Source organism: Numenius arquata, chromosome 1, assembly GCF_964106895.1.
Source record: "Numenius arquata chromosome 1, bNumArq3.hap1.1, whole genome shotgun sequence".
Lineage (NCBI taxonomy): Eukaryota > Metazoa > Chordata > Aves > Charadriiformes > Scolopacidae > Numenius > Numenius arquata.
The window spans coordinates 84,869,343-85,877,854 of NC_133576.1; the positions used below are offsets into that span (position 1 = coordinate 84,869,343).

A 1,008,512-nucleotide genomic window follows, 5' to 3' on the forward strand; every position below is an offset into this window, starting at 1 on the left:
TCTTTCAGCTCCAAGTGCTGTATCAGGAGAGATTCCTGAGATGGCTCATTTGCAGCCCCCATGAACTGATTTTTTTTGGGGGGGAGGGGTTGTTGTTGCAGCAGCAGTGTTAAAAGCCAAGCTCGCTTGCCAGCTTGGGCAAACTCCTCAGCGCTCGACCATGAGGCGAGACAGATCCTCGCCGTCCCACCACAGCCTCACCAAGCCACACATCTCAGCAGACTGACAAGCCGATAGATAAAAGTAGCCCTCCAGAGCACCCGCTGCGGGAAACCTTCGCTTTTTGGGTTGCAGTTGCTCAGATTAAGTCTCTCCCTGCCCACGGGCAGACCTTGCGCAAAGCTGTGTGACCTCGCGGGTTGCCTTCTCCCACAGCGCTGCCCTCTCTTGAAAAAACTGGCACCGGCTCAAGTTATGGCTGCTTTCGTGGCACTCGTCTTTTCTCCCCCTTCAAAACTCAAACTTCCTCAAACCAGGGTCTGCTCCTGATGCTTCCCGTCCCCTTCTGTAAGGCTGGAAAGGCACAACTGACCCTCTTCCATTTTAAAACACTTTAAAGCAGTCAAAGAGTTTTGCTTTTGCTGGAAAAAGCCCACCCTGACGCTACTGTTGAAAGAGCTGGGAAGGGAAGGGTCGGGCCAATCCTTAGCACACAGGAGACGTACAGGAGGGAGAGATGGAGCAGTTACAAAGGCTGATGGTTTGCAAAAGACGGACTGACCTTCTAAAGGGGATCTTGCCCCTCTTCAACGTGCTTTTTCCACCCCTTCCCCAGCAGTGCCACCGGTACTCATCAAATCCTGACGACCTGCTTCAGTGAGCTCAAACCACTGAGAACTAATTTGTTTTTTCTTCTGCTGCTGCTAAAGGCTGAGTTTTCTACCAGTTTAACTCCTCAACTCCACCTCACTTAAACTGCCAGGTGACGGCCAGCGTCAAGAGCAGTGCGGGGCCCCGGGCACAGGGACACTCTCTTTTTTTTGGGCAGCTAGCAGTTAGCTGCGATGTCACCCCCACACCCTCAGGTCTCTGATGGCTCGGGAGACTAAAGACACGGTAGAGAGGGCAAAGGAGAGACAGGAAAAGCGTGAAATCAAACCAGACCAAGGATAAAGAGAATACGCATACTAGATGCAAAGTAGGGGCTGGACTGCGAGTGTTGATCGTGGGAACAGATGGAGAGATAGCGGGAGAAATGACACCCATTACACTCAAAATCATATGTGTGAGAGAGGGGGGGAGAGGGGAGGGCAGAGAGAGAGCGCAGGGGGAAGAGAGGGAATTCGCAAGATAAGAAGATTTGCAGAAAATAATGGCTTAAGAAAAACAGGAATCAGAACTTACTGTTCACTGGAAAAAAAATACAGTTTAATTGTATCAATGTAGTTAGAAAGGAACGTCCTTTGAAAAACGGCTTAATACTTTGTCTTTTAATATCTGACATTTTGCAAGGATCACCTGCTCTTTGTACACTGCATAGTCACACAAAAAGAGTGAAAAGGCACAGGGTAGCATCAGCTTTGGGCAGCCAAATAAACATTTATTGTATCAACTAGAGGCATAACATTGCGCAGATTAAACTAGAGCCAAATCAAATAAAATATTCTTCCAGTTCTGTAAAGGATCGAGATGCAAACAAAAAGGTTTTGATACTTCCATGGCTCTCCATTGGCGCAGGAACCAGAAAGGAATATTCATTAGATCTGACTATAAATGTTTGTCTTGTGTGGGAGGTCTTCGTATAATAATATGTATTAGAAACTTGATATTTTTCCAATCAAGCCTTTCCACTTGCATTTGCATATATTTAATTGTAAATATTCATTTTCCTACCTGAAGCACTTTAAATAAATGTACAATAAACACATTCTACACAGAAGGGGAGCAAAGAGCTTAGGGGACTTGTGGCCAGCCCCAGAACTGCTCCAGCCTCCACATCGCTGGTCGGGAGCAACGCAAGACCATCCCTCCTCACAGCTTGTGGGGGGTCTCGTAGACCCAGTGGGTGATCTCACCCTCATTTCTCCTGAACTGAGATCCTCCCCTCCAACCAATAAATCATAATTGACGCAAACTGGCATCTCTGCCAGTAGAAAAGGTGACAGCTGGCAAGGAGATGCCCTCTCACACGTAGAAGTGGATTTCTTCAGAGACAACCAACGTCAGTTTGCAGTCGAGTCAATATACACTTTTTTTGAGCACCGAAAGGCATGGGCAATAGAATTAGTATACTCTGTAACTGCAGTTTTATTTGAAACCACGTAACACGCATAAACTCTCAAGTGAGATATGCTCAGTTGACCTCAACTAAAGAGTGCTGGTCACCATGGTCAGCAGCGGCAGCGCTGCCTTTGGGGGGACACGCTTCAGCCCCTTGCAGCAGCCAGGGGGCTGGGAGCCTGGAGCTGCCCTAGCTCTCCCTGAGAATTCCCCGGGGATTCAGGGAGCACAAACCCACACCACCCACATAACGGGACTAGGGGTGCACCTACCAAAGGAGTGCTTTTGTCCACTGCTGTCACCTCATGCATAGCTGATGTAGGATGCCTCGTGAGCTCCTCAGACTTATGCAAGAGCCCCAGTTTGTGACAGAAAATGTCCTTTTTTTTTTTTTTTTTGTGACAGAAAGCACGTTTTAGAAAAAGTTTTCCAGTAAGGGGGCACTGATTGAAGACAACTGCAAGAAGGCTGGAAGCTATTCTTTCAAGATGAGGTTATGAAACCAAATTGATAAAATGGGTTACTGTGTGAATAAGCATGAAAAAAGGAAGGTCTTATCAGCTGGTCTCACAGAAGGTTTAAGTTAGGAGGAGGAGACAGGCTTTCCCATACTCAAACCACTCTTCGGGCATGATCCAGAGGCATAAAGCTTCAAGCCAGAGTACAGGTAAGTACGAAGCTTTGTAAATTAGTCATACTTGAAGACTCCCCCCCAAAGATACCCTGTACCAAATTAACTGACATCTTGAATATTACTACAGTCATACTGACCTACTGCTACAGTATACATTAATGATTTAGTAACATAAAATTAGTGTTGGTTATGAAAGATGCTAATACACCTGAGCAGAAACGCACGTCCTTTGTACCACTTACCATGAGAAAGTGGTATTTAATTGCTACAGTTACATTAATGGCAAAATCAAAATTTTATTTTCAAATTGTTGGATTGAATACCAAACTAAGAGAGGACAGTGTTACCTCTTGATTTATGGTTTATATATTTATAAAGTGCAATTAAGGTACCATTTATCTTAATACTGACCGAGGAACTACAGGAAGTCAGAAAATACTTCTGGAGAATAAAACCAGTAGAATGCCTCTTCTGAAAGTCACATACAGGTTTTTCTGCACAGATTAACGCTTTTATCATGACGGATCATAAAGTAGTTCTTGTGTCTATCAGAAAATTCTATTTTACGTGTGAATTCCACGTCTTATACATGAGGACAGATAGAACTCTTTTACTGCATTATTGGAGACTTATCAAAAACAGGATGCTTTTTTCTTGGGAAGATGAAAAGTACAGAGATAAGCAGGGAACTAAAGACTGACGTTTTAACCAATAATATTTTTGTGTGGTTATCAGAGGAATGTAATAATTAATCTTTTAATCATTCTGAAGATTGTGCAAAATCATAATATCTCATCTTTTCCAGCCTCAACCTGCCATTCTTGATCTGAATTACAAACAATAAGAAAGGAGATGATTTAATGAGCAACTTTGTCATGTTGCCATTTTGCCTTAGTCAAAGGCAAATGTCTAGTTTTGCCTCTAAACTCAAACGTAATAGACTTATGTTTCAACTATGCTCCCAACCGAGGCAAACATGAATAGAAAAGTTAGGGCTATTTTAAAGCTAGAACCCCGGTGTCTTCACATTTTCATAGAGACATAATTAAATACACACTGTTAAGAAGAAACAAACATTCATTTACTAGAAAATAAAATCCATGTTGTGGAGAGAAACACACATGTGAAAGGAAGTCTGAAATTTGACAAATACTAAACTAAATCCAAAAAGAACTATTTCAGTCACAATGGCAATAGGTATGTTCTTATTATGAATGAAAAAAAATGACAGCATGATTTAATCACACTCAATAAATAGGCACTTCAATAAAGTATATATTTACACTGGCTTTCTGAATGCTAGGGCATCGCAAAGTAGTATGGCTTTATTACAATGGATGGAAGATGGCAACTACTTAGAACCCAGTGCCAACATGGATTATAACAAATCCAGTGAGTATTTTGTTTTTCAATTATTCATAGAAAATTTAATCCTGATTAAGTATCCTTGGGCAGGAATTCATGGGTAGTTGATGACTGAAACCAACATTTATTTGAAATGCTTCTGTTAATTTAATCTGTGTATATGGCTTAATTATGATTGAATCCTCAATGTAACAGAAATGAATTATATCAGGATTAAAATTCTAGTACCACATCACCCATTCCATTTTCTTTGCCTTTTTTTTTTTTCCCTTTAAAAGATGCAAGCCTGCTGTTTTAATTACCTTTATGTTGCTATGTCTTCTAAGCCTCAAATACTGTTTAGACCTTCATTACTGGATGAAATTTTTAGTTACATTTTTTTAAAAAAAAAAAGGCAGATATAAACCATATTTTCATTCCCATTAAAATTTTAACCAGTATGAACATCAGTTGCAAAAAAAGGCTTTTCTTTTACACCAGTAATAAAGGACAGTTTCTTGCAGTCAGTTGTGAACATTTTACATGTGTTCCCTAGAGGACTCTCCCTCTTTTATTTCCCCTTCTTTTATACTTATACATAAAATGCATTTTCTCTAAAGTGTGAAAATAAAAGAACTTGTACTCATCATTACGCATCACACCGATTTCACAACTGGCCCATTTCAGACTTGTTTGAGCTTGTAGATGTTTTAAGAACTGCGTTTTATAAGACCTTCAAACCTAGTATTGATATAAAGTAAGGACATTTTTCTGTGTCTGTGAATGGAAGAGAAAAAGATTCATTGTACTCTTCTGTGATACAGCTCAGCATCACATGCTACACAAACAATATTTGTAAGATTATTCAAATTATGCATTTTTCCACTCCACGATGCTTTTAACAGATTAATCCAGGGACCTTGTCAGACCGAAGGTCTGCGAAGTGCTTCGATACTATCACTCAGTTTTCCAGTGAAACCTATGTATCACATACCTGTGACAAAAATACCTGTATATTTAAGTCATTATTGCACATTCATTACATATTGTATTCTTCCTAAACATCTCAGAAGTGATGTCGATTTTTATGTCCAGAGGATACTGTTAGTGGCAATGTCACTGATGACAGTGAAGATACTTCCCAATATAGACTATGAGATAGAAAGAGCCTGTAGAGGATAACCATGGAGATGCACTGACAGAGGATAACGCCCATGGTAATAATCTAGAGAGAAGGAAAAAAAAAAAAAAATAAATGAAAAAAGCCACCAAACCAAACCCAAACCACCACCCCACAATAAGTTTCTATCAGCATACTGTGCAAGTGCTTGAGGTTTAACTTTAAACCTTTTAATACTGCTGCAGTTACAAAAGATTTGAACATGAATCTCTAGTCCAGGATTCAGACTCACACCTGGGTGTTTTTAAATCAGTAGATAGCCCTGGGCAAGTCACAGAACCCTTCTGGCAGTCTCTGTTCTGGGGAATTTTAGACTTGCAATTCACCACCCATGCAGTTTCACAAGCAGAAGTGATGTTTAGATATTCTATTCTTAAAACAAACAGAGGGGGGGAGGGGGAAGCTTGGTAACACTGCACCATAGCACAATCATGGAACCACGAGGATAGTGATTTATCGGTCTCACTTAGCCAGACCTCTTTTTAGTGCAAGTCTCTTCATCTGTAAAAGATGTGTAAGGCAGTGTTTATCAACGAATAAAGTTAACTACTGTTTCTGAGAAAGCAAAAGTCTAAGTTTATGTACAGAGAGTCTTTTGAAATCCATGCTTTTCTTAAATAACTATGGTATTTATTGATCACACATTTCTTTATTGATGTGCATTTAAAGAAGGAAACACAGCTAAATTAACCATTGTGTGCAGCTGCAGTTCCTACATTATGATAAACTTGCTCAAATGCAAGAGCAGAGCAACTGTACTCTTCCTTTAGTAAGCTTGAAATCTCAAAATATTGCAAAAATCTCCTTATTTCCTTTACTGATCCTATCTCTAGAGATTGTCCTCCTGCCCTGATGTTTTCATCAAGTAAAACCTAAAAAGTCTCTTCATTAGTAGCTCTAGAGGAGTCTTCCTTTTAAAGGAAAAAAAAACCCACCCAAAACCCAGATGTACTATTTATTTACTATATATTTTAGTAGAACCTTTTTCTTTCCCGTATATAGCCTCTACAGAAATAAAAGCTCAATTTTTGAAAATATTTGCATACAAAGAAAAGAAGCAAACTCAAGTCTGGAATGAGGTATTCGTCAATCACCTGAGAATAGTAGTGCACTTTATCTGAACATGGCTGGCTCCACACACTAGTTCTCTAGTTCCCAACATGTTTAAAAGCAACCAAGAAACCCAGCGAGTCCATCCTTGTTTTTAACTGTTTAGAGCTTACAAACCAAACGATGTATTTGGAAAGATTTCTTTATCTAAAGAATACAGTTCAGCTACAGGTACCCTGACCTATTTAGCCACATAAAGCTTTTAATGGATGAAGACTAAAAAAGCAAACAACAACAACAAAAAAATCTACCGATTTATCTTTCTACTAGCTTTGTTAAAAGAATCCCCAAGGTGTTTTTAATTAAAAAACAAACAAGCAAACAATAAAACAAAACACCCCCTCCACATTTTCCTTTGACTTAACAATCTCCCCCCTCTCCCTCCCTTAACCTAGAAATGATTACCCTTAGATGATTCAAACCCTGTATGCCTTTGTAAAATATGACTCACATTAGCATCAATGAGAGCTGTGTGACTAAGACTTCTCAAGTTGCTTTGGGGTCATAAGATTAACAGCCTAAGAGCATGAGTTTGCTAACAAACACTGAACATGAGGAACAACTACTATTCAAATTCCATCTCTTTTATCTTGCCTGTACATACCTTTTCTCTTTGATATTCTCTGAATATTATAGCAATGGTTGCAAGACATGGGTGGCACAAAAACCAGAGAATGCAGGCCTAAAAGAGAAGGCGAGTAGAAGTTATTAAATGACTACATGCCAGCTTAGAAGAAAGAGATGACAGTTAGAGGAACTACATTTACATTTCTGTCTATTTTATGAACCCATTGTTTAATTTTCAATCAACAGAACGAAAACCACACAATGAAAGGTGGGATTTCCGTTTAAAAAAAGCTCTATACTCCTTGTCAAATTAAAATGACTACTCAGATTATGATGACAGGGTGCAATTTAATCAAATCAGACAGTTAATTATCAACTTTCTTATGGAGGAAAGAGTGTAGTGCTTCAGTCAACTGCATGCCACAATGATATCTGCAGCAGAAGGGAGCAGTTTCCCTGATGTAACCCATACTTTGGCAAAGGTGATATAGAACTCTCTTTTCAGCGTGCTTCTCTCCACTGTGATGATCTGATAAAGACCAGCAGCCAGTGACAAAGCCAGGCAAACTCTGAGGCCAATAAGCAGTCCACTTGCTAAACTATGGTGTGAATGGTAGCTGTGGTGATTCGTATCTTCAAACTGCTCCCAAATTAACAAAACACTCTGGAAAAGAACACAAACAGCAAAGTACATTTAGAGTAAACGAGGTTATACTAAACCTCAATTAAACTTCCCATCACAGATTACATAATCCGCACAATGGTCAAACTCTGCTTATGGAGACCACCTTGTTATACAAAAAAAAAAAACCCCTAACCTGAACTGCTTTTTGGCACCACCTATTACTCCATGTGCAACTGGCAGGAATGGAGTTTCGCTTTTTGCATTCCGTAACTTTTGGAAAGTTTTACAAGTTAAAGTTTCCTCTAATTTGGATAGAAGGAATGTGGCAACTTAGCATAAGACCCAAAATAATCACCTAGTTAAACAGTCTACTAAGGCCTACTAAGCAGGAAGCCCACTGAAATGATTCCACAGAGCTACAGGGAGGTGTCTCCTTCCACTTGGGATCCACAACCTGTAAAGCTTGTTTCAAAGGCAGGCGACTACGCCTTTTCTTTCAAAATCCTAACAGGATTCATTTTTCTTTTCAAAGATGGGGAAGTAAGAGGGTGGTGCTGCTGCCCCTTTTATACAATAGCCTAAAGGCTCAAGCATTCACCCAAGTTGAACTTGGATCTCCCACAATTCCCTTCTTTGCCTAAAGGATATCCAACTCACATCTCCCACCTCCTTGGAGAGTGCCCCAACTGCCAGGCTATAGGCTGTTCTTGGGTGGGCCACTCTCCACCCCTTCTATTGAAGCTGTGCCATTGTGGAGAAAAGAATTCAACATCAGCTAGGTCAGAAACTGTGAGCGAGCCTGACTCTGCAAGCAACCGGCTCGGAAACCTCCTAGGGTCTCAGAAAGAGAGCGTCACAGGTTCCAAATGCTGTTCCAACATCTGGACAAACGCTCTAACCAACAGGTAACTACATGAAAGATAGCAATCCTCCTTAGCTCTCAGCACTGTACCCATTTGCTGCAGAATCCAATTTTGTAGGAGCACTGTGAGAAAGAATATTGATAGATTCTCAAAGGGAAAACAGGTTAAGAAGTGCCTAGTTTCCAAATCTTAGCTGGGTACAAGCAGACGCCTACTTGTTGCATAAAAAAATAGGTCTTGCTGAAGAATACCTTTTTAAGACTTTGGGAATGTTAACGGTATAAATTAGAATACACATAAAGTTTAGACTCTCCCAGCATCTTGTAGCAGCTGAATGGCATTTTAAGAACTTAATATGCACTGGAATCCAGTCCACCTACTGCACACATCTAACCCGCACTTCAGTTTCAGGTGCCTAATGAAGCAGGCTTTCTGAAGAAAGGTAGGCAAATTTGATTTATATGAGTGAGGTAGCTCTAAAGGCCTTCAGAAGCAGACACTGTATGACTCAATTTAGAAAGCTAAATTAGTCAGATTCCTTTCTGAACACATTCAAAGGTTCTCTCACTACATTAACTACATAAAGACAAAAAGGTTACTGATATTAACTCAGAAAAAAAAGTGCAATCCACCTGTGCCTTCCAAGGGTGGGTGTTCTTGAGTCTCATCAGTTGAGACATGATCATTTTCACATAGAATATCCTCAGAGAGTACTCTTGTGCTTTTCCTCTCCCTTACCTAGGCCATGACACAGCAAGCATCACTGCTACCATTTCAGTCAGTCCTCAACTACCGGGATGGAAAATGGAAGGATGGGAAAGGGACAGATGTGAAGCATGCATGTCTTGAACATCACTGATTACTTGTAAACAATCTGACCAACAGGCTTCAATGTTCACATCATAACACTATTTCTGAGTAACTCCAAGCAAACACTTTCAAATGATCAAATTACTTGACTGAGAATTCTGTCAAGGAGTAAGACTGAAGTAAGACTAAATGGCTCCTGAAACCCTGAGATACAGCACGGTGTTTGCTGTTGTGTCTACAGCATTAGTTTTGGCAGGAAACCGATGAATTCCTATCACAGAAGTTATTTCAGTCCAAGTAAAACATGATCAGGCATTCTACCAGTTATAGAATAACTGCAGTCTTGTACAAAGCATTTTGCCTTGCAATATTTACACTTGGGAGTAGCCAAAGTATTTAACTTCCCTGGACTGGACATACAATGTCTGAGAAAAAAAAAAAAAAAACCCCTCAACCACCTCCTATATATAGAATCTTCCTGACTAAAGCGTGCATCTGGGTGGAAGACATATAGACTGATGGAGATGGAACTGTGATACTGTTCTACAAAGAAACTTCAGGGAGACCCAGGGACAGCTTAAACTTAAAGAACAGAGCTCATGAGGGTTTGGATTTTCCTTAACCTACACCAACAGTAAGAGCAGTGAAGGAAGCCACTTTCATGACAAGATGACAAAGAGCTAGAGTAAAGGAATCATTAGAACATTTCCCTTATGGGAAAATAGTGTCTGACAGCAGGGTATGCTCTGGACTAGCCCTTTAAAGAGTGTAAACAACAGAGGAATCAGTTGATCAAAGACTCTGTGTAGTGACAGCAATGCAAGACCACAGAAGTCCAGCTTCCTTCAGTTTCACTGGATTATTACAAACTAAGCAGAAGGCAGAGGCATTAGAGGCAGAGATGGAACTGTCAGTGCAACAGACTGGAAGCTTGGACAAAGTGAACATGTGTCATTGCTCTTACTAGGAGCTGGGACTGTTCTCACTCACCAGAGAAAAGCAGGATCCTATAAAAGAGAAGTCTGTGCTATGCAGTGTTTCTAGGTTACAACAGATTAGGCAATCTGTTCTCAATGAGGGAAGAGCTTTCACAGACAAGAACGATCTTGAAGTCAAGATCTCTTTGGCTGGCTATGCCTGAGAAACTAAGGTCAATAAGCCCTGAAGTTTCTTACCTCGACCACAGAAATGCATGTATCAGCTCACATAGCTGCAATATCAGGAACAAGCTGAAAAAACACCCAGACACCAACCTGCTGAAACGGTCATCAGAGCCATTTTTTTTGTTGGCAGTGAGCAGAACTATGAGCTCTGAGAAGAAATCGAGGGAAAATCTAAATACTATCCAGAAGAACAACTCTGCTTAGGCTATAGACAAAAGAACTGGATGAACTAGGTAGCTAAGAGCTGACTCGCACTAGCTATGTTCAACATTAAAGTCACAACTGTTTCCTCCTAAAGTGAAGGAGAATGACCATCTCCTTGTTTACATCATGCACTGCTCAAAATGCCAGACTTCACCTGCATGTACTTCCAACATATCTTGGTTCACAGTGGAATCACAGAATGAAAGGGACCTTTGGAGACCATCTAGTCCAACCTTCCTGCCAAAGCAGGTTTCCCTAGAGCAGGCTGGACAGGAACACATCCAGGCAGGTTTTGAGTATCTCCAGAGAAGGAGACTCCAGCAGTACTAGACATCAACCACTGTCCAGTACTGGTCTTCCTCTTCAAATGCTAGAAGAATGTTTGCCATGGACATCATCGTGATGTTCCAGATACACAAGTTGAACCCTCCACATCCATACAATGAAGAACCAGATGCTCTTCATTTTTCACATGAGGAAACAATTATGGTAGAATCCCTCCTCCCCTTCACTATGCCAACACTGAATTTATGGTAAGCCAAGATAACATATCAATCTCCAGTAAATGACAGGTTCTCATGAGACAGATCATCTCTGAGAGGTAAGGCGAAGGGGGAAGCAAAAGGGAAATTAAAAGTAGCAGCAAGGCAAAGTGGATTAACTAGCTGCTTCTAACCATATCCAGTACTTGGATATCTGATGGCATGCCAGTAAAGTAAAAAATGGTTTATATCTAAGGTCAAAGGTAGAGTTGATTCTGACCACACCTTTGGGGTGTACTTAAGAACCCCTGTGAAGCATGATGTCTAATGCAGTAAGATTCTATGTCATTTTGGTCAGGTTCAAAGTACTTAGCTATCTTTCTAGAACCATTGCTTCCACTCTGATCAGCCCTGAAAGCTGAAACTGCTCAGGTCTATGTGATGGGAAAGGCCTGCCATCAAGAAAGTTTTGAACAAGGTTTGTGTGTCAGCAGTAGAGAGTGGAATCTTTAATGAATACAGAGCGGCCTGGGAACCTTTTGTTCTGAGGCTGAAATAGAGAACAAGTTAAGGCAAGGGGAGATGCCGAATGGCAGACGTGTCCCTCCTTTAAGATGCTACCTCTTTGCAGCCGCAAAGACCACGAGATTTGCTGACTAGGAGGCTGTGTCCGCCCTACACTGATGGTAACCTGTAAACTCAGCCTGGGAAATTGCTGGTGTTTCTGAAAGAACAAAAAGAAAGAATCCATAGCATCAGTACAAAGAGGAGAAAAAACTGAAAATTTGCTGAGTAATTTGAACTAGTAGCAGGCAAACAAGGTCAGATAGTTTGCCAGTCAAAACTGCAGTTAAGTTGAAGAACAACATGTTTTCCCAGACTGCCCACTTGTTTGACTTCCCTGAAGACGAGATGAAGACAGGAAATGTAGAACGTCAATAAAACTAACATGGTTCTATCTCTGTTAGGGTAATGCATGTGGTCTCCAGCACCCTTCACAGCAAGTCCTCAGAACACCTCTGATTATCCACATAAGTCTGTCCAATCTGGCATGGGAGGAAACTGGGTCTCCTAGAAGAATCTCTGGGAAAGCACACAACATAAAAGAGGTTATTCTACGTTTTTAGTAATTGAAAGTGCTCATCGATTGCCCTATTACTGCAGGTCTAACACCCATATCAGTCTAGACAGACCAGTGAACAACAGACTAATCCAGAGAATGAAGAACAGACTAATCCAGAGAATGAAGAACCATTGATAGAGATGATGTGGTCTGGATCCTGCTCTCCTGAGCTCAACATCCACGTTTTGTATTAAGAAGAAGAAACCTGGCAGAAGGTGTATTTTGCATGTACTGAACAATGAGATGGAAACCATCCTCTCCAGAAGGATACTCTTGTCAGGGGACTTTTGCTGGAGACAGTAGATCCTGAGACGGGGATGCAAAACCACTCAGACAATGATATACTCTGATATCCATATTCTGTTCCTACAAGACTCCCACCAAACCTTGACATTCCCAACAGTACCAGGAGACGACGTGGTAGATCTGTGCCTTCCTGGTGAAAGGCAGCCAACTTTGTACCAATGCTCCAGTGGTGCTCAAAGAGCCAATTACACACACAAATGTGTAATGGACCAGTACCGGGGGAAGCAGCACATATGTATGATACCTGCCCCAATTTTTACCACAACAACAACAACCACCTTGATGATACTGAGTGTCCTTTCTATGTATAGTAAAAAGGAAACAAACAAACAAAAAACTTTCCAGTCTCAAGTGACAGAGTACTAACACACCCATATGTATGTACAAGTGGAAAAGTATGAATAAAATTAAATACTTTTAGAAGTCTTCTTTACTACCAGTATGTAAAATTTCTGCTGCTAGATGGGTGTCAAAGTAAGGTGGAATTAACCTGTCTTTAAATTTCAACAGTCCCATTGACCTTAATAACCTTCGGTTTATATTCTTAATTAGCAAGAAATGTCAGCTCCCAGCTACTCTTAATGTTTTAGCAGTCCACTTATTTAGTTTGGAAGCGGCACTAATTACAGATACTACTCAAATGGCACAAAATTTTCACTGTAATCTCTTCCTCATTACTGTCTCCAGTTTCTCCCTGCTCTTCTGTTTCTCAATGGCTTTCAGATTCTCTTGTCTTTATGTTGTGATTTAAAAAAATTTGTTTACAAAAGGCACCACCAGGGTTGGATGATCTCCATTACAATTTACTTTTAACTTACGGGTTTACTTGACTTTCTAATTTATACTAATGGAAAATATTTGAATGAAATTATGTGTCAGACCATTTGTATATTTGCAAGACCAATCCTGCACATGAATCTTTCAAGAATTCCCTTATATTGATTGAAAAGGCCATTAGACATCCAATTTGAGTGGTTCTAAGAGAGGGGCACTGAGGATTTCAAATTTTTTTGGTGACAGAAAGAATTTCTCACAGCGGTTTTTTCTCATCTTTCCTTCTCATGCTGCGTGTTGTCACCCCCCACAATGTAGTTCACAACCCCTCAGTTGTACTTCTTACAACTATTTATAGGACCACATTATAAATCAGATCAGTAAAATGACTGCTGAAATATCTTTTTTTTCCCCCCTCCAATCTAGATCATTTCACTGATCTGGTTTACAGTATAATGCTATAAACAATTGGCACAAACAGGAGTTTGGAAAACTGTGGGAACTTCTTAAGTGGTTTTACTGCTGAACAAAAACATACTGTGGAGCTACACCTTAAATTGTTAAAGTAAAGAGAAGGTGGTGTTACCTATTAGACATACTGGGTGCACATTATGCTGTGGGGTTTTTTTTTTTTCCAGTCTTGATACTCCCTCCCTCATAAAATATTGAAATTAGTTGGTTCACAGTTCTGTCATACTTAATAGCAGCTGTACATTTCAGTATAAGAATGAATATAAAATACAAACCTGTGTAACAACAACTACCACAGCAATGCCAGTAGATGTTGGAGTGGAATCCCACTGAAGAGGTCTGCCCTGAGATTTCTTCATTCTGCCTATCGTCCAACCCATACACAGACTCAACAATAAATACAGCATTTGTATCTGTGAGATTATGTCACACACTATTGAAAACAAAAGAAAAAGAAATACAGTCACAATAAAAATATCTTTTCTAAAGCAAAAAATATATCTATTTCTATATACCCACAGATGAAAGATGGACATTTATACCTCCGTATCACCTTTAGTCATAATTTTGATGATAGTTTGACTAGCTGAGGTTGCTTTGCCACAAAATCTGGATATTTTGGGTAGTTTCCAGTGACCAAACAGATCGCTATCAGCTTTCCTCTAGTTATGCTGCAGTTCTGCAACAACACGGGCACAGCGCCACATCCTTCCAAATCCCACTCTTGTGTCAAAGAAGTCTGGGCTCAAGAGTCTGTCTGCATAAATAGATTTACAAATGCTAAAGAACTAAAATCATATGTATGATAATCACACTGCAAATATGAAACACAATCAAATGAACTCCTTTCTTTGCCCTGAAAAACTTTTGTTCAAATATCAGATAGTTGCATTGTACTTTAAATTAACTGCGCTTTGTCTTAAGGATGCAGTAGCTTGCAACAGAAAGCACAAGTATTTAGGACAAATTCCACTCTCAGATACTTAAAGGGGAAAACATAATTAATAACCTTAGCACAAACTTTATTTGGAGCAACAACTTGTCTGTATTTCATTTTATTAAATGCAAACTACCTTTGCCTCATTTTGTTATGTCCATTCCCCCCCCCCCCCGTTTGGGAGCAATTAACACATACTCCATAAAGTTACATTCTTAATCAGCGTCTCAAACCTGTGTTTGAAGCTGTATCTGAATAAAGAAAACTTCAAGCTAGAATATATTAAAGCCTTTGCTTGTTAGCCTGGCTGAAGTACTACTGACAGTAGAAAGAACTGAAGATTTCTTTTTGGGTGATTGTTAGCTTTAGACTATAGCAATTTTTCAGTTGGTGTTTGGATCTGAGAGTAAACTGGGTCATTGTACTGGGATTGCAGGGACATACAAGAAAGACTGACTCTTATGTAAATTGCAAATTCAGTTCAGAAACTAGAGATTGGGCACTACACACAACAATGCTTTCTTGTTCACTTGATTAATATTTTAGTTCAATTAAATTTGCTCCTTATTTGCAATTTTCACTTATACTATAAGGTACAAGAAAAATATTTCTGTATCACAAAAGCAAAATTCTATTTTTATACAACTGGACTGTATTATAAAAGATAAGTGTACTTCCACATTTACTAAAAATATTGGCACAGAAAACGTTGCTGCTGTACAGAGATTAATATCACACAAGGGAAGTGTGTAAAATGAAGATCAGCTACAGTATTTCCCTGACACTCAGTAATATTAGCAAAATATGGATATAAGCCAGACTTCAACATCTTATTCCTGGGATATATTTGGTATTCTCACAGTTTATACTTTAAAATGCTTCTAAATGTATTCAGATACCTTTGCTGTTTAAGAAATGTCAAGAGGTTTTAGTAAATACAAACTTGCTCATTCTTCAATAAAATGAATTGCCACTGATTTTGGGCAAAACGATCTTGGAATTATTTTACAATGCTAGCTATGGAGACATAGTACTCACTAGGAAAAATTGTTATGTGAACCCAAGGCACACCAAACCAGTGTCACAAATCCAACCTAGAGAAATGTCTGAACAAATCTGGATGTTCTAGAGAGCATTTTATTTTCTGTCACTCCTTAAGATAACTTGCCCTATAGGTATAGCCAGACATAATCTCTCAATCACATCTTGGATATAGATATTGCTCTGCTTCACTGTGGCAAAAATTCAAGTAGGTTCCCAGAAAAAATGGCATAAGACAAAAATTCAATACCAGCTTTAATCTTTGACATCTCATACACCTTGCCAGAAAGTAAGGAGGTTGAGAGAAATTTGTAAAATTACAATAACCCCACAATATCCAGGGTCAGTGTAAAGCCACATGCTACTGAGTTGATACTATATTTGTCTGATTTCATCACAACTCACCTTTTTTTTTTTTTGGCTGTTCAACAGGCATAGTAATATTAATTGACTTTTAAAATTTCTATCTTATCAAAATTTAAGAGACTACTATTTGTGATGCTTTTGATTGCAGCATTATTTCTGTGATTTATGTGATTAACTTGGGTGACAAATTATACTAAGGGTCAGGTCTTTATCCATGTTAAAGACTAAATGATGTAGGAAAAGAATAATTTCTTGGTATAGTATCTGAACAGGTTTCTAGAAAGAAATTCTGGCCCCACGGCAGTCAACAGAAATTTTAGCATTCACTTTTAACTCAAATTTCTGTTGTGATACAGAGAAAATGGTACCACCTTCCATCTTCAAACTATACTACTTGCTATCAGCCATTCTACAGAATTGTAACAGACTCTAAAGCCTTCCGTTTTTCATTACTTGTGCTCTTTTACTCTTTTGGGAACCACAAACATTAAAAACAATGGGAAAGGAAAACTCTCTTAGCCGAATTTCTTAAATTCAGTTATTGATTAAAAAAAAATTATTTTATTCTTAATAACCTTTGCTTTAAGCAAATAAAACTGGGCTCTTCACTGCAATACATACACAGAAAATCTAACACGTAGCTACTCTCTGAAGTTCTGGCTGGGCAGTTAACACCGGGTTTCTCACTCAGAAGGATTTATGACTACCTCCATATTCTCTATTTAATTTCATTTCAGGAGACAAGAGGGAAAGTTTAATAATACAGTTGCTGGAGAGGCTGCAAGGAGCTGCTAACTCAAATGGTTAAAACAAGAAAGAGGCAATTACTGTGGTGCCAAGTGCCATCAAGAGGCCATTAATTCCAACTGCAAGCTTCTAAATGAACTCTAGGAAAGGAAATCTTTTTCTACATAGGCTATTACTCTCCAGTGCTATCTCACTACCACAGTACTACTTTCTTGGGGTGCTTCAAGTCAACGAAAAGGCAATACATTTGCTTAGAAAGAACCCCACAATGCTTCAAATGTGAACTACAGGAAAAAACTCTCCAACAATAATGTTTAGCCCTGAAGAATCCAGCAAGAGTAAGTTAGTGAATTTTGGGAAGGGATTTTACAGGAATTCAATTGCAGGGAGAACTCAGAATATCTATTTAGAGTGGAGAAAAATGCTTTGTTAACATCAATTCTTTACATATGATTAGAGTGATGCAAAAAATGCTTATCACTTGTGCTGTAAAACATTTAACGGGTTAATTATAATCCATGTTAAATTTGCTAGTGAAATGACACACACCATAAAATACGATTAAGTTTCCTAAAAAGCTTTTCTACTCTAAAACATGCAAACTCTGCAAAACTCTTCAACATATTGAAACATTTACTCATGTGGCAGGCATGGATTTAAGTGTTTGTATGAAGGAACCTTCAGACAAGAAAATCCTTTGAAAAAATCCTAAACAGCATCACAGTTGTATAACTTAAAATACAGTTATTGTAAACATCTAGAATAAAGCTTGTTTTCAGAAAAGCAACTTCCAGTATTTTATATTAAAAAGTCCAATGATATGGTTCAAGATCATAATACAGTCCAACAACAGCATTCGCTAATGTATTATACAGATTAACACGTAGGAGTACGTAAGAAACAGTAGACAAGTATACTCACATTCTGCCAGACTTCCCATAAAAGGTGCTCCTATTCCATCTTTAGAATAACTGATAAAAGAATAAAAGATGATATTTTTAAGTGAGTTAGTCTTAAGTGTGTGTTTTCTATTAAATGTACACTTAGGTAATGATGCAGTTCTAAAATGTCAGCCCTATGTTTTGTCACAATCAACACCGGAAAGATGACATACTGATCTTTATAACACAATGTTCTTCACGTCTTAAGACTGAAAGCAAAAATAAGCAAAGATACCTTGAGAAATGCAGGTAGTTGGCAAAAGCTGAACCAGCCTGCAACAGTAATGCAATTGTCAACACCTTTAATACAGTATGCATAGGTCCACGCTTCTTAATTGTTTGCCACAGGGACTGCGCATATATGCAAGCAGTTACGAAGTACGCTAGGACAAGCAGGAAAAAGAATTCATGTAATCCTGTGGAAAAAAAAAAAAATATATATAGCTTAGTTTTTATAAAGAAACAATGCTATTCGGTAAATAACTCAAACAAGGTATGTTCTTTTATATAAGCACTGGGAAATACTTAGTAACTGTCACCCAAAAGTGGTAATACACACAGAATGAGCAAATCCTAACCTGTTTTATCCAAGAAAGCCAGTGAGTTTTTTTCAGAGAGCTGATTATTTGATCTGACAAAGTATTCTTTATTCAACAATACCTTTTCTGAGTGTAGCAGAGGTTCTGCTGAAATACAAAAAGCTTTGTAGCAATTTCTGAAATAGTATAAAGTGGCATACAGTTTCTTGATAAACAGAAAATAACTGTAGCCCATTTCATCAGTCACAAACATATTCAAAGGACTAATTTTTAGCTCTTTTTTTTTTTTGATTCAATTTTTAAAGGCACAATCTGAGGATGGGAGAAACCCAGAACAGACTTCTGTTGAACCTATTTCACCACTGGGTGACACTGTTCCTTCACATAAAGTAGTTACTTCCAAGAAGCACAGTTGTCCAAGACAGAAAACTTTTAGATAAACCAAAATGGAAGGAAAAATAGCACACAGAACAATAATAAGTTCATAAAGTGGATTTTTTTTTTTTTGCACCTATCTGAAAAAATGCCCAAAGTTTTTGACATTATTTACAAAACAGAAGTCCTCTAATTTTCAGTCATGCAGTAGTCTGGTAAAATGCTTCCCTAAAGACCTGCATCCTGGAAATGTTTTCTATTGTCCAGAAGCTTTGGCACCCATATGAGCACCCAAAGGGTCAAAGGCAGCAAGCTATAAGCAAAAATGGGTAAAAAGATGCTTCTCACAGAAAACTTATGTTTTCCTTCTCCAGCCTTCCTTGAAACCAAGTGATGGCCACAGAATCAGATTCTGAACAATGTTTTTCCTCCAGCAGCAGGACAACTCTGCTAAAAACTTCCAGTCAGCTCCACCCAGAGATTAAAACCAGAGCAGTTATACACATTTCAGTACCTAAGTTGAAAAACATTAGAACTGGACGAGTTCTGAACAGTCACTAGTACTATAATTTCTCTGTCTAAAATGAATCATTTTGGATTTACACAAGTGAAATACAAGAAAAAGAGCATAAGGTAATAAAGACTCATGAAACAAAAATTTCAAGACCACTCTGCTTCTCTTGCATACCTATATAAAACCATGACTTATGAATGACAAAAATATGCATTTCAGATCAAATCTCTTACTCTTTCTTTCACTATCTTTCTGGTTTAAAAGACATGTACTGAAGTTGGCATGGATTCTGAAGATAAGTTATTTCTCACCATGACGAATGGGTCCCAAACTCTTTAGGAAAATGAACTAGCTTTTAATAAGCACTAAACATTTAGGATAGAAAGTTCCTTCCAACAAAAGGCAGATTGTGGATGACTGGCTTGAGACCAAAAGGACTGAAGAGAAAGTTGCACTGAAATACAGCTATAAAAAAACAGAGTAACTTTCAACCTGTCTTTTTTAAGTCTCCTGACTTTCAAGTAACCTAGAGTTGACAGAGAAAAGTAAAACATATGTACCTTAATTTGAAATACCTAACTTCAAAGATCTTCAAAATGTTGTCTAACTGGTCAGCTGCCCTTAGAAATCCTAGATTCCACCGGTACCATGTCTTACATAAAAAAAAGCCCCTACCATATAAAATAAGAGATTACTTGTCAGCAATCAGAAGCCAGGCCTCCTCCTCTCTCAAGGCAAACATCTGAATGACAAGGTTACAGTTTCAAGTTCTTTCCTTATAGTCCATTTGAGATCTTCTGTGTCAGGCCACAACTTTAGTAACTACTAAAGTGAACTATGACCTAACCAGAACCATCTGTAACTACGTAGTTTTTAGTTGCCTCAATGAAAGGATCCATTCCTCAAGGAATGAAACCCTTATGTTCTAACCTGCATGCCTCTAAGGAAAAATGACAAACATTATTCCCCAAAGATACATTTAAAAAAAAAAAAAGAGAAAAAAAGAAATATGAAATCATCCTCTGTTCTTTGAAAGTAGACCAGCATGTAACTTCATGATTCACTGCAGTGATGCAGATTTTGAATCTGAATGAACAGATCTGTTCCTGTGCAACTGTCGAAGACGCGGCATATACAGATCACCCTGCGAAAATGCTACATCTGCTTTTTGAGATTAAGTAAATTAACCTAGAATTCACTTCTGCATACAAAATTCACCAAATAACAACTGTCAACTAAGTTTGTGGACTAAGAAGCACAGGTAAGAAGTTAAAGAGACAGGTAAGTCAATTTATAAGCCTTGAAAAAGAGATGATTAACAGAGCTACTTTCTTACAGATTCCACTAAATGTTTCAGTGAATATTTTCTTCCCTTCAGAGAGGGAGCTACCACTGTTCTCTCTGTAACTTCTTGAGACCAAGAATGACAGCAGGGCATATGATTCTGAGCATAGTGATTAGGCTCATTCTGGGTATGTAGGTTAAATCTGTATATGAAGGCAGACTAAACCTATTGGGCTCTTCCTTTAGAACAAACCCAGGTTAGTGATGTGTTGCTGAGGCCTTCCAGAGGTAAGCACTGCAACAAAGCATACATTAGGTTGGTTTGGAACGGCCAATGCATACAATTTCACATAGGCATTTCTTTAGCTGCTGTCTTGAATAATTTCTAGAAGTTTTTCTTTGCACATTTAAAGATTTAAAATTGCATTTCTTAATCAAATTAGAACTGACAAATATCTAATCTGTGGCCTGTGACTAAGATACTTAGACCTAAACGTTGAACTGAAATTGTATTGGCAAAAATGTTTCATCGTGCATGTGCTCGTGTTGCACAGAATCAAAATTTACACACCTGAGGAATTTCATGAATTCATTAAAATCAGGGATTAAGTTCACAGTCAAGTGGAAGCTTACAATTTCAACATGGGAAAAATACCTATCAGCAAAGCTGTTAACACTAACTTTCCTCATGTATCTATACTTCCAATTAGGTAAGTTTTGGAAAGTCAGTCTAGAGAAAGGAAAGGATTTTTCTGTAATGTCAGAAAATCAGTTAAAGTTCACCCTCCATGAAAAAGTAGAATATGAAATATAAGAGACACTGCTATCTATTCCCTGTACTTTTCCAAGCGTAGCAAGTACTGATTTGTTTGCATGATCAGATCCTTAACTTAAAAATCTAATTTTAAGAAAAAAAAGTCTTACCAGATTCCCCTGCGCTAAAGTGATCTAATGGATTCCCTTCTGCATCTGGGTTTAGTAAGATCATTTCAAACTGAATATCCTCCGATTCAGAATAATTCTCCTCGCAGGTAAACTTGTCTACATAAAACACATACCATGTTTCCGGATAAGGAATCTGTGAGACTGTCAGATTTTGCTCTGTGTGGTTCACAGTCACTTTGGAAAAAAAACAGACAAACAAAAATATGAGTAAATACTTGATTAGTTTGTTTTTAGACAACTCATCTTTGAATGAAGATAAAATTTAAATCCACAACATCATATACAAGTTATAAACTACACACAGTATGAAACAGTCTTTGCTTTGAAAGCTAGCCATAACACCAGAGACCAGACTTCCAACTTCATCTGTTGTTTCAAATAGGCACAGGCAAGGGTTGGTGAGGATATGTAGCACATGTCATCTCTCAGCTTTTGGGTTTGCTGAGAAGGCTCCCTTCTGCCAGAAGCCAGTAACTGCAAACTGTGTCTCCTATGCTTAGTGCATTTCTTTCCTCCAGTACAGTACTAACAGGACTTGGTCTTCTGTATTAGCCAACAGATACTTCTGCAGTATGAAAAATACCTTTGTGAAATTTATTCTACTCTGTTTTCAAAGATTTTTAGACCAAACAGGAACAGCCACATGTGAGCTTGGTAAACAGTGTTCATGCTTTAAAGATACAATTTAGCACAATTTACAGCATCTTCCCCAAGTCATAATAGACTGAATTTCAACTGACAGCTTTGGGCTTAGACCATCATCCAATGAAACGGCATATTTCGAATCAGATTACATTTAAAACCCACTATGTAAAAGACTGATGCTTCATCTGCTCACCGATCTTACCACTGTTTTTCCCCAAAAGCACAATCTGTCCAAAATAAACATTTGCTGTGGCTCTGTATGTTTGGGTGAAAGTGCAAGAATTCTAAGTATCAGCTAATCAGCTCAACCATAAATGAAAGCCATCTCTGCAGAAGAAATAACAATATAAATATTAGACTGTAAATTGATTCACCTTAGTAATTTACGATGACAATGGTTAAGGATGAGGAAAACAAAAAAAATTCATTAAAAAAAGATCTACAAAACAAGCTATTTCTGTTTTTTATGGAAAGGCCTTTCTAAATGAAAAAGCTGCAAACATACATACAAAACAATCCTTAGCAAAACTCATTATCCCCAAATATTTTGTAGACAAAATTTAGAACTGATCTCTAACTTGAAGCCTATCTGTGAAAAATGTTTATGTAATTTAAATAAACTTGTTTCGACTTCAAGAAGTTATTTTCTGTTGTCTGAAGGGATGAACTGACCAACGTTAGGATCCAGGAAGAAGCATATAACATGTTTCTTTGCAGCAATTGTCATGAAGTACAAATTTCGACAACACACAAACCAAAAAAGAGTTCTAACGAGCAATTTGTCTTGTGTAGCTAATGGTAAGCATGCATTCCACTCTGGAGCTACAAATCTTGTCAATCAAACACACAAAGTGAAACAGCTCCCTTAAAAATACCCAAGATGATTTCATATGGTACTTAATCAATCAAAAAAACAAACTGCAGCTGACAGGGTGCCTTTACTCTCCATCTCGACTCTCAGCTGAGTTCTGACACTGTGTCATTTGCACCAAGATTAAGGATCACACAGAGCGCCTTTAATCATGTTTTCTATGAAATCTACAAACTAACTCACAGGGAATGAAGTAAGATAAAATAAAAATGCAATTGATTTTGCCCAAGATCAGCAAACAGATCCAACTCACCCTGTAGTCATATGATTCCTAAACACAGTAGAAAACAGCGAGTACAGTGTTGGGACAGACAGGAGTGACGGACCAACTGCTAGTCACTTCAGCAGCACTTCATGTTCAGCTCAGAGGAAGTGTAAGGGAACTACATCCTTAGAAGTGACATCTGTATAAGATTTCATTACGACAATGTTCCAGATCAATTGGTTACTCTAGGGATTCTGCCCACACAGAGGAAATGTATTCAAAAAAGAAGCTGTATTCACTTAAGATCTATTTGAATGCAGTTTCTAATATTAATTTCTTAATGGAAAATTTATAGTTTAAGTAGGCCTTGTAATATTACGATCAATAAATGGTGCAAAAATTATTTCAGTATGTTTGTCTTCCAATTTCATAATTGAATGATTCATTGTTTTACTGTTCTTTTAAATTTAGATGCATATTCAAGTTAAGCTTTATCCTGATTAGCTCACCTTTCAGATTAGCTAATCTTTGATACTGTATTAAAAACTTTCTAACATGTTTTGTCCATCAAAACGTGACAGGCTTGTGCTACCATGACAATGAAAATATCTTATATCTTTGTTTTCTCATCTTTGAAAAACATCATTTCCATGGAATTGGAGAACAGGAGCCTCCTGACACATGAGAAGCATTCCTCCATAAACACGAAAACAAGTTAACCTGTATGTTCTGTACCAATATAGTTATCAGCTCAAATATTAAAAACATTTGAATGGGAGATTCAGTGATGAATACCAAATTACAAAATTAAAAGGTGAAAGAACATTAAATGATAATGGAGGCAAGTTATAAAAGTAAGGCAGCATAACCCAGATTAATTTTTGCAGATGACCTTACAGACCCGGGGGGCGGGGGGGGGGGGAGGGGCAGGGAAGGGGAAAGCTAATGATTATGAAGTTGTAAAAGAAAAAAAAAGAAGAAAAAAGAACAGAGAAAAAAGTTTTTCAGGTACAAAGTTACCCTTGTACTGTGTACTTGGGCTACACACCCCCACCTTACAAGCATTCACTTCAGAAGTTTAGAGGTAACTGCAGCAGGCTCCATCAGTTTGCCTCTAATTTTTTTTTTTCATTCCACTGCAGTAAAAATCACAATTCAAACTGTACATTTGACTGTCTCAAACATTTACATTTTCTAAATTCTTCAGTTTCATCTTACTATGGTATTCTTTGTAAATTCTTTCACATATTCAACATAATTTTTTATGGAAAAGTTTGAGATAAAAAAAAAAAAAACCAAAAACTTTTACTCCAAGCAGAGTTAAAGAAAATCTCTGCACCAAATGAGTAAATGAAGACTTCAGCCAAACATGTATCCTTTCCGAGTTGTGTACAAGTGAGAGCATGAGACTGGAACTAGTCATAAAGTTTGGCTGTTTGCATTAAAGTCATTATTTGTCAAAGATTGTTCATTTTCCAGCAGTACACTAAATCATAACTTACAAAGTCTTCTGAAGTGATGCAAACAAAGCAATTACATTTCCTTGTAATCATTTTTAATTACAGAAGGTCGAAGTTCTGCTTTTATTTAAGTTGATGCAAAGTCCATATTCACTGAAATAAATATTCTAAATATACAGATAACAGGGTTCTAAATACACAGATAACTTAATTTGTAAAGAAAAGAAGTAGTAACTCACTTGTCAGCTGAGCTTTAGAGAACTTCTCTGTACAGCTGTGATCTTGAATACTGTTCTGCAGTTTCTGCCATTCCTGTGCTTGAAACAGGTGAAGTCTAGCCTCTTTTGTCACAGCTACTGCTACGTTCTTGATTCTGACACACAGAACAGCATGGTCACCTTAATATTTAAAAAATAAAATCAACTACTCTGCCTTGATGTCAGTTATGAACAAAAAGCTAGCGTGGTATAGATTTTTGATAAGTAGGAGCACTAAAGCTTCACTTTATTTCTTAAACTTTTACCACTACTTTCCATAAAAGTCTTTATACTCTTTCATAAACAATTTCTATACAACTCATTAACATAATACTGCATGCACAATTCTCTATGATTGTACCTAAGCAAACCTTCACCTTAACCCAAATGCCACGAACCTGCTCTACTACAAAGAGCCTTCCCTCCTCTCCTTTTTTTTTTAAACAGACTTCCAGATAAGTCTTTTGTTTCTTCTTCTCAGCCCAAACTTTACTTTTTCAAGTTCAAGTAAAGACAGTGCCCCAATCAGTATCAATAGCTGCTTCAAAATCTAGTATTTTATGATCTTTGTAGCACAATTATGAGCATCATAGGGCAGCTCGAGTTTAATACCAGAGGAACTTATGTAAATGGACATTCAAGTTGTAGATCTATGGTAAGAGCCAAAACACTTAGTTACAGATGACAGATGTCAGGCTGATACAAAGAAAATCAAACTTCAAAAGCGTTCTCTAATGTGTCAGTTTACCTATAGGCTGCATTTTGACATAAGAGAAATATTTTAGCCATTTTAGAACTAGCTCATTTGACACAGTTTATCTTGTCTAGGTAATTCTACAATGCTCAAACTTATTTTGATAAATTCTTTGATTATATATTGCCATAGACTTCTTCAATGTAACAGTATCCTAAACTTAACAGAAAAATCAATCAGTACTGCAAAAGTACAAATTCACCCAAAATTTAGCAAGCTTTGTATGTTTTTTAAATTGTCGGTGCAATCTTCTTTCCCACCTAACCTAGGCACCAGCTGGATGTGAGTCAACAGACTAGTACCAGCTTCAAATAAGCTTTGCCAGGAAGGTTTTCCTGTTCAGAGATAGCTGCAAGACAGTGGTCCTGCAATAAAACCCCCAAAAAGGTGATGTCCTGGGATCTGTAAAATGCTGTATGGACTACAGTTTACTGAAGTTGCTCATAAAAGATTTTGAAAAATTAACACAAGGTTCTAAAAAAGGCCCATGTGGCTTCACTAAGACCCAAAATACATGTAGTGGAGGGTATTCATGTAGAAAGCGGAATATTTCTAAGGAAATATGCACCATCAACTTGTAGAATTATATCTGGACCCCAGACCCACTCATCTTGAATCTTAATGTTCTTTACTCAGATTTAACCAATGCACTTTTTTCCTTTAGATCTAATTTAGAGCACTTCCACAATTATCTTCTAGGACAGTGATAATTAACTGCTTTCAAGTCACCCCACAAGCTATCATGTCTCTCAGCACTGGAAGGTCACATTTTCCTTCATCCCATTAGGTTTTTTTCTCGCGAACATTTTTGTTTTCCTCTCACACTACTCCTCCAGTCTGGGAGGAAGCCTGTCTAAGTATTATCTTCATGGTTGTCTTCCAAAGCATTCCGCAGAACTCTTCTGCCATGAAGCTGAGAAAGAAAATAGTCTAAGCCGCCGAAATGCTGAGTACATACGAAAAGCACGCTAACAAGCGCTGCCTCGTTGTATATGGCACTCACCATACTTGCATATAACTCCTTTTGCAAAGTAAAACTTCTATAGCAAGGAGAGTAATTTCCAACCTGTATTTCTGCAGTGGCCATTCTAACGGGATTTTAGCCCATTGCTAGGTCTCTTAAGTAATAATTCCTGACTCGTTAATAACAAGGAGTTAATAACACAGGAAAGAAAAGCCACTGGGAATAACAAAGGGAGAATTTACACTCAGATGCACAGTGACACTGAAAACACCCAGTGATGCAGAACAGACAAGTACATTGTTAAGCATCGTTCTCATTCGGTGCAATTCTTGGAGGGAAGGAGAGATGCAAGTGAAAGTTAAAATGTCTCTGCTCTCCCGGACACTCCCGCCACGTCAAGCTGTGGCACACAGCGCCGACAACAGCGTTCGGCCGCTCTCTGATAAATTCCGACGCTCTTAATGCCGCTACCAGCTCCTCTTCCCACCGCCGTGCTGCACCCCCACCTCACTCCGGCGGGGCCCCGCTTCTGGCCGAGCTTTCCACCCCCCTTTCCCCCAAACTCCTGACCGCCTCAGACCTGTCGCATATCCCCAGCGGAGGGAGAAGGGCTGCTGGGCTGTCCCCCGCTACCCGCCGCCACTGCTCCCCTCATGCCGCCGCCCTCACGCCCTCCCCACCCCTCTCTAAGGCGCCCCAACAGCGGAGGGGGGCGGCGCGGCCTTTCCCCTTGCCCTCGGGCACCCACCGTGGAACTGGAACCGCGCCACGGGCCGCCAGGGCTCCAGCCGGGTGGCTGCGCTGGCGAAGCCGCCCCGCAGCGTCTTGCCGCCGGCGCCCCCCCAGCCGGCAGCGCAGAGCAGCCACAGCAGCCGCCACCTCATCCTCCGGCCCCCGCCGGCGGCGAACGCCGTTAACCGCCGCCCCCCTAGAACAACTCCCGTGATCACGTGACCCCCCCCTCGGGTTACAAGCGGGCGCGGGAGGGCAGGGGCGGAGAGCGAGCCAATGGGGAGCCGCCCGCCAGGCAGCGCGCTCCCACCCCGAGGGGCGGGGCCTGCTGTCGAGGCCCCGCCCCCTTCCACCGCGCCCCCCTCGGCCTGCACTTCCCCAGCGCGGCGACGTGTCTGTTGCTGGGTTCAGCTGTAAGTTAAGACCCCGGCGTCGTAAAAGGCGGCGGTCGCCGTTGATGGCAGAGAACGAAGCCTTGGCCTCTTCATATGGCCTGCCCGCGCTGCTTGCTCCGGAGGCGGCGAGCCCCGTTGTTCGGGCGCCAGAGGAACGGGGAAAGTGTTTCTTTTTTCGCGCAGGCTCTTTCCCGGCGAGACCCTCGGGAGAACTACGGCTTCCGTCCCATGCTGCGCCTGCGCAGCCGTGCGGTTTAACCCCCGCCGCCGTAAAGCGCGGACGATGTCGGCGCCGCCGGGTCCTGCGGAGCTGCCGGTCTTCGAGAAGCGGCTGCTGGTGACGGGCGGCGCGGGGTTCATGTGAGTGGTGGCTGCGGTGCCCCGAGCCCGCTCTCCTGTCCCCGCCGAGCCGGGCGGGGACCGCTCTTCTCCTTCCTGGGGGCGCGGGTGCGGCGGGCGGCGGGAGCAGGCCGGGCAGGGGGGCGTCCCTTAGGCCTGTCGCTGGCCGGGGTTCCTCCGGCGCGGGCTGCGGTGGACGCAGCCGTTTCTGCAGGACGGAGCTCGCCTTGGATGCTGTCTGTGGCTCTTCCTTGTCGTGGGTTTTGAGGTGGTGAGTGCTGGGGAGCAAGCGGGGCTGCTGCCCAGCTGCACTCCGGCCGCGGCCAGCGAGAAGGTATTTGGTGAAGGAGGTACCTTCTAGTGCTGACGGTGGCAGTCGGTACTCAGCCTCATCCGGCGTGGGGTAGGGGGTAGCTGTGCTCTGAGCCAGCTGCCATTTCTCATCTCCACTCCCCAGTGCTGTGGACTGTGCTTGAAGCAGATGAACTTCAGGGCCATCATAAGCTTGAGCCTGTCAGCATGCTGGGTCTAAAGCTGTGAGAGGGCTAGATTTCTGTGTGCACCCCTCAGTTGTGGGGGGCTGAAGACAGCATGATTGAGCGCACCCTCAGCAAGATGATCTTAAAGATCCCTTCCAACCTAGATAATTTTATGATTCTAACGTTGTTGATGACACCCAGCTGTGTGGCGTGGTTGACATGCTGGAGGGAAGGAATGCCATCCAGAGGGACCTGGACAGGCTTGAGAAGTGGGCTCACGGCAACCTCCTGAATTTCAACAAGGCCAAATGCAAGGTCCTGCATGTGGGTTGGGGCAATTGGAAGCATAAATACATATGGGGTGGAAAACGGATTGAGAGCAGCCCTGAGGAGAAGGACGTAGGGGTGTTGGTTGATGAGAAGCTCAACATGAGCTGGCAGTATGCACTTCCAGCCCAGAAAGCCAACAGTATCCTGGGCCATATCAGAAAAAGCGTGGCCAGCTGGTCGAGGGAGGTGATTCTGCCCCTCTACTCCGCTCTCGTGAGACTTTACCTAGAATACTGCCTCCAACTCTGGGAGCACAAGACATGGACCTCTTAGAGCAAGTCCAGAGGAGGGCCACAACAATGATCAGAGAACTGGAGCACCTCTCCTATGAAGGCAGGCTGAGAGAGTTGAGATTCCCTGGAGCCTTCTCTTCTCCAGGCTGAACAGACCTTGTAGCAGCTTTCCAGTGTCTGAAGGGGGCGTACAAGAAAGCTGGCAAGGGACTTATTACAAGGGCATGTAGTGATAGGAGGAGAGGTAATGGCTTCAAAGTGGAAGAGGGTAGATTTAGATTAGGTATCAGGAAGAAATTTCTCACTGTGAGGGTGGTGAGGCACTGGAACAGGTTGCCCAGGGAAGTTGTGGATGCCATGTCCCTGGAAGTGTTCAAGACAAGGTCGGATGGGGCTTTGAGCAACCTGCTCTAGTGGGAGGTGTCCCTGCCCATGGCAGGGGGGTTGGAACTAGATGATTTTCAAGGTCTCTTCCAGCCTGAACAGTTCTATGCTTCTGTGTGAATAAGCCCTGCTAAACCTGAACTTTCAGGGTGAGCTTCTTATACACAAGATTGTACCAAAGAGAAATGCCACCTGGTAGTCAGGCTGTCATTTCTTGTTACACCTAGCAGCAGTGTTGGAGAGTTGAGTTGACGCTCAGTGTTGTGGGTTAGGAGAGTTGAATGTTTAGTACTCCCTAATACCTAATGTATAAACTGAAAAGTGTAAAAGTATTTTAGAATGGCAATTGAATGTAGCATATAACAGTTCATTGGGTTTTTTTAGGTGGCTGTGAGCAGTGCTGCATTGTTTTGTTGTAGCATGAACTTTTAATCTGATTTTTAGTTTCTTAACTATGCAGTTATGGGTATTATCAGTAGAATACTGTTGACATACCTTAAAATATATCTGTGAGTTCCCCTTTCACCTGTCTTGAGTACAGCCCTCTCTTTCCCTAAAGCCTTTTGATATTGCTAAACTTACTTGTAATTTGTCATCTCTATGTTACCTTAAAGTTATGTAATAGTAAAATATGTTTTTCTTCTATCCTGCAGTGCTTCACATGTAGTTGTCTCTCTTGTGAAAAACTATCCAAACTATCTGATTATAAACCTAGATAAGGTAAGTAGCTTGTTTTCTTTCTTGATATGGAAAACTGTTTTAAGTTGGTTTTAATGGAATCTATAATATGCTGAAATTTGTATGGATTATTGTTATTTAATAATTTTTTGTTTGACTACCCATTTGTACCTGTGTAAAAAAAAAAAAAAAAAAAAATCGACTGCTGTTCATGTGCCCACCACGAACAATTATTTGCAAAAAAAACCAACCAACGAACAACAAAAATGGAGGAAGCTTTTGAAGTTCTAAACTTCTGTTTAAGAATTTTTGCAGTTTTGTGTTTTTAAAGCTTCATCATGTCTGCTTGAAAAATAGCTTTTCTTTTGAAAGAAGTTTTTACATTGTTCTCAAACTTTCTAGTGATGTATATGCGGCTGAGTTAGCTTATTTACTTTCATGCAGCCCAGTTAATGATAGTGTGTGTGTATTTCTCTTTAGCTCGACTACTGTGCAAGCTTGAAGAATCTTGAAACTGTCTCTGAGAAAGAAAACTACAAGTTTATCCAGGTGATAAAGCCTTCTCTTCTAGGAAATTTGTCTTTTAACTGACTTTTATGCCTTCATATCAAGTTAATGTGGTCTCCAGAGCTCCCCAAACTAGAAGCCACTGCTTTCATTTATGGTAAAGTGAAATTAATTCTACTAATCTGTTGTCAAGAATGAGTCTGTGTATGTAATATGACAAAGTATGTGACAATCACGTGGACATAACAGCATTCACTTCATCTGTTTACCTTATTAATAGACTTCATATTTCACCCACAGAAGCCTTTGAGAATATACAGTATGCACTGTCTCTTATTTACACAGAATCACAGAATCTTCATGGTTGGAAGGGACCTTTGAGATCATCGAGTCCAACCATACAAAAAAAATCCAAAACCACCACACCACCAAACACAAAACAAAACATCCAACCCAACAATCTCGGCCACTAGAGCATGCCCTGAAGTGCCATGTCTACACGTTTCTAAATACCTCCAGGTTTGGTGACTCCACCACCTCCCTAGGCAGGCTGTTCCAGTGCCTGACCACTCTCTCAGTAAAGTAATCCTTCCCAATATCTAATCTAATCCTCCTCTGTCCCAACTTCAGACCATTTCCTCTGGTCCTGTCATTATTTACTTGGGAGAAGAGGCCAACACCCACCTCTCTACACCCTCCTTTCAGGTAGTTGTAGAGGGCAGTGAGGTTCCCCCTCAGCGTCCTCTTCTCCAAACTAAACATGTCCAGTTCCCTCAGCCTCTCCTCCTTTGAAGTAGTCTTTTGAAAGTTAATACATTTTATTGTATCATTAAGGTACAGAATTGGTAAAAGCCCGATTATGGAAATGAGTGGGTTTAGAGATGATTGTTTCACTTTTGATAGGCGGTACAGACTAGGTGGACTCAGATTCAGCTCCTCCATGCTGCTGTGATGCTGTCTGAGATTTTGCACCTTCAGACACTGTCACTTGTCACGTTCTGTGGTGTGCAACACACTCTTTCTTGTTACGTTAGCACTAGGCATCAGGGTACATTCTTGCTTTTACTTCTGTTGATACTGTGTAGTTCATAGCTGTTTTGGAACAGGGTCTCATGGGAACATTCAAGGCATGTCTTTTCTTTTTAAAAATTTGCCAATTAATTTAGTTTACTGTTTCCACGGTTTTATCTTCAGACAAGAGAAGGATTTCGATTTATTGTTCAGATAAACTTTCTTGGATTTTTATGCTGAAGTTCTTCCCCTCTATGAAAGTCAATACTGATGCTGGTCTCTGTCTAGCTGGGCTACACAAGGCTGCAGGACATCAGGGAAATGCATATAGTTAAATTTTCTGAAATAGCAACCTTGGAGCATCTTTGTCAGAGGTAGTAGATGTAAGTTAAACATACCTCTTAGATGCAGGCAAGATTGGGAATTGAACTTACCTATTTGGTGACCCCCACAGCTTTTTACATCTTTGTGAACCTGTCTCTTTATTTCAGTAAGTGATTATCTCCGAATTGTTGGGATAAAAGTTGCATGCGGGGGAAGGGGATGCCTACTAAGCAAATGTAGGCAGTTTCAGCATACCCAAAACTTGGTGGTTTTTCCTAATGATTTCGACAGTTTCCAGTATGTAATATGAAACATATGGATGCTATAGAAAAGCCTCCCATAGTTACTTGGATATATATTTACATTTAATTGTGGGGGAAAGCATGGCATTCTAGAAGGCATCCTGTAAGCAGTCAGATCCCTATGTGAAGCAGGGGGATAGTAACATGGAATCTATACTATATCTGAACTGGAGTAGGAATATGTTCTCACCTAACTTATGCCACTATAATTCACTCCAACTTTTCAGTTGTTGTTGGTTGTTTTTTGTTTTGTTTTGTAGGTTTTTTGTGGGGTTTTTTCTTTCTTTTTTTTTTTTTTTTTTTTTTTTTTTGGAAGGAAGGTTGGTGCTGGTCTCTTCGCACAGGTAACTAATGACAGAACGAGAGGGAATAGCTTCAAGCTCCAACAGGGTAGGTTTAGACTGAACATTAGGAAAGAATTTTTCACAGAAAGAGTGGTTGGGCATTGGAATAGGCTGCCCAGGGAGGTGGTTGAGTCACCATCCCTGGATGTGTTTAAGAGACGTTTAGATGTGGTGTTGGGGGATATGGTATAGGGGAGAACTTTGTAGAGTAGGGTAGATGGTTGGACTCCATGATCCCAAGGGTCTCTTCCAACCTGGATGATTCTATGATTCTAAGGTTCATAAGAGCTTATATGCAGCTAGTATGCAGCTAAGCAATTTACACTGACAGGAAAAAAAGCACAGGAAAAATTACACTGTGATGGACAAGCCTTAGGGTTAGAACTGTAATGCTGTTACTGGCCTTAGGAGAGAGCAGGAGGGATAAAAGCTTTAGTGGTGCTGTAGAAAAGCAGCCTGTTTGGAAGGTAGAGAAGTAAAAGTTTAGAAAATTTGCATAAGGGGCTGTGTGAAAGATGTAGTTTTGTAACAATTTCCTGTTGTTGCTCAGCACAGATGTATCAAGTTTGAATTTCAGTTTTAAAAAAATAAATCAGTTATTGTAACCGTTTAGTTCAAAATAATGTATGAACCTGAAGTGTATTTACTGGGGCATTTCAGTTGTATTCAGGGATGAGAAATAGGAAAATCAGTTCATTTTCTCCTGTTTCTGACATACAGTACTTTGAGGCTGTTGTTCAGAATTGTTGCTTGAGAACTTCTTAAAACATAAGATCTATTGATCTATTTTTAGTTAATTGCTTTGTTATTAAAAATACAAAAGTCTTCTTCCCCAGGACACCCCTTCTTCTCAGGTACTATTTTGCTTAAGTTAAGCCAACAGATAAATATAAAAAAACCTTTTTCTCAGCTTGCATTTACCTTTAAAAGCTGTTGTTGCTTCTGTGTCAAACTAAAGAATGGCTTCTCTGTCGATGCCTATTTTCTAAATATGTCAATTTAAAAACAGAGAAATCACCAGAACAAACAACAAAACCCAAAATCCTTGCAAGACATCCAACGATCTATTTTGATAGAAGTGGAAATCCACTTCGCCTTTCATAATGCCACTAGGTGTCACTGACAGACTAGCCTCCAGTAACTCTCTTACTTGCTGTGGGAATGTGTCATTTCAACCTCAGCAACCTACACAATATACTTCTCTTGTGTATATTTTGGGAGTGATGCTGTTTCTAATGTAAAATAGTAACATAAATTGTGAAATAAGTTTTGTTGAGGCCGTTGTTCAGAATGTATGAAATTTATATCTGGTCTTATTTTAGACAGCATTGATAAGTTGCCCGAAATGCAGTTCCTAGTGCTATTTGTATCCCGTGCTTCCTTTGTAATGGTTTGTTATGTGACGCTTGATACAAATGAAGGATTACTATTTTCTGTCAAAAATAATTTGTTAATGATTTTTTTTTTCTTCTGTTTAGGGAGATATTTGTGAACCTGATTTTATAAAACAGCTCTTTGAAACTGAGAAAATAGATATAGTCCTTCATTTTGCGGCCCAAACACATGTAGGTAAGCATTGTTGCATATTTTGGTATATTTTCCATTAATATACTTTTTTGAAATATATATTGATTATACTGATTTTTGTCTTTCCTTCATATAAAACAAGGATACAGTTTGTCTCTACAAACTACATGATTCAATGTCTAGTGGCCTTTTTAACTTAAAAAAGCATCACAAAAAGAAATCCTTAAGGAGTTCTCCAGGAAGATACTTTTCAAAATGGTCAGATTTGACATGCAAAAAGTCATTAGGTCAGTGGGACAATTCTAAGAATTAAACCAGGTGCTAGTTAATTAACAGTAATAGGTATATAATACTGCATCTTACAACTGTCTTTGAATGATACTTTTCTTAGTGAGCTTGGCCCTTCCTAGTCGGGGAGGGAAAATAGTTATGCTGCCACTTAAGTAAAATTAGATAATGCTATTTTCAAGTGGAACCATCCATAGCCAACAAGCTTTTTCTCCCGATTCCAGCCTCTTGTTGAGAGCAAGGATTTTGTCTTCAAGTAAGTGTAGAAAGTGTCTTCATTTAATTTATTCACCTTGCTATCTGACAATCAAAGAACTAGTGATAAAGTCCCAGTCTATATTGCAACCTCTAATATTGCGGTTCAGTAGGAAACCTAAATTTAATTAGAGTTGTTTGAATTTTTTTTTTAACGTAGATCTTTCATTTTGGCATGCCCTGGAATTCACCTATGTGAATGTCTATGGCACTAATGTGCTGGTTGCTGCTGCGCATGAAGCCAATGTGGAGAAGTTTGTCTATGTCAGTACAGATGAAGTATATGGAGGTAGCACTGATGAGGTGAGTTTGAAAGTGCATGAGGGTTTTTTTAGCTTCACCTGCCTTTAATAGTGGAAGAAAAAAAAAAAGAATCTCACTTTCCTTAGTCTCTGTAAATGTATGACTTTCAAGCTATTTCTGACAATACTGTAACTTGTAAACAAGCACTAGTTGTTTCTAGGAAGCTAAGTATCAAAATTGTCCTGATTTTTTTTTTTTTTTTGTAGTGTGCTTTATATTGAATGTTTATTACCCAAAGGAGAGAGTTTGGGGTCCTTAATGATATGTGAATATTCCTCAGAGATAGTATCAAAGGAATGTATTATACAAATCTTGCCTTGGAGCATTTGTGAAACTTCAGTAATGTGCACAGTATTCCATTCTTTTATTTTTATTTTATTTTATTAAATTTTTCCCTGCTCTGCCTTGACTATAAACTTGACAGGCAGAGAACTATTTTATACTCTAGATAAAATACTAACAGAGCTGTTAGTAGGTTAATTGTCAGTAGGTACTGACAGTTTGAACAGGGAACACTTTCTGTGTTACTAGAAGAAATATGCACGTTTCTTATTGTTCTATGGATTTTTTTTTTTTTTTTTTGGATTCTTGCTGATTTATGCCTGACCTTAATTCAGGAAATGTAATTTAGCTCAGGAAATGTAATTTAGCTCAGTAAAAAGGCAAATTATTTATGCTTATCTTTCTGAAGGTGTAAATAACAGCCAAGGAGTCTTGTGCTATAATCCATGACAATACTACTCTATTTTAGAAAAATCATGTGCATTTTCTTGTTGTTGCAATGTCTTTATCAGTTCCTTCAACACAACTTAAATTTACAGGCTTTTATGATACCCAAGGATGTTGTTTTCCTGCGTGTAGACTAGTGGTTTGGCTGAGACAACTTCAAGTGAGCTTCTTCTGCCTCTGGGCCTTGAAAAGAGCACTTCCATTTAATCTGTTCTTTGTTCTCTTTGTGAATCATAGTAGAAGTTCTCGAAGAGATTTTTTTTTTTTGGGAGGAGGGAAGGTGTAAATCCAGGTCAATTCATTTCAGAGGCAAAGGTCAGAAAAGATCAGTGAGCCTTTTAATCGCGTATTAAGGTGATTGTTATGAATTGCATCTCAGGCAGTGTAGAATTCCTCCTTCCTTTAGTTCATTATTGTATTTTCCCCCCCTTCCTCCTCTCCCAAGTGAGAAGTAGATAGAAGTGGTACGATAGCCATGAAGCTACCTCTTCTGGTACACAGGTCAGAATCGTTGAAGCCTTGCTTTGGAGGGCTTTTCTACTTTTCTTCTAGAAATAAAGTTTATAGAAAAGGGAGAATGGACCCCTTTATCTAGGACTGAAAGGTTAATTTGCTCGCTCTGGTGCAATAGCACTCTGAGGCAATAGGACCCTGAAAAAGATTGAACCTCCCTGTGGTTACAATACAAGATAAAATCTAAGGACCTGCTACCGTGAGGTGCTCTGCTAGAAGTATAAGAACTGTCTTTTTTTTTAATCGGTCTTCTGCTGTAAGTGGAAGGGTGACTTTCTCAGACAGGTGTGCTTGGATATTTAGGGATTTTTATTTTGGTTGCAACTGCAGCTTTTGTGACTATCTAGGTAAAAGAAATTGAGGAATGCAAATTTTTTCTTTTCATTTCAGGAATTTGATGAATCCTCACCAAAACGTCCAACAAATCCCTATGCCTCCTCTAAAGCAGCTGCAGAGTGTTTTGTTCAGTCTTACTGGGAAAGGTACCAAGTAAGTTGATTCAAAAACTCTTGAAGCCCATGCTTAAGTGTCTGTGTTATGTATATAAGAGTATAAAAGAAAAATCAGTACTAGTCCACACAGTGCTACCTCTTTCCTGATTGCTAATCTTGTAGGTTGGATGTGTCGGAGAATGTCCACCCCTTATTGGTGGAGATACAGCAAGACAGTGGGGAGAGGTCAAATGTTTTAAATTTTTTTTTAAAATCTGAACTGTAATATCTAAAAATGTTCTTTGATAAAATGGTGAAAGAGAACATTAGCAATTTAAAAAACACTGTTAAGCTTGAAGGAAATCTGCTTATAGAAAAGTAGAATATGGAAAGTTCAAATTGTATTAAGACTAGGCTTATAGTGAAAGCAAAAAAAAAAAAAGAAATTAAAAAAAACCCTATTACTCATGTTTGTTTAAGCAAAAATATTTAAAATTTTGAATACTCTAGTTTTGCTCTTGCAAATGTTGTTTTTGATGTAAAACTAACTTGAATAAGATGTTAAAGGCTGTGAAACATTTTCTTGGAATAAGAAGTAGTTAGTCAGTCTTCAGTCAACCAGATACGTGTATGTAACATCCTATGGTGGTTCCATAGCAAGACTGAGAGATTACAAACATTTGTCACTTGTGATGCTTCTATCAGACTGAGAAGGCTGGAGGCCCTTGCCTGTTTGACGGAAGTATGGATAGTTTAATTCATTAACGTTTGTAAGGGCTTGCGGGTTTTTGAGTAAGCAGTATGGGTATGTCAGTTTATTATTTATTGGTCAGTAGCAAACCTACAGATTTTTACTGGTATATATTTTCATATGTAATCACATGCATGTTTAATGCTCTTCAGTTCCCAGTTGTTATCACTCGGAGCAGTAATGTTTATGGACCACACCAGTATCCAGAAAAAGTAAGTTAAGCCTGTGCTTTACCCTTAGCTTCAGTATGCCATAATTTAGGGTTGTAGTGATGTTACTTTTTCTCATAAGAATGGGCTGACTTGTGAAAAAAGCATTGTCTTACACGTATATTTGTTCACACTCACCTGTGGTTATATATTTTGATCTCACATTAACATGTCTTACCGTCAACACAATGAACACGTGTTTTGGTTATCAGTAAAGCATCAGTTAGATTTCTATTTATTTATGTGAATTTTACTACAATGCCTTTGTTTTGTAATTTGTTTTTTCAGTTTTCAAAGGATATTTAACTGCCCCCTGTCTGGCAAGGTTCCTCTACAAATTATATTTACTCACATGTTGTGTGCTGTAGTTAGGAATATTTAATAACTAAGGTAAACATTTAATACAGTGAACTGTGAGAGAGCAAGATGTCTGATATAGAAAGAGATGTTCCAGCCTGTAAAGAAAATAAGTAAGGTAAAGCTATAACAATCAGATACATGGTGAGAAATAGCACAAAGTGACTTACTCTTTGCATGTCCACACATACCTTGCAGGGGAACTATTTAAAACTATTATTAGTGAGAGGGAGTTGCCTTTGTAGGCAATAGCACGATCTGCTGTGCTAATAAATGAAATGATGGAATGACAGTGATAATCATATGTACTCTTTGGAGTTCGGAGCTTGTGCGAAATGCAGCTGTATTTTTCAGTTCTAGTGAGGTATTTTTAGATCTGAATGGCTTTTTATATGTTGGGGTTTTTTTTCAAATAAATTTATTTTTCCCTACATTATTGCAGGTAGATAAGCAAGGGTTTTTAAAATATGTTTTTCACTGATCTGTGGCTTGGGAAACATCTGGCTACAGGTTGCATGATGTTGGGAGCCTGTTCAGGAGATGTATCACTATTTACTTGCTTTCAGCTTATATATATTCTTCCTCAAGTATCCACTTTTAGTTACTGCTAAGAACACAATACTAGGCTATATGGATTTTTAGTTTAGATCCTTAGCATGGATCTTTAGCTCCTATGTTTAGAGTAGTAAGTTAACAAAGCTAAAAGAATCGGAATAGCTTTCTAATGGTTTCAGTTTAAAAACTTTAATAGCAGGGCCAACTGTTCTGAAGTTTCTGGGACATTATGAATGGATCTAAGCTTATAGCTGAACATAATACTGTAAATCTTTATGCTCCAAGCTAGTGGCTTGTAACTACTGATTTGTAATGGTTGACCAGAAAGATAAGCTTTACAACGCAACAGAGGCATCTACTCTGGAAAAAAACCAAACAACCCAAATCCTTGCAGTTTCTAGGCTTGATACATTCTTTGATTAGACTTAAGAAAACTTAGAAGTTTTTGAAGGGTCTTATCAAAACACTTAATGATACTTACTGGTTGAAGCCCCATGTTCTTTGCAGAAAAACAACTTGTAAAATAGCAGAGTAATTTCTTTCTTTTTTTTCTGTGTTCAATTCCTTAGGTTATTCCAAAGTTTATATCTTTGTTGCAACAGAACAGAAAATGGTATGTAATTTGCTTCTTTGTAATATTTATGTTATAAAACTGTAAAAAATTACAGTTATAAATAAGTAGCATAGTTTATAAAATGATAATTTCATAACTAAGCTATGAATTGCTTATTTTAATAATAGGTTTTCGCTAAACTAAAGGATTATTTGTATGTCAGCTACTTAAGGTACCAGCAAAACTGCTTAAAACACAGTCTAATAAATTGAATGCTTCTATTTAAGGATTAACAAAAATTTCTTGCCTTTTCCTGGCTTTAAGCTGTATTCATGGTTCTGGACTTCAAAGAAGGAATTTCCTTTATGCAACTGATGTGGTAGAAGCATTCCTTACTGTCCTGAAGGAGGGGAAGCCAGGTGAAATTTATAACATTGGAACTAACTTTGAGATGTCCATTGTCCAGCTTGCTAAGGAGTTAATCCATTTGGTGAGTAAACAGCTATGATGCTTTTCTTTACCAGTCATTGCACCTATGAACAATTCCACTATAAACCTTTTGTAGCTCTGAGAGAGCTTAGGTTTGTGGTGGGTCTTGGAAGATAATTGAAGCAGAGCAACATGCTACCCTTTTTGTGGCAGCCCTACTATGTAAATTTGCAGTACAGGCTATCGTCCGTTGTGCTGCTAAATCATTTACCCCGACTGACACATAACTGGCATAATGATTAAATACCTTTTAATAGGTTTTTTTTCATGCTGGCTGCTTCAGTTTTGTTCTGAGAATATGGCACTATTAAAATCTAACAATTTGATTGTGAATAGTTAGGCAGTGCTCAGATGAAGGACAAGTATTGGAATTGTTCTGGATAGTTTTGATAATTTCAGTAGTTTGAAAACTCAGTTTAGACAAAAGACCATTTCTGTTTGTGCGTTGTTTTTTTTTTTAACAGACTTAAATATTGTTTTTTAAAAAATTATTTAAAAAAAAAATCTGTTTTTAAATGTATGATAAGACAGTGCAAGATGGGGGTGATTTTTGTTTCTCTTCTTGACAGATAAAGAAGACCAGTTCGGAATCTGAAATGGAGCACTGGATGGATTATGTCAAAGACAGGTAAGAAAATAGTGAAGCGCATGCAGGATAGCTTTATCCGGAAGGTTTCTGGGACTCTTGCCAAATAGGTTTTTCTGAAGGTGTTTCTGCTCTGTAGGAAGGAGAACTTTTGAGGCAGTAGGAACGGTTTTGCTTTCTTCATTTTTTTTTTTTTTTTTGCTAGTGGATTTGACACCGGTGATCTGTTCAGAACACTGTATAGAAAAACAGGATTTCGATTAATTATTTGAATCTTTAGGTCAGAGTATATGTCTTGAGGGGGAATGTGTAATACTAATCTCTCTGCCTTCTAATTTTCTTCAGACTTCTCATTCCTGAAGTTAGTTCTGTGAAAAGGACAGGCTTTACACAGTAGCTAAATCTTTTCTTAAGGGTTGTTTAGGTAGTTTATTCAGTACTTTGTATTCAATATCACTTGAGTGAGATGAATCCCATCGTGTCTCATTTAGCTTTAGTATTTTGATGTTAATGTGACTAGTTCAGACTTAGATATGCTTTATAGGTAAGACCCACTCTCCACAGGCAGAAGTATGCACCGACAGAGTGTAGTTAATTTTAGATTCCTATCTTAATCTGAAACTATTATCTCAAAAGTAGATGTAAAACCCTGAGGTGCCAAAGTTAGGGTGGTGGCAAAAATGGATAGCTTTTATAAATATGCTTTTGCTGTGTGTTTGCGTCACTAATTTCAGGCTTGGTTTGGCTCTGTTCTTTTATCTTCATTTCTTTTCTGCAGCAACAATGAGTCTCTGCTTACTTTAGATATCACTCTCTTTCTCCAGAGTGATTAGAAATGACGTATCTGCTGATAGCAGTTAAGTATTACTATGGCCTTTAGAATTCTCACTTTTTGTTCGCATTTGGATTGTTATGATGGCAACTGAAGTGTCTTTAAATGTACTAATTCTTGGTTTTAAAAGGAAGTGTTCTTCAGAATTCTATCTGAGTGTATTGCAGGACTTTGCCCAAATTGCCTTTGGCTCACATGAAGCCAGTGTTCAGTAGGTCTCAGTGTAATTCAGACTGAGATGTTTCTTCATGTGTATTTGGCCCTGTCTGCTAATGTTTAAACATAAATGGGCTTGGGAAAACTAACCACATAGGAATACATGTTTTAAAGAATGTTGAAGTCTTTTATAAGATTCTTAAAATACGTAAGTAATGAGTATTTAATTCTATGAGTGACTTAAAGGTCATGAGGATTACTTGCCATGGAAAAATTAGTTCTGCTTCTGCTTGAGATTAGCATGTTTTAGTAACGGCGATAAGTAGCTGGTTTCTGTCTGCACATGTAGCTTAACTATTGGGTATGCTAGTGCCAGTAGTGCAGGAATGCTGGATGAGACTACCTAGCTGCCAGATTGTGGAAGTGAAAATTTGTGCCGTGCTTTAAATGTAGAGAATCTCTTTCTGTGTTGAATCTTGCAGGCTGGGATTCTACATATTCAGTATTAATAAGTTTGTGTAGCTAATGAGGCACTGTAGCCATGTTGCTTTGGAAGTCTATGTATTTTGAATCTTGAAGTGTGTGAAAATTTGTGGGCTTTCAGGATGAAAAATGCAAATGCTGTTATTAGAAAACGCTTGCGTAGTGACTGTCTAAAGAGTTGCAAATGCACAGATTTCCACAATTGCATTGGCAGTGATTTGAGTTTTGCATTCATTTTTGTGCCAATAAGATACTAATTCATATTTATTCTAGTCAATTCCAACTAGTGGACTGTACAAACTGAATTGTGTGGTTGTAGCTGCACTCAACTGCCATGTATTTCGAAGGCAATATAATCTGTTCATGTTTATGGGGAATTTTCAAAAAGCTTGCCTGATCTTGGTTTTAAGACGATGTGAGGTACTGCATCTCTAATTAATGAAAAAGTCTAATCAAATTGTTTTCCATGTGCATTTTATACTTCATCAGACCTACCAATGACCTGAGATACCCAATGAATTCAGAAAAAATGCACAACTTGGGATGGAGACCTAAAGTGCCTTGGAAAGAAGGAATAAAGAAAACAAGTAGGACTGATGGCTTTTACACTAATTGATGTAGAAGTGATAGGAGGAGGGAAAGCGGGGGAAATGGGTATATAGGTTAGTTAATGAAAGGCTACAGTGAATTAATTTAACACTTCAATTTTACATAAAATTGGCTGCTTTTTAAGTACTGAATTTACCTGACTAAAAAAAAAGTTAATCACAATAAAGTAGCATCAGGTACTAGAGTTAATTACTTCTTAACGCTAGAATAAGTCTTGCGTAAAGAACTTAAAAAATCTAAACTAGATTTTTTTTTTTATATTATAGGTTAAAATTTTGCATAATGAACTATTAGCATGTTGTTAGTCTTATGATATCTGTGGAATTTTTGCATTTCCCTGTTACCTCTGGTCAACTTGACTCATCAACATTCTCTTCATACTAGTTGAATGGTACAAAGAAAACTTTCACAACTGGAAAAATTCCGAGAAAGCTTTGGAGCCCTTTCCTGTGACAGATCCATTTGCACAGCTCGGTGATCCATAGGGTGGCAGAGAACCTGAAGGAGTTTATTCTACCTCACACAGTCTTTTCTTCGAAGCCTGCAATCAAGTGGCCATGCTGAAAACTCTTAATGTATTCGGGATACATGAATCAGGATGAATACAGAACTACAGCACGGCACAACTTCGGAAGGGTTTCGGCACTTTAGAAGTTGAACCTGTTCATTTCAGCCTTTGGTGCAATACTATATTCTCACTAGGTGTTGATTTTAAAGAACTGTACAGGGTGAAGAATATTTATTATGCTATAAATTAGTGTAACTGAAGTCAAATCTGCCTTAATAATAATTGCGATTACAGCTTTGGGACTTCAACTGAAATTTGTTTTAGTTCTGGAATTGTTTAGTTCTTTATTAGTTTGTTTTTACAGTGTAATATATTATGTTTGTCATTTTAAAGAGTTGTGTTTTATTTTTAATCAAGGAGAAAAATGCTATGTTTCCTGGAGAGTATAAATCAGTTGATAAAAGCTAGATATGGTACCCATACATTTCAGTCCCTTTCTCTGTTGGTGCAGTATTGCTTTCTGTAGATGAGTGATTAAACCGTTACCTACTCTATAATTTTAAATGCTCTTTTTAAGGGGAGTAGGGGTACAAGTGTCAAGAAGTAGCAGGTGTTCTTGCTGAGATTTCCAGAGGCATTTTCTTTTAACTTTGCTCGGTTTTAGATGTTATCTTTTTACTGTGTTACTGTCTTTTACATGTTAATTTCCTTTTCTTAACTGTAATTGTAACAAACTTGAAATACTGTAACACAGTTAACATTCCAGTGATGTTATTTCCTGTGATATGAAGGCTATTTATGGAGAAAAATCTTAAACACTTCTTTTCTTGTGAAATGTGGTTTGGCAGACCTTATTCAAGGCAGTGTTTCATGATTTTTTCTTTTTTTTTTTTTTTTTGTGACAAACATTTTGAAGATGAAACAATATTTGAGTTTTACTGTAAAGATTGGGAGGAAACTTCAATTCTATAAGTATGCCAATGAATCTTTTTCAAAGTTGATTTAGTAATAAAAGTTACGGTGTAACTGGTTTCTCTTGATGAGGTAAGCATGCTGAAAAAGTAGATGGTGGGGTGTTTGTTTATTTTTAATATTTCTTAGTTCTTCCTGTATCCTGAAAAAATTACCTTTGCTTTTTTGGCTTTGAGGCGGCAGGCCTAGAAGGGAAAACTCTTCTTGGTTTTCTCACTTTAGCTTCTGTACTTGCACAGTCTCAGACCCATGTGTTGCCCCTGGGTAAAGCTGCCAGAAGCATAGGACTAGGATGTGATGGCATACTCGGAAATTGCTGCGACTTCTAAAGTCTCCCAGAAGTTGGGAGTTAACTCTCAAAACACAAGTATGTGCAGAAGTCCTTTCCTCATCACACTAAGGACAGGAAGAATGGAGCTTGGGGCATTTGCCTTAGCTTTGCGCCTGCTAAATTTTGGTAATAACTGAACATAAAACTTGATCCTGACCCAGATAGACTTAGAGCTACTGCTCCCCAAATGCTCCCAACTTCATCTCACCTTCTTGGGGCCCACAGTGCTCCCACCTTCATCTCATCTTTTGTGCGCTGCATGGTGCTGTTGATAAAATGCCACACTTGGTTGGTAAGAGTCATCTTAAAAGAAGGCTGAACAGTAAGCATCTAGGCTTACCTTAGCACCGAGTATGTGTTCTAAAGTCTAGGAATGTGTTACTGAAGGTGAGTTTTCTGTGATGAAGTGGCATAATAATACTATACTAGAGTTGCATTGCACTTGTATTTTTTTTTTTTTGCTTTCCGATACTTCATTTGGTAGTCAAAACCTTAATTTGGGAAGGAGAGAAGTTACAGGATTTAACGTGTACTAGTCTAATAGAATACTTGACTTACCAGATACTTAAGGTTAAGCTTCTACTGATCAAACACTTTGATTTCATTGTCAAACATGCATTGCTGATAAAAATTAAGAAAATATTTGAATATTATGTTTTCTTGAGATACAGCTTCCTTATAATATGCAGTTACTTATCCATCTTACTGTTTTGTATTTTACAAAAGTCAATATCAGACATAGTTGCAGTACTGCAAAGATCTGTTTTAGCTGTATTTATTCTTACTGTAGCAGCTGCTCTGGGTGAGCTGCATGAAAGTATGTATCTTTCGCATCTGCTTATGCTGGTATACTGGTTATGTGATGTGTCTTTAGGATTAGAGAGTATAGATAATTAAATTATTATTTTAAACCTTACAAATAGGTACAGTCTCTTTGGAACATTAAAAATTAATTAACTTGTGATAGTGTTATCACATGAGATATACACAGAAGGAAGTAGTAGTAGATGTGTGTAGTAGTAGATCATTGAATAGATCTTTTGAAAGTTGTTTTGAATATTTAAAGGCTGAAGATGCGAGTTTTGACATTTATGTGACTATCCAAAGAAGGGATACTATTGGGAGTGGATTTTTGAAAAGGATATATTTAGTGGAAGTTGTTCTAGTTTATTTAAATGTTTTTGAAGATTTAATCCTTCCAAATGTTAGAGATTTTTGGCTTGGTGTTCCTACCTTTATTTTTTTTTCTTTATATATACATATATATATAAACACATACACATTTTTAAAATATATAAATATATATTTGTAAAAAATTAATTTAGGAGGCTTTTGCTTTGAGCTACTTTGCTGTGGATTAGGTTGCCTTAGCAGGTGAGTGCCCTGGTGGGAGCATTTCTTTCACAGGGAAAAGTCTTTTTACTCTTAAAGAAAACATCTTATTTTGCCATTACCCTTCTGGCTTCTGTAGGAAGAAAAGGACAGAGGATCGAGTAGCGAACTGTTAATGTGGGGGTGTGTGATGCTTTTAGTTTTTATTTCTCAGTTTTTATGTGGAAAATACGAAGAAGCAGTTCTGCAGAAGGCAAAGGTAGTGACGTAAAACACTGTGAACTCAACAATCTTTCAGTTCGCATTTCTCAAGGTTTGTGTCAGAACAAATTGAGGTTACACGAATAAGAAAATAAATGGAGTAAATGTGGATGTCACTTAAATTGCTAAAGCTTTCTAAAGGCGAATCATAGAATCATACAATGGTTAGAGTTGGAAGGGACCTTAAAGATCATCGAGTTCCAACCCCCCTGCCATGGGCAGGGACACCTCCACTAGAGCAGGTTGCTCAAAGCCCCATCCAGCCTGGCCTTGAACGCTTCCAGGGATGGGGCATCCACAGCTTCTTTGGGCAACCTGTTCCAGTGCCTCACCACCCTCACAGTAAAGAATTTCCTCCTAATATCTTATCTAAATCTCCCCTCTTCCAATTTAAAACCATTCCCCCTTGTCCTGTCACTACACTTCCTGACAAAGAGGCCCTCTCTGGCTCTCCTGTAGTCTCCCTTCAGATATTGGAAGGCTGCTATGAGGTCTCCCCGGGGCCTTCTCTTCTCCAGGCTGAACAACCCCAGCTCTCTCAGCCTGTCTTCATAGGGGAGGTGCTCCATCCCTCTGATCATCCTCGTGGCCCTCCGCTGGACCCGTTCCAACAGGTCCATGTCCTTCCTGTGTTGAGGACTCCAGAGCTGGACACAGTACTCCAGGTGGGGTCTCACGAGCGCAGAGTAGAGGGGTAGAATCACCTCCCGTGACCTGCTGAAGAAGAAAAGCTGGCCTTTGGCAAAGTGTTTCTATCCGGCTTCCATCATGGATGAGAGGCACACACTTGGGAAATTATTTGGGGATAGCTGTCAGGTCTGCATCTCTTGGGGGTTACTGTTGTGGGTTGGATTAGATCTTCCGGAAGCAGCTCCTGAAATCCCTTGTGCATTGGGGAAAACCAGCATTGCCACCCCGTTATCTTGGTGTCCCACGCCTGCCATTCAGCACATCCCTGGCCAGCAGCAAGTGAAAGAATTTGGAAGTAGGTGTAGTGGGCAGCAGAGGCAGGGCTGTTGCCAGTCCGCCTGCCCTGCGAGTCGTGGCTGGTGGGGCCTTTGTGTGTGTATCGGTCCCAGTTTGTGTGGTGGAGATAATTCTTGTCTTCTCCAAGGCTTTCTCCGGGGCACCTACCTGCTTACCCTTGCATGCTGCTCAGCATTAGGGGGTGCCAGCTGTGGTTTACATTGTTGTAATATGGTGGACTAGACAACAGCTTTTCTTTGTCCACCCTGTCCTTTGCTAGATGGAGGAGGAGATTATGGGAGAAAAGAAATGTGGGTGGGTTTTTTTTTTGTTTGTTTGTTTGTTTATTTGTTTGATGTATTGGTGTTTTTTTTCCTCCAATCTCTATTCTGGAGGAGTACAAAATAACACAAATTTGGTTTCCCATTAGGAGAAGGTTGGGAATAGTTTCGGCTGGACTCGCAATGCTCCCTTTTACTAAAACTGTGTTCTTACACTCTTTAAATAGCTGTGAAATGCTAATATGTTTCTACTTTTAAGTAAGAGGAACTTTCATACAAAACCCCCAAATTTGGTTGGAGGGAAAAAGAGGCTGTTTTATTAAATATACTGTATTTCAGACTGAGTTACCCTTTTCTTTTGTTTCTGTTTCATTTTGTATTTCAAAATGTATTCTGTTTCATTTGCATTACTTAGTTTTTATTTCCATTTAGCCTGGCAAAACAATGGTTCCTAAAAGTGACAAAAATTAGAATACCTCGTTGGTACATAATAGCTCTGATTTTCTTTTTCTTTTTTTTTTTTTTTTCTTTTTGTGGTAATATATGAAAACTCTGAAGTCAATAGTATTTTGACTTTACGCATGTCATTACACATTTGGAGTTTATCTACACCAAAGATCACAAGATTACATTAGCTGCATCAGTAGGAGACACGCTCATTAAGTCATTACATTCATCATTTCTCAGCAAAACAATCATTGCCGGTGGCAATGGAAAATCACGAAAATATGAGATTTTTTATCAGTGTGTTGTTAGCACACCTCTTTAGTACAATTGTATGGGTTGTGGTTTTTTTTTTTAACCTCTCCCTAACTGAAATTTTCAGTTAAAGAGTTTTTGTTTCCGGTCACTAAGTAATTGCTGGCTCGGTCCTCACCATTTCAACTTCTGAAAATACATCTCATGCCTGGTCTGCAGTTTTCAGCTCCTGAAGAAGGGTCAGTGGTTGCTCACAAAAGGCTTCCAGAAGTGGGACAACTTGAGAAAAAATATACTCTGTTTGAAAGTAAAAGGAAATAGCAGACGTGTGTCACCAACTACTCATAGGGCTAGTTTGGGAAAAGGCTGCTGCTTCCACCCTCAAAAAAGAAGGGATTTGTTAAACTCCTCTATTACTGTGGAGGAGTGAGAGATTGATTTGGCTTATATTTTTGACTAGCACGAGGGAGAAGCAGTGGACAATCTCGCAAAGCACCATTTCTGGGAGCATGACTAGAGGATGCTCTCGCAGGTACCTTTTGCCAGAGCCATGGGATGTGCAAATAAACACAAATTTGAGACGTGAGTGTCCAGCAGCAGTGTCACGTGCTAATGTAATATATGCACTCGGGTGCCTTCTCTACCTTCAACCTTGTTTGCAAGTTTGCAGATGACACCAAGCTGTGTGGTGCAGAGGGACAGGATGTCATTCAGAGGGACCTGGACAGGCTGGAGAGGTGGGCCCAGATGAACCTCATGAGGTTCAACAAAAGCAAGTGTAGGGTTCTGCACCTGGGCCGAAACAATCCTTGGTATAAATACAGACTGGGGGATGAGGTATTAGAAAGCAGCCCTGAGGAAAGGGACTTGGGGGTGCTGATGGACGAGAAGCTGGACATGAGCAGGCAATGTGCTCTCGCAGCCCAGAAGGCCAATCACATCCTGGGCTGCATCAAAAGAAGTGTTGCCAGCAGATCCAGAGAGGTGATTCTGCCACTTTGCTCTGCTCTGGTGAGACCTCACCTGGAGTACTGTGTGCAGGTCTGGAGCCCTCAATATAGAAAGGAATGGACCTGATGGAGCGGGTCCAGAGGAGAGCCACTAAAATGATCAGGGGGTTGGAGCACCTCTGCTGTGAGGACAGACTGAGGGAGCTGGGGTTGTTCAGCCTGGAGAAGAGGAGGCTCCGGGGAGACCTCATAGCAGCCTTCCAGTACCTGAGGGGGGCCTACAGGAAGGCTGGGGAGGGTCTGTTTACAAAGGCCGGCAATGACAGGATGAGGGGCACTGGTTTTAAGTTGGAGAAGGGGAGATTTAGGTTGGATATTAGGAAAAAGTTCTTTACCATGAGGGTGGTGGAACACTGGAACACGTTGCCCAGGGAGGTGGTTGAGGCCCCTTCCCTTGAGATATTCAAGGTGAAGCTCGACGAGGCCCTGGGCAACCTGGTCTAGTTGGAGGTGTCCCTGCTGACTGCGGGGAGGTCGGACTAGATGACCTTTGGAGGTCTCTTCCGGCCTGGACCAACCTATGGATCTATGAAAACCTGTAGCCACGGAATTGTGATAACAGCTGCCTGTTGAAATAAATACCTAGCCAACAATGTGAGAATAAACTATTTTTTCTTCTTACTGTGCTTAGTCGGGCTTTGTGATTTATGCAGAGTTACGATGTTTCCGTGTGGAACGGGGGTGGAGGACGAGGATGGAGGTGCCCTTTCTATTCCTGTTTACTCATGGCATGTCAGCTCTGCACAGAATTTGCCAGACTTCAAGATAAAGTCCCTGAAAACTGATGCAAAATTACTGCCCATTTAATGCTCCCGTATCCCACAGAATCTTCTAGTTCCTGTCACCCCTGAAATAAAGCAGGGAGCCACAGCCGAAAGACCCTTATCCTGGAACTAATATAGGTTATGTATTGTGTATAGGCGTATACATATAGTTTCGTGGTACTGCTGCATTTGCCATTGCCTTAAGATGTAATTTTATTTGCAAACACCCGTCACCAATCCGTTTGCGGCCTTCATGGTATCCGGCGGTGTCGGACGATTAACATCTGCCTTATTTAAACCACCCCACACAAGTATCGGCCAGACGGGGGGGGGGGGTGGGGGTGGAGAAAAACCCCTTACTGGTGCTGCCCGAAAAAGGATATTACACCAGCCGAAATAGCTCAGTTGGGAGAGCGTTAGACTGAAGATCTAAAGGTCCCTGGTTCGATCCCGGGTTTCGGCAGAAGTGTTTTTTTCCGGTCTTTCTCTTTTTTTCGCGAGGTGGCGTCGTCCGCTGTCACCGCCGCCCGGGAGGCCCCGTTGGGGGGGGGAAGTCAAACTCCCCCCCTGTTCCTGCCCGCCCCGGCCCGGCGACGGTGCGGAGCCCCAGGCTCTCGGTGGGGAGGCTGGTAGCCACCGTGTCACGTCGCTCGCGACACATGGTGTGTCACCTCCGCTCCGCCTCACGTCGTGCGTATCATCCCTGCCGCTGGCAGCGCTCTACGTGGCCTGTCCCGCCCGGATCGGCCTGCGGGGGCTTTCGGCTGCTGGGTCTGGAATTCCCCGTTGCCTTCCTCAGCTGGCTTACTTTTTTTTTTTTTTTAAAAAAAAAAACAAAACAAAAAACCCAACAAAACAACACCCAAAACTATGTTTCCAATGGTGAGAGTCTGGGAAACGATGATACCGGGGGGAGTCCAGCAGAGGGCTCCGAAGATGACCAAGGGGCTGGAGCACCTCTCTTCTGAGGAAAGGCTGAGGGAGCGGGGTCTGTTCAGCCTGGAGAAGAGGAGACTGAGAGGGGATCTCATCAGTGCTTATAAATATCTAAAGGGCGGGTGTCTAGAGGATGGGGTCAGGCTCTTCTCAGTGGCGCCCAGCGACAGGACAAGGGGCAATGGGCCCAAGCTGGAACACAGGAAATTCCATCTCAACATGAGGAGGAACTTCTGTACTTTGAGGGTGGCAGAGCACTGGAATAGGCTGCCCAGGGAGGTGGTGGAGTCTCCTTCCCTGGAGACATTCAAAACCTGCCTGGATGTGTTCCTGTACAACCTGCTGTAGGAGGACCTGCTCTGGTAGGGGGGTTGGACAAGATGATCTCCAGAGGTTCCTTCAAACCTGTACCATCCTGTCATTCTGATGCCATTTTACCTCTGTGTGCCAGGGTATGGCAGGGACGGGCAGTCACCGCTCTGCAGACCCCCCTGATTGTTTAATCTATAGCAGCCCGGCAAAGCAGCAACCTTTGGCGTGCCCACATTTCATACATGTGGCATGTGCATGAAAAACCCACACAGAGGCAGTTTGTGAAGGACTGGGGGGGGGGAACGAGCCGTTGAACCTCACTGTCCTCTCCTCCAGTGCTTCATGCCGCAGGAGAGGGGAGGACACGCTGCAAAGCAAACCACAAAATCACAGAAATGCTGCGCAGCTCATGTCTACCAAACACTGCGTGGGCCTGTGTCCTCCTTGGTAATGGGAAATGCAGTGTCTGGGAGGGTTTTTCCTTCCAGTTTCATAGAATCATAGAATGGTTAGAGTTGGAAGGGACCTTAAAGATCATCAAGTTCCAACGCCCCTGCCATGGGCAGGGACACCTCCACTAGAGCAGGTTGCTCAAAGCCCCATCCAGCCTGGCCTTGAACGCTTCCAGGGATGGGGCATCCACAGCTTCTTTGGGCAACCTGTTCCAGTGCCTCATCACCCTCATGGTGAAAAATTTCTTCCTAATATCTAATCTAAATCTACCCTCTTTCAGTTTAAAGTTGTTACCCCTCCTCCTATCACTACATGGGCTTGTAAAAAGTCCCTCCCCATCTTTCCTATAGGCCCCCTTTAGATACTGGAAGGCTGCTATAAGGTCTCCCCGAAGCCTTCTCTTGTCAAGGCTGAACAACCCCAACTCTCTCAGCCTGTCTTCATAGGAGAGGTGCTTCAGCCCCTTCCTTTTTTCCTTGTTTCCCTTTTAGCACTTCTAAGTTTAAGCTTTTCATTTAGGGTGGAAGAACTGAAAGGAAAAAACTTAATTCCTGCTGTCCATCGCTTCCCACTATGGATGAAGGATGCTAGAAGAGAAGGCAAACCTGTGCAGATAGGAGCAGGATGGTGAGGGAGGGTAAGGACAGGGAGGGAGGTTTTTGGGAGGACAGGGACAGAGGCAGAAGGATAAGACATTGCTTCTTGCCAAAATCTGGAGCAGAGGTGAAAATTCCTGGACCTCACTATTCCTCTGCTGTCAACAGATAGCTGAGGCTACTTCTGGTTCACAGAAGGGTTAAGGAATAACCTCAAGGGCAGAAAATCTGGTAATCAATGTCATCTAGTCTTTACTGCTCATGTATTTCCCCCTGCTTCTTTCTTTACTTTTAAGCTGGGAAAAATCACTTGGACTTTTCCAAAGCACATTTTTAAGAAGGGGATCTGGTTTTGGTTTGAAGACATGAAGAGGCAGAAAATTCACTAGTTCTCTTGGTAATTTGTTGCAACAGTTCCAAATATATTCCTTTAATTTGGAGCTGCCCTCTGTTAAATTCTAGCTATTATTTCTGTTAAAGCTTTTCTCTGTTAGATCAACGATCTTCTCAGTACCTGGAATTTGGTCGTCATGAAGCAGTCAAGACAACACCCAGCTTTGTTTTGATAAACTAAAGGAATCAAACTCTTTGAGTTTCTCATTTCAAGATACTTTCTCCTGCTTTCAGGGAATTTTGTGTAAGCTTTTAAATACACTGACACCAGAACAATGCACAGAAAAAGGTCTTTCAGTACTGGTGTCACCAGTGCAGAACACAGCAGTAAATCAGCTCCTTGCCTCTATTCAGCATCTTTCATCTATTCTTGAAAAAGTATCACTGGTCCTTTTTTAATCACAGCATCACATCAAGCATTGCTGTTAAATTGCTTGTGTGATACAAGGAGCTGATGAATATCCTATTAGTACAAATAGCAGAAGTGTGTGTTACTTAGACACCTACTAATGAGACAGGTAAGGGATAGTACAACTGCTTATATTACTATTTTTCTTAAAGCTTTTTTAAGCTTTTGAAAGAACGTTAAGGCTGCACACTTGAGTACTCAGGTAGAAGGAAGTGTTAAAATGAAGATTACTTGTGAATTCTTACCTGTACTTTTGTGCATGTGATATCAGAAATAAATGCTATTTTTTGCAAAAAAATTTTAATTATTCATCAAAGACTTTAATGGTGCTTTGGGAGTGAATTAGGAAGGTATTAATTTCCTGCAGATTTGTAATCAAAGGGACAAAAGATAGAATGACTGTTTACTTTTTGGCCTTTTCCATACTGCTGAATAAAAGAGTCACAGAGCAAGCTTGGACGTCGGGACCTCTGACTGTCTGCTTGGCTTGTGTGTTAGCCCCCTGATAGCCAACTCTTTCCAAGGTACATTTGCTATGGAGGGACCAGCCCCACGCAGTGCAGGCACCAGCCAGCTGGTGCCACTTAGCTTGGGGAGGGGTAGGAAGTGGCCCCAAGACTGCATTTAGGCAGCAGTCTGGCCATGCCTCATCAGTGCTGCACCAGAGGTTTGGGTTCCCTCTACTGCAGAGTTCCCTGAGAGCCAGGAAAGGTGCGGGTCACTCTTGCCCTCTCCAAGTGTGTGATTTTTCAATTGGGGTACCCAGACACACGAATGTATGACAGTTATGTGCTGTGCTATGTCTGTAATTTCTATTTTTAAACAAAGGATAATATTACCCATAGTAGCAATTCCCTTCTCAGAGTTTTTGTGATGTTAAGCAGAAATTTTGGGAGCACTGAAATACTACGTGTGATAGCCATGGGAACACTGAGAAGAAAATCTAATTTTTGTTCAGTATGGGATTTGGATAGCACACACTGAATAAGACCTTGGGTCTACTGTGGAAGAAGAGGATAAAATTAAGAGCTAACCTTAATTCTAGTATTTATTTAAACTTCTGTCTGTTTGATTTTGCAGGCTTGATGCAGGTTTCTAATGTGATTTGGCAGGTTCTGGGAAAATAACCTTGAGTGCTGTTGCTTTATTGCTTTTATGTCACACAATATTCAGGCATTTTTCATTCAGCTTTATCCTCTTTACACCATCTTTTTGTTAACATTGCTGCTTTCTAGGTTTCTTCTTGCTAGCAAACATCTCCATTTCTATGTATTTTTCTATTAGCTTGTTCCCTCAAGATGAAGCCCCTGCTAGGGCAGACATTCGTGTCTGTCTAACTAAGTCTTTATGTTTTAGTCACAAGGCTCCTCTCTGCAACCAGGAAACTTCTCTGCCACTACAGATATGGTTACATCTAGTTTTTTTTAAATGACCACCAAATACTGAAGTTGATACCTCACAGGGATTCAGAGGCAAAAGTTGCATTTTACAATGTTGTTTCAGCCTTACTCAAATATTCAAAATCTGGTGGCAAAATCACATGCTTTTTCTGTGACCATCCTTGGCTACCGCGTCACTGTTTTAAGTGAATGAAAACTGGTGCAGAAGGAGCAGCTCAGCGAGAGGTGTACCCCACATCCTAGCTCTGCTGCAAGTTGCAACAACTTACAATCACAGATGACAAATAATGAAGATGCTTAAAGCTTGAAATACCTCTATTTGATGTTTCTGACAGTGGTGGGATTAACTTGCTATGCCTGGCGTTTTCCATTGGCTTTCTGAAGGTTTTAACAAGTTCAGATGTTCCTCGGATGAGATGCTCCTCCTCCTTCCTTCATGTCCCCAGACTTGCACATCTACCTGATTAAAAAAGTCTCCTCTTTGTCCCTGCAGGCAATTTCTGCACCTGGTATTTGTTACTGTCTTGTCTGCCTCTCAGCAGTGAATAAATGTTACTCACATGTAGTAAAATTTCCTTCTTTTTGTATTGAAAATTGGGTTGGATTGATAGAAAAGATTTGTTTCTCTCTTGACTAAAAGGTTTCTGACTTTGTCTCCTGCACTGTTTACACACAGCCAGTAAATCTCATTTAGTTATGTAGTATGATCAATGCAATGGATTTAGAAAACACGAGTCAGGACTCACATTTAGTTTTTATGGTGTTTTTTTTTTAATGTATTTTTAATAAAAAACTGTAGCTATTGTCTATCTGGTTTCTGGTCCTATAGAAGAACTAGAATTGTGTTTTTCAACTTTCTGGGAAAGAAGCTTTTAAGAAGAAAAAAATATTTCAGCTGATGACGCATTTCTAGAATATAGAATTTATGGTATAGTTAACAAGACAGATTTCTGGCAGTTAAGTGAAATCTTAACCTTCAGTCCTGCTATGGTTATCAATGCTGTCTTTATTCCTCAGTGAATCTTGGGGAAAACATTATGTTTTTGTTTGGTGGTACAAACATCTGCTTGCTTAAAGCAAGGGAGCATTCATTGCTTTGCCCAACAGTGTTTTTGGGATTTAGTCTACATGACACAAGGGATGAATATCTTTTTTTCCATTTTATATTTTCCATTTGGCTAAGTAATAGCTTTAGTATTTTGAATACTGACAGAAGGGTATCTTCTGGAAGTGGCTCTTGAAGGACTAATGTAAGGTTGAGGCTTTAGAGATTTCTGATACTATTTCAAATACAGTGTTTGTACTGTCTTTCGGATTTTTTTTGTTTTAATGTGGTACAGAGCCAGGTCTGGATTTCCTTCTTTGTATTTCTTTCCCTGTGACTGGAACGGTTTGCTGCATTGCCGAACAGTCGAGACAAGAGCCTCTGTGCTACCACTTCCATGCAGCATGTGAGGTCTTTGGCTCACACCTTCCTGGCTGTGTCCTGAATCACAGAATCACAGGATGATATGGGGTTGGAAGGGACCTCTGGAGATCATCTAGTCCAACCCCCCTGCCAAAGCAGGTCCACCTAGAGCAGGTTGCACAGGAACTTGTCCAGGGTTTTGAATGTCTCCAGAGATGGAGACTCCACCACCTCTCTGGGCAGCCTGTTCCAGGGCTCTGCCACCCTCAAAGTAAAGAACTTCCTCCTCATGTTTAGGTGGAACTTCTTAATGGTGAGCCACAGGCTCATGTTACTAGGCTCCCCTTACAATAAATAAATGGAGAAGGTTAGATCTTTGTGCAATGCAATTCATCCCCTTCTAATGTGGATACAGAAAACAGGTTGAATGAATTGCAACCTAAAAATGTCTATTTCTCTCCATTAAGGGAGGATTCTATAAAGGAAGCCCTAGGTGACCAGTTAGGTGTAGGTATCTGTAATCAATAGATATCTAACATCAGATGAGATAAATTTCACCCTCTGTCACAAGGAACCCTGTAGGTAAAGCCAAGAAAAGATTGATGAGTGGAATTGGCGACACAAGGAAAGCTCGAGTAATCCGGTGTCCAGATTGATGGGGCACGAGCACAGCAGCCTTGTGGCTGTCAAGGAAACAAAAATCACCCGAGACCATGAAACTGTCTTGAACTCAGGACGAATTCCTGGCTGCAGTCTTGTGTATTTTCTGTGAGACCTGACCAAATTACTCTTTTCTGAGCTGCTTTTCCATTCTAACAAAGTAATTATATTGTAGCATGTAAATTGGTTTTCAGGGAAAGAAGTCCACAAGCTAGAAGGGAACTGGATAAATAACGTAAATATGAGAAAGTGGGAGCTGGTGAGAGTGTTCATATGAAGAGGGATTTTGTGCAAGGACAGGATCATGAGACCTCCAGAGCTGCTCTGGCCTTATTCTGCCAGCTACAGGACAGGGAGACAAAGAGTAAGGTGGTGAAAGGGCTGTGGACTGCATTGGAGGAAGGAAGAGAGAAGACATGAATGAATAAGAGCCTGTGTAAGAAGAAGAAAGCAGAATGGAATGGGAGGAGAAAGAGGGAGAAAAGATTCAATGGTGTCTACTTTTAAGGAGGGTGGGAGAGAACAGAGATAAGCAGTAAATAGCAAAGTAAAGAGGAAGAAAATTCCAACATAGAGATAGGAATCAAAAAGCCTAAGTAAAAGGATGTTGAAGTTTGAAGATTATCATCACACTTAGTAGAAATGAAAGCGAATCTTGCAAGCATAAGGAAACCTACATGGGTAGTGGATGAACAAATGAGGAAACAGAGTAGCAACTACTCTTTTCTTCTTAGGTCATCCCTTACTACAATTTATTGACAATTTTGAAATGTTAGAGAAGCTATTTTTCTGCAATGTACTGCTTTGAGACATAAGCCTGAGAGAACAAAGATTGTTTCTCCAAGTGTTGAGTTTTTTTTTCCAGATGTAATGACTTACAAGATTTTGTGTAGATCTGGTTGCACTTGGGTGACTCAGAGAGTCAAATAAAAACAAGATCAACAGATGTAGGGAAGCCCTTCTTCCCATGGATTTCTGTTTGGTGGCCGTTTTTAGTTTTCAGGAGGAGTTTTTTTTCAAGTGCAAGCTTTTTCTTTGTCGGGTCACTTTAAATGGCTCATTGTGGCGCTTTCTTCTACTTGCAATCTAGTGTATTCTAGGTTTCCTGAATCTCCTAGGAAATTTATGTCTTTGAGATCTCTCTCTTCCAGGTGAGTTACTCTTTACTCTCCATTGACTATACTGATTAAGATGTCTATTTGCCATAGTGGGAACTTAACGACATGTAGCTCCTAGATAGACGTATACATGGTATATGCATAATGAAGGTATCTTAGTCTTGAATCGACTTCCAAGCAAGTCGACTTGTATAATGAATAGCTTTGCTTCACACATTTTTCAATGAAAGATTTCCATAAGTGTTCAAGTAATATATTCCTGGTGGCAGTGTTGGAAAAACATGCCTTAGATCATGCTTCTTACTCTAGGAAATCTGGAGTGCATACAGTTAAAATCAGCAGCCAAAATTTTTATCTGTCACTTAAAATAGGAACAAAAAAGTGGATTTGATGTAAGCTTTGGGTAAAGATTATCATGTGTTCATTTCCAGTCAAAACATTCTTATTATGGCCAGTTTCACATCATGCATAAGATACAGTTATGTTACATGATCTTTGCAGCAATGAAAAATGTATTAAGGTATTGTAATTTGAGTTTCTTGTTAAGTCCTTTTTGTCCAGCCTTGAAATTTTGTTTGACAGACGTAGAATCTGTTCTTTCTCAGGTGGGGTTTATGACAATGTAAATACACCTAAGCTAATGTAAAGGCGGTTGGGCAGAAAAAGGAATCAGAGGTATAATATTTTCTTCAAAGGAAAGAAGAAGAAAAATATTCACAACACCCAAATTTCAAGAAGTGCTCATTGCTCTTGGGTGCTCAGCTTGAGATACCATGGATTCATTTGACTGCTTGAGTTTGCTTCTTATCACTTGAAAGGAGCTTGTAGAGAGGTGGAGGTTGGTCTCTTCTACCAAGTAACAGGCAATAGGACAAGAGGAAATGGCCTCAGGTTGTGCCAGGGGAGGTTTAGATTGGATACTAGGAAAAATTTTTACACTGAAAGGGTTGTCAAGCTGCCCAGGGAAGTAGTGGAATCATCATCCCTGGAGGTATTTAAAAGATGAATAGACGTTGTGCTTAGCGATACAGTTTGGTGATGGTTTTTGCCAGTGTTAGGTTGATGGTTGGACTTGATGATCTGAAAGGTCCCTTCCAACCTATTCTATTCTATTCTATTCTATTCTATTCTATTCTATTCTATTCTATTCTATTCTATTCTATTCTATGGTGGGGTTATTTTGTTTTGTTTTTTAATTTGAAAATTCTTTTGTCTGTGGAGCAGGTGCTTGAGTGTTGCTCATCCTGTCTCTTTTCTTTCCACTTTGATCATTTTCTCGTCTGCAATTTTCCTTGTAGAATTATCTTTCTTCTTGTTATCTCCAGAATTATCAGCTGCTGTTACGAATTATCATGTGGTTTATTCTTTCTGTTGATTTCCACATAAATTTATATGTAAAATGTTGTATTTTGGCCAAAATTCTTTCCAAAATTCCAAAGGCTAAATACTTTTCTGGCTTGTTACTAATCTGTGCTTGAGTACACTAGAAGGAGCCGGAGAAACAATACTGTAATTGAGAAAAAAAATGCAAACCCACTGCCTACTTACTGCTCAGGAATTCTGTATTACTCGGGTGAGTTGTGTTTAGTGATTTATTTGCCTTTACATTTCTTCATTCTTTTTCTTCATTCCCTCTCTTGCCAAGAAAAAAAAGGTGAACGTACTAATCCCAAAGATGCATTGGCATCTGTAGGGGTGTATTTGTTTGCCGCCCTTTGATGACAGGCCGGAAAGTTTGATATTAGGGGTGAACCTGGGCATGAATCCATTCTACAAAGTAGCTGAAATACTGAATTCTTCTACTTTCAGAGTAAAGCTTAAATACTTTAACTATTAAATTTAACACAGTTTCAGGTGTGGTAGCCTGACCCGGTAGCTCAGAAGTGTGGACACGGCAGCGCGGTCACTGTTTGGATCAAGAGGGCTTTTGCTCATGTGCTTGAATGCCTGAAAAGTCTTGATAGCTGAGGCAAGCGGTTCTAGGCAGTAGTGTCAACACACAGTGCTATTTAATTTTCAAGAGATAGTAAAAACTCTTAGTAAATAAAAAGTCATTCAGCATGCTATTTTATGAACCGGTATAGTGCTGATATCGTGCAGCCTTAACAACAGCTCCTTTCTTTAAGTGCAATAGCTGCGGGGAAGCTGCGGGAACTTCCCAACAGTGAGGCACTAAGAAGCAGACAGTGCCTGCTGTTTTCCTGCTGACTAATTGAAAGACAACAACCTTTTTGTCATTTTGCTTGGTGTCTTCTGCATTGCATGTCATGCAGCGGTGAGTGGCTGCCGATGCCGGCAAGCTTGCAACGGGCACCGACACAGTGACGCCAGGATGCTGGATGTCTCCATCTTTTTCTTTCTATCGTCCCCCCCTGACCAGGGAGGGCACTCCTAAAATGATGAATTAGGGAGGACCAGAGGCTAGCGCTACATCTATACTAGTACTGCATGCTGTAGCATGCTCCCAGTTCTGTAAAATTATGTGGTTGTGATGGAGGGAAGTAATCATAAGAAAAGCTACATATGTGCCACTCTTCTACTCACAAATTTCTTTCCCCTGCTCACTAAGTAATCTCCATGTTATCATCTCTCTGCTATTCCTTTTCTCCACACTCTAACTTCTCTGAAAACGACACATTTCTCCTTCCTCATGTGCTACATTATAAGCACTTCTTGCCTCACCTTGCCTTGCCTGCCTCAGTACCTCGCCTTTCTCTGTGCTTACTCTTTCTGCTTCATATAGGATCTCCAGTGGCACTAGATACCTTCCTATGGGTGTCTGGACAGAGCCAGCTTTGATTATAATGGCTGCTTGCACACATATTATGTGTATAGACACTTCAGTTCAGGGGTTTAACCAGCTAGCTGAATTCTATCCATATTTTTTGATTTTTTTTTTGGTGATGCTGATAAATGTGTGTTCACTGTAATTGCTCTCAGGTAACTTTCGTTCAAGACATTGTCTAACCTAGATTCAAAGACTGATCTTTCCCACACCAGAGAGTTTGCTTGGGTGCTAAGTAATATGGGGAGGTGCGTTGTTCAGAGCATTTTTGAGTTAGTGCCTCCATTTATAACTCCTGAGCTTTTTCAGCACATTTTTCCAGCAACTAGTCTTACTTTCTGTCTTTTTCACATGTTGTGTTGAGAGCAGCAGGCAAAAGCCAGTTCCAGGTAAATTCAGTCCTAAGGGAGATGAGTTGAAACCCCTACGTCGTATTGCTAATTGGCTTTGTGCTTACAAAAATTAAGCAGAATCATATTTTAGTTTAAGCTTAAGATTTTAGTTTGTCTGGCATGTAGTAAATTTTTTATATAAAGATTGGACAACCTGAAAGTGCTGATGACTCTGACGAGCATCTGCAGTATGGATGAACTCCTTAGCTGCATGACGGCAGTAAGTTTGCTGCATAGATAATAGACTTTTTGTGCCAGAACAGTGTGCCATGGAAATACTGACTAGTACAGACCCAACTACAGCTATTTTCATTATACATACTTATAAATATGTCTAAGCAATCTTAGTGTGGAGGGGGGCACAGTCACAACTACAGCTATTTTCATTATACATACTTACAAATATGTCTAAGCAATTTTAGTGTGGAGGGGGGGAGGTAGACAAAGCTTTCATTGAAGCAGAGGGAGTTGCCAGTTTTAATTCAGTATGGTGGAGCTGAACAGATAGCTATTGCTTCAGACTTGTCTCATGACTTATCACTACTTTATTTTGATGTATTCATTTTATTCCTCTAGCACATAGGAGCTGCATTGTGGGCAAAAGGTGCTCCATGCGAGCAGCTTTTTAAAGTAATTTTTGTTGATGTCCTGAACAAAACCACTGGTCTGCATGTCTGGTGTGTGTATTGATCTTACAGACTGTCTGCTGCCAGGTGGGTCATAAATGCTCAGCTGTGACAGTTCTGAAAGTCTAGCAGCCCGATGGGCCCCAAAACAACCTCTGGTGTAATGATGGGGAAAGGATTAGAAAGCAAACGAGGACCCTTTAAAAACATTTCAATAATTTATTTTGCATGCGAAAAGGCTATTAAGAAAGGGACTGTTCTCCACTTGCCACTCAGATGTTTACAGTACAAGCACTGGAGCTCTGCAGTCAGCAGGTGGAGTCTCCATCCCAGTCTGTTACTACCAAGTTTATTAATTTTCACTAATGACGCAACTTTGTCCTCTGCGCTTCCAGTTCATTTTCTACTGGTGCTGCTTTAGTGGAAAGTATAATCTTGCAGTGAATGAGCTGAAAAGAGAAAGGTTTTCCCCTTCTGTTTATCAGCTGTTTACAGGTTCTGATTAAAAGAATAAACCTGTTTCTCCAGCCACCTCAGCTAAAACAAGACCGTCAATTTCTCAAAGCTCATGAAAGACATGGAGAAATAAATCTGAGGCATTCACCCTCCTGACAAGCTGCCAGAGCCCGCAGAACTTGCTCTCACGCTGGAGTCTTTTCTGCTCTTGATGTCATGTGCAAAACACGAGGATTTTTGCCACTCTAATCCCTCTAATGAGGGCTTCTCCCAACCTGTATATAAACCTCGCTCAAAGCCGTGGCTGCTGGGCAGGCACCGCAGAGCCAAAGCACCCGTCTTTTGAACTGCATTCAAGGCAATTAGAGACCCGGATTAAACAAACACCCGACACCGGCATCCTCAGCAGCGAGAGGGATTATCCTGCTCGGCTGGGGCATGGAAGGGCGGCGAGGCCAGGTTGTCCCACCACGGAGATCTCCCTGCTCTGCTCGCTCAGGTCCAGCAGAGAAGCAGAACCTGCAGCCAGCCGTAATGGGTGGCCTGAGGTGGCTCTTCTGGGCTGGGCTGGGCTACCTGAGCTGCTGCTGTGCCCCCCGGGCACAGGCACAGTTCCCCCGTGCCTGCATGACAGTGGATGACCTTCGCTTGAAGCGCTGCTGCCCGGCCTTGGGGACGGAGCCAGACAACATCTGCGGGTCCCTGCAGGGCAGGGGACAGTGTCAGGGGGTGCAGGCGGACACTCAGCCCTGGAGTGGCCCCTACACCCTTCGAAATGTGGATGACCGGGAACGGTGGCCCCTCAAGTTCTTCAACCAGAGCTGTCGGTGCACAGGTGAGAGGGGTGCTGGGGTGAGAAGATGGGGATGGATGGGTCTGAAGGCCAGAAACATTCATGGTGGCAAAAGGCATCAAGAAGGTTTCAAATATTACCAGTTTCCTAAAAATACTGTTACGTTCATGATATCATCAGCACTTTTTCAGAGCAACAGAGTTGAAAAAGCGTTTTCTCTCATGCAAACTTTTGGGTTTTCCTCTCTCTCCCTGGAGTTGTCCCTGTAGCCACCCGTCACCTTTCTCTGCAGAATTTGGGATGTTTCAGTGCTGCGTTCAAACCTCTGTCACTGCTAATCGTGGCTAAGTGAGCTTGTATCAGTGTGCATTGATCAGAGATTTAGAGATTTAGTCTTCTTGGAGTAGTACTTTGCAGCACGATATACCCCTGGGCACTGAAAACGGGTAGATGTCTGGCTGCGGTGTTGCCCAGTATCATGAACTAAGTCTACAACTCACTTTGATCCAAAATGAATCAGTACAGCCACCAAGGAGGCCATCCTGCCCTTTTCCTCCCCATCTCCAGTCACTCCTTCCCATCTGTGACTTTACAATGGGCTTCCGTGTTCACTTGCTGGTGGCGAAATGGGAGTTGATGTGCTTGAAGGCTGACATGGCCAAAAGGCTCAGGTTCTAATGAGACCAGTTCACGAATACTGGCAGGAGGGAGGGAATAGGAAGGTGAGGTCAAGACAGGTTAAGGCGACAGGACTCTTTTTTTCAGCAGCAGCCCTGGTTAAAGGAGGGTTAAAATGAGCAGGAACCGCAGCTTCAGCCCAGGCTGGGTTGCAGGGCTGGCAGGAGATGCTACCAGCGGTCAGGCAAAGGGCATATCTCCAGCACTGAAGTCACCTGCTGGGCAGGCTTCAAATGCAGCCTGGGGCTTCCTGTTGGAAACAAAGTCATTTGAATTTTCTAACACGGGGAGAATAACCTGCTTTCCTTCAACCTGATTCTTCAAACTAGCTGAACTGTTTTGTCTGAAGTATATCTCAGCTCTCACTATCAAAAAAGCCCAGATCAACCTGAGAAAGAAGCGCTGCAGAAAATTTCAGCCCACAAGGTTAAGTTTTGCAGTGCTGTTATCAACTGAAGGCAGAGAGGTAAGGGCAGATGACTTAAATGGATACACGACATTACTGAAGGTCCTTAAAATAATAACAGACTTTAGAGCATAAATCCGTTTTTATCTCTTCCTTTGACTAGATTTCAAATGCTTGTGTGGAGGTACTTTTCCAGACACTTTACAAAAAAAGAATTGGATGTAGGGTTTTTTAATTTTAAAGGTTCTTATATACCTCCAAAACTAAAGTCAGGTATCACATACAGGCACAGACCCTGAGTCACAACAGCACTGAAGCCCATGGGCACACACCAACATTTATGCAGTCTGAGTAACTAGGTTATCAAAACCTGGAGGTAAATTGAAGAGCAGTGTAGACAGACATGGTCTGCATCGACAGACATTAATTTGCCTGTCCCAGTGGAGGTAAGCACCGGTATTTGATATTTGCAGGGCTGGGTCCCAAGTTATGTGACCAGAACGTAGTGTCCTGTCATTCAGCCTTACTTCTGCTGAGCTGTCCGCTCTCCTCGGCTCTTTAAATCTGGTTTCTCTCACTGCATTTTTATTCCACTTGTGTTCTTCTTTCTCCTTGCAGTCTCTGTTATCTAAATATACCAGTGATAAAACATTAAGGTGGAAGGCATCCTTAAGGATAATTATCAGAAAGGTTTCCTGGGCTCTACTTGAGCTGCTTGCTGCCTGCAAAGGCATTTCTAGGAGAACACTAAGAAGTGCACAACTCCGTGGGATTTGAATTAGATCTGATGCTTTTACAATGTTGGTGATCATGTGTCTGTGTCTATTAGTATTTTGTTGTATTTTTTTTTCACTCTGTTTTATACACTGATTGGCTGTCTGCACACCAGAGTTTTAAGTGGTGTGATGTGTGGTGTTTATTAGGCATCTAGGGCTATGGTACCTATGGTAGGGAACGTAAATTAAATATTCTCCTTCAAAGGGACGTGGAACCGTGCACATCTCTACTATTAAGGTATCTTATTTTCCAAATGCAGTTAGGTGCAAACTGCCTATTTGAAATGGTTCCTGGCTTGTGCAAACTCCAGCCCATACCAAGGCTCCTTCTAGCATTTTAACGTGTTCCAGTGCCATCTTGGCACTGTTTAATTTATAGTTTAGACACGGTGTAAACAATAAGCATGGGAACTCCAACTGCCATGCAGCTGATTATATTTGGATAGACAGTGCCATTTAAATGCGTCACATAGCTGATGGCTGTACTGTAGGAAACCTGGAGGAGCTGTAAGGAACAGGGGCCAGGATTTTCCAAAGGAGGGATTCTGGAGTTCTTGCAATAAATTAATCCATTTGAGCTTTCTGCTAAAAATTTAATATCTAAGAATAAAAGGAACTCTGAAAATATGACCATTTGTTGTAGCTGTTGATTGAGGCAAAATGTCTTAAAATCATATCCATCTAGGTCTGAGTGCTGAATATTTCTGGGAGAAAAAAAAAAAAGAAAATCCCAAACACAAACAAATATAGGTGAATGGTTATTGTGGGGTCAGATTATTTTTATATTTTTTCTCAAATTAATGTAAATTTTCTAAGAAATTTCTAGGCTTTAGCAGATAATATGCATTATCCTTTCTTTAACTGGGGACAAATATAACAGAATAAGATTAGTACAACAGAAAGATACAGCTTTACTTCCCACTTTTTGTACAAAGAGCTATGGTCAAAAAGGCAATTGTAAGTCTGTTGTCAGGATGGCGCTTGCTGCACATTTCACTCAATGTGTTGGTGGCTGCAAAAATATCATCTCTAGAAAAAAGATGTGGTTATGGCATGAATATACCTGGGAGGTAGCAAAATGTTTTTAGTTCCTGTCTAATTTCGGTTTTGAATCCATTGTATGTGTTCCACAGTTGGTTTGGGTGCACCTAATATTAATTCAATTTATATAAATTCTTAAACTGAAATGACCTGATGACAGTTCCTGACAGCATGCAGTACTATGTGAAGGGGAATGTGGTAATTTATTTTCCAATAAGGTGCATATGTTGAATTAGACAAAATGTTGGATTCAGTAGCCTAACCCTGAAAATTGACACTAATTACACAACAAAGCAGTATTACAGTGGGATAGTTAAATTTAATTGAGAAGAATACTATTTTAGAAGCTTATGAACTAAGTGCTATTTTGAGTTTCAAAGTATAAAATTGTACTAGTGGGATACGGATCTGGCATAGCATTTTGAAAACTCAGTACAGAAGATTATTGTGAAAAAAACACTGCAGTCAGTCATGTGGTTGCTAGTACAGATTGTGACAGTGATTAAACAAAGACGTAGTTTGAATTCACTGAGGAGTTAAACATAATTATCATTCATTTCTTTTCCTGCCACTTTCTACAGTTGACATGTGGACATGTGCTGAACATTACTCTATTTTTTTTTCCCAAAAAAGTTTTTTGAGAAAAAAAATATTAAATCTTTTCACATTGCTGTGCAATATTTAATCAAGCTGGGGACACAAGGTTTAAATTCTATTGTTTAGCTGTAAGCAAAATGCCAGTTAAGCCATGTAGCTGATATGATGGCCCTCCCATTAGGTAAAATTGTGGGCAAATTATTGGCAAATTATTGTAAGGCAATGTGGCTGTGGGATAATACTACATTATAACCATACCTGGATGACCCTGTTAAAGCCTGTGCTAGGTACAAATCTTCCATGTTCTACAGCCTGATAGCACATCCAAATGAAGAGCCAGAAGAGCCAGAAGGGCTAAACATTTGCCTCACGTGGTAGCAATCCTGATCCTACCCCTGGATGCTGGTGTTTCAAATCAAATGTAATTCCTGTTGTAATGCAATGGCTAAAGAAGTCTGAAAAGGAGTGCTTTCTCCCCATCCAATAAATGATGTGTATTAAGCTGGTGTCTGTGGAAGGAAGAGGCGTGGCAGCTGCTCAGATTTCATAAAACAAGGCCGAAGATGGTGAGTATTGGGTGGGTTCCTTTTTACTGAAGAAAAGACACTGCATTGATGGAGTTATTAATTCATGTTGTGCTCAGTGTCGGAAGGCCAACCACATGCTATGACTGCTTAGAGGTAGAAAAATCCCTGTCTGTGAGCTCAGACAGCCAGTGGGGTTGAGAAGCAGCTACAGTGGTATGTGATAACTGGTGCTGGCATACACTAATGATGTGTATTAACACATACCAAGTGTTGTGTCATAAGAAGTATCTTTTTCTAGTGTCATGCCCATGGACTGACCCACTGGAAGAAGTAGCATGGCCATAATGCCTACAGAAACAACTAGATCACCCAGCTTGACTGGGAAAGAACACCATTAATGATGGTGAGATTAGGCATGGAAGAAGACAGTTCCTGAGGCATCTAATCCCACCTCCAGACAAAAGAGTTAGTGGGGAAGACACCCCAGATGATTTTTTTTTTGCCCAGCGACAGTACAGTGGTCATTCCTGAAAGCAGTGGAACAAGCGGGGAGCATCTGGACTCCATCTGTGACATGATCTCCTATCTGTGTGCCAGAACGACCTCCTACACTATATTCTCTAGGAACCACAAGAAGTGACAATAATCTCTGTTGTCCCTGGCGTAGCCTCAGAGGTAGTACACTGAGTTGCTAGGTGTTAGTCACTGATGGCAAAAAATGCTAGGGCATGAATCCTTGCATGTTTCTGTGGCCCCTTCATTCGAAAGGATCTTGTGTCTTAGTAAAAATATTTACTATCTATCTGCTCTATCGTGATAATATGAGATTACTTTTCCTGTCCTCCCAGAGCTGTACTGTTGAAGTCCACCATCACCAGCATAGCAGACATTGAAGTTGAGTTGTAAGAGACTGGGACATACATTTCACAGTGCTGCCATGCGGGAAGTCCACAAGGCAGCAAACGAACTTTCTGAAAACAGCAATGCATCGTTTCCAGACCAGTGGCCTGGTAGAGTGCTTTAGAAACAAATGCTGAAAAAGTGGTTTGGGTGGGACGTAAAAAGCCTGTGTCTAAGTACCGCAGTCATTCCTGTTTGCAATGTGGGAAAACCCACAGATCTCCATCAGCTTCTCGCCATTTCAGCTGCTGCATAACGACAGTCCTGCGATGCATGGAGTCTGTTGAGAGAAAATGACAAAAAGCAACTTTCGATTTCATGGAAGTGTCATTGTTGTGTGCATGGAAGTGTTATGTTGTGTGCGTGTTGTGTGCACGCCCATAAATACTTAAAGGGTGGGTGTCAAGAGGATGGGGCCAGTCTTTTTTCAGTGGTGCCCAGTGACAGGACAAGAGGTAACGGGCACAAACTTGAACATAAGAAGTTCCATCTAAACCTGAGGAGAGACCTCTTCCTTTGAGGGTGGCAGAGCACTGGAACAGGCTGCCCAGAGAGGTGGTGGAGTCTCCGTCTCTGGAGACGTTCAAAACCTGCCTGGACATGTTCCTGTGCAACCTGCTCTAGGTGGACCTGCTTTGGCAGGGGGGTTGGACTAGATGATCTCCAGAGGTCCCTTCCAACCCCATGTCATTCTGTGATTCTGTGATTTCTGACAAGAGAACATTGCCAAATATACCTAAGAATGCTACAAAAGTGTTCAACACAATCAGGAGTAACACTGCAGTGTAAAATACCACTTTGCTTGGAAATCAGCTCCTATTTGCCAGTCTCTTCTTCACTGCAGTCCTCCTTCTTACTCAGTAAAAGCTCATGTCCTATTGAAAAGTGCCTGATGAAGTGGTGGAAGAATGGCTCCCTTGGATTACCTCATAGATTAGGTGGTTGAGGAAGAAAGTCCCGCAGAGCATCGATTGGATATAATTAGCACCTGCCCAAGAGAAACAAGTGAGGAGTCACTGGTTCATCTGGCTTCAAATGCCATACAGGTGGAGAAGAGCTTTTTTCACATGAAGATGACTCAACATTTCAGGCTTTTGTGAATTTCTTTTCATAGACTGAGGAGGTGCGTAAAATATACCTAAAATATGAATATTGTCCAATAAAATGATCTTTGGCATCAAGAACTGTGTAGATTCAAAGGGCCCTCACAGAAAGAGAAATTGGTAATAAGCCCTGTAGCCCCGGACAATCTGAAATCTTAGTGTTAACCATTGTTCTGCTCATAGACTCAACCCTAGAGCCTAGGGACGTCTGCCCATCCAGGAACACTTTAGAAGCCACTACCCCATCACCATGTTAGCCCAAAGTCTGTCCTGGATCTAGCAGTGCCGCTATGTGTGGGGAACAGTGAGATTTTGTGGCATTTTGAAAGACAATTGGCATGGTTGTTACAGAGTGAGTGTGTACGTGGGGTTGGAGGGAGGGTGGGGTTAAGAGAGTCTCAATGCAGATTTTGGAGAACTGACTGGAGATCCCAGAGGACCCCTGGTTCCCCCTCTGCTCCCTCCTTCCCCTGGCAGCAGTGCTTGTCCTACATCCCTGCACCACCAGGTGCAACAACACCAGCAGCCTGTCCGTGTGTGCGGGCAGGAGGCAGATGTCCGCTGCGGGAATGGTCCCTCCCTCATCTCCCCTGGCAAAGGCAAAACGAGCTGCAGCAGGAACCTTTCTGCTGCTACTGGCAGTCTGCCATGGTGGCCGAGAAGCCACGCTTAAAGCAAGCTCTGCTTTCCTGGGCTCTTCCACCACATGAAGGGGTCTGAGCTAATAGCCTGGAGCGAATCCCAGTACTTGCCTTCAGACCGATGCTAGCAGGGAACGAAGGTACCGCAGTGTTTCTCAGGCTTTTATTGCAGCACCATTTAATAATCCTTAAAGCGTGACCTGCAGCACCCTTGGTGCTTGTCCTGGATTGTGTTGGGTCCCAGATACACTGTTAACAGACGTTCATTTTTTTCCTGAGTTTTGTCCTTAAGAGAACTGCTTTGTTTGGGGATTTTTTTTCTGTGCTCAGGGATGCATGTGAGCCAACCCTTTTTTGGGTTTGATCCTGGCAGTCTGGGAGTACTTGAGAGCCAATTGAGCAAAACACTTAATCACATGCTTAACCTGAAGTGCTCGGCCCTCTGCTCAGTGAGACTCCTCACGTGCCTGAGGGCTCCGCAGAGCTCTGAGCACTTTGGGGAGTCAAGTCCATCACCCAGCGCTTCACCTTCCCAGCTGGCTGAGTGTGATTCTTGGTCCTTCCGTGGCTCTGGGAAAAGAGCCGTCCTTCTGGTTAGGCAATTGGCAAATCTGCTAGTCTGCTCAGATGCTGTCCCTTCTAGGAACTGGTGTCTCTGGGGAAAAAGAGTGCTAATTCTTAATTCTTCTGCATTTCACTGATAGTTTTCCCTGATTCATAATGTCATGACTTCTCTTTCCCTCTTGATTCAGGAAACTTTGCTGGCTATAACTGCGGTGACTGCAAGTTTGGCTGGACCGGCCCCGACTGCAATGTGAAGAAGCCACCAGTTGTCAGGAAGGATGTCCACTCCCTGACGGCAGAGGAGAGAGAGCAGTTCTTCGATGCTCTAGACCGTGCAAAGACAACCATTCACCCCGACTATGTGATTGCAACTCAGCACTGGATGAGTCTGCTTGGTCCCACCGGAGAGGAACCGCAAATTGCCAACTGTAGCATTTATAACTACTTTGTTTGGCTCCATTACTACTCAGTCAGAGACACACTATTAGGTTAGTGCTTTTCTTATCCAGGGGGCTCTGCAGGTAAAGGAAAGGGTGAAAAGTATCATTGCTGGACAAAGGTAAGTGTGCTTAACACAGCTGTGTTACTTTAGCAAGCAGTGAGTCCCAGTAGGAGCAGATCTGTGGAGTGAAACAGTTGATGATGAGAAGCTGGTGGCCACCTGCAGTTGAAGGGCCTTCAGATCTGCTGCAGTCTGGTCCCCGCAACCGAATACCCTGTGGTGTCTAGAGCACACCAGCTACACTCCTGGTTCATCTTCCCTCTGACAGAGGCAGTCACAGGCTCCACCATTGGGTGAACTGAAGTGTGGTCAGGCAGTGACGGGCTTCAAAAAGATGTTCCTAGTTGACAGGAAAAAGTAGATGCAGCAGCAGTGGGAAAGGAGCTCTGTGGTGGTGAAGGCAGGGACCATGCAGAGATATTGGGGACTAGAGTGCTAGTGCTTTCTGTGACCTTCAGCAAGTCACTGAGGATGGGATTTGCCTGACTAACCACAACCGGCTTTTAAAAACAAACCATGTTAGAGGTTTGAGTATCTAACCCCATACTTTCTTCCAAATCAGGTTTCCTAGTCCTCATTGCTCTTCTAGACAGAATTACCTAAGCCAGCCCCATTTCACAAAGCCCAGCTCTGGCAGGAGGAGGCAGCAGCATGGCTTTTCTACCCAGCAGTCCTACGTGCAAGCTGAGCAGCCCATATCTACCTCCTTGCTAGAGGGTATCTGCTACCCTGCAGTGGGTTTTCTTCAGTCTCCTCTTCTGACACGGTTCCATTTTGCAGGGCTGAAGGGAGCAGCCTCTGGCCTAGCAAGAGCAAAGGTCCTTCAGAGGACCTTCAGAGGTCATGTGGAAAGGGAAAGAGGCAGCTTCAGTGCTGCTGCAGTGATAAATAAATTCTTGTCTGGGTTGAAGCTTACTTCAGTGATAAACAAATCCATATGTGGTTTGAAGCCCCTAGTCTTTGAGCATCTGAGTTCTCATGTGTAATAACAAAAGCACAATACAAGAAATAACAAGCACAATTTGAAGAAGATTGGCAAGGACATGTTGAATTACTGTTGGCAGGTTATGGAAGATACTGAGGTTCTCTCGATAGATACATGGTGTAAGTCCTGCCACTGAGCAAGAGGATGAGATATTATGGTACATATTAGCAAGGAGCTAAGATATTAGACAAGAAGACTGCTTCTTAAGACCAAAATCCACTAATGGCATAAGAAATCTTCACAATATCCAACTTTTGGGGGAATGTGAAGTTTTGAGAAGCACCGAAGAGAATATCTACAGAGGAGTTTGTTTCACTTGTCCCATGTAAGTGTTGTAGCTTCTGATATGTGCATTCTTTCCAACGGTGCAGAGCTGCATGTTTTTAACTCCACTCCAGGCAGTAGAAGAAGGTGCTGTCTTTCTCTCTTGCCTCATCTGGTGCCTAAATACTTATTTTATCTTCTCTTTGTAGGACCTGGCCGCCCCTTCACAGGTATCGACTTCTCCCATCAAGGACCTGCCTTTGTTACTTGGCACAGGTACCATTTGCTGCTGCTGGAGAGAGACCTGCAGGTGAGCTGAACAGCCTTTCCCTTTCCTCACGCAGCTTCTCTCTTTTGCTACGTGACTTTGTCGAGCCGGCCAAGGGTAAGCTATTTCCTAGGACAGATTCTTACTCAAACTCCCAGGAGCTTTTTCTCACTGATCCTTTTTTATTTAAAGTGAAATTACTGCTTTCAAGATACTGAGGACTGAACATTTTCTTACTATGAACAATGATATGAAGGTTATCATGGAGATTTTTTTCTTCACCTCCCCAACAGGGGACAGAAGATGTGAGTTAACAATACTTATTAATAAAATGAAAGCAACACATGCACGTAAAACTTGGTAACGGAGATTGCCTGCTGATATTGAAGATATTCTCCCAGTGAAAGCAGCTCTAAATATTACACCCTTTAAATGTGCTGTGCTATACATTTAATACGTGCACATATTTAGCAATACGTCTTTAAAAGAAATATGTGGTAACGTGCCTGACAGCCAGTTATCAAAACATTGACTCTATTTTGCGTTACTTCTACATTGGCAATGTTACTGTATTTTAACCTTGCAGATTTCTAATGAAAATGGTTGGTATGAAAATTGCTGCAGGATCTTGCTTGTGTGAAATCGCATCTAACAAGCAAGCATGAGAAAAAGCACTGTATTCCTCTGTTAATACAAGTTCAGATTGTTCCCCAGGGCTAGCCTTTCTGGAGCAAAAGCAAACCATATGCACAATTTTACTCGTTACCCACTTACATCATTCAGAAAACCTCTTACTTGCTTAAGGCTCAATTCCTCTCTGATCCTGCCCGGTCTCTGGGTTGGTAGAAAGCCCAACATTGCCAAAAGAAGCTCAGGCCAACAGTAGAATAACTAGTGACAACGTCTTTGCTAGGACTGACTTAACACCCTGATCTTTTGAAAGGAGTTGGAGCAGCTGTGTGAAGTGTATGTAGTTGAAATGCAGAATGAAAAGCAGAATGTCCAGTGAAATATCCAGCGAATACGCAGTGAAACAACTTGCAGGAGTCCCTTCCTTTCTCTTTACTTCTCTTTCTTGAAGGTTGTTCCCTGCTAATGTGTTTGTGTCCATTACAGCGACTGGTGGGCAACGACTCCTTCGCGCTGCCCTACTGGAACTTCGCCACGGGTAGAAACGAGTGCGACGTCTGCACGGATCAGCTCTTCGGAGCATCGCGGCTAGATGACCCGGGGCTGATCAGCCTGAGCTCCAGGTTCTCCCGGTGGCAAATAGTTTGTAACAGGTACGAGAATATCTAGGGCGAGCTTGCATACTGATCAAACCTTGCTTTCAATCAGTACTGAGAGTGTGGGCAGCACTCTCAGTGTGAGTGAGCGGCAGGAAAAGAGCCCAAGCCGTCTTTTTTAAAACTGGGAATCACCATTGGTTTGTGTGTAGATGGTGCTGGGTAAACTTTCCCCTCTGGTATTAGGGAAACATATTTTTTAACATGATTCTTTTGCTACAGGATTTTAGTCGATTCAGCCAATTTGAGGCTGCCAAAAGTCTGAAGAGTTTGCGCATTGGCAAGTATCTTTTTAAAGAAGAAATGCCCGTGTGTTGGTTCTCTGTAACAAACACCCCACTGATTTTGGCAGCAGAAACAGAAAACTGTTTTTGGCATATAGGAAGCTAGAGACAGGCTGAAAAAAATCTGTTCCTTGGGTGAGATCTTTATACATATACCTTTTTATATATATATATAAAAAATAATTCTATATTATAAATATATAAATATATCTTTATATAAATGTATACCTGTATATATAAATATATACCTGATATATTTGGCGCAGTTTGGGGATTAACTTCGCAGTGGCTGAGATTTCACATGGAAAGCAGCACAGAGAGAGCCAGGAGCTTGCTGCCAGCTCTCTGTAGGCATATACTGATTTGGGTGAGGGCAGGGCTCTGATGTGCAGGATTGGGGCACTACGACATAAGATGCTGCTGGTGACAATCCTCATAAAACGTTCCTGTCAGCTCTGGGGCAGCGTGCAGTCAGTCAGACAGAGGTACCAAAAGCTCAGGGCTTTTCAAAAGAGTCTCTTTCTCTGGGTAGCTAAAGAGCTACTTGAAATTCTAGCTTTAGGCGTCAGTTGGCTTTAAATTTGCCCCTACTTTTTCTGTAAGATAGATAGGGTTTTGTTTTTACACAAAAAACTGAAGTGACTAAACTTTTGCCTTGCCAAGGTTAAAGAAAGAAGGGCTTTTGTTTACTTCAGGAGTTTCTGAGAATGCAGTCTCATTTTATATTGAATAGCACAGAATTTTTTTCACAAGTGACACACTGTTTCTCTCCTCCTCTCTCCCTTTTTCTCTCCTGAATATAAAGGACTTGCTCCCCGTTAGCTAGTAGGCAAACCCTGCAACAACAGGATGTCCTCCAGGCCCTGAAAAAAGAGGACGTAGTGCATTGCAGTTGCTTTTCTTCTAAAGAGGATGAAAGATTGAAAGTGAAATCCTGTTTTCCGTCATTCCTTGCATTTTCTTAGCCCACCCCACAGTGGGACTTTCCTGTTTATTTTCCTCTTTGTTAAGAGTTAAAAAGCTAGTGCTTACCCAGGACTGAAAGTTTTTCAATTCAAAAGACTCTTTTAGACTGTCTGGCAAAAACTGTTCTTACAAAGCCCTCGGGAGGGGAATAGGTGTGGAAGGAGTTTGTTTGCCTTTTCTTAAGCATCCGCTTTCTGTGGAGGATGAGCCTGGTGAGTCTTGGTCCAAATGACTGATGGTCCACAGAGGCTGCAGAGCCATTCAAAGTCATGGCATGGTGGCAGTCCTGTGATAAATTCAGTTCCCAGGCCACAGGAGGTGAACCCAGATGCCCCAGGAGGTGTAAGTCCCTAATCCCTGCTCTCTCACATGTCCAGCCGAGGCCTCTTCCATACTACGGGAGTAAAAAACAAGAAGCCGGGGCATCATCACCTTCTTCTGACTTGTGCCTCTTTCTGTTTCATGCTCAGCTTGGATGACTACAACCGCCTGGTCACCCTGTGCAACGGGAGTGACGAAGGACCACTGCGGCGGCGACCGCCCTGGGGCTCCGGCGAGCAGCTGCCCACCGTGGAAGACGTCAGGAGATGCCTCTCCCTGCGGGAGTTCGACAGCCCCCCCTTTTTCCGCAATTCCAGTTTCAGTTTCAGGTTTGGCCTTTGGCTCTTCCAGAGCCGGCTGGGTCATGGGTTTTCTTTACGTGTGTGTTTGTCAGCAAAACGTGGTTACTTGATGCTGCTTTCCCCTGTCCACAGGAATGCACTGGAGGGCTTTGATAAACCAGATGGAGCCCTTAACTCGCCGATGCTGAGCCTTCATAATTTGGCTCACTCTTTCTTGAATGGGACCAGTGTTCTCCCTCATGCAGCCGCCAATGATCCCATCTTTGTGGTATGTCTTTTTCCCTCAGAGTGAGTGGCAGTGGCTCAGAGAAACTGTCTCACCAAAGATTTGCAAAACCAGTAAAGTGAATTCCCTAAAAATAAGTCCTTCAAATAGAAAAGGAGAATCTTTTTTTCTCTTTTCTTGAGCATTGCCATGCCTGCATAATGGTCAAATGAAGATGGAAGAAATCTCAGGGTGATTTGTGAAATATAAAGTAAGTTTCTAGGGAAAAGAGCTGCTATCTCAGGTCATGTTGCCCTGAATCCTCTCATTAGGTGGTATCTAAATTTAATAGCTTATACCAGACAATTTTACAGCAACAAGATAGCAAGTGGGGTTAGGTATTTTTAGATTAGTAGACTGAGTAGATTGTTTCTTTGTTTAAAACTTCACAGGCTAAAAGGATGCACATCTAATTTCAGGGTCTTTTGGAGAACAGAAATAACATGATTTCACTGGTGCATTGGTACAGTGCTGCGCTGCAATAAGTAGCACAAACAGCAATGTGCAAATAAAAAGCCAACCGTTGACTCTGCTTACCCATCTTTCTCTCCTAATAAATTCATGCCAATTTCTTTTCCTCTCTCTTAGATTAAACCACAGTGATTGTATAGAGAAATTATAATGCAATTAATTTCTTTCTTAGCTTTATTTTAAGTTTGTGATCTTTTGTTGGAAAAGTTAGCCTAAATACTTACGTAGTGGTTCCCCAGCTTATTATCTTAATAATTCTTGAAGTCCTACATTAATTCCTTTCTAAACAATGAAATCTTCATTTCACTATGCTGTAATTTTATATGCAAGATTATTTTCCATGAGATATTTTCCAAGTTTTTTCAAGGGTGGTAATTAAAAAACATAAGTACCTCAGAAATTAATTTGAACTGCCCCAGACATTTGTAATACTTGTCTGAACTCAACTTGCAAACAACCTTCCTGTATTAGTAGACCTATAGGCACACTGGGCAAGACCTGATCAAATTTGTGAGTACCTAGAGCTGTGGAACTGGTGGCACACTATTAAGTGAGTGTGAAGGAATCAAATTTCCCACAATTTTTCATACCTCTTCAAACATGAGAGGGAATAAAATCTGTTTTAGATGTACATTCACCTGTTATAGATGTACATTCACCTGTTTTAGATGTACATTCAGTGGGCCCTCACTCTAGAGGATGGACCTGCCCATTCACTGCTGGCTGATACTAAACTGTCTGGAGAAAGAGCTTATTATGAACAAGGAGTAACAAGGACATATACAGCAAAATAAACCATGCAGGAGATCAATTTACTTTGTCCTGGTTTCCGATTCTGTAAATCCTGCCTAAATTAGATTACCCTCTTCTCTCTCAATGGTGCTGCCACCTTAGGCGAGAGTGTTTTAAATGCTGTTGCATCCAGGAAGAGCTTAATGAGTGTGCCGCCCATGTCTGGATTTGCAGGTTCTTCACTCTTTTACTGATGCCATCTTTGAGGAGTGGATGAAGCGGTTTAATCCCCCTGACAATGCCTGGCCTGAGGAGCTGGCCCCTATCGGTCACAACAGACTGTATAACATGGTCCCTTTTTTCCCTCCTGTGACCAACGACGAGCTCTTCCAAACTGCGGAGCAGCTTGGCTACACCTACGCCATTGACCTGCCAGGTACGTCTCAGAGGTGTGCAGACTCTTCCAGGCCAAGAGACGAGAGCTCATGTTTTCAGCAACACAGGTGTATGGAAAATAAGGCACCTCTCACAAAACACTTGGGTCTGTTCGCCTGCTCACCAGCAATCACGTGTGGTAGCAGAGGTAGTCAAAACTCATCACGTAAGCCCTGGTGACGACAAGTGTGCGCATCCTTAGTTTGCTCTGCTGTGAAATACATCAGCTTGAGGTGGTCCGGCATCGACAACATGCTCCTTTGGGGTTGAGGAGTCTTTGATTTTGGCTCCTGCTCCCAGTGCTGTTCATGCCTGGTACAGGATCCTTTAACCTGTCAGAGGTCAGGCGCTCTGCCAGGGAGCTTATGATGGTCATTGGAAAATACTTGTTTTGCACAGGGGCCCTGAATAATAATGCACCGTGAATCTCATTAGAGATGAACTCCATTAATCTTTGGATACACTGGAGAGAGGCACCTGGATGTTTTGTGTTATAAAACCCCCAATTTTGAAGATTTTCCATGCCCATAGGTGTGATACGCCTTAGGGTTTGTCTATTCGTTTGAAATTACCCTTGACACAAAACAGATAAAGACAAAAAACAAGAAAGCAAAATATTTATGCACAAAATCAAAAATTTGCAACACGAGTTACAAATGTTTGTAAAAGGCAAAACTGTAAGGAATACATGAAAACCATGCTTCAGATGTTTTACCAAAGATTAAATCTGAGCAGTTTCTTTCTCCCCCTCTCTATTGCTTTGAGAGGCAGTAGGTGCTTATCTAACCCATGTGGCCAGAAATTTCTTCTAAAAGATTACCATGTATCTGTGGTTTTAATCTGTGGAGACTGTTTAAAGGTCTATAGACTGCAAAAGATTGAAACCCTTGTCCTCAGGCTGTATTCATGCCGGGGAGCCCCGACTTGTGGAGACATGCTAGCTGCTTCTGCACTGCTTTTCTCAGGGGTGTCCCCAGAATTTCCCCAGAGAATTTAAACTTCTTCATTTATGGAGTTTAAGTTTTCCTTCCCTTAGACCACTGTCCCTGTTTCTGCTTTGGAAATGCTGCTCCTCCTCAGGCACGAGGTACCCAGAGAGGAAAAAATGCAGCTTGTGATTCTGCTGCTTCTCTTTATTTCCCACCTAAATAAATTACTAGCTCACTGTGAAACAGCGTATCTGTCCCTGTCTGCATGGTCTGTGTTCAGACAATCCAGTTTTTACATCCAAACCCTTCTTTTTTACCTAAATATATAAGTTGCTAATTCTAATTCATGTAACCACATTAGAAATCAACGTATGTAATACATTGCTGGCTCTTACTTGAGAGGTGGTAAAGCAGTGAACAATTAATTTGGGACCTTACTGAACTTGGGCATGATTGCCCTCAACTCTTGTTGATAGGGACTGCGGATCGGGGCACACAAATTTTAGTCACTTTTATAGTCAGTGTGACATCTTCTTGAGCCATCTGTCTCATTAAGCCCATATGTCTAACTAACTTCTAAATACTTTAAGTCCTTTTGAGAGGTTTTTGTGAATATTTAGTCAGATGTCATTATTGCCATCTCAGTATATGTAGCATTTTTCAGAACAGGACAGCAGGCAATTTTTGCTTCTGAAAGCATAAATGAAAACAGAAAATAAAGTTATTCAGCCAAGCAGAGCAGGGTTATTATAAGAATGGGCAATATTATCTTAGAAGGCAGAAGTGGTTCCCCAGAAGTGGTTCAAAATCAGAAGATGCAATCTGGAGCCAGTTGGCAGAATCACACTAAGTAGTGTTTGCAGTTTAGAGTTTGACAATGGGCTGCTTTGTGGTCTATTGGAAAATGTGAGGGTTTTCTGCTGACCAAAGTAGCTTGGAAACAGCTATGCTGAAGTGTCACTATAGAAAGAATTGCTTAGATAATTCAAAAGTTGGCCAAATTAGATAAGAGAATGATCTTTTTGTCTTGTAACTGTTAATCTTTCCTGTTCTCAACACTTTAATTTGTATGAAAGGTTGAAGGTTAAATTCAGCTGTAGAATTCTGTGGCAGCAAACATCTCTGGCTCTGGTATGTGTGTTGGTTACATGGTGAATTACCAGCTTCCCTTGTGGCCAGTGGGTCCCTAGGCCACACAAGTGATCATAATTACCAGGGTATGGGATATTTTCTTTCTTCCATGTGATTTGAGAAATGAAATTATGTGCTGTCCTCACTTCAGACATTTCGTATTTCTAGGTTCACTGGAAGAAACCCAAATGTGGGCTGTCACGGTTGGATCCACAATTGGAGGAGCACTTACAGCTTTGGCCACGCTTGTTCTGCTGCTTGTGCTTTTCCAGCACCGAAGGCAGAGAAGAGGTTTTGAACCACTGGTGAATGTGAGCTTCAGCCCCAAAAAGTACATGGAAGAGGCCTAGTGTCCTCACTTTGTTTCTTTGCTGATTCTTGTAGGAAGTGACCTTGATTGCCTCATTGAGATCTTAGCTGAGAGTTTATCACACACTCCTTTGGCAGCTAACTACATCATTCTCATTCAGGTTTTCCCATTATCTTGTGAATTGTATTATATGAAGTTTCTGGGTACATATATGCAAGGCCCAAGACAGGCCAGACTTTTCTCATTACCAAATGTTACCTGGAGTGTGTGACACTCATAAGACATCCTCTATAGATTTAGATCAAGACAACTAAGAATCCAAATAGAGAAAACCAACTTGAATGACCAAGATAATTTTTCACCTCAATGTATTTTTGATTTAATTTAGCAGCTCTAAGATGTGCTAAAAGTTATTAACTCTACATATATATTTGAATAACATTATTTTACAATTATCAAACACTATTTTACAATTATCAATAAATATTCTGAATAACATAGTCTTTTTTTAAGTTTCAAAATGTTTCCTGCTCTTTGACAAGATACTCTAGGACTCCCCTGGCTACAGTTTCTTTCAGAAGCATGATCAATTCCATATGTTATTTCCAATCGAGCTGATGTTAGCATTAGATAAACCTCTAAACTCGTAAATGAGGAGGAGTTCCCTGAGAGCTAGGTCAGGGAAAAAAAATCGTGTGTTTTACCTCTGCGTTAGGGACCTGTGACAGAAGTTGAAAATGGTGCTTGTCCTTCTCTGTTTTGGCTCTGCTGCACTTTTTCACGAATTTAGACTTAAATTTTGAAAGTCTGGGACCCAGGACTCAAGGTAACAAGACTAGGATAGCTCGCATTACCTAGGTCTGCAGGTGGGGGATGAGGTTTGGATGTGGCACTCCCTAGACCCTGTTTGAAACACTCCTTTATACCTTCCCTATGTCTTTATTTAGACATAGATTTGGACCAAATTTGGGTTGCTTTCCCATGTTATCTTGAGACAGGGTTTTTACACACCAAATGAAGTCCTGAACAGATTGTGTCAGCTTTGGTGCTTAACATATAACATTAATGGAACACTCAGATTTTGCATTTTGTAAGGCCCTGAGTCTTAGAAAAACTCTGCTTTTGTAGCCTTGAATAAAAAATTCCAGTTAGTAACAATTTCTGATATTTCTTCTAGGCCTGCTCAATACCAGCCATGCGGACTGGAAAGAAGATATCAGTGGGTCTTCACATATACTTAGCTTTGAATGTGTATAACTCACAAAACTTACCTCAAAAATGCAGACTTTTTGGGGCAAAGAAAAGTTATGATTTTCTCACCACATGCTCAGATAGCCCTTGCTGCATCAGGTGGACAACAATCTGCTGCTATTTCTGCTGTTCTGTCGTGCCTTTAGGGGATCCCAGTGTGCTTGTTCCTGGCTCATGCCCAAGATGTCAATGGTTGGAGCACTTTTGTACAGCCCAGTACCCTAGCTCCCAATTCAGGTGGCCTTTTGGGGTTTTTTACCATGTAGGGACACTTGGTGCTATGGACGTCAGATGAGGTCTCCAGAGGCCTGGCTTGGGCATGTGTCACATCAGTTGGATGCCGATCAGTGTTAGTTTTTAGCTAAGTCTGAAGTCTCCACATGCCCTTCTCAAGGAGGAGATGTCACTTTCCAGCAGTTCACACTTCTGTGTGAAGAGTGAGTATTCACACAGAATCATAGTATAATTTGGGTTGGAAGGGACCTTTAAAGGTCATCTAGTCCAACCCCTCCTGCAGTGAGTCAGGACATCTCCAACTAGATCAGGTTGCTCAGAGCCTCATCCAACCTGATCTTGAATGTTTCCAGGGATGGGGCATCTACCACCTCTCTGGGCAACCTGTGCCAGTGTTTCACCACTCTGATTATAAAAAATGTCTTATATCTAGTCTAAATCTACCCTCTTTTAGTTTTAAACCATTACACCTTGTCCTATTGCAACAGGCCCTGCTAAAAAGTTTGTCCCCATCTTTCTTATAAGCCCCCTTTAAGTACTAAAAGGTCGCTGTAAGGTCCCAAGTGCTGCTGTCCCAAGTGTTTGCTTTGCAAGCTGCCCTGGTTATGGGCAAGTGACAGTGGCAGTGGAAGAGGAAAGAGAGAGACAAGAGAGAAATATCAAAAATGTAAGGTAGCAGCTAACTTGTTAGGACTGATTTTGCCTAAAAGCAGGTGGGTAAAGCATGGGAAAGTTGCTCATTTCTTGCTTGTAGATTGGGTGGAGAGGTATTTTCCTCTCCAGAAGAAAAGCAATGAGGGCATTAGATTGATACTATGCACATAAAAAGTGCTAGGATCAAAGATCCGTGTGTTACTCACTCCACTCACTGGCCTTACTTTAATAATTACGGCTGTAAAACTGTGACTGGTCTTAACAGTTCCTGGTAAAAATCCGGCTGTACAGAGAACAGAACCTGCCCTCTTGTGGCTTACTGGAAAATTACCTGGTGACACCAGAAAGCTGTGTTCTCCCTTTTTTTTAGAAGTGCAATCTCGGTCTAGCAACCAAGGAAAGTTGTGTCCTTGGTGAAAGGAAGATGTGCAGGTAAACTTTATATGAAATGCTTAAGAAGAAAGGAGGTTGAGCATAGGCACATTACAAAACAGATGGAGGAAATCCCGTAGCGAGTCTGATTGTAAGTGTTGGTTTTACATGTTTTAATGTTCCATTCATCCCATACTAGACAAAAGGCATTTTTCGTTGCTGGTTTATGCAAGTGTTAGTAAATACCTGCCATCTTTTGTTGCATAAATTGTACTGAAGCTATTACTGCTGGGGTGGGATAAAGGGGGACTCTTCTGTCCCATGACAAAAGGCAAAGACTTCCATAGACTCCTAAGCAGAGGGAAACAATGCTGAAAACACACCATCCCCAATCTCCACAGAGCCCAGGACACCCTGGGATTTTGGTACTACAAATCAGTGCAAAGTGTGACCTCAGCTGCTGCCCATGGACCACCTCTGCCCGTCACTTTTTCCTCTCACATTCATAACTGAGATGTCATCGAGCCCAGCCCAGGGAGGAAGGATGAGGGACAAGCACATCCATCTTTGTGGTTACTTTTTACTCAAGACACCTTCCTGGCAGATGGGAGGTGCACTCCTGAATGACTTCAAGCTGAGATGAGTGTAATCATCACCATCCCTCCTCTTTAAATAATTCCTGCTGAATTGTTGCTTTCTTCTGACGAAAGGCTCTGAACCACGCAGGACCATGTAACACACAGCTGCAAATGAAATGTTTAAGCTCCAGAGAGGGAGAGTGCTCAAATCCATCCCTTTCTCAGTCTTTTTATTAGCTAGACCTATGCAGCTTCCAGCTCTGTGTGTAGGGCTTTTGTGTGGATTATCTTTCTGAGGAGTTTAATTCTCTCTAGTCACTAGTTAATTGCTCTCTCAGTTGGCTGTACTGGATCTGTGGGCAGCTAATGCCTCTTTCTGAGTCATCCAGTGGGTCAGGTGCCTAATTTTTTGACTCTGTAGTAAGCTGGTGGCAGCCACATCATCTCTGTCAGTCATGGCCTATGCCTTTGTGCAAATGGTTGTCATGAAATTTCTCTGAAGGAATTAGTTAGGACCTCTTTTCTGAATTAAACTAAGTCACGTTGCTGGCAGTTTAGCTGAATGCTTGAAAAGGAATTGATTCTGATTCTGTCCCTGATTTGGGAAAGCAGCAACGCAAAACAACTACATCTTATGCCTATTATTGTAAAATTGGAAAATACAATGCTATTACTGACTTTGTGCTTCTATTAACTGCTTGCTTTACTCTGCTTTTGGGAGAGACGTTGTGTGCCTGTGCTTGTGATGGGAAGAAAAGAGAAAGAAGAGAAGCAGATTCAAAGACTATCAGCTAAATTTAGTAGTAAAGATGCACTTACAGAACCAGGCGCGTGGGTTGATGGCAACCAGGAAGGAAACTTAGTTTCCTAAAGTTTGCTGCTTTGGCCCTTTATGCAGTGTATGCAGCCAGCTAAGTGCCCTGCACACAGCTGTTGGGTGATAGTCAGGCTATGAACAAGGCTGCATCTATGATCCCGCAGCTGAGACACAGCTATGGGGAGATATTCATCATCCAGAGCTCTTCGCTAATAGTAGGCTTTCCGAGACCTGGGTGGCCAGAAGAAATGGTACCAGTGCCGGCCATCTTTTTGCACACTAGCTCTCTCTTCTTGTGAGTGGGCATTCACCTCCCTTCCTAAAGGCTGAAGGACCACGGACATCAAAAGTGACCTCTACGCTGGGTTTCAAACTAAGCCAATGTATAAACCACTGCATTGTATAGATCCCAAATCATGCTCTGATACTAGCAGGGTGCCCTCCAAGGACAAAACATGAGAAGCAAGCTCCAGGTATGCACCTAACTGCAGAGTCTGCAGGTCTGGTTCATTTTACCTGTCCTGATTTCCTTCAGCAGCCCAGTCTGTATTCATGCTAATGTTAACTATCGCTGTGTGTTCTCCCTTCAAAAGGTCCTGAGGGTACCCTTGTGCAAGGAGAGATGGGATTTGCAGACAGCAACTAAGCTAGTAAATATCATGATGAGAGTGAGAGACCTGGATGTGGGAGTCAGCTTGAAGAACAGCTAACACTGATCATACCAAGCTATTAGGTAGAGAGAGAATAAGCGGTCAGGTCTCTTCCTCAGCAGATGATCCTTTTCTGCTCATCTCTCCTCCCTTCACTGCCTTGCTGTCTCTGGCCTGTTGACAAACCCATGAACCCTGGAGCAACTTCAACAGGCAGAATGGAAAGAAAGCGCGGGCTGACTCCAACCATTGCCCTTGGCAGCACTTCCAAGCACCTGAATAAAGGAGGTAGTCACTTACTCTCCAGCTCAGATGAAGTCTTTTCAACCCTTATCTCTGCCCTCAGGCTTTCTTGCAGAGTAGATTAAAAAGCTCTTTTTTCAGCACTGTAGTTCTGCCTGTGGTAGGTCTCCTTCTGTGGTTCCTGATTTTCTTTGGTCATGCAGCAGAGACGTCAGCTGTCTGTTTTGGATATGGTGAATTGCATTATGTGGATTGAAGCCTGGGAGATAGGTGCTTAAATATTCAGTGGTGTGGCCACAAAGTCCTCTCTTGTAGCTTCCTTCACTTGGCGATTTCATTGTTGCATCCGAGGCTGCTTCCAGGCCTGTTTCCCTGCCATCCATCTCCAAGGTTTTGGTCCACCAGTCTCTTAGCAGATATTTTCATTTCTGCCTTACAAGGAGGTTTCCTGAGGTTTCACTGCCTTTTAATTATTTTTTTTTTTTTTGTGTCTTTCGGTTGAAAACATCTTTCAGCAGCTTCATTTTTATGTGGAGGTGCTATTGCTCAAATATCTGTAACAGTTTCACAGTTGCCTCCTCTGCTTGAGTTAACAGAAAAGCTACTAAACCCATTAAATGCTTAGAAGCTGTTATTGCCAGGAATAAGGCTGATGACTGGCTTCTTTCAGGCTGGTTGCCACCAATTTCAGCTGAAGCCTGAAGTGCTTATTAAACCTTCTTCACCGGGTTTCTTTTTTCATTTTAACCAGGGACTTTCAAACTCCAGCCTGGCTTTTGTCAACAAATTCTTCCACTTTCTTTCCTGCTGCCGTGTCCTACATCCCATGGTCAGCAGCTGCTCAGGATGGGGAGACCTTGCCAAAGAGCTGCTTCGTTCTGTGTCGCTCTGGTTGGCTGTGCACGGCCAGAGCACGGCGAGGAGAGCTGCTGCGCTCAGCCCTCACAGGTGCACATCGAATTTACTGACAGTCCTTAGGACCTGTGTCAAAAACTGGCTTTGTGGCTAGCAATAGCTGTCCGTCAGGGATGCGAACAAATGGCTTCATTTAGAGCAGCTCTCGGACTGTTCAGATTCGTGTCACATCCCAAGGCGGCTGCATCCGCTCCCCAAGCCTGGAGATGGGACCTTCGATGAAACGTGGAAAGCCCGTTTCTTCTGCAGATGTGCAAACCTACTCGGTGTGCCAAAGCCTATGGATTTAGAATTCAGTTCAGATCTTTGAAAAATATCACTCGCAAAGGCAGAGCACAATCCTTCCTGAGAAAAGAAAAAGCTGGATTTTTAGCAGAAGGAAAAATTATCCTTTCAGGATAATTCAGGCCAAGTACACTTGTTCCTACTTCCATTTGTTTTCCCTCCAACACTTCCCACGTATAATCTTAGGATAAATCTCACAATTTTGCAAAAACAATGAAAGCATTTGTTTTTCCTGTAGAATTTGTTGTTTTTAAATGCAACCTCTCAGCTAAAAATATCTGATCAGGGACATGACATATAGAGAGAGATATGACAGACCTCAGTGTTCATTTACACTATGTTTGTCTGCTGGTAAGAAAGAAGTATACCCTGGTGGCTGTGCTAGGACAGAAGAACAGAGAGATAAAAGGTATATTTCTACTTAAGACTGAAAGGGGAGAAAAAAAGTGGTACTTTTCATTTCAGTCTTGGCTGTACCTAAATTTTTTAGCTTGGTCTGGGGATTGCCTAGTCATGTTTTTCTGATGTATACTTAATTGTGTTATTCAGACAGAGGAATTTGTGTCAGCTCATCACAACAGCTTGTCTCATGCTCATTTTTGCCTTAGTTGCTGTCAGTCATTCGATATCAGTATAGTTATTATCTGGAAAGCACATGTCTAGTAGCACTGCACAAAATTCCTCCTTCTGTTTTTCTCTAACATTCCACAATTTATTTCATCTGGATGTAAGGTAAGGGCAGGTTTTACAGAGCAAAGTGAATGGGAATTTATTGAACTAAAAAATGTCTACTTGGAATATTGCCTTTGCCCAGCAAGTTCCAGTAAATTCATTTTGTGGCCAGGGAATGTCAAACTTTTTTCCTTCCATGTTTCATGGAGTGTGTAGCGGAGCAGCTTGCTCTAGAATAGAAATCCCTTAGTCTTCAGTTGTGGCTGTGGCATCGTTAAGGATCTTTGAAATTGTTTTAGGGAGGGGTCCCTCAAATATTTCAATATTTCATGGTACTGTAACTATACACGCAGCAAAAATTACTGAGTTGGAAAACAAGGTTTTCCAAGCTTCACAACAGTTGAAAAAAGAAACAAAAAAAGCCTATTTGAATTTCTAACGTGTTTCCATTGCAGTGCAGGAATTGTCCCAGCTGTATGTTTTCTGCTGGGCAGTGCCCAGAGATTTCATCTCTGCTGGTTCCTCTGGAGACTTCGCCAGTCTGCCTCCTCTCTTCCACATTGCTTGCCTTTTTCTTTTGGTTATGTCTGCCTTGCTTTACACATATATCTATTTTACCCTCCTCTAACTTATCTATTAATATTCATAATAGTAGGAGAAGGTGGAATGAGGCTTAAACCTAGCTGTACTTTTAAAAAACACTATGAAATGTGTAGCACGAATAGTTCTCCCATGTATTAACTATTTGTATTGTATGTACTCTCAGTTAAGTATAGTCAGGGTTACGGTTAAAAGACAGAAGTTTTTCACATCTAATGAAGAGTTGGAAGGGATACCATCCAGAGGGACCTGGACAGGCTTGAGAAGTGGGCCCATGCAAGCCTCATGAAGTTCAACCAAGCCAAGTGCAGGGTCCTGCACCTGGGACATGGCAATACCAGGCACAAATACAGGTTGGGCAGAGAATAGATTGAGAGAAGCCCTGAGAGAAGGACTTGGGGGTGTTGGTGGATGAGAAACTCAACATGAGCCGGCAATGCACGCTGGCAGCCCAGAAAGCCAGCTGCATCCTGGGCTGCATCAAAAGAAGCTCGGCCAGCAGGTCGCGGGAGGTGATTCTACCCCTCTACTCTGCGCTCGTGAGACCCCACCTGGAATACTGTGTCCAGCTTTGGAGTCCTCAACACAGGAAGGACATGGACCTGGTGGAACAGGTCCAGTGGAGGGCCATGAAAATGATCAGAGGGCTGGAGCACCTCCCCTATGAAGACAGGCTGAGAGAGCTGGGGTTGTTCAGCCTGGAGAAGAGAAGGCTCCGGGGAGACCTTATAAGGGCCTTCCCGTACCTGAAGGGGGCCTACAGGAGAGATGGGGAGGGACTTCCGTAGGGAGTGGAGCGATAAGATGAGGGGTAATGGTTTTAAATTGAAAGAGGGGAGATTTAGATTAGATACCAGAAAGAAATTCTTTACTGTGAGGGTGGTGAGGCACTGGAACAGGTTGCCCAGAGAAGTTGTGGATGCCCCATCCCTGGAAGTGTTCAAGACCAGGCTGGATGGGGCTTTGAGCAACCTGCCCATGGCAGGGGGGTTGGAACTTGATGATCTTTAAGGTCCCTTCCAACTCTAACCATTCTATGATTCTATGAGTTTGTGAAAAGTTTCTCTATTTATATAATTTTATTGATTGATTTGCATTAACTAATGTCTGTGATAAAACTGAATAAATACATAACTGAAGAAAACCATTAATCAGGAAAAAAAGCCAAGAAAGAGAAACTTCATCCCAAAAACCAAAATCAGAAGTCATACTTGGCATCTTTATCTGTTTCACTTTAAGGACATTTTTACTGATACTCAGCTCAAATTTCTCCTCTTAATTCTGTTACTCTGCGGATCCTGGACTTCTCCTGTTTTCCTCTCCCCGCTACCTATACTCATCAAATAATGTATTTGTGGTAATTACAAGCATCAAAATGGATTTTTTTCTCCAAGTCCCTCATATTTTTAGTGCTCTCTCATTGCCCTGTCCCGGGCCGTGTGGGTTGCCCAGCCCTGCACTCCCTCCCGTGGGTTGGACTTAGTCAGGTGAAGCTGATCTCAGAAGTGAGCACCATCCATCACCTGCAGCTGTACAGAGCCAGGCCATCACCTCTCTGCTTATAAGATAATATCATTCCTCGTGCAGATCCCAATTCCAGGGGAGTTTTTCCTTGCATTTACATTATGTTGCAAATACTTGACACCTGCACATTCTTTATATTAGCTTGGCATCTGTATTTGATGCTCTCTGGTATGTCTGAGCTTAGCAATGCATCAGAAAACATTTTCTTAGGCCATATCTTTTCCTGGATTAGTGACAACAGTTGATTTGATTTATTAATGCTTGCCATCTATACTACCCACGCATTCAAATGAATGGATATGCATTTCACAGATGCAAATATGATATTACTGAATTTCACTGAATTTTTTTAGAGTTGGAAGGGACCTTATAGATCATCTAGTCCAACTCCCCTGCTGAAGCAGGATTGCTTAGAGAATGCTACTCAGGACTGCGAGTAGACTATTACGTTCAATACTGTATAAAAACAAGAGTGTGCTAATAAATTTAACAAAGCCTCAGAATTTAGTATATCAATATCATTTCAGTGCTTAGGCTGGTTTTCAGATATCATCTCTAAAATGTAAAAGAACAGACCAGAATCTTTACTTGCCATTCAAATAAAAACATCTGTTGTTTTCAAACAGTTAGCTAGTTATATTTTCACTTTTTAAAATACTTTCTCACATTTCATTCTCCTTGAATTTTATTTGCATTCTGATGAGACAAGAAATCATAATAGACTTGCAATGCTTCCTACAGTCATGAAACAAATATCAGAAATCTGGCAGAGAAAATGGTCATTATAGTATTTCTAGACTAAAGAGATTCAGTGGTGTTTGAATAGGCGTTTGAATTTGGACACTTAACTGAATCAAATCTCTAGCAATTCACATTTTCATTCTGTTCCAGCAGGATTTAAAACAAGGCACCATTAATTAATAGAACCTTGCGGTAGATGGCTGAGAAAAGAATAATAATTAAAAGGAGTTATTAATTGTCAGATTTTCCGTGATTCACAGAAGACTCTATGCACCATTGCAGGTAATGTCTCTTCAGGCAAGGGGCAGATTTTTAAACTGATGCTTCCACTAAGCTCTTCTATGATAAGCAATAGCTTTTTTCCTCCTTGTATAGCATGAGACATGCACAACAAGGTTTGTCTTGTGTTAACAAAGTAAAGAATACTCCAAAACTATTAGAACCTGGAAATCATTCTTCAGAGGCTGAAAACTGCAAAATATTATTTTTTTGTTTGAAAACTCAGTGTTTTGGTCCAGAATGGGGAAACACAGCAGCCCGCTCTAAGCAAGTGAGTACATTCCCAAACCTGCTCCCAAACAATCTGTTCACGAATACTGTTTTAAAATGAGCTGGTCTCTCTCAGTTCAGTGACAGATGCTCCCAGAAGGTAGCAGGCTTCATCTGTCTTAAATGCGTATTGTGGGTGCCCAGAGAAAGGTAATAGAATCATAGAATCATAGAATCGTCTAGGTTGGAAGGGATCTTTAAGATCATCTAGTCCAACCATCAGCCTAACTCTGATAAAAAACCAAAAGAAAACCATACAACCCACCCCACCCCCACCCCCCATTACTAAACTGTGTCTCTAAGCCCTATGTCAACCCATCTTTGGAGATACCCAGCGGTGCCAGGATTTGGCTCCAGCCCCTGCCCCAGAAACACATAGGTTTCTTGTTGCTATGCATATTTGCCAGCTGCACGCAGATATTTTGGATGCAATACAAGCCACGACTCAATGAGCACCACAAAAGTATTCAGTGCCATTTTAGATACCCTAGAGAATCCAAGGCGTAGTGAGTGGGACTAGAAGATGTAGACACAGGATATACAACAGACCCAGTGGGCAGCTGAACCGAACCCTGCAGTACCCAGAATGGCAATGATGCCTCTGTTTAGATAACAAAACCCTGCCTCACGGTGAGATTCAGTTTGCCCAAATATAGGTTTGCACCAGGTTAAGGTAACCAGGTTAACCAGGTTAAGGTAAGCTCACCCAAATTTAGGAAATTGATTCTGTTGCCTAAAGTTAGGCCTTTAGTTTCATTTGAGGTTCTCGAGACCATTCCACCTGGATGTCCAGTTGCCAATATGAAAGGGTGCAGGACCTCTGCAGGTCCTGTGTCATGTCTTCTGGCTCTGGGCAGATGTCTTGGCTAGCCTAAGTTGTTTCATGTAACACCAGACAGCAATATGTAGGCAGCTGAACAAAATCCTTAAACTCAGAACTGAATCAACAGAAAAATTTCAAAGAGGCTGTATTGACAGTTTAAAAATCTGGTATGAAATCTTAGTCTCCACTGCAGGAATTCAAATAAGTCAAATTAAAACAGAGAAACAGACACCTTTAATTTTCCAGATACCACATTTCTTAAAGAAGAAGGTTGATTTTCATGTTAAAACTCCTGTATCATGGGCAGTCCTATGTAAAAGAATATGGTGTTCAGCAGTTGCAATAAATTGCTACCACTCCATTAGCTCCCAATCAAATTGACTTTAGAACTAATAAGTAAGTCAAAATAACAAAGGAGTCTCATTTTTAACAATATCTTACATATAGTCACAGAAAGCTCTCACCTTTTGCAAGAGAATAAATAAATAAGTTCTGCCTGAAATTTCATCCTTAGATGTCATGACTTTTGACACTTCCACAATGTTCTTCACTTCTCTGACAGATTTTAGGGGAACATGCCTGGCACATAAGTATAGCTGGGAAAAGAATGCCGTAGAATGAACTCCTCATAAATTATTTTAAAGATTCATTTTACCTCATGATTCTGCAGTATCTGACAATCACGGGATTAGCATTGCTGGCCTGCAGAGAGCACTTTTCACTTTGCAGCCAAGAAACCACAAGACACGAGGCAGGTACTTACTTCAGATATTTATTGTAGTCCATCAGAGAATATCAAATCCCTGTTTTCAAACCACCAATGTACATTGCCTTCATGGTGTGAGTGAAGAGTGGTGAGAATGAGAAGAACTGATGAACATGATTTAGATTTTTTTAACACATCTTGGATAAAAATGCATTGGACAACTTTGAGTCAGAGCGGTTATACTTTTATTCTTTATATGGTAAAGCAATCTAACAAAACCAATACCATAAAAATAACTAGAATGAATAAGGCATGTCAAAGTCTTCACTGAGGTGTCAAGTATATATATATACATACAGTACTGAATATTAAGCAACAGTGTAAAAGATCGCCCCACACTTTAATACTGTTGTAATTACGAACTAATAAAGTAAGTGTCATCAGTGTTGTTTGAGAGACAGACACTGAAGATATAAGCGCAAATTTGAACGGTTAGTGTCGAACTTGTTAGATATGCTTCTCCTGGTTCTGGACCCCATGGCAAACTCTCACTAGCTTCAGTGGAAGGAAGACCAGAGGGGCTGGGGAAGGCATTTCTGATCCTCCATTGCATAGTCCTCAGCGCAAATTACATTGTCCAGATTGCTCCAACACTTTTAAACTTTGGATTGAAAGAAGTTACATTGGGGGTTCCTGATCCATACACCTTGAGAATAGTTACCTCACCATAAACGACAAATTCTGATCACTTGTCTTTAATACTTAGCTTAACGGGCTGTATGCAAGCCACCTACCAAGGCACTGTGCATGTCTATAATGGTTTCTAAGCTGAAGACAGTCATGAATTATTCACAGGGCTCATTATACCATAACGCCAGACCAAGGATCCTCTGTACTGTCAATGGAGAGAAGTAGGAGCAACATATAACATATGCACCTACAGCAGGTGGAGAGAGTATGTTTCCCTGTTTCTGCCTGTTGATAGTGTGGACAGTTGAGATCTCATGGCATTGGGTGCCAGATAGTTTGACTCCCTCATTGCTTTCTTGACATTGCAAGCCACAGCAGCTGCTGCAACTGAATACCTATAGTAGATGGTCTGCATATGACTTTGTGTGTTGCATCAGTAAGACTTTCCTGACAAGCAGTCTGATATTTTTTAGCTGAGATATTGCACTTTCTGCACGGAGAATTAGTTAGTTGAGGATTCTATATTCTAATGCTTTACCAGTCCAATTACGGCAAGATTAACATAAAGGTCAATATATCTTCTTGTTTAGCTGAGAAAAGGAGAAAAGCGTCTTTATTTCTCACTATAAAGACAATTGATAAAACCGTGTTTTCTAACATTTTTAACACCATGTTTTTTGTGGAGATTCGACAATAGTTTGCTGTGATTTTGAGAAGAATATCCTTAAGACCTAATAATCAGAATTAAACCTTCATGTAATGATCACAATTTTATGTAATGGTGTCTTAACAAAAGCAAAACTTTGGCTAGTAATCAGTGACAATCAATTAGACTTTCCAACAAGCCATTGCAAATTTAAAATATGCACATGAATAAACACTAGAATAACACTATGAGAGAAATAACTTGCCTTACACTGTTGTCAATGAAAATACGGATTCATTAATATATGTATGCTATGAAGCAGGGAAACTAACAAGGTACAATCTGTCTGAAAAGCATAGATAATGTTTGCAGGCAAAAGGCAGGGCAAATAAAATTAATCTTTAAGAATGCCAGTTATTGTCTCAGTCTGTTAGTGAATATTACAATCCTATCCTAACTCTCAAGTGTGTTGTAAGTACTAAAAAAGGATTTCTCAGTAGGTAGCAAAAGAAAGTATTGATTTAGAAAATAAAATGTATGGCCTTTCTCAAATGCCTTTGTCTAGTAACATAATATTGCACCAGGCAAAATTGCCTTGGCTGAACAGCAAGGTCTTCTAATGCCTATATTTCAGGAAGATGCATTACAAAAAAATGAGTTTAACAGGAGGTCATTCATTATCTGGTAGTAATTTTAAGGTACATGAAAGAAGCAGGTGCAGCACTACAAATATATATATATTTATATGTAAATGACTGTTAATACAACCCTTCCAACAAAACATCCCTGCAGTCAAACTTTTCTTCCTAAGGGACAGGAACACAGCAGTTTATAGTTTAACTGTTCTGTGATTTCCAAATATCATCTTTAACATCCTTGACATGACAAATTGTGAAAGAAACAAGCTTAAGAAACACAGAATTCATTACAAGTCTTGAGGGAAGAAATGGTATTTACATTACTGATCAGTGCTTTGTGAAAACCACATTAACTGTTGTGCACTGGACTTAGCAAAGACTCATGGGGAAATGGAAAAGCAATGGGCCAAACAGTACCGTCTGAGATGATTGTCTTGAAAATGTCAAACACTTCCCTTCTTTGTATCCACAGGGAAATCTGAATGCATTTATACTAATCAAAATTTTGTGGAGGAAAGTGTGTGGAAAGGAAAGATGTAATGAAAAAGACCCAGTGGCCGCAGGGATAATCCATCGGGTATTGTTGTGTCATGTCATTCTTGGGTGACAGACAGTGTCAGTCTGATTATTGATTATAAATCTGTAATCCAGTTAAAGGGGGTCAGATGATACCATTAGAAGTAGGAGCCACTTTCCATGGATTATGAATTTCATTTTTAACACAAACACCAAATAGGATGGCAGTTTTGATCATCAGTATTTCATCCAATTCATTTTTGAAGAAGACATTTTCATAAATATAGAAAAGTCATCTTTTAGCAATTATTGTAGCCTGAAAGGAAGGAGGTGGGGGTTCTGAAAAGCTCAATGAGCTTTTACAAGATTTTTTTGTGTTCAAATAAAAAACAAGAAATAATGAAATTTATATCAGTAAAGCCCCAAAATACTGTGAAAGAGATACCATCTAGGTTGCTGTTTTTATCTGGACAGTTGTTGTCTTTGACGTTTTCCTTACTAGTACCAGCAGATGTTGCCAAATGATATCTGTAGACTCACCCTTTTCCACAGTTATTTCAGAAAATTGCAGCAACGCTTACAGAAACACAAGCGACAATCATCTTTAAAGCAGAAGTCCGTGCCTGGGACTTTTCCTGTTAGGTCTGTGTCAAGTATTGTGGTAAACGGGGTCCTTCCAATACTCTTTTATAGCATAGGCGCTTGAAATTTACTGGCTTTTGGCTGTATTTATGGAGATACATATGCATGGATATGTGTAAATAAATATGTATCAAGGAGAGAGACTCACACTCACATATGCTACGTGAGTGTGCCATTCTCAGAAATGCAAAAAGGAAAACAAAGTAGAAGAGCAGGAGACCTAGAAAATCAGACACTGAATGGGTGCTTCACAACTAGGGCTTTTGGTTTCTGCCACATTTCAAGTACCAACCCCTAAAGCAGGCTGGGGAAAGAAAAAGGGTTTCCTCATCATGGAGTCCCAAGAGATGGCGGGGGATACAGAGGAAGCTGCACTGCATTATTTTCAGCTTTTAAAAAGTTGATTTCTGTCACAACTAGCTATTTTGCAAAAGGTGTGTTAGCGGTTTGTCAGGTTTAGCCTGTGCATATTAACCTTGTTTTTTCTGCTGACCTCTTAGAAAATGTGTATTTTCCTCGCATCGATGCAGTAAGCGCTGAGACTGACAACCAACCATGTGCATTAATGATTAAACCCGAAGGGTATCTTTATCGGTGTTCTCACTCTTGAGGCACTGTATTAATCTGCTTTCTGCCCTTCAGTGATGTGCACCTTACTCCTCGCTACCTCTCTGAGCTGGCTTGAGCCCTTCACGCTGCTTTCACCAGCCTTGCAAGGGCATCTGGGATTTCAGGAGAGACCTGTTTGAGCTCCATCCTTTGTGCACATATGCATTGAAGGCAGTTGCGTTGCATGTTTGTATCTAGGGAAGTTGACAGGTTCAAACGTCTTATAAGAAAGGATGTAAACATAACAGCATTAGGCAGCATTCAGAATAATGAATGCATGCTGGTTGTATGTCTGGTCACATCAGGGTTGGTTTGGCCCAGAAATGAAGTTCTTAGACTATGACTTCCCCAGGTGGGATCCCTCTCCAGGGTCCTCAGTCCAGCACTGGCATGAAGAAGAGGCACCATTGTGCCAACAAGGAGAAGGACAGGAGAGAGTCTGGGCAAAGCCTGGTTCCCCCCAGTCTCACCAGTGGCATCTACCTTCAGGCACTTAAGTGAGGTGCCTAAACGACAAGCCTTGTCATCCCAGGCTGCCTGTGCAGGGAAGAGAGGTGTGCCCCTTCCCAGATACGGAGGTGCCTGTCTCTTTTGACTAGCTGCAGAGACCTAGAAAGACAACCCTGCTGAGCGATGTGCTCCCTGAAGCACCTAGTGCTAGGTGGGATGACCCTAGGTCCTAAGACACAGCCGGTTTTCATGAAGACAGATGGGGTGAGAGGAAAAAGAGTTGTTGGGAAATGATTTCAAGCCTGAGAGAACGTAGGGATTGCCCATCAAGAAGGTCTCAGCGTTATTAGCACTGTCACCTCGTCTTGCATCCAAGCTCTAAGTCTACAAGTGGACCGAAAGTGCATTTACAGCTAATAAAGTAGAGCTTTCATAGTCTGTTTACTGTAGTTAGTAATCATAAGGCTGTGTATGATTGTAGTGGAAAGAAAAGTCTAGTGTTGCATCCGAAGTAATTATTATAAAAGGCTATATACAGCAACAAATTCAATTGCATTAGCCCTACAGAAAGTGATTTAAGGCATTTTACACAAAAAATGTTGGGCTCTGTGAAACCTATTTCACAAGCATATCAAAATGTTTGTATACATTTTTCTATTTCTGTCCATGGTACATTACTTCTCTGAAGTTACAAAGCCATAAAGAATCTTTTCCTTAAAAATTCAAACTCTGTCTTGCTACACTGCCATATATATATATATACACACACATGCTACCATATGCTGCTAAATACTGTATCTTTGTAAGTAGCATTTGGAGATCAGAGAATTTGGGATTTTTCTTTAACTTTCATTTTGATTGGAACTCATCCAAAACTGAAGCTGTACCATTTAGTTTCAGGTATGATCTGTAGACAAGATCTGTAGGTGGTTTTTTTGTGTCACATTAGGCTGAAATATTAAAATCAGATCTGGCAGGTTTAATGTTTAATGAGATTTTTCAACCCAACCCTATTTCTGTCTAAAACCAATTTTATTCTAAACTTGACTTGCATTCAAATATCACCCTTATCAATTCACATTTAACTACGTTAAATACTAATCTAGAATTACAGCATCAAAACCAGAGCTAACAATTTGCATGCTTTCAAGCAATGTTCATACGTCTGGAGTCATAAAAGTTTAACAAGCAAGTATAAATGTCAATTGATATCCAAATCAAGACATCTGACCTACTTAAACAACACACTTTCTTTGAATATGCTAAATGTAACAAAATTGCTATTGGAAATTAAATGTTATTGCTTACCAACAAAACAAAGTAACCTAGGAGGAGCTGGTATATAAATGTCCATCGATTTATGTAGTTTGACATCGTTGAGCATCTGAATGCAAATTATAAATTTGCATTCAGATTAGGTAAAAGTTGAAAAAAAGCTTCCCAATATTTTGGAGATGCAAGTGTTCCCTTCTTCTCCCTCAAGTACACTCACATATTCACAAATTGTTTACAAAATATTCTTGCAGCCTCAAACTCAACTAATAGCATAAAGCTGAAATCTGAACTCTTCTGACTTCTCTTTGGGCAGATTTTTAAGAATGATCATCACTCCATAGCTCTTAGAAGCAGATTAAGATTGACTGACTACCCAAAATAAATCTGAGTTACCTAAAGACTGAATCAGTGCATCGCTAATCACGTTATATGCATATAATATAATAAACACATAGCCAATGTGGAGGTAAGTCAAACGAAGACCAGAATGTTAAAATAAAATAAATGGAAAAAAAAAAAAATCCAACACCAAACCTCAAACCAATCAATTAAAGAACTGATGTGAAATGTTTCTTGATGGTTCCCTGTCCATCTTGCTATAGAAAATCCACAAATTCTTTGCCATTGGCCTTGCTGGTTCATCAGCCCAGCAGACGATAGCAAAACACAAACTGTATGCTATAGTTACAAGGAAGAAACAATTGAATGAATGAGCCAAAATGTAATCTACAAGCTTTAATATTACACTAGACTGAAAAAAGAGTTATCAGGAATTTTTTCAGATGATAAAGAACATACACCCATCAGAATATGTTTAGAGAACAAAAGCTAAAGGTGAGGTCTGATAAAACTTGGAGAAAACCAAAAAATAAGTGGACCAAATCTCTTTGTTGCTACATCTTCTGTCTGAAAAGAGAAGCATTAAATGCTACCAAAGGCACAGAGATTTGAGGAAGGGAGATGGAAAATCCAGTGAGCTAAAAATGACTGAAAGACAGTTCATCCTGGAGAAGAAAGTGGTCAAGGGACACTGGTGACTCAAAGACAGATGGGATGTCTAGCACACAGGAGGAAGAGAGCCACACAGTAAGCTTTAGTTAGAAATGTTTATCAGGAAACACAGATTTGTCAAATCTTTTTTTTTTTTTTTTTTTTTTTTTTTTCTTTTTTATCCTCTGGAATGCACTGGCTTTGACAAAACTTTGATTTTGGAAGAATTTTTCAGGCTCATGATCATTTTTCAGGCCCTGGATGAAACTTTAATTTTGGAAGACTTTTCAGGCCCAGGATGATACTTTGGGGTGAGAGGAGCTGGGGAGAAAGAGTACAGCTCACCTGTAACCTGGTGTTTGGGGTATTTAGTGGAATGTGGGAGACCTCTACAAAACCTTGGCTGAATGACTAGAGTTTGGGCTTTCTCCAAAGTTCTCATGAGTGACCTCTTCAGGCCTGAGAAGAAAACTCACTAGATGTGTAGTGGAGTCAAGCCAGTTCTGTGAGAGATGTGAAGGACTTTTGTGCCTAAATACTGTATATTTTTAGGAAAAAGGACACAGAAATCTCTTTTAGGTAGTAAGTTCTTCCTCACACGCTGAAAGATACAGAATTACCCTGGGAACTGAGAAAAGAGAGAAACCTTGCAGCAGAGTACAGAAACACCACTGACTTGTGAAGCAATGTTTGGTTCCTTGCTATGTAGACAAGTGGACGGTTATAATTACATTACACAGAAAATTCACAGACAGTAGGTCTGAAGGAAGAGCTGGACAGCAGTGAGGAGCACCATCTGTCGCTCACATGATTTTATTGTTAATTCCCCAAGATCACGTATCTGCTGGGTCTCACTGTGAAGTTGCTGCTTCCCGCTCCCCTCAGTAGTCTCTCTAACCATCTTGGAAGAACAAACTCTGCCATTGGCAGGGATGACTTGCCTGCCCAGGAGGCTCCTTGCTTTAGGCGATCTGCCTGGGAGCTTGGCAGAGCCCTGGAGAGATATAAAAGCAGCTCCAGGAGTTGAGAGCAGCAGAGCTGTCTAAATGGCTAGCCTCTTATTTTGCAGAAGGAAAATTTCTTACCAACTTCCTCAACAACTTGGAACTGAAAGCCATATACTTTATATGTGTTTCAAGGAAGACAATCATACTGATTTCTATTTTAGAGGAAGTAGGTTTGTCTTCCCTGGAAATTTGGCTTTTAAAGTTCTTCAGAGATACTAACACATACTGACAGATGGTACCCCACTATACCTAAGACAAATCGTTGCCATTCTGTACCTCTTTTTTGCTGATGATAGATGGGTACTCCCTTTCCCTAAAACCTCTCAAGAAAAAAGGCAACTTCTTTAGGTAATAAAGCTGTTCTTAGTTTAATAAACAAACTACACCACTGGATGCTGCCTAGTGCTTACAGCTTTAAGCCTCACAGACTTCCTGGTGCTGGAGTAAAGGAGAAAAAGCAAGAAAAGATTTTTTTTTCCAGTGCACCACGAGATAGAAGCCTTTCATGCATGTTACACTGTTAAGTATCAACGCCACATAATTAAAAATGAAGGTGAAATGAGAACTGATTGAAATACTGATCCATTTTCTTGAAATGGTTTGATTTAACCATGTAGACTTAATCTGTGGACAAACTTATGTGACTTCCTTCAACTTCTGGACAGTCCAGAGACCTCGGCTGTGGGGAAGCTGGGCAGAAAGACTGTGACTGCTTTAGAGTAAAGTTTGGAAACTTACAGGTGAGGATGCTAATGTCACCTCTTTTATGGAGAACATTGCTGTTTTATTGAGAGTCAGAAAGAAATCCAATATGAACAGCTTTCAGAAAAAAGGATGGAATTAGTATAGACTATTGGAAAATGTTCTGACTGAATTAATTTGAGACCATCTCCCTTGCTAGGTGTTGGAAGTTTATTTTTAAAATAATTTTCAAAGTTCTTTGTTCTCCATTAGGCCTCCTATGCTGTTTAACAGATGAGAAAATGGTTACTGTCATATTTTTTTTCTTTCATGTACCCCTTTACCATGGTACTCTAGTCTTTATCATTGTTTCATCAAAGAAGAGTCATAATAATCACACATGTTAATATGAGCCTCACAGTCCATGTGAGTAGCTGTAATGGAACATTGTCCTGTCCAGTCATCACCTGCCCTAATTTTCTTGGAAGTACGCGTTGCTGTGTCTGTTGTGTTTTGACAAAATATTCTCAGCCTTGCATCTAAGTCTTAGCCTTTGGTTGTTGGATTTCCCTTTGAAATTAGGGTTTTTGCAATTCTGTGTGATGTTCCACTGTTGTTAACTCTATTCATTCTCATCCAGCGGGTTTGAAAACTTATCGGTAAATTTAGTAAATATAGTTAATATAGCTTTGTGGTCTTTGAAATGGGGATTTCTTCTGAATATCTGAGATCTGTCTAGACATTTGTTTCCATAATGAAATCTGCAGAAACCTGATTTTCCCAACAGAATCATTCTATAACTTTCTGTATTCAATTGTAATGGATTATCTTTGGAAGTAAATTAAAAACAAAAAACACAACTTGCATCAGTGCTGTAATTTATTTTTCATGTTGAAGTAATAAAAGAAGTCTAGGTGAATAAGTATGGTTACATTTGATAATGATTCAGGGTTGGTTAGTAAACTGATGGCAGCTGCTGCCTGCTGAGACACTGCATGCACAGTCCACCTTCCAAGGTGTGAGCTCTAGCTCACAGCCGTTTTGCATGGAAGCAGCTCAAACTGGGTCACACAGCTGTGGGAATGCACAGCCGTAGTCATCCTTCCTAAAAATCATGCAGAAAATCATGGGATGATTTGCATGAGTGAGACACATATTTTGGGAGCTTTCCATGGACAGAGCTCTGCAATGCCTCTTAGAGAATTGGGATAGATCAGCCCTTACCAGAGCCCCAAGGAACAGGTTCCTCTGCTCTTCCTCTTCAGCAGGAAATCTCTACCCTCTCTTTTCAATTCCTTTGGATTGTCTTTTTTTTGAAATGCCTTAGCTTAGCCAGCGCTCAAGTAGTCTGCACTGCAGTTACAGTAGTGTGTACTGAGTCATCACTGGAAAAATCTGCAGTACAGCAAACACCAAAAATTTGGGGACAACGTAAAATCAGTTTAATTAATATTAAAATGAAAAACGTCACAAGGGTCAACAGCACTGATTATGTTATTCATTGCATCTAATTTTTTAAGAGCCTCCACTGTAAAAGGACATAAAATGGCAAGAACTTCTGGATTGCAGAGCACAAAGGGTTTATAAAGTCAAAGGATTTTTTTCTTCAGATGTGGGTCCTCTTTCTTTAACAGGTAATTGTCTTCTTTATCATTTCTTACTTTACTGGCTGCCAACAGAAGAGAAATGTTTAAATTGTGGCACACCAAAAAATTACCTTAGGAGAAGAATTATTGGACATAAAGGATGTGCAAATAGAAGCATTGGAAATTATGTAGATTCTCACATTTATGAACACAAATGCTCTTTCTTTTCTTTCCTTCATTCCCAATTTCATTTGCTCTGTACATTTAATAGCTCTCTTAATCTCAGAAAAATGCAGTGTATGAAGAGACTATTCAACCTTTAGGGACTATTAAAGAAATGTATGCCTAATACCTCATGCAAAGGCATCTCCATCTCCTGACAAGGTATCACCATGCATAGTAGGAAAATAAGAGGAGAAATAATATGGAAGCCATAAATTTCTGGTAGAACTCACACAAGACAGCCACATTTTGGCAAAGATTAATCTGGTTTGATGTTTCACCAACATTTCGTAAGATCCAGCCCGAGCAGAGCAGGAGCTCCTGCAAGCTCCCTGCATGAGAACAGCCTTCAGCAAATCCCCTACTTCTTAGGCATCCCTCTTACTCCTTGCCTATGAGTCCATGGAGGTCTGCATGTAGCTGAAAGCACTCTGGGCAGCCAATTTGGCTGCACCAGCTGAAAGCAGTCATCGGGTCACCGAAATGTGGGCCGAGGTTGACACAAAGACCCTAGGAGTCCATCAGCTCCTTAACCAACACTGTGGAGCAGGTACAATAGGGACCTTGCCTCAGAGGGCTTGGACTTCATTACCTGTCAATAAGCTTTCAGACCCAGAATAATGAGGTGGAAACAGTATCAGTTACCACTGAATAAATGCATGACAGGATAAATCAAAACAACACTCAGCTTGTCCTGAAACAAGGTTGCTGAGGAGGAGGAGCATAAAAAGGGTGTGTATATGGGGAGAAAGAGATGGACTGGGGGAAGTTTTAAAGGGCTCTTGCATATGCAAGTTCAGGAAAAAAAAAAATTCAAAGAAAAGGTCCTCTGCTTGGTACCTGCTGTACCAGGGTCAACAAAAAAGCCTGTGAAAATTGGCTTGAACTGTGCTGTTTAACTTCCTGAAGGCATTAAATGCTAAATCACAAGATCTGCTCTTGAGTGAGCTATCAGAGCAGCAGGAAGCACTGCTATGGTTGGTGTAAGACGTGTGTGATCTGAAAACCTTACCAGCATCTTCTGTACACCGGGCCCAGAAGAATAGATCATTATACTTTGAAGTAAACAAAAAAAAATGGGGGGAAAAAAAAAGTATTGGAATACAAGTGGCTCAAAACCTATGCCTTTTGTTATTAGACATACTATATAGATAGTTTGTAAGTACTTTTTGGTAAAAGTGCCTAAGCATACTTTATCTTAATGTGCTGTGTGTTTTCTACTTTAATTTCATGCCTAAATCGATACCTAATTATAATTTGACAAGAAAAAGAGATTGCAATGGATATGATCTACTTGCTCTGCTGTTAAATTGTAATGTGGTTAGCCAGCTTTACAGTGTTTCCACAATTTGTCTATACCATTTCCAGAGTCACCGTATGAATCAGAAAATAAATTTCTGGCGAATCATTTTAACACCACGCAGAATTGTCCCAGAAGCCCTTTGTCTTTGGCTGATGGAAGAGGGAAGGTTTTGATGTCTAATTGTTGACATTCATTTGTCCAGGATTTAAACAGCTTCCATCTTTGGTCTTATGACCAGATGCAAATTAGGAAAACTCTATCCAGGACCATGGTCATTTAGGCAATGATTATTAAAGCAACATATCCTTGAAGAATCTAAGAGTACAATTGCCATCGCAAATAACATCTGTGTCCTTCTCTGGGCCTATCACACAAACTCACATGCCCCCCACAAATGCACACATATGAGAGAGGTTTTCTCCCCCACCCTGCAAACCTGTTAAGAAATGGACAACTGGATATGTAAAAAATTCTCTTCTTTGATTTTCGTGCTCACCAGTCATTAAAGGGTTACTTTTCAGAGCAGCACAAAAAAAGAAGAGTTGGTTGACCAAACATTTTTTTTTTTTTCTTACAAAGAAGTGTCAACCCTGAGCTTGTAATTAAGAAGTTAAAATCTGTGATTTATATATATTTATATATATAAAAATAGATGATCATACTAAGACTAAAAAAGTGAAAGAAATCTCCATGTCAGTACTATATATTTGCTTGTTCTGAAATTTTTGTAGAAGAAATCCTTGTGATACTGAAATTAACTGATATGAAAGATGTAGTTAGATGTGAAACACACTATTGATCCAGTCGCTGTTAGTCCATTAGAGAATTGCCGCCTTGGTAGGATAATGAACATAGTAGCAGAAAGTCCTAATAGATGTCAGAACAGTGACAAAAGGAAAGAGATTATATCACAAGAGATTATTTTCTGTCCAAACCCTTGAGGGGAGATTTGTCAGGAGCGTTGTTTAGCATTACCACCACAGCTGATGGTGAGCTAAGTGGAAATCTATGCCAATTGTATAACATGGATAAATACTAAAAGAAGCTAGGTGAAATCATGCTACTACTCAATTTTTTACTGGGCATTAAGATTTAAATCCTAAACAACTGTAACATGATATTCTGAAGCTAGTGGAGTTACTATCATACTAAAAGATAAACTTATTTTTCAGCTTCTCTACGTTCATACCAATCTGATGTGGTTGGCAGATGGAGCGCGTGACATTCACCGTTGAAACGTACTTTTGTGTTGGAAAAAAAATAATCCAGACTTCCTCCCTATAGCAATGATCATTTTTATGACCTGAATCATCCTACAGAAGTTCCTAAAGGAAACCTGGCTGTCAGTGAAGAGAACGGTTGCATTTTTTTTTTTGTGTTCCTTTCTTGTCTTTTTTTCTTTTTTTCATTGATATTCTGTTGAAATGCAGCAGCCTTGAGTCAGGCCTGATTCAGAAAGAAAACTGTTTCCTTGGTTTCTCCCCCCTTTCTTTTTTCTCGTTAGGGAAAACACACACTGTAAGATCCTTTTACTTTTGCAGCATAAAAGGAAATGAAGCTTAGAAAGTCTCCTGTAATAAAGGTTTGAGAAAGAATTCTCTCAAGAGTGGATATCGTCTTCAGAGATATCTGAAAAAAGGAAGCAGTTCAGTCTGGCACCTGGTACTCTTTGGGAAAACAAAAAAGGGAAGCAGGTTGCAGTACTGCTCTCTTCTCATAGAAAACGGCAAGTGTTTGTGGCATGGTCCATTGTCCAAGATTATAAGAAAAGAAGCAAGTTGACTGTTTCTGTAGCTAAAACACAGTTTCTTTGACCAGATCCAGGATTATCTCCACTGTCTCTGCAGTACGAGACTGACGAAGACGACAAGCAACGTCTGCAGTGACCAGCCAGGTTGCATGGCTGAAGCCTCCACCTCCCTCCTGTCAGAGTCGACCGGTGGTGCTTCGGTGGTGATGAAGTCGAACTCAGTGGGACAGATGTCATCTGTACAGCCGCTTCCACTGCCTGAGCCACTGGTTTCATCACCTGGCACAAGGGAGTGAGAGAAACAACATGAGGGCCATGTGTTACAGTGTTTGTCCCTTTTCTCTGTTCCCATTCCTCCCAGCACTGTGGTGGGCATGAACACTTTGGGAATGGGGAAGTGTTGGTGGGGCTAACTTTCATTCAGTAAAACATCCAAGTGAAAGCCACCGTGATTTAATGAGGTGCTTAAATGCCTTTCTGAAAAAGGTGTAGACTGCTGGCATTATGGAAAGCCCTCAGCATCTTGATGCATTTGACCTGAAGATAAGCAAGAGAAGCAAAAGAAACAAATATATAATTGGAATTTCATTGGACAGAAAAAGCCTTGTTTTTATGTTGTCAGCAGCACAGAGTACAAAAAACAAAGAAAGCCATTCCAATGGAACCAATTTATAATCATGTTTCAAAAATATACTTATTTAATGGTTAATTAATGGTTAATGGTTTCTTACTTGTATCCTGGAAGTTGACATCATTTCCATTATATGCGTTCTTCAGTTTGTTAGTCATGACACGTAAGGCCATGATTTGTTGTCGAATGAATGTATCTGGCCTTGTGATGTCCACATCTACTTCTGGGTTGTTGATCTGGTTGGTCAAGCCATCGTTCATAATCTCAGGCAAGTATCTATACAGCAGGATAAATGATTAGTTTAAAATAAGTTTCAGAAACAAAAGACTGGACAGTAAATGCTTTGCTAAGCAATTTGACACTGATAACAATCGCACAGTTCTTAAACAGCTCTAGTGAATCCATTTAAAATATATGGTTTTTAATTTTACAGACTCTAAAGGCTTCTTTTAGTAGCTCAGCAGCATGGAGAGCAGGAAGGATTTAATCTCTCCAACCCCCTAATTCTCCACATACTCCCCAGCAAGTGAAGAGGTTCACCAGCCAGCAGCAAGTCACCGTATGTTCAGATCCTCTACTGATACGAATGGTTACACACTAAATTAAGCATCTAACAGTGCATTCTTCTGTTTTTATTTCTTTCTGCTTAAAAATTATGAACTGCTTTGTTTTATATATAGTGTATTTGTTGTTCTAAGATAGTTTAGAAGGATCTCCTGAGGCATTATAGCTCTCCTTGTTTAAAGGAAGCACTTGATTAATTTTCTTCTACAGCTCTTCCTTACATCCCTTTTTTGACCACCGTGAGCAACATCTCTAGCCTATCCGACATCCAGGCCCATAAATGGCATTATGAGTTCACCAGGCTCCGATATTCTCTTTGATTTGGTCCTTATTCCTTACAAACAGGCTATACTTATATCTTCCACTTGCTTTGTGCATAGCATGTTTAAAGTATGGCACTTCCTATCCATCCACACATCTGAATTTTTTATTCAGGCTCTTATCATTTCTTGATTACTGCAGCATTCCCTTCTCTGACCTTGGTAAATGCAGTCTTAGGTTGCTCACAGACAGCAAAAAAAATCAGCCCATGCCTCCAATCACCCTACAGTAAAAGTCTTCATCATCTTTTGTTCAAAATGCACACTTTGTCCCCTGCTGCTCTTTGTCCTCGTGAAACTTTCCTGATAGGCATCTGCAAAGCTACCTTTTTTCCTACTTTGAATCTCTGTTAAAAATTATCTGTGCGTTTTACAGCTGCTAAGCTGATAAAGGACTGGTATCATTTCTCTGTGCTGACATGGTATCACGAGAAAATAGTGCATTGCTGCTTCCCTGTTCTCCCTCATCTGCCTTTATTTACCTACTATCTTTGTCTCACATTTAAACTGCAAGGGATTTGGGGAAAATCTACCCTTTGTTCACTTTCTTTATCATGATATGATCTATTTTGTAATTAGTTTGCATACCAGGCTATTCTACCGATGTTTGTGGGACTCTTTATGTGGGTATGTGCTCAGGCAGTAATGACAGCACGGTTTAGCTTACTAATGGCAAACTTTCGTGATGCCTGGCACTGAATATAATTTAAGAGTATTTTACTTCACTCTCTTTTGTGCCAGCCCAATTCTCTACCAATAGTCAAATTTGATGCTGGTGTAAATGTTACATTCATATTGGTCTGGAAAAGAAATATATCCCTTAAAAATAAGTGTGAAAGTAAAGGAGAAGAAAGGACTTTCTCAGTTGAAGTCGTGGTTAAGGTACTGCATCTGGAGGTTCACAAAATGACGACGGCTTTGCTGCACTAGGGAAGGGTTTAGTCTCATCGTAATAGGTACTTGCTTTGCAAGATGAGACTCATTTGTCATCAGTGGCCTTTGAAAGCTTACATGAGAATAATCCTGGGGGAGTGTGAGCATATAAGAACAAAACATGACTGCCAAAAATACCTGGCCTCAAACTGTGTGTCCTGTTGTTTCACTGGTACCATAACAAGAAATAACAATGCTGTAGGGATCCCATCCAGACTCCTGTGGTACAGGCTTAACTATGGTGAGAATACAGAGCCACTTCCCCTAGTACAGAGGACCGCAGACCTCAGTGTTATGAATCACTAAAGATAGCAATTGGAAATAATTCTTCCGAGCTGCCTGGAGGCAGCAGGATGGAGACCTTGGCACACAGGGAAGCTCTGGGCTGCAAAGGAACAGCACCTCCATCTGTCACACGTCTCTACAAATGAAACAGCTGCTGTAGATAAATTACTCAGCCTAGAAGTAAATCAGCGATTTCAAGGTGCAGTTGATTAAAAAAAGTAAGACTGTAAGAATTGCCCTGCTGGCTCTGAGAGGATGTCCATCTTGCCCGGTATCTTGTCCATGACAGTGGCCATAGCTGTTAGCAGCTCGAAGTGATTCGAAATCGCTGCGTGGCGGATTGCTTCCCTTGTTTATGAAGGGTTATCTGCTCTTTATTGCAAGCCATCCATGAGAAGCTATGGCTAGTTTTGAACAGCAGTTCACAGGCTTTCTTTGGCTGATTTATGTTTGATTTCATCTTGTCTTATCATCAATAATAAAAGAATAATGTACTGACTTCTTACTAAGCTTTTGATATGGAGACAATATGAGTTAGTTTGGAGATTTAAAGCAGTTAGAGAGTGCTTTGGTGTGTGCTTTTTATTGAGGTTCATATTCTGCACTCTGATCAGATCAGTGTGGATCTGGTGTCCTTCTTAAGACCATCTAGCTGTAAATGGGCCAGCCTGTTCAGTCGTAGAAAGTGACTCAGTCGATCTGTCACATTCCCCCTAGTATCTGCCTTGGGATCTGGTGATCCCAAAAACATTCCTGGCCTGGAGGGGTTAACTTCTCAGGAGAACAGTCCAGTGCACCTCACCTAGATGTGTAAGGGAGCCATACTGGATGTGGGTCACAAGAAATCCATTATCCTATGATTGCCTAAAGGTCAGGTCAGGCTTTTAGGGCATGAACCCAAAAGAATTAAATGGGCTGAAGATTCATCTTTAGCTTTACACAGATGCCAAAACTTGTATGTCTAAATGCAAATGTCTGCGTATGTGCAGAGTCTCACTCTTGCCAGATCTAGTCAACACAAGATCTAGTCAAAACTAGTCGGGAGTTTATTCATCAGTGGAGCAGGGACAGCTGTTGGAGTCCCGTGTGCCTTTGGCCAGATGACTAGTTCATTAGATTTCATCTGCTGGGATTTAGTTGCACAAACATAGACATCTGGTGCCATTTGAATGCTCTTAGTTATTTCTCCTCTTCTCTTTACTAGCCCTGAAAGGTGTGACTTGCCCATAGGTCCTGCATTGTATCTACAGGCTTGAGGTGGAGATCTTGTACATCTGGGGCACCTAAAATTATATTAAGTGTTTTTCTTTAAGCATCTGAATTGAGTCTTGAGGGCCACTTTAGCCACCGAGGGATATGCTGCTTGGTGTCCTTCTACTACTCTGCTAAGGTTTGAATATCCCGTAGGTCCAGTGTCTTATTTGCCAGCTCCATAGTCAAGATGTCTTGACTATTCAAACCATCTCACATATCAGTGTCTAAGTGTGTTCAGGCAGTTGAAAACAGCCTCACTGACTTCACTGAGAGGATATTAGGGGTCTCTTAACATTGGTGATTTTTAAAATGCTGTAGCAGTTCTTGCCCAGGCTCTGGTCCAGGTGGGAGGTAGTGTCCTGTGTCATACTCATCTCAGACATGCCGGAGAGTCTCAAGTAACACTACTCTCTCCTGGGCAACACAAATGACTTCTTATTGTCTCACCCACAGGCATCTATGTTTAAATGCATGAATCTACATGTCTGAATGTGAAGCTGGATTCTGCCCTCATTACTGAACTAGCTCACCTGCTTCCTCAGGGAGGAAAAAAAAAGCAGAAAAACCTATATTGAATGTAAATATCTTTGAATTGTTTTCCCTTCTTGAAAGCACTAGTACAGATACGGGAACACGCAGCCCAAGGTGTTTCTTGAGTGACAGCCTCTGAGAGGCAGCCCGGCACATGTTCTGACAAAAGCATTTTGATGTGTGGGGGGTAGGGTTAAATCACACCGAATAGGAAGCCATGTCTTGGGACCACTTTTTGACAGAAGATTTGTTGCTGGCTAGGCAAAGTTGTTGAACACAGCTGCTTTTGCTGCAGTTCTGTAAGCGGAGACACCCCCTGTGAATTTTAAGCTTTGCTGCTGCTTCTGCTCACGTTAATGATCTCTTTGTGCGCCTGGCCATTGCAAGAACTGTACACCCAATATAAATGAAAAGAGAAGTGCCAACCTGAATTAGTGTCTGGTCTTTGCATTCTTCTAGCAAAAAAAAATTAGCTTTCTTAGCCCTCTGAGTATAGAGAAGCTGAACAATACTGTTTGCTTTCTGCTGTTTGCTCCTTGCTCAGCTATGTCAGGATTTTAGTGTAATTTACATTGTTTTCTGAAATATTAATGTTTTCTGTTCCTCTTAGCCTTTCCACAGTTCTTGCTTGTCTCAGCAGACACAACAAAGATGTGTTTTGGCACATCATAGCCAAGCACCACAAAACCTATTTAACAAACACCTCTTACCCCCCCCCCCCCCTTTTTTTTTTAATATCCAGTTAATGTTCCAATGTGTCTACTTCCTTTTCAGATCTAAAAATGACTGACGAATCTTTCAGGTCATTTATATAAAGGCTGTGGCAATGGAAAAACAACAAAAAAGCAGGAACCTTCTGTTTTTTAAAAGACATCAGCCTTAAAGGGTAGCGTTCTCCATATTTTGCTGCTGCAGCAGTTGCTTACAGTACGACCAGAGCATCCCAGCTAGGCAGTCCTGGAGTTTTTCCAGGTGCACAGAATTGTAGGCAGTAGAGTACAAAATAGAGCACAGGCATACTCAGGCTGGGCTGGGGCTAGGCAGTCACATCTGGTCCAGAAAGATAAGTGCAGTGGAAAATTGGCTTTTTTGGCTAACAAGATCACCTCATCTGATTCTGTTTGCTCAGGAGGTAATCCCCATAGGATATTTTCAGGTTTGTTTTTTTTTTTTTTTTCCTCCATCTTGGAGAAAAGCTCGAGGATACAGAAGGAGAGGAAGAAAATGGCTCACCTGCCATTTTGTTGGAAGGAAGAAGCTGAAAATGTAAACTAGAGACATCAATTATGAATAGGCAGTTTTTACACTTACCAAGAAGTGTTTTATTCACACTTTTGCTAGTGGTGCTAAGTGATCTTTGCCTATCTCCGGGTAAAGGCCATCTTTGCCTGTCTCCGGATAAAGGCCATTCAACTCATTCTCATTGCCAGCCTTGCTGGTTGCTGTTCTCACTTCAGTAAAAGTCACTTATTCAAGGGCTAATAACTTGGATTTGGTTTAAGTCCTAAGGCCTGAGTTCCACCATTCCTTGGAGAAATCCTTAATTTCTGAAGAACATCTACTAGTGAAGAGGTTATAAGCTGTTGCTAAGAATTTTTCTGCATATAGGGAAGGAGCTAAACTTTTAAAGTTTGGTCTTAGTGATGTTTTTTAGAGCCTAAATATCTTTAAAAAATCTGTCTCTGTGCATCTGGCAGCAGACATTGATTCTTTAAACAAAAAACTATGTTCAAGTTCTTTTGTGACTAAAGATATGATGGGGAAGTCCTGTTGGGCATCTCTCTAAAAGGCACTCTGTCTGAAGTAGCTATTATTATTTTTTTAACATGGATTTTTCAGAAAAAGAGATTCATCCACCTAATAAATGTTTTTCCATTTCCACAGCACTTGGTTTCTGCCTCATGTGGCCTGATTAAAACCATTCTTTGTACAGGATCAGCAACAAGCCAAGTGCACCCTTTCAGAACGCCAAATGGATGACTGTGTTACCCCATGATTATTGGAGAATTGGTGACCTTCATCTGGCGACCTTATGTCACTGTAAATTAATCATGGTAGCAAAGTGATATCTGGAGAGTGTAATAGCCACAAGTGACCTTGGTGTAATGCCTCTCTCAGGACAAAGCCTAGCTTTCAATTTCTGTGATCTTGGCTTTGTAACTCTTTTCCCCTGTAAAAACAGCATAGGAAGGTAATGTGTAAAATGAAACACAAGGCATAAATATCCATCTGGCAATTCAAAGTTTCTAATTCTTTATAACACCAAAAGATCTGATTAAAAAACAGCAAGAACCTCCTTTCCCAAGAGTAGTCAACACCATGTTGTCTTCTTACTTGTAGTGTTAACGTCCAGGGTAATAGGAGCTGGCTAAAATTCCTGTTTTCTATAATGGGATGTTGTCATATTCTCTGGAATTCAAAATGCAACTCTCCGTATAGCACAGGGGTGCTTATGATGGGTGACACAGTGAACATAAATAGATATATACAAATTGACTGGGTTTTGCCACCCATGTTCTTGTGAACTAGTGTTTGGTATCAGGTACTAATCAGTATGAACAAGGAAACATTTATGGCTTTTCTTTAGGCTGAAGTAAATGTCCTTGTTGACTAGCCAAGAGGTGATTTTGCATCTAAAGCTAGTTATTTTCAATAATGTTTTCAATATCATTTGAGATACAAGATTGCCATTTCAGATGGCATTCTATGGTATCTCTCTAATTTATTACTGTTCTCTCCACCTGAAGCATTTATCAAATTCTGTTATTAAGACTATGAATATACATTTTATCTGTGAATGGATATGAAGTAGAAACTGGACATAGGAACAGTGGCTGGGCCTGCTGAAACCGTATTTTTAGGTGATGCTTTGAAGATGTAATTCTACATCCAGTGAAACGTCTGTGTTAAATTAATCAAGATGATTATCAACAGAGGATAGCTTTTCTCAAAGGCTCCAGAACATTAATCTCAGAAAGCATCATGAAAATAACCAGGCTTCTCATAAGATACATACTGCAAAAGGAGGGTGAAAAACTACATCCGTAAAATGCACCTCCATAACTCCCAACAAATGTAGAAGTTGTGCCAGACCCTTCAGGACAGGAGCAGAAGCAAGCTGAGGAGTATCAGCCCGATGTGGTACAAACACTGGCGTTGGTCATAGAAACCAGGAGGGATATTAGCAGATTTTACTGCTCTTTTGTAAAAAGAGCAGCATATATCTCTTATTAGTGCATGCATCCTGATGTGATGCATGGCATCAAGCTGGGAGGTCTGGAAACTCCGTTTAACTACTGCAGCATGCTGGTCTGGGGTCATATCTTACAAAGCCCACTGACAAGAAGAGATATAGTAGAGGAAGATAAAACCACATTTTTATTTCTTTCTTCACACTGTTTCTTTGTGGTGAGTTCTGTAATAGCCAGACGCTCCTCCTAGCTATCTTTCTCAGGGTTCCCAGAGGCTTCCTCTGGATCTGGGGGCTTAGGGACAGAGCAGTAGTAACTCGCGCTTTTGGACAGATTTGTTCATGTGTGTCTCTAGGTGGGTTCAATGGACTATCAGCATCCCAAAGAGCCCTCTGCTCTTGTCTGTAAAATGAATTCTTTCAAGCATTATGTAGTAAGGCTGGGAAAAAGAGTATGTGTTCAGTGCAAAACCTCCCCCTGTAAAGTGTGCTTCTTATAAAAATGGTTAGAAGATGGGGTGGTTGTAATCTATCTATCTGTGAAGCTGTCCGTCCATCCATCCATCTATCCATCCATCCATCCATCTATCCATCCATCCATCCATCCATCCATCCAAAATGGCATGTAGCATGTTTGTGAGGGTTTTTTGTTTGTTTGTTTGTATGCTATGTTTTTTTTTGTTTTGTTTTGTTTTGTTATTGGCTCATTTTTGTATTCTGGCTTCATTTGTATCATCAGGTAAAAGGAAAAGAAAGATTCCAGTCCCTGAGTGCCAGAGAGTATCACTGCTCTCCAGGTTCAGTGCTCACCAGACACTCAAACCTCTCATCTCCTCCTGTCTCCCCAGTGGCACAGGCCATGGCTACAGACCTGAAACCTGACTGCCCCCAGCATGGTCCTTGAGCCAATTCCTCTCTCTCTTTCTCAGCAGGGATAATCAGATCCTCTCCTCTGTCAGCTGACGAATCCACACTGGGACTTTTGGAGACACCTGCTCATCTGCCAGCTCCAGCCCTGCCACAGCCCGAGCCAAGCAAACTTCAAAATTAAAACTCACAGAAAACTATCACAAACAAGAGCAGATGACCACAGTATCTCTGACGAAGAAACATAAGGTCAAGCCTTCTACACAAGATAAGTAGGAGTGTTACATTTATTTTCTGCTGTCTATTTTTCAGTTGTTTTTTTTTTTTTTCCCCAGTAAGTAGCCCTAAGCTTTGCCAGCCAATAGCAAATAGAGCCGAAATTCCAATTTCTGTTTCATCCCAGTATGATATCCCGAGAGTGCAATTGCTTCGCAAGCTGTCAGTCCCAACACAGGGATGCTAAATGGAGCTAAAGAGCTCTTTGAAATCTCAGTATAAATTATCCTTCTGGAGCTGAACCAATGAACATTTTCTGTGTTCACATGCCGACACGCTGTGCACATTTACCCTGACTCACACTCCGGCTTTAATGGCACCTTGACAATAAGTAACCTCGGCTACAAGCTGCGTGTGGAAAATTACTTGTTCTCCCCATTTCCGTTTCACAACAGTTTTGTGAAATGCCCTCAGTTCTGTGATTGCTTTGGGGCGGATGGGGATTTGGACCGAGTGCGGTGGAGAGGGGTCCACCTCACCTCGCCTTGGTGTGGCCGTTCCAGCAGTCCTCCTCGATTGACGGACCGGCTGTCACTCGCTCATCCTTGCAGATTGTGTAGGGTAATGTCGACCAGAACTTTTTAGAGAGCTTTAGCTTTTCTTTAATGTCTGTTACCTGATTAAGAGACAACGAGAGGGAAAACAGGTTAAAAACATCAGCAATGTTAGCTGTTGTGTTAAATAATAGGTTGTTTAATTCCATAATGGTGATGATGGTGAAAATTAAAAGGGCTGAAGCTGCTAAAACTTAAATTCCTGTATTTATGAGCAAAGCATTCAACATTTGGGTTTGGAGAGTACAAATAATCAAAGTCACCTTTTTCCACAGGCAAGACATTAATAAAAGCGTATTACATCTTGCTCTTTCTAGTCTCCATTTGTCTAAGGTTTTCTAAATATACATCTTTCTAAGCATTAATAAGCCTCACAGTCTGCTGAATGTAAATTTAGTTAAACAGTGTACATCAGACAAAGTGTCTCACCCACCACCTTGGTCATGCCTTAGATAAATATTATATTTAGAGCTACATGCGCAGGTTCTAAAAAAATCATGCAGTGCCGAGCTGATGTTGAACTGATTTAAGATACACAGGCTGAATACATTGCAGTACATTAGGATCTCAGTAACAGCGAGAAGTCTGTGTATATACATGCATGCAGAGGCTATATCCATCTTTGCTGTTAGGTGTAGATAAATATCTGCAGCTGGATACAGACTTCACGTTCAAGAAATGTTGGGACAGTATCAAAACAGTTTCTTTATGTTACAAACTCCTTGAACAAGAACTTGATTTGGCATGATTCAGGCAGCAAGCAGGAAAAAACTGAATATCCAGCATTGGCTTAATAAATAAATGCTCTGGCTAAAATGTTATCAGTTCTTGTTTTGCGTTTGGTTTACTAAAGTGGAAAAATCTACAACACCAGACAGAAAACACAACAAAGGGCAGACTACAAAGGATGAATGGTGCCACTGTTGTTCTTATGGAAACAGAAGCAGCTCACGTTAAGTTGTAATAGAATTTAGGGGAGCTTGTTGAATAGCTTTCAAAGGAAATCGCTGAGCTTTATTCTTTTAAAACCCAAGAAATAAAAGCTCTCCATTCTTTCATTCAGTTTTGAGATTGGCTTTTAGGTTGTTGGGGTACAATATTGTACTTGGCTATTTATCTCTTTTATCTTCTGTTCTGAAGACATGATAGCTCTCCGAGCAAATGGCCCACGCTGCTTTGCAGTGCTTAAACTCTGTGGAATGTAACTTTATAAGCCAGGAGACAGAAACAGCCAAGGATGTTATTTCAGAAGCACCATCTGCATTTTCATCAGTAAGAAAGAAGTAGGACAGTATTTGGCTGCACGAGTTGTTGATGGTGTTTCTTGCCATGAGGGACACCTTATAAATCTCCTCCCACCCCTTGCCAAGCCCTGGTTGCTTTGTTTTCATGTGAGATACTAGCAGCATTTGCAAGCCTTTAAAATCTTAATAGGGGAGCCCTGTCAGGCCAAAAATTAAATTCCAGTTCATAGACCATGGGCAAGCCTTCAGCAGCAGTGGGGAGGGACTCAGGATGCTTGCCTTTTCTGATGTCTTTGGTCCATGGGACCAGGGTCTTTGGGCGGACGGTAGTAAAACCCCCAAGGTCCCCACTGGTACAGCTAACCACCGCAAGGAACTCAGTTGAAGTGCCAGCGTTCATGGAGAGGTATGTAAGCTCCTGTTATGCCACAGCATAGTAAATCAGATAGAGAAATCCTATGGGAAATGTATGGAAAACAGTTTGTAGGGAGGAGGGTCAATTCATGTAAGCTTGGGGAACACGAGAGCCAAGGGGACAGATTTTCTCATTTATTGCCTGTGCCTGGATAACTACAGAAGCAATCTGATTGATATTGGTGGTGAGTAATTAGTTTTCAGAGCAGTAAGTTCGATGCTATCTGGAAGTTATTTTAAGCTATTCAAAACTCAGATGTTTAGAGTTATATCCAGGTTTCTACTGTAATCAAATTAGAACTGGTGCTCTAGGACTTGCAGACTTCTGTTTTGAACCACAAGTGGGTCAATACCCATTGGAAAGTGATTTCCCCCCTTGGCCCTTGTAAGGGCTATAATTTGGAATACAAACCTTGTAATTTAACAGAAATCAGCAAAAGAAGGGAGAGAGGTTCTCACAGCTCACATGCAGCACATGGTCCCCAGATACGCCCTGAATATCAAAATGAGGACTCCCATTCCCCAGTCACTTCTGAAGATATGAAATGATGTTTACATACTCTGTGTTCTGCATCTAGACATCAAATCATTAAATTTCCTAACAATAAAGATATTTTTTTTTTTTTTTCATTTCAAAAGTGCACCTGGTAAAGTAAGATGGTCTTACTTTACCCAGGATTGTTGGTAAATGACAGCTAATTAAATCTCACATACATCCCCCCTGAGGTGTCATTCCCATTTTAGAGCCTGGGGGAGAGGGAGACATTTACATAACTCACAAAAAGCAGCAACAGCAAAAACGACTACAGCCTGGGGAAAGGTTGCCATTTGCAGCCCTCTCTAGGTGCCTCCAATTCAGGTGCATTTTAGCACTTGTTATCCCCCTCAGATATTTCCCTTCATAGCTATCCCTCCTTCCCCATTACATCATTTCACCATCGGCCTTTAAACACCTTCTGGACTCAGCCTGCGAAGTCTTGCTCTTTTCTGCTGTGTGACCGGACCTCTGTTAATCCTCTCAGGTTTTGGCAGTGGAGTTCACACATCTGCCTAAACAGTTCCTTGAACCTCTGCCTGAAGCTGGTTTTCTGGAAGCGCAGTGTGGTTTCTAATGGCCTTGAAAGAGGAATGAGGAATACCAGTTGATTCACCTCCTCTTTCAGGGAGTAGCCTGATGGCCACATTCACTTCAGCATGATGGATGTTTGGGCAGGCAACGACTTTGGAGTATCTTTAATGTAACTTTAAATGCAGAATAGAATTAGATGATATGATGCCTGCCATGACATGTAAAACTTTTGCCTGTGGGTTTTGGTGGCTTCAGTTCTGAGATTTCCACAAGCATGACCACAGAAAGTCTGTTATTAGTCCCCATGGTTACACATATTCCTCTGTACATCATGTTGATCACCACCAGCATTTAAAAAATATGTAACAGATGTACAGTCCCTTGAAAATGAGATAAAAGCCACTAAGGATTCAGTTAACATTGCTTGCTTGTGATTTACAAAGTCAGACTACTGTATCCCCCTAGTGATCTGTGGCCTTGTAAATGATTCCTTGGTATTTCCTATTCTTTGAATTAAAGATTAACATTCAAGCTCGGTTAGACTTCTGTGGAAACATTTAAACACGAGACATATGCAATTTTGATATTTTACATATTTCCTTTCCACTTTCTCTAGCAGAGATTTATTGGGATTAAGACAGATGGATCTCTGTGGCTGTAAAAAAGCTTGATTTTCCCTAGCTCTCTTCCTGATGTAGCCCTGATATTATATTGAACTACTTTTTTTTTTCAGCTGCTTTGAAGGTACTAAATTTGTTTTGAATTGAAATACTTTCTTTCTCACAAGAAAAAGGATATAGTAAGAGCCATGCAAAGAGTTACGTTTTTAATTTATTGGGGGATATATAGAAATGGATATTAAAATAGCCTGGCCTTCATCTATAATTGCTGACAGAAGAAAGGCATTACTGTGTAGGTGAGAAAAGTTAAATATTTGCATCATTTCCAAAGAGAAATTCACATCCAGAGTTATGGAAATGGTATAGCGACATGCCCTACATTGAGAAATACAGTTCATTTCTTATTTCTGTCACTGACTTCTTATGTGGCTGAGGCAGTCACATACGTCATGCAGTTCTTCAGCAGGACTTGGAACAGCACCCGTGAGCTCAGTTCCAGTCCTACCAGCACGGGCTCAGTTATAAGCAGGTAAATAAAGCTGACCAACATTTCTGTCTTCTTTACTTACCTTGCACTCCAAAGTAATGAAGCGAGCTAAAAAGCAAGCCCATCATTTTAGCAGGAATCAGACCTTAGCATTCCTTGTTTTGATTCAGGACATCTGGATAAATTGAAAGACTCACCAGGATAATTCAAAAGAGCATAGAAAATGTCATGCAAAACTAAAAGGGAGATGACTACATTTTATAAGGCATGAAAGATCCCAGAAAGACACTCACTTGTCAAGTGGGCAGCCAATTGCCCATGGAATCCACTTTGGTTTAACTTCTGATGAAAAGGCAATTCTTTGGCAGGGGCATAATGTGCACTTAGGAGCAATGGGGGCCAAAAAATATTTTTGGGGCCCTTAGAAACATTGGGGCCCTAAAATAATTTTTAAAAAGTAAATTTCTTTTTTCATCCTCCTCCCCTGACATGTCCTCCCCTGACAAGTCCATCTCATAGTCCTTCAGATTTATCACTCCTACCAATATGATCCCTGCTCTCACAGATTGAGGAATATCGGAAGATGCTAAAATAGTGTTCAAAGATGGTCGAACGCATCCAGAACTGACACAGGTTCAATGCAATAAATGAGATAAAATAAAATGGAGTCTTGCTTGTGTTAATAACAAATGGTTCTCATTAACCTTATTTTCTTCTTCCTGATATTTTTGCATTACATTTTTTTCTTGTTTATTCTGCAATTTGGGAAGATTTTCCTTTTGAAACGCAAGCAGAATATTCAGCTTGCCTTTCTGCCCATACCTTCTCCATGGGGATGCTCAGGAACACCTCAATGCAAAGTTCCATTGAGAGTTAAGCCTTTATTCCATGGAAAAACGTACAATCGTTTCTGGAGGCTCACTGGACGTTGCTTCTCTGGTGTACCAGGGTGCTGCTCTGGGTGATGTACTGGGGGTTGGTATGTTGCGGCACAGCCACTTGGAAGATGTTTCAAGAGGATGTTTGTTACCAAGTGCTGTAATTTCAGGGTCTTCAGGCTGGGTATGTAAAGCGTATCCTGCTGGTGCATTGCACTAACAGAACAGCTATAGACAGTGAGCAGAAAGAGAGGGTTTTGCCTTAGAAAACAGACATGGCCGTCGCAAGCCATGTTCATGTCTGTGTAGTTTCTTTAGTCACACACTCCTTTGCCCTTTAATTCACAAGCAGCATTTAACTAATGCCACTTCTTCATGCTACATTATTTCCAGATGAAAAACCAGACAGATTTCCACTGCCTGCTGCTTGCTTTTCCCTAGATGTGTCTAACATACCCAGCCACGCACCCAGCACCCTTGCAGTCTTTATTAAAAATGATGTGGCGCTTGTATAACGACAGGTAGCTTGATAACAGATTTATGGATATGGCACTTGACCACCTCAGCCGCGTGTGGGATGGTGAAGAGTATGTCCTTCAGCATGGGCATGGCCAGGTAGGGAGAATGAACAGACCATCATGACCTGATTTGTGCTATGCCGTGCCAGCAGAAAACTGCGCTGGACTTTCATACATCCATCAGTATTTCTGTCCATTAGGGATTTAATCTGAAAGCATTCTAAGACTAATGGCCAACAATTTGTTTAAAAGGACTAGGTCAGCAAGCGCGTATTATATACTGTCTGTAACTGGTTGCTATGTTTATCTCCCTGCTACGTGTGGGTGTCGCAGTCAGGGCAAGAATCGTATGTCAGAAGCAGGTTGGTATAGGACAGCTGGGTATTTCAGTTGACACACAGTTTTCCTTGTAAACTGGGCTTAATGAAAAGCTGTTAACTCAGACCCCTAAGTTTTAGGGGCTGCCCCTCGAGAAAGATATAACTTCTGTGTGTCCTTTACTACATCTGCCATCTTCACATAGATGTCTCAGAGGCACTAGGCACTTAAGTATAAGCAACTGAAATGGGCTCCCTCTATCTTACCCAGGTGTTTTAACTTACAGAATCACAGAATCACCTAGGTTGGAAGGGACCCTTTAAGATCATCTAGTCCAACCAAAAAAAAAACAAAAAACAACAAAACAAAACAAAACAAAACAAAAAAAACCACACACCACACACACACAACACACCACGCACAACCCACACACACCACCACCACACCACCCAACACTAATCCATATCCCCGAGCACCATGTCAACTCCTCTCTTGAATACCTCCAGGGATGGTGCCTCAACCACCTCCCTGGGCAGCCCATTCCAATGCCTGATAACCCTTTCAGTAAAGAAATATTTCCTAATATCTAACCTGAACTTCCCCTGGCATAACTTGAGGCCATTACCCCTTGTCCTATCATCTGTAACTTGGGAGAAGAGACCGACCCCCGCCTCTCTACAGCCTCCTTTCAGGTAGTTGTAGAGAGCGATAAGGTCTCCCCTCAGTCTCCTCTTCCCCAGACTGAACAACCCCAGCTCCCTCAGCCTCTCCTCGTAAGACTTGTGCTCCAGACCCCTCACCAGCTTCGTTGCCCTTCTCTGGACCTGCTCCAGCACCTCAATGACTTTCCTGTGGTAGGGGGCCCAAAGCTGGACGCAGTACTCGAGGTGGGGTCTCACCAGTGCCAAGTACAGGGGGACGATCACCTCTTGGGTCTTACTCACCACACTGTTCTTGATACAGGCCAGGATGCCGTTGGCCTTTTTGGCCACCTGGGCACACTGCTGGCTCATGTTCAGCCGAAGTCGACCAACACCCCCAGGTCCTTTTCTGCCAGGCAGCTCTCCAGCCACTCTGCCCCAAGCCTGTAGCGCTGCCTGGGGTTGTTGTGACCCAAATTTAGCTAAAGAGGATCTCTGTCTCTCAGAGGTTTTTCTAAGGCACCTTCATTTCTCCACTGATTAGATATAGGGAGTTTAGGCACATATTTTTGTTTAGAATAACTCATCAGGTGGTCAAAATTTCAATGCACATTAGGTACATCAGTGAGGGCAACCTGCTTCGATTCGGAACAAGCAAAGCAGAACTTCATTTGTTCTATATGGGGATCTTTTTTTCATACGTTATACATTCCCACACTTTCTCACAAAAAAATTTAAATGCCGTGCCTCTGCCAAATCCCCACGCGATTATTTTGCAGCCTTTGAAAAAGCGAAGTGCACAGGGCACGGATTTGGCCGGGGCTGGAGCATGGCGTCCCCCCAGCTGCCGGGGAGCACCCTGGCTCGGGGGGTTCCTGGAGATGGCAGTGTTGCTCAGGCTTTGCGCTGCCGCCAGCCCCCCAATGCACACCCGCAGCCTTTCCCGGAGAATAAGACCGTAGATTGTTCCGCTGAATATAAAACTGACAGCCCTGTTATTTTAAACTCGAAAGTGACAGGCTGTTATTTTAATGAGGTCTGCCAGTGCCAAGGTTAACCAAAGCTTTATTTCCCCTACAAAACGTTAAGGCTGCGGTTCTAAAAAAGGGGGCTGTGAATTTTTACGGTTATTGATACTTTCTCGGCGCAGATAAGTTCTGAGAATTTCACCCAGGCCTCCTTGTGCAACAAATGCTTGTTTTTCCACCTCTCTTTTCTTTTTCAAATTTGACTTTGCGTCTTTAAATGTTCCGGAGCTCTACCAATAACTGCCTGCTCATGATTCATGTTTCTGCACAGAAAAGCAGATGACAGCTCTTCTAATCAAGAACTGACGCCGAATCCCAGTTATAAAGCACAAATGGGCGCTTGGGTAATTTGTGAAATAAAACAAGTGAGCTAGGCGACTTTCCAAAGCAAGACTTTTCTCACCAGAGTATTTTAAAGTGAAATGAAAGGATTTTTTTTCTCTCATTGTCTCTAAGGGCTATCCACATCTTTGACAAGAAAAAAGGCCTTTAATAACAGTAAGTAAAAAATGAATATTGGCCCTACTGAATTCTCAGAGTAACAGATATATAATTTTAAAGAGTTAAGGTGGATTTAGCTCCCATACTAATACTCCTGCATTATGTATCTACATTCACAGTGTAGTCCACAGCAACCCGGCACTGACTCACTTCAGTTACTAGCACCATTTGAGATGCCTGCAGTGACCCGGGCAAGTCTCCTGTATGTTTCGAGCTCTGTGTGACTGCCTGGTGTACTGTCTTGGATGACCTAGTTGCATTTTGTTTCATTCAGCTTTGATCTGAAACAGGCATTTTAAAGCAATTCAAGTTGCCTCTTGTATGGTATTTTTAAGGAAAATAATTTACATGTCTGCATGAATGCTAACATGTGCTTGCAGAAGTCTCCTTGCCGTCTGTGGCCTGGCAATACTTGTGCCACAACTTTGGATATTACCTGGCTCCAGGGGCAGGTGCCATTGCCCAGGACTGTCACGGCTCAGAGCTGACAGCCCCGTGCTCAAAAATAATACAAGCAAAGCAAGCCTGTGCCTTATGGCACTATCTTTTTGTGTCTTAACCCTTATCTGAAGACCCTACCTCCAGCAGTCTTCACAGCTCTGCAGAGAGCTTAACGCTGCATCACATCATCAAGTGGAGACTTTTTTTAATAAAAACACTGACATTGTTGCTCACAGGCAGGTAGAGCCTGCCACCACACTCTTCCCACATTCCACATTCATTGTGGCTGGGAAGAGAGGAAGGGGAGGAGTCTGTCAAATGGTGGAACAACCTGGACTAAACTTCTACTCCTTCCCATAAATGTGTACATTTACCCTGGCCCTTGCTCTTGGCTCGATTTGTACAACCAGCCTGCCTCCTTAAGTAGCTATGTCAGGCCAAGTTCGCTGCACTTGGCTCCCCAGTAAATAAAAACATTGCTTTTGGAAAGTGGTAGCTACTGGAAACACCAGTGCCCTGAAATGGAAATCTGTAGGAACTTGAAGCAGCTTTCCCTTCTCCTAAAATATTTGGGAGCAGTGCTAAAAAGCTGGTCTATAAATCTTATCCAAGCAAATCCAAAGCACTTGGAGGAATCAGCTTTTTATTGCAGATAAGTACAAAAGTAGCACCAGAAATATGCTGGAATCTTAAAGATAAAATGCCAGAGGCTTTTCTATGGCAAGGCTTAGCCATTAAGCACAGATTCTTTGTGAACAGTCCCTCATCTCTCCAAGCAAAAATGTTAATAGCTCATGTAAACAATTACTGATAGAGTATTTCAAGCTTATATAGATTGTAATTTGTCCTGGAAATGTTCATCTGGTACCAGTAATGAAGTGCCTGTTTCTTCTCTTAAAACTCAAGGGTTTACGGGGAACTGCATGTGTTATAACAGACAAGTAGTTCAAGCCTCCCAGCAGCTGTGAGAAGCATATGACTTCTAAGGGCAGCAAGAGCTGGAATAAGCCCTTTCGTAACAGAGCAAGAAGGGTAATTGTACTTCATACTTGAAGTAGCCTTACATTTAACTTCATTTCTTCTAGTTGTTACTTCTTGACATAGCTCCACTGCCTTCCAAACTGAAGAAGCTCTCAGTGGACACTCAAGGCCTTGAAATAACTCAAGATTCAGCAATAAGATGACGGCCACCCTGGCAGCAACTTCTAGGCTTCTGACCTTCCTCTCCCTCAACTACGAGTGGCACATCCAGCTGTTTGCCCAGAGTAGAGCGAGCCACGGCTGTGCTAAGGTGGCCGAAAATGCAGAAAGCAAAGAAATATGAAAAGACAGAGTATGCAAGTGAGAATTTTCATGAAGGATTCACCTTAAGATTTTGAAATTACTGTATGCTGTCGTAAAATATTTGAGATGTCTTCCATACAATATTAAAACTAGTACAGTTTTCCCTTTGGACTTCAGGGATCTTTTGGCATTGTCCATTTTTCGGTGCCCAACTACCTCTTTTTTGAGGGATTTTATGTGTAAAAACACCCGCTCTTCCGTGACAAGCATTCTTATGCTGCAAAGTGATTAACTGGTTAGTTAATCAGACTATCGCACCTTTCTCGTCCCATTAAACCCTAATTTTAAGACTATTGGAAAGCTGCTCCCTGTTTTTCCTATGTATACAAATCTTCTTCCCCCCGAGCACGTCTTGTGCAGCTGGGGGTGTAAACCCCTGCCTGCCCTCAGCCCGGAGGGCTGGCCGGTGGGAGGACGGGCCTCCCGCAGGAACCCTTCGGGGGACCGGCCAGGTCCCGAGCCTTCCTATCCCTCTCCGGGTGCAGTTTTACCGGCTCGTCAGTAGGTGTCGGCCTCCTCTGCGCCTTGGAAAGGGAAGGGAAATTGGGGAGATAAAAGCGGGGCGAGGAGCCAAGGGCGGGGGTGAGGAGGGGATGCTGCACGGGGATGTTGCATAGGGAAAAGGGGGGGCAAGGAGGCAAAGGAGTGGGTGAGGAGGGGTTGCGTGGGGATGCTGTGCGGGGATGCTGCAGAGGGAGAAGGGGGGGCAAGGAGGCAAAGGAGTGGGTGAGGAGGGGTTGCGTGGGGATGCTGCGTGGCGGCTGCCGGGCAGGCAGGCAGCTGACAGGCAGGCAGGTGTTGCCCACTGTGGACAGGCAGGCAGGCAGGCAAGCGGGCAGGGAGGGCTAGGCAGCCCGGCCCAGAGCCCATCAAGGTTCAAACCCTCTCTCTCATCCTGGGAGGGCAAGGTCAGGTCCCGCAGGCTCAGCCCAAGGCAGCGCGGTCGCCGGGAGTAAGAAATGAGACATGGCAAAATGCGTTTCTCAGCATCTTAACCTGTAGCACTGTTTTACCAGAACACCCCAAACTTGCAGCCACAGCGTGCAAACGCCTGTTTCCTCCAATATTACATTTTCATTTCATCCAGAATTAGTGCTTAGTAGGTTTCCCTCCCCTAGAGCTTCTGGTTGCCGGTCATTCAGTCTAGCTGAAACTAGAGCTTGATTTCAATGGCCTGGATATTTACCTTCTGGATTATTTTAATCCAAATATACGAATCTGCATTATTACAAGTGCTGAATATATACAGTCAGGAAAGAATTAAAAGTCAGTGTAAAGGCTTTGTAGCGTTGCATGTGCTGACTGTGGTGATGTGAAGTTCCGTATTTATTTTTTTGCCAAATTTTCTTTCCAGACTCTCCAAGGAAGATGCACAATTTAATTTTCACAGTTGCTTCAGAGAAGATTCAAAAAATTGGTGTTATATCACATGCAGATATAATTTTTTAAAACATCTAAATCCAAAATGAAAACCACAAAAGATTTAGAATGCAAACAATAATATTTTCAGAGTCAGAAAGGTTTATCAAAGGGCATTTCTGGCAAGGCAAGTAGGCTCAGCAGGAAAAGCACTTATCAGGAAAACAATCAGAGTCAGAGAGAGCCTTGTACTGTAAATCTACTATGTCAATATACTAATGACTTTCATTGCCTTCCTACTGAGGAGAGGGTGGGTTATCCTCCGCTGATGGGGAGTTGCACTCTCTTGTCCTTTTGTGATAGGGTTAAGTACTCCAATTACTGGATCCTAACAGAACAACTGCACACAGCTTCCTCGGGGCTGCCAGGGATGCAGGCAGAAGATGGAGAGATTGAGTATGGGTCCAGCTACCTCTAGAGCTTAAGGTTCTTCAAAAGGTAGGAGAAAATTTAAGTCCAGTTTGAAGTACAGAAAAGTAATGAGGTGTTCTCATAAGATTTTATCCTAAAGCCACAAAAATTTAATGAGACAAATCAATTTCCTGTTTTCTGCCACGGCCTGGCGGAAAGTCATGAATTTAGATATTGTGAGATTGGTGTTCAATCTAATCGTGGATCAGGAAATGAACCCCTTCTAGGTTTTGGTTCACTTTGAAGCTAAAAGAGTTAAGACATGCTTATATCTGGACTCTGGAGAGTGAGCCTTTTGACTCAGTGAGCACTATGAATTCAAGGTGCACTGCTCACCTCTGCCATAAATTCAATACACTCTGCAAGACCATTTGTGCAATCCAATCTGGACAATTCCAAGAGCGAATGCCAATGGAGGAGTTTTGTATGGATAAGAATGGACACAGCAAAAAGCACTTAAGATATACTGTGTGAATCTAAATGAGAAGGTGTCTGTCCTGAAGAGTTTTCATTCCAAATAGGAAAAAAGGGAGAACAGAAAGGAATACCCTTATTTTGTACATATATATGAAACATAATTATATGCAAAGAAAATTACTTGAAATCGAACAGGGAGTCACTGGATAAGCAAAGCATTACTCCTACATCTCTAGCACCTTCTTCATAATGAAGAATCTATTCATAATCTATTTTCCCTCCTTCGGTATTGCTTTAGGTAATAAGCCTCCCCACTCCTCCAAGGATGTGTCTACCTAACAGTCATGACAATATAGCATAGTTCAAGCTATATTTAAATCAAACAGGTAAATACAGCATGCAACTAGACTTGGTGTTACTGCTCGAGTATTTACTGTGGCTTTTGGGCAGGCTTTGTAGGTTGCCATCCATCTCCCTGCCACTGCATCTGGGCACTCTTATGTCACCACATTGCTGAGGGGGACATATCACTTTCCGGATGCTGCTGAGTGTAGAGACCTGAGTCAGTTGATTTTGTCTTCTAAGAATGAAGGGTGAGCACCAACCCAGGGTGCAGATAGGAAGGCAAGTGGGACAGAGCTGGGAAGAGCTGGAGGACGTGAAGCTGTGGCTGCTGCTCCTGAGGGCCAGGGATAGCGGAGGCAGTTCTGGATGCTGCCCAGCATATGCTGGGCAGTGACAGCAGTGACATTAAGCCTTGGCTTCTGTCACAGGCACAAGCGGCAACAGGCACTGACCATCTTGCTGTGCCTGCCCCTTCCCCTTCCCTTTAGCACTAATGCAAGAGATCCCTGCATCACAGAGGCAGGGCTACATGGCTCTGCGGTGGCAAGGATGCTGTCACTGTGGCATGTGGGGCCCAAACGGGATGTAGGAAGACGGTGCTCTGCACCTTCTGCTGCAGGCTGGTGAGGGCAGGGTGGGAGGTGGCGGCAAAGCTACAGGACGGGAAGCAATCGAGCTGCAATGGACGGCCAGGGAGCCACTTCACAAAGAAGAGCAAAATATTCTTGTCTCGTTCTTCCCTCAAAGCCCAGGCAATCCCCTGCCTTCTCTTCACTGCTGTCTGTGAGCACAAACAGGTATAACCGAGCGCTGCCTGCTGCGGAGCTGCCTACAGCTGGCAGGCAGCATCCTGCCGGCTGCCCCTCTTGATGGAAGCAAGTGGCTGGACAGGAGATCGATGCTCGCTCCTCGCGCGTAGGCAGCTTAAAAGCAGCCTAGCCTCTGTGCCAGCACCCTCAGGATTGAGGCAGCTGCACGCTGGTTATTTATTTGTTTCTTTTCCAAAGTGCACTCCCCGCCTTAGCCCTCTGCTGCATTTCAGGAAGGATTCCTGCAAGGCCACGCTGGGCATCCGGGGATCACAAGCTGTGTTCCCACGGTCCTGAGTGCATCATGAAAGTAATGACGTTACAAAAGTAACAAGTGCTGCAGTTTATTTGCCTCCAAACTCTAGAAGCTTTAGAATCCGTGTTTTGGGGGATGTAGTAATAGTCACAAAGGCTGGAAAATCGGATTTGTTTTACTATAATAGAGGACTGTAAATTTTAAGAAAAGCAGTTTCACAAGACGTGGGGTGAAAAATCTAGAAAATTTGTGGTTTTGTCTACAAAAACTAAACCCAGGCTTCTTTACAGTGTAGAAAAAACTCAAAACGGAAAAAAATGCAGCCTCACAAAGGGTAGTGTCACAAATGAGATAAAGATAATAATAGAAACATTCACATTTTCTGTCTATTTTCGTTATAAAACCAGTGATATTTTCCAGGCAGGAGCTCTTCACCAGACAGAAGAGATTACCCTCAGTGAGTCAAAGCTACCGCTGATACTGAATGCATAAAATATAGGCCACTGCCTGAAGTATATTTTCAGGAGCATCCCATAAGGATCGTGAGCTCCACAAACTCTTTCCTTTCTTATCCTCTTAATTAGAATATTTCAAGGATGTCATTTGAAAAGCCTGGGATGAAGTAGAAAAGGACCAGGAAGATACTGGTGCAGTGTGGGAAGGTCCTAGCTATGCCCCCACAGGAGCTGATATGGGTATGTGTGAAAAGACCAAAAACTACCATCTCTGAATTGCCTGTGAAAGGAAAGACACAATGTTGACAGCAAAGAAATATGATTTTTGGCAAGGGAGTTGGAAAATACCCCTTCTAAAATCTTTTCCTCCAAAGGGCCCAGAGCAGTTTGAGAAGTTAAGGGAAAATATATGAGGACTCACCTCAAATAAGGAAAAATTATGAGGACTCACCTAAAGTTTAAACTCAGTTAATTGTTTTACCCATCAAATTGTTCAGCAGCAGTGATTATGCTGTAATTTATAACTCATTTTTAGTCACTGCAAATTTACTTCAGTACTTCCCTGAATACTCCATGACAGTAATTTATGCAGGCCAAAGTCATACTCTGTCAAATGTGTCTCAGGCTATCATACTTCATCTGTCCATCAAAGCCAATAATAGTAGACACAGGGAATTTTTGAAAAAAAAGAAAAAAGAAAAGGAAAGTCTTTTATAATGAGTGAGATAATGCTTCAGATAAAACAAAAAAGATGAGAATGGGTTCAGACAGACTGTTTTGCTGCCGTCCACTGCTTTTACATCTTTACACACAAGAACAGCAGGTTTCTAGAGAGGACCCGGTGTTTGTGGAGGAAAGGAAGCAAATGTACAGTTGCTTTCAAATGTACAAAAGCTCAGAGAGGGGGGGCTTGAAAAAAATGAAAAGCCCTGTGGAAAGAAACAACCCATCACCATTTGTAGTTTATTTAATCCCTGTGAACAATGGAAGGAAGAACATGAAGCAAATGCGGTGTTCAAGGGAAAAAAAAAAAAGAAAATTATACTTATTAGCATGCCTTTTGTTCTGCACTGTTAACATCTTGCTGTTGTGTAAAATGATTGCCACAAGGAAGAACAAGAAGCAGCAGAAGTATAGAATCCTAATTGAGATTTCCATCCTAAGCAAAACACCGTGATGATTGCTCATTCATTTGGCATTCCTCCTCTCCGCAGTCAGCACTCCGAAGGGCAGCATCATCCTGTGATATTTCTGAGTAACAGCCTGACCTACTGGTCATTTGCCAGCAGAACTAACAGTTGTTGACTACTCTGCCCTAAATATCAAGCAGGTAGTTACATTCTCTCTAGTTCACATCTTCGCCCACAAATGGGCACATGTCCTGGTTTGAAGTAAAACCGAACCAATTTTCTGTTCTGTAATTTTACATGTTAGCTAGGCCTCTTCTAACTGTCTGAAATTAACAGCATATTGTGGAGAAAACTGCTCGTTCTCAGAATGATAAGCCCAATGTTTGTGCTCCATGCCAAGGAATGGTATGCAGAGAGGCCCTTGCTTATACTTATTGCTATAACAACCAAGGTCAGCCAATTTCGCTTTTGCCCCCTTAGAGGGTCGGAAACGGAAAAACGTAAAGGGGTCACATCGGTGGGGAGGAGTAGACAGGACAGGTGACCCAAACCTGACCAACTGGGGTATTCCATCCCATCTGCCCCATGCTCAATATAAAAGCTGAGGGATCAAAGGGTCAACTCTCTTTTCTTCGATGGCTGACGTCCAAAGAAGACTCTGTCTGTTCATCTGCCTTTGATCCTGATCCATGTGTTCCTGACTCCAGAGCTGGAATCCAGTTCCCATTCGTTGCTGAGTCCAGTCTGGGACTTCCCCGGTGCCTGCCGGTGATGTGACTGTCATCCTGGAAGCTTGACACAGTTTTGTATACATTGTATCTATTTCATTATTTTTTCTTCTTTTTTATTATTTTAATATTAATTCTTCATTAAAGTAGTTTAGTTCATTCTAAACTTCTGAATCTCCTTATCTCTTTCTCTCCTCTCTTTTGTGGGGGTGGAGGGGAAGGGCCATCTGTCAGTCTGGTTTTGGTAAATTTGGCCAAAACCATGACAGCACATAAGAGGAGGAATGGTCGTGCAGCATTGGTCAGATGAATTCAGCAGCTACAGGGAAGAGTGTTGAGGTTCAACTTTATTTGTCACAGCACTAATAACTTGCCATGAAATACAATGAAAAATTCATTCCTTTTTATTTCATTGGGCTCTTTTTCTTTTTCTTTCTCTTTTTCTTTTTCTTTTTCTTTTTCTTTTTCTTTTTCTTTTTCGAGAGTTGGCTGTGTCTCCCCTGCACGGTTGGATTATGCTGAGGTTGTGGTCCATCTTGCTAACCATCTCCCAGGGTTGTGGTAGCTCCAACTTCGGTCTGTAAACACTTGCAGGGAAGCTGGCCCCACTGGATGAGACTTGACAGCCTCCCGCGCTCCGTGAGTGTGGAGGATGGTGCCCCACACCACAGCTGGACACGAGAGATGGGGAACAGGAGCAGCTTCCACCAGCTACTCTTCAGCCAGCGGGAGCTGCCTCCTACTTGTACACGGCCTCCTATGTGTGCTCCCCATGTCCCCGCAAGATGTTGAACAGGTTGTCTCAATACCTGACTGACAGTGAACAGGGGAGCAGTTCTCATGCAGTCACACGGAGGTGGGAGGTGGTTTAAGAGACTCTTCCTTGGCACCTCCAAGCTATGAGCCTGCCAGCATGAACACAGCTGTGGGGCATGAGATTTTTTGGGTCAAAGCGCTAAGTACATGTTGGGCTAAGCCAAGTGTGCAGTCTAGACATGGGCTTTTGTTGGGCTATTCTTTTAGCACATCCATTTCTCAGGACCAGCAGGTCATTCTATATATATACTTCGACATATATCCTCCTATACTTAACTGCTGCTGCATGCCATGGTGTATCCTGCAACCCCTGGTCATGTAAATCAGGTACTACTGGACATCTATGTTTCCCATCCAGTCTTTACACTCAGGTTTTCTTTCCCACAAACCAGGAATTACATGGGTTTTGGTGATGTGTACTTGAGTCTTAACAGTCTGGAGCTGGGAATCAAGCCAGAGGAGTTACCCCAGCCTGAGCATCCAGAGCAGCTGGAAGCTGTCATCTAGCCCTTGCCGATGAAGACTAAGTGGAGCAACTCACTTTTAGCTATATCAAGTCAGCATGCAAGAAGTTAAAGCATATTAAAAAAAGTTTCAAGTAACTTTCCCTAGAAACTAATGTTGCCTGTAGTCATAGAGCAGATGTACTTCTTTGGAGCAGCTGTAAATCCTATGAGTACCCTAATAAATACACTACACATTCATTGGAACAATGTGCTCCAAGGATTAAAACTGCATCTTATCACTTTTTCCTGAAAATAATTATCACACCTATTAGAGGCTATATTTGGGATTTTTAGACTTATACATACATCTGCTTTCCTCTCTCTAGACAGATATTCTGCCATGAAGGACATGTGCATTGGCAGCCTGATTTTCTCCCCAAAGAACAGAAATAACCCTGTGACTATACACTGGGGCACTGGTTACAGCTTAAATCAAGGTGCCCTTGAATATGGCATGAAGATACAGGCACTGAAAATCCTACTTTTAAACTGTTCCAGGAGAAACACAAACCTTTGTGCACAAAATAAATATTTAAAATGTCTCTTCTCATATCAGTCCATTGGAAGATCATGCTGTATTCATAAAAAATCAGTGGAAAAAGAATTTTGGAGCAATGTAATCTTGGTGATATTTCTGTAAACTGGTGTTTCCAAAGCACTATAGTTATGACAGTTGCTGTTTTGGAATAACTTTCTGAAAAATATCTTCATTGCCATATGAAAGTTCTATAACTTAATTTTTTTTTTTAAAGACCTGACAAGTTAGACTTGGTGATCCTTCCCAGGCTCGATTCAGATTCTAGAGACAGTTTGTAGCTGATTTCATTTTACTTTCAAAATCAGAAAACAGCAGATATCAGTGCTAGGATCTTATTTTTCTCTCAGATTCAAAAGGAATTCAGTAGGTGGAAAGCACCAAAAAAATCCCAGAAAAATAAACCGAACAGACCCCCCTAAGGATAGCACACATTTATGAAAAATCCACAAATTATTCTTATGATAAAGAGAAACAAGAGGTTATAATAGTGGGCAGGGGGTAAGTAATACACAGGGACAAGTAAGGGAGCGCAATAGGCAAAGTGAAAATAAATTCAATTGTAGAAAGACAGACATGCCTGGTAACTCTAGGAATAGAACTAAAATTTTCTTTTGATGAATGTACGATGGATACATGTATTCCTATACAACGAATAACGAAATGATTTAGTTTAGTTCAAGTTCACAGCATGCTGAAATGACTGCTTCCTACATTAATTTGACTCCAAACACCAAGAGCTGGTCTTGCTCGAACATAGCGATCAGTAGCCTGCATTATGGCTCTGACCAACCTTATTTTCATCACAAACAGAATTTTGCCAATAAAGTACCCAGAGCGGATAGCTCTGGTTGTCGTCCTTAGGGACAGCAAACTAACCTACTTTCTTTCTGCAGAGAGATGATTTCTATGTGTTTACCTCAGCAAAGAAGAAGTACTACTGAAAAAAAAAAATAATCTGTACTTGGGGACTAAAGCATCCTAAAAAACCCAGGATATATTTCCTCATAACGTGCAAAATACTCACAACGCAGACTGAAGTTCTGCAGACATTTGTGGTGGATAAGATGCTTCACATGCAAAAGTAATGATACTGTGAAAGCCACAAGTCCTTAGATTTGCTGATGGGAGCTTGCAGTACAGTAGTCACAAAATGATCTGTGTATCTACTTGTAAAGAGAAAACTTTTTATGAACAGCAAAGCCGTATGAAAGCCTGGCTCCGCTACCAGCAGCAATATTATTGAAGTGCATTTTGAGCTGATGTGGAAATACATCACATATAAATTACCTAGGATTTTCAATGTTTAAAATTTTAAATATAACAGCAAATGAAAGGCATATTCCCCCCCTCCTCCTGCCCTGAGAAGTCAAAACAAATGTGCTAATGTCTTTCTAATGAAACATTGTTTTGTTTATCTAGAATCCAAATAACAACACACACAGACCGAGTCAGCATAACCCACTTTGTTGCAAGAAACCTAAATCAGAAGTGATATTAAATCAATGTCCCGATCATTTGCTTCCCCAGAGCCCTCTCATTCCCCACAACAGGAGAGCCACTGAAACTTAAAGTAGTAGTGCATCACAGGACTGACTTGGATTAGCTTTATTGTAGGCAGGGGCAGATTTTAGCCAGTATTAAGTGCTTAATTCTTATTGACTCTCATTTTTGGGGGCATGTCCATTATCCTCAGACCATCTACTCTCAGTAGGATGTAGGTTAAGTCAATGAATATACTGATCTCACATGTCTTAGGCAGGAATGCTATAGAAAGTGGTGCTTTATATGGCATGCTAAAGGAGCTGGCATGTGAAGTTCCAGGTAGACTGAGAAGAATTGCTCATCCAGGTCCTTTTGTCCAAGCTGGGCACAGTCATTCTAGCACAAAATAATATAAAATTTTCAATCACACTCTACTTTCTATTTCTCTGGTATTTGAAAAGTTATAAATGTTAGTATATTTGTGAAGGCATATATTTTTAACCTAGAATGAATAATATGAACTGCTAGACACTGGGGGTAGATCTACATTGCTAAACAAAAATGAGAGAAGGCACAAGCATGGGACCTCGAATGGTTCATGGTGCTAAATTGTTAACTTGTTCCCCAGCACTGCGTTGGACCACTCCAAGTGCTTTCTCTGTCACAATGTCCTGGCATGGCTTGGTAAGAGTTCATGCCAGGGATTGCTCCCAGCAGGCAACGCATGTGAGACTGCTTATTTGTGGTACCCTTTGCCCTGTGCAGCTCTTTAATGCCATCCTGGCAGGCTTTGCCGTCTCTTGCATAACCATATACCTGCATAACACGTTCATGGCACATATGCCCAGTTTCATGCCACCACAGTAACAGACTGCAGCACAGATCTCACATTATTTCAGATTATTTGAACTGGAAACACACACATGCACACACGAACAGTATTTTCTAAGACTACAGCAACACAGTGTGAGACCCACAGGAGATCCAAGACCAAGTGGTGTGGTCTGTGGGTGTGGGCAGTTTGCTTCTGTGGGAACTGGTCCTCAGCAATGTGAACAGGGCACAGTTTACATTGTACAGCCTCAAGATGCCAGGATCATATCCTAGCTCTCTTCCTATTTAGTGGTATCAATATACCCTTATAGGCCAGGTTGCCATTTCCACTCCCTGAGGAAACTCATTTGCCAAACTTGACGGACATGGTCCAATTGCCCAAATGTAGGCTGCCATTGGTGTTGGAGATGCCCTGGAGCCTACCTGGCTTTCAGCTGTCGTTTCTGAATGGTGCGTGCCTGATATCATGCTGAAGCACCGCTGTGACACGCATCTTGTGTCACATGTGCTAGCCCCATGCAGGTGCCTCACATCATCTACATAATTTCACAAGGCAGCAGGTACCACATCTAGGCAAATGCAATTGAGCTCTGACAGCTAAAATATTAGGTGCATACTAAATGCTAGAACACCCCTTTGTAGTTCAAAGAAGAATTGAACCTACATATCTCATGCTTATCTGACATTGATGAACAGCATCCAGGAGGTGCTTCTCTTCCAGAAACTTGGAAGGGATGGTCTACAGGCTGGATACAGACTACAGATGGGTACACTTAGGAGACCTGTACTCCCAGGCAGCCATGGAGTTCACAGAGAGTTGGAAATTGTAAATGGTACAAAAAACATGCTTACTTAAGGCAACATTGGATGAAAGTGTAACTGATGGTATATTTTATATTGAAAGGGCTAGTGGTAGGGAGAAAAAGAAGTATCTGTGAACTGAATGAATTTATTATTTTTGTTTGTGCTTTGAGGGTTTACATTTAGACCAGAACTAGTTCTGAGCTGTGACTTTATTCTCTGAACACCTACAGAATCTCCCTCGTGACTCTCACCCTGGACTTAACAAAATGAACAGAAATTTTCCCATTGACTTCACTGGATTTAGTATTAGGCTCTAGATTTTCTTTTCTATATACAGTTTGATTTGTGAACATTGTGCCCAGGTTCATTTTACGAGAGTATCTGAGTGAATCTGTTATGTCCACGCTTAGGCTCTTTGGAGGAATGAGCAGGTGCTTCCTGCAAAATCACTGGAACAGTCAGTGCACAGACCTGCTGAAAAATAAGGCCACTTGCTGAAAAAGCTCAGTATGGTGTTATTAGCCTAATTGAGGGCTCTAGTAAAGGAACATGGTGTCTTGTATTAATACTTATTCTGTACCTCCTGTTTACCTGGGACAAGAGTTTGTTACTTTGCTCACTGTGATTCCAAGCTCAGCTAACACCACTCCAGAAAGACAGTCCAATTTAGCTGAAAATATTTCAAGTATACAGAAAAAAAGAGATGATTGCTATATCTCTAACATGAGTGCAGTTTCATTGTCTTCAATGCAACTACTGTTCCAAGCAACATGAGACTCAGAGAAGCTACTGTATCATTAGAGGCAGCCATGAAAGAGACCACACATCTGGTGTCACCGCCGTGAAACAGCAGGCTGTCCTTATTACAGAAACTAATTTATAGTTCAAAGCTCCTCATGGAGGGTTAAATGCTTTAAATACTTATGAGTGATGCCATAATGACCGAATCGATAATAGTCTAAATGACCTCATCTTAGTGTTCCTCAAAACTGAAGGCATTCCAAAATGACAGGTACCATAAAATTACAATTTGTCAAAAAGAGATGATATAATTTTTATGTTACACTTCTGTATCTTTTCTGCCCATCATTAGCTCTAATAGAATAGACAACACTGATCATTCATTCACAATTTAGTAACATATTTCAGCTTCCCTCCAAGCCCAAACAAATAAGAAGCTTTATAGGCAAGATTTAATATCCTTTAATTACAACACTGAAACGATTGGTGTTCCACTGATAAAAAGTAAAAGACTGCTGTATTGACAGTCAAAGCAGGACTTGCCATGTCAGACTGAAAGGTTCTTTACCCAGGGATGTGGAAGAAAAAAACAGAAGTAAACCTTCAGTGGAGAAGAACAGCTGCCCAAATATCCCAAGGTGAGACTCACTGGGAAAGAAGCACCAGTTCAAAGAGAGGAACAATCTCTGTTTCAGGGTTCATGTTGCCTCTGAAACTCTTCAGTGAAACTCAGAATTCAGATTTGTCTCTCTTGCTGTACTGTATTTTTCCATACTGCATCTAGAAGGGGTGGTAATGAAGTATGTGTAATCTGCTCCTAAGGATTGCCTATGTGCTGGAGCAACAACACATAGCCAGTTCTTACATGAAGTGCAAACAAAGCTGTTGGCACAGAGACCAACAACCGATGTACAGCGGTAAATTGAAATGAGGGGAAGTCACCTCAGTGACACACTAACAGGTACTGGGAGGGTTGTGAGATTTCTAATTACTGCACTTCACAGGCAGGCTCAGTCGTGCTCCCATACTTTTCCTTAACACATTTCTATGTCTTTCCTGCACACTACCAAATTCAGCCAGGAGGATGTTCTTGTATGAAGATGGATGATGGACAGGTGATGGATAAGGCCTTTTCTAGGAAGGTGGGAGGTCAGAGTGTCTTCAGCCAGGGAAAGGAATTAAACCCAGACTTCCCATGTGCCAGTGAATACTGTGATAATGAGCTCTGTCACACCTGACGTCCTTTTTAGAAGACGACCTCTGCTGAGCTGTTCAAGGTGATAGTTGTGCTGAACATCCATAGATATATGATCTAGGCTATATGCAGAGGTGCTTCCTGGTACTGACGAGTAAAGTACCGAACATGCCAAGAAAATAGGATCTAAAATGTCAGCCTGCCCTAAGCAGTAACTCGTTATCCCTAGGCTAGTGACTCCCAAATCTTTTCAGCCAACAAACCACTGCTAACTTTTAAACTTTTCCCTGGGTACCTTTGCTTCCTTAGAAACACTTTGCTGAAAACACTATAAATAGCACAGTTTTATATGTTTCCAAGACCAAGCCTGCAGACTGTTGGCTTAGGTTCTGGAATTAGTTTTGCATGTCACAAGGAGGCACAAAACTGTCCCCAGATATGACACAAGTAGCACTAATGCCTGTCTCAAAGATTTGGATTCAGCTCTGGGCTTACTCAATTCATCCGTCCATTTTGCATCTAGCCTTAAAAGACCAGATCCAAAATTCACTCACAGCAGCAGAAAGACTGTTATTGACACTGGGCCATGTCCTAATGAAGAGATAGATACACATAGCCCAAAACTGTCATTCAAATTTGTATCACTGGTGTTTCCATTGAACGGCACTGATGAGCTAAATTACAAAAAGAATAAACATTTACTTTTCGTAACAGAGGACTTCAATACCTCATTGTTTGAGAGGAAAAGAAAGAATATAAATTGGGAGAGAGAGGACATAACCTCAGTAAAGGAGGAGTTTCAGCTGAGAGCCAAATAAGAGAAGGGATTTGTTTTTAAGACTTGCTATTTGTATTTGCCATCTTTTTAGTTAAAAGGAAAGTCATTATTGTGAAGAATTTGTGTGTGTGTGTGCAAAGGAAGACTCAAAACAAGATACACTCAGGAATGTCTTAATTTTGAATAAAACTAACCTCAAATTGTGTTCTCTAACTTTGTGTAAAACTAGGCATCAAACTGCACTGGATACCAGTAGTTTGAGAAACAGCACTTTTTTTTGGTAACAGCAAAGGAAGAAAACCTACGTTGATCACAATCTCACTGGCAACTGTATCATAAAACCCAAATACTGAAAAGATGCAATACATACATTTAAATACCAGCGTCTAAGTCTTTCTATTACATCAGCAAAATCTGTATGGGCCCCACACATTAGAATCAGTTTAATCATCCATACGTAGACACACCTTTTTTATATACAGGCTATTCTTTGAAAGTCTTAAAAATGGTACTTGGCTATTCAGACATGTACCTTCCCCACCCCCAAAACCAATAGTAAAGTTAGAGACAGATGAAGATGTGATGGTGACAAAGACAGCTAACAGTTTTCTGAATATTTTGTTCCTGATGTTTGCCTCCTTTTGTGAAGAAGCAAGAGACTGAGAAAATAGCTCCTCTGCCACCTTTCATGTCAGTATGAAAAGTGGTATCATTGAAGTGATCGCTAATGGTCAGAATCCTTTAAATAGCTCTGTCAGGCGTGCTTGAGCTATTTGACTGATTTTTATTTTGGCTTTTTAACTCATTTGTCCATAATGGTTTGCTTTTGCATCCAGGAGGAATGTGATGCTCAATTAGGACTCAATCACGCGGTGTGCTAACAGGAAAGTTACTTACCTGTTCAGTAATTGGAGGTCTTTGACATGCGTTATCTCTGTATGCATTTTGCTCTGAATGAGGGGGTGCACTTGCACTAACTCACTGGAGACTCTTTCCTAGCAGTGCCTGTTTGGCCAGGGGAGAGCAACAGCAGTAGTGACGTATGAATACACGTAGTGAAGTGGATTTCATGTTCCTCTTGTTTTAAGCAGGAAACAACTTGTTTGAATGGGAGTTGGCTCCCCTACATGTCCATTCAGAAGCAGAGAAGGCACATTTTGGGGCTCCAGAGGACCCACTGAGAGGTCAGGTACTTTGTGAGCAAGATGGGTTTGAGTTCCCCAGTGGAGGAACTAATTGCTCTATCCCATTTGGTTTTCCTCACAGCTCTCAGCAGTGCGGAAACCACTGAGGATGCAGACATTAATTGACCTGAGAGCATATTAGAAAGGTGTTCTGGTTCTGGTGTCCCTTAAGCAAAATCTGACACATCTTGCTTGCGCTGCCTACTGAGGGATTCATGGTTAGATACCCCCATACCTAGGAAATGAAAGGCCTAGGAGCGAGAGTCCAGGGACACAAGCAGCAATATGGGAAAATCTAATTAGATGTTACAAAAATTTTTTGCGTAATGAAGGTGGCCAAATATTAGAACAGACTGTTGAGAAAGTTTGTGGTATCTCCATATTTGGAGATATTAAAAACTTGACTGAGGCAAGGCCCTGAGCAACCTGATCTAACTTGAAGATAGACCTGTCTTTGAAGTTGTCCCTGCTTTGAACTGAATGGAGATATGAAGGGGAGGTGGGGGGTGGACCAGATGACCTTCAGAAGTTTCTTCTAATCTAAATTATTCTATGAGTGTGCACTTCTGCTTTCCTTCCACTGTGCGTTATTTAGATCTTTTAATGAACAGAGACTGGAATCTCTGGGCTGTGTCTGGATGATGTAAATGTCCTCAGGCATGCCTGCAAACAATAAAGGTCAATTCTCATGTTGTGTGTGATGTTATATGACCCAAAAGAAACAGAAAAGGGACTGGTGACATTTAAGGATTTGATCAAAGTCTTTGCAGAGGTTAATATATGCATAGTGTCCAAGGATTAAGCTTTGCTCCAATGCCTTTTAGTTTTACACACTTTACATTTAGCATGTGGGAAAGCTTGAAAGAGTCTGCTTGTTGATTGCTAGTGCTCCTTATATGGACCTTTTTAAATGCTAAACCAATTTGAAGTCTTGTGAAATACAGGTGGCCCGCAAGCACCAGCAGACACAAGTGCAGATGTCTACACAAATAGTAGCAAAAGCATTATATCCATCTGAAAACATGCACCTTCGAGGTCAAGAGCTCCAAGCCAAACTCCCTGACCTAGCAGAAGAATTATTTAGTAAGCAATCTGAATCTCAAACAGTGAATCAAAGTACTTAGTGTCTGAAATGTAAAATGGCCTCCAGTTCTTTTTCCTCCTGAGGAGAAGGAAACTGGACAGGATGGGTAACGAGGACAGAGGAGAAGGATATAGTTCAGTTATAGACTTTTAGAGAGAAGATCACACTCTCCATGTGAGAAACCTAAAACATGCAGAGGAAAATTAAAGGAATAGATATTAATTGATATTTCTTGATAAAATTTGATGCAAGCATACTTGGTATGGGGTGAAAATGCAGGGAATGAAAACCGTATCTCAGAGTTTTTTGACAAATTTTTCTGACAAAATTCTGGAGGGATTCTAACTAAAAAGAGGCCCATTACATGGGTTTGCAATGCCAGAAGAGCTGGATAACCATTAAAGACCATCTCTGTCTTGCATTTCCTGACATTTTCATGTTAATGCATGAGTGTCAAAGGGAAATCAGAGTAAAGAGTTTTCTGTCACCAGTATGATCATACAATACCTGACTTAATTTTTCTCATAGACATAGAATCCTCCTAAAAAATGAAGTGCAGTTTTTAACATGTCTAGTTCCTCTCTGAAGAGATTTGCTGTTGACAAGAGCGTCTCTTCATTGTCACCTACACCGCTGATGATGTCTGAATATCGTAGCCAGGAAGATATTGTCACTGTTATGCAGACTGTGTAGGTGACAAATTAGTGTTGAAGACATTCAAAGCTGTTTGGCATGAAGATCTCACCAACAGCTTTCTGTGTGATTGTGATGATTTTGTTCACTGATCTCCAAAGGCTGTTTATCAGTGAACTCTGTTAATTTGTCATAGTTAATGAATTTGCATTTGGCCATGAGCAATTGGTAATTTGAAATAGAAACTTGAAAAATGCACTAACAAGTCATATTTGTTTCCAAAGCAGTCCAATCACTTGATTTCTTTCTAGAAGATTATCATGCTTGAGTGATACTTATGCTTCCTATATCTGTATGCAGCCAATGTGATGATAAAAAAAAATGATAATGGAAGGAGTGTATAGAGGCTTTACATGCTTGCTTGGAGTTTTTACTGTGTGTTAGTTTTCTTTGATGTGGGTATAATAACACTATAGTAATGATCATCTTATCTTTTGCCCCCCCCCGAAATTAAATCTGAAGAGAAAAAAAAATAATTTGACATCTTTAAACTGGATCCATGAATGAAATGAATTTCATGTGTGTGGCTAATGACTTCTGGAGAATATAAACATAATAAGTTGACTATTTTCTACTCTCTGTGTAAGCTATATTTTTGGAAGTCTTGAAAGAGTGAAGAACTTGGGTGGCAGCACTTCTTGCAGGGATGGGAGAGAGCTCCCTGAGAACTTTTAGTGGGTCTGTAGGCTTCTGACTAGGCTAGGCAAGGTGTGTCAATGCTGTAGTGGCAATTGAGGTATTCAGGTGCAGAAACAGATCTGCAGCCCATGCAATTAAAAAAATATTGGCAGCCAAGCCAAGTCAAACGCACCTTAATATCTGCCCTATCCTGCATTAATCGGTAGGATGAGACAGTCGTTGTTAGAAGAGTTCAGACTTTGTAGCTATGTTATTTTTGTTAAGAAGGGCAAAGGAAATTTCTCTTTTGTTGTGAAGCTTATACAAAAATCCTGTTGCTAATGATCCTGTTCTAAGAGAACTGAAGCCCTGTGGGGGAGATGCTGGGTAGAGATAGCTCAGCAGGGTGCTGGTTGAGGCCAGCAGATTGTACAGCAAACACAGCTGGTGGCAGCAGCTATGAAAAATAAATCCAGCCCAAAGCTGCAATATTTATTCTTCTGTGATGTACTGGAGAATGTCTGGATGTGTAAGGAGAATGCTGGAACTGGGTGGGGGGTAAAGAACTGGGAAAAAAAACCTCTCTGCTAGAAGAAGTCCGTGTGCCCACGCAGAAGCCTTGGTGCCATGGATCCTGAGGAGCAGCTCAGGCAGAAACCCTCCACTCTCTCTCTATGGGGGCGGCTGGGTAGGAATCCTCCTGCCTGTCCTGTTTCTTTTTTTTTTCCTGCATCTTCTGAAGAGTGCTGCCAATTGGACCGGGAAGGAGTAGCTTTGCTCTAGTTACCTGTGGGTGTTACCAGCATGATGAATTGTTGTATGTTGTTCGGTGTTTTTCACAATACAGTCATTAAGCATTGTGTTTGGCTCTGATGATAAATCCTTGAGAAGCAGAGCAGAGAGTCTCTCTCAGGTTTACAAAGATAAAGATTTGTAAGCCATTCCCTTTCTTCTAAAGCACTAATAGTGCACTTTTTTTTTTGTCAGCTGGTGACAAATTTATTTTTAAAAAGCACCGGGGCTCATTACTGCTGGGACCAGCCCAAATACCTGTCAGCAGCAAATGTGGAATAAATGTCAGTGGTTGCCATCACTACCCTAAACTGTTCAAATACAGAGCTTACTAAATGCTGTCCTACTACCTCCAGACGAAATTCTTAATTACACCCTTTTAGCCCTCATTTTCTTTTCAGAGGGTAGAGTTATGAAGACCTTCTCTTCTCGGATGGCTGCTATATAAACCCCGAGCCTTCATTCATATTTAGCTGAAAGGATTTTCATCTAGTACTGTGCAACAAATCAAAAACCTGCAGCAACCTACAGATATTTTATAGTCAATCTAGCAAGACTCTGCAGTTTTCACACTGAGTAGTAATATATGACCTAGACAAGACCCAGACAAGAGAAAGACCATGCAGCTTTAAAATGATTGCTTTGAACGTAGGAAAGAAATATGGGTAATCACTGGCATCCGCTGACCCAGGGTAGTCTTCCGAGAGATAAGTATACAGCAGGAGACAAGGAACATCTGGGAGTTGGCAGGTTTTGCAGCTAGGTCATACCACTTGAAACTGAGATTTAAACTGATGTATACATAAATAAAAGTTTTGAACATTGCCCTGAGTGGGGATGGGGGGTATGGCTTGTTCTCCTTCCTGAAGAGTGTTGCCAGAAGAGAAGTGTCTAGAGACAGTGTCTGCCTTTCAGGCTCCAAATAACCTCAACAGCTTCAAAAGTAAGACCCCTAAAAATGAAAAGAAGGCTTTAGATGGTTCTGAGGTGTTACAGCATGCTGTAACTGGGAGAAATTTACCTCATAGCCCAGACTGGGACCTTGCACAGAGGAAAGCTGATTTTGCCTCAGGTATATGTGACAGACAGAAGGTTGCTGATGGCCAAAATAAGCTGTGAGATACAGTAAAATCACCCTGCAGAGCTGTATGTCCTTCACTTATATCCCTTCTAGTGCTAATGGGTGAATGGAAAGTGAGTCCTAGGTCTGGGGATGGGGTGTGAGGGAGAATAATCTTCAGCAAAATACTAAAACTATCTTATATTGTTTTAGTACTGCCATTCAGAAGTAATGCAAGGTCTGGTTAAAAAGAGGCATAGTCACCCTAGAAGGAACTTTTACAAGCATCTGGATGAGAATCAGTGTGGCTGCCTTGCTGTTTCCAGTGTAACATTGCAAAGCCTGATAGCTGCCTGGCCTCAGGAGGTGAGAGGGCAGGACTGAGGTGCCATGTTTGCAGTGCACAAATCAGCAAAGAAAGTCAGGTGTGTCTCAAAGGCTACCTTAAAATCCCCTCTGTGGAAGGTGGAGCCACCTAAACCTAGTCAACTATAAATGTGGGCATAGTGTGTATGTCCCCCAGTCTGCAAGATGGTTCTTGAGCTGTTATTAGTATATTTTTATATCCTGAGGTGTGTGATCACTATGGCAAGGTGGCACTTGTATTTGAAGCAGAAACAGCAAGCCCTGGTGTATAGTTCTGCCCTCAGAAGGCAGCTTGGCTCCAAAAGTGAGGTAGGCTTGGATATACTCCGGTGCTTAAATTTTCTGTTACCTGTCAATGCACTTTCACTGCCTACTCAGCACACATATTTTAAATCATATTTCTGAGCTTCTTTGGCTTCCTATGCCTTCCTTTTTTGGACTCAACACTGGGATCCAGCTGCTTGTAAGTTTGGTGTTGTGCAACATATCTTGCAGGTACCCAAGTCCTCTATTGGAACCAACCCTTGGTGACCACAGAGCAGATGACTTTTTTAGATGGCATCTGATTTCTCTGCACTTAGTTGGTATTTCTATATGCCCACAACACTGCAGGTGTTTTGTATAAAATTAGGCCATAAATAATGCATGAAAAACATCTCTTTAACAGTGACATCATAAAGTTCTGTGGTTATTGCTTCTCAGTGGTTTCAAAATCAAATTTGCTTTCTATATAAATAAAATGGTGTGAGATTTTTACCTAATTAGCAGCCCTCCCTTGAAATATGAAAGTCAAGCACTTTATTTCTAGCTTGGGGATTATTCCCTGCTCTGAATGAATTGCATTATAGGCACAATAAAGAAACAACTGAGCTAGCTCAAAATGAAACTGGGGGAGTCTGTGGATGGCAAGGGGAGGCTGCACACAGCACATTGATGAAACTTTACGTGTCTGTCCCATTGGTTCCAGCTCGTGCAATGAGCCAACTAACTGAGTACCCCCATGAGCAAGACAGCCGTAAGACGATTAGCTGTCTGCAGATGTATTACAGATCACCTGAGACAGCTTGGGTGAACTGGGAAGAGCAGGTGTGAATGCTATCAAATATTACATCAGCATCAAAATTGAAAGAGTGCAACTGCACTCTGGGAGGTGGCAGGTGGCCATTCCACTGTGTTATAAGATCTGAGGAATGTCCTGCATGCCCACTTTGCAATTATAGCCCCAAATAATATTTCCATCTATGCCTGAAGAGGCAAACAACCTCTTCACTCCAATAAAACCTTGCCACATACCTTTATCAGCTGAGGACTGGATTACTGTTATGCACTCTCTCTGGAGTGACCTACTGAATTCACTTGGAAAATGAAGTAAGCACCCAACACAGCCACTGCTTCATTGCTCACTAAACTGTAGGCTCTGCCAAGAACGCATTACACATTGCTTTAGGATCTGCTGTACTAATACATAAGCAGTGAACCTTTTATCAAGATCTATTTCAAGTTTTATCCATTATGCTGGAAGGAATATTCCCAGTTAACTCTTTATGTTCTGAATTAACAGCCCTGGATTTGTTGATGTTGTAGACAGACAGAACCCAGTCTTAACCTCTTGCAAAAGGACTTCAACCCATTGCCCCTGGATTTGATTAAAGATGGAAAATTACTGGAAAAATACCAGAAAATAATAGAGGAAGAACCCACTATTCCTTGCTGGAGTCTGCTTATGTGGTTAGTCATCCTCACTGTTAAACCAAATGCCTTATTTCAAAGCTACATTTTTCTAACTTCACCATCCAACCATAGGCACTTATTATTTCTTGTTTAGATTAAGTTTTTTAGTACTTGGACTTTTTCCATTTGGAAGCACATGCACACAACCACCAAGTCACTTCTTGATCTTTTCTGATAACCTAAGAGAAAAAGTTTTAAGTCTTTTGTTGTAAGGCATTTTCCCACCCTTTACGTACAGTTCATACTGGTATGACTTTTCACCATATTTGTTAAATTCTGCATTTAAAAAATACATACCTATTTCTAGAAGTGATCTCAGGAGTTTGTCCCTGATGCCAAGTGGCAGAAAATCCCTGCATATGTTCTACACAGCACTTGGCCGAGGGTTTCCCATGGCTCATGTGTTATATGCCTTGAGGTGTGCCAGTTACCTGGGCAAAGTATTCTGAGGGTGATATGGGGATAGCAGATGCTAAGATAGTGTTGGAGGAATATGCTGGACTTAGAACGTCAAAAGTGGGTTGACTTTCTGCCTCAACTGCAAGCTTTTGGGAATGGTTCCTGATATCCTTCAAACTATGTCCATGTCTTGGAGGGTATTTATTGATGTGGGCCAAAACTGTGATGGGGAATGAATTAACACATAAGCAGTGTGGGCCATCAGTGGTCCAGCCCTTGATTGTACTCCAACTCCTTCTTATTCAGTGATGTAAGTGGACCAATCAGTTCCATGTTTAGATAGGGACGTAAATTCTTAGTATCCCTCACCATTGCATGTGCAATGCTTAGCCTTTTTTGCCACAGCAGCTGGAATTGTCTAACTTGCCTTTTACTGCTATCTCCTTAGTTCTCTGAAGTCTTTCCTTTGCAGGGTAGTCTCACATTTTTCAGGTCTGGCTGGTGGTCATTGTTCCCAGACACATGACATTGTATCTGGGTCTATCAAACATGTTTTATCTAAATGGCCTAAATCATAAGTAACTTAGAGCTCTCTCTCTGTCTGTCCTATTCTATAAAATACTAATTATGTGACCAATCTGTGCCACCTGCAAAACTTACACTGAATTATACCAGTAAAAACACTGAATGATGCAGGACCTATCACTGGCATGCAAAGAGTCCCACAGGAAGATGTGGTTATGTAGAGGACCACAGTTGCATGGAGACATAACATTTTGATGGTGATTTCATCTATTTACTGAGATCAGTCAGATAGTAATGACAAAGTTCTACAAGGTTGTCCTTGAAGCGTAAGTTCTGTTTAGGGATTCTGACTATGAAAGTAACTATTGCTTAAATGGCATAACACTGTTTCTCTACTTCTCTTTTAGAAGTGACTTCTAGTGGTTCAGTAATTTCTAGTATATATTTTAATGACAAATCAGCCTCTGTCAATAACTATTTTGGGTTGTTTAATTGCATATGTTTTAATATTGTAATTTTAGTTTCTTATCCATGTCAATGCTCTTTTGATTTACATAATTGAGCCATATATTCAGAAATAATTTCATTTTATTTTTGATTTTAGCAGTCAAAACTCTTAGTTGCCTACCTTATATTGGAAGAAAATTTTGGAGTATTTTCACAAGCTCCCAGTACATTTACTTTTCTCACTCTTCATCCGATGACCTATTTTATGCTCTTCAGTACTTTAATATAACTGGACTAAATTTATTTTTTCAAAATCACCAGATATCTGTCCCTCTGCAACTTTACTTTTCTAGTGACTCCTACGCTATTCACACAAGGGAGATCATTGCTTCTCTCTCCCCCCATTTCACTGCATCTGTGGACCAAGTTCCCTGGATACTGCCTTCATCTACAGATGGTTGTTTTGTTGGTTTTGTTTGCTTGCTTTTTTGCTTTTTTTTTTTTTTTTAAGAAGAAGAAGAAACATGGGACAGAAAAATAATCACTGAAGCATCAGGGATCCAGCAGCTGTGTGCAAGGTTTGGGAATGCACACTTTCTGGGACACACTTCACTGAACCTATGTTCTGTGGCCTAGTTTATTTATTTTTTTTTTCTCAGTAATTTAAGAGTACTAGTAACACTCTTGGACCCACTGGAAATTGGTTGTCCATACAGCTAAACTGTGAGATCTGACCTGGGAACAGTTTTGGCATGGGCCAGCTCCTCAGACAAATTTTCTGGCATGATTCAGGAATTATTACAGGTCAAGCACCATGCCCAAAAATAGTTTTTACAAGACCACCAAACTTGGGAAGATTAGAGATTTAGCACTATGGTTGTTCCAAGTTCTCAGCTCATTACACATCTGCAGAGCTCTTCTCCAGCCAGCAGCTCTATGATCCTATCTCAGAGTATGGTAAGAGCCATCCTGTTGGTGATGCCCACACCAGGGCAAGTGGAGGCATCTGACTATGGCACCACCGAAGAGTCCCAACTATGATTCACATAGCAACATAGCCACAGCCATACTACCTCTAAAGGCATGGTTTAGAGGACTAAGGCGTTTAAAGAACCAATACTTGTTGTTGTATGCTATTGCTATTCACTACAAGCAGCATTCATCTCAGCTAAGTCTAGTCACCTAGAAAAGTAAAAAATTAGGCTAGCCTAGTTGTCTAGATTCCCTCTGTCATCATTTCTAGAGGTCAATTCAACCTATCATGAGAAAACATGTGGACTGAATGGCAGTGAGATATGCCTCCGCTGACTTTACAGGGAGCCTGGATGCCCAGCTTGGGCTCATCTTTATGTTTTAGGCTGCTGAAGTTATGTGAGTTCATTCATGTTTTGCGCATCAAACCGGACACATCAAATCTGGATAATACAGAACCACCCACTAACAGACTACCTCAACAGCATGAAATATGTGATGTCTCTAGGAGAGACATAAGTCATAAATGGGAGAGAATCGACACAGAAAGGCCTGTGCACTTTGGAGAGGAATGAATGGAGAAGAGGACGGACAAGGGGCATGCCAGTTAAGAGATCCACGAGCTAATCCCAGCCAAGCTCATTGCAAGTCTGAGGACTGGATGACAGTGCCATTTCAAGTGAACCAGTTAGTCCTGTGGAGAGGCAGGTCGAGAGGTACAGAATTGTGTTAAAATATCTTTATTGCCTCTAGGATCCAAGCTGGCAGCTTCCCACAGTGCGACGTGATGCTCAGTGGCAGAGATGCACCAGCTCCTGAGAGCTGACTTCTGAATTTTTAGTCTGTGTCACTGCAGAGCAGAGAGCTGACCCGTGACACATTTTAATTGTAAAGTTCAAACCTGGGGGGAAAAGGACAGCGGTATCTCCCTGAGTGATCAGAAGCCATTAAAGACTTTGCGAAAGGGGAGGGGGGAAAAAAAAAAAAGAAGAGAGACCTGAAAGAGGTGGCAATTTGCCACTGGGTTACTCGTGGGCAGTAATAACAAGTAGACCCACAGGGATAAAACAGTAGCCACAGAATGAAGTCTTGTCCTACAAAGACTCTGCTTTCCTCATATGAAAGCCTCAGGAGTCTGCTCCTCTTCTACACTGTGCAGCTTTTAGGCATATTTTCATTTCAATAAGGTATCATGGAAATGAACTGGAAATTAGCCAGTCTCATTCTTCCTTCTCAGCTCTTCCCGTTTCACAGTACAATGAGCTGTGCAAACTCCTGAGGCAGACAACTCTTCTGCTTGTTTTTTGCTCCCTGGCAATTATAAGCCTCTTGATTAGCTGGTGGCCACAGGTGCACCGCTGTTCCTGGAAGGCAGCTCCCCCGCCACCATTTGGGAACACGCACCCCGAAGGGTGAAGTCTGCCTTGCCTTTGGAAGTCAGGGTCATCCTGGTGTGTCGAGACAAAAGCTCCTGATGCAATTTTTATGAGTGACTATGAATCCTGGGATTCGAGCCCACAAGTGCAGGGTGGTGTGGCTGAATACTGACAATGAGAAGATACACAGCTTTGGCCTTAAGTGAGATTTATGGCGAGGGCTGTTCATGATGCAAAGAGTTTATCACTGTCAGCAGAAGGAGAGAAAACAGGCTCTGTCCATTCTAAACAGTTAATTGTAGAGGTTGTTCTCTGTTGAGCGGAAGTACAGACATGAGATGTTCAAATTTTCTTTCCTGGGTGCTCAGAACATCTCTGTTTAGACTGTGAATTTTGAGTCTACAAGTCCAAAAAACTTAGCTGTATGTATACATGATATACCTATATGATACAAATATATAAATAAATGTATACTTTTATCACATGAAAACATTCAGATAAAGGCATCGCAGATGCTCCAGATGCCTTTGATTGACATAACATCTTGCATAAAAATAACTATCCAAATAACTATCCAGCATAGGTGTCGTTCGTCACAAATGAAGACTTTGTATTAACCCCTCAATGGTGACCTTACAGACAACATATTTCAGTTTTTATTAACGCAGATAGACATCAACTTAATTTTGCAGGGGGGATGCATTAAATATGCTTTTTCTTTGGAAAAAAGTCCAAAGGATAACACACTTTTTGACCTGCAATGACTGTTATTTACCCACACTAGTTCACTTTTTGCCCAGTTGAGTATAATCTAATGGGAAAATCCCTCAATTTTTAGGTAACGGTTTTAAACAAGAATGCATTTGAGCCAGTTTAAATATAAATGTTTTGTGTGTGGAAAAATATACACGAATGTTAAAATGAAGTACTTGCAGCTTCCCTATCTGCAGAGGAATGAGTACAGATGGATTTAATCTTAGTACTAGTCCTTTCACCTTGACACATCACTTGCGCCATCTGTATAACAACAACCAGGAAATCTAGATGAAGTCCTACTAACAAGGAAACGCTAGCATTCTTTTTCTTACATTGCATGACAGGTGGCACAGAAAAGAAAGGTTTTCATTTAAAATATGATTTGCACCAGTTTCTTTTTGCACAAGTCAGCTGAGTTCCATAAGTGAGAAACAACTTGGATTTTATTTTAACCAGATTCATAGTCCTTGAATAAATTACTGCCTTGTAACAGTGCAAGAAATCAATCTCATTCTGTGTCAACCAGCTGCTCATACACAGAGCGCTCCCTGTGCAAACACACCCCAGTGAAGTCAAAGTCTACTCACAGCGTGAAATCCAGAAGTGCCATGGGCTGGCAATTGAGCACCCTCGTGCTTTAGAGAAACAATAATAAGAAAATGTTGTTGAATTTCTCAAGGTGTGTGGTGAATAATGCACACAGTGCTTCTTTTCTTGGGGGAATACGACAGGATTCAGAGTTGCCTTGCCCCAGCAGAGAGATAATTGCTATAATTCATTAGAGAGGCTCATTTCCATTTTTCATTACTGGAGCAAAACTTTATAAACTGTGTGGAAGGGAACAGGAGCTTTTGTTTCCTGAGGCTGCATATATGGTAATTTTAATTCAACCAACCAGTTGAACCGGCCTATACTGGTCATTACATTTCCTGTCTTCTTCCTGTCATTTTGTAGTTTAATTTCTTCATCAACTTGCTCCTAGTTTTACATGTTCTTTCAGCTTCTCTGTCTTGAGGCATACAGCAAGTAAACTCATTGGCGGAGATGAGTAAGCTCAGTTTCTACAGGCTCCTCTTCAGAATAGTCAGTGTCTAACATCTATCCTACATCATTTTTGTTTCAGCTGTGCAAAGAGAATACTTTCATGCTGGGAATGACTTTAAACTATGTCCTATTTTAAGATAAGCCTATTTATTTTCCCCGTGCCCTCGCCACATTTGCCGATCAAAGGCACTTGCATCTAAGCAAGTTTTGTTTCTTACAGATGCTTTGCCTGTCTTATTCTATTCTAAAGTACAAGTGCTCATGAAGCCGAATTTATAACTCATAGCTAGAGCCTATGATGGAAAAAGCAAAGGGTTTGAACTCCGCTGCAGGTTTAAGAGGAAGGCAAAGCTGTGTCAAAAGAGATACAAAAAGAAAAAAAAAAAACAAGGAAAGAGACCACAGGTTACATCGTTAAAATCCAGAACTTTACCATTGTTACTATAACTTCTTTAAGATTTGGCTTACAACACGCAAGCAAGCAAGAAGAAAACTGTTATTCAAACAGCAGAAATACAGAAGAACTGGAAAGGTGCAAAGCACCACAGCAATCGGTAGGCTGCTCTCAGAGCAACCCTTCTGCAAGCTTGTCTCTAACTGGGAGCAACATTCTCCAGGACTCTTGCCTGGACTATGCAGACCTGCATAGATGTGTTCCAGCTTCTGCAGTGTTATGCATCAAAGCAAGAAGGTACCAAGCTATGACTTTTTTCTTTTTCAAAATGCAGTTCAGAACCATCCCAAAACTGGAGTACTTCATTTTTCTGAACCTTTGAAATCTGTAGAATACATCTGCAATCTGCTTTGACCTGAAATAGCAGGCTAGGTCAGAAGCTTACTGCACTTCATTTACTTGCTTATTTGTTTCTAGTCCGGACCAAAACCAGATAATGAAGAAACATACCAGAATTATCTGCATTATTCATACCTCCTGCCTGCTTTTCAAAGGAAATAGGATTTGATGGCCAAGGGCTGGGGTGGTTAGGATTTGAATTAATTTCTGACTCAAGTTCTTGGTGCAAAAGATATGTTTGTACAGTCTTAGATTAATAGACCCTTCATCTTGTCAGGAATCCTAAAAAGGATTGTATCTATAAAAATAAATAAGAAAAAAGTCCCATGATTTTTTCAATGCACGAAATATTTTAATTCAATCCAGAAAAGGTAGAGTCATTTTTAATTTTATCTGAAGCGGCTTACCCATCCTCCTTTTATGTTGACATGCTTCTTGGGTTCAATTATTTTCAGAAGATATAACTTGCCTCACATTATCCTACAGATGGCTTCCAGCCCTTTAAGAAAAGTACTATGCCAGCCAAATCTCTGCGATGTTTACATTTCCTTTCAACGTGGTTTTAGCAATTTTATCTCATTTTATTTTGCTATTTAGGAAAACCTGGCAAAATATCAGAAGAAAAATGTGCAGATGAGTGCTCTTCATGGAAACTAGATAGATGCTTAGTACCTTCCCAAGCCAGGCTAACCTTGGGCTTTCTGATTAGCTTGTTGAAATTCAAATTCATTTGATGCCCGTGGATCCTTTCAGGATTAGTACCTCTTTAGATGAAGAGCAAAGTTAGCTCAAGCTGTCTTGTATGATGCAGGCTAAAAGCTGGTGATTGTGTTGATGAAAAGCACCTCTTGGCTTTCCTTTTATATTCAGAAGTGAGCTACCCAAGGCTCATGCTTTTGGCCTCCTTCCCCTGAATTTGCAGTGCAGAGCTGCATCTTATTCGCATGGTGGCAGCCAGCATCGTGCGCTCCACACACAGAGCTGTAGGATGTCTTTACCAGGCTGCAGCGCTGTGCTGCCATCCCTTGTCATACAGGCCAGTAGGCGTAGGTCTTTCACACCCAAAAGCCTACAGGTCAACTAAAAACCGTGCACAGAGGAAAAAGGAAAAACTTTACTGCTTGCCCTCTTTGGCTGCTGGGCATAGAAGGAGACAAGAACACACTTTGTGTTCCCAAGCAAAGGCCTCAAGAGTTTTGGTGTTCCCTGAATCTGCATGTAAGTACACAGCCAGTTCTCAGAACAGAAATTCCTGGCCACCTCGAGCCTCCCTGCCTAAATATTCACAACACGGGGAAACCTGTTGAGACCTCTCTGTACTGTTCCCCTTCTCCCTGTGCTCCAGGACAGCCTCGGTGGAAAACCCAGCACCTTTCTCTGCATCACTATCTTGGTCGCCGTCATGCTCCATGAAACAAGTTTTTTGCTAGTCTAGCAAGGATCCCCACACTACCCCCTGAAAATCATGTTGCCTTTCTCCTTCACAAATCACCACCCAGCCATAGACAGGTACTGTAAAAGAAAATGAGTTCAGGAGGTTCCTGGAGGTTATAAATGATGGCATGTGAAAGAGAATTAGGAGATTCGATTTTCCTACACTGGGCTGACCCCCATAAGACTGAATAGAGAAGAAAAATTGCTTTGTCTAAGCAAATGTGAGATGGTAGTCACATAAGGAATGGAGCAAACCATATGGAATAGCAGACTCTTATTTAAATAAACACTTTCTAAACCAGAAAAACATTTAAATGTTAGCAATAAAAATTTAAAATGCTCCTTGCTCTGCCTCATCTCCCCGTTTACCTCTGTAATTCCTTTATACCAACATATTACGTTTATGATTTCTGTCTGACAGACCCTTTCCCTATTTACCTCTAGCTGAACTTCAATCTGACTTTTAACAGCTGCCTAAAGATCCATAGTTGGGATTCTTTGCTCCGTCTGGTTTCTGATAACAGGCAAAGCTCGATTAACTTACCCTGATAAGTTGCTATGGCAACTTCCACCAATGCAGCAAGAATGAAGCATTCACAGGTATGTTCTTATCAGTGCACATTTCCCCTGACTATGCAATCTAATCCATTAAAATTAAATGGCGAATTGTACAAATGAAGGCTGAGCCCCGGACTCCTTGATGGAAGTTTGTCTTTAGCCAGGATTATAGTGTGAGTATTTCTTTCTTTCTTAGAAAACACTTCAGCAAGCCAACAGATAGCACAATAAGGTCTCAGAACCAGATAAGATTGCATTCAGAAGTGCAATAAACCCTAAAGAGAACCTTAGTATAGTTAATCCTGTTATTTATCACTATTAATAATGAAAAATGACAAAACACTCCTGGCTGGCTTAGGGCACAGCTACCTGAAAAAGTGCAAAGCACATTTGGGTTTCCTAAGCATCAGACACTCCAGCGCTTCCAAAGGGGGGAAAAAATGTAGGTGTGGGTCTAAACTCAGCTGTGTGGTCAACACGCAGTAGCTGAGCCCTTCCTGAAAGCCCAGTAAATTCACTTGCGTTTGCTGGAGAGCTTCCAGAGTGGCTGCCATGAGTGTGTGTGGGCAGCTGTCAGGGTGCAAAGTTCAGTAACTTGTTTGTGTCCTTAGCATCCACTGAGTACCGACAGAGTATGGCTCATATCCCAGAGTGAGAGGGCAGCTGTGGTCATTTGGTCCAGGAGGCCAGAGTTAAACCTTTAGGTAGTTATAGGTCAGGGAAATATCCTGCCCACATCTTTTTTACAATGATGCTCTTCTAATCTCTGTTTTCTCTCTGATAAAGTGGATGGCTGAGAGAGGCAGGAGAGTGTGTTAGCATGGGTACGAGTGGCCTTGAAGTGATTACAGTGCCTTTGCCATGGGGAGACATTAAGGAACAAATGACATTGAAGAATATGTCCCTATATATCATTAACTATTTTCTAGATTTCTGAAAGAGTGTTTGCCAGCCATGTTATTTCGCATTTTAGCACCGAAATAAATCAGTATTACAACCTGTGGGAAATAGGATTTTTAAAAAGTGCTTCCACAACTAGCTTGAGAATTTCAGGGGTTTTGTCCCAGGACATTACCAAGTCAATTTGCAGCTGGTCACATTCCTGCACATTTCACAGGCAGTATTTTTTCTCCAATCAATCCCTCTCCCATCTGTCTACATCCAGCTGATTTTATGATAAAAGAGATTTTTAGGGGACTCAGTTTTGCCACACTGATTTTTATCAAGCCAGGGGTGATGATGAAAAACATGATGAAGCTGGGCTTCTCTCTGTAGGCAGAGAGGAACTGAGTTCACCATTTTCCATCTAACAACAAAGGTCTTTACCTGGGTGACCTCTGGCTGGCATAGTGAGCTGTGCTAGTACGTGAGTGACCTTTGTGACAGCCAGGTGGGATTGAAACAGGAGCTGTCCTCTTCTTTCCTAAAACTGTGGGCATTGCAACCTGGGAGAGATGGGTTGCAAATAAAGCCAGCCATGGTTTCGCAGTCCCGTCACTACTTGAGAAAGTGCTCTATACTTCACGAAGAGGAGGGTATTCACAGTCTACCAGCACTGGAACAGCCTGCCCAGGGAGGTGGTGGAGTCACCAACCCTGGAGGTATTTAAGAAACATGTAGACATGGCACTTAAGGGCATGCCCTAGTGCCTGAGATTGTTGGGTTGGGTGTTTTGTTTTGTGTTTGGTTTTTTCTTTTGTGTATGGTTGGACTCGATGATCTCAAAGGTCCTTTCCAACCATGAAGATTCTGTGACTCTGTGATACCTGTACCCTGGACACATTGCTTCTCTGCTACTCTGTGCTTGGAGGTGTAATCTGAACTGAATTGCCTGAGCATAAGTGATAAGGGGAAGACTAGGTAAACTTTCTCCTCTTTCCCTCATGGCACAAAGTGAAGTTACCAATTCGGACTTGTTAACTTGGAAATTATGAAGATCATGCTTTACAGAAACAGCTGATTATTTTTTCTGGATAACTTCATTCCTGTAGTGCAAATGGATGGTTAGAAAATCCTACAGACACAATAAGAAATGACCGAGAACCCTGCATCTTCTATTTCAGAAGAAAAGAACGCCTGACAGGAAGACCTCATTAAGGTGTTCAAGACAGGAACATATTTTTAATATGTGTTCAATGCAGCACAGAGTGACCCCTTGTTGCCAAAAAAAATGAAGTAGAAATACCGTCAAGGTGTATGACAGTAATTTCACAGTCTATCTGGGTTTGTAGACTATGAGCTCTGTAAGATAGAGTCTGAAAATGAAATTCATCTCACAGGACACCAGTGTCCCTCCCCGTCTGAGCTGCAAACTCTTCTGCAGTCAATGGTGAGAAACAGGATCTGAAGGGTGCAAGTGCATCTTAATCCAATAGAGATTTTTAAAGTAACTCTGATCAACTGTGCCCTGAAAGCACCTATTTCTCTCAGCTGATAGTAAAGGATACATTATTTGGCTAGCTCTGGGGCTAGATATCTCCATTTGGTTAAGCGGATTTCATCTGAATGAATGAATAACAGTTGAAAAGATTTTTATGTACATATTATTTCTAAGATTATAAATGTTCACTGATTTTTAAACCCATTAACATTCATTGTGAGATCGTGGAAAAAGGAAGCTTCTTTCAGGTTCATTTATTATGCAGAGAGTTTTTTTCTATCAGTGATTGCTGCTCTTTTCAGTAGAAGAAATGCGTTTCTCAAATTTCTGTTATTTCTGCATATATATTATGCTTCTAATATATGAGCACTGTAGGTACGTTATATTAAAAAAGGCAATGCACTTCAAGCAATTAGCTTTTTACATTAGTCACTGTAGCAGTTACTTAGGTAACACAGTTATTATTATGTACTGGAAATTTTCATGGGCTTGAACGTTTAAAGAGAAAAACAACTTTCATTCCAGTCTGTTTACATTTGGGTTCCTATATAGTATTTAAGCTGTCCAGATATATAATAGGAAAGCAAAATTCCCAGCACTTTAAAGCGAATGCAATTATACCACAGACTGTTAAGAGCTGATTGTGTATCAGCAATGTGGTTTGCTCCCATAGAAATGAATAGCAATGTCAGTTGGTTTTCCATCAGGCTCTGGAAGTGAGTTAGTCTTGCCTGAATTTAAAAGCTCTCAGTGTGAGTGTTGACATGTGACCTGTGTTTCAAACCCCACCACAGACAGTGGAGACTTGGAGTGGGATGCAGTTGCCTGCACACAGGTATTCACTGCCTTTGCAGGCCTTTTCTCTCTTCTACATGCCAGTACAGGTCTCCAGTAGGTCCTGCACCATACCTGAGACCCTCATGTGAAGGCCCTAGATGCCTCTCTGGACAGCCAATTGAGTCAGTGGCGTCTAGGGAGTTATTCAGGTGTCCTGCTGCCTCGTTTTGGTCTGATTTAGAATATTATGAGTAGCTCCTAGATCCTTCATTCAACACAGAAATAAATGAATATAATGCCATTTTGGAGTCCTCTGGAGCATCCAGAAGACTGAGGAACTCCTGTAAGGCCCTTATCGCATCTATTAACTTCTTGGAGATACCTGGATAGGACAGGTCATTTTACTTGGCATGGGGCACTTGTGTTTCAGCAAGTGAATTCTCCTTGTTATTTACCACCTTGACTAGTTCTCCATTGCTACTAAGGGAGATCAACAAACCCAGCTCCACATAACACCCATATTATAGACATTGAATACGACACAGTGAATTCCATTTCTTATGTATCAGAAATGACATATGCATGACATACGTTCAGTGCAGAAGAAGCAAAACCCAAGAAACCGACAAAGACATGTACATGATGGTCATTTATGATTGCTGCCAACAGTTTGCAAAACCAGCAAAGCATGGTGAACTTGTGAGCGTCTAATCAATCCTCAGTGAGTACACCTAAGTCCTAAATTCTAATAGCCTCGGTCATGTTCACTTTAGTAGGGCTATTTGTGGAGAAGTCAGGTATTGACTGCTCAGCAGGGGTTAATCTAACTCAGTTTTAGTCCTCTGTAAGCTAAATATCTTGTCAAGCCTAAAGTTCTTCATAGTTGATAGAGAAACATTGGCACTTCCAGGGAGATATTTATGCAATCTCTGGCAGATGTCTACATCAGACTGGGAATTAAGCATTGAAAATGCCTGTTTTCTTAATCAGCTGTGGAGGGACTCCATGCTACTAAGTCCTAATCCTGTCACTGGAGTGTACCTCAGTACATGCCAGTGTCCAGAGTGGGATCTGCTGAAGTATCTTGCAGGTGTTCTTCTGCTTTCCATGGTTATTAAGTACCTGAGTGGCAGTATGGAGGGTTATGCATTTTGCCCTAATGTGAAGCTGTGATGCTGCTAGGGTCTACACCCAGACTGAGGATCCAAAAAGTTCTGCTGGGTCTGCTAACAGACGCATAACCTTAGACTGAGTTGATGATGGATAAAATCAGATATGAAGTATCCTTTCCTTCCCTCTTCCCCAGAATTATTAGAGGTCTTGGCTTTCCCATCACTGAGTATCTGTAACTAGTCACTCAAGCTTTGCTGTTTACAGGCAGCTGCATTATAGGAGCGTCTTTATTACTGTCCCAACAACCTAAACCGATATATTGATATGATTGGGGGATGTGAGATAAAAAAAGCAGGAGGAAAATATAGGAAATCTTTCCTAACGTAAAATATTTGGTTTTGACTAAAGAAAGTTCACAAAAGGGTCACTATCTATATGAAGGTAAACCTTTTTAGTCCTTGTATTTTACCTCCTCTCTAATCACTAGTAATACACATACAAGTACGTAAAGTGTCAATTTCTGTCTATTAGAAGCAAAGAAAAATGTATGAGATATTTGGCTTGGGAAATCAGTTTTCAGTCTGCTGTAACCTACTATTTGTTATAAGTGGAGTCTGGCGTTGCACACTCCTGTTATAAGTCCACAATATATCTGTGTGCTACAGTCTAGCAAAATAAAAATAGCTGCAAAGGGCTGGAAAGAACTAACTGCCAGTAAAGTATAACACATATATTTTTTTGGAGAGTGAGAATCACTATTTGCAATGAATTTTGAAATTATCAAAGCTTTAATTTCTCTGTTGGCATCCACACTTGTGCACAACTAACTGTTGCTGAGAAGATATTTTATGGTCTGTAGTCACTTGCACAAAAGGACACTAATTTTCTAGGGGTAAATGAACTGGTGATATATTACAAAAACCATTTTTTATGAAAACTTAGAACTTGTTGGTTGTACTCATATTAACAATGCAAGAATTCATCACAGTGTAACACCTTTCAGACAGGTAGTCAGTCCTCGCTGTTGCTGTTGTGTTACCTGGAAGCATCTCAATGAGCATGGTTTATGCACTGCAAGTGGAGACACAAGCTCTGCTAGCAATTTTTAAACAATGTTTTTTCTTTTAATATCATATCAAAATGCTAAAGTGCAGAGGATGTTTATATAGTCACTATCTTTCTTTTCCATTAACAAGAACATTAAGAATTCATTTTTCCTTCTGCGCAGATTCATGCACAGGCATGTGAAATGAAATGTCATCTATCTTCCAGCTGAAAGAGCAGTGTTGATGTATTTCCTGCTTAGATTCATCTTCCAGAGGCTGATAATACAAACTTTCTGTATATTGGAAAAACCCCCACTGTCTTTATTGAGCAGAGGCTAAAACATCAAATGGAAAGAAGAGGATTTTAATCCAGATTTACAAGGGGAAATTGCCATTGAATAAAACTTGTGCAGCCTCTGGAATGAATTATTTTTGTTGGAGGCTAGCCATCCTTCTAGGTACCTGGTGACACCATGACAATGAGTATGATTAGAAGTATGATTAGAACTATCTATCAATATGTTTTATAGAGTAAAATGTCTGTGCACATTTGATTCATAGAGCCTAACTCCAAAGCCCAGCATTACGGTTACATTTGGACATCTACAAATTGAATGTCTGAGCTAATCATCCAGATTCTCTTCATACTCAGTGGGGAGAAATGGGTAATTCAGATTCTTGTCATCTCCAAATGAGTATCTTATGCAAGGTCTGGATGTGCCTAATTCTCTCCATCAATTAATAAAGGAATGAGGTGATAGGTCAGACTTTGATAGCAACATTAGAAACATGAAAAGCTAGGGCAAATAAATCCCACTTCATCTTAGTCTGGTTTGATATGGCACAGATGTGCAACCTTTAGCCTTCACATCCTGCTTTTTTTTTACCCTAATAGCCAAGATCAGGAATCACATAATGCCTCAATGTACAACAGTTGAAGACCTGTGACTATGCCATTTCTTCATCTTACAGTGTGCAGAGAAGTCTAGTAATCAGGAATGGATTCTGCCCACACATTTTGTATTTCCCGTCTCTGTAACAGGGATACACAATACTGCTCATACCCCTAAGACATTCTTGGAAAGATGATGACTCTTAGTGGGTCTTCACACTCATCAGGTAAAGGTTGTTCAACCAGTACTAATGAGTACATTTTTAGAAGATGTTCAAGCAGTCACTGTGTTCAATGAGACAGGCAACACATCACCATTCAGGCAAGGCAGACACTGCATGGTGGTCAAGACCGTGCATTTTTTTGGACAACTAAGTAAGGTAGAGAGCTGTCTCTCCTGTTACTGTTGGAAGGTGGTCTTTCCTTGCTCATACTGAACAGGGTCCAAACAGCAGGAAGACACATTCCACCTGAAGGCAGAGGCAACTACTATACTAAAGCTCTTTCTCAGTAACTGCCTCATGTGCATTAGGAATGCAATGCATCAGGCACCACAGCATGCAGAACCACTCAGCTCGGGGATGGAATAACATCGCCATTTTTAAAAACAGGACTCTGGCAGGTCTCCCAGGAGGGTTCTGACAGCCACCATCACTCATCCACCTTTGCCACCTGAAACTGGTATTAACCATGAGGGAAAAAGCGTTCACTCAGACTTAAACTTACTTAGATATTGCTGTGACACAGAAACTGAGAATAAACAAAACCTGACACTGAGCAAACACCTATTTTTGGAGAACCAAGAAAATCCTAAATCTGTCACCAAATGTCCACAACAAATGTTGTAAAATATATTTATTCATTGTGTGTATTGTATCCAGACAGCTATTAAGAAATAGGGCTCTGCTTAAGCACACAAAACCTAAAAAATAGAGGAGCTATACACAGCAGATAACTCCCGTACATTTAACAGGAGTCATCTGCTGATTAACATCACACAGGGTGAAATGGCAAGTCCAACATCACAACATCTAAGAATTGTGGGGGGAGTAGCCTGTGGGAAGTCAGTGGGCTTCTAGAACACCTGCATAAGCCTGTCATCTTCACTCTTCAGAGTATGGCCAATACCTCCTGAGCTATGAAGTCTTTTACAGGCTCATTGTATCTTTCTCTATGGCCTCTGTATGGCAGAAGGTGTTCAAGAAATCTGTCTCAGTATTTTAAACCCTCTGAGATTTATACTTACTGGATTTTATTCTAGGACGTCTTGAGAAATAAACTATTGAGAACAAGCATCCTATATCAGGAAGATTGTGCTATCACTGCATATATTTAACATTTCTAGACTCTGAACTAAATGGATTCTAAAAAACCTGAAACATAAACTCCACTTTCAGGAGTGGCCCAGAGGATTCCCTGGGCAATTCAGGTCAATGTCTTCATAGTATACAGTCCTGTTAATTTTAGTCTTTTAGAGCTAAAATGCAAAGCAGGTTTTTTTTTTTTAATCATATTTTCTAATTCATGTAGTTTTGGAACACTGGGAAGGAATTGTTCACAACAGATTTGTTAGGTTACTATAGCATTTTTTAAATTGTAACAAAAATCATTACACAATGGAATAAAAAGCCCCAAATTTAAAAATATGACTGAATGGACACTTAAAATACATCCCATTTTATTCCTAAAAAAATGTTTCAGGGTTTGTTGCTCATGGAAATTGAGACTTTATTTGTTTTTATTTTAAGGAAAGCAGTAGGGAAGATAAAAGAACATTTTCCTACAAAGTGCAGAACAATGTGTTACCTCCCCAGGGTAAAGAGCATGAAAGGTTTTCTTCTTCAGACTGGGTGCATGCTCATCCACTTATCTATGCAGCCACTATACTGTACTTGAATGTAAATCACTTGCAAAATGCCATGGCCAATTTCTCAGTTGCCTCTCTCCATAGTATGCATGTGCATTATGTATTATATGGTTAATAGTGCATCGGCTCCCTTGTGGAAAATCAAGACAGCTTCCATGTCTTCCTGAAAGAAAATGTGGAATTATTTTATCCACGTCCAGCCAGGTCAGGCTGCAGTATGTTCTCGGGAGAAATTCCAGCTGAATTAAGGCAGTGCCGTGCTGTGTGCAGTGGATACAGAGGTACTCGAGGCAGCTCAAACACAGGAGGTATTATGGCTATATCATCACGGAGCTCTCTGTAGACCAATTAGTCCTGCTAAGAAGCAGGATGTAACAGTCCGAGCTAAATGCATTGAGGTACTTCACAAGTGAGATGATGCACATCTGCATGGTTCCTGCCTTCCCCTTGGGCTGCCCTGGACCCTGCTTAGGAGACCTTCTGTCTGAAACCCAGGGACCTCTGACATTCACAGGCTGGAAAGCATAAGGGAATCTACTTTACCAAGCTCCCATGGAGAAGCTCAATGGTTTGCCCAAGACCGGACAGCGAGACAGGGGCAATCCTAGGGAAACAGACCAGGAAGTCCTGGGAGCTTCTCTCCATTGCTCCAGTGCTATCTCAAGGCCCAGCCCCCAGAGCCGGTGGTTGCATTGCTGCACGTGCAAATGTTGGGTCTGAGACCATGGGGGCAGTTATGCCAGCTTTTAGCTCACAGAGAGAATACATACGCTTCTTTCTGGGTGTGAGATATCATCCTTGGAGTGGGAGAAAACTACTAGAAAGAACCTGCAGCTCTGGGCACCGGGCAGAATTAAATCAGCCAGGATGCAAAACTACAGAAAGAACTGCCAGCATTTTAGCCTACAAGACACACACAAAGTAAAGATGGTGAAGATGAAACTTAAAGAATTGTTTTGCCCAGCATTGTACAAAGACAAATGGGAATGAAGGTGAAGAATAAGAATACCAGAGCTTACACCATGTTGCATTGTCCTCCAGATAGTCCTCTGGGAAGCAAGAGGGAAACAGATTCAGGGAACAGAAAAACAAAACAAAACAAAACAAAGTAAACCACAGGTTATACCAAACAGGCAACCACAGAGAAGTTAACGAGTCTTTATAAGCAGTTGATTTTAAATGACAAATCTTACATCATGCTCTACAGAAGCAGCTGAGCTCAGTGGTTAAAATTATTTTGTTTCTGACGATATTTATCATATTGAACTTCAGATGTAATTGCTAGATGCCTGGCTTAAGGTTGTTACTTTTTGGCACTTTGTAGTAGAGGGATAGGGCATAATTTCTCTGAGCTGTTTGAATGTATACTTTAGGATGAGATGAATCGTGCTTTACAAATATTTGATCTCAATTCAGTTGCCTAAACCTATGTTTAGACAACTGAACAAAGACCTTTATTTCTCTCTGTTAGCGGTAAAAACTACAGTCATCTAGACTTCAAATCTAGATAGATGGTTATAGGTATCTATACTAGGGATGTCTGTATTGAATCAAAAAAGTCCTCATTTTTGCTTCTGTTAAAGTCAGCAGAGAAGTAGGATGGAATCCAGCTACCTAAATACGGGCATAGAAAGTGAATTTAGTAGCTCTGAGATATTCCATCTTACTTTCAGCCAGGTCTCCTGTAACTTTGCTTTCACATTTGGACATCTTGAAGACCATAGTTTTCTCAAATAGCATTAGGTGACTATGTTTATGTAGCTGAATTCCACTCAGAGGGACCTGAGAAAAGTTGGGGCTCAGTTCTGTTCTACCTCTTTGATGCCACATAGCAGACATCCTCTGGGGTTTCCTACCCAGCCTTCAACTGCCAGTCCAGGAGGATTGTCCTATCTGCCAACTCAATTAGATGTCTTATATGCTCCGAGGCATCCCAGTGTTGCATATCTACATGTGGATATCTTGGTTGAGCCTTTCATCTCCCAGTCTGTGAGGCGTATGTGCCTGATGGGGTGAATCACTCTCCAAAGATGTGTCTCTCTCCATTGACTTCAGAAAGAGCCTGACTTTTAGGCTCTGTGCTGTGAAGATGTGATTAAATTGCCTGAGCATGGGTATCTTTAATTGCTTGAGATGCTGCAGCATATTCTACCTGGCTGCCACTGCTGCTCCAGAATTATATTGGTCTCCTCTAGTCCTGTGCCATATCTGCCAGTCCCATCTTTCAGGTACTCTGGGGTGTCTCAGATGGTGCTTTACGTCTATGCTTAGACAACTCTCTCAAGCTCTGTGTAACTTCCCAAATACATCTGATGCATTTTAAACCACCTGTACCACTGCTTTTGGGGGATTTTTTTTCTTTTTTTCATGTTTCTCACAATTAATTTTGTTCTATTTCTTTGATTTATTTATTTAGATCTATTTCTTACTGGGTACAGCTATGACAATAACACCGTGAAACTGCTCTCCTTCTTGGAATGGAATAGCTATATTCATCACATAAGTTCAGGCAAGGACGAAGGAGCACTTTCTCAGAAGGGTTCAGTACTTGATGATTTCAGTGTAGGCTTCTTACGAGGGCTTCTTTGTGCAACATACCTGATAAAATATGCTCATCTGAATTAAGCTTATAAATATGAGCAGGTTATGAGGAATATGAGCAGGAGTAAAAAAAATTGGTACAGATATGCTACATGTTTGCATAAGATTGAGATGTAGAGGAAATATTTTCTAAACTTGGTCTCTTTGAGGACATGCTGTCAAAGATGAAAGCAAAATTGTTTCTCATTTCTTTTGAGGTTTACATAGCTGCATGTTTGGACTTTGTGACGACAGTTTAAAGTTAAGTGGTCTGACAGTGTTTTACGAATACAAACTCCAGAATAGACTTCTAAAAGCACTGATGTAAGACTGTACAGTCAGCTGACTCACAAGGAAAGATTTGTTTCTTATATCTATAATAACCAAAAGGGGCTTTAACTATTTGATGCTACTATCAAAATACTAATATTGCTGTATGTCTTATTAAGAAGGCAATAGAAAATGATCAGTGTGCAGACTGGCAAACTGCTGTGAGTGGGACTCTCCTTACATCCTGTTAGTGTCGCAAGGGTTAGGAGGATCTGGCTGAAGCTGGTCCTCCAGGCTCTGTCTGCAGTTAATGAAGAGAGATATGTGATTCAGGGACTGATTCAGCACATTAAACGCTAAGGATCTAATGTAGGCAGGTTGAATGGTGTCCCTGCGAGGCAGGAGTGCAGCATTTATATCCTTCTGGATAAAATTACCCATGTTGGTGTGAGATGCAGGCAGTGACCTTTCCCAAGTGCTGCTAAGGGATTACAGCTCTGAAACAAGGCCTTCTGCTCTAATCCACGTAAACAGCCTTTCCTTGCTCCAGCTGAGGTCAGTGGACATCTCTAACTCAAGGGATTGTTGTTCTCAAACCAAAAGGAGATAATACGTGCATCACTGCCATTTGGAGATGGATTTGATACCAACATTCGTCGTTAACAGGCCATGAATAGTAAATATTTTTAATATCACCAGCAAGAAAAACAAATAGGTATTTGGCTTGAGCACTTTTTAAAGTAAAAGAAGCAATGCTAAGCTCTTTGTTTTTCCTGAAATAATGCATGAACAAACCTAGCTAAATCATATGGAGACAAGTTCCCTTTTGAAAGTCTACAAATTTTACGAGTTAGAAAGGATTATCTGCATTGGCAAATTTCATTAGCTACAGCCTTTAAAGGCCAGCAGCATATGACACATCTCCGCTTTATTCAGGATGCTGCTTCGTATTTGGAAGCTTGCAGTTTAGAACAGATATTACTGTTTTTAAAAATATTCTTATGTGAATATGGAATTTTTCTTAAACCTGTCTTTTGCTGCACGAATGCTTGAACTGTCTTTACAACATAAGAGTAATCGAAGCTGAACTGTGCTACCAGCCTTCCTTTTTATGTGCTTCCTCCCACTTCCTCTGTTTGCAGCCATTACCTTTGCCCGGAGCATGATGGAAACCTACAGGCTCTGGTGACCTTTCACTTTACATTGACCAATTCTAGGTCAAGATCCAGATCTCTGCACTGAGCATTACACAGGGGCTGGTTCTTTCAATCCAAAGTGAAAGGCTGAAGTTAAGAACCTGTCAAATATGGGTTGAGCATTACCAGCCAGATTTTTAGCCTGAGATGCTACACGAATCTGCTGTGGTAGAAAGACCGAAGTCTAAAATGGAGGTAAACATCTTCTCTTCTGCCTCTCCGTTTAGGATAACCAGACTATGCTATTTCCAGAAGAGCAGAGAACTAATAAATGTTGCTTTTTGTTGCAGGGTAATGCCATACCCTGACTAGAAATGCCATGGTATTTTTTTAGTTGAATTGCAATGAAGATTGACAGAATACAGTACATAGATAGAAAACAGCAGAGAGAGAGGCAATTGGAAAGACTTGGCACTGTGGAAGACTGTGACTGATAAAGGAATTTGCTGAATGGTGGTGTCAGGGAGGCACCCAGGTCCTTATCTGAATCAGTATATTTGGGTTCCTGCTCAGCGATTTAAGCTGCAGATCAGAGAAACCTCTAGACATTTTAGGGTCATAATCAGAATCTTGCTAAGACATTTTGGTGCTCTAGTGCAGCCAGCCCCTGCCTGGTAACCAACGGGAGTACCCTTCACTGAAACCTCATACCCACAACTAATGGGGGGGGACTGTTTCCAGCTGGCCGCTCCTCTCCCCTCACTCTTGCTATGGCCCTGAGCACGACCGTCTTCAGCCAGACAGACCAGTCCTGGTCAAGCGTTCAGCAATAAGCTCAGCAAGTGGAGGGTATGAGGTACAGTCTGGTTTAATTCAGACTCTTTACAGCCCTTTAATTTCGCTCATTGGCTTTACCTCAAGATGATTGCTGAGACAGTGTTACCAGCTATAATAATTAGCCCACTATAAATCTATAGATGTATAAATAGCAGGAACATCGAAGTCTGAAATGTGAATCCAATGACTGGTAGCAAAGAAAATAATCTTATGTTAAAGTCTTGTTTTCAAAATGATTGAATAAATAAAGCAAGATTAACGATCACTGAAGTTTTAGCTGATAAAAGTCAATTTTTGAGATGGATGGAAATAAGACAGTGGTAATTTTATAATTAAGTAAAGAAGTGGAACAAATCAATGTGCCTTTCCAAGTGTATACGTTCGAGAACTAGCTCTAAAAATTGTTTTAATATATAAAACCAGTTTTAATCAAATAAAAGAAAAATATGAAATATTGCTGTAGATCACTTTTTGAAAAGAAGTTATACTGCAAGGTACCTGTCATGGCTCATCTGTTTTTTGGCCTGCAGGAAAAAGTTTATTCTCTTCTAACATTTCTAATACATAAAAACTCAGTCATATTGTTCTCCTGCAATGCAATTCTGTACCATTTCCAATGGAGAAAAAAAGATTTATGGAATGCTGGAACAGCTGACATAGAAACTATATAGAGTCATTATGAAATTATTAAAAAAAAAAAGTCAGGAGATTATCACTCCTCTGCTATATTACCAAGCCATTTCTACTAATTCAAAATTGGAATACACTTTGCCTTACCAGCCTATCCAAACTTGTGCCAGCAGCAGTTGTAGGTCGCTCCTCTGGGTTATATGGTCTAAACCGAGTATTGAAGTTTTCAGGGACAGAACGGGAAGATCTCAGGGCAGGTGCTGGTTTAGGTTGGCCACATCCTTGAAAAACCTGAAAAAGACATTGTAGGTTATATGAAAATCATTAAAAAAGGGAAGCTGGTATTTTATACTTTCTTTATTCTCTCTTTCATATATTTGAAACCAGCTTTGACCGCCATTTTGATAATAGTGAATTGAACACTTGCCCTGCATAATTAAACTCAGGTTAATAATTAAACATTATTAAATTCTCGATGAAGGTATAAAAACATAGGGACCTTAAAACCACCTTAATTTAGGAAGGTGATTATTGTAAGAAGAGGTTGTGGAGTCCCCTTTGGAGATTTTCAAGACCCGCCTGGATGCAGTCCTGAGTAACATGCTCTGACATGCTCTGGGCAACCCTGCTTCAGCAGGGGAGTTGGACTAGATGATCTCTGTGGTCCCTTCCACCTCTAAAAATTCAGTGAAATTCAGTGACATCTGAAAGCATTTTAATTGCTGTCTTTCCAGGAAGAGAAATGGGCAAAAAGAAGTCCTTTGTGGCAGGATTTAGTTGATAATTATTTTAGTTTTTGTTAAAATGTGGCATTTACCCAGATTCACACCTCATTCATAAACCCTACCCACAGCTTTTCCTGCCTGGTAATTTTGTTTGTAGTCTCAGAGGAAAGGTCAATGATGAAATAGTTTTATAACTGGATTACTTTCTTATTCCCTACCAATCTCTCCCTAGAAGAAGGGTGAGGCATATAGAGTGGCAATAGTGAGAATTATTTTCTGCTATTGTGTTTGTTTTCTAGGTATAAAAAATAATGTTCAGGGTTATGAAATTTTTCATATACTTGCATTTCGAAAAAAGTTTCAGTAGCATTTATCTCGTGGATACAAAAGGACACAGAGGACACTTTTGACTACTGGATATCAAGTATATATGCCAGAGGAACTCTCACAGAAGTTACTCGGTTGAAAGCAGGTAGAATATTCACAGAGTTAAATTTTTCAAGTGCTCTGATGAAGTAGGATCCTAGTGTTTGCCTTCATACCAACTTTTTCAGGTCTGGAATCATCTTTCTTTTTTGTGGCCACTGTATTTTGGCTATTTCAACATTTCGCCTCCATTCAGAAGAAAAAAATTACGTATGTCAGAGTTTCTTTAAAGATATATTTTACAAAATCCTAATGCCAGAAACAAATCTGTCTGAATGAGGTTTGTGAAGGTGAAAACTCTTATGCAGGTGCTGTGTTTTGTTTTTAGGACCAGATTATGCCTGTTTGTATGGCAGATAACAGCTATGTTGTGAGCCAGTAATGAAAAAGACTCATGTTTCACTTTTAGACTTTTAGATTTTCTGCCTTGAGTGGTTCTCTCTAACGTAGCCACGGATGCTGTGACTTTTGTTGCTTTCAGGATACGTTACAATTGGCTCTTATTTAGGTTTCTCAATGTTAATTTAGAGGCCCTAGATGATTTTAAAATTGCTGAAAGAAACTGATTCGTACTAAATTTATGTCAAATCATCAGGTCTGTTTTGACTCAAAGTCCAGCAAGTCAGTTCTTGTACAGCCTGTTGGGATTTTTAATTTATGAGTGGAATGCTACTTGGTCTGGTTTGAGAATATCTGGAAGATTTTTAAAATAGTTTCTAGCCTCCCTAGTCATGAGAACAACAAATTAATTTAATCAAACAGGAAAGATGATTTTAGCTTGTAAAGTTCTAAATTTTTCAGCAGGAAAGAGTTCAACTAAGATTAATGTTAAAGATTTATACATGATTGTGTATGATACTGTACAATTTAAACAGCCAAATATATATGTTGGGGGCATCAGTTATACTTACAAAATTTTACTTATTTTCTTCTGACTGAAGATAAACTATGTGCAGAAAACATAAACTTTTATTTAGATATCTATGAAATCCCATTAAGTCAATTAAACAATCAGGTATTTTCTTACAAAAGCAAGTGACAATTATCCAAAACATGCAACTTGGCTCTCAAGGTAAAGGAAAGTGAGGGCACTGAATGTTCTTAAATTCACGGTGTGTAACTGTTAGGCTACTTGTATGACCATGTGGAGTAACTGAGTCTACATAATTTATATTTCATTTTTCTTATGACATACTGAAAAAAAAACCAACATAGACTTTGTGGCGTCTAGCTTCATACAAATAGTTGTAGCAAGTGGTTTTGCATGAACAAATTTACTTACAGCCAGAGAATAATAGAGATGGAAATTGGATAGCGATTTTTATATCACAGAAGAATAAATAATTTACTTTTTAGATTAACTGGCAGAAATGCAGTAAGGATAGAATATCCAGTAACTAAATTTTGAGTGCAAAAGAGACATTATCTAACTTGCGTCCAGGAATTAACTGACAGAACAGAAAGTGTAAAGTTGATTCCTGATATTAACAAATGCTTCCTAAGAAGCAGCTTTCAGAAATACTTTCTTCACAATGTTGCTCAGAGATACTGAGCAATTTCTGGAAAAATATTCACGTTTCATTACGCATGCTGTGAATTGGCAGCCTAAATCCACTCTCTTAAAAAAAATTGCATTTTATGTATAATTAGTGTAGTCCATCTCATCTGAATTTACAGAAGGGATTCCATTTGAAGTTAAGAAACTTAAATTTAGCTGTGTTCACGTAGGTATCTATATTTAAGCTGAACATCTAAGCTCCCATTTTAGACAGTGGAGATCAAAAGCTCCCTTCAGTTGCTCTCACGTCAGCATCTATAATAGTTTGTGGTGTCCTGAGATATCCAAGGCATCTGTTCAGACTGTCTTAACACAAGACCATTCCTCATCAACCTGCAGCTAAAGCTCAAATGGGATATCCTAGGGTGTCACAAAGAGCACCAGACCTCTAAGGTCAGGGATATGAACAAAGCCATTAGGTCAAGTCAATGGAGCCGTAAAGAATTACACCTACGGAGCTGACTAATGGAGGTTATATACTTTGGGACTAGGAAGTAAATACTGTAAAAAAAGAGTCCTTTTCCCAGGAGAACTCAAGGTTTTGAATTCCAGCAGGCAGAATTTGTTCTCTCTGAAGCCTTGAGTCATACTGTTATTTAGACACGTGCTAGTGCTCAGTGTTTGCTATTGAGTGTCTCTCTCTATATGACTGCTCCATTGACTCTCTCATCTTCAGATAGAATATCATTGATTTTTTCCTGAAGTGCCATTACATTTTTCCTGCACAGGGATCTGGAAAGAACACAGATAAATGAAGAGGTCTTGTTAATATGAAACCCAGGGGCTATTTTAAGAAGAACCTTGGATGTAGTCTTATGAAGATTTCCTCCTTATAAATAATGCATAGGTAGTCTGCTATGTCATGGAGCTCATTCATCTTTTTAGATTAAGTAATTGCTGAAAAGGAACATATATCTATAGGTTAAAATGGCACATCCATCAGTTCAGACATAAGTAGATTTAAGACTTATTAATGGGAGTCTCAGTTATGGGATAGCCTTTATGAAAGTGGAAAAATCTCAGCATGGCAGCCAAATGACACTTACAGCAGCCAAACATATCTGTATAGAAACAGACTGCTTAAAATGCAGAAAATAGTCCAGTATGTTGTGTTTTGAGTAGCAATGAAGACAAAATTATGCTGATGCAATCAGATTAGGAATTGTTTCCATTTTGAAGAAAAATGGATGTCATAACATCTTTTCTGCTGTTTTTTGAGTTTTTCTCCACTTATTGTGAAAAAGCAATCTCTGCAGATGTCAACTAGTAAACATTCATATTGTTAAAATGGAACAGATGTAGGATTTACTCTTTGACTTGAAGCAGGAATCAAAGGTAATGGTACTGACAGCCTTATGGGAAGATTGTGAAGGCCCCAAAACATATTTGTTTTGGCCAGGATTGAAATAAGCATTTATATGTTACTACTCTCTGAATATGACTCCCTGAATTACCTCAGGGAGAACGAGAATAAGAATAAGGTAAATGTATGCTATGACTAAGTCTTGGATATGAACTAAGCCATGAGAAACAATATACAGAATATGAAGGTTTTACCTGAGAAATAGTCAAGCTGTTCATGGACACTGAGTTTGGCACTATAATGTTCAAATACCAAAGAATCGTCATTGGCAAATAACAAAGAGATTTCAACAATGAAGATAACACATCTCAGACATTATCAGGAGAAACCCAAAGTAAATCTATTGCAACCTGACTTCTACCAGAGGCAACCTTCAGGCAACACCACTGAAGTCTGGGTAGACCCAGATTGCTAAGCCTACTCTTCAAAAGCATTGATGTCTTGGCAGGCATCTCAGGCAGCTCAGACATTGTTTTTGCAGTCTGTGTGCCCTGATTTGCAGAAGGTACTCTGTCAGAATGGCTGCAGATGACGAAGCTATGGAAGCTGGTTTTGATGATCTTCAGTCCTTACCTTTTTATGGAGAAGAGAAACTCAGGTCTGATTCAAAGCATGTAGATTCCTCTAGAAGAAAGGCCTTGGGGTCTGACTTTCTAGACCATTGCTCCTTTTTGAAAAGCATCTCCAGACAATGCAGCTGTCAGGAATGTGACTTTCCCCAAGGCAAAATAAGGACCTTGTGTGGCTGTTGTTTAGGGACATGACACCCACACAAGGTGAGCAGTGTATGAAGCCTCGAGATTTGTGGCCAGACTTTCTAGACAGCCAGTGCTGAATACAGACTGCTGAGAAATACTGAGAAAATAGGGAAAGATTCCAGCCTCACAATGAATTGGAGGATCTAAACATAATACTAGCACCTGCTAATGTGAACTGCTGAAAGAATCAACCACAATCAGCACACAAACAAGAAAAATTAATGGCCTAGGAACAGAGATGCTCCGTTTTATGCAGTGACAGGTACTGGATATGGCTGACTCTGTATGTCCTTGGTCGGAAGTACAAAGATAGAAGAGGTACATGTGGCACCTCTATAATTCTCTGTCTTGGTATTGATGTGCACCCATCAAGAGTGGAAGACAGAGGGTTTATGTCTTCTAAGGAAATGAAAGACAAGATGTGAACTCAAGCAATAAGCCCTGACTGTCTGCACTGATTAATTGTTAACTCATTGGCTTTTTCTTGGACTGCTCTAACTTTCTCTTTGCAGAATGAAACGGCTCCAGAGAAGGTAGCTCTCAGCAGTATAGAAATGAATCAGGCTGTGACACTTTGGCCTCAAGATCAGGCACTGGTCCTTGTCCCCCTTTTATTTATTAGTATAACTGTAACCATGAAGACTATTTCTCAGAAGAGTAGTGCTGAATAGGAGGTGCATATTTATAGGAAAAAGATATTGGACAAAACCTTCAGTGCTACATCAAGTGAAGAATGGAGGGACAAACCATAAAAATAAAGACTTAAGAAGTTCATGATGTATTTTTCTGCTGATGTCTGAAACTGAAAACTTCATAATTCACGTAAGAGCATGCATTCTTACTTATTTTATACACTTACTATGTTGGAAAGCATACATTGTTGCTCACTTAATTTTGTCTCCATATGCACAGTAATGTACAGTCAGCGTGTTATATCAAACATACTTCTATTTGTCTCAAATAAATATCAATATATAATTGCAGCTGGTAGAACAGCAAACATCATTTTGTGATGCAAAGACAAATTGATGGTGCAATTTAATGTGAATGACTTTTGGAATAGGGTAATTTTATACAAATATTTGAAATAGGAGAGGGATGGACTTTGGATTAAATGAACTCTGAGTCTTCTGGCTGCAAAGAGGATGAGATTAGTGAGAGGTCCTTGAGGAAGAAACTGTTCTTTTTCATTTGTTCCATTCCTTTTAAAAGTGAAACAACATTATACAAAATGGCCCAAAATTCTACTGAACGCAACAGAGACCCTCCTCTCAGACATGAGACAGATTTTTTAGGTAGAAAAAGCTGTACGTCAGTGGTGAAGAATAATCTACGTGTGTGTGGGTGTTGCAGGTGTAACATTATTAGTGCATCATCATTTTCCCATTGTAAGAATGCACTGACTGACTTGTGGAAAAATAGTTGTGATTCCTAGTCATCACATTTTCAGTGGGTACAGTCAAATGCAAGATACAAAATTGTTTGAAGAAAGAGAAAATAGTGTGATTTTGGCACCCTGCCTGAAGCTTTCTGAGCGGCGTCTCAGAATAATTGACAAGCGTGGCTTTTCTCCTACATTAGGTCTGCAATTGCATTCCATGCACCCCATTACATCCGGCAAGGTATCTGTCATTTTCACTGAAGCTCTAAGTGGTCAGTATGTATAAGGGGGAAAAATTAGACGACAGATGACTGATTCGAAGTCTGCTCATATATCATTTCTACAGATCTGACATGACACAGAAGAACAGAACACTAAGCCCAAAGTCTTTGCCTTGTTATACTTTTCTTTAAGAATAAAGTATTTCCATGTGTTAGGACATGAAAAAAGATGGGTATAACCTAGGAAAACAAGGAAATCACATTTCAGGAGAATAATGGTCTACACAGAAATATACAAAAGCTCCTCAAAGATAGACAGCTCTGTTATCTATAAATAAATAAAATAAATATAATAAATAAATAAAATAAATTTCACTGATATCATTTGGTTTCTGTTTCTCAAGATTTTAAAAAATATTGACGAAGGTTTCTCTTAGAAGAAAAACTTTACATTGAAAATGGAATTGCTGTGATTTATTAATCTTTACAGCAAATAAAATATTTCTGAGGGACAGGAGAAACAGTGTGCTCTGCTACAAATGGGTAGTGAGATGAGCTTGTGCCACAGTGATGTCATTGGATTCTGGCAGGGGATGCAGCTTCCCGACTGATGGAAAAGTGTGAGAACTGAGCAAATAAAAAGGAAAATGAAATATACCTGAGCCTTGGGTGAGTTTTCAGTGAAAATATTTTTTGTTTCTTTTTTTGAGGTAAGGGCTGTTTTTGCTGAACCTAGCCTTTAATTCCCAAAATATTTGAGAGAATTTGGCTGTTAAATGCCTTGATTGCTGCTGCCAGAACAAAGTCTCATCTCACAGGATGTAGACTGCTTTTAAAATCTAAGTAACTTCATGTAGGTTGAAAGGAAAAAGCATCTTGAAGGAAATCCTTAGCATCCTGCAGCACTGGGGCCATAAAAAGCACCTAATTTTGGGTTGGCAGGAAGAATGTTAACCTCAGCCTCCTGCCTTTTGTCCTCACATTTTTCCCAGTTATGGCAGCTTCCTTCCAAGCAATGGAAATTCACTGGTTTGGATGGCAGTCTATCCAGCACCTGTTATCTACTGGGAGATCAATGGGAGGTTGAAACTCCTAATACAGGGAACCTGGCAAACTGTTGACTTTAGATTTTGAGTCACAGTGCACTGATGAATATTAAGGAAAAGCCATTAATTGTTGGCTCAACAGCACCTGCTACTGAATTCAAAGGATCTTATTAACACGGGGTTCAGAGGTGGTGGTGATCTGTGTATAAACACACACACCAAAAATGGAAAGGAGGAAGCTGGTATCATTAACTCTGTTTATCTTCGTGTCAGAATCCAGACAAAACTCTATCAAACTGAGGTCTAGTAATCAGAGACTGTCCAATGTAATGATATTTCCCTTGAGTGGCTATTAAAGAAGGTTAAAGGGAACATTTTGTGTATTGACCTCAAGCTCATTGTACTTCAGTCTGACCTAGACAGATCAAAATGTGTTTGGAAGTTAATATGGAGAATCGCAGATGAGACACAAGCAGAAGTTACCAAATGTGCTCTGCAGGATATTTCTTACAGAGTTACCGCTAAGTTTCAGCACTCTGTTTTCCTTAAATCTCTTACAACTATTAATTTGGAGTTTACTAAATGGTACCTTTCTCCCTGCCACTCCCTTTTGAAAACTTCTAGCTTGTTTCACCACATGAAGGATTCAAAGACAGCCTGGTGAACTGTTGAACAAGCAAATGTAATTTCTAGTGGTCTGGACAATCTTTCTTAAAGTCTGGACAGAAAAATGGTGGAGATGCTTTTCCCCCTGCTTGTGACATTCAGCAAAAGAGAAGGCATGACTCACACAGTACCTTTGCCGACACCTGCATGCTGTTTTCTTGCATGTTCATGATGGCTTCGGAAATCTTGACATCAATAGGATCCATGACTGATTCAATGTTGAATGGTCCCTCTAATCTCTCCGCTACCAGAAGCATAGCATCTGTTAAAACAGAAAGCAGCCATTCCCTTAAAGAAGGGATACCTCTGGGTGCCTCAGACAGTCCAGCATCGCCAGCCAGGGGTGTGGGTACCAAGCGCTCCCAGGCAGGACCCCGCTGGGGACATGCGGCAGCAGGACGGTGAAACCCACAGTGCAGTTTCCCAGCTGTCAAGAATATTTTCCCCTACCACTGCCACCACGGAAAGCAGAATAAAGGCTGTAAAAGTTGGATTAATAATAGTTGCCATAGCATTATCGAGCTTAGGGTAAAATTATTTTATACAGTGTCGCACCACTCTTAGCAGCCAGTGCTCTGGAATGTACTTATGTAGTCTCCTTCCCGAGAAAAAGCAGGATGATAGAAATGAATCCCTGGGGTATGTTCTTAGAGTTTGTGTGAAATGATGAAAACTTTGATATGATATATCAGGGTGTTATAATTAAAGCAGCTGTTCTTTCTGACCTTAATGATCTCATTTTCTTGCAATATGAACAGCAGATGAATATTGGATTTCTGCCATAGCATATAGGTATAAACCATGTTTGCCTTGCTACATTTTCAAAACATGGTCGAAAGTTGTATGCAGAAATATATATATGTTTTGGATTTTAAAAGCGATTGCTTGCTTAAGTTACATTAGAGCCTCTCTCCAAAATAATTTTATCTTTCTGTGTTCATTAGCAGGTAAAAACCAAGGAACCAAATAGAAATTAATAGCAGTAAAAAAGATTTTGCCATACAACACATTGTCTACACACAGACACAGATTCATCACAATTTCTGTATCAATAGTCAAGTGATAAACTGGATTTATACTATACCTTTGAAAATCATATTTGATCCTTGTCTCATATGTTAGCACTTAAAATTTTCAGCATCTAATTAGCTTTGAACAGATGTTACTTTTAACATGATAAACAAAAATTTGTCACATGCTCTTTTCTTTATCCCTCAGACTTAGGCTCTGCAAGATATTAATCAGACTTCTACCCAAAACAGACCCCACACATGTTTTGCGGTTGTAAGCACAGCTCCCCACTGCAGCTGCGTGGAGCAGGCATGGAGCACCTCATAGCCCCGATGGCCGTGATAGCTCTGCACTTGTCTGGGGCATCCCAGGACTTCTTTCCAGCCTGTGTGGCCATCTTCTCCTTCCCCACAGAAGCATGTGTGCATGGATGTATGGGGAGAAGGGGCTGCTGTCTCACAGTAGCAGTTGAGACACAGACACCTATGCACAGCCTGACCCGAGGGCTACAGTGTGTTGCTGTATGCAGTCAGCACGTGCTTAAAAATCCTGCTGAAACCGAAATTATTTGTCATGTGGTACCTAAGTGCTTTTGCAAATTCAGGTTTAATATTTCACAGTACTTTTTGGCTGGAAAGAGTGCAATGCCAGTTATTTGGAGTGGGGCATATGGCACTTCTTGCTAACTGTGAGAAATGGTGAGATGGTAGGAATTCAAACAGAGGTGTTCTTTTGTTTGTACATGATTTTAAAATTCTTTAGTTTAAACCCTTTCTGGTGGGAAACTCAGTGAAAACAGCACCTAGCTCTGATAAAGGCAACATAACAGTTTTCATACACACACAGGTACACACACACACATATACACATGCACACTCATACACTTGAAGAATCCTGTAATAAGTAGCAATTTTTCCACATGCAAAGAGAGTTTGTAAGTGTGGTCTAGTATAAAGGATTTTCTTCCTCGCACGTTTGGAATGACTTGTATAAACACGTTTATGCCTTTGCACTTTGTGAGTAATGTGCTCAGCCTATATCCTAGCTGCCACAATGAGCACTAGTCATTGTTGGGGCACAGGTCTTGGTGGCTGTATTTTGGTCATTTAGTTCAAGATTAGGGTGAAACAGTCACAAGATTTTTTTTTTTTTTTTTTTTTTTTTTTTTTAGCTCTTCGACAAGCGATAAACTGATGTTGTTTGAGGACATGTTTTGTCTTCTTCAGTTTCAGCAGGTGTGTGGGGCCACGGCTGATTTAGCAGTGACTGGACTGCTGGGTTACTCCTGTCTCCTTCTGGTAGGAGTACTACAAGCTCAGTCAAGCAAAAGAGGCTGAGCAAGTGTCACTTCTATGAACTCCAAAATTATTTTCTTAGCCTCTGTCTGACTGAACTCTTCCTTCTACCCTTTCTCTAACCATCATGTTGTCCCTAATATTAAGTCAAACCTATCCAGATGACATCTGACAGCCCTGGACTGAGAGAAGCCTTGAAAAGCAAGGCAGCCATATTATTGTGAGCCTGCAGGCCCCTTGGGAACGTAATCACTACGGTACTTAACTAGATTCTGTTTACTGACTTTTTTGAGTTAGCCTTCAGATTCAAATTCAGACTGAATTTCCTACCCTTAACATTGATCTCTAGAATAAAACAACCCACAGTGTGTTGTCTTAAGGTGAATTCCTGCCTTGGAAAAGATTCCCTCAGCTCATTAGGTTACATCCTCCTGTTTGCCAACCCTAACCCTCACACCAGTGCTAAACCTTATTATCCACTTGCACAACTCTGTATGAACACATACAATACATACACACCAGGTATCCTACGCAATTGAATGAAATAAAAGCTGTTAGGTTAAATATAGTGAAAATCAGATTAAATTTAATATTCTGGGATTTATGACAGGGCAGTCACAATGATGTAATGGTACTTCTCAGGCTGTAGCTCTTCAAATCTATAATCACATAACAACAAACACAACACTGTTGTCCCAAGCCTCCTTTTTCTTGTCCTAAAAATGTTATGAATATTACTATAGGAGAAGCTGGAAAGCTTTCAAAATGAATTTAAGAAAATCTATATGCTTCAGTATTGAAATCTTAATTCTCAAGAACAGACCCTTGAACTCAAAGAATGCTTAATTCAGTTCAGTGGGACTCTGAGTGGGTTTAATAATTTCTCAGTCAGCTCAAATAGTAAATAATGGGGGCTTAATTATTGTTTGTGCTATAAAAAACAGAAAAATGTTTGATCAATTGACTACATGCTTTTTATGTTGTTAATACACTTGAACTGTATTGTTCATTTACATATGTTCTTTATTTTTACCTTTTTTGCATTTTTAAAAATCTGTTTTGCTTAGGCTAAGTACATGTTTTCCCTCTCCATATATGACAGCACTTGGTAAAAAGCTGGCATCTAGCTGCCGGGTGAGTGGATCAAGAACTCAGTTTAGGTAAGTCATTCTTGCATTGAGGGTTTGTTAGTGACTCGGAAACAATAAACATGACTAATTGCTCACTTGAGGACATGGGCTTGCAAAACAGTCCAGAGAAAGTGCAGAACATATGGCACACTAGATTCACTGTCAGTGTCACTGCTCTCAACTGCTTCTGCTAGATGTGTGTTGCTCAAAACAGGCGGGAGGACCTTCCTGACGCAGCAAAAAACCCAAGTCTACTGGAGTCTCAGGGTGTAGTCCCAGGGGCCCCAAAATATCTCTGCTGGTTGAGCACAGCAGCTCTGTTTAGCTACTTTATATTCCCTTGTCCACGCCAAGAAATCCCATAGATATTTGACAGTGGCTCTTAGAAGGACATTGTTTCATTTTAAGCAATATATAAGAAATTGATCCTGCAGAAATTTTTGGTTTAGTTCACGGATTTTTATTTTTTTTAAGGTTTTATGAGTGCCATTTTAATGAGATGCACAGGACAAAGCTGATCACCATGATTTACCTTATAACTTAAAAACTCAGAAGGCCATTTGTGAATTTCAAGATATAGTGATGCTATGTTAACCCTGATCATCTCTAGGCAAAATAATGGATAGACTAATAACATAAATAGACAAGAATCTGCCTCTGTTTCCTAGGAACTGCATCAAGCCACTGTCTTTTTGACTTATCTTGATAACAAAATTTCTTCCTCTTTATGTCGCTTTTCCTTCACGGCAGGTAAATCCCAGATTGAAACAAAAGGAGCAGGGACAAAGACACTGATTTATGAGACATCTGATGAGTGAAAAAAAACCCCAAACTAGACCGAAATACGAAGTTCCTGTAAAAACAATCAGTGCCTCCTTTTTCTTGCCACCTTCCTATCATCAAGAAAACGTAAGGAGGGTCTGACAGGGAAGACTCAGGGAGCTGATAGGAAAGACTGAGGAAGCTGATAAGGGAAGGCATTATTTGAATCTGTGTCAGTTTGGCTGTAACATCAGTTTTTTCTTTCACACACACTTTGTTGTTCTTCTACTTTTAAATTATCAGTGAGATTCCATCAGTGGCTGAGCTTTCCCCAGGGAAATTCAGAAAAGCATCTGTGGATGAAGTCTCTGAAAACGTTGTTTCTTCAGGGAGACAAAGAATGGTAAAATACTAAATTGCATGTCCTTCACAAAATCTTAAGGTATATTTTGTTTTGGGAAAAAAGGAAGATCTTATCTTAAATTTCCTGTCAGCAGGTTTCTAGTTTTTCTAGTCCCATATATGTGGTCCAACACTTATTTACGTAGAACTGTGAAGTACTTGTTCACATAGTTGCTTGTGAAAGAATGTAAGGATAATTTTTTATTTGGGAAGCTTCAAAGGATTAGTCCATGGACAAGTCCATGGATTGTAGAAGAAGAGAGATGAATCAGCTGTGAGCAGACTGAGTAACTTATTGTGGTTGGCTATGACCCTGAGAGTGGCTATGACTGTTTTGGAACAGGATATAACTGTTTATATGTTGGGTTGCAAAGCAGTGCTCATTTGGTAGCTTTCCAACCTTCTAACCAAGGGTAAGAGGAGGCGGGAGTTTGGCTTGTATTTACTATGTGATGTAGGCAAAACTCAGTGAGTTTTCCATCATGACACTAAATATAAATAGTGGTCATAAAATCTTTAGAGCGTTAGATGGTAAATTAATGAAACAAAATAAAAAATAAAAATTGAAAAGTGAAACATGGGTACATATTGACTTTTTAGAAATATAATAACAGTGGAAATACATGCCTATAATACTCTGCCAAAACTTTTACTGCTAGATTAAGATTTACTAAAAAAATTCAAGAAGAGGAAAGTAAAAACACCTTATGTTTAATGAGGTGTTAAGGACTCTTTTCTCAGGAAATCAGAGTAAGACATGGCAGTGATACAAAACCTGCTGTTTTTCTTAGGGTCCACAGTCCTCTTTTCACATTATTATTCATATGAGAACACTGTACAGTTCTATTCTGATGAGGCTTAATTGACAGATTTCCTCTCTGACTATCATTAAGACCCACACATGTATTGGCATAATAGCATTATAATTCTCTACATCCTGTTTTTTTTTTTTTGTGGAGGGGGAAGGTACTTTTCTTAAAACTCATGTTTGCACCTGTGTAAAGGGGACCTCAATATTCCTGATTTGGATATTTAGTTATCCGTATCCACTTAAGCTTACCTGCTAAGGCATGCAGGCAAATGACTAGTCCTTGCCTGAGGTTTAGGTAAGTGAGCAAAACATGAGAAACTGCTGGACGTGGTGTGAGATTTTCCTGGAGGTAAAAAGTAACAGAGTAGGCAGTTGAACACAAGTCACAGTGCCATGAAGAATGGCAGGATTTCGCAGATAGTTAGAAAAACAGGATAAATGGGGGAAAAGTAGCTGGGGTGGGTTGTTTACATGGGAGAAAACAAGCACAAAGGAAGAGATGGATCAAGGTGAGCTGGGGAACAAGCATGGGAAAATGGGGAGGAGAGAACATATGAAAGAGACAATCCATGTGGAAGCACTTCTGGTCAGCAAACGTGTTGGCTGCCTGATCATAGATTAATGGAATTGTCTGCTCTACATTCTTATTAAACCCTATTTCTAACCATTTTCTGGTTGAGAATAATAGCGTAGGTGTGCAGTGTATTCTCTTTGAGTGTGTGCATAATGTCCTGCTAGCAAACTTCAAGCTGGACTACCTGGTGAGTAGAAGGAGACCAGCAGCTGGAAAGACCCAAGGTCTAAATTGGACTCTTCGTGAAGGGCCCAGGTCTGGATAGGGAGTCTGCGTGGTCTTGAAGTCCAGGCTATGGTTCAAGGGAGCTGGTTCAAGATATGTGTGCGGGTGTGAATAAAGGGGTCTGCGTGTATTCCCCTAGCGAACTGCCATAGCGGCCAGAATCCCATCCTGGTCTGTGTGACGGAGCTGTTTTCTGAGGAAACATTGGCAAAGCACAAGGCAAAAGTCAGACCCTATACAAACTTCAGGTCAGTCTTAAATGCTTTCTAAAGCTTAAGAACACTTCATGGCAGTCTGACAGGGATCCGTTCGGCCTCTCAGCCTTTCTGAGCTGATCATTTCTGTAGCTCTTCCTAGAATTCTTCAAAGGAGTAGTGAAAAAGAATGCAGTCCTGGAGGTGCCTACCTTTACACAGTACAACCAAGATATGGGAGACTCTGTTTCAATTTTTTTGCCTGTTCTGAGGAGGATCAAAATTTTACCTGCTGGAAAACCACTGTAACCACCTCTGCTATTCTTATATGCCTGCTAGCTCTCCTTTCAAAGCCGTTTTGATGAAATACTTAGCTATTCACCTGGACAGAAAGATTGGTCTTTATCTTAGCATTTAAAGCACACAGTTATGAAGGGGTGAATCCAGTTTTCTGGTTTATGCTTGTAGGCTGATGTCCAAGGGCAGATGTAATGAAAAGCATATCATAAGTTCTTACAGAAGGGACTGGAATCCAGAATTGTCCCTGCTGCATTAGTTACCAATTAATTAAAAAGGCAAACTAAAAATGTGTGTAGGTAATCAGATCTAGTTATTTATTTTCTATGTTTAATTTCAGTTAAAAAAATGTACAGATTTAAGTATTGTAATGTGTTTTTTGTATTTCTGATCAGCTATGTACCCATGTTAATTCATGACAATATCACTTACTCTTCCCTCAAAAAAACAAAAAAAAGAATTGTCAACAGCATGAATAAGCTAAAGCTTTCCATATCCAGTTCTGTAATAATGGAGAATTTTTTATCACTGCTGCTGGGTTTGTCTCTAACCATCTCTTTTATGTAGAGTAGCTCAAGAAATCAGTTTAATATCATGTACAATATATGTATGAAAAAGTTATTGACAGGCAGTTGTCATCTTTCTGCAGCTGATAGCCACAAAATGAATTTTGTAGGGTGAGCTGAAGGTTCACTAGATTTTTTTGAGCATTTCATATAACATACATTTTTCTTCGATGTATTGAAAAAAATGACCATATTAAAATGATTTTGCTTTGTCTTTCTATAACTTTGAGCAATTCTAAATAATTTAGTGCACTGCTATTAGATTATATCTTATTTTTGTTCACGTATGCAAAAAGAAAGTAGCAAATACTAGGCAAAATGGTAATCCTTGTCTATTATTATTATTCTTCCACTACCGTATGGGAACTGAATGCAAGGTGTTCTTCTGAACTGGACTTTTAGCAAATGTTATTGCCAAACGTTGTTGAGGATTCTGTCTGAATGTTTGACATGAATCAATTAATAAAACATCATACATTTAGAGAATCTTTAGCTTTTTCCTTTTTCCATATGCCAAGAGGTGTTTAAATAGCCTCATCATCAGTCACATAAAATGTTGTTCTTAAATAAAATAACCCTCATTGATGCATACTTATATGCTACCTGCTACAGTTTATTCTTTAAATTTGCATTAACATAGACTAGTGTGCTTAATTCTTTCAAGATATGTGGGGTTTGGAACACTGAAAAAAGTCCATTTTTCTGACTTTTCTTTGATGAGATGTGTTCAAATGGTTGAAGACAGCAAATTATAGCCTGAAAGTTTGTATTTAATGTATCCATTCCAAAGTAAAAGTCTCCTGAGTATAAAGCTTGCATTGTCTTGGTACAGTCACAGACGTTAGAACCTCAAAGATCTATTCCACTGCCCATGCGGAGTAACTACCCACAATATACATTCCCTAGCAATCTGTCCAGTCCAATTTTAAAATAGCTTAGGTATGTTCTTCCAACTCTTTTAAAGAAAGTTATTTCATTGTCTACTGTACATCACTATTAGAATATTCGTCCAGTAATGTGGTGTCTTTTCCCTGCTGCTTAATTTCCCTCAATTATTTCTAATAAGCTACCTCATATCATCTTAAACAGTCCTATTCTTTTTCTGAGTTTTACATTCCTCAGATATTTGTAGACATCTATCATACCCTCCTTTAATTTGTACTAGGTCACACTTTCCATGTTATTTTTTTTACTCTGTTTTCATAAGTGATTTCCTCAGGTCTTTTGCTGTTCTCTTTATTTCCCTTAAAAGAGCTCCCTTGTATTGTGGTGTCTAGAACTAATTAAACTTCTAAAGTTGTATCTCATTAGTGTTGTTTTGCAGAGGCCCTTTTTGGCCCATATGTCTGACTCAGAAAATCGGCTGATTCCCTTGATGCATTTGATTTCCTTATCTTCTTCATCATAACTGATTTATAATTCATATTTCCAATGTCAATCCTGACAGTGCCTCCTCATATTCAGAATTTACAGTGATTATATTTTCTGCACTGGTTTTTATTTCATTCCCTACTTATATTTCTAAATTTTCTGCTATATAACTTTTTTCCTAGCTTGACAGAATTTATGGTACACTTTTGAAAACATAATTAATGAGTTGTCCATTGTCTCTTCTTGAGAAGTTATTCATATTTCATTTTTACAAGCACTTTGTTTCAAGAAACTGTTTGGTTATTTCAAGAATAACTTCACCTTTTAACAGCAACCAGTCTACATGTAATCTACATAATCACCACTACTGATAAGTGTGGTGTCATCCATTACTTTAATATTTTCTTTTGTGAAAAACCACAATTTATATCTAACAAACAGACTTGCCATTCTTATTGGCAGATTCTTGAGAATTACTTACGGAAGGACATTGGTCCTCATTCTATTTTTCCTTTGCCTCAAATACTTTTTTTCTGTTCCATAGTCTCTCACTACTGTTGGATGTAGTGCATCTTCAGGGCTGCATTGATTATCAATGATTTTTTGGCCCTTCTTTGAGTTAGGAGGGTCCAATGGATGACCACCTAGATGATCAGAGGGTTGGAGAACTTGACAAATAAAGAAAGGTTGAATGAAATGGGTTTGTTTGGAGTGTAAAGAACAGGTTCAGGGGAGATCTCTCAGTCTTCAGCGACTAAAAAGGTAGGTACAGAGAAGATGGGGTAACTGTCTTCATAGGGATGTGGAGAGACAGGACAAGACAGGATGCCCTTCAGTGGTACCTGGACAAGCTCAAGAAGTAGCCTGTGTGAGCCTCATGAATTCATGAGAACCTCTTGGACAAGGCCAAGTGGAGGGTCCTGCACCTGGGTTGGGGCAACCTGTGGTATCAATACTGGGAGATGAAGGGATTGAGCTCAGCCCTGCTGAGGACTTGGGGATATTGGTGGATGAAAAGGTGTACACAAGCGAGCAATGTACACTTGTAGCCCAGAAAGCCAACTGTATCCTGGGCTGCATCAAAAGAAGTGTGGCCAGCAGGTCGATGGAGGTGATTTTGCCCCTTTGCTCTGGTGAGACTCCACCTGGACTACTGTGTCCAGCTCTGGAGTCCTCAGCACAGGAGGACTCCTCAGGAGGAGTCCACAGCATGGAGCGGGTTGAGAGGGGGGCCACAAAAGTGATCAGAGGGCTGGAGCGCCTCTCGTATATGAGGGAAGGCTAAGAAAGTTGGAGTTGTTCAGCCTGGACAAAAGAAGTCTCTGGGGAGACCTTACTGCACCCTTTCAGTACTTAAAGGGGCTAATAAGAAAGATGGGGACATACTTTTTAGTTGGGCCTGTTCCAATAGGACAAGGGGTAATGGTTTTGAACTAAAAGAGGGTAGATTTAGACTAGATAGCAGGAACACAATTTTTACACCGAGGGTGGTGAAACACTGGAACAGGTTGCCCAGGGAGGTGGTGGATGCCCCATCCCCAGAAACATTCAAGGTCAGGTTGGACAGGGCTCTGAGCAACCTGATCTAGTTGAAGATGTCCCTGCTTATTGCAAGGGGATTGAACTAGATGACCTTTAAAGGTCCCTTCCCACCCAAACTATTCTATAATTTTATGATTCTCTGATTCTCTGATTCTATGACTTTGCTGTTGTAACTTTTTCATAAATGAACTGGGAATGAGGGTAAATAGTGAGGTGAAAAAGCAGTGATGTTACTGTTCAGGATAGTAAAAATGAAGACTGTCCCAGAAAACCTGAGAAGGAACTCATGATACTGAATGACTGAGCAGTGAAATGGAATCAAGTGATGAGTATAAGAAAAAGACATAAATTCTAACATTTTTTGGGCAGTGATGGGGTCTGAGATGACTACTATCACTCAAACCCAAGCTCTTCAGTTCATACTACAGTAACATCAGTTTAGCAATCATCAAAACAACTTGTACTGGATAGTGTGAATAACTAGGGAAGGAACAGAGCACCAAAGAAAACATGTTTGTATTTATGAATTTCTACATTTAAAATTTATGATTTCTACAGTGAAATAACACCTTGGATACCGTGTTGCAGAAAAACTTATAAATGTAAACTTTCAAATGCAACTGAAGTCGTAATCTAACATACTACAGTCTCAAAAAGAGAAGACTTAGTGAAGTATATAATAGAGGCCCACCAAACTGTGGGTGACATGGGGAGGCATTATGGTTCATTGTCTCTTCCAGCACAGGAAGGAGGATGTAGATGATGAAATTAAAGGATCACATTTTACACATTACTTTATGTTACAATAACAATACCTTGTTAATCCCAAGACTATGTGGCAAATTCCTTAGTGTTGCCATGGCTGTTAGAGAACAACTGGATGCTCATCAGTTCCTTGGGTAAATTTAGCCTTTTTTTTCTTCTGAACCAAAGAAAATTTGTGCCCTTGTTTGATGTGCGAAACCGCAATTGCTATTAAGATCTGAAATACGTATTTCCCAAGTACCAACGCCAGATTTTTGAATAGACATCCTATGAGTAACATCTTTCCTGCTACTTTGACACTAACTGAGTTTATGCCTTTCCTTGCCATAAATAAACAATCAACTTATGGCCAGTTTTGCTGGCATGAATCCATCCCAATGGTATGGCTCTTAGGGAGGTGTCACACACAGTTGCACAGACAAAATTGATTTTTGCCTTTCATCTTATTGATTAATATGGAAATGTACTGCGGATATCTCATCGCATTTAAAAGCCTGCCACTATGCAGGGAATTTTGAGATGCCTAGCAGCATTTTCTCCCAATGAGCTCCAATGCAGTAAATAAAAATGTTAGGATATTTTTCACCCCAGATAAATGTTTGAATCCCAAATGATTGCATACGTCAAGGTTGTCACAAATCAATACAGCTGGTATGACTAATCTATTTATTGTTTTGACATTCCTCTTGAAAGGAAAGAGCAATTTCTGTATGTTTGCCTAGCTGCACTAACTGTGTTATGGGGATGAAACAGAACTAATCAATAGCATAGGGGCAATGTTGTAAAATCGTACACTCGAGCTCCTTAATTCTTCTAAATTATCTGTGTCCTGTTCTTTTAAATAATTGGGAGATCAAGAGTAAAAATGTTCATCCAGTTTAGAGAAGGTCAAAGTAATATAAAAGCTAATGTTCATCACACAAGGCCACTTGCCTGATATGTTGTAATCATCATAAATATTAATAACAACACACAGACAGTGTTGGCCAGAAAATAATAGATCTATTCCCACTAAAACTTTCACAGCAGGAAAAAAATTGTTTTAACCAAGGGTGAAAATTTTAAAAATGGAACATTTTTCACAGAAGGATTGCTGGCTGGCTGCACATTGGCGAGGCTTCCAGGCCAGTGGCCAGGGAACTATTGTATTAATTCTCCACCAAAAAATTTTTGATTTTCAAAAATGATCATTTTCCAACAGAAAAACCAATCATCCCATCAACTCCAGTTTAATCTGGGAGAGATTTATGAATATGAATTAACTATGTTTCCCCATAAGACTGCTGTATGTCACAAAACCAGACTAGGGAATCTAGGGAGGTATGGGGAAGATTTGGGATCAATTCTCCATAACTTTGTGTTTTAACCTGTTCTTGTAATTCTAAGCACTTGGTAAAAGAGTTCTCACTGATTCTAATTCTTGTAATTCTAAGCACTTGGTAAAAGAGTTCTCACTGATTCTAATTCTTGTAATTCTAAGCACTTGGTAAAAGAGTTCTCACTGATTCCCCATAGGCTAAATGAGGAGATGTAGCCAGCTCTGGAGACCCCTGGAGGGAGATCCCATCCACCCAGTTTATTTAGGGATTAAATTAACTGTGAATTTATTCACATTGGATCCCCTCTTTAGCAGCTGCCTCAAGAGCATCAGGTTTGTGCCTCTGTATTCAAGCCTCTGTACAGCTCTGTCCCACCCTCCTTACTCGCCTGAGCCCTTCTTCTGCCCCTGACCTGTGCTCAAAGACAGTTTAAATGCAATTCCTAAACTTTTTGCACACCCTCTTAATCCAGCTCCGCTGGTTACCAGAATAACAAAGGGTGAAATTCTGCTGTCACTAACCTGGATATAGCTCTGGGATACTGACACTGATTTCATTGCAGCTCTTGCCGACCCATACAGGATACGGACCCACTAGCACAGAAACAAAGAATTGTTAGGCTCTATCCTATGCTCTCGTACCCATGGTTTACTGCTCTCAAAAAACCCCCACTGATTTCAGATTTTCTGAATGCAGAAGTTTGACAACAAAGAGATAATCTTTAAACATTATACCTTTCAATGAAGATATTAAGATTATTATAAATACTTATATCTGCCAAGCAAATGGGATGGGATCCAAGGCCCAATAAAGTCACAAGGCATCTTTTCAACAATTTGGTTTGGAGGAGGCTGTTCATTCCTATTCTCAGGTTTTGCAGAAAAGATCCATTTTTTTTTCCCCTTGGCTGACTGCATGGCAGCAAATGAACAACTATTATTCCTTGTGTTGTACTGATATCTGTGGACAGTATTATACAGAAATAAACCTGTTTTGGCCTGACAGGACTAGGTGGTGATTAAGTTGATATTTTTGTTCCTATTAAACACAGTAAGCCATGCCAATTTTGGCTCCTCTCAAAGCATGGGGGAGAAAAATCAATGTTTGTCAAATGGAATAGGGCAGCATCTATGGGGGAAATTGTTTTTCACATTTTCAAAAGAAATCAAAAGTGAGGAGGCAGAAAAAGAACAACAAACGCTATTCTAAAAATTGATAGAACATTGTCCACTTTCTTAAAGTGCTGCTTATAGTTGTCATATATTTTTTCAAGGAAAAAGACTAGGAAAAATGACATCATCTGACACTGATGTGCTGCACATCAGTGCATCCTATCTGCTGTGAGGAGAGACCTTTTTACAGGCACTTAACATTGCGATATTCAATAACTAAAAAAGGCCTCTAAAGGCATGTCAACTGGGTTCACTTCAGTAAAAGGAAAATTTAAGACATATCTTTTGACCTTACTGTTTCCCACAAGCTCTATACAGAAAGATAACAGTTAATAATACAAATAATGATGATTAACTTGGTAACATTATGTTCCTCTTCCAACCAGGAACAAATACCAAAAGGCTTTGATAATATTTAAATCAACCTAGCAACATCCTTCCTCTGAAAGCCAATAGATACCATCCGTATTTTCTTTTAGAAAAGCAGGTTAGACAACCTGCTCTGCGTGTGAGTTGCATAAATGGAACTGGAACAAGTCTGTCCTTTTGGGGGTGTTCACTCAAACCACAAACAGAACAGAAATATTTATTTTGATTATTTCAAACATATATATATATATATGAGGAAACATATCAGCCATTAAATTCAGCTCACCCCTTCACTGAGTATATTGCTTTACATTTTTTATTCATTTATTTTTCTGCAAATATTTGTGCACTCATTGTTAATTTACACAAATGTTGTCGCATGAGTTTTTATTCATGAACAGATTATTGTGTCTGTGTTTCAGCTCAGTTTGTTCAGTCTTTTCACACAACCCAGCTCACAATTGCTTGACAGAAATATGACACAGAAGTTTCACTAGAACATATTCACTTAGATGTAAAAAGACGATATGTGAAAAGACAGTTCTTACTTTTCTCTTTCCTTTGATAAGATGGAATCTCACTAATTTGAAATGAAAGAGGTTCTGGCAAACTTCTTTGAAAGAATATGAAATATTTCCATACCGCTATTAGGCTTCTTACTACAAAGCTTTTCCCTCCTTCTTTCTCATGGGAAGGTTAGAATAACTAATCAAGGACTGGAAATCCATTTGCTGTGAACCGAGTGGCCAGTTACAAAAAAACGCCTGCCAGACCGATGATAATTCATACTTGTGGTTTCCTTTAGTATAAATGGTTCAGCAGAATTGAAAATCCACTTATGTTTATAAAATCTGTTCTTTGAAATGTAGTGAATAATGACTGCAGTCATGATATTGTTGCATGCTTCTGGATAGCTGCCTGAAGGAACAATGAGAGACTCAACAGGGTTCATGTCTCTCCTCAGGCACTTTTGCCTGTCCTTCTGCTATCCTGGATGCATGAAACTGCCTGGAAATCAATGTGGAGTAGTGAAAAAGAGGACTTGGATGTTACGCATGGAGGAGATAACTTCCAAGAGACAGTCAGAAATGAGAAAGCAGTGGTGGAAGACTGGCCAACTGCTCCTGCCCAGCTCAGGGTGTAGTCACACAACCTGTTTAAGCCAACTGGAAAAGTCACTTCTCCCCCACGCCACTGAGGACAAAATCTCATCCTGCCCCATGCCAGCCCTGGTGCTCAAGGACTGGACAGACAGTTGCAGGGAGGGATGGAGCTGTTTGGAAACGGAATCCTTTTTCCAAGCAGGTTAATTTTCAGCAGAGTGTGACCTACTGCAAAGCAGCCAAGGATATGATGAAGGAGGTTGCCTTTCAAGAGATAGCTTGTGTTAGGGTGGCTTTTACAGGTACTCAAAACGGTGTTGCCATCTGCTTCAGGCTCTCAAGTAGTGCCCATCATCCCAGGTGCTTGCAGGAAGAGGTGGCTGCAGGGCTAGATGATAGGTACACCTAGAAGCTTGCTGCGTGGGTTGGAAGGTAGTGACCATGGTGAGGAGGTACCAGACCTCCTCTGTAGCAGCAAGAGCAGCTCCAGGGTGGGATGTGCACACTGCAGGGAAAAGTATTTCCAGAAGAATGGAGTGGGCACAGCATATCGGAGAAAGGCTGCTTTGCTGAAGTTGAAATAGGGGACTGCCGTGATGCTGGAAACTGTAGCCAAAGCTGAAACTGCTACAGTGATGTGAATCAGCAGCAAAAGATGGGCCACAGAAACGTTTGGCAGAATGGCACCAGGTCACTGTGAAAACAGCGCCAAGAACAAAGTTCTGCCCAATTTCTGCTTCTTGGTTGGGCTCCTTTCCTGCATCAGCTGTTGTTCTTAGACCTTAATTATCTACAGTAACCACTGTGTGCTTGGAAAGTGCTTAGGAAGCTTTGAATGACTCCACAGAAGAAATTAAAAAGAAAACATCAACAGTAAAATGACATCTTGATATGCCAAGACATATATGCCTTACAGTGAAGGCCTGATATAAAAATTAATTGTTCCTAAACCAAAAAAGTGTCCATAAATCAATCTTGCTTTAAACAGCAAATGGTTTTTAGTCCTTTGTATTTTGGGGAGAAGCCTGAAGGTGTAACAATAAATCCTGACCAGGAAGGGTGTAATGAGTTACATACCAGCTTGTGTTCATTCCAGCTCTCTGACAGACTTTGTGTGGCTGAGGAAATGGTGAACAGGTTGTGATAGCAAATTGATGGGTTCTTCTGGCTGATTAAAAAAAAAAATAAATCCGCAATACAGGGGAAGAATGGGGAAAACAATCCTTTCTATACTGAAGAACAAAACAATTATTCATGGGGACAGAGGCCACTAAAGACACATTTGTTCTGAACTTTTTTTTGGTTCGTTTAAAGTTGGATTTTTATTTTTATTGTCATTTATGATACATCTAAGGGTTTCTGAAGTGTGGTTGCTTTTTAGAGCTTCATGTTTGAAAGAATCTCATCTCTCAGATAAATACTGTCCTTACACGCTTATTTATTTATCATTAGGGCATCCTCTTTGATTAGTAGTTTTATGGATTTGCTTACAAAAGAGATTGCACTGTGTTGTACACATTCTTGACAATCAGATGAAATACCCTTGTTCACATTTGGCTTAGCTGTTTCACACTTAGCTAGTCAGTTTACATCAATCACTTGCTCACATTCTCCATGAACTCTTAGGTGAGTCATCAGTAAAAAACATGGGTCTGTGCATGCTTTGCATTTCTTCCCTTTCTCTCAAAAGTGGATGATATTGTGTATGGATATCTCCAATCCCATCTTATTCAAAACTCTGCTTGTTGGCATGGGGAAAAAAAGATAATGACAGCCCAATCTGAAACGTACAGCACCTCATCTGTTCCTACCAGTTCCCTGCAGTAAGCAAGAGATTGTGCAAGCGTGGTTTAGGGGAAAGAGAAAAGTCTCCAACAGCAATTGCATTTTTTCTTCCTGGGTCACACATTCCCAGATATCACTGGAAGGTTTACAATGCATTTAATTTTGTTAGAAAATTAACTGTAATTTCCTTCACGTCCCATTTTCCCCCAAATATCATGCACAAATTGGATGCAGTCACCAGAAAGACATTTTATTTACCAAGAGTTTAACTGAGTTTGAAGCAAGAGAATAAATAGACACTTCTTTTATTTCAGATAGTGAAGTATAAGAGACCACATATCCAAGGCTACTGAATGTCTAGGTTAATGTGCTTGTTTTCATACCAACTTGTCAGATGAGACAGGTGTCTTCCTCCACTTAAGTTTTCTATAAAAGGCCTCTTTACAAGTGCACTCCAAGGCATGTGGATGACAAATCTTTCCCTATTGTGGATAAACCAGGAGAAAAGTACATCCAAGAGAGTGAGGGCCACCAAAGTGCCTCACGTCAGCTTCATCTGCTGGAAAAGAGTCATTCTGCTGTTAATATTACCAGCAGAGGAGCCAGGACTCTTCTGAAAAATGAAGAGGGCTAAATGAGAACATGGAGTAGGGTTATGTTGTGGGTATAAATGTCTTGCAGCTGTTAAAGCATCTCTCTAGCCAGAGCTGATGAAAGCTGCAGCACAGAGCTGCAGAGCAGAGGGCTTCACCTAAGTAACGACCCATCTGTCTTCTAACAGTTTTAAAAAACTTAATGCCTTTATTTAAAATCTTTTCTTATTTCATGTTTCATGCGGTCACAATGCACTAATAAGGGCACATATCACGAGATCCCTCCTCCAGCTGTCATGATTTGTTTTAAAGGAAAAGATCAAAGAATTTTAATTGCAAAGCCTGCTCTGATTCATCTGTTACTTAATGTTGAAACGTGCAGCGAAGGGTGATAAAATAATTCCCTCTTTATATTGACTTTGGTGAGACCCATTTTTATCGTTTAGATTACCAAGTATTTGGCTGTTTATACTAGTTGTTTCTATAGACAAGATTGGAGTTTTACCCATTTGGATGTAGATGCACTTTTTTTGTAGAGCTGTGCTTTATGTGTGCGCAACTGTATACATACACGTGTGCAACACACACATATATTGCCAGCATGTATCAATTTCATAATTGAAAGTGCAAGCAAATAAACCTTTTAGACACACAGATGTGTATCTGGCTGCAAAACACCAGTATGTGTTTCCTAGTTGCTAGTACCAAGTTATGGCAAATAAACTCAAAAGCTACAGTATATTTATGAATTTTAGCAGAATTTTCCAGCCCTGTAAAAATACAGGCCCAAAAAGCTACTTGATGACTTTTCATTGTTGTTCACCATTTGGCTTGGAGCTATTTAACACAGGAAAACTAAGGAAATTTGTTCTTCCACTCTTTTGCTAAATTTATAATAGAGACTAAATGGCTTCAGGGATGAAGGACAGGAAAAGACAGTTTTATTCACATGAAATGTTATTGGTATATTCTGTATATATACAGGGCCTGGTTGTTTACGCCGCTTAAAACTGACCAGCACATGATTCCAGCAAAGAAACGTTGTCTACCTGGACTTTGGTAAGGCCTTTGACACCGTCCCCTGCAGTGTTCTCCTAGAGAAGCTGGCGAATCATGGCGTAGACAAGTGTACTCTTCACTGGGTAAAAAACTGGCTGGATGGCCGTGCCCAGAGAGTTGTGGTTAATGGAGTGAAATCCAGTTGGCGGCCGGTCACCAGTGGTGTCCCTCAGGGCTCAGTTTTGGGGTCAGTCTTGTTTAATATCTTTATTGATGATTTAGGCAACGGGATTGAGTGCACCCTCAGTAAGTTCGCAAACGATACCAAACTAGGTGGGAGTGTTGATCTGCTTGAGGGTCGGAAGGCTCTACAGAGGGATCTGGACAGGTTGGATCAATGGGCCAAGGCCAATGGGATGAAGTTTAATAAGGCCAAGTGCCGGGTCCTGCATTTCGGTCACAACAACCCCAGGCAACGCTACAGGCTTGGGGAAGAGCGGCTGGAAAGCTGCCCAGCAGAAAAAGACCTGGGGGTGTTGGTGGACAGCCGGCTTAACATGAGCCAGCAGTGTGTCCAGGTGGCCAAGAAGGCCAACAGCATCCTGGCCTGTATCAGGAATAGCGTGGCCAGCAGGAGCAGGGAAGTCATCGTGCCTCTGTACTCGGCCCTGGTGAGGCCTCACCTTGAGTACTGTGTTCAGTTCTGGGCCCCTCACTACAGGAAGGACATTGAGCTCCTGGAGCCTCTCCAGAGGAGAGCCACCAAGCTGGTGAGGGGTCTAGAGAACAAGTCCTATGAGGAGAGGCTGAGGGAACTCGGCATGTTTAGTTTGGAGAAGAGGAGGCTGAGGGGGGACCTCATTGCCCTCTACAATGTTAAGAACATTAAGAAACGTGTAGACATGGCACTTCAGGGCATGCTCTAGTGCCTGAGATTGTTGGTTTGTGTCTGTTTGTGGGTGGGTGTGGTGTGTGGTTGTGGGTGTCTTGTGGGTGGTTGTTTTTTTTTTTTCTTTTTTTTTTTCTTTTTTTTTTTTTTTTTTGTGGTTGGACTCGATGATCTCAAAGGTCCCTTCCAATCATGAAAATTCTGTGATTCTGTGAAACTGGGTAGGGAGCTCGGCAAAAGACAGCATTTCCATCCCTGGAAAATGCAAGCATTTTGCAATGCATTTTTTGTTTGTGCATTATTATGATTTACAACTACTATCCACAGAAAGGGGAAAACTCTACAGAAAATAAAAAGATAAACTATGTAATGGTTTCAGCTTCATAATTTGTAAAATGGAGCAATTATCTGCTCTAGTTCCTGGGGACTCCACATGCTACAGGAGAGGGCAGTGGGAAATCTTTCCAGCCGGGTGGCAGAACATCCCCTGCCTCATGGTGGAGAAGCTGCAATATCTTCTCAACCACCTGTTTAGAGCTGGGAGATCCTGAGGTATCTGGTCCTGAATATGGAGCAGGAGCTGCAGGAGTGTGGGGATCTGTGCAAGTAATCATGACCCTCTGAAAACTGGCTGAAAGACAGAGCTCAGAGGGTTGTGATTAGGGGCATAGAATTTAGTTGGAGGTCTGTAACAAGTGGTGTTCCCCAGGGATCAGTACTGGGTCCAGTCCTCTTCAATATATTCATCAATGACCTGGATGAGGGGATGGAGTGTACCCTCAGCAAGTTTGCTGATGATAGAAAACTGGGAGGGATGGCTGCCACACCGGCAGGCTGTGCCGCCATACAGCGAGATCTGGACAAGTTGGAGAGTTGGGCAGAGATGAACCTGATGAAATTCAACAAAGGCCAAGTGTAGGGTGCTGCACATGGGGAGAAATAACCCCATGCACCAGTACAGGTTGGGGGCTGACTTGTTGGAGACCACCTCTGAGGAAAAAGCCCTGGGAGTCCTGGTGGACAACAGGGTGACCATGAGCCAACAATGTGCCCTTGTGGCCAAGAAGGCCAATGGCATCCTGGGGTGCATCAGGAAGAGTGTGACCAGCAGGTTGAGGGAGGTTATCCTGTCCCTCTACTCTGCCCTGGTGAGGCCCCATCTGGAGTACTGTGTCCAGTTCTGGGCTCCCCAGTTCATGAAGGACAGGGAACTGCTGAAGAGGGGCTACCAAGGGCTAGATTAGGGGACTAGAACATCTCTCTCACGAGAAAAGGTTGAAGGACTTGGGTCTTTTTAGTCTGGAGAAAAGAAGACTGAGGGGGGATCTGATCAACACCTATAAATACTTAAAGGATGGGTGTCAAGACGGTGGGCCAGTCTTTTTTCGGTGGTGCCCAGTGATAGGACAAGAGGTAATGGGCACAAACTGGAACATAAGAAGTTCCACCTAAACATGAGGAGGAACTTCTTCACTTTGAGGGTGGCAGAGCACTGGAACAGGCTGCTCAGGGAGGTGGTGGAGTCTCCATCTCTGGAGACGTTCAAAACCTGCCTGGACAAGTTCCTGTGCAACCTGCTCTAGGTGGACCTGCTTTGGCAGGGGCATTGGACTAGATGATCTCCAGAGGTCCCTTCCAACCCCATATCATGCTGTGATTCTGTGATCTCCGTGCTGGTAGTGAACATGGCAGAGCTGAGCCAAATAAGCTATGTAAGATTCATGTGCATGCTGGGAACTGTACATTTGTGTATATATGTGTGCATGTACGTACCTGTGTATGATCACAGTCCCACACACATAAAACAGAGCCCTGCAGAATGAAATACATTCTACATCCAAATGGGGTAAACTTCAAAATGGAGATGAAATGATGTGAAACATCTGATTAAATGGTTTTGTTTTGACAAACTAGTGTTTTTCCACACTTTTTCCAAGTGCTTTTTGTCAGCACTTTTGTGATTCAGTCCAGTTGGGAACTGATCAACACTCTGTTGCCCAACGCAGAGCTCCTGAAAGACCATGTCCACATGTACATAAAAATTAACTCACTTGTTTAGTCCTTATAGAGGTTAATCAGTAGGCACACTGACAGGGAAGCAAGAAGAAGTCCTCACCTAACTTCTGCTCACAGAGGGTTTCAGGATGCAAAGTTCTACATTTTTCCTCCTTCAGTGGGTTTTCAATGAAAAAAAATACTGTAATGTAAGTGGTGAGTTGAGCAATGATAGCCCTTGCAGCTAAGATCTGGTGTGCACTAGTGCATGCAGAACCTTGGATGGACAGGTGCGCATTTGTCTCCAACCAAGGCTGCAGAGGGAATGTAGCGGTTGTTTTATGTGATAGCAAAATATCAGTACCCTAACTATACAATACGACCTTGATTCAAAACTAGTTACAGGTCTGGTATATTGGAATAATTCCAGAAATTGCTCCATAATTTTTTTTAGAAAAGTTGGATACAAAATGTAATGCATCAATTCTGCCTATGATAAGTAATTTAGGGCCCTGAGAGAGCCTATACAGAACAGCTTCAAGCACTGATGGATTGCTTGTGCATTATCCCTACTGATTACTGAACACTGCATCTGGATAAGTACTTTCACTCTGATTGAAGATACAAGGTGCAGACTTTGATCAAAATGAATTAAATGACCACTCCACAACACTTTTCCAACCAGGCACATCATTAACTGCAGGCAGAAGACAATGTGAGCAGGACCTGAAATTGCAACCCACGTACAATAGGAATGAAGTCAGAAGGAGATCACTGTCACCAACACAAATGTCAGGCCGATCCATTGGTAATACGAGGTTTCTTCTATTTGCACTTTGAAGTCACTAATACTAAAGAAATATGTATTTTCTTCCAATGCTATGATAGTGTAGGCACTGAACAAGTAGATTTTCTTTAGTAATGAATTGAGAATTAGTATCTTGGGCCAGTACAAGCTGCTGCTGGATGTTTCTCTGTGATGCACCAGCCTAGGAGCCCCGCTTCAGAGAAGCATCCAAAAAGCCACGAGCCCTGGGCATTAGCTACTTCTGACTAATGCCACCCACTGACCTGAAAAGCAAGTGGCTTCCTGCTGCCAGTGGGCAATGATCATAACATCAGACATTTCTTCATGCCCTCCTCTCCCTTATTGGCCTTCCCACAAGTGTTGGGGCTGTGAGTGGTGCCCAGCCCCTACGGCTCTCCTGCAGGGCTGGATGAGGTCACACCCTGGCCCTTCCCTGCTGGGTGCACGAGAACTGCTCGGTGTTTCTCACACTCAGCTTATGACCCTCCTGGGGTCCCAGTAGGTCAAGCCCACCCACCGTGTGGAGAGGTCAGGGGGACCCTCTGCAAGTCCCATACTGACAGCTGACACGTGGTGCCTCCCTGCAAGCTCCTGCCGAGTCCAGACCCATTACACCTCTTCCTCCTCCTCCCCGACTCATCTCTGGCTCTCTGCTCTGTTTTGATTTTTCCTGCTTAATCATCTTAGGCACTGAACTGAAGTACCCAGGTCTGAAGCTGGACTAAATCAGCACATGCATTAGAAAATCACTGACACCAATGACTGCATGAAGCTATTTTCTTTTTATTTTAGTGGTCATCATTTAGCACTCATGCCTGACTCTACAAATAAACCAAGTGCTATGCTTATTTGAGCTATGTTAGCCAGAGAGAAGTACAGCAAGATTGCTGTAAGAATGGGCTGCACAGGAAGGCATGGCAAGCAGAAAGTCAGCTGTCTTCTTGATTTTTCCTGTTAAATCACATCTTTCGTCATAGCCTAACCTGTTCTGCAAATTGTCAAGTGAGTCCCCAGTTTGAAACTAGTATGTGGCCTCCTCCTTTCTTCAGGTTAGTTCCCTCTTCAAAAAGCCTACAGGTGTTTTTTTTGTTTTTTTTTTTTTTTTTTCAAAAGAAACAGCTGTTTCTGTGGAAGAGCTGCAGCCTCTGGGTTTCTGATAATTTCAGATTTAACTCTCTCTTTTTTCTCTCCTTCTATGATCTGTTAATTAAACAGAGGCAGGGTAGAGAATAAATAAAGAAGAAGCATTGCAAACTAATTTGTCACATACCACCTTGCTTTTCTGCTGTAGATTCAGCTGCCTCTTGAAACTCCTTGAAAGAGAGAAAGCTTCTGGCTTTCTTTTGGTGTCCCCAGAACAAGGACAAACATCATATATGATTATCTTTAAAAGAGTAAATTTGGTCTTTCTTGGACATGTTATTAGAATGATTGGTTCTGAAGGAGGATACAAGGAACATAGGCTTTAACTAGAAGAAATGGAAGGAATGCAAGGACAATATAATACAAGGATGTTTCCTTTCAAAATGAGTGTACTGCAAAATGTAGGAGATAATTCCTAAAAAAATGCAGAAAACCACTCAGTAGCCCTTTGAACAGTCTGTTAAATTTACTTCACAATGAAGTATAGAGGAGAGAGAGAGTCAGGGCTGTAAGGGCTTTACCTAAGGTACCCAAGAACAAAGCTCTAGAATGTGCATCCCTACAACAGCAAGCTTTGTTTGTCATTTTAGTTGTGGTAAAATGGGCATGGAAATTGTTCCATTGCTGACTGAAGGTAATTTTGTTTGATCAGACACTACATGCAATTTTGGTACTCCTTTCCTTAGACAATGAAATAAAGGCATCTGAGAAATTATACAAACCCCCATTCTAAGAAAAAAAAAAAAAAAAAAAGGGCTAAGGAGAAGCTCAAACTCTTTAGCTCTTTTTAAGATTTGAAATTTCAATCACATCAAGTTTAGTTCTGAATACATAAATGAAATGCCATCCTAAGATACGTATCCAGCTTGCACAGAAAGTTTAGTTGTCCAACGCAACAGTTCCACTACAGTGGGTGCATTTATATTAACATTTTAGTTCAGATCAAGATTATTCTTTTTAAGTGCTTCCCTTGCCCGTCCTCACTAAATGTGCTTTGGTTCACCTTGTAGCATGGGCTTAGGTGCACAAACTGGATCCTTTTGAGTGGAAGCTGCATGGGAAGATGTACTTCACATCCATTGCATTCCCAGCGTTACTGACATTGGTGCTCAGGATCAGTGGAGAGCTCTGAAACTTAGATGTCAGGTCCTCAGCACCACCTGGTTTGCTTTGCAAATATTCCTCTATTGGCTCCATGCTTTTGGCTAATGTGTGCATAATTCCTTCTTTGGCCAATGGGGAGAGGTGGCAGCAGAGGCGTCCAGAAGGATATCCCTGCCTAAGCTGAGGCACTATAACCACTCTGGCAAGATTTCTCCTGGGAGCTTTTCAGAGCCACCTTCTTCACCATCTAGATAAGGAATATAATTGTTTATTCCAGGAGCTAAATCAATACCTAAAGTTTGGGTGTAAGTTTTAATGAAGTAGCGTTCAGTTTCCTTACTGACTGAGTGCTGGCAGCCCTTTTGAACTCTCTTTAATCAATTAATTATTTTGAGAAGACATGTAGATTGATAATTTTCTTAAAAATATGTTGATCTGCCCCCTTAATTTCTTTTACGTATACAACAGATCAATATTACTACCAAGATTCTTCTCCTTTCTAAATGAAAGTCACAAACTAGAACTTCCTTTAGCATGTACCAATGCTCATAAAACCCTTTTCAAAGGGATTCAGACCTGACTTATGATTTATACTTATGTTTTATCCAAAAAGTTTTAAATAATTTGCATTTTTAAAGTTGTCCTCAGATACTCTCTTTCTATTTCTGTAGTGTCCTAGTTCTCTCTCTCTAGGTCTCTCTCTTTTTTATATGTTCATATAAATATTTTATAGAAAACAGATGGTCTGGTAAAGTTGCTATCTGCTAAAAAGGCAGAAGATGAAACAGAATGGATCATATTATTCCCTAAATTCTGCTCATAAAATAATTCTATTAACATCAAAGTGGGCACTCAAAGCTGTAGGACTTACCTCTACATAATTGAAATGAGTTACCTACATGCAGTCCAAAACATAATTATTGTTCTAGGATGATAACTGTACTTAACCAGGGAAGCCTTGCAAGAAGAAAACAGTGTGGAGCCAAGTACTGTTTATACATTATTAAAGAGAATAAATACCCATTGAAAGGGACATTATCTTACTCTTCTTCAGCCTGTTCATCCAGGGATGGTGACCTTTCATTTTGCACATTAAAAGGTCTTTCAAGTTGGTGAATCTTAGGAGTACAGATCTGTGTTGTTCCTACCTCTATCAGAGCATGATGGGGGCTTGCAAACCAACTTCTAAGCTCCTGGTATTTCAAGGTTCCTTAAGAGGTCTCAAACCTGATCTTCTCCTACTGTGGGCAGTTCCTCATTCACAGAGCCCTTGTTTTTGCCTTCCGTGACTTGGGCAGTGTGGTTAGAGCCCTTGCCGGTGAAGACTGAGGCAAAAAAGTTGTTCAGTAGCTCAGCCTTATCCATATCCTGGGAGGCCAGGTATCCCGTTTCCTTCCGGAGAGGGCCCACAACTTCCCTAGTCTTGCCTTTGTCCCTGACATATCTGTAGAAGTTTTTCTTATTGTTTTTGATGTCCCTGGCTAGATTTAGTTCTGCCTGGACTTTTGCTTCCCTGATCTGGTTCCTGGCCACTCGGATAGTTTCTTTATATTCCACCCATTCTACCCGTCCCTGCTTCCACCCCCTATAGGCCTCCCTTTTGGTCTTGAGCTTGTCCAGCAGTTCCTTGTTCATCCACACAGGCCTGCTGGTTATTTTGCCTGACTTCTTCTTTTTTGGGATGCACCTCTCCTGAGCTTGGAGGAGGCGATCCTTGAATGCCAACCAGCTTTCTTGGGCCCCTCTCCCCTCCAGTTCTTTCTCCCATGCTACCCTGCCAATCAGATCTCTCAGGAGACCAAAGTCTGCTTTTCTGAAGTTCGGGGTAGCAAGCTTGCTTTCCTATGAAAGCGAGGAGGGTGTGCAGCAAGCTTGCTAGTATGTGATACTACTATCATAACTCCTCCTAAAACCAGGGAACTAATGTTATATATATGTTTTCTGAGCTATCTATTGAGCTGACAGAGCGTCTATTGCCAATACTCTTTGATTATTTGCTCAATATGTATCAAGATTTTGAAGTTCAGATTTCGAAAGTATATAAACACATACTAAACACCTGAGACCACAGTTTAATCTGGCTGCAAGTCATCTTTTACAATCTTAAGCAGAAGCATTTTGCTAACTTAAGATTCAAACCTTTAAAATTGGTGGTTATATGTTATTATGTTCATATGTTATTTCATAATTAAAACAAAGTCTTTCTGATAACGAAGTAATCTGCAAGCACTTTAAATTTTCTTTTTAAATGTAAAAAAAATGTAGTGTTTGCAATGTTTTGAATATATGATTAATTTCATACTGGTTATTTGAATGCATTGCACTACTGTTTCTCAGACTTTTACACGCTAGGAGTGCACAAAACTTTTAAAGATAGGGCAACTTCTCTGCAAAATATGGATTTTTGTGTCGTTAAAAAATGCTTTACAAGCTCTCTCAGGCCACCACTGCTGGAAAAAGGTCCTGTTGTTAATCTTAGTGTCAATGCCAACGTATTTAGAGACTCACAACATTGACTTCTGGGAGGGAGATTGTAAATGCCGATATATATTGGATGATGTGATGGGAACTGGTGACGTGTGTGTGCTTGTACAACACTAGGGTTGGAAACTTATTTTATTTTAGTTGGAATGCAAGAAAATAACCAGAGAGAAATTCTACTGGTTCCTGTTGTAGTTTAAATTGAGGTCTACACTAAACATTGTCTAATGAAAGAGGTTTTTGAAGGATGAATGAAATAGTCAGTCCTCTGTAAAAAAGAGGCTAATTTGAAAAAAGCCGGTCTATCCAACCAAAGGAATCTGCCTGCACTGGAGATATTTTTCTGTCTTTAAAATGATGCTGTTTGAAGCTCTTCTGCATACGCTATTTGAACTGCTTGGCTCTACTTCCTCCCTGTGTACTCACTCATAAGCAAAAATAGTAATTTGTATAAACATGCAATCATGTTTTTCTACTGAAATATTTGCATGCAAATAGTTTTGACTCTTTCACTTTGAAAAACACTGAAAAAATTCTTTTTTATGAAAAGGAGCTAGCAAGGACTTCTTATTAGAACCAGCACTTTATGAAAAAGACAGGCCATCTTTACTGGAAAAAGTTGTGGTGAATTAATGCTAATAAGTAAGTAGTGTCACTTTGTTTGGCATAGAGAATTTCTTATAAAGTGTCAAAATTACAAGTAGCATAATGGGAAAACACCAAGAACACAGGAGAAGAGACAAGTTTTGAACGGATATCAGAAACAAGCCATAAAGGAGGTGAAGCAAAGGGCTGATCTGCATGGCTGGACAGGAAAAGGAGAAAGTTCTCGTACCAGTTCTGGGAAGACTGTATGAAAAGAGATTAGTAATGTTGTGGATGAAGGAAGTGAGCAGTTAAGATAGCTTCGATGGGATTTGCTAAGGTCTGAAAACAAGGAAACCAATTCTGAGGAGAGATTTGGTGGGAGTTACTTTTGACTGTGAGAAGTAATAAAGCAAGAACAGAAAACCAGTTTTCGTGGATGTGTGTTCTAACCTACTGTACATTTGCATTACAAAACAGCAGCTGCAACTGCAGATACACTCCCAGAATGAAATCTGCCTCTGCTGAAACAAATAGCTAAACTCCTGTTGATTTCAAGAAAGCTAGTGTTTCAGTTCTGGATAACATAACGTGTGCAATAAGAGTAAGAGACTGTTATCTGTATATCACTATTAACCACACAGGACTACTTTTATTTATTTTGTGATCCTGGGTTGTATGTCAGAGAATCTAAGATAACTTGTAAAATAGGAATGAAAATAAAAAAGAGTACACCAAAATGTTTACCAGGTAGTCCTTGCTGTTTTATGAGATTAAAAACTACTAGTTAAAATAATGAAATCATATAGTATTACTTTGTTTATCTTGCAGTTTTGTTATCACAAGCCATTTAAAAATCCTTCACTACAGATGTTAAGTAACATAATGGTATGCATTTTACAAGAAGCAAGATAAACAAAGCCAAAGATAAATAATGACACTGCCTACAGCTTTTTAATTACTTAGTCTTTTAAGTTGTCCTTTGTTTCTTTTCATAGAAAGTTCATAATAAAAGCAAATCAAAAAGTAAGATTAAAAAATGTATTTCATCGAATACATATGAAATGTATTGCTACTATCATTTTATTCCACAGTATTTTTTCTAGGATTTAAAAAAAAACCCCACAACCATTTTAGGGGAAAGGATGTACACTCTATAGACTCATATATATTAAGATAATAGTACTTTCATATATTGCTTTCCAGACATGGGCTTAAAAGCTTTTTTGAAAATATTCTTTTTTAATGGCAAAACTGAAGCAGAGAATTTCTACTTTACTACTTTTTAAAATTGTTTTTTGAAAATCTTTTTTCTCTATCTCTTAAATTATCAAGTAAAGTATACACATTTTGAAAGTCTCAGTCTACCCACTCAATTCATGTTGAAGCTACTTGCCTACAAGATTACCTACTTCATCTTTAACTGAGAGATAACTGTTACATTCAGAGGAGACTGACGCTAATTATAGAAGATAAGACAACAAATTTTATTTTAATAGTATCTAGGTAATTGAAAGTTAAATATCCAAAAAATGTTATACTTTATGTAAGCAAAACATATATTTTCTTTGAGACAATAACTCCCATTCTAATTTCAGTGTGCTTGGCTACCTCAGATACCTCCTCTCAATTTTTCCTTGCAGATGTCATGTTAAATGGCAGATAAAATATGAGCATCTTAAAAAATATTCTTGGATTCTTTACTTATTGCACAGCTTGTTTTCCTACAGAAACACGAGATAATTTGGACGCACAAACTCCTCATCAAATTTTCCTTCTATGTAAATGCTTTAACTTTATTATAAAGCCAATCTTTTTGACCTTGGCAAAGCTTTAAAAACAATACATTGACTTCAATTGGGGAATGGAGAAAAGCATTAAAGTTTCTTTCGCTGGCTGTAAATCAGATGTGTTTTCCTAGAGCACTCTACTTCTGTACCGAAAAAATAGAAATAATGTTGCCAGTGTAAGAAAGAAAACCAAGCACTTCAGATATATAGTAAAAATTATGAACTAAAATAACAAAGAACAAGATCTGTAAAAGGAACTGACATATGAATTTCATAATGTGAAATTTATAACTCTTTATTTAGTGTCTTTGCAGACTTCTCAACTCAGATCAACTCTAGAGTGTTTAAATTTATACTGACAATCACACTGCAGTCTTTACATGTGTATAAAGGCATTTCCAAATAAGCAAAAAAAAAAAAGGGAAAAATTCCTTTTAACTTACATAGGAATATGAAAAAAATATTTATCTTTTATTCCTGGTTCCTAGAAAAATGAAGGTCACGTAATTTTGCTTCGTGAGAGATCTAGGGCATCCTCACAGGTCTGATGTGGGCAGACCCAAGCTCCCTCTACCAGAACTACACAACAAAGACAAGATACACTCCCTCCATGCAGAGCCATGTTAACACAGGCATGCAGCTTCCAGATGGGTGAGCACTCCAGTCAATCTGCATCCATTGGGGTAGAGATGCCAACAGGTGGCCTCTTGTTGCATAGGTTCTGCTCGGCCAAAGCATTTGTTATGTAGTGCTCTCTCATTGAGGTGTGTGCTTGTACCTCCTGGCTCCTTTACCTCTAATTCTTATGATTTAAAAGTTAGCCTGGCCTAAAACCAAAATGTTTCTCAGGTTCTGTATCTTGCTTCTGTAATTTTGGGACTGCATCCCATGGCTGTACACCAGGACAAACCTCAGTTTTGCCCTCTTCTGTTCCCTGGTTTACATGGAAAGGAAATCAAAGGTGTGGCCAAATGAGAGCCATGGTGCATTCCCCCAGGTCCCCAGTCAGGACAACAGAGGATCTGACACATCTGCTTCCACTGGTATCGTATGGATTTGTTCAAGCGCAGATCCACAATGTGAAGCTCCTGTGCAGCTGCCCAGTGCGTCTGCTAGCTACTGAAATTACTAAGAGTGTCTTTAGAGAGAACAAGGTAGAACAGCTATTCTACAAAAGGTATTTCAGCCAAATACCTAGAAAACAGGACTTGGGGATTTCTAATTTATTTCAATAGTTGCTAATAGAAGTACTAGGATGTAACATTAACATGGCTGTTCATTTTATGGCACAAAGTCCCACGAGAAATAAGAAACAGAAGTATATTAAGTTCTGTATTGCTTACTTCCATTGGTAATTCTCTAGTATACCAACATGGGATGCTGATGAAGTTGGCTGTGTTTCACCTCAATTTTGTCACTTTAAGAAGCTCTCGGTTTTCAGACTCATTTGACAGCCACTGTTAAAAAAGAGAGTTTAAAAGCTCTCCTCAGTGCACTGCAGTCTTGACCTGCAGCAAACTTCACCCTTTCCATCAAGGCTGTGTAGTAATTTTATGATCCACAGTAACATTCACTAGTGAACAGGTTGACACTGCTAAGTCATGTCTGTGTGGGACAATAGGAAATTGAACCCAGGTTTCTAGAGGTGAAGAGTTAAATCACATTCCACAGCTCCATTTGTGACTTTCCCTACCCTATCCTTCTGCCGTAATTTTGAAAAACTAGATAACATTAAGTGAAACCATTAATGCTGAATTCCAGCCAGACTAAATCAATCTGTAATTAATATTTTATAGGTTTACTTCACAGTTTGGTAATGCCATATTGTTCTTGCCAATAATAGGCTGTGGGGCCATATTCTTCTGTACATGCACATAAGGATTTACAGCACTAGTTCCCACTATTATTAATGGAAGCAGCCACACTATTCAAATAATATAGAAATAGAAAACAGGATGAGATATAATGGAAGAGAGTTACTAAGTTTCACACAACTGAAAGCTGATACAGAAATACTGTTTATGACTATATATAACACATATACAATTGCTACACTGATTTATGTAGCATTAAATAAATAAGTAGGTGGTTTAAGTTTTGTGGATGCTTAAGATAGTTTTAGGAGATGTAAGTAGCTGTATCAGGTCAGACCAAGGTCTACGTACTTCACTAATCTCTGACAGTGGCTGGTAACAGATGCCTAGGAAAGCATGGAAAAGCCTAGGAAAGCAGATCAGGCACATATTGAAATGCCCCTGAAGCACTGTACTGACAGAGGAGCACCTTTGTATTTGAAAGACCTTACCTGATTTTTCTTTAATGTGTTCGCTTAGCCCCTTTTCTAAACCCAGCTAAACTTCCCTGGCAACCACACCATCATCTGGCACGAAGATCTAAGGCTTAACTGTGCCACATGTAGAAAAGCACTTCCTTCTGCTGATTTGCAATCTGCTCTCTGTTGATTTAATCAGATATTTCTCTTGTACTATGAAAGTCAGGAAATAAATTCTCTGTGCATGTTCCCCTTGCTTCTTGGGGTTTTATATGTCACTGCAATGTTTCCCTAAAGGTGTCTCTATTCTAAGCTGAAGAGTCCTGGTTCATAGAGTCATTCCTGGTGTGGGAGGATTTCTATTTCTTTGCTTACCGCCTTTGTTCTGTTCTGTATCACGTTTAGTTTTAGTCAAGCTTTTTCAAGATGGAAAAGCCAAAGAGTATTTAACACCAGCTAATATTATAGTTTTGATGTAGATCTGAGTGATAACATACAGGCTTTTAATGAAGTCTCCGCTTTAGCACAGACTGTGTAGAGATGTAGAGTAAGTATTTTTTTTTGTATTTTGGTAGGATTATAGACCTTAGGGCCAATTTATGTGAGTAGCTGCAGGTTGCTTCTAAGGCTTTTTGCTGCCTGTGTGGTGAATTATAGGTTTCATAAAACACATCACACCTTAAGTGTGGTTCCATATTTTATACTGTTGGTGTTTTATTTAACTACATATTATCCAAAAAATTTTCTCCTGTGTGGAAGGACTCTTAACACTAGCTGTTTATACTCTGAAAAGATATTCTGTTATCCTGCTTCATAAGAGGAAGATGACGGAGTTGTTCAGGAAACGTATGGCCATTACTCAGATATTTTCAGAATATCTTTCATGTGACATTGGAAAACACAAATCTCATTTTTTGGGGTCATCCTTGAATGTGAAGGCATATAAGTGTGATAAAAGCACAATGATATTTGATTCTGTCTGATGTTTGATTCTAGGGACAGCTAGCCTGAATGCTCTAAAGGATCTCAGTGATCCTACGACTACAGAGACAGCAAGAATACAGACAGTTTGAATAAATAACTTCTTGTGGCATATGACAGCCCTGTTTTCTCCAATGGGATGCTGAGGGATTGTTTTTGCAAGTGATATGCTGCTTTGTGTTTCACCTTAAGCTTTCTTTTGTCCAGAGAGCTTGTCTCATCTCACCTGCAACACTTCAGCTTGAGACTGCACTGGAGAAGAGCAAACCACAAAATTATCTGGGTCTGATAAAAATAGCATATGCAGGTTTACTTCTTCCACACAAATGTAAATGATCTTTTATTCTGCAGGAACAATATTCACCAGGAATGAATTATGCCACTTTCTTGACAAGTTACAGGAGTTTTCTGTTCAAACTGATTTTAATTTGTACATATTTCAACACCATGTATGCCCATCAACACCTTGTATGCCCTCTCTCTCCTTGGCACTAGGATGGCCATGAGAACAGCTAGACCATTTAGACTGAAAGACCCTCGATTTAAGCACCAGGGAGTGGTATCAGTATTCAGGACGTCCCTAATTCTTTCAGCTGATCTGAGAGAACATAAGAGTGCAGGAACAATTAAAGCACAGAAGAGGGTCATAAAGCACGGAAGAGGGTCAGCTTGCTTGCATGGGGAGAGGGAACTGGGAGGATGCATGCCACAGCTGAGGTGACCAATGTCCCAGGCTTTGAGCTGACTGATTGAAGAAGCCAGGTAGCAACTATTTTTATTAACATTTCTATAACGGGTATTAGACTACGAATAGCAATGATAAATAGGTTTGATACTCATGCTTGTTCAAGAAAGAAAAATAAAATGTGGAGGTATGGATTAGAGGTTCTACTCCAAAATTGTCGTATAATAAAAAAGTGGCATTGAATTTTTAAAGTGAAATTGTTTGAAGAAGCATATGCATCTTACTATCCTATTTATTATTCATATAAAATGAAGCTTAAAATATCATTAAACAATGCTCAGTGGTATCAGACACAATTATGATTAACTGAGACTGATTTACCACCCAAGTTCCTCAGATTCAAATGCTTCACATTACCATATTTATTTACTTAAATTGAGTATTTATATACTTGTTCTTAACATACAGCTACAGAAAAGTCAGACTATAAACTCATGTTCCTCTATTTTATTTGCCAGTATAATTTAACTCTCATAATAGCTATTTCTCACTCTCTTTTTAAGAACTAGACATTACTTTTATATATGATGTTCCACCCTCTAAGCAGAGGCCATCATGAAGTGCAATATTTAGACGCTGGTCTCAGTTGGACTGTGTTCATGAGTACTTGAATCCTAGGGCTTGATTTAAGCTTATCTCCAAATTATCAGCTTACTCTCCTGAAAATGAGATTCCTGCCTCTGTGACAGGATGACTTGTCATTCTGATGATATTTACTAGGATAATTTTACCAATACATTTCTTTGCATGGATGTTCTTATTTCTGAGTAATATCTGAATTCCTCCTGCTTGGTGCCTACAATGGCAGTGTAATTATGCTTCTACATTTCACTGTAGAAGGAAGTGGTAAGCTTCATTACCAGTCTACAATAAGTAATTGATATTGTTTTTTCATGAATTTCTAAGAGGCAGTGAGATGTATCTGTATTTATTTAAGAAAAAAGAAAGAACAATAAAACTTTTCAGACTTGGCTCTTTCATGTGATGTAGCCCTCTTTTACCATTCCGGTGACTATGCAGGTTGAACAAGTGGCTTTAACCAGCTCTCCCAGAATACTGTAGTAGAAGATAATTTTATTATCCCTGTCCTTCCAAAGACCCTACACTAAATGATAAGTCCTCATCAAGTCAGTGAGAGATAATTTTTCTCTGTCTTGTGTCTGCAGAAATCATACAGAATTTGTGAAATGTTTAGGAGTCTTAAATATCTCTGAATTGCTTGGGCCAGAAATGCTACTAAGAAGGTTCCAACGATGGTCCAAGTGCAGGTCCACCTGTGCTTTGGCTTCTTGAAAAAGGAGTGGTTAATCTGACTGAATGCTGCTTGTGTTTTGCAAATTTTCAGGACTTTGCACAGATGAAAATAATACTTAAGACCAAAATGCTGTCAAAGTAATTTCAGCAGATCCCTACTGGGATGTCTGAAATCTTTCATTTGAATTCAGCATTCAACATCTCCATGTGATGAACAGACAATATAACTAATGAGACTGAAGGATACCTTATAACCTTACTGTCAGTGAAGCTCTGTGGATTGATTGAAGACTGGCACACTCACACCTGGTAAGATGCATGGACTCATGCTGAGTTGCAATTAGCACATACATTCTCATTCGTTATTGTCGCTTTAATCCCCTTTCCTTATTTTTTTTTAATCAAGTATTAGGAGACTTTCTCAAAGATGAAAATTTTCTCTATGTTTATTTCCCTACAGATGAAAATAAGCCCCCAGTAGTAATCCGTGTTTAAATTCAGGAGAAATATGGCATTTCTAAAACATGAATAAGCTCTCCATGGTATTCTGTATCATGGAAACAGTGTCAGTACATAAGCAAAAGAAGAGAAAACATTCATATCAAGAAGCATCTACCTTCTGGAGGGAAGGGATGCCATCCAGAGGGACCTGGACAGGCTTGAGAGATGGGCTTGTGCAAATTGCAAGAAGTTCAACCAGGCCAAGTGCAGGGTCCTGCACCTGGGACGTGGCAATCCCAGGCACAAATACACGTTGGGCGGAGAATGGCTGGAGAGCAGCCCTGAGGAGAAGGACTTGGGGGTGTTGGTGGATGAGAAGCTCAACATGAGCCGTCAGTGTGCACTGGCAGCCCAGAAAGCCAACTCCATCCTGGGCTGCATCAAGAGAAGTGTGGCCAGCAGGTCGCGGGAGGTGATTCTACCTCTCTACTCTGCGCTCGTGAGACCCCACCTGGAATACTGTGTCCAGCTTTGGAGTCCTCAACACAGCAAGGACATGGACCTGTTGGAACAGGTCCAGCGGAGGGCCACAAAGATGATCAGAGGGATGGAGCACCTCCCCTATGAGGAGAGAGCTGGGGTTGTTCATCCTGGAGAAGAGAAGGCTCCGGGAAGACCTCATAGCAGCCTTCCAATATCTGAAGGGAGCCTACAGGAGAGCCGGAGAGGGACTCTTTGTCAGGATGTGTAGTGACAGGACAAGGGGTAATGGTTTTAAATTGGAAGAGGGGAGATTTAGATTAGATACTAGGAGGAAATTCTTTACTGTGAGGGTAGTGAAGCACTGGAACAGGTTGCCCAGGGAAGTTGTGGATGCCCCATCCCTGGAAGTGTTTAAGGCCAGGCTGGATGGGGCTTTGAGCAACCTGTTCTAGTGGTGGTGTCCCTGCCCATGGCAGGGGTGTTGGAACTCGATGATCTTTAAGGTCCCTTCCAACTCTAACGATTCTATGATTCTCCTCCAACTGAGCCCGAACAGATTTGAAGGAACATGAAAGCACCGCATGTTCTGCACTGCTTAGGTATTGTTTGTTTATCCCTTTTGCCATTTGAAGAGATTCCCCTGCTTATTTTAAAGGTTCACTCTAGAGCACCCTAGGAAAACCTTATTTAGTTGAATTTTTCTTGATATATATATGTATATAAAAATCAGCAGATTTTTTTCATTAAATATATTTAATGTTTTTTATATTTCTTTGAATGACACATACGCACAAGATGGTGGAGAATGATTATGTTTACTCAGGGGATTAAGTTTTTTCATGATTCTTACTGAAGTACATGAAATGGTTAAGATTTTGGGGCTGTATCTTTATTTGTCTTTTAAAAGTCTAATCTAAATGCTTCTATGACAGAAATGTAACCAACATATCATGATTCTTATTCTTCCATTCTCTGAAAGAACAAGTATATCTGGGACACCGGTGTTACTGCAGAGTATACTGCCTGTCACATACATACAATACACATTTTAACACCAGATAGAAGATGTCTTGGTAGCAAGGAAGGGGATATCCCTTTAATTAAAGTTATATCGTTAACAAGTTATAAAGAATGGATGCTAAAAAGGCAGAAAAAATATGATTTCTTTTAGCAAAATAATAATTCCCAATGAAATATAGCAAGCCACATTTTTTTCCTACGAGCAGCTTAGCAAATTTTCCTGCATATTCACCTTTGTTCGCAAAGCACATATAGCAACTTCTTTACAGAAACTAAATCAAAATTGACACAAGATCAAAACATTTGACTTTTATTTATCATCTTGGTAGAACATGAGGAAATCAACTTTTCTGAGCAGCACCTGATACGCACGGTTCACAGAACCACACGTAACCTCCATTAAAGGTAAAACAGTACAGAATGAATACAACAGTTGTACTGCTCCTTTTTCCAAAAGTGATGCCTTTTCACCTACATGATAGCATTGCCCAAGTGTTTCAAGAAGTTTAATTAAATATATCACTTCCAATAAATTTCTTGGGCAAACAGACTACCATAGGGGCACATAAAGAATGTGAACATTAATTGCATTTGAGATTAGCCTCGTTGAATTGAATTCTCACACACTGATACCCTTTGTACTTAAGCCATAAATATCGGGCATTTATACATCCAGCTATTGGCAGGTTTACTGTAAAGTAATATTCCCACTAGACCACAAGCCTATACAGGAAAAAGTTCCCACTAACAAAAGTACCTGCTTACAAATGATCAGTGAGACAGACCGAACCTCTCTTTTGATACCCTTTATAAATGAGGTATTTCTGTTCAATATCATTCCATTAACAACCTCTGCATTAGAGAATTGTAGATGAAAAACCGTATAGTTACATAAACAACCAAAAATTTCTGGGAAAAAAAAAAAAGGAGAAAACAAAGCAAGGACACCTAACGAAAAATCCAATTTGCTGATTAATTAATTAAATTCCCTACTGACCCAACCCTGACTGAACATGCCCCATGTGGGAGAGACTGAAAGATAAATTTGCTAATTAACGTTAATGCAGAGATTGGAACAATTAGAAGAATAAACTCGCATCCCTCTTTTACTCAGTGAGTACAAGCATAAATCTTTATATATGCAAGAGCTATTGTGAATAAAACACTCGCATTAGACATAACACAAGTAATAATATCACAGTCCCCTTGTGGAGGGAAAAGTTAACCGAACGAGGAATAGCTGTTCTTTCTGGATTTACATTTAATCATGTCCTAATATCTTGAGTACCATGTGAAAATCATAAGGGATTAGTACTACCGTGGCACTTTGAATAGTCTAAAAGATTATCGTGCCTGAAGATCTTTTTTAGGCATATTCAAATAGAGACTTTTAACTATTTGTAATTAATTGATTATGATAACTGTATTTCAGTGAATATAGTCATAAAATAGAAAAGTGGATAAACTCACCTGCATGGTATTATAGGCTAATAAGAGATGAGAAAACTCCATATGGCTCAAATTAAAAGGGACTCAATTTCCTTTACCAGTGCTCACTTTCACCACTGATAAAGTTAATTTTACAATGAGTAGATGAAGACTGTATACATGGTGGTGACTTGCCTGACTTATTCCTAGTTTTAATAGCTCTGTTTTAAAAATTAATTCTGTATGAAGTAAGTTTCCCAGCCTACACAAGGGAATCTCATAATACCAGTTATAATTTTATTGAGTTTCTACATGAAAGCAAAAACAGTACAAAAGACATTTGCCAGTTCCTGATGTTTTTACCATTTCTATAAATTACTTCTTTAAGATTGTTTATGATATATTTCCCTTTTGCCACCATGTTATCTCTTAATTACTAATCAATATGACTCTAAATATAGATCTACTCAAATGGTAGACTATAAGGAGCCATAATGGACTACTGGGTAACTAATGTCTGTTTTAACAAGTCCATAACCATGTATTTGCTATATGAGATACTTTACTATGGCTCCAAAGGAGCTATTACAAGCTATTGACTGTGAGCACATTCCTACCCATCTAATTATGTATTAATGTTACTGCTGTTACTGTCACAACAGAGAGAAAATTGAAGTGAGACAAAAAGTTAAGAAGTGAAGTAAATGCAAATTTATCTGGCATTGAAAATTCTAAATTAAATGTTTCTTTTCTGCTGTTTACATGTTTCTTGGTAAAAATATAAAATTGATGAGCAGTTGAAAGGAAGAAGGATGACTATTAGAGCTTTCTACCACTCAGTGGATTCAGTTTCCAGTAAGTTATACAGTTGTTTTGTTTCATTCTGCATTTCCAAACAGAGATGTCTCACAAATTTCTCTTTTAATATTGAGCTGAGTGGAAGGAATAAGTTTGGTTTCTTTTCACACCTGTACTGTTGCTCTTCACGTGATTTTGAACCTAAATACTTACTGAGAAGGGAGATTCCTTCTTTTTTCATTTACCTGGATTCAATTTTCAGTTGTGTAAGGAAATGTGAAGTGAGAAAAACTTCATTTATTTCTTCATTTTATAATGAAGAATTTGCAAAGCTCCAGTTCTGGCAGCATGGAAAAAGCTAAGAAATAGAAGAAGGACATAATGATATCTCCTAAAAAGGAGGCATGAATGAACAACTCTGCGGATTAACTAAGTATTTTGTCACCTCCCCAAATATAGCAAGAGCTTGAGCAACACTGCCAGCTTTCCTGCATTCAAGGGTTTAACTGTATTCATATTTACAGAAATAATAAGTATTTAAGACTGACAGTGGAAAAGACAGCGGATGTATCTGATGGTGGTACCAAAGACCAGGAAGAATATAATTTTGGAAAATGGCCAGTTTCAAAGCTTTTCTCTGTCACATTAAGACTCCCTAAGGACTTCAGCAAGTACGTGCATGGTGACCAGGCAATTCATACCTGGCCATCTTTCTTTACCAACAGATAGCAGACATAACCAATAAAGCAGGTCAAAAGCTCCTAAATTCCTGCTGAAAAACTTCACCAGAAGCCTGGAATGCAGAATGCAGAATATTTTTCCTTTAAATAAATTAAACCCCCAGTCTCTAGCCTTCAGTAATGTGTTCAGTCTTCAGCACTTCTAAATCAAGACTTTTTTCTTAAAAAATGCAACAGCCCTTATTCCCCAAGAGAGAGAATAGGAAATAGAATTTTTCAGCAAAATTTCTCCTGGACATGATTTGCTATGGTCTCTGACCAAAGACTTTCTGAACTGAGAATGAATCACCCTGGCATTTACAGAAAAATAAGCAATGGAGGCTTAAAAATGTATTAAAATATGTATTCCACAGAATACATATTTTCCCCAAGCTGCGTTATTCTAAACATTACCCAAAATGGTAGATGGAATCCATCTCACCAAACTTCAGGCATCTGTGGTGTAGATGTTTAGCGTTAGATGTAGATGTTTAGAGTTAACCAATTAACCTATGTAACTTCTGTTGTCATTTGACAGACACTTCGAAAGCACAATTCATTTGATTTATTTTAGCCATCTCTACCACGATGAGGTGAGCCACACTGTAATATAAATATTAAAAATAAGCCTAAAATGCACAACTTAGATATGTAGCAATTCATGTTTAGTTTGGTTAATTTCCCTCCTTAAAACGAAGCTCAAGGAGTACAAATGACCACAAGTTACTGTGAGACATAACAGTTACACACCTGAAGAAAACTACACAAATGAACAGGTAAGATCAAGAGCATTTAAAATCCCCCTCAGCAGCATCTCACTATTAATTGCACTAAATGTTACAGCCCACAGATCATATTTAAAAAAACCCCACCATAAAATCAAAACACACCCAAGCACAATATGTCTAAGAATCATCCTGAATAGCCTGAATTTCTCTCAAATATGAGAGTTTTAGTGAACCAACTCTGCAGAAGAAATTGTTTAAAGCACAAGTTACATAAATTAGATTAAGAATTTCACCTGTTAGTCCTAATGATAATTAGATTTGAAGGGACGTCTGGAGGTCATTAGGGCTAACTTTATGAGGATAGACTCAACTTCAAAGTTAGCTCAGGTTGCTTAGGGCCAAGCCCAGTTGAATTCTGAATATCTCCAAGAGAGGCGAATCTATAGCCTCTCTGGGCCACCTGTTCCAGTGTTTGACCATACTCCTTGTGAATTTTTTTTTCCTAAAAATGTAAAAAATTCCTTGCATCTGCAAATGTTACAAAATGTGGTGAAAAAACAATAACATTGCTGTTAGTAACAATATTCTGCAGTCCTTCATTTAATAGGTAGCGTTCAACATGAGAAAGAAGGAGAGGAAACATGTATGTACGCTACTTAGAGAGAAATCCAATGACATTAATTATTTCCTTGGCATAGTTTAGTAAACTACTTAGTTTAAGTCAACGTGATAGTATATTTAGTTTTTGCAGTTCTACTCTTTAAAGAAAAAAAGAGACAAAAAAAAAAAAGGAGATTTCTTTAAAGAAATCTGTGGGCAAGACAGGCTACAGTCACTTTTTGCTGAAATAATCTACTGAACAATGGGTGTCATCTGTGCTCAATTATGCCTAATTGACAACCACTATCTAGATACAGCTAACAGTTCAGGTTATAGACAGATATGCTCTCTATTCTGGATGTCCCCAGTTCAGTTTTAAACCACTCTGACTACTGTAGTTGTATTTGATCTTGTTTTCATAGAAGATGACTGCATTGCAAGTGAAAGAACAGGAAAGAATGAGGAATCGTGGCTAAGCTGCATATCTGGAACAGCCTCACAGAAACTGCAGACATTGTAAGCATAAAATCACTGATGGAATTAATTAACTAATGAAATGTCATTTCTCAGTTCCCTCCTTCTGCATTGTAATGCTGTGTGCCCTTGAACTGCTGCCTGTACTCACTCACAAGTCCTTATTGTTGGAGAAAAATGAATGAGACACACGAACATGTACTTTCTATTATATGTGTTATGGACAATTTCAAATTACGCCAAATAGTCAGAATAGGGTTGCAAAAATGCTGCAAAAGCAGCGTTGATATATATATAATTCAGGAGCAGGAAACATTTTTGCAGTATCATCAAGACTGTAGCCAAGCTAGTGGGTATAGATATAGTCATCTCTTTATTTTGTATGGTAGAACGGTTCATTGCAGCTCTTGCTTTCTTCTATATACTCTAAAGTGAAAATTAGGGCAGTTAGGCATGGACTTACTAGGGCAGGTAATATTGCCAGCAAACAAATCAAACCAAAAGGATTTGGCCTTCATTAAGACAACTGAACCTTGTAACTGCCCCTTTCAGAAGACTAAAATAAAGACATCAAATAGCAGTAGATGTCCGTCTGCATCATTTCCCCCTCTCCTTTTAGCTCATAAGACACAGTTTGAACAGTTATAGCTTTAAGGGGATTAGATGCTGTAGGGGGAGCAGGACAGTCCTATGCTAGAGCCAGTGACCCCCATTACACAGGAATGTGCACGCTGTGAAGATTACCAAAGGCATCCTGGCTGCACAGGACCACCAGCTCATCTCATCTGTTTTAGACACCAATGTTAGGACATGATGCATCACACTCCTGAAACATTTATTTCTCTTCCATAAAGGCAGCACAGGGAAAGCAGCACTACTGTCTGCAGAGGAGATACCTGGAGTAACTGGAGGAGGTGGAGCGAATCTTGGCCAGGCAGTCAACGGACCTCCTTGAGGACTGGTATCTCTGGGACTGGAAACTGCGTATTTTCAGTGACAGTGTCATGAATGGAACCTGCAGACAGTAGTTCTCAGTGGCTGTCAAGGAGCTGACAGCTCTGGGACTGGGGAATGACTCTACCTCACTTGTTGGCAAGTGCATGGTGCAGTGCTGGGGAGCATAGGGGTTGGGTTCGGAGTACAGGGAGGAACCAGAGGCAGAAGCAGCAGGGAAAATGGAAACAAAGCTGGTCTCCTGGACTGGAGAAGGTGAGGAAAAATGAAGGAATTGTGTGGATGTGGGGTTCTGGGTCGAGGTGTTAAGAAAGACAAGGGCCATGGAGATGTCAGGTTGAAGATGGGCTTTGGGCAACCTGTCAAGGTGGTGGGGAGGCAGCTAATTATGCTGTGTTTAAAAAGTGTGAGACTCCCTGTAACCTTTTCTCTCATCTCCAGACTATTTTAGACTGTATTTAAGAATATATGTTTTTTTCTGTCCTGTGAAGATAGGATGTGAGACCAGGCCTCCGTCATGCTGTGAGCTGGAGTAACCAACAGATACTGGGATCACATCCCTGTAGAAGGGCTGAGAGATTAATTTCTGAATAATGGTCCTAAAATACAGGCAAATGTAAATACAGAAAAATAAGAGGTTAATACTAGACTGAAACAGAAGATAGTTTATAGAAAATGAGAGCACGGTTTAAAACCAAGGGAGAAAATATCTCCTCTGTGTGCATCCCATCCCCCATTCCCCCCGCTCCATTTCTACTGCCTTCTGTTATAGTTTCTGTTCAATTTAAACCAGTATCAAGAATTCACAGAAGATTAAATTAAATCGCTTCTTTTAGAAAATAAATTACAAAGGACGACCTATTAAAAGCAGCGTCTTTAGAAATGAATAGTAAATGGCAAATTTAATATCCAGTCTGAACTGAGAGTAATTCAAGTTTCTGTTTGAAGCAGTAGGAATTTAAGAGCCCAAAGGAGTTTGGAAAAAATAACAGCAACTGAACTCAATAAGGGTTTAGGAAAACTCTTCAAGAAGTACGTAGAAGTTCTTACAAATCAAATATTAAGGCTATACAGCTTTCTTTTTCAAATCCTTTCTCCTAGTGCAAACCAAAGAACTCTTTAAGACACTTGCCTTAATTCATATGCCTCCTTTCAAGCACTGACATTGTTTCTGATCAAGTAAAACTGCACAATGGCAAGGATCATGTTGTAAAGTGTTACAAGTTAGTAAAGCAACTCGTCAGAACTGAATTTATAGTAATTCAGGGCTGCGTGGTGTTCCGTTCTTCCAGGATCACCAGGATATCAGTAACAATATCACCAGTGAGTGAAAAAGTGCTAAGAGCTATACATAAATGATACGTTTCCCAGAGCTCATATGAAAGCTGTGACACCTTTGCTAGAGGAACTGCTAGGTTAAAAAACAACCCTTTCCTGGTTGTCATGTTCAAAACGAAAAATAATTGTCTGGAAAGTCAAACCAGTTTTTTCCAATTATCTCTAATTTTGTATGTTTTCACAGAAATGTTTCTAGCCAGTAGCAGCATTCTCTAAACATAAGGCTGCATCATGCTGCTGTCTTGTACACAGAATCCAAAGGTTTTGCTTTTAGTGTCAGCATGCATGAGAAAGAGGATTTTCACAGTTTCTTAAGAGATATGCCTTTGCTTGTTCATTATTGCTTCAAAATAGCTACAACTTTTGTACATTAATACTGGGTTTCACTGTGGTTTTTTCGTCTCCTGCACTGAAATGCTGAGCGGTGCTTCATTTGCCAAAAAGCAGATGCTTCTTCCTGCTCCTCCTGCAGCCAAATGTTTGATTCGGATGGGGTTTTGCATCTGTTATATCAGTTATGGGAATTGCAGGAACTCATTAGCGCTCAAGCCCTATGTCAGCAGACTTCCTTCGGGAGAGAGAGGAAAATGAGCACCCCACAAATAATCCACAGCAGGAGGTTTTGTCCTTTCAGAGATATCAAGACAAGTATCTTTAGTTCTGTAGCTATTTCTACAGGTATTTCTAAAATACCTACTTTTTCTTCATAAATATGCTTATATTACCTGCTGCCAATGAATGAGTCTGACCATTGACTTCACTGAGAATAGAAATACTGGAAGAAAAATCAGTAATTTAGTTTTAGGTGACCTCTTATGGATTGGATTTACTTTAACATAAGTGATCTGTGTCCTGCAGACAATTGTAAAATAAACTTTGGAGGCTGCTTTTCAAAGTTATACCATATGTACTGTCAAAGCTTTACTTAGATTTTTTTTTTTCCTTTTTATTGGCACCTTCATAGGACAACACCGTTCTGGCATAAGAATGCACCCAACTCCTCTCCCCCCTGATAGCAGTGGCTTGTTGTTAGAGTGGATACTGTCCAGGAATTTAATGCAATTGAATGCTCATTGCAATTTTATCACTTCTTTTCAGGACAGATGTTTTTAAGTAACATGGCAAAATGAGAAAGGGAATATATTTTTCTTTAGCTTTCTCCAGAATTTCTTCAGGGCACAAAGGTGTTGCCATTTGGATGCTTTAAAGTATAAACAACATATTTGTTCCCTTTTATGCTGAATAAACAGACCAAGCCCCTATGAAATGTCAGATATATCCTTAGCAACTCAGCTATTTCTCATAAAGCATCAGCAGACCTAAGCATTTTTTCTTATTTATAATTAGTAGCTTTGCTTTTCCAATCAATCCTTTTCTACATCTTAACATCCCAGAAGTTCTCTTCTGTTCCCTTTGAGGTCTGTTGCCTGACACATATAAGATAATATTTTTATTTCGGTGCCATATCCCCATGGAAACAGGAATTATGCTGCCATTTATTGAGTGAGTGTTTTTGAGAACAGCTGCCCAACCACCACCTCTTAAAAATCAGTTGGCTAGTTATGCCACATCAGGTAGGGCTTGCCAGTGGGTACTGTGAAAAGTATTTATGTTCCCTGTTCTAAGATGAAAGACACTGAAAAGCACTTAAATACACTGTTGAGAATGAATAATAAGACCACTGAAGACAGGATGGTTATTTTCATATATATGCAAAAATGACATAACTGAGTGATTGTGTAAAGCAGCTCTGTTGAGCAGAGAAGGCTGCTTTATAATAAATTCAAGACTTATTTTCAGAACTTCTGTTGTTAAATGAGTGGCAGAATTTGGCCAGATTATTTTTGGTTTGACGGTTGTGATAAGGAATCCACTTTGTTCCAGTCCCTGTAGTAAGTTTCTTACACTTATCCCAATCAAAGAAGCCACACAGAAAATGACCGGATATCATTCATACCACAGCCTATGAGAACAGAGTCTTGTTTAATTTCCAAAACCATCCTGCTTCATGTATTATTCCTGTGATTTAATGTAATGGCTTTCTTAATGTTTCACTTGGATTCACTTCAGTAAAATGGCCTTTACTCTCCCTCCCTCCCCCCAGTTTCCTACTTAAAAATTGCAGATTAATGAGAATTTGCATGGATGAAATGAATTCTACCCCATCAACTCTCAATTATTTGTGGGTGGTTTACAAGTTGTGGGTTAGTTGAAAGACAGATTCAGGGACACTGAACTGGCTCCTTGCAGAGCCAGGTCTGGTCTGGCAGGGCTTGTGTGCTAATATACAGTGCTGTGGGAAGGTGACTCTATAGTTTCCAGGGTCAAATTGGCCCAGAAGCAGTTCAGACACTTTACACAACCTAAACGAATACCACTTGGTCTCCCTGCACCATGCAGAGTCAACCAAATGGCTCTGCATGGAGCTAGTCCAAGTCTGGCACAGCTGGCTTGGAGAGGAGGTGAAGAGTTTGACTGGCACAGTGTGATGGCTCATAGAGCTTTCTCTCTCCATGCCTCTGTGCTGTTTTCCAGCAGCACTCCTGGTCCAAGGGATAGTTGCTAAGAAGCAGAATGAAACTAATGTACAGAGCCAGCATGGGTCTGGTGCTGTGCCCGAGCTGATGCACACTGCTAGAGCAGGAGTCTGGGATAGAGACAACCAAATGGCTCTGCTAAAGTCAGCTGTGGTCTACCTGCCTTGTTGGCTCTGCCAGCCATGCTGGTCATTGACTGTCTTTGCCTCATGCCCATTCAATACTTTCGGATATTTCAGGTATCTCCATCTTCCTTACCTGTGGCCAGCTGATGCTAAATTCCTTTCTGAAACAAGGCTGGGTTTGGGGGATACTTATTGACTAATGTTCGGTATATCTAGAGACGACAGGGTCATACCAGAGCAGATCCAGAGAAAGCAGAATATAACCTGGTGCTCTCTGACTACCAGTGAGCATTACTGCCTGTTTAGGAGTACAGGAACCAAAACCATACTAAATTATTTACTGCACGTACTGGAAAAGAATCTTAAAGATTACATCTTATTGCATGAAACTCTTTTATCAAACTCCACATCAACAGCCATGAGTATGTTAATTCTGAATTTGATACAGCATTTATTTAGGCCAGGGATCTGGCTTAGCTCCTGAGTGGACTTCTTGAGCTTTTGTGTCGGGAAACTTGTTCTTGTGCCTCATTTTTCTAATATTGTCTGTTTTCTGATAGATTCTTCTGGGTACTGAAATGTTGAAAGACCATTAACAAACATCAGTTTATTCAAAACTAGGTTTCCAAAAGTGCAATCAGGGAATGACAGGTCCCACATAGGATGTCGAGAAAGCTAAAAGACATTCTTGAAGGGAAAAGCTTACATAAAACAAAGCCTACCCTGAATTTAAATGGTTTTTACTGTAATAGAAGCTAGAGTATCTATCACACTCTTATGCAGGGGATCATGAAGCTTTGGGAATCTGATCTTATAATGATGAATTTTAGGCATTTCTGTCTACAACACTGTTCTCCCTACAGATTCGTTAAAAGATTTGAGATCTAAAATGAGCTGCATGACATTGTTGCTCTTTATATCATATATATGTGACCTTAGAAAATCTCTCTCTTTAAGAGGATACCTTATTTTTCTATTTTTTTTTTTTTTAGAATAAAAGTTTCTATTGCATTCATTGATTATATACATAGCAGACTTTTTCCTTTGTTGTGGGTATATCTTATCTTTTCTTTGGAGTAAAACTTATACCCCTAAAACTGAAACTGATGCATCCTGCTGCAAAGAAAAGACTTTTAGAAGCATTATCCGCTTCTGATACTTTCAGGTTTTCTAGAATTATCTTTTTTTTTTTTTAGAGAGAAGGAGATTCAGGGAAAACCCAAAATTAAGAATTGCCTTTGTGAATGATTTTTTCAGCCTTTTTCTTTCAGCTGTCAACAAAGGAAAGAGTGATCCCCCTCTCAACATATAATTTTCATGCTGACTGTGAAGATGTAGCAAAATCAAAGGGAACACCTACACAAGGTACTCCGAGTGAAGAGAAGGATGGATTGATTCTTCTGTCTGAAGCTTCAGCCAGTCTTTGTGCACTGCAAAAGTGGGCACCAGCACCTCTGGGAAGAGTGCCAGGGTGCAAATTCCAGTACCTCTCTTTCCTTATAGCACAGATTGCACAGATTTTCCAAAGCTGTGAGGATATCTAGCACCTCAGAGCAGAGAGAAGTAATAACCTGGGGAAAGCTACTAGGAGAATCTAGTTCAGAGAGATTTTATGTAGCTTTTTTTTTTAAGAAATATTTCTTGTGAGTGTTTATCAGGCAGAAGAGAATCCCAGGGCGAAAACTGTTGTATTCAGTTTCAATCAGTGTGACGATCTTATTGTCTTGTTTTTGAATATGGTAGGAATACATTTTCTCTTGGTATTACACTGTCCTTTTCTAAGGAAGCAGCAGTAAGTTTTATCTGAGGCATATTGACACATATCCTTCGACAGAAGCCAGGCTTCATAGGAAATTCCCACCTCACTTTAACTCAATTCTCAAAAACAAGGGGATGAAGAGCTATACAGTCTTTTTTAATTTGGCAAAGTATTTTTTAAAATTTTGTTTTCTAAAAATATCAAAACCATGAAAAATATGGAAAAACACAGCCCCTCCCTCTCCCTCTCCCCCTCGCCCCCACCCCCCCATTTGTGGAGTTAGTTCTGTTCGGCTGTCAGGTTTTTTCACAAAACAGCCCTAATAATTTATCTTCCTTCTAATGTCCACTTAAAAACAGTGTGATATCCCATCAGAACAGCTTACAAATTATATGCCTCACCACTTCCCTTTGAAAACATGGATAGGAGACACCGAGGAGTGAGAACACTGTCAGAGAGCTTAAGGAGTAGTTGAAAAGTGTCTCTATGCGGCGAGGCGTGAGTATTTCCATCTTCTATGGAAGAGACTAAATTCCTTCAGCCTATTGCAACTACTGCAAATAGGTTGAGTGCACAGGATTAAGTTTTCTAGAACCACTGGAGACAATTCGTACACTTCAGAAGATAAAAGAAACTGTTTTCTATCTCTGCTTTGAGCTGGGAATCAATGAGATGTGACTGGGCAGACTATCTCAGGAAGCATCTTGCTCCATGCTATTTATGCCTCAGCTGCCTGGAACTGGACTTTGCTCACGTGCTGGCTGGGAAGGAAGTTCCTTTGCTCTTTTGCCTTTAGATGGTATCTGACCTGCAGATATAGCTAAAGACATTTTAAATTATTGGCAGACTGCAGCAGCAGGGAGCTCAGTGCATGCTAACTGACAGAATATTTTACTTTTCTTGATGGGTGTCTTTTCCCCCACCATTCTGGGCTGTGCTACCGCAGCTAAACAGCTACCAGTGTCTGAGACAGCAGGTATAAAGTAGCCTAGTTAATTCCAAATTACTTGCAGACATTATGCTTCAGATTTACTGTTTGTTTATCATTCTTGAAGAGAAAAGGGAGTAAAAGCAATTTTTGGATGTTAATATATTCTTTCTTAAAAAACTTCTCCAAACAACAAACAATAAAGGAATAGATGAGATATGGGTCACTGAGATTTGGTATTTCAAGACTCTTATGATATAATGCTTTTCATAAAATTATCAGGCTGCACCTTAAAAGAAATTAATTTTGTCCTCACTACTTGAATGAAAAGCAATTCCAGAATTTCACTGCTCTAATTTTGCAAAGCCTTTTTTAAGTCCCAGAAAAAAAATATATTCTTATGCCATCATCTTTTAACTTAAATTTCCCTTTTCTTTCCTTATGCTTTTTTCTAGATGCTGTACTGGGCCTGGCTGGGATGGAGTTAATTGTCTTCACAGCAGCCCATATGGTGCTGTGTTTTGGATCTGAGACTAAAACAGTGTTGATAATACACCAGTATTTTGGCTACAGTGCTTGCACAGCATTGAGGCTTTCTCTGTTTCTCACTCTGTCCCCTCAATGAGCAAGCTGGAGGTGGGCAAGAGGTTGGTAGGGAACACAGCTGGGACAGCTGACCCCAACTGACCAGAGGTATATTCTGGGCCATGTAATGTGATGGTCAGCAATAAAAGCTCAAGGAAAGGAGGACAAAGGGATTGATGTTCATGGTTATGGTGTTTGTCTTCACAAGCAACCATTACACTCGCTGAGGCTCTGCTTTCCTGGAAATGGCTATCTGCCTGCTGATGGAAAGTAGTGAATTAATACCGTATTTTACTTTGCTTCACATGCAGCTTTGCTTCACCTACTAAACTGCTTCTATGTCCACCCACAGGTTTTCAGCTTTTGCTCTTCCGATTCTCTCCCCCATCCTGCTGGGGGAGAGTGAGCGAGTCACTGGGTGGGTGTTTAGCTGCTGGCTGGGGTCAACCACCACTGATACAGACAGCAATGGTGCTCTTACTCTCTTCCATTATTCATTTTTGTAGTTATTCTTAGAGCCGGACCCTACTCACAACCATTCCCTAGCAGTTCCATTTTGAACTCTTTTTCCTGATGACAAACTGCCTTTTACTGATTTGGTTATTTTTTTTTTCCCCTAATGAAAATAATTCTACTGCTTCATCCCAGGTTGTTTTGTGTTCTTTTGTCATCTGGGAAGGGTTTTCTAAATACCTTCCATTTCCACCTTATTTTTTTCTGAGTTTCATTAGATAATTTTATAAGCTTAATTCAGTTTCTTTTCAGCTCTGAAGAGAAAACTGATTTTATTTTTGATTCATTAATATGAAATGACAAAAAAAAATTGCAAGGACCAAAAGCATCAGACTCAAAATGGAAATATAAACTTAATTCCCTCTCCTTCCTCCAGCTAAAGAGATTTCTGAACATTTACTTCCTGGAACATGAAGTTTTCTTGCCCTGTATTTTAGCTTTTAATTATTTTTTATCAAGGATGAACAGAATTTCTGTCAAGCCAAGATATTTTCTGACTTGGTTAAAAAAAAAGAGAGGGTCGTATACTTGGGAAAATTACAGAAAGACAGTTTATGGGCTGTAGCAAGTAAGAATTACTGGTGTAAAATGATTATCAATTACTCACTTTCAACCAGCTATCTCACTGGATTCATTCTACCTACTATATTGTAGTGCATTTATCAACTTAATTCAGGCAGTTAGTCATTTGATTTTCTCATTTCATTATTATGAATAGAGAGCAATTGTTTTTGTAATTATGGTAATAAACTGTATTTGGACCTGATTTACCCTCCCACAACTTTATGCACCTCAGCTAAGTTGTGATCCTTTTTAGCCTTCCCAGTACAGATGCTCCATTTATATTTGGTGGAAGAAGAAAAGAGTCTCTCAGGAAAATTAAGATCTTAAGTGGCTTCACTGAAAAATTTGAATCAGGCAGGCTGGGTTTTGGGCATGCTTGTTATCACACAGAGAAGCAATTGTTTTGAATTCCAGTATGTTTCTGTCAAATCTGGTACTGTTTTCCTTTAACAAACTTGCTTGAAATGTAGTTTAATTTTTTCTAAAGTTTTCTCAATCTGCTGTCTTGAAACTTTGGAAGACTTTGAGCTTTCATAACTTCTCCTGATATCAGTCAGCATTATGTACACAGAAGGTACACAGTGTGTCTCTGAGGATTTGGGCTATTTGCAATTTTCTTTTGCTATTTTCCCAAGGAGGTGTTGGATCCAAGACCAGGACAGAAATCAATAACAAGAGGTCAATCTCCTAATACTGTACGCACTACCTATACAAGCACCCATAAAGTGGCTGTTTAAATGACTGAATTTATATGAGGCATTTAGAACTAATTTTAGGATTTTCATATAGTCTCTTGCAGTATGCAAATGAAGTACTGTAAAAAAGTAAATATCAGTTGCAGTCCTCTATCAAAACAGTTTCTGCTCTGAGTTCAAAATATCTTTGACAATTTTTGTTATTTCTTTCAGCATCTTACACTTAATATCCCACTCCCTGTAATTATATTGGGCTTTATCGTCTTCTGATTCTTTCTACACCCAAGAATATTTTATTTTCTGCCTTGAGAAATATATATATATTTTAATTGAAAATGTATTCCTGCTATTCGTTAAATGTACTATTAGCTTCATCTCTGACCTTTTGTTTTTCAGCTGTATTCATTTTACACAGTCCCTTGGATATAGCTAGAGTATATATTTTCAGGTTTGTGCTTCTTTGTTCATCAACATTAGTTGCCTTTATTTCTGGTGTATTTTTAGCTAGATTACATGCATAACCCTTGGGCATACATTAATTTATCTTTGAATGTTTTCCATTTCCCTCTGTGTCCTTTATCTCTATTGATTTATCCTACTTGATTTCATCCTGTGCTTTTACATTCTTCTAAAACTCACTCTTTGAAATTTAACATCCTTTTTTTTCCTTTTGTGGTTTTACCTGTGTCCTAATTACCACCCTAATTAGGTTATGAACACAATTGCAAAGAGCCCTACTCACATCTGCAATGTTATATTTACCACACACAGACATAGCCAAAGATTGATTTTTTTCTCTAAATTCAGCCTTTTCCCCTACTGGATATATACTATAATGCTGTGCTTTAGCCACAGAACTAATAAATCTCTTGATTTATTTCTCTTATGCAATGAGCCTAAATTTACTAATTCAGAACCTTAAAAATTTGCCTTATATTACTTACCTCTTCTCATATAATTTTGTGTTCACAACTCCTGTATGTTGCTATATGTTTTTTCAACCAGAGACTATCAATTTGTTTGTTTTTCCTTTTTTTTTTTCTTTTGCTCTGGTGTCATTTCAAAACATGCTAAATGATAAATTTGTATTTTCAAATACAAACTACGTTTACACTTTTCTTAAGAAAAAGGTTACAAACCTATCTTCCTTTTCATTTTCTTTTAATTTGTCTTAAATTGTAGTTTAAAATTTGCTCTTTGTTCCAAATGACACCTGCATAATTTTTTCTCCCCTCCTTCTCCTTTGAATTTCTAATTTATCTCAAGTTTTTGAATCACCCATTTGCAGACTTTCACAGCTTTCACTCGATCAGTCTTGAATTAATTGTATCATGTCTTTTTTATTTGTATGTGCCTGACAGTCTTTGCCATGGTGACGATGTCACTGTAATTGCCATGTACTGGACAAAACTAAAATTGTTCAGGAATGCACTAAGCTATTGTACAGCTTTAGCGTAATGAATATTCAAGTTGCAGTTGAATAGTAGGAGTATTCACTTGAATAGTAGGAGTAGATAGATAGATAGATAAAAATAGTTGATGTTTCTATAAGAACTTATGTGTGGCGACAGCAAAAAAACCTCCCACATTGTTTTCTCTTTGTTTTTGTTTTTGCCTCCTCGTTTAAGAAACTTTTCCTTGCTTACAGTAGGCAGTATCCACAAGCATACTCTCATTCTCGTTGTTCAGCTCCTTCCTACTGTTATTTCTGGCTAATGCCTTTAACCTACTGAGTTGTCAGTTCTTTCACCTATAATATTTTTGAGAACCAGAAAGCATTTAAAGAGACTCAAGATTTTATGATTTCATACCTCCATCATATTTATGACTCTACGTTCAGAAAATTATTCTATTTCTTAGAAAATTATCCTATTGCATTTTTCTTCAAATCACTTTCTAGCCACCAAGACTCATAGATCCTAAGATAAAAGGTCAGATTGCTTTAATCTGATGGACTCCACCTTTAACCTTACAGGTAATGGTGTAGAAACTTCAGAAGTGTTCACCTGAAACTTCACTGCCTTCCCAGAAAATGCTGGGAATGGTTTGAAATCCTGTAGCCTCTTCATTTCAATATCCAATCCAGTCCCACTGTAAAATATTACTATTTTTTCTTTTCAGTGACAGCCTTGTCTTTATGTCTCTTTAGCAACTGCTGCAATAGGCCTGGAGTCCCTGTGTGTGTGTGTGGTGACCTCGTCCAGGAAGGTGGCGTGGCATTGGGAAGTGGAAAGGGAATAAATGAATATGATGTATGTGTGACTTCCTCCTTGAAATCCTCCTCCCAAAATTGGCATATGTCATCTGCCCACACTACAGCATGTGTCAGCTCCCCCCATTCATGTTCTAATGCCTGAGGTCAGCTGTTTCTGCACCATGTTCTAAAACATTTACATCTCTTACAATTGCATGTGAGTTAGACTACAAAACCCACATCTCGCATACATTTCTTGCATGACTTCATGATCCACATAATGTTTCATTTGTGGTTGTTTCTAGAAGGCTTTAATTCTTCACCTCTTCAGGTTTCTCTCCCCAAGGAGCTTCTCTTCCACCACCAAATTGACAGGTGGTTGAAAGTTTCTGTGTGTGGCTTGGCATCTATTAAGCTCTTCTTTACTCAGTGTCTTCCCTCTTTTTCTCTTACACCGTCCTCTCTTACTAGCTCTAAACCCAGGTGCTCTTGATCTTTTTATTGCTCTCCTCATCTTTTCTAGGTATCCTTGCTACTTTTTCTACACACCAGGCAATACAGGAACTCAGTTCATAACCTCAAAAAAATATACTGCTGTCAGATACTTTGGTTAATGTTGTAGGTACGTTGTGTATCTGCATTTCTCCTTAACTGTCTTCCCTCAGAAATCAGCACATCCTGCCCTAGTTGCAAACTTTCTGTTTTACTAAGTCTTAAGACGTACAGTCTTTCACATTTTACAACACACCAGGTTGAGGTAAAAGTGGATGAACAAAATATGAAGCAATCAAGGGCCTGTGAAGAGAGCCCTCATCACACCCAGTCAGACCCCTGGTGTAATCCAATTAAATTGAACAGTTCACAGGAAAACCCAGAGGATTAAACACATTTGCCCAAGCAAACCCGCTTCCTACCACTTGAGGAGTATAGCTCTGAAAACATGCATCTCATTAAGTTGTGTTAGACTTCCGAAAATGGCAATTAAGGCTAAAAGGTTAGAGAAAGATAATAAAACATCATAGGGATTCGGTAAACTCCATCTCCCTGCACCTCCCTCTTCCCCCCAGCCAGTGCCAGCTGTTTTCTAATTAACCCAACGGTAGCAAGGTGTCCACAAGAGAATATCTGCTGATTAGCCAAAGAACTCTCATTTGCTCAATGCTACTAGGACTGTGTCTCTAAAGCTCCCTGTTTTACAAAAGTCTTCAGGCATCCTCAAAGTTATGTCTATTCAATATGCAGCTACAGTAGCCGTATACAAACAAAGTCACACAAATTCCGCTAAAGCGATCAGCTCATGCTAAGCCTTAACAGTTATGCAAGTGAGACCAAGACGGTAGAGTGAAATTATCAATATTCTCATTTCCACCTTTTCCTCAGTTATTATCCTCTCTTCTCGCCTCCAAACAGTCTTTTTAATTCCTTTTCCATCACTGGAGTGTCAGTCAGACTCTGTCCTTAGGGAGCAGTGTGCTGCTGCAGCCCCAGGGTGCCAGGGCATGACTGGGAGCACCTCAGCAGGCCGCCATCACCCACCCCCTCCCCATCCCAAAATTTCCCCATCAGGAAATCACTTGTAGATAAAATTTGTTAAAGATGCAAGGGCTCGTCTGTCTTTCCTTCAGTTTTGGTAGGCTGGTGTTTAGACCTGGATTCATTTAGGGGAGTAGTGAAAGGAGGTGACAGAAGTTATCAGTGCAGAGAAACAGGTACTCTAGAAGACCATTTAGTTGAGCTGAGGTCTGGACTGCCTGTTAGGAGTACCTGCGGTATGCCTTGAGTGGCTAGGCTCTCACTTCAGGGTCTAAATTTAGGTGGGACAAATCAGTTTCAGAATATAAGCATTCAAGGTAACGTCTTCTAATTAATATGCCTTTAAAGATTTAAATTAGATTTAGGTAGAGTAAATAACAATAATCCTATATGTGAAAGGGAGAGAAACTTATTTGCCTAGCTTTGGTATATTAAGAGACATATTGGTAAGTCTATCAATAAGATTAATTCTATCTCTCTTAATACTCTTTTTATTTCTGTATGTTTCATGTCTAAAAAGATAATTTGCTTATGCTTTAGTAAAGAGAACTCCATCTACAAATATTTCTTCTTATTACTAAAATATCTAAGACTATGTTAAGACTTTTGTCGTGCTGACATCAACAAATGATCTTTTATCTACAGCTGACTAGAAAGAGCATTTTGGCACCCTCTCTGTACTCCTGTCTTCTAGGATAGCTTCTGAAAATCATAGAATCATAGGATCATAGCATCCTGGGAAGGGACTTTAGACTGGACGAGTCTAAAGAGACTTTAGAGGGATGTTAGACTGGGAAGGGACTTTAAAGATCATCCAGTTCCAACCCCCCTGCCATGGGCAGGGACACCTCCACTAGACCACGTTGCTCAAAGCCCCATCCAGCCCGGCCTTGAACACTTCCAGGGATGGGGCATCCACAGCTTCTCTGGGCAACCTGTTCCAGTGTCTCACCACCCTCACAATAAAGAATTTCTTCCTGATATCTAATCTAAATCTCCCCTCTTCCAACTTAAAACCATTACTCCTCATCCTATTGCTCCACTCCCTGTTAAAGAGTCCCTCCCTATCTCTCCTGAAGGCCCCCTTTACGTACCGGAAGGCCATTATAAGGTCTCCCTGGAGCCTTCTCTTCTTCAGGCTGAACAACCCCAGCTCTCTCAGCCTGTCTACCCACTTTCTCACACCATTCAGCTACAGAAACACAGGCAATCATTTTACAAATAGTAATAGAGCTACTTTTCTATTATAAGCTGACATTTTTTTTTTTTTTTGCATTCCATTGTAACATCCCCTGAAATTTCATATGACACTTCTCAAACAACATTTTTTTCTTCCTCAGAAGTGTTATGACAAATCCTGACCTGATGTTTTTTCAAAACCTGTAATGTCAAAGTTGGTGCATGTAAGTCATCTGGGGATGACAGTGGTAGAGAAGTCATTTTATGAAATACTGAAACTTAGTCCTGCCATGAAACTTTCATTCAGTTGACCATGTTTAGGTGGTTGAGTAGTACTGTATCTTCTATCATTTCAGTGTACCCACAGGCAGCTCTAAAGTTGAAAGGTCTGTGTTGCTGTACACCAGATCTGTTAAGTAACACTGAAATTAAACACCAAAACAGTAGAGTGATCACTATTCTGGTTTAAGTGTAAAATTAACTAGGATATAAGAGAGAGAGGTTTGGGTTTTTTACCATTCTTAATGATATTCATTATCTACTATTTTAGGACAATTTGTTATTTTCTATTTACACACCAGTCAGAACTGAAAGCACTTAAGCACATGGTTTGTTCTATTTCCAGTGTGAAAATCAAGGTCTTATTACTGGTAGTGGTGGCTATAAATTAAACACAGATGGAGAATACATATCACTATTTTTTTTTTTTTAATTCTTCCTGCACTATATTATTCTCCAGATTTAAAATGCAGGTGTTCCAAGACAAAAAAGTTCAGTTATGATCTCTGTCCAAGAAGGGAAAAGACAGCACAATGTAAATTTGAGTACAAAGTTGGAGATAATTTATTTGAAGAGCTGCAACTTTTTAAAAATAAAGTAAGGACACAAAACTCGATGCCAAAGGTAAGTCCAGATCATTCTTTCAAAACTGTGCTTTATTGGTAATTAATAGGTTTTGTTGCACTGTTAACAGTCCATATAATTCAACTTCCCCGTGCAAAAAATTTAACCAGGGCAGACATAATTTAATTTCTCTACCATAAAGACTTGTTTGAAGATTTTTCAGAGCAGTTACTTTTTTAAAAAGAGCAAGTGCTTGTGTACACTTATTGAAGAATCATAACTGACCTGAAAAGTTGTAAAATTTTGCTTTTCCAACTTATAAGTAGAAAACATTAGTAGTCTTCACAACTGACATTTAATAATTATATTGCTATAATGTGTTTTGCCTAATTTTATAGATACTTTAAATGAAATTTTTGTTAAGAAATTAAAACCATTTAAACTAGGAATGTAAAAATAAATAAGGCTATAAAAGGATAACGAAGAGGGAGGCAGAGAAGCAGTTCAATAGCTGACACTTCTATTTAAATGTAATCAGTTTTTAAGCAAGAAGAAACACATGAAGAAAGTTAGTTTGAGAAATATTTCAGGCAAAATAATGGTCTGGGTGCTACAGACCTAGTAACTTAAAAACTAGAAGATGGAACCCTAATTGTTCAGTCAGTGCGGTTCATGGAGATCAAGTTTAAATGGTTTCTCTATGAGTCATAAGATCAGTGGAGATGGTAAAAGTGTTGAACTAAACTTACAGAAGGCATTTGACTTGATGTTACATGGCACTTTAATTAACAAATTAAAATTATTTTAAAGCTCTGCAAGGGATATTTTAAAGTGATTAAAGATGGCTAACTGATAGGTCTCAAAATGTCGTTGTAAATTGAAATCATTCTTGTTCATCATCAAATCCTTTCAGTGAACTCCCTCAGGGACTGGTTCTTGGCACACAGATACATCATGTATTTATCCAAGATCTGTAAGAAGCAGTAAAATGACGACTGGTATTGTGTGAGGAAGACCCAGGGACAGGGTGAGTGATAAAAAGGGAAGAGGCTAACTCCCAGATGCAGCAATCTGGGACTTGCCACACAAGCAAGGAACAGCCGCAGGGCAGGATGTGCTTTGGCATTTCCCACAGTCTTGGACCCCCAAGGCCAAGGGACCTGCTCTGTCACCCAGAGAGCCTTTTCTTTCACTGAGACCCAAGCAGCAGAAAAGGAAAATGATTTTTCCTCCTGACCTGCACAGCTAGGGTGTAAAAAAACAGCTGAAAACAGGGAAAAGGTCCTAAAAACCTTGATTTAAATGAAACATATTTGTGTTTTACAACTCTCCCTTAGAAAATCCTATGCCTGATCAGGTCTGGAGGTATCAGAGATCCAAAGCAAAAAAAAATTAACATCTGCAAGACAGATCCACTCTCCAGACCATGGGACAGTTATTCGATAAGAATACAGAAGTGTATAAAAGTCATTTGCCTTCACATTTGTTATTAGGACGTATGGTATTGAAGCACTTTGTCGGTATTTTTTGCCAGCAATTTAGAAAGAACGACAAAATGGAAATGTCCTAGAAAGTCAGAAGAAAACTTGAACTAGTATGAAAAACTAAAGCTCTGTTTGTTGAAAAGCAACTTGTTTTAGTTCAAAGATAGTACTTTGAGCTTTTATTTGGGTTCTGAATCACAACTAGCTCTGAACCAGCTCTGTAGTACATCCTCCAGGGTCCCAGTCCTGTGATAATCTTGTCAGGCCATAAAGCATTTCAAGCCACCTTCTTGTCTTCCTTGTTTGTTAGAAACATGAGACTGCAAGTATCTTATGCTGTCCATTTCATCTATGAATTTCGCTTATGACAAAAACGTTGTTACCATTTTACAGAAGAGAAACAGGCTCTGAGAGGTTTGATTCTTGGAAAGATACTGGTATACATCTCTACATCTCTTTGGAGGCTGCCTTTTGTTTTACTTTTGTGACTTCTATCCCCTAAAGAAAAGTAATTAATTAGAATGAACACCTTGTTAAGGCAGTGTTGGCTTAAAAAAGAAGGGAAAGGATGTATAGCTTTTCTCTATGGGAATATCATCTCAGTTCTGAATGGAGACACTTTCTAAAGAGTGCAATGGACACATAGAAGATTTATGACAGAACATTACTTCTGTGTTTCTTGATTTTCTGATATTTGCAATTATGTACTTAAAACTTGCAATTATGTACAGAAATAAGGATGATGACTCTAAAGTGGCAAAGCTCAACTCATGTGAATATCAGCACTTAAGACTAGTGTGTTAAGCATGTGGTAGTTTGTTTCCTCAGCTGTATGCATAGCTTCTCAAAAGTTAATCTCATACTTAAAGAAACCCCGTCATCTTTAAAGAGAAAGCATTCTGGAATGCCATTTTTTTCCCAGATACTTGTATTCCTCAGTTTTTCTTTATTCTCAACACAACCAATAATGCTCTTCATCTCATAATACCTTTGCTATTATTTTAAACTAAGGCAATAAATTACAGAAAGTTAAAGACCAAAAGGAGGCTTGATGTAAATTGCAGTTGGAAGTATCTTTGAGTGTTCAAAGCCAAAGAAATACCAATTAATGTGTCTGTCATTCTTTATTTCTAAATTGCTACTGTCATTATGTCCTTTTCAGTGCCTAGGAACTTGCCAGGGAACATGCTTACCAATAAAAAACATTTTGTCAGGGATGCTGTAAGAAAGAGAGTTGTGACTGAAAGCGTTGCAGAGAACCACTCTTAGAAACATCACTGTTACTGACACTTTGTGAGCACTTTGGTTCAACTTCACAATGTAGTAAAAAGTTAAACCATCCTTCCTTGTCTATGGGGGCAAAGAAAGATTTTGTCCTCTGGAAAGTCAAACTATGTGGCCCTGCCCTGCCACGTGCCTCTGTCGCAGGTTGGTCTGCGGAGCTCTTTTACAGCGCTGTTCTTTCTCACAATGCTGTGATTTTGGGCACTGTCACTACTGCCAGGACACCCATCCTCCCATTGCTGGACCAGGGATCACACAGCACCAGCTAACGTATGGTGTACATCTGCTTTATGGAAAACTGATATAATTTGCACGTGTCAGTCCAGAAGCATGCAGGAAATCAGTGTAATTGAGAGAAAGGTATTAACTGATTAACACATGGGCCACATCTCTTTCTTCTCTTATTACCAGACCCTCATGAAGGATTTCAGCTGAAATATGAAAGCAGTTGGTTTCTTTTTCTTTCATCACTTAGACACTGCTCTTTTTCAGCAGAAAACAGCTCTCAGGTGATATTTCAAATGTTCTCAGGACTAACACAGCACTGCTGCAGTGAAAGCTTTACAATTGCCAACAAGAAGAGCATGATCAGATTAAAGCTGGCTGAGTACACCTGAAAATTATGCTTGCAGCAAAGCTGTATTATTTGTAAGACGTTCATAATTTTATTCTCAGGATTAAAAAAAATTCACAAAACAACAAAAAATCCTAACAATTTTCTCTTAGGAAAGACATACACATGCTTTGCTAGAGAGACAGATCTAAGTGTGAAATTCATCAAGAAAAATTCATCAGTCACAAATATGTATCAAACATTAGCTCTGGTTTAAGCTTAATATTTATTTAGAAGCTTGCTTAACATGTTCAAATTTGGTAGTTTAGTTTTATTTTATAACTGTGTTACAGAAGCCTTCCAAACACTACTTACTATATATTGATACATTTGTGTCAGATATAAATAGCTTTCAAAAATATTTTAGATCTTCCCTTTGTATGCCAGACCCGTTTGGTCTAAGCAAATTAATATTTTGTCTCTTCAAGGAGCTTAGAATATGTATTGCATTAGCATGAATTATGACTGAGGTCACAATGTACCTTATTCTTCCTTACAAAAAACGATTGCACAACAGATTGCTATAAAGCCTCTGCAAGGCTTATTAGCTCCCTTCAGATTTGTTTTCTTAAATGGAAAATGAATTTGTAAAAATCTGGTCTACAAAACAATATCAGAATTGACTTCTTCCAAAAGACAAAATTAAAATCTATACTATGTTAAGGTACTTTAAAATTTAGACACTTTGATCTTGTAAGTGGTTGATCAACTGAAAAAGCTTGCTTCAGACTTATATAAGTAGTGTCACTGAGTACTGCAGACAGTTTTAATATGAATAGAATTACTTGTATGCTCAAATGTTCTCAGGATTAGGTCTATCTTTTGTGAAATGGAGACCAAGCAGAGATTCCTATGTGAAGATATTTTTCAGTTACAACTTTAAGCTGGTTTTTTTTAATTTTATTTTTCTTAATTTCTGTTTTTCTTTATAGAAAGGAAGTCTCAAAGCTCTAAGAAATGCCATTAAGTCTCAGTGCTTTAAAATCTATTTAGATTATAAATGAACACAGGTTCTTTTTGCTCTGAAATCAGAGATTACTGGAGATGCATTATCTGAGGGATTATTTTCTATCTTTAGCAGCTGGATATATTTTAAAGTTAGATTCATCTGTTATTAAGTTAAATTCACACAGTTCAGGATCAGGATGCAGAAGATGGTAACAAAGTGCCGCTTTAATAGATGATCCATAGAAATCCCAGTATCAACAGGCAGGTGTCACATTTGCATGCATTTCTCATACTCTGCTTGGATCCCAAATGGATAGCTGCCAAGTAGAAGAAATTTTCTTTCTTTTTCATCTAAGACCTTCCTCTTGTTGGTACACAATATATTTTCATCAGGAATGCATGAATATGTAAAACCCCTGAACTATATAAAATATGTATTTGTGTAATCACTCATAGCCAGGTTGTATTACTGCAATAAATTATACTGTTTGGTGTAATAGTGAGAATAAAATGATGATCATAATAAACAGAGAGGCTATCTTTATTACCGTTCTCATTGTTCTGACACCATGACCATATTATTCTCTTTTCGGCCATATTTTTGTCAAGGCAGATGTAAAAATCATAAACCTGATGATGCATCTTGCATTTTAGAATGAACTCCAGAGAAAAGCAAGACCCAAGCATGGATTACTAAAACCAGCAGATGACCACTCTGCTTTCTCCTTTGAATGCCTTACTGTTGCTAACAACCTGACTTGCAGGTCTCAAGTGCCTTAGAGTTAAAAGTGTAATTGTAGTGGCTGGAGTGGTACTGCCCAATACCATGGAAAGACTGAAGACACTCCGTCTTCATAGATGCCTGCATCAATCATGAAACCTTATATTCTTCCTTCTTTTGGGTTTTAGATTAGAGTACTTCGAAATTTTTTCAGGCTATGATAAAGATAACTTTGCTTTTACTCTTACTGCTTAGGTATTACTCTTACTATTTATAAAAAAGCCTACCAAACTGCCTACCAAAAAGAGTGGTAGCATGAAGGTTAGTAGTTAACAGATACAAGAAACACTGAAAAGCTTAGGTTCATCCTACACTGACATTATCCACCTGAAACTGGTCATCGAGTGAAAGACAGACTTCCAAAAGCAGAGTCATGACTCCTAGACTTCCCAAAAGACTCATTTTTACAGCTATTGTCACTGGGTTTGCTTTAGTGAGAACCAAAGGCAATTATGGTCTTGACTCAGAAGGTTCTAATTAGGTGAGACACATCTTCAGTGTATTTGGCAAAAATACACGCTGAAGCTCTAACACTTCATTCACCTCATTTGGTGGAAACCTGGTAATTTTAAAGGTTGAGGAAATCACTTTTTTTAAGATATGGTGTTTCTGAAAACTTCATAATTTTAGCCCCAGTGGTTCTAATCCAGCTATGGATTAGTATAAATTTAGTAAAATATAATCTTACAAGAATATTCCAGTTTGCAGATTGCCTAATTTCCTCACCATGGGGAGAATCAAGTAGCTCCAGAGATACTGGTCCAAAGTCTGGTCCAACCAAGCATACGGTGAAGAACACGAATACAGCCAATTGTGAGAACCAAATGTCAAAGCTAGAAGTGTGGATCAGTCCCTGAAAGTTTGCAGTGAACAGTACATATTTGACTATCTGCGTAAATTATTCCTGATATTATAGTTGTAGATATTGGTCCAATTAAGATGGGAGCATCACTTTACTAAGTGAATTATGAGCACATTGTGATAAAAAAACCTTTGTCATGAGAATCTAAAAATCTAAATAAAATCTATCTGTGCATTATTTACAATGCAAACATCCAAACTTCATACACTGAGATCACCCATACGTCCTACTGAACTAGATTTAGATGGGAGGAGCTGTGAGTATGTATCTATGAAAAATCATTTCAGAAATTTGTTATGCAGATAATAGTGTGCCCAAAAGGTAATTTCAAGGTATTTACCAAGAACACAAAGCCTCATACTCTTCTCCTTGCTACATGACTGGAATATAGACCTTATACTTATTGAGGCAGGGATTGTATCTTTATCCTCTCAATCTGCATACCAAATTGCATCAGTAGATGTTATAAGGTTTGACTGCAAATACGGTTGCTTTAACACTTCACAAGCAAGGAAAGCAAAAAGGGAGAAAATATAATAATCGCTATAATTTATCCTAAGTCCTATTTTGTGAACTGATAGTGTCATGAGATAACATCTGATTGCTGTTAGTGTCTGTCCTCAGGCATATTTCCATCACTAATTATTTTTCTTATTATCAATACTTGCAATTAAAATCTTTGTAATTAGAACACCACATTTTTATAAATTAATTTATATTTAGTTAATTTCTCATTATTTTATTTATTATCTCTCCTTTCACTCCCTCCCATGAATCACAGGGAGGTGGTTTCAGAACATGTTTTCAGAAAAGATTAACTAGACCTTCACTTGAAACCAGTTAAGAACTATTGCCCTACAAACCATCCAGAACATCTTGGTTATGCCTTTATGTGAATATAACATTAATGAAAACATACCAATCTCACTCCTCAACAGTGTGACCTCACATTACCTTTCTGTTTGTCAGGCTGTGACAAAAATTAGCTTTCACAAATGAAAAAGCAACTATTATAGGTAGAGTTAAGGATAACTGCAGGTTAAAAGGAAAAAATTAAGATCTCGTCAAGAAGTGAATAGGAATTACACGGAAAAGTATTATTTTACAGCTAGATATACTGACATACCATTTGTAGCAAGCTGCAAGAAGTCAAGGGAACCTCTTGTGATGACCATCTTAAGCTGTACATTTGGATCTGGATCCAACTTTTTGAAAGAACAAGGACATTTACCCTTAAAGGTTTGGATCAAATAAAGGAGGAATGTATACAGAACTCTCTCCTGAACGTTATTCAGCTGGTGCTGAATTGCCATGACATGTGCTGGCTATTAATATGGTGGCACGACCCCCGGTAGCTATGTCTGGAAACCTTCCTGTTGTGCTCCTGAGTCCGCAAGGACAATGATTATTTTCTTGCATCCTGTTGATGCCATCTGTTGAGTGCAGAGGTCCACTGAGTTGTAGCTTCCCATGCCATCTGCTTTGCACTTCTAACCTGCTTCATATGACTTGCTGGGTGGGCGGATAGCACACTGAACTGCACTGCATGAGTATTTCTTTTGTTCCTCATTCAATATTCTTTCCCATCTGAGTAATATGAATTGCCTCAGATGGCTGCAGTCAGCTGGTGAATCCCAGCGGTGACCACCAAGCAGTTTAGAGTAATTGTTTTAGAACAAGTCATCACTCCTGGGATATAGTATGTATTGAATTGGTGTTAACCGTTGAAATTATTATATTTGAGAGAGGAGACTATGTACTGACCTAGGCACTATGCACTTCATGCAATGTTAGGGACTGACCTTACTTTGATTTTGATATGCTGGACTTGCACTGGCTTAGCAGGAAGCAGTTTTTTTGCGAAATGACAGAGTACATGTAGATTTTTTCTTCTGTGCCTAGTCAGCATCTAAACTCCACTCAGATTTTGCTAAGATTTTTTTATACCTCCTAGCTCATGTTGTGTATTTATTCCACTTGGAGGCATAGAAAACCATCAAGGTTCAATGTCCCTATTCTTCATGCATCTCAGTGGGATACCACTCCTTGCAGCTCTTCCCAGACTGTATACACTTTCAGTACACAGCTGAACATTTTTTCCAGTACTCTTCTACTGCAAAGTAGTTGCTTTTCAGTTTTTTTTTTACTCAAACAGTTCTCTCATTTGATGATAGAAATTTATCTTCAACATATACTGTCAGTTTTATTACATTTAGCAGTAATGTACCATCTGATGACTTTCAGCAACAACCTACCAGATTCCTGACTGTGAAATGTACTGGATTTCCGGTCATCCAGGAATGTAAAACAAGTAGTCACTATCTGCACCCCAAGCAACTCCATGTTCTGTGTGCAGCAAATCAAACACAAAGTGGACATAATGAATTCAGTGTAGATAAGACACCAACCCACATGAAGATTAGCCTCATTTGGGACTTACAGGCAAGAACTTATCTGTGCATGTACAGTATAGACCAGGTTGGCAACACATTTACAGATGGTTTTATGGAAACTTTGGATCCCTACCATTTTCTTCGTTAGAATATTGGCGGGTATAAACTCTTCTTCTTATGGGAAAATACAGAACATACTGTCACATAAACCTCCCCTGGCTCCAACTGCAATGGATATTGAGGAAATTTTTTTAGGGCAATCTTATTTTGATTTTTCTTCAGTATTTTCTTACTGAAAAAGAATCTGGTTTATAAAAACTGCCTATTTGATGTTGTGCATATTCACTGTTTACTCTTTCTAGTACAGTTAACTTTAATTTTCTAAAAGTTGTATCTAGAATAAAAACATCACTTAGGCTCTCCCTCTACAGACAATGAAGAAGCAGAGGAGCACGCACTTCCAGAGGATGATTCATCTCAGCAGTCTTATGCGCTCGTTTATCTCCATTTACGATGAAGGCATCCCAAATGGCCAGTAGATATGCAGGCTTTAAATGTCTGAATAAGTTTAAGGAGATGAATCCTTCTCTAGGTGGTGCTAGCCTTTTCTCAGGTCTGCGACGAAGGATGGAGAACTAGAATCTGCTATTCAAACAGTGGGTGAGATAAAGGGCAGAGCTCCTCCTCTTGGGATATTTATCGTCCCATTTCCTGGTCTGGAGCAGAAGTCAGCCAATTGGGTGGCTACGCAGTTGCTGTCAAAAGATGCTATGCTCAAAGCTGACATTCTCTTTCATAAACACCATGCAGCTTCAGTGCCTGTGCCTGCATACTTTTCCACAGAATTAGGCTGAGTCCCTTCTTGACTGATGTTGGTCATCTGCTATGTAAACTGGGAAGGGGCATCATCAGATTTGTAAATCTATTTGCAAATAATGACCAATACAGAGGCAACTGGCTGAATATGAAATCTTGCAAATCAGCTTTCAAAGACCTAGTAATTTCTACACTTACTCAATAGGAAGGGAATTATGCAGCCATTAGTGCAGGCCATCTGTTGGAAAAGATGCTAGTTCCTTCCAGGAACTAGATTATCCTTATTTCACATACGTAAGGCCTCTTCTTGTCTTTTTTTCCCTCCCCGCCCCGGCCCCCCTCCCGCCCTGTCTTGTCAAGTAGTGCAACTCAGGGATGTGTTTGGGACTGAATGAATAATGAGAGTTGGGCAGGGAGAGACATGAAGGCAGAAGCACCTTCTGTGATGATCCCCTCAGGAAACAAAATTATACTGGAGGGGTGGTAAGTAGCTTATAGTAGTGGAGTTATCGTGTGATGGGAAACAAATTGAGTGATTTCTCACAGCAGAGAGCTGGTAAGGGGGAACTTCACTCTGGGGCGAACGTCCTACCATTACATTCCAGGAACAGTGCAGTGATATGCTGTGCCTCTCCCTTGAGCTGAACAAATATCTCTGCCAGACCTGAGTGAGAAAATGCTCACACATCAGGAATCACAGAGGTGAACAAGATGAGACATGAGATAGTTTCCAGGTCCAACTCCTCTCAGTAAGAAGGGAGAGAGAAAGGAAGGTAAGGACAAAAAGAAATACTGCCCGGACATCTCCTGAGGGACATGGCAGCAGCTCCCTCCTTCATGGAGGGAGAGGAGTCAGAGGAAGAGTAGAAACAGGAAAGCTGGTACAAGCTGGAAATTTGTACCATTTTGTGAGAGCCTGAGTGAGACAAAACTAATCAAAACATTGATGCTGCCAGACCCACGGCTATTGGGAGGGTGCACCTCTTCGCCCCCGCCTGTAATGAAATAGCAAATGAAACCAGCAGTGTCTATGTGCTGTTAATAGGAGATACTCAAAAACTAAGTCCGCTTGCAATCATGGGCCTCCCAGAGTCTTCACTAATCTGTAGCACTTTCGCTCCACTCAGCCCCAAGACGCAAGTGCTCATTGCTTTTCTATTTCTCAAGTGCCTAAAAAACCACAGGCAAGCCAAAGTAATCATTTAGTTTATTATATGGTAAAGGTACAGTAGTCACTTGGGCCCTCTCTAAGCACCAACCTTGGTAGTGTTTATCTCATTTTTGAGAAAGAAAAGATTGGATGCAAACTATCAAAAAACATAGCACCCTAGATCTTTGGGGAAAACAGATGTAAGAAGCCTTAATTTTCTTAAGTGCCCAGCTAAACAAGCACAGATAACAGGGGAGGCATGGCAGATAAACTATTTCCTTGGCCAGGGATGACAGTCTTACCTTTCACACTGAACTTAGCAATTGTTCCTGTCTTTTTGCATCCTTTCACCCGCTGTGGTTTATTAAATGTGTACCCACACACTCTTTTCCTTCAGGTAGCACTCAGCCATACTTTGTCCTCTCTGGAAAAACTTGATGTGCAAGGCCAGGGTCTAGGATGAGGGCAGTTGACTATCAATCAAAATCAAAACCGCAAACTGCCACTGCATTGATTTAGCATATATGTATATATCTGTCCACCTATTACATGTATGCTAATTATATAAAAAAGCACATTTTTTTTCTTCAATAATCCATAACACGCTTATTTTACAACACATGTCATTTTAATAAAGGGAATTCACAGCTGAAGTGTATTTGAAAGATAGAAATATGTTTGATATATTACACACGTATAAGGGAGCACTATAAAGCCCTAATCAATCTGGTGTAATCTCGCAGTTGATCATGTTTTGAGCAGGAGGCTGGACTAAACCTGTGAGGTCCTTCCTGGTCTGGATGATCCTGTGAAACCAGACAGAGGACAGCAGAGTTGTTCATATCTTTCAATACTTCATTAATTCAGCAAGGATATTTTATAATTTCTGCTTTTCAAATTTAATATATATTGTTATTACCTCTCTTTGAATCAATCTTCATAAAGGTGAGATAACAGAATCTCAATGAAAATGAACCAAACCACAATCAGTCAATCAAGCATGTCAGCATTCTTGTCCCAAACAGACAATATTAAACTGGGTGAATAGTTTTGTAAACAATTTCAGTTTTCTCCCAGAAGAATAATTTTACTTAAGAAAACTTTTGTTATATTTACAGGTATCTCAGCCTGATCATTGCTGAGAAGAAGGCAATCAACTTGCTGTCACAGAATCACAGAATGATATGGGGTTGGAAGGGACCTCTGGAGATCATCTAGTCCAACGCCCCTGCCAAAGCCGGTCCACCTAGAGCAGGTTGCATAGGAACGTGTCCAGGCAGGTTTTGAATGTCTCTTGAGACGGAGACTCCACCACCTCTCTGGGCAGCCTGTTTCAGTGCTCTGCCACCCTCAAAGTGAAGAAGTTCCTCCTCATGTTTAGATGGAATTTCTTATGTTCCAGTTTGTGCCCATTACCTCTTGTCCTGTCACTGGGCACCACCGAAAAAAGACTGGCCCACCGTCTTGACACCCATCCTTTAAGTATTTACAGGCATTGTTCAGATCCCCCCCTCAGTCTTCCCTCCTCCAGACTAAAAAGACCCAAGTCCTTCAACCTTTTCTCATGAGAGAGATGTTCTAGTCCCCTAATCATCTTGGTAGCCCTTTTCTGTACCCTCTCCAGCAGTTCCCTGTCCTTCTTGAACTGGGGAGCCCAGAACTGGACACAGTACTCCAGATGGGGCCTCACCAGGGCAGAGTAGAGGGGCCGGATAACCTCCCTCGATCAGCTGGCCACATTCTTCCTGATGCATCCCAGGATGCCATTGGCCTTCTTGGCCACAAGGGCACATTGTTGGCTCATGGTCACCCTGTTGTCCACCAGGACTCCCAGGGTTTTTTCCTCAGAGGTGCTCTCCAACAAGTCAGCCCCCAACCTGTACTGGTGCATGGATTTATTTCTCCCCAGGCGCAGTACCCTACACTTGGCCTTGTTGAATTTCATCAGGTTCCTCTCTGCCCAACTCTCCAGCCTGTGCAGGTCTTGCTGTATGGTGGCACAGCCTGCCAGGGTGTCCACCACCCCTCCCAGTTTTGTGTCATCAGCAAACTTGCTGAGGGTTCACTCCATCTCTTCATCCAGGTCATTGATGAAAATATTGAAGAGGACTGGACCCAGTACTGACCCCTGGGCAACAGCACTTGTTACAGACCTCCAACTAGATTCTGTGCCATTAATCATGACCCTCTGAGCTCTGTCTTTCGGTCAGTTTTTAATCCACCTCACTGGCCATTCATCTAACCCGTACTTCCTAAGCTCACCTATGAGGATGCTGTGGGAGACGGTGTCAAAGGCCTTGCTGAAGTCAAGGTAGACAACATCCACCGCCTTCCCCATATCTATCCATTCAGTCGTGCCATCGTAGAAGGCTATCAGGTTAGTCAGACGTGATTTGCCCTTGGTGAATTCATGTTGACTACTTCTGATATCTTTCTTCTCCTCCATATGCTTTGAGATGATGCCTAGAATGAGCCGTTTCATCATCTTTCCAGGGATGGAGGTGAGGCTGACTGGCCTGTAGTTTCCTGGGTCTTCCTTCTTGCCCTTTTTGAAGCCTGGAGTGACATTGGCTTTCCTCCAGTCTTTGGGTACCTCTCCTGTTCTCCAAGACTTTTCAAAGATGATGGAGAGTGGCCCAGCAATGACTTCTGCCAGCTCCCTCAACACTCATGGGTGCATGGACTTGCGGATATCCAGTTTACTTAACTGTTCCCTAACTTGATCTTCCTCAAGCGAGGGGAAGTCTTCCTTCATCCAGACTTTCACTGTTACCTCCGAAGTCTGGGACTCCTGAGAGCTGGCCTGAGCAGTAAAGATGAAGGAAAGAAGGCATTCAGCAACTCTGCCTTCTCTGCATCTTCTTGTCACCATGGCACATGAGACATTCAACAGCAGGCCCACATTTTCTCTAGTTTTCCCTTTGCTTCCAATATACTTGAAAAAACCCTTCTTGTTGACTTTGACATCCCTTTCAAGGTTTAATTCCAAGGAGGCCTTGGCTTTCCTCGTTTTATCCATGCATATCCTAATGGCGTTCTTGTAATCTTCCCATGTGGTCAGTCCCTGTCAGCACAGTTCTGAAGTGGAGGTGTTTGAAGCTTTTATAGCTTGGGCCTGGATCCACCTCACACAAAGTTAGGTACCTAATTAAGAGCAAAATTGACTTGGGCTGAATGGATATCAAAGGGAAAGGGAAGCAGCTCAGACCTTGGGGTAGTAATATGGATATGCTTCTACCCTGACAAACAGAGTGTGCTGTCAGAATCACCAGCATATATGCTTACCATAAATCTGACCTGTAGGTAGGTATTTTTTAATGTAACACAAGTAAGAGTAAGTAGATTTTCTCTTGAGCCAATCAAGTAAATTTAGAAACAAATTGTGAGTGCATCATAAAATAACATTGAATTAGTATGTTCATTTCATGGGCAGTTAACCTTTATGTCTCTTTAATAATTGATTGCTTTAATACTTTGTTAATAATATTACTTTCATTAGTTTATGATCTTTTTTCTTACCTTTGGCCTTTTATTGCATTAGGTCTATAAATTTTCATAAAATTGATTAGTTACAAGAAAGAAGCTGTTATGCTCTAATACCGTTCTGCCTCTCATGGAAGGGAAACACTTCTAATTTTGTTAAACATCTCTCTTCACAAGGATAATTGAAATACAGCGATTACTAATTAAATTAATATAGCTATGCTAGCTCTGCCAAAATATTATGATTTATAGTTTTGGTCCAAAAAATTGAGCAAAACTAAGCTATTTTTACAGTTATGTTATTCATTTATAATGCTGAATCTTAATCTTTCCAGTAATGTGTCATGACCTCTAAGTATCTCAAATTATGTTACTTAATCATGCAGGAACAAAGGCAACTTGATTGCCATATAATGTATAACATTCTAGACAAGAAAAAAGCAAAAGGGTCAGGTCAAGCATTTTATATTATATGTTGCATCAGAACTAAAAACTGAATGAAACCCTGAATTGTCTCTGTAGGAAGCATTAGCTAGTCCATTTAGTTTCCTGAATAAAAAGTGAATTTATCAGTATTTTGAGATGTGAATGAAATAAAAATTTCACATGAAAATAGAGGCACACTGAGATAGATGATCAGATTTCTGTTTCAATGGCTTCTTTGCTTATCTGTTTTTGAATTTTTTCCTATCATCCCAGGAGCCTGAATGGCTTAGTTAAAATTTTTTAACTGTCTTGACTGATTTAACACCGCTACTGTCTAACATTGCTCCCAAATTACAAATGAGCTTGGTCCAACACCCACTAAATTGAATGGAAATGTTCCAAGTGGCCCTGACTGGTACTGGAGCAGTTCCACTGTTTGTATCATTTATTAGGGCATTTTTGTTTGGCATGATTTGAGAAGTCCTTTGGTAAGTCTGACACCTCTTTATCTGCATTAGGTTTGCTTTCCAAAATTCTGTCATTACTAGAAAGCTTTCTTAAAGACCTGTAGAAACTTAGCATTACTTGAAGTCTAATAATAAAATAATCTTTAAAAGATATTTGCACTGCAGGTATAAATCTAGAATAATCTGTTAACAAATCAAGTTTCAGAGCATGCTCTTCCTTGTTGGCCTCTTCAGCTTCAGTGGACAATTTTCAAATCATCTTACATTTACAGATTAATCACTCAACTTGCTGCAACAACTGGGTTCACATTGGAATTGTGACTCATCTGCACATTACTAGTCTATTGGTTTATTGGTCATTACACATATATATCTTAACTAAATTTCATTTTTTATATAAAATAACATTTTGATGTTGCTTTTTGTGCTCTAAATAACCTAGTAAACAAGATGTTGCTTGTAATGGATTTTGCTGGCAAAAAATGTATTATGTAGATGTACCCAGTCCAGGGTAATTTGTGCTAATGACCAGTAACCATATTTGAAATATGACTGGTTTAATTGCCAAAATTAAGCCAATTTCTTCCATATGTCAGTAAAGGTAGCTGCTCCAAGAAAGTCAGATTCTGTGTGTAAACAATTTAAAGCCTGGTCCATAAAATTTAATTTAGAGTAATCTCTATACATTACAAGGGAAAAAGCCTTAAAAGTAAATATTAAGATGTTTGGACAGTGACCAATATTGTGCACAGTAGTTGTCTATATATATGCCATGGTTAGGGAAAACACCTTCAAGTTCATGCTTGTAGAATAATGTGTTTTGCTCAGGGACCTTAAGCAGCAAGTCAACTCAGCTGAGCTAAACTGCTTTATATGAAGCTTCACTTTTTAATTCAGATTCAAGGAATCATTAAACATTTCCAGATGTTATTCATGTGAAGCTTCCTTTTCTTAAATTTAAAGTTTTATCTTGTGGAGATTATTGATGCAATTCAGCATGAAGTGATTCTAAAGTGAATGTGGAGAACTGGCTAGCAAAACTAAACTGATTTCATCTGCATTAGCTTTCCTTTTGGGACACTTCATTGACTTCAGCAGGTTCACTTCTTTCCCATAAAAATGGGATCAAATTCAGACCCAGAAATACAGTATATATTTCATTTGCTAATATTCAGGGAATAGGTTCACAAACTATTAAACTCATTTACATAATCATAAAAGTATAAAATGTCCAGCCTTAGATGTCTGGATTTCCTTTTTTCTACACTCTATAAACATATAGAATAGGGATGCATTTTTAAAAATAAATTTCATAAATGTTCCAGTTTATCTATGCTACACCTTCTAGGATGAATGCCTACACTTAGATCATAGTGTTTGTTAAAAGAGCAAGTAAGAAAATAAAAACAGTGGAATTCTTTTTTGAAGAAATAGTATAAAGTTTTTCCTGTTAATTGAGAGGACTCTATATTTACTTTAATCTGGTTAAAAACAGTTCACTCTTAGGAGCAATTAGGAGATGCTAAACCCAAGCTTACTACAGTGACCTGGGACAAGGCAATTGCTGTCATTGGGAGTTGATTGGCAAGGATAGACAAAATGAGAAGATGCTGGAGGATGCTGGGCTTCTCTGCACTAGAAATACATTATTATGGTTGGGGGGTTTGGGGAAGGGTGACTGTTTTGTGTATGAAAAATTCCCTTCCAAAATCACATGCTGCTTTTTTTTGAAGATGCAATTTTCAGACACTATTTTAATTAGCTGTTGATCCCCAGGGAAAAGGGCTTAGAGGTGTCTGCACAGTTGGGCCACTTAACACAGATGGTGAATGGGATTGGAAACCTAGCCAAAAAGTGTTAGGATTGCACAGTTACATAAGCAGGCTTGCAGGTAATCAAATATCCCTGTAATTTTTGGCCCAGATCACCAGATCCAGAACCATTAAGTTTATCTAGGTGCTGCCATGAACACAAAGAGACTGCAAACGGAGCCCTATCATGAGTAAAGTCTGTAACAGTACAGTTATATTCATGTTGTTAGCTTTTTCTTAAAAAAAAACCAAAGCCTGAAAAAAACTCTGAGGAAAAATAGATTTAACTCATGACTATTTTGTTATCACCACTTACAATTTAAACTACCTTAGCATTTTTAAATAACACACTCTCTATTCTCTTTCCACAAGTGTACCTCAGTATGTTCTGATGTTCTGTAACCTCATCTTTAGATCAGAATCTATGGTTCATGTTACTGATACATTTTCTTGGATGATCATACACACACATGGAAGATCACAGTACAGGCTCTTACTTAATGAGATGGATGCAGTCCCCATTTTCAGATGGCATTTTTTTAAGACAATTTCTGTTTCTTATAATGTTATAGATAACTCAGAAAACAGGTCTAACTAAAGTTAGTTTTAGTTACTAAGTGTGAGTTGTCTCAGCTAAATCTTTCTCGCTTTTTACAGACCAAAATGCTGGATTATATGTACTAGCTACAGCACCTGTTGCTTAGTATCGTATAAAATTCTGATAGACTGACCTTCCATCATGTTGCGAAGCATTGATGGTATCTAGGCATTTGTCACTGGAGAAGAATCAAACCAGTTATAGATTTACTTGCTGGTTTGGGGTTCTACTCAATGATACTGCTGGTTTTGCTATTTTAGATTATCATAATATGGTGAGATGTAAATGAAGTCAAGTGTGCTTAAAAAGCACAGACGGCTGTCCTTTTTGGAGAATGTGTGATGGATTTCCTAGTGTGCCTAAATGCCACAAGGCTAATGAGTCTTAAGGATTTCTAGTAGAATTTATAAATCTAAAAAAACAGGCTTTTTGGCAAATACAGAGTTACGTGCTTAAAACCAAAATAAAATACCTGGGTTGACTTTGTACCGAAAACCTTCTAAAGAAGACACTTAAAGCAATTTAACGATGAAATCAGAAAGGTCAAAGGATACCCTGGAATGACATTTTAAGTCTTCCCTGGAAATTTGTGACATATTGTACAAATCTTCTCTGCTGTGTTGTGCATATACACATATGTTCTGTAACATCTGGAATAAAGCAGCTTTTGCTAGGGACGTATCAGCCAGGGGATTTCTGAGAGATCATAGTTTTGTTTCTGACTAAGTGAATAATTTCTGCTTTCCAAAGCCGAAAACCATGAATGATATTTAGTGTTCACTAATCATTAAGTCAAATGGTCCATTATTGGAATATCTGAGATAACTAGCAAAGCTGGTAGAAAACAGTCCAGCTATTGGAACTACTACCAATTTATTGTGGATATTATTTTATGATTCTGTGTTCTGTGATTCTATCTGCAGAAGATCAGAAGCTCTAAGCTGATACAGAGACGTTTGACTGATTTAAGACATCTTTCTTGCTGTGCTAGGACCTTGAGTGATAGGACCTTCCATATGAAAAACTCACTGAGCATCTTTGATAAAACACACTTAAATAAGCATCAGGATGTTAAGGCAGAAGAGAAACTCTAACAATTTTCACAGTATTCTGTACACTGATGTATTTATTATCCTAAGGGATATTATTGCACAGTAATGTTTTCTTGAACACAACATGTTTTCCTGATAATAAAGAACAGATTTTTCCATTTTATCACTCTATAACAAGCACTGAAGAGCAGCTAAACTGTGGTAACTTAAATTGAGACCCCTGTTGTCCTGGCTGTTTTATTGCTGGTGATAGGCACTTAGCTGATAAAGGTGTGTTCAGCTGGAAAGGCATTTCTTGGGCCACTGAATCCTTTCCTGTCCTCCTGTGGCCTCCCCCTCGCCCCCAGCCCTGATTAAGACAATGTTGTAATACACCAACTCCATTTACCTTCCAAACCACAACCTCAGAACCCTTCCAAACACCCTATTATAAATCTATAAATCTATACAGTAGGAGAGAGCAGAAGCCACAAGCTGTAATGAGCCATAGGGGAACTCAAGGTCAACACCCATGTCTGAGAAGCCTTCAGTGTGAGAGACTTTCTTAGCTGACAGAAGTGGATTTGGGAGAATGCATCCCCTAGAGAAGCCAAGAAAGGATATGAGCTCTTATTGTCTGATATAATCTTCTTTCCTCAGTCAGTTAACCTTAAAATTGGAAATAAGGTAAGGTGCTTTCAGAACAGGCTCGCTGTGAAAGGACAGAGGGCATTGGGCTGTGAGCAAACATCTGAGCTCCACCAGCTGGAAGCCTGTCAGAAAGGAACTGCACTGGAAAATTTATTGCTTGATGGACTGCAAATTAATTAAATAGTAATGTTGTGATCCAATTAAAACTTGTCCCTTGCACCCTGTTTAGGTACCCATGTGCCTGGGACAGCAAATTCAAGAAAACCAGAAAAGCAGATTGTCTTAGCAGAAGAAAAAAAAAAAAGTATAAATAGAAAAGATGTCAGCACTACATTTCAGCTGAAAAAGGAGTAGAAAAGGAGTATGAAGCAAGTTTTACATAATGATTTCTCAAAGGAGCAGCAGCAGGAGCCATAAAACCAGCTGCTGCAGCAGGATCTTTACCTGGTGTGAGTGTCCAAACTCTTTAACCTGCTTTTGAAAGCAGACGGACAGTTCCACTTTGCAGCATTCTTTTCATACATTTTTATGCTAATGCATTCTCATTTTCCTTCAGGAAATTTTTTTTTTCTCCTTCATTATCAGTGCCAGCTTAATGTTTTTAGAGCTTTCTTTTGCTTGAAAAAAACGATGCTTGTGTCGGCTCAGGCAAGGGGGGATGTGACTTTCAGGAACATCCAGTTCAAGCTAGCCTTCAGCTACTTTCTGCTGCTTTATCTTTACACTGTCTACTCTGGAACATGAAGACACACAAAAAAAAGCCTCTCAGCGGAGATGTCCTTCTGACTCTGTAATGAAATGCCACTAAAATATCCTGCAATCAGCACTGTGGAAAAAAGGGATCATCAATGCAGAAAAACAGAGTCATGTTTCAAAGACTGACAGAGTACCTAAATCTGGCTGCCGCAAAGCAAAGGCCAAGTCCCACTGAAGCTAGCAGCAAACCTCTTAATTTCATTGGGGGAGGAATGTGGAGGTATACATGAGCTTTCAGATTCTCTGGGGAAGAAGAGTGCAGAAGGGTAGAAAAGGTGACCAACAAATAAAGTCTACTGTTTAGATCCTGGAAAACAATACCAGCAACTTTACAGAGCATATTAAGTTAGGGCTCCTGAGGCCTCCTTCCTATTTTACCACTTATTTTGGGGAACAAGTCACTTTGGACCTGATTTTGAAAGTATTAGCTTAATTTATTCAGCCAGCTGAGGACCCTGGTTCATGCAGTGAACATCAATAGTACTACACCTGTGCAAATATCTGCCTTAATAGAGATCTTAATCCACTGAAGCAGCAGGAATTTAATGTAACTTTAGACCAGGACCCTGTTTCACAACAGTTTAACAGTTATACCTACTCTGACTCACAAAGGATTGAGAAAGAAGCTTACCTCTTTTTTTCAGCATTCTGTGAATTTTCTTGCTATAAAATAGTATTTGTTCATCAGAAAACTAACATACCTCTCTGTACTTTGGATTTATCATAGGGGCTGGAAGGCACAAACACTCGTATAAAATTAATTTCATTAAAGTCATCCAGCCTTTTAGGCGCCAGTAGAATTTCTTATGTGTGACAGCCTCTGAAATAAAGAATAAAGTAAGGGGGAAAGTAAAAGTAAAAAAAAAAAAAAAAGACCAATGCAAATGTTAGAATTGAAGTACAGTAAAAAGTTTTGCAAATCCAGGGCATCAAGATTCTTTAATTAGTGTAGTTCCAACAAAAGCGGCAAAAAAACAGTGATCACAGGAAGGAATTAGATAGTTGAGATAATGAAGGGACATAACAGTATAGTCAAAGATACATTATGTGAGTATTGTATCCTAAGGGCATAAAGATTTATAGTCTCCTAAATATCCCACTACACATTCTGATTTTGATGGGGCACTATTAAACACCATGGCAGGTGAAGATTTCCATCAATACATGTGTTAATCTGGCCATTGGGATGTCTGAGGAATTCCTGTGGAGAAAACTACAAAAATGCTCAAACTCACAGAGAACAATTATGAAGTGTTAAGCTGGGTGTTAAAGATTTCTGAAGTTGTCTGATCTCACATAATAAAGTTGAAACAGAGAATTTAAATAATGCTTTGGCAGAATACTGTCTTTCCTAATCATAGACTCTGGCGGAAAGTTTCCATCTGGATGCTGAACTGAATTTCAATGATGGTAAAAAGCGAAGAAGACAGACTGCTCCATGGGTGGACAGTGATGTCTTTTTATCTTATTCATTAGTAACGATAAAATAATTCACTCTTAGTTTATACAAAGTTATTTAACGTACCAGAAAGAACCCCTGGCTGTCTCCACAATAATTAAAGTCTTTTCCTATGAACCTTAAAGTTTGCCCATAAATACATGTCTAATCTGTATGTATCTGTGCTCAATGTCCATGCTTATATGATATATCATATAATATAGGTGTAATATGAGTTTATCAATAGGTGCACAGTTCCTAAGGGGGAATTCAGGACCTCATTGTAAACTCATCTCAAACAAATAAGTATAAAAGTTTCTTGCCACATCAGTTCACATATTCTTTATCAGATGGATAATTTACAGAAACAAATCTGAATATTTCAGAGAGACTTCATTTTTTATCAGAAATATCTTTTCTCTCTTTTCAGTCAGAAGCCAGAGTGCCATTTTCAGTCTAGCAGCCTATGAATCAAAGGCAGAAAAGAACACATTACTTAAAAATTCAGCTCTTATTAATACAAAAAAACCCAGTATTTTCCTGTAAGTGAAAATATAGCAAATCTGGAATTCAATGCTTTTATAATTATCAAATATTGCATATTCCTATCTGATTCAATGATCAGAATCTTTTTTGAATGGTTACAAACTGAGCAGATATGAATGAGGCAGCATGGAACCCAGGTTGGTAACCATGACAGATATCTTAAAATACTTAATTTCACTGAAACAACTCTACCATTGAAGATATCTTTCCTTACCTTGTTAGTTTATACCATTGAGGCACACTCTTGGATGCCTTAGGTGGAATTCATATATACATACATGTCTACAACCTAGATATGTTAGTGTGAATTAGTGACTGTCACTAAACTTCTGCTGCCTTCAACAGAGGTCTCAGGTGGGATTAAGCTCTTCTTCTTTCTAGATCTGTAAGCATTGGATATCAAGTGTAAATTGCACAACTCGGATTTCTTTCATGATTGATGACAGAAAGAAAGAAATGCTTCCTAAAAGAGATTCATTTGACCTATCACAGGACTCTGTCTTAAGAAGAATTTAACAACCCTCTGAAGCTATCTGTTTATCTCCATTGGCAGGAAAGACAAACAACTGCTTTGAACATAATGATCTGCCTTTGAGACCAACAGGTTACAAAGGATGATTCCTTTCTGTTATAACAATCACTTAGTACTGAAGATCTTTAGCAGTGCGTGCAGAGTTTCTGTTCATTCTTTGGGACCGGTCCCTAAAACATCCACAAATACAAACTGCTGTGAAGTAGCTAATTAGCAGTACACACATCTGACAACACTACATCTCAATGATCTAATATTTCGTATTGGATCCCCAAAGAAAGAGCATTGCCCTGACTGACACGGTCATTTTTTTCAAATCTCTTAAAGTGATTTTGCACCTAATTTTTGAATACTAAGTGGTTGGGTTTGTATAGCATACTTTACTTTACTGAGTCACAATCTCTCACAGAGAGACTTTTCTAACTTCATGGCTCAGGTTTGTTGCAGTGAACAGCTGAGAGAGCATGGCAAATGCTGATGGAGCCTGGTCAAGGAGACCCTTTGGCATGCAACTGCCTGCCTGCCCACCCATAAGTGTTATGAGATGGACAGCTGGCAGACTGGGTTGGGGAGTCCCTCCCTGCATTGATGGATATTCTCCATACAGCCACAGCCTTGCTAAATCTACATAAACAGATGATTTTTCTCTCTAGCAATAGCTTTCTGTGGAGTATGAGCTTTTGCAAGTAATGTTATTCATGTGGAAGTCTTCCTTGACCTCCTACTTGTGTGCAGAGTTGCCAGAGAAAAGAGAAGGAGAATCATACCAGACTATGCAAAGGCCCAGGTGGTCAGGGGAATACACTTTTTGAAACTGCAGTTACCGGTGCCTTATATTTCTCTATTTGTTTAAGACAAGAAAATAAAGTCCCATACTGTACATGAGTAAGCCTGTTACCATAAATTCCCTTTTTTTCAATAACATCAATGATAATCCTAGAACAGGATTCACTACTTGGAATTCGGCATTGCACTGAAGTGCAAATACAGTTTATTAAACTTGCCAGCAATAGCTATTTTTGGCTATTGTAGTGAACATTTTAATGTAAAGTTAAATTACTACTCACAGCCATAGAAAGAAACTCTTTATTACTTGAATTTTTAAAGCCTTACTATAAATTGCTAGAGGTGAATTGTACACTAACACTATAAAAATAAAATGGAAAACCTTTAAAGTGCTGCAATCCAGAAAATATATGCACTGTTATCACAGATCATAAATGCAACTACAGATAATTTTAAACATATGGTAAGCTTCTCCTTAAGTACTTATATTTTAGGGAGCATAACTGTGCTCTAAATCTTATTGTAGTCACAGAATAATTTTGCTTTGAACACTTGTGTAGGTAAACCTGGTGCTGTTTGCAATGATATTTATTGAAGCTGGATTGGTTTACAGTTTGCAACTCATTAATTTGCTCTATAATTCCAAATAAACAAGGAGTTTCGTGTGTAGCTATTTAACCCACAACAATACATTACTGTAAAATATTAGTTATCAACAGTTGTTTCATGAGTAGCAGAACTAATGATGTCCAGTGTGTCTATCAGTTACTTTCTGTCATTTCTCTGTACACCAGTGTGTCTTGCTGCTGTGTTCCACATCCTCAGTCTCCATCTTTCTTCTTTTCCCACCACTACCTGTCTGCTGAATTTAGTTGAAATTAGTCAATGGATTTTCCATCCAAGTACCACTGAGGGCTGACCCTCATTTGATAATACTACAGTAAGGACCCTCAAGGGGATAAGGCATCACTAAGTTAAGCCAATGTTTGTGCTTTTTTAAAGTCTTAATTATATAGGGAAAAATAATGTAGAAATTCAGAATCAAACAACAGAATGACGGACCCATAGAACAGCCCAGGTTAAAAGGGGCCTTAAAAGATCATCTGGTCCAACCTTCCATGGGAAAGGGAGCCTAGATGAGACTATCATAGAATCATAGAATCGTCCAGGTTGGAAGAGACCCTTGGGATCATCGAGTCCAACCATCTACCCTACACTACAAAGTTCTTCCCTATATCATATCCCCCAACACCACATCTAAACGTCTCTTAAACACATCCAGGGATGGTGACTCAACCACCTCCCTGGGCAGCCTATTCCAATGCCCGACCACTCTTTCTGTGAAAAATTCTTTCCTAATGTTCGGTCTAAACCTACCCTGTTGGAGCTTGAAGCCATTCCCTCTCGTTCTGTCATTAGTTACCTGTGCGAATAGACCAGCACCAACCTCTCTACAGTGTCCTTTCAAGTAGTTGTAGAGAGTGATGAGGTCTCCCCTCAGCCTCCTCTTCCTCCTACTAAACAGTCCCAGCTCCTTCAACCGCTCTTCATCTAGCAACATGTCCAAATACATCTTGAAAACCTCCAGTGATGGGGACTCTACCACATCCCTGGTGAGGTTGTTCCAACAATTGATTGTTCTCAGTGTGAAAATTTTTTTTCTTATATTAAAAAAAAACCTCTCCCAGTACAACTGGTAGCCACTGCCCCTTGTCTTCTCCATGTGGCTTCCTGTGAAGAGACACCCTCTGTCCTCTTTGGGGTAAATATTTTGGTTTAGGGTGGGTTTTTTTAATGTTTTAAGTTATTATTAGTTATTATTAATTTATTGCATCATTTTTAATGTATTTGTAACCTGAAGGAAAAATGCCCCTTGGACCAGATTTCTGACAGACGTTTATCCAAATGAGTGAGTGAGCTACAGATGCCATATCCTGACGTTCAGTTGTGTCTGAGATCTGAGTAAAATACACATGGTGAGTGAAACACAAGTGCACTTTTATTCCTTATGTGATAAAACTGTCTATTTTTTCCATGCCTGTTACCTCTTGTCATACACAGGTGTTGATGTATAGGCTGACATATTAGGTCCTCATTTTAATACCTCTTTTATTTTGAAGATTGATTTTCTTAGGCCAGCTCGTTATTTTCAAGATATCCCCAAATATTCCTTAGTTTATCCTATTTTTGAAGTCAGGAGGCCTCTTCTATTTATGTTCAGTGATACAGGACTATGAATGGGTCCTGGCAGTTCTGAACCTGCTCAAGCATCGGGCTTCTGACCATTGAGTCCTTACACAAACATAATTTGATTTGCAAACTGAATAAGAGAAACTGAAACCACAGCTGAATGAAAATAGAAGGAAAAATTTGGGGACTATGAGTAATAAGAAGACAGGAAAGAGAATTAAATTCTAATGAAAAACTTAAAATGTTTTTATTAATAGTAATAATATTATCATGGCAATCATTTGAACCCCAGTGGGCTTCTCGCTACACTATGCAAAGAAAACAGAAAAAAATGACAATCCAGGTTTCTTGGCTACTACTCTCTAAAGAGATTTGATAAAGAAAATGTGGGTAAAGGCAGGAAAGGATAAATCATACAGTCCACCAACAGAATGTAGTAATCTGAAAGGAAAAATGATGTTATTAATTTCTTTTAAAAACATTCTTGTGTGAGGACAGTGTACACAAGTGGACAGATGCAGAAAGGGTGTGAAGTGATAATAAAAGAAGTGAATAAGAGTCCAATGAGAAGTGTCTGCGGGACAGTTGAAGAGAAACCAAGGCAAACACATAGTGCAGGAGGCTGATTAAAAAACATGTCTCAGAAGAAAATATCCAAGGACATTTTCATATATTCTGAGTGCCAGAAAAGCTAAGGCACAGCTGGACCTGGTTTTAGCAAGGGATGTGAAGAATAATGAGGGCTTCTACAGGTACATTGGGCAGAAAAGGAAGATTAAAGAAAATGTACCCCCTCTGATAAATAGGAACCAGTGACAACCACATGGAGAAGACTGAGACACTCAACAATTTTTATGCCTCAGTTTTCAATTGTAATCTCTCTTCCCACATCTCTTAAGCCCCTGAACCTCAAGACAGGGAATGGGGAAATGGAGATCAGGTTCGAAGACATCTGAGGAACCTGAACATACACAAGTCCATGGGACCTGATAAGATACAGCCCAGGGTCCAGAGGGTTGATGATGTTGTAGTTGCAGATCAGGTTCGCTGATGTAGTTGCCAAGCCATTCTGCATCATATTTGAAAAGTCATGGCACTCAGGTGAAGTCCCCAGTGACTGGAAAAAGGGAAACATGCCCATTTTTAAAAAAAAGGGTAAAAAGGAGGACCCTGGGAACTACTGACCAGTCAGCCTCACCTCTGTGCCTGGTAAGATCATGAAGCAAATCCTTGTGGGAGATACATCAAAACATGGAATACAGCAAAGTGATTAGACAGCCAACATGGCTTCACCAAGGGTAAATCTTGCCTGACTAATCTATTGGCCTTCTATGATGGAGTGACTGCATCAGTGGACAAGGGAAGAGCTATGAATGTCATCTACCTGGAATTCTGTAGGGCCTTGGATACAGCCCACCACTACATTCCTACCTTTAAATTGGAGGGATACAAGTTTGATGGATGGACTAAGCCACTAAGATGGCTAAGGAATTGGTTGGATGGCTGTGTCCACAAGTTACAGTCAATGGCTCAGTGTCCAAGTGGAAAGCAGGAAGGAGTGGTGTCCCTCAGGGGTCCACACTGAGACCAATACTATTTCATACCTTTGTCGATGGTGTAGGTAGTGGGATTGAGTGCACCCTCAGCAAGTTTGCAGATGACACCAAGATGAGTGGTGCAGTTAATGTTCTTGAGGGAAGTTCAGCATGGTCCTGCACCTGGGTTGGGGCAATTCCAAATACCAATAAAGACTGGAATATGAATGGATGGAAAGCAGCTCTGTGGAAAAGGACTTGGAAATACTGGTGGATGAAAAATTAGACATGAGCCAGCAATGTGTCTGCTTGCTACCCAGAACACCAATCATATTCCGAGATGCATATAAAGTGTGGTTAGTAGGTCAAGGAAGGTGATTCTCCCCCTTTACTCTGCTCTTGTGAGACCCTATGTGGAATGCTGCATCCAGGTCTGGGGCCCCTAAGTATGAGAAAGACACAGACTTCTTAGAGCAGGTCCAAAGGAGAGCCATGAAAATGATCATAGTTCTGGAAACCTCTCCTATGAGGAAAGGCTGAGAGACTTGGAGTTGTTCAGTCTGAAGAAGAGAAGGCTCCGGGGAGACCTTTCAATGTAGAAAGAAAGCTTATAACAAAGATGGAGAAAGACTTTTTACCAAGGCCTGTAGCAACAGGACAAGGGGTGATGGTTTTAAACTGAAAGAGGGTAGGTTTAGATTGGACACAAGAAAGAAGTTTTTTATAACAAGGGTGGTGAGACACGAACAGGTTACCCAGAGAAGTTGTGGAGATCCAGCATTGGATTCGTTTAAGGCTGGTTTGGATAGGGCTTTGAGGAACCTGACCTAGTGAAAGATGTCCCTGCCCATAGCAAGGGAGTTCAACTAGATGATATTTGATGGTCTCTTCCAATTCTAACCATTCTATGGTTCTGTGATTCCATTATTATTCACCCAGGACAAATTGGTACAAGATATGTGAGCTGGAGACTACAAACGTGGTGTGAAGGTCACAACACTTTATTTTTCCTGCAGTATCATCAATCACCCTTTTTCTTCACACTGTCATGCTCTTTAGTTCCCTTCTACTGTTGGGAAGCCTACCAATTGTCTTGGCAGCTTTTGTGCTCGTGATCACTGCAATGGATGAACTAAACTGACATGGCCACGTTTAGCAAAAGCACCGTGTCTCTATGAAATGGCAGTGACTTTTGACCCTTATTAATCTGAACTGACTATTTTTTGTTGACCAGTTAGTCTACAGCAAATGTTCAATCATTTAAAATGACATCACTGATCAAGCTTTTTTTTTTTTTTTTTTTTTTACTGTCTTACTTCATCAGAAAATGTGGTTCCACTAAAAAAGATTCGTGGGAAGAATCAGTCTGAGCAAATTCATCCAAGTGATTTCTTAGGTCAAGGGCAACTTCTTTTTTTTTTTTTTTCCCTCCAATGTCGGATGAAAAGAAGGCTAATATTCTGGTCATTACAGCCCTCATGCTCACTACATGATGGGCTCTGAAAGGTCCAGGTTTATCTCCATGACCTACCTGGTTATTTTGGACTCTGCTCCTCTGCCCTCTTGTCTCTGTCACAGCTTCTTATATTTGTTATTACATCATCTATGGTGTAAAAAACACTGAAATTTGTTTCAGTGTAAAATGGGAAGTGTTTTAGAACATTTTAGGGTATTTTTTAGAATATTTTAGACTATTAATTTTTGTATGAGAAATACTGTCCACCTAATTCTAATACTGAAAATAGAGGAATGAATCATAAAAAGTCTGAATAATCATGAGTTTGTGTATTACCAAATACTAACCTCTTTAGTTGTACTGACATATCTGGCATTAAATAAAAGTGTAAATATAGATTCACTGGGTTTCCATTCTAGATTAGACAAGTTACTATGAACCATAACATTAAACTGCAGTGCTTGGTGCCATGGCATGAAGCAATGAAAAGTCCATGCAGCTTTTGGATGTAATGCTTTCCAAATAAATAAAATACAAGTACTGTTGCTTTACATCTTTTTTTTTTTTTTAAATTTTATTTCAAATGTCTTTTCATAAAATACAACTCATGGATATCAGAGCAAAAGCTAGTGCTAGAAACCAACCCAAAAAGTTTTATAAAAAGAAAACGCAAGAGCTCCCATGCCAAGAAATAAAACTGTGGGGCATGGGAAATAAAGACATAAAATTGCACAATTAACATGAGGAATAAGTTGCAGATCCTCATTAACAAAGACTTTGGAATGTTCTTGAGTGAAGGTCACTATTTACTGCCAAAGATTCAATCCAATTTCAGCAAAATCACACGGTGCTAACAAAACCTGAGGTCACAGCTGCCTGACAAGAGAATCATTATTATCTTGGTACTTTAATTAAAAGAAAGAATGATAAGGCTGCTAAATCCTAAATCAGTAATCTGAATTTTCTTTTGGAATCTGACTCAACTGCTAGAATGGAAATCTGGTTTGAAAGAGTGTAGTATGCAAATTATAAAATGTAAAGCATGAATTATATTTGAGTAACTGGGCATATATAACATAGTTATTTCATAAACATTTTATAGGCAGAGATAAATAAAAAAGCCAGTATAATTTGAATTAATAAATTAAATGCAGGATAAAACTTAAAGTATATATTTGAAGTTCAAAGAAGGCTGGGATTAAGTTAAAACAGAAATATCATGCTTTTGTAAGTTTCTGTCTCATAAGTCACTTTGCATGAATTTTCACATAATGATGAAATTATTTTTGTTTCAGTTTACATAATTTCCAAGTAAAAACTACAATGAAGAACAGAAGTGCTGGCTGTGGCAATTTTGGATGAGTGAGTCTGATTTAAGAAAGCTACTCAAAATTTTAATAAAGTTATCTCTTCAGACTTGGAGGAAAAGGAATGAAGTATAGATCACAACAGGGGTCAGTCTCCACGTTTTTGAATTTTAAAGTGACTTTCTGAAACTCAGAGACTAGGTAGGATTTGCAAATGTAATTCAGGAGAGCTGGTCTCAAATTCATTGCAACTAAATTTATGGAGTGAATTGTAGCCAGTCTGTAGGAACCTATTGAATTTAGGAATACGGTTGCCTTCCACAGTCAGCCTAGAAACACAGCTATCTCTAGAGGTGACTCCCATTTTAAAAAGAGTCCTGGCTCACAATTCAGGAGCCTCAAGAAATGTTGAATTCTGCATAAATAAATCTGGATCTTTGAGATTTTGTCCCATTTCTGCTGGACAGCTTTGCAAATACAGATTTGCTAGGCACAGCAGGGGTTTGCACTGCATTTGTTAATCAGAAGTGCAAAACTGCAAGGTAAGGTAGGGCGTTTGAAGATTGATTATCCTCGTTTTTTTTGCTCCCTAATGAAGCCTCTGATTAATTGCTATATTTTTTATTCAGCATATTTTGTCCAAATTCAAATGCCAGATCACTGCAATGGTCTACTTACGCTGAGTAAAAATGCAATATATGAAATATCCTATCCGAGTACAGAGATGGTTAAGCTTCTTCAACTGGATACACAAGCTGATAGGAAAAACCTCCTTCAGAACCAAAAGGCAATTGAGCACAGTATACTGGGGCAGAGGGAAGGCAGCTCTTTAAAAGAAGATTGAAAAAGGTGATTAATTTCCTAAGTGATTTCACTCTTATTTCAGTCTAAAACTAGATTATAGTATTCTCTTAAAAGTATACTTCTCCTGCTGCTGGGGAGTATGGAGGAGAAACCATTGTTTGTTAACTTTGGGTTATTTCTGAGCAGAATTGGTTTTGCTTGATTAGTCAACATTAGTCATAAACTGGGCATGTTTAGTTTGGAAAAGAGGAGGCTGAGGGGGGACCTCATTGCCCTCTACAACTACCTGAAAGGAAACTGTAGAGAGGCGGGGGTTGGCCTCTTCTCCCAAGGGAATAATGACAGGACCAGAGGAAATGGTATGAAGCTGCGGCAAGGGAGGTTTAGATTAGATATTAGGAAGAATTACTTTACTGAGAGAGTGGTCAGGCACTGGAACAGCCTGCCCAGGGAGGTGGTGGAGTCACCATCCCTGGAGGTATTTAGAAACATGTAGACATGGCTCTTCAGGGCATGCTCTAGTGCCCGGGATTGTTGGTTTGTGGTGGGGTGTTGTGTGTGAGATTATGGGTGTGGGGTTTAGTTGGTGGGTGCTTTTTTTTTTTTTTTTTTTTTTCTGGTGTGGGGTGTTTTTTTTTTTGTTGTTGTTGGTTTTTTTGTTTTGTTTTGTTTTTGTGTGGGTTTGTGTGTGTGGTTTTTTTTCTTTTTTTTTTTTTTTTTTTTAATGTGGTTGGACTCGATGATCTCAAAGGTCCCTTCCAACCACTAAGATTCTGTGATTCTGTGATCTCCAGTAATGATATTCAGAATCCATAGACCAAACTACAATATGATTATTAAGAAAATTAAACTGATTCGACACACGTTGCAAAGATGCATTCTTTTATACAAAAATATCCTGTGTAAAAGAGGTACTGTTTCTATTTTGTGGCACCTTGAGACCTATTGTCAAATAGCATTCTCTATTTAGACCTGTATAATCAAATGCATAAAGAAACCAGAGTACCAGAAGCCAGAGTATTTTAACACCTCACTTCCAAACCAACCAACCGAACAAAAAAAAAACCCAAAGAAAACAAAAACATGGTCTAAAAATACTGTTGTGAACTTGAAGTCTAGTATTCCATCAACATTTTCTGTGATGTCATTGCTATTTATTTCATATTCTTCTTTGTTAAAATAGTAAATGTCTCTTTTTTTACTGGATTTAAATAGTTGTGGCTCTCTCTGAGTAATCAGTCCAAGCAATGGATATGAGAGTGCCTGGGCTGCAGTCTTGGCTGAGCTGAAGTAAATGGGAAAAATTCCTTTGATTCAGTAGTGTTAGGATTTTACTCATGATTTATAGGCAAAATGATGTTCAGGCTATTTCATGACATTACCAAATATCTATGAATGCTGCTTTTTTTATGTGCTTTTATAATGTGATTCTGCCCTGGGGTACAAAGAGCAGCAGGGGCAGGATTTCCTTGTCAGTAAGAAGCAAGGGATAAATCATTAAGAAGGTAGACACAGGAGAGGGGAATGATGAAGGCTCATATTGTTGGCAAACGAATGAGAAGACCCAACAGCAAAGGACAAAAAGCGGCCTGGAAAGTCAGGATGAGGTTGCAGAGTGGGTGGATTAAATGTGGCAGATTATATAAACAGCTTGCCACAAGCCAATTACTTTGTAAATAATAATGAGTTCTCAGAAATAACATTGGATCCTTTGTCTTAGTAAATATATCTTTGTAAACAGTGCCATGAACTGGCAAAGAGGATCATACTCCCACCGTCATACATACCTGGAACAGCACTGAACTATCCATTGCTAAAGTAGTTTCCCCATGACAGATAAAATCTTGTCAGTGATTTTGTTTCAGAAGATGAAATTACCATGGTTATGTCAAATCAGAAATATTTCAATACAATAAAGATTATTGAGAAGTTTTCTGTACATCATTCTGAAAGGATTGCTTTTCATGGGTCTCAGGAGGTTCTGTTCTGCAAACCCTTACCTCAGCTCAATGCCTTTGACACACACATAGCTCTGCTGGTAGCGGTATGACAGCTTGCATGAGCAAAGGTTTTACTGTTCCATCACTGAGATTTCTATCAGGAACAGGTAAATCTATAAGGAATATTCAAGAAATCTCTCAAGCACTTCCAACTTCCAACACATATAATTGAGACACAGGAAAGATTTATTTAACAGGCTTGAAAATCTGAAAGCTTTTTTCGTTAGAAAAATTTGTGATAGCAATTTAAAAATTAAACAACTCTCATGCCCCAGAATGTTTATTGCTGAATTATCCTTTTAGGATTTTGCTGGATCCTGCTGTGCCATCTATCTCTCTAAGAAGCAATTTCTTAAAGATTTCACCGTTACCTGCTTGCTGTAACAAAAATGTGTTTGCTTTTTACAACTTGAAAAATATGTGTGTGTGCAGAACTACACATGTAGTTTTCTTCTGGGCAGAAATTTGGAGTAGAAAGAAGGAAACAGAGTATCCTGTCTCACTGCTTTCTTCCTAGCATGAAATATTTACGGACTGGTTCTGTGAAGAGCAACAGCCTTTGCCTGAAACAGCAGATCAGTGCCTTCTCGGACCACGTCTGCAGGTAGGTCTTGCTCTTTAGTTCAAACCACGCCACTTGCAGCACCTGGGATATGCACTTGTGTATCCACTACTTTTCTGTCCTTGCTTCTACATACTTATTCTGTCTTCCAATTGAAGCCCATCTGTCACACAGCAGAGAGGGAATGTCTGCTGCCCTCCTGCAGAGGACCCGTGTTTGAAGGCGAGCGTGCTTCCCAGTGCGCTGAACCACAGATGGTCTCTCAGGGCACTGAATCAGGGTTGCTCAGGCAGGCAGGTGCCTCTGGAGATGTCCTTGTCCAACCCCTCCCTCAGAGCAGGGTCAGCTGCAGCAAGCTGCCCAGCACCTTGCCCAGATGGGTTTTGAACATATCTTCAAGGATGGAGACTGCCTTTCTGGGCAACCTGTACCAGAATTTGACCATTGTCACAGTAAATTAGTTTTTTTCTTATTCTTAAACAACCTTCCTGTATTTGGGTTTGTGTTTGTTTCCTCTCACTCTCCCACTGGGCACCAGTGAGAAGAGCCCGGGTCAGTCTTCTGTACTTCCCTCACATCAGGTATATATATATACATTGATAAGTCCTCCTTTGAGCCTTTCCTTCTCCAGGTTGAATGGTCCTGTTTCTCTCAGCTTCTCCTCCAGTCTCTTAACCATCTTAGCAGCCCTTTTCTGGACTCATCCCAGTATGTCTATGTCTCTCCAGTACTCTGCATTGCAGTCCCAGCACGTGGGAGCACTGAGTGGGGCAGACCCATGTGTGGGCCAGCACAGACCCTTCAGGAGCTGCCTTACTCACAGGGGAGTGATGGTAGCCTGATCCCTTCTCCTGGCTTATTTCCCTAGAGCAGCAGCCAGGGCCAGGATTCCCCACTCTATGCCTCTGATGAGTGTAGGTAATTGATCTGACTGTCTCACAGTGCCTGCAGTTATCTCTCATGAGATTTTTTTTTTAAGCACAACTGGCAGCTCTTTTATATTGTTCCAAACAGCAAAGGGTCTGAACTTTCAAAGCTGCCAAATTCTAAGCAGAATCCAAAGTGCTTATCTTCAGACATTGCTCACTAAGGACTGTTTTTTTGTTTGTTTGACTTGGATCACCGGCACATAATCTTAATTTCAAGTTAAAGACAGTAAACTCTTCTTCAGAGCTCATCCTGACCTAAGCAACTCAAATCGTGATGATTAATAGATTACACACATTTAGATTGAATTTTATTAGGCATTTCTTAATGTTATACATCTTCGGCTACTCTGAGATATATATGCACTCTCAGAAGATATGGTAATTTGCCCTTCTGCTCAGGCATCCTTGCTGCAGATGTTGTGAGACTGACAAGTGCTTCTCAGTATATTCCCTCAAGACCCTGTAAATTTAAACTGAATCTCAAAGATAATTTTCAGTCTCCTACTTCATATATGCTGAGTTCAAGTTCACTGTACATAATTATATTCAGTGTCCTTTCACAAAAGGGAATCAATCTAGCCATACTCTATTAATTCCACCATTTTATGCTCAGCACCCAAAGTATGTTTAACGGAATTTTATAGACACAATGTCTAGAAATGGCAGTGGGAAACACTGGAAATGGCCAGTGACCCACAATCTCCTGGAAAACTGAAGTGTAGAAAGCACTTGCATCCTTTTGTCTCAGAGAAATACTTTCAGATTTCATTGCTTTGATGATTTGGGATTCAGCCAATGTGCAATTTATGAGATCTACTCAACTGTATAAAATTATTGTGAAAAGTCTGTGGTTTTTTTTTCATTTTAATCTATGGATGGGGAATTTTGTCTTTCTGAAAAGCTCTGTACCACTTACCAGATTAGGCACAATAAAAGAGTCATTAACCTTTATGACCAACCTGTCTACACAGGAGGCATGATCAGGAGGCCAGTTAAAGGTAGAAAAGCATTTTTTTTTACCTCCTCCTTCTTTGTAAGAGGGAGAAAAAGGTAAAAATGCAAGCTTTCCATTCAGGGCAGCAAGATAAAGCAACAAAGCAGACAACAAAAAAACATTCACAGAAAGAATAAGAAGTGGCATAAAGAGGCAAAAGTGGAGCATGTGTGGCTCATTCATCTACCAGCAATGGCCATGGAAAGCTTCTGGCCTGGGGACAGTCTGGGAGAGATGCTCTGAGGCAGCACAGGGCACACAGATCTGAGCCGAGCCAGCAAAATGCAAGCAAGGTTTCTTTGTCCAGGCTCTTTTACCACTCACCCTGTCACATGAAGAACAGGACTGAATGTCCACTGATCTACACTTGGGCAGCTATACAAAGCAAGGGTGAAAGACTGTACAGTGGTGCACCTTGGGTTTCAACCTGCTTTGCCCAAGTGTCAAGTGTCAGCCTGAGAAGGAAGGCCGAAAATTTGGCTCTGCGTGCTCCTAAAGTGCAGTCATAAGGGCCACTCCTGTACCTTTTCAGTTCAGCCTCTGATTCAAATAAGTCAGCTTCAGCCTTGCATGAAAATCAGAATATCCCACCCAATTAAGAAATTGCTGCCCCAGATAACACGCCATCTACAGGGCCAGAAAACAAGAGTCAGCACCAGACTTTGACAGTGTAAATATGTTGGTTAGTGCTTCTCACTGTTTCCTGCATAGTTTCCTGCTGTTTTCATACAGGTTTTATTAAAATGGACATAATTTCATATGGCAGATTCATAGATTCATAGATTGGTCCAGGCCGGAAGGGACCTCCAAAGGTCATCTAGTCCGACCTCCCCGCAGTCAGCAGGGACACCCCCAACTAGACCAGGTTGCCCAGGGCCTCGTCGAGCTTCACCTTGAATATCTCAAGGGACGGGGCCTCAACCACCTCCCTGGGCAACCTGTTCCAGTGTTCCACCACCCGCATGGTAAAGATCTTTTTCCTAATATCCAATCTAAATCTCCCCTTCTCCAACTTAAAGCCATTGCCCCTCGTCCTGTCGCTGCAGGCCTTTGTAAACAGACCCTCCCCAGCCTTCCTGTAGGCCCCCCTCAGGTACTGGAAGGCCGCTATGAGGTCTCCCCGGAGCCTCCTTTTCTCCAAGCTGAACAACCCCAGCTCCCTCAGTCTGTCCTCATAGGAGAGGTGCTCCAGCCCCCTGATCATTCTGGTGGCCCTCCTCTGGACCCGCTCCATCCGGTCCATGTCCTTTCTATATTGAGGGCTCCAGACCTGCACACAGTACTCCAGGTGAGGTCTCACCAGAGCAGAGCAAAGTGGCAGAATCACCTCTCTGGATCTGCTGGCAACACTTCTTTTGATGCAGCCCAGGATGTGATTGGCCTTCTGGGCTACGAGAGCACATTGCCTGCTCATGTCCAGCTTCTCATCCATCAGCACCCCCAAGTCCCTTTCCTCAGGGCTGCTTTCTAATACCTCATCCCCCAGTCTGTATTTATACCAAGGATTGTTTCTTCCCAGGTGCAGATTCTTCTTCCTTCCCAGGTGCAATTCTGAGGTGGGCTGAAGTAGTCTTTCTCAGAGCTAGATTTAATATGATATGACAGCAAAACAAAACAAAACAAAACAAAACCACCAGCGCAAGTGGGGGCTCCAAAACCAAATGTTAGTTCCATGCAACCATCAGAGCCAAACTGCAGACGCAAATAGTTTTCATGCTGCCATCACTTTACATCTAGCAAAACATGCAGTACAAAACAATAGTCTTGCACTTAGGCCTAAGTCCAATAATGATATTGAGATGCCTGTATCCAATTGAGATTAATGGTCCATTTAAATCAAAGGGAGGAGGAATCTCAAATCTGATGCAATGGTGAAGCACTATCCATAAAGAGAAGAATCTTTCTCAAGCTACTCAGACATCTAGCTAATGGCATGCTGGCTGACGAGGAGTACATTTCCGTGTGTCTTTTTCTATATACTCTGGATATAGTGGCACCCTGGGAGCCAGACAGCTGAAAATCAGATATAATGATAGTCTCTGCATTTAAGTTATCAGGGGAGTTGGACTAGGTGATCTCTAGATGTCCCTTCCAACTCTGAGAATTCCGTGATTTTGTGATTCATCTTAAATTCCATATGCTTAAGTGAAAAACACTGAGAATCTTTACCTCTTGATGCCTGTGTGCTTTGGTGGGACTCACTGTTAGGTTCCCAAAATATGGTGAATATGGTCCTCTATTACAAAACTTCTGTGAATGGGAAGAACCATTACAAAAGAACTGCAGGAATATGACAATCTTGATCATGAAAAGTAATAAAAAATTAATTAGAAAGAGAATTATCTCAAATGTACTACTTTACTGACTGAATACCAAGTTTGTATCAACCCTTCTAGGCACAGACATAAAGGGCTCTGGAAAAAGAAAAAAGAAAAAAAAAGGAAAAAAATATGATGCATAATAGAGTGTTAAAATTGGAGCATTACTTCCATACTCATGAGATTGCTTTTTCTTTAAAGTATTTCAATTATCCTGACAATAAAAGAAAGAACAGCTACATTAGTATCATATTATTTCCATAAGTTATCTTCAGTCACTTCTGATCTACAAATCTCTGACAAATTTCTACATATATTGCACCTAATAAGCCTGTTTTGTTTTTTTTTAAGCCCCTTGATGAAGTGTAAATCACACCACAATTGTTTCACTGGAGGCTTGCTATATGCACCATCCTACAAAGCCTGTTGCTAAGACAGAGCATGTGATGAGGCTCCACCGTGACAACAACTACCAGTCCACAATACATTAAAATCCTCAACTCCTCAGTGTTAAAGATCATTGTGTCCTAAATAGGGATTCTACAATCTGAACAAACAGAAATCCCCTGCCCTTTCTGGCAGTGGTGCAATATCAGCAATTAGCTGCTGAGCCCCAGACTGCATCCCAGAAGATGAGAAGAACAGCTGCTTTGGCTTATTAATGGCCACTAGCTTTATATCATTATAATTTTAATTTGGGTAGCGTATTGTTCCTAGTTCCCCTCCAAGAAACAAAAGAATCTATGGAGATCATCAAGAAAGTTTAGTCATCTTCATGAGTCCTTCTGAGGAGTTTTTTTTAACCTGATCAAACCCTACCACGAGTTTTCTGCAAGGAGTCTTCCCAAAGCCGCAGGCTGCACTTGCAGAAAGCTGGTTTTATTAAGATTCAGTCAGTCAGCATTCTATATGTCACACTGTAAGGAGTCCTGGGTATATATCTCCCCAAACAGACGATTCCGGAAAGAATGTTAACAGTGCCTGCATGGAGGCGTTATGTCAAAGGACTCTATTATAAATGAGGTAAAACTGATGTTGTGTAACAATCAATACACACAGTTAAAGCGATCTGTGCAGGCTTATAATTGTTACAAATTCAATTATTTCAGCAAATGTAAATACAAGAGATATAAATATGCTAAGCAGTTCAAAACTCTTTGATGAAAGCTAAAACTAATTTGTGTGCTATAATATGCAGTCTTGTTGAATGCAATCTTATGAACTGTAACAATCTTGACCAGAGTTTAAAGGTATCCAGTCACTGAAATGTTCATTAAGCATTATCTCAAGAGGCAGTTCTGTTTGCTAGAATGATCTTTTTTAATTAGTGAATTACAGAACCACATAAAAAACCTTCAGCTGTCATCACCCTCTGCTTACACAACATCTTTCTACTGCCTAAGAACAAAATTGCTCTGTAATTGTATCCTCCACTGCAAATAAGCAAAAAATGTACTCCAGGAAGGCTCTAGCAGTTCCTAAGATGGGAGAAAATAAAGATGAATAATCAAGCACCTTATGGGTTAGTATGACCAAGTTTTCTTATTTGTCTTTCAGACTCTTTTAATGGCAGTTAAGAAAAATGACATGATTGCTGATATCATAAGAGCTGTGCGAAATCGAGGTGTTCACCAAACAAAAATATTATCCACATACAGCTATGGTTAAGAATCATGCAAAACTCCCTGACCTGGGGAAGACAGAGAAACAGCTGTTCTGGCCAGAAATTATGAAAAACCACCTGATCAAAATCTGACCACAGACCTTTCCTAATGCTTTCAGAAGAAGAGCAACATATTCCAGACAGACTTTTATGATGTCTTGTTTGTGTTTAACTCTTCTTTTGACTTGATTAATCAGAATGGTTGACTCTTTTCCACTTGTCAGATGAGGGAGACTTGGATCCTTCATGTTTTTATCATAACACTGGTTTAGTTGCTTGCTCCAGGGGTCTGAACAAGCTGGGAGTATTTTACTGATAATTGTCCATTTGCCCAGTTACTTTTGCCCATTTAGACAATGTCACAAAACTGAAAAAAAAATAAAAATAGTAGCTTCTAGAAGAGTATCATTCCCATCTAATGGTCATGAAAGAGACTGATCTAAACCTGAGTATATTTGAAACTTCAGTCTGTAACAAGAGATTGTAGGTAGGCAAGATATGTAAATATCATGAAAGGATGCATGAAGTTTATAGGATGAGGTTAGGAGTGCCAGTTAAATACGTGTAAAGTGGTCATTCTGTCTGTCAGTGAGTTTGCAATAAGTAAGGGAGTGCAAAACTTCCAATATAGCCTTTAGTATAAACAAGTTGACACTTCTGAAATACTCTTAGCCTGCAGAGAAGTAATAGGTGTTTAGCTCAATAGTTTATCTGAATGCAAAAATCCAGCCTGTAATCTTGCCTGCACTACTGACTGTCCAAGGCTTGAGCAGGGCTGTGAATACATCAATACACAGATGTCTGGTGCATCAGAAAAACAAAGAAATGGACCAAACAACGACCCAACTCAGATAACAGTTATTTTGCCCATCGTTATCAATGTACACTAAGAAGAGAGTGAAGGAAAATCAGTCACATCAAATTGTTTTCTGCATTACTTCAGAATAAATTCATGGTGACTCCAGAAAAAAAACAACCAACCATGCCACACAACAAAACAGTAGAGCTAGTGGAGTCAAATGAGAAGCCGATTAAAAAGTCCATGATCCATAAAGCGTCCTGAGAAAAAGGTTGAGGGAAGAGGGAAGCAGAGCTCTAGCACTGCAAAGGAGGAAGCTGAGGAAGCTGGGGACCACACACGCTTTTACCATCTCAATTTTTGCTTCCTGGGGCTGACAACTTACAGCGAGAAGTAAGCCTGAGTATGTCCCATAGGACAACAGTGAAGAGGCAATATCACCCACAACAAGTGGCACTTTTCTTTGCAACTTTGGGTATTCCTCTGCCAAAGACACTTTTAAAAGGAATTGTATTTTTTTTCCCCTTTCAGCAACTCCTCGCAGAAGATGTCAGCATTGGGATTAGGAGGAAATGGCCTCAGTTCACTTCAGCTGGTCAATACCTAGATCAGAAACACATGCATACAGGCAGCTCTTCCTTCTGATCATCATCTTTGCTTTCATATTTTAATGAGTAATGACTACATGAAATTTTGAGGATGAAATGTAAATGATATTCTAATAAAAACCATGTCACAGGTCAATAGTTTCATGGGCATGGGAAAAAAAAATCATGAATTGCTTGACTACTAATGTTTGAACTAAATGAGGGTATTTTCGAGGTCAGTTAAAATGCTGCTGCATCTTCACCTTACACATTCTTGAATTAGTAGTTCCATAGCCTTATCACAAGTATTTTAAAAGCAGCTTTTTTGGGCGGGGGGGGTGGGGTGGGGCAATCTCAAATACTGTACTGCTATGCAGCATTATGTGAAGGAAACTAGTCTTCCATACAAGACATAATTTCCAACTGTTTATGGTCTTCTCATCTGTCACCAGCTGCTGAAGATAATTTAGTGCAATACACAGCTTTACACTGCAAGTTCTCATCCACTAGTGCTCATTTCACCTATTTTCAGGTCTTCAGAAATGACAAAGAGGAAGAATGAAAAAATCAGTACCTTTTCTGAATTAAAGCTTAAATGTCAAGATACTTTGCATAAACACGGTCTTAACAAAGTTACTGTGTGTTTACTGACATAACAGAATTTGTAATATTTTTCTTATTTGTCCCAAGCACATTTGTGGGATTGCAAAGGATTTTTTTAAAGCTTCTTTAATACTGGGAAAACTGTAATGACTTCAAGAAATGATAAATCAGGGGAAGGGATTGTACAAGTGAACTTGATTTCAAAATATGTTCTCTTCCTCTTCTCCTGTATGGCAGCTCTTAATGTTCTAAGAGCTTAATAAGTTTTGTTAAGAACAACACATACAGCAATGGTAGTCTGAATCATTTGATATTGCCCAGTTGACAGTTCACTTTCCCGTCTATGACGGGATTGTTCCAACAAACTGTCCCTAAGACACTGCTGGAGCACTGCTTGAAGATTTCATTCTGATATCCCTTCTGAAAGTCAGTACTTTTTGAGAAAAAACTGTACTGGGTTTGGTTTCCTCCGTGCACTCCTCCAGTGAGTTCTATGCCCTCAAACACCCCCAAATGCCAGTTGATCTGCCACTGGACACGCAAAGCAGTCTTTTTTCATGCTATAGAAATGTCATCATGTTTATATAAAGTCTTCAAATAATATCAGACACTTTGAATTAAGACACACTCACACACACTCACAATTTGTCTCTTAAGGTCAGAGGAGAACCAAATGGAGTCCAGAGCTCAATAGTATGTTGTGCAGACAAGGCCTGTCTTCAGTGAATACAACTACTCTTCAGCAGGGAAAATCCAAGCCAATCCATGCCATTTGGCCTTCTTCTATTTGGCAGTGATGGCTGAGAAAATTCTGTTATTAACCGTATTTTAATATTTATATTTAATAGTTAGAGTTTACTTAATGAGCAGCAACACAGGCCCAGTCAAAAGCACAAGTAAAACCTTGACCTCTCCTGTTTTCATTGTTAAATGAACTTTCTTAGGAGAACTTTGCAAGTACTTTTCTCTGAAGCAGCAGACCTGTCACCTACAGCCAGCAGAAGTCTAGTATCAGTGGTTTCCTCATGCAGCTTTCCTCTTCTGGGGGTTTCTTGATGTGGAGGTCAGGTACACTTTTACTCAAGTCAGAGGGAATAAAAAAGGAAGGGGCTTGCTGTTATTCTTGCTTTTTCCATAATTCTCATGTTTGGATCTTAACAGTGAAACAATTTGATCAAGACAACTGTCACCTCATGAATCAAGAAGCATGATAACTAGTAAAGGATGTTTAAACACGGATATCTGCACAAACAGTCATATTCCTTGTTTTCCTTTTCAGACCTTTTTCTGCAAATACCCTTATAGTATCCTTCTAGCATGGATTTAGTTGCCATTTCCTCAGCTAGCTTAAATTTTACTAGACACATTATATGTGATTGGAAAAAAATGGGCTCCTAGAAATTTTCTCGAGTGCAACAGAAGGTGCTTCTAAGAGAATCAAGAAGATTTTTGCAGGCACAGAGGCAATAGCCTTGGATCCTATCAATTTAGCATTATATCCCATCCAATAATTTCTATTTAAAATCAATCCAGACTTAATAAAAAAGGTAAATAGTAGTTTAGTACAGATATTTTAATGGAGCTCTACAGTGATTAAACTTTAAAGGAGAGATTATTTTTGTTTTTATAACAGGAATTGCATTTCTTATATTATTACAGTAAGTCAAAAAATTAGGAGGCAAAGACATTACTTCCAACAGCTAGTGTCCTATGTCTGGAAAGAATCAGCATCCCATTAAGGTAATTACTGTTCTCATTTGGGATCCTGATAAGCTCTGAAATAGTCTGTCATTAAGATATATACAGCACATCTCTTCAATAAGATCTCTTGATTTGATGAAACCCTTATTAATACCATCGAAGGTCCCAGAAGAACACCTCCATTTTTTTGTGAGTGTTCTGTTCAAGATTACTCTGGTATTATTGACACGGCTTTTGGTATAATTAGTCTCGAATGTAGAGTCCTCTTCTTGAATTTTCAAGACAAGTTTAGCAATAGTGTGTATGTACCAACGTCTTGCATCTCCCGTTACAGAAGCAGTTGCTAGCATTAAAATAATGCATTTATTTTTTTGATGTTATTTTTAAGAAAAAATTACAACAGATTCTGATTCATCTATGACTAGCCAACAAGAAGAAATTTTATCCGTGTTTTTACTTTTTACAGAAATAACATGTCATAAAAAACTCTGTTCTGAAATAACTTATTTCCGATCGGCATATCCTTTCACTTCTCCTGCTATTTTGTTATACAATGATTGCACTGCACTGCTGCTTTGTAATGAGAAGAGCAAAATCCACTAATATTCATCAGGTTAGAGTTTGGATGAAGAACAGGAGGTACCTCCTTTGTTGTCTGGTGGAAGAAGCAGAATCTGTCCATTGATGAAGCACTGTATCCCAGGTACAGCCCTATTAGCCCAAATTACAAATGATTGTTTAATTTGGAGGGGAGAGGAAAAAGTAAAAACCTTGAATGGATAAACATATGCCACTTACAGATGTTAAAAAGAGAAGGACCCCTCTGACCCACTGCCACAGCTGTGATGCGCGGAAGTGGCAAGCTGTCTGAAAGCTGTCAGATAGACCTGACAGAGGCCGTGAATATTGGTCTTTCCTGAAAATCAGGCTGCTGGTGCAGGTACTGGATGCATGTCTTGGTAGCTAAGCAGGCACCAAAGTTTGCCCAGCCCTCTCATCCACATGAGTTCTTTGCTTCTAGAATTGCTATCATTTCAATTCACTAGGCAAGTCCTAAAGAGGCTATTAAGAACATCATGCGGAGTACTATTCAAAACCTGGCCACTTATTTGTGTACTTCAACAAGACTGGGACTCTTCTAAATACTTCTTAACCTTGTGAATCAGAGTGTTGCATTATATAAACCTTAAAATTACACTGAAAACAGGTGGAATGTGTCAGAATTTATAATGTCTCTTGGTCACTTGATGACAAAATCTCTCTGGGAAAATATCAGTGACAAAGTGTTCATTTTAGGATAGTTTGCATGGTCCAAGAAGTTTTTATAGTGACTATGATTTAAAAATGAATTAAAAGTTACAATGTACTCAAAGTAATTTTAGACACCATTAGTCCAGACAATATTTGTGGAGTTCTGCATGGAAAGGTCTTATTTTTCTTATCACCTATCATTCAGAGGTACTTTTATGTGACTGAAAATTCTCCTCATCCTTTCCTTCTATTTTTTTTTCCTACAAAAAAGCTACCTACAAGAAGACAAATGTGGACACCTATCCAATATTTTATCAATATGCTTAAGATGAGCCACTTTTTTAATTCTCTTTGTGGTGTGCCTGGTGTTTGTTCTGTTCATGCTGCATAACTTCTAAAGGGTTAAGACTTATGTGAAAATTGGTAGATAATTCAGAATGTGGAGGAGAAAGACAATCTGCCAATCTGACACAAGTAAAACCTGGGAGGACTGTGTAACTAGGTCACAGTCAACACAGCTGTCCATCACATTTGCAGCCATGCAAACATGTTTCATGGGCTGATAGCAATATCCCCATTCCCATTGAGAGATCTGCTAGGATCCATTGCAAATGAATGTCATGGATGTTTGCTCTAACTGCAAAGCAGAACCAGTGGAAATCACCACAGTACTGTTGAAACTGTTATGAAGTTTCAGCTTCATGATTGCACTAAACCCGAAGCAAGAAAATTATGCCACATTTCTAAAAGAGTTCCCAGAGGATGAGTGCCTTTAGCTTGTTTTCTCAGCTCTATAGGTCCCTCTCAAATGAAGGGACCTATATGTTCAACATATGTTCAAATACTTTATCTGGCAAATGATTAGCCTAGCTTATTGTGTATGAACTGGTTTAACTTTTTTACCATTCAGTGTTATTTGTCCTTTTGAATTCTTTACTATTCCTAAGAATATTGCCACAATTTAGAAGAAAAAAATGAAACAAATGATCACAACTAGTAAGAGAAACTCTCTTTGTGATGGAACTTTGCCTCCAGTAATTCATCTGCAAAATCTTATACTAAATCAGGATGGGATTACTCAGTTTGTTAACAAAATCTCATGTGCTTTCATGTTGCTAGGCTTAGTCCGAGCATTCATTCTTTTCCTATCATACTCCTGGGTTCTCTTTTTACCTCCACCCGGCATAGCAATACAGCAATACAAAGACATTAAAAAGTTGCATTTTTAAATGAGAGCTCCAGTATAGCTTTCCCCCCTCAATTAACTCAAATCATATGAAAGTGTAAATAGTGACAGAAAAAGCTACCTCCTAACATTTTGCTGTCTCATTTCTTTAAAACATTGTACAATTTTCCAAGTTTGCTAAAGATGTGTCTTTTATAACTGTTATTAATGCATGGTCATGAAATGATATAAACCAGTGCATATATATATGAGACTGGTGAGGGATATGAGGTTGTGAATGATTGTCTTTGCCAGACTTGTGTCTTTTTCCCCTCTTTCCTTCACTGTCTTTAACTTGACCCCAAAATTTTTTTGCTTTTGCTCTTCCAATTCTCTCTCCTGCCACACTGTGGGGGGAGTGAATGAGCTGCTGTGTGGGCACTTAGCTGCTGGCTGGGTTCAACCCACAGCGCCAATTATTATTAAGCTATGGATCCAATAAATAAAAATTGTGGTTTTTAATGGTATCACAAAAATTCTTAAGGGATAGCTCTTTTTTCAAATACATTTGACTTGTAAATGTTAGGACTGTAAAAGTACAACAAAGAAAATACAGGTCAAAGTCCTGCAACTTAAGAATAGTAAAGGCAATTAAAAGTTCAGGTTCAGTTTGACAAATCATTCAAAATTTGGAATACTGGATCCATGAACCCACTTCTTTTTTAATTAAAATGGGCATTTCAACACAAAATGAAAGCTCTATTGGGACGAGTTCATGGAATGCTCATGGTATACCTTTGAAAAGGGTTAAGTTACAGGTGAGAGGATAAATATGTATTAGAAGAAAGGAAAGGGAGTCAGGGATGGAAAGACAAATGTTGCCAAAGCTATACTGTGTTGCAATTATAGTAACCTAACAACTGTACTCCCTTTAGTCCAACACTCTGTGCTAGAGCTAGTTTATTCCTAGTGGAAAAATAAGTATTACACTTTCTAGTGTTAGAAGGTAGTGTCATGTTACTAGGAACTTTATAAACATTACAGCCCTTTATTTAATTTTGGACTGTACTTTTAAACAAAGCTCTGCATGTTGGTCTGCGGCCCTTAGCAAGTGTTAGTTGAGAGTCATGAAGCACCAGATGTTATCAGAGCTTTGATTTGGATTTTGACAGTTTGTCAAGATAGACTTTTGGTGTTGCCAGCACTCCTGCTTCTTCCAGAAATTTGGAAACATTTATGGCACTTCAAAATAATGTGCACAGTCACAGCTACAATTTGGTTTGAGGAAAGTAGCGGTTGGCATACTGGCTGCTTTTCTATGTTAAGAAGAAACACTGTTTGCTTTTAGAAAACCTAATGGCATTAGTCCTTCTCCAAGAGTATAACTTTGGTTTCTGGTGTGAAGTGGATTAGTGCACATTAACAAACACCCATTTTAACCTGTGAAGCCATTATAGAGATATTTGCAACTGAAGGAAGTATTCTTTGGATCCATCTTAATTAAATACAGAGTCTATCCCAATGCTTCTCTTTAAGCAACTAAGTATTAGAAACTTATTCCAAGTTTGTCACCTAGAGCCTGTGAGTATTTTACAGACAGATAGGAATTTTCTGCCAAAAAGCTTTTCTTTCTTCAGTTTTTCCATATCGAGACAGCCCAAGAGCTTGGACAATGCTCTTAATTTCTGTGACTACGAGAGGAAATACGAGCTTTTTTGGCCAGTGGTTGTAGGAGAGTGGTTCCATAACTCAGTGGTCCCTTCCAGAAATGTATTCAAAATTAATTCTATGTGTTTTACAGATATGAAAGGGTCAAATGGAAACATTTGCAGAACATCTGCAAGCAAAGTGAAAATGAAAAAAAAAAAAAAAAAGAAAAAAAGAGAAAATGACCATTCAAGGCAGGATAGTAAATAGAGAATGAGTAGACATACAAAGGAGGTATGAAACACCAGCAGTACTGGAAAGTGGCATTTACAACTTTCCAAAGGAACGAAGACAAATGAGCGGAGTGGCTCCGTTCCAAGAAACGAGTAGCCTGATCTAACAAAACATTTGCTTACTTTTTAAACATAAGGGCCAGCTTTGTGATCTTTCTAGAAGGATACTTAAGTTTACTGCTCAGGTCTGTGCTGGACCTAGGAAAGCTGTAACATTTGAAGTATCCAGCCCCTTCTCAAGCTACATCAAATAGCAGCACAATCCCAAGCAGCAAAATCCTTTTGCCTTTCTCTTTCTGAGCCCTTCCACTCACATTTTTGTCTATCACTTCTCAGTGCCTCCCCTTTATGATTAGCGCTCCTTCTTCCCGCTCTACTGTCTGTCATTTATTGGAAGCACCAGAGAAAACAGAGTGGTGTGAGTCAGCTTTTGCTTATACCATCATTTAATTTTAGTTTTCCTTACCTATTCTAGAGGTAGTGTCAAGCATCTGCAGGATATATTTGTAGCTTTTGCACAAACAGCTGAAAAGGCTAAATGACAGTATACCATCAACTCAAGTTGTGATGTACTGACCTGCACTACCTTGAGTGAAAAAAAAGTTTCTCCTCTCTGCAGAGTATTCACATTTATGTGCGTTGATTCTAAAATCTCTCTGCAGCACTCCAAAGGCATGGTTCTGTGTGTTTATTTTATGCTTATGTAGAACTACGTTATAAAGTATTAAAGCTGCAAAGGCAAGAACTTGAAAATCAGGAAATGTCATAATTTATGTTACACATAAATCTTTAAATCTACTGCTGCCCCCTGTGCACATGTGGTATGACCACTTTTAATGCCATGCCCACATGTTATTTTTCCCAACAGAGGCCTGTTTCATCTAATGTGCACAACAGATAATGCTCAAGATATACCCTCAGGAAGTGGTTTAATAGTTTTGTGAAATTTTAATTCAGTCTTTTACAAGGTTTTCAGTCCATCACACAAGAACCTAGAAGCCTGTGACCAGTCATTTCTTTTCCAACATTACATTATGTATTTCACAGCTGGAGAAACAAAGTCTTTTGAGGGCAAAATATGGGCTCAGCAGTAAATGAAGGGTTATAATTTAGGATCACCTGACTGCCAGACATGTTCAGATATGATACATTTCTTTCAAATGTGATGAGTATAAGGATGTTCAAACCAGGTCAGACTATAAGCCAGCAGCCTGTCTCTGACCTTGAGGAGCCAACAGGGAAGTCTGTGAAGATAGGACAAGCCTGTAGTGATATAAATACATCTTATTTGAAAGTGCTATTATATTTTCTGGATAATCTTTCATTCCCAAGTGACATCTGATTCTGGGACTTCCTGATCTATAAATGGTGGGTTTTTTACCTAAAAGCCATCAATTTTCTTCTATGAATTGATCCTGGTGGTTTTTGATAACAAGCAGTATCTTAGGCTATAGTAAGGTGAGCTGAAGGTGTGTGCTCTTTCCTTCTGTTGTAAAATCCTGGAGATACCAAAATAAGTACCTGGGAGCTGAGGACACGGTGTGGCAACCTGTAAAAATGCTGGTTTACGTGATTTCAGGACAGGGTGATGAGGAAATTGTTACCTGCAGATAAATGAAAAATTTCAGTTTCCAGAGCTGACTGGAAAGACAGATCTTGGTGAACTTGAGATCAAAATCTGTATCAACCACAAAATCATGGGTGATGAAATTTTTTTAAATTATAAGCTTGATCCAATAGTAATGGCACAAAAAGGAACATAAGAAATTCCATCTAAACATGAGGAGGAAGTTCTTTACTTTGAAAGTGGCAGAACACTGGAACAGGCTGCCCAGAGAGGTGGTGGAGTCTCCATCTCAAGAGACATTCAAAACCCACTTGGATGCATTCCTGTGCAACCTGCTTTAGGTGGACCTGCTCTGGCAGGGGCGTTGGACTAGATGATCTCCAGAGGTCCCTTCCAACCCCATATCATTCTGTGATTTTGTGATTCTGGCCCCTTGCACAGGGAACATCCAACTAAAGTTACTGGGATAGAAACAAACACCTAAAAAGGGACCAACCTAGATTCTATACTTATTTTTTTATTTGTTGTTATTTTTTTCTTTCTGTCATGTGGTGCTTCTTGATTTGGGACCATGAGATCAGTTTGGGTCTGGATGCTAGATAGCAACATTCATTCAGCATCAAGTCATGCTTTTGGTTGGGGATTATTTGCTGGGACATTACTGAATGCAAATCACTGCCGTCACATGAATGTATAGTTACTGTGTTTGAATTCAGCTGGTTAAATCCTCCCAGAACAGCTCTCATGCATCAAAATGTCTGAGTTAGTGCAACTGTTGCAACACTAATACATTTAGCACGCCTGCTCACAGAGATTCTTTCCTCTAAATTACTTACTGAGTTTTGTATCGAACCTTTCCCAACTGCTTAAGCAAATGAAGCAGGGGCTGCTACAGACTGTCACTGGTCATATTGGCTCCCAGAATCTCCTTCTTTCCTGGGGCACCACCCATTCTCTGAAAGGCAAGAGACGCTCCTTTGGAAAAAAATATACGATGAAAAAAGGTGGGAAAATTCAAGTGGTACGAATAACTTACATTCTGACAACTGCCATCTCATACTTCTGATTTTTCAACTTGCAAAACGTTTTTCATGTTTTTTATAGTTAGTCACTTCTTTTTCAAATAAGAAGAACGATTGGTGAATGCAAACTCTCTTATGTTCACCCACAACGGTATTCCACTGTGTACCAGTTAAAAAGTGTTTGGACTGCAAGCCATGGACCTGTCACTATTGTATTTTCAGTATTGCAGACAATGATCTCCTCTTTTGTTTACAGGTTTCCTTTTGTGGGAAACTGAAACATACAACAAAATGTTTCTATTTTCATGCAATACTTATTTTGTACTGCTGAAAAAATAAGCAATATATTAAGGGATGATGTGCCAAGCACTTATAATGCTTCCTGCCATGGGTTTTCAAACAAATGCGTTAATCCATGCTAATCTGGTTCAGTGCTTTGAAAACGATTATATGCTTTTTACAGCCCACTTGCCATCCCTGCTAGTATTACAATTGTCCTCCGCTGCATATATGCTTTTATTTGATTGCATCTGCAGGCAAATTTAGAGCAAATAAAAAGATACAATTTTGTTTGATTAAGGTAGCTCGGTGGTATATTTGTGCCATCCAGTTCAGTGTCTATACTTTTTTTTCGGTTTCAGTGAAGTATGTACAAGGGATAAATAGATCTCAGAGGGTGCTGTGTGCTCTACTCTGGAGATCTATTTTGTTCAATTTAACAGAAACAATTGCAACATTGTAGAAAAACGGGAGAGACGTGGACACCCCTGGTGGGTAATTCCCCAAGTCTTGAATTACCCCTCAGAGATGCCTATCTATCTCCACTGTTTATACAAAACATTTAGGAAAAATACAAGCTAAAATAGACTCATCAATTTTGTATCTATACTGGGTGTTGATGTTAAGGTGTTGGTGGGGGGAGTGTTAGGAGTGGTCTCTGTGGGAAGTGGCCAGGGGATGTTCCTTGCCAGACACAGCTGTCTCCAACTGACCCACTGCAGGGCACAGCTGAACCTCAGCCTCAGCCTCAGCCCTGAGGTAGCCCCTGGGGGAAAGTGTATTTAAGAAAAGGTAAAAATGAGACAGGCAGAGGAGGAGGGAAAAACAAAGTGAGAAACAGTGAAGGCCAGAGAAGGAGGATGGGGAGGAGGTGTTCCAGGAGCTGGAGCAGAGAGTCTGCTGCTGCCCTGTGAGGGACCTGTGCTGGAGCATGCTTTTTTCTGAAGGGCTGCAGCTCATGGACAGCCCACACTGAAGCAGCGGAAATGCATGAGAGGGATGTAGGGACAGAGATAATTTGTTTTGCATGGAACATACCCCATCCCCACTCTCTCTGCACTACTCAAGGAGAAATAGAGGAGTTTGGATTCTGGAAGGGAGTTGAACATTGGAAAGGGGGAAAGAAAGGTGGTGTTTTAATGTTTGTTTTCATTTCTTGCTACTCAAATCTATTTTAATTTAAATTTTAATTTTCCACAAGTTGAGTCTGGTTTGCCTATGATGGTAATTGGCAAGTGATCTCCCAGTCTTTATCTCGACTGATGAGCTTCCTCATCTTATGTTCTCCTCCTGTCCTGCTGAGGAGGGGGAGTGAGCAAGTGGTTGGCTGGGGTCTGGCTGCTAGCCAAAGTCAATCTACTACAGTACCTAAACTTGAAAGGAATGAGATCAAGTTGGAAATGGGGAAGTGGAGGTATGCCAGCATCCAATTTATGAAAAGTATTTGCATTATTATTTGTCTGAAAAGAACAGCTCTATGCCTAAGACAAATCCATGCACTGCATCATTTTACTATTATTTCTGATTCAACTACACTCAGGAAATACAGCAATCCTTTACTTCTGATAAGACATCATATTTTCCATTAAACCCCTTCTTGTGACATCCCACGGAACATCAGATATGCCATAGACCAAAGCTGTGTTTGAATTTTCTTGAAAAACATGATTCTGACTACTACTACATAAACATTAGTTATAGCACGTTAGCGGAAGAAGCCAAAAATGAGTTTGTGGTATGATTGGGCACATTCTACTTAGAATACATGCTGACCTTGAAATTTTACAGTCTAAATAACTAAGACCGAACCAGTAGGACATCAAAGATCACTAATGTAACCACAGACTTAAATCAAAAAGGCTGGAAAGCCAAAACAAGACCCTAGCTGTGGTCTAGGTCGTTGTTGCTCTGCAGGTTTCCAAATTAGCTGCCTCTGTTTTCCCTTTAGTAATGATATATGCTCTTCTACCAATATTTGTACAAGATAAAAGGCATAGTGTCTTTGGAACTGTGGTGTGTTAACGGAAGCACAATTAATCTAGTCATGTTTCCTTTCTCTAACTTTTCTTGATAACCTTGATGAAACATATTTTCTCTGCTACATTCTTCTGATTTTCTGTCTCATTAAGGGCAAATAACAAGTGACACCACTGTGCTACCTAAGATATACTTTATGATATAAACACATGAGCATTGAAACTTGCCATTTTAAGTCTCCAGAAACAGTTATTTCCTTCACATATTTTAATTAAAGATGCATCCACTTATAAGGACATTTTATCATCATGATCATCATGCTACTGGCAAGGAAATCCCTCACTGTGAGATCTGTACCCTCACTAATTGGTTCCTCTTGGGAAAATTTGAGGAGAAAATTATTTCTTCATCACGTGTTAATTTTAATGATTTCATAAATTTCATCACACCATATTGGAATCATCCTGAAACTTCATGTCACTTTTCACCAACAAAGAAAAAGAACAAAACTGCCATGCTACTAAGTACCTCTTACAAATCACAGACGTCAGTTCAGTCCCCCACATCTGATGTGAGTGTCTTTATCAGAATAGATACTGGTACAGTTTTGTGGAAGCTTGCATCTTCCCACAAAAGATTTCAGTTCTACTGAACTAACATACTTTGATTATAAAAAAACCCACCAAAACCATGTTCAAGCTGTATGAATTTTCCATCCAATTCTCAGCTGTGTATAGCAATAAATGAGGATGTGGAGTGCGACAATGGACAAGATGGATTTGCGTGTGTTCTGCCCCACTGCAGATTCACTTTGTGGGGAAGGTGAGTCTTCTTCCTGCAGTCCCTTCTGTGGCAGGAATGGAGAATCAAAAATCCTTGCTCCTCGGTGTTTGCACAAGCCTAGCTTTAGGTCAGCACTTCTAATCCCTGATCTTCCCGGCATCATTTTTGCCATGAGAATAGAAATGGGATTGTTAACCTTTGAAATCTTTTATTTTAAAATAGGTAATCTATCTGCAGGGACTTTGTAAGAAGCAAGTGCAGATGACATGTTTCTTAAGATAGACTGCCTAAGTCTTCCATTCCAGGCAAGGGCCGGACTGATCTTAGTTACTTGTTCTCAGCCAGTTTTCCAGCTGGTTTTATACTATTAAACTAAAGTTTACAGATTCTATGTCGGTAAAGTTTGTTGCTATTGTTAAGTCACATTGACATTTGTCTTATTAAGACGTATGCTAAAGCACAGCCTGTAGTTTATGATATACATAAGTGTATGTATCAACATACGGTTAGAATCAGTAATCGTGTAGAGTGCTATAAAGGTTTTATTGCCAGTATGCCATTCGTGAGTTATGCAGGTCATCCCAAACAAGTGGCAAAACAACTTTTACAGCAATGTGTGCTGTTATATTTTAGTCATGCCACACCGAGTACATCGCAGCTTTTACAGCATTAAAGAAAAAATAAATTTAGCAAGCTTTTAAAATAAAGTGTTGTTATTGAAACTGCTTTTATGTGACCCTCCACCTGCAAAGTGAGTTGCCTTGGTTGTCCATAAATCCCAAAGATTTAGGGAACTCTTTGCTTTGGTTACAGTATGCACATATTTAGTGCACATATTTAGTGAAACTGTAATTCTGTCTACTTTTTATGTTCACTACCTTATCTTTGTTACACAGTTTAGCTTTTAAGATGTGTAATTATTTATCCATATTCTTAATGAGAGAAAATTCTACTTTGATTCCTCACAAATCAAATTTTTTTCTGCCACACTGTTATTTGTAGTTAGGCTTTAAATTTCACTTGCTGCCTTGAGCTAAAATATATGTGAAAGGAGGTGCAAGGTCATCTACACAGGATATTAACATTTATACAAGACAGGAACCAATTCTACCCATATCACACTCTGCTTCCAGTCCTATGGTATTAATAAACTCTGCTTACACACTGTAGTTATATCAAAACCTGTTAAAATGCCAGGGATCACTTATTCAAACGGGCTTTTATGGTTAATCAGGAAATTTAACATTGATTATACTGCATCTGCTTTTAAATAAAGCAAACGAAATTTGCCCACTTAAGAGTCGTGATCAATCCCTTTGGGACAGCAAGGGAAATTAACATATTTAATTACCCTATGATGGATTCTTTTCCACTCGCTTAATATTTAAGACATATTGTAGCACTGCAAAAGGTGACTACCTGCTATATGAACTGCACAAGAATCCTGATGTTCCTGTGAGGAGGGGGACTACTTTTATTTCACACTGCTAAGGGAAAACGATATTTTCTTGTACTTGTTCAAAAACATTTGAACGCACTTCAAGTGGAAGCATATCTGATTGTCACTAGTAGGCAATGAGGTGCAAGGTGGATAAAGGAATGGGCACACTCTTAGGAACCCAGTTCCAAGCTTCCAGTGTTATCCCCTCCTCCCCAAATCCAAGCCTCATTTGGATTTTTGGTACAGCTGCAACTGTTGCAGTAATGCCTCTCTGTCTGCATCTATGGAGATGTACAGAAGAAAACCCAGGACCAAGGCCAAATTCACCTCCTCTCCACATTGTACGCTGCGGGAGTGTTTTAAGGGCTGCCTTTGGGATAACTGGGATAGTTCTTGTGAAAGACTTAACGTACCACTTAAAAAACACACTCAGTAAGTATGCTTAATTGCTTTTGCAGTGATCTTACATGATCAATGCTGGGCAAAAAAGATGGTCCATGGTCCTTCCTAGAAAGGCAGATATATCACCCTAGGAAGAAGCTGAGAATCTGTAACACAACCTGCACATCAGAAATGGGGTTTCATCCAGCCCAGGAGTCAGCAGCTCAGTTACATCATAGATGTGGAGGTAGTTCATGGAACCACAGCCCTGATGTGTGAGCATGCCAATTCACGCTGCTACCTCTGGATCTCACTGCAGACCCTGCTGCTCCAGAGAGCTGTCTGTGTTGAGCCCTTGGCCACAGCTTCTGGTCCTATTTTTCATGTTTCTTCCCTCCCCGCCCCCAGACTCTGATTCAAAATGAGGGAAACTGTCTTTTCCCTTTTGTGAATTGTTCTATGTGAATGGCTCATCTATACTCAGTATAGAATTTCTTAAACAAGGAGAAGGGATTGGAGCTTCTTCTCTGTGATTATTTCTGGATTATTAATTACCTTTAATTACCATGTAACACCAAGATTAAAATGCATTCTAAAACTTGACACTTGAACCTTATTAGCTTACAACAAGAGTACGATAGTTTCTAACAATACTATTTATCAAAGGTAAATCGCTTATTAAGACCTTCTAATTATTAAGGTAGTATAATCAATCTTCAGTAAAATTCCATTAGAGGGATATAAGCCCTTGAGAAAACTGCTCGTGACTCTTATGAACTTGACCAATTCTGAAAGGTATAAGAATTCTCTTTTCTCTCACCATAAATTACCTATATTCAAATTTGCTACCTTGACACTTTAGAAAGAAAGGCTTTTCGTCAGTTGTTGATATGTCACTGGAGTGTTTTAATCATCTCGTAAATGCTGATGTTCTTATTATTCATTTTTTTGTAACAAATTCATTCCACAAGCAGATAATTCTGTGATAGGGAAGATAATTCATAAATCTATTAGAGGGCACAATCTTTTCCCCAATGTGTTTACTGTCTAAATAGTTTAAAAATATTACTCTCCCTTTAATTTGCCTCTTTACTGCATCAGCTGGATCTCCTCCTCCTCATGCTACTTACTCTGCTCCTGTTTTCAGTACACAGGTGGACTTTGCATTTCTTAGCTCCTTCCACACATTCTGTATAAGCCTTGATCTCAACCACATTTTGAAATTTTTACATGTCTTACCCTATATCTGCATTTTGGCTATGTCTGTATTGTTGGACTGGAAATGCTTTCCATCTCTAGGTGTGTGACTTAGTTGCTAACGTTGTGATGGGACGCAGCCTGGCCTTGCAGCACTGTCCCCTCCTCACCCTCAAAGCCGCGTGCTCTGACGTGCTTCCCAGGCTGCTTGGGGGATCCTGGCTGTGGGACACAGAAATATTCATCCTCCCACAACATAGACATAGACTTGATCCCTTAGCTCACCTCCTCTCTCTTGCCATGTGCCAGACAAGGGCATTGCTCATCCTAAGATATGCAAAGAAAGCAAAGATTATCACTATCACCAAACAGGGATCCTGTCTCTGAATGTCTTCCAAGCTGAAGGCAAGGTCACTCTTTATGAATTTGCTCTACTTTGCCCAGTTGACTCTCTCGGGGCCATATTGCAGCCCAAGACAATCGAGGTACACAAAGGTAAAAATACACCCCGCTAGGCTTCTTGCTTGATGCATCATTGCTTGTCTGTGTCACAGAGAGACAAGTGAAGCTCATTTGGTAGTCTTTTCTATGTGAAAAGAAAGCAGCAGACTTCTTGCTCTTAAAAAATTCTGTCTGGGAGAAAGAGTAGAAGTAACGTGTCTTGCCTACAACAGATGGAAATAAGCAGAGTTAATTCCAACCAAAGCAGTGAGCTCCTTTAACCCAGACAAACTGTGACCTTCAGAATCACAGCTACTCTTTTACAGCTACTCAGCTTGTTGACAGGTTATTAAACACTAAGCTAAAATGCTTGCTTTCAATTTCTGTTGTTTTTCTCCCATTATCCAAATCAGACTGTATTTCTCTCACCTTACACGAGCATTCAGAGCATGTCCTCATCTATATCTGCTCGCATTTACCACAGCATTCTACATTTCTGCATCTCATCAACTTCATACCTTTCTAAACCTCATCAGAGTTTTTTCCCCTTCATACATGCCTTCTAATATCCTGATTTAATTTACTCCTTATAATTTATCCTACAAATGAATGTTTGTTTACTCACCCCAAGCTAACTCTGCAACAGCTTCCTGCAATTTTTGGTACATGCTTTTCTGCATTGTTAAGAAAATAATTTTTTTGGATAAGGTTGAATTTAAAATGCTGCAAAACCATATTACTCGCTCTTTGTGAAATTATCTATATTTTAATGGTTCTCTTAATACGATTTTACAGAATGATTTTTCTGCTCAGAGAAGAAATAGAAAATTGAAATAACATATTTTCTAATTCTCCATTGCAAGAACTTGTATCTTATTTTTCAGTTGACTTAATATACATCAGGGTTTTATGCAAAAACATAATTTTCAAAAGCAACACATAGCAGTCCATTCACTTCCATCGCAGTAATCTGAAAACACGGTCAACATTAGAAGAGGCTGCCAATAATGAGATTATTTTTAAGATTCTCAAATGGATTTCAAGCTCTGTTTTACTATGGATACTTTTGGCCTGTTGTGCCCTATGCCTCTGGAAAATGTTCAGTGCTGTTTTTTTAATACTTGGAGAGGGTAGTCTTAAAAGAATAATAAAATTTTTGGATATGAAAGGAGATTTCTTTATTCTTTTGTGTTTTTCTGAAAGCCTAAGATCGTTTCTGCTATAGAGTAGGGCTTATCTTTCTGATGTATATTTTTATTTGAGTTATGTTTTGTTTAACTAGAAAACTATATTTGTAGGTAAGTAGGTTTTATTTGAATGAAGTTACTTTAAAGCAAATAATTTAAAGAAGACAAATGTATATTAAAGACAATACAAGAATTTCCAGTCTGGAATAATCATAAATGCTTTGAGCCATCTCATATATTTTAAAACCTCATTTACACCTTTCATAGTGTAGAATGTAATTCTAGTTAAAGCTGGATATTTAAAGTCAGTGACATTATATTGCAGATTTCATTAAGTAGGATCTTGCAGAATTGTATACAAATGTCTGCTAGATTTCTGCAGAGCCCTGGTACTTCAACACCTACTCAGTTCTTCAGGATTACTTCAGAAAGATGTAATTAAGAATCTAGATGTACTGAATAAGAATTGTTAGCAAGGTACAAATAGGTATCCTTTTTACTCGTTCCCCTTTTGCTCAGCTTCATTGCTTTTAAAAACATGGGTTATAAACAGGAGTGAAAAATTCTGGACATGCTATAAAATAAAAGACCAAGGGTTATGGTATTTCATCCCTTTGCAAACTCTTTCTTCATTTTATGAGGCCCCACTGGTACCTGTGTTCTTTCCCACCGACAAAGTGATGTGTTCTTCCCAGAGCATACAGACCTCTTCAGCTTTGTCATTCATGTGAGTAAGGGTTTCTTATAAGCCATTTTCTGCCAAGTTAATACACCAAAGCTTTAAAGGTGGAATACAAGAGCTTTTTAAAATGTTTCAGGATACCTTTCTTCATTCAGTCAAGAGTCACTGCAATCCATTTAAGTCAAATGCATCGTATAAAAAGAAGCATTTACAGCAGCAGGGTTGTTTTTAAAGCAGTTTATTTTCTACAATGGTTTTGGCCCAGCCCTTTAGTTTTCAATAGCATTTAACTCAGAGAGAGAAATCTTAATTTTCTCCCTGCAAAGCATAAGTGACAGTTTCTTATGTAACAGTCCTCGAGGCCTGAATGACTGTAAATAGTTTTTCAGGCCTTGTTATTTGCTTCTGACTTGCTTGTAAAAGCTTAGTATTGTGATAATGCAATTAAATGCTGTGACTTACTACAAAGCAATGGAATATACAAGTGCCATGTGGTTTGACTGCGGAATATGGCCAGTGCTCGTAATGAATGCTATTAATCAGAAACAAACGCGAATTTAAAATCACAATGTGCAAGTAATAGGCAACTGATAATCAGACCATCCATTTTCAGGCATCAGATCAAAGAAAGATTATTATCATTATCCAATCAATTATGTTAGGTTTTGAGCTGCTCGGGCTTGATGGGTAAGCAAGACCTAAATGCTGCCATTCTCACCACAAGCAAACCGTTTGAGCTTTGTTTAAACATGAGATACTGAAGTGTCCCTCAGGCCCTGGGAGTACATCCAGGCCGTGTCCCATCTCCATCTGGGATGAAGTTGAGGTGTAAAGCTCTCCTGCATAATTTCTGACTTTCATGGGAAGGACGGAGGCACACACGTGTACAGTGCACCCTAGTCAGGAGGGCAGGATGCTGGGGTGTGCTGCAGAGCACAGCAGGATGGCCGTAGTTTTTGCCACTGTAAAAATGGGCCTGGTATAGTAAAAATCTTAGCTAAAACATTGCTCTCTTTCTTCTATTTATATACTTTTTAAAATTTGTGTATTCCATGTGGTGGAGGTGCAAACCTCTTCAGAAATTTTGTACATGGACTTGCTTTCCTAATTCCATTTTGTGTAGTCTTCAGAACCAGCTGACAAACCCCAGCTGTTCTCTTGATGAGGCGTTGAAAACCTAAGGTTGGATGAATATTCTTGGGCTAGAACCTAACTGTTTACAAGTAGATTTAGCTTCTGAGCCATCTATATGTAGTGTAAGGCTGCATCTACATTTTGGGAGAAGTATTTGGATCAAATTTCTCTCTAGATAGCTCTATACTTTATTGTATGCTTTGGCATTAACTTATTAATTTCCTTTTAAATAAGTGATTGTTTTACCTGTTTCAAAATGTAAAAGCTTGGATTTTGTTCTTTTTCCCCAAAGACATGTAAATTCAGCTGTATTTATTTGTTTCTTTAGTCAGCCCTGGGTATATACCAGATGGGAAATGACAGATCTGCATATCTCTCTATAGTTCTGACATCTTTAAGTCTTTTTATAAAAATACAAGCTTATATTTATAAAGGCCTCCAAAATGAAAATACATGCATTTTAGGCAAAATGTTTACAGTTTGCTTATCCACATAACAACCATTTCACAGATCCCAAAATATTTATTTTCAATATTGAACTTCTTTTTATGGTTGATCCACTTTCTTTCAAAGCTGTTCAGTTTATAAAACCAGTAAATTACTTTTCCATAATTGCTGTAATTACAGTCCTCCTCATGTGCTTACTCTTATCTCAGAACTCTGCTACTGTTGAACATTCTGGTAACAGAAAACCTCATGTTTATTTAGGAGATAGCATGGAACACCCTGTTAACTAAAATATCTATTTGGAAAGCTCTCTGTAGTTTATGTAATGTGATATTATTGTGATTTAAACGACAGTACCAACATCCCAGCCATACAAAAAGCTTTTAAAGACAATGTATAGCTAACTTAAACCTCGAAGTGTTAAAACTATTCCTATTAAAATCAGGCTGAAACCATGGCTTTATTATGTAAACAGAAAATATCTTATAGTAAGAGAAAAAATACATGACACCAATATAATCTAGGTCATTCCTACAGAACGTGGGAAATCCCCATTTTCTGCTTAACCATCTCTGAAGAGACAGTTCTTGTAATGACTCAAGACTGTGCATTACTTTGACAAGAAATTGTATTTTACCCTTCTTAGGTAAGTTTCATCCAAGGTGATATTTCCTCATGTGCATAAACTCTTTTCATTGTGTTCTAGCTCTTGCTATTATCTATGCAAAAAGCAAACCACTTATTCAGAGCACGGCTATGTGGAAATAACATTTCTTTACCTGAAATATTCATAATCTGGAAGGACTTCTTCCTAAATGATAACTTTTTTTAGAGAATTTAATCATAGTTTTCATCTTCAGCTCCCTTTGAAATGACTTCTCTCAGTTTTCCTGTCAGTGCTGATTACCCAAACCTGCTATTGCTGTTCTAATTTCCTCACTAAAGCACCTCAAAAACACAAGGAAAGAGGAGGATTGTCAACACAATTCATAGATTGGTCCAGGCTGGAAGGGACCTCCAAAGGTCATCTAGTCCAACCTCCCCGCAGTCAGCGGGGACACCCCCAACTAGACCAGGTTGCCCAGGGCCTCGTCGAGCTTCACCTTGAATATCTCAAGGGACGGGGCCTCAACCACCTCCCTGGGCAACCTGTTCCAGTGTTCCACCACCCGCATGGTAAAGATCTTTTTCCTAATATCCAATCTAAATCTCCCCTTCTCCAACTTAAAGCCATTGCCCCTCGTCCTGTCGCTGCAGGCCTTTGTAAACAGACCCTCCCCAGCCTTCCTGTAGGCCCCCCTCAGGTACTGGAAGGCCGCTATGAGGTCTCCCCGGAGCCTCCTTTTCTCCAAGCTGAACAACCCCAGCTCCCTCAGTCTGTCCTCATAGGAGAGGTGCTCCAGCCCCCTGATCATTTTGGTGGCCCTCCTCTGGACCCACTCCATCCGGTCCATGTCCTTTCTATATTGAGGGCTCCAGACCTGCACACAGTACTCCAGGTGAGGTCTCACCAGAGCAGAGCAAAGTGGCAGAATCACCTCTCTGGATCTGCTGGCAACACTTCTTTTGATGCAGCCCAGGATGTGATTGGCCTTCTGGGCTACGAGAGCACATTGCCTGCTCATGTCCAGCTTCTCATCCATCAGCACCCCCAAGTCCCTTTCCTCAGGGCTGCTTTCTAATACCTCATCCCCCAGTCTGTATTTATACCAAGGATTGTTTCTTCCCAGGTGCAGATTCTTCTTCCTTCCCAGGTGCAATTCTGAGGTGGGCTGAAGTAGTCTTTCTCAGAGCTTTCTGCTGTGTTGGCCTGTATTCACAACTACTTGGCTATTTACTCAAGGATACAATGAAACACAAATATATTTAAAATGGTATTAATTTCAGAATTCAGATTAAAGCTGACCTCCCATAATACTCTGACACATTTACTGCAAGGTACCATCCAGACTTTGTCTATGCTTCATATTTCACCATCCCTTCTGTCTAATAGTATCTTCTCTGTCCTTTTTCATTTTATTACTGTTATTCATGCAGGAGACTTCTTAAATGAAGCTTTTGCCGTCTCTGTCAGCTTTCCTACATATCCCTGCTTAGCAGCCCACTATTCTAAATCACATCAGAAAAAAAAAAAATTATCCTTTACCACTACTTTAATTGTTCTTTTTATCACCTATTTCTTCATTGTTTTCAGTTCATAAACATATTTATGCCTCCAAAACCTGTTGGTCCATTGTAGGTAGGATGATGCAGTATACATCACAACTGCATCCATCAATATGGTAGTGAGATGTCTTTTATAAGATTACTTGAAAATTTAAATAAAACAAAATCACAATTTCTTCATACCAGAGCATGAAACAGTATGAATGGTACCAATGCAAAACCAGAAAATTATACATAACTAATTTTCTCCTTTTAAAAGGGAACTTGCAATCCAGAAGTTATCTAACAATCATTAGAATCAGAATAATAAACTGGCAGATATGGCAAACATATAAAGTAATCAACAGTTTATTTTCTTCAAGGAGATGCATGTCTTTTCAGCATTGTGATGCATATAACCTTAATGAAAGAACGGAAAGCAGACCCTTAAGGTGGAACAACAGGTAAGAGCTTTTACCAACGTAGTAATGTTAAAAGGATAGAGGGAGGTCCCACTCTCTCACCCCACATCTCATTTGTGCTCCTTTTTTTATTTTACAGCTTATTTTACAATGGATCTAGCATGAATTGGATAATGATCCAATGGGGCAATAAGCCAAGATAATTTCGTAATCAACAAGAAATCTTAAAGGTTAAAAAAAAAATCGAAAACAGAAAAGATTGGGTGGAGAGATTATTTCATGTTTGGGCAATGGTCCTGTTTTCAAAAACATCCTATCAGCATCAAGGTGAGTGCAAAGGAATTAATGCAAGTATACAGTCATAGAGGTCACCAGGATAGAGAAGAAGTAAGTGACAAGACACCTTTTCGGTAACGGTGACCTCATCTATCTCATGTAAAGTTATGATTTACATTTCTACCTGGGATGGTCACTCCTTGAGCTGATGCTGCTCACTAATCTTGCTGAGAATTTCATACAATTTTTCCCCTCATGGTTCATTTTCTACCAGGTTTGTAGGCTGAAGAAAGCTTGGAAAGAACATCAGGAGAGGGGAAGCAGAAGGAACACATGGCTGGGAATGGATTCTCTTTTTTTGGTAGCTTCCAGCTCTTAGACTGGCTTAGCCTTCTCTGGATGCTTCATCTTAGGGATATTACTGTCAAATGTACCTAAAGAGTTACTGATGAAGATGAAGTTAGCATTCCACCTCTTGTCCTGAATTATTTCCTTCTGCCATAAGGTGACATTGTGGCATATGAGTTAATTCAGGTAGCTGAGGCAGCAGAAAGCCTATTCCAGTTTTGTGACTGGGTTAGCTTCCTGCTGGTTCTCTTCCCAGTAAGCTCTCCCCAGGCTGAGCGCTCTGCTGGTGCTGGAAAAGCAGAAACACATGTCGAGAACAGAAATGTGTCTGACCTGTTCATGGCCATTGCCCATAGCTTCATCTCTCTGTAACATCAAACTAATCTCTTAAATCACAACCTGGCTCGTATTTCTATTGACACCACTGGTCTAGGGAGCTCTTTTTCTCTCCTCGCTACACTCTTTCTCCCACCAGTTCATTCCCACTGTGCTGCCTATCACTCTGTGTCGGCACCGCTCTTTGGCTGTGTGGAGGACCACCAGATCAGGGGCCACTGATGAGACAGTGCTACAAACACACAGCTGGCTGCCGTGTGGGGACTGCCTCAACCGGCTTAAGCATGGAAGGTGCCAAATGTGAAATCATGGCCAGACAGAGATTCCCAAATGTAGCTTGCTCAGATGCTGCCTTTATAGGGCTAGAAGTGTTTTCTGTCACACCTTCCCACTCTGTGCCAGACCATATGCTTTGAGAGAAAACATGGCAGTGGCCCCAATCCACCCTCCCATACGAGACAGTAGTAAAAACAGTGGCAGATCCTTGTTCTTTCACACAGGAAGAGGCTTTCAGGCTCTCCTTGTCTCCTCTGAGGAAGAGGAGGGAGACCAGTTGTTAGTTTCTAGGTATTGTATTAAATCCTGAATGTCGAAAGGTGACTGGGCTATGACACCTCACTCTAGTGAATCCCTAGGAGGGCCTGGCTAGACCTTTTGCTATTGTGACAAAAAAGGATTAAAGGTTTTAAACTAAAAATCTAGGCTTTTTGGGCTTATAAACTAAGATAACTAACACAAAAATGTTAGAAGACAGAGCATCTTATGGTGTTTACTGTTTATTGAGGTCTCCTAGCTCACCACATATCCCTGCCCTTGCCACAGTGCCAGAACTCACTGGGTGACAGGGAGAGCCAAATAAGAGAACAAACTCAGATAAACACACTGAATTTCTTTTTAAATTTAAAAATTAAAAAAAGAAAAAATTAAAAAGTGGTTTTCACAGAGATCAGCCGTCTGGCCACTGGTCCTGGGACTGGAACATGGGAAAGTGCAAGGATATGCATCTGGCATCACTCTTTTGTGAAGCAGCATCAGCTTAGATCAACTTGCGTCAGCTAATAATGAAGCCACACCTTCAGGCAACATTCAGAATTCTGCATAAAAAGCATGTAAAATGCACGTCTACTCCCACACCTGGGTGCAATCTGCATTGGTCAGCAGCTGATCAGAGCCCATGAGATCTGTACTGTTTGTTTCCTGTGCTCTTGTGGATCATTGCTACATATATTACGTACACAGTGAGTCTCTGCAGAGAAACAAATAATTTCAGCTGTCTTAGATTAGAGCTTCCTAAAGGCACAATTCTCTGCGTTTATGTGAAACTTCAGATAGTCATGATAACTTATCTGAACTTACACTGAAATCTAAAAATTATGGCCTTACAAACTGGGAATTGAATAAACCTTTACAGATAGAAAGTCAGTGATGTAGAGACAGAGTCTGAATCATTCTGGGAATTTTGAGATGCCTTAGTAGCAGTTTATGTGTACATAAGCCCTAAACTGTGATAATTAATCTCTTTTCAGGTTTGTACCTGCAGGAATTGTACATATTGGAAATCAAACAGATTAAGAGTGTTATTCAACATCTCTCCTTGCCCGTGCATTTCTTTCCTCAAAAAAAAAGGCAATTAACCCATTCCTTCAGTTGCTGTAGCAAGAAGGAAAATGGTATTCTACTTGGGAATATCCACTCTAGCTTCACAGGTGTCAGTAGACGTTGCTGGACCATCACCAAGCTCAATATGGCTTACAAGACTGAGTTGGGAGCTCAGGGAAATACAGACAGCAAGCCTAGGCTCAATTCTGTGCTGCTATTTTATATTGTAATTAGTATGTAAACCAGATGAAACCTAAATGAAATAAATCTCAGGTTGTACCTTAACAAAAGTAAAAACGTGTGGCACAGCATCTTCTCGATATCTGTGTTTTACTGCTCGGTTAGAAATAACGCTTTTTTGGTGTGACCTGAATTTCCAACCCATACAAACTCCCTACTCCAGCAAGCTGCTGTGAGAATAGACATGCATTGATAGGAAAAGATGCCACTCTCACGAGGCAGACAATCTTCCATTTAATGATGACACTTAATTGTTCAAATAACAGGAAAGGATGTGTAGGTCATCATGGTGCTCCTAGGTGCCCCAAATGACAGCAATTCACCTCAAACTTTACTGCAATAATTAGAAAATAGTTTGTGTTAATCCAGGTGCTCCCTCTGGGTTACTGATCATCCACATGACTCCGTGAACGCTGTGAAAATTTTCTGGTTTACATATTAGAAAAACAGGAAGAAACCTGTTGTTCTGCTGGCCTATGGTTAAGTAAAGAAAACTGTGGTTCCCAAAGGCCTATTTTTTATCTCTCTCTGTTTCTTTAATGCACTGAAAGGTGACACATACATTTGCAGAGTGTTGAATCATTATTTCTTTCAAATAGTAGTGTTGTAAAAAGATGTTTTGGTTGGGATGGTGCCCATTTATATTCTTGGCACTTCTCTAAAGCCTGTGAAGGCATTTGCTCCGTTTCCATTACTCCCAAATAAACAAATGACAGCTGCTATTCTTCAAGCATCAGCTTGTTGCCTCTGCTTAAATACAGCTTTTTAATATAAGAAAATTTTAATATTCTTAAATTTTGTTAATTAGAAAGTCTCATAGCATAGTCCTTGGAACTCACTCAGCTCCCATACCCTTTCATTTGCTAAATAAGAACAATAAATAAAATTCATCCATGTATATAGCATGGACTAGCACAACTCTAAATCTTTTCTCTTACCTTTCACATACATTACCTAACTTCTCCAATTTTGTCTCTAATGAGGTCACCTATGACAGTTTGGATTTGGTGAGCTTGTTTTATATGCTTCAGCAAAATGTTCACTAATAAAATAGAAATTAAACAAAGGGAATTTTCTATCTTATCTGTATCTGTTTAAATTAAAGGAATCTGATAGATAACCAGAGCTCTTTATAGATTAATAGCTATGGAGTTCAGACTGCAATGAAGGAAATTCAATAGCTACCCAGTTTCCATTGAACATAATGGTATTTCATAACTAACTCATTTGCCTTGAATTCTAACTCTTCTGCAAAGAGTTCTATGGCAATATAATAGCTATTTATTCTATTAATTTCAATAGAATTTCAGTAAAAACTAATGAAAAGTGGAGAGTGCACATCCAATAACTACTAATTCAGTACCATTTTTACTTTTTATTTTAAAGAGTATATTTTTATAAGTATTGAAAAGCAATTGGTCTACAGGAAAAGATAATTACTTTTTTTCATGTTCACATTAGGGATCTTCAGTGCTTTTAATAATACTTTTATGCCTGAAGGTCTTACAGTCTACCCTGAGCTCTACTCTGGACTGGAGGGAAAAATTTCAGAAAATCTACCCTCCGCCCCTCAAAAACATCCTCTCCTGAGACACAGTAAATCAGACATCTGAGTGTCTTTCATCTTTCTTACAACATCTTAGCACATATGTGTAGGATATATTGAGAGGCAGATTTTCCAAGAAAAAAACATTATGGTAACATCTGCAAATAAACTGGGTTGGAATACTAAAACATTGCATGAGGTAAATGAAGACTAATTTTAGGCAGAAGTATATACTTTATATGGTATTCCCAGATCTCTCAAATTTTGTGTAGTTTTATGGACAAACATTAAAAAATTTGAACAAAAAAGACTTTTGATAATGCATAGATTTTGTGACCATGTTAAAAATGAAAAGAGAGATTATTCTTCTTCATAAATGCTTGTTATTTTAATCCACAGCAAGTAAAATGTTCTTCAGTTTAAACACTTGTTTCAGAAGTCTACAGAGGTGAAAGCTACAACAAAACAGAATGCTTTTAGAGAAATAAGTGAAGAATTGTTGCAAGTAGAAACACATTTCCTATGGCACTGATTAAGCTACAGTACAAGACACCTGTGTGCATGGGGTCTTTGCATTTTTATATGGAACACTGAAAATCTAACAGGTGAGCACAACTGGGAACCCCCCACCCAAACATTGAAACTATGAATCAGCTGAAAAGGGCCACATTCTTGTCACCTATGGAGTACTATGTCACAAGACTTTACACAATTTGGATCTATATGACCGTTTGGGTCAAATGAGATGAGTGTAAAACAAGGAGAAAATGAAAATTAAATGAAAATTATAATTCAGTGTCATGTACTTTGGAAAAAGCTATTTGTAACCTGTTGTTTCACTCTGAGACTGTTTATTCTTCAAAAAGTGCAAGTTAGGTTTACTTGATTTTTTTTTTTTTTTTTTCCTGGAAAGAGTAGCTGCCTAGAGGTCACACCTTGTAGCTGGTTCAGCTTGAACAATAGCAACAAGGCAGACTGGAACAGAAGTACTTTCATGTAAACTCTTACCTGGACTTATGACTGGGTTTAATATTGTCTGATTTCAAACAAATGTGAATCCAGCTTTAAATGTTATACAAGACTACCCTTACTCTACCCATCAGACTTTGTGCAGCAGCTCTGCTTTTGACTTCACGCCCTATATAATTAGATATACAAACTGTCAAAATCTTTTTTGTAAGGGGAGAGAAAACTCCCAAAACTTTAGAATCAAGAGACTTTTGTCTTCCTGAACTGACTGGGGGCTGGGGAGCTTGAAGGTACTTTCACAGAATGAAAAATAAGTATTTGCTTTCCTCATCTGTCAGTAACAAATAACTTGACAAAATGAATGCATTTTGGAATTATTTTAGAGTTACATTCAACATCAGTGGATGTTGACCTTTGTGTACTGTTCATTGCCATATATCCATTACTAAAGTTTTTGCACTAGCTAAAGTTCTATCATGCTGTCCCTCTTGATTTTAACCTGAGTAAACTATTAAGCTTTTAATAAACTTTTATAAACAAGTTTGATCACAACTGAAATGTCAGAGACTTCTTAAAAAGGTGTTAACAAATCATTACCATAGTTCCCCTTCCTTGTAATTTTTTTAGTATTAATTTATATGTACACTCTTCAAAATAAACATCAGTCAGAAAACTAGTTTTTATATGCATTTTTCTGGCAGCTACATTTGAACAAAACAGATATAATATGCACTTATATCAATAAAAGATTGAAAGATACTGGGAGAATACATTAACTATATAAGGACAAGACAGTAAAATTAAATATTATGAAAGGATGCAAAGCTGTCTAATAATTTAAAAGTTATTTATCTGAGTGCAGTCAACATGCTAAAATGAGAATGTCAGTCATTAATATCTGGAATAGAGGACTGCCATATTACTAAAATATGTTTTCAGCCATCAGCATAGCTTGGAGCAGCCAACTCTCCTTCCTCCCTCGGAAAGGTTTTCCTGACAGATAATCTCCCAGGATAACACAGAAAAGAAACACAACCACTTCACTTCTAATTGGTATGAAAAGCTAACCAAAGAGTAATTGCAGTACAAAGAAGAGAACTTGATTTAGAGTATGTTCCAGCACAGCAGATAGCAGCAAAGTTTCAACTAACAAAATATCCATGGATTCATTTTGAGTTTGTCATAAGAAATACATAAACCCCTTCTTTTGAGTGTATAAATGAAACACAAATCACAAACTGTAGCTATGTGTGCCAGAACCGTCACTCTTATCCTACGGTAGAGGCTGTCTATCCTGTTTATCAGCTTCCCTTAACCAGCGTATTAAAATAAGGATGCCAAAGTGCTGAAGTGTAGCTAAATGCCAGTGGGTATGATCCTACATGTTTTATTAGAGGAGTGAAATCTAACGGAAGACTTTCTGTGTCATTTCATCTATGAAATTCAAGTTAGCACCTTGTGAGTGCTCTGTGTTTTATTGGCTGATGCTCAGGGTAACGTCTTGCCTTTTTGGCACTGTCCGTTCACTACAGTGCATGTTTTGGTTCAGTGATGGTTTTCACCTCATCCTACAGTTGAGCTAAGTGCAAGATGTTGTTGTAACCTGCACACTGAAAGTGAAGACTGACCTTCATCTCAATGTACAACAGCATAGATGCAAAAAAAATAGATTCACTTTCGGAGTCAGCAACAAATATCCAATGGAACCAAAATTGCATTCTTTGTTTTTCAAGCTGCTATTTTTTCCTACATAGTTATCTGTATTTTAAGAGTGAAAAAGACAAGACAGATAGAAAGGCTCTTTACTGCTGCTGTAAATTGAAGTGTGATATTATGAAGGTGAGTTCCTACTGACATGGAAAGTTCAGTATATGCATCTGGTGGCTAATACATGCCAGGGGAGTTTAAACTCCCATAGGTTAACTTGCAGTATAAATGACATTAAGGGATGTTGAATGTTATATTACAGGGCAGGTGACACAGAGTAACACCGAGAAATAAGAAATATAAGAGCTGAGTTTTTCATATTACTTTCATATTACCTTCTAAACACATCAGAATCTCCCAAATGCATCAGAACACTCTTAGATTTCACTGTTGCAAAAATGCTCAATGAATTTTGGCCATACCAGCTCTGGCATAGCACTCTGGGCCACAATAGTTCTCTTGACTATAGAAATGGTAAGACTTTCTGTTAGTAAGGCAGAAAGAAAGGACGAAAAATATATGTTTTTCACAATAATTCCTGCATTTGAAAAAAAAAATTATTTACACGAAGAAATGGAAGGAAGATATATTACAAGAAGGGAATCTATAGGACCCTTACCAAAATGAAATAATTAATTCCTGAATCTTTTGTTTTACTAAAATTCTGATATCTCTAATGGTTTTAAGTTTTTACTCCACTAAATTTGGCACTGATATGGGGTACTGTGTAGGCTTCTTTAGCATAGTCTCTTTACCACGTAATGAGAAATGTATAGCTCAGTCAACCACTCTTCACGCTTTTCTATCACATTATCCTTAAAAAGTCTTCTGAGAACATTGACTGAGTCTAAACAAAATTATATATTTGAGTAGGTTTTGCCATATTACTAATAAGGCTTGGAGCTTTTGGCAATATGGGGTCATTTCTGTATGGCTCAAGAGAGACCTGCATAAGCAGTTAAAAAGTAAAGAAAATTTAGTGATTTAGACTGAGATTGTCTACACATATTAATTCTTTTACTGAGTTTTGGGTTGAGTTTTTATTCTACAAGAAACATCAAATTGAAACCTGCTCTGAAATTCAAGAACTAAAAAAGCATAAGGAAATTATACTGAGAAACCCCCAAATGTCTCATTAATGGAATTTAGCAGATTATTTACAACCCAAAGTTGCTTTTATTGTGTGTTGTTCATGTACAGCATTAGGATTTATTTGTAAGTGATACAAAATAAGGCTGGTTGCCAACACTACTTTGTTTCTGTATTTCAAAACTAAATATGTTCAGTTTCCTTTTAAGGTCATGGGACACGATTGCAAACAGATAATATACTACCTAAGACATTATCATAAACAGATTAGCTTTCATGAGGCAATGGCTCAAAATTATAATACAGATCAAATCATTGTCGATTTTGCTTTGACATCATTGCGGTAAGGAATTTGCACCTATCACCTTTTATTGATATTGTATAATAACCTCAGCAAGGTACTTTCAGATATAACCAAGTGTTTTGATAGTAGTAAGCTAGGGAGGTTTCTTGCTGTAGAACAAATTTGCTCTGAGTTACATGCATCTCTCCATTACATTTACCTGAATAATGGAGAAAATAATTTGACGCACAGACACACAGAGAAAATTTGTTTCTAATATGAAGTTCAGAGAATCTGAAATAGTTGATAAAACAATCTATCAGAAAGAGCAAATCCTTTAAAATATTACATAGTTTCAAGTTCTACTTTCAGTGTATGAAAACTGATTCTTATTTATACAGTTTATTCTAAAAGAGATGCAGATTCCAAGAAAAAATATTTTAAAAGTATAAAATAGTGTCACAATGTAACAAAATACTTTTCTCAGATATTTGGTCTTAAATACAGCTGAATACAAGCAGAAATAAAATGCAGGAAAATGGACACGGGCAAAAGTTGAAATACAACCTACAGTATTCCTCTGGGCAAAATTTGAAGTATTGCATCATTATGTTTTCCCTTAAAAAGAGGAGTGTCTGCAAAACATAAAATTCAGATCATCTGAAGTTTATCAATACTGATCAAGCCAGTGAGGTAACTGAAGATATATTTATAGAAATAACACAATTTTCACACTTCCTAGTGTAATACAGCATTGCCTCAACTAAGTACAGCCAAAGTAACAAGTTCAAACCAATTAAATTTATATTTAACCCTTCCTGCTCACAATGTTTGAAAGTAATCTCTTTACATTGTTCAAAATAATGAACATTAGACGTTAAAGAAACTTTTTTTAAAGTGGACTTATTTTTATTTCTGCTTGAGAAGAATGAAAAAAAACCACACGTTCTTAATTTGGATTTGTACTCCTTAAAAAAAAAACAAACAACTGCATCGAAGTAGTTCTTTCAGGTAATTGAACTGTAAGAGCATGGCCAAATTCTGGACTCTGGATGTGTGCTCCATTCACCCCCTTATTTCATACGACAGAGAGACCGGGTGCCTCAAACCCCCCAAATCAGAAGGGAAACCAGACCAGGTAAGAGGCAAAAAATTTTGCAGTGGTTCCTTGGCCTGTGAAAAAAGAGATCAGCACAGTGAAGTGCCCAAGGGATCCCCCTTCAGGGAAACAGAGATCCAACCCTACATAAGCATAATTAATTGAGAGATTAATTCCTTCGCTGAAGAGGAAACACTTTTGAGGTGTTAATATATGTGGTACCCTAGGACAGAAAGAGCAGCACTGTTTACTGCACTCCTGGAGCAAGAAGTTCCTTGAGAGAGCATAGCTGTGAAATTGGAAAAGTACACAATAATAATGCTTGATTCATGTAGTATTCAAGTATTAAATAATTAACATATTCTCCTGTTTCTCGACATGTCTCATTCAACATCCTCCTGTTCATTTATGGTATTTTTAAGGGTAGTGGCAAAACAGCTTCTCCAGCACTTCCCCTGAATGTAAACTTAGAGAAATTTGCTATTCTATGCAACTTTCAAACTGAGCTCATGTGTACTAGGCAGTCATTTCACTTTAATGTAAAATGATGTGAAGGATTTGAAGATGAGGAATGAAGATGGAACTAAAAAGACATCATTTGGGTTCAATGGTTTCATTACAAAATCTTTTAAACTTTTTTTAACAATGCTGATCAGCCTTGTTATTTTCAAAAGATGCCGTAGCATCTAAATGCTGCAGTCAACTTAGGGCTCTGTTGTGCCCAGTGAAAATGCCAAGTATGTGACTCTCATAGCACTTCAAGATTTGAGAAGCTTTTTTCTGCAAATGCAGAAATCATACAATTCAAGAGTATTGTGTACAGATGGCAAAGGCAGAATTCTAGAATTGCTGAATTTGATCCTGTATTTGTAACTGTCACGTGACATGATGATGGGTGATGTGTTTCACATGTATTACTATTTTTCTATGCTTAACAAAACCAGCATAGTTAATCGCAATACTTCATTTCCACAAGTCACGTCAAAGCTCAGGAGCCCAAGAAGTTGGCTGCTATCATTTAATGAAGCATCTGCATCTTCAGAAATCCACAGCCCCTCTTCAGGAGCTGCAGTTTTCAAGAGTCACCCTGAGAGAAGCCATTAGCATCCTTCCAGGACGCATCCTCCTCGTAATGAGCTGCGTTCGTGTCAGCGAACAGCAAGATCAGGCCAGATGAGTCCCAGCCCTCTTGAGCCAGTAACTGGAGCAGAAGATCCCCGTAGTCCCACAGAAAGGAACCTCCTTCTTCAGGGGCACATCCTAAAGAGAATATACAGGGCAATGGATGCTGTGAGCTGCTTGCAAGAAACTGTATTGCCCCAGGGGGAGGCACAGAGATTTAGCAGGGTAAGTAGAGTTTAAGCAGCAGGCAAGTGCTGGTGCTATTTACACACTCCTGGCAATCCAACAACTTCAGAAAGCTTCTCTCAGACTGAATTCATTGCCATCTGAGGAATTACAAGCCCAGGTTGTGTATCGTTTATACTTCTGAGGGAAGAGAAACAGTAGGGAATGAGCAAATACAGTTCCCGTCTTCTATGTGTTATTTTGCTCAATGAATGATGTTCCCTTTGTTTCAGGGGTGCTCCTACATACTTTGAGTAAGCATTAGCCATCAGTTCTTCATATCATATGTAGGTTGTAGGCAATGATTCTACTATTTCTGGAAAACAAGGGGAAAATATGGGACCATGGAGGCTACTGTTTATTAGAGAATTTAAGTATTATAACACTGTAAACTTTTAGTTAGGTATTATCAAGTTGGGTTCACTATTTGTGTAACTACATATTTTTATCCTGAACTGCCATAATTGCTTTATGATAAGTCTGTTTTTAAACAGCACCGCAAATTTCTTTGAGTAGACTACCTATGCATTGTGGAGACTTGTGGGCCTGAAGCATGCTAAAGTTTTTTTTGCATAAAGAACTTTGGATTTACATCCACAAATCTGGTTGATCTTAACTTCTGAGAAACTGAATTTGCAGTTGTATTACACAACAGAGTACCCATTTTCGCTCGCTTTTGTGAAACATAAGCTACAGTGGGCAAAAATAATTCTAAACTATAGATTACATTTTTTCATATATAATCAGAATTGAACTCCACAGCCCTTCGAGCCATCTACCAAACCCTACCACTTCAAGTAAGGGAATTGAGATTGGTGTATAATAATAGCTACTACAGTCTGTACAGACAAGAGACTTAAAGAAAATATTACTTCTCCAAACTCTGGATACACTAAAGTTGCTCTAAGAAATGAGTAGAAAAGATGAAAAGCATTAAGATAATTTTCCATATTCTCATTCTGATGGGTTGTAAAGATAGTTTCACTGGAGATGTCATGATGCATTTCTTTCAAGAAGAAAGCAAAAAATTATTTTAGCCTTAGGATTAATTAAAGATTAATTAATTAATAAATTAATTTAGGACAATTAAACATTTACTAAGCTGTCACTAACTGAAAATAAGGCTTTATATATAGGTTTTGATTTTTAAGCTGCCTTAACTAAGAATGCTATCAGTTTTCTTATGAGTACCAGGTGTACATTATGAAATTTTAGTGTTTGCATTCAAGTACCTATTCTATTCCCTTCAATCCAAAACTCGTGAATTTCTACCAGAAATTCTGAACTTGAAGTAATGGCACTCCAGGACTGCAGGAACCTTCTGCAGTGTCTCTGCGTGGAGGGAATAATATCACTTATTTTTTCTCCCAGAGTCCTTAAGAGAGGCTGACTTAACATAATAAATATCACAGCATATTTTTATATAATGATTAAGGAGGAGGGTGTCAGAGAGAAGACATTCAAGTGCCAGGTAACCAACGTTGTTAAAATCCCTGTTTTTAGCTCTTACTTACCATGATGAAGCACAAGCAAGACTTTTGTCTGCTGAGAGTTACAACAGATTGCCAGCCTTTGGTCTGTAGTGTGTAAGGGTAAATAGAAGTGGCAGATGCTGTACATCAGAGAAAGAAGGGGCAAAAAACCCAATCTATTTTAAATGTTATCTCAATACACTTCAGAGGTTCCCTATTTTCATGAATCTAAGCTGTAGCTGCCTACACAGCTAAGGCTGTGTTTATTTACAGTAGCTGTACACACAGGAACAAGAAAATTGTAAAGGATTACTATTACAACTGTAGGCTGATTTTTCCATGAACGAAAGTGAGTCTTGAAGAGCACAGTTATTCTTGCAATAAACCAGTAAAAAAAGATAAATCTAGGTGGCCTCTTGAAGCATTTGAAGAAAAATGTTTATCCTTGTGCTTGCAGAAAACAGAGTCCTGAAGGCTTTTGTAAGCAGTAAATAAACCTGATTGCATATTTTCATTACTCTAAAGCTTTCATTAGGAGTAAGTAGTTAAGGTTTTTATGGGGATTTTTACCTAAAATGATTGAGTCGCTATAAGTGAGACTGCATGGTATGCTCTACCTGAAGAAGAGGTCTTCTAAGATAAGTGTCTGAGTCATACGGATGGGAAGAAGAAAGACGGATTCTTAAAGCACAATAACAAGAAAGTTTATTAGTCATTCAGAGCTGCTGCACTGACAGTAAGTGAAATAACTTCAAGACTGGCAGGAGAAGCCTTTGCTGAAACCATGCAGATATGATTTTCTCCTGTGGCTGAAGTCTGATAGGGCACTGGCAGGAAGAGGTGGCTCTGGCACTCTGAGCCAGGATGCCAGCTTTGCTGGCCTTGAATACTGCAGTGTGAACACACCACCAGCTGATCTGCGTTGCTACACTGCAGAGCTGGTCAAATATTGAATAGACTGCTAGCAAAGCCACTTGCTCTCTAGCCTGAGCAGAAGGACGGCTGTGGACATGAACCAGTGCAGGAGCCCCTTGGCTCCTTTTCACAGACAGGGATGCAATTCTGAGCCATCAGAATCATGATCATTCACACATCTCTGTTACTGCACGACTTCTGAAGTGTTTTCTGCAGTCTCCCACCTATTAAAACATGGGAGTAAGGTCCAGGTGTGTCTGATTTACCACTGAATAATTCCTAGGGAAAAAAAAATTACTTGTAATTTCTGCTGCTATAAATAGCAATGCAGTGGCAAACCTCCATGGATTGCAGCAAAGCAATCCATGGACTACACTACTACACAGGCACTACACTAGTGTACAGTTTGTCACTAAATACAGCAACAAAGTGGTTGTGATTTACTTTAGATGTCCACAAAAAAAAAGCCCAGGTGCAGTCATTGCTGTGATTAAAGCAACTACTTGGATTTTCAGTCTTCTGTTGTTCTGAATTATTTGAGTAAGGAGTATCATATTTGGCTCACAATCTGGCTTGACATTCAGATTTAGTATCATCTATGTTTTTGTCTCAAGACAGAAGAAAGTTAACCCCACTGCTAATCATGAGAGATATCCTGAACCCGCCCCCCCCCCCCCCCCCCAAAAAAAATAAAAAAAAAAAAAAGAAGGTTATAGCCACTTTGCCATCCTGAATCTCAGAACGAGATGCATGTGCTTACAGGGAAATCACCTTTTTGTGGGTGTTGATTCTGAAGCTGAATGAAGGCACCAAGGAGAAGTGTGGTGCCCATTAAGGGGAGTTCATTCCTTGACTGACATTCCTGCTTGAGAAAAACAGCAGTTCAAGGGAATTAAATGATCAATTGTAGAGAAAGTTAATGTTAGGGAAAGTCAAAAAATCTCAAGATAGAAACAAGGACTGAAATATAGGGTAGCTAGAGAAAGAGGAGTAACAGTACTGCTAAAATTGAAAGTAATTCCCTAAGATAGATGGGGTTTGAATCTTTGCAAGTGGGAATAGTTTTCTCCATCTCTTCTGTGTTTCCATGACAGAATGAACGTGGGATCCCTGATCCTTATCGCTGTTAATTGGTATAGCTCCATGGAGAGAAGCATAATTTTTACTATCTCTGTTGTGCCATGAGACAGAGAAAATTCCCTTTTCCCCATTCCACAGAATCAGTCAGCTCCTCTCCTAAGGCAATCTCCTTCCTCAGCAGTACAGTTCCTCTACTCATTCTTTTTATCTTGCATTTGCTAACTTTGCTTGAGACTGGTGCAAAGGAGATTATGAGGGGTAACTAACAGGCAAAACATTGGAAGCAAGCTTTGTCAAAATACACATTTTCAAAGCCAGTGTGGCTGGTTTACTTTTAAATACGTCTTAAGTCTTTTATACAGATACCTGGGAGGAGCATTTATTGATTATAATTTTATAATTATAATGTAATTATTAGACTGTCTTCCTTTCTCAGGCATAATTCTGAGTTTCAGAGGGATTCTGCTAGAATGAGATGATACATTTAACTTTTATTGTGCAATAATGAAGGCAACAAAATACAAAAAGCTTATAATGAAACATTACACAAAAAGGACACAGACCTTAAGGTGACACAAACAGGAAAAATATAATAAACCATGTGTCATGCTGCTGCAGCTGTTTCACCTCTTACCAATTTTCACAGTCTATAAAATCTTGGAAAGCACCAGATGTTTAGGGGAAGCTGTCCCACTCTCTCTGGCTTTGAAAGTAGATGCAAGATTTATTAGTGCTATATAAATGTGATTTCAGTCCTGACTTTTATATTTATAAACTAGGTGGAACATGTAACACATCCTGTTGTCAGGGAGCCCGTTTACTTCCTTCTGCTCATCCTCACTTGTAGATCTTGGGTGTTGCTGGATAATTACAGCAACTACAGAACAACACCAGCACATGCAGTCCAAACTACAGTATTTGCTTAGTCACTGACAAGCACATCTGAGACTTTTCTCCTAGTACCAACTTTTACAAAGACGACCTTGCAATACACAGATTATGAGCTAAGCAAAATTATCTTGCTGCGTATGAATATGCACTCACATTTGGGACTCCTGCCTACGCAGAGACTGTTAGTGCACAAAATTATCTTTTTTTTTTTTTCCTAGTGCATGGTTCCTAGTATCGGAACAGGGATAAAAACTGTTCATGCATAATTTCCAATCTTTCATAGCTCAGCGGTGCTGTAAAGTGCTGCCGTTCGTTTTAATTCAGCGAGTGGAAGTTTTGTTGTGTTTAGTACTAAGGGAATTGCGTGTGTTATTGGAAAGCCTCTGACAGCTGTCAGAGACAGGGACAACTTGCCGCATTTCAATCTTTCATAGAGGAAGGACTAAGGACCCTCATCTTCAGCACAGCTGTCGGAGACCTCAAAAATGGGATAAAACAGAATACCTTTTGCAAACACAGGAAAATCTCTGTATCTCCTCTATTCCTTCCCCTATCAAGTTGTACATGGAGAGTTGTATAGGTAGAAGAAAGAGAAAATATGTCTTGATGTGTTTGTACTTTATACTGCCTTGTCGTCACTGACCTGAAGGGATAATTGCATAGCAGCCTACTTTCCTTTAAGGAAGCACGCAGTGTATTACATAGTACTTAATAAATTAGCACTGTTTAACAAAATGTACAAGCGTTCATGCAGTTTTTCTTTTCTGAGAGAAGGAACAATCAAACTCTGAAAGGCATTGATGAAGACAAGGGCTTTGCATCAAAGACTCTGAAAGTCTGAATCTGTACTCATTTCCACACTTTCCAACACATACCTCATCCTGCCAAGCACTCTCACTGAATTTAAACCACCTTCTCTTAAAACCCGAAGACTTACCTTCCAGCTTTTGATTTGAACAGGTGTTTGCCTTAATAAAAACTCCGTGTTTATTTTATTTAAAGTGTTTTTTTTTTTTTCCTAAAAGCTACATTATTTTCTTTGATCAGAATTAGTGACAATTCAGCTCTTGTTTACTCTTTAATGACAAAAGGAAAGTAGCTTATGCAACATCTTCAGCAGGTTGGCATTGTTTGCCCACGCGTTCCTACTTAGCTTTCTGATGATGAACTGACCTCTTTCACACCATGGGTACCCCTCCATACAGCGCTGCTTCCAACATCAGCTCCTTTAAGCAGTACAAGGGACTGAGAAGGCATGTTTATTTGCATCATTTGTTTATTATTGCTGTTCGCATTTTTGGCTTATGCTATTTTAATAGCACACTCAATGCTGTTTTTCACTCTTCATACTCTGATTCATTTTTCATCCTGTTTCCTTCTCCCTATTCATCTTGCACCACCTCTGTGCTGAGTAAAGTGAAAATCTGTGAATGAGTCAGAGTCAAGTCTTCAAAGTCACATTGGTCAGTGAGGTTTGAAATGAAGCAAAATGAGATTGCTTATATTTTGTCTCTCCAAAAGTAGAAAATAACATTTCCTTTTTATTTGGTTGCAATACAGAGAGCTTTATCCCACGTTTTCCAGCTGCTTTTATCTTCCTGAAATCCAGTCTAGGCTATGATGCTCATTAATGACTGGTGTAACTAGCTGTTTCTGTTCTTTGTATATTATCATTAGCCTTATCATATTCCTATATTCCTTATCCTATCCTTTGTATCATCAAAGCAACTTGAAGCTCTTATTTCTTGTTAAATGTTACTCTTCTGGGAGTTTGGGTTTTCTTTTTTTTTTTTTTTTTCTACAGTATATCTGAATGGCTGTTTAAAGGAGATTTCTTGTTTTTTCTTAGTTTACTTGAGTGAAGAATTATGTGAATAAAACTTTAATAACAGTTTTCCTGAAATATGTATTCTGTGCTCCATTCTAACATTTTGATTGCATGCTTGGTACTTTCTATTCAGCACACTGAAAGGAAGACATTAACATTATTTTAATCAGGAACAAGGAATTAATAATTTCTCATGTATGTAAATGTTAAGGTTTTTTGCCTATATACTACCAGAATTAAGAACAGCAGCTGTTGTGATTTATGTTGACTGGATGTTATACAATATTATCTTAGCTTGCAAGAGCCTAGTTTTCAGTTGTAATGCATACTATTTCTACCATGTTAAGCTTGTTATCAAATTCTCAACCAAAGCTTTCTCAACATTTCACATACCATGTAATAATTCAACTCAGAAGCCGTAACATCACACCATTTCTTCTGAAATATGACATGTGACTGGCTCAGTGTGGGAAGAGTCGATTTCTTACTGCAAGCCAGGAAGGTCAATTAGAAAATTAAGTGTATCTGCAGTTGTTTCATTGCGAATATTGACCAACAGTGTCTTCTAACCTCACGAAACTCTACAGATGTTTGTTATTACCAGCATTTCCTTCCACTAATATTTAAACTCTTCTTACCTATGAACAGATTCCACTCAGTATCCAAATCAGCCTGATTTGCTAGGCAGCCCTTCATTACATTGAGGCAATAGTTGTTGCAAGGTTTCACAGTGGGAAGTCCTCTGCAGTAAGGGCAGTACAACATCTTCATTAACGCCCGGATGCACCCTGGGGTGGGACTGACCTGCAGAGTTTAAGGGGGGGAAAGAAAAAGAAAAAGGAGGAAATCAATCTCCTGTTCTGTGACTTTTGGGATCACTAAGATTATGCCTCTCAAGCAATAAGTGCAAAAGGGGCAATTTGTGAAAAGAGCTCAGCCCTTAATAACACCCTCCTATGAGACTAATCGATTCCTGCCAATTATCTTCATTTAGCACAGCCAGCAGCGATTCGCAGGAATGCAAAAATCAACACTCCCCTATGGATGGCAGTGCTTGCTTCCCCAGCCCTCCCACACGAAATCTACTGAAAAGTGAAGGAAAAACATCCAGGCAATCAGCTGGATCAGTAACTGACTGAATTTGAAGATAAACCATTCTCTTCCTACTCAAGCCAGAACTGCTAGTCACACCATCACTGGATCAGATTCTCCTCTCTATTAAAGCACAGTAAATCCAGGATAATCTTGATGATTTCTATAAAATTATTCAGCACTGCACCATGACAAAGAGATATAATTCTGTTTTAAGGCAAAAATACCCTTCTGTCTTCTCAGACAATTTTATAAAGAGATCAGACAGGGTTGGGGGTTTTTTATGCTTTCAATGTGTTGAGTAAAAAAAAGCATTCTAGAAAACAGTCTAATGCGTTTCAACTTACACACCGGTATGGCACAACACGGCTGCACAAGGTGAACTTAAAACAGCCACCAGGGTCAATTAAGAGACACCTAATGAGTTTAGGATTTCCAGTCAAAGTCATTAACACTGGGCATGGTTGACAGAAGGAATTAGAGTGTAGATATAAACTTTCAGTGATGTATGTTACAGTTTGCACTAGAACGGTGTGGGTTTCCTGGAGAGGGAGCATGGAGGTTAGGGAAAGGTTTTTGCATAAGGCTTTTCCATTATTTCTAATGATCCTTCACATCATCTTAGCCACCAAAATGCTGGGCATCTATTCAGCAATGTGCCTGCCATGTTCAGGCAAGAGAAAAAGGTCCTTTTTGGTTCATGTTCTTTATCTCCCATATTGAAGAGTAGGATAAATCATGTTCTGAAGAACATCCACTGAATCCTCCATATCTAAATATAAACTGCACGAATTGGTCACATTTGATAACCATGTGAAGTTCCATGGGTGAATATTATTTCCCTGACCCTCTCATTTTGTTATTTAATTGTTTCATCTCAGATTTTAAAAATGGTATGTACTATTACAATGCACATTTTCAGGTCAGAAAATCTATCTTGGATTAAAAGTGCATGTTAGATACTCCTTGCAAGAGCACCTTGTCATGGTGCAGTGGAGCATAAGTTTCTTCTGCTGGAGTGACAATCTAAAGCAATGACAAAGGGCTACAGGTTCCTCAGCAATTTCAAAATTCCTGGACAGGAGAGTGCAAAGCAATGACACTCCTTTCAGTCATTCTGCTGGTTTATGAATAAATGCAACATTTGTAATATGGATTTGAACAAATTAAACTCCTTTTCTATTATTTCATGGTGACTTCTGTTGCAAGCGTGAATCTGATTGCACTATAATAGTATGTGCTAAACTGACTCAGTTTGTATTGTCAGGATTGTACTAAAATGGCAGATCTTTTTCTCTGGAATTTCTTTCTCCCTTTTTGATGTTAAATCACTGGTATCTAGAGAACTATGCAGAACATACTCTTTACACTGGACATTTTTACATGAAAATGGCTCTGTTAAGGGTTATAGCAGGTGCTTCTGAGTATGCTTAGAGGTGATTTTTGCCTTGGTTTCCTAGGGAAATGCACTTTACTCACACAACACTGATGGTGTGTGCAAAGGCATTTTTATTTGTCCTTTTCCAATAACTTTTGAACCTATCAGTCAATTTCAATCAAATTTGACTGAAGACTTCAGGTCTCAGTACATCAAGATACTGTAAGGTTTTTGAAAACAGGCAGTTGGGAGAAGAAAAGGAGAGGAGCTCTGTAACTGTCTTTATTGAGGAAAAAGCTGAAGCACAAGGTCAGTGCCTCACAGATATCAAAGAATTCACATGGAGGAATGATGCTACAAGTGACCCATGGGTTAAAAAAGCTCTAGGCAGTATTTTCACCTTATTAAACAACTGAAAATTCAAATACAAGGTACAAATCCAAGGAAAGCTGGACTTCACTGCTCAGAACTACTTTTTAGAGTTGCTTTTTTATCTTCCTAACTCCAAACCAAGAACAGGTCCATTTTTACAAAAACATTAGCACCAAAAGCAGAACATTAGCAATATATATACTTATGGTCAACAATGGAACCTTCAAAATTACTTTGAAATTGTTGCTTAAAGCCAGAGATATTTCGATCTGTGAGCACCAAGAATTTTACCAGCAAATGTCCTTTCATGCTTAAAATTACGCTTCTTCCCAGGCCCAGAAGTATTGTCAATGCAAAGTTGTCAACACCTACTTGACCCCATAAGTTCAGCTGGAATCCACATGTTCTCCCATCCTTGCCTTCCCAAGTCCTCTTTGGTACTTGTGCTGACAGCACATGTACCTATAGGATCTTGACCTTTTAAAAAAACTTCCTGGCAATTTTCTTCCGGAAAAGCATAGCTAGAGGAGAAAAGACAGTCCCTGTCTTTATATTATTTTTATATCAATCAAATATCATAAATATTTATGTGAGCCTTACTTTCTCAGAAGTTTAGTTTAGGAGGTAACTATCATGTCTTTCTCTGCCAGATGTCCAGATCATGTCCAGTCTGCTAGGATATGACCCTAAATGTCAGTTAGAATATTTATTTACACTGGCCCAGTGAATCTTGAATTCTTGTTGCCTTACAGAACAGCTTTAGCCAGGGGACTCCCAGACACAGTCCACAGTGAAGCAGTAAGGATAAATTCTTACTGCTCAAAAAAAAGGAAGAGGACACAGGTGTCTTGTATCTTGTCTGAATGTTTTAATATCCCCTGTACAAAAATGGTGGCATTTTACAAGAAAGGAAGGTTCCCTGCTTTTGTTTACAGGGAAGTAACACAGTTTTTAAGATAAAAGGCTGTGCTGTGACTCCAAGCAGAAGGCACATGGAGAAAGCTTCTATGGAAACCACTGACATATCTGTATCAGCCTCTGCCATATCTATGTCAGCCTCTGACAAAGACCAACACAAGCAGTTCCTTGCTGATCAAGCTGGATGTTGCAGACCTCTGTTTCAGAAGATGTTATGCTGGTGAAATAAAATATGAGCACACTCTGAAGCCAAGTGGCAGGGACTGGCTTACATCCACACTGCTTACTGTTGTCACCTTCTGCTCCAATCTGGCTACATCCTATACTACTACATAGTACTTGGCATTACATCTCCTCTGGGTCCCACCTGGTGCCTGAGTGACTAAAAAACATAATAATTAAATTGTGTGGTTATTTTTCAGCTCAAAGTGTTTGGAATTACAGGAGGCAGCACCGCAGGCAATGAGAGTAAAAGGAAGCTAAATATAATGTTGCATGTTTTGAAGCATGTCCAGAGAAGGGCAAGGAAGCTGGTGAGGGGTCTGGAGAACAAGCCTTATGAAGAGTGGCTGAGGGAACTGAGATTCTTTACCCTGGAGAAAAGGAGGCTGAGGGGAGACCTTATAGCTCTCTACGACTACATGAAAGGAGGTTGTAGAGAGCTGGGGGTCGGTCTCTTCTCCCAAGTAACAGGGGACAGGACAACAGGAAATGGCCTTAAGCAGCACCAGGGGAGGTTTAGATTGGATATTAGGAAAAAAATTTACACTGAAAGGGTTATTAAGCATTGGAACAGGCTGCCTAGAGAAGTGCTTGAGTTACCATCCTTGGCGGTATTTAAAAGACGGGTAGACATAGTGCATAGAGATATGGTTTAGTGATGGTTTTTGTCAGTGTTGGGTTGATGGTGGGACTAGATGATCTGAAAGGTCCCTTCCAACCTAGACAATTCTATGATTCTATGATTCTATGAAGTGAAATTATGTTTGATAGACTACACTTGGGTCAGCATTGGAAAGAAGGGAGGGGACCAAAACAAGACAGGTATCTTCGTGCAGCTTTCTGGAGGCAGTCTCTGTCCTCCAAACTGCACAGGCACTGCATAGAGAGAAAGAGATGGAGAGGTCCAAAACAGATCCAGGAGGAGGGCTAACAATTAAGCAGTGACCTGAGCACAAGATGAGTCCCACCCTCAAGCTTGCTCCATATTCCCCTGTCACTTGGCAGTACTGATGTACCTTTAGGTGACCAACCCTTCCCATTTGTGGCACAGGGAAACATTGAAGTAACTCGGGTACTTTGAAGGCTAGAAGTTAAATGCTGTGTGACAGCAGTCAAGTGCCTTTGTGAATCCAGCCTTCAGTGAGCAGCCAGGTTTCAGTTCTCAGGTGCAGCTGTTTTTTCTGTACCTTTATTTTCAGAGAATGCAGTCAGGCCTTTTTCCTCTCTCAACATCAGCTGAAATATCTTTCATGCAAAAAATAATCAAAATTTGCTTTAACATTCTGAAATATTTTAAAAAATACAAACATAAAAAATATTCAGCTTAGAGTGTGGGTATTTCAGAAATGTATGAACGTGAAATCTGGAGAATATCAGAGAAAGTTGATTTTCAATCACTTATAATTGGCTTGCTACTTCATGCTGCTGGCAAATTCTATTAAATGTATTTTCAAAGCCAATTTCTCATTCCCATCTTCAAAAAAAAAAATATTTGGAGTGTCTCACACAATACTTTTCTGCAGAACAGTCAAAAGGCAGATATTCATTTCATTCAGAAGTATTCAAAACCTGCATTTGCTGAGGAAAGCTGTACCTTAGCTCAGGAGTTTCAACTGTAACTAACACTTGTGGATGGATACGGCTTGGGTATTTTTCTTCTTTGTCTTTTAAAATACATTGCAATTGATTCTATGCTAATCACAGCAGAGAAATTTGCATAGACTTCAAAGTTTAGAAATAACTAGTGCTTATGTAAATCATATATTATAAATCAATCAGATCACACTGAATGACATAACTGAGAGAACTGCTATAGACAAGTATAGACGAATTATTTCATGCTGTCTCCCCGACTGACTAGGACATTCATTTTCGTATAAGCCTACATGGAATGCAGCACATCAGAAGAGTGCCTTTCTGAGCTTTGATTGAGCCTAGTAGCTGCAGGACATGTTACATTACTGCATTTTGTAACATTTTCTGACAGCTTCAGCTTTGTCTAAATGTATGCTTTTGCATACATGCAAAAAAACTGAAAAGCAAGATTCTTAAGGGCTTCATTACTGAACACTTGTTTTCCCCCTTCAGAAATTCTAGGAGGAATATTATTTCATCTAGAAGACAGATTTTGCAATGGAGGACTTGCAAATATAAATAATTGAGGAGAGAACTTCTTTGGGTAAAAGCCATGAAATTGTGCTCTCTTATAACACTGCATTTGCAAGACTGCTTTGTTATGTATTTGACCTGTTTTTATAATCACAAGCCTTGGCTTTGTCAGGTACACAAACATAAATCTTTTTTTCTGATACAAAAAATCAGACAAACTGATTAAACAACTGGTCACCTTTAGAGGGATCAAGTGCACTGATGTGCAGTTTCTCATATTTATAGGAGATTTCTTACTGAAGTGGCTGGTATATGCTGTTATGGTATGGTATATGCTATGATCTGGTATAGAGTAGGTGTTCCTCCAAAGCGCCATTGAATATACCTAAACTCACAGCATAAAGCCAGATAGTCTGATCCTGTCATCTCTTGGCATATAATAAAATCTGTCAAATCTGAGCAAAATGAATCAAAACTGAGTGCCACCTCAGAAACCACAACAAGTATCACAAATCTTTCCTACATTCCCTATGCACCCAAAGGGACTGATCCCATTTGGAATCACACAGAGTCACTCCTTAACATGGAGACCTTGGGGGGAAACTTCCAGGAGGAATCAGTCGATTTCTAGCCAACTGGCCCAGGAAGTAGATACTCTTTCAAAATGCCTCTACACTAGAGCAACCCATAGTCTGGGCAGGAGAAGGAGACTGCATTTTATTTCTCACAAGCTTTACAAATGTATTAACAACCAGGCTGCTGGATGAGAAGTGGATAATTTTACTTCCTTGTAAAAGAGTGAGTAATTCACTACTGTTGGATTTCTCAAGGTTTCAAAGATCGTTTGGTAACAATAATTTAATACTTTTTGCGAAAAGAGAAAAATTGTAATTTCATAGGCTAACCCCTATATTTGTTTGTGTGTACTTGTGTGTGTGATTTGATTTAGGAAACTGTTGTAAGTCTTGTGTGAACCTTTCTATTTTCGAATCTTTAACTAAGTTGTTGTGTTGATTATATTAAATTTTATTAAATCACTTTGATAATTGGCTGATGATTAAGTATTGTCAAAAATCATGTGTTAATAAATCTTAAATTGCTGCTACCTCAAAGATGTGCAGTATCCTAAATCTACATCAGTGACATTGGTTCAATCATCCAGCTCCCCACTCAGTAAGCTGATGATGTGTGTCCTGCACAGGCAAGATGTACTGTCTGACATCCTTAAGTCACTTTTTGGATCTCTGTGTAATCCATCTACAACTTAATAATGGAAAAATTAGTTTCCCAAGCATAATTTTGTTAATAGGCTAATAATCTCAAGAGTTGCAAATATGACTAGGGCAGTAATAATAAAATGCTTATGTATGTGGCCAGGTCAGAGTTTGATCTTGAATACATTGGCATGTCTCAGTCAACTCCAAGAGACGTGCAAAATCCATTAAGAATAGCAGTCCCTCCACATCCTTCCACCAAGAAGTTACTATATCTGTGGCCAACTCCATAGTCCAATTCTAGCACTTTCTGTCCAAAAAACTCCACAGTAAAATTCTAGTATTTCTATCCAAAATTATATTTAAAATCAAATGGAACATAAAGATTAGAAGTTCATGCTTGTGATTTCAGAAGAGAAGGGAGAAGAAATACTTTTAATGAAGAATTGTTGATTATTGCATTCAATCTGCTAGAACTGAGGAAACTTTTCCTAATCACAAAAAAAAAAAAAAGTGTTTCTGAACTCATGAAATGCGTGTAAACCCATTGTAACAGTGAAGTAACTGGGATCGAACTGAGATGTGTTATGAAGTACACTTTATAGGGTACAATGGATTGCCACAAACTCTTGGATCACCCTTCCTAAGAGGTACAGGTCCTTTTTTCTTTCCTTTCATCTTTAATTAACTTCAGTACAAAGACTGAACTTCAGTTCAGTTGCTCACTACTTTTCATCATATATCTTTGACGCTATCTTCTCAATGTGTTACAGTTACTCCCTATCGATTGTTGCTGTTGTTGTTTGCTTTTAATATTGGGGAAAGCAGGTAAAGTTGAATTGGCAATGATGTTTTTCTTCCTTTTGCTTTTTATTTTCTTCAAACAAGATTTGCTCACTGTTGGATCCAAGTGATTATTTTTTCTCCTTTTCCACAGCTTGGCTATTTTCATGAGCACTGTGTTACTGCTGATTTGATTTAATAATCTAGGTATCAAGCAAGTTCTTTTCAGCAGATTTCAGCTGAAAATATCTGCATGTATCTAATTAGAATTATATAGAAATAGTCATAAGATATTTGAATGCTTTATTGAAGTACTTCTCATTGTTTCAGCCAGGCTCTTAGATGCTAAGATCTCAGGTCATTGCTTTTATAGCACAATATGATATAAAAATGGAAAAGTATTTCAGCCATACTCAATTGGGAATTTATGTTGTAGAAGATCAATTGGAGAATATTTGCTTATATCAACCAAAAATCTAGTCTAATACTAACCTCCTAAAGATAAAAATAGCTATCTTTTTAACTATTCATAGCATCCCAGATGAATGAAAGGTAGAAGACCTTTGTACTGGTTTCTTTGACTTAGTGCTTGAATTATACCAAAACAAAAAGTAAAACTCTACAACCAGTTAAACAGCTGCAAGATTCCCACAATTCTAGGATAGTATACCTCTAGAATATGATGAGACTAAACATGTTAAATTTAATTTTAATATTTTCATATCCAATAAAATATTTTTCTAAAGAATATTCAATTTATGGTTCAATATGCTCATTAAATTATTAGAAGTAATTTTAGGGCAATATAGTTGAACCTTATAAAAGTTTTATAAAGTAAAAAAAGATATTGTACATTTACGATCTGATACAAACTGTGCCGCATTAAGCACTTACCCCACTGCAACTCAGAGGAACTACCTTATTTTTTCTAAAAGAATAGGAACATTTAGCCATTGTTCTTGTCTAACCGAGATGTCCTTTTCCATTACCTATGATTTTGAAATCATGAGAAATATGGCAACTGTATTTCTTTCTAACACCTACTAGAATTTGAGACATTTTTCATACTTACTTTTTTATCTCACTTTGTCTATAGCTGTGTTTCGGTATGTGTATGGTTTTGGAAGGTGGACAAATATTGCTCCTCCATTTCACAGATGAAAAAATGAAACATCACAAGCAATTTTAAAGGTATTTTTAAAGGTATTTAGATGGATAAACTCCAAAAGTTATGCACCAGAATTTTTCACCACTGCTCATAAGTATTGTTCTCTCATCTGTGATTTGACTAAGTTATCATAACATGTAATTCTGAAACTGGCTATAGGAAAATATGGACTGCAAGTCTCTCAGTTATTACATCAAATCAAACGTACATCAAATAATAAATCATTGTTGGAGAGATGAATTGTGGAATTTCACAATTTCCCCACAGAAGTCAAGGGCAAAAAATCACAAGAACCAAATGTTCAGATGTTTACATGGGTGAGACTGAATCTCTATTTACAGAGGAAAAGAATAGCTTCTTCTATTTTTAGGAAACTAGGAAAATTACTTATCATATTATCTGAATACAGAAAATCCAAATTTAGAAAACCACTTGAAAAGCTGCAGTCACAAGGATATGTTGTGTCAAGCTATTTTTTTAATCTCTTGAATCACTTCTGAGTGATGCTTTAAAGCAATTTTTTTTTTTTTTTACAATTTAAGTTTTTACAAAATAAAACGTTTGAATGCTCAGACATAAATATTAAAATGTTCTTCTTAAATCCCATTTTACCTGTCAGAGGCATAAACAATTTCAAATAAACTGGGTTGGAAAAATGCTGTTTGATTATAAATATAATGAAAAAGATAAATTCTTAGACCGAAAACAGTGCAAGTTGAGAAAGTACTCCAGGATATGGGGAGTTATATTCCATGAGATATTATTGCGCCAAAAAATCTGCCCTGCAAATTTTCTGAAAAAAATTTTTATTTTTCTCATCTGTTATTAGAGTAAGCCCACATTAAATAGAATTTGAGGTATGGATTCCATCAGCTATTTTCCCAGCATTTCAAAGGCAAAGCTAAGGTGAAAGATCTTTGAAATAATTTCTTCATTCCACTCCCAGGAGATGAGAAGTTTTCTGCTACAGAGAAATAAGGAAGGAATCTCACAGCTGTTAGGTTTTTCAAATCCCATCATCTCTTGTGGAACATAAACCTTAAGACATTCTCTTAATAAAAAGTAGTTCCTCTGCTTTCTTCCCAGAGAAAAAGCCCCAGTGCATCTCACTTAAAAGGGAGTGTGCTCATTTCTTCCAGCCTTGTGTAGAAACGTCTGTGGCCTCCACATAAGAGGGCCTTGATTTAAGAGGAAAGCACGTAATAAATTTTCCAGGGCTTAAAATAGAATAGGACATGACTGTAAGCAACAGAGTCAGAAAACACCTGAAACTAACTACTTCGAATAATTTGGGGAGCAAAAAGAAAATCCATAAAGTCCAGCATCTTAGAAGAAGTCCTTAGTATGATGTGCTGAACTAGACACAGATATCAAAATCTGACCTATGCTCCTTTAGAAAATAGATTCATTTCAACCTAAAAACAGGCATCTAAAATAGATGGTTATTACTCTCTCTCATGGTGCTCTAATGACTAATCCATGTGCAAATATCTTCATGTGTATGTATGTTTAAAGTTAAGCAAGTTGAATCCACTGTTTTTTCCAACTAGAAAAGCAGGAGGATGTTACTGAGCAATGACGTGCAGTTGCCTTGCAAAACAGTCAGAAAGAGTCAAGTTGAAAGAGGCGTTAAGAAAGAATGGTGAGGAAAAAAATGCCAAAATAGGCTCTGCATAATCAAGAAAAAGCATCTTTGTGCTCACTAGGAGGAAAAAAAATGTTGCAGAGAAGTAGGTTTAGTATTGCCCAGATACATGTCAGAAATAGAAGGGGAGGTCCTTGATAATCTGGAAATCAAACCCCCAGATAAGCAGGAGGGAAAACTGAGAAAGGGTTGAGATAGAAAAAGAGAAGGGCTGCCACAGCCGAAGATTATGATCAAATTGAGCAGTTAGACATGTTTTGCAGCAGTGTCTGGATAAGAAAATTATGTGAAAAATGGTCAAAGTCAGTCCTACTTACACACCCAAGAGGCTTGAGTATGCTTACCTGAGAGCAGTCTTGCTGACTACCTATCTGTGATTCATAGTGCAAAACAGAAAAGCACCTGAGAAGAAAATCAGTTCTCTCAAATACAGAGAGAAAGCAGCAAAATTGTTCTGATCACTCGTAGGTACTCACAAGTACTCACAAGTAAGTCTTGTTTGGTGCTCACTGACCTGTGAATTGTTTTACTGACTTAAAAAGGGCATGAAGCTCAGAGTGGTGCGGAGGGCTGTGGGATGTCTTAGCTGTGCAATGTCAGCAAGAACATGCTAACCCTGATGAGAAAGAAAGAAACGCATACATAATATTGGCAGTCTTGGTCAATGATAAGTTATGCAATAATTTGAGGTGACAAGTGACAACAGATTGACCCAAAATGTTCCAGCTCCTTCCTGCTCTAAGAAACATGGATGGTGTCATGATGCAAAAGACACTTTAAATTCTATGGTAAGATGATCATTATCTGAATTTTTTGACAATGGCAGTCTCCTAGACACAGTAAGTGAGGATATGCAGATTCCTTACATGTATCTCCCCGCATGACTGATGAATTGTCTGGGCTGTATATGGGCAGCAACTAAAAGGTAGGGACAGGGTGGACTAGGATTTAAAGGAGAGTATTCTATTAGAGAGAAATAAAATTGTAGGGATAGCAAAGCAGGAAACTCCAAGGTTGATAGCTTTGTCTACTTGATAAGCTTAATCATATTCTAAATTGAACATTTTTCAAAAGGGTCAAAGAGTAAACTGCCGTGGGGTATTTGGAAAAAAAAAGCAAAGGAATCTCCATAAAAACAAAACATGATTTTTCAAGTTCTCATATTCTTGGTCCTTCTCCAAGAAATTCAAAAGGCCAAATAATAAAGAGTGCTGGGTTTTGAAAAGGGTTTTGAAAATCTGATTGTTAACAATAAGCTGTCACACTTTGTTGCGACAAGATGGGTACAAAATTATAGTCATTACTTCAGCAAGGAATGCAAAGCCTGCTTTCAAGACTGAGTATTTGCTGAAGACCCTCCAGCCCAGTAGAAAACAAGATGTGGGTTATCTGGAACACAGCAGAATATAATGCTTTGCTTGTGCTCCTGTTTCATTTCATGATGTGAATGAAGCACAAAGTGGAGCACAATAGACAGGACAGTAAAACAAAGTCTGTGTGGATCATGTGTAAGTAAAGAGATCAAAAAGGAACGTCTTAAACTATTTTCCTGCCTTCTAAAGTAAGAAGGGTGTCAGATCCTTAAGGTATCCCAGCAAGGGTCTAGTCAGATACATTGCTAGGTTCTAATAATTAACCACAGGCTCCTCAATACAATACACAATGCTTGGTAATATATTAAGGGTAGCACAGAAGCAGAGGCATGCTTTATAAATAGCTCACCATCTATTTATAGGATCCATAAATGCCCACTGCATTATGTGGGCCCAAATCATGTGAGATTACCTTATACCTCCATGTTAACATTTCCTCTTTTATGGTCTTTTAGATGCTCTTGTTAGATTTTCACAAAGCTACTTATAAATATAAATACCATATATAAAATATTTAACAGATGCTCAAGTGCACCTTGGGATGATTACTATGGTCTGGAATGACCTGTTTATGGGATGTGTGCCCGCGGTTCTGCTGAGTATTGCACTTGCAGTTTTTGGAACTGCATAGCAGAAAGTGAATTTGTATCTTCATGCCATAATTTAAGCATTATTTGTTTTCTTTTATTTTCTTTTAAATCACATTCTGATAATTCCTTCCCTATAGACAGAAAAGATAACAACAGACGACTCCTCACTAGTGTCTGCGTGTCCTACTTCCAAGTCACTATAAGAGAAACATAGGAAGGTGATTAAATTGAGGATAGTTAGGGGAACTAATGTCTCTACAGTAAAACCAGGAATTCTTCTCAGTGTTTTTTTCTCCAAGTTGTGTGCTAAAGGAAAACATGGTCCAAAGTACTAGCACTGGATAAGCATACGATACGAATGCCTTGATACGAAACCTTGATACAGGCCAGCATCCTGGCCTGTATCAAGAACAGTGTAGTGAGTAGGACCCAAGAGGTGATCGTCCCCCTGTACTCGGCACTGGTGAGACCCCACCTCGAGTACTGCATCCAGCTTTGGGCCCCCTACCACAGGAAAGACATTGAGGTGCTGGAGCAGGTCCAGAGAAGGGCAACGAAGCTGGTGAGGGGTCTGGAGCACAAGTCTTATGAGGAGAGGCTGAGGGAGCTGGGGTTGTTCAGTCTGGGGAAGAGGAGACTGAGGGGAGACCTTATCGCTCTCTACAACTACCTGAAAGGAGGCTGTAGAGAGGCGGGGGTCGGTCTCTTCTCCCAAGTTACAGATGATAGGACAAGAGGCAATGGCCTCAAGTTATGCCAGGGGAAGTTCAGGTTAGATATTAGGAAATATTTCTTTACTGAAAGGGTTGTCAGGCATTGGAATGGGCTGCCCAGGGAGGTGGTTGAGGCACCATCCCTGGAGGTATTCAAGAGAGGAGTTGACATGGTGCTTGGGAATATGAATTAGTGTTGGGTGGTGTGGTGGTGTGTGCGGTTTGTTTGTGGGTGTTGTGTGTTTTTTGGTTTTTTTTGTGTTTTGTTTTTTTTTTTTTTTTTTTTTCCATTGGTTGGACTAGATGATCTTAAAAGGTCCCTTCCAACCTAGGTGATTCTGTGATTCTGTGATTCTGTGAATTCAAGTGTAAAATTTCCCTGAGAATGTTTTATTGGGTTGTATTAAAACAAACCAGTCCTGTGTAAAATATCCAACTTTTTTCTTCCTTCACAGTCATGTCGACATAAACATACAAAAACTTAAATCATGTACATGTATAGTAAAATTAGGTGCATTGTCTTGTTCCCTGACAGCTAACAGAAGGGTGAACTGCAGCAGCAAAATGCCTCTATTATACCTAGTGTTATAAAATTATAACTTAGGTGCTATGATTTTTGGAAAATATTCTGGTGGAAAGTAAGGACATTGTAGCATTGGTTTGAAATAAGCAAGTACTCCATGAAAGAAAATTTATTGAGTTTAAACTTGTTATTTGTTCACACTTGCAGGAAGCTGACAAAAACCTACACTATAAAAATATATCTGATAGTCAGATTTGCTTTTTATTTTTCTTTAGAGATAGACTAAATGGGAAATTTACTATTAAATCTTCATTTAATCTATTGTGAATTTTAGGTTGATGTACAAGAACGAAGTAGAGTCTACAAGCATATGAAAATATTCCTTTTAATATTTTGTTCCTCATAAATTTTCAGAAGGTAAGCTATTGTTTAAATTACTTTTCTTTATCCAAAACTGAGCAAGAAAATGCATTCATTGGACTGACTAGGACCTAAAAGGCAGCAGTTCTATACATGTGAAAATTAAAAATATATTAAACTGGGAAAAAATATAGGCTAAGATTATTTTGTTTTGCTTAGACATTTTGCCATAGTAATTTAAAACCCAACAATTTCAATGATCACTACAAACTACTGTAATTGCCTTGATTTACAGTTCTCACTTTCTCAAGTGCAGAAATCACTCATTTACGTTTTACAGTTTAGATCTGTCAACAGCCCTTGAAACCACTGATCCTACATCATCCTCAGTGGGATGGAAGTGCTCTGTAGTACATGCTGAAGCCCCTGTCCCAGGTGCACATTTCCCAGCCGCTAGCTAAGATCAAGTGCATCATCTTTTCTTATCACTTTAATATCTGATACATCCTCAGCTTGAAGATTTTATATTAAATGGATTTGGAGGGCATGGGAAGGAGCAACCACTTCCTCCATCCACTCCATGCATCAACCTGAAACTGCAGTGCTTCCAGGTACCATGGCCACATTCTGACTGCGTGTGAGGATGTGCTATCACGGAACCACAGAATTGTCAGAGTTGGAAGGGACCTCTAGAGATCATCTAGTCCAACTCCCCTGCTAAAGCAGGATTGCCTAGAGCACATTACTCAGGACTGCATCCAGCAGGGTCTTGAAAATCTACATAAAACCACCCTGTGTGCTTTGGCCTTTGTTTAGGTGGATTCTGGATCAGTGGTGCTTCCACAGATCTTCTGGTGGTGCAATGAACGGCCACGATGCAACCCACCCCACTGGGTGGGTGGGAGCCTGTGTACTCCATGGGGCTGATGGCAGTCACTGCAGCTGTGCTCCTCATGGAGGACTCCTGAAATCTTGGGTCAGAGACACAGTGTATATGGAGAAGGCTTGTAACTGTGAGCACCCTTGTCCTGTTCGTGTCATTCTTCCCAACAGACTTTCACAGACTTTCCAAAATAAGTCAGAACAGATTTAATTGTGCTGTGGACCGAACTGGTCCTGAATACACCTGCAACCAGAGCAGAGGAAGGATATTTGTACTTCTCCACCAGCATGCCAAGTTCTCCTTTAACAAAGTGAAAGATGTTCTATGGCTTGTTAAACAAGATGCCCTTGCTAGATGGCTATACGGCAGAACCCCCATTCATGCGGAACCTGAAAAGACCACACAGATTGGACTGAATGACAATGTGACCCAGGTCTCCAAATGGGTCTAGCTAATGACTGAATTTACTGCCAGCTAAGTTGGAAAATCCAGTAAAAGTAAAATACAGCACTGTATAATGGCTACCTGGTAGTAAAGTTGTATTCAAGCTATTTCATTGCCATTTATCTCTATCTGATTAAGCCACCTGATTTATAAAACATGCTGGAATACAATTTATATACAGCAATATAATCCACCTAGTGGTCTTGGTTTCCAGAACCACAAGGATAAACACACTCAAACCATAAAGGCACTCTCAATGCCAGATATCCATTTATACTGCCCGCTGAAAGATGTCTCATCATTACCATCTCCGATATGGATGAACTGTCAGATACACTACCACAACCTCTTTCCAAACCTTTTAAAAGTAAGGAAGTCTCAGTCATGTCCAAAACACAAAGATATTTCACAAGTTGGGAGATATTTCCTCATCAGTACAGTCATATTATTCACCTTCTGTGAAGAAGACAATGAGGATATCACTGTGAAGTTTGTACTATTGTAAATTGTTTGTACAATTGTAAACCTTTGACAGAGAGGCCAAATTTTACAGTGGACATGAGAAATGCCATAAACTTGATAGTGTCCTGTGTATCTCAAGGTGGAACAGATTCTGAACCTGACAACTTTGGTTCAGGTATCACAAACCATCACAAAAAAAGTACAATTCCACTGTGCCTGTCCATTCAACAAAGAGTACATTGTTTCCGACAATACTTTTAGAAATAAATGTCGTAAGTAGGATACTAGTTCTTACAGATCTTTGTCTTATATGGCTGCTGAAACATTTCTTATGAAAAATTAGAAGGTAGAAGATAGTTGGTTCTCTTTCTTAAACAGCAGCAGAGTGAACGGAATAGATACTGCACCAATAACTACCAAGGTTCAAGTTTTTATTTACATGGGCAAGTGCAGTGAGATTCAAAGCTGTGCAAGGTCTCCTGGACATCCCATCCACTGCCTGGATTTAACAGATTGCTTCCAGAGCAGGAGAAAGAGTAAATTTGCTTATGTTTACTTGATTTTCAAAATCCTTACATAAGATACCCTAAATGTAACAGCCAACTAAAGCCAACAGTAACTGGATTCTGCAGCATGAGTACCTCTGGGTCAAGAAGCAAACTGTAATTACCTGCTGATCTACCAAGTCAGTAAAATGCCATTCAATGGATGGCCTCAAAATTAATTATTGAGGTCAGTTTCAACTGGATACCTCCAGTTTGCTCCTCTCTCATCAAAAGGCAATTTTCCAATTCACAGAGGAAAATCATGGTCATTGCTTATTTTACACCTAATTTTGACACCACCACTCTGCACCTCAATCCACAGTCCCATAAACCTATAACATGAACAGCCCACAGACTAATAATCAGATAAAATAAACTGAGATTTGTCAAAAGTTTTGTTTGATGGGCACTGTTCTATCATCTCGATGTACCTTAAATGAGTGACATCAAAAAAGAAACAGGCTAAAGGAAAAGTGACATGAACTTCAACAGTTTTTAGAGCTTATAAAACAAACTTCTAAAGTGAAGTTTTTACATGCTAGCAAGCCTTCCAGAATAAAGAGCATAGGTAAGGAGTTGTTCCTATCAGTTGAAAGGCTAAACTTCCTTTCTGACTTAGTCTAGCAAGCGCAAGATTGGTTTCTAGTCATAGAATCAGAGACTCATGGAAAAGACCCTTGAGATCATTGAAACCAACTGTTAACCTAACTGCCAAACTGAACTCAAAACCATGTCCCTCAGCACCACATCTACATGTCTTCTACATACCTCCAGGGATGGTGACTTAACCAGTTCCCTGGGCAGCCTGTTACAAAGTTTGATAACCCTTTTGGTGAAGAATTTTTCCTAAATTCCAATCTAAACCTCCCCTGGTGCAACTTGAGGCCATTTCCTCTCATCCTATCGCTTGTCACTTGGAAGAAGAGACTGATTCCCCACCTCACTACAACCTCCTTTCAGGCAGTTGTAGAGAGTGACAAGGTCTCCTCTTAGGCCATAGGAAAACTTTCCCTCATTGCATCTACTTGGTATATGTGTCTCAGATATTAGTTAGAACAATCAGGAAATTATTATGAAACACACAAATGAAAAAGCTGGGAGTTGTTTTAATGTTGACACCAAACACTATGTATATTTGCCTTCACTTTTCCTGCATTACTTTTTGCTGTCTTGGTCAGTGGGTTGTTGACTATGCTCCAACCTCAGAAACACATTTCACTAAAACTTTTTTACTTTTGTCCTTGTACAGGAGAACATTTGGGCTTTCAAAGAGAATAGAAAATGGAAGTGTGATTTTTTTCTTAATATAGCAAGGCCAGATTATAGTAACAAGATTAGGGCCCAGACCTGCCCGTCACTATGTGCCAAAACACCAGAATTGATCCTGCTGTTCTTCTGATGATTGGCTACAACTGCATGTACAAATCCCAAAGGCAGCTTTGGCAAATAACATTGGAATTGCAAAGTACAAAATAATGCTGCAGAAATCTTTCCTTGTACAAAATGACCCCTGGAAGCAGGTTCCTGCTATAATCAGCCCTTTACAACCCATATTCCCATTTCCCTTTCGATCCACCACACTTCTGACTGGCTGGGTGAACACAAAATGGTGACATCAGTGACGCTGCTGCTGCTAGAGATTGGACGAAAAGAACTGCTGGGCACCTATTATGATGAGGAAAAGTTAAATAAATAAATAAATAATAAAAAAGGATTTGACAAAGAGAAGCACATTGAGCCAAGGCTGATTTCTTGAAGCACAGAAAAGAGCCTCTTTCTCTCTCTTTCTCTCTCTCAAACCCTACAACTGTCAAGGGCACTGACAGATAACTTGAACGAGAAATAACTTCACTATAGCTGGGTTCTTCATTCACAGGAAAAGCATTAACAAAACCCTTTATATTTTTCCAATTTATATGCATATATTCCCTCTGTAGTAGTTGAAAACAGATGTGAAAATTGTAACACTATTACTTATGAACATAGGTGCATAAGAGAGAAAAGAACTTTCTATAATCTTCTGTTTTTTAACATAATGATCTTGCCATATTATCATTTCCTGGTTAATCATGATACTGAACTAGCAAGCAAACCCCTTATGGGCTGCATTTTTTTTATTTGTTTATTTTTTGAATGTCTGATTAGTAAGCAACAACTAGAGATGATTATTACAGGAAGCTATTACATTACTTACTCATTTAATATGCTAACTTTTTATGTCTGTCTCTTAGGAAGTTTTCAAATGAGAATAACATTTGCAGGAGAAAAGTCCACACCATTGACTAAATAACACTTGGCTGTCTCACTAAGAGTACGGCACATTGTCTTGCAGAAGGTTGTGTTTGTTTCACGCATTACACTTATTAACTTTTATGTTCTGTGAATTATATGGTTTATTTTTCTATTTAAAAATAATGTAAAACTACAGTATACAAGACAAAAAAAGAAGCTGTTACAAATATGGTGGAATACAATAAGGATCAAATTGACCCCTGGAGATTGGTTTTACTTATTACTCCAGTCCAAAAAAAAAAGTTAATTTTACTCCCTTTATTTGTTTAATTGGAATTTAAATCTCTCGCCAACTTTTTATGGAACTTGAGTTCCATTGAGTTGTGACTTTTCCCTCAATACAATTATTTTTTATTTAAGATTCTTGTCCTGAGAAAGACTGTTTGCACTGTACTATGTATTATACAAGCACAGAATTAGATGCTTCCATGTTCTAAAATGACAAACATAATCTCACATTTAAAATGTGAATTCTGCCCATTTTTACATATAATTTTTCAGACAATAAAATTATAATGACAACCAGTTCCACTTTCTTAATTTTTGAGTCTTCAAACCCCTGTAATTTGAGAAAATGGGGGGCATACTCGACAAGACAAATTAAACCTGATTTAATGATAACTTCTTATTAGTCACAAATTTGCCAAAAAGAACTGATTCAGAATCAAGAGAATCAATGATACAATAGGGAAACAATATAATTTTGATTGTTCAGTGAATGTTGATATAATTTTATAGATGCTTGAGCTTTCCTAATAGATTTCTATAGCAAAGCCCTTGCTATCGTATCTTAAGTTCCAATAAATTTCTTAGTTGGTCCCAGTTAAATTACTTGCTTTAGTAAAAGTAGCAACTTTAGAATATACTTCTAGAGACAGTGAAAAAAAGTCTTTTAAACCACTCAAGAAGAGCAGGAAAACCATTCGGACATTGATTTGTTTGAACAAAATTTAGACAGATTTTGATCTGAATATCTTCAGAGGTTTCAAAACATGTTTCCTGTACTCGGAATTATTTGAGAACACAGACTGTCTTGAATGGAAGAATGAAAACATTTGCTTGTTTGCTTTTTGTGGGGAAAATGACAGCATGTGAAGTATAATAAATGAAGAATTTCTTAAGTGTTGATTGCCATTCCCTACTCACTTATTAACACAAAAGAAAAATGAAGATGCATCTGCAGACATCAAAATTGAGTGCAGTCTATTCTGGGAACCATTTATAGTGTAAGTAAAAGTGTAATTAAATGATGACTTCATTTCAGCAGGATCCCATGATAAGAATCAATAGTCAGGCCACTGATCTTGCATTAATTTGCCCTTACATCGTCACTAAATCTTGTCACAGTCACACTTTCGTGACACCCTGAATTAACATTCACTATAACCTTGGCTTTAAAATAGAAGCCTTTTTTTTTTTTTTTTAAATTCCCCTCTCCAAAGACTTCAATGGCTGCTTTCCGGGATTAATCATATTCAGCAGAATTCACAAATACAAGACATGATCTTCAATTTTAAAAGGTGTAACAGGTGTAACAATCATTGCCCAAAAACGTCTTCCAGTACATGTTTAACTTATCTGAGCCTTTGATGAAAAACAGTTTCCTTTTATTTTAAGCCTTCCATATTCCTTGAAAGTAAATACTGCATTTTGATCTTAAACCTAAAATTGTGTTAGAAAAAACAACATACAAAGAAAACAAACTGAACATGATTAAAATGCTGCAATATTGTTTATAAGTTTTTGGGCCTTACTGTTGATATCTACCCTTATTTTATTTTTTTTTTCATGTGCAAAGAACCTTCTGATCTTCTGCAAGTCGGCAATCAGCACCTGCAATACATTTTCATTTTGCCTAGATTGTATTTTCTAGCTTATACTTTGTGCTCCTGCAAATACAAAAGGCTTCCTGCTCCTCACATCTCTTTACAGATTTACTAAAAAATGAATTGCTTCAGAAAATTTTGTGGATACTATTTTACAGCTTTACAACCGTATGAATGCAAACATAAAGCAGCCCCCTGTCCAGACTGATAGACTGGGATTTATGGAGAGACAGCATTTTCACTTCAAGGTTTGTTAAGAAATGAGAAGCCACAATGAACCTTTACTGTTCTGGAAACACAAAACGTGCTCTTTCATTCCTGTCTAAAGATTTCATATTATGTAATTTCTTCCCTGGTGATACCTCATTAAGGTGCACAGAAAACTCATTATCCTCCCTCTCTGAAAAAGTCAATATAATAACTGGATTTTTTTAGTAAAAGAACCTGTTTCAGATTCTTTTCTTTCCTGGAGACTTAGAAGCACTCTGGCCTTCAGAGTCCAGTGTGCCCTCACCTTCTCCTCCGTCTGAGGTCCATGGAGGGCCCTGACCTACATATTACAGCCCACCATGAGCCTGTATCTATGTGTTATGAAACATGGAAGCACAAAATGTGTTGATGTAATTTTTCACATCATGATACCCATATCAAGGAACTCAGTTATGAGGAGTGAAAGGAACATTAGTATCTTGTATGTTTAGGTTTCCTTCATGAACTTTTTTCATAGCCGTTTTATCTTGTAACATATAGTGCTATTGTTTCGGGCAGTTTGGGATCATAAATACATGAAGGAACACCACTTACTAAAACACTCAAGAACTTGGCGATAATCAGGTATTCGTAGCCACGACCACTCCAGGGTGCACTGTTGTGTTGACATCCAACACCCACAGTATCACACAGAAGACCATGTCATACTAACCATAAAACTCCAGTCTGTTTTATTTTGCATGGTTTCCCAATACTCCTTACTCATTTCATTTTCTAAATTTAAACTTGCAAAACTAAGCAAATAGGAGCTCAGCTGGCCAGGATCTACTGAATACTCAAAATGACACAGAATCCTAAGGACATATGAACAGACTTTTGAAAGGCTATGTTTCATCCAGCATAATTTACCTTTTTAATACAATCTTCTAATTAGTAGTACTATATTCTTTGTGAACCATTTGGTTTACTTTCCTGTATTCAAGGAAACTCAGACACAAGAGGAGGCAACAGCTTAACAAGAAGCTGGTACAAAATGCACGACATTCCTTTTCTAAATGTTTTTTTAGAAGAGTCACTGCCATCCAGATCTGCACTTATTTCTATCTTAATCTTCATGCATATGTATTAATGCCTGGTTTTGTCTGACCAAAGAAAAGATTTATCCTTGTTACTTAACTGGACAATACTTCTATAAAATTCAGTTTTAGAGTTTTAATAAAAGCATGATAGTGAGTAGTAAAGCTTAATCTACTCTACAGGGTTATTTAACATCCATATAAAAACCTGAGAGAGCTGTTGTGAGAGTTTGAGCTGACAAGTCAGTGTTACATGTGCTTTGTCCATTTTCTTATTGCCAAACATCCAAACATAAAAGGACCATTTTCTAGCACTCCCGGTACTTAGCTGACATTAGCTTCTTGCATTAGCCCAGAGAGGGCAACTAAACAAAGCAAACCCAAGTAACATTGACATGATGTTGATAAGCTGCTGCCTGCCATTTCATCTTCATAGCAGTCAGGGTATCCGGTAGCACCAAGGAGAATCAAACAAGAACAAAATAATTTATTGCCACTAGTTAGTGACCACAAGAGTGTTCCAAAAGGTGCATCGTACCCCATTTTCTTTTTGGTTTTGATATTATTATATGGTAGAGAAGATAGAGACAGGGAGGTTGACTTGTACACAGGATGAGCTAAGAGTTAAAGAAAAAAATATTCCATGTTTCATACTGGTAAACTAACTACATTTTTTTTCCCGGAAGCTAATGAGACAAAGCTAATATCTGCTTGTCCTTCATCCCATAATACACTTATTACCAAACCAGTATTCAAATTACAGTCACATCTTATTAGACAACAGATGGTCTTATCTAAATTGGTTGGTTAATTCAAGTTCACGATTTCTTATTAATAAAGTCACAACAATGAATCAAGCCTTCCTAGAACTCTTCATGAAGCCAGCCATGTCTTGCAATTAATGACTGCTATTCAGCAAGAAGCAACAAATTTATGGAAAAGGCCATTTGTATAAAATGTGTTACTGCAGTTCCTTATGAATCTTCGTCATTGTCTCCTGTAAGTGCATTTCTTCTACCACTGATAGGTGCCAGAGTCTCTTGCTATTGTGATGTACACCCTAACTCTGTGAAAAGCAAATGAAGATAATCATAATAGAAAAGTCTATGAAACTTACATGACATTCAACTTTAATTTTAGAGACAAGATTTATTCTCCTAAATGAGATTTTCATGTCAAACAAGCTTTTCTAAACATATAATAATTCTTCTGATATATACTTTCAGCTAGTAAAATATTTTCTAAAAGATGAACAGCAGAAACCTGACTACGAGATCTTTCTGATTATCATATATGGAAATATAAATTCTACCTTTGTTACTTGCTTTTTATTTTTCATCTAAGCATTTATGAAGAATTCAGCACTATAGCTTCTGCCTCACAAGCTCTAAATTAAAATTCACATTGTTATCACCATTATCCTAATTCTGCAAGATACAAAACTGAACTGCTTACTGATGACAATACAGTGTAAATCTGCCCTTTTTCATGAAATGTTAAGAGAGGGCTTAATTTCCAGTTACTGAAAAGCTCTCTTTCCTGCAATGCCTTTTGGTGTGCGGCCTGAAGAACAGGTTCACTGAAATAAAAGTGCCGCTCTCTTCACAGGGCTTACGTACCTTTGGGTTTCCTTATGAGAGCTAGACCTCTGCTGCAAGCTAATGTGAGGTCACAATGACTGGAAGCTATTTAATGAGAGGTTTCCCTCTGAAGAAAATGCAGTGGCTGTATAAGCAGGCTAACCCATGACAAGAGCAGGTTTTGAAAAGCTGCAAGCCCATGACAGAAAACCTAAGGCAAATTCTGCCAGACATTGAAATGCCCCAAGTGCACAGCTGTCTCACTTTGTACGCAGCTGCTAGTGACTGATTTTCTCTAGCTTTATGATATGGATTTGATGGTCATGCTCAAACAAGAAGATTAGCAATAAGGCTGGACTTTCACACCTGAAGTGAAAAATGAGGCTAGTTCTTAATATAACTAAATACTTTATTTACACTTAGGGAGATCACTGAGACTGAACCAGTTGTGATCAGAGCAATCTGCCCCTTAAGGTCTCCCTGAGGTGGAGTCATCAGTCTGCTTTGGTGGCAATGGACCACGGTTTTGAGTGATTCCTTTTTCTAGTATTGTCATGAACTACTGCTGAAAGCTTAACATTGAGCATAGATAGAAGTTAATACCAATAGTGGTGATGTGACAGAAGTCTTCACCGGGTCTAGAAGCCAAAAGAGATGTGACTGAAATCACTCCTTCAACATCCAGTAATATTTCTTGATTCAAAGATAATTAACCTAGAAACCATTGCAAATATAATTGTGGAATCCTTAGAGAAGAGTTTGAAAAACACCTAGTAGCTGACCTATCCAGCCCTTTCATGGGTTAGAAGTATTAGATTCCCAAATGGCAATATCTTCCAAGCCATTAAACTAACAGCTATACTATACACACCTCGATTTGAAAATTCACCTAAGCTCTTAAAACAGAACTATCAAGGTAAATAATTAAAGCAGAAGTCCCTCCTGAGTCAAAGGGGAATAGCTCCTCAGTATTGGACAAAGCAGTCCTATTGTTTCTTAAAGCCACGAAGATGCATTTCCTCATACACATTGTAACCACCTCACCCTCTACCCTCCCCCCCTTTTTTGTTTTTCGTGCTGATTGCTATTTTTCATTTTGATATCATGATTTATTTGCATCAGATTTCAGAAGTGAAGATGCCATGTGCAGGAAAGGAAAAGGAATTTTGAACCCACATGGAACAATTTTTCATTTACATTAAACAATGCATATGACATTTCATAAAAAGATAAAAAAGCATTATCTCTGTTGAAGTGAAATACACTTATATTTCAAAGAAGAGAAAAAGGATTTGCAAATTTTGAGCTTTGTCTGGAGAGTTCTACTGTGTATATTTATTTCATCTCAATTAACAGGCCCAATTTCTTTGAATATTTTGGCACGATAACAGTTTCCCTCTAGTGTTATTTAATTTAAATTTAATTTCTTTAGACTTGGTGCCAAGTTTTGTGCTTTTTTAACTATCATTTGTAAATGATGAGCACAAGGTGGGTGTTAAGAGAAACAGATGATAAACTACAAGCTATGCATAGAATTACAATACTTAATTTACATGAAAAATTCATCTAGGTATGTGGGCCAAGGTTTAAAAAAAAAACCCAACTAAGAACTAGTAACAAAGTTGAGTCTTTGGGCAATTTCAAAACAAATCCTATTAACTTGCATGGGACAGACTGTCTGCTCAGCCTTTCTGAAAACTAGGTGGTTTTACTCCAGAATCTAAATATGGTGTTAAGACATTATCATGAGGTTCTTATAATCACACAAACAAACAAATAAAAAAACAAACTAGAGAAGAAAAACATTTTTCAGTAAGTAATTTGTATCAACTGAAAAAAAAAAATGTAATGTTTTAACGGAATTTCAAAATAGGACTATTATTTAAAGGTGCAAGAAAATCACAACAAAGATCAATACATAGAAACTCCTCTAGGCAACTGGGAGAATAGTCAACAAAAGTATCACATAAAGTTAGAGAAAAAGGAAGACCACTTCAGTCTAAAGACATATCTGCTGCTTAATGCTGTAAGTGTCCAATGTCTAGTGCAATAGGCAAATGCAACCTTAACAGAGTCAACTGCCTTGAAAGCTTTTATGCTTTTAGAGTGCAATGAACTGTAATACAATAGAGGCTACTATAATGCACAGAGGCAAAGTGCTTTTGAGAGTGATATAACCATTTGTGATGCCACAAATTTCATAAAAATTCCCTGAAAAAGGAAAGAAATAAAGCCGTAGAAGAGTGATTGAGCATATAGGAGGTAAGTGATCAACCACAATAATATGAGAATGAAACAAGAAGCAAAAAAATAGCTTGCAGAGAAGCAAAACCGTTATATACTTTTAGGGGTGAGTAGTTTGGCTGCAGTGTGTGCAGAGTTACACAGTTAGCTGTTTTTGACTAGAAAGTCTTTCATTTATCTTTGTCCAAATTAAAGAATCCTACCATGCCCATCCCAGTCCCCAAAACCAAGAAGATTTCCTGTGAAAAGCTCTTTTCAAGTCCAGTAGCAGAAATGAAACTTCTCAATGCTCATTTGACAACTCTTTGCTGTTTTCACACATCCTGTACATACATAAAGACGCTTTGGGGGGTTGAATGGGAAAGTTAGTGCTCACTATGTTTTAAGATGGCGGTAGGCATATTAGGCACTGGGAAACAGGCGAGGGAACTATTAAACATATAGAACTTGCCTTATAGTACAAGCATTTTTAGAATTATTTTCAGGTAGCCCATCCAACTGTATAAAAGTATTTTCCTGAGCACAAAGAAATTAAACCCAAATGAAGAAATTGCAAACAGCAGTCTTTGTATTTTGAATCCATCCTCTGGTGCCACAGTATCTCCTACCAAGCATCTCTTATCTGCGTTTGCCTTGTCTCTTCACTTTTGTTACATTTTTGTTCCTAGCCTTTGTAAGAGTTCCTCATTCCTGCCAATGTCTCATGCAAAATAAACCATGTAATCAACTTTCTTAATTTCAAAGAATTCATTTTTTTAACAGGTAATTCTTTTATATTAATATAGTTTTCATAAACTGAAATTTCATTTCATAATTCAATACTGGAAGAATCTATGGTAACTCACTCAACACACACTCTGTTGTTATTAATAATCTGAGAACAAAATCAAGATGATTGATCCATGACAACAATTTTTTACTCTCAACATTTTGGCAGTTTTGTGTCTTTACAAGGCTATTGGCTGAAAGACAATTAATCTTCAAATACATGTTGGTTGCTTTAAATATGTCATAAAGTAATCAAAATAACATTGAAACACAAAATGAAAAACATCTGCCATAATTTCTTACTCTTTTCTTCTATCTTGGAGTTCTATGATATTATGGCCCTTCTAAAAATGAAGACTCAAGAAAAAAAAAAAGATGAAGTAATTCAATAAAATGAGGATTACTAAAATAATTAAAAATAAGGTAGCAATGTGAAAATAATTTGGAATGAACTCTCTCTTTACCCTTTTTTGAGAGTTACAAGTGACTCATAGTTCTTAGTCAATAACAAAATAGGAGCTTGCCAAAATTCCCCAAACATTGACCATTTAAAGACGAATCAAGTGATCAACTTTTTTCCTTATTCTTGTACAATTTTCAAGGAACAAACAAAATCTTCCTGCAAGCAGCCCTGACGCGTTTGGCTTGGACAAGAAAATAAAGAGTATTTCATTTTAAGTCTCCAATCTGAAGGCAGACTGATAATGGCTGTATGATGGCCCCAGTCCTGTAAAATATTCTCGCCATGCAGAGATCACTGTGGGATCCTCGCTTCTATTCATACTGTCTGATGGCTTTTTAGTGGCCAGTGTGAGACAAGGAAACAAGTTAGAGAGCTCCGTCCATCACACCATCACCATCATGTTTTGAATTAAGTCGTGTTCTTGCTGACAAGCTAAATTGAAAAGCTATATTGTGGATGCTGAATCAGACTGTTACTCACGCCAATCTCAAGAAAAACTGATATAAACTTTCACTGCTGCTTTCATTTTTTGGCTAAACAGAGCATTTAATTCTCTGTGATATTAATATGACACTATTTGTAAATACGTAGTTCTTTAAATACTTATAAAAGCTTTTTAAAAACTATATTAGTTGTTCTTGGCCATAAATGGAAACAAGCACAAGGTACATTCCATTCCCAGGAAAGAGTTATGTTGCACTGTAAAGAAAATATAACTGACACTAAGTAATTCTGAAGGGTTTTGCCTTTCTGTCCAGAAGACAGACTGATGAGCTCTCTTTCACACTGGGAATGTAAGTCTGAATTGCACTGCATGAAATTACACTTGCCTAAGCTTATCGGCAAAACCACCTGAAAATGACTTACAACTCAATTTGTTGGGAAAAAAATAGCAAAGAATTCTGGGATGGTGAAATGAATCTTTCCTGCTTTGAAGTTTCTCGATAGCTTTTTACAATAACCGTAACATAAAATAAAAGAAACTACAGATTAACCTTCTCTGTAAGGTAGAAATTTATTGATAGATAGTTGTTTCCTACTAATGCCAAATTATAACTTACTGAAAACATATTTAGGGTATTTTATTGAAAATAGATTTTTGCATGAAAAGTACTAAAGTGAAAGAAAAAAAAACTTTGGCCATCTAGTGCATATTCTTGAAAGTCTAGATTTTTCTCAGTGCAAATCCCCTTCATCCTTCCCCCTGAAGGAAGAGTTTATTTCCCCATCATGTTTGGAAGGCTAGTACAAAGCTAGATATGAAGATTTAGTTAAAGTGTAAAGCAAATTTTCTTTTTCTGAATTATATTTTTCTACCTAGTTTTTATACCCTTTAGACATTTATGAAATATCTCCTCTTTCTGCTTGAAATTTAGCTCTTCGTATTAAACATTTCTGTCTAACATGGCTAGTAAACTCATGCTCATTTAGCTTGTTCTTTTTCCTTTAATATGTATTACTTTATATCTTACTATTCATTAAATTATTATAATTTCAACATTTTTGCCTGGAAATTTGATTTCTTTGTGTCCTTTGTGTGTGTGAGTGGTTTTTTTTCCTTATGAGCCCTTAGAGAAGGACTTTTTTCCCATGTTTTCAGTCTCTTTCTTTTCCTTCTAATTATTTCTCAGCCTTTCTCCTAGGCTATGACACCTACAGATTTTACTAGCACAGTGTTAACTCTGTGAGATAATTTAGAAAAATAATTTTGTAATAGAACTGACTTTGTAATCATAATACTCTCTTCTGGTCCATCCCTTCTTCACCTCCAATCTATTAACTGATCATTAATATAATGTCTATGAGCTAATAAATAAAATCTTTCCAAGAACGTACTGTTCTTGGAAGTTCTCAGTGTCATTCAGTAACCACAGCCCACACTCAAACCGGAGGCAGTCCTTTGTCCTTCTCTCTGTTTCCAGAATGATCCATGTAGGCAAATTCCCTCTTCCTTGCTACAGTGAAAGAGGTGAAGCAAATCTGACTGTTTTGCCACGTAGACTTGGGCATGTTCATAAATGAGGCATTTTGGGACATTGTTTCTTTGCTGTCATGGTAAGAGCAGTTGTGTGTAGACAAATACACCTCGCTGAATTTTATTCACTTACTATGCAGGAAAAAGAGGCAAAGTGAATCCTCAAAAGACTTTGGATATTTCCAGGATAAAGGCTGTTGGACTACGGTCCAGTGGATCACATCACTTTTCTGACTAGTGCCCTCAGCATAGACAAAAAGAGCAGGGTGAATCCAAATTGTTAGTTTCAGGTGATTAATTAATTTGCCCTCTTTCACCAAGTCTAGTGAAGATGATGAAAATGTGAAATGCCACATACACCATGGTGTCCAAGCAAAAGCTGAGTTGCCAACTCTAGTTTGTTGGGAAAGGTCTGGCTGGTGTTCATGAGTGCCTGGCTGAGCCACAGCCACCAGTGCACACAGAGGGAAACAGCTCTGTGATGCCTTGATGGCATGTCATATCAAATAACCAGATAATAATAATCTTCACATAAAAGAAATCACAGTTTTCATGGCAATCTTTACCTCCTTCTCATTCAACTGTATTGTATCGGAATAAGACACTTGCTATATAATTAAGGTAACCTATTTTATCCATCAAAGTTTTTGTCTTATTTACTCAAACGAACACATCTTGAAGAGAGGAAAAAATAATGAGCTGGTGCCCCCTGCACAGTCAAATATATAGATTTGGACTAAAAAATGTTTCTTCCCTGCAGTGCAAAGATAGAGATGACAAAGTCGAATTGCAGAAACAAAAAGACTTCTTTCCAAAAAGCACTAACTAAAATAAGCTTAAATAATAAATCCTTAAGACTGAGTGGAAAAAAAAAAAGGAAGCTTTATTGTTATCAAGTTGTATCATGTGTTGCATCGTCTTAGGCTTTCTTTTTGTGACATCAAAGCCAAGACCTTTTGTCTGAGCACGCAATGCTTTTGCAGGCTGGTACATCAGCACTGCCCCATATGAATGCTTCCCTGATACAAACATGACCTTGTGCTCTAAAGCTGCCATCTCCTGAAAGCAAAACATTCTCTGCTTCCTTAAGGATCACTGTAAACTGTGCAAATCAAATCAGATGTAAAAAATATGTGTATATTCCATTACTCTAAACCAGCATGTGTTTTGCCACCTGAAATTTTGTGCGTTGCTGTACTTGTATTGCAAGGCCAAGGGAACATACACATTATTCTTTGATAAAGCAAATAATAGCATAGGAAAAAATAATAGTAAAGCAGCTATGCATGGCAACATCACTTGCTTTTTGTCCTAATCTTAGTAAAACTGCCAGTTAAAACAATGTAAAATAATGTTTAGATGTTAATCCTAATTAGTGGCAGAAACTGAAAAGTAACCTCTTGTTATAAAGGTCAGTGCTAGCAATGCTTTGTTCTCTTCCAAGTGTCAGACACTTCTTGACAGTACTGCCGAGTGGGGAATATTACACCCTGTTTTTAAGAAAACCAGGCTTATAGCCACTCATTGCAGCATTCCAGCCGTGACCGTCATCCCACCACGTTTCCGTGATGGCGACTACATCATAGCTGTCCTGCTGCACCATGGCTTCCAGCTCATCCTGTTTGTTGCCCATGCTACGTGCATTAGCATAGATGCACTTGAGCTGGGCTCCCGATTTCACCCCCATCCTTGGCCCTTTACCCCCAGGCTCATTACCAGTGGGCCTGGTTTTATCCCCTTCCCCCTCCACCTCTAGTTTAAAGCTCTGTCCATGAGCTTTGTTAACTCCTGGCCTAGTACCCTTTTCCCCTTTCGGGATAGGGTTTTCCCATTGTTCGTAATCAGAAATTTCTAAATGTCTATCCCTTTTCTCAAATGAAATGACAGAGCGAGAGTCCTCACTAACCCAGCATCCTTCAAGCCTTGGCATGCTTCCCTTGGGTTTAATCTGACAGGCCTAGTTAGTTCCCCATCCCTCCTCATATCTAGTTTAAAGCCCTACCAATGAGCCCTGCTAACTCCTGCCCCAAAATTCTTTAGAAGATTATTAGAAATTTGAAGCAATATTAAACTCCAGCCCCTTAAGGGCAAATTTCTATAAGTATGAACATTTTTACAGGGGTAAAAAATATATATATAATAGTTTTTAATTTGTTTACTTCTACATAGAACAACTATTTCTATGGTTATTTTGACTTTGAAAAATCTAATTTGTCTTTCAGACCATTCCAAATCAGAATTCAATCAGATCAAATTTCTATCAATCAAACAAAATGAATTATCTGCTTACACAACTTTGGCTGCAAGTCTGCCATGGAAAGGAGTAAAAGGAATGAATTTCTATACTAATGAAGTTTAAATGACAATGAAGAAAAAGCTGAATAGGCTTCAATCAGGCACAGTAATCCTAAGAGGCCCACCTGACAATTACATTTAATATGGTAATGTTATTACAGTACATGAAATTTTCTATTCTGCCCATAAAGGTCTTGTTAACAGTAATTAAATGTTAAGACATTCAGCCCTGTAAAGAAAAAGGATATAGTGAAATTATTATCACTAGAATCAGTGGAAGACTTTTTTAATTAGTATTTGAATAGCAAAAGATTGAATTCTCACTACCCAGGGACAACAAGGCTGATCAGGTCTCTGTTAAATTACATGCAACCGTACCTTCTTCATTAGAATTGCAAACATTGGTGTAAACCACTGGTTTTGCTACTCAACAGATGACAGGAGTTGATACTAATCCTCACTCCTTCCTTCCCTCAGCATGCTGCCAGCTTTGGAGATCTGTTGTTCAGCCCCCACTGCTGGTCATCAGGCAGTGTCCTGAGTGGGAGATCACCTGGGATCAGTTGAGCGGCGGGTCTCAAGTGCTGAGAAAACACTGCTTGAGCAGCAACAAAGATGACCCACTAGGGAATGTGCACTGCTGCTGTGGGTTGGTCTGGATGGGGTGCAGGGCATGAATGTCCTAAGTGATATGGCCCTTCTTTTCAAACTATAACAGTTTGCGTTTTTCAGTCCTGGAGGTCCCTGGCCTTTTGTCAAAACGACAGGCATCATGTCCGTGCAAACAGTTCTCCAGTTCCATAAAGAATATTTTGATAACCTCTTAAAATTATTTTCTGTTTTGCAATAGTGAGGCAGACTCTTTACCAAGAGCAAGCACTGGAATTACACAGCATGGCTTCCAATAAAGAATAATTGGATTCAGTCTATAAAACTAATTAAGATTGCCACATCCTCTTTAGGATCCTAATGCTGCTTTTAATACTTGTTCATAGGATTTCACAAAACATCCATTTGCAATGAAATTTATTTGCATAGATAAATGTATATCAGCTAATTTAAACACATAAAGAAAAATGAGGTCCACTTATTACTTAAACTAGGTAGAAATTTAAGAGCTAATTCATTCAGATTAATATTTAATGAGGTCCTAAATCAAAACCTATGTGATGAGAATATAACTAGGAATAATCACCCATATAGCATGTCAGCAATTGTTGTTCCTTAACATCTTGGCCCCAATTCCACAGCATTTACCATCGTACAAAAGTACTTGCCAAATATTTGAAGCAAAACTCCAAGAAGTTAAGAAGACAAAGTGCTAAATAAATATTGTAAATCTTTAAGTTTGCAGTGTATCAGCTCAAAAGCTCATAATTTCAAGTTCTGGTAAAAGCAGACAGTTTCATCAAGTAATGGATACCTATGCACAATTTCAAATGTAAAAAGGGGAAGGATATACCATGGGAAAACTGCTGAACATTAGCTATATTTTAATTCTGTATGTATATATTTTACTGATCTAATGTTGGGGATAGTGACACGGAGTTTCTTTCGATTCTGTGGTTGGACAACATGGAGCTTTGGTCCACTATTAAAAATGGGTCTGTTACTTGCTTCCCTAGGTATGTCCAACTTCCAACATGGTAACAGAGTCGTTATACTTGGGAGCAGAGAAAAATGAACATACACTGGTAAAATCTTCATGAATCAGTAGGTAAACTTCATGTAACTCACTCTTTCTGAGCAAACACAGAACCAGTGTGGGTGACTGCCATCAAAATACAATTTCTTCATCTGACTTCAGTAATGATAATCAAGATCTCATGGAACAGAAATGCCACTGAATAACAGTGACTTATCCTAAAACTATCTTATATATCCTAAGCTGTATTTGCAAAGAGAGCTGAAATAGCATTTGTGCAATGATGGGAGAAACAACCTTCCCCCTTTTCCTTCCCACCTCATCTTACCTTTTCACATTTAAACCTGGACAAAAAACTACGGTTGCTGTAACTACTGGATGGCTTTCAACCAGAAAGGAAAATGGGATAAAATGCTTGCCAAGTTTTTACAACATATGTTCCTTCCACTCAACACTCCTTTAATCATTTCTACATTAATCTTGCTCTGCTGTTTGTGAAGAAGATTCTAATGTTCTCCATCTGCAGTTATGCCAGGTATCAGATGATGAGCTAGCCACCTCATGTAGATAAGCAGGAACATGGCTAAAACTTGAATGAGAGAAGGTGCACTATGTCATATGCTAATGTTTTCCAAGTTATTTTGCAGAGCAGTTGAACATATTAAGTCTCCTATAATGCATTTCAATCAATATTTTTTTTTATTTCAAGTTGGTAGAGATTTGATAGGAAATAATTAAGAAGCATTAAACTAACACTTTCAGATCACTTGACTAGGAATTACAGAGCAAATTGTGAAAGCTGTCCCCTTTTACCTCTGGAGTTATAATATGACCATTTATAACAAAAATTAATAATGATTAATAATAAAAAACCCACAGAGGCTGCTGTATCTCATAACATTAAGCATCTTCTCTTCCACACTTACTATGTATTTTGCAGTACTAGTCCCACCTACGGATAACTGAAAGGATTTTGATCACCTTCAATGTCAGCATTTCTACCATTTCTGAAAAAAACCCACAAAAATGGGAAATGGGATTTTGTACAAATTCTGGACAGAGCTTTCCAAGAGTTACTTTAAGAATCCAAAAGCTGAATCTGTGGAAACAAAAGTTTAATTCACCAGCACTGAAAAAGATGTGCTCTGCATTTTCCCATTTTCCTTGGGCAATGAGGACTGCTCACACTTCTCCCCCTAGAAAACCCAAGCAAAACAATTATTTTCTAAGATCAAGGAGCCTGAAAAGGAAAGGAGTAAAAATCACAGTGTTGACTTCTGGAAACCTTAAGGTCTCCGTATATGGCATAGCAAACTTTGCTCTCGGCAAAGTCAGCAGACGGTAAAGCCTGTGTTGTCATAACACTACTGAGGAGGTGCATGGTGGGAAAACCAGCAAGTGAGTGCTTATGTCTCAGCCTCCAAGTCTGGGAGGAAATGTACAAATGTACATTTTATACAAAACACAATAATTTAGAGGCTGTTAAACTTGTTTTAAAAGAAATAATTTTCTCTGGTTCAAGTCACATATTTGCCAGCACAGAGATCTAGCATTCCTGCTGCTTCTAGATCCAATATTTTGACTATGTTCCAGTTCCAATACTAACACAACTTTCCTTTAAGTGAAGACGAATGGAGCTAGGAGAGAAGGGGAACTGCAATTTCCTTTTTTAAGCGAATCTAGGCTGCCATACATCTTGGAACAATACTGACTTTGTTCTGTCATGCCCTTGTGATGTTCCACTCTGTCTGAGCGTTTGCTTTAGACCAAACTGATCCACACCGCAGGAAATACCTGCCATATAGTTGGGGGTTTTTTGCAGCTTTTTTCATTTTGCTTTTTTCATTTCATCGATAGTCTCACAATCTCCAAGCAAACCAATGAGACAGTAATTTCTCTCCCCTTCTCATTTTTAATATTATGTTTAAATACCGGACTTCTGACCCACATCTGACCCGCAAAAATTGACTTAAGATTGTAACACATCAGCTACCTAGAAGTTCTGTGGCAGTCTCCACAAATTCTGTCCCCACTATATAATGTAAAAATTCAAGTCATGTTTCCTTTTTCTTTCTTTCTTTTTCTTTTCTACACATATTATCCGTGTCTCCCCCACCCCCCGCCCACAGTACCCAAACCCAGGGGAACAGGAAATGTGAAGGAAAACTTCAGTCAGAATGATCAACATTTTGATGTCCTTAGAAGACCCAACTGATGTTTGAAAATGAACTAAAAAAACCCTGAAGCTACTGTAGTCAATAACTTAAAATTTGTACAGAAGTTCTTTAAACATCTGAGAGATTTCTTGAACAGGTTTTGTTAAAAATAAACGAGTAGTTTAAAACAAACACCAAGAAATGTGAAAAATGCTCAAACTCAGAAATTAGACTAATGTAAATAGTGTGTGCTCAGAAAAAGGTCTACTTCTCACATTTGTAGTAAAATGTAATTTCTCACAGACTAAATACATAGCACAATGTTCCTGAAAATTTTAATTGTTTGCAGAGTTAACATAACATCTATTCATTTAAATCATTCACTCAGTACAAAGCTTCATCAGGGCTAAGTTGCATTTGAGTTTTTGTGTCCAGTTCTTCTCTAAGGGTGGACCTAAAGACACAAGATAATGAACAACCACAAGGTCTCATCTACAACTGATATTAGATACCAGAGATGATGAATTTGGGTGAGCAACTCCTGTTGTTAACAATAAAATACATGGTTGAAGCTTTTATATTTTAAAATTTCACTTTATATGGGTAAGAAATTATTGATCTTCCATATAACAGTCATCAAGCTAAAGTTGTGTGGAGAAGTCATATATAACACTGGAGTGTCTCTGCCTTACTATCACATCTGGTTTTATTTTTAAATGCTAACCTTAAGATTTATATCACCTTTTCCCCTTAGTTTTAATGTACATGTGTTCTTTTAGTTACTGACACATAAAAGTGCTCTCAATTTATTGTACTGTACATTGATTTGAAAAAAAAATATCTAGGAGAACTTTTTCTTTGATGCAGTCTTTGACCATTAATACCACACACATTTGTCATATTTGACATCTCTACCACTGATTACAGAAGCACTTCCAGTTTCTAAAGAAACCCAGCCATGGGGGTAGGAAGGGGTTCTGGATGTCTCAGAGATGAGATCTCCTGAGCACATTACCCTGGCACATCCCAGGGAGGGCTTGGGCAGAGCATCACGATCTGTACTGAAAACTGAGCCTGACCAGGGTGAGGGCTGGCACAAGTGTCAATATGCCCACTGTTAACACAGTTGCTGTGTGGCAAACATAACTATGGCCTTTATTGCCAAGAGCTTTACCAGAAAATAGCTATTCCCAAAAGGCACCTTTGAAAAAGCCAGCCTGCTTTAGGCTGGAAAAGAATTTAGCCCTTATGGTATGAGCTATCCCATGCCACCTCCCTCTACAGGCTAGAGAATAGTCCCTGAATCTGTCTCTTGTTATATGTGTAGTCTACCCTACATCTGTTGACCATTTCGGAAGGCTTGCCAATAAATTAAAATGAAAAGCAAGTGATTTAACTATTTAGGAAAAAAAAAAAATATATAATGAAACCATCTTATGTGGTCTGATAGGAAAATGACATTGGTTTTACAGGCTAATCTTTACAACAGACAGTCAAATGACCTCCTCTTCAGGTTACCCAACCCTTGACATTGTAAACATATTTCTGGCTTTTAAAAAATCCTCAAAGCAGTCTTTAGCAGACTTCTATCATTTGTGGATAATAGCTGAAATTTGGAAGAGATTAGGAAAATGTCTGTGGCTATCCTTCGGAAAACCTGTTCAGATTTGCTGAACTACAAACAGGGCAATGTTACCATTTGTACTATCCTCAATAGAGCTTGCTTAACTACTGGGATAGAAATTGTGAAATGCTGTTTGAATGAGACGTGTTCAGTCCCATTGAAGCTTCTGTTGCCAAATGTACATAAGATACATATAACACATAAACTTTATTACAAGAAGAGCCTGGATGTCTTAACTGAAATTCTCTGCTGTACCTTAATAAAGATTAACGTGTTCTGTCATTTCATTGCATATTGAAACATTAAGAAAATGCAACAGGTGTATTTGAAAATTACCTGAAAATTCAGTCACAAATCACATTTTGTTACTTTGGGAAAAATAGATGGATACATGATAATCCTTACAGACATCAGTCTGTCTTTGTTTTCAAGGAAAAGGGAGAAATTAATTCTAGTATGTAGGTAATAAAACGCCCTTATATTAACATTGGATAAGTAATTTGCTGACTTGCTCATGTGCATTGGTGCTCACGCAGTAGTATATGTTTTGGATCATAGCTCTTTCCTTCCAAACTTACAAAAAATACCCCTTACACATGTCATTACTGGAGAGTGATGAAGCCATTATACACATATTTTCCAGGACTTTGAAAAGCCTCAGATTTTTTTGGTATTCAAGTGAGTTTGAGACAAAAGTACAATCAATCAATTTTGACAGTATCAATTCTGAGCCAGATTGTGTTATCCTGGATTCAGGTGGAACAGTGCCTTTTTTAGCAAGTGGTGCAATTGATTTTAATGGTGTTAGTTGCCAAATAAGAAACTATTCAGACTAAACTGGATATCAGAAGTCACCTTCAATAACTGAAAATGAAAAATATGATGACTTCGAGACATTTCATATACACTGAAAAAACAAAATGAAGGTTTTTTTAAAAGTAAATGTTCTTGTGTAAAGACAAATTGATTTTTTTTAAAGGAACCTTTTTGTCATTTTGTTGCTTTTTTCTTCTGAGCACTTCAATAAACATGTATGAAATGACTTTTCAAAAAGTTGCAATACGAAAAAAGGATACCCCTCCCCCAACTTACACTCTTAAGTAAGGGTACACTCAAAATATACTTCCTATGAATTAGGATTTAAAAAAAGAAATTGACCTTTGCTTTTTCCTGGGAAAGCCCCTAAATATTTTCTTTCATTCCTTACAGAGATGTTCCTTCCAGAGGAATTGCTATCAATGGTGTTATTACCAAAAATAACATCTCTGTAAGCTGGCATCAGAGTGTGAACCAATTAGCACTATGAGATGCTGTGGAAGTTAAAACCCAAATGTGGCAATAACCATCTGGGTAGACAAAATATTCTTTTTACCTGCAGGTCCTTGAACACGGCAATAAACATATGGCAGAGAGAGCTGGGCTCGTTCAGTGTATTTCTAATAAAAATCTAGGTGACACAAATACACCATGATAGGTGTCATGGAAACTAGCATAATGACCTTTCACATCTGGATGCCTCATTTCTAATTAGGAATGAATAAGACATAACAAGGTCAGGCGACACTGTCTAACAGAACATATTACTTGTATATGGATGAGGCATTTTGATGAAAAACTTCCAAAGCGTTTTTACCAATTATCCTACCTAAATCAGTATGACACCAGACTGACTCCCCTTAAAAGAGCTTCCAGATGTGAACGGTCAGAATTTTTGTCTTGAAGTATGTAGTTTACTGTTTTTCCAGATCTTCCTCATCTTTATAATAATGTCAAATGAAAACCAAATTTGTTCCCTCCATTTCCTCCATACCTCTTTTGAAATGTCATTTTCAAAACATACCCCTTGCACAAGCTGCTTACACCACTCCAACAGCATGTGCACGTTTCACCAGTCATAACACCAGATGGCCAGATCCTGGCTCCCTTACTTTGATTCTAACCATGCAGTCAGTCCCACTTAAATCGTATTTTCTCATCATCAACTACTCTGCTCCCTCAGTTTATAACCTCCCCAAAAGGCTTGTGGACCTGCTTTGGCAGGGGGTTTGGACTAGATGATCTCCAAAGGTCCCTTCCAACCCCATATCATTCTGTGATTCTGTGAAAATACTAGGAGGAAAAAAAGGCAGTTCTAGACTTTGGAAATCACCTGAATGGTGTGACCTCAGTGAGAGAAGCAAATTCTGCAGCACTGCACCCTTAAATTGGGTTGTTTTGCCCTATCTTCTGGACCAAGCTCAAGCAGGGGAACAGAAGTGGCTGTTTCTTTGCAAAACTTGTCACCCAGGAATTCGGCCCTATGGGGCCCTGGCCATAGGGACTGGGCTGGGGCCGTCTGTAGCAGCTCCTGGCAGCCAGGGAGCATTGCTCGTGGTGGCGCTGGTGCAGTGAGAGGGGGAAGACGGACGTCTGAGGCAGCTCCTGACTCCAGATGCCGAGGGGTGACTGCCAGCAGTGTCTGGTTTTGTATGTCAGGTACCGTTTCCTGGATTTCAGGGACATATCACATTCTGCTTGGTGTTTGTCCTCAAGTGGGAATGTAGGTGCTACCAGGGGAGGGCTGCATGAGCTGCTTCCTCTAATTTGTTGTCTGAAGGTGTCCTGATTTTATGGATCTATTGCACTGGGAGGCTCGCAAGCAACTTTTAGTCACTTATTGCTGTGAAATATCAATTAAAAAAAAAAAAAAAAGAGAGAGAGAGAGAAAGAGAAAAAGAAAAAAAAAGGACTACATAAAGAGATGGAAATGGTGTTCTGAATAACCCATCAGTTTGTCTTACAGGTCACTTGAACAAGGTCATTATTGACTGAAAACGATCATTCTTGCACTTTCCAGGCACATGTAGAATAAAACAAATCATAGTATTGGCATGCTCAACTCTACCTTGTTTCCCAGTTAGACTATTTTCTCACATGCTTTTAAATTCCTGCTTCTTTCTTGGTATTTTAAGATAAAGGAATAAGAAAATTTTTATTACATTTTGAGACTAAACAGAAGACAGATTAATACAGAACTAAAAAGTAAACAGATGTTTTGGTGGTGAAAGAAATACAGGAGAGGAAAGAAGCAATGTAATACGTGATGAAATTCACAGCATGTTCAGGATAATTTGCAGACCATTGCAAAGGTTCATGATGTTTAGTGAAATAAATCTAGGGAGATATATCAGGAATTGTTCACTTGATCTTTACTGGATCTAAAACTCATAACTGGTTATAACCAAGCTAAGCTTTCTCATGGAGAGCAGAATTCAGTAGCTGGCTTTAAAGCAATTTAATTTTAGTACTTTCTGGATGTATCATTATGAATCGTGTACTCCAAAGGGCTGCATCTTCTCTTATGACTTTGCAGTTCACTGAACTTGCAATTCTTCTTTTGTAAATGTATGCTGATTGCTTAGGTATATGCTTGAAGTAAATAGTAAAGCATAACATGGTTTAAGCTGGAAGATAATTAAACTCTGGAAATGGTAGCAGTGTAGTACTACCATCTAAGCTAAATAGCCTTCTGAAAGATACTGTACACTTATAATGTCATCAAGGATATGCCTGCAGCTCATTTACACACATTTACAATATAAGCAGTGTAGAACTGGGATACATCTATTTTTAGATCTTCAGTTTTCTGAGTGGGCTTACACACAAAAATATTGTGTCACTAAAGGCAGATATTCCTAAATCAGTCCTGTGTTTTTATGGCTTCTAATATGAAGTTAAGGCTTGGAAAAAACCCAGACTTTTGCATCCTTCTTTCTTTTACATTTCTTACTGTCCTACTGCAAACTACCTATTTCTACTTCATACCTTTCATCTTTTCACTGGGTAATAGCTGAAATTTGTTTTAAAGTTTTACAGTTCTAGGAATTAAGGCTTACTATGAGGACAGTAAGGTGCCTAGCATATCACAACTACTGTAAAAATAATATTAACTCTAATAATAGCATTCTGTATTGAAATCCTGCTTTATTTCAAACTCTCAGTGCAAAATGGCATTTTATATATTTGCATTTAACATATCTCAATCTTTATTTCTTTTAAATTTTTTGATTTGAGATGGAAAGTTACTAATCACACAATGCTCCTGGCATGGTTTTCCTGTAAATGGTTCTGCATGTCTCATACTGCACTGACGACATAAATACAGATTAGTAAAGAACTAGAAAAAGGCAGGTAAGTTCACCTCCCCTGGCTTTGGCAAATATATCCCTTTGGTATGTCTGTTAATGTAAATGTTATCTCTACAGAGCAACCTTGTGTTTTAGGTATACAGCAAAAGACAGAACAACTCAGGTCAGATTTGGACTGAGGTCTGTGGTGAGGTCCAAAGGTCAATCAGGAGTCAGTCAAAGTTCCTCCCTCAATGTCACCAATACTCTGACCTATTTAGCTTTGTTCTGAGCAATCATAGTCACTTCAAGGAATAGCCAACAAGGGAAGACTTCTAATTTCACACAGTCAGCACCCTGAGGAGGAGAGGTCATGATCCAGCCACTTTCCTCCTCCCAGCTCTACTATGTAGGGAAAGAGCATCCTCAGCTGGTCTCAGAGCACCGTCTGTATTACAAAGATTTTCCTTCTGGCATAAATGAAATTCAAGAGACCATGCATGATGTTTGCCTTAGCTCTCTATTTAAACATTACCTTCTGACATATTGCATCACCTTGTAATTAAATTATCATGATCATGAGTAAGACAGAAGATTGACTTAAAAAAGGTAATTCGAAAAGCCCTAGATATAAATATAGACAGCAACTGTTCTTTTCTGATGAAGAGAAAAAGAAAAAGGCAAATGAAAAAGGAAAAGGAAAAGGAAAAGGAAAAGGAAAAGGAAAAGGAAAAGGAAAAGGAAAAGGAAAAGGAAAAGGAAAAGGAAAGCTGATACATAAAGCCTGATGGTTTCCTGTAGGTCTTTTAAGAATGCCGTTGAAAAACCAAATATTTATTTTTTTCTCAGAGGTAAAATACCACAGACTTTCCTCCGTGCTTCATGAGACCAAACCAGCAGGGTTTGTGAGCCAAAGTGATTCACACAAATCTATATCTCTTTTTAATAATGATTAAAGCTTTCAAAAGGCCAAAATCCACTGCATTTGACCACGGCATCAGCTACACTGGAGTACAAAGAAAATTTCAACCCTTCAAATGTATGAATTCTCACACTAACTATTCCAAGCCAGAAGACACCTATCAGATAAAATGCTAGACTATTTGGTTTTATAAGGTTTCTTTCATATAAGGTACCATAAAACTACGTATAATGCAAATCTCTTATACTACATAATTGGGAGACCCTCTGCAAATTACTGCATTTTGGAAATTATTTGTGAAAAGGTCATTTGCAAACAGAGAAGGAAAATAAATCCTTGTACCATATTGCACAAATATACTTAGCTCTCCAAATGCCTTATAACAGAAGAAACCCCCCACTATTTCCAATTACCTGTAATCTGATAACCTGCATTTACAGGAAAATCTCTCCTCCTCTGCAATGAAGGAAGGGTCTAGAGATCTAAAGAGTGAAAATCTGCACCAGGAGAAGAAGGGGAGAAGGAATCATGGAATCACAGAATCACGGAATTGTCAGAGTTGGAAGGGACCTCTAGAGATCATCCAGTCCAACTCCCCTGCTAAAGCAGGATTGCCTAGAGCACATTACTCAGGACTGCATCAAGGAATCACGCTCTAATCCATAACAAATTCAGAAGTTAAAAAAAGGACTCTTCATCCTGCTGGGAGGAAGTGCCTTTCATTCTACATATCTTTATTTTCCTCTAAAGAATATAAAACCTATTGCTCCCAAGATAAGGTGTTTTTTTTATAAACTCTGTAACAATCTATAGGCTATGCATGTGTAATTCTTTTAGTTTGGAATTTTTCAGGCATTTTGCAGAACTGATGCAGCAGTGTCCTCAGCTGATTGGAATGATCAAAATGTTTCTTTACAAAGGCTGAGGTTCTAGTCCTTGAACCCCGGTGAAGGTGCACCCTCACTGCAATTGCTATTAAGTTGCTGTTAATGGCTTGTCTGTGATCTCACTGTCTACATGGACAAAGCAGGTGATGAGCAAGAAAAAAAAGAGAAAATGTTTGAAAGCATCCAATGAGGAGATCTACAAAGCCATTCAGAAGTTTAACAGTTCTGGCTGAAAGTAATTTAGAAATCTAAAGCCCATTGAATTTTGATAGATTAAGCTTCAACTCACCAGAACATTTTGGGAAATTTTATTCAAGGCTTGAGCATCTTCACCATCACCAGGCTATTTCTAGATTCTCCATAAAGCTGCTGCTGCAAGACAGGACAGGGGTAATAATGCTCACACAGTGCCATCTATGACTGTGGTAAAAGTCTAATTCAACTTGAATTCAGGATCTAATTTTAACCCAACCTTATTTTTCTTCTCTTCTATTTTTTTTTTTTTTCATAGAAAAGATTATTTCATTTATAAATATTTTATTCAGTATATCTGACATGTTTCAAATTACACTGTCAAATTAATACTAGAAAAGGAGGGAATGGGGCCAAATATATAGAGTTAAAATCCTTACTTTGGATCAGGACAATTATTTCAGAATATTCTTTTTTCCTAATTTAATCCTTATAGTCTTTTCTTTTCTCCCTCAATTTTGTTAGTATGCTGCCCCTAGCTGACTGTCATCCCACAACAGAGTCATGATCCCATTGACTTCAGTTAGTCACAAGATATTTTACAGAAAATGGTATGCTGTAATGACATTTAGAAGTGCCAGGCCACTGTAAATGGTATTTTTGACGTTAACCAGTGTACTGTAGAAAGGCAAGTATCAGATCTGTTTTAATTCTTCGTTAGTATTTTATACACAAATCAGTTCTTTTATGAAATAATAAATTGTGAACTGTGAGGACTGTATTTTTTTACAGAAAGTATGCAGCATCTTAAACAACTTCACACTCCTTTTCACTCTTGATGTCAATGGTCAATTTCTACCTCCCTACATTTTTTTTACATTCCCTTCTTATACCATCTGAGTGCAGAACATTGACATTAAAATTCACATGACACTCCCCCATAGCTTTTTGTCTCATTCGGATTTGTCAACATTACTTTCAGTTTTCCTTAAAATTTTGCGTTCAGTTTTCAGTTCTGCAAAATGGCGAATCAGTCAAAATACTCTGAAAATCAGGCTAGTGTTATGGGTGTGAGGTAGGAATGACTATTTAGCCCTTAACCTTTCTACAGAGTGTAACAACAAATGTAACAATTAGTGTCATTTCTGATCTTGATGTATACACACTGAGACCTGGACTGACAGCAGAATAGTTTATAGCCTTGAATTCGTATAAATACTTACCAAGTTTATTAAATAGCAAAATATTGTAAATGTAGCAGTCTCTCTTTCAAAAAGTATATTGCACTGGACAAAGAATCTAGACAACACATCAGGCTGATATTTGGATTATTTTAGCTACAAATAACTAATTTTACACTGAAATCTTAAAACAACATGTGCAGAGAAGAAAAAGAAATGAAGGAAAGTTCTGTTACCTTTCCAACATAAGGATCAAGCTGCATACTTTGAAACGCCTTACTGATTAACAGTACTTTATGTGGGGAGCTTTGGTTGATTTATATCCTTTGTCATTTAAACATGCTATCTGCCATGACCTTGCACATTCACACAGTGCATTTATGACTCTTGAATTCACACTGATGATGATCTACAGAATTCAGAAGTTGCACAACACAACACAGAGTAACTGAGCCTGTAAAATACTGAAGAGTTTCCCAAGAGGTAGAGAGACAGAGCCTGAAAAGATAAGGGTCGAATCCCTGTTCTGCATGACCATCAATTTTATTAAGTAAGGGGTTTTTTTCCCTCTGCCTAATGACCGTTTAATCTTCCATATAAAACAGAACAGCTACAAAGCTGAGACATAGGCTATATAAGCAGCGGATGCCTTGCAAATCTCTTATTTGGGCAGTGAGGTTTTGCTTCTCTGTTCAGAATCAGGCACAACAGGGATTTTTATGCTTATTCCTCAAAAAGGCCGTCCATCCTTTTTGTTTCTATCTCTTCCCTTATGTAATTTCAACAAATTCTTTGCCAAAATCAGTCCTATTCAGCAAAGAGAGGAAAAACGTTCATTAAAAAATTTTCATTGTGGAGCTACTGGAATATCTTTATATCTGAATGCTTTTTAGAGTGAGCAAAATAACTTTTCTCAAAAAGCATATTTACCATATTTCATTAGATGCTATAGTCAGATTGTATCCTCAAAGATCTGTATTTGGTATTTTTCAAGTGTGGGACTCCAATGTTGCAAGTGTTGGGTGGTTTTGGTCTTGCTATTCCCAGTTTCACTTTGGCAAGTAGCAAAAACCAGGAAAATTCCCTTCATATCTTGACCTCAGATTTAAAATTCCTATGCTTACGATTTCCTTATTTTTTCTTGCCAGCTGGGAAGCAGGGAACACTATTTTACATTTGTTAATGTTTATTTGTAAAAAATACCAGAGAGAATAGCATGGGGAAGAACAAAAAATTGATAATGTGCCATCTAAAATGATCAAGTTGTCAAGGATGACACTGATATAAATTCCCTTGTTATTGCAGATGAACCAGTGTAATAGCAGGGGACTGAACATGAGCCAGATTTGATTTGTCAACTTGTTGCTATTATTTTGACAACATTTCAGCAAAATTGTCACATCTGTCGAAATTCTCTTAGAAATTAGATGTAGCAAAGAACACCAAACAGCCTTATTTTCTCCTACTGAGTGTGTTGGGATTTTCCTTCAGTGAGTCATGAGCCAGCAGCAACAATGAAGAGTCACAACAATCACAAAGATACCATCTGTTTAAGGGAGATGATCCAAAATCAAACATGTATCTTTCTAAACATAAAATTCATCAGCACAAAAAAACTACACACACACAACTGTGTGGGTTTGCATACATATGTATTATTTCTGTAATTCCTGACATGTTATCAAAACACCCAGATAGTAGCAATTACGAAATTTCCTGTATGGAATTCTATCATCAGCTAAAGTCACAGATAATATTACTTGAACTTTGTATCATGGGAGCTCATGACATTTAGAAATATGGAATATGTTTTTCATCACATGGTGTCTCTCACACCTGGTGCTTGCAGAAATTAGGCTTTAATGATTAGAGTACCTCCATTTCTTTCAAAGTATTTTTAACAAAAACAGGCACAGTGCATAGCTCTGCATTGCCAAGAACACCTCCAGCAAATAGACTACAGGATGACTACTGCAACAGGACTCATCTAGATGACTTTTTTTTCCTTTTCAAACACTATGCATGTGGAAGTCCTTGCTCCATTTAAAGAAACAGCAAACCACAGTTTAAAAAAACTAGTTCTCCTTGCCAAACCTGGCAGCAATGGTAAATGCCCACAAATATAAAATTTTGATCAGTATAGTTCTTGTGTGATAGAAAAACATCTCTGATGCATGTCCCAAAGTAAACACAACAATGAATACATTGGAAAAAAGTCAACAATATTTTTCAAAAATGCAAAATAAAGCTCAAGGAAACATTTGCATTGCAATTCATGAAAATATTAACAATGAAATATTAACAATGAAAAGAATTGTCTCCCTCACTCTAGAATAGAATAGAATAGAATAGAATAGAATAGAATAGAATAGAATAATATTTCAGTTGGAAGGGACCTACAGTGATCATCTAGTCCAACTGCCTGACCAGTTCAGGGCTGACCAAGTTAAACCATGTTATTAAGGGCAGTCCAAATGCCTCTTAAACACTGACAGGTTTGGGGCATCGACCACCTCTCTAGGAAGGCTGTTCCAGTATTTGACCTCCCTCTCGGTAAGGAAATGCTTCCTAATGTCCAGTCTAAATCTTCCCTGGTGCAGCTTTGAACCATTCCCATCCATCCTGTCACTGGATCCCAGGGAGAAGAGCTCAGCACCTCCTTCTCCACTTCTCCTCAGGAAGCTGTAGAGAGTAGCGAGTTTGCCCCTCAGCCTCCTTTTCTCCAAACTAGAGAAACCCAAAGTCCTTAGCTGCTCCTCATAGGACATGCCTTCCAGCCCTTTCACCAGCTTTGTTGACCTCCTTTGGACACATTTTAGGACCTTCACAGTCTTCTTAAATTGTAAGGCCCAAAACTGCACACAGTACTCAAGGTGAGGCTGCACCAATGCTAAATACAGTGGGATATTCACCTCTTTTGGTCATCTGGCTAGACTGATGCACCCCAGGATGCTCTTTGCCCTCTTTGCTGCCAGGGCACACTGCTGACTCATACTGAGCTTGCTGCCCACCAGCACCCCCAAACCCCTTCTGCAGGGCTGTTCTCCAGCCACTCCTTTCCCAATTTGTACTTGTGCCAAGTGTTATTCCATCCCAGGTGCAGGATCTGGCAGACTTGTTAAATTTCATCCCATTAATCCAATGGTTAAGCTCAATGCTTTAGTCTATCTAGATTCCTCTGAAAGGCCTCTTGTCCCTCAAGAGAGTCAATAGCAGCTTCCAGTTTGGTATCATCAGCAAACCCACTAATGGTTCATTCAATTCCTGCATCCAGATCATTGATAAATATATTGAAGAGAACTGGCCCTAGGGCTGAGCCCTGAGGAACATTGTTGGTGACTTTGCCCTTCAGCCAATTCTTCACCCAGACCACCGTGATATGCTATCACCGTGATATCACCGAGGATGCTATGAGGCACAGTACCAAAAGCCTTACTAAAATCCAGAAAAACTACATCCACTGCCTTCCCTTCATCCACTAGGTGGGTGACCTTATCATAGATGGATATCAAATTAGTTAAACTCGCTTGAAGCTTAAAGTTAATTGATACAATAAATGAACAGCAATAAAATCTAGTGTTCAGACAGAGGCTTAAGCTTATTTTTCTTTCATTTACAGCATCCAAACCTTTCAAAACAAAGCATAATGAAAAATAACGGTCATTAGGTGACACAAATGTTACTTTGTTTCTTACACATACTCAGTCTGCTACCCATTATAGATTACCACAGTGGGCCTCATGAAGTAATTCCAGAAGCACATAGGCAGCTACCTTACCTGTTTGACTAATGTTTAGATCATGTGTCTGTTCTTTTACCTTCCTTAGAAGGTAAAATGTAGTGTAAGTGACCTAGGTAATGCACCCATAGAGCCAAAAGGAGTTCATCCAACAGCAAAAATTCCAGGAGTTGTGAAATGATGATAAAATAATCATAATTTTTTTATTTAACCATTATGCTTATATTTAAATATAAATCTTAAATATGCACAAGACCAAGGATTACAAAGTTTTGCTTAAACATTTACTGTGTTTCCATCATTATGTTTTCATACAGCAGAAAGTAAATGCTACTCTTCTCTGTTTAAATTGTCTAACACATCTGTTTACTTTTCTATCTGCCTTTCTTCTAGAATTCAAGTGATCTGTGACATGAAAGTGGAAAAAATTTTACTTGCCTTCTCTTCATTGTAAGGTGAAATATAAAATACATGCCCACATTAGGTTATAGCAGAAAGTTCAACTTTATTGAAAAAAAAAATCAAGAAAACTCAATTTTTTGCAAAGGAAACTTCCTACTGTATGTTATTCTCCACCCTTAATATTGTAACTTGGTCAACTTCTCTTTAAGCCACTTCTGATGAAACATTTAAAATTTTTCCTGGCTGTACACCCTACCTGATATGATATTATGCTATGCTATGAATTACTAGTAAAATATAATATAATATAATGCCACAAACTACTCATTTTGCACCTAGTATAATGATTTTCACTAATACAAAGATTGATTACTAATGACTGATAGTAATGTAATCTAAATTTTGAGAAAATACCTGATGATTTTGTGATGGCTGGTTTCATATTGTATGTCCCCACATTAATAAATGAAAAACATAAAGCAATCACTTTGGATCTGTCTCTGTGAATGCATGCAGAAGAACAAATCACAAAATTTAGGCATATTTCTAAATGGTATCAAAGTCTCACTTGTTCTTGCTGAATTCTCTGCAAATGTACCTACGAAGAATACTAATGATCATGAAGATGTTAGTATCATAAAAGAAAAAGATCTTCACTGATGAGAAATTTAACTGGAATAGGTAACTTATAATCAGTCAGGTGTAGTATACAATAGGCCAGGCTTCTACTCCTTCCTCTGTCTCTCTCTTCCCCTCCCCCCACCCGCAACCACTCCCACAAACATGCAGTTAGCTTTTGTTCCATTCTCAAAATTCAGCCTTAAAGACTGTAGGTATAACAAAGAAATAGCCATAGGTACAATGAAATGTATAATAATTCTTGCATATATATAGCAATGTCTTCAACAATAAGCAGAAACTTTAACACTTCACCTGACATAAATTGACATCAAAGCCAAAAACCCATGAATGAGTAGTCTTTAAGTAAGCATTCTGGAAATGAAACACATTTAGAAAAAATATATTTTAAAATGGAGTTCAAATCATGTTTTCAAACGTGTTTCATCATTCAAGCTAGATGGGGCATAACTGGTGACAAAACAGTTTTCTGCATTCAGTCAGCAGAACTATTGCATTATGTGTATCTTCATTGGGAGTGAAGATGAGTGTGGAATGAAAACAAAGTGACAGATCAAAATGAAAGAGCAGTGATATCACATAGATAAACTTGTCTTGGACATGTCAGTACTCGCTATTTTATTTCTCTGATATGAAGGATGGATGAAGTAAAACCAATTTTGGTTGTCAAGAGCTGCCACAAAATGGAGAGAAACAACAAAAAGATGTCAAGAATAGGTCTATCAATAACACTAGCTTATTTCACACATTCACAGTGAAAACCCATCCAACTTCCAACTTCACGTAAATAAAATACCATTCCATTCCTAGTGGTTACTATAGCTGCAGAAGACAACTACTGCTTCACTCACTTTCCCAAACTATGAGAGTCACTTATCTGAATACCTTAATATTTAAATACTACACCTGTACAGTCTTGAGAATTTAAATAACTTGTACTAAAATACTTCTTCAACTAGGAATCTGTTGACACATTTTTTGAAAACTCTGCACGAAACTCCTATTGAAGGCAATAGAAACTTTGGCTGCTCAGCATCTTTGAAAGGCTATTCATATATTTTTATCTCTTCAGTATCAATTTAAACATAAGGCCTGCAAAAAGTAAGAAGACTATCCAGACAAGAATGTAAATAATCAGAACAAACCTGTAGAGAGCTTGGGAATTTATAGAAAATACATTTAAATTTAACACACAATAAGAAATATAGCTATAAATACTGAACACATCCCTGAACTGAGCTGTAAGAATGAGTGAAGTTATGATAGAAGAAAAATTAAAGTGCCTGTAACAGAAAAAAATAGAAAGGTAGGAAAACAAAGAAACCCCTTACTATGTGGAAAATCTGCTGAAACACTAAGTTTTCCATAGAAATTCTAGTGTCATAAAATACTGTCCTTTTATCTTAACTGTAAATCTTATTTTGGAAGAAGATATAAGCAAGTTGTTATTGTAGAAGACAAGATTCTCTCAATTCTGGTTTCATTGACAATTTAATAACTAATAACGTACTGAATTGATTCTTCTATTAAATCTACATACAATAGGTCCTTATTATCAGTAAGAGACCCTACAAGTTACAACACAGAACACAATCAAAAACTGAAATAACAAGGAGGATGGAATTAAGTTAAACTGAATCAAAATAAAAGTAACTGAAATGCTAGAGATAGCCTCATGTGATCTGACCTTCTCTACCTCCCTATACTACATGCTCAGACTGAATTTCCCAGAAGTAATATCAACAGCTCCATTCAGTATCTGCCAAGGTGTTTCTGCTAACAGGATTGAATGTTTGCCCACAATGGTTTGATACAGTAGAGTTGATAGGAGTTATAGACGGTGTGGCATTTTCCTTCTATGGCATACTGTGGAAAACCAAGCAACACTTTCAAGGGCTTTGATTTCTCTGGTTTGATAAGATGCTTTCTTCAGAAAATAAAAAGAAGTTTATAGAATCAACTGCTCAGTAGAGACACAGAGAATAACTGTATATCAAAAGCAAATGTGTGCGTATGAAAGGAGCTCAACTTAAACACAACCATGATTTCTGAAAAATCATCATTCTTATACAGAAAATAGGTGTCATTTCAACAAAGTAATGTAATATGAGATATATCTAAAGGGATAAACCTTCACTGAATTTCACTGCATTTCACTGAATTTTTAGAGTTGGAAGGAACTATAAAGATCATCTAGTCCAACTCCCCTGCTGAAGCAGGATTGCCCAGAGCATGTTACTCAGGACCGCATCCAGGCGGGTCTTGAAAATCTCCAGAGAAGGGGACTCCACAACCTCCCTGGGCAGCCTGTTCCAGTGCTCTGTCACCCATGTGACAGACAGCCCTTCATGTTGTCCTTGAGGATCAGGAAGTGCCACTACTATGAGAGTGACAAGTTACATGATTAAGAAGCATCATACACTTAATCACCGGTGCTGTTTGCTCTTTCCAACTAAGTTACATTGAGTGTATCCACCCCGTGTTACCCAGAGAAATTAAATGAAGAAAGTTCCTCTCCCATTTGAGCGAGTGACCAGAGAATTTTCTCTTTCTCTTAGGCAAGGAGAATGGCTATCACACTGGAGACACAATAAAGTAGCGCTGTTGGAAAAATACCCACCATTCCAATAAATACAATGTATTGAGCTGGTAGCTGCCTTGTCTTTCACTAGCTCATGTAAGGAAATTTAGAAGGCAACAAGTGCAGCCCCTTTGAATTTGAAGCCATAAGAACTCACTATGACAGAATAATGGAAGGTGTTAAGAAGCTTAGGGTAACATAAAAAGCTATTAAGACCATTTTGTTCAACTTTTTCATCATTTTCTTGAGATAAGGTTGTCTAATAGTTGTCAAGACTCCACCTAACTCGCAGGACCAAGTACAAATCTTTAACGTGTGATCAAGCACAATGGTCTTGGATTTTTTTCTGCTTTATCATAAGCTATAATCCTATTTTAATTTCCTTTTACTTTCTTGTTTAGACAATGAAACAAATACAGTGACAGACGAAAACTAGTGCCATTCTTCAAGAAACACATTTTGTAATGGAACTAGTAAACAGAACAACATCTACTTTACTGTGAATCTCAATTAATCCTCTCTGTACTTATATGTCTCCCTTTTCCTAGATGCCACCCCTTTCACTCTTTTAATTTGTTCATTTTCAGCTAAAATATGCTCAAAGCCAAATATCTTAAATACACTAAATCAATGTTTATTTTTGTCAGCAGTTTCACAGAATAATCAAGGAAAATTTAAAAGCAATTTCTGTTGAAAAATTGGTTTAAGGAAATACAATGACTTCTGCTTGAAAAGCAGCTTGGAGGAGACACTGAAACAGATAGGTACAGATAGTTGAAATAGATACTTCAGAGTAAGCAACTTCAGAGTAAGCAACTTAAAGATGGAAATGAGGCTACTCCACAGGAGAACAAAGTGCAAATGATTTGAATGTCACTTTGCAAAACCGATGTGCTGATTCTGGAGAAGAATTCAAAATGTTGATTTAGGCACCTGAGACCTTCTAAATGTGAAATGTGAGAGACAGAGATGTCCAGGTTTGTCATATCAGTGAGATGTTAAGATGTCTAAACCATCTGATAGAAAACCTCAAGGAATAATTTTCTCCAGGCTAAGCACTATTTCAGATTAGCAATTTATTTGGCTCTATGGTATAAGACTTAAAAGTGTTTGAAAACTTATACTGGTTATTGCTGTTGCATTAGTATATTTCATTAGTCTAATGATAAAAATCTAGCCTAGGAAGTAAGTCACCATGGCTCACAGCTCTCACATCTCAGAGGCATCACACTATTTTTGAAATAGATTAAAAAGGAATAACACTTACAAAGCATTTTTAGATTCTGAAGTACTTATCTTCTACTGAATTTCAATGGTACTGAGACCTTACCAAGTTGTTTGGGAATGTTTGGAGATCTTATTCAAAATCCAGAGGGAGGAAAAGCAAACAGCACAATTGCATTAGACTCAAGGAAAAAAAATAAAAACAAGGCAAATGTTACAAGGAAGGGTACCAGAGATAAGTTTCTCTTGTACGAAGAGTAAGATTTGAAGGTGCCATAGAAAGGTCCTCTGTGATTCAAATATCTGAACAACTAAAGCAAGTTGTGTCTTTCAGCAAATGCACAGAGCTCTTGTGAAATGCGAATAAAACATAGGGAATGTCCCAGGTGAAGGAAAGAGAAGGAGAAGGTGGATCCATAGTGAAACTATATTGTGAGGAAAAGACTAGCTTTTAAATTAAGGATGATGGAGGTCCTGCTCTGTTTTGCTGTTGATGGATGCAACATTACTTACATATTCTATGTAATGTGATTCCCTTTCACATCCGTGTTACAAGAGTGTAACTCTACTGGCTTCCAAGCCTCTAAGCACAGGCTAAAGAGCAGCTATAAATTTGACCTTTTTATTATTCTGAATGTTACTGTAGCTCCTTCAATTTTAATTCCAGTTTAGGTAGTGTGGTACATTATCTCTCCATACACAGCTCCAAATCACTTATTTAAAAATGCTGTTGCCAACTTCATTTCTACATCTGGTGCTTATTTCTTATTTATAATATATTCCCTTTGTAACCTCCCAGAGCTTTTTGAGCATGAGGGATTTTTTTTTGTTGTTTTCTTTAAAAATATATTATCTTCCGTAATATATCTACTAAAAGAACATGACGATCATACTGAGTTTGCAGAACACTGAGTTATATAGTGAAGAATACAGTAAAAAATAACAGAAGGATAGGAAATAATCAAAACACCCTGGCAAGCTGAGAAACCTATTAATTTCAATATATTTCTTCTAAATATGTAATCCTGTAATTTTATATTTTCCTTGGTTTTTTCCTTAGTTTTCATGTACATTTATTGAGAATACATTATGAAAAACATCCTGAAGGACAAAATTTAGTAACATAGCCTACATATTTTGGAAACCTATATTCTAGGGAATGATGATTTTCAATCTAAGTGAACTCAACTGAGCAATTTTGCCACTTCAAAGTAAATAAATTAAGTTCCACACACTTTACTTTATGTGATTTCCTTGGAAGGAAATCAAGGTGTGTTCTCATATACATGGAACTTTTTAGAACTGTTGTATTAGTGTACAGCTGGTTGGGAATTCGAGAATTTTCCAGTAAATCAGCTTTTCCATTGGGAAAAGCTGAATTATCAAAACTGAAATCTCTTGCTTTAACTGATTATACAGGGTCTTGCTGGGATGGAGTTAACGTTCTTTACAGTGGCCCATGCTGTGCTGTGTTTTGGATTTGAAACTAAAACTGTTGATAACACACCAGTTTCAGCTATTGTTGAACAGTGCCTGCACAGCACTGAGACTTTCTCTGTTTTTTCATGCTGCCTCCCCAGCAAGTAGGCTTGGGTGGGCAAGAGACTGGGAGGGGATATAGGCAAGACAGCTGACCTCAGAGATATTCAGAGACTGGCTAGGCATCAGTCTGCTTGTGGACGTGGGGAGTGATTGGCTTTTCAACTTTTGTGATTTTTTTCTCCCTCCTTCACTTATTAGATTATGACTATCTCCTCCATCCTGGTTGGGGACAAGCGGGTAATCTGAATGGTCCCTTCCAACCTAGACAATTCTATGACTGGGTGGGTGGTTAGTTGCTGGCCAGGGTCAACACACTGCACTGATAAGCTAGTTAGAGTAAGACCATTTTGAAGTCAAATATTAGGTTTTATAACAAAATAAGAGCAAGAGAAGGGAGCGAGGGATTCCTCCTTTTCCAATCAGTTCTCACAATCTCTCTCTTGTTGATTTTTTTTCTAGTTAATATGTACAGTTAAACACTCAATAGTGCAAAGAAAGCATAAGACAGATTAATTCTAATTTTCAGCAGCTACAGCCTTGTCCTGAGCTACTAGTGGAAGCAAAGGCTCAAGTACCTTTTCAAGGGAAGGGTTCATTTCTTATCCAAGGTGGAATAGTTTCAACAGGAGAGCCTGTAAATTCCTTTCCTTTCCTTTCCTTTCCTTTCCTTTCCTTTCCTTTCCTTTCCTTTCCTTTCCTTTCCTTTCCTTTCCTTTCCTTTCCTTTCCTTTCCTTTCCTTTCCTTTCCTTTCCTTTCCTTTCCTTTCCTTTCCTTTCCTTTCCTTTCCTTTCCTTTCCTTTCCTTTCCTTTCCTTTCCTTTCCTTTCCTTTCCTTCCCTTCCCTTCCCTTCCCTTCCCTTCCCTTCCCTTCCCTTCCCTTCCCTTCCCTTCCCTTCCCTTCCCTTCCCTTCCCTTCCCTTCCCTTCCCTTCCCTTCCCTTCCTTCCCTTCCCTTCCCTTCCCTTCCCTTCCCTTCCCTTCCCTTCCCTTCCCTTCCCTTCCCTTCCCTTCCCTTCCCTTCCCTTCCCTTCCCTTCCCTTCCCTTCCCTTCCCTTCCCTTCCCTTCCCTTCCCTTCCCTTCCCTTCCCTTCCCTTCCCTTTCCTTTCCTTTCCTTTCCTTTCCTTTCCTTTCCTTTCCTTTCCTTTCCTTTCCTTTCCTTTCCTTTCCTTTCCTTTCCTTTCCTTTCCTTTCCTTTCCTTTCCTTTCCTTTCCTTTCCTTTCCTTTCCTTTCCTTTCCTTTCCTTTCCTTTCCTTTCCTTTCCTTTCCTTTCCTTTCCTCTCAGATTAGTAAATAAACATTTGGCTATGAATTTTGTTTGGGATGTAGGCTGAGTGTTTCTCATTCATATGAGTTCATTGGTCGCTATCCTAATGAGAGGAAAAGCCTGGAGAAACAGTTTTTTAAGTCCTGAAACTTTGACTTGACAAAAGCTGTTTGCTCTCCAGCTGTACTCTGGTATCCTTCAGTAAAATATCTCCCGGTTGCTTTGTAGGGATATTGAAGTTTCATGGGATTCTTTAGAATGAAAGGTATTATAAAGTAAAAGTATTACATAATTATATGAACATAAAACATTCTTACTCAACTCTTATTCGGTTGAACTTTAAAAAGTGCAAAACACAAAAGTGTGGATGTCCTTGGACCTAGGTGGTCATTGCACCGAAAATTTAATTTTCTTTCAAAGTCTCTCTTTTACCTCAACTTCCACTATTCAAAGTTAATTTAACACATACCCAGGTAACATGCAATGGAACAAGTACTATCTCTAACAGTGTCTTCAGATGTTATGAAATACCCCTTAGCAATCTTTAGCAAATCTATTCTACTGTGTTCCTTGTATGAAGTTACCATATTTCATTTTGGTTAAATAAGGAGCTGAAAGGCTGAAATGCACACACATAACTCAAAACTTTTTCTTCTCTTGGAGCCAAAAATTTGGATGCTAGTAATTCAGGTAAATATAGGGAGTTTGCTCAACATACCCAAGTAAACAATTCAGATTAAAACCAACAAACCAAAACCAACAAAAGCAAGAAAATTTTTATTGGATGTCAAGGAATAAAAACTCTAATTTTTGGAGTTAAAATTCCACTAAGATGTCAAACTTATACAGATGAGTGCAAAATAGGTTTTCTTTGCTGCTAAAGCTAGGTAAGGTTTCTTAGGAAGGATGAATATTTGTGATTACAAAGCCAGTTTAAGGCAATTTGTATAAATTTGATGCAAAATGAATGTATGTCTTTGGAGATTCTTACATACGCTATCGCCACTGTTCATTTAGACTATATTCATGCTTTGGTGATGTAAACATCCAATCCTGAATCTTTAATAATAGAGAAGATCTAAGCTGATATTTAATGAAAATGCAACCTCAGGCAGCAGTTTCAAAGTGATCTAAATAATATTTTGATCCACATAAACAGACAGCTGACAGTCAGCCTTTGGATAGAGATAAAATAGCCAGGGTTTTCTGGGTTTAATGGTTGCGTCAAGTATCTTTAGTACCTAGCATCTCCCTTAGTTTTTCATGCTATCTTATCCTTTGTTGCAAGAAAAATACTCAGATTCAAAATTTTATCCGGCTATCTAAACTCCAGATTGTTCTACTTTGCTTTTTTCTCTTCTCAGATATTTTTGTCTTGTTGGAAGAGAAAAGAAATACCACAAATCTTATCAGATATAAGTATTGAAATTACTATCAATAAATTGGAATATTTTATCTTGGGAGGGCATATGTTGCACAACACAAGTAAAAAGCTTTTGGGAAGAACATTGAATTATATTTAAAGGGTTTGAGAACAATGCTTGTAGTAATGGGGAATTCTTATGTCCAGTCTAATGTAGTGCTATAATTTCTTTACTAAAACATACTATTTGCATACTCTATCAACCAGTTTGAAATAAAACTACAGATATGCCTTAAGAAATAACTTTTATATGCTTAAAGTTTAGATTTTATCTTTTAAGAAATTTTATCATGCTTTCCATATTATTATTTCTCTCATCACCTTCGGTGACCCACAATCACCTTTGCATAGCTAGTTAGAGGAAAGCTAAACACCGCTCCTTTAAGTTAAAGTCAAAGTACTGTAAAGTGACTGTATTTCTGACTGTACTTCATGTTATCCTATACCTTTAGTATGAAAAATATCGTACTGAGGAGTTTCTGAATCATTGAATCATAGAATCACAGAATGGTTTGGGTTGGAAGGGACCTTAAAGATCACTGAGTTCCAACCCCTGCCATGTCCAGGGACACCTCCCACTAGACCAGGTTGCTCAAAGCCCCATCCAACCTGGCCTTGAACAATTCCGGGGATGGGGCATCCACAACTTCCCTGGGCAACCTGTTCCCTATCTCACCACCCTCACAGGAAGGAATTTCTTCCTAATATCTGATCTAAATCTATCCTTGGCTGGAAAAGGATGTCCAAGGGTGTGGTGTGAAGGTAACTGAGTGAAGCAACAGCTTTTGGGGCTCCTGATGAGTGAATAGCATGTGTATCACGGCACCACATTCAAGGTGCAAGACCTTTTTTTTCCATGCAGCTGGACAGAAATGCAAAACAGCATCTGCTGTCTTGTTTTTTTCCTTCCTCTCTTTCTTCTGGGCCTGAGGAAACTAGTAAGCTGAAGCCCCTGGGCTGACTGGGCAGAAGCCTGCTGGACTTTCTTCATTCAGCTTCTGCGAGGGAGAAAAGGAAGCGCAAAGGCTTCTTTTTTCCACATCACTCCATTTGTGGATAACAGAAAAGCAGAGCTAGGTCACATTTAGAGCTCTTTTTCACCATGCAGTACAGAAAGGGTGCTTGCTTGCCTGCATCTCTTTAGTGGGCTCTGTTGAATACAGTTGTGACTTCATGGAGGTAAATGATGAAGTGCCATCAGGAGGCTTTTTGCACCATCGGTGCTGATCTGTATGTAGTAAAACTGTATGCACAGATAATGCCCCTGGAATTGCTATTCCAGACAGCAATGTTAATACAAATCTGGAATGTTTCTGAAGGCTAATAAAAACATAAAATGAAATAATGCAGCAGACTTCTGGCAATGTCTCTGTCCTGTGCAATTTACCAGAGGAAATAAATCACTGAGACGGGAAACATATGCAGTGACAAAACATGGGACCTGTCACATCAGTTCAGCATCAATCCATATGTGTCTAGTTAATGCAGACTTATATTCACCTTTCCTCACTGCAAACTCTCTTTCTGACCAAGAATTTTCATTGACTTTTCAGAACCCATAAAGAGCTTTACGTTTTGAATAACAAAATTGGTAGACAACTTGTTTATCTAGTAACATGAGAATATCTTATGGTTTCCTAAACATGTAAAATAGTTGAATGCTTCAGGCTATAAACTTACCCATAAAATTATACACATGGCTTTTTAAGTATACTGTGTTGTCTGGAGCATGGAGATACTACCGAGTCAGCGCTGAGTGAATCATTCAAGTGAAAATTTGTTTCAGAGTTCTATTGACTGAGAACACTCTTAGGCAGTACTTTTCTCCCTGATGGCTTTTTCATGATTTCCCTGTTGAATTTTGTTTTAATTACATTGGGATAAGTAAATAAGCCATTTCATTTTTATTTTCCCTTTCGTGAAATGCTTCCCAAGTAACTTGATTAATGTTCAAAACCAATATTTGAGCAGCCACATAATGTAATTAAAATTTCATAAAATAGCTATAATCATCCTAGCTTGGTAATAAGCAACCTTATTTATCACACAAATGATTTCTTTGGATTTTCAACAAGCACTTTATTTAGCTAACTAAATAATCTTTTTTCTGTGGGAGGCTTGTGTTTTAAACAGACAATTGAAGTCACAGCCAGAAATGCCTTGCCATACAGAGCCAATATTTAATCACAGGAGGTTTCAGCTACGTGCGCATTGAAGTTAGCCTGATTTATCCAGGAAAGTGTGCTCGACTGAGTTCCATTTTAAACCTGTCTGCTCAAACTGCTTTTTTTTTATCTTGAAGTGATACTAAGTGTGCAATGAGCCAGTTTAAAGGTAGAATGTTAGGTGAACAGGATTTTTTTTTGAGTAATGTGCAGCACACTGTTGGTATCTTTAACACCATATGGGCCTTTGCCGTCAATAACAATAACTGTGAAATCTGCTCATTACTGGAGAACCTTAAAGCTGAAGAGAAAGGTGTTTAATTTTTTTCTACTGTTCTTTACATAATCTCTAATCTCTATACCGTCCCTACAGTCCAATTCTATTTGAGACCAAATGACTTGCAGTACAGTCCTACTTTAAAAATGCTTTTGCAAAAAATGGTAGCATAAAGTTCCACTTTAGTTATATCCCAATGTTTTCCAGATCAAATTTTCTTAGCTTGCTGGCTGAAAGGTCATTTTTATCTATGCATCTGTTCTACAAACCTTCCTGGAATCTGAACTAAACTGTGCTGTTTCTCCATGCGCAATATCATCCGAAAAACCTTTCCACTGGACAAATGCTTCTCTTGGGTACGGCTGGGAAAGACAAAGCATTGTTTTCAAATCCTGCCCTCATTTGCCTCCCCTGCGTAGCCTAGGGCCCACAGTGGGGCTGGAAAGGTGCATCTTAGTATTCATTGAAGCTATAACAGAGAGGGCTGTGCATATTTAACTGCTCGTAGTTACGCTGATAACATAAAGAGTAGAAAACTATCCCACTTTCAATTGGAACACAGTCAGTCCTGTAGGGGTGACCAGATTTGAGAGGAAAAAGGAAAAAAAGTAGTTCATTTTCCAGAGGTATAAGCAGAAAAAGCTGTTTGCTCATTCAAATGCCCACTGTGTGCTATCAGGTTTTAGGGAAGAAGCAGAGTTAAATATTATTCCAAGGTTCTTGTACTAGCACCAGATGCTCTTCCTCTGTGAAAATACCAGTTGCAGCAGCTGATGATTTGTGACATTGTGCTGTAATCAGGAGGAACTTGGAATATGACCAAAGGGCGTTACTAATATTCTGCATGACTAATTATTGAACCTTCCTCTGGGTTCAAACAGCCCAGTGTTTGCACAGATGATGCCTTTGTTCATCCATCATTTAAAATGTCTTGTAGCTGGAAAGCTAACAACATTCATAAAAGTCCATTCATAAAGCACTCTGGTGGGGGGGTGAGGGGGTGGGGAGGTGGGGTGACAATTTGCATTTTTCTGGTCTTTTAACTTCTTTGCTGCTGACCATGATTACAAATACCACGTAGCAATCGCCACTACTGGGAAGGTGGTTTGTCATATTTTTTTAGATAGAATGACTGAAATATGTTGCATTAAGGCAATAGTCAATAGACAAATCTGGTTCTACTAAACAAACCATTTAGTTCTGTGCCCCTGGCAAGTTGGAACTTGTTGGATCACAGTGCTGCTTTCACCAAGTCTTCATAAATGAAAACGAGTGGGAGGAAATGGAGGAAGGAGTAAAGCAGGTCCAAAATTAACCTTGATGTTAAGCCAGGATGCAGACCAGGTGTACAGAGTTGAAAGCTGATGGATTCTACTCTAGATTTATTTGCACTGATTATGCTATCAAGGAAAAAATTAGGTTTGGAGACACCTCTGGAAGTCATCTGAAATAATGCCCTGCTCTAAGCAGATAGGTGAGGCTGTTCAGGACTCTGTCACAAGGTCCAAGACCTACACCAGCTTGACTCCATGACCAGACCTTGTTGATCTTAGTAGTCCCTTCTCACTCTAACCTCTGTGAATTGCCTATATCTTCTTCCAGTATTAAACAAGAATTCCCAGTATCTTCCATGTCTTATGCAAAGCTCCTGGAAAAAAGTTAGGTTTAAGGATTGGCTTTAAATCTCATAAAAGCATTTGTGACTTCAACAGGTATCATAGTCACTGTAGTTTGAAGTATGTAACTACTACAAAACCTAGATACTAGAAAAGTGTCCAAAATTTCAGTGTTTATTTTCACAGACATTGCTTTGAAGAGAGTCTAGCACATCAAGCTCAAAGATCCAAAAAGCATATTCCTCTTTAGAAAAAGAGGAGGCACTAAATATCCTGTCTTCTTTCACACAGTATCTCTTCTACATTCAATTTCCTTTCCTTTGTCAGGAACGCTCTGATTATAATTTTTCTGCAGAAAGTCAATACTTATTTAATAAGAATGAAGCTGACTCTGAATTTGAAATGGAAATTGAACCTGTCAACCATTCTGACTTGCAAATACTTGATTCCTCAAATATGAACCTGTTAAATGGGCCCCAAAAAGCCTGTTTCTTCCCCTATTTTAAAGAATGAGTGTGCACAAAAACATAGGGGGAAATTACTGGAGAACTCGCACACGTGCAAAGTAGATGAGAATTATCCAAGAGAAAGCTCCGGGAAACCCTAATGCTGTGTTCTATAATAGCTAATTATTGAGAGACATCCCTGCTGATGTTCTTCTCTGTTTTGTATTTGAATGACAAAAATCTGTATGCGGTGTGCATAGCGTGTGTTAAGCGCATGTATGCATTCATGTGTAAGTGCACAGGTGTCTGCACCTGTCAGATGGGGAGTCTTTATGACTTGTGTGTTGAAATTCTATTTCTGAAAAGAGAAAAGAATAGCCTGCTAAAAATAAAATACCACTCAATAAAAGATAGATATTAGGCACAAAAGTTGTTGATATCTGTGTAGCTATCTCAAAATGTTTGCTGATTTTGAAAATGCAGGTGCTGACTGCCAGGGCTGAATGCATACATTTCAGTGTCTGCATAAAAGTCGATTTTAGGATTTAACTCTATCATCTGAAGATTAAACACAGTCAATGGTGCACAGTCCTTGCTCCTGCAGACAACCTCACTGGTGAAAGGTTACTTACAGGTCAAGGGCAAAATCCCTCAGCTCTTGTTCATGAAAATTTTAGTAACAGGATATTGTGAAGCAGAAATTAAAGGAGAGTGCAGTGCTTCATTGAAAGAACAGAAGCAACACAGTCCCTGTCTGTATTGACTATATGATTACAAAATGTTGCATTAAGCTTTGTTTCATAGTTTTTTTTTTTCCCTTGGGAATGTAAGTATGAGCTGATCTCCTGACATGATGAATTAGTTTTCAGCGTTGTAGAAAAGAGTTTCTTCATATGACAAAAACATAGGTGGAGCAAGGTGATAAACCTAAGGACGTGTCTAATATGAGCAAAAATTTTTAGCCCCTAGAGCTCCAGGAAAGCTGGTTTTCCCACCAGAAAGGGTCAGGTGAAGTACTGATGAGGTTAAGGTTATGGTTCCATGAATATTAATACCAAGTTGGTTAATTTTCAAGGGTCACCTTCCCTGAGCTCAAGATTGGTCCATTTCCATGTTCAGGAAGTCAAGCAAAGGTGACAGGGGGCCTGCATGGTTGAACAAGGAGCTCCTGACTATACTCAGACCCCAAGGGAAGCATTCAAAAAGTGGAAGCAGGGACAGATGACCCAGGAGGCATATGGAGGCATAGAACTCTGAGCAAGCAGGGGTGAGGTTAGGAAAGACAAAGCCCATCTGGAGTTGAACACAGCAAGTGACATGAAAGGCAACAGAAAGGATCTCTACAGCAGCTAAAGGAAATCTGAGTGACCACTGTTGAATGGGAACTTGAAGACAGAAGCCCTGGAAAAGGCTGAGATAGTCAAGGCCTTCTTTGCCTTGTTTTTTGCTGGTAAGAGCAGCCTTCAGGAATCCCAGGCGTTTGAAATCAGTGGGACAATCTGGAGCAAGGAATAACTTACCCTCCGTAGAGCAGGATCAGGACAGCGAATACTTAAACAAATTCAATACACCCAAGTCCATAGGACCTGGTGGATTGCACACGTGAGTGCTGAGGGAGCTGGCTGATGTCATTGTGACACCACTCTTCATTATGTTTGAAAAGCCAGATTAGAGGTACAGAATAGATAAATATATGGTGAAGTGGAGTAAAACTGGCTGAATTGCTGCACTCAAAGTGTTGCAACTGGTGGCACAAATTCAAGGTGGAGGTCAGTCAACAGTGGTGTGCCCCACAAGCTGACACTGAGGCCAATAAAGTTAACCTCTTCATTAATGTCCTGAGTGATGGTGCAGAGTGCACCTTCCGCAAGTTTTCAGGTGATATTAAACTAGGAGAAGAAGTTGATATGTCGGTTGTTTGTGTTACCGTTCAGAGGGACCTCAACAGGCTGAAGAAATAAGCTGACAGGAATGTCATGAAGTTCAACCAAGAGAAAGAAAAGAAAAGAAAAGAAAAGAAAAGAAAAGAAAAGAAAAGAAAAGAAAAGAAAAGAAAAGAAAAGAAAAGAAAAGAAAAGAAAAGAAAAGAAAAGAAAAGAAAAGAAAAGAAAAGAAAAGAAAAGAAAAGAAAAGAAAAGAAAAGAAAAGAAAAGAAAAGAAAAGAAAAGAAAAGAAAAGAAGAAAGAAAAGAAAAGAAGAAAGAGAAGAAAAGAGAAAAGAAAAGGAGAGAAAAGAAAAGGAGAGAAAAGAAGAGAAAAGAAAAGGAGAGAAAAGGAGAGAAAAGGAGAGAAAAGAAAAGAAAAGAAAAGAAAAGAAAAGAAAAGAAAAGAAAAGAAAAGAAAAGAAAAGAAAAGAAAAGAAAAGAAAAGAAAAGAAAAAAAAGAAAAGAAAACCACCCTCTTGGCAACTGTGGAGTCCTGTCTGTGAGGAGGAATAACCTCATGCACTAGGACACACTGCATGACTGACAGGTGGAAAGCAGCTTTGCAAAGAAGCCCCTGGGGGTTTTGTTGGACACCAAATTGGACATGAGACAGCAACACACCCCTGTGGCAGAGATGGCTAACAGACTCCTGGGCTTCATTAGGAAGATCATTGCCAGCAGGATGAGGGAAGTGACACATCCCCTCTAATCCTACCCTTGCTCTCTATCCTTAATTTGATGAAAAGGAAAAAAAAGGGTCAAGAAGGAAGTAAAGTTTGACAACTACACTTTCTGTCTGAAGTCTGAGTGCAAGCTAGGCTTATTCCATGCCTTTCTCTTTGCTGTTTTTTCTATGTGATTGAAACATAAGGCATTGCCATTATTTTTATCACATTTACTAAACAAGCGTAATTCAAGCTATAATATTCAATGAATTATTTCCTTCACCTTCCTCACATCTGTATAAATGTTCATCAGTTCCTCAAACACCATTCCCAGACTGTCCACTTTGGTTCTGATAAAACTGATTTCTTCTGTGCTAAACATACAAGTGACAGTACCTAAGAAGTAAGCAAATAAAACCCTGGCAGATTACCATATGGTTGCCTTTTGAAAATGACAAAATCATGAACCTTGCTATGTCACTATTGATACAATCATTGGTTTTTTGTTAATTCAAATACAGAAATCTGTGTGTTCACTTGTGCCTCAAGTAACAAACACATACTCTTGTCTAAGTAATTTGACAGTGTCTGACCTGCAGAGGGGAAAAACCTGTGTTTGAACCAATAAATCTGGCTATTAAAAAACAAAAAAGCTGAAGCAAAGCTGGGATTTTATCATTTCATTGAATCACATCATTAAAGTTGAGTTATAGCCCATAACAAATGAAAAGGATGAAATTATGAAATGCTGGGTTTTTGCCAAAAAAAATAAAGCACTGAAGGTTTATTTTTATCTTAGAAAGTCAATGTTCGTTCACTTAGCAGCTTTCCCAGGTGCAATGAAAATTTAAATGGAAAGCTCTAGGCAGTATTATTAAATGATTTCCTCACTCTGATAGAAAAACATGCAGAACACAGATATCTTAATAAAGAATATGTATAGATAATGGATCCACATAACCTCAGTGTGATAGAAAGGGGCTGAAGTGAGGAGAAACGGATAGTTGCCTGTTGCAAGAAACTTAGTTTCTTTCTGCCATTCTGGTTTTTGAAAGAAAACGGAAAACTGTATGCAATTCTTGCTTATAGTTACTGTTTCTTGAAAATAGGCTAAAGTCTGCCACTTGTACTTCATGTTTTCAGTAGAACTTCTCTAGCAAGACTTTCATCTGCAAATCCTGCAAAGTATCACAGTATCTTCAAACATATATGAGAAAATACACAGGAGCAGACATGGAAAGGAATATTTTTTCCTCTTGGTAGATCCTACAGTCTCCTATTAGACAGAGTTTTGGCGCACTGGTGCATGGGACATGCCGTAGAGGGGAGAGCAGGTAGGAAACTATGGAAATTTGACCTTGCAGTAGCTATTTTTAGTATCCCCCAAGCCTTTGTGAGAAAAGAAATTTCTTGCACATGGGCTTGTGACTGCAGTGTTATCTAGCAAGAAGATGACTTAGAAGAAGTACTTCCAGGAATGTTCTTCTTTAGACATGGCAAGTTACAGTGGACTTGAGGCCAAAAATCCTCTTCACTCTAAAGGGAACTGGTAAACCAGTCGATCTAATGGTACTTAGCACTGTAAACATTATATCACACAGATCATATTCAACCCGTGCTGAAAAATCAGGAAGGAAGCTGTACCCCAACCTCAATCATTTGGTCCTATATCCCAAGTCCATGTACCCAAGCTCGAAAGCTGGAAAGCTTAGGGGTTTTCCATATTATCGAGTGAACATAAATAATAGAATCATAGAATCATAGAATGGTTAGAGTTAGAAGGGACCTTAAAGATCATCTAATTCCAATCCCCTGCCATGGGCAGGGACACCTCCCACTAGACCAGGTTGCTCAAAGCCCCATCCAGCCTGGCCTTGAACACTTCCAGGGATGGGGCATCCACAACTTCCTTGGGCAACTTGTTCCAGTGTCTCACCACCCTCACAGTAAAGAATTTCTTTCTAGTATCTAACCTAAATATCCTCCCTTTCAGTTTAAAACCATTACCCCGTGTCCTGTCACTACACTCCCTGATAAAGAGTCTCTCCCTATCTTTTCTGAAGGCCTCTTTTAGGTATTGGAAAGCCTCTATAAGGTCTCCCCGGAGCCTTCTCTTCTCCAGGCTGAACAACACCAACTCTCTCAGCCTGTATTAGGAGAGCTGCTCCAGCCCTCTGATCATCTTCATAGCCCTCCTCTGGACTCACTCAAGCAGGTCCATGTCCTTCTTATGCTGGGAGCTCCAGAGCTGAACACAGTACTCCAGGTGAGGTCTCAGGAGAGTGGAGTAGAGGGGCAGAATCAGCTCCCTGGACCTGCTGGCCATGCTTCTTTTGATGCAGCCCAGGATGTGTTTGGCTTTCTGGGCTGTGAGACCACATTACTGGCTCATGTTGAGCTTCTCATTAACCAATACCCCCAAGTCCTCCTAAGGGCTGCTCTCAACCCATTCTCCGCCCAAACTGTATTTGTGCTTGGCATTGTCCCAACCCAAGTGCAAGGACCTTGCATTTGGTCTTGTTGAATTTCATGATGTTCACACAGGCTCACCTTTCAAGCCTGTCCAGGTCCCTGTGGACGGCATCCCTTCCCTCCAGCATGTTGACTGCACCACACAGCTTGGTGTTGTCAGCGAACTTGCTGAGGGTGCACTCAATCCCACTGTCCATGTCAGCAACAAAGATGTTAATCAGCAGCAGTCCCAGTATGGACCCCTGAGGAACGCCACTCGTCACTGGTCACCACTTGAGCTTTGAGCCATTGACTGCAACCCTTTGAGTGCAGCCATTCAGCCAACTCATTATTCGCTGAGTGGTCCATCCATCAAATACATGTCTCTCAAAGTTAGAGACAAGGATGTTGAGTGGGACAGTGTCAAATGCCTTGCACAAGTCCAGGTAGATGACATCAGTCACTCTTCCCTTATCCACCAATATGGTAACCCCATTGTAGAAGGTCACCAGATTTCTCAGGCATGACTTTCCCTTAGTGAAACCACGTTGGCTGTCACCAATCACCTCTTTATTTTCCATGTGCCTTAGCAGAGTTTCCAGGAGGATCTGCTCCACGATCTTGCTGGCACAGGGGTGAGACTGATTGGTCTGTAGTTGTCTTGTTCTTCCTTTTTTTTCTTTTTGAAAATGGGGGTTATATTTCCCATTTTCCAGTCAGCGGGAAGTTCACCGGGCTGCCACGACTTCTCAAATATGATGGATAGTGGTTTGGTAACTTCATCTGCCAGTTCCCTCAGGAATAATGAACTATGAGCTACTTGTGGAGTTAATGGGAATACGTTACACTAGCAATATCTGGGTTTGTTTGTGGGTTTTTTTTACTAAAAATAGCTTATAATGTGTTATAAATTAGTGACAAAATTTAAAAGACGGAGGAGGGGAGAGGAGAGGAGAGGAGAGGAGAGGAGAGGAGAGGAGAGGAGAGGAGAGGAGAGGAGAGGAGAGGAGAGGAGAGGAGAGGAGAGGAGAGGAGAGGAGAGGAGAGGAGAGGAGAGGAGAGGAGAGGAGAGGAGAGGAGAGGAGAGGAGAGGAGAGGAGAGGAGAGGAGAGGAGAGGAGAGGAGAGGAGAGGAGAGGAGAGGAGAGGAGAGGAGAGGAGTATCTTTCTGTATGTATACAAGTATTTTTTATTTTCAGTTCATGTGTGGATTATAGTTTAGTGCTGTGAATGTCCCAATAAGATATACAGTGGATAGATAATGGCCCAAAGTACATTTTTTAAAATGCTTACCTGTATGTCAAAGTTGCAAAGCAACTGCACAGAGCACATGTACCTTACTCCTTAATGCATTGGGCAACACAATTTAGAGGTAAAACACTACCACTGAGAGGACTGAAGAAAACATTTTAGCAAATGTCACATGCTTGTACTAAGCAGAAATTCTATTCCCTTGCTCAAAACTGAGGATTTCATTTCCACATACAAGCTTTTTCTTCAGTCTTTTAAATTCAGAAATAAAAAATTCTCTATTAGAGAAACAAAAATAAATCTGTCAAAACAAGGGCAGAAAAGGCAAAGGAGACTTTTTTCTTCGTTAATTGACAGGTCTCTAAAACAGTGATTTTCTGCTTCATTTATCTGTGGTTGAAATAAAACATCTCAAAAGGTTTTCAGTGACCTGTAAGAATAGGATTGTAGAGTTTAATAGTAGCAACATTTCAGGATGGTGTAATATCCTGCCACCTGGCAAGGCAATGTCAGAGAGGGACAGTTGTCCTTATTCTTATGGAACGTATAGCAACTGTGATAATTCCTCTTTAAAACGGTTTCACTTCCCATGATTGCTTGATCCCTGTGCAAGATAGCTGGTAGAAACATTATATTAGCCTCCTTTTATTTATATCCTCGTAAAAAATTAAAACCCCCTACTTTTTCATTAGGACATAGGTTCATAATTTCTATGCATGCAATTTAGTAAATAGTACCAATAGTCCAAGTACAATATGGAAAGCTTTTAGAAAATTCTAAACGTTAGGGTTCCCTTCTGCATATTAGAATAGGGTTGTTTGTGAGGTTTTTTTGTTTCTTTGTTTGTTTACAGACACATTTTAACTTAACTGAAGAAAAAGAAACATTTTCAATTAAAAGAAGAGACATTATAACTCTAAAAGGAATTCATAAGAAGAATCAGTTTGAATTAAGACTGGGTTTTTGTTCTTTTGTTTTGGTTACTTTATTTTTTTTCCTATAACATGTGTTCTATAAAATATGAAAAATCTAAGCTTAAAACTAACCAACCTAGTCCTCAAAGCAGGGGAATGTCCTTGAAAATTCAGTGTTGTTAGCAGTTAGTTGTTATGGTAAGAGTTTCAGAACTCAAGTGCGGACAGTTCAATTTAAAATACCTCTCTCATTGGGAAAGAAAAAGACAGAGCATATACATTCTTTAGAATTAGTTTTTCATTGCTTTTGCTGGTTTGTGGTTTAACATTTCCATGCATCTTAAAAAACCCCAGGCATAAGCCTCAGGCAGACTAAACACACAAAACATACCAAAGTTGATGTTGTGATTTCCTGCCTGCTTTCAGGGTATTGGAATTAATTAAACCTGAAGCTTCTCTAAAGCAAAGATCCCTACTTTTATATTTGCTTGGAATATTCCTCCCAACACTTTGCTCATTACTATTTCCAATGGACTAATGTGTCAGTGAGGGGACAGGTCATATTCCTGATGTTTCACAGGCCCACAGCAGCAGAAAAATACAGAGTGTATGTGAAGCCTCTTAAACTATTTATGCACCAACAAGGCATAACTGCTGTCCCTGCAGCTCTCAACACTTCATCTGCTCTTCCCATTTCCACTTCATGCCACGACAGGCTTACTGAAAATATTCCCTGTCCCTGCAAAGCTGATCAGCTCTGATACAAGAGCAAAGGAGCAGCCACCTGAGCTCCTTGGTTTGTGAAATAAAAGAGGGCTAAAGATTGATCTTCCACAAGGCCAGTGGTGCCAGCTATCTTCCCAACTCCCCGACAAGGACTGCTCTCAGGATGAGCATCTTTTGCGGACCAGCCTGCAGCTGGGGAGACTGAGGGCATGGAGCTGGGGGAGGATGGAGGGAAGCACACATGCTGGAATGGGGTGTCTGCAAGAACATAGCCTTTATCACACACACTGTTTCCTTGTATTGTGTTGCTAGCTCATTATGAACATTTAGATGAACGAGTAACTGCAATTGCTATAAAATTCTTGTAATGACAAGATATGTTAGAAAATGGTAATCTAGACTCAGGCATTGGACATACGCTACCAATGAGGACCTTTAATTTTTAGCTCATGAATTTTAAATTGATAATTTTTCCCTAGAGAACTGAGCTACATATGTTTTTTTAAAGAATCCTCAGATATCAGAGAGGAGTAAGTGCAAAGAAATTTTCAGATGGGCAAGTAAAATGATTGTAGCACAGAATTTATCTGTAGTTACCAAACAGTCCAGTGAGGAGATGACAAGAGTTATTTGATGGACATCTCTTTTTCTAATATAGTAAACATTAGACATTGCAATATTCAGGCTGAGATATGACTTTATGTAAACAAGCCTATAGCATAAATATAGTATATAAAAAGAGACTTATTAAAACAAATGCTTAAAATAGTTTGTAAGATTTTATTTAGAGCATGACTAACTCAGTTACTTTATTCCTAGATTTCCAGAATTGCTTGCCTTCATAGCCCATTAGATTTTTCAGTTTGCCTCTGCTAGAATTATCGTTCATAGGGAGTTTGTAAAATAAATGAATTAGCTTGTTTTGCCTTCTTTCAAGACCATCTGAATTCTGTTGTTTGACCACTTGATTCCAATGCAAAGTGGCTTTTCATGGGTATTAAAAATGCCTGTGGTGAAAAATTAGTGGGAAAGAAGGAATTCTAATCAAAAGCTAATACAGCAAGGAGATGTCATTTGTAGGAATTTACCTTTTTCAAACTAGAAAAAAAAAGATAATCGGAAGATGAATCATGCTTTTAAATCAGACGCAGAGAAAAATAGTTTGTCCATTCCAAGAAACGATCAAACTATGATCTGGGGATCTAAGTCTCACAGGCTTGTGTGCCAAAACTTCAAATTAATTTTACATTTTCCTGCCCAATTTTGAGGGGTTAAAAAAAAAACCCTCTCTGATTTGATAGAGTAGGCCATCGCTGTAAAGCAGCTTCAGTTATGCAGTTCTTCCCTGTGCTTTACAAAATATAAGAGTTTTGGATTTATGTCTTCACCTTCTACAAATGATTGGAAATTAGCCAGTACTGTTGCCCTGAAGAAATAAAACATGCAATTGGTAAAATCATATTGTTTTGAAAATACCTTTATAAGCACAATATAAGAGTGATTGTATAGCTTGCACTGATTTTCATATCTGAGCAATTCAAATCTTGAGAAACATATTTCTCATCTGTATGGACTATTGGTTTTATGCTTTCTTTTCTAAAGTTTTGATTTAATAAGCATGGTTGCTGAATTCTGTTATTGGAGAATGGCAAATCAGAAATAACTCTTTTCGTTACTGAAGGAGTTCTTGCTGCACTACAAAGCAATGCACAAGAAATCTCCTATAAGCTTAAAGTTACTAATAACATAAGAGAATACAGCTGAGCTGTATAGAGGAAAATCATGAATCCACTGTCAACCAACCTGAGTGGATACTGCCCCTTCAGGAGCTATGAAGGACATGATAAATTTGTGACGTTCATCAAAATACCATGTTAGAGGAACATATGATCACTTCTAGCCTTGTATGCTCATTTTCAAGATTATGGATTTGCATACACTCATTTTTGTATTATCTTATTTTTCCTGGCAGTAAATTTTTCAATAGATTTTTTTCATTGAGAAAAATGAAGCTACAATATTGCAATATTGTTTAAATATTCCTTGGCCATTTAGGGCCAAGCAATATAGTTGTAAGTTATTATGTAAAAGAAATACATATTTACATATTATGTAAAATAAATATAGTTGTAAGTTATTATGTAAAATAAATACAAATTAGTTTCTAGTACTTCCTTCAAAAAGTCCCACCCTGTTAACAGTGTATCAATTCATATTTTGCCAAATCTTGCAGTTGTTCCTTTATTTTTCTTTCTTTAATTATTATCATTACCATGAAATCTAACCATAAATCAATATCTTGTTGTGAAAAAAGACTGCGAGAAAAATCAGGACAAAAGAAAGCATATAGACTGACCATAATAAGAGAATGGACAGAAGCTATTGTTCACAAAGAGTGAACCAAAAATTGATAAGCATAATAGACAACAGAAATATGTAGCACATGAATAGCAGAGATGATGTCAATTTTGCTGTTACTTTATGAATATCATTTCAGCAGATTTGAAAGAGGTTTACTCCAGAATATTCCTAATAAAAATTAGGGGCAGACCAATGAAGGAGGCTGGTTGTGCACCAGTAACATGTTTGAAATGACCTGATGAGATGAGGGGATAAGGTGTGAAGGTAACAGAAAGCTTATGTTTAATTCAATAAAAAAAGGGATCCAATGGAGGACTTAAAAGGGAAATTAAAAACAAAACAAAACAAAACAAACCACCAAAAAAACCCCCAAAACCCAAAACAACAGGTTGGAAGAACAATCTTTACAGCATTCTAGAAACATTAGCAAGATTGCTGAACAAAAGTAAGATTGCATTGTTCAAGGCCAGAAAAGGATGACACATGATGCTGAGAGCCTGGCAAAAATCATGTCAATGCAAGAAAAAAATGTATAGTTTATATAACGCACAATTAACCTAAAATACTTGAGTGTAACCTGAAGGAAATTCCACATGGAGACTAATATCTGCAGTTCACACAAGACCTTCCGGTAGGAAAGATGATGCTCCTGTTCAAAATGTTACAGAGAAAGGTAATAGAGAAAGATTTTTCAGGTAAATTTAAGAGCAGGTAACCTGGAGGTATCAGAGAAACAAGGTTATAGCTTGAGTGGAAGGAAACAGGATTGGTATTGATAGTAAATTACATACCCTCCCAGTAGAAAAAATAGTAAATTAGATTGCTGTTAGATGAGATTACCCTTAGGTATGGCATAGTGGAATGAGGGAAGGGACCAGGACAGACCCTAGAGGGCCTTCAGCTAAAACTATTATATTGGAAGGGAAATAAAGAAGCAGAGAATCAGAAAAGAACAGAGGCCTGGGAGCAGAGATGGAAAAGATTTCAAGAAGAAGAAGATAGAGGTGTTGAAAGTGAGAGAAAGATAGAGGGCAAAAATAGTCCTTATAGTGTAATTCAGCTATGAAAAATCATTCTCATGAGGGCTGTTTCATTAGAGTGGGATTAGAGGTTACAGGAAAGAATTGGCAAATAGCTAAGCATGGCAATTGCAAAGCATGTACTCTGTGATCTTACTTCACTGGCAACATAAAGTAAGGTTCAGCTGCTCAAAAGTTAGACATCTAAGTGTGAGCGAGTTACCTTAGGCTCTCTTTCTTGCTAATTTATCTGATCTATCTTAAGAGATGATGAATCAAACCCTGGAAGAAGTTTCAATTGACTTGAAGGGGGACATAGACACAGAGCAATTATATGCACAAATTAAGGCAGAAATCCTATCACAAAGATCTGTGTAATTCTGGCTTCAGGTCATTGTTCCCTCCTCTTTTATGCTTTTCCATGAGTTTGCTTTGACTACACTATGGCAAGAGGATGAAGGACTGCTAATTTCCTCAGTATTAGAAATATTATTGTTTTTTCACCAGCTTAAGCACAGGTCTTAATAGCTACATTATCTGTTTCTATACCCTTGGTATTTTTTTACCTGCCTCTCATCTTCATGTAAGGACATTACATCTAAGACTATGAGGCAGAAGGATTAAATGTCTCTTGTGCACAAGAAAAAAGTTTAAATTCTGAAAAATAATAATAAAAAAGAGAACTCATAACAACATCTATGTTAAGCTAATATTACTTTTATCTTTATTTAAAAAGCTATCTGATCACCCGTTGCTACAAAATTCACCCACATCTGCTTTGGGTGTGCTGATCTGGTCTGGTTTGTATACTCAAGGCACCCTTGCTGTGCACAGCACAGTGAACAATAGCTATTGTAGTGCCTGAAAATGCACTTAGAATGTGCCTCATACACTATTTTTTATTATGTACCATTTTTGTGCAGGACTGCAATGATTTTACTAGCATAGCAATGACTTTACTAGTACAGCCCAAGCCTGACACCTGATCACCACCATATCAGCACTGGTCCACTGTGCAAAGCATCAGCTTCTATTCTTAACTGAAACCGTCATATCTGTTCTGCTTTTATCTCTGCCTGATACACAATATGCACCTGTTAAAAAAAAAAAAAAAAGAAAAAAGGCATAACTGTTGCAAATGAAGGGCTCCTATTCCTGGTTCTGCTGAAGATTTGGTCCACATTAATGAGAAAACATTCAAAGATCTGCAGCTTTTTACAAAGTAGGGTTTTTTTAGTATGCTTCTATTCTAAGAATTTTTGTTTGTTATGGTATAATGCATTCCTTTTATTTTGTCCATAGCACCAGACCTTCATCCAACCAAGCCTTTGTCTTTGCTTGGTTTAGTCAATCTACAATTTTCAAAACTAAATTGAACAAAAAAATTAATTTACTTATGGATATGACAGTTTCCATACATGTTTGAATCACAGAATTACAGAATTGTCAGAGTTGGAGGGGACCTCTAGAGATCACCTAGTCCAACTCCCCTGCTAAAGCAGGATTGCCTAGAGCACATTACCCAGGACTGCATCAAGGCAGGTCTTGAAAAACTCCAGAGAAGGGGACTCCACAACCCCTCTGGGCAGCCTGTTCCAGTGCTCTGTCACCCTCACCAGAAAGAAGTTTCTCCTCAAATTTAAATGGAACTTCCTATGCTCCAGCTTGTGCCCGCTGCTTGTCCTGTCACTGGGAATTACTGAAAAGAGTCCGGCTCCATCCTCCTTCAACCCACCCTTGAGATTCGTGGAATCTATTTGAATCCAATGAACAAGAAATTATTGCCCTTTTATTTTTCCAAAAATCATCAGGTTTAGTCAGAAAGTGAATAATGTCAAACGATAAAAACTTAACAGCAGTGGTAGGTTGGTAGGTTACACTGATGCAACTACTCATTGATACCACTTTATGTTATCAAGTATTTGAAACAACCTTGCTTCTAAAGAAGTTTTTAGAGCACCAGTACTTTGAATGTGAAGGCTATCAAAATGTAGCTGAGATAGATATACCTGGAAACGTCTGACTGAACTATGCAGTCTTTAAAGTTAAAGTTCTTTCTCATTATGACTGTATCTTTTGGTAAAGAACTAGAGAATCTCAATTTATTTATTTTAAATTCCATATACAATTCTTTTACCTGGTGTTCTCCAAAGGTTATTTTTGAGATCTTTTCCATGTTCCACATTTGACTGATACAAAAAATCATTTGCAGCACTATTTTAGGACTTCTGGGAAACACCCTCCCCCTCCCCCCCCCCCCCCCCCCAAAAAAAAAAAAAAAACAAACCAAAAAAACCACCCAAACAAAAACCCCAACCACTTCTAAATCATTACGTTTGATTTTTCACTGTTTCTAGCTTTTCAGAGTTCAGATTCTACTTCTGGACATTTTAAGGTCAGTTTAATTTTCTTTTTTTTTTTTTTTTTTCTTGGAGTAATATAATCCAAGTTTGAGATTTTGTCTTCTGTGTCTACAAATATACTTTCTATCTGCAAAGTTTGTGAAAGTGTTTGGGTACACTAAAAACACAAAGCTATTTGAAACTTATTTGTAAAATTATAGGTAAAACGTATATCGGTAAAAATTAAATAGGTAAATCCCAAGTTTGTTCCTTTGCTCATATTCAGTGTACTCTTTTCACTTGTGGCAGTGGGTAGTATTTTATCCATTAGTAGAATAAGAGCAACAGAAGATTCACCGAAACAAATACTCTATGTATTTGTTTAACTATGTTTTTTTGCTTAACTGACAATTTTGTGTAGAAATGCGGTACAAAGAATACAACAGGACTATTTCTGGAGGGCGAAATCAGAGGAGCTATTGCAAAGAACTTCAGTGGACTGGGCATCTACACAGTGGCAAGCTACCATTTTTCTCAAGTAAGAGGGACAGAATAAAAACATATTTCACATGGTTTTATGTTGTATTTGTAAGATTGGTATGTTTCATTGTGAATGAAGAACTATCAAATTTTCTGCAGCTGGTATACAAATGAAAATAGGAATACTTTCTAAAATATTGTAATCACCTAGGTTTTACTCACAGGGAAAGGAAACCAAGCATGTGAACCAAACAACAGTGGAAAGAAAATATTTTCCTTCTATGCCTCTGATTTCTACAACCTCTTGTCAAACTAATCTCAGCCTCACTGTACCATATGTACAATTTGTATGTACACACAATCCTTTCTGGCTGAAGAGCATTCAAGAACAGCTTCATGTCGCAAGTTTGAGAGACTGAGAGCACATCATATGTAAACAACAAACTTGTAACAGAAAACTTAACCGTAGGGTTGCTACCAGTGCTTCCAGAAAAGTAGGGAAATGACCCAAATGTTGTGTCAGCTTCTCTCATGCAGTTCTACAATCCAGCCATGTGTTCAAGAATAAAAAAAAACAAAACAAAACAACAAAAACCAACAAAAAACAACAAACACCTCAGGGAAAGATTCCTAGGGATATTTCATGTTTTTTTTGTGATGGTAAGAAATGTGCGATTTGAACCCTGAAGTCATAGTGACTACATGTATGAGCACAGTACCACAGCAAATTTACAGCCTAAAGTGCTCATTCACAACTATCCTGATGGACAATCAACTCTACAGCAAAAGTATTATCTAAGTATAAGGACCTTTATTTAGGAATTTCCAGACCATCTGTTCTTGTAAGCTGTAAATTAAAAAGTGACAACAAAAATGAAGCAGTTGGCTTTGACTGATTTGCAAAGATCAAAAATATTCTTAGCTTGCCTTGGCCTGTTTGTGGTTTTACACTGCTGCTGAACAGAACATTTCCCATGACAAGTTCTTTCTTCTCAGGTTTCATCCTAGGACAAGCCTCTCCCCTCTGACTTACTTTCTTCCTTCACATCATCTGGAGAATAGGCCACTTATTTCTCAGTTTTACACATTCAAGATTATACAGAAATTTGGTTTGCTGACTTTATTTATGCAGCATTTTTCCATTAAAATGTTGCCCTCAATTACATAAAAGATACCCATATTTCACCTGTCAGGTGCCAGCCTCTCAGCAGATGCCATCCTGCCCCATCACTAATGATGATTATACCAGAGGTCATTGTCAGAGGCTTACTGTCATTGCACTGACACAGTAGAAAATGCTCATAAAAGCTCTTCATTTATGCATTACGAGTTTCCTCCTAGTCTCAACAGTAATTCCACTGTACATTTGTAAAATGAAAGCATCAATAAATTTGTTGACTACAAAGCTAATTTCTCATCATCAGCAGGGATTTCAGTCTGTGTATGCTCTAGTGACAGTGCATTTTTGCAGAATGTGATATTTCACCCTTGCGATTCAGCAGGTGGCCTCATTTTCGTTCTAATCATACAGTATCAGTATCTATTCAATTTTTATCCTGAATCATATCTATTCAGGCTCTTGTCCTTATCTGACCTTGATAAACTGGTTGCATTTGTGAAGCTTACAATTTGCTCTTTAGACTGTTTTTCAGATGAGTTATTGGTTGAGCAGTTGGATATACTTGGTTAATCTTCCTGTGCCTTTGGGCAAGAAATCATCTCTGCTGAAAGCTGCTGTGATGAAACTTAGAAAATGTTCTGTTTTACTGGGGGAGGGAGAAAAGGCAGCGTATGGGGGATCTTTCAATGTCCTACTATTCATTTTTATTTTGTGGCATTGTTATATCTTCTAAAGAATTTAGAGTGTATTGTTCCCTTCTGAATAGCAGCTTATAAGAATACATATGGTAGGATCTTTACAAGATTTTTCTGTCCCCGAGGGAAAGTGACTGCAACTTGCTGCTCATAATATTTATTAAAGTTACTGCTGAAAAAAGTTTTCTGAGTTGCAACACTAGATGACAAACAAAATATTCGACTACATTAACAACTAACTTCCACACTTGACATAATAAATTATCTTTCTTGTCTTTGTTTAAATTTAGATTTCTCTTATTAAATCTACAGAAAATTTTGATGATAAATTTTCACTGAACATCACTATAAACATTTTTATAAGTCTGAGAAGAACAGGAATAGGGATGAAGATGCCAAGCCTTGTGGCAGCTTCCCACCAAAATGGTAAAAGATGTCAGTGATATATGGACAAAATCCAAACATCCTGGGAAAGTATATTGTGACCACACTTTACCCCCACCCAGGCACTGGAGTGGTTTGGTCTCTTCTACATTTTGGCAAAGTCTGTTTACCTTGCCATTAAAAGCTATTCTCAGATGGTAAGTGAATCAAACTCTTTTATGTGTTTTGTCACTCAGGAGCTGAGACTCATGGATGAGTCTCTGTAATGTTAAATGTCTCTGTAAAAACCCTCCACTGGTGGTTAAGAATTATGGACATCTTTGAACATCACCCAGGACGTGGGCAGCTCTCACTGTGGTGCTGCACTTTGCAGCACTGTGGTGCTGCAAAGGTAGGTCTGTAAATTCCTGGTTGACCACAAAAAGTGACTTTGTTACTGTTGATTCACTGGGCATCTGGGAAAAAGAACACAAATAATTTGTATTCACATCTTAGAAGCACTGCGGGAAAAAAGCCTGCATCACCACCAACTAAACCAACAATGAAATAGAACCACTCTTTAACAAACGGTTCTTTCAGCAGTCTCTGTCTTCAGAATTAATGTGGAAATAGGATTTTTACCAGCAGAGCAGAGGAGGTCCTGCTAACCTGCAATCCCTTCTGCAGCAGAAGGAAGTATCTTCACAGGATGCTTTCTGTTGTTAGTTTGAAAAAAAAAAGTCTTAGATAGGAAGATCTGTGACACTGTGGGTATTATTCACTAGCAGAGAGACAGAGCTGACTGATGAATCAAGGAAGGCAGGACTACCTTCAAAATAGACTCTTTCAAATATTGAAAGAAAAGAGCTAAAAACAGAAAGAAGTAGACAATTAGCAAACAGAGGGCATTGGCATACCTCTGTCATGCTGCAAGTCTTGGTCTGCTATGCTGGGTAAAAAAATGTAGTACAAAGGTGTTCTTTGAGATAAACGAGTGATTCCTGCCATCCATAAGGAAAAATGCTTCAAGGAAGAAACCTCATCTCTGCCAGTGTCATATCTGCCCGTGCCTTATTTTAACTAATTTTTTGGTGTAAATATTACATAATCATAATTGTAATGATAAATACATGTGCATTATAATTAATGTTGCCTTCGGGGAAAAAAAAAAGGCCTTAAACTGCAACTGAAAAAAGCAGGAATTCCAACTGCAAGTTGATCTTCAGCAGGTAATGGCCTGATGCCTCCTCTGCATGGAAGCTCTTCCAGTTTCAGGCACCATGGTTATTACCATTATTTCAGAAGCACAGCGCTACTATTTACAGGCAGCTACAGATCTTGGCCTCCTTTGTGTTTGACGTTGCATTATTAGTGCTTGACTTTCATCAGCAATTAACCTAAAGAAGTCTGACACAGCTGGGCTCACAGGACTACCAGAAAACAGAGGAAGACGCAGAAGGTAAACACAGTGGCAACTGAAGAGGAAGGAAGGGTCAGGTTTCAAAAGGAAAAGGTCATTGCACAAGTTAACTGCATGAAAGCCGACAAGTTACATTTATTTCCCAAGAATATCTGATTTGTGGCAAATCAAATAATTATAGATGTTAATATTTATTAGCCTTTTTCCTAGATTGTTAGGAAAAAACCAAATATCCTTTTACTTTTTAAAAATTAAGTATACATGGTTTTTCCTCTGAAATTCCAAAAATGTCACTACATTGGGCCATAGCTGATTTTCCTGAAAATATTTTCAAAAAAGTTTTTGATTAATAATTAGTTGATGATTAATCTAATTCATTTAGAAGAATGTATTAACACCTGCAAATATTTTAAGTCAATAAACTTGAAGACTGCTTTAAGGTGACAGGTTACCTGCTCATGCACAACTGGTAGCATTTTTTTTCATTGCATATAACTATGAAGTTGTTAACAAATGTATTTGATAAAATGCCATTTGCTAGAGAAAACCAGCAGGGCAACAGTAAGACAATTTACGAGTTTTATCATTTGGGAAAATACAGCAAACGTTTCCCAATCTGACAAGATAAAATAAAAAAAACCCAACAAAACAACAACAACAAAACTCAAACCAAAACCAAACAAAACCCAACAGAACAAAAACAACAAAAAACAAACAAAACCAAACCATGCCTTTCAATTCTAATCTTTCCTGTAAAATATTAGAAAAACATCCAAAATATCTTGCCTATCCATACACTTAGCTTTTCTTTCATCAGTTTTGCACTGCTGCTCAACAACTTTACAGCCAAGCACAGCAAAGAAACATGAAGTAAAAGCATGGAGATCTCAGTTAGCGTGAAAGCAAGATGAAAAATGAAGCATTAGAACAGCCAAAATAGATAACAAGAAGGTCTGTTGAATGTTTGGCTTTCTGCTTGCCAAAAGAAGTGGAAGCCTTAATTATGATTCATGGAGTCATTAATTCTTTTTAGGCATGAAAGTTAATGGAATAATGATTTTTAATCGCTGTGGGATGATTCCTGATGTGCCTAAACAAAAATAGTACTGATGATGTATAATGCATTAAGAAGATTTCAAGAAAAGGAGTCTCACTGAAATGAAAGGATGCTTAAGGAGTTCAGGGCACAGGCACTCAGGAGCCCACGCTCCCAGAGCCACAACCAAAGTGCGGCTGAAAGCAAAGGGCCCTTTTGTTTCTGGCTGCCTTGTATGAAAGCAAGAACGATTTGCACTGATTCTTTTGACTCTCTTTCTCCTCTGTAGCTGCCTGAAATGTGGCGATTGTTGCAGGGCTTTCCGTGGTGGAGACGAAACCCATGTCATTAGGGGCAGCCTCTGCTTAGCTGCAGACTGCCTTTGGACTGAAGTGCACCCGTGGCAATTTACTGGCAAAGTCTGGCTGGGTGGATTCATTTCAGCAGTCATCTTGTGTTCTTTCTGTTCTCATTCAATTCAAGTCATTGTAGCTAATTAAAAAACCATGCTGGTTTTATTTGGACGTAAGACATAACATTTTCCAAAATGAGATATGATTAAAACATATGAGACATCTATGAAGATTTGTGCAGAACAGCTCTACAGGCTGCTTGTATTTCCTTGCATTATAAAATATAAATCTAAGCTGAGTCCTCTTCTAGCTTATTTTTTATTCTTGTCTATGCACGTGGCCTGTGGAGCTTTTGATATATATCACTTCTTACTGTTTTCTCCTGTAGTTTTAATTCTGTCCTCCTCTACCTCTGTCCTCTCCCTTCAACTCCTTTTTGGTTTGCTTTATGGGTCAAAACAGGCTGCTTGACACAGTAATATTTAACTACTGTCTCTAGAGTTGATTAAGCATTTATCTGTTTATTTCCCTTGAGTGCCAGACCATTGCTCCTCATTTTTGATGTCTCCACTGTAGATGCCTGTATCTGGACTACTCAATGGAAAGCCCAAGGTGCCTCTGCGACATTGTATGTTTTTCTGCTTGAGGATGAGACAGGTGGCATAAGAGAAGAGGAAGAAGGGTTTGCAAGGCTTCATTACAAAACCCCTGCGCTCAGTACTGATGCAGAATCAGTGCAAGCTGCAGAGGGGCAAGTGTAACACAATGGGATCAGCTCACATCAAGGCTTGGCCAGCGCAAGCAGATTTGGAGTCTCATAGATAACCTTCAGCAAACTGTTTGAGACTAGTACTATTGATATTACAGGAAAAAAACCTCCTTGGTTACTTCAGACACAGTTTTAAAATAGGCAGTAGCCAGAGAAACAATAAAATAATGCCAGTTCTTAAGCTCAGTTCACTTCCATATGAAGAGCAGAGTTGCCATCAGCACCCTCTGCTTCTTCTGTATCTAGTTATGAGAACTCCTGAAAATTACCATTACGGACCCAGAGAAACCCCACTAACAATGTCTGTGTTGTATTGCACTAGGTCTTCTGTTACTGGTGTGCAAAGGTGCTCAACATGTTCAGTGATTCCTGACTTTGTTGGCAAGCGACAGTCCCTCACCTTTTCTGTAAACTAAGTGCTTAAATTTTAAGTAGCTTATATACCTTGCAGGAGGGAGCCAAACTCTTCTTAAAGGTGCACAGCAGGACAAGAGGCAACAAACCGCAGTTGCAACACTGGAAATTTTAATTAGGTGTTAGGATTTTTTTTTTTTTCCCCCATGAGGGATGTCAGGTACCAGAAGAGGTTGCCTTGGGAGGCTGTGGAATCTCCATTCTTGGAAATATTCAAATTTTTTTGAAAAAAGGTTATTTCAATTGAATAATAATACCCTTAGTGACATAACAGCTGTTTCTTCAGTTCTCTGGGCAATATTTTATAGCTGTCAGCTATATTTTTGGCACAGTTTGTTCTACATGAGATAGTTAAAATAGCTGGATTTCACAATTATCATTATATTAGTTTAGGGGATGTGGAACTGAGATAACTTAGGCTTTATTTAGAGGTACTCTGGAAATCAAGCAGTTTACTGGTTGCTGCTGGGTGATTATCTTCAGGCCACTGTAAAGAAACAAATAGTACGTTGTGATTAAATCATACTTTTTATTCATAACGAATAAGGGTATATATACCCTATGGAGTCCTCAACACAGGAAGGACATGGACCTGTTGGAATGAGTCCAGTGGAGGGCCACGAAGATGATCAGAGGGCTGGAGCACCTCTCCTATGAGAACTGGTTGAGAGAGTTGGGGTTGTTCAGCCTGGAGAAGGGAAAGCTCCAGGGAGACCTTATAGCTGCCTTCCAGTACCTAAAGGGGACCTACAGGAGAGATGGGGAGGGACTCTTTATCAGGAAGTGTAGTGATAGGACAATGGATTACAGTTTTAAACTGAAAGAGGGAAGATTTAGATTAGATATCAGGAAGAAATTCTTTACTGTGAGGGTGGTGAGACACTGGAACAGGTTGCCCAGAGAAATCGTGGATGCCCCATTCCTGGAAGTGTTTAAGGCCAGGCTGGATGGGGCTTTGAGCAACCTGCTCTAGTGGGAGGTGTCCCTGCCCATGGAAGGGAGATTGAAACTCGATGACCTTTAAAGTCCCTTCCAACCCAAACCATTCTATGTTTCTATGTTAAAGATAATTCTTAAATTTTTTTGGTTATGCAAAGCAGAGTAGTATCCTCTACATTTTTTCACTGTGCTCCAGTGTAATTAGACCTTTCAGGTCATTAAGAGAAAGCCTGTTTGTCCACAGGCTGTGGAGGAAATGATCCATGTCTTTAAGACTGTCTTCTTTCTCCCCCTGCTCTTACTGCTGCTCAGTGAATGTCTGAGATGCAATGAGAGCAAGGAAAATATCGATCTTATTAACACCAAGTGAGGCAAACAGAACAGAAAAGCTTTCCCAAACCTTTTACCGGAGCTATGATATAGAGAATACAATGGGGAATCAACTCCAGCCTTTGTAGAACTGCATATATAAGCACTAACAGAGTAGTGTCTGGCTAAGTTAAAAAAAGATATCTTTTCAATATTTTATACATATAGAAAATGACATATATGTGTACATATATGAGACACTGAAACAAAAAAAACCAGCAGTGTTTCCCTAATTGAAGCTATGCCTTCCTCTCAAAGAAGCTCTCCTTTCCATGGATTAATTCTCTCAGAATGGGGTGCAGCTATATCTGTGCTGCTCCTGGCTCTGGACGTAACTTGGATGACTCCAGCTTGCAGGTCTCTGCTCCAGGTTTCTTCTTGCGATGCAGACTTAACACATGCTTTTACTCTTTCTTGTTTTACCCAGGGAGCCAATCCAGACATTTTACAGGGTAGTCACAATCCTAGAGTCCATTTACAATACATAAGAAAAGATATTTTGACTTTGACGTATGGGAAAAAATAATCACAATTCACTTATCTGGGAATGTGATGGACTATCCAAGCAGATATAATAGAATGGTTAAACTACTTAAGGCATATATTAGGTGACAGTATGACATCTGAGATAGAAAACCAAGACAGCAACTAAAGTGAATCTGGATTTCCTGTTCTCTCATATTTCCCATGCTTGGTTTAATAAAAAGGGCATAGCCCCAGATTTTGGCAGCTCTGTGCACTGCAGAGACTCTCTGCTGACTGATTTCTTTGTTCAAGGCAAGAGAACGGAGAAAAGTAGCTGCTGATGATATTTGATTCTCATTCATGTTCTATATGCCTCAGTATCTCTCACCTTTTGACCTGACTGATCCATGTCTGTTAAGAAAATCCTACAGTCAGTAATGAGGACAGCCAATTTCTTTTTCTGAAAGGTCAAGCTCAGAAACAAATCCAACTCCTAGTGTTCTAAAGAGCGAGAAAAAATATTCCCTTCACTCTACTCTGACCCCAGGGCACGTCTGATCTGGAGAGAATAACTGCAAGTTAGGACCAGTGCAAGGGACTTTCAACATTCTTCATCCAAGGGGTCTACAAATAGCCCCAAATAAGAATCCTCCTTTGAGCATTTAAAATTACTGAGAGAATCACTGATTCAGTGATATCACCAGGTATGAATTTAAATGCTGCAGTTTAAAGCTGAACTTGCATCTGCACACTTTCTTTTTTGAGGGATGTTTCTTTCTTCATGGGTAGGATAGTATAATAGATACCTTCAGAAAAGAGAAAATATGTTTTGCCTGCAATGAATATATATCCTTATGTCCTAGGGTACAGAGATCCGAGAAGAAAATCTGTGAATTAGCCTGCCCTGAGGTCTATGGTACATCCTTTTGGGGCAGATGTAGAGAGAAAGAATCTTTGCAATAAACAATGTTAATGCAGGGGCCAAAGTCTGTAGGGGCTGTATCTTCACTTCTCCCCTGGTACAGCTAGTGCCTATCACCTCATCCAGGCCAGGTTTAAGCCTCAAGTTAGGCTACAGGTATTCTACAATATAACACTTCCAAAATTCTGGGTCAACTTTGCCTGTCTGGAAGCATGGTCTTTTTTTTTATTACTAAGCTGGAGCAAAAGGCAAAATATTCTGAGGAAAAATATTTTTCAAAATCTGGACATAAGAGAAGTGTCAGAAAGAAATTTGATTCCCTTCAAGCATCTCAGTGCAGCTGACATAGATAAGTACAGAATACAGGATTACTGTTTTGTTTCATGATAAAACCCACAAGATTTGATGATATCAATTAGCACAATTTAAGATTCGTTTCCCCTTAAGAAATTAATATAACCTTTGAACTTTTAGAGTCTGCATACAGACAGTTTTGCATATAGCACTGTCTGAAACCGTTCACATATTGGCAAGTGAGCATGCTATTTTCAGTAAGGGAGTGATATGTCAGGTTAAATCTAAAACTGGGCATCTGAGAAAACAGGCTTTGGTCTATGTCTGGAATTAATCTTCTAGTGCATGACCAAGTCAAAATGACTCAATTTTATTGGCTTTTCAGCTCTATATTGATCTTTTAAATAAGGATATATGAAAGTAGAGAAAATCCTTATTTATTCTGGTAATTCTTAATATAAGAGCAAAACCAATGTTGACTGGGACTGGAGACCAGTTGGAAAGTTTGTTTAAAAGCATCCTTGTGGGACTCAGACCAAACTTTCACTGGCCCTAGGGCACCATACATATAATATATACATAAAAGTTATTGATTGTGTTCCTAGATATGTGCTTTTTGAACATTATTTCTTTAGCACTGAAAAACACTGAATCACAAAAAGTTAAATTTCAGCAGTTAACTTGCTACATGCTTTCTGAATTCTTTTAGGAGGAGGAAGGTTGCACAGTTGCACCCACTTCTCTGAACAGATTGCAATGCTGGGTTTATACCAACAGTTCTGTTTTTCTGTGGTCCCTTTCCTCATTGAGGAATCAGAACTCCTTTCGACTGAAATATAAAGTAAATGGATGAAACTTGAATAATTAATGACTTGAAACAGAAGGAGTCAGTGTTTTTACAAACCACCTGGCACTAATTTTAAATAAAACGAATGCTAATACTTGGGAAAAAAAAAGAGTTTCTAAGGTCCTCTAAGTGTTTCAAGCCAATGATTTGAACATCTGGCTAGGAAAGCTCGTGTTTGAGCATGGGAGGATTAGGTTAAACAAACCTGTCCCCGGGGTACGCAGGACTTGAACACAGTCAGCATATTGCACACCTGAGCCACAACAAATCTTAGGAAAGAAATTCGTGGAGAAGTTTATATGCTAATACTTATATGCAAAACTGAAAATAAAATATAAAACTTATGAAATCTACATGAGAAAGGAATAAGTATCTATTATTGTCACTACATAGATGCCTGTTACTGAGTGCATCAAGAGACTTTTTGCTCCTGCCACTCAGCCTTCAGAAGCCTGCTCCAGAGAGAAATGGATGGTCCATGGGCGGTCAGGGGAATTGAGGACACTGAGGGGATCCAGCTAATCATGTTCAGCCTTCTGAAAAAAACAGAGAGCAAACCCCATGTGACAGCAAAACCACCAGAGAAACTGTAAAGCAGTAAGGAAAAAACAACCCCCAGAAAGAAAACATCACACTGATGAATAACTTCATCTACCTCCACAGTTTTTACTTATATTCATTTCTATCTATTTCTCAACTTCCTCATTTTATTTCTTGCCCCTCCCCTCCCTTTAGTTGTCTACAAAAGTCTACAAAATATACTCTTGAAGTAAATTTTTGCTCCCTACCCCTCTCTCTTTTTCCCCAAATGTCTGAAAATCCTTAGTCTACAACTAAACAGTGTGCTCACAAAAAGTTTGTGCCTTTTGGATATAATCATTATAGGTTTTGAAGGGATTGTTCTGTTCTGTATGCAGCAGCAAATACTGTTTCTCTATTGTGAGCTTTCCCTAATCGTCTTCTGTGTTCCACACAAAATTGAGCTAACAGATACTGAACAACAGCAACAAAAAATGCAAGCAGAAGAGCAATTGCTCTGAAATGCTTTCATTAAAAATATGGAAACTAAAAGCCAAATCAACAGCAACAAGAAAACTTCTTTCCCTTTCCAAATCCATTTACAATTACTCACTGTAGTGGTACCATGAGAATCCAAAGAGAAAAAGGCCCATCCAAGCTTTACATCGAATTACTCTGTTGGGCAAAAAAAATCATAACTACTGCCTCATGTACAGAAAAGAATTCAAATCAATCCTGTGGAATAAGGCCTTAAGGTTACAGATGTAAATTGTTTGCAATAAACCTAATATAGCTCTTGCAGTCTTTTTATTGCAGATGTTGCTGATTGATTTGCTGTATTAAAGGGCAGCAGAGATTGTTGTGATATGAATTAATGTTAACTGGTGAATAACATGTATATAAATGTGTCATAACCCATTTGAATCTATGTTAACCCTTCTCCCTTAGTTAGATCTGGAGATCTCCAAACATATTTTTTGAATGAGAAGGCGATAGGCAACATACAAAATGAATATCTTAATTTATTTAATGTCATTTTAATGGCTTCAATTTACTTTTTTTTTTTTCTTAAACAAATATCCAGTTCAGTTGAAGACGATAAATCTTGGCTATTGTTGTAAGTACATCTTTTGTGCCCAAAGTTACTAACAAAATGTTAATCAGGCTTATTTCCTGCCCAGTGCCATTAGCTATCACTTCAAAGCAGAGCTCCTAAGATTTAAAGACAGTTTTTGAATAGTCAAGACCTCCCTGTGGCATTAGAAATTAAACTCACTTTTTCTTCTCCCTTTTCTCAGATTGCTTATTCCATCAGGAGTAATTTACTCTAATTAGAGTCTGTGTGTTCTGAAACTGTAACTGTTTCTCCAGGACAAGTTAAATGATATTGTGTAGCTAGTTGCTATGCCCCTATCAACTTCATAAGCAAATTTTAAACCTGAATAAATTAAACCTAGAAACACAGCATTTGTCAGACTGGATCAGAAACTTGGTCTGTCACAGTGCCCTGCCTGCCACTGGCAATAATCAAACACTTCATGCTCTTGAGCAAGACAAAATATGCCTACACTACCCAAGGCAATATTCTTCGTAGGGGAGAGAAAATTCCTTCCTGACCTCCGTGGGTGATGAATTATCTCCCTGAAGCTCAAGATTTTATTATGAGTTTTCTTTGACTTCTTTAACTAGAAAAGTAATGGCTATCAAGTCAGGATTACTTAGATGTAAAACCAGACTCACGCTCTTTATTCAACTTGATTCTTCTTTCCCACTGTGGAAACAAGTGTCGCGAAGTGGCTCATGCATAAATGCTTGATTTCACAGAAATCAAAACTGCTCATATCAATGAGTGCAGGATCTGAGGACAGTCTGAGGCAAACTGTCATTGTGTCTTCTTCTGTAGCCTTCAGTGTGTCCTGGTCTTCCAAGCCAAGTTTAAGGAAGGGTTTCTTGTTCCTTCAGTAGCGTAACACCCCCACCTCACACTCAATAACACAGGAAAGATTCTTTCCCCCCTCCCTCCTTTTCCATAGCTCTGACTGCTTTTATTATGTGAGGGGTTTATTTGGTTGGTTGGTTTTGATTTCTGGTTTTGGTTTGTTTCTTTTTTGTTGTTGTTGTTGTTGTTGTTTTTTTAAGCTATATAATAGCTCCTCATTAGACCAGGACATTCTTCCTAGGTGATGTTGTTCATTTTATATACATCGTTGTGAGATGGCTGTTTCTGTCACAGCATCATTTGCCTTAAAGTCATAGGATCAAAGATATATGACATAATGAAGCAAGAGAGTAACATTACTCGGGTCACAATGTCATCATTATGACTTTATCGCTTTCTGCCTTTTTTTATTTTCTTATTTGAGAGTATCCTCTGTGGGTTATTTTTTAGCTAAACTGTCACAAACAGCACAAATAATGTCAAACAGAAAACTCCCACAAGAAAACTTTTTCTTTAGAAGAGCCATTCTCTCCACACTCCTCTCATGACTTCTCATCTTTCAGATTAAAAAAAAACAATCAGCAATTTCAGTTGTTTTCACCCATGAGCATTATACTCAGCTTGGTTGAATTTCATAGGCATCACGCTGCCCAGGGACAGAGGTGTCTACATCTTTATAGTTTTGTTTTTCAATTGCTCAGTCATGTTAATTAAGTAAAAAAATTTACAGCACTGTTATTAATAAACATCCGACTCATTGCCTACTTTCTCATCCAGATCATTAGCCTATATGTTACTCAGTACTGACCTCCACTACATCATTGATTTTTCTCCAAGATGAAGTTTCAAAATTGCCTTGTTCTCCTCTCTTTCAGCTAAATCGTCTTCTGTCTTTAGAACAAATTATTCTCTATTTCTTTTTTTTTCCCCCTCCACCAACAGTAAAGCCAACAGTGCTTTACAACAGAGATCTTTATGAAAAAGATCAAAAGTAATTATATTTTTGAGCTCACCTTTATTTTTTTCTTTAAAGTAGAAGGGTGAGGAAACCCACAACCCCTTTAAATAATTTAAAACCTATTTTTTTCTACGTAAACTTAGCATAGTATTACACTGCTAAAATTTCTTCAGTTTTTCCCTATTTCCTGAGCTTCTTAAATTTTCAGTTTGATTTCAGGATTTGTGTTTCTCGTCGTTTTTTTCTGGTGAATCTGCTTAACCCAGAATTGTGGAAAAACTCTGCTTTTAAAATACAAGTTATCACTTCCCTCTTTTTTCTCAAACAGTACATATAAAAGTAGGAGGGCTAAACATTTGGTTAAGAAAATGAGAAACAGTTTTTAAAAGATGAAAGCATCTCAATAATAGTTGTAATCACTCCATAAAAGAGAGTTGTAATTATGGCTGGTCCAGAAAAGAGGGTAGCAGTGGAAAGGCCATCAATGATGTATTTATAAAGAAGAAAATAATATTTCAGAATGAAAAAGCACTACACTGAAACAGTTGCAATGCTCCATAAAGTCACTGGAATTGAGTAACACATTAAGAATGGCATGTCTCTCTTTTTCGTATGACAAGAAAATACATCTAACTTACTTCACAGGATAATGGCATCTTTTATGATACAATCTTGGTGCACACTGTTCTGTCACCTTCAAAAGTGCACAAATTCACTTTGTGCAACATCCAGGGCCTTGAAAAACTGATAACACATTTGGTGCAGCTGTTGTCATTCTGAGAGAGGCCAGCAAATAATTTGTAGCATTACTGGATGAGGTTAGAACCATCTGAACTTATTATGGAGGAGCTACACTATGCATTAAAAAGCTTGAAACAGATGTTAGGGGGTTTCTCAGCATATATAGAATGCAAAGCATTAAACACCTTTTAGCTTTATGTTATGTGAATAACTTTGCTTATATACATTGGAATACGTCTCCTGAATGTACACCTGAAGATGGACTTACTATGCTTATGAACAAATTGTAGGACAAAAATTTATGAAAAGAATCCCTGCATTGGTATGACATTCAGCTCATAAGTATTTCCTAAACCACACTTTTGGGGATCTAGATTTCAAGAAAGTAAAAACCATTTTCAGCTACTGGTAGTACATATTTGTTTTCCAAACATCAGCTGAGAGGATACTTTGCAAAAAAAAACCCAAACAAAAACCAAAACAACAACAACCAGAGATCTTAGTTAATTAGATAATATGTATCATCTGTCTCCCTTAAAAGAATACAAAGTACCTCTAAGGAACCTGTGTAGTCGTCCACAAAAATTAACAATCAACATACATATACAGTGAATACACACAGATTGTAATTAAGTGTAAAACAAATCTGGCAACATTTTTAAGAAACAAAGGAAAAACAGCATTATTGATATTGTCCTATCTTTATTTAATATATCTTAATTCATTGTCAAAAGCACAGCTTTTCCCTTTGTTTTCCAATTAAATCCTATTTTTACTATTTGCCATTGACAGTAGAACATTTTGCATCAAAAGACAGTTAACTGCGAGCAGTGTGCTTCATCTCAATTAATTTAAGCCCTCTATGAGACACACAGTCCCAGAGGGCAACTCTTTCCACCTCTGTTTGTTAGATGCCTGTACTAGGATTAACCAAATTGCTTTTGGAGGTTCCATCTCTCTCTGATCACTGAGGCAGCAAGCATAGATAACTAGCATACCCTACTAAATGCCTGACTTCTAGATTATTACACTTAAGTGAGATGAAGCCTACCCTTTGTGATAGAAGTTGGATATTTTAAATAAAAATAAACATAGTGTCAGTGATAGATATATAATTCTGAGCATGTCAAATTTACCAAGTATGCAGCTTACACAGTACATTTTCCTTGATGGTGAATATTTTCTTATGTTTGAATGTGAAAAAACAAATGTAGGAAGACTCCATCTGTATAATATATTTTAGCAGCTCTTTTTGAAAGTCATGAGGACCTTCAGGCAAGATGCAGGGGGTCACATCCTGAGAGCAGTCTGTCCTTAGTGACTCCAGGACAGCATTACTAACTCTTTCCCTTGCCCAGAAAGAAGACCGATTCCACACACCCTGCAATGTTGCACGCTCTTTAATAAGGAATCAACTTAATAGGTGGTGTGAATCACAAAACACAGCAACACAGATAAAATTCACAAACCCAATTTTGCAAAGTTTTAGAACACCCAAAGCTTTTAAAAGATAATATCCAGTGAGGGAAACATTCATTGTGTTTGAATGTGTTTTAACTTGCTTGGTACCTCTGGTTATTAGTTTGATGGAAAGCTGATATACGTTAGCATCTAAGCTGTTTGGTAGTTTATAATGTAGCACTGAACGAGGGAGAACATTAATTCACATGGCGACTTTTGGAGCCAGGCTATAATAACTCATAAATATTATATATTCCATTATTTGCTTCTTATAAAGGGGATTACCACATGAAAACCCAGATATTGGCTGCATGTAGGAAAAAAAGGAACCAAAGCATGCAAAACAAACCAGTGTGTAAATTTGAGAGACTAAAGAAGGAAGAACACATAAAGGTGACATTTCATGATTTGCTGAAATCATATCCAATTCATACCCAGGCAGAAAGCAACACCTGCCTTGGTGGCTGATTCCCATTATTTCCTTTGTGCTGGCCTCATACCTGATGTGACTGCATGACCACAGAGCTAGTCTGCAAAGCAATCCTGTGGAAAAGCTCAGAAAAGCTGGGTTTCAAGTGGGTCTGCTTCTTGCCCTGGCACTCAGTGCAGCCTCGCAAGTGCTAACACATGCACAGCAGGGCATGAGGGGGACACGGCTGCTTTTGAGCAGTCAGGGAGTGGGAGAAGGGCTGCCCAAGGCATGTGGTGAGGACTGGTTCTCACTAAGTAAAAATGCCAGTGTTTGCTGGGAGAGGGTGTACTTACGTAGACGAAGGCAGGCAATGCATACATACGTGAGTCTTTTCTGTAGCATCGTTATTGATTTAGGCACTACTTGCCTCTAACAACTTTTATACCTATCTGGATGTTTAATGTTTGCCGTTGTACATGGCATAATCACCCCTCTTTCTTTCCTTTCTTTCAAAATTCATACTCTCCAGTAGATAAATCGTCATTAAACTAGTAAGATTCTGTAAAAGTTGAATAAATCAATCTGCAAGTTGCCTTCCTGTTTGAGTGGAGCATTTCTCTAAAAGTTATAGAATCACTTAACTATAATGCAGGAGCAAACTCAGCCTTATGCCTTCAGTATCAAGTAATATACTTCAGAATAGCTACAGGCAAGGTGTGTATGCGAGTATGTGTGCGTATCTACGTGTGCATATCTATCTCTGCATATTTATATTTATAAAGAAGCTCATATTCTACTGTTGATTATTCTCAAATCTAAAATAAACAATAGAACATGAGTTATTTTAAAATAGAATAAATCGGTCTCATCATTCATTTGGTCTAGTGACTTCTGGAACCACTCATTTAAGGAATTTCTTTCTAGTATGTTTATTTAAGCATATTTATTTTCCTTACTATTTCAAGCATCACTGAGCTCTTCGGTTGTCCTTTCCTGAGCTGTATAGAGAGCATCATTATCCTCTCCTATGACAATTCCCTGCTTAGCTGCCTGTATCACCTTCAAAACTTTATTTTAGAACTTACCTAATTAGCCTTTGATCCACTAATTGGCTATTATCTGCAGATCTCTCTGTTCTTTCTTGCACATAAGATTTTGTTCCTTTCATTATGGGAACACAGAAATTGTCATACTGGGGCAAAACAATGGGTCACTTAGTCTCATACCGTCTCTCTTTCCGGGGCCAAAGACAAGCCATCTCAAGCAGGCATTCAGCACCATGAGCCTGCTCCTGTCATGTTCTCTTGTGCAAGGCTTCCACTGAAATAAAAGGCACATAATATTTTCCCTTTGGCTGCAGGTATGCACTGAACAGATGTCTTCATTCAACTGTCCACAGTGACATTTAAATCTTTTTCTTCCCCTGAGAGATTACAGCTAATTCAGAACTTAATCACATGTACAAATAGTGTAAATGTCATTTCCAAACAGCTTTTATGTACTGATTTGGGTACTGTGCCCCTTAATGCTGCTATTTACAGGTTGGTTATCCAGGGATACAATCTTCTTGGGAAAGAAGCAAATCTAAGTCCTGAACTTTTTCCCAGCTGAGATGTCTCTTTTGGTTTCAATGCAAAATGTATAAAGAAAAGAAAGCAAGTAAAATTATTTTATCATAACAGTCTGATTCATTTTGCTTTATTTTGAAAAAAAATAAAAATCTATCCTTTCGTTTCAAAGATAGACCTTAAGAAATGAAGAATCATCCTCTTTGAAAAATTTCAAAAGCTTAATTCCCAGTATTGCCAACCTTATCAATTTAAACTTTGTGAACTAGGCTCCAGAGACTCACAACTCTCATGAAAAAAAAAGCAAGACTCTTAACAAGACTTCAACAGACTGCTGAAATAGTGAGTGGATGGCCTTACTTGTTATCCAACTTCAGATGCCTTAAAGGTTCAAGCTTTTACTCTTTTTTGAATAAAGAGAAAAAAAAAAAAAAAGGAGAAAAGAAAAAAAAAAAAGAGAAAAAGAAGAGACTAAGAAAAGGACCAGAAGATAAAGCTAAAGAATGAGAATTAAGCAGAGCTCTTCTTTTCGGTAATAAAATGAAGGGAAAGGAAAAGAGGAAAGAAGAAAGAGGAGTGTAGCTGAAGCACTGTGTCCTGTTCTGGTCCTTACAATTCAAGAAAGATGCGTTCAGACTGGAAGGGATACAAAGGAGGGGCAAGAAGATGATCAAAGGGCTGGAGAATCTTCCCTATGAGAAAAGACTGAAGGAGTTAAGTCTGTTGTCCATGGAGAGGGGTCAGTTGGGACCCCATCACAGTATTCCAGTACTTAAAGGGCAGCTAAAATGGGACGGACAGCCTCTCTTCCCAAGGAGCACATGGAGAAGACAAAGGGCACCAGGAGAGGTTTCATCCTAACATAAGAAAGAATTTTTTTTCAGTGAGAAAAGTTATTCACTTGAACAATTTCCCCATGGACATCGTGGATTCTCCATCACTGGAGATTTTAAAGATGTAATTGGACAGGGTGCTACATAATTTATCTAGGCTCCCTTTCCCGCAAAAGTCTGGACTAGATGGTCTGTTGGGGTCCCTTCCAGCCTGGGCTGTTCTGTGATTGATTCTATTACTCTAAGAAAGAGGAAAAAGAGAGGAAAAGGGAAAAATCAAGGGGAAAACACAAAGAGGATAAAAGACAAAAAGAGGAATAAACAGAGCAACGTTATTTTCCAACACCACAATGTGGAGCACTGCAACAGGCCCTGCTCAGAAAAACAAAGTTCTCTGCAGTGCTTCCTTCTCGAAAAGGGTGAAATAACTGCTAGCAATGCTTGTGCTTAACTTGAACTCTAAATAAAACAAAACCTGAACACCTCCTGGTTGCCAGGGCTGAATAATTCCAGAGACCTTGCAGTAGTTTCTGTAGGTCATTATACTAATTTAAATTCACAATGCTTTCATATCTCCTTTGAATGTAAAGTACCTCACTCATCTGCACTGCATTTACTTTTCTATGTTTCTGATAGCTAGTTTCAGTTATTTCCCTCTCAAGTACCCCAGAATTCATTCTTTCCTTGACTACCATTTTATTCTCAAAAGAAAGCTGAGCTACCCCAATTATATTAAAGATTATAAACAAAGAAGCTATAGGGATAAATTTAATGACCAAAGTCACTAAATGGCTTTTGGCTTTTAAAATAAATAATAATTTAATAATAATAAATAAATAATATATTTATTATATTATTAATTATTATATTAATTATTATATATTATAGAATGATATATAATTATAATAATTATTATAATTAATACTAATTATATTATTAATTAATATTATTATAAATAATAATAAATAAATAAAAATAATAATAATAAAATAAAAAAATTTTTAAAATACCTTTTGGCTTAAAGTGAGTTTGTTTCTACTTATGACAAGGGAAGAGTTTAACTTAACTAATGCAAAATAAATGACTTTTAAAAGAAGGAAAATTATATTGCTGTTTCAGCTGAATCATTGTCACTCTGTGCTTTTTGTGTGTGTGTACTCTTGATCCCTAGCAAATACAAAGCTTGGTTTGACTAAACATTAATATAGCTCAGCTGAACTACCAAGTGGGCAAGAAGTATCTTAAACTGATGAAACTGAAACTTTGGCCAAAATATAAACCTTTTTGTATGGGTGCTTCTTCCCTTCTCACAAAGATGTTCAAGCGTAGCTCCCATATTCTTATTTTACCATATGCTGCTGGGTAAAATTGTTCACACCTGTGGGAGGACACAAGACAGTGAGGGCTTCCAATCATGGCATTATGTGTTGGTCATCCTGGGAACCAAAAAGCCCCTGCCCAGCCTTCAGCCCCTGTTGCGGTGTGATGACATGAGCATAACTGTCCTCCCTGGCCTGGAAATGCTTCTGGAGCTCTCTTTTCCCTGTCTAACTGCCCCATGTGGGCTGTGCCTGTGTTTTTTAACTATGTCTGAACCAGAAGACAGGCTTCAACTTTTTCAGTATGTGGCATCCAGAGAAGGAAGGTTGGCACTTTTATGGTCCCTTTCAAAATTAACAGGACCAGTGGGACTGGAAAGAGTAGTCTGAAAACAAAGCATAGTGCCGTACTGGCACCAGCTGAGGTCCCAGAAAACATCCAGAGTGAAAGTATGTTGGAAAAGGGGTAGAAAACTATGCATAGGAACAATTGAGTTTGGTTATCAGAACTTCTAAGAAACCACCCTTTCGTTAGCAGAATCCTGAAAAACAAGTGAAAAAATACCTTCAGGATTCCCATTTTTTTCTTCAGAAAAGAGATGACAAATGCGAAGAAAAGGGAATAAGAAAAACGGAGAGGAGTATCTCTGAGTTATCTGAACAGCCAAGAAAGAGACCTGTCACAAAGTCCATTGAAAAAAGCATCAAAGCCAAATGAAGACTAGAAATGACCACTGCAGAAGTGAAGACTTGAAAGAGCTTTCAATAAAACTTTATTTTCCTTTTCCTTTTACTTCACTCTTCTTTTTTACTTTTATTTTTGCTCCAAACTCCCTTCTTGCACCTTTGTATTTCATAACGGCATGTGTTAATTTCAGATGTTTATCCCTTCGTTACACTACTCACTGGGTCCCACACTCTGGTTCCAGTGAACAGTGAGATATTTCTCTACCATGCCTAAAGAGAAAACTAAAATGTAAAATGACATAACTTTATTCTACTTGCAGCCTCTTCTGTGACTGAATATGGACAAACTAAACCTAGAAATTATTTACTTAGAACACCCTTTAAAACAATGCTCATCTACTTCTGTCCTATTTGAACTGGGGTTTTCCATTTAGAATAATTTCTCAGAGTACATACAGCAGTCATAAATATCTAGCAAAAAAATGAGCTTTGAAAATAGCCCCAGATAAAATTTCCCATAAGCATTATTTGGATTGGCAAACCTCTCCCTAAGAATTTTTTTTGAATACTCCACTGCTGCAGACTAACAGTATCTACCACCAATTTCAACTAGAAAAATAAAAGATACCTACTATTCCCATCAACAGAAACATAACTCTGTCATCAAGATCCCCTCACTTTGTGAAATTCTGTGAATAAGTAGATACGTGTTTTCCATTACTTTATTCTTTTAAATATTGCAATTGAACAAATTCCTTTAAAGGTTTTCAAAACCAGTTTTTCAATTCCTGAAAGAAAGCTATAATTTTATACCTCTTCTCTCAAGTGATCTCCATAGTAACATATACTACAATAATTCTCATCATGAATAGTTTTATTTACAATTTACCAAACTGCAGTCCTTAGAGGACTTTTTTGTTAAAATATGCAGGTTAACACAAGTGGAACATTTTTGCACAGCTGAACTTCAGCACTTTTTAACCCTCTCACATGGAAACAAGATTAACCTTTTATTTTTCAGTTTCGCACTATGTGTTTTCCTGTAAACACTCTGTTTTTAATTTTTATTTACATGTGCAAAGTTTGTAGCAGAGTTATTTCAAAACCTACCATAACTTTTTGAGGGAATGCAAAAGGTTTTAAGACAGCTGTTTCATACCAAATACCTAACCATATTTGGATGTTTTTCCATTTTTTAAGGGCACGAAATAACATTGGAATACTATATGTGTAGTATAGTGTGTGTTCCTAGCAGCTAAATCTCCTTGCAGTTTCTGATATAAGAATATAAGAAAACAATTTTGCTTACAAAAATCTGAGTTCATTCAATTCCAGTAAGCATTTTTGTGAACTCCAGAAGACTACATTCCTTCCTACAATTTCATTGTAGTCTTGCAGGTAAGCATACCCACAATTGAAAGAATAATAATTTCTCAATTTACTTCTATGGCCTGAAAAAAATGCAGCTTTTACTCTACTTAAAGGAAGGGGGAAGTAGGTGTGTGTGAGTCCTGCGACTGCCACACACAAAAGTGGAAGGGTAAATTGCCAGAAACATGATAAAAGACAAAGACCCATCTTGTGGATCAGCTGTGAAGCTAAATCATTTCATTTTAACAGAGGTAACTCAGAGTTATGACATCCTTTGAAAGGGATGTTGAAGAAGGTCATTATGAAACCAGACATGTTCATGAAACTCTCTTTGTATTTCTAAAACTTGGTTCCTAATTTGAGAAATATAAAAGACCTACCAAAACCAAAGATGTCTGCAACAGACTCTGAAGTGTGCTCTAATTGTATTCCATTCACATGAATGCTGAGCAGTTTTGAAGGCCATATTTCAACTGAATAACTGAATGAAAGCTTGAGAATCAATCAAAGGAATGAATACATAGCAGTGCTATGATGTTTAAGATTAATCCATTACTTCTCCACATAGGAAAACATTTCCCATAGAGTTTGAGGGGCTGTCCTCTCCTATCTACTGTTTGGGGGCCTCTGGTTTGCCTTGCATAACATCCCAGTGCCAGTATTCCTCAAAGTTGGTATTCAGTGAACGTGAAGGAAATCAGTTTGCCTGCAGAAACCCGGGAGATTATTGCATTTTTCATGTTAGTTACTGAAAACAGAAGACCTCTCCCTTACTCACCTCCACCTGTCCCTATTGTTCTGAAGTTATTTACAAATAATGTGAAAAGAACTTCACCGAAGCGTTTAATGCTGGAGCTTATTTGTATGCGGAACACACAGTACTGAAAAAAGGTGCAGAAAACACTACTCAGTACAAAAATATGCTATGGGAATTATGGTGTCATCTTCAGAATCTGACAAATTGCCCAGTGTATGAAATGTTTAGACACCAGTGGCTTACTTGGGATGTGCATGAGTGGCAATAAAATCATAGGTTCTCCAAGACTAAGTTTGAATTTTGATTTGATTGCAGAGAAATTCTGGCAGGACCCTTTTCAAGCTGCAGTTGATTTCTTTAGCTGGAATTTGGCATGTAAACAAAGAGAAGATTTTGCCATTTATTTCATTCCATATTTTTGGATTTCCCTGCCATCTCCCTGATGGTAAATTTTTTTTTCTTCACTCAAACTGCTCATTTCTGCAGCAGCACCTGGGATGGATGGCAAACTAACAACACAAATGCAAGGGCTAGAAGGAAAACAAACTCACAAAGCCTGTTGCAATGTAAGGGTGCACAGTGTTCTTTGTATCTTGGCATCTTTATAGAGAACTCACCCCCTCAACTGTCATTTTTACTCCAAGATGATTCATCTCCTTTATCCTTTGGCGTAAAGAATACAAACTAAGCCAATCAGCTGCTGTTGCTGTATGAGGTGAATGTTCTTCCTATTATAGCTGTAAAATATAGCGAATTTGCAGCTGATCAGAGTGAAGGGTGTTGAGTTTCCATGCATGCCTCTCACATCAATGCTCAAACATTCTTAGGATGGTTACTTCTTCTACAGTGTTCCTTAATGATCTCAGAGCCATCTTTTGATGAACGTGTATGGGAGGCAGGGTGCCCACAAAACTTTCTTTCCTGTTTCCTGCTCAAGAGTTCCACAGACATTCTCCATTTCGACTCAAAGTAATAAAGTACTTAGCACTGTATTAAACCTGTCAACTTAAAGAGCTTGTTTAGTCCTTCTAATGGGAATAAAAGTATGCAGATAATATTCTCTGGACTGTGCCTGGAGTTGAACACCATCGAAAAAACAAGAACCTCTGTCCATAGTGGTGCTAAAAGATGACTTTCTCTGTTTCTAAATGAAAATGAATTCTTAAGAGGAACCTGATCTCCGTTTTAGAAGTGTAAACTGACAGATATTCTGATTAAGGATCCCTATTCTTTCTCTTTGTTTTTATGGCAGCTGAATGGAACCAAGAATCTGGTTCTCAGGTTATCTACCACCTTCTTTTTTTAAATAGTTTTCCTCACACTTAATTGATTTAGTCACCTACTTCCCATGAGGAGAGGTTTTTCAAAGGGAGAAGAGGGCTTAACTTTTAGTTTAGTGATAAAAGCACTCAAATCATCCTTTTTCATCTTTTGAATGAAAACTACAAATTTCATTTGGGGTATGGTAGTTTTGATCTTTTTTCCTTTCTTAGAAAATGTCTTAGGCAAAACAAAATGTTTGTATAGGCATCTAGAAATGTTTTTCACTCCCCAGAAATGAAGACAAAAAAGTTAATGATTTTTTTTTTTTTAAATAATGTTAGATATGGAGAATGTATCTCTGTCCAATCTATATGCCAAATGCAGCAATCCACTTCAGTCTCAATCCAGAAAACAATGAAACTTTGCATTATGTTAGTGAAATCAGTAAGACAATGTTGGCTCTTAGTATTAGACTGCCATTAGCATTTTATTGGATCAGTCAGCAGGATTTTCATTAATATGCATGCTTATGCCACCCAGCCACGAAAATCTGCCAGTGCCATTGCAAGCACTGCAACATCCACTAAGCAGTGAGTGCCTTTGATTCATTTCAACTGAAGCACATTCACAAAACACTCAAAATAATGGAGTTGCAAACCCCTCAAAATGTTACCAAACAAAAAATCAGAAAGGAAAATAACAAACGACACCACTTTTGCACAGTCACACACAAAACAAGCTCTGCCCATCTGAAATATGTAAGGAAATCTTTTCAATTGGACATTGAGATGTCCAAATGATGGTCAGAATTGGGCTAGATTCCAAGAAGAAAAGTATTTTGGAGACTGAGATAAAAGGCTGAGTGTGACAGGCACCTATGGGTTTCTCACAAACAGATAAAACATAGGTTTTGTCTTACAGCTTTATCCCATTTTCCTATGCCTTTGAGATTCCATAATGTTAGCATGGTTTTATAACGGACCCAGTGGGATGTCCTGTTCTTTCCGTTTCAGAGTGCTGGGAAGAGAGAATGCAGCTACTGGGATTTTGTACCTTTATTCCTCTTGGGTGACTTCGTGTCTTTTTGCCTCAATGTGATTTTGAATTAATATCTTCTAGGAAGGGCAGACAGGAAAGACAGTCTCTTTCTGGATTAAAAGAATAGATATTAAAGACAAAACGAAAAAAAGCAGAATCAGGATGTAGATTGGGAATATGCTAACAATCATGCTGTCATTTTCAGATTCTTCTTTTGGAAAGGTTACAAACAGAACAACATGAAAAATATTGGATCTGCTGAAAGAGAATAATAAATAATGTTGTGACTTACGCCTTCAGAGTGTTAGTTTGCTCATGATATTTGTGAGCAAGGCTTGTTTGGGGGCATACATAACATGAGTTGATGGTCTCAGTTGAATGAATCAGCTTCTTTTGTTTCACACACAAAAAAAAATACAAGTGCAGACCACTAGATTAGAAGCTGAATGACCAGCAGGTTACGGGTCATGCTAAAAATTTGACATCATGCTTTCTAAGTGTAAAAAAACAAAGCAAAACCATGACTAGGTATGTGTGTTAGCAAACATGTTGTGACACTGATTGCACAGAACCTGTTTTGTGGATAAGCAAATGACTACAGCTTTTACTGCTGTCAGTCTAACATCCTTTCAGAAGCAGTACATTTCACTCAAGGAACGTTAGCAGAAATCTCTGACTCAATCTGTAGCCCTAAATGAGGCCATTCAGTTCTACTGAGTGAAAAAAAATATGTTCTTGAATAACTACACAACTGATTTTGCAATCCAGATTTCAGCCCTACCTAGCATGAGTGCTGCCCTCCAGACCTGCTGCAGGGAGGTACTAACCAGAATTTCCAATGTGCAGGTCCAGTGCATTATCCTTCAGCAAGGCAAAACATGAGTTCTTCACAGCGACTGACAGAGGGTGAAAGAAGTACATTTTTCAATCTGTATCTTTCCAGACTTCCTAACTGATAGCCATGTCAGACGCGTTTTACTTGTTTTCAGGAACACATGGGTCCCACCTGGTTTGCGTGAGTTCTTTCACAAGCCACTAAACACACATTTACTGGCACCGATTCCAGGTGGTATTGTCAAATGGGGGCCCGGTTACTTCATGTACAGCGATGTCCATGTCACAAAGTACATGGTAGCACATGCACTGCACTTTGCTTCCAAAAGAGTGTAAGGCTACTCATAGTTACAAAGTTTCTTCCCAAGAGATTATATTTCAACCAGAGTATCATGTCCTTAGTATCATGTTATTTAAAGCTGTAATGCTCCACGGTTTACAAACATACCAGTATTAACCTTAATAAGGATTGATCACATGGTTAATTAGCAGTTGCAACTGTGCTATGTCATGTATTACAATAACAGCAATGCCAGCCATTTTATGTTGTGATTCTCTTCCCAACTGTTAATGCCATGAGTTAATGATTTGATAAAGTTCAGATTGCTGATATAATCAGATCACAGCTGCTCTGGTAATGAGTGCTATAGAGATGTCTATAAGTAGGTTATCTAATTAAGTATTAACATATCCATTGCAATATCCATCATTATGCTCTAATGCTGTCCTTCACAAATACCCATTTTGGGAATCCTTATTAGTATAATTTGCACTGGGGCTCACCTGTAAAATGGAATACATTGACACTTACATAGCAGGAGTCCCAGTGGAGCATTTGCAGGTTCTGCTGCTACCACCGCATGGGGAAAAGCTGGCAGGAGGCTGACTCCACAGCAGGGGCTCCACTGCAGGTGCTCCCACTGCTGCCTTGCCAAGCAGGAGCATTCAGCAATCATGAGTCTGTTCCTCCAAAATCAGGCTTATTTTTATTCAACAGCTTTTTAAATTTCACATTTGGGTAATACACTGATGGCTTTGGAGCCTTTCTCTTCAGGTTTTCGAATCTCTGAGGCTTAGGTGGACTACAGTTTGTGGTTTTGGGTTTTTTTTCCTCCCTCCTCCCCATTAACTGTGCAAGTGAAAAATATATTATTTTTAGATGAAATCTAATATTCTGACAGACAGGTAAATGACCCTTGGATTTTCAGAGAACACATCAAGGTCATGAAAGGGCACACACAGGAGTAAAATATAATTTAGAGCACTATAGGAACCTGAACGTGAACAAATAATGGTGGGACAAGCTAAGGCAGAAAGGAAGTGGATATAAGAATGGCATGGCACTCTACCCTGAGGTTTTCTGAAGACAAAGGAACGTGACAACCTCAGCCAGACCATTTCACGTGGAAAGAACAGTACACAAAATCTCACAAGCAGAGTCTGTAAACAAAGTACCAGGCAGCACTATGCCACAGAACAAGACAACTGTCATTGATATGTATGGGCAATATATAAATAGCAACTAAGAGATCCAGGAAGGTGCCTAGTATCTTGGAAATGTAGAGCAAGGAAGATCAGAAAATAGGGAGGGGGCCTCTGAGCCTAAAGATGGGACAGAGCCATGGCTACCTTCCAAATGAGGAAAAAGATAAATAGGTGAGAATGCAACAGATTAATTTTATTTTAGGGAAAGCTGGTCTGCAAGGCATTTTTTAAAATAGATATTTGCTCTTTGCAGTGTTTCTGAAAATTGGGTGGTAGGGCATAATAAGATTTGATATGAAAAGACATTTCTTGGCTAATTCATACTCTCTGCTTTCTGATCTACCACGCAAATGGCCTGGTTTATCTGCATTTTTGTTGCATGTTAAATAATGAATATAGTAAGTGTTTAGCAATACAGAATAGCATTAAAACCCTGGAGATTGGTGAATAATACATTAAGAAATGTAATTTCATTAGTAGTATGGTTCCTTTTTATTATATTAAATGCTCAATAGCTGGATGAAGAATAGAAAAGTGCATGACTTACTTTCTTACTAATAAATTCATTTGAATGAAGGGAAAAGCTAGAGTAAAAGAAATTACTGTTTCTGCAATTACGGCTGTTCTTCTTGCATCAGAGGAATCTCTTAACAATCAGTGTGCTTAGCCATAGATATCCCCAGAAAGCAACTTAAAGCCATCAAGTCAAACAAAATGGGACCTCTGTAGATCATCTGTAAGAAATCATTGAGACAACTATGCTAGGAGAATTTCAAAAGGATTCTGTTTTTATGCGAACAGCAGTAACATCTAAAGCCATCACATCTATCTCAAAAAGTTACAAAAATTAATTCAGAAAGATGAATGCAATCATGGATTGCATAGATGGTCTGAGGAAGAAACTCTTTTGTCAGAGGAAGTTCCACAATTGGATAGGTGCACTGGGCAACATTCTCTTTGGAAGCATTAGACGTAAACCACAGAGTGAAGCAGAACAGCCGCTTAGAAACTTCACTTGTCTGTATAGGCAAGAAGTCATTTCTCAGCCACACTCCAAATATATCCTCTTGGAACACTTACATGTCTCAAAAAGCATAATGCATGTCATTAAGCACTCCCTGAATAGTATTTTTTCATCATCCCATGTATTATTAACTTCATATACCTCAAGGTTTGGTTTAGCATCTGTCACTGTGTCATCTTAGAGCATTCTGGCCCAACGTGCCCAGTGTGCAACCATCTCAGCCTGCTGACAAAGTACAGAACACTGTCCAGCTCGAAAAAAGAAATCACATTTAACGATACATCTTAGAAGGATGAAAAAGAAAATCTGGATCTAAGATATTTATTGCACTGTGTTCCTTTAAGTATTCTATAAAGAGGGGACACTCATTAAGAGTTCTCCTTTGCAGAATCTTCACTCATATTCATCTTGCAAAGAGTCATATAATTCATCTTAAGGTCCTGTACACTTCACACATTGCATATGATTGTTTTTATTGTTGTTTTTGGGTTTCTTTCCATTCTCCAAAGAAATCTTGGCTGGAGAAGACATTTTGTACAAAAATGTATGGCTCTAGCAGAAAAAAATCTTTTCCCACCATGGTCAGGCAGCATGTAACTGAGTTCTCTTAAAAGTTAAGACAGAGTTAGGGTTACTGATGTACTGCAGATGCTGTAATGTTAGGAACAGAATCTCTGTGAAAGGAAACTACAGAAGTGAGATTCATCTTCAGGTTGCAGACATTTGGCTTAAGATGTCTTACAGCCTAAGTGTCTGTAAGTGAGGTCAATGTCCAAGCTCCCATGACAGCCAGAGGAGGATTTAGTCTATACAGCTGATGGAGGCTGCAGAGATATTCAGCTCACACAAAAGTAGATACTGACACCTGCCCAGCTGAATGGTTGCCCTGTTCCTTTGACTGCACTGACTAGATCGGGACAGCTTGCTTACATGTTCTGTGCCTCCAGTGTAGGCACCTGATGTTAGTGAGAGCTAAATTCCTTTGACTTAAGCTTTGACTTATGATGATGTGGCAATCTGGTTGCATTTGATGTGCTCTTTGTTATCTTAGTTATACCTGGCACCACAACATCTTTTCTTATGAGTTTTTTATTTAGTGAGAAAATGCTATATTTGAGGAAGTTTTAATGTTTTATTTTTCACTTATTTCAATCAGTATGTTCACTGTACTTTCGTACTGGACATTTATGTGACTTACACCTGAACCTGTGTATTTATATCAGGACCAGACTGACCCCCTGTACTAAACTTCTAATATAAGCTATGCTATCTTCATCAGACATCAAAGTTTTTCAAGGGTTAAAGATGTAAAGGATGAAAACTACTATGCAAATAAAGTTTACTGGGGGGAAAACCAGGGCCAGATACTCTACCATCCAGTAACTGTCACCACATACAATATATAGATGTTTCCATCTGCTTTGTTACTTCTAGCTAGATCTATATTATTTAGGCTATTACAAGTCCAGCACGGATATGATTTCTAATAACAAGACACAGGTGTTCCTTTTAATTCCCTCTTTCAATATTTGCTTGACAACACATTTTACTTCAGCTGTTGGGTGTTATTGCTCTAGGCAGCCTAATGTTATAAAGAAAACATAACGTATAAATTATATTTTGGACCTGCTGAAGCAAACAACCTTTTAAGATGTGCCATTTAAATAACAAATCAATAAAATATGTATTTCCTGTTTTGTCTTTTTTTTTTTATGTAAGTTGGTCCTGGAACACTAAGTTCTTATTTTGTCTGACGGTACTTTGACTGCTATGTAACTAATGTAACACTGCACTTTTTTATTATCATTTTGAAGCCAAACTGAAACCAAGAAGCAATTCAAGTCCCTTCCTAACTATCCTGAACTCTGGAGACTCGTAAATTATTTAAATAATGCAGATAAAATAGAGACAGTCATTAACGAATGCCAAGAGGGCAAACCGTCTCTGAAATCTGAACTGTCTCAAAAAAAAAGGAAATAAACCATATAGGAAGTGGCAAACAGACTGCTTTGCTCTTTTTTTTTCTGAACAGATTAACAGAAGCCTTTCTCTTCACAACAAAGTAATTCATAGCCCATTCCCATTACAGCCACTACTCTCTTCCACGCAGCTCATTCACTCCATGGTCATTCCTCCCACAATCTCACTGAACAAATTGCTTGCGACTAATTAGTTGAAAAACTACAATTGCTCCATTTACAAGTAACGGTGTAATATTCTGTCATTTGGGGAAGACTTTGCCTAAACTGAGCCAAAAATTCAGTATGAGAGACAAAATTAGGGGAAAATTAAAATAAATTATGTCTTCTATTTCCTTGACCTGCCAGTTTTAAATATGGTTAGAAAGTGTTGGCAGTCTTTTTAAAGGGTGATTAAAAATAAGAAAGAAGACAAAAACTAACAGGAGATGTTGGTGGAAAACTGAGTATGGGAAGTTGATGGTAAAGCCACCATTGCTGAGACTATAGAGCAGAGCCAAATCTCACACTGTTTAAAGAAAAAATAAACTTCAGTCCATTTTCTTCTCAGAATCACTTGCCTCCTATCCTCTACATTTTTTAGTCATTACCGTGTTTAAACCAGATCTCACACAGGGCTGTTTGGAGACAGCCCTGCTTATAAAAGGCAATCTGTCCTTAGAGCACCTAAGCCTCAGTTTCCTTCTAGTGTAAACCAAAGGTCATCTCTAGCAAATGCAACCATTTCCTGAGGCTTACTTTTAGCTCATCATGATGGATAAAATGTAAATATGCCCTTCTGTCACATAAAAAGGCTCAGAAGATAACATAATTGTAGAACAGGGCTCATTTTCAACTGTAAAAATGGAAGAAATGTAAGCTACATTGTTAAATCTGTAATGATGGTACTATTTCCTTCTGTGATATCTCCACATATTTGAAAAATAATGCAACATTTCTTCAAATTTCAAAGTTATTATTCAAGGGACTACTGCATATATGAAGGTAATAATAAATTCTCAGGTATCCGTAATAACTGGCATGAGGTCTGAAATATCCATTAAATAACTTACATGAAACCACTACCTGGCAAAGAAGTGAATATTCTTATTAACTAGCACTGACTGTACAATAAGCACCATTAAAGGCAGATTATAAAATTAAAATTGAATCAGTTTCATGAGATGAGTTAAAAGTAGTTTCGAGGACTACATCTGCCCATTAATTACCCTGGCAGTGGGCCTGATTTAGTGGAGAACTTAATTTATTTTTTTTCTTTTAAAGCATAGAAATAATATAATTTTCCTCAGCTTTTTTTCATGCTTACATTTAGAGACATGTTTAAAAATATTCCTGGATCTGTAGTAAAGTGAGAAAGGCAGAAAAATTTTCCCCTTGAGAATGATTTTTCTCTTTGCTTTCAACAAGATCTCTACAACTAAAGGTGATGGTGACTAGCTGGGGAAAAAGTGCTGTCAAACATGCTAAATAAACATAACAACAGGTGAAATATTTTAACTTCTCTTACCTTACAGTTCTCGTAACTTTATGTATGCCTTGAAACAACAAAAATACTTTCAGATGCAAGTGAGATTTCAAGTTGAGGTTGTCCTCTTATAAAAACAGTATATAAATCTATTAACATATCAAGCAGTCATGCCAGTAAGACAGTACTTCCACATATTTAACATAACACTGTTAAACTTTTGGTAATCTTATCAATAATCTTAATGGATACATGTGTGCATGTTTGTATATAATACATGCGTACATGCACACACATGCACATGTGTATAAGAAAACAATTGCAGTAAAGTCTGTTAGGATTAGTTATATGGTTACTAACAGCTATCACGCCTGAATCCTTCCCCAAATGCTGCAGGTGCGTCTTGGCTTTTGCAGGTGACCAGAACAACATGAGCCTGCACGTCGGTGCAGCTGCAGTTATACACCTCATGCCATCCCCAGGAAACAGTACTCAGAGCCACTCCTTATTCCTCAGAAAAAAACCTCTCCTGAGATTGTGTTTCCCCAAGATTGTGTTTTTAGCTGGAGCTGCTTCCTTTATTTCTGCCAGTCACTGTCTCCTCTGTGTAATCTTTGATATCCTACTGTGGATTTTCTTTATTTATGTTATTTCATGAAGTGTGAAGAATTCATTGTTTTTCAGGAGATGATGTTTCTACCCAGCTGTGTTTTTATTTTCATTAAAAGTGAGGGAGAGTCTCCAGCTGCAGGGGAAGCTGAAAAATAAATAAAAAAATAATAATCCAGTAGAAATGTATCTTGGAGGTACCATTCCACCTGTGTGGTGGCCACAGCAGTGTAACTTCAGATACCGTGGTAACTTTTACTTGTTACACCCCAATACGCTCTGCTAGAGATAATTTTCAGACTTATTTGATGGGTCCAGTGTTGCTTTTGTTTTACCCCAGCTTTTTTGCTTGTAAAGTTTCATGGATTTAAAATTAGTACTGTTGTGCAGAGAGAAGATTTAAAACACTTCTACATATTGGCCACGTCATGTTTCCTGGCTTTATGTGGTTCAATGTAAAACACAGTTAAACACAGCAGGCCAAAATCTCAGCTGCTGTCAATCATATCAGATCCTTTAAAATCAATTGAACTGAGCTTCTTTGTCTCTGCACCCAGATTTTTACTGATACAGAAAAATAGTGGTTTTATAAATATGCAAAATATGTAAATGAGTAAGCTTGCTTTGCTTAATTTTGATGCCACATGAACATTGGTTCCAAAGACAGCTGAGACTAGCATTCCAGATGTCATAACACAGGATCCAATCAACATATTATTTCAGCTAAAATTTGCAAAATATTCTTTAGAAGTTAGTGAGCGAGTTCCCTCCCCCCAAGATTGCAAAAGTTTGACATTCAGTGAGTAGAAATATGAGTGACAATACACATCTGTTAACAGAAACTACCTCTAGAGTTGTTTAATGTCCACTATGCACATTACAGTGTGGACTCAACCATTTTTTTGCCTCGGTCTTCACTGGCAAGAGCTCTAGCTGCCCAATTCACAGAATCCAGAGGCAAGGACTGGGAGAATGAAGCAAGATCATGGAGTAGATCCTCCTGGAAACCAGGCTAAGGCATATGGGAAATAAGGAGGCGATTGGTGACAGCCAGCTTGGCTTCACTAAGGGCAAATTGTGCCTGACAAATTTGGTGGCTTTCTGTGATGGGGTTACAGCATTGGTGGATAAGGGAAGAGTGAGACTTGTGCAAAGTATTTAACACTGCATTTGACACTGATCCTGCATGACATTCTTGTCTAAATTGGAGAGACATGAATTTCATGGATGAACTACTAGGTGAATAAGGAACTGGCTGGATGGTTGCACTCAGAGTTGTGGTCAATGTCTCAATGTCCGGGTGAAGACCAGTGATGAGTGGTGTCCTTCAGGGGTCTATATTGGGACTAGTATTATTTAACATCTTTGCTGGGGACATGGACAGTGGGATTGAGTGCACCCTCAGCAAGTTTGCTGATGACACCAAGCTGAGTGGTGTGATTCACACTCTAGAGTGAAGAGATGCCATCCAGAGACACCTTGACAGGCTTTAGAGGAGGGCCTGTGCAAACCTGTGCAAAGTTCAGCAAGGTTAGGTTAGAAGGGACCTTAAAGGTCATCTAGTTCCAACCCCCTTGTCATGGGCAGGGATAGCTCCCATTAGACCAGGTTGCTCAAAGCCCCATCCAACCTGGCCTTGAACATTTCCAGGGATGGGGCATCCACAACTTCTCAGGGCAAGCTATTCCTGTGCCTCACCACCCTCATACTGAAAAATTTCTTCCTAGTATCCAATGTAAAATTGTAAAAAATTTCTTCCTTATATCTGATCTGAATCTATCCTCTTTTAGTTTAAAACCATTACAACAGGCCCTGCTAAAAAGTCTGTCCCCAGTGCTATGATCACTGTCTGAGTAGTTCCTTTCATGATTTCATTGTGTATCTATCTATTATTACTTAGTAGAAGGTTTATTTTAACAGAGTCATGATGACCATGATCTATTTCTCATTCTGCAGATAACATTTCACATTCTGCCATCCCTGTTCAGGCAATGGGCTTTGTAAGCAGTGCTAATAGTTTAAGTAAGAGTGGTAGATTTTTACTATAATAATTAACTGTTCTTCATCAAAAATACAGACCAAAAAAAAAAAAAAAAAAAAAAAAAAAGACAAGCAGACTCAATTTGCCCTGGATTTTCTTTCCTTCTGAGAAGTGGGATTTTGACCTGTGCAAGACTAGTGGACAAAGACATTATCTAACAATCAGGCACTCCCATTGACCTTCAAGTGGAGGAAAGAAAGCATGTTATAACTTCAAGTGCAACCCACTCACTAGCCTAATAGAGAAAGAAGCTATATACACAGCAGCTCCCCGGGACACATGATTTCCTCCCACTGCTTTAATCGAGATAAAGTGGGACAAACAATGTTAACTGCCACCTACAGTAGAAATAGATGTTTCATAGGAGGAAGGAATAACAGGATGGCAATACTACGCTACTTGCCTTTTCTCTCAGTAAAGAAAGAATGAAGATGATAAAGTGAGACCAAAAGTGTTTCACACTGATACTGTAAAAACAGTTTTATCTTGAAGCTAAGAGAAATTATCTTCACTATTCTGACTGAAATGTAGTAGCTCCAGTTTTGTTTACCTTAAAAAAAGCACTAGAAAGAAACCTGTAAATAGCACAGTGGTTCTCAACACAGGACAACCACTAAGAATAGCCCCTCTCAAAACACTTGTACAAAATGATCAGTGAGGACAGTAGGACTATTTTTCTGGAAAGAGAATCTATTGCCAATTGACCAGACGAAATTCCAAGCGGTGAAGTCCACAGTATATCTATGGATAATAGCAATTGCTTCCGATTTCTTTACTGACACCTTGACAATCTATACAACATGAGGAGAATGCATGTGGAGCACAGAAAAGTGATACTGATTCGAACTCTGAAGTGATTTCTGGTGTTTGAAACTAAGAACAGAATCCAGCATTGACCATAAGGTAATTCTTGAGGAGTCCAAGAATTAAAAGAGTCTAACTTCTCAAAGTGAAAGTATATGTAGACAGTAGGAAAAGAATAACATTCATAGCTCTCAAAGTGAATGTGGAAACACTGATTTTAGGATGATGCCAACGGTATAGGCAGCAGAAGAACAGAAATCAAAGAATCTGTTACCGACTTTAGGATGTCCTACTTGTCACACAGTCTATACTGATATTTACTTGGATAAATGCAACAATAATCAATTGCCAGATGGAAAGAAAAAAACAGGATAAAGGGCATAAAATCTTAATTAAAGAGGGATAGTGTCATAGCAGAAAGGAACAAGGGGGTCAGCAAGGAAAAACTCCAGGAATATAAAATAATCCCAGTGTCAAAGGACATAAGTTGGAAAAATAATTTTTGTAGCACAGCTAATTTAAAGTATGAAAGCTACTTTCCAAAATAGTCTTCATTTGCAAACAGAGGGTTTGCAGTCACAGTTGAGAGGGAAGAAAACAATGGCAGAGAAAATAATAGATGAACAAAACTGGTAAAAAAAATAGAGCTGGAGCTCAGGCTGGAGGTGTATTTGATGAGATGGGTAAGGGAAAAGGAATACTTAGAGGCTTCAATGTCCAATAAAACTCACATAAGAGGAAGAAAGAATGTGAAGGGGGGGGAAGCAAGAAAAAAAGAAAATCACATTGTAATGGAGAAAAGTCTTCGTTTAGAACTAAAGGCTGTCTGACTTGCAGTGTTATAATATGGATAATTATTCATATATATATGTATAGTTTTATAATATTTTCCACAGTATAATATATATACAGTAGGCCACAGCTTGGGTTTAAATCCTAATTTGTTAAGCATGGATACTGTTTGATTGCTGAGCTCTTAAACATCTATTTTGAAATCTCTGGTGCAATCAAGACAAGCCTACCGCCCATGTTGAGCTCTGACGCACACAGTGGGTGGAAAGTCCCAGCTCTCATCTGTCCTTTCCCAGAAGAGCAGAAGTTGTGGCTACAGGAGTATTTTCCATCCTTTCTGTCCATGGGAGACAATTGCTAATCACCTCTTCTCTAATCTGAGGCCATTGCTGAAACAGAAAGGCCTTCCAGGCACAAAGCAGAGGAAGAGAACGAGTATCGTCTGGCTCCTGTCGCAGCTGGGAACTAATTTTACAGCATCCAGGCTGACACCCGAGTGCCCCTGTGCAAAGGCCTGGTTCCCCCACTGCTCCTGAGAACAAACCAGCAACCTCGGTGAACAAAAATAAGAGCTAAACCCAAATGCTTAAATGAAGCCATCTGGAATCAGAAAAACTATGCAGGTCTGAGCTGAAAAGTGACAGTTACTAATGGTTGCCACAACCTGGAGAATCTGCTGCCATCTGCCTCCCCACTGATTTGGGATGTGTTTCCACCTGGTAGGGCCACAGCCCACAGCTGAACCCGTGCACAAAAGCAGGATGTAAACAGAGCCACATATTAGGGTAATGAAACAAAATTAGTGCTCCTGTCCAGAGGCAGCTTGGAAGTGAAGGGTCCCAAGCATACATAAATTCACCCAACACCTCAGTTAAGGAAGAGTGCAATCACATCGTGCAGTATTAAAGGTTGTCTGATACCGTTTCCTTTTCCTGCGGTGGACAAGATGACAGCACATTGTAATTCTGCCTTTTAAGGTGCTAGTGTCAAACATGAGCCTCCATAGCTTGCAAATAGTACAGACTCTGTGATTAGCACAGGTCAAAATTGTAAGCTTTATCACAAAGTGCTGGTCGCTGGGAGGGATTTACATCAAATCAGCCAGTGTCTCTTCCCTCAGTGATGTACCCTGAATTAGCATTTATTTCAGTTGCACTATTTTTCAAACTTACAAATGCAGAAGAAAATAAATAAATAAATAACAACGATGAATGTTTCACTTAAACATAGTTACCTATTTGACTTTTTTTCTTATCTTGTTTCTCTTCGGATTATTTAACAAAGGCCCTATAAGGAACAGTTGAATTTTTACTTTGCTAATATTTAATGACTTTTCAAACACTTGGCTTTCAAATGCATTGAAGAGTAATTCTTATGAAGCCAACTGCACATTTTTCAACAATTTCACTCTTTTATTCCCTTAAATAATGAACAGAGGACTGAAAATGCTGTTTTGTGTTGCACCTAGAGCACTCACAAAAGCTTTATAGAAGCCTGCACACAAGTGATTATTGAGTATTTCCAAATATATGATAATTCAGCATCTGCAGTCTCCCACAGAGCCTTGTCTCTGTCTTGCTCTTGCTTTCAACATGAAAAAAATCCTGCTGCTTCTCAGCAAACAATCCAAATACAATAATTGTTTATTATGATATACCTTTTGTTCTAAAAAGGATAAGTAGACTGAAACTTTTACATGCTTCCCACTCAGAGGCAAATGCAAAAAAATGTTCAACGTGGTACAAGATCACAGAGTACTCTATGGATTATTTTGCTTTAATATCCAGATGTAGTTGCAAATTCCATTTACATAAGTAATTTTAACATCCTATGCAAGATTTTTAATAACGAATGCCTCATTCAAATCTCCTATATCATTATTGGTGCTGAAATAAGTGACCTGATTTTTTGAAGTACTGAGGATGAAGTCATTTATTTAGATACCCATAAGGACTTTTGGGCATATATTTAGGTTGATGTTTGTTTAAATCTTAGTGTCATAAATGATATTCAAATTATTTATGTAATCTGACATTCATAAATAACAAACTGTTCCTCTGATTCGAATATCTATATCTGCCCAGTCACCAATGCTAAATGCAGATTTAAAATACCTTTTAAACTAATCTGTACTGCATGGGGACATTTTTCTAGCCTAGTCCAGACCTCAATAATTTTACCTTTTTAAGTCCAACAAGCAGTTTGTGTATCTAACATTGCAAGGACTAACTCACTGACCAAGAAATATGTGTACCTCACTAGACAACACAGGTTTTTTTAAAGTAGCAAGGTGATTTTTTCCAAAGAAATGTTATTAAATAGTCCCCTTGAAGGGGTAAGGGGGGTGGAATTTGAATAAAGACATTTCCCATTTGACTAAAGTATTGAAAAGGTTTAGCTGAGCTGGAAGAGGATAAGTTGTTCTGCCTTTTCATTCAAGCAAAGGTCATATCAAAGTCAAAAAGTGCTTGTTTTTCTAATGCTTTCTTTGTGAATACAGAGGCATACCTTGCACGCCCTCACATTCTGGCTGGAACACTTTCCCAAACACTATTTCCAAAATTGTGTACACTTTGAAGCTCCTTACAGTGTATTCTGCTGCAGTAATCTAGGTTATACTCTGAGGTACAGTTCCACAGCTCCTGTTTGTTAAACGGGAAGGCCCTACATCTTATCACCAGGCTTATCCTGGAGATGAGGTCCTGAAGATCGTGCCCTCCATGACCTAAAGATCTACTTTACATTATGAAATTAAAAGCAGTAGGAAGGGATTTTCTTTTTCATGGGCCCTGGACAGCTGATAAAATCCACTTAGCCTGGATAGGAAATAATCTCCCTGAATTAGAAACAATATGAGGCATAAGCTTTGCTTTGCAGAGATTTGATTTGTCCTGGTATAGTTATGCAGACGAAGCAAGGTGGAGATTTGTCTCTTCACACACACAGTTTGTAAAAGGAAAATCTGCGTCTTTTTAGCACCCAGCACATGAGGTCTGTAGGCCAGAATCGAGGGCTTATATATTATAAAATTACAAATTACAAATTATTATTATTATCAGCATTAATAATAATATCAGGCAGTCCACATAGGTCACAAACCTTCTACTAAATTAAAGACTGTTAAATTATTATGTGGTGGTCTTTCAGTTCCCTCGAGCATAGAATCAAAATACTACAAAAATTACTTCAAGACAAGTCTCCCTCACTGAACATATTCTATGCTGTCCTACCTGGGTGCTCAAAGTGCAGCCATAATATTTAGGAAATGAGTATGATCAGGCTAAGTTTTCACTTAAGCTTATTAAAGTAGTTCTGTTCAGTTCTTTCCCTTTTCACTGATAGCATTTAAAACCCAGAAAGGGTCATTGCAGTCATCTATTTTAAAGACTAGCAAAACACAGTCAAGTCTTCTTGGAATGAATTTCTACTTCAAGTCAAATAACTAGGTTGAAAACACAGCAGAGCTTTTTGAAAAAGCTATTTTGAAAAATATCCAATTTAATATTGAAAAATTTCAAGTGCTAGGGAGGCCATCATAACCTTTGAATAGTTGCTTCTATGGATAATTACCCTTGCAATTAAAAATCTGTGTGCTGAATAGAGCTGGAATTTGCCTAGTTTCAGCTTCCAGCCAGAAGATCTTCATGTATCTTAGTCAATTAAAAGCAAGCCTCTTTGATCATCAAACTGCTGTTCCACAAATATGTGTGGAAGAGTCATGATTAAATCACCTTTTACACTGTTTTTTTTTCTTAAAGAAATAGATTTAACTCCTTCAGTGTCTTCCTACTGAGGTATATTTTAATTACTTATAGATATTATAATGACACTCCTCTGAGTCTTCATCTTGGAACTCTTTTCCAAGAGTTGTGGACAAATCTTTTTCAGACTGAACAACCCAGTTACATCCACTTGAATGTGAGCAATTTTATCCTTTCATTTTATGATCAATTCCTGTTTATTTGTCAATACTCAATCCTTTTTCATCCAGTGCAACCTTTTATAGTAAGGAAGTTACTATCTGCTTTAGAAGTAAAATACTTATTTCTGCACTTTTCATATATTTCAAAGGAGTCCCCTATGCTCCTTGTTAATTTTCCCCTGTATTTTACAGATAACCATTTGAAAAGTCATGTTTCTAACACTGGACCTGTGGTGTCATAAACTTTCTATTGTACAGAGATATGACTCTGCTCTTCTAAGGCCACTAGCCCAATTTTAACAGACAGGAAAATTGATAGTTAATAAATAATAATTCAATGTTTTTAGCTTGGGCTGATGTGGGAGAAACAAAACAAAGAAGAAAAAGACAGAAAGGAAAAATCTGTTGAAATAAACTTTATTCTAAGATCCTCCCCTTCTAATCACCAAGTTGCTGGTTCTCAAAACACCCCAACCTGGTGCTCATGCTACCAAACTGTTCTGGAAAAAAACATATGCTCTGAGACTGTTATGTGTAAACATGCAAATGTTTTCAGAATAAGGAGTAAGAGAACTTCCCAAAACGACCAGGTCAGTTTGCAAAGCCTAGTGAAACAAATATAGATCAGAAGTCTAGGCATGCCTGGACTCTAGATAGCCTAGAGTTTTCTGAAGCAAGATTTACATATTCTGGAAAAAAAATTACCTCTGTCTCAAGCTAGTAATTTAGAGCAATTTCTGAGACATCTGATTTCTATTAAAGACCAAACCAAGATTTTGAAAAGTAATTAGGGAATCCAGATGCCCAGACAATGAACATTTCAGAGTCCAGATTTTTAGAAACTGATGAACGGTTTCAGAATTCAGGAAATCCCCCCTTCTGTGGTGTCTCAGACTGAACGCCCCAAATCTCTAGTTGCTTTTAACATTCTTAGCCTTAACGGCATGTATGTAATATGCAAAAGTGAATCTTAATTTAGTGATTGCAATAAAAGTGTAACAACTTGAATTAGAGATATTCAGGCTTCTCTCAAAAATTATAATAATTTCATTTTAGCAAAACATCAGTCTACATAATTCAATCTTCTTTTTTTCAATCAGTTTATTGTAAATATCATGAGTCCCAATTCTAGAGCATATTAGTCTCAAAATACATTACAAACAGTAACAGCAGCATTGGATAGAAGAATAAAAGATGCTTTTGAATTTCATATTCAGAGAAAAATTTATTAAGAAATTTTTCTGGTTCTTTTAAGCTATAAGAACATCTCAGACATCCACCTGAGATTCATAATACTATTTCTCATTGATTGTCATGCCTCTCTGTGTGTAATATATTGGTTCCTCCTATGAATCATAACATCATCAAGATCTCTTGTATACAAGTCCAATTTGCCAGGGGAAAAAACCCTTATAAAAAGAAATTTACATAACCACTGCATACAAATAGGATTAGTGTACAGTTAATAAGAACTGCATTCAAGAGGAGTCAACAGCATTTGCAAGATGTTTAACAGCCAGCATATGAAGTAATTCTGAGATGCAGCTGCATATGGATCATTTTATAGTTTCTTTGTTCTTCACAGGATGCTCTCTCATATTACTATTTTATGCCCAGTTAGTCAGCCTTAGACATCTTGTAAATTCATGGTAACAACATTCCCGTCTATTCAGTGGATCAAGAAACGTGTGGAAAAATCTCATACCTCTCTTTAAAAGATAAAATAATTGATAGTGGAACAAACTGCCCAGAGAGGTGGTGGAGTCTCCATCTCTGGAGACATTCAAAACCCACCTGGACATGTTCCTGTGCAGGTGGACCTGCTCTGGCAGGGGCGTTGGACTAGATGATCTCCAGAGGTCCCTTCCAACACCATATCATTCTGTGATTCTGTGACATCTACAGTCCTTTCTGTGCGAGTACAGTGTGGAAAACACCATAAAGCCAAATTCTAATTTGCTTTAAAATGTTGCCGGAATTATTCATAGGTATAATGTCTGTCTTGGAGGAGCAGCTTAGTGTCCTGGACAGACATGGATTTATCACGATGGGAGCAGAGAAAGTTTAACCTTCCTATTAGTATGTGGAATAGGTATCCACACATAATATCACTCCCACATCGTCTCGGGTGCATGGCCTCCTCCCTGCGATTAGCACCATCTCCGCTCCCTGAAATAAAGGCCTGGAAAACTTGGCAGTGAATGCTAATTCTCATAGCGAGTTCACCTTGTCGGCTTAGTAATATGGGCTGACTTTATAAAACAAAGGGACATAAACTTGGACACCTCCACCTTCTGACATTCCAGTTATTTTCAGAAAATGCCAGTTCTACGTTTTTTAAGGCTGAATTCTCATAACCTTACAATGGCCTGTGAGAAAAGTGCTGACAGCTTATTCTTTCCCTTTTGTAAATTTGTCACTTGCTGGAATGCCCAAAGATTTCATACTGTTTGCACTGTGTTTGTGAGAAACCTGCAGCTGGAGAGACTGCGCTCCAGAGACCCTCAGAGCGGCTGGACGAGAGCGGTGTTTTGGAACATCCTTCCACGTGGGGTTTTTGTGTATTTGCCCACCCTGCTGTGAGTTTTCTCAGCCCAGTTGGCAGCCAGCTTATTCTGTATCACTACTCTGCCGGCAATTACAACACAAAGCCCAGACGAAACTTGACACGCTGACCATGATAACACACTTTCCTGTGAAAGGAGGGAGAGATGCTGAAAACTAGCAGTTAACATTCCCCTTTTTCCCCAGGATGCAAGCTTACTTGTTCCTGTTAGAAAAAAGGAATTTAGTTTGTGCATGAACGTGGAAGGCACCGTTCACTCTACACAGTGGCAGAGGCACACAAATGTGAGTCAATCTGTGCCACTTAACCTTGAAACCAGGGTTCAGTCCCCTATCTATGTAGCTGGGGCTGACTGGCTAAAAATACCCGGGAAAAGTGCTAAAGAGAGGCAATTAAAATGTTTCTACAATATTGGAACAAATTTTGGGGGGGCGGTTCATTAGTCTGCTTAACAAGGCTGAGGCTGACCTCAATTTTTCATAATATAACTAAATGTGTGAGGCCAGTAATTTAAAACCAACCTTGACTTTCATATTTTCTAACAAATACAGAGAAAAGAGATTTTGTCAGCTGCCCAGGGATAAATGGAAGTAGTATTTAAAAAAGGTCAAATAAAATTGCCCTAAAAACTGTGTGATAAATCAAAATTCATTTCCAGTCTGAGAATACAGTATGCAAAAATGTCATCATGTTATCGACATTCTAGCCAGCTATATGCGTCCAGTATCATATTTGTCTGGTAAGAAAAATCAAAGACCAATATTTTTGACTCTTCTTAGCACTATAAACTGCTCAGAATTATGGGAGAATGAACTAATTTTTTTTCTTACTTCTAGGTCTCTACAACTGTTCAGTGCAGCTTCCTGCTCCTCAGTAAATGTCACATCCAGCTGGAGACAAAACAGGACTATGTAGGGACCCTGGCTCAGTGAAACTTCCTAAGAGCCAAACTGAGCCTATTTTAACATTCAGGTTTACTAATTTAAACTTCCTTCTATTTTTTATTTTTTTAAGAAATCTATTAAAATGTACTAAATTTGATAAATAAATCTGTGAAGAAAAATTAATTCAAAATGGCTTCAGACATATTTTTCTGATCAAGATCACATTTTTAAATGGTAGCTAAGTTTGCCTGACATATACTTTTTATTGCATTATTTGATTTCCTGATTCAGAAGGTATAGTCTGCACCCATGACTATGGGCTAGATTCAGATTGTTGATTTCTTTCCTATCTTTTGTTCATGTGCTATGAAACATTAATTTATTAACCCTGGTAACAGCCTATTTCACTACTGCCCACAGACTGCTTCTCAGAAGCATGGGTAAGACAAGATATCAAAACAACCATGTTTAACATATTTTCTGATTTTTCAGTTTAGAATATTCCTGAAAACTGCATATCTCCATCTACTCATAAAAGAGCACAGATATCTCTGCTGTAAATATTGTATGGAGAATTATTCTTCAATCTAGACTTATTTATGTGGAAGACAGCAGGCTGTGGGCAATAGAGACTTCTGCATTTAGCAATAAAGAGAATAAAGACTTCATGCTTCTAGCCAGCCCCACTGACTTGGAATCAGTTATTGAATGTTAACAGCTGATACTTATTTGTGATCATTTTGCTGCAGAGGCTCCTGATTATCTATGGATGGCAATATGCCCCTTGCAAGGTAATATGCCAGTTTTCCAGGACACAGCTGCCAGTCAACTGCGAGTTGAGGTGGGGAGAGTATATTGCGCTGCCAAGACCACCCCATCTGTATGAAGAGCATTGTTTTTTGAGAGTGGCATACCAGTGCCAAATGCCCAAGCCAAAATGAACTACAAGAAGAGCTACAATAGAAGAGAGGATGACGTGATGGTTTCAGGCACTTGACTCTGCCAGAGAGAGGTTGAACTGCTGTAGGTACCCTGGGCAGCCCACGAAGAGCACAGGTGTCCAGCATATGCAGCAAAGGATGCAATCACCAAGCGCTCATACAACTTACATTTTGGGAGAGAAAACTGTCTTAAGTGCTGATAAGCAAGAGTAGCAGAGCCCAGGATTCACATATTACATTTGCCTTGAGAAAACTGAGATAGTCCAAGCACATGCTGTGACTGATTATGCGTTACTAGCTATCAAAAAAGCAACTTCGACAGGTACATTATTCACACTTTGGTCATATTTCCAGTTTCTGTTGGTCATGACTTTCTGCCAACCAAAGTTATGTATCCTTTTATCTACTTACATAACTTTTTATATAACTCTTTAAAGTTGTGTTTTAAAAACCTTTCCAGCAATATAAAATCTTAAGTTGTACAGACACAAACTGTGTTCCTAAGATATTTAACACTCATGCTAATGTTATGCTTTTAATGTAAGTGCTACAGAGACCTGTGTGCTAATTGCAGAATGTTAACCAAGAACACACCAAAAGTCAGAAGTAAAAAGATAAGTAAAATCTAAGCACCGCCCAACATGATCAACAAGTGGGGTACTGCAGTACTACTGCATAAACCTATGTCTTGAGCTTGATCCATTTCGTGACATTCTTGCAACTGCTGATCCAACATTGGTACATGTGATTTATAGCTATTCTGCTGACTGGAAGTAACTGAGCACTCTACGTCATAACCCTAATCAGTATATCTGATGAAATATCATTGCAAGTTGTACAGGTTATGAGATTCAGGATGTTTTTCTAATGCTGATCGATTTCTATTTCTGTTGATGTCTTCATTACTCAATAGCGTTTGCGCACCACAATTTAAGAAATTATGTTTACCATTGACTTATTTACAGACTGCATATTTTAATTGGATAATTGTATGCCTGAATAGTTACCCATGTATTTAGATCCTTTATTGAAAAGCAAAATTCTTCAGCTACTGACCAACTAACAGCAGGTTCCTCACGTAAATACCATGATTAATTCATTTACAATTTACAAAACTGAGGGTTTCAAAGCATTTTCAGAAATAGTCCTTCCAATAATGTAAAATTGGTCTACTTTTACTCAAACATATTCAACCATATATTTTTTATTATTCAGTCAACTCTGCTAATGTATCAGAACACTGAACTCCATTGAAATTGTGTAATTGTTGCCTTTAAATGAGCTGATTTCTACGAAAAATCGTTATCTTGATCTGTTATCCTTTCAGAAATGATTTCTGTAATGACTAACTATTAAATACTAATTAAAATGTCATTAACAATTGTATTTAAGTTATTTAGTTAAGAGGGAGTAGGTAAACGTAAGAATCCATAATAAAATCCTAAAGATCTCTAACTTAATAGTTACAAAATCCTATATTGCATATTAATATTGATTGATAGGCTGGGTTTTTTCCCACCTAATGTCATGCACATAGCCAAAGAATCTAAAGGAAGAAAATATAACTTTTAAGAGTTATCATCTCCTCTACAGCTGGTAAAGAAAGACAATAACATCTTGAGGTCAATTCATGTGACTAGAGATGGAACTGCTTTCTGAAGATGTTTATCTCTTTTAATTGCTTATTGTAGAAGAGTGTAATAAATATACTCCAAACCTACATACCTTGGTTAACCTAAAGTTATGATCATCTGAAATTCTGTTGAAGAAAGTAACACTCTGTTGCTTAATGAACCAGACTAGCTGAGCTAACCCAAGGGGCCTGCATGTTCGGAGAAATGTGATTCTGAACAAATCTCTAGCAAAATAAATAAGTTAGTAAAGGTCAGCTTTCATCTACAATTCTTAACTTCTTAGTTTAGTAAGGCTTCTGAGATATTTTTTCCTCTGATGAAAAATATACACTAAAACTTGTGTAAAGAGTATAAAACTTGTATAAGAGAAACACCAATGCATTTTTTTTCCCATTAGGGAAAAAAAGAGGTAAAAAGTCTTTCAATTTGTGCAGTTATCTCTAGCTCAGAAAGTAATTTTTGACATAACATAGTTTTAGTCTCTTGAGTGCATGGTTGAAACTCTATTACTGGACTTAAAAATATATAAATTTACATAATATAAAACTTTTCTGAAATACTCTTAAGACCACCACATCATGATGTAGGGTGACTGATAAGGGTGCAGAGAAGAGACTATAGGATCAAACAGTTCTTTTCCCCTCACAGTATGGCCAGGTTAGTGTAGGCTGTTACTTCCAACTACAGCTCCCCTTTGAGCCTCGAGAAAAGGGGCTGAAATTACACAGCCTACTATCTCCACAACTTCTTGAGGCAGAAGAGATTTCTCGCATGGTAAATCAGTTTATACCTTTCTGACTACACCAGAATACACTTTATTGAACAGTCTGAAGTCAATTCTCTCATTAGCTAAACCACGTTTTGAGATGAGACCCATTAAAATGCTCAGGCACATGCTGAAAATGGCTGTTTGTATTTACTGAGGCAGTAACTCCTTTGCCAGGTTCATTTCATGCTCTAACAAAAAGGAAAACCCAGCTATCTATCAACTCTCAAAAAAAGCCCACACAAACCCAAAAAACACCCCCCAAAAAACCCTAATGAAAATATGGTCCAAGTGTAAAAACAACCACTCCCCTTCTCCAAATTAATAATACTCAAAGGCAAATCTGCCTGACTAAATGGAACATAACTGTCTGGGAACTACAAAATATCAAGGCAGAACTGTACTGATATTCAATTTTTAATATGTTGATATTCAACACATTTATCTGCACATTTTTGTAGTAGGGATATTTCCTTTAAATAATCTTGGAAAAATAGCTCAGCTTTACTCTTCTGAAATTATACCTGTTTTCAGATTCTATCAGCAGCAAAACCTACCATTTGAATATTGACAGCAGCAGTTCTTGATGCTTTACACCTGATACCGGCCAACGTCTATTTCTGACCCATTCACTCAAAGTAAAGGGACAGGGAAGTGAGATTTTCACTTTCCCCTCCTCTTATTGCCCACTGACCACCATTTCATCTGAGGCAACTGCTCAAAAATCCTCACCTTTACCTTGTGCCAAAAAGTCAGGAAATACCTTTGACAGCAATCAGAACAAAATTAGTTTCATTGGGATATAGATTCCTATCTTGGGAAAAGAGAATGTCAATAATATTAATGCTGACAAAAATTTAAACAAGCAGACTGAAATTTCTATAATCAGGCATTACCAACAGCTGTGTGTTTCTTACCTATTACATTTGTAGTTGTGTTGTAATGTCATTAATTTAAAGGTTCTTTTCCCTAATGATAGCTGCGAAAATCAAACTGCAATTCTAAGTATGCACAGCAACTGAACTCTATAAACCATAGAATTCCTCTCCTCTGTTGTCCTGTCACCTGTTCTTTAATTTACAAGGCCTCCTTATTCAAATAATGAATAACCTACATACACCTGGTGCATCAGATTAAAGAGTTAATTTTCCATTTCAGTTCAACAGTATTCCCACACTTTATAGTCTAACTTCAGGAAATGAATTATGAAGCACCACATTTTACATATAAAGGAAATTAAGGTTGATTCTGTCTTATTTTAATCTTTATCCATCATCTGAAAAATTAGCTTCTGATCACTGGGATACTGTATACTAGGATGAATACAGGTTATACAAGAAGAAACTATAATTTTGAGTTTAATCAGATTTATTTTTTTTCATAAGAAATAACTGTTATAGATTTATGTGGGAGGCAAAAAGTAACCTTCTGGGCTCTTAAAGAGTCCATCATCACTATTCTTGACTTCTCTAATGAAATCCTAACAATGATAAACAAATACCAACTAAAGAAACCTTTTAAAAATGTGAATTAGAAGTTAATTTTTAAAAAATTTAAATGTTACAAGCAAAATCCACAGGTGTGTTTACTGCAGTTGAGCAAAAAGAAAACAAAAGAATATAAGACTTTCATTACAAATGTCGGCAAGAACACCATAGGTAATTCCCATCTTTCAGTGTAAAGGAAGTTTCATTAAGTACATGGGATGTCCACATTACCAGACAGTTTTATTCTGGACTACTTACAGTCTGGTCCATGCATTGAACAGCCGCTAGTGGTTCTTCCTGTTCCCTTTCCTTCACTGGAAAGAGAATGTCAGCTCTAGAAAATGTTTCAACCTGCACAAGATGTAATTTCCCCCTAGAGGTGACTACTTTCCTTCAGGGACTGTAGAAACAGCATCTGGTCACTCTATTTTTAACTTAGTTACCTCAGACAAGTGCCTAACCTAGGCAATATAAATTTCTTGTTATTAAATATTACTCATGATCTTAGCTTCCAAGAACACCTTTCCTCTACTTTTTCCACATTAAGCATTCTGCTTCCTAGCAACTTCTCGACTAATTTATTATTCTCTGCACTATAAGACCTTAACTTTTCTTGCTAATAAACACATTTCTAAGCATTTTCATCTGCCAAAACTTCCATTCTTCTTCTCACATCTGTCCATTTGCCATTTTCACGTTAAACATAACATTATATTTGAGTATCTTAGAGCATTTAGGAAACATTTTACTTCTGAAGCTTTTTGGATCATGCTGCAAATACATGTAGGTAAAAGCATATTAGCGAAAAATGGCTCCATTAGAATGCATTTGTTTATTATCACTGTTTTTAAAGGATGTCAACTTGACAGCATAGCAGATGCAACTTCTTTCTTATTGATAAAAATGAGCAAGAAAATGTGACTCTCAGCATTGCTTCAGCTTTGAACCAAAAAGAAAAAACTAAAGCTCCAGAAGTTAAATCTACACTGTACAGAAAACCTAATTTTCTGTACCTGTTGACTGAATGTTTTCCTCTGTGTTCAGATTGCCTTCAAAGAGACTAGACTAAAGAGTGCTTTTTGTCATCTTTGTACATACATATCAACATTTCACATAGTGCAATAAATATCCATTGGACAATAAGTACATGTAGTCATTACAATCTCAAATAGCAAAATTTGTATGCTATTAACCTGCAGTTAAATTGTGTGCCCATATGGATATACACAATCTAGTCCTCTCTTTTTATTTGTATGCTGAAACACAGGTGTGTGGACCTCAACAAGTATTAATTTGTGCGAAGGACGACAGTCTAATTCACCTCTCATATAACACGAGTTCTCCAAATACTTTTGTTGCCAACATGGCACTCTGTGAATCCATATGTGTGTCTGCATGTGCATGTGTGTGCATGAATGAGTGTGAACACAGGACAAGAGAAAAAAGTGTTGAAATGGATCATCACTCGATTAAGCAGTAAGCTCATTCATTTTATGGAGATCTAATCTTTCCTTGATAGGTACTTACTCCTGCTACTTAGGAGCAATACACAGTCATCAGGAAAAGAACTTTGATTGCAAAAAAAGAAAATAATTCAATACATTTAGTTAACACATTTCTTTCTTCCACCAAATGACAGTCTGTTCTATGTCATATCTTAGCCAGCAGTAAGAATACCTTAGTGCTTTACACACCCCACTGCGTAGGTCCTACCTCACTACATCAGCACTATTAATACAATATATCTGTCAAGGCTTATTAAAATTCTTTTTGATGTGTATCTTGGCTCATAAACCTCCACACTGTATTGATATTGCCTAAGGGAATGTCCTTGTAGCACTGAATCTCTGCGAATGGGATGATAAAAGAGAAATGTTCAAAACTTTAAAAAGTTCGGTCTCTAGCAGAGCTTTCTCTTCCAACACCTCTTTTGAAGAGTGTTTTGTGTTGTCACTCTACAGCTATTGTTCAAAAAATGGTTTACAGAACATTTTAACTCCTAGAGGAAAAACTTTCTTATAAATAAATAATTGATGGATAAAAAGCAGATGATATATCTCAACCCATTTTCATAGATGTACACTTTTCAGTGCTTTGTATACATGTTGTGCATGTACAGGGAGCCTCAAGTAGCAAACAAATGCTGGAAGCCAGTTCACTCACTAGAGTGAGCAAGAATTTACCAAGTCAGCTAGAGAAGTGACTTTTGTTCACGTTCTTCCTCATGTATGTAATCTCTTCTGCTTTTCTTTTCTTAATTAATTTCCACAGGGCACAGGAATTGTCCTTAGGGATTGCAAACACTGTGCTGCCCAGTTTGGAACACATGATGCTATATGCTTTAGAAACATATTAAACTTTTACAGTGTGTTTAAATTAAATCACATGGGTGAAATTTCACTGATGATTTTATGTGAATTGAACTACATATGATGATAGTCTACCAACATTTTACCTGTGTTAACTTGTAGGGCTGTTCTTATGCCTTTAAATGGTCATTTCTTGATTGAAAATCTGTTATTCCACCCAAATTTCCTCAGCAATAAGTTTCCATCAGTAAGTTCTTCAGTCTCCTTACAAAGTCCTTTACCTTAATAAACTTTGTTTTCTACCTGATTTTATACAGATCTGAACAATCAGACCCTAATCAAGTTCAGATTGAAGTCAATGGCTAAGGTACTTTTTACTGATTCAAGAGGGAAACCGGGAGGAGGGAGAGGGAGGCACAGATGGAATCTTAAATACAGAATTGACTTTTATATATAAAGATATGCACTGTACTGATGTATGTACATTCACAGTGCTTCAGTACTAGGCTAAATCTGGAAGACATTTCTCTCTGAAGCAGTTTTGGGGAATGAGACTGAAAATAAGATATGGCCATAGGTTGCTTTCTTTGGGGTTAGGGTAAAAATTAGACAGTTGAGCTATTTCGGGTTTAGCATTTATGTCTCCTGCTCGCCACTTCCTCTTTTTTTATTTTTAATAAACTTTGTTGTATAATTTTTTTTTTTTCACATTTTTGACACTCTTAAAAAATTCCTGTAACTAAATACAAAAGACTGTAAAATAAATTGGAGGGAAAAATATAGTAATAGATATTGGCAGCCAGCTTCATCTGTTAGCTTTGGAGATTCCAGAGCATGAATTAATCTGCTAATATCCTTCACCCAAAATTTTAACTCTGATTTAAGTGAAAAACTGAATTGTGTTCATTTCTAGTTGGTACTTTCTGTCTCCCTTTTGAATGCTGAACGCTACATACAATGAATTATGCAACAATAAAAAAAATTGTATTGAATTAAGAGATTTCTTTAACCTCATACTTACGGCCAGCAAACATCCTGAGGGCTCCCAAAAGAACTTCAGTTTTGAGGATTGGTGCGGAAGTTTCTGACAGCAGTTTGTCCTGTGGTTTGGTTTTTATATATTTTTCTTGAAAAGCAGATGTGCACTGTTCTTTACAAACAGATGTGTGATGATGAAAGATACACAGGTGCTTATCTTTCCTACAAAAATACATCTTACACATGATGGATAGGTTGCCAGGAGTTTTCTGAACATCTTTCCATTCTGTCTTCCTATACTCTATGTGGTAGCAGGTTACTCCCTTGAAGTTTACCTTAAGATCTCTGGGACTAAAGGCTGCAGTGTGCCTTGAGCAGTCTTTGTGCTGGACTTCAAACTAACTGTTAAAATAGCCATTCCTTATCCAAAGAAATGTCAGTGTAAATTCAGAGCTGACACTTAAATTGGAAGAAAACTGTTTTGGTTTTTTTTTTTTCATTCAGGCTATCCTTTGCATACTAGTGTAGGCAATTAAATTATTGTTTTAAATAAATAATGAATTGACTGGTGCTCTAATACTAATATAGTCAGGTAAAGCCAACAACAACAACATAAGCATAGATTTAGCCTGAAGAAATTAGACGCGTAGATGCCTCTAAGATGCCTCTTCCTTCTTCCACTGGTAAATAGGTTAGTACAAAAGGCAGATCTACGCCCAGATCCAAAAAGAACACAGCAATATGACAGGTAAAATTGCAAACATGACAAAAGGCTACCAGTTTGGGGTGTGGAGCTCACAAGGAGGAGTTTGTCATCTAATATGGGTTTGGATACCAGCATAGTGAAAGGGGAGAGTCGGGCACTTATGGCCACATCTATATGGGTGAGAATTAAGTCAGACTTAATTCTAATTCCCTGTTCTGTCAACACTGAAGATCATAGGCTAAAAGAAGATGGTGCTTGAGCTGAGAAGCTTTTCCTTATATGTTTCCATGGTTCCTAGGCCTGATCTGGTTTGAGTTCGTAGACCTTAGACGCCACAGACCAAAGTTGGTCAATTATTGCATTCCCCAGACAGAGAAGACTAAGTGCTTAGATCCATATGCCTTCACTTGGTTTGGGTCACGTCTGAAAAACAGGGTTCATAACAGCCACCACAGCCTGCTATAACATCATAGCGAGTGGCGGAACTGTTGAGCCAGCAAATTGCTGAAGAGAAGAATGCAGCTTCTGATTTCTCTCTTTCTTATATTTAAACACTGAAGGTAACTTTTGTGAAATTCAGATCCGTATCTTTGGTGGCTCAGGTTTCCTTCTACCAACCAGATGCATAAAACCTCAATTTAAAGTAGAACAATTAGATCAGTGTTTTCTGTTGTGGAGAGAACGGCTGATGCTTTGGCATAACAACTCAGCATGCAGAGCACTTACTCAGGAAATGCGAATTAAGTGTACTATCCCTGCTTAGCTTTGTCAGCTTGCCAGATATTGCCTTATACACACTCGTTTTTGGATTCAGGGATAATGCCAACATATGGACGTGAATGAAAGAATCATGGGATGAAAAGTACAAAAGGCAAGTGTGGATGCAATTCAACTCTGTTGCTTGGTGATACTGAAAATCATGTAAGTGGGGGGTAAAGTGGGGAGTCTGTACATGCTTCCTGAACAAATCCAGTAATTTCTCCAGTGGCGTGTTCATGTAAAATTGATAAACATTCTAAATCAAAGACCAGAAGTCAAACTTGCACAGTGCTGGGACAGGCCTGAACATCAAAATATCTCTGGTAGTTTTAAAAGAAAAACCAGTTTCAAGAATGGGGAAGTTGTTCGCAGGCTAAAACTGTGCTGAGGTACTGGGGAAAAGCAAAACCTTGTACACCAGCTGCTAAAGGATGGCAAACCATTCTGAAGGACAAGCAGGCACTACTTGTTTTAAAATCCTCTCTCTATACACTTAGTTTATGCTCTTGGCCATGTAATCGTGACAGATATGTATAGGTGAGGTCAACTAAATCCTCCTGATCTTATTGAAAGCTCTGCTTTTCCACTGTTTTGTCTGGTACATTTAGTTTTTTCTCAATAAATGAATTCTTTCTAAGGGCTTTAAGAAAAGGAAGAGAAAGGGCAAGGAGGAAAACAGAAAAAGAAGAAAGATCAACGGTAGCCTTAGATATGTGGACTGAAAAAAATGACATTTTCTCTTCAGAAAAGATTATGGAAAAAACTCAGCAAGCTTGTGGCATAAAAATCTCCAATAAGAAGCAGACACTGGAGAATGGGGATAAGTATAAAATTTTACAGATGACCAGAACTGTTATTTTCCTGACAATGAAATGATTCATTTTGTATTCCTATGTTCATACTATCTTTTATTTTTTTGATATTTATTTTGAGATGTAAGACTTAGGCAGACAATGAAGCCAACTGTCACTGACCTCTGAATAACTGATAATTGAACTTAGATCCACATCATTGATTTCAGATCTCATTATTTTAAAGTCTCAAAGAAATTTGACGTTTTTAGTGTGTTGCTGATGACCTTGTTGACTATAACACTTAAGCAGATATTAATTTAAATTCCAGTTAGTATTTCTGATGAGTTTTAGGTAACTCAGATATTTCCTTGACTAATGTTTTCTGTAGAAACCTGAAGGCAGAACCTATTAGTTTTTGTGCTTCTGGTTCACGTGAAAGAAAATGAATTGTTTTTATCAAATAGTGACTGGAAAACAGTGTCTCCATAGGCTGACTATGAAACAGGATGAAGGCAAACTGTAAAAAGGGTTATTCTAAAAAGTCAGCATGTTGCAAGACGATATAGATCTCCTTGCATTGCTTAACATTCAGACTTTTCAATCTCCTTCTTATTTCCATTTGATTCTTCTGAATTTATTTTATTGTCTTGTGCTAAAATAGCAAAAATGTAAAACCTGCTGTAAGATTAACTACAGAAAAGGTCTAAAGGTCATCCACCTGGACTTATGCAAAGCGTTTGACACTGTCCTGCATGACATCCTGGTCTCAAAATTCGAAAGACATGGGTTCAATGGATGGACCGCTCGGTGGATAAGGAACTGGCTGAATGGCTGCACTTAAAGGGTTGTGGTCAATGGTTCAATGTCCAATTGGTGGCCAGTGACGAGTAGAGTTCCTCAGGGGTCGGCACTGGGACCAGTGTTGTTCAACATCTTTGTCGGAGACATGGGCAGTGGGATAGAGTGCACCCTCAGCAAGTTTGCCAACGACACCAAGCTCGGTGGCGCGGTCGACACACTGGAGGGAAGGGATGCCATCCAGAGGGACCTGGACAGGCTTGAGACATGGGCTGGTGCAAATTGCAAGAAGTTCAACCAGGCCAAGTGCAGGGTCCTGCACCTGGGACATGGAAATCCCAGGCACAAATACACATTGGGCGGAGAATGGCTGGAGAGCAGCCCTGAGGAGAAGGACTTGGGGGTGTTAGTGGATGAGAAGCTCAACATGAGCCGGCAGTGCGCACTGGCAGCCCAGAAAGCCAGCCGCATCTTGGGCTGCATCAAGAGAAGTGTGGCCAGCAGGTCACAGGAGGTGATTCTACCCCTCTACTCTGCGCTTGTGAGACCCCTCCTGGAGTACTGTCTCCAGCTTTGGAGTCCTCAACACAGGAAGGACATGGACCTGTTGGAACGGGTCCAGTGAAGGGCCACAAAGATGATCAGAGGGATGGAGCACCTCCCCTATGAAGACAGGCTGAGAGAGCTGGGGTTGTTCATCCTGGAGAAGAGAAGGCTCTGGGGAGACCTCATAGCAGCCTTCCAATATCTGAAGGGAGCCTATAGGAGAGCCAGAGAGGGACTCTTTGTCAGGAGATGTAGTGACAGGACAAGGGGTAATGGTTTTAAATTGGAAGAGGGGAGATTTAGATTAGATATTAGGAGGAAATTCTTTACTGTGAGGGTGGTGAAGCACTGGAACAGGTTGCCCAGGGAAGTTGTGGATGCCCCATCCCTGGAAGTGTTCAAGGCCAGGCTGGATGGGGCTTTGAGCAACCTGCTCTAGTGGAGGTGTCTCTGCCCGTGGCAGGGGGGTTGGAACTCGATGATCTTTAAGGTCCCTTCCAACTCTAACCATTCTATGATTCTATGATAAATCTAGGAGGGTCAGCAAGCTCCTAGGTGAGCCAAGCTTCTTCACCGTTGTTATTATTATCATGACTTGTTTGTGTATTATGACATGCATTAGGATACAACCTTTGTTCTAGGAATTCCTGTGAAAAAGTTCTACATTTTCTTTTTACATAGCTTCTGCAGGTGCCATATCAACATCTTTTATAGGTGGGAAATACAACGGGTATGAAAACTTTGAAGGATTGTGTGTAAAATGTGCTTTGCAGCAATCCTAAAGAAAATCTTTATTTGAATGTTTATTTTTTATAATGTGTCATGGCAATGTTTAATGACATTGTTAAACTAAAATACTTTCATTTTGGTTCTTAATATATAGATAGAATTTTCATGTAGAGCTGAACTAAAGGATATTTTCTGTGCCATAGACATTTAAAAAAAAAAGCATATACTGAGCAAAAGCACAAGTGCCTAAAGGGTGGGTTGAAGGATGATGGAGCCAGACTCTTTTCAGTGGTTTCCAGCAATAGGACGAGGGGCAAGGGGCACAAGCTGGAACATAGGAAGTTCCATTCAAATATGAGGAGAAACTTCTTTCTGGTGAGGGTGACAGAGCACTGGAACAGGCTGCCCAGGGAGGTCGTGGAGTCCCCTTCTTTGGAGATTTTCAAGACCTGCCCTGATGCAGTCCTGGGTAATGTGCTCTAGGCAATCCTGCTTCAGCAGGGGAGTTGGACTAGATGATCTCTAGAGGTCCCTTCCATCTCTGACAACTCCGTGATTCTGTGATTCCATGAAAAGCACTGTAATCCAAAGATCTTTGCTTATGACTGATACAAAGAATCCAGGAAGAGAGGACTACTGCAAATATTGAGATGTGAAGTGGTAGACAGTAGGAATAAACCAGGCTGGTAGACCTAGTTAAGGGATACTGAGCAAGACCAAATACCTTACTGAGCAGTATGACTCAGTTAAACTCAGGTTATTAAGGTCAGTACAAAGCTAGCTGAATTAAATTTTAGGACCTAAGAAATGGAGAGGTTGGGCTGGATTATATCTGGCAATTCTAATAGATAGGACATGGACCACAGCTTTTGCAGACCTCCTACCTCCATTTTCCTTTTGTTGGAGTTGCTGTTTCATTTTAGACCTTTTCTCCTGAGCTGCTTTTCTGGGACATCTGATGTTCCAGTGCACAGAAAGTGGAAAATAGATCAGTGCACCTGCAGTAAGTCTGGCATATCTGGAAGGTGTCTGATTTCTTTTCTCATGAAATGTCTGCAAATTAACTGGATCAGTTTACGTCCCTTTTCTTTCCAGGAAAGGAGGAAAGATTTCCTGCATAGCTGAAGAACTTCAATTCCAAGGATACTGCCCACAAAGCACTCCAGTGTAGATAACCCTCACTCTTGCTTCTATGCCCCAGACATCTCTGAGCCCTGAAACTCCCCATGCTGGATAATCCCTGGACTCCCTGCCTGAGGAACACCAAGGGACAGGAAGAAGGAAAAAAAGAATGTGGCCCATTCACAGCATGGTATGATGCAGTTCTTGGAAAGATATACTAATTCAATTAAAACTCAAAAAAAAAAAGACAAAAAAAACCCTTAAAAAAATAGACACAGAAGCAATCATAAAAGCTATGCTTGCTCAGCTGGGCTGTTTCTAAACTAACAATTTGAACTAAGGATTAAAGTTTAGTGAAAACCAAGTCTTTTTTAGATCTCCTTTCCCTCTGTGACTTTAACAACCAAATCTCTTCAGCCAATGAAGTTAAAATACACAGGTCGTGTATCTCTTGATCTGTCACACTCTACAAATCACATTTTGCAGCACTAAAGTATTATTTGTTTTGGCTTTTAATTACCTAACTTATCAGCATGTAGTATTTCTCCCCCCCTCCCTACAATAATTACATTTTGAATCAGTGTGACATTCAATATTGACCTTTATTTATGGCTCCCACAAACTGTTGAATGTTTATTTATAAACCATGAAAAGTAGAGTTTGTAAGAATATTGATTCAGCGTATTAGAAAAGCAGTGGTCTGGCATTCTGTGAGTAAAAGTAATCACAGGCAATTACTAGAGACTGCTTTTCACTACTAATCTTGGGTTTAACCTTATAATTGTATTACTGAATTTGTTTCACTTTGCCCATATATCACCAGGTTCCTAATAAGAAGTCTGATATTAACATAATTTAATAATATTCAGGGGAAGAATGGTTTTAATTGGTTTAAAAAGAGGGAGACTTATAACCTATACCATGCAATGAGAAAAGTACTGTAACAGCCTTTTTTATTTTTCAATAAATGATAATTAATATTTAAATGTATTAATGAAATAAGTTCTTAGTGCCTGGGTCACAAATCTTTGATGTTGATGCCACTAACAAAATCACTAACTGCTCCTAATGATGCCCCTGAGCTAAGATTCACTTTACTCCTGGTATAAAATCTACTTTCATTGCTGCTAGCATGAATTTGCAAGTGTGAAAGGCAAAGTTAAACTAAGAACAATTTTTCTTGACATTATCCCAGTATATAATGGGAAGAAAGTGGCCAAATTCAGAAAAAAAAACCCTCACAAAACAGCCAGACTTAGAGAAAAGCAAAACTAGCAAACAATAGCTAAAAACCTAGACCTGTGTAAATAAAAGTACTCTGCACTCACTTGCTGTTCCTAGTGAGCCAGATTCAGTGCAAGAACCAATGAAGATGTAACTGTCTCCCTGGGATTAAATTAGAGCTCTGAGCAGCAGTGGGTAATGACAGCTGCCTAATGACTGTGCTTTTGGGTAGGACTGCCCAGTCATACTTCATTATTTGTTGGGTTTTTTCTACTAAACGCATACGTTGTCAATGTGAATTTGCCCAGGCTAAACCATGAAATCAAGACAAGTCAGGTTTAAGATGCTATGTTCACAAAAAATAAAAAATAAATGTGCCATTTTTTTTTTTTTCTATAACTTTTAATTAAAAGTACATAGAAAGAAAACGTTTCCAGGAAAAATATTCTTTGGGTGGAATTCTATCCTGATGGGATAACACCCTGTTAGTGAAACAGTTCTGCCTGTACCAACTAGTACAGTATTTTTGGCAAATTTGTTTCCGGTTAGGGATTTAGACCGTCTTTTGAAATACCCTGTTTCGGTCTTAATCTTTTATTGGAAACTAGTTCTGTTTTCTATAATCTGTGTTTGATCCAGAGCTCTTCCTTTATTTAATGAAAAAAATTCTCCAGAACATCAAGTTTTATAATTGTTCTAATTCAGTTATGAATATATTTGGGAAAAGTATTTCAGGAATCATAAGCTCCTATGGAAGTCATAAAGACCCTCCGTTTTTTTAAAATTTTATTTTAATTTAAAATTTAATTTTAAAATATTTCTTTAATTTTAATTGCTTTATTCCCCTAATTTTTTTTTTCTGCTTACATATTCCACCGCTCAGTAATAGCTCAAAGAGAGTATTATGATCACTGAGAATGCTTTTTTAGAGTCAGAGAGAATAACTTAACATTATTTTCTTGTAAATTATCCAGAGCTCAGCCATAGTAAAAGATGAACATGAAAAATATGCATACATTTTTTCTCTCACATTATTGGAAATCACAGCTGGCAGCAACTTCAGAAATATTTTCAGTAGTTTCTCCAGTTTAACATTAAATACTAGATCACAGCTGCTCAGGAAGGTTTGTTTGGTGTTTTTATTTTGTTTTGTTTTGGTATTTTTTTCTCCAGGAATAAGTTGAGAAAAGGAAAATGCATTTAAAACCATTGACATTTAAATATGCTATATTTTTTATGAGGAAAGGAAAAGAATAGCAAATATTTTCCCCATTAAATGTTAACAAAGCAGAAAAACCCATTGTACAAGTTTTTAGGATCTGAAAAAGTAGTAGAAAAACAGGTAGTAGAAAATGTTACCAATTATTTCTGAGCCCGTAGCTCAGAAAGTCCATAAACATCTACTAACTATAGCTTAAGAAAGTGTACTAGGTGAGAAGCTCTGCTCCTATACTGACCTTTAAACTACTGGGCACTGAGGTAAAAATCAACTAAACAGACTTCTGCTGTGCCCAAAATGGCAGTTATGTGATATATTGAATATTATGTATTGAAGCTGTGTCAAGGGAAGTTCAGGTTGGACATTAGGAAAAGGTTCTTCACTGAGAGGGTGATCAGTCACTGGAACAGGCTCCCCAGGGAAGTGGTCATGGCACCAAGCCTGTCAGAGTTCAAGGAGTGTCTGGACGATGCTCTTAGTCATATGGTTTAGTTTTAGGTAGTCCTGTGAGGAGTAGGGAGTTGGACATGATGGTGCTTATGGATCACTTCCAACTTGAGACAGTCTATGATTCTATGATTTTTCTATAGTAATGAATAAACAGTTTTCATTTTTCTCACTTTCTTAGATTATAATTGCATTTTGTTCATATACATACACAGCTTTATAAAGCATATATAGAATTTAGCGAGCTGAAGTCTACTCAAGCCAGTAGAAATACACTGCATAGAGTGGAGATTTAACAAGCCCCTAGCAAACATAGACTGACAAGTTTTTAATGCATTAGTGTGAGAAATAAAAAGATTTTAAAATCTCTGAAAATTGAAAAGTGAAATTGGACTTTGAGATTATGAAAACACTGTTCAATTAAAACTGCACAACTTCAGGTAGATGGAATCAACTATTGCAATATAATAGAAAAAATAGAAAAATTACCAAAAAAACCCCCAAACATATCCTAACTGCCCTCCCCACATTTGTCTAAATGGGACTTATCTAAATTATAATCTCACTGACATAAGCAAATAGCAAACCACTATTGTACAAGGAAAATGTTTGCGATATATTGCCTATTTTGAGTGTGCTTGAGCGCGTACTTTGTTGGAAAAAGTGGGGAGTATAACTCTTTTGCAAGGAACACACTGACTGCATCACTTTCAGTCAATACTGACATTACACCCTCTCTGAAGAGAAAGTATGTATCCCTGACATTAGATAGGGAATAAATCCTTCTGAGTGTGTGACCCACCAGCTCCTTTACGGAAATGGGCAGAAGAGGCTGAGAAAGTAAATTAAAGGCCCAAAGGAGATGTTGTTACCAACTTTCTCATTAATAAAACTCTTTCTCACAGTGTTTAAGGTGTAGGATCAACTTTTTTCTATGTGAGTGGCCTTTGAGAGTGGCAGTTTAGTGAGATAATGGGTCCAAAAATAGAAAGCAAGAAATCTTTTTAGCTTGTGATGTTGCAGCGACGGGATCCCTCCCTGTTCCCAGCCAGTGTAGACAATGGACAAAGATTTCTGTAAAAGAGCTGCAACAGTTCATCTTTTCATTTTCTCTTTTTTTTTTTTTTTCCCCATTTCTCTTGACTTATCCAGTTGTGGCATTCTTATCACAGAATCTCTCAATATTAGAAAACAATGAAAATGAAATTCATGCTGAATCTGGATGAATTCCAAGACGGCAATAAAAAATATTTACCTGCCTCCTTTTTTGGTTGCAAAGTTATGTGCTAACTCTAAGGAATGGTTGCAGTCCTTTAAAATGACATTTAAATAAAAGGATTTGTCATTTTCTGCAGTAGGTAGACCAGCATAAAAATCCACAGTAATGATATGATCACGAAAACTTGGATCTCAGACTCATCACAGCCTTTCCACGGGATATTTATTAATCTTGAACATTTGGTGTCTCTCGGGGCTCTTCGCATCTGCCTCACCATGATGCATATGACATAAAGTCCCTAAAACCAGCAATTGTTTACTATTTGCTGTGGGTACAAATACAGCCACTGAGATTTTAATACCAAAGTCAGTCTTGCAACCAAAGCATATTCTACATTTAAGTAAAAATGTTTATTTTATTAATCTTGTAATATCATCATAGGATAATTTGAGTTGGAAGTGCACCCAAGAGATCTCCAGTCCAACTTGCTTCTCAAAGCAAGTTCAGCTCTGAACTCAGACTAGCATGACCTGATCATCTCAAAGGGCTTTGTATAATCAAGACCTCCATGGATGAAACCTGCGCAGGCTCTCTGGGCAACAGATCCACTGCTTGGTCATCCTCATGGTGAAGCTTTTCCTTATATCCAGTCTGAACTGGCCCTGGTTTCAGCTCATGCCCATTATGTCCCACCATGCCCCACTGTGAAGAGCTTTGCTGCATCTCCTTGATGACCTCCCTACAGGCACCAGGAGCTGCTGCTAGGTGCTCCTGCAGTCACCTCTTCTCTAGGCTGAACAAGCCCCAGTCCCACAGCCTCTCCTCACAGGGCAAGTACTCCAGTCCTGACCGTGCTGGTGGTCTCCACTGAACTCCCTTCAGTTTGTCAATGTCCTCCTTCTATGGGAGGGGCCCAAACCTGAACACAGTATTCTAGATGTAGTCTAATAGAGTATCACGATTTACATATATCTAAAGCAAAGAACCTGTACTGTATCTTGCACCAACCACCAACCACCATGCACTTTTAAAGATTTTAAAGTGTTGCTTTCATGTTAAAAGAAAAAAAAAAACAAACAGAAGCACTATTGAGCTATTGTTATCATCTTCAAGTGACACTACAAAAAGGCTCACGTTATGATTACTGAGCTAGTAGACCTCATTATAGGATGACAGGATCTTTTAGCAATCTTGTGATAAGCCCTATTCTTGAAAGGCCTTATGTGCCAAAAACCCAGCAGGTGAGAAGAAAACATCTCCTGGGTATGTGAGAGCGGAGACACCAGCACATTCTCTACATTCATCTACATACACAGGAAAAGCTACATCTCAGCAGATGACTCATACCTCTTTGGGATTCACAAATTACACATCTGTTACATGAATTACGTAGCTTACTCCTTGCAGTATGATCCAGTTGATGAAGCGAGACCTAATGTCTATTGACAACAGTGACATCAGAGCTCAGCACTTTCACTTAAAACCTTAACCACGGGGGACATCACCATTCTTCAGAGGAAATCTGGGGCTGCAGATATATGCATTCTGCACACTCGGAGGCTAAACAGCTCTACCTGCCTCCAACCAGACTGGGAGGGCTGGAATTTCATGCCAATGCCCTGCAACTGTTCAGAAAGGACTGCAAGAATTGGCAGTGCCAGAAAAAAAATGAAGGCAACCCTGTAGACCAAGAATGCACTTGGGAGGAAGAAACCTTAATTGTAGCTGGGTAACCAGGATCATGTATTTCATTCACTGACTTTTAAGTGCAAAATGACCCTTTCCTCCCATGCAGTCCCCTAGGCATAAAATCAGGCCCTCACTTGTTGACTACCTTGGCTTCATGGCTTCTGAATTTGTAATTGCAAAATATGACATCATACAGGCTAAGAAAAGGTTAGAAGCCTCATCTTCTGTGCTTAAATTGCAGCCTACTGTACAATGTATCAGCTGTACCTCTACCTCACCTCCTGGCTGTGGTTTAAATGAAGCAAGAGAGCCAGTCCACTTAATGAAAAGGAATGGCTTAAGCTTGTAAATGCAGGAAGTATTGCAAGGGGCAAACATCAAAATCATGCATGCACTTATTGTCCAGAAGTGAGTATTTGGGCATTTCCTAGTAGATCTCACTAGAGCACTTCAGAATTCAGAATACAGTTAAGGTCTAAATACACTACAGACAAAGACTGTGAAATAACCAGATCACAGAACAAGTATCTACTTGGAACAGCAATTCAGAAAAATACACCTGAGTTTGAAACACTGTGGAAGAGAAAGTCATTCAGGCACGTTTCTGATACCCAGATGGCTTATTTTTGTGTGTGTGGTTTTGGTTTTTTTCTTACGTAGTTTTAATTATGTGCAGCCCTCAAGGATTATAATCGTCATAAATATTTTCATAGATAAATAATTAAAACTAAAATAAATGTGAGTCAAACCATCCTTTGGGAAAGCTCAAGCTCTGGAGGTGTCACTATTCATCTATTTTCTCATCAAAAACATGACTAGACATTTCTCACAAAATCCATCACCCAGTTGCATGATGAATGAATGATGAGGTCTGTAGTGCCCTAATGAAGAGCAGCATACATTTGCCTGAAACATTAAATTCTGATCATAATCATCATCTTTATACATATAGCCAGTTTTGAATTACTAATGGCAACCACTACTATACTATAACACTGATGTATATTGGTATTTCATTGTGCCCTAAGCGAAGAGAAATGCTTTCCAGTCAGTATCACCTTAATATCTCCACAAGGAATTAAAAACTGTTGCCCCTATTTATAAACTTTGGATGGGTATACACAGAAAAACAACCAACCGAACAACCCCCCGGCATGATGAAAAATAAGGTGCACAATCAGATTTCAATTGTCTAGCAAGTTTGAAACAAATTCAAGCTTAAAAAAACCCTGATTTTAGATTACCTTGGATACTCTGTTTGCAACCTCTCTGCCTACTGTCAGCCCCTGAACAAAGGTCCGTGCAGCAATGAACGCTCTAGTCACTTGAACCTTCAGCTTCCTGGGTACGTCTCCAAACGGCTTCAGCTGGTCTGTGTATTTGCTTACACACTCCAAGTAGTCCTCAGTGAAATGGTACTGGGGGTTTATGAGCTGGAACATCCGCTCCAGCAGCCGAGCCCAGAAATCGTTCAGCATTTCCTCCAAGTTCACGTTGCCTCCCGTGTAATACCGCTTCAGCTCTGTGAAGAGGTCCTGGAACACCTCAGAGTTTTGCATGTACAGCATGCCATATGTCCGGACAAACATGTCGTTTAAGGATCTTTCTGCATTCTCCAGAAGCTCTCGGAAAAATTCTGCAGGGAAAACAAGCAGCTGTTAACAGATATACTAGTAAGACATGGAGGGTTTTCCTATGTTACCTTTAGTAAGGTTTGTCTTAATATGTTGTTACCACAGTGCTTTACTAGTGAAATTCATCTATTTGGATAGATGAATATAGCTTTATTTAGACGTAAGGAGAAATAGAGTATAACCTGAATTCCCCAACAAGGTAGAAAGATGTAGAACCTATAATGCTGAACATGAAAAACCCATTTAAAACAACTTCAGTGAGGGTAGTTCCACTCCTTCTTCAGGTACTGTTTGAACATAACAATCCCCGTCCCTTGCAATATCCTCCATAGCCAGTATACTAAATCTTCTAAGCTAAAAGCGAAGTTATTAATATGATGGTTTAACTGAAAATTTAATGATTTTAGAATAGCTAGATAATGATAAGTTCCATTTTGCTGAAGTTTTTAAAATGTAGAAGAATGCCATGGAAATAAATCTGAAAACTTATTTGCAAATATTCTTGAAGAGGACTTAAAAGAGACCTGAGTGGAAATGAGCAGAATCCCTCTTAAAAGCATTAATGTGTCTAATACTAAGAAAATATTAGTATTTTCAATAATTTTCTACTCTACTAAAGAACAGTACTAAAACCCTCCACCAGTCATGCCATAGCCAGCCTATTAATTCCATTTTGTGTTAGTTGTTGGTTTAGAAACAGCAGACTTTACACTTTTTTGAAAGGATTTAAAAAAAAAAAATATTCTTGTAGGACTGGGGCCTACAAGAAAGCTAGAGAGGGACTTTTTACAAGGGCATATAGTGATAGGATGAGGGATAATGGCTTCAAACTGGAAGCGCATAGATTTAGATTAGATATCAGGAAGAAATGTCTCATTCTGATGGTGGTGAGACACTGGAACAGGTTGCACAGAGAAGTTTTAGGTGCCCCATCCCTGGAAAGATTCATGACCAGGCTGGATGGGGCTTTGAGTAACCTGGTCTTTTGGGAGGTGTCCCTGCCCACGTCAGGTGGGTTGGAACTAAATGACCTTTAAAGTCCCTTCCAACCTAAACCATTCTATGATTCTAAGATTTCAGACTTACTGCTTTTTATCTACCCAGGCCCAAACCATGACCTATTTGTAGTTTTGGCTTGTGGAATTTATTCTTACTGGAAAATGAGCCCAGTGGAAATATGTAATCATATCTTCTGTTAAGAGCCTTTAACTTCCATATGGTGCTCAGGTTTTCCCAAGAAATTCACCGACCATGTGCAGTGTTTCTTTAAACATATCTGACAAAAGGAGGCCTAGCTTCTTCTGATTTTTAGAAGATCCCATCTTCCTACAGGGTTCATTTGTCAATGGCTCCTGTGGCCTGTAAATGGGGCATTGCAGACATCAAGGCAGAGATGGCAATGTCTTTGGCAAAACACATATATATGCGGTGATTAAATGATTCGCACTGATGCAGGAATCATCATGCAGCCAACTCTGGTTTACCAAATTCTAAATATGTGGTCACTACCCAGAGACACATCTGCATGTACCAACTGCAGAGACCTGCTGACTTCTTACAGTCTTGGCTAATGCTATAATGTGGGTACTCTTAACACAGGGCCCTGCTGTGGCTACAGTGACTCATAAAAATGCAGAACCACTGCAATGCTGAAGACAAGATGGCAATGAAGACTATGTAAGAAAAAAGCCACACTAAATTTGAGGATTTGCAACTGTGATCAGCTCAAAGCAGAATCCACTGAACACTATGGACCAGTCTACAAGGACTTGGTAAGAAAAGAGCCTCTTCTTTTTGGCAGAAATTGTGCAGAGCTGCAGTCTTTGATCTTCCAGATGACTGCATTTATAACAAAAATGTATACACAGAAAACTGAGTATATGTCAAAGCACTTATTAAAGGGAAAATATGTTCTAATAAATGTATAGATATCTAAACTGTCATTAAAACCACAGCTCTTCATATGGAATAAATTCCATCTGGAAAATAGTATGCTTTTGCCAAATAGTTTATGTAGGGGAAAAAAAAATAAAATAAAAAAACCCACCAAAAACCCACAAAAACCACAATCAAAAAGAAACTCCTGTTATTCTTTGTTGCCAAATAGAATAACTTGAGGTCCACAACATACAGTTTTCTCTGTGGTTTTTCCAAATTATCCACTAATTCTGACAAAGCAGTTTTAGAAAAAAAGCAAAACAAAGCTGTTATTCAGCCCTAACCATGACCTGGTGGTATCCTTGATGTCTTTATCATCCTGATTACTATTTTATACATTCAACATTTCATCTTCTAAGAAATGATGTATACTGGCTGTACTGCTGAATACATCTAGCTCTCTAGCCACAATCTGAAGGCAAAAAGACGGTAGAGAACTTGGGACTCAAATGAAAATTTGTTTTAAGGTTGAAGCCAGGCGTTCAGACCAGTGCAATTGGGAATGACAAGTAGGAAAGACAATCATGAAAGCAGTGAATCCAGGCACCTCTACTTCTCACCCATAAGGCTCTGTATGCTGAGGGGCTGCTGTAAGCCATTCACATGCCGGCTCCTCCCAGTCCATAGCTATACTGGGGATCCCACTGTTTATCTTAAAAGATCATGCCAGTCACAGAAAAGCATAACTGAGTTTGCCGACAGAATCTTGTCTGAGATTGTTAGACTATTATTATTTCTTTGTGTGAGGGTAATATGTAGCAATTTCACAGTCAGCTTGTTGGAAGCCAACCAAACTTTTCAGGGAGGGGTAGACATTTATTCTGTGCTTGTACAGCATCCAGCACGATGTGGTCCATGCTGGTGACAACCTTTATTTATACTGTGGTACAAACATTATCAGTAACTCCACAAACTTAAATTTCATGCTAGTCCAAATGTGACAGTATACATATGAATTTGTTAGGACAGCTAATGCCCTCTAAATAGCAGTACATTTATTTAATTTTCAGTCTTCTTATAGATCTCCATAGCTCTTTGAAAGCTATTGCTTAGAGGAAGTTATTATGCTATTAAAAAGCTAGACTGTTGGCTTTCTGTACATTTTGATACAAAAGACGGTTAGTTTAAGAGAGTTATCTGCATCAGTAACCCTGAGCAGGATCAGGATAATAAAGCAGCAATAACTACAAAATTTGATATCTTTTCAGTTCCAGACAGAAAGAGATCTCCCCTGTTGTACTAATTAGAACAATTCTCAATCAACTCCTGTCTAGCAAAAGGAATGCTGCTGTGAAGGATCACTTGCTTTTTTAGTCCACAAACCTTCCATACATCAAGGAGATAGTTTGCTTTGCAATGCTTATGTACAGAAACTGTATGCTGGCATAACTGGGCACTTGTTCAGTTATGTCAAGAGAAACTGTACTTCCTTCTACAAAGGTTGATTTTTTTCCGTGGTCTTCACAGTAATTTAAAGATTTTATGTTCATTGCAAGGACAATATTTCATCAACTTGCAGGTAGCTTTTGAAAAATAATGTAATACTTCAGCTCAAAGTTAAAGACCAAAGATGAGACAGACATTAGTCATGTTGCTTAATGTGCTTCTGGAAGGCACTCAAGCACTAGGGTGGGAGAGGAGAATCTATATGAGAGAGAGCTGCACAGTGTTTTAAAATATATATCTTGTGAATTTTTTTGCTGCCAAAATAGGCTGTCATGAGCAGTGTTAATGCTGGAAATAATTTTTCCTGATTTTAAGTGGTGATTCATTTATATGACAGAATATGTCCCGGGTATGTCTTATGTCGCAAGCATGGTTTTATACAGCTTTCATTTATATAGCTAGAGGGTCTCAGGAAGCCTATTCAGTTCTGCTTATGAGGTACATGGAAAGGATAAGGTCTAAGGCACACTGAGCTACTGAAAAGAGGGAAAGAAGATTGCTATTTCAAACCATTACATGCTCTATACAGGTTTAAATGATGGATTTTCAGTCAATGGATAACAAGCTAGTTTTCATTTTTAAATATTATTTGTACATTTAGGACACAAGATTGATAATAACAGTCTCTACAAATTGTTATTAAACATTTTGTCTATGATAAGACAACACAACACACTTAAAAATTGAAAGGATACATTACATTGCTAGAGTCTCTTAGTGAATGGTAGGTATTGCACCTAGATTAAAAATAAGGTCTTGTTAGCTTTCACACTACCTTGTCAATTGAAAGCTGACTTTCTCACTCTATTTTAACATAGGTAATCTAGTGTCATAATGCATTCGAGCTGGGAGCTAGCCTAATTCCAAAGTGATAACTAGTTGTCGCCATATGTCAGTGTAACAGGATTGGGGATAATACTGCAGCATGACATGATGTAATAACTGCCTTCAGTGAGATATAATCACAACCATCTACAGGCAATTATTAGATAAACAAAGTTTTATTATGTTGGAGCTGTTGTTCTATGATCATTCCTAGCCTGACAAATTCCCTTTTATTTTCTTTTCCATCTGCAATTTAAGCAAAACCAACACCTGACTGTAGGACAAGGTGCAAAGGAGGAGACAGTATGTTGTCTGATTCCCAAATGCTCAAGCTTTAAGACCAAAAAGAAATTTCATTTAATCACCATATTAATTACCAATTAATTAATTACCAATTACCATTCAGCTTTCCTTTTCAGCAGAACTTGAGATCTGAATGTTGTACTATGGTGCATCTGATACATTTTCACTGCCCTATTTCTGTCTTTCTTTCTTTGTTCATGAAATCATTCATGAAAAAAATATTTTGGTGAACTCTTCATCTTTTTGCAGGATTCCTGCAAAGGCTTTTTTTTTTTTTTAATTTTTCTTTTTTTATTCCACAATGGTATCAATTAGTGAAAGATGTGATTTGTGTCAAGGAAACTCAACTGAAATTAACCTCTGTGGTTTCTATGTTTTTTCATTTTCCAACTGCTTTTTTGTAAAGTTTTCCAGAGACTGTGTTCTAACAATAACTAACCTTACAAAACAAAACAAACTCAATTTAACTTCTTGATTGAGGAAAAATTGCTGTAAGGAGAATACTTACAGCAGATGATTTTTTTTCTTATATTTGACATTACATTTGAATTTATATTCAAGAGTGAACAAATCGTATGCATAAGGCTACCAGTGCATTGGTATTACTTTTTAGTGAGCCTGAATAACTAATTTTAAAATTCCCTTATAGCTTTTACCTTTAGAAATGGTAAATGGTCACAATTGGTAAATGAATTTCAGCTCCCATTAGGAACAACAAAAGCTACAGTGTGATGAGGTCTGTTGAAAATTGCTCTCCTTTTTTAACTCATTTTGAATATATACACATTGCATTTAAAGCTAAGAAATACAAGTCAGGTAATTAAATGTGTCCTATAACTACAAATTTCAGAATAAGTGATTTACAACTTCTACTTATGTCTTGGGTAAAATCACCTATAAGTAAAATTATTTTGGATATCGATAGCTTTCTAGAATGTCCTGCACCTGCAAATATCATGACATTACGAAATCTTTTGGATGGTACTAAATTTTTTAGAAGCCAATGCAGTCTCAAAGATTGTGAGTAAAGATAAGAGTCTCTCTCCCCTCTTTGATCCCTCCATTTCCCAGGCTACTGCAAGACTTGATACTAGAAGATAATTCTTCTACTGTGATCTTCTTCCCTGACTCCTGTCCGGAGTCCACCACTTCTTCTCCCTTGTGGGTCAGGCTGTTACAAGGATCGAAGGAGACCCAGGGGAAGGGGAGACCACTGAGGCTCCATTATTAATGGAGACAATGCAAACAGCACTGTCCTCCACTAAAATGGGGAACATGAGAATGGGAGGAAACACAGACATATCTATCGTGGGCTGGGCTCAGGTGCAGGCAAATGGAAGAAAAGATAGGCTGATATTTATGTATCAAATGCTATTATCACAATCAGAACCTAATCTGACAAAGAATTTAAGGCATTATTTAATGCCTATGTGTAAAGAAGTTATTGTATAAATGAACATTAATATAGAGTTAAAGGATCTGTCATCTATTCAAAGGTGATTACGTGCATTGATAAAGGTCCAAAAGACTTTATTCTGCAACACTGAAATCCATGAGAACATTATCAACAACTTCAGGGGATGCAGGTGAAACCTTTAAATGCTACACTTACTGTTACTTCACTGGAAAAGGTCATTTACTAACACTTGAGTATGTCTGCAGGGGAGACTTGATCCTGCCATTGATTCTATATAGACAATCCTGCAACTGGGTGAAACACATCACTTTCACATGAGAACTACTAAATTGGATATTAACCCTTACTTTTTGAAATCTTTACTGCTCTCTAGAATCTCAATTCATATTTTGTTGCATCTGGTACTTTATACTGATTATGTATCCTTGTTTATAAATATGAAACCCGAAATTCCTCAAATCCCCTCAAAGAATTCATTGAACTTACAGCGATAACCAAGAAAGAAAATGCTAGGAAAAAAAACAAAGCAATAAGATAGCTTTACACATAATTTATATATACACTAATAACTGTCCCTGAAGGTCTTACTTTCATTATCAAGTGGAAAATGCCCAAGTGAAGTACTCATAAAGCATAAGCAAAATGTTACACGGCATCAGAAGGCGACATTCTAGAATATTTATGAATGGGCATTTAAACGCTTAGAGCAGTAGTATTGTCATGAATATCCATGACCAAGGAGAGACATGTAGCATTTCATGGATATCTGTGAATTTCAGAATGATGAATTTTACATCATATGTTCATAAAAATGCATAATGCCTCATGAAAAATTCATGAGTCACCACAGTTTCTTCTGAGAAACATTTAAAGCTTTCATGAAAATGATATTAACAATATATAAACTATGGGACTCAGTGCAACAATTGTTTTAAAATATAGAGACTTCTGTTTTTGCCTACACATCACTAGAGGCTATTAAATATCCAGTTCAATAGTTAAGGAAATTTACCATCTAACATTTTGTATGAAAATTCTTTCCCATGTTTATAATCTACAACAATCTTTTAAACATACTAAAAGTTTGTTGTCTTTTAATACAGGGAAGTGTAAGGTGGACCAGAAGACATAGGGGAAAAGTAACAACAAATTGCCTTGTTACAAGCCAGATAAAATTGATTTAAGCCAGAATAATTTATATATTCTGTCCAAAGAAGAAAAATAAAAAAAAGGTATGCAATTTTTTGACAAGCAGGTCCCAAACAATAGACAGTATTTCCTATCTTTAGAAGCAGTCCTATGGTGTTCTTAGGTCAGGTGTTGTGCTGCAGAGGAATGTGGCACTGAAGTCACTGCACGCCTTCATGCCTGTTCTCAGAGTAGACAGATTGACTTGACTAAGGGTAGGAGTCATTCATCTGGAAGGAGGCTCTGGCTGGCCAGAGGAAAACACTGAAATCTTCATTGACTTTTATTTGCAGTGTTGTGATTAACCATGACTTGACAGTGGCGGCACATTGGAAGTGGGCTTTGGAAGCAGAAATCTCAACCTGGATTTTGGCACATATGGAATTGAGGAGGGTTTCTTTACCTCTTTTAGAATAGGGGTTTTTTTTTTGTTTGTTTCTTCCTCCCATTTCGAACAAAACAGACTAATGAAACAGACTAATGTGAAGAGCTGTCATTGAGGAGTTTGTAAACCAGTTCTGGGGCTCTACTCAGCTTCAAGAAAGAGCTCTTTTCTGGAGCATCTACTGGATCAAATCTATTTGGCAAAGTACCAGTAAGAAGTGCAGTTCCTGAATCCCAGTGTCGAAGGACAGGTATCAAACAGATCAGACTGTGTGTATCACGATATGTTTAAAATTAGAACTGCAGCTACTTTCACATCACATTTGCAAGTGCAGAGAGCTAAGATGTATTTGCACAGTTGTATTTATTTAATGTAACTGCTGTAAATCCATTGCAGTTTTCCCTTCCACCTCATTTCACCTTTCTCTCTCTCTGAAATAAGCTCATTTTAGTATTTATAAAGAAATCAGCACATTACATCAAAAAACCCTCTAAGATGCGAGACTTGAGACAGATACTACTGCAATAACTGAAAAGACTTCTTTTTGAGCTAACCAGCAGAAGCCTGCTGTAAGAGTAGTTTGAAGTTTGACTTCATATTGAAATTATTATATACATAAAATAGATTTTGTATATAAGTCTGCAGTTTAAGAGGTAATGAAGTCATGTTGATGGTTTTTCCAGACACCTCTGAATGCAACTAATAACTTCTGTTATGGTTTAATACCACTAACAAGAAAGATAAAACTACCTCCAAGGTAATTTAGTTATTTTCGAATTTATCCCTGCATCCACACTCAATGGAACCCCATGCACCATTAAGGCCAAGCAGTATTAAATCCAGGCTGTTTGCCCAATTGTTTCTTGACTATTTGGACATTGTTTTCAGTACTATTTGCTACTCTAATAACACAGAGGTATGACTGAATTTCTTCCTTTTAAATTGAGCTACACAGTCAAACTTCACTGAAGAGGCAAACTTTCTTTTTGTTTTGTGACATTAAACAAAGCTAACTTAAATACCAGGAAGTCAACTTAAATATTCTCAGTTTGTTAGAAAGATGATTTTTTTGTTGTTGTTCTGAGGTAATAGTGGGACAGTTAAGGAGCAACAATGGTCCTAGAGATCAGATTTGGGCAACCAGTGATTTAAAACAAGGCAATGCATAAAATCATAGATTAAATTAAGGATTAAGGTTAAGGATAATACAGTTGGCTTCAAAGAAACTACAAATGTAGGAAAAGATCTATCACTTTTGAAGAAAACAGCCTCTCAGATCCTGGATCTGCATTCATGTGCTGGTAGAAAGACCTTGGGTCCCCTATGGGGCTTTGCGAAGTCAATAAACTTTCCTACCTAGATGTTTCAAAGATCAGGGATTAAAAAACAAAGTTCATATTTGAAGAGCTTTAAAGTCAACAAAAATCTTCACCTGCAGACATTGGTTCACTGGATCAAGATGCTGCATGATTGATTTTTATCTGACCTACCTTCTCAACAGAAATGTTTCTTTCTCCTAAGAGTGTGTCTACTGGGAAAGCTTTGCACTCAGAAGGAAACTTAGATATAAGATATGGAACGAAGAACTGAAAAACTGTCTTTGCAAGATTAGTATATATTTAGGGTTACATTAAATTTCAAACAGTATCATCTACTTTTTCTTTGATGGAACTAGCCAGTGGCCTTAAAACTCCTAGGACAAGTTTATTTGGAGAATTGTTCCCTTTTATTAGCTGCTGTATTGCATATGGTGTTTCCATCTAAATGGATATGTCAGGTAGTGATACCAAAATTTTGTCATTCTGTGCTAGTCTGCTAATTAGTTGCTGAATGTATTGAACATATCAACAAGAATACTTCAAAGAACCCACAAGCTGTTGGCTCTGTAAGTAAACAACAATAGACTTGACTCCTTCCTATGGTCCTGCAATGAAATGGTGTGGCGTGGCTCAGGAGGAGCTAGGAGATCTAGACCTCATTTCTGGATTTTTGTATATTTTTTTGATTTGTATGTTTGTTGGGGTTTTTTTTGCCAGCAGAAGTCACTGGACTTCCAGGCCTTCTGCCATTTACTGCTTCTTCCATCTTCTCTGCAATCTTGAGACCCAATTTTCTGCCCTCCCTCCTATAAAATCTTCATCCCACTCTCTCAGACAGATTTAATTCCTCACATTACATTGTTTTTATATGACAGCTTGATGGGGGAACGCAGGCATAGGCCACGTTTTCCTCATTAGTGTCCAATGTTTCCTCCTGAGGCTAGTGGAATGGAGATTCTGGGTCACTTTTGGTGGTAAAGTCTTTTCATTCAGTGCCTAGAACTAGTGCTAGACTCCTTGTGTAATATTCTGGTATTTCTCCAGCGTTTTTGACCATAACATTAATGTTGTGTCACGTTTGAGATGAAACTCCCACTAACTGTTCTTCTCATATAAATTTTGCCAGCTGAGAGTGATAGACCTCTGAGATGGGGTTGGAGGAACAAGCTGAAAAGCTGATCAATCCTACTGAGCAGCAGGCAGTGAAGGGTGCAGGGTGACCCATGCTGACTGGAGGTCTTCTATTTGTTTTTCTGCACTATACTATGGCAGAAACTTTGAAATATATGAGGATAAACAAGGACAAATGAGGTAGTATGGGTGAAACAGGAAAGCAAAAGCTATAGAGTACAAAAATAGTTGGAGAGAAGATAGAAAAACAAAGAAATGACAACTGAGTAAAAGGGAGAAAGTGATAAGGAGAGAGCTAAACTTCAGTTTTCCAGAGGTTCCTCAAATACAGTCTATCAATACCACTAAAACCATCTCCTGTGAACACATGGGCAGAATAAGGGTCCTGAAAACATTGTAACTTGTCAAATGCAGGAGGACCTGGAGTCCAGGCTACATGCTGCTTCACTCCAGATACCCGACTGAGGAATTTCAGCATGAAGCCTTGCTCCAGCTCTGCCTTCATGTTCTCCACGAGGAGAGAATGAAGGCTTTAGATCAGAAGTCTGGCTTGGCCTCTAAAATGGGGACTCCCCTTCATACTCCGCAGGAGCCTTTCTCTTCATATTGACCCCACTGGCTCAGTGCTAGTATTTTCATTTAATACACATATGAGTATATGTATTACTGCTTGATAAGGTGATTTTAGGGCTTCCACTACTGCATTATCTGAAAGATGATGACTGCTAAAGTTTTTAGCAGTCAGGTGAGGTAGGGAAGTAAAATGAATACTTATTGTAAGAGATTATTGTAAACTTTTTCTATCCAGTAAGTTCTTTATTTATGTTTTCCAAATGTATATATTGTCATCTGGGAGAAACATTCAGACATATGACACAATAAGGGGAAGATAATTCAGTACAGGTAGAAAAAATAGGGATTTCTTTGAAAAGGACACAAGTGAGAACACACCTTCCGTTTTTTAATTGAGACATTATAGTTCCTTGAATGGGAACATAAATAATTGTGAGAAGACTTTCAAACTCACACTAAAACAGTGATAACTTCTGAATAAAGGGAAACATTAGGTATGTTACATATTAGGTGACACTAATTACACTGCTTCTTTTCCATAATAACAAACTTTATAAGTACATTATAATTTTATGTAGCCTGGATGGCCTTATACTTTAAGTGGTTCCACATTTACAAACCATATAATTAGAAATGTGTTTCCTATAGGTGACTTTTATATTAGGGTTCAGCATTAAATTATATTGCTCATTCAACCCATTATGTAGAAAATATTCTCCACTTTCACTGAGGAAGCATTATTTTATTAGTCACACGTTCCTCTCTTGTAAAGACCACATGTTCACTCAGATTTGCCCATAATGTGTACATATAATACATTTCAATTGAAATTTTTATGTTTAATGTCACAATAATTGCAATAGATGCCATACAGCCTACCTAATATGTACTTAGTCATCAAGCACTTTCATTAGTGTTACACACCCATATATAGTTTATAGTGTTAGTCCCTTAATACAGCAAAAATTAGTTAAGGAGCTGAAAATTTAACTGTAGAAGGTACTGAAAAATCTTTTTTGTTCATTACACAGAAACGGCAGCTTTTGCCTCTGGAATCAAGAGTTGTACAGAAATATTGAAATATTTCATAACACCATAAATACCCTGGATTTTGTTGTGGTTGTTACTACCTGGTTCTTTAAAATTGGTCTCTAAATATTTTTGCTTATTCTGAGGAACCATCAAGGTTTGTACATTCTGTCACAGACTCTGATTTAACCTGATTTAGCTGAAAGTCATGATTTCTTATACTCTGAGCATCAGTATAATCTGTTACAAATTGAAATTTATTTTGACATTGTTTTACTTTGGTTTTGGTTTTTTTTTTGTTTTTAATTTTGTGACTACACTGTGGGTACTATGTAAGAACTAACCAGGTTCCTACTTTGCATACAACTATTTCTACTGCTTTTACATACCTTTGCCTCTGGAAGGCAAAGGTACCTACCCTCTATTTATTCTTCCTTTGTGATGTTATGAAGTTTGACAACAAATAAAAAAAAATCAGTCTCATGTTATTTTGCTGCTGGGTGATACATTGGCATCAGGTCTGAAGGGCCTGTTGTTATCCTTCAAAGCCAAATGTGAGATCATAAATACTTGGTCTGCTCTGGATGGATAGAAAAGCCAGAAGCACAAATCCAGACCCACCAGGAGGAACTAAAGGATTAGAAAAATATACACATTTTAATCCTTTGGATTACTTCTATATTCTTGAAGTAATGCATAGGGCTGGAGCTGACATTGCCACAGAACAATGAAGAACTTAATCATAATCTTGTTTTTAAAACAAGAAGTAAGGTCACTCCTGTTATTAACTTAATCATATATATAATTCAGAGCATAATATAAAATTTAGAAAGTTCAGGCAAACAAGGACATGGAAAAATGATGTCTGTTCACTCACTGAATCTTTTTTCAAAATGTCAGGTAGGCTTTAAAAAGGCATAACACTTGAGAAATTATTTTTACCTGAGGTAGGAGAGGGAGAACTTCTGAATTAATCAAAACAGAACATTATTTTTTCAAATCACAGAATCTGTATCCTTTGCTTCTGTCTATGCATATCAGGTGGACATTAAGCTGGTTATAAGTACTAGATTTTTTTTCCTTTATTATTTTCTCATTTATTCCTTCAGTATTAGCGTTGTCTTGATAGATATACCGAGGAAGTGATTAGCATTTCAGTCTAGTAGGCAGCAGTCATTTGGGTCTGCTAATCTGCGACACGAAATAAAAGGATGGGAATAAGGTAACATTGCTTTGCTTGGGTTATTGTTAAAAGGTTTAAATCTTCGCTGACATTCTGCTCCTTTGATTTCTGCTATCCTGACCTGGAATATATGTGATCTATACTGCGAACCTGCTTCCCTGAGCATCTGTTTATCCAATCTTTCTTTGAACTGCTGATGGTAATGAATCTCCTTCCTCCAGCCCCAACTGCTACATTCAGTTATCATCAAGCACAGGCATCAACTAGAGCTCTAATCTTGCTCTGATGGATGGAATACTAACCTTTCACAAGATTAGAGACACAAGGTGCTCTAGAGATAATAAAATTCAAATAGGTTTATTTCAAAGGGCAACTCAATCTCGATTTTGTTCATGGGTCACTTGACAGATCATTTGCCAATGTAGTTTTTGTGTCCTTCTGCGTCTGGCTTCTGTGCAGTGCTCCGACTATTTCAAATTAAGTGAGCCCCAACAGGCAGAGTTCGGCAAGGGTCTAACTTCAGCAATGAGTACCTTGCTTCTACCTAGCAAGGTACTCATTCAGCCAGGATGGAGCTGGCAACTTTGCTAAAAGTGTGTCTTAGGTGGGTGGTGCTTGGATGGCAGAAAAGTTTTTCTTAGTATTATCAGGAAGGCTTAGAAATCACAATAATGATAAGCATCTTGAACACTTTGAATTTTAAAATCCTGTTTGATCACAGAGCAAAAATCTTGCTAGCATCATGACAGCCAGCTGTGCAATATATGCAGTAGCTATAAGTTAAGAGATTTGTAGCTCATGAATGACTACTTTTAATGTGCTTGTCAAGCACAACTATGCAAAAGTGTTTACAAATCAAATATTTAAGTCAGGTATCTTACAGGCATGAAGATAAGGCTCTTACAGGTGCTGAAAGAAGTTCCTCTAGATGACAGTTTTGGTCTTCAGTGCTACATATATCAATTAGGATCCTACGTGGATAAAACAGGTAAAATCTCCTGCAACATCTAAGGTTGTAGCTTGCACCTATTAAAAAATACCAGTTGACCTTGCTCTATCATTTAATAAAGCAAGATTAACTGATTATAACTAGTCTGCTTTGAGAACAAACATTATTGAAGCCAGTGAGTGTAATGTCTGGCCTTCATTTAGGAGAAGGATAAAAATAATTAAAAGGCCATATAAACCAGAGAGCTAAAGCTACAGGTGTATCAATTGCACGCAAACCACAGCACTTCCAGTCAGCCAGGAGGCTGGAGGCTGGGGACTGGCTTGTGTGCATGGATGCTAGCAGCTGGACTCCTCTCCATGAGAAAGAGGGAGAGAGGGGACAAAAAACAAATGAAGCACTCTGAAAGCACACATAAAAGAAGCCAAGAAAGCTCAGAGAAAGTCAGACAGATATTGTATGCTCAGATCCGAGACAGCACTGAAAAAGAGTATGCTCTAGATGTGTTGAAAAAAAAAAAAGATTGCTCAGAAGTATTCAATCCTGCCTTTCTTCTACAGAACTTGTTTCCTGCATATTTATAGGACTAAGAGTTTAGAATGACAAGCATTTTGGAGGTAAGATTGCATTGTTTTAGCTTCCCAAAACAAGGATGACTACATCATATTTAAAATTCAGTGGTTGACTAGTTCACATGATAACTAAGTAGAATAGATTTGATGGAATATCCATCTACAATGTGTACTGGATTAAGTCTGAAATGCGGAAACTGGAAAGTAAACTTTTTTTAAAAACTGTTTTGAAAGCCTTAGAATTACATGAAAATTGTATTGTCATTTTCAATGTTTTAGCTGTCACAGCTCATGAACTAGTCTATTTCTAGAACTGCAATCATATCTCTGGTGTCCATTTACATTGTTTAAATTTCATAATTGAGTAAGCTCTTAATATTTCAAAAACTGTTTCTGTTTTCATAAAGTTTTAATATACACAATTCATTTGTTATTGTTCTTTATAGTAGGAAGCTCTTGAACTAATTTTATGGTACATGTTTTTAGAAATGCCAAGAAATAACTCACTACACATGACTGGCGATAGATTCAGGAATTCTGCACTTCTGTGTTTCTTTCTCTGTTTTAAGTACTAAGCGTTGGACATTAATTTTCTGTAAATAAATGTAAAACTAATCTTTAGGCATACAAGGTGGGAGGATGCCCATACCTGAGGAGTTAAGTCTTTTTGTTAGAGGATGGGAATTTTTCAGATAATCATCTGTCTTTGCCACTTCACTGCCAACTCTATCAATCTATGTGTAATTTTCTACCCATGACAGATGCAAAACGGGCTATGAAATTGCCATGGGATCATACAGGCTAGAGAATAGACAATTAAGGTCTGTGTTACCTAAATTGTTCACACAAAAGGGGACTATATCAAATCAAGACCTTTCAGGAATATCAAAGCTCCCAATCAGCTGCCGTGGAGAAGGCTATGACAACTAACAACCCGGGCTGCAGGCAGATGCTGTAACTCTCCAAGAGTCAAGGGCTGGGATGGAGGAAGGAGAGATGGGGAAGCAGTCACTGTGGTCAGCCTATCAGACTAATCACCAACTTAGCTCAAACATTCAACTACACAGGTTTTTGTGGTATGTTTCATCCCAATAGTATGACTGCATAGACTTTTCTACAGGGTTTGAAATCTTCAGTCAGTAGATACAGATGAGATAAAAAAGCTGAAGACACATGAAACAAAACAGGGAAGTGCGACTGTGGAAATAATTTAAAATTATCTCCACAACAGGGTAGGTATAAAATCTTGGAAGATTTTAGCTTCTAGAAGAACACTTCTTCAAAGAAACTAGGTGCTTCTTCCAAATTATACAAGTAAAGAGATAGCCTTTTACTGCAAATCAAAATATGCCACATAAATGTTCCAATACCAGTCTGGAAGGCTTTCAGGAAATATACTTGCAAATACAAGAATTACTGAGGATTTCATCCTCTGGTTTAAAGCCAGGACTAGGTACCTGGAAGCAAGATATCTAGCATCTGACCTAGCTCCAGTTGTAACTGCTGAGCTGAGCACTAATCTTTTTTATAAAGCCTGATCTGCAAGCACACACAAAGAAAAGTCAAAGGACTTGATTTGATTTAAATGCAGATGACCTAATCACACACAGAAACAACCACAACAGTCAGACTAAGCTCTTTTCCAAAGAACAGCACTTGGCCTAAAACACATAACATTACGCTCATCTTTAACTTTGAATTTTCTTGCTTTGGTGGGATTAAGTAAGACTCTTAACATTATGTTAATGTAGCTTTTTGTGGTTTAACTACAAGGTTTCCTCTAGAGTGTAACATAATAACAATTAATCGGCTACTTCTTAACTTCCACAAAAGGAACTGTCATCTGTTATTATCTGCACTGGTAACCCACCACAATGTCAGCAGAGCTAAACTCAAACAATTATACCACAAAAGCTGCATGCAAATAGTGCCGGTAGCTTAAACAAACGGAAGCAGAAAATCTCAGACTCAGCCCTGAAATTTTTCTTTGTTCATTCCATTTTACATAAACAACACACAACAAAATGTATTTAAATGAATACCATACAGCAGGAATACCCTAGCAGCACACAGACCAATTGATGAGAGTTGTGAACGGAAAGTCATCTAAAAAGGCAGAATTTGAAGCTGATGCCTTCTTCCACAATATCTAGATGTTAATTCTCTGGTTTATTTTTAGGTCAGGCTTATTTGCAGAGCCACGCTGATTATATTTGGTAGAAAAAAATCATTAATGGATGCAGGTAGTAATTGATGTGATAAGACTAAAATAATGTATTTTAAATACATGAATGTGAAATTCAATAAATAATTAAAAAAATAAAAAAATAATAAAAAATATGAAGACAGGATGTTGGAAATTAAAAGCAAAGGAAGAAAAAAAAGGTCACTGAGGGCATTTAGCATTTAATAATATGAAAGACTCAATTCTATCAGCACTGAAACATTCCCAGATTACAATTCTTTCCTCTTTGTGGACTGGGCACAAAGATGGATAATATTTCCAAGTAGCTGGACTGCAATCGAAAATGAGAAGTGAAATTCTGCTGTTGTTATTACTTTTCTTCTTCCAGGGACCAGTTTTCTCAAGGGTGCTGTTCGACTCTCAGAAGTTGCCACATGAAAACTGGTAGTTTGAGTCAACAGATTTGTTCAATGACAAAATATGTTCTTAGCACTCTTTAGTCCTGTTAGCCCTGAAGCAAAAACATGACAGAGGAGGGCAGAGAGGACCCTAGTAACTTTTGTTAGGCACTAACAGTCTCTCTTTCTTTCTCTTAAAAAAAAAATAAAAAAAAATAAAAAAATAGAAGATCTTTGGTTGTAAGACATAGCTGGAGAACTTGAAAATAATTGGCGATTTCCAGAAACTGCTTCCCAATCTTAGGTATATCTACTGCTATTAATGGCTGTTACATGTCTAAGCAGTTTTATAGGGTGTTTAGTTCTTTTACAGCAGCTATGGTATTTATCATTCATTATGTTGAAGTTTCATAATGATGTATATCTAAGTATTAGGTGATTTAAAAAAAAATTGTTTGGAACTTTAGCAGGTACCTGTAACGGTTGGACTGTAATATCTGTCGTAATACATTTTTTTTTATTTGTAGCTACATCAAGCTTCAAAACAGCTATCTAGTTAACCAATCTACTTAACCTTGCCCTAACATTAACTCTGGTATTACGGATATAAACTCTAGCTACAGTGTCTCTGTGATTGCGGACTGATTATACCAGCTTTTCAAAGGTATCCCATCCACTCTCTGCTGCACAAGTCACAAAGAATGATAAATCTCACAGTCCAACAACAGCTATCACTTCATTCATTAGGAACAAACACCTGTAGCAACAGGATCCATATACACTTTAATTGTTTTTCTGCACCTCTAAATTGCTTGTCATCATAAAGAAATGACAGCAGTTCAATATGATAAGAGTAATGCGGCAAGAAGACTGGAGCCCATTTTCAACGTTTAATTGCCATAAAAAAAAAAGCTAACAAGTGATTAAAAAGATAAATCAAAAGTTCGTAGAAAGACTAAAGTGCCCAGTCAGTTTTATGGTTTCATTTGAGCTACAGAGACGTTACTATGCATCCATTTACAAAACAATGAGCTCTTACTGTTTATGAAAGTTTAATCTCTTGGTTTATTGCTTTAATATATCTAACATTGGTAAGGTTTACTTTAAAATGAAATCCTGACTATATGATGTGGATGTTATTTTTTACATTCAGTCTGCAAACAGAATGAATAACATCATAATTGTACTCATCTATGAAACAATTAAAGTAGGGGTAATTGCTTCTTCTCTCATATCTGCATATAAAGTAAAAGAATTAATATTTTATCAGTTGGCAATGCTTCTTGTTAGAACAATATTCTGACATCAATTTTTTGTTTGGCCACCGGCATTTGAGCAAATGCTGGAAAAAGTTCTGCTGAACCAAAATGCATATTACCAGTAAACCTGTGCTTAAGAAATATATCACCTTAAGCTCATGCATCTGATAAAACTTTGGCTGCTCAAATAACATCAACAACAAGAACCAAATACAGATTTCTTAAACTACTAAATCCATAATTTAAGAACAATTATGGATTTGATGACAAATTGCTACATCTCAAATGATACGTCTATCCTAGATTGAACTACAAAATGACAATTCATTATGATAACCAGCAATTGTAGCAGTTGTTATTAAAGAGCATTTTAAACACAGGTTTAAAAAGCTCAGAAAATAAAGCATGTGAGTGCTTTCACTATTGTAAACTGTCATATCATTCTCTGAAAGAAAAAACAAAACCAAAAAACTGTCCAGAAAACTATTTCCTTTTCTTTCCTACTTTGTCCAAGAAGACATTGACCTTGGCAGTTGGATTGATTTTTATTTTATTTTTTTATCCACTATTTCAGGAAACTGCTAATGACAGGCTTTTAAATTCCTGAGGAGAGTCTTAATGGTGTGATGTGGGAGACTGTCTCTCAGGCACCTTGAGGATTAGCTTGGGGAGGACAGGGAAGCTCTGAAGGATCACAGGAGGAAAAAAGGAAGCTGCTGTTCCCCTGAAGCACAAGAAACGTTTCCTACACTTTGAAGTTATCAGGTATTTCACTCATTTGCTGTCTCATTCTGCTTCTCATTTGCACATGAAGTCCTGTGGCCTGAGTTTTAACACACATACTACAGGGCCAGTAATACGATCTAAAACCTCAGTAGTTTCTTTGCCATGTGGGCACAAAACAACCATTACAGACCTCTGCCAAGATTTGTTCTCCATATACCTACTAAGACAGAGTTTCAGTTCTCCATGTTTCGTCACCAGAAATGACAGAATAATTATATGGGTTTTTCAGCCCAAGGGCTACAACCAGTGTCGTAACTCACATATGCGTATAGTATAACAACGCAAGCATGATTGATCAGATATGGGTTGGGGATATAGCTGTTGTTATCAAAGGCTGTCCCTCTTGTTATCTAATTAGTCTCCACAATGAAGACATAGGACAACAAAAGTGTGGGAAGAATGAACTGTCCCAAAAGGTGAACTTACTGTGCCTATGGCTAAAAAAAAAAAAGACTCTCATGTGTCAAAAGAGACTTTAAAAAAGCACCAAAACCCAACACTTGGGTACATTCATCCACAAATTCGAGTTTTCTTAGCAGTTTTACTAGTTTTTCACATTGGGCCATTAATGGAATATACATAATAATAAACACTTTGGATAACCTTTTAAAAAAGTTGGATTGTGTTAGCAAGTCGTGGCTGGCCACAGAACTAATATAATTCTCTTCCCTGTTCCTATTTATTATAAATTTGCTCCAGCAAGCTCTAAAGGCAGTATGTGTTTCTGAGTGCCTGAATGGTGAGAACAAACACTTCAGTAGACAATTCTTGTCAAACGTGCTTAACTGCTTGAATTGCTAGAATGATCACTTTCAAATGTGATACAAAAATCCGATTCTCTTAATTTTGAGTAGAGCACACCATTTTTTTCATGAAAGTTTGCTAAAATATTCACAATGCGAGATGTGCGTAGACAGAAAGAAAAAGAAAAGCAGAAAGAAAATAAAATGCAAATGTTTATACCAAATTATAGCAAGAAGATAATTCATACAGTCCATTTGGAGCTGGAGGTGTGGAACCTTGAAAGAAAGGTTACACCCATCACTGTCCAAAAGACTAAAGATCACCATGAAGTAAGAAAAATTATGCTTAGTTTTTTAAGTAAGCATGACTGACCCTTTCCACACACAGAAAAATAAATGCTCCAAAACCCCATACCACAAATAAACAAACAAGCAAATTCAGGAGTTGAGGAAAAGATCCAGATCAACCTAACCTGTGCAAAGCAGTTGATTCTCTCTCGTTTCACTCTCAGCATGACTTCTGACATATCACACCATTAAAGAAGCCAGTGGTTTAACGTTATGTGGCTCTAAAACTTCGGGGCAAACAGATAATAAGCTACTGATCACCCTGACATTATTACATACTTTCCGTGTTATGCCGGCTATCATGTATGCATGTTTATGCATGTGCTAGAGATGTAACTATTAAAGTCAGTATTACACATCTTTATACACGCTAATATACTTAGCCAGAGCAATATTTAGTAAGTGTGCATAAAACACAGAACTGTGCATCAATCAGAATATTTCAATATCTTTCTCATAAGACCTCAGAAAGTAATAAACCTATGACTGTTAAAAACAGACATGATTACTGAATCATTGCCAGCTTTTAAGACTACCATTGCTTAGATCCACACTTATAAACTTTGAGTGCAAATCTATTCATGCCACAATAAAAATAATGGTAAAAATCTTGACTTAAACTCACTGCCATGAAATAACATGAATTGTAGGCCTCTCCTAACTGTATAAACTAAAAAATTAAAAAATACATTCCTTTCCAGAAATGTGCCTCATTGGCAAGAAAATGTTTATTTCCTCAAATATATAGTCAGAATTTCTGACTGATCCGTTATTTCATGATGCCCATTTTTCTTCATTCATCAACATCAATGGTACTTTAAATATTTATAGTCAGTGACTGAATGTTACATTTTTATTGAGTTCTTAACCTCTTATGGCTCTCTTTTCCTTTTTTGTTCTAAATGTTTATTTCCTTAATACAGCACTTCTAAATTCTCTCTGGAGAAATACCTAATGAGTGTAATAGAGTGGAGCACTTTCCTAAGCTGCTTTCTATTACAGTTACAAAGCATCCAGGTTACAATGACCAGCTTGTAAACAAGAAAAATACCATGATAAAGCTAGTAGGGGTAAAAGCTAGTAAAATCCTATTTTTTTTTTTTACTGATAAAATTTATTTTTTTCTTTCATAGTAGAGTTTACCCATGGTCAGACATGTTCAGCTAGTGTAAAGTGTGCTGCACAGGAGAGAAGTCTGTGTGGGAGTGAATGTTTGCACCCCTTCACTGACAAGGTATAAAGGTGAGTGATACCTGTGCTAATTTACAGCTCATTAAAGACATGGTTTCTCTCTGACTGGTCTGGAAATGCTGTTTGCACTATTTTGTCACAATTCATGTAACAGAAGCACAGGCAATACTGTACTCACTTTCACAAGTCTGTGTTTATACCCCAAGGTAAAGAGTGAGTTTGGGAACAGACTTAGATATGCAGCAGCCTCCGAACAGTTTGATTTGTGACTTCATTATTTAGAAGTTTGGATTCATGTGGCCTAACTTCGGATGTTGTCGATGTTGACAAATATATCCAAATTGGTCACAGCAGAGTCCCTTTTTAGTTAGGGAATGGGATTAGTGTTTCTTAGAATACAGTTGGTTTGACCTAATGTGGAGGGTGCATTAGGGACACATAAACCACACTCTGAAGTGCTTGTTTCTCTTCATGGACTATAAAATACCAAGGGTCACTAATACAGATGAAAATCTACAATGTACATGGTCACGTGAACTGAACTCAGTGTTTGTTTTCCCTACTGGAAAAGCTAAGCCAGGTAGGTTTTTCAGCCATTTTAATTACTTGATCTATCCAGATTGCTTAGATAAAATGTGGACTGATATTAAGGGACCAAGAGGCCAATTAAGGGGCCAGTTCCCAAATTTTCATTTCCAAGAGGGTTCTGGAGCTTCATGCCATTTATATAAATTAGAACAGGAAAGAAATATTGGGCTACTAAAACAGTATTTTTCTCCATATATTGTCAATTCTTATTATCTATATCAATCCCATAGTATTTATATGATACTTAGTCTGCATGTTGTACTGAAATTCTTCTTCTACCTTGTAAGTAACCATAATATTATCATGCGTGATGCCAGCCAGAAGAAAAGCAACTAATATTTTGCATTTATTTACTCTTCTTTATCCAGAGGTCTTAAGGAACTTTATAAGCTGTTTTCAACCATGGGAGCTTCTGAGGCATTTCTACAAAGAGAAAAAAACAACACTAAACCAAACCAAAACAGTAGCTCTGGCAGTTCTGTATGTTGTTTTTATGCCATTATTTTTGGAGTTTGATTCTGGCAATCACATTTCTGGTAAAAATTTCTAAAGGTGACAATCACATTTCTGGTAAATATGTCTAAAGACAACAGGACACACTGCAAACCCTAGATGAGAAAGGCAAGAAGGCATGTGCTAATTTGTTTGATTGACCAGCAAGTCTTCTTTTATGATGTGAGCCATTCCCTCCAGGCAACAGAAACACTACTTCTAACTTCAGGTTAACTATTAGATTTGGGATTTTCCATGGAACAGACGTTGTTGAACTGTAGCTGGAAAAGTGTAGTGGGTGACAGCAATTTTGGAAAAAAACCTGCCAAGCAAGTGTTGTGCTGAGGCTGGCTTAAAAGAAGGTGGAACTTAGTGTATTTGAGTTACATTTGTGTGAACCACTCTTGTAATTGCTGATTTGATGGCTGATAAAGAGCAAAGAGTCCCAGTGGGCAGCAACAAGCTGGTGAATCATAGCTGCCTCCTGATGTTCATTTGATTATAACCACAGGTTATGAATGTCGTAATTGCGTTTAGGGGTTATTTGCTAGTTAGGGAATCTGGTTTTCTATTAAATTAGCAAGGACAGGCAGAAAGGACCATTGGAAGGAACATGCAATGAATGGATTTAATTTATTTATGGTTAACTTCTCAGCACTTTGAAAAGAAATATAATAACAAATTAAACATATCAACATTCATTGGTCATTTTAATGTGACCATTAGGATAATCAAAAGAACAGAGAACCCATCATACCATAGGACACTAAAAGAGCTTGTCACGCTTAACCTAACATTATGAAATTTGGGCCAGGGCCAGATATGATTACTCTCTAGTACATAAGTACTAAACCCCAGGGAGAAAAAAGAGCTATTTAAGATGATGGATAAAATAGGCATAAGAATGAAAGGACATTAATACAGTCTGCCTAGGAATGAGATGATTTCTATTAGACATAACAGAGTTTCTGCAACAAATTACCAAAAAAAATGTAACTGGGTAATAAAGCTAAGGAAGGATTTTAAATACAGAAGTTTGTGCTGTAGACATGGAAGACTTGTGCTCTTTAGATTTACATTGAAAATTGAGAAATATTATCTATACAAAATAATCCATTAAAAATTACTATGAAAAATTATCCTCACTCATTAATACTGTGACAATTTGAAAATACTGGCAACACTAAAAGCTTACACACACAAAAGAAAGACTATTTTGGAGTCTAGTTACCTTTCATTGAGTTGTAGAAGACAGTGATCCCTCAGCAGACAAAACCAGACATTAATTTTTTTTTTTTACTCCTTAAATTGTAACAGATAACACTAAAATAATTTTTAATTTCTGTAAATATTTATAACAAATTAAAAAATAAATGATTTTTCTATGACAACAAGAAATAGAGATACAGAATAAAATGTTTAACTTGTCACTTATGATGTTAACACAGATTTTATTTACACTGAATTGCCCTTATTTTACAAAACATATTTCACATACTTGGTTTACAGATTAAATAATTTTAAAAAAAACCCACATTTTTGTATGTATAATTGAAGCAAAATGTATTTTAGGAAATTTAACATTTCATAAAATATTCTGTAGCAGTACCAATTACTTTTTCCATTAAGCATCATCATTTCTTCTAATCTCTTTTGCAGGTGAACCCCCTCCTTTTCTGCCCTACAGTGTTTAGTTAAGACCCCATCTGACATAACACTGAGCATATTGACAGCACGCTCAAGTGATCTCATCCATATCTGGTAGCAGACCTAAGGATCTCACTTACTTTTCCATCCATCCCAAACCATCATTATTTGTAAGAGTTAATACTTGTGATAAATTAGCAAATTCTACAAGGAGGAAGTTTGTGTCTGTCAGGGGATGATATTCTTTGCATTCAGGGGGAAATCTACATAGGAGGTTTTAGTTTGGATCAGGCATGCACTGTTGGTGCACTCAGCCATGCTTTCTTTCACATGGCAGGATGGTCTTGGACTGTGCGACTAGATTCCTTTGAAATGAAACCAAACCAGAAGCTGTTCTCTGCAAGCACAGCTAATGTGCTTCAACTGGTAATGGGACCTCCGCCAAGAAAACAGCCTTTTACATTCTTTAGGTACGCAACTAAATTTGTGTATTTGAAGTACATTTTTGCTGGAAGATGTTAAGTTACCACAGCATGCAAGAAAGAAAGATACAAAGAAGTTGCAGTAGGAAAAAATAATCATTTAGCTTCAGGAACAGTGAAAAACATGTAATCAGGATTTTACAACAATGTGACACCCTACAAGAAATCAACACCAATTGTGATGCAACATCTGGTTCTTCCAAAGACATACATCCCAAAAGAAAAGCTACTCAGAACCAAAATGTAGACAGAATAGCAATGAACAAGAAGGAAGAGAGACACGGACTAGCTCCTGAATTCCACATTTTTTTGGAGGTTTGTGTTTGTTTTTTTCTGTAGCACAAAGTCAAAGCTTAGCACAAGAAATGTCTAACACTATACAAATTTTCTCTTTTTAAATAATTTTTAAGCTTTGTGATGCGTGTTACAGATACCTATTTACCATTACTAAGTGTCTCTGATGATCATGAGAAGGCAAAAAGCCCGGATCTCTGACTGTGTGGTTAAAACCCGAAGCACTTAGACAGCCCATGTAAGCAATGGTGGTTTAAAATATAAGGAAATGGTGATGACTAGTGATTTTGTCTGAGAAATAAGCTGTAGCTATGGAAAGGCCTTTTATGCTGGAATTCCATACATTATTTCAATTACCATTGAGTCACTCTCTTCAGAGAAGATAGTAACTTGCTACATTACAAGAATGAGTGAAAAATCACAGTAACTGAATAGGAAAAGGATGTTTCTGTACACTTCCAGTGCATGTACTGAGTCACGACTCATTCCTTCAATGGATATAGGTGGGAATCCCATTGTAAGCAGCATTTCATATTGTGGCCCCTCAGTACTAAAGAACTATTGATACTAGAGCATGCACAGCAGGGAGTAGGTACCTCTGTCTCATTTTAAGAAACATCAGAGAAAAATAATGTCCGACAGTCATGTGGTAGCCTCAAATATGGGTGCTCAAGGCTGAAATCCTAGCTCTTACTCTGATATTCTTTGCAGTTGTGACTAATCAAAGATATGAGCACAGAACCTCCTGCAAGCAGAGTTAAGTGATATTTGTCTGCATTCTGGTTCAGCAGATGCTATAGAAGCAAAGTACATTAGCTTTTCCTAAAGGTCCCACCAAAGAGGCTATTTGTAGGTCCAGTAGAGTGAGGTGTCTGCTTGCAAAAGAGCTATACATAACTTTATGCTTTAGTTTCTCACCAAAAAAATGGGGTTAATCAGACTGCATGCCTCGGAGAGGATTTGAAAGCTTTAACAACATACCTGTCGTGGTTTAACCCCAGCCAGCAACTAGAGCCATGCAGCTGCACGCTCACCCCTCCCCTTTTTCCTGCCCAGAAAGGGTGGGGAGAAGAGGTAAAAAAAAAAAAAGGGGGGGGGGGGGGGGCGGAAAGGGAGAAAAAAATATCTCATGGGCTGAGATAAAGACAGTTTAATAGAAACAATAACAGAAAAAGAAAAAAAATAATAACAATAATAATAATGATATGGGTCACTCTCACTGCCCAATGAATTGGCACCGTCCCAAGCTGTGATCATGGATTCCTGCCCCCAAGCTAGCCCTTATTTATATACTGAGCATGACGTCTATGGTATGGAATATTTCATTGGCCATTCTATCGTTCTGTCTGTGCTTCTATGGGGAGCTGAAAAAAGTCCTTGAATAGTGTAAATATCACTTAGCAACATCTAAAACCAATATGTATTATTGACATTCCTTTCACAGCAATCTCTAGAAAGAAAATTAACTCTTTCCCAGCTGAAACCAGACCAATCCCCAATCAATATATGGAGTACTTACATATTATAGTGGGACAGAAATCATAAAGTATACTTCAGGAAGATAAATGTTAAGCACTATACAAATATTTAATTTAACCAAGCTTTAATATTTTTAATATAGCTTGGGGAAGGAACAGCAAACAAATCTGGACCTTGGAGTAAAATGCAGCACAAGATTTATATTGCTTATGTGTTTCTTCTGATGCAAAATCTAACAGAATTGGATTAAACATTATCACTTGCTGTTTAATCTTGGTTTTACAAGGTGTTGGTTGCTTGACCTGATTTTAAAGGATTTAAAACTCAAACCTCTTATCCTTAGTGATTCTAAACTTCATAGCTTTGAAGGAGGGAGAGGAAATGAAATCTGCTGCATAGTCATTGAGATTAGCAGCCTGAGTAAGTATTCATTCCTGTCATGTTCAGAAAGACCTATACAGCTACACACTGGGAAACATTACATGCTATTTGTGCAATTGAAAACTGAGAATTGAACGAGTAATTAGGAATTTAAACTGTCCTGCTTGGAATTAGGTGTGTACAACAATAACAAACAGATCTCAAGGTTCAGGTGAGATAACTGAAGGAGAATAGAATGCTTAGCACTATATTTTCCGAAATGCCAGTTGAAATTACTGTGGGGAAATAACAACCCTGTCTTCATAGTGAATCTTGTCATTTTACTCCTACTTAGAAATCAAAAGCTGAAAGCAGTTATTTAGGACTTTTGTTCTTGATAACGGACGTTAACTGGTACTCAGAGGTGGGGGGGATTGTTTGCATTAGCAAAAGAAAGGCATAATGACTAGTGCTTCTTTCAAGAGTCCTGTTTGTTTATCAAATGCAGAAGCTTCTGCAAGCACCACAAGGCTCAAAAAGCACAGAAAATCACTTTGCTTACAGAGCTAGGTGGCTTTATCCAGTCACCATCTCCACCTGAAAATCTCTTTCTCAGCTTTTCCTTTGGACTGTGTTAAACGTGCTTCTCTGTAACGCTTAGTACTATCTTTTCTGAGTGAATCTGTTTTAAAATACTTTATTTTCCAAATTAGTACACTGTCCTCTAAGGATTTTCCAGCCCCTCTGAAAAGCACCGTGTTGCAAGCAGCTCATGATTGGGCATTTCTATTTTCATTTCAAAGTTTGAATTGTTACTAATCCCAGGCACATTCCCTGTTCAATACAATTTGAACACAAACTCTTAGCTCTTAAATATACAGCATATGAATCCTTCCTTCTGATTTAGGAGTACAAATACCTGCTGTAGCAGGTTTTTATTAAAAAGTTCTTATAATGTTGAAGTTGAAAGAAACCATGAAGTTTTAAGGGGTGAGCTAGGGAGTCCAACTGCAGACCCATCTACAGGGGTCACCTGAACTGGGTTATTATTGACCCTTAGCAAGAATCACGTTGCTTCCAGCAAGGGATCAGATTAGCTTTGGAAAAGCTAAGTGCTGGTCAGAAACTGCTGTGAAGAACTGAAACCTGGGCTAGCAGCAGTAACGAACAGCATGTCTTCTCTCTGTACAGGGCAGTGGTGGCAGAAGGCAGCAGGATCCGGCTGCTCATGTGGATATTACCTGGGAAAACTACCCCCATTCCTATTTCAGTATCTGACTTTGGCTGTTTGTTCAAGTTCTCCAGTTACTAGGCAGACGCATCAAGCTTTTCCCAGGAGGGCATCATATGAAGGATATGAAAAAGAAAGGAGGGAGAGAGGGAGACAGTAGGAGAGAAGACAGGAGAGAATTGGAAGGGCAATATGCCGTCTAGGAAAAGAAGCTGATGAAAAGAAGCAATAATTGCAGGAAATTTCAAATCTAGGAACAAAGACCAGAAAATATTAAAAATATTTATTTTAAAATATGCATTAACCCCTTAACTGACATGGGACACTTCAGGGCTGCCTTACTCCTTTCATTTGAAGAGGAAAAGACCCAGACAAAGCAGCTTTGCTAGTGTATTTCACTCGAGACCCCCGCAATGGCTAATCTTCTCCAAGCCTGCCAGCAGCGAAGGCTGCTCAGCCAGTCCTCGCTTGGTGGAGCTGGGTTCTGCTTCTGTCCCTTGCAGGAGAGAAAATCCTTGAGGAAAGCCATCATTTGCTCTCAGCAATCATCAAGCAGCAAAATTTTCTCAATGCCCTTTTGAAGGCACCTAACACTTCACTGAGAACTGAACTTTTGGCCAGGTCAAAAAGCGATGCAGCATTCGCTAAATCCTTAATCGCTGCCATTTGGAAACAAGATGATTGCTCTAAGAAGAGACAGAGGAGGGGAGAAAAGGCTTTTCCTAGTGGTTAAGCCTGAGAAATGTTAGCTGTGCAGTGAAAGAGCTTTTTTTAAAAAAAAAATTATTTTTTTAGTTATGTAAAATTTCTTGGCTCTTTCAAACATAGTAAATCTACAGTGTGGCACAGAAAGAAGTAACTTGATTGGGCACAGGTTCTTAAAGTGAGATTAGGGAAAGTTTATGTTCTCCACTAAGGAAAGAAAGAGGTTGCCTGTGTGTGGATATTGCTTCTTTATTTCTCAAGGAAAAGCTGACTAGTGCTGAGATAACAGTTTTTCTGGTACTTTACCCTCTGGCCCCATGTTCTGTATTTCACAAGACATTATTTTACAAAGACACAGTCAACATCCCTAAATACAGAAATGTTTTAGAAAATGCCAACAAAAAAAAAGAGTTTGAGAGCTTTGTTTTTGAGTTGGCACCCTATCCAGAACACATGTATTAAACATTATCATGTATTATAAAAAGAAAGAATGATCCTAAAACTTCACGGAAAACAAAATGCTATTCACTGCAAATTTCATTGGTATTAAAATATCTTCCTTACAGTTCCTGAAAACTCACATGCAAAAAAAGTCTTTGAACTTTTACTTATGTTAAAGTTCTGAAACTTGAGGCCCACTGTTTTAACAACTACTTTTTGTGTCTTTTATGGAAACACATCTTTCCAAATGTCTTTATTTTTTTATAATTTCTTTTTTATAATTTAATTTTTGAGCTTGTTCAGCAGTCAACAAAATGTAATTTGCATTATGTCTCTTCCTTCAAATCCCTGAAAGCTAACCTTTTCCTTTAAAAAAAACAATTTATATGTAAATTATCACATATCTTTTTATAGCCCTAAATATTTTTGCATGCTAATCTTTTCAGCACTGTTCCTCAGTGTACCTGAACCCACTCAGCGTGTATTGTTTTTGATAATTCCAGTTTTCTTCCTTTCACCAATTGCAAGACTTCCTGAGTGAGGGAAACCAGTAAAGTTACCAAGGCAAAAAAACCCTCAACATTTTTGCTTTAATGTAAATACTGCTGAAATATATAAAGAAATTAAATGGACACTAAGCCCTTCTAACTATTGATACTAGAATCCTACAAAATAGGCAGTAGAAAAGGATCACATCATATCCCATATTAAACACCTAATGACAGTCAAACTTGATAGCATACCGTCTAACAAAGTTACCCTGAAGTGAGCTCCTGTGGCAGTGTACTCAGAGATGCTCTCTTCTACCGTGAAGTGATGTGAAGAAGAAGAGATGCTCTCTTCTTCTACTATGAGTAAAAGTGTTGATTTCTTTGATTACATCTGTTAAGACTCTGGTTTCTAAGGAACTGAAAACTTCTGGGGATAGAAAGCTGAGTTGTGGGAAGTCACTAAAAATCCACTTCAAGATAAGATATAAGGTTAGAATGACGTTTTGTTAAAAATATAACCTGCAATAAGCATAAAACATTTACAAAAATACAAAATAACAAAGTACATTACAAGGAATGTGATAATATAGATTTTCTTTAGTTCTGCTACACTTAAGTAGCTCTTGACACTAATTTTGATTGCGCATGTTTTGTTATCTTATCTTTTCCAGAAATCTTGAAGCTTAAATATGTCACACACAACCACCAATAGACAACTTCTATTTCTATAAAGCATAATTTTATTTTTTTTGTTCCTATTTATCTGCCCCTACTTTAAGAATCAAGGAATCATAGAATCATAGAATACCAGGTTGGAAGACACCTCAAGGATCATATGGTCCAACCTTTCTCGGCAGATGCATGATCTAAACAAGATGGCCCAGACCCTGTCCAGCCAAATCTCAAAAGTATCCAGTGATGGGGAATCCACCACTTCCCTGGGGACATTACTCCAATGGCTGACCATTCTCATTGTGAAAAATTGTCCCCTTATGTCCAATTGGAATCTCCGGAGGAGAAACTTGTACCGTTTACCCCTTATCTTTTCCATGTGACTCTTTGTAAAAAGGGAATCCCCATCTTCTTTGTAGCCACCCTTTAAATACTGGAACATAGTGATAAGGTCCCCCCTAAGCCTTCTCTTCTCAAGGTTGAGCAAACCCAGTTCTCTCAGCCTTTCCTCATATGGCAGGCTTCCCCATCCTTTGATCATCTTAGTGTCCCTTCTCTGGAGCCTCTTCAGCCTGTCCACACCTTTTTTATAGCAACAACCAAAACTGAACACAGTGTTCCAGGTGTGTCCTTACAAGTGGTGAGTAGAGTGGGATGATGACTTCTTTATCTCTGCTCATGCTGCCCTTGTTGATGCAACCCAGCATCCTGTTGGCTTGCTGTGCTGCAGCAGTGCACTGTTCACTCATACAGAGCTTGCTGTCCACCAGGACTCCCAGGTCCCTTTCCATAGAGCTGCTCCTCAGCCGAGTAGGTGCCAGCCTGTGCTACACTCCTGGATTATGTTTTCTCAGGTGCAAGAATTTAAATTTGTCCATGTTGAACTCCGTAAGATTCTTGTTAACCCACTCTTTCAGCCTATCCAGGTCTTCCTGCAGGGTGGCTCTCCCTTTCAAATTCATGACTGCAGCTGAATTACATAGTATCTCAGATGATCTACTCACTACTGTAATTGTGGACATGAATTATAGGTCACAGCTACTGTGCTATACGTAGCTCTAGCTATTCTGTCACATCTGCCAAACTTGTGGGTACCCTAAGGCACCTCAAACGGGCACAAATGGCCAAGCAGGGCAACTGAATCAAGGCCCAGGTCTCTCCTGACTAAAATGGGGCCACAGATACAATATCACATATAGATGCCTGCTTTTAAGTACCTAAAAGCAGACACCTACGGTCTGGATTGAAGACTGTCACAAGAACATCTGAAACTGTCTCAAACTGCTCTAGCTTAGGGAAGGTCCTTTCTAGCCTGTGTAAAAACTGTGCTACAGCTCAAGCAGCAGATGATGGTCAATGTTATGATGTCCATTAAGACCCTGAAGTGGCCCCTAGTATTTTTTTTTATTAATGTAATTAGTTAAGCCAAATTAATCCTTTCCATCAATTATCTTAGTTATTTGAAATGTCTCTGGAAACCTGTGCTGCACATCAACAAAATGAAAAGCTATCATTATTACATGAAAAAAAAAACCACAAAACAGTGTAGATGTATATTATAAAATGTGTTTATGAACTGTGTTCCTTTTCTTTCTTTTCCTAAAGGCAGGTCCAACCTGTGTTTCCCTTAGTCATGATGATTACAGAGCAAAAGCCATGCACAGCAGTACCATTAATGCTAATGGGATTTTGTAGGAAATAAGCTATTATTTTTCAAGTGCTCTGTGGTCTTCCTTTACTAAAGACACAATAGTAGTTATTAAAAAAAAATAAATCTATATCCTATGGATTTCTTACTTGAGGATTTCCTGCTTGGAAACCAACCTTATTGTTCTCAAGATGATCTCTGTTTTGATATAAGCCTCAAAAATGCATCAGCCCCAGGTGTCCTCTTTTCTTTTAGACATATTTACAGAAGGTCTGGGCCAGCAGTGATAATTCTGCACAAATTATGAACCCTTGATGCTGGTGGAGTAACAAGTTACCTGAAATTTGTATAAACTGGGTGGTCAGGACTTGAGACAAACCCCCAATTCACACAGACCCAGTCATACATTCCCTGCCTCAGGAGTGTCCTGAGTGACAAGAGCCTCTGAAGAGGTAGACTCTCTCTTGGCTTCTGGTGAAGAGAAAGGACATCAATAAAAAGAACCTAGGATGTGGTAATTTTGTATGATCCCTTCACAGAATTAGAAAAACATAGTTGTTAAAAAGGAGATGATATATATATGGTTGCTCTTGTCTTGTGGAAAGATGACTACTAAAAAGGAGGAAAATTTGCAGTTACCAGCACATGGACTTCGTTAGCTATAGGTAAGTGGTCAACCTACTCTAAGACAGTAGTCTTCATCACTACAGTGCAAAGTTTAGAGAGAAAAAAGAGTAAGACAGAAGGTGCTAAAGATTTTCCTGTAACCTGAGAAACTGACTGATTTTCCACTCTACATACACTCTTAAAAGAGCTGTTGTAGCAGAAAGTGTTAGCCCAGCTGCCAGGGTTTGCTGGTGCAGGTAGAAGAGTAAGAGAAGCCAAGCAAGCAGCCAACACACCAAGGAAAGGAATACAGGGCAGCATAAGGCACCACAAGGGACAACTCATGGAGGGATGAGCAGTGCAAGGCATGGCAAGCGGGAGCCACCAAATGAAGAGATGGGAAGGGCTAGCAAAACCAGAACATGTCAAAAGGTCTATTCAGTTTAAATTGTGTATTGCTAATCAGCAAAACTGAAAAATCTTAAACTCTGTGTGCAGGTTGCAACGAGAAAGGTAATGCAACCAGCTAGCTCAGAGGGAACATGGTTCTGCCTTAAGAGCTAATTCTTGTTACCTTTTCTACTGATTTCATTAGAATTTCCATCTTTAATGAAAACATTGTCTCTTAAGCCATTTAATTGATATTTCTGAGTGGGCAAATGTATTTCACTTGTCATCAAGAAAATTTATGTCTGCAAGTTGATGTTTTAAGGAGTACTCATCAATTAAAATGTTTCCCTCACTGCTGTGAATCAAATGTGAGCAGAGGAGTTCATAGATGAAGATGCTTTGTACAGACAAGAACTGATATAAGCTGCAAGAGCAACATCTATTTGTATTATATTAATGTTAATTTTATGTGACATCACATTGTAAGTACATTAATTTAATGGGTTCAGTCTTAGATGTCATTGTGTTTGTCTGCCCTAGAGTATTCAAATAACTTAAGTATTCCTTCTTAATACATGCTTGGCAACATCAGAAAACATTTATAGTGTCAAGAGGTAAAGACATAGAACAATATTTCTTCTTTTCAAGGTTCAAAGCAACTGTTCTAAAGGAGAACATGATAACAGAAAGTGCTTGGCAGTGGCCTTTTACTGTTCGTACCTTCATTTCATATGCATCCCCTCAAAAATACATTTAAGGGAGTGGGAAGCACAGTGAAATGAACTTTGAAAAGGTAACCTACTTAAAAACAAAAGGAAATTGTTTTACCTGAAGCATTTCTTTGTACCATCTTCCGTATAAGTGGGAGAAATGACAGCTTTGGAAAATGTTATGCAAAATGCTATATAAGCAAGGGTCCAAGATAACTCACTCATTATCAGATTAATCAATCCAATGGGCAGTATTCATCTGTCATTTAAGACTTCTGAGCCAGCAGATATAGAACAAGAATTCTGGAGACCAAGTGGGATATCTTACAACACGAAAAATTACATGAAGAACCTATAGCTAGGAAAATATTTCCCACTGGAGAAAATATTGAGGACCAAAGGGAGGCTGAAATTTCGGTCCTTTCTTGGGTTTAGGCTCCCTATACACAGGTTCCCTCTCTGTGCATGCTTCAAGAGGAGAAGCAGCAGTACCCTGGTATTGAAACATCAGTGTCCTCAGGACCTAAGTAATTCGTAGCTGCACTCATTTATATCAAAGCAGATATAGAAGCTAGGTCCTTCTGGGACAGTGCTTCAGCTACAAACATCTACAACAAGAGCACTGCTATGGCGACGACCACTGCTTCTGCCTTCTATATCACGAAAGGAAACAGAAATCACCATTGCATTTTGTGGGGAATCCCATCCTACAGTGTGTGTTAGGGATGCTCCAGGAACAACCATTAGCTGCAACTTCTGGTGATTTGGAGGAGTACCTATGTTTTGTGATTCTGACTTGGTCTGTGCTATTCTGAGTGGTGTAGAAGTGCAAAAGTTTAAGCTCAGAAAGTAAGGTACACATGACAGGAGCTGCATTTCTGCAAGTACCGGGCAGGAAAATCATGCAAAACCTCAGAATTACAATTTTGCATGCACATGCTTAAATACTGTCCAGTTCCTACTTGGGTCTTTTATTGGATCTTGCTTTAAAAGAGGCAGCTTGAAATAACAACATCAAGACTTTGCATCCGGGGGCTGTGACAATTCATATCTTTTATAAGTAGGCATAGGATCATGGTCTAATACATTTTCACCAGTAGGCTGGTGTCCTCAAGAGAAAATCACTTTGGTTTGCTCTCGTTATTTTATACAACACCATCAGTTTAAAAAAAAAAAAGACTAGGACAAAACAGTATTATGAAAGTTTTCAAAAGGCATAGGTATTATTCATGAGTGTAATAGTTTTTAGCAAACTTATGGAGCTTCTCATGCTTTTGAGGCCCTCTTGACCTGTAACACAGTCAGTGGAAATTTTAGTAGAGGGATTAAATACAGTTTTGTATTTCAAAAGTTTGCTGCCAAACTCCAGCATCTTTTCTTTGTTCTCTTTTGGAATGGCTTTAACAGGCACAGTTTGTCTGCTCATTTGTATTCCTGAAACACCATGTTCAGCACAGCAGATGAGACAATTTTTAATGAAAAACTAAAATCTAGTGACTTTTACATTTAACAATATAATCTGTAGGATTTCTTTCCTCTGTTAAAAGGCCTATCCACCCTCTCCCTTATCACCATACTTATCCTAATATTGAAATGAATGCTTTGGTTTACATTAAGACTTCTATAATAGAAGAATCATTTTCATATGATCTGTTGTTATTTACAAATCTGAAAGCACCTTTCAGTACTTCCTAACAATGTACCACAGCAGGAAGTTGATTTGCTGAATTGAAAATATTTTACCTGGACTTAGTCCAAATGGCTCAGAGGCATATCAGAGCCTGAGAAGATACACATTTCAGAAGCTATCCAGGATGAAAGCAATACTATGTTTCTGCACAAACAGGTAGTTTTGAAATGCCACCCATGAACACCAAGTAGAGGTAAGATTCACTTCTGTATAAACTGTTTCACCAGCTAACTCTTAATTGCTAGCTGCAGACTAATTCCTAGCTGTGATTCATACCCAAAACTGCAAATACTGCAGAGGTTTTAAATCCCTGATTTCTCAAATGCACAGTTTGCTACCTTGAAATGTTTTATACATTTTTGTGCTTTACTCTACACATAAGTGTAATATATATATACATGCATATATATGTATAAAGTAACATATTTACAGTTTTATGGCTCTATAACTTATCAGAGAGGGATGGAAAAGAACTATTTAAGCTTACAGTCTATATTGGCGCAAAACCAGGTTAGTATCAAATGGACATAAATTGATCTGGAAACAAAAACACAGTCAATAGCAAATGCAGCCAAGGAGAGAGGTTCTGTAAGAGTGTTCCATCATTACTGGGAGTGGTAAAGGGATGGGGACATCCTGACAGCAGCTGCTGAAATTGCTGTTTGCTGGATGGAGACAACATTTCAGGCCCCGGGCTTCATGCTCTTGCCTGTCTTAGGATGTGGCCATGAGAAGACAAGATGAATTCTTTTAGTAAAAATTTGTGTAGCTGCAAGAAGTATTTTTCATCTTAATTCAGTGGAAAATTTTACTCAAACAGTGGAAAATATGAAGTATTAACCAAAACTTGCAGTTCTTTGCTATCAGCATCAGTGTAGGCTCAGCCTGACCAAAGGAAAAAAGCAACATTAAAATAATTTCCATTTTGGTCTAGTCCTGTCTTCTAGTGAAAAAAGTGGGGTTTTTTTCTTTTTTTTTCTTATCATGGGAATACTCCCCTACAATTCCTCACTAACTGATTTTTAATTCCTAAGAGAGCTACTGTTCTTTTTAGTAATTTGGCATTTAGAGCTCTCAATTTAGTTCTGAATAAAATAACTCTGCCTTGTCTTTACCTCAATATTACACTTTGCATCTAATATGTGATAGTTACTCCATGGCAGTGAAGCCAAAAATTATGTTTACAATCTCTGCTAGAAGGAATCCGATTACCAGACTAGCCCTAAATATCCTTTGCCACCAAATCAGAGTGAAAATGCATGGAAAATCTACTGTACGTCTCAACAATCACTACTTTTTTCAGAACAGGAAAGAGTCCTCTCATGGAGATAAAGCATTCAATGCTAAATTTTAGTTTTATTTTTTCCTTCCCTTCCTCAGAAATTCCTGAAGTCTAGTCTCCTACAATGAAAAGTAAAGACTGAAAAATACTGAAAGCATGTAATTTTTTCAAAACTCACATCTTGAGTCTGTGATGCAAAAGGCAGGCTATTTTCCCAAAAGTTAAACAGACATGGGAAAAGAGCTGTCTCTGAGCAGCTAAATCCAAACTGCTTATTTGCCATATGAAGATCAAACACAAAGCTTCATATCTTCCTATCAGCTTTAATGGGATGGAATCCCTTTAAAACCACACTATTCACATTATTCCCTCTCTTCCCTAGGAAAATAAAAAAAGAAAAAAACCCAAACCGAACCAAAAAACTACTGCTATCTTGGAAAGAATGTAACTGCCTTGCCTGAAGAATTAAGTATTCATACAAAATTTTCTTTCAGCCTTGATATCAGTTTTTTTTTTCCTTTGTCTCAATCTTCTCTACATCCTGACCAAACCCTTTATGTACAGCACTCTTGTGTTAATGACAACCAGACTATGCAAGCATATTAACTGGAGGGATCCTGGCTTTTCAGTGAAAAGGTTGCATTTTTAATTCCTTCCTCAATCGTCGTCCAAGGAATTTAAAAAAACAAGTAATCATGGATTTTCTTCACAATTTTGATTATAATACTATATTTTTCACAATCTTAGCTACTAGGTCAAACAGTGAAAGTTCCCTGAAAATAATGTAATTTTGCAACATTTGAAGAGCTGCTTTAACTGTCCCTTCCAAGTCAAAGGTCACCTCCAAAAGATTCTGAAAGGAGATTCTGAAAGCTTCCCCTCAATGATATCAAACTGAAATCTGAGAACTGGAAAACAAAAGACTCTGTGGGTAGCCTCAATGTGAAAAAGTTACTGTCTATGTAGGTCAGAAAATCAATGTAGCCCACAATTTACTGCTCAGAGCATTTACTCATTTAACTGTTTTGTGTTGAGATTGGACACTCATTAGTGCTGTTTCACTGCATATAAAGATTCCTGAAAACCAATGGAAAACAAATTGTTCTTTCAGCAACTCCTGTTTTTACCAGTCGTTTATGTAGAAATATATTCATTTAAAGGTGAAATACAATCAGATGTTATCAATGTTCTAATGACACATTTAATTTCTCCCTAAAGTTTCATATTAGTGTCATCCTGAAAGGCAGAGAGGTATTTATTGCTTACAGTTTCAGGACCAGACTTCAAATTTGTTTCTTATCCTGTAAACCATAATGATGTCATAAACAAAAATTCACAAAAAAATTATTGCCTATTTGAATCCTACAAAGCCACCTACCATTCCACCAGCGTATACAGTCTTAAAAAAAAGGAATAATTTAGACACTAACATAATCAGATTTTCTATGCAAGTCTCTGCTGGCCTCAGCATTGCTGGATTCCTAAGCAGGGTGAGAGCAACCAAAAGGCTTCCACTGACCTACCACATGAAGCCATGTGCTTTTGCAAGTATATGCAGTTGCTCTCCTTTCACTCCTTTTTCCCACCTGACTCTACAGATTACGCAAGAAGCTTCTAATGCTATGTATTGCTCCGGGAAAATGATACCCGCTGTTATCTCCTGTGTTAGAAGTCTCTCTGCTAGTGCTGCTTTTACACATATCCTTACATCAACCAGTGTGCCAGCCTGGTTCTCTCACCAAGACCAGTGCTGTGATATTACAACTTTTCAAGGCCAGGTTGGATTGGGCTTTGAGCAACCTGGTTTAGTGGGAGATGTCCCTGCCCATGGCACGGGGGTTGGAACTTGATGATCTTTAAAGTCCCTTCCAACCTGAACCATTCTATGATTCCATGATTCTCTATTCATTAAGTAAAGTCAGGAATGAAACAGACCCATGACTATCTTGTATAAAATGCCAATTTACTGCGTTGGGGATATTCAGTCACAGGAATACAAAACCCAAGGATTTAAGTTCTTTCTGTTAATCTTTTTATTTTTCTGAGCCTGTGCTTCCGATAAAAATGCTGCAGATCAGCAAAGCTTCTAGTGTGTCTAGCTGTGAAGGTGGTCAGTGCAGTTACTGCAGAGATAGCAGCTCAGTAAAACAACTAATGCAGTCTCAGGTGTTTATTTTCTCCATTTAGCTTCATAATAATATAGGTAGAAAACAAGGGGAGACAACAACAGCAAAACAACACGCACAACTTCTGAGCTTGTCTTTTTCTTCAGCTGTTTAATGTTTCTGTGAAGGCTGCAGTTTAGGTTAAAAACTTTAATTTGTAAAAATGCAACCTCAGCTCCAGAGTTGTGGCCTAACTTCTGTAATCCTTCAGTTTTATATACTTCAACTTTTCTTAAAAAAAAAAAAAAAAAAAAAGCTTCTTTAGCAAAAAAATATCCCTTAAGTTCGAATGTAAGAAAGTAGGAAGAAAATAGAGTTTGCAGAAAATATTGAGTTATTGAAAAAAGAAACCCCCCAAACTTTTATGGTATCTTTTGCTAACAACAAAATGAAAAATGCTGAAGAATGGACAAATGCAGTATGTATATAAAATGAAGCTAGTCTTCAGCGAGCAAGTCTTTATTGTGACTGGTGTCTGGACATGTTTCTGTGTTGCCTGAGCACCTCTGTTTATTTAGAAAGCAATTAAGAATACATTTACATGATTAGGTGACTTGGCTGTCTATCCTGAACTCCTTCACAATATGCTGGTTAATATACCAAACTGACATGGATGCACACCCGCTCTGTTACAGTCAAATACCACCTTCTCTATAGGAGATATGTTTTATGAAACACTTCTTGATTATAGCTTGTGCGTGACATATTCCAGTCCCCTTTTGTGGCAAGGTGAACAGCTTATTTTAAATGGTTTTCAGTTAAAATCTTCTAACTGTTGGAAATGGGTAGGATCAGCTTCCTAAATCTTCAGTTATCACACAAAATAACCAATTTAACTTAGCACCAAATGAGATTGGAGCACCCATAAGTCACTTACTGGAGGTGGGATTTATCTTATCCACCTGTAGATCTCTGTAGACACCTACAACAAATTTAGTTTTCTAGAGCTCCTTTTTTAGTGGCAGTGAGAAGTAAGAACTTTTAGAGAGCAATTAAAGTGGTCTGTATCAGATCTTTACCTAGGAAACGAGGGAAAAAGTGCTCTAGAAATGCCTATTATTTTCCTATAAAGGAAGTTTGAATGACCACTTCAGATACTGCCAACAGACTATAGATGTCTAAATCGACAAGAGGCCTCCTTCCATGGATTTTTGCTGAGAGAAGAGAGGGGGCTTTTGAAACTTCCTCCCACTCTTTCCTGAGTGAATGAGTATTTACAGTACCTTTCACAGCAGAGTCAAGCAGGTTAATTTGAACAACTGATTTCGGAAGCTGCTCTCACTTCACTAGCAGTTCGCTTCCAGCTCTCCCCAGCTGACACCGGGGAGTGTAGATTTTCAAAGTTACTGAGTCTCTGGAATTGATTTCTCATCTGCTACACCTTTACTTTTCATGCACTTGTCTTCAGCCTTAGCATGTACCCAAATGCTATAGCAGCATAAGCAAAAAATCTTACTGCACCTCAGTATTGTCCATAACTGGCTGGATACACACCTCCTAAGCTTTTTTTGTTTGCAAGAAAATGTCTAGAAACAAATAAAGATGTTGATGTCTGTTCTCCTATATCACTACACTTTCTTTTATTACTACAGCATTGCTTCTACCTGTTAAATTAGACCTGAATAAAGGGGTCAACCTCACTGTAAAATAAACATGACATGGGGGAATATGATTATTCTCATAACTTAAACTTTTTTGAATAATTTCTGTTTAAATTTCTGGTTCTAGCTCTGCATTTATGTCTAGAATTTTATTAAACATGCACAAACAGAAGGTATTTTAAAATCACATGCAGGCAGCCAGTTCATTCCACCAACGTAATACTATATTAGCAACTTGGGAATCGAAGTGAGCCTAAGATAATGGTCATTTAGCATTGTTTTTCTTTTAGAAACGCATCTCTTGATTCAACAGGGAAAACCAGACAAAATGTGATGAATCTCTAGGTTGTTTTTATTTGGCTTATTTATTTTTTTATGCAGCCTTCATGTTGATTTATAGCATTGCATTAAAATAACTTGGTGGTGGCAGTCTTTGTTGCAAAACAAATGGATCAAATTAACCATCCCATGTACTACAATTCTGGACAACAAAGTGCCAAACAGTACATGGGTGGGTTCAGCACTTTTAAAATGCTCTGTATATACTTTAATGCTTACTCCAGCCATTGATTGATTAGACTACAGTTATCATGTAAAAGGATCAGCCCCATTACAAGGAAAAAGAAGAGAAAAAGCAGCTATCAAGTACTTGGACCTCTATTAAAATTGCCTGAGAAACGCTCAGTATAAATGAGAGCCTGAAATGAGGGACAAAGGTGAACTTTTTCAATGCTAGTAATTAATTCTTGCTTTGCATAGGGTAATTGAGGGCAATCATAGAATATTGCATGTCATTTCATTACTGAGCCATCAGATGGACTTCCACTTGCATACTCTGGTAAATGTGTTAACCCATGAGTACTTTGGCTGCTGGACCCATGTTGAAGATAAAAGCCTCCTTAACCTTCCCATCATTCCCATTGTCCTTTTAAATGTTGTCATTTCCCTTTCACTAATTCTATTTTCTGCAGACTAAATAAACAAATAAATCCCATACTTTCCTCTGCTTTAGGACGAAAAGGAGCAGGAATAGAAAAACATTCTGGAATGACACTAAATATGATCTAACATTATAATGAAATTCCCTGCCTGGGATTTTCATGCTGTTGTGGTCATTGCTGTCATATGCAAATCTCTTACCCAGCTGCCCAACCCTCAGATGCAGGCTCTGAAGAAAGCCAAAGGCAACTGCCAGTGTAACAGATAATAACTAGAAAAATATCAGGTCTGTGATTTAAAACAGCATTCAGGTTCCTTGTTTCTTCATGGATTCTGTGAACTTCGTTGACAGAATCCACTTGTTCTGCAAAATTTGACATACATCTTTCTCGCAGACCTTTCTGTTAGTAATTCACTCACTAGTGATACTTTCAAGGCCACAATACATTGTTTGGCTGAACACACATGTAAATTAATAAGATAGTTTAATCTTCTTCCTACAGGATAATTTTTGGGGCATAGAAACATGCCTGCTTCTTCAGAATTTTGACACAAATCTTATGTTCAATGTTTTTCAAGATAACAATTCCTTTGGTTAATTCCTACAAATTATTTCAGTTATTGCAAGTGATAAAAGTACGTGTCTTCAAGATAGATCAGTGTACACTCATACCAGATTCACATATCTTCCTTTTAGGAGTTTAAATGAAGAACGTATCTTCTTTAGACTTCTTGTACAATACGGAAGTTTCTGCAATCTGTTAAAATTTAAGATCTGGATCTCTGGAAGTGCATGTCTTTTCCCTCATTGACTTTGTGGGATTCTAGGAAAACGTTTTCTGACTTACATATTTTAGTCATATGCCTAAATCAACGAATAAACCTAGGCTTCCATGCATCACTGAATAGGATAAGGATTCTCATTAGTAAAGCCCTAAAATAAATATGACCCAATAAACTTTGAAAAGTTTCCATTCTGTTCGTAATGTCTTGCAGTACTGCTTTACATTATCACTATGATAGGTAGCAAACGGTGGTAAGATCAGAGCCTTAGAGTTGATATCATAAATATTGAACAGCAAAATGTGGATAAAGTGTGCCCTGACTTACCATTATAGCACAGGAATTTGTCACAATATTTTTAAATAAAGCGAGTAATATTCAAGCACATGCTTGCTTTGTACAACACAGACACAAGGCAGAGCCTTGATCGCCTGAGATGTGCACGTTTGTCAAAGCAGAGACTAAATTCTCATCTAGGAAAGAATTAAACCTGCTGTATGCATGAGAAATCACAAAACTATATTGTAAACTCTTTTACCACCCTGCGGACGGAGGGACCTTTCTGTTTCTGCAGCTACAACAGCCTTGGTACTAGGTAGCAGTCCTTCTCACCAAGGCTGAGTGGGTGATGCCTTCAGTTTGGTCAAAAGTGGGTGAAAGAATATTTAATCAAAACCAGTAACAGCCAACATGAGATGGGTATTTTTTCCTTACACCGCAGCTTTGCTGAAAATACATCACTTTTCCTGCTGAAAATATCAGCTCTACAGGTCACTGTAAATGCACCTCTGTTCTCGATGGGTTTGGATGGCTACTTTGCATACCGCATTCTGATTTCATCTTGTATATACAGCTGCATATTTAACTGCTGTTTGTTTGATATTGTGTATTGTGCTATATGGAATATAACTAGTTTGCAAAACAGCAGGATATGGGTACTAATGCATTCAGCTTGATATCTGATGACAACCCAAAAAACCAAACAACAATCAAACCAACTCCAAACTAGTTTATTCCTGTATACTTTTCATGTCCTACAGGGCAGTTTGCCCATCAAAAAAACCCCAGAAAATGATCTCATTGCTTTTAATATTATCAGCAGCACATATGTTTGATCTTCAGTTAAACTCAGGTCCATTTTTTTCATATAATGTTGCAGGGGTCTTTGTTTTGTTATGATTTGGCTTCACGTAAATAATTTCATTATCTAAATGAAACTGAATAATTAAATAATTATATTTTAGCAAATTTCCCAAGGGGGAATTCTTTTTGCAAAATTATTAACATATCTTACAGTTTGATGATTTCAGTAGTAAGAAAAGGAAGTGGTTTCATTTTCACCACAAATATATTGTTTGCTTAAAAAAATCTTCACAGTTTTGAAGATGTCAGGGAAGATTAACTCACTATTAAAACAGTCATTTATCACAATTAACAGAGAAGAACATTTTCTTCCTATAACTGACTCCCTATTTTTTCGATGTGCTAAAGTTCTTAAGCCTCATTAAACCTTTTAAGCTATTTGTTTGATGTTTCCAAATATAAGGTATTATCCAAAATGGTGTTTTACTGGGCAAAAATCCTCGATTCTCCACTACAATTTCTGTTAACATTCACTCTCATCAGATGAACTTCCATGTCTTCCAACCATACTCCCTGATATACTACCAGTACACCTTTTTTTTCAATCATAATAATGTTATTGAATAAAATGGAAATTGCACTTTTTAAAAAAGAAAGCTGAATTGAACACTATATGTTTTCCCAGAAAAAAAAAACCAACAAACCACTACTATTTCTAAAAAATGACCATAACGTACATATATTTTGTCAAATGGAATTATGTACTTCCTTAGTTACGCTGATCAAAAAGGGCTTTTGTTTGAATGGATAACAATGCAAAACATGACTCAATCTCTAGCCCTTGAGACGGCGAAGCCTTGTAAAACCAGAAAACATGCAGTAACAAGGGACTAGTACATTATGTTACTGGGACAGGTTCTTATTAATACACTGCTGAAATATTTATTTATTTATTTATTTATAGACTGAATTAAAATCTATCATCAATGAAAGACAGAGGAAACAAAGTAAGTCTGTTCCCGAGCAGAGGTAAGACTAGTTGCCTAAAATGAACTTTATACCACAGGGGTTTTTTTCTGATGAGGGGAATGTGTTGTCTACAAGAAGGGTGCAAACAACTTCCAAGGCATCCTCATATCTGGAATGCCTCTCTTTTGTAAATTACACAAAAAAATCGATACTTCAAGTAAGGCTGTCGAAACTGCCTAGTACTAACATATGAGTGACTCCTCTAAATTAATCACAGATTATCGATCATCCTATCACTAGAACAGCATCAGTGGGGAACAACCAACTAGTTCAGCTTGTTGTCAGGTCTGAGAAATGAAAAACTGGAAAACACACCTACCAAATGGACCTTGAATATAAATCCTTTCTGAGGACCCGCACATTATTCTCAGCCTGACAAGCCCACCTCAGCTGAAGGATTTATATAGTATCTGCTTGCAGCGGAGGCAACGGACCATAATTACCTGGATTGAGTGTTGCTCTAAAATAGCACAACAATGCGGATGATATTTATGGATCACAATTAGTATGGTCCTTTCCACACAGGTGGATTACGGAGCTGTTGCTCATTAGTGCCCCAAAATGAAGAAACAAAATGATCCACAGAGTGTTGCAGGCCCTCTCCCCAGTCTGAGAGAAATAAGAATATATTAACACAATTTTAGTTAAAACCCATGTCTAAACTGCAGCATTAATCAAATGGCGTCATTAACCATACGCTACTGTTGATAGTTATTTTAAAACTTGTTTAGGAGAAAAGGGACAGTGCCTATTACAAAATTTATTTCCCTGACATCAATGCACCTTGCCCGATATATGCATGGATATGTATATGCATATATATATGCACACAGTTATGCATATATAAGCACTATTTAGTAATTCAGAAATATCAATTCAGTCATGATAATCAGAATTAAGAATCTCTCCAAGGGTCTTATACTAGAGTTGAGATCATATGGGAGAAACATATCAGATATCTGGTTTCCTTGCATAGGAAGCAGTGACAAAAATAGCCTGGGGGGAAATATTTTCTGCCCCTCAGTAATGGCCAGCAGAAAGATGGTATTGGCAGCAACTCACTCCCTCACTTGCCAGAGGCTTGATTTCTTTCTCAGATAATAAATAATAAGTAAAGATATTACTGCAAAGGTGGCATATACTTAGTCATCTACGAGAGGCAAAAGAGCTATCATCTGTTCTTGATTCCTCACAAATGATCTAAGCAAAAGCTCTACCTCCCCCTTTCTGTTCTCCATAAGTAATAATTTCATATGTAGAGGCAAGAGGTGTCACAGGAAAGATATTATTTTTGGAAAACTTCGGGAAAAGAGATGATTAGAAATCATAGGACAGGGCACAGTAGAACTGCAGTAAACAGACTCACAAATAGTCTAATAAGCTTCTGTCAGTTAACTTATCCTAAAATATCAGTATTCAAAAAGAAAAGAAATAGAAGTTCTTGCTCATGAGTCTTGTGTCCACAGTGCTTAGGGTTATCAGAGAGAGCTAGTTAGTGAGGTCCAAAATAGATCAAAAGACTGACCTGAAAAATAAATGGTGTGGATGAGCAGGAGTTGAATACTCAAGCCAATTTCCTTGGTCTCTTTTATTTAGCAACATTGTTACCTTTGATCATGAGGGCTATGATGTCTAACAGCATTTATCAACAGTATGCAGCAGTGTGGAACAGAAATATTAAATGATATTTCCTATTTATAGAAAGATGATATTTCCCAAACAAAAACAAACAAAACCCAATCCAAAACCAAAACAAACAAAAGCCCAAACTGTATTTTAGTACAAATTAGGTCAGAAAATTAACATTAGTATTGGTTATGGACAAAAAAATATGTGAGAATTAAATTGTATTTAAGGAAATGAGCTCTGGTAATCATTTTATTAAACAGCATTGCTTTGCATTTGCATGGAGAAAAAAAATAAACCAATGTAATATGACTTGAGAAAATTTAATTTAACTTGAAAAATGTTTTGTTTTTCACTTATTTTTTTTTTAAAGTCAAGAGAAAGAGAGGACCTGTTTTTATAACACAAAGAAGAATATGAAACCGTTTGAAGCTCTTTAAGACTACCACTGTTAACTACACAGAAAGTCTCCAGTGTGGTGTTTTAAAAGGCCAAAGACCTGAAAAATAAGAATCATATCTCCCAAAACAACCTGCAACACTCTAGGACTTCCTCCTGCCATTACCTTCCCATAGCAGTATAACTTAGAGAACCATGAAGTACTCACTTTGAAGGTAGCAATAGTAGCTTTAGGATTAGTATTAACAGTCGTTCCTCACCATCCACATATCGAGCTGCACTAATAAGTCAGCATTTGGGTTAGCCTGAGCCATCTTCCACAGTGACTGAAATTAATACAGCTGGTTTGCACTGAAACAGAGTGGGAGGACTCCCACAAGCTGTTATTGGACCTCAGCTGCGGGGGCTGTAATGATTACCTAGAGAAGCAGCAATAAACAGCTGTGAAAAGTAAATTCAAACTGTTCTAGCCAGATCTTGTTTGTCTCTGCACTAACTTAATCAGCATCATCCTAAGCACAGATGAGTTCTTAAGATTTCATTCACCCAAAGACTGAGGAGGCTGGCCTGACCTTTCTTGGCTTATAAAGCACAATGAGATCACAGCCTATTGCTTCAGGGGAAAAATAGAAAAAATTAGTTTTATGATAGAGATTTAATAGTCTTGACATGGCCATAGGGCATATCTCCTTTCTAACTCTTATCTTTCAACATGTTCTTTTTTGTACCTTACTAGTATGCAGCTATAAAACTCAAATTTTTGCTTTTTAAAGTAAAGGAAGATGTGAAGCTGCAATAGCAACAAGTTGCTGGAAGTCAATGGAGAAGATTTTGGACAGAAATGAGACTTCTTTAATTCATACCCTAGAGAAATCCCAGACCCCAAAGTTTCAAAACCTTATTTGTTAAATGCACAGAGAAATAATAAACCTCAGCAGCGATGAAGGAGAAAGTTGTGAAACTTTAACAAGATCTCCAAGGTAAAGAAATGATGTTGCTAAAACTTCAGAAAAATAGCTGAGGTCAAGTTTCCCTTTCGTGAACTTAATCTCAACCCCGGATAACCTGGCCAAACTCTGAGTTCTCAACAAAACATCTTTTCTTAGTTGAAGGACAGTCTTAAAATGTCTAGCATATTTTTAGAAGCTCTATTAATCAGAACTTAGAAAAGCAGAACAGGAGAAGTTATAAATTGAAATAGCTGAATTCTGTATACCACTGTATTTTCTTTTATCATTATGACTTTAGTTGATTTTTTTTACAATTATCTATTGTTATCTGTTTTACAATTATCTGCTACTTTACAATTATCTATTACTTTATGAAGACTGTAAGGCTTTCACACAGAAAATACATGAATCCACTATGCAACTACCCCTATCTGTGATCCATACTTGCTTAGTTGAAAGAATTAATCCAGAAGGTTTAATCATTTGATCATTTCACTAAAAAGAACTTTTAATTGTTTAAAATAAAGTAATAAAAAAAGTTAAATATGTGTCTGAAGTCTGAGAATCAGACCTTTCCTCCTTCCCCCCACCCTCCCCAACCCAACCCAACCCAAACCTATCAGTGCCTGGTAATTTGTTAGCATTTGTTAGCAAGATCATGAAATTTGAATGAGGGAAATAAAAGACAGAAGTATCTATTCCTCGTAACAGTATTTTACATGCACTTAAGCTGTTGCAGCTACTTGCCTGGAAATATAAAGATTCATGCATTCAGAACCAAATTTATGAAAAGTAAACATCACATTATACTATTTCTGTATGATACACTAAATATTTTGTGACTGGAGCTTGACAAACAATATTTCTGTGCTTTGCTGGAAAATCATGGGAAAAACCAAAAAATCAATTTAGACTACATATTTTATTAATTTTTAACCATGTAAAAAAAAAAAACATAATTCATGTTGAAAACAAGATCTTATTTGAAAAAAAAACAACCAAACAACTTTTCAGTTAATAAAAATAAAAGAAATTTTAACAAAAAAATAATCTGGAAAAGAAAATTGAAAACAATCAAAACAAAAATTCACAGTTTAGGACCAGACCTGGTTTCTAAGTCAACTGAATGATGTATTATCTACAAAAAAAAAGAGAACGAAATAAATTCCTTTTCTGTTGTATATGATAGGCTAAATGATAATTATTTATTTTATTTTATTTTATTTTTATTTTATTTTTATTTTATTTATTTAATTTTATTATTTTATTGGTTGTGGTGCTTGTCCTGAGACTCTGGGTATGGAAAATCCTATTTACTCAGATAGGAAGGCTGGTTTAGAAAACATTTGACTAAATTTCTGTCCAAATTCCTGTAGGCACAAGCAGGACTGCTGGATGCATTCAAAGTCTAGAAGAGAAGAAGGTAGTTACCTCTTCCCTGACTCAACCTCCTCCATTTTTCCTCTTGCAGTTAAATCCATATGGAAGTCCCACTGGCTTATGAAGAATTAAAGAGAGTTTTAAGATGGTCAGGACAGTGTGTCCTGGTCCACTCAGGATAGAGGAGAAGGACTCTGATTTCCAAAATCCTCCTAAAACTTCCAGACAGTGCAAAAAATCTGCCACTCACTGTGAGGTAGTCAGCCTCGTCCTTTGGATACAACAATAGCTAAAGGTTAAAAAAACCCCCTATCTTTTCTCTTTTTAGTCACCTCTGGCTGCTTACAGCATGTGAGGAGCTGTAGCAGGGGCAAACCAGTAATCCCCACACCCACAAATGGCTTTCCTTGCATAAGACTGAAACATGGGGAGTTCAAGAAAACACACTTGAGAGACTTTTCCTCCTGCACTTGCTTTTTGTGAAGAATTGGCTGAATCAATATTGCTTGCTGCGCTGTCAAAATGTGTATCCTTGTGCACATTAGGCATTCTCAGAACACTGGATTTCTTGATTTATATACCATTTAGAAGATGTGAAATGATGGAATTTAAATGCAGAGAGAAGCAACAGCAAGAAAATACATTACTGGAGCTTTAACAGGTTCTGTATATTTTTCTTTAAAAATTGTCTTACAGGGGACCTATTTTTAGGTAACCATCTTATCAATTTTAAGGCAGGAAAATCATGTTTCTCCTTCCAGTATTAGATATCTGCCTTCTAAACAGAGCAAATAGTATTTTTCTCCATATACTAGATCTTAATCAAACCAACATTTTAGATTGTTGTTTAGAAAACACTTTGATCAGCTACTCTGTAAGGAGAGCAAAGGAATGCACTATTTTCTTTTCCTGTGTGATCTTACATTCATGGCTGTAGAAGACCTCTATCCTTTCTCACCCTGCTTCTCCCTGTGCCAGTTTTTTGGTGACTCAGAACAATTCTAGCTGATCTCTCTAAGCTCCAACTACCCAGTCTATATCCTGAGTGGGTGAAAGATTAATTATTCCCACTGAGATCAACTCTGTCAGGATAGCAAAGGCCAATTACAGACAAAAACTATTGCTGAGCGGTCACTTCCAACCTCCTGCCAACACCAATCCCAAATGCAAAGGAAAACAGTTTCCCGCTGAACTGAAAGGCACTGGTTTAAGTACATCTTATGTAGCCAGCAAGCGGGTGTCACTTTTTATTCATTTTCCCCAGCTGCAGTATACGCTGTGCCGAGCTGCGTGACTCATCTTGCAAGCAGCAGCAGCAGGCGTGCGCGGTGCCCAAAGCAGTGGTAGTGCTAGGTGGGGGGGCAACAGACGGCACATCAAACACGCTCCCGGGCTGCGAGAGGAATAGAGGTTGTCGACTAATTGTGACTTCAAAAACCTCTTTTGCACGCTACTTGTTGACAGCTGTTATTATGACATCTAATCTATAGTCATAATTCGGGGAAGCAGCTCAGCCAGGATCCTGCAGTCACTCTGCTAAGCCCACTTAGTGGATTACCTCGAGCTGCAGTTCCCAGAAATTCAAATTCTCGTGCATTTGGTTGCATGAGAGCAGAGTAAATATCTTGATCAGTAGAGTGGCAACAAAAGTGCCCCAAAATCTTGAGAAAGAAAGAGAAATAAAGTTGGGGGCATAACGTTGCAATCCTCAATTGAAGAGTGATCACTGAAGGCTAGCAGGTAGTGTCTAGGGATCCTTACTAAATGGATTAATTTTGAATAGTGTCAAATTGAGTTGAGTTTAATTCTTTGCTATCCCTGGTGTCATACAGAATTATCTCCACATGAGTTAACTTTTCTGCTTCAGTCTCACTGCCATCACTGCTTTGATGACTGGAGGATGTGTGATGTCCGGCCTTCAACATGCTCTGAATGATGCCAACGTTTCCTGTTGGCTCTGGCTGGCTCATGTCCATTTTTGTTTCCCCACTCACAGGTGCCCTATTTGATGAAGTTATTGGATTTGCATCTTATTTATTATGCTTGTCCCTTTTTGAACAACTTCTATTTTGGATAAAATTTTCAAGGGTAAATTCAGTAGGCAGGAGAGTTACTTTGGACATTGCTGACACTGATTAATCAATTAGTATATAATTAGTCACATGAAGTGGAATAGCTCCAGCAGAAAACCCTGAAAAAGGCTAATCTAGAATAGTGAATGTCCTGTTCATCATGGCACTCTCCTCTCATGCTGGAGACCACAACCCTACACATTAAATCCAGTTTCTCTCTCACTACTGGTTTTGGCCAGGAACTCCATTAGGGAGCCGAGAAGGCTTTGCCAGAAAAAGCCATCTTATAGTGGTGCAAACCAATAATGAGCTTCTGTTTCAATTAACTGGATTTTCCAACTAAAATAAAACAAACAAAACATTGTCAGGAAGTTCTTGGCCACTTCTAATATGCACAAAACAGCTCCTGGACCAGTTCCATCTCTAACATTAAGACCAGTTACAAGTTAATCTGTTACAGTTTGCTGAATTGATTTGAGCATTAATTCACAAACTTCAGTAGTAGGTTTGACAGGTACATTGTTCAGTCATGCTGTAACATTACCCCAATAACTGTGTCACTGCAAGTATGTATCTAGCCAGTAATTGTCGTGGTCCTTGATGGGACTGGGAACACCCTGTCTTTCTATTATGGGTCCTGAGAAGAGAGAGAAAATAATCTAAAATTCCTTTTCAAAACTGATGGGTTATTTTTCACATCAGGGCTTGGAACAAAAAACCTAGTTGATTAAGGATTCTTCAGCAGTGCAAGTCAGGCCATTCACCGAATATCAATTAGCTGAAGAAAACTCAGTTTCAGTACAGATTAACCTTAAAATACAATTGCTAGAATGAAGTTTCAAGATGCAAATACCGTGTGTTAGTGGTTGGTCTCCTCAAAAAAAAAACCCCACAAGATCTTTCACAGATACAGGCTGTCCCTTTTGTGACTAATGTGGGGTTTGTTCAACATGAAATCTGTGACCTTACAGCTTTGACTTTCTCAAAGAGCGCCCAAGTGAGATTTTTAATATATGTCTAATAGAATGTAAGATGACTACAATGTAAATGAACATTAGTCAATTCTTTATGCTTATCATAATGTGTGATAATTTGCAGAAGATCTGAATCACATAAGCAGATTTACAAGATTTACACTCAAGCTCTGTAGAACAGCCTATAAACAAGGAATCCATTGATTCCCAAATATTTACAAAAATCAGGATGATGAGACCAGGTAAACAAGTAAAAAGCAAACAGAATTTTGTCTTTCAGCAACTGCAATGCTATATTGTAAGAAGTAGGTATATGTGGTCTAGGGAATAAACATCTGATTAGAACTCATTACTAGAAATAGCGCCTCCATTTTGCGATGCTACCATGGTGAATTTCTATCAGTTGTATAATGGCAACTCAAGCCTCATGTCAATTCAGAGAATAATTAGAGAAGCTCCCTATTGATAGTCACAGCAGTGACTCCCAAACAAGTTAGAAAACAGATTTGCTGTTATTCCTCTACAAGAACAAACACCAAGCCTGATGCTATGGGTACCCTCATGTATGCCATCTTAACTTTGAGCATTACAATTTTATTCACTGCATGCGGTTCTAGAAAGTCACATCATATGGTAAAATTCAATTTCAAGGAGTGTAAATATCGTATTATTATGTAAACAACACTTTATTTTATGTGAAGTAGAAAAAATGGCAAGAGGCCTGTAAATAAAGTCAGTATTTCAGGGGTATATTTTGATAGGAACTGGGGAAAACAAATTGGCAACAAAATGACAAATATTTGGGTATGTAATTCAATCCAAACAATGGTTTGATCCAGCAAGGACTTCAGCCAATACAGAATTTGTATGTGTGCGTAGCTGATCTGAATTCAATTACTTTTTTGGGGGCATTAGAGATTACACACATTAGATAAAGTCCAAAGGACGGATGTGACCATTTGCAGTATAATACTTCTATTTTAAGGTAGCTTTTAAAATCCATCACAATTTGCAGTATTTAATACTTTACTCAATTAATGAAACAATATGGATAGACTCTATTGGGAGTCAGTTTCCATCAATGCACATTTATTTGCCCTCGTTTATCTCAGTGACAAAATGTGTGTAATTTCTAATGCCCCAAAACATTGAATTGAATTTTAAAGACGGTAATACCAGTCTAGCTACTAAAGTGAAGCAGAGTAACGTAGTTCTGATGATCCTAACTCCCAGCTGAGAATAATTTCATATTCACAAATACACGAGCGTTTATAAATGACTGACAAATAACACATGAACTATATAACACTACTAAAAATGTATGATTTGAAAGATTTTTTTTTGTGTGTGTGGTTGTACAGAGACAATATTCTCATATTGGACTCTTTTTACGTTACTTGTATTCATGATATGAAGTCAATATCAAGATACTATCCTTCAAAAAAAAAAAGGAGCAAAGAGCCATAATGATACCTTTGAGTAGCTGTACATTTATACAACTATGGATATATACTGAAACGTGTGGAAAGATACCGCTCTACACCAATCATGCACAATACAACTGTTTAAAAAAATAACAGAAATACTTAAAATGTTGAGGTTTGTTTTCCACCTACTATAATATTGAACAAGGATCCAATATAAGTCTTTGACATCTTAGCAAAGTGTTTCAAATTGACAATGAAAAGTAAATTATACATTATGATTGTTATGATTCTGTCAAAACTGTGAGACACTTATAAGCGTAAAAATATAGCCCTTAATATGACAGAAGGCGTAAGCTGAGGCTAATATGCTAAGCTAGAGCTATGGAAACCATATGCTAAATAATTTTTTTTGCTGTATTATAATTCTGAGTGTTAATCATTCACAGCAGGAGGTAGTCTAGAGGTCTGACAGTTTGTTCTGATCAAAACTGTCACAGAAAGAGATGATCTCTTCCAAGCAAAAAGAGCATATTAATTATACATTCCATTCGCTAGTGGACACAGAACTGACAGCTTTTCCAGTGGCTCTTCTAGAAACAGGAATAAGCTATTATTGATTTTTACTTTTTTCCCCAAATCTGCTTCTGTCTGTTTACTGGAGTAATAAAGCTTGTAGTGAGCCAGGGATTCAATTATTTCATTAATTTCTCAGTAACCAGAAAATTTGGAATTAATATTTACTTTAATGTTAAACCTTTTTTTCTATGACCTGACTTCTGCCTCTTTAATTTTCAACCTTGGGAATTCTCAAACTTTTTTTTTTTATTAATAGAGATAATTTTCTCTCTCAAAATCCCATAAATTATTTTTTTTAAAACAGTTAGGAATCCCTATTTAGCATTGTTAGCAGAAAGATTTCTTGGACTTCGCCATGAAGAAATCTCTGCTGATAGATCCCACCTCTTTGTTCACAGACCTTACATGTTTTCAGAAAAAGGAAGGAGTCAGTTACCTTAATGACTAGGGACTTCAAGTTGTTGAGATTTAAGGCAGCGATGTACAGGAAAACAAAAGGACAGGGTGCTTCAGTTGAGTGAAACTTGGATGATACAGTTTTGCATGCTTCCTTTATCATTGTTGAATGAAAACGGAAATTTAATACAGCTTGCAGTTAAGAGACATAATATCAAGGAGAGTAGAAAATCAAGTATATTCCTAAGCAAGTCTCAGGCTTGCCTAGAGATGAATTTGATCAACTGGGGTTTGAAACAGAACAAGTTTCAGGTCTGTTTGAGAAAGAGGTAAAAGCAGACTCTTAGTATTAAGAGGTTCTTAAACAGGTCATGAAACATCCTGTCCAGAAATAATTGAATTTTTTTTCTTTTTTTTTTTTTTAATATTAAATGTACTAACATAATGACTAGGAGCATAATCTGTACCCAAAACTCACTTCATAAAACATTTACAAGTAATTAATAATAACAAGAATTTAAAGTGTCATAATAATTTAAAAAAATAAATTAAGCATGTTGATGCTCAATTTCAGCTACTCTCTTTGCCTATTAGTTGGAAGGAAATAGCAATTAACCTGCTTCTTCTACACTACAATTATAATTCTCCATCTGATAGTCTCTTTATAACACTTCCAGGTTTCTATTAGCTTTTTTTCTTCTCTAGAAATAGTACTCTGTCCTTTCTATACATTTTAGTAAGTCCTCTGTTTGGACTTGGTTGCAAATAACCACTCTAGGGTCCGGTGAGGTACACAAAATGAAGTAACTAAAGGCTTTTTAATCAGTCTACCTCTGTCTCCAGTTGACACGGGGTCTTCTCTCACCTTCTTTGAGGAGAATTCCCTGCTCTTTTCAGCAGGGGAATTATAATGGCAACAACTTTTCCTGGAATTTTCCTGGACTTTTCCCAGACTTTTCCCCTGTCAAGGCAACAAGACCTACTGCAGGACTTGACGGCTAGATGCCTTGGAGTACAATCAGGATATTCTTCTAGATGTCTTCTACCCTTTCTTTCAGCTTTACCAAACATTCTGTTGACGTACTTCTCCGTCTTGGATTCAATACCTAGTGGCTGCCATTATGCTGGGTTTGTCCCAATTTTACATTAACCTAACTAATGATAAACTTGAGCTTATTTTTTTGTTCAGTATTTCTTGGATTTGGTTGGATTCTTTCCCAAGGACTTTCAGAGAGCCTACAGATGAAATGGTGTCTAATCTAACTTTATTCCAATTAAGCTCTAGAGAAATTCACAGTGTGAATTCACCGTGTGAGGAGTGCTAATGGAGACCATATTTTTGTAAAATTATTATTATAGTTGTCCAAAGTAACAAAAAAATCTGACCCATGTACTCACATAAAGTGATTTATAAGGTCAGCCAGCAATTACAATATGAAACCAGAATATTTAAAAGCTAAATTTTCTATATCTCTCACCTAATAGCTATGGAACATATGTACTATGGATCAGAAGTTATTTACTTTAAATTGATAAAAAATATGGGACCTAACTAGTGAACAAAATAAAAAGGAGGAAGGAGTGTACCAGTCATCAGGATCTATAGTCTGGCTGTAATAGAATGAGAATTTCCTATAGACTGCGCTACTTCCTGGAATTTCTTCTCCTGTCTTTCCTCCCCCACAACCTAACACTACTCTTCCTCATCCTGACCCTTAGAAATGACCTGACCAGACCAAAACCAAAAAGGCATATGGGGGATATCATCACTTTCCCCGGCCTTGGTCAGATCTCAAGCTTTATTTGAAATGTGACACTTACATTCCTAACATCACCTGTTTTCATGTATCCTTTTCATATTCACTTCATATTTCTGCTCTTCAATCCAGTTGCAGAGCTATGCCAGCAACCCCAAACATGTTTTCTATCAACATGAAAAACACCGCAGTGGAAAACAGACCTAAAATTCAGTGCAAGTAGAACAGGCAGGCAGAGAGAGATGACCAGACCTGTATTTGTACAACTGCATTCACCATCTCAGAGACTTATTGATGTGGTGAACTGTATCCCAGAGAAGGGATCTACTTCATAGACTTGGGGGCTAGAAACACTCAACATATTAGGTTTTGGTTCTTGCTAATGGCTGAAATATCTCTTTTTCAGCTACCACAGCTACACAATGAGCGGTCACACTTTGTTACCAGGGAATGTCAGAACAGATGTGTTTAGCAGATTATGACTTCTAATCCATTTCATTGCAAGTCTGCTATCCTTGGCTGCTCAAAATATTCTATTTTTGTTTGATTGCAATAAGCTTATCACTAGAAAGGCAGCTAATGATAATATGTCAAACAGCTTGACACTGCCACAAGTTTGCTGAGCGTCAAACTAGCTGACTAGATTGTGTGGAATACCTGTCTTTTTTTCAAAAGCAATGATGCGCAATTCAGCCCTTGTCACTGATGCTGTGTTTTCTGTTCTGACTATCTGTTCCTCTCACTTCTGCATGTGTTCAATTTATTTTGTCTTCAGGGAAACAAGACAGAACTGGAGTAGTGAAAGTTGCAGTCCTTCTCAGCTAACCTTTTCCAGTAATGACTATCAGCATTACCATCTAAAAAACTGTGGAGCAGAAAGGGTTTTTATTTTTCTAGAAACTCTTGAGGTCATTAGAATCGTAAGACTTACTGAATATTGTGCATTTTCAGCCACTTGAGACTTTTTTTCTTTCCTTTTTTGCATGTTTAATAAAAGGGAAAAGGTGGTTTCCATGGTGGCAGCTTATCGCACAGATTTGGGTCTCGGTATTTGAAACTGAAGTGTGCCTAGCTGTTCAGTTGCATGGGCACAGCTGTGTAAAAAAAAAGTTTGATGCTGAGCCCATTCCCACTATCAGGGGAATGTACACGGCACCTTCTCTTGTACTGGGGAATTCTGCTCTCTGTGTAAAGACAAGTGTGCTGCCTCTAACGCTGTTCAGTGTTCTACAACGTATTAGCATGACGAGGGCTGTAAATGCCTTAGGAAAATCCCCACTGGCTGCACTGGGTTTAGGCTTTTTATGTTAAGAGCCTGCAGCCTCACCCAGGCTAGTTTCTGCCTGGAGTCCACAGTCACATTACGTTCCTGTCACTGTGGCGGTTCAGGCAGCACACCCAAAGGGAAAGTAAACCTCATCTGGCAAATGCAGATTCACAAGAAGTGTTTTGAAAGATTTGCACCATGTTGCCTAGATATTTCATTATATGAATCATCTTAACTTCCTCCATCAAGCATGGATGTGGAGAGAGAAAGTCGTAGCTTAATTTGGAAAAACTATTTCATAAGACTGGTTTCAAAGCCAAACCAGACCAAACAAACCAATAAAACTAGGTCATAGAGATATTCAGAAAATACTTGAAGGCTGGAATGCTTTGTGTACAGTGTACCAAGAAAGATAGATCTTTCATAGCAATTAAGAAATCAAATATTTTAGCCTGACATATGCTGTTGTGTTCTGCTATCATAGTGTTCCTCAAATGGAGGAAGGGTAGAAATGTAGGATGTAGGATCCAGCCTCCACTTATGATCTGATTGTAAGAAAAGCAGCAATAAAACAATTTATAATTACATAAAATGTTGTTGCACCTATTAGTATTAAAGTCAATCTGTCCCTAGCTTTTGTGGCCCATGCTTCTACATGTGGTTTTGAATTTCTCCATTCAATTTCAAAATACAAAATAAAAGATGCTTGGTGGATTTGGGGTTTCTAAAAACATTTTAGGAGAGAAATTAAGGTGATAGAACTGCTAGTTGCAGGTGGGAATGGACTGTGTGACCACTTCTGTTGGGCAGGGGGTTGAAAACAGCATCTGAAGGTTTTAGCATGCAGGAATGTTAACAGTGTATTAGCTGATGGAGAGCAACTGTTCTCCAAACCTATGGCAAAGGCAGGTAATTCAGTATCCTGTTTCTGATATCATTGAGAGTAGAGGCCATTTAACCTTGAACGCCCAACTCATGTGTTAGCAGTGAGACATTAGTCCTGACTGCTTCTTAGTCATTTTATAAGCTTTGATATGAAATATTCCAAATAATTGTAATGCTGATTTCTCTCCCTTTGTTTAATGTTCCTCCAGACTGTGTCTTTGTGAGCTGAAGGCTAAAAATTGCCAGATAAGCAGTAAGGTCTAAAGAATGGAAATTTTCTCTCTCATTTTTCTTCAAGGTTTGCCTTGCTACTGGGGCACGTACAGTGCACATTGTAATAGCTTCTTCCTGCAAGCACTTATGCACATGATTAACCTTTTATGTGAGAATAATCTGCAGTGTCTTACTGGCCATAAGTATCAGGTCCTATGGATATGATGATGTTCTGAAAAGATATGCAGGTCACTTTAACAGCTAATGGTCACAAATTTCCTCTTATGGAGGAAATGACAAGGAAAATGTGAAGAAATGTCATTACTTTCTTTTGTCATTTTGCCTTGCACTTCATCAAACCATAAAAATATTCTGTAGTTGTATTGGATTAGCACAAATTTCAGCTAAAAATTCAAAGGCCTACCAAGGTATAACTGGTGGGGTTTTTTCCCAATATATCTCATAAATGGTATTGCAATTCATTGTTAAAGTGTTTGAAAATTTTAATGATTAAAGATATGGTTTAATCTACCATGCACTAAAATGGTGCAGTTGGTCTGTGATTATTTGCAGATTTTCATATATATATATATATTTATGTTAATAGATATGTTTATCAGATGAATATAGCCATAGAGACAGACTTTCTTCTACCTTAATACATGTGGGGTGGAGAACATAAGAATGTCATGTTCTCCTTGTTTTCATATTTCTACCTTACACATTTCTTGCTGACATTCCTCCTAGTTCTTAAATTCAGCATATCAAACTGCATGCTTAAATGCACTGCTCTTTGCTTTCTGCTGAGAGTCAGGAAATACGATCAGACGACTCTTATCTCAGAGGATCTCCACTGTATTCTGTCTCCAGCGCACAACATCCCACCGGAGTATTGGATTGTTTATCTACTTGCACTCAGGCTTATCTTTCTCATCTTGTAATGTAGTACATTAAAACAAGGCTGTTGCCCCATTTGTTTGCTTACAGCTTTACCACTGGCAGTCCCTTTGTCATATGTTGTGTGATTGTTGCACCGTGCTTAAGAAGCATAGCATACTATACCTTCTATAATTATCATGATTAATTATGTTAATTCTTGCTGTGCTTAAAGACGTACAGAGTAGGAGTCCTGGCTTTTCTAGACACTGTACAAATGGTGACAGCTGAAATATTAGTAGTTGAGAAAAAACTAATTTAAGGGGTAGGTCATTGTCATAAGTAGATTTCTTTCAGAAGGAGCCCTGTATTTTAGCTGTAAGCCTTAAATTGCACTATCTTACGTACTCAAAAATTATCATTTTAGAAGTATACTACAGATCTTTGAAGTGTATTAAAATTTTTGTAACTTTAAAATGTAAAAATAAATATAAATACATGTATCCTTGAGTGCAGTGTATTGTTCTGTCCCTTATTTGTTGACAACCAGATGGATTTTTAACTTTCCAAGGCAGAATCATTACTGCATGCCTACATAGTCCCTCACATACTTTGAAGGCATTGTACAAATATACAAATGTTATGGTAAAATGTAAATCACTGGAGACTTTGAGGACTAAATTATACTAAATATTGATGTCTTCTTGGTAGGGGTTAATATATGTCCCCTTATCAAAAACAGGCAAGATGTATTTCTATTGTTTAATAGCAGTCCCAGAAAAACTGTTTTCTAAAGTCCTATTGTGTGGAAATTTTCTCCTTCAAAATTATGATCTAGGATATAAGTGTCTTCCTACAGGCTTTCCTGAATAAAGAATAACATAAGCATGAGCTCTAATTCTTTTCCAATTAAGCACTTTTATGAAAAAAATAAGCCTCAGAAACACTTCTTCGCCTTTTTCATCATTAGTAATGCCATACAAGCTCCAGGAAGATAATTTAGACAGGTTTTTATAGAAGGTCATATTTTCATACAATCACCTAACTCTGTATGACAATAATGGGACCGGTGTACCTGGCATTTCATTAAAGTGGCTCTATTGGATTAGAGCACTTCTGAAAAGTGAATGAGTGACCCGTTTTCCGTGTTTGCACATCATATTTAAATCTCAAAGTGCAATTAGGAAAAGACAAAGCTGCTTAAGCAGTGCAGAACTGTGTTGATTATCCAGGAGCTTGGTGAGACGTGTGATACTCTGCAGGAAGGGTGCAGCCCATACCAGCTGAAAGCTGTAACAAACAGTTTGCTGTTAAAAGTTAATGTGGCTCTATATCCTTCCTTTCTCAGCAAGTCCAAGCTTTCTGATCTATGGGAACCAACACAAAATAAGGGAAAGAGAGCTACTAGCAGACATAGTTTATGTGCAAACATGACTTAGCTTTGAATGACAAGTTTAGAATTTTCTTTGGTGGTGGGAAGTATTTTGTTTCTGTATTGTGGCCACTTGTAATAGATGTTAACTGATAGGTTTAAAAGTGTGTGCGGCTACTTTTATAGCACAAGGTGTGCATTGCGTTAGTCAAAGGTTAGGACTGGGAACACCAGTCATGGGGCAAGTGAGCAGTGACAGCGCTAACACCAGCGAATTGCTCTGCTCTGAGTAGAGAAGGAAAGTAACAGGCTAACCAAAGCAGCAGCGTTTTCCTCCACAGGAGTTTGTATAATCAAAACTATAGCAGGGTAGGTGTGCTCGAGAGCCACCAAGGATCCACTTGGCAGGTGACTTGCAGCACCACCAAGGGCTTCCTTTGCCTAGGGAAAGGACATTTCCTCTCAGCAGCACATAAATTGAGAAATTGTTTTCTGGAGTTAAAATTCAGCTGTGGTTGTGATATACAGCTATAAATACCAGAATTGCTAGATCCAAGTCCTAGCTCAATTCCTTTTCAATGCTGAACAAAATTGTAATTTGTTACAACCCTACACAAGAGAAAGTTTTACAAATCTCTTTCTACCTGAGGTACAGACATGTTTTCCTTATCAAGCACAGTGCTGCATGGTTCAAATGTCAGAAAGCGTATGCTTAATTGGTTGCAGCCCTCTGTTACACATTAACATCAAGGGCTAAAAATGCTTTGCTGACATCCAGGTGTGAATTGCGCTTGTTTTAACTCATGCTAAAATGACTGTGATTTCATCCACATCATGCATGTTTTCACACTTCCAGAACTGTGAACCTCACAGAAATTCAGCTCTGAGTCATGACTGTGCTCACAGCTGCAGAACTCTCCTCCTGTCCTTACTCCTTCTCCTTCTCCCTTCAGAGGCACCAGTGAAGCACACTGGCAAATTTTTTAGTGGAGCAGAGAACTACTGGCATTTGGGCATGGCTTCTGCTGTACTGGCTCCTTTTTGCTGTGAGGCTACTCTTTTCCCAAACAGGGTGGGAGGTATTTGTGTGGAAGGAGAGATGGTATGGCACTTGTCCATTCTGTACCACTATAGGTTATGACTAGTTTATACTTTAAGATACTATTAGGAAAAAAAAATAAAAATCAGACAGCAAATGACAGATTGCTGGCTTGTTAATATTCCCATTGTGTAGTCTCCTGTCTGACAATGGGTCCCGTACACTTACTTTAACAAGCTGTGTAAAAATCTCCCCTATGCAAATTGCCCAAGCACTAGGCAGCGGTAAATTGTGACTGGGGCTGACCCACACGCAATCCAACTCCTCAAAAGCCCTTCTGTGTACAAGAGCACTCATCTGCTTTGCTCTGTAAAGGCTATCACTTCCATCTTTCTCCCAGTGGATTGCGGCACTCGTGAGAGGTGAATAAAAGTAGAGGTCAGAGATTTGACTCCTTATGCAAGTTAATTCTCTTAATCCATTCCTGGCAGTGTCGTTTTCTAAGGCCCTTTTATACCATCCAGAGATAAAGTGTAGTAATGTCATTAATTCTATCGAATTTGCTAGAACTCTTGGCAGATACCAGCTAAGCAAACGAGACTTTTTTTCAAAAGCTCATGTTCAGTATTTTTATGTTGCTCTCCCCAAAACAAAGTGTAAGCAAAACCAACCTGTTATTAGTGTTAAATATTTAATTTTGAACTTCAACTTTTGAGAGTTGCGCTTTTTTTTTTTTTTCCTTTAATCTAAAAAGTCCACTTAGAATTTTTGAAATAGACCATTCAAAATTTTACATTTAAAGAATTTGGAAACAGGGAAATTGATATCTATGTATGTTCATATCTTGCTTGACTCAAAATAAAGGCTGAATCTCTTATCTGCACGTGGCATAAGAACACCTTAACTTTGGAGCTTTTGGCTGCTCCCCTTCTCACTCAGACATTCATTTTTTGACTGACACAACCCTGTTACTGAGACAGAGTCTTGATTTCAAAGCATCAGCTTCCTCTCTTGGAGCCCTTTCTTATGACAACAGGCATTTTGTGTTGCAGCCAACTCACTGAAAAAGGTAGAAGTTTATAGCAAGTTTAAAGAGAAAAGTCAAAAGAGGATAACATCTTTATGTAAGAAGCACAGAGAGCTTTTCTGGTCAGCAGGGAGGTCTGGAAAGAGACTTTTATACAGTCTTTTTCCCTTCACTCTTCATTTGAATCATGTACAATTTAGCAAAGAGACTGGTTAGAACAAGTGTAAGCCATCACAGGACATTGACACATCATTTAATAAAAATGCATGACACTGATAGGACGCTTTCAGAGCAGGAAGTGTACTCAGGAAATAGATATGAGGACGGTAATGCAGCAAACCTTTGAGCTAAGATAGCCAGTTACATCTACCATGGATGTAAGTACAACTGCTTTTTAATTCTTACACCCTTGACAACTTCCAGGCAAACACTAGAGTTCTTTAACACAGGAATATTTGCTGCAAAGCAAGCATACAGTATAGGGAGGAAAAAACCCCACAAAACATTTTCCCTCTAACAAATGTTTATTTTTATGTAAAAGTGTAAACCTTTTAATTTGAGAAATGGCGGAATTAAGGAGATGTAGGTAGTTTTGTTTGGTTTTGCTGTTTCTCTGTGGCCTCATGAAAAAATAGTACCACATATTTGCGCAAAATATGATGAAGTTCATTCAGCAGACAAATAGCATTGACTGGTGTTTCATAAAAAGATATAGAAAATGTATTTATTGGAAAGCTCTTTCCCCATTCTTTTAGCCTACCTTCTAGCATATACATGTCTACACTGAGGCATACCTTGTTATCCATCTACTAAAATCATAACAACTGGTTTGATTGCCTCAACACTGGGGAGCTAATGACTAAATTAGACTGTTGGCAATAACAGAGTCATCTTTTTAAATCATGTCAATTAGCATTACAATTTCTTCCCTCAGGTGTCCCAGGGGTCCCTTTTGGTTGCCGTTTTTGCTAGAGATAAACAAAATCATTGTTTTAACCTATACCTCTGATACTGCTGCTTTTTTTTTTTTCCCCACCCTGTTATTGTTATTGTTGTCTTAATGAGCAGGAGTTGTTGATAGCACTGTCAGCTGCAAACAGTCTTGGAAGAGAGACTCTTATCCCAGTGGTATACCAGAGTATCGAGTTCTTAAGCCTGTAAAGTACTGCTACTCTTCCTCCTGACCTCAATTTACAACAACATACCGCTATGCTATTTAATAAAGTGTTCTGGAGTGTGTTAAAACACTGTCCTGTACTTTCTTCTTTGATATTAAAAGTTGACAGTAAAAATTATTAATAGTAAAATTCCTGAGACATAAATTTGATGTATAGTCTGGCTTGGTCACTGCCCATCTATCCACACACTGCAGGCATTTCTTTATGTGAGTGGTTTTTTGCAATGGGAGGCAGCGATTGTTTTCTAAACAATTGGCGCTTCACCCAGCATGGCAAATCAAAGCACCTCAGAAACAACGTATCAGTGTATACTAGCAATAACACATCAGTGTCTATGTTTTTTAACAAAGATTAGGGAGCATTAGAAGACAGATTGGTGATTCAGTTAATGGTAGGTTACTAAAAACTGAAACTAAAGTTATTGAAACCAGTGTTACAGAAATTGTGCAACAATACTAAATATTAATAGATACAGCCATTGAAAATATGCGATGGGGATAGGAAAGGACACCATGTCACCCTTACTCCCCTACCCACCTGAGATCAGAATGGATGTGTGATTTGCTGATGTCAATTACACCAGCTAACATGGGAAGTTTTACCAGTATAATGCACTCCTTCCGTGTTGCCACGTCGTTCCCTATTTTTTATGTATTCCAAAAAACACTAAGTCCAAGTGATTCCTTTGAATTTACAGGATCATAATAAGAACTTGAAAAGGATAGGAATTGATTCAGTATTCTATATACCAAAATATACTTAGACATATGGTAATATTACATGAAGTTTGAAATATATTCAAGAGGAAAAAGTAGGAATGGAAACATTAAGTAGTATAGTGTTGCCACTATAGGTTATTTAAGTTTCTGCCTTTCTAATTCAAGTGGGATATCCAGCAATGAAGAAAGACCCCATTGAAGATAAATCCTTAAAAGTTTCTCATCCTATAGAAAAGCAAAAACATCTTCCCCTCCAGCTGCTTTTTCTCCATTGTGCTGAAACCTATGTCCTTCAAAAGTTTCTAGACAGACAGCTCTAGAAAGATGTGGTTAGGGAAATTATATGAAAAGCAGGAGGCTCAGCTACAAAATTGGTGCTTTAAGAAATAGTTCATAGTGAATACACATATCTCTAAGAGAGGAATGAGAGTGTCTTTTATAAGAATGTCCATGAAGTCTGTGGTATGACCAGGATATGGGGAAATATAAATGCAAGCTCCCAATATCCAGGAAATAAAAGAATTTCTTTTAGGTCACCTACAATCTCAGCAAATGCTGGACCTCAGTTATTTCTTATTTTCTCTTTCTCTAGAAATCTCTTTTTGCAGAAAAACATATACAATTTTCCTGCTAAGCCTTCCCTATCTGAAATGTTTGACATAGGAAAAAGTCCAACAGTATTGTATATGAGGCATCAGCTTAGCCCATATGTAGTCTGACCTCAAGTTAAATGCTAATAGAGAACAGAAAAGCACCCACCAAGCCCAACAACTTGCAAAGAATAGCTTGCTTGTTGCATGCTGTTTTTCTGCAGGAACTCAGTTGTGTCTTGTTAAATTAAAAGCATACCAGTTAAAACTACTGAAAGAACCCAAATGAAGAATTTTTTGCTCTAACTGCATGATACTAATATTCTTTACCTCACTTTCACTATTTTTTTAAAGATAAAAAATGACAAAGGAAAGTGCTAAAAGCTGTCCTACCGATTTTAAACTTAGTTATTTTAAGCCTCTGTAGCTAATTGAAATTTATTGATCTGTATTGAGAGTGCTGGCTGCTACAGAAAGAAAGCAAGAGATTCATGCACCACCATAGAATCCTTACATGGGCCTTGCAAAGCTTTCACATCAGATCCATGAAAGGACTTAAGACATGGCTATCTTGACAAAATCTTCTAATCTACAAGACTGCGGAGGTGACCAAATACCTTGCAAGAAGAGAGTACGAGGGCAAGAGCCTTCTGTTGCCTGTTGTTCCCTCTTGGTCTGCTCTCTGAAGACCTAGCAAACAAGTAGGACTCAAGAGCTCCTGAGGATGCATATTCCAAACCCAGAGGGATCCTCATTATCACTCAGAGGAACCAAAAACTGCTATATGATTTGTTTTGAGGGTGTCACTTCTGGAGCAATTAGGAACAAGGGATGACCAGGCTGACCCAACTCACCATGTGTGCTCCTCATGCACAGGTGAAGGCAAAAGAGAGAAACTGGGGAAGGCAGAAGGACACAGTAGCCAGAGCTACCTGGCAGCTAGGTAGGAGTAGTGCAGGCAGGAGAAGAGGCTTTTTTGGCTGGTATAGCTGTGTCAGGAGAAATGTGAAAGAGAATCTGTGCTGCAGATTAATTTTGTCATTAATTGTATTCATCTCGTGTTATCTTGCTGTTCCTTGAGAAAAAGAAATAAATAAAAAATTGGTAAGTCCCACTGTGCAGCAAACCTCTTCAAGGTCATATTTATGGATCATTTCTTTAAAATTAGCCTTTTTTGATGATTCTGGTTCTGGTCCACTGATGTTACCAATGCTGGAAGTCAATGACCCAGCACAGGTTTCTTGCTAGCTGCTGCCATGGTTTTAAGTTAATTGGACCTGGCCCTGAAAGTCTGCTGAGTGTTAAACATGTGTGTGCTCTTTGCAGGACAAATATCCATATTGCCCAGATGTACTCAGAGAATAGCTAATGAACAGGATAGAATACCTGAGCTGGGCAGTCAACGTATTGCCTGAGCGCTGTATCCTTTCTATCATGGAACACATGCTGATCAGGGGAGCTAGAGCACCCAAATGTCTCCCTTTAGGAAAAAGAAGCTTCCAGTTGGCCATAGCTGTATGGCCATGATCTGGACTGTGCTTATACACTGCATTTACAGTCTTGCCTATACTATAATAATCAAATACACATAATACATGCAAAAAACAGAGTACTTCAAACATTTTTCTGTACTCAGAGTTGTCCCACAGCAGCTCCAATTAAGTAGCCAGACAACAGACAGAAGGTAAAATTTCAGATTGCTGCTGTGGTCCATTCACAAGATGAAAAATATGAAGATGTATGCTTTCCAAATAAGTATTAAGTTCATGAGTGGAAAACGGAAAGTGAATGCAAGTTATAAATATTTCATGCAAGTGAAATCAAAGAAGGCAATTGCTTTGCATTCTGTTATTCTCTTTTGCCTCTTCCAGATACATTGTCTTTGGTGGAAATAAAATCAGATCACACTCTTCGTTTTTTTCTTGGACAACTGAGAAGAGATGATAAAGTTCAGATACTTCAGAGTCAAAGTATTTTTTCCCTTAAAAAGCCTTCTTAGATGCTGTGTTTAAGTTATTCATTGAAGAACAGGTCCTGACACTGCCTATAGGCAGTCACCACTACCCTGGATCAAGTTTTACAAGTAATGTGTTACAGCAGCTAGCAACAAATGCTTGTCCTAGTGCAAAAATTTTGTTTCTTTAATTTTTCCTTTATTCTTACTTTCTGGAGTAAGTCACTCTTCTGGCAGTCTCTTTATACTGATTTCTGTAGCAACCTTCACTGGCAGAATTTTCTCACTAGATTGACAGGCTGCAGTTTTTGCACTGTGAACTGCACATTCAAATGGGGGCATTAAGTCCTTTTCTTTGTCTTTCTGCCTGTGAAAAGACTTTGCAAAAGACCCTGGATATAGTTATTCACCCTCAGACAGTCGATTTTTAAGATAGCTTGCCTGCACAGGCAGGAGGTGAAATAATCTTTCAAATACAAAGGCCAGCGTCCTCGTCTGCCAAAGCTCCACAGAGCATCACGACAGCTTCTTCTCAGTTCTCTATTGACACAGTGCAAGTCAAGCTGAGAGACAGAGAGCACAACCCAGATTTCAGGGGTCCCCTAGATTTCCCTAATTACAGATTACCTCTGCCTTAAGCTTGAAGAGTCTAGAAAATAATCAAGAATTAACACAAAAAGGTTCCAGGAATTAAAGGAAGAAAAAGTGTTAGGCATGCTTTGTAATATTTTAATGTGTGCATTCACCCACAGAGACCATCATGATCTTCATTAAATAAACAAGCTTACGTACACTGTGTGCCAATTAATGCATTAATCTGCAGAAAGGATATGGTATTTAGGCTGGGGTCCCTAGGCTTCTAGGGCTTGAATGGTGCAAGCTAATGATAAATTTATCCTCAATGTAAATTCATTTACACTCATTGTATAAATGTTATGCATAACTTCTTGTAACTTCACAGATAAAACATATTTTACAATTATTATGTAAGCAATAGGTGAATCATAATTTTATATCAGATTTTTAATATCTTCTAAATCAATTTGAAAATGTGCACTAAGGGTACTCAGAATAATTTCTGATCCATTTACATTTTGCATCCTCTGATTCCAGCTTCCACGATGATTATCTGTTTCTATTAGAAAGTATTTTAGTTATAATTAAGTTATTTGCTTCTTTAATGCAGGAGAGGTTCTACAAGATGCCATCATTCCTTTAATGCTAAGAAGTTCTAATGTTATAGTATTATATTACAATAAATAGAATGCATTCTCCATTAATCTTATTTTGAATATTCATAGAATCATAGAATCATAGAATCATAGAATCATCTAGGTTGGAAGGGATCATCTAGTTCAACCATCAACCTAACTCTGATAAAAAATAAAAAAAAAGAAAACCATACAACCCACCCCCCCCCCCCCATACATTAATAAACTAGGTTTCTAAGCTCTATGTCAACCCGTCTTTGGAAAACCTACAGGGATGGTGCCTCAACCACTTCCCTGGGCAGCCCATTCCAATGCTTAATAACCCTTTCAGTGTAAAAATTTTTTGTAATATCCAATCTGAACCTCCCCTGGTGCAACTTGAGATCATTTTCTCTTGTCTTATCACCTGTGACTTGGGAGAAGAGACCAATCCCTGCTCTCCACAACATCCTTTCAGTTCCAACGCACAATAATATGCTAATGATACAAGCATGTAATGTCATGAACGTGCAGTTTCTAGCAGTAAACAGCACAAAGACACTGGTATATAGGAAAATTCAGGAAGTCTCTAGTCAAACCTCCTGCTTAAAGCGGGGTCAGCCATGAGGTCAGAAGAGGTTCTGGGCTCTGGCCTTCATCCAGTCTGGTTTTGAAAATCTCCACAGATGGAGATGTTATCTAGAATCATTTAATTTTAAGTTAGACCTAAAAAGCATTATGGAAGTAGGTTTCATTTTTTGACAATTCAAAACTTCATCTTGAAATACATTTGCATTTGCAAGGGATGACTGGAAAAGCAGAAAGCAAACATTCTCACACTGAAAATATGTCACTGTAATACCTTTTTATGCTAGGAGTGAACAGTGCTATACATAAGCCTTAGTTCAACTCTGACCCTATAAATTATTATGTCTCAAAATATTATGCCTGTTGGAGAAAATCATCAGTCCTCTGTGCACCTGAACTTCTTGCATCTATCATGCAGAATAAAGTTACCTAATTATCTTGCAGGGGTGTTGGGACTCCTACTTCATTAGCGTCTTCAAGGCATTTTGTCACCTTCAGGAGGAAAGCACTGATACTGGCAACAGCAGCAGCAGCATCTCAATACACAAGGAGGTCACGCTATAAGGGAGGATTAATGGCCTAGTTCTACTTTTGCAAATGATAGTAAATATACTTTAATGAGAGTTGGCAGACAGTCACTGCACGGCAGGTAAGAATGGTCCCAAAAGCAGATTTAGAACACAAATTGTTCAAGAGCAGAAATAATTTTAAAAGTTAGAAGTTAAAGTTGAAACTTGAGCCACTGACCCCGCTTCCACAACCTAGTACAAGCAGAATACGGAATGTCATCTGCATAGTCTCTGTGCCAGTGTGTGATTTCTCTCACTCCTAACACAAATCTGCCCACATTCGGTCAAAATTGCAGGGTTTTGAAAAATTGCAATTCTTATACATCCAGCAGATGCTTACATTTTGACTCCTACATTCTCAGAAGATTTCATCTATAATGGCATGGTACAGTGTAGAGTTCCTCAGGATTTTTTTTCCAGCTGAGGCATTATAGCCCCATAGGCCTTACATTTCTGGCAATACAAAGACCCAGCTTCAAGAAGAATTTACCACAGACCCGTGAAATATGAAATTAAATCACCATAGAATAAACAGATAAGAGAACCCAGATCTGCTACTTTTTGGCACATATCCTAAATGTTAGATTGTTGGACTTGATGATCCTAAGGTTCCAACCTGAATGATTCTATGTTTCTATGATAAAAGAGATATCCCCTCTGATATAACAGCTTTTTGAAAGACAAGAGTGAAGCAGTTATTTTGAAAGACAAAGATTATATCAAATTAAATGATTTCAAGGAGGTGACCTTTGGGAGATGTCTGTAGTCAGCTTGCATTTGCTGCAAACAAAATGTGATCCTATATTTTGCTTTAATGTCACCTTTGTTAACATTTAATAATTATTATCTAACAATGATTTAATAAAAAACTTAAGGCAAACAAAAATTGTGTTTCACAAAACTAAGGAAAGTTAACTTAGATTCCTGGTCTGCCTGCGCTTGGACAACAAAACATGAATTTCAAAGAAATTGCTAAATCAAACATTACACTTAAAAGGACAAAATATTACCCTTCTGTTACTTTCAGGTATATTTCAGGTTTTCTTTTAATTAATGAAGACACTATTTCTGCATAGGCAGTAAAATCATAGAATCATAGAATAGTTAGAGTTGGAAGGACCTTAAAGATCATCAAGTTTCAACCCCCCCACCATGGGCAGGGACACCTCCCACTAGAGCAGGTTGCTCAAAGCCCCATCCAGCCTGGCCTTGAACACTGCCAGGGATGGGGCATCCACGATTTCTCTGGGCAACCTGTTCCAGTGCCTCACCACCCTCGTAGGACAACTATTCACAAGGACTCAGAAAACAGTATATAAAAATCCTTGAGATTCTGCTATAGTGTGTTATTAATATTTTTGTTTTACCACTATATCCAAACCTTGTGGGTCCTGTGGGATTTGCAATATTTACACAATATAGGAAGTTGGTGCCTCCTCTGACAACCAACTATCTTAATTTTCTCCTCTCCTTTTTTGAAATCACAGTTATAGAGATGTAATGATCCTGCTTTCAACACCCTCTCTCCAAGTTTCTAAGGAGGGATCATTTTTCCATAGGAAAGTGAGCCTGCATGTCAGTTGTGGTTTTCTATCCTTTTTTAAATCTCAAATACAGTATGAAAAGGAAACCCACAATAAAGGGCATGTAAAGAGCAAAAATATGCTCAAGCCTTTTCATTGTCCCCTTCTGTGCAAGGCACCAAGTTGAGCAAACAGTGGGAGCAACTGTAAGAAGTGAGAAGAGGCTGCAAGGAGTAGGTGAAAGCACCTGAGAAGAACTGAGAGTATCTTTGCAGATGAAGGTGTCACTTGCTACAGAAAACACATCCTACAAAATCCTACCCCCATGTTTCTCTGCTTCAGCCAAAACCTAATGCACCCAATTTCTTTCATGGACTTGAAACCATATGCCCAAATCAATGCATTCTAAACCAGAAGTGAATGAGAAACATCTAGGAACATTTCAAAGATGGAAAAAAAGAATTAACAAAACAGGAAATTCAAGTCAGTCTCCCTACAAAAATTAGAAAAATAAGAGGAGTCTAATAGAAACATTTAGTTTTGAAACATTTTCTTGAAACATTGTTTCAATTTTGACCTGTTTACCCTTCTTGAAAATTTCTAGTCTAAATCAGAATTTCAAAATGAAGAGTTATTTTTTATTAAAACCCCTAAGATTTTCCAGTGAAAAAATGGCCCCATTGAGAAGTAAACAAGCAAATATTCTGAAGCTGTACTTCAGAAGATACAGTGAATTTCATTAAACTGATGATAAGTTAACATTATGTATAATTAAATGCAATTGTTTCCATCATACAGCTGATCGCTATTCCCCCTGCTGAAAACAGGAAATGACTTCATGGAATCAATCGGTGACTGCTGACATCTTAATGGAGACAACTATAATGTAATTCAGTCTCTACACAGCACAACTGTTCCCTGAAGTATATTTTCTATTGATATTTTGTAAAAATACCTTCCACTCAGTATATTTCAGGATCTGGAAAGCGGGCTTTTGCACCCTGACAGCTTCATGATGAAGCTATGTGGTGTCTTATGTAGTATTTCTTAATGTTTAGGAGGGCACACATGCAAACAGAGAAATGAAACCTAATCTTTTAATAAACATCTCATGCTAGCATGCCACTGTCCCCAACAGTAGTACCTGCTGCTTTCATTTCTTGTACATTCATTTATTACAGATCCTTCATTATCTCAGTACTTCTTATTTAATCTACTTAGAAATGAATATGTATTTGGCCAAAGGATATAAATAGGAAGACAACCAATAAAACGTCTGAGTCTGGAGAGAATTACATTACCTATGCAACATTACTAAGTAACAATGATTGTTAAATAGGGAGTCTCATTTAGTGAAATATATGTATACATTCATAAGTAATTATTCACAGAATTGGGATCCAAAAGATTATAAAAGCATTGCGGTCAATCAAAACATGTTTTGTTGGTTTAAAGAGGATACAGAGCACAAAAATTGTTAATTATACTGACAGAATGTGTGGGCTGGGGAGCCAGGTACGAATGGAGAAAAGTGCTTCAACACTGTAATTTAAAGAGAAGCAAAGACAGAAGCACCTGAGAATGTCTCCTGAGGATGTATCAAACCAATCGATTCACTTGAAAAAAGTTGCCTCTGTCCATGACTAGTACTTTCGTTAACTAGGAACAGCACAGTGAAAAGGTCAGGGAGCAAGTTTCCAAGTGATTCAGGATAATTCCACATTGTTTTCACAGATTTCAGTTGCTGCTTTGCTAAAAATAATAATAAGATCCCTGGTATTTTATTCAAAGATGAAAACTAATGTACTGTGAAAAAGGACTTCAGTACAGTATTATATCAAAGACCATTTACCTTTTCAATCTTCATTTTACAGGCCATTTAATATTTTGTTAAATGAAAACTGACCCTGGGAAAAAATCCCAACGTGTCCTAAACTAAATTAAGATGGATGTAACACAGCATACAACCCTGTTCCCGTTCTCTGAAGTTACCATGGAAATAATACATAAAGTACAAATTACTCCCATGGGAAATTGCTAAAGAACATCTTTTGAGCACTTCTGAAAGCATTTAAAGAGACTGAAAACACAAACTTCTTTTCTAAAATGAGTCGTAAGTGAAACAAAGAGTGATGAGGTGATAGCTACTTAATTGATTGAATGGGTTATCTATCAAGAATTTCTGCGAGCCATCACAATTACTGTGTAGAAGAGGATGGTATGATATCAAATTTAGAAGATAGAGGTGATCACTTTTCACCCTCTGAACTTCTCCCAGGAAGCTCTGATTCAGGAAAACACAGGGCATTTTTAACAATAAGATCCAAAACCTTTCAAAGGAAAGCTTCTGATTTGGAATACATTTTGCCTCCAGCCTATATGTAATCCCATAGAGTCAAATGATGCTCACATTCTTATTTTTATCCCTGACTTAAATGCCTTGTAGAACTGGGGCTATGGTAGAGAATAAAAAAAGCTGATCTGTGTATTAGAATTAGGCTTCATGCCAGGCAGATGAGAACATTTCAATGAGAAGGGGTATATGTATGTATATTTTACTTAAGCAGCAATATCATCACCAGGTGGTGATGAAAGACATCATGTGAACCATTATCTGGCAGCACTTGGCCATCTGTGCAAAGCTATGGTTTTCTTTACTTAATTTTATGCTCGTTAAATACAGTGATAGATGACAAGAATTAAGTTTTCTGAAATTCTGTTATTTATAGATAAAATTAAAGAACAATAAAAGATAAATGGAGTAGCTGTGGCCTAAATGACAACCATATGGGTAATAAGATTTAGCACACGATAAGGAAAGTTTTCAGAGGGGTGAAATGTAGTCTGATGTCTATTAACAAGGAATATTTTTGTCACTCTCTAATTTCCAAAGCAAGACAAGGAAGCTTAAATGAAATTCACTCACAGTCTGGGCTGATCTCCAACTGCTCAGCTCTGTGGGGCATACGTGGGGCTAAATTATCTTCCAATTACTTTCATTCTGTTCTACCTTTTTTTGCTATAACTTGCTACCCATGGTTCGTAAGTAGCTTTATGAGGTTTTGTAAATGATATAGTGAACATGTTTCTTGGCTTGAGGGCATGACGTGTATTTTTGATTTGCTTCTGACCTGATTTCTGAACTGTTTACCTGAAATGGGACCAACTATTCAAGGAACCATGAAGTTTTGCTGTGTTAACTGCTACTGATCTAATTATAAATTAGCTTAAACTGTTTTCTTACTGAATAATTTCTAGCAGCTGGAAAGTACTGTGTTTCCATATTTTTTTTGAAATATACACTATCTTAGAAAAAATATTTATATTAGGATTCAAGTTTCTTCCATTCCCTGTAATGTGTATAAGAGCTCAAACCTGGACCAAAAAATCCATCCTAGTTGTGGGGATTGTTGCAGGGCATCCTGTAGACAGTTCTTTTGTTCTTTCATTTCTTGGTATTAAATTGCCATTAAAAAATATTAAATGCTATTTCTATACTACTTTTGCATATGATCATTGGCTTTGATTTTCATATGATTCATATGCAATCATAAATACCATAAAATACTATAGGTGCATTGGCACATTCTTTGTAGTAAAAGCTAGTCTGCATGAAAAAGGTGTTAATATGACTATTTATTGAATTTTATCAATTGAATTATTGAATTTCAATACAATATTGATAAAGGTATAAAATACCTTAAAGTATAAAGTATAAAAATACCTTAGAAACCTAGAGATTTTTTAAGATCTTTCAGTACAAGTCAGACCTAGTAACAACGTTACACAACGTTACACAACGTTTTGGTGGACTTGGCAGTGTTAGATTTACGGTTGGACTCGATGATCTTAAAGGTATTTTTCCAACCTAAATGATTCTATGATTCTTTTTATTTCACAGGCTGCTTATGGTTCAACAGGTATTATTTTCCTTTAGTGCCATTCCCTTTCATCATTGCCAGCCGTATCTGCAAAGGCTATAATTTTAAATGTAAAATGTAAGAACAAGCCCTATCCCTTGAGTTTATCTACTGAGTTTTGGATCAAATAACATAATTTTTGGTTTAGGTTAGAATTAGGTCTCTGATTGGTCCAAAATCAGAGAATCATTCTGAATATAGAACTTGTACCAGTTTTTCTCCAGCACTCTGTTGCAAATTTAAAAGCTGAAGCTATACATCACCATGTTTTTCTTTAAAAAACTTTTGCCTAATTTTTTTTTTTTAAATTATGACATATAAAAGAAATCTTGCAAGTGATTAATGGCTCTTCATTACTAACAAGGTGAAAAATAGAGTTGCAGAGCTAGCTATCTTAAGCAAGCATGCTATCATGTATATCCTTTTGGCAAGTAGATACAGTGCCCCTGAATTTATGTGAGCTGGACTAAAAGATAACATGTATTTCCCATGACATTAGGAGCTTTAAAACTAGTAAAAGGAATGGAAAAAGGCAGGGAAAGGGTGCTCTCATGCCTAATTGGTTAATTCCACAGATAGCAGATACTGCTTCATCTAATACTAGTCATTAATGACTGGAACTTTATTTTATTATGAAATATGCACAGGCAACTCTAATGAAAATATATAATTTATTTAATTTTGATATGATTACTTACTATTTATTATTATTTTCTGTTTATTATATTTGAAAATGTATTGAGTAGTACGAACACAGTTTAGCATGCAAAGGCAAATTAAGAACTATGATTAAAGATGCCTTCAAGGAAGTTCCCTAGTCAGAGGGGAATGATGCATTTGCATTTTCCCTTTTAAAGACCACTGCCAAATGAACCCAGAGTTGGGAAAACTTTGAATTATACTTATTTAAGAGGTCTGTTCTAGTAATGTTAAATTCTGATTGAATTATAGAAAAAAGATGAACTAGAAGAAATTTCTTAAAAGGCATGAGTAAGATAGTAGAGGAGATTTATATCATGAACAATTTCAGAAAGAAAATGCAGTTTCAGAAAACCCTGTAGGTGCCAATTCCCTCAAAGGTAGCAGGAATGTGAAAGCAGCAAAGGAAGATCTTCACTGAGTTCAGTGAGAACACAAAGAGATTCATGTTATTTTATTTTCCTCTTTACAATTGCATTCCAAACTTAGCAGTTAAATACCTAGATATTTGTTTTACAGTCAAGTTCGTTTTCACTTTAGCAGACTTGTTCAATGAGCACACAAGGCCATCTGAACACAGAAGGCAGTCTGTTTTCTCAGATTCCAAATAAAGCCGTGTTGCAGCCACACCTCTTGAATTTCTGAAACAAAATGAGCTCAGGAATCCTTGGAATTGGGTCTTGTTTCCCACTAAACTCCAAGAATTGGTTTGAAGTCTTGCCATAACAAATCCTTTGATGACAGACACTTTTTAGGAAGGGGCAGTGAAAGGGTGACACAGGGTGAACACTTCTGTCACGGTTGTGTCTTGGCTAAGTTAAGGGGGAAAAAATGCCCATTTCTCTTTTTAGGCAATGTAGGAAAAGTTTGTTGTAGCTACATTTTGATTCCAATGCGGTTAAGATGATAAGCACTATGGAGATCTACTATCAATACATTCCAGCAAAAACTGGAATTTGATTTGTTATTGCTTGGAAGGAACTCTGCTTTCCAGTTGTGAGGATACAACATTTGTTCCATTTCTAGTTGGACTGTGTTTTACATATGGTATAAATAGGATTAAGGAAACTGGAAAGAACACCTTGCTATTTTGATGTTATGATTAATGTTATTGGACCCATGGGGGAAAACACTTAGATGAATAATATTGAGTAGTTTAAAGCTGATTATTTGTATGATTACAAAAGGGACTAAAACACCACAGAGTAATTTAACTGCAAAGATAACTGTAAATAAAAATTGTATTAACAATATTTTTGTTATCAGAAAAGTAAACAGGTGTGTTTTCTTGGAGCAGAGCTGTCTTAGCAAACACATGTGCTGATTTTTATCCTGATACTTCCAGACACATAAAGACCATCTGTTCATTCTCTTAAATTCCAATTAGTGCTATTGACTGATTTATTTCATTAATCTCTCCTACAAGTGTTTCTTCTAAGCTTTGCCTGCATGAGTGTTCTGCTTTGATAGAATAAACCTGAAGGAAATATGGCTGCTACCCTGAAGTAGTTAACTGCCCTTCCCACTCAGGTGTTCTTTTCAGTATCAAAAGGTATACAATATTAACATATTGTTCTGAAACCTGTGTACTCCTTCTGCAAATATTTTGTAGCTGTCCTCAAGCATTGTTAAAAGCTGCATCAATAAAATAGATGGTTTGTTCCGGTGCACAGCTAAGTACCATAAATAAATAATTTATGAGATTCAGGAGTCATATACCTTCAACTGTACTTTTAGTTTAAAGTCTTTCTCCACAGTCCCATGCCCCATTTCTTATGGGACTGAATTAAATTAACAAAATCTCCCAGGAAAAGATCATGTTTTCAGGGAAAGAATGGTATATATACTTCGAGAAATATGCCAAGGAAAGATGTGGGTGAAAAAAATTAGCTGTAGAATCATGAACTTTCTTTTAAAGCACTTGTCCACAATTGGTCAACTTGATCCACAGTTCAGAAAAACTCTTAGACTACTCATTGGTAAGAAGAGTTCATAAATGAATGAAGAATGCCCTCTTCATTGATGAGAAGAATCTGTTCTGTTCTTGGTAGATGATGACCTGACATCATCTGATTGTTCTGAAATTATGTCTCCACTACATTACAGCAACACAAATTATCTAGTCAGGAAGCCTTCATCACTAAAGCAAATCCAACCAGAATGAAAAAAGTGGCAGGTAATGTCCCCATCATAGTCATTTGCTCAAGAACAACTAAACAGATCTCTCATATCTTCTTCATTTTACCTATGAAATAAAATGTGAAGCCTCAGTTCTTGAACTCACAATAGCAAATGATCCAGGTGATTGTAAGTAAATCACTTCACAGTCATAGACAAAGTCCGTAGTCAAACTTTGATTCCTCTAGAACTGTCAGAAACAAGCATAAGGATAATCTGGGCAGCTAAGAAGGCTTTCTCAAGGATTAGTCAGGATCTGAAGTGAAATGCCAGTGGACCTAGGGATTACCACATACCCACTTAGAGAAAATAACTCATGGTTATCAATGATAATTAGAGAGTTCGGACTTTGCAAACACAATCAGGACACAAGTGGTGATCAGAACCTACATGTATGCAGCTGTTTTAGTTTTCATTCTCTTTTACCTTGGTACATCATAGTCATATGTATATATTTTTTTAATTAAAAACAAATAATATACCATTCATTAAATAAAATATCAGATGATGAACATTTTGAATTCCTAAAATGACAGTCTACGGGGCAAAGAAAGGAAATTACTTAGATTTTAGCAAAAAAGCCATTTTCATTCCTCCTTTCCCCAGCCTCTTCTGCTTAATGGAAACTCTGCCTATTGAGGAATCCTGTATCTTCTGGTGGCCATTAACTTGAAATCTATATATATTGGTACAAAATAACATTTACTAATTTTCTTGTGAAAAATCCTAGTTAAAGCAGTTGACTTCATTATGAAAGCATCCCAAGATTTTCCAGCTGGATGCAGGAAGTTTGTGTTCTCTACACTTTTGTATGATGATGGCATTTTACAAAAGAATTCTAGCCTTTTTTAAATTTAAGGGAAGAATTCATAGTTTCTTATTCCCCTTTATACATAAATTATATAACACTGCCCATTCTGTCTAATGCATTTTCTGTCTAATGTGTTTTCGGTCTATTCACAGTGACTCTGATGTTAAAAAAAGAAGCTGTATTTATACAGACGATCCCTATTCTTACAAATATATGCATAAGTACACATCCTTCCACCAAAAACTTTGTCCTTTTTTGATTGTTGCAAAAAGAAAGAATAGAAGCTCTGCTCTGAGTTGATGATTGTTTGCAAATGAAGAGAAAGATGTATCTACTGTTCTCATTCCACTGGGAGGATAAAGAAATTACCTTGATGGATTTAGGAAGAACCTTCTGATAAGCGAAGTATAAATCTGTACTGGGATTATTCTCACTTTACTTACTTTGTGTTTATTACTTGTGTTTAACCTTATTTATAGAGAAGCTGCTGCAATACATCTTTTAATTTACTTAGTTACATTCATAAAGTATTCAAGTGCTTTGGAAACAAATACATGTTATAAATTTCACATTGACAATCAAAATAGTAAACTCTACTGTAAGAAAATATTTTCATATTTTCACAACTGCAGTGTCACACCTTCACAGAATGAAGGAGATGGTGAGATTACCTATAGAGCTAACCAAAATATGTTGAACTGTATCCATCTTTATATAGTTCCAGTACACATGGTAAGAGAATATACATGTAAAAAGACAGAATATCAGGATATTGAAGTTATCTGACCTTTTTTTTTTTTTTTGGTAGGGTTTTTTTTTTTTTTTAATGTGGAATTACAGCCTTAAATAACTCTGATTTATAGTAATTATGGCTGTATTGGTGTGAGAGATCCAAGGTCATGATATTTTGCATAGAATGTGGTGGATGCTTGCTCCCCTAAGAGTGATGCTAGCATCACTTAGAGAATCAGAAACAGTTGCTGCTACGGTTCATTCCCTTGCATCCTCAATCTGATGTTACAATTATCAGAACAATTGAATTAATGTCTCTGCTTAAAAGTCTGATCGTTTAGGTCAAAATACACTTTGCAAGACTGAATACCTAAGGCTGATCATGAATTGAAATAAGACGGCATAATCTCACGTTTATGCTTCTGCCTTCATTGACTTCACTATTGTCACTTTGATTTACATCAAATGAGAACCAGTTTCACTTTGTTTCCAAGGTCTGAGCACTGAGATTTTAAGACAGTTTCTGGGGACACAAATCTTAAATGGAGTTTTGAACCTTAAAACTAACTGTCTTGCTTTCTGAACATTGGGGTTTCTTATTCTCCACAAAAATTGCACAGTTTACAAATGAAAATGCAGCATATTACCTGGTTACATATGTTTCCATGTGATCTGAGAACCAAACCTGGTATTTTTCATCCCATTCATCTTTCCAGTAGGAGGGAATCTTCAGTTACATGATGCCTGACTCTAAGCTAAGCAACAGTTGTCTTCAACATGTGTCCCTGGTGAAACTTGATTTGGTTGCTCTCCAGTGATTTACGTTATTTCTCCAGGCCAGAAATATGACTTGCTTCATTAAACATTAAAAACTTGCCATATCATTTTACCTTTAGCCAAGAATATTTTAAAGAAACTTTTGTTACTTAAAAGACTGCTATTTAAGTATTGAAGTTATGAATATTTGTTAAGAGTGTTGCTATGTTTTCTATAATAAGGTACACCAGAACATTATGTTAAAAGCTTTTAAATACTTGTCTTTTACCTGCTGCAATAGCTTTACTCTGGGTTTATATACCACCACTGACAGAGCAGAAGTATTAGGAAACCTTTTACTTTTTACAACAGATTCAGTATTTAAATCTTTTCAATTTAAAATCAATGTATTATTTAAACTACATTAACTGTTAATTCAATTCATACTTTGAACTTATGCCAGTATTTAACTGTATTACATTTTCAATGCTAGAGGAAAAATGACTTTTTTCTTTGGTCAGAAATATAGTCCTTGCAAAGAATCACTTCCAATGAAGCTATACATTTTTCAGTATTTACTTAGACTAAGAAAAAAATACAAGATACTTTAATTATTAAGTAAAACACAGTTGATTTTTAACAATTTTCTTAAATTATATTTGCTACATAAACCATTTTTAAAAAATCATTTCTCAAAAGATGCTATTACTTTCCAGTGCTAGATCCAATCATTAATCATCCCTGTGTGAGCCATTCCAACCCAGTGTCCCTTCAGACTGCAAAACTGTTCAAACTATGTTTGTTAAAAATAAAGTGGACATTAGCATATCTCTCAGGAGCACTGTTTAACCTTAATAACTAAGCTGTTTATTGAACCTGAGATCACACTGTAGGGGTTTATCTGTACATTTGTTCCAATAAGATAAGATTCAACACCTGTGGCAGTGCAATTTGAAATTTGTTTTCTTAATTTCCCTTTCTCAAGCAAGGGCAAACTCTCTTCTGCTGCACAAACACAGAAATACAGCTACCAGCAGACTCTCAATTTGAAGGAACACTCCTAAAGCAGCACAATTCTCCCAGTAGGGGAGATGCAGCCAGCCATTGTAAAAGAACTATGTGTAAAAGCCCCTAGAAATTCCACCTCCCACCAAAAAATCCCAACCACAACACACAAAAGAGTGTATAGCAACATAACTGAAGCATGGGATCGATCTCACCTAAACTTAACTAATAGCCTCTCCTACAGCAGATTTCAGCTAATCCAAATTAGACTTTAACAGTACATTATGAGTAATTCCATTTAAGGAGTGGCTCTAGTTACTGGTTTCCTTTGGATATCCTTGTTATCTTGCTGGTCGTTATACATTACTGCTATTTGTAGGGAGTGTTTTTTTAATTTCTAACTGTCTGTTATAGCACTGTGGAGCAGGCCAATAGAATAACTTTTTTTATAGCATGAAACTGAGGATTTTTTTCACAAGTGCCAGAAAGCAGCATGAGGGCATTACTGGCATTGTCGTAGGGCTCAGAAACTGCATAGGCTGCAGAGAGTCAAGGCTGGTGCAGTCTTTTTTATATCTTGTATTGGGAATGGCTCCTCAAATCTCCTCCATTGTCAAAACCATGCCAGGAATGTGCGGTGAGGATGAGCAGCACTCCTGTTCTCAAGCCCACCCTATGGCCATGCTTTATTAAGGAGTACAGACGTAGCCAGTGACTAGGTCAAAAGCAGATACCTGGCTAAACCCGATGGCTCAATGAAAAAGAGAAGCAGGAAGAAGGTAGAACTTTTCTGAGAAAAAAGTAAATACGGGATGCATGAAGACAAAGAGTGAAATAAAAAGGCAGGCATATTTAGGAAAACATATGCAAAGCCAATAAATCAACTCACAACATTAATCAGACTCTCCAAATCAATTTATGTCTTCTATGAGAGTCTCACATGTGGAATACATAATAAAGAAGAGTGCAACCAACTCATTTACTTGAAAATGACACAAGGTCCGCATGTGCACCATCAGTAGCATTTGTAATGTTTTGAAATGCAGACAATGGTTTGGATCAGACCTTATTATTTTTATACGTACTGTGGCAGTCCTGTCCTCAGTCTTTATTATTTGAAAATGCTAGTTAAATAAGTGTCTGATATCAATGTTTTTCCTATTTGACATCCTGAAAAATTTGGAAACAGGTATGAGATTATAAACTGCTGTCCCTTTGTGGTCCCCAAGTAGACGGGGCACCTTGTTTTTTAAATTTTGGTGTGATTTTGGTTTGTTTCGATTTTCTCTGGCTTACACAGTAATAAGAATCTTGCATGTGGAACACAACTGACAGCATATTTTCAAATATGAAGAATCAAAACCCTAAATATATTAAAAGTCAAAAGAATATGAAGAAATAATATGGTAAAGATTATACTTATTTTCAGTTTTAAGTATTGCTGACCTGTTTTCTTAGCAGTCCCCTTCTCTATTACCATCAGTGACAAACCTGTGCACAGCAGGTTTACAGACCCCCTTGCATGTAAATCCCCCAAAATCAGAAAGTACAAATTCTGAAGACAAGAACAGCTTAAAAACTTGCTTTTTAACAGGAAACACTGATGCTTCTGTGGTCTCTGTACAGTTTACTCCTTCAAAAGATCCTGATACACGGAGAGGATGCGAGAACTATGCACAGACTGCCATAGTGAAACACAGATACAGACACCTAGCAGAATTCATGTGCTTGCATATGTATCCATGCGTATACACAACTCTCTACCTATCCGTCTGTTTGCCTGTCATCTACCCATCCCCAGAGTCTCTAAACAAATTATCTGTTCAACTCTCTCCAATCATACCTTACATTTTGGGTTTATTTGTTAGTTTTATAGGGCCAATATTATGCTGCGTAGGTAAATTTTTAGAAGACTTTGTAGTAGCACTTCAGAGACATTAAATACTCTCTATTAAATGTTAGCAATCACCTTTTACTATGTCCTCATACTTGAAGTCTTGATTGCTAGTTTCAAAACAATGCACAGTTAAATTCAAATCAAGGTTGAAATTACAAAGTGGAAGTGGATCTAGAAGCCTCCCAAATGCCACTTCATATTGACTCAGCAGCAAAGGGGTAAGCCATCTGATGTGCACAATCAAAGGCAGTGGACATGATATTGGCTACATAAAATGTCACAGTCTGAGCATGCCAGCTTGATAAGCATATCTTTCACCTTTCACCAATTTGTTTGTTTAGTAACCTTCAAAGCTGATCTAAGAAAAAAATTTTCTCTTTGATTTAACTGAGGATTACTTGTTCCATCATCTCTATCAAAAAATTTTCATGGCTGTCAGGACAGCTACCCATTTGGGATTGTATTTGGGAGTACTCATTTGGGAGCAATACTTGAAGGTATAAAAATGTATGAAAGTCAAATGACCTTCCAGAACCCATAAGGTAGGTTCTTTTTTGTAGGATTACCTAACTGTACATGAAGCATTTGGCAAGTGTCAAGACTGGAAAGGGAAATGGAACAAGTTTCATCAAGGAAAGGAGAAACACTCTTTAAATCATGATACGGCCTCTAATAGCCTAAAATGGTTTGGAACTGATTTTAGTGCTACCCTGTTTAAATTCACATCTGAGAGCTTTACACCTTTTGGAAAGTTTGGTCATTTTCAGGCATAGTTTCAGTCCTTAAAAATAACAGCAAAATAAATTTAGTTAATTTATATGTATAACACCATACACAATGGTGTGTGTATGGACAGAAGTCCCTGGTTTAGACACATGACGCCTCACATATCCTATTTGGGAAAGAACTTCATGGTATATCTGAGTGCAAAGCACCGACATACATGTTTCCCTAGAACAGAGAAGAATTTACTGACATGCTTCCACTTGAATGACTTCTGTTTGAACTTCAGAGTCATCTTTACTTTAGGCATCTTTGCATATGCTTTCTTCAGTGGGAATATTTTTCTTAATCAGGATATATATCAGGATATTTATAAATACTGTGCTTCCAGCTCATTTATAAAGTGGTCACCTGCTAATATAAACTTTTAACTTCTTAAAATGTGACCTTTCCACAAAGTTATTCCAAGTAGTTAATAAACATATTCTGCAAGTTAAGCTCTGTGCAAAAGATGAGTTTATAACTTTCCCATTTATTCCATTAATCCCCAATTACTCAAAGTTTTCCCAGTCTCAGTGATAGAAACATTTATATCGCTAGGAAATAATGATTTCTGTCCTTTCAAGTACACTCACCACATTCAGGAGGTTACAAAACTGTATTAAGGAACCTATGCTTAAGAATGAATAATTTTCCTGGATTACATTCTAATTACAGAATGTTCAAAAACTCTTTTACCTTAAGCCTAGCAGCAAACCACTGCATGCTTTTGAATACATTTTCATGGACAAAAATACCTCAGCCTCAGCTATTAGAATATTAACAGCATAAGATTAACATTTTTGAATATAAATTTTAATAATAAGAAGAAACCTTTTTTCCTAAACTTGCCCTGTTTTAAAACAATAGTTCACAAAACCACTAATATCTACAACACAAAGAAAAATAATTGTGTGATGAATCTAAAAAGAACTGTATGTTGTACTTTGCATACATCAGATGGACCCGGTCAACTAATATTTATCTAACAAATAAACTCTTGAAAAATAGATGTTTGTTTTTTTAATTGTTGATGAGACATAATTCTGGTAGTGTCATTCACAAAGAAGTCTGTGTCATGTAGAAAGCCTGGAAAATATGGTAGGAATGAAAATATTTTAACATTAAAGAGATTGTTAGATGCTGAACCACTCAAAATAACTAAAGGAAACACTAAAAATAAATAGGGTTTCCTAGGCATAGATGACCTGTCTTTAAAAATAAACATAATACAGTTTTGAAAAAAAACACAATAAACAACAATAATGAAAGCTCATTGTCCCACGTTCGGTGAACCACCCTTACTATACTTAGCTTTTCTGATGTCTAAAGAGGAGGTAAACACCGCAGAATTTCTTACTGGGGTTACGTGAGAAATTATTCTATTAATTAACATTTACCTATAAATGTTCCACATCTAGCAACAAAACAACCCTGTTATTTTGAGTTAGACCTCTCACAAGTTTGGTTCAGACAAGCCCCCATGGTAACAAAAGCAATTTTATGATAGTGTAACTATTAATTCTCAATCATATTTTTCCCAAGAAAGAAATATAAATTTTTTTTTGTTCTAAAAAATTTCTCTCCATAAACGCTTTTGCTCCCTATGCGGACCTGGTTTTTGACATCTCTAACTTTTTGTTGCTTGCAGTGATCTTTCTATCACTTTCTTCTGACTTTTTCTCCACTTTGTACCTTACAATGAAAAGGAAATCAAAGGCTAGAGGGTGTGCATTAGGTAAATTTGCAGAATATAAAGCAATGAGACATGAAGTCTTCCGTTATTTCTACAAAATGTATGTAGAGAACAATAAATGTAAATCCTCAGCTTTCACATTAATTTTCATTCCTCCTATCTATAAAGGCTTATTTTAAACAAATCCATCCTTCATAAAATTAAACACATCTTCCATTAAAATTATTAGAATGTAAATGTTGTTCAGATTTTTCTGAAAAAAAAAAAAAAACACCCAAAGTTACTCCGTATTCAGTTTTACAGTTCCTAAACCACAATGAAACAATACAAAATAAATGTTTCTAAATAAAACTTCAGTCCAGCTGGAGAGACATTACAATACCAGAAGACTGTAATCTTTAAAAACCAGACTATTTCTGTATGTAAAATGTATTTCTTTTGTATATCCCTCCATATTATTAGAGTTTTAATCCAAAATTCTCAGCACAGTGATGGGCGTCATGCACATATACATAGAACATATAGACTCCATCTCAATGAGATTACAGTATATATAGTAAACTTTGTAACTCTACTGGTAATTTATTACCACACATTGCACTCCAGTTCATAGCTGGAGTCTGCTCCCAGAACTTCAGGGGTTATGAAGAAGGGGTTAGAGGTTATGAAGGGGTTAGGGGTTATGAAGAAGGTTTTAGGGGTTATGAAGAAGGTACATGAAGAGTTCATTTCTGGTAAAAATTTCCCTTGTGTCTGAAGTTGGTCTATAGCCTTGCAGCACATGCTTGCAAACAAAACTGATTTATTCAAGCATTTTCCCTGCTGGTGGAAATCCAGGCTGGCTCCCCATGATACCCACTTGCAGGGCAGATGCAGGATGCCCTGGCAGCTGGCTCTGTACTTATGCCCAGTACATGCCAGGGAGCAGGAAAAGGTGCAAATGTCACTTCAAGCCAAGATGTGGGTGTTCAGTCCTGAGCTATAAGGGCAAACTGAATGCCAGGCCTCCCCTTCAGGGTCCAAGGTGTTTATTGGAAAAGTAAACCTGTGCTTCAAAATAAATAATAAACCATGAAGAGGATATTTCTCCAAGTATATTCTCATAGTCCACCCTGATTCACAAGGAAGACAACGGAAAGAATGAGTGCATCATGGAAAGAGTTTTCATGTTTATGTGTAAAAGAAAAGAGAACAAATAACTTACAACCCAATAAAGATATTTACAGCTATAAAGATTTTTCTGTTCATAGACAGAATGAAACTAATTTATCCTAACTTCTTATTTAAAATTCTGATAATACGGTCTTTTGTCCTTTACCAATCACAGAGAGACTGGCAACATCTTCCAAAACCAGAAATAATAAAGCAATTCAACCCAGGCACCATGGAAGTAGGGGGTAGAAAGCAAAGCTGAGGACTCAGGCATCTACATATCTTTATAATTCTTATTATTGTTAAAGTCCCCATGGAAACTTAAAAAGAAATCAATTAGTATAAACTGACATATGGATATATGCAAACTTTTTTTATATGATTTTAGATATTTATAAATCTACTTGTGCTCTTGCATATACTTTAAGATTTTTGCTGAAGTGATAAAAAAAAGCCTGGAATTATTCAAAGAATCAAGAATCATCGTTTGGTATGTTTTTTCTTGAGAGTTATTAAAATAAAGATGAAAAATATAGTCACATTCCACATTTACTGACGGTGTGCCCAAGCCTTTCTTCCTCTGTGGACATGGGAAGAGAGAAACAGAAGGGGAAAATAATATGGTAACTGCACAGACATAAACCCCATAATTGTGAAACAGGAAATTTTATCAATTTCCCACTCATAAAAATATTTTTAGTTCCGGTGCAGTTTCAGTAATACGTACTATGGAAGTTATTTACTGTTAAAGTATTCTTTTCATTTGAAATGACCAAGTAATTTAATAAATATAACTTGTCTTTCACTTTGCATTTATCTGCAAATAAAGTTCATTTTTTTAAGCTGATACATGCATATTTATACTGTTCTTGGACACTTATGGAAAAAATATATCTCTGTCTACTAGATTCTGAACTTTTCTCTGTTGCATGCAACAAAATGCTGCTGTCCTTTCTACTTGTTTAGTCATGAACATCACAAGAGATTGTTGCAGTTCCCAGGCTGGCTAGGAAAAGAGACAAAGAGAAGAATTTAGGTAAACCACTTTTGGTGTGATGATTTCTGCAAGCATTTGTACACATTTTTTGCAGTTGTAAATTCAGCTTCCCTGGGAGAACTTGAAAGAAAATGTACCTATCTAGCATATAGGTTGAGATAATCTTGTTTTTGTACTAAATGTTACTATTTTCTTGCTTGTAACTTCTAAAGTATAGGACAGATCATTGTACCTTTTCCACTGTGTCTGATCAACTTCCTGTATCCTTCCTGTCTTTATCACTTCTCCCTTTCCCTTTGCAGAGTTTTAATCCTTTCATTTGCATGTTTCAAGTGAGAAGTTTTTCTGGTTTTGGGGTTTTTTTGTGGTTCTTTTTTTTGGTTTTTTTTTGTAGCTTTATCAGCTCTTGCCCATTCCATTATTCTCTCTGATTTCTTCCCAGAAGTTATTAAATCTTTTTGGTTTCGTCTTTCTCCTGAATCTGAGCAACTAAGTTTGAGCCAGTTAAACACCTCACATGTTCTTTAAATAGATTTCCTAGTATTTCTCAACAGAGAACTTATCTGAAACCATGATCCCATTTTCTTAATCTGTCTAGCTTTCTTTGAGGTTCTGCCCATTTCTTTTTTTTCTTGAATAACCTGAATAATTTTGTATCACCTTCACATACGGAGGTTTTTCTTCTAAATTACTAGTCAGACATTACTGAGCTTACTTCTGAATCTTGTCCCTGACACCCTACTGCTAACAGCCACATGTGAAGGGCTTCATGGAGTCTCTTTCAAAGTGAAAATGCAATATGCCATCCAGTTTCTCTCATTCACCACTTCAATCTAATAAAGGTCTTCAAACAAGAATTGGGAGAATGTTTGGTTTTGTTTTTCTCTACACACTGCTGATAGCATGCCATAGTATAACCTTTATCTCTTTCCTAATTTGACTCTACTTTAGCATTTCAACTGTTTGACTACTGCTTAATTAAGATTCACTAATGTTCCCAGAAAAACCCCACAAGGTCTATATATAAAATTTTATGAAAGAAATCTTTCTTGACACAGAAAAGAAAAGACCTACATATATATAAAACAGGGAAAAGAATATACTGTGTTACGGTTAGACAGCTCAGGAAGATGTCTATTTTGTGAGCTCATGCTTTGCCTAGTGAAATTTAAAGAATGGCAATAAATAAGTCATTTCAGTCAGAGCACTAAGATAGGCATGAGAACATATGCAGTAACATAAGGATATAAAGCAAAAGAGTGACATCTGAAAATAATATTGCCTCAGCAATCAGAGCTAGGCAGCTACTGTCTTAGGCACACATTAAGGAAAGTCTATGCAGCCTTTCCCTCATTGTTTTCCTCCTAATTTTGATAATTTTTTTTTTCTATACAATGGTTTTTAATTGTTAATACTGAATGTTAAAACAGTTTTGTCTTATTCAGAAATGATACCTAGTGCTGTTGCTTCGCACTGTGTTTTAAAGAGCAATACTAATAGTTTGCTAAGATCCACTGGAGCTCTAATGTTAGCTTTAAGTACTAAAAAAAAAGTGTATATTTTTACATGAATTTTGACGCTTTTGCCAAAAATCTGGCATTCTACATCCAATGATGAGTCCAATGTTCTCATTCCCACAGAGGCTATTTTCTCTCTAGATGTCTGAGGGTTGGTTCTGGACCAGCTTACACAGATTAAGTGAGTATGTGATCATAAATGAAGTTAATAAATCTGCTTTAACTTCCACAGTTACCTTTGATAAACAAATGAACACTATTAACAGCAAGATCACAGGTGAAAGGGAAAACATCTAAAATCTCTCAAAGAAAGTAATTCACATTTACATTATTATGGCTTTTATAGATGTCTATAAAACTGACACCTCAGTCCTACTGGAAGAAAAAGAACCATTCATTGCCTCATGCCTACAACTAGGCCATATTTTTATATTTTCAAAACATAACTCTGCCTTTCTGCCTATATGCATATGCATGCATACAGATGTATTTGCATATTTGGGTTCTGTGGTCTTTGTGATCCACTTACCTTAACTAATGGAGTCCTGAATGATTCAAGCCCATTCTGCAATTCCTAAATTAGTCTGGATGCATCTTCAGGCTATAGGCTCTGCTATGAGGACAAGCTGAGGGAGCTGGGGTTGTTCAGCCTGGAGAAGAGAAGGCTCCGGGGAGACCTTATAGCGGCCTTCCAGTACCTGAGGGGGGCCTACAGGAAGGCTGGGGAGGGTCTGTTTACAAAGGCCTGCAGTGACAGGATGAGGGGCAATGGCTTTAAGTTGGAGAAGAGCAGATTTAGATTGGATATTAGGAAAAAGTTCTTTACTCTGAGGGTGGTGGAACACTGGAACAGGTTGCCCAGGGAGGTGGTTGAGGCCCCTTCCCTGGAGGTATTCGAGGTGAGGCTTGATGAGGCCCTGGGCAACCTGGTCTAGTTGGAGGTGTCCCTGCTGACTGCGGGGAGGTTGGACTAGATGACCTTTGGAGGTCCCTTCCGGCCCGGACCATTCTATGATGATTCTATATATAATTTGGGTGTAATAGGTATTTCACAAGCCTCTTCAGCATACTCAGCACACCACACGTATTATTTCTCTTGCCATGTGACACCAGCTTTCATCAAAGTCTTAGGAGAGGGGACTTCAATTTTAGGGTATGAAACATTGCAGCAGTATTTTTACAATACTTTAAAAATTAATATTTCAACATGAAATGCACAAGATAAATGGCTTCCTTGGTGCCTGTCAATTTTTGGTTCGATGGCAGGAAGCCGAAAGCATTTGCTGTGAGTGGAAAGGCATGGCAACCTTCCTGCCTGTTGGAGCAATCCTTAGACTGGTCTGCACAGAGCCCCTCCTGACTCTTATCTGCAGACAGACACAGTTGGTCCACTCCAAAAGGGACTCCAGGAGCAATTCTGCAGGCATGAAGTGTGAACAATAAGGAAGAACAGGTTTCTGGACTGAAAAATTGAATGATTCAAACTGACAGTGTAGGTGCAGACTTAGCGAGAGCAGCATAAATCCACAGCACTGGCAGAACAGACTCCTTTCATCACACATCACTCTTGTGTGAGCCTGGAAGAAGGCTATAACACATTACTCCAATCAGAATTAAAAGGGTGTAAAGTTCTCCTCAAGACTTCATTAGAATATGCGTTATAAAAGTATATATTTAGCTATAATTGTCTTGCAACAATTACAAGATCTTCTACAGAATCTATAGTGATATGACACAGTATCTGAAAATTAACTAGCCCTTTTAAAGATACGGTGTTGTAAATATAGTTGCAACAATATTTAACATTTATTCACCTTATAAATGAGGGTTAATATTTAATTTCTAACAAAGTCTTATTCTTTCAGTTATGGTTATTCAAGATACACCAATGTCCACGGCAGTCAGCATTTTACACCTTTCTAAACGCTTCCTTCTTAGAAGCAGGATAATGACAAACTGGAACTGGGGAGTAACCATGAAAAGGGAAGATGAATTCAGGCAGCTGCTGTAGAAATACACAGCAACCACTCGAGCAGCTGAGTAGTGCGTATTAAGTAAAAGGAAGGCAAGTAAAATAAAATGTTTTCAACATTTTTGAAACATTCAACTGTTTTCACTGTGTGTGTAAACTATTGATACTGCATAGTGAAATGTGTCTAAGAAACAAAACATAAGGTTAATTAAATTGTCCTGACAGCTTCTTTAGCTTAGGAGCAGTAACAGATTAGAAAGAGGTGTTAACATCTCCCATTTTCTCTTGGTCTCCAGCAGCTTTATAAACATCTTGGGGCATGCACAAATTTTTCTACATCATAGTAAAGGTAACATTTGAAAATCATCAGGAAAAAAAAAAAGAGTTTATTCAGGCAAAGAGCTGAAAAGATGTTCTAAAATTATTGACTCAAAAAATCAATGCAATTAAGTGAATACAAAAGTATCAAAAGCAATCAAAAGAAAACAGAACACACAAAAATAGTCTGGAAGTCATTGAAACATACAAAATGCTCTAAAATCTGAAAAGTAGGGTTATTACGAAGTTCTGGGACTACGAGAACGTAGTTATTTAACAAAAACTTTGAAAACCAAGAAGGAAATATTCTATTGCCTTGATCCAACTGAGACTGAGCTTGCCTTGTTTCTGTACTCATCTCATGGATCAGAAATTACAGACTTTTGAAGACTTAAGAGGAAATGCTAAATGAACAAAAAGACATGAAATCCTGCCAAAGGAGGTGGCCTGAAATACTTATTTTCTGTTCAGTTAAAGCCTGAAGAATATCCTTTCTAAAACCACATCTCTGGAATGAAATAACAAAACTATCATTCAGAAAAATTTAAAAAAGACTTAAAAGAATTTTAAAATGTCTTCCTGTGATTAAAGTTGAAATTAACTTTCTGACAAGTTGGGAATAGAAACTCTGGACCCCTTTCATGTTAATTTGGCAAATATAAATCATCTCAGAAGTAAATGTCACTGTTTCATACAGCAACTGGATCTCTGATGTTGTTCCAATGAAGAGAAGTTGGAATGGTTCCCTTTTGTTTTAAAAGAGCACAAACATGGATCCTTACCCAAGGATCTTGAATACCATCAAAATCCTTGTGTTAGTATCTTCAACTGCTGTACTGGTTTTACTTTAGGGGATAGTATAATACATATGCAATAATAATTTATGACAACAGCAAAAAGTCAATGGGTGAGTGGGGTTACAGAAAAGCTAATGGATTCTGGAAGATGCTTAACTTGATTTGGGAGAACCAAGACGAATACGTGTCTAGTGGGGTCAGGAAGTTGAAATCAGACCATTTGTCCTGCTCTGTGCGGCTAAACTGGGCTGCTAAGTAGAGATACAGAAGGCAACGCTGTTATATTGACAGAGGACTTGGATGGCCTGGGAGCACTGACATCTTCACATAGGTACCATATCTGGAAGAATTTATCTTCTCTATCTTCCCTGTTCCTTACCTGACTGAAAGAAAGTCTGTGCAACAGGAATTATTCCCCTCTAGCCAGTACCACTACATAGCTCTTGCACCTGCCATCAAAGCATGGATCACAGAGCCTGATCAAGTAGATACAATACATTCATAATTGCCTCCCTCAGAAGATAGGCAAGCAGTAGGAGGTAAACTCTATTCTAGTGATCTGAGTGTGTGTGTGTGTGTGTGTGTGTAGGAAACACATTATTTTTGAGTTAAAGACCAGATTCTGCAAATCTAAACATCTGTAGTGATTGCAGCCTCAGAGAATGCAACACAGCCAAGAAATATTGCTTTTACCAGAGTGTATTGTCCAGTGTATGTGCTGGAAACTATTTTCTATTCCTCTTTGAATATTAGCTCTGATCTCATTTGCACATATTCGTGAGTCAGATTGCTTTAATCAGTTCCAAAGTTCACAGCAAGTACAAGGACACAAGAACTATTTTGTAAACAGAATGTCTCTCAGTGGATGTGAAGAAAACATGGATGAATAGTATTCAGGAAGCCCTGTAGGTTTCATCATGTAGGAACTCTCTCCTAATGAAGGGAGGGTGCAAAGAGACCTAGAAATCCTATGGTAATATCTGTTTATTATTTTTATCAGCCTGGATACTCAGTGATGCATCTTTCATGGTCCTCAGGCTCTCTGAAACAAAGACTGAGTGGCCTTCATTCCTAAGGCATGCCAAAACCAGGATGTAGAGAAAGTCTGGATGGTTACAGGCAAAGGTCACATATTGGTGCTAGATGGTCACACCAATGGTGGTCACGTCAATAAATCTGTTTCTCTTTCTGGCCTGGACCCTGTTCTGACTTCAGCCCACCCAAGGTATTTCCAAAGCATATCTTCCAGCAAAGACAGATATTGAAAACCAGTCTGCCATTGCCCCTTACTTTTTTTCCTAGATTTTTCCCCCAGATTTCCCATATCTGCTTCTACTGTATGTCTTCATGACAGCCTGAGATCCCAGTTGCTAGCATGTCAGAGCTTTTTGGGTCCTAAACATAATCACTTTAAACTGAGCATGTTCTCACCTGAGTTATAGCAGTTTGTGAATATCATAGATATGAAAAATTCAGAGTGGTAAAAAAGTAGTATTATTTTTAGAAATATGTTCCAGTTGGTTTTCTGACATAGAGTCACTAAAAAATGTAAATTGAGACTTGATGGTCAACTTTTTGTTCCAAACATGTAACATAACAGCTAGTTTTGCCTGTCTTTCTCTTATATTTTACATGTATACATATGACTCCTTGTTGTAAGAAGTTACATGTTGTAAGAAGTTAACATGACTATTTCAAGAGGGAGATACTACATTGCATTGATTCGTCTGACACATGGCACATTTGGTTTTTAGACTTATTCCATTTTCATTTTGATATATGACATTAAAATAATGTAGGGCTGATACAAGAATCGAAAATTCTCACGTCCTGTACCTAATGGGCATCAGGAAAAATCATGGTGTCTTCCTGAATCTGCTTCAGCAGCTGTCTACACAGCAGGAGGAACAAGCTTCCACATTCCAGTAACTGCTAATTACCACTGATGCACAGCCCTTCCTTCCCACACCACCACCTCATTTCAATGAGATGTGGGAATGGCTTTACCCCCAAAGGGGTGTTATCTCTGCCTTTGGGTGAGTCTCAGCTGGGGATAGACATCTTGCTGAAATTCAGGAGCTTTACCTAGTATGGATAACAGGGTTTGCCTTTAGATTTCTACTCAATATTTTATGTCATTCCATCCTCGCATGGCTTTATAGTTCTTTTTAATATAAATGTATCTTTTGACTCCTCTAAACCCTATATCAGGGTTTCATGTTTAATGCTTTATTTTTATTTAATATATTTACTAGCAGCCACATTCTTTGGTAGAAAGCCTTCTTTTACAACCCAGAGTGACACACCATCAGTATGTAAAAGTCCATTCTGCACTGTCTTTCTTTTCTAACTCATGTAACATGAAGCAGTCAAAAGATATTTCAGGATTGACATTGACATAACTTTGCCACAAGCAACCGCAGCAATTACAAGACCTGGGTTGGGTGCAGCTGAAACACCTTGATAAGAAAGCAATGAAAAATGACACATCACACAAACAGAATGGTTTCATCAGCCCAACACTAAATCAACATGTATGTTTCTGGCACTCCCCATTCTTTTGATAATAGAATAATCAGAGAGGAGGACTGATATCGCCAATTTTTCCTGACAGGCTGGAAATGAACTAAAGTAAAGCATGCCCGTGCTCTGTCATTTGGCTGTATTTTAAACAAGATGGTTTCAATTTAGTGCTCCATAAACCACTTCATATTTTCAGTCTGGCTGGCCTGTGGTTGGTATAAGATAATTTGTTTGTTGTATTTCTCCTTCATTCCCCCCAAAATCAGTATTTGCTATAATTGTTGAAATCAGGAAGGGTATCACAACAACAACAACAAAAGAACAAATACAATTTGGAAAAATGGTTACCTGATTTTCTGTGCCTTGTGCAGGCAGCATGTCTGAACAGTGGTAGGAGTTAATGAGAAAAACATGATACTCTGACCACTTAGGCAGAAAAGGCATCTCTATACAACAAAATTTGCTGTTTCCCTCCTTCCCCAGAAAGAATGAGATCTATCCACAAGAAAGTATTAATCTCTGGGACATTTCATTTTAAAGAAAAAAAATGGTATTTGTTAATTTATTTCTCTTCCCAAGGTTAACCACAAGTATCATTAGATGAGTAAGTTGATTTTATATTTCTCAGAAGAAATTTAGCATCTTTAGTTTTTCACTGTAATTTTCTCTTCCTTTTCACTTACAATACCAGCAGAGTCCCTTCAATAACGTATCTGGATGAAATGTCTTCTTACCCCTCAAATGCTACCACATATGACAATTTCAGGAGTTCTTGTGAAGCAGTAAGCTATTTTATTCCAACACAAAAGGCAAGCCTTACTTCTTACAGTATTTCCATCTCTTGCCAGGCAAAAAAAAGATCTTCCTATTTATGCATTTCTATTACTGCATTATTATGCAGTGATTTATCAGCTACAATGAATAATGAAAACCCTATATTAGAGAAGGTTTCCAAAGCTGTGAGTGGTAGAAGCCATGCAGCATGGCACTTGCAAAATCATCCTTTCGAGCTGCAAGGATCGAGACTGAGAAATGGAGGAAAATCTAAATAAGTTTATAGAATCTGTACACTGAAGATAAGCATTTAAAGAGAGAGTGCAAGAGAGGGGCAAAGTACAGTAAGTGTGTTTCATAAGAAAAGTGAAAAATTTCCATTTGATTCAATGTCTTAATAATGTTAGTACACAAATCTTCATGAAAGAATCCAAAAATACAGTAAAATATTCTGACACTACAAATTTCTTTATAACAATATTTTTGCTTTTTTTTAATTTTTGAAATCAAGTATGCAAGTCTTCTAGTCATGGCAGTAGGAAAGTGCATGGTAAACATTGCACACATTTTGACAGCTGTCTCTAAGAAGGTATTTTCCTGTTTATTGAATTATGCTGCTATATAAAATGAGAAAACCACCAACCTTCTTACAAGGAGAGCAATACTTCAAATTCAAGAATGTAAGGCTTAGAAAGTGCCATAAAAAAAGCTGAAAAAACTTTTAAAAGACTTATGTCTGCCTTTAGCAGAAACCAAGTGGTTGATATCTCAAGCTACGCAATCTACTGAAAACACTGATTATAACAGGAACCTTTAGTCAGCTCTGTCTACAATAAAAGCAGCCAGCAACGATATAATGCCTAATACTCAGTTTATTTATACGTAACCTCTTTATATTTACCTTTGTGTACATAAGCAGCTATTGATTTCTGCTGAAGATCAGCGAACTGACATGCCCATTGCTTGGGCACAAAGCAATATAAATATTATATCTTGAGATTGGACAGGAGTAAGAGACAATCTCTGTCACTGTTTATTACATAATCAGTTATAATGGAAAGGTTTTTTTCTTTTTTTTTTAAATGTTCTTGCCTCAGTGCACCAATCTGGTGTACAGGATTTATGAAAAAGAGTTTTAAAAAGGGGGGTTGAGAGAATACTTAACATCAGAGATGAAAATAATTTCTGCTGTCATTTATTCTAGAGGTTTCTTTTATCATCATTATTATAATCTTTCCCTTTTGTGCAATGATTATGATAACATCTTGTAGTTCTAGTTCATCCCCTTGAGATTTACATTCACCACACAGCTTGTTTATATTTTCAGTGTTAATGATTTCACTACTGTGTTGAGCAATGTTTAAAATTCCCATTTATGCTTCATCTACTGAAAAATTCTCATGACAGACAGTGATATAAGTTATGAAGATATTTAAATTCAAAAGTACATGATCACTACGGACTGTATATTGAATAGCAGTGTAGTTTTCCTTCACAGAAAAGAATCCCAGGAAATTATGATAACTACACTCAGCACAACAAAAGAAAAGTAGCTCACAGCAAGATGTAGGTAGATAATTTTAAGCTTGAAAAGGGCACAGAAAGGAGAAAGAAAGAATAAGGCCACCATCCTATGATGGAGGAGCAGAAGAATCTCTCTAATATCAACAATGGCTTCAAGGGGTAGCCCACGCTCTGTTCTGGCTAATTTATAACCCTGACTGCTATGGGTCTGATCACTTTGCTCTCAGCATAATTCTTGCAGCAGCCCAACTCACTTTTGGAGACAGAAGTGATAATACATCTGAAAATGAATCTGGACTTGACCTTTAGGCACCTGAAGTCTGCTCAGGGCATGCTATTTCCAACATATGGGGACATGTAAGCTAACCAGTTAAAACTGAACTGGTAACTTCAACTCTCCTCATAGTCTTTGAAAACAAATGGATTGATCTAAAAGGCAATTATTTTATTCTAAAATAAGGGTCCAAAAAAGTGGAAGGCTTTTAGAGATGCCTACCTTAACACTTACAGTCATTAGCTGAAGTTCAGACATCAAATTTTCCGACATCTTTTAGGGTTGCTGACTGCTACTATTAGATCTACAGAAATACCCTTAAACAGTCCCCACACAGTGGCTGCTTTGCCCTCTACCACCTTTCTGCAGCACATTTTTTACAGAACAGTTTATATTAATGTATACTTATATATTTATATACACTGTCCCACAATATTTAGGACCAGAAACAGGTGTTTGGTATTGAGACATTAGGTCTCAGGTTTTCTTCCAAAACCTTATTCTCCCATGAATTTGGAACAATACCTTCAAGTCAGATAATTCTGCATACTGGAAAAATGATCAGTACATTCATGAGAACTATTAGGTAATTTAGGAAGAGTCTTCCTTGGTCTCTTCTGATAAAAATGTGGTGTTATTCGTAAAGATGATCCTCTGAATCAAGTAGTTCAAGACTAGAAAGGTATGTGAGAGCTAAAAAACGGAAAAAAGAATAAGAAATGGCCTAATGCTAGGTTGTTTTAGTATAGCCAGAAACCTTTCTTGCTAAAAGAGAAGCCATACTTTGGTCCTGACACTTAGTAGATAAATAGAAAAATTGCACAGTCCATTACCTCAAATTTGTATAACAATTCCTCTAATTTTCCTATCAATTATTAATTTTTTATACTATTATTATTATCATTGTAGGCACTCAGATTCAGCTGACCCACTGGAATTGTTTGAACAAAATGCCACGTTGACACAATTTGGTACAGCCATTTTTCTCTGAAACTTATTAACACAATTTGAAGAAAATCTACCATATATTCTAAGAAAATGTTAAATGTATTTATCATTTTCATCAGCACTTTGATAAACATACAGTAGGGATGTTATTTTTAGACAGTTAATTAGTTAATTTTAATGCCTACACTGATTACTCCTTGTTGTGGTATTTCCAGGGAAACTCAGATCATTACAATAAGGGCTAAGAGATAATTTCTTTTGGTCATTTAGCATGGGATTTCTGACCGAAGATATCTGCAATGTAGCTTATATCTATCCTAGTCACTGTAGGATCCTTCTATAGTCAATGGGGAGAAACAGGCACTGTAATCCTATAGTCAAATTTAGAAGTCTATTTTAGGATGCAGTGAATCACACTCTAGAAGTTCTGTTGTTCTTCACTGGTTATAAGTGGAAGTAAGTATGATTAAGTCAGATGAAGACACCTATATTTTAGATATCTGTGTTCAGTTACATGAATTCAACCCCAAATTGTGCACATACATATTTGCACATCTGGATATTATTCCAGAGAACTGCATAAAACAGCCAAAACCATTTCATGTCTTATTTAATGAACAGCGAGAGCTCTTGTTACTTTTCTTAAAGCAATATTTCATCATTTCATCATTGATATCCTAATCTATGACAAACTTATTTGTGAGCACCCAATTCATACAGTTTTCTTTAGTATATCCATATTTTTCAATGGAGCATGGCATAGAAGCGTGCAAAACATCCCTAACGGAAACAGATTGTATAAAGTTGGTGCAGCACCAGGCCAAAAAAACGCCTGAGGTCCCAAAAGCAGTCTAAACTCATTAGCATGGTCCTAATTAACTTTTCTGCCTAGAAGGAGTTTTGATGAGTTAGGATTCAGTTCTATACCGGCATGACTATATTGCTTCCAGTTGTGGAACGAGTTCAGTGCTACTTTGCAGTTCCCTGCTCCATACTTAATTGTATGGCAGAAGAAAGCTTAGTGACAAGCATAGCAAAACAGCCCACTGCACTGAAACCTAGCAACAGACAAATATTTCAGGTGATACGGTCCGTGTTCATCAAACTTTTCTATTGTCTTAAACTAAAAACTTGCACGTTGTAGTACTATACTTTTTTTTCTCCCATATTTGTTTCATCTTGGAAACGATTGAGAGAACACGTTTTCAACTGGAAGTTCTTCAGCTAGAGAATTCCTATTGCTGTGAGTCAAGATCTGTCTGAAGAAAGTTAACCAAAAAGGAGAAAAAGTGATTCCTCTGTTATTATGAAGCCATCAATTGATACAATTCTGGTATAGGTCTGGAAAGCTCAGCTGTGGATAGATGGAGGATAGAGGGTCAGATAGGATGATGCCACAGAAGGGGGAAAGGGCACGGCTTGAGTAAGGGGAAAGGGAGTAGCTACTCTGTTTAGCTCTTCACTTTATTATTATAAAGGTATGTATGCACTCTGCATCTATAAGGATGCAACATACACAAGCCAGCTGTTACTATGCTAGGCCTGACCTATCTCTTATTCATGCAGATAATCACTTTTTCTCACTAGGACACATACTCATGCTCATGCCTATCACAATTCAAAAGTACGGGAGGAAAGAAACTATGAGATTTCCCTTTACTTTGTAAACAGTAATAAAATGAAAGATTTTCTTATCATGAGACCTTTTAAAAGGAATAGCTTCAGTTCAAATTGCTGATACAGACTTATATAGTATTCTTTGTCTTTTTAGAGAATATTTTCATGATTTACAGTAAGTCGGTATCTTACTTGAATTTGTTCCATTGTATTTTCACAAAGCCACAGAAGTTTTCTCTACATTACACAATTCCAAATTTAATTTGAACTGAGAAGTCTGTATAAGCAGATTCACAGAGAGGTCTGCACTCTCAAAACCTACTGTAAGGACTATACATCAGAGCAATTAGGAAGACTATTTTCTCAGAATAAATAACATAAATAATTTTGACAAGTAGAAATGAATTGTAATTCATAACCTCATGCTTTTATATTTTATTAAAAAGATTTTTCTTCCAAATGTCATTACATTTAAATAAAATCCAACCCCTACATTAGTGGGTATTTAGCCTGGAAACACTCACAGAAGGATTGCATAATTAAGGCCTGCGTGAAATTCATTATAAGACTGTTTAAAGGCTTCAATGACTTCAAGTATATTTTCTGGTCTTTTTTGAAAACTTTATTAAATTTATCCAGATATTTCAAGAACAAGTCTATTTTCCTATACTTTAATTTATCGGATACAGCCAATTGACAGTCTCTTTACCCACAGTGGCTTTGTACATCATTTCAAGAGAAAAAGAAGACTTCCAGGAGACTCTATTTCAGAAAAATAGTTTGAGTGCTAAAATTGCATGTTTTATCAAATAAAATAATATATTTATTTGCAGGAAGGCCAGGGAAAACCTCCCCTCTGTTCTTACCTCTGAAAACTCTCAGATCAGAAAAGGGAAACTCTTAGCTCAGAAAAGTGGTTTGTCCCCTTCTCTGTGTGATCATTCTGTTTGTATTCTCAGTAGCTAAATGTCTTATGATTGGTGTTCCAATTTTAAATTCCCTTTGACTTTTTGTTCTTATTTGAATTTTACAACAGTGCATCATGATTGAAATATTTATTTATCTGCATTAGGGTTACAAATGAAAGCCACACAAGGTATAAAGTGAAAGTGATTTGCATACGCATCCTTTTTTTTTTTTAACCAAAGGAATTTGATACTGATTTAAAAAAATTTCCATTGTACAAAATTTCACTTGATGCAAACTCAATTTTTTCAAGAATCATAATATTTTCTATAACACTGCATGGAATACAAATAGTAGGTCAGTGGCATGCTGTCTACTGTTATGAAAATGTTTGAGGCAAAGAAAAAAGCAAAGGGGATATGCTACACCTCCTCAAATTTTATCTGTCCAGAATGTAGGCCCGTGTGTAGGCTTGTCATGTGTGTTACCCGTCTCCTGCCATTGGTTTTAGAAGTATTTCCAGGGATCATTTCTCACATTATCAAGTAGACAAGTCTCTCTTTTGATTATAAAGGCAGCACACAGGCTTCCAATGCCATATGAGACGCCCTGCCATACCCTGAATAGTCAGATGGGACTAGTAGATATGATGCAAGATCTATAAAAAAGATACCTGGTGTGAGAGTGGGTATCAGAGGACGGATCACGTGGCATTGGATCTTGCGGTTAGGTGATTGAATTGACCCTGGATTTTCATTAACTATGACTCAATTTAGACACTTAATTAAAATGCTTGTGTTTACCTTTAGACATCTCCATCCAGCCCAGGGTAATGACTCATTGCAAGACTGCAGAAACTGTTATTCAGGTTTTTAAAAGCAGGCTGCATTTTCATAGAGGTGCATACAAAGCTGCCTTTCACTACAGCACAAGAGGTCTATCAGTATGTTTTGCCTCTGAAAAGCAGTTTTCTTCCGTGCATTATGTATCAATATCACATGATACAACTCACAGAACACATAACAATGCTGACCAGACTTGTCCTGTATATCAAGACAGATTTTGAATGATCCTTGAATAAGAAAAAAAATAATCCCAAAATGTAGCTGTGTACAGCATGCTTTTACATACATTACAAGGTATATTACAAGTCTGACAGAAAGCACATATTTTGAATTTCTTTTTATGTTGTGTTTAAATAAAACTCAAGGCTTTAATTTGCAGGCATGGAACTTAATTTCCAAGGCACAGAATTTCTGCTGGGTTTATGAACAAGCTGGTATTGCGATATTAAACTTCTAGTATGTGGCTTCAGTCAGAATTGGTTATGCAGCATTTATGTTAAACAATATATTTCATATATGTTTAAGTTTAGTCTTGTGAAAGCAGGGTGGGCTATGATTCCATGTGAACAACAAATGATAGTATTCAAGAATAACGATGAAGTGGATATTCATGAAATGGGATTTGATCTGTATTAGCAAAGCATATAATGACAACATTTATAGTTCCTATAATTTTTCAATCTACAGCATGACTGGATATAACAGGAAAGGTCAAATATGTAGTCATTTACTGTCTGTAACAAGAATGATATAGTAGCTGCAAGATCTCATCAACCTAAATGTCCATGACATTTCCACTTAAGTCCTGGCAGTATAAAGGCAAATGCTGATTAAATTAAAAGCCCACTGTTATTTAGAGCACATGCTTTTAATCTGAATAAAGAGGTCACACAGAACTGTCCCAAAACATACTTAGTGATATATTAATCATATATACATCATCATCTCCTTATCATAGTCAACATCTGTCTCTTGTATTTCCCTCTTCGTAATCTGAAAATCACCACACCTGTTTCTCCCACCAAAAAAAAAGATACCTTCTCCCACAAACCACCTTCACAAAGAGCATGCTCCTTGTATATTATGTGCACTATTTCAAACAGGTTCAGAAAGTACACAGTTCTGAAGGGATGGTTTTATTAACCAGATTAGTGGACCTTATAGTGGACCTTTTAATAAAAATGAATCCTGTGGTGCCTATTTTAAATACTTATTTCCTGTTTTAGAGAATACACTATTAAGTCACAGATTATTGAAAATATATCAGAAAATGAAATCTGGTTTTCACTTTTTTAAGAAATTCAAATCTCAATTTAATCCTGATTTTCGTAAGGCAGCTACTTTTCCTGTAGCTGTAAAATACTGTATGTTCAAATTCATCTCTCTAATTTTACTATATACCCTTCTATAAAATGTTTCATGTTGATACTCTACAATATTCATGGGTTGCAGGGTCCCCATAAACCCTCATTCCTGGAACAATGGAAAAGTCTGTTATTAGAATAGATCTTGTCATTCCTTAAGATTCTGTATTATTTTTCATAGTTCGAGAAAAAGTCTGCTCTGCTGAATGACACCATCTCACATTTCAGCTGGCTTAATTAGCAAAAACTTCCCAAAAGAATGAAATTATACCCAACAGGGAATGTCTTATTTCAGTCAATTCAAGGGGCTGAAATATCCAAGTCCAAAATATTTTTCTTAATACTATTAAAAGTTCTTTCCATTTTAGAATCTTTTCACAAACAAATCTTTAAACTTAGACTGTGTGCTCACTTCCCACATTGGCTGAAAGCAAAACAGCAATAAATATTTTAATACTTTAATCATTTCCAGACCCCTTAAAGTACCAATTAGCATATTAATGTAATGGTTCATTGGTCTTATCCAAGAAGTTAAACTTCCAAATGACTAAATAAAAATCTTTTATTATATGACTATGTGAAGACTGGTATTACTTGCAAAGGAGCAGGGAGAGGAGAGGAAAAAATATAAATCCGACATTTGATAAATTGTTCAGTCAAATCATTTCAAAGGTCTCTTGTCTTTCTGTAATTAGTCTAGCAATTAAAATTTGATCTATATACTGAAAATTATATTTGACTTCATAATTACATTTTAATCTGCTAGTATCCTATTCAGAAAGATCATGTAATTAATTTATATGTATACTCGTTATTATGTGTGCCTAAAAACATTCAGTATATTTTCATTGAGTTCTCAGGGAAAAAAAAAAAAAAAAGGCAAGAAGCAAACAAATGTACTTGTTCAGATTTGGTGGGTGAGAGGTTTTACTGGTATGTGAGCTCAGTGCTGGAAAATAAAATGGGTGGAAATAAGAGAGAACTGTTGGAAGTTTCTTGATTTACTGGCCAACACAAATTGGCTACAGTAACCTTAAAATAAATATAGAGTGTTGCCTAAACCCTTAAGTTGCAGAAATCCTCATGAAACTGAAGAAGCTTTAGATGAAGACTCTGAAACTTGGCTGTCTCTGGTCATACATATTGCCCTACATGCCACCATCACCCCATAGGCAGGAAGATTGCTGGCCAGTTTTCTGAGTGCACAGCTGGGATTTCCCAGAAAAAGTCTACCTTGGCCAGATCTAGAGTCTTTTCGTGTCATTCATGGCTACAAAGCTGTGCATAAAAGAGACTCTAAATCCTGCAGATTAATCAACTGCACCGTGACTCTTCTGTCCGAGGTTACAAAGGAGAGATCAGGAACAGCAATACAACCTGCAAGAAAATTTTCTAGGGCACGTGCTGTTCCAAGCACAGTACATTCACTGCTATGATGAGTACCTGTTAGCAACCCAAAAGAGTAAAGGTGAGTGGCAACATTTAAAGCTTAAGAGTTCATCTCCTGTAGCAAAGGACGAGATGTAGTAGAGGGGGGAATTTTTCTTTGCGTGCATGTAGCTGCAGGTAATAAAATAAGGCTAGTGCTGCTACTGAAGTTGCAGAAGATACTTTTGCAGACAGATCCACATAGTGAGATTTCTCCCAGATGGAAACACTTGATTCTGCCCTGATGCTTTATTATAATGTTTTTGCCATTGATGACTGAGAAAATTTGTGAGGCAAAGCAGGGTGCTCATACAAGGCCCTCATTGTCAACAAAGGAGAACATAAACTTGTAGCTGCAGGAAATGAATTAGATGCTGTCTACAAGATTTATCTTGTAGTATACATATCAGACAGTCAGATATGGAAATAATGTAGGTCAAAAAATTATACCTATACAGAAAAATAACTATTACAGTGAATGAAAATATGCTCAGGTAAAGCATGATAGAACACTCAACTCGAAGGTTCTTGTCACTAACTTTCCACTAGTATGAAATAAGTAACATATGCAGTCTTGTGCAATTTACAATATTTTCAAAGAAAAGGATGGTACACTGTAAGCATACGTATACTCTCAATGTCAGACTTTGTTGCAGAAATTTCACTTCACTTTTTAATAACCAGATTTATTTTCTCTTTCCCTTAAATGAAACGGCTTCACAGGTTCATTTTAACATTGAGTGGTCTCCATAATTTTATCCCAAGATTTATGTCTTAGATAAGTACAGCTTTTCAAAATAAAGAGCTAATATTTTCAAATTGTGGAATAATAGCAGAATGGGCACTGTCCACTCTAAGGATTGTTTTAACACATATGAGTCAATTGGAAACAAACAACGATGGGACTTCTAACAACAAACTTAGAGATGGGAAAGGCTTAATAGGTTACCAAATCCAGCTAGTTTTTCTAATTTGATGAAGTCTTTAGGTTTTCTAAAGAGGTCTGTATTATTAGTCCGTAAGGCCTCATAGCCATAAAATGTGCACATAAGATGTAAATGTACACAAACATACATATGTGTAATAAGCACGCAAGGCAAAATACATGTATGTACTATGGCGCATCATAAACCTAAATTTCAGTTGCTGTGGAACCAGACTACTGTGGTAGGAACAAACAAACTTCATCCGTTGAAGGGCGCCCCAGTACTTGATGTAGGGATGTGCACTGTGGAGTGATGTGACCGTCAGAGCGACTAGCTGGGAGGAAGTTCCTGAGAGTCGTTTTTGATTTAGCAGTATTGGCCTGTCTGTAAGGCCTAATCTAGCTCTTCCCCAGGACAGGGTGAAACAGGATGACCCGAACCCTGTCATTTCCCGCTAGCACACTATTCATTATGCTCTGGCTCTGAGACGTGTTGTTATGGCCATAAGCCTGATGAAGAAGTCTGTGTGGCTTTGACTGAAAGCTGACCAACTTCTCATTTGGTTTTCATTTTACAACTTTAAGAAGACATCAGTGCAGGATTACTTATGTTTCCAAACAGCTTGTGAGGGAACGTATGATTCACTGTTGGAAACCAATGAATAAAGCTGCTAGAATTGCTCTTCCTCCTACTCTCCTCCACTACAAGCAGCATTGAAGCTCAGAGTTCTTCATACAATCATTCCCTGCAATAAGGAACCTGTCGTCTCTGTCTTCACATCTTTCCTAAGGATGAAGATAAATTTTGTCTAAATGATCACTTTCTTTCAAGTCAAAAAACCTCCCACAACTCTGTGGCCAGCACAGTCTGTTTTAAAGGTTTGTCTAGTTAAGTGGGGAGAATCCTTATGCTAGAAAGAGTTGCATTAGACCAGAAGAAAAAAAAAAAAAAAGACAAATATAAAAGTATATTGCCTCTGCGACAGCTTAGTTTACCATAGAAGTTCAGCTCCTCAGAAGTCCATGGCCATAATAAAAAGAACAGCTCGCAGATAAATAAACTAGAAATAGTTTAGAAATAAACTAGAAAAATAGTTATGTAAAGAGTAATAGTTATATGAAAAGCGGGTACAACTCAGAAAAGGAACATATCACAGGGCCTAATAAACATGAAAAATTCATAAAACTGCTAAAAAGTAGCAATTTCCAATATCTCTATGAAGCTAACAAATCTTTGAATTGTTAGGGATTTTTGCTTTAAGTTCTTTCTGTAGCAGAGTTCTAATAAGACACAAATTAAATTTCCTTTTTTCCTTCTTTTTTAATTCTCAAGCACTTTTTTTACCTCAGAACAATGAACATAGACCCAGGTTCATTTTTTCAGATGCTACTTATATAAATTGAGTCCTGGGGAAGCTAAGCAGTTTTCTGTTAGTACCTGATCCTTCAATGGGCATTGGATCAGATCCTTAAAGAATAAAGACTAATCCAATACAGTCACTGGAATAAACCATTTAAAAGTACCAGATCATAAAATAATAGAGAATTACATGTTTAAAGTAAACATATGCCAGATATATAGGTCATACCTGATTAGTCAGCACCAACTTATTCTCTGTTTCAAATAAATAGCTTTCAATGTTAACCTACATAAAATTTTAAATATATTTTTCAATCCCCTGTGTTTCCAAATGTTAAAGATAAGCAGAATATGGAGGATACTTTCAAAAAATCAGTATTACTATGTCAAGTTAATCTACCTCAGAAATTGCCCAGCACAATACTGTATCATAGTCAAATATGTTGGAACACGAGATGATTTTTCATGTATGCCAATATCCCCCAGACTCTTGTCACGTTACTTCCATCAGTATACAATTTGCTTGACATATAATTTCAACAGCAAGTGCTGTAAAGCTTTCAGGAAACATTTAGTAATCTAACATATTCCATAAGGAGATTATATTTAAACCTTCCCTGTGTCTTTTCTTGGTTTCAAAGGAGTTTGGCATTTGGTGTTTAAAGGTAGCTATAACACAGAAACATCTGTACCACTCTATTTCAAGAGGGACATTAATTTTTATCTTCTTTGCAACCTGCAGGAATACCCTACTAGAGCTCAACGTGCTTGCTAGGCAAATGTAACTCAGTTGGCCAAAAGTCTGAGCTCTCAACTATGCTTGTTTGCCACATATTTCAGGAATATAGTATAAAACAATAGTGAAGAGCAATGCAAAGATAGATGCAAAATATCTGTAAATGGTACTGGCTGTCACAAGTCTTGACAACATCCACCGACCTATAGCATTAACATATTAGTTTTTCACTTTTTAAGACCCGAAGTGTAAAGAGCTGTTTCCAAACTCCATATTGCAAAATGATAAGCTCTATTCAGCCCACAGGGGGGAAAATGACAGTTATCCAAAACGAAGGTCAGTGCTTAATTCTGTTGTTTTGCATGTACGCAATTCAGCTACTGAATAGTTGCCTATTCCGGTTTTCTTACCATTACAGTCAAAGCACATGAATTTAAAAACCTAGTGTAGACATTTGATTTTGTTATCTTCTATCAACTATGCTTTCGACTGACTGATCCATTGCACTAGTGTAATACACAATTGCACTATGTCAAAGCTAGCTTCATTTAACTGATTCACCTGCATCTAACCCTGTTCGTCCACCTGTGAGATTTTCCAATGCTTATCTTAAGGTTTTCTTCTTCTCTTCAAACGCCCAATGAACTATGGGGACCAGACCATGTGGGAAATCTCCATTGCCTGATAATTGCTACTAGTAATATTAATAGCAGCTAGAGTTCAGCCAGCTCAACCAACCTGGACCTTCAAAACACAAGTGGATTTCAGGGGTACTTTGGGGATACCAGCTGTAGCCACAAGAGACTTTTCTTGTTATGTCTCTACCAGCAGAAAGATTCCAGCTACTGACTACTGTATATAAGGCATATGCTGTAGTGGGGTTAATGCAGAAAATATTTCCCAACTTGTTTCACAAGGACTGTTATCACCCAACTGGTATGCACCAGCACACGTCATGCTGTCAGTCAGCTGATGGCATTCTTGGTCAGCAGAAATCTAATTAAAGAGAATAGTTGCACCTAATTAAAGAGAACATGAAAAATAAATATGAAAAAACATTTTGGAGCTGGTGTGTGCAGGTTAGACTAAGGGCAAAACAGCAGGAACTCAAGAAGGGACTGCTTTAAGTAGCTTGATTTTTAAATTCATGAGGCCAAATAGTACACAGAGGCACAATACCCCTGTGGCTCCTCCTTGTGTGAGAAAGTCTCACTCAGCACCACTTTTTCAATATACCAACCCATTGCCTTTAATTTCAGAGTTTCAGAGGGGAAAAAAAGTTGCACAAGTTTGTAATTTTTCATAAAGAGCAGTTTAATATGTCAAAGACCTGTGGTCAAAGCTATCCTTCATTTCATGTTGTCTAGGCATATACATGTCCCCATTTTCCACTAGGTGATATATTTTCAAGGAAAACTGCATGATACTATGTAAATTTACTACATCGGCGTCGATCTGTGCTGAAGGTTATGTTGGTTCTTTCTGACTCAAGGGACTATTGGTACAAAAGGGCTGAGTACAGGAAGAGAGAGATGCATTAAAAAGAGAAGGCTAGAAGAAAAAAATGGCACAAGTGATTTCAAATTATCAGGCCATATCTGCAATAAAAAATACAACTGAAAATGTTTCTAGCTGTCAGAATATGTCATTTTAAGATCTGTTACAACACAAACAACATGAATGTTTGGTTCGTCGATAATCTTCAGCACTAATTTAATTGAACAAGGCCTTTTAGTTCTGTGCTTTCTGTCTGACTGTACATGGCATATATGCACACGCTTATACAAACAAACAGCACAAAAGTGTGGGCACACTCAGGAGAAACTGTACATGAACTGAGAAAATAAGTATCTTTTTTTTTTTTTTTCAATAGTGTGAAAAAGGAATCCATTTGCCATCAGTATTTAGTATTACTAAATGTCCTCAGAACTAAGTAAAAAGTAAGGAGGCTAAAACTGAAGGCAATCATTTCCCAGTGATAGGATTTTGAAGAGACTGGATGAAGAAGCTAAGCACTGTGCCATTTCAGGGGCGGGAACAAGAAAAAGTGTCTTGACATTGCCAAGACATAAAAACTTCCTGTAAAGTAAGCATAGGGCATGTTATTAGGCATGTTATTACTTTTTCACAAAAGAAACTAAGACCAATGGAAGGGGAGTTGGGGAAAAAATTCTGAACAGTAAATCAGAATTTACTAGAGGTTGGTAGGAAGATGTGGTTTTGAGCATCACTAAAGGACACTGCTGCCTCTTGTTACTCTGCCATGGCTTCAGTGTACTTCTTGCACTTAACATCTAAATTTGATGATGCTGATAACAGCATGATCACACTTCGTCTCATGCATTACAGAGTATGAGACTACCAGAGTATGAAATTTGGTTAATTGCTGAAGATCAGCTCTGATCTGGATAGAGAGCGCATGTCATTAATAGGCAGAATAAGTCAGAAGGGCTTCAGAAACACAGTACTTAGCCCGGGCCTCCAGTCAGTCATCTCTACCTTCTTTCTCCCCTTTCTTATGTTTTAATTCTTTTCTACAAGACAAAAAATTTACAAAATAAAGAGGTAGGAACTAAAATGCAATGGTTTTTTTTTGATACAACTTTAGAGCATCTTACTTTTGCCCTTTTCCAGCTTGTTAAAAATAGGTCCTTTTTTTCTTACCACTTTTGACTTCCATATTTTGTTTGATTGGGTCTTCTTCATATTGTTGGGTGGGCTTTTTATTCTTATTTGGAATGAAGAAGGTAAGAGTAGCTCCTTTTAAAAAACTAGATCATCATAATATAAACAGAGATATTGATTTCAATGTAAACTTCTTATGTTTCCTCCATAGGCATGGAAGAAATCAAAGGATACCATCATCTTTCTGCTGATGATTTAAAAACTGCTGCTAATGGGTAGTGCAGTGAAATTACATTTTCCCTCCCTCTTCCCCTTTATCTAAGTACTGTTAACAGGTGCTGGATTTCTTCAGGAGGGAGAAAAAAAAGGCCGCTATAATGAACACATTAATTTTTTATCATCTGATTTGTTTTCTTCTTGTACAGCTATGGTTTTGGCAATGATAAAAACGTTCCTAACAGTAGGGCACAGTTAGTGAGCATTGGTATTCATTAGTAAATACAAAGTTGGTCATCACAAGAATTTTGATCTGTTTGCTATACGCAAATATAGATCTACATCACATATTTTCCTTACGTTTATATACACTAGTAATGTTTTTTAAAGACATTTTGTAGAAGCAAATTGTATTAATAAAAAACACATTAATCCAGTATAGGACTTGTCGAAAACACAGTCCTTTATATCCTTGCCTGTTCTGGAGATAAACATCCATTACAGTACGAGAATTACACTGATCTGAGATCAACAAAACAAAGGTCCTAAAATCTCCCCTATTCTTTTAAACTCCGATCTGACTATTGGCAAAATGCAAACTAAACCTTAATTTCACATTAGTCTGTAATCTGTCTATACCACTGCACAAATACAGCCTCTTGGTGTAAAAAGGGAACTCAAAAATCAAATAGAAAATAGGACAGTTATTTGCTACTTTTCACAGCTGAGAAAAATGTACATTGGGTAACATTACAGGGACTTTGCTATATCAGTTACTCTCTGTGATTTTTACCATATCTCCATTGATCTCCATAAAGTTGGTATTTCAAAAAGTCCTGAGAGGCAGTATTAGCAGACTGCTTAGAAATTATTCAAATGTAAAATTTCTGATTTTACTGTAATGAAAATTTTAGTTTTTAAAGTTGAGAGGTGAGAGAATCTATACACCTTCACACATCAAAACCCAACTCTTTCTACCTTTATTAATGACATATATTGCTACATGGCTTGTTGAAAACAGTACACTGCTGCATACACTGTTCCCTCCTGATTGACGAGAAAACATTTCAGAAGCCTTGTAAAAGCTATGAGTCCACAGATATTCGGTAGAAAACCTTGCATATTCTGAAACCAGCCAGAAAATGTTTCCAAGGGAGCCAGTTGCACCCGTGGGAAAAGAATTGGGGTTACACCACCACTGACCTCATTCATCACTTCCTGAAAGCGTCCTAGATAAAGTTTGCCATTTTTCCTGTACATGCTGCTTTGTGAAGTGTAAATTCACCAGGTGCAGTGACTCAGACTAATACATTCTTTCAAACCAACATGTAAACTATATGGCTTTCATGAATTACATGCAATCCATATGACCATACAAAAATCACATGAAGAACACTATGATTTTCATATGTGATGGTAATTACTTTGTTTTGGATTCATAGCATATGATTATATGCTTTCATTATACATTTTACCTGTATCAAGTCCTAGACCCATGCCCTATGAGCTTCTTCTACTTGTTTAACCAGTAAGCTCTTTGATGCTCTGATTTTCTCAGATACTTACACTATTTAATTATTTGGATATCACTAACAACTGCAATATAAAGAATGTGTAATTACATATTTACAAATGGCAATGAGAACAAAATGCGTGTCTTTGCCCAGTTCCCTAGAACAACTACAATCCTCACTGACAGAAACAGGATTTTCTCCTCTTTTCTCTTACCTCATCACCCCAGAAACTGCTCATAGGTTATTCCATAGTTCTTTATGTAAGTGAAATGGAGTCCTGCCCACACTCATGCATTTTAACAGCAATTATATTCATATTCTTACATTAATGCCCATCAAGATGGTATCTGAGTATTCTCCAAAGATTCAAAGTGATGTATGACAAGAAGTATAACTTCCACTTTGCTGACTGAATATCTTCTTTGCTGCTGGAATATTTTTAACTCGCTTTCTCTTTTCCTTGAGCCTTTTTACTTCTATTTTTTACATATTTATATTTAGAGTGTTTTAAAGGAACAAAAATAGAAGACAGCATTATCCATTTTACAAAGATATCTTTGTTCTCCATGCGCAACTAAAAACACTTAAAACAGAAAAAATGTGACTGGAAAGGATGTGAAGGCAGCTTGCTGAACAGAATGTACTCAGTCAGAGGTGAGCTCATGCATGTGTTATAATTTTAGCATGTTAAATCACTAATTGGTGCTAAAGGTAGAAAAGTAGATAAAAACTTTTTTATTCTGAAGAAGAAATGTGAAGACAGAGCTTTGTGTATGAAACGAGTTGAGACTTCCTCCTTGCATCCTTTTGTGTCTCCTTATAGACTGTCTTGAAATACAGAATCATACCCAGCACAAATCATGTACATCTCCTCCCATGCTACTAACTACATTCCAGCTAATAGTCTCAGAGTGAAAGACAAAGTAAAATACTAGCCACATTTTTTTCAGGATTTTACCATAGAAGAAAATGAAGATAGAAATTGTAGCTTGACTGTACACTTTCTCCTTCTGTGGAAAACACAAAAAGTGCATTCCTAATCACTGCATTTCTATGCAGCTTTGACCACATCCCTTCCACTACATAGTGCAAACATTTCAGAGAGTTGAATCACCACTGTGGCAGCCCTGCTGTTCCTGAAAAACCCTGTCCTGTAGTTCAGCATAAACCAAGCACACGAGCCATATTCTGAAAATGGTAAAAGAACACTTCTCTGAGGGTGAATGACTTTTTCTGATAATCTCCAGCATACATTTTACTGTGTTCTAGTCTGAACTGAGCATTCCCCTGAAAATTCAGTGTGATGCCACTGGCTTCATTCACCTTTGCTGCATTCTAGGATTACAGAACGGTATTGTGATTTTGTTTCCAAACTGTTTGATTCTGGGGTATGTTCTTTTTATCAGGGTTTTGTTGTTGGTTTTCAGTTGTTTTCAAGTTAATTTGTTTTCAGTTTCATTTGAATAAGTAGTAATAACAAGAAACAAAATCCCTAAAAACATTTTCTTTTTTTAATTTCATTTTGCAAAATATTTTTTCCAATAAGCACTTCTAGAAATGCCTCACTTTTGCCTACCAACTCATGATTCATGGGACATTTTTCATATGAAACTACTATTTTTATTTTGTTTACCCTTAGCCTTATTAATCAGCCTGATTTCATGGCTGTTTGTCATCTTCTATTTCTGAACTTATAACATAGCACACAACCTAGCTCTTTGTAGATTCATCTTGGTAGAGCAGGTTGGAACTTACATTTTTGTGTTCTTCAAACACTCAGGGAGTTGCATAGCTATTAAACTCATCATATAATAGTAAAATATTTTTCTTCCTCTCATCTTTTTCTTTTGCAAGATGTAAAAACTCAGAACGCTTAAACAGCAGTAGAAGGCTACTTCTTCAATATACAGCATGATACCAAACCACTATGTCCAAACTAAACATGTAGTTTACTTAACTAAATGTAGTTTACTACACTAAATCTGTAGCTCTGTGAAAGAAAAAAAAAAAAACAACAACAAAAAACAAAACAAAGAGAAAATACCTTGAAAGAATCTCAGTGAAACTCAAATATAAGAATTATCATAAATGGCAGAAGATAAATCTTTCCTATAATTAAATTACCCTTAAAAACAGAGCTGTAAAATATTCTAATAATATCTTAACTAAAGATCTCATATACGGATAACTCCTTTCAAAACTTCATCTCTATGTAGGATTAAAGTTTCAAAGGAAACACATTGTTGCACATTGATTAACACCACAGGTTTGGATTAATCTCTGCTAATTATACTTGTCCTATAACTGGCAGTAGTCACCCAAAACTGATCATGTAGCATCCATTTTCAGACAACATGGAAAGACTGACACCTCCAGAATGCTTTTGTTGTAAAACATATACATTACTATTTTTACACTAGATTACACCTCATAAGAAGACAAGTCAGTAAAAATACAATGTTTATGGATAAAAATTATGACAGAAAATAGTATAAAACTATGGTATGGATCCTATAAAATGACTATCGGCCAAGACATAAGTCTGGTGGAATAGATGAAAGATAAGGATAAGTTGGTTCATAGGAGAACAATGGTTTCCTGTAATGGCACCCCATCTGCACTACATTTGATACTAGCAGCATTAGAGAATCTGCTTTGGAGCAACAGAAAGACATTAACAACATTTAGTGTTTAAGTCAGTGGGATTGGAAGAATTCCCTGACATCTCAGATCAAAATCTTTTCTTGGTCTTTCCCCACGGACTTACTTGATTAAATATCTATGACAATCTGATGCTGAAATGTTCCCTGTATATAACATAATCGACAAAATTGCTGGTAAGTATCCCCATAGTCACTTTTCTCTACAAGAAAGGTTTACAAAAGCTAACAACTCTTAAAAGCATGCATTGCATCAGACTGTAATTATACTTAGCCACACTAAGCATGATACGCTGTTGTGCTAAACGTTCCTTATTAATGCTTTCTCTCGCTGCTCTTAGCAGGTACTGCAATGAAGAGAAAGTCCTGCTTACATTATTTAAAGACATTTTCAATCATTGTGTCACATGTTTTGTTGCTTCTGTGTTATACCTCTTTTTCACTTAAATAGAAGACTTCATCCTTTAAGACTATCACTTAAGGTCTCAGGAGCATCAGGTTCACCAAAAATCTGTAAATGGGGAAAATACTCACATAGTAATTTAATTCACTGTGAATTTCACTTCTGATGTAGCTACAAATGCATCCTGATCTCCAGTCCTTTGTTTTGATAATCACCGCTAAATTCAGTTGGAGAACAGATAGAATACATAGGACTCAGATAAAAAATAAGATAATGATTCCTACCTCTATTAGAGCTTAAAATGTGATCTACACATATTTTACGTACCAGTGGAGGACATACAGTTGCTAAAAACACATTCTATTCAGAAAGTCAAGATACAGAATACACAACTTGAACCCCTCTGTTCACTTCTCAACTGCTTTTTACCAGTTCAGGTTTGTCAGTGATAGACAAGTTGTGTCACCTAGCAACTTTACGTCAAAAAAGGTAAAATATCCCAAAAGAAAAAACATTGACATTGAACACTCTTGTTTGCAGATAGACCCTCGTCTCATTGCAACAGCTATGATTTTCAATCTTTTCAATAATTTCCAACCTGTCCGAATAGCCAGATCCTTCAAAAGCATTGATGGTAGCAGTACCAAATGATTATTATATTGCTGTTAGGTTATTTGAAATGTCAGGTAGCTAAGTATTATGCAACAACTTCAAAGACAAAGTGTGGATTAAAAAGCAAAAAAGCCAGTCTAAGTCCCAAACCTTCTCAGCTAAGCCAGAGACATATATTAAAAATCTTTTCTCTGCTTCCAGCTAGAGTTGCTCATAAAAATATCATATGCCAAACCAATGGAGGTCATCTTCAAATGCCAGAAACAGCAATAATAGAATCTGATGATATCCTCTATGCTTCTCCTGGTGTATGTAATATTACAATATAATTCATCCTTATTATTTCAGGGAGATGGATCTTGCTCTTCTTATTTGAATGGTATAAAAAGCAAAATAATAATTAATTGCATTTGAACAAGTTGTAGCTACTGACAGTGGGATTGCAAAAAAGCTTTGCAGAACTGGAGTAAAATGCCTTTTTAGCAACAGGTTTCCTCTGAGTTACATATACATTTGACTTTCATAGCCAGTAACTTTTATAATCTTCATCCTGTCAATAACACTTTTTCTTGTGGTGCTGGATATGAACCCTACAGTTTATTAACACTTTCTGTCTCAGGGACAGAAAGTGACTAGCACAAAATGACTGCAGAGAGAAAGAATGCAGAGTTATTTACTTTTTGGTTACTGAGAAAAATTCCCCCTCTTCTTCATCTTCTTTATTACCCTTCTTTTGAAAACCAAGGTCATATGATTATTTTCAGAACAGTAAGTAGGGTAGCTGCAAATATCATCTTCAAAATTGTCTGTCACAATCGTCAAAGAAGATTTTGTGATCTTTAAAATAAGTGTAGTAGCACTAATTTATAAAAATATTTTTTGGAAAAATTCTCTTGGAGAATGTCCTGGGGTTTTTAAAAAAATATAATGTATGATGTTCTGTTTACTAGTATTCCGTTAACTCAAAGGGAGATTGTCTCTTTAAAACTAGAAAGTGAATTCACAATACATTCAGTCTAATCAAGTTATCTTTGCACCTTCAACAGTCAATATCACCCCTTCAGCTCTCTGGGAAGAAATATTTCACTTTGCTATCAGCTCATCATCAACTGACAATTCATGGAAGGCAAGAGGTTCCTGGGGGTTGTTTCACTACTTTTAATCTCTAGATATTGTGGCAGCCTTATCTGTGAATTTTCCTACGTTGCCTCGTTCCTTAAAACCTTTAACATGATTTTAGCATAGATTTTGATTGATATTTTAATTTCCTTTATTAAAATATAATCTATAGAAGGAAAGGAATCTTTTAAGCTCCCAACTGACAACGAAATAGTAGTTACATAGTCACAGGGAGCTAACTTCCTATTAATACAATTGTATTTGACATTTCCATTAAAAAATCTTCCACTAGGATTATATTACTATGTCTTTGACAGCTCACTGTGGGTTCTATGGTTACATACTGATTTTAGATTATTGCTTTACTGCATTTTTTCAATGTACATAAGAGTTCCACTTTAGAAAAACATTAATTTGTTTTTTTTTTCTGAAAGGCTAGTAAGAAGATATTTACTGAGTTTCTCAGTTAAACTTTTGCATAATGTGTGTATGTGAATATCTTAATTTAAAGAAATTTGAAGAATGTCTTGCTTAAGGGTGAGTTGAAATTAAGCTCTGGAAGTATTATAAAACACTTTGCTAATTTTATGTCAGTTAAATGTAGGTTTTTGGACAATGTAAAGGAACATGTGTCAAGAGAAATGACGAAACACAGGAAGCCAGACATATGTGAAAAAGGAATATGCAAGGAAAGGTACTAGACTGACTGGCAAAACCCCAGAATCAGCTAAATTTAGCTTAAATTCTGAAGTATAGGATTTCTGTCATGTTCCCATCATAAGACACTTTTAAGTGTACACAACAGATTATGAAGCAGAGAAAACCCAACCTTCATGTTTTCATAATCTTTAGACCTTTAAACATATTTGTATAACAATATAAATGTGACTACAGTAGCAATGTAAGATTTCAAGTACTACCTCATAATGAAATTCTGGCAACAATTTAAAGAGTGTTAACAGTAACATCACAAGGTCAGGTAGCAAAAATTAGTTTTCATAGAGTATCATTTATACACAAATTATTTATTCAGGTACATGATATATTCTGTGTGGGAGCTTGACCTCTGCATTGCCATCTGCTGATTGTAAATTTAGTGAAAAACATTGCGCCAACCTCAGATTTTTGCTTGTTCAGAAGACTATCCTTTCTACATTATTTAACTACCTGTCATTTGACCTTGTCTTGAAAATCATTGTATGCTTCTCATGTCACTGGATTCACTGTTGACAGCTGCTGTTTATCACCAGAAGCTGTGGGGGGAAAATTACTAGCCCACTTACAAAAGCAGTTTGAATAAAAAATAAATAGAAATGAGGAAGCCCTAAATACCAGCAGCTAGCACTTCAACAAATACGAGGAATGCACAATGGTTATATCAGGTGTCATTGTACAGCTGCTGTCAGCGTTCCTACTGCTCAAGAAAACAGCTGAAGGGATACCTGTGGTTTCTAATATCAGAAGTGCTAGCTTTAAAATATGTGAAAATGCAGCTTGTTAGTCTGCAGTACCGCTATTTTCTATGGTAGGCTAAAACCTAAACAAGGTAGTGACTGATCACTATTTGCCCCACTCTTATAATCATCCATTACTGGCAACTGTCAGAGACAAATTCTGGGCTAGATGGACCTCTATGCTCAGCTGGTATGGGCTGCTCTTCTGTTTTGATAAAACACCTGTCAGATGCAGAAAGCGGCATCAGGACCGGTGATGTGGGGGCCATCATATTTCAGGTGTGAAATACAATCCCAGTCCTGGCCAAGCTGGGTTAGTAAAACTCCAACTATGTGCTTTCATTTAAAGGCATCAATTCTTTTATCTTAGACAAATACAGGAATTTACCCTTTGGTAATTGAAAATATACTCGGTTGCAGCTCGATGTGTTAATCCTTTTGTACTGATAACGTGAGCTGCTGGAATAGCCACATTTGAGCAAAGGTACTATAGATGGTTATATTTATATGTTTAGTTTATTTTGAGAGCTCATAAATATTGTGGAGATACAGAAGGGTTACACATACAAAGCACTGTTAATATATTTTTTCCTAAATTCTCCTTCCTGCACTTGGGAGTTCCCTCTCCTGCCTTTGCACTAATTGATGTTCACTACCTCTTTTAAAACCCATTTTCCTCTTTTTACCTTTCTATCATCTGAAAGCTGTGAACGACATGCATAGGGCCAAAAATGGCCCTATTAACGGAAATGAAAATCCATCAAGCGTCTTAATGTAAAGACAATACCACTGGCTCACAAAGTACCTGATTATGGATCATAAGATTATTGGAAACCAATATAAAGTATTGCAAAAGCTTGATCTAAAAGAGTATAAGACTACGTACGTCCCTGAACATCCATTTGACCACTGCTAGGTAGAACTTTGTTTTGGCACACTAAAGCTTTTTACAAATTAAAGAGAAAGTGAAATTATATTAAGTCCAACAAGCTTTAGTTCCACTTTCTTGACTCATTTGTTTATATTACACCTTTATGATTTAGATTTGCAGACTGTTTATGATAGTGAAGCCTGCCTTGTTTATAAAGTGATATGTGCACTTCATCTACAGAACAACAAAAGACTAATTCTATATCCAACCATAAAATGGTTTTATGAAAATTTCTTGGATTATTACACAAATGATTAAGGTGGACACAAATTGCTTTGAACATGTAAAACTGTAAAACTGCAAAACTGCAAAAGGGTTTGCATTGTGCAGCTTTCATATAGCAGTATTAACTGTAAGGGGTTCAGCCACTGAAACATGTAATCCTATATGTAACAATATGCATGCAGTACGCACCCCTAGTTGATGAGTCAAACTAGAACAAAGAAGGGATAGAGAAATGACTGATTACTATTCTTGCACATTAAAGGCTAGTGGGTTCACTCACATGTGACTCTTAATAGATTTTTCAATCTATTGATTGTGGATTGTGGGTTTGTGGAAAATGAAGAAGTGGCACAGAAGGTAATTCCTGTTGTAGGAAACAATAGTTTTAATTGTTCCTTTAAAGCGTGGTCATCCAAATAGGATGATCTTTAGGATGGTCCTGTGTATTTGGTTCTGTCCTTAAATATGTCCTTAAGTATTCATTAACAGAGAAAATAGCTATTAATTAACAAGGTTTTTTTAAAAAATCATTGACAAGAAATGTCCCACTGTTTCTTCATTTTCTCACAGCAAAGAAATTTTGTAAATCTGCGTCACTAGCAAAAAAATTGCATTCATACAATGCTTCAAACATACTTTTAAAACAGGAAATAACACTTGTATGTTTCCTTGAAACAAATTTAAGTCTTCTCAAATAACATTTTGATTAATTACATGAAAATGAATTCTAAGAAGCCTATAAAGGGATTTCTTCAGTTGTCAAGGTGATTTTGAATTATCATAAAATGGGAGTCTCTTTCCAGGTTTCCATCAGTACTTATGATGTGACTGGAGCAGATATAGCTCATTTTCATAAGGCTTACTTAATGCTTTAAGTATCTATGTAGCTTAGCCATACAAATAAATTAGCAAAATAAATACTATAGCACTTGTCTGTTTTTACGTAAGAACTAGTACTATAAATTCACAGCATCTAACTTCAGTTTGGATGAATCATAAGCAACATAACTCTAAACCATCTAATTATTTTTCCTAGACAAACCATGGCTAGACACAGTAGCAAAACTATCTGAAAAGTGCAAGTTTGACCACACAGCTATGGCTTCCTGACAAAACCTTCAAATATCTCAGGTCATCTTCCTTTGAAATTTTCAACACAAAATAATTTAATTCAACTTAACAAAACACATCTAAGGTCTGATAATTTTAGTTATGCTATTTTGTTACAAGTATGAATCCAATATTTTTTGTAATGAACACAAGTAATAAAGGCAGATCTAGAAACTGATTTGATTAGATGACAATATTACATACTGCAATGCTCTGACAATCAGCAAAAATCAGCCTTTGTATGTATTTGGACCATAATATAAAAGCTTAGGCATGTGGGATGAAATTAGCAAACTCAAGGGAATGTTTGTCTTCTCCAGTGAACCAATATTTCATTCACTTTATTTCACGGGGTTTAGATTCCAGTGTTAGCTCCAATTTCTTTGCAGAGGTTTCGATTTAAAGGCCAGAAGGAACTCTTACAGTCATCTGGTCTTTTCATAACACAGGCTATAAAAAAGTCATGCAATAATTCACAAATTAAGCCCTTCATTTCTTTTAGGGTTATCATATGTGTCTGAGAGAAATGCAGTGGCTTGAATTTAAAGTCTTGGAGCAACTACCATGTCACTGAACACATTTTTCCAATGACTACATATGAAAGTATAGTGCCTTCATCTAGACCGATCTTTTATCTAGTTTAAGTTTCCATGTACATGTTATCTTTACTTCTGCTATATTATAGAGCTGTTTGTTGCCAGAAATAATTTATTCATTTGGAGCCACCCTTTGCTTTCTACTTGTTAAACTAGAGAACTACTTTAAATTCATAATATGAGAGATAAATCTGAATTTAACCATTCTTTTATTCCTGTAGTAGTTCATCTCCATCAACAGGTTTAAAGCATCATCACCAGAACTGAATGTAGTACTTCAGTAAAAATATCACCGATTCTGCATACTAAGTAATACTTCTCCCATAGTCCCAATTATTGTCCTGGTTACTGGAAATCAATCCTAGTACAGTCTATATGTTATCTGTAGACCTGCACTCATAATTCATGTTCAACCTTGGCCTCAAGATCCTTTTCAATGTCTTAGCACTTGAGGATACATCTAGTACATACATTGTGTTAATTTCAAGAAATATTTTTTTTTATATTCAACTCTGTTACAGCAGATGCTCCTCAAATGAAACTGCAGTTTTAAGTGATCAAAGATAACTGACCATTCCATGGTTATTTTTTCTCTTTTTTTTTTTTTAATTTTCTCTCTTTTTTTTTTTTCTGTTTCATTTTTTTCATGTTAATAAAGGGTATTGAATAACATAGAGTCACACATCTTGTTTTATAATACACAACTATTGCAACTTCTCAGTTATCCAGCTTCTAATCAACAATTTATTAATACGAAAAATTGTTGTTGTTTTTTTAAAATAAACTGCCTTTTTAGGAGGAGTACTATAGCCTTTCTACTTGTCCACTTCTTAGCAGCAATTTGACAGGACTCTCCCTCCATACTTTTCCTTTGTCAAAGGAATCTTCACTGCAATACCTTCTCCTGCCATGGAGGAAGCCACAAGCCACAGCAACCTCAATCCGCAAAAAATGTGGGAATGGCACTTCAACAGCAAAAAGCGCTGGAAGCATTCTTCATCCTTACCGATTCCACATATGAAACCCGTCAGAGCGAGACAAGTTTAGAAGAACATCCCCCACCCCCAAATTCAGGGTAAGAAGATATTTTTCCTACTTGGTGGATTGAGACGTATTTGAGAGACCAGATATAGATGACAATCAGATTAAAATGAATGTAAATAGTTAAGTATATTTGTCTCCAATTAATCTGGTTGAAATACCACTAATTTCTTCTTATGGGAACTAAGCCCCATAGATAGTCTGTCTGACTTTTGTTTTTTAAAGAACTGGGCAACATTTCAGGCTCTTTATAACCATCTATGATCTTCATTTATTATTTTTGTTCAATTTTTCTATTGGTCATTTTCAATGGCACTAAAATCTGTTTTGTTACATTCAATCACTTTGTCTAATTAAGGAGAAACTTTGTTTCTTTAAAAAATATGTTGACACCTTTTACACACCAAATCACTGTTTGTACAGCAGCATCTGTGGAGGGAATCTATGTAACTATGAAAATCTGACTGCAAGATTATGATCCAATTCTACTATTTATTTCTTTTTTGTTGCATTTTCTAGATTTTTTTTTTTTTTTTTTTTTGTAAACCGATGATCTCTAGGTCTTTGGAGACCCTTCCACAAAGAGAAATTAAAAAAGTGATCCTTCTGCCTGGAGGCATAACTTATTTGGCAAGTGGCCTGCTCTAGCAATTGTTAGGTGTTAAACAATGATAACAGTCCAACTGAAGATTTTGGTACCTATACATTAGCTGCCATCACGTATTATTTCCAAAAGAGAATTTTAGAAGCTTTAATTCCTAATACTAGAGTATTAAGAACCAAAGAGATCCAAACCAACCAGCATGTTGAAACTCAACCTGAGCAGCCCGTAGGAAACCCTGTGCAGTAGGCATCTCTGCAATCCTTACTCATCCTCTCCTGTATGGGACTCAGATATCACGCTCTGCACTTTAGGCAAAATTTTTGTTCATTTGATACCACCAGTCTACAAACAGATCTTTGGCAAATTTTCAGAGAACTTATTTTTCTTTTAAATGAGTCAGAAAAGATTATTCCTTTTCATATTTTCTTCCCGTGACTGTTTTATGTAAAGTATAGAAGTTAATCCTTGCATCAGGCACCACTAAAGGTCACTTCTTATTGATGCATTCCTTAATTACCGGGTCACAGGTTCATATTTCCTTTTTCCTTCATATTTCCTTCCTCTTTAGCTTAACAACACTTGAAGAAATTTTTTAAACAATGGAAGTACTTTATGAGAAGGAGTGGAAAATTTCCACATCCTGCTTCCATCCCTGTTCCCTCCATCAGCTTTTGTTCCCTCCTGAGTACTGCACACCCTGTGACACCCTCATTTCTGGGTAAGCTTCACTATGTTATAGAAGAGGTGCTGCCACACATTATACATCACCAATCATACATATGTGTGTTTGAAACATGCTGAGAATTTCTAAGAGCAGAAGGAGTAAAGAGTCTCTGAAAACCGTTGTGCTCTTCTATCACACATAGAGGCGGACAGCATTTATGGAGCAGATCTAGGTATATATGGAGGAGATCTGTGCCTATATATTTCTAGCTCTACATAGGCTGTAAAAAATTTAAGGAGATTAAACAGTTTCAGACTAGGGAGGCAACTGAATGAAGGCTTTCTGGTCACTGACACTGAGTTTCCTTCAATTTGCTTTTTTTGGTTGGTAGCTCTCCCATGTGTCTATGACAGCAACAATATCAGAACCTCTCAGGAAAGTAGATCTCAGAAAAATACTCAATAAATCTTCCAACAACTCATCTTCCTTTGAAATTATGCTAAAGGAGCATAATTTTCTATATTTTTGGGGTGACTGGAGAAATATATATCTTTTCATTGATGTATTTATGTATTAAGAAATAAAAAAAACAAAACATGAACATAAATAAAAAATATTTTATTGAAATTTCTTTCAAATACTAGAATACCTGTATGTTACAGTCCATAAGAAGAGTAGTTAATTTCAGAATCTAATTTCAAATACAACATTTTATGATGCAGTTGGGAAAGTTGAGTAAAGGATTCTATACATAAAAGGAGAGAGAATAAAGTTGTCAATAAATGGAGTCCTATGCCTATTCTTTTAAATAGAAAAAAACTTATTCGAGATGGGGAGGATGCAGATACCGACCAACATACATTCCTCAAAATTATATTCAGAATCTTTATCTTTGAGTTAAGATGGCACTTAACTGTAAAATACAATACACAGAAATACATCTGATAAATAATACAGGGTTTGTTTGTTTGTTTGTTTGTTTCTGAAAGGAATGGTGAGACATTCTAAATATTATACAATATTTGGGAAAAGAAATGAGATGCTAAGCACAGAAAACTGTGGAACCTTTTTCTTTGAAAACATTTCCCTTCCCTTCCCTTCCCTTCCCTTCCCTTCCCTTCCCTTCCCTTCCCTTCCCTTCCCTTCCCTTCCCTTCCCTTCCCTTCCCTTCCCTTCCCTTCCCTTCCCTTCCCTTCCCTTCCCTTCCCTTCCCATGTTGTGTCTATAAGAAAACAGGTATTTCACTGCCATCACAAAGCCAAAAACTCATAGGGCTAAAAAAGCTATGAAAAGTCACACTACATATGATGCCTAGGAAAATACAACAGTTTAACAGACAATGATGTCTGCCGAGGTTTGGAAGTAAAAACTATGACTTCCAAAAATCAGTGATAAGATGAAACCATAGAAAAATTAAATAAAGAAACCCAAGTATTTTAAAAAAATTAAAAGCCCACAGGGCAGTCCACGTATAATCACATACATAATTTAAAGCAAAAAAATGGTAATCCAGTTCAGTCAAAACCCTGGAAATAAAAACGGCCTGGTGCTACTCCAGATCTCCCAATTAAGTCATGAAAGCTGTATATTCAATGTTATTAAACCAACCAAAGAAAAATTTATTATATATTACCGCCATTTTTATTCTGAGTTGTCATGAACAGAATCTCTCTGAGTGTAGCGGTGCACTATTTTTAATCCATTTTTAAACATAAAGATTTTTAAGGTCGTTGTTAATTAGAGAAAGGTCCAAACTCTTCCTAACTTAAGGTTTCAGATGCATCACTGCGGTTAAGCAAATTTACCTGTTTGGATTGATATAAACATTTGAGAATTAGACTAGCTTATCCCACTGGGTTTCCATCATCTAACTAACACTTATTTCTGGGCAGGAAACAAGATAAACTTCTTTCATCCAAATAATAAGCAGTATTGCCAATAAAAGCATAATACTGAATGAAACTAAGAGGGGGAATCTGTTAATCTGTTAATTTCTCAGAGAATTAAAAAACCACTGAAGGGAGTAAAATAAATGTCAAAGAAGGAATGTCAACAGTAGCATTATAAGGACAGAATCAAGGAGAAAGAAAATGTCAAGGGAATGTTGTACTTAATATACTTCCTTTTAAATTGCTTCATATCTAGAAATTGGGCAATTCAACAATAACCTTAAATTATTTGCAAGAAACCTGACTGTGGGGCATTTTGCTCTTCATAAGCTACACACTAGATATACATTCATCACAATTTGCAGAGTACCCTTCTGATTTAGCTTACTGAATAATATCTATAACGTTACAGACAAGTAACTGTCGCCTAGACATTGCCTTTCCACCCTGTAAAGTCAAAGAGTTCTGTGGAGTCTGTTCTACCTTTAATGAACTCCATTTGGTTTGTGATAACACGTTTTATATTTCCTTATTCCTCCGTGTCTTGATTGTCTTTGTAAATTGCAAATCCATTTAGATTGGTCAGTCCTACCCAGCCACGGAGAATAGGTTTTACCCTGATTTTGCTCCAAGTACTAGAGTGAAAACAGACATATATCTTAGCAAATATTTTCCTATGCAACCTCATTTTCAATGCTCAGTGGCAAGATTTACTTCCTAATATAAATAAAAATTCAAGTATAATAGGAAAGTACTGGTTTATCTGTGGTTCCAAAGACTTACTTGCAAATGTTCACCCAGCTTAGCACATATCTCTGAATGAATTTCCCATTAGTCCTTGTCATTGCTTCTTGTTGAAAAATAAAAATGATCAACTAAAAGATTGGGCTTATGCAATGGAAAAAATAGAGCAGAACTAACCATACACCTCTAGCTGTTGTGCCCAAAATGGAACATCCAATGACTCTCTCAACCTCAATTCTTAGAAGACTTGAGCAAGTATACATTTAACAGCAAGAATTTAAAATACAAGAAATACAAGGAAATGTCAGCTGGAAGTCTGTGGTGCAAAATTCTGAAGATCAAGGAAAACTAATATAATATTCTTACCCCAGATATTTCTCATGGATGATGGACCTATATATTCTTCCCCTCTGAATGATTGCACACTTTTGCTTTGACTTTTTTTACACTTTTGAAAATAGTTCCACAGTTCCTCTTGGTTTAATGAGGCGTATATGGAAACAGGATTTTATCTGACTACGCTAAAACTTGCACTAATTTGCAGAGAAAAATGTCAGGTAGATTTTCCTCTCCAAGCCATTCCACAAATCAAACAGTTTGGATCAACTTCAATAGAGGATTGATGAATGAATTTCCTTCCACAGTATTATGTGTAAATTAAGAGCAAATGCTTTGTGTTGAAGAAATAAACAAAGAATTATGAAAAAATGCAGTGCAGATTTTTTTTTCCTGAAACTTCAGAAAGATTCTTTAAATATTCATTGCTATGGATACTAAACCATGTAATTGAGTATCTTTCTTCAACGGAAAGAATATGTTTCTTTTTCTCTATGGTCTACTTTGTATCACAGTGGTCATACTACTGACCAAGTTGATTGCTACAGTCCATAACTTGAATTAGCAAGATGGAAATAACTAGCGTAGCCATGAAAATGTTTACATTAATGTTATATAATTCTGGCAAGGAGTAGGGAATCTGTAGGTAGAGTAACTTCTAAAATGTCCCTTACTGCTCCACAGTGTTTTAAGATGTATTGCTGGTTTCTTCACATACCAGTAAAAGCCAAGACAATACGTAAAATGATTATGCTTCAGTAACTAGATTTTTATAGTTTTTTCAAGTAGATGTTCAGCTTCTCAGTAGCGTTATTTGTCATACAGCATTAGAACCCTAGCTTTTTCTTAACTGCATGTACAATAAAATAAAATGGACAGTTCTCATTTAAATAGAAACTACCTTTCAAGGAGACATGCTAAGAATGAAATGCCTTGAAAATAAAGTGGTCTCTTAAAACACATTTTATGAACACCTAGAGACCAAGAAGCCATAAACCACGGTTCCCACAGTCAATCTGAATTTGTTTTCATGATGCATTGTTCAGTAAAAGTAGAAATCTGCAAGAACTTTCAAGTCCATTATGTTTATCCCCACTCTGCTTTATAGCTTGCTTTCATAAATTATTATTTTACCAAAAGAATCAAAATTATTCTTTGATGAGGAATCTTTCTGAATCAGATATATTGGCTTTTTGTCAATCAAAAATTTTATTTTGATCTGTCTGACCTGTTCAGACCTTTTCTTAGTTGTAAAATAATAAAAAATCAAAATACATTATTTTCTATTTTATTAGTATTATTTTATGTGAACAACAGCTGATTCAGTTCAGTTAGAAGAAGTACACAGACAGATGCCTATTTCACGATGAAAGGTGTTTAAACAAAATTAGAGTTTTAACTTTATTAGGAACAAGAATGAATATGCTAAAACTTTAAGGCATTTTTATCTTAAAACCCAGGAAACTTACTGATATTATTCTAAACTTGCTCAGACAGTCAAGGTCTAGCTTCAGCTTCCCTGACTCATCATATGTTTCATATCCAAAAGCAAAACTAAGAATTTGAGTTTTCATGTCCTGTAGAAATATAAGTATTTTACAACCGACATCTTTCCCTCACTTACTTGCAACATTTAAAGCTAAAAATAAAAAATGAAAAAATCACATACTTCCTTACAACAACAAAAAAAATCCCTATAGCGTTACCTCTAGGATTTCAAAGTAATGTCACCAGCAGCACCACTGGGACTACAGTAAGTTCTACATTATGAATGTGTTGTGGAATGTGCACTGAAGCAATGCTAGCCTTGCCAAAATTAATATAGAAGCATATGGCTGCCCAGCCCCCTGGCGTTGCCAGAATACACATAGGAGGAGGCACTGAATTAGTCCCAGACATTGCCAAAAGTCCAGATGAGCCAACATACCCTAGCACATTTACACCTGGATTCAGAGACCATAGCAGTAAATGTCAGGGTTTTGGAAACCTTCCTGAAACCTCATCAGTCTTACCCAACTTTACAGCTCTGAAATGAAATTAAAACATGAAAGGTTCATAAAGGTACTGAAGAGCTGTGTGAAATCACATTTGTAACCTTCTTTGTTTAATTCTCTACCACACACAAGTTCCCTGAAAAGCTATTTCCAAATCTGGAGCAGCAATCCCTTCATTTTTAAAATTCCCTCTCATGTTAACTATGGTCCCCAACACAACTAATTTCATCCAGTAGAACTTAACAGTACACAAAAATAAGTGCAGCATGGGAGGTCGGGAACAGGCGTGCAGATTTAATGCATGTCTGCAAATTACATTTCAGTACAGCATTCAGGAAAATCTTGCTACCACCTACTCATGCTAGATTCACAGAGGGAATCATGAGGCTGTCTCAGGTTCTTTTTGGAAATATTAGGGGGTTGTTACCAGCAATTGCCAAAGGAATAGTTTTTCAATACAGCATTTCTGGCTTATCATAAATAGGATGTTTGACACTTCATATAAACGCCCTAAAAAATCAAGATCATACACATTGCTAATTTTGGGTCTGGAAGGAATTTCTTCCCTCCTTAGGGAAAGAATTCAGATTTTTTTTTTTTTTCCCTTGCACCTTTCTTCCAAAAGGCAAGATTTGCCACACTCAAATCTTGCAGATCTCATCTAAATAATCTTCTTCCTTTGCTGCACTTCTGATTGCACAATGTTTTCTTACTCTGGCATGCTGCCTAGCCTCCTTAAGGTTTGAGTGGTTTTATCTAACTAATGTCTTGCATAGACATTATATTGTCACATACAGCTTTATAGATGAATATCTGCATTGCATTTGAGGTCTTGAGATCTACTCAAGGCTCAAATACTGCAAAGACAAACACCTAAAGGCTAGATTGAGTCTTTTGTTGTGTTGTCTGGGCTCAAGCTCCGTGATACTTTCGTAGATAAACTGTGCTGTAACTAGTAATAGTAACCACCTCTCTTTTTACTTAAATTTACACGCCTGCTGTTAGTAGCACATCTCTACTCCATACTAGAGACAACTCTATTGCCTCACAGTTGGAGTGACTTTGGAGATTTGTGGCACTTTGCTAAGCTGGCGGAAACAGACCTATCATAGGAGTCAGTTAAGCAGCCCTTAACTAATGTTCATATGTTGCCTTGTTAATGAAAGACATAACAGTTGATTTAAAAGTTACTCTATTTTTCAATTTTTTATTTAATTTTGATGTAATATTTCCTCCAGGTAACTTAGTCTTGTTGGTTACCTTCCCTCTTTATAATATTCCTTGAATCAAGAGTGTATCACTGTAGAAAACATAACTCAAATATGACAAAGATTTGAAAATTACTTTAGGCAACGTGATATATTTAATAATTCTCTGAATTAAATTCTGTCTCTGATTGCATTGTGACTTACATTTCAACATATGGGGTGTACAGCTCAGCACACAGAGAGAAAAAAAAAGGCATTAACAATTTCCCTACCTACATATAGTAAAACAAATACAAATTGGATTTAAAGGGAGTGGGAAGAGACTTAATGGAGTACAACTTCCTCCTCCCATAAAACAAGCCAAACAAAATGCTTATTAATCTATATTTATCTCCCGCATTAAAGGAAGAAAGATAGATAGTTTCTATGATTAAAATGTAAAAAAAAAAAAGAATTCCCAGAATGACTGGATAGTACCAAATATTATGTAAAATAAAATGTGCAGTGTTCCAAGACTTATAAATAGTAACAGAAACATTATAATATATCCCATAACCAGGGGTCAAAGATCAGGGCTTCAGAGCCAGAATTTAGTCTACCAGGCGTTTCAGCAGGATTAACACAATGAAGTGTCTGATTTTGGTTGACAAGAGGTACAAAATGCATGGGCACAACACAACCTGCAGGATCACCAGTAGTTTTAAAATCCTTAAGAATTTATAATATTGCTCTGAGCACTTACAAAATATTTCTTTAAAAGGGGAAGTATGAAAGAATGAAAAATAAAGCATGATTTCTGAACAATGCCTCATTTTTCAACTGTTTCTTTTAAGAGCATCACAACAAGGTAAAGGCATAATGTTTGGTTGTTTTTTTGTATAGAGTGTAATGGACCATATATTGTCAGTGGACCAGTCTTTATGTTGATATTCTGCTGCATTTGAGAACTGATGACAACCGGAATGATGATAAAACCATGATAAAAAAATATGGTGCTTCAGAGATCTAAATTGCATTCTAATTCAAGATATCTTCATTGGCTGTCCAAGATGAATGGACTTTAATTGTGATGGTGATAAAAGATACTGCCATATGTGATGACTGGGCAGCTGCATGCCATTACAGTCTTAGGAATACTTTTACACCCCATCCCAGATACACACTATTCTTGTTACCAAAACAGGACGACATTTTCACGAACACAGCTTTCACTTTGTCTTTATTTTCTCTTCTTGCACTTTCTTATATGCCTTAATCAACCACCATATTGCTAAGTCTAAGGTAACAGAATGATCATGAAAATGTTGACATTGTTATTATCTCTTTATCTCAGAATTTTTGATTACACAAAAATATTAAATTCCATTTTGTTTTTTTTTTACAACCCCTACTTCTTATGTCTACTAGGATTACATTCTTATTTTTCATAATGACAAATCTTTCATAAATAACAAAATATGCCAACTCTATCTATATGTTATATCCTTAGAATACACATAAATTATCGGATGAGACACATTTATCATTGGTTTTATCTCCTCTAATTTTCCTCAATCTACAGATTTGCATAGTATTATGTGATAATGTGAAATAATTCCTAAAATAAAATTATATTAAAAATACAGCATTGTTCACACATAAAGGAAAGGTATAAAGTCGAAACATTTCCAGGGTGGAACACAGCGGCGGCTGGTATGCAAGGAATCCGCTGCATCTACAATTCCCTGAACAATATTGCTTGCAAAGCAACACAGAGAATGGAGTGGAGTGAAGATTCCACGGCCAAGCTCTGTGATTATACAGCAGATATGGGAACGAGATGGTCCTATGGAACTGATAAGCTGCATATTCGCTACCCTGAGCCAACAGTCTGTCAAATTTTGATGAAATACTGTCCTTTGTGAGAACTTTGCTCATTATAATGTCATTATAATACCAAAACACACCTCCAGCCCAAAGGCTACCTGCCTCCAAGGTGTGACTACTCCTCCTTGAGTCTGCACCCTGAATTTTTCATAAACTATACCTTTAAATGCGAGGTGAGAGAGTTTTACACCAATCACAATAAAGGTATTTAAGGCTAGAGTGACTCAAACTCCACCTTGAAGGTAAAAAGTAGCATAAAAATAGCCCGAGAAAGGGGGGATGCTAGGGAAGACACCATCGTGAACATGTCAAGGAGGACCCCATCACTGACTGCCTTTGACTCCTGGGACCAGTTGTTGGGCTGAGCCTTTCTTCCCCCCCATAGGGACGCCCTTGGGTAAGACCTAGACTATACTGAGTGCTTCCTCGGGAAACTTAGAAATCTCTCTAGAGGGTTACCTTTTTACATTTATAGCCAGGCTGTATTGTTTGTAACTTTGTCGTGTGCTTTGTACCATTAACAATATTTTTATTTGCATGTGCTTTGCAGACAGTGTATTTATCACCAGCAAACCATAAGAACCTTTATATCTGTTGCTTAAAAAAACTGCACTTCTTAAGTAGCTAGTCATTTCGGTTTCTCATTGAACGCAACCAAACACTGGAGAGTGGTCATGCTAGTTTATGAGCACAATTAGACTGAAGGTTCAGCCCACTATTAGTGTATCCAGAATCGTGATAGTTTAATATATTAAATGCAACTGGAGTGACAGTAGTGAATTGGGCATCACTCAGAATTTAAACCTAGCCGCACCTAGCCTCCCACCTCAGTGAGGAGTGTTAGAATGCAAGGGGGTTTATTTTCTGCCAAAACTATTTTGCCTCTTAATGCAACAGGTAATACTAGGAAATTTTTAATAGCAGGCCTCGCATTATATATATTATCAGCCTTCACAACATGTTATAATATACTGTGTGATTTAACTGACAGATCCTCTATTTTGAAGTAAAATGAATGAATATATACATTCAAACTGCATACAAAGTAGCTACTACTCAACATATTTTATAATAGAAATAATCTGACAGTTTAAGTCATATCTGTTAATTTCCTTGTTGGGGGGTTTATGACACCTCAGAGGTCCAATATTTATAGCTAGTCTTCTGTCCCGTTAGTGATATGCTAATTTGTTAGAGTTTTTTTAATTAAATGTGAAGACTGAATTTTTATTTATTTAGAAAGAAGCTTTCAATTACCATTAAGCACATTCTCACTTTTAAGAAAGCTCACATCTTTAAGCCTATACTGTTGACCAATTGAAAAACTAAGAGGCTGACTGATGCCTGCATTTTTCCCTGGCTTTCCAAAAGTGCTGCCGACTCCTTAGAGTACTGTAACTTTTCATTACATTTCAGGAATGATCTGATGGCTACCCTAACAGCAACTGAGTTGCAAAAGTAATCTCAAAAGGCTGTGGTTTTTTATTGGAATTCCCACTGAAATGATCCCATGTGTGGCAAGGAGGTGTAGCAGGAGAGATAGCACCAGCTGATGGGAGCTGCAATGGGTGAACACAGGCTGTTCAGGAAAGACCAGCTAGGAAAGCGAGGAGAGGTGAGCTCTGTGCAAAGGAGGGCACTGAATGCCTAGAGCTTGGCCTTTGGACTGGTGATGGGCCAGTCCAGAGCTTACAGGTAAGGATCAGAGGACAGCTGACACCACGGTGTGCTTCTGCTACAGACCACCTGACTGAGCAGAGGAAACAGATGAAGCTTTCTTTAGAATGCTGGAGGAAGCTTCATGATAACAGGCCTCATTACATATGGTACATAACAGCTCTTATACCTGCTGGAAGGACAAATATCTGAGAATAGAATTTAGAATAGAATAGAATAGAATAGAATAGATCAGATTGAACAGTTGTGCACATTAAGTAAACCCTTGAGTCTCCTGAAATATGCTCATGGCAATTTCCTGACATAGGTGATGGACAACCTGACTAGGGAAGATGGTCTATTGGAACTGGTACTCAAAAGCAAGCAAGAAAAGCAAGCAAGAAATGTTTGGAGATGGGGTGGTCAAGGGTAGCCTTGATTGCAGTAACCATGAGATTGCAGAGCTTAAAATGCTCACAGGAGTGACCAAAACAAAAAATTACAATACTGAACTTCAAAATAATTTCTCTTCCTCAGGGATCTAAGCAAGAGCTCAGAATAGCTGGTTCATCTCCGAGGACGATCTCCTCAGAGCACAAGAACAGACCGTTCCAATGTGCAGAAAGTCAAGCAAGCAATAAAGAAGGCCAGCATGCATGGACAGGAAACACCTGAATAAGTTCAAAAGCAAAAACAAAATACAGAGAAGGTTGGAGTGGGCATGGGCTACCCAGGAAGAATACAAAGGCACTGCCCAAGCATGAAAGGATGGTGTTACAAAAGGCAGAGCTCAGTTGGAGATGAAGAGTTTCTGTACGTATATTGGCAGAAAAAGGAAGACTAAGGCAAGTGGAGGTCCACAGCTGAATGAAGCTGGAAAACTAGTGACAAAAGACATGGAACAGGTCAAGGTACTCAATGACTTGTTTTTCTCAGTTGCCTTTGGCCAGGTTTGCTCTCAGGTGTCAGAGTGGGAGTGAAGCGGTACCCACAGGGCAGAAAGTGCCACACTTAGTTTCCAGAACAGCAACAAGGACCTGGGAAACAACAGGCTGGTCAGCGTCATTTAGTATTTGGGAAGTTTATGGAGAAAATCCTCCTGGAAGCCACTTCCAAGTACATGAAGGGCAAGAAGAGGTCTGGGAACAGCCATCCCTGGATCACCAAGGGTGAGTTGTGTCTGACCAACCTGACGGTGCTCCATGATGAGAGGACTGGCTATGGCTGGGAGCTCAGCTATTAATCTAAAATTATTTATAATAACTCCTTGGCATAAATGTAAAATGAGAGTAGAGGCAATTGCCTGAATACTCTGCAGAAGCCTGAGAAATAGGAGTTGTGATAGAGAAAAAAAACATATGCTGGTATATAGCAATAGAGGACCAGATTAGCCAATGTTACATGGGCAGAAGTGCCTCTAATTAGTAAGGTACATTTCCTTAAACAAATTGTAATTGAACTTCAAAGTCCTTAATATTTTTATACTTTGGATTCCTTATCGCATTATCCATAGCAGCTGGTACACAGATGATGCATAATCTACTACTGGTACTTGTTACTACACTGCCTGAAGCTGAAGCAGTTTGTGGCACTGATTGGAAAAATGCTGATGATCCTAATTCATTATCAACACACTTATAGCTGATCAGATGGCAGATTGTTTTCAAAGAAGTTAAAAATATGCAGAATTCTATTAATCTGGAGTACGCACACCTTTTTATGAGCAGAATGTCATGGTTACATATTCTAGCACACAAAAGCTTGTCAGAAAAAATGCCTATGCATATGCAACTTTATAGCTCCTTTGAAACATCCGTCATAATATTTTAGTTACCTGACTCATTATATTTCTTCCTCAAAGCTTCTAGTTGTGTTTATTGTTATGCAAAGTGGTATTTTTTGTTGTTTTCCTTATTCAGTGTTCGGACCCATACCTTATTTAGCACACATTATTCAAATTTTGTATTGAAGGTACAATTATTTTCTTCATCACCGGTTCCATTCTGGCTTTGCTGTAGTGAATGAATGCTTCATAAATACAAATTCCTAAGATTCAATTTATTACAGTGATTTTTCAGTTTGAAAATTAATCACAGTTGTACTAAGATGCCCACTAGTTTTGGATATGCAGTTTTGATCACTTGAGACTTGATTTCTTCATACTCTAATTTATAACATTGTCCTCATTCGGAGCACTCTTAGTTGATTTTATTTACAGTTGGAAACACAAGAGTTCTGCAAATCTGACCCCACATTTTTCATGGTGCATTCAGAAAGTAAGAAACATAGTTAGAAAAGTATTTCATGCACTAGATGAAAGATATATTTTAGAAATTCAGGTGTAGGTTCCAGGAATTTCCTTTTCCTTCCCTCCAGACTCTACCATGCTTTACAGCTTTTTCTCTCTCTTTCTCCTACGAGATAACTAGTCTATCACCTCTCACTTTTTCCTCTTGTGGCTCTCAGCTCTGTAGGCAACGTCTTCCTACCAGATATGGTCTAACTGATAGATATCTGAGCAAATATTCTCAACAGGGGTTACTCACATTTAAAATATGCTGCTTCAATTTAAGAATAGAAAAAGGGCATAGGTTCCTGAAAGCTTGTCTCATTTTTCCACTTACAAAGTTACTACTTTTAACATGGGTGTATCAATGATGGTATCATCCTGTTTCACAGCTATCAGTTCCATCTCTGGTATTACACATCTTCAAACTAGAAACAAGTGAAACAGGCAACCTAAAGATGGAATTTTCTTTCAATGCAGCCTGAGAGAATGATGCATTAGGTTATGGCTTCTGTTAAAAATGTATGTGATCATAAAAGCAAAGACTATGTTATCTTTCATGTGTGCAGACCTTAATTTTAGGATTCCCTAATGCTACATGTTCTAATTCTATGTAAAAATGCAGTAATGTCTCCTATTATGGTGGTTTTTTAAAGTGTTTGAATATTTACGTGTAAAACATACGTATCACAAAGTATATATACACCTATACTTTCATTTATGCATTTATATTGGCTAGTTACGAATATCAGCAAATCTCACTGAATCATCTGGAAGTATATTTTAAAACATGTTTTAGTATTGTCATGCCCATTGGTTAGTATAAAACACATTGTCTTTTGAATGCATATTAGTACATAAATACCAAAGCTAGAGAGAAAGTCAAAATAGACTGGTAGAAAAAGGGAACTGCTCTGTCAAAGAAAATAACCAGACTTTCTACTTGTATCAGGTACTTGTATTTCTGTTAAATAAGAGCTGACTAGATCAGCTGACAGCCAACCTGCTCTCACCTGCATGTATATGTTACTTGCTCCCTGCATCCCCAGCTTCCCCCACGTACCTGTGATTCTGTTTATATGTAGCTGTTTGGACTTAGACTTCCAACAATACACAGGCTTGGTAGATTCAAACTTCTCGATTTATCATTTACTCACACGCAGATCCTTGTTTCTTCTCCATAACTACAGATTTACTTTTCCCACTGGTGCCCCAGCCACTGCCAGTGGGAAGGCCAAGCTGCTGCCCAAGCTGAGAGCCTTCTACTCCCAGGTGCCATAGGAAATTCCCTCTCGCACAGCAGCACAGGTTGCTAACGTGACTGCTGATGGACTGATGTAATTCTTATTTTATGTCAGAATAAATAGACCAGAGCTTGACTAAAAGGGAAAGAGGAAAAAACAATAACTAACATTAAGATATGGCAAAGGTTGAAAAGGATGGGATTTTCTTCATTAAATGTTTTCCTTGTGTCCTGCAATACTCAGATAAATATCGTCTGCAGTGCTCGTCTGGCAGAAATCTGAGCCTTGATGAACCCCATGACTCCAAGTGTGTTTAGTTGCTGATATTTATCAAGTGGGAAAGCATCCAGGGGTGAAAGGGCTGTAAACACCACTGTATTAATTTGCATACATGTGATAGTGATGGTTGATGAGGCTGTGAAAGATTAAGCTGCTCTGTGAAAGGTGAGCAAGCCAGAGGAGGAGGAAGCTAAATAAGAACATGTAAATCTCAGTTACACAAGGCAAGAGTATATTCTGTGCCAAAACATGGCATGTGATTTCCTCTGGTGAATGCAAACTATTACATCATAAATTAAATACTAGATGTTCTCAGTACTAAAATCAAAGACATCAAGGACTCTCTTTACAGTAGACACCCTGTGCTTGACAGGCTGAAAACTCGTTAAAAATCTCCAGCATACCTGTGTTCCTTAAATGTGGACTTGAAAGAAAGGATGGTGTTAGTTTGCTGAATTTGGATCATAGGGTAATTCTACAGCCAGAGCTATAGCTGCTAAAGCCTAAATCCAGCTGATAATGAGGACATTTCAAATAATAATCTGATGCATACACGCCTAGATGGAGAACCAGTGACGTGATAAAAGGTGGTCAGAGAGCCACAGCATACTGGACCACTATTGTGAAAGTATTTGTAAGGGAGAACAAAAAACCACTTTGAAGTCTAAAGAAATTTTATAGAAGGCTAGTAAAGAGATTTTTTTGAACAGGTGTAATGTAATGAGACAAACTGGAATCAGAGAGGAATTAAGCTGCTGTATTTGGTGTTAACTGAGTCTCAATATGGCAACATTTTGAAGGCGGAAAAATGAAACTTAAGACAGAGCAAGCACCAGATTCTATAAAATAGATTGGAAACCATAGCATTTACAGGGACTTTTTCACACCTAATGCATAGAAATGGTGTTTTAGAGGATATTGAAAGTTATTGCCTGGGAGGGAACAAAGTTACTGCATATGAAATGAACAAAAAGCTGCTGTTTGAAGCAGAGCAACAATATGCAACAATTTATTTCATGTCTGGAACCATGCCACAGGTAGGCAAGACAATGAAATAGAATGAAACAGGGTCTTAGTAGCTGGAATAGAATAATCCTCTCTATTCATCATTTACAATCAGAAAACCCAGCTCACTTGCACAGGAAACAGATTTTGTTGTAACTCAGCATCGGAGAGAGAAAAACAGGAGGCGGAGAGCTCACCCATCCGCTTTCTTGCAGAGGCATGTGTTCCAATATGGGTTTTAGAATTCTGATTGGTATATTGTGGAGGAATGGCTGAGTGAAAAAGGGCACGACTTGATTGCAATGAGCAACCCAGTCTTTGATAGGGATGAAAGCCCGGAGGAGGCTGTGAACTGTCCTTGAGAAACAGAAGTATGAAGAAGTAGCTACATGATAACTAAGTGATAAGCGGTACTGCCTCCGGGAGATAGAGAAACATCTGCTGCGCGTGGACAAGAGGTCTGCACTAATTGTGTGAGCGCTCTAGGCGCGTGAACAGAGACTGTAAGCCAATCGTATAATTGTTGCTAGCGCGTGCTCTGCTTGTCTGTCTTTATATACTCTGTGTGAACTTGAATAAAGGGAGAACGACCATACTCATATTGAGACTCATCGTTACTCCGGGTCCGTCTCCCACTCCGACAGTATATGATGACAAAAACCTCTGCGACAGATGAACTAAAGCTGACCTCACTATTGTCTCAACTTCATGTCAGCTTTAGCTGAAGGTGTTGGATTCAGCCACTGAGTGAAACGTTATAGAGAAATTCAGACTAAATGGTCTAATAGTCCTTTCTGCCTTAAATGATGGGACAGCTTAGTTAGCCCTAGTTTAGGCATCTCCAGATTTGGCGTTTAAGTCTCAACTAGTTATTCTAGGCTCCCTTTACAGTCCACAAAGGGAAATTAATCTCATGCTAAGAAAGGCATCTAAGGAGAGTAAGATGAATTAGTCTCTGGAATGCTTATCTCCGCTGACTTAAAAAGAAGCCTAGGGAACTGGCTGAGATTTACACATCTATACTTTGCATGTGTCAAGGCTGGGCAGATTAATCTCTCTTTTCAAGTTTGGTTTGTTGTTGTGCTTTTTTTCCCCCTGAATTTGTGTTAAAAAACATAAGGAAGTGTTCCCATGCTTGCTGCTGAATGCTCTATATCCTTAGAGAAGTTAAAAATAAGTGAATATCCCATTCACGTTTCCTGTTCTTTCTAAATACACTTTTTTGCTGTATTATCCTTTCCATCATTCCAATATCTATAAACTGTAAATATATATTATAATTCCAGTAGCTGAGAGACGAGAGTACTATTGTCACATACAAATATGCCAAATGGATGAACCACAACAATGAAAATTTAAGACCCCAATATAAGAAATGCAAAAAAAAAAGAAGAGGAGTATAGAGAGAAACCTTCTTTGATAGCCCTCTTTCGATGAGGCTGGCAATCTTCAGGAGAAGGTAGAATAATTTTTGGTCTACACGGTGTCAAAAATACATGAATTGGAAACTTCTTCTTGAGGGAAATCACCAGATACCTCCGTACAGCTTTAAATTATTGATTTTTCTTCTTCCCCTTTTCTTGTTTTTAATTTATTGATAATTGTTTTAATATATGCTTGATATTGTTATACCAACTCATACTGAGACGGGTTTAACTGTGATGTCTTTCATTCATCCAGAAGAACACCAAACAGCCTGTAAATGCATACATATTGCATATTAACAAGTAATATGCCTCTGCCTACAGTAGAAATTAAATAATTCCAAGGAAGATAGGTTTGTGATAGTATCTTGTTGGGTCCAGTTTTTTGCAAACCAAATAAGAAAACAGACTCACAGAGGAACATACTGCTGCAGCAATGGCTTGATTACACAAAACTTCTCTGCTCACTGTTGTTACTTGTCTGTCAGTCAACAGGCTGCATTTCTCAGTGGACGAGTTTGATGTGGGTTTCAGTGTGGCATGTCACGTTCTGTATTCTTGCACACTTTTGGTATGAGTCATGTTGTTGGAAGGGCTAACTACAGTTATGCTTTGCTTTTTTATACAAATATGGCACGTTTTAAAGCTCTCTTGCTGTTTCTGTGACCTTCAAAATGATGATAGTCATTGGACATTGATACACTTACCACTGATATAATTATCTAAAGATTACATTACAGTAAGAATAGTAATAATATAAGTATAGCATAACTGTACATGAACGTGTAACAGGGCACTACAGAATTACTGGATAAATAACCAAAATGAAGATTCAAGTACAAGATCTCAGCGTTCTTCCAAGTGCTATAGGTAATGAATACAAAAAAGGGATCTGTTCTGATAAAAAATGGGCACATACTACCCTTTAAGCCTAGCCAGACTGTAGACAATTTTTCCATGGTAACCAACTAATGTAACACTAATAGTTCTAACAGATGGAGGATTATTAACTTGTCAAAAATAGTGACCCTAAAATAAAGTTAGGCTCATAATCAAAACTGATAAAAAGGAAATTCTTTTTAAATAAGTAAACAAGTTGGCAAAGCATAAAGTAAGACAGTAGACACAAAAGGTGATACTTGCCCCTTCAGACACCATGCTTCTCATCTTCTAAGATCTCCCTGGAAACCAATTATGTAAGTAAAATAGATTGTTTTTCTACACTGCTATCTTATTATTTGGTAATTTATAATTATTAATTTAAAACTTAGACAGTTCTTGATAATTCTTGATGTTAAGTTGTGCAAACAGGATCTAGTTTGGAGACCAAAACCCTTCATTTGTTCCTTAAACAAAGTCTTATCCTGAACCTATCTGAACTTACTTTTTTTTCTGCATCTGCAGCCTTAATCAGGCAAGGCTGCATCTCCTTTATTTACTGATCCCTAAAAAAGAGGCAAAATAACTTATTACAGTGAGTTTCTTTAAAAAAAAATATTGAATTTTCAGCTTTTAACCAGATAAACTCCTTATTCATGCACTCAGATATTTTATCATTAACAGACTATGTGGAGATTCTAACAGACAAACAACTTTATAAATGCAAAAAAATTACTCAAGTATACAAGAAATTCTCTGATAGTTTTATACAATTTGAGATAATCTCTTTATCCAAAAAATATCAGTACATGCAAAAAAATCAGATTATTACTGAATATGTTCTGAACTGTTACATAATAAGCCAAATTCTGGACTCGTTTTTATTACAACAGGGGAAATACAAAATACTAACAGCACACATCGTAAGCTTCTCAGTTGTAGAAGTCTTTTTGTTCTGTGTATTAATGAGATAACTTGAGTAACATTTAACAACATTCCAGTTTAAATATCTTAAAGACTCAGAATTGTTTTCATTATTTCTATATTCCATATACTAAGTTAACTTTTTTACCATACAAATAAAATATTGTGGTTATGTGATTACTACACGTCACTTGCAGGAGCTAAAAGTCAGCACTTTAAAGTTTGTGGTTTCATTTCACAGCGACTTTAATATATTAGTATGTGTGGGTGACTGTCAGACTTCATGGTATTTTATTACATCCAAGCAAGAGGAGAGAAAGGGAGATTCTGAAATGTAAATTTGACAACTCATTTGAAATTACCACTACTGTTTTGATTTTTCAAAGTGTATGTCTCATTGCAAATGTAAAACCTTCAAGAAAATTTGAAAAACACTAGAGAGAATACTGTATGCTTTTGACATTTGAGTTCTCCACGGTCTAAGGATACCACCCTACACCTTATTGTTGTCTGTTTAAATCTTTCATAAAAGACTAACTTGTAGTGTCAAGGCCACTGGCTAACATCCATTTTGACACTGATGAAATTACCTGGAGTGATGCAGACACTCCTAAGGCACACTCTGTCACAAGTAATGAAGTATGAAGGGACCAAAAAAAAGTATTTCTGGCTCTGCATAACAGAGCAGAGGAAGAAAAAGGTAAAAAGGAAAAATAATAATAATAATAATTAAAAAAAAAAAAAAAAGAAGATAACACTTTGAAAAGGATGAGTGAAGACACATTTGCCTCCAAAGTAATCTTCAAATTCCACAGAAGCAAGACAGATTTGCCAGCAGTCATGGTCTGGAACAGTATGCAAACACCATTTTGGCATTATGGTCATGGTGTAATATTCTAGAAAGGCAGAGCAATAGATGATAAATGATTCTTGCTGAGTTAAAAAAGGAAAAGAATAACGTTCAAGACCACTTTTCCTTGCCAATACCTGAGTAAGTCCATCTGGTTTTCTCAAATCTCTCTACCAAAGCAGTCTTCCCTCATAATGAAGCTAAGCATGCCAACAGTCATTACACTTGCAAAAGTGATAGATAACTGATTGTTCTAATTTCATTACACAGGGGCTCATAATTGCATAAAAGTCAGATGGAAATTGCACTCAAGTCAACAGGCTTCCAGTAACTCCAGAGAACTTTGCATCAAACCGTATGATCCAGCATCCTTGGGAGTCCTGAAGCCACAGTCTCAGGAGTGCCTTAGTTATTAAGGAACTTAAGGGACTTTCCCAGCTAGGAAAGTTGCATGAGTATAAAACAAAACGAGGATATGAACTGTTACAATGATACTGGCATAATCTCGATGCTATGGACAACTCTATTCAAGTATAATTCACTCTGTTCAAGTGTCTTTATTTTTAAATGTGATCCATGAGGCAATAATGCAATGATAAACTCACCCTTGTACAAGAATATATGATGAAGGGAAAGTGTGGTACCTGTTCAATTAGCTAAGCTTTCCTGGGACAAGAATGACTAAATTGGTGCTGTTGACCTTCAGTTCAACTGCTGAAAGTTTTACCCAGCCATCACAGTTTTACATAAGAATGGGGTGAAAAAACTCAAAAATGCAAGATACTTTTTTATGCAGTCCTGCCTTTTCCCTAGCCGTTTATCTATTGCATTTAAAGGATTATTATCATTATAATTTCAAAGGCCTATATCAGGCCTTTATCACCACTTTAATAGTTTACAGAGATCCAGTGTCTGAAATATCCTGGATGTTAGTTACTGAGTGCATATCTCACCGTAACCTCTTACAACACATCTTACAGCTTCTCATTCATTCATTTACTTTTGAATATTACAAATGTTCTCCCCATTTCCAGCACCTTTATCACAGTAGATTTGTCATATTGAAATATTAATTTTGTTCATTTTAGGGTTCAAATGTGTGTTGGCTTTTTTTATTATTTTCTTAAGAATTAAACTACTTTTCATTCTTTTGGTAATAATATGCTCATTCAATCCCTTAAATTCTTTAAAGCAATTGTAGTCAATGGGAAACATGACAGCAAGTGTGAAGCAGAGCAAGTCTTCAGCTGCCGATACAGTGTAATTCAGACACATACTAAGTACAGTGTACGACTACTGAAAAATCAGTTTCATTCTTTTTATTTATAATCCTTATAGGAAAAAGATTTTATGCTATCACTTCAAAAAGCAGAACTAATCAACAGTATTCAGGGGGAATAATGTAACAAGCTTAAAAGCAAACTTTTGTAGATACTTCTAGTTGGAAATATTATTCCTAGCATAAAAATATGAATCAGGATGGAAAAATGCAGTTAAATTAAATAATAAGTCACAGGCCATGTATTTATGCCTAACAATTACAGATTTTGGATATTACCAATGCATCACTGTGAATTTTAAAAAAAATAACCATCTGACAAGCACCCTCCCATCCTAGTATTTCTTTCTCTGTACAACTTACACAAAATCTAGGTAGAAAATTGAAGACAATTTCTGGGGCCTTTATATCTATTAGGCTATATGAATATAGGCATTGGATTACCGGCACTTCAAAGAGCTCTGCTTCTTCCAGTGGTTAATCAAAATACCCAGTAATTCACAGTACTATCCACAAAGTATGATTTTACACTGAGCTGCTAGAATCATTATCAGAGATATACCAGTACACCAGAATATATTTTGTTTACTTATTTTTAAAAAAATAGTGTTTCACACAAAGGGTATTTAATCTTTTAATGTAAGTGGTGTTGATTTCTGCCAAAGGATAAAATATAAGCAAATTTAGAATGTGAAAGAAGAATTTCACGCTGCATTGCTATATATTCATTTCCAAAGAAACTTGGGTAAATTAACGATGACCAAGCTGTTATGTTTCAAAGAGGACTGATGATTTCCAATGCCTTCATTTTAAGGGGCTCCAAGTTAAGTATGTGTCATGAGGTCTTTCTTCAGCATTAGTAGGATGTTTGAAAGATTCTTAAATTCAACATCCAGCTGAATGCCTGTAAGCCTCTCTTGGAGTATGTACATATAGCACCAGCAACCACACAGAAAAATCAAAGAAAAAGTGGCATACAATTAGGTTCTCAAACACAAGAGCATTTGGTCTGAGGAGAACGTTACCTTAATAACTGAAAGATGACCTCCACTCAGAAGTCCTCTGGCTAAACAGGATCCTATCTTAGAACAGACATGAATTATACATGAATTCTATGTATCCTCATTACGCTACCGACCCCTGCCACAAAAAAGACCTTCCAAGCTTGTTTAACTGAGCATTTTTAGTGTTATATATCATTCTACTCTGAAATCTATTTTGCAAAAAAGCAATTAACCTGTTGCAATCTATGTAGAAAAGATCAGATATCAGAAGAAAATTTCCTGGCACTCTGCTTTTTCCTGACCTAGAAAGCATCTTCTAACTTCACCTAACACTATTAGAGGGAGAATTGCCCCAAATTAACAAGCATCAATGACATGAGACCAACAAGTGTAAAACTTTTCAATTTATCTCCTAAACTATCATGGTTAATTAGTTGGACAATTAGATCATCAAAAGCTACGTGCCCTATAGCCATTCATCCCGGGCTGTAATACATTTCAGTCACTGCACAAAATGTCCTTGTAGAAGCCACATAGCTGAAACCAAATGAACACTGCATCTCAAAAAGAAAAGCCAATTGGCAGAGGACAGAAACATCCAGTCATCGGAGGAAAACATTTTTCACTGAACAGTCTCTCCATCACTGCTCTCTCTGTCCCAAGCTTCAAGTGAGACCTATAAAATACCTTCAACAGATGAGCCTGGAAACTAAAACACATTATTATACTGGACAGTAAAAGTTATGGACTGAATAAAGATACTGCACATTCCATTTTTCCCTGTGACACCCTGCCAACTACCCCTGAACATTTCATAGGCATTCACCACCCGCTTCTGTCAGCTCCATGCAGAATAACGATCTTCACACCTCTGCTTTATTAACATCCCCTTCTTTCACCAACTGCCAACCACGCTTTTCTCTCAACTTGCTCTACTGATTAGCAGAATGAAACACAACTGTTTTTAACCAGTAGCTAATTTTTCACTTTTCTCTTTCTGGTCCACATATAAACAATGTGCTTTAGTGCCCTGTTTCTCTTCAGCTCAGTCAGTCAATGAAACAAAAGACACTTATTTTCTTTTTTTTTCCTTTCTGATTTGTAAATTGTGATGATATATGGACACACAGTTCCACAGAATCTTCCTGATTTAATAATATAAGGTATAACTCTGCAGTTAACTCTGTTCAGAGTAAAGAGTAAATGGGAGTTGAAGATACGACATGAAGTACCATGCAAGAAGTACAGAACTATCTAATTTTCAGTATTTTGATGTATAAAAAGTCAACTGCTTTGCAAAACATGTAGGTGCTATGCCTAACTATGTTTATACTGATTAGCCTGGACTCAGGTGCAAATGCAGAAATACATTTGAAACAAAATGCTTCCACTTATTTTTTTTGATTCAATTTGAAAAAAACAGACTGAAATCTGTGGGAGTTGTGGATAGTTGGCAACTCTGAAAATCAAGTCCTTCTTTATTTATTACAGTTGGTAGTCATCTTTAGAACCATTTAACTATGTTTTGAAAGTGACATATCAGATGAGAAAAATAAAATGTCTGCATCCCCATTATCAAAAAAAAAAAAAGCAACTAAAAAAGATGCAGCACCAGCTGTCTCCAGAAAAAGGCAGATACAAAGTAATAACTTTCTCTCTGCAGCACCTGTATTCAATTTCTAAGGTACATCTGTCATTTTATTTTAACAAACTCTAACAAGATCAGTTTACAGCCATCTGTGTCTCTACCTTGCTAGCAATTCAGGTTGCATCACTTCAAAAAATACCATTCAAAGCAAAGCAAAGCAAAGCAATCACAAAAGATTAGAGATGACATTTTGAAGTTCAGTACAGCTTACAGTAGGTATTTCCAGGTACTTATAGAATCACAGAATCATAGAATAGTTAGAGTTGGAAGGGACCTTAAAAGATCATCCAGTTCCAACCCCCCAGCCATGGACAAGGACACCTCCTACTAGACCAGATTGCTCAAAGCCCCATCCATTCTGGTCCTGAACAGTTCCAGGGATGGGGTATTCACAACTTCTCCGGGAAACCTGTTCCAGTGTCTCACCACCCTCACAGTAAAGAATTTCTTCCTAATATCTAACCTAACTCTCCCCTCTTTCAGTTTAAAACTGTTACTCCTCAACCTATCGCTACACTCCCTGATAGATCCCCTGCTTATCTCTCCTGTAGTCCCCCTTCAGGTACTGGAAGGCTGCTATAAGGTCTCCCCAGAGCCTTCTCTTCTCCAGGCTGAACAATCCTAACTCTCTCAGCCTGTCCTCATAGGAGAGGTGCTCCAGCCCTCTGACCATCTTCATGGCCCTCCTCTGGACTCGTTCCAACAAGTCCATGTCCTGCCTGTGCTGAGGACTCCAGGCATCCACTAGCTAGGATTTTTCTGTTTTACAAAGCTTGACAGGAATTGTAGAAAACGAAAGCCTACGTAGCATGATTTCTAAAATGGAAAACAACCTGAAAAATCAAAATTGTTCGTAGTTTGGGATCCCCGGAGCCTTCTCTTCTCCAGGCTGAACAACCCCAACTCTCTCAGCCTGTCCTCATAGGAGAGGTGCTCCAGCCCTCTGACCATCTTCATGGCCCTCCGCTTATAGCTGTAAGACCTGTGCATTCAAGTGCAGGTGAGTTATGAAATGACGCAGAGCTAGCAGAGGACCAGCAGTCCCTCTTCAGCTTCAGGTCTATTGTGTTACCACAGAGTTAAACCTACTGGAAGGGGTTACAAGTTTTTGACATCTCATGGTGCTCACATAATCTTTTCTTTAGTCATCCCCTGCTATGAAAGAGATCGAGAAGATTAAATATAATCACAGATTATAATTCCTGAGAAAACATGTAATGGAAAGCTAGTGGACAGAGGAATCAGTCTTCCCATAGCAACGTAGCGGAATTCACCAAACGATGAGACAACAGCCGTAGGTAACTGGACTATAGGTTGTTCCTGAGCAGTAAAGAAAAAGCAGAAAATGTACATAATACAAAGTTGCCTAGGCATGTTTTTCTAAATTCCCACTTAAAAATAAAGGGTTTCAAGAATGTGTATCAAAGCATAATTACTTAACTAAAAATAAATGAATAAGGATAAGTCTCTGAGTCTCACTGGTTATAATCTCCTCGCCTTGTATAAATAAAAGTCTACTTTGGTCCAAGTCCTTCACACATGGTATCAAATCACATCACCCAGAACAGCAGCAGTTTGGAAATACAAACTGCTGTGGTATTAGAAGCAGAATTTCTGATGCAGAAATTAGGACCGAGGGAGAGACAGCACATTAATTCAGCATTAAACAGAGCCAATTTAGGGGAATAAAAACAAAACAAAACATAAACCCCAGAAAATTATCAGATCAGAGCCAAACACTGTGGATTTATTTTTGTCCCTCAGTAGTCAAATAAAGTATTTATTTTTCCTCATTTGTAGAACCAAAACTTTGCTATTAGCAAAGAATGTGAGTTGTGGTCTAATTATAAAAATGATATTTCTGTCTGAAGACAGAAGTACAGTTTGTAAACCAGGCAATTTTCTGTTCCAGTTTATGATCGATTATGAATCAACCGGTCAGTTGATTCCCTGGTCGGTCAGTCAGAGCCTAAAGTCCCCTACAGATAAGCAGTTATGTATAACTGCATCCTATCTGTATAATGGAGGAAGCTGCAGTTAGGAACCAAGGTAAATGCTGAGCGCCAGAAACATAAGGACAGACCGTAAAGATAAAAAGTCCAAATCGTTACTACAGAGTCAGTCCATAAGAACACAGCAGACCCAAAGAAACAAAACCTACAGGGACAAGGGATTATGAAAAACATTTAGCCAATCAATCAAAGCCAAGAAGTATGGCAAAGGCAAGAGACTGTCGAGAACTTATGGCACTTAGTGCCAGGTTAATTGCAGTGAAATAGGCAGCAATTTGAAATGATGAGTCATATACAGGTTATAAAAGCATTCCAGAATGTAATGAAACAGTGGACTCCTCTAAGCAGCAGCTAGGACTAGAGATAGGACAGGACTTGTCTGGTTTACTGAGGGTAATAGGTGGTACTCAAGAATTACTCAAAGGAAAAAAGCAAAAGAGCACCTGAGGTTAGAATTGATGCTGTCAGAGATGTGCCAGTTTAGCAGTTCTTTACGGCAGCAAGTATTTGAGAAGTAAAAGACATAGACCTCTGAACCACAACAGGCCAATGTCCTTATAATCTAATCTTCTTCTATGCATATCATCATCTGATGTGTTTTTTCTCCTTTCACAAAGGGTCTATCAATACTTCTACTTTTAAATCCAAACCCACCTCTTTGCCAGTTTGTTTGCCCTCTGTAACTATTCTCTGTTAGTTGACATCATACCACTGATAACGTTACTACAAAGGCCACACTATATCACAGGAAACATACGAAAAAACAGCATCTGCAGTAAAAGTATGCATGGGTGTCAATGTTTAGTACAAACACAAATTCTTTTCTTTATAAAATTTACTAGTGTCTATGCTTTTGAGTTTCAGTACTCACCAAGACAGTCACAGTTCATTTCTTACATGTTCCTGGAGGAGATTCAAGTATTTGCTTAAGTAATTTGATGGAGAATGCTACAGCGAGTACAGCCGAGAATGAAGCTGGCAGCATTCGACACCTCAGTTGGTGGTAAAACAATTACCTGTCCTTCCACTCCTCACCCTGAGGTGAGAAGTATCCCCTTTAAGTATTCTAGATTATCACTCAACTCTTAAAATAGTAGCATTTCTGTGATGAATAGCAGTTTCTTTCCTTTTGGGTCCTTAGTGTTTTGATTTGATTGTTTCCCAGATCACGTAAAATCTTGTGCTTATAATAAACAACTATGTATATTGCACATATATTACATGCTATGCCTATTTTCATTGTGAAAATAATAATAAATCTTACTTAGGGGATATCTGACTGAACTAATTCATTGAAAGAAAAACAATTAAAAAAATTGTAATTATTATTTTTATGTACAGATATATAAGGCTGATTTTACATTCTTCCTTTCCTGTTTCCAGATGCTCTGAGGTCTTAACAATCTTTCTTGTATTTATAAACTACTGCCATTATACTTCAATTCAGGGTCACTTTTCTGACCTTCATTCTGAAGCTCTTGAAGTATTATCACTTCATTGACATATATATTAAGGATTTCCCGCCATTGCCTAACCTAAAGTCTCTAGGGCCCTTCAACATGCCCTATTTTATCTGAGATATTGGCATGATCCTAGTCGATGTGATGCAAGATCTATGAGAGATTCGTGCCCTTCTGGGCTTGCAGCTGGAGGACAGAATACCACAGGCACCTCAAATGGCACAGAAAACTATGTTAGGGAAAAAAAACCAGACGTAAAGGACAAGATTCAACTCTCAGGTAAAGATATCTACATTTATTTATATGCCCCACCTCCCATTATCATCATCAGGGATGTAAATTTTAATTCATTTGCCTAAAAGTAAGTATCTAGCACAAGTTGACATTCTTTAGTGCATCCTGCCTGCCCTTCAGCTGCTAGTGCAGAAGTGAAATAACTGCTGTCCCCGGTCTGCCAGCCCTGGAAAAATGTCCCAAAGTGCCCGCTGTGGCTCAGGTAACACTAAGCACCTATATGCAGGAACCAGCTGGTGTCCTTGGCCAATCCAGTCAGGGCCTTGAGAGCTAATTCCTAATCTTTGTTCAATTACTTAAGCAGAGTCTATTTCCTTCTGAGATGCCAAGCACGGACATTGAACTGAGACCAATAAATAGGTTGTTAGACTCCATTGTCTGTATTTACTAACCTCCAGTGACTATGCTAGGAATTTAGACACTTGACTCACTTGTAAGCACCTGTAGAGTATACAACTAAATATAAGCATACTAGTCTGAAACCGAGTCCCATCCAAAGAGTACTCTTCCCTAAACATAAGTTTCTAGTGACCTTGTATGTGCAGTACCATGCACCTTGATTGACATTGAGCACCTATGTGCAACTGTATCCTTCTCCAAGAGCGTAATCTAACTTTGGTGTCGAAAATTCAAGTGCCTAAACAAAGATATCTAGTGTTGTTTGGAATGTTCTAGGATTCTCAAGACATGAGGCATTATCCCATGGGATGTATCAAGGCCTTTGCTTTTCTGAAGTGACAGCTGGAGGTCAAAAACAGTATCCCATGGCATTTGAAATGGCGCTATATATAGGTACTTTAATTAAGCCATCTACAATTTCTTCTTCAGTGAGATCACAGAAACCCCTCAAAATCATACAAGGCTAAATGTTGAAAAGCCAAATATTCCAAATGAAAGAGAGAAAGTCCATAGAGAAGACAATCAAAGAAACTTATATTTTCTCTATCTTGTACTTTCAAACAAAATTACTTTAAGAATATGAGCTCAGTTTATTAAAATACAAGAAACAGAACCTCAAAAATCCCCATTTATCATAAATTAATTGATCTGCAATCATTGGTTACCTATTCTGAATGAAATATTAGGACGTCAATGTAAACATCTGTTGGATGAGTTGGATGAGCTCTCTCCAAGTATCACCCTGCCCATTTCCTGCCTTGTATCACTTCACACAGATGCATTTTGTTCAGACACTCTAAAAATGCTTCTCTCAGAAAACACGGGTTAATTAATTTTCTTGCATGCTCTAGCTGAGCTGCAGTGATATGCCTAGTAGGCAAGAAACCCATTCAAAGTTCTGCAAAACAATTTATAAGTACTACTTTTGAACTGCTTTAAAGAATTAAAGCAAGACAGCACTAACAATAGTGAAGAATTTTGCTAGTATTAATCTATGTTAAAAAAAAATCAAAAAACCACCAGTTAAAACTAAAGTTTTCAATACACTCACTTCACATCACCTTAACCTTTTACTGATAGAATAGTTTCTCCCTTGGTCATGCATTTTACTGGCTCCCAACATTAAAACCTTTCAAGAAGTTAAAGGGTCTGCATAATGGCCACTTCTTGATTTCTTATCCCATTTCACCCCATTTTGAAGACAAATCACCCAACCAAGAGTGTCAAATGTAGCAGAAGCAGTAGCTCCCTCCATTCCCAGAGGCTTCAAGGACTCTCTCAATTTCATGCTTCCTTGCACAACTTTATTTACACTAAAACCATTCTGCTATGTGCTTTAGAGCAAATACTTGGTCTTGATCTCCCAGCAAATCTTGGCTATATTATCTGAACGCTCTGTGAAGTCTTGAGTCTTTACTATAGACTATGGCTGACATCAGGTGAAATACAAGTGAACTGCATAATGGAAGTTAATGTCCCATCAAAATGGGGTCAACAGGATACAATCAAACATATGTATATCATCTACTCATAGTGTGCATGTTTTTCTTCAAAATAGTATTTAGATTTGAAGTGGATGCTGTAACGTAGATATTTGATATACACTGGTGGGGTGCTGCTAATTATCTTTTTGAAATTCAAGATGGTGTCTCAGAGAGATTCTTTCAACAACTGTTCAGATTAATAATAATTTAATTTAAAAATCTATAATACTTGCAGTTTCTCAGAAACATTTCCATGAATAAAACCAGCTACAAATATAACCCCAAATACTACTGAGGTTGCATTTGACAAGCTTAATTACACAGGGTCTTAAAAAAATTACTTTTATACCATTTGATTGTCTCTGTAAATTATCAACTCAACTTAGCATAGTGCCTCCATAAAAAACCTTCATGCATGTATGTGAAGAAATAGATTTTCTTCTTGAAAGATACTTTCTTTAACACTCAAAGCTTTAAAAAATTCAGTAAACACTGCTGAATACCTATCTTTTATGCAGAATATAAAGCCTCTCTTCAAAGCTCTTATTTAAATATGTTAACTACTTAGACACTTTTCTAATGCAAATTGGCACGAATTGAAAGGCACACTGAAAAGCATTTTTGCTGCATGCCATTCAAAGTTAAATGTACCTGTTTTGTACTTCTGTAGAAGTACATCTATTTCTTACTCGCCTGGAACTTTTCTCACAAGAATTTAAATCATGAGATGAAAGAGAATACATGTATTTCACAGTGTGATGGAAGGCACCTGGTTCAGTTTCTGACTTTGCTTGTTCTGACCCAGTAACAGCTATTTCATTCAAATTAAATGGACAAAAATCTCAGCTGTATAGAAAACAAAAGTACAAAATGACAATTGTATTACAAAATAGTGCTAAGCAATTTTTATTGCTGTCCATACAACTGCATTTTCATAAGTTGCTTGTCTAAATTGAAAATGCTGATGAAACTCACTTGGTCTTCTAAGTACTGGAAGATCATTAGATGATTACATGTTTCCATCTATGTAGAGCTATACTTGGAATTTCCTATCTCTTACAGTAAATTTTTTTTCTTATTTTCATAATCACAGAACATTTTTGTAAACAAGTGGCAAAAAATTTTACTTGTGGAGGTACTTTACATTTAAAGTAAACTCACAGTTAACCTTCCAGTTCCTTGCCTGGATGTGGGAATTTTATTCTAAATCAGGTGCCTATAGTTGGCAAAGTCTTCTTACAAAGCCTTTTGAAAAGTCTTCAGAAATGTTACTGCTTTTTCTCAAATGAAACAAGAGGTTGCTTGAGCAGCATCAGAGAGTTTTTCACATAGATTTATCGCTGTAGTAGAAAATAAATCATACATTTACTTATTTTACATTATTTACAATAATATTCTCACAACAAGTTCACAAAGTATTTTAAGTGAACTTACTTTTATACTTACTGTTCCGTGATTACAAGAGTGCTTTATTTGTGGGAGAGAGAGGTTCCCCTTTATACAGCTATCTTTTGGTTCATTAATATTTTCATATACAATTTATGAATTTTACTCTCCCCAAATTAAGAAACAATAGCAGAGACGAGACTAGTTAAAATCAACAGATGCTCTCCAGATTGTCATAAAGCCCTAGGTGATAGTAAAAACTGAGTTACATGAGTATTTCCAAATATTGTTCAATTCTTAGGCAGTTGCACAAATCACTGACGTTAAAACACCATGAGCTTTATTGAATTTTATGGGTTTTTTTTCACAAGACCAGAGAATGGCTGAGATTGGAAGGGACCTCTGGAGGTCAATTCGTACAAACTCCCCTGCTCAAGAATGTCCATCTAGAGCGGGTTGTCCAGGACTGCGTCCAGATAGCTGTTGAATATCTCCAAGGATGGAGACTCCACAACCTCTCTGGGGAACCTGTGGCAGTGCTTAGTCACCCCCACAATAAAAAAGTGTTTCCTGATGTTCAGGGGGAATCTCCTGTGTTTCAGTTTATGCCCATGCACTCTTGTTCAGTCCCTGAGAAGAGCCTGGATCAGTCCTCTTTGCTGCATCCCTTCAGATATTTGTACACATGTGTAAGATCATCCCACCCTGCCTCCCCGCTGACCTTTCTCTGCTCCAGACCAAACAGTCCCAGCTCTCTCAGCTTCTCCTCGCATGTCCAATGCTCCAGTCCTTTAGTCGTCTTGGTGACTTTTCACTGGACTTGGTCTGGTATGCCCATGTCTTATACTTCCAAGTGCTTTTCTGCAAAGCTGTTTTGCAGCCAGTTGGTGCCTGGGGTTGCTCCTCCTCAGGTGCAGGACTTTGCACTCCCATTTGTTGAACTACATCAGGTTCCTGTTTTCCTTTATTCTTCTTAAAACAAACTACATTGGGATAACACTCTGGAGAAATACAACCAAAAGGTCAAAACTATCCTAAAGCTTAAACTTCTTGGAGTTTGAAGTACTGTGGCCCTTTGAAAGAGATTAAGGGACTTTACTTTGTAAACTTTGTATGTTTGTGAAATTTTTCTTCAATATTAAATCCATGTTTTCCTCCTACTCTCATCCAAAAGTGAGACTGTTCAAACATGAGCCTAAATAATGAAAAAAATTAAGTAATGGGAAAAGAACCAAAATCCAGTATCTGAAATAGAGCAAATCTTTGCCTATTTCATTTTGTCTTAAACCGATTTTTTTTAAAGAAAAACCTTTACTTTACAAACCTCTGTAGTATTTTTAAAAGTTACTCCATACAGTTTCATTTTGTTTTCCTTACCTCAAAATTTTCAATTTTCTTTTTTACTTTTTGTATGAAGTCATGTGATCATGTTATTGTATCATATAGTGCCACATGACAGCAAGAAAAAAAGACATATTCATCATGTAACAGACTTGCGTCCAATCTTATGAAGGAGAGAGAAGCCATACTACAGATCTTCAGTATTTATGTAAGGAAAGTGGTGGGCAAAATTGTCATATTCTTTCAAATATTCCTTAAAACAACCTAACTCCATGTTCTGACTTCACTGCCTTGATCTAGTAAAGACCAACTCCAAAAATGGACCTCTGTATCTCTGAAAGCATTTTTTCCAACATCTACTCTTACTTGTCTTAGCAAGCAGACTCAATGGAAGATTCAGGAAAATTTGCAAGCAAATCCTTCCAAGTAAACCAAGGAGCAGAGAGGAAGAATTGCCCAGCATCAGCTGTGGCCTTCTGCTAGTACAGAGCTGAGATGCTAAGATCTCATCACAACATTCCTTCCACCACCTCCTTCTTGAGGAAGATGAGTGGTGATGGCCATAAGAACCAGAGGAGCAGAGGAGGGGGGAACATAATCCCAAGGAAAAGAGGCACAGTTACACATGCACACATACTGGGAGTGGGAGTGTAACACTTTAAATTCTATTACTATTGAGAAATTTTTCTCTGATTGTGTTCTTTTCTGTAAATAGACCTTGACTAGCAATAGTTATTTGATTAGACTGGTAAGATTTGTACTAGACTCAATATACTGTTGCCTCTGTGTAAAAGGTGTGTTCCTTCTTTGACCATAACAAAATTTTGCATGCAACACTGCATGTGTTTAAAAGTAATAACAGCCATGAGCTGCCATTCTGCGAAAGGCTGTTAAGTTCACTTTTAAAGAATAATGTTCACATAGGGTTTGAGGTAGACAGGTATTTTTCTATAACTTTTTTTTCAAACACCCACTAAGATGTCGCCCTGCCAAAGCAAACTGAAAACAGATCCTTAACGATGATCTTTATTGGAAGAGGTGATTACCTTTAATTATTTTTATAATTGCAAAGTATTCTAATGTTATTCATCCAAATTCATCCAAAGATGAATTTATATTACATTATTTCAACACCCATATTAATTTCCATATAAATAGCTAGATATCCTTATATTTGGTACTTCTATTTTTGCTAATAAAATTTCACATCATTGTTTTATATCTTTCTTTCCAGCCAGTGTTTCTTATGACTTATTTATCTGCAAATGAGAAATCACATCAAATAAACCATATATGACTAGACAATTTGACTGCACAATTACTGTTATTCTCTCGCTTTAGAGCTCTTACTCCTATAATTTTCTGCACCAACTTGTTCTGGTGCTCATTTATGTTCCATTTCAACTTTTGGAAATATTTTACATGCAACAACGACACTGATTTTAACTTTTTTTTTCTTGCCCAGAAACTCTGAATTTCCCTCACAATGTCTTATTGCCCAAGTATCTGGAAAATTGGCTTTGGGATTCAATACTTGAGATATTTGAAACATTGACCCATCAAGTCAACAAACTAGTTCAGCGTGCGCTTACTTGATATCCCCGTCTAAAAGTAGCAAAATGCAAGCACTAGATTCATCTTTCTTTTGTTAAAATTATACCGTTCACCTAAACCAAAACATTTTGTGAATTTCAGGCAATGTAACTGAGTTAACTCAGAAAGAAAAATATTGAGTGAAGTAAGATTTTTTTTTTAAAGTTGAGATTACTTTGTACTTTGTCATTTCTTTAAAATGCTATTTTAAACATTTTAAAATGCCCCAATTCTTCACAAAATATTTAATTTTAATTGAAATTTTCATTCTGAATCTATCGATTCTAAGATTCATTAAAAATGGGCAGAAAACATACTGTGTGTTCAACTGATACATCCTCCCCTCACCTATTCTGATTTGTCTAATCAACTTTCAAATAAAAGGAAAAGTATAAACTTCACTACGTTAGGGCAGAACAGGACCAGAATTATGTCTTTTGTCTTTAAGGAATGCATGCAAGCAATACTTTAACTTTAATCACCTTTCTATATCTCACTGCTTCCAGTGAGATAAAAATGCATACTTAAGTAATAAACACAGGTACATTCATACCTAGATCTTTTTGTCCCTGTGCAAACCAAAACATCTTTAAGCATCCTCCTTTTCACAACTCCAAAAGCTATCTAGATGTCTATATAAAATAGTCTATATTTATGGGTTAAAAAAAAAAAAAAAAAAAAGAAAAAGAATGCTCATAATATCATCACTATTATTATGATAATATTAAAAATTATTTCCACCCTAGTAAAATATGAAATCTCTATTAATTTCCATTCCATTTTTCATGGAGTGGAAGAATGTCCTCTCCCAGCGATGAAAGAAAAAAAAAAGGCCATCAAAACATTAAAGAAGTAGGCCAGAAAAATATTTTAAATATTTTAATAAATGCTTCCATCAGAAGAAGAAAGTTATTTAATTTGAGAATGCAGTTATTTACATTCATAAGCTGTGATTCTTTGCTGAGTCTCTCTGTGCAAAACAGAGTATTCCCACACAAGAAGTAATGATGCCTGGACATAGTGTCTGGAGCACCTTGAGATGCCTCAAGATATTATGCCTGGCTTCCAGCTGCCTTGCCAGAATGCTGTGTATCTCCAATGTATCTGGGGTTTATCTGTCCATCCCATGATGATGTGGCAGATAATCTAGGGAATTTCAAATGGCCCAAATGGACAACTGATTCTGCCCACTCTTGCTGTATTTTACCTGCATAACACAGAGGTGAAAACATTTATTTGATGTTCTTATACTGAAATCTCCTTTGGAAGATCCTACTTCTCTTGCTGGCTATGTTGAATTTTAGGGAACATCAAGTCCTGCATTAAGTTCCTGGATTAGTCACCAAATGCATCTCTTGGTGCCCACACCAAGCATTAGCTTCAGACAGCAAAAATCTAAATGTAGGTGCCTCCACAGCAAGTGTTTAATATAGTGTCTAATTCAAAACATCCCAACATACCTGAGACATCTTCTGGGAATGGGAAAAACTCCTATTGTATTGACTGAAGATCTGATGGGTCTCACTTTAATTGCTGAAAAACAGTTGCTAAAAAGTAATGCCATTGAGATAACCGAGGATGCATCTTGGATCATACAGGTAATCTCATAGAATTTGGCACAAGCAACTAGATAATTGTCTAATGTTTGTATGTGGGCTTAGATAACTATGATAGGGCAAATGAATCAGTGGATCTGGAGAGCTACTCAGTTTATCCTACTGGATAGCTGAAGAAATGCCAACATCCACAATGATTTTGGCTGGACTGCAAGCACTCTGTTCAACTTCTTTATCACAAGCATCTAGTGTCATTTGAAATGCATTACTGTAATCTCCCTGGCCTCAAACTGTCACATCATAAGAATGTGGGTCTCCAAAATGTCCTGTGTCTTATCTTTCTATTGCAATTAATGGACAAATTCCCTGTCAATTGCAACAACCCTGGATTAAAGTTCTTATGAAAAAGACCAACATAAAACAAAGCAGACTCGTCAATGTCTCTAATAAGTCTTGTGTTATACCTACTACTCTGGTAGATACATTTTGGGTATTCTGGATTTTCTCCAGTGAAACCAGACACTGATGCTTGCATAACTGATTTGTTCCTCCTTTGCTGTTAACAGAAGCTAGCTAGCTAGCTAAAGCACTACTGGCTGTGTTGTTGAAGGAGATGTGTTTTAACAACTAGCATAGTTTCCTCAAACTGCATGATAAAATGTGTTTTCTAGGGAGGAAAAAAAGAATACCAAAAAGCCCCCCCCAAAACACAATCTACCATATTTCTTTGTTGGCCCAGTTGAACAGCTAACTAACATTGCACATTCCTAGATATATTGTCTTTTGCATGCTTTCCAGAAGAATGTTGGCACCACTTCTTTGCAAATTAGTCTTTAAAAAAAGTACAGCCTACACTTGACTCATGGAAAAGAAAACTTCTGAGAGAAGGGAGAAGTTTAGTACATTCTATCTTTTAGCTTGCAATCACAACATCAGCAACTGGAAAAAGGAGATTCTCTCACACTAAAGGGAACCAAGACTTATACTTGCTTATGAAACTGGATAATTTTGTTTTACATGAATTATTCTGCTCTGTCTCCCCTAATTCCCATAGCCTTGTACACATTTCTACTGTATTTCTGCAGTAGAAACTACCTACATAAAATTAATCTTGATGACATCATGTGGAGCTAGTTAGTCAGAACATTTAAGGAGGATAAAGCACTTTAGCCTTAAGGACTCTTAAAATGAGAATCATTTATTCTCTGTTGCCTTCCGCGAAATGGATTCTTGCTGTTAGTAATGTAAAAACCTGCTGCTAAATGTTTTGACTGTACATATTAGCCAGCTGGTGGTTCAGTTCTTACTATTGAGTTGCCCAGAACTGAAATAATTAATTTAGCTAAGAAAAGTATATTGTGTTGTGCCTTTTGGATTTGTGACTGTAATCTGTAACCACCAGGGAGTTTATTTGGAAGTGCAATAATATCGGAGTTGGTAATTTATAATGGGAGAATGGGAGCTCACTGAGAAGAGCTTATGAAGCTTGGAGTTTTTCAAGAATAAGTTGCAGAACTTTTTATAATATGGATGTTGTTAGCAGCTTACAATTGGCTAAAATATTAATCTGTGTTATCCTAATAACCTGGAAGCAAAACCTGTGGATTTGAAAGGTTCCTTTCTAAGCATGGGTATCCTTATTATTGTCTATTCATACCTGTATAACAAGAAATAAATCAAGGCTTACTGCAGTCTGTGGAAAGGCACCTGTTGAGTATTGGACTTGAGTTCTCAACAAAAAGACAACTTAAACCCAAAGACATCCATTGATGCAAATTTGTTTGACTTTTCAGAACATATTTGCTATTTCTGTTAACTTCTGTTCACTCCTTGTGTTACAATAGGCTTCTAAGAAATGTAATACGTCAAGACTACATGATACTCGAAAACTGTTGTCAGGCTAATAGTACTATTCAAATATATTCATTAGTTATTTGATCCAAACAGTGGTTTATATTTTTAGAAGGAATAATAGAAAAGGAGGGGGGAGAGAAAAAGGAGAGAACCATATGATACTGCAGTTCTCCAAAAGATTGCTAGTAAGGAGATGAATATTTGTCATACAATGTTCATTAAGTTAGGCATTGTGTTTGTCTAACTTTATTTTTTTCATTTTGTAAAACTTCCCTTATGGTCCAATGAGACATTTATTCACCTTTCTTCCATAAGGACTTCCTAGAGAATGGATCTTCTCAGATACCTAACGGAGCCAAATGCTGATCCTCCTAGCCTTGAAGAATATGGAAGAACGGGAGGATACTCTCAGACTCTAAGGCTTTTAAAGCCATCTATTGAAGGCTCTGTCTCCTAAATAAAATGTGTCTCTACTTGCAGGAATGGGTGTTTGTCCTGGTGATATATTGATTTTACATTAAAAGGATTTGCATTAGTCAAGTTTGGTGTATGATAGATTCCAGTATTGCAGATAGATGAAGAGTTAAAGAGAGTGGAACATCATATGTCACTGCAAATAGAGAAAGTGAGAAAGCTGTAATGGCATCAAGACTAATCCCTCTGAAACACAGCTGGTTTTGCTGTTGTTATTTTACAACAGTGATGAATTTTATAATTCTGTATTGCTAGAGTTCATGTTTTAATGGCATTTTTCTATTTTTTAAATTCAATGCTAGTCTGTTAACGTACAATTATTCACAGATGTTTAATTACTGTTTACAGATGTAAAACATCACATTTTAGCAACTTGGTTCTCAGTAGTGATCAAAAAGTGTTGTTTTTGAATTACTAAAGCCAGGAAAAAGGTATCGGTAACACTTAGCAGTCTCTTTCAGCCCAGCTGTGTCATGAGCTTAATGAAGTTACTAAATACTACCCTGATTTAAAAATGGCAAATAGAAACTGCCAGGTATGACTGTGAACATCACACTTAATGTGTATCACAACTAATAACAGAATTATAAAATCATTTGTGTTGGAAAAGACCCTTAAGATCATCAAGTCCAACTGTTAACACTGCCAAGTCCAGCACTAAACCATGTCCCTAGGTACCACATCTACATGTCTTTTAAATACCTTCAGAGGTGGTGACTCCACCGCATCCCTGAGCAGCCTGTTTCAATGCTTAATAACCCTGTCAGTGAAGAAATTTTCCCTAATATCCAATCTAAACCTCCCCTGGTGCTACTTGAGGCAGTTTCCTCTTGTTTTATTACTTGTTACTTGGGAGAAGAGACCAACCCTCGCCTCTCTACAACCTCCTTTCTGGTAGGTGTGGAAAGCGACAAGGTCTTCCCTCAGCCTCCTTTTCTCCATGCTAAACAATCCCAGTTTCCTCAGTCACTCCTCTTAAGACTTGTGCTCCAGATCCTTCACCAGCTTTGATGCTCTTATTTGGACGCAGGGAGAATCCTGAAAATAGTACGTTACTTTAATTTTAATATTCCAGAAACAATTATAGAATCAGATTTTTTATGGAACAAGCAAATAAGAAAGAGAGTGGGGCACTACTATTTTATTTCTCTTAGGCAAATCCTCTTGTGGATTCAACAAGCCAGAGCAGTTCTTTCTTTAAATGAAAATGTAAGAAAAAAACCCACAAGCTAAACCAATAAACAAAAGAGGTTTGTCTAGTTCAATGTATTGTCTCCAACAGCAAGTATACAATAGCAGATGTCTAGAATAGGGAAAGTATGTAGTAATACTTAATTGGAGGGAAATTTGGATTAAGACAAGCAGAGGCCTTGAACCATACTGGCAGCCACACCAATAGTAATTTCCTTGATAAATGTCTTATGTGACGACACTGAAAGTTCTTGCTTTTTTTTCTCAAACACAAACCAGAAGCAAACTAAAGAGTTACAGACTTATGTCCTATCTTTCACAATTCACTTTTCATAAATAAAAATGTCTTGAGTAGCATTGCTTTTAGACACATTCAAAATTTTATATTAAAAGATAGATATAGAAGCTGAAGTATAGTTTAAGCGATTATTTATTTTACCTAATAACTGCACTTTGATGCTGAATGAAGTTAGAGATACTCTTGCATTCAGTTTCCAAAATTTACATTTAAATAAAATATACTGTTTTACACTTCATTCAGTATTAAGAAGTGTGTATAATAATATTACCCTTGCAAAAGAAAATTAAATTTTCCTGTGATGGTGTTGAAGGATTTCCATTTATATGTAGATTCTGACTTTTAGCTCAGTGAAAATGCATTCTTTGAAATAAGAGCAGGAAAATAAATATTGCTTTAAAAAAAAAAAAAAAAAGTCTCAGGAAGAAAAGACTTTAGCTCTAATCAAGCATGAATTACTTTCCTACTGATTAGCAACCCCACCTTCTCAAGAGGATTTCTTTTATTGCTGTTTCTTTTACTGACATGCAAAAATGCCTCAGTACATCCAAATTGTCTTCTCCTCATTACTTTCCTTCTGCCTTATCACTATTGCTTATTCCTCTAAGCTATATATCCTCCTGACCTCTAATGTACTTTGAGAATGTACTTTACTCTCTCCATATTTAAAAATGTTATCTAATTTTTCCCTCATCCTCCACAATATAGCAGTAGGTAAAATGTCCCTGGCCGTTCCAGCTCTTGACTGTAGCCTAGACAACTCCGGCTTTGATTCACTGAAACATCCTCATCATCTGACTTCTTGGTACTCATGTAAGCAGACATCAGTGGAAAATATCACACCTTTTGTGCTCACCAATTCAAAATATAAATGTCAATCAACTTCTACAGTACCCTGTCTGCCACGCACTGGTAAAGAGACCTGCTGCGTTTGGAGCTGCTGTGTCTTTTCTTTTGTCATTTGATCACAGAAACACTGCCTTTTCCATTTCTCTTAAAGAAAACCCTCATTCCTAGGTTTCCAGTCTTTATCTCCTTGCCTTAGCTTTATTCTGCACTTGAAAAAGCTGATGGCTCAGTTCAGTTATCCGTGTAGAAGGGTCTGGTACCATTTGAGGTGTTTTACGGTATGCAAGATGTCCTCACAGAGCTAACAAACCTGGCATACCACCCCTTGGTCAACCGTCCCCTTTTGAAAGGGCAGCTGAAGGCCAGGCAGGATAACTGGGGGAATTCCATAGGGCACTAGGGGTATTTAGGAGGAAATTTTGCTCACAAGCAGGCATTCAGCATGTGTATCAGTTGTTAAAATATAAGGGTATGGTATTATTTTGAACACTGAGAGATGGGTCCTCTTGGCGTCCAGCTGCCCCTCCACGTCTCCCACACATACTTTATCATATTTGCCAAACCTGTGCATGAGTCTTGGGAACCCTGAAACATCTCAAATGGCAAACATGTCTATTTTTAGGTGAGTGAATATCCCCCTTGTAATTTGGTATGCGCAATCTGGAGGTGGAATACCACACAGAGATTCTGAAAGAACAAAAGCTAACCACAGGCACATTTTTGCCAACAAAATATTTTAAACATATTTGATTAACTTTGATAATAATTTAGAATAACATAAAACAGTAGATAACAAGAAAATGTAATTAGAATGTATAGTTAATAAATCCACATTTTCATAAAAAACCCCATCTTTTGGTTTAAGGCCAAGCAACTTAAATTTCCAATATATTAATAACAATTTTTAGAAACAAAAGCAGTACTTTTGAGGGTCAAATGAGTTAAAATATCTTATGCTTGTTTTCAATTTTATTATGACAAAAACCTGTTATGTTAATTTTGGAGAAGACAGGTAATCAATAAACTCCTCTAACCCTGTAATCACAAAGGGATAAGTGGTGAATATAATCATAGGTAAACATATTATCCCTGCCCTTGAGCAAATTTTGCTTCCTTATAAATTTAATTCATTCTTCATCAGTATATCATTCTTTCTGAAGGCAAACAATCACATGTGATGCCATAGTGAGCCACATAAAGCAGCCTAAGACTGACCATTATGAGATATTACTGGGATATGTTCACAAGAAAGTCTAATAGCAGAAGTTTGACGTGCAAGTACAAATTTTTGAAAAGTCCAAACTCTTCTTTACCCATGGTGAATACGCTGGGAAGACATTTTGGCTGAAGGAAGAAACAATGTAGTGATTTGTTGTTAATTACATTTTGATATATTGAAAAGAAAAAAGTGAGGCCTGAGAGACCAGGGTCAAGAGTTTTCATTCTGCTTTTCAAGGGGAAAGAAACAAAAGTACCACTTTCAAAAATATGCTAAAACCCCCATTTGCGTGTCCTGCAAAGGAACACCTGACTGTGGTTAAACAACAGCTTCTAGTAAAATTACTTACAACAGTATGTAATAGCCAGAAAGGGAAGGGAAAATGGGCTTCAGACTGGGGTGTTAGTTAAAGCTCCTCAGCTATTTAAGAAGTGGTAAGGAAACAACATCTCGGTTAACTGAAGTTGCAACATCTTTGTTATAAAGACTGACTTATCACTTTGCCTATTATAAAATACTCACTCATCACTTTGTCTATTACAGTGTGAACTTTGAAATATTCAGTGTCTGTTCTGGAGCACAAAGATTGTGTGGCATTGTCCTGCCATTTCCACAATGCAGACCACCCTTACAATGAACGAGGAAGCCCTCCTAGACAAATGGGCTGGAGAAACCACGATAATAATGTTTAAACCCTGCAACACTTGCCACAACCACTGCTTGGGGGCATCACATTTGACTGAAGCAGAAAAGTTAAAATACCATAGAACAGGCTTACTCTGTGGATTTTACAGGCTCAGTTGTACATGAAAAAAAACCCACAAATCAGAAATTATTAATCTAGGCAACACTACCATGCGGAAGAGAGAGATGGACATGGATTCATGCATGCACGTTGCGGTTAGGGACTCAGTGAAGAGGGAATTTTTTTCTGCATTGAAAATCAAAGACAATATGGATGTAGACACTTCCTGAGTATCCAAAAACAAAATATGGGGCTAACCCAAATATACAATGGTATCTTTGTTCCTGAGAAAGATACAGTTCAAATATGGCTCATCCAGCATTACTCTAGAGCAGCATTACAGTATTACTTTCTTTCTGCTGGCACACCCAAACTTTTTGATCAAGTAACCAAGTGTAAAATAAAGAGTCTTGTGGCAGGATGAGTAACATCAGACCTTTAATCCTGATATCTCAGTGAGACAAACAGGAATGGGACATTGAGAAAGTTGTCTTCTCAGAGGTAAATTATTACCATTTCCTAAAAATGTTGAGAATTTTTCTATTATGCGAGATTGTCTTTTATTTTCTGTGACTTGCAGTTGTCTCTGACTGTGCTGCTCACATGAAATTCATAAAAGATAGAAAAAAATTGCTTTTATCAGGCTGTTTTGTAAAATGCAATGTGAAGAGAGATAGAAGTTTCTCCTTCACATTTAGCTTTGTTTACACTGTCACTGAAAGTGACTTTAATTTCAGTGACCTAAAACATACAATAACTTGCAGACTAAGAATTGCTCCAAGTGTACCTTTTCAATTCTATACTTTTCAATATAAGTGAAAGACAAATGTGTCTGCATTTGTGAAATATTACTTAATAATATACATGTTTATCCTCACATATGCATGCAAATTGCTTAGTCTGCATTTTTTGGTACAAGAAAGATTATCAAAGGATGAAAACATGCCTGTGATATGAAAGGAGAAAAAAATTTGGTCACCAAATTAATAAACAAATTTTAGGTCAATGTTTCCTCTTTTAAATCATAGTTTTAATGAAATCTGGAAGAGTAGGAAACCTGATACCTGATGATTTTACATCTCTAAAGCAGATGGCTTCATTATCGCTTGCAATTGGAAAAGCTCATCTTGTAAGAGTCATCAGAGATTTCATGAATATCTGGAAATAAAAAAATTGGCGGTTTGCTGCTATGTCTATAAAATTAGCCTAATATTGATTTTCTGGTGCATTAAAATCCAAAGTGAGTCAAGTTTCAATCTGAGAAGTCCAAAAATAGTGCTACAGCATTGGCTACTTTATTGCAAATCAAAATATTCTAATTATATTTCCCATGTATTTGGATTCCTCAATGTCCTCAGTCACATATAAGGAGAATGTAAGTGTCTGAAGTCAATGCATTTATTACTATAGTCCAGCTGTGATAAAGAGCCATAAAAATCTCATTGGCTGTATATTGCTATACTTAAAACATAGCAGAAGCATTTTGTGCCAGCCAGTAACATTATAATATTTCTCAGATTGGGGAACATTGATGGTGTTCAACATAACAGAAGCCAATAAGTTAACTGGAATGTAAAAGAAGGAAAAGAAATAACCAGAAAAAAAAAAAAAAATCTATTCTGTTTCTGTTGGGTAATATCTGCATCTGCAAATCGAACACTGAGGTACCCAGTACTGCAATCCTTGGATCATTTTTGTGAGTGTGAAAAGTGATTTCAGTGCCTGAAATCTTCTGATACATGCACACACAAGCTGCTGCACGAACAGGAGGGGAGTAATGTCACCATACATTGTGTCTGTAAATTAAAAGCTTAAAAATATGGGGAAACACAGAAGCCCACACAGAAATTTAGGTAGAGGAATGTGAATATGGAAGGATTGACAAGTCCTTAAAACATAAGAAGGAATAACTCCTATTACCATGGGATAATGGCAGCATTGTTCTTTCTGGCTGTGATCACTGATTTATTGTGATATCATCTTACCTAACTTTAGATACCTGTGACATGCATCTGAGAGGCTTAATCTTCATTTCTTCTGTAGACAACAGAGAAAAGGAGCAACATATAAGATGTATTCATCTAACCTATTCCAAAGTAGGAAATATGTTGTGCCCTGAGAGTTCCTATTTCTTTCCACTGACTATCAAGGGAGTTGACACAATTTGCTCAGGTGAAGTCATCCATGCGCTGGCTGACATCCCCATTCAAAAAAGAGAGAGGGAGAGAGAAAGAGACAGAGAGGTACCAAAGATGCAGAGCACAAGGAACCAAGCTAAAAGGTAAAGGCCTAGTATCGAGAGGGTGACCTTTAATATTTAAGTCCTATGTAAAGAAGGAGAACCATCAGGAACTGGGAACAACAGTAACCAACCAACATAAATATCTCAATTAACAGAAAGTGAGAGGGCAGTGTTTGAAATGCTAGTGGAAAAAGTACTGCCACATTGACATCAGGACATAATTCAGAACACAACAAGGTGATGAATAGATTTAATTACCGAAGGCAGAGAGGAAAATACTCTGAATAACTATATTACCAAGCCTGAGGAAAGCAAGAAAAGAGAGGTATAAATGTGCACAGAGCACTGAAGCTAGTATACAACAGGAAGGGAAACTTCCCCATCTTTCTGCATAAGGCTAACTCTTCTGGGCCCATACAGCTCTGCTACATATTTGGTTGAGAATATCCTGCTTTCTTTTTAAAATATACAACATTTGCTTGTTGCTCCTATTTAAGATTTTAAAATCTTTAAAGTATCTGAAGTTTTTGTTGTTCTGGCTACTCCAGATATTGCCACCAGCCAAACCAGAGAATCTCGGAAATGCTGTTTGGAAGGGACCTCTGGAGGTCATTTAATCCAACTTCCCACTCAAAGTATGGCCAACTGGGGCATTGTCTAGCCAGACCAGGAAAACCACCATGGATGGAGGTCTCACAGCCTCTCTGGAGAACCTACACTAGGGCTGTGCTGCCTCCTAGAGATTGTTTTTTTTACCTGAAGCTTTCAAGCTACAATTTGTGGCCATTGTCCTTTGTTATATCATCTCAGACTTCTGAAGAGAGTTTGGTTCTAGTATGTTTGGCACTAGATATCCTTTAAGGAATTATAAGCAGCTATTCTAACTCCCTTTTCCTCCTATTTGTCAGACTAAACAAACCAAATTCTCTCTGATTTTCTTTATATAACATGTACTATAGATCCCTGACCACTCTGCAACTCTCTACTGGACCGTCTCCTGTTTCTCCACACCTCTTTTGAAGTGGGAACCTAAAATGGACGCAATATTCTAGATGTGGCCTCAGCAGCACCAAGTAAAGCAGGGTTATAGTTTCTCTCCACTGGCTATGCTCCTCATATATCCCAGTACGCGTGTTTGTTGCAATAAGGGAAAAAGCAAACTGTTCATATTCAGCCTGGCATCTACATTGACCCCTAGGTCCCTTCAGTAGGGCTAATTCTCAGGCAATTGCTTCCCAGCCTGCAGGTGGCTTGTAATTGCCAGGTGCAGAGCTTTTGCCATCTCCTCATTCGACTTCATAAGGCTCCTGTTGACTCAATCCTCAAGTTAATCCAGGTTTGCCTTGATAAACCTTTGGACCGAAACTCACATTCCTCACGTCAGCCATTTCCCCTAACGTTGTGCCATGTAAAAAGTTTGTTCTGTGTCACCACTGAGGTCACAGATGATGCCGCTGAACACTATGGGCCCCAGCACTCATCCCCTAGTGTGCTGGGTACACTCTCTTCAGCAGCTGCCTACTGGACATCTAGTCACTGATCACTGCCCTTTGAGCCTAACAGCCCAGACAATTTTCTACCCACATAGCAGTCAGATTAAGCAGCCGGGGTCTCCTCAGCTACCAAATGAGAACACTGTGGGAGATGGTGTCAAAAGCCTTACCAAAGTCAAGGTATATTACCTCCACCGCTCTTCTCTGATCTGCAGAGCCAGTCATTTTGTTGGAGAGGCAATCATGTTGTTCAAGCATGATTTGCCCTTGAATGCCTGCCGTGAACGCTCGCAGTGCCTGAATGCAGCTGGCCTCACAGTCTTTTAATTTTAACACCTGCAAACTGACAGTGTCAGTCCTGCAAGGCTGTTGAACCCCAAGCTGATGTTGAAACGACACAGCCAGCACCTGCTGCACTTCAGGACATCACAGATTTGTATTCATTTTTTCAGAGCGCTGTTTCTAGGGATGGCAATAGACGATCATACTTGCAAATTAACAAGCAATAATAGAAATATTCAATTCCTAAATACCTCTACATCTCATTCTTTGGGGGTATCTCTTATTTCCCAAATCAAACCTTAAACTAAATCAAATTAACTTGAAACTACTGAGCAATAAACAGAGAAAGTGTTTTCAGAGTCATTCAGATGGTCTAAGCATTAGTTACGAGACATCAGATTAAAAGCATTCCTTACTGCAATCTTATGTGAATAAATGATAACATCTATTCATGTTTACAAGGGTGTACAGCTATACACAATACATGTACATCTTAGACAGGTTTCCAGGTCATGTAAAGAAATATTCACAGTAGCTACTATTTTTGTCAATACCATAGTCTCTATTAAGATATCCCACATGCAGCATTTTCAAATACAGGTTTCATTGTTTCCATTTGAAATAGCATGTTTTGAAATCATGGCAGGGCTGCCTTATCAGACACGCGTTTCTGTCTTTCAGAGGCAAAGACAAACAGATCAGTTACTGAGCAGTAAAGGTCAAAGCATAAATCAATCATTTCACTAATAAGCTATCTTCAAGCAATAGCTGTATAAGGAATAGAGGAACATTTAGCTTGGCATTCTCTGCACAGATATTTCAAGAGAAAAGGCTCAAGATGACATCCTGATTCCCATCAGTCCTCTGAGAACAGAGCTTTAAGATGTTGGACAGCTGAGAGTGAAGTGCTGTAGCAGGCAGGTGCTGGGCCAGCCAGCAAACTAATTACATGCATCGTATGCCGTCAGTTGAAGGAATGGACATCTAAGTGTATTTGTAGCGTTTGCAAACAAATCTCCCATCATCTTGTCATCTGTTGAAGACATAGAATGCGTCTCTTTTTCCAGCTTTCTGGTTGTTTGTTTTTTTTCTTCCTAAATACTTCTGACCATAAGACTATGCTAAATACACCTGTGCTTTTGCCTCTGGACTCACTTCCGGTCCTGAGGCAACGCAATGGTTAGTTTCTCCTTTTCTATTCTGTTTCACTTGTACATATTTTTGTTTGCTTGTTTGTCTGTTTGTTTTTTTACTGGTATGCTGACATTCTAGGTAGGCAGTCACAACTATATATATCACATGAAGTAAACAGTGATTGTAACAGTTAATTTTATCAGAGAGCATCCTTATAATTCAAACACCATTATTTAGCAACAGCTGCCACTTTCCAATACCTGTGATATCATAACACGTTCCTGGAGGACAAGTAATGTGGCATAGCCAGAGAGGAGGAAAAAAGAGTAAAAGCCAAAAGGTGCCACAAAATGAATTTGCACTTTACTTAGGGCACGTGTTTTTAAGCAATACCCTTCTTCCTCTTCTCAAAGTTATGAGCAGAGCTGGCTCTCGGAAATCATCACATGCCAGAAGAAAGCAGCATAAAATCTCTCTCCAGCCTTAAAGGCAGCATTGTCCTGCCTTTATGAAGAAGACATCATCTGAAGAGGAGGAATAAGTAGCTATCACTGAGCTGTACAGTTGTTCACTGTAACATATGACATGCTCTAGGTGGACCTGCTTTGGCAGGGCGGGTTGGACTAGATGATCTCCAGAGGTCCCTTCCAACTCCATATCATTCTGTGATTCTATGAGGATAACTTTAGTTTTCCAGTTCTGTATAGAAATATGGTAAATATAAAGTATTTGGCACCTGAAAAAAAATTTCTAATAGAGAAACTCTATTCCAAGTCTTTAACTACAGAGCCTATAGTCAGGAGGTTCTGCTTAACAGCTAAGAAGTGCTGCAAAATATGTTGAAGTTTAATATTCATGATGTATAGTTAGCTCACTACAGAATGATGCCTTGGCACCTTGGACAAAATTTACTGGCTGAAATCAAAACCCAGCCAGGCCTAGTGAAATAACGTATTTATTTGTTGTTCATTTTGGAGAAAATTTGAGGAAGTCACGGAGGAGTAGTTATTTAATGTTTTAGAGATATACTAGGAACCTTAATACCCACTGAGAGACAGAAAATGCAGTGGTCAATGCTGTAGTTGTACTCACAGAAACAATTTTAGTGCCAACCAAACTTAAATATTTTTATGAACACTGAATCTAAGAAGGTCACAAGATCTGGTAACAGATCTGAAGAAAAAAGCTTGCTTTGTTTGAAAAATAGTTGGGGTTCAGGGATCCACACTGTGGGAAACTGGCATGGAGTTGCACAGCAGAAATTTGATACAATGTGAGCACTGTTGTTTTGAAAGATCAATGATGAGAGGAGGTTATAGCAGAATTTCAGCACTTTAATTAGTTACATTAGTAGTATATCCCAAAGAGCTTGTGTCAGATAAAAATGGGTGTTCTTTTCAAATGAATCATCTATTAATCATGTGGAAGAAGGAGTAAACAGCACAGTAGTTAAATGTGCAGATGATTCCAAAATGGGAGGTGTTGCAACGACTAATATAGAGGTAAGACAAAAAGCCTGTAGTGACTGAAAATAAAAATTGGCAATCAGTAGTGAAGTAGGTTCTATCTAGAAAAATACAAGTGAATGCATTTAAGACAAATAAGAAAAAAATTAAACAGGAATACCTGTAGAAAAGCTATTTGAGGGTAATAAATGTGAATGTGAATGTATAACACAGTCTTGCAGCAAGGAAAAAAAAGAGTTTCATTTCATAGGGCAAAGGATAATTTAAATGAGAAAACCCTTCTATGGCAACATGGTACACTCATAGAATATTGTGTATTGGTCTAAACACTTCTCTATCAAAAACCCGAACTGAAAGGAATTTACAAAAAATTAATAAAACTGACTATGAGATAAAAATAAACTTAGGAGAGAAAAGCAAAAGAATTCTTGTTTGGATTAATGAAAGTCAAGAAAAACTGTAACTTTCCCTAAAAAAATTATGGCAATAACATCAAGAAAGGTGGGCTATGTCTAAGAGTCCGAGACAGTGTAGATGAAAAGCAGCCTCTGTTCCATTTGCGATTATATCACTATCAAATTGTGTGACCTCAGGAAAGTCAGATTGCCTTTATGTGCCTCAAAATTTCTTCACCATATTTATAGGTATATGAATATTATAAGAATATTTTCTTAGTTCACAGATAAGTTGCAAAACTAATTAATGAATCTTGATTTAAATTGTTTTTAAAAATTAAGAGAAAATATAAATAGTAGAAAATACATGGTGTGAAAAACAAACTATGTCTGTGATACTTTCACATACAGAAGAACGATCAAGATCTGGACAAGTTAAACTGCTTGAAAGAATGAGTTAGCATCATTGTGATTCAAAGGGTTAGGAATATGTGATTTACATTCTCATTTAACACCTATGATTTCCATCTCTGTGATTCTGGGACAATGATCCTTTGTATATTCATCCCCCTATGAATAATATGTGTGAACTCTTTCTATGTGGCTAGAATTCTGTATTTGGTTAAAATATGACAATGTAGGACAACTCTGCAAAATCTGACTACAAATTTTCTTTTCTGCAAAGTGTCTTGAGTCTAATTTCAGAAATGTTTGAAGCAGATGCAGATTTGAAAACAATCCCTGTCATCTGGAGAACGAATATGCAATTCATAATTGTATTTTTCGGTCATGGGTGGGGAGTGGATAATATTTTTCAGACCATGTTGATTTATCTACTAAATTCTAATTGCTAAATCTGTTTTCAGCCTTTCTTCATATCTTACCTAAGAAGACATGTCAACTTTAACAGGAAAGCCTGACAATCCATAAGCATGTTCTCTGTTCAACAGTTAAAATACGACAGAGAGATTGACATCAGCATCAGAAAAAGTTCCACTTATTATCTGTGTGACTAATCTAGAATCATGCTTTCACAAGGAATACGGTCTTAGAAGTGCTCTACTCCCTAGACATTTCTAAATCATCCCCCAAATTCCTTCCCATGGTACTGAACTCAGAAACGAAACCAGATTATTTTCTTTCCCCTAGTCATACAAACTGGGATCATTACTGCAAACTTTAAGCTGCCCTGGCTTACTTAATAATTAAGTTGACAAACTCAGGAAAATGAAACTTATTTGGAAGATAACCTTCCTCCAAGAAGAAACAGTATAGTAATGTATAAATGGTAATGTTTCCGGGATAGAAAAGTTGTCATCCACCTTTATTATTTAATGTACAAATAACACTATCATCTTATGTGGGCTGTTTCCATTGTAAAGCACAGTACATCTAGGTAAATCCTAGATCTATTTCCTGAAAGGACTTGAGGTCAATGCCCCAGCACTATATAAATGTGATACTCCATTAACTCACACATGTTTTGCAAACAGAAGCTGAGAAGAAACCTTTTAGCTGTTGCAGAATTTGCTGAACTTGTTTGTAGATGGTCTATTAGCGAATTTGATAGTGTGCTGTTTCACTAGGTAGTCTAATAAAGTCTTTTAAATAGACTAAGTGGTAAGGCATTGGTGGGAGCAGGGTCTAGTCCTATTCTGTGAGTTTGAAATCTGCATTGGTACTTTGATGCTTTTATGTCACAGCTGAAAATAAGCAGACAGCCAAGCACTAAGTTACTGAGCTCCTCCTCAAAATATCCACCTCTTGTTACTCTCTCGACAGTATTTTGTTCTTATCTCCAAGAGTTACTTGCCGTACTACATGGCCAGACCATTGAATTTTCACCTCTCTCTCTCTTTCTATCCGTTCATTCCCTTTTTTTATCTGAAGAAACCACAGCACATTTTTGCTGATTTAACAAGCTAAACCAGTTCAGTTGATTTAAAGTTGGGTGATGCTATGCATGACTATCACAGTAAGGTGACCTTGTCGTTGATCCTAAACTTTGACATCTAAAATTTTTGAATGAGTTTAGCTATAACCAGCTAAACATGTTCATCATAGTAATGAAAACAATTTCAAGTGAGAAGGATACGTAAAGTCTGAGCAGCAACAGGAGATTTTAAAAAAGACAGAAGGAAAGAACCCACACCTGAGAACACTGAGGTCTTGAGATCCTGTATTCAAGTTGCATGTAAGAAAAACAAAGGTCATTCATTCAAATATGAGTAACTTCAAGCAGTATCTTTTAAATCTTTGCAAGCAGAAGAAATTTAAGTAATTTAATTTTTTCCCTTTTTCTTTTTTTAATAAAAAAAAATTCTTTTAAATTATTTTTAATATTTTTATCTAAAAATATACTTGTTACAAAGATGCTTTGTTTAGACTTTTATCTGTGCACTCTATAGCCATCAGAAAATTATCTTGCTACCAGTATGTCTAGTAATGGTACAACACTTAGAATGCAAGATTGATATTCATCTCCTTACATAAAAAAACCAACCAAACAAAAAAAATTCTGTAAGCCACAAGGAACAATACTGAGCAAGCAACAAACAAGAAATAACACATGTCCACAATATTAACTTTTTAAATTCACATGGGCATGAACAGTACTGCACAAACTCACAAACAATATTATCACCTGGGTCTCAGTTTGAGACCTGCCAAAAGAATGTCCAGGGATACCTTCTTTTGCACAACTATAGCACTTCGTTAAGGATGCATAAAAGTAAATGGTCACTGTGTCTGTGATTTTTCTTCCTAATGCTGTATTGGTATTCCAGAGATTACATAAAAAGCCTCTCACACCATTGCTAGTCCTAACTTAAATATGGATTATAGCTTTCCTGGGTATGCTTAAAGTAGCAGAAATCATAGAATCATAGAATCATAGAATTGTCCAGGTTGGAAGGGACCTTTAAGATCATCTAGTCTAACCAATAAATAAATACAACATAGATTATTGATAAGGGCATTGCCAGTCTGCATAGTAACACATTTTCTATTTAGGAAATTTGTAAAAATTAGCATTAGAGAAGCTAATTAAAGAGATTAAGACATTTAGAAATTTTAGTCAAATCAGGAAACTGCTATTGTTTTTATGCTGTGTTAAGATTGTTTCCTTTCAAGCTGTGCATTTGAAGGCCTAATTACAGATACTCCTTGCATTCTGAAGTCTCTTTCAAGTTGAAGAGGAAAAGTCAGTGCTGGGAGGAGGGCAGATTTACATTCTACAAAATATTCAACAACAACAAAAACTTCCTGCTGGTAAACAGTCCTCAAGTAACAGCTGCTTTCTCCTGCTCATACCTTTAGATGATTTGCCAGATCCTGCAACCTTTGACAAGCAAATCCATTGACTGCAATGGCAATAAAGCCCTGTGGATTGCCCAGTGAGAGACCTTTGCTGAGGTGTCTTTCCTTGGGCCACCAGGTTTCAATGCTTATCCATCCTTTCTTGGGACTAAGCCCACCACAAGAGCATAGTCAGTTCTGATCTGCCCTTCTCTCACCTCTAATCTTCCTTTCCTCTTCCATATCACTCTTCTTCCATGTGCCTCTTCAGAAACAGATGAACAAAACCATTTCCTCCTAGGCAAACCACTACAACAGGGATAACGTTCCAGCGAGCAACCTACTGATGCGTAAGTAGAAAACCAGATCACGCTAGAGAAACACACCTCTCAGCAATGTAACTACATAAATCACGAGCATAGCCCAGGTGAAGGTGAGGATAAGGAGTTTTATTTCAAAGCGCTTTTTTAAAAATGCTTTGGCTTGCTGCATTTTATCTTATGCATTAGCTGGAAATGCAATTGATCCCCATGCAAAGGGCTGGCATTAAGCCTGCGTATATTTAGGTCCAGCACATACTTGTCCTTGGGCTAAGAACTGAACAGGGATTTTCCTAGTCATGGATTTCAGTGCATATGAAAGAAAGCGGTTCAAAAAACCAGTCACTTTAAGGAAGAGAATATAGGAATGTAAGATGCCAGAAAATCCAAATAAATCCCTATGCTTTTAGGCTTTCCTGTGAACAGTTAAGCATGATATTATCCTGGCAAGAACAGTATTGTCTCTCTGGCTCTGCTGGTCAATTATTACTTTGAACTAACACTGGTCTCTTTTTTCCTTTTCAAGAACTATGTAAAATCAGAGAAAAGTAGAATTCGGGTATACTCAGAGTCCTCAGACCAGCCATACTTTCCTTCCATACAGAACCATTATTAAAAGGCCATTTGAAAATGTTTTTCTGTTTCTCTTCCACTTTCCAAAGCTTCTCATATTTTCATGACATTTTGCTTTGGCATAAAACGAAATACCTATAAAAGAGTGCACAGATCTAATAAGGCAGGTCCTGATCCAATGATCACATGTATACAGAGATTACATAACACTGAAACTGTTAAAAAAATTAAAGATATGCCCATAGTTATTCAAGGAGTGCAATACTGTGACTAGAAACTGAGGGGAAGAAAAGACTGTTGTAGGGCAATTTCCAGTATGAGCTGTATAAATTCTTAATTTAAATTTCCTTAATGATCACTTGATATTTAACATCTCATTTTTATTTAACAGAGAAGCTGTCACGTAGGGATTCCTGTCCTGCAAGGCATTTTATTTTATCCCTATCTTTAATTATGCCACCATACAACTTGCTTGAGAAGATAGTGTCTGGCAGTGGACTGCTGAAAAAAATATAATACACTAAAATAACTTCAGCTTGGATACAAGCTTCCACAGAATACTAATTTATTTGTTTCAGTCCACTTATTGGCATTTGGAGATATATTTATGTCCAGGGTAAACAGTGTGATGTAGACATGGATTGATTGATATTTAAATAGTACAACTGTGTATCTGCTAAATAATATCTTTAAGTCAATAGAATGAACAGAATGAAACTGAATCTTTACAATGTCTTAATAATTGGTATTGATAAAATTATGGCTATGCCAAAACATTAGAAGAGTAGTTAAGCCAAAACATTAGAAGAGTGGTTAAGGAGGAATGTGTTGGAGGACTCCATTTATTAATGATGTTTTGAGAACAAATCCCAGGAAGCATGCTAGAGCCAGAGATGTGTGATTTTGGGCACACCTCAATAACCTATTTGGAAAACTGTTACTAGCATCACTAAACTCTCCATTTCATCTTTCCTGTCTCCAAACAGTTCTCATGCTGCTGTGATTTTTCAGGCATGGCACTTCAGGCTCCACACTGGCCCAGAAAAATGCCACATGTGGTATAGCCTGCACTATAGAAATGGGGAGTAGTTAAGAAGGTTGGTTGATTTAGCAGCATCTTGCCTCTGTCTGAAATGTCGCCATTCCCATTGATTGCATTGCTAGAAGAAGAGTCTAAAAAGTAAACTCCAAGAATTATCAGAAATAAACTCCAAGAATGTGGCAAAACTGGACCATGTGGTAATGTAATGAACCTCACTACAGGTGGGATTTTCACTGGTTCAAGTTTACAGCTAACAGTAACATACAACAAGAATCTCTTCTCCTACTGTTATAAATTAGATGAGAATGATCAAGCCTGTATACCTTTACTTAGACTTAAAATCCAATGCGTGAATAAATATATCAGATCTTTTAGGGCTGAATACAAACATGATTGCAAGTCCACAGTGGCCTTTTAAAATATCAGATCATGTATGTTTTGGTACCGAAATAGGAAGCCGAATCTGAAAGATAGACTACATATAGGAAAAAGATGGCATCTGGGCATCATACTAAAAACAAGACTAATTTCACATCTGTATCTCTCCACTAGCTGTAGCTGTGTTCACTAGGCAGCAGATCCCAGCAAGCTGGGTTTGGGTACAGCCCAAAACCAACCCTGAGATATCTGAGACTCTGGGATCTACTCCTCATAGCCTACAAGTATATTCCGCTCATGACCAGTATTGAAACTTCATTAGGCACCAGAGAAGGTGAGACAGGCTTCCCCTGCAAGTTATTTAATAAGCTTAAATGAATATGTTATTTACTTGTAAGAGTGTCAGGAAAGTTATGAAGATATATACAACACCAGACACTGAAAAACTGCTACTTTCCAGGGAGTGTTTGAGATTTGCTTGTAAAGCTGATCAAAGTGTTAACATCAGAAACTTGTAAAAATTAAAAATATAGTGCTGATGCTTCATAGAATTTCACTGTGCCATAAAATACAAATATGCCATAAAATATATATATATAAAATACATAATATATATAAAAATAATTTGTTTCCTCATTTTTAAATCCAAATGTTGGATTTTTCAGTTGAAAAGAACCTTTAGCATTCATTTGAAATCCTTAAAAATATTTGAATTTACTGAAAGTCAGAAGTAAATCTGGATAGCATTTTGTTGACATGAAAAGACATATTTCAACTTCAAATCTTGCTTCTTGTTTTGTGTGGCAATTGAAACAAAGTGTTTTCTTCAAGCCACAGCTTCCAGCTTTTGAAAATTAAACAGTCATTATTTGCTTAGTCTGAATAGTTAATTGCCCTTAGAAAATAGTAAATTTCCTAGTCTGTATTCCTTCACAGACAAGCTTGTATTTTTCCTCTCTGGAGATTTTACATGCTCCAAAAACTAGTTCACATCAAGCAGAGATCATCTCATCTTCCAGTAGTTACTCCATGGTGCTACCAAATTGATTCAAATTTATACAACTATGTATAAATTGATGCCTTCCTTAAGCTGCATACCCCTATGAAAATGCTTCAATGTGAGAAGAAGGAAAAAGCAGGTAGCAACAGAATTCATTTCCTCAGAGCAGTTTTAGTACGAGCTTAGTCAAGCTGCTCTTATCAGAGTAAAAAAAAAATCGCATACATTGTACCCACTCACTGAAGTTAGTACTCAACAACTAACTCCTGTTTCCTTTTTTTGGCCATAATCTTGCTGAGATTTCATTGACTGAAAATGTCCTACATTACTGAAATGAGCTGTTTTCACCTCCTTCCTGCTTCACATATGTCTGATGTTTTCACTACGAATGTGGCCCTTCAAGAGCAAGGACAGCCTTTTAGCTGTGTGTTAATTCTCCAACTCAGAAATAGCAAATGACTTCTAGATGCTCCCATGACACCACATTAAGTATCAATTCACAGTAAATAATTTCAGTAAATAATGTTAAATTTATAACCTGACATATATTAAAGAAGATATATTTCAGGCCTTAAGGCTTGTTGTTCATTTTATTAAAATTCTCAGTGTATCTTCAAAGCACACTTGAAGTAGCAATGGTGTCCACCATCTGTCTCTCCACTAATATGAAGACTATCTTCCACAAAAGCTGCATCAAGTTACCCACCTAAGATTGCTCTTGTAAGATATATACTGTTCTTTACATTGTTGTAGTCATAATAGATAGTTCATGGCACAGTATTTTTGGTCCTACCTCTCTCTCCTTTTCCCAGCTAATCTCCTGTTTTATGCATTGCCCTTACAATATCACTGCTGTTAATGATGGGCAACTGACCTGGACATTGCTGAAACATTAGTCTGACATTTCACTGATGTATCATCCTGAATGCATGAAGCACACAGGTTACAACTAGAAGAAGATGAGAGGTTTTTTCTGATAAAGCTTGTAAATGAATCTATACATACTCCAGAGTAAACCGAGCATGTGATGTATATACAATAAACACATTAAGTAAAACCATTTCAGTATAATTTCAAAAAGATGGGAAATTTGAAAATAAAGATCCCAGTTTATGTAAAATTCCCAAGAAGTGAAAGAGTGGGTACTGTATCAGTAATAGGCAAAAAAAGAATCCATCAAAAAATTTATGGAGAATCAGTGAAATTTAGTGTTCCAATATATTTAGGAAAATCGAAATATTTCAACTATATAAGTGCCTCTATCTATTGAGTTATATATTTTTTTTAAGTCCCAAGATTTGAGAAAGAATATCTCAATGCTCATGCACAGTACCAACAAGCAAGAAATCCTGCAATATGGATAATCGAGTAGGACTTGCATCTTGATGATCTCCTTTTTCTTTTGTCTGTAGCAGTTTGGCCAGTGGCAACTGCACTAGTTACGGTGGTGTCACATCTGACAACAGTTGGGTTGCAAGCATGGTGTTATTCTAACCAGCTTGCCCACACAGCATTTGTCATCCCTCACCAGCACCGAGTGGGGCTGCCCACACAGACACCGGTGGCTAGTCCTTTCTACCAGCACCTACACAGACAGGCATCTAGATTGCACAATGGGAGCCTAGGCAGCATGTCTTTATTTTTACCTCTCAGCTACGGGTACAGAATGAGAGCTGATGTATAGCAAGTGGGGAAGACTTCAGAAGCAATACGCATGTGCCACATCTTTCCTATCTTCTTCCTGAAGATCTGGTAGCTCTGATTTATAAATGCAATGTTCATAGTTACCATTAAGTATAGCACAAGTAGACCTTAATATGCCTGCTTTTAAACTGTCTCTAAAAGTATTCTTATGGCACATAGGCATATAGTTCCCTTCTCTCTCTAAAAGATCTTATTGCTAAAAGTGACATTCCTATGACCTTCCTCCAAGAAAAAGAGCCATTTTCATATTTTTATTATGAACCACAGAGCAGAGGTAAAAGGAAAAAAAGAAAACTTTAATTTAAAATAAACTCTAAAAAAGTCTTTTAGACAGGCAGAGATGCACAAAATCTTTTTTCAAATATTCCAGGATCCTTTTTCATGAAATACTAGTTTGTTTTTAATTTCCCAGTTGTTTGGACACAGAGGCAAAATAATTAAGAGAACAAGGGCAGCAAAAAGACAACAATGCCTGTGTATTACAGTCAAGAGATTAATCTAAAACACAGTATTTCTGCATTTAATGAGGGTTGAGGACAACAAATGAGAAATTATAAGGCTACAGTTGCTGTTGCCCAGGGTGCTGACACTATGTATGAATACCCTTGTTTTGTAGCTTCTTTTTTTTTTTTATACAGTCCCTATTTTTGAATCTTACAGTGTGGTTTTCTCGTTGTTGTGTGTCAGGTGAGTACCAACCTTCAGAGTAAGAATCACGTATGGGCAACAGAGCCTCTGACAGCTGATCATCGGAAGACTGATGTCTTTCATCAGTGCTATGGACTTGAGGCTGAGTCCTTATTAATCCTATTCTTGTCCATATGCATGTGAAACATCTTTAATCACAGGATTTTTAGTATTTGTAAATCAGTAATTTTACTTATGGGTTAGTATTTTTAAGGCTTGGACACTTAAGTTTAGAAAATTATTTCCATCATAAAATATTAAAAACACACTATTCAGAGCTTCAGCGAAGATTAAATGTCATTTGAATTCAACAGGACAGTGTTTCTTTCAACCAGCATAGGATAATAATTGACTGCCATGGCGCTTACTTCCCTCAATATTTTTAATGTCTTTTCCCCCACAAAATACTGCAAAAAAGAAGAGAAAGGATTATTTTTGCAAAAGAGGCAAATAAAGCACATAGAAAGCGCCAAGGGTTTTAGATGTTTCACTCCTTTATTCCCTTCCTTGGGGTGGAATTTATCTGAACAAATGTTTAAGTAAGTCCACAGTATAGGCATCTATGTCTGAACTAAGCACCCTCTCTAATCAATATAGAGAAATAAACACTTCAGGGAGAGATTTTTCCAGACCTATTTGAGGTGTAAACTTTAGACTAGCATGACTTTCACCTATCATTCCCTATCAACTACCGAGGGAACCTACAGGAGTATCCTACACTGTGGACATCTAATGTTCAGCAAGGCAAATTGTGCTTTCTGTTTACCAGGAAAAGCACTGGATCCCTGCCCTCTCAAAGCCTGTTTGGATTTGGCTGTACCTGGACAACATGTTTTCTAATGCGATTCATTTGGGAGTGGGTCGTCTCCACCTGTTCCATGACGGGGCAGCAGCTTGTCCTTTGCTTTGCAGCGTCATAAACATGATGCAGCTGGTTAGAAGATTACATGCTCCACTGACCAGCTATACCTAGCAAAATGAAGCCGTGGAAGAGCAGAGAGAATAAGTCAACCAAATGTACAAAGTGCATTTCCAGCTGCAGGGAGCATGCAGAAGACACCAGATCCCCCAGCAGAGCCCTTCAGTACAGGATTTGACGAGATTACAGGAATTTGCACCCCTGGCTGGAAAATGTCCAATCCTTCCTTTCCAAGTTTTTCTTTCCCTTCCAAATTTCTAGGTTTGCTGCCTCTCCTCTTTTGGTTATTTTTTTTTAATAATTTATTTTGATCGAATGTATTTTACAAACAAATTTGGACATAATATGTGAAATAATGCTAACCAGTAATCTCAGCGCAAATTTTACAGGATTCGACCCTGAAATTGTTAGTAGGCAACAGATTCCACTTAGGCTATTATCAATTCTGATAGGATTTAAACCAGGTATAGAAAATTTTATTTTCAAATTAATGCTTCCTCTCAAATATAAGGTAAGGGATCTTTTATCAAGAAACTCTGTAAAGTTTAGAAACTTGCACCAGCTGTCCAATGAAGGCTTGCAAGCAGTTACATACTGCAAGCCAGCAGATGTTATCTTTTTTTAAGGCTGCTAACTGCTTTAAGACCTGTATTTTGGCAAGTGCAGAAGTTATGTAGTGTGTTAAAACAGTAGATGAATTATATGGAATCTGTGGTCCTGCTAGCACTGTAAACAGCCAAACTGTTGCAGAGTTTTAAAAAGCCACCTGTCCTGCAGTGGATTTTGCATTTGATGGGAAACACATTGCAAAGCGACACTGAAATCTTGTAACACAAACAAAGAAAACAAAACCAACTTGCCCAGAACTAAAAAACAAAATACCTGGTATCACAGCTTTACTCTGGTGGAGCCTATGCTCAGACATGGCAGCACTAGAAAAATATGAGTAGTTGCATAAGGTACACATTTTATGATATATCTGTTTGACTTTCCCACACTCCTTAGAAGCCTCCTGCCTCCCAAACAGCTCTGTGGAAAAGGCAGACCTTTCTGATTCCCTGCTTCCGAAAAAACAAAGAAACAGAACAAAAATCTTCCTGTGAAAACGGTGCCCTTTCACATTCCAAGTAAGCAAAGCATGAAAAAAATATCCTGTTGAAAGTTCATCCTTCACCCTCCGACCAGGACTCCACCAGTGTGCAAATGGACTCCTGTGCTGTTGCACTCCCCCTCCTCTGCAGAAGTCCATGGAGGTCAGTGCAGCTCCAGGCGCGAGCAGTGTGCTCAAGCTGGCGTGGCAGGCTGGGCAGCAAGGGTGTGAGGACTGGGAAACAGAGGGCAGAAGACTTGCACTGGCCATGCAACTGGACCTCAGTGTATTCTGACTCCCAGGAACTCCCTTATTTTACTTTCCATGCTTTTTTTTGCCAAGTTTAATGAGACAGTTATACCCGGCTACAAGAGTGCATCCCATTGAAGAGTTCTTACTTTGTTGGAAAGCAGCTTCACAAAACACAAGGAAATATCAATCAAAGAAATATCAAGGAAAGATTCAAAACCACTATTTTTCTCCAAGTTCTTTCATAAATTGTGCAAGAGAAGAAAAAGGGAATACAGGGTGTCTGGGATAGTAGCTATTCTGCAGGTATTGTTTTGGGGGATTATCTTTGAAACCTTCTTTCCTGCCCTGTAATTTACACTGCTACTGCTGGTAACGACTGTAACAAATATAAGCAGCACTAATGGGTATGGATCACTGTTCTCTTAGACTGTAAAAAGATGGAGCATGGGGAATGATGACCCTGTAAGATAGATCAATGCGGCTGCAGATTGGTTCTTAACGTTATTCAGGTTATTTTTCTTAAATGGCATCATGCCTCACACGTTTTGCTGAAGGCTATCCATATCCATTCAAGTTCATGACAGCTATTCTTAGACATTCTTTCATTTTTAACACCATTACCAAGACTACTACTGTAATCTTTTAATGAGAATGAGGAGACAGTGTCCCTTTTATTAGGTTCAGATCTATTTAGCTTAAATTAAAATTATTTGCTATAATTTTCCTATAGTTATTCAAAGAAATAGTGAGAAAACGTCACTGAACAACTACTTGTCTCCTCATTAACATTCATGACAAAACTTTCCGGTAGGGCTGGTTTCGGCTGCTGATGGAGCAATACTTAAAAGAAATTGGCTTGTCTGTGAAACAGCTGCTCAGCAATGCCACTATGCAAGAGAATCAGTGATAATAAGATGATACTATTACAGCTACACCAGGATCATAGTATATTTTAAGCTGCTTTGAGGTGTACAGTGGGGGTCCAAGAATTAGAGCATGATTGCTTGGCTATTGCTAGAAACAGGAAACAGCTGATCATTACATGTCTGCTTATTTGGATTAGTCCTACCCAAAGGCTTGAGGTAAAAGAAAAATCTGTATCTGGTGGAACTCTTCACTTCCTATGTGTTTCCTGTCTGCTGGAAGGGTCTTTTGTTCCGTTTCCTAGGTTTTGGAAAGCTTTGTGAGTCCCATAGCTGAAAAAGGTATTGCATTATTTCCTAGGAACATTGAGCACCTACTGCTTCAAAGGAATTTTTCTCATTTCACAGCTTTCTTTCTTAGGTAAGATTCTCAAGAGAAGACTTTCTGGATCCTTATGCACCCATTAGTGAAATTCCAGATACTGATTTTTCTAAATGACCATCCAGTATGGAAATGCAATGGCAAATATACAGATGTGGGCAACACAGATGTAAACATCTGCACATAAGGCTCAGCCAAGAAAAAACTGGCAGCTGGTTTTATGTTGCCTAGTGACTTGTGCTAATTCACATTGATTGTCTAGAATATGGAAACTAAATGAAAAATACTATTGTCAGACCTTTGACTGAGACAACTTTGAAGCTCACATACTATGAGGAATAAAACACTTTGGAAAAATTGAATCTAGAAGAATGGAGTAGTTAAAAGTCCCAACACAGTGACAGCCCCTTAGAAATGTGGAGGACAAATGAATAAGAAATTAGTAAGATTGTACAGAGCTTTAGGATGCAAAAACTGATTGCCAGTTAAAAGGCACCATTTCTTGTGATCACAGCTGGTTCCAAAAAGTTTAATAGTTTTTGAAGTTCTCTGTTTTGAATTTCATATTTAGCTTCTCCTGCTTACAGTTATTACAGAAATTAGTTCTTGTAGAGATTTGAAAAGTACTGCACTTCAGGTAAAATGAAATGTAAAACTGACAGAAATGATGTAGGAACATTGCCAGCAGCCTGAGGGAGGTGAACCTTTCTCTCGGCTCAGCACTGGTAAGCACTCCTTTGGAGTGCTGGGTCTAGGTCTGCGCTCCCCAGTACAGGAGAGATATGGATATACCGATGCAAGTCTGGTAAAGGGCAGTGAGATGATGAAAGGACTGCACCATCTCTCCTATGAGGAGAGGCTGAGAGAGCTGGAACTGTTCAGCCTGGAGAAAAGAAGGCTCAGGGGGATCTCATCAATGTGTATAAATGTCTGATGGGGAAACTAAAGATGGAGCCAGGCTCTTCACAACAGAGCCCAGTGAAAGGAAAAGAAGCAATGGGCACAAATTAAAAAGCCAGGAAATTCCACATAAACACAACACACTTTTTTACTATGAGGATGGTCAAACACTGGCACAAGTTCCCCAAAGAGGCTGTGGAGTCTCCATTCGTGGAGATATTCAAAATGTGGCTGCACATGGTTCTGGGATACCTGTGGTAGCTGACCCTGCTTTGAGCAGGACAGACTGACTAGGCCATCTCCAGAGGTGCTTTTACATCTCAGCCATGTTCTGATTCTGTGTAAGAATGTGTGTCTTACCCAAGGCTAAAGAGACAATGTTTAAATTACAGCAGATTGAGTTTTCTTGTAGATTAGATCATGAATAGAAATCTGGGGCAAAATCCTGAAAAGGAAAACAGACCTCAAATTACTTCTCAAAATGGAAATAATAAAATCATTCCATCTATGCTTAAGTGTGTGGTTGTGGGACACAAAGTGGGCAAGAAGACATATGAAGGTCAGATCATAATTCAACAAAGAGTTCACACAACCCTAGAAAGTCTTGTGTTGCAAAGATTAACGTTACCCTAAAAGATGCCTGATACAGCATAAAAAAAAAATTGGAAAATCTACAAGACCTTCCATGTCCCGTTCAAGAGTCCACAAAATTACAGAAATGTCTGCACAAAGAAAGAGGTTGGCATCAACACTAGTTTAAGTTAACTCCTCACTGGAGCAATGGTACTATACTCTCTCTGTTAACATTACTTAAATTTTCATATATTCTGCTGCTTAGATGTGCTGCTTCTGATAAACACAGGTCCTGTACACAATGTCCATAAAATCATCACAATTGGCTGTATTTGTTTTGTTATTTGTGGGGTACTAGCATCAAATGGCAGAATCGTGTATCAGAGCTCCCTTGTAGAACCAAAGGACCAAATTAAACAACAACAAAAAAAAGATTATTCTTGAAGAGTTAAAATTTGACATTATCTAATCTAGTAATCCAATACTTGCTTTATACCAGCAAGCATCATTCTATTTTAAACTGCAACAAATCTAGCTGTTTTTATACTGAAAGACAGCCTGTTAAGTGAATATATTTTTCCATTACTTTATTTGCCCTTCTAGAAAGACAAAGCAGTTTTTCCATATAAGTGAACAACTTTTGAATAGTTTTAGAATAGCATTAAAATACTGAAAGTATACCCAAAGTTCAAGTTCTCTTTGATAGGACTTCACATTGCAAATTCCCTTTAAAACACCAATGATAAGCCAGAAGAAACCACTTAGTCATTTAAACCAACTTTCTGCAAAGCAGATCCATAAGAATCCCAGAATGCAGTATTTGCAACAGGTCAGTGGACTTTCCGCTCTATACCTTATTGTCAGTATTAAGATACAGAATTTCAGGCTACTGAAAAAGCCATAATGTGCTTAAGTTCTTTGCAATATAGAAAAGCTTCAAGTTGCCAAAGAGTTAAGAAGGTGTCATCTGAGCTCTGTGGTCAATGAGTCCAGCATTTTCAGTAAACTGCATTGCTCACTGAACACCAGTGATGATCCTGGTTTTCTTCTAGAAAAAGAGAAAAGCCCTGTATGTGCCCTAGATGGTTTGAAATGTCTGTTGTGCTTGTGTACTCATCTTGTAATACTGCACACAACTTCTGGATTTTTTTTTTTTAGGTCCTTTGAAGCCAAGTAAAATTTCAAACATCCACTACACAAAAGGTTCCAACTTCACCTTGAAAAGGAAGCCATCACAATGCAGAGCGCTGCACAGTCAGCCACACTGCAGTTCTTCCAAGGACTAAGGACACTTTCAACATAGTATTAGCATCTGATCTGCTGCTGGTGACCTCCCTCCAGCTCATCCTCATATTATACATTTCCCATTCCCTCCTTATAATTCATCTTCGCTTCTGTGTCATATTGAAAGAATCAATATTAGATAAAAAAATATCTTTAATTGGATAAAGTGAATGATACAGAATTACCCTAAGGAATTACACACATCTTCACTTTTTTTCTGAATGTGACCTCAGAGTTTCAAAGTAAATTCCCAACTTCAGGGATAACCTTTTTACCATTCTCCTACATGTGTGCATATGCCCTGTTACCTGGGGTTAGCCACCTTTACTGCACCTGTTTGCAGGCTTTCTAGTTACATGCAAAGATGCAGCTCTGAAATCCTCTCTGCAATGCCGATTTACACCTCTTAGTGCCAGACCCTTTCCATCTTACACACTCACAGAAATGCTCAGGGGGACACTTTCAAAACAAATAAAGATTTCATATTTAGATCAAGTCATGACCGAATAATCTGAAGCTCTTTTACTCTTTGCTAATCTGCAGTTTATGAGAAAAACTCAATACAGTGTGACTTGTAAATCATAAAAACTGCTTAATGTTCATTATTACAGACAAGCATTTAGTAAATTGTGACAACAAACCCTTGATCTTACAAAGATTTTACCAAGGCTGAGGACCAGAAGAGACTGGAGTACTGATTACAAAGAAATAAAAACCCCAAACTATCCTCGCCATTTCTTTCTCGGTATAAAAGATGTGTTCAATACTGCTTAAGTGGTTTGCATGACAATCTCTCTCAAATGCAACTGAAGCCTTAGCATTTGGAAGCCAGAAGCCCTCTAAGGGACTCTGTACATCACAAGAAAATCATGCAGGAAAAAACTAAAGCTTTACAAAAAGGCAGACTACAAACAACCTGTTTTGCAATAACAAAAATCATGGGAGACCCACAGTTCATCTTGCAACAGTGAACATAATTGCAAACCTAAATTTTGCATTTGAAACTAGGAGACAAAAATTATAAACCTCTCTATGCATATCTAATGTCTATTTTCAACATTAGCCAAGCCTGCAGGCGCTTAACAGTCCGATTCTTGATGTCATTGTAATTAAAGGCAATACTCACAAGGCTGATAAGCATACCAGCTGTGAGTTAACCCTTATCTTAGCCAAACTGGTGACTTTAAATGTGACATCTAATTGTAAAGAAAAGAACATTGGAATTTATTATGGATAACTGACTTTTATATCCCATAACCTTGGAAATAAGTAAATTATATCCAGCCTACCATCAAACTTCTTGTGCCGGGATACAAAAGTTGTGCGTACAAAGTGACTTGTCTCCTCCACTAAGTTTTCAAACTCCAGTTTGCTCTGTTGGCTTAACTTGTCCTCCATTTCTGAGGTGCAACACGTATATTCCTGAGGGCAGATTCTCAAATGTTCCCCTGGAAACACAAGAAAAAAGGGAATTAGAAATATCTGAATACAGATAGAAACCTGTCAGAACCAAATATACATCATGTCTCTTCGGTTAAGGAAGGTGGGCTACCCAAAGAGCTCTTTAAGGCTTGACTACTTGATTGGAAACACTTTGTATCAACGAGTTTGCCATAGTTGGGCATTCCTCACACAGGAGGGGAGACACACTTTGCAGAGTTGTTTTGATACTTCAAAAAGTAGAACTGTCTCATGCCAAAAAGCGATTCCTCATGTTGAAGGAGCCTTCCTTATAAACAGACATACACTTAAACATTCAAAGACAATTGCTTGCTTTCTGTTTGTATTCAAAATGCCTGCAGAAATACCTAGTGAGATGATCTGCTACAAGTTATTGGAGCTGTCTTGCTGTCAAAAACCAAAATAGACAAATTATGTATTTCTGTAGATAGGTCCCACTTGCCCAAATACACCAAAACATTCTCCCCTTCTACTCTTCCTTCCCTTCTGCTTGAGTAAGTGTATTTTAATGACTCTGTTTGGGTGCCCAATGTTTTCTTGGGCAGCATTTCTTGTCAGACTGAGCAAGTGCTCTGCTGAATAGGAGAAAGCAATGACGAGTTTAATTAATGCTTATGTTATACGGAAATGCAATGTAAAAGGTAATGAAAGCCTCTTATTTAATTCAATAGATTTATCTCTCGAAGCACTGTGCTAGTTCTGACAATATTGCTTTCTTCGGTACAATTTGCAAGTGGAAACCAATTCTTTAGCTCATGAAATTAAAATGGTCTGTTATTACATGAAATGTGAATTTCCAATTGACACTGTACTATGAGTGTCAGAAACATTTAGCTCAGTTTGTACAAAGGCAGGAAATTCTACCATTCCCTCTTGAGAAATAAAAAGAATGATGTGCCTCTATGATTAAAGTTACTTGTAAGGCAATGAAAACATTTCGCTTTCTGTACACCAAATCTTGATTAAAAATCCCTCTGCAAATCTCTTAAAGGTGCAAATAAAATGATATACAAAGCCCAAGGGTTAAATAAATACTGGGGACCTGATTCTCATTTATATTGAAGCTCCTTTCTACCACTGCTGAGCCGTAAAGAAGATTTAAATGCAATTTATACCTACTTTAAGGCTACTTTTCACCATTCTTACTATGTAGTGAGGAGAATCAGGCCCTAAGATTTATGCTTCCCAGGGGTATAATGCATTTAGCTGCTGCATCATTTTGAAAACAACATCAAAAAGAGGTTTGCACATGCTTAGAATAAACATTGTCTTCAGTTTGCCCTCACCTTATTCTAATTTTTCTTTCAATTTTTGAATGAAGTCTTTTAATTTGAAATTTAGTCATTCCTCAACCCTGACCCATCACCTTAATTTGTTTTTTCTGCAGGAGTTCATAATATATGAACTATAATACCATGAGATTTCTTTTAGCAGTCTCAAGACTTTCTAAACACTCACAGCTATACATCTTCAGGAAGGGTCATTTCATTACTGTTAGGTAGTACTACCTACAAGTCCCAGTCATGTCCAAAAGCACCATGATATAAAACACTATACAAACCACGAAAAAGAGATACCTCATGACCATCAAAAATATTGTAAGGGTTGTTTCCCATGTCTACTACGCCCTCCCAACACAATAAATTAATTCCTCTCCATTCTTAATATCACGCATCTAAGCCATAAACAACACATACAGGGACATACACTGCTGTCAAATATAAATGATAGTGGCAAAATAATGGTTGCCTTACCCTCTACATTGCTGTCACATTAAACTGAAACTATTCAACAGGTAACGTGATGGTGGAGGTACCGTAATAAAACAGAGTAAGAATTATTTTAGTAACAGTAATGTTCTGAGGTTTTCTTAGATGTTAGAAAGACAAGGCAAGCTGAAATATTGTGCCTGTAGAAGCAGTGCCATATACTTGATTAAATAAAAAAAAAATACCCCATCCATTATGTCTGTAACCCCCTTCCTCGATAGACCTAGGGGGTTTTGCTCATTGGAAAGCACTGGGCAGACCTACCGTCCCAGTTCCAGCCACAGTGGTAGTTTATGTTTCTATAATGATAATGTTCTCTAGTGCTGTTGCACTCAAGAATTTTTATAAAATTCAGTTTTCTTTCCTCTCTTCATTTTAATTTTATTTCTCTTCTATCTGGTTCTGTTTTTCATAATTGCCAGACTATCAACTGAACTAACGCTAATCATCAAGGCACTGTACTTTGCGACTAACAGCCATGGGTCTAGATTTTTAAGACATTATGTTATGATGAGAATAATGACAAATTAAAGCATATTGAACTCAGTATAGTAGTCATTTTTGTAGCAATATTAATTTTTCGCTCACTTATTCATGGTCTTACTTTGCTACAGAAACGACTTCCCACCTTGTCTGCTACAAACTCATTCATATTCCTACTGCATTTATTTCTTATATGTGTATTTTCATTAAATTTCTTCTTTTTAATTCACTGGATTTTCATTCATTCATGAGGCTCTTGACTGCTGAAATACGAAACTTACATTTATCAGAAAAGCTCACAACTTCTACACTACCTCATGACTTTCCTGTCCTAACAATCTATCTTCCTAAACTATCTATACTAACCATCCACCTTCATCACAAAAACTTTGCTAAACTATAATCACCTTTTTAAAAACAACATTTCTAGTTCTTCTCTTGTCCCCTGCCTTTTGCTAGAAAGAAATAATACTGTAAATATTGTGCTATTCTTCATATTCTGCTTCAAGACTTTTTTCCTCCTTCTGTTTCCTGCACTGGAGGCTCAGGTCAGACAAAGCAAAAGCATTTTCCGTTGCTCCATCCTAATGGAGTGTTTGTAGGTCTAAGAGGTTCACATATAGTTTGCAGAGATGAAGTCTTTAGAAATTGTGGGTCATAAGCCCTAGCATGTTTGGAATGACCACAAGTGGCTGCAGTCTCCAAAGGCTCACAACTTGGACAAAAACTAGGGCCCTTTCCTGGGAATGGTGAATGGAATCTCTCTGACAAACAGTTATTTCTATATGCTTAATGTGCATTTCCATTAAAAGCAGAAATTGCCATATTGTGTTTGTTCCTATTAAACCTCCAACTCATGTTAGAATTGCCAGGTCATTGGTTCACTCTTTGGACAAATAAAGCAGACATGATTTTCTCAAAACAAAAGTGTGTGTGTGGGGGGGTGTGTTTTGGGGTTTTTGGTTTGTTTTGTTTTGTTTTGTTTTTTGTTTTTTTGTTTTAATTAAGGGGTGTGTCCTTTATTTTGGATTTTTTTGCTTCTTTTTTTGCAAATCTGTGGACTGCTTGGATTGGAAATAACTCTGCAGGCTATATTTAATTGTGTTTCCTTTATTTCCCTGAACAGGATCATTTAGCATTTGCATTTTGTAATATATTGTTCTGTTACTCTAAAAGGAGTTTAATCACTGATTTGTGTATTTACACACCTTAAGTATTTTGCAGGCTGAAAGTATGCTCGCAGCTAATGTACCAATTCTTGCCCCGGGAAACTCCATATGGTCTACGTTCTTATGCTAATTTTAGCAAAGATTTTTATGGCACAAGTAGCATTGGATATAACTGACTAGTTTTTCCTTGTTGTAAATGGTGTCTCCCCAGATAAGTCTGACAGAATGTAGTTATGCTGCACCAGCATTTTGCCAGACTAAATAAGTATTAATTCAGCAGTTCCCAGCGACCTACCACAACTCTTCTAACCACCATTTCCAGCTGAAGATGCTGACCTACATATCTCTCCTCATGTGGCTTATGTTATATAAATCAAATCAATTGCCTACTACAAATTCAGCTACCAGTATTCAATTTCAGTTTTATTACAGTTGTAATCTCACACCTGCCTTCACATGATCCAAACTGGCAAGTTTTGCAGTAAAATTTGGCAATCCTGCTAGCATGTTGCTTTGAAGTGTGATAAAACAATTTATAAAGCACTTGTTTTATATTCAGATATATTGCAGTTTGGTGTCCTATAATATGCTACAAACCTTACAAGATTCTTTAAAAATTGCAACTCAACTCTCAAGCTGAATAAATGCTTCTAATGTGTATCAAAATGCCAGAACTGATTTGAGCATTGTAACTACTTGCAGAAGATACAATCTGAAGGAGCAATAAACCTTATGGAATATAACATTACCCTTAACAATTTCACTGCCAGATTTCCTGAACACCTGATGCAAGCATTGGTTACATTATTAGAACTGGAAGCATGGTCACATAAAATATTTTAAATCAGCCAGAATTTTTTATGAGTCATGTTGCAAGTTTAACAATTCTTTCTGACACAGTCAGTATTTTATAGATTCTATGCTAATCATAAACTAAAAAACCTGATATTGTTCTACTGACAGAACGGTAGGACTAACTGCATGAATGGTGAGAATAGAAACATACAGTCACCACACTGCTTCATAAATCCAGCAATGAATAAATATTAATAAATAAAAGGGGCAAAATCAGGGTGTGCTTTCAAACTTGATCACCCTGTATGCATCAACAGAGACTAAAGGCTAGATTAGATTAATGTGATTGGGCTTTGTCATTAACCATGTTCTTTAAAATTAGAAATATCTGCTTCAGACTTGCTCATATTGAGCCATTTGTGGAGAAAGCAGTGTAATTTAATAACAGCATAAGGTTTAACAGAGACAAGGGCAAAGTCCTGCACTTGGGATGGAATAACCAAAGAGCCCACAACAGACTAGGATCTGAATGGCTGAGGAGCAACCTTGCTGAAAAGGACCTAGGCTTCTGGTGGACAATAAGCTGAACATGAGTCAGTAGTGCACTGCAGCAGCAGCAAAAGCAAATCAGATACTGGGCTGCATCCACAGGGGTGTTGCTAGCAGCCATAGAGACATGATGATTCCAGTTTACTCAATGCTTATCAGGCTGCACCTGGAGCACTGTGTCCTGTTCTGGTTCCCACAATTCAAGAAAGATGCAGACAAACTGGAGAGGATCCAAAGGAAAGCTATGAAGATGATCCAAGGGCTGGAGAACCTGCCCTTTGAGGAAAGACTGCAGGAGTTAGGTCTTTTCTCCCTGGAAAAAAGAAGGCTCAGGGGAGACCACATCACAGTACACTAGTACTTAAAAGGCAGCTACAAAGAGGACAGAAGCTCTCTCTCCCCAAGGAGCATATGGAGAAGACAAAGGGCAACCGGTAGAAGTTGCACCAGGAGAGGTTTCATCTTGCCTAAGAAATAAATTTTTTTCAATGAGAACAATCAATCACTGGAACAACCTCACCAGGGACGTGGTGGAGTCCCCGTTGCTGGAGGTTTTCAAGATGCTATTGGACAGGGTGCTAGTTAATTCCATCTAGGCTCCCTTTCCCACAATGCCTCTGACCAGATGATCTGTTGGAGTCCTTTTCAACATGGGCTGTTCTATGGTTCTGAGATTAGGCACTTCAGACCTTCCTACCTCTCAGAATTTTAAAGGACTGGAACAGCTGGAGTTTCATTTGTAAATTAATGTTTTCCACCTAATTTTCTGTATTTTTTTAACTATTTAAAAATATTAGTTACAATTATTTTAAAAATATGGTGAATAGATTTAAAACAAAATCCTCATTCAGCTTTAACCCCTGTCCGCTGTTTTGAGATTTGGATCTTTTTCTGTATTGGTGGTGATGATTCCGAACACCTGCTTTTTGAATTTTTCAATTAAAGTGCTCTACTGGTGAAATCAGGAGCATGGGAGAACTCTTCATGACCACATTAGGAATTTTCTATTATAGAAAACTATTTTCCTCCAATACACTTATACCCTTCTGTCATATATGCAAAGAGAAAACAGTTCTGTAGAAACACTTGACTCACAATGATCTCTTCACATAAAAAAACACTCTGTCATGGTTTAGCCCCAGCCAGCAGCTAAGACCATGCAGCTGCTCGCTCACCCTGCCCCTTTCCCCCCAAGCAGGGTAGGGAGGAGGGTGAAGCTCAAAAAAAACCCTCATGGTCTGAGATAAATACAGTTTAATAGAACAATATCAGGTTAATAATAATGACACAAGTAACTTTCACCACCTGGTGAATCGGCACTATCCTGTGCATTGTCGCGAGTATCCATTGTCTGGTCAATCCCCATTTATATACTGAGCATGATGTCTATAGTACAGAATACTCCATTGGCCACTCCATCATTCTCTCTAGGCTTCTTCTCAGCTTCTATGGGAAGCTGCAAAAAAGCCCTGGAAAAGTATAAACATTGCCTGGGAACAACTAAAACGATATGTATTATTGATACTCTTTCATACCAAATCTGAAACACGACAACCACTAGAAAGAAAATTAACTCTGTCCCAGCTGAAACCAGGACAAACCCCAAACAGCAGTATCATTTTCTGCATTAACTTATTTAGCAGTTAAAACTAAATTAGAAATATGAGTTTCATCATTTCAGCCAATACTCAAACAGTGAAAATTAAAATATCATTTTGTTGGACAAAACCTGTTCGCTAACCAAAAAGTCCTAAGGCTCCTTCTGACTTTGTAATTATCTTCTCTGTGGGGTTTAACAACCCTGCAAGCAGCCTCTGTAAAATTGCACCTGACATTCAAGCCTCAGAATTGAACTTTCCTAGTCAAACTAAAAGGAAACAGATTATGATTTAAATTAATTCCATTGTAATAATGGCCTGACAAGTGATGACGGGAGCAATATTTGCACAGAAAACGACAGCTGAAGGAAGGGAGGGAAAGCTGTCTGTAACATACAGATCATGCCATCGGACACAACTCTCCTAATTTTAATCAACAGAATATTGAACTTGAAGAGCTTGTGTGTCCAATGGACTCCAATAAACCTGTGCAACCACCCCATGAAAGAAAATGACTCATTTGTTTGCCTTGGACCCAAATCATCTTTTCTCAGATTCCTTTTGTTCCTTGAGTGCTTTGAGGTCAATTAAAAAATGAATGCCTTCCAAACAGACTGATAATTAGTTAACAGTCTCTTCATTACGGGTCCCACAGGGAACATTCATTTACAAGAAGCCCTGACCCTGTTGTCCTTGGGAAGCCCTCGGTAATAAGTTACACAAGTGGAGGCCAAGGCAAACCTGTTCAGACTAGGACTATACAGATGCTAAAGAAAGAGCTGGAGTCCCTAGAGTCTTCCTGACTAAACTACTAGAAACAGTACCACTACTCCAACACTCAGGTTCATTTTATTTTCCAAGCATACACAGTCAGACAATTGGTTTTTGATAGCACAGTTTGTGAGAAGAATCTTTAGTTACCTCTTGGGGAGTGTACTACTGGCGTAGTGCTCAGTGCCTTGTGGAAAGCAAATGGTAAGGCTGTGATTCAGCACTGCATAGTTTCATCATCTCGCTGGCTACATGGCTGCAATTTTCTGGTTTCAAAGCATGTTCCCACCTGGGAATGGCAGCCAACTTCTCCTCCCCCACAATTGATTTTTGATGTTTATTATGTCCCCTACTATAATAGCAGAAATATCTTATATAGCATTATAGTGAGAAGTAGAATGCAAACAGCACATCCCTTTACCACAACCATAAGGCACAGTGCAAGAAGGTTTTGTATTTCAGCTGCTCTCAGAACAATCTTATTATTAAAATAACAGGATGAGATTGTACACATTCATGCATTTGTAAAGATGTTAGTCAACATTTGTCACATAACACCGAAATCCAAAGATGTGATTGCAACATGATATATCAGCGACAGATTTACACCACTTAGTTCATGTACCCACATAAATACAATCACAACAGGGCAGAGTGGAGTTAGTTGCCTGAGGCTAACTCAATATGACGTACTGACAAAACAAGTCCTTAAGATAGTTACACCATTACCAATATAGATGCAGCAAAAGTTAACGCTGCATGAACTATAATTGTGCCATTTGATTACACTGTCAAATATACTTTACAGCCCTGCAGATCCCTTACTGATCACTGTATTGTCATGTATAAAACCCATGCTTCTAAAATACTAAACTTAGCTGTTTAAAAGTCCTTAATCACAATGCTTTTCTCTTATTCATATGGCTTCAGTCAGTCCAAGGAAACCGTTTCATGCTACCATTAAACAGATGAATCTACCTTCCCATCTTCTGATTGATAACGGCATGCTTTCTTCCAATGCCAGTCGTAGGGACAGTTCACTAAGACAATCACGATATGGATTGTGTTGGTCTTACACCAAGGTAAATCAAGGTACAAGGTACATAAAGGGTACATTAGTGGTAAGATTTTGGTGCTTCTGCCATAAGCTCTTTATTGAGATACTCTTCAGCCTAATCTCTTTCCTAGTTGCTTTCGGAAAAGAGGGTACAAAAAGGGAGGCTATAATTTATAAAGACCTCATAGTCCAGTTATCATACTGGCACAAAATACTCACAAAATTTCATGGCCAGAAACACTGGTATCTTTCATTTCTTTTTGAAACCAACCACTGTAAAGAGCAAACTGCCCCTACTAGCTCCTAAGTATCAACCTTCCCATGACACAAGTTATAATGCAAAAAGCAAAGCACTTTCTACAAGTTCGTGTGTCTTTGACTTTATGGAGTGAAAAAACCCCCTTCCTTCTTTTCCCCAGAGAAGCATACTAAGAATATGGTCACAAGTAAAACACACAGATAAAACACTCAGTGCAAGACAGTTCAAAGACATGTAAAAAATAATGTCCTGTTACCCTCACGAAGGAGTTCCACAGTCTGTAAACCAAGTTTGGTGCAAGATCGTGCATCCTTGGCTCAGTTTTACAGATCTGTCCTGGTTTGAGGTAAAACAGAACCAATTTTCCGTTCAGTAATTTTACCACGACAAGATCCAATTACTGTTACAGTGTGAGAGAGTCCATGCTAAAGCCAAGCAAGGTACTGGAAGCAAAATCACTGACAGGATTGTCAGAGTTAAAGGATTCAAGAGGAAAACTACCGACACAGGAAAATATAAAAGCCTATAAAAAATAAAAAGTGAAAAACTGGATGTTGGCAACCCGGCAATAAGGAAAATCAGCCCATTCCCAACCTGACTGATGACTGCGTGGGCACCAGAGAATTATCGGGTGTCTTATCATTGATGGCAATCATACTATTGCTTAGCCTCATAGCTCATTAGTCCTACTTATCTATCATGTATAGTAACCAGGAAAAGATTGCTTTGTACTCTTGTACATATTCTGCAGTTGTGCATATTCTGCAGTGACTCAGAGAGAGTGGAATCCCAGGGGTTAGGGGAAAAACATCCCCAGCTGCTTCTGATGGGCCAGGTGGGAGAAGACAGCATAGAAGGGTATCTTCGTGCCCTTTTTCTGCAAGTTGCTCATTGCCAATGGTGTCTTCTTCAGGTGGGAGGGGACGACATAGAGCCACAGAAAAGAGCATGTAGTTCTTTCCTAAAGGTATAAAAGGGAATGTTCTGTGACTTCCCACAGTAAATCTTACACAGTTAAGAAACTCAGACCTTTTTCTACCCACTCCTACCAAAATTCATGCTTCTGAAATGACTCATTCAGTTATAGGGGATACCAGGTAATACAGGAGGAAGAAATACAGGTACAGATTTCCACTGAGAATGTGCCAATGGAAAGTTTTCTTATACAATATTTTTTCCATTTACTTTCTTTGACTATTTTTAGACTGGTTTGATTCACTTACATGAAAAATATAGCTTCAATGTACTGAAAAAAATCACCCATGCATTAAAGTATAAATGAAAATATTCTGAATCACAAGGCTTCTAATTAACAATATGAATCTAAAGTTTCTCTGTGGATATTGTCAGCTACAGCATGAGACTAGACATTCTATTATTAACATCATTGATAGGCAAATTTTTGATGAACAAGCAGGAAATTCTGAAATTTTTTCAATAAATGATATTTCCCTAGGAATCTCAGGATTCAGCAATGTAGACTGACATTCTTCAAATCCTTTGTTCATTGCTGCTATCAGATTCTCAGTTTTAATGACCAGCTGTCAGATCTCCTAAAGCCTGGGATAGGGTGTCCAGTTGCTCTTGTCTTTCAGGCAAACTGGACTAACAGGCATTCTTCAGAAGAGGGAGGCAGCTGGTATGCGTGCCTTGAAGCCTGGAGGTGTTTGGAATGAAGGTAGTTCATACAACAGTGCTGTCACACTTCAGCAGAAGTTGGGACATCTTGAAGGCTTCCTGAGTCTAGACTATGTGGTTTCTTTCCTGTTACAGTTCCAAGGCTTTCTCAGAGCTTGCCAGTTTTGAAAACCTCTGAGGTTTCCATGTTTTCCATGACAGGAGACAGAAACCCTTTTAGCTTCTGGTACAGGTCAAGTTGTCAGGTTTCTGTTCCCTTCCATGTTCCCTTCCTCCCAAAGGCTATAGCTATACCCCTAGACAAAAAGGGGCCAGTAATTGATCCATGTGGTCAGAGGAGATCACACCCATGTTTCTTAGGGCAAATCCCCTCTTTACATAATGAATCTGGGAGCAAAGTAGTTGAACCACTCAAAAAGATTTTGGGTCCAGTGCTTGAGCTCATTCTTTATCTCTATTTCATACAAAGATCCTGACAGGTGGGATTGTTGATCTGCTTGGAGGTAGGAAGGCTCTACTGAGGGATCTGGACACGTTGGATCAATGGGCTGAGGTCAATTGTATAAGATTCAACAAGGCCAGGTGTTGGGTCGTGCACTTGGGTCGCAACAACCCCATGCAGCGTTACAGACTTGGGGAAGAGTGGTTGGAAAGCTGCCCAGAGGAAAAGGACCTGGGGGTGTTGGTCAACAGCCTGCTGAATATGAGCCAGCAGTGTGCCCAGGTGGTCAAGAAAGCCCACAGCATCCTGGCCTGTATCAGAAATAGTGTGGCCAGCAGGACTAGGGAAATGATCGTCCCTCTGTACTTGGCACTGGTGAGGCTGCACGTCAAATACTGTATTCATTTTTGGGCTCATCACTACAAAAAAAACATTGAGATGCTGGAGCATGTCCAAAGAAGTGCAATGAAGCTGGTGAAGGTTCTCGACCACAAGTGAGGAGCTCATAAGTGAGCAGAGGCTGAGGGAACTGGGCTTGTTTAGCCTGAAGAAAAGGAGGCTGAGGGGAGACTTTATCACTCTTTACAACTACCTGAAAGGAGATTGTAGCAAGGGGAGGGTCAGTCTCTTCTCCAAGTACCAGGCGATAGGACAAGAGGAAGCAGTCTCAAGTTGCACCAGGGGAGGTTTGCATTGGATATTAGGAAAAATTTATTCACAGAAAGGGTTGTCAAGCACTTGAACAGATTCCTCAGGGAAGTGCTTGAGTCACCATCCCTGGAGGTATGTAAAAGACATGTAGTGTGGTGCTTAGGGACATGGTCTAATGGTGGACTTGACAGTGTTAGGTTAACAGCTGGACAAGGGTCTTTTCCAAAATAAATGATTCTATGGTTCTAAGATTTTAACAATCAATTACAGTAAGGTTTTTCAGAGACTAAAGGACTTTGGATTCGAGGAGCCTGGCAGAGCAGGCATGACATTGTCCTTGACTTGAAGAGGTCTCCTGGCCTGAAGGAGGACACAGGGCACGTGTGCCTTACACTGCTGATGCTGCAAGCTTGGGATCTCAGGCCGTCCTGCAGTCTAACAAACCCCTGTTTACAATCTCGTAATATTTCAAGTCAATATTTTCTAATAGAACAGCATATGCTCTGAAAACATTTAACTCTCTCTAATTAACAGAAGCTATGTTTCCATAATATCAAGCAGCCACAATAATCACTGCCAAAAGGAAAATGAGAGCTTTTTAGAGAAGAGGATAGTAGCTTAGCTGCAAAAATTGCAGATTTCCACTACTCCTAAAAGTGCTTCAGATCTGAATCTGCTGTTAGTCCTACACAGTAGTTTTTTTTGTTTGTGTGGGGGTTTTTTTTGCATTTTGTTTTTTTTTTTTGTTGTTTGTTTGTTTGGTGGTTTGTTGTTGGTTTGGGGTTTTGTTTTGTTTTTGTTTTTGTTTTTGTTTTTATATTGGATTTAGACAGAAGAGAGACTGATTCAGTTTTTTAGCTCTTTAGCTCTTTTTATTAATGTACTTTTGTCAATGCCCTCTATGGCCTGTGATACTTGGCAAGGGTCAGGGTCTTCAAAATCAATAACTGAATGTAACAGAGTTTCTTGCCCTTCAAGTGTTTTAATGTTAAAGGTTTGACCTTTATGATTAAAGAGCAGCTTGAAAGGAAGCGATCTGTGTCTGAAGTCCTCTCTTATGTAACCATATTTTTGAATGCACATTTTTGACTGCAAAGATAAAAGGCTTCTGTGCACTTTTACAGAATTAATCAAAGCATTTAAATATACAAGGATACAGTAATAGGCTAGAAAGGTTCTATCAGTTCTTTAGAGAATCAGTTCCCTTATTAATATGCCTTTTTAGCACATTTGTCCAGTACAATCACAGCTTTTAACTGGCTGCTTACAGCAGTGTCCTCTGGTTAACTTGTATTGATTACTTTGCAGCCCAGAATTTTTTAAAAAAAACAACCAACCAAAAAAAAAAAAACCCAAACCCAAACCAACAACGAACAATTTTATTTAGTTATTTATTGAAAGAAAATTACATTCTGAATCTGATAGACACTGTATTTTCCTTGAAGATGCTTCTTCATTGTGGCTAAGCGGGCTATTTCCTAGAAAGACAACAAGGCACTTTCTAGTCCTATTTACTCCATGCACTTCAGCCGACATAATATGGACAGATATCATACAAAGAGAATACTTGTCTCATGGAGGAAACTCTCTGCAGATGTATAGCAGATGGAGCCGGGAAAAAAGTAGGCAAAGACTATGTCATTGTTGTTTGTTCTTATTCTCTTTAGTACAAGAAAGACTCGAAAGCACCTGTCTAAATTCAGAGCCCCTTGAATACATTTCTCTCTTGGTTCCTTCTCGCAGAAACTACTCAGAAAAAGGCATTCCCTGGCCTCTGCTGCATGGACGGAGCCACAGTATCACATTAATGACGGGTAGAAGTTTAAAGAAATCTCCAGGTATGTCTGTACAAACCTCAAATGATTTTCCCCATCTTATCCCTAAAACTGTAAAAAATCAATGACTGTAAAACTCCTAAAAATGTGCAAGACTGCAATGCAGATACAGCTACAATGTTTCCAGGTCTTATTATTATCTCTGAAGGTCTAAACCTAAGGATTTCTCATCCGTATGGAACTGTCTATTGCCTTTCCTGGGTGCCTCGGGTGAAACAGTGTGAATTTGCCTGCTTTCCTGCTTTCCCTCCCCTCTCCTCCTGCGAGGCTGTCCTCAGAGGGAGCCTTGAGGTCCTCACTACCAAAGGGGGCTCTGCAGCACTGTGCTGCTGTCCCTTTCCCAAAGTAGAAGTGCTTTCCAAGCTGAAGCAGTGATCATTTACAGCCATCACTGGGAATGACTATGATTACCTATAGAAATCTCTGCAAAAAAGCAAGAATAAAGCTGTAAAATAAGAGCTAGGTTGACATGCACATAATTCCAATATGAATTGTGCATATTTAGGAAAGAGTAATATTTTGGGAATTTTTATTATTTTTTTTTTTTTCTGGGTGAATTATATAGTTCTACTCTGCGCCCAACAGCAGCAGTGGTAAATACATTACAGTACTTTCTGGTGCTGTGTTGGACTAACACAAGACTAAAATCTTTTGCTTGGAATATTTTTGTTTTGTCACCTTGGCAAAACACTTGAAAAGAGGAAAAAATAGTACTAGGCAATACCTCTAAAATTTTTCTTCAAATATGAGATACTAGTAGTAACTAAATTCTAATAATGTTGATAATTTCAGCAAACCATATTGACTTTTACTGTCATTAAAATTATTTTTAATATAAAATGTCTTAATAAAACTCACATTATGCTTTTCCTTATCACTGTTTTTATTGACTATCAAAAGGAGGTCATAAAAATTTTATTTTCCTTGTATATCACAAATACAGTTATAAAAGATGACTGACAAGTTTCACTTAAGCAATACATCTAGTAAACTGTGTGTGTGTACATCATTAAATTGTCTTTTCCAGTCTTTCCAGAGTTGCGTCTCCTTGGCAAGTAAAGGTAATGTCTGTAATTGCAGAGAAAAAAAAATAATAAAGAAAAAAAGCATAAGTTATCTGGTAAACTGTGTAAAGCATCTAAAGAAAGGTCTTCACTGACTGGCACAGGAACAGTCCTTCTATTTCTATATGACTTTAAGTTACTGCACAACTCTGTCACATTTCTTGAATGTCAGCCTGTGTAGTCTCTCTTTCCTGGTTTGATTTATGGGCAAAAAGGCGATACCAGGAGATGGAACTTCACTCTGGGGTGGCGATTTAAACTGTCTGGAAAAAATATGTACAAATGATGAACATTTGTACAAAACTACATGCGTAATTAAAACAACGAAAAACAACGAAATTAAAACAACGAAAAAATATACTTACTTCTTGTGAAACTGTTGAAAACCATTCTCAGAAAAACTGGAGTGAAGTTTGGCTATTTCTATGATGAAAAATATCAAGATTGGTATAATTTCCTCAGCGAAACAAGTTAGAATGTTTTAAGAGGAAGACTTATGCAAAATATATACACCTGCCAGTAAATAACCTCTTCACTGAGTTGGCGCTTTTCTAAATTACAAATTAGGGATTCATGATCCCAATAAATACAATCTACTACTGGTTAATAGCTCTCACAGCATTTTATGGTTTTGAAAGAGATTTATAGGTTTATAATGAGGAACATTATAGTGCAGGTGCTATTAACTTCACTAAAAGCTATGCATAAAAAAGGAAAAGCAAATCCTGTACATCTTCCATTAAATAGAAAATACGAAAGCATTTTGTTAAAGGTTTTCCTTGTATACTGTTCTCTAAGAAAAAAAGTCTGTATTTCGAGGTTACTTCTTAGTAGTGTAATTAATTTGGTGGAGTTCACAAATTGCTTAATAAGTACTGTGTTTAATGAATATTCTCTGAAATTTTATGGCTATTTTCTACATCCATTCAGCAGAACAGCAGTTTTGAGCACTTGTTGCAGATGTTTCCAACCATTTTCTGCCAAATGCAAATTCACTTCTTGAGTGAATTATCAATGCCAATTTTAGCTGATACTACTGTTAAAAGATTAATGTCCTAAAGGGAGAATCAGATTACTACTTGCATTCTTTTAACATCACTTTAGGAATACTCTCAATCCCCTTCTACTTGGACGGCATGCTTTTTAAAAACAACATGGCATGGTTGAGTAGGTTTAGCCTTTTCACAATATGGCTATAAACAAAGTGCCTAAAGCTAAAATTGTATCTTAATGGAGTTATCATCCAAAATTAATACAGCATAGTCTCATGACAAAATTCTAAAACTTTATGTAAAACCTATTAAAACAAGGTCATAAAACAGCCATCTAGGCCACTCCTTGCTGTCATTTAACAATTCGCTATTATCCGACAACTCCTAAATTAACTATCTACCTCAGGTTAACATCACTTCCTAAAATACGAAAAGCTACCTACAACGTTCAAAACAAACTTCTGAAATGATGATGATGGTTCTACAATAATTTCTGCATCTGAAAGCTCCACTAAGCTCTATGGGATAACTTATACACTTGAAGTTACTCATGCATAAATACTGCTAGAAGTGAAATTCAGCAGTACAAGCTGCTGGAGTACATAACTTTTATTGATCTCTGGGTTTTAAATTTATAATTGAATTATTATTGATCATTTATTGATTAGTGAATTATTGATTTCCCTTTTATAGCTCTCTAAAATATAGGAAGTTGATGATCCATGCTAGAATCTGAGACTCTCCTTAGGCATGGCCAAACAGGATCTAAAATAAATCAAACCTACTGTTTTTTAGGCAAAGTTTTATTTGGGATACAATTAACTAGAATGATTCATGTATCAACATTATCAAAGTCCTTGCTTCAACCTTTCCTTATTATAACCTATAAATGTGTGGTCACACTTAAATGACTACTTATACATAATCTGGTGACAAATTCAGCCAAGAAAACCTTAATGTACTGATTTCTAAGGTATCTAAGAGAACATCCGATCAAGCACCTGCACTGTCCTCTTCTTTCCAGTGATACTTAAAGCAAACTTCTGGTGCAAGAATCTGGAAATACTGTGCAATAAAAAGTTTAAGTTCCTATAATAACCAGAAACTATTATTACTATTACTATTAAGATAAAATTCTGCAAAAATGTTTAAAAAATTGAGAATCATATAATAGTAAGACTTATGCACGTGTGCTAGTGACAGAATCTTGTACGGTCCCCCAAGAATAAGTCTAAGAATAAGTCTAAGTTGATCTGCAGTTTACTATAGCTATGAAGATTAAATAAGCAATACAAAAAGAGATTCAAAGCTTTAGCCAAACTGTCTCTGTCAGGAATGAATTCTAGAGTAAAGATATGAACTGAGCTCACTGCATTTTTAAAGGCAGATACTGCATACTTCATGCCAAGCTGCAGATCTGTGAGTACAGACTTTGAAAAGAGGATCAGCAAGCAGTGATTTAATGCTAATTTGATGCATCATTCAGAGTCAAGACACGATCTAAGACTTATTTGACAAGACACATTCAAAGTACAAAATGATCAAACTGAAATTGTGTCAGTTATTTTATGAGCAAATCAGATTTCTGAATGTTACAGGATTTCCTTTACAAGGGGCTGTATCACCAGAACAGATTAATTAGATGAAAGGTGGAAGTAATACAGTGAGCGACATCACACAGGTGAAAGTGCGATTGATCAAAGAAATACAATGGAATCACACTGTCACATGAGTGACTACATCTTACGTTATTACATGCTCCCATAGCATTGCATGATCATTTCTGCACTTTAATTGTGCTGCTCAGACCTGAACAAAGTTCACCCATTTCCTTTCACAGAGTCAAATTAATATAATCTTCAGTTTTGATCTGCCTAGGTTGCCCTTTTCCAAATTTGAATGAACCCACAAACCTCAAAAAGAAAATTAAGTCAAACTTGTCATATTTTCCTTACTTACCTGCTTACTCAATGCATAAGTTTGCATAACTATGAGGTTCAGCTGTGACCCAGGATCAGACCACAACCCTTAGATAGTCTCAGTTTGGTTTTAGATAGTGTAATTAAATTGCCAAACAAAGGCCTAATGCTTATGAAATATGAGAAGGAAAGGGGGACTGAAAGAAAGGGAAAAGAAGAGAAAGATGGACAAAGAATATCAATAATTGAGAGTATAAATAATGTAACATTTTTCCAGAAAAAAAGGTCATTGCTATTTTAATTTTCATAACCTCTCTAACATAACTAAAGTAGAAGAGCAAATCATGCTAATTCTTTGTACAGAAGAAAATCTAACATAATTTCAGATGCTTTGAGCTGAACAAATGCACTAATAATGTCACCTGAATAAATGCACCAATAATGGCCCAGCATTACCCTATTATGGGATCACAGGAGACTCAAGGTTGAGGAATATGAAGTGTAGGATCAGGTACGTAGTTTCTGCTCCAGAAGAGGTAGAGCAATGTGGGTATGAGCTTGACTATGCCACATAATTTGGGCATAGTCACAATAATTCAGTGTGACTGAATGGTTTGGATCTAGAGGAAACTTTACAGTTGCTGGTCTCCAGGAAGCAGCAGTCGTCCTTCCTGAAGGTTCATTCTGCAACACACACATTGCAGCTGGTAATTCTGTTCTGCTTCCAGTATTTTGCCCAATGTTGTACTGCTTTGCTGTGAATGCAATACATTAATATTTTTTTTCAAAGAACCCTTGTTTCCACAGTAACTTTGAGGAGGTTATGTTGATTAGCATATTTTTTCATATGTGACAAATCAAACATATGGAGTGTGAAAAAGAAGAGTGAAATCATTGAAGAAGAGCTAGCAGATAATTCTTCATATGAAGTTTAGCCTTTTTTTGAAACACTGAAAAGTAAAAAATGTGGTGCTATTTTTGCAGATGAATTCTGTAGCATTCCAGACTTCTGGAATTGGTTTAAACAATCTCATTCAGATCTTTTTACTTTACTGACTGTTGTTTCTGCCTTAAAGTTGCACTTATAACTACACTGCTATTTGTCAGTGTACCACAATAACAAAACCAAACACATACAACTTTAGATATACGATACGTGTAAGGTCTTCATATATACAGTCCTTCTTATTCATACGGTCCTACATATATATGTCTTCAGTCTTCAGAACTGACCATTCGATCTCACTGAAATCTACTACATGGGCTAGAATCAAGGACAATCAGTCTTTTAAAATTACAGATTATCTAAGGGCATCAGGTGGAAACTTTAGACATATGAATTAAAGCTCATTTTTAGAGAGAAACTTGATAAAAGGCACCAAGAATCTCAGCTGTTAAACTAAAACTATGACAACTAGGGAAGAATAGTGTCTTATCAAGATGCAAAGATTTACATGCTGAGTGTATTATGTTGTTGTAGATGCCTTCAAGGGACATATTTATTTAGGATGCTTCACCTTCAAAATAAATTAAGATGCTTTTCAGTTTCTTCATGGATTGATGAGGGAAAATAAAAATATATTTTCTTCTCAGTACACTGACTTTTTTACTAAGTAATATTTAATGCAAACAGAAAGAAAAGAGTTTTATGGTCTCTATCTTCTGTGCAGTTCAATTCTGTAGAACAGGCTGCAGATATGAAGATTGACATGATTCATCAGACTGAAAATCTTTTTCTTTTACAAGTTTTCAAGATCTATAACTTTATGAAAACTTTTCTGCACAAGTATTTTCCGTATGTATTTAGGTTCTTATGACATTTTAGAAAACTGCCTTTCTGACTCCTAGTCTGCTGTTTCCCTTTTTGTTTCAGAAAATAGCCAACAGTCCGTATATTCACTTGGGATCAGTCTTTAATTCAGTCGAAGTAATACATTTAAATAATAATCTGATAATTTTCAATTCTTTTTCAACTTTTTTACATCTGAATTCAATAAGCTGTCTATTAAAGTCTACTGGGTTCATCTCTCCCCATGTTACATCTCTTATAAATATTCAGAAACTTGGTTTGATGTTGCAAATTATTTTATTGTTTTTGCGTTATCTCACTGTCCTTGAAAACAAAAAAAGAGAGCATAGTACTTGGAAAGAAGTTTTCACATATCATCTACATAAAGTATCATATTTACTACACAGTACCACTGTATGGTTTCAACTTATTGACAGATAATCCTCACAAGTGAAAACAAAAGATTACTCATTTTGCTGGAATCAGAGTCTTAAATTATAAACTTACATCTGTGAGGACTTATATCTCTGCAGAGCAAAGTGCAAAGATTCACATCCAAGCATTTATGTCAAGGAGAGAAATGCAAGAAAGTACAGGCTAATACTGGTCCAAACTTAATTAAAAAAAAATAATTAGAAAGTCTAAGGTATTACCAATTCACAGTGTACAAAATCAGTATTTAAATGATTTTTTTTTTTGTAAAATAAAAAAAAAACCCAAACGTTTTTTCAATATAATTTCCTTCAGGCACTAAATGCATTATAATAAAGTTTATTTACTGCATTTTTAATGCAAATTCCTTTATTGGCAGGATAAAAAAGCAGGAAGAAAGGAATGGTAGGAAAAAATGACCCTAAATATACTCCAATTTCAATTTTAAAAATGCAAAACATGCTATCAACAAGGAAGCTTGCTGGGGGACTATTCCTTTTTCTTCATTTAAAATATATTTCAAAAGAAACATATATTGCCTAGCTTTAATATATGACACTTCAGAAGTCTATGAATTCGTTTCACTATGGTTTGGGAGCCTATGCAATCTGGGACATGTCTAATTACAATTTTCGTCTATGAACACTCTCTGAACGTACATGCAAACAGATGCAACTTCTACTAGTTACAAGACGAGCAAGAACATCTCCCAAAATACAATAGCAAGAATACTTTTGGAAACCCCCTACAGTTTAGGCAGTTCCCAAAGTGTCCTTGACGTTCCCAAACCTTCTTGCTTTGGGAATCCTGCTAGATCACCAGGTACTGCTTAATTACTAAATTTTGTCTAAGTGACTATAGAGAAAAGATACATTTGTGCTGTCATTTTGACAACGAATTTTGTAACAAATCTCAAAGTAGGGCAACATTTTTCTTTCATTTGTTTCTTCCTGTGAATTAAATGTGTTAATCTTGATCTAAAGCTTAGTAGGAAAGTATACACTCGCAGTTAAGACTTACACAGAAATGATAAAAATTATTTTCTGAGATGCTGTGCTTTTTCAGAAATTAAGTGATTGTTCATGTATTTATTTATATTGGCATTGTTAGACTATAGCATTACAAAGGTCAAAATTTGATATGAGTAAATTTGCACTACAAATGAAAAGAACTGGCAGCTAGGAGAAACCTACATATGCTCTTCTTTCAGTTCCTAAGTGTTTACATGCAAACCTGGATATTCTTAGAAGAACAGAAAGTTCTATCAGTGGTAAACTTGACATTTCCTAGGCACAGTGCTGCATAGCTGGTTCATCATCTAAGAGCACAGAAACAATGAAGGCCAAAGATCTATTTATTCATTTATTCAGTAGATGATAAAAAAAGAAAAGAAACAACACCATAAGGCAAATATATTTGTGGCAATAAATACCACTGTATTGACATGTTTATATTTTGGTCCTGAAGGATGCACTCATTGTTTTGACAATAATGAATAAATTGCATAAATGAAAATGCTGAAAGGAAATTAAGACACATGGGAAAAATGCAAAAAGATAATTCCTCCAAAGAAATTTTAAGGCAGATGTCTATTACTGTGTGCTGAATCAATGGAAATGTAAACAAATCCTCTTGAGACTTATGTGAAACTGTATTTAGCTGGAGATAAAAAATGAGAGAAGAATTTTTTGCCTTCACTCATCTGCTATAAGCTTCATTATAAATAATTGTAAGTGGTTTTATTTATTTTGTTAAATTAGTTAAGCTAGTTAAATAAGTTAATTAAGATAGTTAAAATCACTATAAAACAGTACTTCTGACTTTTATTCTATAGTACATCTGCATCCGTATCTGCATCTGTTTTACCCCTTATTAGAAAGGAGAAGGAAAAGCCGTAGCTGTGATAGTGTACTGGACCCTCATACACTCTTCTAACATATATGTTTAATTACCGACTACAGTACCTGTTTGCCAGATGTATAACAATACTGTCTTCCAAGCCAGTAACTGCAGTCTACCACGCTATATATTTGCAATAGTAACTACAAGTTACAGATAATGCCAGCTTGTGAAATGGTTACTGCCAGTTGCCACCATCCTTAAATATTCATGTTGTGTGATCTCTAATAAAGAATGGATGGTCCCAAACACTTCTTGCAGTTTTCAATATTAATCAAAACATTCACAATTCCGATTGCTTGAAGGGAAAAAAAAAATAAGACAAGTTTGTTACCGTGCATCTGTAAGAGAGCAGTATTATGATCTGCCTCAGATATTTTTAAAGGAATCTATTAAAACTAGGCCTGTGAATTCCACCTTTCTCTTTGTTTCAAAAGTGCTCTAACTTTCTCTTTGGGTTTCCTGTATCTTCTGTGTATATTCTATCCTCTGGTTTCAAAAATTAACTGAATATACATCAAAAAAAAACCCAAAAAAACAAACCCCAAACATCTCTATGTTTGCATTGGGTTTTTTACAGGAAAAGGTCTTCTGTTTGGTACAGCACGACTCAAAAGGCAGATCTCTTATTGATATTGTTTAATTTATTCTAATTAACTTGCATTTCCTTTACAGATGTGAAAGCAACTGGTACAAGCTCATATTTTCCCCCTTAAAATATCTTATTTTTTCTTTAAAGCTTAACAAAGCTTATTTTATGTAAAAAATGTCACCTATGAAAGCGTACTCACAGTATGACCTAGAGAAAAGGCAACCCTGTGTAAAATTTTTTATTTTTTTTTTTTTTAAGCTCTGGCTTAAAGTAGTATGCACAATGATATGTTAAAATTCTAACTCTTAGCTTGTTAGTGAATCTCACTGTCAATACTACGTAAATATTTAAATAAAACTGTATTTCTTATATATATATATATATGTAAGGAAATCTTATAAGACTTTCTTATTCTAGATCAATGTCCTATCCTAACATAAGCTAGAGGATCTCTGGTGTAATAGATTTAGACTTTGATTCGAGTGTAGATGATGGCCCTTCATAGCTACACTTTCTGCAGAACACTAGAGGAACTTTTTCATAGAATGCTTTGAGAATTTATGAGTAACTGTATAATTGACTTCTGAATATTTAGAGGACTTGTCATCAAAAAGTTTGTGAAATATCAAGGTTACCGCAACAATATTTTAAAATTAAAAACCATACACACATTCGGAAACTATTTTTATTTAGCTAATACCTTCTAAAATCGCCTTCTCCTCAGCCTGTTAAGAACTAAAATACCATCCATGTTAGCCAAAGGTATCATGTAACAGTGTTCATCCTAATAATTGATTATTAGTTACATATAAATCATGAAATGCAATAGATGATAAAAGAGTTTTAAAAAAAAAGATTGTGAGATTTGAGCAGAAAAAGAAAAAAAGCAAACTCCCAAATGTGTCTGTGTTGAATAAAAGATAAAACTAATTCTCTGATGGGTGAGGAAAAAAAGTACTTTGGACAATATAACAAACTGGGATTTTACACCTTTTACTACATATGTCATCAAGTGGCTCTGGTTATTACTTTGGAAAATAAAATATTTCTCTTATCCCAGAAGCAGCCTCTAGGAACCTGCATATTTAATACTGTCTTTGAAATATTCTATTTTCTCTTTATGAAGCATACATCTACGCTGTCTTTAAAAAGTTAACTAAGAAAAAAAGTGTCTTTTTATGCGGCATAAATATAGAAAGCATATTTTTACATCTATCAGGTTTGTGCTTTGATTTTTCAGGTAAAAGAGAATGTTCTACTTGTTTAGGAATTTAACTCTTTATTTCACATTTGCCCGATTCTGTAGTGTAGATAGAAGACACCAGTAAGTAGTGCCAGTAGTTTCACATGGGGGCATTAAGGCAAACAAACAAAAGAATTGCAAGATATTTTTTTCTTTTCCTGACCCAGTTCTAAGTGCATGGAAAAAAGGGACAAATTTAAAATTCCCTTCTCAGGACTACACCTGAACAACGCTTTTTTCCATGGTCTGTGATAAGGGTGCAGAATACTTGTGTATGATTATCATATTAAGCCTCATGTACGCTTTAACAGATTCTTCAGATTATTTTCTATATCATTGTGACCCATTAGATACATATTTCTGAGAACAATGAGATATAGATAGATTCTTCCTCAGAACATCAAAATTGCCATTCCAGCTGAGACTAGTGCATGGATGTGCTCAGTTTTTATGAAGAGCCATACTTTAAAAACCTCCCTAACCCCAAGAGCCTTCCAAGCTAAGCCTGGAAGTAGCAGTTATGTGCAACTTTCCCTTTCTTATTTTCATTATATTGAAGGATTTAAGTTATCAACTCAGAGATTTTTTTTTTAATTGCACGGGGCACAGGAATAGTTATAAATGAAGAAAATGAACATAGTCCTGTATGAATGGCAAGGAAGTAGCCAGTAGCAGTTAAAACAGAGAATCAGTAGCACTGTCCAAAATCTCACTATCTGTGCTGATGTCCTTATAATGGTATTGCAGAATCAGTGTCCATCTTTAAAATAGACCATTCCCTATTTATTAATTGGAACTGTGAACAGCTAATACTTCTCCAATACGCTTTGTTCAGCATTTCTCCAGGAACAGGACAACTAAAGTTTAGTTGCAAGCCTGATCTCTGCTCTTCACAAATCTATGAAGTTGCAAGTGTTTGCGTTTGCTGTTGCTAATGTTGTTTTTAAAACACACATCACTTGTGGGCTGGAGAGGTCAAGGAGGAGCCACAAAAAATGTGTAGGCAAACTCAAATGCACTTTCACATGGATTGCTCACTACCTCTGATGTGTATATTCTCCACTGATGCAAATTCAGTGGACTTCAACTTGATTTATTGTGCTGATTCATAGCCAGGAAATTCTTATTAGCTTTCAACCTGAGCTCCACACGTACTGTGGCCTGGTCTACAAACATAGCTCACACAGTGTTTTAAGCTGTTAAAAATGTAGTTAGTAACAATACTTTTCTGTGTAATTTATTCCCCCTTGCAAAGGACTGGTCTTTATTTATGGAATATCATTATTTGCCACAATGATATTTACAAGCAGAAGAGGAACCTTGAGGTTTGGGGGAGTTTAGCAGAGGTTGAGCTAATGGTGTTCAAACTTTATGGCATCTCTGAACTATACAGTAAATCTCAAGTCTGAGTGCCTCATATGGATTTTAGGGATTTAATAGATTGTGAGCTAATCGTTTTGCCTTTATTTATAAATTTTCCATTAGATTTTCCTACATGCATCTTGCTGCTTTGAGGATTCTGACCTAAAAACAATACATTGGCACAGTCATTTAACTCTTCCCATCAATAAGAAGTGCTCTTCCAAACAATGGGAATTTTGCTTTCAGCAATATCCCAACCAGTTTGTATACTACAAGCACTATTTCCTTTGCATTATTATAATATTCAACTTCAGCTGATGACGATATCATAGATGTAATCTAAATTCTTCATGTTTTTCCTCTTTCATCACAGATATATGTGTGTGTTGAGGGTTGTGTGGGTGTATACATATATACGTGTGTGAGCAGTCATGTCTATATGTCTGTGTGTACATACGTATGTGGGTATATTCTCTAATTAAAGCAGATGTTGATACAGAAGTTTATGGGGATTCTGCCATCATGGGTTTTAAGGGAGCCTGAAATGAGTAAGTTTTCTAGTAGAAGGAGGCAGAAAACAGAAGCAAAACTGGTCCATTAAACTCTGCTTCCAGAGGATAATCAGTTCACTGTATCATCAATTTCTCATATCCACCATTAGAAGTTTGTAACTATAATTAGGGCAATAATAAGCACACTGAAAAATACTTGCTTACTATATGTTTCTTATGTGCTACTAAAAGAATAAAATACAATTCCATGAAGGATTCAAGCACATTACCAATTATTTTTCTGTGTTTATAATGTCAAAAGTCAATTTGAGTTACAGCACTTTGACTATCAAAAAGATTTAGTAATAGTAATGAAGACTCAAAAGTACCCACAACACAAACAGAATGAAATGAACTATGTTTATATGTAAAAGAACTTGATTGTTCATTACTCAAAATGTATATGTCTACCCAAAAGAAAACTCTACTTGTAGTATTTTAGTCCTTGCCTTAAAATGCAAAATTTAAACGATATCTGCTGTTTAACTTATCAGCTGTAAGAGTCAGTGGGCTTTGTCAGACTAAATGAAACCCAAGTTTCATACTACTGAAATGCGGCTTACCTTTCAAAAGACTGATTAAAGCTTTTGGGTTGTCCCTTCAGTAAGATTCAATGACTTTAAATTTAAGAAGAGTTCAGCTAAAATAGAACAAAAGAGGTGTTTGCTAATTAAAAAAATAGGTCTTTCATTTTCAAGTTTTTCACAGAAGAAACGATTTCCAAAGGTACTGGAGGTATCTTTCACTATTGTGATTTTGTGGCTTTTTCCACATAATGTATTTTTCAAGCAGTGGAAAACAATTAGTGCAGATTGGTTTGGTTTATAGTTCTTGACTGACGTCTCCAGAAAATTGCTCAGAACATTTTTGTTAAGGGTTTTTTTTTTTTTTTTTCACTTATGGCATTTGCTTTCACATTTTCTCTCCTTCCTGGTTCTTTGAACTTCCATTGTGAGACTGAGAAGAAAGAAAACAGTTTTCTCCTCACGAAAAATCACATTATGCAAAATTATAAAGGCCAACCTATCTACTCTCCCTTCTCATTAGCAGTATGTTAACTAGAAAACTCTGAAGGGCAGGTTCCCAATAAGTCTTTATTCCATTTAAATGGAAAAACAAGCTGCTGGGAGTTTACCATTAGTACTTTATCCGTAGAGTATCTAAAGAATATTGGCTATTGATCATGGTCTAATCTGGGAACACTTGATTTTTTTATTTTGTAGCCAAATCAGAAAAATAATAATTTCCCTTCCTTCCTTCATTTTATCGCTGATTTTTTTTTCACAGCAGAAATGATTCCCAGTTTAGATCAAATCTGTCATACAGTTTTCAGTGACCTACAAATCTACTTAACTGAAGTAAATGTTTGACAACAACAATCACAATCATAATCACCATTTAGATGTTGGACAAATTGTTACTCAGCCTAAGCTTCAGTGGACTCCCTTTGGCACTTGTGAACCTTTCATTTGTCATTCTTTGCCACAGGAAATATAGATGTCCTGTCACATTAATATTGTGATGTTTGTATGGCTCAGCTCATTTTTACGTATCTCATTCATAGGAGCATGCATTAAAAAAAAAGATAATTTCTTCATTTCCAGTGATCAGGAACTCATCAGTAACTCTTCTCCAGATATCTGAAAATTATACTCCCTCTGAAAGTCTCAAGGAATGAGACTGTTCCCTGAGGTTTGTACTGAAATTCTCTTTTTAAATGATACCTGAAGGCTGCCCTTGTGAAAATTGCCATCAATAAAGAAAGTAGAAAAATGAAACTGAGATTTTCATTACAGGTGAATTATAGTGACAATTAAAAATATTATTAATTACAGCTATTCGGAGTAGAGTTTGATCTTAGATTTTTGAGACACTGATTATCATCAAATTTCCAGCTTCCTGCTGCTCCCACATTTAGAACAAAGCTATAACCCGGTGTGTTTCAAATCTCGTATGTATTTTAAAATGGAGATTTCAATCCAAATCATAATTTCCTTTCCAATCTTTAATTAAAAAGTGTGCTTGAATCACCACAATGGAGATGTAATAAGGCTGTGCAGCAAAGTACTAGGAATAAGAAACATTCATCAGCTCTAATCACTTGCTGTAAATTTTTGTCAACTGTGAGCACGGTATGAAATATAGTAGTCTGTAGGAACAAAACAAGATGTGACTGCGGGGATTTGACGCTTCTCTACCGATCAAGTCAGCAAGCCCGTCTGCTAATGGGCTGGTCTGGAACTGCTCTTTGAAGCTGCTGGTTACAACTACTCTGAGAATTGCATTGCATTGCTACGCTTCCAACGCAGGGGTGAACGACACCAGATACGTATCACTTTGCTTTGTCCTGCAGCTAGGTGCAGCTTGTTTTCTAAACAAAAGGCTATAATAAGAGGAAACTATGTCATGATTTTTGAGTGCTGGCGATGCTTCACATTGTGCTGCAAACTTGACCCTCCTGAAAGAGATTTTTCAAATAACTGTATAAACCCAAAAGTTTAAAAAAAGACAAAAAACCTGAAGCTGTATTAAGGGTCTTTTTTGCTTGCAGAATCGGTGGAGTCCCCTACTCTGGAGATTTTCAAGACCTGCCTTGATGCAGTCCTGAGTAATGTGCTCTAGGCAATCCTGCTTTAGCAGGGGACTTGGACTAGATGATCTCTAGAGGTCCCTTCCAACTCTGACAATTCTGTACTTCTGTGACTCCGTGATTCCATAACCAAAATGAAACTCATCTATACAGTTTCACATCCAGATTTTGTAAGCGTTTTGTATTTCTAAGGCAATGAAAACTATAATTTAGACTAATTATTCTTGACATTTTGAAATGATGAAAATACTGAACTTCAAAAGAAATTTTGCTTATGCATACACCTTGTGGTAGTTTTAATGAGGATGATTATGTAATTGTACAACACAATAACTTTGTAATTACTTTTTAATTAAAAGGTCTACTACTCTGATTACTTGCACTTAAACTTAAGACCTAATTAGATGTAATATAATTGATTATATACAATATCAGAAACCAAAAAAAATAGATTAATGTTGAAAAGTGGATAAAATAAAAAAATAATTAAAAATACTTATTTGAAACTATACTGCTTTTTGAAAAAGAATAGTTCCAGTGGTTACTTTAACCACTTACATCTTACACATTACTTACACTCTAACATCCTTACATAGGATGTATGCTGAAGCATGTATTTAATGGGCTTTTTGTACAGTGTGATAATTCCTTCATCATAGCATGAATTTTTCTTCTTTGGATCAGATGAAGTCAAGCTATCCCTTCATTGACCCCCTTCTCTTTGCCATACCCTATCTCTCAAAATACTCCAGTTGTCCATCTAAGATGAGAGCCCAACTATTACAAGTAGGTTTTTTGGGTTACAAAAGTAGAGATCAAAGGCAGCTGTTGCAAACAGGCCCCTTTGAGACATGGATTTCAAAGGCAGACAACAACCTAGTCTCCACGTCACTCTGTTATGTGGACAGTTATGCTCTGCAACAGCAAATACTGATCTTCTCTATGTGCCACTTTTGGACAGTGAATATATGTCCATTATTGAATGGGTCTGTCCCTAATGGTGGGTTATTCTACAGCCTAAAGTAGTGATAGTTGTGGATGTCTCTGTGACAGCTGGATAGCTAGTGCCTCTGTAGATATTCTTCAAGACATCTATCTGCTCCTACTGCTCCCTCACATCTAGATTTTCTCCCTCCCTAACACATTCATTTTTTTCAGATGCTCCATAGCCATTTCTCTGAAAATAAATGAGGTCTACCTCCTGAACTCTGGGGTACCACTGTCTTCCTGAATAGCTACCTATTTGGGTCTAACTTGACATCCTGCTTTTCTGTTCTGGGGAGATTTCCCAGTCTCAGATAATCATAGTCTTTCACATAAATCTACCAGAGAACTACTGAGTCTTTATAACATAAATACAGGTTATTCTGTCCACAGTATAACAGTACATGGCTTGTTTTATTGGTATTGGTTGTTTGCTGTGGAGGAATGGCTGAGTGAAAAAGGGCATGACTTGATTGCAATGAGCAACCCAGTCTTCGATAGGGATGAAAGCCCGGAGGAGGCTGTGAACTGTCCTTGAGAAACAGAAGTATGAAGAAGTAGCTACATGATAACTAAGTGATAAGCGGTACTGCCTCCGGGAGATAGAGAAACATCTGCTGCGCGTGGACAAGAGGTCTGCACTAATTGTGTGAGCGCTCTAGGCACGTGAACAGAGACTGTAAGCCAATCGTATAATTGTTGCTAGCGCGCACTCTGCTTGTCTGTCTTTATATACTCTGTGTGAACTTGAATAAAGTGAGAACGACCATACTCATATTGAGCCTCATCGTTACTCCGGGTCCGTCTCCCACTCCGACAGTTTGCTACTGATTTTGTGAGTATGAGAAATAACAATGCACACCAAAATATGACATGACTTGGATAGTACACATCACCTATATCAGGGCCTGTTGGTAAACTTTTTCATATACAGCTGTTGTGAAGATTAAGAGGTTGATTTAGAATTACACGTAGTATGCAACCAGTCAAGGTCAAGGTAATAGTAATTTGCTATTCAAGTGGCAGTGTAGTCCCTGGTGGCAGGAGGACATCCACACTGGGAACATGAAATCTTTGGATCAAGAATGCACAGGTTTGAAAAACACAAGGAGGAAATAACTTGGGGATATTTTGTTCCTTTTCAACTCACTTTTTGCACGAACAAGGAAGCAGTGATCTGGTAGGAGATTTGCTTCAAGTGACAAGAAGACAAGAGAGGTTTTCCTGTTGTGTTAGTGCAGGCAGATGGCTGTACTTGATGTGTTTCATTGGGAACATATTCAGTGTCTTGCAGAGGCATGCAAAAAGACAACAAAAGTGACAGAAGAGCAGCTGGGCTTTAGGACTGGCATCACTGATGAAACTGCGGTGGCATGGCTTGAGATTTATGCGAAAGCCAAACTGGCAGGAGAATGGGAAGAACAGAGGCTTATAATAAAAAAAGCATATGCTTTAACAAAGCAGAACCTAAGTAGCAATTTCATGTTATAGAAGATTTTTAATCAGTTGGGGTTTTTTTTGCAATAAATAAAGAAATGTTTCAAAACACACAAAAAAGATAGAAAACAGTTCAAGAAAATTTGTGTAATTCTTGACATACTAAGTATTTCTTTTTAGAGATAACTTCTTGTAGCATCTTGTTACAATACAATCTGACACTTTTATTATGTATTGTTATACCAAGAGATGTAACATATATTTTTCTATGAATGTGATTTACTTCAATATGCATTGCTGAACTTATTCATGTAGTGGATTAAAATGGGAAGAAATCCCCAAAATCAAAATATGCTTTTTTAAGATTATAGCTGAACATTCACAATGACAAGGCAATTAGGATTGTCATATATTCCAAAGAAACCTGATATTTTACCATGAGTGTGTTTACCCCAATGTTATCTTTAGGTTCCCTTTTTCTGAAAGGAATTCAGTTAATATCATCAAAAAATCAATATGCTTATACCAGCTGCAAGCCCTCCTTAGAAGAGGAGAACAGTCTGAGCAGAAATAACTATTATGCAAACCAGAAACAAATAACGAAGGATTCAATTTACTAAGGCAAATTAAAATGGGTAGCAGATATTTCTTGTATATTTGAAAGCACCTCCTCCACACAAAAAGTATTTAGACGTCTTTTACTTGACTTACAGAGGTATTCAGAATAATTTGGTTTATATTTCTGTTCCAAAACTACATAAACAGATAAAACCTGCACAAAAGCAGTTTTATATAAAAATCTCTTTAGATGTGTCTCTGGAAAAGCACATTATCTTTCTGTACTGTTTTAAAATTCTCATTAAAAGACCTTTCATAACCTGACTTACGTTGTATTTTGCTACCCAAAAAAACCCCATTAGAGCCAAATAAGTACTTAGTTAAATTTGGGAGTGTATATTTTCAATGTATCCACTATAGTACAGTCAGTCACAGGAATATTAGAGCAAATGGGAAATTACAGACAACAGGAGAATTGTAAGCCAATACCTTTTGACTTACTTAGCCATATTTAATCTCACTGCTAGACAACATTAAGAAGAATTCCATGTTATGTCTGTAAACACGGATTGAAAACTTGACATGACGATACAGTCAGTTTAGCTAATATTAGTGCTGGAAAAAAATATCAGGACATAAAAGAGAATCTGAGAATATCAGATCCATATCCATGTCTCTCTTCTCTCTCCCTTGTACCAGCAACAATATGAAGTTAGACAAATTCATCTGAAAAGAAGATCCCATTTTTAAGCATGGACATAACAAAGTTGGGGAGTCCCTCTAAAAGGTATGTTTTTACTGAAACAGAAATGACAGCCTCGGCATGGGAAGTGCCTGTGGAGTCTGTGTCCGGTGCTGCAGAAGAACAGCAAAACTGTGACCCAGCAGCAACACGCATCCAGTGTTAGTGCACCGCTCCGTTCGGAGGGCAGACACGATCACAGAAGGACAGCCAGTACAGCTTGATTTCTACTTAGGACTATTCTCAGTCCTGCAATAGTTTGGCTGCAATTCAAAAATGCTCTGATTGCAATTTGGTATAGATTACCAGTGACTAAGGTGGTAAAACTCACAGAGGTATACGTATATGTCTATGCCACAATATATGCACACATCCCTGACAGCAGAGTTGGTCCCGAAGTGCTAGAGAACTACCAGTAATAAGCACTTTCTTAAAGAGAAAGGAAAGCCATCCAAATTATACATTATGTTTTTCTTATAGCTACATAGAACCTGAGTTTTAATAGCATTAACACTTAAAATATGTCATACTGCTCTAATTGACTTGACTTGCAATTGTGACTGCTGGGCACCTCTGCAACCATAATGCTGACATTTCCTCACATTGGAGCATGTGGCTTTCCAGCCTTTCCAGACCCTGTTTACAGGGGTCTATTGCTCTTTCAGTCACTTTTTTTGCTGTATATAAACAAAGGAAAGTAAATGTCACAAACGCTTTTTGAAACCATAATGAGCTCTGCATTAAATGTTAGATGCCCTGGATGCTCAAGCTAATTATCAGTTAGCTTTGCAGGCTATGTATATGTTATCTGGTACAGGAGTTTTACCTCAGATGAGATTTAATCTGAGTGTTCCCACCAGGCCTGTGGGAACTGATTAATCCAAAGGAACAGTGTTTGGTAAGAGCCCTTAAGTCTCCATGAAGGGTCAGAGTGTATTTGGAGCTTTTTTGGATGGTGGTAGGTTTTGAAGATTTTATTGGTTTCCTCTGAAAATGCAAACAGGTCTGTGACCCATCTCTCTGATGTGCAGCAAGTGAGGATGACCTGAGGGCTCTGCACAGAACTTCAGCTCTGCCTCAAAGCAAACAATGAATGTAGACACAACCTAACGGAGCCAGTTGCGCAAGCAGGATGCTATTTTGCCAGTCTATTTGACAGATATTTGCAGAGGAATACTGAGTTTTCTTCCAAATTCTGAAGGGAAGGTGTGACTTAAACCTCCCTGCTCTGTCTTTTCCATTTCCCTTATTTTTAATTTACTCAAATTGCCCCTTGTCAGTTTTTTTATTTCCTTAGCCCTGCAAATTGCCAGTTCCCTGACTGCCTCTCTCTACTTCTCAACTTTGTCCCTGTATTTGTATGAGGCTTCTCCTTCACAGTGACCGTTCCAACCTAAGGAACAAGAACACGATGAGCCTTCAGTTCCAGGGACTGATGCCCGGGTCCCAGGAGTGGGGCAGAGCAATTTCCTCATTTAGCCCTGCTATAGCACAGTCAGAGAGCTCTCTTAGCAGTGAAGGATTTGAATTTTGCAGTTCAGTTCCCAAGGAGATAATAAACATAAGAAGGCAACACGGATGATAAAAAGTGCGGCATACTGTCATGCAAGGAGGACATAGATAAACTAGGACTCTTCAGCTAGGAAAAGAGATTATACTGAAGAAAAGTGAAGGAGATCTGTAAAATGATGAATAGCAGAGAGAACAGTAGGGAACCCTTACTAGCAATGTGAATCCACATTAGCATTTTGTTTCGATCTAGAGAACACTTTCAACAAATATCCACTTTGGTCCACACTATAGAGCAGCTTCAGTACATATTAAATTGATTTCTTTGAAAAGAAAACAAACTGAAAAATGCACTCCAGATACCCACCTAAAAGGATCCAGCCACTAACCGGTGTTCATGGAACCAGACTGCAGTTAGTTTGAAGTAAAACCCTTTCAAATGGATATTGTAAGGCATCAGGTCATCAGCACAAACCCTTTCATTCTACATATTCAATTCCATAGCGCTATATTACTTGCTAAAGTAGGCATATCCTATGGTGCAAAACCCTGAAAGAATCAAATCAAATAGTGACTTTAAAAAGTAGATATTCAACATTTGACTCATTGCCACATATTCTATTTGGGTGATAAAATTCTAAATGAGTTCAGAAGTTACTGGACAAATAAGATGTCTACAGAATACATTGACACAGATGCAATTTCCTGCTCAGAAAGTACCCAGACCACAGATTATCAGAAAATCAAACCAGTAGACAGGTCATTCCGTGCTTGTCACATTATCGTACCTTTTTTGTCAAGCACAACACAAAGTCATTTTATATTTCAAGCTGAATATACCCTGAATTCAGTTTCAATAGATCTTGGGACATTCAGAGTTCCCTAGCTGCTCGGTTTGCTTAAAAACTGTATCATGCAGGATGGCTTTCTGCTGGTGCCTAGCAAACACCCACTAATATCCTCAAGGCAGAGCAAAAACACCTTCCACCAAATAGTGAGTTAAGCAAGTTTCTCAATACTGTTGTGTGCTTTCACACACAGCTGAATAGTGCCTTGAACACAGGCTGGACATCTTGGAGTTGCTGCTGTTTGATCAAGAATCATAAGACATTCTGTCTCCTGGAAAAAAAAAACGAACCAAACAAACATTTTTCCCCAGGTATTTTTGCCTCACAGTGGTCCTATATGCATTTAATCCTTGGATGTGCTACTTTAGCATTTTAGTTTGGATGAGGAGTGAGATTTTTGAAGTGAATCTTGCAGTGCCTGCACCTGCGGTGCTTTGGTTGAAGCCATGTCTCAGAGAGCAGGCACAAACTGCACTGCTTTCCAATTAAACTGCAGCAAGTGCAAAGATGCACCCCAGGACTTTACCTCAGGTATTCCAGCATCTAACAGAAATACAGTCCACAGAGCCATTACAGCTAGAACAAAATAAACACCCTGAAATACATATAATACAGACATCACATCCTCAGCAGCAGCTCTTTCACTCTACCGAGCTACTTTTACTGGACCACACTATTTGCTAACATAGCTATAACCCTTATTTCACAACCGCTGATGAGCTGTTTTGTTTTGGTTTGACTTTGATAAAATTAAACAAAAAAAAAGAGAAACCAACAGAAGGCTCAAAATGAAAGCCGTGATAGGAAAGTTAATGATAAATGTTCTCTTGGCAGTGCTAGAAGTCACAAATTTAAAAGGCACCGGAGACTGTCAGGGCCAGCAATTGCAAATTAAAGACACCCTACAAGATCCCCAGGGAGCAATTAAAGTATATGTGAACACGTTGGCTGCAATGACCAAACATTTCTTGAGCTCGAAACAAAGTTTAGAGTAGAACTTAAACAAGAAAATATTTTATTTCATCTGTACAAATTCAATTTAATTTATTTTAACATGTGTTAAGGTTTGACCTAATGTCATGGTTTGGCCTCAGACAGCAACATAGAATACCACCGCTCACCAACTGCACCCGGGAAGCCCCAGCCACCTCCCCAGCATCGCTTGCTAGATCCTGGAGGGAATTAACCCTGTCCCTGCCAGAACCAGGACACCTAATAATTTCATGTTGTACCAGGAAGTGAGAATTTAAGATCTACTACGGACTCAGGCTTTTACACTTTTCAGATCAAAATTAGTTAAGATTATTACTTCTCTGTAGGTATTCCACAGCCAAAACATGCTCCTAATAAAGGTGTGGCAATATTAATTGGCTGAGAACGCAGTCAATAGGCTGAAATTTGTTCCACATTTTAATTTCCTTACTCAGTTGCACACAGACATCTGTTAAAACTTGAGTTTTGCCATGCCACCATTAGAGACTTTTTTTTATGGCACCGCTACAAAGTTTGAGGAAGGGAGATTGGTCACAGTTGCTTCATGAGTTTTAGAAATGTTGCATTGCCTGTATGAACTGGTAGGAATGCTGAGATTTGTTCCTCTTAAATAACTCTACAAAATTTATGATTTATACTGGAATTTGGAGAGATATTTAAAGATAATTCAGGCTTAAGGGTGCAGATTTACAGTGATTAGGTGCGGCTACACAAGCTCTGTTGCAGGTGGATTCTAGAAACACAGCCTGGTGCTTGCGGTGTGGCCAACAACAGGGGAGGGAGTCTGGCGTGGCTCAAGAGTCGCTATGATTTTGGGAAGTTTGTCTTTAACGCCTTGTCCAGAATATGAATTTGCACAGATGAAATACAGATGGTTCAAAACAGCCCTTTTTCTTCCACGCTTTTTAGATTCTGTCTCTTTTCCCTGCTTTCACACTTTGCTTTTTCTTTGTATTCTTGGATCCCTGGGACTCGTTCTTTGTGCATGTCTGCAAAACATCTCCTGCAGCTGGAGCAGTACTGACATAGAAGCGGGAGACAGTGACAGCGGTACAGAGGAGCAAAGATACTGACAATCGAAAGGAACAAAGAAACAGGAACAAGTTAACCTGACTGCAATGTAAATTCCTCCGTGTTGGGAACAGACTCCTTTTGCTGTTCAGTGGAGAGTTGAATATAGTTATCTCTCAAATAACAAATGTAATATTGCTTTACAGCTAGAGGATGCAGTGTATTTAAAGCTGTATTCCACCTATGACACAAGATACGTTAATTACACTTGATCAGGCAGTTCAGCTAAGTGTTGAAGACTGCTACTGCCAGCTTTAATTCTCTAACATTTGTTTGCTAAGCACATCTAATCAAACAAAACCTCAGACTTTATCTCCTCTTGACTTGCCCATTTAGCCAAAGTAATGCACAAAACATCAACATGATTTGCTTTTTAAGTAAAAATAAATCATATGCACTTAGGAGTCTGGATCTTGGGCTTCACAATTAGGGTGTCCACCTACTACAGAAACTATCAGCAATGCTTTCAAGTATCTGATAGTTACATTTAATTTAGTAGCTTTATCTCTTTCTCTTACTGTTTCAGCTCACTTGCTGCTTTTCATGCATCAGAATCATTAGTGGTCACACAGAGATACTTGTCTCCGGGTTAAAATGTCTGCAAGCTGTCAAAGTGTTTTAGTGTAAACCTCTGTGACTGAACGTTTAGTGGTGCTCTCAGCATACAAGAGATAGGCTTGCCAATATTATTTACATATGATGATAAATGGGCAAAGTTACTCACTTTACCCTAAAGTAAGTAGTGCTTTTGGGATGCTATTTAAGAAATCCTTTTTTCTATTGCACTTTTCTATTAAAGTGATCTAGTTTTACTTTGTTTCCCTTTTTTTTTTTTGTTTTCAGATTAATTTTAGGCTTGACATACAGGCATGAAAACCATATGCTTTCTCAAAAAAAAAAAAAAGTCACTAACCTGAAAAAAGGGATTAAGAGAAAAATACTTTTGGATGTTTTAATCTGCAGCAAGAGAAGCAGCAATAATGCATGCCAGCAGCAACTGTAGCTCAGGGATTTTTTTCTGTCACTTCAGAATATGCATTAGAAACACTTTTGGTCACTGTATTATATATATTCTGTTTTGTTTCTTTTCCTCTTATTAAAGATATGTACATAGAAATATGGGGGGAAGAAAGAATTTATATGATGGCTGAAAAAATAGTCATACGTCTTGGAGACTTTGGAAAAAAAATCTGTTTAGAGATAATTTTGCTTTAATACTGTATTCATTACCAAAAATATTAATGTTAAAGTAGAAAAATTATTTCTAAAAATTTGTTTGTTTTCCAGATGCTTCTCTACCTGAACTCTTAATCAGATTTGGTAACAGTGCAAATAATTCCACAGCAACCAGTTTTGGTGTCACAATTAGAGGATTATGACTTCAGTATACAAAAGAGCAGAAAGAAGATTAATTCTGAGCCTGAGGGAGGGGTGTTCTTATTTAATTTCCCTGGTACTAAAGAATACAGGAAAAGCATCAAATATATATGAGCATGGAACTGTTTCTGAAGAAAAGGGCATGCAAGCACTTTTCATGAGAAGCAGGATTATTTCCAACCAGTAATAATTGTATTATTCTGAAATCTGGGGTGGGATTTAACTTGTACATGAGACATCTAATTCATAGGATATAGGTGTCTATATATATATATATATCATGGTCAGGGGGAATCAGTTGCCTAAACACAGTTGCCAAGCTCCATCTAAGACATTCTGGTGCACTTGGGATATCTGCATGAGCTATCAGATAAGACAGAAGACACATGGGAGACCTGTGACCTTCTGAATTTGCAGCTGAAGGTCAAGCAGAAGGTTGTCGGACATTTCAGACGGTACCAGACACATGAACTGAACTGACCTATGAAGACTGTATTGTGCCAGTCCTGTGTTATAAGGATGTTCTGGGTATTGTAGCATGTTATCAGAAAGACCTGAGCATTTCTGTTTAGGCAGGTGTATTGAGTACCTACAATGAGGTGTCTGAATACCAGTCCAAATCCTATCACTGACAATTTACAGACATGGGTTTTATTTCTGTGACAGAATTTCAGTAAAAAAGGAAGAGAAAAAAAACCCCAACAAAACCAACAACACTTTATATCAGGGACCATATGGAAGTTTCTGCCTGCCTGTAGAAAACTTGGTAATAGCTACCTAGACAGAGATTAGTTCTCAAATACAAAAAGTATCTGCAAGCAGAGGTTCAAATTTGGTTTAAGAAGATAAAAGAACATTGAAGACCAGTCTGCACTGATTTCCTAAGTGCAGTCCTATCTCACTAGTACTGGGGAATCAGGGGGTGGTTACTGCATTTACTAGGTAGGTATCAAGCAGCTAGCATTTTTAAAAGAGAGGGAAGAAATAAGGTGAGAACAGAGAAAGAACTGAGGAGGGAATATCTGGCTTAATTAGATGTTGTCGAATCAACTGAATCTCAGGAAATGTGCCTTAGAGTACATGAAACACTGACTACAACAATGTCAGAAGCATTTGTGGTTATCTTTCAGAATTTGGAGAGGACGATGACATATCAGAAGACTTAAAAAGGTCAAACATAACCTTTATCTCTAAAAAGTGGGAAAAAGAAGAGACAAGGAGTTATAAACTGCTCATCTTACATCCAGTTCCTGAAACAATACTGGAAGAAATTAAGAATTTTAGCGTCTTGAAAGATAACATGAAAATGAATGTCAGCCAACATATATTTGTCAAGAAGAAATCCAATTCTATTTCCTTCTAAGAATAAGGGTTTCTGCAAAACAGAGTAGCAGAAGATATACTAACTTAAAAACTACTTCTGACATTGCCTCACAAGACATTTTTATAAGCAAGTAATATTACAGACAAAACTATTCTAAGAAATAGGCAATACTAGTTTAAGAACTGCATTCAGAGAGTAGTTATCAATAGCTCAGTGTAAGACTGGAAGGATATATGACAATCAACAGATGTAGATCCAGTAATACATCAATAGTCTTCATACTTCATTGACAACCTAGGTGACAGAATAGAGAATATATCTACTGAATTCACAGACAACAAGCTAAAAAAATGGTTTAGAAAACAGGACCAACAAATTGACAAAGTGGTCTGAAAGAAGCAGGATGGGATTCATTATGGAAAACAAACAACCCACAATGTTCTTCAGTGAGGCAGCTGCAAAAATACTAAATGGGAAACAAGTGGCAGGGTGGCAGCCATAAAGGGAAAAGTCTAAGGCATATATTGAATTCTCAGCCGATAATAAGCTGTCAGTGCCAGGTGACTGAAAAAAGGCTATCATACTGAGATGCATAAAGAGAAATATTTTTTGCAAGCCACATTAAATAATTCTTTGGGATTGGCAAAGCCTTCACTGTCTACTGAGTGTAGTTTTGGGCCTTGCATTTCAAAGAAAAATTGGTCAATTAGAGAGAACCTACAAGGGAGCAACCAGATGTCTAATAATCATAACCTACAGAAAGAGCCATATTTACTGTTCATAGGAGGAAAATGACTGAAGCTGGAATATAGGAATGGTCTGCAATATTAAGAAGCAGTGGTAAATAGAAAGAAAATCAGCCACTTTCCATGCCCTCAGTATATAAGAAAAAAAAAAAGGTATTACATTCCAACAAGGAAAATTTAGTTAAGAAATATTCATATTCTCTAACAGTAAAGCTAATTGAATACAGAAATAGTTTGTCAGTGGAAATTGTGAAATAGCCATCCTCAGTAAAAGGTTAAATCTGCAATGCTGTAGGTATAGGATTCTGTCTTGGATCAAAATGGGGAACGTGAACCTTTGAAGTTCCTTCTAGGACTTTTTCTTTTCCTGTTTCATTTGATCTTTATCTCTTCAGCCCCACAGCTGTAAAGTAAGGACTTGCACTTTTATAATGTTAGTTCCTTATTTTGAATTTTGAAAGGATTTTTTTTTCCTACTACAAATTTTATCTGTTCGTTTAGTTTATTATTATTTTCTTTCTTGCTTATAGCATCAGTTTGGTACAGTCTCAAGGCTCTAAGTATGGACTTAGAAGAATATTTAGTGCATCACCTGTGGCTTGCATTGGGATAAAAGGCCTCTAAGAAACAAAGCAGCTGATATTTTCTGAAGCAAGATGCTTCAGAAAATGATGGGACAGAGAAAGAGATGAGCAGAATTTAGTGGAATTGATCTCATTCACTGAAATGGGAAGGACATACAAGAATATAAAAGCATTGCAATCCCACTGATGGTTTGAGAAATTTATATGTCAACATCATGTTTATATGGCAGGAATCCTATCATACTTTCACCTCACATACTTATATTCTAAGGCTTTGCTGCACACTTGAAATGTGTCCCTGCACTGGTTTTAAATCCAATCCCAAAATGCACTGGCCTTTTATTTAAATTCCTGCCGTAATTCTGCTTTTCAGACACTTCATCCTTCTGGAACATACAGGTGGCTAAATATTTTTATATCGTATATCTCAGATCTCTTTTGAAAGCCCATTTTAAAATATTTTCACCTCTATTTATTAGAACACAGTTTTATAAATTGAGTTTCTATTAGTTATTGTACTGTTACAGTCATCAGGCATAGTGTTACCTTTCTTGTTACTTTCATACCATTTTGCTTTAGTGTTTTCACATTTCCCAGTTAAATGTTATAACACACATGCTTGATCGAGTATTTATTTGTTGCTTCCCATTTACTCTCTCCTCCAGAATAAAATATGGAAAGAACAGGGGACTAGCTGTATTTTATTCAAATGTCTGTACATTTGTAAAGCTTTGAGAAGAATGACTCAGCCCATAAATATCCAGAAAGTTTGAAAATTATCGGGCATTTAATTCAGCAGCTATTTATGAAATCATGAAGGAAGTTTTCCTTGGAGCAAGTAAGAACTCCACCCAATGCTTCTGCAAATAGTTATTCTAGGAAGAGAAGCATAATGTTACACACAAAATACTGCCAAAGCAGTTCTCTGCTCCATTTCAGTATCATCAGCTGTTTAATGATCTGAGAGAGAAGATAATGGCATCAAATATTGACATCTGAACTGCTCCACTAGATATTAGTTTTCTGTATGCTATTTTGTTCTTTATCATTCACCCTCCCATACATACTTTTTTATTATTATTGGCTACTAGGATCTAGGACTAAAGAAAATGTAGCCAAGGAAAATAGTCCTTGGCTTGGCAATACAGACCAAAATTAATGTCAGAGATCAGAATCAGCTGGGGAATTTCTATCTTTCTGAATACTCGGTATTAAACAATTTGAGGGGAGAAGAAAAGGTATGGATCATTAATGAGGCTGTTATGACATTCTGTAAATTTGATGATAGAGAATCTATGTTAAATGACTGTTCCCAGCCTCTCCTCTCCAAAACCATCACTGAGAACTAAAGAATAAGAGATGCAATAGTAAGTGTTAGGCTGATGTGTTCCAATTACCTCAGAGCATAAAGGTGGCTGCATAAAGTACACAGAAGTATACAGTATATGAAGTGTATTAACACAAGTTCAATGACTAAAACACAATTGTTGCGTTTAGTGGCCAAAACAAAGAGCTGTCTCAGTCTCTGGATATACTTCCTAAAAAAAAAAAAAAAGCTTTTTTCCTATGGACTAAAGCACATTTTCCCCCAGGGAAAATAAGAAATAATATGCAAACCAGTGACTTTGTATTCCCATTTGACTTAGGAAAGAGTTAGAACAGATTTATTTCATTTACACTCAATTCCCAAATGGGACTTAAGTGTTCAGTTGCCATTTTCAGATGCCTACATCAAAAAATAAGCTCCTCAAAACCCACACAGCACTGTTGCCTAACACTGAAAGTACGTGACTTCCTCAGGTACCTAAACTACTGCAGGTGTGTTTCCAGCACCAAAGTCTCCCTTTTTGAGCACACCCAGCCTGCATGCATACTGACCAAAGTAAGCAGGCAGGTTTCTGGCACACATCTACCTACTGTTGGGCTCACAAACTGAGCATTCCTCCCTCCACTTATCTTCCTCAAATGACTGAAGCAAGTAGGTGCTTTAAGAGATGTCAGGGTTTGCGTGGTTTAGAGAAAATTTGGGAGAGCAAGAGCTCTTCCAGACTGTCACCAGAGCAGGCTGTGGTGTCTGGCATGCTTCTCTACCGGTATTTCACTGGATAGAGACTTTAATCCAGACAAAAGAGTCCCAAGTTCAGTTCTCTACCTCCGCCTGAGGGAACCTGGTCTAAATTCTTCTGGTAGTCAAAGCATCCATTCTGGATACATCTCACCTATATTTAGCTGTATAAATTAGTTGTCAGTGTCAGTACCTACAACGGCAATCTGTTCTTGAGGACCATTTTAGGATGGGGTCATTTAACTTATGGCTATTTCTTTTTTTTTTCTTTTTTCCCCATCACCTAACTCTTTCTTTTAACTAAATTCCTGCTTCAGACTAAAATCTTTAGTAGCTCTTTAGCACCTAAAGTTTTGTGACATGAGTTCCAGCCAGGATATTTAATGCCAAAGGTTGATTCCCTCTCAGTCCCTCCTCCTGAAACTATTCCATTTTCTGTGGAATAGATTAACAAACGTCAGACATGTAAGATATGTTAAATATCTTATGTAAGATGGTTACCAACAGCATGAATCTACAGTTTAGGACACCAGCATGCAGGCATTTGTTCTGCATCAGCAATTATGCATTTATAATACACAGGCAATCCTATGGGGAAAAGGCTACTGACTTGAAAATATTTAGAGAATTTTAGAAAATTAGAGCTTTTTTTTTTAAATAAGCGTATATGGGCAATACTTATCATTACTGTCATGCACAGTGTTGTTTTATTTCTTCTATAGGTGCATACAAAAAACTGCTGTGAAATCTGTTTCTACCTTTTACACACAACTGCATTTTTGCATGCTATTGCTGTGTCTACTGGATAACCTTTAAAATAATTTAAAAGCAAAAGAAACATTGGCAATTAAGCCACATAACTCATTTTGACACTGCTTTTAGATAAAACGGGGAAAAAGGTTTGTTAAACTCTGTTGTTTTCCAGTATTGTTCTAGTAGCATCATATAGACAGCTCATCTGAAGTTGTGGTAAAAAAGTTCAGCAGTTAGCTATGTTTATACACTCTCTCCTAATCAATTACTTCATTACTGTTTTACTTAGGAAAAAAATGAAAGATGAACCTGTAGAAGAGCTGATCTCAGCAGAAAGGTTATAGTGTACCTATGATATAAATCAGGAGAGCTAAGTGCATTTATCCCTTAAAACCTTTACTTAAGATTGGGATTAGCAGCTTTTTTGATACTTTTCCCAAAACGAAGCACAGTTCAAGTCTTGTTAGTCTTTATAAGCCATGAGACAAATAAAAGTAAATATGAGGAAAATGTGCTTAAATTTTTTTTTCCAATCCCTCAGAATATTTCTTAGGAAATAGGCAATATTCTTCTAGTGAAGGCAGAGGGGTAAAGATCTTGTCATAATTCCCTACTTTCACATTAGATCTTCACAGAGGAGTCAGTGCCTGACTTGAAAATTCCCAGGTATTTTCTCAGTCTTTTTGTTTGGTTACTTATGGGAAAACCAAAGAGTGAAATTTAAGTTTCTCCGTTATGTACCACATGTATCTGATACAGCTGTGTGTTCGCTTCCCCCTGTGCCTGTGCAGATTTACAAACAAGAGTGAGATCAAGGGAACGGTGTTGAGACTTGGGTAAGATGGATATTAAGTTGCAGAAAGATTAAAAATGATGATATAACTTACTATGAAAATTACTATCATAGAAGAACAAAATGAACCCACAAGAACTTATTCAAAAAAGAAAGCCTGCTCACATATATTTTTGCTATATCTATTGCTGTCAATTTAAATGAACAAAGGACAAGTTCTAAAATCAAAACTCAATGATTATTATATTTAAAAACATCACTAGTAATTCACAGTATTGTGAATGTTTCAACTCTAAAGACCAACTGATGACAGATATGCCTATTTCTTTCTATTTATTTGTGACATCCATGGTTACAAGATCACTTTCAATGACAAGGAAAATTGCACCTTCATGCTGAAGAAAAATTACAGATGCTGTGAAGTTTTCAATGCTGGCTGGTGGTTTGGTTTTTTTTCTCTCTTCAAAATGAGAAATTCCATCACAGTCTGGTAACACATTAGGTCATAAGGTACAATGCAGTTTTGAGTTTTAAGAAGGTATCAGGGCACAGGGAAAGATATGCAGCATTCAAGATTTTTCTGAGTCTCTGACAAGAGAACTATTGGTTGTAGACTGAAGGACTGTTGTGACTCTGCTACAGAATAAAATTATAATTATATATTTTTAGGAAAATGAGTGTAAACTGAATGTCTAAAAAATCTTATCTTAAAAATGCATAGTTTTTCAATAGTGGGAGAAATCTTTTGGATCAAAACAGCAAAATCATATATTTCTAAAATCTCATTAAACTCTGTTTTTGAAGAGAAATGGGCAAAAGATTAGGGAGAGCTTGTTAGTTGACAGAAAGGTATGAAAGTTAACAAGTTTGACAGGTTGTTAACCTTTATAATATAAGGAAAGATTTAGACTTGAGACCCTTAGTTTTCTTCTTTGTATGCTGCTAATATTCATATGAGTAATCATTACAAGACATAGTCTATTTAAAAAAAACTAATGTGAGAACCAAAATTAGTCTTGATTCCAAAGTTAATTAATGCCTAACACTATTTAGGAGTCAAATTAAAAGCAGTATCAAATATTTCTTAAAAGGAAATAAATATTCAAATATTATCTGTATCTTAACTATCACTCTTTCTAATAGCAGCAGTTTTCAGGTCTTACCTGTGCTATTTACATATCATAAGAGCACTTACTGCTACTACAGTAAGATTTTCATCAGCACAAAAAGAGATTTCTGTTCCAGCAGCTCTTCATATGTATTTGAACTTGAGAATGTGGTTACTTACTTTTGAGAAAAACAACAACCTGGTATATATCTAAAGAGTTATGTTTCCTATTACGAGTGCTTATAACCTTGGATTAAAGTTGAAAACAACTTGAGGAAGAAAAGGATGAAGGGGCAGTAATCTGCATATACACTTAGATTATTTGAATCGGTTACCTTTTATAATAAATTTTGAATAAACAAAGAGCACAATAAAATGAAGCAGTTACAAACTGAAAAACTAGATTTTGGGAACTCTGCACGGACTATTAAAAGATGGACACAAGGTAATATATCTCCCAGTTACATCTTGCAAAACCCATGTAGATCTAACTGAATACCAAACTCGGTATCTTTATAAAAACATTTCTATGTAACTAGTTAGGTTACTTACATAAATTCAGTTCTGGATTGGACAATAAGCAAATGTCTAAACTTCAAGCTTCTGTTTCACTAGTAATCTGATAAATACATTGCTGATTTCTAGTTTCACCCACAAGGACTTGAAAGTCTGATTCATGCTCAATTTAAAATCCTGGATTTAGCTGCTTTAGGGTGGCTTGTCGTGATTACCTATCCTACCAGCCTGTCTTTCTCTTTCTGAAATGCATTTTCCTTTTGGCTCTCTGCCCAAATACTGCTAAGAAGCATTAGTCCCCAAGGCAGGCCTTATCCTTTCCCAGTTAAATAGGGTAAGAAGTGCTGATTCTACTATTTTAATGATATCCTCACTGTATTATTCTTTATTTTATGGCTTGTCTCTGAATCCTCCCTGACCTAAGAACTTGCTGTTCATAAAGTAACGTGATTGCTCCTTTCTCATAATTATAAAAGAACCCAACAACCCTGTTACTTTTACTTCCACTTCACTGAACCGAACACTGTTTGAATATAAATGTTATAAGCTAGTATTTTGTCTGAAAGGAAAGCATGATAACACTCTTTCAGCCACAAGAAAATGTTTTGATATTTTTTCTGGCTTTCTTTATAAGTGCAAATGAATAAAGACATCTGGGAAGGGTAGAGTCAAGGCAATTCTCTCATACATTTTCTATTTATTATTATGTTTTAATGATTCCTGATCAATAATTTCAGAGAACGAAAGTGTTAATATTTGAATTTTTTCAAAATTGTGCCGTGTTTTAGCTGCTGAATTCAACAGTGAAACTCACACTGGTTTAATGAAGGACAAAATGCTATTGCTGATATACCTGCACTTGCACAATGTTTTTTGCTACTATAGCCACGTTACGTATAGAATGCCGAATAATGTATTTAGTTTGGCTAAGTCGGGATCAAGATCCTGTTAAGTTGCAGATGTTGAGCCTGAGCAAGATACCCCAGGCAGCCCTACAGACCACAAATTTGCAACACAGCGCCTCTCTTCTCCCTGTGATTCTCCCTGCCCTATGAGGGCAGTTGTACCTGTAATCTCTGTGCTGGGTACAGTCACAGTTTGTACCCTGCGGCTGTGTAGCTGCAACCACAACATATTACCATGCTATATTTGGAGGCACCTGTGGGAAAAGCTAGACCTTCCTTCATACTCTCTCTTTCTCCTAAATCTGTTATGGGGTCTGGCAAATAGATGCATCCATCACACAGGTTCAAAGAAGGCAGGGTAGTTCTCAGCCTTTCAAGGCAAGTGAAAGCAAGCCAGGTATCCTCAAAAGACCTGACATGTCTGTTGACTGGGAGCACACTCGTCTCCTTTTGTCAATGCTATCTGGGACAAGCTGCCCCACTGATTTCTTCCTGTCCAATCTCATTTTTTGTAGAAAAGTACTTTGTGATTCTCTGTCTAGGTTTTTGTGATGCTCTCACTTCTCTAGCAAGAAAAATCAGCGTCATGCACTGGGTTTCATATGACTAGACACTAGCAAATGGAAAACCTATGAGAAAGAGAAAACAAGACTTACAAAAATGTACATTCCGTTAGGATGAATGTTAAATAATTATATGGTTTAGAGTAATTTTTAAAAGAAATAATATTGTCAAATAACGTTGATAAGGTAAAAATGATACAAAAAATATACTAAGCATAGCTGCAGATTGGCTTTATGTCAAGAAAATAAATTATTTAGAAATTATGAATTATCATGGATTTTTTTTTCAGACTGCCCCAAATATTAGATATGATAACACTTGAAAAATTGTTAGTTTAAATAAAAATGTTTAACATTTGTTACTACAATAATTAAGGTGGAGACAAAACTAGTTAAAAGGAAGAAAGCAACATATTTTGGTGGAAGGAAGTTACTCATGGAGTTCCTTAAGAATCTTTTAATTTGTGATTTTGGCACAAAGCATGAGTAAACTAACGAACTTTTTCATGACACAAGACAGGAGGATAAGAATACCACATAGGAATACTTGGATCTTCAGGAATAATAGAATTAGAAAAAAAGTAATACAGTTAGGGAATAATCACAGAATCTTCTTGGTTGGAAGGGACCTTTGAGATCATCAAGTTCAACCACAAAAAAAACCAAACCAAACCAAACCAAAACAACAAAAAAAACCCCACAACAACAAAAAAACCCAAAAAAACCTCAAACACCAAAACCAAAACAAAACCCACACAAAACAAACACCCACAACCACACACCACACCCACAAACAGACACAAACCAACAATCTCGGGCACTAGAGCATGCCCTGAAGTGCCATGTCTACATGTTTCTTAAATGCCTCCAGGGATGGCAACTCCACCACCTCCCTGGGCAGGCTGTTCCAGTGCCTGACCACTCTCTCAGTAAAGTAATTCTTCCTAATATCTAATCTAAAGCTCCCTGGCCGCAACTATGGACCATTTCGTCTGGTCCTGTCATTATTCCCTTGGGAGAAGAGGCCAACACCCACCTCTCTACACCCTCCTTTCAGGTAGTTGTAGAGGGCAATGAGGTCCCCCCTCAGCCTCCTCTTCTCCAAACTAAACATGCCCAGTTCCCTCAGCCTCTCCTCATATGACTTGTTCTCTAGACCCCTCACCAGCTTGGTGGCTCTCCTCTGGACACGCTCCAGCACTTCAGTGTCCTTCCTGTAGTGAGGGGCCCAGAACTGAACACAGTACTCTAGGTGAGGCCTCACGAGGGCCGAGTACAGAGGCACGATCACTTCCCTACTCCTGCTGGCCACGCTATTCCTGATACAGGCCAGGATGCCGTTGGCCTTCTTGGCCACCTGGGCACACTGCTGGCTCATGTTAAGCTGGCTGTCCACCAACACCCCCAGGTCCTTTTCTGCTGGGCAGCTTTCCAGCCAGTCTCCCCCAAGCCTGTAGCGTTGCCTGGGGTTGTTGTGACCGAAATGCAGGACCTGGCACTTGGCCTTATTAAACCTCATCCCATTGGCCTTGGCCCATTGATCCAACCTGTCCAGATCCCACTGTAGAGCCTTCCGACCCTCAAGCAGATCAACACTCGCACCTAATGTTACTGCTAATGTTACTGGGCAGAGAGGGAATAGCAAAATATATGACAGAACTAGGTTTACTTGTTGAAAACTGAAAGATGCCAGCATAATGAAGGCTACAACATGCAAATATTATGTGTCATACTATGTATTTGCAGGATTGAAGGATTACTGCAACTCTGTAAGGAAGAATATTAAACCTTATGTAGAATATTCCATGCAAAATCCATCATTCACCCAAATAGATGAATGCAAACTGGAATAAATCTGAAGCAGTGCTACCAGGATGAAAGATGAATTTTTAGAAGAAAACTTTTACTTTCGTTTATATTTCAGTTTGTTTTGCCTGAAAATATGAAAGCCTTGTGAAGCTTATGGAGCAAGTCCCCATGGATCAGTTTCCAGACACATTAAGGACAAGAGGTGACTGTAAACAGTCATTGTAGATTTACCAAGGGCAAATTGCACTTGACCAACCTGATTGCATTCTATAAGGAGTTAAAAGCCTCTGTGGGTGGTGGAGGTGGTAGGAAGAAAGCACTGGGAGACATTAATTTTGATTCTAGCAGAGCTTTTGACAAAGTCTCCTATAGCATCCTTGTCGATGCTGAGGAAAGATGGACTGGATGTGTGAATTACAGGGTGGATGAAAAACTGGCTGTGCAAATGGGAATGAAGAATCAAGACTGATGGTTCAAAGTCTAACAGGCAACTGATTTGGGCTTCTATTTCTGAAGAGTTGAATCTGAGGCTAGTGATATCTAACATCTGTCAGTGGTGTGAATGATAGTTCAGACTGGACCTCCAGTAAGTTAACAAATCACACCAGATTTTTCTGGGGGAACAGCTGATAGCTTGAGGTCAGAGAAACTATTCAGAAAGACTTTGACAGGTTGAGAAATGAGCCATCACAAACCTCATGAAACTCGGCAAAGACAAATATCAAGTCTTGCATCTGGGATGGATCAACATACAATTGTGGCAGGTCTGAAGATGGCTTCAGGGTCTTGGAAGATGACATGTCAACATATGACAGTGTCTGCTCCACACTGGGCATCCTAAAAGTGGATGCAATATTCCAGATGTGGCCTCATGGTTGCCGTGTAGAGGGAATAATCACTTCTCCATACGTGCTGGCATGCAAACCATACCCTTCATAGCATGCCAAGAAAGCCTGTTCTGGTAGGCTGCAACGCAGTCTTCACGTTATTTCAGGCACACTTAGCACAAAACCACACACACAATAAGAATTGTGTGCTAGGGCCCTTGGAGCACTACACGGGGATGAGAGGAGACTCAGCATTATGTAGCCAGATTTAGCCAGTCTGCTCTAGAAGGGCTAATGCAAATATGGAAAGGAGACAGTCCATGAGCTACTTAAACTCCAGACCTTAAGGGCCCCAGACCTTTTCCGTTCAGCGTTGCAGATATAGCGATTAGAATAAACAGCAGATACCTAGAGAGGAAGTATAAGAAAAGGGGAATAGTACAGTGATACTTTTCCTCAACATGTTTCCAACTGCCAGCAGTCTGTGGTTTAAGGATAATCTGATCCTCTCTATATAACTGCATTTAACAGCCTCACTACAGCTTTAACAGACTTTGTGCTGATAACTTATGCAATTGCTCTTTGAATGCTTTTATACATCTGGCCACAGCAACATCCTACAAGTTCCACCCTTGTTCCACAATTGTGGGTCATGTGAGAAAAGTGCTTACTTACGTTTCTATTAAGTTACTGCCTGATAATTTAATTGAATGCCAATAAGTTTTCCTTGTACAATAAAACACAGTGCCCCATCATGACCTGGCCATTTTCTCCATATGTTATGGAGATCTCCAGCATCTCCTTTGACCTCAATCAATCATCTCCTTTCACTGTTGAAGACCCTTAGTCTATTTAATAATCCTTCCTATATTTCCATAGAACTCTGTATTTCTGATGATTTTTTACATATTTTCAAGTTCTTCTAATGTTTTTTATTAGAGGTTGACAGAGCTAAATGCAATGTTCAAGACGAGGGCAAAACATTTATTTGGCCATTAGTATAACGAGGCTTCTTTTTCACTGGCCATTCCTAAAAATTCCCAAAGTTTTATTTGTCTTTTTTACAGCTGTTGAGAAGTGAGATTTAATAACTGTCCTCTAAGAACTCTTTCCTGAAAAGTAATATCTAATCTATAGATCATCATTTTGCACCCACATACTTATTATTACCTACAGCTATAAATATAGTACAGATTAGTTAGGTTTATTTTAATTTCATCACCCTTGATAATTTGATAGGATCAACAACTTAATCACTTCAGTTTTATCTTCCCTCTGCTACCTTTTTTTTCCCTTTAGGTCATTCATAAAGAGGTTAAAGAGCACAAGTTTCATCTCACGCTTGAGCGGAACCTTTCTTCTTTGGAGAAATTGACCATTTATTCCTAACTTTAGTCTCCTATCCTTTAAACAGTTATTACTCCCCTACAAAACCTGAGGAGGACTGAGTAAAGTTTCTTCTTGAAAATCAAGTGTATTTAACACCTTTATAAACCCTTTTTTTCTGTGATATTCTGTAAACAAAAGATGAATAATTCTCTTCTCTGTCATAATTATACAAATGTTTACAACTTCTTTTCCAGTGGAGAGGTCAAACAAACAGGTTTATATTCCCCTCAGTATTTTAAGGTCACCTTTAAACAGTCATGTTGTCATCACCTATTACTCTGAAACTGAGGAAATTTAAGCAACAGGGTATACAATTACTATTAGTTTTTGCCGGTATGTAAATTTAAAGGAAGTTCCTTCCAACTCCATCCCCAGAAAGAAAGCAGTAAAATTAAATAAAATGGAGAGTCATTTAGCCCTGTGCTGGTTTTGCCTGTGCTCTTACCTGCATTCTGTTGTTTTTTTTTTTTTGTTTTTTTTTTTTCAAATAAGTCACCACTCAATTTCAATTTATGTTCTCACACTTTGGGTTGTATTTCCCTCTGGAGGGTTTTTCAGAATTGTGTAGAGGAATACTCCAAAGCAGAGCCTAAACAGAAAACAGCAAACCCGTAACATATCCAATTCTAAACATAAAGCTTATTCACCTTTTACTTATTGTCTCCTTGCTCTTTTTTATCTACTGGACCTCTATCTGAAGTTGTTACCACCTGGTTATCAGTCAGCAGAGCTAAAAGAACTGCCCATCAAAGAGTTTGACCATACCCACAGATGAGACAGGAACATTGTGTTCTTGCAGTACTATACTATTAGCAAAATTATTTTCGTATTCTTAGCCTGGAAGTCTGATTTATTTGCAAAGGGAATTTCTTGAGTCAGCTGCATCTCATCTTACTGATGATGGCCATGCCATCTCTCCTTGATCCCAGCAGAGTACTCTGTTCCACTACATCAACTCCCAGGCACACAGGAGGATAAAGCTGAATATCTGTTTTCCTACCATAGTCCTCATTCTTTCTAAACAACTGCTTATAGTCATAGCTCAGGTTTCCTAATATCCTGCTGTCCCCTGAACACAGCTTCCCAGTCTCAAGGTGATATTGCTGCATTAACTATACTGCAACTATTTTCTTGTGATGTTGATGTCATGACTTGATATCATCACTGTCTTCAGCTCTTTTTGTGGAAATATTTTCTCTGAAATACTTCCTCTTATTTAAAAAAGCTTAAAACAAAAATGAAAAATACTCTAGTTACAGAGAAAAAAAAATAATTTCAAAGCATATTCTTTCTGGTAACCCATTTTTAGTGCAGAAAACCTGAATACTGTTAGTAGATGTAGCATTTAAATCAAATTTCCACTTCAACACATAGTGCCATTTGAACGGACTTCCTTTAAAGAAATGACTTAGAAACATAAAAGGTAAGTTAATCAGCTCTCTGTAGAGAGAGCTCTACATGTAGAAACATGTAGAAATTATGCTTTTCAAATTGATAAACATAGGAATTATTAGCACTGACATAACTCCAAAATCAGGTTACAGGTTACAGAGAAAAAATATTAAATTATGGAATATTAATAACACTCCCCCTCACATATATAGATATTCAATTCTGTCTCCATCCCTTTACACCTTGGAAAGGGAGGCACTGCAGTTACTACTTTATCCAAGTAACTTATTTTCTGGATTAAAAGTGCAGCTGAATTTCTTGACATAAAACTGTATTTGTTAGAGAAAGATTTTTCAAACAGCTCTTAGTCTAAAGGGAATTCCTTGTGAAGCATCTTTTGAATACTGAGATTGAGCTTGAGCTCGACAAGTTTGTTTTATTTTTGCTTCCAATTATAAGTTCTGATGCATAATTATATCCCTAAAATTGCACTAGGCCTACAGCCCTTTAATTTCAACGCATCTCATATTGGAGGCAGTACAGTTATAGTTAGTATATATAATTTGTATATAGGATTTGGCTCTGGATATGTGATTTTCAGATCAAGATTTGGATAGAAATATATATGCAAATTCATGTATAAGCTTATAGTTCTTTTTTCATTCCACAAAGCTGCAGTGCTTCAGCAGATAGTGAGTAAATTCATTTCTTACACTATTCAGAACTGAAAGACCTGCAAAAGGATCAAAAATTAAGCTAAAATTTATTCAATGTTTGGCTTTTTTTTCCCAAAGTAACAAGTATTTCTCTAGAATATAGTCACAGATATCTTTTTCAACGCAAAGTCACAGTAAAAAGTCGTTTAAAGAGACTGAAAAGCCAGCTGCTTACAGTCCCAGAGATTTTGCATGAAGTGCTTTCTAACAGGCAGTCAAGCAGCTCGGTACCAAACTTCTCACCCATGATACCACAAGATAATCAGTGGCCCTTCTTGTAAATATACTTAAACTTCAGGGACAAGGAAGGTGGGATTTATTTACTCCAACTATATATCTCTACATTATAGGTGTCTACATTTTGGCTAGCCACATCTACACCTAAGCTACGGTACTTTTAAAGTCAGAGGGGATAAAAATGACATTGCTGTGGGATTCATCTGATGTAGAGAAGTCTACACCTGGTAAAATTAGTATGGTCGTGCCATTACTGAAAGAAATGTTTCCAGTCTTCCGAGTCACACATGATCACCTCTCTGGTTTCTCTTCTACCACATGTACATGTATGCACATTCACCACTGTCATTTCTCTGTAGTTAATGAAGATAATTTTACTGCCTTCTAGAAATTCTTGGCTCTCTCTCCTACCTACAAATGCATCCTAGATGACAACTTAGACAAAATGACTAATTTAAGTGGCTTAGGAATTAGATAAGATGAATTTTAGTGCTCACTTCTAGCTGAGCTAAGAAAAAAATGTGTTTTGAACATACACTAATGTGTGTTTGAATCATTCTCAACAGCTCCCGGCACAAATTCAATACTGCAACAAATAGTAAAGACCTCTGCCGATCATGGATTTTTACTGTGTAAAATGAAATAATAATTTTGGATTCAATTGCTGTGTGGAAGTTGTTCCCATGTTTATCACAGCTTCAACATCACTCTGAATTTTCACCAATCTTTCCTGTAGTGATTTAGACCGGGAAGAATCTGGTATGAGGAATGCAAAAGCCTATTTTTAAGAACAAGATAGCAAGATCAAGGTCTTAAATTGTTGTTTCCATTAAAGTTCCTAATGCTGACTCAATTAGTTCAGAATATCAAATTCAAATATTAATGCACTTGTGGATTAAGTTTGGCCTCAACAATATAATGTGAAAAGAGACCATTACTCTCCATGATGTCACTATAGATGGGCAATCATTTTTAATGAATAATTTATCTGATTAATTTTGTCCTTTTCTCTGGTCATGAAGACTTCATACTCTTCTCAAAGGTAACAGTCAAGACTGAGCAACAGAAAATTCATAATACATTTTTCTTTGTGCTCTGAAAAATATGTGACATTTGATATTTTAGTATTCCTGGCTTGAATAAATTTTAACTGGAATTTTACATTATATTTTATGAGTGAAGGGAATAGTTTGTGAAAAAACTTGAAATTGCATTGTTTCATTTTCTGCAAATACCATGTAACATATGTACACAATTCACAATTTACATTAAGCTTCTTTTCAGTTCAGCTGTCGCAATAGTCCAATATGAGAAATATCCAGTTCGAGAAAGTGTTTTTGTTTTTTTATAAAAACAACCTGAATAAATATTATAAATACAATTTTAATATATTCCCAGTTATTAACAATATGAAATAAAACTGATAATGGCAAGCAATCATCTCATTCCTACTTTATAACACAAAATGAGCTGTTTCCTTCCATTCCTTACAAAGAATATGGAGAGTTTTGTTTGCAGATCTAATCAGAAAAAGTAGTACAAAGTCTCAGAAATTCAGAGTCAGGCTTCTGAAAACTATTTCATCATGGAAGTAAAACAATAAACCATACTTAACAATGAATACTACTCAATAGCAATTTCTGTAACAAATCCTACTTTATGCCATTGTCTTACAGAGAACTTCACAGAGGACTAAAGTTCACATAGAATATTCACAGGAGTCCCCCAAGTTGTTTTATAAACTTTTGCAATCATTGAGAACTAGATTGCATACCAAACAATGACAGAGTAATCAGTATCAATATTCAGCAAGTGCTGACTCTCAGTAGGAACTTACTGACACATTTTGGGACACTTAAAATCACAGAGTGTTAATAAAAATAGGAGGGATGATCAGAAAATGCCATGATCACAACGTGCAGGACTTTCTAGCATCTATATCGATCTACAGAAAAAAAAGAAAAACAAATGTGAATGACTGCTAACATAAAGCTTATTGTGACATCATAAAATGGTAAATATTTTGACAATGTTTTAATAGAGTGCTTTATTTTGTGAATGAACATATTCGGAATTTCCCACTTTTCACAAAACAGAAAATCTCACAAGCTGAAAATATTTAATATATCTGTCTGAATTGCAACAGAAAAAAATATTCTCTAATTTCTCTGCCTTCAATTATAGCTATTGAAAAAGTATTCCTCTCATTTCTTTGTAAATTGCTATTTACTGGTGCTATTAGATTGTAATCAATGGGATTGATACTGCCAACACTCTAATACACTTCATTCCAGACTGCAAACTCACATTCATATACAGACACAAATTTTCCATATGGTGTGTTTCAAGAGTGTAGTATGTAATGTTGTATAAGGTGTTGACAAATCAGTTGTTGAGTTGCTGTTTCCACATACCAAATTGAATTACACCTATTTAAATGTAAAATTAAATCCATGAGTAACTCCCTCCATGATGCCTATTTTTCAGGAGCAGGGAGGTCACATTTCAAGGACAAGGAGTGGATACTTCTTGCTATACCAGGAATCTGGCAGGCAGTCAAATGCTCAGTTCTGCTATCTGCACTGTTTTTTAGGGTTTCTTTTCCTTCAGGGCCCTGAAATCCATTACATATACGGAACAGGATCACATTTCTTTTCAGTCTGTTTGAATGGTCAATAAAATTTACCAGCATATAGAGGCACATATGTATATACACGCTAATACACAAATAAATGCACACCCACGCGTATGCTAACTTATTTTGCATACATTCTTTCCCCTAAAAATCTTGGCCGGTCTAAAATTAAGGTATGTTTGGCTAGGAAAGCCAAAGCCCACCCGAAGCTGAATCTGACAACAGGCAGGAAAGGCAGTAAGAAGGACTCCTACAGGTGTATTGACAGCAAATGGAAAACTAGGGAAAGTGTGGGTCTGCTGCTGAATGGGAATGGGGACCTGATGACACAGGACATGGAAAAGGCTGAGGTGCTAAACACCTTCTTCATTTTGATCTTTACTGTCAAAACCAGGCTTCAGTAGTCACTACCCTGAGACCTGTGAGACAGCCTGGAACAAGGAAGACAACCTTGGTGGAGGAGGATCAGGTTAGGGAATATTTAAACTAAATGGACATACACAATCTGGATCTGCATGAGATGCACCCATGGGTACTGAGGGAGTTGCGATCATTGCAACATCACAATCAAATATCTTGGCAAGCCAGGGAGGTTTCTGAGGCCTGGAAGAAAGCAAATGTCAGTTCTATCTTCAAGAAGTGCAACAAGGAGGACCCAGTGAACTACAGGCCTAGCAGGTTCACCTCAGTCACTGGGAACGTGATAAAACAAATAATCCTGAAAGTAATTTCTAAACATACGAAGGACAAGAAGGTAATTTGGTGTAGTCAGCATGGATTTATGGGGGCGGGAAAGTATGCTTGACCAAAGCAATAGCTTTCTATAGTGAATGACTAGCTTGGTAGATGAGGGAAGAACAGTGGATGTATTTTATCTGAACTTCAATAAGTACATGACCTAGATGGTGGGACAGAATGCACCCTCAGCAAATTTGCAAATTATATAAAGCAGAAAGGAGTGGCTGATACACCAGAGGGTTGTTCTGCCATCCTGAGGGGCCTCAACAGGATGGACTAACAGGAACCTCATGAAGTTCAGCAAAGGGAAACCGGAAGGAATCCCATGCGCCAGTCCAGGCTGAGGGCTGACTGGACAGAAAGCAGCTTTGCAGACAAGGACCTAGTGGACAAGAAGTTGAATATGAACCAGCAATGTGCCGTTGCAGCATGAAAATGCCGCAAATTCCTTGGCTGCTTTAGGAGTGTTGCCAGCAGGCTGAGGGAGGTGATCCTTTCCCTCTGCTCAGCACTGGTGAGGCCACACCTAGAGTGCTGTGTCCAGTTCTGGGCTACCCAGTAAAAGAGACGCATGAAAATACCAGAGAAAGTCCAGCAAATGGGCACAAAGATGATTAAGGCACTGGAGCATCTTTCATATGAAGAGAGGCTGAGAGCCAGGGCTGTTCAACAGAAAAGAAGGCTCAGGGTCATCTTCTCAGTGTGTACTTGATGGGATTAAAGAAGTCTGAGCCAGACATTTTCAATGATGTACAATGGCAGGACAAGAGGTAATGGGCACAAACCGATACACAGGAAATTCTATTTAAACACAAAAAAATCATTTTTACTGCAAAGGTGATTGGACACTGGCAGAGATTGCCCACAGAGGTTGTGGAGACTCCAACCTTGGAGTTATTCAAAACCCAGCTAGATCCCATCCTTGGCATCTTGCTCTTGTTGACTCTACTTGGGCAGATGAGTTGAACTAGATGGTCTTCAGAGACTCCTTGCAACCTCAGCCATTCTGCAATTGTGTAATACATTGAGGTAATCAGTAATTTACTTCAGGGAATTGCTGCTGCCACCAGCAGTATAGTTTCCGTGCCTTAACTTCTTTGACTAACTTCAAGTGCATCAGCAAGAAAAGAATCTTATATCCTGAAAACCAGAGTTGTTAGCACAAGCATACATGCACACATATGAACATGTATTTTTTTTCTGTATGTTAAGATGAGAAAACATCTGAATAAAACCTAACAACATTCCTTGTACAAAAGTTTTTAAAAGAGTGTTTTCCAGACTTTGAACTATCAGGACTTTAAGACATGGTTAAACAAATCATGGTAATTCACAACAGAAATCATTCACAATTATATTCTGAAAGGGTTTTTAACTATTTTCTGTATCTCTGAATTGTTGCAATTTTCTCAAAGCTCTCACAATAATCATTTTCTATTTTATTATAACTCAAGGCCATTTTTTCCCCTAATCAAATATCCCCTGATATAAAGCAGCAATTCTAACTGGCATTTTTAAACCTAATTGTATTATTTTAGTGAGCTTGGATATACAGACGCTTCAGTAATTTAGCGTAATTCTCTCAAGCTTGGTTAGGAATAAAGAAAAGAAAAGGAAACAAAGCTTACTTTTATATTTTGTTATGCTGTCTCGAGAAGAAACAATAAAGAGTGATCAAATTTATGTATAGTCTTGTTACAACTGAATATGTTAATTACTTTTTATCAAAACAATTTGATGTTACTAGGAAACAGAGCGACAAAGGCCACAGGTGGTAAAGAAAGAAGGATGCCTTATCAGGAGTGACTAATAATGCTTGAGTTGCCAAAGTAACCAGATTGTCTCCTAAAAATGGATGCTTTGACATTCACTTATCAATGCTACTGAAATGCAACTCTTATCATGTCCGCATAGCAAATTTCATTTCCGTGTAAGTGATGAATATGCAGATTCTTCCATTATTTGAATGTCTCATATATTTCTTTTTCATCCATACAGCAAAAGAAATGCTTCTTGTGGGTAGATTTCACTCCCTGAAAGGGATAGGCACTGGTTTCACTGATTTGTCTTTCTTACAGTTTTGCTTTCAGGTCGTGGGTGATTACGCAGCAGTTTTGCTTTAGATTACAGGGTAGTAATTTCTCTTTCCTTTACCAAATTCCTTTTGTTATATTTTCATAGATCACATTGCCTCTTTCAGCCACATACCGCTACTTACATATGACAAAATGTATTTCCTAGACAATTAAAGAATTCTGTTTCAGATTTGCTTTATCTCTGTATTGCCATAAAACCTCAGAAAATTGATTGGGTCTGAGTCACAAGAGTCTTATACCTTTAGCTGCCGTTTTCATCTCTGCACTAAAGACAAATGTACACATTTCTTAGCTTTCTCCTATACTGTCATAGAAAACTGCTGATTACATGTTCTATCAGTTAGGATGACAGCTACACGACGGCACACAGAGATGCAAAAAGGGAAAATGCCTTCTTATGGGTCCTTTGAAACAAGACCAGGCTAGAAGAAATTCCCTGGCAGCTGTACAGCACTGTTGATATTTTATTTATTTCTTGACTTCATATTGCATACACAGCTGATCAGCAGGTCCCAGACCAAGCGGTGCAGCAGTTCTTGCTCACGGATTCGTGGAGTCCCCTTCTCTGGAGATTTTCAAGACCTGCCTTGATGCAGTCCTGAGTAATGTGCTCTAGGCAATCCTGCTTCAGCAGGGGAGTTGGACTAGATGATCTCTAGAGGTCCCTTCCAACTCTGACAATTCCGTGATTCCGAATAGGAGAGAAACGCACTGTACAGCAAATATACAAGTGCAACAGTAAAGAAGTGTGAGACAGAAATCAAAAGAAAAGAAGGACAGGAATCTCACGTTCAGCGTGTGAGATTTGACAGGTCTCAATTACATAAAGCCAACTATTTTGACTTGCTAAAGTTTTGTTCTTGGCATATATGTAAATGATTACCAATTGAAAGACAGGAAAAACTCAAATCCTACTTCCTTTGTTGACACAAAACAAAAGTATGATTTTCTCACCTTCAGAAATTGGCCGTGAGAAATGTCTGTATAATTTTCACCAACACAGGCATACAATATCATCTTGGGAACAAGTGACTTCAGATACTTCAAAGCAGGAAATCAAAATGTTTCTCAGCTGTTGAAAACTGGAAGCTGCTCTCAGTACAAGGTATGTGACAAATACAAACAGATCTCATTGGAAATTCAACAAATGAGTTATCAAATTTATCAAGAACAACATCTGAAATTCCAGGTAACACTTTTCTGTTAAAGAAATATTTTTCTATGTGCAGTACAGATTGTCTAATGGGATAAGATTTATCTCCTCTGATTTCAGCCATCAAAAAATTAAATGTCTAAATCGAAGTGTTAGGATACATACTATGGTGGAGAAAAACAGACTTCACTAGAAGGAAATTTGATTGACCCATGTAGATACCAATTTCAGGATGAGATTATTTGCTCTCTGGAAATACCTGTATCTCTTCCTTGACTCTAAGGGGAAGCTGGGAGTTCAAGCTTGTGCACTGAAGTTTCGGTTACTTAAATTATGGTCTAAAATTACCCATGGTGACTGCAAGATACAAAACACTGTTCAAACAACTGACACGATGTGAATGTAAAAGCACCAAGTTGAAACAAGTCTATAGTCCATGGCTATCACAGAAAGTAAACATTAATCTTTAGAATTGTAACTGAGAAATCTTTTTGAAAAAGAAAAAGATATAAAAATGTTTGCGAATAATTTAAATTATCAATGGCTAAAACATCTTGCGAGCCTGTTCTACCACATCATATCAGTAATGTCTAAATCTTAAAATCAGATCAAAATGTTATAAAAATATATTTCCCCCTAAGAAATCTGCCAATTTTTGAAGTCTTTAGTCTGACGTTGGTTTGTTATCACATTGATATAGTCTGACTGAATGCAGTGTCAATGGGCCTGTTTAGAGAACAGAACTACTACAATACTACTACTCAGTATCTCAAGGGTGGCCAAATCTGGCTTTCCTCAATCATTGTTTTTTTAATTGATATCAAAAAAGTTAGTCTAAGGCTGAAATCAAACTTGCAGATCAGCCCCTATCTCCTTCATGAGAAATCATGAGCAGGCTGAAGGTTGCAACAGAAACTAGGCCTAGATAGGATTTTAGATCTCCAGGTGCAGATTTGTTAGCACTAGTAAATATTCAATCAATTGTTAGTAAAGATCTCAGGCCCTCCATTCATCATCATCCCATGAATCAATATTATTAATTTTTGGACCGAAACAAATGAAAACAGATTGAACAATTTACAAGGAAGTACTGAAAGTTACAATTTATTCTTCTGGAGTCCTCCTCCCTCTAGCCGCACCGCCTTCTCCCCCTTCCCTCCCCCTCCCCCCCCATGCTACATGCTATAAAAGCTAAGAGATGTACGCTTATTTATTTTCTTTTTTTCCTATAGTTCAGTTCCAGCTACAACTGTTATATTAAAAGGTAAGTACTGCCTCATAAGCTTTAATTTTCTTCTTAAATACTTCATTCTAATGTTTTCCAGTTAAGTTACTGGTGAAGAATGCATCAGAATCCAGAATTCCCATAAACTTCTAAGTGGTATTGAATCTGAAAATCCTAGCTGTGACTCATAATAGGTTCCAGAGTGGACCACTTAAATCAGCAAAACTGATTAGGTTGGAGGCATTAGTCTACTGAAATAATTCAGAAAAGCTATTCTACCTGACACTGAGGGAACTTTGTTACCAAAAAATTGCCTCAAGGGATGTAATTCCTTTTTCAGGCAGCCAAAAATTTCACTTACAGTGCTTGCAAATAATGGATTACTGGGAACTTTACATTTATTATGAATTGTAGGCTTTAAAATCAATGGGTTATAAAATAACCACATCAACAACAGAACAAAAATGCATGCTGCATGCAAGAGGTAAATATAAACCTATATGCATGAAATGGTCCGGGCATAACATGTCTACCTTCTCTGAGCTATCACGCACGTTGTCCAGTGCTAATATTTATAGCATTAAGCATATCTCTTAATTAAAGTACTAATTGAAAAAGAGTTTTGTAATACTAGAAGAGATGAAAGACAGCAGGATTGGGATTACACAAGGAATATATGCAGGCTACTAGAGTGATTTATGAAAATTTTTTACTCAGTTCCTTTTATTGTTGCTGCTGTGAATAATACAGTAAGTGATGAATATTAATATTTTAAAGGGAATAAGCAGCAAAGCAGATTCTGGCTGAATAGTACTAATCTCTCACTGCAATGCCTCATGTCTAATCAGACTAGAAGTGTGCTGTGCATATGAACCTTACTTAGAACCTTTCCTTCTCTTACATTGTTGTTGTTATTAAATAATAATAGTTCCTTAAAGTACCCAATGGAACAAGGGTGGCCATGTTGTTACACAGTGAGAGGCATGCATTGCGCTCTCTTCCAAAGAATTAGTTTACATAAGGCAAGCGGGGCCAATGGGAAAGGAAGGAAGAGACAAAGTGATTTATTTAATTAGTAGAAAGCCAAGGACAAAAGCTGAATCCAGGTCCTTCCACGTCCCTTGCTCTCGTCTTTTAGCTCCATGTTATCCTATGGTCTTATCTGGTGTCTCTCACTTCCCATAGTAGTGATCATTTATTATTTAACATTGAGTGAAAAGGTTATTGTACTTGATCATTACATGCCATCACCAAGACAAACCAAACCAACCAAACAAAAAACAGACTTTCACATATAGTCTTGAACACACAATAACAAATGTGTTATTCCCATCTGCTTCACATCCCTAATTATTTGGTGTGAAATTTTTCCAGTGCCTTGGGAATTTGTAAAGAAGAAATACTTGCATTAATAAGAAGAGTGTTAGTCTGTCCATTTGAATACAAATTCAAAGTCACAGTCCAAAAGGCCTCCCAGCTACACTGCTTACTTCTTACCAACACATAATTTCTACCATGAAATAATCATAGCAAAGTTTAAATATAATTGATTTTTAAGGTCAAAGGCTTGGTCCTTCTGATCAATCCCTGGTTCATCCTGAATTGAGACCATGGTTTACTGTTTTATGCAAGATGAAAAATGATGTCTGGGATGGACAAGAACTGCTCTATGTGGTAGAGACAACTCTCAGAAACGAATACATGGCTGTTGTCCACCTCCCACTTCTCAGTGTCTCTGCCATCATTGAAAAACTTTTGTCTAATCTGCTCTTGATTTCTCATTCAGTGAGAAATGTTCTCATTCAGTGGTTCAATGGCTTTAGTGTTAGAAAGTTCATGATGCCAAATATCTATTTCTTTTTTTTTTAATAAATCTGGAGAACTTATAATTTAATTTTTATTTTTAAACAGCTACTTTTTTAGATTTTCAAGGCTTTTTCTTAACTGAAAAACTTCAGTTTTCTCCACCTTTTCTCAGAGGTTATATTGTCTTGTAATTCTTATTGCTGTGGCTGGATTATCTGCAAATGCTCTAAGTTGTGTCCAAACCTGGACAACATGCCCCTGCATCAGAGCACAGAGTATATTCATATATACTCAGAGAGTATTTATATATTTATATATATTATCTTTCAAAAATGCTCATGCCCATCTGACTATATACTTTGGGGGTTTTTTTGGCAATGTCATGTCATTTTTTACATTCTGCTCAGTTTGTAATGTCTTGTGGCCATAAAAATGTTTTTCTTTGAAATGTTACATAATCAGTCATTCCCTAGGCTGTATTTAAAATGCTATTTCTCTGAGATTCTTTTTTTTTTTTTTTCATTTAAATTCACCCTATTTTCTTCCCAATGGTTTCTCTAACGTATCATAATCTTTTCCTTTAACGTTGCAGGTTCAATCTTGAACAGGTTAGTGTCATTGGAAAATTGAATAAGCATTGTTCCTATTGTCTCATCCAAATCAATACCATGAATATTAAATAACGCTAGCCACAGAACAGACCCCGCAGAACCATTCCAACACATTTATCTAAACCAACGCTGAAGGACTGATAACTATTCTTTGAGACTGACTTTCCAATCAAGGTTATGTATAGCATGCTAACAGAGTTGATAACCAGTAAATACACAAAAATAGGATAAAAGCCCAAAATGGACATCATGTGACTCAGAATGTATTGCAAATTTATAGTCACATACAGCTCAACAGCACTGTTATATGTGTGTTAAGAGAACATGAACAGAGAAAGAATCTTTCTTTTTCAAAACACTAGTCACTCTTATAGCGTGAAAAAAGATTTTTCAAGACTCTCTTATTAGCAACATCATGCATTATACAACAGCACTGCTTGTTCAAACTGTTTTTCTGATAAGAAACACTGCATTTTAAAAAGCAACCTCTATTTTAATATTTCATACCTCAGCATATCTAGATCTCCAAAAGTAGCAAGCTATTTAGGCAAGTAGTGCACTTCGTGTAATGTTAAAAGCATTTCTGGCATTTTATGTTATCTGCTTTTTAATGACTGTATTTTCCTAACATTAAAAATGAATTAATATCTCTTTCCTTAAGTAGTCTGCTGAATGCTGAAGAGTAAATCTGACAGGGTTACTCATACTTTGCATCTACTGTAGAGACCTGCACATCAGTTTGTTTTTCATATTTTTGAAAGGAAATGGGTTTGCTTCAAAACTTAGTATCTCCGAAGCTCATCACAGGGCTCCCCTCCAAGGGGAAAAACATACACTTCTTACCTTCAAATTTCTTTAAACTAGGCTGTCAAATGCTAAATCACCACTGGCCTTACTGGCCTTTAAATCCATATCAGTTCTTTAAAATTGCATATGGTCTAAAATTTGCAGTAAAAAGAAACCCTCAGAGCTGTGTTGTGAAGTCTTAGGAAGATTTTCAACAACACTAAAACAAAGAAAAACCCTCTCTTTATTTTATCCTCACCTCTATCATAAATTACTTCATTGTCCATGTTTCTTCATAGTAGAAAATACACACTTATGTATGCATACTTAGAAAAATTTTTTCTGAGTTTTTTGTCTGTCCCTACTAAGGATTGCAAATGTTTTATTGATTGTAAAACAGAACCAAAAAAATGACTATTCATAACATTCTCAAGGTAAAACAGGAATTCTGAGATTATAAGCAAATGTTGTACACTATATTTTTGTGGTTTCCCATTTTTGGTGCATTTTTTTCTCCTCATATTCACTTCAGGTTATATATTGCATTCTGAAAACCATTCATTCCAACCTGTATATTTTATCAACTTTATATGTCATCAGCCTTTTTCTCTTTAAACCCTTCCATAAGAAGTAAAAGAGAGAGAATCACATATATCCCAATGGCCCAATTTTTCAACAATTCGTTCGACAAAGGAAAGTCAAAACTTCTTGAGCCATCCATTACTATTAGAAAGGTTAAGTTAGAGAACTTGGTCTAAGAAATTGTTATTAATGACAAAAGGTGTAATAAAAAATAAATATGAGTGATACTATCAGAACCAAACCAATAGAGAGAAAGAATATTCCAATACTTTTTGCATATTGGGATGATAATGCTGTTTTCCCACAGTGTTTAACGCTGTTTTCCCACAGTTTTTTACTGAATTCTTAAATTTCTTAGAGATAAGGGTAGAGCTTTGACATAAAAGATGCTAAAACCATCCATATGACCTAATCCCATTATAAACCATGCACATTCTTTCGTCCACCATGTAGACACCATAGTTGTAGAACTACAATGAACTGCTAGAAATGATGCTAGAAAACCACATACCAGTAATTTTTCATTATCTTTACATTCTGTATTGAAAATTCTGGCAATATTTAATGGGAAACAAATACTTCACTGAGAGCACTATATTAGGCTATTCCCTAAACTAAAACTAAAACAGACTAGATGCAGTGGCGGCAAAAACCATGCAAATAACTTCAGAACCCAGCCTCAGAAACTTTAATTAATACCTAGAAGTCCAAACACAGATCTGGTTGCCTCTTTCCCTTCTAAGACCACATAAAGATATGTTTTCCTTCCAGAAAAAGAAGAGAAAATCATCCCCGACCTCAGTATGCAACATACTAATAGCTGTGTAGCAGTTAAGGCCTAAACCAAAAGCCTGATTGTCCTAATATTCTGTAATCTGTATAATTCATCCAACATGCTTATTACCCTAGATCCAGAGATTCTAACTCTGTTATTCTGCTCCTTTTTTACAATGTATGCACAACAGTAAAATTAATGCCTATTTTTGTGCAGCTACAAAAAAAGTTCCACTTTCCTCTGTATCTACAGTTACAGCTCACTGTGTAAACCAAAAAATGTGAGGGACAAATGAGTATTATGATGCATAAATGGCAAGATCAGTTATAGCACCTATTCCTGGAGTGCTAAGTGAATGTTCCTTGCAGGCATATTGCAGGCTTATTGAAAATGTTGTCCCCTATTATACTGAATAGAGGCTTGATATTAGTGGTTATTATATATCGATTTCCTTTTAGAAGCACTGGTTCCTTCACCCACATGATATGTTATTCTCATGCATGCTGACATTTGTAATGTAGTATCTTAAATAAAGTACAGTCGCCTATTTGTCCTACTCACTTTAATTACTCTCTGAAAACAATGGCAAGTATTTCACAGAATTTCACAAATTTCATCAAAATCATCTAGATCCACTTCGAAGAAAAGCAACTGTTATTTGCAGTTTTCCAAACTGCTAAACATTGCTTCATTATCTTGACCTAGTAGTCTACAGAAACTTTCCCACAAGGGAAAGCAACTGTAGTAGCACCACTATAATTAGCCCCCCCAGTGAGCTGTCCTTAGCCCAGGGCTCAGTCAAGAAATTATATCTGGAAAACAGCATTTGATTAGAATAAACTTGTAAATTCATTATGCAGGCCTCCTTGCTATTATTTAATGTGGGTAATTCAAACTCCTTTTCATGAGTTATTTAATGAGACAATAAGAATCCATGGGACAGGATATTTGAATTTCCTAGTAATATATTTGTGCCCTTTTATGTCATATATATGCCTTGGCTCTGTCTTCAAAAACAGGTATTTGAAGAAAGACTAGGAATTAAAGGCCAGTGGAGAGTGTGAGTTTCTATATAACTGTATCAACAAGGTTAATTTAAGTCATGGAGCGGTACCTTAGTGATTCACATAAAAATCAAATGAAAATGACTAAGATTTGCTCCCAAGTATAATCTTTCCTTCTTTAAAAAATAAAAATAAAATTAAAAAGAAAGAATTTCTGCCTGGGACACATTTGCTACTGACTCCCTCCAGAAGATTTAAATTAGCATTAATAAGGAGCAAATCTCAAGTGATTCGGAAAACTGTTAGGGCTCAGATCTGCATCTCAGAAACTCTGACTAATACTGTGAAGCGTATCCTGTTGGAGCAATTTTTGAGGCACCATACATGGGCCTGCATTGATTCATCTCTCACAAAAGGCCAAGACTGCTTCAGTAGCATCTTGGATAGCTCATCTTGGTTATTCAAGATGTAGGTATGGAGAGAAAAGGAATTCTTTTTCTCCTCCTTATCAAGGCTGGTCCACTCTGCAGCAGACATCTCTGTTTTCATGCACTCCTTCCTTATTTCCATTCTGTAGTCCTGACCTGGAGATGGGCACTAAGAAGACAGCCCTCTTCAGGGGTGCAGAAGTAATGGTTGCCTTGCTGATCAAGTATTTGGCACAGGCATGCCTCTCCAACAGCAGGGGATTCCTTGCTGGCAAAACTAGGATTATCAGGGGAGTCCACGAAGACCTATACTGCTTGGTTTCTCCTCACTGGCGATATTCCCACCACCTCTGTGCTCCTCTAGGAATGGCATTTGCCAGTCTGAACCCTCGGATAGACTGGAAGTGGGTGTTTTTCATTGATTTGGGTGCTGTTTGTGCCTGGAAGTTTGGTTTCAAGTTGCTGCACCACAGCGGCCCCTCTGTGAGAGAGAAGAGCATCTCAGGCTGGTTTGGCAGCTCTGTTTTGAACATTTGTGTTGCTCCTACCACTCAGGGATAATAGTGCAAGCAGACGGGAGGCCCGGTATTGGTAGGTTTATGCAAATTTTGTGCAAATCAAATCAAAATGCAGCCTAGGGTTAGGAAGGTCTTGCTGCCAGGAAAACAAAGCTCCCACCAGGAGGAATGAAGCTCTTTAGAAAGTTTGGGGCATTTGAAGAAAGAATAAAACAGGTAAAAACGTTGTAAGAAAAAGAACATTGAAGTAGGGGAAGTTATGGCCCATTTCCTTCATGCAGTGGCAGGTGTAGAAAAAATGAGTTAATAGCATCCACTGTGCATGTTGCATGGAGAAACACCTGGAGGAAAAGACAGATGAACAGACAGGTCTGTCAGCCCCACTGCCAAAGCACGGCTCTGGACATGTCTAAGTTTGCTACCCCATGTGTACCCAGTACCTTCCTGCAGATTGGATGAAGTAGTTTCTGTTTTGTCTTGGATGCTAAAAAGATGCTGGAACAAGTGGTTTTATTTTTATGTAGCCCTGGATGAGCTTTCATCCAGCCTGGAAGCAGAGAGTTGGATACTCTTTTTATTTGGATACTCTTCCTCTTTCCAAAGGAGCAGAAACTTTCAGTGACAACAGCAACAAAGTCAAGGGAGTGATAAAACTCCCTGGCCAAGTCTGTCTTCCACTTGATGTCTTGTGCTCCAAGAAGCCCTAGTGAAAGTACATTTACATGGCTTCCCTGCCTATCACTACTGCTGGATCACCTTCCTCACGTGCAACACTTGCACAGCACCTTTTGTCTCCTCCCACCATAAGCCAGTGGAGCATTAATGCAGCATCCATCTCCCATACCCATCCTGCTTGCGATGCCTCTGCTCTAACCCCAGCTAGGAGATGGTGAGAAGTTTTACATATGTAGATGATTCATTTCCCGCTTATGTGATATATTATTGTTATTCAGGAAACAACCAAGGACACTGAATCTGAAAGTAACTATAATTCTACTGTGCAAGCGTCATAACTTTATACTGTGAAGCTGCCTTTAAAAATATGATTGGAGTATTATGTTTCTGTGTTATTTTCTTACTGGAACACAATAAATTCTTGTCAAGCCTGCTAAAATTGGAGGATTTTATTCAGCTAAAGCTTAAATCAGTCTGACTTATGCAAAATTTAAGAGGGATAAGAAAGGTGCCCTTTGCCATATCTCACTGGTACCTCGTATACCTTGGGATCAATGTGCATTTCAATATTCATCGCGATGGGCTTTATTCTAAATTCCCACAGGTGCAGCAGTCAGTGGGAGTGAGAGCAGGCACAGTATTGCTCCATGTAGTTTCAGCTTGGAAAATGAAGCCAGAGAAGATTTGCCCGTCACCATTTTAAGATGCACAGTTGGGGTTAGTTTTGGTTCTAAGCATTTCAATGCTCAGGCAAATGTTTTCCCTTTGCCATTAGCCTTTATTTTGCCTGACCAGGCAGCCTGTCATTTGGTACCTTCCTGTCGCTTCCTTGGCCTCACAGGTTTTGATGGGCTTTTATGAGTGGAAAGGTCTTATCGTGCCCTCAAAATGTGAAATCCACACCTGCTAACTATAGGGGGAGGGAGGTCCAGATAAAATGGATAGCTCTAATTGCATAGAGAAGCTTTACGACTCCAAATCATGACTGAATGACCCTGTGATGTGTAGCGTGCACAGTTTGCACCTGAAATTTGAATTAACTGGGTAAGGAACAATCTGTCATTGATGCTTACAATGAAATGGTGTCATGCAAAAAAATGGATTGTAAGTTAAAAATAAGGTTCACTTTTACGATGAATATTTGTTTTACTTCATCTGGCAACCCTGCTTACTGCCTTCCTTAAAAAAAAAAAAAATAAAAAAAATCTGAGGCTTGTTATTCTCTGCTTTCTGTATGCTTTACAATTTCTGAAGGATTTTTCCAAGGATGATGAGGGACAAGATCCTTGTTAAAGAACACTTTGAATCTCATCCAACAAAGATGACAATAAATTTTCAAACCATTTCTGACCATATGTCAGAACTCCTGAAGGCAAATGAAGGCTTTTACAGCTTTTAAATAATCTTTGGCAATGACAGCTGTTACAACACTTCTCCTCCTTCCCACTCTTTCTTTTCTCGCGAACGGGAGGGAAAGGTTGTGCTTTCATTCACTCTGCTTCCAGCACCACACATCGTGACCCGGGTTACTGTAAACTAAACACTAAAAACATGAAAGGTCTACTTAATGTGTGCAAATTAAGAAACCTGTTATCCACACAACTCACGCAGTTTTCAAAATAAAGAAATTGCCTTACATTCCTAAACTATACTACTGTTCAAGGGCAAACTGTATTTACTTTGAGATTTCTAGTGCTAAATCAGTTCCAGACACAGAGAAATAAATAATTCTGTTAACCTCTGTATAAAAAGCTTGCAAGGGCTGAATTCTATAAATCACTATATTTACCACACTTAATAGTATGATTTTTGAATCTGTTTTCTCCTTTTGAAAGGCTCAGATTAGTACATCAGAGTGTAAAACAGGATCTGAATTTTAAGAAAACAGTGGTGCTTGTGAGTCCAATAGAGCATTTATCTCCTTACAGAGAATCTTGTGAGTTATACAGATCACTCTAACAAACCTGGGAGATGGCTGGACTGAAAGAGAATGCATTTATCCATTGGCACATTCTTTTATATCATAGGCTTCGAGATAGAAGCAAAAAGCATGCATGACATTTTTAAATATTTGTTGTGGAAAACAATATATGCAAGTGTCCCCAATTAGCCTGAGCAGTCTTCAGTTACTGGAAACGGGTGACTTCTAGAAGCTGAAGACTTCATCAGTAATGAAATGCTATGCTTACTGGATTTCATTTGTCTAGAAACTACACAGGGAATCCAAATACAAAACATACTCTGTGTTCGACTATATAACCTAGTTTTTATATTTCTTGCAGAATTCTTAATCTACAAATCAGTTATACATTTCATGCACATGCACTTTCCTCAATATGGCTAATAATATATGTGACAGCCAGGAGTAAGGAATCTAATTATAATGTTCTAAGTATTCTTTATCACATTTATCTGTCTCAAAAATTAGCTTTAAAAAAAACAAACCAGCATTTGTTATATTTCAAAAATCTTGCTCGACACCCAGGCTTATTTTATTATAATCTAACAGCTATCTACAATTTAATGCAATTAATGTATGCACAAGTCAAAGGGTTTCAATATCCCCTGTATATTTAGGAGCCAAAGTTCCACAGGCATGAAACAGTGGAGTTTCAGATCCTCAGCTGTGGAAAGACGGATATTTAAAATACTCTTTGGCACATACATACCTTTAAAAGTCTAGCCCCTGATTTTGGAAAGTTTTACTTCCACGAGTTTGATGCCAAGTTGGTTCAGAGCTTGGGCAGTATGAGCTTGTAGCTATCTATTCCCATCTGGGCATTTCTCTTGGTGGGGAAAAGAAAGTGTCTAGGAATAGGGCATCTGTTGACTGGTTGATTATGCCAAGCTAACAAAAACCAAAAGCAAAAGAGGATCTGGAATCTATTTGGGGATTTATGAAGGACTGGGATGAACAACTTAGAATCTCCTCAATGACAGCAATGATTTTACATGTCATATTTGAGGCAATCAGTTGCTTTTTTAATTTTTTTTTTTCAAGAAATAGAAGTAAAGAAGCAGCAGTGGTGGTTCTCATCTTAGAGCCTACCCTTTAAATGGAAGATCCGGGTTCAATATTCTCTGCCAGGGTAATATACCTAAACCTTTTAGCTTCCAAGAACATGTCCTTATCCCTTCTGTAATTTAGAGTGAAGATGTCTGTTTCTGTTCTAAAACTTTGTCCATGGTGGGTATATGAATAGGAATATGTAGCTTTCTGAGGTCTACGTATCTCAGTACTACTAATTGACAATAATGGTTTAGGTCTAAAAAAATTTAAATACATCCACTTACAAATTTATAAATCTATTTTATACATCTATGCAGATATCTTCCTGCAAATTATAATTACAGCTAACCTGTCTGGGAAAACAGGTGTCTTCACTTTCAGCACATTGTGAAACACGACGCATTCGCTGAACAAATAAGCAGAAACTGTATGCATATGCCTATGTACTCTCTATGATCAATGAAGGAAATGACAGGCATAAATGCTTTCAAATCCAGCCAAGTTTCTCTGAGCTGTGTTTTATACTTCCCATTAATTATATAGGAGAAATGGGAAGATCTGGAACTGAAGCAGTCTTTAAGGAGAGAAGCAAATAAATAATTGAATACTGCATTGCTTCAGATAACTTCCATATTCTTTTGCCCTACGATGTCTCCTTCAAGCTTCAGGGAATTAATAAATTAGACTACTGATCTGACTATTACACGTGCTTTGGGGGACCACAAAACAAACCAAAACAAACCAAAAAAAAACAGGGTGAAAACATTTCATCTTGCAATTGATTCTCATTTACTAAAGCGTATTATTATATAACGTCTTCCCAGCTGGAAAAAAAGTGATAAATCCAGTTTAAAAAAATGGATTTTAAAGTGGGTTTATTTATTTATTTACTGGATTACATGAAAATAGAAAAATCTGCTTCCAAAGAGTTACAGAAAGCACCTTATATCCATAGGTAATTTGTCTTAAATATACACGTGTTTTATATAATACTTTTTTTAAAATCTAAGACATTTTTAATTTGATGAGTTATGATGAATCATAAAAGTTATAGGAAGAGGCAATATGAGAAATTATGAGGCTGTATTCTTGAATTTACTCTATGAGAAATGACAGTTCAATCTAAATCTAGTCAAAATTCATAAACTCTGTTATTTCTAAAGTGAGCTCACATTCAGCTGAGATGATGCATACTCCTCTGGCTGCGCAGTCCCTGTTTGCCATTAAAAGCAGAACCTGACAAGGAGGTGCAAATGCCTCAACTTTTACCCAGTCCTTCAGAGGTTGAAGCCCCCTCTCACAGGCTGGGAGATTAAAGTTTCTTCTCTTCTGAGGAAAGGCAGATGAGACTGTCTTGTAATTTTTGCATTAATTTATTTCTGATGAACATCCTTATTTAGTAAAAGAAAGTCCCTGGATGAGAAAGTAGAATCTGAAGACTGTCCCTCCCACCCTCTTGACAATCTTCACAGCCAACAGTTGTCTTCTTGAGCATTTTCTTCAAACTTACATGTTGAAAATTCATGTCCATGGCCTCAAACATACTTTGTAATATATATATTTCTGTAAAAACGTTTAGGCTGCTCTTGCATTGCCTCAATTTTTTTTCTCCCTAGCCAAGGAAACAGTGCACCCAAGAAACACACTGTGAAGAACCTGATATTATCTCTTCCCTCCCTCATGATAAAAAAACACCAAGAATCCCCCTTAAATGCCACAGTGCAATATAGGAAAAGATTTAAACATTATCATTAAGCTTTCAAACTGCCTAGTTCCAGATTTAGCTGGTTTCTTTCTGCTGATGTCATTTAATTATAAATGCTGAAGCTTTTAGCAGCACACAATCAGATATGTTTGGTTATGAATGATTAAGTGTGCATAAAGTTTTTACCAGCATATTAATCATCAGGTATAGAAAGAAGCATGACACTGGTTAAAAATTCACTGCTTCACTGCCCATGGGAAGTGTAAAGTTTTAGCAGAGAGTCAGAGATTGCTTACCTTTATGACAGGCCAAGTGCTGAGCAATATTTGTTGAATTTGCATTCCCCTAAATGGTACTTTTGTTTGGTTAATGAGAGTAATTGTCCTTTGACGATATGAATGGCAGCAGCAGGAACAACAGCAGTGGCAAAATCAGATTAGGAGTTTTAATTATGCTTTATTGTATGCCTGCTCCTGGAACCTAAACCAAACAATAAAGAACAAGCTAGTTTAGGGGAACACAGGTGTCCCAGTACATCCATGTATTTACCTGCCTAGCTCTGTCCAAATCACCCACTCTCACTCTTGTGTCATCCAGCAGAAATGGTTTTATGCAGCAGAATAGCAGCACAGAGTCTGGACAAAGCGCAGCCCCTCCGTGGTAAGTTTTGAAAATACACTTAGTAAAGGGCTGTGTTTCTATTTTCAAGTATGTAGAACTGTAAGCATCTTTGGGACTCAGGATGTTCATGTGAAGTTTCTATTACTTTCACCCTAAAAAGCCTTCATAAATGTCACTCATCTCTGAGTGGGAAAGTCCCTTACCTGGCTTCTGTGGGCTAACTTGCAGACTGGGCCAAGTTATTTCTATGCATCAAGCCTGAAAATAACTTGTTGCAAAGCTTAGGCATCTGTAAAAGTGTCTCCAGCTGTCTAAGTTTTGTATTCAAGCCTTCTTTCTCCCCTAAATGGGGAGGAGTGTTTTGATGTACCTCAACAATTCCTTTAATTCAGCTAGGGTAGAATAAAAAACCCTTTAAAGGAAATGTAAAATAGAAAACATTTCCAAATGTTTATAGTAATCTATACTTAAACTAGATGTGCAAACATCAAACCTACAGGATTTTTTTATATATCCAGCTCCCAGAGACATCCTCAGGAATCCTGCTGTCCTGCATTCCTGTTGCACATCCTCAGTGAGCATCTGTTCCTACTGAAACATACTGGGCTTTATAGACTACTTCTCCAGATGCTCTCTGGGAGTTATACACACGTTCAATTCTTCCCAGTTCTCAAATTTATTTACCTCTTTGGCTTATTGGGGAGATGATTTAGACAACCCTCCCATCCAAAGGAAGCTTGTCCTGCTGCTGCTATAGAGATGGAAGCACTGATGTGACAGAACAATATTGATTCCTGCACTTGACTTGACCAACTACAATCTCTTTGATTTATGAATTTTCAGCCTTTTCCAGCCTGTGTAAATCAGAGCAGAAATCTCAGTGACTCCATTTACATTTATAAAATCAGATGCATTTTTTATGGTAACTTGGACATTATCAAATATACTTGATACTAATATGAAAATGACATAAATGTGTTTAGCTCATTACATGACTTCATAGATAAATATCAAATTCTTGCATTAACGCTGCTGAGATGACAGCTGTTTTGGAGTGACTGTCCCCTAAACCTATCTTTGGTAGGTACCATACTAACTTGTAAACTGGAAAATCCAGTAGTGCCAACATGTAGTTAAGTAAGAAACACTGGAATAACCCCAAAATAGCAGCAGGAATTTGAAAGAAATTCGGAACTGTAGAAATCCAGACTAGGGTTTTGCAAGGTGTAAGCCTCAAATGCAGTGGGAAGCATATCTTAGCACTCTGACAACTCTGAAAAAAATAACGTGTTTATGAGAAGCCATGTGGATTTTAAGTCTGTTTCTTGGCACCTGTGTTTGTAACTTGAATACTGCAGATACAAAAACTACATCCCAAGAGATTGCTATTTCTTTTTGATGTGGAAAGACTAAATGAGGGAGTATAAAAATCACCAGACATGGCTATGACCTGCACCAGGTCTTTTTTTGATACACTTAATATCAAAAATCACATTTTGAGTTTCTTCATAAAACAGCAGGCGAAGTCTGCACTGTAGAGCTCAAGAAAAATATTAACAGAAAACATGAAACTCATGTAAACAACAATTATCTTATGTATCTTTACACAAATTGACTGAAGACTTATAAGGAATCTTTCATATACTGTATTAAAAGATCCCTAATACTACTACCGATTATTAATCTCCAATGGACTTGTGATGCTATTTGAGGGATTGTTAATGCTTTGCTTATTTGGATAAAGATGCTTTTTTTTTTCTGCAAGAAAATATGCTAAAGCATGGCTATTAAGCAATTTCAGTACAAATAACTTACATGTTCTACCCAAGTAATCATCTGATGAATACTATAATCTAAGAAAGTTTAAAATAACACAAAATAAATATGGTATGTGTAATGATGTTGCAAATCAAGGCTACCCAGCAGAAACCATTTAATTTTTTCTAACATTAGAATAAAAATAAAACCCAACTGAGATTTCTTTTAGCCTCTCCCTGCAGGACCAGCTATACCTCCTTTAAAATGAACTTTCAGGATAATAAAGCAATGGCATGATGAATATTCTAAAAGGTCAATACTAATTAACTGCATTAATGTATTTTACATAGAAACAGCTGTTTGAGGACACTTTTTTTTTCACCTGTACCAGCAAAAGTTCCTTCAGCAAGCTTTCTGTGACAAAAAACTTGAAGGAAGGCAGTTAGAGTACAGGGCTTTATAAACACTACACTGCCTTTGGTGTGTGTGTGTCTATGTTAATATGTGCATGTGTGTGTATACACATACACATAAATATGTTATGATAAGTTTGCTCAGATCATTAGTTTCACAGTGTCAACATTTGCAAAGAAAACAAATCATATCCCCATACATACAAAACCAGCATTGAAGGAAATCAAACATCTGCCCAGATGCTGTGAAGTTAGCTCGTGTGCTGGCTGAACTCCAACTTACAAACTTCATCTGAATACTTTGAGTGGGTTCAGCTACAAAGGAGCTATTGCTACAAATGATCCATCATGTTGTCAACTTTTCTCTTAAAAAGATGGGACTTTCTGAAAAGAAAATCAGTTCCTGGGCTTGTATCTGTGCTTGCGTTGTGAGTTTTCTTCACATTAGGAAGCAGTGCAGGGTAACAGGGGATTCTGTAGAACAAAACACTTTCTGCTGAGTTTTGGAGATTTTTTTACTACAGACTCATCCTATTTCATTCTTGTGGTGCACATGAGATTTGCAGAAACACATAGGGTTCAGTTTCATCCAAAAAGTTTTCACTTTCTAGACTCCAGCTGTTTCCATCATAGTAATGAAAACAGTGATAGGTGGGATGGTCAGAACATCTCCTTCCAACTAGAACTTTTCATCCTAAATAAAATGTTAATATAGATGTGCCTGTAGTTGTGACATTACATGAAGTCATTCTTCAACTTGACCTGTCTCAAAGCCCTTAAAAGATGCAAGAAGACTCAGTACTACTCAAAAAGGAAGGGAAAAAAGGTTTGAAATTGCTTCAGAGGTGCTAAATCTGGGCCCCAACTTCTTTTGTTGCTAATCAGATGAGTTAATGATTTTTGCTTTGTCTCATCCCAGCCACAAAAGATTTTCAGACAAATTGCCCCCAGTCATTCTTTTGGCCTTCCAAGTGACAAGAGACTGGTTCCTAGCTCCCAAAATCTATTCATACATTAAAACTTAATGAAGATGTCATTTGCTTCCTGAAGAAGTAAGTGTTTGTAATTTGCCTTATTCCTCTTATGGAAAGGTGTATAGAGTAACTTTGATTATTATTTGTACATATGACCTTGAAAAACAAAGCAGTTTGAAAGATATGAAGCCAGAAAAGGACCACAAAAGTGATGATGGGACATGGATATGAACAACCTGCTGTAGCTGATTCTGGTTTGAAATGTGGGGTTGGACTAGACAATCTCCAGAGACACTTTCCAACCTCAAATATTCTGTGATTTCCTAAAGAAGCTACTGTGATTCATGTGAACTTTGGCCATTTCTCTCTCCCTCCATTCCTTTTATCTTGCAAATGTGTGTGAATTTTCCGTCTTCAGCAGAATAAGGTGTGTTCTGGCTCAGGAAATCATTTTGATTGATAATCTTTATTTGCAGCAATGTAGTTTGGGCTTCACAGTCTCAGCTGTAGGGCAGTTGCTGCTGTGTGTTTATCAGGAGTCTTATAGTATTTAATATTTTCCTTAGACCCACTGATACCTGCAGTCAGATGATTCCATAATAACTGCAGCTTTCCTTGAAAAAAAAATCAGACAACCCAACTGTATACAAAATTTGATAACATGAACTTTAAATGCCTGATAAGGAAAAGTTTCTTTTAATGGTCCAAGTTTTTAAATATCTTACTAGTTTCCTGGTGTTCTGATTCTGGAGACAGAAGCCAAGTGTCCAGTTTCACCAACACTGGAACACTGCAGCTCTAAACTCTTCTAGTGAGACCTTCAAAGACTTCAAAATATATTCTTCTGCACATAAGGAGCACTTAACTTCCATCTGCAAGTAAAATTATTTATAGTAGCCTTTAGTCTTTTAGCATGAGTTCCCTCTCCTTAGTTTGAAAGTCTTTTCCTCACTGTGCTGTCCTAAGGGCAATTACAGTTGTTACAACTCTAGAAATAGGGTTGTTCAAGGGTTAGAACCCTTGCATGTTGGGCAGCTGGAAGCTGCTTTTCTTTCCTTAGCAGTTGCAAGTAACAAGCCAGCTTAAAGGGTGTTTTTGGAGAAGGAAAACAACATGCAAAGAGTCAATATTAATTCTTGCTATACCACGATGATATATACTAAGGAAGAATGGATTTTCCTTCTGCAGCCCAATGCCTATTTCAGATTCCTGATGGAAGGGTCATCTAAAAAACTTCTTACAAAATGGAAGGAATGAACTATTATTTCAATCAAAGTAAAAAATATTTTTCCTAAAATATTGTTTTTTCTCCCCAGATGTGATTTTTTTATACTTCTTCAGTTTGCTTCTGGCAATAAATGCAAACAAACCCAAGAAGTTACATTGTTATAGTTTCTTCAGAGACTAAATGAACTTTCTCTTTAGATGATCACAATGGGAAGTTTAATATTTTTCAGTCATCTAGTTGGCAAAATAACAACCAACTTCTTTAGCTCATATATAATATTTACCACTGTATTTTAGGCTGACTAGTCAATAAAGCCTCCATTCCATAAAAACTGAAGGAAACATTAAAATGATATAAAGATGATAGACATGACATAAAAAAAGGCCTAAAAATCTTTTTTTTTCTTTGAATGCCTCTGCATTCTTTAAACAGACAGAACATGAATCACTTTCTAGAAAGCTTCTAGATAAAAGTATAAATAATGCCAGTGCCAAATCTTAAGGCAAAAGGAAAGTAAGAGTCACATTCTTCTTCAGAAATAGTACCTTTGTCCTAATGATAGCTATTGAATGGAACAGCTAAATGTCAAAGAACAGAAAAAGAAGAAGAGAAAGAAGATTTAGCATTAAATTCTACAGACAAAAAGGACATTTTCATCATTCATTTAAGCGAAGTTCCTTTACCATTTTCTTAAATTCTGGCTTTGCTAGAAGAAATTATTTTTATTTATATATCACTATAGTGGTCAGTATGGTAGAAAAAGGAAAATATAGTAGAAAATGGAGCAAAAAAATCAACTGTTCGGTATTATGAAAAGTAACTGTTCCATAGTTCTTCTTTTCTGTTCTCAGTACAGAATAATGTAAGAAAAGCAGGGAAGACAGAATAAATGTCAACCCAAAATACTGCTAAGTGATTTGGTTCAAAAGATGGGTCAGAGGCTTCTGGCTAGAAAACTTACACTTCGGAGTATAAATAGACAAGTCTAGCTCATTTTAGTGAGCAGATAGTGTCCTGAATAATTTTCCTTATGTATGTATTTATCAGCTTTTCTCATTTGACATCTCTTCATCTGTATGCAATTCTATGGGATTTACAGTGATTTTTTTTTTTCCAACTACAATTATAACTCTAAGAACTTTTTGAGATCTGTACCTGTCATGTTGACAATTGTATGCACAGTATGTATGCACAGCTGTATGCACAGTTCTTCTTAGATGTCCTTCTGCCCATCTTTCAGTACAGAAAACCAGTTTGGTTATCTACTTCTGGGACTGAGTAAAAACAGTATAAAGCCTCAACTTCCATAGGAGAATCCAGACATTAGGAAGCAGAGTCAATATCAGGAAGCAATAGTACAATACCAATATTAGGAAGCAATAGTACAATATCAACTGTATAAGTAACTTTTTTATAGAATTGAATTAGCATTGTTTAAGGCTGGGTTGATTCTTACTCATATTTCATCAGAAGACGTTTTCTTAAAACTATCTGTTAAACAATCTTTCCTGATGATTTTCAGAATCTGTCTGCTACAGTGAGTCTAATGTCAGTATTTCTAATAGGTTACAGATTTTCTAGGAATATTATTACAGAATAATTAATTTGCTTTGGTTCCCATTCTATCTGAATGACATCAAAACCACTTGCTTTTAAGTGCTGAATGCAACAGACATACTGATCTTTGGCCTGATTGTGAACTCCAAAATCTGAAAATGTGCTGAATACCTTCAGATAAAAGACTAAAAAGTAAACAAAAAAACCCCTCTAAGATAAAAAGAAATCCATACTTCAAGTTACTTAGGGTGATAAAGCTAAGGAAATGTAATGTTTGGATGTTTTTTCTCTCTGGTGCATTCAACAGAGTTCAAGTTTTGCTACCAACAACAAATAATATTTTATAATGTCTAGTAGTGCTCTATGAATTGCTTCAGAATCTGCCCTTATGTCCCAACGGAAAGAAATACTCAGTGACTTGATGTAAATCCTAGGTGCACTGAAGTCACTTACAATTTTGTACTGGTCCGGACCTTATCCTTAATCTCTAGCAATTACATTGATTTTGGAAAAGAAAAGGTCCAACGACACTTAAGTGACAATTTTGAGAAATGAAGAAAGAAAGAAAAATATTTAATGAATGGTGTATGGGAACACCCAGCCAAACCAGTTTCAGAGCACAATAGGTGAGATGCAGGGAGTTGTCATCCGACTCAGCTTTGTCTCTGCCTTGCCTTGTCTATGCAGAGATAACTTGGGGGGAGCTGCAAAAACAGCTCAGCCCGGGGTTGTCTCAAGATTGCATCGCAATAAGAACCGAAACCAAATGGAGCCTTAACTCCTTTAACAAACAAAATGCCCTGAGTCCCATCCCACCACTAGTCCCATGACTTTGAGTGCTAGACATCACAAAACTGGCAACACAGACTTAGCCATCACACCACCAGAGGTAAATATTCCAGATAGTGTAATCCACTCAGGCATAATCCTGCACCCCCCCAGAATCAGGAAATATAAACCACAAGGTTTGAGGAGAAAAATGGGGGAATCTTCCAACGATACAGCTGGCCTGTAGGAGATTCATCCCCCCCTTGTCCAGGACGCTGTACAGGGTAACTTCCCAGGGATTGAGCGACCTTACCTGAGAGAGAGGGTGAGTGATTAAGAAACATACGTATGGTATAAGGCATGCTATTAAGATCATGATTTGTGCACTCTTTTAAGGTATTAATATCTAGAACGCTTGTGGCTTGTGTTGTTACTTTTTGGGATCACTTGCAGGTTGCAATAGTGTATTCCGCGAATTTCTTTTAAATTGCAATAGTGTAATCGCCATTGTACACAGAACTCGCAATAGTGACGTATTGGACCTGTGAGTGAAGTCCAAATAAATTGTTAATTTGAACCTCTCGGTGAAGTCCTTTTTCCCGTTTCGTCACAAATGGTTATCAGAATTCACAGGCCATATAATCTTACAATTTTGACCAAGGACACAGCAAATCTCTAAATTTAGAAGTCTGTGTTAGCACATGCAGCAAATGGAAACACAGAAAATACTGTACTATCTTTAAGCATGCTACAGGCGTTTTAACGCTTGTTATCTCACCATGAATTTTTATAAAGAAAAACTGTATTTCTGAGGTATAGTGAATGAGATTTTCTGCTTATTATTACTAGGTCATATTTATGTGCCCTCCAGACACAGCATGTTTACCTATTCCCTATATTTGTAATTCGTCCCAATTGAAATCAAGAATGCATTTGTCCAGTTGCAATATTCTACTCCTGTGGCAAAATGAGGATGTCTTGGGAGACAGTAGTCATTTATGACACTGCTTACATCTTTCATTTCTAAGAGCTATCTAATCATGCCTTCAGAGTAGAGTCTTATGAGTGGCGGGTTTGAGAACTTCTCCATGCTCAGGTGAGCAGACAAACAGCCTCAATAAAATGCTAACATAAGACTTTAAAAATACCTCTCCCAGTGAAAGTGTGAAATCCAAATGTCTTCTCTGTTCTTCTGGAGTATTCAGGATATCACAAAAGATGTTTCTACTGCTGACATCCAGGAGACTGTGAGGTCTGTGTATCCAACAGCTCCCTTTGCCCTTACACTTTCCTTTGGCAGCAAAGCATCATTATGACTACATGTGGTCTACTTTTCTCTTTCACAAACTTTCATGAAGGGTAGAAGTGGGGAGGACATTTGGAGAAGATCAAAGACGTGGATATTCTTGTTTGAGAGAAAACTCTAAAATGATGCTATTGTATTTCATGGGTTTTTTTAGCTGCTGTTCCTGGGATATGATTTCAATTGCTGTTTTGAAGAAAAACTAACTTTATGGTAGAAAGGGTATGAACAAATATTGGTGTCCATGAAGCACTCATTCATGAATTTGGAGGTTTCAATTATTCCAGATTTGATTGATAGGAAAAGCTAACTGTGCATCTCTTGTTGACCCATGCAGTTTTTTTGTAGACCTTACTGAAGGCTGGCATTTACATACGCAAACCCCTGACAATTTAGTGGAAAAAACTGGTGTGCAGAAGGCTAATTTATGAACAGCTCGCAGTAGACAAAACTTTTCTCATAACAGAGTTAATGTTTTCTGTCAAATTTTAACTCATAATGGATATGAATTTGCACACAGTTCCAGATGGTTGAAAATGGAATTGAATGGAGCGGTAAAGAAATATAACTGTATGGTTTGCAGTCCAAGATGTAGCTCACATTTGTATTCAAATCTAGCCATGATGACACAAGATTATGCACAGTGCATTATGAAGAGTCTACCTCCTTCTCAGCTGAGTTTTGCAACCTGCGTTAAGCCTGTCATTTCCAAGGACAAGACTAAGATGACCCAACAGTTTTAGAATAGTTCATGATGCAATAGTTCATGATGCATACTCTTCTTTAATGTTAACATAAAACACTGCTTCTAATAAAAAAAACCACCCCACATGGGAAAGACAGAGGACTAAAAATAATTTTTTTTATCTAAGATGAGAGGCATAGAATTACCATCTAGCAAGACAGATTTTAAAAAAACAACACCATCTTATATTTTATTATAGTCTAGAATAAAGCAAAATAAGGAAAAATAAAAGGACAGACGTTTTGGGGAGCTGAGATAAAAATCTCTCTCTTTATGTAACTTTCAAGAAAAGATAATGAAATAAACAACGTCTGGCTGATTTAAAAAAAAAAAAAAAAAAAGTATTAAATCAATTTGTCTAATACTGTGCAGAGTACCCAGCTGCTGTGGACCCATATGTTTTATTACACTGCTGTAGTAATTCTAAGATGTCACTAGCCTAGAGGCGCTACACTGTGTAAGTGGGCAGTAGACACCTCCTTATATAAATGAGATGAGAAAAGACTAAAGCAGCAATAAACATCAGTTCATTTGATTAACACTGTGGCTAGAAGGTGTTAGGGACAAATACACACACAATGAAGTTCCGAAGCAGCACTCTACATTTAGGAGTTCTTATAATATTTATGACATTTATTATAAGGAAGAAAAAAATTCTTAGAAAATTTAATAATTTACATTCACATAATAATTCACATAATTTAAATAGTACTTCTATCTCTTTTCCTTACCAGTGTATGTTTGAACTTTTTTCTGTATGACGTTAGCTGGCCCATTTTTTGGGAGAGGAGAAATGAATCACTATGTAAAGGTGCCTCATTTCCCTAAATAGTCAAAAAAAGAGACAGGAACTGGACATTCTGGATCCATTTTCAGTGGCCTTTGGGGTTCCTTGATATTTCGATTAATGACTGAAGGAATAAAAATTCCTCCAAAATCACAATGTTGAAGCTAAACATCCCTGTCTCTCAGATGCTGCAGTTAGTAGTGTCTAAACAGAAACAATATTCCTGCTCATGTTCAAAACTGAAGTGCATCGGGATGAAGTAAACTAAAACTGTTAGAATCATTATAGGCCTAAAATATGCAACTTGAACAAACCCAACTGTTTTCTGTGTTCAATAACAAGAAACCCCAGCCCTTTTCAAAGCAGTTGCATCTATTCAATGTTTCTGTCGATTAGCTGCCTTACAATTTTTCATTAGTTTTCCCAAGCATGATGTGACTCTATTCCCTTTCCTTACCTGCTTAAGTTCTTACACCATGCATACTACTGTGGGAAAAGTCATGTTATATAAAAAACAATACAAAGAATACAGAAAAAATAATATAAAACTGTATCTCTGGCTGAGGCAGAAAGCCTGACCACAGATCTGCTCCTGGTAAAGACTAATGCGATATGTGTCTAATGCCATCGTGGGTGCAATTCAGCTCCAGCTTACCAAGCCTAGTGCTTGACTCATCTACCTAAATACAGGAGTACCCAAGCCAGCTGCAAATATGACAGAGATGCAATGTGAGCACCAAGACTTTCTGGACTGGCAGCTGGAGGCCAGCTGTGATGCCCCAGGAAATCAAAATGGCATTAGCCTGCTGTCTGCTTAGTTGAGTGACTGATCAACATACTCAGAGGAGACTGGATAACTATTCTGCTTACCCCAAAGAAGACAACTCTACACAGGTAGCTGTGATCTAAAACCCATTTCTAATACAGGAAAATAACACGCTTGAAAAGAAAACCAGAATTCTTTGTGGGCGTTATATTTTTTATGTTTGCAGAGATGCTGTGATTTCTGTGAAAACAGACTGTATAGGTTAGAATGCTTCCTAATGTCTGTAAGCATACACCTAGGTCATGCTTACATTTTACCTGATCAGTTATCACAAAACATGTCACCTCCCTATTTAATGAGTCCTACTTCTTAATCTAGGTAAGTGTGTGTGTGTATTTCTCATATATTTTATAAGTAGGAAAAATTCTGTGTAAAGATTGAATTCTGATATCACATTGCTCTTTTTTTTTTTCCCCTGATGAACAATGCGTATGTTCAGAAGGTCATCCAGCAATCTATCATAATGTAAAAGGAAAGCTAGGCCTTTCAAGGTATATTTTTTCTTTTCAAGGATTTTCTTGCTGTTTATCTAGTTACACTATCACTATATGACTTACAAAAGGAATCTGATAATCAGTATTACATATTTAGTGATCTCAAATGTATTACACATTTCTTTATCATGTAGCTGGATTCCAGCTGGTAATACAGCTACAGTCAGAATTTGTCAGGAACCTGGTCAAAACCTATCGAGAGTCTTTGCATTTTGCTAAGCTTTTTGTTAAACTGCCCAATTTAGGCAATGCTGGTAATGGTTAGTCCAGAATGACAGATACTGTATTCTACTTTCATCCTTCAAAGTAAAATACGAGCCTGTTTATGTTAGCAGTAGGGATGTAAAGGTGTTGACCATCTGGATTTGAGCACTGACCATTTGGCTAGTGCAAAAAGGAAATGATGGTTCAGAGTCTGGGTTTCAGAATTACTGAAAGTCCATAGCCGGATGACCCAAAACCTTGTATGAGGTCATTAGCTGAATCATTTGTCTTACCTAGGATATTGTAGGCAAAAGTGATAAAATGTGTTATTACATTTTAAAGATCTATGCTAGAGGGAAAAATACACAAAATTTTCCAAAACGAATACAAGTTGTATGAAAACTACAAAACAAAGTTAATGAACAGATAAGCCCTGATAATATGAAGTTAAAAATCATCTCAGGTCTTTTGAATTCTCTTGGTTATACATAATGGTAACTATTTTGTGATCTACTTGGATATTCACAGACATGGTTTTCATTAAATAAGTAAACAATACTGAGTTTATAGAACAGACAGTCTTATCATGTTGCTATGATTACATTTAGCCTTTCTCTTTTTAAAATCAGTTACTTATAGGGCTACTTTTGTCACTAAGTCACTCCTTCCATCAGGGATGCTCTTGCCCTTCTATTGTACATTTTATGACTGATAGAATTTAGAAAAGTGCACAAAAAATTTTGCAGAATATGAAGTTTGAGACTTCTTTTAATATCTCTTTGCCTCAGAATTACCAAAACTTCTTAAATATATCAAATTGAGCACAATAGTATATTATAATATTGTTATGATTTAATGCCCATCTTCCTAGAAATATTCTTCAAGATCATGTTTGTCTTTTTCATCTTACAATCATCAGCAGAGACTGTCTGGAAAGCTTTTATCGTAACCCCTTTTCCACTCCATTATGTGCGGTAGTGTGTTTTTTTCCAAAAACAATCACTATGATTCAAGTAGATGACCCCTAATTTCATTATCTTGCAATTTATGTATTAAACAGACTATGTCATTTTCTATAATTATAGCAAATTTGTTTTTAGTTGATGAGGTGTGTTCTTCTGGTTTTGCTATAATTCCATTTTCAGATTAATGGTTTGGTACTATACAAATCTCTGATGCTTTCCTAATTAAAACCTTTTCAGGTAAAATATACTTCATTACACTTATAGCAAACATGCTAATCCATCAGGATTACCTGATAGTCCAATGTTCCTGGACTACCGACAATTTGTTTAGAATATTTTTAAAGTAGTAATATGGAGCATTACCAAGGAGGTTAGAAAAGAGTGTTTAAGAATACAATATGCAGTAATCTAATGGGAACAATATGAGCTGAAACAATTTTTAGGACTTACTCCTATAGTTGTTTTGATGAAAAAAGATTGTTTGCAGCTGGGCAGTTGATGTACAGTAATCACTGAAAAAAGCACGCCATCTGAGCCGGCTGAACTGGCAACAAACAGGTTTATTTTAAGCACAGCTACTACTAATTCTCTTTTTCAGAGAAAGGAGTAGTATTGCTGCTGGTAAAACACAGCAGTACTTTCCAGTTATTTATGTTAGTCGTCCAAGTTTTCCTATTTGAGTAGCGTGCAGCCTAGGGAGACGGAAAAGAGCTGAGCAGCTACCTGGCCCCAGGGAGCTCAAAGCCCTTCTAATCCGTGTGACTACCATCCTTCAGGGAAAACATTTTTGCTGGGGATTACTGGAGAACCAAATAGTTGCCCACATATTGCACCCTGATGCAGCTAATAATGGGAATCAGCAAGTAAAAGAAAGGAGATTGGGGGTCTGGTTTCATGCCCTGGAGACTCCTTCATAACGTCCAACTCCCTCTGACTTCCCCGTGGGACTAAAGGCATTGCCAGGGCTCTGGTGGTCCTGCCAGGACAGCACAGGCATCAGCATAAGAAGACAGTCTGGTATGCTGGCTGCTGCACCATGTGTTTATAAACTTATCCAGCAAACGCAACTTAAAGACACAAATTTCAGACAAACGGTCTATAACTTTTCTTCTGAGGCAGAGAAAAAGCTGGCAACCAAATGACGAAAAGCTCTTCACCGAGTGAAGCTTATGAGGCAAGCAGCACCGAATGCAAGCTAAAAGCACATCATCCAGCACTTCACATATTCAGGAATGTAATTTTTAAGGTATCTCTGACTTTTTCCTTTAAAATTTATCTAACATTTACCAATATTTAAAAATTTATGGATTAATTTAATGCCATTAATACTTTGATCTTGAAAGGCAATTTATGTTTTCTTGTCACTGGTTAACTTGCTTTGGTTATTACTGACCTCTCTGCTGGTACCAACTGGTACAGTGTACCACAAAAACACATCACATAATATAACAACTGCTCAGAATAAGCAGGGATGTCAACAGAACAGTTGCAACCTCATTTATTCCAGAAAAGAAAGAAAGGAGCACAATATGCAAGCAGCAGGCTATTTTTTCCTCCCATTAAAAGATATATTGCTCTCAGAGTCTGAATAATAATTTATCATTTTCTTTGTATTTTGGATTTGTTAATAACAAGTTTAAAAGAGAATAATGGAGATAAATATCTTTAATTTTCTACTTCATTTTGCCTTCAGAATACTCAGGCAACCTGCACCTTTCTTCTATTTACTACTAATTCCTGCCACGTGGTAAATTGAATACAAAACTTGAGCAAGGGAGCCGTTTAAACAATTAGAAGGACAACAGGAACTTAGAAAGAAGAAATTTTAAAACAGCGCATATGCACAATCTTTGAACAGTAAAATTGCATCCAGATTCACTGGCCTAATGTTCAGACTCACCAAACCCCAATCAACTGCACTTCCAGATTAGAAACAAACTTTCATCTGAATTAACTGTCTAATCCAAGAGTGCACTGAGACCACTGCCAGCAATATGCACTTGCATCAGCTAATTCAGTCCTTGTATTCCTCGACTGAAATTTGTCCATCTGGTAGTTCTTATCTTCTGCATATTTTGGGGACCTTCTTTCTCCATCTGTGTTTTTACAGCACCAATTAAAATTGGATCATGATGTTCAGTTCATGCTATTAAACACTATGAAAATAAAGATAAGCAATTTACTATATTAAATAGTCTTAGAGAACAAGGTGAAGTTTTCCCATTGGTTTTCAGGAAGGAAAAAAGGTTTCTTGGGCTTCTGTGGATAACAATTTCCAGGAAACAACAATGTTGAACAAACACTTGCTGAATGAGCAAAGAAACATCAATAGCTAACTTAAAACACTAAATGAGTAGCAATTTCACCCAAAATATTCAAACTGCCAGTATTTAAGAGATGACTGCTCCAAAGCAAAGGTGGAAGAGAAAAGGTGAAGCTTACACCTTAATGTATTGGCACCATGAGATCTTTTGTATCCCAACAGACCTTCCGCCTTTGGAGCCTTCGCAAGGCAGGGTGGGAACATCCTGCTTTGAGGAGAGTGTTTAACATGATGTTAGAACAAGTGGACGTTTCATACACACTAACTTCTATGTCTTTTTCAGACAGGCATGTTCCAAATTCATCTGCATTGCAGTGCTGGAAGGAAGATACAAAACCTGAGTCTAAATATGAGGGGTTTTATTTGAGCTTAGTAAAGCTGGTAATTTATGATATCAGCCTCTGGTATATGAAATGATTGCCTAGCCTTTCCTCTTCTGATGTCAGAGAAAAACTATCTGGATGGATTTTAAATTATATTACTCAAAGTAAAATGGAAACACGAAAACAACCTTAGATAAATTGCTTCAATGCCCAGCTAAACTTGACAGCATAGGAAATAGTGTACAGCCAGTTTTGGTTCTCTGTCCCACTGCCTCAGAGCATCTTTCTTGCACATTCCATCTTCTAATTTTCAAATGCACATTTTCAATATTTACAGAAAAACAACATTAAAAATAAAAAAATACAGCTTCTGCTAGAAAAGAGTTGAGGATTGGAACTGGATTAAAAGGATTGGCAGGGTTGCTTGCAAAGAGATTTCCTGACCTATACTTACAACTATATTGTCAGAAGCCAATTTTCTTTTCTTTTTTTAAATTCTCCTAAATAAATACCTGTTATTATATTTAAATTACACAATAATCTGTTGCCCTCTATAGATCTATGTTTTGCTTTTAAATACACAAATAAATGACTACTTCAAAAGCACTACAATTTATTATTTTGGTAAGGCTTCAATAAAATTATATTAACTTATCTGAACATCTACATTACCTAAAGTAAGTTATAACTATATCCTCTTAATATTAAAAGCAAAGCAGTAGCCCATTTTGTGAGGCAGTAAATTAAAGTTAATTCCAGCCCTTCTTAGCTCACGTTTTTCAGAGCACGAACTCCCCCTGACAGCCTGCTCGGTGTTTACTGTTATGCTGCAGAAACTGCACATACACCTTCACTTTACTGTCTCCCAGGTCTGTGGCTAATTGTATCTATTCATCTTGTTGTCTGTTGCCATCATCTTCTACCTTCTGGTTTCTAGTGAAGCAACTTTCTTAGAAATCTTCATTGCGTGAAACATGTTCTTAGAATTATAATCTGAAAGTTTCTTTTTCTTTTTTCTCCTTTTTTTTCACAGCTCCCATGACTACCATGTTTGAACAAGCCTTCCAAAAGCAAGACCATACATTTTCGTTGTGGACACATGAAATGTCAACTGTTATCACAATTTGTTGAAAATGTTTGTACTGTGACCATCTGGAATCCTTTACACTTATGTTGTGATTTCTTTAACTCTCAAGAGTACTTCAAAGAACTTTACATAGGAAGACTGTTATGATTATTTTATTGGTGCTGTAGTGGCTAATTGCAGCTATAAAAACATATCTAGATGCCTAACCAGTACAGAAAACTTTTAATAAAATTATTTCATTAATCTTGCTGGTGAGCTCTGTCACATTAAAAAAAAAATAAAATTAAAAAATTAGCTGTACATGTTTCCACCTGAAAAAATTCAAAATAATGTTGTCTTCAACTGATTTTCAGGTGTGCTGTGCACTCATTCCCTCAGTGTTACGGAAAATATTAATTAATCAGGATATTTGAGAATTCATGGGTATAAGGTACTTTGCCTTTTTTTTTTTTTTAATCTTAACTTTCTTTTTGGATGGCTTCAAAAACCTTCCAAAATTCCTTCCACATGTCTATTGTTACAAACGTGCCTTTGTTGTAAACTTATTTCATTTTTACACTTTAATCAATATTGATCATTATGTAAAACTACAAGTACCATTTAAATCTGCAACTACTACCACAATGAATGCATATAAAATATGAGTTTGTTAGCAAATACTTTGAGTTACAGGATGTCCTGTACTTCTCACCTTGTAATTGAAACACTTAATTTAAAACAAAAGACATACAGAGAGAACTTTAATTGAAATTCAATAGCAAGAATAAGATTGCTACTTGTTCCATGTTCTGTGCAATTCCTGTCCCTTTAACTCCCTTCTCCTCAGCACTTGCTTTCTATCTCACATGAAAACATGGGGCAACAACTGGTGTTGCCCCAAAGGGTTATGAGAGTTGGTACTGAACAACTGTTGCTTTCACAGCTTCTGCTCCTCACTTAAGTCCCTGCAGAGGCATGTTTTGACTTAACACCCCTCCCTTCCCAGTGAAAACTGAGTAATACAGTTTCAGGATTCTGTGGCCTTTTTAGTACAGCCATCAGGCTTGACTTTGTTCCTAGATAATAATTGTGGTATCGTCCTCTTGATGATGTAGATAAGTAACTTCCCCTTACAGCTGGAAAATAATGAACATAGGTAACACAGGGTACTTCCGGCTAGAGAACAAAAAGACACAGGCGGAAACCTTGGTTCTGTTGAGCACAAAAACTTAAACCACTAGTTAGTCCTACAACCCATTTCCAGTAATGGCCAAAATCAAAGTATATGAATAAGGTAAGTATATAGGGACACATTTGTTACACATACCTGGAAGTGTTCAAGGCCAGGCTGGATGGGGCTTTGAGCAACCTGCTCTAGTGGAGGTGTCGCTGCCCATGGCAGGGGGGTTGGAACTCGATGATCTTTAAGGTCCCTTCCAACTCAAACCATTCTATGATTCTATAATTGATCCATGCATTTCTGCAGCATACAGATTTAGAGATGACACCTCTGCATTTAGGAACTCTTGATGCCATTTATTTTATTAACTTTTGGGATTGCCCCTTGTACTCCTGTACAGTTTTGGTATCCACAATGGCCTATGGCAAACAGTTTTACAGATTACAACATAATCCACAAAGAACAACCTCTTTCTTTTTTATATTGGTGTTTTATTTTAATTTTCTTATATTGCTCTTTTATTTTATTTTTTATTTTAAAAAAAATAATCTTTGAGTTCCACCGAGGCTCCTATTGCCAGTCAAGTCAGTGGGATCTCCCTTCCCCAGTCCTGGAGAAAGGATGATTAGGATCCTCCCAAGAACTAGACGTAAGCTCCATAGCTGCCAAGGGACAGTAACATTTAAGAAGTGCATGTTCAGCTCTGCCAGAAATTTCTGATATGGGAAAGGAGCAACAGAAATCAACAGCTTAACTACATTAACCAGCTGACAGAAAAATTACAGGCCTATTTCGTCTTCACAAAGAATTTACATCAGATGAAGGTGGCTGAGTACGCTGTCTGCAGCTGGACAGGCTGGCAGGTGCACGCTGCCCTGTGCCACAAACCCCTGCACTTCATGCTCACTGGCTCACTGTGTCCTACAAAGAGCACAGGCACTCTGATAGACACACGTCCCCACTTAATGGGTCACATCCCACTGCCTCCCTCATTGCCCACACCCCCCAAACCTCTGAAGAGTCAGCAGTGTGCCCAGGTGGCCAATAAGGCCAACAGCATCCTGGCTTGTACCAGAAATAGTGTGGCCAGCAGGACTAGGGAAATGATCGTCCCCCTGTGCTCAGCACTGGTGAGGTTGCACCTCAAGTACTGTGTCCAGTTTCGGACCCCCCACTACAAGAAGACATTGAGGTGCTGGAGCATGTCCAAAGAAGGGCAACGAAGCTGGTGAGGAGTCTGGAGGACAAGTCTTATGAGAAGCGGCGGAGGGAACTGGGGTTGAGAGAAAAGCCTGGAGAAAAGGAGGCTGAGCCTGGAGAAAAGGAGGCTGAGGGGAGACTGAAAAGAGGTTGTAGCGAGGTGGGGGTCAGTCTCTTCTCCCAAGTAACAAGCAATAGGAGGAAATGACCTCAAGTTGCTCCAGGGGAGATTTAGATTGGATATTAGGAAAAATTTCTTCATCAAAGGGGTTGTCCAGCATTGGAACGGGCTGCCCAGGGAAATGGTTGAGTCACCATCCCTGGAGTTCTTTAAACGGCATGTAGATGTGGTACTTAGGGACACGATTTAGTGGTAGACTTGACAGTGTTAGGTTAACTGTTGGACTCGATGATCTTAAAGGTCCCTTCCAACCTACATAATTCTATGATTCTAAGAAAATCAGGGTACAGTCGGAGACAGTAAATACTTAGCTCTTACACAGCCAGGATGCAAGGATCTTGCATATTAAGGAACCAAGGCTTTGGGCTCACTGATGAAGCACATTTTTTTTTCCCTTCTTTCTTCTTATTTTTTGAAGGTATATCCATTGAACACCACATACTCAGAGGTACCCAACTTGCAGGCAAAATCATTTATACCAGTTTAGTTGTAATCAGCTTTTAAAGGTCCCAGAATGCTCAAAAATACCCATAGGGCATTCAGATTATATTGAAGAAGATTCTCAGAGAAACTGAGCATACTACTGCCATGTAAGAAACTGTTCAAAACACGGCTTACATATTCTAATGCATTTTATTTTTACTGGGCTTAAAAAGGTAAATTTATTTCTATTATCCTTGTTTAGTAAATCGCAATTCCATCTTACAGACTAAAAGACTGGGTCATGGAAATGTTCAGTGTTGGAAATAAAATTCGACCTCAAAAGTTCTGATGTTAATTCTCATAGTTATGAAACTGCTAAAAACTTAAAAGAGAAAAAGTACTGACAAGTGAAAAATGATGAATAGTTCTTCATTCTAGTTAAGGGGAGATAACTCGTATGTCAAGGTCTTCAACTCCCACTGAGCTCCCTTTAAGAAAAACTCTTAACAGTGGGTGTTTTGGATCATTTTTAATTAAAATGTGAATTTTCTTTGTAGTCCTGGTCTGACTTCATGATTGGTTTTGCTTCTTACAATCACTTCCATTCAGCACACAGGCAAAGTCCTTCTACAGAATGTGATGTGCGCCCATTTATTTTTAAAAGGTTTCTTAAAGAATAGACTAGAATTTCACACTGAGTTGTTTATGACATCCATTCTTAGTCAGGAAGTCAGGCAGATGTTATTTCATGTAGTTGAAAGACTCTACACACAATGTCTGATTGGTTTACTAACTGAATTTTCAAAAATCCTCTCCATTGTTTAAATTTTGGTTTACTGTTGTATTGAATATTTATCCTAAAAGGGAGAGAATGATATTCTAGCAATGCATAGGAATAAGAATAATAGTGTCTGACAGCAAATCAATGAGTTATCTGTCTTACTGTCTTATGCTACGATAAGCAACACCCAATTGCTTGAAAACTCTTACAACTCTTGCAGTGTTATTTTTTCCTTGCATATAAAAATACTCTCTCATTTTAGAATATTTAGATGTTACAACCAAAAATGTCCATACTCAGCACATCAAGAAGACTGTTAAGAAAAGCATAAGAGAAAACTCAGAAGACTGCCTACGATGTACTTGCCCAAATTTAAAATTAATGCAATTGCATAAACTGGTGAAGTTACTCCTGTCTTTCATCAGCATCAGAGCAGAACTGGACCCCACGACTGGTCCGGTGTGCTCAGAAACACCAACAGTGCCATAGCACAGCAACATTTCTCATCAGTGCAAAGCAGCTCATCACCCATCACCTATCAACTGTTCTCAGAAGTAACAGTGACATTGAGCCTCATAAAAATATCTTAACAGGCATCACGCCTGAAGAGACATACAGCTGAGAAGAGAGGGAAGCAGGCAGCTCCTCTTTATTCCACAGGCTATTGACTGGGATCAGCATGTCAAGCTCATGTCTCCTGTTTCTGCTGCAAACCAGCAGACATTCATGATAACAGGATTTTCCTCAAGTGAATCTAACCTGTACATTGTCAACTGACAGCATCCTAGCATCACTGGGTCTAACAATTCAATATAATTACAAAACCAGGGACGCATATTGGCTATGTTCTATAATAGTTTTATGTGGAGCTTCCCTCCTATGCATCAAATTAAACTTTTATTAATCTTTCAAGAATTGGAATAATTTCAGTTGTCATTGCCGAATATAAATTAATCAAAGCCCTTAAAAACAATTCAGACTAGCTTCTGATTTCGCATGGTCCTGAAATATAAAAACCTGAGTTTGCACTACAAAACACAATTCCATTTTGTCGTTCAAAGTTTATTGGTTATAAATGTCAGATACACACATTCCCATCTCAATCAGATCCCTAAAATTTATTTTTATATAATTGGTTTATAATAATCACTGAGTCTGACAATATCTTGCACTAGTGGTCTATAGTTGAATATGAATATATTTTAGGATTAGCATAGTCTGTAGTGACATGTCATGCATTTAATGTTAAAAATATTCTTTGAACTTTTGCTGGATCCCCCAAAGTACATATCAGTTTGCAAAACCAAGCCCTCATAAGGAAAAATCTTTTTAGATTTACCTCTTCTGTGGTGCAGGGAAATTTTCCAGATCAGATAAGAGAGACAGAAAGAGAGGGAAGGAGATAGAGATTGAGGTGCTAGTGCCCTTCACAGCAGATCACCCGTGAAATTATGACTCAGAATTAATGGTGATCTCACTGTCATAAACATTGTAAGGATCCACTGAGTCAAATAACTTCACACCTCAATTCACTTTTGGATTCTTCTAATTTGATAATTAGCAGCCTAAATATAGTGATATAGTGAACCAACTGACTGCCTCCAAGACCAAAGCTCAGACACCATCCTTGGTATTCTTCACTTAGGCGGAGAGCTTCCTATTGGAAGTAGAGATGGGACTCCCTTGCTCTATACACTGCACTTTGACATTATATCATCAGATACCAAACCACTGCCCTTCTCAGGCCACATCCCAAGACAGGCAAGGCAACACCGACCATCCTGCTAAGAAACTATCACTTTGCTGGGCTGCAATTTGGCCCTCGCTTTATTTCAGGGACTTTGTGAAACACCCATGTGACAATCATTGCATCTAAGGACACAGGTCCCAGCGCACAGTTCCTCCTTCTGCAGCAGTAACACAATCCTCCTGGTCACGCTCAGTCCACACACAAAGGCTCTCTGCATCCTTTGTCTAGAAAGCAGAGAGCTCTTCCTGGGGCAGATACCTAAAGAAATGGAGAGATGGCTCTAGGGGAACTCACAGAAAATACAAACAGGTTAATAGGCGCTCTCCCTTTCACCTATCATGTTGAACTCCTGTGCCCTCTCTCATACATTTACAGATGTTTTTGGACAAGGAACCCCAATCATTTCTAGGTTTGATTGACACGCAATCACTGAAAACATGCATTGACTTTTTTGCTTTTGATATTTTTATTCATATTAAGCCTTCTGAAATTCCATAATGCAGATGCAACTTTTTGCATTCAAAGATTAAATTCCTTTGCCTTAATTATTTCTCAAACTAATGACCTTCTTGTAATTTTAAACACCTTCAAATACAATGTGTAAACACACACAAAGATGGTCTTGTGAGATTTAGCAGCTGGGGAGCAGACCCAAATACTTTTTGAAAAGGTCATGCTGCTTCTTTTGGCAAATGTACAGCTGGATATTAGTCTTTTGCACCAGGCACATAACTTACATGATACCAATTATCCCCTAGTGTATTTACATGACTGCTTCTTACAATCATCCTGGGATCCATTTCTGTCCACCCACCTGAAAAGCAAATAGGAGCTACATCCAGCTATTTTAAAAATTACCATGTAAAACACGTTCTTCTTGTTTTGTTTTTACCCTCTTATTTGTGTCAGGGTCAAAATAATGTGAAGTACAAAAGACTTTTGCTTTACTATATGAAAATCTTTTCTTTGGTGATCATTTGTACTTCTTGCACAAATGAGTCCATAATCTGTATTCCCTTTGAAGAGTTTATTTTCAATGCATACTGACATTGCCCTCTCATTCAGCATTTTCTTGGCTCTCACGGATTTTAAACCACAGAGATCAAGAGACTCCAAAGGAGACACTCTGTTCTTTCACCACGCAGGGTGTACCAATTGTACTTTGGATCGTGCGTGATGACATTACAGATAGTGCCTCTAGATCTGGCTTTGCTTTGTGATTCCTATGCATTGACCCACATGCCTTCAACTTCATTTAGAAGTGGTCTTCAAGTAGAAGCAGAAAAAGAAAATCAAAGTGCTGTTTCAATATTATTTTAGTGAATGAATTACTATACATCACTTTGAGAACTCTTTTAATACAAAGTATTGAAAGCTGTCAGTATTGACTGACTCCTAATAAGAATACAATATATGAAATAGCGATGTAATATCAGAATTTTTTCTAACACTTTTTCAGTATACAAATATGCAAGTACTTGTCCAATTTATGTACCTGATGATACAACACAATTGACCAGTCAGCTTGCTCTTTTTTCTTCCCATTCATCTATGTTTGATTTTTCAGAGCTAACATCACATCCAGCATTATTAATTTTTTAATCAGTCTGAAATGATTTCTTTTTGTTCAGACTCTTGTATCTTTCTGTTATGGACCAGTCTGATCTGTGCTATTTAAAAGAAAAGCTTTTTCAGGAAAACTGTTAAAAACAAACCCTACTTGTTCAATGTCTGTGGTTTACTTAAATAACATGACAATGTATGTTCTTATTATAAATTGTGATATAAATATACAGTCTTCTCACTTTAAATGATAGAGAGATATTATCCTAATTTTTTCTTCATAAAGAAATTCCATTGATAAATTATATTACTGAGTTTAAGCCACATATGCATTTTCTTTATTGAAATATCTGCCACCACGAAAGCATGGATTGTCCTTTTGAGGTCAGTCAGTTGAGGGGGTGGGAATACACAAAAGCCATTTTTCTTCCAAAGAATAAAGGCTGAAATTTTCAATATTGAGATTTCAAGATCCAATCAAATCTAAGCTTACAAGCAACAAAAGACACTTAAAAATTCTATTAAAACCATAATACCAGAGGAAAAAAAACCCCTAACAACGCTCAAACAGTAATATAATTTCAGGACTGAAGAAAACTGTCCTATTAACCTGACTGTGAAAATCAATCATTGGCATCATGTACAAACTAAGCTGAATGAACTTCATTTAGTATTCACTTTAATGACAGTTCTACACCATGTCTTCAGGCTATGAGCTCCCTAATACATAACTACCTCTTTCACCAATAATGCTTGCTTTATGAATAGCACAATAGGTATATCGCCACTAATCGACAGACACACAGGCACTTTTTCATTATTTTCTTAGCTCTCCAGCACATTAAATAACATGAACTAGCTATCGGAACAATTGCAGATATATTGGTGTATGAAGTTGTTTCATCTCCAACCATGCCACAGTTTTTATTACATATAAAACATCATTGTGAAACAAAGACATTTATTTTCTTGCTCATTTCTTCATTAGCCTTTTTGCCTTGGAGGAAATGTGTTTCTGTCCTTACTATTGATTTCAACTGATGCTCACCTGTGGAAGACCTGCAGAATGTAACCTATACATTATTTTTAAAGAGGCCTTCAGTCAATTGCCCAGAGAAGTTGTTAAAATTGGCATATGATAAGAAAAATAGTATTTGAACATAGTGTTTTGCTGCTCCCACAATCAATGACGTGGTCAGGAACCTATTGATCTTCCTGAATTGCCCAGTCCTGAATTAATAAAATTCTGCCAAGTGCCTTCTTCAGTTGGGACTGCTCTATGCCCACCATACAGTTAACATTCCAATGGATATACTCCATATAAATATTAGAGCCATGTGCCAAGTTCACATCTGTGATACGTCCACCGTAAGCTTCACCTCCTTCTCTATCTCCACTAGCAAGGAAGACCGGTGCTGCAGTGATCAAAAAATTACACAGCCAGACACTGCCAAGCTGAATTCTCTATTGCATCAAGAAAATAAATTTTGCATTCTCTCCTTTTCTTTACCACTGATTTTCCCCTGAGTTTGTGAATTTGTGAGATTTCTACTGTCCTGTAAGCTTGGATGGAAATTAGCTGAGGGGCTTCAAACAGACGTAACTGGGAAGACTGTGTGATTGTATAAACTCCCTTTCAGAGTTCTCTAAAATCAGGTTATCTTAAAACAAAACCACCATGATTTTACTACAAAGAAGCAGCAAATGCATCGCCAAGTTAGTCTTTTTGAAGATGGTTATCTGAGGCTTCTAAAAACCACAAAAACACAGTTGGTACTAATATCTCAAGAATATTGTGAAATAATCTCGTCTAGATATTGATTTGCAATTTTTTATTATTTGTTATGAAACAAAGGAAAAAATTAGCTAACTGATTTGTAATAACAACATCTGACTCATCCTCAATAGCTAAATAGCGCACTGCGGATATTACTCAAAGATGTGGGTCAGAAAAAAATTTCAGAATAAATGTAAGTTAGCCTTTGAGTGGTTAGAGAAATAAAGATTAACCATAAACTGTTTCCCATTATCTTTATTTGCCTTAGTTTTCACACACTACCAAAGTCCAGAATATGACAGCACAGGAGATGATTTAATTGTTTTGTCCTTTATATGACAGTTGGATGAAAGAAGTCTAGAAACAACATTTACAAGCAGAAATGCAGCTTGCTTAACCAAATTATCCCTGTAGTAGAACACAATTAATAAGTTTCTTTAACCCTGCAGCAATATTTTGTATGTGTTATACTCTTGGAGTCAGTTTGCTCTTTTGCCTTTGCCAACATGGTGTGCTGACAGACCACATATCCAAGCAGAGTGCCTTAAGTGATAAGATAAGCTATAGTTTTTATTTGCAAGTATCAAATGTAATTGGAAATAGGATGAATAACAGTTTACACTTAGAAGTATGGAAAGTAAACAGTACAGTATCTCCAGCAGGGGAGAACCAAGAACATTCAGCAGCACAATGTGAGCAGTGGGTTAACTTTAGACATGTAACTTCTGATCAGTGCCTTAAAGACCAAACGTCTGGTCACAGACTTTCTAATGTAAAAGCCTTTGCCTGAAGACACTGATAAAATAGGTTTTAAAAAGATAAAATACTTTTTTTGTTTGTTTGTTTCACAGAGTTTTGAAAAAAACTCTGCATGAAACTTGTCATGGGCAGAAATTTCCCTCGGGAGGTAGACCTAATGTCTCATTAGACATTTCCTTGATTTCTTTTGTGTTTTTAGATTTTTAATACTTGATTATTTTCAAAGGTCTTGGGTGGAATGAATATAATTGCAACTAAATCCTCTCCAGATGCTTTGAGATCTGCCAGTTGAACATTCTGGGTAAGAGCTCAATGTCACTAAGTATTCTGAGTCTAAAACTAGGAAAAAAGTAAACGAGCATTGTTTAATTTTCATTGCAGCATGGGGATAGCTTTTTCTTCAGTTTCGCAGCTAAAATTCTTCCCTGCATATTTCATTTCCAATCAACATCTGCTGTAATTGATTTCCCTAAAAAGCTTTGTGTAAAGATTATTTAGTTAGTGGCTCAAAATATTTTGATATGGAAATTCAAGGTGCCTTTAGAACATGAGAGGGATTTTTAAATTTCACTCCATATTTTTTAACTTTTTACTAGTTTTGGCCCAAATCCATGAATCCTTTAATTGAGCTCAAAATTGCATATTGCAAAAAAAATGATTTAACCAACCAAAAAAGTCTGGCTTTTCCTCAGCTATTATAACTATTTACATTTGCTAAAATAATTTTCTATCTCAACATCTGTTTATGGTATAACAAAACCATGAAGCACACAAGAACAGGCTTATATAAAATATTTCAAATTAAAAACAGACATACCCTTATCACTAATATAATGAGAAAGCTTACTTGATAGAATAAAATAAAAAAAAAGCTCAAAATAAGTGTCTGATAAATAATAAAGTATGAATAAATACTGTCAACATTTGCTAGAATGTGTATGTTACTTTACGTATCTTTTTTAAAGAATGTTCAAATAGGAATGTCTTCCGTAAATATATCTGTCTTAGATCACTGCATGAAATTTCCTAGAGTTGCAAATAAAGCAAAATTATACAAGGATCATATTGCACTCTTATCTTGAACTTTTACCCTACAGTAGTAAAGCTGTATGATTCTAGACAGGCAGTTCTGCCACCACTGTGAAAACACAAATTCTTAATAGAGTTCCTTTAAAAACTGTTAGTATAATGGAATATTCAGCTCTGAATTATTTGAAAGCTGAGAATGTAAATAGTCTATTTAATTAAGTAAATATTTTAATTTTTAATCTCAAGTTATGAGAATGCTTTCATCAAGGTCTATAATCTCAAATATGGTAATCAGTCATTTAGAGCTTGTATTTTTCGTGATGTTCCCCTATACAATTAGTCAACAACTAATCTCAGACTTCCATAACACTGTTTTAAAAATTGTTTTTAATGGTGATGGCAATTATTTATTTCATAATTTGTCATGCTCTAGAATGAGAAGGAATCACTGAAGACAGTAGCCATGGCATTAAAATGATGCCAGCTCATCTTCTCAGCCTCCTGAGACCTTTGCATGGCAATCCCTGTACCGCCTTTCCATGCAGGCCTCGGCTAAATCGCTGACATCAGAAATGACCAGGAGTGTGAAATACCTCTACTCTGTAAAGACTTAAGTAGGGCCTCTTTCTTTCTGCTGACTTTTTACTGTCTTCTTGCACAATGCACTACTCTGTGTAACAGTTTTTACAGCTGCAACAATCTTGCTGCTTTTATTAGCTCAATTATTTGTAGGGATATGAGGTAAACTTTTTTACAGAAACATTATCAGTCTTTTATTGACAAAGTTTATTGCTCAGCTGAAAAGAAATGAATAGAACGATGCCATTCGTCAAGTGATGATTAAATATCCAAGTATATTTGACTCCTCATATCGGCTGTTTTTTCACGATACAAACACAGTTCAATTCGGTTTATTGTGGTTTTGTTCCAAGTAGTTTTTTAGCTGTATAACTGCAATCTTCCTCTAGACACTTAAAAGAAATTGAGTTAGCAAGCTGCTTATCTGAGATAATTTTCTATAGCACTGTGAGGAAACCATACTGGCTGACCAGCAGGTCCTGCTTGCATTTTCTACGGTGCCTGAGTGCACCTTCCAACAGTGACAGGAAGGATTGTAATGTATAATTCTGATCTGAGCGGAAAAGCACAAACCCTTCATTTCAGTTTCGCAGAAAAGTGGATACAAGCGATGTGGAATCCATGAATACTCTCAGAGTAACTAATTTCACTTATGCATAAACATGAGTACTAAAATAAGACAGTCAGGCTGAAGGACAGTCTCCTCTGGGAATCTGGACTCAACACTGACACCCAAATCTCAAAAGCATCTCCACCCTTGAGACATTTTGTAATCAGAAACCAGTGCAAAAGCAAAATTTAACTTCTTTTCATAAATTCCCATGATAATTTAGTTTGGAAGGGACATCAGAGGTCTCTGGTCCGACCTCCTGCCCAAAGTCGTGTCAGCCACAAGATGAGCACTTCCAGGCCTCAAGGGTCTTTCTTCTTCCTCAATATTAATCAAGTGTTAAATGTACTCACTTGCAAGTATGTGACTGGTGCCATCTGAGATGTCCCAGGGATCCAACCCCTCATGGCCTGCAGCTGTTAATCCCAAAAGAGTTGGATCTCCTAATGTCACCAGTAACTTTCCTAAATGTCCAAGTTGTATCTGCAGGACTACAAAGTGCTGCACATGAAGTCCAAAAATTCTGGGTAGGCAAACAGACCGACTCCAAACAGTTCCAAGGGTGAGCTGGGACCACTGAATGTGCAAGGCATTTGCTGGAAGGGCATGCACAGAGCACCACAACCCTGCATGGAGAGCGAGAGCTCAGCCAGCATGGACAATGGCAGACACGGCTACCTCCCTCATGTGAAAGAGTATAAACAGCCTAATGAATAAATAAATAAATGAAATATTCCTTGAGAAAAGGCATCGTGGGGCTTTTTTTTTGCCAGCAGAGGACGAATTTCTAATTGGCCAGAACAATTCAGTGTCTTCTGAGAAACACATAGTATACCATACTAATGAATATCTGGATGCCTAAATATTAGAAGATACTTATTCCTTATTATTATATATTTCAACCATTATATCTACTACTTATGAGATCCAATGCATGGTAGCTTCAATATCGCAAGCCAATACTTCTTTTACTGATTATAATTGCCTTCCTCACACAAAGGAGCAAATATCCTTACTTAACTCAATAAGGCATTTATTAACAATGCACTACTGTCTCAGCTCAGCAAATTTGCCTTTATCTGCTTTCAGGATATAACCACCACATTTATGATATATATGCAGTGTTTCCAGATAAGTATTACCTGTACCTTTTAATACGATGATGCTAGCAGTTTCGGAAACATTGGAAGTAGGCTCATTACATAAACTGCAGTAGAGATAGCAATGAAAGAAAAACCTGCACATGCGTCTTCAATCTAACTTGACATTCAACCGAGGAATGTGCAAGCCCTGTCTCTATGCACTACCACAGACTCCATGAACAGAGGAGGGATTTTTTTCTGAATATGGGTGTTTTCGGATGAATATAAATTTGTAACTCTCAGACATCTCTTCAATGTGTAAATGAGTCCGCATTGGAAAGAGCTGTGAAGAGTCAAGGAGAGACCAGAGGAATTTTATAAACCACTGGATGCCTCAAACAAATAAATTTGTCAGCAGGAAAAGCAGTAGGGGTGCAGAAGCAGCCTGTGATAGCAGCTGAATAGCCCCTTTGTCTCAACACAGTCTCTGCAGATTTTTGTCCCCAACTCACATAAACGATCTGTCCTTTCGACATGAGTTACACCTACTTTTCTTAGCACAGAAGCGTTGGGGGAAAAGGCTGGCTACCCTGGCACTGTCACTAGGGAGAACCTGGGAAGGACGAGTAATAAAACAGCTGGTTCTGAATTCTGTGTGGAAATATTTTTCTTTTTCAAATAGTCAGCTAATAAAATTAAAAATAGATGTTTCACCCCAAATTATAAAAAAAAACCCCAAAGAGATATCCGAGAAATTCAAAATAAAAAAAAAATCTTAAAAAAATCTGAGAAATGTTTGCAAAATATATGTGATTCTTAGAAAAATGACTGCTAGAAGAAATAGGAGCGTTTCCCCATATTTCATAATTATTTCATAATTATTTAATAATTTAATTTCATGTTTTGTACATATTAAAAAGAAGACAAGAGAATGACCAATTTACTTTTTATACCTCCAAATTTTCTTCTGTATATAATTTCAAAATTTCCCAAAATCTCAATTTAAGGAGAAAAAAAAGTGGATTTTTCTAATGATCCCTGGTTAAATTTAGGAGCAATTAGTAGCACTATGTAGAAAAGGAATACAGTCAATTATCTTTTCCTCTAAGAATATTTTATTTAAACAATTTTTAATCTGTTACTATTCCCCATCTCTTACATATTTTTATAATATCATTATTCAATTGGTAGAAAGCAATTTCCAGTGTTTGCTTTTTGAAGCCTTTATTCTCAGTGAGCCAAAAAATAATGCATGTTGCACTGCATTTTTCCTAAAAAGATAACAATAAAAAACAATTAATAACATTCACCAGTATTTGTGCATGTCTAGAAGGCAGAAGTATTTAATTTCTCACAGTATAATAATGCTAACGTTTTCAATTTAATTTAATTTAAAGTAAATTATAACTCAGCTCTCTAATGTCATTGTTTTACTTAATGGTCTTAATTCAGGCATGATGTTCAGATTAGCAGTTTTGATTATTCTGTTTATATCAGCAACTACTTCAGTTTACATACACAGGACTCCAGAGCTTGGGGAAATAAAGTCTGTGATTCACTAGACTTATCACATTAGATTATTATAAATAGGGAAATGATGTCATTAGCATCAAAGCAAAAGAATACATATTTAAATACATAGCAGATGCAAAAGATAAAGACTGCAGTCCAAAAACAATTTACTTTGAAATATCTGTTTAAAGAAGAAATAACCTTAGAAGGTTTCCAGTTTCTTGCTTTGTTTTCCATCAAGCTTAATAAAATTTTGTATTCAGAGTTGAAGCATGTTTTGAAAGTTTTTCTATTGACCATACCATCAAAATAAGAAAACTAACCTGAACAGGCTCTAGAAAACTCTTTTCTGTTTCTTTTTTGCCTAGTAGACAACTTTTTGTTCCCTTCATCAACACCCACACACTTCTGTTCATTACCTTCATTTTTAATAGCTACTTTACACCAAAACTTCAGGACCTAGCTTAGATAAACACAACTAAAAAGTCCCAGATGACATTATTGGTTATCACAAGAGAACTACAAATGCATATACCCTCAGTGGCTCTAAATGCCATATTAAAAAACCCTCAGCATCCACTGAAGAGCTTTATCAAGATACCGCTTTAGCAAAGGACCACCCACAATTTTCAGAAAAATAAAACAGATCAGCTTGTAGTCTACTGATGCCTAGTAGCTGAAAAATTGCTGGTACATCGCTAAAGAAAACAAAGTGTTTCACAAATCATTAACTTACTGTCATTAACATCATAACTAAAAATACTGATAATGCCTAGTGAAAAACACTGGCAGAAGTCAGGAGCTATCAGTCATGCTGAAGATCAGCCTGTAACATCCTGAGTACTGCTACTAGTCGTCTGATCCTATGTTAAGCAGCATTGTAGAGTCAGTGGCTTTTTTTCTCCTTGGCTTTATAACCAAAATTCCTTCCATTTCTCACCAATTTTTGCAGTTTATCAGACTACCATGTTCCTGTAACAATTACTAATTTTAATCCTCTAGATAATACTCCAGCAACTTCAAATCAGATTCAGGACTACATATATGAATGAACAAGCACCACCAACTTGAATATTCAATCAGGACAAAACATTCAAGGACTAGTATGCTCTTTTGAAAATTATATTAATTTGATTTCAACAGAAGGTCTCAGTTACGTTGGTTTATGGCAATAGGATTACAAAATCATTTAGCAAATGGCCTTATCTAGTCACCTGTAGCAGAATTGCTGTGCAAGCCAAGAGATCATTCTAGGTAAGAGAAGAGGTTTCTAGGTAAGTACAGCCTAGAAAGCCAGAAATGAACCTGTCTTTTGAAATGTCCATCAGAAGGGTCTGGAGAATTTACAAAGGAATTCAAAGTCACGTCTTTTTGTAGAAACGAGGGGTTAACTTTATACTGAATATGATACATTCGGAGCTGCCTGAGTGGGTGATGCAGTACCTCTTACAGGAAACAAAGGCTGAAGCTATAAGGCTGAAATGCGTGCAGTTTGAATATAGAAAAATAAACCCCCTGAAAGATATTTATCATTGCTATGATTGTCTGTTTTCTTTTCCCTCGTCTGTTTTTATGGGTTGCTATATGGTAAAACGTGTTCCACAAACCACTTATTTGAACATAGAATTCCCTCTAATTGTAAATAAAGTCTAAAGGAAGCTAGATGCAAATGTTTATAGGGTACATTTAAAGCAGAAAAGTCTTCAGACCTCTCCAAAGTACAAAAGAAGATATAGAGTTACACCTAGGGCTCATCCCTTTTGTAAGGTAAGTCAAGAGTGAGCAGAGTAGTGACTTCTCCCAGTGGTGTTTTCTCAAGTGCGAAGAAATAGAACATAAACAGGAAAAGATTACAGACGTAGAAGGAGGCATTACCTGGCAGAGGTAAAGGGCAACGGAAGAAAAGCGTGAAAAGCAAATGAGACGTTTCTGTTCCTAAAATTCAGGTAGAACTCACTGAAGCATACACAAAACAACGAGTTTAGTACATCTGCTACTTGTTAGACTAATAAAGCTGACTTTGAAAAATCGTGTATGCATATATTTTGCAAAAGGTACTGCACTATTGATGTAGTAAGAGCAGAAGGGCAGTAACCTTCATTAAAACTAGGTTATGCGGTCATCTGCACAGCTCTTGGCTGCAATGCAATGTGTATTTTCTGCAAAAAAAGGTTTCTGAGAGAGCACGACCTTTCTGAAGAATAGACTAGTATCCTGCAGAGCCAGGATCTGTGGTCAAGAATCAATACAGCCTTCTGGAGGTGTCTTGTTTGGTTTAATGGAGGGTGAGCAAAACAGCACGATGTGCGGTATAAATCCATAACACTATTCAAATGTCATCTGAGGTGCCTTCAAGGTTAACAATTGCTGCCATCAAATAAGCTGTCAGAATGGCAGGAAGCTTTCGTTCACTGAGAGGTCGAAGGTCTAATGTGGTAATTAAACCCCGAATACAAAACAAACTGTTCTCATACAGTGTAACAGTGTGCCGGAGAATCCTAATGAATAGTTAGCATTGCTGCTGCTAATGGGAACGAAGCCTTTACCTCTGCTCAGGCAGCTTTGCCTCCTTGTAAACATCTAGTGCATTAAGTGCTTTCTCATATTTCTAGGACCATTCCTTTGCAGTTTTCAAGTAAAGATTCACTACAATAAAAATAAAAAATATTTTCCACTTGTCACAACCCAACTTTTCAACCAGCTTACAGTGCTTTAGAGGCTGTAACACCAATACGGAGAGAAACAGCTGCTACAGAACAGATCTTCTCGATTTATAATCTCTTTCGGGTCTGAGTTTAGAAATGTTGGGACACTGTGACTCCACAGGCCTGGACAACCCTGAAGAAACCTCAAGTGCCTTCTTTACCCTGGAAATCCTCTTGATCAGTTGCGGAAAGGCTACGGAACAGCTTAAAAGCTACTATTGGTATTCCTCTAGTAAAACTTTCCTGGAAAAAAAACCACAACAACAAAAAAGCATCTGCTATATAGGTGGCTGCACAGGGGAATGAGAAGATTATGAATGGGATTGCTTAGGGCATTTCCAAATTTAAAGCTGCTGGTCATAAAGAAGGATATCTTGTGTAAAGGCAGGTCCTCTGCTTGAGGGAAGCCAAACACTGCCGGCTGTCCAACAGACACATATAAAAGCAAGGGCTGGCAGGAGTCACCTTTGCTCATACTCCAAACAACAAACTCACTGAAGGGCCAGCAACAGAAGGATGTGGGATATTTTGAAATATCTGATGTTTTAAGGGCAAAGTCCTGGTGAGTAGTACTTTGCCGAGCCTTGTTTTACTTCCTATCATCTTTAAAGGATAAATCAGACTGGATTTCCAGAGTGCCAGAAGCCTGGCTGCAACCCCTCAGAGTACCAAGATGCACCCAACATTATTTTTCAGAGCTGAGGCAGTGCTATTCCACGATAGTTAGAAAGAGCCCCTGATAGGATTTCTCAACCTGAGATTTGGCCTCATAGACCTAAAAATGCAGACTGCATCCAGTTACAATTAGCTTAAAAGCTTCTGTGATTGAATAATTGAGTATATCCATACTGCAAACTGAAAGAGGGCAAGGATAAAGCTCAAGCATGGGATCTCTCATCACCCACTTAATTGCTTAATTGTTAGTTCATTCCTGGCTCTGGTCGCATACAGAGGACTTGATACAGCAATTGGTTTCAGTCACAAGACTGGTGGGTGTCAGGCCACAGCCTAAAAAATACCCTGGAAATGCAGCACTCCAAGAGAAAAAGAAGAGATTTCACATTTGTGGTCTTTGGCCTAATAAAAAGGCCTTAGGTCCTAAACAACCACAGCATTATTAATTATTCCGTTCATGAGGGATTTATTAAAAAACAACAGAAAAAAATTTGCATGAGGCTGGACTAGATATTATATTTCCTTGAAGGAAGCAAAGTCTCAAAAGTTGAAGAATGTTAAGCTTTTAGAGTAAATGATTTAATAGCCTCTTGACTGTGGAATATACGGAGCAATAATTCTGACAAAAGTTGACTTATCTTTTTGGGACAGCTATCAAATTGCTTGTGCAGATTAAATACGTGCTCCAAACTGTATGCACACAGGTACTAAAATCACAAAGTACTGCTGAAAGTGTCCAAAATCATCCCTTGTGTAACTCTATTGAAGCCTTGGGGATTATGCCTGGGACCCATTTGTCACATTTATAGGCAGATTTCAATCTCTGTGACAGCAGAACAAAGGCCTCTGGCAGCAGGAACTCTGCCAAAAGTTCTCATAGAGAGAAAGCACAAGGCGTAGGCACATGAGCCCCATTAGTGACTTGTTCAAGCCCAAAAAGAGGCTGAACCAGAGTTGGTAGAAAAGGTTCAACCTACTGCCTCTTTCCTACATGCCTAAGTGAGATCCCTGTGCAATCCCAGGCGGGTTTTAAGGCTGCTCCCATGGTGGAACTAGGAACCATTAGTGCAACCTAGAATATTTCCATCAACTTGATAGTTGCAAATGCCATATCTCAGATCAGACCAGCAAAGTACTGGGGTGAGGTAGAGAAAGAAATAACTGCTGAAGACATTAAACTGTCCAATATTTTTCATACAGTTCCCCTCCTTCATCCGTCCCAGTTAGGATACATTAAATAGAAAAAGCAAACTAAAAAATGGAGGGGTGAGTAAAATAAAGCACACATGAATTTTTTTCAAAATATATGTGCAATGGGCTTGTAGTTTCCATCTAATTTCTGATGATGTCTGGTTTCCAGTGATCATTAAGAAGTTAATAATCAAAAAATATGTACGCATTTAGTGTTTCTTCCACTGTATGAGAACGTACCGTTCCAATGAGAGGAAATTATTTCCCAAATCAACTGATGCCTTCAAAAACAGGCAGAAGTATAAAGAAAGGAACTACTACACTTTTGCCTTACTCAGCTCTTGCCTTAACAAGGAGATTGCTGCTGAGCACTGTACACAACTGGCTACTCTTCCAATCTCCTTCACCTTCAAATTACTGCACTGACTGAAATACCTAATGAGCCCTTAAGCAGAAAGGAGAAATTAAAAGTGTACAGACATACAGCTTCATCAAGAGCAATGAAGAGAATAGAAAATGGGCATCACACATTACTGTATTTAGTAATACAAACAAAGGAAACTAATGACAAAATAAGTACTTTTTTTCTTTCTAATACACATAGGAAAATATGGTAAATGCAACTCAAAGGGATAAATACTAACTAAAAAAAGATGTTCAACATGCACAGAGTCTAATTTCCTTTTTTCCTGTCAGTCTTAAACAGGGAGACAGGAGTTGCCATGCTCTCCTAGAGATATTTTTCAGGAACTGATCCTTAGAAATTGAAATCTCTAGGGAGAAGCCTAAGTGCAGCAAATCACTGACTGCAAATCAGATAGTTGGATAGCTCTGTAAAAAGGTTATTCGCTATAGATTCAGTTATGCCATGAAGCCACAAATAATGAAAGGAAGGTAACAGCACCATGACTATAAAGGAAAATTGCCCATAGTTCCTGAGACAGTACATTGGGCCAAATTAGAGCAGTTCTTGCACTTACAGTTGCAAAAAACCCAAACCAAAGCAAAGCAAACCAAAACCACATTTCTTGACTTGTGCAAATGCCATGGGTTAATGGCCCTATTTCATGAAAATCTTTTTTGTCTATATATTCAACACCAGAAAAAAATAATTTTTCTGTAGCAGTCAGTAGACAGAGTACTGTAAACTTCACAGTCAATAGTAGAGAAAGGGATGCAAACAAAATATGGCCTAGCATGCAAAATATTAAAAATCATAATTTTATGAGAGGGTCACTTATCAAATAAATAAAAAATGAAAATCCCGTGGTATGTTAACTCAAGACACTCTACAAAAGACTGCTCTTGTGAAAGAGAGACAGTTAATGTCAATATGCTAAGTAGATCTATTAATTAGTGTATTGGAAGAGAAAGTTGACTAAATAGTTGGAGCCTGCAGGTCATCATTTCAGTTAATGAAGTATGGAAGATTGTAACTAACTTCAAATAGATTTGCACAAGTTAGGAGATTGAATGAGAAACATCAATTTCTGGTAAATGACCATTTGTATCAGGAACAAAATGTCTAAGACTTCTAGTTTGAAATAGGACATTTATCTAGAGTTTATATTAAGCTTATCAGTAAACAGTATGTGTAAATTTAAAAGAAAAGGGTATTTTGTGGAATTAAAAAGTAGTGTTATATAATACAATTATTTTTTATACAAAACTCTTCAGTGGAACTTCAGATTTCAGCAATTTTTCAAAAATGCAATAGAGAAGAATCTGAAATATTCAAATTTCATATTGATTTGTCTTCCAATTTTTAACTAACTAACAAGTCTCACTGACATTGCTTGCAATAGGATTTTATTGCAATGAAATGTGCATGCTCACTGAGTCCCTTTTCTATGTAGCTTGTTTTGGTCCTTCTTTATCTAAACAGTGTAAGATAAGGTAAATGGGGTTGGAATCAAACCCTTCTACCGCACTTTACTAGGAAAATCATGTTTTTTTGCTGAAGTCCTTTTAAGAAGGTTGTGTCAAACATTCATACTGGGTTAACTTTAAAACCCATTGAATGTCCCAGAAAGACATGCCAGTCATGGAAGCTGTCAACCCTGCAACAACAAAAAGGCAGATGTTTGCCACTACTTCTAGTCTTCTGGATCCCATGCTCTTGAGGAACTACATGTACCTGGAAAAGCAACAGGTAACTAAGTAGAAAATTGGCACAAGGGAAAAAAGATAGAAGTTTCAGGTAGAAAGAAATAACCTGGGCTGAATGGCCCGCTTATTAGGAGATCAAGCTGTCACACTCAAAACATTCAACTAAAACCTGGAAAGCTTACAAACGCAGAGATTACCAGAGGCATAAACAGTTTCTTCTTATGAAATTTACATAAAGAAAAACTGTTCATTAAGGCATTGGATGTGGGAGGCTTTTTTTGGCTAGAAACACCAAGCAAGTTCCAAACATCCAGTGCATACAATGCTACTGAAGGCCCTACTGTTTCCATGCTTTTAAAAAAAGAATGGATAAGAACAACATATAGGTATATGTGGTTTTCAGTATTTAACTGCAACAATTATTTTTTTATTCTCTCAGCGAATGTAAAAACCCCACACTGTTAAAGCAGCTATTCCTATATCATGAGTTACTAATATTCGTATGGATTAAGCTAGGTCAGAAGATTCATATATCCATGTCTTTGAGAATTCAAACACAAAGACGATGCAGCACAGAGAATCTTAGCATTAGAGGCTCTGAGACATACATCTTAATAGATACCTAGTCTAAAACAACTTCCTCTACAGTGAAAAAGAAAATATAACATTTAATGTTTACACTTGTGCGTGAAGATCTTAGATGTCTGATCTGTCTGTTAGAAATGCCTGTCTCCCTCAGCTATTATTAAGGAAACCTGTGGCAAATAACCTGCTAGTTTAGGAACATCAAGAATATTCCTAAAAATAAGTGTGATGAAAATTGCTGCAGAGTTAATAAATAAAGAAGAAAAGTAAGTAAACCAAGTCACATATTTTCAAGGCTTATCTCTAGGTATTCTGAACTCCAGTACCATTTATGATCTAGGCAGTTTCCCACATTGTTTTATCTTGGTGGGTGATCCTGCATTTATGACAAGTGATCCAAGGACTTAAAACCTGTTGCCTGCAAGTCCCATCATAACATGTTTTACAAACACATACTATACGTAGCAGTACAGAATAGTGTAAACTGTATCAGAAAGCAGGATCTAGAAACTAGCAGAAACAACTGAGCATTCAACAAGAGGGGAAAAAAACAGGGAGCTAGAATATTCCCCAAAACCACAGTTTAGACAAAATTAACAGTCAGCTCTTACACTGAGTGCTACAGCAACTAGTACTGCAGATTGAACAGGAATATATCCATCTCTTCCTCTTTTTACTGTAAATTAATCAAAGCTCTGTTTTCTTCCCTAATTAAATGGGTGCATATAGGTTGCAAACCAGGACAGCCCAAATCATGCCCTCAGTCTAGCCTGCAGAGAAGGAGATAATCTCAGACAGATTTTTCACGGCATGTGTTGCCATCAATATCACCCTGGGGCTGCCCTTCAATCTATACATTCCCGGAGCCTACTAGTGCTACTCATGACATGACTGAAGCCTGTTGCTTTCATGCCCATCCATCAATTGCAGTGAGAGCATGGTCATAGCCTTCCGGTGCGTTTTCACAGGAATTGCAGAAAATAAGCGCTCAGATGAAGGTTACACATGGATGGGTGGCGACTAGTAGAAGCACCCTCGCTGATAAAGTGGCTTACACCAGAGAAAGCTCGGTTGAGACACTAGAGCTGAGGCAGGGTCGGTAGGCATGGCAGATCTGGAAGAGCAACACTGCTTCACTCTCCAACTAAGGAGGTTTTAACTGAAAATTCTGAGAGACACATTAAATATGGAGGTCTACAGTGCCATTTTTGCAAAGTCACCGCCGAGGTCAAAATCATACTTTCAATAATCTTTACACTGCTCTGTCCTTTATGTCATTACTATGCAGTTCTTTTTTACCCTGGTGAATTACCACTCTTTTTCGCTATGATGTGGGATGCTTCAAGGAGAGCTGGAGCCTCGCTATCTCCCTAATGTATCACCGTACAGATAAAACATTAAGAAAGAAAACAGTGGTATTCAGGAGTGGAGGAGGCTGTCCCACTGATTTGATAAGGTTAATCTTCAACTACATCTTGTTCATTAGTCTAAATATACATTTAAAACATCAACGTGCTTGAAAGTACTTTGTCAGTACCCATTAAGAATGTGCATTGCGTATTTCAGACGTGTCTTGATAGTAATAGGCACTGAAAAGCAGGCACTGTTCATCTTTTTAATGAGTGGTTTTCCCTCTGAGTGCACTATGAAGCTATGATGCACCATAAAGTGACACTGCTATGCCCTGTGGACATGCAAGAGCAAACCGTTCTGTGAAAATCAGGCAATTAAATGGTGTAATGTGTGAGCATGACTTCAAAGTAGCTATTCTTTCAGGTCTTGATTGCAAGCCCTGCTTCTTCACAATAATATAAGGGAGGTTAGGAGGTTTAAGAAGACCTTTCTGATACTGGCCACCTACACTGGAATGTGGACAACTGAAAAAAAGGAGTCACTGTAAGGTTATTATTCCACCTCTGATACATGATACGCTTTTTCACACCATTCTGCTAATGTGGCTATACTGTGCAAATAAATACCCTGCAGCAGATAGATTAATTGCATCTGCCAGTTAAGGACAAAAGTATGTCTACGCTGCTAATCATCCCTGGGCCCCAGGCCATGCAGTGAATAACCTCCCTCTCAGTTGGACTGGCAACACAGTGGCTCGCAGTCCAGTTGCGCTCCCTCACACAGCGTCTTTGTGGCTGTTAGACATAATTGTTTGATTATTTTAAAAGTTGTTTCAGTTTGAGTACCTGAAATAACAGGAAGGCTGTCGCACAATCTGTCAGCCCTGAGTACTGTGTACACAGCATGCTGCTAAAAGAACGAAGGATGTGGCATCAGAACATATGGTGTGTTTGAAAGTACACAGCCCCTTGGGATAGTGTAGAGGACTGTAGGGCAGAAGAAACCAAACCTGGCATGGTCCTGGCTGCGGAACAATTTGTCCTCAGAATTAAGCATCTCTTGAGCTGCAGCTGGGTTCACCTTGGAGGGAGGCAACACTTCAGTTTGCTTCACCAGAGAGCCTGGGAATTAACTAAAATATCTACCACTTCACAAAGAAGGAGCTGATTTATTTGACATTGCCAACACATCCCAAAGCATCCTTTTGCAACGGAAGTGCAGGAACTGGTTGTGTAAGCATACATCTGGTGTGCCAGCAGTTCTGTAAAACATGAAGGTAGGAGTAGAGAGTTGCACAGCTAAGGAGAGGGCTAGTGGCAGGGGAATGGTGCCACAGCAGTGAAGATTGTGGTTGGTGGTAATGATGGAAATGAGCTTCACCTAGCATCTCTTCTAGCACTGCTCCCATTGTTACTGAGTGCAGTCTCCTGTTGCTCTTAACAATGCCAGATGGGACTGAGTACTGTGAGGATGGGAGTAAAGTACTGCTCCCCTAGGGGTGGCAGTGTAACTGGGAAGTATGGCTGTGAAAGTTCAGTACTGCTTATTTAGGAACATAAAGACCATGAAGGCAACTCTGTGCCTCTAAACAGGGATATAGCATATTCCCACCTCTTGCACAATGGGCAATAGCACATGAGGACCCCCCAAGGCCAAGCACTGTGTCATACCACACAATCTCTCCCCTTCAGTGGAGGCTAGCCGTGATCAACGTGGGCCAGAACACCCTCCATCTCTCCACTGAGGAGTTGGGAAACGCTTTGGGAACCCAGCGTTTAGCCTTGTAGATGTAGCCTACAAATGACAGTGGCTGAATAAATGAGTATGCGAAAGGTAAGCCCAGACTCATGATGACTTGGGAGTGTCAGATACCGCTTGTTCATATGTTTAGAGGTTTCTCTTTTCTTCTCCCATTACTAATTTAATCATTTACCACTAGGCGAGCGCATTGTTCACCAAGGAATTGCTGTTCACCAGAACTAAACACAGAGGATAACGGGTACATAGCTACATTTTCGCATCTGTTTGCTAGAGAGAATTTAGGATAGAATTAAAAAAACCCCAAGCAACCTTTCCACCAATAACTGATGGTTAGCTAATGAATATTGCTTGTCCTTTGGAAGATCTTGTAATTTTAATTTTGAAATATTTAGCATCTTCAACTTTGTTCCAACCTTTTTTCTACTTCAGAATGAACCTACTATTGCCATTCCATAAACTGCCTTTTAGGCTATCAATAACATCACAAGAAACCCTCGCTAATGTCTCTAGAAATTGTTTAAAACAGATGAAAGAAGGGAAAGCAGAAGAATAGCAGAATGAAAATACATGCCTTAAAAGCCAGTGGTTGAAAGAAATGTTTTAAATAACATCTATGTATTTGTAAAATGAAGCAGTTCATGCCTCATGGAAATACCCAATTAAAAAGTTCACACTCATTTTTTTTTCTTAATAAAGCAACTAAGAGGAAGAAATAATTAGTGCCAGAATCTTTGTAATTGATTGGATGCAGCTGATAGTTAATAAAGTAGTTGGGACTGTGTTCTTCTGTCTGGACTAGAAGATTTGGTATATCAACATTATTAAGAGTTCATGCTCTAATTATGGTGCATTACTGGGCAGGAAATAGATCATAGAATCATAGAATAACTCAAGTTGGAAAAGACCCACAAGGATCATCGAGTCCAACTCCCTGATCCTCGAAGGACTACCTAAAGTTAAATCCTATGACTAAGAGTGTCCTCCAGATATTCCTTAAACTCTGACAGGCTTGATGATGCCATCCAGCGTGACCTAGACAGGCTGGAGAACTGGGTAGAGAAGAACCTAATGAAGTTCAACAAGGGCAAGTGTAGGGTCCTGCACCTGGGGAGGAAGAACCCCAGGCACCAATATAGGTTAGGGGTGGATCTTCTGGAAAGCACTACTGAGGAGAAGAATCTGGGAGTCCTGGTGGACAGCAAACTTTCCATGAGCCAGCAATGTTGCCAAGAGGGCCAATGGGATCCTGGGCTGCATAGGGAAGTGTCCCGGTTTGAAGTAAAACCGAACCAATTTTCTGTTCTGTAACTTTACATCCTAGCTAGGCCTCCTCTAACTCTCTGAAATCAACAGCATATTGTGGAGAAAACTGCTCGTTCTCAGAATGATAAGACCAGTGTTTGTGCTCCATGCTAAGGAATGGTATGCAGAGAGGCCCTTGCTTAAACTTATTGCTATAACAACCAAGGTCAGCCCATTTTCGTTATTTGCCCTTTAGAGGGTCGGAAACGGAAAAAACGTAGAGGGGTCACATCGGTGGGGTGGAGTGGACAGGACAGGTGACCCAAACCTGACCAACTGGGGTATTCCATCCCATCTGCCCCATGCTCAGTATAAAAGCTGAGGGATCAAAGGATCAACTCCCTTCCTGCAATGGCCGACGTCCGGAGAGGACTCTGTCTGTCCACCTGCCTTTGATCCCGATCCGTGTGTTCCTGGCTCCAGAGCCGGAATCCAGTTCCCATTCGTCACTGAATCCAGTCTGGGACTTCCCCAGTGCCTGCCGGTGACGTGACTGTCATCCTGGGAGCTTGATACGGTTTTGTATATATTGTATCTCTTTCATTATTTTCTTCTTTATTTTTATTTTAATATTAAATCTTCATTAAAGTAGTTTAGTTCATTCTAAACTTCTAAATCTCCTTATCTCTTCCTCTCTCCTCTTTTCGGGGGGGGAGGGGGAAGGGAAGGGCCATCTGTCGGTCTGGTTTTGGTAAATTTGGCTGAAACTACGACAAGAAGAGTGTGGCCAGTAGGTCGAGGGAGGTCATTCTTCCCCTTTACTCTGCACTGGTGAGGCCACAACTGGAATACTGCATCCAGTTCTGGGCTCCCCAGCTCAAGAGAGACAGGGAACTACTGGAGAGAGTCCAACATAGGGCAACTAAGACGATTAAGGGATTAGAGCACCTCCCTTAACGAGGAAAGGCTCAAAGAGCTGGGGCTCTTTAGCCTGGAGAAGAGAAGGCTGAGGGGAGACCTTATCTATGTTTACAAGTACCTAAAGGGTGGGTTGAAGGATGATGGAGCCAGACTCTTTTCAGTGTTTTCCAGTGATAGGATGAGGGGCAATGGGCACAAGCTGGAACATAGGAAGTTCCATTCAAATATGAGGAAGAACTTCTTTACGGTGAGGGTGACAGAGCACTGGAACAGGCTGCCCAGGGAGGTGGTGGAGTCCCCTTCTCTGGAGATCTTCAAGACCTGCCTTGATGCAGTCCTGAGTAATGTGCTCTAGGCAATCCTGCTTCGGCAGGGGAGTTGGACTAGATGATCTCTAGAGGTCCCTTCCAACTCTGACAATTCCATGATTCCATGATTCTGTAAGACCACTTCCATGAAGAGCCTTTAGGGAATTATTTTGTGTATCTCTAAATATTTTTTTTTTCAGATGAATGATAGTGCAGACTTAGTTTAACTACAGTTTTTAGAGAATTTAGATTCATTTTTGTAGTATTTCAAGAACATTGCAATTTTCAGGAAAACAAAACAGTGTTTAAATTCAGAGAGCAAGCCTGATAATGAATGCACAGACATCCATTTAAAAATCCCTATCTTGATAAAGTATTAAGAAGAATGGGTAAATTAGTCGGTATAAATCTGCACAGATGCACTGCAACTGTCAATTTATATTTACTTGAATAAACAGTATCAATACCATAATGAGACCCATAAATTTTGAATACTGAGTGGTAACCAAAACAACATTAACTGGGGAAGAGAAATGCCCAAGACTCAAACTAAGCCTTAGATGATCATGAACTTAAGGCCTTTGAATCCACTGGCTGACTTCCAAAATTCTTTTTCAGATACTTTCATATCCATTTATGTTTTTTTAATTTTCTTTCTCTGAGACATTTTCAAAAGGAACCCTGGTAAGGAAATTGCATACCTATAAAGTGGCTCAAAACTCAAAGATTGATTTCACTTAGAATAAATAAAATACATTCCTCAAATACTCCTGTAACCCAGCACATCAACAGGGTATGTGAATTACATAAAGTACAGGTGACATGAGCTTTGGAAATGTTATCTTTACTTACAGATATCCTTCATGTCTAATATATAATGCCTGCTAAAAAAGGCTCTCTCTCTCTCCCATCCTTATCCTAAAAACACAGTCAGAGCAAAGCTGTTGTGTCCACTTCTTGAATAGCACCGGTTCTTCCAGGATAAAATTCCTCTACCTTTGCAACTGGATGAACTTATTGCTGTCAGTCTCTTCTCCAAATTAACATATCTTCTTATGCCTTTTAAGTTCATATAATGCATTATTTAAAGCAAGTACCGGATTTTTCTCGTGTTCAAGATGTCTGTTACACTTCAGGAAATGCAGGAGCAACAACTGCTTTCATAGCAAGTCAGATGCTTATGCTGTTAAACTAGGATGTAACAACTTAATTTACCTAATTTGCTTTTACAAACTTTGATAAGATTTGCTCTGGAGTTAAAACACTGTAAGAAAGAGTCTGTTTTACCACAACTCTCTGTATTTTCCAGCAGTGAAGTAAAAAAGTCACCAGACCTTAGCTTTTGAAGAGGTATAGATTTTACTGTTTTCTGCAAGTTTCCAGTAAGACACACTGTGGGTTGCTAGCGTAGTCACTACACAAAATAAGATTGGTTCTCCTGGGCCACACTTCTATAAATTTTATTCCTGACAAGAGCAGCAAAGGCAACAAAGAACAGTCTAGGGAGACGTACTAGGAAACAATAAACATAGTATTAAAAAGCTTGCAAAAGGAGAATTATCCACTTTAAAATGGCACAGCCTCTGCCATACTGCTTCCACCTTCCATTCAAAGGCAAATAAATTCTCCATGACGGATCCTAATGGCCTCCACGGTTGTTCACTGAACTTGCCCTCAAATTACAGGGTAATAAAGGGATAACAACCCTTGACTGACTAAATGAGGAGGTGGGTCCTCCCAGTAAAAGCATGTCTTTCATTACTTGCCCTTTTCTTTTGCTCGACCAGTGAAGTAATATCTCACAACTACAACTAAATCGCTAACAATTAACAGGCTGATATATCTTTATTCCACTTAAATCATTCCCTGGAGCATCACTGCGGTAATGTTCCAGACCTGGGTTATAGTTTGTTTGTTTAAAAGTTAGCAAAGTAGTAACAACAGCAACTCCTACTTCAAATAAGCATACCAAGGCACTTGATATTACTATCTCTATAACATCATGCTATCAGATTTCTTTTTCCAGATTATTAAAATTTCTGCACAACACATAACTGTATTTCTGTCGAATACCACTTTTCCTATTAAGCTGTTAATAGCTTGCTAACTTTTTATCTCCCTCATAGGAGAGGAGACCTACATATATTCTGAAAATCTGACCATTACATCTGTGCGTACATCTGTCCTGACCTGCTTTCAGCTTGACATCCCCACAAAAATGGAATATAATCTAAATTTAGTTGATACAAACAGCCAAGAATTTGCCTGGATAATGACATCGCTACAGGTGAATTTCTGCTGAAAATACCTATTAAATTCAGATGAAAGTCTGTCTTGTTCTGTTCCACCTCCACACATGCAAGCTTCTTTAAAGTAACATGGGTAATGAAGCTAGGGGCCTGATCCTCCTAAATTTTGAGGTCAAAGTGATGTGATGTAATATGACCAGTTTTTAAAGGCATTGATGTCCACTGTGCTTCAACATTACTTTGAAAAGGCTCTCACTGCACTGAGCAACAGACAAAAACCCAAGAGTTACTCAAGGCAACCACACAGCCTTTAATCTCACCGGACACACCAATATTCTTACCTCAGTTGAGTTAAACCAGTTGTCCAAAAGTTGTGCAACTCATGTGTAAAACATTATTATACAACCTTATGCTGTTATTGCCTTACAGTGCATAGGAGCTTACTTGCTGTAAATTAAAGACAAGCCACGCTTAAGCTAAACTCAGTGATAGATGAAGTAGAATAAATACAGGTTTTAAATCATTACAGATTCACAGAATCACAGAATATTTTTTGGTTGGATGGGTCCTTTGAGATCATCGAGTCCAACCAACAAAAAAACAAACAAACAAACAAAAAAACCACACCCAAAAAATCCCAGAACACCAACACCAAAACCAAACCAAAACAAACGCCCACAACCACACCCCACCCCACCCACAAACAGACACAAACAGACACATTCCTCGTATGAAGAAAGAAACCTCCTTATGCACACTCCTCCTGGACACAGGAAAATAATGGTGATGCCCACCTCCCTCTTTCAGAGAATCATAGAATGGTTAGAGTTGGAAGGGACCTTAAAGATCATCGAGTTCCAACACCCCTGCCATGGGCAGGGACACCTCCACTAGACCAGGTTGCTCAACGCCCCATCCAGCCTGGCCTTAAACACTTCCAGGGATGAGGCATCCACAACTTCCCTGGGCAACCTGTTCCAGTGCCTCACCACCCTCCCAGTAAAGAATTTCTTCCTAATATCTAACCTAACTCTCCCCTCTTTCAGTTTAAAACTGTTACTCCTCAACCTATCGCTACACTCCCTGATAGATCCCCTGCTTATCTCTCCTGTAGGCCCCCTTCAGGTACTGGAAGGCTGCTATAAGGTCTCCCCAGAGCCTTCTCTTCTCCAGGCTGAACAATCCTAACTCTCTCAGCCTGTCCTCATAGGAGAGGTGCTCCAGCCCTCTGACCATCTTCATGGCCCTCCTCTGGACTCGTTCCAACAAGTCCATGTCCTGCCTGTGCTGAGGACTCCAGGCATCCACTAGCTAGGATTTTTCTGTTTTACAAAGCTTGACAGGAATTGTAGAAAACGAAAGCCTACGTAGCATGATTTCTAAAATGGAAAACAACCTGAAAAATCAAAATTGTTCGTAGTTTGGGATGGGAAGATTTTTACACATACATACTTCCTTCCACCTAGACACCTCAACTCGAGGAATTTAAAAAGTTATTTGTTAAACTGGCACATGAACCATGATCCGTTTATTCTATCTTCATCAACTATTTGATGTATGTTGTAAAAATAATTCCATGAGAGCAAGCCCATTCAATTTTGTTTTCCACTTAATTTTTTTTGGAGTTTATCATCCTCCTCTTTGAAAATACCAGTGACTCCTTTTCGCAAAAGAGTAACAGGACTTGTTTTATCAACATTTTGAGGAAATTCGAATATCACAAAGTAATTTTTTTTCATTGGTAAATGTTGATCAGCTTCATCATTGGAGTGTGGATATACCTTTTCTAAGTGAGTTGTAAAAGAGTCTCTGACACATTTTATAACCAGGATAGTAGGATGGGACATTGCTTTCTAATTTACAGATCTTTTCTGCTGAATTTGTAGCTGTTTATCATACACAAATGTTATTAAAACTCCTTGCAATTAAAATACCAGTTCCATCCTACTTTCTATCACATGAAATCACATGAACAAAGACAAAAATATTGCCCTACATTTTTCATACACTTCTCTTATAAAATGGTGTTAGGGAGTATAGACTGGATTATATGTACTGTCTGATCTTGTTTACTGACTGTAGAGCTCAGTCGTGTAAAATGTACATATGTTGGCTATTAAGATATTGTGACAAACCCTAGGTACATAGCAAAAAAAACCAAAACCCAACAGAAAGTATGACTATGAGTCATTAGATGGCATTTTTGAGTCACTATTGAGCAAATGCCCAGATTCATACTCTATGTTGCTGGAGGCAGAGCCTTTCATGTCAGTTATGGAACTGTGGTCCTGATTGCTTATAATTAAAGAGTCCCGTGACACTTTTTTTTTTTAGGAATTCAGGGAAATAAAGTCCAGCATCCTGGCGAGATTCCAGTGCTGGTAATTACATTATAACCCTCATTTTTTCCCCTTAAATTGCAGCTGGGGAAAAGACTTCATCTCCTTTTTAGCAGCTATAAGGAGAAAACCCCAAACCCCACTGTACCCGTGTTGCTCATGGGAAGGGATGTAGCATTTCTAATCCAAAAAAGACTGTGTGAAGTGCCTGCAATTGCACTTTGTGGCAGTGCAGGACAAATGTGAGGTATTGTTTTTAATCAAAACAGAAAACCTGTTTTTTCTATAATATATCACTAATTTTCTTTCAAAACCAGCATGTATTTTTTATAGCAACCCAAAGCAGCAGAAATAAATACGATGTTGCAGATTGTTCACAAAAAAGATTCTAGGCCTGGTGATTCCCCCGTAAGAGATTCTATTTTATTATATCAGAATATTTGCCAGCTCTTAGAAAAAGTGTATTCCTGGGGTTCAGACTATGCAGTCTTCACTGATCTTAATGTAGTGAAAATGCTGTGGACAGTGACCTTAAGAGAGTTCGCAAAACAAAATTTCAGCAGCAGACAGAAATCTTCTGCCATCTTCCTTTGTTCAGCTCCTTTTAGGGCTACTGTATCTAGTGGCTATTTTTCTGAATTAGTTGCATCGTGTCAACACTTCTGCTGAAGCACTTTGTGCTTTCCACCAACCTGGATTTCTGATACAATACTCCAGAAACTAGGGAGACCAAAGAAGTGAGTGCAATTACAACGTACCACCTTGAGCAGCTGCCACAATATTTTTAGCTAAAAATTTGGGCATTTTTCCTTGAGGAATATAATGAAAGAGGAGATTGGAATTGGAAGGCAGAGCTATACTACAGCTTGGGATTCAGGGTCAAGGGACCTGCCGTGGCCTGAAAGGGACATTAAGGCTGCTCAAGAAATGACCCACACTGTCCACTCTAACAAGGGATCCTGAATAGTTTGCACCTTGAATAACTCTAGTACCTTCTAGTGTGCCAGATGGTATTACCCCAAATACAAGAATTACAGAGAGATCATGTGTCCCTCCTTTATATATGTATTAGTAATGAAATAACTCAGTCTCTTTGCATCCTCTGGGGGTGGGAGCTTAGGGGTAGCAGGGAGAGCCCTACCTTGCTACAAGAGATACTGCTACTAGAATCGGCAAAAAATCACTGCAAAGAACAAATGTCTACAGACAGAAAGTCTTACTTTGTCACCTGTAGTTAGCTATTTCTATCCTAAATTATTTTTAATGGGTACAACTCCCACCTTTTTGCTTTTTGTGTATGCCCTAGTGTTATCTGAGGGCTGTAAGGATAGAAAAGTCATCTAGGTAGTTTCCAGCCCTCAAGAAGATAACAAATGCATTTTTAAAGCAGAGCAACCTGAAGCTTATTATTCGACAGGCAAATTGTTAACCTTTTCACTATGTAATGGTCCATGGACCTGAAGAAAATAATAGGATGTGGATCACAGTTCCTTTTATTTTCTCTCTTTATTCTTTAGAGATTCCATTCACCTCAGATTAAATACCAATTCTTTCTTTGCCATTAAGTTTTCCAAAAATAGAGCCTAGGGTTTAAATATCATTTACATCACAGTCAAAAGAATAATCACATAAATAAGAATTTATGAATAATTAATTGCAACTGCTATTACATTAGCACAGTACTATTTTTAATTTATGGGGACCACAATGGCATCTTTACTAACCTGGCAAGGGGCAAGTAGCAATTAAATTAACACACTGATTAACTGATGAGTCACTGTATAAGCATACAGAGATTGATTGATTGATTGATTGATGAATTTTTTCAATGTGATCATGCCACAGCATACCTTAACAATAAGGAAAATCTTGTGTAACAAACAGTGTCCTCAACCACAAAAAGATGACAGAAGTCTCACAAATACAGAGAAGTATTGTTAAAGCTATTTTCACTGAAAGGGAATTCTTTTGCTCTCAACAAAAGAAGGGATGAAATCTAAACCCTGTTGCAGCTGCCATAATCTGCTGAACGCTTACAATTCAATGGGGAGAAAAGAGCTCTGCTGAAGTGCTCCAGTAATGATACTTCTGCCTGAAGAGTAACTGAAACTTTCAAAACACTCAAAATGTGCCCATTTTTACATTCCTGATAGTAAAAGAAAATGCAATGTTTTTCTTCTGAAAATGTCAGATAAGATACGCACTCTAGTTTTGTGCCTTTTTGTCTTGTTTCCCTACCCAGATGTCTACTAATTCGTATAGCTCCATGGAAACAGAATAACTGACTAAAAAAACATAGCAAAAGACTGAGGAGCAGTTACAAAAGGGAATTTGAACAAGAAGCTCCTGGTTTTGTGTTTCTTTCAGGTAGTAGCATGTGAAACTGATACCTAAAATGTATTTAAAAGCAGCAAAAGATAAAAGCATGGATCTCTATGTTTCTACGATAAATTAGGCTGTTTTTTTAAAGGGAAATATTGCAGATGAAAGTGGCTGGAATTTTTGAACAAAAATCTTTTCTCATTTGGCTTGCGGAGTTGAAGCTTTCCAGAGAAACGCAGTGTTACTTTTAGCAAAAATGGAATTACTGGTCATCATCTGTGAAAGGGAGCACATGTACACCTATAAAACTCACATGTGGTGTTTGGGAGACAGGTTGACACTGCTGTTCTTCCTAATTCAGACGTGTTAACCTCATCTTTATACTCTTGTTTTCATTCCAAAAGATACTGGTTTTACTCCAGTACAGTACTGGGAAAGGATTTGAAGTACCAGAGGTGCCTTAAGAGTGAAAACATTGTTCCTTTTTTGTGTTGCTTTCAAGACCTAAATATTGCCTACAGATATGGAACAATTTTTGTGACTTACAATCTGCTGTCTATTCCCAAATTATTCAGATAAGGGTATTATGAAAAAGACATTCATGCTACGAATGTTCATCCTAACTCTATATAAATTTATAGTCTAAATTGTCTATTAAAGATAGAACATATCTTTATTCTACTGTTTAGATTTTAGTAATTGCCTTTTATTTTGTTCCAATACTCAAACTGATTTCTTAATACCAAAAGATGTGTAGAATACCACAAAAAGAAAACAAATGCTCTAGCAGAAAAGACAGAACTTCAGTTATGAAGGAGAGAATGGAGATGATGGAGAGACAAAAGGAGAGAATTTGATCATCAGATCAAATGAGATGAATTAATACAGACAGTTTCAAGGTTCTTCATTCCAGAGCATAACTAGAACCCTTCAAACACATGTTTTTTAAAATCAGACGTACCTTCAAATTCATGCAAACCATTCTGCTCCAATACCTACATCTATACCTGGAGATTAAGGGACACAACCTAAATGAAGTGTTAACAGAGAGGGGTAGGTGGGACATTTCCACTGTTCTCAACAAGGAGGAAGGCAGTGTTTTGCAGACAGCAATTAGATCTTCAGTGGGTCATTGTCTGGAGATGTGTACTTAGTTCCACTTTTTATGTGGATAGCTGAGGGCCACCACATTTCTCATCAGGGAATTTTTGTACAGAGTTTGTTCACAATCACAGAATCAGTCACAGATTGGTTGAGGCTGGAAGGGGCCTTTTCAGGTCATCTTGTCCTACCCCAATTGTGTTTCATCCACAGCTTCTCGGACAGGTTATGCTTTGGTTAAATGACTTGGAAAGTCGGAGCTGTTGCCAATGCTCTGTTTCCCAGATGGCTGGGACAGCCACCGAGCAGCTCCAGGGAAGGATACCACCAAAAGAGGAGTTTCAGGACAGAGCAAACCCAGGCCACGTCCCTGCCCAAAGGCTGGTGCCAGGTAGACGTGAGCACAATGTTTCAATGGTTCCGCTGGATTGTACAAAGGCCTGCCTATCTCTGAGGCAAGGTGCTTAAAAAAATGCAGAGAAAAGCAGAGGCAGCAGGCAACAAAGCAGCCAGGTGGAAGAACTGAATTTGCGAATAAAAGCACATCTCTTTACCATACTGTGCCTCAGGAACAGTACTTTGACACAACCCTATTTATTTCACAAGGGAAGTACAAAGAGGGACTCAACCTCATTGTCATATTCTCCTCTAACACAAAGGATCCTCAGGACTCTAATTACTAGCTAACTTCTCACATCAAGAAAAGGAAATGCTGGTAGGAGACACAGAATTTATTTTTAAGGAGATAAAATTGTGAGTAGGTTTTTCTGATGAACCACAAAAGAGCAGATGCGAGCATGTTTAAAAAGCTCTGAAACGGACACAGTAATTTTAAATAAGACTAAAAGACAAGAGGTGCAAAATGGGATCAAAGCAGCATCTGGTGGTTTCTAAGAAAACGAGAATCTGACTTTAAAAATAATGTTAAATCTTTGTTGCATTAGCAGTTATCAAAGGCTTCAGTAGAAAAGCATCAGAGGAACTGAGGAAGTGTCCAGCAGCCTGCCTGTCATAATTTCAGAAGTTTTCCATGGAATAACCAATGATAGCCAAACTTTTGTTCTGAATCTGCTAATGGAAGTGACCTAAAACTTGAACTTAAAAGCTCAAAAAATCATGTTTCACAAACACTGCATAAGTCAGTCATCTGGATATAAAATTGAGCTTGCCATAATACTTTAACAGATTTTATATATATAAGACATCTATTCATAATACACTGACACTCAAGAGAAGAAACATGAGTCTGTTCCAACTCAAAAATTCTTTTTTTTTTTTTTTCTTTTGCCAGGGGAAGAGCTTTCTTTGAATTACAGCCAGAATGAATGGTCGTAGGGAGCAGGAATGGGGTTCTTAATAGTCACTCCAAATTGGCTAGACATGTTAGACCTCTGGGGCACAAGCCTTTCACCAAAAACTTGCCAATACTATGCAGATCCAGCACAATCCTTGTAATACATGCTTCAGACTAAGTAGTTAATTTGAGTTGGCCAAAGCCCAAGCAAGAGAATGAAGCTGCCGTCAGGCAAGAGAAACGAATGCAAAGGCTGTACTGACAAATTCAGCGTGGTATATCCACTACCAGCCTATGTATTTTTAAAGAATTAAACAAATAATTGCAGGATGACTTGCTACTTTTAGTCTGGTTATTAGCTAAGGTACTCTAACTATACTGGAAGCAATATATTTAAAAATTGTGTGGGGCTGTTTACCTGTCTTCAAATTGAATGGAAATAAACCTCATTTGTTTCAAAGTAGTAATTCATATTGACTTTACATTTACAAAGTGAACACTGAGATAATAAAAAATGACTAGATCCAGTGGATCCTTGCAGAAATGAAGAGCTTTATATGATTCTAATCTTAGTAGTGCATATTTGGGTCTACCATACTTACATCAATTTCTGCACAGACTGAGTGAAAAACCACTTCTGTTATCAGCAGAGAAAATTCATTCCCTAAGAGAACTCTTGAAGGTGCTTCTGTTTTAGCATTCCTGCTTTCGAGAAATTTCTAGAGCTTAACAAATATACTAGGGAAGTACAAGAATGAAAAAGAACATGATCAGGCAAACATTCTTTACAATAAAAATGTGGATTTGACAGTGGTTTTTAAATTTTTTTTCTTTTTTAGAGAAGAAAATCAAACACAAGATAATGGTTATGCTTAAGTTATTAAACTGCTTTCAGTGCTATCTATGTTGGAAGAGGCTTGGGGCCAGGGTGAGCTTTATTCCCTTTCAAGAAAGCTCTTGAGTCAGGAATCTCAGAAGGAACTTAACAGATCGTTTGAAGTTTTGCAGTGTTGCAGTAATACAACAGGCTTGAGTTCAAGTAGGGTAATGCTAAAGCCTTAACCCTTCAATAGCTCCTCCACTGGACAACCATAAATACTGCCCTAAGTAGAAGAACAAATAATTCATCGTTGAAAGGAACACTTGTGCTCCAGAAGACATGGTTACTTGTCTCAACAATTACAGAACAGAAAATTCTTCCAAAACAAATGCAAGTTTGCTGCAAAGTAGGCATGAAACAAACAAACAAATAAACAAAACCAAAACAAAACCCTCCACAACTCTAATGCATTTGTTAGTAAACGACTAAAACTAACACTTGGGAAACACAGTCACTCTGAAATCTACCATGAGTAATACAATCAAACATTTCCAACTGTGACAGGAGAGTATAGTAGTGATAGCTACATGAATTGCTTAATCCACTCTCGGACTCCCTGAAGTGTCTTAAAATTTGGCTTGCATTGCTGTAAAAGGTCTCTATCTGACTTTGATACAGAGATCAGTTTTCTGGATTTCCAGAAATATTGAGCCAACACGCAAGATCATTGCAGATCACACTGAAGACTCATTTTCCTAAGGCCTTTTAATTTTAAATGCTATGGGCATATTTTCTCTCTCCTACTTTTACAGTATCATCAAGACTCATCAGCAAGTTCTTGTGGAAATAGGAAAGAAGTGGATTGTTAACAACATAATATTGTCTGTCTTCTCTAAGGGCTTAACATGCAATAAATTGTAAAGATTTGGATGCAAACTTGTCATGTTTCATCACATATCAAGAGAAAGCTTAAAATAAAACAGATCTGAACATACAGAACTGTTATCTACGAGTAGGCGAGAGGAAGCTGTGTTTATCGATATGGGTACTGCCTGAATGCAGCGAAAAAAAGTGTATGTGAACAAAGAAAGTTATGAACTTGTATTATGATTTTAAAATTGCTGGCGACTTAGCCCTTCCAAAAGCCACACCCAAGCTTTAGAATAAATGTAGTTTTCTGTTGAGTGAAATGCTAGCAGAAAGTAGATTGTGAAGACAGTAAAAGGTTTTGCTGTATTTAAGGATGAGGTTATCGAACCCTAATTTACACAACAAGCTTTCAGACACCTTTGTCTAGCCTGTCATCCATATGCTACCTTATAATCAAAAGAGAGAAATTAGCTCCTCCAGACGGTTATTAATTTTATTCTGTCTGAGAAATGTGAGATGACTAACTGCTCAAGACAGAAGTAATGCAAGAAGAGAGATCTAGATCTTTCCACAACATGGCTCACAATAAAATAAGTGTCAATAAATTGTTATATTTGCTGCACAGTGATTGAGAAAGGTAGGCATTTTACAGAGGCTATCGAAGGCATTCTCTGCTTCCAAAATTATGTTATGTTCTGGGGTTTCAGGTTCCAGTTAGAGCTTGATTCTCAGACGTACAAGGCACCCACAGGGATTCAGATTCAAAGCAGGATTTTGCATGAGAAATGAGTTAGATATCATGTCTAAGAACAAAATGACAGATCCTCAGTCTATTTATGATCCTTGGCAGAGATCAGGTACTTCTTTATATACATATATCAGATTAAGGTGTTTAATCCAACCCACCTATTGTTCAATTAAAACAATCTACGGAGCAAGCTCATAACAGATAGCAGACACCTATTGGTGTAGCTAAGGTCACAAAAGAATTTCAGGTAAATCCTCCATGTTCAAAAAATATTAAATTTAACAGGAGGATGTATTTCTCTTTTCTATATAAAGGACATGAAAGAAGAGTCTACTTCTGTCTTAGATCCTTACTGGTATTTAACCACAATGTTGGTCTCCACTGTGAAGCTATTACATCTCAATGAGAAGCTTTGGAAGAAATTGATATTTCAATGAAGTTTTACCTCAGTGTATGTGGTTCATTACAAAGTGAAATGTGCTCTTTTGCATTTAAATGGGCAAGGAGATGAAAACATTAAATTGTGGTTCATTACAAATAAACATAAGACTGTCCGTTCATTATACTCTCTCCCCCGGACTCAGCTGGTGTCAGTAATACAAGCTGGGTATATATGAAAACCTGGTATCTTGATATCATTTGATAGGTTTGTGCCTTTACTACACTTACAGAAAGATGTTGATTTGCATCCTACAGAGTAACTAATATTCTGTAGCTAATTGTGTGCACTGCCATCAGAGAACATCTAAAGAAGGACATTACTGCATACGTCTCAGAGGGAATAGGAAGATACTTCATTTATAGCCACCCATCTGTCTAGTCACGGCAGAATTACATACAAGCACAAAGCACAAATTGGTATGTCCTTCAGGAACAGCTCTCCCAGCATAACAGCCTGACTCTTTGCACAACTCAATTCACATACCAGTTTGTTGTGTTGCAAGGTTCTGTACGTTGTATGCTTGATGGCAGACACAGAAATTTGCATTAGAGCATTAGAGGGGACAAGACAAATGTAAAACTTAATATCAACATGAGGAGCAACAATTACACTCTAATTTTTTCCCAGTACAGTATTTATGTTGCTGATGCCTCCCAGTGGGACGTTGTCCTGTAAGAGAAAAAATACTGAAATTTTCAGCTTCAAGAAGTCTTGCCCAAATGTTGCTGACCAAAGATGAGTGTTCTCCTGGAGCACAGAAAATAAGTTTCTTTGCAGATTTAAATGACTCAGAAATTTATAACAGCAATTAACTGTTGAGAATATTGATAACTTATAATTCATCAGAAACATGAAAGTAAAGGGAAGTCATTAGCGCACAGACTTCTCAGTGGTGCACTCGATAAACACATCTTTTTTTAAAGAGTCAGAGAAAGCACTCTTCCTATGTGTAAGCAAGGGACCCCACAGGACATCCTTCTGCAGATCACTGAGGTCCTGAAGCTGATGCTGACCAAGCTCCTGTGTCTGCATGAGGCAGCTCAGCCTGATGCACGTCCTAACAAAAATGCAATATTACATCAAAGACAGTAGGAATAGTTGCATTGCCTTTAAATTACTTAATTGTAAGTTATATTCCATGATTCCAGAGTCGGCGTGAGATGTTGCCACCTTCAACGTTTCTGCAGTGGCTACCATTATACAGAATAGCTGTACAGTGCTGTCAATGCAAGATTAGATTAGCCTTGGAAAAAGGTCTTTATTGCACTTTCAGATAATCTGTATTCTGAGCAACTGTGCTTCCACCAATTAAAAAAAAAAATGTTTGTTCTGTACTATATGCTGACATATTTGCTTTGGTGCATTTGAAAGTACAGATGTGTTTGTGGGAGGTATTTTCATGTTTATGTTTCTGGCAATAAGTGTCTGATCGATTCCTATACGGATTTCTGCTTCATACACTTTTAATCTACTGTCTCTTCTTCTGACTGTTCAATCCAGACCAGACTTCCTCCATTTCTTTATGAAAAACAACGGCAATTTCATTCAAATATTATTACTCACATGATGTTAGTCAGTGAAAATAGCTTAACCAAAATGTGCATAGCTGGAATATAAAGCCCTCATTTTTGCTCACATTTCTGATATTTCCATGACTTTTAAGAAGTTACTGTATAGATTAATCAGTTATATCTTAAATTTTGTACCTATAATGTGAGTCTTGTCAATGATTTTTGCTTAGAGAAAAAAGTTCCATTCGGTAAAGAAAACAGTGTCTTAGTTAAAACTGTAAGGCAGGCAATAACACAGGCTTTGATTTCCCCTTCCCAGTGGAAAAAAGAGGGGAAGTGTGACAGAAAAGAAGGAGTTGTCCAAAGAAAACCCTTTTTCCTTTTGTTGAATGAGTATTGAAAGCCCACCCTGGATGGCCACCATCACTAGGGAAGTGGGGAATAGATTTCCACATGCCCTGGGTGGGGGAGACTCAGGAATCTGTGTCACGGAAAGCTGCCATCAGGAGGCACCTTCAAGTTTTGTGGACACCCCAATATGGGAGCAAAGAAGACCCCTGAAAAGAGGTGGGGAGCGTGAAAATTGAAGGGAAGTGATTTAAATAGCATTGTGGGGATGGATGCCTATGTGGAGCTGCTCACCTTGGTGAAGGAACTTACACCAACCAATGCAGGAGGCAGAGGTGGGAAATGAGGAGATGCTACACTTCTGTAGGATAAAAAATGATGAGTTAGAAGGATGGCACATGAGGCCCCCAGTGATGTGAAGTAGAGGAGGAGGAGGGGAGTAAATGAATGCAAGGAGTTCTGGCTGCAGGCAGTGCGCTTGAATCTGTTTATGAAAAGTTATGAGCCAAGTTATGAAATGTGGGACACCCTAGAAACATTTTGTATAAAATGTTGTATAACTGGGCCACCAAGATTTAATATCGCTATACCACAAGTCTTTAGAAGTACATACACAAAAATCAATCATGGAAAAAGCTCGACAGACCAGTGAATATATTTTGCACTTATTCAAAATATTTTGGCAATTAAAGTAAAGGTTTGCACAGGTTTTAAAAAATATAACAGAGTATGTCCCCAGCAATAGTGAAGCATATGTGAGAGGTCCTTATTTCAAGTTCAGAATGCTTTACTTTTAGATCATGCTACTTCAGCAACAAAACCAATTAGTGACACAGCAGCAAGACTGCAATCATCTATTTAAAAAAAAAAATAGAAAGAGACTGGTCAGACAAAACAACACAAAGCAAAACAAAAAAGACAATTCTATAAAGGCCTTTGGACCAAAAACTGAGAGACATAGTTAATTGCTTAAATATATCACAAACATACTCTTAATCTAGGCAAACATGCGTGGTAGTTCATATCAATTTATATTCATATTCATTTGCAGTCTTTGTGTTCTTTCTCTAGCATACAAGCTACAGCGTTTCCCAGGCATATCTGCCAATTAGGAAGGGGTCAACTTTCCAGGTTATGTTAAACTTAAATTTTGCTCAGATTAAAAAAAAAAATTTACTGTGTCAACTAAAACTGTTGACAGCAAGGCATGCACTTAACCAGTGTTCATGTCTGAGGATAATTCATCTGTGGCATGTTACTAGCTGTTTCTGAAGCTCAGCGTAGTAAACAGGAGCTAACATTCCCAGAGGGGTAAAAGGTTTACAAAATATTTTTTGAGATACCAAATATTCCATCTGTGGCAACTTGTCACTAATCAAACAGTTAAAGAACTGTCATTTTAAGTAGCATCCTCGAGGAAATGAGAGTTTAGAGGTTTTAATAAAACCCCAGGTAAAACAGGGTTCAAATTTCAGTAGGGAGACAATTTTCTGGAAGAACACTTTGTGCATTACTGAAAGACTGGCAGGCAAGGACAAAATAATGTGTAACACTTCAGTAAAATAGGGGGGGGTATTATTATTATTTTTATGTGCAGGAATGGTAGAGGTGGGAAAGAAACATCTAGTGGTATTGCTCAAGTATAATAATGACAATGTAAGTGTCAACCTATCTGTATGAGTAAAAGTCAAAGCAAAAAAAAAGAAAAAAAGAGCTCTCTGAAACAGCGCTAACCCTATACTTTAATTTTAAAATCATGACATTAGCAAACTGAATGATACATTTTTAAAATATTTATTCTGATGGGACAACATTTCATTTTAGATGTCAAGCTGGCAGTCCAGGCAGATGATTCAAAATGAAGCTTCCTTTGATGGTTGAGGTATCCTCACTAGCATAAGAGGACATGGAAGAGTAGGTCTAACTGTTGTAGGGTTCTTTGGGTGTATTTTAAACTTATGAAAGCAAACCAAACAGACTGGTGATTGACACGAGAACTGTGTCACTGTCAGCTCTCATGAATAAAAGAGATATACTATGAGGTTTTCTGAAGGATGTTGAGTGGGTATTTTAATCCAAATTTTATTTTAAAGACAAACCAGGAGGCATGCTCTAAATGACATAATAGTACTAAAAGACTTCACTGCTGTTTCTCATACCACAGTTTTCTATATCCTCTAGGCTCAGTCCTGCTACTGGTAGCTGGCACAACTCCCATACTTTAGCAAAAAGAACCATTACCATAGCCAAAAGGCCATTACCTTATTAATCCCCTAAACTTGAAGACAGACCTCCATTAATGCCAGTGAAAATATCATCAGTTATCCAGATTTTTTTCTTATGTCACAGGGTCCTAAAACAAGAATTTCATGGGATATTGAGACTTTTTACAGCCGCTAAGAACAGAAACACTGTCACATTATTAAGCAGGACAAGGCAAAATATTTTGATTTTGTGGGTAGAGGGGTAATTTGGTTGCAAATATTAAGTAACAGTTTGCAGGAGGTAATAGAGTTTGGGGGAGCAGGAAAGCCCATGACTTGTCTTTCCATGTCCCTTCCAGCTGACACCCCTCCCCTGTTGCTCTTCTGTGGCACAGGCTATGGAAGATAAACTCCAGTTATGAAGCTCAAGTTCTTCCAGAGTTGTAACCGTGGTGTAGCTGGGTATCATGGCTGTACCTGCGTGGACACCCAGTAATGACTTTACCGGGTGGCCCAGGACTTTCCAGGCCAGTCTTCTGCACAGATGAGCTAATGGACTGGCTGAAGACAAGGGACTGACTTGAAGTTAAGTGACTGACTGAACTTCAAGCCATCTTCCGTCACAATTAATTATTTTACTGAGGAGCTACAGTTACAGGATCTCTCCAGGTGGGAATTTCAGTGAATTGTAGAGATTCCTCCAGGCAGCTCCTACGGTGCCTCCTTCAATTTGTGAGCTTAAATGTCTTGATTAGTGTCCTGAATACAGTGTCCCAGTGAGCTCCTACTGGGGAACTGATCAAATCGTACCTAGGTAAGCCACTTGAAAATAGCCTATAGAAACTTGCCGCAGATGCAGGAATGTTTGCGTAGGACAGTCTGTTGCACATACTTTTAAGACGGTTAGGAGATATTTTCTATGTTATTTAGCATAGCTCCTGAAAATGGACCATGCATGCACTGGAGTGGTCAAGCAGCACCACAAGTCAGTAGAAGACCGGTTTGGGGATTCTTGTCCAATCTGACAATACCATTACAAAGACCCTTGCAATGAAGACTCCCATTTCCATCCAGACAGTGATCAATTCTTTGGGTGATTTCATTCCCAACACAAGTATTGCCATATGCCAAAGTCCAAAGTGGTTTTTTTTAAACAAGTAGTGTGTCCATAATTGTCCATGCAACAATTACTTAGCATCAAAGAAGCATCATTCAGAGAAGCTGTGGATCTGTGTAAGCTCTCCAAATAGCTGGGGGAGGGTGTTAATGCTGTTTCTTCCACTGCACACACAAGAAGGATGTTTTGTGGTAAGGAATCACAGCAAGATGGGAACTGCAGAATGACTAATTCTATTTCTCATCTTGCCATAGTTTGGGTTTCCACAGAATCCATAAAACTGTAAGTATATATATAGAAAGAGTTGGCATAACGTATTTAAAATCTAGCTCAAAACTGCAAACTTAGAGGTAACTAGTATTTGTTTTACAAGGTTCATTACAAAGCTAGGAGTTGGGAAATAGTAAAACCTGGGTGATATCTGTCAAGAAATACAATCTCTCTAATTCTGCTTTACTCTGTCTTGTAAAAAAAACCCAAACCTTAAAAGCCAGTAAAGTCCATTTTTCCACTCTTAGTCTCATCATTAATTTCCATCTATATTTTCACACAAACTCAGACAAAAGTTTCCAAAATTCAAGTCTGAACAAACAAATTAATAAAGCCCCTGCCAGTAACATGAGGTTTGGAAGTGTCATTGTTAATAGCATACCGTGTCAGTTAATAGACTTCAATGTACATAAGGGGATCTTGCCCTATTTAGATATGTGCATGTCAAAGACCACAGTTAAGGGACTCTGTGGTGTTTTTTTTTTTACTTTATTTCAAATTACCACAAAGATCACATTTAAATCATTTAGATTTGCTGTTTCTTATTATCACACCTATATTTCTAGGAAGAATTACAAAGGATAAACTCAAAGATGTATACACTTCCTAAATGAACAACAAAGTATTGATTAAACTTCAAATGACCAAAATCAGCTAATGCCTACAAGGCCACGGAAACCTCTTTCTATTCAATGGCTTAAAATATGCAGTTTGGCCTTTTGGTTTATTAAACTGCACTTAACATATTAGGCTTCTTTACAGGTTTTCTGTATCTGAAACTATGAAACAGTCAAGAACAAGAAACAGTCTGGACGAGGGATAAATAGAGGAGAGATATAATAGAGGTCTATTAAATTCTCAGTGATCTGGAGAAGGTGCATATAGACTGTTCATTCTCTTTTCTGGTACAGGGAATAAGGGAATGACTTATAATTAAAACAACAACAACAACAAAACCAACCCCCCCAAAAAAAAGGAAAGAAGGGAGACATAACTTGTCTCACTTAACATGAAATTAAGGTAAGGAACTCTTTGTAAACTTTTTACAAAAGTTCCAAAACTGACTGGACAAATTAATTGGATAAGAGCCCATTTGAGAATCATTAAATACAAACCTACCATTATGGCTCAGGAAGTCCTGGGAAAAATTCTGTGCAATGTTGCTGTCATCTTAGACTCTTCCCTAGGCAGTCAATACCCTATTATTAATCTGTTTTAGTCAAGATACAAACTGCTGAACATTTGGTCTAATCTGATATGCCCCTACGTATATTCTTATATCACTGTATCACGCTTTGAAATTTTCAAGTATTATAAAACAATATCTATCTTCTGTTTGGTTTTTTTTTGTTGTTGTTTTTTGCTATTTTTAACCATTATCTTGGCTTAATACTTACAGAAACCAAAATAAAAATATGAAATATTTATATTCCAGAACTCACACGTGAAAATCTCAAAGAGCTAATGGGTACATCCTATAGCTAAAAAGATCCCTTGTATTGCCAAAAAGAAATAATAATCAGTCTCAAGAATTAGATATCATCTTTAGTTATGTGTATCTTCAGCAGCTGTTGTAGCACCTCCTCTCCTCTGTGGCCACTGAATAAGGAACCTTTACTGAGAAATACTTTACTGAAAATTATAGGAAGATATTAGCATACAAACAACAGAAAGATTATTTTGAAGGGTTCCTCCGCAGCTCAAGTAAGCACTGTTAAATTCCTACATGCTGCTGGATGCTCAAGGAACAGCAAAGAAGGCACATGTCAATCAGTAAAAGTGAAAATCTTAATTCGATATCAGGAAAACTTATATTTGGTATTTCTAGCAGTAGACTCACCAGTCTACCACTTTCTCCTTCTTACATATGATACGCTCACCTTCTTAGTAAGAAAGCACTGGCATTACATATTCCCTTAAGCATTTTTTTCCCCTTCCCCTGTATTTCCATTTGGAATATTTTCTCATTTCCACTTCTTGATTAAGCCTTTTAATGAACTATCAGCTTACCCTGGCAATCCTGCAGTATTGCACTGAGTACAGAACTTGCATTTGTACTTCAAACATCCTGACATTTTAATAGGATTGTTAAAAGAATAAACTTTGAAGAATGTTGCATTCAAAGTAGTGATGTCTAAGAAGAAGAAAAGAGTTACGTATACTTATTAGATTGCTTCTTCCAGATGTATTTAAAACAAAACAAAACAAAACAAAACTCAACAGTAACGTTTTCAAGTTAATGGATTAACAACAAACACATGGACTAGATGAACGATAATCTTAAACCGCTGGCAATTATTTCTATTTATAGACTAAGTAGTGTGGATAGTAGTCTGGACAGTGGGGAAATAGTGTGGATAGAGAGCAGTGACCCACAGAGAGACGTATTAAACACTGCAGATTTGCAAAATCTGCAGAGGAAGAGTGTTTGGGGTGAACCAGACTGTGAAAGAACGTTTCAGTAGGAAATTATGTTACGCATTTACTCCCATTTGTTAACATGCACCAACCATAACAGTGCGATCACACTTCATTGTTGCCTTTATGTATTTACTAGTATGCTGAAGGCAAAGTATTTACAAAGCGTTTCCATATACACTGCATTAAAAAAAGGGTGAAAAACTGTATCCTGGTATTTCCACTCCAATTCGCCACGTCAAATGAGAGACTGTGGTACAGCCTGGAGACGCTGAACGTGCACAATTTCTCATCTGTGAACTTCGGTCTCTGTAATCAAGAGCTACACAATTCATTCCTGCACCTGTAACCATCCCTGTGGCCCCTTCAAGAAGTCAATTCCATGTACTGGTCTCAACACGATTACTTTATTGACATTTCTCAGCTGAAAGACTTTTGCAAATACCATCCAATTTTCCAGCTCTTTCTAAAAGATCAAAAGATGCCCCTTGCATAGTAGACAGGAATTTACACTGATGAGTGCCTATTGTCTCGAATACAAATGCTGCTCACAGTGTTTGCCCAAAGCTAAATGTGTATGTCTCTATATTAACTAACTGCAGTTAGACCACAAAAGCATACTCATATCGGGGATAAAATAGGTTTGTGCTGGAGAATACCTTTTGCTTGAACAACCCCCAGGCTAAGACCTTCAAGGTCTCCTAATTAGGGAGGATGGCACTGAGCTTGAAACCCGTCATTCCAAATAAAACAGCTGGAAAGGGCACATTATTTCTGCTTGAAAATTATGACAACTATGTTAGGTTATTGCTGCAGGTAATAGGTCCTGTAGGTTGAGATCTGTTTCTGGCAGAGATCTGTAGGTAGCAAACCACTGCAGTCCCCCCATTCATTCATGCAGTGGCAGGCAACTTAGTGGACTTCTCAACCAGAGGACAACCTGGCCAAGGCATGAACCAAAGTTTTCTAAGACTTTCTTTCAACTACAGAAATAAGTTCATATTTAGCTAAACCTCCCAGATAGCGTTGTTTTCTCAAATCACCATATTACCTAGCCTATAGTATTTTAGCTGTCCATATCAGACAGATTGTTGCTCTTTCTGCTATAAAGTCACATATTGAGGTTAGCAATAAAGCTCACTCTATCATATTACTCTCTTGAACAATATGTTTAGAAGATGTGAAATCAATTTATAGCATTTTTTTGAAAACACTGCTAGGGAGTAAGGGATTTTCAAACATTTCTCAGAATCTCTAGGATTTGTGATGATCAAAAGGATGACATTAATTTTAAAACAAGTCAAAAAGAAAAGTTGTAGGACTTCAACTACCATATGCTTACTAAATCATGAACTATATAGAGAAAAAAAAGTCATGAAAGTTATTTTGAAAAAATAAAAAAAATCATATTATGATCTCTGTGCTGCATAACACGTATGGTTGAAGGGATTAATTTTATCCCATTGGACACTTATACCAAGAACAAAAGGGTGAAAAAAGATTTTAACAGGATATGACTAGCAAACAAGATACTTAATTCTTTCAAGGGGTGATGCAAAGCATATCCTTCACGAATAACTTACTGAAAATACCATCTGCTTTACAGTGTATGCGCAATAGTATTAAATGTACGCTTATGTAGACTTGTATCTTTGTAGTGTTTTTAAGAATGTGTTGTACTTTTCAGATAAGAAAGCAGCATTACTAGAAATAAAATTTAGGCGTACGTCTAACAACATCCCTAAAGTAATCTCAGTAGCTCCACAAACATGAAAATAAATTGTAGGTACTGTAATGTTTTGAGGCCATGTTAGAGGCCTGCTTACCCTCATCTCTGACGCAAATGTTTTTAAACCAATACTTTGCATTTTGAAATGGCTCCTTGAACTGAACAAAACTTAACAGCAATTCCAAGAACTATACTTTTTAAAAATGTTTGGAAAATCTGCATATAGGCAGATATTGTAAAATTGGATACGCATTTCAGCACAGCTACAGTGGAATAAAAAAAAGTTCTTTTTTCTATTCCTGTTATTAAACCATACAATCCAATGGAGAACTATTTCACTTTTCATTCTAAGTTCTGATGAATTTAACTTAAAGATATCAATCCGGAAAAAAAGAAATTATTTCTAAAAATCATACAAGAGGGTATGCATAGAATGCTTTTCAAATGGATATTCTTGCATGGCTTTGGGAAAAAAAAAATATTTGACCGTATTTACCAACTCCTGAATATCTGGAAATGTAATAATCACTTAGTTTTGTAATGCAAATTAGACCTCAAGTGAGTTACCTCACAAGACAATTTCAATGCCTTGTCTCCTGCCCCATATCTATACTTTCTCATTTTTTCAGATCAATTTTTTTCATGTTTTCATGTTTCTCATGTTTTCAGATCATTTGTATCAAGCAGCACTTAATAGTTTTTACAGCCCTAAGTCAGATAATAGGCTTGTCTCAATCTCTATTTAAAGATTTTCAGTGCTTTTAAATGCTTCACCCTTTTTATGGCCACTTCTTTATTCCACACCTTATAAATTCAAACAGAAATGATAAGATGGCAGACAATTTTCTTAAAGCATATCTTCTGGTCTAGAATGGAGTTATAGAAATACAAGTAATTTCTAACACTTCTCTGACTCCTTAGTAATGCGATATTACGCTTTTCAGCAAATCTGCAGAAGCAACTGAACTCACCACTTAGATTTTTTTTGCACTTCAAAAGCTAAAATTTTATTAATTGAAAGAAACAGATCATTGCTTATGATATCCATGATTATGGTGGCATGAATTCTGGAAAGTTTAGACTAAGTACTTTTAGCTAAGAGAAAATTTGAAGTGAGTTTCCAAGAATTCTAGAAAATGGAGGAATCTCGTATCTTAAAACTTCTCATTATAGTAGTCTGAACACATGGTCCAGAAGGAGATTCCACCTAGTCCTACATCTTATCCTTCAGTTTACAATCAACCCAGTCTTCATCCAGTCTGTCTGACTGCTCTAGTTCTAGAGTCTGCAGAAAGAGCTCCTAACTAACAGCTAATACGGGTGGATGAGGGTGTCTTCTTACTGCACATCTACTGCTCTTTCCTACCTGCCCTGGCTCTAGTGCACAGACTAAACATGGCACAGCAAGTCAATGGAATTAGCTCCAATGTTTAATATTCCCCGTGATATGGTATAAAAAATGGTCTTGATTTCATTTTTAGAAGATGAATTCTGGGGGAAAGAAGCCTGAAGTCAGGACTTTTTTGTGGATATATATTTATCATTTTAGACATATGTTTTATATATATGTGTGTATGTCTGTGTTTATGTTATTTATATAAACATATGAAATATCATATATATAGTTCTGTTTGTATAAAACATACATACACATATACATACATATTAAACTATTATCGAGAAACAGTAACTAAGAGGGAGGAAAATTACTCAGTCACCAGCAGTGCTCCCTGTCTCTCATAGGAAATGAAGGGACAAGACAAGAGGAAGGAAGGAACGAAGGAAGGAAGGGAGGGAGGGAGGAATGAAGGAAGGAAGGAAGGAAATCATGTCTTCTACTCTATTAGTATGCTCATGTAATATATAAAGCAAAGCTAAAGTTTAGAAATTATTGCTAATAACTATTAGCTGAGAGTCAGGTTCTGAAAATATCAAATAATTGATCATTCAACAGTGCGTGCTGTGAAAGGATTGGGATGGCTGCCATCACAGCTTTCACCTGTGCCTGCTTGCATTCTTCTAACCACTTTACCAGGAGCACGTGGGACCACAAAGCTAGGTTGTGATGCCCTGGATGTGATCTTCTTCTACTGGTGGCCTCAGTGCCACAGAATGACCCTCATAGTACATTTACTAGAGTAGAGAGAGCCTGAGAATTCAGCATCCTTCAAAAACATAGCATTCTTTCAGGGAGTTAAAAAATAGGATTCAGGCTTACATGGTGAATGCTTGCAAATGGGACGTGTTGAAACTGCTGAAACATTGACCATCCTTGCTGTACGCTCCTCTCTCTGCTGAAAATTACACAAGGAATGGCAGAAAGGGAAACCTTCCTACGCCGCTGCTGTTCACAGCCCCGTGCATTTTCTAAACTCAAGACAACAGCACTTTACATCAGTAAAGCTGAATGTTAGGTATGGCGGCAAGGAAGAAAATAAAAATCTTTTTTAGTCATCCTGCAAAATGTCTTCAAACAGGACCCAGGGACCTTAGTATTCTCCTGTAGTTTACCATTTTGGCTTCCAGAGGTTATAAAATAAAAGGGGCATGAACAAACATTAAATCACAATTACAGTTGCAGATAATTTTCACCAAACTGGAAGGCTGCCTGCCTTGAGGAAATGACTTCCAGGTGTGGCAAGACTCTTCACTGGCTTTGACAGGTTCTCTGATGCTTGTAAGGAGTTTCCTAATGAATTCTGGATTTCATCAGATTGTAGGTTAGTAGTTTTATAGATTCTGTACATAGTACAGTAAAATAATTATTTAACATAACAAAAATTAAAATATCATAAATGCAGGATATATCTGCCATGCTGTTCAAAAAAAAGCTATTTATAAATCAAACATATCCTGTAAATAAAATACAACCAAATATTATCAACTTGCATAAACTAATTTATTGTCATGCAGCTAATATAAAAATGCACGGAAATATATATAGACTGAATATAGTGAAACTACAAAATGATTCAGTATCACCAAAGAATGAACTTTAGATAGATGGAAATAAATGGGCCCAAATTCCATTTTTCTTGTATGTACAAACATTTACTAGAGGCACTTCAAGTAACTTATGCACGTTAGAAATTATCCTTCCTTTGTTTGTGACAGTTTCAAGAGTTATTTTGCAATGACTGTTACATTAGATTGCGGCACTGATTTTTACTTCTGCTATCGGTAATGCATTTTTCCAGCTACATAGCCTATTTTGTATTCTAGTGAGTGCAAAGTTTGGAAGTCACATCCTTTATGGTCACTTAAAGAAAGTCATGTTAGTCATATAGTAATCTTTAGTCCCTAAGGTATCTGCATACCCCACTACATTTGCTTTCTCCTTACTTCTACTGTTAAGAATTATTTGTATCAGAAATAAAGATTATTAAACTGAAGTTACAAAAAGAGAGTTTTAGTTTTTTTACAAAAGAATGAATCCCAGAACACTTTAAGATTTTCTGCCTTAGTAATATTTGTCTCTTTCATTCTGATTCCCTGTTCCACATTTCACCTGGCATTTTGGTCCTTGGCATGTTGAGAGGTATATTTTTCAAACAAATTTACTGTTCAACGTGGTGTTTCTCTGCATCAGCTAACTTGGGCCAAATAGTGTATATGTGGATGTAACTCAGCTAAAGTCAGCCCTCTTATTCCATGGTTGAATTAGTATTTCAGGGAGTTCAAACGAAACGAAACCAAACCAAACCAAAGCAATCTTCTTCTGCCTGCATTAGCCATATTGATTCTTTGAAGTAGTGGGAGCAAAGTCAAAATTGTAAGTGTACGGCTTCAAAAACATTTCATAATCAATGTGACTGGGTTTATCAATACCAAAATAATTGTCTGAACTTCACTCAAATACAGGCATATCTGCTATCAATGACATGCATTAGTGCTATTTCTGTCACATATTGCTCGAAAGGGATTCAGTAGTTTTATGGACTTACCTTTTTTTAATTTAGCCCACCACAAAATGCAGAAGATCCTAAGCAATCCTTAAGATACTAAGTTGGACTGTCAGTAAATTCTGACTTTGGGACAATGGACACATATTTTTATAACAAAGCAAAGATGACATGGCAGACTTCCAAAAGCAGGCATTACTCTTCACCTCTCCTATTCTTTACTATACAATACTTCAATGAACTACATTGAATTTCCCTGTCAAAAAAAAAAAAAAAAACTGCACCAAAGTAAGACAGAAGGAAGAATTTGCTGTTACATGATATTCAAACACCATGTGCTTAGAAGGCACATTAGATTCATTATATAGGAGAATATTATATAGTAGAATACCAACTCTTGGAAAACCAGTCGGCTGAAGAAAAAATAATGGGACTACTTTTCAAAAAGGCATTCAGAAAGTCACTCATGAGAAATGTCACAGCTTAAGTTTTAACAGAATTTTCAAAAATAAAATGAACTAATTAAATAAAAAGTCTAAAAAAGTTACAGTGACACAGACAAAATCCCTTAAAAAAAAAAAAAAGATTCATAGCATTTCAAGACAGGAGCAATATGATATGCCTTATGTCATGCAACTGTTTAGGGGTTTTATTCTAAGACCTGAGATTTGAGAAATAGATTTGAAAGTCCAACACTAAAATATTGATTCTCAGACCAAATCCTTGAAATCTGAGCGGTATTTAGCTGTGTAACCACACAGTTATTAAAGTTCAAAGCTACAAAGCTATAAAAAAAAGAACACGTGGTGACAGAATCTTTTGCAAAAAGAACTATCCCTTTCTTTCTCACCTTTCACAAAACAAAGGCACAAAATCCATCCTAATCTTTTGTCACCCTTTGAAATCTTGTCATCCCTCCTGCCTTTATTCATCATGGCAATTCATACTAAGTAAAAAAGAACAGTATTTTATACAAAGAAATAATGCAAAGAGAAACGGACTGAGTCAAGCATATGTAAGAGAAAGGTCTGTGTTGCAACAAGAGGTCAGATAAGATCACAACTGAGGTAGGTGTCAGCTTCTACCTGCAGCTATCTTTTCCATACAAAAATGACTGAAAGGATTATGTCAGGTTATGCCCCAGCATCAAATTTACTGTAATGTGAAATGCAATGTTGCCTAAATCATGGAAGAAAATTAAATTAAGAACTATTAAAAAAAAAGACACAAGACCTATAAGTTGCTGGAGTCCAGGCAAGTAGTCAGGGACATCATCGTATGCTCCCTTGAACTCATATCTTCCTTCAGCATCTGATAGTGGTGGCTCTCAGACATACAGTATTATACTACATATCTCTTTGGATTGATGCAGCACTATCACTCTGATATTGTTATTGCAGATAAGGTGTTATGTGTACATATATATGCTTGGTTTTTTTTTTTAAATCTTGTTGTATTTAATACTGCTCTGGATGCTGGAGCTGCAATATTAGTATAATGAAAACTAAGACTTGCATAAGCTATTTTCTAGTGTTAGGATGGAAGTGAGGCAAAATATAGATATGGTAATTTCTTTAGGAAGAACATATCTGTCCAAACCCTTAGTCATTTCTGTTTTATAAAAAACACAACAGAAACAAATCATAATCAACCACCTACATTTCCTGACACCAGCATCTTAAATATTTTCTTACAGTTATCTCTGAGTTCACATTTTCCTCTAATTATACTTTGTGTCTGGAGTTCCTCTGCTTCAGCATTATTTCTGTTCTTGTATCGGATGGACACAACTTTCCCAGAAAGATTCCCTATGATTTTTCTTAGGCAAAAGCAGAATCAAGACTTAATTTTCACCCTCCTATTTTTCAAATAATTCTGACACAAGATTTTTCTTGAAATAGTCAGATTTCAGCTTCTGAGATCACTGCTTTCTGCTTTTATTCCTACTTCTCTAATTTTGCTTTAACATAAAACTCTGATATGTTTCAAGAAGTTCTTAACTATTGGCTAAAGATAATAACAGCTCAAAGAGAACTCTAAATTTTACTGTTCAGCCTGAGAGCTCTTTACTCTTCTGTATGTCTGTGAACAATTCCATCCTCCTCCTCAGATACAAAACCTAAGACTTATCTCAAGTGGTAGCTTTACTTCCTTATATTCGGGCTATATCTCCACCTCACAGACTCTTTCAGAAAACCTTTTAAGAAACAGTCTTTCATATTCAAATTCACAGCCTGTGCATTCACCAGATTCTGAACCTGTGCCTTCACTGGTGCATCATCCATTTCTCCATCCTTTATAAATGTCGTTTCACCTGATTATTCACTTCTCTATAACATAACACTCTTCTCTATAATAAGCTAAGAGATATTAAAATAATTGTATGCAACTCACACTAGGGAAGGAAAAGTCTGAACAGTCCTTTTTCACATATGTCAAAAGTTCCTTTTACTAAAGGCCATATATCAATTTGACAGAAAAGCAAGATGCAGCAAAGATGGTCCTGAAACAGACTTTTTTCTTTTTTTTTTTAGCTTTAGTAATCAGTCCATAAATTCCTAAAATACTGTGGAGGGGAAGGGTCCCTGAGAAAACTCTCTGAAAAGATGTACAACATAAAATCTATCACCCCCGTTACAGGCAATCAGAATGTTTATAGTATTCCTTTAAGTACAACTTCATTCCTCTACTTAGAGCATAAAGTGAAAAGTACAGATTGAAAGCACTGCTGGAATGTGATTGACTGGCTTCCTAAAATATGCAATTTAAGTACTTGGGCACCTGATGGCATTCATGAGAATTCAAACTAACTTTAAGAATTTAGTGAACTTTTCCCCCTCAGATCACCAGAAGTGTTATTCCTTCCTTGCTCTTTTCATGTATAAATTTGAAGCAATCACATTTCCAACTAGTTCTGGGGTAGCTCAATCATTTTCCAGCTTCCCAGGTTAAGCAGGCATAGCAAAGGACACAGAGGATATTCCCAAACTTGTAGTCAGTTATGAACTTTAACTGTAGTCCCCACAGGTAATAACCAAATTGTCCTCAGCAAATCCAAATTAAATTCACATCTGCTACTTAGGAACAGGTACGGGATAGCATTCTTTGAAAAAGCTGTAGTTTCATTTATAACTTAACTTTTCAAATAGGATAGATATCCATTCAAAAAAATCTATGCACTTATCTACCTCCTGTGCTTCTATAAGACTTTTCTGTTCTCCAGATGACTGGGGAAGACCCATCTTTCTTCAGTCACCTTGGTGATGTACCATCTCTTTTTCAATGTCATTGGAGCTTCATTCTTATGCATTCTTTGGTTACTTGAGTCCTTAGGAATACAATAATGTTACTATGGCATCTGGAAAATGATGCTGCAGAGTTGGCTGGGAGAGTACTTTTACAGAACTGTGTGATCGTACCCATTTTACAAACTAAGCCATGTTAAATTGAAGCATTAGATTGATCCAAAAATTCAGTCTAGCTAACTATTGTCATTCAGCTCTTAACCATTCTATTAGTTAAAATCATAGGTTTTTTTTTATTTTTATGGTATAGCATTTCTGTATCTGCTATACAATACCTTTGAAGCCATTTGCCTTCCTTACATCAATGCACATTTTCCTATTGTGTCTTGTACAGGCAATGATAATGAAAGAAAATGAGATCTACCTCATCATGCTTATTAGAAGTCTGGATAAAATTATAAAAATTAAAAATAAACAAACAACATACACACACACACAAAAAAAAAAGCCCAACCCAGAGAAACAAGAAGAACGTAAATCTTTTGGCCAAAACAGAAGTAACAGTAAAATATTTATGCTTTGAAAATGTGGTTGTGGTTGATGAAGTTACTAAAGAATTACTTATAATGATTCTGCAAAATAAACATTTAGTTTCAGTTATCAGCTTTTTGTAATGTAGACATGTCTGCCAAAAAATTCTGGATTCCATACTGGCTACAGCATTACGGACAAAACTCTTATCCAAGTTCCAGTTAACATAACTGATCATTAATGAACAAAGAAGTACCATGTTAAACTTCTGGATCCTGGAGATATTACTTTATGACACATAAGCAATTATCCTTGTGTGTGCTTTCAATTCTGCTTCATACTACTTCCAAATATCTCAAAATTTAGTAGGCAACTTATTGAGAAGGGAGTTTGGAACCACAAACTGCTTTTTTTTTTTTTTTTGGTTATTTCAGGAAGTGTTTCAATGAAATTAGAGGTAGTATTGGGCACGAAAAAGTCAGAGGCACAGCTGGTAACTGCCAAGCAGACCACACTATGAAATAAAAACATCTTCAGTAAAAAAAAACATTCTCCCCAAACTGAAGAACGCTATGGGAATAATACTGTATCTAACACTCATACCATGTGCAGAAGAATTAATGCCAGCAATATAGTTAAGACATAACTTTTAAAAAGCTTTTTATCACAAGATTGCAAGGTACAGATCCATCATGTAGAGAAACAATGAAAATCACTTTAAAGTAGACTTCAGTTCCAAAAACTCTTTCTCAGATATATTTAAATACCGTAATATAAGATTCTCGGCTTACTACCAGACATAAGTATTAGTTACCATGTGCTCACTACAAAGATTGAGAATCATATATAAGGTCATTAATTATAGTTTCTTGACCAACAAAATTTTTCTAAAGGATAGGAACCAGATGGAAAATTTTAGAAAATTTCATCCCTAATAAATTTAAGGGTCATCTTCTAAAAAGTGTACTGAAAAGTAGTCTTCATTTTCAGAGTCTGAGGGCACACAAAATCTCATTTTGCCTTTACAAAACTCTTATCTTACTGAAAATATTAATCTGAGGGTAATTCTCTCAACACAGACAGTAAAGTCATTAATTGGAATTTTATGTCTTACTGGCTGGAATTAAGTATTTCCCATATAACAGATCGTGAAAGAATAATTACAGATGACAGATTTTACCCAGCTACAGGACTGGCTAGGTGGGACACTGGCTGGGAAATACAGGGCTGCACAGTACACTGTATGGATGCTCCCGTTTTACCTGGCTGGCAGAGAAAAAGCCAAAAAGGGACAGTAGAAACAAAAGATGCTGTTATCTCTTTCACCCTCCAGCTGAATCTTACTGTATTTTGTGCTGTCATTCAGTATTACTCTACCTCGTCTGTCATGTTACAGAGATCTTTTTTCATGCTCTCACTGCTTAAGTGGAACTATGGCTTTACTTCATGTCTAAACATTTGTGACACCTTTAGACTGAATTACGGTTATTCACATTAGCGGTGTGGAAAGAGCAGTATGTTGTGCTGACCCACACCTCAGTGTTATGAACTTTATAGCTTTCTCATAGGTTTTAGATGCATTATTAGCTTATGGGATTCAGAAGTGGTATATTTAGAAAAATATGGTGGAGATAGATTGACAAGGATGTAAATTCTTTGTCTTCTCAAAGTGGTTAGTTACCACTGTGTCTAGGGCTCGTTCATTACTCAGTAATGACTACACACATTATTCCCTATACAATTTGCATCAAATGTATTAGTGTATAGACTGATAAAAGACATAAATGTATATTAGTTGGATAGAGAGAGTTCTCAGCAGATCACCAGATATGAAGGCAGTGTGACACCATACGTCATCCACTCAGAGGTGGTCATCAAATGCAGGAATTGACACTTGACCCATTTGTTCCCTTAAGGAAATGTCTATTTCAGTTGGAGAAACAGTAAAACTAAGTCCTAACAAAAATAGAAGTTAATAAGGCAGAAAGAACTGAAGTCCAGTCCAAAGTCCTAGCGACATTCAAGAAAAGAGATTAGTTACAAAGCTAACGCTCCTGCTAAGAAGCAGTTCTTTCCCAAAATGAACCTGAATGGCATGTAGAAAGTATGATCCTCTATGTAATGCTTATATAAAGCATTTTTTTTCTTTCACTCATTGTTCAGCTTTTAGAAACATTTACAACATGCAAAGTAGACAGCATGGTAAGAATCTTTTTTTTTTTTTTCCATTTTTATTTTCGACAGATTTGAGCTAGGGGTGATTGCCAGGATTTTTCATCCAGCACTACTTAGCAGATTTATAAGTGAGTATTGTGACATGCTAACAAGTGCTTTATCTCCTTGGCACAATTTCCAGAATATCCAAAGCTCAACAAACCATTCTTTCCTTAGAAAATACCTGGATCAGCTTCAGAGCGTGCAATGATAGGGTTGAGGGATGAAGATGTGTCTTTCAGTGACTATAAAACACAGCTTTGCACTGGGGAATCCAAAGCATTCCCAAGGAGCTGGTTTTAGATCTTTTTCTTGACAGATGGATAAAGATCTTCTCACTGCATTTCTGTGATCATGGGTTTAATAAACATATCTGGTAGTTCTGACTGGTTAATTCTCCTGACACCATTTACATTTAAGAAGCATAGTGAATCATGCAAGGGACTCAGCACACCAACTTGTAGCACAGATGTAGCACATCTGTCAGAACAAATGTGACCTACCTGGAAAATACCAGAAAATGGACAACTTGGACAGAAGAGGCATGGAGAACATTTTGTTAGATTATGTAGTATGTGAATCTGTTCACAATGATTGAAGGCGCAGTGCATATATGGTAAGTATGGAGTGCCTAGAAAGCAGGTTTGGGGAGGAAAACTAAAAAGGTATGAAGCAAAAGTCCATTTTGTCAGTAAAATGATTCCCACTGAATTTGGCTTTGAACCAGGCAGTTTTCTAAAAGAAAGAATTTATTTTTGTGCTTGAAATAACATTATATATTTGTTGACGTTTAGTGAACTACCTGATAGTATTGTGAATCATTTCCACAAATCCCTAGAAAAAAGGATGATTCTCGCAATAAAAAAAAGTCTTTTCATATTTTATGACACACAATTTAACCATTATTAACATATTTGTAAGCAGCTCCCTGTGATCGCTGCATTTTTATGTAAAACTGTTTACCTGGGCTGTAAGAAGTCTGCAGAAATTAGTTCTCTTGCAGCAGCAGCAAAAGCAAGCCAATAATTTACCAATGACTGTCAATAGCACTTAATCAACATTTATGTGCTACTACTGCTGCAGTATTTCATCAACAAAAACCACTGTAACTGCTTCAAATGTCTGACCTTGGAGATAGTAGATGTGAATTTCTCAGTTTAGATGGCAAATTCAGAAGCTCCGTAGTCACATAGTTCCACCAAGGATTTCCAGCACGATCATTGCTCAATATTGTATTCGTATTAGTAACTTACACTTCTACTATCACAGCTAAACTGCAGCCCGTATGAAGGGCAAAAATCTGCTTGAGAACCAAAAGCTACAGATGGTGAGACAGCAACAAAATGCAATCCTCACACAAAAACGAACAGAAAAGTAGCAGAGGTTTTGTGGCTTATTAGTGCAACCCCATTTCTAGATGCAATGCAACAAGACAGCATGCTCCTAACAGCACTAAATGTAAACAGACAGCACAAGGCTGGCCCTTAAGCTTCTCCTCACAACCTCTTTGAAAGCCTGGACATTTACCTATGAGTAACACGGGCTTCTGTTTCTATTCAATATTTCCAGATACAGAGAGGATCAGAATTTTATTTTGTCCAGGCAAGGTTTGCATCCAGTAGCAAGAATTCAGATGGCAATTAAAAAAAGAGACTGCATTTATAAAGCTTCAAAATGTGTCAAGTATTTGAAAACACAAACCCTGATTAGAAAAAATCTACTGCATCTTTTTGGTGTGTCATCACATACTACAGAGTTTATAAGACCTAATTCAACTCCCCACAGTAAAAGCTCCCCTCAAAATTGGATTTAAAGCCTAAAAATGAATGTCAGCATTTCTGAGAGATGCAGCTCTCACACAGGCAGATCCTGTGAAACTGGGAGTCAAAACAGGAAACAAAATTCCAGACACAATCCTGAGATATTAATTAGGACACATTTTTATAAACGGGCCCCAAAATAAATCATCTTCCTTCCTAGCAGACCTCAGCATTACCTTGGTTAACATGAAATTGTGCACACACTTTCTTGTAATAGCACTGTTAAATTATTTCTCCAAAAGAAAGTGAATGACTGAAGCAGAAAAATAAATGTATATTGTAGATTTCAGTTATCTGCTTCCGAACTGTAAGACTGTTTCCATATCCCTCTCTTCAGCCAACTACGCTGCTTATAGTTTAATGCATAACACAGCAGAAACCACAGACTGACCACACATACCTGAAACTGCAACAGACTTTTTTGTTTGTTTTTTAAATGATGATGGTTTACCTAGATGCAGCCAAAAGCAATCTAACAAGGATTTCTTAAACAATTAGCACAGCAGCCTTTAATAAAGAGATTCAGTCCAGTTCTCAGAAGACAGAGGTCCTCTGTCCCCATTCCCCACACTTTTGATACTGTTATTTGATCTGGATCTGGACTCCCTAGCATTATTCTTTTGCTAGGGTCACCCTGACATTTACATGAAATCCTTCCCTTTTGTGGCCAGCAAGCTGTTTTATTTTATCTCTGCAGCTATTCAGAAAGATCATGTGAGATCTACGTGAACAAAAGGAATCTGATGATAATTTTATGAACGCAATGCAAACTCTATGGAAGTGTCTCTGCTGTTCTGGAAAGGCTTTAATGCATTGATGCAGGAAGATAAGGTGAGAAATGTTCCAGACTTTATGCAAACTTCACAAAAATAGAAGAAAAGCCACCATATACAAATATCTTCACTGATATTAACACTCATTTGCTGTTTCTTTACAGCTGATTCAATCTTCAATGAAAATGCTTCTGTTTTGCACTGAGAAACTTCTCCAAAAATTAAAATCTGCTCAAAGTAAGTGTAAATGTTTGTAAGTCCAATTCAGAACTTATAACAAACTAGACTCCAAAACTTCCAACTATGGATAAACATATTTTGGAACAGAAGTACAATTACATGATTATGAAGAAAAAGATTTCTGCTTCCAAACTGTTTTATGGTACATTGTGTATAAATGTTTTCTGCATTTTTTTAAAATAGTCACGAGGACCGGATGACAAAAACATGGGTCTCATCCCCAGCGGTATGCAAACCTCTTACAGTATACAAACCTTTTACATTCTATCTGCCTGATGTACCCATAGGTACTATTTGGGATCATTTAGTTTGAGCTATTGCTCATTTACACATTCGAAATGAGGTATCTCAGATAAAAGGTTATAAATAAACTAACAAAAATGTATTTTATTTCCAAAAAACAAATAAGTTCACTATTTTAACAAGTGTTTTTCTAACACTGCTTAGGAAGAAGAACTAGAAATTAAATTATGTGTGCCCAAAATTCTCCCACAGGCTGCACAAAGTGTGGCTAGTTAAAACTTCTGATATCTCTATGATACTAAAAGCATAGCTAGTGGAAATTATTGGGTTTTGCATAAAATTCTTAGCACTTACACAGCTGTGCTAAAAACCATAGCTCAAGGAAACAGGAAAACCTTGTCCCATAATATAATGAACATTTTATGAAGAACATTGTTATTATGCAGTAACAGCACGCAGTATAACTTGGTCCCCCGACCTAGTGGGCTGTACATTCAGCCATCATCGGCATTTCACAGACATGGAAAGGAACAATGGAGAGCAGATTCTTGAAAAGCCTGTATCTTATTTTGCTGTATGTAATTACAATGCGGGAAATTTTAGAGCTGTCTCAAACATTATTTCAGGAACTTAGCAATTTGGAAGTGTTTTAAATGAAGCGGGAGTTTCCTCTATCTGTCCCTTTTGATTGCTCCCTCCTCTCATTTTCCCCTTGTCTCAACTAATACAGTGCTTGTATTGAGGCTTGCTGTAGCGTGAGCCTGATTTTGATGCACAATCCTCCTTCCCCGGGATATAGTGGAGGACTGTTTCTCAGGGGACTGTATAGCACTGCTCTGTCCTCCTTTTGACTCCCTGTGATTTTTCAAGTATGAAAGCAATACAATTCCCCTCTTTGTGAGATTCTATATCTCTTTATGTTTTAGCTTTTTTCTTGCTTTGAAGCCTTATTTCTAGGTCTGCATATCTTGAGAAAAGTAGCAAGAAATATGGATTTGAACACACAGCTGGCATAAGAAAGGTATTTAATTAGTTCTTCTTCCTCCTTTTTAATCACTATAGTGTTCCAGCCCTTTCTTAGAGCATAAAGAAAACCAATTATCTTTAAAGAATTACTTTTCCCCACACATTAACCACATGTCGCAGAAAGGCTACAACTTAGTTTATATTCGGAAAGGGAATGAAAAAGTAACTCTCAATGAAAGATCCTTAATTTATTTCAAGGGTCTTTTTGGTCACTTCCGGACTGCATGAAAATAGAAGAGTCTATCTCCAGAGCCTAATAACTGTTTATTCCAGCTCAAATCAAGAGACATAATTAATTTGATAATTATTTTCTGAAAGCCAATTGAAATTAGAGAGTCCAGACTAACAATTGCATCTTCCTTCCCCTTCACATCCAACTCCACTTTCAATCCAGTAAATCCGGTGAAGCTACAGGCTCCCAGGGAGGCGCAGAGAATAAAATGAGTGCATTTCCTGTATAAAATAAAAACTATGACTTCCTTTGATCAGCCTTACTGAAAAGTAAAATCCTAACCATAAGGCTTACAAGCAAGACCACTACTAGATCTATGACACTCAAAAAATAATACATATCATCCACTAGGTCTACCTGAAACGCACTCAGCAAAGTAGGCAGCTGGATACGTACATTACAGTATAGCTTTGTGCCATGAGGGATGAGGGGGGTTATCTTGTGGTAAATTATGGAATTGAGGTTGTAATAAAATAAAGCAGGAAGGAAGCTGCCCACAGCAGCGTACACCAGCCTATCTCCTTCACCATGTCCTCTTGCCTTGTCCTAACTGCCCGTGAAAGCTTTACAAAAATGGAGGGCAGGTGGTCAAAGCCAGCTTGACCATTTCTGTAATTTGAAAGTCACTGCAGAACAAATAATGCATCTTTATTACACTCCCAACTGTTGAAATCATAAAATTGATGTATGTTCCCCAAAAGCCTTCATGTTTTATTCTTCTCCTGTTAACAATTTTGGACAGCTTTAGGTTTCATCTTTTCCTTCCCAGAATGCAGAGCAATGGAATGATCCTTTTCTTGAATTTCTTCATGTGACCGCTCAGCTTACACAAAACTTAGCAAGAAAGTTAACCCTATCTCATCTGAAACCGTGACAATCATGTACCGTCATTTGTCCTATTTTTTCCATGCTATTATCAGTATGCATCATACGCAGCTGCAAGTACATACATGACTATAAATGCCTGTAGGATGTCAGCATGTTTGGCCTTTACAAGACATTCATCGTTCCATCACATTTGATATATGTGGGTTGTTGCTATAACAGCATTGTATATTGCATAGGAATGATGACTGACTTCTGAGCAAGAGGTTGGGCTACACAACGCAGCTCTTAATGTTCATATCTGCTCCACATTTAAACACAGCTGAAACTGTGATGAAATTAACTGCAAGCATACGGGCTCCCATTCAACCACAGGTACACTGCTATCTGGCTATTGTTACTTAGAGACTTTCTGTACCCTGAACTAATGGACTGATTGGTTTGTTAAATAAAATAATCAACATACGTTTTGACAGAATTCAAACTAATGTTAACACACTAAATGCACCAAAAAAAAAAAAATAATCTTTGCATAGAAAGAGAGTCGACGACATTTGTCAGTTTAAACACTTTCTGGCAATAGCTCAGCTTGTTAACAGGCAATGAAAGACTGCTCTATTAAGCTCAGGGTGATGCTAAAATGGTTTCATACAAGACGATAGCAATTTTCCTTACCACCAAGTGAGGCTGCCTGTTGAGAAAGGCCATGGCACGCTGCAGGTCTTTGCTATTCATAGGTATTGATTGTAATGAGGAAGACATTTTATCGCTATCCAGCAGTATACTGAGTTACACGAACTGCTATCTTTTTATTAAGAGCTAGGAGTCATATAAAAATGACTTAGACTACTGCTTAGTTTAATAGCATTTCCTTTTAATTATAACTGAAGCGATGTTCCATACAAATAATAAAACAGATTACATAAACCTTTGTTTTTAATCTAAAACCAGCCTTTGAAAAGGAGAGAGTTTAATAAACGCTACCTTTAAGAATTTACCCGACTATCCCTTCCATCAATAAAGTGTTTTTCCTGATCACAACTAGATTAATTTTTGGTGCTAAGTGAAATTCTGAATTCTTGGCAGTCACCCAAGTGTGTAGGAACCTGACGTCTGTAAATATCGCAAGAAAACCCTAGTGAGGCATAAAAGAATAAAAAAAAGGATAACAGAAAAGGGTGTCCACCAACAGAGAGGGAATAGTAAATCTGGTTAGTGTCCAGAGGAGAAGAGAAAATTACAGCATCGGCTCTTTGCACTCATTCTGCATTCTGTGGACTCCAGACATCATGCTGCACAGTAGTATTTTTTATTTGGGTATCAAAATTGCCAGTCTAACATAAATCTCTGTTTAAAGGATGTTTAAACTCCCCAGTTTAAATATCGTGCTAGCCAAAACCTGGTAAATGCAGGATATGGGAACAAGTTTTATTCTATTTCATACAACAGTTATAGTTTAGTGCCCAGATAATCCTCCCTGCTAGGGGTGGGAGATCTTATATGAAAGCAAACTTCTGAAAGAAGCTCATGGTAGAACTCCTTTGTAATCAGCCTGTAGAAAGACCTTGAATGCTACCTGTTTAGCTGATGGCATGGCTGTAGCTTTGCTCTCTCCCATACCTAGAAGATCTGAAAGAGATCTCTGCTTTAATATTGCATTGTGCCTGTAATTTCCTACTTCCAGATATTACAAGGTAGGCATGCAATGAATTCTGGTCTAGGTTTTTTGTCCTTGACATAACTGCTTTCATCCTTTACGTCCAGCATCCTCCTCCTATCACAGTGCAGATTTCTAGCTCATTGGAAGGACTCCACCAAGCCCACAATGAAATGAAACCCCTTTCCAGAGAAAGCTACAACATCCACAGGGGCAGAGAACTATGCTAAAAGAGAAGCATTTATTGGTCACTAAATCACGATGCCTGTTTATTTGCATGTTTAATAAAAAATGAGCTGCTTGAATAGTACCTTTGTATGATTTTGAAGGACTGTACAAGTGCTGGTGTAGTTTCACTTCAGCCAAATTCCATTTGATTTAACAGAATCAGATCAGTATAAGACTGTTGTAAGGAGAATGTGAAAGGGCGTCCGTCGGTCTACATAGACTAAAAAATTTCATAGTCAACCTCAGTCTTTATTCAGTTGGATGTACATGCTATATTCTTCATCATATGGGAGCAAGGTGACACTTTGTACTCAGGACTACTTGCATAGTTTTAATTAAGTCATTAATGTATATAAATACGTGTATTCTTGAGATCAGTTAACAAGATTTGTCTCCACCTATATGTCCTTGTATTCTCTCTTCCTTGTTCTTTGAATGTTACCTATCACTATATAGGAAAACTTCAGGAAAAGAGGTAGAGAATGTCATAGAAGACTAGGTTTCAATACAAGACCACAGAGTCCAGAGCCGCAAATGTGGCTACAATGTTCGATATTTATGAAATGTGATATATTTAAGTTTGAAGCTTAATGACCTGAAGTTCCCTCTAGAACCAATGAAGAAGGATATAGACACTCTTCCTCAGAGCAGTTGTATATCCTCAGAAGGATATAGACACTCCTCTAATGGTAGAGGGCTCTTAGCCAACTACTCTTCCAGCTCCAGTGCCTCAAGCAGGTGCCTAAAGTAAAGTTAAGGATGAGTCTGGCCTGTGTTGCCAACATCTAAGAGCTCATGTTTCTTTATGCATATAGGTTTGGTAGCAAAATCAGATTTTTAAATATTAATTCATATACACAGAGGAGAAACATTTTCCTGGGGTTAAAGAACAAGACTAGAAGCCGTAATTCCTGAAAGATAGATCTCGATTTACCATTCGTTATGGGTCTTCTTTTTTTCCCTTGTTGCAAAAATAGCTTAATTCCAGCCTTTATCAATGAGGATCTATATAAATTTTATGATGTTGCCTCTTAGACAGGATCATGTGTTTTCATTTCCAATCCCAAGCATCTAGACTCCAGAAGAGAAGTAGCTGTCCCCACACAGCTCCTGCTCCATTGCTGCCAGGATGGGAAGAAGTGCACTTTCTCCAAAAGTCCCTTTTTCTTAATGCACAGGCTCCTTTGGTCAAAAGACTTTTCAAATATCCCTAGTGATACAAAAGATGTTCCTCCAGGTTAGCATATACTACAGCCCGTAGAACTAAACCCCTCAGTGGTGTCTTCTAGTAAGTACACTTTCAACATTATTAACACTAGAAAATTGCCTATACACAGCAATTTTTCTTCCTGTGGTGTTACTTCTATTGTATAACACATGCTTGCACAATTGCTTTAATTTGAATCTATGGAAATACATGCTGCATAGCAGAGGGCAGATCAACCTCTGGTTTTTAATAAATGATCACACTCACAATTAAAATTCCTGGTGACAGGCGAATTACTGTTAAAATCTATGATTGATTTCTAGCAGAAAGATTTGGAGCAGCAGGGAGTAGAGCAGCTAGCAGAAAACCTTAATAAAAATCAAGGTAATAAACCTTTTGCAAATATCAATTTTAATTATTTTTTAAATTACCTTTTCCTCTTCCATCTCTTTCATATAGCCCAATCATGTGAAAAGTTAATCATATTTTATAATAAAAAACATTTACTGTTCCTTTTTTTTATCATCTTTAGCAGAGTTTTTCAACAATATGAGCCATTACACTAAAATGGAAATTTCTTCAGCCATCAGAGCACACAGCTGTTTTATAGTTAAACTGTTTCACATCAGTAGAGTTTTATTTACGCAAGCACTGCAGCTTCCAGAGCACAAATTTGCTACAAGGTTTTTATTTCTAAAGTCCTGTATTTAATTTTTAATAATATCTGCACAATGACTGGCCAATGCCTTTGTTCTGATAGGCTTCCTTACTCAGAATTTTTTAACTACATGCAAACAATAAAAGAAGCAAATCAGCTTCAAAGTCCTTACAGTTAAAGCAGAGAAGTTTCTAAAACATGCATAAAGAAGTTGTGGAAATGAAGTGCACAGCGAAAAGACAGCCAAAAAAGAAGGCTTCCTTCAAATTCTTACAAGACTGATGACACAGAACATTTATTTTCATCTCATACTCTTCCTCTCCCACAGACTGGAAGGGATTTTGTCAAGAGAAAGCTTTCACGGTACTTTTGTGAGTGCTAAGAGATACAAAGCACTGCATCTTCATTTTTAGAGGTGAAAGATGTAGCAAATTTTTAGAAGTGATTTGTTTAATGGAAGAGAAAGTGCCACAAGGGCCACTAAAAAGCAGCACACAGCAGGAAAGCATAAAAACCTCTGGGTGCTTACCATTTTAAGTTTCATTCCTCTCTCTTTGTTTCCAAAAGTGCTTTATACTTACACTATAATGATCTTTAAATGGGTGTTAATGAAGAATAATGAACTCTGTGATGACTGGAATTGGTCAACTCTAATTTGTGGCTCGCCATGAACAGAGTGTATATTAAACAGTATATCACAGTCAGGTATTTAATTCCAGCTCCTCTTATTTATTTGCCTAGAGTATGTCCTAATCTTCTTCAAGTTTTACCGCCATCAGTATGACCACTGTAGTTTAACTTCAGAAGAGAGACTGACCTGCTCAGTGGCAGATAAAGGAGTAACTCCAAACAATTGCTTTATGATTGCTGTGATCTTTGCAGGGGTTTAGCGAAATCATTGAGCAGTCTGATATTCTATACCGTTCCTTTTCCACAACAATTTTTCCCTAGATGGGACGTGAAGCCAATTGACCAAGGGTGTATCTTTAATACATATTAAATACATATGTGCACGAGACCACACAGATGTAGACCAGTGGTCTTGTGAAGAAAGACCACTTAATTTACCAAAATATCCAGATAGTGACTTAGCATTCCCCAACTACTGCATTTTAAATTCTTGCTCTCGGTTCAGCTGGTTTATCTTTCAGAGCCACATATCCTCTTCATAGCAGCTAAGGATCATGGGTTATAGCCCCTTTCCTGACACAGGACCAAGGCTGCAGCATACATGCAGTACTGGAGCTGTCAGCACTGATGCCCAGAGTGTGTGTGTGCTACCCACAGCATATACGGGCTGCTGAGGGACCCATAGCCAGCACGATTCAGCTGGAACACAGCATCCTCTCTCCCTTCCCATCCCAGGCAGCTCCTTGGAACTGGATGTGACTGGTTTAATGGACTAAATGAAATATCTTTGCAGACTTCAAAAACTGATGAACTTGGGCTCACAATCCTGTGCAACACACTCAAAGAGTGCAGAAAAAACTAACTTGAGATTGCATGAGGGAGAAAACTTGCTATTTACATGATGAGTTTATCAGAACTGATGTTTTTTCTAGTAAAAGCTGTTGTACATATGAGCTCAATTTGATGCTGCATTGTTTAGTGGCAGACAGAGATAATACAAAACATAATGTAATTTACCGCTTCATTTCTTCATAAAGTCTACCCAGAAACATTTACTGCTGCATGTTACAGCAGAGAAGGAGTTTAGCAAAATGAGTAAAGTAGGGAGTCTGCAAAACTATAAATAATGCTCTCTGCTTTCCTAAATAATATTTCACACTGGTGAAATAATATAAGAAAATTTTCTTTTTAATACCATATCTGACCTGAATTATTTGTCTAAAATTTCTAAACTTGAATTAGTCACCATGGACTAGATTTGTATTTACTGTTTTGTCTGTTGTCAAAATGGACAGCCCAGTCTGCTCTGCTTGTGGACTTTGACAACTGAGAAAAACTTGAGCAAGTGTAATTTTAAGCTTCTGATTTTGTTTTTAATTGCAACATTGCAAGTGCTGAATTTTGCTCAAGTTTCTCCTCAGTTGTTAATCACAAAGGATAAGATTAAACCCACAAGATTTTAAAACAAAATAATGACAATGCTCCATGGTTTTAGTCTACTTTCTGACTCTTTCACTTACAAAAGCAGGATTCTATTACTTAAACCCGAAAATGTAGAATACCATACATGTTCTTACTCACACACAAACTGTAGACCTCCTTTCAGACAATGGAGAGAGATAACACATAACCTTTCTGGCTTCTGGGTAACATGGTTGATAACCTCTTCTGTTTACTTCTCTAGCACCCTCCAGCAATCCCCTTAATCACTTGCTAGGCATCAATTTTGGTAATTAACTCTTTTTTCCCCCTTTTTCAACATCAGCTCTTGAAAACTCATTTCTCTTTCAATACCTCTGTTAGAGAGGGTAGCTATTTTAACTGTTTCATATAATATGCATTTTGGGACACCAGCTAGTGCCTCTGTAGAGTACTGCACTGTGACACATGGTAAATGCAAGTCAGACTAAGGTTATCAACCTTTGTTCTGTATCCTGCTGCATTGTGTATATCTATCTTTAGCTATTCTTATAAAAATGGATCAAATTCAGACAAAAGTGCACATTTCCCAATTCAGTAGAGATTGTAAAATACAGAAGATGAATGACAACCTCAGAGTTAAAGGTGTCACTTCCCAGGAAGACCTCAAACTTCTCTGAAGATTTTCCAAAACAGAAACTGAAAATATATTTTCGGTAAGAACTAAATTTGGGCAGTCCAAAAGATGACAAGTTTTACAAGGTTGTGAGAAAGAGATAATAAAAACAAGGAGGTAGACAGAAAACCAATTTGCAACGGTAAAGATAACCACTTGCAGCTACTACCATCATTGTTCCTTTTGACTTCAGATGATTTGAATCTACTGCCTATTGACAAGTGCTCAGTGTGAAAGTTGGTCCTGAACCAAACCCACAATTTTAATGGTTCAAAAATCTATATTGAAGTTATGCAGCTTAGTTCCAAGATAAAGTTATTAAAAACAAAGCACATTCAAAAGCCAGTGGTTGATAATTTATTCAAAATGTAGGCAGTTGAGCTGTAAATGCTTCATTCCTGATGGTTAAACTTACCATCTTTTTATGCATAGGTACTTACTGACTTACTTAAATAGGTCTACATTACTTGATTCAGAAACTTCAATGAAGTTGAAAAGCAAATCACAAAAGATGCTACATGCAGTTTACAGTTTGTGCAAAAAGAATGCAGAACAATCCCCAGGCCTAAATCACATGCTCATACATAAAATACTTCTGTAGCTTTGCAGCTACCTAACAACCAAGTCATCTTCAGTGTGTGATGCTGAGATCAAAATTCATGCAGGAATATTTCAAAATCATGGTCAATTAGCGGTGAAATCCTTTAAGTACTTCATCCACATTAATCCCAAATGAGTACCACATTATTAATGTTATTAAAACAAATTTCAAAGGAATTGCTATTGATTAAATTGTTTTTGTAGACCGTTACTATTCTTTCTACGTATTTGTGTGGGTTTTGCCTTCTTTCTATGGTGTATCTTTGAAACTTCATCCTAGATTGACCTGAAAGTCATATTACTTGGTATGCAATACGATGTAGTGAAATGAATAATCTGCAATACAAAGCATGCGATACAAAATATAAGATTACTGCTGACTGAAAAGTTGCTGTATTAAGAATGGGATCTTATCTAGGTGAAGTAGCTGAAGTTCAGTGTTTTAAGTATTTTCCAGTGACAGTGACCAAGCCTGACTTAAATGAGGTGTGATACCTAGATGTCTAAAACTAGGAGAGGTAAATCTAGGCCCCAGTGTCTAACCTGAATGTCACTTCTCTGGCAAAATTCTTCTTGACTTCTGCGGTAAGCTTCTTGCTTCCCTTCCTGGTCCTCTGCATATCCAGCTCAAAGATTTAAAAATGTTAAACTGTTTGTGTGTACATATGTTCTGGAATAGGAAAGTAGAGGCAAATGTCTTGACTCAGCTTGCCCATTTTTTTTCCCCCAGCTTCAAATCTGGAGCATTTAGAGCTGGATGCTTTGTCTGAAATAAAACATTTGGAACTTCATTGTCTTTGTTCTATTCTTAACGTGGTATGTAACTAACAAATATGAACTGGAGATAATGTCTCTTTTCTAAATTTATCATTAAGTCCTTTGTATTTTGAGCAAAGATCTCAGAATTCTTCGGTTGACAATTTTCTTAGTTTACTCATCTTACACTAAGGTTAGTTTAGCTTCAATAAAATTTAAAAGCACCAATAAATGGTATCGTTTTATTTGATGTACCTTTTTCTGTCTAGATGAACTTAATATATAATTTTTACTCTCCCTTTTGTATTTTATATGAGACATCTCTTGGAAATACATTTTGTTAACCTATGGTGAAAATGGCTATGCTATGAAAATTAGGAAAAAAAAATGCAAAAATATTACCTGTGTAGAAATGGAAAAATTGAGGCAATGTTAATAAGAATGTAAACAATAAAGACTCTACAATAACCACACCTATAAAAATATCATTTTAACAATATCAATACTGATTCCTTTCCAATGGGTTTGTAACCCATACAGTCTTTTACTAATAGTGGAAATTCACGCCCTAAAATTTGGGTTTGCTTCCACTAGAGAGAGTTTCTAGAGCATCCGTGAGGATTTGATAAAAATACTGGGCCAGTAACTTTTCTGAGAAAAATATCATAGAAAACTCTTGGCTGAAAACATTATAAAAGCTTAGTCTAAACTCATGACCATGGACCATAAACTGGGCACAATTATTCCAGAGGACCATGTGAAAAATTATTACTATCTAGAAACCAAGAAGTTACAGAGATAGAATGAAAACATACTGGAATCAAAGTTTTGGAAAGAGACAAAATATGTTTTCCTAAAATTCAAAAGTTTAAGTTCTACTTTTCTTTCTAGCAACAAGAGATCAAAGTTAAGGAAAAGATCTATATGAAATTTGCAGGTACTTACCTTCATAATGAACTATGTACTGTGAAAGTATCTCATTTACTTTATTTGAAATTTTTCTTAAAAAAATGAGACCAAGAATTATTATTACATTCATGGAAATAACATCTATGACTGTAAAGTACAAACCGTGGTTATCTAAGGTTCAATTCTAAACATGTTTCTCCTTGCATTTGTTTCAAGAATTTTCTTCACCTAAAATAATAATTTGCTTTTGTCATCACAGAACTGTTTTGTTTGGTTTTTTTTTTTAACTTATCAACTTTTGAGTTCTTACCATGTTTGCTGATTCAGCTCATTCTCCCCTCTCACTCATTTTTATGGAAATTTAATTGCACTACTCTTTATTCCATTGTCTATGTCACTACTAAACATGTACAATAGTACATGATCGAAGACAGATTCCTACAGAACACACATCAGCTTGAGAGGGAACAATACACTCTGCATAGTTTCCCTACTTATTATGCACTTACCAAATAGTAGTGTAGTTTCTTTTTTGTGGGTTTTTTTAATGTTTTCTTATGAAAATGTCATGTGAGATAAAGATTTATTTGTCAAGACAGATGACATCTCCTGGTTCATCCTCTTCTCAAGAACTGTTATTCTGTCACAAAAGGGTATTAGACTGGTATTACACAATTTCTCCTTGATAAATTCATTTTGGCTATTAGTCATCTCCCTGCTACTCTGCATGTGCTCACAGTTCATTTGATTTGATTATTTGTTCCACCATTTTTTTAAATGAAATTTATATTGTGCTTATGGGTCTATAATTGCCCAGCTCTTCCTTCCTCTCTTTTATAAAGGCAGGCACGAAGTCAGCTCTTTTTGAGTTATCTGTAACTTTCTCAATTCTCCACAACAGAGAACTGCTTCTTCTCAGGTTCTTCAAGCGAATTCAAGAATGCTTCATCTAGTTACTTAAGTACTATACAAAAAACTTCATTAAACCCAGCTCATTTGAAAATATCCAATTTCTATATATGTTCTTCCAGAAGCTCTTTTATCACTCCAGTTTGACATCTTAGCCCTTTCTTAGGCTTAGTAATTGCATTAACTGAGCCCAGTAGCTCCAGTTATGGAAAACTGCAAAAGACATTAAACATTTTTGCAGGTTTAATACCATTTTTCAATTTCTTTCTTTCCTTCCATGTTTGATAGCATATCAACCTTTTTTTTTCTTGCTCATATTTTTAATGTGTTTATAAAATGACTTTTAGTTTCCTTTTATGTCTTTTTTTACACCATGCATAATTCTGTGTCTTGGCCTTCCCCATTTTGTCAGCTTTCATGTTAGTGCTACTTCATTTACACTAATTTGGTAATTTCACCTACTTTCCACTTTCTGAGGAACTTTTTTTTCCTGGGCCTTACCCCACTAAAGTCAAGGCTTACTTAAGGGAGCTGCTTCCTAGGCTTCACAAGTGTTGAGATGGTTTGTGCTTCTCTCTTAAATTTGATGTCTAGGGGGAACTGACAGTGCTTGTAAATGTTTTTCCCTTAGATTTATCCGCAATGAGATCTGACTCATCAGCCCTACTAGTTTGTTCTCCTATAATTTACTGGGTTTATTATGATCTGCACTTTCTGTTCCTTGATGTAATAAATCATTTTATATCCTCACTAAGCAGGTTAAAGAAAGTGAGAGTAAATCGCCTTTGTATTTTCAACCACGCTTTTTCTAGGGGTTTCCTACTAGCTGCCTTTAAAGAACCACAGAGCAACTGAGGTTGGGAGGGACCTCTGGAGGCAATTAGTCCAAACTTCTGCTCAGGACAAGGCTAATTGCAAAGCTGGATCAGAATGCTCAGGGCTTTAAGCCAGTGGACTTCTGAAAATCTCAAAGGATGAGGTTGAAGTTGATTCCACCACCTCTCTGGGCAGTTTTTCCTTATGGTAAAAGACTTTTGCTCTAAATTATTGTTATTCCTTATATTCAATTCAAAAAGTTTGTATTGCAGTTTGTGACTGTTGCTTGTTCCCTTATGCACTTCTGAAAGAGTCTAACTCAATTTTCTCTATAACGTCCTACGGGTAGTGGCAAAGTGCAGTTAGATTGCCCCCAACATTTTTTTTTTTGTCCAGACTGAACAAATCATTTCTCTCTGCTTCTCCTTGTACATCATTCTCCAGCCTACCGACAGTCACAATGGCCCTCCACTGGACACTGTCCAGTTTGCCAGTATTTCTTACCGCAGGGCCCAAAATCGAACACAGTTTCCCAGATGTATTCCCAGATGTATTTTGACCCATGTAAAGCAGAGGGGTCAATCAGTGGATCAGTCCCCTCGCCAGCAGGCTATGCACTTCCTACTGCTGCCAATGAGGATGTTAAAACAGTATCAGCACCAGTCTCAGCCCTGAGAGACACCGCTCAGCACACAGGAAGAGCTGGTACTTCTAATTTCAGCCCTTGCAGCCTGATGGTTCAGGTGATTTTCCTCCCAGTCTGAAGTCTACCTCTCTAGTCCCTGATGCCCAGATTTGGCTAATGCATAGACAGCCTTCCTAAAGTTAAGGTAAAGGACAGCCACTGCTCTCTTCTCGTACATAAAAATGACCATTTCATCATACCGATCATCTTGTCTTCATGTACCTGTAAATGTTTTCCACAACAGCTTGCTCCATATTTTCTCCAGGGGCTGAGGTGAAACTGACTGGTGTATAGCTCCCTAGATAGTCTTTCCTATTTTTTTTTTTAACGGATGTAACATTTGCCTTTCTGTCGTCATGGGCATGTCCTCCAATTGCTCTAACCTTTCAAAAATACAGCAACCTCACAATAACATTAGCCAGATGCCCACCATAGATTTGTGCCTGTCCAGCTCACCAAGTCCTTACCTTGATCCCGATTTACAGTTCTCCAAAAATTTTGCTTCCCCACCTGATAGACCTGAGATGAGCCTTGCCAGCACAGATCCAACACAAGAAGGCACTGAATACCCCAGTCTATTCCGTGCCCCACATCACTATGCTGCCTAACTCATTCTGCTGCAAGCACTTCCACATCTTGCTGTGTTGCTTCCTAGCAGATGGCTGGAGTTTGCCATTAGCTGAAAATTTATGCTTTGGATAATTCAAATAGTTGTTCATGAAACATCCTCATCCCCATGGACAGGGAGGTCACATTAATCAACTTCTAATTTTCAATGCGCTGGTAGCTATTAAAGTTGTAAACCTAATGAAATTTTTGCTACTATTATTTGCAACTCATTGTACAAAACTTTGTTTCAGACTAATCAAATTTGTTTCTATTATGAGAAGATCACTCTTTCTTTATTCTTCTTGTCTTCCCTCTCTGTTTCAGACACTTCTACAAAGTTTCTTGTTGTCTGTTTTAATTTTTTGCTTAACTTGTTCTCTATAACCTCATTTGCTTTAGAGGTAAACTAGCGTATATTCTTGTGCATAATTACTCAACATTGTACATTTCTGAGTCAATCTTAAAAGTGAAACTGGGATACTGCAAAGCATCTACTAATAACACTGCACTCTAAAAAGCTTTTGAAATTTCCTCTAGGCAACTGCATTACCTGCCAGAGGCTAGTATGTTAAAGATTCATCACAAAAATGTTCCTGTTATGGCAAAGAGAAACTCAATTTTCTAACTTTCATCTGAAACCTAAACCAACACTAAAACACCAGAAAGAAGACTTTACGATTGAAATATCTTTGTTAAAACATAATCTCTATAGCATGCTCTCACATGAAGGATGTGTAGCTGAGGCACATGTACCTAAAATGCATAATTACCTTTGCTACAAAAATATGTTTTATTTTCTTTGGAAAACTGAATATTCACTATGGCACTAGAACCAGCATAGAGGATCTATAAGGCCATGATATAGTGGGGCTTTTTCAGAAGCATCATGTGAACTTATTTTTTTCCTTATACATATACAAAGTTAGATATTTTGCAAGGATTTTGCCAACCACATGAAATAAATGAATAGAGGACACAAGTCAAAGTAAATAACAAAGTAAATAACAGGGGTGTGAGGGTGGACCCAACAAGGTGGGCAGCCTGTGAGGCTGCTTAACTCTCCGTGAGGACAACATGCATCCCAGCGGCTCTCTACCCCGCCTCTGACAGCAACTGTCTGACTGTGCAGTCCAGTGTCTCCACAGACAAAATGACTGTTGGATACCCTTGGGTATAGCAGCTTTAATCCATTTTCATCAGTCATAAATCACACTTTTCCACTGCAGCTCAGAGAGTTCAAGTCAGGACTGGAGCCTGCCAAGGCAGCTAGAAGTTGTCCTTTGAACTACATCTGGTCTCCCCCCGTTCCCCTCTCTTTTTCATGAAGGCTTCCCTGGCACATTTACAACAATCTAGATGTGTTGGTTTGTGTCTGTTGTACAGGGGCTTTAAAGTATCTGTAAACATTTATTTTTCAGCAGAAATTATAAAGATACTGCAAACAAAATTCAGCCATCGCTTAAAATGCACCAAGGAACAAATGTGTTTTTTCCGTCAGACATTCTTCTGATTCCTTTTTCTTAGTTTACATGGAGGTTGAACTCTTGAATGCAAAAGAAAATTATTTGGGAAGGTAAAAAATTCTTTATGTGGATGGTAAATCCTAGTGTTTGACAAAGATTCTCAGGTTCAATAACAGGAGTTCATTTAAATGTTTAAAAGAATCCATATCCAACTTCTAAGTTTCAGCAGTATCTAGCAAATCTATAGCTAGTTCATTTAATCCCGAACATAATTCAGAAACACTGCCAAGTGCAAAGGAAGTAATTTAACCAGAAGTTAACCAATGATTTCCACTGAAAAAAAAAATGAAGGAGAAAAAAAAATGAAGATGTAGGAAGCGAAGTACATTTTTTCTTTTTTGAACTTTGTTTTTTCCAGCTTTATTCTGCTGCATAAGGCCAATGCAATAATAAAGACTAATTTCCTGTGGCAATCATCTTCAAAGGCAACTGAAATGAATGCATATATTCTGGTGCCATACTGATAAAAAAGGTTCAAAAAATCCCCATTATTTCAAATAATGTTTAAAAATGATACACAAGAAGGGGTTTCAACTTATTTCTAGCTATCCATTTTGGATTAACATAAAATATGCTACTTCCAAGTGTTACTATCCTTGTGCAATGTATTTATATCAATATGATTACTATCTTCAGTGAAAGGTTTAATATCAACATACATGTCATTACTGGAAATGTTTCAATTTATATTAAAAAATGAAACTGTAAGATCAGCAACAACTGCCTCAACTAAATCAAATGATTCCTCCCGCAAGCCAAATATAAATGTTCTCATTTATTGAAGTTACACATCTCTTTCATAGCAAAAACTGAGCCACTCAGCTTCATTTCTAAAATTATCCTTATCAACTTTGCTGACTGTCTTTACCCAGGGCTTATATGTAGTTTGAAAGGATCTCTTCTGAAAGCACTTGATCCTTTGCAAAGGTAAAGAAAAATTAAAATTGGAAAAATAGAAATTTATGTAACATCAGTGGTTCCAATCTTTTACTTATTATGTATGACACCTCCGTACATATTGACATTGCAGTCTAACAATATTCCAGTTAGGTTACTGTCACGTTTTTGACATGATGATTTCCCTCTATGGTTGAGGAGATAAAAATAAAACGGGTATTTCTAATTGCTAGACCCAATTGTTTATATTTTGAATTAATGTGACTCTAACAAATTAATGGAATAATGTCTTTGGAAAATCTCTACTGATGGATCTTAATAAAAAGCATAAGAAGAGAAACCTGGAACAGAGGATTCTTTCTCTTGTCCACCTCTGAGGGAAATAAGAAAACATGCCAAATCTCCCTAAGGGTACACCTAATCTCTCTAAGAAATACTACAGCTAGGTCTGAAGAAATCCAGTAAGAGGAGCCTGTAGGAAAATTTCACAGATTTATGTATATTCTGACAATGTGAGAAATCAAAAGTCTGGTCATACCAGATTTGAAATAAGGTCAGAGGCAAAAGGAAGAATAAGGTGATAGTCTACCATAGCATCTGAAAAGCCATGGGGAATAAGAGAGAGGGGTATCCATGCACGTGTAAGTCTCCTGACACAAGGCTGTGACATTTGACATAGACCTTTTGTGAGCACCCTTACCATTGGACCATGAGACCTAGCAGCTGGAGGTTAGGCAGAAAACACAGGATGTCTCAAACAGATGGAACATCTACAGGGGACATGCGAGTTGAGCCCCAGATGGTCCAAAACGTTGAAAAACAACACACAAAATGCTGCTGATTCTTTAATGCTGTTTTTTTAATGACTTGTGGGACAATGGGCAACTGTAACTCTACTGAAGTTTGTCCTGGACTCAGCTTCATCCAGCATTTGCAGTGTGGTACAGACGAGACTTTGCTAACACCGCTCACAGGGCACAGCATCACTCTGGGAAAGTTTCTACATAATTGTGCAGCCAAGCAGAATGCCACATGAACCTGGTGAGCAAAGAAATCTACTGACAGAGTCATAATTGTGGTACTTATAAAAGGGGGTCAAATATAATACCAAAATGACAACAGCCTGGAAACTCAGCAGTACAATAGAAGGTGTTTGGGCGTTTATAACGGATCCCTAAATATTTGTGACTCATCACAAATTGTACATGATACTGCTGCAGGAAAAAAGCAGTATCACTTTGGATTTGTTAACAAACATATATTTATATGAGACACTGGAAGTATTTACTTTCTAGTACTTGGCACTAGTGAACATTTTCCAGTGAACTGTCAGCATTTTGGGGTAAGTTAGTCTAGACAAATTGGAGACCCCAACTGAAAACAAGAAGATACTAACAGACCAAAGAATGTAATTTTAGTGAAGGAAAGCTGAAAGGAGCCCACAAGGTGCAGCCATGAGAAAGTGGCAGCAGGAAGGGGCAAGGGGAGAGGGGTTTGATTAGAGTAGGCAGAAGTTGCAGTAGAAAACATGGTGATCAATTGTTCCTTGTGGACATGGTGGATAAGAAGAGATTATCTTAATTTGCAGCAAAGAAGATTTATGTCTGATGTCAGGAAAAGCTTTCACACTTTAAGAACAGAATATACACCAGCATCTGTCACATATGGATGTACTTGATCCTGCTTTCAGTATAGGTGATGAATTAGATGATCTCTTCAATTCAATTCGAGCTTTACATTTCCATGTTTTAATGATATCAGCTTTCTGAGAAACTTATCAGTTGTGGTATGAATATTTGATTATAAAAAATAGTTTCTACTGCAAATTAGCCACAACACCAAATTCTAGGATACCAGTTAGTAGGTACTAGTAACACAACATTTCTGAATTAAGAATGCAAAGCTTACTGGTCCTTATCCTATTCGTAATCCTGTGCACCATTCCGTTTTATGTCTGGCTGAATGTATCAAAGCAGGAGTTCTGTTGACAAATATTGTCAGTACTGTCATCACAAATGCTCAACTCATAATTAAAAAAAATAACACCATTACAAAGTTTATTATGCAAGGCTAATAAAGGATAGTTACCCCATTGTTGGAGCTGCACATAATTTCTGATGTGCTTTATGTTATCTGGTCATTACTGTGATGGTTTTTTTTTCAATGTAGAATTTCTGCAGAAGTAGGTTAAACATTAGACCAGTACCAAATAAAACCCATACGTCTTCCTATTCCAAATGCATTCCTCTAAGAAAATGGGGGATTTACAGCAATGCAGTTCCTTGAATTTAGTGAGAGCAGCAGTGGAGGTTGGTGACTTGAGGACTCATGATGGAGGAAAGTTTTTTAGGAGTTACTGGCATAATTTAGGGGTACCCTGTTTTTGACAAACCATACTGGGGTATCATAGAATGGTTAGAGTTGGAAGGGACCTTAAAGATCATTTAGTTCCAACCCCCCTGCCATGAGCAGGGACACCTCCCACTAGACCAGGTTACTCAAAGCCCCATCCGGCCTGGTCTTGAACACTTCCAGGGATGGGGCATCTGCAATTTCTCCAGTGCTCCAGTGTCTCACCACTGCCAGAGTAAAGAATTTCTTCCTAATCTCTAATCTAAATCAACTCTCTTTCAGTTTAAAACCATTACCCTGTTACCCTGTTGCAACAGACCCTACTAAAAAGAATAAGAATTAAGGGGAAGACCAATAAGGCAGACATCGTGGTGGGGATTTGTTATAGACCCCCAAACCAGGATATAAAGGCAGATGAAATATTCTATAAGCAGCTGGCAGAGGCCTCACGATCACTCCCCCTTGTACTCATGGGGGACTTCAACTTCCCAGATATCTGCTGGAAATATAACACAGCAGAGAGGTAACAGTCCTGGAGATTCTTAGAGTGCATGGAAGACAACTTCCTAATGCGGCTGGTGAGAGAACCAACTAGGGAAAGTGCCCTACTGGACCTGCTGATAGTTAACTCAGAAGGTCTTGTGGGGGATATAAACGTTGGAGATCGTCTTGGACAGAGTGACCATGAAATGATACAATTTTCAATTCTTGCTGAAGCAAGGAGGGGGGCCAGCAAAACTGCCACCTTGGACTTCCGAAGGGCAGACTTTGGCCTCTTCAGGAGCATGGTTGAAAGTGTCCCTTGGGAGACAGTCCTGAAGGGCAAAGGTGCCCAGGAAGGCTGGTCGTACTTCAAGGAGGCACTCTTAAAAGCCCAGGAAAGAGCCATACCCAAATCCCAAAAAACAAGCAGGAAGGGAAGAAGACCAGACTGACTAAATAGAGAGCTTTGGCTGGAGATCATGAACAAAAAGAAGGTTTATGATCTTTGGAAAAGGGGCCTGGCAGGCAAGGAGAAATACCAGGAAGCGGTGAAGATATGCAGGGGGAAAATTAGAAGGGCCAAGGCTCAAGCCGAGCTCATCTTGGCCACTACAGTTAAGAGTAACAAAAAGGGATTTTTTCGGTATGTAAACAGTAAAAGGAAGATTAGGGATAATGTGGGCCCACTGATGAATGAGATGGGCACCCTAGTGGTGGAAGACACGGAGAAAGCAGAGTTGCTGAATGCCTTCTTTTTTTCAGTCTTCACTGCCAGGGCTGTCCCTCATGAATCTCTGGCCTTGGAGGCATGAGGGAGGGTATGGAGAGAGGAAGTTTTTCCTCCAGTAGAGGACCAGGTTCGGGACCACTTGGCCAAACTGGACATTCATAAGTCCATGGGCCCTGATGGGATGCACCCACAAGTGCTGAGAGAGCTGGCAGATGTTATCGCTGGGCCACTCTCTATCATCTTTGAAAGGTCATGGAGAACAGGAGAGGTGCCTGAAGACTGGAGGAAGGCCAACATCACTCCAGTCTTCAAAAAGGGCAAGAAGGAGGACCCTGGGAACTACAGACCAGTTAATCTCACCTCCATCCCTGGGAAGGTAATGGAGAGACTCATTCTAGATGTCATCTCCAAACAAGTTGAAGAGTGGGGGGTTATTCGAAGTGGGCAACATGGGTTTACCAAGGCTAAATCATGTTTGATCAATCTGATAGCTTTCTACGACGCTATAACTGGTTGGTTGGATGAGGGGAGGGCAGCAGATGTCATCTACCTTGACTTCAGCAAGGCTTTTGACACAGTCTCCCATAGCATCCTCATTGGGAAACTAAGGAAGTGTGGGCTGGATGAGGGGACAGTGAGGTGGATTGAGAACTGGCTGTGTGACAGGACCCAAAGAGTAATGATTAATGGAGCAGGTTCAAGCTGGAGGCCTGTAACCAGTGGTGTCCCCCAGGGGTCAGTACTTGGTCCAGTCCCGTTCAACATATTCATCAGCGACCTGGACGAGGGGACCGAGTGTATCCTCAGCAAGTTTGCTGATGATACCAAACTGGGAGAGGTGGCTGACACCCCGGAGGGCCGTGCTGCCATCCAGCGAGACCTGAACAGGCTGGAGAGCTGGGCAAGGAAGAACCTCATGAGGTTCAACAGGGAAAAGTGTAGGGTCCTGCACCTGGGGAAGAAGAATGTTAGGCACCAATACAGGTTAGGTGTGGACCTGCTGGAGTCAAGTTCTGAAGAGAAAGACCTGGGGGTCCTGGCAGACAGAAAAATGACAATGAGCAAGCAGTGTGCTCTTGTGGCCAGGAAGGCCAATGGACTGCATAGGGAAGAGTGTGGCTAGTAGGTCGAGGGAAGTCATTCTCCCCCTCTGCTCTGCACTGGTGAGGCCACAACTGGAATACTGCATCCAGTTCTGGGCTCCCCAATTCAAGAGGGATAGGGGACTACTGGAAAGAGTCCAGCAAAGGGCAACGAGGATGATTCAAGGATTGGAACATCTCCCTTATGAAGAAAGGCTGAGAGAGCTGGGACTCTTTAGCCTGGAGAAGAGAAGGCTGAGGGGAGACCTTATCAATGCTTATAAGTATCTAAAGGGTGGGTTGAAGGAAGAGGGAGCCAGACTCTTTTCAGTGGTTGCCAGTGAGAGGACGAGGGGCAATGGGCACAAGCTGGAACATAGGAGGTTCCACTCAAATATGAGAAGAAACTTCTTTACGGTGAGGGTGACAGAGCACTGGAACAGGCTGCCCAGTGAGGTTGTGGAGTCCCCTTCTTTGGAGATTTTCAAGACCTGCCTGGATGCAGTCCTGAGTAACATGCTCTGACATGCTCTGGGCAATCCTGTTTCGGCAGGGGAGTTGGACTAGATGATCTTTATGGTCCCTTCCAACTCTAAAAATTCAGTGAAATTCAGTGAAAAAGTCTGTCTCCATCTTTCGTATAAGCCCCCTCTAAGTACTCAAAGGCCCCTGTAAGGTCTCCCTGGAGCCTTTTCTTCTCCAGGCTGAACAACCCCAGCTCTCTCAGCCTGTCTTCATAGGAGAGGTGCCCCATGCCTCTGATCAGAAAAAGGCATAAACCCTTTTGAAAGCTAAGACTTACACAGTATAGACTAACTCCATATTAAGGTAAGTGAGTGGGTTTTCGTAAGTGTCACTGAACTAGAGACTTGTATACTACCAGAGGCTGGATGCTGACACACCAACAGGTTCTGCCCTTGGAAGTCCATTTTCTAGTCCCTTTGTAGATCAGTATCAACTAAATGGGCTCTCTTGTCCTTTCTCCTCAGGGTCGAGTATGTTTTAACTCTTCTCATGTGTGATCTCAGAAGTGAAATCATAATTAAATAAAAAACCCTACACTAAGTGCTCTCTGTCTCTCTCACCACACACACACACACATGCACACGCACATACACGCTACTTTGAAGGGAATAAATACTGTTTCTGTGCTGTCTGGACCATCCTCTTCCTCCCTCTTCCCAGGTGTTGCTGCTGGCCACTGTGCCAGCACTTGCTGGGCACCAGTGCCAGTACTAACGCTGCCCCAGCTCTCCTGAGGAGCAGACCGTCATTGGTACAGGTGAGATGCTTCTGCTGGTGGATAAGCCCACCTCTTCTGCAATAAGCTAAGTTTAATTCTGAAATTCATTCCCATATGGAAAGAAGAGTACATAATAGCCATTTTACTGCCCACCGCCAGCAGCTACTTGCACAAATATAGCTGCAAAGCTTATATATGCACCAGTAAAATCTGTTAAAAGATGTATGGTTTATTGCTATTTCACAAAACATTTGGAGAATTAGAGTAATAAGTATAAACGAAATGATATATTTTAATCTTATCAGGCAAAATTAATGTCTGCCTTCTAACACATTTGTCATCTTCTTTCATGAGGAAAGCCTATTCATTTCAGTAAAATGGCCCAAGAATTAAGGCAGCATTCATCCGAAGCAGCTGAAGTATTCAGTTAATAAAACCAACAAGCTTTTATCAATGAGATCAGATGCCCCCTTCCTTCCTTAAATCAATTTATTGCCAGGCCATATATGAACAAGATCCACACTAGAAACCTTTAAACAAACCAAGTGAGAAAATGCATAGCTACATGCAAACTATTATTAGGAAGCATATCTGACTGAAAACCACACTAACTTTATAAAAAAATGTTCAGTCTTATACTGGTGTTGGGGGAGGAGGTCAGAATGATCCCTAAGCAGGTATATTTTTCATTCACTAGCCCAGACTGCATAAAGAAAATATTATTTATTCTCTTCAGTAATGACATAAGAAAAAAAATTAAAAGTAAACATACATTTAATATTCTATAAATTTTCCCTCCACCAGAGAGTACCAGCCTTTTAATTTCAGTTCCCATACAGTTTTGTGGCTGAATATTTTCCTTTGTACTAAGGATTTAGAGAACTTTCTGTTTAGCAGGCATAAGTGTTCCACAACAATTTCTAGGTAAACAATACTGACCTGAGATTTTTCATAATCTAAAATAATTGTTCAATTTGCAACTTAATCAATGCAGTAAATGCACCTTCCTTATCCAGTTTATTCACCACAAAAAAAAAAAAAAAAAAGTAAATATGTTTTTAATCTTTTGGTTATTATTCTGTAATCCATTTTACAGAAATATTTGGATTGTATAATGATACACTATACTTTCAAATGTGAGTTAATATATTCTTATGCAATATATAAAAGCACACAAAAATAAATAAAATATGTAAGAAAGAGGATGTGAATAATCTCTGAAAGTTAACTTTCATATGATACTGTTTTGTATTTTACACATTCTATGGAAATATTCCCCAAAACAATGTACAGAGCATAATATAGTTGTTATGGACAAGAGAATGTCACATTAATCATATGAAACCACACTATTAGAGACCATTATTTATCTTACACACTTTCTTTTGCTGTATCATAATCCTGCACTTTTATTGTAAACATAAGCTTAACAATTTCAAAGTTCTTATGTCGTAAAGGAATAGTTAGCTACAATTTGGTTTTATAGCTACTTTAAAATATATGTATTGTAAGGGATTTCAAATCTGTTTTTCTCCGGTCTTTCACTTGAGCATAAAAGTTATCTGGGATGCATTATAACTGTTATAACTGTTCCTGGGTTAAATGGATCCTAGATACAGGGCTGTCAAAGATCTGCAGTGTCATGTCACCTGGACAAAGCACTTAATCTTTCTATACTTCTGCTCATTGTATTTAAAATCAGACAATATTTCTATCCACTAGTGCTGTTGAAAGGAAGTTAAAATGTGTAGTTACATTTTGCAACTAATTACTTGTTACAATGTATGTAACTGCCAGTTTACGGTACATAATTGCTAATAAAAATAATTGTGGTTTAGAAGATGACACATCCACCAGCAATAAAGGCAACATGCAAATTAAAAAAAAAAATATTATAGAGATAAAGAGATAGATAGATGCCTGGGGATACCACAAATAAGGGGATCTCTAAAAGCTGTAGACATACATGAGCTAAAGGTATCACTATCAAGGAAAATGCAACGGCCAGTTCAAGCCAACTGCCACAGTAGTTACACAAGGTCCAAAGCCAGAAGTAGCATGGTTTTATTACGGCAGTACTGCAACTGCAACAATCTGCCTGGTGAGCCTGACAATACAGAACTAACTCTTATTGGCTGGGCCACAAAACTGACCCAATAAAGGCTTTAGATTCAAGGTAGTGTGGCCATGTGCTGCTACACAGTCTTGTATGATGCTACCAACTCATGTTGGTTCAGCTTGGGTATCACAGGCTTCAGAGGGCCCTGCTTCCATATTCTGGTGTGGAAAATCACTATTCTGTGATTCTGTGGCTGTGACTGTGGAAAGATCCTTGAGGCTGCCCTAGAAAGCAGTCTCAGTCTTTTCCACAAGTGGTAGGAAAATATCAGTCAGTAGCGGTGTTTTTAATAAGGATCAGTACTGCAGGTCTACAGAAACCAAGTGGAGCAATCTGGGATTCTACTAAAAATGTTGGACCAGATGGTCTTTTGAAATCCCTTCCAACCTGGGCTGTTGTATGATTCTGTGAATCTAAAAAGACAAAATCAAACATGAACCATCAATGTCAGGTTTGAATGAGACACCTATACTCCTTCCCAACCCAGAAGCGAGTCAGCTGTCAGAAAGCCAAGGAAAGTCCAGAGGAAGTAGAGAAGGAAGACTCCACATTCATCTATCATCCCCTTTTTCTAAAAACAGATGCATGTCACAGTCTGACAAGAAAATCAATGCCTCTGTCAGCACTACAACCGTTTTGCTTGGCTTGAAAATATCTTCTGAAAGATGAATATCTCAGTACGATTCAGACAGCAAAGCAGGCCCTGACGCAGAACTAACACTACTGCTTTCTCTTCATCACACAGAAAGGATTCTTGCAGATGAAAAAATTATAATTGAAATATGTGGCTAGTTCAGAAGAGTCAAGGGGCAGCAAGCCAAATCCAAGGTACTGAGGTACAGGAGAATCCTTCTGATAATGTCCATGGCCTTTGGTTCATACCCTGTTTATCCTGGAGAGTCAGAAGGCCTAGGAAAAACTATGCATTTTTTCCCTACAAATAGGGGTTCTGCTTATTTTTGATAGAATAAAAATATTATATAAATAGCATATGATTATTGATATATATGAGGATTCACCATAACTTCATGCTTACACAGAAGATGTTTTTAAAATTGCTGTTTCTGGAAATTGTTGACTCAGAACACAAAATTAAATTAAACATTTTATGGAAGAAACTGTGAATTGTTGGACATATCTATTAAACTAAACTTACTTTAAAAAGGTGGCTTCTTTGATATCTATTATCTACACATGAATGGCCTTACCAATCCGAGTAATAGCCTTCCTAAAACATGTTTTTAAGTTCATAGTCCCTGTTTGAAGAGTATTATTACTAACTTCTGTAAGTATCAGATAGTATCATGGAATTTAATTTATTATACTCAATTCAAACATTCTAATTTAAAATTATTCCATATACAAAAATCTTTTCTCTCAAAAAAGTATTCAATAAGAAGTGATTTTAAACAAAATCACAATCTGCTGACATATCTTTTCAAATTCAAAGCTAAATATGCCATTCTCTTGGCATATACTTGACATATGGCCTTAAGTTTTCAGAAGATGCAAGTCAAAAACTTTGCTGGTTTGTTTACACTCATACTGCATTTAACTCAATATATGTAAGTTTGAAAATTATGAGCTTGAAATGTTTTACATATCCTGAAAAACAGCTTGTATCTTGATTTAGTTCCCTAAATATACTCAATCACTTAGTAACTGGTGCTTCTGTGTCACTAAAACATTTTCATTTCATTTAATAATGTCTTCCTCTGCATTCCAACAATATTTAAAATATTTTACCAAGTAGGCTTACATTGGAATTAAAATATTACAACTTCATGTTATTTTGTCATTAAATGCAGAATCTGCTCAACTCAATCAATCCTCCCATAAACAAGCTCACAACTGATTTTCAGAAGCACTCATCTTTAAATAGATTTTTTAGTTAGAAGAAAAATATCTCCTTAAATAATATGAAAAAATGTAGGTTATGTATATTTTCCTCTATTTATGCAAAATATCAGTTAGCATTAATGAAGTGTTGTGTTTCCATCAGTGCAAAATGATAGATGTTCTGAATAGGAATTTATCTGTCTCAATGTTTATACCATAGACATCTACCTCTAAGGAATTCATCCCAGGCACCTTTTCTAGTCATTGGAGAGAAGTAGGCATCTCATCCTAATGCTGACCAGATTAATAGTGTTTGAGAAGTGTTCATTTCTTTTCATTAAAAGGCATTAACAGTTACTGCCCTGTTTATCTAAGATGCAGACATCTAAATTTAAGTGAGAAGGGCTCTTTTTGTGCCCCTGTTACTTTGTCACCATCACACCTTAGCCAACGCAAGGTGAGCTTCTGGCAAAAGCAGTGTACTTTGGAAGAGCATTTTATATTGGGAATATTTTGGAAAGACAGAATTAAAAATTTAACCCACTTACCAAACTATAAAAAGAAAAATCAGGGCTTTGGTTTACTGTTAGTGCCCAGTGGACTTTTATCCCCACTAAAATTTTTACAATATTGGAGGATTTTAGACCTTCTGTTGCAAATTTTACAGTGTAGCACATAAAGAGGGTAACAAGAATGATGGGTCTTAGAAATACAGTATTTTTGAAAATATACTTCTAAATTAAAGCTGTAATAACCATCTGAGATTCTCAAGAACATAACAAGGAATATCCCTAATGCAAATCCTCTTGAGCCCTGCCTCACAGTGTCGGTGTGAGTCATAAGTCATGTTCGCACTGAGACAAGAGTATGATCTTGCTCTATCAGTATTAATGACCTCTTTTGAAACAGCTTTAAACTTTTGAATGTAAAATCTTGAACTTTAATCTTTTAAAATAAAAAAAAAAAAAGAAACAAATGTTTAGCTACTTTCCAAAATGTGATCATCAAAATTAATGTAACATTTCAGTTATTCCGTAAATGTCTTAATACATCCAAAAGTAGTATTTGCTGCCTTAGTTACAGCATCACGCTTGATGTACATTTAGTTAGTCATTTATACTTAATTTTAAGTCCTTCTCAACTTTACTGAATTCCATTGAAGTTCTGCTGTGTAAGTATAATCTACATTATCTGTTTTGAGATGCAACCTTGGATTTAAGCCTCTGAAATTGACATTGGTCTAGATATTCCACATTACCCAGGAATCTAAGTTTTCTTTATAGCTGACTTATTTCTTCATTGCTTTATGTCTCCAACAACTTTGGATTATCTACAAGAGTTTTCTGTACTGATTTTTTGACTAGCAAACACTTTCTGTTATCCAGGAACTAAGACAAACCCACATTTTTTTTTAATCAGCTGTATAAAATTTGAAATTTCAGATACTTGAATATGTATGCAACACGGTATTAGAATAGTTTTCATGTTTAATCATCTTTACTGCATTAAGTTATCTTGCTGAGAACAACACTATGTTTATGTACATGTGGGAAAAGGGATAAAAAACTTCAATTTGAATCTAGGTAAAATAATCCACGTGCGTACAGCTATTGCATTTTTTGCTGGTTGTGCCTTAAAATGTGTATTTTCTATTACATATTTCATTAGAATATTTCAGCATCAGTATGTTAATCATTTATACCAGCTGAGGATATAGCCTATGGTCTCAGGTGATAGCTGGCATTTGTTTCCATCCTCTCAAGAGATAATACAGGGAACTTCAGTCATTTACTTTTCACACAATCAGGATTTTCCCATCAGTAGCTTTACAATTTATCTGTTTATAATCCTTCCTCGCTTGAACATAATTTTGCTCTTAACGCTAATGTTGAGTCTTCTTGTAAGGATTGTCTTAATCTTTTGTTACAGGGGTTTTAAACAGGGTAATAAAATCTAGTGATGTGGTCATTGTTGTATACTAAAAGCCCATAGTCAGGCAACTTCTGCCAGAAATGAAAATGGAAGCACTATCAATGATGATGTTTTGTAAGATAAGATTGGTTTAATTATGTTTTATAAGCACCGATGAGAATGAAGTGTACTTGTTAACTACCATTTCATCCCATTTATTCACTACACTTCCTGCAGTGTACTGTATACATTTCACAGGATGCTCTTTGAAGACAATATTTTGAAATTCATTATTGTCATGAGTTAGTCTTTTTGCTTAAAAAAAAAAAAAAAGGCACTGCAAAAAATCCCTGGACTTCCCAGGGGTGCAGTACTGGGAGGTCTTTTGATGCAAGAAGGGTCACAGGACACTAGGAATACAGCTTGCTCTTTTCCCTGTTTATACATCCTATAGGAAGAAGAGGATCAGTGAAACTATTGCTTAATCTGCTTGCTGGTTTGTCTGAATTGTGTCCTATTGAGGTTAATTCCTATGCCTCCTGGTTAATGAAAAACAACTGTTTTATTCAATTTGATTTTTGTGAATTGATGATGCAATTCTTGGCTTTTTTTTTTTTTTTTTTCCTTTTGCCTGTGAAACCACTAGGTACATTAACTGCTGTTTGGCGAATATTCTTGTTACCCTCTTTATGTGGGATGTACACGTTACGATGATCTCCCTTTCCCTTCCATTCTTGAAATAGTATGCCACCACTGATCTCATCCAGTCTAATTTCCCTGTCTCTTTTGTTTAGCTCATCAAACCCTACTTACTCACACCACTTCCTCACCTCAAAAGAGGAAGGTCAAACAGTAAGTAGCGATAAAAGAACAGAAAAAAGCAGGAAAATGGTTAATTCTGGCCAGCAGAACTATTTTCAAACAACTACGGGCATTAGGAGGGAAGAATGGATACTTTATTGGCACAAAAAGGAAAGTACTGTTTCTGACTATCGGCTATAGACAGCAAGGTTTTGGTAGATGAAGGAGGCTGCAGGGGTGGCCTCTGTGGCAAAAGGCCAGAGTGGGCATCTGGCTGCTGGCCAAGGTTAACCCATGTGTAGTCAGGGTCACCTGGTAGTGTCGAAATCTGAGCTAAAATATCCCAAAGTATCTAAAAAATCAAAGAAGGAAGATTTAACAATGTTAACTGCAACTCTGCCCTCTTTAATAATGGGGTCAGAACATTTCCACTAGAGATGTTACAGAACGGTATAGAAGCGTTATGGGAAAAGAAAGTATTACATGAAAGCAAGATGAGCGTATTAGGCAGAAGCTAAAAGGAAACCACTTGAGTATGGTTTCCACTCTATCTCTGAATCTACTACTCATCAAACAACCTTTGCAAACTTAATCACTTCTCCTTTGTAGAACAATATTTTTCCTAACCTGCCTTTATTTACATGCTGTTATTGCATTGATCTGTATGATCCATATTACTATCTTATTCGTCATGAAGACAAAATGCCACTCTCTTTTCCCCAGTGATACAGAATCTTAGTACTGAAGGTGAGATATGCTCAGTTCTTCATTGATATACATTGAGGTGTCTAAACATGAACAAGTTCCCACTGCTGTAAACAGAGAGTTACATATAGCATTGATTACTTCAATACAGGCATATAAAGTCATTTGAGAAGCTGTGAGGTACCCATAACAGATGCACGGAGATGATACAACTCAGATACAACACAGGCTCTATGGAAGACCTGTAAACTACATTGGTATTTATTAGTTTCTCATCAGTGGGATATACTAGACCACCTTAAATGGCACTCAGGAAATAAATTCTGCCTCTGATGTTCTTGAAGACATGGGAGAATCTGGCTCCAATCTCCACCTGTGCCTGCGTCACATTCACCAGCCCTATGTGCCTGCCTCAGATACGCCAGGACATGTCAAATAGCATTAGACACCTGAACTGAGGTAATCGATTCAAATTACACCCCTACTCACAGAGTTCACTTGCAGACACCTCTATTTAGATGACAGTAACTGGAAGCCTCAAGCTTCCACTATGGTCTTAATACATCATTCATGACACTGACAACCTCCTTCAACCAACCCCCCACTATTCAGTATATTTGCACTTAATACTGTGAATAGAAGATGGAGGACCAACAAGGCATATGCTACAAACTCAAATACTCGGCACACAACACCAGTAATTCCATTGCTACTTACATGTACAATTATACAATTACTACTGTTCCCAGTAGCTACTGGCTGACTCAGGTGGGCAGTGTTAGAATATTTTGTGGCATACCTGCAAGTGTTTTTCAGAGCTTCATAGTTTGAATTTCACCAGTGAAACAGGATAGATGCAACTATCCTACCAGCAAAAGTCAAAGCATCTGGGTAACTGAAAAACCTGCAGCACCTAGAATGGCAGCTGAAAACTGGCTGAGAACCAGTAAACCCAACACATCTGAGAATCTTGAACACTGATGACAATGCGAAAACATTATTGGAAGTACTGGGTGTATGAATAACAAATCAATACAAGAAAACTTGACAGAAACTTTGCAAATGGAAAGAAAATTGTTGTTCATAACACTAGCTATGAATTAGGTTTGCAACTCTACTTGTAATAGAAACATTTGGAGAGACGTAAACTCCAGTACGAAAGGGAGCAGGGATGGAAGATGGAAAGATGAATCCTTCCCACAGAAAGATGTAGATCCTTTTTATTATAGGCATTTATTTATTGTTTCTCTCCTCGATACTTTTCAAGGTGTACCACACTACTATGGATTTATTGATTTTATCTGGTGCAGGCACTTAATAATGGAAGTAATGACCCCAATACATATTTGGAGCATTAGTCGCACTTTGTAAGCCAGCTACTTCATGTTACTACCATCAAAGATATATTCTTTAGGCATCAGCATATTTAAGTTTAATGTTACTGTTGATGTTTAATTAACTAAGAATGATATCAACCTGACCAATATCCTCAGTTTTATTACTTTTCAAAAGTTTAACAGGTTATTAGAAATGTAACATATATTATTTAGTTGTGTTATAACTGTTCATAGATATAATTTAGACCCTAAAGTACAGAATTCATGTTGATAATGTTAATTTTCCATCATTTATATTATCTTAATGTACCTCCATAAGAAAAACTGAACTTTTAAATTATTTCTACAGGTGATATATGTATTTTGTCTGAAAATGAAGGAAAAAGAAAGAAAATATTGGCCCACTGTTTAACAGGAAGAGTGAATTAGGGTCACCAATAATGCTGAAAAAGCAGAGGCTCTCAACACTTCCTTCACCTCTGTCTTTACCAGCAGTTTTGGGCCCCAGGCCTTAGGAACAAAAATCCAGGTTGATGTAAACACGGACCCACTGCCAGTGAAGGAAGAGTTATGTGAACTGTTACAGGAGCTTGACCCCTAAAAATTGATGAGCGTGACAATATCCACCTGAGTGTGTTAGAAGAGCTGGCTAACATCGTTGCAAGGCCACGCTCCGTAATCTTTGAGAAGTTGTGGAGATCGGGGGATGTCCCAGAAGACTGGAAGAAGGCTAACGTCACTCCCATCTACAAGAAGCGCTTAAAGGAAGATCCAGGAAATTATAGGCCCAGCAGTCTTACTTCAGTCCTTGGGAAAGTTATGGAACGAATCCTCCTGGGAGTTATCACAAATCAAATGGAGCACGTGATTGGGAAAAGCCAGCATGGATTCACCAAAGGCAAATTGTGCTTGACAAATCTGATCGCCTTCTACAACAAAGTAACCTGCTCAGTTGATGTGGGATGAGCAGTGGACATTGTCTACCTGGACTTCTGCAAGGCTTTCAATATGGTCCCCCACACATCTTCCTACCAGAGAAACTAATGTGTTACGGTTTAGACAAGTGGTCAGTGAAGTGGGTGGGGAACTGGCTGCCAGGCCGCACCCAGAGGTTGGTGGTAAATAGCTCCTTTTCAAACTGGCAACCTGTCACAAGTGAGGTCCCCTGGGGATCGATATTGGGCTCAACTTCATAAGTGATCTGGATGATGGGATCAAGCGTACCCTGATGAAGTTTGCTGATGATACCAAACTGAGTGGGAAAGTGGACACTTTGGAAGGGAGAGTGACCCTGCAGGAAGACCTGGATAGGCTGGAAGAGTGGGCTAACAAGAACCTTATGAAATTCAACAAGGAAAAGTGTAAGGTCTTGTAACTGGGAAAACATGATCTAGAAGTTCAGCGCAGGCTGGGATCTACCTGGCTGGGGAGCAGCTCTGTGGAAAGGGACCTGCGGGTCCTGGTGGACAACAAGCTCAGTGTGAGTGAACAGTCTGCTGCTGCAGCAAAGAAAGCCAAGGGGATGCTGGGTTGCATCAACAAGAGATAAAGAAGTCATTGTCTCACTCTACTCAGTGCTTGTCAGGCCCCACCTGGAATACTATGTTCAGTCTTGATCCCTGCTATACAAAAAAGATGTGGACCTGCTGGAGGCTCCAGAGAAGGGCCACAGTATGGTCAAAGGACGGGGAAGGCTGCCATATGAAGAAAGGCTGAGAGAACGGGGTTTGTACAGCCTTGAGAAAAGAAGGCTTACGGAAGACCTTATCACCATGTTCCAGTGTTTAAAGGGTGGCTACAAAGAAGATGGAGACTCCCTTTTTATGAGGAGTGACATAGGAAAAACGAGGGATAATGGTTACAAGTTACTCCTGGGGAGATTCTGATTGAACACAAGAGGAAAATTTTTCACAGTGAGAACAATCAGCCAGTGGAATAATCTCCCCAGGGAAGTGCTAGATTCTGCATCATTGGATACTTTTGAGATTCATCTGGACAGGGGGCTGAGCCATCCCGTCTAGACCATGCTTTTACCAAGAAAGGCTAGGTTTTGAGTAACCTGGTCTAGTGGAAGGTGTCTCTGGCAATGGCAGCAGAGCTGGAACTAGATGATCTTTGAGGTCCTTTCCAACCCAGACCATTCTATGATTCTATGAAAAGTTGGATCAGATGATCCTTGAGGTCCCTTCCAACCTGATATTCTATGATTCTATGAAAACGTGAAATTTTTTAAAAAAACCAGAACTAAGGAATAGCAGATTATTCCGTCTAAAGAAAACTTTAAATTTAATGCATTTCTTGATTAATAAAATTGTTTCTTTAGGCAAAGAAAAGGTACTATAACCTTAATGGTTTTACCTTCTTTTTTGATTTATTTTTTAAATGAAGTAGAAGGCATGGAGATTTCCATGCCAAAAAAAAGACACTGCACTGCAAACGTTCTAAAGACAAGAACTCAGAATGTCAGGACTCAAGCTCCAGCCTGCAAAGCACTACAACAGCTGCCTAATTTTAACCCCTTGCTTCGGCTCCACCTGCTCCAAACAAAGACATGCTTGTATGCATTGCTGCAAAGAACTGAACCAAAGCACATAGTTAAAAATTAATATGTTAATCATAGATTATAAAGCCATGAAGATCTCTGTGATCCTCTAATCTGATCTGCTGTATAATAAAGGACAGAGGGTTACCCTGACTTCATTCTAGTTTGACCTATGTGCTTTGAAATGCTTTTTCAGGGCTTGGAAAACCTTCCTTAAGTGGAAATTGTTGAGAAGATATTTAAGAAGATAGGCTGTGTTTCCTCCTAAGTATAAAAAAAAAAAAAAAAAAAACTTTAAAAATGGAAATAGTATCATTAATATTAGTCTGAACAAACTGAGGATGCCTCATTGTGTCTTACTTTAATATTCGTAGTTGTAGTACCTTCCCATATGAGATGTTTCTAGATGTTTTTAGATGCTAGATGCTTTTAAGGTTTAGATGCTTATCAACATTTATAGCTTTTCCAAACACTCATGTTTAATTTTTCAGATAGAAGCAGAGGTTTATTGATGACCATGACTTATTCTGGTAAATATTGGTTTTAAAATAATAATATTCAAATGATATATAGGGCTTTCCCCGTTACAAAAGAAGCTCTCTTTGTCAAGAGAGCCAAATCATGCTGATATACAATGCAAGGGTACTAGCATGTTGTCAGTCCTGATGAGCCCACTGCACTTCTAGTATGGATAGCCATCATGAATGATGTTCTTTGCCAAAGAACTGCTCATCTTCACCCTGGTCCTGTGGGGAAGATGGCTGAGCATAGCAGGGAAAAGGAGCTACAGTCCTCTCTCCCTACAAGCAGTAATTTTTGCTTTGATAATATACAAAGACTGAATTATACCAAACATACTTATAAATTAAGTATGCATATCATTTATTCTCTGTGGAAAGCAGCGGGGGGGGCAGAAATCAATTACTGGAAATTGCTTTGGATTAGTTAAAAAACTGTATGCATACTGAGATAGATATTCTGCTAATCATAGTGGTCTAGAAATTTGTAATTTAGGATGAGAGTTACTCAGCTGACCAAAGGTGATTAATTTAGCTGTGTGCACAGGAGCCTTGCGCCATCTGAGGTTTTACAGCGCATACAAAGCACTCCAATGGGGTTGGCAGATAGGACATCTGTAACGTTCTGAAGTAGCATCTGTAAACCAGCAGGGCACCTCAAATGGGACCGTTAACAACCAAATGAATCATATTCAATGTGTTAACTTTAATATGGGCCGAATAGTGCTCCTGGCCATGTTGATTGGCTTGCCTAAAACCATGATGTCTCTATGGGGAGCCTGGACCCATAGTTCACACTTAGATGTTTAGATGTTTATTCTGAAGCTGAATCCTATCTTTATTGAATTTTCAATCATGGGCTATGAGGCAGAGTAGAAAACTGAACTGCTCCTGGCAAAAGAAAATGCACATATGCATAAGCATGTGCAGAATCTGGTTCTTAGGGAGCACCATTCGTACAAGGGTACTACAGAGGCTTGGTACATACACTAAAATATTGGGAATTTGTAGACGATAGTAATCCTTAAAAAAACCTTGAGAGTTCTCTGCTTATACTCACTACACTTATATTCCAGATGGTAGCAGGTGCTTTCCAAGCCCACTGTCAGGTTCTGGAAGAAAGAATAGGCAGTATAGGAAAACTCATTGCCTTCAAGCACTTTGTGAGTCCTCTAGTGGGCTTCAGTATCTTCTAAACACCAAAGCCATCTCAACCTTATCAGACCAGCCATCAAAACATCATCTTGGCCCTGTATTTTAGTGCACCATTTTGCTAAGCGTGATGGTTTGAAATACTGTGCACCAAGTCCAATGTCCATTTCAACAAGTGTGTGTTTTCAGCTGGGAAAAAGACAAAGCTGCAACAACTTCAAGCAATTCAAGAAAATCAGTGTTTAATTTATTTTTACATAACCAATCCAAACAAGGGTTTTTTTAGAGGTTAAATTCCTTCCATAGATTTCACAATAACTGAAATTATGAAAGGTAAGTTTTTAATTTCCCTCCACTTACTTGAAGTAACAGTTGTGTTCTTAACCTTGTATCAAACCAACAGAGATGTTGGCAGATCCCTGTCTACTGCCTAAGAGCATTAACCACAACCAATAACTACTGCTATTGTAGTACAAAATGAAACTAATTGAACTTGCAGTTATAGGCTTTGTTTTTGTTCTTGTTATATGTTTTTTGTGTGTGTGTGTGTGGTTGGGTTGGTTTGTTTGTTTGTTTGTTTTTTGTTTTGGACACTGTAAGACACGAGTCATGAAGCAGTGAAAGCTAATGGGAGAAAAAAAGGAAAAAATACCAGAAGTGTGTTTATTTACGTTGGTACCACTCCAGGTAATATAATCCTCCCCCTCCCCCAATGTCATTTCCTCTTAATCATGTTATAAAATCTGTTTTGTGTTGTTCAGGTAAAATTGAGTCTCAGGGAAAAATAAGTAAAAGGGTCAGCAAGGCATGGACCGGTGCAATGGGTTGATACTTTCAGAGTAATTGGTTCTTAAAGAATGCAGCCTAAATACCTGGAAAATCAGTACAATCTCCAAGAAAAGTTCACTTTCATACAATTGAAGAGAAAATATCACAAGAATATAAATATAGGGCATCAGTCTTGACACTGGATTTCCTGCATTTTCCTTGTTCAGCTATCACAGATAACATTATTTAAAGCAATAACACCTATATAATATCAGGTTTGAAATCTTTTGAATGAGTATTTTTTCAGATTCGTAATTTATGCTTTAAAAAATAATATTTGTACACATTTATCAAAAAGGATTGGGAATCATTCCAGCTTCTTGATTAAATTGCACACATTAAAAAATACTGTTTAATTGTATGGTTAAAGTACCTAGTCACTTTGATTAAATGCAGCAAATCAAATGTAAAATGAAAAAGTTTAATTTTACAGTAATATAGTAAGTATACAATTTCTATATGTAGTATTATTTATGAAAAAAAAATCCCGAATTTAACCTAGTGTATAGTTAGAGTACTTTTTTAGCAAGTATGCTATGCCTATATAAAAAAACTCACAGTAATTTGTTGAAATTAAATTGATGATGGTATGCTATAAAATAACCAATTTAAACCTTTAAATATTTCCTTGTCTTCTTCCCTTTGTAATATCAAAAATGAAAGTATTTATTACTGTAAAAGTACACAGATGGAACAAAGGAGCCTTTAAGAAAAGATTGGCTTTTGGTGCCTACAGATCTTTAACCCTTTCCTTAGCAGATCAAAATGTCTACTTTTTTCCACTATGCCTTATATACCATAAATGCCATTCATCCTCAAAGGATAAAAATGAAAAGAGAAAGCATTCCAGCATTTGCGGGCAAAACACACAAGCAGCAGCATTTTATGCCACTCAAGAAATCTGCTCTGGAGCCAATGGTGTAACAGAGGAAGTCCAGTCTTTCCTTTTCATTGTTCAGGTGATTGAGTATCTTTACATTGTCTGGATTCTTATGAATATCCAAATTAAAAAGATCTTGATTAAGAGAAGAGTCGTCTGCAAACTTTAAACTTCTACTGATATCCATTATTTTTTTTCTGTTACATAAATATGGCAAATGTGCAAATGTGCAAAGTCTATGTAAAATAGACTTCAAACAGATCATGAAATACCATCAGTGGTTTAAGCTTATCCAGTGTCATCAGAACTCCTACAGTATTTAGCATTTTCCTTAGATACCCATTTAAACATAATTATTCAAGAGAAATTTAATGTGAAAAAAAGAACCACTCTTATTTTAAGGAAAAGAAAAAAAAACCAACCAAAATGCTAGGAAGCTAGTAAAAAAGTCCTACTATAAATATTAAAGTTTTTTTTAGTACAATTTCATCATTAGAGGATTCTAATTTATAACTTTTGACTATATTATTTGATCCCAAAACCTATGATCTAAGGAAATACGAAAATGTAAAGAAGAATAAATCAGAAAAAAAGAAACCATGACAGGATAAATGTTGCAATGAAAGATTTTACAAGTCTTGTAATGGATTTAAAGATAATTTAAAGAGCAAAGGACACTGCATAGTGTAAAGAAAGAGAAATTATTTTTCCTAACAGATACTGTTCTAAAGGCACAAAAACATGAGGAAAGAATACTACTTTTGCATAAAGATAAGTACAGCTAACAATACAAATGAGCACTGGAAATGTAAGAACATCATTATCCTTCAGGTTGGCCCAGATTAATCCCAGCTCAGGTATGATATAAGACCTAATATAAGGTATAACATTAAGACTGAGAAACATTGAATTTATGGTCTCAGGTCTGCTAGGATTTGCTTGAACTAGCAGGCGCTTCTCTGCTGCAGAGTGAAGAAGAAGGGATCTCAGTAACCTTCCCCATGACACCCCTATGCAGGTAGAAGAAGAGTAGAACTCTGCCCTTAGACATCTGTGACCTCCTTCATCAATCTCTTCTTCAGCTGCACTGCAAGCCATTGCCTTTTTTGCCTATGAGACCAAAAAAAACAGCTATACTTGCACCTCGCTAAAATCTGAAACCATGGCTGGCCAGTACACTGCCATATGAAGACAGGAGAACGCTCCTTGGACCCTTATCTCCACCGACCTGTATGTGCATTTTACATTTCCATGGTAATTATACTACCAGCTGTGACTGCAAAACCGGAAACAAGTATTTCCAAATACTTGTTTTCACAAAGAGAGTTGAGCTATTTGCATTCTACTCCTGCATTCCTCTTTGTTATTGCTGATACAAAGCTCGGCATGACCATAGTATTATATATGTATCGGTTTATCTCTGCCCAGAGTAGTGAAAGACATCTCTGCATTTTTACATTGCTTTATTTGCATCATTTTCTTACTTTGCTCTGGAAGAGCTCCTACTGAAGTCCATAGGCCTGCCTGCAGGTGATGTAAGACACATTGTGAGACTTCTCTTTGTTCATTACCAGCATTGCAAAAACTTGTATAATATTAACCCACCATAAGATCTGTCTGAAGTGCCTCTGCAGGTACAGAACTAGGGAATGTACAGCAAAGACAGAGATGGCAAAGTTAAGCAAAGGTATAGATCAACTTCTGTTTGAGAGAAGATTAGATAAATAAAAACACTTAACTGGAAAAGAGAAATAAAATCAATACCATTACAGAGATGGTGAATAGGAAACAGTGTATCTGAAGAACTATGCACCATAGTATAAGCAGTACAGAATTAACAAATGAAATTATCAGGTCATTCACCCAAAACTAAAAAAAAGAAGATACTTCTCACAGCATCTGGACAATGTTGAACTTTATTGCAACAGGAGGTTATAGATGCTGAAAGTATAAGTTCAAAACCAATTAGATGCATTTAGGTTAAGAAAACAAAACAGTAGTATTCAAAAAAAAAAAAAAAAGCTCCTGTTTTCCTGTTTAGAAAATCTCCAACTCACAGATTGCAGGCAATAGAGTTTACAGGAGTGGAAGCATAAGTGTGTGATGGTGTAAACCTCTAAGCATTCCCTGCTGGGCTTTGTTTGACAGAAGAGATTGATGCAGGTGGACACTGGGTCTGATCTGGTACGCAAGCATTATCACACTTTTTAAAAGCACGGAATAGAAGCAGCTAGATGAGGCTGTAAGGTTGTATGAGTGGGAGTACTCGGCCAGAACAAAGATGCTTCAAGGTATCTTGCATCTGAAACAGTATAATGAATATAACCATCATTACAAATCTACTAAACGCAGAACAATCCCACAGTAAGACTTTCACAACATCTGCTCCCAGTTCCCAGAAATGTTCCCAGAAAACTTTGCATCTTAGGGTCTGACACTCCTTGTGGGAATCTTCTTCCATGAATTCAGTCACTCTCTGATCCTCTGTGTATTTTCGGACTCCAGAACTTCCTATGGAAACGAAATCCGTGAATTCATTATGCGCTGTATGAAAAATATTTCCTTTCCCTCATTTTATACCTATTACCTGGTAAATTCATTTAATGATCCATGATACTGATGAGAAAAAGTGACTAGTCATTTTTCCACTCAACTCCAGCATGATTTCATACACTTTTACCTTATTCATCTTTAGTCACTTCTTTTTTCTTACTAAAGCCTTAGTCTAGTTTGATCTCCTTGCCCAGACACCGCTCCGTAACTATGATGAAGCCTGTCATCCCTCTCCAATGTTTTATAGAACTATCAAGCTTGAAAACGCATTTTCACAGTTTTAGCATCCAGTTTAGAGACAATCCTTACATATGAATAGATGACTGGTTCTCCCCAGCATGCCTGTCTTTGGATTTATCATTACTGAATTTCATCTGCTGTTTTATCACCTACTTACTCGGTATCTTAAAACCTGAGTTCACTTCTGAGTATACTACCCTGAATTGTTCAGTATCATTGGAAAACTTTATCACCTCCCTATATTGGGATAAATAGCTGTGGAATTCCACTATCCTACTATTGCATTGCAAATCCTACCATTTTTATTCTTTAATTTCATTATTATTCTTTCCTTCCTATCCTTAAACATAGAACTATGGAAAGATCTTTCTTTTTCCTTAATTAAGGTCTTAGTATGGAATTTTGCTGAAAGATTTTTGTAAAGCCAGGCAGACTATATTAACTAAAGGCACCTTGGTCCATATGCTCCTTTACTTCTTTCAGAAGACTTTTAGTAGGCAGTGACATAACTTCCTTCCACAAAAGTCATGCTGAATGACCTCTACTATTTTATATTTTTCCATGTATCCCTCAGTTCCATATCACACTTAACAATAATTTGCCTGCTCATCCACTAGTAGAAAAACACGAACAAGTACTATGTGTATTTACACCAATGTCAGTGTCCAGAACTTCCCTTTATAGGTTTCTTTCTGTATTTTTCTGGATCAGTACAGTATTCATCTTCATCTTTGCCAGTTTTTAAACTGTTTCAAACAGGTCTCCTAGAAATAGTCTCTGTCACCTGGGCAGACATTCTAGATGATCCAAAACACCCAACACTGGCCTTTAAAGCAAACAAATTTGCAGTTCTATTTGCATGGTTATATTTACATTTTTCTCTCTAAAAAAAAGTCCAAACAGAACTTAAATATTCTTCTTTCTAAAAAGGCATGCAACATATCTTTATGGAGGTGGAAATCTTCATCCAAGGGCTCAAATGTATCAAGAAAACAAAAACGCAAGGCAGAGTTAAATGAATCAAGTTTTTTTACTGTGTGTAACATGAGTGATGACTGAGTAGGTCAAAGTATGAGTGCTCTCACATTTCTGTGAAACAGCAATATTGAATAAAAATGTTAAGGACATGGTCTAAGTGAAAATAATAACAATAAAAAAGATCACTAGTGCATAAAGCATACCGGTTCTTTTTTCTAAGCATAAAAGGAATTAGGACTTTGAAAAGAAATTTTAAAAAACAAAGAAACCAAGAAAAACAGGTACAGACGTAGCTTTTTAATTGCACATGGCAAACGTCAGTTACAACAGAAAAATTCTAAACTTTCATAGACGTTAAATAAATCATTTCTGATGCAGAAACTGGAGAACAGTTTATGATCACATCCTATGAATACCAACTATCCATGTACTAATACGATTCTCCCCACCACAGTACTATGAAAGACAAGCTGATGACCCACGACTGGAAACAGAGCATTTGTACACAGTGTACACCTCTGTACTTACAATCAGGACATGAGCGCTCACATTAGCTTTAATCCAGGTGACCCTGTAGCAATGGCAGTGAAGAAATAGTAACCATGAAATCAGCACTGGCAGGAAAGCCCAGCAGGTAGAGATTGCATTGGCCTCACACAGCACATGCTGAAAATTATGCCATCACATTTTACCTAGGCTAGTAAGACTAAGGTTTGCATGACTACTTTCACTGTTTCTTTGAGTGAAAAGCACAAGATACCATGTAAAAAAGTCTGACAGTAGAAGCTGGCACCTGCAAGCTGCTGGGAAGTCAGAAGAAATTTACTCAGCTATGAAACTTAAAAGCTAAAATGGACACCACCTGTTCCAAGGGGATTTAAGCAAACAGTTGGCTTATCAAAAAAATTGCCATGTTTTATGGCTATCAGGACGTCTTCAGCACTTCAGCCTTCTTTTGTCCCAGGTTCTACTGATGTTGTTCACCTAATGGGTGCTTCTTGACAGAAGTCACTAAGCCTCTACAATAAGCATTTTCCACCCAGGCAGAAAGGTTGAGTGCCCCTGATTTAAAACTTGTGTATTTTACTTTACAAGTGCCGATGGCTACAGTTACAGAGTCATCATCAGTTCCCACAGCTCATTGGACAGGTAATAGTCATAAAGCTTTGGTGTCTTGATCTGCCATCGTGTGAGCATAAAAAATTCAAGAAACATAGCTACAGTTTCTTTAAGCTGCGTGCTTGTCTTCATGTATTTGCAAACCTGTGGAAATTTAAAATAGTATATGTTATATATGGGAATGACAGCATTTCCCAGATTAAAGGGAAATACCAGCACACAATTATCTCTTGCTACTACAAGATAAACAGGACTTTTTTTAGTTGCTATGCAAGAAATAAGATGACCCTTGTCAGTGGTAAAACTGATAACAAATATAATGACAAGAAAACCAGCTAAAAATTAGAATTATACTGATTTCTTTTCTAAAGTTACCTTATCATGAGGTTCTCTAAAGCTAACTGGTATTTAAGATGTAGTTGTTTGTATATGTACAACTTTTAGATAACCTGTACATCATATTGCCCAAAAGAATGGTATTCAAGTCTTATAGTACTTATAGTTTTTATCCGTAATAATACATCCCACAGCACAAATGTAGGCACAAGCTTCAACTTTGCCCTCTGTATATCCTGTTGGTGTGTATCATAAAGTCTGTGAAGTCTTTACACCTTAAATATTATGAAGAACGTTTATGGTTGGGGATTATTCCACAGGAAATTCGTGCTACATCTAATGAATGTTTCAGATACTAAGATAAAAAATCTTACTTCCCTCCAAATTCTAAAATGTTGCAGCTTTTAATGGCAATACTTTTTAACACCATCATCAGGTACAAAGAAAGGTGTTTTATGTATAAAAACTGCAAGGTCATTTCATGTAATAACTGGTTATCAATGTAGTATCAACATTTAACTATCAAGTACTCATTTTAATTGGGACGTTAGTTAATCATCTGGCAATATTTAAGGAAGCTTCCAGGCTCATAAAAACAAGGATGAGCTCTCCAAGGGTAAAAAAAAATAAAATTGTCAGTAATTTATTCGATAGTTACTGATGTTAAAATTTTATTTTAAACACTCGATTAACAATTATTCAGGTTTAAAAGACTATATTTGAGGTTGGTAATACTATATAAAGTATTAGGAAAAATTAAGCTTTTACTTCATCAATGTTTCTGCAACTTGAGGTATCACTAAGACTGAAAAAATTGAAAAATGTGATAACCATTGGAGAGTTCTAGATGTAGATTCTTCTCAATAAATTTAGTAATTCAGAATGTGCATACCAAGAAGGGTTCTAACTATGCTTTCCACTTTACTAATACAACTTCTTTCTGATATTTCTTCACAGCACTCATAGTAAAAAGTCTGCCATCTCAGTTTTGCTGAGATATCAGTATTCGATCCTCTCATGTAGCTCTTTGCAGACTGTCATTTTAGGTTAAATCCACCACTTTATCCCAAGACTAATTTTGGAGGGAAACTGTATAGACAGCATAATTCATTTTATTAGAACAGTAGTGTGCTACTTCAAAATCTGACAGTAATCATGTTTTCAGTGGACTGACAGTTCCAGCATAGCTGGTGTTGCATGGCCTTGTGAAAAGGGAAGAGAGATGCAAGAATAAAGGCAATGACACCACTAGCATAGCAAAAGCACAGCTTTTTCCTTGGCAGTGTACTTTACACAAGCGTATCTATTGCCTTCTTGCACAAGGGAGATCTCTTTGTTACCAGGAGAAGAAAGAAAAAGCCTTTGTGTACAAGTGATCACAGACTATTACATTCAACTTACCCAGTTCAGACATCTAAAAGATGTCTGGTCTAAGCTAATCATTGAGGAATTCTTTGCTGTTAGTGGAGAGTATCTTTAGCTTGTGATTCATACTGAACTAAAATTGGTATCTTAGGTGGGATGAATCACACACACTAGATGCCTGTCTTTTTCTCTCCACTTCAACAACTATTTTAGACTGGATGCTCACCTGTTAGGTGACTCACTTTAGACATTATGAAATCCAGCCTAGAAGATTAGGAGGTGCCAACAAGAGGATGAAGCCAAAATAAAGCAACAAGGGAGTACAGTGCTATCCTAGGAGTATATGGAGTAGAAATCCAGAAAAGAAAGAGAAAAGAGACTGTGCTGTTTCATAATACGCTCTGTCTGGAATACTCTTCCCTGATACCCATGTGAGATGAAGTGAAAATCATAGAATCATAGAAACATAGAATGGTTAGAGTTGGAAGGGACCTTAAAGATCATCCAGTTCCAATCCCCTTGCCATGGGCAGGGACACCTCTCACTAGAGCAGGTTACTCAAAGCCCCATCCAACCTGGTCTTGAACGCTTCCAGGGATGGGGCATCCACAACTTCTCTGGGTAACCTGTTCCAGTGCCTCACCACCCTCACAGTAAAGAATTTCTTTCTGGGAATGGAAATGGAACAGTGCATAAGTGATTGGGGTAAGCAAGAAGGATAAAAGCCATAAGTGGGCAAAACATGCTATTTTTTAAAAAAAAATATGATTGAGTATTTTTACAAAAGGAATTGCAACATGTTCTGAATGTGGTAGATAACTGGACATGATTATTCAGGAAGCACAGTCTAGTAATACAGTGTTTTTAGCAAATGATTAAAATTCTTTTTACTTCTCATATGCATTCCCTATATTCCTCTAAATTATAGCAAACTATTAACAACAAAAACTCTGTGAAGTACTGTCTTTTCATTTAAAAGTGTTTTTGTGTGAGAAACATGGTGTCTTCTCGCTAAAGAATTACCAGTTTATTGTACTTTTTCATATTAAGTATCACTTTGGTGGAGATGTCTCTATGTAAAAATTAATTGTACTGCGCAGTGCTAGTTTTTTGATGAGGCTGTTAAACTTTATGCTGGGTTTTTGAACTTCCCTTGAAAAACACAAGAATCTGAAGACAAACTGGTAGAGATTAATGGTAGCTGAAAATATGCTGGTTTCTAAAGAACTCAGGGGATTATGAATAACTAAATTAAAATTCCACAAGAAAACATCTGAGGAAAGGATATAAAAAGCATTTCCATGTGTATTAAACAGCATCTACTCTCTATTATGTTGAATACATTAAAAAATTATATCCCAGATCTGTGCTGGAGGGTATGTGACTATCAAACACAAACTGTGTAATATTAGAGCCACCTGTCTGTCTGTCTCATTCCCTCTCTCTCTCCAGCAATTCTTAGAAAACAGGAAAGATCCCTCTAGTACCAATTTATATGCATATCCACATGTTAAAAGCAAGTTCAAAGGAACTGGAAGGTGGACTATTCATTAACAGTAGCCTTGTAATAGTCTTGGTACACCTTGTACATAGTGTTATTAAGAGGGATGTGGCATGCAGTAATTTTACAAATGTCTTTAAAATGTAAGATAGAAAAGATTTTTTTTCTTGGTCTATTACTTTAACACTATTATAAGTGTATAAACAGAATATCAAATAACAGCAGTCTGTAAGGGAAGAACATTTTTTGTTTCCCTGTTAAATCTTGGTAAAGCTATAAAAAAATCTGCCACACAAAGCAACTAACTACCATGGTAAACCTCTGTAAAATTCAAAAACTTGAACCTAAAATAATCCTAATCTGAACAGCTAATCACAGTGTGAAGCTATTATAATGTGTATCCAATTATAATCAGCATTATGATAATGGCACTGTCATTAAACTTCCGCTCTATTTCTCATTATTTCTAGAAACACTGCTAAACACAAAGCCTTGAAGCTATTTAGAGGAGATGGGAAGTTTCGGCACTCGTACTACTCACAATTTTCTATGACATTCCCTACTTTCAGGAATTTCCAATTTTGCCAATAGTTCTTCAGCAAAAAAAAAAAAAAATCTTTCACCAGTTATCTGGTTGAGGTTTGTTGTTTAAGTATGCAAAAATTGTTCAGATATTTCATTCCAGAATGAAATTAGACAGGAAAAGGCAGGAAAAGATTTGCTTTGCTAAAGCTTTACCAATTCCTTCTCCAGTCTCATCAGATAACTTCTCACTTCACACTCTGGAGCAGCAAACTGAAATGTGTAAGCAAAGCTGCGTTTTGTGGTTCCCAGAAAAAAGTACTGACTCTGAAGAAAACACAAACTCTTCTGAAAGACTTCTTTCCTGACATACACTGTGGAAATTAATTTGGCAGCTAGATGCTCCAAGAAATCCCTCGGTGCCTCAATGTGCCCTGGTTCAAAGCTACTGTGGCTAAGCAGGTCACTAGCAGGGCCTGTAGCGACCAGACAAGGAATAATGGCTTTAAACTAAAAGAGGGTAGATTCAGATGAGATATAAGGAAGAAATTTTTTACAATGAGGGTGGTAAAAGACTGGCACAGGTTGCCCAGAGAGGTGGTAGATGCCCCATCCCTGGAAACGTTCACGATCAGGTTGGATGGGGCTCTGAGCAACCTGATCTAGTTGAAGATGTCCCTTCTCATTGCAGGGGGCTTGGACTAGATGATCTTTAAAGCTCCCTCCCAACCCAAACTGTTCTATGATTCTGTGATCTTCTGGGGTACACACTCGGCCTCTCAGAAATGTAAGCAATGCCCAACACTGTAAGAAATACTCAAGCATCCACCGTTGAGCCCAGCTTTCAACTTGAAAGGAAACATATATTGGGGTGGAAAGTCTACAGGAAAGCTGACATCGACCTCACAAACCAGAGGGAGGTGTAGGAGGGAAGAAAGGTGTGCGGGGCCAACATGGATAGCTTGTTAACGGAAACCACACCTAAGAAAAAGTGGAAAAAGAGTGGGAAGACTGGGTAAGAGAAGTGGAAGATGGAGGAACACTAAACATATTGGGCAGGAATGGAGAGCCTTGCATCAGGTAGGTAAGGAGAAGAAAGAGGGCAGCTCATGCACAGGAGTAGCTCTGCTCCTTCAGCACATCCATCTGCATCCATACCCTGCACATCCATCTTCACTCATACCCATCCTGCGTCTCTTCTCAGGCCTGGAGGGAAGGTGGCTCAAAACAATCTTAATTTTCCCTCTCCTTTTCTAGGCATGAAAAGCCAAGGAGAGAGATGAGAATGAACTCAAAATATTAACAAGTTTTCAAAAAGAAAAAAGAAAGGGGCAGTAGGAAAAGAGAGCCACCACCAAAACTGCAAGGCTTTTTCTGATCTTGTTGCTTTCTGTCACAGCAGTACTGGATGCTTCATTTTCCTCTGCCCTGTATCCAGCATCTCCTGAGGAGAGGGGATGACTGCTGCTTGGCCTCTGTGGCGGGTCAGGCTGGTAACTTTGTCTCAGAGAAGAAAACACTGGAAGAAGCTGAAATAAATTGAATTATCCTGTAATAATGCTGGTATGCTCCCTAAGGACAGAAATCTTCCATTGCCTCATTACTTGTGGTCCCACAAAATTCAGTGAGAGGCAAGTGTAACACAAATAACAGTGACAGCCTGGCTCTACACTGGAAGACAGTCTTTCAGGACACATCTTTGAAGATTTAAATCCAGTCAATGTGGTGCTGACAATGGGACTTTTTTTAAAATGTAAAAAACAGGTTCCAGGATGGGAACATAACTCAATTGTTTTGAATCACAGTGTTGAAACAGTTAACATCTTTGTCATTTCATTTATCAACATGAGTTCATTTAAATGCTTTTTAATTTGATCTCCACACTACAACTGACATTTTAGAGGAAAACAACGTATATTTAAAAAACCTACCTGAAATACATTTAAAAAAAAGTATAAAGATGAGTTGCAGAGACAGAAAAACATCACGTCCACCTGATGGAAGAGATGTTGGATAAGGAGACTGTGATCTCCCTAGAAGACAGCAAGAGACAGTAAAAGGAAGAGAAGATAACAAAGAATAAAACACTACATTTAAAAACACATGAAATAATTTTAATTATAATCAATATGGGCAGATGTGACATTAACAGTGTTATGACTTGGAGAAATATCAAGCCTGGGGGACGTGGGTTGTTGTTTTGTTTTTTTTTTAAATCATTCTTACTATAACTATTAAGACTAGAAGCTCAGTATTTACTTTTAAGATAAACTACTGTCAACTAACTAAAATTAATTTCTGGTCTTGTTGTTCATGGGATTTGGAAGATGTTGGTGTTCAAACCATCAGCGTGTTGGGACTAGTAGAACAGACTTACTGGGTACCCATGGTACTGCATGAATAAATGCAGAATGAAAAAAAAAATATATCTTTGTCTTAAAAAAAAATTCTGGTTTTAGCCTACACAATAAAGCTGAATTGCAACTTTTTTAGCTGTGATTAATTTCATAGACTGTCTTCCACCCCATAAATTCGGTGGTTTGAAGCAAAGTACCATGAGAAGGGTTGTTTTAAGATAAGCTCTTAAGGCAGTAATACAGACCTGTGGTTCTACTGTAAACTACTACGGTCTAAAGTGTACGTACTACAGTATCGATAGCTCCTATGCCAGCCCATTAGAAACCATAAACCAAAGGAATGTAGTCCTGTAAAAGACGAGTGATATACCTGAAAAGTCACGTACATATGGATTTGGCAGGTGAACACACTTGTCTCTTAATGGATACAAACAAGTGCCTATGATTTGACAGTAAACTTTGAAAAATAATTTAAAATGTCAGAAGAATACTGATAAATAAGTGAATAAAAACATGCATATGAGACCGTTGCACAGATCTAATTTCCCCGGCTTTTTTCCCCTGGCACTGGAAGCCTCCTGCTCTCAATTGTCCTTCTAGGAGTATTTCCTACCTCTTCAACTGCGTCTTAAATTAGACTGCACTCTAATCAGCATCACTTTCCTGATCTGCATCTCCACAGGTCTTCATACAGTGGACCCCTGACCATACACAGTGCAACCTGTGAGCAGCAACTAACTCCAGAAACATGTGTTTCAGTGTATGTACCTTCCTCCAGTGATGATGGCAAATAATTTCTGGCTGCAAGCCAGAGTGGCATTGCAGCCTCAAGTTACTGCACTGCAACTCCTTAATCAGCCACAAATTTCCTTTAAGTTACTAGAATGATTAACAAATTCAAAACACATTGCTATGATCTTGCTATTTCTGTAGCCTTTAGAAATTATGTACTTCTTTCAGATGTTTTGCTTTTCTGTATTTTTCCCACTGCACAGTATGTGTCTATACTATAAGACATGAAAAAAGCTTTCATATCACACAGCTCATTAGAGGCTTAAATGAACCAGTTTTAGATGTATGATTTTGACCTCATTACTGTCCTCAATCAATGAAATAAAAATGGTGGTTGTCATAACATCATATCTTGGATACATTACTCTGGGAATCTGCAATCAGAGTCTGCTCCTCAGATGGTAAAACTGCTATAGAATATATTTGCTAGTACTAAGTCTGATTAAATAATAGTATAGAAAAAAAGGATTTTTAGAACTCAGTAAGCCAAAGTATCTCTGAGCAAACTGGAGGGATAGATACATCCTACCTGCATCTTGTCATAACCTTGGTCCATCTGCAAAATGCTGTAGAAAAAAAAACCACAAACCTCACCTGGAAGTTTCTATGCTATAGCCTAAACACATCTAGGCATGCTTGTATGTCACATGCTGCAAATGTCACCACAAAAATTAGCATATGTCTGAAGTGCTGCTCTAAAGGTGAAAGACATGCTTTGATTAAGATCAATGACAATTTTTTTAGACAATTTTTTTAAACACTCCTTAGCTTCAGAATGAGAATATCTCTTTTCTTTATTCATCTCCACTTTTATTTATGCCAGTCATACACTTAGCATGGGATGAACCACACTCTGGAGACCCCCCTTTCTCTCCACTGACAGAGGAAGCTGAGGTAACTAACCTAAGGCTTGATGCTTAAACCTTAAACAACTTATTGTATTCTGCACATCCAATACAAATTAGATGGATTATCTATGGCTGCATTCAATTTAAGAGAGTTTTCAGTTACATGTACTAGGTCATTTCCAGAACTTTACACTTCCAAATATATTACTATATTAGCAATCATTATTTGCATTTCCTAAAATATGCAGGTGCTTTCTATTGACTAAGCCTTTAGTTTGCACATATTTTTGAAGGCAGTAAGCTGCTATATGTCTATCTTGCCTGTTCATGCACTGTACATACAATGTATGTTATTTTTGAGATTCTTCAGTGACCAGTACTTACCACAAAGGCTCAATAATTCATGAATAATCTAGAGCTGACATATTTTTCCTTCTTGTATGTGTTAAAATTTTAGCATACAGAACAAATTAGCAAACAGTCAAATTTCTGACAAGTCTGACAAACCAAAATTCTTCAAGTTTTGCACTGTCCAAATTAAGCTATTCTTATTTATTGATTTAGTTGTACTTGATGAATAGATCCAGACTGCTTTTTAATCCAGTTTCATTTTTACCATTGAAATAGCATTTTATTCCTGAAAATGGCATTATTTTTTTCCTGACCATTTAATATTTTGAGATGTGTGAAGTCATGTTATTAAACGATTCAATAGTGTTTTGTATATAATAGTCTTTTCAGGTTAAACTATTTTTAAAAGTTCCTCTTTTCTGAATCATGTATCTCTACAGGATGGTGGGGTTTGATAGTTTTTTTATGATTGAGCCAAATATTCTTTCTTTCACTTCGTCATGTATCAGTTAAATTCTACCAGCAAGGCTTCTTCTTGCTGCAATACACAACTGGAAGTTTGTACCTCCAATTTCTTTATAATTTACTTCCAATTAGTTTCATAATAATCCCTGCACACCTGTAGAGAAATTAACTTTGAACAGAGAGGCAGAGTAAAGGCAGAAAAAAAGACTTATCTGGACCTTCACCAGCAGGTAGGAAAAAACCATTTTACCTTTCTGTAGTCCTCTTCTCCCTTCCTTCATCTACTTTTTCTGCTCAAAGACGGATGGAACAAGACGTCAACCCTCATCCCCAGCAGGGGAAGGTTTGGGCAGAGAAAGCTATCCATAGTTGAATGACTCCTATCTACACCTGCTCAAGTGAAGAGCTTCTTTCTAACAGAAGGTGAGAATTTGTCATTTCCAGATGCGTGCTTCAGAGCATCCTCAACTATGTTATGGGTCTGTAGCATACAAATTGGGAGAGTTTGGGGTTTTTTTGCAGAAGACAAAGTTGACTTTTATCAGGCTGGTTTTAGTCTGGTTTGCTCTGGAAACAAGGCTGGGCAATAATATAATATAATAGTCTGTGTGTCCTCTCCTTGTAATTTTTGAACTAAATAGCTGAATTTCCACCAAATGTGACTGAGAAGATAGAAATCTCAAAGATAGTTATGCTCTTATAAATTTTGAACTCAGCAGCTGCTGGATAGGAGAGAGACCAGGATCGTAGCATTAACATGCAGGGTCCTAACAATCTTATCAGCCCATTTCTGCTGTCAAGTGTGGCAGCCTGCATACCATTACCAGAACACATGCATATTCAGAGATAAAAGAAGACCTCTATAATTCAATTATTAACCAAGAGCCATAAATCCATAAGAAACTGGTCGTCTTCAGTTCTGGTTCTTTTAGCACTTCTCTCTTTTAACTAGACAGCCAAGATAGCATGTTGATGAGGGGAAAAAATAAAGCAAAAAGGAGGAACAGTTTAAATGAAAACCAAAATCATACAAAATCCATACTGTAGCAAAAGTGAAGAGTAAATAGGTGGCATAAGGAGTTTATCAGCTACTATGGTACAAGGATGGACAGTTACATACTATGGTAAATTTAAATCCCTTTCTGATTTTAGCAGGCTTACAAGTCCTACGCACAAACACAGACACACACAAACACACATATAGGAGATTGTGAGCTTCCCTTTTTAGCTGCGACCAACTAAACATGTTGAATGATGCAAATTTTTCAAGCAGATACATAAAGTAAAGCTGAAAATAATTTTCTTTCCATTTCCTATATTCCATAGCCAAGTAACAACATAATGGTTAAAGAACAGGGATTCCCGCACCAAACCCATATTTACAGCTCTTTGGTGATTAGTTTGAGATGGTCTGCCATAATTACCTGTGCCATAATTTCTTCTTGCTTGGTTCAAAAACACTTGAAAAAAATACCACCAGTACTCACTGATTCATTGTTGAAATGCATGCCTTGATTAGGTAAAGTGGTATGACAAGTTATTTGTTACTCAAAGAAGTAGCATAATTCTTCATTATGTGTCCAATATTCTGCCAGTATTTACTATAAATAAGAGTGTTCTGTTCCAAGATTTCTCAAGATGGAAGATACAAAGTCCAAACTCTCAGCCAAAAAATGTCAAAGAAATCTAGAAAGTATTTGTCAGCTAGCAGTTCCTGAAATATAACTGATGTTTGATCCCTACCTGTTATTTAAAAAAAAAAAAAAAAAAAAAAGTTTAAAAGATGAGCTTTGCTTTCACTCATTTTTGCGGCAGTGCCTCTCTCTTTTTTTTCTTCATAGTGTCAGATACCTTTTTCCCTTTCATCCCCTCTGCTCATGCTAGGAATCAGGTGTGTGCTGCCACTAGGACTTGTTAATTCAAGGAGCTGCTGCTGTCCAATTAAACTTGGTGCCAGATCACAGGCAGACAGATGCTAAGGTATCTATTCTCCTTCCTAGTTCAGCAGTAAATGCAATGCCATTAGCAGCATAGCCTGAGTATTAACTCACTCATTTGTAGGCACACTATAAGGTTAATCCATGTTGGTCCAGATGGAAAAACCTAAAAGAAGTAAGGAAGGAAATCAGGCATTTAAAGCAGGCTCAGTAAAATAGAGATGCCTATATTCAAGAATGAAATTCTGAAGACCTGAACTCAGATGAAGGTTTACTCAAGGAATGTACTTCTACTATTTGAGAAGTTCCTAGGTGCCTAAAATCTTCCTTTAGCATATACACAGATCTTCTGCAGGTTTGGGGATACTAAGAAGTCAGCATTTAGCTAAATCCAAACATAAAAATCAGGTTGATAATCTCCTTCCTACCATGGAAATGAAAAACTGAACTCATTAGACGTTCCTATGACACGCTGGACCAGGATCAAGCACCTCCGAAGTACAATGTTAACCAGCACCTTTAAAATCTAACACAAATTGCTAGCTTTCCCTATTTTTCAATAGTTGAACATAGCTTAACCTATATTCAATTTGTAGTCTGCAGGTGTTAGACAAGAGCAGACTATCTCAGTGTAATACATAAAAAATAACTAAGAGCAGCACATCTATCATCAACTGACTTAAGTTTGCTACGGATATACACCTCAGCCAGAATACTATTAAAAAAAAAATAAAATTTCAAACTCTTGAGTCAGTGGGTCAAGGATATACTCAGGATGTTTTCAAGACATGACAGCTCAGCCCCTTTCTTCATTTACTGCAAGTCAAGCCCCTGTCTCCCACTACCCTGCAGGTTATGCAAAGCATCAGGCTATGTGACTTGAGTAAGAAATCAAGTACCAGCAGCACAGATCCTTATGCTGTACAGTATTATCACAGAAGTGAGATACTCAACCCAGGCTGATGGAGGATCCAATTAACCTCAGAGAACAGTGCTGAAACTAGCCTGGAATCAGCCAGCAAATAGCAAAGTGGACCCATATATACTTTAAGTGCTATCCCTCTGTAGATCTCTGCAGAGATACACAAGGCAAAAATCTTTCCTAAGAAGAAACTCTGTCTTTCAAAAATGTGCTTGGGATCACTCTTTTCCTTCAGACAGCGCTGGTAAAAATCCATCTGATATTTCCAGTTCGCCTACATACACTCGTCTAATGGGTTCAGTGATTGTTTGAGGTGGAAGAGCTGAAGCTTTATCTCCAACATCCAACTTCCCTGGAAAGTGTCTTCACAAGTACATTGTATGTTATTCTGGCTGGGGAAAAGCCCCCGCCAGCCATTTCCTTAGTCAAGAGGAGAATGAAGAAGCAATGAGCATGATTCTGTAGCTTTGAGGGCAGAGCAGCCAGGTGAGAGCACAGTATGCTCCACTTCCTTCTGTGATAACTGTTTATGAAATTTATTCAGCAATTGGTTAACGTAAGGAACTAGACCACTCCGGAGGAAGGTTTGAGACCCTCAACTCCCCATTTGCCCCACAGCCGTTACGCTGTCTCGCACCCGGTTCTCACCCTTGCAGCCTATACTATTCTCATGCACGAGATAAAGAGCTGCAATGCCTAACACAATTTCCAGTCTTGGCATTTAAAGATTAGTCAGTGGCTACGCTCAGCAATTCAGTAGCTAAATCTTATTTATATTAGGTATGTTGGGTTTTTTTTTTAATTCTTCTCATGACTGCAAAGGCAACTTTATTTCCAACCTCCTTAAAAAGGCCAGCCAAAGAAAGAGATGAGGTAACAACATTATAAAAGAGACAAAATTAGCAGTCATGAAAAGTACGGAAGGCTTGGAATGAAATATATACTTGAAGGGGTGGTAAGGATATAAAAGCAGTGACATTGACAATGGCATCTGAACGAGGAATCTTCAGGCAGGGGTTTTACAGACAGTGAGGTCTGCAAGATACCATATTTAACTCAGGGCACACTCAATTGGATCTCACTTAGAAAGGCAGGAGATGTGAGAGATGGGCGCTGATGGGATGTCCACAGTCAGTACATTTTCCTTGTGATTAAACAACAGGTTTACTAAGCTCCGGGGAAACCCCTCCCATTTGAGCATTGGACACATGGAGCCCATGTGTCTAATCATAAGAGTTGGACTGTCCTCAGGTCTATGAAAGAATGAGCAATATGTGTCAAATAGCAAAACCAGCAGGAACAATATTAACCGTAAAGCTCATATTTTATAAAATATTTAAATACTTATTAATATAGTATTTTAAGCCCAATATATAATGCAGGAGGCAAAAGACTTCAGGTACTGTGAGAAGGAATTAAAAGATAAGCATAAAATATCGGCTAGCAATGAAATGAATGAGCTGACTGTCACGGAAAGTGATGCCACCTTTATGAAAACTATGCAACAGTTACGAATTGCTCCTTTCACTGTGCAATATATTTATTATCTGTATCTTGATAAAACCTAGTGTGACTGATCAGGTTGCAAGGCTCCTCAGGCTGGGAGAAACAGCAACACATTTATGTAGTTTTTACGATATGTATAGAAAATAAGAGACAACAGTTGGATCCAGCAGTCAGGAAAACAGAATTTAAGCACTGACTTGGAGTTACTGCACTCATAAGTACGTCTCTCTTGATAGTATTTTAATCAATTGCTCTTGAACTTGGGCAATGCATCTGCTGTATTTCCCAAGCTATTATATACAATGCATTTCAAGTTGTTATAACTTCTAAATAGACTTCACATTGTCCTCCCAGTTGTTATTAAATTCAACCACAAGTGACCATTCCACTAGGTACTTCACTGTCTCTATAGCAATGAACACGCTTCAAGTTTGAAAAAGGATACTGAGAAGTATAAAACAGAAAAAAAAAAAAAAGAAGTGGAAAAAAAAAGTATCTCATAAGTACTCCCAGGGCTGCTCAGGAGATGAGGCTGAGGAAGCAGGAAAGACAGTTTGCAATATTTTGAGTAGGCACAGTGAGCTTTGTGTGATGACACTAATAATAAATCCCAATTTAGAAAAGACCACAATTTCAACTTTTGCCCGGCGATCTTTGGAATGTCTGCAAGCCCCTGAATGTCTAATTTAGCAGTGGTTTTATCCTATATTGGCACCAATCTAGAACCATTTATTTAAAGAAATTACAGTGGAAATACATTCTTATGAAGGAGTAACATTTCATTGTTAGACAGAAGTAGACAACTGAACTAAATAAAGGAAAATGGAGTTGATTCCATGTGAATTTCATTGCAAGTTTTTAATTTTATGACAGTCCTTGGGTGCTGTGGCAACTCCCACTTCTGCACTGCCTACAGAATGCAGAAATGCCCCAATGACAAGAGTAAGGGCATATCCGTAGTGGACAGGACAGGACATCCCAATTCACATTCTCACATAGCACCTGGAAAGCTCACCTTTTTAGGGCAGATTTTCAAAACAGCACCAAATTATCTTTGGTTGTTCCCAGGAGTTTTATGGAGGTCCTCAATAAGAGCTTTTGAAAATTCCATCCTGAAAGTATAGCTATTAGGTCACCAGTGATAGTACATCAACCATTTCCTTCTGAGCTCTTAGCAGCTGAAAACCTTTTCAAGAAACCACTTTATGTAGAGCCACTGCTTTCTTTGGGAACTGCACGTGTATATGCTGGGACAGAGAGCTTGTTCCTATTTAGAAGAGGGAGTGCACTCTACTCACAACAAGCAATAGCAGAAAATGCTATTGAAATTACACATATTCTGTAGTGGTTTTGGAAGGGATCTAAATCTACACCTCTAACGGCATCCTGGCTTGTATTAGAAATAGTGTGACCAGCAGAAGTAGGGAGGTGATTGTCCCCCTGTACTCAGCACTGGTGAGGTCACACCTCGAGTATTGTGTCCAGTTTTGGGCACCTCAATACAAGAGAGATATCGAGGTGCTGGAGCGAGTGCAGAGGAGGGCAACGAAGCTGGTGAAGGGCCTGGAAAACAAATCATATGAAGAGCGATTGAGGGAGCTGGGACTGTTTAGTATGAGGAAGAGGAGGCTGAGGGGAGACCTCATCACACTCTACAACTACTTGAAAGGACACTGTAGAGAGGTTGGTGCTGGTCTCTTCACACAGGTAACTAACGACAGAACGAGAGGGAATGGCTTCAAGCTCCAACAGGGTAGGTTTAGACTGAACATTAGGAAAGAATTTTTCACAGAAAGAGTGGTCGGGCATTGGAATAGGCTGCCCAGGGAGGTGGTTGAGTCACCATCCCTGGATGTGTTTAAGAGACGTTTAGATGTGATGTTGGGGGATATGATATAGGGAAGAACTTTGTAGTGTAGGGTAGATGGTTGGACTCGATGATCCCAAGGGTCTTTTCCAACCTGGACGATTCTATGATTCTATGATTCTCTAGTGTATGTTTTTTCTCCTGTATTTTTGTAAATCTAACTACCGTTAGATCATCACTCCTATTTTGTGAGAAATCTATGTTTCCTAGATGTTTTTTGTTGGTGGAGAAGGAAGTTTATTTTGTACCATATTAGTATTGCTTGTCTGGTGACATTCTCATTCAGATACCGACTGGCTGAAAACCTTTACAGCAATCATGCAATTTGGCATCTAGTGTGATAAGCTGAACTATACCAGCATTTGCCTAACCTAAATAAATACACAGGGAATGCAAGGTGGGTTTCCTAAATGGCTTATTATGACATGAATTAAATTGGTAAGATCAATGATCAGGGACTCCCTCACATATTCTTGTGATTATGGACTTGCTGTTTCTGAAGAGTTGCCAGAGACAAAAATGGATGAATTTTTACGACCTCATTTACTGAATCTCTCCCAAGCAATACATAGGAACAAAACAGCAGCCGAAGGTGCGAGCTCCCAATTGCTAAAATGATTTATCAACACTCAGAAATAAGATATGGAAAACAGCAGTTACAATACCTGCATTCCTGATAGTCTATCAAGATTAAAAAATGTTTCTGCATTTATGTACAATGTACAAATCTTTACACCTTTTGTGCTGCAGACTTCTTTTTGTTACATTACTCTTTTTAATTTTTCCAGCCTGAGATTTTGCACTTGCTTTAAGATTTTGTTGTCTAAGATACAATAAAAGCTAAAGCTATATATTCTTAGTGTATTTTAAAAAAATCACATATTATGTCCAAAGCTTGAAACACCTGTTATTATTATATTTCTAATACAAAAGAAAAGGCACAAAATTCATGTTTTCTGTAAATGAGAGGCATATTATAAAGTCCATTGATCCCAGACAAATCCTTCTAAGTCTTCTTAGGAATAGTTCTCAGACGAATTAAGCACACACGACTCCATCAAGCACTGCTCTTGTTCACACTTTGAAGTAAGCAGTCACTGAAGAATTACTCCGAGAGCCTTGGGGAGAAAGTAAAGTAATCCCTTCAGCTCTTCCTCAGTGCCGGGGTAGTCATCACCAGGAGTGCTCAGCAAAGAGGGAAAAAAGAAAGAGCCTTTCTTACACGACGAGTAAACAGATGGGAGCACTCTAGCTCAGGGATGGCAGAGGAGGAAAGCGCTAGCTTTTTCTTGGAGACATTTTCTTCAGCATAAGCAAACTAAAAAGGGTCTGCAGATAAGCTTCGACTAATAGAGAGGGAGTCTGTCTTGAGAGAAAAGCAAGAGAGATGAAACCTTTCAGAGAGGCTGGAGCAGTCAAGGAAGGTCGCTATTATTCAGCACAGTCTTAATTCTGCTGTTGTATCATTCTGCATGTAGGTTCCATTAATGCAAATTTATATTTTAAAAACATGCTATTTAGTTCTTAAACAGGCAACACTGCCTGGATGACCTGACAGACAAGAAGACACTCCTGATGAAAGTACATGGCAAATCTTTAAATACAGGTACTGAAACACCTAAAAGTGCCCAGCCCCCCAACAGACTATTTCTAGCGCATCCAGGGAATAACAAATATATTTCTTCAGAATGGGGTATTTTAAGAATAGCCACAGTAAACAACAGGAAAGGAAGAAGCATTTTCCAGTGATTTTCTGGCAATAGCAAGGAAAAACTCTCCTGCACATTGTGCAGCAGTAGAGACTATATTTGAAAACTTAGCTAGTGTATGACAGAAGGATTAAAGTAAAACTTACTAATAAAATACTGAGATGTGCAAAGCTCTTTTTTTTTTTTTTCCGCACCCAAGAATTTTAAATCCTGTCCAGCCTTTTAGTAAGCAACATAATAAATGGTCTAACTAGATTTAACTTTTCTGACCTCAGTCCCATTACGGGACCTCAAACATTTCACTCGATCTCACACTTTTCTGTAGCCACCAGCTGTAGCATCCATGCTGCTCCACTGAGAGCACAACACATCAGCTAAATTCACTCTGCCTGCACAGTCCCTATCACATGTAAGAGTTATGTTGCTCACAAAAACACTGCAGCTTAAAACCATTTTTCTCAAAGAATTTATATACTCGAAAACTGGTAGTTTCATTACTGAGAAAGACCCAGCCTTCACAGTTTAAGTTGCTTTCAGTAATGGTTAGTGCATTCCTCAAATGAGTTTGGGAAACCACCAGCTTTGATCCCACAGCAAACCGTTTGCAGGTTTGGGGAATCAGCGAGGACCCGTGACTGCCTGCTAAAGGAGCTGCAAGGGACCTGCATCAGAGAAAGAGACAGACTAGCCCCCTATGTAAGAAAGAAAGTTTAGTTAGGGAAAAGAGGGTCCAGGAAAGAACAAGGAATTTCTTGGATATTTTCCCTACCTTAAAAAAAGGGTTTGTAGCCATTTATTTTCTCAGCCTGGTGAAGGGGACCTTCCTAACGCATTTGATCTGTGGCCAGTTGAATCCCAGGTACAAATGTTATTTTTTGGTGAAGTTTATATCTATATTATATCTACATACTTGTATATATATATGTGTATATAGCTATAGCTCTCTCTATATATATACCTATATCTATCTATTGATTCATATGCAAACACGTATATACCTATGCCTAAGCCTCAGAGCATCTCAATCCTAGAGTTATGCAGTCCTGCTGGCTAGGACTAGGGCTAGGATATTTTGGTTCAGGACAAGTGTTTATACAAGGGCTGTCTTGTGGTGCCAAACCCTGTAAGTTGGGGGTGAGTGTGTACTTTCTACTCACTAGGGATATCTCATCCTACCTCAAGACCCCTTTTACTCTACAAATATGGGGGAAATGAGGGGAACTTACACAGTGCCCGGAGTATGATTTTAGACTGATTTTAGACTACAAAGAAAGGCACAATGAGCTGCTATCGGAAGCTGATGTTAAAGAAGTTGCTAGGGACTAAGCTGAGAAAAGTCTCGTTGGAGAGGGGCTGGTTGGATGCTGATCAAGGTTATCTTTACTGGCAGGCAGAAAAGAAACCTGATAAAGAAGACACCGCAAGGGACGAGTTAATACTGATACCCACAGAAAGCAAACCCAGAGACTGATTTCCTCCCCAGGGAGGGAGTGCTCAGCTGACAGTCACAGGGTAGAGAGGGGGAGCATTATCACAATGTTGAGCAAGGAGGATATTTTTCAGTGATGACACCTTGGGAAGGGACATGAGGGCCACTGAATCACCTAGTAGTGTTCTCTAAATATTTGAGCTTTAACATTTATATTGAAAAAAATAGAGGGCTATGTAATGAGCTCAAGAACCAATTCCACCACAGTCCACACTGTTTAACTGGTAGCATCTTGCTCCAAGAGTATTTTAAACTGCCTTAACTAGCCTCCTTCAAGATAAATCTTTTTGGGTTAACCTAAGACCCACCTCTGATGGTTGTACTAGGACACAGGCAAGGCACAGCTATCACTTTTCAGTAATCTCTGGTAAACACCGCAGCTTCTCAACTGGTTTGTGCTGAAATAACCCTGAGAAAGGCTCATCTAGAGCCCAGATTACCATGTTAGTTGTTCTAGTATCTACAGTGGTAAGTCTCATTTTTACTATTTTCTTACAACATATATAGGTATTTAAAAACCCCTGATAGGTGATGACCAGGTGAAAAGATTTTGTCTGTCCCATCTGCCAAAATTACTTTGGGAAACACTCTTTAAAAATACTGGGGTTTATGACACATAATGATAGTGTCCTTGATTCAAATAATATTGTGGTTAAAAGACTATGAGGTAGAGGATTGAATTTTGCATTTTTATGTCCTCATCTTGTGGGACTCGTAACTTTTTACTAGCACTTCAGATGTGGTCACAAAAAACACACTGAAAGCAGGCTACCATTAATGTTGGCTAACAAAACCCACTGCTTAACTTACTGCATTATGGGGTGAGGATAGAAGGTGAAAGTTCAGGGAAAAAAAATACCATATATGCAAACCATATCATAAAAACTTCAACAACCCAAACATATCATAATTGGATATTGTAATAAAATGCCTCAGCTGAGTTGCAGGCCTGGGGTTAGGGGAAATGGGAACAGAGAAAGCAGATCTAAGTATGTTTGAAAGTTTCATACGTCTTTTAGTGCCAAAATTTCAGCCACTTTTAAAAAAAAAAAAAATTCTAGGGGTATTTAATGGGCCTCATATATATCAGGGTTTTTTCAATGAATGGGTTAAAGAATAGAAATCCCCATCCTTGTGAGCTTAAGTCACAGCAAACTGTTGAAATATCCCTTTCTTACAAAGATCACACAGTCTGTTAAGACTGGCACAGGTGTGTCCCTGCAACAAGATGGCAAAATCAAACACGTGATAGCCCATCTCGTTCCCTGAAGTTTCAATCCGAATCAGCAAAATTTCATACCAAGTTAATTCAATGTTCAATTCCTAAGTAACAGACTGTTTCAAATAAACGAACTGAGGAAAAAGGAAAAAAAGATTTCTAGTACTGCAGAGCACAAGAATTCGCTATAATGACATAAATCTCCATATTTCAACGCAGCATTTCTAGAATATTCTGATCTGAGGACTTTTATCGCTGAAGAAAGGAGACCTCTAGGTAAGCATGGTTACACTTTTCTACCTTCCATCACTTTAAGGTCCATAGATCAACTACTGTGCAATTTTTCACAGTTATGAGCTTGGAAAGATCTGTCTTGGTTGGAAAGCAAGATCATACTCTAAATATGGAAATTCAAAACAAACCTTATATATTATATGTAATTTCGATTTTCCTCTACTTTGTATGACCAACAGTAGAAATGGTAAACTATGTACCGATAGCCATGCCTTCATTCTCATAGATCTCAAAACAGAAGTCATGACTTCTCTACCTCAGATTGACAGTACCATTCTAAAAGCTCTGAAGCTTATCTGGAAGGGAGAATGCTACTTGGATTTACTTGGAAAATGGATGATATGTGAGTTATAACAAGTACTCGTCTGAACTAATAATGTGATCCCATATCTTATTGGTGTTTTTAGCTTCAAAAAAGATGTTTGCTTGAAGATTGTGGTTATACTTCTCTAGTCAAAAAGGCCTCCTTACATTGTTATATCTGGAAAGCTCGCTCTCTCTCTGACCTTCATGGGTCTGTAACAATAATGTTCCAAGGTCTTAACTTTCCTGGTCTGAAATAAAGTAAGTAACCCTAAGAAAGAACTTAATGTTGGCATTTCTAGTTAGAGGCTTTTCTTTGAATATGCTGATAACACAGTATAGCAACTTCACTTACTGCTTTTGTGCTAACTCAGGTAACCCCAACACATCCTTCTTACTGGTCTTCTAAAAACTATGTTTCTGTTTATTTATCATGGCAATTAGTGAACGGGTCTGGGTTTTCTATAAAGAGGTGCATTGCTTATGCCTTTCTAGGACTGCCGATTAGGATGAGTTCAGTCTCCTATTTGAACTAAAATGGCTCTGAATGAAGAATTTCTCTTTGCAGCATGAGACCTCTGGTAATGCTCAGTTAGTCCACAGAACAAGAACAGTGGTTTCATAACTTGTCAGGCGTCCCTGGTTCTCTCTTTCCTATAACTTGCATTGCACTCCAAACTAGTCTATAACACAGGAAAGCACATAACACATCCAGCGTTGTCAGTTAAAACAAGTTCTGTACCAGAAGAAGGCTGCAGTTGGAACAGAGGGATTTTTTTTAATCTCCCTCGGGATTTAAGAAACACCGAATGAGGAATCCCAACCTATGTATCACATATATCAACAGAAGTTTGTCTAACAAATCAAATGAACAGAAAATTGTTGAATGCATTATAACAAGAAAAGACACGTCTCACAAATTATTAGTTCTCTGAAAGAATAAACAAAGTGTGTATTGGATGCAACTGATTTACAAGGAGTAGTTGGATTTCCAAAAGCCTTCTTTCTGATAACATCCTTCAAAGGGCCTTAAATGTGATTATCATGGGAGGAGAGGGAAGAGTCTCTCGTGGCTTAGTAACCAGTTAGCAGATAGGAAGCATGTTAGAAAGAAACGGTCAGTATTCACGACAGAGAAGGAAGAGTTCCCAACAGCCTCTCAGGTTCTTGTACCACTGAACTTCCTTTCTTAGCATTTGAGAAAAGAGGATGATGAGTGAAGAGACAGTCTGATGATAAAAAATTAACCTGAACAGGAAGAATTAAAGCTGCCTTTGAAGAGTCGTACAAGGATCTCACAATACTGAGTCACTTGGCAAAAAAATGACTGATGAAATTCAAAGTAGCTGTTTGCAAAGTACTGCTCAAGCAAGGCAAGAAGGGACAGCTCTAACTGCAGATAAACAATCATGGACTCCTATAACTTTCATTAGCATTAATAGTCAATTTAAACCCAGTAGCAGTTAAAAACAAAATGCAATTTTAGGAATTATTAAGTAACAGGAAACAAGACCAAAATAGCACATGAATTACTACATAACCTTGCGATAAACAACATCTGCACGACAATTTCAACAGGATGGTACACTTAGCAAAGGTATAGAGAAGGAAGACCACAATGAATCAACATAAGGAAAAGCTTCTGTACTTAATCTCTGAAAAGACTAAATAGATTAAGAAACTTTAATTTGAAAAAAAAAACAAATGATAGATTTAGATTTGATTTTAGGAATACTGTCTGCTGTATGCACATCTTGGAGTAGACCATCTAGTTCTGTCTGATTTAGTCCTGCCTTTTCCGGATGATGATGCAGACATATTCAGTTATATGTGATTGTAAGGATTGAGGATGAAAGTTAAATAGGAGAAAAACATATTAGAGTATGGTTTTTATTTTTTTTTTGCTTTGTTTGTTTATTTGGGTTTTTTCCTCTAGCATGAAATCTAGAAATGAAATCATTGAAATCTACAGGGGCACCAGCTACTACAATTATGTCAGAAGGCAGGAGAGGGAGAAGAGAGAAGATGAAATTTTTCAGCACACAGGGAAGGCACAAATGGAATTAGATGTGGGCAGCACACACATTTTAGAATTAGAATTTAAAATTAAGCCTTGAAATTAAGCCTTCAACACGAAAGATCTGGTTCTGGGAAATCCATCTGAGCTGTCAGTTGCTGTGGAGACAGGTAACATTATGGAGAAGGAGGAGCATTTGTTGCCAATGAGTGACATCTCTTCCTAACACCATACTGCTGGCTGGTATAAGGTCATGGGGCTGCGGGTAGAAGCTGCATTGCATGCTGCACACTTCTGCATAATGATAAACGTTTCCAAGATCTATGAAAACAAAATCTTCACAAGGCTGAAATAATAATAGGAAACAAAATCCTCATGGCAGAACTGCGGAGCGTGAAAAGTGGTAATCTGGTAACACAGGAGAGGCTTGTACCAAGTGAAATGCATTGGATGAGGGGTACCTCAATATGACATGTCTCCTAAATCTTGTCACTTGCTCATCTCGTGTATTTCAATCGTAGCTGTAACCTCACTAACCAGAGAGGAGGAGGAGATAAGCCAGGATTCTGTCTCTTGTGGAGTTTTCAGGGAGGTCCTGAACTTTGTGGTACAATATCCAAAGCAACTCTCAGAAGGAAACAGAAATCATAATAAACTACTCGATAGTGAATGAAAAGTCTAGTCTACTAAAAGTAAATCATTCTAAGAGAAACATCTGTAATAAATGAATGCTTTAGCTTTCAACTTTGAAGAACTGTTCTCATTTTTGTGGAGTGTTTAAGTCTGCATCCCATATGAACCTAGTGCTCCAATAGAGCACTTTAAAGTACTGCTTAAAGCAGCACTTCAGCAGTTGCCACTTGATGTGAACAAACTGTGGTTTTCCCCTCTCTGAAAGAGCTCAGGCATAAACCAAACATTCGTTCTTCAACTGTGCTTTCCCCAGCCTTTCTGCTGACAAGTCTGCTCCACTTGCAAAATCTGTTTTCTCATGAGCTGTCTCTTGGTCCCCCAGTGATAAACAGTCTTGGAGCAGAAGAGGCTTCACAAAGAAGAGGACCTGTGAGTCGAATCCCAGACCACCCTCTTCCAGGTTGCATAGACCTGAATCCCACTCAGAGGCTCAAAGGGATCAAATTGTACACTGTTTATTTTTTCTGCCTTAAAGGTGCTTCTAAGGCTCCTCCTAACCTTGCTAAGGCAAGAGTGCAATAGTATATCCAGTGGCTCTGTTTTGGGTATCATTTGAAGCAAATCTCCCAATCTTATACAACTGGACAAACTCAAAGAATACTTAAGCGTGCAGATAATCTCACATTTTTCAATTAATGTCATCATGTTCCCTGTCCACTTTGATACAATTCTCGCTGAGCTACCACTATATGAATATCTGGGATATTTATCACAATACAAAGGGTCTACAAAGGACTTTTCTTTTAATGAACCAAGATGTGACTTGGGTAGAACAAAGACCATAGGGAGACAGATGCAGAGTGAATTTTATACAGAAAGATTACATGGCAATAAGAAAGTCTAAATTCAGGCACCTTTACCGTAACTTTTATATGCATGCAAGGAGTCCTGTTTAAAGACCACTATGAAAGTTCAGAAATGAAACATTCGTACAATAAAACTGTACCTTCTGTCCTGCATATGTATCACAATGGTGAATGGTATAGGACTAAACTGGTTTTAGAATGTAGGACAAAAGTCTTTTTTTTTTTTTGCCGAACTTGGAAAATGTTCAGTGAATGGAGATGGGAGTTGCAGCTGAAGAAAGGATAATCTCATGAGTATGACAGCAAAAGCATTTCCATGGAGAACTGCATTGTCCCATTCTTCTTGCTATAGTTTCCTGCATCTCAGCCAAACTTTCACAAATAAGTCTCCATTTACATTAATCACTTTCTGGTGCCCAAAACCAGACACAATGGAGCCTGACATGCAGAAGATCTACTCCGAGACTGCAGCTGAAACCAGTGTTAGTGATGCTCTGAAAATATAAAGTGATAAGTACTCTTACAACACAAGCTGAGCATCTGAAACTTTGAAAATATGTTTCTTTCTCACCTGTAAAAGGAAAATAACATTTCAGAAAGTACTGTGAAAATAAAAGGGGTTTAAAAAGGGGTTTACAGACATGGTAGTTATAAGAGAAGAGGCTATGAGAATATTTATAGTCTTGTCCTAAGAACAAAATTTGAATAAAATCTACTGTAAGACAAAGAAAATAATAAGTATAAGCACCACTGATCATGTATGAGGATTTGTACATGATTATACTGCTAGAACTATCTTTACTTATACATACAATTCTCTGAATTTTTAATGCTTCATGTTACAATCCAAATTTCTAACAATACGGTAGCATATTGTCTCTTTTTTTTGTCTTACACATGAGTTAATGTAGTATTTTTAAGTGTTTGAAGTAGAAATACATGCTACAAATGCTTATGAGAAACAGTAAGTTACAGAAAAGTATATCACTAAAGCCTGCACCATTCCGTACTTGATTTATTATGGCCTTGACATGAGAAGTGTGTACTGGTAAACTATTCTTTGAATGAATTCAAAGGTCTGTGTTTTCTGGGAGGGAGGAACAATATCTAAAGTGACAGTGAAACAAGATTTACCAAATAGCTTTCGAGAGAACAAGCTAGGAAACAGGAGTTAACGCTAGTAACAATTTAGATGTTTTACTTAATAGTCCTAGTACAAGATCAAACTATTTGTTTCACACGAGCCCAGTGATTACACACAGCCGAATGCCAGTGCGCAGAAGGGCAAGTCTCAAAAGAAATAGGGGTTGTTTTTTGCCTATTTCCTATTGGTTCATAATCTTTGCAATATTATCATGTCTCTCTCAAACACCAAACAGTCAAGAATCGGATTAGCACAGATGGGGTGCAATCCTCACCGCATTCTCCCCCAGGGAGAATAACTCGCTGAAGGGGACTAAAGAAAGAACTGATACACAGCTGCTGCCTGCACTGCCTTGCTCTGTTTTATCATATGAGTGCTATGAACTGTATTTATATCACCTACTTTTAGACAGCTAATGTGAGCGTTTCAGTGCCTCTAATTTAGGCACCTCGCTGCAGCAGAGTGATTCAGACCGCCTGTGCTGAGGACCCAGACTTGCCTTCTAACTAAAAGAGAGAAAGCTTTGAAGAAATCTGGGCTTGTACCTACATCAGCAAACGGTGCAGTGCAATAGGAGCAAATCCTTAGGGTAACACACTGGCAATGAGAACCTGACATCTACACTACACGTATTAAAGGCTTTGGATCTATTCTGATCTGGGCCCATCCATTCGAGTATCTGGTAACAGTTGGAGCACAGCTTTTGGTTATCCAAGAAAAAAGTCCATCTTGCGCTCTCCAATATCACTCTGTGATGTGAATCCAAGCACAGCAAGTAGAGACAATGGGGAGCTTTACTTCAAAAGCACATTCCTAAATCATACCAAAATGCTAATGCAGGTACATTCTCTGAATGCTTCCAGGGAATGATGTGGAACATCTTAATTAGAAGTTTTCCCTTCTCCATTGACTACAAATAACTATAACAGGGAGAAAAAGATACATTCTATATTTTATTTTCAGGTACTACAAAAAGAAAACATATAGACCATACAAACCTATATGCTTCCATGGGAAACTGCAAGGTATCCATACGCCAAAACACCAGGCACTCAAGTGCACATAAATCTGGTTAAGCACATGCTGAAATCCATTTGGGATTCAAAGTGCCAAACACTTATTTTTGGGTAATAAACACACACAGGAGAATAGCACTCAGTAGCCTACTGGCTAGCAAGTTGAAGTTTCTGCCCCCAAACAGACAATGCAATTGTTGGGGGGGGGGGGGGGGGGGGCTGTTTTTTGTTTTTACAGAGGTCATGGCGTTCTTGAGAAGAAACTGCCTGAATTGCTGAGATTTTAGTATCTAAATTCCACATTAAGTCCTTTTAAGTTCCAATTTAGGGAGTCTGTATATGCTCCTGCTAAGTGGACTATAGGATTTGCATGCAATAAACCACTTGTAGCACAATCTCCACTCCAGCCTTCATTTCCAGGTGGAACAACACCTTTCATTTTCCTTGCTTTTCTGTTTGCTGGTATCACACTCATTTCATTCATAAGACCCCCCGGAGCTCACACACATAGTAAAAAAAAAAATGTTGTTTCACAAATGTCAGCAGATGAACAGCTTTCTGTAACCATCTATACAAAACTATACATATATAAAAATATGCACCTCACAAATACGATACAGAATTCTATCTTTAATAAATCAATTCCAGGATTTTGCACATATTTGGAAACTGACTGGCATCTTAACACATTAAGAATGTGTTAAAAAAAAAAATCCCCTAAACTATCCTTAAATGGAGAGTATCTTGGAACATGGCTCTGTTCTTTTTCAGGTAGTCATGTTCTCTCTGTAACAGGAACATATACTGAGAAGCAAAACCTTTAAAGTTGCCTTTTCCCTTTGCATGGGATCATGACCAATTTATGTTTAACAATTTCAGTCTTTGAAAAATGTACTTGAACGAGTGAGAGTGATTAATTATGAGAATCAAAGCAAACGCATGGAAGATTTGTTGAAGGAACTAATCACAACTACGAAGTTCAGAGAGTAGGAATACTGTCAGAAATACTCCAACAAGCACTTGTGCCTGATGAGATTTTGAAAGCAAATACAATCCTACAGAATTCATGTGCAAAACGCGCAAAAACAAATTAAGGCCTCACAGTCAAAGGGAAGGTACCACATGCCACTTCCTTCCCCTCCGCTTCCCTCCGTGTGCTGTTGTGTGCTGCCGTGGAGCGCTGCTTCTCCTTCCCCATCCTCTTTATTTCCCATTTGCTTTCCTATTGATCCTGTTGCCAGTGGGCTTCCAAGTATATTTCTCTTTGGATCCGCCTCTTTTACTTGTCCTTAGCATCACACACAAATACAAATTCAACCATCATATCAGTCCAATTCACAGACTTCCCTCTCCTATTTTTTTTTCCCAGCACTGTTTCTGTTCAGAGTAAGCCTTTTTCTACCAAAATCCGCTCATGAATTGTAATGTAAGAAATAGTTTTAAACAATAGCGATCACAGTACCTGGTTCAGTATGTGCATATGTATCATTTGTGCCCAGGATCTGAATTGATAGTAACTTCAAACTTTCTGCAAGGAATGAGTAAGTGGATTTTTCATTTTTAAATAAACTGTTTCCTTGCTCTACAGATATATAGCATGATTCCAAAAAGCAGAGCTCCAGGCTGTTCTGCCTACCTGAGTTAGTAAAATAGCTGTACTTTGACCATGTATTTTTTATATCATGATTATAAAGGCAAATTATTCATGGGTAAACAAGGTGGTGGGGAATACCACAACGATTTACTGTTATCCCCAGAATATAATGTTAGAATAATTTTGCTGATGCAATACTTTTCACATCACATGGGTTCAGGTTATAATCACAATATGCTCCACCATGTTAAATTCTTTTTTTTTTTCCACAGTTAAAGAAAAATCTTGTTTTGGCGTTTCTCTCCTAAAATTTGGATTTATTCACTGTTACTAAAACCACAGTTAACATAAAAAATGTCCACAAATAAAATTCATGCCTGTTGGCCATGTGCAGGCCAGGAGGGGAGATTAAAGTAGCAGTAAACACATCAGTTAGCCCTGTGGTGCCACACACTATGTGCTTGCACAGACCTGAGGTAGACTGAGGTTGCATTTGTCTTTGTGTTCCACACTTCTAAGTAGCAATGGCTTATTTCACACACTATTCTGAAACTGTCTCCTTTGGATCAAAAACTCCACTTTTTCCTCTTGGTAATAAAAAGAGAGCATTTATACTTTTTTTTTTTTTTTAATGAATCTTTTTTAAAAAGCTCATGTGTCTGTTTAAAACATAAGTCAAAACTTTGGCACTATTTCATATTAGTTTTACATTCGGATTTGATTACGCTGATTATTTTTCAGTGTTATTCGACAGGATGAAAAAGCTATTGGCAATGCTAGACATCTCTGCTCCAAACTTGGTGGAGTAATTATGAAATAATGGCATTAAAAATTACCGTGCTAATGAAAAAATTAATTTTTCACTCCCCAAATACAGTATCATACTTTTTATCTTAAAAGTCAATATCATGGTAAATGGTAGATGAGCAATGTTTTGCTTGGAGCTAGCTTATTTTCATAGCAATTTTGTCAGGCTTCAGTCTAGCAGGCTGTCATTTTTTATTCCTGTATTCTGAAGTGCATTTTGACTTTTCTGACTACAGCAGGATGACAAAGACAGTGCCTTTTTAACACATTCTGCCACTGCTACTGCTTTTTTCTTGTTTTGTCCTTCATCTATATTCTTCCTAAAGTGCCGATGATCGAGAAGTAAAAATACAACTATATTGCTGCATGCTATTAGTACTCCTCTCTCCTTCAAAAGTGAGGAAAATAATGTAATAAACCTCTCATTCCTAACATCTTCATTTGATGTCCTATCCAAATTCTGACCGATCTGTTACCCTCTTATACTCCACAGCACAGCATTATTCTCCACACATTATCAAACTACTGAGTAAGGAGAGAAGAGCTATTATTCAACCTTAGTAAAGATATTTTGCACTGGAGTGGTTAAGGGTGTTTTAAGGTTAAATTCCTAACATTCTGTGAAGTTCAGAAACACACTTATGTATGCATGCATGCCAAGCTGGCCAGCCTGGGGCTCCTGAGCTGCTGGTCAGGTGGGACATCCCTGCCTGGGCCACTCCACATCATTTGCAAGTGGGCTGCAGGGCTTGGCAGATCCCTTTTGACAAAGGACGGGAACTTACTGGTTCTAAGTGTCATAGTCTAAGAATGAAATACAGGGACTAAGTACAGAGAGGTCATAAAATTAGTTTGTAAACAAGATTCTGGTGCTGTAAAAAATTTAAGCAAAACTGCTATAGTAACACACACACTGAAGTTACAAAAGATTACTTTAGTTACTCTTTGTTCTGTTCTTGCAGATATTGCTGAACTTCGACTGTATTCCTCTACTTTCACTTAGCTCTTCAGAAGCAAAGTTGTGTGCCTTGTGCTTTTGCTCCTCAATACTTTGTTCCTTCACAAAGACTGAAGGGAGTCCCCTTCCCAAACATAAAAAGTCCCTTGCATATTAGTTTAACTATTGAGCAAATAACTAAAATCTCCCAAAACAAGCAATCCAGGAAAGAAAATTCTGGGCAAAGAAAGAAGTCCTGGCCCTACTAAAATCCCCCAGAGTTTTGACATAAACTTTGGTAAAACCAGCAACACCGCTTAGGAACAGCTGCAATGATGGATCATATTCCCATATGAAGAGATGATTCCTGAAATACAGATAAAACCAAACTTGTGCCTGACAAGGTAAAAAAGTACTCCCAACAGAGGCTGACAGAAAACACACTGAAAGGAGGTTAAATCATGAATGTAAGAAGACCACACACAATGATACCTGTTTTGGAGTAACTGTCAGATAAAACTACAGTTTGGAATTGAAGAAGCAGAATATTAAGATAATTTAAAACGAAACAAAAAAGAAAGACTGTGTGTGAAGCTACCAAGTATTTAGTGTCAGGTTATCTTTATAATCTTTATAATATATTATAATAAGAGCAACACAAATTAAATACAAAATCTTGGCAAGGACCAGGGAAACAATATAGGTGAAGGACCTCTAGTAACCTAGTCAGTGCAAACCAGACCGAGTCAGCTACTCCTACGACTGTGCAAGGAGTATGATCAGTTGATGAGACTGTTGTATCTAACAGGAAACAAAAAAAAAAAAAAGTCAAGGAAAGAGAGTCTCTCCCCTGAATGCTGTGCACATGAAACAGAGTAACTGTCTACAGAGGTAACGGACTCCTTATAGGATGGGTGCAGAGGGAAGAGGATTTTGGGACTGTGTCAAATTATTTGAGATGTGGGGGCTGTGGCGGTCTCAAAAACTTGCGGCGTGTTTAAGGGAGGGAAAGGGAAGAGACTAAGGGAAGGGACTGATGCAGTTAGTCACTCAGGAACACATAGTCAAAGATAGGTGATAAATGTGTCATGTTCATTTTTGAGTTTACTATTAACTAAGCGTCTATCCAATTACTATAAGGGTCTTAGCATGGGAGGTTGGATTCCAGTTTTATTTTTGGGATTGATGGCAATAAGGAGGGAATTCATATTTAAAGTGAAAATAAAAAAATAATCTCAGAAAGCCTTTTAAGTCTACCTATCAGCATTCCACCAAATATCCACCTCCTCAGTCATGGTTTTATCTATGTAACTGCAAGAGAACGCTTCTTCAGTTCCCACATCTGCCCACATCACAGTTCTGCAGCAAGCCAATGCAGATGTTCCTCCGGTCCTCCTAGCACACTCTGCATCCTGCTTTCTCTGAAAATCAAATACACTATTAGTTCTATGTCTCTTATTGCTTCTCTCTTTTTGTTGATACAAAGCTCCTCTGAAAATTGCTGTCTTAAGTCCTGCATCAATATAATGTCCTCAGTGAATGAGAATATAATGGTGTTAATCACAAAGGAAAGTTGTTCTCATTTATTTTAACTGTCCCCTGAAATAATCTTGCCAAAATGGTTTTGGTCTTGTTAAAGTTTAATTTTAAGTACTTACTTCAGTTCATACTTATATACTGCTTAAATTGATGTTTGTGTTGCTTTTCACACAAGACATTTGAAGATGTAGGAAAACTCACTAGTGAAGGTCAGCAGTGTACAACCAATAGATCCATCATGTCAGGTATTTAGCATTCATTTGAACTTAATTTCCTTAGACTGTATGATATTTGGAACACCTCTTGTATTTTGATGTGCATCCCCTGTATTTCTTGAAAAGCAGCCCAATTAAAAAATAATGAACCTATTTTTTCCTGAAACTGACTCAGTATTCTGGTGGTTTTCAACAGCAACTTAGAGCTCAGTTTTGTATCAAATTATTTTGTGCCTGTTGGCCAGCGATACCTTTGCAACCTTCTGAGGTGCTTCTGAAGTCAAGCAATTTCCCCAGGAGAAAATTTTAAAGCTGCTGTTTTTCCCACTGCTGAGTCTGTATCTAGGCTCAGAAAGCAAATAAAACTTCTAGTAGAAACAGACAGACCCCACGGGATGTTCAAGACCTCTCTCTTCTACCTTAACCTCAGTGGAACACCTTAAAAGGAGAATAGCTTCATCGCTTCATCTTAGCAGAGAACACTCAGATTTCTGCTACAGACTCTCCAAGGAATATTTTTTTTTATATATATATATTATTATTCTTAAAAAACCACATATTTCTAGGATGCAAAATGTTAAACCCTTTATCAGGGATCCACAAGGAACTGCTCTGCACCACCATCCACTGCCACTAGCAGGAAAATAAAAACATCTTCCAAGAATGCTCTCTGTTTGTGCATGTGTGAGGAAGAATCAACCCATTTTTGGAACTACAACCTCCCCAAAACTCACCTTTAATATTATTCATGTGCACTTCCAGGTGTTACACCTACTGCTCTTTGACAAAAAACTTACTCTTGCAGAAAACAGAAAAAATTTCTGCTTAGGCTCTTACACTGACTCGGCATCACTTTTTGAGGATCCTGCTCAGTGGGAGCAGGCAACATGCCCTTTCTGAGGCAGTGCACTTGCTTGGAGAAAAACTGATGTATCAAAATGGGTTGGGTCACTTGGGAATCCGTAAGCCAAAGAGCCGGCAGCCACCTACACCGAGAACCGTGTTAAACCAAACTGGCCCCTACAGAACCTCACAGTTCAAGGCGTAGATGCTTCTTTTCACTGTGGTTTGTTCCTTTAGAGTACTTAAAGGAAAAAGGCCTGCTACCACCACTGACAGATCATAATGAGGAGACAGGAACACGCAATTCACTGTACTTTGCCTAATTTAGGATAAAATGGCCCAAGCAATGAGACTCCCATTAAATCCCTTGGAAGATTATGCAAAAAACCAAAGCGTTTGTCAAACATCTTTTAGATTATTGCTGACTGCTTGCAATCTAGTATTCGATTACTAATAATTCAAGTAACATTATCAGTATGGGAAGAAAATTGGAATTGTTTAAATATTCCTCAAGAGGGAAAAAATAAGGAGAAAAAACCCCTTCTATGCTTACCAATTTTCAAGTCAATTACGTTTTTTATTAACGAAAGCTTCAAGATCAAATAGCGATGCCAGCCTACTTCAAAGCTACCTTATGTTTAAGTAGATTTACTATAGACAGGGTTCTCCCTTGGTAAAGAAAAACATTTTTGACAACCTGCTCTCAATCCTTTCTATTAAAACTTTGCATGCAATAATTACTTCTTGGGCAGAAATAGAGAGAAGAAACTATCTACCTGAGTGCAGCCTGCCCTCACCTAGCAGAGGTGTTCCAGATCCAGGATGCTGGCTTCAGTCTGTTTTCCAGTAGCTACCTTGCACAAAAATATTTGCACATTTGTTGGACTGGATATAGAGAGACTGTTTCAGCTTTTTCAAAACAGCATCCTCCGATGTGCTAACAAACAGGTTCAAAACCAAACACCTTCCCTGGCTTAGGGAACATGCTATTATTTATGCACAGTGGAATCACTTCAAAAGGAAAGATAACACACATCCCTCTGGAAAGGTCCTTGAAGATGTTCTCCCAAAAGGTGAGGAGTGAGTCGTCAAATCTCTCGCTCATCAGCCTCACTTGCAGGACTTTTCCCCTAGGTTATACTCATGGCTGATTACTCAGTTGGTGTGACTAACCCTCCTTCTGGATTTTGCCCTGGAGCCTTAAGCACCTGTATGAAAACTTTATCCTGCAAAGCAGGAAGCTGCCTAAAAACAAGGGGCTGTATCAGTAAATACAGCGATGGCCAAACTCTTTGTGGAAGCAATAAGCCTTCCAGCAAATGCAAATAATGTTTAAAAATGAATTATCTGTTATTTTTTCTTCTTCTGAAGAGAGGTGTGTATGTGTCTGTGTAGTGTAAACATGAAATAATCTTGGCAGAATAGAAAAGAATGATTTAGAAAGAAAAGGACGGAGTCCTACCCCATACGCAACTGAGAAAATATTCAGATTATATTCTTTAGCTTGCCTTTGCAAACTAGCTCCTCACTGTTGAAAGGCATGCGTGCAGCGCTCTCGTAAAATTAGACCAAGACATTTTTTCAACAAAAATTAATTTGACTGTTGAGATCCTGTTTTATCTAACACACCTTAGTAAGTACCTTTGCTCCAAAGGGGTTCAAATGATTAGCACTTGCAGATCACAGCAGGCTGAAACAAAAATTAGACAAATATTTGTGGAATAAATATTAGTAATGTTTACAAATTTGCCTTTCATATGAGAGTGTCAAAAACATAAATATCAATTAATCAGAAAATGTGGCTGCTAGCTGTTACTATCATCTTCCCGAGATGCTTATTGTTGAAACTTGTGAATAACTCATCTCATTTTGCTGATTTAAACTAATTAAGATTGTATCTCTGTATCTCTAATTGAATAAACACAAAGGTATAGAGACTCTAAGTACTGTTTTGAGAAGTTTTATTCTGCTACATCAGTCCCTTCCTCACAACTCATCTGAAGAGTCATTGCATGCAACAGGTTGATCATCTCCCGACAACAGGCAAGTCACAGAATGGAACAAAAAGACTAGCACTTATATATCATCCATTTAAATTATGATGATGATCCTAATTTGCAAACTCCATTAGTCTTTCTAGAAAGGTTTATTGTCTATGCTGTACAATAACTGTAACAACGACGCTGAAAGGACTATAAAATATTACCTAAAAATATATAAATCAAAAGCGAAGTTATATGTGTGATTCTTTAGTCCAACTGGAGTTCGTGGACCTGCACTGGATTTGTTCAGCATTGCAGACTTAAATCTGGACAAATCTGCTCTTAACTATATAATTTTCTTCATCCTGAGTTTGATTTTTGCTGGTGTTTCAGCTAAAAAGGACAGGGAAATTCCATAGCATTTCCTCTTCTGTCAAAAGCTTGAGAGGTCCATGAGGCGTGAGGCAATGGCAATGACCATCCTGCCACCAGAAAAATGGCAATTACTCTGGAATACTCAAAGAAGCAAAAAACAATGAAAAGAAGGCTATGCATATATTGAAAGAAAAATTGAACTTCATATAATCCACAAATTATCTACAGTTTTATAATACACCTTCTAAAAAAGCACATGTATTATGTCCATGTGTTATGTCCACGTGTGTGGACGTAACACTTCTGTGCGTTCTTCTCAGTTGAAGAGAAGGCAATAGTCTCTTGGGCAAATCATGAGGGAAGAGAAATTTAAATCCATTCATCAGATATGGAAAAGCTCCACTTCAGCAATGAGCTGTATTCCTATGTTCAAGTACTTGCCAGTAACCAGATTTTGGTACACAAGGTGAAAGGATTGTGTGGTTGGCCAGTTTCTGTACTGAGTGTAGACTGTGCTCTAGACAATGATTTACATTGTCCAGCTGGATCTGCTTTATAAAGCAAACTCAGACTCTAAATTACTAATTAACAAGGTACAAAGATGCTTCCACAAAGGATCCCTCAATATTGTAGTAATCTCAGTGGGATATGAAGCTGGTGTCCTTTAAAAGGACAATTAAAAACTAAGCCGTGTATTTATTTGTATTAAATTTGTTGTTTATGTAACAGAAAAAGATTTACATAGTATGTACATAACTACGACATGACGATTGTGAAAGTCTCATGATGAAATACTGGCATAAATATAAAATAGAAGCTCTTTGCAGACAGGACTGTCCCTTCTTTGTACTTCTTCAGTGCTTCAGACAATTAAATTGTAATTTTGAATTTGGATCATTTACTACTTTACTCACTTTTGTAAAATAACCTGCTCTTAATTCTCAATCAAATTCTGCCCTCAGCCGCATTCAATGAAGATAGGCAGAAACCAGGTTTGGGGGTCTTTAACTCAAAAAACTCGTCACAAAAGTGTGCGTGTGTCCCACAACCAATCTGATTACAGTCAATTTATACATGCCTTTTAGTATGCTGTCTCAGTAATTAAAGAAGAAAGAGGCTTTGGAGTTCTCCTTCAAAGAGTGGTACGGGACTTCTGAAGACCAGCTTTAAGAACAAGCTAATCACTGTTTCAGCATTCAATTTCAGGAAGCCGTTTCTGGGAGTCCTTTCACTTTATCAGCCATGCTACATTGCAAAGACAGGTGTTTGTAGTTAATCAATTCATTTTAGTTATGTTCCAGGTATTCAATTAACAGTGCTCATTGCCAGCCCATAGCCAGAATGATGGACCATCTTGGAACAGCAGCAGTCAAGGAATATTGCTCCTGGCTTTTCACCAATTCAATAAATAAACCTCCCCTGCACCATTCTTTTAAGTACCTTCATTTTTAAATTAGATTTTGATTCTCTGGTTAGAAACACCAAAAGCTCTGTTGAGCCAACAAAACCTATTTTGCAATTTTGATCAGCATGATCTGTCTTCCTTGGGTTATTTTTTTTTGCAGCTGGACCACTAGCAGAGGAGACTACTTCACAAAATAAAAAAAAAAAAAAAAAAAAAGAAGATTTTATTAAGGAAGTTTTTACTGTGGGCCAGCTTTGGTATGTTCTTTTACATTTTTGAAACTGCTTTTAATACATGCCTGTAATGCAAAATTTAGATGAGATAAGAATTCTGTAAATTGCAATGACTGTAACTGGTTAAAGAGAATACGGTCTGAATCTGAAACTTTTCAAAAGGTATCTTCCATATTTCTCTGCAACACAAATAATACTGACAGACAAAATGATATACAGCTATTTTCATCCAAGGAATCTAAATTGCTCATGCACAGTATCATCTTATATGTTAAAGTTGTAAAACCAAAAGCTAATATCGAAGAAATAAATATTATGTGTTTACACTGTGATATATAAATTTTGTGTAACTAAATAAAATGCAGTCACTGTTTGTACTTACAGCTCCTTTCTCTGTGAAACATTATGTCAGTTTAAGAGAAACAATGGAAAACACTTCAGGTTTATCCACTGGACATGGGGTGTCATCATCTCTTGCCTTTGATTTGTCACTGCATTGTTTAAACTTCTTAGGAACCAGCACACATTTAAAAACAAGGGTACTCAAAAATTAAAAGACGTTTTGTGCAACAGCTTCCAAAGCCTGATGACTGATGCCTGGATACTTATGACATGCAAAGAAGCGTCGTGCCACCGCTTTTAACAATTTATATTCCAGCACTATTATATGCACAAATTTATTTTATATGTCAAAGCTGCATATAGCTGGGAATGGGTACCCTCAGGTGTAGAAAAGATTGAGAACATGAAAACAACAATAAATAGCAGTATATAAAACTGTGGTCTAATAATCCGATCCATTTGCCTCATAAACCCCAAATTTCAATGTGCAATAAAATCAGCAGACACTCACTAAACTGACCACATTAACTATCACACACCGCCATGATAACGAGCAGAGAGTTTCCCTAAGGTAGTAAAGCACTTCACTAGTATGATCCTTCATCCCAGGCTGATGTTCAGCTCCTTCAGCTTTGGAGAACAGATGACTTTGATAGTATGGCTTTGTCCCGGTTTGAAATAAAACAGAACACATTTTCTGTTCTGTAATTGTACATTTTAGCTAGGCCTCTTCTGTCTGAAATAACAGCATATTGTGGAGAAAACTACTCATTCTCAGAATGATAAGACCAATGTTTGTGCTCCATGCCAAGGAATGGTATGCAGAGAGGCCCTGGCTTAAACTTATTGCTATAACAACCAAGGTCAGCCCATTTTCGTTATTTGCCCTTTAGAGGGTCAGAAACGGAAAAAACGTAGAGGGGTCACATCGGTGGGGAGGAGTGGACAGGACAGGTGACCCAAACCTGACCAACTGGGGTATTCCATCCCATCTGCCCCATGCTCAGTATAAAAGCTGAGGGATCAAAGAGCCAACCCCCTTCCTGCAATGGCCGACGTCCGGAGAGGACTCTGTCTGTTCATCTCCCTTTGATCCCGATCCGTGTGTTCCTGACTCCAGAGCTGAAACCTAGTTCTCATCCATCACTGAATCCAGTCTGGGACTTCCCCAGTGCCTGCCGGTGACGTGATTGTCATCCTGGGAGCTTGATACGGTTTTGTATATATTGTATCTATTTCATTGTGTTCTTCTTTTTGATTTTAATATTAATTCTTCATTGAAGTAGTTTAGTTCATTCTAAACTCGTAAATCTCCTTATTTCTTCCTCTCCTCTCTTTGCTAGGGTGGGGGGGAAGGGCCATCTGTCAGTCTGGTTTTGGTAAATTTGGCCGAAACCACAACAGGCTTTTCAAATTTTGGCAATGCAGTTAGAAAGTGAAGTGCAAAAGGGGGGATAGTACCCAAGAATGCTCAGCTGCTGGTAGTTTCTTCTCAGTTTTACCATAAGAGTATTATGCTACTGGCACATTGCATTTTGCTGCCATGTGAGAAAAGATGGACAGTTTTCCTCTTGCAGTTTCATAATAATTCTAAGACATCTACCTGAAAGACACCAACAAATTGCCAGCCCTGCTTTCTCATCGTGGCTTCAAGCACACGTTCCCACATACTTTCTTGAGTAACTTCAAGATCTTTTTTGGTGGGTGAGGTAACAGATCATGCTTGCTGGGCATTAAAAAAAAAAAAAAAAAAGGAAAAAAAAAGAAAAAGAAACGAAGCATCTCTGCTCTGCCTCTCCTTCTTTGCATCCTATTGATCCAAATCCTTGCATGAAATCATGACAGCACTTTTCCAGTCTTTTTCCATTCTCCTAGGCCTTTAACGGTGTGAAGGTTCTTAACAATGAATGCAATGAATGCGAAGTGGCTCAAGCAATGAGAGAAAGACATACTCCCATTCATGCTTCATTTACCTTCCAGTAACAGTCCCTTCTCCAACAATTCATCATACCCTATATTCTCTCCCCAGTTCTCCGAGTCTGGTTTTTGGTAGCCTCATTACCTCTATCTAGAGCTGCATATTTGGATTCCAAAGCCACAGACTGCTATGTTCACAAAAGACTATCCAAAACCAAAACACAGACCAATGTGACATCTTCTGGGCAAGAGAAATGTTTGTTCCAGATTCAAATGCTGCAACCATAAATCACAGAATCACAGAATGAAATGGGGTTGGAAGGGACCTCTGGAGATCATCTAGTCCAACCCCCCTGCCAACCCTAGAGCAGGTTGCACAGGAATGTGTCCAGGCGGGTTTTGAATGTCTCCAGAGAAGGAGACTCTACCACCCCCCCGGGCAGCCTGTTCCAGTGCTCTGCACCACCCTCAAAGTGAAGTTCCTCCTCATGTTTAGGTGGAACTTCTTATATTCAAGTATGTGCTCATTTCCTCTTGTCTTATCCCTGGGCACCACTGAAAAAAGGCTGGCCCCATCCTCTTCATACCCTCCCTCTAAGTATTTATAAGCATTGATCAGATCCCCCCTCAGCCTTCTCTTCTCTAGACTAAAAAGACTCAAGTCCCTCAGCCTTTCCTCATAAGAGAGATGTTCCAGGCCCCAATCACATAAATACCAACACTTTGTCCAAAATCTTACCTCTACTGATATCACCAGAGAAATGAAATTCAGAGAAGAGCAGCTCAAAGAGTTACATTTCCTGAAGACAGGAAACTGAATCCTGAACTGAAAAGAACCTATGGGGGATACAGGACCTGATGGGATCCTGCCTGGCTGTGACCATCAATCAGCACCATTGGACTTTGGTAGGATAACTGTGCATAAAGATCCTTTCCCTAATGTTATGCTTCACTTCTTAAAAAATTATTTTAAGAAAGTCATTTTAGTTTCCTGTATTAAATACTGCTTATGGGCTCTCGAAGGAAAACTCCAAGGTCATAAGGGATACTGTAACTCAAAAGCCAACTGCAGACGTATGAGTTGAGAATGGTAGTGAGGCATTCACAGATTATATTTTGCCAGATCTGGAGCACTTCTACCTACTTCCATAGTTCTCGCAACCATAGCAGTGTCCACACACATCCTCGTGCTATACCATACTACCATCTGACACCCAGATGTGCAACAGCTTCATCCCATGCATTGACTGCTCTCCAAGACAAACTCAGACAAAAGCCAGATGGGTGTCCCCATAGTCTCAAACATGTTAGAAACTCAACACATAAGTCAGAGAGATGGAGCCAAAATATCAGAGAAGTATGTGGCTACCATCATACAAAGGGCAACAGCTATAGCTACGGAGACTGACAAAGAATCTGTTTCTGGCAACAGAGAGGTCTAGCTTTTGACTTAGAGAGCAGGTTATATTACCTACTGCTTAGACAAGCATCAGGCTTGAACTAATTAGACTCCCCAAACAGTAGGATTAGGGCGGCTGCCTCAGCCTTTGATCTTTCTGACATATATGAACTGAGCCCTGTGTAGTTTTTTATTGTGCATATGTTTGCATTCGTGAGTGTTTGCACATGTGTTTTTCAGATGGGGCCCATAAAACAAAGTTTCAACCTGGTTTGCAAATAACTATCCTGGGACTGTGCAGCTTCTCTAGGTTTTTTCAGTGCTTAAAAGTGACTTTGAGGCCACTCCAGGTAAAACCCATGATTTTACCCCCACATGCACACACACATGCACGCGCACAGATATGACTCTGTTATTCTGCAAGCGTACCTAATGTAACAGCCCTACAAGGCACCTGCTAAAAGCAGTCAAGACTTCCACATATTTTTGGAGATTTGCCCTGCTATTTTAAACCCAACAGGTAAAGGAGCAGGTTCGAGGCTCCACTGTTAGCCGAGCGTCTGTAGAAATGCTTCTTTGAGGAGGCAAAAAACCCACCAAAACCCAGCTCAGGGATGCTCGGTACCCTTTACATCTGCTGCTCAGCTGGAGACGTGGTTAAAAGGCCATTAGAAGCCCAAGGTGACAGACCTCGCAGGCTGGGCGAGCCGGAGAACAATTCGCTGTTTGCGTTCGGACTGTCAGCCCACCGCGGCTTCTTGTTGACGGACCGAGAGCGGCTCCTTGTCCCAAATACATCCCGGGGCCAGGCCGGCGGCCGGCGGGTCCCGCCTCCATCCCGGGGCTAGCGCTGCGCTGTGGAGCCTCCTCCCGGGCACCGAGGGTTCTACAGCGGGCTGGCAGGATGACAATTCCCCCCTCCCCGGGGGCTATGAGTAACTCGGGACTACGAATGAATAAGCGGGGACTCGGCCGACCGGAGAGCGGCTCCGCCGGGCGCGGCGGCGGGTCCCGCGTTGCCGCCGCCCCCGCGGAGCCGGGGAGAGAACTCTCCCGCGGGGAGATGCGGCGGCACCTGCCTCCAAACGCTCTCGGTCTGGGGTGTTTTGCGGTCGCTCGACAGAATAAAATGCCGTTGTTTCGCTTTGCTGGAAGGAAAAGGTCACGTTAGCCGAAGGAAGCTGATGGGAGAGAGCTGGCGGTCTTTGCGACAGCCTCCTGTCACGAGAGCTAACAAATCTCTCATTAGGGAAGCTGCTTTTGTGGAGGAGCTCTGTAGCTACGGTTAGCGAAGAAAGCAAACCCTAGTTTCAGTAGGAATTAGGCTGTTTTTACATACGGAGGAATAAAGTGCTAAGAATTTTACCAGGCATATGTTTTCCTGCCATCTGCAACGCCTTTTGAATTCCTTTTGCCTCTTGTAATGTATTCTCTCTGTTTAGCATAATAACTATTCTGCCTTTAAACACCAACCTTTATATACTGTTCTTAGGAATTTGTGGAGAAGTGTTAATTCTTTTACACGTATTTAAGCTGCTAAAATAATTATGCTTGGTAGTATGAACAGTCAAAACCACAAAATGAAGGTTCCCTTCCCAGGGAGATAGCACCCATTAACCAGGTATGAAGGGGAGCATACAGTCATAGTTCATTGAAAACGTAATTTCATTCTGCTAGTAATGGGAGTGCTGATACTTTGATACCGTAATGGAGTTTTAAGCACCAAGCTTGTTATTTCAACTAGAAACTTTAATGTAATTACACATTTTTACTTTACTAAGCAGAAAGGAAGATTAGTATGCATAGTTTTCTTACGTGTATCGCGGGGAATAAGACAGAGATTGCCAAGTGATACTGCAAGATGCTCAAGTCATTCAAAAGAAATGGCAGGTGGTAATTTTAAAGACAAATTACCCAGAAAAGCTTTTATTGTTGATCACTTGTTATAAGATTTGCCATTTGAAAGTAATTGTACATTCAGCTGAAACTGACCTTTTATGAGAGCCAAGTGGTAATATAAATGAAATGAATATATTCTTTATTGCAGCAATATAAAAAGAATGGCCTGAGCTTTTAACATAGTGCTTGACCTCTCTGGTGTCTGAACACCACCTAATCTCAGGAGTATTTCACAATAGCATATGATGAAATAAGTATTAATACAGAATTAGTGCAGTTTAACACATTAGCACTTAGAAGTGTAGAAAATATTATAGCTTTAGGTATGCTGCTTGATAAAAAATCAGACTGATGACAGAAAGAAAAAAGATGATTAGAGTACAATACACTGAAATACAACAGTACACTAACTATCAAAGCATCGCCTTTTATATTTTAAAGTCTCTCTGTCCAAGATACTCTACCATAAAGTCACATCAGGAAACTCCAGATGCTGAGATTTAAAATTCTCAGTAAAAAATGAATTATTTATAAGCATTAAAAACATGCTATTTCTCCTCAAAGGCCCTGGGCTTTCAAAGAGCACCTTTAGCTTTACATGTGCATACGTTAAGTTGTATTCCCTTTAATGGCATCAGTCACACACAAACCAATAAATATGTACAAAAGTGATAGCAAAGCCAGGTCTGAAAAAAAGCTGTACATCTTCCTAGCTAAATGAACAGGCAGGTTTATTAGCGTGCACTGTGTACTCACAACGGGAATATTAGGGAGGCCGTAAGGGAGGGTGACCAGAGAGCCTCTGCTCCAGTTACTGAAATTGCAAAGAGAAGTGAGGAGAGGGCATACACAGGGTGGAGGGTACTGCTACTACAGTGCCAAAACAAAAGAAGTGCAAAGTTTACACAAAATTCCATGTCCATCTTCATTGTCATCACTGAGATCAGAAGTGGACTAATCTCTAATGATCCCATTCAACTTTCACAAATTTGCATCAATTATATTATTGATTTCAGTAAGGCTATTCCTACTTTACACTTCTGAGACAACCAACCACACAAGGGGCCTGTGAATCCCCGTTTGCCTCCTGCTCTGCAGGCACTTTCTTCACACAACTCTCTGTGACAGCAGCAGAGAAAGAGTAAAAGAAGACATTAATTAACAAGTGCTTTGATACAGGCTCGGTCAGGAGGATTTTCCACTGCTCTCCTGTCAATCTATCACTACATTTTAAAGCTACTTAAAGGAAAGCAAAACATTCAGAAGGAGTATCTTGGGAACATCTGACATGGACTAATAGCTCAATTGCATGAGTGACTACAGAGGGTTTATTATTATTATTATTATTATTACCACTTTAGAGCTACAAGCAACTGTGTTATGTTTGCTAGCTTTCTTCAGTCAACACCTCTGTATTATGCCGGTATGAAGCCCATTCATCAAAGTACAATTTCAAGTGACTCCTGACCTTCAAAATGAAGGGTTTGCTTCTGCTTTCATTTCAGTTACGTTCACTACACTGTCTCTGTGTTGCTAGAATCTCACGCCGTTCGTCATCTGCACAAGAGAGCAAAGCTCACTAACTTCTTACGCAGTATTTAGAATTCAACATCTTTACAGTTGGATGCTTTACCAACCAGAACATTTCTAGTCTTTCTCTAAATACACTATTATTCAGCATCTAGTTAAAAAAAAGAAAAAAAGCCAAACACAAACAAGACCACAATGCACAAAAAACCCACACCCTTCACATTTCAAAATCTCTAAATACACTGGAAGAGGAAAGGCACAAATCAATCAGACATACACTTTCATTCAGAAAACTCTGAGGCAAGGACACACTCCACCTTTAACTTTGATGTTTTATTTTCATGGCTTCCCCTAAGATGCTGTAAGTTATTGAAAGCATGGTTGGAGTTAAACAAGTAATGCTAACAGCTATGTGCTGTGACTTTTCTCTTTGGTATTGACTTTCAAGTGACAGACTCTCCTACACCAAACATTTCCTGCCAAGTCCTTAGGAGCTCCACTCAGTGCTCACAAGTGCTGGGGCACGGCAGCGTGAGTCTGACAGTTCAACTCTTCTTCACGTGCAAGATACTCCACAGCAGCTTTACGAGAGGGTAGATTTTACAAGGACAGCCCAGCGCACACCACAAGCTATTGCTACCCACCCTGAATATGCTGATGCGCAGAAGCAGGCCCACAGCAGAGTATTTATGCATACTTCAATCTTCCTTCCTTCTCCCGTTCCCAGACAAAGTTCCTTTACTAAGGACTGACTTCGACAACTTATGTTGGAAGCCAGCTTTATATGCTGTACTCCAGTGTAGGTCACAGCATCAGAATTTGGTGATCAGACAAGACATTAAGCACAGCAGTTTGATTCTAAAGTACTATACAATTACATTGAACGATCTAGCATTGTTGTAAAAGCATAGCAGACAACCATAATCACATTATTATGAACTTCAGCACATCTCACATGCAACAAAAAAACTAGGAAAACCTTGCCTTACAGTGCAAAACCAGACTGATCTTTAAATCTGTGGTTTCTACCTTCTCCATTCAAAAGTGAGTGCCAGTAGAAATAATATAAAAGTTATCTAGCAATTCTGACTTAACACCTCCATTCAACAGGGGGGTACCTCTGTTTTCATAGCCTCTCTAATTTAAACAGATTCTTCAGCTCTTTGCATCAGTACATACACACTTTGCATCAGTACATATATACTACCTCTTCAGTTTATCAGGTTTCAACGGTCCTAGCTAGAAAGCAGCTTTTAAACAAGTGACAAATGAAAACATACAACTACTGTTAAGTCAAAACACATAAACTATAATGCGTATTACTATTTTCCATCATATTATCAAGGCACCGATGCAAAATCTTTCAAAAACACCCTGTTTGTTCAGAAATATGAATGTAATTAAAGTTCTTTGAACTCCTTAAAACATGAGGCATTTGACAGACTACACTTCTGTCATAACAGTAACAAATTGCTTCCTTAACCAAGTCAGTATGGTGGAAAAAGACAGAATGAAAAAAAAAACACACCCAACTACTCTGAAACCTGCACGTTGGTTTCTTTAATTAAACTCCCAACATTGCACCGGGTTGCAAATACGTCGCTTTCACATTAACAAGAGCATATGCTGCATGAAGAGTTACTACACAGCCTCTCGACACCGTACGAGCAGAACACAGCCCAAAACGCACCTTAAAGCAATCCTAGTCTTCCAGTAGGGAAGCTGAGCAGCTTGAACAGCTACACACAGAACTGCTCACCCTTTGATACGTCAACAGGCGTAGATAAGGCAGATAACACACAAAGAAAACAAACAACTGGCAATAGGAAGCTCAGAAAAAAATAACTCATCACTGCATAAATCATGCACTTCTTAACCATAAAAGTAGATATTACTTGTGAAGCCTGGCAGGAAACTGAAGAGTAGCTTTGGATTTAACTACTGTTGAACATTTAGCTATCACAAATCTTTCTGTACTGATAGATGTTAGCAAAAAGTTGCAAATGCTGGGATTCCTTAAAAAATGCATGGCAACTTTGCAACGTACATTAAAAAAAAAAAGAAATAAGACAATAAAACTTCTCTGTGAGCTGAAAGCAACAAGTGTTTACTCAAAGTTACTAGAAGTCTGAAATTCACTGAAAATTATTCTTTTTTTTTTTTTTTTTTAAACTGGGACAGGGCATATCCTACCACCCTGTCTCAAAGCAGATGGAGTAACAGTATGCGACGGGAAAGCATGACTGCATATTCAAAGGATCTGTGGCTCACAGGAGAGATTTCATGATTTAATATAACTGATGAGCAACCTGAAGAGAAATATTTAAAAAAGAGCACAGAAAGACCAGAGAATCGGTGAGCTTGAGGGATGACAGTGCCTGTGGAGCAGTTAAATGCACAGGCCCTTTACTCTCCTGCCTTATCCTAAAGGACGTCAGTGGGTCAGACCTATGTTGTCCGAAGGAAGCAACGTGGCTGTGCAGAAGTCTGGTCTGTTCTGCATTGGTAACGTGGAACAACCTTCCCTGTATTTTTATGAACTACATCCTCGCTGTCCTGAGATTTTCCACATTTATCATTCCTCCTGTAAAGTGCTAAATACTGCACAGTGAATAACTGTGGCTTTATTTCACCTCAAGGAAGATAAATCCACTGCTCCCAACTTTTAAAAGGAAGCAAGCAAACCGAGGGGCATCTAATTCACTCTACAAACACCAGAACCTAACAGCAAAGTGCCAGTGGCAAAGCGGAAACCTTTCCCGAGGGCTTGAGCAGTCCAATTTAAGCAGCCCAAGCTCATGCCTTCCCGTATCATTTCTCTCTTCGTGTCGTGCTTTCTCATTGCTAAAGGATTATCAGCCCGGGACATATTTTTATTCATTCAGCCCCAAGACGCAATATGGATAAGGTTGTAAGGAAAAGCAGGAAAATAAAATCACAAGAAAAAACAACCCCAACACTCTCGTGGGCGGACTGAGAAATAACCTGTTGTAGGCATGTTTCAGCAGAAGGAAGGGCTCACTACCGGGCTGCCCGGTGTCTGGGGCGGTGGAGCAGGGTGCGTGTGTGGTGGTGTGTGTGTCGGGGGGGTGTCTCTCCCCAGCCTCTGCTCTGTTTGGGCTGCAGCGGAGGCACCCGGCCGCCCCTCCGAGGATCGAGCTGCCCGGCCCGGGGGTGCGCGGCTGGGCTGGCCCCCGCGGCCGCGGCGGGGTCCGGGGGGGTGAGAGAGGGAGGGCAGGACCGCCTTCCCCACCCTCCTCCTCCTCCGCCCTGTCCCCGCTGGCACCGGGCAAAGTTATTCCCCCGCGCAGGGCGGCAGAGCGGGGGCGGCAGCCACTGCGGAACCGCTTGCTGCCTCTCGCAGCCGGGCTCCAACTCTCAAGAAGTTTCTGCCGGCGAACAGAACCGCGGCTGAGGCTCGCCCGCGTCCCCCCCCCCTTTTTTTTTTCCTATTCTATTTTAATCCCCTCCTTAGTTTTTATGTTTATCTATTCATCTATTTATACACCCCCCCACATACCCCGCCGGGAAGCCCCCGGGTGCCACCAGTGCCGGCAAAACCGCTCCAGACGACGCGGCGACTTCCCGGTCCCGCTCCCGCGGAGGGTGCGCGCAGCCGGGCGCACAGCCCCAACACCTCACCACCCCCCTCCCCGTTCGCTCCGCGGCCTCCCGCCCCGCTCCGCTCGCCCCCCTTACCTGCGATCTCCTGGTAGGGCACGCTGGCCAGGCTGAAGCCCTTGGCGCTGTACGCCTGCCGCACCTCGCCGCAGCTCCGCGCTTTGCCCTCCGTCCCCGCGGCCGCGGCCGGCAGCAGCAACAGCAGGAGCAGCGACAGCCCCGCCGGGGCGCAGCGCCGCGCAGCCCCCTGCGACGCCGGCATGGCGCGACGCGCAAGTCCCGCGCCGCCGCCGCCCCGCCGCGCCACCGCCGCGCCCCCCGGCTGCGGGGGCGGCGGCCCGGGAGCCCCCCGGCCACCCAGGCAAACTTTTCCGAGGCGGGGGGGAGATGGGCGCGCAGGCACACACATGCGCGCACGGAGGGGGGCAGGAGAGCGGCAGCCTTGTACCACCCCCCCCGGCTCCTTCTTCAAATGCAAAGCGGTCTCGCCCCCCGCCAAAAAAAAACAACAAAAAAACCCAACAAAAAAAACCCCAAACAAAAACAACAACAAGAAAAAAAAAAGAAAATAAAAAAAGGGGTGAAAATCTGGTTGCAGGTTGTGAAGATTGGAACCGCGGGTGCGTTGCTGCGAGCGGAGTCCCGGGCCGGCGGCAGCGCGATCCGCCGCGGAGCTGCGCCCGCCGCCTCTGCGAGGCTGGAGGTGGTGGGAAAAGCAGCCGGCGTGGGGATGGACTGGACAGCGGCTCCGTGCGTGCCTGTGTGTCTGTCTGTGTGTGTGTGCGGGGTGTGTGTGTGCATGCGTGTGGTGCACTGGATGCTGTGTGCCTGTATTTACGGGATCCTGGGAAACCTCTGCTCCGCGCAGCGCTGGAGCAGCCTCCGGAGCCAGGCAGGGAGAAATCCTGGAGACAGACACGGCGAGGGAGAGCCGCACACACGAACACACACACACACACATACACACACACACACACACACACACACACACACACACACAGAGAAACGTGCTACACATTGCATCGCCGAAATACAGGAGCAGAAAGCAAATCCTGGCGTGGATCACTGTTTGCTGGCAGAAGGAAGGAAAAGCACCCACAGCCTCGAAAACTTCCTCCTCTCCACGAATCCAGCCGCTCCTAGCCCCAAAATTACAAATTGCCTGCTAGCAAGAAGTCAAAAAAGATACTCTTCGGCGGTATTACTCTCTGTAACGCCAAGTTTGGGGTGAGCCCCGTAATTATTTTTTTTTCAGTAGTTATTTGTTGCACACATAAATACTTGAGCTGAAGAGCTAGTACAAGGATGAGTCCATCATTTAAAGGAGGGAGAAGGCAGGATGCTTCTGTGCATCAGGCAGAGAAGAATGAGGAGGAAACAAGAAGGGCAGTCCTTGGCCCGGCCAATTCATGCCACCCTAGGAGAGGAGAGCAAGGGACAAAACCATAAATTCCCTCCTGCAGACAAGCATCTGTAAAGAACTGAATGGGGGAAGTGAAGAAAATTCCTGCAAGGTGAATTCAGTCTCTTCTTAGGCAGAAAGAAAAATACTCTGTTCCTAAGTATTTGATAGTAAAATCCAAAGTTACAGTTTTAAAGGATTTATTGCAGTGCTTTTTATGAGTACTGTAGAAAAGTGTGATATTTTGTCAAAAGTACACAGAGATGTCAGGCCCAGGATGAAGTGAAAAAGGCCAACAGAAGAGATAAAAGCCCATCAACTTGGAGACTCACTTATCAGAGAGGAGCCATAGAGCAATATCATGACACTATCATAATTCAAGATGCATTCAAATTAGACTGAAATTATTAGGTGCCAATACTGCTGCAGCGTCACATTAACTGCAGTGTTAGTCCTGGTTCTGGGCCAGCCTACACAGCCTGGTCCCACCTGATGTTGCGTTTCCCCTAACTGTTTTCCCTCTCCCACATTGTCATTCCTTTTTCTTCCCTCCCCTTTTCCCCACCAACCGAGTGATGATGCTCTGACGCTTCGTACACAGCAGAGAAACAGCAGTTGTGTGTGCAGTGCTTGTCCTCCTTCCTCGCAAAATTCCTGCATGGGCAGGGCAAAGGGGGGGCAGGAAGGAGAAGGAGACATCCAGCAATCCGGTCAGAAATGTGGGGTTAGCACCTGTCCCTACAACCTCCCCCTAAGGTGAGGTTTCTCTAGGGAACAAGTGCCAGACCCCAGTTGGGTCAGGTTGGAAGGCAAAGGTTTGGGAGGGGGGGTTAACAAAAGACAGAGATTTCCTTCCTTCCTCCCAGTCCACAAGCCATTTGAAAGCTCGGTGGACTTGCTAGCTTGAAAGGTTTAATTTTAACAGTGTCAAGGCTATCACCCAGCCTCATCTCCTGTAGGACAGGATGGAAGTCACTGCTTTAGCAACCCACAAATAGAGAACTCCATGTGTCACCAGCCTACTACAGATAATAAGCTGTTACTACATGATAGTGACCCCATATTAATGAAAAGTTAGGCGAGGTCTGTATATTTACTGTGTGGAAAAGTTTATAAAGATCTGTAGGTAAGATCTCACTGTATGTCAGAAACATATAGTTCACCCCAAGACAGGATCAGGAGGGTGTTACAAATGTTACACGTACCTCATTTCTTCTGGATTGTTGTAACTTTCCTCTACATTGTGGTCAAAGCAGAGAATTAGCTTACCGCATATCAATCATGACAGACTCCCCCACAATCTAATCTTCTTCAACATTTCTTCATCCCACAGGAAAGTTATTTGACACAAATTCAAAGATGCAAATGAGAAAAAATCTGCAAACTGGTCTGAAGCGCAGAAATCATCATAAAATAGCAAAAGAGATTCTACGATTAACTTGGGAGTACGTCTAGGTAATTGTTTTTTAAGGAAATTGAAGATTTGCTAGAAAAAATGGGGCTTAGTCACCCATGCATTTTTTGCAAATACCAGTTGAACTCATACCATTGGTAGTATAATGGCACTTTTACATCAGGTGATGACAACGTGATGTAACCTTTGTATAACATGGGAAACCTGCTATGGGAAAATCAGGCTCATTTCCAGCCTTGAATCCTGCCTCAATCATAAATGGCCTTAGACAGCTGGTTGCATTGCAGTCCTGCGTGTTGAAGGAACACCTTACTCTCCTAAGAGCTCACATTTAAACGCAGGTATTTCTACCACTTCAACAAATCTCCTACTCATCACATGGGAGAACCATTTTGTGTTCTCAGTACGTATGTAATTAATTTTGTACAAAGTGGAAGAGATCCAAAGAAAGCCCAAGTTGGGACGTGCTCTAAGCCAGTGGCTTTAGCAATCCCTTAGAAACACAACACCTTCTGACAGGCACATCATAGGCATGAGCTAAAAGTTCTCCTATGTCAGGACCCACACTATTAGGTTTTTTGAGGTGGCCACACCATACCCATCCTTTTTCAGCTGTACCTTATCAAAAAACCACGTGACTGGTGATTTTCACAACTCATGAAAATACCTCTTTAAGTTTTTCTCTCAGAAGGAGGCACAAGCAACCACTGGTTGCTGAATTAGAAATGATTTATTGTATACAGGATGGTAAATAAAGTCCTCCTTCCTCCTCCTGTCCCCCTGTACTCGGCACTGGTGAGGTCCCACCTCGAGTACTGTGTCCAGTTTTGGGCCCCTTACCACAAAAAAGATATTGAGGTGCTGGAGCAGGTCCAGAGAAGGGCACCAAAGCTGGTGAGGGGTCTGGAGCACAAGTCTTATGAGGAGAGGCTGAGGGAGCTGCAGTTGTTCAGCCTGGAGAAAAGGAGGCTGAGGGGAGACCTTATTGCTCTCTACAACTACCTGAAAGGAGGGTGTAGAGAGGCAGGGGTCGGTCTCTTCTCCCAAGTCACAGGTGACAGGACAAAAGGAAACGGCCTCAAGTTGTGCCGGGGGAGGTTCAGGTTGGATATTAGGAAAAATTTCTTCACTGAAAGGGTTATCAAGCATTGGAATGGGCTGCCCAGGGAAGTGGTTGAGGCACCATCCCTGGAGGTATTCAAAAGACGGGTTGACATGGTGCTGCGGGACATGGTTTAGTGATGGTTGTTTTGTTTGTTTTTTTTTTGTCAGAGTTAAATTAAAGGTTGGAGTAGATGATCTTGAAGGTCCCTTCCAACCTAGAAGATGCTATGATTCTATGGTGATTAGTGTCTTCCAGGTTGAAGTGTTCTGTGGCAGAGATGGACTTGATTCCGAGTTGCCACGTGTCAGTGAGTGCACAAACCTCTCAATTGTTGTGTAAAAGGCTGGCTTTTCCTATATTAATTGTGGGAAGCAACACATTCAAGTCATTTGCATAAACACCAAAATGAAACATTCTATTTTAGTTAAATTGAGCATTTTAATCACTGGGGAATGTTTTTGTTTCTTGTGCATTTCTGTGGAAAGAAATAATAGCACTTAAAAAAATTTATTTTTAATATTTTTGTTTGCTTGGCAGTCAGACTGAAAATCAATCATTTACCCTCTTGGAGACCCCCCCCCTCCACCAAACACAAAAATGTAGTAACATAGATTGCTTAGAATGAAGATTTTGCAATGCATCTACTGGTCAAGTTTACCACAAGTGGGCCTTTTTTTTTTTTTTTTTCCAAGTTATTCCAAATAGAAGGTGTTCGTTTGTATCAAGTTCTACTGATTGATTATTTTTTTTGCAAACTTTTTCCTGAAGTTGTGCCAAAAATATGGAAGACAAATGATTTTTAACCTCTGTTTCCAAATACTTCTATTAAAAAATGGATTAAAAGTAATCATTCACAGCCCATCATAACAAAAACATCAATACCAAGTAGAACAGCAGCCAGTGTTAATTCCTCCAACTACTGGCACACTCTGCCCCACATGGCTGAGACAGTTTTATGGTGTGCAGTAAAGGGGCTATGGAATCTCTAAACAATAAGGACAAAAATAAATATTGAGTTGCTGCGTCATTTGCCAAGCAGCCATCATCTTGAGCTCTGAACAATTCAAGGACATGGTGGAAAAACACATGATTATGGATTTAAAACATTATAACACGTAGTACATAGGTGTGAGATTGAGATTGTACAAGGAAGTTTTGCTCATTTTTTTCCATGGTTTTGAGTTATTTCACTTTAGAAACAGGATAAATGATGTTATGTTGAAAGACACACTGATTTATTTTCAGGTGTTATCAAAAACCTCTCATTGATGTCATGGGTATTAAAGGGACTGCATAAACAAAAGCATCTTTCACCTGACTTGACAATAAAGCTTTGGCAAATGTCAAAATGCTCTATAACTCAAGTTCACACAAAAAAAAAAAAAAGAAGCTGACTTCTATATTCACCGTTAAACCTGTGTGCTCCATAGATTTGCAGCTTTCACATAATGGATTTCTAGCTAGGAGGTTCCATGGGTTAAGGCAATGATTGGTGAGATTCTCAGATGTCCAATAGGATTATTGGCGGTGAAGCAGCTCTGATGTTCCAGTTATTTCTGCACGTGGAGAACTGCTTCTCTGCAATTAACCCCAGACCCTGAAGCTTCTGGGGGGAGGGAGGGCTGGTAGGATCCTGTCTTCACCTTAGCGGGAGATCCATCCCCACACAGATTTCCAATGAATTTTTTTAGAGTACGGAACACATCCTTGATATTGAGGATCACCCACATTCTGGGCTGTACACCCCAACAGGGAAATCTGAATGCACTTCTTTTGCTATAAAACTGTGGATAAGCATGAAGAAATTACGTGAAGAAAATGTTCTTATTCTAGGTCTTACAGTGTCTACTCCAGATGGATGTGCTTCTTTAAAAGGTCAGAAATCATTAATTGTATGGTGATGAGGTAATACTCTGTGAATGAAACTGAGCTATGAGTTTGTCCCAAGAAACTTTCCAAAGACCAGCCCAATGAAGGAGTACATTGCAGCATTAAAAGGTCCCTTTTAACTGGTTTTTCATGTTGTGTCCAGAGCCTTCATAGAAAAATGTCCTCCACAGAGCACAAACTGCTCTTCCTTATCACTCTATGCTAGAAGGGGAAACTTTTTTTTTTTTCTTTGCACTGTATGGTATTTACTGCAAAATTAATGCAAAGCCCAGTTCTTTCCAAAAAGTAAGCTCTAGAGGCACAGGTGTGAAGAACTCATCTTGCTCTTGAAGTTGCACTCAAAAATAGAATTGTCAACACAGCTGCTAGATAAGTCCTCTTAGAAAAGGTTTTAGACTCGTGGCCAAGAAAACAGACCTGCTAAATATACAGAATAATGAAATACAACTAGCTTTCTTTCCTCTGAAAATTTTCAGAGACAGAAGGTAAAAAAATGATCTAAGATTCCATATGCTCAGTTACGCATAATATAGGAGGCTTAAGCTCCCATAAAAAAGGTTTATAAGTGGTAATCAGTGATATCATATTAATTATAAGCAGTCATGGTTGCTCTTGAAATCTGCAGGCTATGCTATTTTTGGCAAATAGCAGCATTTTATTTTAGCTGTTCATTTTATGAAACCTTTTGTGAAAAAATGCTAGAAGTTTATGCATAGCAACTGAATGGGTAAGTTGAAATGCCTGAGCTTTGCAGCAACAGTACATGAAGGCTGGACAGAACCACTGCTGCATTTAGGTGAGGATTACAGGAAACAATCCAGGGCTGCTGTTCATGATAATAATTTAAAAAAAAAAAACACAAACTATATTTTTCTATCTATTTATTCAAGGTAGTGTCATTTAATCTGCCCATTTTTAATAAAAACGATGGACAAAAATGTCATGCTCTCTTAAATAAAATGCCTCCCTTAGAAAAGGCCAGTTCCAAAAAAAAGGGGGAAAATGAAATGGTTTTTAAAACCATAACTTTTCATTACAATAAACGGTGAAACCATCAGACTGAAGTGCTTGTATATAGATGAATTCTGTTCTTATGCTCAATTTCACTGAAGTTCAAATCATTTTTAAAGCTTGAATAGATGTTGGCAAAGTTCCAAAATCCCAACTATTTATATATTTGTGTAGATCTTCCACTGACCAGGGAATAGCATTTTAAATATTACGTACTGCTTCTTTTGTGCTGTTGTGATACTTTCCTTCTAAGTGACTGGTCTCCAGCTCAGGCAGGATTTTGACATTATACTAGATCTTTCAAGAGCAAATGCCGTTTTTCGTAAGAACAAATATATACAAAATCAGGTTCATTTTCAAACATATACTTTTATGGATCTACTCTCTAGTTAATCCATGGATAAGATGCAACATCTGTTCTGATTCTCAACTGTACAAGAAGATTACCTTAAAGATTCCTAAAAATGGCTAAGCATCTTTTATTGTTGTTTTCCTGCACCATCTCTACTATCATTAGAAAGTAACAAAATAAAAAATCATCTGATATACAAAGTCAAAGAAAAATGTTAATTTCCAAACAGCATTTAGACCATAGATTAATAATTTTGAGAAATAGTACTAATTTTTAGACATGCATATATCAGATACCGAACTACAGGGTGAATTGTAGCAATATTACGGACTTAAAGATATTCAATATGCGATAGATTATCACTAGAAAGACTAGCATTTTTTAGATCATAGGCCTGAGTAATGCCAAAGCCAACAGGTGTCCATTGATGACAATTTTCATTCATATCTTATCAATTTGCATTGTCTTTTTTTTTTTCTGTTCAGCTGAAAGTTGAGGCAAAGGTATGCAATAGACAGAACATGGACATTATTTTTGGTAGAAAAGTAGAGTCAAATATATGCTGTCATATAGAGTCAAATATTAAAGCTGTGAATGTAAGGTTTATAGTTTTTAAATTACAATTTCCAAGCAATGTGTTTAAAAGTATATGGTATGTTCTCTGACAAAGATCAAAGGGCTTAATATATTTCGTAAATTACAGCTGTAATGATTCCATTTGCAAAAGATGTAATTTACCGGTCTATTTTCATAATGAATGGGAGCCTAATGAATCACATAAGCTTATACATTCTGCAAAAATATAGAACATCTTACACTTGACTTGGAATGTGCATTATGATAATAGTTGAAATTTTATTGGAGAGTAAATTTTCTTATCATTTCTTGGCATGCTCACCTTGTCAGCTTTCTTGGGTGCTTTAGTTTACCAAAACAAAATATCTTCGAGGAATATTATCAAATGAAGTGCAGGAGGAGGTTGCAATGGTGCATTCATTCCTGTGCACACGCACATGTACTGGAAGGTGGTGACAAAAGGAAGGCCAGGTTCTTAGATAAAGACAAGCAAGAAACCTCTTGTAAGGATTAAAGGAAAATACACTTCAGGCACAGTTATATAATTTCATTTTTCTTGGCACTTTTAATAGAATGATGTCATCGCCTTCTTGTCATGGGCATGACCACGCCTAATAATCAAAATACAATATTGTATAGAATGTAAAATAATGTATAATTTGGTCTCTTTCCCATGGATACTTAATACAGATTTACATGGGCTCATGGAGAGACTAGACGAGCTAATGGAGAAGTTGTTAGCTGAGAATTGCTAAATACTGTCAGCTTTTGGCTCAGGAATAACTTGAGCAACGAGTTGCTCAAGATGACAGATTATCTCCATAAATTTGTCTTTTTCTGTACTTTCCATCAACATGCGCTTTGGAAAAACATAACAGTTTCGAAAGCGTGTTCAATGAATTCAAACCTCCAGCAAGAAAGCAGTGCAGATCCCCCATAAACATGCGTGCCTTGTAAATCCCTCATAAACCTCTGGTTTACTAACTACACCCTGCAAATGTTACAGAGATTGTCAAAACCTGATTTTTTTTCCACTTCCCACTGTCAGGGCAGGAATTACTGTATTCTACAAAATCACTGGCTGGACAAATACAGTATCTTCCTCCTGAAAGTATGTTCTGCTTCACAGGAAAGCACAGTCCCTCCCTCCCATCTTTTCCTTCCAGTAAGTCCCCCTGATTTGCTACTGGGTGCTATTCCATGGGAGTGAAATTTTTTTCACTCCCAGCAGTAGTTTCTAGTTTGATTCAACACAGCTCATGTCCATTTGACCTTTAAATGGCAAAACTGCTAAGATTTTATTAATATCAGTGTAAAAGTCTTAGGTTTTTTATCCTCAGGACACTAAATTCCACGGATTTAATTGAGTAAAATGATCACTCCTCCAAGGGAAAGGAAAGCTCACAGAACCTCTCTTCTATATTTACCTGCCTACTGTTAAGATAAATACCTGTCTGCTACAGCCTTATGTTCATGTTCAGCAAGCTACAAATCCAAGCTTAGGAGAGGAAAAGAAAAAGGTTCTTTTCATAAGAAGTTTCCCTCACTTCCTTCAGGACAGTTTTTGCAGATATTATATAAGAAAAGACTCTGTTCTTTTGACAATTCTCATGCTGAGGGAGTTCTGTTGATTTACAATTTTGATACAGAAAAATCAGTTGTGAGTATTGATCTGTCCTTACTCAGTCCTTTGTTGGTTAATTTAGTGGCAGCTAGCTTTTCCTGTACTGCTTCTGTACCACTTTGTAGTTCCCAGCATTACCTTTAACTCTTCTGTGAAAGTTAGCTATCGTATTCAGCCTCCCTCCAATCTTTAGACAATAACTGGCTTTAATTATAAAATGTGTATTTTTTAAGTAGCTCAGATGCTTTATTTTTATTTCCAGGCTCACAGGTTTCAGGAGAATGCCTCTTTCTCCTGGAGATTGTTTTCATTACCCCCTTATGAACCCTTCATCAGGATACTTCAGTGTATCTTCCTTTGGTACTTTTTACTTCTGTCAGCAAAATTATCATTAGTGTAATCATATCACCATCCTTCTTTCTTTGCAAAGCTCAGACTTAATGTTAGGATTTCGAAATGTGCTAGGAGGAGGAATGGCAGGAGTTTATTTGCAGAAAGCGAGAAAATAATAAACTGGGCACTTTCTTTCCCCCCTGCAAGTACTTTCCAGTTTCCTCTGCAGCAGCTACAAAATTGCGAGCCTTAAAAATAAATCAGCTCCAAAGCAGATAAAACACAGGAGAGAGACTGTGGGGACCCAGAAGATAAAGGTGTGTGTATTTGTACAGGATCCAGCAGTCTAGCTGGTCCTTCTGCATGGCTTGTTCCCCAGTGATACCAAAGGAACCTATGACCCCATGGGCACGTAAGGCAGCATGGAGGTGGCCAGCTGCCTCCAGGCAGCCTTTGAAAGACCATTTGCCTAACCTGGCAAGCTGCAGATAATTGGCTAAAACTTTTCTGTCATCTGATGAAGTCTTAGGGTGGTGTCTTTGTGAGGACAGCAGGTTTGTGCCCTGCCCTTCCCTAGAAGAGAGAAGGTGCTGAGGTAAGAGAGAGCCTGGAAAATCAGTGGCTGGGGAGTGACTTTCAGCCTCAAATCTTTGAAGATAAGTTTTCTCTGAAGAATCAGAATATCAATTCAGATATCCTTTAGAACAAACAGGAGAAATGTAAAAGACATTTTTCTGTGTCATCTGCAATTCCAGTAGGAGTTTTGTATATGAAGATCACTGAATATGCAGAAGGTCATTTATAAGCCTATTTGTATTGTTCTCTGTGATTACTAGAAAAAAAATTGGAATTCTTACACATTAGTATCACTATTTTCAGTAGTGGTGGGACCAGATGACTTCTGAGGTCCCTTCTAACATAAATTATTCTATGACTCTGTGACCTCTATGTGATATGCTGATTTTTGGGTGAGAAATAAAGTTATACAAAGAAAAAATAAAAATATCTCTGAAAAGAACTTGATGTCAAGCTCCATCCTTCCTTGTGATTCCATAGGACACATCTCAGCTACGGGAGTAATGAGCATGACTATTAACAGCAATGACTCCTTTCTTGCTGCTTGTCAAAATGGAACAACAAAGCTGGCTTGGGAGGACTGAAACCGAGACACACTTAGAGGCTGAGTAGAACAGCGAGTCTGCAGTGTCTATGCCTAGAATGCAATTCTTTATTCTTTGCTTCCTGGACATTTTAATTGGCTCCTGTTGTCTTTCATTGCATGTGTAGCAACTGGACTGATCTCGGCTCAAGAATAAGCATTAGCTCATTCCCCTCCTGTGTTTCTTTAATTAGCACGTTCTTCTGTCCAGCTAAAATGGCTTCCTGCTGCTTGTTTTCGAGATAAAACATGTATAAATCCTATCACAATAAATATTTACAAAATGCACATCTGAAAAAAAGTCTCAATTCCTAGAGTGCCTTTAGAGACCTTCTTAGAAACCACAGGTACCTTAATGTCAATTTAAGTGAGCACTAGCATCTTGGCATATACACTATGCAGATCCTTTTGTAAATCCAATTTCCCTTTTTTATAAGGAAGAGCTACAAAAAGAGTTAAACAGTTTCTTGATGCTTTTCCTCCATCATGTACTTATTTTTAAATGCAAAGCTCAAAAAAATAAGCCAAACTCTTCCAAAGACCATGAGTTAAAAAAAAAAAAAAAAGACATTAAATTACTCTGATCTCAGTAGAACTATCGCAATTGATTTCTTCACACACGCTGTCCCTGCTTGTATCTTACTAGATGTACGCAGATTGCATAGGTTTAAATGGGTATGTTAAATGTTGTATAGTCTGTCTAACCATGTTCAGTAGACTACATTTAGACACACATAGTCCATCCACATGCAGAGTCCTTTTGTCTGGATTTCAGGTTAGATTTACTGTAGTCTCATTACTCTAGCTGTTGAAAAGTTCCAGTTGAATAGCCAGAAAAATCAACTCAGGTCATTGATAACACAGAAAAACATATTGCCAAACAATAGATACTAACGACCAGAACAATTGACAGATATAGAACGGACTAGTGCACCTTAGATATCTAACCGGACAGTAGAATAAAATATGTAAAGAAAAAAGGTGAAGGAAAGTGAGGCCCTGAAGTTCTGTTTGTTCACGTCCTAGAGATTCCTCTGCATCTACCCAAGGGCTTAATCTGCATGCAAGTTTAAAAACTTCATACAGTCTTGTCAGAGAAGTTTGAGGCAGAGCTTTGCTGCATCATATCTGTAATCTACAAGTCTGAACACCAGTTGAATACTAAACCACACACATCTTGCAAAAATGCAAGGATTAAGCAGGAGACTCAATATTCTAAGTCTTACCACAGGGGATGTGTAAGGCACATGCAAATATTTAGCCAAAGAGCACATTCCATGCCCTGTATGCAATCTGTGCATCACATGATCTTCTCATTTTTGTCAGTTTGTGATAAAGTTACACTGGAATTTTGAAATACAGTGTGATTACTGGAGTCAAAGAGAGCAGAATGAATACCATGCAGTGTACATTTTCTGCTGTGGTGGGTAAGAAAGATTTCACTCACTAACTCCATTGTCATCTTGAGTTCAGCCCTGAAATACCTTTGCAAAGCTTCTAGAAATATGTTTATGTGCTCTCATAAAAGTGGCAGATCATCTGAATTTGAAAAACACAGCTTATTTCATATTTTTCAAAGTATATGCAGAAGTAAGCACTGATAACATGAGAAAGAAATCTGCTTCACACTTGCAGAGAGAGTGTAAGGTTTTTAAAACAATATCCTAGTTTAATGCTCAAAGATAATTAATGACAAGACACTACTGCAAATAGGCATATAAGTGTCTGTATAGAAGCTATGCTCATCCTCAAGAAGTGTATGCTTAAGTTACTACCTTAAATTTATCAATGATAAATTGTTTTTGGAAAAGAATGACGGTTTATCATGAATTTATGGGATAATAGACATATTTATCATACTTTTATCCTATTTGATCAAAAAAAAAAATCAAGAAAATATTGGATCTGTTCCCTGACCGTCAAGAGCAACGGTGCCATTGCTTGTTTTGAGAGGAGATTTGAATGATAAATTTGCTTCCTTAAAATGATGCTTTAGGTTTAGAGTTCTCAAACATGCAGTCTATATATGATGCACATATACTTTGTATTATGACCTGAGTTTAGGCATTTGTTACATAGAGAGATTTATTACTAAATTTATGGCTAATAAAGAAGTCAAACTTAAGATAAATATCCTTTTTCTTTCCCTGAAGATCCTTGATAGTCACATACAACTTCTACAAAAAGAAACAAAAGAGCTGTAACTCAAAATATCATTTGTCACATTTAATACTTGGGAGTTTTGTTTGATTTTGTTGTTGTAGTTTGGGTTTTGGGTCTTTTTCCTCCAAGCTTTACAAAAAACAAGGGGAAAAAGAGTAAAATTAGGCATAAGAACTTGACTTAACATAAGGGAATTGGATTGTGATTTTATAAAAAGGTTATGTATTGTAACATTCAAAATAACAATAATTTTATCTAGTAATTGGAAAAGAAAACAAATATGAGATTCTTTTGTTAAATGAAAATATTTGATAACTTTCTAGAAATGCTTTAAGTTATGTGGTTACCCGAAAAGTTAAGTTACAATAAAATTATAATGAGGAATGATGCAAACTTCAAATTAGTGTGCATAAGGGATTTTTCTACCAAATAATCATATAGTAAGGGACATAAGAAGTACTCAAAGAAAAAAAAAAAATCAAGTAAATAAAAGTAAGGTCTAAGAAATATGCCTGAGAGGAACTTCTTCAGTTGTTTTTTTTTTCTTAACAATGTTTATTAATAGTTGGCCGCTCAGTTCTGCCGGGTTGTGTTACAGGTAAAGAAGAAAATAGCCTAAAGTCTTGATGGGAAATAATCACCAAATTTTATCAATAGATTTCTAGTCCCCATCTATATTTCTTCATTGTATCTGCAATTTTATTCATTTCATTTCTTTGTTTACTGCAGAGTTCGTAACTAAAGACACAGCTAGCAAAGGTGACCAGTGTTAATCAGACCCTATCTCTCCTGACAGTGATCACTGCAAAAATATTCTGAGTGTAAAATAACCCTCAGACCTGTACCAGGGACATATTTATGGAGGTGCTAGTTTAACAGTAGGCGAGATGTTCTTGCACCCAGCAAATCTTGGCTGAAGTATTAGCATCTGAGAATGCAACAAGATAGTTACTTTCCAAAGGAACTAGAATATTTAAGCTCAACAAGGGAGGATGATGTTTACGAAGTCTCTAAATAGAAAGAAGGTGACCCCATCTGAAATGATTGTTAACAAAACATTAGTGACCTATTCAGTGACCTCATATATTTCCACTTTATCTGTTTAGCCACTAAATACATCTCAGTCTCCAAAAGCAAAAATCCAGAATGTTAGCGATTGTAGTTGATGAGTGAGGCCAGACATTTTCAGCTAAAAGATCCCACAAAATATAAAACTGAAAACCGTTTCAGCCTATGAAGCTCCCAGTATTGCTTATCCCATCTGCTACTTTGGGAAGGAAAAGACTGAACGTAGTATATGTGGATCTAATATTCCTCCTGAGGCTCACTTATCATCATATTAGTGTTTTCTCCTTTCTGATTTTCCTATACATGGTATTCTGTGAATGCCACAAACCATGAGATACAGAGCACACCGATACAAATTTCATCCACATCAACCTAAAGAAAACAAATCTACCTGCTCTTTTTAGGAAGGAAAAGCCCTTACAAAACTAACTGGTTTGAATTCACCCAAGACACTATTTCTCACTAAAGATCATACTGATAGAATGAAATGTTGACTGACTAATAACAATATTAAAATTGAAAATATATGGAATGAATATTCACAGCAAGCAATCAAAACCCTGGATAAAAGAAGGAAAATTAGAAAAAGAACATTTATTCCACAAAAATAATACTATACAGGATGGATAAGTCCTTTTCTTTACTACAGCTTTACGGAAAACAAGGAAGGAAATAATCTTCTTTTAAAAAAGTGCTTAAAGTAGATATTCTCTTGATTCAACTTTTAGCATCGTTGCAATAGAAATGTTCCTCTAAGACATTCATTGCTAGAATATGTTTTTATCATCTCAATCTCTCTGTGAACTCTGAGCAAAAACATTCTGTGGGTGGTAGAATAATGCCATTTGAGTCACAGCATAATTCTCCAGATGCTGGAAAAGGACAGTTTTACCGACAAATATTTACCTATTTAAAGAAGCCAACAAAAGTACACAGTATTTAATCATCTCCATTTTATTACCTATCTGAGATGGTTTAATGTACTGAATCCCAGCTTACAAAGCAATCAGAATTCCAATGCAGGAATAAGTCTCAAAGATTACATCCAACCTCTGTGATACAGGAGATACAGTATGTAAATTTTGTAGTGACATGACTCTTCCTGCTTTCACCACTACTCAAAGGTCTTCTAAGTTACCCCTGAAAAAAGCAGAGAACAGGAAAAGAAGATTCCAAAGGCATAAATGAATGTTCCTATTTTCAGGAAAATCATTCCCTATCCTTCATTTAAACAAAACCCACAGTTGCTACACTATGCCCACTCTCCTGTACCTACAGACTTTTACTGGATTGAAAAAAACCCAAACCCTAAGACATTATGTGTAAAGGAAATGGAAATATACACAAAGTATGCTAGCACAAGTTTTAAGGTCTCTTTTCATAAAATGACTAGGTTTTAGTAGAACTGCAAGACTGCAGTTTTCTAAGATTGGTAACAACTTCTGTTTTCTCTAGCCATGCAAAGTAATTTATTACGATGCTTGATCCTGTCATTTACAAATGTATCTTACACAATGAAGCTGTTATCAGCAATAAATGACTCTGGCTGGAACACCATCTGCAATTCTGGTATTCACCCATCAGGATACCAGTGAAATCATTAAATGATTGGGAGGGGACATGAGAAAAATCTCTCATAATAAGAGATGTAAGAAGCTCCTTTTCTTCAGTTTACCTAAGAAAAAGTTAAGGGAGTGTTGGATTACAGTCTACCTAAACCCATATAGGAAAAGATTTCAGATCAATTGCTCCTCAAAGAGACAAAGGCATTCTAAGGTATAATGCAAGAGAACTGAAGATGGACAAATCTAAAACAGAGGACATAGATTTTTCCTTTACGGTGAGGTTACACTGGGAGGTGCTCAATTCCTTATCACTTGAAAATCTTTAAATCAGTTGTATATGTTTAAAAATATGGTGGGAGTTATAGGCTGGATACAGAGATTATTAGGTGTGATTTTATGCAGTTATGAGGTTAAGCCAGGGTCAGGGTGTTAATATTTAAGTGTATCCTAATTTTAAGCATTCGTTTGCATGTAACTGAGCTGGGGCAGAAACTGTCAGTGAACCTAGTAGTCCTCCTTACATACAAAAAACATAATTTGTCCCATACATGTGATTTACCAGGTTGAATGTTAACCCATTCTCTTTCCCTGATGCATCTACCACCTGGCAGTGAGGTCTTCTGATGTGCTTGCAGTGAGCAGGTGGGAGTAAGAGTGACTGGAAAAATGCCACCAGCAGCAGAATGCCCTCGACGATTTTTTTGTACCTGTTCAATCCAGCATGATACAAAGTGATTGTTATGCAAAAAAAAAACAGTTCAATATCCTTTCTCATACTTTTTCCTGGGAGACAGAATGTGCCTTGTTCTGGGAGATGTCCCACTTTTTAGTGTCCTTTAGAGTAGGCAATTTTTGTTTTCATCATATTGTGTACACTTTAGAGAACTTGGACAAACTCTGCTAGATAGGTTTTTTAGATATTTAAATCTTTCTGAAGTGTCTCCTTTTCATCTTTCCTGAGGATGTAATCGTATTGCTCACTCTGCCTCAAGGTGAAGATTAACAGAGGGAGTTTTCATTACTTCCACCCCATTTGCTCTCATGCTCTTTCCACTCTGTTGCTCACCAGAACAACTTGGTCTCCCCGCTGATGTGCTTCTCCAGTTCCATAATATTACAAACCAAATGTAAAATGACCCAAACTTTGACCATGCTTTAGGAAAAGAAGTGCTGGCAACCCAGAAACTCAGGGGCAAGGAACAGGGCTATTGACACAGCAGAGGGTGGGGCTGCATCCCATTTTTCTTATAATGGGAGAGGGGATAATTCCTCTTTCCACCCAAAGCTCTGTAGCGCACATTACCCTCTCCTGCTCTGGCTGGTCTGGCAAAGGGAGGGTGCTCCTGACACAGATGGCCTACCTCCCTAACCTGTTCCCCACAGGGCAGCAGCTGCCCCTGCTGTAACCTCAGTTGCTGCAGCTTGCTTTATCAGATTGTACTAATGTGTCACATATTAATGTACTAACCTCTAGAGAGTTAAAGATAATAGGTTAAAAGAGCAAGTACTTAATCCTTTACAAAACAGATTTTATCAGATTAATCAGTTCACAGAATATAGTTTTACAGAGATCCAGTAGCTGAACAGAAGTGTGATAGTATATTTTAAATTAATAGGAAAGGTTTTTTTAGAGTGACCAATAATCCTAAATCAGAAAACTTTTTCCACACCTACTCCTCATTATCCTAAGCAGTACCCCTTCCTTTTTGTCTGCAGAGAAGAGACAGATTTGAACCACCCGGTCAGCATCACATTGTCTGCTTTTTGAGACCACACTTTTTTCAGACTTTATTTCATACTCTTTGAGATTGGGATTTCTTTATCCTCTTTCTTACCATTTTGGGTTCAAATATGTGGCCAGTACAACAAAAACAACAAAGAGACTATTCACTTACCTGATCCAGTCTGGCATGATAAAATTTTAACTCAACCCTTGCTATGTTTCAGTCAGTAATAAAAAGATAACAAAAGAAAACAACTCACTGGGCAGTACGTAATGTAAAAATACATCAGTAGCATATGGCAATGTACAGGAGCAAACCCTTGAGAGAAACTCTAGTAACTCATTCTTGCCAGAACAGAACAATATTTCAAATCAATTTACTTTATATCCATGCAACTTGTTATCCTTGACTGTATTGTGAGGCTGTAAAGACTGTCACTTGCTGACATAAAATACATTGTGAATTCAGTTAAACAGGCTAGGGGGATTTAAAAGATATAACCAGAATACTTTGAAATATGTCCTTTTACCAACAGTTCAGAGTTGATTTAGTAAATGGGGAGATAGAATATCAACGGAACAACACTAAAAAATACAAGCTGACCTTAATAAAAATAAGCAGGTGAAGTTATAAATTACTTTAAATAAAAGAAATTTAATATTAGCTGATTCAGATAATTTACCATTCTGACCATTCAGGGTCTCCCTTCACTAATGGAGAAGTATAAAAAGAAGGGTGCAGTACAGCACAATAGTTTAGTATAATTTCATCGTTTTCTCCAAGCCCCTTTAGCAAATTGCATATCTTCAAATGAAATTCCATTTTGCACTCATACCACAGCATTCAAACAGCACAGAAAGTTTGAGGTTATTGTTGACCTACTTGTGTGACGCAAATTCTGTAAAAATACACAGGATCTGTAGTAAGTAAAACCAAGGCCTTGATTTTTCATTGGGACAGGTGGGAAATGTAAGAACACAGAGCTATGCTTCTCATGCTTATTATTGCGAACATACATTATTAAGTCATTATTAAATCATCTCATTATACCAAGAAAAGCTGCTCAAACTTTGTAAATCAAACACCTCAATGATTTTACCCTAAAGCTCAGGGTTCATTCTGGCTGCCAAACTTGCAGCCACCTCAGCGTATACCGAGTTGTAAGAAATACCTTGTCAACAACAGCTGACAACTTGGTTTCTGCCTAATTTCCAAGGAAATGTATGTGTACAAGTCACACATTGCATGCATGAAATTATCATACCAAAATCAGTAAATGAGGCAGTAATGGGTGCCTCATGTTTTTAAGACTGGAAGATATACATAAAATGATCAGTATTTCTCTTTTCTTTCTCTCTTAAGATACCTTTGAAAAGGTTACACATGCCTTATTTCTTACGGTCTAAGCAGCCTTTAAGTTTTACATAATTCATTTGAATCTGAAATTTTCAGACCTTTTCTCACTTGTTCATTTTTCTTCTTTTAAATAAATGAAATGGAAATTAAGGCAGTATAAAATGTATAATTAACATTGTCATTATTGCTTTATTAGTTTTGACTATGCCTCTTATTCAGGGGCCATAAGCATTTTCACCGTCTTTCAGACCACATCGTTCCTGTGTCGTGCCTGGGAATTTCAGTGTGTCAAAGACTTGTCGTCATTCTCCTCGCAGCTGCTGCTCAGGGACAGTCATGGCTCTACAGTCCATGGTCAAAAGCAGAGCGTTATTTGCTAGCCTAATGTACGTGCATTCTTGAGAGCATTTGCAGCCCAGCTGACATGGGTGATAACAAGTTCCCAGGAATGACTGACAACATCAGGATTGTCAGGCAGAGTTTTAGAGAAGAGACTGAAGGTCTGGCCTGCCTTGGTTTCTGTGCTGCTCTCTACTATCCTGGAGCAACCTGAAGGCTCAAAACAAGACAAAACTCTGAAAGCATTATAATTTAGCATTACAAAAATCCCAAAACTCCATGACTACAACATTTGTAGTTCCTCTAAAGAGTCATGGAGCTGTGGTAGGTTTTTTGCTTGTTTGTTTTTCTCAAATAACGCCATTTGAAAATCGTGATAAATGTTGGGTTCTTTCTTTTGGCTCTTTGATTTTAGCATATAATGTAGAAAAGGACCAAAAATTGAAACCTGGAATCAATTAAAGCATGACTAAAATGATGGTTAAAAAGAACAGGAGAAAATGAATCTAACTGAAGCTGAACCTTATTCTGCCCTGTTGGTATATGGCAATATATTATTCATCTTCATATTTTATGAAAGTTTTGGCTTCAAATGCTCTAGCTTTTTCATGTAGTGCAGGTTGAAACTTCACAAACGCACTTAAAACAAGAAACAAAAGTTACAGACCAACAAGTAAGCTGAGATAACATTTCAGAGATAAGTCTTTGCAGAACACATAAACTTTAAAATATATCTGCTGCATGAAAATGCATTGTTTATAAATGAAGACAACCTTAAAACATCTCAAATCCTTGCTGCAATTTTATTCTAATTAAATTATCTATATTTGTTCTAAAACAAAGCAATTTTAGCTGTTTTCATTCAACATTAAACTAAATGAAAAATCATTAGTAATTATTACTGAGAAGACAAGAGAATAGTTTCTTGATAAACATGGAAATATAGAAAAAATATTAACTAGAAAACTACTTTTTTTGCAACATAATTGCCAAAACCTCATTATTCTTTCATCATCTCCTACCTCTTTGTGCATTACTCCATGAGAAATCATGCAGCATCCCTATTTATTCAGGGATCTGTTCCCACTGAAAACTAATTGCCTCACCTTCCTTCTGGAAAAAATGCCAGCAAAAGGGAGGGGTCTGGAAGATTTGGGGCAGGGGTGAGGGAATAGGTAGAAGAGTGTAGCATCTCTGAAAGACCAAGACTGGGCAACCCCAGGCACAAATACAAGTTGGGTGGAGAATGGCTGGAGAGCAGCCCCGAGGAGAAGGACTTGGGAGTGCTTATGGATGAGAAGCTCAACATGAGCAGGCAGTGTGCACTGGCAGCCCAGAGAGCCAACTGTGTCCTGGGCTGCATCAGGAGAAGTGTGGCCAGCAGGTCTCGCGAGGTGATTCTGCCCCTCTACTCTGCACTCGTGAGACCCCTCCTGGAGTAGTGTGTCCAGCTTTGGAGTCCTCAACACAGAAGGGACATGGACCTGTTGGAACGGGTCCAGCGGAGGGCCACGAGGATGATCAGAGGGATGGAGCACCTCTCTTATGAAGACAGACTGAGAGAGCTGGGGTTGTTCAGCCTGGAGAAGAGAAGGCTCCGGGGAGACCTTATAACAGCCTATCAATACCTGAAGGGAGCCTACAGAAGAGCTGAAGAGGGACTCTTTGTCAGGAAGAGTGGTGACAGGACAAGGGGCAATGGTTTTAAATTGGAAGAGAAGAGATTTAGATTAGATATAAGGAAGAAATTCTTTACTGTGAGGGTGGTGACGCACTGGAACAGGTTGCCCAGGGAAGTTGTGGATGCCCCATCCCTGGAAGTGTTCAAGGCCAGGCTGGATGGGGCTTTGAGCAACCTGCTCTAGTGAGAGGTGTCCCTGCCCATGGCAGGGGGGTTGGAACTAGATGATCTTTAAGGTCCTTTCCAACTCTAGCCATTCTATGATTCTATGATTCTATGATTCTATGGGATGCCATGGCACTGCACACGGTATTGGAGCAAATCCACAGAAAGTTTAGGAAACCAGCAGGAATTATAAGTTGAAACTTGAAGGAAGCCATACAAGGAAACACATTTGATGTATTTAAAGGCAAAGAAGAAGCCAAAGACTGAGGAGATTCATGCTTAATTGCCCAGACAATTGAGCAAACAAGAACACTGTCTAAAGAAATAAGTTCACTTTTAAGGGAAGATAAGATAGCCATGCACTTTGATATTTTAAGTTTTTTCTTCTTTTCATGACCTTAGGAAACCTTGTTCCTACTGGCACTAGGACAGTTGCCTCATCGGTCTGCTCCAGCATCCTTGTAGAATCCCAGGTGCCAGACTTGGACCATCATGATAACCACAGGGATGTAGAGTGCAAGAGTCTGACCCAAAAGTATGGGTAGCGGATTTTGTCCTGGTAGGCAAAAGCAGGAAACCTGAGACCAAGGGAAGCGTAGCTGGTGTCACCGCTAATAGTACTGCATGCAGCTAGCCCTGTGCAACTGTTCCACCTCTACACAGTGATAAAACACCATGATTCCTGCATACCTATGACATGCAGCAATAGCAAAAATATCAGGAAAATTCCTTTATTCAGCCATAATAATTCTACTATACCAGGAAAGCAATGAGAGCTCCCATAAACCCACAAGACAATGTGACCTGTGTACCACATGGAAAAAAAGGTACCACAGATAACAGAAGAATTTAGTTATATGAATTTATGCCCACATTTATAACTCAAGTCACTACTTACAGCCAATCTGCGGAAATTCTGCCCTTGCCACCCTCCCTTCAATTTGGATGCCAATAGGAGAGTACAGCAAAGTATGCTGTTATTCCCTTTTGTGTTATTTTATTGACACATCATACCCTCCAAAAAAAAACTTTTCTGTTTTAATGTTTAATAGTTGTAAATTATTTATGTACTCCTTTTTTTCATGTGTGTTGCCTAAGGATAAAACTCAGGGTTATTATTGCTGGTACTGGGAGAAGCAATCCTTTGGGTATGATCTTTGTTCTCACTCTCTCTGAAACCCTTTAGCTCACTGACTACGAGGATGCTGAGTGTGAAGAATGTACCTGTCAATCATCTAGGGATTTAAATCTATCGAACTCTGCTAGCTACTCAACTAAGCAAATGCTTTTTCACTCACACAATTTTTAAAATAGCCTTTTTAGAGAAGAAAACATGCACATTGAGATATATAGAAGCCCAAAGCTAAAAAAAAAAAAAAAAGAAAAAGAAAAAAAAAAGAGTTCAGTGTTCAAAGGCAAACACAGCAGTGGGGTTAACCTGTTGCACAAGTTCCTCATTTATGAGCATGCATGTGAGAATATAAGACTAAAGAGGAGGCTATTTATAGTGCTGAGAGTACTCAGGAAGCCAAGATTTCATTTTCAGCTGAATGGGTGCATGGTATCAGTTACTATCCAGGGAATACAATCACAGAATAATCCATTTTGAGAGAACGGAGCCCTATCTTCAAAAACTTCAAACAACAATATTTATAGGAACACAGTTCTATAAGGGTACAGTGTGAATCTTAAAAAAAAAAAAAAAAAAAAAAAAAAAGTCATTTTACTATGATAAAAAAAGGAAAAAAATAATAGAAAATGAGCTCAGGTAGCTATCTTTATCCTCATGTAAATTAGATTAATTAGTATTTTTGTAATCTTTTGGGAAAAGCTGATAATAGTAATGGCATTGTTTATGCAAATAGTATCCAAATATGCAAAATGGACATAACCAGATTATAAATTAAACTTCAGCTAAATGATTAGCCTGAGTCTATCTCCAGAAAGCAGAGAACCTCATTAAAAGCATTGACTTTACATTAAAATATAGGAGAAAACTTTCTATTTTCCTTTATAATGTGCAGGAATAGCATATACAGAAAATTAATCTTATTACCACCTTAAATCTTCATTTTTCTCCCATTTAGAATTGATTTTGAATCAATGCAAGTTCTTTGACAGAACCTGTCTTCAAAAGGGATGAGCACAGTTTACTCTTTAAGTAAAATAAACCTGATCTTTACAGCAGCTACAACTCATCAGAATTCTGAGTTCAGTATGTAGCAATATCTTGCTTCCTGAAGCAAAATGTGAAAAAATAGCCATATGGAATTAATTCCCCAGCTTAATAAAACAAACATATTATCAGGGAACATTCACAGAAGTTTGTCAGGATTGTTTACTCATGCATTGCCCTTAGTTGGAAGTGCAGAAAAACTAGGAGACAATATTTTACACAAATATGATTTTTTATGCATGTGTTAAATTTTGAAAGAGTAATGATTTTGGTTGCTGAATCTTGAACTTTTAAAAACAAAATTAAAAAAACAGGAAAATTTATTTATTGTACCTCAGAAAGTACAAAATCAATATTTTGAAAGTTTCATTTCTTTGAAGATTTGGATCCAAACCTCAACAACAAGACACATTATGGAAACTTGAAATGACTATAAGACTAGCCTTCAAAAATCAGGCTTACTGTCCTACTCCCTTATATCTATTCTTTTAGCTTTATAAAATTCCTCATTTATATAATTAAAAAAAAAAAAAAAAGATGAAATATACAGGAGTAGGTACATCGCATCATGATTTAAAAGAGCTGGAAAAAAAATTACCATGAAAAAGGATGTGTAATACAGCGAGCAATCAATGTGCCACCCAGACTTGCATCAGCAGTGTGTTGCAAGTACTTGCGAAATTCAGTTCAAGTTACAGTTCTGTATTTTTGGAAAAAGTGTTGATCTCAACTCTGAGCACTTCCAAAATGCTTAAACAAGAAAAGTACAAGACATAGCTTGATCCCCTTCATCTCAGATGTACAGTCTCATAGATGTTCCCTAGGAATTTTGTTCTAATTTTTTGTAGGAGCAAATAGAATTTTTCACTTAGCTATAAACCAGTATACCAACAATGAATTTGTTCCATCCTATGTCTGACAGCTTTCTGTTTCCAAATACAGCCCTAGTTCAAGTGGATACTGCTGTCTTGTCCTAAAAATTACTTTAAAAAATGTGTGTAAAAAAAGCAGTCTGCTGTAATAATTTTGTGAGCTTCTGAGGTCAGCAGGGTTAAAATAGAGTAGAAGAGTTGTGTATTCCAGCAAAAGAAAAATAAAAAAAAAAATTAAAAGCTAGTTTGTGCCTATGATAAGCACCCTGTATTTCAGTTTTCCATTTTCCTCAACTCTGGAAAAGAAATTGGTTACGAGCTTCTGGGTTTTTTTCTACTCACAGTTCTGCACTGATTTTACCCCTAATACATAAACAATTTTAGCTTGAGAGTGACTTATTTTTGGTTTGTGAAGCTAACAAGAATTGAAATCATATTTTCTTTTCATTTTTGTGCAGTCTGCATATGCACATTCTTTTTTTAGAATGAGAGTCTTTAATTTAGACATCTATGAAATGCTGACATTTCAGATATTCTTTTTTTCATAATGAACTGGGGAAAAACCCCAGACTACCCACTCCCAAATCAAAACAGGGGGTGGCAGAGATCTTTTCTTATCTAAGCATGTTTCTTAGAATGATTATGGGATTTAGGCATTTGGAACAGAGGATCAATATGACTGCCATTATATTTACATATGTGTTTGGAAAAGGTGGCTGCTTTGAAGGGGACAGTAGACAAAAAAGACAGCAAATAAGAGAATTAGATCTAAATATGTTTCTTTGAGTGATTACAGGATGTGTTAGGAATCTTTGTTGCTAACCATTTCACTACTGTCTACCAATAAAACAAGAAGTTAAAAAGACAATGTGGAAAGTAATGATACTTCAGCAATTGAAGTTCTCAGATGTAAGAATATGCAAGTGTTTCTCAGCATAAATACAAGTTACACGTTCTTATTTGCAGCTGGATGACTTAGGAAGAGTCTATTTTGAGTTATTTTCCATAACTCAAGTACTATGTGGTTGTATCGCCCAACTCACATAGCATATAAAAGTGTAAACATCAAAAAGATATTAAACAGCAAAGATCAGCTTCCAGTCTGGAAAGACAGCTAAGCCAAATATACCGCAGTTTATAATAAGATAATGTTTATCCATAATAAGCAAAATCAACAAGGATCAATAGCTACATTATACTCAGACTTACAGGCAAGGAAAGAAATAACAGATCCAGCATCCACTAGCAGCTTTCTGAAGTTCACGGTATCAAAGTCTCCAAGCACCAGCCCAACTGTATCTAAAGTTACTAACTTCAGTTATATTCCAGGAAAACAAACAATGTCCAAATGTCTACTAACAACTCCCTCATGACACAGCTTCTGGCCTCTTCAGGCAACATTTTTGATCAACATCTCTTTCTCTTGCTGCTCAGCTGAGTACTCTTTATCATTTTTGATAGTGGGCTTGTTAGCTAAACTTGAGGCTATCTGCCCTGCCTGACTGCTTGATTTTGTAATAAGGCTCAATTGCCCTCTGTAAATGTATACCAGCTGTGGGGAGATTGATAGAATCTAAAGACGGGTGTGTACCACTGTATCTGAGGACTTCATCCTGGCTGAAAAGGGAGAGTTTTTCTTTGTGTTGAAGATGGCCAGGTTGACTTGGCACACCAGCAAGATCTTTCACATCACTCACCAGAAGGATAGAACCAGCCCCCGTTCTTCAGGTGAACACTGGTAAGAAAAATATAGGATATAAAATTCAGGTGAAATATAGAATATCTAAATGTTGTGGGAAGCTTTTAACATTTTTGGAGACTCCTCCAAGTGGGTTTGTGAGGAATGATTCACAAGAAAGTAAAATACTGGATTTCTCAGCCCTTCTGTAGGGTAGGTAGCTTGTATTCAAAGTTTGGGGGGTTGTGTTTACATACAGCATTGCATACGTTCTCAGGGTGTAGGGGCTTGCATTCTGGGTTGTTGGTTTTGGTTGGTTTTTTTCCCTAAATCAGTGTTTTGTAAAGGTCCTAAGTAGGCACCTTGTTGGCAGACTTTGCCCCTGTGTCAGGAGGGTGGGGCAGATGCCGTCCCTGAGCACATGACAGTTTTGATCCTTTTGTCCGGATCAGTGGACTCATCTGAATGCAGTGCAACTTCTTCTTCCCATTAAAAAAACCAGGCTGCGGATAAAGGAGATGGTATGCGTATCCGAGATGTGCTCAGGGTGTAGCTGGGATGGACTAGGAAGAGATTCCAAGGCTCACAAACTGGGACCTGCTGATTTTAACATGCATATTAGCTACAGAGACAGGCTAAAAGGAAGTTCCCTTCCATTTAGATGGAGTATTAGTCATACTTTCGGATACTGTATTACCACTGACTTTTCCTTGAATTCATCACAAAATCCATGAAGGCCTGTTTTCTCCTCTGCTGGAATGAAACTCGGAATCCTAATACAGCTGAAAGGAGAAAGTCTCTCCATTAAAAAAAAAAAAAATATAAAAAAATCAATGTTTAATGCACTGGCAGGCTGAAAGGTAGCCAATGGCTACCTATACCTTAAATCCCAATTCTTTTAGAATTATCAGTTTCTTAGGAAACTAAAATTAAGAGAAAATAAAACAAACACCTTCACCACTCGGGAAACTACATATATGACTATGAACTGAAAGAGTCAAATGAGCTGATGAAGGATTAGGAGAACGTGACAATGACACACTTTCCACTTTTCAGGACTTGTTTAGAAAATTAGTAAAGCATTCAACCATAAAATATAAAGCCTGGATTCTATTCCCTGCTCAGCTAGAATGAAATCAAAGCCTCATCTCCCAGTGGACACATTGATTTGCTTGTTTTCTGGGCCCTGGAACTTTATATTCTGCAACACATGTTGCTGCAGTTTCATTGCATAGAAAGGAAACTAGTTGTTATCTTGATGCTCTAATAGTAGCCTTAAGGTGTGGATTTATGGATCCTTAGTCTGAAGAGGGACAGGAATCTAAATCACCTACATCTGTGTTCAGTTTTGGGCCGCTACTACAAGAAAAATGTTGAGGTGCTGAAGCAATGAAGGGCAATGCAGCTGGTCAAGGGTCTTGAGCACAAGTTTTATGAGGAGTGGTTGAGGGAACTGGGGTTGTTTAGCCTGAAGAAAAGGACCTTAAAGACGACCTTATCACTCTGTACACCTATTGGAAAGGAGGTTGTAGTGAGGTGGGGGTTGGTCTCTTCTCTCAAATAACAAGTGATAGGACAGAAGGAAACAGCCTCAAGTTGCCTCAAAGGAAGTTTAGATTGGATATTAGGAAAAATTTCTTCACTGAAGGGTTTATCAAGCATTGGAACAGACTGCTGAAGTAAATGATTGAGTCACCATCCCTGGAGGTATTTAAAAGACACGTAGATGTGGTGCTTAGGGATATGGTTTAGTGGTGGACTTGGCAGTGGTAGATTAATGGTTGGACTTGATGATTTTAATGGTCGTTTCCAACCTAAACAATTCTATGATTCTATTTGGTACGATAGCGGGCATATTCATCCTCAGTATTTCAGAAAAGAAAATAATTTGCCCTTAGTAAGTGTGTGCTAGGTATGTTTAAAGCACATCTACTTTATCAGGCTTACAGGGATCTGAAGTGCTGCTGCTGCAAAGCAAACCTGATGGTGAAACCATCTGATGTAGACAAAGAAGTACCCAACTGTAAATGCTTGTAGAGATGGCCATCTGTTAATTTTGCACCTGAGCATTTAAAATTTGCCTTATATGACTTAAGAAGCATAAGCCTTTCTTGAAGCTCATCTGGATTTGTCTTTTTACTCAACTGTTTCCAGTCTAGCGCCTCAGATTTTTTTCAAAGACAAACACAGATTGAACAAACAGGTCAATGCTTTGTTTAACCATCACAAGATCATTTTACACTATTCCAGTTTTGCCAATGGAGCAGTAAAAAGGCAGATTTTCTGGGCTATGTAAATTCTGATTTAAAAGCTTACTGGAATCACAGATAAAAATCCAGTGAGATTGTTTCAAATTTGCAGAAACAAGCAGAGTTAACATGCTTTGAAAATTCTACTGTTTCTTTGAGAATAATCTGCATAGAAAGAAGGTATTAAAATCTGAAAAGAGCATTCATAATGGACTTGCTAGGCAATTAAGTCAGACTAGAGGCAGTGGTGAGAAGAGCTGGGTAGTCTTTGGTAGTCTCTTGCTGATAGTCATTTGTTTTTCTCAGTTTCATGGCAAGTAAGACATCTAATGAAAAGGAAAAGATTCTCAGTCTTTGAGAATTCTGATTCTGATGGAGGGCTGTTTTTATTTGAAAAGTAACTGCAGAAGCATCTATCAATAGATAGATATAGTACCACCAGAGGGTGGTACTCAATGGCTTTAAGTCCAGATGGAGAGCAGTGACTAGTGGTGTCCCTCAAGGGTCCGTCCTGGGACCAGTACTGTTTAACATTTTTATCGAAGACACAGACAGAGGGATTGAGAGCACCATCAGCAAGTTTGCAGATGACACCAAGCTGTGTGGTGTTGTCGATACACCAGAGGGACGGGATGTCATTCAGAGGGACCTGGACAGGCTGGAGAGGTGGGCCCAGATGAACCTCATGAGGTTCAACAAAAACAAGTGCAGGATTCTGCACCTGGGAAGAAACAATCCTCAGTATAAATACAGACTGGGGGATGAGGTATTAGAAAGCAGCCCTGAGGAAAGGGACTTGGGGGTGCTGATTGACGAGAAGCTGGACATGAGCAGGCAATGTGCTCTCACGGCCCAGAAGGCCAATCACATACTGGGCTGCATCAAAAGAAGTGTTGCCAGCAGATCCAGAGAGGTGATTCTGCCACTTTACTCTGCTCTGGTAAGACCTCACCTGGAGTACTGTGTGCAGGTCTGGAGCCCTCAATATAGAAAGGACATGGACCTGATGGAGCAGGTCCAGAGGAGGGCCACCAACATGATCAGGGGGCTGGAGCACCTCTCCTATGAGGACAGACTGAGGGAGCTGGGGTTGTTTAGCTTGGAGAAAAGGAGGCTCCGGGGAGACCTCATAGCGGCCTTCCAGTACCTGAGGGGGGCCTACAGGAAGGCGGGGGAGAGTCTGTTTACAAAGGCCTGCAGTGACAGGACGAGGGGCAATGGTTTTAAGTTGGAGAAGGGGAGATTTAGATTGGATATTAGGAAAAAATTCTTTACCATGCGGGTGGTGGAACACTGGAACATGTTGCCCAGGGAGGTGGTTGAGGCCCCTTCCCTTGAGATATTCAAGGTGAAGCTCGACGAGGCCCTGGGCAACCTGGTCTAGTTGGGGGTGTCCCTGCTGACTGCGGGGAGGTCGGACTAGATGACCTTTGGAGGTCCCTTCCGGCCTGGACCAATCTATGAATCTATGAATAGCATAAGGAATCATACATACGAAGTTGAAAAAGAGTTGAAGGCATAATGAGGTGAATTTCTAATGAATTTTACAAAATTTATTACAAATGTAGCTCCAGCTTTGATGGAAGTTGAGACCACACTCCAAATCAAGAACTTGTACCTTCCAGTGTTTTTTTCCTTCTGAATTAATTAATTAACTGGCATCATGAAGAGTGTTTTTGATGATCTAGTACATATTCCACCACTGACAAGCTAGTTGTCTTCTGAGCCCTTAGCCACCCGGAATAGTGAACTTTCACGAGAAAGTTGCATGAGTACCTGAAATTCATAAATACTGTAAGGTTCTTGCATAAAAAACCCTCTGTAAATGCAAAAATAATTTTAGTTTTTTAATCACAATCCCTTTCCTACCATTCCTTTGTCCAAAAGAGAAAAGCAAAGAACCTTCCTGGGCTCCCCAGTTCAAGAGAGACAGGGAACTACTGGAGAGAGTCCAACGTAGGGCAACTAAGATGATTAAGGGATTAGAGCACCTCCCTTATGAGGAAAGGCTCAAAGAGCTGGGGCTCTTTAGCCTGGAGAAGAGAAGGCTGAGGGGAGACCTTATCTATGTTTACAAGTACCTAAAGGGTGGGTTGAAGGATGATGGAGTTGGACTCTTTTCAGTGGTTCCCAGTGACAGGACGAGGGGCAACGGGCACAAGCTGGAACATAGGAAGTTCCATTCAAATATGAGGAAAAACTTCTTTACGGTGAGGGTGACAGAGCACTGGAACAGGCTGCCCAGGGAGGTGGTGGAGTCCCCTTCTCTGGAGATTTTCAAGACCCGCCTGGATGCAGTCCTGAGTAATGTGCGCTAGGCAATCCTGCTTTAGCAGGGGAGTTGGACTAGATGATCTCTAGAGGTCCCTTCCAACTCTGACAATTTCCGTGATTTTCCTGTAGATCTTATTTTACCAGACTTCCTCAAGGCTGTCTGGTGCTTGCTAGCTGAAGGTTTCAGTGGTCTCACTGTCAGGTTCAGAGTCTCTAGTAAGTAAAAGAGAAACAAGTGATTATTACACTATTATAACAAATTATTATAATAATTAAAGAGGACCTCAAAGCCAAGTGGTGCAGACTGTCTTGCCTCCAGACTACTTGGTTCTATCTGATTCTACAACAGTTTTGCCTTGGAAACAGCTAGCTGGAGCAGTCCATAACCGCATCTGTAGGCGGTATGAGAAATGTAGAAATAGACAGAGTGTGACTATGGCTGTTACCAGGTGTCTGTACATCTCAGGTCTTTGACGCACTGTCCGAAGAGGTCTTTGGAGCTCAAACTCCCCCCTCTCCCCTACAGACCATGTTTTGAATATGAGACAAATTTAAGCTCAAGCACAGGAGGCTAAAAAGTGGAGTAGCCATAGTGACAGAGTATGAGAAGAATTAAACTGTGTTTTCTTGGCAGGTTAAGGCCACACAAATCATGTCTGGCACTATCTTCCTACTTCTTTTCTTGAGCCCTTGTGCTTGTGTGGCCAGACAATGAATTGATTCAGGGAGCTGATTTGGCTTAAAACCTGCATTTTTGCCAGGTTAGCTTGTGAGGGTGGTGAGACACTGGAACAGATTGCCCAGAGAAGCTGTGGATGCTCCTTCCCTGGAAATGTTCAAGACCAGGCTGGATGGGGCTTTGAGTGACCTGGTCTAGTGGGAGGTGTCCCCGCCCATGGCAGGGGGGTTGGAACTCAATCTTTAAGGTTCTTTCCAACTCTAACCATTCTATGATTCACAAATTTAGATGGCAAGAATCCCAAAGATGCACTTCATTTCACTGTGATGACTAACAAAAGGGTATAACGCTTCTCTGTAAGGTACACACAATCTCTGGACAGAAAGATGTGGTTATTGCATTGAACTTTTTTGAAAACTAATTTTGAGGTAACAGACCTAGGAAAATGAAAGGACCGGTTTTGACATCTGAAGGTAAATTGTTAAAATACCAATATATGGAACACTATGCAGCTAATTAACTTTTACAGCCAATATATAGCCAATTAACATTTTCACATTTACCATATGTTCATCTTCCTACAGGGAGTATTTCCAGGACGAAATCATAATGGGAGATAGTTCTGCCTTTTATATGGGAATAAGATCTGTTGATGATAGCTACAAATTCTTACATAGTGCATGGTAGCTTCAAAAGATGGTGCTGTTGAAATCTGAGAAGTGAAATGTAGGAATGCAGCAACTAATTTCATGTTTTCACAATGCTCATTTCCGTAACTGGTTAACTATAAATGATTATTTTTCTTTTTCCTGCAGCAACCCAAAGCAGTCAGTATCAGCAGTACTCAAAAAGGAACAGGGCAACAAGTCAGACAAGACAGTAGCTGAATAAATTATTGTCACACAATGGTACAGTGTGTCTTCAAGTTCCCTGACTGCTCCTCTTGGGAATAACCATGTATTACTGTCTATAATACAGTAACTGCACAGTCCCAGGTCAAGTCTCAGCCTGTGTTGTAGCAATGATGGCCTTTGCTCAAGCTTTTATGTGATGACTTGTCCTCTAAAATCTTGGTAATCATTTGCTCTTGTAAACAAATTGTGGTAAATTTTTCAGTTCTAGACAATAGCAGCAGTACTGGCTGGTCCTTCTACAGCTTTCCTCTCTTCACTGTCAGAGAGAAACATTGCAATCATCTTGCAAACATCTGAAACCTATTACATGTAGACAAACTTGGCTGAAATTTCAAAATGCTGTCTTGAAACTTTAAAACTAAAATACGTAAATGAATGCATTGACCAACTCCAAAGTCTGCAACTGCTTTTGAGCTGTTTGGTAGCATAGCTTCCCAGTCCTGGTCTCTCTCCAAAAGAACTGTTAGGGCACTCTGAAGTCTCTTTTTTGCACCTGTGGTTGCAAAAGGTGATCCTCCAGTGGCAATCATGAGAACCAGGGACTATGAACACACCTAACTCTTGCCCAGACATGCAATTGGAAGATGCTGGACTCTGGGTCTCACAGTGGGATGGTAACCTACATGTCTGGGTCGCTGGTGTGACTGTGCTTAGGTGAGGGAAAAGCACCTTTGTCATTTGTCAGCCGAAAGAGCCCTCACTGCTCTAACACTAATAGTGGAAGGAGAGATAGTTGCTTGGGTGTTCAGGAGGTTAAGCTCTCAGATCAGAGGAAATGGAATGAAAGGAACTAATGAGAAGGAATTAACTACTGCTGTGGTGAATTGGTTGTTGTTTATCACTGTCCAGAGTTGAATAGTCAGTCCGTAATTACATAAGACTTTCCAGAAAAGGTGCAGCAGCATTTGCACAGTGGGCTGATTTTATTATATATTTTCAGTTTATTCCAATACAATTGCTTATACATTTATTTGATTAACAATGGCATTTACCCTGGAGTAGCAGTGGTAGAATATTATTGGGAGGGCTGAGGAGAAGAATATGAAGGATTATCTTAATTATGCCTGGCTTAATATTTGATCCTAGAATTGAAATGTATTGTTTAAAATATTATTTAAAGTATCCAGCACAGTTTTTAACATAAGTATATAAATAACTATTAAAAGACTGATTTGACAATTATCAGTATTTTTAAAATGTGAAAGGAAATATTCTGATTTCAACAGTAAGATCTGATAATGAAAGTATAATATTTAACATGAACAAGATAGGAAAAAAAAATTTGTTTAGTACTAAATATTTCCCCAAAATAGCTGTGGGAAATATATTTCTTGTGGGCCAAACTACCACATCCCCTCCCTTTTCTTTTGAAACATGAAAACTCTGACAATCTGACTAATGTTAAACACTTTCTTTTTGTCATATGAAAATATTTGCTTAATTTTCAAGTTATTGAGCCCTTTCTTGTTTTAATGGAGATAAATATCCAAAGGAAACAATATATTAACGAGTTTAATTTAAAAATATAAAAGAGAAATAATTTTTCATTTTGAAGACAGAACAACTCATTCTCAAAATATATCTTTCAATATTTAAGCTCTTCACTAAATTTGCAAATTATTTTGATTACTCCAAAATGTCACTTCTTGCTGAATTAAGTATTTTTGGAAAAAATGTCATCTAGCACTGACAATAATAATACATTAACACAATAATTCATTAATTCAGCAAAGTACTTTTTAATTAATTTCTACCTCTGTTATTGAGAATCTTCTCTTAATATCTCATTTTGGAAAAATAAATTCTCAACCCTAAGTGTTTAAATTTGAATGCCTTGAAAGACTTGATGATAGAAGAGAATATATCTTTATCAACTAGTAGGTTCTCCAAGCACACTGTTGGATAAAATTAAAAACTGTTTTGATAACCTGGATAAATAATCTGAAAAAAAAAATCCTCAATCTGAACAGCACATAATTCTGCAAATACACTGCAAAGTTCTGCTCTAATTCACAAAGACAAAAAGGATAGGCTTGGTAGCAGTATGCAAAAAAAGGATCAGGATCAAAGCTAAACAACAGTGATTAATGTCATGAAATTGCAAAAAAAATTTAATTTTCATTATTATCAGGTTATATACATAGGAACACCATCTCAAAAACACAAGATGTACCCCTTTCTACTTTGTTTGGTAGAGTTCCTTCTTGTACGGTCTTGTGTAAAATGCTTTGACCTGCAATATAGTGTAGATAAATACCAGTTAGTGTCCAGAAGGTTGCAGTTGTAATGCTCTTGTAATGAAATGCTCCTGTAATGCAGTGAAAATATGGTAAGGTACAATTGTGAATGCTAGATGTGAAGAAAAAGTTCTCCATGTTTGTTGCCCACAGAGTATGCAGGGTTTAATTCCAGAAAGGGAATATTTATTTTATATAGTATGAAAATGTGCCAATTTAAACATTAAGGAGACTAAAGAATCTCCATTCTGGGAATTTCAAAGGACATACGTTGGTCAGGAATTATATGTAGAGTTCATAGAAACTACCATTTATTTTAATGAAAATCCATAACAAAACCTGAAAGATTTCTGGTTATTTGTAACCAAATTTATTGCCACACTTTTATTCTGTGAATATCTTTTCAAAGGTAGCACATTAATCACATTAACAAAAAGCAGGCATTTAAAACTGCCTTGAGACACACTGAGAATCATTTTTGACATTTAAGTATGTGCTTACCCTTTGGTTCCATAACATTTACAATAAACTTATGGTTTTGTCCTCAAATTTTGTACCTACAGTCACATAAAAGCCAATGCATTTTTATACGTTTGTTAATTAATCTTCAAAATAAAATGGTAAAGAAACTTGAATGTCTGCAATAAGGAAGTTTGCAAATTAGAATTGGAGCCATCAGAGAACAACTATCTGTATGACAGTCAAAAGCATTCTTTTTTTTCCAGTTTTCTGAGTGGATTTCAATGTCTGTGTTGGAATAAAGCCTATTGAACTGTCAAAAATGCTTGTAAGAGGACTGAATTAGTCTTTTGTCCTGACTTTTATGAAATGAACTCAATGAGCACTCAGCAGTCATGGATGTTAAGGCCCAGACAGCAACTACAATGCTTGAGTTCCAAGTTCAGGAGTTGACTGCTGTTCACTTGTCAAATAACTTGGTGCAAATCTTTTTTTAATTCTTCATACACTTTTTCATAAAGGGATTAAACTCTCTTGCAGTTCTATGTTGTGGTAATTTGTTTGGCTCAAAGGTTCTTGTTGTCTGTTGTCTCAAATGGCAATGCAAGCCTTTGCACTAATAAAATAAAATAATAAAAAAGGTTATATTTTTCCATTTGTGTTTTATGCAAAAAAAAAAAAAAAAATTACAGAAGACAGTAATGTAGCTGCAGATGACCAGTCATTTTATTTTGACTCATGTAATCTTCAGTCTTTCAGCACAAAGTCATCTGCTCTCTAGGATGTGCGACAAGCGAAGATTCATTTTAACGATATATTTAGCAAGAGTCCACATGCATGCTGTCAAAATGTTGTTAATGGACACTTTCCTGAAATAATTCTTCCAGTTCACTTTTAGATGATGTCCAGCCCTGGGCATTCAGTGGCATCAACAGTTTTGGTTCTGGAAGCCTTATTCCTTTGTTTATTAATTTCAAACCAACTAATAATGAAGTACCTTAATCACCGGCAGGCTTTCTCATTACATTGCTTTAGTAACAAATGCATAGAACTGATCACTGAAAAAAGGTTTGTTGTTAATAATAATAATCAAACACAACGGGAAAGTGCTTCTTTTTTTTCTGTTGTATGGAAGATACAGCACATGTACAACTTTAGTTAGGAGAGCAAATGGCTAACTTGACCTTGGAATGAAATTAAATAGAATCCCTGAAGGTCAAAGTACATGCTAAACCACAAGGAAATCCTGCTGCTAGATTTCTCTTTTGATGCATGAAGCTGAAGTACATATCTATCATGGTTTGCGTTTTTCTCATTAGCACTTGGCTTGACAAAACTAAGACTTTTAAAGTGTTGTTGTACATCCTGTTTTCTTTGACCCCCAACATCATAAGCTTTGAAGATTCTGGGTACTGCCACTCTTCTTTACATTTGTTTCTCAAATTCTTTCATCAAGATGCCAGACTTTTCGTAAGACTTATGATTACAACACTCCTCAAAAACTAATATTTTATTTTATATTACCTTCTGTTGACTCATTCATCACAATGATGTTGCAGATAAGCTGGGACATCAGAGAGGAATCATTGAAAAAGGTTAGAGGTACATATTTTTTGCACCCAGGTTTTTCTGACTATTTTTTGTTTTACTGGGGAAAATTATTGTTTCAAATCCATGAATATTATATTTGTCAATTTAATTTAAAAACTAATGAGCCTATATGTACTATATCTAATCCTTTTTTTTTTTTTTTCTTGATTTCCTCTCAAATTCTAACATGCTTCATGGTTTGCGGTGGAGGAGAGCTAACTTTCTGTTCAGTGAGAGGCTCTTGCCTACACTTATTGCTGTGGCAACCAGGGTCAGCTGACTTGGTTGTTCACCCTGTGGAGGCGTTGCACCTGTGGGGAGGAATGGACAGGTCAGGTGCCCCAGAACTGACAAATAGGGTACGCTACCCCATCTGCCATGCTCAGTATAAAAGCTGAGGGATCAAAGAGTCTGGGTTTTTTATTTTAGTGTCTTGGCTTCTTGAATGGCCCTCTTTCTTCAATTACTGATGTCTGAGGAGGACCCTGTCAGTTCGTCTACCTTTGATCCTATCTGTGGGTTCCTGAATCAAGATCCGGAATCCAGTTCCCATTTGACCCTGAGTCTAGCCTGGAACTTCCCCAGTGCTTGCCAGTGACATCTCCCTGGGAGCTTCATATGGTTTTGTATACTTTTGTATTTGTTGTATCTATTTCATTATTCCTTTTCTTATTTTATTATTAATATTTCATTAGAATTTGTTTGTTTTTTCCTAAACTCATAAATCTTTCTATCTCTCTTCTTCCTCACTTTGGAGTGAGAGGTGGGGGAAAACATCTGTTGTCTTGTCATTGGCCAACCCGGCTCAAACCATGACAATTTATTGGCTTGATTTCTATGTCTATTCCATGGCTTTATAGCAGTTCACTAGTTAGAGACTTTATAAATCAGAATTATTTTTTCATATTTAATTTATTTTGGTGTAATTTCAATGTGGTTATTTATAGGTGTGTTAGTATTAAAATTGCGGTGCAGTTAGTACAGATAATTTTATACCAAAGGTTATGGAGCGTTTAATTTTTTTCATGTAAAAAGGGCATGTTGACGTTGTTTGTTTTTATAGTAAGTAGTGTACTACAGGAGCTAAAATATTTGGATTTGACTTCTCCTCAGCTCAATTGTCTTCTAAACTCTACCCAATTTTACTTTATTTTTTATGATTAATTTTTGTATTTTTTATTTCAGGAATAATTAACTGTTGTAAGCAGTTTGAAAGCTCGATGGTAAGAAACAAACAAAAATCTCTTAAAATGTTTAGTTTGGGTTGCCTGAATGTATTGGTGGGTAGGTATTCAAAAAAGTACATAATGCAGTTGAGTGTGCATGTATAAACCTTTTAAAGACAAATAACTTACCGCTGAGCTAAGAACAGGCAGTCAGATAAGGGACTCAGAGAAACAGTCCCTTATCTGTCAGTCCCTCAAACTGAGCACAAGCAGAATGATCTTTGTAAGAGCATTTTGAATAGATATTTTTGGCCAATATTGCAATTTTCAATGGAAAAAAAAACCCACCAAAAAAACCACAACAAAAATCATTAATCAAACTGAGAGGTGAAAAAAATTAAATCAAGTTGTTAACCTGTGGGGTTTTTTGTGGGTGGACAGGAAAGGCTTTAACTTAGAAACCTTAAGCATAAGAAATCTGTAAGTCATAAAGGCAGTCATATGTTTATTAGCTATAACTGACATTATATCCACTTCTCTTGCAAAAGTTGTGTCAGTTATTTGTGGTAGTATAATTGTATTGCTTTTTTTCTGCTGCTGTTTCGTGCATTTAGACTTACTTTTTTCACCTGTCTTAAAATATTCAGTTTTGATCTTTTTCTTGACCGGGTGACCTTCAAGACTCATGGAACTGGCTGAGGCAGTTGGGCTGAAGTGGGAGCTGAAGATGAGATGCAGGCAGGGACGGACCTTGGAGGCAGGACTGGAGCCTTGATGGGCTGGTGCCAGGGCGCATTATGCTGGCTGCATGACAATTGGCGAAGAATCCTGCAGAATGCATATTCTCAAAATTTTCCTCGAGGTGAGCCATTTAAAAGCAGCCTGGAAAGAGATATGGCTTAGAGTAGAAATGAAGCCTAAATCTGGCCCAGGCTGTGGATTAATGTGAGGCAGAATGCATTGCTTCAAAGCTGACTGGACTGTCCCTGGGATTGAACGCCAGTCAGGGCTGTAGTTAGGCGGCTGAAGCTACATCTACAATGCTCAAGAGAGAGATTAAAGATAAGTAAAGTCTGATTTATGGTTTCAGTTAGGGACATGGTTATTTATAATACAACATTCTTGTTTGATGTTCCTGTCTACATTTAATTTTATTTCTGATAGTGATATCTCTTGTTGCTGTTATTCTTCCAAGCCCTGCTCATTTTTCCTTTCCTAGTCATATATAATATATTTTTGTGAGGTCCTTCTTACACATAAATACTTTCAGTTGGTCGCTGTCCATTTTACTTAAAGCAATAGCTGCAGAAATTTTCTACGGAGGTAACACTAGAACAGTATTATATTTGAAAAATAGTTCTTGATATTGTAAGAGGAAGTAGTTAAAATAATACATATTTATAATAGTTAACTTAGCACTTATTGACATCTTATAGTACTTTAGCTATGATGGGAAAATTCCAAATTTCTTTGGGTAGTTGATAGAGGCCAGTTTAAGATTATTGCAGAAAAATGTCCTTTTCAAATAGGATATTAAGACAGATTGTATTTTAATTAAAGGATGCTAAGAGGAGGGTGCTATATATTGAAAAGTATTTCAGATGTAGTAAACTAGTAGAAAAAAAAGACTGCATTTATGGAGCAAGAAAGGGAAGCTATAGAAATTAGTCTAAAAGATAACGGGGAGGCTTATCCAAATAAATTATGAAAAAAAAAACAAAACAGGCTAGTAAAAGCACTGAGAGCATATACATTATAGAATGCTTATAAAGGGGAATGGTTCTTACTTGGTTGCATTAATTTCAGCAGCATGAAATTAATCAGTTCAGTAAGGCTGAATAGTTCTAAAGGCAACATTTGCTTGTTTCATAGTTTAGATGGCTGAAAGTTAGGTATCTAAGTGAGACATAGTCACCCTAAATTCCTTTTGGTGATCTTGGAAAGAAATGGGCATCTTCAGATTAATCTGACCTGTCTTAGACATCCATGTTAGGGTGAGCTAAATTGTTCTTTGGAGCTTTCTTTCTCTCTACTATCAATAAAAATTGATGATGACAGACTTTAACATTTTGGATGTCTATAGTCAGGTGAGAATAATACTCCTCCCTCCACATCTCCCACCTATATTCATAAAATAAAGACTTGTATGTACATCTGTCACATTCTTCAAAGTGGGATATTTCCCCTCACCAAGTACATTTCTGCTTTCAACCATTCCAAAGTTGGTTGCTCCATGAAGAACAGAGGAGCAGAACTGTGAATAAAGAATTTTAATGAGACTTAGAAGAGACAGTTTCTAGTTAACCAGATAAAAGGAGTAGAACTTGAAAAAATAGGTAAGTTGTCTCTGAAAATGAGACAAACTGAGCAGGAGATAAGTTATTTTGAGGGAATATAAAAAAAATAGAAATGTGTATAAAATATTGAATACAAATAAAACAAGGGGTATTGGGTTCATTTGGAAAAAATGGGGTGTGTGTGTGTTTCCCTCTCCTAAGGTTAAGAATATTTTTTAGGTGATTATTTTGTTTAACTTATTATTGTTTTGAGTCATTTTTGACAAAAGGCTACGGAGGGATCAGAAGGAAAGTGTTCTCAGTAGATCAGTTAGCCAGACAATGATTAAGAGCTGACATGTCCTTGAAGACAGCTTCATAAGGTGAAGGAGTTCTAACAGTGTTAGAGACTGCTGCTCTTACTAAGCTATCCCTTGGTTTGGTAAAATATGTGTAGCAGATGCATCTGGATTTTTTTCACTTTCTTTTGAATGTTTCACTTTGTCGTAAGGCTTGATTATGTTCTTCAGATACAAAGAAAATTGTGTGATCCTGTTAATTCTTCTTTCCAATTGTGTAGGTTAAAATGATGTGCAGATTTTCAAATCCGGATAGGCTTTCCTCCAGTCTGACTGTGATGTGTCAGTGTTGTGCATTAGTCTGAAAGTTAGGTGTCAGCCAGAGAGTTTAAATACATGAAAAAGTTCCCACAGGGTAAGCAGTTAATGAAAGAAGGCTAAGCTAGCTCAAATTACTTTACCACAAGGTAAGAGCATGTATACAGGCAGCTGCCACAAATCAGCTGAGGTGTGCAAAGCTGATGCACCACAGTGACTTGTTCATTTGTATAAGCCCTTGACTGTGCTTTGAAATTTACTGTATTTTGATATAGTAAACATCTAAGGTTGTAAATGTGTAGTTAATAGACTATTTCTCTGCTTACTTTTTACTGTTCAATTCTCTCTGGCTGAGCTGCATTAAACTGAAAAAAACACACTCAGGATTGAGTTATGTTGATTTCATTTAAAGTTCTTAACTGATTTATATTATTGATTTTGTTTAGTATTAGATTACTAATGTGTATGTAGAATGATACATAGTAGTGATTCAACATTAATTATTAATACTGACTCAGGTTAGAAGTTAATTTAATACTCTTTAGATTGTACACAACCTGCATTTTCAATTTATTCTTTCTTTAGCGCACAGACTGATAATTTTCCATGTACAAGTTGCACACAGCAGGTCACTAGTAGTAGAATGAACTATTCCCTAACTCCAAGCTTGCTGCCAGAGCAAAGTTTAGATCTTTAGGATATGTCTTCCTTGTACTGCTCTGACCCTGTTCACCCAGTGGCTGGCAGAGCCACTTGTGCCTTTTGTGCTGCCTGGCTGTGCTAGGCTTCACGTGAACGTGTTGTGTGCCTGCCAGTTTTACCCTACCAGAGACTAACGTGTAGTTTAGGAGTCTCCACTTTCACCACTGAACTGCAACTTAGCTCAAACAAGTCAATTCTCCTAAAGCACAGCATGACAGCATGTCTAAGTGCTACAGACATGGGTAGTGTTATGAAAGGGAAGACTGGAATGTCCAATGAGATATGGTCCTACAGTCTGTACGTACCGTCTGCACTGCTCCCACTTCTGCTTCCACTAGGAGTGCCTGAAATAACGTAAGGCTGCATTGCAGCTCACCACAATGGTGTTCTAGTATGAAAATAAGGGTATTAGTTGCATGCCTTGGGGAAGGGATAAGGGTCTTCAGATATGTTTGAGACTGCAAGATGTCCTTGGATTGTGTTGGAGGACGTGGAGAGCAGAGGAAAGCAGGCCTGGTATTGTCTTTTCCTTATGCTTTTAGGAATTGACTATATCCCTTATCCAGCTTAGGTTTAATCTTGGAAAAAGCTAACTGGGGCAGTTGAATAGAGAGCTAGTGGGGGAGTTACAGTTAGGTGGTGTGATAATCAAGGGCCAGTACTCAGTTTTTGCTCTCTAGCCTCTTTTGCTTTGTGATGTAGACTCAACATGCAGGTCTCCTTTAGGACTCAGGAGAATGTAGGTAGCCTGAATTATGCCATTAAGATACTACCCATTTGTAAAAAGGTCTGCAATCCTTTTAGGCCAACATAGTGATTACTTGAGAGCTTCAGCATACACTTTCACACTACCGCAGGGATTATTACCATTCAATCCTCTGAGGGTGTGAGACATGATGCACAGGGAATGCTCAGAGGATTCGGTGCAGCAAGCGGCTACCGCCATGAACGAGAAATAACCTATCTCAAGGAAGAGTTGCCACAGTTTCTTTACCATTTGGAAAAACTCTGCAATGTTTAGGAAAATATTATTGAAGATGCTCAGGATCCTACTCTGTTGCCAGAGTTGTTCATTAAATCACAAAACCTCTTTCTTCCTGTTTCTCTTCCTCTTTGCCTCTGTGAGGTTTCTGGAAGACATCATTAACAACTTAATTACTTTGTCAAAACCTGAGAGACTTTCACCAAATTGCCACACCTGCAAAGAAGCTGGAGGAAGCTTTTCAACTAGAATAGGTTATCATTAAAATGTGACTGGCATTGTCCTTGTCAGATAAATACAACACTGACAGCCTATGGTGGATTACACTGTGCTCCTCCTTCTTCCTTTGTGAAACAGTTTTTAAACACCAAATGAAGATATAGCCTTTCCAAGGCAGATTCCCTTTGCAACACAGTGTGTGTTGCCCTCATTACCCTCTCTGATATCACTTCACTGAGATATGTATATATTTAAATTGCAGTAAACAATTATTTCAAAATTTTAGTTATGAGCTATATGTTATACCAATAAATTCAGCAGACTCTGGGAACTCTCAGGAGAGACTGAGGTCAGCTGTAGCGTACAGCATTAGGAAGGATGAATCACTCCCATCCTCCTATTTATCAAGCCTGATATCCATGACAGGCTGAAGGAGAACCAACAGTCGTAGAAGAATACTTAGCAAACATTCAAAATACTCATTTACTTCAGTGCTATCAGTGCCTAAATCTATCCAAAACTCCCTTTCACCTGTTCTGTCTTTTGTCAAATACTGATGAAGCAACACTCCAGGTCTGTAATACCTGTCCAGGTTTGTTTTTATGTAAAACCAGTATTACTAACATGCTCTTGGTTTAGGCATTTGAGGCTTCTTCAGTTAATCTCAGAATTATGTGTCTGAATTATGACTGTAAATCTTAGACTTTGTAAGTGAAGAAGTCTGGAGCTTAAATACTATAATGAAAGAAATTTTGGTTCATCCTATCCAGTGCAAACAGAGTGATTAAATTCTCAAATGCAGATACACTTGATCTTTACGCAGCATAGAATCATAAATACTGCTGCTCATTGAAGGCAGCCTGAAATCTCTGTAAGCATTCAACTGCAGGGCAAGGGAATACTTTGTAGCATTAAAACTAAAGAGTTGTGCTATGTATGGACCTTAAAAAAAGTAAAATCAACAGAGCAGGAAAACGTGTTTCAGATTTGAATTCCTAAATCTTGTTGAAAGACAGGCTGTGTTGAATATTGTACAGTTGCAGGTGAATAAGGCAATAGATAAATCATTAACAGATTCTTTGTTTCTCTTGACTTCAGTTCCCCCACTGCAGATTAGGGGAAACAGGTCAAGAGTTATCAAATGAAAAAAATACTATAGGCAAACATGGCATAATTATTATGTTACCAGTCCCACAGTAACCCTCCCTCAAAGGAGAATACGTTGCAGTATTCATTTGCAAGATCTTTTAACAGTCTTGTATGATAAATGTCATTTTGATTTGGTCTGATATTCTGTTTTGTTCTGAGATGATACTTGTTTGCAGTTTAATTTTATTAGCATAGCAAGTTAGCGAATGATGTTCTGGATCCACATAGTGAATTATTCATTACATCTCAAATACTAAGTTGTCATCAAATGCTTTCTGATCTGCATTACATAAAGTCGTGCTGAATCTCTAACGTCTGGACTGCTTGTGTAATGAAGAACCTCTCAGACAGTGTTCAATCAAAATACACTTGAGAGAAAGCAGACACAGTGTTTTGATAAGCACCATGAGTACCCCATAGATTTTGTTTGTTTGGTTTTTTGTTTCCTAAGCAGGAAGAATCCTCAGATATCACCATATTTCCTCTTCTTAGAGGTGCCTGCTCAAGCACAAAACTTCTGATTTTAAAGTTACTATAATTACATCACTTAGGAAGTTTCTAGGGCTGCTGTTACTTGTAAAGCTGTTAAAATAATGTCTTATAGATCTCTGATTTCTGAGACAAAGACCATCCTTTATAAGAAATGTGATGCTGTGTTCAAAAATTGAAGCATCTCTGCAACATGGCCTTAGCTCGCAGTCAGATAGAGGCACTCACTTCCACGTCCTGTGTTCTCTTAGAAAGTAAAAATATAAAAACCCAGAACTCATACGAATAAAAATAACTTCTAAAAAGTTGAAAATATGTGAAGGTAAATAAGAAAATAAAGTAAAATGTTCAAGAAGTCTAAGTCAGAAGAAGGGAATGTTTGTTTTTTGTATACTTTAACTGAATTTATTGATTGATCTTTTACCAAACATTCCATTTTACAATCTTATTTTTTATATTAACATTTGAATCATCTGATCTCTGTTTTAGTATTGCAGTTTCATGGGGACAAATAATAGAAGGCAAAATTTGGATCATTCAGATACATCTGTTGTTTTTTGTGTTGGGTTTTTTTTTTTTTTTTCTTTGTCCTTGGAGATCTGCAAGAGAAATTGCACTCAGAAGTAAATCTATGCTTCATGCTCTGCCTTTAGCTGTTTCCATTGCCAGTTTTACCTCCTTAAACATTCAGAAACAAGACTACTTGTGATAATGCTGTAATTCCCAGTCATAGCTTCAAGTTGTGATTCAGCGTTAAGTCACTAGGTGGCATGTGGCAATGAAGGAGAAGGAAGTTAATACTGGGAAGTTCTGGTAAGCGCAGCTGGCACTGGGTGCCTTGGAATAAACATGTTAGAGTTAATGTATTGCCATCTGCCTCTATTTTATTCACTTGTTGGACAACAGACCATAGTTGTCTATTGCTCAACATGCTTTTACTCATAAATGATACTAAAATGTGTTCAAATATTTCCTTTTGGTAACTTCATGAAAAATGATTCTGCGTGCCTGATTGTTGTAGAAATTGAGTCTTTTCTGCCTCTCCTGTCCTCTGCCTACTAAAAGCAGACACAGTCTGCTTCTTGGTAACAACATAACTCATGTATACAGAAATAAAGGGATAAATTAGGCATGTTGCGGGCAGGCAGAGGAGGGAGAGAGAGATGTCAGTATTCTCATGCATATATGGTGATGTTATTCTGTGACTCTGGGATGATTCAATGCCAAGCATTAAACTTACAAAAGAAAGGTTCTGTCCCAGCTGTATGTGAGATTGAAAGGATGATCTCAAAGATCCCTTCCAACCATGAAGATTCTGTGAAATGGGTCCATCAGTTAACACAGCTCTGTATCATGGAAATCTGTGTAAAGGTACCCCTGAACACTCTCTCTTTGCAAAGGTTTACAGGCATAATAATCTCGGATGATGTCTGGATGGCACCACAAAGACACCTCTCCTGATTTTAATTTTTTCATTTGCTACTGCATCTAATCACAGATATAGAAGTTGCAAGGCTTTGAGGTATGCAGGAGATGAGAATTTGAGGAAATTAAATTTGGCATTACTGAATACAGAGTAATGATGAATTCCAAAATGGAATTCAGAGAAAGCTACCTGAGAAAGGTACCCTCTGGTACCTACTACCAGAGAAAGCTCCTGTAATAGATATAATGCTTTGTCTCACACAAAATGCCAAAAAAAAATGACAAAAGACTAATCACCTTTCTGGCCTTTTGAAAATCTCAGGTTCTGTGGAACAGTAGAAAAATCATGTGCCATCAGACAGTGCTGGTGGACTTCAGCACCGATACGATCCATTTCATATTTCTGTAGCTTGTGTCCCTGTCACCAGTACTTCCAGCTATATGGCACTGAAATGCACACTTTCTGACTTTATTACACTCAAATGAAATAAACATCTCCTCACTGAGGTGCATGTAAGTACTCTGAACATGCAGCAAGAAAGGTCACAAGGGTGTTTTCATCAAAAGAGACTCTTACTGTGAGCGAAATTACTAAGGTAGATGCACCCCAACAGTGTAGACATAAGAAGAACACATGGGAAGTACTGCATTTTTTCACTTACATTCAGTTGCACACTATGTGTGTATAAATGTCATCATTAATCCCAGAAAATGGGAGAGATGATGCTTTTACCCTCTGCCTGTGAAGTCCATCCCTCCTCTAGGATTCTCTCTGATTTGGGCTCAGCCAAGAACTCCCCAGTCAGCCAATCTGGCTCCCTGCTCTGCCTTCCTTTCTGTTGAAAATGCAGGTGAACCATTCTTGTGCCTTGGAAAAGACATCTTGAAGACTAACCAACTTTCTGAGACTCCTTTGCCTTTCAAGATATCCTCCAATTGCTACCACTGCCTACCAGTAAACTGAACAAATCAGTCAGGTCACCCAAAGTCCATTTTTTTTAGACAGCTACTTGGTTTCCTTCCTTTTCCCAGGATCTCCATTTCACGGTGACCACAGCCAAGGCTTTCAGTGACTACCACATACCCAGACAACTCTTCCTCATTTGTGAGAACCAGGGCCTGTGATGGGACACTTTTTCCGGTGGTTTAAGGAGACATTATCCACTTTTTCTTCTTGATTTTCATAGACTATATGAGATGCTCACCACAGTGTTTTGCCTTTTGGCTCTGTGGTGGATTAACCTTGGTTGGCTGCCACTCTATCCACTCTATCACCGATCTTCCTCAATGGGACAGGAGGGGAAAATAAGATGAAAGATTCATGGGTCAAGATAAAGATAGTTTAATAAAGAAAAGCAAAAGCTGCATAGCAAAGCAAAAAATGCAAAAAGATTTATTCTCTACTTCCTGCCAGCAGGCAATGTCCAGCCACTTCCTGGGAAGCAGGGCCTCGGTACATATAGCGGTTGCTCTGAAAGACAAACACCTTAATAATGAATGTGTCGTCCCCTCTCCAGCCTCTGCCTTTCTCTTAGCTTTTATTGCTGAACATGACATCATATGGTATGTGTCCTGGTGTCGTGGTTTTGGCTGAATTTACCAAAACCGGACCGGCAGATGGCCCTTCCCCCCCCTTTCCCCCCCCTAAAAGAGGAGAGAGGAGGAGAAAGAGATAAGGAGATTCAGAAGTTTAGAATGAACTAAACTACTTTAATGAAAAATTAATATTAAAATAAAAATAAAGAAGAAAATAATGAAATAGATACATATATACAAAACCGTATCAAGCTCCCAGGATGTCAGTTACATCACCGGCAGGCACTGGGGAAGTCCCAGACTGGACTCAGTGACGAATGGGAACTGGATTCCAGCTCTGAAGTCAGGAACACACGGATCGGGATCAAAGGCAGATGAACAGACAGAGTCCTCTCTGGACGTCGGCCATCGCAGGAAGGGGGCTGACCCTTTGATCCCTCAGCCTTTATACTGAGCATGGGGCAGATGGGATGGAATACCCCAGTTGGTCAGGTTTGGGTCACCTGTCCTGTCCACTCCTCCCCACCGACGTGACCCCTCTACGTTTTTTCCGTTTCCGACCCTCTAAGGGGGCAAATAACGAAATTGGCTGACCTTGGTTGTTACAGCAATAAGTATAAGCAAGGGCCTCTCTGCATACCATTCCTTGGCATGGAGCACAAACATTGGTCTTATCACTCTGAGAACGAGCAGTTTTCTCCACAATATGCCGTTAATTTCAGAGAGTTAGAAGAGGCCTAGCTAGGATGTAAAGTTACAGAACAGAAAATTGGTTCGGTTTTACTTCAAACCGGGACACCTGGTTTTGAGGTATCCAAACCATGACAGTAAGGAGTGTCATGTGAGTCCTGCACATGGGTTGGGGCAATCCCATGCACAAATACAGGTTGGGCAGAGAATGGATTGAGAACAGCCCTGAGGAGAAGGACTTGGGGGTGTTTGTTCATGAGAAGCTCAATGTGAACCGGCAATGTGTGTTCACGGCCCAGAAAGCCAACTGTATCCTGGGCTGCATCAAAAGAAGCATGGCCTGCAGGTAGAGGGAGCCTAGATAGCCCCTAGAGCAACCCTCTATCTGCTCAAGATCTCCTTTGATAGTATTATTAAAGCCCACAATGATTATGAGCAAAAAGAAATTCAGATTTTGTCCAGTTTCATGGTGTGCCAATTCTTATCCATCATTTGGTTTGTGCTTTTTAAATACAGATTAGGGATCATTTAAAAAATTTCTTCTGAAGCCACCTGTACATCACAGGTGGCAAAACATCCTACCAATTTGGCATCATTAAAGAAATAGATCAGACGATATACAGAATCATAAAAATGAAAGAAAATTGGAGCCTCCATTAGTCAGAAGGGAAGAAAATGCTTGGAATTTAAGCAGATAGCTGATTATTTCTCAGTGCAGGCCTTATCATTAACATAGCCAAAAAAAGTCCCTATTACAATGAAGTAAATGTTCTTTCTTTCTGGATAATTTAAGTGCAGAGTCAGGAGGTCATTTAAGGTTAAGCAAGAGATTCATAAAACATAGTCCCACTCTGCCTATATTAAGCCATAAATTACCCCTACGTCTGTGATTTTTACTTTTACTTTGACTGTTTACGTGTAGTTATTTCTCCTCTTGCTTGATCTGATACATTTCTTTCTGAACCCGACCTTGATGAACTACCCTCAGTTTTTATTATATACTATGTCCCAGTTTTTGGAGATGGCTAAAATTAAATTTCTCTTTAATAAGGTGATCTGTCTTAGTAGACATTGATTATCTACTTAAACTAGTATTTAATCACTCTTAATAGGACTGCAAAGTATCTTCATAATATAGTGAGGAATAAGAATTGTGAAGGGAGAGAAAAGGGAAAAAGAGAGATGTGTTTGGTTGTCACTGAAAACATTGTGTCTAGAATTAGCAATGTATTTTAGGCTTCAAATGAGTGAATTAGGATGTCTACATTTGATTAGTTGTCCAGACTGTCTTCATAGACAATGAGTCTGATTCAAGATGCCCATTTATCTCTATTAACTCTAAAGGGAGCATTGCAAACTAGTTCAACTGTAGTTGTCTAAAGTTAAGTGAGATGTATCCTGCCCATGAGGACAAAATGTATCACTACTGAGGAAAAGTTCCTTGTTGGTAGAGACTCAGCAACAGGAAGAGCCTAAACAGAACTTGTTTCAAAATCACGTAGGGTAAGAAATCTCTTTCCTAATTTTGGATGTCTAAATCCAAGCTGGACACTTTTAGAATGAATTCATTTCACCTGTTTTTGACATTTGTGGAGGTGTGAACCGAGAGATTCAGCCCACTATTGTTTTCCCTTACAAGAACACTGTTGCTTGATGTGTGTGTGAATGCTTGTTTGCAAATGGTTTGTCTTCATATCGACAATTCAAATGGATTGTCTTCATAATCAGAGGCACTGATTATTTTCACTCCAGTTCTATGAGAACTGGTACCCTACAGTAATACCAATGAGAGTATTTCTGCCATTATCAAAGGTAATTCAGTAGAGATGGAAATATGACTGAAGTATTTCTCATCTGTATTTTTAAGTGTTTCCAATATGTGACCACTTGAATTTTTACTTAGTTCAATGTAATCTTTGTTGCATTAGCTTAGCTTTTATTCATCTCCACTGAGATATTCTCAGTTTTTATCTTTATTTTCATTTTTTTTGTGCTCATAAATTCTTAAAAAGTGGCTTGTGGTTGCTGTGACAAGAGAAGATAGTCCAGAAAGAGCTTTGATATAGTCTTTTTAGTTTGTTAAAGATACACTATAAAACACTTAATATTTAGAAATAAAGTGATTGTCTGTAATGCAAATGTTAACATATGAATTTACAATCTACTTTTAATATGGTCATTGTCACACTTCTTACTTTGGCTTAGGGATATATCTGATAAACAGCCAAGAATCAAATATCACATTATATTCCTCCTTTTATGTACATTATTTATTATGTACATATACGACTCAGGAGGTGATCGTCCCTCTGTACTCGGCACTGGTGAAGACCCGCCTCGAGTACTGTGTCCAGTTTTGGGCCCCTTACCACAAAAAAGACATTGAGGTGCTGGAGTAGGTCCAGAGAAGGGCACCAAAGCTGGTGAGGGGTCAGGAGAATAAATCTTATGAGGAGAGGCTGAGGGAGCTGCGGTTGTTCAACCTAGAGAAAAGGAGGCTGAAGGGAGACCTCATCGCTCTCCACAACTACCTGAAAGGAGGTTGTAGAGAGGCGGGGGTCGGTCTCTTCTCCCAAGTCACAGGCAACAGGACAACAGGAAAGGGTCTCAAGTTGCACCAGGGAAGGTTCAGATTGGATATTAGCACAAGTTTTTACACTGGAAGGGTTATTAAGCATTGGAATGGGCTGCCCAAGGAAGTGGTTGAGGCACCATCCCTGGAGGTATTTAAAAGACAGGTTGACATAGTGCTTAGTGGCATGGTTTAGTGAGTGTTTTTATCAGAGTTAGGTTGGTGGTTGGACTAGATGATCTGAAAGGTCCCTTCCAACCTAGACAATTCTATGATTCTATTTGTAACGTTATTGTCTTCTTTTTTCCCAGTTTCACTCATAGAAACATACCCAGATTTAATGAATATCTTCTGTTATCAGGGAAATGGGAATTTAGCCCACTGTTTTCTATTTCACAGTCTAAAAAATACTTCCTTTGTTCAAATATTGTTTAATTACTTAAAAACTGAGTGGTCATTAGATGTTTGAAATAGATAAACAAATCAATCTCCATAAATAAACTCAGAAAATGTCATTGTGCTAAATTTTAGTTAATTGATCTTAGTTAATCAGTTAATCATGAGCATTATCTCTAAAGAGGAGGACTATATTTTGATGTGCAAGGCTTCCCAGTTTCATCCTTACTTAGAAACTTAGATTAACTGATCAGCTCCAGTCAAATTGAGACATTAATGGGGAAATTTCACAATAGTGCCATAAGAAGTGTAAGTATTACTAATATTGAAATTTTGACTTAAGTTTTTTTGTAGGAGTATGTTTACTGTTGAGTGAAGTAACACACAGAGACACACACACACACATTTAAAAAGCAGTTTTAGAACAGAATGATGTTTAGTTTTGAATTCCAGCCACAACTTTCATTTTAAAATCATAATTTTCTGGTTTGCTACAATTTCACTGAATTTCACTGAATTTTTAGAGTTGGAAGGGACTATAAAGATCATCTAGTCCAACTCCCCTGCCGAAGCAGGATTGCCCAGAGCATGTCAGAGCATGTTACTCAGGATTGCATCCAGGCGGGTCTTGAAAATCTCCAAAGAAGGGGACTCCACAACCTCCCTGGGCAGCCTGTTCCAGGGCTCTGTCACCCTCACCGTAAAGAAGTTTCTTCTCATATTTGAGTGGAACCTCCTATGTTCCAGCTTGTGCCCGTTGCCCTTCGTCCTGTCACTGGCAACCACTGAAAAGAGTCTGGCTCCCTCCTCCTTCAACCCACCCTTCAGATACTTATAAGCATTGATAAGGTCTCCCCTCAGCCTTCTCTTCTCCAGGCTAAAGAGTCCCAGCTCTCTCAGCCTTTCTTCATAAGGGAGATGCTCCAATCCTTGAATCATCCTCGTTGCCCTTCGCTGGACTCTTTCCAGTAGTTCCCTATCCCTCTTGAATTGGGGAGCCCAGAACTGGATGCAGTATTCCAGTTGTGGCCTCACCAGTGCAGAGCAGAGGGGGAGAAGGACTTCCCTCGACCTACTAGCCACACTCTTCCCTATGCAGTCCATTGGCCTTCCTGGCCACAAGAGCACACTGCTTGCTCATTGTCATTTTGCTGTCTACCAGGACCCCCAGATCTTTCTCTTCAGAACTTGACTCCAGCAGGTCCACACCTAACCTGTATTGGTGCCTAACATTCTTCTTCCCCAGGTGCAGGACCCTACACTTTTCCCTGTTGAACCTCATGAGGTTCTTCCTTGCCCAGCTCTCCAGCCTGTCCAGGTCTCGCTGGATGGCAGCACGGCCCTCCGGGGTGTCAGCCACCCCTCCCAGTTTGGTATCACCAGCAAACTTGCTGAGGATACACTCTGTCCCCTCGTCCAGGTCGCTGATGAATATGTTGAACAGGACTGGACCAAGTACTAACCCCTGGGGGACACCACTGGTTACAGGCCTCCAGCTTGAACCTGCTCCATTAATCATTACCCTTTGGGTCCTGTCACACAGCCAGTTCTCAATCCACCTCACTGTCCCCTCATCCAGCCCACACTTCCTTAGTTTCCCAATGAGGATGCTATGGGAGACTGTGTCAAAAGCCTTGCTGAAGTCAAGGTGGATGACATCTGCTGCCCTCCCCTCATCCAACCAACCAGTTATAGCATCGTAGAAAGCTATCAGATTGATCAAACATGATTTACCCTTGGTAAACCCATGTTGCCCACTTCCAATAACCCCTCGCTCTTCAACTTGTTTGGAGATGACATCTAGAATGAGTCTCTCCATTACCTTCCCAGGGATGGAGGTGAGACTAACTGGCCTGTAGTTCCCAGGGTCCTCCTTCTTGCCCTTTTTGAAGACTGGAGTGATGTTGGCCTTCAATGTTTCTCCTACTGGTGAAGGTGCAAACATCCTACTATAAAAAATTAGGAATGTATTGAGGAACATAAAGAGCTGCATAATATAAAAAGTCCCACACTTGCTCTTTTGTTAGTTAATTAATATCATAAGTACATACATCATAATTTTGTAGTGTATATATCTCCTGTACAATGTAGAGTTTAAATAGGTATAAATGTGTTCTAAATATCTGTGAATGCAACTTACATTGTGAGAGTTTATTTTCTTGGCACAAAATTACATTGCTAATAGAGCTGAACAGAAAAGAGCAATAGGAGCACTTCAGGATGTCAAAATGCAACCCTGTTCCCAGTCAGAAAGGGAAGCTCATTTCTGGGAAGTGCGGAGTCCCAGCTGATGCAGAACCACGAGAATAAAACAGTATCCTTGAGTGCTGCGAGCTTGACATTTTGCTTCTGCTTCCCACAGTGGGTGGCTAGAAGCCATAGCCTGATATTTGGGTATCTGTTTGGAATCACAGAATTGCCAGACTTGGAAGGGACCTCTAGAGATCATCTAGTCCAACTCCCCTGCTAAAGCAGGATTGCCTAGAGCACATTACTCAGGACTGCATCAAGGTGGGTCTTGAAAATCTCCAGAGAAGGGGACTCCACCACCGCCAGCACCTTCCAGTGCTCTGTCACCCTCACCATAAAGAAGTTTTTCCTCATATTTGAATGGAACTTCCTATGTTCCAGCTTGTGCCCGTTGCCCCTCGTCCTGTCACTGGAAACCACTGAAAAGAGTCCAGCTCCATCATCCTTTAACCCACCCTTTAGGTACTTGGCACGCAAAACTTTCCGAATTATGCTAGTAATGATACAGTTCCACAGGACATTTTGGTTGGTGAATCACAGATACAATGATCTGGTGAACTGGTTTTACTTTAAAGCTTGCCTACAGCAGCATTGATTAACCAAATACTAATAACTCTATGCAAGTGACCTTGCTATCAGTGAAATGCCTGTTTTCTGAAAGTAAGTATCAGTGAGTGCCTTGACAAGATATACTAACAGAGAAAAATATGTATAAAAATTTTGTATCTATCTCAGAGGTGTGGATGATTAAGGAGTCTGGTTATAGACATCAAGTGTTTACCCCTGTATTACATATGAATGCAGGATCAAGTGCCACTGGAGAAAAATTGCTTCCATCGGAAAGCAGCTTTCACCTCTCTGTGCAATGCCTTGCACGTTCAGTTCATTTCCAAATATCTGTATCACTGACTAGAAATACATCTGATTCCAGCTGTCTCAGAAGAAAACAACCTCCAGAGCTGAGCTTTTTAAACTCAGCTCCAAGTTCATAAAATCCTATTTAACACAAATTTAAGATTATCAGCTATCTTGAAAATATTGGCCATAAGCCTATGCAATTAATTTATATTTGATTGGAAGTAGAATTTGAGTATTTCTTCAGTACAATACTGGTTATTTAGAAAAAATATCTTCACAGTCTTGCTTCTCTCTACACAGCTGGAATAAAATTGCAGAAAGGCTTGACAATCTGGAGCAAGAAAATTTCTGTGTTTCTAAATGAGTCCTGTGTTCCAAAGAACTCTTGTTTTCCTCACTCTGAAATATTCTGGGTTTTTCCCTTGCTTTCTATCCATGGCATAGCTTTTCAACTATGCCCTTTACCCCCAACCCAAGCTCTGTCCCTAGAGCCAGCAATCATGCAGGGCTGCCTGCATTAAGGAACCATTGAAGAACCATCCTGTGATGGGACATCGTCTAGAGGCATGATTCGATTAAGTGAAAGATCTTAAGGATTAATTTGTGCTTAGAGAGGCTAATCTTCATTTGGTTCCTTAATAGTCAATGGAGAGAGACAGAGGCTTCTGAGCTGCTAATTTAAAGTTAAGTTCTTCCAGAGGATGATTCAAAGCAGGATCCTGCCTTTTTCGCAATCAGTTATACAGGGGACAGGACTTTGTTAGCACTATTGAGATATTCCCTGAAGACTAGCCTTTTAACAAAAGCAAACACAAGCAAAATATGTAAAAGTTTTGTCCAAAACCTTCCCCTGCTTCCAGTATTTATATGTACTTCAAGGTTTTTTCTTTTCATCTCTTACTCTGTGAGACATTACCTCTGTGTAGACAGTAACAATGTCACTTGTATCGTCATTGTACATAAGCATCCTTTCGGTACAAAAAGGCACCTACTCTTCATTGGAGAGTATCACTTAAAGTTATGGAAAACAAGGGGAGAAAAAAAACCCAAAACATTTAAGGGAAAAAAAAGAATAATTGTATATGGGGAAATTTCAGTCAGGTCTTAGCCCTGACAACCCCTTCTTCGTTATAGTTGCAAAAGGATTCTCATACAACAGGATCAGCTAATGATGTAAGAAAGCTTATATTACAAAACTTTCTTTGTTTCACCTCCTTGACAATTTCTTTATCTGCTTTCTTTTTTTTGGTCATGCCTAAAAGTTAACTGAGGGAAGATTTTTATCTTTTTACTGATTCCATACTTTGCAGAAATATAAATATACAATTTATATTGTCAAAACAGGTACACAGAACTAAGATACCAGGCACAGTGAAAATATAAACACTAAACCACAATGTCAGTACAGAATGTTTATATAAGGTTTCTCTTTAGAAATTACTGTGGAGTAAAAACCTACAGTTTTAGTTTAAACCACATGTCAATTTGCTAGCCCCTGAGTACCTCACCACTGTTCTTTATTTCTGGTGTTCCCAAAAAACAGAGGAATACAATTTTGTTACAAAAGGTCAGAAGTTTATAACATGCTGCCTCTACAATTGATGAAAATACCTAACTCTTCTTAATCTAAAAATGAATTTTGCTTTTAAAAGGTCAAATTACATTAGATTATTTTTATTTTTCAGCCTGGCAGTAGCATCTGAATCTCTTAGAGCAACAGAAGTCATAGAATACATAGAGAGTTAAAAATTAGAGGAATGGAGAGTTAAGAGTTTTGATTTCAAGGAAGCACATTAGATTCTTCATAACAAGGCATAGATTTTCAGAAATGTTTAACATATATTTTAAATGTCCATAATACTCTTTAGAAATAAAGTATCTCATCGTGACTCAATATCAAAACAGTCGCTTCTGAAAATGGACATTCTTACACAGTTATAACTCTGTTTGTCTCTCTTGTTACCAGTGTTATGAACAGCATGAAAAACCTGACAGTTTTTCATTATTCTGTCGTTTAAGTCTTGTTAAGATAGCAAGGGGATAAATTCAAAGGTGCCCTAAGTGAACAGCTAGTTGCACATCAACCACTCTGTGCACCCGCAAAGACTACGTAAACTGAGCTCAAAGGGAAAAACAGATGATCTAAAGGTCCAGTGGAAAAGTTCATGAAGTAATTTGTCATTGGAAAGAAGGAAGCACACTTATACTGATATCACCCAGCTGGCATATCATACCAGATGACATATATACCAAATATAATTTTTAAACAAACAGCTTATGAATATTATGATGTTTAATTAAATTAATAGATTTTTTGCATTAAGAAAAATAATTTCCATCAAAATTGTCAGAACTGCGTGACTGAATAGTTTATTGTGCATTGGAAACAGAACAAACTTCAGGACCTTGAATTAACCTTTAAAAAACCTGCTGTCTAAAAGCCTGAGGTTAATCACTAAATTAAAAAGTAAAGATTTAGGTATTCAACTTCAGAAGAGGTAACCAGCCAAAGGAAATAATCTCTTTGAAGGGTCTAGTACAGTGCTGTCACAATCATTGAGTGTCAGCAGAAGCTTTAGAAGGGAAACGGGTTAGATAATTTAATAAAAAAAAAAAGTAACATTTATTTTATGAGTCATTCATGATAGGAAAAAAAATGGGTCAAGCTAAAAATACATGGAAAGTGACTGTTAAAAGGACGTAATTTTAGAATTATGTTAAAGATTGAAAAAGATTTAAAATCTGAAGGTAAAGAGGAAATCTAGCAGGTTACATCTAGTAATCTCATCACGCCTATACATTTGCTCAGATAAAACAGTTCATGTCTCTGTTCATGCAGAAAGGAAAACCTTTCAGTTTCCCATATGAGTGTATTTGCAGGTTAAGAAAATGGTTGTGTAAGCTTGCTCTTCCAAAATATAATCTTGGGCTTTTTTTTTTGTTTTAGATTTATTTGTTGGTTTTGTGTTTGTTTTTTGGTTTTGGGGGTTTTGTTGTTGTTTTTTTTTAGTGTCTCTGCACAGTTTGAAAATTGTTTTTAATAAGTAAGGGAGTTACAGGTTAAATTGAAAATAATCTTTTACAGATGGCATCATTTGACTCTAAATTTTCTTGGAAACAATGAAATCAAGATATATTGTTTTAGGCATCTTGAAAAATGTTAATGGAAATGTAAAAGGAAAGCTGGAAAAATTTACAAATATCAAATTAATCAGTAGAGGTGCAATCCATCTCACTCATTTTTAACTCCCTGAAAATGATGTATTTATTTTAAACTATATATGAAGGCCTACTTTCATAAGTGATGCAAAGAAAGAAGTCATCCACAGTGATGTATCCCACTTGTGGATCTGGAAATCTGAATTCTTCATGAGGATTTTCACCTATGTTATTAATAGAATTTGGACTGCCTTTAATAAATATGAAGGACAGGACAATTACTTACAGGTAAAAGATAATTAAAATGAAAAAATAATATTTACATTTTACTAAACAATTAATTCCAGTGGCTTTGTTGCCTAACATAAGATGGTCTAGACAATTCAAAAGAAGTGGATATCTTCATTTATTTTTAGGGCCTAAACATCTACTGTATTTACAGACATTCTGTTTTCTAAAATATATTTATATTTTTAGTCTTAAAAAGCATCAGAAGCCTTGTTGAGACTGTTGGCTGGAATTTATCTTAGCACAGTGCAATAAAATTGCACTAATTTCTGTCTTCCAGCCAGATGTCTCCACCAGACTATGGAATCCTTAAATATTTTCTCTCATAGCTGACTTCAAAACTTGAGGTAATTGCTTTATCACAGTAGGTTGGGAAATCTATGTCTGACACAGAGGTTGAGTCCTGAAATAAGTACCAGCTTATGTTTTATGCATCTCTTGAAGATAAATTAGCTTGCTTCAGGAATTTTGATCTTGAAAGATTTAGCTCTGGAAATACGGGAACTCCTTTATCTCCCATTCCAACTGATGCCTCTGTTAAATATTTATTTTCTTTTTATCAGAAACTCTCTTGTAGTAACCCAACTTACCACAGAAACATCAGGTCACAGGTGTGGATACTGAACAATCTTTTGGAGTCAAAAGAGAAAAAAATAATGAAGGAGATTTTTTGGGAGTTTTCTGTTGTCTCTTGACCCAGGTCTGTGTATGATGACCGACAGGACAATCGTGCGCACGACAGTCATTTTGATACTTTTTTTTTTTTTTTTGCCTGTCACAGCAGCAGTCAAAACTCGCCACAACTTAGACGTTTTGGAGTTCCCACCCCAATATGAGACTTTGCAGCTGTATGGAGATAGGCCAGGTCTCTAGAACCTGCCTTTCTCATGAAAGCCTGCAAGCGCACGAAGAAATTAATTAGGAAAAGACTCTTGAGCAGTGTGTCTGTCCTCCACTGGACAACGGGTTCACTGCCTACCCAACCACCTTCTTCATTTATCCAGTTACGGTTGCCAGATCTCCCCAAAATAGATCTCTGCCTGACAGGGATTAAAGCTAAAAAATACCATTATGTGAAGGAAAACATTACAAAAGAAACCTTATGGCAAGAAAATTTAAACACAGATCATCCTTAAAGTACTTCCTGAAATGCCTCAGTGTCTCTTAGCTAGTTTAGGAAGCTGGTTGTCTCTTTTTTCCGTTCTAACTACCTAAGCTAAAGTCTTCAACTTGCTGTTATAAGAATTTTATTCCTAGTTCTCTATGATAGGGCTTTTGGATAATCCTACTCGATTTCTTGCTTTTTTAGGCTCAGCCTTTTAGCTTTTTTCACCATTTCCCAATTTACATTTTTTGCTGTGCTCTTTAATTTGTTTACAATCTTCTTAAAGGTTTTAGGCTGTTTTCTCACTCTTATCTTTCTGAAGACACATTTGTGAAACTATATAGCTGATGTCTCAAGAAACAGTAATTTTTTAATCACCATAGAAGGCTTCAATATTAATTTTGCTCTAAGTGTTGTATAAAGACCAATCATCATTCAACAGATGGTGAATTGGGAACGGTATCATTACAGAAGTATTTAACTTCTTAAATACAGCGTTGGAGAACAAATGCGGCTAATAATGGTATCAGTACTGAATAGCCTCGGCTATTCAGATTTGTGACAGCTGGCAGATTTCTCTGCTAAGTCATTATGAATCGACAAGAAGTGGTGCTAAGTGATAGTGATCTCGATATCCTGGTAAAGATCTAATAGAAAATAACCTTAAATCATTCAAGTTAAATTAATTAAAAATAAAGGAGTTCTGTAATAAATATTCTTGGTTTGAAGTTGTCAGATTTCAATGAACGTAGGGAATTAGTGACACCGCACTGAGGAGCTAAGAATTCATAGAAATTCCAGGACTCCTTCACATTCAAAAGAATGATCACTATACTGGAAAAATCTTCTGGAAAGGCACTGTAACCATTCCTGACTGAAGAATCAACTGTAAGTTTATCAATCAGTAGTAAATTTGGAAGGAGGAAGAAAGAAAATACTAGTTAGGAAAGAAAAGTTGCAAGTGCAGGTATAAATTTCCTGAGGAAAGTCTGAGTTAGACTGCTGCAAGAGAAATGAGAACAGAACCCAAAAGCCGTTTTGGCTTTATAAATATCTGTGAATCAAGAAAAAATACAGCTTGAAAGAGCTACTTCATACACCAGAAGCAGTCTAACTGCATTAGCACAGCACTCTGCCAAAGCCAATATACTGTCCTCCATTTTCTCTCAGGAAGAGAGTATAAAACATGTGGGGAACAGCACATAGAAATGTGAGCATGTCCATACGGAAAGGGGAAGTAAAAGTCAAAGATTCGATGGCTGAAGTCAGAAACACTTGATCATTTCTGTCACAGGACCCTGGAAATCCCGGATCTGGAAACAGATATCTGACATGGATCTACAGATTTAGGAGAGAAATTCCTGAAAAAGCTTTTTAAAAAAATCTAAAAAATAGAAAAGGAAAAAACCCCTCAAAACTCCCTTGTCAAGTACAGGCTTGTTCAACTGACTTAAGTAACATTGCAGGAAATGGAGAAGTATAAATAGAGCCATCCAGATGACGACTATTTGCAACAATGAACATTATTACTTCTGCTGTACATGTTTCGATCTATGTTGCGACTGATTTTAACTGTTTTCTCATTACCCTTTTATATAAAAGCGGGTTTTTTTAGGGCAAAGTGGAAGCACATTGAAATTATATAATTATACCTAAATTTAGACATGAAGATTTTTGAAAGATATATCTTTGCTATTAACTTGTACAAATGGGACAGCTGCTTCTTATTTTGTTGTATCCAAACTACAGTCAGAATAATTTTCAAAGATTTTTGTCTTGACCAGTATATTTAAGTAACTTCCTGGATACAGTCCAAACTCAGCATGCACTATACAGAGATTAATGATTTTAATTTGTATCTACTGTCATCGACTGATTTGTAAGGAAGTAAATTGAGTCATTTGTTAAAGATTTCCAGGTAAAATAAGAGACTAAATTACTCCTAAACTTTTTTATTATATCAAAGCAACCTCTCTGGTAATAAATATAAATTTAAGAGATCAAAAAACCCTAAAAGTATTGGTCATACAGATTACGTTTTTAAAAGTCACAGGGTCACAAACTTTCTGGTTCATATTTAAATCAGATTTACATTCATTAGGAGCCTTACCATGGGTTTGTAATAAGAAAAACAGAGTTCAAACATTAATCATATGAAATAAATATTCCAATCTATTCTCAATTGTACTATTGTACTTCCACATCAATACTATATTTCTTTTAGGTAAATTCTACAAAAAGAAAGAAATTAAGCTTAAAATACAGTATAAAACATTCCTATAGAAAAATGGAAAATTCTCCATAAGTAACCCTGATATTCGGTTATTTTGGATCAGTCAAAAAAATACCCTAAGCAACAGAACAACCCAGCCCTCCCCAAAAATTCCCTCCCTCCCCCCAAATCAAATGTCCCATAAAGATTTAAAAAAAAAAAAAAAAGAAAATAAAAGAAAAACAAATCAGTTTCCACAGTGGCAAGCTTTTGCTGGAATACCTTTTGCACCTCAGGAAAAGGTACATAGGCAGCCAGCTAGGGGAATTCTGTTTCTCATTTAAAAAAATCCCAGACCACTCTGGTCAGAAAATTCAGCAATCTGGACCAGTTTGTGGAAATTTGGTATTGCCTGGAGAGGACTGCAGTGATAAAAAAATCATGTAAAGAATACATGGCAATCTAAATACTTTATTTTAAATCATGACACATTGTTTTCATCCATATAATTTGCACACATGAATATGTAATGCTTTACTTTTTAGGATTACAGCTACTGACGTTTTTCCTTGTTTTCTGCATGCGTCTCAATGACAGGTCCTTTGGGACTTGTTATATGGCTTCAATTTCTGGTATTCAATAGTACATAGGCAGATATAGCCTTGACCTAAATGCAGAGGGGAGAAAATGGGAGAATGCTCATGCAGCCACAGGCCATAACGGTGTTGCAGAAAATGGGTGCACCAATGGATTGTAATGGGAAGCTCCTCTCTTCTCTCAGTCCAGTCACTGCTCAGTGAGGAATTGGTGTGGAACTCCAAGTCCCCTGTGTGGCTTGAACATTTGAACCCATCTCTCCCAAAGCAGTCCAGGATGCTGAATTACTGTTGTTGGTAAAAAAAAATACCCACAAGTGAGCAAAGTTGATGCTGCTTTTGCTGGGCATTTTTAGGATAAGGGAGAAGTTTCTAGATGTTGTGGGAAACATTCTGGCTTACCTACTAATTTTTCTAGTTCTTCATGATCAACTAAAAGTTTAATTATTTATTTGCTCATAAAAACAGAATTAGGAAAACATGAACCTGTGTGTTGTATGTATGTGTTTATTGTAAAAAAAACAGAAAAGAGGAGTGAATGCTTTGTTCAGGCTGACATGTTCACTATGGATAACAATAGTGTTCACAAAGTTGAGTAATTATATTGGCAGTGTTTGTCTGAGTTTTAAAACCATTTTACGTTTTCTTTTTGTACTGCTCCACGGAGATAAAACTGATACATTGTATGCTCAAAGAAATGTAATAGAAGCTATTTAACATCTCATTTCCATGTGTATATTTTCATGCTTACAGAAGGACATTTTTAAGGCAACTTTTGTTGTAAAAACTGCTAGTTTTACACTCCTTTCCAAGACATTTGTATTGGCTGGCAGAGCTGCTGCAACCTCATGTATGAGGTGAGGTTGAAAGAAAAAATATGTTCCCTTGTACCAACATCATCAGCTGGTCTACAAAAATACGGTCTACTCAACTGATTTGGCTTTATGCAGAGACATAAGGAATCGTTTGCAATACCAACCATTGTGCATAGGAAAGCCAAGCACTTCAAAGAAAATTTTTGAATGTTTCTCAGGTTTTCATTATGAATGAAAACAATGTTAACAATATGACATAGAGCAGATGGGGAAGCATTGTACAACTGTGGGTATAGGATTTTTCCAAACTCACTATACCACCAATCTTAGTTCAGATGACAGTCCATGAAACCATTGCTCAGGGTCACTATATTTCACAAAAGCAATTATTTTCTTCTAATATGTCCTAACTTCTGTATCATTACCTGAGAATGTGAGTTTTTAATTAAAAAGAGGCAAACAAACATGAAATTATAAAATTATTAGATAGAAAAGCTTGAATACATAAATTGAGAAGACTGAAGGCAAAAAGAGAACTAACAGAGCTGGTTTTAAACTTACCTTGTGATTCAGAATGGTTTTTGAGTGCTAGTGGATGACAACCCTCCATTAACAATAATAACTGATTCTTTCACCCTGAGCTGAGAAAACAAGCACAAATCTTCAATAAAGGGTTAAAATAAAAAGTAGTAGCTCTAGTAAATCATTATGGAGAGAGAAGGTTATCCCCAGTTTTGGATAGTGAATAAGCTATATGCCGGTAGCCCATCAGGGACTTCTTTGCTCAGGAGCTGCATTTAAGCCCTTCCTTGCCCTTGTTCTTTGTCTGTGCAATGTTGCAGTTGTGCCTGTACCCAGCCTTCAGCCGAGGAGGTCCTTGGCTCCAGGAGAGGAGTCCTGATCTAGCCCATGCTGCCCTGCCTGAAGAAGCTCAGCTGCAGTGGTGGCTCCCTCTAAACGTCACTGCCCGCATGTGGTGCCGAAGGTGACAACAAGGTGGACAAAGCAGTGGGCTCTTGCTGGGAAGGGCATCGCCCAGCAGCAGGTGAGCAAGAAGAGCAGAGCAGGACCAGTGATGGTCATCATGGTCTGCCAAGAGTCCTGCAATCACTGGGCAAGTCTGCAGTAGCCAGTAAGTCTGAGGTGAAGCCAAGAAATCAAGTCAGCAGGTTGGGATCAAGTTGGGCATGGCCGTACATACAGTATAGCTAAGGCAAGGGCCAGGCCTCTGGGTCTGAGCATAAGTGCAGCCTCGAAGCAACTGGGCAGAGGCCTCCAGCAGGGCCTCCATGAGGTCTTCTGCCATCTAAGCTGTTTTTCCAGTGGTTCGTTGCGAGGTTCAGTGGTGGTGCAACATCAGCCCTGGTTTTAAGCACAGGCAGCCTGACCTCCAGGAGTGAGGGAAGCTGTAGAGGCCGCCCATGATGCCAACCTTGGCCTTTCTCTGATAATGCCATTAATGAAACAATGGGGCAATGGACTTAGGGTATCATTAAAGAACAGGAAGGGCACTTAACACCAGTAGATGGCCAGTAGGTATTTTCTAGCCCTTGTCCTATGAAATCTCCAAGAAACCCCGAGCAAAAAAACTCAGGAAAAATCTGTATATTAAAAATGCTATGATTTTTATAAAAAGATCTTGAAAAATGGAACTTTATAATAGAAATTAGACGTGTCAAGCCAGAAGTTGAACTGTCTGGTACATTCATTATATCTACAGTTATACCTATAGGTTGGTTGAAAATGACTATAAATCCCATGTGACCACTGAGAGGTGTAAGAACCATTCAAAAATTACTCTCTGTATTTATTTACTAAATAAAACAGCTGAGATAATGCTACCAAATCAGATAGCAAATTCAAACTGATGTTCATCTCTATGTTGAAATTTTTAGGTCAGAAGTGGCTATATACATAACACAAAATAGACAAAGTTCACCTTTGCTGTTAAGAATGTAAATTACTGCATTGTTTTTACAGTAAGTTCTCAAATGGCTGCTAAACTTTATTGATCTTCACAATCCAAACCTATTAATTTACAAACGCATTAATTTGCAATTGTTTCCATGTGTTTATTTTAGTGTTGGTTAATAACTCTTTTTGCTGTAGTGAAGAGTATTAATTACTCTCCTGAACCTTTCTGTAAGGCACATAATAGAGATAGTGGAATAGTTTAATTACAGATAGTTGTTGCAGATATAAATGGTGTTCATTTCAGAAGTGCTGTGACCCATAAGTTTAATTCTGTGCAGTACTGGGACAGCAAGATCAAATACTGAATTTATTATGGCAAGGAACTTCTTGTTGGAGCTGAGAGTTGTACTTTGCCAGAAAAGGCAAAAAAAGATCCCCACCTTAACTTTTTGTTTTGTTATGTTCTGGAGGCTTCTTTTTACTTGATTGAAAAATTTAATTATAATTATTAAATCCATAATGCACTTCATCACCTTGTGACCCAGGAAATACTAATTCACAGGAAATACTTTATTCTCAGTTGTCCCTGTACAAGTACAATTGCACAGACCTAAATGGTTACATTTTGATATATTATTTTTATCTCTTAATTTCAAAGGTATCTCAGTCCTGTGTCCTTTCAGCTGTAATATTATTTTTGCAGAAATAGTCTGTACGTGTTTTTTCATGAAGTAGCTAACACATACTCACAGAAGACCCTACCACACACTGCCCTGCATATTTGAATAAAATCTGTAGGAAAATTAAGTGTTAAATGCATTAAAAAATGCCCATAAAATTTCTTTTATGGTAATGATTTTGAATGTATGAGACTGTGAGAGATTTAAACTTTTAAATCTTATTTGGAAACTGAAGTTATTAAAATATTTTATATGCATGACAAAACTTGAACTAGGGACTTTTTCAGGTGCTTAAGGATAGGTGTCTGGAGCCATTTTTATAATTCTAAAACATGTTTCTCAGCCTGTTGTTGCCACTCCAGAGAGGCACAGGTCTGCTGTACATCCTCTGCCTTCCCATCTTTCTGTCTGCCAGCTCTGTGCAAATGTTTTACCTAGTCTCAAATGGTAGCAGTTGTAGAAGTTTCGATATAATGAAAGAGATTCAGCTTCCTGAAAAGCATTAATTTAAAAAATGGTACTGCATGGCATTCTAAGAAAACACTGGGAAACTTTTATAAAGATTTTAGTAGCTGCTAAGCTATTTATGGTCTGAAATTATGCATACAAAATCTATTACGTGATCATCAGTATCACATTCTTAGATTATATGTAGAAATTCCAGCTGCTGGAGCTAAAAGCTTTGAAATATGTTTCCAATACTAATGGAACAAGAGCAGTAGCTCATCACGGTGAAAATAAATAAAAAACCACAGATAATTCTAGAAACTGAATATTAAATTTGTTTAAGTTATTGTTATAAGAAATGATGCCTGACAGAGAGTATTGAAAGTGAACTATCTGAAATTTTTATTGTTGCAATTCAAGACAATACTGACTGTCTCATATACAACAACAATAACAAGGATACCATCCAGAAAACTGCTATTAGAAGTAACAAATCAAAATACTCTTGCAATACTGAGATTGTAACTTGCCAGAACAGATAGATAGCTGAGTCTAATACAGTTATAAAATTTAAGAAATAGAAAAGACGTTGATAGAACGGACACCACAGAGCTGCAGGCACATAAAAAAGAGGAGACAATCTATGTATTCTTAAGAAATTACTAAAATGGATTTAAAAATATGCCTCATCTTAGTCATAGGGAAGCTATTAGCTGAGCTTTGCTTTTCAAATCCTTGTTGCACAGTCTGAAAAACACTGTTGCATTGATAGTCCTTGATTTTGAAGATTCATCTTAATGTAGCACATGTTCCTTTGGAAACCAAAGAACAATGTCCACCCACAGAACTGCCACTTCTGCTTTCTAGGAAGAAATTGCATTCAGCAATATCATAACCACTACAGCATAACATTATCATTGTAGCCAATAGATACATCAGGTGTCTCAGATGAATTGATTTCAGTCCAAGCTCTTAGGCTTTAAGGACATGCTTAGAAGAAGTAATACAACAGTCTGTTAGAAACCCCTCAGCTGGCTCTAAATGATGCAATGTGGCTGCATAGTGCAGTACCATACTACAATTGCAAATTTATGCTCCATTAGACTTGGGAAGTGACATAAGCACACTAAGGTAACCCCTGGCAGGTACAGGCACAGCATGAGGGTGCCTCCAGTTTCAGACCTAGCTGGGATGCAGCTTCTGCCTGGCACTATCCTGCTCTGTTCAAATACAAATTACAAATTCTCATGTGTGGGGAGCTCTTCAGAATGACCATCTCTGTTTCAGAATGTTCAGCTCTGTTTCAGGGGATGAGTAATATAAAATATGTGCCCTTTGCGCTCATGTGCTTAAAAGCTATAGCAGTAGTGTCCACAGTCTTCAAATACCAGAAGCCCCTGACCTAAGGACAGCCCTTTCCAATTCTTTCTGTCCCCAAATTCTGAAAAGACTAACTCAACCCTTCTTTTTCTGTACCTTCAAAACTGGACTTGAAATGCAGGCCACAGCAACTTAGTGTTAGTCTTTGTGTACTTCAGATTTTATTGATGTTAAAATCATTGACGAACCTAATAAAAAGAAAACACCGATACACTGCTACACTAATTAATTATAGATGCGAACTAAAAAAAAAAAAATAAAGTCACATCTTTTAATCTAGGAATACAACATGAAAAAAATGTAAGGAAAGTTACAGATTGAATAGTTGCTACAGTAAAATAAAAATTTTACCCAAGACTTCTAGGTGTTGTATTTAACACTGTACATTTTTCCTGAAAAGCAGTAATTTCTTGACAACAATATATTAATTTAACTGCATGAATACTATAGTTAAGTCTCATTATATGGCACTATAGAGTATATTCTATCAGTCAAAGGTGAGATTCATTTATCTGACCAGACACAGGCATGAGGAACCTGTCACTAGGTGATAATTAATATCTCAGAGGTTTGGTATTTAGGCTCCCATCTACAGGCAAGGAGGAAACCAAGGAGCCTCCCCCAGAGGATGCTAGAACTCCTCCAGCTGAGGAAGGACCTCCCACACCCAACAGACAGGACTAGTATAGCACAGGCTTGTCCCAGATTCAGTATCCAAGCTGGAGATGTCTATTAAGCACCATTCATGCTCTAGAGAATTAGGCCTGCCCATCAGAGTAAGCGTCTGAAATAACTCTCACAAAGATTGTAAGTTCCTACCTTTCCCTAAAGGAGCCTGAGTCTCTTCTTTTACCTCCTAAGGCAGTTCCCTAAGTGTTAGAGTATTTTGGAGAAAGAACTTTCCTTTTTCACTTCTGAAAACATGTGTTTCCCTCTCTAACCAGCGATACAAAACACATTGAGCCAGAGGGACAGATGGCAAAGAGAGAAAACCTGGTTATAAGGTCTTACTGGGGTATTCAAACAGAGCTAATAAAAACGACTTCTATACAACTGGGTGCTGTCTGAAGTGAGGAGTGCTTAGTGAACAGGAATCAGAAGCCAGGTCTGCCTGTGAATGAACCAGAAGACTCTTAAGAGAATAGCAATGAAGATAACAACAACTCAGGCAACAAATATGCAGTCCAGAAGAAAACATTCTAAGAAAAAAAACATTCAAGCTGGAAAATCTCAGTTGCTTACTGTCCACATGATAAGTTCAAGTTCATAAGTTCAGTTACCTACTTGCAGTAATAAAGTGTATGTGAATTGCACATAAAGCAGCCATGCCAAATTAAATAAATACACATAGTTCATAGGAGGCACCTGAAGGCAAAAGTAAACACTGGAGAGAACCGGAATTTGAAATGAATGCTATGAATAAAGCAATGCCTTATAATAGCACTATTAATTATGAACTATAATTGCAAACAATGAGGCAAAATTCTTGAACTTTGCTAGAAGTATTCCAGTGATACTTTAGAGATTTAAAATTAAACAGTTAGATGAGATGCTGGTCTAAACTTAGACCTTCATAAAGAAATTCTGCTATGTTAAATATGTACAAGACTGTATATCTGTGTATAATGGTAATGATAAGCAAACATTTTACTAATTGACATGTACAAATTTTGTGGATCAGACCTTACAGTATCTCTAATGAGATTTTTCTATGATTCTATGGTTGACTCGATGATCCCAAGGGTCTTTTCCAACCTAGAAGATTCTATGATTCTAATGGCCATAAAATGTTGCACTAGAGGGAGTGGACTATCAGGGCTTTTCCAGTAAAATTGCATTTTATGCGTCACTAAATAAGCGTAAACAATCAGCTAAAACTTGGAATCTCAAGACATGGTTTAGATACAATATGAATATATATATATCTGTTTACATATACTGTATATATCATAGTGGTATATACTAGATCTAGGTATGTATGTACCTGTATGCATGGTATATAATGCACATTATTTGCCTATATTGTTATGTATCCATTAGAGTAGCACATATTTGGTAACTTAGAAGAGAAAGATATGAAATATTATAATTTATGACATTATTCATAACAAATTCAGTTTATACTACAGAGCACTTTCACTGACACTGGACTAAGAGCAATGCCAACAGGCCCAATAGCATCCTATAGAAAGCAAAGGAAAATAACGTCCATTATATGGACTATTTCCTAGAAACATTTTTTCAGTATATCACTGTAAAGAAAGTGGTGTCTTGATAACTACATCACAGATTAACATGACTACAGTCCTCAAACGCTACTTAGTTCTCCCCAAACTCCTTGGCATCATCTTTGAAGGAGGGTGACATGAACACTTAATTTTACAGCCCCACATCACACCCATCCTCATGTTATCCTTCTGTGGCTCACAAATCCTGCTCCTGCCATCTCAGTTTTTCCTCCACACAGATGTAAAGAAGAGAGGGCTCTTAGGGATTTTAACGTTGATTTCTTAGTATTGCAGTCTTAGTCTAAATTACACTTAAAATTTTTATCAGTAGAGCTTTCATAGCTGAGGGTGCGAAAAAAATCTCACCCCTTACTGACATTGTTATGTCAGAAAAATACCTCATGCAGAGACATTTACGCTGATAGAGGAGAGTCTTTGTCAGACTTAGTTTTTGTCATTCAGAGGATTAGTGAGACTATGGTGGCAGAAAAGCACTTTCTGCTGCCATGCTCTGCATATACGCAAGGGGCTCTGCTGACAAAGCACTTGGTGTAACCAAACCAGGGATGAAGACATCAGCTCAGGTTTGTTGATGTCTGTCATCTGCTCACATTTGATGCGTTGCCACTGCCACACCAAGTTTTCACCCTGCTGTGGGTGCTGAGGGGTAGTCTCACACAGCTAAGGTGATGCACAGAAACTTACAGGGTGTAAAAACTGATACAAGAAAGGTAAGACATAGTCCTGGACTAGCTTGCCATCTTAAATCCCTTTATCCTTTCAAGGATTTCTTCATTCTCTTAATCTGATAATTGTCCAGAATTTAGCAATTTATTCATGACTGTCTCTATATAAAAGGACAGGAAAATGGAAAGGATGCAAGATACCTTTAGGTCTCTAAAACATGTTCGTGGTACACATTATTTAAGGTGAAAGTTGTCTTTTTTATATAATTGATTAACTCATTAAGAAAATAATGACTCTGACAGCCTTTATTGAAGCAGTGAATTGGCAGATGTGTTATAATACATCCTTAGCAGTACCTAAACACATTCTACTTTGATTGCTGCCAGGATTTTGGGTTAGCACCTTCATCACCTTCATTTATTTGTGATAAAAACATGCCCTCAAAATTCCTGCAGACACCTTATTTACTTCCTAAACTTCTGGCTCTCAATTTGTGTGATATTTTTTTTTTTACTTAAATGAACACTATTCATGGGATTCAGTACTTGGGCTGTTCAGGCATATCAGAAAACTATGCCAATTATCCACTAAAGTTAAAACACATTATTATTTGCCTTTGAGAATTCATTTGAAGGCAATGGTTTTAATAAACTGATTTATTTGAATACTTCAGGTTTGACATCTAAGCATTGGATCATCTGCACCTTTCCCAAAATGACACAACTGAAATTCCTGTTAAGGTAAATAGACATTACCTTTCTCCTCACACTTACATGTGTGCTCTTCCCTAGTCATTTCTACCCTGACAATCCTCCATGATTTTTCTTTTTTGATAGGAAACTTCGATAAAATCAGAAGAATATACATTCAGGACATATATAAGATTACATTGCATACATATGTATATTTATTTATTAATCTGATGAGCTCCACAACTCCAAATCACTGTAAGTCTAGTCTACATTTATGAAATGAACATAGAAATTCTTCTGAACATTCAATTTACATTTGTGTCAAAAAGTCTTACATAAGGATTAACTGATTGAAATTGGTTTCTAACAAAGCATTAACTGTACATTTGAACATCTCAAGTACCTAAATCATCTCAAAACAAAGTTAGATGATGAACTTTGAAGAAGAGCACATTTTGATTCTGAACCTGTCAATATGTCCTGTTACTTCTCTTAAGTTCATACATGCTAGCATATACAGGCTTCAGAAAGAGTTGTCTCTGGAGACCAGTCAGGAAGAAAATAAGTGTCCATTGAACTGGCTTGCAACTAATTCCTCTCTGACTACAACTGAGCAGTAGGGACCAACGAAAGTTTGAGGAAAAAAATGACTCAGGAGAACAAGCATGAACCAGTCCAAAAGCTAGGATTCCTTTTATGTACAACAGCAGTTTAGAGCCTATCCTAGCAGACCATGACTTATTTGACTGACCTGAAAAAAGCCAGTGAAGAACCTTGTAGGAAAGTGCCAATAATTCCAGGCAGTTCATGTAGTTGTGGTCACAAAGTGAGTGAAGCACAAAAGTCTTCTCTTCAGGCATAAAGTATCAATGGCAATATAAGCTCCACTCATCTTTGCAGTATTTCACCTGCAGAACATTGTCCAGATCAATCCATTTCATAGAACTGGTTACCTTACAGTTTATGCAATGAAGGTACACCCACACATGCAGGAAAATGACGAATACACTGTAAATGGGAATTTTGTGATATATTTGCTTATTCACAAGACTCTGTCTTGAAACTACACATTCACCTCACTTCTGTCAGTGACAATTTATAATCACTAGAAAGGAGCTAAAGCTGGTGGTGATTGTAGGACTGTCTAGCAGAGATATTTTTTGCTTTTATGCTTTCTGTGTTCTACTCAATTGTCCAACTCACCTGTACATCGTAGAAAAGTTGTGAGGAAAGGTTAAAAATAGTACTTAGGTGCAGATATTTAAGAGAAATGCAGTTTCACAGAGAGTTACCAGCGCACTTATTTTTGAGGCTCTGGGCTGTGTTGCTTAAATGAGATGAGAGGAGGATTTAGATCACATGCCAGTCCTAAAAACTGGTTGTTATTGCTACATAGCAAAGGTAAACACCTGTGAGCCAGCTCAGTGCACAGATGCAAATCAGACTACATATGAATTTCTGTGTTATCAGGGGTCTCAAAGGGGATCCATTAGAGCTCAATTAAGAAACAGCTTGATGTAAATTTTCTTCTTCCATTTACTTGTTTATGTTTTTCACACACACTGCATAGGAGAAAAAGAGGTAACTGTGAATTTTAGAGGCAATCACAGTCTCCATTTGACCATTTCATTTTTATAGCATTTTCTGTTTATTTTTCTTTTGCACATATTGCTTACGAGGTTGTACTTTGCCTACTAGGTGTTTCTGGGAGTTTGTTAAAAAAAAAAAAACAAAAAAACCAACCACAAACCAAAACACAACCACCAACTCATTCCTAACCTCAGACCTTGTGAGTATTACATAGTAAGCAAAAGTAAATGATATGGAGACTTCCTGGAAAGGCTAGGATAGAATAGAAAGAAAAAGAATAGAAATTAAATGCATTTTTTTGGGTCTAAACAATGTTAAAGGTGAACCACAAGCAAAATTTGAGGATAAAGAAAAGAATTCTCAAAGTGAAGTGCTATTCAGATGTTTTAGAAGTGTGTTCTCCTTTTCACTCATTTATCTTTTCTGACCTCTTAAGAAAGCAGCAGCTCAGTGCCTTCAAGGCAGGGTGGTGAAAACTGGCTGTAATTACTGGTGACAAGTGTTATTTTCTTTACCTTGTCCTTAAGTATTTGAACTGTAGCTTGCAATTAAAGGTACTGAATAGTGATTAACTTCTATCTTGACTGTTGGTGTAAACCCTAAGTCAATATACTTCAACAAAAGAATTTAATAAGCCAACAAAAACCTCTACTTCTTATTACCAAAGCCAAATTCATTCTAAAAAAAACCCCAAAAACAAAACAGGTCCGCAAGACTTCTATAAAATAGTAAACTGTCAATACGACATATAGTTGTTTCTTTTAAAGTTCATAAGTTGAGTTTTTCTTCACAAGAGTTAATTTAATTTGTATGCACATCAGGTGGGATATTATGCAAGGTAAACCCAAGACATTAAATTTCAAGGAGAGTTTACGCATCTGAGGTTAAGGGGAATGATTGAGTCACACTTTTGTACTGGACACAGAACGAGCACAACATTTTTTCTTTTTAGCAACAAGGCTTTTGGTCTGACACCGCTGATTTATCATAGTTACAGGCTGGGCAAGTATCCTAACCGGAAATTTTGAGTTTTATGCACAAACATGTAATGGCAACACAATAATGGCCCTTGTGGTTTGCAGAAAATTAATCTCATCAAACAAAGCAAAAAAACCTTAAACCCAACCTGCCACAAATAAGCAAGTTAAATGGAGGGTGAACGCATAGGTATACTGTAGGGTGAATGCAGGAGACCAACAGAGAGGAGGCAGACCAGCAACAGTGATGTCTCCTGGGCATTCAATTAATCCTGCCTGCTTCATCATTTTCCAGTTCTTATTTAAGCTGCCATAAAAAGCTGAACTTTCCATTAGTGTTGTGGAAGACAGTAGTAATAGAAAGAGATTTATATCCTCAATTTAATATGCTATATTACTTTCTATATTCTGTTCATTATTAGAGTGTAGGTAGGTCATCCAACCAGTTATCACTCAAGCACCCATAACAATTTCAGAGAAGCATGTTCAAATAACAGTCTGTTCCTACAGAATGAAATTATTTGGTGTACTCTTAACTAGACAGTGATGGGGAGATACAATGCAAGCAGACCAATGTGGTTTAGTGCTGTTGTGCAAGATAGCAAACTACATCTTTTTCATTAGAACAGCATAAATATCATAGGTACTTTAAAGAAAAAAATATTTCTATTACATTCATCATGTTTGGAAATTCCAAGGGCAAATTAAAACCTAAGCTTAGGCCTTACTTTCTGGGTCTGAAGGATTTTTGAACTGTCTACCTTTGATTAAAGAAGACAAAAGAAAGGCATGAAGAGAAGGGAAAATCTCCCTTTACCATGCTCAGTTTCTAACCCACAAAACAGTAAAGAAAGCATTAAAAACCTGTACCAAGGACAGCCAGTGGAGAGAGGTCTACCAGGATACTTACATATTTGGAAGCAGTAATCTTGTGTACAGGTGGATTTGTCAGTGAAATAACAATCCTGACAGCTCTCAGGAGTCCTGTCACAAAATGTTGCAGTGAAGTCTGTCCTTCTTTCAACTATGCATAAACCCTGAATTAAGTGGGAGGCAGATATTGACATAATTTTCCAGTTGGACAAATTAATTTTATAGCTCACTCTCCTTGTAACCATTTCTCCTGATTTGCCTGAGAACCATTGCATGACATAATAGTATGATAGTTTGTCTTGTTTTGCTCTGATCTTTACTTTCTTTCCAGGATGGGCTACTGTGATCTGTCTTCAATTAAGTCACAAACCCCTTGAAAGATAAAACAGTCTTTAGAATCACAGGTTCATAGGATTATTTACTTGAGAGTGACCTGTGGAGGTCTTCTCCAAAACCCCACTCAAAGCAGGGCCAAGCTTTCCCAAGTGATAGTATGACAACTGTCTTTTAAAGTAGCTCTTCCAAAATTATGTTACAGAAGCATAATGGAGTCCTGATCTTGATTTCTCCATATGTTAGGTTAGTTCATCTGCTGGGCGGGAGGGGGGAGTAATAATTCAATTCTCCAAACAACTTTAAAATGGCTATAAAAGATGCTGTTGAAACTAGAGAGATAGAATTAAGATACCTTGGGTTCCATCTATCAAGTTATTATTCTATTTAATAGTCTGCATGGGAGAATTGGTATTAAAGCAAGCACGTCACCTGATACTTTAGTATAGTTTATAGATCTTATAACTTCCTCTGTTTTACGATTTTCATCCACTTTTAATTCTGTTTATCAGACCTTCTATATGCTGCAGACCAGAATAAAACAGCTGTAGAATTTTTATTTGGAGTTGCTCCCTTTGTTGTCCTTTCTCATGACTAACACTAGCTTAGACTGCATTAGAACAAGTTGTAAAGTAAAGTATAAATGGAAAAGGGAAAATACTGTTTGCAAGGGTGGCAACAATAAGCCTAAGGCTGCCTAATATATCTGCCAATCAACCTGCAAAGTATGAGTGGTTTCTAAGATACTTCTAAGACACTTCTTAGATAATTCTCAATTTATCCTAGAATGAATTATTATAGAATCAAGTGGACATTTGATTAACTTAACTCTGATTAACAGAAACTATACGTTAATCAGATGTCCAGGAAGACTTCACTGAGTATATCCCTTTGGGATATACTGACTTTGCTCTTATGAAGGTCCTAAAATTTACAGAGGTAGAGCTTAGCTTTTTAGGAGTAGTTGTCTCTGTTTACTTGATATGACTCCTGAATGCAAAGCCTCCAATAGTTCCTTCTTCAGGGCAGTGCAGAAATTACTGACCTTCAGCAAAGCTTTAGAAATTCAAAGTGTGCAGTTTTTTCCATGAAGAGCCTATATAACCTGAATAAAGAACAGTAAAGGAACTTCAATGAAAAGATATTTCTCTATAGCTTTAACATAAAAAAATCAGGGTCATTATGAAGATAGAAATTAATAAATACAGTCTAGTGGGAGGGTTATTTATTGTCCAGTTAAAGATTCTTAATGACTTGCATATGTGTGCCAAGATATACACACCTTTATGGACAGTTGGGCATTGAAACTCATGGGGAAAAAATGCAATTATGAGGACAATATTGTTCTGATCTGCTTTAAATGTCATTACTGATCAGGAATGGACTACAGACTATAGATTAAGAAACATGTAGAGCAACCCCTCATAATGTTTGGGTCTCTCCTCCCTTCCAAGAGGAATAGGCTAGAAGTTGTTGAAGGTAGCTTGGACTAATTTGTTTCATTTTCTGGCATTTTAGACCAGGTGGTTAGTTTTTAGGTTTATAGTGTGCTTGGAAAAATCTCACCTGATTATTACCTTCCTGATTACCAGCTCTTAGCCAAACAAGATTCAAATGTTTGTCAGTTTTTTGAAGCTGTGAAATGAAGTCTTAAAACTATCAGCATAAGTTTCCTTCAGAGGAAAGAATCTCTGCAGGGTGTTCAAGGACAATACAATGCTAATTCAAAAACTATCAAGCAGGAGTCTTGAAAAATACCAAACCCAAAAAATCTTAACCAAGCTGAGGAAACAGTATGATCTAGCTATATGGCAATTATAAGGTAAAAGGAAAGAAAAGACAAATTGTATCTTCTAAAAGACTGGGTTTTGGTTTTTGTTTTTTTAATTGGGCCATTGAATCAAGTGCTGTGCACTTAATAGCACTAAAAAAAATTCAGATGCTAACTATAGCCATCTGCTACAAAACAGCTGCAAGTACTTACTATACTTAAGCTTTTGTGGTGCATATAACGTGGTGACTGTCTAGCATAATGAATGAAAGAATTCAGATTCCTATCTCCTTCCAATTACACAACAAATTTAAAATGTGAATTGATGAATTTTATATTTTAATTATTTAAAATAAAAAAGAAAGCAGTATTTTTGCTTTTAATCCAGTAGATACAAGATACTGTTAAGCACAATGCCATGAGCTACAAATAGGGACTTCAAGAGTAATTGAGAAGGTCTCTATGTTTAATGCTTCTTGTAATATTAGATCTGTAATCAACAGTATCTCAATTTAGATTGTATCACAAGGAAGCTTTCTTCTGCAAAACAGATAGTTTCATTAACAGCTTTGATGATCTTTCGGGTTTGATACTACTATAAATTCTGTCATGTAGATAGTTTTGTGCAATGTGAGCTGATGCTCTGTTTACAATTCATAGGGTCTTGGTGGCCAACTACTGCACAGAATTAGCTCAAACTGCATACAACGTAGCAAAATTAAATGTAATACCCTCAGTTTTAAAACAGCTGTTGTGTGTGGTCTCTATAGTGAAAGCTAGACAGTTGCCAACGTGGACAAGTTGCAAACCAGAATTAGACACCTACCTTTTTGTGTCCACTTGTAAGCTAGTATCCAAGATGCCACTGTATTTGTGGAAGATACTAGACTTGATTCAGGTGCCCATTCAAAGGCTTTTGGTGCTCTTTGAGATGTCACAGATTGGCAAATCTTACACAAGATCTATGGAGGTCCCATGTCCTTCTGGAAGAGTATGGGCTGAATCAAATAACATAGGGTATTTCAAACGGTGCAAGTCACCAATGTCTCTTGAGCTGCTTTGTAGCCAACAGAGTCTACAGAATGATGCAACTGATAAAATGATGCCAGCTCTCATTCGTCTGTAATGGAAAGGTAGGCACTTAGGTGAATAATAACTTTGGAGTAAGATTTGAGTGCCTGTACATGGGTGCAAAGTGTCGTTGTGGATACTCATGGACATTTCAGATATCTACACAGGGCTAGTTGATATGGATAGTTGCTAGTTGCATGGATAGCCCATGCACTTTTAAAGTGTCTATAGACCAGGAGGAATATCCCAGAGCGGCTCAAATGGCTCTTGAGATCTATGTTTGGTCAACTAAACCTGACCCTAAGAGTTTGCATTTTGCACTTAAATAAAATCTTTCAATACCTGGATTTAGAACAAGAGTTAGTACTCTACTACATTAAACAGAATACATTCTTTGTATGTTAGTATGAAATTATCTTATTTATCGTTGGTTCCCTTAGTAATTATAAGGAATTGATTTTCATAGGAAATAGAAAGGAAAAAGTACAGTTAGACATGGCTAAGTATATTAAAATCTTCATTCATAACCAAGTAACTATAATGCAATATAATAACTATAATTTTATATGCAATTAATAAATAATTTAAAATTAAGCAAAATATTCCCATAGATGATTTGAGAAAGTCACCTTTGTAAGAAGAAAATCCATCATTTGATGGGGATTTTTAATTTTTTTTTCACATATTGATTAAATGCTTATAAATATTTTGAATATAAATATTCATCATCACATTAGTTTGAGAAATCATGTTAACAACAGCAACACAGTGTGAGGATTGGTTGAGCCTACAAAAGTTGACACCAGTTTAGAGGAAGGGAAATGAGGGTTATGCTTGCCTTACAGAGATCATACAGGTGCATTGTAAGATTATTTTTCTTCTCTCCTACATTGCTGCAACTCAGGAATCTCTTTATGTAAAATCATTATAAGGGTTTGAGGCAAAAGAATGGGTCAGGGAGAATCTGGCATTCACAAACCATTTCACTTTGCTGAACAATACTTCCCTACTCCACCGGAGTGAAAACACTTTCGTACCCCACCCAACTCCATCTCTTATGGAACTGACAGGCACCTTCAAAATAAGCTTGGCTACTCTGCCTGGGTACTCACTTTTTTTCTAAAGAAACAAAGCAAATGAGACAAATCTGATTTTCATCTGAACTTACAGTTAACTTAAAGAGAAACATTTTTTTATTATTATTCTGTAGTTCATTGACTCGTGCCAAACACTGACGGTAGTTTTTAACCACAGAATCACAGAATAGCTGTCCGGTTGGAAGGGGCCTCTGAAGGTCATCTGGTCCAACTCTTCTGCTCAAGCAGTCACCTACAGCCAGTTGCCCAAGACTTCATAACCAAAGTTACAAACAGAAAAAAAAGCTTATAAGTACTTCACCCTTATCACCTGAGAGTTAGTTTTGTGCTGAGAAAATTCTGTAGGACCTTTAATTTCTTTGTCTCATTTTTCCCTCATATTTCAACATTGTGGCTGCAATAAGGACCATATTTTGTAGAAATACCAGATGAAAATTTTGCTGAAGAGCAAGAAGAAAATCATTCCCCCCCAAGTATCAGTTCACCTTGTTAAGTTCTATCACACTTCTCTCAGCCTTTCTGCTGTTTTTTCCGAATTCTCTCTGCCACCAGAAATAAATTTTCAATGATGGCCAAGTAACAAAAATGTCAAAATGCAATGAAACAAGAGCATATTAAAAAAAGCCCTAAACCATAAGGCCAAAACCCATGTGGTATTCACTTTTGTTTTCAGTCTAATTTTTCATACTTTTTTCAGTATTGTAATCAATTCATCTTTATAATGAGTTCCATGGGGATTTTTACAGTGAATATTTTCCTCATATCATGCCATTTCTTTCATACTCGTTAAAACAGTACAAACCCCATCTCATAATATATTGAGTATAGAATTAAATAATTATTAGTTTCTAGTCATCTATGAATTCACATGAATGTAAGTCTTTCTGCTAACCCTGTTTACTTTGATGTAAAAGTACAGTTCAGTTTCCAATGAAATCAGGAGGAAAAATCACAGATTTCATGGCTGCAGTAGTATACTAGTCCAGACACAGGATTGGGTCCCATGTGATATGAATGTGTTTTACAGCTTTTAAGCCCTCTCACCTTCAGAGAGACTACTAATATCTTAGGATCAAGCCACAGAGAACACCTTTTTAGCTAACCAACTTCCATCAAACCTCAAGAGAAAGCATTGCAAAATATGGGCATGTGTGCATGTGCATTTGTATATGTGTGTGTGAAGATGGACAATATATGCGAATGATGTAACAGAACACTAATCTTGGTCCCCTCTTTATCAGACAGATTCTAGCAAAAAACAGATTAACTCCTAGAGATTTATAGCAGCTAGTGTTACTTGTGACACTTCATCTGAGCAGAAGGACTAATCAAAGAAGCTCTTGGCGTAGCCAAATCTAAGGCTGTTTCTGAACTCATGACCTCTGGATTATCAGTGATCTGTAGGGCCTGAGCAAGTGGTTCGTGAAATGATACCTGTTCACATACAGACAAGGAAACAAGCAAAATGGGAAAATACAAAAATAACAACTGAACATTGCATGTTTAGTTTAGTTTTGTAATAGGATGTAGTTGAAAACCATTCTGCCAACATTGCACAAGGTAACCTTCATATTTTTAGAAGAGTAGATTGTTTTCTGGGTGAAAAAGGCTGTGGTTGTAAGGCGCTGCTCACAACAATTATAGGTTAGTGTTTCTGTAGTGCCATCTCTTAATCTCCGAATTGCATCCTGAAGGTTTTATATTGTGAATTCCTCAATGTATAGCTTTTATATGAAACGTCTTGCATTTCTGCGCTATTTTTACATATTTAGTTTACTAAAGTTTCAGATTTGTTTTATAACCTCTGCTCACATGACAGCAACTCCTAGACAGTTCCATGTCTCTCTCACAGACTCCCTCACCTATAGTACTTTTTCTACATGAGTGTTAGGAACATAATGATTTATTCAAGAAAGTACAATCTAACATATGAGCAAGCTAAATAAATGCCAAATGTGCATAACTTTATTCATTACCTGAGATACAACAGGTGATAATATATTGTAGATTGTGAAATGACTTCCCTTCTATTTCACTTGACACAAAGAGGGGAAAAAAATCCAGCAGAATACATATCTTGACTAAGTGGAAAAGGAAGCGAGTTAAACAATACCAAGAAAAATATATCTGGATTTTTTTATGTGATACATTATACATTTCCTCATCCCCGTATGCCCTTGTGAATCAAGGTCCTGCAGAATATTGACTGAAATTACTTTATAAAAGTTATAATCATGAGTGCTGAGGTAAGGGGAAAATGAAATGAATTGCATGATGATAACAAAGATTATGACTATCATAAATTGTTATCTCTGTAGGACTGAGCCATGTAGGATCCAAATTTAAAACTTAAAGAATCTATATTGTTATTTAACAACAATCCCAGAATACTTCCTTGCCTTTCTTCAGAGTTAAAGGCCTAAAGCATTATTAACTATCCTAGTGGCTAGGAAACCCAGATGGGAATCAGTCCTTTATACTACTACGGGTGTTTTAAAATCAATGACTCTTAAAAGTAAAACAGAAAACAGGGAGCACAATCCAGGACTCCACAGCCTGATGGAGTGCTTTAAGCACTAGACTGTGAAGTCAAGATCCCTTTTATCTTGTAAATCTTTTCTACTTAGTAGTTGAGTGCTGAGTTTTCAATAGAAAACTCTTCTGTATGCTTGTCTTTCCCTTCCCATGTAACCTTCCAAATGGAGAGTGGGGTAGAGGAAATAGGAAGCTATTTGGGGAGATTTGGGTTTGGCCCTATCACGAGAACACAAGAAATTCCCCCCTCCCCCCCAAGTCAAACCAATGGTTTCATCTAGCCCAGTGTTTTTCTCCAAGAGCAGTAGGAATTGCCATTTAGGAAGACCATACAACCCATTTTGTGCAACTGGTGGACTCCCTTATACTCCTCTAGGATCACACCGCTGTGTTAGAGATGCTGGAGGACACATACTTGCCTAAGTGCTCCAAAGAGTAGCTGTTGCTGATGAATGACTCTTTGTTCAGGAACTCTAGTAACGCTGGCATTACTTACTAAAGACAGCATGAAAGTTCTCTTAGATATAAAGCAGATGTGTCAGTGACAGATCCTTCTTTCCAGAATGAAAAACTCTGTAATAGCCATGCAGAATATTCAAGTAAAACAACATTAGTGTCAATAGAACTGTATGATGATTACATCAAAAACAATTATAATATAATGAAGCCAGTTGAAATAGTGAGAGCTGTACCTTTATTTTTTAACATGTTCTAAAGTGGGCAGGTGTATTGTGGCATTGTCATACAGTCATCTCAGGTTTTGTTTAATTTTCAGCATTAATTTCATTAACTGATACCCTCCAGTACAGTTGTCCACACAGAATGAGACATGAGGACAAGGTAGCAGCTCTAACAAAATGTGACACTTCTGCAGGCTGCTCAGCAGAACTTGCTCTGTGAAGACACTTTTAATAGTATAATAGAGTATGTCACACTCCTGACAAATCAAGAATGCATTGTGTTGGAAAGGAGGTGTCTTTGAGTCAGTTCTGGAAGCAAATACTTCATATGACAGGGCAGCTCTGTGGGCAACATACTTCTTCCATTTACCAAGTCACTTGTCTCAAAGTGACCTTCAAGTCCTTCAACAAGTTAGTTTTGTTACAGTAGATTCTGAGAAACATTTGTATGTCATTACATATATAACTGTGCATATTACCAAGCATTTACCCTTTTATCGATCACAGTCAAGATTTTTCATCCTTTTTATTAATATGTAAAACCTGTCACAAATTCTAGTATGCTTGAAACTATGTTCTTCTGACTAGAAAAGGGGCTATATTTGAAAAAAAGTTTACTTATTTGGAAAATACTTGTTTCTTTTTGTTGTTAGTTCAAAACTAGTGAAGATGTCAAAATAGATCTCTATTGTAAAGTCTGCAAAGGGAGTTAGACCTACAAAGTTATGTCCAAAGCTGGTAAGAGCTGAGATACAGAATTGTGGGTTGGACCATGATGGAGATTAGAAACTATGTTGTCACGTTGCAAGTCTATGCAAAGTGAAAGTAAATTTATGTATTAAGATCTGGGATTCTGGTTCAGAGCAATCATTGATTTGAATGAAACAAATATGCAGGAAACCATTTTTAATTGCATAATTCACTGGATCTCCTCAAACTGTTCAGGAAAAAAACCTCAAACTATAAATGTTCAAAAAATTAATATTTTTTTTCAAGGAGTGAGAACAAAAAAATGAACAAATTCTTCAAATTTTTGTCCATGGTTTTCATACTTCCTCTAGCTCTAAGGCACTATAATGCTGTCTTTTTCTTCTGATGATCAGAAAATAGATTTTAAAAAGCTATGAAATCTTTGACAGTTATAAATTTATTTTTACCCAGAAAATTCAGTGTTACTCTGCTACTAAGAGCTTGTTTCAATAAATCATGACTTTTTAAATTGAAAAATTCCACATGAAAATTTGTGGCTATTTCCATTTATGATATTTCTTTCAAATGTCAAAATATACATTACTTCTGTGAGATGCAAAGAAGAAACTTTTATCTCATTGAGTTGGCATATGCTATATTAATCTAGAAATCAGCTGCTTCTCATAAATCTCAGTGTAGTAGGTGTGAAATATACACTGCTAACATGATGTTTTTCTAAGGCCATAATTATTATTACTTAATTATTTAATTATCCAAGGAAAATGGGGTTTGTCCTAAAAACAGGTGCATGCTTCCTGGCTTCATGCAGTGCTTTTCTAAACGCTGTGGGCAGAGGAACTCCCTGATACACTGTTTTGCAAGGCAATTTGTTATATTTGTCTTCTGTAGTTCCCTATAACAAATTCTTAGATCTTTCTTGACAGGAAATTTTGTCCGATCTGAAGAAGACATCATAAGTTCTGAGAGAGAACGACGGAGAAAGTTCACTATCCCATGATGTTCTTCAGTTGAAAACCAAACATGCAGACAGAGAAGGAGACATGGGACTTCTAATAACTTGGTGTACTAATTACTTGGTGTAAAGATCTAAATGGCCTTTAACAGCCTGGATAAGGAAACACTGTTCACCATTAGAAATGCTCTGTTTGTTATAATAGTGACATGATTTCTGAGTATCTGCTAGATATTACTAATTTTTCCATTTTTTAGCCACTAAGGCTTGGTGAGGAGCAGAGGAACAACAACAGGCCAAGGACTCCAATAACTCCATGAGTGCAAGAAGTCTCTGCTCGTCCCAGGGCTGCCCAAGAAGAACAGTGAGCCCAGTGACTGGGTGTTCATCCCCCAAGATAAGTCAAGGAAAATTACCTCCCCAAATGCCTTGTGGTGTGAATGGGGATATTGCTGAAGAGGGGTATAGGGTTAATTATGGGATGTAGGGGAAAGAGCATTTTAGGACTGTCAAAAACTCATTGTGGAATATATTCAGGAGACTGTGAGAATGTGCAAGGCTTATTGCAGAACCTTTATTGGAATGACCAAAGGCAGGGAAAAGGATGGAACAAGCCTGGAAAAACAGAGAGCAATGAAGATAAAAGGTAAAAGTGTAAACAGGTCATCTGCACCCTGCACTTCATCACCGCAGTCTAGCCCATATTCTCATTAAATCGTATTTTTAACTATGTTCTGTGTGAGTATGCTCTCTATTCTGACTGTATGTATGTGAACACTAGCCAACTTCAAGACGGATTACCCAACAAGTGTACAAGAGGCGAGTGAGACAAAATAGGCCCAAGAGCCAGAAGCAGGGAAGACCAGGGAATCCAAGGGCCAACCACTAGATAGACTGAATGTCTAATGCCAGCTGCTGGACCAATCCATGGGTTTTTTTGTGCACATAAGTATGTATAAATATGTGTGCGTGTGTGTAGTTCACTACTGGACTTCAATCCCAATCAACTGGAGAAGAGGATAGGATCAGATTTTCCATGCTATTGATATGTGTTTGAGTTTATGTGGGTGCTGGTGAAGGCAGTACCTTCCACCCCAGTTAGCATAGGTGACTGGCCGTGTGTGTGTGACTATTGTGTGTGAGTGTGTGTGTGTGTGTGTGTCCATCCATGCGTGCCTGTTGAGAATCCATGCTCCGCCTCACTAGTGGTTGAACCTGGGGACAGGGAACTGCAGCAGCAACCTCTATTGGCTGCCGAATTCAGCAAGCCTGAACAGGTGCGTTCAAACTACTCACCGTGTAGCAGCTACCCTGCTGCATTCCTGCAGGTGGCTGAGGAATCCCCTCACTTGCAGTAACTTCAGGTTCTTCAGTGAATAATATTCTTTTACAAGTTGCCCGGGATAATGAGAACTCTCTTTCACATCACTCTCCGCTTCAGTTTTTATAGTCTGATAATAAACGTGTCTGCTATCTGCAGAAGTACTCCATATGGGGATGTATGAACACACAAGACCTGCTGGAATCAATTAGAATCATAGAATCATAGAATCATAGAATGGTTAGAGTTGGAAGGGACCTTAAAGATCATCGAGTTCCAACATCCCTTCCATGGTCAGGGACACCTCCCACTAGAGCACGTTGCTCAAAGCCCCATCCAGCCTGGCCTTGAACACTTCCGGGGATGAGGCATCCACAACTCCCCTGGGCAACCTGTTCCAGTGCTTCACTACCCTCACAGTAAAGAATTTCCTCCTAATATCTTATCTAAATCTCCCCTCTTCCAATTTAAAACCATTACCCCTTGTCCTGTCACTACACTTCCTGACAAAGAGTCCCTCTCCGGCTCTCCTATAGGCTCCCTTCAGATATTGGAAGGCTGCTATGGGGTCTCCCTGGAGCCTTCTCTTCTCCAGGCTGAACAACCCCAGCTCTCTCAGTCGGTCTTCATAGGGGAGGTGCTCCAGCCCTCTGATCATCTTTGTGGCCCTCTTCTGGACTCACTCCAACAGGTCCATGTCCTTCCTGTGTTGAGGACTCCAAAGCTGGACACAGTATTCCAGGTGGGGTCTCACAAGCGCAGAGTAGAGGGGTAGAATCACCTCCTTGCGACCTGCTGGGCACGCTTCTCCTGATGCAGCCCAAGATGCGGTTGGCTTTCTGGGTTGCCAGCGCGCACTGACAGCTCATGTTGAGCTTCTCATCCACGAGCACTCCCAAGTCCTTCTCCTCAGGGCTGCTCTCCAGCCATTCTCCGCCCAACCTGTATTTGTGCCTGGGACTGCCATGTCCCAGGTGCAGGACCTTGCGCTTGGCTTGGTTGAACCTCATGCGGTTTGCATTGGCCCATCTCTCAAGCCTGTCCAGGTCCCTCTGGATGGCATCCCTTCCCTCCAGCACGTTGACCGCGCCACCGAGCTTGGTGTCATCGGCAAACTTGCTGAGGGTGCACTCTATCCCACTGTCCATGTCTCTGACAAAGATGTTGAACAGCACTGGTCCCAGTACCGACCCCTGAGGAACTCCACTCGTCACTGGCCGCCACTTGGACATTGAACCATTGACCACAACCCTTTGAGTGCAGCCATTCAGCCAGTTCCTTATCCAAATTAGATATTTGTGTTTAAGTGTAGGAATCGCATTTTCAATGTAAAATCCTATAGCTGAACTCAGCCTTCTTCTCTGACCCAGCTGTTTCTGTTACCACAACTTGTGGTTGATGTGAAAGATGGAATGTCAAATCTCAAATTGTTGATAAACTTCCAAACCAAAAAGTGGCTGCATCATTCTTTTATGTCATTGGGATTTTTAAATTTGCTTTGGTTTTGTAATTTTTTTGTGTTCCAAAACAAATAAATTTTTCAAACTAAAAATTAAGTTTTATCAGAAAATTAAATGTGTCTTAAAGTCAAAAGTAAAACTGAGATGATTTCAGAACTTTGATGCTTTTAGAAGGGAGAGACCTTGAAAAGATGATCCTTTAGAAAAAAAGGTTTTGTTGGAATAAATAGAGAATTTTTTGTCTAAAGTTATTAGAAAATTCTGACAGAGAGCTGAAAATCTTTTCCTGTAAAGGAAGTGAAAAATGTATAAGAAAAGACATAATGTTTATAGTAAGATTAAATACAGTTCCCATTTTCTTCTCCAGTGTTTTTTTGGTGGAGGGTTTGACATATAAACAACATAGTTTGGTAATGGAAAGAGGCGGAATTTAAAATGACAGACTTTGATTTAAGAAGAGAAATAGTTTAGAAACACACAACTTCCATATCATGGCACAATGATATATTTCAATGATTATTGGGATTGATGCACGATACTTGTCAAATACAAGTGTTTCAGGCTTTCAAATACATTGCCTCTTACTATGTAACAGTCAAATTTTTGAGGGTTTTTCAGTTTAGACCTTGAACTGGGGAATTAGTTTTCAATATTTCACGTTTCTGGTATGCTGTAGAAACATATAAAGAAATTAAGAATCTGGTTAGATTTTTTGTCTGTTGTTCTCCGAATTTATAGTTATTTGAGGTTTTATTTATTATTAATAAAACAGACAAGGCAGAAATGATTTATGGTGTACTATGTATCTATGCTCTACATTCTTCAAAATTTAAACTCCTTGGGGATAAGGCAATTAGAAATCTTACAGAAAATTTTCACTGTGTATTGTGTCAGGCAATGAAAAATAGTTATCATTCTTTATTAATTACAATGTCTGTACAGTCTAATCCAGGACTGACACTATGTCTCTCCACTATGTTTTTAGTTCACTTGCTATCATGCTATCTATATATGGAATATTGCAATTAGTAGTTGCTTCATAATGCCATTTCCAGAATGTGGCTGCAGACCAGGTCAGTAAGGTGAAATTGCAACTAAATTTTGGAACTGAAATTTCTGGATTCAATCTTACAAATGCTTGACATTGAGAATAATGTATACTATGGAAAATCCATTTAATGTTGATGCATCTGCTCACATTAGCAGTCAATAAGATCAACAAGAAATATGGTTTGGTATTTTTCAGCTTCCTCTTGCGTCATAATTGTGTTTCTTTTTACTGTTTTTTCAGTTTTCACCTGTACTTAGTGTCTTTTAAGAAAAAGACTCAAAGACCTGTTCCTCTTTGTTTTCTTCTTTGCTTCTCTTCCCTCCTCCTTATTTTCTTATCCTCATTGTCCACATTTTCTTCTTCTGCAACCATTGCTCACAAATGAAGTTAAATGAAGTAAAAGAAATAGAAACTGAGCAATATCAGTTTGGTCTATAGCCAAAAAACCCAATACGTTCTAGATGATCCTCTTTTCAGGGAGCTCCAATCTTTATTTTATTCTCTTTTGCAAATGGGCTTCTATAAATAAAGCTTACTTGTGCTCAATAAGTGCTGTAAACTTATTGATAGTTTGTGACTTGCATAGCATGCTTTTTTTTTTTTTTCAAAAACACATTTCAAGAAAAAACAGTGAGATGGGAAAACTTAAAAAAAAAAAAAATGAGTTCCAGAATTGGAATTGATGAATATTTGCAGTTATGCATATGATTCAAGATTTTGCTGAGTCAAGCCTTTCGGAAGAACGACCAACAAAACACCCCATTACCACAGATGGGTGAGTAAATGCAGGCTTATCTGTAAAGCTGATGAGACTGCTAACATTCTCATAGGAGTAAGCTGCTGAAGTGGAACTACATCAAGAGGTCTCAGGGAAGGGTGTGTCAGATGTAAAGAGGGCTGTGTACAGAGAAGGGTGTAAAGCCAGGAAACATCCCATAGAAAGCTATGAGACACACAAAACCTTTAGATACTAATTAGCCTTCAAAGTCCAATTTGAGATGTTCTGTCTGAAGTAAATCATCTTTATTTTCCAACGTAACAAATGTGGAGAATGAAAACTCTACTAGTGGAGTTACTATGAGACATAACTTTTTTTGATATCTGAAATACACTGAAGTAAACAATCAAGCTAAATAATCTTGACATTTAGATGAATAAATGCTTTAAAAATGAAGTCTGCAGCTAAAAGACATAATATGTAGATGATGCCACTTTCTCTAAAAATTATGTCTATTAATGAATGCATTGCTGAGTTATATATGATTTAAAAGCATTCAGTTTCCTTTAATACATTATGCAAATTCTCTATAAAATATAATAAATTATTACATAAGCACATGTATTTTAGTGCAGCTCTTTAAAAAGTAACTAGTAAAATAGTGAAAAAGTAAAATGTAGAATAGAGATTTCTCCTAGTTTGTATCGTTCTGGAGGTTAGGAGGTCCTTGCAATGAGCTGATGTCCTAATGGATCTGCAGATATCCAAATTTTTACCGATGCTTTTATTCCAGAAGTCCATTAGAAAAATAACTTGTAGGAGAAGACTATCTTTCCTTAAAAACAATTGCTTTTTTTTTATTTTTATTTTTTATTAGCCATGCCATATTATAATGGACATAATTTAATTGTATTGTGTTCTGTTCATGTGTTCCTAAGTTTTCAGAAAGGGCTCATTCACAGAACTTTCTGAAACACTGGTTTTGCTCTTGTGGTAGCTCTGAAGATCAGAAAAAATGTGTCAGATATTCCTGCTATATTGAAACCTATAGACCACAGACTCTAATGCTGAAATCAATAATTTAATGAATGTTCATTGCTAAGAATTGTCTCCATTTTTAATTCTGGTTCAAATCCATGTTTAATCTTGGAATATGAGGAAAGGGATTTTCTTTTGCACTTTTCCACAAAACATTTCTGCATAAAAGGGTTTAATCAGGAGTAGCAGATAGTAAGAGATTTTGTAACATCAGGCAGACAAAAGAGAAGCTTTCCTTTCACCTTTACTATCCAGTGCAGGAAAAAAGAAAGGGAAATAAAGCTTTTTTATTTTATGACTTTTTAGCTTGGAAAGTTTTTGATACGGCTTTGATCTTGCAGAATCTGAGATGGCTTCTGAACTTTTAGAAGGTTTTAGTAAAGGAGACTTTATAACATTAGTGCAGTGATCAATACAGGGCACTGGCGGCTTCCAATACGCATTCCTAGATAGCTCAAATATGACCTCTGTGATTACGGGGTCTTGTAAACCAGAAATATAAGCTTGCAAATCAAATTTCTATTTTATCTTTTTTACTTCAGTATAAGCTGCTTGAATGACTAGACTCCGTAGTCAGAAGTATTTGTTGTCCTTATTCAGCCTTTTATATTCACAGCTTTCCTACCTGCCAGTCACAGGATCTTTAAGTAGAATTGCAAACCCCAGATTTTCTGGAGATCCGATAGCCCTGATTGCTGTAGAGAGAAGACAGAATAAATCACACAAAACAATGTTTTGTGCTATGATAGCTATGGTGTTACCAGATTGGTTGCCCACAGCAGAGGATGATCCAGTTAGAGACCGTTACAACAAATCAGTGGACTGGAGGGGATGGACCTGAGCGTGCTTAGGGACCTGGCTGCCATCTCAAGGCAGCTGTCACCACCTTGAAGGGTAATGGGTAACTGGGGGAGGTGTCTGGTGACTGGAAAAAGACAGACATCACTCACACTTGTTTTCAAGATGGGTGAGAAGGAGGCCACCAGCCTCACCTCAATCCCTGAGAAGGTTATGGGCTAAATTCTCTGAGGAATCTTACCCAGGCACATGATGGACAAGAAGGTATCAGGAACAGCCCATACGGCTTTACCAAGGGGCAAATCATACCTGGCCAGCTGTTTGGCAGGGCCAGGACCAGTCACAACCCTCTACCTCCAACCACTGGCCTGTAATGAAGCTAAAAATGGCTGCCTGAGTGCCTTCCTAGAGGTGGGCAGTGAGTAGCCATGGTGACAGCCAATCACCAGGCACTGCAGGGCTCTGAGCCAATCACAGCTGGGTACCCTCTGTCCTGCCCACGGTGCTGAGGCACCAGGGTTTGCTGGTCTTAATTGAAGGTGAGGCAAAGGGTCTTCAGCATCCTGGCATGGCTGCCACAGCCTCTTCATGCAAATTACGGTTCCGCTGAAATTCTGTGGGAAAAAGGTTTCATGAGGAAGAGCTCAGTAGAGCTAATTAAAGAAAATTAATCGAAGTACAGACTAAAAGTTTTGTTTTGTTTTTTAATGCTGTATATAAAACTCCTTAACTTGCATGATAACATATATAATTCTATATATTATTATATTTATAATTATATGAACTTGATGATGGTAGAATAAAAATTTATTGCACATAAATAAAGCATCCTATATAAAGATATTTAGTAACTTTTGTTGGCCTCTGCAAATATATTTTGTAATATTTTTGAAGCCCATTATTTTTAAACTTGGATATTAATACCAGTTCTGCTTCCTAACTGAAGACTTCTGCAGTGATTATTTATTTTATTTCTTAGCTGGAGATCTGTATAGTTGTAAATGTCTTCTTTAGGAAATGGAATTGCAAATTAGAGGGCATTTTAAAATACATCCTACTTTTAAAACTGCTGTAAGGTACTGTGGGTTTTTTTGTTTTTGTTTTTTGGTTTGTTTGTTTTTTAATATAATTTCCTTGCTATTTCAGCCAATTATCAGTTATTTGGCATATTTTATCTCATTTCCTCTGTTCTTCACCTCATTGATCCTATACAGAAATATTAATAATATAAAAATGTGTGACATCCCACTTAAAAACCACAGGTTACTCCTGCTATTGAATGCCTTAGATTTTTAAAGCTTTGCTCTTTTAAACAAAATATCAGTGTCTTAGGCAACTTTTGCATGAAAATTTTTCTTATATACAAGATATAACAATATCTTATAAGAAGAGTAATCTGAGTTATGATTAAAAGTTCAGATCACTCATTTAAACAAACGCTGTTTATAATAATTGAAGAGACAGAAACATATGAGAAAAAGAAAAATATAACAATAATGTTTTAAAATATTGTGTTGAATGATGAGTTTTCTTTAATGGTTACAGTATGGAAGCTGGGAAAATGCATGAGGAACACATAGTGCATTTTTATTTTTTTTAATAACTTAATCAAATTGCTTATTGTGTATTGACCTCTTGTCTCCTTATCTCTGAGTCATCTTCATACATATTTCCTGGAAACAGGTGTGAGTAGGAAAACTTTATGGCAGAAAACTTTTTGATTAAACTTGTAACTGAATTTATGTGTAAAAAAAATAATGTTACTGTGTGTATTTACTCATACTTAAATTACATGCTGTAAATAGAACAAGTTGCAATCAATGGGATTAATATTGATAGTATATTAATTAATATACTGAGGGAGCTGGGGTTGTTTAGCTTGGAGAAAAGGAGGCTCCGGGGAGACCTCATAGCGGCCTTCCAGTACCTGAGGGGGGCCTACAGGAAGGCTGGGGAGGGTCTGTTTACAAAGGCCTGCAGCGACAGGACGAGGGGCAATGGTTTTAAGCTGGAGAAGGGGAGATTTAGATTGGATATTAGGAAAAAATTCTTTACCATGAGGGTGGTGGAACACTGGAACAGGTTGCCCAGGGAGGTGGTTGAGGCCCCATCCCTTGAGATATTCAAGGTGAAGCTCGACGAGGCCCTGGGCAACCTGGTCTAGTTGGGGGTGTCCCTGCTGACTGCGGGGAGGTCGGACTAGATGACCTTTGGAGGTCCCTTCCGGCCTGGACCAATCTATGAATCTATGAATCTATGAATATCATCATGTACAGTTGTACATAAGGATAGAATAATGATATAACAATTCAGCTTGGAAGAGACCTCAGGAGGACATTTAGTCCAAACTCCTGCTCCAAGCAAGGTCAACAGTAAATAATCATAAAACTGTGATTAGTGTGGGTCTTACAATGGATGAAAGGAAGAAATATTATATAAATTAGTTGTGTTCATTTGAGGGGGAAAAAATATTCTCTTAGTGACTGTCTCCTGTCAAAACTTAGTCAGTGGGACTCAAATTCTTAAAAAAGCCTGTTCAAATGAAATCTACAGACTAATACCTATTTACATGAATTAGCCTAGAAGTAATTTGAATTAATTTAATTTGAAATTATGAACTTTCACTTGATACTATGTTAAGTTACAGAGAGATTTATTTTGTGAGTTTTCAGTATTCAAGTAAGAAAGCCTTATGTGCTCGGGGAGTCTCACACAGATCCTGAAAATGGGAAGATGCTACATTTATATGATACTTAAGGAAGCTGACTTCTTGTTCCTCTCACAAAACTGATTTTAACTAGTGTTATTTGCAGTCTGCAATAAGTCCCATGATAGCCACCTTATAGATAAGATTTCAGTCCTATATGATTACTTCACTTCAAGACCGAGCAAAATAAGAGCAAGCAGGTAGTGCAGTGAGATAGAATGGTCTGAAAAAACATAGATATTTCTAGAAACAGAAATGGGAATAAAAACTAAAAAGCTACTTCCTTTGTCTAATCGCTTTTTACAAATTTCCTTCTTAGTGCTAATCTCTCTTTGCTTATGTTTTCCTCAAAATTATAAGATGACAATTTCTACCGAATAATAAAAGTGATCTAACATAGAGAAACAATTTTTAATTAAATAAAACTGACATAATTATATTAAAATCAAATTAACATTCCATAAAATTCCAGTCATCATAAATGCTTTTCTTTATTTTTTCCTTTTATTTCTCAAAATGCATCTGTCAATAAAACTAAAAGCATTGAAATTCCATGAATCTCTGAAATAAGGCTACAGTAGAAATGGCACAAAGATTTTATTCATAAACACTTATTAATTTAGATCTTTTTGCCATCCTTTATCAGCAATTAGATATATAAATGATCATTTCAGTATGAATATTAATTATTTAAGCCACTTTATAGCAATAGTTATCACAGTTTAAATAGGTATAATATACAGTATTTATTTAATTAGATATATATTCTCAACCATGACTCAGTAACCTAATATTTAGCTATATCAAGCATTCAGCTTCCTTATTGACTTCAATTAACTGAGGTCTTCAAGATTAAATACTGGGCTTTAATACTGTGCAACTAGCTTTAGGTATTTCCCTGGTGGGCGTAGCTGCAATATAATGTCTTCCTTCTGTACTCAATGACCTGTCCTTTCTAAACCTGAGATGAAGAAACAGGTGGTAAAAAGAATGAAAGTTTGTTTCTCTCAAAGGGATTTCTGACTCATGTCTGAGAATTACTGCTTTGAAACTGCTGTGTATCGAAATTATTCCATTATTTATTATCATGCCTTCTTTCGTTTCTCGGTCTTCTGAAATGCTATGTTTGTTTTTGAATTAGAGATTTTTCATTTTGACCTTAAGAGCAAGTACAACATTTGAACATAGGAACTATACTCTTGAAAAAAATTCTTGAAGAAAAGTTGAGTTGAGATGTCCTTTGATATCCAGGACCATCAAGCTCTTGTGCCAGGTCCCTAAATTTCTATTACATTTAATTTTGCTTTTCATATTGTTTTTCTAAATTAATTTCCTAGAAACTGAACTCTCTTGAGCATTCTTGACCAAGTCTTATTTACAAATCATGCTGTTGTGGGTTTAGTGTTCTGGGCTCCACCCCTCTGATCAGACCACTGAAGAAGAGCCAAATGTAGTTAACATTTTCTGTTAGCATCAAATTTGTGCTCCTTTCATGTATAGTCATGAAAAGAATCGGCATCCACTGAAGAGGGAGCACCTTGGTTATCTGCCCAAAATTAGATGCGATGTATCTCAGCCTAACCATCTGGAATGACTGGTTACATATTTCATTTGCACAAAATGATCAAGTTATCACTTGGCAGTACTTCGAGTTTCTGTCTGGTGAAGAATATAACATAGGAAAAGAAAGACGTTGCCACTATAGATTATTCACAGCTTGAACAAGTAGGAAGACACAACTTTTTTCTGTAGTCTGTAAACAATGTTTTCAGCATTGTTAATATTTTTTTTTTGAGTATTTCATTCTGCTGATGAATTGTGTTCCGTGTTGCTGAAGGTTAAAATCTTATACCCTAATATTAAGATCTAGTTTAAACTTTGGGATTTTCTACAGTTGTCTGATCTCTTTGAAGATCTTCTGCTATGACACATGATACATTTAGTATTATCAATACAATATTTAATTTATAGTCAATACCTAGAGGTTTACATTATAGCCAGTGATTAAACAGGAGTATTGTCTGGGATACAGAACTGCAATGAAAGCCTCATGGGGTGATGATACTATTTCATTGTCTGATACAGTGTCTAGTACATAGAAAGCAAGCTAAGAGATTTTAACAAAATCCTTTTTTTTTTAAACTTTCATGCAGATAGCAATTAAAAAAATAGAGTCAGTTAATAAAATGACATAAACAACCAGACTTGCAAATTCAGAACAAATTTTAAACATCACTTTAGAAGAAATAACACATTGATCACAACAGATAGTAGATAAAAGCTTCAACAGAAACCATACAATAGAAGTAAAATAACGTATTATGAATATGAGGGTCTAAAGTCTAGCTATGTTTTTACAAAAAACAGCAATAAATGTATTTTATAAAAATCAATTTCCTGCTACATTTTACTGGAGTAATGGATAACTGTGATATTGTTCATAGGAAAGTTACACGAATTCTACAGGAGGACCATATGACAGGACTCTTTCTAGGTCTGTGTGTATATGGCTAACTTAAATCGTCACAAGAACAATAGATAATGAGAAAGAGGGGTGAATAAAGAGATGTGTCAAAGACAGAAACACAGGAGTCAGATTTGTTGCATTTACTGTAAGGTCTTTAACTGAAATAACTATATTAGAAGCCTGTAACACTGCATGTGTTAAATATCTGAGTGACTTTTAATGCAATTTGCATTATTACTTAAGCTGCCATGCATTATGGTAATAAATTTCATTTTTTTATGTATTTAAAGAAGACATAAAATATTTAAAAGAGAGCAAGTATAAAACAAGCCTGGGAATGAGTTTTAGTCATTTAAGCATCTCCAGTTACTTTAGAGGCTGTGAGGCACCCCACGTGGTCTCCAGCAGCTCTTCCAGCAAGGCCTAGATATTTGGGAAGTCTAGGAACCTGGCTGCCAGTCCTACTCATATAACTTGGATACCTGTGGCACCTAAGATGACATTAGGTGCTTTTAAGCAACTGAATCCAACCCAGAATGGCTACTAGAGTAGAAATACAATGTTTTGTGCACACCAAACTCTTAGTCATAAAAATTATATTTTAACATGAGTTTACCATACTCTTTTTTTTCTTTTTCTTCAGAAAAATCTTATGAATACCTAGAGCAATTTTTATGGAGCTTTTGGCCTTATAAAAACTATAAAAAAAATCCTCTCAGTTCCTAGCATTATACCTATAAACATATTGTAATACAATAAATTTAAGCATAATCTCCTGAGCTTGATGCAATCTTTTTCCTTCAGTTAATACTCTGCCACTTAAAAATTAAGAGCATTTTGGGCGTACTCCCTGTTTTGATATTTGAAATCATAGTCCCACAGATGACTGTTTTAACTGTATTGGTGAATCGTTTTTGTTGAACTTCTTTTCCTATGAGCTTTCTTCCTCTCAATAATATCTGGTTACAAAATAACATATATATTTATCATCAAGTAAGGGAGGCAGGAAACCAGCATGGCTGAATAAGGACTTCTTGCTGAAACTAAAGCATAAAAAGGAAAAGCATAGGCAGTGGAACCAGGGACATATATCCTAGGAAGAATACAGAGATACTGCCCAGATGTGTAGGGATGGGATCAGGAAAGGTAAGGCAGAGCTGGGTCTGAGTTTTTCAAGGAATGTGAAATATAATAATAAGGGCTTCTGCAGGTACATTGCTCAGAAAAGAAAGATTAAAGAAAATATACCTCCCCACCCCCTCAATAAATAAGACAGGAGAACTAGTGAAAAATGACATGGTTTTCATGTTTTCAAAAAAACCAAATTTTGCCTCAGTGTTCACTGGTAATCACTCTTCCTGCCTCTCTCAAGTCCCTGAACCTCAGGGTAGGGACTAGGAGAATGAAGTCACTCCCATGGTAGGAGAAGATCACGTTCAAGATCAGACGAGGAATCTCAATGTACATAGGTCCATGGGATCCAACAAGATAGATCGCAGAGTGCTGAGGGAATTGCCAAGAAACTCTCCATCATAATTCAAAAGGCATGGCAGTCAGGAGAAGTCCCCGGTGACTGGAGAAAAGAGAATATCACACCCATTTTTTTTAAAGGGTAAAAAGGAGGACCCAGGAACTACCAACCAGTCAGATTCTCCACTGTGCCCAGTAAGATCATGGAGAAGATCCTCCTGGAAGGCATATGGAAACATGTGGAAGACAGGAAGGTGATTAGAGTCAGACAGGTGCTGACTAATCTGGTGGCCTTTTACAGTGGAATCATAACTGCATCAGTGGACAAACAAAGAGCTACAGATGTCATCTACTTGGACTCTGCAAGGCCTTTGATACTGTTCCACAAAATATTCTTGCCATTAAATTGGGGAGACATGGATGGGCCATTGGGTGGATAAAAATTTGGCAGGGTGGCCATGGCCAAAGAGTTACAGTTAATGGCTCAATGTCCAAGTGGAAACCAGTAACAAACGGTGTCCCTCAAGGGTCCATACTGGGACCAATACTGTTTAATATCTTCATCAATGGCATAGATAATGGTATTAAGCACACCCTCAGCAAGTTTGCAGATCACACCAAGCTGAATCACACCAAGCTGAGTGGTGCAGCTGATATGCTTGAGGGAAAAGATGCCATCCAGAGTGGCCCTGAAAGGTTTGAGGAGTGGGTCCATCTGAATATCATGAAGTTCAACAAGGCCAAGTGCAAGGTTTTGGCAAACCCCAATATCAGTAGAGGCTGGGCAGAGAACTGGTTGAGAGCAACCCTGTGGAGAAGGACTTGGGGATAGTGGTGAACAAAAAATTGGATATGAGTCAGCAATGTGTGCTCACAGCCCAGAAAACCAATCATGTCCTGTGCCACAAAAAAAGAAGCACTGTCAGCAGCTGAGTCTTCCCCTCCCTCTACTCGTGAGACCCCTTCTGGAGTACTGAATCCAACTCTGGGGCCCCCAGTACAAGAAAGACATGGACCTGTTGGAGCGGGTCGAAGGGAAAGCCACAAAAATGATCACACGGATGGAACACCTTTCCTATGAGGATAGGCTAAGAGGGTTGGGGTTGTTCAGCCTGGAGAAGAGAAGGCTCGGGAGAGACCTAATTTAGTCCTTTTAATGTATAAAGAAGGCTTATAAGAAAGACAGAGAGAGACTTTTTACCAGGACCTGTAGTAGCAGGACAAGAGGCAATGGTTTTAAACTGGAATAAGGTAGATTTATATTGGATACAAGGAAGAAGAAATTTTACAATGAGGGTGGTGAGACACTGAAACAGGTTGCCCAGAGAAGTTGTGGATGCCCCATCCCTGGAAGTGTTCAAGGTCAGGTTGAACTAGGCTTTGACCAACCTGATCTAATGAAAAGTGTCCCTGCCCGTGGCAGATGGGGTGGAACTAGGTGATCTTTAAGGTCCCTTCCAACCCAAATCATTCTGTGATTGTATGATTCCATTCCATAATTTATGAAGTCTCATTAAATATGCCAAGCATTCACAATACAAAAATCTTACAAAATGGGAGTAGAGTCTTGATTTAAAGAAATATTACAATAAATTCTGACTTGTAAAAAGGAGCCTTTTTTAGTTGTTCTCTGTTTTGCATTCTGAATAGACTGGTACAAATAATTTATTTTGTAAGAGTTAATATGTGATGTTATAAAAAAAACATTGCTTCAGTGTTTAGTTTAATACCAGGGCTAAATTTAGAATTAATGAACAAAGTAGCCTAAGCTATAGACCTTCAGTAAACTCTGGTTCCAAGGAGTCTGAGCTATTCTGGCTTACTTGTACTGGAAATAAAGGAAAATACAAATTAAATGTATGTACGTATGTAGGGAATAATATATTCTGCTCTATATACCTAGCAACTGGAGGATTAAAAGTATACAATATTAGGAGAAGTTACTGATTCATCACAATTTGTTCAAAATACTTTGTGAGGAGATAGTTCTAAGAGCTTTCTGTGGCATTTGTTGATTGTATAATAATCAAATATGTGTGACCTTTTTTCTGTTAGAGGGAGTGGTGAGCAGAGTATCTTTCTGGTAAACAATCGAGAATGCATATAAAAGAATATTTATATTATCTTTCTACTTGAATTAAGAAAGAAGAACAACGGATGCATACAAAGAATGGCCCAATGGTACATTCCAGGTTCTGTTCAAAGAGCTGTCATAAGGAAAGACATTTTGGAGGGAGATCAGCAGGGGGATACCAAGATCATTGAGGGGGCAGATCCACATGCCCTGTGGGGAAACGTTGAAAGAATGGGGCTTGTTTAGCCTGGAGAAGAGAGGCTAAGGGGCATCTTACTGCTACTACAAGCACCTGATGTGAAAAAGTAGAGAAGACAAGAGCCAAACTTCTCAGAGGCGCAGAGTAGAAAGTGAGAGCTAACAGACATAAGTTGGAATATAGGATAAGGAAATGAAATAAAATCCTTCTATTTAAGAAAAAAAAAAAAGCCATAAATGTGGTCAAACACTGTAATGGGCTGCCCAGAGAGGCTGTAGAACCTGCATCATCAGAGGTATTTAAAAATCAACTAGACATGTGCTCTGAGGAGGAGGTTGGACTAGATGACCTATGGAGGTCTTCTCTGACCTATATGAGTCTGCGATTCTATCTTCTGTATAAGAAGAATCCTTCAGAGACGTGAGAGATTTTAATTTTATTTCCTTTCCTGTTGCACTGGATAAGTAAGGACAACAATCTATTGTAGAAATACCAGGCCAAAATGAGGCACTGACTACTCTTTTGCCCATCTTTCCAGTTTCTCAAAAGATAAATAATTCAAATCAGATTCCCTGAAAATTGCTGGATATCTTAAAAAAAAGATAAAGAATACAAATCAGATTCCCTGTAAATTGCTGGATATCTTAAAAAAGGTTCAGAAACAACTACAGGTTGGCAGAATTCTGAATTATCAATTGCTTCAGCATAAAATGGATTAATTCCAGTAGGTAATCCAGGCAATTTAATTCTGACTGCACTGAGGTCAAATGTAGAATGTTAAGCCCTAAGTAACAACACAGACTCTTCAGAGTCTCAGACATAGCCTGGTCTGCCTGAAAGTTCTCTTGTCACTGCAGGGCATTTTAAGAAGTGCTTAAGTAAACTGCAGCGTAGGTTTTCTCAAGTGATGACATGACTAGCAGTCTGTAGAGCAACAGAATCAATAGAGTATCCCTTACAAGCCGTGCGTTGAAGAAGCATAACTCTGTATCTCAAAATATAAAACTTTCAGTGTCAGGAAGACAGCAAGATGCAGTCCTTCGATGAAGGAATATCGTGTCCCTCACTGATACATTAACTATGGAGTAATATGAAAGAATCTTTTTTCCAACTAGAAAGAAGTAAGCAAACCATTGCTATTAAAACACATTATTTCAGTTTGTGATTTTAATAACCTGTATGATTTCTGATTTTTAGCTTATTAGAGGTGTTTACCCAGGTCATTCCATTTGAGCAATCTAACTTAGGTGCTTAGGCTCCCAAAACAATCAAGGATCAAAGCTGTATTTTCTGCATATTGACTCTATGGGGAACCAAGGTAGCAGAGTTAGATTGTCAGAATCACCATGGCTCACCCTAACATCAGTTTTTCAACTATGGTGGTACCTAACTCGGGAATATCAAATGGGATGCATTAAGTTTTTATGACCTTAGCCCATTCTAATAAGCAGAAAGAAAGCTTTTAAATGAGGAACAGTTTTATCAATGACCTGCATTGAAATTTACAGCAGCCAGAGTGCTCAACGTGTAGCCTAAATTAATAGGAAATATTGATAGAATAGTATGTCTTAAACTCTTCTCTTTTCAGGGCTGTGAATGCTCCCTGAACTCTTCTAATGGCGTGGAGGACAAGACAAACAGGACAGAAAATGGAAAAATGCAATTCAGTTGTGAACCTTTTAAGCCTTGATTTTGAGGTGAAAATGAAATTTTGCTCAGGAACCTGAATTATATAATTTTGACCTAGACATTTACATACCTTCCAGACTGATTTAAGCACTTACAGAAGATAGTTCTCCTGACTTGTCCTGGGGTTTAGTTTCACAACCAGCTTATACTGAACTAGGACAGTGCTCCTACTGACAGGAGTGATTCAGCCATCTTTTTCTTCCTGTAGCCACATTTCCTTCTGTCTGCTAGTACTAGTTATTGTAATGCTTTGCAAGGCGTGGGAACAGTACACCTATTGAATCCAACTGCATTCAGAAAAAACTAAAAATATGTTTGTAGTGATTTTTGGCAAGCTCAGGTGCTTTTGAATCTATTCCCTAAAATATGTCTCTTAGACTATAACAACTTCAGTCCCATTAAAGCTTTTCAACAGACAAATCTAAATGAGATTGTTAACATGATTAACACTATGGCTTCAAGTATACTTTGATGTTTATTTCTGTGTTTCCTAAGTTACTGTTCAATCTCAGATTACCCAGAAGTTTGTATCCAGGCCAAACTTCTGCAGCACGATTACATAGGAATAGCAGTTTTGGCTCTTTTGTTTGTAAATTATTTCCTCATTGCTAATAAACTATATCTTTCTCTTTTTCTTCAGCATTCCTGAGCAACATCTGGAGAAAATAGGAGTCTGGATGACCTGTATTTCTTTTTTTTTTCCATACGCTTGCCATGCTTTTTTCTTCACAGCATAAGCAAATGTAAACAAAAGGAAATAAAAAATGCTATATTGGGTCAGATTCTCAGGCACTGTAAATCAACAAAATTGCCAAAAGACATCTTATCTCTTTTGCTTTAGTCATATTGCCCTTTCAAATGGAACACTTTCTCATTACCTGTCCCTCATTTCAGTATTTTAAATGACATTTATTTCTGAGAGATAAAATTTAATATAAAAACAATATTCCTGAAGAACAGGAAACTACACAGTATACAGCAAAATTGTTTTATTTTTCAAGAACATTGACTAATTTACACAAATTAATAGTCTGAACTACAGTAATTACATCTTGAAGTTCTTTCCAGAGAAAATTTTGAAACTCTTCTTTCAGCATCTTGAAACTGTCAATATGAGCGTTTGATAAAGACAAGTTTGGAATAGATAGGGAGAGAAAAAGGAGTTTTGACATAAAAGGAAAGGGGGTTGTAGTGGGGTAGGTGTCAGTCTCTTTTCCCAAGTAACAAGTGATAGGACAAAAGGAATGGCTTCAAGTTGCGCAAGGGAAGGTTTAGATTGGATATTAGGAAAAAATTCTTCATCAAAATGGTTATCAAACATTGGAACAAGCTGCCCAGGGAAGTAGTTGAGTCACCATCACTGGAGGTATTTAAAACACCTGTAGGTGTAGCGGTGAGGCACATGGTTTAGTGGTGGACTTGGCAGTGTTAGGTTAATGGTTGGACTCCATGATCTTAAAGGTCCTTTCCAACATAAATGATTCTATGAAAATAAGCAGCTGGGATGTCACTCATATTCTTTACCACTAACATCTTCAGTTCAGTTGCTATTTCATTGCTTATTTCATTCTGCAATGTATTTCTGAGATACACATTCCTTGTCACGTTTTCCTTCTGTACTGTTACTTTCATTGTCATTTATCTTTAGTGATGTACGTATCTTCCACATGACAACCTGTGTTTTCACTAATACATGCATTTTATTACTCTGTCATTACTAAAAAAGACATATGTATTTATATATAATAATTAGTCACCATCTCTACCCTACTTATCAGGACATGCAATGATTCATAACACAGGATTTGGAATTCTGGATTCATGCACATCCACTGCAGTGTATAGATAACTACTTAGAAATTAAAGTGCAAATAAAGTATTTAGGTTCAGCTTCTTTCTGTCCCTTTTTAATTAACTGGCATACTTTGCTTTCCATTTGGCTATAATACCTGCAGTTTTAATTATATTGCTAAAATGATATTCCATCCGTGTTATGCTGTATAGCATCTGCCACAGTTTCTTCAACCTTGTAATTCACCACACAGATGTCTAATTCATGATTTTTCCTCTCTAATGAGGTCAGGGTGTCTTGTATCGTCTCAAATAGTACATGAAATGACTTCATTAGATGTACCTTGTTATTTGCAGTATTCAATCCAAGTAGAATTAGAAAGCAATAGGTATTCTCACTTAGAAAAGACATCTTGCCTTGCCTTGCCTTGCCTTGCCTTGCCTTGCCTTGCCTTGCCTTGCCTTGCCTTGCCTTGCCTTGCCTTGCCTTCCCTTCCCTTCCCTTCCCTTCCCTTCCCTTCCCTTCCCTTCCCTTCCCTTCCCTTCCCTTCCCTTCCCTTCCCTTCCCCCTCCTCTCTGTCTCCTCTCCTGCTCCCTCTCTTTTCCTCTTCCCCTTCCCTTTCCCTTTTCCTTTTTCCCCTTCCCCTTTCCTTTTTCCCCTTCCCCTTTCCTTTTTCCCTTTCCCTTTCTCTCCTTTGCCCCACCTCACCTCCTTTGCTTTTGTCATATTGCTCTTTCAAATGGAACAGTTTCTTATTACCCATCCCTCATTTCAGTATTTTGAATGACATTTATTTCTTGGAGATAAAATTTAATATAAAACCAACATTGCTGGAGAACAGCAAAGTACACTACTTTTTTACCCACTGCCTCTTTTCTCCTGTCTGCCCCTGGCCCTAGCCGTATTTCTCTTTATTGTTTTGATATGCACAAGCCTTCTTAAAGGTAAGCCAAGTTGTTCTACAAATTATTGGTTTCATCAGTTTTAGCCTCAGGTTTGAAATGTCTGCACAGAATGTGATGGGAAGATGAGATCAGAAATTGATTTTAATTTAATTTAAACTCCATGGCAAGGAGTGAAGGATGTTTTGAATCAAGCTCGTCCAACTGGTTTGTTTTTTACTATTGTATTAAACTTCTCCAAATAAAGACTTCAAATTTTATCTTTATTGGAGGTTATTGGTTTGGGGATTATTTGTGTGTGTGTGCTTATTATGCTCAATCAATAGTTCCAAAATATTTGGGTATAGATGACCTGTGACTTTCACTCCTTTACACTTCCGGAGGACTTTTTTCTCTGTAATTAAGCCTGGACTTTGTCATTCAGTCTTTAGCAAAAATAATAAAAATTGTGTGGCACATTTGAGCTTTTGACAGCACTTGGGGTAATCTGCACTAAGCAAATTGCACTTGAGAAGATTAAATGAGCATTTTCTTCCACCTGATATAATAATGAATGCTGCTATCGAAATGACCCATTTACTTGCAAAAAATAGCTTAAAGCTTAAAGAGATTTTAAGAGAACCATTGCCAATCAGTGTGCATTGTACCTAAAACTAAGTGTATAGTTTAAGGTGATTCATTGATAAAGGCTCTATAAATGGTAATGTAACCTGAAATGTGGGACTGTGTTCTGGTTATCCTACAAGCCCCAATATCACAAAGGCGGAAAGCCCAACAGCAAGAAAACCTAACTTGCGGGTTATTTCCCATGGCAAGTAACCTGCTACAGACCTGTGAAAGAATGGCTGCACATTTAATATCTTGCTACCTTCCACAGCCGTTACAAATCAGTGATTTTGAAGTTCTGGGATTTCTGGGAACTGCAGTACTTACCAGGTGTTTTTGCTGTCATTTCATGACTCCCTCTTGGAGCTGTCATGTTTATAAGCTGACACTCATCATCCTGCACTGCATGTTCTTGAAGGCAGAGAATATAAACAGCGCTGGAAAGCAATTTCCAATATTATTTTAGACACTCAACTCTGCTACTTCCAGAGTTCATCCTTTCTAAACCGTTTCCCTAATCTACTCCTCCTGCAAAGACAAATTGTCTGTTTCTTTTCAAATAACCTTCAGATTCCAGGGTGAGGAAACCAGTAAACTACTGAAGCAGAAAGATTGTTAGACTGTAAAGATTTTGCAAGTAATGAAACATTGTTTAATTGCAGCTTTGCTATGGTAGATTTTAAACAGTAAACAACACCAGTCTGTTTTGTGGTTCTGTCTGCAAATCTTTAATATTTGCATAGAGGTCTTGGCTGCTTAAAAGACTATTTCAACTATATTGTCAGTTAATTGAACAACTGTAAATGGAAAAGAGTCTTTCAAAGAGTACAAATTCTGGCACCCTTAGTAAGGAAACAGAAGTCTCTTGCATTTTTTTTTTAATAAAATACAAAACCTCAGCTTCAAACTCCTTGGTTGTATATTTTCGGTAGTTGGCTATGAGATGAGTTATCTGTTCATTTTTGATGTGCTGATCATAAAACAGCGTTCCCAGATTTGGATGACTTCCCAGAATTGCATTATACTGAGCCAGTGTAGCTCAGTTTTCATATACTTATGCGGGCCAAAAAATTGGTTGATGTGCTCAACAGAAAAAACTTATACATTGAGGTATTGAGATTGCTGGGTATATTTTTTATTATTATTTCAACAAAAGTCAAGAATTAAAAAAAAATCAGCTTCATTAATTTTGGTTGTAAAATTCATGTCAGGATTATCTAAATGCTTCTATATATGTTAATGAGATGAAAAAACTCCCTTAAGTTATCAGTTGTATAGCAGCAAAAAGGGTGTCTACTCATAGCAGAAAATAAGACTATATGTTTTGTTGGGAGACCCTCCATATAAAAAGTCTGATATTATGGTTATTTGAAAAATAAATTTCTGTTATGATGATTCTTGTACCATTTCAGTAAGATTCTTTCAACACTTACCTTGCTAAGAGTTATTGACATAATCTTTTAAAATAGTTTGAAATACATTGTCACTTCCCCCTTTTAATTTTTTTTCATTACCTATTTGTTTTTTTCAAACAAGATTAAAGTTTCTTTGTGTTCACAACCCTTCTACATGCCATTTTCAAAGATCAGGCTCAATTTGAAGTGATTTATAACTACTTGCTTGTTTTCATCTTCCTCTTTCAACTTTCCTAGCACCACAATGCAGCATCAAAACATGCGATAGCTCTTTCAAAACAGCTCTGTGGACTGCAGCAGAGCAATGCAATGTTTTTTTGTAAACATTTATCCTAACCAGGTTTGTAGATGGGCCAAGAAGTCAATAAGTTGTATATAGCCTGAAATACTTAATTCCTGGTAGACTATAGCAACTGTCCCTATGCATGGTGTAGATTGCAAAAATTATATTCTGCTAATGCAGCATTGTAATGGTCCCTAGTTAAGACTAGGGGCTTACCATTAACAGTGGTGTACTGGTATCATACAGTGGTGTACTGGTATTGGTTGATAGAATTTGGCTAGAGTTAATTTTCTTCATAGTAGTTCATACGGTGCTATGTTTTGAATTTGTGATGAAAACAGTGTTGATAACACACCAATGTTTTAGCTATTATTGAGCAGTTCTTACACATTATTGAGTCCTTTTCTGCTCCTCACACCACCCTGCCAGTGAGTAGGCTGGGGGCGCACAAGAAGTTGGGAGGGGACACAACTGGAACAGCTGACCTCAACTGACCAAAGGGGTGTCCATTAATTACATTATGCCCAGCAAAAAAAAGGTGGGGGAAGAAGAAGGAAGTGGGATTTTCTTCCCAAGTAACTGCTACATGTGATGAAGCCCCGCTTTCCTGGAAATGGCTAAACACCTTCCTGCCGGTGGGCAGAAGTGAATAAATTCTTTATTTTGCACTGCTTTTGCACACAGATTTTGCTTGCCCTGGTAAACTGTCTTTATCTCAACCCATGAGTTTTCTCACTTTTACCCTTTTGATTCTCTCTTCCATCCTGCTGTAGGTAAGTGGATCTGTGGGGCTTAGCTGCCTACCAGACTTAATCCACCAAAGGGGTGTGTGGAATACCATGATTATTTTTAAGTATAAAAAGAGAGTCCCCAGATAATCTAGAATGTTAGGCACAAGCAGGAACTTTCTTCCATGATTCCTGCAGTGGTGAGAAATTACGTTTTTTTCTATATAAATACTATAAAATCCAAGGAATATGAGAACAAAAAAGTAACAACAGAGTTTTGGCAGCTGATGTTTGTTAAAGAGCTGATAAATATTAGGTTAACAAGGATGACTACTGTACGTCATTGAACAGGACAAATTTGGACTAGGATACAATTATTTTTCAGCTCACCACATTACAGCAAAATTAATGGTAGAGGTATGACATTCATACAGTGAGTTGCCTCTGAGGTTGTTTCTTACTTGACAAAAATCATCTGAATATTTTCAACTTTCACGCATCTGGGAGACCTTCTCTAGAGAAATCTGCACTGCAGAAATGCCACAGAAATTCTTGACACAGTCTGTCTAAATTATGAGCTTATTAACTAGAGAACCTTTGGCCCACAGTTGTTGACTGCATTGTAATGTAGATTAACTTTTGCTCTTTGTCACCCTATATCCATTTCTTGTTTATTTTCAGACTGAAGCTAATTAAACCTGGAGTTTTGAAGAGCTCCTTTTCTCACTCTGTCTTACAATAGACTCAAAGAGTCTATGTAGAAATCCTGAAAAAAGAGAAAGCTTTGAGTTTTTCTGCATTGGCTTTTCTCTTTAGCTTTCTATGGTTGTCACTAGCCTTGTTGATGCGTTCCTGAGCCTCATATCCTAGACAGCCAGACCTCTACTCATTTAACAAAAATGATGGCTCCAGTGCTCCAAAGGTCCGCTCTTGTGTAACTGGGAGTACAGGAAAGGGCTATTAAATACTGATAACTTGTCCTAATGTGTGGCTGAGATGTGACTTGGGCATTCACCAAGATATAGGAACCACAGAAAAGCTGTCTTGTACAGCAGTGTACACATGGCATCTATTTGCTTGACATAGACGGAATTTAGTGATGAAATAAATGAAAAATTTGTAGTTCAAGATCTTTATCACTATAACATGGGCAGACGTATTTACAAAACAAATAACAAGGAGCATTTGCCAAATTATCTCAACCTTGAACCAGAGAAGCAAACTTACCAAATTATTCCATCATTCTGTTTAGCTTTTGGCTTTTCTTTTGTGATTATCATCAATAGTGTCAATTGTGATTGTTATTTTATAACATGTATTCTTTCTGGGTTTTGTGGAACATTGTTACATATCATACAGATCACATCTCCATTAACTCACAACTACTGCTTCTTTACAGTTTTCCCCATCTAATGTCTGCTACAACTTTCTACTATGTTTCAGTAGAAGAGGACTAACTACGTTGTGTACATCCCACTCAAGGATTCTTTGTCTTCAGCACATTCTACATGACACTGACTAATTTTTTTAAGAAAATTGCCTAAAGGATTTAACAAATGAAGGAAAACAAATAAGTAGTTTTCAGAAACATATGGCATTAAACAGGAGACACTGATTCTTCATGTACAGCCTTGTCAAAGTTCTGTGGGGCAAAGCTGGCTTAAATAGAAAAACCGAAGATGTATCACAGAATCACAGAATGATATGGGGTTGGAAGGGACCTCTGGAGATCATCTAGTCCAACCCCCCTGCCAAAGCACGTCCACCTACAGCAGGTTGCACAGGAACGTGTCCAGGCAGGTTTTGAATGTCTCCAGAGATAGAGACTCCACCCACCTCTCCAGGAGTTGCCTGTCCTTCTTGACCTGGGGAGCCCAGAAGTGGACACAGTACTCCAGATGGGGCCTCACCAGGGCAGAGTAGAGGGGCAGGATAACCTCCCTCAACCTGCAGGCCACACTCTTCCTGATGAACCCCAGGATGCCATTGGCCTTCTTGGCCACAAGGGCACACTGCTGGCTCATGGTCATCCTATTGTCCACCAGGAATCCTAGGTCTTTCTCCTCAGAGGTGCTCTCCAGCAGGTCAGCCCCCAACCTGTACTGGTGCATGGGGTTATTTCTCCCCAGGTGCAGCACTCTACACTTGCCTTTATTGAAGTTCATCAGGTTCCTCTCTGCCCAGCTCTTCAGCCTGTCGTGGTCTCGCTGTATGGCAGCACAGCCCTCCATTGTGTCAACGACCCCTCCCAGTTTTCTGTCGTCAGCAAACTTGTTGAGGGTACACTCCATCCCCTCATCCAGGTCATTGATGAATATATTGAAGAGGACTGGACCCAGTACTGACCCCTGGGGGACTCCACTTGTTACAGACCTCCAACTAGATTCTGTGCCCCTAGTCACAACCCTCTGAGCTCTGTCTTTCAGCCAGTTTTCAATTCACCTCACTGTCCATTCTTCTAATCCACACTTCCTAAACTTACCTATGAGGATGCTGTGGGAGATTGTGTCAAAAGCCTTGCTGAAGTCAAGGCAGACAACATCCACCACCCTCCCCTCATCTACCCAACCACTCATGCCACCATAGAAGGCTATCAGGTTAGTCAGACATGACTTCCCCTTGGTGAATCCGTGTTGACTACTTCTATCTATCTATGGAGCAATGAAATCCAAGGTGAAAAATGTTGTCTGAAACTGTCCTTCATATTTATTTTTTATTTATTTTCTAACTGGATAATTTATTTTAGACATAGGAGAATATTAGTAATAGAAAGTGGTTGAAAAAAAGCCATACCAACTGAAATTGCACCAGCATTTCTACAAAATAAATAAATAAATATTTGTCCTTCATGCTAGGAAAACTGTCTTCTCACCTTTCTGTCCCTAAATGCAGTATTTCACAGGTCATTTTGATCTCTATCATCGTAGATATAATCAGTTTTCAAGGTGATTTACGGAGTTCACAAGTATTTTTCAAATCCTCTTTGCTGTGCAATATGAATTATTGATATGCCCAAGGCCCACCATGCTGGCTATTTCATTCAGACTAAATAGGTGATGATGTGCTTATGTGTATAGAGAGCAGACTGACAGAAATGGGAACAAAATGATGAGGACAGTGAGAGTGTGGTGATATAAATATCAAAACAGAAAATGAAATGAGAGAAGAAAGATTGTCAGACATGGTAAACGAAAAAACAATGTTGTAAACCAAATATTAAATGGAATCTTTTTTAAAAGTATGTTCAATCTATGAAAAATAGAAGCAAAAATATTTTGAAATTTTCAACCTCACATATTTTCAGTATGAATTCTGAAATATGGGGCATATGTATCTTATTTTTTCTCATGTTCCTGATGTCCATTATTATTTTCCAGAGAGATTATAGAAACTCTTGTAGTCCACAGCAGAATTAATATGGCTTGTTTCTGTGTCTACTTTTTCCACCTATCTGCATCATGTTACATTTAAGAGTTTAGTTCATTTTTTTCATAATTCTCTGGAGTAACTCCCGGCTCTGAAATGCCACTTTGGAAGGACAAGAGTCTCCAGCATATCTTTTGTCATAACTGTTAGACCCATATAGAAGTTTCAGATACCTTTAGGGCAAAAGGTCATATGTTTCTTTCCAGGGAAATCTATTTCCTATGCAGTCTTTGTTTTCATTTTTAATTTTGTGTTGTGTTTCTTTCCTGCGGTAAGTTTTTTTCAGAGTAACTCTTCAGATCAGTGTCTTCCAGACGCTAAGTTTCTCAGACATGGAAGCTAGCAAATAAAGAGGCTTTCCCTCAGGTTTGGGTCCAGAAAGGTTATTGGGTTCCAGGCAAAACACAGTCCGTAGGTATGAAGCCTTATAAGACTTTTTCTTCATTTTCTTCTGTGGTTGCATATAATGACCAAGTTACATGCCATTCACTTTGGTTGGTGTACCACCATTTTCAGCCATTCCCTGTGATACTAAACCAGGCTATTATAATTGAAATTGAAATTGAAATATATATCTTAATGAAATTGGTCTTGTATATTGATCCCTCCTCCCTTTCCCTGTCAGTCATGCACACTAAATATGGGGAATTTTACTGTTCCAGCACAGCAACAGAAAACATAACAAAACATTATAACCATCTTATTTCATAAGGAACAAGTTTGAGTGTTCTGATTTTACATCTTATATGTGTTTTGGAGATTGTTTCCCTTCCAGTGATTGCCCAGCATAGCAGATTTTTAAAATGTACTTTGCTATTTTCATTTTCAATTGTGTGCCAAAAGAGCTAGCGTGTCTTTAATGAAACAATACACACAAAAATGCAAAGCTCTATTTGGCAAATACTATGTCATCATAATTCAGTTCTTTAGACATTTCTCAGTGCTGCTCATTAAGTTTATTATCACAAATGAAGTTTGTACAAACTCTGTTTTGAATGCTGTGTTGACTCACACATAATAGAGTAAGAAATATCTAATAGTGATGTAATCCCACAGGAAGCATCTTTTTACTTTTGAAGTAATGCAAAAAATATTCTGTGTTGCATTAAATTAGCATGAAGCTGATAAAGGGTAAAACCTATCAGCTGTATCATTCTCAATTTTGCTGTTCACTGGTAGGGCTAGCAGTTGCAGCGTCAAGTGCAGAATGATAAATCTGATGAAAAAGTCCTTTAATAGAAGCTCTGTATCTAACAATAGTCACGTCATGCCAGAAGACCAAGAAAACATAAATAATCCAAGAAGTTATTTATGTATTCATCTAGATTAAATGAAATGTTAAATGTGGAAAGACTGTCAGTCTTTAAACAATATCTCTTATAAACCATGTCTGCCTTTGGTCGGCATATGTATAACTGCTTTTTTGGGGGGTATTTTTGCATAGGTTATATAAACTTGCTTTTGTGGGTTTTTTTGGGGTTTTTTTTTGTTTTGTTTTATTTTAAGATAAGTTGTAGGGGATGAGGTATACTAGAGGACATCCTTAGATGAAAAAAATAAATTATGTGTATGGGTCACAACCAGTAGTCGATGTTGGGAGAAGGTAGCATCTATCTCACAAGTAAATAAACCCAGTCACTTAGTTATTCTTGACTAATCCTGACTAATCATGAACTAATTGTTCACGTAGTCCTTTGTTTATAGATTTTATCTAGAATAAAGTATTCTGCATTGTTCTTTCCAGTTTTCTCACATGAACATTGCACCAGCTCCACCTTCTAGCATTTATAAAGTTGGTTCCTGGCCCCTTCCCATCCATTCCCTGTCAAACACACATCATCTTCCTCACAGTGGAAGCAGTAGATTTTTCTCAATATTCCAGACCAAGCGAGCGAGCAGAAATTAGCCCTCCTTTCCCTAAATATCCATGAGAAAGTGTATGTTTATTCCTTCATGCTTTCATAAATGTAAGTTATGGTACCAATTTTTCCTATAAGTAATTTCTACTAGACATTTTCACTTTAAGCCCTCTTATAAGGTCTAAATCCTTCCCTTCTTTTTGCCATCCTCAGTGTTCTCTGTATCTCTCTGCTTCATTGAGTATGCTTTCCTTAATCTTTGTGAAGAAATAACCTATTTAGGAAGTTTCCTTTTGAACCACCATGCTAGCAAATTGCTTGCAATAGCAGGGGACTGGAATACCCCTGTCTTATATTCCTATCTAATGAAAGAACTGATAATATGATGAGTGGATAAAATAGATCCATCCTTTATTAATAAAATGGGATTATCAAATAAATCACTCTTGGATGTAGGTCCTGTAATGATTTTGGAGTTTTTGTGTGGGTTTTTTTTTTTAAAAAGTCTAGTGATTTGATTTATTACTCAAAAATACATATTTTAAATATTTTACATTTTTTTGCTAAAAGAATGCTGAAGTTACAAAACCAAGAACCCAAGAAGATATAAATAGTTTGAATTAAAACTGCCTATAGGTCATCATTTGGTCCTCAAAATTGAGGTATATACTTAACTGCTGGATTATACAGGGAGTTTTCTATTCAGAAAATTTACTGCTAACAAAGATGCTTACAGTGAAATATAGGAATACAAAAGTGGAATTTAATGCCTAAATTCCAATCCAAAATCCCACTAAAAATCCCCAAAGCCTCATGTTCAGGTAGTATGTCTTGAAATTATTTGGAGAAATGTGCTTACGGGCTTGAACATGCATGGCAGGCAGAGGTTTGGTCTTTACTGCTGAGGTATAACTGTATTGTATTCAGTGACAGTCTACTATAAAATATGTAGCAACCTTGGGGGCAGGACCAAGACATTAAGTGAGAATCAGTTGCTTTCTGGATCTGAATTTTATTCTGTGCTCATAAATCTTGCACTCCTAACTCCACCATGCCTTGACTTCAGTAGTAGAGATGGCAGCTGATGTGGAATAAAACTGAAGTTTGAGGGAAAGACTAAAATCCTCAAATTTCTTGAATGTCTTCTCCAGTCTTATAAAGTTCATCACTATCCTTTAATCCTTCTTCACTGATCATGTTTTCAGAGAAAATTAATGAGTTAGGCCAGAAAACTCATTTTTACAAAGGTGCTTATGCCTACAAAGGTTTCGCTGTGCTTGTCACTTCCTCTCAGCTGTCACAGTCATAATAATAGTGTATAACTGGAACAGCAACAAACATTCCACAGAACTCTAAGGACAATTTGATAATTTATTTTACCTACCTGTGCTTCAGGGTGTACCCTATACCTCATTTACTACTTATTTAAACCTTGTTTTGAAAACAGGGTAATTACTTTCCGGTAGAATTTATTTTGATGATTGCTTCATTATTAGTCTGTCAGTTTTGATATTATAATCTCTGTCTCAAAATACAGAACTAAAAAACACTAGCTGAAGGTCAGCATTATCTATTTATGTGGAATATCCATGATGAACCCTAAAGAGGTGCAAGAAGAAGTGAGATTGTATTCCAGCTCCCTTTTACTGTGTGGCAATATCAGTTACTGATACAGAAAAGCAAAAGCTAGGTAATCTGATAAAATGGTTCAAATACTGTTCTTGCCATTGGTGAATGAAAGCCTGGGACCAAATCTCACATTGATCTATAAAGGTGTTCTTTTTCTTCAGAAACTGGCTCTGGTGATTATCTGGTTTAACTCACTGATTGCAAGCTTCTTAGCGCTTGAGTTGTGCTCTCTTTCACACATAGCTAAGGACAGAGTCAATATGTAACAAATTATAATGTTTTATTTATATTTTACCCTTTGTGATTAAAACTAAAGTTTTAAACACAGTTCAGGAAATGCATGTGCAGGTGCCACACTGGTAAAGTTTTCTCACTGACATCACCACATTTTAACCTTGTTTTAAATGCTATAAATCAAAGTTAGACTTTGCTGTGAAGCTTGGGAAAGCATTATAGATCTGAGAATACATCTGCTTTTCTTACCAATGAGTCTGAAGAAGAAATGAAACCAAATTTTGTAAAAGCATAATTGTAAGTTCAACTGTCTGTAATTTCAGTGTTTCAGGAGCTCAGAAATTTCCTCTTCACATCCAAAACCAAATTACGTGACATGTTAGGTGTCTTGACAGTTGTCTAATAAAGTAATGGAATGAATTAGAGTTGTTTACAAATAGCCAGAGTGGAGTATTTCTCACCTAGTCTGTCTAACAATAAAAAAATACTCCATCTGCTTCCAAAACTGTGTGAACATTTTGGCAGAAGGTATATCTAATTTATCTGATACCAACAGTGTTTCAAATAAAATCAACTGAAATGTGTCCTTCCTTCCATGTAACTTGGAAGATTTAAAAGTTATCTTTCTTTTTTATTGTTTCATTCTCTCTGCTCATATAGCCCGACAATCATTGAGTTATTTATCATGCACTTACTGCTTCTCAGCTTCTGGAAGCAGTCTGCTTTTTGTAACAAAATGGAAAAGTATTAGATTGGTTTAGATGAGAAAGATGGCATGTACCTGACTGCATACAGAATAATCAAGTGGCGATATTTGGTTCTGGCTTTGCTTGATCTAAATGAAGTGAATACTTTCTTTGATCAATCAGACTGAATAAAAATTTGCACTTCCAGTGACTAAAATCAGTGTTCTCAGGACAGCACCATGTGATTTCATCCTCCAGACCAGACTAGCAAAATGCTCCACTGCTCTTACACCTGACAACTTTATTTTCACATGTTCAATTTGGCAAAGCTCAAAAGGAATTCTGAAAGTTGTCCATCTTATAAAATGTTAACTAGATCTCTCTCCAGGAAAATTGTTCCACTGTAATGTTCCAAAAAAATGTAAAATAAAATGGACAAGGAAAACAAAGTGATTTTGATAAAAAATCATATTCACTAGAGATTGCTTATAGGCATACATGGTACAAAAAATTTTACTTTACACTCAATTATATAAATGATTGCTGTTGTAAATGTGGAACAAACTGTGTTATCGTATTGACCTAATGCTTAAGCCTGATCTTAAATTGTTCTGAAGTTAAGTACAGTTCACTTGGGGACTTAATTTAAATTGTATTCCGACAAAACATCAAACAAAATCACTTATTCTAGTAAGAGAGGTTTCAAGGAAGGAAGTTTTACCAGGTGCCAGTCCAAGCCTTGTTAAAATGTATGCATGAAAACAAGAAAAACCATAATATAAAATAAATCTTTCCCAAAAATGGACTTAAAAGAATTTATATATATTAAAAATTGATGGGCATATGCTAGGAATAGACACCAGGCACAAGTCCTCTGTATTTTGTAGACAATTCTAGATGATGTATGCAGAAATTGTTATAGCTAAAATCATGATGACAATTAAATCAGTCATTTAAGTAATTGTTTAGTTCTTGAATATTTATTAACATTGTCTCTAAATAACTATTCTTTCTCCTTCCTGTGTTTTTCTCCTTTCAGTCTCTTCCTGATGAACACCACACTTTTGCATGGTGTAATGTTACAAACAGTAGCACTTACAGGAATACCATCAGTACCAACACTTAAAATAATAACATCACTTCAACGAGCAGCTGAAAAGACCAGGTGGTATTGGGCTGGTATATTGACAAGATGCCTAACTTTTACAGAAACTGTTCTCTTCTAAAGCAGCTGCTGTTAACTTGTCCGATATTAAATTTTATCATCAATCATTCTTACTAACTGTGCAGCACTTTTTCATATTCTAAGACCTTTACAAACCTCCTGCAAGTTCAGCCATTTCTTTAAAAGGGTTTCATTCAAAACATGGAGAGAATCATTCCCTTTTCTTCTTTTCTATTGAAATGACCTACTACATTGGTGACATGCCCAGTGTTTAAAAGCACATTGAGTGCAAATGTCATATCCAAAAGACAAAGTTGCTGTTCATGAAAACTCAATACAGGGTCCTAATTCAAAGCCCATTGAAGCACTGAAATCCCTGGAGAAAAAAAAAAAAAAAAGTCCTGACTTCAGTGACCATGGAGAAAGCCAAGAAATGCAAAAAATGTGTTCATTACAGTACTGCTGTGTAGAACATTAAGGTACATTCATTGCAATGAATGCAAGTAATGGACAATGGAAACCCGTAACAATGTACTTAGCTGCGAGAACAGTTCTCACAGTCTAAGTGGGGTTGAGGGAGCGATTTGACAAAGAAGAAGGTCATGTAGCAGATGATTATCAGCTTGCACTTGCAACACAGCGGGTTATTTAATAGAAAGCACATGGCAGATTTTGTCAGGAGAAAGATTTTCTACCGTTAACAGAAAGAAACAAAATGAGATCGCAAAGAAGGTGGAGCTATAAAGTTCTTTAAAGATAGTGAATGTGAAATTAAATTAGGGGAGTCAGTGACCAGAGTGCAAAAAGGTAGAAAACAAGTTCTGAATGATAAAGATAATTTTAGTGGCAACATGTCAGACTTCAAATGATAGACACTGATGAAAATATCACAATTCTTAAGACAGAAAATAGCTACAGCATCGAAAGCTTTAACTGTGATGCATTTTCTTCCCTCAGGTATTAAAGGAACTCTAAAAGAAAATTGAATCACATTCTAGTAAGGGACTGTTATGAAGAATAATAAATGAAACAAGTCAAAGAAAACACCAATTTCTTGAGTCTGGGAGTAAAATATTCAATTAAAGACTTAAAAGTTCTTGATAAGGCCTGACATTTAAGACTGCAGGTTTTGTTGAGTAGCTAGGTTCCCCATCCAATATACATGAAGACCTCAGATCCCATACACTGTGCAGGGAACTGCCTGGTAGGAATGATGAGGGTAGAGATATATCAGAAATCCCAGTACCAGTAGGGCTGTAGGTGTACAAGTTTGTGTGTGTGCCCACTTTTATTTCTCCATGAGCCACAGATTATAGGTACATTTTGGGCACCACCTGGCTAAATGGTGTGGTGATGGTAGACCTGTTTACTCTTATGTAACGGGACATGGTTAGAATGATTGATCAGTGAAGGATTCCTACAGGCCAACAGGGTTTGCTTTCAACTCTTTTAAGATCTGGGAAAGTGTCCTCATCACCCTAATTTTCAAGCTACAGTCACTTCTAAGATGGGGATCCTATACATTTCTTGATCTGAAGTGGTGCTCATGCAAGCAGTTGCTGGTAGAGCAAGCGGCACCGAGACTGAAAACAAATACTGATTTTTGGTGGATAAATTTCCAGCAGGATCGACAAATTGATCTGCCTCGCTGCATAGATAGCTGAAATGCAGGAGACAGTGGGAATGCACAGTTACAGACATGGTGGGAGGTTGGCACTCTTGGCATAGCACTGTCCCACATGGACTCAAGGCACCTAGGAAGCCTTATGGCCAGTGGTGACAGGGAGAGGTCACATCACATTTAATTATGTTGAACAAGGGAAAGGAAATGAGAAAAGAAGAACTGAAGTAAGTAGTAAACCAGAAATAAACAACAAAGCAAACACTAGAAGTTGTTGTATTTTTAACAACATATTTAACAAAAATATTTTGTGTTGTGCTTTATTGAAGAGTAACAGAACTACATGAGGGAGCACCTGTGGGATGAATGGATAGTTACCAGGAACAACTGGTATGGCTGCAAATAGAGGCAAGTATAAAAGACAGTGTCATATAGCTTGAAATGTTTCAGTAAGGAATCCATACAGAGAAAAAAATCTAGAGGTTTTTATGTTTGTGCATTAGAAATTGAGAAATATTGGCAGAAATATATACCTTGCTGCATTCTGATATATGAATAAAATATGTGAATAGAGATTCTCTTTTACAGTGTAAAAGAGACACCTGGATCAAGAGTGTAGGGAAATCTATGAATGTGAAGATACACAAGTATGTGGCAGTATTTGTACCAAACTCATGAACTCTTACTACCTGAGACCCTTGTGTTTCATTATTGTTTAAAAATAATTTTTATTTGATTTACTGTGCTTGATTTATGTCTTTTATTGAAGAATAAAATTACATCGTGTTCATCGTGTTCATTTTGCATATAGTATTGATGGCATTTATTTTTTGAATCACAATGAAATAAAGGCTTACTTGTAAAAACAAAGGCGTTGAGCTATATTTTCTCCACATAAGATGGACATTATATGACTGCTTGGAGGCCATTTAGCTTTTATGAAACAGGTGCATGCACATCATTTGAATATATGACAAATTGGAAGTCATATAAAAAAAGGATTTTTCAGATGTTATATGAAAGGGCAGCTGTTTTGGAAATCCTAAGTATGATATATTTTTAGTTTTGATGGAAGACTTAGTGTACATCCTGTCTAATAATCCTTTTCTTTTTAATTTACCACTTGCTTTTAACTTCTGGCTTTCTAATCAGAATGCAAATTTTCCTTCTGAATAACACTTGAAAGAGAAAAAAATTAAAACAAAAAAGGAAGAAAAGCAAACAAACACTACATACCTTCATTGCTTGCCAATACAAAATTTTGTTTCATGTTTCATTTTTTCAGGATCTCATAAAGACAGATATGTACCAGCAGAAAAATACAGTTCCTAACACTGAAAGTCAGTGATGCAGATAACAAAGATTCAGAATCTCTTTGCAAAGTGTACACTGTCTTCACTGTCAGCCCAGATGTTTGCAAAACCAGGAAACTGTATTATAAATCAAATGAATAAACAAACAAACAGCTTGAAAGAAAGGTCTCCTTAGCTCAATTTATTAAGTGAGATCTTTAATATGCCATATGGCAGCTTGGCTCTTCCAAGAAGCACGGATCTGTGGATGAATGTACTGAAGTGTGCTGACCAGCACTAGTGGAAAAATTGATACCACTCAGGGGAAAGAAGTTCTTTCAGCAGTATTTTTCACTAGTGTCACTTGTGATGCATTTCCAGGTAGTCCATTTTGCCCCAGTACGCTTTCAATCAAACCAGTGATCTCCATTTAGCCTGATGTTTAGAGGAATCTCTAGACATCTTGGTTTAACGAAGTTGAGGGCGTTTATAAGATTCATCTTGTTGTCTAACACAGCTTGCTTGTATCAAAATATTTCATGCAGGAAATCCAAACAAAAGGATTTACAAAGGTTTTAAAAGCCATTATTCAAGTAAATGGAAAATAGGCAAAGCACACATTATTTAAAGTGTTAGGCAAATCAACAGAATTTTTTCTTTTACCTGAAAATAAGTGAATATAGTTGGGTTTTGCCTATTAAAGTTTTCTATCATCCAGGGATAAGTGCTTTTATTGCGGTGACTTCTGGCAGAGCTTTGTGCTTCCCTTTCATTAGGAAACTATAGGATTTTATAGTTGCTTTTTACTAAGAAAGAAGTTTGGAATATGAAATGTAATACACGTGATAGATTCATCCTCAAAAATTTTGAATACAGTCTTACCCTCTCTCTACAAGCTGCTAGAACTTATTTTGTATTATTTAAATACCTTTTCTATTATGACATTTCCCCTCAATGCTGTTTTACTTGACATCCTGTAACATTGGCATGTATATGGTCAAGAGAAAAGAAATCTCTGTCTGTTCTTTCTCTCTCTCTTTTTCTTTCTTCTTTTCTTTTTCTTTTTCTTTTTCTTTTTCTTTTTCTTTTTCTTTTTCTTTTTCTTTTTCTTTTTCTTTTTCTTTTTCTTTTTCTTTTTCTTTTTCTTTTTCTTTTTCTTCTTTTTCTTTTTCTTTTCCTTTTTCTTTTTTCTTTTTCTTTTTTTTTCTTGTTTCCTTTCTCTTTTCCTCCCTTCATGCCTCCCCTCCATCCCACCCTTTTCCACTTTCCTTTTTTGTCCAAGCTGATCTTGTCTGTTTTCAGAAAAAAGGTTTTGGAGATAAAACTCAAGATCATGCAAAGAACTACAAGGCTCCCTTCGCTCACTTCTACTCCATCATAGTAAAACAACAATTGTTCAATATAGTCAAAACTTCGTGCCATTAACTTCTATATTCATTTTTAAAAGGGCTTCTACATCAATAAAGATAATAACAGATGACAAAAATACATCTCACAGAAATAAATATTTCATTTACCCTTTAAGCATTATTAGAGGATATTTGTATAGCAGTACTTTCAGGAGAAATCTTGTGTTTACAAGTTGGCAAGCCATTAGCTCTTCTTCCTCTCAAGCAACTAAACTAGAAATCACTTGAAGATATTACAACAATCTTGGGTTGTTACTGCCATTTAGTGCTCTTTACTGTTCATTTCTAAATCCAAGTAAATGCATTTCCTTGAGTCCATATTTTAGGAAAGTTTAATTTTCATATCTTCAGTGATATATGTGAATTGCAAATATTAATAATCCTGTTACAAAAGCACTTAGAGTTATGACATATTTACATGTCTTTTCCATAGCAGTTGATATTTCCCTAGAAGCAACACTGTTCGAATTTATGAGCCAGTGAATGAAGAAAAATAGCCAGCAAATTAGTGGTAATATAGACTTACTGTTAGTTTTGCCACTGGCAAACAGTGTTTTCAGTACCAGCAACAGGCTCATTAGCCTTTGTATAAAGCATCTGTGATACTGAGTCATATCCTGAAGCAGCATTACTCTGTAGTTTTGCCTTCAAGCAGAGGTTTACCATCAAAAGCCTTTTCTTATTGCTGTTTTGTTGTTGTTGGTAGTTGTGGTTTGTTTGGTACTTTTTATATGGCATTTTGGTAAACAAAATCAGAGATGTTCAGATTGCTAGTCAGTCTTACTTGTCAGTTTTAAATATCATCTGAAATAAACAAGGAACTCATCAATCCTTTGGAAATGGACTGCTAATGTAATATTTAATCCATTAAACATTATGGCTTTGTTCATTAATTTCTTTAGCAAAGATCTAAAATGCACCAACCTTTCCTTTTAGGTTCAGAACATCTCCATTAATATCCCTTGGAAATGACTTTGTTGCTTTTGAAGTTTACAGCTAGTAGCAGACAGCTGAATTTATGTGTGCTCCTGCCAAATTGAATTTGTAGCAATGCTAATTATTAGATGCAAGGCCAGGTTATGATACCTTCTGCTGTCTAAGAAAATTTTTCTTTTCCTGGTGTAATCATGGCCCTATGAACATAACCAATCCAAAGTCCTATTGCTAGTTCTTTCCTGCCATGAGGCAGTGTTTTTTGGTTGGGATAAACACATTGGAAAAATGACTGTATTGATGCAGTTAAGGCTATGCTTTTTATTTAGTCTCTAGATCTTGGAAAGGATCAAATTTTTTAATCTGAGCATTTCACATCAATTTAATTTCCTTTTAATTTCCTCAATAATAATCAACCTTCTAATAAAGATTTTCATAATCATAACAGTATTTAGAATTCCTTTAGTTGAAGGAAAGAGTTGATTAAGGCAATGTTACTTCTCTCACTCCTGCTGGACACCTGAGGTGAGAATGTCTGTTATTTGCTACCTAAAAACTTAGGTTCCTGATGTAATTTGGTCACCGGAGTTGTTCCAAACCACCATTTTTTATTTTGTATTTTTATTTTTTTTAATATATTTGGTGGAAAAAATATGACTTTTCCTTTTAGAATTTTTTTCTCAAAGGTTTCCTTCGATAGCTCAAAGTTTTTGTCCAAGGAATGGTACTTGTCTTCCAAGATACTAATAGTTTTTCATATACTACTTAGTTTTTTTGATTAAAACCTCATAAAATTTAGTCAGATTTGTTTTTTAGCAGATTTTTCTTTTGACAGAACGGATGACAAAGGCTTGAATCTCTACACTAGAAGTTCCTTGCCAGAGAAGCAATGACTGCTGTTACTTCTAGAATTAATGACAAAATATATAATTTGATCTCAAATGATGCTACTTTTCCTGTGTAGTCTTGGGGAAGAAGTGTCACTGAAAACAAATCTTCATTTCCTTTATGTGGGAACTTAGAGCTGTCAGCATTTGCAGAACAGCAACAGGTGAGTCCTTAAGGTTACAGTAGAATATCAGTATCTGTTGGTTTTGTGTCTTACATTTATTAGATAATTCTTTTTGTATTACTGTTGCATCTTTAAATTGAAATTTAGCAACTGGAGAAAAAACATTAGAAGAATGCCTAGATCTATGCTTACCTCATTCTGATATGGTCTTAGGGATTTGCCTGTGAATGTGATATGCTCCAGTTCATAAAAGTCTCCTACTGCATGGCATTGGAGATACATAGGCTTTCTTTCATTCATGGCCATTTCCAGTTTTTTACGATGAAAATTAGCCAGAAGAATTAAAAGCTCTTACCTAATTAGCCCTGCCCCATCATTTTTTAGCTTATTATCCTAGAATGAGGCATTTCTTCAAAGCTAAAGGTTGAGGTTTTTTTTCCTAGGAATTCAAAATTAAGAGTCTTCTTAACTTCAATTTTAAGTAAGGCATTACTCTTTCTTTGAGAAAATGGAGAAAAGACAGGAAAAAGTATCATTTAAGTTGACATTTCTTATTTGACTATGGATCTTTTCACTCATTCATTTTTCAGATGTTTTGGTGAAAACTCATATGCCTTTGATAATTTATACATACTGCTGATAGAAGAGACAGAAGGTTCAGAGTGATCTGGGCTGCACCTTGTGCATTGGAGAAAATCCCAGCTTTAATAATATCTAGAAAGATTTAGACTATGATCTAGTCCACATAGGCCTGGAAACCAGAAACTTTTTACATTGATTCTGTTATTTTAAGTTATTTATAAAGTTATTTTCAAAAGAAATAGTGGGTAAAAGTTTTTAAAAATTACTTTTATTTCAGAAAAAAACTTTAATTGTATCTGGGAGTAGGGGAATAATCGGATATTCTAAAGTGGGCATTCATTCACAATGCCCTAACATAAATGTAAATTAATATGCAAAGGTAGAGAGAATCATTAGCATACTTTCAAAATTTTAATTAAAAAATGAAATCTAAAGCAGATAAGGATGTATGATACAAATCCTGAGCACAGACTACTTGCACTCTTGTGTTAAGGATTAAATATGGTCTCCGCCTCAGAGGCACAAATAACACATTTTCAATCTTTCCATGTGAGGACACACCAAGCATTACATACTTATGTCTAAAGACTGTGAAGTAAAATCCCAGATGCCACATGTAACATTTCAGTAATTTCATACTTCCTGAAATTAATAGGTCCTTATATAAGGCATTGCAAGTTTTCGGTACAACCATTTTCAACCTGTGGAAAAAAAAATCTGCTATAACATTCTGTGTGGCCTCCTGGATGCTTTATTGGATTAATTTCTTAAATAAGTCTTTTTACCTGGACCATCTACCTGTATGACATCAAAGAGTCAACAACTGGTAGTTTTTTCTCTCAGGTATAAGATTGAGTCTTTAAGGAATTTTTATCTACTAGAGGTTCTCTGCACAATAAACTGGCCATTGCTTACACTGTGCTGTGGATTATCCATTTTGAGTTGTTTGATTCTTGCTATGAAAGAAAGAATATAAGATCTCACAATGTACTTATTGTGTCATAAAGGGTAGGACAACATTTAGATGGGATATTTGAATTTGGCAAATTCAATTTCATTCAGAGACTTACTGTTTTGAAGCTTTTTGAATAAGTGAGATACAGCCTGAAGGGTAGAGAAATAAAGGGCAGAGATAGATCTGCAAGCAAGAGTTTTGTTTTTAACCTCACAATTTGAGAGACTCTCCATACATATACATCATGTAGCAAAGATATAATTTGGTGAAAAGCCCGTGTCAGGCTTTGATGTAAAGCTATTTCAATACAATGCACCGTAGATCACAAATCCTCAAGAACAGTTTATTTAAACCAGCTACCAATGTTTGAGAAATGATAATTACTAACCTTCATGAAATGTAGATTTAATTTTGCCTTCACATTTGATAGCTTTATGGGTCTTTCCTACAAACCACTTTTGTGTTTCTGAAATGTGTCAGAGTGACACTGCAGGAATCTGATGTCTTTTATCTTGACACTGAACAAACAACACCCACAGCAGCACTGCAGGCTTCCTGACATTGCCTTGTCAAAGCATTGTCTTCAGCTCCATTTTGGAAGAATCAGCGATAGAGGTTGGTGCAGTTCAGCTTCTGCTTGTTCAAACCTCATCCTCTTTGCTGAAACTGCCAATCAGAAGTACTCGTTACAACATGCCTAAAACTGCAGTGTTCTCCAATATAGTCCTGCAAGACCCCAGCAAATAAAGCAAAGGGTGTTGCTGCTAATTTGCCTAAAATTGTACAAGTCTAAAACTGAAGCATCTCATAAGCACCTTATCAGTTGCTTGGTTTATCCAGCTCCTGTGACAATCAAGCTAAATTCCCTTGAAAAGGCTGGCATACCATAGAAATAAATTTGTCCTTCTGGATGGTAGGGTCTCTGATAAGATACATCTTATCACCCTTAATAATGAAAGTAGAGGGAAAGTGGAAAAGATGACTGTGATGAAAAAGATAGAGAGTATAAACAGAAATGTGAAACATTACTGCCTACAAAGATAAATATGATGGATATCTGTGAGACTAGACAGAGTTTACAGTTATGCAGAGATTTAGAAAACATCTACAGTAACATTGTTTTGCATGTTAATTACTACTTTGGCCCAGTGTGGCTTAAGTTTAACTGGAAAAAATAAGAACAATGGATATTGATGACACTGGATCTTTTTCAGAGACAGATTATAGTCTTTGAAACCAGGTGTTTTAGGGCACAGATAACCAATGTTTCTCATTGAAGACTGGTACATAGGCACCTGATAGAGATAGCTATGAAGAAAGCTTATTTCTTTAGAGAAAATGAAAAAGTGAATGTTTACTTTGTCTTTCTTTCCTGAGTGTATGTTGCCTTTTTTTTTTTTTTTTTAATTCAGAAAGATGCTCTTCCAAAACACTCTTATGACTTAAAGGAAAAGAAACCACAGCTGTTAAAATAAATAAATAAATAAATAGATAAATAGATAAAAAAAAAGTAGAAAAGACAGTGCTGGTGATCCTTTACTGATATATTAGTATATGCCTTTTATGTATAGATGCATGTTTATATATATTTACGTAAGCACAAAAATTTTCTTTTCTCATTTCTGCTGAAAGTGGTCCTTGGCTAGAGTTTCAGCACTCAGAATTCTGATTCTCATTAGCAGACAGTTCCACTAGGACCAGGGAAACTATTAGTGGTCTTGGCTCTTCTCTCCTGGAGATTACTGTCTTTTCAGCAGTGATATGAATGTTTGCCCTTGCCGCAGCAATTTAGACCCTAATACGTTTCTGCAAATTGCTAGGCTGTATGTGGCAACTCAAGAACAGACACGATACCTTCTAGGTGGACAACATAATCTTTTAGAGGCACATAACAAAAGCTGCTTAACCATCAGAGCTCACAGACAGTGAGGTTTTCTGACAGACAGTCTGAAATCTTACTGCGTTCTCTCTGGTCTGTGTCAGTATTTTATCTGGGAACAATTACATTTAAAATGTATAAAACACTTAGGAAACAGGAATTAAATTTCTCAGGACTTCGATTACAGATTTCTAACTATTGTAATAATGTCATATTTTCCCTCTTTTTTTTTTTTTTAGTCTTTTTTTGTTGTTTTGGCTTTGATTTTATTGAGTGTCATAATGGTAGGCTTTGGCTTCAAGATTTTGTATTAAATTAACAGACAGCTGAAGAGAAAATCTCAGTAGACACAAGCAAAATTTCATCTGCATTTCCTTGGTGAGCCACAAAATTTGATATGGTCTATTTTCTTTGTTATTACACTATCTAAATTTGAAACAGGAATGATCATTGCTCAAATTAGCAAGTATGTTCATTGGATTATAAACCCTCAAATAATATGATCTGAAATTCCAGTAATTTTCCAGAAACATAGAAGTAGGTTACTTTTGTCTGATTTACAGCTTTGTCACAAAAACCTTTTACAACTTTGTTATTGGAGGAGAATTTTTGTCACATGAAAATTTTCTCAAAAACTGTAAAGATTTTGAAGAGTTAAACTACAATTTGCTCAATATGTATGTTTATTTTCCAAACTTTTCTTATCTTCATCTTAATCATAAAATTTGGAGTGAAAAGTTAAAAAAAAAATCTGGAATTCTTTCTCTTGCTTTTTATAGATAGGGTTGTTAGCCTTTCTACCTCCTGCTGTCATGCATGTGGTGCCTTAAAAGCTTCATTCTTAAAGCAGTAAATCCCTGGGATTAGATGTGTTTTATCTCTGTATGTGTGGCGTCCATCATTGCTGGAAGGAGAAAAAGATGTCCAAGAAAAACACATCAGAAAGCATTTGTGTGAGTACTGAACTGTGATTTGTATACCAAAAGCTGTCATATATGAGGTTTCGTGAGAAAAAGATGGGAAGATGGTCATCAAAATGTAAAACTAGCTGAGGAGGATACTTAGGAAACTGAGGTGAGGATGGAATTTAGTGGTGAAATAGGAGGAAATTTTTTTAGCACTCGTGTTGTTTATGACAATATTAATCCTGGCAGAAGTAGATTCCAAGCAAAAAGGTCCAGATTCAATTTATAGTACTCTTCCTTAAACTCGTAGTCAAGTGTGGCTAAAAACCCACCTAGGAGAATTGTAAACTCATTTGCACTGTCTGTGTGTGCAGTGAACAACGTTTTTCTGCTAGAGAGCAGTAAGTTACACAAAAGAGTTTACTTAAGAAGAACTTTAACAAGGTCAAGGTAGAAGTGAAGACTAAATAACCTATCAGTTTGGCATACCTCAGAAATCTTTGAAAGACAAACTCACTGTTCTTCAAATTATGCTTGCAAAGTCATGCATGGTGGATAAGGAAGGCAGCCACTACACTCTCAATCCATTTCTGTCTTATTCACAGTTTACTGACAGCCTAATGCTCCAACAGTTCCTCTTAGCAAAGTCCATCCATAAAAGAAAAGGGTCCAATCGCTGCCACTAAAAGAGGTGGTTTGCAGGGCTCTCCTACCATTCTTAGTTTCTAGTGTGCCCATCTTCCCACTGAGCAGAGATCTCGTGGGTGGTAACAGCCTGAACAGTACCCTCTTCTTCTAGCATGATCAGTGTTAACTGTTCATTAGATATGAGATATTGTCAGTAAGTAAATTCTGTAGCAGTCTTTCCACCTAATTCAGTTCCCCTCTGGCCCAGGACTCTCCAAGACCACGTTTGGCTAACCAGGCCTGTGCTGCCTTCACCTCTGCTTGCTCCCACAGCAACTTCTCTACTTGTCTCTTCCAGTGCCATTCAGCCCTCTCAATACTGTGCATGTTCCGTTCTTCTTTTAGAAAGGGTTAACTGACATACAGGTTTTATTCATCAAAAATGGTGTCTCTCCTCAGCTTTCCCCCCAAAATGAAAAAGAAATAAACTCTCCCATAACTCTTTTTATTCAGCTTCAAAGCTACAGGTTATACAGTTTTAGCAGAGGCCCTTCACATCATGCCTGTTTGTGTGCTATTGTGGAAGTAGAAGATTAGATGGTAAATCCAGTTGGTGCCTGAATATCAGGTGGTATAGAAAACCAGTCCTGCTAGGGTAAGTATCCAAATTCCCTGTGCAGCTAATGAAGAGAGGTAACACTTGGTTTGTGTCTGTGGTGTGTGGTTTGTTTTTTTTTTCTGTGGTTGGACTTGATGATCTCAAAGGTCCCTTCCAAGCATGAAGATTCTGTGTGATTTTGTGAAAGTGGTTTGGCTTTTTTTCTAGAAGGAGAAGCTGGAAGGAATTAGCTGGACTGAATCCTGTGCTAAAAGTGAGATTGATCTCTTGTAACTTCACATATTTTATATTAGATATCCTTGAATTGATCTCTTCACTGCTAGAAGGGACCTCTGTGACCCTAGATACCTTTCCCAGGTCAGAAGAATCGCTCTTTCAAGGTGCTCCATTGATCCAGAGGGCTCAGTTTGGCTGGCCACACAGAGAGGCTGTTTATCCTTTTTGAGATGGCCTAAGGCATCTGCCAGGAGCTGCCAGAAAGGACACAGGACACGGCTGAGAAGGCCACTGCTTCCCTGCAGCGCCAGAAAGGGGTGGCTGTCTCAGACTGTACTGGTGTAACTGCGTAGCCTTGTAACATGGCACTGCTGCCATGGCTAGCAACTGGCCATCAGCTTTGTACTGGGTTTTCAAGTCCTCCAGATTGAGGCTCGTTAGATCTGCCTTATCAACTTTTCTTGACCTGCCCGCAGCTTTGTTTTGCTAGACTTAGCTGTGACAGCATGTCGGGTTTTTTTTCTAGTTGACCGGGTGGCTACAACATATTTGTTTTACTTTCATTTACCTTTGCGTAAGACAACCATAGTTTTATACAGATAGCAGTAACAAGCAGTTTTTCTATGTAGAATGAGACATTTATGACTTTAACACAACAATGCAATGTAGAGAAATACAGGCTTGGTACAATAGCAGAGGCCTTGAGAAGTGCAGACACAGCGTGTGATGTAGAGGAGCACAGGCATGGGATGGTAAAGGACAGGGTGCAGGGTTGGTACTGGGACCCCATGGCTGGTAGTGGGGACCCCATGGCTCTAAACAGTTGACCCATGGTAAGTTAAAGAAATGCAGACCTGGAGCTAGACAAAACTGGTTTTAAGGGTAAGAAAGAGAACCAAGAGATAGTATCTAACAAATGTAAATGGTTCTATATATAGTAAATGCAGATGTAATTTGGAGCAACAGATGAATGAATGAAGAGCAAAGGTACAAAAGTGTGTTAGCAAATGTATAAAAATGACATAAAGCGAATCCTGGGGTGTGAAAATAAATTTTCAACACCATATTCCTCCCTGTGAAGGACCCCAGATGCTGATGACCCAACATAATTCCTCTTCTGCAGTCTGAAGCTATCGGTTTTAAGATCCAGACAAACAGTGGAAGGCTGAGAGTAAAACTGAAAAAAAACCATAGAAACTGCTGGCTGAAAATGAGCCAGAAGTGTGCCCAGGTGGCCAAGAAGGCCAGCAGCCTCCTGACTTGTATCAGAAATAGTGTGGCCAGTAGGACTAGGGAATTGATCGTCCCCCTGTACTTGGCACTGGTGAGGCTGCACCTCAAATACTGTGTTCAGTTCTGGGCCCCTCACTACAGGAAAGATATTGAGGTTGTAGAGAGGTGGGGTTCAGTCTCTTCTCCCAAGTAACGAGTGATAGGATGAGAAGAAATGGCCTCAAGTTGCTCCAGGGGAGGTTTCGATTGGATATGGGGAAAAATTTCTTCACCAAAAGGGTTATGAAGCACTGGAACAGGCTGCCCATCAAAGTGATTGAGTCACCATCCCTGGAGACATTTAAAAGACATGTAGATGTAGTGCTGAGGGACAGGGTTTAGTGGTGGAGGCAGTGCTAGATTAATGGTTGGACTTGATGATCTTAAAGGTATTTTCCCACCTAACAATTCTATGATTCTAAGTAGTTTATGTATTACAATTTATTTGTCTCTTACTGAGACTTTTTCTGTGTAGACATATTCTAACCAGAGAGCTATGCTTTCTTTCCTTTTCTGTAATAATTAGATCTTGATGATTCTTGAATTAGATTGTTAAGATTTTAATTACACTAACAGTAAGTTATTGGCTTTGTATGTATGGTGCATTTTTTCTTTGTCCATAAACAAAACTTTATGTGTAAAACTAGAAACCTGTGTTTCAGCAACTGGACTAGTCTGGAGTGCAGAAAAGGGTCAGTCAGTAAGAGTTTAAGTTCTAAATGCATGAGTTCAAACTCCTTTTCCTCTTTGCCTAAAGAAAGAGATCAGTCTAAAGCAATTTTGCTTTATGTTGTTTATTTTAATCAGTGGGTTTGCAGTGTTTCTTAGGATTTGAAATTACATGGATACTTATAGTCTTCCATAAAGCTGATCTTTTGTGTTTTTTATTCACAGAATACCGTAACTAATACGATATAGTTTAGGCCCCTTTTTGCCTGTCAAGAGTATAGCTCAACATTTCCCATAGAAATTCCATTGTCAACAGCTGTCCTTGGTCTTAGTGGTTTTCTAAAGTGCTAGAGAGAAACAGGATTTTCAGGGCAAAATATTGAAATCAAATAAATTAAGATAATATTTCAAAATACTCATTTAACCATGGATTAGTGTGCAAGTCTACTTACATATTTAAGCACAAGTAGTTTCCTCTTACTTTTGTGGTTTAGGTTACTAAAATGCTGAAAATTTTAACAAGTCATATATTTCATAGGAAAATACCTGATTTTTTCATTAGATTCATATAGGTAAGATTTCACAATATAACTTTTTATTTGCTAAATTAAATTTTTATTTATCGTGGTATACATATAACCAGTATAGAGCAGAGAAATACAAATTGCTATTACCTGTAATGTAATGGTGCTTTTCTATAAACAATCTTACTGTATTAAAGGTATCAGTTTAGTTTTGCATGTAGATAATACAAAGCCAAGCTATGCTTGTAGTTATATCCGTTGAATTCCGTAGCATCACAAATGTTTAAAAGAAGAACCTGGCCCATGCACTAATTACCAGCCCTACCAATGCTTTGAAATTACAAGCACAGCATTTTTGATAGCTTACTAAAGATATACATGACAAGCAACATTTTTTCTTCAGGATCATGTTGCTTTTTACCTTTTTGAAGGCCTGGTATCCCATATTTTGTTTTACTTGATAAACTTCTGATCTTTTAAAAAATAATAAGGTGAAAGACAAGGATTTCACAAACACCTCTGTCTGCCAAAATACAGGAATATGAACAGACGTGAAAAATATTTTTAACAGCCAGCACAAAGGTGTTAGCTATACATATAAATAAACTACAAGTAAACAGGAAAACACATTCTCCTACTGTACAATACCAATCCCCTACAGACACAGCTATAGGGGACAAAGAAAGGGAAATGACCCAGGGTAAGGTATACTGATGTATGTGTTAGGCAGTTTTTGCCCAACAGCAAAAGAGATCTGTTACAGTCTTTCATGTGTGGCACGTGAATGAATGAAATGAGACTTTGACATGATTATTTTAAAGACCAAATTCTGCTTTACATACTGAAGTATGAATCCTTGCACAAGGTGCAACTGTGAAAACAATTTTTTGCATGGTGTTTATGCTATTAAAATGTTTTATTGTACCTAACATCGTGTCCGCTTGCTATAAAGGTGTGACTAAACTGCCATGAGCACTGTGGCCACCCTGTCTCTTATACCAATGCCATCATCTGTGATGCAAGGTGAACTGGATCAAGGAGATCCTTTGGGTCAGAAATACCCTGAGGAGTTTCACGACGTGGTCCTGTAAACTCTTGTACTAGCACAAATGAGAGAGACAGTGACATTGAGAGAAGGAAAATCAGAAACTGCCACTGAGAAAATCCTCCATGTTACTTAAATTCAAGAGACTAACAATTGATTTAGACTGCCTGACAAACCTGGAGAGACATAGTTGTGACACCTAAATTAGGGATGCACAGCAGGTGATCTTAGCACAGCCCTCTGCACTGTAAGAGGTGATGAAACGCATCGACCGAGTCCTCCCATCCAAGAGAAGCTCAGCATGTTATTTCTCTTCAGTGTGAGCTGGTAAAAGAGCTTCATGGGGTACCAGGTATATTATCTCTAGCATTTCACATTTACAAGTTCCAAAATAAAGTAAAAGATAAAGTATCCAACTGCCAGACATACAAATCTTGTCTGACAAAATCTGTCAAGCCAGATTTTTTGTTCATGCATTACCAGGAAGAAAGAATTAGGAGTTAGAACTTTACTAATAACTTGCTGAGAGTAGAATCTGCGTTTTACTAGAACTATATTAGCTTTTTAATCTGAGGTAGTTAGAAACAACTTTTTTTTAATTCCTATTGTAATCAGTTGTAACTCAGAGCATGTAGAAAAAGGAAACATTTAGTAAATAGGATTCATGTTTACATAAGTATTTCAGAGTAGAACTGAACTTAAAAAAAACTAAGCAGAGATAGCTTCAACCCCTTATATTATTTCACACATCTGAGAAGATGCTATGGAAATATTAAAGTTAATCTGAAATCTTTGATAAATTAGTCTGAACCCTGTTATAATCTGAACAAAAATATTATTTTAGGAAACGTATAAAAATACAGGTATAGAGAAATAAATAATGTATATATGTATCTACCTATCTATAGAACGAGAGAAGGACAAAGATAACCTGTTACATGGCTATAGTTATGCTTCATCTTTTATTAGTCATGAAAGGAGCAACGATATTTGCTTCCAAAGGAAATAAATGCTTTTTGTTCTCTTTCACCAGCTACACCCAGGAAAGTTGTCACTTTAAAGTATTTATTTGAAGTGCTAGTACATTAGTTATGAGAAAAAGTACTTCAGGACTTTTTTTCCTAGGAGATACAAGGTGCATTTAAACATACAGATATATCTAAAGAAAATAAGAACTGGACATTCAAGAAGAATAGCTCAATCTTACCAAATAAAAATATAATGAATTTTTGAAATGTATTTTTAGAATTATTCTTTTTCTAAAATATTGTTTTACAAGTAACAACACTGTCCTCTAATAAATTATTCCCTACAAATCTCTCTCACCTTATGCTTGCTGCTTTTTTATATTGTACTGAGACTAGGTACACAACTTCAATAGCGGTATCCATTGCAATTTTACTATAAACGGCATTTGAACGAGTGTCTGTCTGAAAAATGGCACTTGTTGAGTAAAGCATTCCTACTTTAAAACATATCAGCTATTTTTCATAAAAAGTCTATTTAAAAGAAAGCAAAACAAAACAAAAGTCTTATTCAACAAAGGTTTTGTGAGATACAGAGAAGTTTTAGGCTGTTAAAAATGAGTACACCAAATGAAAGTACTCGGAGCAACCTTGACCCAGGTGCCATTTTTCAGGTCATGTGGGGAGCTCAGTGTCAGCCCTGTGCTGCCTGCATGATCTGCTGTTAGGAAAAGCCTCTGTGTCCCAAGGCAATTGACCCACAGTGGCTCACATACATACTGCATAAAGTCCACCCTTTCGTATAGATACAGATATTTTTCCACTGTATTGTCATGATCCCCAGCTTAGGCTCTTTTCTCTTTTTCTCCTCCTGGCTTCTCTAACTCACTCTGCATTTTTCTGCTCAGTGCTATTCCTCATTTAATTGCTGGCTTTAATACAGGCAATGTTTAAGTGGTCTTTTTTTCCAGTTGCCAAACTTGGAGCTACATTCCAACATCCTGCCATGTTCCTGTAGTTTCTTGCAAGGGTACCTCTCTTGCAAAGTGACCTTGAGACAAATTGCAAACTAGCCTTGGCTTCCTATCAGGCAAGTGTCCTCTCCTTGCTCTGAGACATTTTAATGATTTTTTTTTTATAGTTCTGTAAGAAACAAAACTATTTCTTTATAATATGTTACATATGAGGAAGGAATCATGATACAACCTGGCAAACATGAGTCTAGGCAGTGATGTAGAGCGTGTGGTGGTGCATTGAGATGGATGGGACAGGAGGTTGAATGAGGTCTTGTGGCTGAGGGGCGAATGAGGGAACTCCAGACCTGCTACTCTTGTGTTTGTATTGTCTGCAGGAGCAGCCCCAAAACCTAGATTGTTCATATGTGTCTGGGAGGAAAAGACCTAATTTTCCATTCCAGAAGGATTCTTAGAAATTATTTTGCATAGGTGCAGTGTAGAAAATAGGGGGAGCAGGCCATGAAAAAACTGTGGAGTAACATAGACTAATTAACATATATCTGAAGAAGCATTAGAACCTAATTACTATAATTATTTGAAAATGGGGATTGTATTTCCAAGGTGCTATAGAATAAAATGTTATCTCCTTGACTACTGGTGCCATCAGTAAGGTCTTGAACTACCCACAAAAGTAGGAATGAAAACAAAGTGCTTTAGAATATAAATCAAATTCTAAGTAATAGGTATTAATAGATTTTTTTTTCTCCTTTTCTGAATCTCCTATTCAAAGCTGTATTCTGTTTTTCTTGAAGTGACTGGTACTAGTCATTGTGTAAAAAAACATAGCTGGACTTGATTAATTTCTGGTTTGAGCTCGTATGAAAATGAAAAATACCAAAATCAGATTTTTTTTCCCTGAATTACCAATGTCGTAATTTCAGTGTATGTCAAGACAAGAAGACAAGTGAATTTGAAGGACTGGTTTAAAAAACTTGTAAAAGAAAAAAGAGGTCAGGTAAAATGTGCACACTTACATACACGCCTGCTAACGATGTTTATCTGGGCATGGAATTGCTCTTAGGAATGTTCACTTGTTTTTTAAAATTTTATATCTGTTTGCCTCTATGTTATATTGTGCGCACTGACTAATGCATGCATCCGGGAATACAAATATTTACATACTTTTCTTTATATTAGTCTCATATAAAATTAATTTTTTTTAAAGTCTAGGAAGAGTTTTAGGTACAGTATGAGTGCATACAATAGTGTGCCTTTTTTTTTTTTTTTCTCTTGTAAAGGACTGTGAAGGAGAAATAAATACAAAATATTCTTAAATACTTTCTGGTTAAAATGACATGGAAATTAGTCATGGCAGGATAATAAAATCTTATAACAGTAATATATAATGCACCTTTAGTACTGCAGAACACTTTAACCTACATTATCGTATAAAGCATAAGAACTTGAGCTGTGATTCACATTGTGATTCAGATTTGCATTTGTGTGTCACCACGTCAACTAGGTATTTAAGCTCCCAATATTACTGATGGAGACCTGGTGTATGATTCATGGGCCCACATATGCATGTCTAGATCTATTTGAGATACACAAGAATACCCCACTTAGCTATGAGCTACCACTCCAGATGGCTCCCATTTAAGGAAGCCTCTGGAATTTCCCATAAGGCCTGTGTCATATGTGCCAGTCCCATGAGGATGTCTTGGATACTCCAAGAAATCTTAGGTGGCACTTACTTTTGGGCAACTGAGTTGCTTCCTTAGGTGTCTGTCTTCATATGAGGTGAATAACTCGCTGGGCTTCATTAACTGTGTTGACAAAGGGCTCAGGTCACTTCCCCACAGAAAGACCTGAGCCCCTTCAGGAGCTGGACACTAAGTGGGTTTTCTTACAACATCTCAACTGGCACTCATTGCTGGTATTTTAGCAATTGAATGTTACCCTGTATTTCCATTGATTGCAGTGACAGCTTAGATGTATAACACATACGTAATAGACATATAGCACATATGCAAATATATGTATGAAGATATACAGATTGAGATATCTTAATCCAACACTGAATCCTAACCTTGCTGTTATCTCTAGATAAAATGCAGTTGTATGCATATCTGCATATACAAACACAGTATTTGATATGTAGTTTTTCTGAGCTATGACAAGTAATTCCTACTAAAATTATCTGAGTTCACACTGCGGACTTTTTTTCCTTTTCGGAG

At 38.1% G+C, this 1,008,512-nt stretch overlaps 4 protein-coding genes and 2 non-coding genes across 6 annotated transcripts; 4 read left to right on the forward strand and 2 right to left on the reverse strand.

Moving 5' to 3' along the window:
- Positions 1-3,915: 3,915 nt before the first annotated feature.
- Positions 3,916-27,605, reverse strand: GPR180 (G protein-coupled receptor 180). Its single transcript, XM_074153808.1, has 9 exons — positions 27,470-27,605; positions 24,986-25,144; positions 21,545-21,739; positions 18,144-18,324; positions 17,889-17,938; positions 14,152-14,309; positions 7,528-7,719; positions 7,093-7,170; positions 3,916-5,423 (listed from the first exon to the last, which is right to left on the reverse strand). Exons 1-9 carry the CDS (start codon positions 27,603-27,605, stop codon positions 5,265-5,267), a joined length of 1,308 nt encoding a protein of 435 aa, XP_074009909.1. The 3' UTR covers positions 3,916-5,264.
- A 526-nt stretch (positions 27,606-28,131) lies between these two features.
- Positions 28,132-42,890, forward strand: TGDS (TDP-glucose 4,6-dehydratase). The gene is made up of 12 exons (XM_074153913.1): positions 28,132-28,208; positions 30,267-30,333; positions 30,772-30,840; positions 34,258-34,348; positions 35,010-35,152; positions 36,785-36,883; positions 37,729-37,788; positions 39,267-39,310; positions 39,575-39,740; positions 40,309-40,367; positions 42,286-42,383; positions 42,790-42,890. The coding sequence occupies exons 1-12, from the start codon at positions 28,132-28,134 to the stop codon at positions 42,888-42,890; spliced, it is 1,074 nt and encodes a 357-aa protein (XP_074010014.1).
- Positions 42,891-49,919: 7,029 nt separating this feature from the next.
- On the forward strand, positions 49,920-49,992 carry TRNAF-GAA (transfer RNA phenylalanine (anticodon GAA)). The gene has a single exon. It is a non-coding gene; the product is annotated as a tRNA-Phe (tRNA).
- Positions 49,993-62,007: 12,015 nt separating this feature from the next.
- DCT (dopachrome tautomerase) lies at positions 62,008-78,990 on the forward strand. The gene is made up of 8 exons (XM_074147106.1): positions 62,008-62,308; positions 69,688-69,987; positions 71,460-71,560; positions 72,635-72,801; positions 74,525-74,704; positions 74,810-74,945; positions 76,380-76,581; positions 78,809-78,990. The coding sequence occupies exons 1-8, from the start codon at positions 62,008-62,010 to the stop codon at positions 78,988-78,990; spliced, it is 1,569 nt and encodes a 522-aa protein (XP_074003207.1).
- A 24,655-nt stretch (positions 78,991-103,645) lies between these two features.
- GPC6 (glypican 6) lies at positions 103,646-875,311 on the reverse strand. The gene is made up of 10 exons (XM_074168620.1): positions 874,981-875,311; positions 636,137-636,295; positions 448,781-449,172; positions 309,844-310,009; positions 173,777-173,907; positions 165,649-165,792; positions 161,068-161,097; positions 112,900-113,036; positions 104,301-104,476; positions 103,646-103,848 (listed from the first exon to the last, which is right to left on the reverse strand). The coding sequence occupies exons 1-10, from the start codon at positions 875,309-875,311 to the stop codon at positions 103,646-103,648; spliced, it is 1,869 nt and encodes a 622-aa protein (XP_074024721.1).
- On the forward strand, positions 324,107-324,292 carry LOC141473651 (U2 spliceosomal RNA). Its single transcript, XR_012463592.1, has one exon. It is a non-coding gene; the product is annotated as a U2 spliceosomal RNA (small nuclear RNA).
- Positions 875,312-1,008,512: the final 133,201 nt, after the last annotated feature.

Coding starts and splice junctions, on each gene's coding strand:
- GPR180 (XM_074153808.1), bottom strand. CDS start 27,605: ATGAGGTGGCGGCTGCTGTGGCTGCTCTGCGCTGCCGGCTGGGGGGGC. Junction 17,939..18,143: donor AACTACCTGCATTTCTCAAG/GTATCTTTGCTT, acceptor TTCTTTTATCAG/TTATTCTAAAGATGGAATAG. Junction 5,424..7,092: donor GAGAATATCAAAGAGAAAAG/GTATGTACAGGC, acceptor CCTTCTCTCTAG/ATTATTACCATGGGCGTTAT.
- TGDS (XM_074153913.1), top strand. CDS start 28,132: ATGTCGGCGCCGCCGGGTCCTGCGGAGCTGCCGGTCTTCGAGAAGCGG. Junction 35,153..36,784: donor ATGGAGGTAGCACTGATGAG/GTGAGTTTGAAA, acceptor TTTTCATTTCAG/GAATTTGATGAATCCTCACC. Junction 37,789..39,266: donor CACACCAGTATCCAGAAAAA/GTAAGTTAAGCC, acceptor TCAATTCCTTAG/GTTATTCCAAAGTTTATATC.
- DCT (XM_074147106.1), top strand. CDS start 62,008: ATGGGTGGCCTGAGGTGGCTCTTCTGGGCTGGGCTGGGCTACCTGAGC. Junction 62,309..69,687: donor CCAGAGCTGTCGGTGCACAG/GTGAGAGGGGTG, acceptor CTCTTGATTCAG/GAAACTTTGCTGGCTATAAC. Junction 72,802..74,524: donor TGGCAAATAGTTTGTAACAG/GTACGAGAATAT, acceptor TTTCATGCTCAG/CTTGGATGACTACAACCGCC.
- GPC6 (XM_074168620.1), bottom strand. CDS start 875,311: ATGTGTGTGCCTGCGCGCCCATCTCCCCCCCGCCTCGGAAAAGTTTGC. Junction 161,098..165,648: donor GCACAAGTTTGGATAGGCTG/GTAAGGCAAAGT, acceptor CTTGCTTCCCAG/AGGACTATCTGGAGGACAAT. Junction 113,037..161,067: donor GGAGGACAATGCAACATGGT/GTAAGCTCTGGT, acceptor TCTCTTAATCAG/GTAACAGACATTAAAGAAAA.